General features: G+C 38.0%; 8 protein-coding genes, 5 long non-coding RNA genes and 1 pseudogene across 18 annotated transcripts in view; 6 read left to right on the top strand and 8 right to left on the bottom strand.

The window, feature by feature from the left end:
- The first annotated feature begins 60,751 nt into the window (after positions 1-60,751).
- On the top strand, positions 60,752-97,950 carry LOC134670710 (uncharacterized). Its single transcript, XM_063528525.1, has 3 exons — positions 60,752-61,328; positions 96,638-96,773; positions 97,414-97,950. Exons 2-3 carry the CDS (start codon positions 96,641-96,643, stop codon positions 97,914-97,916), a joined length of 636 nt encoding a protein of 211 aa, XP_063384595.1. The 5' UTR covers positions 60,752-61,328; positions 96,638-96,640; the 3' UTR covers positions 97,917-97,950.
- On the bottom strand, positions 92,922-95,201 carry LOC134670529 (uncharacterized). Its single transcript, XM_063528338.1, has 3 exons — positions 95,034-95,201; positions 93,939-94,074; positions 92,922-93,534 (listed from the first exon to the last, which is right to left on the bottom strand). The coding sequence occupies exons 2-3, from the start codon at positions 94,069-94,071 to the stop codon at positions 93,116-93,118; spliced, it is 552 nt and encodes a 183-aa protein (XP_063384408.1). The 5' UTR covers positions 94,072-94,074; positions 95,034-95,201; the 3' UTR covers positions 92,922-93,115.
- Positions 97,951-144,281: 46,331 nt separating the features above from the next.
- On the bottom strand, positions 144,282-160,796 carry LOC134670845 (zinc carboxypeptidase-like; annotated as a pseudogene).
- Positions 160,797-245,175: 84,379 nt separating this feature from the next.
- LOC134670708 (brain tumor protein) lies at positions 245,176-747,661 on the top strand. Of its 5 annotated transcripts, XM_063528524.1 has the most exons (5): positions 508,201-508,352; positions 562,559-562,602; positions 609,536-609,614; positions 727,530-727,572; positions 741,900-747,661. In XM_063528524.1, the coding sequence occupies exon 5, from the start codon at positions 741,919-741,921 to the stop codon at positions 744,451-744,453; it is 2,535 nt and encodes an 844-aa protein (XP_063384594.1). In that variant the 5' UTR covers positions 508,201-508,352; positions 562,559-562,602; positions 609,536-609,614; positions 727,530-727,572; positions 741,900-741,918; the 3' UTR covers positions 744,454-747,661. The 5 variants fall into 5 exon arrangements, with proteins under 5 accessions (XP_063384593.1, XP_063384594.1, XP_063384591.1 ...); XM_063528521.1 differs by lacking the exon at positions 727,530-727,572; XM_063528523.1 differs by lacking the exons at positions 508,201-508,352; positions 562,559-562,602; positions 727,530-727,572 and adding an exon at positions 245,176-245,309.
- Positions 375,894-377,183, bottom strand: LOC134671004 (uncharacterized protein K02A2.6-like). The gene has a single exon (XM_063528825.1). The coding sequence runs from the start codon at positions 377,181-377,183 to the stop codon at positions 375,894-375,896; it is 1,290 nt and encodes a 429-aa protein (XP_063384895.1).
- Positions 747,662-754,666: 7,005 nt separating the features above from the next.
- Positions 754,667-755,258, bottom strand: LOC134670716 (uncharacterized). Its single transcript, XR_010099113.1, has 2 exons — positions 754,955-755,258; positions 754,667-754,916 (listed from the first exon to the last, which is right to left on the bottom strand). It is a non-coding gene; the product is annotated as an uncharacterized LOC134670716 (long non-coding RNA).
- Positions 755,259-815,855: 60,597 nt separating this feature from the next.
- On the top strand, positions 815,856-819,568 carry LOC134670707 (uncharacterized). The gene is made up of 2 exons (XM_063528518.1): positions 815,856-816,348; positions 819,310-819,568. The coding sequence occupies exons 1-2, from the start codon at positions 815,856-815,858 to the stop codon at positions 819,498-819,500; spliced, it is 684 nt and encodes a 227-aa protein (XP_063384588.1). The 3' UTR covers positions 819,501-819,568.
- A 15,127-nt stretch (positions 819,569-834,695) lies between these two features.
- On the top strand, positions 834,696-874,138 carry LOC134670714 (nuclear pore complex protein Nup58-like). Its single transcript, XM_063528530.1, has 13 exons — positions 834,696-834,954; positions 835,223-835,626; positions 836,225-836,356; positions 836,639-836,776; positions 838,462-838,512; positions 839,175-839,252; positions 839,735-839,865; positions 841,754-841,898; positions 842,872-843,015; positions 843,996-844,154; positions 844,885-845,001; positions 846,545-846,628; positions 872,562-874,138. Exons 1-13 carry the CDS (start codon positions 834,875-834,877, stop codon positions 872,687-872,689), a joined length of 1,791 nt encoding a protein of 596 aa, XP_063384600.1. The 5' UTR covers positions 834,696-834,874; the 3' UTR covers positions 872,690-874,138.
- A 47,311-nt stretch (positions 874,139-921,449) lies between these two features.
- On the bottom strand, positions 921,450-927,065 carry LOC134670717 (uncharacterized). Its single transcript, XR_010099114.1, has 3 exons — positions 926,034-927,065; positions 924,458-925,674; positions 921,450-921,536 (listed from the first exon to the last, which is right to left on the bottom strand). It is a non-coding gene; the product is annotated as an uncharacterized LOC134670717 (long non-coding RNA).
- LOC134670712 (uncharacterized) lies at positions 926,403-927,047 on the top strand. Its single transcript, XM_063528528.1, has 2 exons — positions 926,403-926,518; positions 926,807-927,047. The coding sequence occupies exons 1-2, from the start codon at positions 926,454-926,456 to the stop codon at positions 927,045-927,047; spliced, it is 306 nt and encodes a 101-aa protein (XP_063384598.1). The 5' UTR covers positions 926,403-926,453.
- Positions 927,066-951,581: 24,516 nt separating the features above from the next.
- On the bottom strand, positions 951,582-952,464 carry LOC134670528 (uncharacterized). The gene is made up of 2 exons (XR_010099079.1): positions 952,001-952,464; positions 951,582-951,945 (listed from the first exon to the last, which is right to left on the bottom strand). It is a non-coding gene; the product is annotated as an uncharacterized LOC134670528 (long non-coding RNA).
- An 11,634-nt stretch (positions 952,465-964,098) lies between these two features.
- On the bottom strand, positions 964,099-965,491 carry LOC134670720 (uncharacterized). The gene is made up of 2 exons (XR_010099117.1): positions 965,328-965,491; positions 964,099-964,909 (listed from the first exon to the last, which is right to left on the bottom strand). It is a non-coding gene; the product is annotated as an uncharacterized LOC134670720 (long non-coding RNA).
- Positions 965,492-981,828: 16,337 nt separating this feature from the next.
- Positions 981,829-983,794, top strand: LOC134670718 (uncharacterized). Of its 2 annotated transcripts, XR_010099116.1 has the most exons (4): positions 981,829-982,857; positions 982,930-983,004; positions 983,086-983,420; positions 983,537-983,794. It is a non-coding gene; the product is annotated as an uncharacterized LOC134670718 (long non-coding RNA). The 2 variants fall into 2 exon arrangements; XR_010099115.1 differs by having other exon boundaries at positions 983,086-983,794.
- A 2,706-nt stretch (positions 983,795-986,500) lies between these two features.
- The window catches only part of LOC134671003 (formin-F-like), a 5,942-nt gene continuing 3,863 nt past the window's right edge, over positions 986,501-988,579 (bottom strand). The window contains exon 2 of the mRNA XM_063528824.1: positions 986,501-986,524. Coding sequence (XP_063384894.1) covers positions 986,501-986,524 — 24 coding nt within the window. The remainder of the gene's footprint in view (positions 986,525-988,579) is intronic.

Raw genomic sequence — 988,579 nt, 5'->3', positions numbered from 1 at the left:
TGTTTTCGGCGAAATTGACCTAAACTCATACATACATTTTTTCCTTGTTTTGACCTCAGAAATAAAATCTTTCGCATTTCTTGAGGACACCTTGTATAATAAGTGTTATAAAATGAATATAACCTTTTTTACTAAGAATTTAATAAGGAACTATTTCTTTCATTGACACTTTTATCCTAAAATGTATACATGAGGTCAAAAAAGGAAAAGATGTAATATGTGTTTAGGTCAATTTCCCCAAAAAAAAGTAATTATGTTTGGTTTTTTATTTTATTTTATAAATGAATTTGTACATAAAAATTAAATGATATTGGTAAACTTGTCACTTAAAATGGTTTTTTTTTTTCGTAAAACTTAGATTTTGCAAAGTGTTACTTGTCACTTTTTGACATATCAATAAGGATATTTAGACTAAATCCCATAGTAGCAACATCGCCATCAAAAAGGCGTTTTGAACTATGTAACAATAGAAACTTGTTTTTTTTTAATTGGTATTAACTCTGAAACTAGGCGAATTTCAAAAAGTTTATAGGACATTTTTGTCTCTAAATGTGATCAGGAATACGCTGTTAAAATTATTCGGTTTCCTCATGTTACACCCCATGACTCCCCATTCCATAAATAACGATACTTTTGGCCAAATTGTTAATTGAAAATACCTACTCTCAAAAATACCTACTATAAAAATGTATTTAAAAAAACACATGCATTTTACTTTCCTCGTATGCGAAATGAAAAGTAGAGTGTTTTAACTCGGGTGAAAGGCAGCATTTTTGAAAAAAACCAGGCAAGTGCGAGTCGGACTCGCGCACGAAGGGTTCCGTACCATAATGCAAAAAAAAAACAAAAAAAAGCAAAAAAAAAAACGGTCACCCATCCAAGTACTGACCACTCCCGACGTTGCTTAACTTTGGTCAAAAATCACGTTTGTTGTATGGGAGCCCCATTTAAATCTTTATTTTATTCTGTTTTTAGTATTTGTTGTTATAGCGGCAACAGAAATACATCATCTGTGAAAATTTCAACTGTCTAGCTCTCACGGTTCGTGAGATACAGCCTGGTGACAGACAGACGGACAGACGGACGGACAGCGAAGTCTTAGTAATAGGGTCCCATTTTACCCTTTGGGTACGGAACCCTAAAAATATCATCTACTAATGTTATTGTTATGCACAAGCAGAAGATATTATAGAATCTTGTTTATTTACAAGATGACATTTTTCGCCACATACCTATATATTTTTGAGAAAAATATAGCTAGGTATTTTAGTTTAAAAATCATTGTTACAATAAATATAGGCTTTTCCAGAGAACATTTATATTTCTACCGAAACGAAAGCAGAATTCACAAGGGTTTTCGGTGGACGACCGTAACGCGAATGATTGTTTGGACTGACCTTTCTATAAATATATAAATGTATTTTATAGTGTAATAATCATAATAATTATTAAGTTATATTAAATCTGGGAATGAAATTATATCAGAAAGGAGATTCTTAAATGAGTAGGTATACTCGTAACATGCTTTGTGCTTTAAATATACCTCCCTCTATTGAGTGAAAATAAAACAAAATACACAGGTAATCTGTGTTGCGGTTTTAAAGTGCCATCTGTTACACCTTTGACAAATTAAAAATGATTGCTTGTCAAATGAAGTCGCCATGTTAGAATTACACCGATACTATAAGCATCACTCACACAAACAAGCAATGAGGCAAAATTTTACCAATATTCAAAGGCTTTTTTCCTAATAATTTTAATCAAAATCTAGTATTTTTTTACGTTAAGCGAAGACAGAAATATATATATACTACCCAAACATTACATATACAAGTGAAGAAACCCTATATAATAGGAGCTAGGGTGCCAAGAAAGTTTGTATGAAAATCGAGCAAGGAGAACCACCTTAATATCTATTTTAAACTACAAAAACAGTTTTATTTTTTATTTTGATTGTGTACTGTCATCAGCATCACTTTCATTGGTGTAGTATTCTGAAACACAAACAAAATAGGCATTAAATTAACTAAAAATTTTAGGGTTCCGTACCCAAAGGGTAAAAACGGGACCCTATTACTAAGACTCCGCTGTCCGTCTGTCTATCTGTCACCAGACTGTATCTCATGAACCATGATAGTTAGGCAGTTGAAATTTTCACAGATGATGTATTTCTGTTGCCGCTACAACAACAAATACTAAAAACATAATAAAATATATAGTAATAGGTATTTCAGTGGGGCTCCCATACAACACACGTGATTTGTTTTAGTTTTTTTGCGTAATGGTACGGAACCCTTCGTGCGCGAGTTTGTCTCGCACTTGGCCGGTTTTATTTTATCTTAGTAAATTACGACTGGAGGCTGAAAATGTATATCAAGAAAACGACGTAAACAAACCAAAATGACCATTTTGCGTGCAATTAAGGGATTTCTACAAATCCCTACACTTAAAGTTTAGAAAATATTACAAATACAACTTTACAATTTGTTAATATTATTGAGTTTATATTTAGGTAAGTATATTTAAGTTTAATTTTTAATTAGGGTTATGTTTGTTTACTTTTTTGTTGTTATTAAATAAACTTATGTAGTTGGGAATTAATTTTACCTACTTATATCAAATACAATATTTACAACTATGTTTGTTTCTTACATAAGTACTTATTCAGTTTTTATAAATAAAAAGATAATTAATGTTAATCAGTCTCTTTTAACCTTCGGATTCCATAATATTGATTATATATATCTTATCAACATATAAAACTTCGATTGCAATTACATTGATAGTAAAAATATTGCAATGATTACCTGGTTTTTTCGTTCTTAATTTAAATTTGCGCCTTTTTTTAATACCTGGAAATAAAATCAAGTAATTGAATTACATTTAGCATATTATGCTCCTGTTTTAAAGTACAGGATATTTTAGTTTTAGTTTTTTTTTAGCTGGATATCTATGTACTTGCAACTTCAGAGGTGTCAAAAGTACATTGCGGATCCTTTTAATAACTTCACCATTAACTGATGGGTTGACATATAAAATACTTCTGTTTCATCTGATTATTTAAATTATTTTATTCGCTGTACAGTTAACTAAAAAGTTTTTGGAACGACAATCGTTTTTATTCGTTTAATTTTCTTTCCTAATCAGTTTTGGGTTATAAAATTATGAATATTTCTTTTGTCAAATATATTTTGATATGATATTAATAATACTTAATTCGATTTGCCGATTTCGTTGAAAAAAAAGGTAACGTCACACCAGGGGGGAGGGGTTTGCCAAGTGTGACAAGGACGAGGGGTCAAAAAACCAAGAAATTCATGTGACGTAATTAATGGATGACCCCTTATGATCATCAGTGATCGGACAAATCATCGCAAAACCATCAAAATAATTTTTATTTCAAAATCGGACAAGATTTATTAAACTCATATCATGTACACAGTGGTACACTACACAGTAACTATCTTTATAAAATTTCCCGATTATATCTACTACTAAAAACTGCAGTTCAAAATTGTTAAAAAAAACTATCATGTTCCATACGATATTTATTTTTGCGATAAATTGTCCGAACTCTGATCATCATCATCATCATCACACGCAGACAAAGTCGCGGGGGGAAACTGGTTAGTACCTATATATTACCCAAACGTGAGCAATCCATTCTGGTGCAGGAAGACGTGCCGTCGGCTGCGCATACGCAGTGGTTACAGTTGACCTTGAACACTGTGAACGGCTTGCATTTCGGCCCGTTTGCTGAAACAATTTATCTTCGTGTTTTTAGGGTTCCGTACCCAAAGGGTAAAACGGGACCCTATTACTAAGACTCCGCTGTCCGTCCGTCCATCCGTCCGTCTGTCACCAGGCTGTATCTCACGAACCGTGATAGTTAGACAGTTGAAATTTTCACAGATGATGTATTTCCGTTGCCGCTATAACAACAAATACTAAAAACTGGATAAAATAAAGATTTAAGTGGGGCTCCCATACAACAACAGTGATTTTTGACCGAAGTTAAGCAACGTCGGGCGGGGTCAGTACTTGGATGGGTGACCGTTTTTATAGATAATGGTACGGAACCCTTCGCGTGCGAGTCCGACTCGCACTTGGCCGGTTTATTATTTACTAGCGATCCATCGGTGGACCTTATGCATTTTGTAATAAGGTTTACAAACTGTCAGCTAACAGTGTGGGCGATGGTACACATGGGTTACTTACCCAAGAGCGGCCGTGTGTTCATGTAGGTACCTTCAAATATCAGTAAGCAGGTACCTATAAGATTTCTGCTATGGTTCCTTCATTCTCCCTTTAGTTAGAATTCCAATCAAAAAAGATGTACCTATACTGATGTATTATAACTGAGTTTTAATATTTGACTTGATGTGTAATAACTGAGTTTTAATATTTGACTTGATGTATAATAACTGAGTTTTAATATTTGACGTGATGTATAATGACATACCTAACTGAGTTTTTAATATTTGACTTGATGTATAATAACTGAGTTTTAATATTTGACGTGATGTATAATGACATACCTAACTGAGTTTTTAATATTTGACTTGATGTATAATAACTGAGTTTTAATATTTAACGTGATGTATAATGACATAACTGAGTTTTTAATATTTAACGTGATGCATAATGACATAACTGAGTTTTAATTTTTGACTTGCATGTACTTACATCGTCTCCAGAATAGGAGCATATCCTCGTCAGCCAAGTCTATTTTAGTCGTTTTTGTGTTCACTTGTTCAAAGTAAAGCTGAAATTAAAATTACAGTTGACAAATTAATAACAAGATCATGTTAAAAATTGCGTATAGCAAAATATTATTACAAATTAATTTGTGTTTTGTACAATAAAGAGTTTATACATACTAAATGATACTCTGATGATAACAGGATTTTACGTACGTTCCCGAGATGGCACTTCTTACGAAGACACTCTGATGATAACAGGATTTTACGTACGTTCCAGTGATGGCACTTCTTACGAAGACACTCTGATGATAACAGGATTTTACGTACGTTCCAGTGATGGCACTTCTTACGAAGATACTCTGATGATAACAGAATTTTACGTACGTTCCAGTGATGGCACTTCTTACGAAGATACTCTGATGGTAACAGGATTTCGATGGTTTCCGTGTGATTTTTGTAATGGAATTTGACCGTGATAAAAATATATTAACTCACATTATAGACGGGTCTAACGCGAATTTTATTCAATTACCTTGATTTACCGTGATAAAAATGTGTAAGAATGTAATGTCGTAAGACGCGTTTCTTACGTGGTCGATTCAGAATCTTCTTTAGCGGGTTTTACTTTGTGTTAAAAGTGAAATAAAACCTTACCAGTAAAATACACAATACGGCGCACTGAAAACGCATGCTGAAACTGAATTTTATTGCCCAGATAAAGCAATTCGTCACCTTGCGAATGGTTAATTGCGTTATGTAAGCTGGAAATACATACCGGGTGCTTCTAATATTGGGGCTTTAAATCTTTAAATGATCGAGATGTATTCCTCGAACCGATACTTTTGGTCTACAACTTAAATATCATGGTCATAATTTTCACATTAGCTGGAAGATAACTTACTGAAAAGTGATTCTTATATGCATTCTTCATGACCCGATTCGACTTAAAGAAAAAGTCACAAATTCCTAACGTATTCCAACGCCAATTCGAATACACTGACATCAGGATGATGTTATTTAGTTATCCTGCGTATCTCTTGCGCCAATACATGTACGTACAAGTACAATCGAAATGCACAATAACTGATCATTTAGATTTAGATGTTTGTTTTGATCTTTGTTTCATATATTTGTCTATTGCAAACTTATCTTGTACACACTTGTTACGTTTATTTAACCGACCAAATACAAAACCGCCTGGATCAGTCATTTGAGGGTAGATTTTGTTTACTTTCATTTAAGTAAATACGTAAAGATACAGAGTATAGATACGAATATAAAAGCCATAGTTCGCCGTTAACCCTGTGTCTATGAGAGCTACATGGAGCTAAAACCCAATTATTACACACAGCGGCCAGCCGAGAACTTCGATAATGACCGTAACTAATTGGGATCTATCTAGAGATGATTTTACCAATCGTAGGCTAGTTTTGCAAGAAACGAGCGAAGCTGCGCTAGCTCAAGCTACATAACCATAGTCGTTAACTCTGCTTAGCGTTTAAACTGAGAAAAACGCATTTAACGGATTTGCAAGACCGAAGTAAACCAAAGTTTTCCGTGAACAAAGTTTTGTACGGAACACAATAAAATATAGCACGTGACATATAAGATTATGCATGTAATTAGGTAATTACCGTAAAGTAATTGTCACTTTACGGTAATTACCTAATTTATATACCACATATATACCACAGCTCTTTTACTTTTGTGATAATCTAGCAACAGAGATGGAAAAAGACAGATTAGGAATGTCGGGAGGCACCTGATATATATTTCTTTTGACAGTTTTTTTTAATTGACCGAGCGTTAGCGAAGGTCTCCGTTTTATCTTGGGCGAAAATGCTTTCGTATGCCCGGTTATTGTCCTCTACAAGTCGCAAAATATTCTCAACCGATTTGCGTGAAATTTTGTGAGCAGGTTCGATGATTAAATAGATTTTTTTTTATTCAGATTTTTTTTTCCATACGTTTAGTTAATCTCAAGCTATGCTTGCCGGATCTACAGCTCACAGAATATTAGATAACTCATCAAAAGGCAGTAATAAGAACATTAAAGTAATTAAAACACGCTAAACACATTTATACAGTTATTTTTTACATTAAGCCCAACCAAAAGAGACTTGATGGAACTTTCATCGAGACCATCATTCGACGCGAGAGATATAATAATACTAATGCTGGGTTTTGGCACCATGTAGGTGGTGATACCATCTCTATGTGGCATTACAAGTATCTTCAGACCCGAGCGTCAGTATTGGCGCGCTGTAATTTTTCGAGAAATTCTAACTAATTACGCCCGACTACTCGCCCGCCATTATTCTTAGTTCAACTACTGCAACTCCTGAACTTTGCAAGGAATCTTCGCTGCATTAGGTGCTGGGGAGTTTTACTTAGTTCAGCTTCTGCTTTTGAGTTTTGTTGCGGGAAAAATTAGTTGATAAAATGTTATGACATTTTTCATAGTAAATTTTTATTACCTATAATATAGACAAATTATAAATAACAGATAGAATAAACATATAAATTACTTGTAAATTAAATAGTTATCGCTTTTATGTTACTTAGAAAATGTACTCAAACTAGTCAAAAATATTATGTCATGTAAGTGTTTTTTTTGGATTAATTGTTGGTATGGCGACGCCGACAGAAGTTGCCAAATGTCAAATTTTGGCACTAGACGTCACCAAAAGTTGCAAAATTTAGCATATCTATGTTCACAAGTTGGCGATTTTGACCCTCGTTTGCGCGTCAATCATAATAATCATAATCATTTTATTGGTAATAAATAAATTACATGTCAATCATATACAATTGTAAATTTAGTTATTTACTAGTTTAAGACTAGGAATTAACTCTTATTGCTAAAGAACAATTCTTTATGATCATAGAACGCCTGCTCTATAAGCCATTTCTTAAGTTTAGTTTTAAATGTTGCTAAACTATGTGTAGCGATAATTTCACCCGTAATCTGCGTGAGTTATGGTTTGACCGAGAATAAGGAAATTATTCTCCAAATCCAATCCCCTGCAGTTGAGGGGAGATTTAAATCTTCTCGAGGCAGAGGTGTAGGGTTGGAGCCGGTGTACTTTTATTTGATTCATTTAGCCCATTGTAAAATGCCTACTTGAATAATGAACTATCTTCATTTTTAATTTTGTTAAATTTTGAAACCTAGCTAGCGGTTCCTTGCACTTTTCCAATCAAACTGAAAGTTAATTTTAAAACTTATAACACAAACTCCAGACTTATTTGAAATGTATAGACTTAGAGGTTTTCCTATTCAACTTGAAGCGCAGTGACTGGAAGAGTGAATGGAAACCGCATGAAACTTTCATGTAGTGTTCCATTCCTTTCATTCGTTCAAACACTCTGCGTTACATTCGGGAACGATTGATTTTCAATGAAGTTTACTAGACTCTGTACTGAGTATATTCACACTTCTGAGTATAAATAGTGCTTTTGACTGCTCTGTCTATGTACAAAAAGATAATGAAAATAAAGCAAGAAATGGTATAACAGAACTAAGAGCCGTCGTTCGAAAATATTGCACCATACCTTTGGCCTACTGTCGAGTAGATGGCGTTAATTTCAATCCCATCAAAAATACACTCAGCGTCAAAAAAATCGCACATCTTAACTTTTTTCTTTCAAGCGGTTTTAAACCTTATATTATATAAGGCAAGATAAGACTATGGGGCCTAATTTGAAAGATTATGAAACCCTCTATTGGAAAAGGTCGTAAAATGGACGATCTACTCCATACAAAAAGAAAATTTTCAGGAAAAACGAATCGACGTGTATTTAGGTTAAAATTGCAAAGAATAAAAACACTACAAAATCAACAGATACGGAAAAAACAAACTTAAAACTAAACTTAAAACCTAGTGCTGCCTCCTCTTGCCTTCCGAGTAGCTTCCATGTGATCAGTCATGACTGTAATGAGTGCCACGATGCGTTTTTGAGGAAAGTTGTTCCACTCCTCAATAATGGCGTTTTGAAGCCTGTCGATAGTGGCAGGAGCAGGATCAGGCGACCGAACCCGCCGGTTTAATTGATCCTAGTGATGTTCGATTGGGTTCAGGTCAGGGCTCCTTGCTGGCCACTCCATTACGGTGATCCCAACCTCCCACAGTTAGTCTCACCCAAACAACGCAGTGCAGTATTACATGTAAAAAGATGCAAGTCTCGCAATGCAATTCTTCTACTCCAAAAAAGTTTTCAGATGTAACGTGATACCAAGTCGGTTATTTTAGTCAGTGCCAGGAGGGGGTGTTAAACCGTATCAATAAGATATATTTAATTTTTAATGCGTATAATGACTTTTTTAGAATCATATTAACATGTTAATTATTATTTCCACGATTCATTGTTACTGTCAACATGTCCTGTGGGGTAATTTTTGAGCTCTAATTATTCTAGTTCCTTAGAAATCTCTAATTACTGAGGAACGCTGCCATGGTAAATGCTGCTAATTTTACTCATCGCTTATAAACCGATATCAAACTATAGGCTAATACCTATACATGTCATTTAAATGCTATCTTAGTTCACTACATTACGATCACATAGGCCATTATATCGCAGGGCTTTAACCTCACAATATGGGGGCCGATTTTTGAATTTCGACCACTCGATTTCGTGTATTTCGTTAAATAATATCTCCAATACTAGGCACTTAAATTCTACTAATAACTAGAATTGTAATCAAGTGGTTAATACGACTAATTTCCAAATTTCGATCGCTCGTATTTCAGAAATTAGCATTTCGCCGTTTTCTACCGACTTTTGAGTGACGAAATCGAGCGATCGAAATTCAAAAATCGGCCCCATGGCGTGAAAACCGAGTTTTACGACGAATTTTTTATTACCCACCGATAATACACTGAATATCAAAGGAGCCTATTGTGGCCGGATTCGAACCCACTGCTCAAAGATTCAGCGATAAAAGTTTACTATTGGGTTTTATGATTGCACGAAAGATTACGTCTATGAAAAGATTTACATAAAGTTTGGCGAAAATTACAATTTTATCTGCGATCATAAAATTCTATAAAAAAGTCTAGTGATTTTGAAAGGGTCAGAGGGCCGTATAAGTTTAGATCAAATGTTTTATGTACAGTCAGCGTCACATTGTAGGTAACATCCAAAGAATACAAATAGTGCGGTACCTACACTATATTATTTGTATGGCGTAGGTACCGAATTATTTGAATACTTTGGATGCTACCTACTATACGAAAATGTATTCAGGGGTGCTATAAGCTAAATATGTAATAGTATTGCTTACAGTTACAGTACATGATTCTGTATACCTATACAAGAATACCTATCTTACCTACGTGCATATAAACATCTACTATAGAAACAGACTTGCATCTTATTTTACTACATACAATGTAACGACGCAAGATATTTTAGATAATTTTTGTAATTTAAAACCAACAAAATTTTCCTCAATTTAAAATTTGTATATGATGAATTTCAGTTGACATAAGACCCCATACTATAAAGCTTCATGTTACGATTATTAAAGCTACTTTACAATTTACAAGTGTAAAGCGGTACTTTGACACGAACTTGGCCAACAGCGAGTACGTTTTGGTCTGATGGAGACTTGTAAAATTGTAACTTGTAAAATAAGATTGACTACGAAGGGATCGTGGTATCTTCTTCTTCTTCTTCCTGGCGTTATCCCGGCATTTTGCCTCGGCTCATGGGAGCCTGGGGTCCGCTTGACAACTAATCCCATTTTTTGACGTAGGCACTAGTTTTTACGAAAGCGACTGCCATCTGACCTTCCAACCCAGAGGGGAAACTAGGCCTTATTGGGAATTAGTCCGGTTTCCTCACGATGTTTTCCTTCACCGAAAAGCGACTGGCAAATATCAAATGATATTTCGTATATAAGTTCCGAAAAACTCATTGGTACGAGCCGGGGTTTGAACCCGCGACCTCCGGATTGAAAGTCGCACGCTCTTACCGCTAGGCCACCAGCGCTTCTAGGCCACCAGCGCTTACGAAGGGATCGTGGTATATTGAGAAAAAAATGAATCTAATTAGTATTTTTGACACTTGATAGTGTACATATTTTTGCAACTGCATTTGCAAATAGTTATTCATTCCGCTATGCACATGCGATTGTAAACTGCGTCCAATCACGATGCAACCGCATTCGTCCGTGTCCGGAAATAGGCGGCCGTTCTAGCATTCTGCGTGCACTTGTGCACTGAAAATAAGGTCTTTAAAAGTCGATGGACGTTTTTAATGATTTTGGGTTTGTTGGAATTATTTCTGCCTCGATCAGCAGAATGTCATAATATACCTATTAATATATCGGAGAAATCACAAAAGTTAAAAGAATGATGGCAGATATGTAGGAAACTTTTTCGAAAAAGTATTTCGTAAAAGACATCATGAATATAGTTTTCTAGCCATTCTTGAATCCAAGATGGTTGACGTGTACTTTTATGTAAAGTCGTCTTGAATATCGTTTTCTAGGTTGTAGGGGTGCGGATTTCGATATATTATTCCCTAAATGATGCGATTTCAACTTATATTTAGAAATATAATCAAATTTTTAATTAGGATATCCACAACGCAGGCTTCGTCAGGTGGCCACAAATGCAAATCCGCAACATGCTTCGTCCAAAACAAACCAATGATGATATCATATCCGCAACAGGCTTCGTCATTTTCCCTAAATATTATGTTAAATAGATGCTTTAAATTAAAGGGGTAAGTTCGCATTTGTACAAATGACGAATGTTATTTTTCCTGTTTTGTTTTGATTTTTGTATAATAAAGTGTTTTACTACTACTATATTTCCTAACACCATGCTAGCCATTCCAACGATTAGATATCGACCAGGCGAGTTCTATTACTACCCCGCTGAAAGTCTGAGTTAAATTTAACCACTTTCCCTTTGAAATAGCGGGCTATTTATACCGAACTTTCATTGAGTGGCTATTTTAGAACAAGGTTAGTGTTCTAGCCTAGAATAGTCGCGGTTACGATTGACCGATAAGAAGTTGGTTCAAGAATGACTTGGTCCGTAGGTTCAGAATAAGAATAAGAATGTTTTTATTGTCCGCTGTGGGTTTACATCATTCATCATCATCATCATTTCAGCCTATATACGTCCCACTGCTGAGCACAGGCCTCCTCTCATGTGCGAGAGGGCTTGGGTTATAGTCCCCACGCTAGCCCAATGCGGATTGGGGACTTCACATACACCTATGAATTTCTTCGCAGATGTATGCAGGTTTCCTCACGATGTTTTCCTTCGCCGAAAAGCTAGTGGTAAATATCAAATGATATTTCGCACATAAGTTCCGAAAAACTCATTGGTACGAGCCAGGATTTGAACCCGCGACCTCCGGATTGAAAGTCAGACGTCATATCCACTCGGCCACCACTGCTTGGGTGGGTAGGTTTACATATAGATGATCTTTACAAATAAATGGTATCAACAGCTGCCCTTTGCGAACATACAACACAATTCTTAAAACTACTTATAAAACTAAATATACAGCCTGTGGCCTGTAATATGAGCAAAAAATTAAACTGTAGGCTGTACTCCTCATACTGACCAACATTTGTTCAGCAACTTCATAGGCAGAGTCCCCACCCACTACCCACTAGGCCAGACCGCTCGTCATACAAGTATTTCAGAGACATCCTTAATAATAAGTACCTTAATAACGCCCCTTGACACGAACCCCCCACTTTTCATCCTAGCCGATGTCGGATTTAGACTAAGCCGCGACTCGTGTCGATAAACTGCATTAGCATATTCTTTATTCCGCATAATGTTGGCATATTCGCGTCGCAGATCATACATGTCAGTACAGTGCAGGGCCGGCTTGCCGCCTGGGCCCAGAAGCCCCGGGCCTAGGGGCCAGGCAACCCAGCGATGGTTTTTAGATTGAGAAGGCCCCCCGCCTAAATACTTAGTGCCAAACCAAGTGCCTAAAATCCGGCCCTGGTGCATGTGATACTAGTACATTACTAGACCTAGAACTTTTTCTAGAGAAAACGAGAGATTGACAAAATTAAACATCGACAAACCTGTTATCGATAAGCAAAACAAGTCAGAGATACTTAAATGTATAAAAATATATTATAATGAGTTATAAGTCAATCAACGAAATGTCAGAATATAAATCAAATGCACGTTTTTACCCTTTGGGTACGGAACTCTAAAAATCGAGTAGGTAAAATAGGCTTAAGCTAGCTCTTTTATATGTCATCTTATAACTATATATACAATATTCTACTTCAACAAAATGGCCCAAGTATCTTCTTCTTCCTCGCGTTATCCCAGCATTTTGCCACGGCTCATGGGAGCCTGGGGTCCGCTTGTCAACCAGGGACAGGAACCGGTTACCTTAACCGGGGTTTTTCATAGGGTTATTTTAAAAGTGTTTATAAAAACCCCTACCATAACGGTAACCGTTTAATAAGGTAACACTTTGATTCGGTAACCGTATCAGATCAAGTTAACCTCTGTTACCGGTAACCGAAATAAAAACCCAGTCTATTCAGTTACCTCATTATGAGGTTTTTGACCAGTTCAAACGATTGTAATCTTTACGCACACTTAAATTCAACTTATTATTGAATAACCGAGGTTGGCATGGGCGGTCTATGAAGCCTCCAGCACAAACAAGTTTTTTTGCCGTTCCTTTGTTTATCTTTATACCTACCTGTGTGGTGTGTTATTATTATAAATCATATTATATTATAAATAAAATACTTAAAATAAATAAAGTAAATAAAATAACTAAAATAAATAAAGTGAATAAATTAAATAAGTTAAATAAATTAAATATGTGGAGTAGTTTCCTTGGAGGTGGGGCGTGCGGGATGAAGGCGAAATTAAATGCGTTTTACGTTGGCAGGAGTTTATTCCAGTCGGCGCTAATTAATTGCAATTACACTCAGTCTAACAAACTATACTAACTACCTAAGGCCGAACAGCGTCCTAAAGGACAGCAGTCGAACGCGAAGGTGTACTTCGAGATTTTAAACTAAACAGTCAAATAGGGCCGGAAGGGTCCCAGAGGGTACGCAGTCCGTTCGCCTAGCGACTCCTAACTAATTCTCAACATTAACAATATTCGGTGTATCGGGTCCTTATTCTAGGAAAAATCTTAACATCGCCATGTAGGATTAGTATGCGCGCTGTACAGTGACATCTAGTGACAAGTTGGTAAACAGTTAAATTGTACGAACATGCGCGTTGTTTTTATGTATGTTAAACTATTTAGTTACATTCGATATATTTTTAGGAACATGTTACATGATGTTCTGTATTTTTTACAGGTTTCAGAAACGAGATATGCTAGGCCTATTAACGCCATCTTTATACAGATACGTGAACTATATATGTATGAATGTTCAAGATTACGTTAATCCAAATCTATACATTTGCTACGTTTTAGTAAAAATACAAGTGTTATGGAATGCTTGAAATCATAATTTTAAGACTCCAGGAACATTGGGTTTGAGAACAAAACATTGGGTACTAGTAGAGCCATCCTGTGAGGCTCAAGGAACTAAACATTGCCTAGGAACTGGAAGCTATCAAATTTACATTAATCTTAGTTTGCACATTCGTTATGTTTACATAAAAAACTAGGCAACACATAACACAAGTTACGCAAGGTTTTGGATTTTTAAAACTACGGGAAAGATAAAATATCGCTAATGTTTACATCGAAATCGAGGACTACTAGCGCCATCTAGTAGGCTCCATGTGAACTAAACATAGCTTGTTGATGTTTTGGGGAAAATTCGCGTTACAGTCTCCCCCTCTGGAACTGCAGACGACCCGGCGCGGTGACAGGAAAGTCTTTGTTGCGTTGAGGCCGTTGGGCGGACGTCCACTCGTGACTGCTGGTTCAGGGGTAGTCTTTAGGGGAACCCTCCCCCTCTTCGGTAAGACTGCACGTATTCTCATGACGTATATATAGTCTGTTACCGACTCACTTATGCCGTTCCACCAAACGGCTGAAGCATCTTTCAGTATTAGAGGTAAACTCTGTAGTGCGTCGCTGTCGTTAATATTCCCGACGCGTTTGCAACACGTAGCCGCCGTCAGGACGGTCCGCACGCAGGCTGGATCCCTTGTACCGTCGTAGGAGAAGGTGGCCTTAGTGAAGGAGCTATATTTCGCCGGAGACGGAGCAGGTCGTGCAGCACTGGTAATCGCTCCTAACAGCTGCTGGAACTGGCTGTCTGTCATACTGACCGCCATGCTATCTCTTTCCCGCAAGAATTTCGCTCTTCGACAGGCATAAACTCGTTGCGATCCCGGCACGGCACGGCCCCACGTTGGGCGCCAGATGTGGAGTAGTTTCCTTGGAGGTGGGGCGTGCGGGATGAAGGCGAAATTAAATGCGTTTTACGTTGGCAGGAGTTTATTCCAGTCGGCGCTAATTAATTGCAATTACACTCAGTCTAACAAACTATACTAACTACCTAAGGCCGAACAGCGTCCTAAAGGACAGCAGTCGAACGCGAAGGTGTACTTCGAGATTTTAAACTAAACAGTCAAATAGGGCCGGAAGGGTCCCAGAGGGTACGCAGTCCGTTCGCCTAGCGACTCCTAACTAATTCTCAACATTAACAATATTCGGTGTATCGGGTCCTTATTCTAGGAAAAATCTTAACACCGCCATGTAGGATTAGTATGCGCGCTGTACAGTGACATCTAGTGACAAGTTGGTAAACAGTTAAATTGTACGAACATGCGCGTTGTTTTTATGTATGTTAAACTATTTAGTTACATTCGATATATTTTTAGGAACATGTTACATGATGTTCTGTATTTTTTACAGGTTTCAGAAACGAGATATGCTAGGCCTATTAACGCCATCTTTATACAGATACGTGAACTATATATGTATGAATGTTCAAGATTACGTTAATCCAAATCTATACATTTGCTACGTTTTAGTAAAAATACAAGTGTTATGGAATGCTTGAAATCATAATTTTAAGACTCCAGGAACATTGGGTTTGAGAACAAAACATTGGGTACTAGTAGAGCCATCCTGTGAGGCTCAAGGAACTAAACATTGCCTAGGAACTGGAAGCTATCAAATTTACATTAATCTTAGTTTGCACATTCGTTATGTTTACATAAAAAACTAGGCAACACATAACACAAGTTACGCAAGGTTTTGGATTTTTAAAACTACGGGAAAGATAAAATATCGCTAATGTTTACATCGAAATCGAGGACTACTAGCGCCATCTAGTAGGCTCCATGTGAACTAAACATAGCTTGTTGATGTTTTGGGGAAAATTCGCGTTACAAATAGATTTTTTTTTTAAATAAATTAAATAAATTAAATAAATTAATAAATTAAATAAATTAAATAAATTAAATAAATTAAAAAATTAAAAAATTAAATAAATTAAATAAATTAAATAAATTAAATAAATTAAATAAATTAAATAAATTAAATAAATTAAATAAATTAAATAAATTAAATAAATTAAATAAATTAAATAAATTAAATAAATTAAATAAATTAAATAAATTAAATAAATTAAATAAATTAAATAAATTAAATAAATTAAATAAATTAAATAAATTAAATAAATTAAATAAATTAAATAAATTAAATAAATTAAATAAATTAAATAAATTAAATAAATTAAATAAATTAAATAAATTAAATAAATTAAATAAATTAAATAAATTAAATAAATTAAATAAATAAAATAAATAAAATAAATAAAATAAATTAAATAAATTAAATAAATAAAATAAATAAAATAAATAAAATAAAATAAATAAATTAAATAAATTAAATAAATTAAATAAATAAAATAAATAAAATAAAATAAATAAAATAAATAAAATAAATAAAATAAATAAATTAAATAAATTAAATAAATTAAATAAATTTAAATAAATTGAATAAATTAAATAAACTGAATAAACTGAATAAATTGAATAAATTAAATAAACTGAATAAATTAAATATATTAAATAAATTACACTTATTAAATAAATTAAATAAATATAATTAATTATTAATTATTGTATCAATGCAAATAAATAATTAAAAAAAAAATTCTGATTTCTGATTTTTACATTAATTGAATAAATTAAACAAATAAAGTCAATAAAATCAACAAAATATAAATAAAGTAAATAAAATAAACTATTTTTTAGTATTTTTTTAGTTCTACATCTACATCATTAAAACTACTTTAAATGTAGCAAACCAGTAAGCAACCGATAATAAAGGTTACCATAACTGAATGAAAACCTGTTAAAAACCCATAACAAAAACCCTATCGCGATGGGGTTTTGAGATTAACTCGGTTAAAGGTTAGGGTTACCGTTTCAATAAGCTTACCATTACAGTCAGGTAACAGTATGATAGGGTTACCGAATGATAAGGTAACCGAATCGATTGGGTTACCGAATTGATAGGATTAAGCGTAAAGAGGGGTTTTCCGGTCCTTGTTGTCAACTAATCCCAAGAATTGACGTAGGCACCACGGACGTAGAGAGTAATCGGGATAGTGTACACTGGCCAAAAAGTGTGTCCACATGAGACATCAAACCTGAGCCCTCCATCTCTTTCTAATTAGGGTGACCATAAGTCATATATATGTGGGATATTAGCATAATCCAGGCCAGGATCTTTTCTCATTCGTGCATAATCAGAGAAAATCATACTGTATTTTCCCTATGCTAGTATAATTGTCCCAGAAAAGAGATGGATATAGTTTTTTTGTCTCCTGTAAAACGCTTCACACAACCTTACTTAATTTAGTCGTTATAAAAGCTGTTACTGAGGATGGGCGTAATCGCGATCATGGTCGATGGTGAGGAAGGTGTGGTCCGCCGTACGTACATCAAAAACACAGCTATAAGAGAGAGCGAGACAGATATCCAGGATGGGGTAAAACGTTGTACTACGTAACTAGGTAATTCGCAAATCGTGTAGATTAAAAACACTGCCCTCGGTCGTATTTTAATTTATCACCACTCTACGAATTTAATTCCTACTTTCAACACTTGTATCGCAAATTACTTTATATTAATACTATACCGACTAGTTATCGATACTAGTCATTTTGTCAAGCCCTAGCGTAGCGTGGCGTAACAATTTATGTTTATACACGAAATTATCTTGAGTATTGACTAAAATAATAAAATATTAGCACACAACGAAATAAAAACTTACATTTAACTGTGTAAACCGGCATCTTACATTATTTATGCTCCTCATAATTTAACAAAATACCTATCACTATCAATATCATACTCATGGTGTGTTCATATACGTGATGACTTCCCTTTTGCATACTTAAGCTATTCTTTAAGCGTAAGCGTCATCGTAGATCTGTGATTGTAACAAAATTTTCAAATTTGCCGCTTTTGTATACTGACGGAAATGTGTGTCCAACCTATATAGAATCGATTACATATATATAAATAGTTAGAATTAACGTTTCAGTAATTAAATATTATGTAAGTAAGTATAAATATAAGTCTGTAATGTCTAAGGACTTAGTATTTAATTTTTGGCAATTATATAGCTCTCATAACATGAATCGAATAATTAAACATGCCGAAATAAGTATATCTTTATTTATTTATTAGTATACATACTATTTAGGTAAACTTATTTTTACATTAAGTACGTAATAACAATTCTGTAAGACCGATCCAAATCGTACCGATATCATTGTCACCCTAATGAGTTTGACAATGTTTTCTTGTATTGTACAAGTGTGTGTGTGTGTGTACACGAAAAATATGTCATCAAGTTGGGGATACCAATTAATATCCAAAGTTACTACAATTTCTACCATATTCAATTTAATGTTTTTTTTTTGTTATGCACATGCTTGGTTTAATCAGTTAATAATATTAACATCATAATAATTAACAAATTACTTAAAAGATATCAGAACTGTAATCGGAATATAGCACTAAAATATTATAAGAAGATAATGAATTTCAGTAGTATATTGATATAATTTCTACCACAATGGTATCTTTTTAACATTGGCAACATGTGCGAGTGAGACACAGGGCTCGGGTTTTCTATCTCATGTGGACCGTTTTCTCTAGTCTGGTACGAACAACTTTCTGTCTCGGTGATAAGGTTCAAATTAGTGTGGCAAAAAAAAGTGACAAATCGCTCCAGTTTAAACAATATAACTTCATGGTAGGCACTAGTTTTTACGAAAGCGACTGCCATCTGAACTTCGAACCCAGAGGGGAAACTAGGCCTTATTGGGATTAGTCCGGTTTCCTCACGATGTTTTCCTTCACCGAAAAGCGACTGGTGAATATCAAGTGATATTTCGTACATAAGTTCCGAAAAACTCATTGGTACGAGCCGGGGTTTGAACCCGTGACCAGATTCAGATTGCAAGTCGCACGCTCTTATCGCTAGGCCACCAGCTTAGGTTGCCGGATCGAAAAGTGCTTTTATCGGGAAAAAATATAAATTTTTCGGGATTTTGGGACTTAAGTCGGGAAAAAAAAACATTCAAATTAAAGTAATTGAATTAAAAACAACGATATTTTACATTATGGACACTACGGTCGACGTGGGTCGCTCGCTCGGGAACTTGAAATTATTGTTTTATACCGTGAAGCTGTTTTTCGGGACAATTTTCACTTTGTCGGGAATCGGGAACACATTGCTAAAAATCGGGAGAAACCCGTCAAATCCCGACCATCTGGCAACCCTACTACCAGCGCTTAAAAATGTCCCAAGTATAAAATTTATACAATGAAAGATCTGTACAATCATACCTACGCCATGCATGAAATCTCTGTGGACTCGTACGCCTCAGGCCATACATTGAAACTTGAGCCGATCCCCACATTGAATATTCCAGCGATGTATCAGAAATTAGAAAATGAGACTCTGTAAATGTATACTGGCATTATTTTTATTTCTTGACGATTTTTTATGAGATCATGATAAAATTTGGTAATTTTGAAGAGCTTCTTAGGCTGGGCGGAATAAAAAAAAAAGCCCAATCTAGTACAAAAAATGTATGCAATATTCCGTAGATTAGGAAAAGAACCCTTCGTTTTCTTTTCGTGTTTTCTTTCATCTTGACTACGCCCCCAGAAGTGTCAAGTACCTGCATGTTTCACATTGTTTGCAAACCACATTCCATTTCTAAAATGAAAGTTTCCATTGGTTATTCTGAAAATTTTCTGATATTTCCTAGAACTTTTCCAACTTTTTGTAAACTTTTCACAACTTGCAACTTGCACTATCAATGGGTATTCAAGAATTTTTTAAACACGGACAGACACTATGCCCTATAATTTCTTATTTATACTCAATACACTTGTCCTAAGTTTCCAGGATTGACGGTTTCATGGTGTATGTCAGGTAAGCGATTTTATTAGATCTTATTAAAGATTTTTAGGGTGTCAATTATAAATTTTGTGTACTTGATAAAGCAGCCGAGTGTGTCTTCTTTTTCGATTTAACGTATTTTATGGTGTACACAGTTCTATGTCCTTACACTATTAATAGTAGGACAAGTCTTGTACTGTACAAGTCACCGTTGGAACGAAGTTCGACGTCGCTAAAACAATTTCTTGAATAGATTAAAACTTGGGAATGGCTATTTCAAGCACTTTACATAGCAATGAGGAACTATTGTCACAGGGCGGACACGCCATACATCAAAACTCGTTTGCGTGTATATGTGTGAACGGCACGTCTGTACACGCGTCATTGTGTGAGTAAGTCGCTTAGGGCTACTATTTACATGTTTTTGAGTTCACGGAGCGTTATCGTTGTACTCGTAACGTAAATATCAAACATTTTTATTCCTAAAATTAAAGAAACAAACATAATTTACAAGATGGTATTTTCTCCTAGATCCTTGCTATAATAAACTGTTCTATTCACAGGTCACAGCTAATATTATTTGAACGTATATGCGAACTCACCCGTAACCCGTAAAGGCCGTAAAATATTACGTAAAGTATGGTGCGGCAATAAATTACCCAAAATGTCATGTCGAATTGTCGATACACAATTAGCGTGGACTAAATATAAATAATTACAAAACGCTACTTTTTAATATATGTATAATAAAAATAAATGTTCTTTATTTCGTGAATTTGAAAAACAACCATACATCGCAAAATACATCGGCATTTTGAACGTTGCGTCATCGCGCCGCGGCGTTGCTAGCCGAACTGAGCGTATGTCAGGAGTCCGTCAGAACTCAGTCGCGGGGCGAGGTAATCCGAGTCGGGGCGGGGCGGTGCGTGTCCGTTCTGTATGATAATACTATTACTTATTCTGTGCTATTGTATTAAACTATGTAATACCGCTTTCATATTTATGAGGAAATAATGGACTTGAGGAGTATTGGAAATATAAAGGAAAAAAAGTAAGGAGCATTCTGCACTGCATAATTTGTGTTAATTTTTGTAAAATAAAGATCATTAGGATGCAACTACGGGGTCGTTTATCTAGTACGTGAATGGGGGTGCGCCTCATGCATGAATTTTTGGAAGATATTAATAGTAGTAGGTACAGAAGACTCACTCACTAACAAAACGCGTCTGTCACGACCAGCACAGATATGGCCGCTAGGTGACGACAGCGCCACGCGCGGCTTATGGCAAACCCCAAAATTGGGGTCGAGCGGATGGACTTTTAGCTACCTGTAGCAAACCGACGAAATCGCGGAGTGAGACACGCCTGCTAATGGTAAAGTTTTAGCCATAAACGCTGCCCGTTGAACCGTAACGTATTTACGTTACACATATGATCGACTTTCCAGTACTGTTCAATAAATCCGTACAATTTCAACCATTCCGTTCTATTTCTTGGCTATTCAGGCTACGCTCTATTAATGCTGTTTAATCTTGATTTCTACCTCTAAAGTGCGAGTCTCTCGCGCAAACTATTCAGTTTAGAAAAAAATTATATTATAAAACCTCAATATCATTTTTGTCGTGTGTCGATGGATGGCAGTAAATTCACTGTGACTACAAAATTTACTATGACAGGACCGCTCTATACTATCTATTCTCTTTGGTTATAACGTAATGTTTATCAGATTATCATTAGTCATACCTAGACACCGTTAACTTTTCAGGATTTTCGTAAGATTATCCTATAGATAGGTTAGGTTAGGTTTATTTTATGGCAATCCTGCTGAGAAAAGACAATTTTTAAACTAACGAAAATGTGGACAAACAATACATTTTATGACTTAAAACTTTATGGAAACAACAGAGCCCCATAAAGGTCGTATAGCGGAGAGTAGTAGCTCCCTATGACATTTCTCTGTTGTGGCAGGCGTGGCTCACTCCGCGATTTCGTCGCTTTGCTACAGGTAGCTAAAAGTACATCCGTTCGGCCCCAATTTTGGGGTTTGCCATAAGCCGCGCGTGGCGCTGTCGCCACCTAGCGGCCATATCTGTGCTGATCGTAACAGACGCGTTTTGTTAGAGAGTGATGAGTCTTCTGTACTTAGTACTATTATTTATTCTGTGGTTGTGGTTAAAGGTAATGTAAGCGCCTGCTGAATGGCGTTAGGCAAAGTTCACGCCACATAACACTGCACTGTTTTTACCTAGGCATACACGTATTACTCGCAAAACTCTCTTACGGCTCGATTCGGAAAATGAATTAGAGACTCACTAGATATGAAATAGTGAAGATATGTGACGTTCCACGGAAAAAGGTACATTATGGCGGCTGGCGCTTACGTCACATAGCGCCGCAATAATATTGGAGCGGCGTTAATAATAGCGTTAGCGCCAACTGCCATAAGGTACCTTTACCCGTGGGACGTCACATATCTTTACTATATCTTATCTAGTGAGTCTCTAATTCATTTCCAGAATAGCACCGTAAATTAAAATTGTTGTTAAAAAGCATGAATGAAGTCTAATATTAAGCATAATGTGTACTTTACATTCCTTTTGAATGGGCGAATTTATATTACAGTGCAATAACGAAAAACTACGCAAAATAGAAGTAAAATTTTGGTGGAAAACTTTTAGCCGTTGGAACTATATCTGCATGTAATTGTAACCTATGTTTGGCCGTGTTTGAATTTTGAACATTATTTTTGATTAAATCTGTGGGAGTTTTCCCATTTCGTTGCATTCCCATTCAATGAAGAAGCGTTATTTCGTTCCCATTTTATTTCACTTTCCTGACAAAGAAAAGTTAGTTTAGAATATTATTAGATCGTTTTTAAATTATACAGTACACTGCAGGGTTAAACGTTGGGTGAAGAGAAGAGTCGAGAGATTTTCCCAGTAATTTGGACCTAAAAAAAATATTAAAAAATTGCTCCATTTATGCGCCTTATTACTGTAACATCGTTTTGAAGCCAGATTCAGATTAAAAAATGCATCGTATCAAAACCATAATGGGTCACACAGAAAACTGTGTTACGTCTTTCCTGTAGACATATACAAGAGTTAAGGGCTATAAAGGTTAATTTTCTTATTTAACCCTTACCCACGTGAAGCAGAGAAAAATGTACAGTTCGCGCGAACATCCTAGTTTTCTCTCCTGTGGACAATAGTTAACAGCTTGTGGGCATGTAAGTAATGATTTTATAATAGTTCTAGGAGGACCTTTTCACGTCAAGAAAATTAACCTTTATAGCCCTTAACTCTTGTGTATGTCTACGGGAAAGACGTAACACAGTTTTCTGTTTGACCCTAAACATATTATTAAATTAGTATAAACCTTTTAAATTCGTCGATTGTATCTCAATCGTGTAGGTACACACATAATCGGCTTGTCATAATCGCTGTTGAATAAATTCGTAGGTTTCCAGCCATACCCTCCCATTTCCGGCGTCGCTGTAAATGCTATTGTGCTTAAGTTGAACCTACTTCCTGTTTCCGGAACAATAACTGCCATGTGTAGTTGTGTACTGTACAGTCGGCTACTTAAATATTTACCTTGTGAATGTACTAGGGAATGCAAATCGGTTATAACCGTAACCGAAATATTCGGTTATAACCGAATATTTTGACAACATTTCATAACCGAATATTGGAAACTCGAATAACCGGTTACGGTTATTTATTTATGACATAAATTGTATGTTTTTATCATCTAATGACTACAAAATCCTGCCTTTTTTGGCTGTGACCCCTGTGTCTATATGTTTTGTCATTCGTGGACTTTAATAACTAAAATATACCAAGTTTATTTCCCTTATTAATGAAATATTTTTATTGAATATTGTATCACGTCCAAGGTTATATTTTACTTTTACTGTATTTGGTGTGTTTTATTAAAAAACGAAGACTTTTACTCACATTCCCTAATACTGTAGGTACAAATTTTTTTTAAAATTACTCATTTTAAATTTATAATTTTTCGTCGAAAATAACCGTAACCGATTATAACCGATATTCGGTTATTTTTCGGGCATAACCGTAACCGAAACCGGTTATGAAGTTTGGCCGGTTATTGCATTCCCTAGAATGTACTAAATAATATCAACTCTGTCAATCTACTTACGGTAATTTGTATAGCATAGGGTTATTTTTGTTTAATAAATAAAAAGCGGCTAAGTGCGAGTCGGACTAGCCCATGCAGGGTTCCGTAGCAGCAAGTAACATAACAAAATTGCGGTTTACGATTTATGACGTATTAAAAAAAAACTACTTACTAGATCTCGTCCAAACCTCTCGTCCAAGCGATAAATTGAACCACGAGCGTAGTGATTCGTTTGAATCGAGTGCGTGGCGAGGGTTTCAATTCAAGTCACGAGAATTAAACAAACTTTGCTATCGAGTAAAAACAAAAAGTTTTATCACACAAATACGAGTAAAATGCTAACTGTAAAATATTACAAATCAAATAAATGTTATTAGATAGGTATGTATCAGCAAAATCATCACTTAAAAGTCATTTTGACCAGGTAAAATGAGGAAACCACTCAAAATTTACCTACATCTAAGTGCTTTACTAATCTTGTGGATAAAATGCAACTTTTTCATTCGTTTTTAAAAACAAATTTACCGTTTATATATACTTAAAGTAAAGCACTTACTCGTATAATAAAACTCAGATAACAAAACAATGGAAAATAAACGTAAACGATATAATATCAACTATTATCAACCAGATGCTATATCTGACCGTAGCGTGCTACTTTAAATATGACAATCATTTAAAAAGCTTCATAATGAGGCATCTAGTGGGTCGATCAAAGGTTGAAGGCTCAACGCCGACTGCAGATAATCCGTAGCTAATTTCCTGATTATAAGTTCGTTGTATAATGAGAGCATTATACAGGGGATTTATGACGGAGCTTGAAGTTTGCAACAAAACTGTAGCACATCAGAAGTTTGAAGCATGTTTATAAGCGATGACGTTAACCAAGCTGTTATGAAGTTCTACACTTTGTCGGATCAAAGAGAATTTGAAATAGAAGCGGATTGTTAAAGTAAATTATGTAGCCACAGTAAATTTACTGCCTTCTTTCGACAGAAGATTAATTAAAACTATTAGAACGCCATACCATGGCAGTTACCTCTCTATACGTTCTAGACATTCTCTTTGGTCGGATCTTAGGTTTATATGGCAAGGATATTACAACACATTTCATCTAATTTGTTGTAATATCCTTTTTCTACTTCAGTACTCTTATTTGTAGATTAAATGACTGCCAGTGAGATCGAAATCAATTAGCTTCATAAAAGCACGGCGCGCGGGGCCCCAATGTTCTTATGATCACATCGGTCCTCGAATTTTAAGAACCCTTATTATGTACCTGTTGCACAAAATACTATTACAGTACATATGGTGTTACTTTACCGCCCTAGGGAGGGATTAAGGACAATACGTGCCTATGCCAAAAATGTAAAGGGCCATATGTACTGTAAAACGTTGTACAATATACGTGCGAAACGGTAATACACAACTCGTGTCGATTTAATACACTCCCTTCGGTCGTGTTTCAATTTATCGCCATTCGTTCTTCTTCTTCTTCATTAGGGGCTATATAAGGCTCCAAAGCCTATGTATCACTGCGACCATTCCTGATCTATTGTGATCGCCACCTACCACAACTCTCGATCCAACCCTGCAACTTCAAACAGCTGCAGGATCCTTTTGGTCTCGAGAGACTTTACGTCCTCCGGGCGCAATATGTGTCCGCCCAAGATTAGGTCACGAGTACACATTAGGCAAGGGCACTCTGTGAGGATGTGCAAGGGCGTCTCCTCTGCCTCCACGCAGAGTCTGCACCGCCCTATGTCACGTTTCCCCATGGTGTGCAAGTGCTTATTTAATCCGCAATGCCCAGTAAGCACCGTTACCAAGTTGCGCAGTTGGTTCCTACCACTCGTTGCGAATGTCCTACTTTTCGCACTTGTATCGTGATGTAAGTACTATTTTGTGTACTGCTAGCTATACAATGCATCATGCCAGGTCGATAAGATGAATTATGACAATCCGTAGAATAGAAGCGGTGATCGATCATTTGCCCACACAATTCCATTTACCCATAGACTAGGAATCCTCTAGACCGAGCATAGTCGCGCTACCCCCTCTGCCACTCATACGGTAATTTGACTCCATGTTAGAGTCGAAAGTGTCTTTGTGTGACGTCCGTGTCTTTGAACGGACCAATCACGGTACGGGACTTCGCTCACCTCGTCCCCCGCATTTTTGGCATTATCGGTTGCATGAAATAATTGCTCTATTAAACTCGGTCTAGAGGATTCCTAGTCTATGCATTTACCTGACCAGAATCGTATCCGAACCAACTATTATCCCTTCTTTAGGTCACCGGAGCTATATTTAACGACGATTTCACCTTGACCGTACCGCAATAAAAGATTCGCACGAAATGCGAAATTGTTTCCCGAAACCACAAAGGAAATCATATTTTACTGTCCCAATGTCCGGCCGAAAGTTTTTAGATAAAAGTATTATTGATAGGTGCAAAATGGAGGTAAGTTTTTGGTCGTATTATAAGTATAGTTATACTGCCGTATTCGAACTTCAAGATATTCACAAGCGACGACGCATACTAGATCCATTCTAGACACGTTATAGTTTAGATATCAACTAGTTCTCTTTTGCAGCGCAATTCGGGCAACCAATGTCACTTTTACGTTAGATCTATAAGTCATATCCTGTGAAAATCATTCAAGAGTATCTCCAGAATCGCGTAAATGTCAAATTTGACAGGTTAGATCTTAAACATATCGTTATCGTATCTTGGTGATATCTAAAAGATGTCTAATAGATGTCTATTTCAAAATCCGAATCGGGCCCATAGTTTGGCATTTACGTTTGGTTGGTGAATTAGGGTCTCAAAAGCCGAAGCGAAAAAACCGTCGACGCGTCGGCAGCCGCCGGCCGATGCGAGCCGAGCCGAACGGCGACTTTTCACTCTTATTGCGCAGATATAAAGGTTATCGGATTTTTCCGAATTCGCGTCGATATATCTGGGGAGACCATTATTTTTGTAACCACAAAATACTAGGTACCTAACCAATTTGTAAAACTGTAAAATATAGGTACTTTTCAGGGAATTTATACATGTTTAAAGATACCGGTTACGAAATATATTTCAGCACCAATATTTCGAACCATTAGCTAGTTTCCTACCTCTCACAAATAATAGGAAATAACTATTAGGCGAGGAAAATAACTCGCAATTGGGTCCAAGTTTTCGAATGTTTCCATGTCCATGAATGTGAGAATGTTGAAACGCCTTATTTTATATGTTACCTCTTTCTTTTATAACTTCATTAGCTGTTTCACTGAGATATAATTTCGTAGCAATGTCGCTACGACGGACGTAGCACGTAGCAAGTATTTCATGTTGTGTCGCAAAGCTTTTTCGTAGCCCGTAATTGCTGTGACATCACGTCATGGCCAGTAAAAGGGTTAGATTATTTATGACATAAATCTAAACAAAAAAATAATAGTAATTATCAACTCCTATTAATTACTTATATTAACCATTAAATGATTATATTCTTTTCCTATTATAGGCGTAGGTATAGAATAAAGACGAGACACAATAAGCAAAAAATATTCATTTATTTAATGGCTTACCGAAATATGTAAATACCGCTTCTCAACTCGGGAGCATAAATATGTAGGTACCTATGTTATTTTAATAAGTTTAGATTTATACTTAGATAACATTTACTTTCGTCGGTGCATTTCACTCAACAATATCTCGAGCCAAGCTTACCAGGTGCCTGCATTTTAAAATTTCTTCCACGCGACTGGGTTTAGAGCTTTCCGATAAATTCTTAGATAACTTGGATTTCTGTATCGAGAGCCTGCAGTCACATTACTGAATACTGGATTAGAAATACAACTTTATATTATACTCGTACCGTAAACGTACAACTTTACTCCTTAACATAACTTTGCCCACCGCGTCACAGTTTAGTAAAAGCGAAATAACTTAAAAGTAGTTACAGATATTCAGAAAGTGTATACTATCTTTGGTCGGAATTAATAAATTTGTCAATTAATAGATCTAGAAACGATATGGATTAGATGTGTCAGTGTCAAAAGTGACATATTTGTTTGAAGAAACGTCACATTTGACACTGACATATCTAATCCATATCGTTTCTAGATCTATTAACTGACGTATCTTAAAGTTCGAAATGGGCCGTTACACTACAGTATACTTATGGCATAGCAACCACTGAAAAGTCTGAAAGGCCCTTTAGATATTTATATTTACTTTGCATGTCATCCCAAAAGTTTGAAAAGGTAGAAAGAACAGAGGTAGAAAGAACGTTGTCGGTTTTGGGACTACTACCAAAGACATATGTAACTTCGTATAAGATGAATAAAGTCTAAGAAAAAAACGTGCGTCGGAAATCAAGAAAAAGTCATTCTCGGATAGATGGCGCACACACCTTTGGCCTATGCTCGGCTAGATGGCGTGACGACACCGTTTCATATTTAACAATTTTAACACATATGTAGATATCAGTGAATGATCATGGGTCAAAATAATATAAAAATAATAAAATCATTTATATTAATTTTTTTGATAATTTTATAAGTTTTCATTTTGAGTTATAGTCGTGTGTCGATAGATGGCAGTAAATTTACAGTGACTACAACATTTACTATGACACGACCCCTCTATACTACCTATTCTTTTTGCTACTACCTAACGTTCCTCAACCAAACATTACCTGTTACGTTGAGCCCGTAGGTGCAAAGTTACTTAAACTGCAACTCTGTGCATTATAAACGTGCATTGGTCATGTGAATTTTGACGGAATACTCATACGCATTGAGCTGAAAAACGCAGCTATTGTAAAGGGTGATTTTACAAAGTGTTAGTAAAATTATAAGAAAGTAGAAAAAGCCTAGTCGGACCAATGTAATAGCATACGACAAAGTGTGGAAATGTCATCAATAATGTTAAATTTCATGAGAATGCGAAGTAATACGACGTTACGACTCTTTAAGAACACCTGCCCCCGTAGCACGGTCGCGTTTTTATCGCTTTGTCACCATGCCTGTCACGTTCTAACCAGTATGTAAGTGCGAAAGGGACGCGCATGGTGATAGGCGATAAAAATGGAACCCGCACTGCGTGTGCTGTCAAAATCTCTGAAGAATACTTGGTCTAACTCTAGATCATAGACAAACTGCACGTTCATATTAAATAGTTATAAGAAAAATAAGTTTTTGGCAAAAATTTCATTTTTGGTACAAGCTTTTATCGCTGACTGTACTTTTCTTACGACAGACAACTAATACTCATCGAGACAATTCTAAAAACCCCTAACACAAAACACAATTAGGTTGCGTTGTTTCATCACAGAGATCCTATGGCCACCTCCTGTCTCCATCATCAGATCAGCTCGATGGTACCATAATATTGCATTGTCATCCGATTTATACATGCATGCAAAATTTCAGCTCAATCGGAAACCGGGAAGTGGATCAAATTTAACTTGCAAGATTTGATTACAGACCGACAGAGAGACAACGGTCAGGTGAAACTAAATAAAAGCTTGTAAAATAGGCCTTTGGGTATAGTTACGTCTCAATCCATCGTGCAACGTACAGTGCTCCCATTTTTCACCAAACCAGTGACTCTGTTGCTTGTTCATGCAGAGATTGGAAAACATTCTTATGCAACGACGATTGACAATCCCAATATCGTACTTCATTTCACTATGCCGCTGCATTTTCAACTTTACCACTCGCTAATAAAGTCCAGATTTACAGGGCAGAGTAAATGTGAGAAGGGCTTACGTAAGTAAGATGGTTTCTACGATGTAAGCAGATATTTTATAGGTCACACGGTGTGAAGTGACATGAAAACAAAGCAGCGTTGGAGATTGAATACAGTATGCGAGCGCGATATTGGGATAACGTTGTCGTATTGTGTGAAAACTGTTTTGTTTATACCAAAACAAATTATATCGAACAAACATAAGTGCTGCAATCCATGCTAATATTCTAAAGACGAAAGTGTGTCTGTCTGTTACCTGTTCACGCTTAAGCCGCTGAACCGATTTAGTTGAAATTTGGTTTAGAGGTAGTTTGAGTCCCGGGGAAGGACATACGATAGTTTTTATGTCGGAAATCATCCCTGAAGAGAGTGCAAAGGGGGGTGGAATTGAAAGAGTTAGTGCATTGCCTAATAATTGAAGTAAGCAATGCGCGAATTGAATGATTGCTATTAGCATTATCGAGGCGCTATACCTACTTTAGCTGCTGTCACTAATTCCACGCAGACGAAGTCGCGGGCAAAAGCTAGTAACTTAATAAATTACAAATAAATAGGTTACCATAGTAGAAAACCCGTCAAAACCCGAAGCCAGTGCGTGTTGGTGTTAAATTTTCAGCGCGCCGTAACAGATGCATGGCTCGGACGTTGTTGACGACGTGCTTGCATGTTTGATGCGTTCGGGACGGATGTTGCTGGCCGATGTACTGAAATTTTAAGGCCAGGTCCAGTTTTAGGTTCAAAAGCACTACTGTTAAACTGTATGGCGACACGACGAAAGTTATGTATGTGGTAGAGTCAGCCCAAAAGTACTAATACTCTAATAGCTTTCGAAATATGGTATTTAAAACAGTTTTAGGCTGACTTTCTTTAAAACAGTTAGGCACGTCTTTTACAGTTTTCTCCGCTCTGCTGGATAACAGCCAATGCTATTGGTTGATTCCCGTACGTATCCTCTCATCTACCACCGATAGACTATCAACGCTTTTTTGTACTGTTTTAAATTCCACACACTCACACCCACCCACACCCACAGACTTCGTTGGTTCGGTCACCTACTTAGAATGGGAGAGGATCGGGCAGAAAAGGCGTTCTGAGGTCGGCCCAGGTATCGCTGGGAAGACAGTGTGACGGCGGATCTGCTTCAGCTTCGCGTCAGTAACTGGCAGGAAGTTGCGTAGGATCGGAACAGGTGCCACTGAGAGAAAAGTACAACAAAAATATACTTAGAATTACAAAAATAAACTTAATCCGGGGACAAGGAGAGTTAACTAATAGGAACAAATTGACTTTTGCAATTTCTATTAGTTCTTGCAATTTCTATTATCTGTTTGTTGAAATTATATTTGGGATTACTGAGCTGTTTGTAGAAATAAATAAACTTTACAGAAATAGTGAAACGTCCATAATTATAACTAAAACTTCATTTTTAGTGTTCCGTACAAAACACTTATTTCCCCTAGTACAGAACTATTTTTTAATTCCTGGTGATGATTTTTCTCTCAGTGTGGCACGCTCTCGTTTCGGAGGCCTAGATTCTCTTTGGCTGAGCCAATACAGTTAGTTATTTTTTAATTGCTGTATTTGTGAGCCATCATTTATACTCTGCATCTTTAGGTAGGTACTTAAATAAAAGTAAACAAATAATTTGTAAATTTTCGGGTAGTTATAACATTTATTGACTAACCAACCAAATACAGAAAACCACCTGGATCTGTCACTGAACGACCTGACTTTAACCTACATTATTTGATCATGTAATGATTTCATCTAACCCTCAACTGGCTTAAGAAGTCATTTGAGGGTAGATTTTGTTTATTATTCTTTAAATACCTAAAGATACAGACTGTAGGCTAGGAGATCGTTATACACGGTGTAACATGAGGAAACCGAATAATTTTAACCACGCATTTCTGAGGTCAAAAGAAGGAAAAAAAATCATATGAGTTTAGGACAATTTCGCCAAAAAAAATTTTTTTTTGTTTTGTTTTTTAAATTTTTTGAATGTATTTGTACATAAAAAATTAATTTTATTGGTAAACTTGTTACTTAAAATTGATTTTAACATTTTTTTTCGTAAAAGCTTCTTTTTGCAAAGTGTTACTTGTCACTTTTTGACATCTATCAATAAGGATATTTAGACTACGTCCCATAGCAGCAACATTACCATCAAAAAGGCATTTTACACTATGTAACAACAAAAACTTGTTTATTTTTAAATTAGTATTATCTCTGACACAAGGCGTTTTTAAAAAAAGTTTATAGGACATTTTTGTCTCTAAATATGATCAGGAATACGCTGTTAAAATTATTCGGTTTACTCATGTTACACCTTGTTTCGAGTGAACATAACCATCAAACTTGACGCGCAACCATCGGTGAAGAATGAGCCAACAAAGAGCGCGCCGGAAGTAGCGGGATCAGCCCCCGGAAGCGGCGGCCATTGCCACGCAGATCCATTTCCGGTTTCGGACTCCCGGCCGAATTTACCACCCCGTTGGATTGTTCGAGGCTTTTATTTGATTTAGGGGTAGTTTTAGGATGAATTGATTATTCTCTTTCTTTTTTAGCTTTAAATTGTCCTATCTGAATATTCCTTTGTTTATGTTAGGTATTGTGTTTGATCATCTGTTGTGCCGTCGTAAAGTTTCAAAATAGCGAAGTTTCCACTTGGAAATGTTTTGGAAACTTCTAATATATACGATATAATTTCATTGTTCTTACCTTAAATTCCAACGTTTCAGCAAACGTCGAAATTTAAAGTAATATCAATGAAATTACCTATATTACGTTTGTGTAATTAAATATGTGTACAAAACGCGAGAGTTTAAAGTGTTCTTATACATTTATTGAGGAATCCAAATCCTCCATTTCCAAAGGTTTCTTTGTTGCCTGTCAAATTTTCAGGAAATATGTGACGTCCCACGGGTAAAGGTACCTTATGGCGGTTGGCGCTTACGCTATTATTAACGCCGCTTCAGTATTATTGCGGCGCTATGCGACGTAAGCGCCGGCCGCCATAAGGTACCTACCTTTTTCCGTGGAGCAACACATATATCCAAACCTCCCAAATAAAAACAAGGTAGGTTAGGTACTGTCTGAAAAGTGGATAGTTTAGCTATACGAGATTACCTAGAGTTACACAGTACAATTCGACATTGGGTTAACGGTTTAACCGGTTAAGCCTGGGTTAGTGGGATGGTGCAAGTTGGCGCCTAGTGTTCTGAACAGATCTCAGCGAGCGGTCGTTCCGTTAATGTAAACACTTGTAAATGGGCAAAAACAAACATAATTGCTGAAAATAAAATGTTTGCTCAGAACACTAAATGAAAACGCGACTTTACTCTAACAAGACGACAACTGCCGTATTCGAACTTCAAGATATTCACAAGAGACGACACGTACTAGATCCATTCTAGATACGTTATAGTTTAGATATCAACTAGTTCTCTTTTGCAGCGCAATTCGGGCAACCAATGTCACTTTCACGTTAGATAGAGTAAGATATCTATTAGATGTGAATTAGATCTCTAAGTCATATCCTGTGGAAATCGTTCAAGTAGAGTATCTCCATAATCGCGCAAATGTCAAATTTGACAGGTTAGATCTTAAACATATCGTTATTGTATCTTGGTGATGTCTAAAAGATGTCTAATAGATGTCTTTTTCATAATCCGAATCGGGCTCCAAGTCGACAACTTACGCATGGCCCTAACCTTTTAACCTTCACAAGGATAACCTTTACAGGGTCTGTCAACCTTCACACGTTTAACCTTCACAAGTTAACGTTTACTCGGCGACACGCCCAATCATAATGTAAATCCTGTAACAGTGTTACTCCATTCATCTCGAGCTCTAATGATGTTTGAATGAGTTTCTTTACCTAGGGATGGGTAATCGGTATCAAATGTGAATGGGTTTCTGATTACGGTATGTGCTGGTTGAAAAAAATCTATTTTAATTATAACTACGCGTACATTTGCATTTCTTTGTAAAGCGGGATTTACATTAATTGGTGGCGTGAAATTGATTTCGTGACACGTGACAGGTGAAACTACGTGTAATTTAATATTTTCGTAATGCGTACTTTAATTTCATAAAGCAAAGCAAGCAAATAAATTTTGTGCCCTGAGCGATTTTTTGGTGAAATTTGTGTCATGGAACTAATTTCGTAGGTAGTGTAAATGCGACGTGAAAAACTAGTGTCGCGAAAGTGCCTGCGCTGTGCGGATGCGTAACTTCGATGCTGATCGGACCATGGTCACTGTGATACTGTGCATTTCACGTCACTAATTTGTAATTATTTCACGAATTTACTTTCGCATATATCGAAACTACTTTCGTGAAACTGATTTCAACATGCATGAAACTAATTTCATAATGTAAATCCCGCTTAACTCACGTAATTTCATACACAAGTGGGAGTCTACTTATTGTTATTTTTTTTTAGCATTAGAAAGAACTCCGAAGAAGCAAGCGTACAGTTTTTATCAGGCTCGTTAATTGTTAATAATTATTGAATTATCTAATGTAGCATGGTCAATGCATATAATTTACTTCAAATTGTTACCGCTAAAAGTGCCAGATTTAGAATCACAAGCGAACTTCTGCGAAGTTCTTTCTAATGCTAAAAAAAACGGACTAGATAATGGGGCTATGTACACTCAGCTGCAAAATTGTTTGGCCGTTTAATGAATAAATTCCATTTATAATGCGTCCATGATACTTTGCAGAGAGCACGTAGATACCTATAATTATATAGGTTATAGACCAAAAGGTCACATTTAACATTGCTCAATAGAAAGAGAAGAACCCTTTGTCTTGCCCACAGGAAGTTTTAATAGTCTGTGCGGAAAGAGAAGAGTCGTTGTATGTATGGGACCCCATACATTCCACGACTCTTCTCTTTCCGCACAGATCCTATCACCGTCATGTCCCCACACTGGCATGTTTGTTACCTATTACTTGCCAGTGGCGTAGCACTGACTGGTGAAGAGATAAAAACAAAATAATAATATTTGTGGTTTCAATAGATACCGAATTTATATCCAACACTAGACCAGCGGCGTTAAAACTGTTTTCTTGTTCGCAATAATAATTCGTTTTGCCTAATTTAAATTACGCTTTTAATTCGAAAATTTTCGGCTAAAGAAGCTATTGTTTCGTCTTATGTTTAATTAATATCCAGATCCAGAGACTACATTCGGCTGGTCTTGATCTAATCCATATCTAATTCTGATTCAATACTGAGGGCTGATTAAGGGCTGATTTAGACGGCGCGCGAACTCGCATGCGATTTTAGTTACATTGCGGACTGTTGGTTACGTCCAATTCAACCGACCGATCAAACACCGCAATGGTATGAAACTCGCATGCGAGTTCTCGCTTCGTCTGAGTCAGCCCTTAGTTTTTTTTTTTGCGTCGTACTGGAACATAATTGCACCAATATCATATCAATATGAGTGGATTTTTTTATAATAATAAATTATGAATGAGGCTAAATAGAAATAGATTAATCAAATTAGATCCAAAAAAGTGTTTTGAGGAATTAATTCCCAGCAAGCTGGAATTCGTTTCAATACTTTCATTTGGTCTTAATGTGAATTCATTCTTCAAAAAAACCTAATTTTATTGGCCTTAAATTAGCCTCGAGCAATCATAATGATGCGGGTATCCCGATTATCACCATACCGGACCCGTATGCCGCTCAGGTGTGTGAACTAAAATGCACTTTGCACGTATATAGCGATGTCCCGCTTGCACACTAGACCCGCATCGAGTGTGAAGGTGAAAGCCACATAGGTTGATGTAAAAAGTTACAAACCTTAACAATTTCAATGTAAATCTAACACGACAAATTTTACTATGGCAATTAACTCAAGGATTTCGGAACTCGAGTAATAATGAACATCCCGAGTTACTTTCCAAATCTCTTGCCAAACTCAATGCTAAATGGTTTAAGACCTAATTTTCAAAATTACGATACGGGGTACACTTGTTCAAAAGTGTTTAGATATTCGATTTGATTAGGAGAGACGTGAGACTTGAATATTTATGAGATTCTTCGCTTTTTTTATGAAACGAATAGGTAATATTATGAATCTTATTAGTGCTTATGATGTAGGTAAGTATGTGAAATAATTTTATTTTTAGGCAACTTTTTCTATATTTTTTTTGTTTAGATCTAAAGGAGGGTGCATGGGCTAATTGGCACATGCGACCAATAAGGGCAAGCGCATGTCACCGGCTAGGTTATTCTAAGTTGGACAACTTTTACTATGGCTTTTACTTTTATACAGGGTGCTTCCTGTAACAGGAGCAATAAATTAAACTAAAGGCTGTACTCCTCAAACTGACCAACATTTGTTCAGCAACTTTTAAAAATTATGAATCCTTTAGACCTTCTCTTTTTCATACAAAATAAATATTGCCTTCAATGTACGCTGACATCAGTGTATTTGACGTTACTTGTCACGCTTTTAACATAACAAAAAGTGTAATAAAAATCAAAACATCAGTTATTTTCAAAAATTGCTGAACAAATGTTGGTCAGTTTGAGGAGTACATCCTACAGTTCAATTTATTACTCCTGTTACAGAAAACACACTGTATAGTATAGTCCCAAGTCTTTGTGTGAAAAAAGTTATAGCCGCAAATAATAGTGTGTTGAAACGTGACTATTATTATTTATTTTATTTTAGTTATGTATTATACTAGAAGTTACAACTTTATCGTTACATACAATGCTCCACAAAACTACATTTAGTTTGACTGTGGAGTCTCAGTATACTATAATACTATACTTAATTAAATTTAAAAATTAGAATAGGTTTACATTCGTAGTTGAAATAGGTAGGTACCTATATCATGAATACACTATAGGGTAACACATCCCCTATAGAGTATTCAGGAGGTACCTTTTTAGACTGATTTTAAATCTATTTATTTTGGGCTCTTTTACTATATCCGTGGGCAAAGTGTTCAGTAAATAGGGTAAACGTTTCTTTAGTGTCCTATCGCCATAATAATTATACACCCTAGGTACTTCATATTTGCCCGCAGTTAGTGCTCTGGTATTATGACTATGATTGACTAGATCCCTGTGATCCTGGCTGCCATGACTGTTTACAGCTAACTTATATTTGAGTTTTAATCCCACTGGTAAAATTTTACATACTTTAAATAATTGTCTATAGTCAGATTTGCAACTGTGTTTTATCTTTTTATTAACTAGTAACTTTAGAAAACGAATTTGTAACATTTCTAATTTATCTATGTTAGTTTTAAACGTGAGGCCATAGCAGTCAAGACCGTAACTAATAATTGACTCTACTAAAGAAGTATAAATACATTTCAACGTGCTAACAAGAACTTTAAAACTAAGATGGTAAAATATGCTTAAAAGTATTTTTGATACTAAGTTCATGTATCGCAGACCATGAAGGTTTTGTTATTGACAATGATTCTGTGTTACGTGACGTCAAATTAGTGCGTGGAAATTCTATATATGTAGTATTTCCATTCGCTGGAAAAAAATTGAAGAAATTTAAACTTTATGTAATTTATAGCGGGCGTGGGTATAGTAATAGTCGGCACTGAAGTTAAAAGCAGTTTATTAAACTTAAAGTAGGTACACGGATTACGATACAACACAGTCCACTACACATTAAAATACTAAAACTGTTACAATTGAACAAAGCTATGATCGGTCGTAGGGTCGGATACGCGCATACCTTTTTACACAAAGGTGTCGGCTACCGAACTAACGCGCGCGCAGCGCCTTCAGCGATCACGCGATACAACATGGCGGCACACGCGCCCATCATAAGTTGACCCGCGGCTTAATCTGTTAAGAAGCGAGCCGGGGGTCGACCGCGATTGGTTCCTTTCGGAAGACGCTCACAAGGCGTGATATCCCTTTCTAACGCACGCGTGGGCGTGCTGTCCCAATCACACGCTATAAATTTTACTTTAAGTTCATATTTCTTCAATAAAATATCTCGAGTTATCAACTTCTTTCCACTGTGTACGACTTTGTCACTATACTCAATCGTATATTGTTATCAATGTCAAGTTCAATCAGCCTTCTCATCTCCAGAGTTTTTTTAAAGACGCCTGAGGGCTTACCGCGGACCACGTTCGACGTTTTGCCTCCCTGTCACACTTAGGTACGAAGTTACAAGTGCAACAGAGAGGCAACACGTCGAACGTGGTTCGCGGTAGGCCCACTGACTCAGGAGCTATTCCTAAACAAATCAAATGAGGCATGCTACGCCCGGTTTTTCCGAAAGCCTACAGGGTAATTTTGTTAGTCAGCTCTCGGGGATGATTCTATAGTCGCAACGTGAATGAAATCGCTGAGTCATAAGCTTCGCTGACTCAGTCTTGGGTGTAGAGTATTTTTAGAACAATTTGGGGTTGTTCGTCATGGTATATGATGATTCAGAAATAATCATGGTATAATAATATACTCCGTCTGGTACTCTCTTCCCGTCTTTTCTAGGTCACCTGACTGACACAAGCCTACGTCATCATGCGACAGCGCTATATGATAATATGCGATAGCGCTATATATAGCGGCCATGTTATTGTGACGTAGGCTTGTGTCACTCTGGGAAGAGAAGACCATGTTTTATTAGACTATGGAAATAACAAATTGAAGTGCAAATAAGGACCGGCCAAGTGCGAGTTCCGTATATATACCATTACGCAAAAAACGGTAAAAAAATCACGTATGTTGTTTGAGAGCCCCACTTAAATATTTATTTTATTTTGTTTTTAGTACCTATTTGTTGTTTTAGCGGCAACAGAAATACATCATCGTCGAAAATTTCAACTGTCTAGCTATCACAGTTCACGAGGTGCCAGACAGACCTGGTGACAGACAGACAGACAGACAGACGGACAACGGAGTCTTAGTAATAGGGTCCCGTTTGTACCCTCTGGGTACGGAACCCTAAGAAGACTGTCTGTACGGTCAGTATTAAGAGTAGCGTATGAAACAACGCCCTAAGAGTATGCGCCAACCTCGAATACTTTTCTTTCATCTTCTCTTACACTGAGAAAAAAATCATCACCAGGAATTAAAAAAACAGTTCTGTACTGGGGGAAAAAATGAAGTTTTAGTAATAATTATGGACGTTTCACTATTTCTGTAAAGTTTATTTATTTCTACAAACAGCTCAGTAATCCCAAATATAATTTCAACAAACAGATAATAGAAATTGCAAGAACTAATAGAAATTGCAAAAGTCAATTTGTTCCTATTAGTTAACTCTCCTTGCCCCGGATTAAGTTTATTTTTGTAATTATAAGTGTATTTTTGTTGTACTTTTCTCTCAGTGAATTTGTTAAACACAACGATTTACATGTACCTAACAGTTATATTACAGACTTAATTATATTTGTGTAAACACACATTCCTCACACTGTCTCGCAGTAAGTGAGGCATATAGAAACATAATTCTATTTGTTAAGTATTTATTAATTTTGTGTACCTAGTCATTAACGCGCGAACACCTTGATCTTAGAGTAGGTACAGCGGAGTGCAATCAATATTAATACATATGACACAGGTAGGTACTTACCTATTTCATATATCCAATTTTGTATCTTGTCACTAACGCAAGTACATAAGTTCCATAATCCATGTTTAAATATACTCGGCGCCGTCGACTGGACAGAAACGGCTTTGGACAGAGTAGCATGGCGTTCTTTGGTGTCGGAGGCCAAGATCCGTTTCGAGTCGTTGCGGCACAACAGTAAGTAAGTAGGTACGACAGTTTTAGTTTCTCTGAGTAAATTGGATATTTCCTCATTTTCCTTTAACAAGATGGATGTGTCTAAAAAAGTAAACGTTTCAGGAACTAATTTTCGCGTCCAATTGAGCCATAGACGCGACAGCCGGTGACTCAGCGGGTTTCCCACGGCTCCTGCTCGCCTAGGAAAGGGGTACAGTAGGGGGGAAATAACACAGGGTGCTTTCACCCCTTAGTCATACTTCCCCTGATGAATCGGCAGCTTGTAGTGGACTACAAGTTGTACATAGTACCTACAGGGGGGCGATTTTTGAAATTCGGCCACTCGATTTCGTGTATTTCGTTAAATGATATCTACTACTAATGATATCCACTACTAGGCGTTTAAATTCTACTAATATAATTTTTAAGAAAAAAAAACCGACTTCTATGGGACCCGGTGAAAGATTATGGTAGATGGTGCACTATGTAGAAAAGGAGGTAAAACCAGTACTTTCTAGTAGCATTTCGTTTCAGTAAGGGTCGTAGTTCTAGCCTAACCTAACCCACTTCTCTGATAGCAGTTCGGTTCGGCTAACCTAACCTAACCTAACCTAACCTAACCCACTTCTCTGATAGCAGTTCGGTTCTGTGAGGATCGCAGTTCGAACCTAATCAAACCCACTTTTCTAATAGCATTTCGTTTCTGTAAGACTCGCAGTTCTAACCAAACCTAACCCACTTTTGTTCGGTTCTGTGAGGATCGCAGTTCGAACCTAATCAAACCCACTTTTCTAGTAGCATTTCGTTTCTGTAAGACTCGCAGTTCTAACCAAACCTAACCCACTTTTGTTCGGTTCTGTGAGGATCGCAGTTCAAACCTAACCTAACCCACTTAACGGCGCATGCGGTGCGGTGTACGGGAGCTGGAGCGGGAGGGGTTTGGCATCATCATACCCACATTTTATGGTAGGTAATCATAGTGGTTTATTTAGTTTAGGTATCATAGTGGTTTTCCGGGTCAAGGTCCGGGTCTCTGAGTGAGAGTCCGGGTCCGAGTCCCGGTCCGAGTTCGGGTCCGGGTCCGGGTCCGAGTCCGGGTCCGAGTCCGGGTCCGAGTCCGGGTCCGAGTCCGGGTCCGAGTCCGGGTCCGAGTCCGAGTCCGAGTCCGGGTCCGAACCGGATCCGGGTATGAGTCCGGGACGTCCGGGTCCCAGTCCAAGTCAAAATCGAAATTCGAAATCACCAAACATGTACTATGCGTCGTTGAAGAGTTCTGTTCTGATCATCATCCGCAGTTCCACTTCATCAAATGCGACAGTTTTTAATGTAAATGCTTGATTTTATGATGAAAATACAAAAAATTCTATACGTATGCCTTTAAGATTTGAGGAGTTCCCTCGATTCCTTATGGATCCCATCATCAGAACTCGAGCTTGACAGAAATGTGGCTTAAAAACTAAACTTGCTTAACAAACATAACGAAGAGGACAAATCGCCAAACGTGAACTATGCGTCGTCGAAGAGTTCCGTTCTGATCATCATCAGCAGTTCCACTTCATCAAATGCGACAGTTTTTAATGAAAATGCTTGATTTTCTGATGAAAATACAAAAATCTCTACACGCATGCCTTTAAAATTTGAGGAGTTCCCTCGATTTCTCATGGATCCCATCATCAGAACTCAAGCTTGACAAAATTGTGACTTAAAAACTTAACTTGCTTAACAAACATAACGAAGAGGACAAATCGCCAAAGGTGAACTATGCGTCGTTGAAGAGTTCCGTTCTGATCATCATCAGCAGTTCCACTTCATCAAATGTCACATTTTTGAATGTATATGCTTGACTTGTTGATAAAAACACAAAAATCACCATATGTATGCCTTTAAGATTTGAGGAGTTCCGTCGATTCCTCATAGATCCCATCATCAGAACTGAATTTTGACAAAAACGGGACCAATCTGTATGCATATACATACAATCAAAAAAATAATTTTCAAAATCGGTCCAGTAATGACGGAGATATGGAGTAACAAACATAAAAAAAAAAAAAAAAAAAACATACAACCGAATTGATAACCTCCTCCTTTGGGATTTGGAAGTCGGTTAAAAATTGAAACCGAGTGGTCAATACCACTAGATTCTAAATTTCGATCGCTCTTATTTCAAAAATTAGCATTTCGCCGTTTTCCATCGATTTTCGAGTGACGAAATCGAGCGATCGAAATTCAAAAATCGGCCCCCAGGGTGGCCCAAAAATAAGTAAGTAAGTATTTTTGGGCCGCCCTACTACAACTACTACTGCTAGACACTAAAATTGGTGTGACCGCATGTACTTCTGTGACGAAATCGCGAAGTGAGCCACGCCTGGTCGTAGTGTCACAGAATAAATAATAAACATAAACATAACATAATTACCTAAACTTGAAATAGGGGAACAGAATAAATAATAGTACTAGATACAGAAGATTCACTCTCTAACAAAGCGCGTCTGTTACAATTAGGACAGATATGACAAGCGCCACGCGCGGCCTATGCCTAGCCCATAGACTTATAATATATAGAGACGGTGTCTCAGCGAGCTGTCACTGTTGCTACTTTTGTTTAGTGTACGATTAACAATGAGGCCCACGTTGCTGTAGCCATGTCGATAAAGTCATATCGATAAACTATCGACATTTCTTGCAATTTTAATTTTACTTCAAAGGCTTAACGATACCTAAAATGACCAAAAACGCTTTTATTCTTTATTGTGGTTATCAGATCACAATTTTATAGTCACGCCCCAGCAGGGAACCAAGGGAAAGTTCAGATATTTAATTAAAATACATAAATACCTCCTAAAATAGGTGTTCCGCAATAATTGAAATATATTATTATATTATAACATATTCATATATCCATATTATCCATTAGCATTTCAATGATGTTTATGTTTAACGAAGATATTGAAGCTTCAATTAATCGCTATTTCGTTCCGCTGTGTAGCGTTTATCGATATATAACATGATTAAAATCGAATTTTCACATCCCTAAAAGAGCACACATATACGCTTTTACGCACACATACACAACCTGGGCGCATCAAGAAAGGCAACACTTGATTTGAAGTCCACCTTGTCAACAGTATGGTTGTCCTTTTTTGACAAATGGCATTTTAAAAGAGCGAGGCGAGAGAAATGATACTAGTTGCTGCGCCGTGAAAGAGAACAGAAAACGTTGGGCCCTTGGCCTAGCCACCAAAATTGGTGTGGGCTGGATGTACTTGTAGCTACTTGTTGCGACGCGACGAAATTGCGGAGTGAGCCACGCCCGGTCGTAGTGTGTCGCCGCCCTAACCGACACACGCCCTCGCAGGGAATTACGTCACTCATGGCTGACATTATTATACCGAGGCTTCACTCATCAAACATTCAAGCGGCATTTTATTAGCCTTCATCATCGCATGGCAGAGAAAAAGGGATAATAAGTTTTTGGCAAAAAAGTAATTTTTGGTATAAGCTTTTATCGCTGACTGTACTTTTTTCCACATGCAACTTTCATCGAGACAATTCTTAAAAACCCCAAACAAAATTAGGTTTCGTTGTTCCTATGGCCACCTTCTGCCGCCATCATCAGATCAGCTCAATGGTATCATAATATTGCATTGTCACCCGACTTACATAATTAAGTATGTACCTAAGCAAATTTTCAGCTTCATTGGAAGTCGAGAAGATTAATAAAAAAATAATAAATAACAATAATAAATCAGCCTATATACATCCCACTGCTGAGCACAGGCCTCCTCTCACTTGCAAGAGGCCTGATTTGATTTTTTGATTTGGTAGGGGAAGATTAATATAAATAATATAAATATGTATGCAAATTCGTGTAGACGGTACCTACTAATGAACGCTGAGCGATGAGGAAGCGCTGGTGGCCTAGCGGTAAGAGCGTGCGACGTGCGACTTGCAATCCGGAGGTCGCGGGTTCAAACCCCGGCTCGTACCAATGAGTTTTTCGGAACTTATGTACGAAATATCATTTAATATTTACCAGTCGCTTTTCGGTGAAGGAAAACATCGTGAGGAAATCGGACTAATCCCAATAAGGCCTAGTTTCCTCTTTGGGTTAGAAGGTCAGATGGCAGTCGCTTTCGTAAAAACTAGTGCCTACGTCAAATCATGGGATTAGTTGTCAAGCGGACCCCAGGCTCCTATGTGAGCCGTGGCAAAATGCCGGGATAACGCGAGGAAGAAGAAGGTACCTACTAATGAGATAGTAATTTCAGATTTCTCCCAGTATTGCATACTTAAATGATAACCACAGCTTAAATGAAAGCAGGGACTGTAACAGAATAACGCCGTAATTTCCTGACACACGCAAGGCGCGACCGCGTCCGAGGTTTGCGCCTGACAAATTGCAGGGACAGGCGGAACCGCAGGCCTGGCGCAGTTACAGCGCACGCCGGTGAAGGATGTCCACTTTGAAAATTAATCACTGTAAAGTATTCGGTTTTCAAAACTTTACACTTTGTTACAGCATCTAACAAAACCTATTAGGGTCACTTGCTCCATCCTACTATGCCGAGGTTAAGCGGTTAAACCCTTAACCCAGTGTTAAATTGGATTGGTAACCATGGTAACTCTCGGTTTAACCGGTTAAGGGGTTAACCGGTTAAACCGAACCCGAACCCGGGGGGTTAGTGGGATGGTGCAAGTGGCGCTTAGACGATTAGTTATGTTTAAACCCTGAAACTCCCCAAAAACTGTAAATTAGCTGAAGCAAAAATTAAAGTTAGAAGTTTAGCCTACTGTAATAGTCCACATTGCAAAGTTTGGAAAAGAAAATATTGTGGGATTTGTTTTCAAGTCTCAGTTAAATAAAAATAAAAATAACAAGGCGTTATTTTGATTAAAAACGCCTCATAATATGAGCCAAAGTCTAATTAAATGCTGTTACCTGCCAACTATGTTGGCCTAAGTATGTACCTACAAAAAACTGGTTTTCCTGTACGTAGATGCTTGGTTGAATGAATTAATGGGACTGAGACGCCATTAACCTTCATATGGGTTTAATAAAATATTTTCTCCTATAAAATTTCACAGTTCTCTACGGGATGACAGCCTCCGTCTACATATTTAGGATTGTCAATTCCTTGATAGCGCGTATCCGCACTAAGTGTTCTTTCTTCATATAACATGTCTGTACCTGTTCCAACCAGCACGTTTCACTCACACGTCATAGCAAAGCCTTCATTGTTGCACTGTATTTACTCACGGTCGCACTGCCATGTATAAAATTGAACACTGTTCTGAGCTGCAGGAAATTAAAAGCACGAAGCTTGGAGAGGAGAGGTATTGCACCCGGAGACCAAAATTTAATTAATAAAACTACCTAAGAGCCTGATTCTGTTTTGATAACTTGTTACGTTTTTGATCTTATTTTGATACGACTCTAAAGATCGCTAATGGTGATCGTTGTATGCGAAATGAAATGAAAGTCTGCTGTCATATGCGCGTCAATCACCAAGACGATTGTCAAGGGGCTCGTTTCTCAAAAGCTTGTAACTTGTAATACAAGCGGATGTCACGTTTTGACAGCTTTTGTTAAAAAGGGACTTCCACTTGTATTACAAGTTACAACCTTTTGAGAAACGGGCCCAAGATCGTATCAAAATCGTAAGATGTTGTTATATCTGAATCGTGCTCCATTGCAGTGATATTTTTGTAGAATTTACTCTTCAGTCTTACGTTCGTTCAATAAAGAAACAATGTTACTTTAAAATTAAATGTACAACTATTATCGGTCATATCATAATGTTTGTTTTTATGGCGCCAGAAACAAGTGGCGAAGCTTTTTAAATAGTGTATTTCCTTCTTGTTGTCGTGATATTTTACGTGCTATTTCGTAAAATACAATCACAATAAAACTCGGCTTCTTTATATTTATACCCTGAACCACCAACCAACCAACTATATCCTGAAATAATAAACTAATAGACATTATATGATGCCAATTTTCCGGACATTAAGTAAACCAAAACAACAAAGGCATAACTTCCATACTACTAAACATAGGATTAACGTCTTCTTGCTTCTAATTGTAACAATAATATACGAAGTTAAGGAAAAATATCGGCTGTTATAAACAAAACTTGTGCCTTTACGTCTTTTGGAAACCAAGGAAAAAATATATGTTATAAAACGCAGAAAGTCTTAAAAAACATGTATTTTTCGTCTTTTCGCTTTTGACAAGCTGTGTACTTTGATATTGTAAAATGACGCTTATTGCCATGAAAACAACGCTGGTAGGTATTATATTAATAAAGGTGTTTTTGGCTCTGTTCCGGGCAGTCCGAGTGAAAAATGCGATAACTTCCCCACTTATCGTAGTTTGTTGTTTTATTGCCGTGTAAGCGCTTTATTTGGCCACTCGGTGTCCCGCGAACTCTAACAGTTAACCGTAATATAATACTCGAGCTTATAGTTTTATCGTTTTTTTTAAAGAGATGTTGCTTGTTGACTCTTTCAAGGTTGATCTCGAGGTGCTTGTTGGCGTTCATCGAGTATAGTGTGTAGCTTTTAAATAGAGCTCAACGGCTAATCCTATTGTCTATTGTTAAGTAAAACCGCACGTGCTACTTACCTGCAAAAAAGGGTCTTAATTATTCTATTTGGCACCTGAGCGCGGGCTAGTCCAACGCTCAAAAAACCAGTGTAGGTGCGCTCTCCGATAACGCGCCTTTGTTACGCATCTCGATGACATATTATTAGACTATTTCTGTAGCGTTCGACTCGCCGGCACTCAGTAACCGAAGTACGTATTTTTTATGCAGGTGTTTGTGGCACGTGGCACGAGCGGTTTTACTTAACAATAATAAATAATAATAATAAATATTATAGAACATTCTTACACAAATTGACTAAGTCCTACAGTAAGCTCAAGAAGGCTTGTGTTGTGGGTACTCAGACAACGATTTATATAATATACAAATACTTAAATACATAGAAAACACCCATGACTCAGGAACAAATATCTGTATCATCATACAAATAAATGCCCTTACTGGGATTCGAACCCAGGACCATCGGCTTCGCAGGCAGGGTCACTACCCACTAGGCCAGACCGGTCGTCAAAAACAATAGACAATAGGATTAGCCGTCGAGCTCTTTTTGAAAGCTACACACTATACCTGGCATTAATCTACGTTATCGTTTATCACTTATCAGTAATTTACACATAAATTACTGAAGAATATAATATAGGCACGGGTTATAAAAAACCTTAACAAATTATACACTTAAACCTTCCTCAAAAATCACTCTATTGATAGGTGAAAACCGCATGAAAGTCCGTTCAGTATTTTTGAGATTACCTCGAATATACATACTGGTGGCGCTACTGTGCCAAATTCCATTTCGACCTATTTTAAATTAAAAACTCTACGGTGACTGCTGGCCACCTAGACATGACGTTGACATACTGACTTACTGACAACAGACTTCACTCTTGTAAAATAATTGCCGCATCGAGTACAGATTTCCTCGTGTTATTATAAGATTAATATCTTTATAAGTTAATATATAAATATATCGCTCCGCCCGCTACAAGTATTATACTAAACCGCTCCTGGATTTCGTGGACAAGGACGACGGACGAACGGGTAAGTCACCTGCGAGTATACATTTTGTTTAGTACCGCACCGCAGTATCGGCTCCAGCTCCCGGATTCTCCGTATTCCTCCAAATTCTAAAGTCCACGACAACCTATCATTTTTGGTCCTTCGAGCCGGATATTGATCCATATTTTATTTATTATATTTTCCGCTATTTCGTTTATATTTTGTTTTATATTTGACATTTACATTTTCCGCATTTATTTTATAATTTCCGCATTTAAATTCCAACATTCTAAATTAGAGTTGGAAAATAAAATAAAAATTTTGAAGAGTAAGGAAGAGAAAATCTTTGAACGTTTTTCGCGTATTTATGATGCTTCAAAAAATATTTCAAATTTCGAATCGAGAAACAATGAGAAGTTTATGGCTGATAGCGAATCGATCGAAGAATTACGCGTTAATTTCGAAACAATTCTCGACGATATTAACAAATATACAATGTCTCTCATTCCTGGCTCTGAACCTGATTATGCAGCCATAGATTCGTTCGAGGATATGTATTCGCCAATTAAACGCGCTGGCAATAATATTATTAAAATGTCATCACCGCAAATAAATACAACCGCTTCCGCGAGTCGCTGTACCTACCTATTGGTGTTAATATAAAATCTCCCGTATTGTAGGTAGGTACATAAAATGTTATCACAATACCGAGGAAATTAAAACATTTAAAACCTAAAATAATAAAATACATAATTAGTCATACATACATATATTTTTATGCGAAGCAAGACATACAGAAAAACATAGGTTCAGTAATTAGATAAAATTTCTTAAACTCCAACAATATGCAGCGTGTAGCCCCGATACGGGCGAATATTTAAATAGTGGTAATATTTAAGCATACGACCTAACAAGCGTATTGAGATAAATTTTGCTTATAGATGCAATGAAAAAATGTACAAATATGTACAAAGGTAGGTACAAAATAATTCGGACCGCAATGTACAAATTATATTATACTATATTATACACAAATTACGAGTTACCTATGAGCTTGTTTCATTTCGTAATATCATGTCTTGTTATGTCTACAAGTATGTTCGCAGTACATTGCTGCTCGGTAAAATAAAACATTGCGACGTAATATTTAAATGAGTGGAAAAAAATCTTCTAAAAGAATGATCACGGATAAATTATATATCTGATTTAATTTACCGCCCGTATTGGATTCATACACTGTATATATACACTGGAAGTGTTCGACATAGTTGAAATATATTGTAATCGAAATAATCTCTGACTACCTTATGGTACATTTTTCTTTAAAGGCAGCATACTATACTGAGATATCCAACAACCGATCGTATTAGATTTACTAAATATTGAAAATTTTGATACATACAATCCGTAATCTCTACCCGATCCAGGGAATGTGGAATCAATTTCATCAATGTCTACACCACTTACATGATAATTCCCTTTTTTAAGACGACATCCATCAATCGGAATACCAAATGTTCGGAAAAAAGTTCTAAGCATTGGGCTCCTACAATTCAGTTCCTTAATCTCCATTATCCATTTGGCATACGCATATTTTCCTTTTCCAATTAAAAGAGATCCTTCTATATCTAATCCCGATATATCTTTGGGCACTGTCAGATTTCCTCTGAAGAGAGATTGGTTTTTAATACCTTTGTAGATTTCAAATTCCAGACTGTACGGTAACGGTCTGATGTATGGTGGTTGAGGATTCTTACATACGTCTATGCTGATTATTTCGACTTTGTACGATTTGCAATAGATATAGTGAACCAAAATTGATAATAATATTATTATAGGTAAGGATTTCATTTCACTGAGTACTTTTCAGAAAAGCGATCGGCAATAAAGTGACTACATGTTTTCGAGATTCTATTCATTAACACGGGTCGTTTAACATGAAAATAACGAAAATTGTTTATGAAAGAATAACAAAAATCGGCATATTTACTAATACATATCACAAAGATCAGACAAATTGCATATCATTTAGTAACCATAACAAGTAGTCGAATTTAAAATAAATTAATCGGACAAGTGCGAGTCGCACTCGTCAATATTTTATAATAATATTGCATTGTCATCCGATTTATACTTGCATGCAAAATTTCAGCTCAATCGGAAACCGGGAAGTGGATCAAATTTTACTTGCAAGATTTGGTTACACACAATAGAGAACATTAGTAATAAAATACTTTTATGAACTGGAAAACGGCGATTACTTAGCGGATGAGTTATATTATCGAACGAAGCAAATTCAAATCCGACAAATGAAATATCTACAAAATTCCCGTCTACAGCTTAAATAGTGATTTGTTTTATATGTGAGGATTACCTCGCGTTAGTATTAGGTAACTATAAACGTGCTTATGTATTATTTAACTAACTTAATGGATAAGTTGCCTGGCGGACCCCAAGACCAGGCTAGGAAGCAGAAGAATCAATTTTCGACTATAATTATATTAAAAAAAAAATTACAAAAAATTGTCTTATTTTTTACCGGCCAAACTGAAATTACACCTGTCACGCCAGAATTAAACCGTTTCAAATTCTATCGTTATTTTAATTTTCGTACGTCACTGTAAAGGCTGCCGCACACCGCAGTTTGCGGTCGTCCCGCCGTGTGAGCGGGCTTTAGGTGCCAATGGAACACCTAGAAATTTATGTGTATCCGGCCTTACGGAGGTTTAGATATTGAATCTGTGGCGCTGGCGCTTGATGTTAATCTAGATATTTTATTAGATTATTATGGTAAAATAGCGTTTATAAATTATAGATGGTGAAGTGGATTATGTATATAAATGGAATATTGTTGAATTATATATTATCTTCCATTGTTTTTTTTTAAATATAAACTAACGTACTGTTAGTACAATATTCAATCAAAATGTGACACTATTTTTACATATCATGTAAATCTTGAAAACTAGAGTCTGTGCGGAAAGAGAAGAGTCGTGGAATGTATGAGTACCAATACAGTCCACGACTCTTCTTTTTCCGCACAGTCTACAATATATTTAAGCGCCTGAAGGTTTTAATACCGAACGACTCAATAAGGAAAAACGGTCAGTAAGTGGGAGTATCAGTAACGGAGCAATGACTATTGTGAAACTTGCATTAATGCAACCTCAAGGGAGCAATATTTGTTTAATGTATAAGAATAACATTATTTTCTGGAAACGGCTGTGACGATTTGTTAACAATATAGAGGCAATACATAGACCTGATTGAGAAACAATAAACAATCATCTAAACATCCAAGGTCGCCAATTACCCCATCATCATTACTAAAATGCAGGTACTTACAAAAGGTATGAATATACAATTTCTGAATAAATAATAATCAAAACAACAACAAACGATTAAGCCACTCAAATCGCCATGACTAGACTAACATCATAGGTGTCGTTAAAACATCGTTAACATTTTTTTGACTAAGTATTAGTCTATCCATATAAAACGCAATGTTCAAACTTATTGGTTTAGTAAAACCCATAACTAGCTGTATCGTTTCATTGCTAAATAGTTTGAAGTTATAAAAAGATATACTTACTTTAGTACACTTGTTCTAAACATTTGCATTTCTCCAGGTGTTTATACTTAGTTCGTTTGTGACAGCGCAATGAAATTACTTATTTTAACCTATACAACAATTTTATTTTGTAACTGTTTCTGTAAACTATACCGAACCAATGTCACGAGTGTAGATAAGTGTAAAGACCCAGTACCACCTTATATCAAACCTCTCCCTTACTATCTTGATATTAAAATCTTCAAAGGAAGCAGAGGTTACAATCTCATAAACCTAAACCTAACAGTGCATAATGACATACCAGGATTCGACAAACAAGTCGTCATTCGGATTGGTAAACAGATATCTGACCATGTAAAATGGTTGATGGTGGTAAACCAGGTTTGTTGCGCGGATAAGCAAAATATTTTCGCCAAGCATTTGTTTGATCCTCTACGACCATACATCAATACGAAAGGGTGCATTGTCAAGAAAGGAAACTATATTGTGAAGGATATAGACATTGATGCCATGGATTCTTCTTTTCCTGGCGTTGGACGTAGTTACGGCGTATTCGTTTTAACGACGAATACGGCAATAGTTTCGAAAACAAATACATTCCATTGTTGGAATAGTTATATAAGTATCTTTCCTATCAAACCGAAATAAAATGTTGACGAGTGCGACTCGCACTTGTCCGATTAATTTATTTTAAATTCGACTACTTATTACGGTTACTAAATGATATGCAGTTTGTCTGATCTTTGTGATATGTATTAGTAATTATGCCGATTTGTATTATTCTTTCATAAACAATTTTCGTTATTTTCATGTTAAACGACCCGTGTTAATGAATAGAATCTCGAAAACATGTAAGTAGCCACTTTTCTGAAAAGTACCTACTCAGTGAAATGAAATCCTTACCTATAATAATATTATCAATTTTGGTTCACTACATTTTTTGCAAACCGTACAAAGTAGAAATAATCAGTATTGACGTATGTAAGAATCCTCAACCACGCGGTCGCGGGAAATTTGTATGGGGATTCAATAACCGCTGAACCGATTTAGATAAAATTTGGTATAGAGATAGTTTGAGTGCCGGGGAAGAACATAGGATAGTTTTTATTCCAAAAAAAACCTTAAAAATGAAAGGTAAGGTGTAGGATTGTATGGGAAATCAATAAACGCTGAACCGATTTCGATGAAATCTGTGTCTACATCTTTGATTTAGTTGAAAATGATTCTAAACTTGACTTAGAACCTAACCTTAAAAAATTATTAACCTCAAACGTCGCAGACGCTTGGGTCCTAAGGACCAATCCTGCTAAAGGAAATCTCTTGTTCATGCAATGCCGTGGTTGACCTTTTTTTGCTCTGAGCAAACACAACTATTAGAAATCTTAGTCTAAACTCTTCTTGAAGCATTTTTATTTTAATACTTTAAATTGCCAATAAAATTGTAACTATCTCAACATTGTTTACAATATTATCGCGGTAGATAACATTTTTAATACTTGTGTCAGGCGTGGCTCACTCCGCGATTTCGTCGCTTTGCTACAGGTAGCTAAAAGTACATCCGTTCCACACCAATTTTGGTGGCTAGCCATAAGCCGCGCATGGCGCTGTCGCCACCTAGCGGTCATATCGGTCCTAATCGTAACAGACGCGTTTTGTTAGAGAGTGAGTCTTCTGTACCTAGTACTATTATTTATTCTGTGCTTGTGTAAACTGTATAACGTCCCACTTTATCGCTTGTCATTAAGGACGAGATTTGCTTGTATCTTTATACGAATAACCTGTCAAAGCGTCCTTATGGCAAGCGGCAAAGTGGGACGTTTAGGCCGTGGACACATTTTTTAACTTGTTATGCCTAATTTGGTCGGAGAACCAGGCCTAAAAGCTCTAAAATTGGCCCAAAAGCTTCAAAAGCTAACGTGCTAGAATACGCGAATTTAACAGCAATTTGGGCCCAATTATCCAGTTCACCGCAGATTCCGATCTGGTCTAATAGCTTATACATATTAGCTGCTGGATAACCTTTAGCTTCCGCTACACGGTTTAGCTTCATAACAATCCTTAAAAATTAGAATTATCGGTGCATTTTACGATTGCATTATGGATTTTTTATATTAAGGAAGTAGGTACCTAAAGCCCCCTCCAGACTATGCGCGTGAATCGCGGGCATAGTCTGGAGGGGGCTTAAGAAGACTCATTTATGGTCATCGGTCATCGTTCCAAACTAGTTACGTACTAGTACGAGAAAAAAGTGCCCCCAAAAGTCTCGTACTTTTTTAGTTCTACATAAAAACATTCTCTTTGTTAAATATACTTTTGATGTCTGATACTCTACTATAGATCATCATCATCATCATCTCAGCCATAAGACGTCCACTGCTGAACATAGACCCCATGGACCTCCATTCGTACCGGTTGGAAGCGACCCGCATCCTGCGTCTTCCGGCGGCCTTAACAAGGTCGTCCGTCCATCTTGTTGGTGGACGTCCTACGCTGCGCTTGCTAGTCCTACTATTATACTACTATAGATGCTTAACACTATTGCGATGCTGTACATGAGCAACTTTAAATAGAAATGTCCAATAACGTAGCGAACTAACCACTACACATTGGAACACTGCCCACCCACTGATTACCGGATACCGAGCCATCTAGTTAAATCGATAAACAATCACGTTCTACGCTCGGCTGGCGGCTTTTGGTAGGATAAATCATTGACTAAATAACTAGACTGAATATACGAACGTGGGACAGCGTTGGTCGATTTATTGTGCTGGACGTTTTTATCATACAAATATCTAAATATGTATATCAGAAATTTATGCATAATTACCTGGCGCTTATAATTATTTTTGCCTATTAGGTAATTATGTTTTAATTTCTTAACGACAAATTCGAAACTTTCCGTACTTTTCTTTCTATTGTCTTCGCTCTTAAGTTTTCTTATATTAAGGCGTCGAAGTTTTATCATAAATCATAAATCATTTATTTGCGTGAAAAGGGTACAGTTACAGATGTTCACGTTTGTTAGGATAGAATACTCACACCAATTGTGGATTTATGACCTTAAAACTGCGAGAAACTTAATTTAATGTTTCGTACGGTTAAGGTACGTTTATAGTTAGGTTTTTAAGTTTTATACTTGAAATACTATAGGAGTTTTCAATGCTTTCGACAAAGACCATCATTCTCCTGTCGCTTGACTTGGCGCACATCTGTTTCAAAAATGGTTGCTATGAAATAAACGGCAGGCGCTTATACTTTTAGACAAGTACTGCGTGGTGTCTTGGTGTCATTGTCCTATTAATTTTTGCTATGACGGAAACTGCAGGCGCTTTTACTTTTAAACAACTGCAGTCAATAGCTGCGGGGTGTCTTTGTGTCATTGTTGTGCAAATACATGTTATATAATAATTACTTTATGTGAAATCTTGGTTCGACAATTTTACTTACACACCTATTAACACGGCAAGCGAATAGGGCAAGCGAAAATCTAGGCTTGTAGGTAAGTAATAAAAATCGAACGCCCTTCTTCTACATTCCGTTTTGGGGTGGATTATTTATTAATATTATTATGAAAGTACAATTGACTTGTCGAATATTGTCATTTGTATGAAACATAAGGGTTCAGAAAATTATATAGTATTCTATCCTAAGGCTAGCATGAGCAGGACACCGAAAAATCATAAACTTTATTTTATGTTGATCCTTACGAGTAGGTAGGTAATGATGTACCGTCGGAATCGGAATGTTACCAAAATAGAGATATTTCCAAATTAAAAATTACGGAAAATTATCATATTCTCATATGAGGTACGATTTTTCCTTTTTAATTTTTTTTTGTTACTTCTGAAATTTTCCTGTCTACGAACTTTTCCAAGTACTTATTTGTAAACTTTCCGCATTTTTTACAGCTGTAGCTACGATCGATAGGATTTTATTACCGATCACACAACAAACATAAACATTATAAACATCCTTATTGATTAGCAACATCGGACATTGCATTATAATTATAGCCCAACAATTAAATCGGCACTAACCCATTAATATTCATTGAAATAACCAGAACCGCACATGTATGTCACTAGAATCATCTGATTTTAATAATTCAGTGATTTGGCCATCAGCCCGATTCTGACTTTAATTTCTAGTCGTCGAACTGTTATGGATTTGATATTTGAGCAGTCAGTAGTGACATTTCTGGCCCTAAAATCCAAAAAATCAAATTCATAAAGTTTCAATAACAATAAAATAAAAGTAAAAAATTATATAGTAACCAAGAATAATTGTTTAAATAGATATTGTATGCATATTATTAACGACTTCCACAATAGGCTATGCCTGTGTCGTGAAAGTCAGCTAAGTACAGGCGTAAATTAACCAAGAAACATCGGCTTGAAAAATCAGATAAATGTACATAGTGCATGCAAACTTGCAAGTAAACCTATTAAATAATTCAATTAAAGTCAGAATCGGACTCCACTTTGGCCGTACACGATGCATTTATGTTATCCCTCATTAGGGAGGGCTCGCAGAAGAATTCTACATTGGTCGCGACCTTGAGTGGCTACTTTCGTACATAAGACAATAAAAAACATCTAGCCTATTTGAATGTCCCACTGGTGGGCAAGGGCCTTGATTTCCACGACTCCCGATTTGATGTTTCCTTCATCACGCCACACGGCGATGGCGTGACGACCTGGGCAGCTTTCTGAATAATGTGTCATTGGAAATCAGCTTCGTAAATTAATCAGCTTTAAAGTTTGATGATGGCGTTATTTGCATTAAACCATGACGCCAAAAGACCACATATGAAAATACAAAACTGCGAGAATCGTCATTGTTGTAGATGACATAGTTATTTTCGTATACATAAACACTGACTTAAATTTAGATCTTTTAAGTTGAGTAGGTACTGTGACTAAGATAACGAGTGACGCGTCGTCGGGCGCATGATGACCGTATCGTCCGTATGTGCAGCTACGCTCCTGAATGTGATGCATTGATGACGAATATTACAAAAATATATAAAATTATATTTATAATACCAACGCATTCATACACTAAAGACGCAAACGTCAACTGTGAAGGTTTACGGTGAACGGCACATCAAGGACGAAGCCAATAATTCCTAACTGCAATCACGATAGACTTATTTCGCATTACGAGTTAATGTTAGGTTCAGGTCTTAGGCAATTTAGGTACATCGTGCCAAGCGTGATTCATTCCATCGTCCGCGCTTTTAACTGACATTTTATAGAAGAATTGTTTAAATAGATATTGTATGCATATTATCAACGACTTCTACAATAGGCTATGCCTGTGTCGTGAAAGTCAGCTAGGTACAGGTGTAAATTAACCAAGAAACAGCGGCTTGAAATAGTACATTTCGATGCTAGTGCGGAAGGTATGTCATTACTTCACGAGTACCGAGATATCTTGCCACGAGCCGCAGGCGAGTGGCAAGACTCGGGACGAGTGAAGAATGACATTTCCGCACGTGTATCGAACGACGTTTTTTAATACAGTTGCGAAAAAATAAGAAAAACATTGTTAATCGTACACTAAACAAAAGTGGTAACAGTGACAGCTCGGTTAGACGTCGTCTTTAAGTATATTATATCTATAGGCGTTTGGCAGCTATTCCGTTCCATTCAGTCAACTTATTAAGAACGGAATTTTCAATATTGAATATTAAAAAATAAACGTGTTATAATGATGAAGAGGTAAGTAATTAAATATGAAATATGTAATATTTTTCGTATTCTTACATTAACGGTAGGTTTTTATGCTGATTACGACGTTTAAAGGAAACTAATATTAACACTCATCAATAAGTAGTCGTGAATTGGAACAAGTATAAATTTAAAAAAATTGGAAAAGTAAAAAGCACTAGTTCGAGATAACCAACTTTCCGCACGCTAAACAGCTACGTAAAGTAGCACTTTTTGAGCAACTGTATTAAAAAATCAGATAAATGTACATAGTGCATGCAAACTTGCAAGTAAACCTATTAAATAATTCAATTAAAGTCAGAATCGGACTCCACTTTGGCCGTACACGATGCATTTACTAGTATGTTATCCCTCATTAGGGAGGGCTCGCAGAAGAATTCTACATTTGTCGCGACCTTAAGTAGCTACTTTCGTACATAACACAATAAAAAAAATCTAGCCTATTTGAATGTCCCACTGACCTTCTGACCTTCATATAACGACATAGGCTTCACCAATGGTCAGTTAGAAGTATCTTTTATAATATAGGAGGCAAACGAAACGAGCAGGTGAATTGCCTGATGGTAAGCATTCATGAATAGATTTTTTTTCATGAATTAGATCATGTCATTTTAATTTAATGTAAAAACTACATATAATTTTGCGCTAGCCCCGTCTTAACCAGGCGCCTATTTAGCTAGAGCCAGACCAAGAAAAGTCTGCAGCGGATTTCATAGCCCACGCAGTGCACATGTTATTATAAACGTCAAACTTCTATGACATTATAACGTATGTATAAATAACACTTACACTGCGTGGGCTATCAAATCCGCTGCAACTTTTCTTGGCCCTATACCTACTTGACGATTGACAGCCGACACTGAAAAATGTATGTAATTTTCTGGGTCGGTAAGTTACGGTCTTATGGTAGGTACTTGTTGTACCAGCAAGATCGTCGGTTAAAGTTGCTGTAAATCTTTCTATGCCGTTTTTTCGGTATGGTGATACCTATAGTTTCCTAATGTTGTTCAGTCCGCGGCGCACTTGCAAGTTCAAAATTGAATCTCGGCCCCTATAGTCCGAGCTCACGACAAAAAAGTGTGATATACGGCAAATGATGATGATGGAATTTCCTTTTACAGAGTTGCAGTTGTATCTTGTTCAATGAGTAGTCGAAAGTAGGTCTACATTTAATTTTTTTTGTTCACATTAATGTAAAATAATTATGCCATATGTATACTTTTTATACTTAACGAGAAATAGTAGGGCTTTTTATGATTTTTTTTATTTTTTGTGTGCATATTAAAATAAAAAAAATATAGGCTTTTATTTGGAAAAAAATAAAATTGAAGTTTTTCTATTGTTTTTTTTTTATGAAACCGTTTAAATTAAATATCTGAAACGAATTCAGCATCCTTGAGTTATACGAAAATTATACCAAATTGACCACATAGCAAAACTTTACCCCACACCCCCCTTAAGCCAAAATTTTCCATCAAAAATCGATTGGCTCCCCTTCGTAAATCAATCTGTGAGTCAAAAGGAGCAACTCCGCAAAAGGAAATTCCATCATCATCATTTGCCGTATAATTAAGTGAAGACCAGGGACTAGGTACTAACCTAGCTAGGCTATTCGAAATAGATAGGTGAGGAGTATTGCCTCACGGCGCCCCTCTTTATTGTCTACGGCGCTCCAGGCCCCGTAGACAATATGCCAATCCCAATGGTTATAGCTCCGTAGCGAACGAAACGCAACCTGTCACTGTTACACTAATATGGAAGAGCGATAGAGAGACACTAAAGCGGTTCGATAGCGAAGCGCAAGCGATTGTCACCTTGGCTCGGCCGCCGGGGCACTGCGGCGCACAGTTTATGAACCCCTGTACGGTTACCATCAGTTTGTCACTGAAATAAACGCCGTCGAGAACGTAATTTACTTTCTATACATCCCGTTTGCACTAATATGCGAGTGCGAGCGAGATGTATAGAAAGTAAATTACGTTCTCGACGGCGTTTATGTCAGTGACAAACTGATGGTAACCGTACTGTTATAGGTACAGTCAACAGTAAAAATATGGGTGTAGCCAACTTATACAAAAATATTGTCCCATAGTTTTTAATTCGCTGACATAAGGCCTAATATGGGACATATTTTTGAGATGACTTTAGCACACATAGGGGTCATCCATTAATTACATCACACGTTTGGGGGGAGGGAGGGGGTCAAGAAAATGTGACATATTGTGACATGGGGGAGGGGGGAGACACAAAGTTTGTGACGTCACTTTAACTTCATCAGTAACCGAAAATTTATTTAAATTATTTTATTCGCTGTACATTTAAATAACAAGTTTTTAAAACGATAATCGTTTTTATTCGTTTAATTTTCTTGCCTAAGCAGTTTTGGGTTATAAAATTACTAATATATATATCGTCAAAAATATTTTCATAAAATATTAATAATATTTAGGTACTTACTTAATTCGATTTGGCGATTTCGTAGAAAAAATGTGACGTCACACTAGGGGGGAGGGGTTTGCCAAATGTGACCAAGTGTGACAAGGAGGGGGGGAGGGGTCAAAAAACCTAGAAATTCGTGTGACGAAATTAATGGATGACCCCATATTCTTACAGTTGACTGTACTATAACTTCGTTTATTTACATAACACTCAGCAAGGAAACAATAACACAGCGCAAACAAAGAGAGCGGATACAATGTATTCCAAAAATATTCCATTATTGTAGGAAATGGGAAAAATCGTAATTTCCCTTTAGTTTGACGGCATGCATGTTGAGGTCCTTGGGTCTTAGGCAGTGCATCTGTACCGCATGACACAGATATGGGAGCGAGGGCCGGCTGAAGATGATGGAAATTACAACTCACGTATAAGCTCGAAGTAGTCCATTTATTGCTCAGAATAAAGCACAACTTACATTTGTCAAAAGGTAGTAAAATTATATTTAAACTAGACATCAAATTAAAATACGATGCTAACGCTATGGCGGATAGATTGAAAGGGAATTGAATCAGAGACAACATGCATAGACATAAAATGTACAGGCATAGTGTAAGGGCTCTACACACGATCATACCGAAATCTAATGAGGACAATACACATTCCAACAATGTACCTAACATTTTCATGAGAAACTCGATTCAGTGTTATGAATTTTCGAGCAATAAAAGTGTGTGCAATATTACATTATTAACTACATAGTAGCTACTTCTTGGGACTCTAAACGGCAGACATATGTAGGTACCTATCAGTGGCGGCGTGTCCATAAAAGCCGATTCCCACTGGCTTGCCTGTTTTTGGACGTGTGAGCAGAGTTGTAAAGGAAATATGTAAGCCAAATTAGCCCCGTCTTGCCTATGGATATGTTTGACGCGCCGCCACTGGTACCTATGCTATAATACTTATAATCTTTAGTCATAAAACGAATTAGTAGTATGAATAATTTGTATTAGTTTACTTAATTTCGTCCTCATTGATTGGTCAATTAATCCAATTTCATTAAATTGGGTGCATATTCCTCTGTATTGTTCGTAAATTACACTATAATTGCTTCCGAAAACCCGACCTCTGAACTTGATTGCCGAGCGTATTAATTGTGTTCCTTTTATCATCGCATTCATCGTGTTGTCCCGGCATTTTGCCACGGCTCATGGGAGCCTGGGGTCCCCTTGGCTTAGTCGCAAGAATTGGCGTAGGCGCTAGTTTTTTCGAAAGCGATGCCATCTGACCTTCCAATCCAGAGGGTAAACTAGGCCTTTTTGGGATTAGTCCGGTCTCCTCACAATGTTTTTCCTTCACGGAAAAGCGACTGGTAAAATATCAAATGATATTTCGCACATAAGTTCCGAAAGACTTATTGGTACGAGCCCGGGTTCGAACCCGCGACCTCGTCCAGATTGATGCAACGCGATATCGCGATATCGCGAGGCAACCAGCGCTCTACTAATTGTGTTCCTTTTAAATCTACTTAAATAGTAATAGGTACCTACAACTAGCAATAGATATCGATGGGAGAAATTTCCACGACGTACTTACGTAAGTATAAAGCTAAACAATTAGGTATCTAGAACGAATGGATTCGCTACGTCCAATTTAAGTAAACGAACCGAAACAACTACAATATTTGCTCAACAGCTTAAACAGGCGTTCGGACATGGTGTTTGCATCGCTTATCACCTGGCTAATATGGTGCCTCGGTGACTCACTTGATAGCCCACACTCTGCACCATACTGATAAGCTGGAAAAGGAAAAAGGACGCCCAACCCCCAGAAAATACGTAGGAATAAGCGAGAACGCACCAATTTTCCAGTTGCGTTTCCCTTCGCCGAGCCGGCAAACGCTTCCAGCCGGCTTTTGTTTTTTTCACTCAGTATTGGTCGCGCCATCGAGGCAGACTGTGTACTCTGCTCAGCGAAAAACGCTAAATACGCTAAAACAGATGCGAATTATGTACATTTAAACAGTGTTTAACGTCTAAATACGATCTAAGAACGTTCGGAAATCGTTGTCACTTGGGTTTTCCGTTCCGTTTTACGTTTGTTTTCCGTTTTTAGTTTTGTTTTTAGCCGCGAAAACGCCGGCTGTCAAATTCTGTGTACGCAATAACGTTCAGTGTACGTGTTGTGACGATCTGGACCTACTAAAGGCCAGTTTGTATTAATTGTGTTTTGGTTTTGTTATTTACCGGGAGTTGTGGTTGAGCACGTGTCTTATCGATCGCCGGCTTCAGAGGTGAGTTTACATATTCAAATTTCGAACGCGATCAGTTTAAACTTCGAGCAGACAGCCAATGTTTGCCTAGTTTTTGGTAAACAGACCTACTGGCGTAGTTAGTTATCCTGCCAATACCGGGAGATAGAACATAAATATGATAGACTTCCGTAGATCGATAAACAGCTGTGAGGCATGACGTAATGTTTCTCGCACCGAGTGTGGCAGACTCGCTCCGGTTACAACACCGCCTTGTCAAAGCAAAAGGGCCTATGTTATTATGGTTTTTGAACGCACTTGAGACTGTTTTTGATTGGCAGGGAAAATGTAACGTACATGGTTATATGCGGTTGGTACCTTAAGGTGAATGTTGATGTTTGGTACGGCTTCTTAATCTAGTATTACAGGGTAATTATTGTTAATGCTAGGCTTACGTGTGTTATAAACTGTTGTGGGAAGAAATAGTAAACTAGATTCAAAAAGGTTTGACATTACGGTAGAAATACCTATAAGTAGTTCACTAGTTAAGTCATCGATATAAGTAAACACTTTATTATACGAAAAGAACGGAATTTTGGTAAGGGCCCCCCACATCTAGCGTCTTTCGAGCGTCGGCGTCTGCAAATGTATGACCGCGCTCGACGCAACGTCGACGCAACTGTGCAGCGACGTCTTTTTCCATAGCGCTGACCAGACGCCGACAGACGCCGACGCTCGAAAGACGCTAGATGTGGGGGGCCCTTACCAAAATTCCGTTCTTTTCGTATAATAAAGTGTTTACTTATATCGATGACTTAACTAGTGAACTACTTATAGGTATTTCTACCGTAATGTCAAACCTTTTTGAATCTAGTTTACTATTTCTTCCCACAACAGTTTATAACACACGTAAGCCTAGCATTAACAATAATTACCCTGTAATACTAGATTAAGAAGCCAAACCTACGTCAGACAAAATATAAATGTGCAAAGGCGAACTTATCCCTAAGAGGGATCTCTTCCAGTTCCAGTTAAGTTTTGAAAAAATGTGTCCCGCCGAGTTTGTTGCCGGTCCCATATTGGGATGCCCTCCTCCAATTGAGGGGGGATTTAAATCTTCTCGGGACAGAGGTGTACGGTTGGAGCCGGTTTAGGTTTATTTGATGTTCATAAGCGCATTGTAATATGTCTACTTGAATAAACTATTCGATTTGATGATGATGATGATGATGAACATTATAGGTGGATTGGTTTGGTTTGGTAAATACATAAGACAGATCAAATACAAACACAATAAAAACAAAATGTATACAATGTACAAAGGCGCAGTTATCCCTATAAGGGATGTCATTCCAGTCAACCAAAGAGCGATTTGGTTGCCTATTACCTTTTCTGGGATTAAACCCAGTCCGCCGCCTTTCGCTTCTAAAGCGTTAAAAACTTTAGGCTGACACGAAATCGCACTCAAACTAATTGGACTAGAATCCCAATTAGCCTGATACATTGACAATTGCCTGGAATTCGAACCTGGGACCTTCATGCCTTGGCCACAAAAAAAACAGTACACTGACATCAGAATGATACCTAAATTATGTCATTTAGTTACCGTGTGTCACACTCGCGCTAATACATGAACGGATAAGTACAAGCGAAATGCATGATTGCAAAATGACACCATTCTGATTGGCCTGATTGTCAGAGTGAATTTCCGCTGCACGCGTTAGCTCCAAGTAGGGTTGCCAACTTTTTTTTGGTGGAATATAGTGTTTTCCAGAATAAGGCGTCTAAAATATAGTACATTTAAAAAAATAGTACTTTTACATAAAATACTAAATATGAGTGTAATAGGAGCATTCCATGAAATTGTCTACCGTTGTCCCGTACAAACGCGAAGTTTCTGAAGATTTAAAGGTATAAGAGTTTCTTTTTCTGTGATAAATGGTCAAAAATATGCACAGAAAAATAATCGCCTGTTTTAAATGCCGAGAAAAGTCGCAACACAGGAAATACAATGCGTTTGTACGGGACAGCCCGTGGAATGCTCCAATATATGTTTAATCGGAAATATAGTATTTTAGCGTACTATATATTTTTCCAAAAGTATATAGTACAGAGAGCCAAAATATAGTACAATACTATATAATATAGTACGGTTGGCAACCCTAGCTCCAAGTAGCATGCAATTAGCTAAATGTTTTTTTTTGTAAGATGCCAATAAATTCTACTTCCTGTGATATTCAAATGTTTCCAATATGCCCCAGAAATTTCCAAATTATTATGAAAATAAATGTGGCGCGCGCACAGCGAGTAAAGACCCCATGCATAAAGCGCACCAAAATGTATGGAATGAATCCTGAAAAATAAGTTTTTAGTAATTTACGGAATACTTTTTTTCTCGTTATATAATATAAGGAAGCTAATAAAAGTATTTAGTACACATTTGGACAATAAAAATATTTTGGTTTTTAAACTCAAATATACTAAAATGTAACAAAATTGCGTACTTATTTCAAATTTTTGCATTAATTTTGTGATTGTTAACGTGTTTATTAATATTCTTCTTTATTCGTCATGCCCTAACGGATATCGGCGACCACTTTTGCCATCTCTCCTGCTCTTAGCCATTCTTGCCAGCGTGGCTGCGTCCATTTGTTATGTTGTCAAGCCAGGTGACCCTCTTTCGTCTCCTTCCTCTCTTGCCATCAATATTTATTTAAGATATATTATATGACTATTGTTTTTTTAAGAGCCTATGAGGTGTCCCCCCTAGACCTCCAATCAGTGTACTTTACATTAAGTGTACTTATTGATTACATACATATATACATACATCACTGGCTCAGTGACCCCAAAGAGGATCTTGGCCTCTGACACAAGAGAGCGCCATTCTGCCCTATTCTACGCCACTTCACGCCAGTTGGGTATTCCGAGGGCGGACAGGTCTTTTTACTTTTTGGGCTTCGTCACTCCAGCGGTATCTGGAGCGCCCAGACGGACGTATTACTTATTGATTATATATACATTATAAATTTTAACGAGTGCAACTTACAACTACCGTAAAAACCACCGGTAATTGTTAAAAATCGCGTATAAAATACGCTATAAAGTATGTCCCCATTATCTGAACACAAGTATATAATTAATTTAATTAGGTAATTAAAAACAAAGCAAATTACGCTCGGCTTCATTCAGAGCGAGGTCGGGACAACCGGATATTTATTACAACTTTGCATGAGTATTTTATGTATGGAGTATTCACATACAATTCCACAGCGGGGATTTATTTACCTATATCAAAGACATATGTAACTTCGTATAAGATGAATAAAGTCTAAGGAAAAAACGTGCCTCGGAAATCAAGAAAAAGTCATTCTCGGATAGATGCCGCACACACCTTTAGCCTACTCTCGGCTAGATGGCGTGACGACACCGTTTCATATTTAACAATTTTAACATATAGATATGAATGAATGAACATGGATCAAAAAGATATAAAAATATTAAAATCATTTATCCATATATATACATTTTTTTGATAATTTTTAACATTTTCATTTTGAGTTTTAGTCATGTGTCGATAGATGGCAGTAAATTTACTGTGACTACAAAATACACAATGACAGGACCCCTCTATACTATCTATTATTTTTGCCTATACTTACTTCTCTGACGCAGCGACCCAAAGTGTGTCTGTCTTGGCCTTCTATATTTTATTATATTTTTTTATTGTCAACGTCATATTATTTTGTTAAAAGTTGGTGTACTTAACCTAAAGTTTCGTATTCTATACAATATAAGCACAATTTCACCGTTTTTCCTAAAAATAATAAAACATAGGTACATTTTTCGAGACAAGTTTTCCTTTCGTATTTATTCCGCTCAGAATGAGATCTGTTCAAATCAGCCAAATCGAATTCTAATGAAATTAAAACTCGGCCCAGCTTACTTACGTTTTTAGAAGGTAGGTAAGCTAAGTACCTAAATAAATTACATACGGATAACCTTTTTCTTTCATCAATTAACCCCTCGTAAGCTTAAACACGGCGTGTGAGTCAAAATCTATTGTTTTAATGTCAAGGTTTTCAATGATCAAATTTGACAGGTCGCAGACAAAGGGTTAAATTCTCTTATCTATAATTTGACATAATTTCCAACCGGAGAAAATAACTAAAACTATTTTCTTACGTTTTTGAATGGCTCCTGTTCCTTAACCCAGCGAAGTAGCGGCAGTTCATATGGGGCATTATCTATGAAAAGGGACCTTATTGTAAATGGCGCTTACGCCATCCACGCCAATACGCTAGCTTCACGCGGCGTTGTATCTATATCGGAGAATCGTTAATAATGGCATAAGCGCCATCGACAATAAGGTCCCTTCTCATAGATAACGTCACATATTGTTAAAAGTATTTGCATCTCGTTACTTAAGCCTTAAGCAACGTGATAATAAAAAGAGTTATATCTTTAGGTACCTTTATGACGGAGACGTTTAGTAATGACATCGTTAAAAACGCATTTGCAGTTTTATTTTTATTTATGCATTAAGTATTGGGCTGTGTGAACGTATTGTCAAGAAGGAAGACATTAACTTTCATTTTTAGTTGAAGCTATAGTTGAGCACTTATTTACTTGTCACATGTGTCACATTACAATTCAACCGGGTCATTCTGGGAAAATTTGGGACATTATGAAACTTAAAGCTACTTCGAATAAAAAAAAACCTAAATGATATATATTTAGATAGATAGATAGATAGATAGAATACTCTTTATTGGCACACCTCATAATTGCAGTATATTTGAAAGAAAAGTACAGTATTTGGTAAAGCTCCCGTAGCATCGGATGGACTCACGGACGCGCGGACGTGACAAAACTATTAGGGTTCCGTTTTTACCGTTTTGGCTACGAAGTCCTAAAAAATCGGCCAAGTCACTTTTCATGAGATACAGCCTGGTGACTGACAGACAGACAGACAGACAGCGGAGTCTTAGTAATAGGGTTCCGTTTTTACCTTTTGGATACGGAACCTTAAAACGATACATTTACCTATAATTTGCCATTAAACTTGTAAATCAGAGGTAACATTCTTAGGAATAAAAAACATATTCCCTTGTTTACTCGGTCAGATATTATTAATTATCTGTTGCTTCACGATAGCTCCATTAAAAGGTCCACAAATAACACATTAGGCTTCAAAGGCATATTCGAGAATTAAATACCACAACTTGATGGTATCAATCGATATGATTAGAACGTGACTCGCAGAGCGTTATTGGTATATGTAATGGACGACGAATACCGAAGTTTTGGTTCGGTTTCGGCAGGTTTCAGCATAAAAATCATGTTTCGGTCGGTTTGGTTTCGGCCAAAAAACAGCCGAACCTTTCAGCCGCACCGAAACTTAACATCATTGTGCTCTCGGCTAGTTTTTATTATTAATTATAATAGATTTATTATCTTTTTATTTATTAATAACAATAGGAGTGGTCCGACATGAGTGGTTCATATGTCGAAAACGAAAGGCCACCGGCTTTTTTACAACGCTTTTAACATATCTATAAATGTTTCGGACTAATTTCCGAAACTTTATGCTTAGACGGAGCGGTGAGCTCTTGTCATGCCGATTTCGTACGGGTCCAGGCCCTTGAGTTTTGAATGTGTGACGCGCGTAAATACGAGAAAATCGGCGTGTTTTGGAGTTACAGTTTTCGCGCGACGTAAAGTCCGTGGTATAGGTGCACAGGTGCACGATCATATCAATAAAAAATCAAGTTGAGATGTTTGAAGTTCGAATAGGCCTTCAGGTATTAGAGTAACGAACACCCGACGTTGCACACCTGTGAGGTTTAAACTTTCAGCTGCTATTTACAGGTGTGTTCACGGTAATATTCATTATGAGTTCGGTAAAATGGGCCTAGGGCTTATATTTCATGCAGACGTCACGTGATGTTTCACCAAAGTAATGAAAATATAGTCGCTACTTATAAAATATCTTTCTCGAATCTCATGTTATTCAGAGGTTGAAACGAATTGACTCGGTATAAAAAAGTGCGAGATCTTAAAGCAGGTTAGATTTGACTTGGCCAGTTTTCATTACATCAGTCATTTTATAAAGTTATTCAACATATATATTTTGTAATTCTGATAAAAACTGGCCAAGCCAAATCTAACCTACTTTAAGATCTCACATTTTTTTTAAATAACAGCAATTGTTATAGGTATCCAATAAAGCAAAGAAATAGAGTTTAATACTTGTTTATAATGTTATTTTGTTCCTATAAATACATATTTGGATTTTGCATAGAACTTGGCACTCATTTAGATCTCCATTCTTTTTGCGGCGAACCCCACAGCCAAGCATAATTTTTGTATTGAACTTGGCTCTCCTTTTTTACATTTATGTTTTTGATGGGATATCAATACTTTTTGTAAAGAAAACTAGGCAGGTATTGAGATTTAATGTTTTTTCTTGTGTTTCCGCTCATTCCGCTGCATGTTTTTTACTTCTGTTCTTTGTATTAATTATGTGGTGCCGCGCGCCGCCAACGACACACCGTTGGCCGGTTGTTTAGCGCGTATTACAGGTTTTTTGTATGGGGACCCCCCCTATTTTTTAACTTTTTTTATTTTTAGATTTTTTCCTACGCTTACACCCAGCTGGATTCCAAATTTCACCCTTCTAGGTCATCTGGAAGTAGGTTAGGTTTAGGTACTTATATGTCAGTCACAATAAAAAATGTTTTTTTTGTATGGGGACCCCCCCTATTTTATAACTTTTTTTTTATTTTTAGATTTTTTCCTATGCTTTCACACAATAACTGAGCTGGATTCCAAATTTGATCCTTCTAGGTCATCTGGAAGTAGGTTAGGTTTAGGTACTATAAGTCTGTCAGTCAGTCTTAAAATTTACGACTTTTTGACCTTCATATCTTTATAACCGTTTGAGCTAGCTTCATGAAATTTGGGCTTCTAGATGTCCTTATGGATATAATTAAACACACGTAGTTTTATGTGTTTACGTTAAAGATGTTTTGAGTTATAGAAGGGTCAAAAGTGGCACCAAGTGGTTCGTGTAATATTACACTTGGCGCTGGCTAGCCAGTTCCTTTGCTTGAACTTGGCTTGACACGCTGCCGCGTGTCTAGATTATACCATAGCCTTGTTCTAATACATCTTCCTTTATTTTCCAGGTAAATACGGCAAACAGTGGAACAAAGGGGTCTAAGAATTAAGTATTATGTACCCAGTGTGCCCTGAGGTAATACGCTGTAAATGTAATGTAGCTTTTGCTCCAAGCCTTACGTTTAGGGTTGGCGATATGCTGTTATTTTTTGCAGATGTTAGAAATACATATAAGAAATATAAAACCTATAGAGACGAACCAAGCTAACTCTGCATTGCATTTTCAACGACAAAGTGTGGAATGTCATCATTAATGTCAATTTTTTTTTCGAATATCAAGCCGTTGCAAACTTACTTAGACGGGCTTTACATACAAAGATACAATCACCATAGCAAGAAAACGTTTTCATTTAAGTATATAATTTATTTGAGAAATCGTATTCATGCATACAAATTTTAGATTCATTTAATAAAACTGTTCTTGCGGTTAATTTAAGAAAAGTTTTTCTCGTGCCGTCGCTCAGGCTATCAATTCTACGATTGTAAATTTTTAGTCTTTACAAACAAATTGAAGTCAGATCTCGATCTATAAAGACGAATACAAATATGTATGAAGGGGCGCTATTCTAATCGTTTTGCTGACTGTACCTAGTTTATAAATTGATCGTTAATGGCCAATGTACCTATCTAAAAAACATATTTAAATCAGTGTTAACTCTGAGAAAGGCTGTCTTAAACTATGCTGGGGCCCTTTTGGAAAAAAAAAAGAAAAAAATAGTTTATTCAAGTAGGCATATTACAATGCGCTTAAAGTAAAGAAAGCGAATTAAACTAACATTTTTCTACGATCTATGATCTTCTATTTATTATGGGTAATCAAATATACTGCTAACTGTTACTGACTCTGAGTGGCAACCCTAAACGCTCGCTTCTTACTCCCTCAGGCCGGGGGCAAAAAGTTCCATATAAACAGCCGGCCGGCTTAAGGATGTGACTTCTGTTACACTGAAATAAATTACAACCGGTTATTCTCTCATCTATTACGCAAATACGTAGTACATCTTCAGCAAAGCACCGTGATTCAAATAGCTAACCGTAATTCAAATTGTTTATAAGTAATTTATATTGTGTAATAAGGGAAACATGGCTGAAATTGTTAACTGAAGTCAAACAGAAATCCGTATTCGAGTCCATTTACGAAATGGAAGTACGGCGAATTGGAAGTCATTTATGATAGCTGATGTATTTATTTTAACAGATATATGGATGCTGTTAACAAAAAGCACGGAACCCTCGGTGGGCGAGTCTGACTCGCACTTGTCCGGTTTTTTTGAGTCGACATATCTTAGTGTTAAATTAATGTGGGTTAACACATTATTGCTTATCAGCATTCATATCACGATTGTGGTAGTGTTGTAAACGAATTGGAATCCAGCAAAATATAGTTATAAATTATAACGATATTTTGCTGGATTTATAATGTATGCTTTCCGGTATAAGTATGTTAATGCACCTATTACAAAATGTTTTTACTGTGTGATTTTAAAGAAATCATCTCTTCTAGGTCGTTTAAAAAGCAACTGACCAAAGTGCGACAACTTTGTTAAAATTTCAAACTATTAAGAGCCCTTCAACGTGCACACTAGCGCCACTGCTAAATAATCGTGATTATTTAAATTTAACGACAGGTATTTAAAAACGGGGGCCGCTACGGACTGTATTGTGTATATAAGTACCTTTTGAATACATCAAACTAGTTTTTATGTTAACTGGATTCGTCGATCTAGGGACTCAAAACGAAAACGGCCGTTTTTACTTTGGACGCATGGATTGACAAATCCAGCAACATAAAAACTAGTTTGATGTATTCAGAAGGTAGTTAAATACACAATACAGTCCGTAGCGGCCTCCTTTTTTAAATATCTTTCGTGAAATTTAAATAAAATAATCACGATAATTTAGTAGTGAAGGGCTCTTAAAGACATAAATTACAAAGTAAAGTAATACAGGACGTCTAGATGTAGCATATCTAGGCCGCCAACAATGGTTGGGCAACAGTAAGAGGTTCGGGGGACGGAAGGCGACAAGGCTGTGTTGCGATACGCGATTGATCGCTTGTGTATGGAAAGGAATAGGATAAAGTACCTAATGATTGCTACGTGAAAGTACCAGTCATTGGCATGTTTTATAATTTTAACATTTTCATGTGATTTAGTATGTTCGTGCTCATTGGGGCGCGTGAAATGAACTGCCTATTATTAGTTAGGCGCACTTGTCGGTCCGCGGAAGTTTAGCCAAGATGACAATTGTACTCGTACATCGAGAAACACCAAACGAAAAGAAAAAACCGGGCAAGTGCGAGTCGGACTCGCGCACGAAGGGTTCCGTACCATAATGCAAAAAAAAAACAAAAAAAGCAAAAAAAAAACGGTCACCCACTCCCGACGTTGCTTAACTTTGGTCAAAAATCACGTTTGTTGTATGGGAGCCCCATTTAAATCTTTATTTTATTCTGTTTTTAGTATTTGTTGTTATAGCGGCAACAGAAATACATCATCTGTGAAAATTTCAACTGTCTAGCTATCACGGTTCGTGAGATACAGCCTGGTGACAGACGGACGGACGGACGGACGGACGGACGGACGGACGGACAGACGGACAGCGAAGTCTTAGTAATAGGGTCCCGTTTTACCCTTTGGGTACGGAACCCTAATTACGTGATTTAATATTTCGAATATTTCCACATATTATTCAAGTTTCGGTTCTGGTTTACTTTTCTATCAACGATTGTCATCTATTGGTCCTTAAGTCGTAACAATATCAAAACTCAACTTAGGTTCTTTTGGTGCTTTGAAATATGGTTTAAGGTCCCAAAGAGTCAACTATATACGGAGAGTTTATCATACACAATTTTTATGATGAAAATGCATGCAAATCTAGGAACGTATAAATAATACATAACGTGCTAATTTCTATTTACAATTGGTAACACTGTACCATACAAAGCAGCATAATAACACAATAATAACTACCTAATATCTATTTATAAATGTAATAAAAAAATTGTTTACCACAGTATTTTTATATTATGTTCTAAAAATCTCGCACAAAACATAAATTTCGTAGAATTGCATTACGAGTCTCGCTTGTCGAGATTGGAGATTACACAGAGACATTCAATCTTCGAAGACAAGATTATTATCGCTCTCCGTCGTGCGATATCGTACGTGCAGATTTCGTTACAATGTATTTTTCTAGTACATATTACGTTAATTTTACTTTTAACGAGCAGAAATCTGCGAAACAATGCTATTGGGCTTAAACTAAATTTAAACGTGGAAAAACCGGGCAAGTGCGAGTCGGACTCGCGCACGAAGGGTTCCGTACCATAATGCAAAAAAAATACAAAAAAAAGCAAAAAAAAAAACGGTCACCCATCCAAGTACTGACCATGACCACTCCCGACGTTGCTTAACTTTGGTCAAACATCACGTTTGTTGTATGGCAGCCCCATTTAAATCTTTATTTTATTCTGTTTTTAGTATTTGTTGTTATAGCGGCAACAGAAATACATCATCTGTGAAAATTTCAACTGTCTAGCTATCACGGTTCGTGAGATACAGCCAGGTGACAGACGGACGGACGGACGGACGGACAGCGAAGTCTTAGTAATGGGGTCCCGTTTTACCCTTTGGGTACGGAATCCTAAAAATTACTGTCTTGGGTGAAACTTGAACTCACGGCCTCTGGATCGATACTCCAGCGCTCTGCCATCAGAGCCACTAAGACCTCATAGCCAGCCAAACTTTTCCCCACAGTTACCACGGTTAGTATTGCCACTTTTTAATTTCTACTTTTTTGTCAGACTATCAATTGTTGCCATGTTTAAGCATTTTACGTCAAAAACGTGACAGAATTACGTAGGAAGCCATAATAAAGGAAGCCCCCAATAATTTTCTACAATTTCTTGTCAGACTATACATATATTGAATTTAAAATGTACCGTTTGGATAAAATTAAAAAACTTGTTCTATTGAGATCGTTCGCTTGCGCTTGGTAAGCGATTGACAGAGCTTAGGTGAATGACCACAATGTGTGTGTGTCCTACGTCGTAGTATTCTGTCCTTTTCCCTCTTATGCGTTAGTGTTCACGCGGGAGAGTGAAGGGTGCTAGGCTATTTTTGCCTGGTCAGGTCGTGACTTTAGTAAAGCTAAGTACCTAGTATGTATAGCCTCTAGCTGCCCTTACGTCAAACCTTGCCAAACAAAATTAAATTTTATTTTGTCAACACAAAGTTCTAATTTGAATGGAACAGGATACTTTTTATAGGTCTCTGGGCGTCTAGAGGATAGTCAGCTATAAAACGAATAGTTGTCAAAGCTACTGAGTATGCGCAATCTTGAGTTTTGAATGTGGTCGCATTAGGTAGGTATATTTATTACATGAATCATGGCCCAAATGTCATTTTAGCCTGTAAATAAAAAAATAAAATAAAAAACCGGGCTAGTGCGAGTCGGACTCGCGCACAAAGGGTTCCGTACCATAATGCAAAAAAAGGCAAAAAAAAACGGACACCCATCCAAGTACTGACCCCGCCCGACGTTGCTTAACTTCGGTCAAAAATCACGTTTGTTGTATGGGAGCCCCACTTAAATCTTTATTTTATTCTGTTTTTAGTATTTGTTGTTATAGCGGCAACAGAAATACATCATCTGTGAAAATTTCAACTGTCTAGCTATCACGGTTCGTGAGATACAGCCTGGTGACAGACGGACGGACGGACGGACAGCAGAGTCTTAGTAATAGGGTCCCGTTTTACCCTTTGGCGTACCCAAAGAACCCTAAAAATGTTCGCATGCCTTTAACTCCGACGTACAGTTTTGATATAGGTAACCATTATAGCTTTCTTTTCGCACAATAAAGTGTTTACTTAGGTATTATGTGACCCATTTGTTAGCCGTTCATCCAATACAGACAGGGCCTATCGCGAACCACGTTCGACGTCTTGCCTTCCTGCCACACTTACGTAAGAATTTACAAGTGCGACAGAGAGGCAACACGTCGAACGTGATTCGCGGTAGGCCCTCAGGGCTATAACCCCGAAAATCGAAGTTCGCAAATTGCGGGGATCTTTCTCTTTTACTCCAATGATGCCGTAATTAGAGTGACAGAGAAAAATGCCCGCAATTTGCGAATTTAGGTTTTCGCGGTAGCCCCTCTGTTCATCCAAATCGTATTTCGTTATTCGTACCTAGGTATATTTATATAATAAATACTACGCAGTTCGCGTATTGACGATACGCACTTCGTTCAAATCGCGAGTCGTCACTCCACATTTCGTTCTATTGCGAAATCGTTCTATATCATTGCGCAGTTCGTCCATTTCGCTATTTGTCATTAGTGTCATTACATAGTTCGTCCACCTACCTACACAGTTTATTCATTTACGAGCTAATAATTGTCCATATTGGCTAATCCCATCGTATTCTTAAAATAGAGTTAGACCGTAAAAAGTCTGCAGTGATTTTGATAGCCCACGCAGTGCAAGTGTCATTTTAAACGTCAAACTTCTATGAAATTATGACGTATAAATAACTTTTCTTGGTCTAACTCTACGTACCTACTTAGCTCCATACTTTGTTACGGCCACGACATTGCGCGACTAGTTTCGTCGTAGGTGGGAACGGAAGGTCCGATCGCCGTGTCTCACTCCAACCTATGGTTGTCATCTTAGTCGCGCAATGTCGTGGCCAGGCCGTTATTTACATCCGTACCACAGAATACATAATAGTACTACCGTACAGAAAGGACACTTCCTACAAAGCCGAAGTTTGAGAGCGATTCAGGATAGAATCATGCTATCCCTTTCTAATTTTTAATTTCCACACATTAATGTATGGCATCCCTTTCGGCTATTTAGGGTTGTCAAAATTCAAGTGATTATCTTATCTGGGGTCATGCACGCAAAATAACGTCAAATAATTCCTCGGATCGGAGCAATGTTGAGCCGAACGGAGCCGAGTTTACTCGAAGTCAGGAGTGTCTCCCCACTGTCCTTACCTCCAGGGTATAGGTACTTGACGTCGCTACCTACTTACCCCCTTATTCATAAACGTTTACTAAAGTTGACAAGCCGATAATAATCGTTTGTCCCTTTCCGACGTATTGGTATGATGGAAAGGGACAAACGATTATTATCGGCTTGTTAACTTTAGTAAACGTTTATGAATAAGGGGGTTAGTGTATAAATACCTACTTCGTTCTCACGTTTATTGACATAAAACAGCTGTAGGTATTCTGTTATATTTCGCATCGCAATTTGATGTTTACACAGCTGGCAATTTGTCTATCTCCGAGTTTTATTTACCTAAACTTCTATATGTGGGACATCGAGCTTTGCTCGGAAAACCTATAAAAACTCAAAAATGCGCGTTTTCCTAGAGACAAGACCTAGCTAGATCGATTTTTCGGCCCCGAAAACCCCCATAAGAACCTATACCAAATTTCATCGAAATCATTTGAGCCGTTTCCGAGATCCCCGAAATAATATACTCGTACCTACATATATAAATAAATAAATAATACAAGAATTGCTCGTTTAAAGGTATTAGATACATATGAGTAATAAGTTTACAAACGTCAAGATTACGTTTGGTATGTTATGATTTTCATAATGGCCGTCATAATATTATGCTGAAAATTAGTCATCGTACATTTGTCTCAACAGCACCAGCGTTGTATTCTGTTCATGTAGCAGCATCCTCGCGTTACGGTGTTGTGTTTTGGGGAAACGTCTCTCGCAGCATCTATGGTACTTATGCAAAATTTTGAAAGTATTTTAGTCTTGTATTTATAAAATATTTAAGCGCTCGTACTAGTAGGTATACAATGCATGTTTTACAAGGCCAAAAATATTAACAGTTAAAGTGTATGAGTCCTAACATTTATAATAACTTATAAAGTTTTAAGCTGAGGTGCGTCGAAGCCGATAATTCAATTTTTAAATCGTTTTCTTATCGTCTCTCTTACTTGTATACTGACATCGTGTAGGTACAATCACCTGCAATAATGTTACTCTTCAAAGGCCGCAAAAATATATGACACGCTCTTATGGCTCTACAAATAAGATCGTGTCAGATATTTTTGCAGCTAGTCGTATAACATATTGCAGCTGTACGAGTAGCCATATAGCAATGTCACTAATTCAGAACTTAAATTTGTGTCCACGTATAAAATTGTGTCCATCACCTCAAAGGTAAAATAACTGTCTATTAAGCGGTGTCTTTCATACTGATAAATAATACTTATGCTATGTTGACACAAAGATTACTATGTTTACCTTCTTATCATACAAAGAATACCTACTTCATATCAACCAATTTACTCACATTACCAACATAAAGTATACTGATATAATCATAATCAGTCCAAATTGTTTGTAGATAGATATCAATAATGATTCTAGATCTTATCTAAATATGGGTCAAGAGTTGATTGAAGTGCCTAATAAATATGTCGATCATTTTTTGTTATTCTTGTTAAGTATATAGCTGCGACTCTGTTTTGTGTCTTTTTTTTTAAAGAGCCACGTTGATAGGGGCTGTCCATAAATTACGTCATCGATTTTTGACGATTTTTGACCCCCCCCCCCCCCTATAATCATCCAAAAATCATGCTTCATATGACCCCATTTCCTCCTACTTCATGCTACCATCATCCGATGCCCAGACCCCCGGGGCCCCTCCCCCTAAATTGAAATGACGCAATTTATGAATAGCCCCATACCACTGCTAAATAATCGTGATTATTTAAATTTAACGATAGATATTTTAAAAAAAGGGGGCCGCTACGTACTGTGTTTTGTACTTAAGTACCTTTTGAATACATCAAACTAGTTTTCATGTTGCTGGATTCGTCAATCTATGCGTCTAAAGTTAAAACGGACATTTTTGTTTTGAGTTCACAGATCGACGAATCCAGTAACATAAAAACTAGTTAAATACAAAATAACGTGCCACCTTTTTTAAATATCTATCGTTAAATTTAAATAATCACGATTATTTAGCAGTGACGCTAACGCACGTTGATGGGCTCTTAATTCCTCGTTAGTGATGTTTATGTGTACTTATTTATTTGCCCTAAGTGTATATTTAAATTCTCACTGTACTGCAACAATTATATATATATAGTCCTCCTCGCCGTGTCCGACGATGGCGACTCCTCCAAATGTTTTAATTAGGACGATGGAACGCTCTTATGTGACTTGCGAAGCCAAACTTGGTTTTGAAGATGCGATCGCAAGGTCCGCAGTGGAGCTGGCCGGCTGAGTTGTAGGTGTAGGTATACGAGAGCTTCGGTCGCGTCTTACGGAGATGGCGCTTGGCATCTAGGTCTTCTAAACGCCGCTGCTCGTATCGGTCTACTGTTTTATGAACAGTTGCGCGCCATTCCGTTCTCTGCAACGCAATCTCCTCCCAGGAATCACTCGGTATACCGCAAGTTATTAGGTGACGCTTGAGGACGTCTTTGTGGCGCAGGTACTGACCCCCCTGTTTCCTTTTTCCGCTGGAGAGTTCTGAATAGAATACAGCTTTGGGTAGTCTGTTATTGTCCATGCGCACGACGTGGCCACCCCACTTCAGCTGGTGTTTGATGATAAATGCCTCGATACCAGGCATCTTGACCCGACGCAGGACTTCCGTGTTTGGTATTTTGTCTTGCCACTTTATGCGCAGAATTGAGCGAAGGCAGCGTAGATGGAACGAGTCCAGCCTTTTAATATCTGCTTTGTAACAGCACCAGGTTTCTGCGGCATAAAGAAGAGTTGGTATGACTATAGCCTTATAGACCATAATTTTGGTTGTTAATTTAAGATCATGTGATCGCCAAACACGGTTGTTCAGTTTCCCAAATGCTGCGGCTGCATTAGCTATCCGGGCTGGTATTTCGGACGCAAGGCTATTGTCGTTCCGTAGCTGACTTCCCAGGTACCTAAAGCGTGACACTTCTTCCAGATCCTTGCTATCCAGTTTGATACTGGAGTGTTCCATGCGACAACCCCTAGGCGGCTGCACCAGAACCTGTGTTTTCGCCACGCTAATAACTAAGCCAAACTGACGGCATGACGTGTTAAGGGAATCCACGTAGGATTGAAGGGCTTCTGCAGAGTCCGCCATAAGGCAAACGTCATCTGCGTATAGCATTTCCATTATGGAAAGCTTATTAATTTGACGCTTGGCCCTAAAACGAGATAAGTCAAATATGGATTTATCTGTTCTCGAATTTATTTCTATAAGTTCGCTACAGGTTTTTGTCGCGTCTTTCAATACAGCAGCAAAGTATAACGCGAACAGAGTGGGCGCCAAGACACATCCCTGCTTTACACCGCAGGTAACTGGAAAAGGGTCTGAGAAGTTTTCTTCATGTCGAACTTTTGCCATCATGCTATCATGGAATTGGCGTATTAAGTTTACAAACTTCACAGGACAGCCAGTTTTTTCCAGCACAACCCAAAGGGCTTCCCGTGGTACTCGATCAAAGGCTTGCAACAATTACTGAAATATAGAAAGCCTGCGCCAAATTTGGCATAGCAGGTAGCCATGCATATGAATACGTAAAGTCTGAAACAAGTTGTTGTTTGTTCAACCAAGTCTGGTAAGTTCTGGACAACTGTTTGCCAAGTTGATTTTTGTTTGTAAAGATAGGAACATAGAATGTATTTTACATTAAAACCACTTGGTTAACTGGGGTACCTTTGTTTGCTATAAAGTTTTGAGTCATAATGTATTGTATGTCATATTATCGTAAGTCATAAAACTGAAACCGTTAACTTTTAAGGGTTTTCGTAAGGTTACTATATAGATAGGTTAGGTTAGGTTTGTTTTATTGCAATCCTGAAAAGTTACGCGTTTTATAGAGACCTACGGCGCGATTCGGAAAGTGAATTAGAGATTTACTAGATAGATACGATATAGTAAAGATATGTGACGTCCCAAGAGTAGAGGTACCTTATGACGGTTGGTGCTTACGCTATTATTAACGTCGTTCCAATATTATTGCAGCGCTATGCGACGTGAGCGCCAGCCGCCATAAGGTACCTTTTGTCGTGGAACGTCACATAACTTTATTATTTCATATCTTGTGAATCTCTAATTCATTTTCCGAATCGAGCCAGAGTAGTTTATTTATTTGTTACCTTCTCAATAATATTACATATTGTCAAAAGAAAGGTAACAAAGTCAGAAAGATCTTAACTAGTATACATACCTAGTTATCGCAGGCTGAAAAAATTACAACATTAAAGCTAATGATTTCATGTCGTGTTAGTTTCACTATTCTAGTTACATAATCACGGCATGAGTAGGAGTATAATTATGCGCCAGCTAACAATAATATTGTAACATTGTTGCGCCTTTGTGCCTTTTAATTGCTATTTCCAACATCCATGCAATGCATGAATGCAGTGCAGCTTTTGAACAAAGGTACCGTTAAATGTACCTACTTTAGGGCACACTGAAAATACATGGAACTGGCCACTTAGAAAAAATAAGTCGTCTCATATATCAGAATCCAGAAACTTTCAGTATGGCCCACGTTTTAGAAAATTATTAATGCCACTAAGGAAAAATGAGAAAAGGAAATATTACTTAAATACTTGATAAAAAAAGGGAAAAAGAGTCAAGCAAGTCAAATAAGCTTCTTTTTCGAACGACTAGCCGAAGTTCAAATGAATCACGGACTGTTTTTGTGACGTCACGGTCAAGTTACCTACTCTCTACAATGCTTTCCGACCTATTAAATAGAAAATATAACTGCGATCCATATTTCCAATAATTTTCTAGTGCTTTATTTTGTGTATGGTGTCACAAAAAGGAAATAGTCCCGATTATTGTTTCTATTATTTTTGTAAAAAGCCGAATGACTTGATTTTATTTACCTATCTTCATAGTCATATTTCTTGATTGCTTCTATTCAATTAATTAGTTAATTGCAAATGAAACAACATAAACACAAAACAGGAGCTTCAAGGGCACCTGGTATTCTAAGTAATAATTAATTAACCACTCACAACTGACGAAGTTGGCAACACTGAAATGTGAAATGAAATGCGTATTCATTAGGGAGGCATTCATCTTCACGTTTAAACAGTAGCTTTTTGGGCTTCACCAACTTCGTTATTCATTGAATCTGTGAATTATCATCGCTGTAGAGATTTTAATACTTTATTAAAGCGAGACATAGAAAAAGATTTAGAGCTAAATAAAATCGGGTTAGAATACGAAGGGTTAGGTAAATAAAATCATACTGGAGGCACAGAATAAAAACTAGGTACAGAAGACTCACTCGCTAACAAAACGCGTCTGTTACGATCAGGATAGATATGGCCGCTAGGTGGCGACAGGGTCACTTATGGCTAACCACGAAAATTGGTGTGGACCGGATGTACTTTTAGTTACCTGTACAGTCAACGGTAAAAATATGGGTGTACAAATAATTTCAAAAATATGTCCCATAACTCTTATGTCAGTGAATTAAGAACTATGGGACATATTTTTGAGTAAGTTGTCTACACCCATATTTTTACCGTTGACTGTAGCAAAGCGACGAAATCGCGGAGTGAGCCACGCCTTCTGGATGGCGGAATTGAGAAAAAAGAGGAATAGGAAGACCCAGACTATCATACATGACACAGATAAAATAATGGTGCTGTAGCCACTCATGTCAAGAAATAATAACGCCAAGAATAGCCTGGAATGGAAAATGCTGCAGCACCAGAGGGCCAGGTCCTCTTAATATTGATTTATTGATTAAAACGAGTCATAGGTTATATGTTATTTACAAAAAAATGTGCTTATAATAACTGCACAAGTCATGAATCGTTTAAATGTATTTTCACCTCAGCAGCTCGAACAAGGGTACTTTGCTTCTTAAAAACAGTGAGCAAAATGCGATTTTGCTCACTGAGTCATTTTGTCTCACTCACTTAGTGAGACAGAATGAGTGAGCAAAATCGCATTTTGCTCACTGAGTGAGACAAAATGTCATTCAAGTGACTTTTATAGTCAAATGTCATTTCAACATGCGGGGTCTAATACAAGTTTGATATACTTGGGGTCGTTTCTCAAAAAGTTGGCACCGCCACCTGTAACTAGGTTTATGTTAGAACTTTTTTTTCGTTATGAACTATTTATATATATAAAAAATTAATACATATTTAGAGAGACTTTTTACACAGAGGCCTAATACTTTGAAAAAGATTTAATAAATATTGATTACAAAAAAAAATATTGTAACTACGTTTATCCGTTAACCTGCCGTGTCCCAACGCGAGGTACTGATGTTCCGAGCTATGAAAACCACACAAAATATTAACTTTATTTAACGGCATTACCGTATTTTATTAACATATATCCTTAACTTTTAAAGTATTACTATCGCATAACAATATTATACTAATATTTTAAGTTATTCGGCTTCAAAGTTTGTCCAAGGCAATTCTTAACAGTCACCTGGCGCGTCACGTTCACGACGATTGTATAACCCCCACCGCACCTTTCCCGTCTCACTCCGCACGAGCTGAAGCCGTCACTCATCAGCTATCACCTGGTTGGACGAAGACGTGGTTATTGTGCTTCGCAAATAAAACACAAACGACAAAGTATCGGAAATTGGAGTTTGTAATGGGTAAGTACTCTTTATCCTGGAGTCGATATCTTGCTAATTATGTAACCTATCGCATTACTATCAAGATATGTAACGTAAACAATAGTTTAGTTTTATATGCCTAAGTATGGAGTTCATCAAGCTAATACATTTTGTGTATTCGCGATATAACTGCCATTTTCCCCATCACCTGCATATCGTCCACCTGGCTAAAACTGCCAGGTGGATGAGATTTTGCGGCAGGTTAATGTCACTGATACCACAACTAATACTCGTAACTATATAATTATATAGCGGTTATATCGCTTTTGTGTGTTAATTTAGGAATAAAAACTATCCTGTCTGTTAAAGCTGCATATTATTGAAATTTTTGTACTTTTGTCTTAAGTCTCGTTAACCTGTTCAAAAAAGTCAGGTGAATGATGCAATGGCAGGTGAACGAAGCGTCATTCACCTGCCATATGACAGGTGATCGATAATTATTTAAAATCCACGTTACATATACTCAAACTAGATTTGTGACGTCCCACGGTAAAAGGTACCTTATGAGGGTTTTTAGTTTTAGACATATATTAAAATGTTTTGTAAAAAGTATAAGTATATGCAGATTAGTCCCGTTCTTGTCAAAACCCAGTTCTGATGATGGGATCTATGAAGAATCGAGGGAACTCCTCAAATCTTAAAGGCATACATATAGTGATTTTTGTGTTTTTATTTACAAATCAAGCATATACATTCACAAAAGTGACATTGGATGAAGTGGAACTGCTGATGAAGATCAGAACGAAACTCTTCAACGACGCATAGTTCACGTTTGGCGATTTGTCCTCTTCGTTATGTTTGTTAAGCAAGATAAGTTTATAAGCTGCATTTTTGTCAATCTCGAGTTCTGATGATGGGATCCATGAGGAATCGAGGGAACTCCTCAAATCTTAAAGGCATACATATAGTGATTTTTGTGTTTTTATTTACAAATCAAGCATATACATTCACAAAAGTGACATTGGATGAAGTGGAACTGCTGGTGAAGATCAGAACGGAACTCTTCAACGACGCATAGTTCACGTTTGGCGATTTGTCCTCTTCGTTATGTTTGTCAAGCAAGATAAGTTTATAAGCTGCATTTTTGTCAATCTCGAGTTCTGATCATGGGATCCATGAGGAATCGAGGGAACTCCTCAAATCTTAAAGCCATGCGTATAGTGACTTTTAGATTTTCATCAGAAAATCAAGCATTTTTATTAAAAACTGTCGCATTTGATGAAGTGGAACTGCTGATGATGATTAGAACAGAACTCTTCAACGATGCATAGTACACGCTTGGCGATTTAGATTTTGACTTGGATTGGGACTGGGGCTGGGACCCGGACCCAGACTCGGGCCCGGACTCGGACCCGGACTGTGACTCGGACCCGGACCTAGACTCAAACCCGGAGTCGGACCTGGACCTGGATCCCGGCTCTTATCTGAACCTGAACCCGGACCTAACCTGACCTGACCTTGCACCAAACCTGAGTTCCACTAGGTACTGCGAGGGTTCAACATCAGCTCTATCTTGGGTACTGCGCTCCCAAGTGCTCATCAAGACGTGTCGAATGACCAAAACAGCATGTGTCTATGTTGCATCAAACCTGAGTTCCAGTAGGTACTGCGAGGGTTCAGCATCAGCTCTATCTTGGGTACTGCTTTCCCGAGTGCTCATCAAGACGTGTCGAATGACCAAAACAGCGTGTGTCTATGTTGTACCAAACTTGAGTTCCACTAGGTACTGCGAGGGTTCAGCATCAGCTCTATCTTAGTAACCACTTTTCCAAGTGTTCATCAAGACGTGTTGGATGACCAAAACAGCGTGTGTCTATGTTGCACCAAACCTGAGTTCCACTAGGTACTGCGAGGGTTCATCATCAGCTCTATCTTGGGTACTGCTTTCCCAAGTGCTCATCAAGACGTGTCGAATGACCAAAACAGCATGTGTCTATGTTGCATCAAACCTGAGTTCCAGTAGGTACTGCGAGGGTTCATCATCAGCTCTATCTTGGGTACTGCTCTCCCAAGCTACTAGGTACTGCGAGGGTTCATCATCAGCTCTATCTTGGGTACTGCTTTCCCAAGTGCTCATCAAGACGTGTCGAATGACCAAAACAGCATGTGTCTATGTTGCATCAAACCTGAGTTCCAGTAGGTACTGCGAGGGTTCATCATCAGCTCTATCTTGGGTACTGCTCTCCCAAGTCCTCATCAAGACGTGTCGAATGACCAAAACAGCGTGTGTCTATGTTGCACCAAACCTGAGTTCCACTAGGTACTGCGAGGGTTCAGCATCAGCTCTATCTTGGGTACTGCTCTCCCAAGTCCTCATCAAGACGTGTCGAATGACCAAAACAGCGTGTGGCTATGTTGCACCAAACCTGAGTTCCACTAGGTACTGCGAGCGTTCAGCATCAGCTCTATCTTGGGTACTGCCCTCCCAAGTCCTTATCAAGACGTGTCGACTGACCAAAACAGCGTGTGTCTATGTTGCATCAAACCTGAGTTCCAGTAGGTACCGCGAGGGCTCAGCATCAGCTCTATCTTGGGTACTGCACTTCCAAGTGCTCATCAAGACGTGTTGAATGACCAAAACAGCGTGTGTCTATGTTGCACCAAACCTGAGTTCCACTAGGTACTGCCAGGGTGAATAGACAGCAAGATTGAATGTTTACTTATTCACAGAAACTTGTTGTTAAATTGGGAATCGAATCGAAGGTGAGGTGGGTCAGAATCCAAAATTTTAATCATCGTGGTGGACAATAAGTTCCCTTTTTATTGAAGATGACACATTTTTCGATTATTTTTAGAAGGCATTGAAGTGATGTGGTGGACAGGTGGATGACACTCATTACAGGTGAATGATGACAAGAAACCAGGTTAACGGCAACGGACACAGGTTAATGACGCCTCTCGATAACCTGTCAATATTTTCATTGGAATTTGTACTTATTTCTCGATAACCTGCTTCTACTATCGATAACCTGGAGACAAAATATCTTTCACCTGCCCTTGATATCATTCACCTGAATTTCAAACGCCTATATCTTCTAAACTAATTGAAGGAATTGCTTCCCTTCCACATTTTCTAATAGTTTAAGTTGCCTTTTAACGATCCCAATAAAAAAAAATGCGAAAATGCAAAAAAATTTAAAAACATAAATTTTAACCTGGCGGTGCCAACTTTTTGAGAAACGACCTTGGGTTCTATTATCTCTGTCCCTCTAGGTATGTTCTCACTGCTTAGGGTGAAAAATTTTGTGTACTACACGAGATCAAAGTTATTTACATCTCGTGCGCTTTTGAATCCCTTACTACGCTCAAGATTCTAAATTAGATTCACTCGCTACGCTCGTGAATCTATTATAGAATCTTTCGCTTGCACGGGACTCAAAATAAGCACTCGAAGAAATATCAAACTTTGATCTCTTGTTGTACAAATAACTATTTCACCACACCAGATCTGAAAGGCTTATTTTGCACTTCGAAAACTGATAGCAAAGTTGCATTTTATTCACATGTGAGGCAAAGTAATCAAATGCAAATTTTGAGTTGTTTTCTTATGTTTGCTGGTAGAATTGACTTTTAAATGATGATTTTGGATGATAAATGTTTTAACATTCATTTGGATTTGATTTGGATTGTTTTTTTTTTGAAATTTTACATTTAATATTTGCTTCGGGATGGTGTGGTGAAAATGTTTGTGTTTCACTCGGGGGCAAATTTTGTTTAACCCTCGTGCTTTGAAACCCTCGCAACGCTCATGATTCCATTTTTCGAACCACTCGCTACCCTCGTGGTTCAATTTTGGAATCTTTCGCTAGCTCGGGTATCAATATTAGCACGAGCGGTTAAACAACAACTTTGCCCCCTTGTAAAACAAATAACTATTTTGAGGGCGGGAAGGAGGAGGGAGGGAGGGAGGAATATCCCTTCTTCTTCCCTTGGCCATCCGCCGTAGACGGGCCGGGGCCTTCGGTTCTTCGTTTTCTATGGACAGCACCACGTGATCGCCGATCAGCCGTCATAGAAAATGCCATGTCGGACGCCTCGGCCCGGTCTAATGGCTCCTCTACACGATGGGCCAACGCCGGCCACTCTAAGGGACGCAGCCATGCGGTAGAATGAGATAGTAAAGTCACTTGCTCCTAACGCATAAATGCGTCCCTTGGAGTGGCCGGCGTTGGCCCATCGTGTAGAGGAGCCATAACGTCAGTCATTCTTAACGTTTCCGGAATTCCTCACGACGGCGACGTTTTTCTTCACCGAAAAGCTACCGGTAAATATCAAATGATATATCGTAAATAAGTTCCGAAAAACTCAGGTACGAGCCGGGGTCAGACCCGCAACATCTAGATTGAAACTGCGGTATTCGAACTTTAAGATATTCACAAGAGACGACACGTACTAGATCCATTCTAGATACGTTATAGTTTAGATATCAACTAGTTCTCTTTTGCAGCGCAATTCGGGCAACCAATGTCACTTTTACGTTAGATAGAGTAAGATATCTATTAGATGTGAATTGGATCTCTAAGTCATATCCTGTGGAAATCGTTCAAGAGTATCTCCAGAATCGCGCAAATGTCAAATTTGACAGGTTAGATCTTAAACATATCGTTATCGTATCTTGGTGATGTCTAAAAGATATCTAATAGATGTCTATTTCAAAATCCGAATCGGGCCCAAAGTTGCACACTTTCACGGCAAAGCAGGGCTTTCAATCGAAAATAATATTCATATTAATATTACGAATATTTGAAGAGTAGGTATACTGGTATATTATACTGAAGAGATGATTGTGAACGTATAACAAAGCTTCCAAAAACAATCCCCGCTTTTAGCGGATAAAGGAAACATTTCTCAAATTTTAATTGAAATGGAATTGTAATCAAAATCAAAACGCTGTTAGAGAACTCGTCAACCCGGGTTCGAACCCAGTTCCAAGCATGAATGGCCAATAACAACATCTTAGAGATGATTGATAGACTGCCTGAGGGCCCCATTTGGTAGTTACGTAATACAAAGGGGATGGGAAAAGTTATCGATACTTTGGGGTTGAGGAACGGATTCAGTGTCTTGAAGTTTTTGGCCGCGGGATCATAAAAGTTTCGCTGACTTCCATTCATTGCCCTGAACGCGGAAAGCCGTGTACTTAGGTACCTACAAACTCCTTTGAGGTTTGAGAGAGAACGGTTATATATTGTATAGTTTCGTACAAACAAAACAGTTATCCCACAGAAAAAAATGATCATAACGACCACATGTGGTCTTTATGTACGAAGCCGAAATCTACATGATTTTCTGTCTTCCGAATACTCTTGTGTAGATTCTTAGCAGACATCTTTAACGACATCAGTCATACCTACTTTAAACTTTCAAGAAAAGAGCGTATCTCTCATCTTAAAGGCCGGCGACGCACTTGCACCCCGCTGGTGATGCAGGTCTCCAATAGTCCATGGACGATGGTAATTGTGTTTACAATCGGGCGATTCAGCTGCTCGTTTGTCTCATGTATCATAAAAAAAACTGATAATCAGACATAAGAGGATAATTTCATCGATATCGATACTTCTTAAAATGCGCACCCCTCAAGATCCACTGGTGAGAAGCCAACTTACAATTCAACGAGTAGGCTTTCATTTATGTAACGCTCTCTTATCTCGGCCTCACCTTTTAAGAGCGTTACTCGATGCCGAAATTGGAGGGAGGGTAAATGAAAAGTGGTCTTTATGTAGCTTTCAGATAAAATGAATATAGCTAAGAGGTACTGTTAGCTGTATTTATGGTTGTTTACTATAGCTGGTTTTATTATAGATGTTAGGATCGTGTTAAGGTCATATAGAAAACAGTGATATTTTGCGTCGCAGTAATCAGTTATTTGTGATTTTATTAACGAAATCCTCTAAGCCTCTCGTAATCTAAAAGCATTAGAATACCTAACCAGGTAAAAAAAAGTCAACATATTAACCTCTACCAGTTGACCTCTCTGATTTTTACCTTTTTTTATTTATTATCGCCCTCTTTTATAATTTTATTGACTATCGTCTAATCCAGCGGTCGGCAACCTTTTAGCAGCCAAGGGCCACATAGTAGTTAACGAAGTTGACGCGGGCCGCACATTGTTAATATTTGTGACTTTAGCAGACATAGTCGTTTGTCAATATTACATACAAAATAGCTAGGGAGGCTCGCGGGCCGCATGCGGCGCGCGGGCCGCTTGTTGCCGACCGCTGGTCTAATCTATTGTAATCAGTGCAATTGTCTACCACTCTTCATCAATTCTCATCTACTCAAAGATTACCTGGAAGAGATCCCTTAAAGGGTTCGCCTTTGTACTGCCAATCCTGTGACATATGTGTGTGTGTTCTATGCAATAAAGATCTCATACATACATACACAAACTTACCTAGTGGTAAATTGTCCTTAGTGGCAACTACCCTGGACCCTAATAATATGCCAACGTAATGAAGACGAATAGGACGAGATAAACCGGAGAAGTAAATCGGAATGATTCCCGGGACAAACGCAGCCTAGGCCGGTACTCCAATCAATGAAGCAATAAAATAATTAATTTATTTATTTATATTTTATTTTAAAATTAAAATCAGGCAACAAGGCTTCGTATTGAGTAGTAAACTCTTTATTATACAAAAAGACCATATTAAAAATAAAATACGATTAGTAAGAAGTACAAACGCGAATTTATCCCTTTGAGGGATCTCTTCCAGTTAACCTTTGAGTATTTTCTCGGAAACGTTCGTATTTGTCATGCTACTTCAGTCAACCTCAGTACTTTTTGTATCTACCGAGACTGGCTGAAATAGCAAGACACGTTCGTACGTTTCCGTGATAATACGAAGAAAAATAATTAAGCACTACATCTGTAACACATATACCGGGTGTGGCCTGTAACATGAGCAAATAATTAAAACATAGATTGGATTCCTCAAACGGTGACACTTTTGTTCAACAACTTTAAAAAATTATGAAGTATTTAGAGTCCCTATTTTTCATACAAAATAAATATTATCTTCAATGGACGCCATCGCCATGCCATGAAGCCATATCATTGTGATTGACGTTGCTTGTCACGCCTTAAACATAAAACATTCGCAATACATTGCGTCTTAGAATAAACTTTAAAATGTATTAAAAATCAAACCACAAGTTATTTTTAAAAGTTGCTGAACAAATGTTGGTCAGTATGAGGAGTACAGCCTACAGTTTAATGTTTTGCTCGTATTACAGGTCACACCCAGTATAGAGTCAGGTGGGGTAAATATAAGACACGGGTAAAAATAACACAAAGTTTTTAACACTCAACTTATTCTACTTCATTGCTATTCCACTTAAAAATAAGTTACACACAAGGCTGACCACTGTCCACTTAACCCTATGCATTTTATAAAGTCTATTTAGGCGACAAAGTGGCGTGGCGTGGGTTGTGTTTTGTGTTATCCAACTTGAGTTGATGTTAGCCTCATATACTAACGACCAAATAAACATTTGCTACTAGTAAGAACCTGGAAAAATAATTTGTTCTGATTCAAAATAAACTATCAAGTAATGTACCGGGAGCAAATCAGGTAGTTATCAAAATAATATCACGCTAAGTACTTTGATTCTCTAAAGGGAAATTCAGTTTCTTAACAGAAGAAAGTGGAAGGAAAGAGAAGGGGCCGTAGTCCAACGCGATGGTCCGACCAGGTTAGCAAATCGCTATCCATGAAGGTCCATGATGCCTTAGAAGTCGCAAGGGATCGGACAGACTGGAAATCTGCAATCCGGAATCATGTGCTCCACTAGGAGGTCACGACCCTCAGCACTGAGGAGAACGAAGCAAGGAGGAGGAGGAACAGAAGAACAGAACACAACAGAACTCCGTCCTAACAGAATAGTGAATGGGACCAAAAAAATGTACAGGTAAGTATTCATGATTGAAACTGGTAGACCTTGTTGATTGGTCTGTAAAGAACGCAAAACATTTATTTTTGGTACTTACGTCGAGACGCATACATTGCCCTTATCGCCGTCTTCAGGTACGCGGTTAAATGATTTAGACTTTAGACACACAAATGTATCATATCACAAGTCAAGTGACATTTCCAATGAATAAATTAAGAGAGGCTTGTGGCAAATATACTTTTACAGTGCATCTGGTGCTCCATTACGACACCCTGTGCTGTAATAAGCACCTTACGTAACGACGTCGAAAATTTTAGTTCTTTAAAGGCCATAAACGTACGATACACGTGCGAATAGGTAACTCATAACTCGTGTCGATTTAAATCACGACCGCGAAGGTTGTTACGAGCCAGGATTTGAAAATAGCTAACTTAGGGCCACTTGAACATTCCTACTAACCCGGGGTTAACCTGTTAAACCTGGATATCATGGTTACCAGTACAGTTTGACAGTGGGTTAACGGTTTAACCGGTAAACCCCAGGTTAGCGGGATGGTGCAAGTGGCGCTTATTGAAATTTCCACTGATTCAATGCGATTGTTTTAGAATACGAGTATATATTTATCAGACCATTCTCAGTAATTAACAAACAGGGTGTTCGTTATAACGGGATCCGCAAAACAAAATTCACAATTTTCCGGAAAAGGACCAATTTTCTAATTCTGAGAATTGTAGAAACAAACAGAGGCCTTACCGCGAACCACGTTCGACGTGTTGCCTCCCTGTCACACTTACGTACGAATTTACAAGTGCGACAGAGAGGCAACACATCGAACGTGGTTCGCGGTAGGCCCTCAGGACGCTACACCTAGGGTTGCCAGATGGTCGGGATTTGGCGGGATTCTCCCAATTTTTAGCATGTGTTCCCGTTTCCCGACAAAGTGAAAAGTGTCCCGAAATACAGCTCACGTTATAAAACAATAATTTCAAGTTCCGAACTGTCGTCGAGCGAGCGAGCGACCCGCGTTGATAATATAGGTAGATAATGAGAAGAAATATTTTTTGTTTATTTATATTTTTATATAAAAACGTCTTTGGGCAGAGCAGCTGACGTAGAGCCAATAATGTAAAATATCGTTGTTTTTAATATAATTACGTACTTTAATTTTCTTTTTCTGACTTAAGTCCCAAAATTCCGAAAAAAATATATTTTTCCCCGATAATAGTGCCTTTCGATGTGGCAACCCTAGCTACACCGGATCACCAGAGTTTTGAAAACAAATTTGAAGGCTACGTACGTTTCGTACCCAATTGGAGGGGTTCGTTATTGTTTTCATTAATTAAATACACCCTTTGATCGTGGGTGGGATCGCATCTCAAAGGATACCTACAAAACAGTGCCATTGAGTCACAGAAGGTACCTACTATGGGTAAAATGACCGTAGTTATGCAGAAAACGACCAACTCAATTTTTTTACCAATGCAGAAAGCAACCAAAGCTACCGAGTTAGGGTGTAAGTTACTTTGACAAAAATAAAAAGTTGGTCGCTTTCTACAGAACTACGGTCAAATAAGCCTAAATATGGCCACTTGGCGGCAAAATATGTACATCAATTAAAAATAGTTTATGACCTTTATCTTGGCACTAGAAATGAGGATCTGCCGAGTCCTAAAAAAAATTAGGCGTCCTAATCCCTTTTCTGGGGGGTATCAATCACATTTCACAAACTTTAGGCAAGTGAGGTGTCATTTTTGTATATTCTTTTGCGCTGGTAAAAAAATATCAAAATCTAATACCAGACATTATGTACCTACATGTGAATTACTTCAATATTCATGCTACGCACCAATAGAAGTACAATCGAAATTTTGTTATCTGCCTCTTTATCGCTCGAATATGCAAGAGTGATACAGAAATTAGATTACGAAATTTCGATTTACTTGTTTCGCGGTAGGCCATGTGTGATTTGTGGTGGCACCTTTGTGGCACATACAGTAATCAAACAACATTTGTTTACTGTATGTGCCACAAAGGTGCCACATACGCAGAACTTTGCCTAATATTCCCTATTGGCCTCTTTCCTTTTAAACCGCAAAGCTCCAATCTCATTCAACACCTTTTGTCAAAATATCAAACGGGTTAAAATGAATTTTCGCTGTAACCCTCTCAAATGACTTCCGGTACCCTTTACCCAGTTTAAGATTCAAAATTCATTTCATTCCCCCGATCATTTCGTGGAAATAAATGACTCGTGGCGGCTTGAAAAATGGCGTGGCTCGGCTTAGACAGCTTCGTTTGTTCAGACGCAAATTGTATACTTTTGTGTGTATCCAGTGGGTAGTATAAACAGCAACAATCCTAACTGTGCATCGGTGGACCTTATTACAATAGGGATAAGGTCCAACGATGTACAGTTAAGTGTGGGCGATGGGATCCTCTTAACTTATAACAAATGGTGGTGCGTGTCTCTTGTCCTCCTATTTGTATTGCGGCTACGAGTTGTTACATTTCTTGGTGTGGAAGTTTAACCTGTAGCCTCTATACGAGATTTTTTTTTCGTGTCATTGTTTGACGTGATAACGTCTTATAAATCGATTAACACCGGTAGCATGCACGAAAAAGTGTCAGGTTGTGGACAAGTCTCCATGGTAACGTAACGTAATGTAATGGTAATGTTTACTTTTGACGTTATCACGCAAAATTATCGTCCGTAAACCGACTATACAGACAACCATTTTTTTGCTTTAAATTTACGACGAAGTTAATAATCTGACGCTAGAGGCTATTTAAAACGCTACGGTAGTGAAGATTTTATCACAGAAATATTTTGCCCTTTGAGAAAGTTCTTAGATAAACGTCATAAATTATTCAAAACTCAAAAGAGATTTAGAGTAAATATTTAGGTATTTATTCATTAGAAATAAAAAGTACATTTTATTATAATATATACCTATTTTTAAACCTCTCCAATTCGGGTACGACTAACAATAAAAAATAATTATACAATTTTGTAGAAATCCTAAAAGGCATACAATTTATCCCTGACACAGCTGAAACGCGAAAGGCAGCTGAAAACCCTTTTGATTTTATGAATTTGAAATTCGGAAACAAAAAAACAATTTACGTTTTAGTAAAACTCGCATCATGAATAATCCGCCAAGGCCCTGATTTGCATGCCAAAGACATTTAGCTTTCGACAAAACAGATCGAGAAAAATATGTCAGGGCTTCTGTCAATAGGATTATTTTAATTTGTTTTAAAGTTAGCATTTAAACATTTGGCAAATCATAAGGGTGGTCTATAATCGTGGGTTCAACCGTCGGTTGTGCCGAATAGAGCAAAAAATATAGTTGTCTGTAGAGTCGGTTTACGGACGATAATTTTGCGTGATAACGTCATAAGAAAACGTGGCCGCAACATTAGCATGGAGATTTGTCCACAACGTGACACTTTTTCGTGCATGCTACCGGTGTTCATCGATTTATAAGACGTTATCACGTCAAAAGAATGCAAAAAGATGACTAAAATTTCGCTCTATACGGATATGATGGCCGTTCTTGTCTACGTGACAGTGTGATATGATAAAATGGTATCCGTCACTTTCAATCGCGCGGTGTAAAAAACTGACGAATAGGTATTTTGTCATGTGGATAAAGCCATACATAATAGGCCTCTGCGATCTATAATATAATTCACAGACAAGAGGTTAAATCATAATTTGACATTTGGTTTTGACATGTTGCTGGGTTATTAAACTTATTAGTCATCCGCGAACAAGACTAAGTGTACCCTTCATCGAAACGCTGGGAATAAAGGTAAACAAAATAAATTCGTGATAGACAGCTTTAAAAATATCATTTAATATGTATAAAAGTTACTATCATTTTAAGATAAAAATATCATTTCGATGGAAATTTAATCTGACATTGTTCATTGCGTAAACGTTTTAACGTTTAATTTAAGCTATGAAATTAAATTTAACAAAAATCAGCTTGCTAGTTTCACGAAGCAGGTGGCAGACTGAAGGATTGCTGCTTTAACCTAAATAAAATAATGCCATTGTTTTCAAGATTAGACAATTTACTAAATTCTAATCACTGCATGTTTATCACCACTTGAATTTGTTCATCACCACTTCTTCTTCTGCTTCGTTGATAATTCTAAATATATCCCTTTTCACACGTATTTGTACGTCTTTCGGAAAGGTTTTTACTGTCTCTCCTAAATTAGTGAAGAAAGTTACCACTGTGTCAGTTCTAGGGGCTGTTTCGTAGTTCCTTTCTAGCACTAGTGGATCTACTGGATTAGGTTCTACAGCATATATTTCTGTTTTCCTAGAATGCCCGGCACTGTGAGTATCGACTTCTTCATATTCTATTTCTTTCTGGTCAGCTATGAACGTCATCAAGTGTCCGTGTTTGATGCGTTTAAGTTTTTTGATGCCTTTAGCTTTCTGTGTTTGACGTAGTTTAATTGCTTTTCTGTAATTTTCACGTAGTTTTTTCCACCTTTCTTTGCATTCATGAGCTGAAAATGAGAAATTTGTTTACTTACTGAGAATTCTCCCATTGCACAATATTGCACAGACGTGTATATGCAACATTGAACATACGTCGTGTATACAAACAGCTACACTCCTAACATCGGTGGACCTTATTACAAAAGGCATAAGGTCTACCCATGTACAGTTAACAGTGTGGGCGATGGTACATTGTACAATTTGTAAATGGGTTTGAATTTTCTCTCTCCGCTCACCGTTTGACTCTGATTGCAAAATCGTAAATCAACATTTCGTTATCTGCCTCTTTATCGCTCGAATATGCATAAAGAGTGAGAGAGAGGCAGATGGGTCATTATACGTATTTAAAGTTGTACAATTACTTTTATGTTTGATTTGGGAACTTTTACGTAATTTCCAAAAATGTAATTACCTTGCATCTTCATCTTGTTGGCGATCTTCTTCCAAGCCAGCTCCCTCTTGAGCTGGTCTTGGTACTGTCTGTGCGCCGGGTCGTACAGCTCTCCGTGTTCTTTCACCAAATTTATAAGCTTTTCTTCGTCCATGGTCTAGAACAGATAGATAATAGACACTCTTTTAATACCAACCTCGTTATCAATGTTGGAATTCATTGAAAATTTGGATTCAGGGTCGGCAAAAGTACCTATTAACATTAACCTTTGGGACCCTTTACCTACTTATAATACTTACCCATATAGGTACTAATTTTATCAAGAAATCGGGAAGAAGTGGATAACTTGAGGTGTAGAATTCAAGAAATATGAAAATAATTCATAGAATATAAGAAATATCACCTTTTTCCCGCCGTGAGAAGTTGATAATTCGAGATATAAAATTGAAGAAATTTGAACCATAATATGTCATTCTATTTTAAGTACAATTTTATCTCGCGAGTTATCAACTTCTTCCTGCCGATTAAATTAACAATAAAATGACCTGCGTGAAAATAGTAAGTACTTCATCATCATCATCATCTCAGCCATAAGATGTCCACTGCTAAACATAGGCCTCCCCCTTGGACCTCCACTCGTACCGGTTGGAAGCGATCCGCATCCAGCGTCTTCCGGCGGCCTTAACAAGGTCGTCCGTCCATCTTGTGGGTGGACTTACACCTAAAGTAAAAAAACTAACTGTCTCGCTCACACAGCAGTAGTGTGAAGAATACAACGCTACTGTCGCGGACAGAGTCGATAAAGTACGCCTCGATTTTATTTTAACCTGAGGTGTTTTTAACATTGAATCGCACGGAACGCATCGGAATGATTCGGTGCAAACAGTAACACTTAACTGTCCGTATGTGGACCTTATTACAAAAGCCATAAGGTCCACTGACGGACAGTTAACAGTATGGGCGATGGTATTGCGAGACCATCTAATCCTATGCGAGAATTAGGTACAATAATGTTTAACAAATAACCAGCAACATAACACAAAAAAACTATAAATCAAGATCTAATGCCAATTTTCTATAGAAAGCGTATTTCAAACATAAATTCAAGTGATTTACCTGCAAAATATTAGTGTTTCCACCGCGGAATTCGACCGAATACTAACGATTCGATGGAAGCGAGACGCGGCGAGTCGGACAAAACGAATCGCTCGGTTTTAGTCGGGAATATTCGGAAACCGACCTTATATCAACGCGATAAGGACGACCTCAACTGCAATAAGATTTATGTTTGTACACGGTAAACACGGTTCTACCGCGAACACCGCAGTTCGCAAGTTGCGGGCATGTAGCTCTTTTACTCCAACTGAGTCGTAATTAGAGTGACAGAGATAGATACCCGCAATTTGCGATCGTCGGTGTTCGCGGTAGATCTTGTCTTAAGGTTAGGGCGTTATTGGAGAATGGACGTTCAAAGTACGTAGATAAAGTGTCTTTTAGAGTGTGGAATGCGCGGACTGGGCGGTACACGAAAATGGAGCGTTAATAGTGATTCTGATTAAATTGATGGTTTGATTTACAATGAGTAAATTGGATGAAATTTTTAATGTTAATTTAATACATATATAATTGATGTATATTAATTCTTTTGGCAACATAATACGCGAGTAACAATGACCACTTCCGAATCATTTCCGAACGTCGGGTTGAATCCTAAAATCATTACTGAACCCATAATTCCATCATCAGAGTCTATTTTCGAAATCATCCAAATAGGTACACCTTTACTTAGGTACCTAAAACGTTTCCATAATCGTAGGTATTTACATATTTTATTGCCCTGGCAGCTGCCTCCGTATGCCTTGGTATGCCTCATCACTAAATCGCCAGGCAAGTATGAACTTAATTTCATTATCACTAACAAATATGTAGCAATTAAAAATGCACCTTAATCTTAAACTCTTAACGTCCCTTTTCGGTCAACTCACGGTCACTATAAACTAGCGGCAACGTGGTGTTGGCAACGCTCGAGCGTTTTACGTACAATACGCGTTGAGAATACGACTTTATTACTTTGTAATTAAGTCGCATTTGCAGTGCACGTTGGCGAGACAGGCGCGTTCCGCTCCGACCCGCCGAGCCCCGGTTCACTTCGATCCGTTAGTGTGCGTCCGGCCGCGGCGACAAGCAGTGGGGGGTTATTATGCAGGTAAATACCGTGTTTCTGTTAAAGACATCCTTTTTTTTAGAAGAAAATATGGTAATTCGGTCACCGATTGTGTGTTAAATTGATTTTTAATCGGTTATTTATACGTCGTCAATTTTAAAACCTTTATTCGATTGTTTTGTTCTTGTAAGATTAATATTTCAATGCGCGTGGTGATAGATACGTCACGAGTTACCGGCCGCGCAACAGACCGCGCGTGAGCGTACAAATATAAACGTTATGTATGAGGAATAACATTCAATTTCCAGTAACATAGTTTGATGCCAGTTGCATTGTTTTGATTCTACTTGAGATCCTGATAACAGTGACAACCAGACATAGGATTCTATGGGGCAGAATTTATTGACATCTAAGGAGTTCCTATATCGATAAACTCAATTATCGATGTTTCTCTCATGTACTAGTAGGTGAGCGCTCCTTGGAGCGAATCTTTTTAGAAAAAAAACAATATTTTTAGCCATGCGAGTTTATCCTCATAAAGAATTAATATTTTTAGACAATGGATGAAGAATTACTTATAAACCTGGTGAGGGAGCACGGAGAGCTGTATGACTCGGAACACAAGCAGTATGAAGACCAACATAAGAGGGAGGCTGCTTGGCAGGATATTGCTAAGAGAACAAATCAAACAGGTAAAAAAGTAATTTGTAAAATCATCAGGTGACAACCAAAACTCACTAATTACCACTTGAAGTTCATAGCCATAGTGAACCATATTAGTGTCATGTTAAGGTTGATTTTTGTGTAATTATTTTTAGTGATTAGTGAGTTGGTTGTCACCTGACGAAATAAATATTTAAAATAAAAAAAATCTCCCAGTAGCGTGATTTAAACTTGAAACATGGACGACCTTGGTGAATCTTTCCACGTCTTCCTTCTTAGTTTACAACTTTACAGGTTGACATGCCTCAAGGTCACGCGTAACCAGGTTTACCGCAAGAATACGGCCCTTTCTAAATTAATTTATTAATAGTACATTACAATACAAGTGTGAAAAATAGGAAATTAGCAACGAGTGGCGATAAATTAAAATACGACCGAAGGGAGTGTTTTAAATCCCCACTCGTTACGAAGTACTCTATGTGCATTATGTGCAAGTATTTAATGAATGTGTCGTTTTCAAGCAAAGGTACCACTTTTTGCTTACTATAATATCTTTATACGAATAACTTGTTAAAGCGTCCTTATGGCAAGCGACAAAGTGGTACCTTTTGCTTGAAAATGACACAAATAGGTACATCTAATTAAAACGACATATATTATTATTTTTAGCTCAAGAGTGCAGAGACAGATGGAAACGGCTACGAGACAACTACAGAAAAGCCCGAAAACTACGTCAAACAAAAAAGGCACAAGGTTTCAAAAAAATAAAACCAATAAAGCACGAAAAAATATTCGCCTTTATTGACTCTATAATAGATAACAGAGAAAGAACGGATCCTACAGAGCCAGACGATGACACTGATAGTGCTTCATCAACGAATGTAGAAAAATTTGTAGACGTCACAGAAAATGCAGTACCAGAGTTCGAGAGAAATAACGAAGAGACTACTGAAAACAATACATTGGTCAAATTCTTTGCAAATTTAGGTGAAACCGTTAACACTTTTCCACCAGAAGTGCAGATCAGAGTAAAAAGAGACATTTTTAGAATTATAAACGAGGCTGAAGAAGAAGTGCTTACAAATAGGTTAAGTATAAGAGGAGTGAGAAGAGTCAACTTGCAAGATGTGAACGTGAAGTATGAAACGTCGGATTTTGATTCAAATTTTTAAGATTTTCAGATTTAGTTAATTATACATTAGCATAAATATCCATCGGTGTCGTTTTATTTAACAATAAGAGAAAAATAATGATTGATTTCACAGACAATGCAGATTTTCGTGCCATCTTAAATACTGAGATGGTTTTCATTTATTCAGAATCATTTTTGTTTAAGATATTCTCAAAGCTCTGTTCACTTTAATGTTGCCATGTTTTTAGACTGTGGTGGTGTTTGATACCAAATAATGTAAAATATATATTTTTTTAAATTGAAAGTCTACTTTGATAATATTCTCAGAAAAAAATGTTTTAGAAATAAAATCGTTCGGAGGCTGCTGAAGAAACTGGATTCTAATTTTAATACAATAGAAATATAAAAGAAAAGCGCTGGTGGCCTAGCGGTAAGAGCGTGCGACTTTCAATCTGGAGGTCGCGGGTTGAAACCCCGGCTCGTACCAATGAGTTTTTCGGAACTTATGTACGAAATATCATTTGATATTTGCCAGTCGCTTTTCGGTGAAGGAAAACATCGTGAGGAAACCGGACTAATCCCAATAAGGCCTAGTTTACCCTCTGGGTTGGAAGGTCAGATGGCAGTCGCTTTCGTAAAAACTAGTGCCTACGTCAAATCATGGGATTAGTTGTCAAGCGGACCCCAGGCTCCCATGAGCCGTGGCAAAATGCCGGGATAACGCCAGGAAGAAGAATAGAAATATAAAAGATCCCTGAAAAACAGTATTTAATATCGGACAAACTAAATGAAAAATTCTTATCCAAGGAATTCTAATTATTCAGATAAAATTGAACGGACGTCTCACAAATCTATTTTTAAGTCGTTCCTTAAGATATAATGATTATCCGAGGAATAATTGTTCGGCCATTAAGAACTGTAATAATGAGAAAGTTCTCATTCAGAGTTTGCTATAATATCTTTTATTATCTCCAATTCTCCTCAAAAGTTGGCTGATATTCAGAGTCAGGCTGCCCGATTCGAACTCTAGGATATGTCAATTAATAGATCTAGAAACGATATGGATTACATATGTCAGTGTCAAATGTGACGTTTCTTCAAACAAAAACGTCACTTTTGATACTGACACATCCAGTCCATATCGTTTCTAGGTTAAAAGTGGCATGAGTGGCAAAAAAATTCACAATATATAAAAATTGCAAAAAATAAAAGAAACGCTCAAATATCGAAATTTATTTTAACTGGATTTTTTTGCGAAATGAATGATATATGTATTATATGGCTAGGATTAAAAAAACATAATTTATAAACAGAATTTATGGCAACAGCATTCGTAATAAATTCATAAACACTGCGGATCCTACATCAGAGCCTGTGCCAAATCCAAAACCGAAATGGCGCGTGCAACAATAGAAACACTTGCCATACAGCCTTTGACCGGAAACAGAGTATAAGGACAATGACAGTAAACTGCCAGCAAACACTTCAAAATAAGCTACCTATTTCCTGACTAGGACGTTCCAAAAATATATGTAAGTCTATGTAGTAATCCACCTGTCAAATTTCTTTTTCCAATGTCATTGCGTCTCACTCTCTCATTAAGGAAAATGTGAGATGCAACACACATTGGACAAAGAAATTGGATAGGTGGATTAACACCTTAAAACACTGACAATAAGGTCGTGTGAATACATTCTTGAAATGATGGCTTGTAATCCGATACTTATTTTAAACTAAGTATATCATGAATTCTTTATTGTCAGTGTCTTAGAGGCATATATAAACATATTTTTGGAACTAAGGATTGCAAACATGTATGTGAACTCGACTCTTCATGCCTATAAGGGTCAAGAAAATTAGGCCCAGACCCAAATTTAGACAAATAAATAGCCCCAGTGTACCCAGGTCTGGGGTACAGACCCTGGGCCCGATTCGGATTTTGAAATAGACATCTATTAGATATCTTTTAGACATCACCAAGATACGATAACCATATGTTTAAGATCTAACCTGTCAAATTTGACATTTGCGCGATTCTGGAGAACGATTTCCACAGGATATGACTTAGAGATCCAATTCACATCTAAGATATCTTACTCTATCTAACGTAAAAGTGACATTGTTTGCCCGAATTGCGCTGCAAAAGAGAACTAGTTGATATCTAAACGTATCTAGAATAGATCTAGTACGTGTCGTCTCTTGTGAATATCTTGAAGTTCGAATACGGCAGCCTAACTTTGCAGCTTCGCGTTACTCGGTATTTGTTTTTCTTGCGAGCGCGTATTCTATTTCGTTCGAAAATGGACTACTCACATCTATAGTATATATTCTGCCAGAATTGTCCCCTTGGCCTCGGCCCAAGCGATCTGTCACCGGGACAAATTAATAACTCTCCAACGAAATAATGTCAATGAAACGTTTGGCTGGATGCTCTGAATGGTTAAGTTATTATAATGGCTTGCGATTTATTTGTGTTGTTTTAAAAATTTATCTTTACTTTTGCTTTGTATATTTGTGACGTTCCGCGGCAAAAGGTACCTTATGGCGGCCGGCGCTTACGTCGCATAGCGCCGCAATAATTTTGGAACGACGTTAATAATAGCGTAAGCGCCAACCGTCATAAGGTACCTTTACCCGTGGGACGTCACATTTTCTCTCAAAATACTGACATCTATTTTGCAAAATTTTTGAGCATACCGAAGTTTTGCATCTGTATTGCATAGCTTTCAAGAATCTGTTTACAACCCGGAAGAATACTAAGTTAACACTGGAAGCATGAAAATATATTTTTGCAGTCTATATAAAAAGGGTAAAAGAATCAAAGTTTATTAGAAATAAGGCAAGGGTAAAAAGGGTACATCAGCCGAAAGACGTCCACTGCAGCGCTGGACAAAGGCCTCCTTTAATACTCTGCAGCGGCCGGTCACGTGCTGACGTCATCCATCCAACGTGTCTCTGCGAATATGACAAGATCGTCGATCTATCTTGTAGGAGGCACATTGCTCGCTGAACCACATAATAAATAATAGTACTAACGTACAGAAACGAAACTTCCTACAAAACCGAAGTTTGACAGCGGTTCAGGGTCGAATCATGCTATCCCTTTCTAATATATGGCACTATCCCTTGCGGCTATTTAGGGTTGTCAAAATTCAAGTGATTATCTTATCTGTGGTCGTGCACGCAAAAGGAAGTCAAGTGGTGCCAACCCTAATAATTGCTCGGAGCAATGCTGAGCCGAGCGGAGCCGAGTTTGACCGAAGTCAGGAGTTTCGCACCTCTGGCTGAACTGTCGGTCTAGCATGAGTTGCGTTCTCGCACGTGACTCCATACATATCTAGCGCGACTTCAAGTATGGACTCGTGCGCGCACGCAACTTATTCTAGACCGCTTGATGGGCGTTGGAGCAGAGAAGTGCAACCACGGACCTGAAGACGCAACGTATAGGAAAAGGGTACATGTGTACCTCATCGTCATCTCAGCCATAAGACGTCCACTGCTGAATATTGGCCTCCCCCTTGGATCTCCATACGTGCCGGTTGGAAGCGACCCGCATCCAGCGTCTTCCGGCGACCTTAACAAGGTCGTCTGTCCATCTTGTTGGTGGACGTCCTACGCTGCGCTTGCTAGTCCGTGGTATCCACTCGAGCACTTTTCGACCCCACACGAGGATATTGAGGACATAGGTACCTACTTACAATTATTAAAATGTGCCTTCTTTATATCAAAGCAGTGGGAAGACACTCCTGACTTCGGGCAAACTCGGCTCTGCTCGGGCTCAGTATTGCTCTGAGCAATTATTAGGGTTGGCACCACTTGACGTCCTATTGCGTGCACGACCACAGATAAGATAATGACTTGAATTTTGACAACCCTAAATACTTAAATAGTCGAAAGGGATAGTGCCATACATTAGAAAGGGACATGATTCGTCCCTGAATCGCTGCTAAACTTTGGTTTTGTAGGATGTGTCCTTTCTGTACGGTAGTAGGTACTATCTTATTATTTATACTGTGATCAGTCTCTAATTAATCAAAGTTATTAAGTGTATGAATGACGCATTTATGAATAGGCGCCATTACTCATTTTTTATTATATTTGGAGTTCAAATCATTCATTTTATCTTTTAATTCCCAACTGGTAACGCTTAGATTTTTCAAGATAACAAATTTCAATGAAAATCTAACAATATTTCAATTCGTTTCATAAATGGGGGAACTTATTCATAATCCGGCCGTAACTCGAGGAAAATACTTCATCACGGAGAGTAAGTAATTGACAGACGTAAATTACTATTGAAGCGAATAACTGCGAACTAGACGCGGCGCGGCGTGGCGGGCCCAAGGCGTTCGCGTTCGCAACGAGATCGCCCACGTAGGACACTTCTATAGGTATCAAAGGATTGATTCACCCCGCGCCGCATCGCTTCGCGTTCGCATGTTGTTCGCCTACGAAGTACGCTGCGTTACAGAGGTCGAGGTCGACCTTTGCCTACTAACTTAGGTAAGTAGGCACAAACTAAGCAGAGCTTGTACTTGGGTACTTGGCCCTTGTACATACTACGATACTTTTGTAGATAGGTATACTTAACTACAACGCTACTTATATTATGCGAAAGTGTTTGTTTGTCTGTCTGGTACCTCTACACGCTTAAACCGCTGAACCGATTCAGATGAAATTTGGCATGAAGATAGTTTCACGCCCGGGGAAGATGCCGGATGCTCTGTGTGCCAAAACAGCCACACGTTGGGTCCCACAAATTGTAAGGCGTGACGGTAGACCTCTGTAGAGCTTGACAGCTTTGACAGAGACTGGTGGGAGACTTCAGGGGATAGGTTTTTCGTGGACAAATAAGAGGGAGGCCTTTGCCCAGCAGTGGGACAATATGGGCTAATAATAAATCTTAGAAATTTCGATTAGATTTTTGTTACAGATATCGAGGTCATCTTTCATTGGTAAGGCTGAGGTGCCTTCGCTAAGCAATGACAGTAACAACCTTAGTAACAAGACACCTGGATTTGTCAGAAATTATTAAGCGTCTAGCGAAAATCCGTTTATCTACACAAGCTCGTAACTTATTACACTCTATTTACAAAAGCAACCTTGGTGTCTGGAGCATAGCGTTCATTTTCGAATACGTTGTTATAGCTATATAAAGTGGAGGAGCTGAGCAGTTGATAGGTCGACCTTCAAAGATGTCCTGCCCTTGAAAATTGTCTTAACGTTTTAATTTAAATGGACTCTATGCGATGGTGATAAGAACTGAAATCCAGTATCTCAGACTGTGGTATATACTACCCACGTAAGACGTGCGTACGGGCGTCTGAAATGGTTTTATCGTGCCAAAAACAAGTTTTCTGCTCTTACTGGTACTTTAGCCTACCATACGAGAGTCAGCAGATCGTTCGAGGAGACAATTTTACAGGATTGAATTAGATGTTTTTATGATACCTCTACAGTCGACTTATGGAAAAGTAATTTAAAAAACATGTCCGTTGTTTTGGGTAATTTTACTGTAGAAAACAAATAGCTATTTTTCAATGATTTTTTTCTTTAGTGAGATATAAACAAGGAAAATAAATAATGCCTGCTAAAATTAATTCTGGCAAATTTTGGCATGCCATAGGTTTTGATTTGGAATTAAAGTTATAATTGAAATTGAAAATTTATTGTACATATTTCTTATTTATTTTAGAAACTAAGCCGACAGTTAAAAATCTAGGCTAAAGCGCCTACCAAATTGAAATTAAATATGCTGCCTTTGTATAACTTGTTTGCATTTATGAGACCTTTCAAAAGTTGCGAATAAGGGCAGTTTGAACTTTATCAAAAGTCATTAATTTGCTAGGAATTAAAAATCATGATTAAGTGTCACTTAACAATGAACTGTGTTAATACAGCGCCGATTCCTTTTTCGCTTGCGTCGGCGTGAAAATCTACGTCATTTATATGCTGAAAGGATCTTTATGGAGTCGTCGGTGGAAAACGGGCGGAACGTGCGTAGGGCTATCATTATCATCGCTTACTGAGCACATCTCAAGTAAACCAGTATACGGGTAACAATGTCAAAAACTACTGATCGGATTTTCATGCGGTTTTCGCCTATAGAGTGATTCTTGAGGAAGGTGCATGTGTATAATTTATCAACCCGTGCGAAGCCGGGGCGGGTCGCTAGTCAACGGATAAGGTCAAACGATTATCACAGACTTGTTAGACTTAACAGGATCCTGTTAAAGTTCTAAAGCCACACTTTTGTTCACTTGGCGGTAGGTACCTTACAGCAAACACTCTGTACGCGGTAAGAATAAACGCGCAGTTCCTATATTTCCGGAGCTTAGGGTTGCCAAGGTAATTTGTGTTTCGCAAATGGGCTCCTACCTCCTACGTGACAGATTGGAGGTGAGTCGTCGGCAGAAAAGATGCGAATAAAGGTACCGTTTGGATTCAGACTTCACTGTTAAAATGTTGCTGAACGGATTTTTGACATTTGCGGCAGTCGGCAGTAATATCGAGCTGCAATACGGCAGCAATAATGCTGGTATAGCGTGGATCCGAATAGTACCTTAATGGTATGGTCTCGTAGCTCGTTGTAAAGTTTGCAGCTTTGTTTCGGGTTCTCAGCTGGCATAGGGTAAACCCTCCAGTGAATGAACACCCCCCAGTGAATGAACAAAATCACGTTTTTTGTCTAAAATAAGAAATATAGCAATTTCTTCCACTTGTCTTATTTTTTTTCTTATCAACAACTCTATTTCCTATGCGATGACAACCCATAATAAATTTATTTTCGACCAGTTAGGATGTGACTGGCGTTTGAAGTTTACGTATTTCTGGATTTGAAGTTTTGTATGGAAATATTAGATCCCAGATAAGAACAGTGTACGTTTGGAGCAACATATGAAGTGCTTATTTAATGTTTACTTGTACAAAGTGTAGTTATTTGGTTAGATTAAGAGTTGAACCTTCTATTTATGTACACTTTGTAGGCGTATTATGCGATTAAGTCTTTATTTTTTATAGTTCCATTACTGGCTCATCAAATGTTCTGAAACCAATAAATGAACAGTGTGTTCATTTACTGGTGTCGCGTAGATTTCGTTTTTTTCCCAAATGTATATGTAAATGCAATCGTATTGAGCTTGTTTTTTGTGATTCTGCATAGAAAACGATTCTGATTCATTTAGCCAGTATTGGAACAAACCAAATTTCTATAGTTCATTTACTAGATTTGTCATGCCTATGTATGAACAATATAAAATTTGGCTTGTTCATTTATTGGATTACTACTAATTCTATGTATGAACAGTGTAACCACGAACAATTCAGTGACAAGTTTATTATTTTAAGCATTATTTGGTGAGCATGACCCCTTTTCATCAAAATATGCACGTTGGTTCTTGTTTTAATGGTTGATTTTATTTTTTCCTTTTAATATGTAACGGGTTTCTATGTTATTGGTATTTAACCATCATTTTATTACATTCTAATCGATTCGAAGTCAATATGGAGGGATAAAAAGATATAAACGCTATCGCTATACCTATTAAAATAGAGCCGGAAACGGTGTTTCTGATAAAAATGATTATATTATGCTAATTAAAAAGAGTTAAATAATGTTCATTCACTGGGTTTTTCGGTGTTCATTCACTAGTTTTTATGTTCATTCATTAGGTTTTTGGGTAGTTATTCGTAAATTCTGGTATAACTCAAAAACTATGAAAGTAATTAAAAATCGCAGAAATTACTTTCTTATTTATTAAATGAGGATTGATTAAATTGCAGTTAATTATTCCAATTATTAATGAATTCTGAGCAATGATTTTTCAAACTTGGATAATTCCTTAAGTGTTCATTCACTGGTGGTCTTACCCTATGTCATTTTGGCATTGTTTGAATGACATCTCTTGTTAATAAGCAATGAGATACTTCGATTCGAAATTTCATTAAATCATTCCTTTGTATCGAATTACTTATTAACTAAGAGGTTAAAAAAAATCTATCCATTTTTAGAAAAAATATATCCGAGCGTTATTCTGTTGTAAAAAAAGAGATACCGATAAAAAGTCGATTTTATATCACTATAGATTAAAATTTTACGGACTCCTATTCTGTACAGTAAAATACATTTCAATAATAGAGTGACTGCTAGGTATAGTCATTGGCCCTCCATAATAATTGGTCACTCCATAGTAAGGCAGAAAGAAACAAGGCATAGAAGTATGTAGATATGTATATGTATTAAACTGAATAAACTCGTTATTGTACAAAACACAAATGCCTAATATAGGCAGTACAAAGGCGGATTTCGAAGTCTTATTGTTAAGAGTGGCCAATCACTATGGAGGGGTCAATAACTACAGCAGTCTCCCTACAAAGGATAATAAATAATAACCAAGAGGAATCTCGTAAAATTTCCAAAATCTGAAAAACACAGGTAACATATTTACAACGGTAGACGCAGCCCTAGTTACTCACCTTTTCAGAAGCGCTGCTTCCATGCCCCAGCTGAACGAACCACAACTGCACTCGCAATTAATTAGTTACCTAGTCGACTAATTTGCAAACACCAGACATATTTATATATTTCATAAACATAATACTAAACACTATTTTGGCAACAATACGGCGTGGCTCCGTTGAATCGGCTGCTCTTGTGTCGGATTCGGCAGTTTGCCCCGGAACCTCCGAAACACGACACCTTTCGACCAAAAGTCGGCACACTCAATGGTTCCCTGCAGCGGTCGCGACACGCGCACCACAAAAGAGTTGAAGTGCACGTAGTGGCGCGATCGAAGCTGGAACACCTTCAGCGTGTAGCTAGTCTTCTGGTGTACATACTCCACCACTTCAGCAGCCGTGGCGGTGTCATCAGGCGCGATACTTACAGAACTCTACTCGGTGTAGGTATATAATAACCTGATAACCCGCTAGCCAGAATGAGCTGGTTTTCAGAAGCGCAGCTTCCGTGCCCCAGGTAAACGAACTCCAAGTACTGCAACTGCACTCACAATTAATTAGTTGCTCAGTTGACTAATTTGCAAACACGAGACGTGAGATTGTGCTAACATCCGGGAAATAGGAAGACCACAACTAACTAGGTTAACTTAAGAATTTTAGACTACAAACTAGGCGTACTTTGAATTGCGGGGAAAAAATTATCGTCGATTTTTGATAAAATAAAGACTTGATTTTTGAGCGCATACTTTAGATGTCACGTGACCGCTGTACCAAACAAACGTAGTCTAAAGTTTCTCGTGCACTTAGGCCTTCTAGTTCAAGCTTACAAGTACTGCAAGAGCACTTACAATTAATTAGTTACGAAGTCGACTAATTTGCAACGGGAGCACTCGAGGACATCTGAGCTCTGACCGGCCTATTTAGGGCTTATTTAGACGATGCGAGAACTCGCATACGAGTTTTATTACATTGCGGTTTTTGATCGGTCGGTGGAATTGGACGCAACCAACAGTCCGCAATGTAACTAAATTCGCATGCGAGTTCGAGCGCCGTCTAAATCAGCCCTTAGACGTTGCGCCAACTCGCATGCGATTTTACAGTTACATTGCGGACTGTCGGTTACGTCCAATTCAACCGATCGATCAAAACCCGCAATGTAATAAGACTGGCATGCGAGTTCTCGCATCATCTAAATGAGCCCGAGTACCGTTTACGTTTAGTACGTTTGTTACTCGCGTGTAATGTTTTTTATGAAGCCGTGAGGCTGGTTGAAGTGACGGCGCGATTCGAACTTTAAGATATCGCGCCGTTAGACATTCACTAGATATGAAATAGTAAAGATATGTGACGTTCCACGAAAAAGGTACCTTATGGCGGCTGGCGCTTACGCTTATTATTAACGCCGCTCCAATATTCAGTCGGGGCAATGGTACCTTTTGCCGTGGAACGTCACATATCTTTACTATATCTTATCTAGTGCATCTCTATTTCATTTCCCGAATCGCGCCGTTAGTCGTGGCTTTTTGAAGCCACGTTGTGGCAAGTTTTGAAGCCGGAAATCGTAATTTTTTTTTAGATAAAATTTGGTATGGAGATAGTCTCAGGCCCGAGGAAGGGCTCATCATCATCATCATACGACTTATTTGAACCAGCGTGAGATTGACATGATAAAAAAAGCCGGCCAAGTGCGAATCAGACTCGCGCACGAAGGATTCCGTACCATTACGCAAAAAACGGAAAAAGTACCTACTTAGTAACAGGGTCCCGTTTTTACCCTTTGGGTACGGAACTCTAACAATGCCATTGCAACAATACAAAAACAAATTCTCTCTTGAGTTCTAAAATACCTACGCACGTTTCTTCGTCAAAACGACTTTTTTTTTACATAAATGCCTGTAAAAAACAATTAACGAAGTTAAAAGGCACCGAAACTTCAAATGGAGTTTTTCGAGAAGAATATCCTCGAAGTAACTTGTTGTTACTTTAATAATCCCTTGAACAACCTTGAATGTGCCAACAATAGGTGCTCCAACCACTTCGGAAATCTTTCAAGAGTTTCGCGGTCCTTTATTTTTCAGGTTTATTGGGGAATGTAAGAGTTAATAATTTGTTTTCAAGGTTACACGTTTTTATACACACTCTAGAATAAAATGGTCCTGGAATTTCACAGAGAGCTATAAAAAGGCCTCCCGTTTCATTGTATGTTGTGATTCGTTGCGTAATGCATCGCAACCATAATGTGATTTGAAGTGTGTAGTTCTAAAATATATTTATATATTATGTACCTATGCTAGTTTTATGTATGGGCCACTAGTTGCCTGAATTTAAAAAAAAATTGTCATTCGTTCATTCATCGTATTTTTGAGAAATCATAATTGCTTTTGTTGAAGTTTTAATTCGTGCTGGGGGATCTGTATCTGAATCCCTAAAGTCTTTTCTCCTTAAAGTATAAAGTGTTAGGGCATGTGCCCATGCCCATTAGGACAAACCAGTTAGGGCAAGTGACTGTAGGACAAACGTTGTTAGGGATTCAGAATGACACGCCGTGCTGGGCGACCAGAGTTTACTATTATCAAAAAGAATAGATAGTATAGAGGGGTCCTGTCATTGTCAATTTTGTAGTCACGGTACATTTACTGCCATCTATCGACACACGATTAAAACTTAAAATAAAATTGAAAATGTATAAATTAATCAAAATATGTTTATTTTTTATTGTTCCATACTGACCCATGTTCTTTCACTGATATGTGTTAAAATTGTTGAATATCAAACGGTGTCGTCAACGCCATCTAGCCGACAATAGGCCAAAGGTATAAATTATAATGGCGCCATCTAATCGAGAATGACTTTTTCTCCACATCCGAGGCACGTTTTTTTCTTAGATTTTATTTATCTTATACGAAGTTATATATATCTCTGCTATTATTTAATGGTAGGTACAATCAGCAGCAGAAGTTGAAAGCAGGCGATATGTTCACAATCATCTTTTAAGGGTTTCGTACCTCAAAAAAAAACGACACCCATATAGAATCACTTATCATTGATATTAGAAAGATATGAAATTAGGGCTTATTCAAAATAATCTTCAAAGTTCTAATAACCAAATTCAGACAGGGGCCGTATCATGATGTCACTATTGCGATTCTGTTTAGGACCTAAACTAAATTGCTAAAGGACGGAGTTATGCGACTTATATATCTCCGTCCTTTAGCCATTCACTGCCCGATTCGAACTTTAAGATAAGTCTATTAATAGATCTAGAAACGATGTGGATTAGATGTATCAGTCTCAAAAGTGACGTTTTTGTTTGAGGAAAGTTCATATCGTTTCTAGATCTATTAATAGACGTATCATAAAGTTAGATTCGGGCATCCAGTTAAGGTCCTAAACAGAATTGCAATGACGACATCGTGGTAAGGCCCCAGTACTCTATTTTTGTTGTACTTTTTACGTCACCAAAGCTACGCCTTCCCGGAACAAAGAGGCAAAATTAATACAACTCGCGTAAAGAACAATGGCTAGGGACGTCCATTCGGCTCAAACGATGGAAACAAAAATTGCCATGAAAAGTTGGCCGGTATCGGCAATTTGGAGTGGGATTTTGTCGCAAAACGCTTTGGATTTTCCGCGTAAACGGTGTCCGTAGCAAGACCCGGCAGTTTTAATTTTTCCCAGTACACGGTAAAAATTCGCTTGAGAGTAGCTGACGAGGCTGTGCACAATTTGTCTAGTGTGACTTTTTCGTGTAGTATCAATTAAAAGCTTCAAACACGTTAGAAATGTGAGCTAAGTTTACGGTTTAATTTTGGGGAGGTATTAATAAAGCTATAAGAATAATAATATGGTCATTTTATTAAAACTACTACTATAGTTCGTTTTTTTTAGCATTAGACAGAACTTGAAAGAAGGTAAGCGATCTTAGCATGTCTTTTAATTGAAAAACGCTTTTTAAAAATCAATAACTATTACTTATGAAAGCAGAAGAATATAAATGATCGTATTAGATTCATAATTGTTACATATTTGCAGTAACTTATTTTTAAAATGTGTTTTTTAATTAAAAGATACATCAAGATTGTTTACCTAATTTCTAATGCTAAAAAAAACGAAGTATAGGTATTGCACTGCAAAAATTTTGGCAAATTGGACGTGTTCTAAAATAGCACTTTAACGGTACCAAAGGAAGCAAGCTGAGTGGAAACCTTTTCAGTGCCGTTTAAACCGTTTATGTGCCATGCTTTTGCTAAATTTTTGTTATTTAATTAAGCGTCCTGAATACATTTAATTCTAATATATTCTATTTAATAGTCACCTCCAAAACCACGAGCTATTCCAAAGGCAAATTGAAATGCGTCTAAGAATACGACGCCAAATTGATGAGCGATTCTACAGAATGCAATCAGCTTTCCGCAAAATATCGCCAGTGATTTCTTTACTGCGATATCCTCTCCCGATTCTTCGCGGCGCTTTTGTTTTATTTACGCCCATTTCGGCCGAGTAATACGTTCTGAGCTTCAGCGTTTCGTTTTTGCAACAGACCCTAACGGGTGCTGCGCTCAGCACTTCGGAATTACCGCCGTGATATTTAGCAAAGCTACGTTTCTCGGTGCATTGGAACGTTTTGTTTCTACTACAAGTTTTGTTTATTGTGTTTTCATTGACTGGTATTTATAATAGATACCTACGCTACGATTGTACGAATTTTGTTTCGAATTTTTCACGTTATTATATATAAATAAAACAGTTTAATTAGGTACTTATACTTATATACTTAATAGGTCTCAGCACTTCAAAATTACCCATATAAATAAATAGACTACAATACAACTCATCGCATGACTTTACCTATATCGACTAATATTATGAGCAAAAATTTCCATGATTACTTATCGATGAGGACTTGCGATCTAGTACTATAGTACTCAAAGGTTAACTGGAAGAGATCCCTCAAAGGGATAAGTTCGCTTTTGTACTTCTTACTAATTGTATGTTATTTTTAATGTCTTTTTGTACAATAATGAGTTTACTACTACTACTTGTTTCACCTAGCCAGTGGATATTTTTTTCCACTAGATCTTTAGATATTACTCCAATCTAAGTACTAAAAACGGTAAAAACCGATGGAAAAGTAAAGTATGGCCTTAAATCCTCTGCAATATTCCCACTAATTTACTATAAAAGACGATTCAAAACTCGTTACAAACAGGAGCTTAAATGAAATGAAACAAAAGAAAATAGCAGAACTAGTGTTCAACTCAAAGTCTGTACCTACTGCTGTTCGCAAAGCTAACTAGGTATTTCGCTACGGCGGACCAGGCGGACCAGCCAGCCAAGGTTACAATCGCTATCGCTTCGACAACGAAAAGCATTATGTCTCTCTATCACTCCAGGCCGCGTAACCAAGATGCCAATCGCTTACGCTCCGCAGCGATCGAAACGCAATTGTCACTGTCGCAATAATATGGAAGAGTGATAGCAGTGAACGGGATACCGTTCACCGAGTAATGGCTCCTCTACATGATGGACCATCGCCGGCCACTCCAAGGGACGCAGCCATGCGGTAGAATGAGATATCAATATCATTTGCTCCCTCTAACTCATAAATGCGACCCTTGGAGTGGCCGGCGTTAGCCCATTGTGTAGAGGAGCCATAATAGAGACACACAGAAGCGTTTGGTTGTCGTAGCGACAGCGATTGTTATCTTGGCTAGGTCAACTGGATTATTCTTTTTAGTTATTTTTATGCATATATGTCCTACTGACTGCGCCAATTAGCTTTTCTTAGACAATCGGCCGTCGCCCACATTGTTAACTAACAATTTAATAACCTTAATGCAAGGGCATAAGGCACAGAATAAATAATAGTACTAGGTACAGAAGACTCACTCTCTAAAAACGCGTTGGTTACGATTAGGACTGATATGGCCGCTAGATGGCGACAGCGCCACGCGCGGCTTATGGCTAGCCACCAAAATTGGAGTGGGACGGATGTACTTGTAGCTACCTGTTGCAAAGCGACGAAATCGTGGAGTGGTTCGAGCGTCAGTAACGTACAGTAGGGTTGGCATAATTAGTCGGAACTGATAAGGGACAGTAGTAATCTAGAGCGCTACTTATTAAGAAATATATAATAAATATTATAGGACATTTTTACACAAATTTACTAAGCCCCACGGTAAGCTCAAGAAGGCTTGTGTTATGGGTACTCAGACAACGATATATATAATATATAAATACTTAAATAGGTACATAGAAAACAACCATGACTCAGGAACAAATATCTTTGTCAATATTGAGCATACAATAAATAAATGCCCTTACCAGGATTCGAACCCGGGACTGGTAAAAATACGGGACGTGACTCTTAAATACGGTGACAGTCCCGTATATACGGGACGTATGGCAACCCTAACGTACTGGGTCTAGCAACAGTGCGGGAAATTCTATTTCCAGGGCATTCGCTGCTCAGATTGTTACTTGTCAGTAGATTCTTTTTGCGTCCGGGAAATGGTAGTCAGTGTTTAACTTTAACTCTTGTTAAGGAAGGGACTCGAGGGACGTGAAACTTTCTTTTGTACTTATTGTTAGTTGCTAAAACGTTAAGTACGGATGAAGACAAAAAATAAAGTCTTCCGTGTCAAGGCTTGTATACTACGTCTGTGGCAAACAAGCTTACGGCCTCCTAATGGTAAGCAGTCACCGTAGCTAATGGACGCCTGCAATTCAATTGACGCTGACTCACGAAATATTTATAAGTATTTATCGCTTTTATTTTATTTACATATTATATTTGTAGTATTTCCCACATAGTTTGAGTACAGTGACAGCTGTCATCTGAATACAATTTATGCGTTTAAAAGTACATTACACATACATACATTTGGTAAAAAAAGGAGATGACAACTGTCACTGTATCCGAGCAACGTGAAAAATACTTTAGGTACGGAAAAATTGCACGGTGCTTTCACATGACAAATTCTTTGAACGTTTAAAACGCACCCAACGAACAATAATAGTTCACGAAAGCCAAAATCCTGGCAAGTGCGAGTCGGACTCGCACACGAAGGGTTCCGTACCATAATGCAAAAAACGGCAAATAAAAGAAGTACTGACCCGCCCGCCCGACGTTTCTTAACTTCGGTCAAAAATCTCGTTTGTTGAATGGGAGCCCCACTTAAATCTTTATTTTATTCTGTTTTTAGTATTTGTTGTTATAGCGGCAACAGAAATACATCATCTGTGAAAATTTCAACTGTCTAGCTATCACGGTTCGTGAGATACAGCCTGGTGATAGACGGACGGACGGACGGACAGCGGAGTCTTAGTAATAGGGTCCCGTTTTTACCCTTTGGGTACGGAACCCTAAAAATGTTGCTATTGTTTAATATGGCTTCCTTTTAGTATTTTATTGAAGGATACTTGAAATGCTTCTTCTGTCTTCGCTCTGTAAAATTTCAACGTATACCTACTGTTATTTTGTACGTTCGACTGTCCCTACCTGCATCCTCGGACGGTCTCGCAAATTGCAGTGTAGTGTACCATGCCGTGTCCGAGACGTCTGCATTCAGCTCTCTTCTTATGATATTTTATTTATTTATTAGCCTGTTGTGTCGCACTGCAGGGCAAAGGCCTCCCTCTCTTTCTTCAACGCGTCTCTGTCTAAGGCAATCTTTCGAAAGAAGTCATAATCGTGCCGCCATCTCCTTCTAGGTCTGCCGTGACGCCGCACTATGTTTGGTGTCCACTCGTTAGTTTTCTTGGACCGAAAGTCGTTTGGCATACGGCATATGTATCCGGCCAAGTCCCATTTAAGCTTAGTGGCTGTCAGGGCTACGTCAGCTACTTTGATTTTGGAGGGCAAGATGGAATGATATTTTATAACGAGCGTGACTCCATCTAGTACCTAAGTTTTATTTTTAATTAAAGCTTAAAGGGTAAAAATCGCCGGTTGAAACTAGCGCACTAAATAAGAAACAAAACAGAGTTCTGTTTGTATTTAATTAGATGTAGGTTTTAAATGTCATTGATTTCGATTAACGTTGTATTGAGTCGTCGTTGTAAACGTTTGTAAATCTTTCGTAACAATTTGCGAGTGGTAAAATCTGCCAGTGGCAAAACCTCGTTTAAATGTCAACATTTCAATTAAGCTATTCGTGAATAGATTTGAGTGATAACTATATTCTAACATGTATAACCTAATGTTTGAATGTCGAAATGTATGTAATAAGACTCACGTTATTTAGATACTTCGTTGTTAAATGTCTAACTCTTTGTAATACATACATCAAAGCGATTTGTTACATACTTTGAAGTTACTATAAGAAACGAAATACTTCGAATTTCACTGTGTTTTACGTACAACATGACTTTATTAAGTACAGTAGGAATAATGAACCATTTTACAATAAGTAGTAGTGATGGCTAATTTACGCTACGTCTTACGTAGGCGAACAACGCGCGAACGCGGCGCGGCGCGGCGCGGCGAAAGCGGCCGCCGCCGCGCCGCGCCGCGCCGCGCCGCCTGACATTCGCGTGCAAATCGCGCCGCACCGCGTTCGCAATGAGATCGCTTACGTAGGACACTTCTATGGGCATCAAAGGATTGATTTCGCCGCGCCGCGCCGCGCCGCGTTCGCGCATTGTTCGCCTACGTAAGACGTAGCGTAAGGGTAAGATGGAGGCGAATCGGATCAAAGTAAAAAAAAACTATGTTTTTATTGTGCTAAATTGTATCAAAGCTAAATTATAAATACCGAAGGGTTTTTATATTGATCCGGTTCACCCCGTGATCCGATTGTGCTTGGTCTACCTTATACAAACTGCCATATTCGAAATTCAAAATATTCACAAGAGACGACACGTACTTCATCCATTCTAGATACGTTATAGTTTAGATATCAAAACTAGTTCTCTTTTGCAGCGCAATTCGGGCAACCAATGTCACTTTTACGTTAGATAGAGTAAAATATCTATTAGATGTGAATTGGATCTCTAAGTCATATCCTGTGGAAATCGTTCAAGAGTATCTCCAGAATCGCGCAAATGTCAAATTTGACAGGTTAGATCATAAACATATGGTTATCGTATCTAGGTGATGTCTAAAAGATATCTAATAGATGTCTATTTCAAAATCCGAATCGGGCCCAATGCGAGTACAGATGTAGTAGTGCATAATTGTTTTCCATTTATATTTTCTTGGAAACTTTCTTATTAGTCATGTTAGTTCAGTCAATGTCAGTACTTTTTGCACCGAGACTAACCGATATAACAAGACACGTTCGTAAGATTCCGTGAAAATACGATAGAAAATAATTATGCACGTCATCTGTACTAGACTATGGGCCCGATTCGGATTATGAAATAGACATCTTTTAGACATCACCAAGATACGATAACGATATGTTTAAGATCTAACCTGTCAAATTTGACATTTGCGCGATTCTGAAGATACTCTTGTCTCTTGAACGATTTCCACAGGATATATGACATAGAGATCCAATTCACATCTAATAGATATCTTACTCTAACGTAAAAGTGACATTGGTTGCCTGAATTGCGCTGCAAAAGAGAACTAGTTGATATCTAAACTATAACGTATCTAGAATAGATCTAGTACGTGTCTTCTCTTGTGAATATCTTGAAGTTCGAAAACGGTAGTATCATAGTAACCGCTACAGGATAGTCATAAAACCCCTATTTTACCTTATGACATAATTAAAAGTTTAAAATATCCAAGTTTCTAATAAAACATCCTTTGTTACAGGTACAAACACTACCTTTTTCTTCAAGGCTGGTTAAGCAATCACTTAAAGAGATAATGGGTTAAGTTTTAAGGTAAAATTCTCGCGTATTTCATTTAAGTCTGCGAAATTAATTACTCCGCCTAACTCGGATCGCTTTGATATTCCTGACAATAATGAGGTTGGGAAACTGGCTTTATATACATATATTATACTTCGTAACAGATTGGTTTCATGGTGGATATCTGTAAAGTTTTCGATAACTATAATAGGTACTAATTGTATAATCAAACGATATATATTTGGACTTAGTTTAGCGAATAGTATACATCCTCTAAAATGTGAAATATGTGTGTGTGTGTGTGTGTGTGTGTGCGTGTGTGTGTGTGTGTGTGTGTGTGTGTGTGTGTGTGTGTGTGTGTGTGTAAAGTGTGTGTGTGTGTGTGTGTGTGTGTGTTAAAATTATTAAAATTATTGACTATAATACTCAACAATAATTGTTATTGACAGAGAGTTCAAAGACTGACAAATTGCAAAATAAATTTAAATTTAGACGAGTTATGCCTTGTTAACTACATAAGCTGGTCTGCAGGGCTACGATGGTCGTCGGCTCTTTATCATTTGTCACCATGCAAGTCACGTATATGCCTACTAACAAATATATACTTAAGACGAAACAGGACCTGAGTTTTAAATATTTTATGTAAATATATCCGTTTCGCTAACGGAAGCGGCTCCTAAAACTAGTGCGTTAAGGACAAGGCGAAAAATCCTGCGTAAAAATCTCAAAAATTTACGTTACGTACTCGACTGTTTCCTCCTCCAAAACTTAACCAATCGTAACCAAATGTGGAAATTTAAATGATTATGAAATTATCTGTGTCCGACCGTTTTGCTTTTTTGGCTAATTTATATCAGTTTTGAATACTACGCCTCTCATTGCGGCATAGTCAATGGAATCTAGCGCCTTAAAAAACAAAAATATCAAAAAAGCAAAACGGTCCGACACAGATATTGACAATATTGATCTGTGTTGAAAAAATCATCAAAACTCACGGAAGAAACAGTCGAGTACGTTTGTATGGAGAAATTACCACTCCTGTTGGCTCTTAAGTGCGAAAGTGACGCAGGTGATAATAATGCGACCATTATACCGCTTCTGGTTAATTAAACATGTAAATAATTACAATTTCGCTTTACAAACATTAATCAGCCTGTCCACACCTCGCCTTATTATAAATTAAAATTGTATACCGTTCTTTTTCTTCTTCCTGGTGTTATCCCGGCATTTTGCCACGGCTCATGGGAGCCTGGGGTCCGCTTGACAACTAATCCCATGATTTGACGTAGGAACTAGTTTTTACGAAAGCGACTGCCATCTGACCTTCCAACCCAGAGGGGAAACTAGGCCTTACTGGGATTAGTCCGGTTTCCCCACGATGTTTTCCTTCACTGAAAAGCGGCTGGCAAATATCAAATGATATTTCGTACATAAGTTCCGAAAAACTCATTGGTACGAGCCGGGGTTTGAACCCGCGACCTCCGGATTGAAAGTCGCACGCTCTTACCGCTAGGCCACCAGCGCTTAAAATTTTATAACATTAAATCTGCGAAATCGAAACAGTAATCTACTGTCTTTTCTTTCAGTTAGGTATCAAAGTAAATCTCAACAGTGAAACCTCGATAGTTCTAACCATGCAAGAAACGCAATAAAACCGTGTATGCAAAATTTACGTCCTAAGTTCGATTTATCGAGGTTGCACTGTATTTTTAAGGGGTAAACCCCAACTACATCGGGGTTACTAGCTATCCGTCTATTTTAACCCACAACAACTAGAATAAACAGACTGGATGAAAATAAAAACCCTTTTAGTATCCCATAGCGAGAAAAATCCTTGCGTAATCGTCTAGCAAACTAGTAAAAAGGCCCGGCAATATTTTCTCGTGTTTACGGCGTTCCTCGTTTTTAGGGTTCCGTACCTCAAAAGGAAAAAACGGAACCCTTATAGGATCACTCGTGCGTCTGTCTGTCTGTCCGTCTGTCACAGCCTATTTTCTCGGAAACTACTGGACCTTTGGTACACATATGTAAATTAGTGACCCAAAGATAGACATATTTTTTTTTTATAATTTTAAAATACGTAGGTTCCAAGTTATTTAAGAAAATAACTGAAAAATGACCATTCCCCCCTCCTTTATCTCCGAAACTACTGGGTCTAAAATTTTGAAAAAGATACACAAAATATTTCTTTACCTATAGATGACAGGAAAACCTATTAGCAATGTGCAGTCAAGCGTGAGTCGGACTTATGTACGGAACCCTAGAAACGCGAGTCTGACTCGCACTTGGCCTCTTTTTTTCTTCAGTTCTCGGCCATCCGCTTATTTGCTCCGAGATTGTCTCATTTCAATACTGGGCACCCCGTATAACTGCCGTAAGAGCCATTGAGAACTGGTTTGAATTTGGAATTTGTTGCGCCATAGTAAAGTGAACAATTGAATGAAAAATTTACTAATGGCTGTTACGACTATAATGCCTCGGAAAAATGTAAGTGTAGTTTTTTTTTTAATTTAAATTCAGGCAGCAAAGCTTCATTTTATTTCTTTCCAAATACCCTATACATTAACATAGATATAGGTATGAAATCAAAACGAACTAAAAGCTATGTTAATAAGAGATCATGAAGATCAATTCGATTCGAAAACATGACGTGACACTCATATTTCACTCACGTTATTAATGTTATCATACTCATATTTCAGCAAGCCTGTTATGGATCGCTTAATCCACATTTATCCACGTGATACAACAACTGTCACTTTTTAACTCTGCGGGATAGAAAGAGACGGACACCGTTTTATCACGTAGTCAAATACGACCATCATATCCGTACAGCTTTTTATGTTTACTAGTGACCCGCTCTGGCTTTGCACGGGTTAAAAAATTATACACAAACCTCTCCAGAATCACTCTATCTATAAGTGAAAACCGCATTAAAATCCGTTCAGTAGTTTGTTTTATATGGTGGCGGAAGATTGTTTTTTATGGTCTAGTGATTTAGGCCGAACTGTCAAAATTTAAAAGACGACAGAGTAGAGCGCTACTTGACAATTTTTTTATTGCAAAATAGACAATTCGACCATGGTGGTTATAAAGCTAACATGCACGGTAGCCATGACATGCCTATTACTAGATTTACTAGCCTATAATAGACATGGATTGAATAGAAACTATTGACATAGATATCTAGGGACTGGCTTTACGGGCAATAATAATGAGACATGACAAGGGCCAGTATCAGCGGTGTGAATAGAGTTGTCAGATGGTCGGGATTTGGCGGGATGCTCCCGATTTTTAGCATGTGTTCCCGATTCCCGACAAAGTGTAAACTGTCCCGAAAAACAGCGTCACGTTATAAAACAATAATTTCAAGTTCCGAACTGTCGTCGAGCGAGCGAGCTGACGTAGTGCCAATAATGTAAAATATCGTTGTTTTTAATACAATTACTTTAATTTGAATGTATTTTTTTCCCGACTTAAATCACAAAATCCCGAAAAATTTATATTGTTTCCCGATAATAGCGCCTTTCGATCTGGCAACCCTAGGTGTGAAACCGCTACAACGCGATTGGTTGATGAGTTGGCATAAGTAGTTGCGTCAGACTGCCCGATTGGCTGGAATTCGTGAGTAACACCGCTGAACTAGTACCATTTTTAGTGCCCCATTAGCCCGTCCTTAGATTATATCGACTACTTACCGTAGGCTCGAAGGGCGTAAGGGACAAAATGGCAAAAATGAGTTATGAATGCAGTTATACTCAGTTTCTCTCTCTCTATCGATTGGTATATTTAACGTCTCGATAGCTTGAAAAAAATGTCCGTTAAGCCCTATGAAACATCAATGCTTGAACACAATTTTTGCAACTCATTTTGCCAATTCAAAAAATTTTTTGACATTTTGGCGTAACTCCCAACTTTTTGTACGATACGTCAATGATAGAAACATGTTCCCAATAAGTTGTAAATAATAGGTATAAGCCAAAGTCTTAATGTTCTTAAAAACGTGTTGTAGGGTGAGTGCACCCTATAATGGTCTCAGGATGGCGGGAACAATAATGCTTAGTCCCGTTAAGTGCTGGCCGGGGTTGCTGCACTAATTTATTGGAATTTGCGGTCTATGTTATAGGAGATTTCTTTTTCACATTTATTTTATGGGCGTCAGTAACTGGCAGGAAGTTGCGCAGGATCGGGACTGGTGGCACGCTCTCGTTTCGGAGGCCAAGATTCTCTTTGGATCGCTGAGCCAAAATAGTTAGTTAGTTATTTTTGGTCGCCAGTTCGTGTAGAAGCCGTTACCTTTTGAAATTAATATTAATAATTTACAACGCTTATTTTAACCCCTAGGCGGGATAAAAATAGCCTATCGTCGGCTAAAAGTATGCTAAGTTTATTTCTTAATATACCTAAGGCATTTTCTACCTATTTTTAATATGTAATAAAGTTAACAATACTTACATAATTTTCCAAAATAAATTCTGACCTCGCTAACTTTACACAACCTCGGCTGTAAGAACGCATACATATATACCCTATACCTATAAGCTACTTACTGTATGTTAAATTAGCGTGGTCCTACTTTACCAGGTTTACACTCATGGCAAACGTTGTGGATTTTTTGGTTTAGAAATATAAAACAATTTTTTTGTTTAGTGAAGTCTTTTTACTCGTTTTTGTGTTACTGAGCTACAAACAAAAAAACAGTACTTAAAAAATCTGATTAGCACAGCAAAATGCTGTTTTATTGTGCAATTAGTTTTTAGGTTAGGTTAGTATTTTTTTGCTGGTATTTTATCATCATCATCATAATTTAAGAGCATGGCTCTTGTCGGTGGAGTATGCGCCAGTTTTCGCGGTCCTCGGCCAGGTTCTTTAGGTCCCTGTAAGACACGACACTTGCTTTTGCTTTTTGTGTGTGATATTTTATACAGGACCCGTATAAAATATATTTACCGCCAGAAGTTTGTAACTTGCACCAAGCCCCGGCCTACCTCGATCTCTCCTCCTCTTCCTTAAGTGGACCTGGGCATTTATTGCCAATAAACCGACCGATGTGGAGGGCAATACATGTACTATTTGGGCTATATAGCCAATATAAATACATATAGGAAAGAAACTACACATAGGAAAGTTATATACAGGAAATAGTAGTTTTCTTGGAAGTTACATAATTGTAAAGAATACAATATCAATATAAGAAGGAAAATATCGTGATTAGTTAAACCGGAAAAATCATAACAAGGTTATTTTTTCTTTGATCGAAAAAGACAGTACAGTCGCCATCAGATATAGCGGAGCGGCCGAGGTGCTCAAAAATATCTGATCACGCACCTAGCGCCATGACACTAGAGGCGTGTTCAGATATTTGTGAGGGCCTTAGCCACTCCGATATATCTGATGGCGCTGTCGCTTACGGTTGAAAAAAAAAGCTTTCTTACACGGTTTTTCCGCATATGATGGATTTGGCCGAATCGACCCTTACTTACAAAAGTTACACACAAGTGTAAGAATCATTTAAGTGTGCGTACGTAACTTCAGGATGCCTCACTACTGCTATTTACAGCGAACTAGTTAAACTAACAAGTCCAGCCGCAAACTTTACGGCGTCAGACAATGGCCTCTATTGTCCGTTCTGTTACGCCATGCTTGTCAAAAACGGCGTAACGTATAATAAGATCAATGGCGGTTACGCCATTTGTGCCTAATAAAAGTTAGAGTTATGCCTATGCGCATAGTGTTTTGGTATGCTACGTAATGGGGATAAATATGCAATGATTTAGGCGTTCATGTGTGTTGTATGCTAAAGGCGCGTTCCTTGTTTGTAAGACCCTTATTACTTTGATTAAGGAAGGTATAACCAGGCAATTAAAAGCAACAAAAGATATTCTGATTTTACTATCGGCCACCATACATTATAAGATTTAGCGAACGTTTTAACAGTCACAAACGGTGTGAGACAACCCTAAAAGCAAAAAAATAGATAGTATAGAGGGGTCCTGTCATAGTAAATGTTGTAGTCACTGTAAATTGACTGCCATCTATCGACACACGACTATAACTACAAAATAAACACGTATAAAATTATCAAAAAAATGAATATATGATTTTATTATTTTTATATCATTTTTACCCATGTTCATTCACTGATATCTATGCGTTAAATATGAATATTGTTAAAATATGAAACGGTGTCGTCACGCCATCTAGCTGAGCATAGGCCAAAGGTGTGTGCGCCGTCTATGCGAGAATGACTTTTTCTTGATTTCCGAGGCACGTTTTTTTCTTAAACTTCATTCATCTTATACGAAGTATATTTATTTATAAGGTAGATACAAATATTAAAAATGAAAATAAACTAACTTATCTATAAAATAAAACTAAATGTGACGTCCCACGGATAAAGGTACCTTATGGTGGTTGGCGCTTACGCAATTATTAACGCCGCTCCAATATTATTGCGGCGCTATGTGACGTAAGCGCCAGCCGCCATAAGGTACCTTTTGCCGTGGAACGCCACAAATTAAAACATAAGTTACATATAATACATATGTCTTTGCTAAAGGTAAGTAAGTGACACTTTGCTGAACGGAAAAAAGGAATACAGTAGGGCTACCGCCAAACCGAAAATCGTCAATTGCGGGGATTTTTCTCTGTCACTCTAATTACGCCTTCATTGGAGTAAAAGAGAAAGATCCCCGCAATTAGCGTTTTTCGGTTTTCGCGGTAGCCGCCCAGGTAGGTAATAAAGGTGAACTCCGTTTTAGGATATTTTTCGTTCCTTATTACGCACGATTTTACAGTAACCTTAACAATTAGGCACCTAAGTACTTATACATCATGTCTGGACGTATTTTTAAACAGCCCTGACCCGCCCGTACATTTAAATATCATTAAGATAACAAAAGACATTAGGCTTAAAGTACAGTCAGGATTAAAAATGTTACGGTGCCTTTTTTCATCTAATTTAACATTTTTGTTAAATAGCCGAATCGAAAAAAGGATTGATGTCAATTCAGCATTCGCGGCTGAGCATTGGGATAACTTCAAAAGCAGTGTAATTTCGAATATGGCAAAATCTACAATGTTAGTGCTTATACACTTTCAACTGTAGCAACGATAAGCAAGATGCCTTGATGGTAAGCGTTGCTTATAGGTAAGTGTTGTTAAAGTAAAAAGAGCTTATTATTTTCTAGATACTTGTAATATTCAAAATTACCCCGCTTTTGAAGTTACCCCAATACCTAATTGGTTCGGACGAGATCCGCTGCGAGTAATAACATTACAGGCAAGCTCAAGCTAGTCTTATTGAGCTTACTGTGGGACTAGGTCGATCTGTGTAAAAGTAAAATTATCCCATTCCTATAATATTTATTCATTATTTAATAAGAAACTTTTAAAGTTGAAATGATTGAATTAGGTAAATTTTTATTAAAATATCCCATGTATATTTGAATATTCGATAAATTTACAAACTCATAAATTTATATTTCGATTTGGAAAGCTGTAGAAAGCAGCTTTCATAAAAAAATCTCGTAAAATGATAACTTTTTCCCTTGACTGTACCCGAACATTAGTCGTTAGCCGCGGCGATAACGATTCGTCTCGAAAGCTTTATTAGTTTATGTAAGCGGTCACAATTAACACTTCTACTGCCGTATCCGAACTTCAAGATATTCACAAGAGACGACACGTACTGGATCCATTCTAGATACGTTATAGTTTAGATATCAACTAGTTCTCTTTTCCAGCGCAATTCGGGCAACCGATGTCACTTTTACGTTAGATAGAGTCAGATATCTGTTAGATGTGAATTATCTAAGTCATATCCTGTGGAAATCGTTCAAGAGTATCTCCAGAATCGCGCAAATGTCAAATTTGACAGGTTAGATCTTAAACATATCGTTATCGTATCTTGTGATGTCTAATAGATGTCTATTACAAAATCTGAATCGGGAATTTAGGGATTGGGATAGGAAAGTTCATGGTAGTCCAAATCCAAACATGTATGTACTAGTACTAGCAGGCGAGTCTCACTCCGCGATTTCGTCGCTTTGCTACAGGTAGCTACAAGTACATTTGTTCCACACCAATTTTGGTGGCTAGCCAGCAGCCATAAGCCGCGCGTGGCGCTGTCGCCACCTAGCGGCCATATCAGTCCTGATCGTAACAGCACAGAATAAATAATAGTACTACCGTACAGAAAGGAAACTTCCTACAAAACCGATGTTTGACAGCGGTTCAGGGTCGAATCATGCTATCCCTTTCTAATATATGACACTATCCCTTTCGGCTATTTAGGGTTGTCAAAATTCAACTGATTATCTTATCTGTGGTCGTGCACGCAGAAGGAAGTCAAGTGGTGCCAACCCTAATAATTGCTCGGAGCAATGCTGAGCCGAGCGGAGCCGAGTTTGACCGATCTCAGGAGTTTCGCACCTCTGGTAACAGACGCGTTTTGTTAGAGAGTGAGTTTTCTGTACCTAGTACTATTATCTGTTCTGTGGTACTAGGACCGTAGGACGCTATACTCTGTATCTTAAATAAAAGTAAACAAAATCTACCTTCAAATGCTTCTACTCTTAAGCCAGTTGAGGGTAGATGAAAACATTACATGATCAAATAATGTAGGTTAAAGTCAAGTCGTTCAGTGACTGATCCAGGCGGTTTTGTATTTGGTTGGTTAACTACGTTAACTATAACCGATAAATGTTATAAGTACCCGAAAATTTACAAATTGTTTACTTTTATTTAAATACCTAAAGATACAGACTTAGGTTTATATTTCAACTAAGCAGCATCAAAATCTCGCTTGTCAAACGAATCCAAGCCTTGGCGTGTCCTTGGTGTCCTTGTAAGTTAACGGCGGACGATTGAAGGACGAACGGTCGATACCTATATTGGTATCTACTCTCATTGTTTAAAACGGTGTGTTAATAACATATGTACTTACCTACAAAACTTATTATAAAAATAATAAGATATCTTACAACATCATTAGGGTGTGTTCGACCCCATCGGCCATTGACCTCTTTCTCGAAGTTTGGACCTACCTAATTGGACTACCTACTTGTCCTAGGTAGATGTACGAGTCAAGGAAGGATTAAAGATATCAATATCACTTTAAATCAAAAATAAGTTATAAGAGTTTGAATGCGCTCAAATATGATCTATATTTCATTAGTCTTATCTACATAGTGTGCAATTCGCACACGCGTTGTGGCGTTATCACCGGAAGACTGCATCAATTATATCGATCCATTCATTTTGAGCATATGCTCTGAGTCATAATCACGACGAGGCAGGATATTGGCCACATTGTTGCAAATTGACATTTGACTTTATATGGCGTCATGCGTAAGTACACTGAGAGAAAAATCATCACCAGGAATTAAAAAAACAGTTCTGTACTGGGGGAAAAAAGTAATAATTATGGACGTTTCACTATTTCTGTAAAGCTTATTTATTTCTACAAACAGCTCAGTAATCCCAAATATAATTTCAACAAACAGATAATAGAAATTGCAAGAACTAATAGAAATTCCAAAAGTCAATTTGTTCCTATTAGTTAACTCTCCTTATCCCCGGATTAAGTTTATTTTTGTAATTCTAAGTGTATTTTTGTTGTACTTTTCTCTCAGTGTATAGTCAGCAAGAGAAACCAACGTAGTGCTTAGAAAGGTAATTGATGAACAGTTAGAAAACAAAGAAACAAAAGAATACAGGGCTGTGGCACGTCACTCTTAATTAACTTTTAAACCTAACTTACATTAAGTGACCCCAAAATGAACGAAACGTTTGTTTCAAAAATTCAAGGAAGTGTTGAATAATCTCGAGGGAGGCCTGTATCCACAAGTGAACATCTTTTATGTCCTTACTTAGCAAAAAATTAATAATTTGGCCAAGCCCGAGATAGCTCGAGGCATTTAGTGTTCCGTACGGCTACCATCAGTTTGGCATTGACATAAACGATATCGTGAACGTAATTTACTTCCTATAGGTATATCTCTTTCGCACTAATATGTCAGTACGAGCGAGATGCATAGAAAGTAAATTACGTTCACGCCCACGGTAGCGTTTATGTCAATGCCAAACTGATGGTAGCCGTACCGCTCGCATCGTTACATTTTACAGAGGTTGTTTGCCTGTTTTTAGAATACCGTATTCAACTACACACACAGAATAATAGTACAAAGTGTCTAAGTACGAAGGCCGAAGGCCGAGCTTTAGCAAAATGTGATCGCTTTAGCACAGAGCAATAGTACAAGTGTCTAAATGCGAAAGCCGAAGGCCGAGCTCCGCGTAGGGCCGAAGGGCCGAAGCGTCCAGGATGTTAGTACTTAAACACAGAACAATAGTATAAGTGGTGTTCTGCCTTTTCGCAGAACTATTTTTGGCGGAATTTCATTTGCCAACCAACATTTCGCCGACGTTTCACTTTGACAACTAACGATTAGCAAATTTTTGTATGACAACGTTTCAATTGGTAGAATTATTGTAAAGCAGATTATTATAACGCCTCTAAACTTTTGGGAGACTTATCATTTGTCAAATCTTTCACTTGGTCGAACAACTCTTGGACGAATAACGTTTCGTTGAAGCTACAGTTCGCTTTTCATACATTAGGCAAGTTACAAATAAGAAAAAGATACATACCAAACAATCAAAAATGGCCGAGTTGTTCGACTTTTTATAATGTATATTTTAATATTTGAAGCCAGTGGCAGTGAGCGAGCGAAGCGAGCGAGCAAGACCTTCCGGGGCAGAGCCGACTTGGATATGGTTAGGTTAGAAGACTAAGGCGGGAGCTTAGCTCCCGCCTTAGTCTTCGAGGTTATTTTTTTTTCAACAACCTAAAAAACGTAATTACACAGCAACTTTCGGGTCAAATATCCCAACTTTCGTGTCAAATATCTCGGCCGTTTTTGATTTTAGAGAAAAGTTATTCCTACAAAACGGCCCCCCTTTGGCACAGTCTGACCAAATGAAACGATTTGTAGACAATAAACAACTAAGTGTATATTATGCCAACTAAAACATTCTACGACATGAAAGTTGGCATTTTGAAAATTGGCATTATAAAACACAGACCAAACGTTTAGTTGGCAACTGTGCGGTTGGCAAATAAAAAAAAACCATTTGATAAATTGGGAAATGAAAATTCGGCGAAATAAAATTCCGCCAAACGTGAGTTGGGAAGTGATAATCGGCCATACCATTTTCGGCGATAAATAAGAGAACCAGTTAGATTCTTGTACTATTGCTTTGTGTTTGAATACCGAAGTCGAGCATCTCGCGAATGCTTGATGTATTATAATAATTTAGAGTAAGGCCAAGCGCGCACCACGATTTTTTGTCCTGCGATAATTTTGTCGCAGAAATGCAACGTATGTGTTTATATGTTAGTGCGCGCATATGCGACAAAAAAATCGCTGCGATTTTAAAATTGTGAATTGTCACATTTTTCCGCGATTGTTCGCGACGCGATTGTCGCAAAGTGAATTGCAGCATGCGGAGTTGTATGGCCCCGCGCGCACTATGATAATAAAATCGCACCCCGGCCGGACCTCAGTCGGCATTTCGCTCTCCAAACCCCAACATCTCGGCACCTGCATCTCCAATGGAGTCTCAAAATGAGACGCTAGATGTTGACCATTTAATTATGGAAATAGACGGGGATCACCTTTGTGTTATAAATGCTCAAAGTCATACAGCAATCGCATATTAAAAACACGTTTCATGACAAGCGACTGGTACGAAATCCATGTTGAGAATGAACAAATCGTCGAGTTTTTCATCGCAGTGCGCGCAGTGAATTTTCTGCGATATATTACAGCGCGATTCTAAAATCGTGTCGTAATTGTCGCAAAAATTAAAATCGTGGTGCGCGCTTGGCCTATAATACCTTACATGTATACTCCTTCAATTTGAATTTAGAACTCATTACCTTAAATGTATACTCCTTCAATTTGAATTTAGAACTCATTATTTTTTTATGCCATATATATAGACTTTAATATTATTTAGAACTGCTAAAAAACAAGATCGGCTTACTTTAAATATTTCGTCAATTTTACCTTTGTTTCTAAAAACTGTGATATTTAACTGTCATATACTATTAATGTCTTCCAAAATTATTTTCTCGTAACAGGACTGAGGGGCTACCGCGAAAACCGAAATTCGCAATTTGTGGGGAACTTTCGCTTTTACTCCAATGAAGGCGTAATTAGAGTGACAGAGAAAAATGCTCGCAATTTGCGAACTTCTATTTTCGCGGTTATAGCCCTGAATCTTGTTGCTCACCGATCCGTTCAAAAATATACATAAGTACTGAATATAATTAATAGATATTATAATTATACAATTAATACAGAAATGTAATGGTACTTAATGAAAAGGAATATGGTGTATATTGTTTCGACGAATCAGATACTCTCAATAAAATCTATACATGAGGCCAAAGCTGTTCATAAATATTAAATGACTTTATTATCTCTATACGCCTTACTGACTCTATGTGTCCTATTGTGGAAAAAAAAAACACAACGACAGTCAAGAACGGAATTCTTAATTTGAATTTTTCAGATTTTTGAGATGCCTAGTCCATTGGTTGAAAAGCCCGTTCGAAATTGAAACTTATTTGCAATATACTAAGGTCGTATTTTGTAGATGTCTCTCATACTTATAGTAGGCTATTGAGATAAAATTAAATATCCCACAAAAATAAGCAAGCAGGATTAAACTTTGTGTCAAAGACATAAGTCATAAATTTCAATGCCAAAGTTTTAACTAAGGATGTTTCTCGCCTAATATGAATTGACCAGTGTAAGCATCAGTTGGCTAGCCCTAAGCAACCAAAGGGCAAGCTGCAGTTGAAAAACTAATAAAGATAAAGTTAAGCTGATAATTTTCCCGCCGTCTCCATGCTTCTTTAAGTTGGGTATTGACTGGTCAGCTGCCTGTTAGCTACAGTTTTCGCGAAAATCGCCAGGACAGAGGTGAAAATTTTTGTATGAAAACTTGCAACTTTAAATGCATTTTTTGACGAAACTATTGCAGTCTAAAATGAAGTCAAAATCAGTCCATCGACTCAACTTTTTGCAAGCTTTCTAATGGTACCCCACACGATTCTTACAAATGAAAAAAGTTTCAGCCTACCCCTCTCAACCCCCTAAATTTCCCCCTTTAATAAGAAATAAGCAGTTTTGACTTATTTACAATATGAGTGGTGGTAATTGCTATAACTGTTCCAAATTTTAGGTATCTATGTCAAACGGTCTCTGAGAAAAACCTATTTAACTGATTTGCAAGACCGAAGTGATCCCATAAGTGTTCCGTAAACAAAGTTTTGTACGGAACACTAAAAATGAGTACTATGGAACATATCGACCGCGCCGATCCGAAATGAATGGGATAAGGGCAAGCGAATGATGATGATAACATGGAACATATCGTATTGTTTAATTGAATATTTTGATGTGTATAATATCACAGCTGACAGTATTATTGAAACACACTTTTAGTTTCGTGTCAGACAGTATATCCTTTAAACTAAAGGCTTAAAAGCGATGGATACAATAGGATGTACCTACTCGTAATTACATAGCACACAAATATCTCTAATTAATAATATAGGCTCTATCACATAGCTTACGTATTCTGGCTGACTCGAACTTTAAGATACGTCAATTAAAAGATCTTAGAAACGATATGGATTAGATATGTCAGTGTCAAATGTGATGTTTCTTCAAACAAAAACGTCACATTTGACACTGACACATCTAATCCATATCGTTTCTAGATCTATTAATTGACGTATCTTAAAGTTTGAACGGGCCGTATATAAGGGCGGTTTGATTGTACATAATACATATTAAGACATGTTCATAACTGATGGCGGTACAATATAGCAATGTGATATGTGATGTATGTCCCGAAGGCAACGGATGTACAAAGCTCACACATTGTACGATGCGTCGTGTGTACCTACGTTTATAATTGTATATGTGTTCGCAGTGGCACTTCGGTTTATCGAAATCTTTACAAAACTTCGGAGGTTGGATTAGTCAAATCCATGTTTAACTACATAATGTTTGTGTGAAACACACATAAATAAATATTTGTTGAAGCGTGTAAAAAGGCTTTATAGTAAGAACGCCTCCTGCTTGTGGTAACATCATAAAATCTAGCAAAGTAAGCATACCTACGTAGATACTCGTACTCGATCATTTTGTAAGATAAACGACGGTCCACAAGATAAACGAAAGTCCAACTACCCGCGCTGCGGTCATTTAATAATTTTTTCACCATCTTTTTGCAGTAGGATATTACTTAATGTGTATATGTTTAGAATTTGCATGAATTACGCTTTATTATAGTATTTTTTATATGATATTTTTGGCTACTATACAAAAGTTATTAGCTCTCAAAGCAAATATCTCCATCCTAAATTTTCATCTTTTTACGTTTTTCTTGTAAAATTACTATGAAGCTGAAAAAAACAAATATCAGCAATGAATTCTACGTCTTCGGTTTATACGAAAATGATACCAAACTTGCCCTAGTAGCCACCAGGACCAGAACAGATTTTTTTGAATGATGACGGGTGGCGGCCATCTTTGTACCCCCCCTCCCCTTATTGCCTCCCAGGCTTGAAATGCTTAGAATTACTCAAAGATCATATGTGATGAAGCTCATAGCTTAATAACAATTTTTTGGGTCAACTTCATAACTGACTCCGCTATTATATGTATATTCCATGATGAACTACTGTTACCTAGTTTGCGTTTGTAACAGCGCCATCTTTGGTGAAATTAAGACATTAAACTATATCGGCTCGAACACTGAGCTACCAAAATTAACATTTTTTCTAATTTGAACCAACGACCTCTGGATTAAAGTTATAATCGTATCATATCACTACCGCAGCTTACAAAATGTAAGTGCTCAACTAACCTTTACCTAAAGGTCTTTGGGCAATTAACATTAATAAGTGACCCGTTTTGGTGACATTCACAATCTAGGGCCATCAAAGGGTCAGGGGTCTGTTATCAGTGACCCTTTCTTATCGACGGGGAGCTTCATACGTTTGTTACGCATGAAAAAATATCTCTACTAATGACTGCGGTTACATACAGTGGGTTTCTACTTCTACCATCGCCCATTGTTATAAAAAACCGGGCAAGTGCGAGTCGGACTCGCACACGAAGGGTTCCGTACCATAATGCAAAAAAAAAAAAAAGCAAAAAAAAACGGTCACCCATCCAAGTACTGACCACTCCCGACGTTGCTTAACTTTGGTCAAAAATCACGTTTGTTGTATGGGAGCCCCATTTAACCCTTAAAGCGTTTCTGTCACTTTTTTAGTACAGGTACTAAATGTGGCGCCAAGTTTAAACACTAAGTGCAGGCTAGAAAAGGAAGAGAAGGAAAGAAAGTGCGAGGATTGTACTTTTTTTTCTAGTTTAAGACAATATCAGATAAAATTCGGTTTATGCGCAGGCGGCAGTTGAAATTAGAGATTCGCTGAATTTGCGACGGAATGTGTTCCTGACGTCATAGAATATAAAGTAAATAGCCAAAGTGTTTTCTTTGTGTTGATATTATTACTAGATGAGTTAGACATTGTTATTCTATATAAAACTCATTCAATCATAGATAAATTTTAAGTCAAAAATTGCAAAATAAATATTGTCCCATTTTTGAGACATTGTCGATAGTACTGGTAACAAAGTACTATTTAGCACGTCCTAAAAAACGGACAGTGCCGACTTGTGCGGAGACAAGATTGTGACAGAAAACGGACATTGCCATACTTAGGGTATATACTTTTTTTTCATTTATCGTCATTTTATAGGCTATTGTTGCGTTGGGGTTACGTTATACATAAGTATTTGTATTTGTATTTTTTATATTTTAGTTTCAGGTGGTTCCACCATCTGACTCAGAAGAGTGAGATAACAAAAAACGACGATGACGAAATTTTACTAGAGACAGGTTGTACATCTGCCTTGCTCCAATCTGACTCTTTTTCAGCCAGGCCACTTTCTACGAGGATGTCAAATATGATGGACAAATATATGTTCATTTACGAACACGGGTGCTGTTATTCTTATTGTCATGCTATTAAAGTTTAGTGCGCCTCATTTTGAATTGGCACTATCTGTATTTAAAAATCATTTCGAAGTCTAAGGTAGTCATTGTGGGAAAAAAGTTGTTCATAATACTCGACCTGATGACCTAAACACAACCTGTCCTCTAGTACTCCATCTATAAAGCTTAATTCCTCGCCATTAAACGCATAACTCGCTTCAGTATCCAAAGTATTGGCACGTCTTGAAATGTCCTACGGTTAGAACCTATTTCAAGTCGATGATGAAGATGCTACAATTTCTGAGGCCTGTAAAATGTAATCTCTATGAAATTTAGGAGAATAAATAGCTAATTTCGAATCTAGTCTATCATATGTCAGGCAGACGAAGCAAAGCATTTGTACTCGGGTATAAGAACATATTATTATAGCTGATGTCAAGCACCGCCAACTAAAGTCTGCGGTCTGGGAGCATGACATGGATAAGACTCTGGTTCTCACCAAGGAGGAGCCATATATTCCCAGAACGTTGCGAGCGGCCATTGAGACTGAAAAATATCTAAACTTTTACAGGAACTACAGCTATTCTGTACCACCAGCTTAGGTTCCAGATAGTCCGGGTAATAAGAAAACAAGCAAGACATAGAACTGTGAGACCATAGTGATAAATAGTGTGGTCATTTAAGTAAAGTAATATTACTTACAATAATTGGAATGTATAATTAGCTTTATGAGCCTATTTTGTATATATACGTAGCTTTAAAATGTATATTTTTTGTTTAATATATCTGTACGTGGATCATTTTACACATCAACACTAGAAGTAAATATAGTATTATTATGTTTCTCATAAGTTATTTCTTCTTGATATTCTAATTAATATTTTTTTCCAAACATTTACTAGTGTGTTATTTAAATAACTTTAAATTTTCTTGCATTGTTTTAAATTTTAATTTTTTAGTTTCTGTAACTGTATGACGGCGTTGTCCGTTTTATAGGACAACCTTGGGAGCAATCAATATATAAGGTTCATGGCAATGTCCGTTTTAACGGACGTCCTGAAAACCCTACTTTCAGAATGCTTTTATTTTTTTTTTCCCTAAATATAGTACTTTTTTACTCATTACTATCCCCAAAAACGTTCCACGAGATAGGTAGATACATTATTTCATGTCTTGCCATGTTAAGGGTTAAATCTTTATTTTATTCTGTTTTTAGTATTTGTTGTTAGAGCGGCAACAGAAATACATCATCTGTGAAAATTTCAACTGTCTAGCTATCACGGTTCGTGAAATACAGCCTGGTGACAGACGGACGGACGGACGGACGGACGGACAGCGAAGTCTTAGTAATATGGTCCCGTTTTACCCTTTGGGTACGGAACCCTAAAAAGTGTGTGTAATTATTTTCTTTCGTATTTTTACGGAAACGTACGAACGTGTCTTGCTATTTCAGTCAGTCTCGGTACAAAAAGTACTGACGTTGACTGAATTAGCATGACAAATACGAACGTTTCCGAGAAAATGCGAAGGAAAACAATTATGCACTACATCCGTTACTCTACATCGGTGGACCTTATGCTTTTTAGGGTTCCGTACCCAAAGGGTAAAACGGGGCCTTATTACTAAGACTCCGCTGTCCGTCCGTCCGTCCGTCTGTCACCAGGCTGTATCTCACGAACCGTGATAGCTAGACAGTTGAAATTTTCACAGATGATGTATTTTTGTTGCCGCTATAACAACAAATACTAAAAACAGAATAAAATAAAGATTTAAGTGGGGCTCCCATACAACAAACGTGATTTTTGACTGAAAGTTAATCAACGTCGGGCGGGGTCAGTACTTGGATGGGTGACCGTTTTTTTTTGCCTTTTTTTGCAGTATGGTACGGAACCCTTAGTGCGCGAGTCCGACTCGCACTTGCCCGGTTTTTTTATTGTAATAAGGTCCACCGATGTATACCTAATACCTGTTTGTTGTTGCTGTTTGTACAGTCACCTGCAATAGTATGTTACACAATGAAGGCCGCAAAAATATCTGACACTATCTTATTTGTAGAGCCATAAGAGCGCGTCACATATTTTTGCGGCCTTCGAATAGTAACATGTTATTGCAGGTGACTGTACTATGAAAAATCTAAATGTGGACGTCTGTGAACATATCGATTAGTTTCATTGCACTTAAATATCATAATGTCCTTATTTATTCTAAATTTCAAAGTAGCTTTCTCTGAAAAAGCCTAAACGCCAAATTGTTAAAGTTAGACCACGAAAAATCTGCAGCGATTTTGATAGCCCACGCAGTGCAATTGTTATTTATACGTCATAATTTCATAGAAGTTTGATGTTTAAAATAACACTTGCGCTGCGTGTGCTATCAAAATCGCTGCAGACTTTTTTTGGTCTAACTCTAACTTATTTTATTCATATCGTCTAAGTCTCAAAATACTCAAATGTTGAAAAGAGTTTAGTTTGTTTCATCGAATGCCGAATTGTCGATTGAACCATTTTGAAACTAGTCCGTTTTGAGCTCTATATAGGAATTTTGGTAAATTATTAAAATGAAATTAAGATGCAATAAAACTAAAGCGATTTTTCACTCAAAATCTTTTGAGCAGATTTATATGAAAATATTTATATGTTTTAGCGTATGTGTATAGTCGAGTAATATAATAAAGTTTCCATGCGTAATATATAAACCTAAAAACACTTGCAGATATTTTGCTAAACAGGACCATGGTATGGGCATCCGCAGACCAAAAGTAAGCCCTCATTCGCCGGCCCGCGGACCACAGTTTGGAAGCCACGGAGTTAATCCAGTACAATTCGTCAATACCTACTACCCAGCCAGTGTTGCCCAAACATAACGGCATTGCTATTATGCAAAACATTTGTAACAATTTATAAGCAAAGCCAGTCATATAGACAATGAGCTAGTTACAATAACAGCAGCTGTTATGGACCAGCTGGGCCCGTGACTAATACCTAGGTACTGATAGATTTATATCTAACTGTTAAGGTGTGTGCACACCGGAGCTGTTTGAAGCGAACGAAGTTTACAGTAGGAAGTAAATGTAAAGAGTCGAAGCCCTCCACTGGGCATTCATTGCATGTAAAAATACGAGTATAACGGGTTAACACTGATTGACTAACACGTTATTATTTCGCAGATTAGTTAAAGTAAGTTCTTTGTTTTAATTCTACCTTTTTATTTACAGTAGGTACCTATACATAAGGTCCTTACAGAGTACAGAGCAGTTTCGGTACGTAAGTATGTCAAAAGTTTAAAGGGCCATATGTACCTACTGTAAAACGTTGTACGAGTACGATACCACAGGGCGGACACGCCATACATCAAAACTCGTTTGCGTGTATACATATGTGTGAACGGCATGTCTGTACACGCGTCATTGTGTGAGTAAGTCGCTTAGGGCTACTATTTACATGTTTTTGAGTTCACGGAGCGTTATCGTTGTACTCGTAACGTAAATATCAAACATTTTTATTCCTAAAATTAAAGAAACAAACATAATTTACAAGATGGTATTTTCTCCTAGATCCTTGCTATAATAAACTGTTCTATTCACAGGTCACAGCTAATATTATTTGAATGTATATGCGAACTCACCCGTAACCCGTAAAGGCCGTAAAATATTACGTAAAGTATGGTGCGGCAATAAATTACCAAAAATGTCATGTCGAATTGTCGATACACAATTAGCGTGGACTAAATATAAATAATTACAAAACGCTACTTTTTAATATATGTATAATAAAAATAAATGTTCTTTATTTCGTGAATTTGAAAAACAACCATACATCGCAAAATACATCGGCATTTTGAACGTTGCGTCATCGCGCCGCGGCGTTGCTAGCCGAACTGAGAGTATGTCAGGAGTCCGTCAGAACTCAGTCGCGGGGCGAGGTAATCCGAGTCGGGGCGGGGCGGTGCGTGTCCGTTCTGTATGATAATACTATTACTTATTCTGTGACGATACACGTGCAAATAGGTAATTCGCAACTCTTATCGATTTATAACACTACCATCGGTCGTGTTTTAATTTATCGCCACTCGTTTCGAATTTCCTCTTTTCCGCACTTGAGATCATTAACCAAAAAGTTATAATCGTACTTCTTTTAAGACTACATATTATAACAACTGCTTTATATCCTAAGACGGCAGAGGGTACAGACTAATAATAATAATAATTTATCTTAATGGGTTAATTGAATTTTCAGACATTCTTAGAAGCGGATGTTGATCACATGTCTCGTTCCAATTTAGCAGTGACTCAATGACAATGAATGTTTTTGACGGCTTGATTAGGAAATGACTGTCTGTCTAATGATTTTATTGAGACACGTGTAAAGGGGCCCACTGATTAACAGTCCGCCAGACGGTATCGGCCTGTCTTGTTCGGAACTGTCCAAATTTTGTTCTAACTGACAGGCCGATACCGTCCGGCATACTGTTAATCAGTGGGCCCCTTAAGATCTTACTAGCCGAGCGGAGCCTACGCCCCTTTCAAACTTTGAAAGGTGCGTTAAAAACAAAATCCAGTAAATGTTAAGCTTTTCTGCAGTAGTTACATTTTATATTTAATCAAATGGAATATAATTAATCAACGGTTAACCTCTTGCTACTTCTCGGCTCCAGTGTTATTTGCTGTGGTTCTAAGAAGACCAAATTTAATACATTTCTCGCTAATATGCCTTCAAGAAAACACAGAAATAATTAGCGCCTATTAGGGCGATGTTAACATAATTCTTATGAGATGAATTAGCTTGTCTGTCATAAATAACCTCTGGTCATAATTTCTGTAGGTACTACAGGACCAGAACGGCGTATGTCCCATACGATCAATAGAAATATAAGACCTTATAATTCCGAAAGAAATAATTTCTTGTTTGCGTTGCGCTCGTTTATCATCCGTTTGTTTAATACCTTTTTTCTTTTTCAGGTACAGTCGACGTCAAAGATATGTTTACACTTTTGCACCTTATGCCTTTGTAATAAGGCGAAAAATGTAAACATATCTTCGACGTCGACTGTACCTACCTACTGTTTGGAGGAATAGTCGATGTTTTAGTTAAATAGAGGGGGAGGTATCGTGACAAGTTAGTTTATACAGTAAGGTGGGATCGATAGGAATCTACAGATGTAGTTCATAATTATTTACCATCGTTTTTTCACGGAAACGTACGAACGTGCTTGCTATTTCAGTCAGTCTCCGTATAAAAAGTACTGACGTGACGTTGACTGAATTAACATGACAAATACGAACGTTTCCGAGAAAATACGATGGAAAACAATTATGCACTAGGTACATCCATTGTTATTAATCTGCAAAAGCGAGGTACGACTTAACAGCTAGTCTGAAGCGCTGCAATACAATTTTTTCTAATCTTATTAAGAAAAACCAGCCGAGGGACCTAAGGTTTAAGCTAAAATTGTTGCTATTACAATTTTAAGATAATTGGTTTTACTGTTTCGACAGAGATACTATATTTTAAATACATTTACACGTTTTCTGCTGCCACTGTCGCAAGTTAAATATCTATAAGTTCATGAACTACACTTAAAATTTTAATTTTATTGGAAAACTTAATGTTTTTTTAGGAGCCGAAAGGAAATTAAAAGCTTTACGTAAGTCCATCGATTGGTAGATAAAGTAATAATTATTATGGAATAGCCTCAAGCAGCGTCACGACAGCTGGCTTGGAAACGGCCTCATTTACACCCAATCTATTCCAATTATTATGGAATAGCCTCAAGCAGCGTCACGACAGCTGGCTTGGAAACGGCCTCATTTACACCCAATCTATTCCAATTATCCAATTATAAACCCCGTCGCGTGTTCGATACTACTTCTAAAAGGATCAATTTTCAGTAGGAAATCACGTGACTTATAAAATGCCTTTAAGGGTGATTTTCTTTTTGTAGGTACAGTCGCCATCAAGATATATCAGAGCGGAAAAGATGCTCACAAGTATCTGAACACGCCTCTCAATATTGTCAAGGCACTCCGATATATCTCTTCTTCTTCTTCTTTGTCCTCGCCTTGTCCCATTTCATTTGGGGTCGGCTCTCCTAATCAATCTTCGCCAGGCCATTCTATCCTGGGTCGTCTGTGGATCTAATTGGGCTGACTTTAGATCTTGGTTTATTTTAGAGGACACTCCGATATATCTGACTGTACATATTTAAGAGATATTCATAATTCGAAGTTTCAAACATTTTTTGGAATGTCCAAGTGTTACCAAATTGAGAAAATCCTACACCATTTGGCACGTCCATTTTAGCCACTTTCTATGGACAACAATATTGAACTAATTGGTTCAGTCAAGTAAAGTATAGTGTAGTGTATGTAATGTAATGTAGTGTAGTGTAAGTAGGTATAGTATAGTGAAGCATAATAGATGTTATGATCGCAATGTAATTTTAAAATATATATATATATATAAGTATATATACCTTTAAAAAAAACAGTTTTACCTTAAAAAAAATTCATTTTACTCAGATTATAAACAATATTGTGGGTCAATCCGCTTAGACAGGCAAATGAATCACAGCCCGCACACACATTTCGGATCCATAATGGGGGATTACAGTAATAATTCTGTAACACGCGACCAGCCGGCAACAGGTGCGATTACCTCATTTCGTTGTCACGGAAATGGTCAGTATTGTTTTTATAGTTTGAATCGGTCGCTAACTGCCTCTGACACATTAACGAACAATGAAGTCACCTCGTATACTCTAGGGCAATGAAAACGGGATTGTTCGGCAGGAAATTGATAAACAACGTTGCTCGTGTTAGTTGCTTTTGAGTATATTTAGTTGGCTACCTATTGCTGTTAATATTTTTTAATATAAAACGGGTAATGCTACGTTAATGCACACGCGAGCCGGCTCGCTTGGTTTTACGCGACTATAAGGGCCGGTACAGACGAACTGCAACCCGACTGCAACTTGTATGGGAACTTGCAGTCGGGTTGCAGTCCGTTTGTATCGGCCCTTACTCTAAATTTAAAATTTTAAAAGACCCGATAAATAGTTTTATAGCGCGCCATCTAATGAGTTAAAAAATCAAAAATGTTTATAAGATTGTTAATGTTGAGTTCTTGAATAATTACTTTACCTATAAATTAGCTTTTTATCCACGAGAAAACAAAACAAAACCAATAAGTCATGAAATGTTGGACGGAAGCTGTCCGTAGGTATTTACTTTACGCTCTAACGAATTCATTCTATTAAAATTAAATGGCTTCAGTCCAGTGGGTTTATTTCGCCAGTGTCAAGGTATTAAGAGCTTTAAATACGACTAAAATTGTACTGTTTGTACAAGAACGGTGATTTTATTAGTACTTGTAAGGCGATAGCAGTGGCCTATTTTATAAAGCTACAAGTTACAATTTACAAGCGGAAGTCTCTTTCTAACCCGATGTGTTAGAACGAGACTTCCGCTTGTAACCCGATGTGTTAGAACGAGACTTCCGCTTGTAAATTGTAACTTGTAGCTTTATAAAATAGGCCACTGCTGGACTTTACAAGTAGCACGTGGACTACCGGCCGTTGACTCCAAAATAAATTAAAAAAAAAAATGGTGGTTAAACATTTCAAGATTAATTCTCCATTCACTGCACTGCACATTAGTTTACTGTATAAGCTATATCGATATGACACTTTAACCCTTAAATGCATAGTGTTGTCAAATGTCTACAAAGCATTAGACAGCTCACAGTTTTAAAATAAAAAGGCTTACCTACGTTCTTGAACGCACCTTTATACCAAACGTCAAGTAATAGGGTGACGATTTAAGGGTTAAATTTACACAATATTTTTAATTTATAAAAATTACAATCGTTTTAAGACGAAATGTCGGCAAGTGTGGAAAAATCCACAAGTTGATAATTTTTAGTATGTGATTTAGAACGGTTTTTTCGGGGCATGTAATTATTTTATATTTAAAAACTTTATCATAGGTATATCACAAACAGTGTACCTTTCTAATGGTAGTAAAAAAATCATATAACTATTACTGAATATTACATATTTACATAAATATGATTTAGCCAATTCAACTTCTAACACTGATTTCGCAGTGAAAATCGAAGTTATATTTTTTTTTACTATTTTTCCTAGAATCGGCAAACATGTGATACATATACTAGTTCCGGGCAAAAAAAAAAAACATGCATATAAGGGTTAAACAATATTAATGAGCAAAAAAACAAAGGAATCAATCACGAGGCGTGACTATCAAGATGGCGCTCGAACCAGAAGTCCACTCTCACGAAAACAGCTGACATTTTTCATAATTTAAACTTTCTGAAAACTTAGAAGGCGAAGGCCGACCGTTTAACATTCGGGACTAAGACCGATTCTCCCCTCCGATACGTGAGATGATTCCCTAACGAGACTGGCCGTAGTATCCATGGAACGGATGGGTCATGTAAATGTGACATGTCAATGGCTATATTTCAACGTATTTTTAGTCTCTAAAACTACGCAAGTGTACGTAAAAAAATTGAATTTAATGACTACTAGGGCAGTCATGTAGACTTACCTGCCATGCCTGACACTGTCATAGTCGCTAGCGTGAGCGTAACTTACTTTATATACATCTAGCTCGTACTGGCATATTAGTGCGATATCTCAGTTTGAGCGCTGGTGGCCTAGCGGTGAGAGCGTGCGACTAGCAATCTGGAGGTCGCGGGTTCAAACCCCGGCTCGTACCAATGAGTTTTTCGGAACTTAAGTATGAAATATCATTTGATATTTACCAGTCGCTTTTCGGTGAAGGAAAACATCGTGAGGAAACCGGACTAATCCCAATAAGGCCTAGTTTACCCTCTGGGTTGGAAGGTCAGATGGCAGTCGCTTTCGTAAAAATTAGTGCCTACGTTAAATCATGGGATTAGTTGTCAAGCGGACCCCAGGCTCTCATGAGCTGTGGCGAAATGCCGGGATGACGCGAGGAAGAAGGAGGAGGAGATCTCAGTTTGACAATGATAAGACAGTCGTGGTACTCGTGTTAAGGCTAAAAGAAAATGATTGTTGTAACTTTTCAAAGATAATCAGCATTCAGCAAGCCGCTAGGGATGGCATACTATTACATTTCTAGACTACCGTACACGCTATAGCACAGGAGCGCCGCGACAGTATCTCGCGTGCGACTTAGTGTCGGTTGCACCAAACTGTTCGTATTGTTAAAGAGTTCGCTAAATTTTTATGTATGGAAAGTGTCATAGTAAAGCGCCGGGGCGCGCCAACTGACGTTGATAATGCAGTCTGTCAAATGTGGTTGGTGCAACTGGCACTAAGTCTGCCCGTGCCTCTCGAATTAATACCGTTAGAAATAAATCTATCTCGCCCGTGTCTATATCAATAATGAAATTTTTGCCAATAAAACTTAGTAAAGTTGACCAAGCAGATCTTGTTAGTAGAAAAAGGCGGCGTAGAATCTAGGCGCGAAGGGATCTCACAGAAAATTTGAATGTCACGCCTTTTTCTACTGACAAGATTTGCTTGACCATCTATATCTCTATCCGGTATCTGGCTGTTAAAAGGTTTCTCTTAGTATTTCATTGCACATATTCCAAGCACTGAACAATATTAATGCCTGCTTTTGACCGGAAAGCGAAACAAAGTTCTCATTTTCCCAACAAACGTTTTTCCGCAAGATTGGTTTTGCCTGACCTGTGTGCGTATCCAAGCGAGTCTAGGATCTAATACATAAAAACCGGCTAAGTGCGTGCCGGTCTCGCATAATGGGTTCCGTACCTTTATAGGACGTGAAAAAATCTGACAAGCAAAAGGGAGAACGTTCGCGACCAGGGGTCGGAAACCGGTATTTGGTCTATACAAAAATACCGGTATTATTACGTTCTTTTCCGTTCTTTGGTTTATTATTTAATTTTTAATGGGAGAATCTAATAATACAAAGTTGTTACCTAAATACATGACTTAGTCCTACGTAAAGAGCATGAAATAATTCAAAATATTGGGCTATTTCGGGGTTTTAAAAAAATAAATGTTCGCGACACTTACGTTCTTTAAAAAAAAAGATTTTTGGAAATTATTCATTGATGACTAAGTTTCACCAAAGAGAAAAGAGTGTATAGAGAGTTACTATCATGGTAAATTATGTAGCCACAGTACATTTACTGCCAGCTTTCGACAGAAGATTGAAACTGTTAGAACGCCATTTAACTTTGATCCATATTCTTTCACTGATATGTGTTAATTTGTTAAATATTGAAATTAACGCCATCTACTCGACTGTAGCCCAAAAGTCATGGTACCAACAAAGCTCGAAAAGATTGTACCATACCTTTGGCCTACTGTCGAGTAGATGGCGTTAATTTCGATATTTAGGAAATTAAGTAGCACATATCGGTGAAAGAATAAAGATAAAAGCTCAGTTTTAATCTTATATCGAAAGATGACAGTAAATTACTGTGGCTACATAATTTACTTTGACTTTGACTCTATTTCAAATTCTCTTTGGTTTCACCTCGAAAATTATGTCGCAGAGTTTTTCTACTTTTTACTTTATCTTTAAAATGTTCCACAGAGCTAACATAACCTACTTACGGATAATATACTACGCTAATAAAAATTCAAATTTCTCACAAATTATTAAACACGTTCACATGAGCCATTAATAACCGTGTGCGTCGCTGCAGTGGACTCTAATAAATCTGTGTCCGTGAACCCAGCGGGTCTGCTTCCTGAATCACTAAGCCGGAATTTAGTGTACTCTATATTACTCGAGATATCGCCATTGTCGTTGTAAAAGACGTTTTGCGGGAAATATGGCATGAAACTGTCGTGTTTTATTACGGTATTTTACTATAATAATGAACTGTATTAACATAAATGGCACATTGTGGCACACGAAAAAAATGCCAAACGTAGAGTGAAGAGACTTAGCTAAAGTAAGTTTTGCTTCCATAATTTTAGTTAGGAACTATACCTAGTAGGTAATTTTCTTGAAATTTCAGCAGCGGGCAGCAGCGTCCCTCAAATTCGGTGTACTCGACTGCGATCGCCAACCCGCCTGCCAAGCGTGGCGATTATGGCATACACCCCCCAAAAGGGGGAGGCCTATGTTCAGCAGTGGACGTCTTATGGCTGAGATGATGATGATGATGAATTTTCTTGAAATTTGTACTGGGCATACATATTTTGTGCATATAATTTGGTTTGTCGATATAGGAACCCTCTACCTGTCATTTAATATTGTCCCCGACAATCCTATGTCTGCACATTAAGGATGTATTTAAGATCATCTGATACTGATCTTATGTGGCCTGTGTTTCCATATTAATATGACACTGCGCGCAGCGCACTTTGACACGGTCTGAATTGTAAAGTCTAAGAGTGACATTCCATTTCCAACTGCAGCTGCAATACTGTTCATATTACTATGGAAATTGACAATGACAGCGACGCGTTTCCATAGTAAAATGAACAGTATTGCAGCTGCAGTTGGAAATGGAATGTCACTTTAAGGGTAACATTCCATTTCTAACCGCAGCTGCATTACTGTCAATTTTACTATGGAAATTGACAATGACAGCGACGCGTTCAGTACCGGTAGTGCAGCTGCGGTTAGAAATGGAATGTTACCATAAAATGCTAACAACATGGCCATGTAATAATTTAAGTAAGTAAATGAAACCAATTAAACTAACAATATTTTTTATGATTAATTTTTTTACAACAAATTATACAAAATTATTTCATGTTCGCCACGCTAGAACTGGACTAGTTATGGATTTAACTTTCTTACAAGGTGGCGCCGAAATACGTAAGTAAATAGACAATATTTTACTCTACGGCATATTGTTGATGATTTTGACATATGCGTTTATATGTATCAAAGCCAAAGGAGAATATTTCGGAAATAATACGTTTTGTTTTAGGTAAATGATTGTAGTTTTAATTATTAATGACATTTTGTAAAAGGCGCGTAGGTAAGTAAGACAAATATTTCCAAAAAATCTTTGCCAACGTATTTTTCCACCCTTGCCACTCACACCTTAGTCACTTTTCACACAAAAAATGACATAACCACTCCCAGAATCAGCATCATTGATGCTTTAAATGCCATTCCAGCGCTCGCCATGGCGCCAAACCGCCTCAGCTGATGGATAATATCCACGACAGAGTCCATGGTCTCCAGTCACGTGGGCAGGATCTGCCCTGGTGGGAGGAGGAAACCGTATTGGAACCGGTCTCGAAGCTCGTAGCAGTACACTATTGGGACGTGAAGGTGCTCCTTAACCCACTCGTCGGTCCCTCCTGTGGCTTTGTCTGAAACGGTTTACATACGAGACACGTGGACATTAAAAATAAACCAAGATCTAAAGTCAGCCCAATTAGATCCACAGACGACCCAGGATAGAATGGCCTGGCGAAAATTGATTAGGAGAGCCGACCCCAACTGAAATGGGGCAAGGCGAGGACAAAGAAGAAGGATCTAGTAGGCCATCTATAAAGGCGCAAGCAAAGACACTACAAAACTGTGAGACCATGGTGTGGACATTTTAGTAGTGTTACAATTAAAGAAGTTATAAATTTCATTTCATTTCATTTATTTAACATTAAACCAAAACCAAATAAACCATATACTCACATAAAACTTCTACGATGTTGCCTGTGACGTATTCTGTCCCGTATCGGACGGACAGAGCACCCATAGCACGGCGACCAACGTTCATCTGAAATTTATTTCCACATTGATTTAGTATACCTACGCATTCATTAGATTTCATCTAGCAACTTCTGGTGCTGACTGTACATTTATGGGTTGGTAAAAAACGATGGCAGGTGTGGTGAAACACGGGCCCGATAGTAAGGCACTTGTCAGTTTAACTAAGAGTAAGCTTACCGCTTCATTATAATTCGCCAGAGGTGCAGATGTGTTCCCGAAAGGCAGCAGCAGCATTTGCCCATAGGAGTGGAATGTGAGGAAAATTTCCATTTGGTCCCCAATTGCCCTCATGTATCTGGCCATGGACCCCATTTCTATCTCCGAGAATGGACCAGGACCAGCGTAGACGTCGGAGCTTGGGCTGGTGCTCGCACCATGTACTGCAGAAGAATAAGTAAATAAATATTCATCATCATATCAACCAGAGAAAGTCCACTGCTGGACATAAGCCTCCCCCAAAGAGTGCCACAATGACCGCTCTTGCGCCACCCCCATCCAGCAGACTCCCATGACCTTTACCAGGTCATCAGTCTACCTTGTGGGGGGTCTACCCACGCTGTGCTTTCCGGTACGTGGTCGCCACTCGAGAACCTTTCCGCCCCAATGGCCATCGGTTCTACGTGCAATGTCCCCTCCCAAATAAATATTACAAGACATCCGATAGAGATAGAAAACGGCAGGTCAATGTACAAAATTCTGCATCCTTAGTTTAGTTGGGAACCTAATAATTAGGAAAAACGTACCCAACCAGTTGCTATTCCAGTTTCGATTTAAATCGACTCCGATGCCTTCGCTGAAGACACGTCGGTTCTTACGCCAGAACCTTTCCTATAAAAAAAAACATTTTATTTATCCTTTTTGGATGCCTCTACAGTGAATGAACACATACATTAATGAAAAAAAAAAACATTTTATTTATCCTTTTTGGATGCCTCTACAGTGAATGAACACATACATTAATGAAAAAAAAAAACATTTTATTTATCCTTTTTGGATGCCTCTACAGTGAATGAACACATACATTAATGAATTGGACTCTGCAAACTCGTACTTCACACCATTATATGGGTGCACTAAACACCGCTTATTCGCGCTCCCATTCCAAGCGTTTTAACAGTGATATGTTATAAATTTACTTTTTTTTAATTGCCTCATTGCTTCATATTTAACTATATAAAATCAATCAATGTTCAAAATTATTTCCCATATTTTTTTCTTGTGACTTCATAGTATGGATGCAAAAATCGGCATGCCTTGTTATGTTAGGCTGCTTCCTACATCTAGATCAGCCTACATGTACGTATTAAAATTTAGTAAAAATACATACACTCTCAAAAGAAAACACGTATCCGTCAGGATTAGTAACAGGGAAAATGTGCCAGTCAAAATCTCTAGCAGCATCCATGTTTTCTTGTACAGTCAGAAGCAGATATACCTGAGCGGGCAAGGTGTCCAAGAAAACATATACACTTCAATCGTCACAAAAATAAGGACATCTAAGTTGTCATTTTAGCGTAGGCTTTCAGTTCGTCACATATATCTTAACTTCTGAGTTTTTCTTTAACACATACACCCTTATTTAATCACAATGACAATAACGGTTAGAACGTCAGTGGTAACTAAGCGCTCAAATTCAAGCTGCTGTCATTAATACCTACACTCACTGCCAATCACGTACGTCAGCAACCAGGGTGCCACCAGTTGCTAAGCAGTTGTTATTTCAATAGTAACTAAGCATCAACATTTTATCTGGTTAACTTTAAAAAAAATACTGTAGCAGCTACGAATTGACTCCTCCTTTCTTAAAGAAGTATTTTATCGTCAAGTGTCAAACTTAGACAATAAATAAGTACTTAGGTTCTACGAGAATGATCGGTTTTTTATTTTAACTGTCATAGGCGACCGTTCTTCCAAACCGTAGAGTATATTATATTTAATTATAATTGTTATAGTTAATATATTTATTTAGCCCGCTTATTGTACTAAAATAATTATACTATATAGTACTAAAATACGATGTCCGAATCGATCAAAGAAGGAAGGAGAAAATAATAGAATTGAAACTTAACACGTTCACTGTCCCAATCTGACATGTAAACCTTATGGCTTTGTAATAGAGGCTAGCCGTGGCCCCACGTGAGGAGCACGGGCAGTAAAGCATATCCAACTATGACTCCTCTCTTTATTTTGTTGGCTGGACTCATGATCCGCAAGAACGGTGCCTCCTCTTCTATAGATGTACCTATGCGATAAAACCATCACTGCCATGCATATACCTACGTAATAAGTATGCTAACTGTTGACCATAGGATTGACGAATTTTGTTTTTACAACTTAGCAGAGAGGATAGAGTATACGGAGTTATATACAGTTGTATCAGAACGAAAGGCCAAGAACCAACCCCGAAACCCCGGAAAAAAATTACTCTCCCTTAGAAAATTTCAACATCGGGCCAGAAAATGTATGAAACTTCTAATTATTTTTCCGCGTTTTCGGGGTTGGTCCCATAGTAAAAGTTGTTCAGTATGACCTAAACATTAATGGGTCTCTTTTTTGGCCTTTCGTTCTGATACATACTGTATATCTTTGAACTTATTGTTAGTAGGTATAACCTAGCAGTAAACATCAAATGGCATTCCGCACAGGAGTAGTCTAAGGAACGCTTACTGCGGGTTCAAACCTACAACGTCCTGTTAGAAAGTCGTACATACGCTACATGTGAAATATCTTCAAAAACCTAAACTTTACGAAATTATTATAATACCACAAATTAATAATAGAAATGAAACCCAAAAAAAAAACGCCTTAGTAACAGGACCACAATGTGCCTTGACAATTGGCTCTAAATTCGGCTTCAGTTAGCTTTCGCTATGTGTCACTCATTCGTTTTGATGATTCTTTTATATAAATCAAACTGAAATCAAATAGTTTGCAGTAAGTTGACTGACAGGCCCCTGTCAATGGTTGAAGAGCAAAACGTGAGATAGATGTATGTGATGACAAGACTGTACTGCTTTCGATGATTGTCAAAACGCTTTACCTGAAATTAGCATAGCTATTATTCATTCAATATACGACCATACATGTATCCTTTAAACGTCTATTTTTCCATATTGTTCAGATATATTTGACACCTTGACCGCTTAGATACCAGTGGTGTTTTGACAGCTAAGGTATCAATGATTTGGTGTAAGTGTAGAAATTAATGAATAGCGACTGTTTAGATATTTGTGACATGTTGAGCGCTCACAAGTAAATGCTACCATGACAGTCAACAACTTTTTGACAGTTTAAACGTTTACCTCTCTTTGAGCACCTGGAGTGTATAGCGACTTCTGCTGCTGACTGTACCGGACTTGTCAACAACTCATTAATAATGAAGCAAACTGTTGGTGGCGAAATCCATTCTCTGGCATGAATTCCACCTTCTATGAAGATATTTTTCTTGCCCTCTCCATGGGAGATTTTGATTCCAACTATTTCTCGACCTTCGTAAGTTTGACCCCCGATTACTTTAGTGGCAACGTTGGGAAATTGTGCGACTACGTCGTCGATCCAGGCGTAGATGTCCTCTAGACTGTAATAAGCGTCCCACGTCATGCTTCCGATGTTGTTTCTTGTGTAACGTTTTATAGTTTGCTTGTCGATATACCTGAAATAGTAAGCAAATATTATTTTGTGCTCTCTGTATAAATTACAGATTCTAAGGCGATCTTAAGTAGGTACGGTCAGCCAAGAAAGTGGTCTACCACTTTTCGACTCTATCAATCAGATGACCATTGACCATTGGTGGTAGACCATTTTCTTGGCTGACTGTACATTATATCTATTTGACTTGTGTAGCCGCCGTGCAGGTCAGGATCTCGACGACTCAAATAAAAAGCTTCGATTTGAAGTGAACTATTATAATTTCAAAAGGTACTGGTTTTACAAGGGTTCCTTGATTAAACGTTGATTTTACTGCGGCTTCCCAAAGTCCGCCGAAGTGAGGTGAGTAAGCCGGGCTAAATTTAAAGTTAATAAGATTTTCTGCCATACCTGACTGCAGCTTATCGTGATTATTTTTTAAGAAATTACTGAGCTCGTTTGATGCCCCGACAAACGAAGTCCCATTGTCGCAATACAGAGTTTGAGGCTTTCCCCGACGACTCATGAAGCGGCGGAGAGCAGCAAGGAACGACTCTGTCGTTAGACTTGTGACAAGTTCCAAGTGAAGAGCCTTGACTGAAAGACAGACAAAAACTAAAATATATGATTTAATTGTTTTGCTACCCCTACCCTTTCGGTCAGCTATCAGCACTGGTCCGGCAAAATCCATTCCCGTATGTAAAAAGGGATATTCTAATTGTGTTCTATCGGTAGGTAAGTTGCCCATAGACATTTGAAGAGGCCTAGCCTTGAACCTGATGCAGCGAACGCATTTATGGACTAAGTGGCGCGCCAGGTTTCTTCCGCCGAGCGGATAATATGTTTGCCGAATGCTTGCTAGTAAGAGTTGAGGCGGGGCGTGCAATAATGCCATATGTTGCATATCAAAGAGCAGTTTGGTAAGGTGATGCCTGCTGCACAATAAGATTGGGTGCTTAACGTCGTAACTATAGTAAGCATTATTAAGACGACCACCGACACGTATTAATTTCTGATCGTCTAAGAAGGGCGTTAACGAAAGTAGCCTACTTTTCGGCTGCAAGGGCTTGCCCAAAGATAAGAGTTTGTACTCTTCAGGAAATGATTCCTGCTGTGCCAGTTGTAGAAGTTTAGTTTTACTTGATTTTATTTCTGTGTATGTTAAATTTGATGTAATTTTATTATTTTTATTTTTGTAATTATGTATAAATCTGTAAATATATGCTACGATATGTATTAGTTTTGTAAGTTTTGAATTGTTAGTGATAAGTTTAGTTATAAGATTGTTATTTTCGTTTATGTTTGTTTGTATGTTTATATGAAGTGACACTTCTGGTAGGTTATCTGCGTTTGTATTAGGCGTTGTAGGAAATTGAATGACGGAGTGATGTAAAAAGTCTGGACCGGTCCACCATAATGTGGACATGCTGAGGTCATCAGCCTTCATTCCTCGTGACACTAGATCTGCCGGGTTCAGCTTTGAGGGTACATAGTTCCATGTTTGTTCGCGTGTACTCTCTTGAATTTCATTCACACGGTTGCGAACGAACGGTTTAAGTCTATTAGATGGCCCTGCGAGCCAGCCCAGCACGATCATAGAGTCAGACCAAAAGTAACTATGATCAACCTTCACGGTCAGAGATGAAATGACCTTTGTCCAGAGTCTTGCGCCAAGCAACGCGCCGCAAAGCTCCAGCCTTGGGATTGTGGAGGGTTTAAGGGGGGAGACCTTATTTTTTGACGCTATAAGACGAACGCAAACTGCTCCGCTACCGTCCACAGTCCTGACATAGACAGAGGTGCCGTATGCACGCTCTGACGCATCTGTGAATATATGTACTTGAACTTCTATGGGTGAGTCACTGAATACCCAGCGGTCAATTATAAGTTTATTTAAATTTGTAAGTGACGATGCAAAAGATAGAAATTCATTTTTTATGTCTAATGGGAGCTCAGAGTCCCATTCGCACTTTAACAGCCAAAGACGCTGCAATATGATTTTGGCTTCCACTATACACGGCCCGACGAGACCTAGTGGGTCAAACACTTGACTTATGACAGACAAGATATTTCTTTTTGTGATTTTATTTGGAATTTTGATATCGATAGAAAATAGAAGTTTGTCTGTTCCTGTTTGCCAGTACAGACCTAAGGTTTTACAAGGCGACGTGCTATCAAGGTTGAGGGCTTTGCTGTTATCCTCTTTATGTTCAAGAATTGATTTTAAAAGGTCAGGACAATTTGATTGCCATTTACGCAGGTTAAACTTTGCAGATTGTAACGTTGTGACTACACCCTTACTAATCTCAACCAATGATTCTCCGGAGTCGCTGCCACTGAGAAAATCGTCTACGTAAAAGTCGTGCTGTATCGCGCGTTTAACTCGGGCGTCCTGGCAGTCATCGGCAAGAGACACAAGACATTTAGTTGCAAGGTAAGGTGCGCACGCAGTCCCGTATGTGACGGTGTTCAATTTGTAGGTTTTTAAGGGATCAGAAGGATCGAACCTAAAGATGATCTGTTGTAGCGAGCGTTGAGAAGGCTGTACTAATATGGCTCGATACATTTTTTCTACGTCACTTGAGACAACATACTTATGTTGCCTGAAGCGTAATAAGATTGACAGAAGGTCATCCTGAACAGTCGGGCCAACCATTTGGATGTCATTGAAGGATTTGCCGCTAGTCGTGGAAGCCGAACCGTCATAGACGACTCTTAAACGTGTACGAGTAGTTGTGCTAGAGCGCAAAATTCCATGATGTGGAAAGAAAAATGCTTTTTCTGATGGCGCAGATGATGATGATGATGATTGATTTTCGCTCATATGACCTAAGTCGATGTACTCGCGAATAAAATCAAAATATAAGGTTTTGAAGGCAGCGTCGCGTGCGAGCCGTTTCTCCAATGCCAAGAAACGGCGCTGGGCCATTTGATATGAGTCGCCAAGTACTTCCGGTGACTCTTTTAAAGGTAATGTCACAACGAAGCGGCCATCTTGATCGCGAATGGTATTTTCTAAAAAACTTTTTTCGCACGCTTGCTCTTCATAAGACATGCAATGTGTAGAAGACACCGAGTCTAATTCCCAAAAACGAGTGAGATTAGTGTCATCATTATGTGTGATGAACGAACAAAAATAAGATTCGTTTGTGTTTTTGTTGTAGGCAGGTATGGAGCCACACACGAGCCAACCTAAAGATGATTCGCGTAATTGAGGTTTATTTTTACCTAACTTAATACGCGCGGTACCTAAGACGTCCCAAAATATTTCCGCCCCGACTAAAATATCGATAGCGGAAGGCTCATAAAATGATGGGTCTGCCAATGTGATGTCGGCAGGAATAGGTATGTTGGTAAGATCTATGCGACAAGGCGGCATAGATGTATTTATTACGTTGGCAACGTAGCAGTTTACGGTCGTCGTATAGTTACTATGAAGTGAATGAATTGTAATGTCACAAGACTCCGGACAATGTGAAAGTTGCTCATTGATACCTGTGATCGTGGCTCCCACGCTGCGTGTCGCTAGCCCAAGCTGCCCGCACAGATCCTGCGTCACGAAGTTGGTGGCAGACCCGTTGTCCAGGAGTAGACGCGCCTCACGAAGCACTCCATTCGCGTCACTCACGTGCACCAACGCTGTGGACAGTAGTCCGGAAGTCTTAGTAGGGCTAAACACTTTAGTTTGAATGTTGCCGCTAAAATGAACATCTGGCACCGGAACGTCACTGCTAGAAGACTCTTTGTCAACATGTTTATGTAAAAGAGTGTTATGTTTAAGTTTGCAGTATTTGCAATGAGATAACACACATTGCTTTTCTAAGTGTCCCGGCCTAAGACAATTCTTACATACTGAGTAACCGTTTACATTTTTTATCCTATTATCGATGTCTAATTTACGAAAAGATTCACAATTAAATAAGAAATGATCTTGCTTACAATAAGGGCAAACAATAGGTTTGCGATAAGCATTGTTTTTTGTAGCCGTAAGAGAATTATGTGTTTTTTGTGGCTCGTTATGTGAATGCAATTTATGTTTCGATGTCTTGTAACCGCTATTATTGACGTTATTATTACCAAGAGATTCGAGTAAGTCAGCCCTGTTATTTAAGAATGTAATATATTGCTGCAACGTCGGCGAGCCTGTTAAAAGGTTCCTGTGCTCTTCCCACTCACGCTTAGTTACTAGATCTAACTTCTTAGACATTATATAGATAACTAAGGTGTCCCAATGGTCGGTGGGCTCCCCTAAGGTGCCAAGCGCACGCAAATTTTTATTAGTTACGTCCACCATGTTACGTAATAAAGAGCTCGATTCGTGTTGCATCGGTTCAAGATTAAACAGGGCCTGGATGTGATTGTTAATTAAAAGGCGCGGGTTATCATACCGCTCAGAAACTAACTGCCACGCTTTATGATAGTTGTCACTGCTAAAATCAAGACTTTGAATCACAAGGGCGGCACTGCTTTTTAAAGATGCACGAAGATAGTGAAATTTGCTTATGTCATTGATAGCGGGATTATTATGAATAAGTGAAATATACGTATCTCTAAAGCCAAGGCAGGCAGGAAGTGAGGCAGATCAATCTTGGGCAGACGAACGAAGTCCTGCCGGCCGGCGCCGCTCGACGTGGAAGCCGCGGACCCGGGCCCGGGCCGACCGCCGCTCGACTGCACCGTAGGAGTCAAAAGAAGTCGAGCAGTCGAAACCAACACAAAGAACTGGCTTTCAAACTGCTCCCGCTCCGCATATGCCTCGTCGGGTTTCTCAGTTAACGCTTCAATCTCCATCTGTAAAGCGTCAAACTCTGGGTATACCGATTCTATTTTATCTAAACGACACTGTAACTCCGTTATTTGTAACTCACTTAATTGTTCACACGTTTTAGCCACATTAATGTATGTGTTAAACAAAGTTAATTTAGCTTTCAAACTGCCACGTTTCCTAACTAACTCCTTTAACGTGTCAGCCATATTGATTAAGACGTAAATTTAAAAATGCAATTACCTAATATGTGTGAACACTAACGAGTTAAAATGCAACTGACGAGAACAAAAGAAGCGGAGTAGATAAGCAGCTGCGCGCGGAATGTGATGATTTAGCAATTTTATGTTACTGAGGCGATTGATAATAAGCGATGGAGACGGCTTTTTAATATGTAATAAGATTTTAACTGCGAAGTTATATGAAGCTAAGCTATTTTATCGATATGAATTATGGTTTTAAATGTATTTAGCAATTGATTTGTATGAAAATGAATTATTTGTGCCTGATACGTATAGAGCTATTTAATTCCAAGAAAGATAGGTATAGAAGGGAAATGGAAGGAAATTGGAACGAACTCACTCTGTCTAGTCCTACGTATTCAGGTGATGCGATGTACTGGAACTGAAGTCCTCGATGTGGTGGATGTCCAACGAACGCCTCCCTTATGCCGGTAGACGCTGGGACCCCTTGCTTTCGACGTCCGTTGCGTGTTCTTCCTAAGCCGAAGAAACTGAAGACAACGAAGACGATTTTGAAGTATGGTCAAAGTCCACTTCCACGAAGAACCCGTTGTTGGTCAAATCTTCCCTTGTCTTGAAGGCTTCGAAGGACCATATGTAGCCGCCGTGCAGGTCAGGATCTCGACGACTCAAATAAAAAGCTTCGATTTGAAGTGAACTATTATAATTTCAAAAGGTACTGGTTTTACAAGGGTTCCTTGACTAAACGGTTAAATGTAAAAGTGGTGGTGGTGATTGTATGGAGGCTGATGAAAGAGTGATTTGCATAATTTGAATGTCCGAAAATAGTGGTTAAGATTTGGGTGCCTCTAATTGGCCGCGATACATAATATGTGGAGCGCTCCTATTGGTGCTTTAGAAAAAGCTTCCAAATACTAGCCGAGCCCGACGGCTGCGTTTAGTTACTGTATTATACAAATAAAGGTTGCGTTCGCAACAACTTGATTTTAAATATGTTTGAAGTCAAGTTAAATAGGACGAGAATGAACGGGTGAACCAATTTCGCTAATTATTTCTTTGGTGTTTGTTATTGTCAGATGGAGGTTCTTAAGAAAGAAAAAAATAAGACTTAAAAAAAATCAGATAGGTAGGTGAAATGAAGTTCGCCGGATCATCTAGTAAGTAAATAAGACAAATACCTAGTTAATAAATATTGTACCTACATAATACAATAATCTAAACATTAACGAAATCGCGTATAACGTTCAATTAAGCTTGTTTGGCTGCTATTGTAGGTTCATAAAGAACAAACATTTACTTATTTTACACAAAGACACGCAATGCATGCATGGTCTCTAGTAACTAATTATAATTATACCAGGGCGCCACAAATTTTGTAACATCTAAGAATAAGAATAAGAATAATTTATTTCTAAAAACAGTTACAAACATAGTTACCAGGGGCCCCCGCACTAGGTTACACCTGTATCGCGGGGAACCAATTACAGTTGTATAACAGAGTTTCGTTATCGTGTGCAGGTCATACTATTAATATCACATAACATAGTAACATTAAAACTTACATTATATACTTAAAACTAAAAATTAACAATTAACTTAGTCTAAGTCTAAGGTAAAAATTACAGTGAAGTGACACTTTGTAAAATAGCTTCTGTCTCTGTGTAACTCAGTGATTGAAGTAGCTTATAGGTAGTGTTTTTGGCCTCATTTGCAGTGCTATCTTTTAAATCACAGTGCTTGAGAATGGCGTTGTAAGTTGCTGCCTTTATGTAGTCCCCGAAACGTTTAGCAAATGCAGATGATACTTTAGGTACCGGTAGATTAAATATGCGCTTTTTAAGGAGCGAATTGTAACAAGCCAAGTGTTTAGATGATATATGGGTGATCACAACTATTTTATGCAAAAACAGTTGACGAACGGTAAGAACCTTCGCTTCAGCATAGAGATCCGATGTTGGAAAGCGAAAGGGTTTCTTAAACATTACTTTTAAAACGGAGCGTTGGGCTCTTTCAAGTTCCAGCATCGTGGTCTTGGGTGCTCCACCCCACACTGTGATGCAATAACTGATCACTGGTTGGCATAGCGCAGTGTAGACCATTTTTATCAAAGGCTTGCAAGCCGAACTGCGAAGCTTTTTAAAAATGAAAATGGATTTCCTGATTTTATCGGCGAGATTATGAATATGATGTTTAAAATCTAGTTTTTCATCTATTAATAAGCCCAGGTACTTAATGACGTGTGTACGCTGGATATGATCGCAGTCACAATGGTTAGTGGAAGAGTCATTACATAGGTGAATCTTTATCTTGGGGTCAAAAGATGGTTTCGATAATGCAGTTTTATGGAAACATATGAATTTGGTTTTGTCACTGTTTAGAGTTAGGAGATTAGTACGAAACCAATGCGCTGCAATTTTCATGCCTTGCTCTGCTGTAGCGATAACTCTTTCCCAGCTTTTGTCATTGAAAAGTATTACGGTGTCGTCAGCATAACAGATTACTTCAGAATTTGGAATATGGAGTTTTAAAATATCGTTGATATAAATTGTTGAAAAGGGTGGGGCCGAGAATGCTGCCTTGAGGAACGCCGAATTTAATAGGCTCTTCTGGACTTTTGTGTGAGTCTATTTTAACTTGCTGCCTCCTTCCAGAAAGATAGCTTTCAAACCATGACAGCGGGACGCCACGTATACCAATATTTTGCAGTTTCCGGAGGAGAATCGGAATTGATACCGAATCAAATGCCTTAGCAAGATCCAGGAAGACGCCAATGCATTTTAAATTGCTATCTAAGTAAGAAGAAACAAGGTTGACTAGAAGGGAGGTGGCGTCTTCTGTGGATCGGTTCTGTCGGAAGCCGAATTGTCTATCAGATAGGAGACCAAAGTTTTCCAGGTATTTAACGAGTCTTGAATTTACGAGCTTTTCTAGAATTTTGGAAAATGCACTGAGGAGGGATATGGGCCTGTAGTTTCCGGGAATGTCTTTAGCTCCGGCTTTGTGAATTGGGGTAACGGAAGCTGTCTTCCATTGATCAGGGAAGTAGCCTGAGCTAAGGCTAAGATTATAGATATGAGTAAGTGGCTCACTGATGGTATATATAATATATTTTAGGAGTCTATTACTAATCCCGTCTAAGCCTGGTGCACTGTGGTCCTTTAGGTGCATAATAATAATTTCAATTTCTCTGAAGTCGGTAGGCTGCATAAAGAAGGATATATTAGAGGCATCGAGTGGTTTAACTTTATTGGCAAGACTTACCTCACTTTCCCCTATTTGAGTGATTATTTGTTCAGCTAAATTTTGACCCACGGATGAAAAGAATCTGTTACAATTGCTTAAAGATTCCTCAGGGTTTGGTGTGGAGATGAGTGCGTGGGGTTGAGTGTTTGACTTGTTCATGTTGCATATGTTTTTAACGGTTTGCCAGAGCTTTCTTGTATTGGTGGAGTTTGTCGAGAGTTCGTATTTTTCATGTTGTTCCTTAAGTTTTTTCAATAGATCGTTGCAGAAATTTTTGTACCTGCTGTAAGAGAGTTGAAGGACTGCATCATTCGGAAATCGCTTTGCTTTTGCATGCAATTTGTCGCGTTGCCGAACACAACGGAACAGACCAGGTGTCATCCACGGCTTCAAGGTGAATTTGGATCTAGGAATCCTGACTTGTTTTGAGTGATTATCGATGGCGTTCCGAATAATGGTCACAAAGGAATTAGTTGCCACGTTAACATCCGCTTCATTCAACACATTTTGCCAATTTGTTGCCGAGAGCTCCTGAGCGACACTTTCATAATCGATTACGGTTTTTAATCTGCTCGGCTTAAAAGAACTAAAAGAACGCATTGCTATTTCGATGGCTGCAGCTTTATGGTCAGTTACGTTGAAGTCACAGATTAAACCAGTAACTAGTGCGTTAGTCTTAACAAATATGTGATCCAAACAGGCTTCTTGGCGCGTAGGTAAGGTAATTGCGGGTGACAGACCATGTTCAGCAAGTAAGCAAAGATAGTCTGTTGCATAAACTCGTTGGGCTAGAATATCAATGTTTATATCGCCAGCCAGGACTACCTGATTGACATGGCTAAGTGAGTTAAGGACACAATCTAGGTCTCGGAAGAAGCTGGTGGGACAATTAAAGGAAGGGGATCTGTAGAAACCTAGAATAGTAACTTTATTCGGAATTTCTGTATCTGTATCTGAATCTGTATCAATGTACCGTGGTTCGCAATAAACGATTCTATTCTACTAATTGGCTGGCAACTAATCGGAAAACACTGATTCCTTCTCATTATAAATATTACTTACTCTTGCACATTATTCATGCTGATTTCAGCATTCATATTATTTTCAGTCAATAGTTTCTGCAGATCAGCTCTATCGTCCGGACTGGCCATAACTTGCACGAAATTTGACGGATGAACCGGGTGCGTCCAGAAATCAAACCGATAGTCAGTGTCTTGAAGATCTCGCAGTAGTTTCACTTGTTCCGAATTTTCTACGTAAATTTTAAACACAGTGTAATTATCATATCTTAATTTTTCGCTTAAGGCACTGTTTGTAAGGTAAACGAGGAGTATTAAATATATTACAAGCTTAATTTTTATTAAATTCTAAACTGAATTCTTGTCAATGGAAGCCAGTATGCGTTCCCTTACTGACTCAAGGTGGTACTAACGTACCGACTATCACGTTATCATGATGATTGTATTTGTTAACTTCAGATAGTTAGATTGCTTCGGAATCTACATTCGTAATCAAATTTTTATCACCATCGATCACATTGCGGAAACCTATTGATTAATGATTAAGTTAATTAATCCCAGACATTGTATGTGACTGTGATGGTGTTATAATTATTCTTTATTTATTTTTCGTTTTAAGTTAGGTTATTTATAATATGAATATAAAAGTAAAATATAAAAACACTTACAAAACAATAAAAAAATGCATATAAACACATTATAAAAAACCTAACCTAGGGTGCCGCCGGCAGCGGGGCAGGGCCCAAGCTGCCGGTGGTCAGGGCCGCAGAGTGAGGAATCGACTTACTATACGCGTCGTGTCCAAAATTACCGCCTTCTTATTATTATTATTATTTAGGTATTCAGTAGAAACAACTGGAGAACTGTGTATATGTTTTGCAAGCAAATAAAGTGTGGTTTGCAAAAAGTTGCAAAAATTTCGGACAATTTTTGTTGTTGCAGTTTTATAAGCCAATGAATAGCATAGAAATAATTTATTCGTAAGCAAAAACACAAAATAGAAAATTATACAAACCAGAAAAACATAAATAAAGCTTTTGACATCACGCTTTGCGTTATTAATGTAAAATTTGACTACTCTATCAGGAAAAGACTTAAGGATGACTCACGATAGATCGGGCCGAGCCCGGGCCGGGGCGCCCGACATGTCATTTTCTGACGGCTAATCGGTGATCACATAGTCCTTTCCATAGAAAAAGACGCGCCGGAAGCTCCGGCCCGGCCACGGCCCGGTCTAGCGTGAGTCATCCTTTAACCCAGCCCAGTCTATCACATTGAAACGCAGCCGGCGGAAGCTTTGGTGTCCATAGTTTGGATTTACACATTTACAATTTTTAGGGTTCCGTACCCAGAGGGTAAAACGGGACCCTATTACTAAGACTTCGCTGTCCGTCCGTCCGTCCGTCCGTCCGTCTGTCACCAGGCTGTATCTCACGAACCGTGATAGCTAGACAGTTGAAATTTTCACAGATGATGTATTTCTGTTGCCGCTATAACAACAAATACTAAAAACAGAATAAAATAAAGATTTCAATGGGGCTCCCATACAACAAACGTGATTTTTGACCAAACTTAAGCAACGTCGGGAGTGGTCAGTACTTGGATGGGTAACCGTTTTTTTTTTTGCTTTTTTTTGCATTAGGGTGCGGAACCCTTCGTGCGCGAGTTCGACTCGCACTTGCCCGGTTTTTTAAAAGACAACATCTCGATTTTCCTCATTGAGCTCACGGTACCAAGTAAATCAGAGCTGCATGCCTTGAGCTCGGCTATCACAAATAGGGAAATTCAATAGACGGTTAGGTATCCGATACTCTAGATTCTAGAGTCTAGAATAACGTGTTCAATTGCAAAAGCATTCGCTATCCTACATAACTAGGTGATTTACTAAACGTTATGTAATCGCCTGTACCTAAGGTGACCGATCAAATCGGGCCCGTTTAAAAAGGTCAGAAAACTGTGTAAAGTTAGAAGAGATAAGAAAACATGTCTACTAATCATAAAACGTTAATGGCTACAATACATTATACTACTTAACTATAGGTAATATATGAAATGAAAATATTTATTTTCAGGCAACTATTGGCCCATAGACAAATACCTTAAAACTAGCATACATATATATATATATATATCTTAAAACTAAAAACACATACTTACGGATGCAGTTCGCAACCCCGCAGTGTCAAGGAGCCGGCCGCGGAACCGCGGAATTTTTTTTATCTACATAATTTTCGTGAAACTCATTGGTACAAGTCAAGATTCTAAAGGTATGCACCACATCGTCAGTTTTATTTTGAGGAACAGGTACTTAATTTTACCGTGTTGAAAATGTTGATTAACGTTGCTTCCTTTGCCCACCAGACCATCAGCTTGCTTAATTGGATAAAATTACACAGAATTTTCAACACAGTCACTTAATATAAAATGACTATTGAATATAATGCGTACTCTAAAGTCCAACCAATACTGGTCCATACAAGCATGAGTTGTGAATAGCGTCGTCTTGAAGCAAGCTTAACATATCCGGATCCAATAGTCGGCCCACGACACGGGTATTCTCTCGAGGGTCCTCCAAGAACTAGACCGGATTGCACTTGCTGTGTTCCCACTGCTAGGCCGAGCGTGTGGGAGACTAGGATTTAAACCTTGTTTTAAACAAAGATATTATTATTTTTTATAAACATAAAAAAAAAAATACGGTCCTTCCCAGACCATTAACGAAATAAATAGAAATAGTTTATTCGTGGCAAAAAAATAAGAGACAAAAAAGAGGAACAAAAAAACTTACACATAACATTACAACACTATCATAACAAGTAATATTAGACCATGGTACCATGGTATTAGCCCAGAAGGGCCAACGCTGGTCTTCCGTCCAACGCCCTCTCCGCCTCCTCCTGAATTACCTAAGTTCTGGATCGATTCGTCATCATCATAATTCTCTTGCCCTTGTCCCATTCACTTGAGGTCGGCGCAGCATGTCTATCTCTTCCATACTCTCTGTCGCCCATCATTTCATCATTCACTTGCGTTCGATTCATATCGTTCTGGATTGATTATAAGTATTTATTAGCTCGTGCTCCGTAGACCGGACAACCAACAGGCCAAGCAGGGTCTCCGCTGGCGCTCGGCTGGCAGTAGACGGTCGGGGAGGCCGATCAGTTGAGAAGGAGGCTCAACTGGACTCGGCTGGAAAGAGCTGGAAGTAGCCGCTCAAGATCGTGACAAATGGAAAATTCTTCTGCGAGTCTGACTCTAATGAGGAATAACAGGAATGAATCATCATTATTTATTAGCTCTGATAAATTCTGCGAATGGTCCCGTGATTCCGTTCTATAGAGCTATTTGCTTTTATGGCTCCTCTACACGATGGGCCCGCGCCGCCACTCCAAGGGACGCAGCCATGCGGTAGAATGAGATAGCACTTGCTCCCTCTAAAGCATAAATGCGTCCCTTGGAGTGGCCGACGTTGGCCCATCGTATAGAGGAGCTATTAGATGTGATTGTTTGTGGTCAGGAAAATTTGTCAAGTCTTCCTGAAGCTCTAGCCAAGATGGCAAAAGTAATGAGGCCGATTAAAATGTGTCGAGATGGCAAATGCTACGAGAAGTGACGTGACTATTTCCATACATTATTTAGGACGCGGATTGGACCCAAGCGGCGCGCGGCGCTGCGAGCGGCAAATCATGATCGTTCATACATTTGTGGCTCTCCAAAGAATACAAAGGAATAGAATAGAATAGAAATATTTTTATTCGTGAGCACAAACACAAAAAAGAAAATTATACAAGCAGAGAAACATAAAAAAAAACATCCATCCAGAATTCATTCATCCGTCCATCATAGAAGGGTCCCTAATGCACTTGGAGCATAAGGACCCTTCAGGACTATAACGCCACAATTGGCCGAGCGCATTGTATTGTCTCCAATCCGTGGCCTTACGTTTGGATTTAGCTCTGAATTCAACAATTTCTATGAAGGTCCTTATTGGTTTTCGTACGCTTTCAACTCGCCCGTGCTAGGTGACATATTGGAATATCACTTCTCTAGTAACAGACTACCGGATTTATTTCAGACGGATTGAAGCCTGAGATTTGAATAGCGTTTTAAATTTAAACATACTAGTACAAATAAATGTTTTAACATACCTACAGTTATTTTAGAGCACATGATGTAATACCTAAGTAAATCGTGTAGGTATTTTCTTTATATTTTCACTGAATGCGTGACGGGTTTATGTTCTTACGCTGATTGTTTATCAGTAAGCACTTTTAAACGTCATTGTTTATGTAGCAAAAAAAGAATATTGAACAAATCATAATTATAAATAAGTAGTACTATTTCGTATGATAACAAACTGTCATTATATCCCAAGCAACCAAAAAAAACAGACGAATTTTTTGAATTCTCATAGGAATGAATTGCGGGTTTTGTGTTTTCGAATAACCACGAACTTTATTTAGGAAATGAATCCGATGCCGCGATGTAATCTTCCTCTCAACTCTTGGGAATAAGTAGTGAATGTGCAACATTTTTCTTTCTTTCATATGATAAACAAAAATGTTAACAATGTCTAACTCAATTAGAGTGAGAATTTCTAATCGAGACCTAATAATTAATGCTTTATCTGATTAATATTACTTATCGCATATTTTTGAATCTTATCTTTAATTAGTATAATAAAGATAATTTACTTGTCAATCATGAGTAAATTAACATAGAGATGATAAAATATACCGATGATACCTATCTATAATATTAGTATAAATAAAACAAAATTCTACTTCATGTTATGCAATTAACGTGGCCCTGCGAGTCAGATAGGTATATCATTGTACGAATTACTTCGGAGTTTCGCATTCTGCCAAAAACTTCGTTATATTTTAGGATTCTTACAAAATTCCCACACGCGAACGTCGAATCTCAACATATAATATATATACCTTTTACAGACAGGGGCCTATATCTAAACGCTTGCCGATCGCCACAAACTGTATCTACCAGAACAAACCAGTATAAGAGTCTCAGACTACATAAAACTCTTACGGATCAAGGTAAGCTGGTTCACATGGAAGTCGTTTGATGTGTGTGCTTGTGAATCAAATAAGAATGCGACGTACTCGTATAGATATAAGCAGAATACGCGTGGAATCCAAAGGATTTCATCTATCGGCAACGACCCTTGAGAGTCCAAGATGAAATTGGATTGTCAGCTGCTACGGATCCGGGTTAGTGCGGAATTCAGTTTAAATTTCACAGAAGCTAGTGCATGGTTATGACGTCTGAAGGATTACAAATGAGTTTTGAGAGGATATGCAAAGAGCACTGATAAGTTAGCGATAGCGATGGCGCGCGGGTTCCAAAGGGATCTAGGTATATCTGAATCCCTAAAGTCTTTTCTCCTATTGATCTCCTATGGTTGAGCGAATGAACTTGACCCTTAGTCTCGTTTCCCAGTGGGGTGATGACAATCTGGTCACGTTCAATGCCTCCAAAACGCAGGCGTGTCTATTTTCCGCAAAACGGAGTTCATTCGACCTGACTCCTTCTTTCCGGGGTGCATCTGTACCTATTACCGACAGCCTGGAACTCCTCGGCATGGAGCTGAGTTCAGTCCTCAGCTTCGGCAGCTTCATTGAGTCTAAAGCACAAACTGCGGCCAGAAAGCTGGGCGTCCTAAATAAGGTGAAGCGATACTTCACACCTGGACAGCTTCTAACACTTTACAAAGCTCAAGTCCGGTCGTGTATGGAGTATTGCAGCCACCTGTGGGATGGCTCAGCTAAATACCAACTCGCCGCTTTGGACTCAGTGGAGCGCAGAGCCAGGAGGATGATTGGCGACAAGAAGCTAACGGCTAAGCTTCAGTCTTTGGCCCATCGGCGGAAAGTCGCCAGCCTGTCGGTATTCTACAGGTTGCACTTCGGGGAGTGTGCCCAAGAGCTACACGAGCTCATTCCACCGTCCCCATTCTACCATCGGACTTTTAGACGCACGGCCGGTTTCCATCCTTACTTGGTAGATATTCCACCAATTCGCACGAAGCGCTTTGCTTCTACTTTCCTTATACGCACTGCCAAGGAATGGAATTCCTTGCCGGCGTCTATATTTCCGAGTTCTTATAACCCGGCAACCTTCAAATCAAGAGTGAACAGGCACCTTCTGGGCGAGCTCGCTCCATCGTAGGCCACGTCTACGCCTCGGCTAGTCTGTGGCCATGAGTAAGCCCATTCATAATAATAAAAAAAAAAATCTTTGCATTCCCTAATATTATTTGTCATAATGATCAGTTGCCCTAACACTAAAAACCCTAATTTTGGTTTCCCTAATTATTGATTACTTATCCTAATGTTATTAAGCATATTTTCTTTTTTGCGAGGGTTGCAGTTCTAACCCTAACCTAACCTACTTTTGTGGCAGCAAGTTCTAAAACCTAACCATTTTTCAGAACCTTACATTATGGAAAATAATCGTTATGACAATTGATTGTTAGGGCCTGTGCCCATTCAGTTAGGGCAAGTGACTTTAGGACAAACGTTGTTAGGGATTCAGAATGACACCCTTCCAAAGCGGGGTCCAGTGAGTTTCTTGTAAGTCTTGCCTATATGTGTACGTACGAAATGTCATTTAATATTTAAAATTTACTCCTCGGGAAAAGAAACAAAGCTCTATATAATCTTTAAAGATGTATGCGTGTAGTTCTGCAAATATCTTTAAAGATTATATAGAGAAATTAAGGTGATACTCGGATATCAAATACGTACTGCGATATTTTTTTAGCCACCGTGTTTAGACACACCTTTAAAGTGGCATTCTATGGAACTTGCTATAGTTGCTATGTAAACAAAAGTCACTAGTAAATTCATCATTCTTTGACATACACGCGTATTCGGGAAACGAGATAATCACAAGATCTAGAGACGATATAGAGATCAACTAGATTTACAATAGATATCGACTAGATGTGACTTGGATATCTAAGTCATAACTTGTCGAAATCGTTCAAGAGGACCTCCAAAATCGAGGAAACGTCAAATTTGACATATCTAACTTACAAATGACTATATCTTCTCGATATCGTATCTTATTCATCTCTAGATGATCTCTAGTGTTAAAGTTAGAATAGGGCCGATATTCAATATGGCGGTTTGTTTACATAGTTAGCGAGTTCCATAGAATGACACGTAAGTACGTTCTATTCCATGCTAGTGTTCAGAGATTCGACAATCATAAAAACTCTTTACAGCACAATAAAGTCACCGGCAGTAATGACCACATGATGCCACGAAATTTGTTATGAACGAATGACGGATTCCAATATCACTTGTCCATAAAATTGTTTACGTCCGTATTTATGCCGGGCGTCGTAAACCCGTGATAATGGTTTTTAAATAAAAAACAAGATGGCGGCTTTAACGATTTTGGAGATCGGACGACCTTAATGTATCTGAAGGATTTTTTGTACTTTTTGCAACGATATGCTCATACCTAGCATCTTTGGCTAAAACGGGACAGCAGCTCAAAATTTCGACGAATGATGACATAGCTGCAGTATGATTGAAGTAAGTACAGTGGAATCCGCTTATATTGACATCAAAGGGAACTGACAAACACGTCATACTAAGCGGATGTCATATAAATCATAGTTGTACAACTTCTTATTTCTGTTATGTTTTCCAAATGAATCTCAAATTCCTTTGTGAGAGATGAGTTTTATTAAATTTGTAACAAATATCAACTTGTTACTGAGAATCAAAAGTAAAATAACTTACACGCCACGAACGCACCAAACGTACTCGCAGGGAAAGACGTGGTGACGGCCACGAAAACCAGTGAAGGTGTCAGTATAACCGGACATAATTTCATGGAAATAGGATTTTTAGGTCATAGTAAGCGGTTTGTCACTATAAGCGAAGTCATCTTATCCGAATTTGTCACAAAGAGTTTTATATGAAAACCAAACATCGCACAGTAATTACGTCATAGTAAGCGGTTGGTCAATATAAGCGGAGTCATAATAAACGGATTCTACTGTACATAGTTACATACCTACATCTCTTAGGATTGAGGATATGGTACAGTCAGTAATATAGGTACTATTCGCTTAGCACCTTGCATACTAAACTTCTATGTAGGGGGATGACATTTCTCTGCAGCTGACTGTACACAAAGTACCCAAGTACCTAACAAAAGGTTCTATAACTAAGGCATTATATCACCAAACAGTGATATAGTTACTATTATTTATTCTGTGACAGTACATAGGTCAAATAACAACCATACCAAAGTCTAAAATTTCCTTAATTGGAACTGTTTAGGCTTCGCACAGTGAGTTGGAAGTTCGCGAACAATTTTAATTAAACAACCTATTTTCCTTACTTGCGTAACGCTTGTAGTACCTATCGGGTTCCGATCACTTGCTCGGTAGATACCTAAAGCATTTAAGATGCGATCACCACTGATTGGCTCTTCTGTACTAATAAAATAAGGACGTTCAATGGACATGAATAACATGGGTTTACGACCAGTAATTAAAATTATATACTTACGAAACATGAGCGTCGCGGGCTTTTGTAACTTAAATTGTAACTGAATGGAGTGATGACCACAACAGTGTTTAGGTATTAAGGCATAATGTGACTATTTCCCTCACCATGAATTTAATTTTACGCGGCCTCAGCTACTGCGTCAACTCAAATGCAGTGCAATCTCGCTTGCACTAGGTATTTTCAGTACGAAGGAGATACATTATTGACGACTTAGTTTACGCAGTTTCTAGCAAAAATGTCAATGTCAAACTCGTGGTAAAGACACAGGTTTCACTATCAGCCGGGCATGTAGGGGCGGTCGCGAGACATAGTAAAGAGGTTCTCAGTATTTTTGCATTAAAATCAAGTTGTTATTTGGTGGAAGTAAACGTCCTGTGAAAACCAACATACGCAGAATACCTTTTCTACTGGGATTAAAGAATTATAGGACAAGAGGTGTTAAATTAAGAACGAGTTTACAATCAGTATTACGTCGGAATTCCACCGGTGTACGGTACTGCGCGGCAAAAGCATATTCAGTACAAAAATGCTTGTGCCGCACACCTGGTGGAATCCCGCCTTTACGACTTCTAGAACGAACACGTGGGCAGAGACTAGTGCTTCATATTCATGCGGCGTCTACGGGAAGTAGTCTACGAGTATCGGCATTCGAAGCTGCAGTGAAACCCGTAAATCAGCCTTTATGCAACTGGTAGAGACCAGCTGGCAAACTTGGCTCCATTCTACTTTCTACGACTTGTGACTATTAATATTGTGTAATTGTTGTGGGCTGGCGCAGTGTGACAAATTGTTAAGTAAACTATAGTTTACAGGACTTTAAATGTCTTTTATGAAGTTATTTGGCAGTTAGAGAGAAAAAGTTCCATTGAAAAAGGAGCTGTTCTACTCTAGAGCGCATGCTCGAATGTAGGTACATATTTACGATTATTTTTATATCTACACATTTCACGAAATGTTCCATAATTAAGTAGGTACTTTTGAATTTTTTTATTGATATAGTATATCAATAAAAAAATGTAACAGGCTATATTGGTGTTTTGGGTTTTAAGAGCTATGGACTATCAGTGGTACTCAGGGTTCGTGGGTCTGACGCTCTATTGTCACACTACACGTCTGTGATATTCCTAAAAATCTATTTAATAACTAAAATTAATTTTAGACAGGGAGAATGAGAAGTAATGGGCGCCAGCACGCTATAAAGCGTACAGAAAGGTAAAAATAAGATGAGAAAAGAAAACTATTGTTTAAGCTCGAGACAATTAAATATAATATCAATGTTTCACACAAAAACAGTAGTACAGTAAGGCAGTACAGAAAATAACCTTATGCTATTATTATACTAAGAACACTATGCTATCGGACTGGTTACGCAGTCTCAGTTAAAGTTTATTATGTCTATACACTAATTATGCACTGAGCACTTGAAGTTTATTAAGAGGCCACTATTGCGTGAAGCTAATTAAAGTCTATTGATTAGTAGCACACCTAAATCATGTGTCACGCCAGAGGCGCATAGGTGGCAGCCAAAAGCCGCGGTGACACGTGCTGAAACCGTCAGCCACGTGTCCAAGTGACCGCCTATCTACCACGCCAACGTCGCGATGCGCAACAGGAGTCACGAGCTCGAGAGAGCCAATAACAAATTAGATCTGACCACACCTGAGTCACGTGTCCGTAGCAGAAGCCGGTGAAGCCGTGGCTGAGACGCTGTTACGTTTCAAACGTAACTAAAGGAATTTCTTTTTTTAGTTCCATACTCACAGCGACATTGTAATAAAACAGGCCGAACGAGATTGTTTTCAGCGCCATCTATCCGCACAAGGAGACACTTGAACCCTTAGTCGCGAGCTGTCGGTCTAGAAAACATTATGGTTCTTATTAAGTATTCAATATTTTCTTTAATGGTTGAAATATTTAGGTTTAGTTCCTCAAAAATATTAGTACTCGGTATCGTTGGTCTTTTAATATTATAATTTTCAAATATTGTTTGGGACATTGTTTGCAATGCCTGGCAAAATTCCTTGGCTCTGAGCGGGGTTTTTGTTTGAAAAAAGTGACAGGAGAGGAAATTGATTGTCGAACGAGATCAAGTCACTGAGATTTCCGCAGCCATGTGAGGAAGTTGGTGCAGATATTCTCTGGTCGCTTTGTACGGGAGCCATCCCTGTAAAATATGGAAATACATCTTCACTTTTTGTAGCGAGCAAACAGAGCAATATGGCGTCCTAAATTGAATTCCTGGAGGATAATTTCTAAAGAAATATTTTTTTATAAATGTCAGCAGTGTAGCATCAATCGCTTCACTTGAGATCCGGGTAAGCATTTGCGATTTTATTGTAGGAAATGTAACCTTTTTTTCCGCCCTTGCCCATGTGTGTCGGATGACCGCATGGCCAATTTGTTGGTTTTCCTGTAAATGCCAGATCGGTGTGTTAGTTTAGTAATTGTCCAGTTAATTTCAGTGGAGAATCAATCCTTTTTTTTATATTGGGTTTCAATATGTGGTTTTTTTTTCCCTTTAGCCTTTATGCCGGTCCCTACCCTGGGTTTTTTCTTCGGGCACGTGTCGGCGCTGGGCGTTGCTGAGGGCCTTGGGCTAGAGCTTCGTGCTGCTCAGCGCGACGTTGGCGAAGCGGGCAGGCAGCCACCTGGACACGTGGCTGACGGTATCACCGCGTGTCACCGCGACTCTTGGCTGTTCCCCTGCGCGCCTCTGGGGCAGTGCGTAGCCTCGGCTTCACCGGCTTCTGCTACGGACACGTGACTCAGGTGTGGTCAGATCTAATTTGTTATTGGCTCTCTCGAGCTCGTGACTCCTGTTGCGCATCGCGACGTTGGCGTGGTAGATAGGCGGTCACTTGGACACGTGGCTGACGGTTTCAGCACGTGTCACCGCGGCTTTTGGCTGCCACCTATGCGCCTCTGGCGTGACACATGATTTAGGTGTGCTACTAATCAATAGACTTTAATTAGCTTCACGCAATAGTGGCCTCTTAATGAACTTCAAGTGCTCAGTGCATAATTAGTGTATAGACATAATAAACTTTAACTGAGACTGCGTAACCAGTCCGATAGCATAGTGTTCTTAGTATAATAATAGCATAAGGTTATTTTCTGTACTGCCTTACTGTACTACTGTTTTGTGTAAAATATTGATATTATATTTAATTGTCTCGAGCTTGAACAATAGTTTTCTTTTCTCATCTTAGTTTTCACCTTTCTGTACGCTTTACAGCGTGCTGGCGCCCAATACTTTCTCATTCTCCCTGTTTTAAAATTAATTCTAGTTAATAAATAGATTTTTAGGAATATCACAGACGTGTAGTGTGACAATAGAGCGTCAGACCCACGAACCCTGAGTACCACTGATAGTCCATAGCTCTTAAAACCCAAAACACCAATATAGCCTGTTACATTTGACACCCAACTAAGGGGCGACGCTTTATTTTTTAAATATTGTTGTCACAGTCTGTGGACTCCGAAGAAATCTCTCTTTACTATTTTTTGAGCTCTGTAATGCACTGTGCACATCTTTCTTTTTATTTTTAAGACGCCACTATTTTCTCTGTTTGCTTGCCTAAAATTATTTAATACTTTGACCTTTTGACCTTTTACTATGTTAAAAAATGTAATATTACTTTTCACTAAAAACATGAAACTGTATTTTCTAAAACTTTGTATAAGAAACTCTCTAAAGATTTACTACTCTGTACTTAAAATTTATCTCAAGATTTAATAATAATATTACTCTGTATGTAAAATAGGTTTACATATGTATGCTTACTGTTGCTCAAAGATGCACTCATTTTTCTATGTAAAAAGAGACCACTATTAAGTAAAACTTTAAATACATTATTTTTTCTCAAAAATGCACCAAGCGCTAGCACTAAAATTAATCTATCTTTTTTTTCCTCAAACTTGTTGGTCGCTGGTCAATTTCAGGTCTGCGGATGTTGCTGGTGGTTCATACCTCTCAACGTTGTCTCGCAGTCATCTCTGGTTCTCTCCGCACAGGTCATCTCTTCTGAAAGGTCAAAGTTAGTTCGCTCTGTCTCGCTTTAAATATTATATAATTTATTTATTTATTGCTTTATAGGCCTGGTAATTTAGGGCTAAAGCGTTCTACTTTATTACTACTACTCACTGAAAGGGAAGCTACTATGTTCTAACATATGAACACTGTACCAAGCCTATCTGCTGGTACCTACTTATTATGTAGATACTTAAATATATTTCTTAATTAAGAAAACTTAGTTCTTGAAGTAACTTTGATTACCGCCTTACTTACTTTTACTTGATACTCTTAAAAAATTACTTACTATAGTTAGGTCTAAGAAACTTATTTTTTTTTCCTTTCTACTTAGAAGTAATGTTTATGATGAGAAATGTTACTCATCTCTGTGTTCTAAAAATGAACATACTGTGCTGATCATAATTGACAGTACCTAGCTAATAGATATTATTATCTTACTTTACTTTATAGTGTAAACATAATTTTCTTATTGCAAGCATGCAGATTTTCAACAGACGATTAGATATATGTTAGTTATAGATGTTACTACTATAGGTATATTATCTTAAGAAACTTATCTTTTAATTTATGCAATGTTCAACAAAGGAATGTTGCACAGGTATTTCTATCGCTCTAAAATGAACGCTGTACTATTGCCTCTCTGCAAAGTACAAATACCTACTTTCTCTTGTAAATGTTATTTACTTAAAATATTTTTAGGTTAGGGTCACTGACACTGGATAACTTTGCTATCTAATTGTTCCATGAACATGGTTGTGAAATAAAACAACAAAGCAAGTTATTTAGATACATTATTATGACACTACATGCTTAAATAGTTTGGCACGGAGCCCACTGTTTAGAATATACATATCCTGGATTTGACTTTAGTTCACATAACCTAATAAAGTGTCTTTGTTATGTTTGATTTTCACCATAACCCAATAAAGTGTTTTTGTTATGCTGGATTTCGCTTTGATTTCTTCTATGGCTGGTTACAGGCAATGAAGATACTGCTGGCTTATGACTTGCTTGCTTGCGGCTTGCTTGCTTGCTCGCTGTAGCTTATTGACATCGAGGTTTCGTTGTCAACGAGTCTTCTTGGATGTGACTTCGTCTTTTGGATGCTTAGTGCGTCAGCTGGTTCTGCATTTAAGGTTGGTCTAGTGCATCTAATAAAGTGATGAATCAGTGCTTTGTGAAGTGAAAATGGTGATTACCAGTGCAGTGATGTGTAATTCCATGTTCCCTTGAACATTGGATGAAGTTTCAATCCCATCTGGAGCGAAATTTTTTCATTATGCACTCGTAGATAACCTCCATTTTCAATTCCTTTGGCGCTTACGACCTTTTGGAATGGGAAGCCTACACGTCAAGCGGTATGCGTTCCGTTTCACTTAAAACTTAATTGGATCTGTGTTCAAGTGTTAGTTCTTGTGTTCTATATTATGGAAATAGTTTCATGGTGTGTTCCTACACATAGTGACACTGGAAAAGGGGAGACTGGGGCAATTTAGTGCCCATCTCTTTTAAACTTTAATTTTTTTATAATAACTTTAAACTTTAATTAGAAATTGAAGTTTTCTGGGTAGGTACGTTCTGTTGGTTGTGCACTGTTTCTCTCTCTATAAACAGTGTATGGGAAATTGTTTTCACTTCTGTTGAGACAAATTCTTAAGGACTTATACTTACGTAACTTTATATTTTGATAAAATAGTTTAATCTGGATGCTTCTCTTTGTATCTCGGAAAGGGGACGGTAGTCTTCGGTGTGCTTCTGCACATTTGGTACAATAGGGGAGAGAGGGGTAAAATGTGTCACTGGTTTTGACACTTAGAATATTTTGTAGTTTCTTTTAATTAGGAATGCATATGACTGCTAACTCGTGGTCTACTTAATTTCATGCATTGGATTCTCGCTTGCGGTCCGTGCATGGGGAGTTCGTGTTCTTCTGCTGCACGCCTCCATGGAGTCGATAAGGTTGAAATGTCGTTTTCTTCCTGTCCGTACACCACGTTCTGGTGTTTCTGCAGTCTACTCTTAGCTTTTAGTGGTTGTGGAGTAGGCAAAAGCTCGGACGTGCACCCCGCCTAGAATTATTCTTCGCTCGCTGCACCGCCGAGATTTACTCTCCCAATCTCTCACTAGTCGATAGTTTTCTTGCATGTTAGTTATAAACATAGTTTAACTTGATAGTTAGGATTGTGTAAACCTCATGGCATAGCCAATATAGTTAATTACATGTTAAAAAAAAAATGTTTCACTAACATTAACATTTTTTTATCTAAGTTGGGTGGTAATGTTACGTTTCAAACGTAACTAAAGGAATTTCTTTTTTTAGTTCCATACTCACAGCGACATTGTAATAAAACAGGCCGAACGAGATTGTTTTCAGCGCCATCTATCCGCACAAGGAGACACTTGAACCCTTAGTCGCGAGCTGTCGGTCTAGAAAACATTATGGTTCTTATTAAGTATTCAATATTTTCTTTAATGGTTGAAATATTTAGGTTTAGTTCCTCAAAAATATTAGTACTCGGTATCGTTGGTCTTTTAATATTATAATTTTCAAATATTGTTTGGGACATTGTTTGCAATGCCTGGCAAAATTCCTTGGCTCTGAGCGGGGTTTTTGTTTGAAAAAAGTGACAGGAGAGGAAATTGATTGTCGAACGAGATCAAGTCACTGAGATTTCCGCAGCCATGTGAGGAAGTTGGTGCAGATATTCTCTGGTCGCTTTGTACGGGAGCCATCCCTGTAAAATATGGAAATACATCTTCACTTTTTGTAGCGAGCAAACAGAGCAATATGGCGTCCTAAATTGAATTCCTGGAGGATAATTTCTAAAGAAATATTTTTTTATAAATGTCAGCAGTGTAGCATCAATCGCTTCACTTGAGATCCGGGTAAGCATTTGCGATTTTATTGTAGGAAATGTAACCTTTTTTTCCGCCCTTGCCCATGTGTGTCGGATGACCGCATGGCCAATTTGTTGGTTTTCCTGTAAATGCCAGATCGGTGTGTTAGTTTAGTAATTGTCCAGTTAATTTCAGTGGAGAATCAATCCTTTTTTTTATATTGGGTTTCAATATGTGGTTTTTTTTTCCCTTTAGCCTTTATGCCGGTCCCTACCCTGGGTTTTTTCTTCGGGCACGTGTCGGCGCTGGGCGTTGCTGAGGGCCTTGGGCTAGAGCTTCGTGCTGCTCAGCGCGACGTTGGCGAAGCGGGCAGGCAGCCACCTGGACACGTGGCTGACGGTATCACCGCGTGTCACCGCGACTCTTGGCTGTTCCCCTGCGCGCCTCTGGGGCAGTGCGTAGCCTCGGCTTCACCGGCTTCTGCTACGGACACGTGACTCAGGTGTGGTCAGATCTAATTTGTTATTGGCTCTCTCGAGCTCGTGACTCCTGTTGCGCATCGCGACGTTGGCGTGGTAGATAGGCGGTCACTTGGACACGTGGCTGACGGTTTCAGCACGTGTCACCGCGGCTTTTGGCTGCCACCTATGCGCCTCTGGCGTGACACATGATTTAGGTGTGCTACTAATCAATAGACTTTAATTAGCTTCACGCAATAGTGGCCTCTTAATGAACTTCAAGTGCTCAGTGCATAATTAGTGTATAGACATAATAAACTTTAACTGAGACTGCGTAACCAGTCCGATAGCATAGTGTTCTTAGTATAATAATAGCATAAGGTTATTTTCTGTACTGCCTTACTGTACTACTGTTTTGTGTAAAATATTGATATTATATTTAATTGTCTCGAGCTTGAACAATAGTTTTCTTTTCTCATCTTAGTTTTCACCTTTCTGTACGCTTTACAGCGTGCTGGCGCCCAATACTTTCTCATTCTCCCTGTTTTAAAATTAATTCTAGTTAATAAATAGATTTTTAGGAATATCACAGACGTGTAGTGTGACAATAGAGCGTCAGACCCACGAACCCTGAGTACCACTGATAGTCCATAGCTCTTAAAACCCAAAACACCAATATAGCCTGTTACATAGTGGATTATAAATAAATGATTATTTACAACAGGCGTAGCTATGTTTTGCACATTGATATTTACGCTAATAAAATATTGCAGTCATTTTATCAATAAGGGAGGCCTTGAGGCGTATTCTGATTGTATCATAGGTTATGAATTTGATCTGGATTTGTAATGGATACTGGTATCCTAGTGGTAAACCGCTGGATGCGGGTGGCGCAAGACCGGTAATTGTGGCACTCTTTGAGGGAGGCATATGTCCAGCAGACGTCCTCTGGCTGATATGATGATGATGAAACCGCTGTCACAGCAACCCCAACCTATTACAAAAGCCAAGTCCACGTGGGCAAGTACACTTATAGTTTATACTGTTTACCTATAGTACCCACTTATACTTGCACAACAGTTCCTAGATAATGCCAGCGTTTCAGAAGTCAGACGTTTTAAAATTAAACGTTTACTTACAATTTGTGTCAGGGCGATTCGGTTCTCTATTTAGGTTTTGTTCACGATTTTACCGTAGGCAGTTTTTATGCTCGGAAAAGGCAAGCACCGCTCACTAATATCAGAGATATATATAACTCCGTATAAGATAAATAAAGTCTAAGAAAAAAACGTGCCTCGGACGGCCAAGGAAAAGTCATTCTCGAATAGATGCCGCCATTACCTTTGGCCTATTCTCGGCTAGATGGCGTTAACGACACCGTTTGGTATTTAACAATTTTAACACATATCAGTGAAAGAACATGGGTCAGTAGGGAACAATAAAAATTAAGAATCATTTATCCGTAAACATATTTTGATTATTTTATACATTTTCAATTTTATTTTAAGTTTTAATCGTGAGTCGATAGATGGCAGTAAATGTACCGTGACTACAAAATTGACAATGACAGGACCCCTCTATACTATCTATTCTTTTTGCTAATATTAAGAAGTTGTCGCTATTTCATGAACAAAGAATTCACATTTAAATCTTGTTAACAGTATGAAGAATCGGTGAGATTGAGTAAGGTAGAAGTACTAGTGCTCGACGCTGCACTCGTATTCGACATGGGCACTTTATGTCAAAGTGACAAGGATTAAATTGGAATATAGAAAAATCTTCGCCGTTCAAATTTAACCTTTATTACTATAGGTACTTCTACCTTAAGTAGATTTTTTTGTTTCACAGTCTACATAAGTAAATATATCTATGTACACGTACATTTAGGTATCCACTCCTTATTGAAAAACAAAATCTGATTATTACATTATTTTAAATTTTCTTTCAATATACATATTTCGCTTATTCAAAGGATACACGCATGCATAAGAGGCTCTTTGACTCAAATGTCTCAAAACATTTTAAATTGATGTATTTTGTGTAGCGTACAGATGTAGGTACGTCTTATCTCGTAAACAGGATTACAAATGAAATTACTTTACGCCCCTATTTCACGGTATTCGTATTTTTGACCTCGTCTTACTGCCATGTATTTAATGTCTATGTTGGAATATCACCTCAAATAAGACCACCTTATCCCAAGCACAGAATAAATAATAGTACTAGGTACAGAAGATTCACTCTCTAACAAAACGCGTATATTACGACAGATACGATCGCAAGGTGGTGCAAGCGCGAGCAGGCGTCCGTTCTATAGCGGTGCGCGGCAACCACTACTGCTAGACACCAAAATTGGTGTGGGCCGCATGTACTTGTAGCGGCGCGGCGAATTCGCGGAGTGAGCCACGCCTGCGTCAAGATCCGATTGTTCGCCAGGACACGAGTGTTAAGTTAAGAAAGTCTGATCCAAACAGTCGAGATCCAATCCCAACAATGCATCCTTTGTTATATCTAATAGGATTTGATCCTCACTGAGAACTGTCTTCGTTTCGATTGAAAATGTCCGTCTAGTTTCTACCGGTATTTACCGGTATCTGTGTTTACCGGTTTTCCTCAGTATTTTCTGTCAGACGGGACCGTCGATTGGATTGAAGCAACAGAGTTAGCTGGCTTTCGAATAATGGTTGCTGGAGGTAAGGTTTGTTTCTCGTAGATACTAATATGGACTGCAAAAGCGGAGCTTTCTTTGCAATTTTACCTGAGTTCTCATAACATTTAAACAAGTGACTTTTTGCTACGCTCAGTCTTAAACGATGGACCTTGACAATTTCTTAACATTTTCACACGTATCATTAAGAATTAGAGTTAATCAAACAAATTTTTATTTATATTACGGTGTTTTAAACTTTCTGTTTTTGTAGTCTCAGCTAGCAAGTAGGTACACTGGCGAAAATATCAAAGAGCCCAACAGATCAAAATAATAGCTCCACCAGACTATGTACCTAAGACTAGGGCTTTTGATCCCTGTTACCTTCGTTTAATATCAGCAATGGAAAAAGGGTAAACAATTTAGACGCGTCTTATTATTGAAAACACCTAAAAAAATATTCACTGAAACCAAAATAATACCATGACATATTTTTATAAAGTGTGTTCAATAAAAATACACGTCAATATTGTTTACTTTTTTTTTTTGCTTAAAAACGAAGCATACCTACAAAGTAATTCATATGCTACTAAAAAATAGTTTTCTTGTGTAAATAAGGATTCATAAGACAAAGATACAAACAAGGGTACGTTTAAATTAAATATAAACAGCAAAAATGCGTGGGAAAAAGTAATTCCTAACAGAAATTATGTTTTCTGAGTAATTATTTACTTTACATCTACAATGTGTTTTGTTCCAGACTGTTCAATAAAACTGTTTTTGTTTACAAGACAAACAAAAGTAAATTGATCGAAACGTTAGCTTTTCATCACTTAAAAGTATATTTGTGACAATAATTACCTTGAATAATCTATTAGCCACGAAAGCTTGTCAATATTTTTTAGACTGTCCGTTTTAGCCGTGTTTTATCTTCTAGCCTAGCGAATCGATTTTATATCTTTTTAGGGTTCCGTACCCAAAGGGTAAAACGGGGACCCTATTACTAAGACTCCGCTATCCGTCCGTCCGTCCGTCTGTCACCAGGCTGTATCTCACGAACTGTGATAGCTAGACAGTTGTAATTTTCACAGATGATGTATTTCTGTTGCCGCTATAACTTCTCTTCTTCCTCGGTCCTCATTGCTGAGGATCCTATAACAGCAAATACTAAAAACAGAATAAAATAAAGATTGAAGTGGGGCTCCCATACAACACACGTGATTTTTGACCGAAGTTAAGCAACGTCGGGCGGGGTCAGTACTTGGATGGGTGACCGTTTTTTTTTGCCGTTTTTTGCAGGTACCTACGGAACCCTTCTTGCGCGAGTCCGACTCGCACTTGCCCGGTTTTTTAGGCTTCTCAAGGGTGCTAATTTGCTAAACATATCCTACTAGGAAACTTTATGTGATCTATATCTATCATTTACTTACAATTTTAACTGAAAATCGGAATTATACGAAATTATACGGAGTTGTTAATTAATGTAATTTGTTTTAATCCTGAAGTGTCCAATTGCTGACTAAATTGCGTATTTAGTTTGGGGCCAAGTTTGATTAGCGAGATGTCTCCGTTTAATAGACAGCCAAATTATGATTTCATTCCTCTTTACCCCATTTTAGAAAAATAACCTCCGCCCACGACATTACCCGCGTAAACGCCGTTAAATACTTTTACAGTACATATGGTCCTATTTTTCCGCACTAGTGCGTAAAATAGCAATTTTCGTGCGATGTCAAAAGCTTAAAGGGCCATATGTACTGTAAAACGTTGTACGATACACGTGCGAATAGATAATTCGCAACTCGTGTCGATTTAAAACACACCCATCGGTCGTGTTTTAATTTATCGCCACTCGTTTCGAATTTTCTCTTTTACGCACTTGTATCGTAAATAACTATTTCACCACATCAGTTTGTTGTTCAAAAACTGATGAAAAATTTGCATTTAATCCACAAGACTCACAAGAGTGGCATGTTAATTTCATGATGATGACTTAGTTCCTCATGTTGGCTGGTAGGATGTATGATTGACTTTTTAAGTAATGATTTTGAATGATTAATATTTTAATATTTGCGTTCATTTGGATTTCAGTTCTAATGTTTAACAATTAGTACGTACGTCACGTTGGTGCGGTGAAAAAAATATTCACTCCTTAATAGGTATGAAGGCCCATAAACGTTTGGCCGCCAGACGTTTCGCGGTAGACCCCTGAGAACATGGAACATGGACACTTGGACAGGAATGAACATCAAAGCAATAAGTACCTAATCCATATTCACTTGGATGACCGATCTGGCCTAGTGGGTTGTGACTCTGCCTCTGAAGTCGATGGTCCTGGGTTCGAATCCCGGTATGGGCATTTATTTGTGTGGTGTTTGTACCTATTTAAGTATTTAGAAATATGTAGGTATATATTATACAGAGTGTTTGGTACATCGTTTGCCAAATTAAAATTGCAGACAGGTTGAATCATTTGCTATCTTCTCAGGCCTAGAAATTTTTAATTTGACGCATAAAAATGTTTCACTTCTATGCCAGTTTTATGTTAATTCCAAATTTTTACTTGCGTAATAGTAAAAAGAACCATGGCCAATTTTGTTTTTCTAGGCATGAGAAGATAGCAAATGACTCAACCTATCTGCCGTTTTAATTTGGCAAACGATGTACCAAACACCCCGTATATATTGTAGTCTAAGTACCCACAACACGAGCCTTATTGAGCTTACTGTGGGACTTAGTCAATTTGTGTAATTGTCGATGGATGTGGAATTCGTCGCTTTGCTACAGGTAGCTAAAAGTACATCCTTTCGACTCCAATTTTGGGGTTTGCCATAAGCCGCGCGTGGCGCTGTCGCCACCTAGCGGCTATATCTGTGCTGATCGCGACAGACGCGTTTTGTTAGAGTGAGTCTTCTGTACCTAGTACTATTATTTATTCTGTGATAATGTCCTATTATATTTATTTATGTATACCCCACAAGCGGAACTGCATACAGCACAACAAACCAGATACTATAGGTATCTATATATAAGTAGGTACTATACGTATCTCGTCCAATTGACTCAGTGGCAACGATCGGGCTGGTCACGCTTGGGGTCAAGAATCGCGGAGAGCAGCGAGCGGCGATGTTACAGATGCGACCATCCGTAGACAAACGTTTGTAGGTAAGAAAGTGAAGCCTCTGAGAGAATTGTATCGCTTATCGTCAGGTATATAGGTACGATAAACCGATACCACTTCCGCTTTTGATAATGATTATAAATTGGTAGACAGACAGACAGACAGACAAACAGACAGTTTTAGTGTGTTGTTTCTTATAAGAGCGCTCTTACAAGAAAAGTCGAAATAATGCAAAATTGATGATACTAGTCGACGAAATTCAGGACTTTGTGCTCATTATTAGAAACAATGAGTACTTGTTCCAGTAAAAGCGTCTTCTTATCTTTTTAAATATCGTTGTAAATATTAGAAAAAGGACTTATTAAATTAGTAATGAATTTTTTTCTGATGGTCGTTTCCGAAAAACCCCGTGAAGCACTGAACGGCAAGCTCTTATTTGGAAATGTTGAGAAGTTTACTCTGCTAAACCTGGCTATTTTGTATTACTAATACCCTGTACTTTAGGCATATCAAACGATATTTTTCCTACATACCTTTGAGAAAGAGAAAATCAAAGTAAAACGAACTCAATTTTCTCTCCGAAACAAGTGTCAATTTCTACGAAAATCTACTTAATATCGAAGTCATTTTCATACTCAAGCAATCTGCAACGTTTGCTTATACTGTTGGTATACATTAGTGTTTATGGAATTCTACTATAATTTTTTGGCAATTTTTTGAAAACTACTCTATATTACCGATGACGCGCGCTCGCCAGCTCAGTGCCGCGGCAGAGCTTGTACAGGTAGGACGTGTGTCGGTCGGCTCCGCACATTTTCAACGGCGACGACGAGGTTTTTTATCATTGTGTGCGGCGGGCGCCGTGTAAAACGCTATACTGTGTGCGTGTAAACCGCAACGAGAGACTTTGATCCTAGCACTGTTTTTATAGTATTATAATTTATAATGGTACAGTTTAATAAACTACCGGACAGGATTAAAAATATTTGAAACGACCTGACATTCTATATGTATTTATTTGACTCAAGATAGTACTCAGGGTCTGATGATGGAGCCGGAAGGTAGTCACCGGTACCAGTCAACCATGCAACTAAACCACTTCGTGTTTAGGCTCGTTTTATTCGTCTCAACAAGATCTTTGACACAAGATAGTACTCAGGGTCTGATGATGGAGCCGGAAGGTGTTCACCAGTACCAATCAACCATGCAACTAAACTAATTCGTGTTTGGGCTCGTTTGATTCGTGTCAACAAGATCTTTGAAACAAGATAGTACTCAGGGTCTGATGATGGAGCCGGAAGGTGGTCACCGGTACCAATCAACCATGCAACTAAAACACTTCGTGTTTGGGCTCGTTTGATTCGGCTCAACAAGATCTTTGACTTAAGATAGTACTCAGGGTCTGATGATGGAGCCGGAAGGTGGTCACTAGTACCAATCAACCATGCAACTAAACCACTTCGTGTTTAGGCTCGTTTTATTCGTCTTAACAAGATCTTTGACACAAAATAGTACTCAGGGTCTGATGATGGAGCCGGAAGGTGGTCACCGGTACCAATCAACCATGCAACTAAAACACTTCGTGTTTGGGCTCGTTTGATTCGGCTCAACAAGATCTTTGACTTAAGATAGTACTCAGGGTCTGATGATGGAGCCGGAAGGTGGTCACTAGTACCAATCAACCATGCAACTAAACCACTTCGTGTTTAGGCTCGTTTTATTCGTCTCAACAAGATCTTTGACACAAGATAGTACTCAGGGTCTGATGATGGAGCCGGAATGTGGTCACCGGTACTAATCAACCATGCAACTAAACCATTTCGTGTTTGGGCTCGTTTGATTCGTCTCAACAAGATCTTTGACACAAGATAGTACTCACAGTCTGATGATGGAGCTAGAAGGTGGTCACCTGTACCAATCAACCATGCAACTAAACCACTTCGTGTTTAGGCTCGTTTTATTCGTCTCAACAAGATCTTTGACACAAGATAGTACTCAGGGTCTGATGATGGAGCTGGACTGTGGCCACGGGTACCAGTCTACCATGTAACTGAACCACTTCGTGTTTGGGCTCGTTTGATGCGTCGCAAGAAGATCTTTGACACAAGATACTACTCAGGGTCTGATGATGGAGCTCGAAGGTGGCGACGGGTACCAGTCTATCACATAACTGAACCACTTCGTGTTTGGGCTTCGTGTTTGGTTTATCACCTAGTGTCAAAGATCTTGTTGAGACGAATCAAACGAGCCTAAACACGAAGTGGTTTAGTTGCATGGTTGATTGGTACCGGTGACCACCTTCCAGCTCCATCATCAGACTCTGAGTATCACCTAGTGTCAAAGATCTTGTTGAGACTAATCAAACGAGCCTAAACATGAAGTGGTTTAGTTGCATGGTTGATTGGTACCGGTGACCACCTTCCGGCTCCATCATCAGACTCTGAGTATCACCTAGTGTCAAAGATCTTGTTGAGACTAGTCAAACGAGCCTAAACATGAAGTGGTTTAGTTGCATGGTTGATTGGTACCGGTAACCAACTTCCAGCTCCATCATCAGCCTCTGAGTATCACCTAGTGTCAAAGATCTTGTTGAGATGAATAAAACGAGCCTAAAAACGATGTGGTTTAGTTGTATGGTTGATTGGTAATGGTGACCACCTTCCAGCTCCATCATCAGACCCTGAGTACTGTCTTGTGTCAAAGATCTTGTTGAGACGAATCAAACGAGCCCAAACACGAAATTGTTTAGTTACATGAGAGACTGGTACCCGTGGCCTCCTTCCAGCTCCATCATCAGACCCTGTGTATCTTCAGTGTCAAAGATCTTGTTGAGACGAATCAAACGAGCCCAAACATGAAGTGGTTTAGTTACATGATGGCCTGGTACCCGTGGCCACCTTCCAGCTCCATCATCAGACCCTGTGTATCTTCAGTTTCTTGTAACTTGTTTCTTGTAAATAAGCGAGTACCTATAATTTCTTTCGAGTAATATACGTTCATAAGTACGAGTATGGGGCTATTCATAAATTACGTCGTTTCAAATGGGAGGAGGGGGGGGGGGTCTGGACATCGGATGATGGTAGCATGACGTAGGAGGAAACAGAGTCATCCGAAGCATGATTTTTGGATGATTTGAGGGATGGGGGGGTCAAAAATAGATGACGTAATTTATGAACAGCCCCTATGTACATTTGCACTGCATTTAGTATTTTCGTACTTACCAAATAACGGTTTTAGGACTTTATAAGTTAAGTACAGTTAGTGTTGTTATGGTTGATTTCAATATGCTTCGCGAAGGATCAAGAATGTTTAATCCATCATTGTAGTGCGAGTGTAGTAGAAGGGATCGGAATACTGAGCTCGCACGGCCTGCCGCAGCGCGTAAAATACCTAAACTCGCTCAACCCCGAAATGTAATAGCACTCTTAAGAGTACTAAGTTTTGTTATAAATCTTGCATAGGTAAGTATATCATGTCTTTTATTAACTATTAACTATCTTCAGATTATCGTAGTTTACAAAAAAACATTTTCAATCATGTTTAAAAATATATATATTTTAGATACCTACTTAAGTATTAATATTGGTTTGCACGTTGTACAGTGGAGGTCAAGAAAACATTGTTCATGTCGTATTGCCAATCATTCTACACGTGCAGCCTGTGGATCAATTATACGAAGCGCGCTTACAGTGCTCTGCGTGTCCAGTTCAATAACGGCTTCAGGATGCTGTTGGGGCTACCACGCTTTTGCAGTGCGTCAGGCATGTTTGCGCAAGCACGAATGGACGATTTTCATGCCATAATGAGGAAAAGGATCGCCTCTCAAATGTATCGCCTGCGGGGTAGCACCAACAGCTTGCTGGTAGATATAGCGGAGAGATGGGACTGTCCGTTTCTTAGTCACTGGGCGTCTGCTCATCGTCCGGTGTACCAGGGCCCCAAATGAGTCAATTTTAATATATGTGAGACCTAGGTTAAGATCTACTAACACTAGTAATGTAAGTCTGTACATAAATAACAATTTATGGGCAAATTGGCCTGAAATAAAGAATTTTATTATTTATTTTATTAAGTTTAATAGCTCCTGTAGGTATTCCTAAATAATTTAATACCCCACCTAATAATTGAAAAGACAGTAAAGTACGACGACGAGGATGAGTAAGTAACTGATTTAAACCTTGTACCCACTTATTTAATAAAATAACTTGATTATGGTATAAATAAAAGACTTATCATTTAAAATTATTCCATAAATCATAGTTAAAAATTAAATTACTGCATCTAACTAAAACCCCGTTTGTAGGTAAATAATGACTCATCAATACCTTCTGTACGCTTAAACCATTGGTATTCTATGGCTGCTCACGCCCTGCGTCCGATGCCCTTGTTGAGGTAGGCTCTGCTTTGCATTGTGTTTTATACAGTACAGTACTCTGCTATAGTGCATCATTATGTACTTTTAGGTATCTATTTATGGGGCTAAAATGTTCGAGAAAACCTACATTTTTTCTGCGAACATTACTAAAATTAGCGATTTAGATAAATTTTTCGATGACTTTCATTATACAAATTTAAGGAATTAGAAGGTTTTAACAAGCCGATAAGGATAAAGTACAAAATAACCCTTTTAAGTCCTTTTAATTTGGTTTGTCCGCAGGATAGGCGCATTACCCACTCAAACTAAAAAATATATATTCCTTTACACTATTGATTTTTTTTTATCAAACCCATTTGAAAAGTTAAGTGAGATTTGTGAATATAATTTATTTTACGGTCGTGTTTACAAACTCGTCTGCGCATAAGTAATACGTAAGTTTATAATAAATAAGAGATGTAAAGAAATACAGTAAATATAAAAAGTAAACATTGAATTTCATTTAATTGAATCACGTGGGATGCCAATTATATTTTTTATTTGAACAATTATGTTTTTTTTTTAGAGTTTATAGATCTTTTATTTACACACACCTTCGAAATTCATCTAATACCTACCTAAGTGTTAAAAATACTTATAAAAATACCTAAACAAAATTATTGATGTAGATATTAAACTTATTTTTAAAACACATCGGTGACAAACAAACATAGCATACGGTCCATCGGCTGGTAAGTTGTTACCGTTGCTTAGGGACGCGCAACACATCACATGCATCTGCAAAAACGCGGCAATTAAAAAAAAATATCTAGCAGGCAACTTTTTGATTAACAACGATTGCATAATTTTGGTATTTTTAGGGTTCCGTACCCAAAGGGTAAAACGGGAGCCTATTACTAAGACTCTGCTGTCCGTCCGTCCGTCCGTCCGTCCGTCCGTCCGTCCGTCCGTCCGTCCATCCGTCTGTCACCAGGCTGTATCTCACGAACCCTGACAGTTGAAATTTTCACAGATGATGTATTTCTGTTGCCGCTATAACAACAAATACTAAAAACAATAAAATAAAGAGTTAAGTGGGGCTCCCATACAACAAACGTGATTTTTGACCGAAGTTAAGCAACGTCGGGCGGGGTCAGTACTTGGATGAGTGACCTTTTTTTTTTGCCTTTTTTGCATTATGGTACGGAACGGATCCCTTCGTGTGCGAGTCCGACTCGCACTTGCCCGGTTTTTTAAGATTTCTAGAATATAGAAAATACTGGGGATCAGTTTAACATATTAAATTGTTACCTACGTAATATATCTTGCCTAACACTTTTTTATATGTATATTTATTCGCCTACGAGTATTTGCAACAGTGTATTGCCATTTCACGATGTTTTGTGTCGAAAGAAAACACGTTTTCGAAATAGTCAAGATAAGGAGGAGGCCAACGTGTACACATGTACCGACATCCACACAGTTGACTGAAGTAGACCTTATTGTAAAGACATAAGGCCTATAGCTGGTCAAGCAAATCTTGTCAGTAAAAAAAGACGCAATATTCAAATTTTCTATGGGACGATATCCCTTCGCGCCTACATTTTTCAAATTTGCCGCCTTTATCTACTGACAAGATCTGCTACGGCGCGCTCATTCTTTCTTCCGTGGATCTGCTTGACCAAGTATAAATATGAGCTCTTTAAAATAAACTATGGTTATGAAATGAATATGTAATACATTTCTAAAAGAAAATTGTAAACTGCGGAAGCATGTTGGTCCAAACGTGAGAATTTGAATCAGGAGCGTCTTGTGAGTCAATATCCCGAATTGCATTTTATCTTTGTCACCGTGGTTAAAAAGAGATTATGAAAAACTGCGATTCGCGACACGAAACTTAGCGAATAAGGTAAAAAGAAATTAACGACATGTTTCTCTTCAGTTTTGTGCCGACCATTTTTCAGAATGTTGGGGCGTAGGTACAGTCGCCATCAGATATATCGGAGCGGCCAAGGTGTTCACAATATCTGAACACGCACTCTAACGCCTTGACAATAGAGGCGTGTTCAGATATTTGTGAACGTCTTGACCGCTCCGATATATCTGACGGCGACTGTACTCATACTCATATTCATATATGGTACTCGCACTAGTTGCACTAAATTGAGAATAATGAGTGTGTAGAACTGTGGACAAAGTTAGAACAGTTACGTGTCAAAGCTTTGTGAGCATTCATTTTTCATGACTCATGTGAAAGCGTTTTATGCACCTATTTTAAAAATGTTTCATAAAAAGACAAAAAGTAGTAGGTATGACAGTAAATTGAAACGTATTGTGCTTTATAAATTTAAATTTTAGTCAGTTTGCAGCTGCGAAGAATTTTCGGTTAAGGAATTTATTTGAGGTTTTACAAGAAACTAGGTACGGATCGATTCTTTTTTGCTTCACACCTTAGGTATTGATCGTTAAAATCGAATTAATTATCCATGTAACTAACAGAAATTCTCGTGCTATCGCCAGGAAATAATCTCGGATTATTGAGGCCAACAGATTCAGATTGTTTATTCGTAAAAAAATACAACGTTTTTACACGTCATACATTTTGGCAGGTACATAATTTACATATTGGATTCACTCCGTTGGCTCAGCGACCCAAAATGAGCCTTGGCCTCCGACACAAGACAGCGCAACTTATCTCGATTTTTTTAAATATTGGATTGCATTGTTCATAATTATTATTTTTAATATAAAATAATTTTACAGTAGGGAACGGAAAAGGGAATTCAACAGTATAGTATTAAATAAATTTTCCTCTGCGATCTCGCAATGCTCTCATACCGCGCCACCTCATTATCTCTAAGAGCCCGTAGCGCCCTCCGCGGCTCTTGCTAATAAGAACTGTAAGAACTACCCGCTGACCTACAATCCTTAATCTTACTTTTATTTACGGATTCTTACAAGTTCTACGTGTTCTGTGAATTTAAAAATGTATTTTCTAAAAACAAGTAGGATATTTACAAGGAAAATATTTTATCCTGACTTTTTTAGGGTTCCGTACCCAAAGGGTAAAACGGGACCCTATTACTAAGACTTCGCTGTCCGTCCGTCCGTCTGTCACCAGGCTGTATCTCACGAACCGTGATAGCTAGACAGTTGAAATTTTCACAGATGATGTATTTCTGTTGCCGCTATAACAACAAATACTAAAAACAGAATAAAATAAAGATTTAAATTGACCAAAGTTAAGCAACGTCGGGAGGGGTCAGTACTTGGATGGGTGACCGTTTTTGTTTGCTTTTTTTGTTTTTTTTTTTTGCTTTTTGGTACGGAACCCTTCGTGCGCGAGTCCGACTCGCACTTGCCCGGTTTTTTTTCTTTTGGTTTATATTGTTAAGTAATCTGCAGCACTAGCAGTGGTTACATTTACTTATCTTCTTCGGATGTAGGTACATACATTATGTATGAATTATTATATATTATATTAGGTAGCTACTTGTTTTTATTTTATGCCTTTTTTCTTAGCTTAATGGTCCCCTGGCCATCCCTAAAGTAGAACAGTATGGTTCGACCTCCTAACCCAATCAACTCAGGTGGCACTGGAATAAAATTAAATTCTTTTATCTACCCAAATATCATAAACCCTCCATGATGCGTTCAAGAACCGCACAATAACCGTCGGCTGTAATATGACGTTAGTGGATATATCATGGAAGGTTTATAATATCATCATCATCATCATCTCAGCCATAAGACGTCCACTGCCGAACAGGCCTCCCCCTTTTTTGGGGGTGAATGCCATAATCGCCACTTGGCAGGCGGGTGGGCGATCTCAGTCGAGTACCTACACCGAATTTAAGGGACGCTGCTGCCCGTCCACCGGTGGTCTTGGACGTGGTTTAAGGACATACCCGGGTCCTAGTTTAAGGACATACCCGGGGTTTATAATCATACCCCGGCCGGCGAGAGCAAAAATGCGTCTGCTCCTAGTGCTTAATGAAATATCGACTATTCTATCGACATATGGATGTCGATAGAATAGTCGACTTTTAATTAAGCACAATTTTTTTTTAAACTGAGCCATTAGTATTTGTTATTTATTTCAACTTGATACCTCCACGCGTTTCTAAGAATAACCCTAAAACAATTTTCTATCAACATAAAATTATTATTATTATAAAGTTATTCACAATAAGTATCACAATGTGTTGAAGAAGAACGTTGGCATTTTAACTTTAAACAATTTAAATAAATTGATATCTGGCAGAGAAGTGGAACTACCTAATACAGAACAAATTCATAATCACTATGAATTATTTCGTTTTGCTCCGATTACTACAGTAGATTTAGAACGGGCCTTTAGTTGGATGAAATGGATTTTATCGGCAAGGCGAAGGAGTTTAAAATCAGAAAATTTAGAAAAAATGCTAATTGTATATTACGAAAATTACATAAAATACTGAATAAATACAAACACTTGGTTTTAATTTTGTTTACAACAATAATTAATACTTCTGCATATCATAACGGTGGTCCAGTACATCGTGTTGTTTTTATCGACATCGACCAAAGTGTGTGTCCTCGCACTATTAAGCTGTCAACGCATTTTTGCTCTCGCCGGCCGGGGTATGTTTATAATATGTGTGTAGATAAAGCAGTGTATGTAACTGTACATAATTAGGTATTAAAACACTCGTGTGATTCTATTATGAAACTCACTGAGCTCGTTTCATAAACCCACACTCGAGTTTTAATGCCGTTCATTATGTAGCAGTCACATAAACTACTATAACTGTACATGTAATAGGTAAGTAATATTGTCAGATATTGAGGGAAAACGAACTGTTATTTCATTAAAATAACAGACCGTAAAATTGGTGAATCCTCTCACGACTGATGCGAAAACCAGAAAAAAGACAAAGTGGCTACGAAAAACTATGTCCCTTAAAAAGGACAAACCAACCCTCAGTCCTCAGCACGCTCTAATAAGCACCCACAATTCAAAATAAAAACTAGCATTACGAGAAGCGCGATTTTTAACACAAAGAGCCTTTGTGACAGAAGAAAGTATTGTTTCTGTAACAAAACACGCCCTTATCGCCAGTGTAATGATATGCAAACTTAGCTGTTATTTATATTGCTTGGCTAACTTTCGCCTCAAACGAGTAAGAGTAGAAACTGCACAGACCTTGGAAAAGGGAATTGCCACCGTTAACATCAAAATTCCTACGAAAATATCATGATTATATTGCCTGTTTTTACAATATTTGCACGCTTGCATGCAGACGGAATGCACGGAAATCTTTTATTTTGTAACACCTTCTCATAACTGTGTTCTATGCAAATAAATTCTTTGAATCTTTTGTTTACCCTTTTTGCCGACGTTTCAGCCAGGTTGCAATAACTATGGCCACAGAAGACTCCGTATTACTTCATTAATACTGGTGAATCCTGTTTATGTATCACAAAGTCAGGAAGGACCTTCCCGACTCGGTTGACCCGGGTTCCAGTCAGGAGGCCTACCGCGTTCCACCGCAAACCACGTTCGACGTGTTGCCTCTCTGTCGCACTTGTACATTAAACATCAAAACATCAACATTTATTCAGCAAATAGGCCACAAGGGCACTTTTACACGTCAACATTGAATTTACATAAAAGCAAAAATAATAACATCAACAGTTTTATAAAATAAAACTTACAATTCAATCTAACGTATTACAATTACTAAGAGATGTATATGGTCTCTTAATGTCGAATTATATACAAAATACAGATAAAAAAAAACACACAAAAAAATCTATAATATTTAGAGGTGTAAAGGTCTCTAGGTGTCAGAACTATAGATTATATAGTTTATCAAGTTATCCTTAGAGATGTATAGGGTCTCCAAGAGTCAATATCCTGTATAATTAATACATTCATTAAGAGAAAAGAAACATACGAGAACAGAATGAGGCGTCTCACTGTAATTAATTAATAAAAATTAAGTTACTAAGTATAATAGTTCGTGTTAGCTTAAACAGACCAGTCTCCACAAACAGCACCCGTTCACGAGTATGACGCGTATTGTAAATTCGTACGTAAATGTGATAGGGAGGCAACACGCCCTCTGGTCTACATTTACCCGAGGCGAAGCGCTCGTCAGGGATAAGAATAAGTCCTTACTGTCGCTCGTTTGCAAGCGTCATTTATACGAGTAGGATTTTATGCGACTGTCACTTTTATCTTTTGGGTAACGTAAAGCCACCCAACTAGGTCCTAAATTAACTTGAATATCTTTGTTTAGGCGTGACTACTATTACTATTATGTGAATTAGGCAGTTCTGAGCCAAGACCAAGCCTAGGCTGAAACAATTATTATTTAATATTAACTGCAACATTACATTTTTTGTTCCAGGTAAGTGTCACCAAAAATCAAAAGTTATCAACAAGTTAAAGAGCTGGCGTAAGATAGGGAAAGCTGGAAGATACTCCACCGACAAGAGAATAACTCTTAAGTTAATGATGATGAAGTGTCACCGGGCTTCGTATTACGAAATGTAGATCTTTTCAAAGCGAGAGAAATAGGTGAGTGTTTAAAAGTAATAAGGTAGTCAGTGCCAAACCAATAACCTTGTCAACATTATCTATCAGGCCAAACATTGCCGATTTGAAAAAAAACATTTATTCTCTACCAATCGTAAGATATTTTTATATGGACGTTATGTAACAAAATATCACTATCACTACACCATATAAAACCAAGTTCCCCACCGCGTCTGTCTGTGTATGTTCGCAATAAACTCAAAAAATAATAACCGGTGCTTAGTGCGGTTTTCACTTAGGCCCACTTGCACCATCCCACTAACCCGGGGTTAAGCGGTTAAACCGTTAACCTAGTGTCAAATTGTACTGGTAACCATGGCAACTCCAGGTTTAACCAGTGAACCCCGGGTGCAAGTGGCCCTTATCGATTCACTAACCCGGGGTTAAACCTGGAGTGTCAACATGGTTACCAGTACAATTTGACACTAGCTTAACGGTTTAACCGGTTAACCCCGGGTTAGTGGGAATGTGCAAGTGGGCCTAAGTGTATAATCTGTTAACCCGTGCGAAGCCGGGTCGCTAGTGTGCAAAGAACAAATCAAATGTTAAAAACCATCTGACAATAAAGAGCTTTAAAGCCTTCCTCCTTTCAGATCTTACTCAAATAAAAACGTTTTAAATATCCAACGTTAAGTTGAAAAATCTCAAGAAAACAGCCAGTAAATTTCTTTATCACTCCTGACGTCCAAAGCCAGCATTACTGATTCTAGAGCTTACTTCCAAAACTGACTGACTTCATTAATCATACTGGTTGTTTTCTGGCGGAGCGACATATCTGCGGTATAGAACCGATATGAAAATAAGTTTTTGGGAAAAATTTCATTTTTGGTACAAGCTTTTATTTATTTATTTAATCTTTATTGCACAAAGGAAAAACCTTAAAGTACAAAAGGCGGACTTAATGCCATAAGGCATTCTCTACCAGTCAACCTAAAGGCTAAGCAGAGAAATTGTGAGCGCACCTATTACAATTACAACAGCAAAAACAATCAATAAATTACGAATAACATATTAATTTTATCGCCGACTGTACTTTTTTTGTAATACTCATCGAAACAATTCTAAAAACCCCAAACACAAGGTTTCGTTGTTTTATTACAGAGTTCCTATGGCCACCTCCGGTCTCCATCATCAGATCAGCTCGATGACACCATAATATTGCATTGTCACCCGACTTACGTATGTATGCAAAATTTCAGCTCAATCGGAAACCGGGAAGTAGATCAAATTTAACTTGCAAGATTTGATTACACACAGACAGACAGACAGACAACGGTCAGGTGAAACTAAATATACAAGCATGTAGTACAGCCTGGTGACAGACTGACAATATTTAAGTGGGGCTCCCTAACAACAAATGTGTTTTTTTTTTGCCGTTTTTTGCGTAATGGTACGGAACCCTTCGTGCGCGAGTCCGACTCGCACTTGACCGGTTTTTAAATAGGTATAAATTTCATTTAATGAGGGTTAATATGTGACGTCCCACGGGTAAAGGTACCTTATGGTGGTTGGTGCTTACGCTATTATTAACACCGCTCCAATATTATTGCGGCGCTATGCGACGTAAGCGCCAGCCGCCATAAGGGACCTTTTTCCGTGGAACGTCTCATATCAATGATAAATAGGCTGTAAAAAAATAATGGTTGTGAACCGTGGCGTGACCTGTAGGTGTCATGGTTTGCTTACGATTTTAGCCACTTTGGCAGAGTTAAATTTAAACGGGGAAATTTTGGTACAGTCAACTATAAAAATATGGGTGTAGCCAACTTATTCAAAAATATGTCCCATAGTTCTTGATTCGCTGACATAAGAGCTATGGGACGTATTTTTGAGACGATTTGTGCACCTATATTTTCACAGTTGACTTTTTATCAGGGCTCGGAACCGGTATTTTTTAAAAACCCCGAAAGAGCCCAATATTTTGAATTATTTTAGGCTCTGTACGTAGGACTGCATCATGTATTTAGTTAATAACTTTGTATTATTAGATTGTTCAATTAAAAATGAAATAATAAACCAAAGAACGAAAAAGAACTTAATAATACCGGTATTTTTGTATGGAGCAAATACCGGTTTCCGACCCCTGCTTTTTATATTTGTACCAGTCGTCATATCAGGGCGCTTAACCAATTTAAAATGTACCGACGTACGAAACATCAATTTCTCATTCACTAGCTGGGCTTAATATCGTTAATATCTCGCTCTGTGCATAATCCCTCAGCAGAGATTACGCTCCATTGTTCACCCACGCGCTTGCAAAACCGGCGCAGACGCCGCGGCTTGCGCAATGCCCACAGTCCGCTATGCCGCAGTAGATCAACGGGGCAACTACACTAAATACACAGAGATGTCTTAACACATTCACTGCCCTCGACGCACATATGCGTCCACCGTCATACAAGTTAGTTCCTAGGGCACGCCCCCTGATGGCAATGAATGCGTTAAATGATCCGTGGTAATATTATATTTAGCACCATTTGCACCATCCTACTAACCCGGGGTTAAGCGTTTAAACCGTTAACCCACTGTATAGTAGATTAACGGGTAACTACTCTAAATTTTACACAGAGACGGTTAAATGCGATCCATTGGTGGTAAATATACTTAGCGCCACTTGCACCATCCTACTAACCCGGGGTTAACTGTTAACCCACTTTCAAATTATACTGGTGACCATGGTAACTCCAGGTTTAACCGGATAACCCCGGGTTAGTGAAATGGTGCAAGTAGCGCTTAGTAGTTCAGGAGCATTAAGAAATTCTAGGCTAACCACAGCTTTTTTAGAGTAACTTATTTTTATGAAATAAAGTGTCGATGTTATTTTATGATTTTATATCCAGAATTTGTTTGATGGAATTTATTTTAATCGTTTGGCGTGTGATAACAGAATATAATATTCCAGTTCAGAATTTAAAATTGTTTTCCAATTTCGATGTAACGTTTGCCAATTACTGACTCAATTTATGCAGCACAATTTTTGTGCACGATCGATTACTGTTTTTAAATTACTATGATACCGCTACAATTGAGAATGAGTGACGACTCCATTGCAATTCTATTCTGTGTTTATTATCCTTACTTTATCGCTTGTAAAAAAGTGCGCGTGTTTTATCCACCTAGTAATAAGACGGTTTTTCGATTGATTACTACTTTTTCACACGAATTAGATGGTTTGGTTATGTAGATACTTCGACAGTAACTTGTTTTGCGGCGGACAAAAAAAAGTGTTTATTGCAAGGAAGATAAGATTGAAATTTCAATCATTTTGACTTTATTCTTAGCAAAATAGCAGTTTGCAGACATGAATATTGGTAGTGCGATTGTCAAAAGTGAGCTGAGTGAGTGATTGTTATAAATGATGATTTCGATTGATTTGCTTGAATGAATGTGATTAACATTTGCGTCACTTAACCTCTTAAGGCCCAGCCATACAATTGAAAAATCCAAAATTTGCCACTGAGAACCTATAGTGTAGGAAATAGAGTTGATTTTGCGTTGTTTGAAAACGGAACGCAACAAAGGAAAAGCGACTCTGTCCCATTTGAATATGGTTTAAATTCCTCGAATTGAAGAAGAGCTATACATGTAAGTATATGTAGGATCTTGTGCCTTCGGACAAATAAGTTTGTTTTGGAATATGCACGAAAATTTATGAAATATCAAATACTTTGACCATAGATTAGGAACCCTCGATAGGGATAGAGGAGGAACTCGTTCCTCTAGAACGAGTTTAGAGAAATTATTGCAGGGGTGCGCGGGACGAGGTGAGCGAAGTCCCGTGCCGTGATTGGTCCGTTTAAAGACACGGACGTCACACAAAGACACTTTCGACTCGATAATGGAGTAAAATTACCGTATGCGTGGCAGAGGGGGTAGCGCGACTATGTTCAGTCTTGAGGATGTTTTGTCTGTGACTTTAACTAACGTTTTCATTCAACTTATATGCAATATAATATCTGTGTGTCTATACGACTATGTCAAACTAGGCCAAGACGCATATATAGTAACAGCACCAGTCATGGGACATTTAAGAGGGAATTTGGAGTATTTGTGATATTTCCCTAATACATGTGAATGGTCTACCGCTTAGCGTATTGAAAGATGAAAGTCCTACCGGTCTTTCATGTTTCAGGTGTGTTGTATCAAAGATACTGCAATGAGTTTCCACATACTTAACAAAATAAAACTATGCTATTTTTCTCCAGTCATGGACACCAAAGCTCCAGTAATGGGCCCCCCAGTAATGGACACTGCTCTATCAGTATAAAATATTGAAATAGGTCATCAGATCTGGTCCATGTTATCATAATATTGCATTATCATCCGATTTGCATATTTAATTACGAATACAAAATTTCAACTCAATCGGAAAACGGGAAAGTGGCTCAAACTCGGCTACCAAGATTTGACCCACACTAAAAAACGATATTAATTTATCAGAAGTCCGAGCATACCTCCTGGGGCCCGTTTCTCAAAAGCTTGTAACTTGTAATACAAGTGGAAGTCCCTTTCTAACAAAAGCTGTCAAAAAGTGACTTCCGCTTGTATTACAAGTTACAAGCTTTTGAGAAACGGGCCCCTGGTTGACATATTTCATAACTACATTTTACTTCTGTATTGTTTAAACATGAAATGATGGCATGGCAAGCATCATTATGTAAATTATCCCATTATAGGAGGTATGCAGTTTTACAGCTCCTATAATGGGATTGGGCCAAATACCACTATTTTTTTACATCTGTGGAGTCACAACATAGTATGTTGTATACCTTATCTCATGATAAATGCAATTAACAAAACACTTTCTAGTTTTCATCAAGTATTAATTAATTAAAATTTAATAAATTAACTCACCTCTCTTAGCGAAGTTGTTAAGAATTCGTAGTGGTATTTTTTTTCAGTGACACGACAACTTTTGGGTTGACGCCAATTTATTAAAAAACAACCAAATTTAATAAAAATTCAAACTGAAACAGCTCTAGGACTCTTATTTATGATAATATACAGGCAGTGTTTATAAACTACTTTTAGACACTTATTTTACAGGATTTGTGGTTTTTTGTCCCATTACTGGTTCCACGCCCATCATAGGGTACACTACTATACTAATATCACTACACCTTATAAAACAAAGTCCCACGCCGCGTCTGTCTCTTTGTATGTTTGTTCGCGATAAACTCAAAAACTACTGAACAGATTTTCATGCGGTTTTCACCTATCATTAGAGTGATTCTTGAGGAAGGTTTAGTTGTATAATTTGTTAACCCGTGCGAAGCTGGGGCGGGTTGCTAGTTATATTATATACCGTCACCGTTACATTGGTACAAAACAGTTGTGTTCTCAGTAGGCAATCATAAAATGCGCCAGTTAGCCTTATTTCTATGTCATTCCTCTGATAAGCTTGTAATCTGTTACCTTATCATTATTTTTATTGATTTTCCCTCTACCGCGAGGAATAGGGAGTAATACTGCAATGTTCTGCCGCCAGAGTGCAGCACTAATTTCCTTAGTAAACCATAGAGTAGGTACTTATACATACTAGGTCTTAAACAGTTTTTTCACAAGTTTTACTATGACATTGATGCATCAAGGCGGTTTGTTTACAGGTGGTCTACCGCGAAACGCGAAAATCGAAATTTCATTATCTGCCTCTCTATCAATCGAATAAGCAAGAGTGATAGAGAGGCAGGAACCGAACTTTCGACTGTCATGTTTCACGGTAGGCCATATGATTGAGCTAGTGACGCCCTCTACGCAGTTTTGCGTGATATTCCCTTTTAAGTGGAACGTTTGAACGAGAGTTTTGTGGATACCTCTATTTGCAGAGACAGTGTGTCTGCTATCAATTATCATCATACATCGGGGTTTTCGGTGCGGGAATGATATCGTGTATTTATATTAAATAAAACAAATGAAAATATTGAAACAATTGTAAAATAATTACCAAACTATGAAATAAGCGTAGGTAGTAAGGTCCAAATGTGCTTAGAAATGTTAAATTTGTTCGTTATTTACAGTTTTTACCTGTTTTTTGGCTAGTGTGAAACATTGCCGCACCGAAAACCCCACATGAAAATAAATGATAATTTATTTTCAGGTAACCAAAGCCCATATATACCTTGCAAACATAGATACCTACTTACAACAAAAAACTCAGCTATGCAACGGAACAAGACAGAAAGTATCGTTTTTGCACTCTAACGCATAATTAAATAAATCTGAAAACTGTTTTTTTTGGTAAAAAATAAAATTAATTTTTTTGTAGGTACCTACGAAACCCTCAGTAGACGAGTCCGACTCGCACTTGGCCGGTTTTTTTTCTAGTGACGGAAATATGTAGTTGGCAGGACTATAGTCCGATACAATGCCTCGGCTCGGACGCACTGTCTAGCTGATGACCGATAATTTTTGAATGATTTAAGAACAGGTCGCCGACCGCGATAGTATCGCGGTCACGATTGTCGCTATTGTTTGACTGTTTGGTCAAGTTCAGACAAGTTCAAGGTTGCTTGCGTCGCTTTGTTGTTCGAATATTTGTTGGCAGCAGTAGGCGTATTCAGATTTCAAAAAATATGATATTGATTTGATATTAAAGTACTTATTAACCTATTAAAATACCTAGGTACCAACAGTCAAATCATTTAATTTCCTTCGTACCTTGTCACAGTGACAATCAATATGAAAGTCGGTACGGACCTCATACTATTGTATACCGTAGGTACATCACGATTGCACTCATTGGTAAGAGGGACGGATTGAGGTAACAAATATCAATTAACTAATTTTAACAGGTAGGTAACATTGCCTACTCATTTTGTACAAAAGATAACATACCGTCAGGAAATCTTGGATTAGCCGTTATCCAGAAGTGGTCCTGGTTTCAACGACTTATGAGTCGTATTTATACATGAAATCGACGTGGGCAATGTTGGCAAAAACTTTAGATAACTTTATGGCCAAAAAGTGGGTTTAATAAAGACTAAAAAAATCTTTGTGCAAATAAACACGGAAACATGCGTATAATTCGGAAGAATGCGTGTCACTTCTGGATGAGATGGCTCGACCGGGAAAGCGATATGATGATAATGACGTATAATCATAATTAATGCAGTAGGTATTCAAGAAAAAACGTTAACTCTTCATAGTTCTTTAAATAGATAAAGTTGGCTAGTTTGACGGTATTTTTCTTCATATCTTCTTAAAAAGGTTACAGCAAAAATTCCAGCTTCAATACCCCGCAATCGATCGACACCTTTCAACCATACTCAACTCAACTCCCTATTGTGCTGAACCTTTTGACGGAATTCAAATCGCTATCTGCACTGAGCAGGCGGCCTTTGTGAATTTTTGATGGAATTTCATTCGAATACCCATCAATTAAAAGCTTGATATACCTAGAGGATTTCTTCGCGAATGTTCTGGATTTTTTGTAGAAATTAGTATAGAATAGAATAGAATTAATTTCTTTATTTGCCATAATACGTACCTACCTATGGTACAAGATGACAACATAAAAGGTTTTACATGTAAGTATCAGTATTCAGTCGAAGACACGACATGCAAATAATTGACATTTTAATAATTTTAGACTAATTTGACCAACGAAAATTCTTAATGAAGCTCAAGAATGAACCCACCTGTATTGTGCCTCGAGCGATTCAGCATTACCGTGTTTATAATATCTTAGGGAACAGTGTCACAGAATAAATAATAGTACTAGGTACAGAAGACTCACTCTGTAACAAAACGCGTCTGTTATGAGTACCGTGAGCATGAATATTTTCAACACACCGCCATCGCCACTAATATTACCGACCAACTGTTTTGTGTTGTCAATCACACTAATTTCTAGTTTTATTTATTTATTGAAATTGTCCCGATTCCCGACAGTAATCTTCAGTACCGTCTTTACCACAAGGGCACACGGGGCCCAGAGATCAGACAGTAACAGTACCTATATTTGATTACCCATAATAAATAGTTTTTATGGAAAACGAAGCGTGGGACGACCACAGCAGCGCTGGGAGGACGAAATAAAAACAGTAGCAGGAAACAACTGGCTTAAAGTAGCACACAACAGAGACAATTGGAAGAAATTGGAGGAGACCTATACCCTGCCAAAGGGATCCCAACAAAAATTAAACTGAGAGAGGACAAAACTCAAAAAGATATACCTAAAAAAACAAATACTAGATTTAATTAGTTTAATTACATATATATATTTTTTCTTTTTTAGTTAGTCTCTAAGGAAACAAATTATAAACTATCATTATTGTTACGGGAAATAAAAGGTTTTATATTATATATTATATAATAAATAGAAGGTCATAGTAGAAAAATGTTAGTTCAATTTGCTTTCTTTACTTTCCAAAACGGCCCCAAATTATTATGTGCCCGCTGCCCAAGGGTTTAGTCAGTTAGTTAGGGTTCAGTACGCCCACATATTTTAAGACGGCCCTGGTAATCCTGAAACCAAAACAGAGATTATTATCGTTAATATAATAACCTCTAAAACAAAATACAGGGTGTTTGGTACATCGTTTGCCAAATTAAAATGGCAGATAGGTCGAGTCATTTGCTATCTTCTCATGCCTAGAAAAACAAAATTGGCCATGGTTTCTTTACTACTAAGCAAGTAAAAATTAGAAATTTACGAAAAACTGGCATAGAAGTGAAAAAAAATATGCGCCAAATTAAAAATTTCTGGGCCTGTGAGAAGATAGCAAATGACTCAACCTATCTGCCGTTTTAATTTGGCAAACGATGTACCAAACATCCTGTATACGTAAATTACTGAAAATTGGGCACTAGATTAATTGAGGTCTATTGGACATTCGAAAACTAACGACTGACAGAAGCCGCTGGCTTTAGGGTGTATTGAGGCGGCAAAATCGCTTTGATCAGCCGCATCGGAGTTTTCAGGGCATTCGTGAAAGCATACCGACCATTAGTTATTTGGACCAATATAAGCAATATATGTAAGATCAATACGGGTAATTGTGGCATAGGGGCTAGTGTGGTTAGCCTTCACATTAGGCCTGTTTACACATTTATTAGTTACGCACTAATGCGAGATTTGTGAGATCATACCGGGTGTGGCCTGTAACACGAGCAAATAATTAAAACGTAGATTGTATTCCTCAAACGGTGACACTTTTGTGCAACAACTTTTAAAAATTATGAATTATTTAGATTCCCTATTTTCATACAAAATAAAAAATATTATCTTCAATGGACGCCATCGCCACGCCATATCATTGTGATTGACGTTGCTTGTCACGCCTTAAACATATCAAAATTCGCAATACATTGCGTCTTAGAAAAAACTTTAAAATGTATTAAAAATCAAACCACAAGTTATTTTTAAAAGTCGCTGAACAAATGTTGGTCAGTATGAGGAGTACAGCCTACAGTTTAATTTTTTGCTCATATTACAGGCCACACCCGGTATATCTACCTCTTAACACAAGTAGCAAGCAGTAATTGGATGAACTGGCAATAAATACTAATCAATGTGTAAACGGCCAGCCATACTTACCCATATGCCACAGATATTCGTATTGACTTTACCTAATCTGCATTTGAGACTATTGTATAAGCCGAAGCTTATTGTGAAGTGAAAACGCTTTGTGAATATACCGGCACGTGTATTAATCAGTGTTCAAATTGGATTTGTGGACATTGGCAAATAAAGCGATATTGACTATTAATATTTTATACGCAGGTTAAATAGCTTTCGAGTCGTTTAGATTCATATAATCGAGCAATGGGGTTGGCAACTGTCAAAGGTTTGCATAGATGGCGCCATCATATAGTTCGTTTTTTTAGCATTAGAAAGAACTCCGCAGAAGCAAGCGTGCAGTTTTTATCAGGCTTGTTAATTGTTACTAATTATTGAATTATCTAATGTAGCATGGTCAGTACATATAATTTACTTCAAATTGTTACCGCTAAAAGTGCCAGATTTAGAACCACAAGCGAACTTCTGCGAAGTTCTTTCTAATGCTAAAAAAAACGGACTATAGCTTGCCCCTTTGTCTATGAGATTTGGCTTAAAGGGCTGGCATCCAGGGTATTAAAAAAACAAAATTTTGTCACAACTCTAGGGATTGACAGGGCAAGCTATGATGGCGCCATCTGCTTAAAACTTCCACCGGCCAACCCCATAGGTACATTTCAAAAGTTTAGCATAAGCGATCTTACTAAATTTGCTTATCACTTCGGTCTGGTCCAAATGAACAATTAAATTATTGTATTGTGTCAGTATGACGTACGGATGTCAGCGAAGGAATATATACAGGCCTTAGAGCATTTAATAACCAGAGTCGTCTTTAACAGCTTACCCTTCTGCCGGAAACCTTGCACAACTGTGCAAACTTTTGTATGGACTGACGTTTATCTGACATGGCTATTTGTACGTTTACGTATAATTCATGTAGAAAAAGACATTCAAAATTTAGGGATGTACCGACTACTCGCCGACTAGCGCAATCAAAGGAGCAAAACTATTGTTTTTCACAAGAACTTATGCGAAACTAATGATCTGGCCGACTAGCCGACTAGTCGGCCGACTAATCGGCCATTCGAGCGCCGATTAGTCGGCTAGTCGGCTAATTCAATAGTCGGTACATCACAAATACAAATACATTTGACGTGCACCTCCCCAGCAACAATCGGCACTAACGGCAGACTGTTTTATACCGAAAGTTACAGCCAAGGCGTCTCCAGTTACTTAATGCTCAAAGATACAGACGAAGCTCTCGGTTATTATTGACTTCCAAAAACGGTCCATATGAATATTACTGACACTTACCTGACACATATTATCTTTTCTCTAGAAATAAATATACTCGGCCCCCAGCTTTGAATATTACCCGATACAACTTATCAGGTTACCCTTAATTCGAAAATACTGTACAAAATCTTTGGCCGTGTGTTTGTATTTTTTTGTTAACCTTAATCCTTTGAACTTACAACATTCCGTGTTTCCTGCCAAATTATGGGTTAAAAAAAATTGGCACATAGTGCAATTTTTTTTTAATTCGCATATTCGAAATATATTTTAAATTTATAAATTTATGTGAAACATGCTATCACTTTTTTTCGCTCTAGCATGACAACTCTTTTAAGTCAGAAATTTTCCGAGTTATAATAATGGGGTTGACAACTGTCAAAGGTTTGCATAGATGGCGCCATCATAGCTTGCTCCTTTTTCTATGAGATTTGGCTTAAAAGCTTGGCATCCAGGGCATTAAAAAAACAAAAATTTGACACAATCCTAGGGATTGACAAGGCAAGCTATGATGGCGCCATCTGCTAAATACTTCGACCGGCCAACCCCATTCGTAAGGCACGTAACGAATGTATTCTTTCAATCAAACATACCTATCTATTCATCGTGGTCTTATCTATCAACTACACTGAGCAAACACTATAACACTAAAACAAATGAAGTTCCAAATTCTGTTCCAATGATTGGACGTTCGAACTAAAACACTATTCCATTCATCATCCTTATCCACAGATAATTTACGCGCTAGATTTCAATCAAACGATGCCAGCCGCCGGTGTTAGTGGCAGTAACGTCATAATAGCTGCGATTATGACGATACTACCATGATCATGACTTTCATTCCGCTCATTTTATATTCGGCGAGTCGGACTCGCCCACCGGGGGTTCCGTACTTTTTAGTATTTATTGTTATAGAGGCAACTGAAATACATAATCTGTGAAAATTTCAACTGTCTGGCTATCACGGTTCATGAGATACAGCCTGGTAACAGACAGATAGGCGGCCAGTGGAGTCTTAGTAATAGGGTCCCATTTTTTACCGTTTGGGTACGGAACCCTAAATGTGTTCCATAATGTGATGGAGTATCTGTGAGTCTGTTAGTAGTCCATGTCAGTATTTGGCGGATTTGCATTCGTGAATCCGTACGATATTCTGATTACTTCTGCAATTCCTTTTTCCTCGTTAGTCCTGAATGGGATTTGTTCGATGTAGATTGGTATTATTTAGTGAAGTGGTTAGGATTATTCGTTAATCTGTGAAAGTACCAATAAAGCCAATATTACTTTCTCGAAATTTTAAGTCCTTCAATCTACCCGTTCGTTTACGGAGCCTAGACGATTATAAACGTAATTGGTTCGATTAATTATAGTGTTTTTCGTGACATTCAGATAAAATTTGGCTGGTTTAAAAAGCTGTGTGAAATAAATAAGAAATCAAAACTTGTCGCGGAAACAATGCACGGAATTTTCTATTGACTTACGTGTTTGTAACAAAGATGAAGTTTGTTTAGGACATAAAAAATAGACAAAAAATAAAAAAAATCAGTTGAATTATACTAAAATGTAATGCGCATTCAATTAGCTGAAATGCATCCGGACGATTTTTCGTCTCACCCCTCATGAAATACCCTGTCAATCTTACCCCAGCCCGCCTTATATGTTTGTCTCCTACTCTATTAACAGCTAATCTAGACACTGAAAAATCGCGTCGTTACTCGGAACCCTTCACGGGAAATAGAAAGATATTTCACAATCCGCCCCATTGTAAGAAAAAATATGTTACGCACTATAATGTTAAACGATATCTCGTTAGGCACATCCCAAAATAGTTGGTAGATAAATGGAAAGATTTCACGGAGTGTTAACTCGGATAATTTTCCCGTTTTTTCGCTGCCCGACTTTTTGTGGTGTCTATTCTACAGTGTGATTGTAATCCTGTTTTTTTTCGAGCTCAGACGTGTGGCATTGAACAGAGGTCGAAGGTTTTTAGAAGCTTATGTAAGTACTGAATTGTCTTGTACTAGATTTCTCGTGAGAGCACTGAAATAATCTTTTGATTCTAGTAATCTAACACTTCGTTTCGGGTTGAAGAATATTATGATCGTTTTTTTTAAACCTTCGATCGTTCGTTCTTCGGAATCGTTGAAGGTGACCTGTCTGGCCCAGTGGATAGTGACCCTGCCTTTGAAGCCGATGGTGGTGGGTTCGAATCCCGGTAAGGGCATTTATTTGTGTGATGAGAACATGTATGGATGCTTGTACCTGGGTCATGGGTGTTTTCCATGTACCTATATAAATATATATTTATTATTTAATTATGTATATCGTCGCCTGCTAGAACCCCTATGAGTAGAACAGCTTTACTTAGCTTGGGGCTAGGTCGATCTGTGTAAGATTGTCCCAAATTATTTATATATTTAAAAACTAGCGTGCTTTGCACAGGTAAACAGGAATGAACTGTCACCCAAGAATAAAGCGTGCTCCCATCTTAAATAGGTACCAGCAACACATCCGCAACCCCTCTGGTGTTGCAGGTATCCATGGGCGACGGTAACCGTGTACCATTAGAGATGGGCCGAATATTCGGTAATTATTCGGTATTTGGCATATTAGGCATATTTCTCAATGTCCGTATTCGGCCGAATAGTTCGGTTCGAACTGCCGAATATTTACCGAATAAAGAATTTTTTTAAGGGCGTCCAATAGCTGGCGCGGGTGCATTTCAGGTCAGACATGAGACGGTTCCGTATCTTTTCATAAACATTCCCGGCCGGCCCGGAGTAGAAGGGTCAAAAACACGTGCGGAGTGCAGATGGCGGAACTATATGAACTTGTTTACAGCGTTTTAGGCAGTTGCATCCCAACTGAATATTCGGGCCATCTCTACTTACTATCGCGTGATTCATCTGCTCGTTTGCCTTCACATAAAAAATGATAAGACAATACCAAAGTCCGTTTTGCAAAATGCAACTACATTATTCGGTTAAGCAGACCGTTTTCTTGTTGTCTGGAAATAGTAAAATACAGTTGCAATTTACGAGTTCTAGTTCTTTAGTGCTGTTATATCGCTTGCTAGTCGAGCTCAGGCGACTTGTACGCTTAGCTGTTTGAACCAGCCGGTTTATAAATAGTAGTTTATGTGACTGCTACATAATGAAAGGGATTAAAACTCGAGTGTGAGTTTTACAGCTGAAAATTTCAACTGTCTAGCTATCACGGTTCATGAGATACAGCCTGGTGACAGACAGACGGACGGACAAACGGGCAGTCGAGTCTTAGCAATAGGGTACGGAACCCTAAAAAAGGAACGGAGAGCGTACTTACTTATTGTTCAACTCAGTGTTCGCTTCGTCGGCGCTAAGAGGCGATTGGAATAACATTCCTGGTGTGGAACTGTTTACAGAAGAGAGAAATTGTAGTGGAAGATAAATGTGTTGCGAATTAAAGATATATTGCCGTAAAATCGGAGAATTGCTGGCGAAGAGGGTTTGCCAAATATATTGTGTGTGAAGTGATTTTTGGTGGCAAAGTCGTAAATTCCATTTTATAATCGGTGGACTAAAAACCAATTGATGACATACATACGTTTAATCACGCCTATTTCCCGGAAGGTATGCAGAGACCTCGGATTTCCACTTGCTGCGATCCTGACAAACCTCTTTCGCTTCCTTCACTTTCATAACATTACTCATACACGCTCGCCGGTTTAGGGTGCTCTTGACCTTGCCTTTGATAACATAGATATGAAACCCGTTATTCTTTCTTTTGTCTGCCTCTGCCTGTTTGAGTTGTCTGTCTGTCTGACTGTTGACATAGAAACTAATTACGTAGCATGCATTCGAAATAATTAACCTCTTCTAAAATCTTTTGAGTAAAGTGCTTTACGAAACCGTACTTAAAAAGTGCTTAAACCGAGCTGCATAAGTTCATTTCTTCAGGAACAGCATTATAGATTTTTGGGCCTGTAGCATAGCTTAGGTCGGTTGGTAGATTTGGTTAGTCTGAATCTGGATGTTTCGAGTATACCTCTGTTCCTGTACCTTAAACTTCTTAGGTTACCCTGAGGGGAAATGCATCAATGTTGGTTCTTACGAACTACACGATGTTGAAAATGTAGGGGAGACCGAGGTGAGTTGTGACAAAGGAGAGTTGTGAGTTGTGACATTGTCGATTTTTGGAATCTATTAACTAAAAACTAGGTCACAATAGTGCGGTTTTGTTAGTTCAAGCTGCGAGCTAACAAACACACACTGTTGCGAGCTCACTAACAGTTATTAGATTCCAAAAAATCGACAATGTCACAACTCTCCTCTGTCACAACTCAACTCGGGCTCCCCTACTGCAATGGTAATGACATTTTAATGGTATTCGTAATGATATAAATAGTTGTCGAGCTGGTGAGCCAGGTTAATAAAAAAAAGCCATTAAGGAGATTAAATTTATTTCCTAACACAATTAAAACCTTGAAATAGCTTTTAAAGATTCGAGGCATTATTAAATCGATTAATAATAGACCTAAAGAGTTTTAGGATAGCCAGCTAACTAAATACTGAGCCTAGAATCCAATCTAAAGCGTCATTCTTCTCTGTCTCAAATTCTTGTAAGTAATTTGTCTTCGTTCAATCTTCGAAAATTAAGAGTCTCGTTAAGAAAGTCTGCGTGATTAAGACATAAAATAAGTATTAAAGTGAGTTTATTGCGGTCGTTGAAGACTCATGAGGTCATGAATGTGTGTAAGCTTGGCACATTTACATTAACATGAATCTTGGCGTTTCCCAGTTAGCGCTTAAAAGTGTATGATATGTTTGTATGTATATTGGTTGATTTCGTTATTTCTGACCAAATACTGATATGAGAATATTAAGGTCATGCTGAACATATTTTGATTCACCGAAATGTAACAAGTAGCTTATAAAGAAACAACTGTTTTTTTTTTGGGGTTTAATAAGAAGTTGTTAACAACCTACTATAATTTGTTTTCACCCTATCAGACTATGGTCAGAGGTTCTAAAAAAAACGAGTAAGTGCGAGTCCGACTCGCGCACGAAGGGTTCCGTACCATAATGCAAAAAAAGGCAAAAAAAACGGTCACCCATCCAAGTACTGACCCCGCCCGACGTTGCTTAACTTCGGTCAAAAATCACTTTTGTTAATGTATGGGAGCCCCACTTAAATCTTTATTTTATTCTGTTTTTAGTATTTATTGTTATAGCGGTAACAGAAATACATCATCTGTGAAAATTTCAACTGTCTGTCAACACGGTTCGTGAGATACAGCCTGGTGACAGACGGACGGACGGACGGACAGCAGAGTCTTAGAATAGGGTCCCGTTTTACCCTTTGGGTACGGAACCCTAAAAAAGATATGGAGACGGGCACGACCCCTTTCCTGTTAAGGTGACATTCGGATTTGGAGTCGGAAAACGACTAGGTAGATACGTCACGACGTCAGGCTACGTCAAAACCGATTCGCACTAAATACGATCGTATCGTCCCTTTCGTTTTCGATACTATACGCTATCTGCTTTCCCTTTCACTGAGACCGGTTATGCTCAGTGTCATGTTATGTGATAGTCAAGCGATGATGAAATTGGTTATGATTATGATGTGTTATGTTATACTTAACTTAGGCCCACTTGCACCATTCCACTAACCCGGGGTTAACCGGTTAAACCAGGAGTTGCCATGGTTAGCCATACAATTTGACACTAGGTTAACAGTTTAACCGCTTAACCCCGGGTTAGTGGAATGGTGCAAGTGGGCCTTAGAGGTTGAGGGTGATAATGCCTTTGTAAATTAAGAAATGACAAATAACATTGTTACAAAAACAGAAAAAACCGGCCAAGTGCGAGTTGGCTAAGGGTTTCGTACTATTACGCAAAAAACGGCAAAAACAACGTTTCTTGTAGGGGAACCCCACTTGAATATTTATTTTATTTTGTTTTTAGTATTTGTTGTTATAGCGGCAATAGAAAAACATCATCTGTGAAAATTTCACTAGCTATCTCGGTTTATGAGTTACAGCTGACAGACAGACAAACGGACGAACGGACAGCGGAGTATTAGTAATAGAGTCCCGTTGTTACCATTTAGGTATGGAACCCTAAAAAACATGACCAGCAGCCATTCTTATCATTTATCAGTTATGTAGGGGAGACCGAGATGAGTTTTGACAGAGGAGAGTTGTGACATTGTCGATTTTTTGGAATCTAATGACTTAGCGAGTGCGCAACAGTGTGCGTTTGTTAGCTCGTAACTTGAACTAACAAACGCGCTCTATTGCGACCTTGTTTTTAGTTAATAGATTTCAAAAAATCAACGATGTCACAACTCTCCTCTGTCACAACTCGGTCTCCCCTACCTATCGTAAAATCTCAAGTTACTTCTACTAAAGAAATATCTTTGTAAATGACTGTACCGTCCTTAAGAGTGCTATTACATTTCGGGGTTGAGCGAGTTTAGGTATTTTACGCGCTGCGGCAGGCCGTGCGAGCTCAGTATGCCGATCCCTTCTACCACACTCGCACTACAATGATGGATCAAACATTCTTGATCCTTCGCGAAGCGTATTGAAACCAATCATAACAACACTAACTGTACTTAACTTTTAAAGTCCTAAAACTGTTATTTGGTAGGTACGAAAATAATAAATGCAGTGCAAATGTACATAGGGGCTGTTCATAAATTACGTCATCTATTTTTGACTATTTTTGACCCCCCCATCCCTCTAATCATCCAAAAATCATGCTTCGGATGACTCTGTTTCCTCCTACGTCATGCTACCATCATCCGATGTCCAGACCCCCCCCCCCCCCCCTCCTCCCATTTGAAACGACGTAATTTATGAATAGCACCATACTCGTACTTATGAAGGTATATTACTCGAAAGAAATTATAGGTACTCGCTTATTTACATGTTTCGTCATTGCATTTGGTACCTATAGGTTGTAAAGTTTGTATCAACGAGGGTTTAAAAACGAACTGGTACTGAGGATCTGATGATAATGATGATGATCAAGGTGGTCACGGATACCAATCAACCATGTAGTAACATGATTAGGCTCGTTTGATTCGTCTCAACAAGATCTTTGACACTGAAGATACACAGGGTCTGATGATGGAGCTGGAAGGTGGCCACGGGTACCAGTCTATCATGTAACTAAACCACTTCGTGTTTGGGCTCGTTTGATTCCTCTCAACAAGATCTTTGACACAAGACAGTACTCAGGGTCTGATGATGGAGCTGGAAGGTGGTCACCGGTACCAATCAACCATGCAACTAAACCACTTCATGTTTAGGCTCGTTTGATTAGTCTCAACAAGATCTTTGACACTAGGTGATACTCAGAATGATGATGGAGCTGGAAGGTGGTCACCGGTACCAATCAACCATGCAACTAAACCACTTCGTGTTTAGGCTCGTTTGATTCATCTCAACAAGATCTTAGACACTAGGTGATGAACCAAACACGAAGCCCAAACACGAAGTGGTTCAGTTACATGGTAGACTGGTACCACCATTCGTGGCCACCTTCCAGCTCCATCATCAGATCCTGAGTACTATCTTGTGTCCAAGGTCTTGTTGAGACGAATCAAACGAGCCCAAACATGAAGTGGTTTAGTTACATGATAGACAGGTACCCGTCGCCACCTTCGAGCTCCATCATCAGACCCTGAGTGCTTTCTTGTGTCAAAGATCTTGTTGAGACGAATCAAACGAGCCCAAACACGAAGTGGTTTAGTTGCATGGTTGATTGGTACCGGTGACCACATTCCGGCTCCATCATCAGACCTTGAGTACTATCTTGTGTCAAAGATCTTGTTGAGATTAATCAAACGAGCCCAAACACGAAGTGGTTTATTTGCATGGTTGATTGGTACCGGTGACCACATTCCGGCTCCCTCATCAGACCTTGAGTACTATCTTGTGTCAAAGATCTTGTTGAGACGAATCAAACGAGCCCAAACACGAAGTGGTTTAGTTGCATGGTTGATTGGTACCGGTGACCACCTTCCGGCTCCATCATCAGACCCTGAGTACTATCTTGTGTCAAAGATCTTGTTGAGGCGAATAAAACGAGCCTAAACACGAAGTGGTTTAGTTGCATGGTTGATTGGTACCGGTGACCACCTTCCGGTTCCATCATCAGACCCTGAGTACTATCTTGTGTTAAAGATCTTGTTGAGATGAATCAAACGAGCCCAAACACGAAGTGGTTTAGTTGCATGGTTAATTGGTACCGGTGACCACCTTCCGGCTCCATCATCAGACCCTGAGTACTGTCTTGTGTCAAAGATCTTGTTGAGACGAATTAAACGAGCCTAAACACGAAGTGGTTTAGTTGCATGGTTGATTGGTACTGGTGACCACCTTCCGGCTCCATCATCAGACCCTGAGTACTATCTTGTGTCATAGATCTTGTTGAGACGAATCAAACGAGCCTAAACACGAAGTGGTTTAGTTGCATGGTTGATTGGTACCGGTGAGCACCTTCCGGCTCCATCATCAGACCCTGAGTACTATCATGAGTCAAATAAATACATATAGAATGTCAGGTCGTTTCAAATATTTTTAATCCTGTCCGGTAGTTTGTTAAACTGTACCATTATAAATTATAATACTATAAAAACAGTGCTAGGATCAAAGTCTCTCGTTGCGGTTTTCACGCACACAGTATAGCGTTTTACACGGCGCCCGCCGCACACAATGATAAAAAACCTCGTCGTCGCCGTTGAAAATGTGCGGAGCCGACCGACACACGTCCTGCCTCTACAAGCTTCGCCGCGGCACTGAGCTGGCGCAGCGCGCGTCATCGGTAATATAGAGTAGTTTTCAAAAAATTGCCAAAAAATTATAGTAGAATTTTATAAACACTAATGTATACTAATAGTATAAGCAAACGTTGCAGATTGCTTGAGTATGAAAATGACTTCGATATTAAGTAGATTTTCGTAGGAATTGACACTTGTTTCGGAGAGAAAATTGAGTTCGTTTTACTTTGATTTTCTCTTTCTCAAAGGTATGTAGGACAAATATCGTTTGATATGCCTAAAGTACAGGTTATTAGTAATACAAAATAGCCAGGTTTAGCAGAGTAAACTTCTCAACATTTCCAAATAAGAGCTTGCCATTCAGTGCTTCACGAGGTTTTTCGGAAACGACCATCAGAAAAAAAATCATTACTAATTTAATAAGTCCTTTTTCTAATATTTACAACGATATTTAAAAAGATAAGAAGATGCTTTTACTGGAACAAGTACTCATTGTGTCTAATAATGAGCACAAAGTCCTGAATTTCGTCGACTAGTATCATCAATTTTGCATTATTTCGACTTTTCTTGTAAGAGCGCTCTTAACCCTTATACTTATCTGAAACAACTTGCTGATTGCAATACACCAAAACGACTTAAAGAAAATAAATACCGATTTTCCAGCATAAATAGTTAAGGCGCTTTTTCAACCCGCATTCCACTTGTTCCCGACCGATTGTTGCGTTTAAAAGCTATTAGGTACACGACCATTTATCCGGACTCGTTTCTGGAATGTGGTCCATCCACAGGTCCATCCCGTCGCGGGACGAGTTACATTACTAGTAGATCTTTACTCTTAGGCGGAGAGCTAGTCCTGCAAATTGGAATACAATCAGGATCGCCCAAAACTGTGGCATGAACAGCCAAACTGTGGAATGAACTGTCGCCTGCGGCATTTCCGGACCGATACGACCTTCAAACCTTCAAGAAAAGAGCGTACTCCCATCTTAAAGGCCGGCAACGCACTTGCAACTCTTCTGGTGTTGCGGGTGTCCATGGGCGGCGGTAATCGCTTACCACCAGGTGATCCGTCTGCTCGTTTGCCTCCTATTTCATAAAAAAAAAACTACTTTGTTAAAGAGATACGAATATTTTTCTTTCTTAGGCGTTTTATTTTGAAAAATCAACGAGGAAATGCCGCCAGTACCCTTGGTACAGTGCCTCAAGGGCTTATCAAAATTACAATTATTTTACTGAAATAATCATAGAATGAAACGTATTATCTCTTTTGGCTCGATATTTTCTCTTCTGGCTTTAATACATAAACGCAAACGTTTGTTAAAATTATCAAAAAAATAGGTATGCTCAGTAAAAAAATATTTTTTCATTGTATTCTTGGGCCACCCTGAGGTCGGTTAAATAAGCAGTCTAGTAAATCAAAGAGCTAGCCATAAAGACAAATCGATTGACACCTTAATGAAAAAATTGTTTAGTTCAGACCCCATTCTTACATAAAATGGTCAAATTTCCTTTTGAGTGTCTGTGTGAAAATGCCTTCAAAATCCAGAGTTTTATGACTGTACAGTCACCTGCAATAGTATGTTACTCGTCGAAGGCCGCAAAAATATGTGACACGCTCTTATGGCTCTACAAATAAGATCGTATCAGATATTTTTGCGGCCTACAGTGTGTAATATATTATTGCAGGTGACTGTAATTACAATTATGTAATTTATTTCATAACCGTTTGCTGGTCTGAAATTAAGCGCAATAGTATAAAGACCTACTTTATAAATTTCACTACCCTTTTCCGGTGTTAGCTCTTAGACCATCTATGTATAATATGTACTTTGAGATGGCAACAAGCCCTTACGGAATTTTACTTTTTTTAGCTCGAGACTTCTCGTGACATGGCTTTGACAACTTGAACTATAATTTACGATCAATATGTGACAGTTTGTCCCCTGTGGCCCCTTGGCAAAATGGTTACTTTAACAATATCGCCATAATTTATCTTTTAACTGACGTGTTTGAAAGCAAATATATATCCTTAGAGAAAATACACTTTTTAGCGTTACAGGGGTCTGCTAAACTTTAAAACATACATGCGATATCTCAATAATATGTATAATTGTTTTTTTTGTATACAAACAATACACATAATTTAATTTTCATAAAAATAAAATGCATACAAACTTTTTTTCATAATAAACATGTTTCCGTTTTTTTTTTCTATCAAGTCAATTTTAAACTTTTAAGGTTTTGGTAAGGTTAAGTCTGCCTTCGCAAATTTGCCCTGCATGCCTTTCATGGCATTAGCCCTTGATATGAAAAACTTCAATATAAAATCTATAGTTTTGCGCTAGCCCCCTATTAAAAAAGCCATATCATAGACTTAGCCTTTTACTATTAAAAAGCCAACGGGCTGGTTACCGCCGGTTGGGTAAGGTCAGGCATTCACGTTTCTGAACGTCAGCCAGCACCTCGTTATTACCGCCTCGAACGGGCACGGGAATTATTGTGCCAGTTTTTAGTTTCAGCTGTAGATCGAAGGATGGATATAGTGTTACAAATTATTAGGTTGCTGAGGCTTTTGAGCTAGCAATATAGGTTATTATTACGACGTTAAAATGGTCTCACTTTCGGGGTAAATTTCTGACGAACTTACTAGAGTTAGACCAAGAAAAGTCTGCAACGATATTGATAGCCCACGCAGTGCAAGTGTTATTTATACGTCATAATTTCATAGAAATTTGATGTTAAAAGAACACTTGCACGGCGTGGTCTATCAAAATCACTGCAGGCTTTTCTTGGTCTGACTCTAAGAGCATTTGGTTGTCTCCCCTTTTGAAAGTTTGAAAGTTTTAACGTCTAGACTCCCAGAGGCCTATAAAAAGGTCTCCATTCTATCCATTCTATTAAATTATGAAATTATGACTAACAATTAAAAAAAAATTGAGGTGTGGGCTGCTAGGTGAAGTGAAATTACGCAGTGCAAGTGTTATTTAGACGTCATAATTTCATAGAAATTTGACGTGTAAAATAATACTTGCACTGCGTGTGCTATCAAAATCGTTGCAGACTTTTCTTGGTGTAACTCCATAACCTCTAAAAGGTACCATACATTAAATACCCCCCACATTCCGTGAGCTAAACCGATCGAACGTTCTAGAAACACTACATCATGTTGCGTTGCTCGCGAACGTTAGTCAAAATTACAATCCTCTAAAACACAGTTCACTTGATTTATAGCTCATATATGCCCTTATTTTTTGGAATTGAAATTCGGTAATGTACAATGTCTTGGTACGAAAACACATACGGGTTGTAGCGTATGTAGGTAAATATATACGTGCGAAATAAGTAGTAGTTAATCCGTCCGCTCCGTCATCTTATAATATAAATTATATAATAGTCACCGAATGGGCTCAACGGAAGACCAGCGCTGGTTTCATAGCGAGCATTATGCTGAGTTGGGTCCATTTCGTGATGCGCACTTAATGTTCTACTATTTGTCGGCTTTTGTTGTCCGTACATGTTCGTTCATGTTTGAATGTCAAAAATTGGCTTTTACTCGTATCTTTAGTTTTAATTAAAAAATGTTGTCAAGTAGGTCCTATTTATGCGGAAAGGTGAGATGCGTTAATTCAGAAAACTCTAGCTCTTAGGTAATGGTTAAGTGAGTATAGAGATGTGGGCCATATTTTTTTTATTTGTCATAGGTAATTATGTTCCGCAAATATTCATATCAAAAGACCTTGACCTTATTAGCTAACTTGATTAGTAAGTATTATTAAAATAAGGTAGTAATCGGAAAGCAGCTCTACGGGAGGAATAGCGACGTGTCGTTAAACAAGGCGCTCAAAAGTCTACATAATGGCCACGACCACTCTGTCAAGAGTGTAACGAAGAAGAAGAAGAAGTAATAATTATTAGACCAACATATAAATTCTATTTACTTATAGGTACATAGTTAAACTCAGTCCATCTTTCCCACGTCAATATTTTGGTAGCGGAAGCAGGATTAAACAAAAACATGGCTAAACACAATTTCCGGCATCAAATAACTCGCTAAATTCCATGTAACTGAAATACGTAACACAAATACATTCTTTTTTATCCAGTAAACCATATAATTCCCAATTTTGCCAACAATAGAAACGTTATCCAAGGGCCATTTCAAATAACTTTTTAGATAATATCGTTTGTACGTATGGGTTCCGGATGTATGTCTCATGATGTTGGTCCTTCACCGAAAAATTGCTGGTAAATATCAAATGATTATCGTACATAAGTTCTGAAAAATTCATTGGCACGAGCCGGGGTTTCAACCCGCGATCTCTGGATTGAAAGTCGCTCGCTCGTATGAGTTAGGGCTGATTTAACGGCGCGCGAACTCGCATGCGATTTTAGTTACATTGCGGACTGTTGTTGTGGTTACGTTCAATTCAACCGAACGATCAAAACCCGCAATGTAATGAAACTCGCATGCGAGTTCTCGCACCGTCTAATGGGCCCTTTAGCTAGGTTACCAACGTTTCTCACGCATCTACTTATTCATACTTAAATAGCTATAACTTCATACAATTATGAAGCAAATTCTATATTTCATGCATTCATTTCCCAAATCGAGTTACTCGTCGCACTTAGGCTCTCAACGGTACCCTAAAACGCGAAGCACATTTCTGCTACTAAATTCACTTTTCGCCCGAGCCGCTGACGACTGCTAGAACCATGTATCTGGCGCGGTGCCAAAAAGTAAACAGCGTGTGAAACTGATAAGTATGCCACGCGCCGGGTTGCTCTACGAATGAATGGTTCTGGCGTGTTTTTAATGTTATTTTATATTAAATGATATAAGTTTTAAGAAAGAGCAGTAATTTTTGTTTCAAATTTAAAAGTGAATTCCTAGTTACGACTACGCTGTGACCCATCTCGTAGCTAGGCCCCTCCATCCCTCCAACCCTTTAATTATGTTAAAACTGTGGATCGAGTAACTTAAAGGGTAATGAATAAGTATCACGAAAAAGTTCGATTCGAAGAGAATAGGGTGAGTGCCCATTGCCTAAGATGCATTGTCTGAACTTAGTAAATTACAAAATATTTACACATTGTCCTTCTTAGGCCTACATTGTTAACTGGCGATATGCATTTCTAAAAGGAGCCGATTGTAGACAATATCCCGACATAAAATCGTCGAGGAATACTCAATCAAAAGCAATATTAGTTCATTATGTTTACTCCGACACAAAAGCATTACATGCAAAAGTATGTTGAAAGTTGTATACCTAGTCTGATAACTGATAAAAGCATAGTGATGAAAAATGGTATGAACTAAAATAATCACCCAAACACGCTGACACCCATCACGTTCGTGATTATTTTGGATTAGATTTTCGTGACTTTAGAAGAGATTCAAATATTAACAAATAGGCTTGTACCCCGTTATAGGAGTGGACAGTGTCATTGAATCCGTCTCCCCTGTGGAGCCTTTCAATATCTCGCTCGGAAGTACAAAAAGAAAATAAATAGTCCGACGGCTAATGCGCGACTCATATTATACTTTTACTCAACTTTTAGATTGATCGAGCATTTGAGATTTGAACTTTAAAAATATGAGCTTAATATGATATTTTATTTTGCATTACTTGCTCAATCCTAATTGGTGGGATGAAAAGCATGAGCCATATTTCCGGAGCACATGTCTATAGTCAGACCGTAAAAAAGTCTGCAGCGATTTTGATAGCCCACGCAGTACAAGTGTCATTTTAAACGTCAAACTTCTATGAAATTATGACGTATACATAACACTTACAGCCCGTTCACACAGGGTGTCCGTTTTACTGTTCCGTTTTATCGTATACGTTTTTTTTCATTGATGGCGTATGGAGTTGTATGAGCGACTTCACATATGACACAGTATTCAGTATACAGTAAAAAATAACGGTCCGTAAAATTATGACATTCCGTTTTGTCATCGAATACTGGATGAACGGAATACGTATCCGTCATGTATCCGTACGTTTTTACTGGATATAAACTGCTCTAGGGCCCCGCGGTGCGCGTGTTGTTGCTGTTGTTTGTGCTGTTGTAATTGTGTATTAGTTTATTTTCCAAAGGGAAAAGAAATAAAGTTGTACCTTTGCTAGGACGAAAAGGTCCGCATGCGAGCACTTCATTCCCGCAGCTCGGCCTTCGGCCTCGCGTGCTTGGGAAATCGTATGGGACGCTCCGGGCCTTCGGCCCTACGCGGAGCTCGGCCTTCGGCCTTCGCTGGGTGGCTTGGTAGAACGACTATAACGCTTGGGAGCACCGCATTCACGTAGCTCGGCCTTCGGCCTTGCGTTCCGGGAGTCGGGGTGGAGGCTCCGGGCCTCACGGCCCGTCGCGGGTCGGCCTGCGGCCTCCCGGCCTGAAGCTCGTCCTTCGAGCTCGCTTAACCTACTTGGAAATTTGACTTTGCCCGTGTCAGCCGCCATTTTGGTTTTTCCAAAAAAAAGTTTTCACATGGTAATCTTGGGCCCCCAAGCTCGCCGCATGCCTATACCGATATAAACAATCCTGGTAGACTAGCGGTGGTATACTGCGAATTTACGTGTGCCGTAATTACGGAGACTATGTGTGAACGGGCTCTCAGTTAATGCCGGATACGTTGAACGTTATACGGTGCTTATGTGTGAACAAAGCATATTTTTTTGTTGTATCCGTTAAAACGGGTACCGTAAATACGGAGACTCTGTGTGAACGGGCTGTTACACTGCGTGGGCTGTCAAATCCGCTGCAGACTTTGTTTGGTGCAACTATAATCTATAATGCCGGGGCTACACTATCCAAGATCACTATATTCGTGTGTAAAGTACTTATGTAACAATACCAACTAAACCGTGACGTCACAAACGGACGCGAGGTTTAATTAAAGTAGCTATAAAAAACGCAATTATTTATGTTAAAACTTATGAGTATAGCTGAAATATTGTATTTTTCGCAACCAATGCAAGTGTATTAAAAGGGATTTCGAAATTTGCCCAATTGCAAGTCGTGGTCTACAAAACACTTTGTGGGTAATCTAGACTGATCTCTTCTCTCTAGATCATAATCTAAGTCTAAGTCTCTGCTAGCTTTAAAAGCTCGTCATAAATTACTTGGATGACAGTTGGCACAGCTGCTGCAAGTTTAAAGTTCTACAGGCTCTTAGAACCCCCCTAAAAGCCCCCTACTTCTACAAGCTAGGATAGTTTTGGTGCATCAATCAGATTCAGAAAGTTTGAGTTATGAATTTAGTCCCTCGTGTATATTTGCATTTTAGTACCTACTTAGTAAGTAAACCGTGAACCGTGGGCGTATCATGTTAGAGAGAACACATTAGATCTAATCGTGGACGATGAACATTTGTGATGGCGGCTGGCGCTTACGTCGCATAGCGCCGCAATAATATTGGAGTGGCGTTAATAAATAGCGTAAGCGCCAACCGCCATAAGGTACCTTTTCCCGTGGGACGTCACATTTAATGGAAGACGATATCTAATTCGCAGTCTTTACATCACTAGAAAGAAGAAAGAAAGAAAATACATAATACAAAATACCGCGTCTGTCTCTTTGTGTGTTTGTATGTTCGCGATAAACTCAAAAACTTCTGAACGGATTTTCATGCGGGTTTCACCTATCGATAGAGTGATTCTTGAGGAAGGTTTAGGTGTATAATTTGTTAACCCGTGCGAAGCCGAGGCAGGTCGCTAGTACTGGATAACACTGAGGGCCTACCGCGAACCACGTTTGAACTGTTGTCTCCCTGTCGCACTTGTAAATTCGTACGTAAGTGTGATAGGGAGGCAACACGTCGAACGTAGTTCGCGGTAGGCCCTCTGATTACAAAACATATCACTAGTTACGTTCCTCAAGCTGAGCTCACCAATATCATGCTGAGATGAGACCAGGGGCTTTACCGTGATGTCCTTATTGCGATTCTGTTTAGAACCTAAACTGAATTGCTAAAGGACGAAGTTATGCGACTTATACCGGGTGTGGCCTGTAACATGATCAAAAAATTGAACTGTAGGCTGTACTCCTCATACTGACCAACATTTGTTCAGCAACTTTTAAAAACGAATTGTAGTTTGGTTCTTAATACACTTTACAGTTTATTCAAAGACGCAATGTATTGCGAATTTTGTTATGTTTAAGGCGTGACAAGCAACGTAAATCACAATGATATGGAGTGGCGATGGGCTTCCATTGAAGATAATATTTATTTTGTATGAAAAATAGGGAGTCTAAATACTTCACAATTTTTAAAAGTTGTTGAACAAAAGTGTCACCGTTTGAGGAGTATAATCTATGTTTTAATTATTTGCTCGTGTTACAGGCCACACCCGGTATAGCTCCGTCCTTGAGCAATTCAGTTTAGGTCCTAAACAGAATCGCAATAAGGACATCATGGTAAGGGTTTTTTTTTCTTGGTCCACAATGCGTTCGATATACTACAGATGCTTGCCAATATGTGAAACTTATAATACAAAACTGTGAGTAAATCTCATTGAGGCATAAAAGTGAATGCATTAATTTATTCTCTGATCCCAATAGCCTAGAAACGAAACGGTGTCGAAACGGTGAGCGGCCCAAGGATGGCAGACAATTGGAGACTGGCAGGTAGTACTTTAGATCTAGTACTTAGTGTTGCAAAAACTAGACCAACTTTACTATCCTCTAGCCGCCCATGCGTCAAACCTTGCCAAGCAAAATGAAATTTTATTTTGTCATTACAAAGTTCAAATTAGAATGGACAGGAGACCTTTTTATAGGTCTCTGGGCTAGAGGCTATACTTACTATCGTTGTACAGTCAAGCAATTTGATTTTACCATTTCGTAATTTGTCACATTAAAGTATTAATGTAAACGTACTGGTGCTCGACGCGGTCCCAATACCTAATACATGTAATCTTGAAACTTAAACCCTCGTATGCTTAGACACGGATCCGTGCGTGTGAATTTAAATCTATTGTTTGAAATGTCAAGGTCACTTTTTCAATGATTATATTTGACAGGCCGCAAACGAGGGGTTAAGTCATTGTCAATAGGTATTGTCAATAGAGGTGACAGAAAGGTGTCATCTATGATTGGGAATTAGCATGTCGAGCACTAGTACGTTTACCTTCTAGCAAGAAATTCTTACACAAATTGAATAAGCCCTACAGTTAGCTCAAGATGGCTTGTGTGTGTATATATGTATAATAATACTTAAATACGCAAAACAACTCGGGAACAAAAATCCGTGCTCATCACACAAATAAATGCCATTACCGGGATTCGAACCCAGGACCATCGGCTTCAAGGCAGGGCGACTAGACCAGACCAGATGTCAACAACAATCAATATGAGTGCCGTTGGGGATCTCATACTATTGTCTCATACTATTATGTTCGTACATCACTGTTGGTTTTAATTGCCATATTGGCTGTCAACGCTATTTATGGTACTTGGAAGAGGTAACGTTGGTTTTATCTAAAATCTGTGTATTTGACCCAATCACACTATATCATGCTCATGTCGGCGGCCGATCGTAAGATCAGGCGTATCTTGAAATTCCTAGGCATATCGTGAAACGTGAAAATCTTTGACTCGTTCCCTGAGTCGACGGAGCCCCGCTAAGCGGGGCTCCTATTTCTGGGCAGTTTGCCCTTCGGGCGTCTGAAGCAACCTAACGAACCTATCGTGCCTTTATATTGGTTTAATGTGATTATCGTCAAAACATTACACAGGAACATTACGATCTGCCTGATCTTACGATCGGCCGCCGACACACATACTCCGAAATATGTTGAAGTTGACAAATAACAAATGTTTTGTTTATAAATTTTCAATGTTAAATACAAAATATATAAATAAAATTCTATGAAAAATTCATTCGTAAACATAAATCACCAAATATAACGAAAGCGATAAAAATACGTTCCATGACATCGCATTAAATATCCGATCGCTAAAAGCTCTTTAACCGTTCGACTGCCTGTCCCGTGTTACCCTGAATTTCTCGCACACAAGCAGTGAAAGTGTTAAGCGCAGTATTAAACCAATCTACTTAGTCCCTTTTATAGGACATGGAAATTTCGCGCTCATCTACATGTGAATGACGGCCTGTCACGATGTCGGCCGGCACGAGCTAAAAGAGTCATAGATATCGTCCATAAATCACTTCACGTCCGTTCTGACGGACGTCATTGGGTGTCACAGCTCCATATTTGGCGGTGAATTCGCAGGGTTAGACCGCGGGAATGTGGAATGTTTATGTATTTTTTTGATTTATGTTATATGTCGTATAATTTTGAAATATTGATATTCGGATTGCAATCGCAGCTGCATTACTGTTACGCCGTTCGCGGGCGCACATTGCTCACTGTCAATTTTGTTGATAAAATCTCGAGTCTTTAAAATTTCCAGAAATGTACCTATTTTGAAATATGCTCTTAAATTTCTTCTTTATTTTTTCTTCTTCCTGAATAGTATGTGTATATTATAGTTGTGTCTTTATTATGTTATTATATATTTTATTTTATTTTATTTTGCTGTAGTAATTGTAGCACCGCCCACAATATTTCTGCTTCAACTTAAGGTTTACTGGTAGAGAATGCCTTAAAGCATTCAGTCCGCCTTTTGTACTCTAAGGTTTTTTCTTTTGTGCAATAAAGGGGAATAAAATGTGTGTAAATATTTGTACTCTATTCTATACCTACCTACTTAGAAGTATTTACTAATAATATGTATTGCCGTCACTGTATCCACTAAACTGCTTGTTTCGATAGAAATACCAAGGATCCATCCATCCTGTAATATTGCGGGTAAATTTTCAACTCCAGTGAATATTACGTGCTCCCATATAACAGCTTGTAATATAATAATATTAACATTACCCGAAACTTTAGATCGAGTGGGGAACTTCTATGTGAACTTACTTTCAACGGCTGGGCGATATTAAGGAACAGAGTTAGCTGCCTACGGCATACTATATTTTACAGGGTGAAATAATTATATAGGTCATACTGAGCAACTTTTCCTACGGGACCAAGCCTGGAATCGCGAAAAAAAATTGGCTGTTTCATATCTAGAAGGTTGGCTGTTGGGTTTCTTATACTTATTAAGAACAAACACTCAAAAACCTCGAAAAAATCTTTAGACACCATGTACTGTGTAAGCGTGGAGGGGATGCCGATTATCGATTATCAGCCAAAAGATAGCGTCAGTGATGTGCACAAATTGTGAATTTTCACCGTTTCTCCCAAAATACAAACAGTTTCATTAGGTGTGTTGATATTGGCGAAAACAATAAAAATATTACGTCCAAATAGAAACATATTTACGCTCAACAGTGTCTTATTTCATTATTATCCGAATAGAACAGCAAAATACTGCATTTTTTGCATTGCTCATTTACCGGTCGCATTACCCTGAAAAGCAGCGCTGGAAGTCGCCAGCATGTTGCTGGAATGGCACCATTTCGTGACACTTTCATTTCTCCATGTATGTCTATTGTCTATGTGTATACGAATAAAAACTATTCTAATCTATTATTCTATTCAGAATTTACAACCGAATAAAAAAAAAATTGCACGCCATAACTTATCTCTCTAAAAAATGAACTGCACATCGTTAATATTTCCCCGAGTTAGTGAAAAGATGTCCCATTACCGGGCCACATTTATCAACTTGACAGATCATCCCCCGAGGCTCTTAGCCGTGACAAATGCCGCGGTCAGGTAAAAACCGTTTAGGAGTTTCACTTAAACGTCAGGAAGTGTCTGAATGGAACTGTGTGTTAAGTGCCAGCTGCAAGGTGTGCTAAAGACGTTTGCGTCTTAGAATCTCGTCTTCTTCTTCCTGGCGTTATCCCGGCATTTTGCCACGGCTAATGGGAGCCTGGGGTCCGCTTGACAACGAATCCCATGATTTGACGTAGGCACTAGTTTTTACGAAAGCGACTGCCATCTGACCTTCCAACCCAGAGGGGAAACTAGGCCTTATTGGGATTAGTCCGGTTTCCTCACGATGTTTTCCTTCACCGAAAAGCGACTGGCAAATATCAAATGATATTTCGTACATAAGTTCCGAAAAACTCATTGGTACGAGCCGGGGTTTGAACCCGCGACCACCGGATTGAAAGTCGCACGCTCTTACCGCTAGGCCACCAGCGCTTAGAATCTCTCTTAGAATCTCGTGTTCTTCAAGCAGATTGGATATCTTTTAGAGTGAGAAAGAAGTATATTGCCATCTTAATCTAGCTGAATGATTACGCCCTTTAACAGGTAACCACTCGTTTTATTAGGGTTCGTACGTATCTTAAAATTCGATTCGGGCCGTGAGCTAGATTGAAGTAGCATGACAAATACGAACGTTTCCGAGAAAATACGAAGGAAAACAATTATCTGTAACTTTGTAAATGTCACGTTAAATAATTTCCTACTCAAATCTAATTTATATTTGTCATTTGTTTCAGGAACTGAGGCAGCGGCAATAAGGTGAAAACATGTTTTCAATAAGTAAACAAGGCGACGGGATTTCTTTGATATATTGTAGCGTTCCTTTATTTGGCCTGCTGATAATTAAAACTAAAATCAATGTGTTCGTGCTTACTTCATATTTTTATGTTACGCGAAGCGCTGTGTTTTTAATGGTTTTTGTTTTTAGACCTTATTTTTATATCAAAATGTTTTATAATAGCTATTATACATGCCCAAAAATACGTTGGCAACTTACAGCGGCATATTATTGTTTTACGAACGTGTGTTACACTTTGTGTATCAAAGCTATAGAGGAAAATATTTTAAAAATATAACGTTTTATTTTAATAGTTAGTGTAGTTTACATTTTTAATTACATTTTGTAAAATACGCGTAAGTAAGAAAATCCGTAAAATTCTTTGTAAACGTGTTATTTGCTATTAGATAAAAATAAGTGGCAGACAAAAACTTTTAACATATTGTCTTGCGCACGAAGGAACTTTAACTTAACTATAGTTATTTGTTTTACATGGGGGCAAAGTTGTTGTTTAACCGCTCGTGCTAATATTGATAGCCGAGCAAGCGAAAGATTCCAAAATTGAACCACGAGCGTAGCGAGTGGTTCGAAAAATGGAGTCTTGAGCGTTGCGAGGGTTTCAAAGCACGAGGGTTAAACAAAATTTGCCCCCGAGTGAAACACAACATTTTTCACCACACCAATCCGAAGCAAATATTAAATGTAAAATATCAAACAAAATCAAACCAAATCAAATCCAAATGAATGTAATTAAATATTTATCATCCAAAATCATCATTTAAAAGTCAATTCTACCAGCAAACATAAGAAAACAACTCATCATTTGATTACTTTGCCTCACATGTGGATAAAATACAACTTTGCTATTCGTTTTTGAAGTGCAAAGTAATTCTTTCCGAGCTGGTGTGGTGAAAATAAATTTACAACTTCGAGCAAACCCAACAAAAGTACACGTCTAAAATAATTCAATAGAACTTCGTGTTTACCTAAAACCGTTTGAGGAATATTCCGCGGATCCAGCTAAATGTATTAAAGCTTAATTTGCTTAAATAACTTTCAAGTTATGCCGGGTAAGTTATATTTTAATCATAACTGAGTTGTTTCACACTCTGAAACATACATAATATCTCAATCAATGTAAATACAGTAACATACATATATACAGGGGATGTATAATTGTATACAATACAATACAATACTCTTTATTGCAAACCCACACAGTTCAAAATACAATTTGATAGAGGTGGACAGGCGGGCTTAGGGATGTCTTCCAGACAATCTTTGTATGCCTTCACTTGAAAGTAGCTGAAGTGTACTAGCTATTATTTGAGCTTAATTTTTTTACAAATTTGGTTATGTCTAGTTCAGTTCAGTCATGCTTCTATGTTGAAGTGTTGGTTTTGCAGGTTTTGCTCCTTGCAATTAGTTGCAATATCCTTTTGGTAAAATTTCAGCTTTCACAGTAAACCTGGCGGCCTAGCCAAGGTGACAATCGCTTGCGCTTTGCCATCGAATCGCTTTGTCGTTCATGTTTCGTTCGCTATCTAAAGCTGGCCACTGACGAGCCTTCCAACAGTCCAAATAGCGTGGCTGCAATCAAAAATCGGTCCGTGAATGTCAAAAACGTACAATGTTTAATATTAGGATGCCGTCCATTTGGATGAATCCATTGTAACGGCATCCATTTGGAAGGCTCGTCAGTGGCCTGCTCAACGTTAGCAATTGGCATGTTGTAGTATAGTAGTAACGTAATTATCCTAAAGTATATTAAGTATTTATACTTAGAATATCTCTAAATAATACGTAAGGTATGTACCACACACATTTACACATCAAATCATTTTATGTACCTACAGGTTGCTACAGGAAAGTGATGATATAACCGAAAACCATCTCAAATTCGGAACAAGATTTCGTTCTCGTATTTAGATGCAATTTAAATTACGTAAACAAATTATCAGGGCGAGCTACCGTCCGCGCCTGTTCAACAGGTGTTCTTAATTTGAAATCCAAATAAACGTTCGCTGAGCGTTCTACGCTAAATGGGGGCCATTATTAACGAAACGTTGGGGCTTGGTCAGACGGTACAATTTGAAAACGGCAAAATTGTCACAGGAGAAAAGTTGTGCCAAACTAATAATATTCGAAATAAAATCTTAACCAACTATTAAGTACTGGGCATTTTCCGCAAATAAGATAGCACCACTCTAGCCACCCTAGCTCCTCCATGAAACCTAGTAGTGTCTTCAGGTAACCAACTAACTTTAAGACACTACCTAATAACTTTTAAGACAGTTTAAAATCATTATGGAAAATACTGCCAAACTAAGAGGACCTCGTCTATTATATATCGATTTTAAATATACTTAATGCTTTATTTTTTAATGAAAATTACATAGGTCTCCGTACGCCTTCAGATTAAAATTTTTATAGTCAAAAGGCGCTTATCCGCAACACCTTTTAAGCTAATTTGAACCTTGAAATAAAGAGGATACGGTTGTTATTTAATGTCAAAGTTTTGGATATGCGTCATTTCGGTATGATAGAACAGCCATGAAGGTAGAAACTTGGGTTACGTCATTTTCGAATTGGAACAACCAACAACTTTTCATTGTTAAGCAGTAAACAGTAGGTACAATAACTAATTTGGATTAGTTTAATTTAAAATTGGCTTTGTCTGGTTGAATTCCGCGTTTGAAATTAATTCTGTTTATTCATTTTATGTGAATTTATGCACGTATGTTTGCAGTTCAGGAAATTGAGTTGTTTCCACCAAACTGTCTATGTTCGTAGTTGTAGTGTATACTAATTTGCTACCTATCGAATAATTGACATTTCTCTACGGGAATTTTGCCACTGGATATTCATGTGCCTACTTAAACTAAATGTTGTAAGTAATAATTTCCCTAAATCGCTATGCTGCAAACGGGCACGGACCATTACAATTTAGTTAATTTTAGTTTTATTACTGAAGTCATACCGTGTGGGGTATGAAAAGAAAGGGCTTTGTCAGTAGATAACAAATATGGGTGATTCTTAAATTGTGCCCAAAAAAAATGTTTTTTCATAAACGTTTTTATTTTTCACATATTAGTACATATATCAAAAGTAGGTACATACAAAAAGCATTTTTTTTATTCATATGGCCAAGCTTAATACCCTCAGGAAAGGTAAATAAAATGAGTACATAAACACGGTTGTGACAAAGTGTCCCTCAGTCGTGACATTTCGGCATTTTGGTGGCCAACTCGGCTATTTTGATTTATATAGTTATTTTAACATAGCCTTAGTCACTCCTATGACTACGACAAACCTAATGACAGCTCAGACGTTGAAATCTGTCAAACTATAAAGGCTGTAGAGCGTGACAAAGAATGCGATACACATCATACATACATACAAGCGTAAAACATTTTTTTTTTGCTTTGGCAGTCGAGCAATAGTAGCAAATGATCTGTAGCTAATAAAAATGCATTTCTGAAAAGTGCATGTGCCTCTAAATTAATCAAACGAATTAAGAATGATACGACTATTACGTGTCTATATGTCACGAACGTGGACTCAAAAGTCCGTGGTGGTGACAGATTTTTGAGGCCACGGTCGTGATAATTTGGAACATGTTCGATATTACATAAACATTTCCTTTGATTTTCCAAATTTTAAATAATTAGCTTAATCTGCAATGTATGAGGTATATCTTACGTTACAAACAATAACGTGAAACTGCAACTTACATTTAAAACTCTAACACGGCGGTGACGCGTTAAGGTTGACCGTTTTTTCAAATGAACACAAATAAATAATTTTCGACAAAACTTCTCCCTTTAGCCATTTGTAAACCTGACAACAACACAGTGTTGCTGTTCTAAAAAAACTTTAATAAGGCTGCCAGTAGTAAAGATAATTTCCTACCGAGTACCGCATGTTTATATTACCACGCGCGGTGGTGACGCGAAAACTACTAATCACAAAATGTATGTTGTTTAAAATTATATAAAATCGTTATAAATCCATACAATTTTTAAACAGTTTTGTAGAACAAGGATTAGTGTTTTATATTTGATATAAATTATTTCAAAATCAGTTTATATTTTTTCAAAAAAAAAAACAAATATCACAAAATCTGGGGAAGTCACACTACACGTTCCGTGACATTTCGCACTTGTAATTATTTTTTTATATGTTTCTAATACTCTTAGGACAATACATTTAGGTTGACCTAAAACTAGAGGTAAATTGCTAAGTATATTGATATAGAGTTTACATATTTTCACAAAAATACATGCTATTCTTACGTGTTACACAAAAAATGCATAAGAATAAGAATTATACCCATATAACACGCTATAGCATTTTCAATACTTAAACCAACATTTTTTTAGAAAATTCCAAAATTTTTGTGCCTAGGCACTTATTTAGCATTTTCAAGGTGATTGAGTAACAACGCATTTATATTAAAATATTGTAATATGAGTATGAAGTACATAGAGTTATACCTAGAAAAGTCTGCAGGGGTTTTGATAGCCCACGCAGTGTAAATGTTATATATACGTCATAATTTCATAGAAGTTAGACGTTTAAAATGACACTAGTTTGCACTGCGTCAAAATAACTGCAAACTTTTCTCAGTCTGACTCTAGAACTGTGGTAATTTTAGCAGCAAGAAAATAATAATCAAAATAGGTAGGTAAATAACACGCACGATTTTCTTCAGCAGACTTGCTAAGTTACAAAACATTCAAAGCAATCCATTAATTATCCTTATTTACTCGGGAAGCGACGAAATAAAGTAACAAAATGCAAAGCAATCGTTCGAAACAAAAAGTTTCGATACGGGGGATGTAGGCTTTAACGAGACTTGTTTCTGAAAGGTTCCACGGGAGTTCCGTGTTTATTGGTGTTGCTCCCATTCTATTCAGTATTCTAACTCAAAATTTAGTAGGAAAGTTACATAATATTCTTAAAGAAAATTAGATTAACGGCAATGTTAGGCGAGACCGAGGTGAGTTGTGACAGAGGAGAGTTGAGACATTGTCGATTTTTTGGAATCTAATAACTGTTAGTGAGCTCGCAACAGTGTGCGTTTGTTAGCTCGCAACTTGAACTAACAAACGCGCGCTATTGCGATCTAGTTTTTAGTTAATAGATTCCAAAAAATCGACAATGTCACAACTCACCTCGGTCTCCGCTACCCATCCTTGTTACAATCGTTGTTGAACATAAGCCTGTCTCTTTCGGTGTGTAGAATCACATTGGCACGGTCGCAGTTAAAGCTTGCCTAGGCGCGATTAATGGCCTGTGCACACCAGCTGCGTGTGCGTGACGTGCACGTGCGCGTGCGGCGTTGTAGTATACATATTCTTATTAGAGATGGCACACCGCTTGCGTGATGTGTGCGTGTGCGGCTCCAACATTTTAGCGCACGCACATGCGCACGTCACGCACACGCAAGCCGGTGTGGCTCGGCCTTAAAAAGCATCTGTACAATTTGTAAAGTTTAAGCGCTTCAATTTTGGAACGCTTATAACTTCTGCAGTTATAATACCTATCATTGATTAACGGTCACATACCAAAAGCTTACTTTAGGCAACCCTAAAAGATTAAAAATACACCCTCAAAAAAAATTTAAACAAAAAAATCGCCCTGTTTAATTGGCTTACAAAACGTTGAACTGGCAAATTTGGTAATACCCATAATTTTAGTAAGGTAGGTATTTACTTATAAAATGTTCTATTAAAACGTTTACTATTTGTTTGACAATAAATCAATAAGTAGTATAAAAACCCAGCGCATGAAAATCACTGTTTTTTTACTGCCTGGCCTGGGGTTTATATAATTATATTAATCTCATTCCACAAACCACAATTTCTTAGGCATATCTTACAATTTAATCGCAAATACCTAATCGTTTTAAACTACCAGTGCAAGTTTAGGTGATAAATTGCCTTCGGCACAGCGAAGTTTGAAACTAACTACGTTTATCGTATAAATTGTACAGTATCGACACAGCCTGGCATGCGCCGGGGAAATTATAGCATTTCATGTCACCAATGCAGGGTTGCTTGCACAAGTGAGGCAACTGTGTGAAACTTATGTGCTGGAATAATAGCATAACGGAATCAACGGATTTTGTGCTAATTGTGCTCCTATATAGAATTCCTTGGGGTCTAGCCAAGATGACAGTCGTACATTGACAAACGCCTAACGAAAATACAAATGTTTAGGGGTGACTATTTCCATGCATTATTTATTAAAGTTTCGATTGAGATTTTCTAACAACGATTGTCATCTTGGCTAGCTTCCCTTTACCGCTTCACGCTAAAACACTAAGCTTTGCTTATCGATGTGCTCTGAGAGTTAGGCTGTTTGAGACCCGTAATTCGGTTTTGCCATATACTTACACAAATATAAATCAAAACCCCACGGTAAAGGTCAGTCTTTAGCCCATGATCTGCCGTTGATGACATACATAACATAGGTAGCCTCATTTTTAGGGTTCCGTACCCAAAGGGTAAAACGGGACCCTATTACTAAGACTTCGCTGTCCGTCCGTCCGTCCGTCCGTCCGTCTGTCACCAGGCTGTATCTCACGAACCGTGATAGCTAAGTAGACAGTTGAAATTTTCACAGATGATGTATTTCTGTTGCCGCTATAACAACAAATACTAAAAACAGAATAAAATAAACATTTAAATGGGGCTCCCATACAACAAACGTGATTTTTGACCAAAGTTAAGCAACGTCGGGAGTGGTCAGCACTTGGATGGGTGACCGTTTTGTTTTTCCTTTTTTTTGCGTTTTTTTTTGCATTATGGTACGGAACCCTTCGTGCGCGAGTCCGACTCGCACTTGTTTTTTATTGTAAACTCCTTAGTAGATATAGATATCCATATTATTAAACAATAATTTAAGTTCAAATGCAGCGAGACCTAGCCAAGACGACAATCATACATAGACAAACGCCAACAATAGAAAAAACGGGATGAAAAAATTTTGCCTCTGCATTAAAACTGCGAGTGCAACAATATTCAACTTTTGGAACCAATCACACTCGATGTTAAATTTTTTTTAAATTCAATTCCAGCGGGAAATAGAAACTTTGCACCCTATAACTATAACTATTATACAGGGTGATTCAGGAGACGTGAGCAGGACTAACACTGCGCATTTCGTAAATTATAAGCAACTGTTTCGTATCAGTATTAGTGAGGTTAACGTTAATTTTCTAGTCGTGTTAAAAAAAAAGTTATTAATTTATTTACGACATGCATGGTCACCCTACAGTTAGAATACTAAACTACCGATATTCTGTGTCAAATTGAATGTCATCACGGACTGGTTACTTTTGAAAACTCGTATCTCACTCAAGTTTGACAGTTTATTTTCTTCGTAATCATAATGCTGTGATTACGGTTAAAGAGGTTTTATGTTTATTAATTAGGTCTTGTAGGGTGACCATGATTGTAGAGAATTAAATTTGCCCTCGCCAAAAAGTTAAAAAATAGGAAAAAGTGTGGTTGTTTCACCTAAATACGACGGTGATCGATCAATTATCAGTTACTGAGTGTGCAGGATTAGTCCTGCTTACGTCTCATGAATCACCCTGTATAGGTACCACATCAGATTTTTAGGGTTCCTTACCCAAAGGGTAAAAACGGGACCCTATTACTTAGACTCCGCTGTCAGTCTGCCCGTCTATTCTATCTGTCTGTCTGTCACCAGGCTGTATCTCATGAACAGTGATAGCTAGGCAGTTTAAATTTTCACAGATGATGTATTTATGTTACCGCTATAACAACAAATACTAAAAACAGATTAAAATAAATATTTGAGTGGGGACAACAAACGTGATTTATCTGCCGTTTTTTGCGTACCTAATGGTACGGGACCCTTTGTGCGCGACCCCTACTCGCACTTGGCCGGTTTTTTCGTATTGTTTCGTTATACAGGTAATTTAAATCAAAATACATAAATGAAGCCTTTGTTTTTCAACAAAATGAAGCCCTTACCCGGGCCATTTTAGATTATAACGTCATAATCTTAACCTTTTCACCTCCCGAAAGTTCTGCCTGTTTGAAGCAAAGGCGAAATTATTATTATGAAGCCGTTACGAGTTTAGCAAAATTTCTTAATCCTCTTTTTATTTATTCTGTATTGTAAATATTTTTCAGAAACTGGCTATAAACAGTCGTCGTTAACGTCGTAAATAATGTACCTAAAAGTAACAATATTTACAAATATTAATGGCGAAAAATAAACCAACCAAATGTTTAGTTATTTACAGTCAAGTTCAAAAATATAAACACGGATAAAGCGCCAAAAATATGTTTTACTCCTTAGACATGAATGTACAGTCGACGTCAAAAATATATTTACACTTTTGAACCTTACTCCTTTGTAATAAGGCGAAAAGTGTAAACATATCTTTGACGTCGACTGTACTTACATTTTAGTGTAGGGTATTTGACCACTAGTTGATCAGTTTCTTTTTTCGAACTGTCACAACGTTTTGCTACTATGGAATTTATATGAAACACTAGCATATGACGTCACGATCAAATTACCTACTGCTTATAGTTTTATACTATACGGGTTTTAAAATATAAATTGATGATGATGAGCTGTCTACATTTCTATATTAATCTTCTGGTGCTTTATTTCTTGCAAGGATAATTTATTTTAAATACAGTCAAATACCCTTTATAATACCTACTATATAATTTATATCTAGTTGTATAAATCATCTTATATAATAAGTAAGTCTTATGTAACAAACGCCTGTAAATTAATCCAAAAAATTCCAACATCAGACCAAGTAAATAAAGAATGAAAATTCGTTATTGTTTTTTCTTTACAAAAGAGACCGCAGCTCCGAGCTTCCACAATGCTTATTACCCTATATTAGGAAGTAGAGGTGTGCCTGGTAGGTATTTTATTAAATGTTGTTATCGATATTTTTTCATTTTATTAAATTTTTCCTTTCCTCCTCGCGTTACCCGGCATTTTGACACGGCTCATGGGAGCCTGGGGTCCGCTTGACAACTATTCCCGAGAATTGGCGTAAAAGAAACGCGTATTCAATAAAATTCAAAAATGCTTCATTGCACACTACAAAAAAATGGTACATAAGTATGAACAGGTAAAAATATGTAGATAAAAACAGGCGGACTTATCGCTTATAGCGATCTCTTCCAGACAACCCTTTCCTTTTTATTTATAAGTTTTGCGTGTTCTTTGTTTGATGTTTTACTAGATAGTTCAGAGTTCACGCTGGGTATAATGGCTCCTCTACACGATGGGCCAACGCCGGCCACTCCAAGGGATGCAGTCATGCGGTAGAATGAAATAGCAATATCACTTGCTCCCTCTAACGCATAAATGCGTCCCTTGGAGTGGCCGGCGTTGGCCCATCGTGTAGAGGAGCCTTAAAACAGAATCATGATCAAACCAACTCTTATTTTTTTTCATCATAGTTATTTCAAAATTTCTTACCTACTGACCATAACTTGTCCTTGTCGTTGGGGTCTTTTTAACACTTCGCAAGTCACTATGAGAGACTTGTAAACTAAATCATGTAAAATATACCAGCTTATTCTGCAATTTTATTTATTGGTTACGGAAGATATTATCGGTAATATGTATACATGCGGGATGCCATTATGAAAAAAGTAAATACTTAAGTAAAAAAAGTAAGTGGGTAAATATTATATAGCTGTCACATAATTAAAGCTCCACAGCTACCACACGACACGTCATTCCATTAAAATTCTGGCTCCAATTTCACCACGGCTACAATTGTCAGTGACATATGTCGAGCGACAATTGTCAAGCGACAGGTGACATATTACAATTTTATAAAATATTTTCTATAGAAATACTTACAAACATGACAGGCATTTTGCTACAATTGTATATTACAATTATGTTGTGAAACAAGAATTATTTTTTCTAGTCGACATATTTGTAGAATTGTCGGTGAATCTTGACAGGAAATGAGTTATATGTCGGAATTTCGTTACAATTGTAGTGTTTCTTGTGACGGGATAAGTTCGCCTTTGTACACATTTATTGTATTCTCTCTGTGTTATGTACTTGTTTTGTGCAATAAAGTGTTTACTACTACTACTACTACAATTGTCATAAACTTAGCAAGAGAAATATCTGTTTTTTTTTCGATGTAATACACTTTTTTTTAATAATTCAATGATGGTGGCAAACAGGAGTACGGCCCGCCCGATAGTAAGCGGTAACCATAGCCCATGGATGCCTGTGACGTCAGCAACAGTGATGTTTTACAATTGTCGCACCTGTCACCCTGGTGAAATTGGGGCCTGGTTTTATCGATACACGATGGATATAGCGCACCCATCCCTACGCACCCGAATATTAGGCATTATATTCATCTATTTACTTCTACACCTGTTTGCGCCCTTCTGATCTCGCCGAATGTTTTCATTAAACTTTGTTAATTTTCTTTTCTTCCCCTTGCCTGAGATCGTGGCCGATTCCGTTAATAAAATTTGATACGATTGTGCTCATTTTGATATGACCTTGACGGCTGGTACTGTGGCCTGAAACTTATATCCTGGGAACTACACGCCGACGTTGTAGTTGGCGTGCAGTCAGCGTGCAGTTCCCGAGTCGTTTAAACAGGCTTCTCACGCGCACCAATATGAGGGCGTAATGCTTTATGACAACACGCTGACAATTGACATCTGATAGTTTCCTATCCATTTCTGCGTCGATAAGCAAGGGTGGCACAAAGAGTTAATATTTACTTGTTGGGCCTGCACTGTACGGCAAATTATCATAGTGGTGAAATAGGGACTTAGCACACTGCATCCGATCCGTACGTCGCTGCGTCGAATCGGAGCGACGTGCGAATGGCATGCAGTGTGATGCCATGCGCTATACGTGGATATGTCGGCGGCCGATCGTAAGATCAGGCAGATCGTAATATTCCTGTGTATTGTTTTGAGGATAGTCACATTAAACCAATATATAGGTAAGATAGGTTCGTTAGGTTGCTTCAGATGCCCGAAGGGCAAACTACCCAGAAATAGGAGCCCTGCGTAGCGGGGCTCCGTCGACTCAGGGATCGAGTCAAAGATTTTCACGACATGCCTAGGAATTTCACGATCTGCCTGATCTTACGATCGGCCGCCGACAGATATACTGTCACAAGTCACAACGCCCGCCCGTAAACAGTGTTTTTAAATCACGCCTTTTCAAAAATTAATTTTAAGTGTTCTAAAGTGAATTGTAATTTGTGCCAAATTAATCCGCAAAATACCTTTACTACTACTAGTACCACCACTACTTCTGCTATAATAGTTTTGGTACTAGAGTGATTTTGTAATTTTGTGTAATTAATTAGTTTAGTTTAATTTAATTGTATACCTAAGTAGATTATGTTACATAGGGAAGAGCGGTGTTACCCAACACGGGCATATTTTAGCTCCATCCCTTTCTTCATAAATATGTGCAGGTATTTTTTTAAATAAAGTATTTTGTATTTGTATTTTTGTACTAGTACAAATAACAGACTGCATTTCGTCAGCAGGAAGTGCGGGCCGCTAACACTGCTCACTCACGGTCATGGTCGTATCAAAATAAAATGAAAACCATACCAATTGGTTAGATCAGAATAGGCCTCCGTAATGCAACTTGGTTATTATTTCCCGATGAGGTGTAAAAGCCTTCGGGTTTCGTTAAGGGATCCGGATTAAATACCTCTTAAGGAGGGATTTGTGAATTCTTTTGACAGTTATGATTTTGGGGGTGAAATGTTTTGGTAATGCGGCGTGGACATAAGTACATCAAGGAAAGTTTATTCTTTGTTATAGTTTCCCTCTTTTATTGTATGACTGTATCTTGTAATCTGTGTTGAAGTGCGTGTTGTCACTCGTTTAGTTTTAGTTTAGGTGTAAATTAGTTTTAAGTCAGGTAGGTAAGTACCCACTGAAAATCGGCGTCATGGCTTGCCGTGGCATTATGCTGAGTGGGGATCCTGTTTAGCATCTAAGTAGTTTGTGTAAGGTGGGCAGCACCTACGTTACAAGGATGATGATGATGATACACCTAACTGCCTGCGGTATACCACCTGACAAATGGGAGGAGCTTGCTTCTCAGCGGCCAGAATGGCGTTCTCGCGTTAAGATGAGCGTAAAGAACTTTGAAGACGCTCGTCTCATTGACCTTGATGCGAAACGTCAGATACGTAAATCCCGGCCGAAACCCTCCTATAATTATACTTACAATAATTCTGGTCAACTTTACTGCCCCACCTGCGATAGAGTTTTTAAAAGTAAGTTCGGCTTTGCCAGCCATATCAGAGCTCACGCTCGTAATTAGCTAGGGTCGCCGATTACGGCATGGATAACTATATATATATATATATATAGTTTGTGTAATTTGTTTTGTGTGTTATTACCCAGATGTTAAATAAATTTATTTCTTCTTTCTTCTTCTTCTTGAATATAGGTACTTACACAAAAATGTGATTGTAGTGATGTGGTGATTTCACTTGATTTCAGTTTCTATGTTCATCATCATCTCAGCCTATATACGTCCCACTGCTGGGCACAGGCCTCCTCTCGAGCGCGAGAGGGCTATGTTACTATTATCTTAAAGCTACTCTTGATATGAATTTTCTTGTTAACGACTTAGAGCCACTTGTACCATTCCACTAATCCGGGGTTAAACGGTTAAACCTGGAGTTACCAAGGTTACCGGTACAATTTGACACTGGGTTAAAGGTTTAACCGGTTAACCCCGGATTAGTGGAATGGTGCAAGTGACCCTTATGGTAACATTCCATTTCTAACCGCAGCTGCACTACCGGTACTGAACGCGTCGCTATCATTGTCAATTTCCATAGTAAAATGAACAGTAGTGCAGCTGTCGTTGGAAATGGACTGCCACCTTTATATTGTAAGGTAAATCAAGCTGCTTATAAGAAAATGTATGTCGGTTTATAGTTATATTTCTTTTTTGAGCTTATTGCTTTGTTTTGTGATTTCTGATCACATCTCAGATTCCATCTCGTCTATACAGGGATGACGGCTCGATACCCAATTTGCTCTACGCTTGCTAGATTCTTTCGGACATGTTCACTCAACAATATTTTGTAAAGTTATGAGCGTATGAGTTCCCAAATAATATACTAAGTAGACTAGAAATTATTTTAATCCCCATCTCTATCCCCGCCATTCCGCGAACATTTAGACTTCCCCTCGTATTTATTTATCGGCAAAACACAGGATACATTATTATCATTGTGGTGTTGTGGGCCTTTGAGTGTCGTATTGATTTATTGTGACGGCCCTTTAAAGTTCCTTACTAATGCCCGCTGCATCCAGAAAGTTCCAGATTCTTTGGACCACATACATACTACTATCTACTAAACTAAATAAGGTTTGGTGGCTAGCCATAATCCGCGCGTGGCGCTGTCATTTCTGTCCTAATAGTAAGAGTGACATTCCATTTCCAACTGCAGCTGCAATACTGTTCATTTTACTATGGAAACGCGTCGCTGTCATTGTCAATTTCCATAGTAAAATGAACAGTATTGCAGCTGCAGTTGGAAATGGAATGTCACTTTAACAGACTATTATTTATTCTGTGATAATGCGAAGAATCAAAATGCGAATACCACAATCGCATTAACAAGTACTGTCCGCGTAATACGACTCTTGTGTGAAAATGTCTATGCAAACGACAACAAACACTGTAATAGCATAATACAGGGAATGGGTTTCTAAATGCAATTGTGCCGATAGGAGTTGTGATATGGTGATAGCAGAGAGCGGGGCCGGAAGCGGAAACCAGGCGGCCTAGCCAAGGTGACAATCGCTTGCGCTTCGCCATCGAATCGCTTTGTGTCTCTCTACCACTCTTCCATATTAGTGTAACAGTGACAGTTGCATTTCGTTCGCTACGTAGCGTTAGCGATCGGCATGTTGTCTACGGGGCCAGTACGCCTATTATGGATGGCATTATCCGCGTGACAAAATATCCGTCACGTCAACAGAGCGTGATTGAAAGAGACGGATACCGTTTTATCACGCTGTCACGTAGAAAAGAACGATCATAATATCTGTACAGGCCAAACAATGCCAGTCTGAGGTTTATTTAAAAAAATTAATAAGTAGTTCCACAAAATAGCTCTATCTGTAATACAATAAAGATAAATATATTATTGTACACGATATAGTTTTTGGCCACAATAGAATAGTGAGGAGGAATATGAATGAGTGCACCGGAGGCCAATTCAAAGTATTCAAACTTACATTGTGACATCAAAATGATATCTAAGCGATATAGGTACTTAAATGCTTGAAACTGACTAAGTAGCTGACGGTCTTTCAACGCTATACAACCGGCTGACGGTTTTTTTTATTTATAAAAGCATCTAAACTACCAAATCTGACAAAGTATCAAACAGGAGGCGATGACTGAAAAAAATATTGTTTTTACATATTCATGTGGTGTACTGACGCTCTTTTCACCGCGATACAACCGCCTGACTATTTCTTAAATTCACGATAACATCTAAACTATCATCTGAAAAAGTATCAAGCGGGAGGCGATGACTGACGATATTTGCTCCTGGCCCGCGGTCTATAATCAGACCAACAAAAAGAGAAGACTAATTAAGTACAAACCCTCAAATCGAAACTTAAGGCTCATTTAGACGGTGCGAGAACTCGCATGAGAGTTTCATTACATTGCGGTTTTGATTGGTCGGCTGAGTTGGACGTAACCATAGTCCTCAATGTAACTAAAACTACATACGCCGTCTAAATCAGCCCTCATTGAAATCAGCGTACATTTTCTCAATAACAAAATCGCTGTCGCTGTTGCTATGCCCATGCCCTAAACTTAAAGCTAATACCAGCGTTAAGCTTCCGCTTTTATTAAGTTTTAAAGGACTTTAGTTCATGACGTTATTGTGTTTGTAGCTTACACTATACCGGTTTATTTGTAATATGTATTTAACTATTCAAAAGTAGCTTTGGGTAATTCAGATTCAGATTCAGTAATAGAATAATTATTATTAAAAAACGGAATGTTCGTTTTTGTAATAAGTACTATAAAAAAAATTAAAGCCTTACCCCCTTATTCATAAACGTTTACTAAAGTTGACAAGCTGATAATCGTTTGTCCCTTTCCATCATACTAATACGTCGGAAAGGGACAAACGATTATTACCGGCTTAACTTTAGTAAACGTTTATGAATAAGGGGGTTAGAAAACACGTCTGTGGCGACCTGCTCATTAGACATATTTCCCCTACATACCATCCACACGTCTAATATTTTTGATTTTACTTAGACCGTTTTTTGAATATTTTTTCCGCGTAACTTTTTCCATCATAATGTTTCGTGTAAGTATAAGAAAATTTGATCTTGAAAACGGTTTAAATATTTTAATTTCACAATACAACAGTTTGTACACAGGGTAACATTTGTCTGACAGATTTTTATTATTTTTGACTTTTATTATGACACAATTTGTTTTCCAAAATGTAAATGCAGAAATCGATAAATTATAACGGTAGACGGGTCTAAGCTAACTTTGTACCTTGTACCCATGCAGTGTGGGAGAGTCATTATAAACGTCTCATTTTCATAGAAATTTGACATTAATCATGACATTGCTACACTTTGTCATTGATTACGAAGATATTTTAAACAGATTTAGGCCAAGATAACCTGTACGGATATGATGGTCGTTCTTATCTACGTGACAGCGTAATAAAATGGTGTCCGTCACTTTCTATCCCGCGTTAAAAAGTGACAGATATTTTATCACGTGGATAAAGATGGATAAAGCCATTCATAATACGCCGCCTGATAAATATCACCCTCAACTCGTAAACTTGTTAGAGTCAGACCAAGAATAGTCTGCAGCGGATTTGATAGCCCACGCAGTGCAAGTGTTATTTTAAACGTCAAACTTCTATGAAATTATGACGTATGAATGACACACTGCGTGGGCTATCAAATCTGCTGCAGACTTTTTTTGGTCCGACTCTATTTAGAATCGCATGGCGTTTCATTTTTGTCTTATAATTTAATTCCGTGCCCGCGTCTTGAATATGGTAGAATTTACGCAACTGTTTCTGTCTTATTCCGTTTCTCGTCACGTCCGTGACAAATTCTATCGGATGGGGGATACCGCCGAATTTAGACCCGGCATTGGACAAGGAGGGAAGGGGGAGGTGGCAACGCGATAAACAATTTCAAGGTCGACTAGGTCAAAAGTGGAAAGGGAAATACTTTTTACCTATATATAACTGACAAAGAAATTCGTCAATTAAAGAATAAGTTTTTGGCAAAAATTTCATTTGTGGTGCAAGCTTTTATCGCTGACTGTACTTTTCTTACGACAGACAACTAATACTCATCGAGACAATTGTAAAAACCCCTAACACAATTAGGTTGCGTTGTTTCATCAGAGTTCCTATGGCCACCTCCTGTCTCCATCATCAGACCAGCTCGATGGTACCTACCATAATATTGCATTGTCATCCGATTTATACATGCATGCAAAATTTCAGCTCAATCGGAAACTGGGAAGTGGATCAAATTTAACTTGCAAGATTTGATTACAGACAGACAGACACGGTCAGGTGAAACTAAATAAAAGCTTGTAAAAAGGCACGAAGTTCAAAGTTTGTGTGGAAAATAGAACCTTCGCGGTTACATTTTGAATTTTTTTGCCAATTATACTGACAAAAACTAAGAGACTATATGTAGGAGTACCGTCTCCAGAAATTCCAGATTGAAAAATCATCTTTTTGTATAGGGATATTTGCCGTTACCAAGATAAAAGTTTATTTATTTTCCTCTCAAAGTTTCCTGAAGTTTTCCAACTTATCTTAAAGTTTTCCGCAATTTAAACAACTATATTTACCTATAATATTTTTTTCTGCACCCCGTGAGACCCAGGACAATTGTTGCGTTTTTGTATTTGAAAAGAAAGAAAAAAAGAAGTACATTTATTTTAACGGCACAACATAATACATGAAAAAAAAGAAGAAAAGCATGCAGACAGAACAGACATTTGGACGCTAAAATAGGAATTTGGAACCTACTTTAATTTTTATAGAGGGGCCCAATGATTAACAGTCCGCTGGACGGTATCGGCCTGTCTGTTGTTCAGAACTGTCAAAATTTTGATTTAACTGACAGGCCGATACCGTCCGCCGGACTGTTAATCAGTGGGCAGTGGGACTTCAAAACTAAAACCCAAGTCACAAATGAACTTACTCAACCGACCCTTATCTCCATACAATTATAATTCTACCGTATTCGAATTTCAAGATATTCACAAGAGACGACACATACTAGATCTATTCTAGATACGTTATAGTTTAGATATCAACTAGTTCTCTATTGCAGCGCAATTCGGGCAACCAATGTCACTTTTACGTTAGATAGTGTAAGATATCCATTAGATGTGAATTGGATCTCTAAGTCATATCCTGAGGAAATCGTTCAAGAGTATCTCCAGAATCACGCAAATGTCAAATTTGACAGGTTAGATCTTAAACATATCGTTATCGTATCTTGGTGATGTCTAAAATATATCTAATAGATGTCTATTTCAAAATCCGAATCGGCCCCATTGTATTACGTACCAATAGCTAACAAGATTAATGTGAAAAGTATACGAAGACCGATAATCAGTCCACGTGCATAGACGTTCGTGCGCACACGCACGTTACGTAATGTATTATTGAGTAGTGTTGCGGTTTACACAGCAATAGGCAAGTCAAGGCGGTTTATTATCAATATGATTTCTCATGAGACTTGGCTGTCCTTTAACCTCCTGAGTCCCTGAGGCCTTTATAAAGGATTTAATCCAAATCGAATTTGGAATTAAAATGGAATACAAGAAGGTTCCAAATTCAAAACTGCAAAAATGACAAAGTGGGACTCATTGCATCATAATAACTAATCAATATCAATCTCGAAAATCAATTGTAAGATGTGTAACGTAAATTAAAGGTAACTGCATACGCAAGCAATAGAAATAAAAAAACAAAATTCTTTATGTCTTTAAAATACACATGGCCATGATTTTGCGGATGGAGCCGCCTGAGGGCCGATTTTTGAATTTTGACCACTCGATTTCGTGTATTTCATTAAATAATATCTCCACTACTAGGCATTTAAATTCTACTAATAGAATTGAAATCAAGTGGTCAATACCAATTGATTCCAAATTTCGATCGCTCGTATTTCAAAAATTAGCATTTCGCCGTTTTCCACCGATTTTCGAGTCACGAAATCGAGCGAACGATATTCAAAAATCGGCCCCCTGGGGCGTAGGCAAAGAATTGCCTGTGTCGGGAGGCACCGCTCTTTCCTAGGTTAACAACAAACAAACTATTTATACAATAGTAGGTGTAGGTAAATACGTAAAAATAATATTTCTAAAACTAAAATAACAATTATTACTATTTAGAGAGAGAGATTTTTTTTATTATACACCATTTAGACAACTCTCTCTGGGTTGGGAGGTCAGATGGCAGTCAGTTTTGTAAAAACTAGTGCCTACGTCAAATCATGAGGTTAGTTGTCAAGCGGACCCCAGGCTTCCATGAGCCGTGGCAAAATGCCGGGATAACGCGAGGAAGAAGAATACACCATTTAGACAACACGTTAGATATGCTTATAATTAAGTATTACATTTTAACAATGCAATATGATGTTATTATATTTATTTGCATAAAAATGGAAAAGTCCAAAAACTTAGCGATTCGCAATTTTAATACAAAAACTCTGAACCTTTAAACACAAAACAAATGTTTTTAAAGCTGGGCACTGACTATAAAAAATAATTTTCTAAAACTTTTTTTCGTACTTATTGAGTCGACCTTCACCTTCAATCAGGGCTATAACCGCGAAAATCGAAGTTCGCAAATTGCGGGGATTTTTCTCTGTCACTCTAATTATGCCTTCGTTGGAGTAAAAGAGAAAGATCCCCGCAATTTGCGAATTTCGGTTTTCGCGGTAGCCGCTCAGTATCCCTCCTGGCCGGTGAGACGAATAAAGTATTGTTGTGATAAATAATCCACCGACCGTTCACGGCGTATTGTAGAGATAGAGGATTAACTCTCAAATAACTCGGCGAGTCCACACTTTTATTTATTTATTTTTAACTCACATACACACTACACTCACACACTTTTCACTTTTCATGGAGTCCAGCTTCTGTTTCTTAAAGGTTTCGTGTTTTATTTTAGGTGGACTCGTAAATAGGGAAGAGTGGGTTTTTACGCTTTTTATCGATTTTCTAAAAGTTTCGTTATGTATTTCCTTTATTTCTCGCCTTTCTTACAAAACAATATGGGTTGTAATTTTTTTTTTTTTAGTGTTTATATTTTTAAGTAAGTCATCTATTATTATTTCCGATATTTGGCGCGTTTTCTAAAAATTTAATAAATTTTGAAAACCTTATTCTTTCAAATCTAAACTTTCTTGGGCTCATTCTACTCAGACTCAGAATAAACGCGATTCTTCAACCTACCATTAAAAAAAGATGTCCCAAAATGTCCATTCCATTACACGCATGATAACTAAATTACATCATTTTGATATCGGAATGTAAGTTACAATTAGCCTCATGTCCTAGTTGACACGACGATGACTCCTTAATCACTGTCTCAATGGAAGAATTCAAGCCACTAACCGATTGTTACGAATTCGCAATCTCAGCTATCTCATCCACAACTCACCAGCATAAATTGATCCCTTGGTCCATAAAGGTCATACTTAGTTGCAGCTCAAGCTTATACTGGTTAGTCTGCCATATCGCAACGGTGAGCTAGTGGGTAACAGTGCAATCATATGTAATCGGTGCATTATATCATCGTGGAAACGGTGTGCAATCGATTTTGAAATTAAAAAAGTACAATGCATTCGTTAAACGACATAGCGTAAAGTCGATAGCACACTAGTGATGGGTTATCGATATCGATACTTGGAATTAATTATGTGAGTACCTAATGTGTGTAAAGTAAAATCTTGAACAATCGTGAGTAAAAACTATCAGTCTGTCACGCTATTTGAGGTATGTCAACTATCAAAATGACTATTGTAGCTAATATAAGCCGATTACTTTTTTTTTAATGTTAGTACGATTCGTTAGTGATGTTAGTATAACAATTTTAGTACTAAACAATATCCATAACATTTGCATAACAAACATTACAAATATCGAATCGCGCTCAATGTATTTGTATTTGTTCCTTTGAACGAGCGTTGCAAATACATAAATACAGTTCGATCTTCAATGTACCTGTAATTAAAATAATAATTGTCTAAAGATTAAGTTAAATAGCTTAAAAATTACCCACTTAATACTTCAATAAATAGTGTAGTTAACTTTAAAAACATATATTATATATTATTAAATATAAAGACAAAGTCAATAACAAATACAATAAAGATAATTTAATATAGTACTGCTAATAAAAACAATAACATACTTTACACGTGACGTGACAGGTAGAACTAACACGATAAGAAAATTTATTCACATACACCCAAGGGCTATAAAACAGGGATATCTTGTTTAGGAATTTCTTATAAAGTGACCTACATTCATTGCTCTTCAGCATAATGTATTTGTTTATATAATTAGATATGTTACGGTCATCAAACCCCTGCGGTCAAGATCAGATGTAAAAAAAATTGTTATTATGATAACACGTCATATTATACCGGGTGTGGCCTGTAATATGAGCAAAAAATTAAACTGTAGGTTGTACTCCTCATACTGACCAACATTTGTTCAGCGACTTTTAAAAATAACTTGTGGTTTAATTTTTAAAACACTTTAAAGTTTATTCTGAGAAGCAATGTATTGCGAATTTTGTTATGTTTAAGGCGTGACAAGCAACGTCAATCACAATGATATGGCGTGGCGATGGCGTCCATTGAAGATAATATTTATTTTGTATGAAAAATAGGGAGTCTAAATACTTCATAATTTTTAAAAGTTGTGGAACAAAAGTGTCACCGTTTGAAGAGTACGATGTATGTTTTAATTATTTGCTCGTGTTACAGGGCACACCCGGTATACGAAACTATCATTACTTGGCCTTTAACACTTCTTGAGATAATTATTGACCAACTTACTCTGATCATTAACCCTTTGCAACTACCCATCTAACTTCATTGGCGGTCAAGGGGTTAACTACCTAATTATTTGTTAAGTTTACTAACTAATGCGTTTATTATTGAATTAAATTTATGGCGAGAATACGGTCATTCACCTTTTAGATAACATTGATTGCACGTTATCATTTGTGATTATGTTTTGTTGTGTTTGTTTACAATGAATATGAACTTTGGCATTGTGATTATTTTACTATAAATACTTTATACAATAATGATATAATCAAGCTTTTCAATCTCTTACCTGACTTAAGCAACTCAGCAAGCTTCGTTGCTCAAACACGGTACTCGACTGAAAAGCTCTCTATTATATCACGATTGTATAAAATACTATTGGCGTTATTCATAAACGTATTACAAGCCTGAATTAGCTATGAATCGTTTGTCTTCATCTGTCATTTTGACTTATGTGTGAATGAATAAGGGGATTATATTGATGGTTACGGCAAGTACATTCTTTGTATGAGTTTGTAATATTATAATTACCGATAAGTAAATAAATAACGTTTTTAACAACAAATTAAAATCGTAAACACTGTCGGCATAAACATTTTTTTAGATTAGATGAGACACATTAAAAATTAAGAAAAAACGGAAGTGTAATTGATAATTTTTTCACCACACCAGCTCGAAAAGGCGTACTTTGCACTTCAAAAACTGATAGCAAAGTTGCATTTTATTCACATGTGAGGCAAAGTAATCATATGCAAATTTTGAGTTGTTTTCTTATGTTTGCTGTTAGAATTGACTTTTAAATGATGATTTTGGATGATAAATATTTCATAACATTCATTTGGATTTGATTTGGTATGATTTTGTTTGATATTTTACATTTAACATTTGCTTCGGGTTGGTGTGGTGAAAAAAATTGTGTTTCACTCGGGGGCAAATTTTGTTTAACCTTCGTGCTTTGAAACAATCGCAACGCTCAAGATTCCATTTTTACTCGCTACCCTCGTGGTTCAATTTTGGAATCTTTCGCTTGCTCGGGTATCAATATTAGCACGAGCAGTTAAACAACAACTTTGCCCCCTTGTAAAACAAATCAACACTCGTAATAGGGTATTATACTGTATTTAAAATAAATTATTTTACACCACGCATGAAATAAAGCACCAGATAATTATTAGAAAAACACAGAGGGAAGTTATTTTTAAACACAAGTTCTATTTAATAAATCTAATAGATATATAAAAAGTAGGTGAGCTGACCGTGACGTCACGATGTAATGTTTCATATAAATTCCATATTAGCAAATCGTTTTGACAGTTCTAAAAAAGTAACTGATTTGACTAATGAAAATAACCTATTGTGCTAGATTTTAAGGAATTTCATAAAGACCTTCTGTTTGACTTTTGTTAACAATTGTAACCACATAGGCCTCGTTGCACAATGCACTATAAATCACTGAGCAATGCAGTAAGCATCGATAACCGATCGATCCCACCACTAACCGAGTAATCGCTCGTTTATCGTTCATTCAAATCGTCGACGTCGGCCGCGCGCAAACTACACGCAAATCGGCCAGCGCTAACGTTCTATTCGAAATTTAAAATCGTTCGAACGTCGAAATTCGAAATTTAAATTCCTTGGCATGTTTGAGTGAGTGCTTTGAAGTGATTAGTGTTGTGTCATGGATTTTACCGTTGGGATATAAAACAAGGTAGAAATTTGCTCTTTTTTATTATGCATGACGGTATAATACTGAAATAAGTTTAGCGTCTTATTGTGAGGAATTTCCTCGGAAGCCATGGTAATAAAGGAGCTTCCGCAGTTTTACGCAAATATTATCCCGAAAAATCGCGAACTGAGAGAATGCTGGAATTTACATTTATAAAAGCCTAAAGGAAGTTGGAGTGGGAAGTGTCAAAGTGAGTTCGTATCTACGTATTCAAATTGCGTCGTGTTACTTGAGACGAACGTCAGATAAATTAAAGTCTTTGTGATATTGTGATTTATTATGGATATTTCCGCCTATAGGGTAATTGTGTCAGATACCGTCCAATTATAGGAGATGCCTACTTTGAAATGCAAAAAAAAAATATTTAAGTAGTCTTACTTAAATGTGCTATATTTGTTTGTATTGCTCATATTGTCTATTTTAGGTTAATATTACGTGACCTTAAATAATATTTACGGTTTATTTTATAAAAAATATATTTTGAAAAAGTAGGGTTAATTCAGTTTCCGTCCGCCTGTGAGCTACTTTTCGTCCACATATGAGTCAGTTTTCGTCCACTGTATGAAAAAGTACTGTAGGGTGCATTATTGCATTGAAAATCAATTATACCTATCTTTATTTTTTTGTTTTTATGTTATATAGATAATTCTTAGTTAGTTACTAGCTTCTGCCCGCGACTTCGACCGTGTAGAATGGTTATTTTCGTGATAAATATTTATATATATTTCCTTCCTCAGTAGACCGACAAACAGTGTTACATTCGCATTTATAATATATAATATCAATATAATAAGGATTCATTTATTTTTAAGCTATGTACGTTACTAGTACTGGCTTAGTTTTGTTGTATATAGCTAGGGTCATTGCGTTAGTTTTCATCAACTTATCGGAGCTGCCAGAGTAGCTGGACAATAAAATTTATCATGAAATACCCACTTAAATATATGATAGTTATTTGTTTTCTTGTGTTAATTTATGTATAGGAAAAACTAATGCAGATGCATTATTAAGATAAACACCAGTTATAATTATAATACCTACCCACTTTTATTTTATTAATAACAGATATTTAACTTGTTTTTCTTAAATTACTAACAATCTAATACAATCTATTTATCAACTTTAGATAATATTATTTATATTATACAGTGAAACCTGGTTAAGTGGGACCTGGATAAGTGAGAAACCTCTATAGCTGGGACTCATGGTGCGGTCCCGACACTTTAGCACTGAATTACCTCTGTTACTGAGAAAAAACGAACCTCTATTTGTTGTCGTGATTTTATAGTCACATTGACCTCTATAATTGAGACAGAGAGTGTATTTTACCTCTTTTACTGAGACTATATTTATAAGATTACATTTTCCTAATTGTTTTTTAGAATTTTATAGGGAATTGACTTCTGTATCTGAGATAACGTCAATCTATGACCTCTCTTACTTGGACTTCATTAACAATTTCCGTATTCTTACTAACTCTTAGTCTATCCATAAATTCCGCATTTGCCTAATTGTGTCTAAACAACTTCAAGTTTGATTTAGTTAGTTAATTTATGTAAGTAGTTAAAACTATCGAAACGAAAGCTGAAATTTTGACAAGTAACACGAAAAAAAAAAAAACATTTATTATTTATTAAATTTCTAATACGCAATGAAGTCCGTATCAAATTTAATTTAATTTTCAACTATCTATCCTTTGGAGAATCATTCAAAATAAATTCAAAGAAATATTTCAACAGACTTAAAAAATATTTAGGGACAAGGATTATTTTACCTTATTTATTTTTAAAGATAATTACTAAATACCTTATTAACCACCTCTATAACTGAAATATACTCTATTCTCACCTCTATTAATGGAACCCTCTGTAAATGAGACATAAATTTATTTGTACCTGGCTAACTGGGAGCCTGTGTAAGTGGAAAACCTCTTTAAGTGAGACAAATTTGCTCGTCCCTTGAGATTTCACTTATCCAGGTTTCACTGTATTATTATTTGAGAAATTCAGAGTCTGAATATACATGGTCATTCAATAATTTATTTTTTTGTAGGAAAAGATCTCTATGTATGGTCATAGTCGTGAGGGAGTTCATTCTGAATTAATTAATTGCCCATAGAGATTTAGGCACTGAAATTCTTTAGAAAAACAGCTCGTGTCGTGTATGATGGTGCCTTATAAAGAATCTATGATAAATAATATGTAAAATATTAGGCCAAGCGCGCACCACGACTTTTTGTCGCGCGATAATTTAGTCGCAGAAATGTAACGTATGTCATATAAACGGCAGTGCGCGCATATGCGACAAAAAAATCGCAGCGATTTTAAAATTGTGATTTGTCACATTTTTCCGCGACTGCTCGCGACGCGATTGTCACAAAGTGAATTGCAGCATACGGAGTTGTATGGCCCCGCGCGCACTGCGATAATAAAATCGCACCCGGACCTCAGTCCGCATTTCGCTCTCCAAGAGTCAACATATCGGAACCTGCTTCTCCAATGGAGTCACAAGATGAGACGCTAGATGTTGACCGTTTAATTATAGAAATAGAAGGAGATCACCTTTGTGGTATAAATACTCAAAGTCATACAGCGATTGCATATTGTTTCACGACAAGCGACTGGTACGAAATCCATGTCGAGAATGAACAAATCGTCGACTTTTCATCGCAGTGCGCGCAGTGAATTTTCTGCGATAAATTACAGCGTGATTCTAAAGCCCCCTCCACATTCGTGCGCGAATCGCGGCGCGAAGCCGCGAACGCGAGTGTGGCGTCGATGTTCGCAGACAGCGAAATCGACTCCACACTCGCGTTCGCGGCTTCGCCCGCGATTCACGCGCATAGTCTGTAGGGGGCTTAAAATCGTGTCGCAAAAATTAAACTCGTGGTACGCGCTTGGCCTTACAGACGCCCGGACCGCGACTTTGCGGTCCGGCGCATGTTCGATCGTGTGTAAGGTGATCCGCCGTATGTATGTCCATTAAAGCCGTGTAACAGACAACCGCACCCATGAGTGAGAGCGAGAAAGAGATGGCTTTTAAGGACGCAGTTTTATAAAGCCACACATTCACACTCCTACCGTCCTACAAACGGCTAAACGGTAGGACGGCTCGTAGTCTGCAACCCCCATACACAATCCTACCCAACGAGGCGGACTACGAGGCGGCCTACAAGGTAGGAGTGTGAATGCGGGGCTTAAGTGAGAGCGAAAAACAGATACTTATTAAACCAGCATCCACACGGCCTGGTACAGCTATCAGTTCATGCTGTAGGATATAGAGCGAGGTAGGGAGACAATTATATGTCTCGTTCTTGCAGGACTATTTTGTAACATCGTGTAAATACTGCTTAATAATCATAGACATTTCAATTATTTTAAAGCCCGCTCCACACTCGTGCGCGAGTTGCGGTGCGGAGCCACGAATGCGAGTGTGGAGTCGATTTCGCAGATCTGTGATCTCGACTCCACGCTTGCGTTCGCGGCTTCGCGCCGCGATTCGCGCACGAGTGTGGAGCGGGCTTAAGGTTAACTGGTTTGCGAAACAAGCGGTATCCAGACGGGATGATAAAATCGACCTATTTGATCAGGAATGAAATTGGCGTCAATCTCCAATTTAATCACCAATTTTAGATTTATGGTAATATTAGAGCCCTCTAAATTGAAAAAATACCCCAGAACGAAAATACTGGCGTCACAAATTATATAGTATTCTTGCATCTCATTTTATCGGTAATATCGGGCATTATCGGCGGTTGAATTCGGCGAGCCAAATTGTCGTTTGCGTCCGCACGTCCTGATTCGATCGGGCAATTTAATCAGATTGGCAAAAAATTGACTAGTCTGGATACGCGTTCTTAAAATTGCTTTATTTTTTTTTTAATATTAAGGAGGGAAAATCGTAGGTATTTGTCATTTTTTATATTAAGATTCGAGTAATGCTTGATGCTTAAATAATTAATTGCCTATTTAAACTTATTTCCTCGCATATTTGGAGCAAAGCACTATGCTCCGGTGGGAATAGCAATTCGTGGAATCGTCTCATTGTCGGACTCAGTTCAATTCTTTCATTTCGTCGAACAAAATCGAAACTCATCCACGAATTGCTATTTTCGCCCTCTGTAATCATGTAATAATAAATCTCGTCTACACCACTCATAGTACATGGACGGAAACTGAAACAATATTTAAAGCTATTTTTAGTTTTCGACCACGTATTTTAAATATGATTTTAATCAAGCAACAGTGACAAAATCGTGGACGAAAACTAAAATGTATAATCTTATAAGCAAGAAACATCATTTTAAGAGAAAATATATAGTAGTTTATAAGTCTTTTGAAGTAAAACGACCATAACAAATACTCACCTAGCTGTTCCAGTTACCGTCCGTGTGGTCGGAAACTAAATATTTTTCAAAATTAGTATGTCAGTATTCGTCCACTAAATTTATCAAAGATTATTATGAAAAAACTATAAAAAACACTTAAAATTGCGTTTATTATACATTTAAGTTGCAGTATGGGCCAATAACGTAACTTAAACTAGCTAAATTAATTAATAAACTTACCGTGAACATTTGCCGCCAACACTTTCTTTTTCTTGCAAAATGACGTTTTCAGGCTTTGGGTGCAATGCCGCCACTTACATAATTTTTATTTAAGCCGCTATTTGTCAAATAACACTTTTATTTTGGTAAAAATATTGCTTAGACATTATGGATTGCAACAAATCCAAACATGTGTGAGAAGGCTTGTTTCTATTCAAATTTTCCGCAATTCTTTGTAGCAACTCCGCCAAGTGGACGGAAACAGGCACTGGACGGCAAACAGACACAATTACCCTACGTGTTCTTGAAGTTTTATGGGCATAGTATAGATACCTATATCATATCATATTATATCATACGACTCCCAGGATCGTGCAAAGTGGAGGAAAGCAAGTAGGAAAGCGGACCCTGGCAAAGGCCGGGATAACGCTAGGTAGAAGAAGATCATATCATATCATATCACAATATACAGTATGATTCCGATTTAAAAAACATGAGGATTTAGTGAGGATTATAATCTTATAAGATTATATTATAACAGATTAACATTGTTTTGACTGTAAATTTCTATAAGTAAATACGATTGAAATATTGTAATAACATCGAGTATGTTTGTAAACAAATCATTATCGGTCTATTGATTATGACTTATGATCCACTGTTTGTTATTATTTTTACTGTGAATAATAGGTACAGTCACCTGCAATAGTATGTTACATAACAAAGGCCGCAAAAATATCTGACACGATCTTATTTGTAGAGCTTTAAGAGCGTGTCACATATTTTTGCGGCCTTTGAAGAGTAACATATTATTGCAGGTGATTGTACACCGTAATTATCTGCCGTATTCGAACTTCAAGATATTAACAAGAGACGACACGTTCTAGATCCATTCTAGATACCTACGTTATAGTTTAGATATCAACTAGTTCTCTTTTGCAGCGCAATTCGGGCAACTAATGTCACTTTTACGTTAGATAGAGTAAGATATCTATTAGATGTGAATTACATCTCTAAGTCATATCCTGTGGAAATCGTTCAAGAGTATCTCCAGAATCGCGCAAATGTCAAATTTGACACGTTAGATCTTAAACATATCGTTATCGTATCTTGGTGATGTCTAAAGGATGTCTAATAGATGTCTATTTCATAATCCGAATCGGGCCCTATGCCGTTGACACCGCGATAATAATTATCTGACATTGAACTATCCTACATCTTTAAGGGCCACTTGAACCGTTCACTAACCCGGGGTTAACCGGTTAAACCGTTAACCCAGTGTGAAATAGTACTGGTAACCATGGTAACTCCAGGTTTAACTGGTTAACCCCGGGTTAGTGAATGGTGCAGGTGGACCTAAGAGTCTCCGGCAAGCACAGCCGAATTTCTCCTTTAATACAAACGGAGTTTCGTTCTTATTATAAAACTACGTGTTGGATTGTAATGAAACTTTGTACCTACATAAGTATAATATGAGGTATATCAAGTCACTGTTAGCTCCAGTTTAGGCCGACTGGCACCATTCCACTAACCCAGGGTTAAGCGGTTAAATTGTAAACCCAGTGTCAAATTGTGCTGGTTACCGTGGTAACTCCAGGTTTAACCGGTTAACCCCTGGTTAGTGGAATGGTGCAAGTGGCCCTTAAAAAACAAACGAAATAGAGTAGAAGTCTGCAGCGATTTTGTTAGCCCACGCAGTGCAAGTGTCATTTTAAATGTCAAACTTCTATGAACTTATGACGTATACATAACACTTACACTGCGTGGGCCTTGGAGGATATAACCAACGGAGACGCCATGTCTAAAATTTTCGGTACAAAATAGTCTGCCGTTTTTTGCGGGGGAGGGGCACATCAAATGTATAGGTACGTCATGTCAGATAAACGTCAGTCCATACATATGGTTGACATGAGGTTGACCATTGGCCGCCTATTTTCGACAGAGGGGAACGCCTGTTAATGGCGGCTCCATTGTTAATTACTCCGAGGCGTGGGCTATCAAATCCGCTGCAGACTTTGTTTGGTGCAACTATACAAGTTTTGTATGAAAAACTATGGGATCTGAATCTACATAAAATAATTACAGGACTAGATATACCTTATCCTATATTTAACCTAACCTTCGATTTCGGAAAAAAATCTGGTTTCGATCAGACACTACTGATTTCTACAAAGTTAGTTCTACGTACAGTCGACTACAAAAAGATGCATCAATTTCTTCACTTTTACAAAGCACGGTGAAAAAGTGGAGACATCTCTTTGTAGTCGACTGTAAAAGTAACATCGCCACCATATTCAATTGTTTCGAACACGGAACCTGAACCATCGTCATTATTCCGAAGTAATCTGCATACAAAAACCTTCACAACACCGAAAGGTCTTTTCTAACAGCAATTCCATAATAAAAACAGCCCTTTTTACAACCAAATTAGTACTGTGGTGCACCGAAAACTGCATATGCAGATTCGGCACTCAGCATAGAAAATTGCGATGCCGTGATTGGCCCAAATTATAGCGGCCATTGGATGGAATCGGATATTTGGAATTTAAATTTTTCGTATCACGACAGTTAAGGTGGGGACAGACTAGCGCGTCAAATTAAATAAGTACCTATTTTTGTTATTTTCTACCTTATTCCAAACAATTTCGTTCAATATGACTTTTTATTACCACCATTATTAGTTTCAGCTCGTATTGCTATTGTTTATTAATATATAGGTACCTATGGTACACAATACCAAGTAACATATTATGTAATTTCAATAAAAGATTAGTTATTAGAAGGGAGGCAAAATTTAATGACTAAGGGTAAGGAGTTGCTATATCGATAAACTCGATGTATACTTCTTTCATATAAAGTCACCATCAGATATATCGCAACGGCCAAGGTGCTCACAATATCTGAACACGCGCTCTAACGCCTTGACAATAGAAGCGTGTTCAGATATCCGTGAGCGACTGCGCTCCGATATATCTGATAGCGACTGTACTAGTGATCACTCCAAGTTTATCATGTAGAAATGTAGAAAAAATCTTTTTAGGGTTCCGTACCCAAAGGGTAAAACGGGACCCTATTACTAAGACTTCGCTGTCCGTCCGTCCGTCTGTCACCAGGCTGTATCTCACGAACCGTGATAGCTAGACAGTTGAAATTTTCACAGATGATGTATTTCTGTTGCCGCTATAACAACAAATACTAAAAACAGAATAAAATAAAGATTTAAATGGGGCTCCCATACAACAAACGTCATTTTTGACCAAAGTTAAGCAACGTCGGGAGTGGTCAGTACTTGGATGGGTGACCGTTTTTTTTTTTTGCTTTTTTTTGTTTTTTTTTTTGCATTATGGTACGGAACCCTTCGTGCGCGAGTCCGACTCGCATTTGCCCGGTTCTTTTTTAAATTAATGATTTAATTGACCGAATAAAAAACATTATAGTAACAGCATAGATGCCTTCAGATCCACAGCGCAGGCTTCGTTATCATACAGATAGCTCATCCACCTCAGGTTTCGTCAAAATGAAACGTACATTTTGACATATGTCATCCGCAACACGCATCGTCAAAAAGAGGAAACTGGTAATTACAAAACAGATAATAATAAGCCATAAACCTACACTACACCCAAGGCCAAAAGTATGGAAACAAGCTTATACTTTGATAGAAAAGTTTGATTTTATATTATTCATTGACGATTTGAAAACAATATGGTAAAATTAATAAAAGAACATTTGAATAGTAAATTACTCAATCGCTGGCTATGATAGAGAGGAGGATTTTTGTATGGTGTCCATAGAGAAATAGTGCCCTTTTGAAGACTGTCCTCAACTATCATCTTTGTCCTAACTTTTTTTTATCTTTTCGACAATATTTTAGGATAACTATTTTGATATGTAGCGGAAATTTTTAATATTTTTGGGTTGTCCAATGCAAATTTTAGGATACAAATATACAACAAAGATAGATGATACATTAAAGAAAACAACTTTGTGTGTAAGTACCTGGCACAAACGTCCCCAAAATACCAGCGGCCAAATAAATTTTTAAATGCATGAATGTGTACCAACCTTTATATTGCCCGGAAATAAGAATTAAAGTGACTCTGGCTTTAAATTAAGGAAGCGTAAAATATACCCCGCGGCCCTCGGCAATAATTTTATTGTTGTAGCGTTTATGAGGGCGGTTAAAATGAAATCTTGGCACGGGGATGGAATAATAATCTACTTTCATTTAAAGTATTTAACAACGTTTAAAGTTAAGTTTAACTTAGTTGGGTTCTGCCGGAGAAAATTATGGCGTTATTCATAATACGCGTTACCGGCCTGAATTAGCTATGAATCGTTTGTCTTTATCTGTCATTTTGAGTGATGTATTAGTAAAAAAGGGATGCGACATTATTAAACTAAATCAGGCCCGTAAAGTTTTTTCACTACTCCTTAATAAAACAAAGTCCCCCGCCGCGTCTGTCTGTTTCTGTTCCACTACTCCTTAATAAAACAAAGTCCCCCGCCGCGTCTGTCTGTTTCTGTTCCACTACTCCTTAATAAAACAAAGTCCCCCGCCGCGTCTGTCTGTTTCTGTTCCACTACTCCTTAATAAAACAAAGTCCCCCGCCGCGTCTGTCTGTTTCTGTGTATACATATTAAACTCAAAAAATACTGAACGGATTTTCATGCGGTTTTCACTTATCAATAGAGTGATTCTTGAGGAGTGTTAAGGTGTATACCGTCGCCCATGGACACCGCAATTACCGACACACATGGTAATGCATTGAAACAGTGCGGCAATCACCCACTTTGTAAAACAATTTCTAGACAAAAAAATAAAAAAAAACAGTAATCCCAATTTTTTAATCAGTATCTTAACGAATTGAAAATGAAATTAAATTTCTTTGGCAATTTGATAATCACCGTGTAAAAAACGTTTGAAAGCTCTCTGTTTCCAACCCTATCTTTTTTCAATTAAGTCGTTTTTCAACTACAGTCAGCTTTTAAATCGCGTACCTATACTTTCAGTGCAATTCAAAACCCTATCCAGTTTTAGTAAAGTCGCAATTTCAATAAAACACTTTGTGACAGGAGCTTGCCAAGTTAACCAAAAATTTGAACTTTTTCCTTTTCGATTGTCAATTGCCTAATAAAATTCAATTACAATCAAATGCCTCTCAGATAATTAATATATCTTGTCAAGATGTCTTGGGCGAATATTTCGTTGTAAAATAATGTAATTTTGACTCAGAGCGAAATTGCTTTTGACCTTTCTTCACGCGTAAAACAATTTGTCACGATATTGTAGCCGAAAAAAAGGTGAAATATGGACGTCGTTTAGGTATATATACTTAAATGAAATAAGTGATGTACACATAATGAACATTAGATATTTATATTTTAAACCAACTTTATTTAAGTATTTCTTAGACATTGAATTTAGTTATATAAGATTTATTGCACGCTCGAAATGGGCAAAATTTTTGATACCTTTATAATTTTTAACATGTTATACTTTTTACAAAATTTTGACAATAAAATATTTTTGACCTTCTCTGTGTACCGTTTTTCACTTTTTATTACTTTGTAATTTACATCATCATCATCCTCCTCAAATTGCGCCGGCTTTTTGCCACAACTCATTAGAGAACCCCGGGGTCTACTCTGGCGGGGATCTAATGGTAAGAATTAATATAAGCACTTTATGAAAGTGACCGCCTTCTGAGCGGCTACCGCGAAAACCGAAATTCGCAAATTGCGGGGATCTTTCTCTTTTACTCCAATGAAAGCGTAATTAAAGTGACAGAGAAAAATCCCCGCAATTTGCCAACTTCGATTTTCGCGGTTATAGCCCTGAATTTCTGACCTTCCGACCCAGAGGGGAACTAGGCTAGTTTCTCTCGATCTTTTTTATTGGTACCTAATTAATACGGCTATCACCAGTGTGACACTGATACATTCGCTAACGTCTGCGTAACTTAATTTATTTCTATACATCTTGCTCGCACAGGCAAATACGAGCGAGATGCATAGAAAGTAAATTAGGCACACGGTAGCGAACATGGCAGTGTCACTGACCCCAGTCAGTGTCAAATTCATAGTAATGCTAAACAAAAGTCGAATCTGATATACTTAAGGTTCATAGTGGTTTTTTTTCTTATAAGATTGCTTTAAAGTCTTCGGAAGTCGGATTTATTTTAAATGCACGTCGATCCAGCTAATAGCAGATTTGAAAGTGAACCTATTCAGCCTTAAGTGCCAAATTTAACAGTTTTAACAGTTCTAATCTGTAAGCCGATCCTTGTTAACGACTCTAAATATCAGATAACGTTAAGTAGTATTAAATATTATGCCTTAAGTTTAAGCTTTTTTGTTTTTAGGTAAAATATCGCAATGAAAAATAAAGTCCAAGTTCAAGTTACATTTAGGTAAGTTCAGGTGAAAATTATCGAGTTTTATTTTACTACCTACGATCATTTTATATCCCAAAAAAGACTTGGAAGATCACTTAGTTTAGACCAGGGTTATCAAATCTCTTTCGATTCTAAACTTTAATAAATAACCGATCCCAATGAAATGAAAAACAATGAAGTTTCGATTATGAATCGATAGTACATAACAACTTTAATTACTAATTTTTAATTAAAAATTTATTCGGAGTACTTTGCAGCACTACATTCATCTTTAAAGTCCTTTCAAGGGCCGTTTTCACTAATTAAATGTAGGTCAAAGACTTTTTCATTTTACTAGCCAGCTTGCCCTAAAATATACCTTTTTACCGTACTTTTGAATAGGTACCTACTTGGCTGGGCTAAAAAGGTACGTATAATTGGTAGCACTTCAGAACTTGGCCTTTGATCTATGTTGCGTGTCATTTTTATTTTATAAATGGAATTAAGTTACTAATTTTTTCGGATAGAGGGCACACGAGACCTTTAAATATTGTGACTTTATTTTATAATTTGACTTTAAAAATCGATTTTGAATTTCAGAATGATGAATAAGAGTTAACATGATTTTATTATCAATAAGGGAGGGAACCTATCTTTGATAACTTATTATACCTATACCTATGTTAATATGTAAATGATGCATATTACCTATTATATTACCTATTGATATAATATCAATCTTAGAAAAAGGATGCTGAAAACCATACAAAGTGCAGTTAAGAAGATAGAAAAATACACCCTGAGCTACGTAACAGGTGCTAAAGCTAAGGCAACTACTATAGTTAGTTTTTTTAGGATTAGAAAGAACTTGAAAGAAGGTAAGCGATCTTGACATGTCTTTTAATTGAAAAACTCTTTTTAAAAATCAGTAACTATTACTTATGAAAGTAGAAGAATATATGTATATGATTGTATTTGATTCATAATTGTTACATATTTGCCGTATAGCTTATTTTTAAAATGTGTTTTTCAATTAAAAGACACGTCAAGATTGTTTACCTTATTTCTAATGTGACGTGAAAATAGTATGTACATTCAATTATAATATTTATATGACTAAAATAGGTACTACATCGATTTTGAGATCACATTACTACTGAAACCTTTTAAATATACATATTCTCAGTATATTGTTAATTAACAATTACCCTTACACACAATATTCCATGCAGCTAATTGAAGTTAGCATCCAAACTTCTAATACCCATTCACGAATGAACGGCTAATACGTCGGCAAGGGGAATCCCAGCGAGTTCCCAACTCGACTTCCTTCCGGCAGCCAATATGGCCGCCCAAGATGGCGGAGCGGAACACACGGCCGGAGATGGCTGCAAGTTTCTAAGCAGCGTATTAGTAAGTTAGACTGCCGAGATATCTATTTGAATATAAATTTGAGTCGGTAATGTGTTTGACTTGTTGGATAACACATTTATTACATTAAATAATACAATTTTAAACACAAAACAGTTGTACGGTAGAAAGAAGAGAAATCTAATCTCAAGGATGGGTATTCCACAGCCGTCTTCAGATCCCAATCTTTCTATCTTTCTTCTCGTTCCTCTAATTCTTAGAGATACCGCTCTGATGATTGATATTTGTATTTTGACTTTGATCCAGTTGATTATTTGTGAGTATGGTTTGGACCATTTTTCACGGAGCTCAAGGGATGTTCTTTTTATGAAAAATTCGTATTCCGTTCCGACAGCGCCATCACAGGAGACCACAAGGGGAGTGAATGAGGCTCTGAGATCTTCTGCAGCCAGGTCGTATTTGCGATATTTTTCGCGAGCGTGTATTTGGGCAATCGTGGCCCAAGTAGCATTGCAAGCTGTATATAAGCTGTATTGAAGTTTATTTGTATACTATAAGCTGTACAGTTAGGCTGTACAAAGGCTGTATAAGCGCTTATACAGCCCTTATAAGTTAAAAAAGGGCCCAAATTATACAGCCTTTCGCGTTATTAGAGCTGTAGAGTAGCTGTATAAGCTGCATAATAGCTGCATTACAGCTATATTTCGGTGTAACAGGAAACCTTAACACTACAGATAATCTCTTATAAGTACGATATAAGAATATGAGTTTTAAATGAGTTTTTAAAAATGATTACAAGAGAATAATAATCATTTAGGAAACTAAAATGTCTTAATCTTGTTCATTCGTAATATAGTAATGGCGACAATAAAGTGTTATAGTGGATGGTAAAAGTAAAAGTAAATATTATAGGGGACTTAAGTGGAATATTATACTATTTGTAAGTGCTGATTATTATTTATTGTGAACCTATGTATCTTTTCTGGCAAAATATTCACGCGCCTGCAAAATAACAAAGAGAAACCATAAGGAAAATATCAAAAATCGGGAAAGTTAGTGTTTGTTTTTAAGGTTAGAATATCAAAAAGTTTTATAAATATTAATTCTAAGGCTAAAGTTAATTTATTTTAGCTGGTAATCATAACACGATGTTAGTCTGCTTAATATTTGCAAGTATTTCCTTAATTATATTTACAAATACTTTTTTGTTTCATTGTAAAATGGCGACAATTTTTAAACAGCTTACAGGATAGTTGGAGAGCATTATAATCTTAGTAGCTGTGCTGTGTAATAAATGGAGTGTCATTTACAGCTTTTGGAATTAAAACAGCTTTAGAATAGAAGATTTGTATTCATTTGGCTGTATTTCGGTTCTCCGTACATAAGTTATAAGTCTCTTTAGAGATCCGTATAACAAATAAAAAACCCTTAGGTCCAAATGTATTTGGTCTATCCTTCGTTCCATTTCATAATTTTCTAAATTATTAATCTTGTTCATTACAATTTTTTATTTTCGTGGTCGAAATATACTTTTACGAGTGTAAAATTACGCCGAAATAAGCGATTCTGCCAGTAATACAGAAAAAAGCTGTACTATAGCTGCCATTTATTCGTTTAGTTTTATAATACCCTTACAGACAGAAGTTATACAACTACTATTCTTATAGGAGAGTAAAATTACGCCATAAGAAATAGCTTTAAAACGGGGTCGACAGAAACATTTGTACAGCTACAAGTGCCAAGTGTTACTACAATACAGCCTGTATACAGCTCTTACCATAAAATTCGCTTGTAGCGTTTCACAACACTTAAAGTTTTAAAACGGAGTTGACAGATACTTTTATACAGCTAAAAGTGCCAAGTGTTACTACAATACAGCCTGTATACAGCTTTTACGATAGAATTAGCTTGTAGTGTTTCACAACACTTTTAGTTTTATAGTAGATTTTCTATATTCTGATAAAGCACCCCATGATTCCGCAGAATCCTTTATAATGATTTTATACAGCTTGAGCTGTATAATGTCGGTAAAATACTTTTTATACAGCTTAAATCTTTTCTGACACTCTTATACGTCTCTTAAATCACTCTAAGTTCTAAATTGGCTGGTATATTGATGTTGCCGACACTTCCATGCTACTTGGGGGGCCATGTGAGTAGACTATAGCTACGAGTACATCTTCTATTCTAGGTGGGTTTAGTCTGTATGTATGCTGAATTTCGTTTGAGTTAAATATTACTATTAGTTTTACTCGGACATTTGTAATATTCGTAAAATTCTCGTTGAATGTGATTTTTTTTATTGTTCAAATATTTCGAATAGAATGTAAACATTCAGGCAGGCTTTTCCACATCACCGACCAATCTCGTCCAGCCATTTCACTGAATATTTTACGAGGAATTTGGCATGCCTCTTAAGTTTGACAATTGTTCTTTGATTATACTTGCTAACTTTATTATAAAGTCACGATTTAATGAAATAATGTGTTTTAATTGTCCTAAATAGAAAGAAGTGGCCATATTATGTATGATACATGATAAAATCACTATAAAACAAAGTACTCCGCCGCCTCTGTCTGTTTGTGTGTTTGTATGTTTATTCGCAATAAACTCAAAAACTACTGAACGGATTTATATGCGGTTTTCACCTATCATTAGAATGTTTCTTGAGAAAGGTTTCATCATCATCATCATCATCTCAGCCATAAGACGTCCACTGCTGGACATAGGCCTCCCCCTTGGACCTCCACTCGTACCGGTTGGAAGCGATCCGCATCCAGCGTCTTCCGGTGGCCTTAACAAGGTCGTCCGTCCATCTTGTGGGTGGACGTCCTACGCTGCGTTTGCTAGTCCGTGGTCTCCACTCGAGCACTTTTCGACCCCACCGGCCATCTTCTCGGGAAAGCATCCGCATCTGCGAGAAAGGTTTAGGTGTATAATTTGTTAACCCGTGCGAAGCCGGGGCAGATCGCTAGTGTAAAACTAAAACGGAAACCTTAAAAGTAGTACCTACCCAGTCGTGCGTGCTATTGTTAGGTAGACACCAACACACAAAACGAGCGATCTTCTATGAATAGCCTAACATACTCGTATACGTAGCAATAAAATGAAAGTGAATGGTCTAGTCGTAACGAAACCGCACAGATACGTGCGAAATGACGGGAAGCTTACGAAATTTCGACAGAACGTGACAGCCATTTTGGATTCAATGTAGCTTTTGTGTTTGAAATTTTAGGTGATAATTTTACTATTAGGTATTGTTTATTGATTGTTTTAGATAACAAGTGATTTTGGTACATTGATATGATTATAGGCTTGTATTTTCTTAATACAGACATAGTATTGATTTCTCGCCAAACTAGCAAAGCTTCAAATCTGTGACGTCCCCTCTGTCTATCACTGTCGTACCACAAAACTTAACAGATGGCGTTATTATAGCCACTCCTATAGAAAGAGAAACCAACTATTATAGGACTTTGGGCCCGATTCGGATTATGAAATAGACATCTATTAGACATCTTTTAGACATCTAACCTGTCAAATTTGACATTTGCGCGATTCTGGAGATACTCTTGAACGATTTCCACAGGATATGACTTAGAGATCAAATTCACATCTAATAGATATCTTACTCTATCTAACGTAAAAGTGATGTTGTCTCTTGTGAATATCTTGAAGTTCGAATATGGCAGTTTAGTCGTAAGGCATAACACTCGCCTGGACAGATAACTCTCTATTGCCTTCTCTACCTACTACAGGTAGGCAGTTTTTACGTGCGTTAGCAATTAATATTAGATCTAAAATCTCTTATATAAAAGCTTCTCTTTTAATTTAAACTTCGCAGCGTTTTTCTTCGCAATATCCTTTCGTGTGTCTCTGTCATTAGGCAACTAATTAAACTATCTTTTGACAACTTAATTACAAATCGTCTGCAATGTAGGGCCCTCAGACTAATAAGGGTGCCACCACATTTGTCACCGCCGAATTGGCTGAGGACGTTCAGCAAACTGTCTGAAGTAGTTATGTCGTAATAGCGACTAACTTTTCGTATGCCTTGTCCCGTATACGAACCATACAATTTAGCTATCAATAGAGTTTAAAATTATAACTGCCATGTAGGGATTGTAGGGCTACGCATACGGTAACGGGTAGAGGGTAAAGTAGATAAGTTTAAGTTACATATAAACTATATAGGTTACATAAATTTATAGGAGCCTCGTCTGCTAACAAACCGCTCTGTTGTTTGGCAGAAGAATGCATGTATTTAGTTGTAAGTAAGATTGAGGTACGCTTCATTTATTGTATTTTTATTTATTTTGACTGTAATTTACAGTTACAAGGATTATTATTCAGTAGCAAATTTTTGACAAAGGCATACGAAGTGCGTTTCGATCAGAGATGTGCGAGCATGCGTTGCGAGGCATGTGTTTTTAATAACCAATAGAATCACGCTGAGCGAGGAAAGCAATTAAAGTGTTTCTATTGGTTACAAACACATCCCTAGCAACACATTCTCGCACATCTCTGGTCGAAACGCAGCCTAAAAAGTGCCATGCTACGATGCTACTAAAAGGTCCATAATACCTATGCGTCGGTCGGTATCACAAGAGACGCGTCATCTGCTTGTCGATTCGGCGTTTATAAGTGGTGGTAACACCCTAAAACGGAAAGTTCTCTGAATGCTAATTTAGCTAAAAGTTAGAATAAGTTGATAAGTTTTGACAGTAATGAAAATTGAAAAGTTCAGATGAATATTAAAATTAAAATAATTTAATTAACGTTTATTTTTGGAAGTATCTTCTATAAGTTTATAGAAACGGTATTTGACCTGTAACGAGATTAGGTTCACTTTACTGTACTGTTTTTTCTTCTGATCTATAAATATCCTTGTACCTACAAGTTAACGGAATTAGTCTGCAAGACGTCAGTTTGCATTAATTCTAGAAAATTCGGAAAAGCTTGGAGGAGTACGTAAACAGCGAAGCACATTTTTAAAATATTTCAAAAATATTAAATTTACAATTATTATTTTCATAAAAATAAATAGTTTTGGTTTAGTTATTTTGAAATCTCATATCTGCCGTTGCCTTTAGAAGATACGGTTCCCACGATTCAGTACATACTGACACACATATTCATATAAAGTAATGAATCCTTTTGTAGATTATATATCTGTCGACGGCCGATCGACGATCAGGCAGATCGTAATGTTCCTGTGTAATGTTTTGACGATAGTCACATTAAACCAATATATAGGTAGGTTCGTTAGGTTGCTTCAGATGCACGAAGGGCAAACTGCCCAGAAATAGGCGCCCCGGCTCCGTCGACTCAGGGAACGAGTTAAAGATGTTCACGTTTCACGATATGCCTAGGAATTTCACGATATGCCTGATATTACGATCGGCCGCCGATATATATCGACCGGATTATGAACCGTGATTACCTTTTGTATTGTTTTCGACCTTCAGTCTTCCTCCAATCCTTTCCTTCGCCCCCCCCCCCCCCCCTACCTTTTCCTATCCTTTTGTGCCATCGTACGTCACGCAAATAAACAGACGCCGTAGGTCACACTCACATCAAACGCACACATTCCCCGTTTTAATCAATTAAGTGGAAAAATCCCTAACACATGACGTCCGCACTCTAAAACCTAAAGCGATTGGCGTAAGTACCCAATCCTGGGAATGTTGAGGGTGGTACAAGTCAAAGGTGGGAGCGAGTTAAATGTAATAAATTTTGAAGTTTCTTTATTACTTCTGAAACTGTACTGTTAGGTATTTATTTCCTTAGTAACTGATGCTCTTATTTTCCAATTTAAGTTGTGGTGAGTTTTTTTTTTTACCACATCGGAAGGGAGCTCATTCTACAGCCGGAGCGTCCGCGGGAGGAAATTCCTCTTAAATCGCACAGTACGCGACCATTTAGGTTCTAGGATGTGAGGATGAACACCCTGCCGACGGCGAGCGGTGCGGTGATAAAAAGCGGCCGTTGGCATCATGTCAAATAGTTCCTCAGAGCCCATTGTACAAGCGGTAGAACAAAAATTAAGCTAATATAACGCTTTTTTTTAAAGAAAGAAGCGCTGGTGGCCTAGCGGAAATAACGTGCGACTTTCAATCCGGAGGTCGCGGGTTCAAACCTCGGCTCGTACCAATGAGTTTTTCGGAATTTATGTACGACATATCATTTGATATTTGTCAGTCGCTTTTCGGTGAAGGAAAACATCGTGAGGAAACCGGACTAATCCCAATTAGGCCTAGTTTCCCCTCTGGGTTGGAAGGTCAGATGGCAATCGCTTTCGTAAAAACTAGTGCCTACGTCAAATCATGGGATTAGTTGTCAAGCGGACCCCAGGCTCCCATGAGCCGTGGCAAAATGCCGGGATAACGTGAGGAAGAAGAAGAAGATAACGCTTTTTTTGCGCAAGTGACTATGTGATTTGAAGTGATTTAAACAGTATATACTGCGCTTAATGCTATAGTTTTGATGGACGGCGCTAAAGGAAAAAGAAATCCTCGCCGTCTATTCTGCGCCTGAAAGCTTCTACATTCTGTACAGTAAAAGGCACCTAAATCGTCTAGCTTAAATATCATCATATATATACATATATATATATATATAGTCATGAAATTAATAGAATAAAAAAACGACTCAGTGTCGTAACCAATGAAAATTTTTGATCTCTGCTTATTGGTGAATAGACTGTAACGTACCTACGTACGGTCAGTCAGGGTGGGTATATTTACTTATTTCTTTAAACTTTATTGCACAATACATGTACAAATGGCGAACTTGATGGGTATAAGCGTCGTTAAGGAAAACTCTACTTTAGAAATAGTCTAAATGTAGAGTAAACTTTTTATCATGGTTACAATTTATCTCGACTGACTTTAATTGTCATATCCGCTGCCACTTATGACGTGGAACATCTTGAAGGGGAGAGACTGGAACACTCGGACCTACAAGATTGGTTTTCGAGTACCATTGGACCGCTTTCACGAATTCTGGGTTTTATTAAGCGAACGCTTATTTTTACTTTTATCTCACGGCCTTTCTAGTCTTCTGCACTCGTAATTACTAATTAAATTGTTTTCTACGTACTTTTATTTGGTTGAATAATCAGCAAAACATTAATTAGAGTAACAGAGGGATAAAGAAGCTTTCTCGTAATTTAAACGGTTTCCTACTGCCGTATTCGAACTTCAAGATATTCACAAGAGACGACACGTACTAGATCCATTCTAGATACGTTATAGTTTAGATATCAACTAGTTCTCTTTTGCAGCGCAATTCGGGCAACCAATATCACTTTTACGTTAGATAGAGTAAGATATCTATTAGATGTGAATTGGATCTCTAAGTCATATCCTGTGGAAATTATCGTTCAAGAGTTTCTCCTGAATCGCGCAAATGACAAATTTATCGTTATCGTATCTTGGTGGTGTCTAAAAGATATCTAATAGATGTCTATTTCAAAATCCGAATCGGGCCCTTAGTCGGTAGTGACCCTACCTATAAAACAGGAGCTCCCAGGTTCGAATCCAGGTAAGGACATTAATTATTGTTATGCTTATCTCAAATTCCTGAGCTATGGATGTTTCCTTTATATTTAAGTATTTATCTATATGTAGGTAAGTAAGTAAGTAAGTAAGTAAATATTCTTTATTGCACCAATAACCATACATCTTACATACATGTAAAATTACAAAGAAATTTTAGTGTTACAATAGAACCCGGTAACAACAGGCGGTCTTATCGCTAAAAAGCGATCTCTTCCAGACAACCTACTTACTACCTACTACTACTTTACTACTAGGTACTTTAAGTACTTATCTAATATTGTCGTCTAGTACCCACAACACGAGCCTTATTGACTGTGGGACTTGGTAGTGTTGGTTAAGACTCGTGAGTCCTCTACTTCAATACTCGACTCAGTTTTTGAAACATAAAATTAAGTCTAAACTCGAGTTCTTTTCAACGTGTTTGTAGATACTTGAGTCCATTTCAGAGAATTCTTGGCTTTTTTTACAAAAACAAACAAAACGCATTGTTTTCATGTAAAATTGGTGATTTAGTGTACACAAATCATACAATAACGCCTAATTTTTGTAGTGTTACTTAGGAAGAACCTACAAAATTATTGACGAAATCTTTATTGGAGACTCGAGGCCTCTTGAGAAGCTCATAAAAAAGAATCAATAAAGGTTTCGACTTAAAAGACTTAGAAGTTTTTTAAGCGCCGAGTCTCGTAAAAACGAGCCGAGTTCTCCAAATTCAGTGGACTCTCCAGACTCAGTGGACTCGAGTCAGGCGTGGCTCACTCCTGCGATTTCGTCGCTTTGCTACAGGTAGCTAAAAGTACATCCGTTCCGCCCCAATTTTGGGGAAAGCCATAAGCCGCGCGTGGCGCTGTCGCTACCTAGCGGCCATATCTGTGCTGATCGTAACAGACGCGTTTTGTTAGAGAGTGAGTCTTCTGTTCCTTAGTACTATTATTTATTCTGTGCTCGAGTTCTTACCAACACTGGGACTTGGTCGAGTTCTGTAAGATAATATTTTTTATATATCTGTTATTTACATAGCATAGTGAAATGTAAGGCTCACTGTAAAAATGAATCTTGTTTTAAGTTTATCCGTGTCCGATTTAATCTCTGAATTCAAATTGATTTATTTGACATCTTAAAGGACTAGAATCCCTCTCGTTAAGAATTCAAATTAATTCGTGATTGGTGTCGCGTTGCTAACGAAATTGCGAGATATTTCAATATACGTACGTACCATAAGGTCATAATTTAATGTTTAAGTAAAATACAACACTAGTAATGTTTAGTTTCCAAACTTTGTCACATTGGTGAGGGACCAGTATAAATGTGAGTTTGTGCTGTTATCGTTGCTAGTGTTGGGTGACCTAAACCCACGCAACCCGCCTGCAAGGACAGCGCAAGACCACGCCCAACCGGTTATCACATCACGCGCCCAGCGCGCCGCGCGGCGAGCGACAGTACGCGGCGCGCGGATGTCGTGAACACTACTTATGCACTGTTAATAATGGTTAAAAATGGATTTACGACCCAGACAGCACGGTTTAAAGACCCGGGCGCTCCGAAACATGTCGCGCGAGTGATTGAAAGTATGTATGTGAATGTTGAAAAGTATGTAAGTTAAGTGGGTAGAACACAAGAGGATAGAGAGCGCTTTATCCGCCAACAAACTGTCCTCAGTTTGGCGGAATATAAAAATGTTAATACCATGAAAAGTTTTTTTATAATACGTGAGTTAAACCGTAGTCAAACTCTCGTCGACCGATAGGAATCATAGTGGAAGCAGTTATAAAGTTAACCCAAAAATTTTTTATTAAGCTATGAGCTTCATCACATATGTTCCTTGAGTAATTCTAAGCATTTCAAGCCTGGGAGGCAATAAGAAATGTGTGTCTACTCGGATTTGTAATGGATTCAAACTTTCAACCCCTTTTTAACCCTGTTAGGGGATGAATTTTACAAAACGCTGAAATTACTTTTCCTGTCTTTTAATAATATCCCCAAATACAAAGATTCAAGTCCCGCGTTCGAAAAATTTTTTGATATCCATACAAACTTTCAACCCCTTTTTCACCACCTTAGGGGATGAATTTTCAAAAACGCTGAAATTAGTTTTCTTTTATTTTAATAATATATCGTTTTACGAAGTTTCAAATTCCTAGCTTAAAATAAAACTTGAACCCCATACAAACTTTCATCCCCTTTTTAACCCCCTTAGGGGTTGAATTTCTCAAAATCGCTTCTTATCTCTTGTACACTTTATAAATGTAATCTAGTGTGCAAATTTCAACTTTCTATCTTTTGTAGTTTCGGCTCCGCGTAGCAAAAATCTCCAACCAAATTTTTCACCTTTTTACGTTTTTCTTGTAAAATTACTATGAAACTGAAAAAAACAAATATCAGCAATGAATTCTACGTCTTTGGTTTATAAGAAAATGATACCAAACTTGCCCTAGTACCCACCAGGATCAGAATAGATTTTTTTTAAAGATGACGGGTGGCGGCCGTCTTTGTACCCCACTCTTCCCCCCACTCCAGGCTAGAAATGCTTAGAATTACTCAAATATCAGATGTGATGAAGCTCATAGCTTAATAAAAAATTTTTGGGTCATGTATGGCAGCGTTACATAACTGATTCCAGTATCAAAGGTACTGGGAAACGAAAATATCAAAACGGTTAACGTCGAAATTGAGTTCATCGAATTGAAAGGCGCTACGTTTTCTATTAGCGCGAAGTGGAGTTCCGAATTAGAAGATCAATTCGAAGTTTAAAATTCGCAGATTGATTTCTTATTGATATGATATTGCTTTGTACTACTCGCAGTACACACGACACGACGAGGTCACACTTGGATGGCTGCTAATAGGCGTTATGGCTCCTCTACACGATGGGCCAACGCCGGCCACTCCAAGGCACGCATTTATGCTTTAGAGGGAGCAAGTGATATTGCTATCTCATTCTACCGGATGGCTGCGTTCCTTGGAGTGGCCGGCGTTGGCCCATCGTTTAGAGGAGCCATTAGGGTGACGGCCATCCGAAGGTCACTGCATTTGTATTACTGCTGTGGCCTTGACGCGGCCGCATCTGCCAATTTCCTTGTTAAAATGTCACTAATTTTATCAAAGAAATTGACAGTGACAACGTCGTAGCAGTAACGGCGCAACAGTTATGCAGCTGCAGTCATCATCTGATCATCACCTTTACTGCTACGGCGTTGACGCGGACTATGTCACTGTCAATTTCCTTATGAATTGTATTGCTGTCGCCATTAACTTCAATTTGTCACTCGTTTCATCAAGGAGGTTGTCAGATACATTGCTGACACCAACTCTGTACAGTCATACCTATGCTACTCTTCGAAGGCCGCAAAATTATCTGACACGAACATATTTGTAGAGGCATTAGACCGTGTCACATATTTTCGAAAAGTGGCATATTACTGCAGGTGACTGTAGGCATCATTAACGCTGCTACAGCAGTCACTAAACTAATGCAACCTTTTTTTTTTGACGCGCGCCCGATTTACACTGCGCGACATATTTCGGAGAGCCTAGGTCTCCTTTCTCAAGCACTAACAGTGCGAGCAGCGTTCACGACGGCCGTGTATCGCGTACTGCGGCTCGCCTGGCTCGGCTCGGCTGGGTGCGGGTCGGCGAGTGACTAAAAACAAGTGAGTCTAAACCGTAAAATTATTCAATGTTAGTATGTCTCACAACAGCTTAAATTCGATTATTGCAAATCGTATAATGTCATTCATAATAATGACGAATCAAGTTGAGATTTCTAACTTCGAACAGTCTAGGGCTCATGTTCAAATGAAATTAGATCGTCGTTATTTATGTACAGGCACAATGTAGGATTTTAAAAAGCAATTTGTAGGTGAAACGTTTCCGATGAAATTCCCATTTAAAGGTCTCTTAAATTCAGAGAAACGTCGGTACTGAAATGTTTGCCATTATTATACGAAGCCGCAAGTTGTAGGACGTTATTATGCAAAGTGTAAATTATTGTAAGACTTCGTTAGTAGGAAGATATAGACGGACATTCCTCCATATAAGAGTATTTTTCCCCTGATAAAATAATACAGTAAAATGTCGATCTAAACTTAGATAACGTAACTATCAGCATTGCGATACAGCGAGGAAATGCCGCCATAATCCGTGGTACAATGCCTCAAGGGCATATTTAAAATTTAAGCTATTTATTAATTTCGTTTTGCAGTACCACTGTATATATCTTGTATGTAAATAAATGATTCTTATGTTTAAATATATATATATATATGTATATAAGTATACTATAAGTATTTCGAAAATAAATTGCTTATTTAAGACTTTTCCACCACTAGGTTATATCTTTACTTACGCCATGATATTTTAGCACGCTTTAAAGTACCTACTTAATTTGTCACTTCTGTAATGCCATCTAAATAAGTGGCCATCTAAACGTTACGGTCACGTGATCACTGTCTCGAGTTTATCATTTTTTCCCCACCTCAAAATGTACTCAGCGCCGCTAAAGAAGTTTTCACTCTTCAAAAATGTCTGTGGCGTGTTTAAGTCTGCTCTGCCACAATACATCTTGCAACAGTTCATTAACCAAATCCACTGTTTCCACTACGTAACCCCATATTTATGTACATTAGCAATTACCGAACGAAGTGTTAACACATTAGTGCTACGCTAAGTAGTCCATTCACTCCATCTGAGGCGTCATTGTGTAGGTTACGTAACTCTAAAAACCTAGAGTTTATTACCCGTACATAAAGTTCCTCTTCTCAGTCGTTAAATTTAAATAAATAAAAAAACTGTAATTAGGCTGTAAGGACTTTTTCACAAGTCAATACAACATTTACAGTGACATAATATAGTGACATGAATACAAATACAATATCTAACTGATAGTGTCTGATAGAGATAATTTGTCAATATTATGCAGTAAAAGCGGCCGCATAAATTCTCTGAAGAATGATTGCAGAGTATTCATTTATATATGATCATATTATAACTCAATAATCCGAAGAATCAATATATGTATGATCAACAAACACACCAAACTTCCTTGCGTCTCTGAAATCGTTACTATTCCATCCACTGCAAAACCAACCCTATTCCACTTCTATAAGATTTATATTGGCTTGATCTCAACCTTGAATCAAATGCTAGGGGAAAACGAGCATTATTTCCAAGGAGTAAGGTGCAGTGATTCGTCAATCAGCGCGTCTATGCAGTTTGCATATTAATAGTTTAATCTTGGGTGTGGGACGTGACCGCTCGTTCGAATCTATTGTCTGGTAACGTTGAAGCAGTCCGAGTAGCGTTGGGTGATTCAACCCGACTATAGTAGAGGCAAACCAAACTGACTATCAGAGTCGTACAACTTCTCATTCACACTGGCGTGGTCGAAGGAAGGGTGAGAGAGATAGAGACATGACCCCGGTAGTCAGTTTGATTTCCTTAACTACCTATCATAAACTTAGGGTCGGTTGCACCAAACTGTTCGTATCGTTAAAGAGTTCGCAAAATTTTTATGTATGGAAAGTTTCATAGTAAAGCGCCGGGGCGCGCCGGCTGACGTTGATCAGTCTGTCAAATGTGGTTGGTGCAACTGGCCCTTAGTGTTTTTAAGACTTGGAACGTGCGCGTTGGAAGGTCTGCCAACATGCGCTCTTAATCGAAAATTTTAAGTTGATTCTTCACCACCAATAGGCCGGTGCTTTAACTTTAACACTCAATTGCGAGTTAAAGGGTCCGCAACAGTGCAACATTTTTTTGCCTAACCTAAACGAATCATGGACATATATATTACTTCGTAAGGACGCGGCTAACGAGCACTAAAAAGGGGGCCGCTACATGGGTGTGATATTTGCATTTATCACACCCCGGCGCTCAGTCGTGTGGCGAATTGCGCAGTAGAAAGTTGTCACGCAGCATAACACAAAAATGCCTTATTGCGTTGTAAAAGGGTGCAAAAACCATTATAGGAAGTATAAGAAAAAAAATGGGATCTCATATCATCGGTAAGTAATTTCCAATTAGGTTTATTTATTGCTTAAAACCAATTTTAAACGATAATTTTATTTCATTTTCACGAGCAACTAATGTTCGCTCGTACGTCATAGCGCTAATGCATTAACCTTGTAAGGACGTCATTTCTCTTTGGAAGTTATTATGAAGTAGAAATGCATACTGCGTGATTTGTATAGGTAAATTTACTTAAATATGATTAGATGATTACCTACCGGATATAATTACCGAAATTAAAGTACCTATTGTCTGTCTTACAGAGTTTGTTCCCGTTTCTTTTACATAATTATTAAAAACATTCGAAATAACAAGATCAAGTATTTGTTATTGTTTTATTCGTTGACTTAGGTACCTAGTATATTAATTCTTGTCAGGTTAAAGTTTTTAATTAACTGTAGGTAAAACTCAAAAAAAATTAACAGGTGAGCGCTAGAAACAAAGCGCGCATTTTCAAACACCGATTAATTCACATCGCTGTATTTAATACTTTCCATTACCTACTTATATTTTTGCATCATATTTGTGGACAGGTGGCACGCTCTCGTTTCGGAGGCCAAGATTCTCTTTGGATCACTGAGCCAAAATAGTTAGTTTGTATTGCTGTTTCCTTCTTTTTTACTCTACCTGTTTTGCAAGCAAGAAACTAACAGAAATAGTTGTTCGCCGCATTTTACTCGCGAAAGCTCGGGAGGTACTTATCGAACTGTACTGCTGTAGCTAGTAGCTCGGCCAACTTGTCGACCTTGACAGAGCCGGCTTACACAGGGCGGCACACCGCACTGCGCGAATGTTTAAAATATTGCATTGCCACCTGAGACGATAATGACATCACGAAATAACGTAGAAGAACGGAAACTTATAAGGATAAGTTCGCCCATTTTAATACAATAAATATGTTAACTAAAGCATTTATTACGAGAATCATAAGTAATACATAGGCAAAGGGTTAGGTTAAGACATATGTAGGTAGGGTAGAAAAGGGGTTTCAGTCGATGTGTGGAAGGGCGGCGCCGTCGTCGAACCCAAGCCACCAGGCGGGGGACTTAAACCGGTGGCGTGTGCCTCGGATGCACATGGTGGTGGCACGTATAACGGCGTTACTGATCCTGCATCTCAGCCAGCCCAGTACAGTACTTAGAGATCGGTTCCAACGTTGAGATATGGTTTCTGCCATATGTTTTATAACGGAGGATATTTGGGGTGCATAGACGCTGTCAACAGATGTTACAAGTGGTGTGAAAGTTGCATGTCGCATTTCACAGGCCGTGGAATATTTTCTCTGTTTTTTGTTTTCAGCTGATTTTAGTACAGATGTCACGGGTCTTGAGAGGTAAGAAGGAGCGTCAGTGTCGACGACACGGATATCAAACAACGCCAACAAATACAACAAATAATTTTGATTAACCATAAACTTAATCGACGCTCTTCTGATATAAACCGCGAATAAACTTAACAAGCCTTGTACGCCCGTACAAAGTTATCGCGAGAGTCGAGCTCACGTAGTTGTACGCAGTGTGTAACAGATGGCGCTTTTTTGCTGACATGAAGATCGCAACGGGCAATTCATATGCATGCGCTCATCCATAGTTTATATCTATGAAACGAATTAAATTTAAACCTCACCGTTCACGCACGCCACCGATTACGACAATAACTACGGATTTTTCTTGGTTGAATTTTAAAAGTTGGTGCTCTGTATGATGAACTTCTTTTTCTTCTTTGTCATCACACTCTTGTCAGAGTGGTCGTGGTCGTCAAATCAGGGCTGGTGGCAAGCTTCACAATCCGTCGCCATTCCTCCCGTACTGTCGTACGTACGTATGATGAACTAAGTTTTCAAATATACTCTGGAGAATGTTGTATTAACACGGTCACACATGAACATTGTAACTAACTATTGGCCGTCTTTATATCAATTCACTTTGTCTTTATTAGGCGTATCTTGACTGGTAAATTCTAAACCTGTCAGCCGGTCAGAAATAAATACCAAGAGAACTTTCACGCATAGATGCCAGCGCAGTCCACAAATTGACTGCAAATAGCCCGGCCCATGGGACCGCCACAAGCCGCCGCCTCAATGACAAAAAATCAGAAAAGGCCACCCCAGCGTCGTAAACGCAGACGCTTGTGGAAGACGAGAGTAGTAATACCAAGAGTCAAACGCAGCATCAGTACCGCGCGGTCCAACCATTGATGAGTTCGATTCCTGCAATTAGACTATGTTGCAGATTCGAACGTTAGTTACGTTGCAATAAGGATTCCAGCATATGGGTGTGTAATTCTTATTGGGCGGGGGCGATGTGGCAAACTAGGTCATTGTGTGCAGTTCACGTGAGCTACTCGTAATGCGTTGTATTTAGGTAATGTTAACACACTTAAAAAATAACTAGCCGAATTCATAGCCGAAAAAATAATTGAACATAAAAAATGATAATGATAAGAAATGAATCCCTATTTCCTTTGGTCACGGCATCGGCATCTCGCGTGAACGGCTGGACCAATTTCGCTGATTATTTTTGTGTTGTGTTTGTTACTGTCAGGAGAAAATCCTTCAGATAGAATAAAATAAGAAAGTGCAAAAAAAATAGATTTAGGTAAGTGAATGAAGTTCACCGGGTCATCTAGTAAAGAAATAAATATTAATACTTATCCTAAAACCGATTTTGTTGCAGTAACACAATATACTGTTATGCAGACATGTATTTCAGTACACGTTAAGGCACCTGCAGATCCAAAAACTGGTAGAAAACTCACTACTTTAGGAGATAGGTTCCCACCGTGCTAACTAAGCTACCGAGACTTAGCCGACTGCGGCAAACACTTGCTAAAAACCCCGGTGGTTTTATGGTTTTACACGCTTACGAGTTACGAGTTAAGAATGTCTCACGCTAGACCGAGCCGAGGCCGGGCCGGAGCTCCTGGCGCTTCGTTTTCTATGGAAAGCACCACGTGATCACTGATCAGCCGTCATAAAAAATGACGTCGGACGCCTCGGCCCGGGCATGGCCCGGTCTAGCGTGAGTCATCCTTAAGTGGGTCATCCACTCTAGGCCCGATCAACCAATTAAGTATATGGCTATGTTCGTGTGAGTCTCAAAAACAGATTTTTTTATTGACGCCACCGTATGTTTGCTTCGCTATATTATTGAAAATCACGGCGCGATTCGGGAAATGAATTAGAGATTCACTAGATATTAAATAGTAAAGATATGTGACGTCCCACGGGTAAAGGTACCTTATGGCAGTTGGCGATTATTAGCGCCACTCCAATATGATGCGCTATACGACGTAAGCGCCAGCCGCCATAAGGTACCTTTTGCCGTGGAACGTCACATATCTTTACTATTTCATATCTAGTGAATCTCTAATTCATTTCCCGAATCGCGCCGTCACTTCTTATAATTAGTTTTATTTACGTTTTACCTGAAAACACCGTTGAATAATCTTAATATCCACTATATCCAAGTATTTGACACTCCATTATCCAGAAATGCCATTTGCTTTGCATAGTTTCCAACACATCGCATACTCTAATGATGACCGATCATTTAACCAAATAATATCTGTCTAATCTTCCTCTATAATGTGTCTATGCACTAATTCCATTGTGCACTATTCTTTTCAAAAGGTCATTTATGAATGAGAAAGTAATGGAGTTAAGACCTTTTAAGTCAGAAGCTTGCGGTGTTTGGACACGGTTGATCAATTGCTTTCCGATCCATGGTCTATTGAGACACTGGCTAATTGCTAATCCATTTACAGACAAAAGCTATATATGCTAATGTCTGTTTGTATCATCATCATCATAATGATCATATGTCATCATACTAGTCAGAAGAAAAGCAGGATATACATATAGAAGAGACTAGAGTCGTTAACTTTTATTGTATTGTCCATTTAATTTACCTTTTAAACCCGCGACGCAAAAAGAGTGTGTTATAAGTTGGACGCCAATATCTGTCTGTCTGTCTATGGTATCGTAGCTCACATACGGATGGATCGATTTTAATGCGGTTTTTACGTGAAAACGAGTTTCTCTGCGGTAGTTCTTATTAATTAGCTATGTTTGATAAGAAACGATCCAACAGTTTGAAGAAAAAGCAACGACGGGCGGGATTAGTACTTGGATGGGTGACCGCTTTTTTTGCCTTTTTTGCATTCCCTTCGTGCGCGAGTCCGACTCGCACTTGCCCGGTTTTTTTTAATGTCCTAGATTAAGTCGGATTCCACAACAGCTTACAAACTACTAGAAACACTTACCCATATTAATCCGGGCAAGTTTGAGATCACTAAGAGTAACATCAAAGCCTAGATCTGCGCAGATATATTATTCATTGTGTCTCAAAGCCACCGGCATATAGAATTCTCTGTGACTATTTTCTCGAGGCCAATTCGAACGTACAATTTGATATTAAAAGGATATTTAAATGATGTCATTTAGTTATCAGTCGCGCGTGCATTTCGCTTGTAATTGTCCATACTTGTATTGCTTGTTTGCTTGCTTGTTCTATTGTCCATACTTCCTTCTTTTTGCATCATGCATTCATTCAAACTATTACATGTATAACTAATAAGAAGAATAGGTGTATTTCTAAAACAAATATTTTTCTGACTCCTATTGGCTATGCGGAAGTTTAGGGCCCCCCCACATCTGGCGTCTTTCGAGCGTCGGCGTCTACAATTCTATGGCCGACGTCGACGCAACGTCGACGCAGCGTCGACGCAACTGCGCAGCGACGTCGTTTTCCATAGCGCTGGACCGACGCCGACAGACGCCGACGCTCGAAAGACGCCAGATGTGGGGGGGCCCTTATTGGTGGGCAAATTAAAATTCAAGCAACGAGAACGACAACGCAAATTATTATACTATTCTAGTTTCATACTATTTTGACAGCTATCTATGACGGTCAGATCTGATATGTCGTATTATATAGCCGCCATGGTGGCGCCACAGTCATCCACAGAGCTAAAAGTTCGATCACGAACGCATCGAGTCACAGATATCCTCAGAAATGACGCTCAGACTTACAATTGCCTCGCGGAAACAATCTAACATGTCCTGAATTAGAAACATTGCCACTATCCATTGATGTACCCCACATAGTTGCAACAAGCGAACGTAGGCGATGCCCCTCGCATGAGCAAGTACTGCCCTTGTCTGGACGTTGTCATCGCCCAGTCATTCGCATCGCCAGGAATGCAATGTCATGACACCAGTCTGAATCTTCCACGTAACTAACCAACCTAAAAACAACCTTGTTACCATACCCTTGAAGTTGTTTTTAGATTACGCGCGCACGCAACGCTTACGACATTTAGTTTTGGAGGGCTCAGGCATCGTAAACGAACGTGAACGGTATTCTAAAGGCCAATAAGTTGAAATTCGAAGAATGGTAACGACTAACAAAGGGCATTATCCAGGCTCCGATGACTCCTGTGCATGCATTCCTATGACGATGCTCGAGTTTGAACTTTACGCACTTGTCTTTGAGTTGAAATTAGGTTGATGGATACTGAAAGTTGTAACATTTATTGTGTTGAGCAGTCTTGAATGGCGATGGTAGTTTGTTGCCAGAAGGACATCTCGTGGATCAAGTAAACGGATAATTCTGGATTTTATTCATGTGGTTTTAAGGTTGGTATTCGGTTGTAGTTTTTTAAGGTCGACAGCTCGGGAGTGCGTCGACATTATAATTTTAGCCCGGATGGTTTCATGCAGTTTTTATTGTGGTAGGGTCATAGGCCTCGCTTTCTTTTTGTTGCGTATGTGAAGGATTTCTGCGCGAGCGATAGGGTCGGTCTAATTAGATAAATTTATAGCAATCGAAATAAGTATATAAATTGCTGTGGGTTGTTCACCCCGTTTCTCTAGTCATTAAGAGATATAGCGTGTTGGTATTTGGACGTTCGACTTTGTTTCATGTTTTGTTTTCATAATTGAATTATACGTGGTAAATAAATAATGATTATGCGATAATAGGCGCCGAGAAAATGTAAGCAGTTTTCCATGTCTTCCTTTGGCAGATAAATACATAAGTCAAGCTCTATAAAAGGTCACGTCCTTTGTCCGTGATGTAGATGGCGCTACTTATGCAGCTCTTCAACTACCTTTAATATGCTAACGTCATATAGTGAGCTACGTGCACAGGTTACACATGCACCGTATTAAGAAGCGTTTTGTGACGCAGGCAAGATGAGGCCATCCGTAGCAGAAGGTCTACCGTAAATCACGTTCGACGTGTTGCATCTCTGTCGCACTTGTAAATTCGTATGTAAGTGTGACAGGGAGGTAACACGTCGAACGTGGTACGCGGTAGGCCCTCAGAACGAAAGTAATGTAGCCCTCCGAATCGCTAAACTTTGGCAGTGCAGTGGGCAATGTGCCCCATTGCACGTGGAACCGATGGCCATTGGGGCGGAAAGGTTCTTGAGTGGCGACCACGTACCGGAAAGTGCAGCGTGGGTAGACCCCCTATAAGGTGGACTGATGACCTGGTAAAGCGGGAGTCCGCTGGATGCGGGTGGCGCAAGACCGCTCATTATGGCACTCTTTGGGAGAGGCCTATGTCCAGCAGTGGACGTCCTCTGGCTGATAAATGATGACGATAATGATGACGCAGGTACTCACATATAGGGTAATACTTGTAAAATATTGCGAGTAGCACTATCCTAAATAATTGTATACTACAAAGACCCATGTGCATCCCTAGAACTCAATTTTCGTAGAATTTTCTAATTTACATGAGAAAAGGTCGTCACGTCGTCCACAGCATTGGAAATAAGCGGTCGCACTCTCATCCTAAATGAATGTGTGGTGACATTGACTTGACTTATATGCTCCATATTGTAGTTATGGTGATTTGGGGGGATCCGTGGCTACAATAACTATTTATTTATTATTTCATTAAATTTTTTTGCATAATATATAAGCATTACCAAATCAATACAGTGTCAAACTAAAACCAATGTAGCTTTTAAACTGAACAATCGGTTGAGCTCAGGTGTTTTTTGCTCCATAAAAGACGGATATTAACATAAATTCGGTACCATATAAAAGCAATCGTGGTATACAGAAAACTATAGGTGCTCTTACTCCAAACATACATAAATGGCGTTATTTATGGCGTCTAATATGAGTATATCAATCTGTTGTGTTTTTAGAAGGCTTCATAAGTTTTATGAATTAAGGTGACAATTTCCAACGACAGCTGCATTACTGTTCATTTTACTATGGAAATTGATAATGACAGCGACGCGTTCAGTACCGGTAGTGTAGCTGCGGTTAGAAATGGAATGTTATACGTACCATAACAGGGTAAAACTATGGGTCGGTTGCACCAAACCGTATGTCACCGTTTTAGCGTTCACAAAATTTTATTGTATGGAAAGTTTCATATCATAGTTCTCTGCTCCTTGATGTTGATCAGTCTGTTAATTGTGGTTGGTGCAACTGGCCCTATATCTCTCAAACTCTATCAACATTAACATGGCGACACGTAATTGGACCGGCGCGTGCGACGTTCTTTTATTTTTAAATTTTATCCTCATTCGGGCCGTGAACTTGGCCATAAATATTCCCAGACCCACACTTGTGGCACAAAGGCGTTACTCTAACAAGTGTTACGTTTAGTACTGATCAAACGAAGGACAGGGCTATAACCGCGAAAATCGAAGTTCGCAAATTGCGGGCATTTTTCTCTGTCACTCTAATTACGCCTTCATTGGAGTAAAAGGGAAAGATCCCCGCAATTTGCGAATTTCGGTTTTCGCGGTAGCCCCACAGGACCTTTAAGCTGACCTTCCAGTTTGGCGGAGATGAGAGGAGACGGGAATCAACCAATGCGTTGGTGCCCGGCGCTGCTGGATTACAACCTACCTATTGGGGTACGTTTCCTCTCAACCTCACCTCAGCGGAAAGGCAGCCTTAGAGGTTCCAATTAAACCCCCACGTACCGCCAGCAAAAATTAATAGTTTTGCAGAGATCATCAAAATTTATTACCACACCTTGGAAAACCATCAGAACAGTTTTCGGTCAAATGAAGCAGATTCAGGTTTCTCAACCATTAAGTAGGTATAGTTCGTTTTTTTTAGCATTAGAAAGAACTTGCAAGAAGGTAAGCGATCATGACATGTCTTTTAATTGAAAAACGCTTTTTAAAATTCAAAAACTGTTACTTATGAAAGCAGAAGAATATAAATGATCGTATTAGATTCATAATTGTTACATATTTGCCGCAACTTATTTTTGAAATGTGTTTTTCAATTAAAAGACACTTCAAGATTGTTTACCTAATTTCTAATGCTAAAAAAAACGAACTATAGTATATTTGGCTTGAATTCATAATTTTTGAATCAATCAAGTTACAGTTAATTTAAAAGATCATACATACATCAAATCGGTAACTCTTAAAGTCCTATAAGTATGAAGATTGTATCTAATTTGAAATCGATACCGTGTATAAACACATTGACTAACAGGCCCAGATTAAGAGACCTGGGGACGCGGTATGGCACTTGGAATTTATTTCAAATCCCTTCTTCATCTCAAAACCATTACTAGGTCAAAGGTTCCCTGGACCCCTAGGCCCCGACCTTGTGGGTCTAGGCGGGAATAATCCGGCCCTGTTAACCGACTAGTAAACATGTAAACATCTCAGAAAATTATGTGATCGATTCTAAATTCGTAAGTAAGACCTTCGTCTTGTAACACACACGCCATACTGCAAAACTTAGCCCTTGTAACCGGGTGACCTCTGTAAATGTTTAATGAAATTCTATGCGGAATAGCGACATTATTTTACACGAATAGCGAGCTGAAATAGAAAATTTACAAAGCAAATTTTGGCTGGAATAACCTACATTTGCTGGGTAAATATTTATTGTTGGAAAATAGTGGAAATAATATAGCTTAACTACAATTAAAGTTATTAGTTGTTGTAAAATACTGGATAAATTAATAATGCTACTGAAAGCTGGGTTTAAATTAGATCGAGAAATGACATATGAATGAAAAATTTACCGCGTTTCGATTCGGTAATAGATATAATATGATTATGAAATGTTTATAGTCAATAAACTGCTATATGTGTTCCTTGTGAAATTCCATGATTCATCATTCCATGGCGAAAATAGAAATATGACACGGGTGACTGAAAACGCGCCCGTTGTAATTTTATTGTGGATTCTGTGTGTTCAATTAAATTTGGTGGATAGATAGATTTCCCATCTTGTACTTAAGACGAAACAGGAGCTGAGTTTTAAATATTTTAGGTAAATATACCCGTCTCGCTAACGGAAGCGGCACCTAAAAGTAGTGCGATAAGGACAAGGCGAAAAATCCTGCATAAAAATCTCAAAAATTGAGGTTTTGCTTTTTTGGTTAATTGATATCAATTTTGAATGCCACGCCTCTCATTGCGGCATAGTCAATTAGGCCATTTTGGCCATTTTTGAAGGGCTCTAGCGCCTTAAAAAGCAAAAATATCAAAAAAAGCAAAACGGTCCGACACAGATATTGACAATATTAATCTGTGTTGAAAAAATCATTGCTCTAGCTTCAAAAACCACGGAGGAAAACGAGGAGTACGTTTGTATGGAGAAATAACCACTCCTGTTGGCTCTTATAAAGCGCATATTCACCGTTAGCCTTAATAAATCTTCCACTGAGTTACCAATGGAAAATTATGTACCTACAGTTATTTTTTGTCCCATATTGGGGTTGGGATTTCGTATTTTCGTACCCCAACGCACATTATACCCACATGCTTACGCATGCTTGTAGATAGTTTTAGTTATGCAAGTCGCCGCTGGCGCTAGCAGTCAGGCAGGCGTTGACGCAAGGTATGGTCGCGTTCATAATTTCACGTCTACTATAAATTTTTGTCTATGTTTATGCTTTCCTTTTCATTTTGTTTTGTTTCTTACCTTAATTAGTTTTCTTGTATTTTCTGTTTTCTTAGTTATTTCTTCTGTGTATCTTTTGCAATGTTTTAAATATGTATCTTTTTGTGTTATCTGTCGTGGCATCACCGAATGGGCCCTACGGAAGACCAGCGCTGGCTTTATAGTTAGTATTAGGTATGCTGAGTTGGGTCCATTTCGTGATGCACACTTATTGTTCTCTTCTGTTCTTGCTGTTGTTGTCTGTACATGTTCTTACATGTTTTGTGATGAATAAAATTATTTTATCTTATCTTATCTTATCTTATATAGGTATGTACCCGGGTCCTTAACTTTTGATGTTTTGTCCCAAATCATATTTTGTACAAACTATAAAACTAAATTCACCTACTAACCACATTATTCTGTATAATTTCAGGTAATACATAACAAACCCAGCTTCGTAAGTAAACGACATCGATCATGGCCGCGGAACGAATTTAACTTGCAGTCGAAAAGTTCAAACAAAGAACAGTTCTTTTATTTCTGACTTAATAATGTCTACTGCGCCCGTAGTTTGAGCATAAAACCGGCCAAGTGCGAGTCGGACTCGCGCACGAAGGGTTCCGTACCATTACGCAAAAAACGACAGAAAATCACGTTTAGTGTATGGGAGCCCCACTTAAATATTTATTATATTCTGTTTTTAGCATTTGTTGTTATTGCGGCAACAGAAATAAATCATCTATGAAGTTTTCAACTGCCTATTAGCTATCACGGTTCATGAGATACAGCCTGGTGACAGACAGACAGATAGACAGACGGACAGCGGAGTCTTAGTAATAGGGTCCCATTTTTTACACTTCGGTTCGGGTACGGAACCCTAAAAAGAAGTTTAAGTAGCTTGGTTTAGTATAAAATATTGAAAATGTCAGGAATGAAAGACTGAAGTTGGTCTTAATAGAAATAAAAAAGATACTACATTGCGGAAGACGATCGATACTACTAAAATGATATATTATGATATATATGTACGAGTATAGCTAGCTAGACTAACTTATTAGGCCAAGAAATAAGAAGTTATAGAGGGAAATGCTAGGAACACAATTTTTGACTCCGTAGCTTTGTTTGGGCTAGTTAGAAGGTGAACATATCAAAAGTCCCCGGCCGTAGCCCCGGTGCTGGGGGGTAGAGGGGGGAAAGAAGGTCTCATTTTTCGGTGTTTCACTTGTATCTTGGAAACTTTGCGTCTTAGCGACATGACTACTAAGACAAACCAAAAGCTGATAAAATTTGTTACAAGTTTTATTCAGTCAAGTTTTTCGATATCTTGAATAGTTTTTGAGATATCCGCTCTTGAAAGTTTATTTAGGGCTTTCAATTTTAATTTGATATCTACATTAGTGAAGCTCTTAGGCCGTGTTTGGTATCATTTTCGTATAAATCGGGGGTGCTGAATTCATTTTTGGTATCACATTGACACCATTCCTAAGAAAAAACATATAAACATTAAACAAATACCTTTTTTTTTTAATTCCTCTTCACGCTTAAACCGCTCAACCGATTTAATTGAAATTTGGTATACAGATATTTCGAGTCCCAAGACAGGACATAAGATACTTTTTATCTCAATAATCATCCTTTAAAGTTGTGAAATGGAGTATAGGGGGAATTCAACTTCCTCGACGAAACTGAATTCCTGAGGTTAATACTGCTTAAAGTAAGGTTTGAAGTCATGTTTGGTATCATTTTCATCTACATCACAGATGTATACCATCCTAAATTTCATCTAAATCGGTTCAGCGGTTATTGACTCCCCATACAAACTTCCACCCCACTTTTCACAACCTCAAAAGATGTTTTTGGTTATAAAAATTATCTTATGTCCTGTGTCGAGACGGAAACTATTTCTGTACCAAATTTCAACGAAATTGGTTCAGCGGTTTGAGCGTGACGAGGGATTTAAAAAATATGTTTTTTTTTAAATTTTGGTTTTACTTCGAAATAGTGTCAATGTGATACCATAAATGAATTCAGCACCCCCGATTTATACGAAAATGATACCAAACATGGCCTAACAGCTTCACTGATGTAGATATCAAGATAAAATTAAAATCCCTAAATAAACTTTCAAGAGCGGGTATCTCAAAAACGAAAAACTTGACTGAATAAAACTTGTAACTAATTTTATCAGCTTTCGGTTTGTCTTAGAAGTCATGTCGCTAAGATGCAAAGATTCCAAGATATCAATGAAAAACCGAAAAATTCGACCTTCTTTCCCCACTCTACCCCCCAGCACCGGGGCTACAGCCGGGGACTTTTGATATGTTCACCTCCTAACTAGTCCAAACAAAGTTACGGAATCAAAAATTGTGTTCCTAGCATGTGTCCCTCTACAACGTTTTTTGAGCATTCATTTCCTGACCTATATGCCCGACGGCGCGATTCGGGAAATGAATTAGAGATTAACTAGATACGATATAGTAAAGATATGTGACGTTCCACGAGTAAAGGTACCTTATGGCGGTTGGCGCTTACGGTATTACTAACGCCGCTCCAATATTATTGCGGCGCTATGCGACGTAAGCGCTGGCTGCCATAAGGTACCTTTTTCCGTGGAACGTCACATATCTTCACTATTTCATATCTAGTGAATCTCTAATTCATTTCCCGAATCGCGGCGCCAGCCGCCATAAGGTACCTTTAGCAGTGGAACGTCACATATCTTTATTATTTCATATCTAGTGAGAATTCATTTCCCGAATCGAGCCGTAAATCTGCGTGGAGTAATGTTGATGTTTGATTATCTTAATTCCCTAGGCTACCGACTAGTGATTGCAATCCGGATTATTCGAAGTTCAAAAATCCGGATTTCGGAGCGTTTAAAAATCCGTTTTAAAATCCGGATTTTGAAAAGAAAAAACCGGTTTTTCGGATTTTTTCCCACCAGTACTAATTTGCTCAAAATTAATGCTAATGCGAAATAAAAACCGGTGCACATGAAGCGGTAACGCGGGAGAGCAATTGCCAGCCGGGCATTGCGCGTCGCGCACTCGCTCGCACCTGTATGCTTGCCCCGCGTCCGCCGCCCCTGCCGCCCGCTACCCGCCAAGTCACCGTCATCTGCACCATGGCCGCGACATCGACTCCGACTTCTCCTCTTTCCTCGGTGGCTTCCACGAGTGCAATGACAACTGTTAATGGTAAACTACAGAGACAAGACCAACGAGAGCTAAGTTTTAAGGAGCAATTAAATCAGCAGCTGTCTTTGTTCGACCAAAATAATACAGGAGTTGCCCAGATTGCCTCACCAGATGCCCCGGATTAGCTACTCTAATCCACATAGAGCACGAAGGCGATTCCAATGCAAAGAGGCGTAAGGCAGGGAGACGTTATCTCTCCGAAACTGTTTACTGCCGTAATGGAAGACGCCTTCAAGCTCCTGGAATGGCAAGGACTTGGCATCAACATCAACGGCGAATACATCACTCACGTTCGGTTTGCCGACGATATAGTAGTCATGGCAAAGTCGATGGAGGAACTCAGCATGATGCTCGATGACCTCAACCGAGTTTCACAACGGGTGGGCTTGAAAATGAACATGGACAAGACGAAACTTATGTCAAATGCCAATTTTATGCCCATCCCACTTTCTGTTGGGAACTCGGTACTCGAAGTTGTTGACTCGTACATCTACCTAGGACAAGTAGTCCAATTAGGTAGGTCCAACTTCGAGAAGGAGGTCAACCGCCGAATCCAATTCGGTTGGGCAGCGTTCGGGAAACTACGCAATGTCTTTTCGTCCGACATACCTCAGTGCCTCAAGAGGAAAGTCTTTAATCAATGTGTGTTACCAGTGATGACTTACGGCTCCGAAACGTGGTCTTTCACTATCAGCCTCATCTCAAAATTCAAAGTCGCTCAACGAGCTATGGAGAGGGCTATGCTCGGAGTTTCTCTGCGTGATCGAATCAGAAATGAGGAGATCCGTAGACGAACTAAAGTCCCCGACATAGCCTACCGGACAAGCTAAAGTGGCAATGGGCAGGCCACATTGCACGCAGAGAAGATGGCCGATGGGGTCGAAAAGTGCTCGAGTGGAGACCACGGACTAGCAAGCGGAGCGTAGGACGTCCACCCACAAGATGGACGGACGACCTTGTTAAGGCCGCCGGAAGACGCTGGATGCGGGTCGCTTACAACCGGTACGAATGGAGGTCCAAGGGCCTATGTTCAGCAGTGGACGTCTTATGGTTGAGATGATGATGATGAATCCACATAGAAATGGCCGTCCACGAGGGCGGAGGAAAAATCGGTAGCATTTTATCCTCCGTATACAACCAGCTATTATCAATACCACCAACAAGTGTGGAGTCGGAAAGAGAATTTCGGCAGCAGGAGTGTTCTGTAACCGTATGAGGACGAGGTTAAGTGACGAATCTCTTGATGCGATGATGTTTCTTTATTGGCGTAGCAGTGTACGCATTCTGTTTTTGTTATTTTTAATAAAAACAACTTAATTTTATTGTTTGTTTCACTTTGCTTTTATGCCAAATATTCCTTTCTTAAAATCCGGATTGAATCCGAACTTCGGATTTCGGTCAAACCAAAATCCGAAAATCCGGATTTGATAAAATGTTCACGGATTTGCAATCGCTACTACCGACTACCTTAATTTTATTTCTTATAGCATTTAAAATGAAACGAAAACGCAACTACAGTTTCTGTGTTACATAATTCGGTCAAAATCAGGGGGCCAAGATGACAGTCGTTGATAGAACGGCAATCGACATTAAAGGGGCCCACTGATTAACAGTCCGCCGGACGGTATCGACCTGTCAGTTTGAACAAAATTTGCATTTTATTCACATGTGAGGCAAAGTAATCAAATGCAAATTTTGAGTTGTTTTCTTATGTTTGCTGGTAGAATCGACTTTTGAATGATGATTTCGGATGATAAATATTTAATAACATTCATTTGGATTTGATTTTATTTGATATTTTACATCTAATATCTGCTTCGGGTTGGTGTGGTGAAAATTTTTGATTCACTCGGGGGCAAATTTTGTTTAACCCTCGTGCTTTGAAACCCTCGCAACGCTCAAGATTCCAGTTTTCGAACCACTCGCTACACTCGTGGTTCAATTTTGGAATCTTTCGCTTGCTTGGGTATCAATATTAGCACGAGCGGTTAAACAACAACTTTGCCCCCTAGTAAAACAAATAATTATTTTTCTCTTAAGAATAAGAAAAATATCTTTTAAGATATTTAAAAGCTTAAAAGCAACAGACTTAACGCAACAAAATATATACTAAGGACAAAAGAGTCCCTAAGCCCCTGATAATTTCCAATTTTGCGGGAAACCTTACATTTTTAGGGTTCCGTACCCAAAGGGTAAAACGGGACCCTATTACTAAGACTTCGCTGTTCGTCCGTCCGTCCGTCTGTCACCAGGCTGTATCTCACGAACCATGATAGCTAGACAGTTGAAATTTTCACAGATGATGTATTGTTGTTGCCGCTATAACAACAAATACTAAAAACAGAATAAAATAAAGATTTAAGTGGGGCTCCCATACAACAAACGTGATTTTTGACCAAAGTTAAGCAACGTCGGGCGGGGTCAGTACTTGGATGGGTGACCGTTCTTTTTTTTGCCGTTTTTTGCATTATGGTACGGAACCCTTCGTGCGCGAGTCCGACTCGCACTTGCCCGGTTTTTTCATCACGATCCGTCAAGGATTGTAATAACTGTTATCTCTCCGGGGCAGCCCTCTTATCACTTAATAACGACAGATACATTTACGTTCGCATAAAGAAATAATTTACGTGGCAAATCCGGAGCGCATGGTTTAACTCATGAGCGGGAGCGGTTTTACAAAGCTATTTTTAGGGTTCCGTACCCAAAGGGTAAAACGGGACCCTATTACTAAGACTTCGCTGTCCGTCCGTCCGTCCGTCCGTCCGTCCGTCTGTCACCAGGCTGTATCTCACGAACCGTGATAGCTAGACAGTTGAAATTTTCACAGATGATGTATTTCTGTTGCCGTACAACAAATACTAAAAACAGAATAAAATAAAGATTTAAATGGGGCTCCCATACAACAAACGTGATTTTTGACCAAAGTTAAGCAACGTCGGGAGGGGTCAGTACTTGGATGGGTGACCGTTTTTTTTTTGCTTTTTTTTGTTTTTTTTTTTGCTTTATGGTACGGAACCCTTCGTGCGCGAGTCAGACTCGCACTTGCCCGGTTTTTTTATACGACGGTGGAAAATAAGCCAAGTGCGCCTGATGGTGAGAGGCTTACCTTGACCAGCGGTTCTCAAACTTTTTTGGTGGCGGAACCGAAATATTTGACGGAGTCCCTAATAAAAAAAACGTTCGTCACTGTGTACCATATATACCTGTGGAAAAGCTGGTTCTTTTTCTTATTATTACAAGTATTATCGCAGAGCCCCAATAGAGATTTCCGGAGCCCTCCGCCGAGTACACTTTGAGTATGCCTGATGTAGAGAGAGACATAAAGAGGATAAGCCACCCTTAAAAATTTCAATATAGCTTGTGACTCACAAGTTGTGAGTCTGCATGGGGTCGCCATATGCTAATTAGCGATGTTAAGCGCCGTTAACCAAGCTCTGAACTCTGGCGACATTCATTAAACAAAAATTAACCATAATATTAAAAACATTAACGTTGAACAGAGCCCGCTGTCGCTTGCCGCTACGCTGCCCGCCCCGTCAAACGCTACGCTTAACACTCGCCGCCGGCGCCGTAGTTACCTACATTTGAAGACTTGCTACATCCAATTATAGCCGGCCAGATATAGCAATAAACAGAGACGACTGGAAGAAGAGGGGGGAGGCCTTTGCCCAGAGGGCTTACCGCGAACCACGTTCGACGTGTTGCCTCTTTATCGCACTTGTAAATTTGTCCGTAAGGTTGACAGGGAGGCAACACTTCGAACGTGGTTCGCGGTAGGCCCTCAGCAGTGGGACACGCTCTAAATCTATCGGCCAGATTAGAACTTGTAAGATACATCAAAAATTTGCTTCTTCAAACAAAAACGTCACTTTCGACACTGACATATCCGATCCATGTCGCATCTTAAAAAAAAGTTGACGTATCTTAAAGTTCGACGTTCTGTATGCCTGTGTTTCGTCTAGAAGCTCATGGTCTGTGTGATAGAAACAAGTTTAATTAACTCAAGTGCTGAAACGGAATGGCAAATGGCGATCAAGACCAAGTTGGCTCTAATTACTTATTGCCTAAGTTTAGGCTTCACATTACTACTATCTGCTAATTACTTGAAATCTGTATGATGATAATAATATTTTGAGATGTTGCTAGAATAAATATAGAAATATGGAGATAGTCAGTAGATTTATTTTTGGCAACTTTTGATATTAGATAGAAACTTTCTGTTACTTTCTGTTATACCTACATCTACATGTCTATTTAAAAAAAGTCCTCCTCACTGGAAAAATGTGTTAGTTTCCATGCTAAGTGAGGACTTCACATAGGTATTTGTCATTTTCGCTGAAGGTTTTCGATTTTCATATATGAAAACATGCACTTTCTGTAATGTTATAATCATAATAATTAGCTGTAAAAATATTAAAAAACCACTGAACAATAGAGTTAGGTTTTATTTAATCATTTATTTTTGTTGAAAAAAAGATTTACAGTGTTATGAAAGATAGCTACCTAACTTAAAAAGCAGATATAATGACAAAACAAAAGGTTTTAATTATACTAAACCTACGTCAAAGCATTGTTCGCGGAAACTATCAAAAATGAAAATAATTGCACCACACTCGACAAAAAATGGGGATTTACGAGAGACAGCCTTTTAGGTGAGATGTGATCGAGTGCCGTGACTTGCGCCTTGGGTATGTGTGAACTACACTTGCACGGTGCCAGTGACAGCGGATTATATCCGCTACATCGATGATTCAATGTCCACAAAGACTTTTACGTGAGATTTGACCGACTGCCATGACTTACCACTTGGGTTTGTGTGAACTACACTTGCACGGTGCCAGTGACAGCGGATTATATCCGCTACATCGATGGTTCAATATCCACAAATACTTTTACGTGAGATTTGATCGACTGCCATGACTTGCCACCTGGGTTTGTGTGAACTACACTTGTACGGTGCCAGTGACAGCGGATTATATCCGCTACTACGATGGTTCAATTACCACAAAGACTTTTACGTGAGATTTGATCGACTGCCATGACTTGCCACTTGGGTTTTTGTGAACTACACTTGTTCAGCTACCAAAGAAATTTTATTTGAGATGTTATAGAGAGCCTCGTATGACTTTAGTAGTATAAGCGTGCGGTTTTTTTTCCTACTAGCGTCACGAGAGCAAATAATCAATGAGAAACTACTTTTTTCAACCTTAGTAGAAGTTTTGCAAATATTTATAGCGTAATAATGCATTTCCTATTGTAGCAATAAACATACTTTCTTTTGTAGCAACAAATAATATGCAATTAGCCCTTGAATATTCGTTTAACCCTACATTTTACAATAAAGTTTGATTTACACAAACGATTTTGCTAGTATGGAATTTATATGAAACACTAGCATGTGACATCACAATCAAATTAACTACTTGGGTACTCTTTATGGTTTATGCGGGTTTTAAAATAAAAAATTGTGTATGAAAGTAACTGTTGTCTATGATTCTCTATTAATTTTTTGGTGCTTTATTTCATGCATGGTGCAAAATAATTTATTTTAAAATACAGTCAAATATCCTATTCGCTTATGAACCCGCTCGCACTCGTACGCTTTCAATCTACGCTATAGTGTTGGTCCAAGTCATTACGACAACGACTCAGGATATTATATACATTTGTTTGACGCCTTGGAGGGAAGAATTGTTATTTTTTCTAAGTGATTGAATTATGTCAGCACCGAAAACCCACCCTATTATGAAAGTGTTAGGGCGTAGTTTCGAATGGGTAACGTGTGTGGTAACGAGATTGTAGTTTCGTTGACACAAGCTCATAATCATGAAATGATATGGGTGTAGTATATTTGTGCCATTATTTTGCCCGTTTAGCGAGCTTTATAAATGGGCCATACTGAAAGTTTCTGGATTCTGATATATGAGACGACTTATTTTTTCTAAGTGGCCAGTCCAGGAATTTTCAGTGTGCCCTAAGTACTAGTTGAAAATTTTGTTTTGGTTCATCAAATACTGGACTGAGTGATTGAGAACCTGATGAAAGAGTATATTTAATGTGTAGGTAATATTTGAAAACAATGTTGTTGGACTTATTTTATTTTTTTAAATTTAAAGTTATGTTGGAGTCAATTTATTTATTTAAACTTTATTGCACAAAGTATATACAAAAATGTACAAATGGCGGACTTAATGCCAAATGGCATTCTCTACCAGTCAACCATAGGGCCAAACAGACATCTACAATTGGTGCAGAGAGAGAAATATACTTATTCAGTGAATAAAAAAAAAAGCAAACTATACATATAAACTACATAAATACATAAAATATATATATAAACTACTACATATTTATACAATACATACTATAAATATAATAATGATGGATATTATTCGAACTCTTGTTTTAGCAAATGCTTACGCAACATCCGCTTAAAAGAAAACTTACTTGGAGCTTGTCTAATATTTAGAGGCATCTAATATTTACATGCGTGGCCCGCTTAAAAATCTTCTACTGCTAACTAAACTACGTAAAAGTAACAGTTTTGAATGATTCACGGTTAGTTTCACTAGACTTTTATCTGTCGGCGGCCGATCGTAAGATCAGGCAGATCGTTATGTTCCTGTGTAATGTTTTGACGATAGTGACATTAAACCAATACATATATAGGTGGGATAGGTTCATTAGGTTGCTTTTAGATGCCCGAAGGGCAAGTTGTCCAGAAATAGGAGCCCCGCGCGGGGCTCCGTCAACTCAGGGAACGGCTCAAGGATTTTCACGTTTCACGATATGCCTAGAAATTTCACGATATGCCTGATCTTACGATCGGCCGCCGACATATCGAATGCATGTAACTGGGTCGAAATATCGGGAGCTCGGAAACAATACAAAAGGTAATCACGGTTCATAATATCCCGGTCGATATAAGTCTACGTAAAAGTATAAACAAACATATTACAAATGCAATAAAACGCTAGTGAATAAATAAGTATTTTACTTTAACTGAGTATAAAACCATTTCAATTTTTACGAGTGACTGTAAAAATGTGAATGATTGCGATCTGTGTCCATAAATATTTTAATTAGTCAATTTAATAATTCCTTGTCAAGTGCGGATATTACTTGCCCACTGAGGGACTATCATACATTTTAGAGCTTTTTAGGGTTCCGTACCTCAAAAGGAAAAATCGGAACCCTTATAGGATCACTCGCGCGTCTGTCTGTCTGTCCGTCTGTCACAGCCTATTTTATCGGAAACTACTGAACCGATTAAGTTGAAAGGTACACATATGTAAATTAGTGACCCAAAGATGGACATGTTTTTTTATCATTTTAAAATACATGGTTTCAAAGTTATTTAAGAAAATAGCCAAAAAATGACCATCCCCCCCCCCCTTTATCTCCGAAACTACTAGGTCTAAAATTTTGAAAAAAATACCCTCTTGGGGTTCAATGTCCTAATACTAGTACAAATTACCTGCAATGAAATTTAAATCTTAATGAAATGGAATAGAGTTTCTTTTATTTCGTTTCGTTTGATTTTAAAACAAAACAAATTCAACTCTATTTTCTAATACCGTTGATTCAAATTCGATTGCCAATTTTCTTTGTATGGTGGGCCGCTAGAGGATACACCAAATAGTTATTTGCCTACAGATGACAAGAAGTGTGCAGTCAAGCGTGAGTCGGACTTATGTACGGAACCGTAGGAACGCGAGTCCGACTCGCACTTGGCCGGTTTTTTGTTAACTATCCACTACTTGCACATACCTACATACTTACTTCGGGGAGCAGCATTCTCAAGGCTATAGCTATAATTATTATGCTAACATTTTCATTCCAACAATTCAAATGAAGCACTTTCTTTCATTTAATCTAAAAACAACGTAACCTACATAATCTCAAGTAAATATATCTTTGTTTATAAAAAGAAATGGGGTCAGATACTAACAGTATGCTTCTTATGAAGTTGCAGTAAAAAGGACCTTGTGCATTGTGCATTGCTGCCAAGTTTCTAGCTCACTAGGACATGACAAGGACAGAACAAATGTTTAATACTTTACATTGCTGCACCGAGTCCTTGAAGAGAATTAACACGACAATAAAGTTTAATAATACGTAATACAGAGAGCAGAGAGTGGAGAGCAGGCCATGGAGAGACTTGTTGTCCAGGGGCGGGTCAATGGCTGTAAGTCAAGAGGACGGTCCCCAATGCTTTGGACGGATCAGATAAAAGCCCTTACCAACACCCCACTTAACACATGTGCCAGAGAAGCATCTGCCAGGGAGAACTGGCGTAGAATCGTTCGTCGTTCAACGTGACCACGACTGCTCTGCCAAGAGTAATTCGACGGAGAAGAAGCTAACACACAACCTACAACCTACGGTTATAGGTACTTAACTAAAATTAACACGCAAATCCTCCAATACAACCTTTAGCCGCCCACGAATCAAAACTTGCCAAGACAAATGCGATTTTGATTTGTCAAATTAAAGATTCAAAATTCAATAGAACGGGAGGCCTTTTTATAGGCCCCTGGGCGGCTAGAGGTTAAGTTACCAACACTTTTTATGAAATAGTCCTAAAGGATTTTTGAATAAGAAAAGAAAATTCCACGCAATTTTACAGGCAACTCACAACAAACGTGATTTGTTTGCCCGTTATTACGTAAACCAGTACAGAAGCCTTCGTGCGCGAGTCCAACTCGCATTTGGCCGGTTTTTTTTTCATTATGGCAATTTTACCTTAGATTCCACATTCTAATAATTCAAGTTTCTTTTGGACCATAGTTTCCCAATCCCAACTACCTCGTTATTACACCCCGTACACCTTATTCCAAAGACACAAGGTCCACCAATGACCAATTCAGAGTTGCTGTTATACGCATTCCGATAATCGGGTCACCGTGTGCACATACCTACATAATTGTTATCGCCTATTGTTCTCGTGTTTATCGACCTTTGAAGCAAATAAAGCAATTATGGGTAACCTCAAACCTGCGTACTGATCTGCAATGGAGGAGGCATTAGGGCCCCCCCACATCTAGCGTCTTTCGAGCGTCGGCGTCTTCAACTCTATGGCCGAACGTCGACACAACGTCGACGCAACTGCGTAGCGACGTCATTTTCCATAGCGCTGACCAGACGCCGACGCTCGAAAGACGCTAGATGTGGGGGGGCCCTAAGGGTGATTTAATAGTCCAGACTAGGGAAAGCAATCGGTTATAACCATAACCGAAATATTCGGTTATAACCGAATTTTTTGACAAAATTTCATAACATAACCGAATATTGGAAACTCGAATAACCGATTACGGTTATTTTCGGTTATTTATTTATGACTTAAATTTTTATCATCTAATGACTACAAAATCCTGCCTTTTTGCATGTGAAGCCTGTGACTATAATTTTTGTCATTGGTGTAGGTACTTTAATAATAAAGTATTACTTCCCTTATTTATGAAATATTTTTATTGAATATTGTATCACGTCCAAGGTCATATTTTACCTTTACTGTATTTTGTGTGTTTTATTAAAAAACGAAGACTTATTCTCACATAATACTGTACCTTTGTACTTCATTGTTATTTTATCATTTTTTGTCGAAAATAACCGTAACATATTATAACCGATATTCGGTTATTTTTCGGGCATAACCGTAACCGAAACCGGTTATGAAGTTTGGCCGGTTATTGCATTCCCTAGTCGAGACAGGACATATTAGGCTTGAAAATTGTCAGAGCCATCGATCCCTCGAAAAGGTTTAGGTCCCTGTCTTTAGATATCTTTCCCGCATTAAATTACTAACCAATTTTTCTCTATCATCCTGTATTCTTAAGACGAAACAGGAGCTGACTTTTAAATGTTTTAGATAAATATAGGGACCCGTCTGGGGAATGCAAATCGGTTATAACCGTAACCGAAATATTCAGTTATAACCGAATATTTTGACAACATTTCATAACCGAATATTGGAAACTCGAATAACCGGATACGGTTATTTATTGATGACTTAAATTGTATGTTTTTATCATCTAATGACTATAAAATCCTGCCTTTTTTGGCTGTGACGCCTGTGTCTATATGTTTTGTCATTCGTGGACTTTAATAACTAAAATATACCAAATTTATTTGCCTTATTAATGAAATATTTTTATTGAATATTGTATCACGTCCAAGGTGATATTTTACTTTTACTGTATTTGGTGTGTTTTATTAAAAAACGAAGACTTTTACTCACATTCCCTTAAACTGTAGGTACTAATTTTTTTTAAATTACTCATTGTTAATTTATAATTTTTCGTCGAAAATAACCGTAACCGATTATAACCGATATTCGGTTATTTTTCGGGCATAACCGTAACCGAAACCGGTTATCAAGTTTGGTCGGTTATTGCATTCCCTATACCCGTCTCGCTAACGGAGGCGGCTGCTAAAACTAGTGCGATAAGGACAAGGCGAAAAATCCCGGCTCGTATTCTACGGCATCAACTTGGTCTTGATTCTTTCCTTGCTAACTGTAACCTACCTGTTTTTCTAGATATGTAGGTATCAATGTTTTTTCTGAACTCATATTTTTATGCGCTCCACTCACTATCAGTATAATGTCATTATTTTGACATTTCTTCAAAAATATTAAAAATGTTTAATAACTTCATTATCGTCCATCATTATTTTTGTCATTTCTGATTCCATCATTCTAATCAATTCACTGTCAGTATAATGTCATTTCTAGTATCATTACTTTGACAGAACTCCAATACTGACGGAAATTATTAAAATAAACTTCATTACTTGCCGTCATTCCTTCATGACACTCCCTACACTATCACTAAAAACGTCATTCCGTCAAAGTAATGTCAGTATCCATGATAGTGTCGGGGCCCTATTACACTGTACAAAAAGTCCAACCAAGCCTCGTTGACACCGGTTAAGTACTGGCATAGATAAACTGGCGCTAGCTTACTTGCAGTTTTCGCGTCCCCCGCGTTATTTAGTTTACGATAGCTACAAAGCAAGATTAATAGGGTGCTTGCTCGTTAACTGGACCCTAAAAATGTAGTTATTTTTAGTTACAGCACTAAACTTCTGGAATACTGTGGCTTTATTAACTGGCTGACTAGTGCAAATAAAATAAGAATGTGAGATGAGAGGCTTGAGAGCCACATTTTCTAAGGGCTGGTAGGTACAGTAAAGTGTAAAGATATAGGTGTAGACAACTTACTCAAAAATTATTTCCCTAACTCCGCGATTTCGTCGCTTTGCTACAGGTAGCTACAAGTACATCCGTTCTACACCAATCCGTTCTACACCAATTGTAACACGGCTCGATTCGGAAAATGAATTAGATTTCTACTAGACTTCAACAAGTTACGATATGGATAATTTAAAGATATTGTAAGATAGATATGTCAAATTTGACGTTTCCGCGATTCTGGAAGTCCTCTTGAACGATTTCGACAAGTTATGACTTCTATATCCAAGTCACATCTAGCCGATATCTAATGTAGATCTAGTTGATCTCTAAATCGTCTCTAGATCTTCTGATTTTCTGGAAATCCGAATAGGCCTGACAGAGGCGTTTTGTTAGAGAGCGAGTCTTCTCTACCTAGTACTACTTATTATTTATTCTGTGCTCATAGTTCTTAATTCCATGTCATTAAGATCTATGGGATATATTTTTGAGTATGATTTGTATATTTCAGCGAAATGACATTGCTTTCAAGCAATATTTACGTCAACCACCCGAAATTATCTTAAGCAACTTAAATCCTTATTCCGTTCGGTAAATATTTTCCTTTCGTCCAATTTCGGCTCGACTTTGAGCGCGCGAAAATGTGACATGAGTTGTATTATGTAGGTACATTCGTTAGGGTTGGGAAGTTGTTTCCCTCTGACGTCCAGTTTTTTGTGGGTACAGTTTTTTGCAGGATCCGTTTGACACACGATGATTCTGTTTGCGGGATCCTGCATGCATACTGTAGAAAACTGGATCCTGCAAAAAACCGTACCCGCAAAAAACTGGACGTCAGTGGGAAACAGCTATAAGCCATTTTTTTAATGGATAACTTCATCGCTTTGCACCGGTCAGATCGCTCTTAACCAACTAAGCTACTAAAGCTATTATAAACTTCAAACTTAAAAAAAATTAACCGGGTTTTAAAGTAGGTTATTAAATTAAATATTTTTAAACATAAACAAAAAACTCATTTATACATTGATTTTAAAGAAGTATTTTACTTATTGGTCTGTATAAATTGGTGAGATGTATAATAAAAAAGCTAGAACTATCAACTTCATTATAGCTTTTTCTTCACACTCAATAACTCCCGCCTATATTAATAGGCCTTCGACCAATGATGAAATATTTATTTTAATGGAGATTCTTAATATATTAAATATTTATTTACTTACTTTTTTTTTACTATAAATCATTTATTTACATACATTTACTTTCCTTATTTACTTACTTAGTTCTGTATTTTAAATAAATTATATCAACTTTTAACCCGTATTCCCATCCCTAGTGACGCGCGAATCAAACGAGGAAGCAACGAGCACCCGAAAATTCCTCAAAAGCAAATTGACAGGAGAAAATAAATAAAACAGGGAGGAAAAGGGTCAAAGGCAGTTTAGGCAAATATACAATTGTGCGCCATCTTTGATGTGTAGGCTCTTTCACACAGAGGTGAAATAAAAACAGATCTAAGAATAGAGTTAGAGAGTACATTCTCTAAATTGTGTTTGTCTAGGACGAAGTCGAATGTTTTATGTATTGATTTTAATAATTTCCTATATAACTCGAAAGCCGCACACTTACGTACCTATGTAGGTAATGTAGGTACACGTAACCGCGTGAGTCTAAACTCGAGTTACTTTTCAACTTATTTAATTACACAAACGGGTCTACCGCGATATAATTTCATTGTTTTTACCTTTAATTCCTACGTTTCAGCTGAGTTGCACCAGCTGTGGTCACGAAAAGACTGATATCCCAACAAATTACAACAATGAAATTATATCGCGGTAGACCCGTTTGTGTAAGTAAATATGTGTACCTACAAAACGCGAGAGTTTAAAGTGTTATACTTTTCAATTTGTTGTTGAATATACATAATGCCAGTATGATCGGTTGTCAATAAGGCCTTTCTACCGTCTGTTACTTCACGCTCAAGCCACTGAACCGCCTTAGATGACATTTGTAAACATCATCATCATCATCCTACGCAAACGAAGTAGCCGACAGAAGGCAGTATCTGAGGGCCTACCGGCCGCGAACCAAGTTCGACGTGTTGCCTCCCTGTCACACTTACGTACGACTTTACAGGTGCGACAGAGAGGCAACACGTCGAACGTGGTTCGCGGTAGTTCCTCTAGCACGAAAATACTCCAGCGGGTACGAGTATGACCTTACTACCGAAATGATGAATTAATGTTGCATTACGGAGTTCTATTTTGGGCCAAAGAGTCGATCAGATGCATCGACAGAAATATACCGGTCTATATTAATCCCACAGTACTTAGATAGGTACTATGGATGGCGTTATTCATAAAAGTTTGTCAAATAATTGAAATAACACACGAGGTGCTCTATAATCCGGCACGCCCCGTAATCCGGCAGTAAACAGCCGAGCGCCGGATTACAGAGCGATTGCATTAGATATGTACAATTTATTTTATATATAAAGCTTTATTTCCCATACAATCCGGCCAATGGAAAACTCGGTTACTGGGAAACTTTTTGGTGCCGGATTACCAAGCGCCTACTGTAATTACCATATTGATGGTACCGTAAAACGGGGTGAGTAGGTTTCGCGGGGCGAGGTGGGTTATGAATGGGGAGAGAAGTTTTGAGAGGGGGGGTGAGAAGGGTTTTTAAGGCTACTGCTACAGAAATAATGTATTCCAATTTAAAATGGGGCTACAGTAATACGCATAATAAAAAAAAATCGATCCAACAATCTTCCAAAATCACCTTTGTATGAAAAACCCTCTCACCCCAAATACGAGGCACTACGAGGTGAGGTGGGTTTTTCTCTTGATCGTCAAAGTTATGAAATGGAACTACCCAAAATAAAATACAATATTATTATATACACCATTCAGTTTTCACATGTAAAAATAAAATTTTCTCGAGGTTTGAAAGTCAAATTACACCCAACTCACCCCATTTTACATATACCTATTTATACATATCAAAGTAGGTTTAAATCATCGTATAATCCTATCAGTTTTAATTAAAGAGAAAACCTTTGTCATTACCATTCGACGCAGATTATATACTAGCACTAGATATGTAACTCTCAAATATAACGTATTAAAAATTAACGTAACCTGTAACTTCTTCTTTTCCCTGCCCTTATCCCACGTTATGTGGAGTCGGCACAACATGTTTTTCTCTTCCATTCTCTGTATTTCGTCACCTCAGCACTCACTCCTTTCTTTCTCATTAGAAATGGTTTGCATCAAGTCTCCTTTGATATTTAGAATTTTATATGGGTATTGTTTGCAATACTGGCGTTATGATAACATAATGTATCAGATACCTTTCTTGACATAACGACATGGAATAAACGTGACATTACACGTCAATAAGAAAATATAGGTACATTCCCGAAATATTGTTGATGGCATATCTGATTTTTTACATGATCTGCTCCGATATTATCAACATGAAAATGATGTCAATTTTCTGCCTCAATTCAATTTGCTCCCGATGCCGGCGTATAAAATAATTACGATAAAACTGCTTTGATATTGCTATTAAAATGATTTTAACAAGCTTTAGGTATAGTTATGCCATAGACCAGGAATCCTCTAGACCGAGTTTAGAGCAATTATTTCATGCAACCGATGATGCCAAAAATGTGGGGGTGCGCGGGACGAGGTGAGCGTGCCGTGATTGGTCCGTTCAAAGACACGGACGTCACTCAAAGACATTTTCAACTCGAACATGGAGTAAAATTACCGTATGCGTGGCAGAGGGGGTAGAGCGAATATACTCAGTCTGGAGGATGTTTTGTCTGTGAGTTATGCATACGGCAGCTCACTGAGTCTCACGGTACCGATTCGAAGTTTAAGATACGTCAGTTAATAGATCTAGAAACGATATGGATTAGATAAGTAAGTCAGTGTCAAATGTGACGTTTCTACAAACAAAAACGTCACTTTTGACACTGACACATCTAATCCATATCGTTTCTAGATCTATTAATTGACGTATCTTAACGTTCGAATCGGGTCGAGAGTCGTCCTAGTGTAACCCGTGCACAGACAAGACATCCTCCAGACTTAGCATAGTCTCGCTACCCCCTCTGCCACGCATATAGTAATTTTACTCCATGTTCGAGTCAAAAGTGTCTTTGTGTGACGTTCGTGTCTTTGAACGGACCAATCACGACACGGGACTTCGCTCACCTCATCCCGCGCACCCTCGCATTTTTGGCATCATCGGTTGCATGAAATAATTGCTTTAAACTCGGTCTAGAGGATTAGTCTATGAACCCGTGTAAGACTTATAAAAAGTAATTTAACTGCTTTGACGATGATATACAATGAAAAATACAACTGTGCAAATCATTAGGCATCGGCCACTGAACTGAACTGTGACGTCACTAAATTAATCCTTATACAAGTTATATAACCGACTTTACCGCCAGGAATTAAGGTTCAAAATAAATTGAAACGAATGGGCCATACGTTGTCACCATTTGCTTAACAATAAAGAATTGCCTTGTTCGACTAATTCCCTTGTTTTTACGATTTTAATGGATATTAACTGTTATTTTTGTTTGTTTAGGTACGTTTGGCTGAAATGGAGTTTTGGATTGGCTGGAATGGCTACCATGTTTTACGAATACGGTACGAAAACTATTTTTTTTACATTTTTCAAGAAAAACACGTAGTTTAAGGACCCGGGTATGTCCTTAAACTACGTCCAAGACCACCGGTGGACGGCACGGCAGCAGCGTCCCTCAAATTCGGTGTACTCGACTGCGATCGCCAACCCGCCTGCCAAGCCAAGCGTGCCGATTATGGCATTCACCCCTCATAAACAAGGGGGAGGCCTATGTTCAGCAGTGGACGTCTTATGGCTGAGATGATGATGATGAAAGAAAAACAACTGTTTAAATACCATAATTTAGCCAGGAAAAGAATCTAAAGTGCGAACGAATGATAATTGGCGCATCACATCTAAACAACTTACTCATCCGAAAATCATTAGGCATCACAACTTTAGTCAAACCGTCCATCAGAACGAGTTGACCTTAAGAACATGAATATAAAGTCGAGATTTGTTCAAATGTCAATTTGCGGAAAGCAAATGATGCTTGGCGAGGAAATGAGGCACCTTGATCCTTGAACAGCGAATGATCAAAGATTTCAGAGATCGTTGCAAATGCTGGAAAAGCAAAAGTTTTATGGCTCCTCTACACGATGGGCCAACACCGACCACTACAAGGGAGGCATTTATGCGTTAGAGGGAGCAAGTGATATTGCTATCTCATTCTTCCGCATGGCTGCGTCCCTTGGAGTGGCCGGCGTTGGCCCATCGTGTAGAGGAGCCATTAACAACAACGCCGGCCAAGTGTTTTGTTGGATTTGCACACAAAGTTTTTTTGTATTTCGTCGGGTGACAAGCAAAACTCACTAAGTACTATCAAAAAATTAAAGTAACAATGCACTTTATTACACTTGTAACACGGTTCATTGTCCAATAATGTCAATGATGTTAGTTAGTGACTTTTGCTTGTCACCCGACGATTTAATGTATTTGCTATGTACAAAAAATCAGGATATATCACTTTTCTTGTACCCTTGTAGTTTATAAACGTATTTCCTAATTGTGCTCGATCGTGTGATCGGTATAGTATTTCAGTTACAATATAATACGCTATAGCCATATCGCTGGCCCAATATTACAGGGTTCTATGTTTCACTTTTATAGAACTGAAATTGAATTGAAATGGTTGACTGGTAGAGAATGCCTTCTGGCATTAAGTCCGCCATTTGTACTCTTCATTTATTGTGCAATAAAGTTTAAATATATAAATTTGAACATTGTTATAGTGACATTAAGTGGAATTTCGACTATCTTGAAAATGTTACATAGAACCTGTAGGTAATATTGGGCCAGCGATATGCCTTGAGAAATTTATTCGTTATGCGACTTCATGGTAATTAATTTATTTATTAATTTTATATAAGTAATTATATAATTTGTGTTTATTTGCCCACTTGCTTTCACTATCTTATGTATAGTCAGCAAAACTGTTAGCTTAGCACCCCTATATAAATTTATGATACGCATTAGCTTATCATAAACGTATACAGGGGTATTGTTCACTGACTACACTGCACTGCACTTCCTACCTATTGTAATGAAACAATTCACTTGACAACTTAGGGCCACCCCACATCTAGCGTCCCTCGAGCGTCGGCGTCTGGTCAGCGCTGTGGAAAATGACGTCACTGCGCAGTTGCGTCGACGTTGCGTCGAGTAGCGGCCATAGACTTGTAGACGCCGACGCTCGAAAGACGCCAAATGTGGTGTGGCCCTTAATACCTATACTCATTTATTTCGAAACCAAATTGACTATATATACGGAGCTGTGGTAAAATCTTAACAGCGCAAAGTAGCCGACAGAACAGCGACATCTTCTGTGAAATTGGGCAACTATAAAAATTAAACATTACTACATTCAACAGGTATTAACCAATTAACCAATAAAAAGGGTATTCCTATAAGTGAAATTTAATTTGAAATGTAATACTAGGAGGGCCATTTATATGATACGCGACGGCTGAGGTAATTAAATATGATACAAATGTAGAAATTGTGAAATCAGCTAAAGATACCTAAAAGGAACAAACCTAACAACTACCAACAGATTATCCGTGGAAAATTACGCTATCTCAAATCATAAATGGATGAATTTAAATATAGAAGTCGTCAGTCATAATTACTCCATTTGTGTGCCAATCAAAATTAGCAATTGTTTTAACTTCTCAGACGTCTGGCGTCTGTGTGGTTCGTGAAATTTAGAAGCAAGATTCGAATTTTGGAATGAATCGTCCTTAATTGCTCATCGTTATTAGTGTTATTATATTTGAATCAAATGGACGGGATGACGGCAACTGGTAGAAATGGCTTATCGTTTCTATCTTTCATGACGTAACACCGAAATTCCACCGTTTTTGGTGGCTCCATCAGAGAATCGGCATCAAGATTTGGTGTTATTTAAATTACCAGACTACTAACCATACACTTATACAGATCCAATTTACCAATCCTAATAATACATTTATTTATTACCTTTTCCGTATTACTAAACACTCATCTATAAAGTACAAAAAACACGAAAGAATTGATTTCGTGCAACAATTATGAAGTGAATATAAACATAATATATATTATCCGCACTTTTATCGTGAATACCTATTTTACGTTAACCGATTAAAACAGCCATCGCAGTTACAAGACTATTATAGCTACCTATAATTAATATATAAAATAATCTCCAGCAATTAAACAATCCAAAAAACTATATAATTTCAAAACCGAATCAATCTATAATTGCACGTAGGTCATCAGCGCGAAAAATTAAAAGAAACAAACGCGGTTGGCAAAAAGCCGTTAAAAAACGTTCCTTTCGCAAAAAAATCCGTTGCAAATCGAACGCGTGTTGGGTCTTATTCCAAAAGCTTATGAAACGCAGGTGAACTCACGTTTAGAAAAAGTAATGTACGCGCGCTGTCCAAAAATTCATAGTGGTACGGATCTCGAGGTCACAAAACGTTCCATTCGCCAGTAACAGGTAAGCAATGAGAAATACACGTGCAAATACACGTGCTGTTGCGCAACTCCTAATCGCTAATACCGTGTAACGGATTGCGTAACTTCAGAGAAAATAGCCGTGCGCTGACATTGGCATTACTTAGTGAAAGTATAGCCTAGAAATTTCTTGCAGACGGTTCTGTGACTTATCCCGCAAATGATAAAGTTTAAATTCCAAGAACGTGATACGTAAATGTCACTGAGCATCGCGGTCAATTAAGTTCTTTTTAGTGTTCCGTACAAAACTTTGTTTACGGAACACTTATGGGATCACTTCGGTCTTGCAAATCAGTTAAATACGTTTTTCTCAGAGACCGTTTGACATAGATACCTAAAATTTGGAACAGTTATAGCAATTACCACCACTCATATTGTAAATAAGTCAAAACTGCTTATTTCTTATTAAAGGGGGAAATTTAGGGGGTTGAGAGGGGTAGGCTGAAAGTTTTTTCATTTGTAAGAATCGTGTGGGGTACCATTAGAAAGCTTGCAAAAAATTGAGTCGATGGACTGATTTTGACTTCATTTTAGACTGCAATAGTTTCGTCAAAAAATGCATTTAAAGTTGCAAGTTTTCATACAAAAATTTTCACCTCTGTCCTGGCGATTTTCGCGAAAACTATAGCTAACAGGCAGCTGACCAGTCAATACCCAACTTAAAGAAGCATGGAGACGGCGGGAAAATTATCAGCTTAACTTTATCTTTATTAGTTTTTCAACTGCAGCTTGACCTTTGGTTGCTTAGGGCTAGCTAACTGATGCTTACACTGGTCAATTCATATTAGGCGAGAAACATCCTTAGTTAAAACTTTGGCATTGAAATTTATGACTTATGTCTTTGACACAAAGTTTAATTCTGCTTGCTTATTTTTGTGGGATATTTAATTTTATCTCAATAGCCTACTATAAGTATGCGAGAGATCTACAAAATCCGACCTTATTATATTGCAAATAAGTTTCAATTTCGAACGGGCTTTCCAACCAATGGACTAGGCAATTTAAAAAATCTGAAAAATTCAAATTAAGAATTCCGTTCTTGACTGTCGTTGTGTTTTTTTTTCCACAATAGGACACATAAAGTTAGTAAGGCGTATAGAGATAATAAAGTCATTTAATATTTATGAACAGCTTTGGCCTCATGTATAGATTTTATTGAGAGTATCTGATTCGTCGAAACAATATACACAATATTCCTTTTCATTAAGTACCATTACATTTCTGTATTAATTGTATAATTATAATATCTATTAATTATATTCAGTACTTATGTATATTTTTGAACAGATCGGTGAGCAACAAGATTCAGGGCTATAACCGCGAAAATAGAAGTTCGCAAATTGCGAGCATTTTTCTCTGTCACTCTAATTACGCCTTCATTGGAGTAAAAGAGAAAGATCCCCGCAAATTGCGAATTTCGGTTTTCGCGGTAGCCCCTCAGTCCTGTTACGAGAAAATAATTTTGGAAGACATTAATAGTATATGACAGTTAAATATCACAGTTTTTAGAAACAAAGGTAAAATTGACGAAATATTTAAAGTAAGCCGATCTTGTTTTTTAGCAGTTCTAAATAATATTAAAGTCTATATATATGGCATAGAACTAGAAACAAAATCAAATAAAAAAAAAATGAGTTCTAAATTCAAATTGAAGGAGTATACATTTAAGGTATATTATAGGCCAAGCGCGCACCACGATTTTAATTTTTGTGACACGATTATAGAATCGCGCTGTAATAGGGTACATCGCCAATTACTAGCCACCCCCCAATTACTGGCCACTTAATTTGATTTCTATTTATAGGTGAACAAAGTTCATTTTAGTATATAAGGTACGAAAATCCAATTATTAGCCAGTTTTCAATTACTGGCCACCTATTCCAAAAATGAATTCTATTTACAGATAAATAAAACTCATTTTCAGTATAAGGAAAATGGCCAGTAACTGAAATTTATCCACAACCCACTCGTTCAATAACTGGCCGCCTCTTACAAAAATGAGTTCTATTCACCTATACACAGAATTCATTTTAGTATAGGTGGCCAGTAATTGAAAACTGGCTAATAATTGGCGATGTACCCTATATCGCAGAAAATTCACTGCGCGCACTGCGATGAAAAAGTCGACGATTTGTTCATTCTCAACACGGATTTCGTACCAGTCGCTTGTCATGAAACGTGTCTTTAATATGCGATTGCTGTATGACTTTGAGCATTTATAACACAAAGGTGATCCCCGTCTATTTCCATAATTAAATGGTCAACATCTAGCGTCTCATTTTGAGACTCCATTGGAGATGCAGGTGCCGAGATGTTGGGGTTTGTAGAGCGAAATGCCGACTGAGGTCCGGCCGGAGTGCGATTTTATTATCATAGTGCGCGCGGGGCCATACAACTCCGCATGCTGCAATTCACTTTGCGACAATCGCGTCGCGAACAATCGCGGTAAAATGTGACAAATCACAATTTTAAAATCGCTGCGATTTTTTTGTCGCATATGCGCGCACTAAGCCCAAGCGCGCACCACGATTTTAATTTTTGCGACACGATTTTAGAATCGCGCTGTAATTTATCGCAGAAAATTCACTGCGCGCACTGCGATGAAAAGTCGACGATTTGTTCATTCTCGACATGGATTTCGTACCAGTCGCTTGTCGTGAAACAATATGCAATCGCTGTATGACTTTGAGTATTTATACCACAAAGGTGATCTTCTATTTCTATAATTAAACGGTCAACATCTTGCGTCTCATCTTGTGACTCCATTGGAGAAGCAGGTTCCGATATGTTGATGCTTGGAGAGCGAAATGCCGACTGAGGTCCGGGGTGCGATTTTGATTATCGCAGTGCGCGCGGGGCCATACAACTCCGTATGCTGCAATTCACTTTGCGACAATCGCGTCGCGAGCAGTCGCGGAAAAATGTGACAAATGACAATTTTAAAATCGCTGCGATTTTTTTGTCGCATATGCGCGCACTGCCATATAAACACATACGTTACATTTCTGCGACTAAATTATCGCGCGACAAAAAGTCGTGGTGCGCGCTTGGCCTAACATATAAACACATACGTTGCATTTCTGCGACAAAATTATCGCAGGACAAAAAATCGTGGTGCGCGCTTGGCCTTACTCTAAAGTATTATAATACATCAAGCATTCGCGAGATGCTCGACTTCGGTATTCAAACACAAAGCAATAGTACAAGAATCTAACTAAATGCAACGGCCGAAGGAGCGATTGGAAGATCCGAAGCGTCCGGCAGACGCGCGCCTCCCGTAACTTTTCCAAGTATTTTTAAGTACAAGTGTCTAAGTCGCAAGATCCAAAGGCTGAAGTCGCATTGGGCCGAAAGCCCGAAGCATCCAGGAGGTCAGTTCTAAACACAGGTAATTAATACAAGTGTCTAAATGCGAAGGCCGGAGGCCGAGCTCCGCGTAGGGCCGAAGGCCCGAAGCCTGCAAGATGTCAGTGGTTAAACACAGAACTGACAGCCTCGACGCTTCGGGCCTTCGGCTCTACGCGGAGCTCGGCCTTCGGCCTTCGCATTTAGATACTTATACTATTGTTCTGTGTTTAAGTACTAACATCCTGGACGCTTCGGGCCTTCGGCTCTATGCGGAGCTCGGCCTTCGGCTTTCGCATTTAGACACTTGTACTATTGTTCTGTGTTAAAGCACTGACATCCTGGACGCTTCGGGCCTTCGGGCTACGCGGAGGTCGGCCTTTGGCCTTCACATTTAGACACTTGTACAGCTTGTACTATTGCTCTGTGCTAAAGCGATGACATTTTGCTAAAGCTCGGCCTTCGGCTTTCGCACTTAAGACACTTTGTACTATTGTTGTGTGTGTAGTTGAATACGGTATCCTAAAAACAGGCAAACAACCTCTGTAAAATGTAACGATGCGAGCGGTACGGCTACCATCAGTTTGGCATTGACATAAACGCTACCGTGGGCGTGAACGTAATTTACTTTCTATGCATCTCGCTCGTACTGACATATTAGTGCGAAAGAGATATACCTATAGGAAGTAAATTACGTTCACGATATCGTTTATGTCAATGCCAAACTGATGGTAGCCGTACGGAACACTAAATGCCTCGAGCTATCTCGGGCTTGGCCAAATTATTTCAAATGGGATTTGTTTGTCGATGTCATGTTCGGTAAATACGGTTAAAATCAGAATGCATTGGAAGAATTAATATTTAAACTGTTCCTTCGGTTTTTGTTAATTTTTGCACGCCGTATTTTATTAATTTGGCAGTATTTGTTAAATTTGGCTGCCTGAGGCATTTATGGGACATGTATGTGCAGTTTGCTGACAATATAACAAGTCACGATAATACAAAAATAGTTATTTAGGATACAAGTGCGAAAAAGAGGAAATTCGAAACGCGTGGCGATAAATTAAAACACGACCGAAGGGAGTGTTTTAAATCGACACGAGTTGCGAATTACCCATTTGCACGTGTATCGTACAACGTTTTACAGTACATATTATGGCCCTTTAAACTTTTGACATCGCACGAAAAGTGCTATTTTACGCACTAGTGCGGGAAAATAGGACCATATGTACTGTAAAGTCCATTTTATTTCTTAATTTTATTAATCAATATCGTTTTTTTTTGGTGAGCTCTATAGAAAGGTATTTTACCGGAAAAACCTCTAACCTAACTATATGATATCTTCAGTCTCCTCGATATTAAATATTCAAATTTAGATCTCTAAAATGACCTTTCACAATCTCAAATTAAACATTCACGTGTTCTCGCAAGCATAACCTTCTCTAAATCCCGAGAAAGTACATAAAACAAGGTAATATGTCAATAGTAACCCTTTCTGCTTGAATTTTATTTACATTGTCAAGTGTACTTAGGTATCTTCGGACTAATTTAGACTCTAAGACGACGTAATAAGGGTTAAAACGTGTGTTTGTCGCAGCAATGATTGAGTTGTCTTTGTTGATGCGGATTGGTACTGAAGGTCGAATGGGTCGGCATGAAAGGTTCTGGACTTTTGTTTGAATCTGTACTATACTTCAATGCTTACTTCGCTGATTAAGCGTACAGTCAAGAGCACTAAAACGGGCTAAAGTAGTATGACAATGATAATGGGTATTTATTTTGCTGCCGGCATGACATAATGTTAACCCTTTACCAGGCTAACAGTTCAAATAAGCGGATGTCAGCCTTACTCATTGAATATTTTGTTTAAAAATATCTCCCGTATGTGGGAAATATATCTCCCTGAGCCTGGTGGAGGGTTACATTTAATACTTTCTCATTATTTGTAGAAGAACTAGCTAATCATACACTATGGCTTCGCCTTTGTACGAATAATTTTGCGACATACCGGAAAATCTGCTACAATCTACGCCATAGCGCTACACTCGTAATCGTATTAACTTATTTTTGAAAATCAAATGAAAACGACCAACTCCAACATGTTATAAAAAGCTAAAAATATAAAAAACATCCAGTTTCAACGAACAGTTGTTTCTGATGTTCGCTATTCCGATTTCTATTTACTTTAGCATAATACTTTTTGCCTACCCCATGCCACGTTTGACAAATAAAAACCAGAAACAGAGAATAAAATGTTTTCACGCAAAAATATAGGTCGAAAGTGGTAAACAATATCAAAAAACACATGTGATAGAAAAGGGTATTGAGACCTGATTATTTTTCGGCTGTTTTTTGTGTATTTTTGGTTATAAACATATACTCGTACCTAATTGTGTAAAATATTTTACAGTACATATGGTCCTATTTTCCCGCACTAGTGCGTAAAATAGCACTTTTCGTGCGATGTTAAAAGTTTAAAGGGCCATATGTACTGTAAAACGTTGTACGATACACGTGCGAATAAGTAATTCGCAACTCGTGTCGATTTAAACTCCCTTCGGTCGTGTTTTAATTTATCGCCACTCGTTTCGAATTTCCTCTTTTTCGCACTTGTATCGTAAATAACTATTACGTCGTCTACAACTTACACCCAGCTTGATATATAGTTATATTTTATGTAAATGTAATCTCGCTGGGTGGACTATATTTTCATTTAGAAAAATGTTTGTGATAATTAACAATTTAAAAATAGTGATGTTTAGAACGTTTTCTTTATAAACAACAGTAAGAAAACGGTCACCGTAGCCAATGGGCGCTTGCAGCTCGAGTAGATATACAAACTTGTTGACTACCCGTTGTATACAAAGATTCGCTGTGTTGATTAGAATGATTTGGTTAATACGGTTATCACATTGATGCGAATACGCGCGTCGCTCCGCTGTATGAGCGTGACGGTGCTATGTGCGATGTCCCACTCACAGACCAGAGCGGCGCGATTTCGTATCCTATATGAAGACTGTCTAACAGCTCGGTCACGACATTGCGCGACTAGCGACGGCGGCAGCGGCAACCATAGGTGGGAACAGGTCCGATCGCTGTGTTTCGCTCCAATCTATGGTTGCCGCCGCCGCCGTCGCCAGTCGCGCAATGACGTGGCCGAGCCTTAAGGAACTAATACTTTTTTGCAAGTCGTAAGCTTTTTCATAAATCCACATTTTATCAAATGCTATGAAGAGCTATGGAGAGGGCTATGCTCGGAGTTTCTCTGCGTGATCGAATCAGAAATGAGGAGATCCGTAAACGAACTAAAGTCACCGACATAGCCCACCGGATTAGCAAGCTGAAGTGGCAATGGGCAGGCCACATTGCGCGCAGAGAAGATGGCCGATGGGGTCGAAAAGTGCTCGACTGGAGACCACGGACTAGCAAGCGAAGCGTAGGACGACCACCCACAAAATGAACGGACGACCTTGTTAAGGCCGCCGGAAGACGCTGGATGCGGGTCGCTTCCAACGTTCCAACCGGTACGAATGGAGGTCCAAGGGCCTATGTTCAGCAGTGGACGTCTTATGGCTGAGATGATGATGATGATGACATTTTATCAAAAGATCTTCATTAACTATTTTTGTTCATAGGTACATTAAAATTCTGGTTTCCACAGAGTTTACGATGCTATTCTGTTTCCCGTAAAATGACATCCGCCGCGATTGCATGCCACTATGTTGCAACTCGGATACTTAGCTTTATGGAGCTCTTCAACTTTTTAACGTTATAAAATCTTATTTTACTACTTTTTGGACCACTCATCACTTTGTTTTCGAGGTAAAATGGATGTTTTGATTGAGGGCCCGATTCAGATTATGAAATAGACATCTATTAGACATCTTTTAGACATCACCAAGATACGATAACGATATGTTTAAGATCTAACCTGTCAAATTTTACATTTGCGCGATTCTGGAGATACTCTTGAACGATTTCCACAGGATATGACTTAGAGATCTAATTCACATTTGATAGCTAGATATCTTTACTCCATCTAACGTAAAAGTGACATTGGTTGCCCGTATTGCGCTGCGAAAGAGAACTAGTTGATATCTAAACTATATCGTATCTAGAATGGATCTAGTACGTGTCGTCTCTTGTGTATACCTTGAAGTTCGAATACGGCAGTTAGCTTTATGGAGCTCTTCAACTTTTTAACAATGTAAAATCTTATTTTACTACTCTTTGGACCACTCATCACTTTGTTTTCGAGGTATAATGGTTGTTTTGATTGAAACGTTGGAAAAGTCTAGCGTTACACGAGTATAGGGTGGTTCAAGTTTGTATGGGAAAAATTCAAACTCTAGCTAGAAGAAGCGGCACTCTCTCATTTTGGTACACTTGTTGTTCTGTTGACTAAATATGCCAAGCTTTGTAATCTTATCTCAACTACAAGGGGGTGCTCAAACACTTTGAAATTTTTCAAAGTTGTATGAAATCCAAAAAAATCAAGTTATTATTTTTTTGAGTTTTATGTAAGTAGTAGTTTTCACATTATTTTAAAGTGTGATTTAAAAATTATTTGGTGAAAAACTATTTTTATATCTATTTTTTGTGATTTTTTTAGGTGAAATTCTACAAATCTTACTTTTGTAAAATTATAAAAAATAGAAATAATAATTTGGCCAAGCCCGAGATAGCTCGAGGCATTTAGTGTTCCGTACGGCTACCATCAGTTTGGCATTGACATAAACGATATCGTGAACGTAATTTACTTCCTATAGGTATATATCTTTCGCACTAATATGTCAGTACGAGCGAGATGCATAGAAAAAAATTACGTTCACGCCCACGGTAGCGTTTATGTCAATGCCGAACTGATGGTAGCCGTACCGCTCGCATCGTTACATTTTACAGAGGTTGTTTGCCTGTTTTTAGGATACCGTATTCAACTACACACACAGAACAATAGTACAAAGTGTCTAAGTGCGAAGGCCGAAGGCCGAGCTTTAGCAAATTGTCATCGCTTTAGCACAGAGCAAGTGTCTAAATGTGAAGGCCAAAGGCCGACCTCCGCGTAGCCCGAAGGCCCGAAGCGTCCAGGATGTCAGTGCTTTAACACAGAACAATAGTACAAGTGTCTAAATGCGAAAGCCGAAGGCCGGTCTCCGCGTAGGGCCGAAGGCCCGAAGCGTCCAGGATGCTAGTACTTAAACACAGAACAATAGTATAAGTATCTAAATGCGAAGGCCGAAGGCCGAGCTCCGCGTAGGGCCGAAGGCCCGAAGCGTCCAGGCTGTCAGTTCTGTGTTTAACCACTGAGATCTTGCAGGCTTCGGGCCTTCGGCCCTACGCGGAGCTCGGCCTCCGGCCTTCGCATTTAGACACTTGTATTAATTACCTGTGTTTAGAACTGACCTCCTGGATGCTTCGGGCTTTCGGCCCAATGCGACTTCAGCCTTTGGATCTTGCGACTTAGACACTTGTACTTAAAAATACTTGGAAAAGTTACGGGAGGCGCGCGTCTGCCGGACGCTTCGGATCTTCGAATCGCTCCTTCGGCCTTTGCATTTAGTTAGATTCTTGTACTATTGCTTTGTGTTTGAATACCGAAGTCGAGCATCTCGCGAATGCTTGATGTATTATAATAATTTAGAGTAAGGCCAAGCGCGCGCACCACGATTTTTTGTCCTGCGATAATTTTGTCGCAGAAATGCAACGTATGTGTTTATATGTTAGTGCGCGCATATGCGACAAGAAAATCGCAGCGATTTTAAAATTGTGATTTGTCACATTTTTCCGCGATTGTTCGCGACGCGATTGTCGCAAAGTGAATTGCAGCATGCGGAGTTGTATGGCCCCGCGCGCACTATGATAATAAAACCGCACCCCGGCCGGACCTCAGTCGGCATTTCGCTCTCCAAACCCCAACATCTCGGCACCTGCATCTCCAATGGAGTCTCAAAATGAGACGCTAGATGTTGACCATTTAATTATGGGAATAGACGGGGATCACCTTTGTGTTATAAATGCTCAAAGTCATACAGCAATCGCATATTAAAGACAATAAAGACACGTTTCATGACAAGCGACTGGTACGAAATCCATGTTGAGAATGAACAAATCGTCGACTTTTTCATCGCAGTGCGCGCAGTGAATTTTCTGCGATATATTACAGCGCGATATATTACATTCTAAAGTCGTGTCGCAAAAATTAATATCGTGGTGCGCGCTTGGCCAATAATACCTTAAATGTATACTCCTTCAATTTGAATTTAGAACTCATTATTATTTTTTATTTGATTTTGTTTCTAGTTCTATGCCATATATATAGACTTTAATATTATTTAGAACTGCTAAAAAACAAGATCGGCTTACTTTAAAATAATATTTCGTCAATTTTACCTTTGTTTCTAAAAACTGTGATATTTAAATGTCATATACTATTAATGTCTTCCAAAATTATTTTCTCGTAACAGGACTGACAGGGCTACCGCGAAAACCGAAATTCGCAATTTGCGGGGATCTTTCTCTTTTACTCCAATGAAGGCGTAATTAGAGTGACAGAGAAAAATGCTCGCAATTTGCGAACTTCTATTTTCGCGGTTATAGCCCTGAATCTTGTCGCTCACCGATCCGTTCAAAAATATACGTAAGTAATAATTAATAGATATTATAATTATACAATGAATACAGAAATGTAATGGTACTTAATGAAAAGGAATATTGTGTATATTGTTTCGACGAATCAGATACTCTCAATAAAATCTATACATGAGGCCAAAGCTGTTCATAAATATTAAATGACTTTATTATCTCTATACGCCTTACTAACTCTATGTGTCCTATTGTGGAAAAAAAACACAACGACAGTCAAGAACGGAATTCTTAATTTGAATTTTTCCAATTTTTGAGATGCCTAGTCCATTGGTTGGAAAGCCCGTTCGAAATTGAAACTTATTTGCAATATTATAAGGTCGTATTTTGTAGATCTCTCTCATACTTATAGTAGGCTATTGAGATAAAATTAAATATCCCACAAAAATAAGCAAGCAGAATTAAACTTTGTGTCAAAGACATAAGTCATAAATTTCAATGCCAAAGTTTTAACTAAGGATGTTTCTCGCCTAATATGAAATGACCAGTGTAAGCATCAGTTAGCTAGCCCTAAGCAACCAAAGGTCAAGCTGCAGTTGAAAAACTAATAAAGATAAAGTTAAGCTGATAATTTTCCCGCCGTCTCCATGCTTCTTTAAGTTGGGTATTGACTGGTCAGCTGCCTGTTAGCTATAGTTTTCGCGAAAATCGCCAGGACAGAGGTGAAAATTTTTGTATGAAAACTTGCAACTTTAAATGCATTTTTTGACGAAACTATTGCAGTCTAAAATGAAGTCAAAATCAGTCCAACGACTCAATTTTTTGCAAGCTTTCTAATGGTACCCCACACGATTCTTACAAATGAAAAAAGTTTCAGCCTACCCCTCTCAACCCCCTAAATTTCCCCCTTTAATAAGAAATAAGCAGTTTTGACTTATTTACAATATGAGTGGTGGTAATTGCTATAACTGTTCCAAATTTTAGGTATCTATGTCAAACGGTCTCTGAGAAAAACGTATTTAACTGATTTGCAAGACCGAAGTGATCCCATAAGTGTTCCGTAAACAAAGTTTTGTACGGAACACTAAAAATGGTTTTCTACTTAAAAACTTGTAAATCACATGTGCAAATAATGTGAAAACAGATACTTAAATAAAATTCTGAATAACAATTCTGAATACTTGTTTTTTTTTTGTTTTCATACAACATACAAAATTTTCAAAGTGGTTGAGCGCCCCCTTGTAGTTAAGATAAAATTACGAAACTTGGTGTATTTTATCAGCATAATAAGTGTAACAAAATAAGGCGGTGCCCCGTCGGAAAATAAAAAAAAATGTTTTTTGAACCACCCTAACGAGTGTTGCCGTAGTAAAGAACGAAAGTCAAGTTATTTGCATTGATTTTAGAGATGCAATTGCATCCCACGTTGTTGCAAGTATTGCAGCATGGATGCCAAGTTTATTGGATTAAATTGAATTGAAAAGTGAATAAAAAATACGTGAGTAAAACCGTAATAGTACAGTCGACGTCAAAGAGAAATTTACAGCCAAAGTAACAAAAAAATGTTTACACGACCTAAATGCTATGACAATAAAGTCGTGTAAATAATTTTTTGTAACGTTAGTCGTAAAGATCTCTTTGACGTCGACTGTACACGTTAGGATACAAGTACGAAAAGTAGGGAATTCGGTCGTGTTTTAATTTATCGCCACTCGTTGTACAGTCGCCATCAGATATATCGGAGCGGCCAAGGTGCTCACAAATATCTGAACACGCCTCTATTGTCAGGGCGTTAGAGTGCGTGTTCAGATATTGTGAACACCTTGGCCGCTCCGATATATCTGAAGGCGACTGTACATAATTATATGGCCCTTTAAATTTTCGACATACGCACGTATAGTGCTAGTTACCGCACTAGGTTAAACTATAAAACGATTATAATGTAGGTACCTATAGTCACGAGAGCTTAAATACGAGAATTAAAAGATTGTTATTTTTTTTAAACAAAGTCTTACGTTTATTTATCTATTTATTTATTTAAACTTTATTGCACATACACAGGAAAAATGTACAAATGGCGGACTTAATGCCTAAAGGCATTCTCTACCAGTCAACCATTGGGTCAAGCAGAGACAAATGTTGGTGCAGGAGATACATAATTTACAAAGAGAAATGTAAGCGAGAAGTCAAATATTATATATAAACACAATAAGATAAACCTACAAAATTATGATAAAATACTAATACTTATATGATATACAAAGATAAACTAATAAATATTACTAGGTACATAAAAGATGTAAGATGTTTAAGTTGTAGCTTTACCTGTCATTATTATAATATTTAGATGACCTTTTATTTATCATATTATTAAGATTATGAAAATATTTAATTGTTTTACTATATAAAACTTTACATAATCTTTCTGCACTTGGCGACATTTTCCATGGAATACCTTCTTTTTATTTGCAAATTTTCATGTTACGTACTCACACTCGTACTCACAAAACCAAGCATACATCCACAATTACCCTAATTACATTTCCCTCCACTCGCCAATATTGATATTTGCCTCGTTAAGAGCACGACTCATTCTTCCAGTACTTAGAGTAAATAACCAAACGGAGTAGCCATTAACAGGCGTTCCCCTCTGTCGAAAATATGCGGCCAGTCTATACGCATTGTATAATGTATATGGACTGACGTTCATCTGACCTGGCTATTTTTACGTTAAGATAAGATAAGATGAGATAAGATAAGATGAGATATGATTAGCTAAGATAAGATAAAAGACTTTTATTCGTGACGATCACAAAACATGTACGCACATGTACAGAAAACAACCCACACCCACCCACCCACCTACCTAACCACATTTGACGTGTCCCTCCCCCGCTAAAATCGGCAGATTGTTTTGTAAAGAAAATTACAGACAAGGCGTCTCCGTTTGGTTATATCCTCTAAGTCCCAGTAATAAATCTACGGTTTGATTGCTTGTCGTTGCGTCAGCCCCAAATTGACTTTACAATTTTGCGACAGAGTACATTATAATCTAAGACAGTAAGGGCACTTGATTATAAAATCGTTGTATAAAATATGGATAAAGCTCTAATCCTTTTAAAATTGGTTGTTTGTTATCGTTTTATAAAACGTAACAAACATTTTAATATAAGTAGGTACGAGTACCTACTAAATTTTAACGTAAGTGAAAGTACGCGTCCGCTATGTTGGAATCCAAAATTGTAATAATATTCGAAATTCGCACCCCCTACAACCTAGATAACAATATTCATGACGATTATACGAGAAAGTACAGGTAAGCTTACATGGATTAAAAAAATCATCATTTCGAAATCCGTACGCCCCAAAACCTAGAAAGCGATATCAATTACAATGAGTTTTACCCAAAAATTCCGTCATAATTTTCACCATTTTATTTCGTGATTTTATCGTTATCTTAATAGCTATTCCGCTAATCGGTCCAGTGGCGAATCTGACAAATCAAAAATCATTAAAATCGGTCCAGCCAAATCATCAACTTAGTTTCTTAGCGTGTGCCGCTATCAGTGAAGCAATAACCTAAATCGGGTATACAGATTTTTCTCGCTGACCTGAATCCGACAGCAAACTGTAAAACTTTGATATTTTTTCTTTCTATTTTTAACATTTTAAAAGTTTGATCGGATCTAGTGAAAAGTGAAATGACATTGACTTTAAAACCAGATGCGATATTTCCATTTTTGCTACAGAATATTTAATATCATTTTGTTTAAAACGGGCGTTTGTTTATTCTTGCCCTTGACTTGTTCATCCGTATCTTGTAACTAGGGTGGGTTTAGGGGGAGGTTGTAAAGCCTTATTTACAACGGCGTAGGCTTCGCTGCTCAAAATTTTACGAGGCTACGACTGTGTTCCGGATTTAGTACGCTGGATGCGGTATTTTATAGAGAAAATAACCTTGAGAACATACCTTACACGAGGGCCGTATTATTATGATCAGACACCGAATTATAGGGGGCAAAATTATAGTTCGTTTTTTTTTTAGCATTAGAAAGAACTTCAAAGAAGGTAAGCGATCTTGACATGTCTTTTAATTGAAAAACGCTTTTTCAAAAATCAGTAACTATTACTTATGAAAGCAGAAGAATATAAAGGATCGTATTAGATTCATAATTGTTACATATTTGCCGTAACTTATTTTTAAAATGGTGTTTTCAATTAAAAGACATATCAAGATTGTTTACCTTATTTCTAATGCTAAAAAAATGAACTATAAATAACAGGTAGCGAGCTTCCTATAGGTAGGTATCGATAAACCTAGTTAGATCTTTCGATCGTTCGATGCTTTTCCCACACCTATATATGTACTTATTTAGTGACGGCTCCAAGTTTTGCTCCCTTGTGACACAATCAACTATTTCTTCTTTTGCTTCTCTTATCGCGTTTTTATTCAATAATTTGTCTTTCCGAATAAATATCCCGGTATGGTTTTTGTATACTGGTACGTTATTTAACTATAGCGCACCGCACAGCCACAATTTAATTTTGTCTAAAATTGACTGTTAGAAAACACCTTATCCTCTAGCCGCCCAGAGACCTATAAAAAGGTCTCCTGTTCCATTCTAATTTGAACTTTGTGTTGACAATATAAAATTTCATTTTGCTTGGCAAGGTTTGACGTATGGGCGGCTAGAGGTTATGGCATTTAGTAGGTGTTGTGTTAAGGTTTTCTCTTATGCAATAAAGTTTAAACAAATAAAGATACTTTTGAGTACCAATCCAGCCGGCCTAGCCAAGGTGACAATCGCTATCGCTTCGACAACGAAACGCTTTGTGTCTCTCAATCACTCTTCCTTATAAGCGCGACAGTGACAGTTGAGTTTCGATCGCTACAAAGCGTTAGCGATTGGCAGGTTGGCTACGCAGGCGGCCAGGTACGCTCCCTGCCGTATCTAGTAAGTGTATAGTTTCCTTGGCCCCACTTTTTATTTATTTTACTTCCACCACTGCGGTGTTTGCTGGAACATTCGGTGTTTGTTTCCGTTATATGTCGCCCCATTTTTGCCGAATAAGCCCACGAAATATATTATATGCTAAACGGTCTATTGGATTAAAATACTTGACACTCATTGCACACATAATATAGTCTCACAGTTTCAGAAGCGAAGAATATAATCCAAAATTGAAGTAACGAGATATTTATGTAAGGCGTATTCGGGTAATTTCGAAAAATGTGTAAAATAATTTAATAGTCACTCTACTAATAAGTAAATAAGTCTCTTTTCGGAATTATCCGGTGCCTTTTTATGTTTTTTCTTTTCGTAAGTATCCGAATACGTTACCTTATAAATGAATTTTGAACAAATTTCGTATCACGTCTACCTACTTAGGTAGGTACCTAACCTGCTTAATTTTTGAATTTCTCAACTAGAGTTGTAAATATTAATTGAAATACGTAATTTATTTTGATTAAAGCTCGCTGCTTCCACTATAAGCTATTTATATTGTCAGCAATACACGGTGTAACATGAGGAAACCGAATAATTTTAACCACGCATTTCTGAGGTCAAAAGAAGGAAAAAATTTAATATGAGTTTAGGTCAATTTCGCCAAAAAAATAATCTTTTTTTGTTTTGTTTTTTCAATTGTTTGAATATATTTGTACATAAAAAATAAAATTTATTGGTAAACTTGTTACTTAAAATTGATTTTTACATTTTTTTTTTCGTAAAACCTTCTTTTTGCAAAGTGTTACTTGTCACTTTTTGACATTTATCAATAAGGATATTTAGACTACGTCCCATAGCACCAACATTACCATCAAAAAAGCCTTTTACATTATGTAACAACAAAAACTTGTTTATTTTTAAATTAATATTATCTCTGAAACTAGGCGTTTTTAAAAAAAAGTTTATAGGACATTTTTTTTCTCTAAATATGACCAGGAATACGCTGTTAAAATTATTCGGTTTACTCATGTTACACCGTGTATAATGTTTATAGTTATTAGCAGAAATACTCATTACGCTTAAGGAGCTTAAAGTGTAGCAGTAAGTAATTAGCCCTAGGCTAGTAAACGGGTATTTAGTTTCAGCTCAGGACGTTATTAAACTTGTTCCCATCGCCAATATTACGTTTTAGATTCAAAGAGCGTAGCCGTGTTTACTTGGAAAAGCGGCCCTTTTACCAAATGTTTACTGCAATTTTTAGGGTTCCGTACCCAAAGGGTAAAACGGGACCCTATTACTAAGACTCTGCTGTCCGTCCGTCCGTCCGTCTGTCACCAGGCTGTATCTCACGAACTGTGATAGCTGGACAGTTGAAATTTTCATAGATGATGTATTTCTCTTGCCGCTATAACAACAAATACTAAAAACAGAATAAAATAAAGATATAAGTGGGGCTCCCATACAACAAACGTGATTTTTGACCGAAGTTAAGCAACGTCGGGCGGGGTCAGTACTTTACCGTTTTTTTTTTGCCTTTTTTTGCATTATGGTACGGACGGAACCCTTCGTGCGCGAGTCCGACTCGTACTTGCCCGGTTTTTTAATAAGAGCCTTTATGAGAAGTATTATTTCCTGTAAGTTTATTATAATGAATAATATTGCACGTTTGTGGACATACCTACCCAGGTATATGCAACGTTGATATTAGTATATTTAAGTTGCCTCACTCTAATGAGGTAAAAAAAAAATCCAATATAAGTAAATAGAAATTTGTCCAAAATTTTACCAGCACAAGGATATCCTCATATATCTACCAACCAATAGAATCATAAATCATAACTTACATCCAGGCTATCGATCGCGTCAGATGTCAGATTGGTTATAGAGACGTAAATTTTATCACATTTTTGGTTCATCGTGTTAACGGAATTGGTATAGATGATTCTAACTGAAATGGTAAATTAAGGTTAATATTAACGTAATTAACGCTAGTTAATCATTAGGGTTGAAATTGTTTATATCAATTCCGTTAACACCACTGCACTGCATCGAAAATGCTATAAAATTTACCTACGTTTGCTTATAATAAGTTATATTAGCACAGAATAAATAATAGTACTAGGTACATAAGACTCACTCTCTAACAAAACGCGTCTGTCACGATCAGCACAGATATGGCCTCTAGGTGGCGACAGCGGCACGCGCGGCTTATGGCAAACCCCAAAATTGGGATCGAACGGATGGAGTTTTGAATGAATGAATGAATGAATGAAAACATTTATTTTCAGGCAACTATTGGCCCATAGATAAATAAATACCTTAAAACTAGCATACATATTATTACAAAATATACCTTAAAACTAGCATACATATTATTACAAAATATATTATCTACCTACCTGTAGCAAAGCGACGAAATTGCGGAGTAAACCACGCCTGATATTAGCATATATTGCCTACAATAAGTTAACAAATAAATTAGAATCATAAAACCCCTTAGCTTTGTTAGGCCAATGATTGAAAATTTGACTACAATATCCGCAATATACCAATACATAATACAAGGCCGCCTAACTCCACTGAATTCGAAACAATCGAATTACTTAGGCATTTTATTCGATTATTAACTTCGAAAATCGTGACTCGACCAACAAACTGGACATTCACATTGCTTATAAAGCTCAAGCGAGTCAAATTTGTTCATCACATTCAGTCATAAAGGATTATTTTGTAGGTACAGTCGCCAGCAAATAAATCGGAGCGGGCAAGGTGCTCACAAATATCTAACTCGCTATTGTCAAGACTTTAGAGCGTCTGTTCGGCCGTTCCGATACATCTGGCCGCGTAGCCAAGATGCCGATCGCTTACGCTCCGTAGCGATCGAAACGCAATTGTCACTGTCGCACTAATATGGAAGAGTGATAGAGAGACATAATGCTTTTCGTTGTCGAAGCGATAGCGATTGTAACTTTGGCTAGGCCGGCTGATTGGCGACTGTACCATGTAGGCGTGACGTCTGAGGTTCTACCGCGATCATCAGAACATCGAAAATCATTAAAGTCAGACCAAGAAAAGTCCGCAACGGATTTGATAGCCCACGCAGTGCAAAAGTTATTTTAAACGTCAATCTTCTATGAAATTATGACGCATTAATAACACTTGCACTGCGTGGGCTGTCAAATTCGCTGCAGACTTTTCTTGGTCTGACTTTATCAGCTTCCCTAGCAATGTATGCTTTAACAAGGAACTGCCTCCTGATTTCCGGTTAACTGTTACACTGGTTTTGCCGAGAGTTCAAGTCTCGCTAAGTAAACAGTCAGAATCGGGTTAACGAACGAGGAATCAGTTTTTGCTCGTCTATCAACGTCCAATCGCTTCTATTCGACGCTATTCGGTATATTGGTTAGTTTGGGTTAGTAAGTAAAAAGGATTTTATAAAAGTTAATAAGCTGCATCGATAAGGTGCATCCACATGGTTGTTAACATTTGTGGAGCAACACTGCGCACACTTAGGTAACTTATGTGTGTGGCGGTCTGAAATAGTGGGTTCGACCTCACTCGTGCCGTATAGAGCAAAAATAAATTCTCAAAAAAAATCCAAAAGGATGACTAATAATTTGGTCAGTAACTTTATCTTATCATACAGACGAGAGGTTAAAAGCGGGAGTTTTACAAAAGTAATATGTCAAAAACGATTTGTCTTAAACCAACTTTACACAGACCTTTATTTGTTTAGTCGATCCTTATTTTTAACATTAAATAAAGTTGCTCATTAAGAGTCGTGAAAGGGCAATTTATTGAAGGTACTTGTAACATAATATAATTTTATTACGTACCAACAAAAACCCAGCTCTAACCATAATTATCAAACTAAAAACATTAAGCTACATTCGTGCCTGTATCCAGACTCACAAACTTTAATTTAAATGACAAATACAAGCAAATTAACTTTTAGCTGGGACATGTACCGTGAAACATTTCGTGAATTGTATTTCGCTGAGTGCTTCCGAGTTGTTTACACATTCCTATTTGAACTGACACTAGGTATTTAAACGACGTTTATGCTGGGGGCCTAGTCGTTTTTTAGGGTTCCGTACCCAAAGGGTAAAACGAGACCCTATTACTAAGACTTCGCTGTCCGTCCGTCCGTCCGTCTGTCACCAGGCTGTATCTCACGAACCGTGATAGCTAGTTGAAATTTTCACAGATGATGTATTTCTGTTGCCGCTATAACAACAAATACTAAAAACAGAATAAAATAAAGATTTAAATGGGGCTCCCATACAACAAACGTGATTTTTGACTAAAGTTAAGCAACGTCGGGAGTGGTCAGTACTTGGATGGATGACCGTTTTTTTTCTTTTTCTTTTTTTTTTGCATTATGATACGGAACCCTTCGTGCGCGAGTCCGACACGCACTTGCCCGGTTTTTTGATGTACCTATATTAAAGTTCGAATGAGACCAAGAGAGATATTACTACGTTACTTGAAAAGTGACATGAAACTTAGTATAGACCAAGTTTCATATCACTTTAGTATAGTTTTAAATGAGAGATAAACTGATTGTATGCAGGCGGCTAAGTTCTTGTAACTCTTAAGTTCTTAACGCTGGTGGCCTAGTGGTAAGTGGTAGTGGTAGCGTGCGACTTTTAATCCGGAGGTCGCGAGTTCGAACCCCGGCTCGTACCAATAGTTTTTCGGAACTTATGTATGAAATATTATTTGATATTTACTAGCCGCTTTTCGGTGAAGGAAAACATCGTGAGGAAACCCGACTAATCCCAATATGGACTATAGTTTACCCTCTGGGTTGGAAGGTCAGGTGGCAGTCGCTTTCGTAAAAACTAAGTGCCTACTCTAACTCCCGGGAACAGTTTCCAAGCGGACCCCAGGCTTCCATGAGCCGTGACAAAAGCTGGGACAGCGAGAGGAAGAAGAAAGAAGAACCAGGGTAGTTAGGGTTCTCAAGGGTCGGCAACGCTTAAGTGGCTCCTGTGATGTTGCTTATGTCCATGGGCGACGATGACCGCTTCCAATAAGGCGGCTCGTCTGCTCGTTTGCTGACTTCCTTCCTGGCGTTATCCCGGCATTTTGCCACGGCTTATGGGAGCCTGGGGTCCGCTTGACAACTAATCCCATGATTTGACGTAGGCACTAGTTTTTACGAAAGCGACTGTCATCTGACCTTCCAACCCAGAGGGGAAACTAGGCCTTATTGGGATTAGTCCGGTTTCCTCACGATGTTTTCCTTCACCGAAAAGCGACTGGCAAATATCAAATGATATTTCGTACATAAGTTCCGAAAAACTCATTGGTACGAGCCGGGGTTTGAACCCGCGACCTCCGGATTGAAAGTCGCACGCTCTTACCGCTAGGCCATCAGCGCTCTGCTCGTTTGCTGACTATTACATTTAAAAAAAACCATGCTACTAAAGTGATTGTATTTAGGTACGTAGAATTTGTGATCAATACCGACCTCTATAACGTGGATAAGAAATAAAAATAGTGATATTGACAAAGAACTCGTTATGGGGCATCAATAACGGCGCGTTTACGAGCAAAGAGACTAATATATCCGAGTAGTGGGTTGCTGAGAACGTACCCTATTTACTATCAGTAGTACAAATTAAGGTCAAAATTTCTGAAATCATAAGATTTTTGCACCTAATTTCACTGGAAAAAGTAGAAAATTGTTTATTATTATACCACGTCTGTGGCAAACACGCATTTGCCTGCCTTGTGGTAAAAAGTTACCGCAGCCTATGGACCCTTTTTATGTATTATATATTTATTACAGACTGACACACTTTCGCATTTATAATATTAGTATTTATGGATTTAATCTTTATTGCACAAAAGGAAAACCTTATAGTACAAAAGGTTCGTATCGGTCTCGCACAGGCCATTTAGGCTGTTACCGCACACTGTCTTCAAACGCCGGTCTGGACATTTTTTTCTAAGTATGTTATGTTAAAAAAAATGTTATTTTAGTCGTGTAAGTTTACTGTTAAACACAAATAAAGTTTTTGTATTTTGTTCTTGTTGTGTCGCTGTGTGGGCGCAGCGTGGGCGCAACCCCACAAGGTGGATTCACGACCTGGTAAAGGTCGCGGGAGTCCGCTGGATGCGGGTGACGCAAGACCGGTCATTGTGGCACTCTTTGGGGGAGGCCTATGTCCAGCAGTGGACGTCCTCTGGCTGATATGATGATGATGATGCTAATGATGATCTTGTTCTTTTTTATTATGAATGGGCTTACTCATGGCCACAGACTAGCCGAGGCGTAGACCTGGCCTACGATGGAGCGAGCTCGCCCAGAAGGTGCCTGTTCACTCTTGATTTGAAGGCTGCCGGGTTATAAGAACACGGAAATATAGACGCCGGCAAGGAATCTAATCCTGTAATATAATAAATACAAGTTATAAATGAGGTGTTACCACTGTCCGCTACCTGAGCTGTATGCTGCCTTCATATTGTTTATTTTGCCGCTACACCTATGTGCTCAAACGGACATTACGCCGGGAACGAGATTGCTTCTCACTACACACGCTCATGTACTCACCTTATACACGGAGAGCGAGCCCCGGAAAATGGTACATGTTTTATTTTATTTTATTTTATTTTATTTATTGAATAGAATAGAAATCATTTATTCAGCACGTCAATACGAATAACACATCTATATACAAGTAAAGGGCAAAGGGGGTTTGTGATTATCATTTTAATTTTTCTATTATAAAACCTGCACCTAACAACCGTCTCTTTTTGGCCCAGTGGTTGACTGGTAGAGAATGCCTTATGGCATTAAGTCCGCCATTTGTACTTATAATTTTATGTGCAATAAAGTTTAAGTAAATAAATAATAAATAAATAAATAAACAAAACAATGGAAATAGAGATGTGAAGCCGAAATGGTCTCCACTCAGCAATGCAGCTGGCGCGACTAGCGTGGTCAGCGGCGCTGATTTTCTGTGGAGCCAGCAGAGTGCGGGACAGCATAGGAGATATTTATATAATTATGATACATTGGAGAAACAACAGAAGTATGCGACAGGATAATTGGTTACATTGTTAGGAACACGTATTATTGAGATGAACACTTAGTTCCTTATGCGCTTTCATAAAACATACTTAAAAAAAACCGGTCAAGTGCAAGTCGGACCCGCGTTCCAAGGGTTCCATACATAAGTCCGACTCACGCTAGATATTTCTAATAGGTTTTCCTGTCATCTGTTGAACCGAACAAAGTGAGGGTGTGACATTATAAACGTCATAATAGAAATTTGATATTAATGATGCCAATGACACACTGTCATTGCATATGCCATGCAAAGTTAGTTTGGTCAAAGCTGTTATTATAGCAAACTTAATGGCAAGTTTCGTTGCTCTCATTATCATTTATGTCATTATACTTGTGTTCACATAATGTTTGGTTACAATTTCATTCGATTCGATTACGAAAAACTAGTGGTAAATATCAAATGATATTCCGTACATAAGTTCCGAAAAACTCATTGGTACGAGCCAGGATTTGGACACAGGACCTCCGGATTGAACGGCGGACGTCAGAACCACTCGGCCACCGCCGCTTAATATCATGTACAGTCGCCATCAGATATATCGGAGCGGCCAAGGTGCTCAACAAATATCTGAGCACGCCTCTATTGTCAGGGCGTTAGAGTGCGTGTTCAGATATTGTGAACACCTTGGCCGCTCCGATATATCTGATGGCGACTGTACCTATTGTGCAATAAAGATTACAGTTTTCCGGGGCCGGCTCTTAGTCTATTACTTTATACCTCGAGCATTTCTGTAAGTAGGTATGATGCTTATTACTTTTTCAGTCGTGAGGTAAGTAGCAGCAAATTTAAATGTAGCTTTGAATTTTTATTTTCAAATGAGTTTATCTGAAGTATAAAGAAGTGTAGTGCAACCTCTTATCCAAGATTACTTGTTCCGAGTAGGTACAGTCAAGGAATTTAAATTCCGACCCATTTCTGACTTTGTCACAGTGACAACCGTATGAGGTCTCTAGCGGCTTTCATATTGATTGTCACTGTGACAAAGTACGAAATGGGTCGGAATTTAAATTCCTTGACTGTACGTCCGAGAGCGGTGGAAATATTATATTTTATAAAATAGTATATTGTATTAGAATAGTAACCTGAAAAGTAAATTGCAGCGTCATTGCTGACGCTGTTGTATCTGTCAATATCATACGTCGCATTCCAGCGGGCGCTTTGGACTTTTGGTGGCATGAGTGACGGCGAACGTCACTCATTTTATAAAGAAACTGAACAAATACAGCGACGGCAACAACGGCAACTGCAGCTACAGTTGATATACGAACGGCTGGCTTTCCATACAAAAAAACAATTGCGTTATATTAAGTAATAATACATTATAACTACATAAATATGTGCGCATATATCTACATTCAAATGTTTATTTGCGCTAAATTGATAGTAAAACTTTGTTTTATACAGAAATGACGCAAAAAGCGTTTTATTTTTTATCAATACAATACCAAAATAACGTTTTTTGCGCGATATCTGTATAAAACATTTGGAAGTAGACAGATGCGCACATATTTATAAAGTAATAGTGTGTAATTACTTAATATAACGCAATTGTTTTTTGTATGGAAAGCGAACCACCTTAAGCTCCTCAGGTTTCGTTCCTCAATATATATCTTCACAGCTTGTAAAACTATTATATAGTAGTAGATAATCGCGCTGTTCCGATGCTATTAAATGCTGAGTGTACTGAAAAGTTTTGATATACGCCAACTATTTTGCGGGACAATAATGCTAATGGCGCCGTATATTTCACGCTAACACGCTCCATATTTACGTTATTGGCGTTTAATGTACGTTCACGGGCGTTTGAGTCTAAAGCTGGCGTGACATCGTTTATATAGACGAAATATAGTAGTAGTATGTTACAGGTAAATGGTTTCTAAACTATGTTATAAAATATGTATTACTGGCCTATAATTTCAACTGAAACGGCACTTAATTTTGTTATTTGGCGTTTCGAACGTGACATCACGTTCGTGGTTCCCGGCAGACTCAAGTAGCCGCAGGTACCGCAAGTTACTGACAGGCTTCTTGTAATTTACAGCTACCACCACTTTGGCACTGACGTAAACGCTAGCGTGAACGTAATAGGTACTTTCCATGCATCTTGCTCGTACTGGCATATTAGCGCGAGCGAGATGTATAGAAAGTAAATTACGTAGACGTTAGCGTATACGTCAGTGTTGACACTGTCACTGACAGTGTCATTAGTGTCAACACTATTACACTAGTATATGGAAGTAAGTGCACACGATTCAGTTGAAATATGATTAAATAGTGAGTTAAAATTGTGTTACTTGAAATCAATATCATACTGTTTAGCCTAATTGATTTGAAAATATGATCCTCCCTATGAAGCTTGGAGGTTGTTTTCAAATCCCGGGTAGGACATTTATTTATGTTGGGAACATGGATATTTGTTCGCAAGTTATTGATGTTCTATATTTATTTAAGTACCAATTTATCTGTTTATATTACAAGGTTATTATCGTCTTTTACCCACACCCACAGCATTGGGGCCCGATTCGGATTTTGAAATAGACAATCTATTATATATCTTTTAGACATCACCAAGAGACGATAAAGATATGTTTAAGATCTAAACTGTCAAATTTGACATTTGCTCGATTCTGGAGATACTCTTGAACGATTTCCTCAGGATATGACTTAGAGATCCAATTCACATCTAATAGATATCTTACGTTATCTAACGTAAAAGTGACATGGTTGCCCGAATTACGCTGCAAAAGAGAACTAGTTGATATCTAAACTATAAGGTATCTAGAATGGATCTAGTAACGTGTCGTCTCTTGTGAATATCTTGAAGTACGAATACGGCAGTTGGTCTTAATTGAGCTCTTCATAATATTTGTTTACTCGTAAATCGGTATCCATCGCGCAATGTAAATAAATAAGTATGACGTGTGTTGTGAAATATAACCTTTAATAGAGGGTTTTATTTATTCCATTACTTTATCGAACTTGGATGTTACGTCAACGAAGCAAACGTAACGACCATGAACGAATACAGGGTGCTTTTCTTGTCACTAAGAACTTTTAGAGCCGTTTCATAATAATATACCTGACTAAGTAGAAAATGAGATTGATACTTACCTGACTCCACTGTCAAACCGAATGTAGTTTTGTGAAATTTTATCATCCTGTAATAACATACAGGGTGTTACTGACCACGTTTACGGGCTTTAAATCCAGGGCTCCATTCTACTCGCTAAACTGAGCTACTTTTATTATGGCACCAACCTTCGGGGTGAATTTTTTTTTACTTTTTCATACATTTTGTCTGATCAGATGTCGACGCTTTCTATGGAAAAGCCAAAAAAAAATCCCCGATTTTAGGGTTGGTCCCATAGGAAAAGTGGCACAGTTTAGCGAGTAAAATCAAGCCCTGGAATTAAAGCCCCATGGTCAGAGACATACTGTATATTTATAATAAATAAATAAAACTTTACAAGATCACGTAGGCTATCTACTTCGACTTATAAACTCGCTCTCCATTAAGTCAATATAGTCACTAGTTAATTCGATACTAAATATTAACGAAGACCCCCAATGTCTATCAGATCAAGCCCCCTCGTTGGGGGTTTTACGAGTGCCATAAAAGTCTCTAATATACTTAGTTCAAGTGCCACGGACACGTGATCGCCATACGTTTCTAGGTATCTTCCCCGTTGGCAACTTTCCGATTCGCTGAAGTAAAAATTTCGATAGGATTGAAACATAGTAGGGGCGTAAAAATGGTTCCTTCTTTGAATTGGCAAGGCGTCAACTAAATCTGTAGAAACATTTTCAACCTCTCGCCGCTCGGAGGCCTGAGAAAGACGTTATATTTCATTGTATTTTAAATCTATTTTCAGAAATGTCTAAGTTTTATTTGTCTTGGAAAGTTATAATTTGTATATGGCTGGAGGATTACTGTTAGTTTAGGTAAATGTATGTTAAAATTAAGGTTTGTTTTCTTATTTTCTCATATTCGAATAGGTGGGCACCAGAACCCATTTTTATCTTTAACTTACAAAAATAAAGTTCTTGTGTTTTCTATTAGACTTGCGAAGTCATTCTGCTACCTAACACGTAGCGTTATAAAAAGTGTATTTTTAAGTTGCTGTTCAACCATACAGTTGCTAACTGTTAGGATGGGACATTATACGAATTATTGTGTTCAGTTGCCACTTGATCATTCGGCAAAATGAAATTATTAGAAAAACCGGTTACGAAATGACATTCGGCAAAATAATTTTCGGCAATAATTTAGAGAAAACGTAATAAAGTGACCAATTAAAAGAGCCTTTTTAGAACGAACCCAAACGGGACGGACCCAGAATCGAAGAGGTTTATTAGAAGTCCGGCCCCATATTAATGCTGTTTCCGTAAAGTAACAGGGTAGTAAAAGAACTAACTAGAGCGTTAGAGGAGTCTTTAGGCGTATCTTGCGGGGTCACTTAACTTTGTTACACCACCTTTTTATTTGGTTTGTCTTAGGGTGAGTCTTTGGTAAGGCCTTAGTTCGAGGAAATACAGAAAAAACGTGCGTGTACAATACAAATAGTTTGACGGAAGTTGACTATCGACAATTCACCGAAAAAATAACTAAATATTGACTTATGCAGTACAATCAGTACATACAGTGGCGGATTTGCCATAAGGTCCAGGGCCTAGGGCGGCAAAATATTTAGGGGCGGCAAATTGTGACAAAAAATTCGCTGATGATAACAATAAATAACTCAAAATGTAGTCAATATGATCGGTGCTGAGAAAGGGGCGGCTACAGGGCCTTCTGGGGCCTAGGGCGGCAAAGACTGCAAATCTGCCACTGAGTACATATCTACCTACTAATTTGCTGCCGCTCTCGCATTGGGCTTAATAGTCATTTGCGGAAGTGCCGCACTCTTATGGACGCTGTTTAAACCATCATCTTATTGATGTTACAGGCCAATGACTGACCGATTTACTTTATATATATATATATATACACCTTTAAAAACAAACTTACTTACTGCCGTGGCGCAGCGACCCGAAGTGGATCTTGGCCTCTAACACTAAGGAACGCCATGCTTCTCTGTCAAACAAACATTGAAACATAAATATTCTTCAGAGGTTGTCGAGACTAAGGGGTGATTATGGAGTTAAAAGTTATTATAACACCAATTACGTGACGGTGGCGGTGGAATTTTAGTGGGAAAAGCTAGATTTAAACTAGTTACGCACATACTCAGTCTGGTCTGGTTGTCTGGAAAAGAAGCGATAAGACCACCTGTTGTTACCTCTATTATCTTTGTTTATGTTATTGTACATTTATTGTAAACTATGTGTATGTGAGGTGTGTAATAAAGAGTATTGTATTGTATTGTATACTCAAATCAAAATAGTTCTGACCTAGGCACGCTTAACCTTGCTCAGAATTGTTCCAATAAAATAAATAAATAAGGTCCCAGATTCGTCTATTCAGCTCGAATTGGCCAATTTGGCCGCTTTTGTCCAACGCAACCGAACCCGGGGCATTCCCGAATTCGAAAGGGAATTGGGCGCCATTGACAAATGTAATAAAACTCTTGTGGAGTACGGATATCGGAAATTTGGTGAGGTTTTATTCAATGTTATATCTAAACTTTGGCAATACATGTTTAGGAAGTATTACGTGTTTCGGTGTGTTTTAATTTTGCTATCTATCTATCGACCATTTTAACTGGCGGGAATACCGCATTTTGATACGTCCAGCCCATTTCTAAGAGGCTTTTTTATGTAGAGCGAACCCATAAATCTTCTCTATCTCTTCGCTAATTTTATTATCATCATAGTAAAATAACCCTGTATTGGCTGTATTATAATCATCATCATCATCGGTCCGGAACGACCGGTCGGTAAAGTCAGGTAACAGGTAAATGGTAAGTCTCTTAATCGTCACTTCATAATTAGTTAAAACAAAGTCTTATCTTATTCGTCTTAAGGATCTTTTTTGCATGTTTGCCTGGTATTATTGAGAATTCAGTGGACAGACTGTAATCACAAGACTAATGTAATTTATATAAAATATTATTCGATATTTGTAATCCAATACACGATCGGCCGATTTCCCATATTACACCGAAAACGTTTCAAATCGAATAACGGTATAAGTTAATATCCTCATTGTACAAACTTCAGTCTTCACAAATAGACGCTTATTCGTAAAATCTCATATACCAACCTAATAAACCTTGTTCTAACATCCACGAAATCCGCGCCCCGAACTGCCGACATTCACATAACGCCTAGTGATGTGCCGAAGGAACAGAACATTAACATTAACATTCCCAAGGGGCATGTTACTTGCCAATGTTGCTGAGAATCGAGAATTTCCCTGAGCGAGACATGAAATGTAGCATGCTTGTTTCGTTAAAATAGCCACTGTTTGTGGCAATGTCAAACGACGCAATTCGAGATATGAATAAGAGATTCACTAGATATGAAGTAGTAAAAATATGTGACGTTCCACGGCAAAAGGCACCTTATGGCGGCCGCAATAATATTGGAGCGGCGTTAATAATAGTGTAAGCGCCAAGCGCCAAGCGCCATAAGGTACCTTTTGCCGTCGAACGTCACATATCTGCACTATTTCATATCTAGTGAATCTCTAATTCAATTGCCGAAAGTGACCGATAAAGAGAAAGAAATATAAACAGCCTTCAACTCAAATTTATGCTTAAATGTGGTCGTTTAGAAATTACGCCATAATATTTTTAAAAATAATGCCGAATATGTTGTATTTAAAACTCGTGTAATGTTTAAGAGAAAATCCCAAAAATATTATGAATAGGTAATCATTGAACTTGTGAACCCCTTTAGAATTATTTAAATAACGAGGATATTGAGGACAATATAATATTACTTTTTGAGTCAAGAATAATTTGGGAATTTCTCACAAAATATGCCCGCCTCAAAAACGTCACATCTTCCCATCACTTACATCGACAAAACACATGTCTTATTGAATTACAGAGTTGTGGCATAATCAGTTTACGGGTAATATTTTATTGTTCTTGCCATTTCTGTACGTAATTGCGTTGCGGGGCCTCGTAGCTTGGGAAATTCTCTTATAACAATAAATTGGACCTATTCGTTGACGTCAACGAATCTTTCTATCAAGCTGAATGTGTATTTAATCCGTATATTCAGTCCAGTGTTGAGTAGATATCTTGTACAGTCACCTGCAATCATAATTATGTTACACAACGAAGGCCTAAATTAAGTAAGCCTTACATTGCAATACAAAACAAATATCATTTATGCTCACCAATATGAAAAAGAACATGACATACAAAATTAAGAATAACTATGGCAAACAACAGGCCGTACATTTTGTTATACATTCTGTATTTAAACACTCGCTTACTTCACACTTTACGTAGACATGGATCGCAAAGAATGAACAATTGTTTCAGGTAATTACATAAAACAACTTATAAAGCCGCTCTAAAAATATTCCTTAAAGTCTTGTATTTGACATAAAAGAAGATTTTCGTTTTTCACGACGTCTTACCAAGTTTTATAGCAATAATTTATCGTTTTAATCTCAGCCAGCTTTTTTATGTTATTATTTTCATACAACATTTTGCTGAGGCCTTTATTTTGGGACTCATTAATAATTAATAACGTGAATATTATTTAATGCCAACACAATCAAGTTTTTACATTATCCATCAAAAGTTATAGGTCCAGTAAGTTTGACGTAGACGTATTAGTTTAGGCACTAAAGTTAGATTTTTCTTAAACTGTTTGGTCTGGAAAAATATGGAATTTTGCGATATGATATATTACCTATAGCAGATCTAAAAACAAGTGACAACGCGACAGATTTAAGGGAGTTTAAGCATGTCTGTAGTCAGTGGTCGGCTTAAAGGGGCCCACTGATTAACAGTCCGCCGGACGGAATCGGCCTGTCAGTTAGAACAAAAAGTTGACAGTTCCCAACAACTGACAGGCAGATACCATCCCGCGGACTGTTAATCAGTGGGGCCCGTAAGAGCCGCGCCCGGGTGGACCGTCACCGGCGGGAAAATGCGTCCGAGATTTTGAATTTCGAACAAGGATTATAAAATGTTCGAAGTTGGACTACTGTGTCTAAAAAGACACCATCCATGGCTGATTTAGAGGGCGCGCGAACTTGCATGCGATTTTAGTTACATTGCGGACTGTTGGTTGCGTCCAATTCAACCGACCGATCAAAACCCGCAATGTAATGAAACTCGCGAGTTATCGCATCGTCTAAATGGGCCCTCTGTTGAATTAATGCGTGTTGGCAAGACACACTTTCACGGAAAGGCAAGGTGTAAGTAGGTATGTTATTGCGAATAACTAGCAAAGTCTGCTGACACTTGTAACTGCCCTGCTGATATAAAATCTCAGCAACATCTTAATAACCACGGCGAAGGCATTAAGTGGCCGGCGATGGATTTAAAGCCCCGTAAAACTGGGAAATACAGGCAATTTAAAGCCCTTGGTAATAGATGCATTAGCCGGCGCATAAAATGTTAAACATAAAATAAGGTGGGGTGAAAGCGAGTGGAGCGTTTGCTTGTGTTAAGTTACTGGCATCCCGGAGTGGCCGATATTTTGAATTTTTATTGATATTCATGACAATTATCATGTATGTACAACTCAAGAACAATGATAACGAGTTGATAATGAATGAAACGAGAAATCATTATTATGGAACATCTCGTAAAAACAAGACCGATTTCATTGCTATGTAGAGGTATGTAGACAGCAAATTTGACCACAGCAGCCGTCTTTCCCCCTCTCTGTATGCTGCCCAAACAGCGGCAAGGGCATTAGATCAGCTTCGTGTGGAACAAACGTACTAAGCGGTGTAGCCTGAGACACAAGTACCTACGTACTCACTGCCATTATTTTCCCTACTCTATAACATGTTATTTTGACCATTTTCTTAGCGCACACTTCAAGTATTTATTTATTTTTTCTAATGGCACAATTCTCCTGGATTCTCCCTATTAATAACGAAATTGAAAGTTCTTTGTCATTCATTACCTAATTCACTTCACTAACTTTCAATCAAAAAAAAAGTTACTCAAATCCTTCTAAGATAATAAAATTGAAATCATATTAGCTTTATAATAGGTTTTGAAAGGTATAAAAACGTGCTCGGCGAAAATGAATCAATCCGGTATAGTCGGCGCGGATTACATTATTGATATTGATTGATATTGAAAGGGTGCCGAGTTGGACGTGGGTGGAGGCGGCTTGAGGGAAGTGAGTTGTAAGATATAAGCGGAAAGCTCTAGGGCGTCCGCTAGCTGCGCAAATGCATGGAACAGGGCACGCACGCGGGTTCCATTAAATATAAAAATAAAATAAATAAAGAGTCTCGACCAACACCTAGAGAGACTCTCGCTGGGTGGTTGGATCAAGGGTCAGATGCAGAAGGCGGTAATTTTGGACACGGCGCGTATAGTACGTCGGTTCCTCACTCTGCGGCCGTGACCACCGCCGGCAGCTTGGGCCCTGCCCCGCTGCCGGCGGCACCCTAGGTTAGGTTTTTTATAATCATAATCATAATCATAATCATATTTATTGGTAATATCATATTACATGTCACGATACATTTAATAATGTATAATGTGTTTATATGTATTTTTTATTGTTTTGAGTTTTTATATTTTACTTTTATATTCATATTATAATTAACCTAACGTAAGACGAAAAATTAACAAAGAAAATAAATATTATAGGACATTCTTACACAGATTGACCAAGTCCCACAGTAAGCTTAAGAAGGCTTGTGTTGTGAAGGATTGTAGGTAAAATCCGTCGCACGCGTTACTCATACTATTTTTCGTTAACCCGCTCGCCCTTACGTACGTTACGACGTATCTTAAAGTTGAATCAGACCGAAAGTCGCTTGACTATGTTCATCGTTAAAGTTAATAATATATCCTACTGTACTTAATACCTATGACTGAAAGTATGATTTCTCAGATATTTTTTTTACTATTTTTCGTCTTCAAAGATTGACCGAATAGGCGCAGATAACCAAATCTGTCCGCTTGCGCTTGTATCTTGCACCGCACCTGGAAAAGCACAGCTTTATTAGACGCGATAGGGCACGTCATAGGCAATCGCGTCCCACCTTTACTTGCCGGATATAGAGGAGATAACATAAGATTCTACACTTCTTTGAGACGTGGGTTACGTCACATAGGTAGGTTACCTTTTTTAACATTTTTAACACGAACCATATGCGAAAAAGTAATGTTACAGAGTGAGTTTTGTACGAATCTTATACTTACGAATATGTTTTAAATTTGCGTACATATATGCTCGACGGATACCTCATCATCATCATCATCATCTCAGCCATAAGACGTCCACTGCTGAACATAGGCCTCCCCTTGGACCTCCATTCGTATCGGACGGACGGACGGACGGATACTTGCTCGACGATTTTTGTTTATTGTTGAATTTAGTAATGTGACATGTGCGGTATAATTTTATACATTACCATCGTCCGATTTACGCGCGCGCCTTTACAAGCAGTCAGAGCCTTGATGCATTAAGTACGTTTCTGATGTTATGACACTTATTGCAAAAGCAAACCATGACACTCATTGTCATGATTTGCTTTTGTTCTGGACTGAGCAAATTGGTGTGCTCTTGTGTTGAAGGCCAAGACTCATTTTGGGTCATCGAGCCAGCCAAGTAAATAAAAGTAAGTAGGTACTCAATTGCTTACTTTTACTTGATGAATAATAATGTCAAAAGTGACATTTTTATTTGAAGAAACGTTACATTTGACGCTGGCATATCTAATCCATATCGTTTCTAGGTCTATTTCTTGACGTATCTTAAAGTTCGGATCGGGCCGTAAGTGGTTATCGCGTAGGTTAGCAATCAGGAGTTCACTCCGTATTATGATAATTTTAGGCAAATTGCCTCACTATTCCGTATTGCTGAATTAGAATATGGTTAGATATGCAAATTAAATTGTGGTATTGCTTAACGCTGTGATCCACTTTTGCTGTTGAGTATAACGTTAAATTTAATCATATACTGATTATAGCGTTGAATAATAAATAATTAAACAATGCTTAACCGAATCAACTTAATGTAAATAAATAAATAATAAACATACAAATACCTACTCTTATTTGTATACGTATGTACAAATAGCAATACTCCTAACATCGGTGGACCTTATTACAAAAAGCATAAGTTCTACCGATGTACAGGTACAAAACGCGCGTAGGCACGTATAAAAGCCTTTGTAATTTCTGGGTTTTGTTGACTTTTCCTCATATCCGTATGTGACATATGTGATATTTCGTATAGAAATTGCGTCAAAGGTGATAAAAGGTACTTATCACCAAATTTAAAATTGGAATATTTCAAATGGTCAGTATTAAAAAGTAATACATACATACTCGACATACATATGTGTGCAAAGTGCTACCGTATGTTCGATGTAACGCCTCAGACTGCTACGGCGTAGCTCGTAGACGGTCGTAGCAATTCTCGGAAGAACGGTATTGAATTGATTGACGTCTACAATTGTAGTAAAATCAATTTTCTAATGACAATTTGATGAACGGCAATTATATGGCAAATGAAAATGAAATTGAATTGAATTCTCGTACATAGGTGAATGCATAAAACTTGCAAACATATTTTGAATATCCCTATCGATGCAAGAGTTTATGAAGAGCCCACAATAGTCACCTTGGGAATTATTGATCTACATGACTATATAATATGTACCTATTTAAAGTGATATACAGTACACTGGTGAGTGGTGTACAGCGCAAAGCGCGACATGGTTGCGTTTAACATCAACTGCGACTCATGGGAAGATCTAGCTCTAAACCGCGTGGAGTGGAGGAACAGCCTTCTAAGAGGTCGCGAAACCCATGATAGGTCCTGGTTTCAAGACTTGGCCCGAAAACGGGCAATAAAACATATGCGCGATGAGGGTCGCCTCGATGCGGATCCTCAATGCACTTTTATTTGTCACAAATGTGGGCGACTGTGCCGTTCAAGGATCGGGTTATATAGCCACGAGCGACGCTGTCGCTAGTTAATAAAGTAAGTCATAGACGCTGCTTAAATCATCTGTAAAGATGCACAAGGCCTAATGATGATGATGATTTAAAGTGATATATATGTATATATATATAAAGTGATATGTAAAGTGTGTGATATATAAAGTCATATGCTTATAGATTGGTGATTGGTAGTCTTTTTGTATATTTTCATCTGTTTTCTTATCAACAAGCGCATTCACCGAAAACAAAAGTCCATTTTAAATTCAATTAAGTATCAACATTCGTAGTAAAAATAAGCGATAAAGCATATTTGGCCCTCAGCGGCGGGTAATAAAGGCGGAATTACCGGGGCTTGTTAAAATTAATGAACCACGTGTGCTGACGCTTCCGTCCGCGCCCAGTCAACACAGCAGGTCCACTTAACGATGTTATACACGGTGGCTAAAAAATAAGTGCATTCCCGTTGCCAGGGAGATTTTGGGATTATATTGAGTGGCTTTTACTATGAGCATTGAGCAACCCTGAAATCGCGAAAAAAAATTTAGCATAAGGTATAAGGAAACCTCACGTGTATTTTTCTACAGTAAACGAAACTAACAGCCGTATTCGAACAATGAGAGACGTCAAATACTAGATATTGAAAAGATATGGAATAGATATGTCAGTGTCAAAAGTGACGTTTTAATTTGAAGAAATGTCAAAATTTGACACTTGTTTGACACTGACATATCTATTTCATATCTTTTCAATATCTAGTATTTGACGTATTTCATTGTTCGAATACGGCTGTAAGAAAAAAAACCTACCACTTGAGTATGTACATACTTTTTCTCGGTTTCATTAAACTTAAATCTTCACTTTGCACTTCAAAATAGCGAGTCTATTTAACGAAAATAGAAAAATAAACAATATTTTCTAAATACAACACTATTTATCTTAAAATTAGGTCGAATGAAAAAAAAACTATAAAATACACGTGAGGTTGCGTGGGGGGAAGGGGTAGCCAAAAACCTCACCTCACCAAATATCACCAAGGGGGAGGGAGGGGGGGTTAAAAAGTAGCCGAAAATACCTCGCGTGATTTGTGCACAACCCCTAAGGGAAAACCATCATTCCACCCGTGTGTCGTCGTCGAGAGTCTTTTTCGCTTTGAGTTTTTTATGAGAATTATTGTGTCCCATAATCGTGCCTTCTGTATGTCCATGTGTACAACTAACAAGGTTAATGAGAACAGGTCAGAGTGACCCGACTCGTGAGGGATAACCTTTGGCAATGTGTTGAAATTATGCAGATTGCGTACCCTGTATGTCGCTCTGTTTGCGTAACGCTTCGTATGAATTTGTAGCTGGAGTTAAATAGAATATTTACTTTTATAAGCGGTTTTGTTGACTGTTAATTGGGTTGTTGTTAGGGTTACCAGATACAAATTTTGAAGTTCCTGACAAAATTCCTGATTTCCGAATATTTTTCCTGACATTCGTATTTTTGACGATGACGACGTGTCTAGCCGTTAGCGATGGCACCCGATTGAGCCAATAGCCGCGTTTTATTAATTTAAATTTTATTATTTTTAATTAAATTTATTATCTATATTAAATCGGGTTACTTTGACCCACATGAAAACCTCATTTAAAAGGGTCGAATAAAAAAACATAAAAACGTCAAAGGTTAGCTAAAACCAAACTCATGGCATATTTCCATAATTATAGTGCAATAATATAACCTGGACCGAGTAAATCTCAATGGCCAAAGTTACCCTCCAGGGCTTAAGTAACCCGACTTTACGGTACTTTATAAAAAAGGCTATCTATTTAAAAAAATCCTGACATTTTCGTATTCCGTCCCCATTCCTGACAAAAGGCCAAAATTCCTGACATGTCAGGAAAATTCCTGTCATCTGGTAACTCTAGTTGTTGTGCTGGGGGATTAAACCTGCCGTTGTCTCTCTGTCGCACTTGTAAATACGTGCGTAAGTGTGACGGTAACACGTCAAACGTGGTTCGCGGCAGGCGGTAGTAGAGAATGTTGCTACTTCGCGGAATAACTGAAGCAGCCATAGGTACACCAGTTTGTAATTAGAATTTGATACGCGGGACTTAGAATTGACGGCCTGGTTCGAACTTTAAACGTAAAAGTATTTCGTTATGTTCCACCCGATATAATATTTACATTTTAAAATTTGTTGAGTGGTCAATATTGTTAATTATGATCGATCGATCGCACTGATTCATGTGCACAAAATACACTACGAGTCGTATTGCTACGCTAGGTATTAAGTAACAATTAATTTAATTAACAATATAAAAGCGTATAATTTGTATAAACTGTACAATTTTCTTTGACATAATGTCAATTTGCCCGAACCGTTGAATACGGTAATTAACCTAAACTAGTCAAAGTTCAGAATTTGTGCATGTTTCATCAAAATACCGATTAATTTTTGGTTTTGCATGCGATAGTGGTTGAAACTCAATCTAAACGCAAATTGATATAATTTTGGTATGGAACTAGCTTGTTATAATTATTCCGTAGATAATTATCATTTGATAACGAGCGTTGTTTTATGTTTCGAGTAATTCGAAAAGTTTATTTCTCAATTGATTACGAAGGAAATTTAAATAAATTTTTATCTCGTTGTTTGTAGTTTTTGAAAACGAAGTTAACATTTAAATAAATAAATATTATAGAACATCCTTACACAGATTGACCAAGTCCCACAGTAGGCTCAAGAAAGTGTGGGTACTCAGACAACGATATATATATAATATACAAATACTTAAATACATGGAAAATAACCATGAGACAGGAACAAATATCTGTGCTGTGTCATCACACAAATAAATACCCTTACTGGGATTCAGGATTCCGGCTTCACATCGTCAAAACATTTACTTTCCAAGTTAACATTTTTAACCTATTTCACCGTAAATTACCTATTATTATTCAGAAGCTAGTCTTATACTCCTAATATTTTGAATAAAATTTATACCGAAATTGTCTTGCTAATGAGAATTTCCAACTACCTATATACAAGCCCCTTCGGTAACAGGGTGAAACTAATTTGAATCCAAATTTAATAACGCGGCTGCCATCTTCTATCCCCTAGATCAGGTTAAATTAATATGACCCAGCGGCTCGGACTGACCCCAGACAGATTAGAGTACGGGTAGTTTAGCTATTACAGTGTTTACATATCTAATTGGTTCACCTTTCATTATATTACGTACCTACAGTCACATGCAATTGTTACTCTTCTGTGCCACTTGCACCATTCCACTAACCCCGGGTTAACCGGTTAAACCTGGAGTTACCATGGTTACCAGTACAATTTGACACTAAGTTAACGGTTTAACCGCTTAACCTCGGGTTAGTGGGATGGTACAAGTGGCCCTTAGCGCCATTCCATTAACCCGAAGTTAAGCGGTTAAACCGTTAACTTAGTGTCAAATTGTACTGGTATCCATGGTAACTCCAGGTCTAACCGGTTAACCTCGGGTTAGTGGGATGGTGCAAGTGGCGCTTAGGCGGCAAAAATATGTGACACGCTCTTAGGGCTCTACAAATAAGATCGTGTCAGATATTTTTGCGGCCTTCGAAGAGTAACATACTATTGCAGGTGACTGTACAAGATTTTTGAGATAACGGAAACCCATAGTAAATAAATCAAATATATTCCTTTACTAATCTGCGAAATAATAACGTGCTAGTTGCTAGTCAATAAGAGTGACATTCCATTTCCAACTGCAGCTGCAATACTGTTAATTTTACTATGGAAATTGACAATGACAGCGACGCGTTTCCATAGTAAAATGAACAGTATTAAAAAAAAAAAAAAAAAAAAAAATAAATAAATAAATATTATAGGACATTTTTTTTTTACACAAATTGACTAAGCCCCACGGTAAGCTCAAGAAGGCTTGTGTTGTGGGTACTCAGACAACGATATATATAATATATAAATACTTAAATACATAGAAAACAACCATGACTCAGGAACAAATATCTGTATCATCATACAAATAAATGCCCTTACCAGGATTCGAACCCGGGACCATCGGCTTCATAGGCAGGGTCACTACCCACTAGGCCAGAGTGGTCGTCAAACATTAGTATTGCAGCTGCAGTTGGAAATGGAATGTCACTTTAAGTGCTCTAACCCTTTCTACTTACTTTTACTACATACAGGTACTAAGACAGTAATTTTCAAGTCTCACCCTAGACAGTTATTTTTCCACTTCTTAAATTTATTCTAAGCTTAATTGCATCGTTTCTGCTTGTTAAAAATTAAAATCGTTCGCAGTCGTTTCTGCTTGTTAAAAATTAAAATTACCTAGGTAAAAAATACAAATACTCTTTGCACGTAATTTCATTTTCAAGTTGATTGATGTTCATTAATATAATACGCAAGAACAACATGTTTCTGTTTTGCTTGTTGACAATTACCGAGGCATCCTAACAATATTCAAATATCTCCCTTGTATCATTTTTATACTCTCTGGTTATTCAAAAACACGCCTTTATCCCTTGACAAAAGGTTTACATTGGTGTACATGGTCTAGTGGGTATTTTAGAGGCCAATCAAGCGAAACAACGCGGTCGTGATTAAAATCAGCCGCGTTCTGCGGGATTGGACCATTGGTACGTCACTAATGGACTAAATTGAGTTGTTCAGTCTGTTTGTACACTGCGACCTTTTTATACACAAATGTACACGTGCTAAAGAGACTCTGCCTTTAAAGCGGTCTTTACATTGAATACGGAGCCGCAAAATGATAGGATGCGGTAATCAACCGATATCAGTTGTTATCCAGGGGGGTGGAGATGAGAACCAATGCTTTTGGTTGGTTCACCTCTCATCTCCGGTCGTGTCCGCCTCAGTGGAAGGCCATCCTAATGGCTCCTCTACGCGATGGACCAGCGCCAGCCACTCCAAGGGACGCAGTCATGCGGTAGAATGAGATAGCAATATCACTTGCTATCTAACGCATAAATGCGTCCCTTGGAGTGGCCGGGGTTGGGCCATCGTGTAGAGGAGCCATAAGAGGGCTTTGAGGCCTAAAGGAAAACTTACATATGCCATGGATATCTCATTACATCTTCTTTTCCGCATGTGAGTCTGGCCCTCTGTTACTAAAATACTCTCCACAGTTCAGGGATGCCATGCACCATAACCCGCTCAAGTCATTTGTGTTTACCTCGGTCTTCTATTCACGCGGTACGCAGTAGTTAAATTGACCAAATCCCTGTAATTTTTAAGTTCGCCCTCATTAAAATTAACTGTGGCGTTCCATACTTAAACAGCATACCTACTTACTCGTATTGCCCTATCACGCGTAACAGTGCGAAAATACGAGAAACAATTGTTTTTATTTTTTTTAACAGTTGAATGTTATACTCGTACATGGTAGGGCAGCGTACATAACATAACCACCTCGGAAATATTTCCATTCGGTTTGACACTGTAATATTATTCACCAAAACACTGAAGTTCCTATTGCTTTGTACTAGCATTTGACAGTGCATGTATAAAACAAAGCCTTAATTGTTTCAGGTATGGACGAGCGTCACACCGAATGGCCGACGGACGTGAATTGGACACCGCATTGACGTTTGTCGGCCACCAGGCTTATTGGTTTTGTAATTTACTGCGTCACACGTCACACGGATTGAAAATTACGGAGCCGTGTGGGGGGGCTTTTTTTGTTCGTATCAGTGGCGCAGCTTCCATATTTTTCCCACCTTGCCTATTTTTAGGTAGTTTGAGAGCCTACAGGTTTTAAAGGAAAACCAGGCTATATTTCCAATGCCTTTTGTACACCGTAAAGGTATCGTTCAACAATTTAGAATACTACATATTTTTAATATTATTCGTCTTAAGCGAGTCGTAGACTAGCAAGAACTTGCCTGCAATTTAAGTTACATTTCCGATTACTAAGGTAACCTGCTTTCAAAAGTTTGATCGGATACCGCAATGTAATTAAAATTGCATGCATGTACTTGCTAGTCTAAACCTCGCTTTACACAAAATTATTTTCATTAAAAACCACACTCTATTCTACAAGCGATGGACTTCGGGTACACTATATTTTGGCCATATTCAGCCGTATTCGAACAATGAGATACGTCAAATACTAGATATTGAAACGATACTTATTAGATATGTCAGTGTCAAACAAGTGTCAAAAGTGACGTATTTGTTTGAAGAAACGTAAATTTTGACACTTGTTTGACACTGACATATCTAATCCATATCTTTTCTAGATCTATTAACTGACGTATCTTAAAGTTGGAATCGGGCCGTTTGTCATTTTTGCAATATACAGGGTGTCCCAGAATTCGACGTCAAGCCGTAAACGGATGATAGACCAAGTCATAACAGTTATCATAAAAATACAAAAAAAAATCCAACTCATGTTTTTTAAAAATTATGGTCACTTTAAAAATTCACTAAAAAATCCACACCCTGTAATGGTTCTTTAACTCTTGTTACTACAAATTCCATAATTTATTCTAATTTTTTTATTATTGTGTAATCTTGAATAATTACAGGGTGTGGATTTTTTAGTGAATTTTTAAAGTGACCATAATTTTTAAAGAACATGAGTTGGATTTTTTTTTTGTATTTTTATGATAACTGTTATGACTTGGTCTATCATCCGTTTACGGCTTGACGTCGAATTCTGGGACACCCTGTATATGTAGCGGCCAGATCTTGGAATCGATTATTTCATGATGTGGCAATCATTTCATAAAATCATCCGGTTGGCCACTTCATGTAAAAATCAAACCTAGGTAACCTAACCATGTCATAAAGTGATCAATTCTAAAATGACATATTGTGCCATAATTACCCGACTACCGGACGAGATTTAGACGGCGCGCGAACTCACATGCGATTTTAGTTACAATTGCGGACTGTTGTTTAGGTATGTACGTCCAATTCAACCGATCAAACCGATCAAAAACCGCAATGTAATGCAACTCGCATGCCAGTTCTCCCACCATCTAAATTAGCCCTAAGGGCTGATTTAGACGGCGCGCGAACTCACATGCGATTTTAGTTACATTGCGGACTGTTGGTTACGTCCAATTCAACCGACCGATCAAAAACCGCAATGTAATGCAATTCGTATGCGAGTTCTCGCCTCGTCTAAATGAGACCTTATGTTACTTGACGTCAATATTATGTACCTATAAGTACTAACTAATTACCTTACCAATAAACTACTCAGCCTGCCGATAGACGGATCACCGCGGAATCACATTGTATGATGTATATATTTATCATTTACTCATTAGATTTCTCTCAGCTGTTATGACTCGGGAAAGGTTTTGTCATTCGACTTATTATTTACACAACAACAAACATCTCTCGAGTGTAGGCGTTTACTGCGTTTTGACATCACAGTGCCATAATTCCAGAATTAATATCATCTTTCACCGTAATCCCTGCGTATCTTACACCAACAGGTACAGCCATCGACTCGGAACAAATTAATTAGTTCATACGTACGAGTAAGCCGTACATGTATACGAACGCATTTGATAACTACATCCTTCGCAAATTGATATTTGACAGGCCTATTCGAGTTTTAGGGACCGATTCGGATTATGAAATAGACATCTATTAGACGTCACCAAGATACGATAACGATATGTTTAAGATCTAACCTGTCAAATTACATTTGCGCGATTCTGGAGATACTCTTGAACGATTTCCACAGGATATGACTTAGATATCTAATTCACATCTAATAGATATCTTACTCTATCTAACGTAAAAGTGACATTGGTTGCCCGAATTGCGCTGCAAAAGAGAACTAGTTGATATCTAAACTATAACGTCTCTAGAATGGATCTAGTACGTGTCGTCTCTTGTGAATATCTTGAAGTTCGAATACGGCAGTTGTTCGATCTGTTTTTGATAAGATATCGCATTCACTGCCACCGACGCATATATGCGTCACCGTGACTTTCACCCTGTACTTTTGACGCACAGACGCGTTCATAATATATAGTGACAGCAAAGTGCGGCACCTGGTGAATGTCCAGGAAAAGAGGGTGGCAGTGAATACGATATACTCATTTTTTTAACCAAAACCGTCACTTTTGACACTGACAGATCTGAGATCGGTATCATATCGGGAACATATTGAATAACTAAAACCCGAATTGGCCTATGAGTTCAAACGACCCATGCAAATTTCATCCCTATATCATTAACTTTACGCGCGCTTTTGGCTTGTTGCAACAGCCTGTGTTTGCTATTCATTTGGATGGTGATATACTTCCTTGATCCTTTGCCTTGTGATGAGTAGACCGTAAAAACGGGGCAAATATAGCTTATGTTATTTGGTGTATAAAAGTTTATGTGACACTTTTTTGTTTGATAAGGACTCGAGTAGAGCTCAAGTTGTAATGAAAGAACAAATTTATGTTTTATTGTATGTTACACAAAGTAATTAAAAAGAACTAAACATCACTCACATTTACTCATCTAAATGTCAAATATAATTTACCAGTAGATACATAACCCTGGGATTTATAGAAAAAAGTTTTGGGTTGTTACGACTCAAAATCACGAGGACTACCTATTAAGACAAAAAAAAGTGCCCCCAGTTTTTCCTACAAATTTTTGGATATCAGTTTTGTGACTGTATGTCTGTATCCATGCGAAATGTATGTAAAAATGCGTCACAAAACTGTAAATTTTTCAGAAATTTTTAATTTTTAAATGCATGTCCTCGTTATGCTGAGCTGATTAGAAACAACCCAAAAAATTATGGTGTCTCGAAATAAAGTACATAAATGGTAAACTTTTTTCTGAAAATGCTCAATCACCTATTTCTTGAAAACAAAAAGTAACTGGCAGTACTTTCAGTTGAAAACTGTCAGTACTTTCTTCGTGTTTACGTAAAAAACATTCGCCATTCGAATGACATACAACTTTGACTTCGTTAATAGTTTCCGCCATTAAAAGTTCCGACGAAATTCGTTATTGGAGACTTAATGTTCTTTATTGTGTTTTCTTTGTCTTGCCCGTTTGAGTTGTCTGACGATCCGATTAAATAGTTCTGGTTTGTTTTACTCAGTTATAATTACATTTACTGGTATTATTTTTATTGTACATATATTTGATCTTTGTTGATATTTGATCTTTATATATTAACTGTTTATTGAATTAAGTAGTTGTTTTAGACTTATTTTGGTCTCGGTATTTGTTGAAGTAATAAAATTTATACCACCATCAGATCAGATGGTGTTCATACATACAACATTTTTAATGTTATATATCCAGCATACCTAAATATGATATACTATAATATGATAATAATATTCAACAACTGTACACTTTAAATATTCATTTTTGTATTACAGAATTTTTGCAATCACAATGCATTTTTTTTGAAAACTGATTAAATATTTGTTTCTGTGGAAATACGAGAAGACTATGCATTTATACTAAAAACGGGGTAATCCTTATTAGTTACAGCCTAGTTAAATCGTTCAGCTAAATCCCAATGTATCACATCATTGATATGGTTCAAAATAAACCATTCAGTTAATTTTATGCAAATTGCATAGGTATTAATGGTACTGTGGATGTTATTTAGTTGAAATAACCGATTCTATTAAAATATTCATGATATGAATAATTGCTGGATTTGGTTTCAATTTGTGTCGCCAAATGCTTTTTGTTAATTAAGCTCGCGGATTATGTTTATGTTACTACAAGCTTTTTAGTTTTATAAGAGGTAAAATTGTTGATTTACTTATAATTGACAACATTTAAATTTGTAAGTTTCAGTTTTTTTTACAAGAATCTAAGAATGAAACTTAGCTAGGTAATTTTTTGTGATAATATGAAGCTCAGCTAACCTTTTGCCTTTTCATTTTAATTTTTCTAAATTAGGCACACATTCTTAGATAGTAAGACATAAAATTCTAGGTATTTAAAATACTAACTTATTTCTTTTTTCTTCTTTAGGTATTGAAAAACTGCTAATTGGAACCAACTGAAAGGCTACCTACATTTTATTTTCTTTATTTTCAAAACCTTTCCTGTTTGCTCCCAACCCAATTCCGGTTTCAAAGAGTTACGAAATTGACTGCAAACGATATTTCTTTTAAAAAGTATTCCCGCATTGCCTTTGTGAACGCGTCGGGCGTAATTTGACGTTAGCGACGTATCCGCACCGATGCAGCGACGTACTTAATAAGGTATCTTACTCACTTGCCGTATTTAAACTTAACAAATAAATAAATAAATTGTATAGACATCACATACTTATTAAATAAAAATATTAAATGAATAGTGAGAGATATAGTTGTTTTTGTAACGATAAACTGACGTTGTCAAAGTATTCCCGCATTGCCTTTGTGAACGCGTCGGGCGTAATTTGACGTTAGCGACGTATCCGCACCGATGCAGCGACGTACTTAATAAGGTATCTTGCTCACTTGCTGTATTTAAACTTAACCAATAAATACATTAATTATATAGACATCACATACTTATTCAATAAAAATATAAAATAGTGAGAGATATAGTTGTTTTTGTAACGATAAACTGACGTTGTCAAAGTATTCCCGCATTGCCTTTGTGAACGCGTCGGGCGTAATTTGACGTTAGCGAAGTATCCGCACCGATGCAGCGACGTACTTGATAAGGCATCTTGCTCACTTGCTGTATTTAAACTTAACCAATAAATACATTAATTATATAGACATCACATACTTATTCAATAAAAATATAAAATAGTGAGAGATATAGTTGTTTTTGTAACGATAAACTGACGTTGTCAAAGTATTCCCACATTGCCTTTGTGAACGCGTCGGGCGTAATTTGACGTTAGCGACGTATCCGCACCGATGCAGCGACGTACTTGATAAGGCATCTTGCTCACTTGCTGTATTTAAACTTAACCAATAAATACATTAATTATATAGACATCACATACTTATTCAATAAAAATATAAAATAGTGAGAGATATAGTTGTTTTTGTAACGATAAACTGACGTTGTCAAAGTATTCCCGCATTGCCTTTGTGAACGCGTCGGGCGTAATTTGACGTTAGCGAAGTATCCGCACCGATGCAGCGACGTACTTGATAAGGCATCTTGCTCACTTGCTGTATTTAAACTTAACCAATAAATACATTAATTATATAGACATCACATACTTATTAAATAAAAATATAAAATAGTGAGAGATATAGTTGTTTTTGTAACGATAAACTGACGTTGTCAAAGTATTCCGGCATTGCCTTTGTGAATGCGTCGGGCGTAATTTGACGTTAGCGAAGTATCCGCACCGATGCAGCGACGTACTTGATAAGGCATCTTGCTCACTTGCTGTATTTAAACTTAACCAATAAATACATTAATTATATACACATCACATACTTATTAAATAAAAATATAAAATAGTGAGAGATATAGTTGTTTTTGTAACGATAAACTGACGTTGTCAAAGTATTCCCGCATTGCCTTTGTGAACGCGTCGGGCGTAATTTGACGTTAGCGACGTATCCGCACCGATGCAACAACGTACTTAATAAGGCATCTTACTCACTTGCCGTATTTCCTTTGTTGTTTATTTAAATGATTAAAAACAAAACTTAACCTATAAATAAACTAATTATATACATCATATACTTTTTACATAAAAGTAAAAGATATAGTTGTTTTTGTAACGATAAACTGACGTCGACAAAGTATTCCCGCGTTGGCTTTGTGAACGCGTCGGGCGTAATTTGACGTCAGCGACGTATCCGATGCAGCGCCGTAAGGCTCGGTCCTCACCTAAGTATGTGTACCTATGTATTTATCTAGTTAACTCTTGAAACTTATATGTTATGTGGGCCGACCTACACAATCCTCGAGTGTAAAATTGATCGCAGATAATTACTTTTGCCAAAAAGATTAAGCCGTATCCACTGTTTATGTTAAGCCAGACAATATTACTGATTTGTTCCATGTAAATTAAGATGGATTAACATTTAAAATCATTATAATACATTATTTTTTATTAAGGTTTGCCAACAGGTATAATGACTTAAATGACTTAAATCGACAGTGATATAACTCACGACAATGACACATGTACATCAGACGTACTCCAAAATCTGGCAGATTTAATAACATCATTGGTAAATAATAAATACTATTTTCTACTACTCCTCTGGCGCAGCGACCCAAAGTGTGTCTTGGCCTCCGGCACAAATAATAAATAATATAATGTATTATAAATTATAATAACCCAGAATAATCACGGATTAAATTAAAACGAAAATCCTTCTCGAAAACAGTTTCAAGATTGAAACGAGCTGATAGTGAACGTCGCTCCTTACGTACTCGCGTACGTTCCGATCTCCTGGGAAAATAATATTCTTTACGTCTTTGCTAGGTGACTAGCAGAGAGGGTAGTCTGCTTACAGGAAATAAGTTTAAATAAACTTTTGTGGTGCGTCGAAGTGAAAGACCTTCGTAAAATGGGTTTGCAATATCATCCTATCAAGGTATCTGGTTTGTACTCAAATTGAATTTAAACTCGTCACTATTCAATATAAATATATGTAATGTATAATATTTTCATGGCGATATTATTGCAATTTCTTTATTTTTAAATCTGATCTTAAATCTGAAATAGAGATAAACTGTTAAAACTGTATGGGACGGTCAAAAAACAATCAATATGAAAGTCGCTAGAGATCTCATAGGTACTATTGTTACTGTGACAAAGTACAAAATGGGTAGGAAATATAAATTCTTTAACTGTACTAAACATATTTCCAACGAAACTTATAAGCTCGAAGCGTTTTTTTATTATTCTATGATAAAAACGACTACAATAGACCTTTTATTCCTTTAAAGTCTCATCTCGAGCAATCCGTGTGAATCTTATCTTTTGACTTTCACTCAGAACGTATAAAGGAATACCAGCAAAACACTTAAAAATACTGAAATATACACTGCAAGAGGTATTTTTTTTTTAGTTTTGCACCTTATTTCGTGACAACAAGGCAGAAAATATTTAAAATAAAATTGGTTTGCTTCCTCGAAAATTTTTGAGTTTTATATACCTAGTAGGAAACCTAAAAAAAATTGTCATGAAATAAATAAATAAAATTGATTATGTAGTATTATTTAAAATGCAGAGAGAAATGCATATCTGAAATCGATTTAAGCTGTCGTGAGTAATAGTGCCGAACGTGTGAGTAAAATCGTAAAATAAATTTTATATTTGGCTTTTATACCTAAATACCTACTATTACTAGAACCAACATAAAGAATACTTTTATATTTCAAGTATCATCCCCTCAAGAGTCTAAGGCAATGAAATGATAATAGAAGTTAGTAGAGACTATTCCTCTGGGGCAGACAGTTTAACGACTTTCGCAGAAGTCGTCAGTAGGGGCTAGTAAGGTTATATTTTTACCATATTCTGGGAAAATCCTTAGTTACGCTTGTTATTGCAAGCTCTACGGCTACAAGGGTTCCATGAAATCGTCATTTCTAGAAACGCTCTCATTGATTTTCACACCTGATTAAATATTGTTAGATTGGCAAATAACTATGCCCTTAATATGCGAATAATCACCTGAATAATCACAATTTATTTTGTATCTTACATTTGTTGAAGTTCCCTTTGTTTAAAAAAGAATAAAATTAAATCACTTTAGTTTTTTTTTAAACCTTCTTTTTAGCTTCAATCATAAATGCTTATCCCGATTTTTACGGTCTCGTACTTATTTCTAAAATGTTGTTCTTCTACTAATAGGTATCTGTATCGAATCTTTATAACATATATCATGCCCTAATATATTTCCTCTTCTGACCTCAAACTTCTTTTGAAACTACTTCTACTTCCAATCAAAACTTTAATCGTCCTCTGTTTCCTTACTCGGACCCTCCATTTTATGCTTACACTGTATATAGGTACGTGGCGTTAGCATCATCTTTCTCTGCCTCACTGAGTTAATACTGAGGCATCATATCAATAGTAAGTATTTCATTTTCTAACGCTACTAGAACTGAACTAAATTGTTTTCAAGATAAAGTAAGCATTTATAACAACATCAGTATCTTATTCTAGTTATTATGTTCACTATGTGTGCTAACGTTTGTAGGTAACATCAGTAACCGCTACACCGATTGTTATGATACTTTGTATACTGGTTCTAAATACCCTAATGCATAAGTATGTACATTTCGTCTTTGTCCAATGGCTAGGGACACTCTGTATAACAATGTCAGTATCTTATTATGTTTAGTGTGTGTGCCCTTGGGATGTCGCCTCGATTTCGCCAGACCGCACTCAACTTTTCGGGCTTGTTAGTCATCTATCTGTCCTAAATGTCCCGAGTTGCGCAACCGTCTAGATTACGTCGCTCCACAACGAACTGACGGCTTATATAACCTGCTCTGATAAGCTGGGACACACTGGTAGCCAAAATGGCACGCAAACGTTGTCTGAGATCAACCTTGCCCCAAACTAAACACAGCTTGTACAATTATGGACACCACGCGGGATTGTTATGCCTTTTAGGGTTCTTACTAAACTGGATATTCTATAGCGTAAGTATTGCACAACCAATTTAGCTAGGACCCTAAATGGTGCAACAATCGAGGAGCGTGGTCATGGTAGAAACTATGGGTACTAGGCGACGATATACATACTTATATAGTTAAAATACATACTTGATACACAGATAACATCCATAACTTAGGAATAAATATTCGTGATAATCACACAAATAAATGCCCTTAGCTAGATTCGAACCCTGGACCTCCTGCTTTGTAAGCAGGATCACTACCGATTAGCCCTCTCCTTGCTTCGGACTCCTCAGTGCTGAGGGTCATGACCTCCTAGTGGACCACATGATTCCGGATCGCAGATTTCCAGTCGATTAGACTAGTATGCCGTTAAAATAATTACTATTATGGATGCCAAATAGAAGCTCTGTGTGTATACTCCCGCAGCTTACATAAAGTCGAATGATCGGCGCTGTAACGCGAGCGCCCTGCTGATAGCGGAATTGACCCTTTACCTCCACATTATAACTTGCGTAACTTCACCTATTTAACTATAATAGTTGGACGCTGAAGGCTGAAGGGTCGAAGATACAGGTAAATCACTTCAGACTTCGCTTGTAGTTGCGTATATCTATGAGTATACTCATGGTATAATAACATACTCCGCCTGGTACTCTCTTCCCGTCTTTTCGTGGTCACGTGACTGGCACAAGCCTACGTCATTATGCGACAGCGCTATATGATAATATGCGATAGCGCTATATTAAGTGGCAATGTTATTGTGACGTAGGCTTGTGTCACTCTGGGAAGAGAAGACCATGTTTTATTAGACAATGAGTATGTTACTCAACTACAAGCAATGAGATTAATAATTTGACTTAGGTACTACTATTTCAGTTAATAATTACCAGAAGGCGGATTAGTATGAATTAAGTTAATCAATAATATTCCTAAGGAAGCGCTGGTGGCCTAGCGGTAAGAGCTTGCGACTTTCAATCTGGAAGGCGCGGGCTTAAACCCCGGCTCGTACCAATGAGTGTTTCGGAACTTATGTACGAAATATCATTTGATATTTTCTAGTTGCTTTTCGGTGAAGGAAAACATCGTGAGGAAACCGGATTAATCCCAATAAGGCCTAGTTTCCCCTCTGGGTTGGACGGTCAAACGGCACTCGCTTTTTTAAAAACTAGTGCCTACGTGGGATGGGATTAGTTGTCAAGCGGACCCCAGGCTCCCAGGAGCCGTGGCAAAATGCCGGGATAACGCGACGAAGAAGAAGAATTTTAATTACTTAATACTGACCAATGTGTAAACAGGACCCAATATGAAGGCCAGCCATACTTAGGGCCAGTTGCACTAACCATATTTGACAGACTGATCAACGGCCCCGGCGCTTTACTATGAAACTTTCCATGCATAAAAATTTAGCGAACTTTTTAACGATACGAACAGTTTGGTGCAACCGGCTCTTACTCGTATGCCATGCTTACCCATATTGAGCTTAGCTAATATTCAAAACAGTTCTACAAATAGTTCTAAGACTAAAAAAGATTATCCTAAATTGGTACTTTTATTTAAAGTATGTAAACAGTTGCGAAACTCTAAGAAGCACCAGCAACTATAATAGGGGCGCGACACACCAAAGTTGTAACTGCCGTAACTTGAACTCGTTTACGTTGTGTAACTAAGGGTGATTTACACTAGCAAAGTGATAAGAGCGTGCAAATGTGTGCAAGTAAACGTGAACCTGCACTTGCACTTAGTAGTTCGCACAATGCACTAGGGCAAGTTAGAGCAAGTAGTCAGGAACTAGTAATTTGTGTTCAACATCCCGGTTCACAAATGGGAGAAACTTGAAGAGGACAGAGTCAAGTGGCGCAAACTGGTATTTAAGACGAAACAGGAGCTGATTTTTAAATATTTTAGGTAAATATACCCGTCTCGCTAACGGAAGCGGCTCCTAAAACTAGTGCGATAAGGACAAGGCGAAAAAGCCTGCGTAAAAATCTCAAAAATCGAGGTTTCGTACTCGACTGTTTCCTCCTCCAAAACTTAACCAATCGTAACCAAATTTGGAAATCTAAATGATTATGAAATTATCTGTGTCGAACCGTTTTGCTTTTTTGGCTAATTGATATCAGTTTTGAGGCATAGTCAATCAGGCCATTTTGGCCATTTTTGCGCCTTAAAAAACAAAAAAATCAAATAAAGCAAAACGGTCCGAACAGATATTGACAATATTAATCTGTGTTGAAAAAAACATTGCTCTAGCATCAAAACCCACGGAGGAAACAGTCGAGTACGTTTGTATGGAGAAATGACCACTCCTGTTGGCTCATAATGGGCGTAAAATTCATGACGACGCTTGGTTTAAGACACTCGCAAGTAAGCGAGCCAAGCGTCATCAGCCCGACTCCTGCGAGCCACGGGCACATTACACCTGCAACGCCTTGTCGCTCCCGTATTGGCTTACACAGCCACGAAAAACGTTGTCTCCCTAACTGAATCTGCTTGTATAGTCTGTAATAGGCTCGAAGGCCAATGATGATGAAATGCGGCCAGTGCTGTGCCGAGCGGTGTCATCATAGACTAGGAATCCTCTAGACCGAGTTTAGAGCAATTATTTCATACAACCGATGATGCCAAAAATGCGAAGGTGCGCGGGACGAGGTGAGCGAAGTCCCGTGCCGTGATTGGTTCGTTCAAAGACACGGACGTCACATAAGACACTTTCGACTCGAACATGGAGTAAAATTACCGTACGCGTGGCAGAGGGGATAGCGCGACTATGCTAAGTCTGGATGATGGAGGATGTTTTGTCCGTGGGTGTCATGGATGGTTTCTCTGAATATATACTGTATTTAAATTTGGATTAGGAAAGCCCAAGAAAACGTTGACATTTTTTTTACTGCGGCATATTGTTGTAAATTTTAACAAACGTTTGCGTTTGTGTATCAAAGCTAAAGGAGAATATTTTCAAAGTAATACATTTTGTTTTAGTTAAATAATTGTAGTTTTAATTTTTAATTACATTGTATAAAAAGTTTAATGTCACAGTTGCCATCCGAACGTCACCGTAATGCTAGTGCAGTCGTCTTCCAAATGCCACCTTAAATGAGTTTGTCAATTGTCTTTCGTACACTAAGGCACACCTATTATAGGTACCTAAATTATTTAATTAAACGACACCTTTGCCTAAAAACAAATGGTTCCATTCAATTTTATTATAGAATTAATATAAGTTAAATCAGTAGTTAATGCTATCCGTTTAAATGCTGAAAACATTACATATTGCAAATTTTAATCGCTGCTCCGTCAGGAAATAATTTAGTCTGCAAATTGATATTCTGCATAATTTAAATCAGACTACAATTAATTATCAGTGGCTTTCACTTTATTTTAATTTGAAATTCTGTCAACAGATGTTGTTTGTATAGCATTCATTTTAATTTAGTTTTGCTGTAGTTATTTTAGTTGTTTTCTGACTCTATTATCGTTTTCAGATTTCTGTATTTTGTGTGGTAGACGATTATTAAACCGTATCTACATAATTGTACAGCACATACAGAAATACACTCTATCACTTCTATCTATTGACAGTCCTAGGTAATATAAATTAACTTTGTATTAAGCAGAAGCGCCTGAAAACGATGCTATTAAGCTCAAAAGTGGTAAAAAAAACCGGGCAAGTGCGAGTCGGACTCGCGCACGTAGGGTTCCGTACCATAATGAAAAAAAAAACGGTCACCCATCCAAGTACTGACCACGCCCGACGTTGCTTAACTTTGGTCAAAAATCACGTTTGTTGTATGGGAGCCCCACTTAAATCTTTATTTTATTCTGTTTTTAGTATTTGTTGTTATAGCGGCAACAGAAATTCATCATCTGTGAAAATTTCAACTGTCTAGCTATCACGGTTCGTGAGATACAGCCTGGTGACAGACAGACGGACGGACGGACGGACAGCGAAGTCTTAGTAATAGGGTCCCGTTTTACCCTTTGGGTACGGAACCCTAAAAAAACACTATCTTGGGTGGGATTTGAACCCACGACCACTAGATCGCTTAACACACAGCCACGACCCAGGACAGAGAATTATTCCACTTTTAATAATTATAATTAGTCACATGCATAGTTTAAACAAACACATTATAGTGTTTCTTACATACGGTTCGATTCCATCCGTTTAAAAAAATACTTTGAATAGGTACATTAGGTACCTACCTAATTAAAATAACTACAAGAATATAGAACAGACAATTTAAACTTATCTTAGTCGTACTTTTTTTTAGCTTACTGCTGTATTCGAACTTCAAGATATTCACAAGAGACGACACGTACTAGATCCATTCTAGATACGTTATAGGTTAGATATGAACTAGTTCTCTTTTGCAGCACAATTCGGGAAACCAATGTCACTTTTACGTTAGATAGAGTAAGATATCTATTAGATATGAATTAGATCTCTAAGTCATATCCTGTGGAAATCGTTCAAGAGTATCTCCAGAATCGCGCAAATGTCAAATTTGGTAGGTTAGATCTTAAACATATCGTTATCGTATCTTGGTGATGTCTGAAAGATGTCTATTTCATAATCCGAATCGGGCCCTAAGTCCCATTTTAAGATACAAATATTAAAGTAAATATCACGTCACATCACGTATTACCTCCTATTGTGTGTGTAAAGAGACAAAATCCTTTTATAAATATAATGGCATTAAAATGAAACTACCCGAACATTGGCAGCGATTAATCTGCAAGCGGAGATTCGGTTCAGTAGATATTAATCCGATATTGAATAATTAGGGGTGGTGGTTTCACGGAAATGAACAAATTTCCACTAGTGAAATATGTTGTGTTTAGTACCTACTGACATTTTAATAGGTTATAATTATTATAAATAGCAAGGATTTGGTCCAAACGGGATGGAATTTGTTGTTAGCTTTAGCTAAGCAGAAACACAAGTCAACAGAGGCTATCAGCAGTATTCGAACAATGAGATACGTCAAATAGTAGATATTGAAACGATATGGATCGGATATGTCAGTGTCAAACAAGTGTCAACCTATCAGTTTATCAGTCTAGTCAATTTATGAGTTACATACAGGTATGATGATGATGATGATGATGATGATGATGATGATGATGGTGATAATGATGATGATGTCCTCATGTATCGGCGACACTCGGACAAATCATTATCAGGTATCTAGAAATAAAGTATAAAGTAAAGTAAAGTAAAGGTATTCAGTAAAGCCAGTTATCAGTGCAGTTATCAGTTATAGTGTTCTGGCGACCCTGCGTCGGATTTGGCAATCGGTGGCCGCTCATAAGCCGTACAGGGAAACGCTATTATCTGACACGATACCCCTTAACGCTGGACCGATACAATCCTCAATCCTTTATTGTTCACGCCTATACAGATTACTTGCAACATACTGTAAAAATGTAAATAAATAGTATATCGCAATCTATCTCTGACACCTTTGTGTCCTCTGGCGTACCAAATGCCCGAAGAACTTCTGGATGTCCTAGTAACCGCTGGAGAGATGAAATGCAAAAATATATTTACGAACTCGGCGCAGTTTCAGAGAAGTATGTCTGTGGTCTTTAGTGTCGGAGGCCAAGAGACTTGGGGTCGTCGCGCCACATCATGGTATAGAAAAATAGGTTTTTTATGAAACGTTGTTTTTTATACTTAAAGAAGTATGGTATATCATTTGGTACGCCAGAGACACAAATGAACTATCCTAACATTTAGGCTAGTCGAACTTCATAAGTTTCTTACTGTATTTTTTTCGTTTACGTGTATTTGTATCGTAGTAGGTAGTACGTTAGCAAAATAACTTTGACCATGCAAGTGCCATGCAAGCAAACAAACTTATCACAACATGACATCCTGCACAAGCTTGTCCGGGGTTCTAATAACTAGGTACGCTACTTATGTACCATCTAGAACTAAGGTACTTCGGCCGCAGTGACTTCAGCTAACTTCTATAAGATACGTCCGTATACCTTCAATGGCACATATAAGTTTACAACTAGGCACATACAGGCTAGTGCATCAAACTTGGAAGGCGGGAGTGGCTCTTAATTAGTGGACCAAGTTAGGCCAAGTTGCGTACTAAAGAGCCTAACTCCATATGGAACTACAGGCGCTTACTACCTTTAGTTTGAGTTCAAAAGTTGGGTCTTAGAGAAATTGATAGTCGATAGTTTCGGGTCAGGTGGGCCTTGTTGCGGCTTGTATGTTATTAACAGCTACGTATGGAGAATTCATTTGGTTACGTTACATGAACGTTACTGAAAATTTAAGGTGGTTAAAATAGGTAATCTATCCTAATGGCCCCCAATCTCTTCAACCTATAGGATAGATAGGAGTATTGGTGATTTTTTTTTTAAATAGGGGCGAAATACTGTTTTTTGGGCCAGTCCTTATGTAGTTAACCCGGAAATGCGATTAAATGAAGGATTCATCTAGTTTAGTTTATATGTAGATTATTTCGGATACATTCTCGTAAGTGTTCAATTATTTTTTTTTACAATGAACTCTGCCATGATATATTTAATACATGATATATTTAATATATTTTATACATTTTAGATATATTTAAGATTATCAAACTACTTTAAAGTATAGTGAGTGATGGACATTTTCATTTTAAGTTGTACTTTAAACGTCTAACCGTCACATTCCTGACCAAATGTATGGGGTTTGACACTGACCGTCAGTTTTGAACGATTGCTAACCGGCCGTTAATGGTACCCAGTTAAGTGAAAATGTCCCTTATGAAAGATTGGGGCTTGAGTCCCAAAGAAAAGTCATGCAATGCAAATTTTCCTTGTTAAATAACTAAGAGACTAGTTGGATTTAATACTATCTGCAACAGTTAACACAGTGTAAGAAAATAATGAATGAGGAAGGAGACGATTCGTCACGGGTGCCATTGTGAACTAGGTCAAAGCTTATTTAATTTATTCGCAACACAAATATGACGCAGTGCTCTTGAAAGTTAAATGTGTGTACGCTTGACGTTGTAACTACTAAACTTACGCTATGCTGGGTGTCCATGGCGTGTGTTTAAACTTTAAAGTTTATGAATAAATTAAATGCGAAGTTTGGGAACAACTGTGCTAATTACGTAAAGTTTGAGGTGCAGGGAACTTATTTACTCGCATGGCCACAGCTTAAAGCTGTGTTTGTACACAGAAGTTGGGATTTTTCCGCGAGCTTTTGTTTTTATTTGGAACATGTTATTACGAGGAAAGCAACTTAGCTGATTAAAAGCCGCAAAGTCGAGTGTACAAACGAAAAAGTTGTTTTAGAACGTCTCTTTGACCATTTGACTCGGTATTTTACTTCAATGTAACTTTTACTTATCTGATTAAATAAATAAAAACCGGCCAAGTGCGAGTCGGACTCGCGTTTCTAGGGTTCCGTACATTAGTCTGACTCACGCTTGACTGCACATTTCTAATAGGTTTTCCTGTCATCTATAGGTAAAGAACAATTTTTCGTATTTTTTTTTTCAAAATTATAGAACACAAGAGTCGGAGATAAAGGGGGGGGGGGAATGGTCATTTTTTTGGCTATTTGCTTAAATTACTTCGAATCTATGTACTTTAAAATTATAAAAAAACATGTCCATCTTTGGGTCACTAATTTACATATGTAAGTATACCAAATTTCAACTTAATTGGTCCAGTAGTTTCCGAGAAAATAGGCTCTGACAGACGGACAGACATACAGACGCAAGAGTGATCTTATGGGTTCCGCTTTTTCCTTTTAAGGTACGGAACCCTAAAAAACGAGTATTTTCTTGACAATTTCAAGTAGGCAGGCTTTTTAATTTACTTTTTCGCATTTTTTACTTTTAAAACTGAAATACCCATACGTAATAAAATTGAAAACCACTCCAAACTTTGTGTTACTATAATATGAACAAATGCTATATTCCAAGTCACATTTTAAGTACATATAATCCATATACGCATAATGTCAAATCCCACACATTTTGTCAGGAATGTAACGGTTAGACGTTACTGTAACACGACTTAAGTCGCGCTTTAAAGTACATGTTAAATGAAAATGCCCATACATACATAGGTAAATATACCTAAGTAGGTACATATAAAGTTTATTACGGCACAGCGTTTGTTTTAAAATTCCTCAACATTTCCTGTACCAGCTGTCCAATCCATGTAATGCCCATATATTTCATTTCTAAAAACCTTTATAAATATTTGAGGTACACTGGAGCTGCATGCGAGATGCTTTTCCCTCTGAAATATTGAAGAGGTGCGGCTTTCTACAAGCGGTAGCGTGGGGCGATCAATCATTTACTCTTGTTGAAGCACAAATAATTTTACCTATAGTTCGTTTTTTTAGCATTAGAAAGAAGGTAAACAATCTTGACATGTATTTTAATTGAAAAACACTTTTAATGATAAGTCACGGCAATGTACCAATTATGAATTTAATACGATCATTTATATTCTTCTGTTTTCATAAGTACCTAATAGTTACTGATTTTTAAAAAGCGTTTTTCAAATAAAATACATGTCAAGATTGTTTACCTTTTTTCTAAAGCTAGAACAAACGAACTATACCTGCATATTTATTTATATTACTTATATTTTACTAACTTCTGCCCGCGGCTTTGTCTGCATAGTATGATGATAATGATTGGACGTGGGCATTACACTAGATAGAGTAGGACCAAGAAAAGTATGCATCGATTTTAATAGCATACGCAGTGCAAGTGTAATTTTAAACGTCAAACTTCTATGAAATTATGACGTATAAATAACACTTGCACTGCGTTTGCTATCAAAATCGTTGCAGACTTTACTTGGTCTAACGTTATGTCCATACTAAATTATAGGGCATTCTTATCTAGCCGATATATCCTGGGTTGCCACACGAATGTTACAGAAAGGCAGCAGGCAGTAATGACGGAGATATGGAGTAACAAACATAAAAATAAAAAAATAAATGAACATACAACCGAATTGATACCCTCCTCCTTTTAGATTTGGGAGTCGGTTAAAAAAGAAGAAGAAGAATGCTCTTTTCTTTGTTTTCCCGCGTTTCTTTTATCCAAACCAAAGGAGGTACCTAAAAAAAAAAATTGAAACCACGAAACCAAATTAATAAAAATTTAAAAACCATCAATCCAAATTTAAAAATAAAATGTCGCTGCAACTCGAACCCCGCCTACGCCCGTACCCATTGGCTAAGAAGCGCTGCGCCGGTCTTTTCAACTTATTAAATTAAGGGATATTGTTGTTCGCGCAATTTCGTCAAAATGGCCGCCGCCGTCCATGATGAAATTGCTACTAGAAACAACGATTATAACGGCGAGATTGCGTTTACCTCTCGACGGTTTTCTTGAAATATTGTCAAATTTTGCTCAGTTTTGGAGTAAATATATCTACGGTAGGAAACATGGGTCGGCTACCGTCTTGATGATAAAAATAAGATTTGTTTATTAGCACAAAAAATAACATAAAACTAAAATTCATTTTTACCAACAGAAGATAAATATTATGTGCTAAAAGGTCCTGACTCAGATTCATGTTACGTTGTGTATCCTAGGACACACAATGTGACGCTGATTTTCAATGAGGCCTGGTAAAACAACTAAAACTAGAAATAACACTAAAACTAACTAGGACATAATATCCAAGAAAAAGATATGATATTAGAAAGATTGCGAAATAGGGGTGAGGGGGGCAGCTATCACTGGAGGCAGCTTAGAACAAATGCGTTTAAAAATGTATTTTTGATACGATAATGATTTAAATCTATATTTTGAGCTTGCAACATCGACCCACACAACTGTCATCTGACATATTTGAAGTTTGACAGAACATGAACGAACCAGTAGCTTATTTTGTTTTCGATACTACCCGCTAGCGGTATTTGTGCAGATTTGTAAGGTTTCTCAGGCTATATTTGAAGGAAGTGGTTTGTGAAACTTAATTTATTAGATAGAACAATCTATTATGTTTAGTGACGAAGGATGAATAATCAAAATTTGCAATGTTTCTACAAAATAACGACGTTTATTTTTTTAAGTAGGTGTTGGGGTAGTTATGAAAAATAAATAGGAGGCAGTTTTGATTAGCAGTCTGTTCAAAACTACCCCGGCCATAAGAAATGTTCATATCTGCCCCGATATTGATTATTGACTGGCATTTAGGTATGTAAATTGGAACCCTAATAATATTTTAGTTATTTTAGTAAATGCTAATATGCAAATGAACTAAGTGCTTCAGTACTTACTACGTTTAGTCATGTTTAACATAATATTTATTAGAATTTTGTATTTAGGTTTAATATTACAAAATATGAAATTAGTTGGGCTAGGGCCGCATTGGGCTAGCGTGGGGACTATAGCCCAAGCCCTCTCGCGCATGAGAGGAGGCCTGTGCTCAGCAGTGGGACGTAAATAGGCTGAAATGATGATGATGATGATGAAATTAGTATTCTATATATATTAAAAACATTGCAATTTATTGATTAATTTGTTAACAGGTAAAAATGGTAAGAAATTATTTAAAAAAAAGTATTAGATTTATTAGGACAGTTTTGAAAAATGGTAGTAGTAGTAGTAGTAAAACACTTTATTGTACAAAAATCAAAACAAAACAGGAAAAAGAACATTCGTCATTAGTACCTACAAAGGCGAACTTATCCCTGGTAAAAGTTATCCTGGTTATCCTGGTGGTGGCTTAAATAGTATGTGCAAAACTGCCTCAAGGGGGTAGCTTTAGTAAGATTTCAATACTTTTCAAAGGTACCCCCCTGAGGCACCTTTGAACACTCCAAAAAAACATGAATGTACAAAACTACCCCATCTTTGTTGTAACTGCAAATTATACGAGTAAACTGTTAACATGATTATTTCTAGTGACAAATTGTACCAAGTACAGGTAAAAACAACGCGTAAATCTCGATATTATTGCCGTTACAGACCATTTTTCAAATCTGCCCCATGTAAGTTCAAAGCTACCCGCTCTTGGGGCAGTATGGAACATTATTCATTGAGTTGCAAAAATCTAATTTGTACTATTATCTTTAGCTTTATATATGTACAAGTGAAGTAATTACACAGGTTAATAACGTAGGTTATTGTGTAGAGGCTTAAAACTGGTTTCAATAGGTAATATTTTGAACTATGACAATTAATGTAAAAAGTGTACCAGGCTGCCCCCCTCTCCCCTACTCCTTAATGAGGGTAGTGCACATTAAGGTAACATTCAGATGCTAACTGCAACTGAATTACTGTTGCGGTATTACTGCTTTGGCCTTGACACGGGCTCTGACACTGTCAATTTCCTTGACAATAAAATAAATGACGTTCGCCCCCGAAACACTGTAAATACTCTTAAATATCGTCGTCACTAACACCATTGAAATTATTGGTCATTAAACCGTGTTACAAGTGTAATAAAGTGCATTGTTACTTAAATTTTTTGATAGTACTTAGTGACTTTTGCTTGTCACGATATTATCTCTTATCTTAGTAACGCAGCTACAGTTCCGAATGTCACCAACAGGGTTTACCAATGGGATTCACAGTTTGACGAACGCGTTTTTTAACCTTTTGGACGCAAATGACCGATATATCCGAACCGCAAGTCCAACGCCAAAGACGGATTAATCGGTCAGAGACCACAGAGCAACATAGATCTACGTGCATATGCATAAAGTTCAATTTCAGTTATGACACTTCGGTGACGTGGCATTCGAGTGACAGCTTTTGTGTTTGACACGGCGTCGAAAAGGTTAACATAAAGATGAAGTTCTGTGACAGATAACTTTTTTTTTATGATATGCATTGAGGAAAATTATAAGTGAAAATTCGCAAACATAAACAAATTCTCATCATCAAAGGCTATACATACCTACACTGAGACAAAAAACTAACAAAAACACACTTAGAATTACAAAAATAAAACTTAATCCGGGGACAAGGAGAGTCAACTAATAGGAACAAATTGACTTTTGCAATTTCTATTAGTAGGAAATACAACTTCTATATTTGTAATTTGAAGTATGCTAGAGTAATTTCAGAAATTTGGTTTTGTTATTCCGAGAGGTGCTTTAGCAATATCGGAGGTGATGACGTCATGGGTGAAAACTAACCGTTTTGTAATTCTAAGCGTGCTTTAGCAATATCGGAGACGATGACGTCATAGGTTTTACTAAACTGTACTGCGATTCCAAGCTAGCTGTTGTTATTCTAGAGATAATGACGTCGCAGGCAAAAACTAAACTGTTTGCAATTCCACCGCCCCTAGCACAGGTGCGCCGCGAGAGCATGTCGCGCGCGTGGTAGCTACCCGTCTCTATTTCTGTCTGTATGAATAAAAAAGCAATTGGTAGTATATCTCTGTGCTAAAGAGGCACTATAAAAGCCTGTCGAGATATTCTACCCATTCCTTTCTTATTCATACAGTCAGAAAGAGACTAGTAGTTATTACGCGCGCAACATGCTCTCGCGGCGCACCTGTGCTAGGGGCATGTCATTATCACTAGAATAACAACAGCTAGCTCGAAGTAGCAGAACAATATATTCCTGTAGACCCCAACTACACAGTAGGTCGCGGGTTAATATGTCCATGGCCCACAATATATCCTAAATTTATTATTTAACTTAAGTATGTTTTAAACAAAGAAGACACGAGACACGCCCGCCCGACATCCGACACAATACTAACTCTAACCAAATGAACGTAGCAAGTAGTAAATTTTACTAAAATCACTAACATTCGTTTCGCTGTGTTGGTATTACAAAACTCGTTTAGTGATTGGTACAACAATGAACATAAACACAACAAGTCTATCTACTAAATACCAGTAAACTTTGTAATGTCGCTATAGTAACAACTGAATTGTTATTTTAAATGGGGTAATGTTATTCCCGCGAACTCATTTTTTAGATATTACAAAACTATGTAATTGAGACATTTACTAAAATCATAACTTGAAATCACAGATGCTTTTTTCCAAAAATCGCAAACTTTACTAGTAAAAATCGGAGAATTTTAGTAGTAATAAAAATGGATTGTAACAAATACTGAACTTTGTTTAATGCTGTATTATCCCCTAATAATCAGATTAGAATAGAATAGAATAAAAATACATTTATTTAAGACAAACAAACACAGATGACAAAAACATGTTGACAAATATACAATGTATAACATTTAGTGAAAAATGCCATAAAAGAGTCACAACTCAGCAACTCAGATTACGTACCTATAAGTAATAATAAAATGTTTTACTTTTTATTAAATTGACAATGCTATTATGTAGGCAAAACAGAGGTAGTTTCTGATAAGTGTATCCAATTACACCTTGTATTAATATACTAAATACGTCTGCTGGACTATGATATAGGCAGTAACATTATATACGAATGAATCTTCTTCTAATCATCTCCCGCCCTGAACACAGCACATGCTTAGAAAATTTTCCTCACAAAATTACCTTAAACATTTGAAAACTTCCGACTCTTCAGCTCATTCACGTATAACATTACTCATTAGCCATTCGGCTCCCGTATGAAATTATTTTCCGAACTCGTATTTAACGCAAATAGACGCCACGGCTCGAATACGAATCACGTACAGATGGTTTTACATTAACAACATACACATATATATTATGGATCCTATCTGTAGGAGTAAATAAACATATTAACTGTAAGTGGGGACGACCGTAGGATTTTCCGTGTGACTTGGGGTACAGAAGCGAGCGAGATATGGTAAAACATTAATTGGTGTTCAAATTATTCACAAAACCAATATATCAACCGATTAATCCTGGCTTAGTGGGATAGTGCATGTGGGCATAAGAGTTTTAATGAAAGAAATGTTTTTAACACTCCAAAAGTAAATAAAAACGGCAAACATATATTTTAGTTAATTACATGTTTAAAAAGCAACTGGTTTTATAAAATGTTACTTTAGAAATATAATTCCGCTAAACGGTACTATGCAAAAATGTCTAGTGTTATTGGGTACGTGATTAACTGATTAATTTAAAGGTACTGAAAGACTTAAGTGGCAATGCTAGTTAACATATATGTTGTCCCTATATAGGGATGCATCAACAGAACTACGTGCTCGAATCAAGACTAACTCATATATTTCTAGCTCTTACCCACAAGCGGCACAAGCATATTAACAATAATCACAACCTCTCCACAGGCAAAATGTCCGGAAAAAATTGTGATTATATCCCTACGATTACTGGTATTATTTTACCCAGAAGCAAGTATTCCATGTTGACTTCATAGCATTAAGATAAGAAATATATCTTAAAAAGGACCTCAGACCTCCCAAAGGTATTTTGCAAGACCGAAGTGAACCCATAAGTGTTCCGTGAACAAAGTTTTGTGCGGAACACTAAAAAGGATTAAATTTAATCTCTCTCTCCCGCCTATGCCTTGCACCTCTGCACTTCAAGCTACGGCGCGTTCCCTGAATGTTTAATTTTATGGAATACTGATCGATCCCACTTACATAGAACACCCTTTCCAGATGTTTGGAAACGTTTCCCCTTTTCCCTTTTCTGTCTGCAGTTATTGCCATATTTTATTTGGTTTGTAGCAGTCTTGATTAGGGGTGAAGGCTCGCGAGGAATGCCGAATGGTATGAATGTGGTATTCAGGATAGTGCAAAATGCAGTTGGCGGTATATTCCGGGTTTACTATTAAAGTACCTACCGTAAGCGGATCCAACGATAATATACTTATACACGTTACATTTTTGAGCAAAAGGGACCACATAGAATTAAAAATATAATCTGTACGGCAGTATTGCCGTAATATGATGATAACATTCATAACATTGATAACCGACTATGTCAAGTTTAATAACTTTCTAAAAAAATTTTTTTTTTCAATCATAAATCAAACGAATATTGTTATAACATTACTTCACTTAAAAAAAAAATCTTATTATATAAACAACTAAGACCGATTATTTATGCGATCCGATCCGATCCGATTTACATGGGATTAAAATTTAGACGCCTGGGCTATGTATATTTTTACTTTTCGATTGTTGTTTTGGCTATTGCCACTACAATATATCGGGATGAAATAACTATGCGAACGAAAAGCCTCGGTACATTTTTAGGGTTCCGTTCCAAAAAGGTACAAAAGGAATCCTTATTATATGTAGGTACATTAATTTAGTTTTGATTGGCGTTTTCTATAAAGGCTTGTCACTTATTTAATTAGGTCCTCTGAGCGATTTAAGTATCTATCAGTAATTAAAAATGAAATACAAATAAAAGTACCAAATTATTTATTGCATTGCAATATGATGCAAGGAAGGAGCAAAAAAACACCGCTCTCTAAAATAAGATCATACAAACGGACAACTTTGATTTTGCATATGTTACATCGTATAAAAACCCCCATAGGTAAGTTTTCAACAAAATATTGTAAATACGTAAGTATGAGATAAATTGGCGTATTTTAGCATAACGATTATTCAAACCCATTGTGGCTTAGTGAGCGTTAGGCTTTGCTAGTTTCAAAGGCTTTTACCCTAACCAAACATAACCCATCAGACCTAAAACAATCTCCATTTACAAGCTTTATGTATTGTTAGTACATATGTAAAAATGCGTAAGCCGCTGGTCGCTTCTTAGGGTGGTATTCTGTCCAATATATTGGTCCAATGTGATTGCGTCCCACTCTCTCCATTAAGCAAAATGTGAGACATAATACAAATTGAGCAAAGAAATTGGACAGGTGGAATACCACCCTTATTCGTGTATAATCTATCTGGTGATCATTATCGATGTAAAATATGGTACAGTTGATTATTTTGCAAGATAAGAACTCAAAGCAACTCATTTCATCCATTTAAAGCATTTTCTTCTACTGTAAGCAAACTTTTAAACTTATTTTTTTTGTTATTTAATATTGAATACGTTTATATTGAATATTGAATATGATTTTGATTCGATTTTCACTACCATTATTACCGATCGATATTAATATTGTTTTTAGATTTTATATAATTATTGTGATTGTACTTGTCTGCTTTGCCTAAAGGTTGACTGGTATAGAATGCCTCATGGCATTAGTTCCGCCTTTTGCACTGTAAGGTTTTCTTTCGTGCAATAAAGGTTAAATAAATAAATCTTTGCAATAATGAGCATGTAATTTTTAACACAGACTCGACAAAGAATGCTTTAAAAACCAATATTCCCCAACAAAAGCGACGTCCTCAAATTAAAGATTTATCTTTTTTATAGCAAAAAATGCTCTTTTTTTAAATCATCAGCCATCCTTTTGCGTTTCATTTCCGTTGCTGATTGCAATCATGGCCGATTAATCGTTCCCTTGTTGACGTGAGTCGATAATTTTATTTTAATTCGATTCCTTTGTACGCAGGTATGTCAGCTGAAATGTCGAGTAAATTATTTAATCAGTATGTAAGTAAAGTACATTAACGGCCGCGAGACTCTTTTGTTCATGAAAATTTAAAAATAATCCTCGTAATAAGTTTACATTTGTTCGCAGTAGCCGATTTGTTATTTTGTTTAATATCACCATTTAATACATACGTTTATAGATTACTTCTTTAATAAGGAAGGGACTACCGCATAATTTTTGAACGTATGAAGAACATATTATGAGGTAGAATTGTAACCAAACATACATACACACATACAAACCTAACTGCAGCATAATTGGACAATTATAATTTTCAGCATAATTTGCCCACTCTGATCTTTCATTTTATATTTTGTCATTTCAAACACAATTGAAATTATGAGGCATTACACAAAAAAATCTACTCTTCTCGTCTGCGATAAATGTTGTCAGTCAATAGCAACACGATAAAATCACTCTGTCGCGCGTTATATAAGGATTATATCTCCCTCCATCCATAAAACTATTGTAGACGTCAACAGTATTTTGAATGTAAATTCGCACAGAACATCTCAAGTTACAATCCGCAATACTATAGGGATCTTGTTACCACTTTCCACCCAAAAATGTTTTATTTGTTACCACAGATGAAGTGAGAAAAGATACCGCAAAATATGTATTCTAAAAGATATCTTTATTCAAATTAAGCATGCCAATACAAAATTATAAAATAAAACATGGAAGATATTTCGATTAGTTTAAAATACCCCGCAGTTTAAATTGTCCCCTTGCACCTTTATAGGTTTTACGAGACATGCTGCTGTTTTTGCCTCTAATGTTTACTTTTATTCACAACTACTCAATTACTTAGGTATACATGTACTGCATTATGATATATGTATTATTTATTCATTTTGTTAACGATTAAAACACATCACAGTCACTTTCTTCCCTTCCACGGGTTTCATAGGTAGAACGTTTATTATATAGTTGCCAGATGTTTTTAGCGAATAACTTATCTAGTTATTTCAAATCTGTGGTTTCTACTACTTCGTTTAAAAGGCATGAATGGGAGCTTTAACTCGTACAAATCGGCGCTTTTATGATATCATCGGGCCAAAGCTCGCGTAAGCTCGGGAATTATCAAGTTACATAAGAAAAGCTACATTTCTCATTGGCATTTCTTCCTGCTCGCTTACGTAATTGGTAGTACAGTCGCCATCAGATATATCGGAGCGGCCAAGGTGCTCCCAAATATCTGAACACGCCTCTATTGTCAAGGCGTTAGAGTGCGTGTTCAGATATTGTGAACGCCTTGGCCGCTTCGATGTATCTGATGGTGACTGTACAGTAGGGCTAATATGGTCGGCTCTTTATCATTTATCACCATGCCTGTCACGTGACGCATGGCATGACAGGTGATAACAATGCGACCATGACACGGACACAGGTTCTCAAATAGTATGTTTTGAGCCAGCTTAATTTATGTTATTTGATGAAATAATTAATAAAATCAGTCAATCACAACATAGATCCCAAATGGGGCATTTCCCACCACCTCCTCATGGTCTTTCCTGGCTCTCGCCGTACAGACCGAATCGTGGGAGCCGTGTAACGGTCCGGCTTTCCGTGCCCCGTTACACGTTGCTTCTGGACTCCCTACAAATCTAATAATGTCCCTGGCCTTTCTCCCATTTCTGGGCAGGCCGCTATCTTAGCATCTCCTTTGCCCCCAAATTTGGGCTTGACGACAATCACGGCGCTCGACGTCGTCTCCACCGTTGTACCGCTATCCACACTCTTCAAAGTGTCTTCGCTTGGTGTGCCAGGGGGCCCAAATGGGGACAGATAAAACAAATCGTAAAGAAATGTCCCCTTAAATGTGACGTGCGGATGTCTACTGCAGCAGCATTGCTTGGCGTCGTTATCACCGCCGCTGTTTCTGTCAATTTCCTTGATAAAATGAGTTAGGTACCTACGGAACGAACGTCAGAAGTGCGGCGGTAAAGGATGGCTAACGTTAGACCGGGCCGTGTCCGGGCCGGAGCTTCAGGCGCTTACTTTTCTATGACATGACAGGCGATCACGTGACGCTTTCCATAGAAAACGATGCGCCGGAAGCTCCGGCCCGGACACGGCCCGTTCTAACGTGAGTCATCCTTAATACGGCGGCAGCGTGTGGTTTTTTCTAACCAAAGTACCCAAACACACTCTACGTATATATAAAGCTTATACGTTACGCGTTAAGCACCATATTATACCGTCATAATAAATATTTAATACAATAGACACTTCAAACGTTGTTTCCTCCCATTCTGTCCCCAGCGACACTTGTCGGGTCCTTGCGAAATAAAAAACACTTTACAGAGTACGACATCCATTTACTTAAGCAGGAATAAACATGCATTAGCCTGCTTCTGGCGAGTGCTCTCGAAAAGGGGGGGTATTCCCGGCTAGCGATATTGTGGCGAGTGAAACGTGGTGGGGAAGGTCAGGGATTTTCGTTTTGGTTAAGCTGGCTTGTGTTGTTAGACTTGTTAGGTATGCATCACAGCCATACCATAGTGTTTAGTTTTAAGTTTATAAAATACATATGTATGTAAGTCTGTAAGCCACCTACCCGCCTACGTCTTAAAGTTCCTTTTTAAAATTGGATGGGATTAATCCTTATAAGTAGAATAGGAATGACTGAAAGTCAAATCAGCTCCTTTTATCGAACTGTCAAAACGTTAGTCACGTGACTAACGTTTGAATAATGAATGAATACATACGGTATATACGTATGAATTCATTCATAAAATGGCCATGCAATTTTGGGGTTGGGTCTTTATTTTATAGTAGGTATTAATCTGATGAATGATGATATTTTTGCTAAAGTAACTTAACCCTTTTCTTGGCAATGTATCTTACAAGGTACCTACCTATATAATTTTACACCCTCTTTTTGTATTTTTATCTTAGAGCATTTTATTCTCTATCAGGCGCAATCGATCTTGAACTTACTTTTTTTTTAAACTTAAAAAAAAATGTTGTAAAACTTTTTAAATAATATATACCTAAACTCGTCGGAATAGCCCCCCGTATGACCACCTCTTTAAGCTCATCCGGAGCGCGGAGACAGATAAGTGACTCGCGACACTTACCGGCGTTTGCCGCGCGAATGTCGTGCACTTTGACAATACTGACACTTTGCTTTTTTCGCTTTATCTGCTTGTTCGCTTAGTTAATATATATCAACTATTTAAAACCTACATGTAACTTTACAAATATTTGGAAAAATAAAATTAATCCAGCAGTTATTCAGACATAAATATTACAGTACGGACACGCTTTTAGGACTTTTTTAAGTCCGTTAATTGCTCTTCAGAGCAACTTCTTAACTTAAGTGTAGATAATTTTAGTATTGGCAATCTCTTCACCGGTACAATTAAATAGGTATATTATTATACTTAATTGGTGTATTAGTATGTTTTAGATCCTCGCCTCCTATTAACATCATTATGTTATAATACTTACACATTTAATAACATTTTTTTTAAAGAAACCTTTACTCATAATTGCATTTTGAATACAAATTAAAGCTTTATCTTATCATAACAAACCTACAATTAATAACAAACCTTAACTCACAACAAATAGACATTATCACAAAATTAAGTAAACAATTGAAAAATAGGAAAGCATTTCAATTTAGCTCTAAATACTCACTAAATAAAGATTATATAGTAATAAATTGACGGTAAAAGTTGTTCTATTGGAACTTGTCAAGTGGGGTAAGATGATCTGAACGACCATATGGTGGGTTGGGCAGTAGGTTGAAAAGTGAAAGTTTATGTAACCTTATCTAGGTTTATGTCGTGTAGGCGAGTGTTATTTAATCGATGGCGGATTATCATTTATCATGTATAATAAAAATTCCTTCTTTCATAACAACAATATATTTCTTGATCACAATATTCCGTTACAGTTCAATCTCCAATCACCTTACTTCACAACCGTCCTCCCTTCACCTCTGCCCGTAACCGAATGCCCGTTAACCGCCATGCCAGTCGTCTTTTATTCTTTCTTCCAACTACCTTCTATTTACAAAGGTCAACTATCAATCACGTTACTTTTAAATTTATTAAATTATAGATTACCAATGATTATTCAACTCTTTATTTCATTAAATCTGTTTCTAATAATTAGTAATTTTAATGAATCTTACACTCGCCCATCCTGACATTGTGCATGTCCTCATGCACAGTCATACTAATCGCGTCTGTCATCTAATCTTACACTCGGCATGTCAAATCATCGGGCATTCAGTAAGAAAATTATTAATACTTCATTACACATTTAATACAATTTCTTTGTCTGTCTATATACATTTTTTTTTATTATTTATTGAATTCATCTAGGTATATCTTGACATTATTATTTCAAATCCAATAAATATATCCATCTAGATATATAAGTTTTTATTAATGTTACACATACTACTACATAATATAAAGTACTTACTTTTTTTTAAAACAAATCATCACTACATATAAAGTACATTACTTAACATATTAGGTTGCTTTTTTTTTTTCATTATTTCTCCTGTTTTTTTCTGTTTTTTTTTATCACTCTCATGACACAAACGTGTCTCACAACATACCATTTTTTTAATCAAATTTTATATGTAGCACATTATTCCTCTTGTTTTTTGATTCCATATTTTCTCCATTTCATTCCATTTTTCATTCCATTTTTTTTGTGCTACTTACTGAATCACTCTCATGACCAGACATCGGATTCCGTGGGGCGAAACTTCTTGACAGCTAGGGACTTCCTACGTCGATAAACTCATTTATCGATACTAGTTCTATATACTAGTGACCGCCCCCAACATTGTGTGTTTTTCGTAACTATTGTTCTGAAGACCAGTATGAAATTCATACATAGCGTCTAAAATAATCGGTAGGTTACACATAGATAAGGCTAGTACCGATTGCATTATAAAATAGTTGATACCCATTATCTTAACCTCTTCAGATAATTCAATAGAAGTACCTTACCTACTTAGACACTCACTATGAAACAATACTTGTCAATGTCATCAGACACTGTCATTCTCATTTGTAAAGACGTGCTATTTATTACAGATTTTATATTTATGAGTGAAAATAAATAATGCCTCTTCAAAAAATAGAAGACTTGCTTAAAAAGCATCCTGAAATAATTAAACGCGGGTCTAAGCTACGCTGTAGCCAATGTCAAGTGACCTTTCATCGCAAAAATTATTCTCTTGCTAGGCACTTGAAAACCGGAAGACATACAAGTATTCAAGAAGAAAAATATAAATTCTACAAAGAGCTTACTATGTTCATGGTGGCCTGCAATATATCGTGGTATCAATTAGAAAATCCAAATTTTTATGGTTTTATTCAAAATTGCATTTCTGGACGATATGGGAAGTTTTCAGTGCCTTCGGAATCTACTATCAGAAAAAATTATCTTTCTCCAATTTATAATGAAACGTATCAACAAATTAGGAACGAAATTGGAAACAATTACATCTACGTGTCGGTAGATGAAACTACAAATTCTAACGGTGACCAAATTGCAAATGTTGTCATTGGCAAACTTTCTCACAGCACACCAAGTCGGCCGTATGTTATTGCAAGTAAATGTTTACAGCAGACAAATAATGAAACTATTGCAAATTTGATTATAACGTCCCTATCAAATTTTTGGTGCTGTGATTCAAATAGCGATAATTTCAAAAAAGTGCTATTGTTGGTGACTGACGCAGCACCTTATATGATAAAAATGGGTAAGAAACTGGATTCAGTTTTTCAAAATATGACTCACGTAACATGTGCAGCTCACGGATTAAATAGGGTTGCTGAGAAAGTTAGATATCTGTTTCCAAATGTTAATAACTTGATATCATCCGTCAAAAAAGTATTTTTGAAGTGTCCCAAGAGAATCAATGTATTTAAAAATATGTTACCAAATGTACCTCTACCGCCGCAACCAACCATTATAAGATGGGGCACATGGTTGCAAGCAGCAAACTATTACGCTAAATATTTTGAAGATATAAGACGAGTTCTGCATACATTTTCTGCATCAGATGGGAAAGCAGTAAAATGGCCAAGGCTGCACTAAATAAATCTTCTCTTCAGGGTGAACTTAAATTTATTGCCGACAATCTAAATATCATTCAAGAGTCGATAAAGAAATTACAAGCAACAAATTTGTCTCTAGACTTTGGTGTGCGAATAGTGAAGAAGGTACAGTCTGCATTATCTAAAATATTTTTGGACAAAAAGGGGAAAATCGTATACGATAAATTTAAAAACGTTTTTTACAAAAACTCCGGGTACAACACAATGGAAAAAATCAATTTGTTATTAAAAGGTGAAGAAGTTACATTACAACCGATAAATAAACGAAATACCATTGATCACTTTATGAAATTTTGCTATGCTCCTATAACCTCCACAGAAATTGAAAAGTCTTTTAGCCACCTGAAATGGATTTTTCAGCCAAGACGGAGACGCTTAACGCCCGAAAATATGGAAAAAATTCTGGTAGTTTACTTTAACAACAATAGATGGACAGTCATGAAGAAATAAATTGTGACGAGTAAACTTTTAAAAACGTTTTAAAAAAAGAAGAGGAAAATTTAGTTCTTATTTTATTATATAATACTCTTTTAATAAAAAAATATTTTATAAGCAAACCTTTGTGTGATCACTAGTATTTAGAACTAGTATCGATAAATGAGTTTATCGACGTAGGAAGTCCCTAGCTGTCAAGAAGTTTCGCCCCACGGAATCCGATGTCTGCTCATGACACAAACGTGTCTCACAACATAACATCCTCTATTTCCGTCTTTTTTTTTATCGTTACCATATATCCGTTCCTCCATCCATAGCAAATTACCAATTCAATAATTCAATAATCCAATAATCCAATAATCCAATACTCCAATAATCCAATAATCCTATAATCCAATAATTCAATGATCCAATAACTCAATTATCCAATAACTCAATAATCCAACAACTCAATAATCCAACTGTAGTATTCAGGATTAGGGATCTAAGTAAACCCACCAAGATAGCTAGACCAAGACTGATTTATTTTAATTCTCAACCTACCGCACATTCCTCGGCTACCCACATCTATAATTATGATGATATACCTACATATGTATGTATACAACATCTTCCCCCTTATGAATAAACATGCTTATTTTCATACTAGGTATACCAAACTTAAAACACAGTTAACGTAGCCAAGCAAAATCAAACTAGAACCTTATCTTATTAAATGCATAACAAGACCATACATATATTTACATGTATTTTTTTTTTTAGTATCTAAGTTTATATATTTATTTAACTATCATTACAGCAACACTACCTTTATCTTCTTACACTTTTTACTTCTACACATTTTTTTTTTTAATATAACAAAAAAAACATTAACATGCTGCGATACTTGCACTAAGCCATTGTAAACCCTATTACATTGCATTAAGGTTCATCACAAGGTTATTAACTGTAATTAGTATTAAAATACACTGCAGTTGAAATCGTTTACTTTTGCTTTGCACATGACTTGTTTACTAGTTAGTAGTTACCTATAATAATATATAACTATTAACTATTTATAGACGAATATCTATGATATCCTTATATACTAGTTGACATTTTAAACTTTTTTACAAGTTAGGTACCTATGGACAATATTTTTACTTACGTATTACATACTTACACGTATTACACGTGTATATAGCAAAATCCATCATTCATAGGCAATCCTTATACCATATCTACTTCAGTTTTATAACTAAAACCTATCAGGCGTGCGTACTCGCCGGCCTGAACGAGTGTAGCGGAAAGCGGAATCTTGATCAGCTGTGGCCTGGGGCCCACGGGAACTCTGTGGTCCCGGTGTTTGACCTCCGCCACACTCCTCCAAGTCATCGTAATAGTATTTTGGAATGTTTGGCCCTAAACTGCTACTATTGCCAGAGCTGTCAGTATTAGGCGGCGCCGGCGCCGCCGGTATGATCTGCTGCCTGTTGCGGCGGTATCGGCGGCCGTCCGGCGTGCGCACCCAGTAGGAGCGCGGCTCGGCGGCGGCGCGCTCCACCTGTGCGCGCACCCAGCGCCCTCTGCCGTTTATCTCGGTCGGATCTCGAATACGCACCTGCTCATTCTCTTTTAATGGTTTTAATGACCTTGTTCCTCTATTGTAATATTGCTTCGCTTTGTCCTTCTTAATATCGCGTCTGATTGCTATTTCTTTTCTCACCGGAGTCTTAGGGTTCAATAGGCTACTTTTTACCGGTAACTTTGTATTTAATCTCCTACCAAATAATAACTGAGCAGGTGAGTATTTTTCACCCGATATTGGTGTGTTGCGAAAATTCAACAGTGCCACGTAAAAATCAGTTTTAGTTTCTTGTGATTTTATGATCATATTCTTGACTGTTTGCACATTACGCTCCGCAAGACCGTTCGAGCGAGGATAATGCGGTGAACTAGTAACCTGTTCGAAATCCCAATCCCTAGCGAACTCTCTAAACTCCTGCGAAACAAATTGACAACCGTTATCTGATACCAATCTTTGCGGTATCCCGTGACGTGCAAACATAGGCTTCAAAATACCTATCACTGTCGCGCTTCTCAAATCCACTATAGTGGCCACCTCCACGTACTTGGAGTAATAGTCGACCACGAGCAAATAATGTTTTCCCCTTACCTGAAAAATATCAGCTGCAAGCACCTGCCAAGGCCTATCGGGGTCGGCGTGCGGCGCGAGCGGCTCGCGCGGCGGCGAGGCGCGCCGCTGCGCGCACGTCTCGCACTCGCGCACCGCGCGCTCCACGGCGGCCGCCATGCCCGGCCACCACATCACGTCGCGCGCTCGTCTCTTGCACTTCTCGATGCCGAGATGACCCTCATGTACCTTCTTGATCATTTCGGCCCGTAAACCACTAGGGATAATCACCAAGTCGTTCCGAAACACTACGTCCTCCACGACATGGATCTCATCTCTGACCTCCCAGTAAGACTTAGCTTTTTCAGTTACAATACTTTTGGTATGCGGCCATCCCTTTCTGTAATACCCCATTACTTCACACAAACTCTGGTCTACTCTCGTTGCCTCTCGAATTGCCTGCATTTTAGTGCTACTAAATGGTAGGTTACTTACCAGGGTATTTAAGTGTAAATTTACCTCCTCTTGTACTCGGTGATCGCGCCTACCGCCTAAGTCCGTGGTCGCCCTTGACAACGTGTCAGCCACGTACATCAGTCGTCCTGGTACATAACAAATGCTTAAAGAATATATTTGCAGTTTTAATAACATACGTTGTAGTCTTATCGGTGTCTCGTTCAGTGGCTTTTTGAAAATAGCCTCCAATGGCTTATGATCCGTTTCTACCGTTACCTGAGAGTGCCCATAGATAAACTGGTGAAACTTACTGCAGCCAAACAGGATAGCGAGGAGCTCCTTCTCTATTTGAGCCCATCTCGACTCGGTGGGAGTGAGCGTGCGCGCGGCGTAGGCCACGGGCCGCCCGCCCTGCAGCAGCACCGCGCCCAGCCCGCGCGAGCTCGAGTCCACCGACACCGTCACCGGCTCGTTGGGCGAGTAGTACCTAAGTGTCGGCGTCTGTGCTAATTGACGCTTAAGATCATTGAATGCTTTCGTGTGCCCCTCATGCCAGTCGAAACTTACATCTTTTTTTAATAGCTCCCTTAACGGCTCCACCTTATCTGAATAATTATGAATAAAACGAGACACATAATTTGTCATGCCTATAAAGCGTTCTAACCCTTTTTTGTCTTCCGGAATGGGCATATTTTCGATACACTTCACCCTATCTGGATCAATCCGAATCCCATTTCTATCAAGTATGTGGCCCAAAAATTTTACAGTATCCTGACCAAACACACACTTGTTCTTATTGAACTTAACCCCATACTCTGCCGCTACACGCATTACCTCCCCCAACCTCTGATCGTGTTCATCTCGCGTCTTTCCGTAAACTAATATATCGTCAATAAACACCTCCACACCTTGCCTTGCAAATAATTTATACATTATACTGTGAAAAACTTCTGACGCACAACTGACCCCGAACGGTAACCTGAGGAAGCGGAAGCGCCCAAAAGGAGTCGCGAATGTGCAAAGTTTTGAGCTAGGTTCATCTAGAACACACATATAAAACCCTTTACTCGCATCTAACACCGAAAAATACATGGCACCCGAGATATTAGCCGTTATTTCATCAAGAGTGGGGAGTTGGAAATGGCTTCGCTTTATCGCTTTATTTAAATGCTGAGGATCCAGACATAGTCGAATATTCCCATCCGCTTTTTCTACTATCACAATATTGGACACCCAATCAGTCGGTTCACTAACCGGCACTATTATATTTAACTGCTGAAGCCTTTGCAACTCCTCCTCTAATTTTGGCCGTAATTTAATTGGTATTTTTCGAGACCCTCTAACAACAGGCGGGACAGTTTCATCAATTGTTAACTTATGCAACCCCGGTAACTGCCCAATTCCCTCAAAAATGTGCTTATGCGACGCTATCATCTTACTAATGCAGGAGTCTTTAATTTCATAAATACGCTTTATCAACCTTAATTGTACGCAAGCATCTCGCGATAACAAATTGTCACAGTCAGCGTCTAGAACATATATTTTTTGTTTAATTATAGCATCATTAAAACTCAAATCCGCTTCAAAACAACCTACAACTGGTAATATATGTTTACTAACCTCTTTCAATATTGAACTCGTCTTACATAATAATTGCTTATCAAATCCGGCAGCCACATAATTGTTTATCGAGATAACTGTCACGTCCGCACCGCTGTCCAATTTAAACTGCACCCGTGCTCCGTTTACCACTATCCACTCGTACCAGTCCTTTCTGTCAACGCTTCCAATTTCAATTCCCCTTATCATAAACTCCTCCTCTTCGCTCATTTCCTCCGTCGATTGACACGATAACTCACGCATCGTATGACTCACAAATCCGGACGACCGACAACATCTCGCGAAATGCCCTCTCCTATTGCACCTGAAGCATGTCACTTGCACAGCTGGGCATCTGTTGTCGTCATGCGTGTAGCTACAATTCCAACATCGGCGCTCCCTCCGGCCGGCGCCGGCAGCGGTCGTGGCGCGGGGCCGGGCGGGCGGCGGGCCCGGGCGGCCGGCGGCCCGCGGGCGCGCCGCGACGGGCTCGATGGCGGCGCTCGGCGCAGGCGGCTCCGCGGCGCGCACGGCCCCGGCCTGCTCGCTCGCCACCTCGGCCGCCCTGCACCATGCTGCGGCGTCTTTTAACTCCAAGTCCGACTTTCTGAGCATCCTCTCCCTCAGCTGGCCATCTTTTATCCCCCTTATCATTTGAGTCAAAATCAAGCTATCCCTTAGATCCCCAAATTTACACGATTTACTTTTCACTTTCAATGTCGCATAATATTTCTCAAACTTGTCACTTCCCTGAGAACACTCAAAAAACAGATGTCTCTCAAAGTTAATGTTTTTTGTTGGGTCACACCTCGATTCAAACTTTTCGCACAACACATCAAAATCGTCCTTTTCGGCCTCTTCAAAGTCCAATTCTTCATATATTTCACGCCCACTTTTACCAATGATATGTAAGAATAACGCACACTTTTCCTTCCCCGATGCCCCATCACGCCCCGAAGCTACCAAGTACCAATCGAATGCTTTTTTCCAATCACGCCAATTGTCCGCCATATTCCCGTTGCCGCCGTCGCATAACGGCGGCGGCTGTTGTAAACTTGCATAGCCACTATTCTGAGCGGCCGACCCTGCAATTTCTTTTCCCGTCATCACTAAACAACCGAGACGTCCGATTTACGATTAATACACCGAGTTATTTACACCTGACACCATGTAGTATTCAGGATTAGGGATCTAAGTAAACCCACCAAGATAGCTAGACCAAGACTGATTTATTTTAATTCTCAACCTACCGCACATTCCTCGGCTACCCACATCTATAATTATGATGATATACCTACATATGTATGTATACAACACCAACAACTCAATAATCCAACAACTCAATAATCCAACAACTCAATAATCCAACAACTCAATAATCCAACAACTCAATAATCCAACAACTCAATAATTCAATAACTCAATAAGCCAATAACTCAATAATCCAATAACTCAATAATCCAATAACTCAATAATCCAATAACTCAATAATCCAATAACTCAATAATCCAATAACTCAATAATCCAATAACTCAATAATCCAATAACTCAATAATCCAATAACTCAATAATCCAATAACTCAATAATCCAATAACTCAATAATCCAATAACTCAATAATCCAATAACTCAATAATCCAATAACTCAATAATCCAATAACTCAATAATCCAATAACTCAATAATCCAATAACTCAATAATCCAATAACTCAATAATCCAATAACTCAATAACTCAATAATCCAATAACTCAATAATCCAATAACTCAACTCAATAATCCAATAACTCAACTCAATAATCCAAAAACTCAATAATCGAAAAACTCAATAATCCAATAACTCAATAATCCAATAACTCAATAATCCAATAACTCAATAATCCAATAACTCAATAATCCAATAACTCAATAATCCAATAACTCAATAATCCAATAACTCAATAATCCAATAACTCAATAATCCAATAACTCAATCATCGAATAACTCAATAATCCAATAACTCAATAATCCAATAACTCAATAATCCAATAACTCAACTCAATAATCCAATAACTCAACTCAATAATCAAATAACTCAACTCAATAATCCAATAACTCAACTCAATAATCCAATAACTCAACTCAATAATCCAATAACTTTACTCAATAATCCAATAACTCAACTCAATAATCCAATAACTCAACACAATAATCCAATAACTCAACTCAATAATCCAATAACTCAACTCAATAATCCAATAACTCAACTAAATAATCCAATAACTCAACTCAATAATCCAATAACTCAACTCAATAATCCAATAACTCAACTCAATAATCCAATAACTCAACTCAATAACCCAATAACTCAACTCAATAACCCAATAACTCAACTCATAATTCAATAACTCAACTCAATAATCCAATAACTCAACTCAATAATCCAATAACTCAACTCAATAATCCAATAACTCAACTCAATAATCCAATAACTCAACTCAATCATCCAATAACTCAATAATCCAATAACTCAACTCAATAATCCAATAACTCAACTCAATAATCCAATAACTCAACTCAATAATCCAATAACTCAACTCAATAATCAAATAACTCAACTCAATAATCCAATAACTCAACTCAATAATCCAATAACTCAACTCAATAATCCAATAACTCAACTCAATAATCCAATAACTCAACTCAATAATCCAATAACTCAACTCAATAATCCAATAACTCAGCTCAATAATCCAATAACTCAGCTCAATAATCCAATAACTCAGCTCAATAATCCAATAACTCAGCTCAATAATCCAATAACTCAACTCAAAAAACCAATAACTCAACTCAATAATCCAATAACTCAACTCAATAATCCAATAACTCAACTCAATAACTCAATAACTCAACTCAATAATCCAATAGCTCGATAATCCAATAACTCGATAATCCAATAAAGCGATACTCCAATAACTCGATAATACAATAACTCTTTAATCCAATAACTCTATAATCCATTAACTCTATAATCCATTAACTCTATAATCCATTACTCTATAATCCATTAACTCTATAATCCATTAACTCTATAATCCATTAACTCTATAATCTGTTAACTCTATAATCCATTAACTCGATAATCCAATAACTCATTAATCCAATAACTGCTTAATCCAGTAATCCAGTACCTGATCAATCCAGTAACTGATTAATCCAGTAACTCATTAATCCAATAACTCACTAATCCAGTAACTCATTAATCCGTAAGTCAGCAATCCGTAACTCATTAATCCCGTAACTCATTAATCCCGTAACTCATTAATCCCGTAACTCATTAATCCCGTAACTCATTAATCCCGTAACTCATTAATCCCGTAACTCATTAATCCCGTAACTCATTAATCCCGTAACTCATTAATCCCGTAACTCATTAATCCGTTACTCATTAATCCGTTACTCATTAATCCGTAACTCATTAATCCCGTAACTCATTAATCCCGTAACTCATTAATCCCGTAACTCATTAATCCGTAACTCATTAATCCGTAACTCATTAATCCGTAACTCATTAATCCGTAACTCATTAGTCTGTAGCTCATTAGTCCGTAACTCATTAATCCGTAACTCATTAATCCGTAACTCATTAATCCTTAACTCATTAATCCTTAACTCATTAATCCGTAACTCATTAATCCATAACTCATTAATTAAAATAATCCAGATATTTTATAATTCGATAATATTATACTTATCATCATATGTAGGTATTTTCATCATATCGTTATATTACTTGCCACTTAAGCGTCAGTTGCACCAACCACAATTGACGAATTGATCAACAGCAATCAGCAGAGCTTTGCTTGCTACAATAACCAAGCTAAAATATTTAAAATGCAACGAACTTCTTAAAACCAAGGATAAAAGCGAATCAATACACAGTTATAACGAATACTTTACTAGTGTAGGCCCAACCTTGGTTATTCAATCAACACCAGCCAAAATGATCCCGCCAACATTATAAGATTTATAAGACTGAAAAAAAATTCCCGTCAGTTTGTTTCTCTTATTATTCTAATAATAATTAGAAAATTGTAGATTTCCCGGATACGCGGAACTGTCCTGTCGGGCCGCACACGTGTGTTAGGGTTAAAGAACAAGTCGGTAATTTTAAACAAACAACTTTACATATACTTGGATTAACTTTGTTTCTAATCTACATTAACGACTTGACTTTCTTGGATCTGACCAATGCAGACGTTGTGCTACGCTGATGACACGGCAATACTATTTCACGGTGCTTCCTGGGATGCAGTAAGCGCCTTCACAGAAAGCGGTCTAGCTTTGGTGACGAACTGGCTTCAATACAATTTGTAACTCTAAAAGCAGACTAAACGAGATATGTGTGCGTGTATAAAACAGCTGCTTCCGCCTCGTGGTCTCTTAAATGTGTCAAAAGTTTACTCATATTTAATATTAGGTTAGGTACCACTGGTTCCTACCACACGTCATGTAATTGTAAAACAATAGAAAAACTTCGTCTATAAAGTACTTAGGTGTTATTCTGGATGAGCAGACTGACAACCGACAGAGGAAGATGAGAAACTCAACTTTACAGCGTACATTCAAACCACAGCTAAATAGTGTCAGGAAATAACCTAACACTCATTTAAATATCTTCGAAATGTCATGGATATACCACAGCGCAAATCAACCTATATTGCCCTAACTCAACCCATTATTACGTAAGTAGGTAGGTACTAATATCGGTGTATAGCGTATAGCGCATCGATCGTTATTGTTGTTTTTTTTTTCTTTTCATATACCTACTAAATTATGAACAAATACTGAAGAAACGTAACTTAGTCTTTCCTTTACCAGCGTTAACGTCACATTTTGCCAAAAGAGGAAACAACCAAGATCAAAACTTATGAATTAGGCTAACGAGCCCCATACAACTAACTTGAGCGAACTACAGGACACCACAGCATTGCCTGGACAACGATTCCACCCCCATAATCTGTGAACCCGTACCTCGAGACAACTTTCGTCAATACAAATAACTTTAAGGTACTGTACCAAAATATTCGCAGTTTAAGCAATAAACGACATCTAGTAAAATCTACAACTGAAGACGACAAAGATATACAAGCCATCCGTTCCTGTCCTGTGCGGCTTCCACGTGAAAGCGACCCTGGCCGTTGTCCTTCCGTGTTGATCTTCGAAGCCATCTCTCATTGCCTCGGCCGTGTCTGCCGCTGCTGCGGCTTCGACGGTTGCGACTCCGCCTGTTGTTCCCCGGGGACTGGCGGCGGTTGCGACTTCGGCTTCGACGTTCTTGTCCATCATCAGATTTCGATTTTCGGCCACGCTCAGGAGTTTTCAAGCGCCGCCTGGATGTTTTTTTCCTCATGGTCCATAGTCTGGAACTCGAAAACAACACCAGCAATGGAAGAGTTCTAAATCTTTGGATTGTTAATAATAGACAAATATAAATTGTTCTTATTAAGCTTCGTCTGTTTTATTTATTTATTTAATTTACGTTACTGCTTCCGGGGTAGAATGCGGGACGTTTAAAACAGATCTTAAATCCAAAACAGATCCGTATCCCGGTACGGATCCGGAACACAGGCTTTTCGAAACGGGAAAATTCTAGAACTGGTACAGAAACGGAATCTAGAACAAATTCGGGATCCGGCACTGATCCGATACCAATCCGGCACGCATCCGGTTCAAATCTGGCACGAATCCGGCAAATGATATACATGCGGTATTAATCCGGCACAGATCCGGTACCAATCCGGCACAGATCCGGTACCAATCTGGCACGGATCCGGCACCAGTCTGGGACGGATCCGGTCCGAATCCAGCATGGATCCGGAACTCATCCGGCACAAATCAGGTATGCACCCGGCACGGTTCCAGTATCCGGCACGGACCCAAATCCAGAAACGGGATCCGGAATACGAAACGGGCCGCGTAGCCAAGATGCCAATCGCTTACGCTCCGTAGCGATCGGAATGCAACTGTCACTGTCGCGCTAATATGGAAGAGTGATATAGAGACATAATGCTTTTCGTTGTCGAAGCGACAGCGATTGTAACCCCGGCCAGGTCGGCGGGTCGGTAACTACCAGTAAAAGTATCATTCCTACTTATTTACAGTCCGAGTAGTTTATAATTTCGAAAACACTTAACCCCGCTATATAATACTGACGTATTAATAAGTAATATATTGAAAATATGGTAAAAGTTGTAACCAAATAAGCGGTACATACATAGACTAAAAGAATTCGATCTACACCTGTAAATAATCATAAAGGTATCCGAACTATTCCAAATAAAACGGTGTTCCAAAGGTTTCACGCTACCCGCGATGTAATGAATGCTTTAATTATATTATGGATAGGCATTACAGCAAACACTAAAAAAAACCTAACTGTTGGTCTTGAAGAGAAAACTTGCAGTATAATTGCTCTCGAGTGAACGAATAGGCCGAAATGGGTTTACCCAATTATTTTGTTCTTGATAAAATTAACGGTGTCTTTGTTTCTAAGCGCCCGTTAAACATAAACTTCCTAACATAGGAAATATGAAATGATAATTAATTTCAACAAAACAACAACCAATATAAGTGTTACTAATATATGTATAGGTATATAATTATAATAATTTTACACCACTGTTACTATTGTAACAAATTAATTGGGTAATTAAGATTTAACTCGATCAGTTCTAATATTAATACCTACATAATATAACTAATACATTCAGGAATACCATAGTGACTTGTAGGTACTTACCACTTCTGATGTATAATAAAAATTCCTTCTTTCATAACAACAATATATTTCTTGATCACAATATTCCGTTACAGTTCAATCTCCAATCACCTTACTTCACAACCGTCCTCCCTTCACCTCTGCCCGTAACCGAATGCCCGTTAACCGCCATGCCAGTCGTCTTTTATTCTTTCTTCCAACTACCTTCTATTTACAAAGGTCAACTATCAATCACGTTACTTTTAAATTTATTAAATTATAGATTACCAATGATTATTCAACTCTTTATTTCATTAAATCTGTTTCTAATAATTAGTAATTTTAATGAATCTTACACATGTGATAAAGACAAAGACAATGTTTTGTGCAATGTTTAAGTAAATAAAGCATTCGAAACATTCGTCTTCTTTTATACTACGCGCAAACTAGCGCCACTGCTAAATCGTGATTATTTAAATTTGACGAAAGATACCTATATAAAAAAGGGGACTACTACGTATTGTATTTTGTATTTAAGTACCTACCTTTTGAATAAATCAAACTAGTTTTTATGTTGCTGGATTCGTCGATCTATGAACTCAAAACGAAAACGGCCGTTTTAACTTTGGACGCATTATTTCTTAATTTTTAAATATTAGAAATATTTTTTGTTGCGCTGGGAGCTTATTGTATATTCTAGGTCCTACATATGGCATGATTGTGATGATTTTTAGGGTTCCGTACCCAAAGGGTAAAAACCTATTACTAAGACTCCTCTGTCCGTCTGTCTGTCACCAGGCTGTAACTCGAGAACCGTGATACCTAGGCAGTTGAAATTTTCACAGATGATGTGTTTCTGTTGCCGCTATAACAACAAATACTAAAAACAAAATTAAATAAATATTTAAGTGGGACTCTCATACAACAAACGTGATTTTTTGTCGTTTTTGCGTTATGGTACGGAACCCTTCGTGCGCGAGTCCGACTCGCACTTGGCCGGTTTTTTTCATTTATATCTGACATGGTCAGTCTAATTGGATTATCAGTTCTAATCGGCAACCGACAATGTCGCCTTTGCTTAAAAACGTCACATCGGGTAAAACAAGCCTTATGGCAACCACTTAGGAAGTGCCCAAGGTCAGTGCAGTGACCCCGTCAAGCGCGAGCGGTCAACGACTCGCCCCGTGCCATGCCATGGAAATTTACTCGCTTTTTGTCAACCTATAGTTTTTCTAGTCTTTTGTTCTAGTTGGTAGTTTAGGTTTTTTACCAGGTTTTTTATTTTACCAAATAGTGAAATAGTAGTTATTACGGCAGGAATTTTACGAAGAAAATAACTACATAGGTAGGCCCACTTGCACCATTCCACTGACCCGGGGTTAACCGGTTAAACCTGGAGTTACCATGGTTACTAGTACAATTTGACACTCGTCAACCCAGTGTCACCACCACCACTCCACTGACCCGGGATTAACCGGTTAAACCTCGGGTTAGTGGGATGGTGCAAGTGGTAATTAGTTAGGGACAAAACAGTAAGGTAAGGTACCTACAATACCTACAGGTACGTGATGCATATTATTTAAAATTGCCCACTAAAAGCTATTTCTACTCAGAATAATGAGCTCCTTCGATCCAGTTAGGAGAAAAAAATTGTCCCGAGATCTTTATTTCTATCTTGTACCACATAATAAATAATAGTACTAGGTACAGAAGACTCACTCTCTAACAAAACGCGTCTGTTACGATCAGCACAGATATGGCCGCTAGATGGCGACGGCGACACGCGCGGCTTATGGCTTTCCCCAAAATTGGGGTTGAACGGATGTATAATATACTTTTAGCTACCTGTAGCAAAGCGACGAAATCGCGGAGTGAGCCACGCCTGCTTGTACCTACTACCATTTTACACACTGTATGACGGTAGCAGAATAGAAGGAACGGAAAAAGTGAGGAAATTTTGGGATATTTTTTTCTCCTAAAAATGTCATAAAAATATCAAAAAAAAGCGTAGTGGACGAGAGTTTAAATAAAATGAATTTCAACATTTATGGTTTTTTTTTTAAGTATCAAGTATGATCAGAAAAAACGTGTGTAAAGATTGCTTTGCCGTTTTTGGCAACTACTTTTTTGATATTTTAATGTTTGAGTGGTCATAAAACGTGGGTTCAGACCTTCAGACCTCAATCGTGACGTATAAAGCAAAATGTTGAGTAATAATTTGGTCCTGATCCTTATCATATTACACAGACGAGAGGTTAAATCATCTCTGCAAAAAAACAACAATTAAGACGCGTGTTTTTTATGTTATTTAGGTACTGTATTATATCCTACCTACATTGAGGTTTATTTTTTACCACATAGTGACAAGCAATTTTAAACTATGCGTGTTTTCCGGCCATTTACTTAGTCACTGACAGTAACTCTCCGTCACGAAAACAAAACAGCACAAACAGCCTGTATGTATTTGGATCTAAGCACTTTAATATTATGTGTATAGGCATATAAAACAGGTCGACGAACTGAACGTTCTATCGTATTATATTAGCACGGTGACCTGTAGGTACAGTCGTCATCAGATATATCGGAGCGGTCAAGGTGTTCACATATATCTGAACACGCCTCTATTGTCAAGGCATTAGAGTGCGCGTTCAGATATTGTGAACACCTTGGCCGCTCCGATATATCTGATGGCGACTGTACTATAATAAATTGTAGTGAAGAGCTGTAGAAACCTTATTTGAGCCAAGCCATTATATACTAAGCTAAGCACGTGTGTGAATAAGGCGTAGTACACACACTACACATATATTTGCCCCTTTTGGGATTTCATATATAATCCACTCAGAATGAGAGACTCTTCAAACCAACCAGATTTTATCCAAAAATATATTAAGTCCGCCTTCTGTGGTTGCTCCAACCGGCCCCTAAAGCTACGATACCTAAAAATTAAAATTAGGTACAAGATAAGCGTAAAACAGCCTTGTAACCATTTCCATAATACGTTTCCGAGCTTAAATTCCCAAACGCAACGGCGCTAACACGATATCGGAACGATAACGTTCCGATAACTCGACGATAACCGCTTTCCGATATTTAACCGCGATTAAAGAAGCCCAATAAATATTTATGACCTGTTGATGTGATCGAGATTCCTCGGAATGGTTAGACAGCTAATTTTACGGTATATTATAGCACGCGTATTTTTGGTCTCTTGCGCGATATGTTTCGGAGAGCTTAGGTCTCTATTTTCAAGCATTACCATCAGTGCACCGTGCAGTGCCAGTTTCGAAGTCTTAATTTGAAATATTAAAGTGTCAGCCTCTGTTACAGTCTATACTCTGTATCTTTAGATTCATAAATAAAAGTAAACAAAATCTACCCTCAAATGGCTCTTTAAATCAGTCTTTAAGTCAGTTGAGGGTAGTTGATAACATTACATGATCAAATAATCTTTCTTGAGCTTACCGTGGGGCTCAGTCAATTTGTGTAAAAATGTCTTGTAATATTTATTTATTTATTTTAAATAATGTAGGTTAAAGTCAGGTCGTTCAGTGACTGACCCAGGCGGTTTTGTAATTGGTCGGTTAAACAAGGAATGTTATAACTACCCGAAAATGTACAAATTGTTTGTTTACGTTTTTTTTAATGATACAGACTATAGTCTTTGTTAGTTCAAAAACTAAATAAGAAATAACGTAAACACCAGGGAAGATCACATATTATCTGAGAAATGTCACTTGTATCCGTAAGAAAAGGTATTACGGCAAGAGGCTCGCGTTGACTGATTGCTGGAGCACTACGGCTCGCTGACGTCTCATGATTGTCCGCAAGGTTGACAGCACAATACGAGAATACAACTAGATGTTATGAGAATCGGACGAGTGGCGCGCTCTATTCGGAAACAATTCTATTTTTAAACTAGTAGACCAATATGTGTCTTGTCCAACTCTAATAATTTCAATACAACGTTACTCGGTTTGAGACAGAGTCTGTTTTGCAGACATTTTGAAGTATTTTGAAATATTAACCTGACAGTTTCTGTTACTAGACTTTTTAGTTCAAAAACAAAAAAAAACTACCAGATATATCGGGTAGACCTGTTTGAGAAATGTAATGTCGCTTGGAACCCAAAGGCCAATAATTGAAATTACTCAACCTCTTTAAATAAAAATCAGATTTTCTTGTTTATCTTAATTTTGTCTCTGTAATTTAACAGATCTCATGAAATGCCTCTATAATTGAAACAATGTCATAGTTTCATCATTTTAGCCCTTTTTAGCGTTTCGTAATTCTAAAATTATTTTAAAGTCACTCCCGCAGCTTCCATTTTTCACAATTCTGAATAAATATAATATTCCACTACTAAGTTACCAAATATAAATATTCCCGCGTCATATTAGGGGTGTGATTTATCGCGCCTCAGTCTGCGCTCGGCTACAAATCAAGGAGTGCTAAAACCTGCGAGTGTCAACCCTGAGATAAAGCTCCGAGGTACGTCCAGAGACTTATTTTTCTCGCGTTTATAAGACGCGGAGTGAGACAGGGGCGTCAGCGGAGAACGGCTTAACCTTCTAAGTCCCTGCGTTCAATTTTTTTATTACCTATTCCAAAATCTATATTGAACTTTTATTATGTAACTAAGGGTTCAAATTTCAAAAACAAAACAATTGCTTCTGGGCCTCAGGAGGTTAAGAGCGTTAGGCCAAGAAATAACAAGGGGACAAAAATATATGGTGCGCCGCGCGAAAGTTGCGACGTAAGGTATTCCATCGGGCGGGTTTTTACCTTTTATCTAAATTACTCTGTAAATATACTTCTGTATAAAATTTTGCTCGTCAGATCCCTCGTCAATATTAAATATTAGCTTAAGTTAGGACTATTCTGTTAGCAATAGCAATCAAATATTAATAGTATTTATCCAGGTATATTACTTATCCGTAATAGTCAAATTATAATTTACGAATTTTAGTCCGTTAAATCCTCCTACATCACAATAATGATTCTTAGTTCAAAGACCGATACCATTAAAAACAGGGATTAAAAACAGGGCTGTCAAAAAGCCATCAGCTCATGTATTAGCCCCTCATTCCCTAGCTTATAATAGTTTTTCCCATCTCCATTGTTCGAAGGAGGCGTGGACGGGACGAAATAAATAACACATGTTACGTTACACGCACGCGATATATTTGTTTACATATAGCGTAAGTAAATAGCTGTGTGTGTGTAGATTTATGGCTCCATGACAGTGGTAATACTGGCAATTAAGGAGATGCCCTGATAAAATGTTAAATGGTGATGACCCTGCCCATTTGGTGGGTTACTTCATGAGTTCACGTATACCGTTGTATAATGTTAGTTAGTGACACCAGTAAGAAATAACCGGTCAAGTTCGAGTCGAACAGGTTTGGGCGACGACGTAACGGCGTTGATTTTACGCCTATATTACGTAACGAGTATAGTATGAATTATCGCAGATGAATCTGTTAAGACCACCCTGATTTTTCTCTGAATGAGTTGACACATAAATTTGAACCTTAATACTATCAGAATAGTTGCTTTTTAAACGACATGGTTGCTTTTGCACGCGCTGAAGACCGCTCTTAAAAGAAGTAAAGGCTTTTGTTTAACAAATTAGGGCTGAACCCGAAAATATCATCTGAGATAATTCATGTTATAACGAAGGTTTAATAATAGAATAATGTGTTATTTTTCATTTTCTCATCTGCAATAAACCATAAACGTGCGGTCGGATTTTTAAATATCTTTTATTTTGTTAATATACAGTAAGTAGGTACGACAACGCAAAACCGAAGAGTTAAAAAAGGCATCAACCCCATATAGATCCATAGTTATTTACTATGTTTTATACTCGGCCGCTTGTGAAGCATTCTCGCGTGCGTCGAATACATTAACACGTGAGGAAAATGTATAGAGAACTTGTAAAAAGCTTATGCGTAAGTAAAAGATACCGATTTTTACCAAAAGTTTCGTGGAAAATATACGGATTATATGAATTTATTTAGTAGCTGAGAACTCATAAAATAAATAATATACTCATATTATTTGTTGTTTTTTTCTGTCAATATGTATATGTCGCAGCTAACTGGTTAAATTAGCCAGCTAATTAATTGGCTGAAGAACAACCAGCCAAGTCATTTATCGCAACGTTCAACCAGATGGCTGAAAGTCGTGTTGTCATTTAGTTACCTCTTACGTAGTCATTTGGTTACCTCTGACGTAGTACAAAAAATATGAGTACCGAAGTATATCGCATGTCATTTTTTTCCGCACCACCATATCGGCAAAAGAAATTGTTGTCGAAGTTCATGCTTAGGCAATAATATCTTTTGCAATGCCACAGAAGATCTACCCAGCATTTGTTCTGGTTAACTGGATGAAATCCCTTACAGGAATAAATTCACCTTTGACTGATCATTCACGAATTATCTGTATTCTTCTCTCGTTGTGTTACTTTGTACAATAAAGTGTTTTAGGAATGAGTATTTACCACTTAAATGTAATATTTCCAGTTTTGCAATATTTCATCATCATCATCATCATATCAGCCAGAGGACGTCCACTGGCTGCACATAGGCCTCCCCCAAAGAGTGCCATAACAACCGGTCTTACGCCACCCGCATCCAGTGGACTCCCGCGACCTTTACCAGGTCGCAATATTTACAAAACAATAAAAGGATTATTAGGAAATATGCCCCCGACCTCCAACTTCATAATTAGGTGGGCAACGATAAAAACTAACGAAGCGACCCCGCAATAAAAGACACCCGGGCCCCATTCGGCAGATTTCACTTTATTTCTTTCTTTCGGATGCTTTTGTTTTATTTACGCGAGGAGACAGGATAAAACGTGTTTCCACTTGCGATTTTATTGAGATGAGTTCCGTGTACTGTAGAATCATTTTAAGAGTTTAATTTTCTTTGACATCTTCGTGTTTACTTTCAAAAATGTTTACGTTAATGAATTGTCCTTACAGTAACAATATACTAGTAGCCATTATCTTGAGGAATTTAGAATGTTATGTTAACTATGACAATTTAATTTTTTTTATATCACGTCGGTGGAAGCAAGCATACGGCCCGCCTGGTGGTAAGCAGTCACATCATGGTAATATAAAGCAATTTCAATTTCTTTAATGTTGGTTATATGTAGTTATGACCGATATTCTGAAATTGCGTAATAATAACGTCGATATCTATATTATTATAATGATATTCAAATCATTTAAAAATAAAAAATAATAATTTGACCTTATTTCTAGTCACGATGGCATTTTATTGAGTGTGATCAAATGACGCTAACCTGGTCGTAAAGGGGCCCACTGATTAACAGTCCGCCGGACGGTATCGGCCTGTCAGTTAGAACAAAATGTTGACAGTTCCGAACAACTGACAGGCCGATACCGTCCGGCGGACTCTTAACCAGTGGGCCCCTTAAAATGCGTTTCCTGGACCCATCATAGAGAGATTATATTATGTGTGTAGGTAAAGCAGTATATGTAACCGTCACATAAACTACCATAATACGGTGTGATACATTAACATACAAATCTAATCATCAAAACAATACTATTTGCGCCGTATTTAATACCTCATAATTTATTCACATAATACTTACATTTCCCACAATATATGGTAAAGTAGGAAACACGCATAGCCATAAAACTATAGTTCGTGACATTAATGTGTAATACATGACCTAAACGTGGTTAATGTATGTTAATGTATGTACATAATAGTCTGTCAGCTTTACGTATAGGCTTTAAATTGTGAAAAGGATGCGTCATGTGCGTTATATGAACTCATCTACATAGTTATCTTGCAAGGTTAGGTTGTCTGCACGACAGACACCTTTTAAACTACTTAGATAATTTATTCGAGGAATAACACTTAGTGAATATTTAAATCACACATTCGACTTTAAACTGTCGTAGGTCATAGTAATATCGTTCGTTGAAATTGCGCATCGGCAAGCGTAGCGTAGGACGCCCTCAGACTAGATGGAGCGTTGACCTTCGCAAGGCGGCTGGCAAGTGCTGGATCAGAGTTGCCGCAAATCGTGCTCAATGGCGTGCAATAGGAGAGGCCTATGTCCAGCAGTGGACGAGAGTAGGCTGATGATGATGATGATGATGATGAGTCATAGTAACATAAGTCAAAACGGTTTAACTCGCATGTTTAATTATTTTTAGTCATTCGCGCGACATGTTTCGGAGAGCCTTAGGTCATTTTCATCTGATGCTGACTGTACATAACAGCCACTTGATCGAAACCAATTCAGCGTTAATCTTTACGAAAAAAATTGACTCATTAACAGACCTCGTAAATTTTATTGCATTTTGGTGCATCGGAGAGGTGTTAACGGAATTTGTATAGATAATTCCAACTGAAATGGTAAATTAAGGTTAATATTAACGTAATTAACGCTAATTAATCATGAGGGTTGGAATCGTTTACACAAATTCCGTTAACACCACTCCGCTGCACCGAAAATGCTATAAAATTAACGATGTCTGCTCATTAAACAGCTGCCTCTAACTACAACTTCATTCATATCTGTTCAGGTTGTAAACCTTATATTTAATTATCAAATTAAGTTGCAAAACTAATGTAAAACACACATTTGATTAATTGTTACCTGAAACTTACTTAATTAACATCTGAAACTCCACGCCAGCGGCAAACAAAACAAATGGCAGGTTAAAGTTACCCAGTGAACTAGCGATCAAGTTCATTAGTCGAACACAAGCCGTTAGAGTAACGTTTTGCGTAACGACAATTTGTAACGAGCTAGTGGTACTCGTTACCGATGTCGTCAGCCTTAAATGCTTGGCTTCTTGGCGGTGTTGGTCCCGTTCGGCTACCGTTTCGTTATGTCATAGAGAGATAATGTTGATACATATTTTATGACATAGGTAAACCTAAACATTTACAAAATGATAGTGATAGGCTAATTCGAACGTACACTGACATCAGAATGAAATCAACCCAAATGATGTCAGAGGGCCCACTGATTAACAGTCCGCCGGACGGTATCGGCCTGTCAGTTGTTCGGAACTGTCAAAATTTTGTTGTAACTGACAGGCCGATACCGTCCGGGGAACTGTTAATCAGTGGGCCCCTGTTATCTTGCGTCAAGTACGAGAAATTAGTGAGTCGTCAAGATCGTCTGTAGCTGTATTTATTTTTATTTTTACTATTTACTAGGTATACCTAAGGGTAAATTGCAATAAAAATAAGTTGATTAATTCTATGCTGATGTTACGAAAATCAACGATATAATTTGTATTGTATCGTATTTATTGTTCTTAATTCATACACATACTTGTAAAATGGCTTTTGCGGCTGTTATGTTCAGTTCATGTTAGTGTGTTATGTTATGGTTCAGTAGTAGGGTAGCCGTTTAGTCATGCTTCAAAAATAACTAGATCATATCTATAAAATGCAATACTTCTGGATTAGAAATTCGCATAGGTATGGCAATGTGCAAGATTGCACAACCTTTTTGTACAAACTTACCTTTATTACGTATTTTTGTTTATGGTTTTGATATTATTATTTTTTCTATTTATTATTTGACAGATTACATTTTGTTTACTCCAAATCCAGTGCCTTTAATTACAGTCGTTCATAAAAGGCACTGATATAAAAATAAAGTGTTACCGTTTAAATGTTCATATGAATTAAAATGGACCCACCGAATCGCGCGTCATGGCATACGGGAACCGGCCCACACTTGAACTGCCGAAGCTTATCTGCCATGTACACTAATATTAGTCAGACAAGAGCCTGGGTAGGGAACTATCCACAACTTTCCACGATAATGCCGACGCGCAAATTGAATAAGGAACTTTCTACCTACATATAGGTAATAGTGCCTATGTAAAACTATGTAAAGCAACAAAGAATTTTCGTTTTCCTATTCGGCTTTGTTTTTAAAATGATTTAATTAACCGTTGCTTTACGAATCCAGCAGCACAATAGAGATGTATTCTACGCTATTTTACAAGCTTTTATTTAGTTTCACCTGACCGTTGTCTGTAATCAAATCTTGCAAGTTAAATTTGATCCACTGCCCGGTTTCCGATTGAGCTGAAATTTTGCATACATACGTAAGTCGGGTGACAATGCAATATTATGGTGTCATCGAGCTGATCTGATGATGGAGACCAGAGGTGGCCATAGGAACTCTGTGATGAAACAACGCAACCTAATTGTGTTGGGGGTTTTTAGAATTGTCTCGATGAGTATTAATTAGTTGTCTGTCGTAAGAAAAGTACAGTCAGCGATAAAAGCTTGTATCAAAAATGATTTTTTTTCCAAAAACTTATTATACTATAATAACCCAAGAACACCCCTAAATTAAGTAAAGTTCAATGATTATAAATATTTTTAAAACACTCGAGTAGCGGCCCTAATTGTGGGCACAACTGAAATAAGCAGTCGCTCTGCCATACTAAATTTGTACGGGAGAGCATATGTGTAGTGACCCCTGAGGGTGACCTCGATTGACTTATGTGCTCCGTCTAGTAGTTGAGGTGGTATGTGGGCGACACACATTAAGCTCCTAAAAATACTTTATACATATAAATATACTCTAGTTATTATTTGTGGAATTGCTCCAAATTCTAATTCAAGAACTCCTATGTAAGAAAAAGCAAGAAATGAAAAGTACTCTAAATAAAGGAATGCACCGTTTTATACCTGAAAATTTGATGTCACGAACCGGTAACATTGAAAAGTTAAATTTTATACCACAGGAGTACCCGAGAGGGTTGTCTGCCACACAGACACCAGCGTACAGTAGGCGTGACTGTTTTACTTAGCATTTTTATTTCACGGCATAGTTTTACAGTCCAGAAAAGAAGGCGTAGGCAAGATGCATTTAAATAACTTCGAACGTGGGATAATTTTAAAAATGGCTAATACACGTACCTACTAAAGTACTAAACCAAACGCAGTTCATACTTTAGCACCACTTAGGCTACTGCAACCGTTTACTATAGCATCTCGCTTATTGTTGCTACAATACCACTACAATAGAAAGTGCTTCTAGTTTGGCCCGCTTTTGAAATTATCAGAGTTACTCTGCGTGATACACTTAGCGCCTTCCATCTTCTGGTGCCAGCTTATCGTTGAATTTTGGGAATATTTGGAGTTCTTGAATGCACCAGCTGACCCACTGTAGCTACCGCACACTGTGCTGCGGTAGTACGTGACCTTGCCTTCAGCATTCCACTGCAGTGGATACTCGCCGGCACACGTCGAACATGCAATGAAACCCATTCCACTCCACGTTTACCCTGCAATATTAAACTTTATCTACGGAATTGTGTTAATATTGTTTGTTGTGAACATATTATGTTAGAAGCTTGTAATATTGTAGGAGAGAACAGGTTATGAAAGACAGGCGTATTCCAATTTTAACTACAGGTTATGAATTTGATTTGGATTACTAAAGGTGACAATCCATTTCCAGCGACAGCTGCACTACTGCTGCTCATTTGTTCATTTTACTATGGAAATTGACAATGACAGCGACGCGTTCAGTACCGGTAGTGCAGCTGCGGTTAGAAATGGAATGTTACCATAATCGATGGATTACTATCGGATCTGTCAGTGTCAAAAGTACCATTTTTTTTTTCAACCAAAAAAAGGCACTTTTAACAGTGACAGATCCGATCCATGTCTAATCAGATCGAATTCATATCCTATAATAGATAACTAGGGTTGATTTAGACGGCGCACGAACTCGCATGAGATTTTAGTTACATTGCGGACTGTTGGTTACGTCCATTTCAACCGACCGATCAAAACCCGCAATGTAATGAACCCGTAATGTACTGAAACCCGCATGCGAGTTCTCGCATCGTCTAAATGAGCCTTTATAAATTTTATTTGTAATTAAGTAAGTATGTAAGTACCTAATAAGTAATAAGTAAATACTTTACAGATCAAGTTAGTTTCGATAATAATTTCATATGATAGGGGTTATCCATAACAATTATGGTTTCGTTAAGGTTATTAATTTGCACATCCAAAGGCCGTTGACCCAAATAATGACGTCTCTAAGTTTTAGTTTCGAACTTTAATCGATTTGAACCCTTTGATCACCAATAATGCTTATAATTATGGTAAACTTTCTTGATTGAAATTTAATCAACGGCTATATTACATTGTATCATGTTAAACTGATTATATATATTTATTTACAAACAAGATATATACAAACTAAGTGTCGCGAACATATCGCGAACCGGCTAATAGTTGCCAGCGTCATGGGGTAGATGGCGCTCGCAGTCACGTTTAAGTTAAAATAACCGCTTCTAGGTTATTGTGATTTTTTAGGAGGACAAGAGGGTAGACGCCGAACGATAGGGATAAGAGGAGGTTATATGTGCGAACAAATCTACGGAGGGAGAGAATTTTGCTTTTGGATCAATTCAACGAGTTTCTTATGGTGTTTTTAGATTAATGATGTGTCTCTTGTAAATTGTGAACAACGTATATCAGTAATCAGAGTGAACAGTGATCCGAAGGAATTGTTGATGGCTAATATGAACTTATGGTAACTAGTGTGAGGAATGGGGTCGCTATAAGGGGAGGTTTGGAGGCGACTACGAAGTTCAGGAAACCAGGTGGATAATCAGGTGAAACTAATTTTATATGTAGGTAATAAAGTAGGACACCAGCAATGAGTGAATCGTCATCTCACTAACGTCCAGGCCTCATATAGGTATGTCGTATGATTACATATCGTTGACCAATCTCAGTAAAGGCATCATCTCATTCGATAGGTTAATAACAACTGTGGTGAGCTTGACGACATGGTGGAGATGCTGGGATTATTTATGTACATGCATAATCATCATCAAAAGTAACATATGAAAAGTCAATTTATGTAATTATGCACGTACAACTTAAGAGTTAATTTTTTTGTTTGTTCAGGTCAATTTAATGTTTTTTTTCAGGCATGAAATGAAACCCATATTTATGTAAGGACTGTTCAGTTTACTAAGCGGACACTCTTACACCTCTTTTAATCGGCGAATTTAAAATCAATTGACGTACAGCTCATAACAATATAATTAACAATCCCTTATTTATCAATTGCTACATATTTGTTCCCATAATAGTCAAATATTTTTCCCGAAGGACCGAACAAATTTGGAACATAGCAAGTTAGTTCTGCAATAAGGATGCACAGGCTAGTATTCACTGCGAAAAATCGTAAATATGTACAAATTTTCCAAGTTAAACGTGAATAAAATTATTAAAACATTTGCAGAGCATCATATGCTTGAAGATTTTACGAAATCCCGGCACAGAAGCGGCCCGGCCAATCCAGAAACAAAAGTATTGTCATGCGGCTGTTAAAATCAATAAATTACTTATCGGTTCGCGAAATTCCTAAGACAGCAGGCGTTAGAGTAGGCACAGATTAAAATATAAGAAGTATGTACAATAAATGGACCCATAGAAAGAAAAAAATGGACAAAAGAATTACAGAGCAGCGAAAGCAATCGAAAAAAAGAAGCGTCAAACTGTATTACATTTTACATTAAGATAAATTTCGTAGCATTTTAATGGACAACGGAAAATGCGTAAAATGTTGCTGTAGTACGTTACCAATGGCCCTGATGCTACCATGCCGTTGTAGAAGATCATATATTCGACGAGGAGAGTAACATCAAAATTGACCAATTCATGAAGAAAGTCCTTGTCTGGCAGGCAATTGGTGCCTGTGGCCTTAAAAAGTTTGTTCTATTTTGCGACATGAACTTTGGTTGCGACATTTACAGAAAATAATGCATCTAATAACGAGTACTTTCCGTCTATCAGACGCATAATGTCACCTCTTCATTTCGGCCTGATTTGGCAAGTGCCCACTATGCTGGTCAGAAAGTAAAGCTACTGAATTTGAAAAACATTGATTTCGTTCAAAAACAAGTCAACTCATCTAATTGCCCGGAGCTCCACTCCATCGAGTGGCACTTGACCAATGTGAAGATGCACTTAAAAAAGGGTAGATGAGAAGCTAAAACATTGAAAGAATTCAAACGAATGTTGTTTACAACTTGTCAAAAAGTGTCAAAAATTTATGTGCAGGCACTTGAACGGCGCAACCGTGTAAAAGTACGAAAATCTTACCGATGTTATTATATTATACTATATTTACATTAAAATGTTTTGCGTTGGTTTCCGTTTTTATTATATTTTTCTAAATAAAGCGATTCCAGAATTAGAAAAATGTAATTTATACTTTTTTGTGTGTCCGCTTAATAAAATGAACAGTCCTTAATCCTATTTTTGCAAAAAGGCGTTAAGCTGGCGAATATGTTAGTGTTTCACCGGAGCACATATGCAATTAAGTGCCTACATTTTATTGAACATTCTTGCTCTTTGATATACAAGAGATTACAAATATCAGTAAATATATATAGTTTAAAAAAAAATAGGTATCTAAACACAAAAATTTCCTTGGTATATTATTTAAATGCAATAATATAGTTTCAAAAATTCTTCTTGTAATACAAAATACTAAAAAGCTCGCTTTAATCTTTGAAAGCAGTGTGTTAATTAATCAGTCCTATAGAGTGCAAATTTGGAGTTGATTCCTCATGTTAACCAGTAGAATAGAATTACAAGTGATGGTTTTGAATGATAAAAATATTTGAAAGCATTAAGTTATATATTTAACGTTTTACAGTCAGTATTTGTCACTGGTTGATGTGATAAAAATGTTTGTGTCACCAGGGCAGCAAAGTTTGTTTTTAACCGACGTGCCTTGAAACCGTCGCAACGCTCAGTATTCCAACATTTCTATGTTATAAGAATGAGAGAGTGGCAAAGATTGTACAATATTGGTATGTTTACTATAAATTCTGTCAGAGAGGTGTTTGAAATCAGTTTTTAAACACTAGCTTAGTAACACTACCTTCAACAAGAGCCATGGAACTGCTTAAGTCTCAGATTTCATTACTTTGAAACCAACCATTACGTACATTTCTCATTGAACATGTCTAAAAACGTGGGGGACGAAATGGACATTCAACTCAAGTTTTAACGCCCTAAGCAGTAGAAACTTTACACGTATCAGTAATAATCCAATATATGTAGAAACTGATATACATATATGTCATGTATCAAAGAAAAGGTGAAGAAGCCAATATTTGATAAAAATAACTTGATTTTTTCTCAAAGTTGTGAATAATCTCATTGTTCTCTTAAATATCATATGATTGGTACCGTTACCATACCCACTCATGCCTAACAAGTTTAAGTTGAACAGGAGGTTTAATCGTAATCTATATTTAGGTGTCTGTTATGATTATGTTCACAAGAACATGGTTTCATTTTGATATTTATTATGTTTGATGATGTAATTGACAAGTTGCTTTACTTGTTTAGATTGAGTTACCTGACCAATCTTTGATAAAATCATGCACTAATAAAAATTTACGAGATTTTGGATGAAATAACAGTCTTAAATGATTCACGGTTAAGGGAAAGGTAATCACGGTTCATATCCCGGTCGATATAAATACATTTTGAATTAAAGTTTGCTGGTCGATTTGTGAACCAGCATGGATCCTCTCAAACAACGACTTTATTACCTGAGCTAGAAGATTCAAATTATGCAGTTGACCAACAATTTAACATTACTACATCTGCATTATTATTAGTACATCTGTTTTTAAATTGGGTTCTTAAGTGACGATTATGACGTTTTTCGTAATTTAATTAAGGTTTAAAGAAATTTTATCTTGCCGAGTACATTTTTATTTGTTACATAATATTAAGTGAAAATTTATTGATTTTTTTGCAAAATTGACACAAGTAAGTACGCTTTATATTAGTTCCCATGCGCGAGCGCAGGCGCGAGGTCTCAGGCTAACCAGTACTACAGATCGCGGAATGCGTAGCGACTATGTGTGTTGGAGATCATGGTTACTGAGCTAGCTCGGGTGCGCCATTAACTAGCCCGCTCTCGGCAGGCGATCAGAATAGTACATAGCATGGTATAATAATAGTCAGTAACACAGCTTATAAAACAGAGGATGTACTTATAACTAAAGAAACATTTTATATTTACATTTATAAAAAAATATATATATATATATAAATTCATATTTCAGTGTTCAATGTAATGTTCAAACAATTCAATGTAAGACATAAATGAAATCGCATAAATGATTAGATCTGTTACAATAATTATACTCGATTATTTTTGGCATCTATGCCTTTGCAATTTTGTTTGTAACGTTGCAGGAGTTAAGATCTTAATATTAAAATAATAAGAATCATAATCTCACATTCATTGTTCTGTGTGGCCGAATAGTTTTAGAACCAAATTGAAAGTTTATTTTAATGTGGGTAGTTGATATTATGGCTTACCAACTGTTGTTGCTTACAAACCAGTTTAGGACTGACCTCCGATCTTGTGTATTTTCTATTACATCGGTATCTAGTTAAATTGGTGATAAACAATATTTCGTGATCATGATGTTCCACGCCAAGTTTACTTACTTACTGGCTTGCATGCTTTTCATGCCTTGCTTGCAGAATACCCGCTTCATCACAAATTATCAGCTCAGCCATGATTAAACTAGTTGTGAGCGCAAGCGTGGTCAATTGACAACAATTTATACTGCGTATCTTTTCATGAAACGAATGTATCATGTTTAACGTATTAGCCTTATACTTATATGATCAATATTTTTACAACAACACAATATTCTTTACTTATGTAAAGGAACTTAACACATCACTTATACTATTGTGTAGAACGGGCGGTCTTATCGCTAAAAGATTGATATCTTCCAGACAAGCAAACCAGGCTATTCTAATGGTATGTTTTGCTGATCCATATTTTCACTGGGCTTTAATCAGAATCATTGAGTTTATTTAAAAACTCGAATTTTACACTCACCTAGTTTGAAGGACTAGATCCACTCATATCATAAGATGTTAATTTGGAATTTCTTGCCTCGTCGTTGTTTGTTGTTACAATCGTAAGGAATTGTAACGGATTGGTTTCTTAGAAGTCGGTATAATTTAGTTGTAATGTGCCTGGATGAAAATGCAGGAGGCAATTCAAATCAGATTACAATTTGATGTCATATGTACTCGTACAATGTACATACTACTCAAACTCAAAGGACCAGGAACATCATTGGAACTCAATCAGAATCACTCAGCCATTCCAATGGTACCAGCAAAGTGCCAAAATTGCCACTCGCTAGATTAAACAATAGTAACATACTCAATTGGCATGCATGATATTTCTGTTCTGAAAGAATAAACGAGTAAAATGATTGTAAACGAATCAAAAACTGCCGAATTAATTTAAACAATATTTTACTTACTTTACTTATGGATTGCGTATATCAGCGATACATTAAGGTTCCAAAGACTTGTCTGTCGATGTAACAAAGTATAGCATCTCAATTTATTCCCAATTAACATTCCAATATAGATTGTTATCAGAGTATATGTCTTCCTATTATTACTGAACCATTGATTCTTAGTGTGGAAAGTCCATAGATTAGTGATTAGATATAGATTAACGAAACTTCTGAATTGTGTATGTATGTACATACGATGAGACGATGACCCAAACCTAAAGGGTTAAAAATGCTAAAATAAATTATTATTGAAAAGACTCCCAATGAAAGACATACTGATTGAATGGCCTACTGGTTTCTATATTATCTGCTAACTGATTTAGATACTTCTAAGTACATACTTTACTTTTACTCGAACAGAAATAGATAAGGGAGTGGTAGATAATTTAATGAATGCATAACTAATTTGATTTTGTTAAATGAATTGGAATCAAGCAACACATATTAATTGATATCGCCTACGCAATCGAGATACTAAATACTAAAGTATACGACCCTACATATTCATAATAATTATAGAGACAGTACAGTAGTAAGAGTAGTAAGAAGAGAATGGTGGATAGGTTTCTGAATAAGAGAAATTCTCAAGTATTCGGTTATTTAAAAAATGTGATAAAGTATTTTTAACAATGATAATAGTCATTATCCCACTCAGTGCAAGTAGTTATGAAATGAAATGATGGTATAATGACAAAGACACAAGAGCATTTGTTAGAATATATTACCTATGTATAGGTAACGAAAAGGAATAGCAGGTATTCGCTGCGTGCAAAGCAAGTGGTGGGGGGAGCCGAAACAAACTCAGCGCTTGATGTGGCTAAATATGACAAGTTTGCAAGCAAGTGTTTCTGTCAATTCACATACTTTTCAGTTATTTTGTTCACGTTTCTTTTGCCTTAAAAATCGTATTTACAATAAAAATGGGCCACGATAGATGTTGTATGGTAAACTGTAATAATACTAGACGGTCTAGACGAAACATAAATAATAATTTTATAATTTTCAACACTAGGCTAGCTATATCTTATTTCGTCTGTCAACACAGCTTTTGCTTAGATGTTAATAAAATAGTATGGATAATACAGTGTACCAACATTAGGTGATTGTAATATTATGTACTTAGTTATAATGCCTGTTATTGAAAACTCTGCAAAAGCTTACCTTTGGAACGTATATAGTTGTCTGTCGTCTATCACGGCAGACATTGTGATGCGAGTGAACATTATTTTTAACACAAAATGTGTTGATTTAAACCTGTGAAGACGGAAGAAAAGGGTGATAGGTAAATTCAATTAAGTATTAAACTTTTTACGTTATAGTAAAAGGAAGAGATTAATCATGAGCCAAGTAATTATTGGTGTATGATCGTGGCATCAACTGTTAGCTTGATTATCAGATTTAATCAGAATATTGAAATATAAAATGCAGGCTGCAGCTACACAAGAATCAGAATCACAATTAAAATCAGATGTCATATAATGAAGTTCAATAGGTATCTGTCTTCATTAATTTTAATATTGCTGTGAAATATCGGAGTGTTAAGGACATGGTATTTGTTTTATGTACGACTACTACAGTTATCAGCCTTATTCGTTGCACTATCCTCTTGAGTCACAGTGTACAGTTCACCATCAGTACCTAGATATGCTAGCCTGTAATGTGGCTTTGTCTTTAATATTTTTCTGTTCGCCCACCGTGTGGCCATACGTTTATCCCTATCCCTACGCTTCCTTGCCATGTGGCCAGTGATTATGAGCTTCTCCAGACTATAGGGTGCTCTTCTGCCTCGATAGCAGAAGAAAGTACGTGCGCGATGAGTACAAATAGTGGATAACCTCGGTTTCATGTTGAGTTCGTCGAGACTTGATGCAATTTCACCTACTGCGTTCAAGCATTCTTCGCCAGTACCACATCTCAAATGCATCTGTCCTATGGTGGGTTTCAGTTTTTAATAGTCTAGGTTTGGACATGTACAGAAAGTTCGAGAAAACAAGGCGTCCGCATTAGTGTGATCTTTATTGTATGTTCTCCCATATGCATACCCTGCCGAGTCGTTTCACCGTACCTTTGGCCACCTGAACTCTTCTGACCACCCTTTGGTCGAAAACGCCATCGTCGCTTATTTAAGATCCCAAGTAAACCAACAACTTGCCTCTAGATCGTGCAATTCATTAGTACCTACTCTTCATTTTAACAGGAATATCGACATACATCAACTCCGTCTTATTTCTTTTGATCCTAGGGTATGAATCTGGTCTGGATGTATGAAGTTAAGGACTCATATCTGACATGCTCAATTTTAGAAGCAAAACCGCAAGTTACTTTCCACAGGCACTTAATCTAATTATAGTCATGTCATTTGCTTAACTGAGGTTATTGATACGTTGGCTACCAAGTCTACCAACTCAGACACCACCCTCACAGCCTTCATTGGAAGGCTTGACTCATTATGTATTCACCGATGTTAGTGAACAGTTGCACTCCTTGATCAACTTTAAAAAGATAACTCGACGTGTTATCCCTATTTCTCTCATAACCCTGACATTTTACTCCAGTTAAGGAAATCAAGTCTTTGCGAAAGCCTTTAAAGAGTATACAGACAGACACCGCGCCCACTGTAATTTCTATTAATTGCCACATTGAGTATTTGCTACTGAGTGAGTACTCTTCTATGTCTCTCATGGTTCTCAAAGCTGTGAAGTGGAAATTCGTGAATAAAGGAAACAGAGAGGGTCAATTTGATAGACACAACAGTGAAAATACCGTAATACGGGAAGCTGGCGATTATTACACTTGAAGATCTGATCAGTTACATCAATTCAAGAATAGTTGTAAAGTTGTAATGAATCGGTACCTCGGTACAGCTTGCTTTGCTGTTTCTACAATCGTTAGCATGACTGATATATATGTATAACACGGGAAAGTAAATGTAACGCAGTAAAAAATAATTGTTGACAGGTTTTGTAACTAACCAAGATGAAAATAAAGTGCTTAGTTTATATTTGAGTGTAGCTCAGGTTAAATCCATAGATGTCTTTCAGACCTAATAGAGAGGCTGACACGACTGTCCCAACTTATTTAAACTAGATTATTTCACGCCAGCATCAGAAAATGATAATTAAAAACTGCAGTAATTTTTGGCACAATATCTATTTGATAAATCAGAACGAACTGCAAGAAAAGGTGTCTTGACTCGAAATAAGTGCCTAATTTGAGCTTAGCTTAAGAAAAAAAAAATGTTCTCTCGAGTTGTAGATAAAGTTCTTTTTTACATTTTGATTTGTGATTAAATGAGAATAGCGTAATTCTTCCTTGGCTGGGGAGGGCTGCCGGACATGAAGTAGATACACGTAGGGATGGATATGTCAGCAGTAGGTTTAATGAATAAGCAGGTAGATTAAAATACTTCACATAGTAGATTACTGCCAGTAGTATTAAGTAAAGAGAAGTGGGAACTTAGGTTACATATACACGTCACGTTCGGATAAGACGGTTGCTTTTGTCTGTGTAATAACTATCGTTTGATCGCGCGGTCGCCGCGGTGTTTAATAAAGTTACAGTTGTTTAATTACGCAAATTATGCTGGACATTATGTATACGTCTGCTGTAGTAGATGTTGAGACCCTTGAAGTAGTGAACAAGTTATTAACGATATCACAAGAGCAAAGCAGTATATAACATCACAGATGGTAGTCATAGATAAAATATAACGCGAATTGAGTTCTCACTGTCTAACAACACCGATGTTTGGTATGAAATCGGTGTTGCCACGTTGTAATTAAGGACTGCTTGGAGCAATTTGAAACTGAACGCGCGAGATTGTGGGAAATACAATAGTAATAGTCATAGGTAGACAAAGAGATCAGTAACGGACCAGAGATGACAAATAGCAGCCGTGATCCTACTCAGCTCAGCTCAGACATCGTGCTTACGATGTCTGATGATCCGATGGCTTAAGCGCTCACACCAATCTCAGGATCCTGCTTTCAGTCTCAGATCAGAGATCAGTTAGTTTAGCACAGATATCAATGAATCATATAATTATTATATCAAAGATCATATTATTAATCAGTTCAGCACAAACATTGATGAATGCTCAGACCAATCTCAGGATCAAATTATTAATCAGCTCAGCACAAACATTGATGAATGCTCAGACCAGTCTCAGAATCTTGTTCTTTATCAGCTCAGCACAAATACAGATGAACAATCGGATCAGTCTCAGAAACGGTGCGCCTCAGCACATCTCTACAACATCATCAGAAACTGTATGAAATCTCAGGTCATGCCGATTCACAGCGCCAAAGCCTAGAGAGGCATTCAGAGGATGAACAGCTCAAATACATTATTATTCACATTAGTGTTCTTATCATCTAATTGTTGATTTATTTACATGTTTGCCTATAGACATCTAATTTCAATTAAAAGAGTAGCTTCTTCCTGCGAGGCGGGAGTGTCGCGAACATATCGCGAACCGGCTAATAGTTGCCAGCGTCATGGGGTAGATGGCGCTCGCAGTCACGTTTAAGTTAAAATAACCGCTTCTAGGTTATTGTGATTTTTTAGGAGGACAAGAGGGTAGACGCCGAACGATAGGGATAAGAGGAGGTTATATGTGCGAACAAATCTACGGAGGGAGAGAATTTTGCTTTTGGATCAATTCAACGAGTTTCTTATGGTGTTTTTAGATTAATGATGTGTCTCTTGTAAATTGTGAACAACGTATATCAGTAATCAGAGTGAACAGTGATCCGAAGGAATTGTTGATGGCTAATATGAACTTATGGTAACTAGTGTGAGGAATGGGGTCGCTATAAGGGGAGGTTTGGAGGCGACTACGAAGTTCAGGAAACCAGGTGGATAATCAGGTGAAACTAATTTTATATGTAGGTAATAAAGTAGGACACCAGCAATGAGTGAATCGTCATCTCACTAACGTCCAGGCCTCATATAGGTATGTCGTATGATTACATATCGTTGACCAATCTCAGTAAAGGCATCATCTCATTCGATAGGTTAATAACAACTGTGGTGAGCTTGACGACACTAAGTTACGGCAAATATGTAACAATTATGAATCTAATACGATCATTTATATTCTTCTGCTTTCATAAGTAATAGTTTTTGATTTTTAAAAAGCGTTTTTCAATTAAAAGACATGTCAAGATCGCTTACCTTCCTGCAAGTTCTTTCTAATGCTAAAAAAACGAACTATAGCTTAAATCTAAAATTGAGACATTGTACCAAGGATGCTGGAGGCATTTCCTCGTTGTATCGCAATGCTGATACGTTGTGCGAGGTAATAGCCGCCAGCTCTTAGGTCACCATACTTAAAAACAACTTTCTAAGATTAAGGTAATGCTTAATCCCGAAAAACGCATTTAACCGATTTGCAAGACAACTCTCTCTCTCTCTCTCTCTTCTCAACATGACATTGGCGAAGGTTCAACTAACAAGCTAAGGCTCTATGAGACTTCAGAACTAACCACTGAGACGCGGACATGTAACCCCAAACGCAACCCTTCCACTGTCGTCTACAAAAGGTCATAATGTTATTAACTTATTAGGCACTTACGACCTTGTTAATACGAAGCAGTTGCTAAATACGATCACATAAAAACAAATGGTCTCAAACGGTTAGTACGCAGTTTGGGGTCGGCACCGCGTAGGCATAAAAACAGTAAGTGACATAAGAAAAATCAAGCAGGGAAGTTATTTGTAAGAAAATACATATATTTCGCTTCGTATAAACTTAATTACTTATTAGTGCTTTGCAACTTAAGCAGACGATAACATAAGCCCTTTTTACTAATAATATTTGCTGTTTAAACTACGAGTTATCTAATAAGTATAATATACGTTCTAGTTCCGTACACACCATTTTGGTTATGTTAGGGAAGTTATAACTGCTAGGACAGTGTAATTTCAACTCGCCAATTCACAACTTTTGTGCTTTTGGACCTTTTTAGTTATAAGGTTATAACCGTAATGAAAATGCTCAACGCTACATAACTGTTTTATAACAGCAACGTGCAAATCAGATTAGTTATGCCCGCAAAACTACACCCTACATTTGACAACTCGTTGCAAATTCTCGAGTTAAGTATGTTGTCACAAATATAACCTTTTTTCTACTAAAAACAGTAATTGTTTCTATAAATTATTATTCATTTGGATACATAATTATAAGTATTAGTTAAAAATTGTAATTACTGTAATCATCCTGCTTTTTATAAAAGAAGTTTTCGTTTATGTCTTAAGTATTAGATTTATATACACAAACATATTGGTTTAAACCCTTGCATTTGTTGGAAGAGCGGGGGTTTTCTGTCACGAGCCTATCTGTTGCTTAAAGGAAGATCCCAACCCATATTGTATCAATACCTATTAAATAGTAGGTGTAAATACCTATTAACTACCTATGTACAAATTTTGTACAGAATCAGTATTTGTTTTTTTTTTTCAACTAATTAGTGTACAACTAGAGGTCAATGTTATTCTAAGATTAAAGTAAATATGGTAAGATTACCGAAGCTCCTGATTTTAAAAGTCACCTTTAACATCCATTGTGTTATTACAATACAACCGTAGGTACATACGTATAGTTCGTTTTTTTTAGCATTAGAAAGAAGAAGGTAAGCGATCTTAACATGTCTTTTAATTAAAAAACGCTTTTTAAAAATCAATAACTATTAATTATGAAAGCAGAAGAATATAAATACTCGTATTAGATCCATAATTGTTACATACTTGCCGTAACTTATTTTAAAAATGTGTTTTTCAATTAAAAGACACATCAAGATTGTTTACCTTTTTCTAATGCTAAAAAAACGAACTATAGGTGCGGTGGTCGGATATTTTATACACCAGCAAGTAACCCATCGACTGCTAATTTTCCACAATCTTGCCACGGCTAAACTGTAAGATTAGGTATTTAATATAAAATCTGCTAAAATGTAACGAAATAAATGTATTTGATACATTTATTTGGCTACATTGCAAGATGAACTAATCTGTGAAAGTAAATATGCGTATGATTGCTTCGTAAATTAGATTTGTAAATGTATTTAGAATAAGATTTTTTTTTTTCGTTGGCTTTGATTACTAAAAATGTATAGGTTTCTAATACCTAATCCTAGAGCAAGATATCCCTTCGGTCGTGTTTTAACTTATCCCTACTCGTTGCGAATTACCTTTTCGCACGTGTATTGTACAACGTTTTACAGTACATATAGCCCTTTAAATTTTCCACATACGCACGTATTCGTATAGTGCTAGTTACCGCACTAGGGCGGAAAACTAGCACCATATATATGTACTGTAATAGTACATTACGATATACGGGCCAAAAGTAGGAATGCCTCGTGTCGATTTAAAACACTGCCTTCTTTCGTGTTTCAATTTATCGCCACTCGTTGCGAATTACCTATAAAAAACTTTACGGGTCTGATTTAATTTAAATTATGCTTTATCCCTTTCTTACAAATATATAAGTCAAAATGACAGATAAAGACAAACGACTTATAGCTAATTCAGGCCAGTAACGTGTTTATGAACGCCATTAGAAGGTATTTTTTGTCATGCAGGACATATACTTATGTCAAAATAAAAATTAAATAGGTAACGTTATAAAAGTTACATAACGTTCCTAGCGATTCAGAGAGTTGGGGCCCGATTCGGATTTTGAAATAGACATCTATTAGATATCTTTTAGAGATCACCAAGATATGTTTGAGATCTAACCTGTCAAATTTGACATTTGCGCGATTCTGGAAATACTCTTGAACGATTTCCACAGGATATGACTTAGAGATCCAATTCACATCTAATAGATATCTTACTCTAACGTAAAAGTGACATTGGTTGCCCGAATTGCGCTGCAAAAGAGAACTAGTTGATATCTAAACTATAAAGTATCTAGAATGGATCTAGTACGTGTCGTCTCTTGTGAATATCTTAAAGTTTGAATACGGCAGTTGGACCAGTTTATAAGATTTATCAAATAATAAAACATACAATTTAATAATTACTAATATATATTAGATAATTACATTTGTCTTAGCCACCTGTGGTAACCAAATAAACATGTCTTACACGTGCCGCGTCACCCACTTTGGGTTTCGTAGCCTTGCCCGAGACACAGTTTTGGCCGACCTTGGTCGGTATCTACTTTCACTTTATCGGTCGGACCTTGTCGGTAATAACTGTTACGACGCGAAGACATCGACAAGATAAGGAGGCCTTTACGACGCATAGGGTTACCGGATAGAAACGTTACATTGGTTATAGAAATTCAGTAGATACCGTACCGATTTTCAGTCCTTGAGTATATTTAAAAAAGTTTCTTTATGCATTATAGTATAGTGACCTGTAAAGTGTCATTCTATGGAACTTGCTAACTATGTAAACAAACCGCCATATTGAATTGTCTTTGACTGAATTTACTAGTGACTTTTGTTTACATAGTTAGTAAGTTCCATAGAATGACACTTTAGTAGGTCTCGTAGTAGTAGTAGTAGTAGTAGTAGTAGTAGTAGTAGTAGTAGGTAGTATAGTAAAACACTCAATTGTACAAAAATCGAAACAAAATAAGAAATAGTTATGTACGATAAAAGTGCGGAAAAGAGGAAATTCGAAACGAGTGGCAATAGATAAATTAAAACACGACCGAAGACAGTGTTTTAAATCAACTCGAGTGGCGAATTACCTATCGTACGTGTATCGTACAACGTTTTACAGTAGGTACACATGGCCCTTTAAACTTTTGACATACGCACGGAAGGTATAAGTTATTTCGATGTTCATCATAAATATATCATTGTTCCATAATATAATACGAACATGTAAGTACACATTACCTCCCCAGCCTCCGCAATTAAGTGTACAAGCCGAGGCGAATTTCACGAACATTTGCCTCTCCGCGACGTTTCAGAATAATGACCGTTGTAAATTATTGTCACCTCTCTCAATCTCGACTAATCAGGTTTGTTATGTCGAGTTAATTCGTGTTTTAATGGCGAGAGATTAGGGGGAATGAGATCACATGTTACGTGAATTACCTAAGGTTAATTATGCAAAAGTTAGTCAGAAAAGTTTACATACCTACCATGCATTCATACGCCAGGCTAAATGACAATAAGTCTACTGGAAGTGTAAGTGGGTGAAACTTTTCTTGTCACACATTGCCATGGTTACGGCTGCCTGGCTGACTCTTAAAGTTCTGGTTTTATTGTACTAAAAATTACAAGACAATTTTTTTTTAAGGCAGTTAGCTTTGATCGATGAAGTAGCACCATATGTACTGTAAAAGAACGACCTACTTAACCCTTCGTATGCGGCCTGTGTAATCATTTAAAAAGTGACCTTGACATTTAAAACAATAGATTTTTCACGCCACTGTTCGGAAATGTGGCAATAGATGGTCTAAAACCAAGCTGGAAAGTAGGCAATAGCTGTAGCACCTGAACTACCACTACTACAATGTCTCATTGTTATCATCATCTGTCATTGGTGACAGATCGCTACAGCAATGAGTATAATTTAAAACATAAAAAACAATAAAAGGTCTTTTTTTGCGCAACTTTTTCCTTCAAAAATAAAATTAGGTTATTTATAGAACCAATTTCTTGTTTAAAAAAAAAGAAATGTCAAAACCATTCACTTCATTTTTTTTTACAATTATCCATTCAGTTCACGCTTAAGGCGTTTTTTACTTTTATAGCTGTTTGTGTTTTTTTTTAGCAAAAACGCTTCTAATTTTAGAGTCGGTTTGAAGCAAATAACAGAAAAACGCCTCTTAAAAGTGGTAAAAAAAGTAAAAAAGGCGGGATCTGAAAATACTTACTGAATTGGATAGTGTAAATTGTGTTTGACTAAAAAATATAAGAAACGCGCTCGCTATAAAAATGAGTTCTTCTAGTGAAGAAAATGATATTCTTACGCTGACGCCTACTGAAATTCAAGAGACAGTACAGGCAGTGGCTAGTAATTTGCTACCACAGAAATCGCGGGCTAGTACTTATAGTTATGCAAATGTTTTCTTATTTCCTCGCAGTAGTCGTGAAAAGCACTATGTAATGCCTCGGCCGGAAACGCTAAAGATGGACTCGTATTATTCGAGGGCCTCCACTAACGTGTCGGCCCTCGAACTCACTCGTCCATCTTTTGGCGGTTTTCCGTCCTCTCCTACAATGTACTATAAATTCACACGCACGGATCCGTGTCTAAGCATATGAGGGGTTAACTTCGATATTAAACTTTCGTGAGACATATTTTAAATTGTTTATACGACAACGGTTTCACTCACTTGAATTTTTAGTCGCTATTGGCGACATGTTTCGGGCCCGTCGGGGGTCCTTCCTCAGGCTCGAGTGCTCGCGGCGGCTGCAACTCCGCCGCCGCCACGCGCCGCCGCGAGCACTCGAGCCTGAGGAAGGACCCCCGACGGGCCCGAAACATGTCGCCAATAGCGACTAAAAATTCAAGTGAGGGGTTAACTTACTTGAAATTTAAATCAAAGTACAACAAATCTTAGTTATAGTATAATATCTTTCTGTTTCTATCAAATGATATTTAATCTTGAAAGTAATCGAAGACATTTGATAATGTCTATACCTAAATGAACATTGAATTGGGACAAGTAGTTTTGATAAACTACTTGTCCCTAGTTTATCAAACTGTCGTGTGTCGTCTACAAAAAGTCATTTTTTTATGTGATCTTGTGATCTTTTCTTGTTTTACCATTATCTATTTCGGAATAACATTTTTAAATATTTACCAGGGTTACCTTTTCTTCCTGTGAAAAGTGTGTATTTCTGTTAAAAGAAATGTTTTAAAGGGATCAAACTGCTTATTAAATGTTCATTTAGGTACACTTGAATCTTCTAAAATCTTACGTTATCTCATTCAATAAATGAAAGCGAAATCGAGGTCCCCGACAACCGAGTCTTGGTCAAGGTTATCGTCCATTACTTAATTGTCGGCTGAGGTTTAAATTCTACTTCGGAGTCTTTGGGATAAAGTCGGCGACAAATTTCGACTGTTAAAAAGTTTTACGTTTAAGTAATGGTCCAGAAATCTAAAGTTTGAGTTTAGAGTTTTTTTATTTTAGTGAATGAACTTCTGAATAAAGGAATGAATGGATGAAGAAGAAAATATTAATTCATTTTTAATTTTGTTTACTTGTAATATGTGTAAGGTACATTATGGTTTTGCTATAGAAATAGGATTAGCAAAAACTTAAACGCGCTCGAAGCGTCTCCGTTTCAGATTAGGCAAAATATTTATTGGGTTTTTAGGGTTCCATACCCAAAGGGTAAAACGGGACCCTATTACTAAGACTTCGCTGTCCGTCCGTCCGTCCGTCCGTCTGTCTCCAGTATCTGTATCTCACGAACCGTGATAGCTAGACAGTTGAAATTTTCACAGATGATGTATTTCTGTTGCCGCTATAACAACAAATACTAAAAACAGAATAAAATAAAGATTTAAATAGGGCTCCGATACAACAAACGTGATTTTGACCATAGTTAAGCAACGTCGAGAGGGGTCAGTACTTGGATGGGTGACCGTTTTCTTTTTGCTTTTTTTTGTTTTTTTTTGCATTATGGTACGGAACCCTTCGTGCGCGAGTCCGACTCGCACTTGCCCGGTTTTTTGTATATCTGTCCAGCAGTTTGAGGGTCACATTTCTCAAATTTCTCAACTGATTTTGGTGAATTTTTGTGATGGTGAAAACATAATAGATTTGATAATTCTATAATCATTTTTGGCGATTATATTTTTGACGATACAATTAAATGGTGAAGCCATACATTTATAAAATTCTATACTAAGTAAAAACAGACTCACGAGGTCTCACCGCCACTAGTTATACCTAATTTATAACTTTTGTTATAATTTATTTAAATTAATTTATTAAAACAAACAAGTCTCTAATTTATAATTCAATTTATTAGACGTGATTGTAATTAGCTTTCTAAATGCTTTAACAAATGGAATATTATTTTTCAAGGACGATAATATGTATTACTTACCGGGTGTGGCCTGTAACAAGAGCAAATAATTAAAACATAGATTGTACTCCTCAAACGGTGACACTTTTGTTCAACAACTTTTAAAATTATGAAATATTTAGACTTCCTATTTTTCATACAAAATAAATATTAAGTATCTTCAATGGACGCCATCGCCACGCCATATCATTGTGATTGACGTTGCTTGTCACGCCTTAAACATAACAGAATTCGCAATACATTGCGTCTTAGAATAAACTTTAAAGTGTATTAAAAATCAAACCACAAGTTATTTTTAAAAGTTGCTGTATAAATATTGGTCAGTATGAGGACCACCTACAGTTAAAATTTTTGCTCGTATTACAGGCCACGCCCGGTATATAATTAATATTGGCTCTAATATCAATAGACATTTACATAATTACAGCCACAACAGGAAGCCTATATGTAGTAGTTATACATTTATGCATTATCTAGTCATTCATGCCGTTGTATATCCTTATTTAGCATGTATTTAATGGTTCTACTACCTTTACGTATTATTATAAATATGATAGGACCAAGCATTGACCTTACGATTCTCACGCGTTGTAAACATGCTAGTTATAAACTAGGTAAATATCAATGAAGTATTTGAACAAATTAAATTATTTCCAGGAAATATTTTAATTTGTTTTTATCAAGTAGAAACACTACTATATAAATTATAAACTGAAATAAATGTCATATACTAAGAAAAAAAAAAAAAAACTGGAGGCCTTGGTCACTTTTTCTTAGTATATGACATTTATTTCAGTTTATAGGTAAATATCCTTTATAAACTAAACTAAACTAAAATATATCCCTTTTTTCACACAATTTCGTAAACTTTTGTAAATTTGTCCTTTTGTAAGAAACACAAATGTCAAGATTGAAAACAAATGTATTTAAAGAATAAGAAAATATACACAAATGTCAAATTTTGCTGTCCAAAAATCACTGTGAACTCCTACTGGAAATTATGTTAGAAGAGTTAGACCAAGCCAAGTCTGCAACGATTGATAACACACGCAGTGCATGTGGTATTTTTAAACGTCAAACTTCTATGACGTATAAATAACACTTTCACTGCGTGTGCTATCAAAATCGTTGCAGACTTATCTTGGTCTAATTGTAGGAAGTAGGCTAAATTTATCATTTTATAATCTTGAAGCATGGCCTGTATCCTATCTGTAAAGAAAACAAATAAAATAACTAGACATATGTGGACTATCGATTATCAATTAATTAATTAAAAATATTGCTAAGTTTTGCCTCTGACAGTTGACACTACTGACCTGATTTGACGTTTAGATGGTACAAAAACTAAACGTCAAAAAACAATAAATAAAAATAACTTAAAATTAAACTAAATACAAACTATTCTAAAATAAAATAAAACTAATCTAAACTAAATCTAAAAATAAATATATCTATTATGTTAATTAATTAATGCCAGCAATCATCTCCTGAATAACGCGCAATTTATCAACAACAAATTTTGACAAATGCTTCGCATACTTGCTTATATGTTGTGTCACATTCCGGTGTATCAAGTTATGTACCCGATGTACCCGTAAATTACCAATAAACCAATGTAATCAGATTGAGATAATTCTCACCAATTAATCCCCGTCGGCCCAAATTGACAACCCTACCGAGAACAAACGGCATCCATAAAGAATACCAATACAAATGTACTCATTACAGGGCTGTGCCAATTTTAACGTTCGTTAAGTATACAAATGAAGACACAGACTTGTAATTGTAATTAAAATGGTTGAATTACCGCCGTTTGGGCTCCTTTTACACCGTTAAAAATATATCATTCGAATTATACGTGGTGTTTTTAGGGAATAAGAGATATATTGTTACCGTAAAAGCCTTAGAGCATTTAATAACTGGAGACGTCTTTGCAGATTTTTGCGCGGGAGGGGACTTCTAATGTATTGCTATTTCTACATGATTTGTACGTGACGTACAAAAGTACATATAGGCAGAGGGGTAAGCTCTTAAAGGCGACTCCGGTTATTAAATGCTCTAAGGTCATCATCATCATATTCATCTCAGCCTATATACGTCCCACTGCTGGGCACAGGCCTCCTCTCGAGCGCGAGAGGGCTTGGGCTATAGTCCCCACGCTAGCCCAATGCGGATTGGGGACTTCACATACACCTTTGAATTTCTTCGCAGATGTATGCAGGTTTCCTCACGATGTTTTCCTTCACCGAAAAGCGACTGGTAAATATCAAATGATATTTCGTACATAAGTTCCGAAAAACTCATTGGTACGAGCCGGGGTTTGAACCCGCGACCTCCGGATTGCAAGTCGCACGCTCTTACCACTAGGCCACCAGCGCTCTAAGGTAAAAACCCATATTTAGTGAAAACGTTTTCCCTAGTTAACACTAGTTTTTCGTAGCGCCTCAGTGAATATGTGTTTTCACTAGTTAAAACTAGTTTTCGCAAAACGCCTTATTGAAAACTAGTTTTGCCTATTGTACAAAAGATTATTTCAGTGAAAACTAGTTTTTACTATCCGATGCAAAAAACAAAAAAAAATGTTTTTTTCTAAGTTAATCATTATAAAATACTTACTTAAACTTAAGATAAGATTCTGACTCTCACCTGTCGCTGTCAATTTTTGTGTTTGTATTTTACTTTTTTATTTTAAGAAGAAGAAGATAGAAGAATAAATAGGTACATTTATTTTAACACCACAACATAGTACTCGTACCTACATGAAAAAAAAAGGCAGACCTAAAAGACATTTGGACGCTAAAGTAGGATAATATATTCATAGTTTAAAGTACGTAGTACGTATTAATATATAGCTATATGTAATAATTATTTAGTAATTAAATAGTTGTTATAAGGGCAATTTTCTTATATTATTATTTACTATTGATTTATTAATGCTATTGTTTCAGGTACTTTAATCGATAATCATCACGCAAACTGGAGGTTGTTTTTTCCAAAGGTAATTAAACTATTGCTAAACTATAGGTAAGTACCTCAGGGTGCCTAGCCAAGAAAATGATCATACACCGAAAAACGCCAAACAAATAAAAAAAATACCAGGATGACAGATGCTGTGAAAAGTTACATTACTAATTAGGTATATATTTACCTACCAGTGGCGGCGCGTCCATAAAAGCCGATTCCCACCGGCTTGCCTGTTTTTGGACGTTTGAGCAGAGTTGTAAAGGAAATATGTAAGCCAAATTAGCCCCGGCTTGCCTATGGATATGTTTGACGCGCCGCCACTGATACCTACATTATTTCAGTTTCTATTAACATTTTTTTAACGGTTGTCATCTCAGCTAGTCTCTCAGGTTATTTATTTAATCGTATGGCTAACATATTTTAAAAATAGAAACAAATATAATCAGATGATGATGAAATATAGCCCAATCCGCATTGGGCTAGCGTGGGGACTATAGCCCAAGCCCTCTCGCACATGAGAGGAGGCCTGTGCTCAGCAGTGGGATGTATATAGGCTGAAATGATGATGATGATGATAATCAGATGTCTACACTAAGACCATTCAGCCACTTTATGGCTTCGTCGCTCAGGGTGATCAGGTCTTCGGGAGGACCGGCGACATAGCGCATTATAGGACAGTCTTGGATAATATGCTGGATGGTTTGGGCTTCCGCACCGCAGCCGCAGGCCGGGGAGTCCACCCACCCACAGCAGGTATAACTGGAATACAAAACACACAAGACGCAGAGTCCAAGATATTTTTAGTGTTTTATATGAAGACTAATAAAAGTCTGTTTTATGGGCCGGCAATCTTAAAATCAGGCAATTTTAATATCAGAATGATACTGTCCCTAATAGTACCTATTGTATTTTTGAAACTGGAATGGCAAGGTACAATGACAGATGTCATCTCCATACAATTTATCACCTAAAAATGCCAATTGTCGCAAAATTGTATTGAATTGACATCTATTTTCGTACCCTTCCAGATTAAATAGTACATTATTGCAGAGGCCGGGAAAGGGCAATTCGAGGATGAGTTTCGATTTTGTCGGACGACGCGAAGCGGAGTCCGACAAAGAAGACGAATCCACGAATTGCGATTCCTGCCGAGGCATATATAGTGCTTTTCTCCAAACATGCGAGGAAATAAGCTAAAATAATTATTATTTAAGCATCAAGCATCACTCAAATCAAACCTTCACATCCAAAACGTCAAAAACAATTTCCCTCTTTAATTAATTTTTAAAACTTAAAGGCACACACTTATTCTGCCATTCAGTACCATTCAATATTCGTTCATTAATTATAATTGTGCAATATATGTAGTTGGTCAAACCAACTTTTCAGTCAGTAAGAACCAGGAAAACTATACCCATCCTTTTCTTTTGGGTGCTAGTACTAGTGTAAGACAAAGATAGTATGATTCTCTTTGTCTATGTTTAAAATGAGAAAGTCCTTTGACAAACTATACAGCAGTACACGGATGAGATTTAAAAAAAATATAAATATAATCTTTGATTTTATTAAGCAGTATTCGCACGATCGTACACGTGAAATGTTAGCTGATCGGGTCGTGTAGAAGCGGCTCGCGGCAATAATAATTGGCTGTTTGCGTTTTTTATTATTAAAAAGTAAAAAACACTACACTAATAAGTTATTACTGTAGTGTTTTTTTACTTCCCGTCCGCTAGAACAGGACAGCGATAGTTTGATGTTTTTTAATTAGAGTTTGACATTAACGAAGAACTTCGCGTACTATTTTCGCTACAGTAAGGTGATTATTTCCGAGCATATTGGAGAAAAATATTATAATAGGCCTCTTTCATGATGATGTGTGCTTAGCAATGTACAAATTGCAGAACATTCCCAAAAAGCGGAAACGTTCTCGAGAATGTTCTCAGAACATTCCTGCAACATGGAAATTATTGTTTAAACAAGAGAATATACTTGAAATAAAGTTTAAATAGGCATAACTTAAAACTAAATGTTATTATGCATATATTATTGTCTATTACAGTTAGCTATTTTGTTCATGTGATAAATTTACCAATAAGTTGCTTAAATTCTCACTGTATATCAGAGAACATTTCGACTTTCGCCGATATTTTCCAAAATTTTTTTTTCTTTCATTAGAATCTAGAGGCCTCTATCTCCCGCCATGCCAAATCTCAGCGCGCTCGGACCAACTTGAAAAAATTTTAAAAAAAAGTCGGCCATTTTGATTTTTTTTCATGCAGATTGTTTTGTCTCGGGGCCCTCTATGATATCTGGTCGAGCACCCCCCACCTATCACGCACTGTTTAAAAGTTGCCATACAAAATAAAAGTGGCCAGTTTTCCCGCAATTGTAGCATTTTTCCAAAAAAAAAATTTTCATATGTATCTAGGGGACCCCGAGATTCCGTGACCAAAATTACAGCGCGCTAGGACAAAATTAAAAAAGTTTAAAAAAAAAGTCTGCCATATTGAAAAAAAATGGCGGCGTCAAAAACTGCCAGGGTCCCTCTATGATATTTGGTCGAGCACCCCCCACCTAAGTCTGAACGTTTGGCCGGGCCGTCATACATTTTTCTGACCGGAAGCGGACGACCAAAAGTAGGAATTTTCTGGGGGTAAGGACTACACCTAAACTGTCGTGAATATTCAAGGTATAAACTACGATAAATAAATAAATTCTCGTTCTCGAGAACATTCTCAGAAGTTACCGAGAATTTCTCATGTGGAAAGTTTCGCAACTTTGGAAAGTTCTCGTGCGTGCATTGCTATGTGTGCTCTTTCATGTTGTATGTTTTTTTGTACAATAGAGTATTTTACTTCTTACTACTACTACCTACTACTCATTTTAAAGTAGAGCTTGGTCACATTTTCTTTGTTACATATGTGACATGTGTGAAGTTCCCAATCCGCATTGGGCTAGCGTGGGGACTATAGCCCAAGCCCTCTCGCGCATGAGAGGAGGCCTGTGCTCAGCAGTGGGACGTATATAGGCTGAAATGATGATGATGATGATATGTGACATCTACCTATTTCAGTTTAAAATGACTGAGTTATGTTAATGTTAACTTCAAAGTGAATTTACGTGACGTTGTGAATGGTAAGCGAATTAAGTAAATGGGCGCGTTCGAACGTTTTCCTCTATTTGTCTTCGCATGTGGAGTTCGAGCAAGTATTTACATAAATTAACGTATAAATTCATTTACAGATTAAATAATTCCAGCGACTATAGAGATAATTTCAATACTTTCACGCGAATTTAAGGCAATGCGTTGAAATGCAAACTTTAATAAAGTCTATTTAATATATGTAGTTACAAAGATATAAATAAGTAACTGTTATAATAGATATAAGTAATATAGCATAACTAGTTAAGCTGAATTAAAATTATGTACCTAGTGTACCTTCATACATTAATACAGAGCGGGTTCTCCTGATATAGGTGTACATATACTTACAAGGAGGACTCAAGTCTAATTATATTCAAATTGTACTGTTTAACACAATAAGTAAACATTTTTTAATTTTTCATATCCTATTTCTATCATATCATATTATTTGTAATATTATGAGTAAGCCCATTCATAATAAAAAAAAAAAACATACATCTTACCATAACATGTTATAAATTTTAAAACAAATACAGTTAAATAGGTAGAAAATAAGCAATTGATCACAATAAATTGGTCACTACAAAAATTTTGAAAATAAAATACATCCAATAAAATACAGAACGCCAAAAGTACCTATATTTAACATTCCTTATAATCTATAATTTATTGAAAAATAAATTGTATGGCAACTATATTTTATGCATAATATATCACCATCAATATAGCATTTTTTTTGTTTTCCATACTTCTTTAATTCGAGCATGACGTCACGATCAAGTACCCTTAGGAAGTGTCGTGCGTTGTGTACGATTGCAAACAACTGTTTCCGAATTTTTCATTGATTTATTGCAATTGGTCCCATCGGTCTCAAAACAAACCTGATCTACTGATACTATTTAAAAAACTTATCATCTAGCCTATTCCAAATTGCACATTAAGTTACCTAACACCAACCCATCATCTAGAATAATAATCATCCCTCTTTTACCTGCTCCATTAAGGATTTTAAAAGGACATAAATATTCGCGTTTGATTACTCGGCGTTGATAACCTCATAAAAGCTCATTTGCTAATTAGAGTCCAAGGTTAATGAAAGCGTCATTAGAAATACTGCTGGATAGTAAATCTTCTATCCGTGGCTTCAATCTAGATACGATTAGATCACTGCTTTTTAACGGCTCGGCCACCTTGCGCGACCGGCGACGGAGACGGCGGCAAATATATGTTGGAGAGAGCCTCATCTATATCGACCGGAAAATGAACCGTGATTACCTTTTGTATTGTTTTCGAGCTCCCGATATTTCGACGCAGTTACATGCATCTTGTTCACTTGTTCTTGGTAACTGAAGATAGCGGGCGGATGTCAAAAGTTGTGTAGACCGAGTGGTAATGGCTCCTCTACACGATGGGCCAACGCCGACCACTCCAAGGGACGTAGCCATGCGGTAGGATGAGACAGCAATATCACTTGCTCCCTCTAATGCATAAATGCGTCCCTTGGAGTGGCCGCCGTTGGCCCATCGTGTAGAGGAGCCATAACGTTGAAAGCGAAGGCAGCCAACGAATGAGGGTAGACCGAGGGCGGTCTACACAACTTTGACAACGACCCGCTATCTTCAGTCGTGAACAAGATGCATGTAACTGCGTCGAAATATCGGGAGCTCGAAATACAAAAGGTAATCACTGTCCATATCCCGGTCGATATACCTAAGTCTAGTGAAATTAACCGTGAATCATTAAAAACTGTTAAAATCTGTTTATACGTAAACTCGTATATAATCTATGCCATGATCATTACACAAAGATAAAAGAACAAGGTTATTTCGAGAATATCAGGCCACTTCTAGCCAAACTGTGTCCACGCAAAGCTCATAAACCTTCTTTGCGTCGTAATATGTGCCCAAGTTTACTTTCATAGTTGCGCGTTCTAATTCGGAAATCTGTATCAACTTCACTTTACGACTTAGGGGCATAGTCTAATAAAACATGGTCTTCTCTTCCCAAAGTGACACAAGCCTACGTCACAATAACATGGCCGCTATATATAGCGCTATCGCATATTATCATATAGTGCTGTGCTGTCGCATGATGACGTAGGCTTGTGTCAGTCAGGTGACCTAGAAAAGACGGGAGGAGAGTACCAGGCGGAGTATATTATTATACCATGCTTAGGGGATAATTTCGTAATACCTTTTTGCCCTTCGTAACATGCCGATTATGGTGTGTTTTTATTTAATAATTTCAAGAAATTCTGTTGGCTCTTTATAGTTTCCCATAAAGTTTTAAGTCATAATGTACTGTTTGTCCGAATTTTCGTCTCATCGTTACAAATTATCACACCAACGTCGCCATCCGCTCGTAACCTTTAGTACCTCAAAACAAGTTACCGAAAGAAAATGCACGTGTTAACGAAAACAAAGGCGCCACGACGCGATGATTGATTATGATCGAAGGCGCAGGCGGTGCACACTTTATTTTAGGAGAATTTATCACTATATTTTTACTTTTTCCGGAGAATTTTTCACGCTTTTCAACATTTTTGTGATGACAATGGTGTACTGGTATTCTGCGTTGTTGTAGTTTATTATTGGGGAAATTGATTGAGCGGCATGGTTGGTGATTCCGCGTTTAAATGCTTCCATTGTTTTTTGTAAAATTTTATACTTCAATTGAAATTAAAATAAACAGGAACTAAGAATTTGTTATGGTAAGATCAGGCAGATCGTAATGTTCCTGTGTAATATTTTGACCATAGTTACATTAAACCAATAAATAGGTAGGATAGGTTCGTTAGGTTGCTTCAGATGCCCGAAGGGAAAGCTGCCCAGAAATAGGAGCCCCGCGTAGCGGGGTTCCGTCGACTCAGGGAAGGAGTTAAAGATTTTTACGTTTCACGATATGCCTAGGAATTTCACGATATGCCTGATCTTACGATCGGCCGCCGACATTAATACGACCTCTGAAGATCGCTTACGCTCATTGGTGCATGCGAAATGTAGTGACAATCGTGCGTAAGATGCGCGCCAATAACTAACAGCCACGACATTGTGCGACTATCTCCGGCTTCGGCTTGTAAGTTGACAACCATGGGTTGAAGCGAGACAGCGATCGGACCCTTCGTTCCCTCCTATGGTTTTTACCAGTCACGCAATGTCGTGGCCAGGCCGTAAGACGATCGTCAAGGACGTGTCAAAACCATAACAAAATATAAACTCTGAATGGGGCTCCAGTTGGTTGGTCACTTGTAATTGTTTTATACCCGTTCTTCTTCGTTGAGTGTAAGTAATACATCGGTAGTTTGCTATGACAGTTTACATTTTTTCACAAGCATTACAAAATAAGTTATTTTATTTATTATATTCCTAGGGTAAAAACTATAATTATGTTGATAGAAACAAAATGATACCTCATCATTAATAAAATTTCTTATAATTATTCCTAAATATTGAAAATTAATTTATAGAAGGTATCATTCTCATGTCGGATTGCAGCTCCGTCGAATAGTCCACATATTTTTATTAATTATTGTAAAGTGATGAAAAGTTGTCCTATCAAAATTTACCAGTTTTAAGGTCTTTTCCAATAAATTCCAAAGTATATAACAAATACCTCCATTAATTAAGTTTCCGAGTATCTTGTTAAAATACGACTACATTTCAATAATAAAAAGCGAACATTGTGCGATGTTAATTTTTGCGGGCACTGTTTAATTTGGCATTTGAAAATGAAAGCGGAAATTAAATACCACACAAAAACTCTAATAAAACATGCATTTACACTCAAGAATACTGAAAATGGGTCACATTAAATGAAAATTTCCATGTAAAACACACGCTTTTCATCCTAATTCAGCAGCGCATTTCCTCGTGAAGGGGTAGGTCCGCTTTAATATTTTAATTGACTTGCTGACCGTACGAGGCGCATGTTAGCGAATTTTCCTGTGGGTCTGAGCATACTTTCATTTCTGTTTTTTGTGGCTCTAAATTAGCTGGACGTGGCACGGATCATCACACCTTATAAAACGAAGTCAAGTAAGCAAAATAAGTTGTCAAGCGGACCCCAGGCTCTCATGAGCCGTGGCAAAATGCCGGAATAACACGAGGAAGAAGAAGAAGATCCTATAAAACGAAGTCCGCCGCCGCTTCTCTCTGTTTATGTGTTTGTTCGCGTTAAACTCAAAAACTAGTGAACGGATTTTCATGCGGTTTTCACCTATCAATAGAGTGATTCCTTGAGGAAGGTTTGCAGTGTAAAGTATGTGTCTGACCATGGGGCTTTAATTCCAGGGCTTGATTTTACTCGCTAAACTGAGCTACTTTTACTATGGGACCAACCCTAAAATCGGGGATTTTTTTGGCATTTCCATAGAAAACGTCGACATCTGATCAGCCAAAATATATGAAAAAGGAAAAACAATTTTTCGTGAATTCGGGGTTGGTGCCATAATAAAAGTAGCTCAGTTTAGCGAGTAGAATTGAGCCGTGGATTTAAAGCCCCATGGTCAGTAACACCCTGTATAATTTATTAACCCCTGCCAAGGGGTTGAAGCCAAGGCGAGTAGCTAGTTGATTGATAAGACTGCTTGTTGACAAACTCTTCTTGATTTTTAGGGTTCCGTACCCAAAGGGTAAAACGGGACCCTATTACTAAGACTCTGCTGTCCGTCCTTCCGTCCGTCCGTCCGTCCGTCTGTCACCAGGCTGTATCTCACGAAGCGTGATAGCTAGACAGTTGAAATTTTCACAGATGATGTATTTCTGTTGCCGCTATAACAACAAATACTAAAAACAGAATAAAATAATGATTTAAATGGGGCTCCCATACAACAAACGTGATTTTTGACCAAAGTTAAGCAACGTCGGGAGTGGTCAGTACTTGGATGGGTGACCGTTTTTGCTTTTTTTATGGTTTTTTGTTTTGCATTATGGTACGGAACCCTTCGTGCGCGAGTCCGACTCCCACTTGCCCGGTTTTTTACTGACCCCTGCCAAGGGGTTGAAGCCAAGGCGAGTAGCTAGTTGATTGATAAGACCGCTCGTTGATAAACTCTTCTTGATTTTTTTTTGTAGTCTTTGTACTGTTTTCTGTATTGAGCTGTGTAATAAAAAGTATTTGTATTGTACAATTGTATATTTCCATCGAGTTGTCCATGTTTCAAGTTTGTAACTTTATATAAATAAACAAGAATTGCTCGTTTAAATGTATTAGATATGTGATATTTGACGTCATCGGTACAGTCAGCAGCAAAAGTTGCTAAGCGGGCGAGGTGTTCATAATTACCTTGACGCGCTCTTATTGTCTTAACAATAGAGTCACGTCAAGATCATTTTGAACAACTCACCCGCTTAGCAACTATAGCTGCTGACTGTACTAAGTTTGAACCCTGCCAATTATAAATGTGTCTATTCCATACAAACTACTCGTGAATCTTTTCTCGCCGCTGAAAACTAAGCGCTCCCTGCCTTCTCCTGCCGCGTTTTGTTTACCTTGCTTTCAAAGTAATGGATGCACGAACGGAAAGCTTTTTCATTGATTCCTTTAAGTGCATTTGGGTGGCATTGTCTCGATTGCGGCTCGTTTAGAGCTTGTTACATTAAGTGATCGTATTTTTTAGATGTAAAATGTGTGCTATTAAATGGGACAGGTGCTATACAGGGTGTAATTTTTTACGTGATACAAAATATGTTTTTCTAACTCCATAAACAACTAGCAATTGAATGCTCCTACTGTCGTTGAAATCAGACAATTTTATTTTTAATTTTTTTATTTTTTTTCGTGATATTTTTTGTACTTTTAAAGGATATTATGATATTAAAACAGCTTTAAAATGTAAAGTGAACTAAATTACTTTTCAAAGTAGCGTAAATCACAAGTCATTAAACATTTTTTGTGATTTATGCTACTTTGAAAAGTAATTTAGTTCACTTTACATTTTAAATATCTTATAAAGCTGTTTTAATATCATAATATCCTTTAAAAGTACAAAAAATATCACGAAAAAAAATTAAAAAATTAAAAAAAAAATTGTCTGATTTCAACGAGAGTAGGAGCATTCAATTGCTAGTTGTTTATGGAGTTAGAAAAACATATTTTGTATCACGTAAAAAATTACACCCTGTATATTAAAAAACCGGGCAAGTGCGAGTCGGACTCGCGCACGAAGGGTTCCGTACCATAATGCAAAAAAAAACAAAACAAAAGAAGCAAAAAAAAAACGGTCACCCATCCAAGTACAGTCGCCTGCAATAATATGTTACTCTTCGGAGGCCGCAAAAATATGTGACACGCTCTTATGGCTCTACAAATAAGATCGTGTCAGATATTTTTGCGGCCTTCGTTGTGTAACATATTATTGCAGGTGACTGTACTGAGCACTCCCGACGTTGCTTAACTTTGGTCAAAAATCACGTTTGTTGTATGGGAGCCCCATTTAAATCTTTACTTTATTCTGTTTTTAGTATTTGTTGTTATAGCGGCAACAGAAATACATCATCTGTGAAAATTTCAACTGTCTAGCTATCACGGTTCGTGAGATACAGCCTGGTGACAGACGGACGGACGGGCGGACGGACGGACGAACGGACGGACGGACGGACAGCGAAGTCTTAGTAATAGGGTCCCGTTTTACCCTTTGGGTACGGAACCCTAAATAAATGTGATACTGATAAGGTACCTATTTGTATGTTTGAGACGCAAAACTGCATTTCATACAACTTTAGTTTGTAAGGTGGATTAACAAAAATGACTTAGGGCCATTTGCATCATTCACTAACTCGCGGTTAACTGGTTAAACCTGGAGTTGCCATGGTTACCAGTACGTTGTGACACTGGGTTAGGTAATGATTAACCGGTTAACCCCGGGTAAGTGAGATGGTGCAAGTGGCTCTTAGTGTGTCAGGAAAAATCACATAAGGAGGTAAAATAGGCGTAGGTAAATAATGTTAGTACATATAAATTCAGAATTAACAAGTGTCCATATGTCTTCAGTTTAATAAATAATTCCAAGTAAGGCAAAGTCGTGGGTAGTGGATAGATATGGACTTTTGCAACGTATGTCCTAGGATTATCTTAAAATACAGGATGTATTTTCAACCCTTAGCCTAATGTTCTAAGGTCATACTGCTCAGTATGACCTATATATTCACCTCGCAAAGTATGGCAAAGGCATGAAAAAACAGCCTGTATTTAAAAAAAGTTAAACATCAAAGTTTCTATAATATTGCATAAAGCTTTAACGAAATTGTCTGCATTTTTAAACTTGCTGAACCATCTCACCAACCCTGTGCGTCAAGCAGTTAACCACGTTAACTTTCCTCATAAAGTAACTTTTTAAATACACAGTGACGCTTGTGAAATTGTTGTTTACTCCGCTAGGGTTGCAACTTTTAGAAATTTTAAAGACTGAAGTTAGTTGATAGGCGTTTTTCGTTCCCAATTCACTTAAAAGAGTAGACGTAGAGACTATGTAGTTGTATTATAAATAATAATTCTATTTTTTGTATTTATATATTTGATCGTTACGTCACTGCCAGTAATTAAGGCCGACTGAAGATTTTTAAACTTTCTCTACAAAACAACTAGTAAGTATCATTATTTATTGTTTGAAATAAAATTTAATTAAATTTATTCATTCATACTTCAGTTAAAGTGAAAATGTATGTATAATCAAGAGTGATTTGTTAAGTAATACAAAGTAAATATTTGCAAATAATATTATTACGAGTATAAATGTAAGTATCCAAACAAACTCCGTTTTATAATATAATAGTACATTACTACAGAGGCCGGGACGAAAGGGGTTGCCGGCCGAAGACATATAGACGGCCGAGCGAAGCGAGGCCGGATAGGTCTGAGCGCGGGCAACCCCATTTCCCGCCGAGGTATGTATAGTGCTTTTCTCAAACATGCAATAAAATAAATAAAATAAAAAATCCACGAAACCCAAGTTTTATTTATAGAAAAAACTAAAAGTAAACTACACCCAAAATATAACCAACACGTACCTATATCATTATCACGCGTATGTTTTACACGAGTCGTGTATTTTTACTACCCGTATATTTTCATGTATCTTTGATTTTTTCGCCTTGTATCCATCTGACTGTCGTTTTCGTCACATAAGTTTACATAGTCTTTCATGTTGATATCATGTTTCACATACATCGTTGCTTTATGCATGGAGTAAATAAGTATAATTTCCACAGTGTTGACGAATTTGTAGCTACATTCATTTAAAATATGCCACAAAACTGTTTCTAATAAACTGTAAGCCATTTTTCTTAGTTTCCCAAATAATAAAATTGCCATAAGCAACCATATACATACTTCGTCTTTGACTTGGCGGCAGAGGCAGCAAGTTATTTAAAATCAATTCTGCTTACGCTGCCAATTCCAACACCTACGATTACAATTAATATTAATTTCATTATTTCGTCGGAACTCATATTAAAGTAAAAAAATCAACAACGCACCATAAATCCAATAAAACAGAATGAAAACTTTTCAACTTTACCTCCATAACAATTTAAAAAAAATAACTACGCGTGTTTGAGTAGACCTTTTTACCGCTAACGTTTAGATGAAATATTTTAAATGTTTTTATTTGTGTAGTTAAATTTATAATATAAAACTATTAAATTTGGTTAATAATGTATTATTTATTAAGTTCATGTTGATTTTATACAAATAAAACTGCAATTTATAGCAAACATTGTTTTTTGTTTTTTTTTTTATAGGCGTGCAGTGCACGGCACAGTCAGGCCGCGCCGCGGGGCGGGGCAGTGTCATTACGAACCATAAAGCCAATACTGCCTCTAGTTTTTTTTTAATGGACGAATGCCACGATGCTGTGTCACAAATATCTGTGAAATGAAAATTAAAAAAGAGGACTTTGCCGGCCTAGGCCTGCAAGATTTGTATGAAATGCCATTAAATACCTTTTGTCCTAGCCGCATCTGAAACGTCATACTTCGCAGCCTATTATAAGGAACATAACATCAATATTTCATTGAATGTTTGAGAAAAATAATAAAAATGTAAGCTGATTAAACCTAAAATATTTCAAATATCTCGTGTTACTTATAATATATTCCAAAGTTGTCGATAATAAATTAAATTACTCAAAAATATTCGTCTTATCTTATTTTAGAATAAAAAATAATATTATGTAAGCTCATTAAGCCTCCGATATTCAAAACGTCTCGTATTTCTAAGACACTTAAGTATTCATCACAAATCTTGAATCAACATTAATTTTAGTAAGAATATATTATCTTTCAACAAAGTAGAAAATTCGCTGGAAACACAATATTTTACGACAGTGCTTTTCTGATGACCGGGCTGGGATATATGCTTCTATATTAAAATGTTTCAGCTATATTTTACAACAGAGTATTTTTTTAGAGTATTTATATCAACAGAGTTTAGGTTTTAAATTCAGTTTTTAATTTAAAATTACTTTCTAATCCCACACCACACATTATAAATCTGTATACTTTTGTAGTTTTCAATGTCTTTAGCAAACAATATTTGTATAACTTCTTATTTTTTATGATGCAGCTTGGTTTACATTTTAGAATAGATTACGAAATTGCCTACGGTCTGGCCTAGTGGGTAGTGACTCTGTCTGTGAAGCCGGTGGTCCTGGGTTCGAATCCCAGTAAGGGCATTTATTTGTGTGATGACACAGATATTTTTTTCTGAGTCATGGTTGTTTTCTATGTGTATTTAAGTATTTATATATTAAGGTGTATTCGGGTAATTTCGTATGTCGGATAATTCTGAAAATCAGATGAAAATGACCCAAAATTACATCATAATAAGAGTCCGTTTTCGGAATTATCCAACGGTTTTCTGAGTAACTACCCAAGACACAAGCCTTCTTGAGCTTACTGTGGGGCTTGGTCAGTCTGTGTAAGAATGTCCTATAATATAAATTTATTTATTTATTTAATTGTATTACCTTTACTGCGTTAGCATTACCGTCAGATTTCTAGCTAGGAAATGTTTTGCGGACACGTCGAGTGGGTTACAAAGCCGGATTGCTCATTTGATGGATTATGCCCAATTGGGACATATTTCCAGACAGTATTAAAGTTTGTGTCCCTGTAATCCCTGTTTCAAGTTTGTACTGAAGCTTGACATACGTATGTGCAGAAATTGTACGACTTCTGGGAAAAAATGGGCTCAAATTATTGTGGGTTCATAGATAATGTAGCTGATTGTGAGTTTGTGTTCACCTGACGAAGCCTGCGTTGCGGATATAAAATTATGGCCTCTGAATAAAATTAATCATTAAAAAAACCGCTGGAGTGACGAAGCCCAAAAAGACCTGTCCGCCCTCGGAATACCCAACTGGCGTGAAGTGGCGCAGAATAGGGCAGAATGGCGCTCTCTTGTGTCAGAGGCCAAGATCCTCTTTGGGTCACTGAGCCAGTGATGTATGTATGTATCAGAATGACTTATGTGAACCAAATGTCACGAGATTATTTCCTTATACTACGGTGAAAATGCAACGTACAAGACATTTTACTGCGTATACGCTGGGTTAAATTAAAGTGACCTTGGTCCTTTATGTCCTAGTCTTGTAAGTGGTTGCGTCGCATATTTGTAGTAGAAACTTAAGAAAACTTTTAGCGCATCAGTGAAATATATTATACTTACTAAACATTTTGCCCCAGTTCTCAGAGATGGAAGAGTATTTGCAAACTAAAGTAACTTACTTATACAGTAAACGTTGAGATCCAGATTTTCCGACAGCTCTCCTAGAATCGGGGGAGACATTCAGAACTGATTGTATTTGTGCATGTTAGTTTGGGAGGTTTTTATTTTTTATTTGACGTACGGTCTCAATAATAGCCTTGCCTATGAAGCCGATGGTCCTGAGTTTGAATCCCGGTAAGGGCCTTTATTAGTATGATGAGCGAAGATACTTGTTTCTGAGTCGGTGTTTTCTATGTATTAAAGTATTATATTTCGTTGTCTGAGTACCCACAACACAAGCCTTCTTGAGTTTAAGGGAGTTTCCCTTGGGGCTTAACCAATAATATTATTTATTTCAGTGACAAAATATTTATGATAAACCAAGAAAAGTTAAATAAAAAGAAACAGTAAGCAAGACGTACAATTAGGTATTGTATGTAATATTTAGTTCAAGCAGTCAAATTAAAATAAAATTCATTTTCAATCAATGTAAAATTCTACCTAAATAACAGCGATACGTCGAATTTCTGAAATTTGAAAAAAAATCTGAGATATAACATCATAAATGTTGCGACAGAAGAAGACAGAGCAGGCTTATACTTGAAAAAGAAGAAACAATGTAACACATATAATCTGGGATAGAATTCTACCTCAAAATTATTACTCCTAATCCCCCAAAAGAAAGGTCGTTTTTCGCTTACAAACTTTTAAAGGGTAACTTTGCAGAATTCGACTTTCATCCACATTTTCTTTCAAAAGTTGTGGAGGTATGTCGGTCTGCCGAGCGACAAACAAAAAGGATCAAGTTTATTGTTTTCTTCTTGTCTGAGTGAAATAGTTTCTCGTATCTTGTAGGTTTTTTGTTAAGGGATTATTGCAGATAGGTAACTGTTTTGTGTTTAGTTTTTTCAGGTCTGAAATAAGTGAAGCCGGTTTTTCTAGTTTGAACGTTGAGTTATATTTACTTTAGCTGAACATATAGAAATAGCTATAGTTTTAGTGTAACAGCCGTCTTATTTAAAGATTACATTTATTTGATCTTTGGATTTTTGGAGGCGTTAAGATTATTTAAAGATTACATTTATTTGATCTTTGGATTACTGGCGCAGTCAGGGGGATATGTTCCATATGCTATAATCATACCTCGCAATCGAGGTAGCAAAACCGTAGCAGTTGCACATTAAGGTTGACGCATATATACATATTTACTAAGTCAAATACAAAAACTATGTTTTAAATTAATTATTTAACATCTGTTTGCGTATGATTACGCTAAATAAGGTATTTACATCCTTGTGCTATACACACATCATTACGTTATAAGTAGGTAGAATTTATTTTGAATTTCAAATTAAGAGTAAACAAATTGTGATCAAAGAAATAAAAATTTAAAGAAGTAATTTAATAATTTACTTTCCTGAAACACAAATTTAACTTTAAAATTTAAAAAAACAGTGGCTTTGTTATCATGAGTCATGATGATGATTCATGACATATGAACGCTAACCTCTGTCATTTGCTACGGTTTTGCTAACTCGATTGCGAGGTATGGCTATAATTCATTAAAGTAAAATTTTTCGTTTGCCTACTGAAAATAACGACTTTTAGAGTTCCGTGCTAAAAAGGTACAAAAGGAACCCGTATAGTGCCAGTATGCCCGTCTGTCCGTCCGTATGTCACATCGCTAAATATCGAGAACTAAAGTGTCATTCTACTGCACTTGCTAACTATGTAAACAAACCTCCATATTGAAATTTACTGGTGACTTTTGTTAATATACATAGTTAGCAAGTTCCATAGAATGACACTTTACTTATTTATAAGCTGATTCTTACTGCATTCATTGTTAGCATCATCTCAACATCCCCACAGTTGACGCACAATACTTAACTTTAGCGAAACATTATACCTACGACAAAAACGGGCGATATAAATTTCTATCCAACAATAAGTTTAATAAAACAGTGTATTTGTTTATTTATATACAGCTAGAGTAAAGTAAGGACTTGCTTGACTTATTAGATATAAACTTAAATAACTCGACCTAGTTTTGAGAGACTCCGCGCTGAAAACTCCAACTCTTTGTCGATTTTAAACGTCAACTTGTTTATTTTTATATCGTTCTGACATCTAAACGGATGAATAAAATTCTCGCTGTAGAACTTATTTTATCTAAACTGTGAACTTTAAGGAAAAACAACATATAATTGACAATTGTGCAAAAACTCTTTAAAAATCTTAAATTAGTTTAAAATATTTCAAGCTTCGATTAAATGTCCTAAATCTAAAACACTCCTTGAGAAAATTCTACACAGGAGCATATCAAAGAATTTTCTTTACCAACACGTAAAGTCAGTATCAATAGGATGAAACAACGAGCCAATATTTTACCAAGAAATACTTATCAAATTAGAGATATATGTATATCACTACAATTCCTGTTCAAAAGTATCTTTGGCCGGTGTTAACTGGCCATTATGGGGTCAAAGGAATTCTGGCCAAGATAGGACACTCTGACAACACCGATTGACGTATGTGTGGCGAAGAGGAAGAGACAGAGAAACACCTAATGTGTGAATATCACGCCCTCGCCAGACAAAGAATGAAGGACTTTGGAGCAGGATACCTGGAACCAAAGGACTTTAAAATGCTACCCATGAGCTCCATCGTCTGGTACATGGAGATGGTGGGAAAAGCTCTTGAGTAGTTGACTCTTTCCAGGGAGTAGTTGCACAAAAGATCCCTATGGGTCGAAGTGTATCCATAAGGGCCCCCGAAAACGATAAGATTTTTCACAGTCTCATTATCCCACATGTAGATACATATCTCTTTTTGGATTAGACCACTACTTTTGTTGCTAACTTTACTCGCCTTGTTGCACTCAATCTAATATTCCATTCAAGCCAGCAAGACACGGAAAACCTCAACAAAGTATACCCGTGGCTAGATCTCGTTACACAAGTGAATAAGAGATTGACTAGATATGAAATAGTAAAGATATGTGACGTTTCACGGCAAGAGGTACCCTAGAGCGGCTGGCGCTTACGTCGCATAGCGGTGGCTGGGCCATGTTTTACGTATGGACTCATACTTATAGACTATACAGGATGTCCCATAGTCTTGGGACGCCCTGTATAGATAGACTTGCCCGGGCAGTGATGTTGAGTGAAATTGCATACGCCAAACGACCAGACGGACGCCCGTTGCTTCTCTTTACGGATTCCTGCAACCGGGACATGTTGTCCGTTGGCATCGACCCGAACACCTGGGAAGCCATTAAAAGAGCGGAGTACATTTACATGACGGCATAGCGAAGCATGATGAAGTCTGACTCGATGATTTAAAGCAGAAAAGACTTCGGGCTTCACAGGGAACAGATTCGCGTTTCATCTGTGATCTTTGTGGCAGGTGCTGCGATTGGACTTTACAGCCGTAGGAAAAAGTGTGCCGCACCTCCGATCTCCGACGGCGCACAGACCTCTTCTCAATAAACTGTCGCTGCAACAATCATCTGTCAAGATGCTGTTGCCAATGAAGCACCAACCGCCATAAGGTAACCTTTTGCCGTGGAACGTCACATATCGTTACTATTTCATATCTAGTCCATCTCCTATTCATTTCCCGAATCGCACCGAAACTAGGGTCCCGTATTATGGAGATTGGAAATGTGGAACTTGGGTAATAGATTCGTTTTATTCTCGGCTCGTGAGTTTATGTAGATTATTGGCATTCATAAATGCCTGTAAAATCGAATATGCCTCTGATCGTTTATTTCTTTCGGTCATTTGAAAATTTAAATGGAAAAGACAGAATTATATAAGAGGTTTGCTATATTTTACCGTCGCATTGGACACCCGCAATACCAGAAGGGTTGTTATTGCGTTGTTGGTGTTTAAAATGGGAGTACACTCTTTCAACTAATTGTAATCCAGCGGAGTGCAGAAGAGATGTTGAATTACAACCAATGGTTGATTAACGCACTTCTCCTTTCAGTGGAAAGGCAGCCTAAGGCTGGTATTGTGAGTATTATTGACGGTAATATACCTACGTTGATATTAATATTCAATGTCGTAGCTATGTTTATACTTAGTTTCGTTGATGTCAAGATACAAACAGTTCTCGATTTAACGAGCGAGCATACGCACGAGGCAATTTCGTCGCGCGAATGCTCGCTCTGTGTGGACCCGACTATTAGATTGACGAATTAGATCAACGAGGTAATCCCTTACTAGTACATGCTGTTAAATCGAGAACTGTTTGTATCTTGACATCAACGAAACTAAGTATAAACATAGCTACGACATTGAATATTAATATCAACGTAATGAACCCACTAGTGAGCTAAATGGGAACACTTGCTTAACCTCAAGTTTCCTGCAAATATTTGTTGCATACTAATTACGGGACGGATTATGAAACACTGTATGAGTCACTAATATATGAATAAACACTTTCCGTGCCTATGTCAATAATTTAAAGGGGCATACGTAATTTAAGGGGCGCACAGATTACCAGTTCGCTGGATGATATCAGCCTGTCAGTTAACCGATTCGGTGCTGATGACACGCCTGCCGTGTCATCAATGTTTTTTACGTGTGGCGTATGACACGGGAGAAGTGTCATCATATTATATGGCGCATGGCATGGCTGCCGTGGCACGAAATGATTGTTCCGCGCCACAGCCAAAAGTTTTAGAAAATGGAACACGCAGCGAATCGGTTAAACCCCAAATGTTACAATTCCGAACAACTGAAAGGCTGATATCGTCCGGCGAACTGGTAGTCTGTGGGCCCCTTAAGAATTGGTTATGGAATAAATTAGCCTAAGTTTACCGTCTAAAGGAATACTCACTAGCCCCTGCCTCCTAAAGTGGTGACCCCATATAGGATCCCCACGGGGACCATAATCTAAAGTAACTTATTATATTACAAGAACTTAAACCGTTTCCTTGGCACAGAACACAAGTAAGAAACTAACATGGAAATTAACAATAACCCACACATTTTATTCACTCGTTTGCATCGGATTACGTAGCCACTGCGCCAGCATTAGCGATATTACAGTCATATGGGACACGATCTTATGACCTCGGAAGGCTAATTCTGATTTGAGAATTTGTTATGTTAAATCTGGTTTTGACGCGACATTGAATGTGTTATTATGCATCTCGCTCGCACGTGATGATTGGTGCTCGCGAAATACAACAATGACACGAGTCAAGGTCGTATCAAAACAACAACAACTAAAGTTAATAGTTAGTTAATTTGATAAAAAACAACGGGTTGCACTCCGGGAGTGCCGACAGAAGTGAAAACTCAATGACTAGTCCAAAATGTCTGCAGGACTATGTATAATTGACCCATCCTCCTTTCTATTGAAAAACTTTAGTTCCGAAATTGCTGACCAGTGAGCTTAAATTTGTAGCGTTAATTGTTTAAAATTCGAATAGAAATTGTAAAGTTACCTTGCAGACCTCGCATCTAAATATATTTGGTCATATATTTTGAGTTTTATTCACCAGTACTAGAGTTCAATTTTATTAACGATTTCAACAAGATGTAGCTTCATTGAATTATATTTGAGTGATATAAAGTTAGAATGTAACTGTGAGATCCTCGTATTTCAGCCCGTACAAGATTAGAACATTGAGCTTTATTGCTTAATATAAAAGTCCAGTTTTAAATAATTGACCTGATTATGACACGTTATGACTAAAGTTCTTTGGTGAATAACATTGTCCGTCACACATGACGCCAGCGTTACGTTACGCGTTACGCTGAATCGAGTTTATCATTTTTTCCTTACCTCAAAAAGTGTTCAGCGTCGCTAAAGAAGTTTTCACTTCAAAAATGGTTAAATCAGAAACAGCCCTCTTATAATGAAACGTACGGATTAGGAATGGAAATACGTTTTTATTTCATAGTACGGGTGTAATGACGAGACCTTTAGTTAATAAGGAGATTTCATTATTTTATTATGCGTTTGGGTCGGATTATTAATATGATATGGTCCTTTGTGATATGTGTTATTAATACCTGCTGTGCATTTTATGGCGATGTTAGTGTTACAAACTTGCTTAATTCAATGTTTACATAAAGTTAGCGAAGTATTATTAGTACAGTCACATGCAATAATATGTTATTCTTCGAAGACCGCAAAAATATGTGACACCTTCTTATGGCTCTACAAATAAGATCGTGTCACATATTATTGCGGCCTTCGTAGTGTAATATATTATTGCAGGTGAGTGTACAGTTAAAAAGACATGGCTTGTTGGTATACGAGTATACTCACACTGTGCTTCAAAGAGAGAAATCCTGAAAAAGCAATCGCTGCTATGTCGAGGAAATTACCAATTGTGTACTGTTTTAGAAAAAACCGCTTATTGGCGGAATTCTGTTCTGTATTTAAAAATATGGTAGTCAATTAGTCACTTTGTAGATCAGTCGGTCACCACTGAAGTCGGATAGGTAGCTATACCTACTGGCACATATTTAAAGCACGACTATTGGCTCCTCTACACGATGGGCCAACGCCAGCCACTCCAAGGGACGCATTTATGCGTTAGAGGGAGCAAGTGATATTGCTATCTCATTCTACCGCATGGCTGCGTCCCTTGGAGTGGCCGGCGCTGGCCCATCGTGTAGAGGAGCCATAACATTATTAACAGAAAATTACCCTACCAATTCCTACGTTCTGCCCCCAGAAATGCATTGCATAATAAGATATTCCAAGTAATATTCCACTCTTAGTGTCCACTCCCGGCACTCGTATATATTACCCTGCACAAAACAAAAGAAAATTTAATATGCCCGCGTACGTAATGCGAAAGTATATTGTTTGCGAAAACTGTCGTGGGTCATGGAATTTAATACAAACCCAGGAGATTAGAGATGCGCCGGATATTCGGTTACTATCCGGTATCCGGCCTATCCGGTCATAATTTTAATATCCGGCCGGATACAGGATAGTGACCTATTATCCCGCCGGATACCAGATAGGTAACATTGCTTGATTTCGCAGTAAATAAAATTGGATTTAAGAAACAGTCACGGTCATAATCGTACTCGTTTATTATTATAAAACAATTTAAACATTCCACTGTCTTGCACGCGCACTAATTTCGTACCTAGAAATGTGTCCGCGCGAATGTTCACTAGGAAACAGGTCAAATTAAAATTAAAAATTAATTAAATATCAAAACTGCGCACCTGAAATATCGAAATGTAGGTATAGTTCCACCGGCCGAATATACGGCGACCGGATACCGGATATTCGGCCGATGGGCAGGCCGGATATCCGGTATCTGGCCAAACAACTATCCGTTGCATCTCTACCGGAGATACGTCTAATCTAATATGCAGAGTTCGAATAAGATTCGTGGGTAAGTTATTGAAATTTTCATTTTTAACGTTCCGGATTCTGTGCTGCTTTTCTCTCTCTGATGCTATTTTATTGCAGGCGGACAGTTTATGAAAATTGTTGTTGAAAATAAACATGAAACTTGACTAGAGTTATACCAAGAAAAGTCTGCAGGGATTTTGATAGCCCACGCAGAGCAAGTGTCATTGTAAACGTCAAAATTCTATGAAATTATGACGTGTAAACAACACTTGCACTGCGTGGGCTATCAAAATCGCTGCAGACTTTTCTTGGTCTAAATCTACAGTAGTTATGAGTATATTGTATATCGTCGGGTCAGTGTTGCCAGGGCTCTGGAGTCCTAAGTTACGTTTCGTTTCCCTAAAACTCACGTTTTTGCTGCTTAAGTCACATTTTTATATTATTGTATTGTATGGGTAGGTATAGCTGGTCAAGCAAATCTTGTCAGTACAAAAAGCCGCGAAATTCAAATTTTCTATGAGACGATATCCCTTTGCGCCTACATTTTTCATATTTGACGCCTTTTTCTACTGACAAGATCTGCTTGACCAACTTTAGTTCGATTTTCAGATTCAGAAAATAATATATTTCACAAAAAATCTGCTAACTTTATATGATTTTTCTTTTTGAAACACACATTTTCATACTTAATGCTATTTGTGATCGATTTCATGAATTTTAAGGCGTATCCAGACTAGTCAATTTTTCGCCAATCTGATTAAATTGCCCGATCGAATCAGGACGTGCGGACGTAAACGCCAATTTGGCTCGCCGAATTAAATTGCCGATTATGACCGATATTACCGACAAAACGGAGTACGGGCGCAAGAATACCAATTTGTGACGCCAGTATTTTTTTTTTGGGGCATTTTTTCAATTTAGGTGTACTAATATCTAATATCACCATAAATCTATTGATATTTTTGTTCCTGAAAATAATCAATTCTACCAGCAAAATTTGCACTTGATTACTTTGCCTCACATGTGGATAAAATGCAACTTTCTTATCAGTTTTTGAACAATCACGAGAGCCTTTAAGCGATATCCAGACGGGATGAACAAATCAACTGATTTGATCAGAAATAAAATTGGCGTCAATCTCCGATTTAAGGCGTATTCAGATTAGTCAAATTTTCGCCAATCTGATTATTCTGCCCGATCGAATCAGAGGCCGCCAGAGGCGTATAGATAACTACTAGGTATACTATCAAACTAAATAACACCATCATGTCGAGGTAACAAGTCTCATTTTGCCACGACTATTATAATAAACGTGATGGTGGATGAAAAGCCCGCTCCAGACTATGCGCGTGAATCGCGGGAGAAGCCGCGAACGCAAGTGTGGCGTCGATGTTCGCAGACAGCGAAATCGACTCCACACTTTTCGCCGCGATTCGCGCACGAGTGTGGAGGGGGCTTAACGTCAAAGTGCCAGTGCAAGTGTCAACTTGGGTGCGTTCACTGCGTTCCTAAATAATACGAATTGCAGAATTAAACTTGTCCAAAATTCGACTAGCTTAAAAGTCACAAAAATTGCCTCATGATCGAAAGTCACGCACATGTCACACGAGAAGGCCAAAATTCACGAAAAATGTGACTTTTGTGACCATCTGGCAACACTGCGTCGGGTGACAAGCAAAATCCACTAACTAACACCATTGAAATTATTGGACAATAAATCGTATTACAATTCTAATAAAGTGCATTGTTACTTTAATTATTTTTATAGTACTTAGTGACTTTTGCTTGTCACCCGAAGATATCAAATCAAATCAAATCAAATATCATTTATTATCAGGCAACTAAGGCCCATAGATACATACCTTACAAACTAACATACATACAATAGTAAAATCTTACAAGCTAAAAAATTATTTAGGCGACACGGCGGTTTTTAGTTGTGTCGCATGTTCTGGTGTAGGATTTGGCAGGTTTGGCAGATTGGTGTAGGTTTTGGATATAACCATGTATATAACCGTGACCTTACAGACATATAAAACCTTCCCAAGATTTTATAACCGACTATTGGTTGAAAATGATACATATATGTATCATCATAATCATCATCATATCAGCCAGAGGACGTCCACTGCTGAACATAGGCCTCCCCCAAAGAGTGCCACAATGCCCGGTCTAGCGCCACCCGCATCCAGCGGACTCCCGCGACCTTACCTTTTGCATATGTATATATACCTAAAAAAATTCTAGACACGAAAATAGGGTTATAACGTTACTTTAAGAATTAAGAATATCCCCACAACCATCAACTTTAGCAGAAAGCGTGTTAACGTCGCCATTTCTCGGGGTCCTCACGCGTGGCTTATCTGCTCCATAAAGAGGTGAAGGTCGCAGACTTACGTTTATAGACAAGCAAGCAACATCACGTCACGTAATACTTATATTAAACTGTAATATACATGTTACAATGTTTGCGAAAAAATTTCTTTACATTTACGAAGAGTTCGTTACGTATGATTCGGTCATATTGTGTTTTTTGAAAAATTTATTATAGCCAGCATTCTTGAATGTAGTATGATACCTTTGGGTATGGTGCTTTACGCACACTAGCGTTCCACTAAAAATACATACCGGGACATATTTCATGCTAAAAGGGGGGGGTTGCGTCAGGGGGAGGGGGAGGGACGCTAGTGTGCGTAAAACACCATACCCAAAGGTATCATACTACATTCATTGAATGCTGGCTATAATTTGTTTTTCTTGCCCATACATTAGAACATAATTTAACCGAATCAGTATGGTTACCAGATGTCAGGAATTTTGACCGGAATACGGAATAAGCTAGGAAAATGTCAGGAATTTCAGTGTATGAACAGACATTTCTATTATGTACCTAAGAAGGTAAATTATTCAAATTTACATTAATATACATGACATTTTTACATGACATTTTGTTTTTTTGTGATATTTTTATGTTTATTCGACATTTTAATGACAGTTACAAATTATTTATGTTGACATCGACTTTAATGTTCATCATCATCATCATCTCAGCCATAAGACGTCCACTGCTGAACATAGGCCTCCCCCTTATGGGGGTGCATGCCATAATCGCCACGCTTGGCAGGCGGGTTGGCGATCGTAGTCGAGTACACCGAATTTGAGGGACGCTGCTGCCCGTCCACCGGTGGTCTTGGACGTAGTTTAAGGACATACCCGGGTCCTTAATGTCCGGGGACTTTAATGTTAACTTGGTTTATATTCAATTGTTTGACATGTTTTTCTTTGTACATGACGATCCTTATTGGGAGACACAATTTTATTAATCTTATTATTTTTTATTTTAAATATATAATGTTATTTTTGACGATCATGGTGAGAAGATAAACATAATTTTGACGAATGTAGCAAATTTATATTGTAATTTTCATCTTGAAATAAAGAAATCTAAATCTAAATCATATATCAAAAACAACTCAAATTGTAACAATAAACAATGTATCAAGCATACTTAGATACATACATACGGTTCTTCAACCAAAAAACCGATAGGCAGATAGCCAATAGACAAGGAGCCCGATTCGGATTTTGAAATAGACATTAGATGTATTTTAGACATCACCAAGATACGATAACGATATGTTTAAGATCTAACCTGTCAAATTTGACATTTGTGCGAGTCTGGAGATACTCTTGAACGATTTCCACAGGATATGACTTAGAGATCCAATTCACATCTAATAAATATCTTACTCTATCTAACGTAAAAGTGACATTGGTTGCCCGAATTGCGCTGCAAAAGAGAACTAGTTGATATCTAAACTATAACGTATCTAGAATGGATCTAGTACGTGTCGTCTCTTGTGAATATCTTGAAGTTCGAATACGGCAATAGGCCAGATCAGTCGTCAGTTTTGCAAGCCGACCTTGGCACACAATAAATGACAAACGGAGAGTCCTATTATTTTCTCGCACAGGTTGATACATCGCTTCCGTCACTCGATATTATGTTTTCTCTGTTATTTGCCGCCCTGTAATCAAACGGGCACACTCATTCTTTCGCTACTTTTTACGAATATTTTGTTACAGTGAAATTTGGTAGAAATGCTGAAATAGTTATTTGTTTTACATACAAGTGGGCCAGGTTGTTGTTTAAACTCTCGCTAATATTGATACCAGACCAAGCGGAAGATTCCAAAATTGTAAAAATGGAATGTTGATCGTTGCAAGGGTTTGAAACCCTCACGAAGACGGCACGAGGGTTAAACAAATTTTGCTACCGAGTGCAACACAAAAATTTTCACGTCACTCAAGCGGTGTGCCGTCTTTCATAATGATCAGTATATTAAAACGTAAACTACTACTACGCATCCTGTGTGTACGGGCCTTTATTGTTTTAACTACACTACGTCGTAAATTCGCCCCCCATTAAATCTATCAAGGGTAAAATTAACTTGTGTCCTAGAAATGTTCTTATTATCCGATGAGACGAACTTATCCTAAAAGGTAAAATTATTAATTGGTTACTCTGTATGTAATAAGTAGGAGTTTCACGCACTGATATTTGATATAAATACAATATAATGCTCTTAGCCTTCACCTTACACCCACATATCATGTAAAATTTTGGTGTCTGAAAATATACTTTCAATGAATCATTGATGATTCATAATATTCCCCAGCGCCGAAACTGAAATGAGTCACATGCTACGAACGAAAGCCTACGACTCCTACGAGAAGCCTACGCGCTACGACGGCGTAGCCGCGTAGGTGTCAGTCACATTCACACAATTTAAACAAATATCACTACTATATATGTGACGTTCCATGTTAATAAGGTACCTTATGGCGGCTGGCGCTTACGTCACGTAGTGCCTCAATAATATTGGAGCGTCGTTAATAATAGCGTAAGCGCCAACCGCCATAAGGTACCTTTACAGTGGGACGTCACATATAACAGTCTCCCGCCGGGTCTCGGCGCGATTCGGGAAATGAATTAGAGATTAACTAGATACGATTTAGTAACGATAATTATCTTTACTATTTCATATCTAGTGAACATTTCCCGAATCGCGGTGCCAGCCGCCATAAAAGGTACCTTTTGCCGTGGAACGTCACATATCTTTACTGTTTCACATTTAGGGAATCTCTAATTTATTTCCCCAATCGAGCCGTCTGTCTGTTTGTGTGTTTGTATGTTCGCGATAAACTGAAAAACTGCTGAACTGATTTTCATGCAGTTTTCACCAACCGATAGAGTAAGGAAGGTGGGTCGCTATAGTTCGATTTTTTAGCATTAGAAATAAGGTAAACAATCTTGATGTGCCTTTTAATTGAAAAACACATTTAAAAAATAAGTTACGGCAAATATGTAACAATTATGAATCTAATGCGACCATTTATATTCTTCTGCTTTCATAAGTAATAGTTTTTGATTTTTAAAAAGCGCTTTTTAATTAAAAGACATGTCTAAATCGCTTACCTTCTTGCAAGTTCTTTCTAATGCTAAAACAAACGAACTATAGTCAAAAATAATGATAAGAAACTCCACAAACTTAATGAGGTTATTAAGTATTTTAAATTCAGTAAATCCCTTTCCATAGTTTTATTTCAATATCTAAGTTGACAATTCCTAAATCGTCGTGTACTTTGGCGTCATAAGAGCGTTGTCAGTAATGTCGGTGTAGACGACACTGGCGCGGCGCCAACACGTCGCCGTCGCGTCACTTATCGGCGCGATTCGGGCCAGTGTTGCCAACTTGGCATAAATGATGCCAGATCTGGCATATTTTCTCCTGCTTTGGCACCAAAATTTTCCATTTAGCATCTGGCATAATTTTTAGCAATGAATTAAGCAATGATGAATGACGTGTAATATTATGATTGTATAAAATGAATAATAAATTGTATTACTTACCTCTTCATCATATTACTATATATGTTCAGAATATTATTTGAATAAACTTAGGATAGGATTTTTAGCATAATTTAGTCTAAGCCAAGTTTTCACCAACTTGGCACCAACAATATGCGCCATCGCCTTATGTGGTTCATATTTTCATAAGAATTTTGACTTTTGTGGGCGGATAGACATCAACGGACTGTACATGTATACATTTTTTTAAATGGCAACTATAGTTGGTCAAGCAAATCTTGTCAGTAGAAATTAGCAGTAAGTTTAAAAAAAAGTAAGCGCGAAGGGTTATCGTCCCATAGAAAATATGAATTTTACGCCTTTTTCTACTGACAAATTGCGGTGTTTTTTACAGAATATTTTTAGAGACCACATTATTTTAACTGTGTATTTTCAAGTGACATTTTAGCATTTTTTTTAGCATAAGTTGTTCTAAAATCTTTGGCATAATGTTGGCATAATCTAGACATTAGTCTAGCATCTTTTCAAAATCCGAGTTGGCAACACTGATTCGAGCAATGAATTAGAGATTATGTAGACACGATATAGTAAAGATATTTGACGTCCCACGGGTAAAGGTACCTTTTGGCGGTTGGCGCTTAAGCTATTATTATTATTGCGGCGCTATGCTACGTAAACACCGGCGGCCATAAGGTACCTATTCCATGGAACGTCACATATCTTCACTATTTCATATCTAGTGAATCTCCAATACATTTCCCGAATCGTGGCGCCAGACGCCATAAGGTACCTTTTGCAGTGGAACGTCACATATCTTTACTATTTCATATCTAGTGACTCTTTAATTCATTTCTCGAATCGAGTCGTACGTCGGGTGTGAATCGCCCTTAACGACGCGGACTCAACGGGAACTCTTTAAAATTTTCAAATCTCGTAATATTTTTCTTTTGACTTCACTTTTTTATTGATTTTATTGATCAATTAACTTTTTACTGTAAATTATTACAGCAGCTATAGCTTGCTTATTAATATACATAAGTATATAAGATTTTAACTTTAAAAACGTCGGCGTGGTACAAACATTTTATACCACTTTTTCATTTCATACAATGTTTAGGTTTTTTATACGTAAATTCAAAAAGTAAGTAAATATTTTCCGGCCAATCATTGTCTATGGAAATATAGTTTTAAAAGTATATGTGATAGGCCACCTCTTTGTTTCATATTTGTCTATTGCCAAACTTATCTAGTGATCTATGTTCTTTTAAAAGTATATAATTATCCATACTTATGTAGGAAGTATTTAATTTTATGCGATATTCCATCGCTCTATTTACTCAGCAGGGACCGTTATCGGTATAACTAAAAATCGAAATATCTCATAGCTTTCACATTATTTCTTTGATACTATAGAATACCTAATAAGTAAGGATAATGATTTTGATTTTGGTATAGGTAAGGATAATGATTGATCAGATTAGCTAAATTAAGTGCAATAATATACATAACCAACCAAGATACCGATATTGAATACCGGTTAATTTGTATGAAAAATATACATGTATTCGGTCCCTAATTTAAAGCGGTAGTATTAGTACTTTTAAGTAGTTTGACCGTACAAATACTTAAAGTCCAAACCTTTTACTTAAAACTGTTAAAAAAGAATTGGGAAGTCCACATAAGCCATCGAGCACTTTAGCGTCATAAGAGCGGTGTCAGTGTAGATAACGTGGCTGGCGAGGCGATCCACCGATCCGCACCTGTAATGCAAAGTCTGAAACACCCTTTAATTTTTTTTTACAAATTGAGATAATTAAATAAATAAATAAATAAATATTATAGGACATTTTTACACAAATTGACTAAGCCCCACGGTAAGCTAATAAGGTAATTGAAGCGGTAAGATAATTGTTTGAAAAACTTTGCTTTCAGGCTTACTATTGGCCCACACAGGCCAATTCGAACGTGGACCTGACCTCACACCGATATATAATAATATATGATATGATATATCGCCGCATTGATATTTCTACTATAATGCCGTGTACCTAAACATAATTATATTGTATTAAATAAATGAATTATATTGAAAAATTTGGAATCATATCAGTTATTTAGTTGTCATTCACACGTTCATTTCGCTCAGACTTGTCCGCACATGTATTAGTGCGAACGAGACGCCCGCGCGCTGACAGCTGACCGTAGTATTTCCGGATCTCCAACGAGCAGATGAATCGCTTGGACACCTGGTTGCAAATGCGTTGCCGGCCTTTAAGATGGGAAGTACACTCTTGAAGGTTTTACGGGCGTATCGCAGAAATACCGTGGGCGACAAATTTAAGTTTCAATATAAAGATAAAGATAAAAATTAGTTTATTCAAGTAGGCATATCACAATGCGCTTATGAACGTCAAATAAATTTACCGGCTCCAACCGTACACCTCTGTCCCGAGAAGATTTAAATCCCCCCTCAATTGGAGGAGGGTATCCCAATATGGGACCGGCAACAAACTCGGCGGGACACATCTTTTCAAAACATTATTACATCTTATAATTAACATGCATTACGAGTAATTAAGAAAAATACAATTTAAATTACTATAGAATTCATGCAATTATACTCAGTGAGTACATAACTTTATAGAATTTGATATAAAAAATAAACATATATGTACATGAAATAATCACAAATACGTAGCTCTTTCAGAAAACAAATCAAATCTTACAAAAGGAAAAGAAAATAAAATCAATAAAAGAAATGAGAACATATTATATGAATCTAACTGATTGTTATGACTGTTATGAGATGCTTTCATACAATTTGATGTGCTTTCTTACCTGAGCTGAGTCACCTTTAACTCTACACATAATACAATGTTTTTAATTGCTACTTGTCGTTATTACAGTTTCTGGTTTGGACCATGCATGTTTGTCTGTCAAGTAGTCCTCGACTCTGTAATAAGCCTTCAACATCAATGACTTTTTTAAGTAATTCTTAAGAGCTGGAAAGGGTAATCTTAAAGCATCCTCAGGTAACTTGTTATAAAAATGAATGCATTGCCCAACGAATGACTTCTGTACTTTACGAGCACAAAACTTTCTGATAGCAAGCTTATTTTTATTTCTAGTATTATAGTTATGGACATCAGAATTCTTAGTGAAGGAGTCTAGATTCTTAACAAAATAAATAATACTATCATATATGTATTGGGAAGCTACAGTTAAAATATTAATTTCTTTAAAAAGTTCTCTTAATGATTCACGCACCCTTAACGAACGAATGGCTCTCTTTTGTAAGACAAATATAGTCTGTATGTCAGCTGCTTTGCCCCAAACCAGAATACCATATGACATTACACTATGAAAATAACTATAATAAACAAGGCGAGCTGTCTCAACATTAGTCAATTGTCTAATTCTCCTCACAGCGTAAGCGGCCGAACTTAATTTGTTTGCTAGTGTTCTTATATGAGGACTCCATTGTAGATTTTTGTCCAATGTTAAACCAAGAAACAGTGCTTTATCTACCATCTCTATACTTTAAGCTTTGCTCTAAGCTGGCAACAACTAGCTCAGGACAGAGAAAAATGGGTTTCTTTAGAGGAGGCCTTTCACCTTCACCTGAGGAGGGGTTTGTGCATAACAATGAACTTCATCATCATCATCATCATCATCATCATCTCAGCCATAAGACGTCCACTGCTGAACATAGGCCTCCCCCTTGGACCTCCATTCGTACCGGTTGGAAGCGACCCGCATCCAGAGGTTTGTTATGACATTGTAATTATAAGAAGGGACATGTATAATATTAGATTCATTAGCATTATTAATAGATGTAGCAAAGCTAGGGTTTGTGTTTTTGCATGCCAGTTGCTGGTGAAGTATGCATGTGCATCTTAATTGCTAATCCATCTTTTGTACCATATTTTATGCAAAATAAAGATATTTGATATTTGATATTTGATAAGCGTCTTCCGGCGGCTTTAACAAGGTCGTCCGTCCATCTTGTGGGTGGACGTCCTACGCTGCGCTTGCTAATGCAATGAACTTAAAACTACAGAAATAATAATACACCACTCAATATACATATAATATTGTGTACTTCCTTTTTTCTTATGTTTTCAAAACTATGTAAAAAAGGCTATTTTTTTAAGCCACGGATCCCTAAAATCGATTAGACAGTAAGTGCTTCGTGCCGTCGTCGTTTGACTTCCGCGAACTGACAAATAAAACCTGCATTTAACTTTACTGCGGCGGACGTCTTGAAGGCCTTCCCGCCCGTAAAATGCATCTAGCCATAAAGATCACTGAAACCATAGAGAAATGAGTAAGCATAGAATGCTCCATACCCATACTCCATTTATATACAGGGTCATTTTTGGACCGTTAGCCATATTGTGCGAGGTGATTAGGTAGGCCATACTAAACAACTTTTTCAATGGGACAAACTCCGAAATCACAAAGTTTTTTTTTGGCCGATTCATACATTTTGGTCGAGTGGATGTCGATGTTTTCTATGGGAGGGCCAAATTTTTTTGGGATTTCGGGGTTGGTCCCATAGAAAAAGTTGTTCAGTATGACCTACCTAATCACCTCGCACAACATGGCTAACGGTCCAAAAATGACCCTGTATATAGCTGCCCATGCCGTAATCGGCAACGGCGACCCTAGCTAGTTACGAGCGTGAGTTCGAATGTGGCTTGCAAAGCAAAACTTACTTTTCTCGATGTCCTTTGAGAACTTTGCCAGGGTCATCTGCGCGTGACTAGATTATAGTGGGCAAATACTTGCGCCCCTACAAGCCCACTCTCTCGTTCCCAGCCTCCTGGCGTCAGTGGACCGTGTAACCGTAACCGATACGATTGGCAGAGACAGGGAATGCAGTGACTTGCCAACGCTCAAGTGAGCGCGTGCCTTATGGTATAATATCACGTAAGATCCCTTATGTATCCAATGTAAATAATTTACCATGACAGTAACTCTCTATTTCAAATTCTCTTTGCTGAGCTTTCTGTGGTTGGGATATAATAGGTTTTAAACTATTTGCTGTTATGAGGCGATTATGAAAGGCTATTTAACATCAGTGTTGCCAACTTGGCATTAATGATGGCAGATCTGGCATATTTTCACTCGCTTTGGCACCAAAATTGTCCATTTAGCATCTGGCACATTTTTTATCATAATTTAGTGTAAGCCAAGTTTGCACCAACTTCGCAGCAACAATATGCGCCATCGCCTTATGTGGTTCATATTTTCATATGAATTTTGACTTTCGTGGACGGATGGACGTCGACGGAATATATAAAGTTGGTCAAGCATATCTAGTCACTAGGAAAAGCGTCAACTTTTAAAAATGTGTGTTTTAAGTGTCTAATTTCAAGTAATATTTTTAGTTTAACATTACCGTAAAACTAAGGCAAAATACCTTTTCGTTCCGTATTTAAAGCTACATTTTTAGTATACCTAAAGAAGAAAAAAAAATATATTTTTTTTTATGTCAATCAGCATCGCACATTAGAGTAGCTACGAATGCGGGGTAGTTAATTTTTTTTTTGTTTTCCGCATAATTATGACAAGATTTTATTTTCTTGGTGGAAAAAATAAATAACAACAAATATGTGAAGCTTTTTTCTTATCACACATAAATTTTATGAGTTTCTTTTAAAACATCGATGCCTGTCACTAAGTTTGTGTAAACCAAGTCATATAGTGGCAGCGTTGCAGCCAAAAATACATTTTTACCGAGTTATCGCCCAAACAAATTTTCACAAGAATTGTCATCATCTCTAAAACAATCTCGAATTCAGAAAACTTAATAATATTTTAGTCTTTAAATGCGATCAGGAATGCACCTTTGAAATCTGTTGTATTAGTCACGTGTCTTTCATACATAGAGCGTTTAATAACCGGAGTCGCCTTTAAGAGTTTACTCCTCTGCCGAAAATCTTGCACAATTGTGCAAACTTTTGGTATGGACTGACGTTTATCTGACATGGCTATTTGTACGTTACGTACAAATCATGTAGAAATAGCCATACATTTGACATTCGGCCCCTCAAAAATCGGCAGACTGTTTTGTACAGAAATTAATAGCCAAGTAGTCTCCAGTTAATAGATGCTTAAAGGTTTTACACCCTGTGTTATAATAGTCCTTTTCGCACCCTGTACCATGTCTTAACCCAACAACGCTATAATCCCGCACACTTACAAAACTCATCTCCGCCGACCCCGTTTTTCTAAACCACTTACCCGTGTTGTTTTTAATTTTCACTATTACATCAGCTCCGTAATAACGAGATAGGGTACAGTCATAGACTAGGAATCCTCTAGACAGACCTTAGAGCAATTATTTCATGAAACCGATGCTGCCAAAATACAGGGGTGCGGGCGACGAGGTGAGCGAGTCCCGTGCCGTGATTGGTCCGTTCAACGACACGGGCGTCACACAAAAAACACTTCTCGAAAATGCAGTAAAACTACCGTATATTTGTGGCAAAGGGGATAGCGCTTCTATGCTCAGTCTGGAGGTTGTTTTTTCTGTGGGTACAGTCAACTTCAGAAGCTAAGCGAATCATCTGTATAAGAGCTAGTGGTTTTATATTTATGTAAGCTCTTGGTGGCGAGAAAAGTTCTAGAGTTTTGTAGTCGAGAGAAATAAATTCGGTACTGTAAGTGTACGCGATTAAATTGTTATGTTTATAGAATAAGGACATCAAATTTAGCCAGATCATTATTAAATTTCTATTTACGCTTTAATCTAAGTATACGAGATTAAGTCGTGTTTATAGTATTAATAATATTGTTTTTTGGGTCTACCATCCGCGCTCCGTTCATCAACATTCATCCCTAACATTTTTTTGCCTATATGGCTTTCATCCCTCCTCATTACATGCCCATACCACGCTAACATACTACTCCTCATCTTCTCCGTTACTGGTGCTTGAAAACGTTACCAGCCGTGGCTCACTCCGCGATTTCGTCGCGTCGCAACAAGTAGCTACAAGTACATCCGTTCTACACCAATTTTGGTGGCCAGTCATAAGCCGCGCGTGGCGCTGTCGCCACCTATATCTGTCCTGATCGTAACAGACGTGTTTTATTAGAGAGTGAATCTTCTGTCCCTAGTACTATTATTTATTATGTGACGTTACGAGCACATTTGATAAAGTAAAGTTTAGAAAACACCTCAAGCTGCCAACGGCTAGGGTTACCAGATGACAGGAATTTTCCTGACATGTCAGGAATTTTGGCCTTTTGTTAGGAATGGGGATGGAACACGAAAATGTCAGGAATTTTTTGAATTGATAGACTTTTTATAAAGTACCTTTTTATGTAATTAAATTAATACCAAAAAATTAATTTAAAAAAACTTAAATGAATGAAACGCGACTATCGGCTAAATCGGGTAACGGCTAACGGCAAGAATCCGTCGTCAAAAATATGAATGTCAGGAAAAATATTGGGAAATCAGGAATTTTGTCAGGAAATTCTAAATTTGTATCTGGTAACCCTACCAACGGCAGACCTCACACGACCTACAACTGCGAAACTTGTCCACAATGTCCACGTCACTGAGAGATTACCCCAGTATACACAATATTATTTACTAAATAATTCCCACCTTACTCTAGTAGACGGAGAGCTAACCCTGAAAAATGGTACATGATAATGAGAGAAAAGAAACTTTAACCTTTTTGAGAAAAGAAAGTTTAGGCCCTCAGCACACGGAGCGTAAGCGTTAGAGACGCGTAAGCGTATTGTAAAAATGTTACGAGTACGAAACGTGTAGAATTCTGGACACCAAGGGTCGCGTAAGCGTAATTGTTCTGTTTGCGTCAAATTTCTTTACACTTACGCTACGGTTACGACTGTCGTAATTACGTAACGTAAGGAAATTTGACGCATTCAGAACAATTACCCTTACGCGACCCTTAATTTGGTGCCCAGAATTCTAATTCTAATTCTGTTTATTCCGTGACGTTACGAGCACATTTAATAAAGTAAAGTTTAGAAAACACCTCAAGCTGCCAACGGCAGACCTCACACGACCTACAGCTGCGAAACTTGTCCACAATGTCCACGTCACTGAGAGAGATTACCCCAGTATACACAATATTATTTACTAAACAATTCCCACCTTACTCTAGTAGACGGAGAGCTAACCCTGAAAAATGGTACCTATACTTGGTGAAGCTAATTTTGTCAGTAGAAAAAGGCGGCAAATTTAAAAATATAGGCGCAAAGGGTTATCGTCCCATAGAAAATTAGAATGTCGCGCTTTTTCCTACTGACAAGATTTGCTTGATCAAGTATACATGATAATAAGCAGACAGGAACCCCGGGGCAAATTGTGAATTTAGACTTTATGTTTGTGCACTTTTATAGTACTATTAGAACAGAACTTACAGAACAGAATTAGAATGGTACTAATAGAATAGTAAAAAAAATATTTTTTAATTGCCTAATCGTTTTAAAACAGCCAAAATTTTGTTGCAATTAGTACCATAAGTGCCAAAACATAAAGTCTTAATTTATAATTTGCCCCGCAGATTCCTATGTCTGATAATAAGAGAAACGAAACTTTGACAGTTAGGCCCCCAGGCCAGCACTCGGAGCGTAAGCGTTAGAGACGCGTAAGCGTATCGTAAAAACGTTACGAGTACGAGACGCGTAGAATACTGGACACCAAGGGTCGCGTAAGCGTAATTGTTCTGTTTGCGTCAAATTTCTTTACGCTTACGCTACGCTTACGGCTGTCGTAATTACGACTGAAACCTCATACGCTGCGCTACAACTACGCTTCGTGTGCGGACGTGTTTGAACTTGTTCCTGCTCGTTGTTCCCCTGAAAAGTTTTGCTGACCTGTCACTTTTAACCTCCACTGATGAATAACATCAGCAACAAGAACTATCCTTATAGCAATTTGTTGCTCTCATTATCATGTAGGTACAATAGGTAAGTGCCTCAGCTTATGGCTCCTCTACACGATGGGCCAACGCCGGCCACTCCAAGGGACGCATTTATGCGTTAGAGGGAGCAAGTGACATTGCTATCTCATTCTACCGCATGGCTGCGTCCCTTGGAGTGGCCGGCGTTGGCCCATCGTGTAGAGGAGCCATTAAGTACCCACGTCGCCATACTAGCCGTATAAAAAAGTGTAACATAACATAAGTATGTTAGGGGGTGCCTTACTGTACTGGGGGGACTGTACTGTATTCCGAGACTAGCTCTTAGTCTATAGGATTAATACGGTGTCACAACTAACCCGATAGTGGCGCCATCTCTTGACGAAGGTCGGGTGCTTAGCGAATGAAGTGAAAATGTTTGTCGGTTTTAATAGTTTGTTAATTAAATAACTTTCGACAACAAAATAATACTACCTATTTCGAGTATAACGTTCAGGTATATTCAGTGAAAGTACATATTTTATGCAGACTTTTCTGCAAAACAGACCATAAATAATAAAGACAGTACGTGGGCCATACTGAAAGTTTCTGGATTCTTTTCTTTTTCTTTTTTAATAATAAATATTATAGGACATTGTTACACAGATTGACTAAGTCCCACAGTAAGCTCAAGAAGGCTTGTGTTGTGGGTACTGAGACAACGATATATATACATAGAAAACACCCATGACTCAGGAACAAATATCTGTATCATCATACAAATAAATGCCCTTACTGGGATTCGAACCCAGGACCATCGGCTTCGCAGGCAGGGTCACTACCCACTAGGCCAGACCGGTCGTCAAACCGGTCGGTTCTGATATATGAGACGACTTATTTTTTCTAAGTGGCCAGTCCAGGAATTTTCAGTATGCCCTAAGTATAGGTACCTACTTAAGAGTGATTCTCGAAATAGTAGCATCCACAGGTTAAAGTTAACGAAACATATTTTTTGTGTTTTTCTTTTCAGTTTTAAGAACGATACATACTTTTTACTACTTCAAGTAACCCAAATTCCAAAAAGGGAAAGAAGTTCGAAATCACCTTTTCATACAGACGTAGTCCTCGTATTCCTCTTTGGATACTAACATTTTTTCACAGCATTTCAAAATTTGTATGATATCTGTTTATCATTCCAAATTTTTACAATAATCAATAAATTCAAAATTGCAAACGCAGGGGCATAGCTATGGTTCGTATACATCAAATTATGTAAAAAAAATCCATAATATCAATATCCAGAGAGGAAAATGGCGACTGCGTTTGTCGCAGACTACGTTCTATGTTTTACTCTTAAACTCGCAAAGTATTTCCTAAGTATTTACAAGTATTCGCAAGTTCACACGTACGTCATTAGTCAACAGTGCGCTTAATTGGAATACTTGCGTGGAAACGACTCTTGTAGAGCATTAGCTGTATCGGGTAATTAATTATTTGTGGGAGGGAACAGAGACACTTCACGGTATTATGAGCCAGTATCAAAATACTGTACCTATATTTATAGCTAGGAAACTTCCTTGAGACAGTCAAGACTCAGATGTAATTGTCATTTTCTTTTTTGCTACAAAAGGTCATTAAACTTATTTTCATGACGTCATCGCCCGATCAACTTGCTAGGGTTGAAACAAGTGGATTTTTGCACTAATGTTTAACCGGCTTTATCTCGTAAATAGTAAAGAATATGAACATAGTTCATTAGGAAAATATAAAGAGGTCGAACAATTCCCCGTTTTTGTAAAAGTTCTTCGTTCTGTTCCACCCTGTATGAAAATGTTATTTGTAATGTAGTTAAGTTGCGTTGCTCGAATCTCTGTGGAAAGAGAAGAGTCTTGCCTCATAGACTATTACACCATAAAAAGTTTTATCCCTAGTTAAAACTACTTTTCCGTGACAACTCTGTGAAAACGAGTTTTCACTAGTTAAAACCAGTTTTCCAAAACGCCTTGGTTTCATAATAGTTTAGTTAGGGTTTTTCTTGTCACAAAGTTTTCACTTTTAAATACTTACAATTATTTTAGTGCCTATTCACTAATTATTCAAAATTAATTCCAGATAAACGTAGTTTTGACTAGAGAAAACGCGTTTTCACAAGGTGAAACTATCTTCTTTATTATCTGTCAAAAATCTCATGCATCGCATCAATGCAAAACTTTCCATAATTGTGACGTTCTACGGCAAAAGGTACCTTATGGCGGCTGGCGCTTACGTCGCATAGCGCCGCAATAATATTGGAGCGGCGTTAATACTAACGTAAGCGCCAACCGCCATATGGTACCTTTACCCGTGGGACGTCACATATAACTGTAGCTTTATAAAAATCTGCTGAAAAACTTGGTACTACCTGAAACACCGCTGGCAATCTAGAAAAGTAGCTGCCAGCGAAATATCGCTCCCAACATCCTAATATTTAGGGCAAACTGAGTGGAATTTTACTAAAATTTTTCACTTAAGTTAAAAATTAAGCGACGAAGCGACCTAATAGACCAGCGGTGGAACAAAAATGGGTTTTGATAACATTAAAGTTTTTTCTTTTTTGATATGTTATTGTAAGCATGTTAAATAACGTTCATGTAAAAAGTTAGAAAATTTTAGGTGGAGCGTTCGGCCATATTTAAATATTTCAATTTTTGCTAAATAACTATGTAAATATAAAATTAAAGTTACAAAAAACTTTAACATATTCAATAACACTTTAATTTATTCACAATATTCGGTTTTTAGAAATCTGGAACAGCTGCTTTCTGGTGAACGTAAAAACACGAATTATTATGTAAATACAGAATTAGAGTAGCTGATATTGCAAAATTACGATATTACCTATCAACTTAGTATACATGTAAAAAGTTAGAAATGTAGACAATGTGCTTGTCTAGATATTGATTTCTGGTTAAGCAGTATAGCCAATATTGAATTAAAGTCTGTAGAGTTAATATTACACGGTCATAATAAAGATCTTACTTCTCACACAAAAGATTAGAAATATAAAATCACGGCGACACTAAATACTGATACGTAAGTATGCATTCCGAGCTTATATTTCAAACGCGCGGCGTTTTCGCGCGCCGCGCTGTGCGCCGGGGCAGGAGGCAGCGATCGACGGTCGCGGGCTAGCGGTTAGCGCGGTGACCTTAAAATACGCAAAGCGTTTATAAAATTATTATCAATGGTAAATAGTTATTTTACACAGTACACTAATGGAAACTTACCTTCCCTTATTTATTTCTATATGTACTAGGGATTGCCCGCGGTTTCGTTTACGTAGAATTCGTTATCGTGTTAAGTATAGAAATAATAGATACATTTGAAAATTATTTTAGGTGCATTGTCATACAGATAACTACCCTTGTTAAAGTATTCTTCAAATTCAATACACAGGTGTCATTTCAATATAATTTTGCGTAATTTGGCGCTTTTAGGTTATAAATGACTAGCGACATATATTTTTTAAGATATCATAAAATCAATTTCAAACTAACGTTATTCAATATTTATAATTTTAAAGTCAATATTACCAACCAACTGATCCAATTTACCTACGGAAACAACTCAAAATTTGCATCAAATTAAATGCCACTTTTCTTATCCGTTTCGAAAAATCAAGAGGGCCTTTACGAGCTGATGTGATGAAAATTTTATTTAACCTTCGTCCCTCGAAACCTTCACTACGCTCAAGGTTCAATTTTACGAACCACTCGCTACGCTCGTGCTTCAATTTTAGAATGTTTGAATTTGTGAATGTACTTCCTGCCTCGCACAGCCAAACTGTGGAATGAACTGTCCGATACGACCTTCAAACCTTAAAAGACCCCCATCTTAAAGGTCGGCAACGCGCTTGCAACCCTTCTGGTGTTGCGGGTGTCCATGGGCGGCGGTAATCGCTAACCACCAGGTGATCCGTCTGCTCGTTTGCCTCCTATTTAATAAAAAAAATGTTTCGCTTGTTTGGGTATCAATATTAGCACGAGCGGTTAATCAACAACTTTTCCCCTTGTAAAACAAATAAGGTAGGTGAAGTGCAGGCATATCAGGCCCGGCGGGTAGCAAGGCCCAGCATTCAAAAATAACAGTTGCTCCCTATTATTCCCAATTATTCTGAATTTGTACTTGTTGCTAAGAAGGCCCACTGTCAGTGCAGGTAAAAAGGTCCAGTCCCGGGCCTTATTGAACATATGAGATGAAATATTAGATTAAAATATTTTAAGATAATTTTGAATATTTTTAATCTCTTATTAATAAGGTCGATTTGAAGAAACTTCTATAAAATTATGACTTATAAATAACACTTGCACTGCGTGGGCTGTCAAAATTGCTGCAGACTTTTCTTGGTCTAACTCTAATCATTTATCACTTGCTTTATTGACCTAAAGACGTTTATAGATCAAAAAGTCTAATAACATTGCGGTACTTATACTTTTTAAAGGCAGTAACTATTTACAAGCGACTTTTTTTGTTAATACATAGGTAGGTATTTACGATAGAAGTGCGAAAAATAGATATTTTGCAACGAGTGACAAATTTTAACACACGGCCAAAGGGAGTGTTTTAATGTGCTTATTATAGCACCGGTGTCGTAATGTAGCACCAGATGTACTGTCAAAATTATGTTAATATAATACTTATTTGTTACGAATAAATATTTATACTGTAAAAAATTATCCCACCAAACACATTTTCATGTAAATTGTTGCTAAGACGAAACCATAAGACTCGCACTGTCAAAAAGTTGTCAGATCTCTTGTCGAGCCAAGCTTCAAACTCTACAAGCCCTAACTTCACTAACTCTACACCTTAGTCAAAATATGTGGCTTGGCTGTTTCGCTACCGCCACATGGGCATAAGGTGAAAAATTTATTAAATTCATTATTTTTAGGGTTCCGTACCTCAAAAGGAAAAATACTGAACCCTTATAGGATCACTCGTGTGTCTGGCTGTCTGTCTGTCACAGCCTATTTGCTCCGTAACTACTGCACCAATAAGTTGAAATTTGGGGTGCCCCTTAATACGCCTAACATTAATTGGCATAATATGAATTCGCATAACAGTTTTGGCATAACATAATTGGGCATAACATTGAACAGGCATAATATTAAAAAAGCATAACACTTATTGCGCATAATAATGAATCCGCATAAATTAAATATGCATAACATTATTAACTATAACTTTATTTGGCACAAAATGAATTAGCATAATTTAATAAAGCAAGAGAATTAGATGGATCAGGGCAAAACCAACTCGGTTAGGTCAGGTTCACAAGGCTCAGGCAGGATCGAGCGAAACAAAGCGAAACAAATAATAATCTTTTTGCTGTAAACATTATTAAGGCGTAGTAACTGTAGTAAGTTCACGTTCTTCTTTTTTTAGTATTTTTTTTTGTTAGGTTTTAGACATAATTTTAATTATTTTGATTTTTTGGGCAATTTTTTTTTATCGAGCATTAGTCAAAAACTCAGGATTTGAATCGCTGAAGTCCCTAGAGAAAGACCGCAAGATTGCTAATTAAATATTTGGCAACCGTATTGTGATATTTGTGATCTAAAAAAGCGCTACATTTACTTAAAACTTCGTTCTCTGGGCCTACTGAACCTTAATTCGAGCCGCTCTGTCTATATTTCTATTTATTTGCCTTTTATATTTATATCATTTAATAATTATGCAAAGTAACTTTATGCTTATTATATTTATCCCAAGTCATCGTTATGACAATTTACGTTATGCGCATTAACATTATGCGTACTCAGTTATGCGGAATAATGTTATGCGATTTAGAAATTATGCGTAACATACGTTATGCCAAATTGAATTAGGAGAATTACGTTATGCGAATTAATATAGACCCTGAAATTTGGTATACACATGTAAGTCTATAACCCAAGAACATACATGTAAAGTAAATAATAGAAATTCAAATGTGACGTTCCATGGGAAAAGGTACCTTATGAGGGTTTCTAGTTTCGGAGTTATGAAATGTTTTGTAAAGAGGTGAAAATATGCTCAATTTTTTTTTATTGTGTGATCTCAAACCTTAATGCGTAACGTTTGTTTACCTGTTTTTATTTTTGTTATAAGTTAGTTATAAGCCTAGTAACGTCGTCTCAGAGTGTAGTAAAAAGGTACCTTATGGAAAAAAGGTTGAAAATTTCCAAAAAAACTAGTCAATACGGGAAAAGAAGTTTGGTAGAGAACTGTATTAGCATTCTGCAAAACTAATTTGATAATTTCAGTTCTGGTTGGGGCGCCTAGCAAATATTATAACCGTACATCGACCGACATTATAAATCCAAGTAGCCTGCTATTATACTAAAGTTACTCTCGTCAAGTCTTTCTTAACTAGAATAATCTTCATTTGGTTTGGTCGCATGCAATAAATCAGCCATTGGTTTGCTGAAAAATGCCAATACCCGACGCATTACCTTATGGAATATCTAAGGTCATTGAACCTCAATGCCGCTTGTCTTCAATGGCAACCAAAATATATTATTGATAAGAAATAGACGATTTATAATATCTTTACCCCAAAATATTATTAGTTTATCCTAACTGTTCCATCATCATCATGCCTCATCATGTAACTTAACCACAAGGTACCTTTTCATTACATACAAATTATTGGTCTTTTTTAAGATTATTATGACGAAGAACCAATTAAATTTGTGGCAGTTTAATGTAAATTAATATTTTCTATTCATAAAAGATAAAAGCTTCAATGTGATTGATGTTTTGTAGTGATGTATTATTAGATTTATTTCCATAAGGTACCTTTTCGTAAATGTATGGAGCATACTGTTATTGTTATGTAAGTTTAAAGTGGCATAAGGGGTTAAATATAGTATTTAGTTGGGGTTTTAGGATTTATTTCATTTGAATGACAGAATTTCTTTCATATTATGTGCTCAGAAAAATTGATTGTGTGTTACATTAAAAGTAAAAATATTCAATTATCTGATTTTATATGAAAAAGTCAGAAAATACATTTTCACCTCTAAATCGGTATTGTTTTTTGCTTAAACTGTCTCTCAGTGTCGTTTTCTAATAGATAAAATTTAAATCTAGAGAGCTCATTGCAATAAATCGTGAAAATGTAATAAAACTTTATTTTCAAGAGACTGGTTAGTATACACATAAATCAGTCGATATCAAAGGTTTCTATTTGCATTACAGAACAAGTCGCAACATTTTTTAAATCTCAGATATATAAGGTATTATTATTTGTAGTCAACTATGTAACTTACTTCAGGAACATAGTTTTTTAGGCAGCTAAACTTAAAACTTCTGTATCGTAAAGTTGCTCATTTCACAACATTATTTTCAAAAAATCATATCTCTTCTTTTGTATTATCGATAGCTTATTTATTGTAGATTACTGGGGTATGCATAACTCCATACCCACCATAAGGTACCTTTGACCGTGGGACGTCACAAATAAAGGGGTCACTTTTGAGATGAATGATAAATAGAAGAAAAAAACACTATATCTTGTTATATATCAAATTAAGGGGCTCATTGTGAGAACCTCAGATATATTTTTTCATAATTTTAAAATAAATAGTTTAGAAGTTATTTAAGAAAATACGCAAAAAATGACCATTCCCCGCCCCCCCCCCCTTATCTCCGAAACTACTGGGTCTACAATTATGAAAAAAATACACATATTAGCTCTTTTCCTATAGATGCCAGAAAAACCTATTAGAAATGTGCAGTCAAGCGTGAGTCGGACTTAAGTACCTAGTTTTCCGATCCCTACGGGTTTTTTAAAGACATTTTACTCACTTTTCTCTAAAAAAAATATATATTGTTAAAATTGTGTAATGTACGGAACCCTTGGAACGCGAGTCCGATTCGCATTTGGGCGGTTTTTGTATTATACTTACAGTAGTTCTTGTAGAAATGAAACGGCCAAGCCACATACTTTTGGTGTAGGGCTAGTAAAGTTAGAGGGCTTGTAGAGTTAGAAGCTTGGCAAGAGATCTGATAACTTTTTGACAGTGCGAGCCTTATGGTTTCGTTTGGGCAACATTTTACATCAAAATGTTTTTGGTGGGATTTCACTTCTTTTTGTAAGTTGCTTATGACAATCTTCCATGCCCTAATTTAAAGGGTTGGGGGTGATTTACTATTAAAAATCCTGAAATAAGTATCTGGGGGCATCTGTTACACAATGTACTTCTTACTGATTCCCCATATAAACCCTTCACCCCGTAAGGGTAAACTTTGGAGTTAAAATCTGCCTTCACCCCGTAAGGGTAAACTTTGAGGTTGAAATCTATTCTATATCCTTCCCCATAACAATACCTATCTACATACCAAATTTCAACTAAATCGGTTCAGCGATTATTGATTCCCCATACAAAATTAAACCCCATCTTCATCCCCTTAGGGATAAATTTTTTTTGAATTTATTTGTTGTTTGTGTACTAAAACTATCTTACATACCAAATTTCAGCTTCTTAGAGGACTTCAGGAAGTACCCGGTATTGATGATCATCAAGTGAGTGAGTCAGTGACGAAATCGAAGTTTTTAGATATGAATAAAATCTAAAGTATAAGAGCTATGCAATTGATATGCTTAATAAGTCCGAGAACTTTGTTTATCTGGTATAATCCAACCCCAAGTTATGAGGGTTCCAAAAAACGACGAAGCGCTTCGAGAAAAGGTAGATAGTGCCCTTGCGCTTTGCTCGTCTTGGCAGGGGCACTGCCGTGCTAAAAGATGTTAAAAGATGATACTACTATAACTAATAAAGATTTATGTTTAGTTACCTACTATTTTCGCGTAAACTAGACAATTTTTATATCTTTAGTTATTAAGGCCCAAAATAATTATTTTCACTTATTATAAATAAATCCTCCTGTTATGAAGTATCAAATATTGTTATTTGTATATGTATAACTCTTAAGTTAAAAACAATAAAATCTGTTATTACCTACTGTCAAAATGATTATTTTTTGCGGGATTAAGTAATACACTGCTAGTGTTCAATAAGGCCCATAATAGGACTTTTAAGGTATATTTTCCAAGAGTATCGTAATATTTTTATAACTATTTTGGTATAATGAAGAAACTTAAATAAATGAGAAACCTATTTGAGTGAGTTTTTCATACTTCATATCCTGTTTATTAAAAAAAACCATTTTAATTTAAGGTGGGCTGTATATAGGCATATACGGCCCACACGGAATATACAATAAGGTAAGTGGCCTCACTTACCTTATTGTATATTCAGGATGTATACCGTGTAATATTGAGCAGTTGGTTTATAATATACATATTATGATATTGACCTTGAATAGGACAGGACATGACAATAGGAACCAGAAATAGGTATAGTTGGTCAAACCATTTGTCAGTAAATAAAAACAAAAAACTATATTCATCCTTTTCTTTTGGGTGCTAGTACTAGTGTAAGTCAAAGATAGTATGATGATTCTCTCTGTCTATGTTTGAAATGAGACTTTGTTTTTACAAACTATGTATAGTAAAAAATAGTTGTGAATATCTTGTACATTTTTATTACAATATTAGTCAAGATAATGAAATATAGCTGGTCAAGCAAATCTTGTCACTAAAAAAAGGCGCGAAACACAAATTTTCTATGGGACGATATCCCTTCGCGCCTACATTTTTCAAATTTGCCGCCTCTTTCTACTGCCAAGATCTGATTGACCAGCTGTAGGTATTTTTACGTAATAAGATATTTTAATTTCACGTAATGTCCGCATCTAATTTATACATGTGCACGGTAAACAAACAAATGAATGATAAGAAAAGACAGACAGTGTTACTGAGCGGGAGGTGGGGCGAGGGGCGAAGTATAGGTAGGCTATGATAGGCTCTCGAGCGCCGCGCCGGCGACTGACGGACCAGCGCGGCGTATGTATGAATTTCGCGCCTTTTTAACTAGATTTTACTATTACAATGCAAGCTACACGCAGAAATTTCTTACTTTCCATAATATGGCTGCGTATATTATTTTATAGTAATAGACTTATTTTTACAGACTCTAATTCAATATTAGATCTTATAGGACAAAAAACGCATATTAATTCTAGAGCATATATCTTATTCTTCTAGCTTTTTAGCTTGCCTATTAACTTAAAAAATGAGATATGTTGTTGTGGATTTATTAAACTTTAATTCAATATCGACAAAATAATAAGCTAATTGTAGTTTGATAAAGAAGCACGTTAAAAAAATTTCTAATAATTTTACATTATAAAGCGTCATACATATTATAAACAATGGAACTTAAACATTGCACTTTAATTCAATATTAAAAAATCATTACTAAAAATATATAAATACCTAATTTATATCTAACGCTCGTTCTAACTTTTCATCATATATTGCAAATATGCTTAAAAATATGTCCCATATCAGATAAGTATCACTTTTTCAACTTTAGAATTATCAAAACTTATAGTGCAAAAATCCGGTCCCACTACTGAGCTATAATGAGATACCTAGCGAATGAGGTCGGCGGTGCCACAGCAAAATGATAAAAACAGTACGTTGTTTCTGGAAAAGTATGATCCTCATCGCATAACTCTTTAGAAATGTATTATTGAGTAAGTAAAGGGGAGCAGAGTTGTAGAAAGCTTCCAAAAATTTACTGTGTTGATAGCGAAGGACCAGCATTTGTCGTTGACCACCTAGCAGACTGTACGGTTATTTGCCACTCTGATGGTATAAAATGTTAAACGTAACACTGAAATTTTGCACTTGTAATTACTGTGCTTAGATATGTAAGCATTACAACTTTAGGATCGGATTTTATTCAATATTTTGGCGTGTGTTTTTTTTTAATAGCGATTTTAGTTAACTGCGTAAGCAGAAGACGCCAGTTTGTATCCGGCCTCCTCGACTAGAGGTCTCAGGTACTTTGTCTTTAGTAATGACATCTATTTCAGTTTATCTTATTAGCATTACTGGAAAACCACTCATAAAAAATTTCTCAATCATAAACGCTATTAGCAAAGGCTGTCTATATATTACAAAAAGTAATTTTGTTTTTTAACTATAACAAACTTGTTCGTACTGTTTATTATCTGAGTAATGCACAATCGTCCTCTGCTCTGACCTTACTGAATAAAACGGTATCCGAGAAACTCTGGGACTCATTATATGGACAACGCTTTGAGAGAATATCTTTACGAGCTTAATCGAACTTGGGATAAGGTTTGCTCGTGCAAAAATAACCAAAACCTTTTGTTTTACTCCCTTAGGAGATTTATTCAGAATTTTAGAACATATTTTTTTCAATTTCGGTGTGTTTTGCTGGCGCTACGCGTAGCTCACTCCGCGATTTCGTCGCGTCGCAACAAGTTGCTACAAGTACATTCGTCCTAGGTACACCAAATTTGGTGACTAGCCGTAGACCGCGCGTGGCGGCTTGCGCCACCTAGCGGTCGTATCTGTCCTAATCGTAACAGACGCGTTTCGTTAGAGAGTGATCTTCTGTACCTAGTACTATTACTTATTTATTCTGTGCTTGTATGTCTGTATGTGAGCACTTTATTGTGCATAAGACAGATTAAGATACAATAAAACAAACTACAAAGGCGAACTTATCCCTATGACGAATCTTTTCCTGTCAACCTTTGATCAATTGATTTTATATGTAGGTACTTTATCTTACAAGTTGTTAAAATACTGCGTAAAATTTAGTATGTATAGATAGACTACAAAATCTACAAATATATATATTTAGATTTGATGTCAGTTTTAATGCATCTTGCTTAAGTATGTATTAATTCATTGATACAGCAAAATAACATCATATTTTCAAAAATAAAACACTTGCCAAATTTGTGCTGATAATATAATCATTTTCATGTTATAACGAAGTGTAAAAGTGTGTCATGTTACACTAAAATAGGTGCAATGCATTCAATAACATTTCTGGGAAAATATACTATCGAAATGTTTTTCACAGAATAAGTAATTGAAACCTTAGTATTTCTTTATGATCAATATACCACAAAGCCAAGCAAATATTTTGAATAATGAAATCACCGCGTTTAAAATTCTACAGTATTGCAGTTCACATAACAGTCCAAACTGAATTAAAACCTATAGAACTTAAAACTAAATGGACATTTTAAACTGAAAATTGTAATAATGAATTCATGCAAGCTGTGGTGGAAGTTAGCAGAAAAGCTGAGCTGGATCGTTATTCACAAAGGTTTCTGGGTTGATTGATAGTGTGACTGGCCCCTCCATACGGTGCGATTCGGGAAATGAATTAGAGATTAACTAGATACGATATAGTAAAGATATGTGACGTCCCACGGGTAAAGGTTCCTTCTGGCGGTTGGCGCTTACGCTATATTAACGCCGCTCCAATATTATTGCGGCGCTATGTGACGTAAGCGCCAGCCGCCATAAGGTACCTACCTTTTACCGTGGAGCGTTACATATCTTCACTATTTCATATCTAGTGAATCTCTAATTCATTTCCCGAATCGCGGCGCCAGCCGCCATAAGGTTCCTTTTGGCAGTGGAACGTCACATATCTTTACTATTACATATCTAGTGAGTGTCTGATTCATTTCCCGAATCGAGCCGATAGTAACTGATGTCCACTTTTAATAAGGCAGACAGTTATTCGAGTTTATGCTTCTATCACCTTGTCTCTTTCTGCCTTGTTAAGATGGGCCAATTACTATGGACCCTGGACCTCCGGCTTTGTAGGCAGGCAGTCACTACCGACTAGGCTAGGAGGCAGGGCCGTCTTAAACTATGCTGGGGCCCGTGGGCACATAAGAATTTGGGGCCCTTTTGGAAAGTAAAGGAAGCTAATTAAACTAACATTTTTCTACTATGATCTTCTATTTATCATGAGTAAGCAAATATACTGTTACTGTCTGTTCTTCGGGGCCCATTGAGGATGGGGGCCCTGGGCACGGGCCCCGTGTGCCCTTATGGTAAAGACGGCACTGCTAGTGCTAGGAGGCCTTAAATATTGTATTATAGAGCTCTAGTTACATTGGAAGCTTACAGTGCAGTGCTGTTTTTGAATGTTGACAGCTTTGCTGGGTTGTTGTAAGAGCGGATTAGCATAGTGCTGTTGCGACCAGCCGATAAATTGGGCCGTTGGTCGCCGGCGATTCTTTGCAGGCAGAGCGCTAGGGATTAAGAGCTGATGCACCAAACCGTACACTGATGAAAATAATTAGCCGAACTTTGAGTATTGAGTCATCAAAAAAATAACTAAACTCAAGTTATCAATAAAATATCTGGGAGACCGAGCCTTGCTCGAAAAACATATAAAATCCCCCAAAAACCCCGATGTAATTTTTTTTATCTTGAAACTTTTTTTTGGCGCGATTTTTTTTCTATGGGGCAGGTCGTTCAAATCGGCTAACCCCTCGTATATACTTTTTCGTAATCAGAACATAATACCGAATATCCCCACTATCTTCGTTACACGGTATATTGTACCTATATGTTGGTATTGTTAATAAATGTATAAAACTAGGACAATTGTAAGTTATAGCAGACATCGTACATTATCCAGCATTTTTGATGCAGCGGAGTGGTGTTAACGGAATTAGTATAAATAATTTCAACCCTAATGATTAATTAGCGTTACCTAATTACGTTAATATTAATCTTAATTTACCATTTCAGTTAAAATTATCTATACCAATTCCGTTAACACCACTCTGCTACACCAAAACTGCTGGAAAATGTACAATGTCTGGTTATAAGTTAACAAATACCCATTGCATTGTCAAATAATTGCCGAATTTGCATTCCAGACAGAGGTAAGAAATAACCCTCTTACATTTCCAGCGAATACGTTTACAAAACTATCTTAGCTCCACTGAAACATGTTGTGTCATCCCAACGCCTTCGGTCAAATCGTAAACATCAAAAGCCGTGTCATTTGGCTTACATTCGTGCAACATCTGCCTAAAGAAGTACCGCTTTATTCGAGTTTAGGAAATAACACTGTTTTTATAGCCGGGGTTTTGCTGCTGCGGTAGTTATTGTACCTAGTAGTAAAATATTTAAATACACCAGGTTACCTAGTTCAAAGAAAAATAATGCAGTGTAAAATAATGTCATACAGCAGTTTATAAATTTTACAGGTGGGCCTAAAACTTCGTTTAAAAAAACATTTAGAATATTTTTAAACATAATTTTTACATAATGTCATTAAAGCATTGAAATTAAGTTATTTAATTAAGTCCATTCAATATTAATTTAATTCAAACGCATGTAATCGAACTGAATAGTTTCATTATTGATTTGCAAAATATACTCTCATATAATATTAGAAAATATAAATTAAAGTTAAACCTAGAAATAAAATTAATTGCAGCCATAGAAGAAACAAGAAAAAAATATAAGGCTATAATTGCAACGTATTACAAAAATTAGTTATACCTCGGATTTTCGGCTTGAAATGCAAAGCTTTTCCCATTTTAACTACATATAACATAAAACACAACCTACACGTTTCTCTTTATATTTCAAATGCAATAACGCAGTCAAGTGAATATGTTGCATTTTTACGACGCGAAGCCACGCGTCATTAATATCTACACAACTGTGAACCTTAAACTTACTTACATAATCAAAAGGGTGTACACATATTTTTTGACTCGAATCGGATTTTGCACGGAGTGCGCCATCAAAGGATTTGGATGCCCGTTAACGGGTGCATATGAAAGTTTTAGGAATTTTAAATCGACCATTTACGTGTGAAAGGTGGAGTTTGTTACACAAAGTCGTCGTGAAAAGGCTGTGAATGCATACCTGTAACTTTCATCGTTTAATGTCTTTGTTGCAGTAAATCGTCTGACTGTTCGCAGTCGATGTAGGCTGTAGACTACCTCCTCAAAATACCTTCTTTAGTCGCTGCAACTATCATGTGCAAAGATGCTATGTCAAATTATGATGATGATGATCGTATTATTACCTATATGTTTCTTTGAACGATGAAGACGAAAGTTTGAAAATGAGAGCTTATTAAATTTGTACAATGAAGTATTTGAACAAATTAAATTATTTCCAGGAAATATTTTAATTTGTTTTTATCAAGTAGAAACACTACTATATAAATTATAAACTGAAATAAATGTCATATACTAAGAAAAAGTGACCAAGGCCTCCAGTGCCCCAGGCTGGAATCGAACCAGCGTCCTCTGCTATCGCGGCAGGTGCCTGAACCACTCGGCCACCGTCACTTGTCACGTGGTCACTTTTTCTTAGTATATGACATTTATTTCAGTTTATTATTCATCATTCATTCATTCATTCATTCAATAACTCAACTTTTTCATCAGTTTTTGAACAATAAGGATAGTCTTTGCGAGCTGGTGTGGTAAAAAGCCTATTTTTTAATCAGGATAATTAAAGTTGTTAACTACACTATCTTACAAAAAAACCGTTTACCATCTAGTTAAAGTTAGGACATTACTGCGTAAAAAAAGCTCCAAACCGCCCGGGCCAAACAAAACAAATTAAAAAAGAGTTAGCAAACTAAACAAAGGAGAGAAATCGCTTTATTCCAAATGTAAGTAAAGTTTGGAGCTATGCAACCGCGTGAGCTTAACGGACCAAGGAGATTATGGGGGGATCTAGCGCCAGTAGAAGCGATTCTGAATTTAGAAATAATTTAAATGCCCTGTGCGCCAATTTAATTTAAGTTGTACATTACCCTTTTTTTTAAACTTTAAAATATGTATGTTATTTCTACTCACAACCACTTTTTTCATCCTATAAGGAGAAAAAAAGTGTCCCGAAATTTCCATACCTACCATTCCATACCATAAGAAGCGCTGGTGGCCTAGCGGTAAGACCGTGCGTGTGGTGAAGGAAAACATCATAATGAAAACCAAACTACTCCCAATAAGATCTAGTTTGCCCTCTGGGTTGGAAGGTCAGACGGCAGTCGCTTTCGTAAAAACTACGCCAATTCTTGGGGTTAGTTGCCAAGCGGATTCCAAGTTCCCATGAGCCGTGACAAGTGGCAAAATGCCGGAATAACGCGAAGAAGTTGATGATTAGTATCCAATGTGCTCTGAGTAGCAATAACATTAAAATTTCAAAATTAAATAGGTATACAGTAGAATCCGCATAATAACATCGAAGGGAAGTAACAAACACGTCATACTAAGCGGATGACAAATAAAGGGTAGTTGATTAATTTCTAATTTTTTTGTTATTTTTTCCAAATTAGTCTCAAATTCCTTGGTGAGAGTGAGAGACGAGTTTAATAAGGTTTTACCAATTATCAACATGACAGTGACAATAAGGGAAAGACGTGGGGACGGCCACGAAAGCCAGCGAACGTGTTAGTATAACCGGACATAATTTCACGAAAATAGGATTTGTAGGTCATAGTAAGCTGTTTATCACTATAAGTGAAGTCATATTATCCGATTTTGTCACAATTAATTTTATATGAACACCAACTTCGCACAATAATTATATCATAGTAAGCGGTTGGTCAGTTTAAGCGGAGTCATAATAAACTTATTCCACTGTAGTGTAGAATAAAATGGCTTACTTCGCATAAAATGGCCAATTCCCACTCGTATTCCCCGCTTATACTGACACTGTACCCTACAGAAGTACGCAGTGCACCCACAAAGGGCATCCTTTACCAGACCCACGATGAGAACTGCATTGCAAGGGGGAATTTGTTTTCCCGCCATCTAATCCGGGTGGGAAAACAGGTTAGGTCTATTCTAGATTGCTATTTACTTTGAAGATGCCAAGGAAATTGCGTGGAGTCTTGTTCTAAGGAATAATTTCCCTTTGTGACTTAGGATGCTAGGTTAAATGATAGTTAGCCTAGAATTCTCGCTTGGCAGATGGAGATTGTCTCTGAATTATTGAAAGCACATACGCTTGTCGTATACGCGCAATAGTAGCTGTAGCAAATTGCGAAATAAATCAACTACGCTTTGGGTACGCTCGGTACGCTTTGCTACGGGTGTGAAATTAACAATTAACCTATTCAAATTTATTCCCTGTGAAACACTATAAAGTACAAATAACTCCTAAATCCTTATATCATATTTATGGATAATTTCTCTACGCAAAATATTAATGCAATTAAGCAGAAATAATAATAAGATTAATAACGCAGGGCAGTTTGTGGCGAGCTGTTGGGGAGTATCGACCCCACGTACCCGAGTGCTCCTGGGGACTTCTGTTACCCGCAAGGAAGGTGGATGGGAGAGGATTCTTTGCTTCTGGCTTGCCTTAGCTGGCCGGCCAGAGTGGAGTCGTTAGAGCTTTACCTAAGCAGTAGGGGTGGAAGTGAATGAGGGGTGGGATACATAAGACGCGAGTTGGCAGTGGCACAGTGGCTGTTAACAGCCACTGAGTAGAAAGCGGCGCACACCTCTCAACAAATTGTTTCGTATATCCGGATGTTTTCTTCTGCAGGTCGCATTTCTATACCGATTCTCGTGAAATTTTGTAAGCATGGTATGATAGTTACCTAGAATGTTTGTGTTGTTTCGTTTTTTTCGAAAAAGTTCACAATGATGTTACTTATAGACGAAAAAGAAGTAAGTTTGCAGATCAGATCACACACGTCTCTGCAGGTAACATACAGCATATACTCGTAACTATGAAAGTTATTCTTAAACTAGCTGTTGCCCGCGACTTCGTCCGCGTGGAATCTTATCTTCAACATTTTACATCTTTAGTACCTATAATTTTCATATCCAAGCAATGTTGAAATTAAGTACTTTTCTTTTTTAGCAAGTTGTATGAAGTTTTATTTCAAGTGGATTTTGATGCTGGTTGCTGAAATTACTTTTCTTGTATTCTCATAATAGGTACCTATGCCCTTATACAAAGATTAAAGTTCCGCACTCACAAAATATCTGATCTCCATACAAACTTTCAACCTCTTTCTCACCACCTTGAGGGATGATTTTCAAATGTGCTTGAATAGTTTTCATGTTTTTTATTTTAATACCTTTTTTTGCAAAAAGTTCAAGTTCCTAGCTTAAAATTAAATTTACACCCAAGACGAACTTTCACCCCCTTAGGGGTAGAATTTCCTAAAACGTTGCAATTACTTACATTTTTTTGTAATCGGCTATTATGTCTTTCTAAGAAGTTTCAAAGCATTTGTAATGGATTCAAACTTTGAACCCCATTTTAACCCTGTTAGGAGATGAATTTTACAAATCGCTGAAATCACTTTTATTGTCTTCTAATAATATCCCCAAATACAAAGATTCAAATCCCGCGCTCGAAAAAATGTATGATATCCATACAAACTTTCAACCCCGTTTTCACCACCATAGGGGATGAATTTTCAAAAACGCTGAAATTAGTTTTCTTGTATTTTAATTTAATACCTTTTTACAAAGTTTCAAGTTCCTAGCTTCAAATAATATTTGCACCTGAAGACGAACTTTCATCCCCTTTTTAACCCCCTTAGGGGTTGAAATTCGAAGAACGTTGCAATTACTTTGTTTTGTAATCGGCTATTATGCCTTTCTAAGAATTTTCAAACCATTAGTAATGGATTAAAAATTTGAAACCCATTTTAACCCTGTTAGGGGATGAATTTTACAAAACGCTGAAATTACTTTTATTGCCTTCCAACAATATCCCCACATACAAAGATTCAAGTCCCGCGCTCGAAAAAAAATTTGATATCCATACAAACTTTCAACCCCTTTTTCACCACCTTAGGGGATGAATTTTCAAAAACGCTGAAATTAATTTTCTTGTATTTTAATAATACATCTTTTAACGAAGTTTCAAATTCCTAGCTCAAAAGAAAACTTCAACCCCATACAAACTTTCATCCCCTTTTTAACCCTGTTAGGAGATGAATTTTACAAAACGCTGAAATTACTTTTATTGTCTTCTAATAATATCCCAAAATACAAAGATTCAAGTCCCGCGCTCGAAAAAATTTTTGATATCCATACAAACTTTCAACCCCTTTTTTACCACCTTGGGGGATGAATTTTCTAAAACGCTGAAATTAGTTTTCTTGTATTTAAATTTGATACATTTTTACAAAGTTTCGAGTTCCTAGCTTAAAATAAAATTTGCACCCGAAGACGAACTTTCATCCCCTTTTTAACCCCCTTAGGGGTTGAATTTCCAAAAACGTTGCAATCACTTTTTTTTGTAATCGGCTATTATGCCTTTCTAAGAAGTTTCAAAGCATTTGTAATGGATTAAAATTTTCAACCCCTTTTTAACCCTGTTAGGGGATGAATTTTACAAAACGCTGAAATTACTTTTCCTGTCTTCTAATAATATCCCTAAATACAAAGATTCAAGCCCACCACTCGAAAAAATGTTTGATTTCCATACAAACTTTCAACCCCTTTTTCACCACCTTAGGGGATGAATTTTCAAAAACGCTGAAATTAGTTTTCTTGTATTTTAATAACATATCTTTTTACGAAGTTTCAAATTCCTAGCTTAAAAGAAAACTTTAACCCCATACAAACTTTCATCCCCTTTTTAACCCCCTTAGGGGTTGAATTTCTCGAAATCGCTTCTTATCTCTTGTACACTTTATAAATGCAATCTGGTGTGCAAATTTCAACTTTCTGGCTTTTGTAGTTTCGGCTCTGCGTTGATGAATCAGTCAGTCAGTCAGTCAGTCAGTCAGTCAGTCAGTCAGTCAGGACACTTGCATTTATATATATAGATAACGTTTCAATTATTCACAAAGCTGTCAAAATTTACTTATGTCCCTAACCTCCATCCCTAACCGTCACCAACATGTTATTTTAAAACATCTCCACTAATCCAATTATGGTGACCTCCAAACAGTTTGACACGGTTTCGTCGTTTATAAGCCCCTGAGACTGACAAGAACTCCCATTGTTTATGACTATAACCAGCATATGGGTGACCTGTGAACTTTAAACAGCGATATATAATCGGGGGACCAATTTATATTGGCCTAATCAAGCAGTATTCGAGGTAACTCAAGGTCATGTAGTTTTAAATGAAAATGGAATTAGTTATGAGGGTGGACAGGCGAGCTAGTTGTATTATTAAAGTAATTAGTGCTAAGTAGTCGAGTACCGTAACAGTTCATGATTGTTGTAAAGCGGCTAATCTAATAAGTTTTATACGGTCACCACACAGGCACATTCTAAGTACTTAATCAACGCTATTACTTTAGCGCTTTTCTACCTTCTTTTTTCATCCTACAACTCTGTTGTAGGTAGCTTGTAGCGCAGTTTTGCAACCCAAGGTGATAAAAATATGTGCCCAATCCGGGGGTGATAAAAATATGTGCTCAATTACGGAGTTACGGGTATAGCCCACTATATAACTCCTATTTTTATAACATCAATAGATCCTCTGGAGTAAAAACAAACACTTATGTTAGGCGACCGGTCTGGCCTATTAGTGACCCTACCTATGAACCCGATGGTCCCGGGTTCGAATCCTGGTAAGTGCATTTATTTGTATTATGATACAGATATTTGTTCCTGAATCATGGTTGTTTTTTATCTATTTAAGTATTTATATCGTTGTCTGAGTACCCACAACACGAGCCTTCTGGAGCTTACCGTACTGGAGTCAGTTATGTAACGCTGCCATACATGACCCAAAAAAATTTTATTAAGCTATGAGCTTCATCACATCTGATATTTGAGTAATTCTAAGCATTTCTAGCGTGAAGTGGGGGGGAGGGTGGGGTACAAAGACGGCCGCCATCCGTCATCTTTAAAAAAAATCTACTCTGATCCTGGTGGGTACTAGGGCAAGTTTGGTATCATTTTCGTATAAACCAAAGACGTAGAATTCATTGCTGATATTTGTTTTTTCAATTTCATAGTAATTTTACAAGAAAAACGTAAAAAGGTGAAAAATTTGGTTGGAGATTTTTGCTACGCGGAGCCGAAACTACAAAAGATAGAAAGTTGAAATTTGTACACTAGATTACATTTATAAAGTGTACAAGAGATAAGAAGCGATTTTGAGAAATTCAACCCCTAAGGGGGTTAAAAAGGGGATGAAAGTTTGTATGGGGTTCAAGTTTTATTTTAAGCTAGGAATTTGAAACTTCGTAAAACGATATATTATTAAAATACAAGAAAACTAATTTCAGCGTTTTTGAAAATTCATCCCCTAAGGTGGTGAAAAAGGAGTTGAAAGTTTGTATGGATATCAAAAAAATTTTCGAACGCGGGACTTGAATCTTTGTATTTGGGGATATTATTAAAAGACAGGAAAAGTAATTTCAGCGTTTTGTAAAATTCATCCCCTAACAGGGTTAAAAAGGGGTTGAAAGTTTGAATCCATTACAAATCCGAGTAGACACACATTTCTTATTGGCTCCCAGGCTTGAAATGCTTAGAATTACTCAAGGAACATATGTGATGAAGCTCATAGCTTAATAAAAAATTTTTGGGTCAACTTTATAACTGCTTCCGCTACCGTAGGGCTTAGTCAATTTGTGTAAAAATGTCCTATAATATTACTTTATTTTATTTTCATTTATTTATGTTGATCTCTTAATATGTACTTAAGAAGGTTTATAAGTGCTTATAGGCCTACATGAATAAAGTATATGTATTTGACTTTGACTTTGACTTCTTTTAACCCTTATATTTAGCGTCTAATGTTAGTTGGGACATATATACCTAGCCTTTATATTATTTTCTATACATTTATATAATTTATGTTCGTAAACAAATAATGTAATTTCAATTTCTTTTATTCTTTCAGGTAAATTGAACATGAACAACATCACAGACGTATTTTATAACAAAGGAGAAAGGCAAGTCGTTTCAATACGTTTTCCCTTCTAAGTAATAGCTTTTATTTATTGAAATATAATTTAGTAGGAATCATCTCTTGAAGAGGAACTAGGGGCCCGATTCGGATTTTGAAATAGACGTCTATTAGATATCTTTTAGACATCACCAAGATACGATAACGATATGTTTATTGTTTAAGATCTAACCTGTCAAATTTGACATTAGCGCGATTCTGGAGATACTCTTGAACGATTTCCACAGGTTATGACTTAGAGATCCAATTCACATCTAATAGATATCTTACTCTATCTAACGTAAAAGTGACATTGGTTGCCCGAATTCCGCTGCAAAAGAGAACTAGTTGATACCTAAACTATAACGTATCTAGAATGGATCTAGTACGTGTCGTCTCTTGTGAATATCTTGAAGTTCGAATACGGCAGTAGGTACCTAAGTAGTAGGTAGTAGGTACAATTAGTGATGTGCATAATGAGAGAGGGCATTGGAAAATTTTAGTTTTTTTATTGAATTTCTATACTTAATGCCCTGAAAAAATTAACACTTAAACTAGACTAGGTATGTATAAAAATACCCTGGGTCTTGTTCTTAAGGCTAAAAAGTAAAGTTAAGTTTCTTGCACTTTATCCTACCTATGTTTTTGTATTTTGTATAATTTTCTCTTCTTTATATGTGCTTACGAATGAATAAATCTATTGTATTTGAAAATAAAACAATTCAGTTATTAAAATAATCTTTCTTACTTTAATTGAAATATCAAGGTGGTGATTGTGCTGTGTCGTATCAAATCGGTCTCTAGGACAGTAAAGTGGAAGGTCGAGTGAACTGGCGCAAGTCGCTCGCTCGTAACATTGAACTTGACGCAAGTACTCGTTCCAGCTAGTTTGGCAGCCGACAGGCTTACTGTGGACACGCCCGACGTTTGTGGAATACTAGAGTCGGACCAAGAAAAGTCTACAGACCTAATTTTAAGATATATAGTCTTGTATATAGAAAATCGTGTTTATTTTTATATTTTCGTTAAATAACCCCGCTATTTTGAAGTGCAGAGTGAAAATCTATATTTAAAGAAACCGGGAAAAGGTATCTACTTATGTGGTAGGCTTTTTTTCTTAGTTTCGTTCAACGTAGAAAAAATACACGTGAGGTTTCCTTTATACCCCCCCTCCCCCAACGTGATCTATCGTGATTTTTTCGTGGCCCCCCCCTGCCCCCATCGGACCTCGTGTGATTTGTGCACAAGCCCTAAGGGGGTAAGTCTATTGTCTTCGATACCCAAAGGTTGTCTGGATGAGATCGCTCTTAAGCGATAAGACCGCCTGTTGTTACCTCTATTGTCTTTGTTTATGTTACTGTACATTTATTCTAAACTATTACGAGTACCTATGTGAGGTGTGCAATAAATTGTATTGTAAGCTACTCGTAAGTATAGTTCTTTTTTTAGCATTAGAAAGAACTTGCAAGAAGGTAAGCGATCTTGACATGTCTTTTTAAAAATCAAAAACTATTACTTATGCTTAAAGCAGAAGAATATAAATGATCGTATTAGATTCATAATTGTTACATATTTGCCGTAACCTATTTTTCCAAAATATGTTTTTCAATTAAAAGACACATCAAGATTGTTTACTTATTTCTAATGCTAAAAAAAACGAACTATAAAAACGTGTTAAAATGTAAAGGTGTATCCTCTGTAGCTAGCGTTCGCGTCGTGCCAGCCCGACCGGCGCTCCCTCGGATGCATTCGCACGGAACGCACCTTCCTGCCCTTCCCCAATTCTAATTGAGAACACTTACAATTTTGAATTCATTCAAATAAAGAACGCCGGTGTGAATGTTTAAAATAAGACGGTGATGCTCTTTTGTTTTAACGATACAGATGTTTTAAAGCTGTTCGAAGCAGTAGCAGCCTGCCAAGATGACAACCGTTCGACAAATGCCAAGCGAACAAAATGTAGGTACCTACGTGACTATTTTCATACATTAATTCAGTTTCAATTGGCGTTTTCCATCAACGATTGTCATCTAGGCTAGGCCTCCCAGCAAGCCTATTATGGATGATTTTATCCACGTGATAAAATAACTGTCAATTTTTAACACCACGGGATAGGCAGTGACGTATACCGTTATATCACGCTGTCACGTAGACAAGAACGACCATCATATCCAAGCTGGTCTTTCTTAATAAATAATTAAATACCTTTGTTTTTAGTGCTCCGTACAAAACTTTGTTCACGGAACACTTATGGGATCACTTCGGTCTTGTTTACTTATAGGGTAGGGTACACAGTATAGAGGAGTATTCTTAGATGAGTAATCTTCGAACTTTCTGAATTCTACCTACATTTATATTATCTTGCATAATGACAGTCTCCCCACGCCTTAGTACCTAATTATGGCTTATCATTATCATGGCTAATTCATATTGCTGATTTAATCCTCAAATATGTTATTCTGTATAAGGAGCAACGAATGCTATTTCAAATATAATTTCAAATATAAACCATAATAAAATGAAGCAATACTTTACGCGTATTTTAAAAAACACTGGAGCAACTTAAACAAAGTCTAGATTAGGTACATAGATTAATTTAGCATTCATAAATCTTCGTACATACCTACTTAATTTCAATCCAGCTTAGAAAATGAATACGCCAAAAGTTGTTTTAAAACTAGGTTTTTAACTAATCTAATTGGTTTTACATATTTAAACAAACTCCAGTTAATACGATTTTCAAACATAGAATAAAATTCAGTTGCGAATTTTCTGAAATGAACTAAAATGAAACGTGAAATATTTTATTTACATACATTTTGTGTGGCTGAATGGACAAAAATGCTTGAGTTATTTAGAATAAACTAGTTTGAAATTAATTTTAGAGACGCTTTCTGGCAACAAAAATTGTTCGACATATACAATAAAGTTAGTAGTTGTTGCATTAACTAGTTGGCTGAACTCGGAGATGTTTAATGCTAAATACAGTGAAACCTGGTTAATTGGCACCTGGATAAATGGAAAACCTCGATAATTGCAACCAAAAGTCCGGTCCCGGTCCCTTGAGACCAAAAGGCCTCTATAATTGAAATTTTGCAACCTCTATAAATGCAATTTAGATTTTAGTGCTTTTCGTAATTTTGCCTCTGTAATTGACCACATCGAAACGAAGACCTCTATAATTGACACTGTGCTAAAAAAATCCGTTATTTTTGCTCTTCTTTTTACCTCTATTATTGAAACGAGTCTTACTTATTACCTCTGTAATTGAAATAATGTAGTTGTAGGCAGTAGCAGACAAGCAGAAACAATATTTTTTTTATCCATTTTATTTTTATCTTCATTCAGAATTCAATTTATTTATTGGGTATCGATCACAGCCTGTAGTAGCTAAAATAGTTTTGATTAAATCAAAAACAAAGTATGCTTTTTACATTCTAATAAAACTTTCTTCTACAATTCAAGGGAATTTATTAAACCCAAATGATAAGAAAATAAAGTAGTAATTAATGTAGTGTAAAACTGCAAGTATAGACAGAAGCAATATATAGACCAGAAACCCAGAACGTAAGCGTGTAAATCTACTTTCAATAGTTATTTGCACCTCCATAAAATAAATTTGTCAGAACGCAACCTCTATTAATGAAAACCTCTATAATTGACCCAACGATTTTTTGAACCTCGTTAATTGACACGACCTGCTTAAATGAAAAACCTGGTTAATTGACAAAAAATGGCCGGTCCCTTGAGATTGCAATTATCCAGGTTCCACTGTAATAAAATGTTGAGACAATAGTAGAAATAAGGATGACTTATACTATGTAATTCTATTCTTGCAAGTAAAGAATGACTTACGTTGGACCGGGCCGTGTCCTTTTTCTATGGCATGACAGGCGATCACGTGATGCTTTCGATAGAAAACGATGCGCCGCAAGCTCCGGGTCGGACACAGCCCGGTCTAACGTGAGTCATCCTATACTTGCAAGAAACGGAATATAGATAATATATTGTTCATGTAACCTAATGAAAGAAGGCTTTATTAATTACAAATTATTGTAATTTTGTATTGTATTTATGTATTGTATTGTAATCTGTTTTTGACATTAAATTTACTTTATTTTTATTGTTTTACACTATTTCTGATTTTATTTTCTTGTTTTGTTAGAGTGTAAGTAAAATTATACGTGATTTTAATTTGTATGACATTTTTATGCGCATGATTTTATATTTTTGTGTGTATTATTAATTAGCATGTATATTGACTATTGACAATGTATCTGTTTCCCTAGCATGTAAGTGATTGGGGCTGTAACTGTAAGCTTACATTGTATTCTATAAATAAAATATAAAAATATTAGAGTCATATTTAAAGGCTGTTTTTAGTATTTCAGGCCATGAATTTCTACTAATTCTACTAATAGAATTGAAAACGAATGGCCAGTAGATTTCCAATTTCTACCGCTCGTATTTCTAAAATAGCATTTCGCCGTTTTCCACATGTTTTAAAGTTTCGAAATCGAACACTCGAAATCGCCCTACTGGGTACCACTTACAATGCAAACGTGTGCATGACTGTGGCGCCACCGTAGTGGGTGTGGGACATATTGCTTATATGACAGTTGGCAGCTTAGCGTGGTATGAAGATGTCATCCTACGAAAGTTCATATTTTCACCACGTCGCGTCGTGCGTTGGCGTCGCTTTTATTTCCCCCACCACCAACATCGCACATATTAGCTAACTCTTCTTCTCTGTCGTATCGCTCTTGACAGAGCGGTCGTGGTCACGTTGAGGCGTCCGCATCTATAGTGGAGGCGGCCACAGCTCTTCGCACGATCTCCCGCCATCTCTCCCTGTTGGCAGACTGTCTGGCACTGCGGATTGTATTTGGTCAGTCCAACGCATAGGTGATCTGGTTCCCTCCACTCTACCTTACCTTCATAGCTAATAGTACTATCTAGACACGCGGCAGCGTGTCAAGCCAAGTTCAAGCAAAGGAACTGGCTAGCCAGCGCCAAGTGTAATATTACACGAACCACTTGGTGCCACTTTTGACCCTTCTATAACTCAAAACATCTTTAACGTAAACACATAAAACTACGTGTGTTTAATTATATCCATAAGGACATCTAGAACCCCAAATTTCATGAAGCTAGCTCAAACGGTTATAAAGATATGAAGGTCAAAAAGTCGTAAATTTTAAGACTGACTGACAGACTTATAGTACCTAAACCTAACCTACTTCCAGATGACCTAGAAGGATGAAATTTGGAATCCATCTCAGTTATTGTGTGAAAGCGTAGGAAAAAATCTAAAAATAAAAAAAAGTTATAAAATAGGGGGGGTCCCCATACAAAAAAAACATTTTTTATTGTGACTGACATATAAGTACCTAAACCTAACCTACTTCCAGATGACCTAGAAGGATGAAATTTGGAATCCAGCTCAGTTATTTTGTGAAAGCGTAGGAAAAAATCTAAAAATAAAAAAAGTTATAAAATAGGGGGGGTCCCGATACAAAAAAACCATTTTTTATTGTGACTGACTTATAAGTACCTAAACCTAACCTACTTCCAGATGACCTAGAAGGATGAAATTTGGAATCCAGCTCGGTTATTGTGTGTAAGCGTAGGAAAAAATCTAAAAACAAAAAAAAGTTAATAAATAGGGGGGGTCCCCATACAAATTTCTTTTTTATTGTGACTGACATATAGTACCTAAACCTAACCTACTTCCAGATGACCTAGAAGGATGAAATTTGGAATCCAGCTCGGTAATTGTGTGTAAGCGTAGGAAAAAATCTAAAAATAAAAAAAGTTAAAAAATAGGGGGGGTACCCATACAAAAAACCTGTAATACGCGCTAAACAACCGGCCAACGGTGTGTCGTTGGCGGCGCGCGGCACCACATAATTAATACAAAGAACAGAAGTAAAAAACATGCAGCGGAAACACAAGAAAAAACATTAAATCTCAATACCTGCCTAGTTTTCTTTACAAAAAGTATTGATATCCCATCAAAAACATAAATGTAAAAAAGGAGAGCCAAGTTCAATACAAAAATTATGCTTGGCTGTGGGGTTCGCCGCAAAAAGAATGGAGATTTAAATGAGTGCCAAGTTCTATGCAAAATCCAAATATGTATTTATAGGAACAAAATAACATTATAAACAAGTATTAAACTCTATTTCTTTGCTTTATTGGATACCTATAACAATTGCTGTTATTTAAAAAAAATGTGAGATCTTAAAGTAGGTTAGATTTGGCTTGGCCAGTTTTTATCAGAATTACAAAATATATATGTTGAATAACTTTATAAAATGACTGATGTAATGAAAACTGGCCAAGTCAAATCTAACCTGCTTTAAGATCTCGCATTTTTTTTAAATAACAGCAATTGTTATAGGTATCCAATAAAGCAAAGAAATAGAGTTTAATACTTGTTTATAATGTTATTTTGTTCCTATAAATACATATTTGGATTTTGCATAGAACTTGGCACTCATTTAGATCTCCATTCTTTTTGCGGCGAACCCCACAGCCAAGCATAATTTTTGTATTGAACTTGGCTCTCCTTTTTTACATTTATGTTTTTGATGGGATCGAAATAACTAGAACTCTATTGGACATAAATATTATCCAACGAACTACCTACGATATGTATGTTTGAACTGCATCGACCTACATTGAATTTTTCCACCCAGCACTCGACAAATATTAAAAGAAAAATCAAACGAGCAAATAGAAGCCAAAGCAAACGTGTATAGAAACGAAACGCATTCAGGAACCTATACATCAGTTCACAGAATCCGTTGAAACGTGCACGGCCGACTGCATTTCCATCGCTACACGTCCTCTCGTCCGGAACGCACTTCCCGCCGGTCCCAGATGTCCAGTTGTCCGCCATTTTGTTTTACCCAACTCGCCGCTTGAAATTTTTACTTTTTAATTTTTTCGAGCGTCAGATTTCGTACGTTCCGTTTTTGCATTTCCGGGTGTTTGGATTAAAAATCAGCGCAGTTGTTGAATGGGTATTTTTTTATTCAAACATTTTGTATACTGGAATGCCATCGAGATCGATTTTATCGTCCAGATTGAATTGAATAATTTATTTACAGTTCTGAACTCTGGGCCGCTATTTTAAAAGTTTATTCGTAATACCTACATCGAAAACTACTTATTAAATAAAAATAATCAAAAACTTTGGCATATAGCCTAGGCCTCCCCTCGCCTTTATGCCAAAAAATAAACATTATGTCAAATATGTATTTTGGTAACGAGCTGATAATCTTCAAACTGTCCTATAACAATTGCTGTTATAGGTATCCAATAAAGCAAAGAAATAGAGTTTAATACTTGTTTATAATGTTATTTTGTTCCTATAAATACATATTTGGATTTTGCATAGAACTTGGCACTCATTTAGATCTCCATTCTTTTTGCGGCGAACCCCACAGCCAAGCATAATTTTTGTATTGAACTTGGCTCTCCTTTTTTACATTTATGTTTTTGATGGGATCGAAATAACTAGAACTCTATTGGACAAAATATTATCCAACGAACTACCTACGATATGTATGTTTGAACTGCATCGACCTATATTGAATTTTTCCACCCAGCACTCGACAAATATTAAAAGAAAAATCAAACGAGCAAATAGAAGCCAAAGCAAACGTGTATAGAAACGAAACGCATTCAGGAACCTATACATCAGTTCACAGAATCCGTTGAAACGTGCACGGCCGACTGCATTTCCATCGCTACACGTCCTCTCGTCCGGAACGCACTTCCCGCCGGTCCCAGATGTCCAGTTGTCCGCCATTTTGTTTTACCCAACTCGCCGCTTGAAATTTTTACTTTTTAATTTTTTCGAGCGTCAGATTTCGTACGTTCCGTTTTTGCATTTCCGGGTGTTTGGATTAAAAATCAGCGCAGTTGTTGAATGGGCATTTTTTTATTCAAACATTTTGTATACTGGAATGCCATCGAGATCGATTTTATCGTCCAGATTGAATTGAATAATTTATTTACAGTTCTGAACTCTGGGCCGCTATTTTAAAAGTTTATTCGTAATACCTACATCGAAAACTACTTATTAAATAAAAATAATCAAAAACTTTGGCATATAGCCTAGGCCTCCCCTCGCCTTTATGCCAAAAAAAAAACATTATGTCAAATATGTATTTTGGTAACGAGCTGATAATCTTCAAACTGCTGGATCCATTGTTATAACAAACAAACATAGCTAAAAACCAATGTAAGAAAACTCGCTTTCACATTTAAAAAAGTGCAAATCGGTCCATTCGTTGGAGAGTTTAGATGCCACAGACAGACGGACATTGGCGTCAAACATATAACCACCCCCTCGTTTCATATTTATACCCGGCAACGCATTTGCAACCCTTCTGGTGTCACAGACCGTGATTGCTTATCGTCATCAGGCGATTTGTCCGCTCATTTGCAGTACATATCATGAAAAAAAGACATGTTCGTATGTATGACCGTAAATTAATATATTAATAAGTGACAATAATGATTTCACGCGTATAAATATCACGACATCGACATTATCTATTAAGTAATATCTGTTAGACCGAGCTTTGCTCGAAAAAAAAAACTCAAAAATGCGTTTCCCAGAGATAAGACCTAGCTAGATCGATTTTCCGCCCCCGAAATTCCATCTAAATTATTACGGCCGTTTCCGGGATCCCCGAAATAGACATAATACAAATATAAATAATTATATATACAAAAATTGCTCGTTTATAGGTATTAGATACAAATAAGTAAATTGTCGGTAAACAAACAAGTATTTAAAGATACAATTTATCTCATACAATATAAATGTAACAAAATAAATCTAAAAATGGCTCTTTAACCATATCACCTACCCACCAGATACTGATAAAGTAATAAATCATATAAGAGCATATCGTCGGGTGACAAGCAAAAGTCACTAAGTACTATTAAAAAATTAAAGTAACAATGCACTTTATTACACTTGTAACACGGTTTATTGTCCAATAATTTCAATGGTGTTAGTTAGTGACTTTTGCTTGTCACCCGACGATATTAACCGGGCTATTTTGAAATAGGTATTTGTCTAAGTTTTCGGTTTATCGATTTGTAGAGATAACGACACAAAGGCCTAATGAAAGTTCGCAAACTCTAATCTTAATTAAATTTAGGACGTTAGGTACCAAGCTATAGATGGAAACCCGGAGATAGAATTGAAACCCTAAATTGAGTAATGGATGAATTCGACATAAGGTAGGTATCTTACAATTAAATATAAATGCTACATTTAATTTCAGTGAGAAAGTTTCATCACGATTGGAATACAATGAAACCTAAAAAATGAAACTCAAACTCAATTAAAACTTTAACTATCTGGCTATTAAATAAACGTTGCTAAATAAATATATCAATTTGTACAGTCGCCATCAGATACACCAGAGCGGCCAAGGTGCTCACAAATATCTGAAACACGCCTCTATTGTCAAGCCGCTAGAGTGCGCGTTCAGATATTTCTGAACACATCGGCCGCACCGATATATCTGATGGCGACTGTACTGCATTGCATTAAACATTTATAGCCGCGTTGCTAGAGAGGTCTGTTAATGTTTATGTTTATCGTTAAAATGGATGTCAAGTGTGTAAACATGGTTTAAGTGGACCACACACGCGCGGCGGCGGCGGGGTTAATACTCCCCTTGTCTGAAAATGAGTTTGATGTAACCCTCGACGTGCCCAGTTGATTTTCATCATTTGTGGCTTTCCATTAGAAAAGGGTCCTGCATATGTACATGGCGCGTATGGACACTTTTCTGACGGAAAGCCACATTTTTGTCATGAAAATTTCTCCTTATAGGTAACTAATGTGAGATATCTCTGGGGACAAAAGGGCTGCCATCTTCCTCGTTCAACGAATAAGCATTGCGATTCAGCGAGGAAATGCTGCCAGCATCCTCGGCACTGTGCCCCAGGGGCCATCTTTAGATTTACCTACATAGATATTTCGTTTTTAACCACTCAACCGTCCGGCCCGCGAGACTGTTTTCCTGTCAACCGTCCGGGTTTTTTTAGCGACGCACGCCCCGCGCAGCACATTCACAACTTTCTACAATAATTATAACTACACTGCCATCAATTTTTTTAGAGCTAACTATTTAGTTAGGCTACGTTGTCGCATCAAGAGAATTAGTAAATAATGCCGAAATATTTCGTTAGATGGCTCTGAAATCAAATCTTTCTTCCACCCCTTTGGATAGTAAGGTTCCCGCGGACGGTTAAGAGCATATTTTTTTCAGATACTATGCTATCGTCGGACGGTCAAGTGGTTAATTAGGTAGCAGCATTCGAACTTACACGTCACAATTGAATCGTAATTTAATCTGATTTTGACCTCACTAAAAGCATGCATCACTGCCAGTGATGGCAAAATAGGTCAAATTGTGACCATTTTGTACAGTCCGATCGCTCCAGCGTCGTTAAAGCGGCGGGCACGTCAAACGTTTTATGTCTTATTGGTTCCGCTATGCATCGCTAGTAAAAGAACATGAAGACATCCAATCAGGGACGTGAAAAAAACCTTTTGGAGAAGCCTCTATCTTGGTGGGCCCACAATGGCTGTTATATAAAGTTATATAACGTTGTATGACATCCCACAACATAGTAAAAAACCGGGCAAGTGCGAGTCGGACTCGCGCACGAAGGGTTCCGTACCATAATGCAAAAAAAAAAAACAAAAAAAAGCAAAAAGAAAACGGTCACCCATCCAAGTACTGACCCCTCCCGACGTTGCTTAACTTTACATAGATATTATAACGTTGATTGACTGCCCGTGTCCCCACCCTAGCGGTATCGGTTTATAACTAAAAGCTATTAACGTCCCTCATTCACTTAGTGTCTGAGGGCCTACCGCGAACCAAGTTCGACGTGTTGCCTCTCTGTCGCGCGTGTAAATTCGTACGTAAGTGTGACAGGGAGGCAGCACGTCGAACGTGGTTCGCGGTAGGCCTGCTGGACTACAAAGACCCCATTTGTCTTGCACAAAAACGCGACGACGCGACGGTCAGCTGTGACTGTGAATATTTTTACTCGGTTGGCTTTCTGACTTCGAAAAACTTATATCGGTTTGACGTTACTCTTAATAACTCGCTTGGACCAAGAATTATGAGCGAGAGCCAATGAGATGAATATTAAATCAAGATCAGTTTTTGAAGCTTCGAATGCCGCTAGAGTCTGGACGGAACTGTATTGAGCGTTTGAGCTTTGACGCTAAACGTTCAAAAAGCTTGAGTAGGTAAGGTTTTGTAAGTGTGTGTATATTGAAGGTATAAATGTCTAGCCTAGCCAATCTAGCCATACTCTAAGTGTGTTCCGCGGAACCCTAGGGTTCCGCGACACCCCTGCAGGAGTTCCGCAAGAATTTAGAACACTATGCTTTAGTTAGACGCCTCGAAAAATTTTATGCAGGGTTAGGTTAAATTTTACGTACAATGGTACCATCAAGTATTTCGCTTTCCAAAAGGGTTCCGTCAAAAAAAAAGATTGTGAACCGCTGGTCTAGCCTGATGGAAAGACAGATTTTAGCATATAGTCAATAAGGATGAGTGTGAGTTTGGGATAAGTGTATTGGGGCCCGTTTACACATAGGTTAGTGTTTATTGCGAGCCCATACATTTGCTGCTTATTACTTTCGTTTAGTGGCAAATATATGACCTTTGCACTAAACTCTATTAACCCCTTACCTACCGCATACAACGCTAGAGTCGGCCAAAAATAGTCTGCAGCGGATTTGATAGTCCACGCAGTGTGTTATTTATACGTCATTGTTTCATAGAAGTTTGACGTTTAAAATAACATGTGCACTGCGTGGGCTATCAAATCCGCTGTAGACTTTTCTTGATCTGACTCTATACTCGTATATGGCGGATGTGATACCTACCTATTGAACTCTATTGACAGCTATGCCTATTAAAGACTTTTTTTTTCTGTTTTGAACTGCCATCAGTCGGTATCGACTATAATCAGTTTTGCTGTATATAGGTATTAATTTTGGGTTTTGGAGACCATCGTCTCACTTAACCACTACTCTCATATTGCACAATGTGCTTCCTTTTAAGTATTTGCTCTGTTTCAGTCTTCTCCAGTAATTTTGAAGCCAGTGGATTAGGATGCTTTGCTAAGCGCTCAATGTAATTGTTAGTGAATTTTTTGATCTCTTCCTTTATGGTGGGCATATTGAGATAGTCGTGTACTTCATCGTTACGAGTGAACCAGGGTGCATTGGCAATCACACGAAGGATGGCGTTCTGTGCTATTTGAAGACACATTATGTTACTGTCGCTAGCAGTTCCCCATAGTTGGATCCCATAGGTTCAGATGGCTTTAATGATTGCGTTGTATAGGAGTAATTTATTAGACCAAATTTAAACAAATATTTTTTATTACATGCAGTAAGGGGTTAATCAATGTGTAAATAGGCCCCGGTGTGAAGGTCAGTTACACTTAACCCGTAGCGACACTTACCCGTATTTATTGACCCTAAATAATGTAGACCGGACTACGACAAAGGAGGACTATGCGGGCTTTCTTTGACTGTGTTACCTAGGCCCACTTGCACCATCCCACTAACCCGGGGTTAAGCGGTTTAACCGTCAACCCAGTGTCAAATTGTACTGGCAACCATGGTTATTCAAGGTTTAACCAGTTAACCCTGGGTTAGTGGAATGGTGCAAGTGGGCCTTATACAAATAAATGTACATATGTATAATTGTATAAGGCATTCTCATTTTCTTACCAAAAACAATCTAAAGTGACACAAAATTGATTTTTGGTTACAGCTCTTTGCTCATTGTTCAGGTAAATTCAAAACTTATTTTTACGCGATTAAGTCGCGATAAAATCGTGAAAGTTTAAATCAGTGTATTGCATGCAAGTTCTTGCTCATCTAAACCTCTCTTTTGGCTAGACCCCCAGAGACACAACACAAGGTCAGTGTTGTGTCTTCGGAGGGCCAAAGTACCTAAGCTTAATGGCTCGTTTACACGATGGGCCAGCGCCGGCCACTCCAAGGGACGCATTTATGCGTTAGAGGGAGCAAGTGATATTGCTATCTCATTCTTCAATATTCATACTTCCGCTGTGACCACGAGTTTCTCTGTGAACTACATCAAATAGACCCGTATGATATATCTAAAATAATAGAAAAAGAAATAACAAATACATCGTTCGAAAAAATCATAAGTTAAATAATAAACACACTTAAAAAAAATTATAACACATAAACAGATATAACATGTTATATAATTACGTAAATAAAGTGCCCAATATATATACATATATAATTATATTCATAATTTTTATATACCTAAATAAACTGCATAATAATACATTCATAAAAACTAATGAAACGAAGTAATAATAGTTATAGGCCGCCCGAATTGAAAGCGAGGACCTACAACAATAATAATAGTTATAAAAAAATAAACCGTATGGCTGCGTCCCTTGGAGTGGCCGGCGCTGGCCCATCGTGTAGAGGAGCCATAAAATGCTAAATGAAATCCGAACTTATGTTCACTTCTCAGAACTGCTAGCTTAGAAATAAGAGAAATGCTAAGTATATGAAAAGCAAAGAGCGTATTTTCTTCGTCAAATTAAATTTGTCCTATCTTTAGTTAACAAAGAGAGTTGCAGCGAAGAGCGGGAATTTATCGCGCTCGCATTTGAAATGGAAATCACTATGCATATGCAGAGCGTTTCATTCATTTGCACTGGGACGACTTGTAGCGAATAGTTTGAGCATGTTCTAATCTTTTTCACCACACCAGACTCTTTATTCGTCAAAAACTGATAAATAAATAGTTATTTATACAATAAGAGATCAAAGTTTGATATTTTTAGATGTAAATAACTTTGAAATCGCATTTTGCTCACGTTTTTAAGTAGCTTAGGGCGCAGGACTCTTGTTCGAGCCGCTGAGATGAAAATTGCATTATATCCACATCCACATAAGTAGCAAATGAGGTAATTACCTGTTATGGCTCCTCTACACGATGGGCCAACCACTCCAAGGGACGCATTTATGCATTAGAGCAAGTGATATTACTATCTCATTCTACCGTATGGCTGCGTCCTTTGGAGTGGCCGGCGCTGGCCCATTGTGTAGAAGAGCCATTAGATGCCGAGTTGTTTTCTCATGTGGGCTGGTGTAGTTCACTTTTAAGATAATTTTAAATGAAAAATATTTGATAGTGTTCATTTGGATTTGATTTCGAATGTACCTACTATTTTCCTCGCGTTGGTGTGCTGAAAAAAAAATGTAGCCAAGTTTGTTTACCCGTCGTAGTTATCAAGCAGAAACTTTTGAGAACTAGAAAAACTTACTGGCGGTCAATACATAAATATTTTCCAATTTTAAATTCAGAAGCAAATCTCTTGTATTGATTCCATTTAAACAACTACAGGAACATAAACTCATTAACACTCATCAATTCTAAAAGACATTATCGAACCGCCACAAATTGCAACGCAGTCTGGTCCCCCAGTGATTTCATTAGTGGACCGCAGACCCCCTGTCTCGACGTCTAGCCGTCTGTCTGTCTATACCGCGTTTGCATAGCGTACCTACTGCGTTTATGTACACTGGGGTGATACGTTTGCGAGGTTAGACGCTTCTTTACACCATGATGATGGAAAAAACGTACACTAACACAGTAACTAACACCACAAACGTTAGCTGTTTTGCTTAGGATAATGTATTTTTCCTCTTTTATAATTAGACTAGAAATACATATGTTACATTAACTGTTATCATTGTTTCACGGTTTAGCATTTAGGTACCTATTTGCAATACGTTTGCATATTGTAGGGTTTGTAAATCAAACCCCAGAACCCAGAACACCAAGAATAAGCGGGCATATCACTTGTTTCTTCTCTGAACTTAAATAATGTAGAATAAAGTTACCTCCCGAGGTATTTTCCTTCGCGCTGCGATATACGAGTATATCTTAAATAAAGAAGTACATTAGATTTATTCAATGTTCTCAAGTCAGCGAAGTACTATAAATAGCTCCTTCCATGTTGCACAGGCGACGGTGACCGCTTCCCATCTGGCGGCTCGTCTGCTCGTTTACTCACTTAGGTATAAGTAACATAAAAAACTTACAGTAATAGTGTAGGAAACAATCTAAGAAAACAATGTGTAGCAGAACTAAATACCTAGCAGATACTTTCGTACAGTCGCCATCATTTCCCTATATCAGGCCGCACTTTCAAAAAGTGCACGTTGAGATATTTTTGAGTAGGTATCTTGACCACTCATATATGACATATATCAATCATCTGTAAGCCACTGACATCGCTACTGATATTATAAACGCGAAAGTAACTCTCTGCCTGTCTGTTACCTCTTCACGCTTAAGCCGCTGAACCGATTTAGATGATTTTTGCTATGGAGATAGTTTGAGGTAAAGGAATTACATTAGTTTTAATAAATCAGACGAAGCCGCGGGCAGGAGCTACATAGTACATATATTGTAGTCAGTACACGGCAAGGGCATCTAATGTGGTAACTCGGTAAGTTCTGTGCTTGTATGTGGTTACGCTATTGTGGTTTATCATACGAACATCAAACTGAGGTACTATTGCAATCTTGCAAACCATCTGGTTTTAATACTCGTAGTGTGTTAACTGTTTTGCTGGTTTGGGATTGATGCGCTTTCAGGACATACATATTTTATAGTATGCTTAACCTGTTGGCGTCTTTCCTGTAGGCATCGGAAATTAAAGGAATCTGAAGCAATTTTTTCCGAATGGCGGGATACATTTTTTCAGTACTTGAGACATAAATATATCATACATCTAAATCGGTTAAGGCATTCAGAAGTTATGGTGGAATAAAGAAACTCACATACATACAACCATGAACGCTGAAAAGAATACACTCTTTTTTTTTGGGAAGTCGTGTAGAAAGAAAAAATACCTTTTATTGTATTGTATAATTTACGAAGACGTCTAAACGAATTAAACCCGCCTATGAAAAAACCGGGCCAGTGCGAGTCGCACGAAGGGTTCCGTACCATAATGCGAAAAAGGCAAAAAAAAAACGGTCATCCATCCAAGTACTGACCCCGCCCGTAATTCGGTCAAAAATCACGTTTATTGTGTGGGAGCCCCACTTAAATCTTTATTTTATTCTGTTTTTAATATTTGTTGTTATAGCGGCAACAGAAATACATCATCTGAGAAAATTTCAACTGTCTAGCTATGACGGTTCGTGAGATATAGCCTGATGACAGACGGACGGGCGGACGGACGGACGGACGGACAGCAGAATCTTAGTAATAGGGTCCCGTTTTACCCTTTGGGTACGGAACCCTAAAAACAATGCTTGGTTTCAACTCCCAGCATCACGATTATCTATTTTTAACCTTAAGCCCCAGACACACTCGTACGACGTTACATAAAAGAAACATTATAGATTTACCTGCGTACAGTACAGCGTAAAGGCGAGCGTCGTAAATCCCACGTCTCAGTGATATATATGTCTGGAAAATTTTGCGGAGTCTAAAGTCGTAGTTTACTGCAAAATACGAGGTGCTTCCGACGTTTTGTGCTTGTAGTAGGTGACTACACTACACTAGATAGAGCTTAGGACACTAGCGTCTCCCTAGCGTCAGCGTCCAGTCAAGTTAATGGCTACTTTTCGAAGCAACGTCGGCGCAACTACGCAGCGACGGCTTTTTCCATAGAGACTAGACGGCGACGCTCAGAAGACGCTAGTGTGGGATGGCTCTTATAAGACTAGCGTACGCATAGGAACTTTTATTATACTAATTAAATATTGTACTAGAGCGTAAGGTCAATTCGAACGTACAATATTTTGATATCTAAATGATATCATTTAATCACAACTAAAAGCAAAAGCAAATGTCGTGTCTTACAGGGACCTAAAGAACCTGGCCGAGGACCGCGAAAACTGGCGCATACTCCACCGACAAGAGCCATGCTCTTAAATTATGATGATGATCATTTAATAATTCGCGCGTGCACTGCAGTCGGCTGCATTACTGCAGTAGTATTGCAGCACGATATAACTGCTGAATTCATTGTTGCCGCAAATGTCAAAATGGATGTTGCTGTCTGGGCTTTTGACATATACGGCAGCAAATGCTGTCCGTAAAATTGCCGCATCAGCACTATCTTTAAACTCTCGCGTTTTGTTCACATATTCAATTACACAAACGGGTCTACCGCGATATAATTTCATTGTTTTTACGTTTAATTCCGACGTTTCAGCTGAGTTGCACCAGCTGTGGTCACGGAAAGACTGACGTCCCAACAAATGTCAACGAAACAATGCATCAACACTGTTGATGTAGACTGAATTCGAACGGTACCTTAAGAGTGCATATAGCCACAACACAAGAAACCGTATTTGATTTATACTTAATGCGGAATCTACGGGATGGAATCTCGGAAAGGCAACATATACTCGTATGTCTAAGACTAAGGCATATGTGGCTGCATTTTAGCTGACGCAGTTTAAACTAGTGAAGTCATGTGGACTTACTGTGCTTGTACTTTGTAGAGGCGTGTTCAGATATTTATGAACACGCTGGCTGCTCCAATAATATCTAATGGCGACCATACCTATAGTCAAATAGAATTTCGATGCGCTACCGTTCGAACGACAGAATGTAAACGCCTAAAAACTAAAAACCCGCATGTCCCTTTCTTATATGAATAGCCTGTAAGATAAAACTGTCTGTAAGGTAGACAATATCGGTAGATCGGTACGATAAACCCAAAAAAACTGTAAAATTTCAATAAGAAAAGTCGTATATTCACGATTTTCTCGGGTAATTGAAAGCGAGTAACGCGTCAGCGGATAAATGGTTTTCTTGAACTTGCTACCTACGTAACAGAAGGCCGATTATGGCTCAACAATTTTATATATGATTTTCATCTTATTGTGACCTTGAGCCGGCGAGCACCGACCGAACAGCCAATAGAGTTAGCCGCTAAGCTAACAGATGTATTGCGTAATTGTTTTCCATCGTATTTTCTCGGAAACGTTCGTATTCGTCACGCTACTTCAGTCAACCTTGCAGGCCTTTTTGTGCCGAGACTGACTGAAATAGCAAGACACGTTCGTACGTTTCCGTGAAAATACGATGGGATATAATTATGCACTACATCTGTAACACTGATTGGTGCTTACGATTGTTATGAAATGCAATCAGCAATGCCTTTCTGAAGCCTGATGCCTTTCGATCTCACTTATTGGTCTCAAAATAAGATTAAAACCTTATCAAATTGTAAAAACAATCGGCCTCCAGACTGAGTCGGTGATTCGGAATAATTCACAGTCTTTTGTCCTAAAGGGCACAATTTTAGGGCAGGTGTATACCGTTAAACCGTGCAACTTTGCACAAGTACCTATATCATCATCATCAGTCGTTCCCTCAATGCTGAGGATCGTGACATGTCCTTATGTTGCTGACCAATAAGTGACATTAATACGCCATCTCTAAAACGGATTACAAGACGTAATTATTTATTGTTTGCATTTATATTACAATAGCACTTAAATTACTATGGGGAATTAAACTGCTCGAGTGATTTGATAAACTAGGTGTAATATAATCAACGCGCCACTACTAGTACCTATATATACGAGTAATTATAGACTAACTAAAATAGTTGTGATCCGTTAAAGGGGCATAATCGGTATCGTAGTTAACTATTAAGGATGACTCACGTTAGACCGGGCCGTGTCCGGGCCGGAGCTTCCGGCGCATCGTTTTCTATGGAAAGCATCACGTGATCGACTGTCATGTCATAGAAAAGTAAGCGCCGGAAGCTCCGGCCCGGACACGGCCCGGTCAAACGTGAGTCATCCTTTAGATAGTATAATTGGATTTATAATACAAAATAAATTATATACTGTCTCATATTTTAAAGGCTCACGAGGAGTTGCGTAATTCTATGGCACTAAACTAAAACTCCTTAGCGCCTTAGAACGCCATACGTATTCGCCTGTGAGATCAAAGATGAACCGAGACTCAATTACTCCGCATCCCGATGATCAAAGGGTGTGCATGTGAAGTCCTGTAGCCTGTAGTAGAAACGTCCTGTAGGGTCCTGCTAGAATAGTTGTGTATCTAGGTACAGTAGAACCTCGATTATACAAACTTTTACAGTATCCATATACTGAATTACTTACTTTATAACATAAAATAACAAGGAAACGTCCTGTAGGGAAAGGTCCTGCAAGAATAGTTCTGTATCTAGGTACAGTAGAACCTCGATTATACAAACTTTTACAGTATCCATATACTGAATTACTTACTTTATAACATAAAATAACAAGGAAACGTCCTGTAGGGAAAGGTCCTGCAAGAATAGTTCTGTGTATCTATCTAGGTACAGTAGAACCTCGATTATACAAACTTTTACAGTATCCATATACTGAATGCCGATGACAGGGTCGAGTGGAAAAAACGAGGGGAGGCCTTTGTCCTGCAGTGGGACACCAAGTAGGCTAGAAAAAAAAATACTGAATTACTTACTTTATCCGAACTCTTAATCATCTGAACGCTGCACCCGTTAATCAATTAAAAATTGCCGATTTGATCAAAAAATCATTCGACTTCTTTCAGGTACTTTATATTTCAACGTTTTTGTACGTGAAATTGTAATATATACTGTACTGTTTGTATGTAAAAAGTTGTTTTGTTTGCTCCCAATCTCCCATCCCAAAAAACACATTACGGTTATACGAACTTTTGATTTTTAGTCTCGGTCTTAATTAACTCGGATAATCGAGGTTCTACTGTAGTTTTAAACAGGGGATGTTCACACCCTTACTATCAGGGCGTAACGATGGCAAAGGGGGGCAAACTTTATTAACTCACATACTTTCTTGTTATTTCATCACCAAAAAATGTAGACAGGGCATGAAATTATTTTAATGCTCGGCGCGAACAAGATGGAAACCTTTGGTCTAACTAGCGAGTCCGCTTTTTAAGATAAGTAAATAATGTAGTATTTCTCTAGCATAAATTAAAATTGTGTATTTTTTTTTATATAAACGTATATGCCCATGCCATGCCCGTTTAATTATTTTTTTCTGAGTATTTCCACTGCCACGGTGCGTGTGTACTAAGCTTAGGTATGTGCAATGAACTTAGAACACGTAATAACTTCGATGTATGCGTGATTTTTGTCTGGGGTCGAAGGTCGTCCTATTCATTTGAAGTTAATTTAGAAGTCTAAGCCCTAGTCGAAAAGCTGAATATATGAATGTTCGTCGATATAAAGTATGTATTCAATTGAAGAAAGTAACTAATACATACATGGTTGGGTAGGTACCTATACTTACACGAGTAATGAGAAAGAATATGAAAAAGTTAGAGGCGTCTAAATTCTAGATCATATAGGTACATATATTGTACAAAAAATATCTACAACTGAACTTACTAAAAAATAACACGAAATGTCTACCTGTCAACTATTTGGTCACATATAATAACAATCAATAAATCCCCCCCAGCTGAGACAAATGATATGTAAAAGCCGGCAAGCTAGACAGCAAAATAATTCAGCTCGTATTTGTTACAGGTAAAACAACACAATTATACGAAGTAGCAGAGTCACATGTGTCAGGAAACTCAGGAATTGATTCAACAAAGAAAATCCCTCGATGCCGGTGACGCCTAAAGGCGTCCTTTTGATCTCGCTTCGAAGCTGCTGACGCTTAACGGCTTCAAAGCGATTCCATGATCTTAGTACATGCAGCATTAAAAACAACGCCCCAAAAATTATCTACCAACCTCTAATATTTTTATGCATCAGGGTGGTGGTATTGTAATCTCCACTAATGAATCGTTTCACAGCAGTCGTGAAATCTTATTTTGCGTAAATGAACTTAAACAACAATGTTTATGTTAAACATGTTTTGGCACTTTCAATGATTATGAAATCGGCAAAAACGTCACATAAAGTTAGTATGACAAATGCAACTGTGACGCCATAATGAAAGATTAAAACTACTCCTACTAAATAATCAAGTTTTGTAGAACTTCCCAAGCAAACATAAAGACGTAGCATCCATTCGAAAACGCATTCAATTGTTTACCTTATTCCCGGGCAATACGTTCTAAATTTAAACTGCTTATCCAATGGTCCTCATGCGAGTGTATAGTTTGAAAACTAGCTTATTTCCCTCAGTTCATATGTAGTTAACAATTGTCATATTCACAAAGTTACTAAGACGAAGGTTCGTAGATTAGCGGGAATTGAAATAAAGGCCAAGGCCGGCAAACAAGATTAATTAGAGGATCTGTGCTAAGCGCGTTTTAGCTAATTAATTACTTTATTACACTTCGTAATTATTTAGGGCCTGTCCGAATGATTTGTTGAGTTCACTTGCAGGTTTTGCGATTTGGAAAGAAATGCGGAGGCAAAACAAAAACAAAGCGGCTGGGCTGGGGGTACTTATCGATCGGATTCAAATGCCGCAAATGTCAAAAAACCTGGGCAGCAGCATCGATTTTGACATTCGCGGCAGCAATGTCGCGCTGCAATACTGCAGGATAAGTCATATTTCATACAAAACGTCTCAAATACCTAGTGAATAGAATCAGGCGTTACTTTGCGGAAATCCATATTAATTAAAACCAAAATATTACTTTGCTGGTCCGCGAAAAGCAAATCAAAAAGCGCTTTTTTACTTTTGAAAAATCACTGCAAAACAAAGCCGTGGAAAAAAGGTTTTTGTGGGATTTCATCATCCGACAAAGTATTAACTAGATTAGAGCAATGATATGAAAATCTTGTGATATATTAGTATACCAAAGTCAATTATCCCCTTAGTTCTTTTTTAGGGCTCCGTACCCAAAGGGTAAAACGGGACCCTATTACTTAGACTCTGCTGTCCGTCCGTCCGTCCGTCTGTCACCAGGCGGTAACGCACGAACCGTGATAGCTAGACAGTTGAAATTTTCACAGATGATGTATTTCTGTTGCCGCTATAACAATAAATACTAAAAACAGGAATAAATAAAGATTAAAGTAGGGCTCCCATACAACAAACGTGATTTTTAGTTGTCAAGCAACGTCGGGCGGGGTCAGTACTTGGATGGGTGACCGTTTTTTTTTGCCGTTTTTTGCATTATGGTACGGAACCCTTCGTGCGCGAGTCCGACTCGCACTTGCCAGGTTTACTTATATAAAATAACATAAACAAACGTCTGACAGATAGGCACTTGGCAAGCCTGAACCACTGTGAGGTAGGTAAGGTGTGGTTACCTGCCATGCCATGCCGTAGCTTAACTTACAAAAAGGCATAAGTATTAAACACTTAACTGTTACGCTGTTTTGACATTGTAAACACAGTGATAAGGGATATTATGCAAACAATGGGTCGAGATTAGAAGTATTAAGGCGAAATAAGTTCAGACTTAGAAAATTCTACTACGTTTTAAAAGCTGTTTCTTCTTCTAATGACACTGAATGAATATTGATATTTACCTAATAACGATAAATAAATCGGGCACAACTCAGGAACAAATATATGTGATGAACAGTTAAACAAATGCCCCTAGGTACCACGAATAATAATTACTCAGCATCAGGGTCACTATACCGACTAGACTAAGCCTAGCAGGCCGTTACACTACCCTGTCACACTTACGTACGAATTTACAAGTGCGACAGAAAGGCAACACGTCGCGTCGGCGTTCGCGTTAGACCCTCTGGCCTCTGATGACCTTATCACTTCAACTGGGTGGATTTCACCTTAAGTAAGTTTAATCTTAAACGTTATCGGTTCTTATCACGATCCCTTCCTTCCTATTTGGATTACGTAGGTAGTGGGTATCTTAAACCTGGGTCACTCCGTCGTGATATCATCTCACAGACTACACAGATATCGCATTATGAAACGTTAAACAATGATATTATAGCTATATATGTAGGTACAGAATATGAGTATAATGGATTATCTATTAAAAATAATCCCAGTATTTATTTAAACTTTATTGCACAAAAGAAAAACTTTATGTACAAAAGGCGAACTTAAAGGCCTGTGCACACCGAATGCGTGTGCGTAGAAGTGCACTTGCGCGTTGTAGTATACAGATCCTTATGAGAGACGGCACACCGCTTGCGTAAAGTGTGCGTGCACGTCAGCACGCATATGCTGCTGGCTGTTGGTATGAGGCATTCTCTACCTACCAGTCAACTTTAAGGCAAAACAAAAAAGATTGTAGGCTACCACATCAAACTCCAGTTTCAAGATAACATATTGCGCTCTTTTTACCAAAAATAGTACCGCAAAACTGGGGTTACTTTGATTCGTGGGGTGACATTGATCATCAACGTTTAAACTATGAGGAATTCGTCACTGAGCGTTTCATTCATCATATACGACATCTGTTAAGGTTGCCAAACACAACATAAAATTGTTAAGCTCGTGATCAAAAATCAACTCCCTATTTCTCAAAAACCGATGACCAATGTTACCCCGCAATCAAAGTAACTCTAGTTTATGGTACAGTCGCCATCAGATATATCGGAGCGACCAAGGTGCTGACAAATATCTGAACACGTCTCATTACGGCTCGGCCACGACATCGAGCGACTTGCGACGGCGGGAGCGATAACCATAGGTTGGAGCGTGACACAGCGATCGGACCTTTCGCTCCAACCTATGGTTATCGCTCCCGCCGTCGCAAGTCGCTCGATGTCGTGGCCGAGCCGTGTGAGTGCGTGTTCTGATATTTTTGAGCACCGCAGCCGCTCTGATTTATCTAATGGCGACTGTGCAATACAGAACGCACTTGTACGGCTACCACCAGTTTTGACATTGACAGATACGCTCGCCGTAAATTACTTTCTATACATCTCGCTTGCACTAATATGCGAGTACGAGCGAGATGCATAGAAAGTAAGTTAGACGCGAGCGTATCTGTCAATGTCAAATCTGGTGGTAGTGGTTTAGTTCAAAGCATAGTCTACTGAAACAAGGTCTTCTCTTCCCAGAGTGACACAAGCCTACGTCACAATAACATTGCCACTTTATATAGCGCTATCGCATATTATCATATAGCGCTGTCACATGATGACGTAGGCTTGTGTCAGTCACGTGACCACGAAAAGACGGGAAGAGAGTACCAGGCGGAGTATATTACCATACCATGGTTCAAAGTCAAAACATACCTTAGGTCGGTTGCACCAAACCGTCTGACACCGTTAAAATGCTCGCTAAATTTTATCCTATGGAAAGTTTCATAGATCTCTGCTGCGTGACGTTGATCAGTTTGTAAACTGTGGTTGGTGCAACTGGCCCTTAGGGCCCGATTCGGATTTTGAAATAGACATCTATTAGATATCTTTTAGACATCACCAAGATACGATAACGATATCTAACCTCTAAGATCTAACCTGCCAAATTTGACATTTGCGCGATTCTGGAGATACTCTTGAACGATTTCCTCAGGATATGACTTAGAGATCCAATTCACATCTAATACCTACATATCTCACGCTATCTAACGTAAAAGTGACATTGGTTGCCCGAATTGCGCTGCAAAAGAGAACTAGTTAATATCTAAACTATAACGTATCTAGAATGGATCTAGTAGGTGTCGTCTCTTGTGAATATCTTGAAGTTCGAATAGGGCAGTTATTGTCGTAAAATGGCCTGTCATCGCTTCCCCTCTAGACTTCATTTGTTAACGCTTCTAATTCGCCGCTTTCCCGAAAACAGCAAAGATTAATTTCACTCCGTAATAAACTCGAAACTTTACATCGGCCATTAATCTAGTTTCCCCGGGAAAAATGTCAAAAATTTTCCACATTGTTGCACCCTATCTGTAATGATTTTCCCTAAACAGCATTGGAATAAAAGGATAATGCCCTGTTCACATCTATTTCGCATTCCAGTCCAGTGATCGAATCCAAAACTGGAATGTTACTGGAATATTGATCGTTTCATTCACGAAGACGCGTGCCTTGACTCTTATTGTCATGTTATTAAAGGTTAGATTTGAGAAATCTGCGCGTCATCGTGAATGATACGAACTATAATGTAAACCGGCAATGGAATACACTTAGGCCCAGTTGCACCAACCACATTCACCAGACTGATTAACGTCAAACGGCACTGAAGTAGAAAATTGCCCATCTAAAAATTTAGCGAACGCTTTGAATGAATGAATGAATGAAAACATTTATTTTCAGGCAACTATTGGCCTATAGATGAATACCTTAAAACGCTAGGCTATTATTACAAAATATATCTTAAAACTAAAAACACAATTATGGCTTTAACGGTGACAATCGGTTTGGTGCAACCGACCCTTATTAGATAAGATAAGATAAGATAAGATAAGATAAGATAAGATAGTTCTTTATTGTACAACCGTGTTACAGAGGTATTATGCACTTAGTACATGTGAGTTTCAACGGTAACCCAACTCGGGTATACAATGGACACTTAAAACTAACTTAAAACTAGAAACCACATAACTATTATACACATACATAGCTTATATATGAATTATTGATGTTGATATTTATAATTAATCTCTCTGCTTTGCCTTGAGGTTGACTGGTAGAGACTGCCTCGGCATTAAGTCCGCCCTTTGTACGATAAGTTTTCTTTCGTGCAATACAGTTTAAATAAATAAATAAATTAAATTAAATTATTAAATATTATTCTATTCAATTCTATATCTATATGTACAGAGTAGACAGTACATGATTCATGAAGAATATAATTCAAAGAAATCCTTGAGAGAATAGAATTCATTCTTAATAAGCCATTTTTTTAAACTACGCAAAAACTCTATGTCATCTAACATTTTTAATTCATCTGGAAGCTGATTGAAGACGCGAATGGCAGTAATATAAGTGCTTTTATCGTAAGTTTTATTATTGACTAGAGGCAGTTTTAAGTTATACTTATATTGAGAGCGGAGGTATTCCAATGAACATTCCAGTCCAGTGACCAGATGATGGTCTACTTTTTGATTCCAGTGGCCTATTTTATAAAGCTACAAATTACAATTTACAAGCGGAAGTCTCGTTCTAACACATAGGGTTAGAAAGAGACTTCCGCTTGTAAATTGTAACTTGTAGCTTTATAAAATAGGCCACAGCTCGCCCAATCCAGTATCACTGGAATAGTGTAGCTGTAGACAGCCAATCCAGTGCTGGATTAAACTTTATACCGGGTGTGGCCTGTAATATGAGCAAAAAATTTAACTGTAGGCTGTACTCCTCATAAACTGATCAACATTTGTTCAGCGACTTTTGAAAATAACTTGTAATTTGATTTTTTATACACTTTAAAGGTTATTCAAAGACGCAATGTATTGCGAATTTTGTTATGTTTAAGGCTTAACAAGCAACGTCAATCACAATGATATGGCGTGGCGATGGCGTCCATTGAGAATAATTTTTATTTTGTATGAAAAATAGGGAGTCTAAATACTTCATAATTTTTAAAAGTTGTTGAACAAAAGTGTCACCGTTTGAGGAGTACAATCTATGTTTTAATTATTTGCTCACGTTACAGGCCACACCCGGTGTAGATAGTGAATTCGTTTCGTACCTATTGTTTTTTTAAGTCTTCAGTTTAAATTCACTCATGAAAATGACTGGAATTAATGTAAATTATTCGATCCAGTCCAACACTGGATTCGATCACTGGACTGGTATGCTACTGGAACAGATGTGAACGGGGCATAAGGATTGCTGGCCAAGGGCGGAGTGCTTTTACAAAATGAAGAAGGGACTGTAAATTATTTAGTAAAAATTCATGGTGATTATTAGACCACGATTATTTTGTAAACTTAAGATAAATTAAAACATGTTTATTTCTATGAACATTTCAATATACTTAGTAACCTATTTTAATTACTTTTGAGTGTATATGAAATAAAAAAATATTATTATTTATGTTACATAAATAACTCTATAAAAGAACTAGACCGAATATTCGGTGTTATTCGATATTCGGCATATTTTTCAATGTTCGTATTCGTCCGAAAAGTTCGGTTAGAACTGCCGAATATTTACCGAAAAAAACATTTTTTGAGGGCGTCCGCTTGTTAGCAGACCGTGGACCTAAATGAACTTGTTTTATGGCTCCTCTACCCGATGGGCCAACGCCGGAGTTGGAGTGGCCGGCGTTGGCCCATCGTGTAGAGGAGCCATTTGGCAGTTTCAGCCCAACCTAATCGCCAATCCAAGGGACGCATTTATGCGTTAGAGGGAGCAAGTGATATTGCTATCTCATTCTACCGAATGGCTGCGTCCCTTGGAGTGGTCGGCGCTGGCTCATCGTGTAGAGGAGCCATAATATTCGGCCTAATATTCGGTTCGGTATGAGCCATGACCTCGGCCTAATATTCGGTTCGGTATGAGCTGAACCGAATATTTGTATTCGGTAAAGTTCATATTCGGCCCATCTCTAAAAAGAAGGTAGTAGAGGAAGGTGAAGGTAGGTATTTGGTATGTAGGATGTAGGTAGGTATTTGATTGAACAAACCAATCCTACATTTCTTGATAGATGTGTTTGTGTCTATTTGGTTTTATTAATGTTGGGTTACAATTCAAAATCGAAACCGAAATTGAAATATCGCCACAAAACGTCATTATACAACAAAATATTCTCCCACCGCAACCCAAAATGAACTCTAATGAAAGTAGGGTTAGGTTGATTATCGTTCGCACCAAACCGCGGGGTCCAAATCACGCTCTGGTAATGCTATTCATAGTTTTCATAAATGAATGTTAACTTTTTAAAATAAAACACGACTTAGATAATATCCGTCACAATCACAACGCATCGTCGTTATGGTTCACCTATTATAACAATGAGATGGATGTGTGCGTTATCGCTAGGGTTGTCACCGTCTAATAATTAAGACCACTTTTCTTAAGAACAATAATTACCAAAAACTACTGATTAACACATACATAACATAGTACCTATTTTCAACACATAGGAAATATCTGAGACCAACACTTAGGCGTTGTTCCCGCATATTGCCTATGTGTTATTAAAAAAATATAACAAACCGTGTGATATCGCATTTATACTATTTCTTATTTTTATTACCTTTATTTGAGATACATATAACACAAGTATGTGTCAATCACTGTTCAAGTGTTCACGTATTTCACTAAATGAAAGCATTATGATACTTTTCACAAGTATTTTACGCCTCAAACGCCACATAAGCCACATTACTATTATACTGCGGTCGGTCGCTCGTGAAAAGTCGCTTTAAAAAAACATCGCCGTGTAAAACCTTTTAAAGGCTGAGTTCGAGGGATTCCTATGTTTTAAGTGACAACGGTGCACGACAAAGGATAAAATCAAAAATTTACGTGACATGGGGCCCGATTCGGATTTTGACGTTATTATAGACGTCTATTAGATATCTTTTAGACATCACCAAGATACGATAACGATATGTTTAAGATCTAACCTGTCAAATTTGACATTTGCGCGATTTTGGAGATACTCTTGAACGATTTCCACAGGATATGACTTAAATATCCAATTCACATCTAATAACTAGATATCTTACACTATCTAACGTAAAAGTGACATTGGTTGCCCGAATTGCGCTGCAAAAGAGAACTAGTTGATATCTAAACTATAACGTATCTAGAATGGATCTAGTACGTGTCGTCTCTTGTGAATAGCTTGAAGTTCGAATACGGCAGATGGTGGTGTTAAAAAAACCTTATACGGAAATAGCTTGGACAGGAATCCCCGTCAAAGTTTCTTATTGTCAAGTAAAAGTTAGGATGTGCACGTGTTTTAGGATAGGATGATTTTTTAGGGTTCCGTACCCAAAGGGTAAAAACGGGACCTATTACTAAGACTCCACTGTCCGTCTTTCTGTCACCAGGCTGTATCTCAAGAACCGTGATAGCTATAGACAGTTGAAATTTTCACAGATGTTGTATTTCTGTTGCCGCTGTAACAACAGATACATATGTACTAAAAAGTACGGAACCCTCGGTGGACGAGTCCGACTCACACTTATTTTCCGGTTCCTTTCACTTGTGTTGGTAGGTTGCTATGAAACCGTTGTTATTGTAATGTCTGTACAATCAACCGTCTGTCATCTGATTTTATGTATAAAATATATTCCACGAAATTCCACTGCGACTTATCATTCTTCAACTTGCTCTAAAAAGCTGCGTCTGGGTTTTTATTATTTGATATAGTATACATGTATATGTTTAGCTTAGATTTTAGTGCTTATTATAGCTGTAGGTAATTCTAATTTTGTCCGTGATATCACCATATTCCTTATGATACCCTTGTTAGATTATTCTAACGGTCAAATAACAAAAAAACATCCTATCCTGGAAAATAGCACTCCTGGTTGCCTTACTGCCGTATTCGAACGTCAAGATATTCACAAGAGACGACACGTACTAGATCCATTCTAGATACGTTATAGTTTAGATATCAACTAGTTCTCTTTTGCAGCGCAATTCGGGCAACCAATGTCACTTTTACGTTAGATAGAGTAAGATATCTATTAGATGTCAATTGGATCTCTAAGTCATATCCTGTGGAAATCGCTCAAGAGTATCTCCAGAATCGCGCAAATGTCAAATTTGACAGGTTAGATCTTAAACATATCGTTATCGTATCTTGGTGATGTCTAAAAGATATCTAATAGATGTATATTTCAAAATCCGAATCGGGCCCATATACGGAACATCATAGTCCGTCCGTTTCGGGTTAGCGGCATTTAATCGCTCAATAATTCCTAATTTAAAATTGAAATCAGAACACGTATGTGTTAGCTCACAGTTTATCACAAAGAAGCGGTAAAAGAAATTGCATAACATTATTAAGCTACGGTAGCGTCACAATCGGTGAGCACATACTTTCACCTTGACCCCAAAGCGATATAGTTTACGAGTCACTTTCGTGTTTTAATTAAATGTTACAACTAGGCCGGAGTCTAGCCGTGGGCGACAAAAAATCGGTAACATGAACGGCATTTATACATTTGAATGCTGCTGAAATGGCTGTGGTGTAAAATATTTTAATAATCTTAATTATTCATTCAATCCTCGATTGAAATATTCAATTCGTTTTCATTACATTTGTAGTTACTATTTTTAATAAAACTAACCATCAGCGATTCACCCCACTTTTACTGAATGGAAAATGACGGTACAGCTTCAAATTATGATACTAATAGTCGCTTTATTATCATTTTACATGAAAACTATATAAAAACTAAAATTTAGCTAAATTCACGTTTATAATTATTACTAGGATGCGTTGGTGTTGTGACAGCCCTGCAGGTAAAGGGCTCAATTTTTTTAAATGTAAATGTAGGTACCTCACTCACACTGCGTCGCCGACCGTGACATTCAGGTATCAAGACACAGGGTGTCCCAAATCGTTAAGACATTAGGATCGGGAGATTCGGGAGTCTTGAATTTAAAGACAAATGGGCGTTTGAAATTTTTCCAGAAATTATAATGTATACCTACTATGCCCATTTAGATTTCTTCATTCTCGTGAACTGGTGTTAAACAAATAATCGTACATTCATTGGTACCTATCCATTGCTAATTATTTTACCCTCTACTAACAAATAAGGTTTTTTTTCTCTTAAGTAAGTACCTTAAGCTTAGGCTTAAGCCTAAAAATATGTGTGTGTGATATGAATGTCAAGATCTGGATATTTGATATATAAACACATACAGTATTATAGCAATCTATTTAAGTAAAACACTTTTTGAACTCCAGCTCAAAAATATGCACAAAAAGCGATTTATTTTTCACAAAGGGAACATGAGAACGGCCCTTGAATGTGAAAGAAAAAGTCATATTTCCTCAAAAACCCATGGGTATCTAAGGAAATGCGATTCTTTACATCGGACGCCATGAGAAGTTCGGGTATTAGTCACTGTCAGTCGCGACTCGTGAGGGAATGAGAGGTCATTATTCGGCCTATCTGTGGCGTCATTTCACTGTACAAAGACGCAAATGATGAGCTGGGGCTACGAAATGATATTTTCCGCCATATTTTGTTGGTATCTTTAAAAGTAACGGTATTTTTTTGATATTAATCTAATTTTACATACTATATTGATTTTATGTAAAAAGATGTATTTGTTTAATCTCGCTTCTAAAATTATAAAAAAATATATTTGAGATTCTCATGAAAGTAACGTGATTTCTGACGAATTATATTTTATAACAACGAGGTTGATGGTAAATAATTATACAATTACTGTTGTTACGCTTGTCTTATATGTATAAAAGTCACTAAGAATGTGTCTTCATCAGCTTTGAGTTGTCTTTCCATGATTCCAATAGCGTTACCAAAGTCAACCTAGGTAGGTAATATAGGTAATAAATGTCAATTTAAATGTTGATGTGTTGGACCAAGAAAACTCTGCAACGATTTTGATAGCATCTGCGTATGCAGTGCGGGTGTTATTTGGATGGTGTTTATCCATTCATCCATTTTACAATGAAATGTCAACTTTAAGCGTAAATCTTTTGAATTCATGCCTTATTGAAAAAATAATGTGGGTTGACACATTATTGCTTAACAGCATCCATTTATACGTCATAATTTCATAGAAATTTGACGTTTAAAATAACACTTGCACTGCGAGAGCTACCAAAATCGTTGCAGACTTATCTTGGTATAACTACATGTATTCTCGATTCTGAATAGCATTGCTGACTTATTTATAGGTACATATTTTGACGGAACAAAAGTCCAAAATATACTGTCGCCAGGAGATGTATTGCCGGAGATGTATGTATTACAACTTCTGCACTGCGAAATTGTACACAAACAAAAACTGCGGCACGAACGAACACAGGACTCTCGTTGTGGCCTTGTTGCACAGAAATAACGCGTCCTTTTCTGCTCCCATTTATTTTTATATAGAAATAGCCCGCCTTCCCTCTCTGAACGCCATTTTAATTACAACCCAAGAAATTAACGAGACTGTCAAAATTATTCTTAAACTTGTGCATTGGGGTCGACTTTAAAAATTCAAATCTTAACAGATGACTTGTTTTGTGTGACGCGCATCTTTTTATATCAGTGCCCGTGGCAATGACCGGGCGCGAGTTCATGGTCGTCTAAATCGCGCGTTTTAAACGATCCAACCGCGTATGTTGCGCATCGAACGTACTAAGCCGCTAAATGGAAACTGAATTTCCACTGCGTATTCGGCATTCAATATCTAGAGAAGCGGCAGTCATATATCTGACGAATGCACCGGCTTTATCCACCCTATAGTTAGTCGAAAATAAATACACGGTTGCCGGGGCGCGGGTGTCCGTGTGTATATGTGTGCGTCTGTCGGTGGTTGTCGGTTGGGCAGGGGCTGGCACCCCTACACGGGCACGTACGCACACAGCGGCGGCGGGGCGAGAGGGCGCTAGCCGCCGCTCGCCGCACTCAGTCTCGCCCCGACCAGCGTACGGGCCGCTTGCCCGTTCGATCGACGCGCTCGAAAAATAAAACTAGTTTGTTCCTAAGCGACGTTACCCCAGTGTGTTATAGACAAAAAACTGTTAGTGTACGTGTTGTTTTTTATGGTGAACGGTTGGTATCCCTTTTACAGAGTTTTAACGTGCACACGTTCTTTGTTTACGTCTCTAGATATATTAATACACACATGTTTTTTCTAAGGGTTTTTAACGGGTAGTCCGCGTATGAATCATGGCGTTAGTCGTAATAAGTCGTTTCTATTTCCAGGATAATACTATTGGAATTGACTCGAAGCCGTTGGCTTGTGGAACAAAGACTTAAGTTTGTCGAAAGGTGAACGCTCTTTCGAGCCTTGTGTCAGGTACATTCGGTGTCGTACCGTACCGTACAGCTGGGTACATACCTATCTAATTAGTCTGAATAGCCGATCAGTTCTCGTATGGCTAAATTATCTGTGCATCTGCGAGAATCGTGAGTTTGTAGGTCAGTGACCCCGTTAGGCTAGGTTACTTTTTATAATGCTTGCGTAATACATATTAGTTAACAAGTCGCCGAAACGCGTCTGTGTTGACTTCTTGACATTTTGACAGCATTTCTTGACTCAGTAATTGTTTTACTACCTTCACATTCGACCTTAACGGCCAAGATGACTGTTACATTTCGGCATTCAAATCTATGTGGCCGTTGCTACAAATAGGTAGGTATTTATCTACATTTAGGTACCTACAGACAGGAACGTTCAATAGGTAAACATTTCAAGCAGGTAACTAATGTTTTTATTTTTTAATTCGCTTCAGTCTTTGTAAAATACCTAAACGTTTTAAAATGAACCTATTATGCTTGTAAACATGTTACAGAGTAAATACGAGGATATTATGTACAGGATGTACTATGTACTCGTATTTGCAATGATTAACAAATTATTCTTTGTAAATATTTTGTCCTGTGCTCAGCAGTGGGACGTATATAGGCTGAAATGATGATGATGATGATGAAATATTGTGTCAATGGACGAATCACGGACTATAGGTATTTTATGAACATTGACACTGTCAGATGTCATGATGAAACATGTCAAACTTGCCATAACATTGGATTAGGGGCGATTTGAACGACCCAAGTCCACATACAGTAGAGTCCGGTTAGTACGACTTCGCATATAACAACCAACCGCTTATAGCGACGTAAGTATAGGCACTTGTTTGGTTTTAGTACAAATTACTATGAAAGCACAACCGTTTATAACGACTGCGCTTATAACGACCGATCGCTTTTAACGACGGAAATTGACTCAAAATCCGTCCGTCAAGTCCGGTTACAACGACGAGCGACGTAGTTTTTACAAATAAATTGTTGGTAAGAAGCTTACTCCGTCCCGCGCACCCAACTCTCCTCCCCCTTTTGCATATAGGGAGCAAGATGAAATAGATAGTCATGCGACTTTTCGTAATCTTGCAAACTAAATAAAACAATTCCCATTATTCGATTTAGCTTAAACTTCACACACATAATAAAAAAAATAAGATAAATAAGATAATTATGTAAGTTGGGTGACAATGCAATATTTTGGAAGGTACCTTCGAGCTGATCTGTCGATGGACACAGGAGGTGGCCACAGGAACTATGTGATAAAACAACGTCATCTTGATTAGATCCCCAAGAATTACGACTTTTTGTTTTACGGGATTCGAGTAATTTGCGGATGACGAGTGAGTACGCGTACCTTGATGAAAAGTGGCTTCTTCTAAACACACAAGTCTCTCCATTTAAGACAAGGTGTCGTAATACTAACGTAAATATATATTTTAAAAGAAATGTTTTATTTCTTTCATTGTCGCATAAGTATTAATAAATACAAAATGATGTAATTATTTTGATTAAAAAATATATTAAAATTGGCGGCTCGTTTTGTACGACGTCCGGTTAGTACGACGTAATATCAGCGGTCCCTTGAGTGTCGTTATAACCGGACTCTACTGTACTTACATATGTATGATATCCGCTTACACACGAGCGTGTAGGCATAACATATGGTAGATTACCTCTATTGTCATTGGGCGACCACGTGACTATAGGTATATGCCTACAACATACCTACCTGTCTATAATGTTTATATTTTCATTATACTTAGGTATGTAATAAATAAGTATAGATGGTCAAGCAAATCTTGTCAGTAGAAAAAGGTGGGAAATTCAAATTTTCTATGAGACGATATCCCTTCGCGCCTACATTTTTCAAATTTGCCGCCTTTTTCTACTGACAAGATCTGCTTGACCAACTATAGGTAGGTACCTATGTATGAGTGAGTAGTAAACGTTAGAGGTAGGTAACTACCTATTAATAAAGATAAGGTCAACTAAGTTTATTTGACGGAAAGTCGTGTCAATTTGTTTCGCTTGACGTAGACGAAATGTCAATGTCAAAATTCGTGTAAAATCTGACCAGTATATAATAGGTATATGATCATTGATCACTAATTCTTTCATACTATACAGTGTGGAAAGATAAGTCGGGCCCTGGGGGGAAACTACCTTAAATCCTTAAGCTGGCTCATTTTACTTAAAGGAGACATTCCTTTATTTTTAAAAAGAAACAAAACTGCATTCAAATATTTTCTAAAACTCGCTTGCCTCGCCCGGGACTCGAACCGACTAAAAATTCCAAGAAGTAAAAACTCGCAATTTTCCTGCACTAAGTAGGTACCGTTTTTCAGAATCTCCGGGTTATCTATTCCCATAACAATAATTTGTTATCAATGCTTTTACAAGGCAGGTAGGTACATGCCCTACCTAGTATAGCCAGACCAAACAACATTCTAGGTACCTTATAGGTAGGTCTTTAGGAAATAGATACCTACGGAGCAAACTGAACTTAATATTGTTCCCTTCATCCTCCAGATCCATCCAGATTTCTAAGTCAGCTGTGGTACTAAAGTTGGTTCGTTTACCTTTAACAGGATGGTCGGACCACCCTGTATTTCCATATATTAACCTGTAGGCCAATTCAAACATATATCTTCTTGTCAAAATGATGTAGTTTTGTTTTAATTCGTGTGTGCATTTCTCTCGTACTTGTTCGTATTGATATTAGTGCGAGAGCGAGACGCACGAGCCAATGCTATAAAATTACATCATTTTGACATCAAAATGTAAGTTTGAATCGGCCTCCTGTACGTCTTTTGTTATTATCGGATTTCGGGGTGCGTAGCCAACGTGCCAATGGTTAACGCTCTGTAGCGTATCGTAGTTTAAAAAAAAACCGATCAGGTGCGAGTCGGACTCTCGTTCCAAGGGTTCCGTACATTACTAAAATTTTTAACAATGTATTTATGTATGTGGAACGTGAATGAAATTTCTTTATAAACCCGGGTGGGATCAAAAACTAAGTAATTAAGTCCGACTCACGCTTGACTGCATATTTCTAACAGGTTTTCCTGTCATCTATAGGTAAAGAACTAGTATGTGTATATTTCAAAAATTTTTGTGACAGTAGTTTCGGAGATAAGGGGGGGATCAGATAGATAGACGCACGAGTGATCCTATAAGGCTTCCGTTTTATCCTTTTGAGGTACGGAACCCTATAAATATTAAATTCAAATTAAATCTGTTTATTTCAAATAATAATAGCATTACAATTTCTTAAACCTAGACTTCCTAGTGTGACAGTTGCGTTTCGTCACAGAATAATTTATTTACAGAATAAGTTTGACAGCGATTCAGGGACGAATCGTGCTGTCCTATTCTAATGTATTTCACTATCCCTTTCGGCTATTTAGGGTTGTCAAAATTCAAGTCATTATCGTATCTGTGGTCGTGCACGCAAAGGCACGTCAAGTTGTGTCAACCGTAATAAATGCTCGGAGCAATGCTGAGCCGAACGAAACCGAGAATGCCCGAACCGAAAGGATGAGTGTCGCCCCACTGGCGTTCGCTACGGAGCTTTAACAATTGCACGTTGGCTACGCACCCAGTTATAGTTACCTGCTTACTATTACTACTTAGGTACGGAACCTACGGCACGCGTCAGTTTTTTAGGGTTCCGTACCCAAAGGGTAGAACGGGACCCTATTTCTAAGACTTCGCTGTCCGTCCGTCCGTCCGTCTGTCTGTCACCAGGCTGTATCTCACGAGCCGTGATAGCTAGACAGTTGAAATTTTCACAGATGATGTATTTCTGTTGCCGCTACAACAACAAATACTAAAAACAGAATAAAATAAAGATTTAAGTGGGGCTCCCATACAACAAACGTGATTTTTGACCGAAGTTAAGCAACGTTGGGCGGGGTCAGTTTTTGGATGGGTGACCGTATTTTTTTCCGTTTTTTTTGCATTGTGGTACGGAACCCTTCGTGCGCGAGTCCGACTCTCACTTGCCCGGTTTTTTTAATAATTCCGTTTACAGCACGCTTTGTTATCTCGCCACTTGTTGATATTCGTGGGAACCTTGACTCGACACCATACAATGTCACCCGATTACTGACCTTACATTCAATTAAATTGATATTATTATTGTCACCATTTTATTTAAGTAGTTATTTGTTTGTTTTTATAGTTATTGCTACGTATTGAAGGCATTGCCCTATTTAAGTGCAGCCGCGACAACGACCGTATTAAATTAGTAAAAAAAATAGTCAAGTGTGAGTCGGAAACGTGGTAGAAGGTAACTGAGTTTTAGGATTAGTATACATAAGTACCTATACCTATATATTACCCGGGCCATATACTAGAAGAGTAGCAGCATGACTCAAACTTTACCGGTCGCCGTGGTAAGACCTAGGATTTACCATATCGGTGTTGGTAAAAGCCCGAAGTAAACTAGTAAGATTTAACATTTCGGGCTTTTACCGATCGGCATCGGTAAAACCTAGGTTTTACCGGTAAATCCTAGGTTTTGCCGTACTTCGGGCTTTTACAGTAACGTATACATAAGGCCCTTAGGGCTTACATGTCATGTCTCTACCAAAAGGCTGGGTAATGAGATTGTTAATACATCTTGTATAGTCAGCAGCAGTAGTTGCTAAGCCGGTGAGTAGTTCAAAATGATCTTGACGCGACTTTCTTGTTAAGAGAGTAAGAGCGCGTCAAGGTAATTTTGAACACCTCGTCCGCTTAGCAACTTCTGCTGCTGACTGTACGTATATTATTACGAATAAGGAAGGAATATAAATATAATTGGGTAACCAGGAAAACTTCTCCAAAGAATCTTCCTGTTGGAAGATGGAAGGATAATATATAATGTATAATTTGTACAACATAATTTTACCAGCGCTGTTATCGAATTTCTAACTTGAATTGCGTTAGCACATAATGTTTAAACTGCTAGTATTTCGGTACTGATTGCATTTTATATGTAAGTACATTTGTTTGATTTTGGACTGTGTTATAACAATGTCTAGGTTCAAAAAGTACATTCATATGAAAGTATTTGAGAATTAATTGGATATAAATACGGACACGGGTACCCTAAAGTACCCAAAATAAGTGATATTACAGTTGAACCAAGAGAAATTGCAACGATTTTGATAGCAGACGCAGTGTAAGTGTTATAATAAACGTCAAACTTCTACGAAATTATGACGTAGTTATGACACTTGCACTCAGTGTGCTATCGTTGCAGACCCTTGGTCTGACTCTAACCATATTTAATAGACAATGTTTCCGTATTACAACCTATATTCTGTATCTTTAGGTATTTCAATAATAGTAAACAAAATCTACCCTCAAATGACTTCTTAAGCCAGTTGAGGGTAGATGAAAACATCACATGATCAAATAATGTAGGTTAAAGTCAGATCGTTCAGTGACAGATCCAGGCGCTTTTGTATTTGGTTGGTTAACCAACAACTGCTATAACTAACCGAAAATGTGCAAACTGTTTGTTTACTTTTATTTAGGTACCTACATAGGTACCTAAAGATACAGAGTATAAATAAGTGATAAATAACGAACCCAAGCTAAACTTGTTAAAAACATCGTAACGAACAAAGGCCGAAAGTAACTTGTAAACAAAGGTTAGCCTTACGTTTTCATTGGTGAGAACCTCCCTCTCTCCCCTCACCCTCCATAATCGCCTGTCCATAATCGTAACACCCTTATTTTCCCCCGAAATGAAAATTATAAGATGACATTTGGATGACGACTGCAGAAGCGCCTACCGCGAAAATAAATTTATAGGTACATAAAGTGTCTATGGTAACTTGTTAACTATGTCAACAAAAGTCACTAGTAAATTCATCATTCAGAGACAATTTCAAAATGGCGGTTTGTTTACATAGTTAGCAAGTTTCATAGAATGCAGCTGGCACGACTAGCGTGGTCAACGGCGCTGGTTTTCTGTGGAGCCAGCGGAGTGTGCGGGACAGCACAGTGCGGGACACGTGGACGACGTGAATAAATAATATTTAATACTATTATAAATATATATAAATATAAATAACTTACTTAACTGGTGACTTACTTTATGTATTTTTAACTTATTTATTTCATCCGTTTTCTTTTTTACTATAAATTTTTATCACCATTCGACATAATATCGCTTTTAATGTGTTCTATTCTATCCATATAATGCTTTATATGTTTTACCTAATTTGTTTACTTCTTTAGTAGTTTTATTAAACCCAATTCTCACAGTTCTTATATTTAATATAACAATGATTATTTCATTAGTAAAACTACATTCCGAGAACCTAAGAAAATACTGCGAAAAAGTATTCTTGCGTAGATCCTAATTAATACCAAGTCTTATCCCTAAAGTAAATGAAAGTAGGTAACCTTATTAGAGATAACACTAAGATGATTCGCATCCCGAACGTGACTCATGACGCACAATATTCTAGACCATTCAGAATCCAGTGCTTATATATTATTATTCTCTTCGTGCTTTCTTATTATTTGTAACAAAGGATAACCTACCCTTATCTGTTCTGTAATGAAACTTGCCAACAGTGTGTTTATTATGTGCAGTTTCGTGACTTCATTCTTGACCTGGCCCCACTGGTGCGTAGCGTTATGCTGCCGCGTTGTTTCGTCACCTCGTGGACATTTTACGTATATTTTTACGACATGCACAATTAAATGCATTGCGACGACGCGACGCAAAGAGACGCCAATGAGGTCCCTCTCTAATTGAACAACTTCAGCTAAATAGCTACGCTGTAAGGAGTGATTGATGAGGACCGCAGAATTCAAATCTACTGGCAATTGAAAATATATTTCCCCATTTTTGCTACGAGTTTGATATTTGTGCAAGCAAAACCAACCTAAATATATTCATTCTTATATTAAGCCGTTCTGACCTGATCATTTACTGCACTAAAATTTGCTGTAATTGATTTGATAAATTGCTTCCTATGTATATTGTAATTAACCGTCTTTTTAAATCACGGCACTGGCACAGAATAAATAATAGCACTAGGCACAGAAGACTCACTCTCTTACAAAACGCGTCTGTTTCGATCAGGACACATATGGCCGCTAGGTGGAGACAGCGTGGCGCTGCGGCTTATGGTTAGCCACCAAAATTGGTGTGGGACGGATGTACTTCTAGCTAGGATTTACCTGTTGCAAAGCGGCGAAATCGCGGAGTGAGCCACGCCTGGTACTGGTTACTTATACTGTGTTGCCAAGTAGTGCAGAGTCATCTATCTTGTTAATAATGTATTGTGTTGAACACCTGTATACCTGAACATGTTATAATTGATTATTGGCAAGCCTTGCGTTCGCCATTATCCTACCATGACATTGCGATATTGCCCGAGAGAATGTCGAATTGACGAAACGAGATTTATTTCAATTTCTTTAGTCTGATGATTTGGCAAAGATGTGTTTCTGATAAGGGGCTGTCCATAAATTACGTCATCGTTTTTTGACGATTTTTGCCCTCCCCCCCCCTAAAATCATCCAAAAATCATGCTTCCAATGACCCCATTTCCACCTACGTCATGCTACCATCATCCGATGTCCAGACCCCCCCCTAATTTGAAATGACGTAATTTATGAATAGCCCCTAAGTGTTGTTACTGTTAAATAAATAATAAATACAGGGCCCAATTTCTTAAATATGAGTATATTTTAATTTTATTGAGTATTAGTTTTATATTTTTATTTTTAAGTTATTTTTGTATGTACCTGAAACAGAAAATAAACTACCCATTTTTGTAATGATAAAGGAATTTATAAACGGCAATTAGACTTATTACACGACTGCCCAAAAAAAAGAGTGTACCTATTGTTCAATTTAGAGAGGCGGTTGATTTGTTGCTTTTGACGACCGGTCTGGCCTAGTGGGTAGTGTAGTGACCCTGCCTATGAAGCCGATAGTCCCGGGTTCGAATCCCGGTAAGAGCATTTATTTGTGCGATGACACAGATATTTGTTCCTGAATAAAGCAAAAAAAAAAACAAGCTGAATAAACCATGAGTTCTTTTCTATGTATTTAGGTATTATATTACTTATAAGTCATATAGGTGCTATATTATATCGTCGTCTGAATACCCACAACAGAAGCCTTCTTGAGCTTAGTTAATTTGTGTAAAAATGTATTAATATTTAATTGACGATCTGCGAAAGACTGCAGGCAGATGCTGGATGCGGCAAGCTGAAGACAGGGCGCTTTGGCGCTCTTTAGGGGAGGGCTAGCAGTGGACTAATTAATATTGCCTGATGATGAATATTTAATTATGTAGGTATTTATATTTTCTTCAATTCTACGTTGTTGTTGTGGTATTGACCGGCGGAATTTTCCCAAACATTCTGAATTGCGATAACACATGCTAATAATACATTCAAAGCCCGATATATGCCGTCGTCAACACAATTGGCTGTAACAACCGAAAACAACGGTCAACTTAATGGAGCGGACACATTCCCATGACATGTCAAACGTAAACTGACAGTCATGTCATTTATGGGGGTGCCGTTAAACCACATCCCGGCTGCAATTAAGGGCAATCATCCAATTTGTGAGGGTCCGTCGTCATGGTTACGGGCGCAAATGTCTTGATAGGGCTTTTTAAGCAGTGAATAGGACAGGACACAAAAAACATAGGTTTTTCAAAGACACAGACATAGACAGGACACAGAAAACATAGGTTTTTAAAAGAGGGGCGCGCTACTCGTACCTGTTATAAACGCGAAGTTTTTACTACATTTATGTATGTTAATAAACCGGCCAAGTGCGAGTCGGACTCGCGCACGAAGGGTTCCGTACCATTACGCAAAAAACGGCCCCACTAAAATATTTAATATTTTATTTATTTTTTAGTATTTATTTGTTGTTATACCTATTGGCAACAGAAATACATCTGTGAAAATTTCAACTTTTCAACACGGTTCTTGAGGTACAACCTGGTGACAGACAGACAGAGAGACGGACGGACAGCAGAGTCTTAGTAATAGAGTCTTGTTTTTACTCTTTGGGTACGGAACCCTAAAAACCGCCATCAGGTACGCAAAAGGTCGTATATTAGACTAACAAGGAGAGCATGACACACAACAACTTACTATGAAACAAAAGTCTACACAGCTCAAATATCCATTTAAATTCATTACTTTTTATTGTATTAGTTTATATTGTTTTTTTTTATATTATTGTATTGACGTTTATTGAATAAATTACATATTTAAATTCTGAAACATACTGGCAGCAACGGAAAAACAATTAACCCTATGGCCGCCAGACGTCCACTGACGCGCGCGGCTGCAGCCTATGCAATAACAACCTTCGTGCATGCCGACAAGGTTCAAGATTCCTTGCCACGCACGTTAGGCGTGGCAGTCTTAAGAGCCAACAGGAGTGGTCATTTCTCCATACAAACGTACTCGACTGTTTCCTCCGTGGGTTTTGATGCTAGAGCAATGATTTTTTCAACGCAGATTAAAATTGTCAACATCTGTGTCGGAACGTTTTGCATTTTTTGATATTTTTGTTATTTAAGGCGCTAGAGCCCTTCAAAAATGGCCAAAATGGCCTCATTGACTATGCCGCAATGAGAGGCGTAGTATTCAAAACTGATATCAATTAGCCAAAAAAGCAAAACGGTCCGACACAGATAATTTCATAATCAATTAGATTTCCAAATTTGGTTACGATTGGTTCAGTTTTGGAGGAGGAAACAGTCTCGATTTTTGAGATTTTTACGCAGGATTTTTCGCCTTGTCCATCTCGCACTAGTTTTAGGAGCCGCTTCCGTTAGCGAGACGGGTATATTTACCTAAAATATTTAAAACTCAGCTCCTGTTTCGTCTTAAGAAGGTCGTAAATTAATTGTCGATAAATCGGCTTCAGAATGGCTCCAGTCAGACAAAGACCACTTCGTCAACAGTTAAACAGGTTAATTGCATCCTTGTAATTATGTAAATAGCGCGTTATTGATAGCAAAAAAGCTCTATTGCAATAAAATTTTACACAATTTAAAAAGTGCGTTCTTTTACACGTAATAAATTTAAAAGAATAGCCCCTTACGCACGACGCGTGACCCGAGCAGAGTTGAAGCGTGACTGAAGCGAGTTGAATAAATTGATATAGGTAGCAACTAAGTCCCACCGATGCGATCCGGACATCGAAATAAATATCGTTTAGGTATTGTATAAATTTAAAGTACAGGAGATACACGAAAAAACATTTTTTACAGATCAAGGCGCGTAGCGAACTCAAATGACCATGACCATCACACATTTAGTTCGTCACCCGCGCACGGAAAAATCGATGTATTTGTATACTATACATCAAAACCGTATTGCAACACGTAGTAATACTTCGGTCCGCGGGCAAAAACAATTGAGTGTCGACGTGTTTGAATTAGCCATGATAAGCCATGATTTACAAGGAGCTGGCGGATTGTCGGTACCTAGTTACTAAACATTTGAATTGTATTTTTTAACCGACTTCCAAATCTCAAAGAAGGAGGTTATCAATTCGGTTGTATGTTTTATTTTTAATAGCCTGTTATAGTGTCCCACTGCTGGGCCTCTCCCCTTGATTTCCACGACTCCCGTTGTTGAGCTTTTTCCGGCCAGTTATTAATGAAGATATCTAACTAAGTCGTCCCGCCATCTCCGTTTGGGCCTGCCACGTCCGCGCTTGAATTATATACTGTACTAAAAAATCATTATGATTTATGATGCTCTAAAAAATGACACGTGTATTAAAAGGACATGTCAAGGCAACTAGCACTACCTATAGATATACACACATACATGACACACACTATCTTCACACTTCATTTCATTACCAATTAATACACCTTTGCTCCATTAACTCAGCGTATCGCTAATTGCACCTGTCATGTACATTTCTTCATTAACGTAAGATGCACTAGCAATTACGTCTCGCAATGGGAACGGACTCCCCTTCATTTGTTACATAACCCATACAATTATGGGAGACCTCTAGACCTTTGTTACTAAAATATCTTACTAAGTGCGTGCAACTCGAACTCTTTGTAAACCAGTTTAAGCGCGCACTCTGATAACCTACTTTTATCATGGATATCAAGATCATGGTTACACTGGTTAGGAGCAAACTTCGACTGTCTTATGCTCGCCAATACTTGGTTTGCTTACGGTCCAATTCAAAAAGGTCATATCCACTGCGAATTGGTATATGGTTACGTCGTTTTAGATAGGAACATTGCAGGTGTTTTCTTGCAGAGGTCACGGTATGTTGGGTAGACGAATTCTCAGCGTTATCATATAGTCATTCGCCGTAAGATTCTCCCTTTTTTCATTGTTAAGAGACCGGAACGGGCACGCAAGTCGGTTCTCATGCCGCGTTTGGTTTGCGTTAGTCATAGACTGGCCTCTGGGTAGTCACTGGCGTCAAGTCAAGGTCGGATTTAGTTGCGTATGGATTGAACAATAACACTTCTGTGTACATGCTGGCCAATTCAATCAGTACCAATTTTGTGTGGAAATTACGAAGGTTTTGTCTGTCTTAATTATTTTATACTCGAAATTATTGCAATTCGTACCTATGTAAACCTAAGACCTCTTATATATTTTAAATGCAGACAGTTTATTAGTTGTGTAACTGTAGTTCTATTAACTACACATCTGTTTTTAAGATGACGAAAGCCAACGCTGAATTGACAAATTGAATTTTATGACGCATTTCGTCCAATACGCGTATTTCATTTTACGACATGTGCGCTTATTATTTTCGAACGCTTAGTAACGATGGCAGAGACGCACTAGACGATTGTTTAGTTTTACTCCTATAGGGCTTAGTCGAAGAAGAGTCACTGTATCCACGGTCAAAATATTTCAGGTGATATCTTACGACAATCATTTTTTTTATTATTATGTACTACATCTCACCTTGATCAAAATATAATTGTACATTTATGATGTAAAAAGTTGCTGTTTGCCAATTTCACTTTTGTATGTCGAAAAAGGTAGGCATTCATTTTAACTAATTAAGACGCGCTGAGCATTGAATATGTTTATCTTGAAATTGCTTAACAACTCCAATGCATTTAGGTAATTTAATCTAAACTTGCAAAATATACTATGCAATAAAATTTTAATCTACACAGTAGGTAATGACAACGATGCGCAGTATGGCAACCAAGCGAAAAATACTAATACATTTTATTACTAAAGAAATATTCTACATTATAGATATGATCTGCGTTGCACAATGCCAGTAGCGTGTAAAGTAAACGGATCTTAGAAATGAGAAACATTTCCTAACTATGCGAACTACCTTCACTGGTTAACCTTGCTGGTGTAAGGTAGTTTCCTTGTGAACTGTTCCGCCATTTATATCGCGAAGTTATTGAGCCATACGGAGCTAATACATAACTGCATATTTGTGTCTTTTAACCTTTTATTCAATGGTCAAAAATTGTGGGTTCAACAATCGATTGTGCTGTAAACATCATTATGAGAGACGGCACACCGCTTGCGTGACGTGTGCGTGCGCAGCTCAAAAATTTTAGTGCACCTGCACGTCTACGCACACGCAGGTCGCAGCCGGTGTGCTCTTGCCTTAAGGTGTAAAAAGAGGGAAGGAGCTTAGCAATTTTAAGTGAATACGTTGGCAATAGACGAGCTAAACTCCTTTTTAAAGCAATGGCCGAAGTCTGCACAGAACCGGGATAGGAGAAGTGGGAGAGACCTCTCCCCCAGGAATAGGACATCATAATAATAAGGTGATATTTCGTCTCTGTCGCATGTTTCCACCGTTTGGCAGACAGAACGCCTGTGCATGGCATGCCGCGCAACGATTGTGTACATATTCCGAGAAGTCGAGTATGTGCGATGTCGGCTCGTGTGTCCGAATGAATGACATTGCCTAGATTGCTAGTTCTAACGTGTCAGATGGTTATTATTCTGCACTTCTTGTGACCTTTATGTTACATAAAGATTTAAGACATGCACCAGGGGCATTCCACGAGACTGTCGCTTACATAACGCTTTTGCCTTGTATGGCAGCTACCTCAATAAAATACGTGAATCTCGAGAATATACTGCCAATTTGTTAGCCAAGTCATGAAATATTACCTGACCCAATATCGCTTACTCAGCATTTCCAGAAGTATTCGAAGAATTGCGTTATGTAAGCGACAGTCTCGTGGAATGCCCCACCATCCTTTTTCAGTTACATTTTGAGAGTCTGTTCGGAAAAAGAAGAGTCGTGGAATGTATAGAGCCCAATACATTCCACGACTCTTCTCTTTCCGCACTCTTATAGCGTTGTTCACAAAACATAAGCGTCTGTCAAATCTAACATGCCATTGATAATCGTTTGTCCCTGTCCGTCATTTTACATTCGAATTTGTTAAGAAAGGCTTGACGCAAAATTGTGGTTAGTTATACTTGTTGAATTTTTACACGTTTTAATCAAGTGCCATGTAAAAATTAACACGGAAACTAAGTACCTAGACTACCTATACCAATGTTTGCAAGGGCAAACGCCTACCAAAACGGTAAACCCGGGGGTTGTAAAAGAGACACTATGTCATAAATAAGAAAATGAAACTAGCTATATTAACCTTTTCGACGCCGTGTCAAACACAAAAGCTATCACTCGGACGCCACATCACCGAACTGTCAAAACTGAAATTGAACTTTATGCACATGCACGTAGGTCTGCGTTGCTCTGTGCTCTGTGACGGGTTAATCGGTCTTTGGTGTAGGACCTACGGTGCCGATATATCGGTCATTGGCGTCCAAAAGGTTAAAATACTTCTACATTTATAAGTCCAGTCATACCTTGGTTATTGGTTACGTCGTTTGTTTACTAAACGCCTATTCTTTGAATATAAGCATAATAATTTTTTCCTTATAATCACAGCTGATTCAACGCGACAGACAGACAAGTTCACGAACGCACTGATTTTGTACAAACCATTCCACACATTGTTTTAAGCCTTTCGGAAGAAAGATATAGGCACAGAATAAATAATAGTACTAGATACAGAAGACTCACTCTCTAACAAAACGCGTCTCTAACAGCACAGATATGGCCGCTAGGTGGCGACAGCGCCACGCGCGGCTTATGGCAAACCCCAAAATTGGGGCCGAACGGATGTACTTTTAGCTACCTGTAGCAAAGCGACGAAATCGCGGAGTGAGACATGCCTGATATAGGTACAATATTGAATATTTTTTCCATTTATGTGCTAAATGTGCATTTGTGCAACCCCAGAGATACTTTAGTGTACCTACCTATTTTGTCTAAGATTATTTTAGAGCGCACCGCCAACAAACTGCTTTACAGTTTCGCGAAACATTAGATTAAGGTACTTACAATGTAATTTTTGTAGAATTTTCAATTTAAGACTACTTAACATTGGACTTTGACAAAATTGACAAGAGCGTGGATAGTGAACACCCACGCGCTGGGGAAACTCCGGTTACTATCATTGCGTAATAATTTAAATGGTCGATATTTGACTGTTACACAAAAGGGGAACTTCCTCGTTTTCGTGAATAAATTATATTTAAGTACTCCAATAATTTATAAAATTTTTAAATACTTGGTGAGGAAAATTTCTGTGTCTTCGTTTAAGAAAAAATGTGTGTCGTTTGTGCGCTTGGACGTTGACACCGATATCATTTCCTATACTAAATATCTTGAAATGGTGACCGTACATAAGTAAGGAACAACTAGCATTGATATATAATTTGATTCCTTTTCGCAAAATGATCGTGATTTTCTTTGATAGTCTGTCAAGCTATTTCTGCCTGTAGGAAAAAGCGGCAAATTAAAAAAATATAGGCGCAAATGGTTATCGTCCCATATTAGAAAAATTGAATTTTCTCCCCTTTCTACTGACAAAGTTGTTTGACCAAGTATAAAATTACATTGACGATAAGAGCACATTGGGACTTGGAAGACTTAGCTATAATACCCATAATAATACTAGCAAATGTTTAACACGACAGTGACAAACGCTCAGCGCCTATGCCGACGCAACGAGGACAAGTGATTAGGTTGTATTTTGTAACCGCGACGCTAAATTGATCCCAGTCTGTTGCGATTGTAAGCGGACGAAGGCCTTTCAATGAGTTAGCTTAGAAAGGATTAAGTACCTTATCACACAAAGGGACTTAAGCCCTATCTAGCTTTAGTATTACCCAACACACCATAGAAGCGGCGGAAATGCCGCGAACACATGCGTAGTTTAAATACTAAACAGTTTCCAGTTCGTACTCAGCATGGACATAGGTATTATTAAAGTATCCAGCGTAGGTCAATGACACTGCTTAATAAATATCCTCATGGAAATTGCCTTCGTATCTTGTTTTTGTCGGCCTGACAACCATATGGTTAAGTCGCGTGTTTTGTTACTTTTGATTCAACGCAAATTTCTCAAATATTTTTGAGGGGTCAGTCGCAAGCATTCATAAGCTTTGGTGTACGCTTCCCATTATACTCGACGTACGATTTTTGGCACTATACCTACTAGTTAGTTGCCTATATAATACTAGGCACAGAAAGTTCACTCGTGGTTCACTCTCTAACAAAACGCGTCTATTACGAGAGATATAAGCACAAGCGCGAGCAGGCGTTCGTTCCATAACGGTGCGCGGCAACTAGTACTCCTAGACACCAAATTTGGTGTGGCCGCATGTACTTGTAGCGACGCGACGAAATCGCGGAGTGAGCCACGCCTACCTACTCACAATAAATCTTTGATCACAAAACTGTCGCATCAGAATAGTAGCGTCGAAAGTGTGAACAACAGACTTGCTAATTCAGAATGTCTACTGTGTAAATAGGTAATTTATTTACGTCAAAGGAAGTTGTAAAATCCTGGCCAGTGCTCTTATCAACATATTGAATGTATAATTAGATATATTGAGCGGAAAACATAAACCTGCCTATCTATTTAGCTGAACATAGTTCACGTTAGTTTTCGGTTTACTATGATCATATTTAGTAGTTTTTCAGATGATCATATATTTGATAGCTGGAAACGGGAATTAATTAGAATTACTTTCATAATTTCATTCCGTCGTTAATATCATTTAACACACATCCATCATACAGTCAATTTATATTTATAAGGGCAGGGGCGATGCGGGCAAACCCTTCTAACGATAATTTTACTACTACATAAAATGTGAGGCATAACTTTATATCCTAACGTTTCGTAACTACGTGCGCCTACGTAGACATTCGAAACGTTATTCGCTCGATTACTTACCTTCACAGATGTCTCTACTATGAATGTCTCAATCCTATCTTATACAAAGCGCAATAACAGATGAAGACCGCACCTTGAATTCGGCGTACACACGCTATCAAGCGTAGGTTGTAAGACTCGAGAGCGCTGGAGCGGTACGACTAGATTTGGGTACAGAGGTGTAACTACTCTAAGCCAGTAATATAGTAATTTATGATTGTACATGGAGGTTAAGGATATAAAGGTCAGAGTTACTCTAGTATCTAGTTAATTCGAGGACTCGACACTCCTGCAAGCAATGTTAATATGTACCGCTTCGCCCGTAACAACGCGGTAAGGTACCGGCAATTCATATCGCTTTTTTAAGCGCACACGAGACAAACCAATCTAACTGCGACCAGCTTAATGTGTATAGACATTTGTGATCAGAGATCGCACTTACTAGCTCGTCTGAGCGCTCGTGCGTTGTTAACGCGCGGTGTTGACGACCGCGCCCGAAGGCCGACCAATCGGTCAGACACACAAATGTCACGGCCGTGCGCGGTACGACAGGAAAAAAATGCGTCACAAATGAAAAAAACGTGACTCACTTACCACACGAACCGAATTAGCGAAGCATATTTATATATATTCTCTTAAGGTCGATTCACTTTGAATTATCTTACGATGAATACCTAATACTCGTATCTACCTTAAAAAGCTTACCCGTGGAAGAAACTGTCGCCCGCGGTATTTCCGGACCGATACGACCTTCAAACCTTAAAATGCTGGCAATGCACTCGCAACCCCTCTGGTGTTGCAGGCCTTTAACCCGTGGACCGCCCTACTGTAACACGTGTGCTGGTAACTAGTATAGGAGTTCCATACTACGGTAATTCTGGGGCACTCCACGGGTTAAGGTTAACGGTAATTGCTCACCATACGGTTCTCTGCTTGTCCTATATCATAAAAAAAATGTTTTCTATGATTCTTAATGAAATACTAACCAACCACGTCGAAAGTACAAGGATTGTACGGAACCCTAAAACCGTGAAACGTGATTCACACCCACATGAATCAAATTATCGAACCATATTTATATATTAGGGTTCCGTACCCAAAGGGTCAAACGGGACCCTATTACTAAGACTGCTGTCCGTCCGTCCGTCCGTCCGTCTGTCACCAGGCTGTATCTCACGAACCGTGATAGCTAGACAGATGATGTATTTCTGTTGCCGCTGTAACAACAAATACTAAAAACAGAATAAAATAAAGACTTAAGTGGGGCTCCCATACAACAAACGTGATTTTTGACCGAAGTTAAGCAACGTCGGGCGGGGTCAGTACTTGGATGAGTGACCGTTTTTTTTTGCCTTTTTTGCATTATGGTACGGAACCCTTCGTGCGCGAGTCCGACTCGCACTTGCCCGGTTTTTTTCGCATAAGGCCGTTTAATTAGGTTCGAATAGGCAGCCTCGGCGACCTTGCGAAGTGAACGTCAATGACATTGGCTCAGATTCAAGTCGGGAAACGGAAGAGCTTGGGCTATTTAATGTGTCACTGTTCTGTTTGTTATTAAGGAATAAAGGCCTGTGTACACCGGCTGCGTGTGCGTGACGTGCACGTGCGCGTGCGGCGTTGTAGTATACAGATCCTTATGAGAGATGGCACACCGCTTGCGTGACGTGTGCGTGTGCGGCTCCAACATTTTAGCGCACGCACTCGCGCACGTGTGCAACGCAAGCCGGTGTGGCTAGGCCTTAAGGCGTTCAATGCCATTACGAGGGGGCTAACGGAAAATTTTAGTTTTTATCAATTGCAATAGCAAATGCCCTGCAAAAGTCACTTGGAAACTAAACCATATTTGTAAGGGCAAACTCCAAGCAAAACCTTACTAGGTTAAAATAGGCTTGATAAAAAAATACTTTCGTCAATAAAAAGTGCATTTCGTCGGGCGACAAGCAAAAGTCACTAAGTACTATCAAAAAATTAAAATAACAATGCACTTTATTACACTTGTAACACGGTTTATCGTCCAATAATTTCAACGGTGTTAGTTAGTGACTTTTGCTTGTCACTCGACGATTTACACATAGGTTGGTATGTCATCTGCAACGCATCGCCAAAATGAAAAACTAAGTGATTGCGATAAAAAATAAATAGATACTGTTAAATTAATTTCAATAGCTCGCATACTTTTATATCAGAATTTCGTACAGTAGGTAATATCTCGCACCAGCTCTTCTGAAAGTTATGAAACCTATACATCTTGTAAAATCTACTATCCCAGTTTCCAGTGCCAATTGAATACTCGTCGTAACCGACAGGCCGATTCGAGTTTTCGTTACTCGATCTGTTTCCAATATGATACTGATCTGCCACTGTTAAAAGTGACATTTCTACAACCATTAATCATAGACATCAAGTCGCATTTGACATAGTAATCATTATCATATCGGGAACAGATCGAATGACTAAAACTCGAATTAGGCTATGAATTCTTTGAAGCGCCAGCATTGTGCTATTCCAACTCGTAAACTGAAATAATAACTCCGGATCGACGCTTTACGACTGTCAAAATCGTATTTCTAATAATAAAAAGTCTCAATTTAGGAAGCTAATGTTTTATAACAGGCATAAAGAGGTATAAAGCATTTTTTTTATGTTGCTCGTGCGTTGTTGCTTTGTTGGGCTTAGTTTTGGGTTCGTGGCCCTGTAATTACTGATTCTGTAGGCTTAGCACATGAGCGCCGCGACGGTCTCTTGCCCGTGAGATAGACAACACGTCTTTTTCTTAATATATTACTTTGAGAAGCACGGGTAGTGTATCTCAAAATACACCAATGCCGGTGAAGCATTTATCGCTGACTGCATTTTTCTTACGACAGACAATACTCATCGAGACAATTCTAAAAAGCCCTAACACAATTAGGTTGCGTTGTTTCATCACAGAGTTCCTATGGCCACCTCCTGTCTCCATCATCAGATCAGCTCGATGGTACCATAATATTGCATTGTCATCCGATTTATACATGCATTTCAGCTCAATCGGAAACCGGAAAGTGGATCAAACTTAACTTGCAAGATTTGATTACAGACCGACAACGGGACAGGTGAAACTAAATAAAAGCTTGTAAAAACATATCTCATTTTGTGAACCTATTACAGAATGTAGATACGTTTCACGCGAAGTCTCATTCGCTACTACATATTGATATACAACCAGAAATATGAATAAAATATAGTAATTACCTACCTCCACATCGCTTCCAGTTTCTTCACCTATCACTTTGTACGTAATGAAAAATATCTTGAACTGTGTATTAATTATTTCTTTATTTTTGTTTCAGGTAAGTTCGACATTCCGTTTGATGAAATAGAAAAAAAAAAGACATAGGTAACTACTGATATTTACGACAAACATGATAAAAACAACTGTATCTGGAAATTCTGGAAATCATGAACAAGTTTTATAAACGTGTCAGCGAAGATAAGTAAATAACGAAGACTGTCAAGTTATATAATGTACGAAATTCCGTGTCTCATCGATGAATCTTATCGATTTTTTTGTGAATGACGACATTTAAAATCTAGCTACCATTCTTGCAGAACTACTAAACTTAAAGACATGACCGTAAAGGTGTCGTTCGAATGTCAACTGCAGTTGCCTTACAGCCACAGTAATTAATGCAGCTGGAATTGAAATTTGGTGTAGGATAGTCTTCTGGGTGGCGCCATCTACAACAATCCAATGAAATGAAAATCTTTACCCACGAGCACACTCTTGACATTGAAATCTTTACACAAACGGGTCTACCGCGATATAATTTCATTGTTTTTACCTAAAATTCCCACGTGCTGAGTTGCACCAGCTGTGGTCACGGAATGACTCAAAAGGTCTTTCCGTGACCACAGCTGGTGCTGTGGTGGTGCTGCTGTAGACCCTTTTGTGTAGTTAAATATGTGTACAAAACGCGAGAGTTTCAAGTGTTATATTGGTGAAATCATAATATTTGATGGGAGCCAGTTTTTAAAACAAGAAAATTGAGTCTAAATTATTTTCTTATCACTTCAAATACGTAAATATTTACAACATACGGGTCTAGACGTCGCATGTGTCATATTCGGCATTTATTTCTTATCTCAATACGATAACCTGGTGAACTTAACACGTACAACATTAAATAAAAGATAAGATTATTTTTAGTAATGACAATGACCGCAAGGGAATTAATGTTTTGCACTGACTAAAATGTATTCGAAGAAATTGACGTATTCACCGATATAAGTACTGATGAATATTATAATTTGTAATGTACTAAAGTTAGCTGCAATGTTAATTTTCCTCGTGATCGAGTAATATACTTTAGGTATTCATATTTTTTCTATTTACCCGTTGCAAATCGTAAATACGATTATCATCATTCTCCTGCCCTTGTCCCATGTATTTGGTGTCGGTGCAGCATGTCTTTCTCTTCCACACCCACACCTCTCTGTCGCCCGTCATTTCATCATTCACTTGCGTTCGTTTCATATCATGTCTCACACACTCCATCCAACTTTTCTTTGGTTTTCCTTTCCTCGTAGTTCCCTCCATATTCATTCGTAATACCTTTTATTTCTCGATTATAACTATACTATGTATAAAGAGACAAAAGAAACAATCGAATGGAGTTGGTCGAGAACTATGTATGCCAAATAACTCCTTTTATGCACGGCAAGGCAGTCCGACTGGTCTCAAGTCTCACCGGCCGTCAGAAAATAAACAAAACAAGTTCACAGCTATTTGTGGCCCTTCATCTCCCCACTGTACACTCAGCAGCAATAGTAGCGGTTGAAACGACGCGTCAAAACTTAGAGCATTTAATAACCGGAGTTGCCTTTAAGAGCTTACCCCTCTGCCGAAAGCCTTGCACCATTGTGCAAACTTTTATATGGACTGACGTTTATCTGCAATGGTTACTTGTACGTTACGTACAAATCATGTACAAATAGACATACATTTGACGTGTTTTGAACTGAAAATGACAGCCGAGGCGTCTCCAGTTACTAAATACTCAAAGCGTCAAAAGTATCTGCCACCTTGGAATACTGTACCAAATGAGATATGTTTCACATATTAAAGTATTACACAAACGGGTCTAACGTGGTATTCTTTGTGATATGTTTCTACAGTTCGCGCTCAAAAGTATCTGTTGCAGTGTTGTACATATCTCTTTTTGTTATGTTATTCGATTAATATAAATATCTACTTACTTATAGAAGTTAAACTGCCGTGAGTCACCATACGCAAAATGCATTTATGCGTTAGAGGGAGCAAGTGATACTGCTATCTCATTCTACCGCATGGCTGCGTCCCTTGGAGTGGCCGGCGTTGGCCCATCGTGTAGAGAAGCCATAAAAATGGAGGCCTAGGCTCTCCAAAACAAGTCGTGCAAGTGACTAAAAACGCGTGAGTTAAATCGTAAAATTAACTAAGGGTCGGTTGCGCCAAACCGTTTATCACCGTTATAGTGTTTGCTAAATTCTATTGTATGATAAGTTTCGTAGGTCTCTGCTGCTCACGCAGTTATGATCAGTCTGTTAACTGTGGATGGTGCAACTGACCCTCAATGGTTGATATTTTTAATGGCCCCTCTACACGTTGGGCCAGCGCCGGCCACTCCAAGGGACGCAGCCATGCGGTAGAATGAGATAGCAATGTCACTTGTTCCCTCTAACGCATAAATGCGTCCCTTGAAATGGTCGGCGCTGGCCCATCCTGTAGAGGAGCCATGACGCGTAGTCTGATCCATTACTTTTGACGCTCACTATACACACGTCTTTATAATATTTGATACTTGCAACGTTGCATTTGCCTTATTGGAGCTCCGATGAGATCTTTTGTGTTCCCCTAGTTGCACCTACTGGCTTATTGCGGATTCCATGTCCATGTTGCAGATTACGAAGCTACACAGCGCTTTGAAGTCCTTTGAGTCAGGAGCACTGAATAGATTGTTACGTAGTACTGTACTATGTACAGACACTGTATCATACTATGTACAGAAATCTCGGTTTAACAGAACCGATGTTCAATGCATTCTAATACGATTCTCTTTCCACACATTCTCTAAAATCTAAAGTCTAAACAGACCACTCTTTAATCCACTATGAGGGCCAGACACACTTTTCCGTATGCTACATTTACCTGTATTGACTTCACTGTGTCCGGCAAATAGGCGTTTAAAAATCTATTAGAAAAAAGTAATCGTAAGCAGTCAGTGTGTATATGTGAACGGGTTATCCAAAAATAGTTTCACCGGTATTTAAGTACATTCATACACACAATCTAACACCATCTTTCAACCGGCCTGAAAACACTTCCAACGCGTGATGACATATGAATCAACCACTGAATCATTTAAGACAATTTTCCAACTAACATAAACTTTCTCAGTAATTTCCAAGAAGACCTTCCTAGAAAACAAAATGGCCGACGGGAAGAGATTATAATGTGCTGTCACGTTTTTATTTTTGTTCTGACGAGCGGGAGTGTTTTTCTGTTTTTTGTCTGTTCGAGGCAAGATCATTTTTAATACTGCTTGCGGCGCTGCGCGCACGTTAATTTGTTTTAATAAGATTGCCAGGCCTTGACGGGGACGGTTTTTTCGTTCAGAAGTTCATTAAGACGAAACAGGAGCTGAGTTTTAAATATTTTAGGTAAATATACCCGTCTCGCTAACGGAAGCGGCTCTTAAAACTAGTGCGATAAGGACAAGGCGAAAAATCCCGCGTAAAAATCTCAAAAATCGAGGTTTCGTACTCGACTGTTTCCTCCTCCAAAACTTAACCAATCCTAACCAAACTTGGAAATGTAAATGATTATGAAATTATTTATATCGGACCGTTTTGCTTTTTGGCTAATTGATATCAGTTTTGGCCATTTTTGAAGGTCTCTAGCGCCTTAAAAAACAAAAATATCAAAAAAAGCAAAACGGTCCGACACAGATATTGGCAATATTAATCTGTGTTGAAAAGATCATTACTCTAGTATCAAAACAAACGGAGGAAAAAGTCGAGTACGTTTGTATGGAGAAATGACCACTCCTGTTGGCTATTAATAATCAACATACGTTTGCTTTGCATCTTTACTTTGTCTATTGAAAGTGATTAACTGATTATTCCCATAAAAAAAAGAATCAACCCCGGTTTCTAAAATAAATATCAACCTTAAAGATATATGTTTTCATTATAACCCGTGGTGTCTCAAATAAGTATTTTACATAATACTAGCGGTCCGCCCCGGCTTCGCTCGGGTTAACAAATTATACACATAACCACTCACTTGCTTGATATTTTTCAGTGACCTCTATTATTATAATAAAATAAGGGTGACAGCTGGTAGCTACAGTTACCAAAAGCAAGTGAGTGGCTAAACCTTCCTCTAGAATCACTCTATTGATAGTTGAGAACCGAATGAAAATCCGTTCAGTAGTTTTTGAGTGAAGTAGGTATTTTACATAATAATAGCGACCCGCCCCGGTTAAAAATTTATACACCGAAACCTTCATATAGAATCACTCTATTGATAGTTGAAAACCGAATGAAAATCCGTTCAGTAGTTTTTGAGTGAAGTAGGTATTTTACATAATAACAACAACCCGCCCCGGTTAAAAAATTATATACACCGAAACCTTCATATAGAATCACTCTATTGATAGTTGAAAACCGAATGAAAATCCGTCCAGTAGTTTACTAGTTTTTGATTGAAATGAAAATCCGATTACAGATAAAATGGTCGCGCTTTACCGTCTAGCGTTCCACGAGTTTCTCACGCACTAAATGCTTGTTAGAACGTGATGTCAACAATAAGCCTGCGACCATCATAGGCCCACTGACGTACCTGTTTTCACGGTTGTATGGCCATTATATAACTCCACTCTTAATATTATCCTCTAACCGCCCATTCGTCAAACCTTGCCAAGCAAATCAAATTTTATATTGTCAACACAAAGTTCAAATTAGAATGGAACAGGAGACCTTTTTATTGGTCTCTGGGCTGCTAGAGAATATAATACCTGTTCAGGCCCCGAATACGCTCAATCAGGTAAACAACATTGGAAGCGGTCGTTACTCTGCCCGCGTCACGCAGTTTTTTTTACTAACTACCTACGTGATTAAGTTAACGTACTTTATTCTGAATATGGGATGTATATGCTAGGACGTTATTTGAAGTTTTGGATACGGTTATTATGATCCAGGACAATAAAGACAGACTACCTAATATAGTTGTTCTTGTTACGTGTGACGAGACTTGAGCTTTTTTACGCTTTGTACGGGGTATTTTGTATGGGGAATTTTATTTTCGATTTGTTTCCACTCCGCTTTTGAATACCTATTGTAAACACTACATCGCTCAGCTTGAAGAAAATATGTACATCTAAGTAGGTATTAATAGCAAATTACGATACATGTGCGAAAAATAGGCGCGCGAAATACCTTTTCGAGCGTGTAGCGTACAACGTTTTACAGGACATAGGATTTCCGACATACGCACGTATAGTGCTAGTTACCGGTACCGCACTAAATAAGACGGTAAATTAGCACCATATTTACCTACTGTAAAAAAATTATAAGAATTATATTGGATAAATCTATACCATAAAACGTATACATACGTCAGCGAACGTAATTTTACTCTATCTTTATTTGATAAGAAACGACGAAAGGCGCTACTGATAATAAAATTGATGATCAACACCTACGCTGGTGCTAATACTGCTAATCGCCTAATTGCCATTTCCAAGATATTGACAATTGAGTCATGTGGCAACACAGCCAGGTCATCGACCTCGGTCAGCCCGCACTGACATCGGTCCCGAACTTTGATTAAACTTGTAACTGAGTTTGCCAACTTTTTCCGATTCCTATGCTCATCATTCTTATCAGCATTAGGGTTACAATTTGCGAGGGACGAAAATAGACGGATAAAATTCGACGTTCCACGGAAAAGGTATCTTATGGCGGCTGGCGCTTACGTCGCACATGGATATTTAACCGGCCGTTAATGGTACACGGTTAAGTGAAAAAGCCTTTAAACATCATCATGAATAAACTTAAGGCAAAAATTTAAGGTGAAATACTCATAACGTCCAAATATTTTTAACCCTCATGATATTTCGATAGACAAATGTATCTTTTGTCAAACTTTACGAACTTGCACCGTTTTTCGTTTTTATTATACCATTAAAAATGCATTCACATCATATTAAATCTTCACGGAACGCCGGGTAAGAGGAATGCTGTAGTTCCCTAGAACAACGAGCGATACGTGATAAAATTATTAAGTTTTTCTTCATCATTTTATCTCCGAATCAAAACCACGATGCCCGGACCAAGAAATTTAGGGTACCGCAAATATAAATGGAAACACCAAACCTTTTTTTAACACAAAAACTCCCCGCATTTGCCCAACATTTACTAATACGTTTATATCCTGTATTCTTAGAAATACTTCTTATTAAATGAAACAAAAAATCAACCTAGCGTGTATTGGATAAATAATATCTCGCAATTTAAGTCTGCAAAACCAACTCTGAGACAATAAGGAAGGTGCAGTAGGGTACGACTTAGGTTATTATCACACGCTGGGGGCCTAGCCAAGATGGCAATCGTTGATAGGAAACGCCCAACGAGATGATGTATGGAAATAGTCACGTGACTTTTCGTAGCATCTATTTTTCCTCTTCGTTTGGCCTTTGTCGATGTATGATTGTCATCTTGGCTAGCTTCTAGGCGTGCTACGATTATTCCTGCATTTTAAGAATCTTACCAAATTAAAGTGAAACATTTCTTATAAAGTGAAGGAGAGATTATCGTCGGCTGTTTAAATACGAATCCTCAAATACTTCGGGCAAGTTACACGAAACCAAAACTCCATGGAACGTCTCGTTGTCCAAGGACGAGTGGAAGGCAAGCGGTCACGAGGTCGGTCACCTACGCGCTGGACAGACCTGATAAAATCTGCGACACAAACCACCAAAGTCCAATGTTCTCGTAACGCCGAAGACCGTGGTAAATGAAGGCGCATTACGAGGGCTGCGTTGTCCACGATAGATACGTCTCATCATACAACCACGACCACTCTGCCAAGAGTGAACGACTGAGGAGGAGGATTTCTTATATCAAAAACGAATAATACCCCAAAGGACATTTTATAGACCCTTGTTGCTTAGTACCGACTCGCGCTTGTTCAGTTTTTTGTACATTTCGATGCCTTAATTTCCCCTAAAGGGGGCTCGCTACCTGCCGTTTTTTTGACGTTACCTGCTATAGTGAGTCATTGTCGTCCGGCAACAAGGATCAGATCGGAGATGACTGGTTTAAAACTTTAAATCAACCCTACGATGTTTTGGTACATAATTCATTCGTCTTAAATTACGGAGTATAGGTTTTTTTATTTCCTCATCGGTGGCAAACAAGTATACGGCCAGCCTGATCGTAAGCAGTCACCGTAGCCTATGGACGCTTACAACTCCAGAGGTTTGGTTACTCCGTGTCAACACAATATGTTTCGGAATCATAGTATTCTTTTTGACAAACATTTTAAACGAACTGGATATTAGTAGAAGTAATCGTTTTCAAAGTAAAAAAATATCCCTCTCTTAAGGATTTTAGATAGGTATATATTATAAATCTTGCATACAATAGAATTGTTTCTCTTTCTATTTCATATGTTAAAAAATGGAAAACATATCACCTTCGTAACATTATGAAGGTGAACGGGTACATCGTCTATGATATATCGCCGAAAAACATGGCATGTCTCGCATGTATTTACAATTCCAGTTGTTTGTCTATCTTTTGCAAGTTAATTTTATCCTCTAGCCGCCCAAACACCTATAAAAAGGTCTCCTGTTCCATTCTAATTTGAACTTTGTGTTGACAAAATAAAATTTAATTTTGCTTGGCAAGGTTTGACGTATGGCTAGAGGTTAAAAGTAAATACGTAAACATTGTACCTACCTATAATAGATAAGGACATATCAAAATGTTATCCCCTAAGGTAATTTTTTGAAATGTAACTGTTGCAGAATCTTTGGAGTCTTTATTCTTCTTTCTTATTTTCTTTCAAAACTGTCTTAAAAAAGAAACTGACACATTAGTTTTTAGATTTCATTGATTGGTCGTATCATATGCTGTGTGTTTCTGATCCTTATAAATACTAAAATATAATTGAATACACTCGCTAATATCGAAGGTAAAATCCCGCTTATCATTTTAATACAGTCCATCGCCCATCCCACCTTTTTCAGTGACACTTCATATTACATTCTGTAGATTTATTGTCGGCAGTGTTGCTTACTCGGATTTTGAAAAAAATCTAGAGTAATGTCTAGATTATGCGAAAATTATGTCAAAGATTTTTGAAATATGTTTAAAAAATTGTAAAATATATGGCACTCGAAATTAAACACTTACAATACATACATTTTTCAAATTTGCCGCCTTTTTCTACTGACAAGATCTACTTGACCAACTTTATATAGTCTGTCGACGTCCATCCGTCCACAAAAGTCAAAATTCATATGAAAATGTAAACCACATAAGGCGATGGCGCATATTGTTGCTGCCAAGTTGGTGCAAACTTGGCTTAGACTAAATTACGCTAAAAATATGCCAGATGCTAATTGGAAAATTTTGATGCCAAAGCAAGTGAAAATATGCCAGATCTGGCATCATGTATGCCAAGTTGGCAACACTGATTGTGAGCACAGTAGCACGTTCTAGAAGAACTATTAATCCACTCAACAATAAAAGATCCCCATTAACATATCTGACATTTGAGTTCATCGTGGAGACTGTTTACGAAATATGATTTCAATTAGTGCAATAAAGTTCAACGACTTTGTCACGTTGCCTCCGTGACTCATTTTAGCCATCTTGTATGGGAAAATGTGCGTGTAAAATCTTAAACATCGTTGTGTGTGCTAAATGAGCTGGTGCTGGTGTTTGTATCGATACCAGGGAATAAGGCCCTGGAAACGCTTAACTGCGCCATCTATTTATTTTCCCTGGTTACGTACATTTTGTGGTCTAAATGTCTAAAGAACAAACCGTTAAATCAATTTTAATTATTTTTATTTGATGCATTTGTCGACTGACAGAGGATAATGAGATTATTAAAAATATGTCATATTTATTACGATGATAAAATATACCTAATACCTAACTAACTATTAGATTGACAAAAATGTTGAAGTCAGTTAATGTGACGAAGCTTCTTCGGTGTACAATACACACAGGGACGTCAATATGCAACTGCCAACTGGAAGTGAACGCTCGACGAAACCGATAAAATATAAAATTATACAACAGGTATAATAAGTATGTATTATCATTCAATAACCTTTTAAAAAATTTACGACTCTGTTGTGTTTATTCAGCGGATGTTCGTAATTAAGATTCACGTTTGTGGTATTTGGTATTTACGTAGGTATATACCCCAAATTAGGTATGGAGGTGTATTCAGTATTTTGACCTCAGCCGTGTAACTTATACCACGAAAATAACCTCAAAATTGCCTTAAAATTGTTTCATGTCAATGACCCGGAAAGTGTTGGAACAAAATGCCTAAAGTCTGAACGAAAAAGTGACCTAACTCAAAAAAGATAATGTATTCGTATCGGTTGCCAGTGCCATATTTTATGTGGTCTTACAAATACCTGGTATCTTCAATGGTAATAGGTATAGGACGTATTTAAATAAAGAAATGCAGGTTAAAATACGTGAAATCTAAATCATTATTAAATCACCGCTGAATCGGTTTATATGAGTGTGGAAATAATTTTAGTACCGTGGCAGTACAGGATAGTTCTTAATGTGGAAGTCATCATTCTACGCAGATTATGTCGCAGGTAGAAGCTAATAATTATATAGACAATTATGCCGAGGCTCCATCTCGTCAAAAATTATATCGAAGGTTTTCGAAAACAAAACGGACTGCAAAGACCTAAGACAAATACTTGAGAGATTCTTCCAAATTGGAGATGGATTATATTATAATGCCTAAGAATACAGTTTACCAAAGATAGTGAACAGTTTTGCTTAAATACACAACACAATAAAATTTACAAAACCCACGTTTGACCCTCGGTTTGACCTTTAACTATATCTTTTTCTTATATTTCGCTAACAGCTTAACCGTATATTTTCGCCACTTGTATCCCACAAGTAAATACAGAGATCTTATTTATCGAACTACCCACAACAGGGGTGCTGTTTTATTTATTATGTACCCGGGCACCTGCTATGCGTATAAATTGCCCCTCGGTCCGTCGTTAATATCTATCTGATACCAGACCTTTGTTTTGACGCATTTGGTTTAGATTCTACGTGAAATAACGCTTTTTAGGGTTCCGTCTCTCTTCAATCGGTCCCTCATTGCTGAGGATCGTTCGTTGAGGAGGGTTCCGTACCCAAAGGGTAAAACGGGACCCTATTACTAAGACTCTGCTGTCCGTCCGTCCGTCCGTCTGTCACCAGGCTGTATCTCACGTACCGTGATAGCTAGACAGATGATGTATTTCTGTTGCCGCTATAACAACAAATACTAAAAACAGAAATAAAGATTTACATAAGTGGGGCTCCAATACAACAAACGTGATTTTTGACCGAAGTTAAGCAACGTCGGGCGGGGTCAGTGCTTGAATGGGTGACCGTTTTTTTTTGCCTTTTTTGCATTATGGTACGGAACGGAACCCTTCGTGCGCGAGTCCGACTCGCACTTGCCCGTTTTTTTGTATCTTTCTGATAATGTATCTTCAAAGAGATGATGATCAACAAGCATACGGCAAACGACTAATGTTGGAGCGGTTTCCCACTGACGTCCAGTTTTTTGCGGGTACGATTTTTTTGCAGGATCCAGTTTTCTGTAGTATGCATGCAGGATCCCGCAAACAGAATCTCCCGCAATCAGAAAGTTACTATATTAGCACTAGGGAATGCAAATCGGTTATAACCGTAACCGAAATGAATATTTTGTCAAAATTTCATAACCGAATATTGGGAACTCCAATAACCGGTTACGGTTATTTATTTATGACTTCAACTGTATGTTTTCATCATCTAATGACTACAAAATCCTGCCTTTTTGGGCTGTGACGCCTGTGAATATAATTTTTGTTATTCGTGTACTAAAATATACCAAATTTAAGTCCCTTATTTATGAAATGTTTTTATTGAATATTGTAGCCCGTCCAAGGTTATATTTTACTTTTACTGTGTTTGGTGTGTTTTATTAAAAAACGAAGTCTTTTACTCACATTCCCTAATACTGTAGGTACTAAAATAAAGATTTTTGTATTTTTTAAATTACTTCATTGTTAATAATGTATTTTAATTTATAATTTTTCGTCGAAAATAGCCGTAACCGATTATAACCGATATTCGATTATTTTTCGGGCATATCCGTAACCGAAACCGGTTATAAAGTTTGGCCGATTATTGCATTCCCTAATTAGCACCTTATAGGTTTTAGTAGTATAGGTGCCACCTATACTAATAAAACGGGATCCTGCAAAACACTGTACCTATACCCGCAAAAAACTGGACGTCAGCGGGAAACAGAGCGGCTACAGCGAAAACCGAAATTCGCAAATTGCGGGAATCTTTCCCTTTTACTCCAATGAAGGCGTAATTAGAGTGACAGAGAAAAATCCCCGCAATTTGCGAACTTCGATTTTCGCGGTTATAGCCCAGCTCTTAGGGTAAAAAGTTATCGTAACCTAGTACCATCTTTAACCTTCAACATTTATTTAGCAAATAGGTCACGACGACACTTTACAACTCAAAACGGAATTTAAATACAAGCAAAAATACATCAACAATTATAAAATACAACTGACTGCAAATATCAATTCAAAATAAAGTATTGCAAGACTCCACTCAGAACCTTAAAGGGTTAAAATTTACTTAATCGAAAAAAACACGAAAATCTGTATACTTTTCATTTATTTTAAATTGTATATCGTTAGCGTATAGTACTATACCATTGGTTAAAAAAGCGCCGTCTAAATACCTTCTGTCGATTTTAATATGTCGACCGAGCCAACGGAGGGAGGTCGTCTCTGGGGACATAATTACAATTATAATAGTGTATGAGAGGATCGATAATAATTGTAGTTATTATCCTTTGTGTATGTGAGGAGATGGGTTCACTCCTTTACTCTTATTTGTGATTATCGAGGTTTCTCAGATAGCAAATACCTACCTACACATAGTAAGAGAACTTATTTCTTCGGGCTGCCATAATTTACAGATGTTGCTACAATTCCTCGCCAGTCTGCCTGTGACCACGAACATAACGTCACGTTCGAAACGTCAATCTATAAATAAAGGCTCGTTGAGACGATGCGAGAACTGGCATGCGAGTTTCATTACATTGCGGGTTTTGATCGGTCGGTTGTATTGGACGTAACTAACAGTCAGCAATGTAACTAAAATCGCGTGCGAGTACGCGCGCCGTTTAAATCAGCCCTAAGGTGGCCACTGACGAGCCTTCCAACAGTCCAAATAGCGTGGGTGCAATCCAAAATCGGTCCGTGAATGTCAAAAACGTATGCCGTCCATTTGGATGAATCCATTGTAACGGCATCCATTTGGAAGGCTCGTCAGTGGCCAGTACGGTTACCATCAGTTTGTCACTGACATAAACGCCGTCGAGAACGTAATCTACTTTCTATACATCTCGCTCGCACTCGCGTATTAGTGCAAACGGGATGTATAGAAAGTAAATTACGTTCTCGACGGCGTTTATGTCAGTGACAAACTGATGGTAACCGTACTGCTTATTAAACGTAAGTACATATAAGGCGATTAATTCCCGTGTTAGTTTTAAAGTTATTTGTTACAACTTTTTTTTACTTTCCTTTTATTATCTTTACTTGCTAAGCTGTTGAATGTGTGTTAAATTCGTACATTATTGTTTCAGGTAAGCAGTATTTTGAACTAGACTAGACAGAAAGAGGAAGATCGAGGTAACTATTAGTATTATCCTGGCCACAGGATTTCTTCCTTCCCTATTGTACAAATGGGTTTGATTTGTCACTAGTGTCTCTCGCTAAGAATGACTTTTTCCCGGAAATATTCCCTATGAGTAAAGATAAAGAATCGGTAATATTACCTACTATTTTGTCAGTAACTTTCCCAAGAATTTATACTCAACATACACTTGCAATCTACAGAGCGGTGAATAGTTGACAGAAACGTTCATAAAAGCTATGAGATTGTGATTTGACAACTAACTACGCGTTTGCAAAATACACTACGTTGAATACGATAACAATATAGGTTTATCAATATCGAGCTCAGAATTGGGTAATTGGGAAATTTCCCGGAATATACTTACAGATAAATTTCCCGCTAACATACAGAATTTACTTTTCGAATTGCTATATATGTGACGTCACACGGGTAGAGGTACCTTATGGCGGTTGGAGCTTACGCTGTTTAACGCCGCGCCGCTCCAATATTATAGCGGCGCTATGCGACGTAAGCGCCAGCCGCCATAAGGTACCTTTAGCCGTGGAACGTCACATATTTCCTCCTGATGATCTTTTTACATATAAACAAATCAATTTTCTTGTGTAAATACCCAAAACAACTATAAATCATGATTAGATACATTGAATTGGCAGAAAATTTGTTTGAATACATGTTTGATTTGCCTTTGTATGAATGTTATTTATAGTGTAACAATAAAAAAGCAATAGAAGTAAATTAATTTTAAAATTAATTAAATAAATACATTATCGCCTCACAAAAATACGGTCAAATACTTGAATATACTTCCTACTTCTCGTAAAATGTCTTATATATGATATATTGGTACTATTTACCAATATATATAAGACATTTTACGACTGGTAGTAATAGGATACCACAAACAGCACACAGCTGAGATACGGAGAATGCTCACTCAATGCTTTGCGCTATTCGATACTAGGATAGCATTTCGGCCGGATAGTCAAAGCAAAAAGAATTTGAAAAAGAGAGTTACTCATGGTAAATTATGTAGCTAAAGTCTGTTTCAATAGAACTTGCTAACTATGTAAACAAACAAAGTAACTTTGTTTTATCACTGTTTCTCTTTGAATTTTCACACCACCTCATCAAATACCATTGAAACCATACACATATACACTATTGAAACGGTCCGTTCCGTAAAATACATAAATATATGACTGTATCTTGGATATTTCATAAAAAGTTTAAAATGGTTTCATAAGTTAGGTTATTAGGACCAGATGGAATGACGGTTTTGTTTCTTTTAAATTCTATAATTGTCTATGATGGATGGATAGTGTTGTGACTAAAGTTTGTGATATAAACCCGCTACACACAACCCAACCCACACTATGTACCTACCGCCGCGGTTATAAAATACATCAATATATTATTCTTAAGTACTAATTTGTCTTCTGATCCTGATTAAACAAATTAAAAATAAGTAACTACTTGTTTTTTACTTTTGGTATTTTATTATTCGATATGGTTTGACATTAGTAAAGTAGTAAGTAGGATTCTTGCCCATCACTAGTAAATTCATCATTCAGAGACAATTTCAATATGGCGGTTTGTTGACATAGTTAGCAAGTTCTATTAAAATAGACTTTACAGTTCATTTACTGCCATGTTTCGACAGAAGATTAAAACTGTTAGAACGCCATTTGACTTTGATCATTATTCTTTCACTGACATGTATTAACTTGTTAAATATTAACTCCATCTACTCGAGAGTAGGCTGAAGGTTACGGCGTCATCGCTCGAATAGATTGTACCCATTTTGGCCTACAGGCAAGTATAGATGGCGTTAATATTAATATTTAACAAGTTAACATATATTAGTGTAAGAATAAGGATTAAAGTCAAATGGCGTTCTAACAGTTTTAATCTATTGTCGAAAGATGGCAGTAAATTTACAGTGGCTACATAATTTTCTTGGACAATACACCTCTATATATTCTATTCTCTTTGGTCAAAGCAAGCGCGTGCGAATTGTTATTGTTGTTGTGCGAAATGTAATTTACCAATATTATTGCAATACTTTGTGCAAGATCAATAATTATGTAGGTACAGACTACAGACAATCCAATATGCGTGTATTAACGCCCGCAAAATATGTATGTTTATCGTTTTGGGTGTCGAGGCTGATTGATACAATTTTAAATTGAGTCCCGGAAAGTCCAGCCTTTTTTTTTAAATGTATTACTGATCGTTCGAAAACGCATCAAATCTTGAACCGTTATAGTTTTGTACTGCGTTAACTGCAACGGTCGTAAACTTGGGACTGTTCAATTTATTTTAACTGACTGAAATAGCCCTCGCTTCCGGAGGGTTAAGGGCAAGGGATACAACACATGGCCTGCTCTAAATATGAACGCGTCTTAGGTTCGCTTGTTAGGTGCAACGTTTTAGAATAGAGCATAGTTGCAAGCTGCTTACATCGAATGCACGTAGACTGCCGAACCAAAATAGTTTATTAGTCATAATGCTTTGATTTCTTGACAGTAACTAGGCAAGTGGCAGTTTAGTTAGACTTCTTTTGTCGTCTTTCGGTTACCTACTCGTATATCCATATTCATTTATTATTTTAAAATTAAATAGGTACCTACTATGATGATTTACCTGACATGTAGTAATATTCGTAATAAACTTAAGCCATAATTAGCTGCAATTATTTGATTCCGAGTTACGGAATATTCGCAGTATGTGCGATCTCAGGCGTATCCGATAGAGACTTATAAAATGATCGGCCCTTTTCGCTTTGCCGTTTGTTTGGTAAACATCACCAAAAAAAAAATGGCTGTCTGGAAATTCCGTTTACGGACGATAACTTTGCGTAATAACGTCATAAGATAAGACAATACATTACGTAACGTTACCATGAAGATCCGTCCACAACGTTACCACGGAGATCTGTCCACAACGTGACACTTTTTCGTACATGCTACCGGTGTTCATCAATTTATAAGACGTTATCACGTCACGTGATATGGTTGCCTTTAATATCGCATGCAACCAATTGCAGAATCTCGCCGAAGATCGACCCATGTGGCGACGTGTTGTTCATGATGGCCAATCCAAGCATGACGATGCCTGGTTTTCCTCTTTAAAAGAAAAACGCTTGAGGCGCCACGAGCAGGCCTCCAACCCCCACCCATCTGGGGGAGCATACACCTGCCGCGTGTGCGGACGAGGGATACTCTCCCGCATAGGGCTATACAACCACGAACGCAAGTGTCGTTACCGGGACGCTGCTTAAAACATCTGATACAGATGAAAAGGCCTATCATTATCACGTCAAAAAAAAGTGACAAACTTGATACAGGAAAAAGGTTGTTTCTGTGTGTTCAGTGGACAGGTTCGAATGGGCAATCTGGAATCGAGATACCGCGTAGCCACGGTAATGTTATTGATTTTTAGGGTTCCGTACCCAAAGGGTAAAACGGGACCCTATTACTAAGTCTCTGTTGTCCGTCCGTCCGTCCGTCCGTCTGTCCGTCTGTCACCAGGCTGTATCTCACGAACCGTGATAGCTAGACAGTTGAAATTTTCACAGATGATGTAGGTATTTCTGTTGCCGCTATAACAACAAATACTAAAAACAGAATAAAATAAAGATTTAAATGGGGCTCCCATACAACAAACGTGATTTTTGACCAAAGTTAAGCAACGTCGGGAGTGGTCAGTACTTGGATGGGTGACCTTTTTTGCATTATGGTACGGAACCCTTCGTGCGCGAGTCCGACTCGCACTTGCCCGGTTTTTCTCAATACGATACACTTAAAGCGTTAATAGCACTTGAGACCATCACACGGTTCGTGTGGATTGACTGATAGCAATAAACCTTTGATGATCGGGATGCGGCTGGTAAACATCTGGAAATGATACCATTTTACTGCTTCTATGTTTTATTGGGGCAACAATAATTAAATTGTATTTATATCTGAATGCCCTGAAAGAGCGGTGGTGGCCGAGTGGATATGACGCCCGACTTTCAATCCGGAGGTCGCGGGTTCAAGTCCTTGCTCGTACCAATGAGTTTTTCGGAACTTATGTACGAAATCTCTTCTTCTTTCCCCTGCCCTTATCCCACGTCATGTGGGGTCGGCACAACATGTTTTTCTCTTCCATTCTCCTCTGTCTTTCGTGTCCTCAGCACTTACTCCTTTCTTTCTCATATCCTCTTTCACACAATCCATCCATCGTTTTTTGGGTCTACCATACGCTCTCCGTCCATCAACATTCATCCCTAACATTCTTTTGCCTATATGGCATTCATCCCTCCTCATTACATGCCCATACCACGACAACCTAGCACTCCTCATTTTCTCCGTTACTGGAGCTACTTTCAAACTTCCTCTTATATACTCATTCTTAATCCGATCCTTTCTCGTCACTCCACACATCCATCTCAGCATTCTCATTTCCGCTGCATGCACTCTTCTTTCATCCGCTACTTTCGTCGCCCAGCATTCTGATCCATACATTACAACAGGTCTCACGATCGTTTTGTATATTTTCCCCTTAAGTTTAAGGGGCATTCGTGGATCGCAAGTTGTTCCAGAGATCTGTCGCCATTTCATCCATCCCGCATTTATTCTATTTTTCACGTCTCGGTCGATGTTTCCGTCACCTTGGATCAATGACCCAAGGTACCGGAAGTCAGAGCAGACTGGTAGGGATACACCGTTTAAGGCAATATGGGAAAAACTGGATGGACCACCGAAATCGCAGAACATGTGCTCCGTTTTGGATCTGCTTATTTTGAGTCCCACGCTTTCCAGCTTTTCTTGCCATTTTCCCAGCCTGCTCTGGACCTCAAGTGCATTTTCTCCGACAAGAACAATGTCGTCGGCAAACAGCATACACCAAGGTGCCTCCTCCTGTATGTTCGATGTCAGAGCATCCATAACCAGGAGGAACAAATACGGGCTTAAGGCCGACCCCTGGTGTAAACCTACCGCCACATTGAACTTGTCGGTTACTCCTGCTTCCGACCTGACGTGAGTACTGGCTCTGTCATACATCGCCTGAACAAGCCGTACATACTTCTCTGGCATTCCTTTCTCTCTCATACACCACCACAGAACCTCACGGGGTACTCTATCGTATGCCTTTTCCAAGTCCACGAACACCATGTGCAAGTTCTTTTGCGCAAGTCTGTATTTTTCGCACAGTTGGCGAAGTGCAAATATGGCGTCCGTAGTTCCCCGGCCCGGCATAAACCCAAATTGGTTCTGTGTTACCTCACTTTCTTCTCTCATTCGTCTCGCTACCACTTTTTCCCATACCTTCATACTATGTGACATGAGCTTTATTCCCCTATAGTTGTTGCAATCCTGTACATCACCCTTATTTTTAAAAACGGGCACCAGTGAACTGTTGCACCATTCATCAGGGATCGCCTCTTCTTGCAAAAACTTATTGAAGAATAAAGTCAGCCACTTCCATCCATCCGCTTTCAGAAACTTCCATACTTCCACAGGTATACCATCTGGCCCAACCGCTTTCCCATTCTTCATACCTTGCACAGCCATCTTTACTTCTTCTACCGTGATCTCCCTCACCATACCAATGTTACTTCTAACATTTTCTAGCACTCCACTCCAGTCATTCTCTTCGTTCATAAGTTTATTGAAGTAGTTCTTCCAGCGTTCTTTTATGCTCTTGTCATCCGTCAAAATCTTTCCTGCTTCGTCTCTTATACATTTCATATGATTTATATCTCTTGCATTCTTCTCTCTCTCTCTTGCTATTCTGTACAGATCTTTTTGGCCTTGTGGGCTCTCCAGGAAATCGTACAATTTATCTTGTACCTTGGCCTTTGCGATTGCAACTGCTTTCTTTGCTATCTTTTTACTTGTAAGATACGCTGACCTCTTGATTCCTTTCTCTCTATCGTTACCCTCTTCCACACTCTTCCATTCTTTAAAAGCATTCTTCTTTTCTTTCAGAACCATTCGCACATCTTCATTCCACCACCATGTATCCCTATCAATCTTCCCTTTCCCTGTTGTTTCCCCAAAAACATCCCTCGCTACACTTCTTAAACATACTGCCATTTCATTCCAGCAATCATTCACTCTCATCTCTGCCATATCACCCATTCCTACCATCTTATCGACTATTCGTTTCCTAAATTCTTCAGCTAAATCTCTGTCCCTCAATCCATGCCATTTCGTTCTAGGTGGGGGCTTCGAGTTCTTTTGCAAGTGTTGTACTTTAAGATTTAAGTCTAGAATCAGTAACCTATGCTGGGAAACTAGGCTCTCACTGGGTACTACTTTGCAGTCCTTAGCCGACTGTAATTTACTCCTTCTTAGAAGAAAGTAATCTATTTGGGTAGAGTGTTGGCCACTGCGGTATGTAATAAGATGTTGTTCTTTCTTTTGATAGTAGGTGTTCACTTATGTACGAAATATCATTTGATATTTACACTAGTTACATTGCGGACTGTTGGTTACGTCCAATTCAACCGACCGATCAAACCCCGCAATGTAATTAAGCTAGCATCGTCTAAATGAGCCCTTATTCTGTGATAATATACCTCTATAGAAAATAATTGCATTTCAACCGTGTATACAGACCGAAATCCAAAAGCAATCAAGGCATGCATGAGTATTTCGCTCCTCGGATGTAATTTGCAAGTCCGGCGAGATCTCACGGGGGTGGCCCTTGTGACCTGTCTCACACATGAGTCCATCTCGAATCTCGGTAGTGCGGACCCGAGGTTAACCGAAACCGATACCGGGATTTCGGTTAAACTTAATGTTTGTTAGGGCAAATATCTCGAACGCTGTTAGTCTAAAATTATCTTTCCTGCTTCGTCTTCTAGATAAGCAATCTACAATAATACTCGTTGCATATTTAATTTCCGAGTTCTTGGAATAATATTAGGTATAGATATTGTTAGTAAGAGAAAGCTTAGGAAAAAAATGTGAAACATTTAAAAGGGTCTCCCAATATTATACCTTCGCTACGCTGTACGTAGATACATGCTGTAAGTATCACAAGAGTGGACAGTTTTTTTATTAATAATTTATAATTACTAGTATTACTACCACCAATAGACGCATAGCGAAGACGAACGTAATATTGCGTAGGTATATTTTGACTGTTTTGGAGTCTCTCAAAGTTTAGTATGACCTATGTACATATTCCACTCGTAAAGTATATCCAGACGTCAATACCCAATAGTTTCGTACGAGAATAAAACATTAAATTGCAACTTGCAATCCGTTTCCATCATCTCCTATAACGTGAACAAGGGTCCTTGCGTAAAGTGAAACTTGCTTCGAAATCGAAACCCAAACTAGGCGAATACCAACCCTAACCCGCTCCAAATTCAAGGAAGAACATTTAAATAACAATCGGTCCGTCAAGCGCTCGTGACGGGGGTGCTGTCGCGGGCAGAGGGTTAAACCCATTGTTAGGGTTCCGTTTTATCTATTTATAGGGTTAGGCTTATACGATATGACGTAAATTGTACGAAATCTTGGGCTGTTACGTTCTTTTGTACTCCGTTTTAAGGGTTCATTATCGCAGTTACTGATAAAAGTTACTTAGTCGGTGCCTTTGTCTGTGCGAATAAATCTTATACATACATAAACGGCCTGCTGCGCCAAGCGCCGCTACACACCGCGCTCACGCTGCTCAACTCTGTACTTAATATGGCACCACACATTGATGTGTTCGCATCCAAGTGGTCACAACTTGTAGAACAATGTAAACGAATATTTGAATCGCTGTATTAATTAAGTAGTGTAGTGAATTTAAAAATTAGGTTAAGTAATGTTGGTTAAATAGTATCTAAGATTGTAATGTATTGGCGAACGCTGTAATTACAATTTTTTTAAAATAATAAACAATAATAAACAATAATACATATCTGATATACACTTGGTACTTACGTTTGACTAAACTGAACTTGAGATTATTTAAACGACAAAATTGTATGAAATTATTTGACAATCTTATAATAAACTTTTCTCAAACATGCAATGAAATATTGATGTTATGTTCCTTATAATAGGCTGCGAAGTATGACGTTTCAGGTGCGGCTAGGACAAAAGGTCGTTAATGGAATTTCATACACATCTTGCAGGCCTAGGCCGGCAAAGTCCTCTTTTTTAATTTTCATTTCACAGATATTTGTGACACAGCATCGTGGCATTAATCCATTAAAAAAAACTAGAGGCAGTATTTGCTTTATGGTTCGTAATGACACTCTGCCACTACGCCTATAAAAAAAAAAACAAAAAACAATGTTTGCTATAATTTGCAGTTTTATTTGTATAAAATCAACATGAACTTAATAAATAATACATTATATAATTTTAAATTATAAATTTAACTACACAAATAAAAACATTTAAAATATTTCATCTAAACGTTAGCGGTAAAACGGTCTACTCAAACACGCGTAGTTATATTTTTTAAATTGTTATGGAGGTAAAGTTGAAAAATATTCATTCTGTTTTATTGGATTTATGGTGCGTTGTTGATTTTTTGACTTTAATATGAGTTCCGACGAAATAATGAAATTAATATTAATTGTAATCGTAGGTGTTGGAATTGGCAGCGTAAGCAGAATTGATTTTAAATAACTTGCAGCCTCTGCCGCCAAGTCAAAGACGAAGTATGTATATGGTTGCTTACGGCAATTTTATTATTTGAGAAACTAAGAAAAATGGCTTACAGTTTATTAGAAACAGTTTTGTGGCATATTTTAAATGAATGTAACTACAAATTCGTCAACACTGTGGAAATTATTCTTATTTACTCCATGCATAAAGCAACGATGTATGTGAAACATGATATCAATATGAAAGACTATGTAAACTTATGTGACGAAAACGACAGTCAGACGGATACAAGGCGAAAAAATCAAAGATACATGAAAATATACGGGTAGTAAAAATACACGACTCGTGTAAAACATACGCGTGATAATGATATAGGTACGTGTTGGTTATATTTTGGGTGTAGTTTACTTTTAGTTTTTTCTATAAATAAAACTTGGGTTTCGTGGATTTTTTATTTTATTTATTTCATTGCATGTTTGAGAAAAGCACTATACATACCTCGGCGGGAAATGGGGTTGCCCGCGCTCAGACCTATCCGGCCTCGCTTCGCTCGGCCGTCTATATGTCTTCGGCCGGCAACCCCTTTTGTCCCGGCCTCTGTAGTAATGTACTATTATTCTGGCCCACTTGAGCTGACATTTAATTTATGAAGATAGAGTTTTGCTTGGAAACTTTTTAAAAATGTAAACGCAAGGAATTATTTTTTGAAAGTTTCGATCCTTAGATACTAATATTGCCCCGTAAGTAGTTGCGTAGTTCTTAAGATAGAGATATATTATGAAGAGGTGTCAAAGGGACATGGAAAGTTATACCTAGTGTTATATATTATACGCAGGTAGGTATAGTAGCATTTAGTTTTTTGTATAACCTTAACATTAGACTACTTTCATATAACTGTGAACATGATGTAGGCGTAATAAATCGGTCATACGCGTATCTTCTTTGTCGTACTACTCACAAAGGCTGTTTAACATAACCCTGATTTATACTTTAGCACACTCGCATCTCACCCAGTTAGTTCGTTTATAAAACAACTTTGTGTTACAGTCCGTATGGTTCAGTTTCCCGTATCAGCAACGCATCATATAGGTTATCCTTGGCACATTTAAAACGCGAAAACAATGTGATTCATATAGTTCTTCCTTATTTATTGCACGAAATTGAACCTTCATGTCTTTATAATAAGAGATTTTGATTGACACTTTAAGGGTAAGGATTGCACGTGTCGACAAAATAAAATTATCGAACAATGGTCCTTGATTTATTTTTAATAAGGAATTAGTGATGCTCAGATATCGGGTGTCTGTCTTTGTCTGATGCTTGGTTTCCTTTGTCTCTGTATGTGTTATGACATGAATCACATGTGCGTAAGGAAATATAACTGTAATATTGATTTAATAATAAGTGGTTTTATTTGATTATTAACTGGTTTTATCTGTGTTTTTTAGTGTTCCGTACAAAACTTTGTTTACGGAACACTTATGGGATCGCTTCGGTCTTGTTTTTTATTTGAATACTTGTTTTTAATAAATAGACATTCGATTGTTTTTAGATGTATTTTTTGTATTATATTTAAGTGCTCTCTACAATCCTGCACCAAACTAATTGTTTACATTGATTGCATGTAAAAATACGCAAGTAAGTATAACGGGTTAGCACTGATTGACTAGCACATTATCTTTTCGCGGATTAGCAAAATAATATTTTGGTTTTGATTCATTGTTTCTGTTTAGTCCAATGGTTGAATGGTTGAATGGGGGAACCTTAAGGAGTTAGGCCCGCCATTTTTACTCTATTAACACTCTCCAAGTTGTAAATAAATAATGCGTCTGTCAGTAGATTCTATTATTTATGTCGGTACCTGTACCTACGTATGTTTTTTTTGTTCTCTCAATTTGTTCAATCAATAATCCCTAAGCCGAACCAGCCGAAACCGCTCTAGAACCGTCTACACAAGTCAAAGCGTGTTCAAATTTCGAAGGAAAAACGACGAGTCAAACCCGTCGTCCGCGATGGAATATTTAAATTACGTCTGCGCCTTAAACAATGGCGAATGACAGCCCGCCCTGCTCTTTGTGATGCTAAAATTAGGGCCCGGGCCCGTTGCTTCGATAAATGCACGTTTCCTTTCCATTCCTGATTCGAATCCGGATTTTGGAATTATCGAGAATGGTGAGCTTATTTAATTCGTTAAGTTTGCAACTAGCCAACGAATTTACTTTAACTAAATTATCTCCATACCAAATCTAAATCGGTTCAGCGGTTTAAGCATGAAGAGGTAACAGATAGACAGTTCCTTTCGCCAGTGTTGCCAACTAGGATTTTGAAAAAATGCTAGACTAATGTCTAGATTAAGCCAAAATTATGTCGAGATTATTGACATATGCTAAAAAAATGCTAAAATATATGTCACTCGAAATTAAACACTTAAAACACATACATTTTTCAAATTTGCCGCCTTTTTCTACTGACAAGATCTGCTTGACCAACTTTATATAGTCCGTCGACGTCCATCCGTCCACAAAAGTCAAAATTCATATGAAAATGTGAACCACATAAGGCGATGGCGCATATTGTTGCTGACAAGTTGGTGCAAATTTGGCTTAGACTAAATTATGCTAAACATATGCCAGATGTTAAATGGAAAATATTGATGACAAAGCAAGTGAAAATATGCATCATTTATGCCAAATAAATTGGCATCATTTATGCCAAGTTGGCAACACTGCCTTTCGCATTTATTATGTAAGTTGGGAATGAGTAGGGATCTAGGGAAGTACCTGCTATTTATCGTATTTATTTAACTCCATTCGTAACATCCCAGCATTGTACAGTTCCTCGGTTATTTTGGTTACCAAATTACAAATTCGCTAATAATTCAATGAAGGGTAGGGTTTGGCCTTGCTTAGTTTCCAGTTTAAGACAATAGTTTGACAGACGGCTCTGTTTCTGAACTGTTTTGTCTGTTACCTGTTTATATTAAATTTATTGTCATTAAATATTGAACTGAAGGCCGTTTCTCCTTTATTATAAAATTAATTTTATGTTAACTCTCTTCTGCACTATTTATTGTAAATATGTATGTATAAACTCTTTATTGTACAAAACACAAAACAAATTTATGGCACAGGATAGGCAGTACAAAGGCGAACTTATCCCTTTAATATGTATTCCGTATTTTTATTTTCTTGTCATATCAAGTGAATGTCTGTCAGATTTATACAAGGCGTTTCGTCTAAGCGTTTTTTATTTTTTTGACGTTTTCTTTTTTCCTTAGATTTTGATAAACTTTGGTAGACAGATAGAGTTCCTCATTCTGTGCAGACCTAATTACTATAATTAGCGCAGTTCACCGTAATATTATGTTTTAAGAATCCTCAACTGACTTACGAAAATATATGGTAATTTCTTATCTCAACGGAAAGATATATAAATGAATTGAAATGAAATGCTTTATTGCCACATAAAAAGTACAAAATATAAACTAAACTGACTTAAACTAACTATTCTAATAATATTAAGTAGTTAGTTATACTTGTTTGTATTTATTACATGCAGAACTAAGTAATAGAAGTTTTTTAAACCACCCAAATTTATCCAAAAATCGGTCCACTTGTGTCATACAATTTCAAGTCATGATAACACTGTAAAAATCAGTCCACTCTTGCTCTCATTGCAATAATAATGTCATTGTACAGCGAGAACGCGGAAAGATGCAGTGAGGAAAATCTAGCATTGCCGTCCGGAACACTAAGATGGGCGTGGATCAATCAGCCTCCATGATCTCAAGCGTCACAGACGCAATCAAGAAAATAATGATGTTACAGTGTTTACAATATAAACGTAGTCTTGCTATTGTACACACACGAGCAGTTAAAATGGATCACATTTGTATGGAGGTATTGGAACATGTGTAACTTCTGGCTGGTGGGCCGCTAGAAGTTACACATATTCAAAGTTACAAGAAAATTCGGAGCATGCAACGGCTATGCTTAGTGTAAGTTTTCCGTAGTTACCCTTCTGAACGGGGGCTATTAGTACCTAAGCATCATTAGATTACAAGTAAAAGGTAGAGTACCTTCGCTTCTTTGTAGGGCACGTCGTTTTACTAATAAGGGTGAGACATTTTGCGATTTAGTCCTGCAGCGCTGGCTATATTTTGAGCCCTAACTTAAAGTAATATTAAAGTCAAATTTTTTTTCGCTTACGAATGCTGTTTTAAGATGTTAATCTTACATTTTGTTTTGTGTCACAGATATTATTTGCTTTTTAAGTTATTTAATAATATGTGGTAATTATTTTTATTTTGAATTATTTTGGAGAAAAGAATATTCGAGAGAAAACATGTAACTGTGTCGCATTTAGGATAGTTTTTTTAATGTGAAAACATAGTTTGTGTCAATTACGTCCATTGCAATCGGATATTATGTCATACTATTCAAAATGACTCAAAAAATAATTAAAGTTAAAATAAATTGCTGACGTCGCATTTAATCGTATCAATATGTACATTACATGTTTTTGTGTCTTATTGAGGCACAGCTTCATAAGATTTTTAATAATTTTGTTCTAACAGGCTATTACCATAACAAAAGAATATTAAGGTTACTAGAGTTCACACCTTATTAATATAAAAGGCGGGATAAATAAGAAATATGAATTTGTGTCAGTTTCATCCATTGCATAAACAAATAATACAAAAATAATGTTCGCGTTCATACGACGTTAGCGGGTGGCTCTTAACGAGCAACGCGGGCCGTGCACGGGGAGCGGGCGCGGCGGGTGCGGCGCGACCTTGGCGTGGCGGCGGGTAAGGGCCTCTCTCTAAAAACCACACGTTGCGTGCGCAACGCATGTTTACTTCGCCTGCGCGCCAAATTAACGCAACTTATGCAAAGTTATACTACTACAAAGAGAACTTATAGATATTGTACATTATGTCACCATTTAGCAAAATAACTGTAAGTGTGTAAGTAAGAAAGAGAATTAAGGTCTGTTTATATCTATACACATTGAGAATGTGAAATTCCTCTTTGACATTCGTTACGTAATGTTGATTAACAAATATGCGACATATCCATCCTGAGGGCCTACCGCGAACATCGCAATTCGCAAATTGCGGACATCTTTCTCTGTCACTTTTATTACGTCTAATTGGAGTAACAGAAAGAGTTCGCAATTTACAAACTTTAGTGTTCACGGTTACGCATCATATATGTACTTGTGACAATGACAGGGAAAAGGTACCACTTGAGTAAAATTTGCTTATTAATGCCGTGACTTGAGGTAACTTTCATTCTTTGATAACAATATTACTTCTTGAACTTAATTTATATTAATGTTATTAATATTTTGATTTCTATATCTAATTATCTAATCAAGTCTAACTTCAATATATCTTAATTATATGGACTAATAAATTTTAATATAAACATTTTTTTTTTCATTATAAATAGCACAAACCAGTCTTTTTAAATTTTTTAAATATTTTTTGGTTTTTAAACAATATGTCCATTTGTCCAGCTAACCTGGTTATACTTAACGTAAATTATGCACATTATTTTTTTAATGTATTTTTTTGTTCTTAGCATTTTTTACAATAGATATTATTAATTACACGTATTGAGGCTACTTAAAGCCTGTTTATTCTTATGTTTTGAATACATTTACCTTAAATAATAATTACCAACACTTTTGATAGTTCAAGCTTCTTGGATAATACCTTTGGGTTCAATTGGCGTAAAGGACATTTTGGCGAAAATAAGTTATATCCACTACCGTAGCCTCAAAGGGCTTAACTGACAAAACGTGATTTTCCAGGAGAGCCAAAAATCAGTTTTGTTTTGAGAAAAAAATCAGACACTTTTGTTTGTTTGAATTAACTGATGCCTGTATGTGGCTTATTCCTAATTTTTTGAGGTCTTTTAAACTGATTTCTTGAATACAATGCTTATTTACGAAAATAGCATGTCCGTTACGCCAAACAACACGACTATTTTTAAAAAGGCGTCCCTTACGCCTCTTCTTTGCAATATTGGCAACATGCATTTAGGGAACACTATAGTTCTAGTACTATACTTTACATTTTTTTTCCGAAAAATTATAGAGATGTATTCACTGTCAAGTTTTCCCCATTTTTGTTATTTTGGATACTTAAACGTGGAAAAGGTCGTTTTCTTAGCCACAAAAACAATGTTTTTTTTTATTTGTTTATATTACTTCAAGTATATTAATTTAATTTAATTTGGTAGGTGAGAAGAGATCTCTGCTAAAAACAATTGAAAATCGAAGGAGAAACATGTTGGGGCACATGATACGTCACGATACTTACATAAACTCTATAATTGAAGGCAGAATAGAAGAACAGAAAGGCAGAGGAAGACCGAGACGTGCATATATTGACCAGGCCAATGAGAAAATTAATGTAGTGACGTGACGCATCAGGAGTTCAAAACAGAGTGGCAGAGAAAAGATCGGAATGGCGAATACTCCACCGACAAGAGCGAGGCCACTATGAAGTATTTGAACAAATTAAATTGAAGTATTATTATTATACATTTACCCTCAATAATAATTACCAACACTTTTGATAGTTCAAGCTTCTTGGATAATATATCGACTACCGTAGGCTCAAAGGGCTTAACTGACAAAACGCGATTTTTCAGGAGAGCCAAAAAACCTTTTTGTTTGAGGAAAAAAATCAGACCTTTTTTGTTTGTTTGAATAAACTAATGCCTGTATGTGGCTTATTCCTAACTTATTGAGGTCTTTTAAACTGATTTCTTGAACTTACAATACAATGCTTATTAACGAGAATAGCATGTCTGTTACGCAAAAAAACACGACTGTTTTTAAGAAGGGCGTCCCTTACGTCTCTTCTTTATTGTTTATCTTATTAGAAAAAGGGCGTAATGTACTAAACTTTAAACTGTTTTAGTACCATTTGGCGTAATTCCAATAATTTCGTTGCAATATTGCCAATATTGCTACTACTTGCATTTAGGGAACACTATACTTTATAAGTTTGTAAAAGCCACTAGAGTTATGTTAGAGATGTATTAAGTACCTGTAACTTAATTGAATTATGTATGTACTTATGTTTGCTACACCCTATTCAGGGTCCATGTGATACCATAAGAAATGTAAATACCACCTAAAAATGTACCATGGAAGCAAGAAATAAATGAATACTGAATACTGAATACTTCTAAGTACTTACTATAATTTACATTTTTGTTCCGAAAAAATATAGAGATTCACTGTTAAGTTTTTCCACGTTTTTGTTATTTTGAATACTTAAACGTGGAAAAGGTCGTTTTCTTAGCCACTAAAACAATGTTTTATTTATTTGTTTAGGTATATTACTTCAACAGAATCACTGCTGTCCTACCATTGATGTATATATTGATATACAACAATTTCTAACAAATTAATTTAACTATAGAAAGTATTATGCGTTATTTCTGTTTGTAATGTTAATTATATTATAAATTTTACTTTTACATACTAAAATACTATTAAATAGTAGTTTAGAAATTTCATAAGCCTATTCAGTAAAACTTAATGAATAGATCGCATATTTATGACATTACATTAGAGTAGAAAAAGGCCAGGCTTACGTACTTCTATGGATTTAAATGCAAAGGTTAATTTAACTAAACAGTAACTTTCATAAGGGTAATCCTGTAAATTAGGGTTTAAACAAAAAAGTATTAATGATACGTTTTAATCAATAGGTATTACCAATGACCCAGTCACAAACAAAACTAAAAGTTATCAGTCTTACCTTAATTAAACGCCATAATTATCATTTGAATATAGTCATGTTTTATTATTTCCATAAAACTGATGAAAAAGTACCCACTAAATTGTTTAAATGTAGTAACCCTATAAATAAAGCAATGAGCACATGAGCAGGTAATGCAAGTACCTACTTAATAAAAAAATTCACAAGGAAAGTATAACTAGCTCATCCCACTTAAACACAAAAAAACAACAATTATAAACCCGAAATTATACATAGTATGGGGGCGTATCTCGTACATTGAATTATCTAACACTCGTGTAAACATCCATTAGTTGTGGGCGTAACGTACATTTAGCACTCAAAAAGCGCACAGAGGCGTAACGGACAAAAAATTACCACATGTTTATTTAATAAAATTTCCGATGCAAAAGACATCCACGCAAATCGTACACAAAGTTGGGAGTTACGCCAAAATGTCTCACAAAATTGTTTTGAATTGGCAGATACGGCCAAATGCGTTGGAAAATTGTGTTCAAGCATTGATTTTTCATAGTGCCGGACATTTTTTTCAAGTTATCGAGACGTTAAATAATACTATTCGATAGAAAAAAAATACTGAGTATAACTGCATTTTCGCAATTTTGTGCCTTACGCCCTTTGAGCCTACGGTAGTCGTTATATACAGTTTTGTTCAGAATTCCAAGCGCTTTCGTTTGATATCTTTTAAAAAGTTGCCTTTACGACCCAATTTTTGCACTATGAGCTTGCAAAAACAGCTTATCTCAATGGTAAATTACCAGTTATAAATTAGAAATATGGATATTATCGTAAAGGTTACCGCTATAAATATTGTTGTAAATGACTTACATGTGTTTTGTCGTCCTTTAAGCCCTTCATTTGTCTTGATGATTTTTCATATCGTATCTCGTATGGTCAATATGGTCATAAAGGACATATTATACTACATATTGATATTATTTTACTTGCCCTTTTGCGGAGGAAACTGCGGGCTGCTGGGGTGCTGACGCGAAACAATTTGTGCGTGACATAGGCAAAAGGGAGAGGATCCCCACTCTGAATCTTTTCTGGTGCAGAGGCTGTCCATAGCCATCCAGCGGGGTAATGCCGTGAGTATTGGGCACTTTTGCACCGGAAGCGATAAAGAACGGGTTTGACTAATAGTTACTGTGTAATTATTTTTAAGATGTCAAATTCCTATGTATGAAAATTTTAATAAACAAAGTTCTTAGGATTTGAGATACTATACTATTATAACTCTAATCGGGATATACCTGGCATAATCAACTACCGTTTGATACATTTTTAAGCTTCGTAACAGTAAATTATGCTGAGAAAAGTTAACATGTGTACCGTGACTGGTAACTAATACACCCCGAATTTGGAATAAAATAGTCTGATAACGTCTCTTACGTCCCCCTAATAAACAAGATTCACTAAATTATCAAAAATTTCATGGGCGTAAAGGACATTCATAGTGTTTTTGACCAATTTTAAAGGAAATTAACTTTTTTCGTATTTAATTTATAGATATGATTGCTAATTCAGGTTAAAGAGACTAACATTTTAAGTACTTTTCCAATACACATTAAAAACATAGCTCGATAAACCACAAAAATATATTATAAACATTTTTTAAAAAATGCAGTTTTTCGCGTCTCCTGAAAAGTAGCATTTTGTCCTTTACGCCAATTGAACCAAAAGGTATCGTAATAATATATATTACTAAAATTAATAAAATCAGTCTTTATATTATGTATCAACTAGGTACATATTATAGTTGCACATGCAAGTGCAAATATTTTTATTGCATTCAATTCATGCTATGTTGTGGGGGGCGTGGCTAACGATAATCGCAAGCCAACATTTTTTCTCATAATTATACCAACCCGGTGGAGCCCGTAATATCACCAAAATAATTAAAACAATTATATTCTGCTCCTCAAACGAACATACTTTTTTGTTCAATAACTTTTATAATTTATGAAGTCTTGTATTCAATGTACATCATCATCATTATAATTGACGTTGCTTGCCAGGCTTTATACATCACAAAATTAGCAATACATTGCGTCTTAAAATAATCTTAAAAAGTGTTCTAAATATCGAATAAAAGTTATTTTTAAAAGTCGCTGATGTGACATTCTCATTCAAAAGGTAGGGACCACTTTGTCGTTTACCATAAAGAGGAAACTTTATTGTATCTTTATACAAATAACCTGTCAGAGAGTCCTTATGGCAAGGATAAAGTGGTACCTTTTGATTGCGAACTTCACGAATGTTGGTCAGTATGAGGAGCCTATGAAAAGATGCCTCCGAATGAAATAAATACACTGTAATGGCTCCTCTACACGATGGGCCAATGCCGGCCACTCCAAGGGACGCATTTATGCGTTAGAGGGAGCAAGTGATATTGCTATCTCATTCTACCGCATGGCTGCGTTCCTTGGAGTGGCCGGCGTTGGCCCATCGGATAGAGAAGCCATAATGTTCATCTAACAAGCACCCTACCCGCGTAGGTAGCCTTCCCCGCGTACGCCGTTCATGCAAAGTTTTATTTTGCCAAATAGTAAAAAACCGTGGTTGAAAATGACCCAAATTATGAATGTTGTCTCGATGTGGCATTATAATAATGTAGACGTAAACTTAATAACATGAATTTTTTTTTGTGGCAGATACTTGATTTTTATAAGAAAAAAAAATATTAAAAATAAAAGCGGTGGATGAATTTGACACACATTTGTTTGAATAACATATTATAATATCCTGTGAAGTAAAACACTTCACTTACCGACTATAATTTTATTTTAGGCATTTTAGGTTCACTATTAGGTATTTATTAAATGTCATTATACCCGTGGATGAAAATGACACAAAATGCGTGTGTATGTCGGAAGCCACTTCGCTTTTACAGGGAAACAAAGAATTTCATCTCGAATATTGTTTTTACCGAATGCTGTTTAAAAAAAGAAATACCTAAATTTCTACCTAAGCAAATACCTAGGATGACACAAATTATTATTATTAGGTTTAGTATGTGGTCTGGAAACTATATGTAAAAAATAAGCAACATTAATAATCTTATAACTTCAAAAGTTATTGCTACCGGACTAATTGCAGACTCCGAGTTGCGACAATATCAAATAGGTACGGAACTTGAAAGGGGTCAATTTATTCCCGAAAATGTGAAATTGTGGTTATATTTATTACATTGTAGTCAAATACGTATAAAATGGAAATAACTATATAATGTTTGACATATTTGTGACGCTTTGGCTTGTTAGCTGTAAGTTACAAATGTAAATATAAAAAATATATATTTTCTGCAATTGAGTACGAATCCATTCTTGTTAGTTCACGGTTCTCAAACTGTGTGGTCACGAGGTAGATCTGATAAAGTTCAAGCGCCTCGGATGATGTCATTACAATGATGTTGTTTCATTGTAACTAGTCGAATACGGATACGGCTGTCATATACCTATTTACGTACCTACCTATTATTGTATTCAGCCAGTAATACAAATATACATAGTAATAATACCTATTACAAACCGCGAAAGAAAGGTTTTATTCCGGTAATCATCCCTTAACGTCTGGTGAAATGGTGTGTGGAATTTACTATGGAAGTGGTATTATAATTATTATAAAATACTAATTCCATGCGGATGAAGTCGCGGGCAGAAGCTAGTAAGAGAGAGAGAGAGGGAGTAAGAGATTTTTTTATTTAACACCACCATTTAACAGTTTCTTTATTCATATAGATGGTACAAAACATGTCAACAATGAATAAAAATAACTTAAAATTAAACTAAATACAAACTATTCTAAAATAAAATAAAACTAATCTAAACTAAATCAAAAAAACCGGGCAAGTGCGAGTCGGACTCGCGCACGAAGGGTTCCGTACATAATGCAAAAAAAAACAAAAAAAAGCAAAAAAAAAAACGGTCACCCATCCAAGTACTGACCACTCCCGACGTTGCTTAACTTTTGTCAAAAATCACGTTTGTTGTATGGGAGCCCCATTTAATTCTTTATTTAATTCTGTTTTTAGTATTTGTTGTTATAGCGGCAACAGAAATACATCATCTGTGAAAATTTCAACTGTCTAGCTATCACGGTTCGTGAGATACAGCCTGGTGACAGACGGACGGACGGACGGACAGCGAAGTCTTAGTAATAGGGTCCCGTTTTACCCTTTGCGTACGGAACCCTAAAAAGGCCCTTGTGGCAAGGTCTCCAAGATGCTGGCAGCGTTACCCCCGCTGAACTGCCAGACCGAAGCGTTCAGCGAGGTAACTGCCAGCTCTTGGGTCCCCAGTTGCGCCCCTGAGTCTCTTTGAAAGGTCTCCAAAGAGACTCAGGGCGCCAGGACCCCACGGACCCAGGGTCTCGACGCCGAAAGGAACAAAAATGTATTCGGCACCGAGACCGCGATACTTCCCAACCTTTGACAGTTTACATTTATACGTTGACATTGACAATAAAAAACAGCGTGATGCTAAAAACAGCGTGATGCTACAAGTACAATATTTAAAAATAAAAACTAGGAGCCTATCAGGCTCCTAGAAACATATAAATTTTACAAGACTGGCGCATACCGGGTGTGGCCTGTAATATGAGCAAAAAATTTAACTGTAGGCTGTACTCCTCATACTGACCAAGATTTGTTTAGCGACTTTAAAAAATAACTTGTGGTTTGATTTTTAATACACTTTAAAATTTATTCTAAGACGCAATGTATTGCGAATTTTGTTGTTTATAAGGCGTGACAAGCAACGTCAATCACAATGATATAGCGTGGCGATGTCGTCCATTGAAGATAATATTTATTTTGTATGAAAAATAGGGAGTCTAAAAACTTCATAATTTTTAAAAGTTGTTGAACAAAAGTGTCACCGTTTGAGGAGTACAATCTATGTTTTAATTATTTGCTCGTGTTACAGGCCACACCCAGTATAACGCCTATGTCACTCGACATCAAGAGTTTACATATACAGTGCTTGAATATTGAACATCAACACTTAACTTTTCGATGAGTATACGAAATCTATCGCGAGGAAACAAATAAATGCGACGTTCCACGGTAAAAGTACACATAGCGCCGCAATAATATTGGAGCGGCGTTAATAATAGCGTAAGCGCCAACCGCCATAAGGTGCCTTTACCCGTGGGACGTCACAAATGACGAGTATCCTGAGGAAACCATACAGCTGCGAATAAAGATGTTCAATTTTATTTATAGCTGTGTGTGTTTTTTTATAGTTATTATTCAGCTAAATTAGATATTAATTGTGTATGTTTTGTTTACAGGTACTTATTGAAACTCTACTGAAGGACTTCATATGTTTATTAAGGTAACTATTATTTTAATATTGTAACTATCACTAAGAAATATCCTGATTAATATGTAAAAGTACGCATAGAAACTTTGCCCAGAGGCTAACAACACTTTGTACTTATATCTGTGACGTTCCATGAGTAAAGGTACCTTATGGCGGCCGGCGCTTACGTCATTATTAACGCATCCCAATACTAATGAGGTACTACGCGACGTAAGCGACAACCGCCATAAGGTACTTTTACCCGTGGAACGTCACATATGTGACGTTCCACGGCAAAAGGTACCTTATGGCGGCTGGCGCTTACGTCAGATAGCGCCGCAATAATATTGGAGCGGCGTTAACAATAGCGTACGCGCCAACCGCCATAAAGTACCTTTACTGTGGGACGTCACATATGTGTATGTAAATTATGTTACTAGATAAACTCCCACGCTAACATTGTCTTACAGACTTGCACAATTGTTGCACTCACGTGACTTACCTTAACTGAGGTATCAATCGTGTGAACTGCTGTTACGTCAAATGCTACGTAAGAACGGTACACGGTGTATGAACAGGGCAGTCACAATACTCTTAGAGCGATGGCCGTTCCTTTGAAAACTATGAATAACGAGGGCCAAAACATTCGCCTTAAATATTTATAGATAGATAGATGATACTCTACACCGGCACATTTCAGTAACAGATACAATTTAGGAGAAAACAATTGAGTAAAGATAGAGGCAGACAAAAGGCGGTCTTATCGCTAAAGAGCGATCTCTTCTAGACAACATTTGGGTAGCGGCTTCGGGTATAATGCGTTGGGTATTCATCAAGTGAAAAATAATTTGTTTTACAGAATTTAGTTTTTGTGCAACTGTCTCTACAAAACAAAAGTATTTCTGGTCTTGAATACATGTAAGAAATGGATATGTGAGGTATAGCGTCAGACATAGGAAAAAAGTAAACTATGTAAGTAAGGAATGGTTATTTTTGAAACTGACAACATAACGCTCATAGGTACCTACTTTTAAAAATAGCTTACCAAAACAAGTTTTACTTTTCTACGCGCCTTGGGTATTATTATATATGTGACATTAAGAATATTATTCGTATGTCAATAAATACTTAAGACGGGTTTATAGATCAAACGACTCTTTGACAAGCATAACATTTCATCTAGCCATTTTTACTCGACGAAGTAAGTTTACTTGACTTTGTTGTTTCCGAACGTTTCTTCAAACTGATGTACACAGTGTTGCCAACTCGGATTTTGAAAAAATGCTAGGCTTATGTCTAGATTGTGCCAAAATTAGCCAAAGTTTTTTGAAATATGCTAAAAAAAATGCTAAAATGCCAACTTTAAATTAGATACTTAATACACATACATTTTTCAAATTTGCCGCCTTTTTCTACTGACAAGATTTGCTTGGCCGACTTTATATAATCCGTCGACGTCCATCCGTCCACAAAAGTCAAAATTCATATGAAAATATGAACCACATAAGGCGATGGCGCATATTGTTGCTGCCAATTTGGTGCAAACTTGGCTTAGACTAAATTATGCTAAAAAATATGCCAGATGCTAAATGGAAAATTTTGGTGCCAAAGCAAGTGAAAATATGCCAGATCTGGCATCAATTATGCCAAGTTGGCAACACTGGATGTACAGCACACAACACACGTGCATATTAAGTTGTTTAAAAACTCGGAGGTTCACGCACTCTTCAAGTTCGTTTTTTGCCCGTCGATGTGTCAACGACATTAGGCGGAAACACGGCTTGTTGGCATGGCGTCATTTGGTCGGTTTTCTAGTTTACTTGCAAAAACAATTGACGATCGACCTTCAGGGGTGCACGAACTTGGCTGCCCATTTTCACAGAAAAAAACAGGTTTACTCATGATACTGTGTGAGCTTATCAGATGTGTCTAAGACAATTGTAAAGCAGCGTCTAGACGGCTGTAACGTGTAATGTAATGAATCGTGTAATGTAGCACAAATTCCGCGTGTGGACCTGTCAACGGCACTACGAGCATTAAGGCCCTAGTACACAATGGGCCATCGCCGGCCATTCCAAGGGACGCATTTATGCGTTAGAGGGAGCAAGTGATATTGCTATCTCATTCTACCGCATGGCTGCGTCCCTTGGAGTGGCCGGCAATGGCCCATGTACTGGGGCCTTGACATGTAACGCTCGTGCCGCATCCATCGCCTGTCGGTTATTAGCGCGCGTCCACACGTTGACACTGTATTACACGTAATCTTACATTACACGTTACACTAGGGTTGCCAACTTTTTTTTGGTGGAATATAGTATTTTCCAGAATAAGGCATCTAAAATATAGTACATTTCAAAAAATATAGTACTTTTAGATAAAATACTAAAATATGTTTAATATAAGTGTAATATATGTTCAATCGGAAATATAGTATTTTAGCGTACTATATATTTTTCCAAAAGTATATAGTATAGAGAGTCAAAATATAGTACAATACTATATAATATAGTACAGTTGGAAACCCTACGTTACACCCGTCTGGATCCGGCTTAATACAACTACGTCTTAGTGATGTTTACTGTGACTAAAACAATTGGGGCTCATAATAGATGTTACACCAATATTATGATATAATAGGTCTCGATGAGAGTTCATGTATCGTGTGGGTTTCCAATCACAACGCACTAAATGTTAACATACCCCGGTTTGACAGGATTAGTAACAATTGTGACCCTCGTTATAAACGTTTTTATAAACTTTGTATGTGTATTATTAGGTATATATTTTTATTTCTCAACTTCTATCACTGACTGCATCACCTACTCACATTACTTGTTTTTTTTTCCACTACCCTAAGGTTGTCTGGAAGAGATCGCTCTTTAGACATAAGACCGCCTTGTTGTCTAGCATAGTTTAAGTTATGCTTAGTTTGTATATCATGTTCTTTTTCATATTGGTGAGCAATAAAGAATATTAAATTTGCCTACTTGCAAAGCTTTTTCATTTATTCATTGACATTGATTCAAGTCACTCTAACAAAAGTTTAAAATTACATGAAATACAAATTTAATTAATATGATTGTATCTAATCACGAATATAATATTTTAGAACGCAAAATGTTCTTATTAAATTCAAGTTTCTGACCTTGGCAGCCCACCACGTCGTTGTCAGATACTTGGAAAACTATGAATATTTCGAATCTTTGTTTTAATTTTGACGATTTTCTCTTTTTAATTATTACTAATAGTGTAGTTTTTAGGGTTCCGTACCCAAAGGGTAAAACGGGACCCTATTACTAAGACTTCGCTGTCCGTCCGTCCGTCCGTCCGTCCGTCCGTCCGTCCGTCCGTCTGTCACCAGGCTGTATCTCACGAACCGTGATAGCTAGACAGTTGAAATTTTCACAGATGATGTATTTCTGTTGCCGCCATAACAACAAATACTAAAAACAGAATAAAATAAAGATTTAAATGGGGCTCCCATACAACAAACGTGATTTTTGACCAAAGTTAAGCAACGTCGGGAGTGGTCAGTACTTGGATGGGTGACCGTACTGACCGTTTTTTTCTTGTTTTTTTTTCTTTGTTTTTTTTTTTGCATTATGGTACGGAACCCTTCGTGCGCGAGTCCGACTCACACTTGCCCGGTTTTTAATAAAAATATTAATGTAAACTGTAAACGACTAACTTTTTAGTACTTACTCGTAATTGAAACAACTCAACATATGGTCACAGCTCATCTTTCAAATCCACTGATAATATATTATTACCTATCCAAAGCCTTGTTATAAACTGAAATAATATAATAATATCTTCTGAAAATGGAGCATTCCATGAAATCGTCTACCATTTGTCCCGTACAAACGCGATTTTCTGAAGACTTTCAGGTACAAGAGTTTCCTTTTCTATGACGAATGGTCAAAAATATGCGCTGAAAAATAATTGGCTACTTTAAATGCCGAAAAAGAAGTCGCAATACAGGAAATAAAATGCGTTTGTACGGGACAGCCCGTGGAATGCTCCAAATAATTTAATTTGTTCGAATACTTCTAATAGCAAAGCCTTGTAGTCTGAACACTCGGAACTATTAGCCCATATATCCCACAGTAATCTATTCAAGTACATTACTAATTATACAACAGCGTCTAATATTTCACAGTACTAAAATTAACTTGCAATCCGGGCGATAGCTATGACTATCGAATTACATTTAACATGTCATAGCTTACTGTAACAGCGCACGCACTGAGTAATAAAACGCTAATTTAAGTTATTTGCATTTATTAGTAGTGTCCGACCGTAATCGAGTGTATTACCGAAATCAAACCTTTTATAGACGTTTACATCAATCATCTTTGGTGTTCTTCATATTCTTATATGGCGCAGAGACGTGGACCTTAAAGAAAGCCGACCGTGACCGCATTGATGCTTTTGAGATGTGGTGCTGGCGCAGGATGCTGGGGATTCCCTGGACAGCACATCGCACCAACGTATCGATTCTTCAGGAGCTCAAGATCCAGACGAGGCTTTCTACCACCTGCCTACGAAGGATTCTGGAGTACTTCGGACACATAGCCAGGAAAAGCAGCGATAATCTCGAAAAATTAGTGGTCACTGGCAAAGTGGAAGGAAACAGACCTAGGGGCAGAAGCCCGATACGTTGGACTGACCAGGTTCGCGCCACCCTCGACACCACCGTACACGACGCTCTTCACGAGGCAGCAGATAGAAGTGTGTGGCGCCGAGTGGTCCACACAAAACTATTTCGACGAGATGGTCACGACCCTCAGCATTGAGGAAACCGACGCGAGGAGGAGGACATCAATCATAGACGATTTTAATACATATGAAAAATGAAACACCTATAATAAATTTCAAGCATGTGGTATAAAAACCGACCATATGCGTGTTGGACCACACTTATTCTAATTAAGAAAGACCAATTAGATTTCACTTATCTATATAGAGAACTAGCCGAATGTGATGAAAGTACAAGGTTGTATGTTTCAGCGCAGCCGATGGGTTCGGCAGTTTTTTTGGCCGAAACTGAACCTTAGACCGAAAAATTATATTTATGCTGAAACTGAAACTGAGACTTCGGCCGATCGCTATTTATTAGTGATATATATTCTCAAAACACCTATTAGTTATCAGTAATAGGTACATTACTAATTATATAACATAGTCTACGATTCCACTCTAATAAAATTAACTTGCAATCCGGGCGCAGATAGCTATGACTATTGAATTACAACTCACATGTTATACCTTACTACAGCTCACGCACTGAGTAATAAAACGCTAATTAAAGTTATATGCATTTATTTGTGATGCTGATGACCACATCTATTATTTATACGAATGCTTAATGGGCTATAATGTCTAACAGTCATTAATTTGTCGTTAAATTACGATTACGATATCATTGATGTTAAATATATTTACTAGGTACTAAATAATATCTATAGTACGATTAGTACGTTATGCTTAATTTCGTATTTCTGCATTTAGCGTAGGCAAGGTCCTAATTTAATTTTAGAATCTAAACATTTGTCTACATATTTTTTGTTTATCTTTTTTTACGCAGGAAGCGAGTTATCAGCGCGTTTAATAATTAAAGTGCCCCCTTTGTACACATCGCTGTGCTTTCAGTAAGCGTATGTAATTTCAATATGTTGTGTGAACCTACGTCTTTTACTTATGTATATCACTTGATTAAGTATATATGTGTCGTTTTCAAGCAAAAGGTCCCACTTTGTCCTTATGGCAATAGGGACGCTTTGACAGGTTATTCGTATAACGATACAAACTAATCACGTCTTTATGGTAAGCGAAAAATTGGTACCTTTGACTAGACTTCGACACATAAAGTAATACTAGTATGGGACTGAGTGGGCTGAATGTAAATAATAGGGAATATTACGTAAAACTCTGCGTAGGGGGCGCCACTACCACAATCAATCACACTCTGGGGGTCTACCGCGAAACAAGAAAATTGCGAAATATCGTTATCTAACCTCTCTATAACTCTTACATATTCGAGCGATAGAGAGATAACAAAATTTCGATTTTCACGTTTCCCGGTAGGCCCTAGGTAACAAACCGCCTTGATGCATCAATGTCATATTTTATTGTCTGTGAAAACTTGTAAAAAACAGTTTAAGGCACAGTATGTATAAGTTTATGATAAAAGTCGAAGGCACAAGGCGCGGTAGGTCACCAATTGGTCAGACCTAGTCAAAAGTGCATTCAATGAACCACTCCATGAATGTACAAGAAGGGCTACAGTACGGGAGGAATGGCGACGGATTGTGAAGCTTGCCACCGGCCCTGACATGACGACCACGACCACTCTGACAAGAGTGTGACGGCAAAGAAGAAAATGTATAAGTTACTCTGTTATGGTTTACTAGCTGGCTTAGTGCTGCACTCTGGCGGCAGAACATATACCCCCTGTTGTGTACTACAACCTCAAGCGAAAAAAGAAATATGTACTTTATTCCTCCATCAAATACGTAATGAGCTTTTATTACAACGTACATTATAAATCGTGAATACGGACCTATTTTTAGCATATATAAAGGATTTCAGGCGAATTCTTGAATACATTATCCACCGGGGCGTATTCGTTTCATTTTAATATTAAAAATAGAAAATAATCTCAAATCGACTGAGAAAGAAATTGTTTAGTACAGTCGAAAAATTATATTGTAACAAGATAGCAGTAGAGAGGCATTCATAAAACTCGAATTCCAACGGCTATGAAACCGGATTTTTTCTAGCATATATGAACGAATTATATTTATTATTAAAGGAGTATTTTAAATTGTTTACATTACGCCACAAATGCAGATCATGTCGATTTAATTCCTTCAAATCAAAGATCAAACCAGCTGGCAATCATGTGTTTAACTTTATCTGCATATTACCTAAAATATGATTAATAGCCGTCAATCTTGGAATCATATTATACAAATCTGATAATCACAGGCCAAAGAGTAAAGCCGACCACTGACTAACAGGCCGCCGGACGATATCGGCCTGTCAGTTAGACCAAAAATTTGACAGTTCTGAACAACTGACCGGCCGATATCGTCCGGCGGACTGTTAGTCAGTGGTCGGCTTAACGATGGTCATTATCTAAGCCACAACATTTTGCTTTTATACACCCGTTTACTCTCATCAGTGAACGTACACGCCATATTTAGACTCTAAAAAATATTTGATTGCCTCAACGCCCCACTAGACGTCAAGCGACCTAATAAATAATAAGTCACGCTTGAAAATAAACGAAAAAGTGTCCCCTGATTAATGCCCAAGGTTTGACAGGTAAAAAAACTGACGCGACGCATCATCCCGACCCGAATCAGGCTCTATTCAACTTGACAATAGAATTTCTATACAGCACGGTTGACCTGAAACCCACTTTATTACTTATCACGGGGAGTTCATTTTCCATTGTGCGTTTACCCGCAAGTTTGAAGCTGTATTACAATTACGTTAAGGGGTATATTTGCGTGATGGGGGAAGAAAGGAATTTCAATATGGCGGCAGTGGAAAGGATGCGTCAGGATATAAAAATCACGGTTGGATGAGTGCGGGTGGCCCGAGAGATACGAGTCGCATGTCGAAATTTCGTTTTCATGTAGGCTTAGGGTCGATGAAAATCTGGAAATATCGCACCTTTCTGAGGCAAGTCTAAAAATAAATCTTTTATGTTAGACGTGAGGTTTTTATCTCTAGGCCGGAAAGTATTTAATCATTTCATATTAATACGGCATGCATTGCTTCTAGTCCCCTATCACGCAGTTCGTACATATTTATATAGCCAATATAAAAACTTAGAAATGAAAATTGTTATGTGATGATGATGATGTCCTCCCAGAGGTATCCGTCGACGGCGACACCCGGACAAATCAGTATCAGGTATTCAGTAAAGTAAGTTTGTGATGTAATTAATGGACGACCCCTAAAGTTTATTTTCAAGAAGCTCGTTACTTAATCAAAAGCTAATTTACTTTATTTTAATAACTTAAATCTAAATAAATTATCTGACATCACAGAAAGTGGAATTTTAACATTGAAGAAAGGCTTATTTCATTTCAATACAAGTCAAACTTCAATTTACTTTTAGTCTGAGTAGGGTTTTGAAGAAAAAGAAATATTTACATATCGGCGTATATATTTAAGGCTATTTGAAAAAAGGCAATTTCACAACTACATATGTATATTCGTATTTGGTTTTGACCTTTTAGTTAAAACATACGAAAATGGAACTCGATCCATTAAGAAGGTCTATGGCCGTAGGTCCTTGATCCTTGATCTCGCGTTAAATGTAAGTATACTATATACATATGTAAATACATGTAGTATAGTTAAATAAGTATAAAAACCAACTCATGTGCCTCTGTATACGTGTGATAAATCTTTAGTATTTTACCGAACTGAAGTGTTTTGTCGTTTCTTAAATTTCTTATGTGTCTGTGGGCTTACCAAAGGAGCGCCGCGACAGTCCGGCAAATTCGAACGTAAATTGATATCAGAATGACATCTTACTACGGATGCCATTCAATTATTGTGAATTTCGCTTGCACTTGGCTGTACGTGTATTGGTGCGGGTGAGACGCACGATAGCTAAATAACATGATTTAAATATAATTCTGTGTCAGTGTAGTGTTGTCCCTTTTAAACCAATTTATGTAAGAAAACGGAACGACACTAGTGTTGCCACTTTTTAATTTCTACTCTTTTGTCAGACTGCATGTACGTCCTATTACGGCACGGATATTCTACTTCGCGGGCGAGATATTGTCGCGGCGCTCCTGTGCTAAGCCTACTCTTTTTTGCCTAAAAAGGTACATTAGTGCGTTACGTAACGTTTACGCTAATAACGTTAAAGCTTGCTTTGCTAACAAGGTCACTTTTCTCAGAGAACGACACTAAAACAACATAAGTGTAAAATGAAATTTCTAAAACACGAAGACTCACTCTACGCCAAGCCATTTAGTCGCATATGTATCTAATACACCCATCTAACCTACACTTTAATGACATAATTTCGCTTAATACCTTTTCCACGTAACTTAATCAAATTTACATGTAGATGTTTAGATATTTTCGGAAACAGACGGGCGTTTCCGTTACCAGAGGAGCCCATTGTAAAATAATCGTTTCCGTCCATTGAATCATCTCATTTATGTATGCAAATGCCTGATTTTGATGATTTTTTCGTTGATTACATTGAAAGATCGCCATTGGCTTGCATTATAATAGCGCTTCCTGAGTTCTAATAAAAAAAATTAGGACTAAACTTTTAAATTATCGATGTAGCTTACAAGGTTTTTTATGTTACCACAATATCGCTAATTCAATGCGACCCTTTTCCTTCAGCAAATTGCTTACAAAAAGTTATTTGTTGTATATAATATATCTACGAATGTGTCGCTTTGCCTTAAGGGTGAAAGTCTTTTATTGGATATTTAAGGAAAAGGAAAACTTGGATCTTTTCAAGTCGAGTGAATAAGGTACTTTCTTTGAGGTGCGATGCGAACGAAGCTAAAACTCTGCACTCAAATTGAGTCTAAATAATTCTTAGATATTCATTCGTATTTATTTCTCTCCTATTATAACAAATACTATAGTACCTAACTGTTTGCCTGTCTGCTACGTTTTTACGCTTAAACAGCTGAACCGAGTAAGAGTTTGTTATGAAACAATATGTTATGATCATCATTCCACGCAAACTACGTCGCAGACCGGCCAAGTGCGATTCGGACTCGCGCACGAAGGGTTCTGTACCATTACGAAAAAAAATCACGTTTGTTTTATGGGAGCCCCACTCAAATATTTATTAGGTATATTCTGTTTTATCTGTCTATCTATCACGGTTCTTGAGATACAGCCTGGTGACAGACAGACCGACAGGGGAGTCTTAGTAATAGGGTCCCGTTTTTACCCTTTGGGTACGGAACCCTAAAAATCACAATAATAGCACAATTTTACAGTGCCTTGAAACAAATAACATTTAACGAAAAGCACAGAAGGTCTGATTTTTAACAAAATCAAAGGTCATGAAAATCACGGAATGTTGCCCTTTCACCTTGACACATAACAAGTTCTCTTTAGACTCACTAGGGGTCAAGTTTGCGCCTATTACAAATGTAAATACAACAACAATACATATTTGTAGCAGTTTGAAAGCAGGGCCCGACCGAGTGATACTTTCATGTGTACGAGAAAATTGTAGCAGTTGTAATAAACTTAAAATCATATCTTTTTCGTTTGTGCAACTGGAAAGCGGTCCACAATTAAATTCCGCTAACATTTTAATTCCGTCGACAAAATTAAATACGTCTGCATAAAGTAATGTTCGTCACAATTAGGGTTATCATATGAATAAATAGAATAACTAAAGTCCGAACATCACCCTAAAATCGTGACATATTCTGGACGTTTCTCCAAACATTACCCAGTGGGCAACTAGCCCTTTAACTCGCCGCCATGTGATGTATGATTTTGCGGGTTATCTTTTGTTACAACAAATAATACTATTGTTCATGCCTAAATATGGTCTCAAGTGGAATCGGACCATGGTATATGAAATGAATCTTTCCTTTCCTCTGTCCAACTTTAGCTAGCTCCTAGAGCTAGCTAAAGCTTTAGTTAGCTAGCTTCTAGAGGTAAGTTGAGGTTTCTATAAAACCCTGAGAAGCTGTCCGCGACGCCCCGCTCGACGCTGCATAGCCCGCAAACATGCCCGCTCGACATTCACCATTTGCAGCGTCGACTCAGGACACTAGTATGAGCTTCCTTTGTTTGACTTGCACGCCGCACGCCCCGCCCCGCTGCACGCCCAACTCGAGCGTGCACTCAGGCCTTACACTGATACTCACCAAGTCCCCGGCAATCCTGATAAAAGACCAAGAATCCTGACGTCACGGGAATGGTCTGACGTATGACAACCCTAAATTCACAATTGTAAAACCGAGTACAGTACAGTCAGGCGTAACGATCCCGCAGATGACTCATTTGTGTATGTAAATGAAGTTAAAATTCAAAACGTCAGCTCCAACTTTGGGTTTTTGAATTTCAAATTCGTCTGTCGGTGTGAGCCCAAATTACAGTACAAGAATACCTAATTGTTTTATGGTTCGACAAAAGGCCCACCCGGACTCGGGGCTTCATTTTTCATTTTAATCGTGCGTATAGTGGTTGTTAAGTGTTGCGGGGATGTTCTTAATGATCTATTCTTTCTTTTTAATGATGTCCTTCTAATTTATCTTAAATAATTAATGTATTATGTCGTGTTTAAGGCATTTTTTACCCCCAACTTTTCTGTTTGTTGTATTATTGTTCAGTATAAATATTGGTTAGACGTGTGCGCCGCGCCGGCGCGCCGCCGCCGCCGGGCTTTTTTACCACGCCGCCGCCGCCGATAAATGATCGGCGTGAAATCGGCGTGACCTTGAGTGTTGTTAATTAGCTATTCTAAGTTGGTTTTTGGATTACAATATAGATTTTTTGTATTACTTATGTTACGGTTGTCAAATATACATCAATCATTAATTAAATGAACCTGAATAGCCAGTTGCAGAAACTATTAGACACACCAATTAAAGTAACTGAGTAACCCTAAGTATTCACCGTCAACTGTTAATGAACGAAAGAAGACTGCTGCTAGTGCTGCTTATACCTTGGACAGCTAGAAGAACAAACTTCTCCATTTTGAAAGAGCTCTATATCGCCACTCATCTATTCCAAACATGCCATGGGTGAGCCCTTAGCTTCTTCGGATATATTATCCAACGCATGATGTGGAGAAACACATTAATTTTAGCCGAATGAATGGCAAACGTGCTCGAGTTGGAGCATGCGTGAGATGGTCGAACGCTATGAAGACGTCGGCTTGCAGCAGTCTGCACCGTGCAGTCCATACGGCTTATGACTGCACGAAATGGAGATAAATTACATGTGGTCGCGAGCTTCAGCAATGAGAAAACGAGAAAGAAGATACGTCTCAATGAGCCTGGTGCTTGTACGACAAGAAAACCATTAAAAAGAAGCCATAGCAGTGTACTATGTCTAGCAAATGTCAGGGATATATGAAGTTCTGTTTTGTAAAATAAAAAGTACGTCATTTTTAATAGGATAAGCCATGGAAAGCTTGAGAAAACGAAGAGTTACAGATTGGATCGAAGGTCATTGGGAGAAGGAAACCTCTTAATGAAAGCCAGTTACTACTACTACTAGGGAAATCAAGTTATTATACCTATCCTATATTCATTTACAAACCCTATTTTACTCACAGCATATTCAAATTATACGTAATTCCAATGAATACCAGCAACCCGCATTGATCAAATTTTAAACCAACAAATTAATGATTTTTCTTAAGAAATTTGAAAGTCAAGGTCACGCCGAAAACACGCCGCCGCCGCTGATTTTTTGGCAAACGCCGCCGCCGACCATTTTTTAATCGGCGCACACGTCTAATATTGGTTACAATGTGTTATACAAGTGTGTATGTGTTAGTCTACTAACTCATCTGATCAGATTAGAATCAAATCATTGATTTGCTTTTCACGTGCAAATACATGCAAATACAGTTATAAAATATACTACGTATAACCTCAAAGTATTTAATTATTTTAAGGCTTATTATTTAATTAATTTATTTTAATTTAGGCACTGTTTTCTTTTTAAACTGTTTACTAAACGAACGCTATGTGTATTACTAACAAGAATATGGATTTTTATTGATCTGAAATAAATATTATTCATTCATTTTTTCATAACCAATATTTTTACATCAGTGGGCAGCTTTTACCACAACATAAAGTCTTGAAAATAAATTTGTTAATAAATATTTATCACAAGCCTTGAAAGGGCTGGCTCAAAGTAATTAAACTGAAAATTCAAAAAAGGGAATAAAGAACTTCTCTTGAATCCTAACGAAACCTTTCAAGTCAAGGGCCCTTTAAAATATCTGATGAATAATTAAATTCAATTCCAAAATTTTAAGCGCATTATTCTGTTTGTTGAAAGTATATTTAGAATATTTGGATAAATAAATTGTAAAGAGCTACAAAATTTCAAGGCTTTAGTCACAAGGTCATAAGGTTAAATTTTGCATGACCTGTTATAAAACTTTTTTTCCACACAATGGCTCTGCTGCTACACAATTGAAGTGATTTTAAACTTTCAGGTTAGGAATGAGAAAACCTTATAAGTTCCCTTAACATAAGTACAACATTTTCCTCACTTCGGCCTAAGCGCTGAATGTTACGTGACTTATAGGTACTTACACCAACCTTTAATTAAAACCACATCACACATTATTTAAGTTCCGATTGGCACTTTCCATACATTACCTATTTAAGTTACGATTGGCATTTTCCATACATTATTTAAGTTTTGTATTTTGTATTGTTGGATTGGCATTTTCATCTTGTCTAGGAACCCTGTTCACTTTCGCTACGGATATTTATTATTTATTTAATTTTGAGCTTTATTGCACATCAAAAAAAGATACAAATGGCGGACTTCACGCCTCATGGTATTGTCTACCCGTCAACCATAGGGCCAAACAGAAAAATGTAAAGGCAGTGAAAACCGTTTAGAGCACGTCATATATGCTAAATCTCTGTACTTAATTGTCTTATAACAGATTAAAAAGCTCTTCAACCTTTTGCAAGCTCTCAACTGCCTTCAACAATGTATGTAACTGCACTTAAAAATACCTCATTTCCTCCATATAAATCTCGGTGCGACATCTAGGGTTAATTCCGAGGGTTATAAATCCGTTGACGTCAGGTAGCAGCTTTATTAAGGACTTAAATTTCTCACTCATACAGCTACATTGCCCTCGTTGTCAAAAAGGTCATAAGCAACGGGGCTTTACTTTGAATATACGCCTTTATAAGCAGGTAATACGACTTTGAAGAAATATGACGTTTCGCTTTTCGGGGATTTGAATAGATGTTATGATATGTGTGTGTGAATATTGATAATGCTAGAAAACAACGGTTTAGGTTCTATATTGGTGGCTTATTTTACGTCTCCTTTGTTTTTATTCACAAAGGAAAGAGATGCTACACGATAATTTAAGCAAATGCGACGAAGTGAATAGGTACATACCATGAGAAATATGTAATATAATGCTATGAGAAATGAGTAGAGTTTCAGAGCGCAACCATCCAGAAAATAGTTTCTAGAGTTAATAAAAATAAATCATTCTTAAATGACATTCAGTAGTGGGAGTAGAACATTGTAGTGTAATGCTAGGAATGTGTATAAAGACATTATGAAATTCCTGAATGGATACTCATACGAGTATAACTTGAATTTTAATGTTAATATCGACTCCATAGCTCACTTAGTCTTGAAAGCTATGAAAGCTCTGGTAATTTAAGTACATATTATGAAAACATCAAGCCTTTTGTTACGCTACAAGTCTTCATAATGATATTTAGCGAAATATAAAATCTGATGACCGTGTTAGCTTACAGACATAAAACAGTTTACAACTTATTTCATACTTTATCGTAGCGTGGAGACCGAGATTTACTCATATTCCGTCGCCATAATGTAATAAAAGTTTAAACCCACTAAACAAGTACTTGGTTCACATAGTGACGTCACACCCAAGGCGCTGGATCAGGTACTTGCACTATTCTCAGCGCTGGTCAGTGACCACGGAACCTGTGGGTGACTGTTACACCAGGTTAATAAGACCCCCCTCTCGCCCCTCGCTTATACAGCTTCATATCACCTTACAGGATCAGAGGGATCTTTTTAAAATGGCCAAGGATTCTTAACGGCCAGTATTAAAGGAGCTGTATAAAAGTAGGATAAACGCTTAGTAAGCGTTCTTTGAGTACTGGTTCAAGTTTGTTACTATCTTTTTTTCAACCATATGTTTTGTGGTCTTTTTGTTAGTTGGTATGTCTGGTAGGTGAACGTCTCCTGGCATTTTATGTGTTGGTTTTGTATTATTTATGGGTTAATAAGGTTAAATATTTGAACGTTTTGACTCATCTTATGTTGTTTACAATAAGTTGTAAGCGTTGTAACTGTGTTTAATTGATAGATGACGTTTATTATGACATATTTCTAAATACATAAAATAAATAATATAATTATGCAGACTAATATGAATGCACACAAGTACATGCCGTACTCGTAATAGAAGTATTCACATTGCTTTTGTAATTATGTACCTATATAAAACGTTTTGGATTGATTAGATTTTGTAGGTGAAGAGCGCCAAGTCAGTAAAATATAAGAAAATAATAGATCATTTTCTATGATGTTATTCGTATAGCGACATTGAAATGACCTTCATCTTAATTTGATATGTACCTAGGATTGATAGTAAGCTTATTTTTATTAAGCACTAAAAAATATTTTATTCTAAAAAGCAGCTTTTAGTTGAAGTTGGATATTGAATTATTCGAAATAAGTATGTCTCACGAACTTTTTTAGGATTTTACAACATTAAACTTAATTACAGAATTTATCCAGATAATCTTACCTAAAACTTTGATATTCCGCTACCAATATTCGAATTTATTCAAGGAAACTAGTTAGCGCTTGTTTGACTTTAGACATAATTTATGTATAACGGCTCTATATTACACGTCTACCATTATTTAGCAGCCCCCAAAGGCCCCAACCTTGCCAGACGGAATTCCTAAAGAAAACGAAACGATTTTTATATCATACCGGGGTCGAAAAAAACGCAACTTTACCTTTACACCCACGTTTACCTTAACCCCTCTGAATAAGGTTTAAAATCCCTTGCGCGGTAGTAATGTTTGTGGTTGCGGCCCGACGGGATAGGAAAAGTGGTCAAAAGCGGTCGGACTGGTTTTGTGATGCTGTTTTGTCTTATTTTTGTGGGCAGGAGGCACTGACCACGACAATAAAGGTCCGTGGGCTGTTTTAAGGTCTGCGGAGGCGTTGGCTTGACGCCACGGGTTGATATTCAAGTTTAAACACGGAATAAGTATGAATTAAGTTAATCAATTATATTCCTAAGGAATTTATCAAAGCGTGATAGACTGGAATAATATTATACACTTATAGAAATGAATTATTCTTTTTTACGAAGGATGTTTTTTGTGATTATTATTTTAACGAGCGATTTTTTTACGAGAAATAAGGCACATTTATTTCTCTAAGGGACATTTATTATTTTATTAAGTATGAATTAATAATTAAAAACAAAGTTAAGGGAAATTTATATTAGGTATGTTCATAACTCTTCGTAACGAGATTAACAACCTTGTAACTCCCAGAGCGATTATGAATATGTAATTATGAAACATTTTGTTTTGTTTTATAACAGTTTTAAACTTGAACGCGTAGGCGGTACTCAAGACTGGAACCAATTAATAAAAAATGTGCCAAAATATATAAGTTATGTAACATATTTTATATTACAGGTCATATAATAGGTAGGTTACGAGTAGGTCATTATTGGGGTGCAGAAGAAATAAATAACCATTTTGATTTTGGCACTTTTAGGGTAACATTCCATTTCCAACGACAGCTGCACTACTGTCAATTTTACTATGGAAATTGACAATGACAGCGACGCGTTCAGTACCGGTAGTGCAGCTGCGGTTAGAAATGGAATGTTACCATTAGGCTCCTACCTGGGCAAGCCTCCCGGACTCTCTCTACGAAGATAATTATCCTATAGGAATCGTGCGCGTTGCCTAAATCGGAAACATAATTATGTGCACATATTGTACATTGCATTGTGCATAGAAGGTTCTGCCATCTTGTGGGCTACATCGGAAGCAAAAACGACACATTTACGCCTCGCGCCAAAAATCTGACGGCTCCTATGCTGCCCCCTATAGTTCATGCACGGGGCCAATAACTACACAGTTAAAAACCTAATTCCTTATTCAATCAGTTCGCACCCTGTACCAATGTAATTCTGTTAGAAAGTTAGCATTTGAAGGTGTGACATTCCTTCAAACATTCAAAAAGAGCGTACCCCCATCATGCGGCAACGTAATTGTAAACCCTCGGGTCTTGCAGGTGTCCAGTGTCCATGGGCGATGGTAACTGCTTACCATCAGGCGAATCATTCGCTCGTTAGCCACCTATATCATTAAAAAAAATGTCAACTAACGGATATTCTCAAGCACTGGGGCACTAAAGCTATATTTAATACGAAACTTACGAAGCTATGCCCAGGTATATCATGGTGTTTCGCAACGACTTGGCCTAGACCAGTTTGGATTAGCTAACAATGGCATGGCCTAAGGGAAGTTTTACGCAATCGGGCGATCGCTACGCAGCAGTACGAGAAAGTTGGAGCTACTTATCTGGTACGAATTATGGCCGGAAGATGGCGGGAGTAAAAGTGAATTATGTGTGAGGATTGTTATAAAATACCTAATATATTTTATTAATTTGGTACTTGTCACTAGGTGGTGTGCTTTTTAGGCCTACTCTAAGAGCCAGGGAAATTTTCGTGCTTTTGAATTTGGAACTTTCTTTTATTTCTTTAAACATTTAAAACTCGAATTTAGTTTGTACCTACAGTTGCCTCCAGAATCTCGCGAACTAAATTGACAGGTCAATGTGCACAAATGATACCACAGTTTGGCCAGTGCTGTTCTTATCGATATTTTCAATAAAGTTTGAATTAGAGAATATCGCGAGAATTCACCGCTAGGGCCGCTACTGTTGCGCGGTCAGTTAAAATGTATCTTTAAGTAATTTAAGTTATTTTACAAATGTTACTTGGTAAGGTTTACTCGGGTAGTTCCGAATGTCGAAAACTGTCGGATAATTCCGAAAAGAGACTTTTATTATGATGGTATTAAGGGTGATTTTCATCTGAATTTCGGAATGTTAGGAAAACTTACAGCTAGAATAACAAGTTAGGTGATAACATAGAAACAGTGATTTTGGCTCAAAATACAAAAAAAGACCGGCCCTGACGGGGAAATATTATTTCGTACAATGTGATTCATTTCTCATTTAATTTTTGTCATCTACTGGCCACATGTATAAAATTAAATCACCAATTTTAGATTTATGGCGACAACCGAGCTCTTCAAATAAACAACTTGCCCCCAAAACTGCACAGAGTCAGACCAAGAAAAGTCTGCAGCGGATTTGACAGCCCACGCAGTGTAAATATTATTTATACGTAATAATTTCATAAAATTTTGACGTTAAAAATAACACGTGCACTGCGTGCCCACGCACTTTTCTTGGTCCGACTCTAGGATAGAAATTTGTCAGTTTCATATCCGTACCTCCTGATTTGATCGGTAACGTCACATCAGAATCTTACAATTGAATCAACCACTTCTCGTTACGTTCCTACTTATAAATCGAAATCGGTTGTGACCCCTTTATAATTATGACTTGGGTAGTAATTGCAATAACTTACCTACTTATCGATATCATTTTATCGACATATACCAGTGACTATTTTTTCTTTGCTATTCCTGGTATCATTTTATTTGTCAAACTCATGTCAATTTAGTTCGCGAGTTTCTGGAGGCAACCTTAGTTGTTATATTATGGCACTATATTTTTTTAAGTATGTAGCTTCCTCTACCTATATAGAGAGGTATGCCTATGCCGCTTTGTTTGACTTATTTAGATTATTTAGTTACCTATTATAGATCTATTAAAGTTCCTCATAAAGCAAAAGCATTCGTTACAACTCGCAACTGCGCTACAAAACAATAACATACATCTCTCGTTGATCAATACACTCCAATATTCTGTTATAAATCCAGCCATAGACTTCAAAAGATTCAAAAACCGAACACAAAAACCAATGTAAACACACATGCAGTAAACCAAGTTCATCTTTTTATAGCGCAGCCCTATGCCGAAAAAAAAGAAAACGGTACCAAACGCACACAGATGTGCTCTATGGCCGGGAACTAGGGATGTGCCACGTCGTTATCGATTAGTCTGCGGCTAATTTATGTATTACTTTGTTTCGTATTTTGTGTGGGCTTGGTAATTGTGTATAACAGAACTAAAGGTAATCGCATATAGTAGTTACATAGATTTTTGAGCTAAGTGGCACTACAATAACGTAATCATAATCATAATATCTTTATTGCGTTCATGTTGGTACAAATAAAATACAGATGGAAACTTACAAAACTATGGCGCAACACCCTGCAACCTTGCAATACCCTGTTAGGGTATTGCAAAACTATAACTAAAAACTTACACACAAAAAAAATCTATACAATAATAAATAATACAATTATTTTTGAAATTTATGTAGGTAGGTCATAATAATACGTAATTACTCGTATACCAGTAGGCCACTCTAGCCTATCCGGCAGTGGTCATGCTTGCCAGCTGATAGGGTATACCTACTCTTACCAGAATTTCAACTCGTGTGGTGAGCACCGCGCCACAGACGCAAATCCATATAAAATGGTATGGTTACTGACTTACTGCGTGTCATAACGGCAATTTCAACACCAAAGTTCCACCGCTATGAGAGCTATTTCTATTTTATCATGTATCGCCAAAGATAAGACTACCGACTCTCATATTCTGTCAAGTATTTATGTGCGTAAGTACTTGCTTTTGTACAATTTTTTCAGCGATAAGACCGCCTGTTGAAATCTCTACTGGAGTTCCGTATTCTTTGTATTGTTTTCTGTATTGAGGTGTGCAATAAAGAGTATTTGTATTCTATTTAGTGCCTGTCTTTTCCGCCACGATAAAAATGCGGTCATAGGTCCGTTGTGAATTCTTCATTCAATCATCGACAACCGCACCGAGCAACACTATTATTTATCCATCTATTTATACCCGTCCAAGTGTTCGGTTCATTAGTTGTGAACATATTGCGGTGTTTACGCGGTATTTCTGGAGCCGCCTGCCACGTGGGACCGCGTGTGGTATCACTGCATAAACATGCACCACCATACCGGCTTATTAGGAGCGAAAGCGGTTTAAAATCGGCGAATACCGGTTTATTCTTGCGAGCTTTTTTTGTGAACACGAAGGTTATAGCGGCTTATTAGGAGTGAAATCAGATTAAAATGTGTCGGTAAATATCGGTGTAAGTATTCTTGAGAACTTTTTTGAGAACACGGAGTGTTTGTCCTATATACCGGTTTATTATACAAATAAGGAAACGGCAGCAGACGTATGACTATTAGAAGCGTTGCCGCATAGGCTTATTATTAATAACCGGTATTTATTTATTATTCTAAACCGGTTAACAAAAAAAAACAGTAAAAAACTGGTTGTCGTAACATAATCGAGCTTAATCTGAGTCTTGCTTATTAGTATTAAATTTGATGATTTGAGGTATTCGATATCGACACGGACAAATTTCCAAAAATATGTACACTCCTCTATCTTAATGTATGGGCAATAAATATGTAAATATGTGTATACATAATTTTAGCACTTTTATTGAATACATTGACTCTGTACGAAGTTAAGCAATGTCGGGGTTATACTTTCTGGGTGGTGACCGTGGTCGCTTCGAATGACTAATTTTTTATTACTCACATAGCCACACCTTCACACCTATAACCAATTAATCAACCATAATAACTTTTGAATAACCTTCTAAGTTAAGGTTAAGGTCTACCCTTTAAATAGGTACAGTCACCACTCTATAACTTAAGTATTGAACAACCAATTTAGCTGGGACCCTAAATCGCGGAGTGTGATGGTACCTACTTAAATAAAACTTCATACTGCAGGAATTATATTCAGCCTAAAGCTGCATTCAGCGGTAATAATTCAATTCGATTTATTGAAATCAAATCAGCAACCAGCGCTCTTGTATTTTTTCATCCAATCCAAATACGTCAAAAGCAGATACGTGAATGTACCCACATTATCACGGGCGCTTGAATCGTCGCGTTTAACATACAGTCATGGTATTAAATATCGGCACGGACAAAGTGCCAAAAATATGTGTACAGGACATTACATACAAGCTTGTTGACCAAACATTAAGCGCCCATCAACGGCACACTAGCGCCACTGCTAAAATAATCGTGATTATTAAAATTTTATGAAAGATATTTAAAAAAGGAGGCCTACCTACCTACGTACTTACTGTATTTTAGAACCTTTTGAATACATCAAACTAGTTTTTATGTTGCTGGATTCGTCGATCTATGAACTCAAAACGAAAACGGCCGTTTTAACTTTGGACGCATAGATTGACGAATCCAACAAAATAAAAAGTTTGATGTAGGTATTCAAAAGATACTTAAATACAAAATACAGTATCGTCCCCCTTTTTTAAATATCTTTCGTTATATTTAAATAATCACGATTATTTAGCAGTGGCGCTAGTGTGCACGTTGATGGGCTCTTAAGGTCGTGGGTACATATATTTGGCACATTGTACGTGTCGATATTTAATACACTGAAGGTACAAAGGTATCGATTAGTTGTACGATAATGGGACTGTCGTGTCGTGTTATCATTGTTATCTCGATCTGGAAGCCACAGCTGAGTTCGTTGACATTCTGATACATTTTATGAATGGGTACATTAGGTACATATGTGCCTAGTCTGCCGAAAATGTTTATAGTACTTCGTCAAACGCTAATTCACTGAGCATTTTCAGTTAAAAATATTCAAAAACCTACTATTTAATCTTTTTAATTAGATATGTATAACAGTTTCGTTATATATTAGATACTGACACTTTTTTGTGACATTTGTATTTATTAGGTATTATAATTCGTTTATTTATCTGGTTAAGTATGTATTAAATATTAATTTAATGTTAGCTCTGTATTTTATTTTTATTGTGATTATTAACATGTATTGTTTTGACATAAAAGACTATTGAAATTGACTGTAACACAGAATAAATAATAGTACTAGGTACAGAAGACTCACTCTCTAACAAAACGCGTCTGTCACGATCAGCACAGATATGGCCGCTAGGTGGCGACAGCGCCACGCGCGGCTTATGGCAAACCCCAAAATTGGGGTCGAATGGATGTACTTTTAGCTACCTGTAGCAAAAAGACGAAATCGCGGAGTGAGCCACGCCTGACTGTAGCTACATTCAGTAAATTATGTACGCCTAAAATCGCACATAGAAACAATAGAATTATTCAACCGCCATGGCTACCCAATAAAGGCAGAGCGCGGCCGGTCTAATGAAAAACTAACAACAGCGAAAGCAATTCAAATGAACTAAAAACGAGTTTCTAAAAAAAGCGGTCAAAAGTGAGTCGGGTCGTGAAAACTGAATATTAAGGAAACTGTATTCAATTTAGTTGGTATTTGGTTATTTGTGTGTAAAATTCGAAATTTAGGTGAACATAACAAGGATCGCCTTTGTACTGCCTATCCTGTGCCATAAATTTGTGTATTGTGTTTTGTACAATAAAGAGTTTATACATACATACATAATATGGCTCAATATATTAATCGCCTGTATTTTAATCCTTTGTCTTGTATAAAAAGACTTCCAGCTCTATTGTCCTAATGATTTAATAAAGAAATACATTTATTATTTCATTTTAATTAATGGTTATTATATATAATTATGATACACGATTATTAATGGTAATTACGGTGTAATTATTATCTCTCTTCTCAACCATACCATACCAAAAAGAGCTACTTATTTTTTTTACATACATATGAAAATTAAAATAGTTTATTGGTCACAATCATTGTGTTACAAATTGAGAAAGGGTTGGGATGGGACCTCCTAGTAAGTATCAATACTTGTGAGAGAAGACCCCGTTCTTCCAGCAGCAAGTTAAGGGTATACAAACCAATACAATACTCGTTAATTATGTAGGGGGCTATTCATAAATTACGTCATTTCAAATGGGGGGGGGGGGGGGGCTGGACATCTGGATGGTAGCATGACGTAGGAGGAAACGAGGTCATTCGAAGGATGATTTTGAGAGGGGGGGTCAAAAATAGATGACGTAATTTGTGAACAGCCCCTAGGTACAGAAAGAAGAAAAAAATAGATTAAAACTATTTAAAACATACACATACAAACCTAATATGTTACACATACCCAGTTTAAACGTTTCCACGTCACCCTTCATATCCATACGTAACGTGTACATTTGTTTCCAGGTAAGTTCCAGTGAGTGAACCCATCGGTTTATTCCCGGCGCTGTTTACCTTACCGCCGCACATACGTGAGTATACGACGAGCATGTGTAGGTGTGCTTATGGTTGAGGTGTATTCGAATGCTTTTGAATGTTATATATCAGGACTACTTGCATAACTGGCGGCGCGATTCGGGAAATGAATTAGAGATTCACTACATATGAAATAGTAAAGATATGTGATGTTCCACGGAAAAGGCACCTTATGACTGTTGGCGCTTACGACGCATAGCGCCGCAATAATATCGGAGCGGCGTTAATATTAGCGTAAGCGCCAACCGCCATAAGGTACCTCTACCCGCCATAAGGTACTTTACACTAGGTACTTACACTTTTTTATTTAGGAACTTTTATGTTATACTCGTATTTAATTAGAATCACGAGCTCTTTCGACCCTGATAGGAATAAAGGTGTCCTGGCTGACATATTCTTTCTCCTAATAATTGTAATGTGTCCCAATATACACATTCAAATTAATTACTAATTAAGTGCTAATTCTAGAAACAAAAAGCTCCCAGCAACGTCTAGAAAAATTATATTTCCCGAGCCCATTATACCAAAGCCCACGACGTCCATATTCTCGGCATTATAATTAACCCGGGACAAATATTTGGGCCGCCAAGATTGCAGGCACCTAAGTCAAATTTTGATGAAAAAATTCCGCTCTGTGTTTACCTCGACGACACGGCGGGATGAATTCGTTACGTTATATTTAATGTTGTCGTTGGCTCCTGTATTTTCCGGGGTCGCAGTACAATTTTTTTACAAATTTAGTTAAATACTTGGTTGCTGAGTAACCATTTATTATTACTCACGGGTTGACCCTGATGGGAAGTGACGACAGTGCCTAAGATAAAATTCAGTGTTTATTTTTTTATTTTTAATACCATTGAAGTAAAATAGATAATAGACAGCCTAAGTCAATCCCACCCTTCATTAAGAAAGATTAGGCAAATTGCTTTCTCTGAAGAGCAAACATTGCCTGGCGCCCGTGGCGTGAGTATTTGAGTAAGCTTCACCTTTCTAGGACCTCCTAGCCGCAGATGCTCCACATATACTTATAATATCTAAATAGACCTCATTCAAATTTTGATTCTGTCACAGAGTTAAATTTAAACTGGCATTTAAAGATAGTCGTATTAGGCTCACTTGCACCATTCCACTAACCCGGGGTTAACCGGTTAAACCTGGAGTTACAATGGTTACCAGTACAATTTTTCACTGTGTTAACGGTTTAACCGCTTAACCCCGGGTTAGTGGGATGGTGCAAGTGCGCCTTAGTGTCATGTTCATCAAAGAGGTAACACGGAGAGGGTCAGCGGAGCGTAGCGTTGGCATATTATATTGTAATAGTAAATCAGGACTTTCGTCACGACAACCCTATTGGAATGGAAAGTTGCCATTAATGTATGCCGTATGTATACTAAAAAGGTGTCATTTCATATCCACTAGTTTATTAATTCGTGATCACGACCCTCTGTTCAAATCCTGTGTCTATCGCTCTTGATAATTGGAGTTGGTAAATACCGCGTCATTCTTCCATACGAATTAGAATAAGACATGATTTAGGACATTCTTAGCCAGTCCCAGGCCCTTGGATTTTCAAGACTAGGTATAAAAGGGCTTCAGTTTTATTGCCATTAATAATTCATCCCTAATACTACGACCCTAGACTTTTACGACGAATTTAACACACACGTATGTAGATCAGGTTAAGAAAGGTTGAAGGGGAAGAGCGAAAATAAGTTATTTTCGGTCTCAGACAGGTCTCTCAGACTAGATTTGTCAATTATGCATACGGGGTGATTTTGCGGTCGTGATCCTGAATGTCAAAAATGTATTAAGATGGCCATACTGAACAAGGTTTCCAATGGAAAAAATGACATGAATGATGAAATGGCTTGTCTTCCAAAAACGTCACTTTTGACACTGACAGGTCAGTATCATATCGGAAACAGTATAACTAAAACTCGAAGTGGCCTTCTAGCTATATAGTAAGAACAATTTTAAGTATATACCGGGTGTGGCCGGTAACATGAGCAAATAATTAAAACATAGATTGTACTACTCAAACGGTGACACTTTTGTTCAACAACTTTTAAAAATTATGAAGTATTCAGACTTCCTATTTTTCATACAAAATAAATATTATCTTCAATGGACGCCATCGCCACGCCATATCATTGTGATTGACGTTGCTTGTCACGCCTTAAACATAATAAAATTCGCAATACATTGCGTCTTAGAATAAACTTTAAAGTGTATTAAAAATCAAACCACAAGTTATTTTTAAAAGTCGCTGAACAAATGTTGGTCAGTATGAGGAGTACAGCCTACAGTTTAGTTTTTTGCTCATATTACAGGCCACACCCGGTATAAAATTACTGGTGCTCGAAACGGTCCCAGTACGTGTCATCTTGAAACTTAAATGTCATTGTCAATTGAGGTGACAGCAAGGTGTCATCTATTGGGAATTAGCATGTCGAGCACTAGTACGTTTACCTTACATTATATATCATTAGTATCTTGTATCGGTTGAGTTATTAGGTTACTAGAAAAAATGGGGTAAGCAGGTAAATTCTATTTTTGAATGTTTAAAGTAACATCTGTCGCACAAATGTTCTGCGCAGAGGCACATTTTTTCCTAATCTTGAAATAAACAGAATCTTATGTTTACATTCATATTTAGGTTTAAGACGTTTTTGTGACATTAAAACTTTGACTACCGGCTCAGCTAAATGCACTTAAGTCTACGTCAAAAAGTAGAAACTTGCCGAATATCGACCCATGTGGCGACGTGTTGTTCATGATGGCCAATCCAAGCACGACGATGCCTGGTTTTCCTCCTTAAAAGAAAAACGCTTGAGGCGCCTCCAGGCCTTGCGAGCAGGCCTCCAACCCCCGCCCACCTGGGGGAGCATACACCTGCCCCGTGTGTGGACGAGGGATCCTCTCCCGCATAGGGCTATACAGCCACGAACGCAAGTGTCGTTACCGGTATGCTGCTTAAAACATCTGACACAGATGCAAAGGCCTATTATTATTAGCTCTTGGCGTCCGTTGGCTCGTTGGGTAGACGACATACGGAAGATTGCGGGTCACTTCTGGATGAGATTAGCTCATGACCGGGACAAATGGCATACCAGAAGAGAGGCCTAAGCTCAGCAGGCTATAAATGACTAATATGATGATAATGATGATGACGAGATAATAAATTAACGCAATTGTAATGCGGGCTTACACACTCGTGGAGAGCCGAGGCCTGTCGTTCTCGAACGAGTATGTATATAGTACATGCTGCCCCTGCCCCTCTCGTCTCGCTATTTCTCGTCTCGTCTCTCGCTTCTCCGATGGATTGACATTAGATGTCTACTGTACCAATAAGAAACCTATGGATTGTTTTTCACTTTCTTTACTTTTGGACAGGTCATCATCATCAAAAAACAGTCATTTATTATTGAAATCAGGCAGCTGTTCACAAAACATTTGATACTCGGCTGCCCTGTGATCTCATTCTTATTACTATTTATTATTACGATTAATAACATTAGTATTAGTTATTAATATTTGGTGACGTTCGGATGTCCACAGCGGCATTTAGGTGACAGTCCATTTCCAACGACAGCAGCACTACCATTCGTTTTACTATGGAAGTTGACAATAACACCGACGCGTTCGTTTCGTATAGTGCAGCTGCGGTCAGATATGAAATGTTGCCCTTACTGTTGCGGCGTCGTTGCCGCCGCTGTATCTGTCAATTTCCTTGACGAAATGAGTGACCTTCGCCGCCGCATTACTACTGCGATTATGATCATTCCATCACTCATTTTATCAAGGAAATTGACAGATACAGCGGCGGCAAATTACGCCGCAACAGCAGCTGCAGTTGAAATCCGAACGTTACCTTAACAAAGAAGTTTCAAATAAGGTAGCGTTACACTGAGAAAAAAAAATCGTTTAAAACAATTGAAATTGCATTAAAATTTAATACTTTAAACAGTTACATATGAGCCTATCGAACGAAGTAGTAAATTTTACCGTTCGTAGGTACGTTATCAATCAGATGATAGAGTCGAAATGTGGTAGACCACTTTCTTGGCTGACTGTACGAACATTTGTCGGCATTGTATTTAGCAGTTAATTTTAATGAAATCACTTTAATGTGTGCTCGATAGATCATATTTTTTTCAGTGTAACAGTAACCCTGCCCTATTTTAATACGCTGAATGAATGTTCACAGTTTCACCAAAGACATATGTAACTTCGTATAAGTTAAATAAAGTCTAAGGAAAAAACGTGTCTCGGAAATCAAGAAAAAGTCATTCTCGGACACACCTTTAGCCTACACTCGGCTTCGTGACGACACCGTTTCATATTTAACAATTTTAACACATATATATCAGTAAATGAACATGGATCAAAATGAAATAAAAAATAATAAAATAATTTATCCAAAAATATATTTTTTTTGATAATTTTATACGTTTTCATTTTGAGTTTTAGTCGTGTGTCGATAGATGGCAGTAAATTTACTGTCACTACAAAATTTACAATGAAGTTCCTGTCATTGTAAATTTTACTCTCTACTCTTTATACTATCTATTCTTTTTGCTTTCACAGTCCTTATACCTAAATATCTGTCATGCATTGGTTACATGTTTCATAAGCTCTTATCGACAAGTAAACATCCGTACCTAAACAAACATCCAAAATAGTACTTCGAATCTGTGGCTTAACCTATCCATCCAGAAGGCGACCTTATGTCCCTTAAAACATAGTTCAATTTGTATTAACTACGTTATGTACAACAGGAAAACTGAATGTAGGTTAAACAGTGACTGAATCGGCTTTATGTACTCAGAATTTTATGTTTTAATTTATAATTGTTTATATGTAATTGTTTTCCTCCATGGGTTTCTTGAAAAAATATTATAGAATAATAGAGTCCATCTAAGCTAATTGCACCGACTTGAATATAACGAAGTGAGGTGTCATTAAAAAAGAAAATATCTAAAAAAAATGGACATAAAAGATGACACTTTGTCTTTGCAAATCTTTGTAGTTAGGTTGGTCCGATTCGTCTGTTTTTTTTTTGTTTAACTAGGTACCTTTGATTGTTACCGCACACTTGATGAAATCAATTAGATTAAATTACATTATATGTGACGTTATCTATGAAAAGGGACCTTAGTGTCGATGGCGCTTACGCCATTATTACCGATGCCCCGATATAAATATAGTGCCGGGCGACGCGGTGCGGCGTAAGCGCCTTCGACAATAAGGTCCCTTTTCATAGATAACGTCCCATATTTTGCTGATTGCTTATCTTAAAAAAAATGCGACTATTAGTTTTCATTATTAACCTTTCAATCATTCATATCGTCATCATCATATCGTAAACTCATCACAACACTGGCTCTCATGGCTCTACCTGTGAAAACATACCATACATACATAGGTCATCATCATCATCATCATCATCTCAGCCTATATACGTCCCACTGCTGGGCACAGGCCTCCTCTCGAGTGCGAGAGGGCTTGGGCTATAGTCCCCACGCTAGCCCAATGCGGATTGGGGACTTCACATACACCTTTGAATTTCTTCGCAGATGTATGCAGGTTTCCTCACGATGTTTTCCTTCACCGAAAAGCGACTGGTAAATATCAAATGATATTTCGTACATAAGTTCCGAAAAACTCATTGGTACGAGCCGGGGTTTGAACCCGCGACCTCCGGATTGCAAGTCGCACGCTCTTACCGCTAGGCCACCAGCGCTCTCATACATAGGTACCTGTAGTAAATTATAACTCATAAGAACCCATATGGGAACCAGCATAATTAGATAACACAGTTTTTTCACTGTCATTAACATCCGTCACATTATATTGTAACTACGTAGAAGGCGCATCAAGAACTTTATTTTATGCGGAACGAAAAAACTCAAGTATGCTGAGGAAGCATAGGGGCTCATTGAAACTGAAGAAAAACATAAAAACGTCATTAATTGAACCGACGTGATAAAAGCGAGAATCTCAATACATAATATGTGACGTTCTCTTGCAAAAAAGGACTTTAATGCAGAATCTTTCACATACGATACATTGTAAAACGGCGTATACGCCATTTTGTGTGAACAAGTATTCCCGTTCACAATAGTTCCCGTTGTCAACGACAGATGGCGCTCGTTCAGATAAGCCATGCGGGCACTTCAGTGGAAGATAACTTGTGTGCGTTATGGGGGACTTTAGTGTTTGGGATAAATGCGTGTGTAAAGTTTGAGAAGCACAAAGTTGGAAGTGCGTTTTATAATAAATATAACAGGTGAGTTTTGCTTCTAAGTAGGTAAATAACGACAAGTTTGTAATACTTGTTTTATCAATATTTTCATTGAAAGAGAGGAAGCATATTGTCACTTACGGGGATCCATTCGGATTAGTAATTAAATTATAAGTAAACAAAGCTTTTTGGCGCCACTATTTGCTAAATATGTTTTTTTTTTTAACTTACTCACAGTCCGTCTTAGCTAACTATTCACCGATTTGAACAAAGTGAGATAGGTAGGAATGTATATTTTCGTAGAAAATTGACACAAATGATGGTATTTTTACACTTTTTCATTGCAAATGCCACGCAGAGTTAGCTTGGTAGATCCGATTTTTTCTCTACTACGTTTGATTGTTACCGCCTAGTTGACGAAATCAATAAAATTAATTACCGTAATTTGTAAGTTGCAAAATTCCTATGACCTCATTTATGTCACGTCTAGTGCTTTATAAGTAGTATAAGTAGGTACCTTGATGTCCTGGTATACCAGGACATCAGGATCTTAGGAGTGAAAAGTTGGAGAAGGAAGGCCACAAACAGATCGGACTGGAGAGACTTGCTTGACCAGGCTAAGGCCCACCCGCGGCTGTAATGCCTCAGATGATGATGATGAAGTAGGTACCTTATCTACATAGTTCTGTCTAACCTTTTGTACAGTAAGTTAAAATAAAATTAGGGCGTTCGGCTTGAAGAATACAGTAACTTAAGTTTTAAATTTAATCTTATAATAATTTACTGATTGTATTGTATTTTAAATTGAATAGTTTTAATTACAATATTCAAAGTCTTGAATCGCATCTTCTATAAAATTTTATATTTTATAACAACCTAGACGAGGTTATTAGAAAACATTGTTTTCACTGAAACATAAAAAACCTCAACTTTTTATACAATACTATATCTAGTCTTGTTGTATTAACTACAAAAATAACCACTAACCATTAGCTGGGTCAGTGCGCAATTTAACTATGTATCGATATTGTTCACTGTTTTGCGTATGATTTTTCTTATCACTAGGACAGACGGTATTGCTTATACCGCTACATTTTATGTTCTGCAATGTTATCTACAAAGGAAATTACTGTTACAGAATTACTCAACAAAACAATGAACCGCCTTTTTTAAAAGATAATTACTATTTGGAACGTAGACTTAAATACAGACAATTAAGGGAGATATCACGAAACAGTTTCTTCTCACGTGATCATACCAAGAAAACTTACATAAATATTGATATAAAACGTTAACAACTAGTTTAAGAGTAGGGTTTCTGCTCGAGAATTCCCGAGGCGAGAAATATCGAGAATTTTGTCCTAAGTTGAGACGAGAAAAAAATATTAAATGCCTCGAGAACTCGAGAAATAAATCTATTGTGATAAGTGAAAAAAAAACACGCGTATACCACGTGACGTGTCTATAATGTATTTCTTTATGTAGTTAAATAAATATGAACAATGTTTTTTTTTACAATTTCAGGTAGGAACCAACTTAAAACATTTATTACCAACCAAATAAACCCTAAAAACTACCTTGATCCGTCCCCTATCGTTCTAGCTATCGATTTTCATGTTTTGAAACTTTTGAACTATCGTGATTGATGACATTCATGTAGTGTCTTTTTATTGAAAAACGCTTTAATGATGTATAACCAATTATAGGACCATGTAATAAGTGTAATAACAAATATTACAAAACTAAATTACTATTGATAAATCAAATCATCCCGATATATTCCTATTAGCAAAATATTACAATTTTAGCAGCATTATTGTTACGTTGAGTACTTGAGTAAGTACGAGTAATTAATATTACATAGTAAAACTTCTATAAGTTTTGTCACATCGAGTTAAATTTATTGACTTGAATATTGCTGGCTAATAAAATACCATAGTTATTGTGGTTTGTTTACATTTTGTTGAATACCTAAGATAAGATAAGATAATAATTTAAGATAAGATAATAATTTATTTCATTTCAATCTTAGTTGGTAAATACATAGTGGTCGAGTCCTCCTATTAGGTATAAAGTACCTGTATCAGGAGACCTCGCTCTTCCAGATTACATTTTTAAAAATCTATCCTAAGAGAAGTTATTTCGATATTTCAAGATTTGAATATACATCACGTGAAAACAGAAAAGGCGTTTGCCAACGACCATTTTAACATGGACACTTCATTATGCATTTCGCTGAATATTTATCACCTGTTTAATATTAAGAGCAAGAGGGTTGAGAGGTCTAGCTTTATTGGGCATTTGATTCGTTACGACCTGGCAAGACTGCATGTTTCCACTAAGACCTTACACTGTCGTAATAGAGTCTAATTTCCAAGAAATCCAGAAATCGCTGGACGCGCGGTTTGTAGGAAATGCCAGAAATGCTTCTAAGCATAGCTAGCGTTCCATTAAGGAATACAAAATTAGAGTTGAAATGATGTAATAAAACATTGCTGGCGTTAGTGCGCATTGTTTGGCTCCTAGGTCAATAAATACATCAATAAATACTATGGGTACCTATATCTTACACAGTAACTTTAGTAAGACTTGAGTTGAGCTACAGGACCATCTAGAGCTATAGGACCATCATATAGATACTTAGAAAACGTTCATAACATTGCATCAAATATCAAAATGCAATTACCAGAACCCAAGACCACTATAAAAATAAACTACCAACTTTTAGTCAAGTTAAGGTGACGTTCGGATTCCGACCGCAGCTTACTGCGGCAGTATTGCAGGGTGACATTACTGCCGACTGCATTATTGCCGCAAATGTCAAAAATCCGGGCAACGACATCATTTCGGCAGTATTTTCGCGCTGAATTACTGCTGAAGTCGACTGCATTCAAAGTAAATATGTAGGTTGAATTCGATACTAACCCAATAACATTTGTAGGATTTCTCTAGCATTGTAACATTTATTATTGAATAATACATATGTACTCGGAGAAAGAAGCGCCATTACGTAAAATCGTTATATTTAATGATAGTGCCTATAGAAAAAATCTAGATCTAGCAATAAAACTGACAATAGAACTAGTCGGAGTAGAATAATAAATGAACAGCGTCGGGTATTCTAACAGTTAACTAATGACGTGCTTAATATAATTTCCAATAACTTGGTTTTAATGTGGAACATTTCTCTCCGCCCGTTGAGGTCCCTCGGCTTCATTTCACGGAACAGAATGTCAATTACACAAATATATCGTTCCATTAGGAGCGGAACCCATATTTACATAATCCATTGAATTTTAACGTCCTAAACCCTGAACCGACCAAGGTTAATTCGGTCTTTCCTACCAGACGTGACTCTAATGCTAACGCATTAAGGGGTAAAGTAGTTTAATTTTAATCTCGCCGGCAGCAAACATCTTTGTACACACACGAGGATACAAGTGGTTATGAAGCCCTAACGAGTAGGTAGTGCACATGTGCGAGCATAGGGGCGCCCTCTAGTTCAAACAATACCTTCATTATTACATAACATTAAATAGGACATGCGACCTTATCTCTCCGGCAATAAGTCTGAAACTTGTTCAATTTAATCCTGGAACAAAGGCGAGTTTAACAAAGAAAATCAACAGATGTCTCTGCGATAAAGTTGAGGCGAACGAAGCGTATTCATTATGAAAATAAAGGGACAAGTTGGTGAGTTTGTTTGACGTGATAATTTCGTCGGGACATGGAGGATTAACAAACAGATTAAAACCGGGCAAGTGCGAGTCTGACTCGCGCACGAAGGGTTCCGTACCATAAAGCAAAAAAAAAAACAAAAAGAGCAAAAAAAAAACGGTCACCCATCCAAGTACTGACCCCTCCCGACGTTGCTTAACTTTGGTCAAAAAACACGTTTGTTGTATGGGAGCCCCATTTAAATCTTTATTTTATTCTGTTTTTAGTATTTGTTGTTATAGCGGCAACAGAAATACATCATCTGTGAAAATTTCAGTCTAGTTCAGTCTAGCTATCACGGTTCGTGAGATACAGCCTGGTGACAGACGGACGGACGGACGGACGGACGGACGGACGGACAGCGAAGTCTTAGTAATAGGGTCCCGTTTTACCCTTTGGGTACGGAACCCTAATAAAAACAAATGGAAAGGCTGTGATAATTAACCGTCTTCACATTTCCATATGATGATTAGAATTAAAACGTACAAAACTTTCGGTTCAAAATAAGGGCGATACCTAATCGCATATTGATTGACTGAATATAAGTTGCTTGAAAACAGCTAGTTAGAAGCACAGCCAACAACACCAAGAAGGATAGTCATATAAAGAATCTGGGAAAGTACCCAAGATACCGGACAGTGTCTTAGAAAAATGTTAATTGTAAACCCTATATGTACATATACATACATAATATACATACTACATACTTAAAAGTCCTCTGTCTTCTCTTTGGCAGCCTAATACGACAGGAAGACGGGACGGTAAGTTTTTCTTTACTTGATCCATCTAAAAACAGCAACACTCCTAACTGTACATCGATGGACCTTATTACAAAGGCATAAAGTCCACCGATCTACAGTGTGGGCGATGGTACGCTCTCCTTGTAAAATATTGGTGAAACTAAAAGTGACGTCGTGAAGCGACACGACTGATTTGATTTCCCGGAATCCTCAACTTAGAGTAACAACCGAAATGAAACCTTTTTCCGGATCAATGGAGTATCACTAAATACACTCATATGGGATACAATTTCATGAGTACCACATGTGAGATTAATATTCGTATTCTGTATTTTTATTTATACATATAAAATGCTGAAGGTGATATTTTGTTTAATAACTTACGTAAATAAATTATTTAGGACTCCTAGGCTATTTATTCTGACTAAAATTATGTTTCTTTATTGTTTTTATTATTTGCAAGGCAACAAATCATCTTTGACATTGTATACAAGAATGTCTTACAATATCCACGTTGTATATCATTATTACCTCACAATATCTATATTATATAAAGCCGTTTCTACATTAAGCCCATAGGATATTGAGAATTGTATTTGTTGAAAGCTTGACTCATTTACAAAGAAAAATGCAAAATGTTGGATCTTCTACAGACGAGGAGTGTCTTTTCAAAAAGGGTGTATTTTATATAGGTTCTCATTGAGGTACGGTTAACACATAATAATTATGTAGTAGTAATATGGTTTTCATTGAGATATAAGCCCTTTTGAAAAAAACACTCGTATATTAAGTACTGCATATACAAAGTATGGGCTAAAAGCTCTAGTCATCAAAGGAAAGTTTCCCCTTTAATTCTTGACAAGCCAATTATATTTATAGCTGACTGCCTCCGAATATCCGACGACGTGTTCTAAGTGACTTCCTAAGTTAAATGACGAGTCTTTTGCGATGTCTCCTCATGCGAGAGCGATGGCAAAATTGGGATTGTTGGGATCCTTTGCATGTCCCTTAACTGAACAAGTATCTTACCCTAGAGCCTGAAGTGGATTTCCCGAATAACTTCTTTGTTATCTATAAATATTTTTGATAAAAAGCATCAAAATCTAGACAGTTAGAAATGTTATTTATCAATTTAATGGGCGGAGAGGCGGAGTAAACAAGAGGCCTATACTCAGCAGAGGGAGCATTGGATATACGCTGAATTTTGAAATTGAAAAAAAATTGACAAATTTATTATTTCTTCACTGCGGCCAATTTATAGTTGCGAGGTTATTTCTGATGTTATACAACTTCGTCATCTAATTTTGAAGTAACTTTCTTAAGAGCCATTCAAGATAAAGTACTGTTACAAACAAACAAATATATTTTCTTTCTGTCCAGAATTTCACGTCAAAATCTTTCCCAATGTTCCACGTTTCTATTTGCCGAATGTAAGGACACCTATAGCAACATCCTGCCATAAAAAGTAATTACAGCCCTTTTCCTCCGTTATCCTGAGTGCTTTCTTCTGAAAGGTTTTCCATTTCTTCTTTTCAATTGTTAACGTGTGGTTACACATTGATTCACAGTATTCGGGCCTCGAGAACCTTCGGAAATTGCCTCTTTATTGGTATTCGTCTTTGTAGAATAATGGGGCAAAAATTTTGGGAAAATGCGTTCGGAGCCTGATGGCGTCAATTCCCCTAAAGATTTCCAGTGATACGAAGTGTTTTTTTTTTTGTATTTATTAATGTTTGTAACGTCCTGTACGTTTATAATTCTGGTTTCAACAACTATTTCAATCCTATATGTATAAAGCAATCTTAAACTTTGACATTAATTTAGTTCTGTCAACATAATGGTAATGGGATTGAAACTGTTAAGACGTGCGTACCGTATTTGAGTGTATTAGCAAGTTGTGATTAATTAACATATCGTCTTTAACTAACGGAAATTAATGAATATCATTATAGTCGCGTTCGTTGCTCACGAAGGATGCAGCTATTTTTAATTTTTTACGTTTTTGTTTTTGAAAATTTGCTTGATTGATATAAAAAGGTGCCAGCTTTGGAAAGAATCAAGCAATATTTGAATTGAAATTCCTGATAAGAACTCCAAAAAATTCTAAAGATAACACACTATCTGAAAATACTGACTAAAGACTTTAATGATCCGAAAATTCTGGAAAATGTAGGTAGCCAACATTAAAATACCTTTGGCTATAACGTCTCGTCAACTCCTCTAAGAAGCTATAAACCAAGAAGCACTTAGCTGATCCCTAGTTGTCCCAATCTCCAGTTGTCGGGACTGTAAGCGGACCAACGTTTGCGACATTAATCCCTTTAGAAACCGGCCAACACTTTGCACAGAACTCTGGCCAATCAGAAGTAAACTCTTGTCTTGGGACCAACAACATAGCACTAATGAAACAAGAACTTTGCTTGCCAAATTGAAATACAAATACTTGGGGACGGCTGGCCGTGATTATGTTTTCTACCTGTCTTGTTTTAACGTAACGGTTCAGAGTGGGATAGTGGCCCCTCAGTGTACAAACAAATTAATTGTTGGATACTTCATTATAAACTTTCCTTGTGGTTATGGATACGCTGCGTAAACAAGCCATAGATAAACATCTGTTTCGTTTACCTTTTTTTCAAGTTCATCCGGACTTTGAATTTTATTGTGCTCAATCGACTCAAACTAAATATTTCGTTCTACAACGACAAAAACAGTGTATTCTGCTCTTTTCATGCATATAAACTGCGCACACGAATACAATTCGCCCGTTTCATTCCAAATTAATTACCTAACATTATGTTCAGCGTGTTCTTTAATTAATAATTTATTCGATTCCACCCGAGCTCGGTAATTAAGGTATCGTTTTGCATTTAATTCGTTCTCCCACCTCCATTGTTTTGAACGTGTTTTTCAATCTAGCAGTTCCGGATAAACAATTCCCGACGTGATTCAGACCTGCAAGCCTATTATGGATCGCTTTATCCACATTTATTCACGTGATAAAACAACTGTCACTTTTTAACTCTGCGGGGTAGAAAGGGACGGACACCGTTTTATCACGCTGTCACGTTGACAAATACGATCATCATATCCCTACAGTACTTGCAAAGAAACATTTTAATTTTTCGTGGTTGCTCTGTTATCTGTATAGAGCTTGCGTTTAGAAAATCAAAAGTTACAGTACTTTCTCCTAAATGTCATATCTAGCTCAAACACAAGCTAATTAGTTTTAGGCTTAAAATTTATTTAAAATATATACACTAACGAGTTATGAGATAAGTTGAGCCTCGGTATTGTATGAAATAGCCAGTAATAAAAGTTTTAAAACAGATCTTCCATAAAGCTCCAAGATCTAATTTCTTTAAAATAAATTCCTCTCCTTCTGGGTATCTCGAAAACATTTTTCTTGAGTTGAGCCTTTTCAGTCCTTAAGTCACTCGAGCGGCATTTTCTTAAAACTTAGCGACCTCTTACAAATCTCTGCTAAATTAAATTTTATCTCTTTCTATAAGAAACAGAAATGTCAAATTGACAGATAGGGAGAAACGATTATCAATGGTTTGTTAAATTTGACAAACGTTTATGATTAACTCCACTAGTTTCCATTTTCAAGCACAAAGTATGCTTAAGTAAGGAGGAGTGCGAGTCGAAAGATATCCCTCGTCTTCGACACACAGCTAACACTTGTCAAGTTTGTGCTGTGATAATTCGTTATAGTCTGTATCTTTAGGTATTTCAATAAAAGTAAACAAAATCTACCCTGAAATGGGTCCTTCAGCCAGTTGATAGTTGAAAACATTACATGATCATTGATCAAATAATGTAGGTTATAGTCCAGGCGGTTTTGTATTCGCTTGGTTAACCAACAAATGTTATACCATACATCGTTATCGCGGGAGCAAATATAAATTTATTAAAGAAGTGGTAAAACAGACTGCCCGTTTAGTAAAAACAGACCTTTCTGCCTACACATTATAAGCCTCCAAGAAGTTCATCATACATAGCACGAAGTTTTTGTTGCATAATGTTCATAAATCTTGCTTTACACTCTGTTAGTAAATAATGACCCGGAATCGACATATCAAATAAATATTCATGATTTATTTTGTACAACATTATTTAATTTTTGTTGATCTTAAGTGATTTTCGTAATATACGACATAAATTTTCTCTATGTTTTCTACTCTTAATCTGCGGCGTCGTGCAGTAAATATCCATTTTAATTGGCTAAATGATCTTTCGACTGCTACTGTTGTAATGGGTGCGTTTTTAAAACGACGGAAGTAATTAAATGTAGAACGATATATCGTTGAATCTAGTACTATCTCCTTCTCCGATATCAGTTCACACATTTTTTTCATAACTTCATATCCGGCATTTTTCTGCAAAACCACTTTGAACTTTTTTAAATCTGTTTTCCATCTTTATTCAAAATTAATTTGGATATATGTTTGTATGTATTTTGTACTATGGTCAAACTTTCACTAAGAGATAGATTTTGGCACTGCAGTTTATTTATAGCATCTGGTATTACTTGCAGATACTTTGCTATGAAATTTACATCTTTTCGAACTTTTGCACTGAGTAAAGATTTTTTTGCTTTGACGATGCACTGTGCGTCTGAATTACGAAATGTGTCTATAACGCTTTTTATTTCATCAAAATACTTGTTGTAGTAAGTGGTAGCCTCGATCCATGTTCCCCAGCGAATAATTGTTGGGTTTGGAGGCAAAGGAATTCCATTAAACATTTCTCTTAATGCTTTTACTCTTTTCGGAGATTTGCGAAATACTTTCTTTACATTTGAAATTAATAGGTTAACTTCTGGAAAAAGAACACGAACTTGATCGGCAACTCTGTTAAGAGCATGGGCTAAACATGTAACATGGACAATGTTCGGAAAAAGTGTTTTCAAATTTCTGCCAGCTTTCAACATATACCCCACACCATCAGTCAATAACAACAACACCTTGTCATGCTTATTGTGACCAGGGCCCCACAAATCATCCAGGGCATTTTTTACAGTATTAGTTATACTGATATTGTTCGTTTCATTTAAACATTTGCTTGACAGCACGTGTGGAGTTCCAACATCATCTTCAAGCATAGCACCTACTATAACGTTAGCGATTTGACGACCTATAGCATCTGTGGTTTCATCAACACTTACATATATATACGCGTCTTTTAATTCGTCTCTAATTATATCCATCTCTTTGTCGTATAATTCATTCACGCAAGTCTGCCTCAGCAAACATTCTGAAGGGACCTGAACAGTTTTTTCAAATTTTCCAGATACACAATCTTCAATGAAATTTTTAAATACAGGGTTCTCTATTTGAGACCACGGTATGTTACAGCTTACTAGAAATTTTGTCAGGTCCAACTTAAAATCTTTTTTGAGAGAAGTGTGTCTTTCAGAGTTAAAATGACGTTTCACGGAAGATTTAGTTTTACAAAAACTAATATTGCACTTCGAGCAAAATAGATTTGTATCGCGAGCCTCTAGCTCAGGATAATCCTGTATAAACAACCCCACAAATTCATCACATGTTATTTTCCTTCGAGGCATTTTAAAGGCAACTTCTATTTGATTATGTTGTTACAAATAAAGATCAGTCAAGATTGACAAATGTCTAAATTGACTGATAAGGTTGCGTACCTAATAGGTAATCTTTTTAAGTACCAATCAAGTCAAGTATGGAGGTAAGATAGCATTGATATTCAATAAAATAATTATACATTTTAAGGTCGTAGGTATAAACGTTTCTCTATACGAATGTCATTTCTGTTTTTGACTGTTTTTTATAATCTTTCAGTATTGTCAAATCGTATTTGCTCCCGCGTTAACGATGTATGGTTATAACTACCCGAAAGCGTACAAATTATTTTAATTTTTATTTAAATACCTAAAGATATAGAGTATAGGTATCTCCTTTTCCATTTTTCCCAAGCTCTTTCAATCCATGGAGAAGTAGAAAGACTAAATTAATTTGGCGGTATGACTCACATAAATTACTCTTGTGTCCGACATCATTTCTACAGCCTAATAGGTGTCCATTTTCAAGTCAAGAACGCTGAGAGGTAGGAAGTCTAAAGATCTATATCCCTCGTTCTCGAGAGACATCTAACACTTGTCGAGTCGAGCAGTTTGTGCTGTGATAATTCGTTAGGAGAGTGTTGACGGTCCGAGTTAGTGGAGTTAGCCCCGCCTGGCTCGTTTGCTTTATGTAACTTTGTTAGGGCGTTTGGAGTAAAAAGTTACTGCTAACTTTGAGTTCATATTTTGTGGTCTTCAGAGTTATAGACCGCGTAAATTTAAAGCTTTCTTGTAATTCTATTTATTATGAAGCTTTAATAATTGTTAATGTCCGCAATGCGGGCTTCTTCAAATGAAACTTAATATTAATTGGCCTTATAAACGCACAACGAGTATTAATTTTAATCGTTTGTCTTAATCTGTCATTTTGACGTACGTATTTGTAAGAAACATAATTTATGTAATGAGGCTTGTAAACTTTACTGTGTTTTCTGAAGATAAATAATATTCTATATGCTCGTGTCTGAGACCAAGTAATTTATAGGGAAGTTTCGTCCGCTTAAAATGAATTATTTCACACCGTGCACGAAATAAAGCTCCAGAAAATTATAAGAAAAACATAGATAGCAGTTAGTTTTAAACATAATTTATATTTAATAAATCCGATAGAAATATAAAAAGTAGGTGAGTTGACCGTGACGTTACTATACTCGTTTTCATATGAATTCCATATTAGCAAATCGTTTTGACAGTTCTATAAAAGAAGCTGATTTGACTAGTAGGAAAGTAGCCTATTCTAATCTCGTCATAATTGAAGGAGTACCTACTATTATCAAACTGCACAACGGGACTTAATCGCGTATTTAAGTTTTAAGATTTACCTCCGACGTTTCGAGGACGGCGTTGTCCCCGTGGTCTCGGAGAAGACTGGCTCAAGTTGACATCAACATCTTCTAGTCGCGCGAGTTTTTCGAACTACCCGCACTTGGTCTTGTTTATCATTATGTTTAATAATCGTGAAAGTTTAAATCAGTACCTACTATTGTTTGAAAATACGGATACAACAACTTGAAATCGTTTTACGTAAAATAAATCCCATATCACTATTACATCATTTTATTCCATAATCCAACGCCATTCATTAATTAAGTACGAGCTCCCAGCGTTATCCATTCATTTAAAAATAACCCGAATAAGCCATCCCACACACCTGCATTACGCAACCGGGATCAACGGCTGGACGTCACGTGTCGCCCGGACCGGCTATAACTTCATTCATAAATTTGACTGTCATCGTTTTCAGATTAACGAATACATTTTTTTCTGGTGCGTAAAGGATTTGTTGACATAATTGCACGGGAGATGTCGCTGTTGTGACCAAAGTGATTACTATATCGAGCTATCGTTTGTGACACGTTCAGTTCATTTAAGGCTGCATTAATATGTATAATAAGTCAGCAGCAGAAGTAGCTAAGCGAGCGAGGCGTTCATAATAATCTGAACAAATCATTGTTGACAAAACAATAACCGCATGTGCAGATGATTTTGGTATTTTGGTATATAAATTATCATTACGTATACACAAAAATCTCTAGAACACATAATATGATGTTATTTTAAAGGCACATTACATTCTCGACGCTCGAACAAATAATCGATCTTTGGCGCGTCAGCATTAGAGCAAAATCTTATACCAGCTTATCCTGCATCCATCAAAGACTTTATTCCATCTACAGATGAGCCATTTTTGCTTGATTTACATCATAAACATCTTGGTAAATTATGATGTAACAGTTCAACCAGGTTACCAGCACATTGCCAAGGACCTTATGTACGTTAGATAAAGGTTATATTAGCTTGATTCAAGTCAACGATAACTTGGTTGCAGTACAAAGGCTTTACGGAAGCGTAGCGTGCGTGTAACGGATCACTGGCTGCTTTGATCTAACAAGTGTCAAACACTTGCGATTGCATATTGATTGTATTGGAATGACATTAGGGTTTCGTTTCACTTAAGGATTATGTAGAAATGGGGCTTAATCGCCTGAAATTACGTTTATTATTTGGCCTGACGTTTCGAACGTGACGTTACGATTATCGTGGTCACTGGCAAACTATACTATAGTATGAGGTGTAGATCTCACGCAAATAGTAGGTTAAAACTGAGTAAATGTATGGCTCTACTATTTATAAAATTCCAAAAACTGAATCGACATTTAAAATGAAACTAGTTTAACATTGAACCTGCTCACAAAATTTCACTAGAATCGCTTAAGAATTCCTGCGACCCGCAGAGGAGAACATCCGGACAAAAGATTCGGCTATTTTTGAAGTGAAAACTTCTTTAGCGGCGCTGGGCACTTTTTGAGGTGTGGAAAAATGATAAACTCGAGACAGCGTAACGCGATCACGTGACCGTAACGTTTAGGATGGCATTTAAATAAATAAAGAAAAACTCAATGACATTACATGAAAAAGGTTCTAATCTTGTATTGGTTGAAATACGAGGATCTCACAGTTACATTCTAACTTTATATCACTCAAATATAATTCAATAAAGCTACATCTTGATGAAATCTCTAATAAAAGTGAACTCTAGTACTGGTGAATAAAACTCAAAATATCATGACCAAATATATTTAGATGCGAGGTCTGCAAGGTAACTTTACAATTACTATTCGAATTTTAAACAATTAACGCTACAAATTTGAACTTCGAATTTTAAACAAGCTCACTGACCAGCAATTTCAGAACTAAAGTTTTTCAATAGAAAGGTGGATGGGTCAATTATATAATTACTTACACATAGTGCTGCAGACATTTTTCACTTCAGTCGGCACTCCCGGAGTGCAACCCGTTGTTTTTTGCCCAAGCTCAATCGGAGACCTTCGCTAGCGCTCGTTCAATTATTAGTCTGCCTGTGAACACGACATACCGTCACGTTCGAAACATTATTTTCAAAAAATAATGTCTCTGTTACTACACAACTTAGGAGTTTGATCTTTTGTGTTATCGATAGCTTATTTATTGTAGATTACTTATACATATATGCATAACTCCATACCCGCCATAGGTTTGACCATGGGACGTCACAATTTACTTTGACAATCCGCCTCTATTTCATATTCTCTTTGGTAGTATTAAGGCCACCTTTAGTAACCTATTATCTCTTATGTAGGATTATATTGGAGGATTAGGGCAACACTAAAGCTCAGACTCTCCTAGGTTTGTCTAGACTAGACACAAGACTGACAAGTGGGCTTAGTCAAAGTCTAATTGAACTCTAGTATTTAATGAAATTTGAAGCCCTCTTGAATTAATCTGTAAATTACAATGGATATACAGTCAGGACGCTGGCGGGGAAGAGGAAAACCCAGACGCACCTTTTGAAGCAAGTGAAAGAAAAAGTACGGGTCGTGTCGTGACAAAAAGTCAAAGAGCTGGCGCAAGATAGGGAAAGCTGGAAGATAATCCACCGACAAGAGAATAACTCTTAAGTTAATGATGATACAGTCAGCAAAACATACTTGATTGAGACCATGGAAAAAGACCGTACCGTAGTGTTATGGGTAATGCTGTTTTTTGTTATCACTGATCAAACTCTGAGGGGTGTATATGTAGGTCATACTGAACAACTTTTACTATGGGGCCAACCACGAAATCGCGAAAAATAATCCTGCCGTCTCATACATTTCGGTGAATCAGAGTCAATGTTATAGAACAGCTGATTCTTTTTCGCAATTTCGGGATTGGCCCCATTGTAAAAGTTGTTCAGTATGACCACATATCCACCCCTCAGAGTCTGGTCAGTGACAACAGAAGCACCCTGTATAATCTTTGCACCAGTATTACGCTTAGTTAGCAGGTCTCCAAAACGTTGCATAAGCTATATAAATTTTAACCGAATTTCCTCCCTTTGATGTGAATTTATCAAGTAATTGATACGGCGAGTATCCGGATTTCCAAGTAAATGTGGAAGTTTGGATCCCCTTAATTTGGTTGAACGTAATTTCGCCGCTTTTGTATGATTTTGTGTATAAACATAATGGTATTAGAAGCTCTTTGAAGTTAACTTTGGGTAAGTGATTGAGAGTTATTTATGTTTAGTACTTATTTTCAATGGATAAGTTTCTTCATAGCTCGTTTGTAAGTTAGATTACATACGCCACGGTTTTCAATTTCTGTTTATATATGTGACGATCCACGGCAAAAGGCACCTTATGGCGGCTGGCGCTTACGTCGCATAGCGCAGCGATAATATTTGAGCGGCGTTAATAATAGCTTAAGCGCCAACCGCCATAAGGTACCTTTACCCGTGGAACGTCACATATATTTTCAGTATAATACCATTATATACCTAAAACGTTATTTATAAAAGAGAATGAGCTTACCGCTTGCAAGTGTACGAGAAATTGATATGGTTTTTAGCATAATTTATGAGTCACACGATTCACGAATCTAGCTGCCGCCATACAGTCTCCATCAGATATATCGGAGCGGCCGAGGTGTTCAAAAATATCTGAACATCGTCATCATATCGTCATTTTGGCATCTATTGTCAAGGCTTTAGACTGTAAAGTCAAAAGCCTTGACAATATATGCCAAAATGTAGTCTACAATCGCCATCAGATATATAGGAGCGGCCAAGGTGCTCACAAAACACTGAACACGTCTCTATTGTCAAGACGTTAAAGTGCGTATTCGGATATTTATGAGCACCTTGGCTGCTGATTTACGACTGTACAATAAAGATTGAATAACAATTAACCTGACAAACAACAAAAACCATAAAACCCAAATTCAACAATAGACCGTTAACTCACCTAACATTTTAATTCCTAACTTAATTAACAAATTAAATCGCCCAATACATTTGGTGTTAATGTATTTGTAGGCATTTGGTTAATGGAATCGTTCGAATTTCAAAATAGCTGATGCCGTCTCTGTTCTGCGTTATTACGGTAGTAGGTGAGAAAGGGAGGGATTTAGTGCGTCGGTTTAGAAATGATGGCGTGGGTGATAATGAAGTTCAAACGACGCCGATAGCGCGACCTTCCTTCGTTGTATTCCCATCGCACCTAGCCTCAATATTAGTACAAATTACGATTAGGCAGAATTGTGTAGCCAATACATTCTGAATTTTATGGGGTAATCTTTAAAATACTCTGTATCTTTAGGCACTTAAATAAAAGTAAAAAGTATTGTATACAATAGTGATGTAATCAAGCTTTTCAATCTGGTACCTCACTTAGGCAACTCAGCAAGCTTCGTTGCCTAAACACGGTACTTGACTGAAAAGCTCTCTATTACATCACGAATGTATATAATACTATTGTTTAACTTTGCATTATTATTTAAAAATGACGAACCCTTTTGATATTATCATTGGTTTGTTTTGGACGAAGCATGTTGCTGATTTGCATTTGTGACCCATTCATGATTAACTATTTATACTGGCTTTTCTAATGTCAGTACTTAGCTATGGGAATATCAGCTAGTCTTTTATTTTATGGAGTTTATTTCCGAACGTCTGGTGAATTTGAATAATTTAACGCTGTTAATGTTAAATGATTCGTAGATTGGATTTTAACAAATTGGTATTACGAGTTTAACGCTTTTTTTATACCGCGATTTATATTAGGGCATTTATAAATGACATGAACTTGATTTTAGTGTATGTAACCTGTTTTTTCAAGTTGTGCCAAGGAAAAAATTGTGAAAGATTTATTTACTGACGATAGGCTACTTATAAGTTACTACGCCGTCAAAAACTTATCTTGTATAAAATGAATTGTATTATTTTATAAAATGTCACGATTGGCGTCTAGGTTGCCGGGCACCATACATTTTTGGGGCATGAATGTTTGTAAACATACAGAAACTATGTCAACATAACCACAAATATAAGTACATAAGTACAAGTTTTCTATTTGACCCAATGGTTGACTGGTAGAGAATGCCTTAAGGTATTATGTCCGCCATTTATATTTTTGATCGTGCAATAAAGTTTAAATACTTGAATAAATCAATAACCTAACCTAACAATAACCTAAATACCAAAGCTTTTACTCCTAATGCTGTAACGAGACAAGAATCCAATAAAGATTTAACAAACTTATCTATACCGCTGTCCAAATAAATAACTATCATTTCTACACACAGTCTCTTGTTTAGCTTAGATAGTGTCGCCGTTTTCAACGGAAAACTTAACTTTGTTAGGTTTAAAGACAGCGATCCTTAGCTGCTATTCCAAAGCGCTGACGAGTCGAGAGCTCAAAGTACCAGTATATTTACTCTTTTCGGTCGCGAATAGTTTATATGGATGTCGAGGTCGTATTTACGCTGGTTTTCAATACCTTTTGGTTCAAATGCGCTCTGTAGGCAATTAGAATACTAGGCCTTCTCCGATCACGTCGGTCGGTTGCTACCTGAGTTTTTTCGGCCCAAGGCCGAGACGGTTGGTAATAGTCCCAACGGACGTGTCCTGTGTTCTGTTATTGAATAGCATAACGCTTATTTTTCTGTTTTTTGTCGGTCGGTAGTAGCCGTTAATGCAGATTTTAAGGCCTGGGTCATTGTATATGTGTAGGTACTTACAATTCGGTTAGTGATTATACTTACAATACAACTCCAATCGGTAAGATTTCTACAAAGGGGTGTAATGTATGAAGTAACACTTCACCACTACGCACTACTCGAAGTGCATAATAGAATAGATAGGTTGTCTATGGTTATTTTTATTGGTCTTTTGTATACTTCTGTCAAATTTTGCCTGTTCAAAATATGAACTTAAATCTTAATGTTGGCATGCTTAAGTAAGGATGTAAGGATACATTGTTCAGTTCTTAAGTATACTAAAGGATAATAATTCGTTCTACGTTTCGACTTGTGGGATCTCTTCTTTTCAAAAAAAAAATTTCACGGGTTGATCTCATGTTTTAAGTTTTTACTTATTCAGCTCGTGTAGGGTCCATGCAGTTTTCGTTGTAAAGAATGATAATCTCTCAAGTTATTTAAAAAAATCAATTGAAGTTGTCTAATAAATATTTGTTATTGTTACAGATTTCTCTCAGCGGCGCCGACGGACGCGGCGCGGTGAACGCCAACCATGCATTAGATATCGCACAAACGATATCGAAACGTGAGTGTTAAGCTTTTTTCTCATAAGAGTTCTTCATTTACGAAGCAATATGTTTTGGTAACCTACGGTTAAGTATAGACGATTTTGTGCAACCGGCCCTAACCGGGCTAAGGGCGATTGTGCACTACAATGAATTTTACTGTCCGGCAGTCCGAGTTTTTACGGTCCGATATGGCACGCCATTACTTAAATGTATATATTAGCTTGTGCACTAAATTTTACCGTCCGACCTTTAACTTTTCCCCATCCCGGACAGTGTTTTTTTCCGGTCCGAGATGACAGCTATGAAAAACGTGTTTATGCTTGTGCACTGCGTCTGGAATTAGTATTATTCATGACTTGGTCGGGCGGGGGCGGGCTAGAGGGGGTGTGTTTCATGCCACTGCGCCGCACCTGCGAGTAAAAAGACGGACAAGTGCACAAGCCAACCATCCGTTTTTTTCATGCCACTGCGCCGTACCTGCGAGTAAAAAGACGGACAAGTGCACAAGCCAATCATCCGTTATTTTCATGCCATATCGGACCATGAAAACTCGGACTGCCGGACAGTAAAATTCATTGTAGTGCACAATCGCCCTAACACAGGGGTGGCGCGACAGTATCTCGCCCGCGAGATTAGATACCGACCGCTGAACTGATTTACATGAAATTTGGTGTGGTAACAGTTAGAAGCCCGGGGAAGGTCCTAGGATAGTTTTTATCATCATCATTATCCCACGAAGGCGAAGCCGCAGGCAGATGCTAGTAAACATATATAACTAAGGGCCAGTTGCACCAATCACAATTAACAGACTGATCAGTAGAGAACTATGAAATTTTCCATACAATAATATACAGGGTGTTTGATACATCGTTTGCCAAATTAAAACGGCAGATAGGTTGAGTCATTTGCTATCTTCTCATGCCTAGAAAAACTTTTTTTTTACTACTACGCAAGTAAAACTTTGAAATTTACGAAAAACTGGCATAGAAGTGAAAAAAAATGTGCGCCAAATTAATAATGTATACGCCTGAGAAGATAGCAAATGACTCAACCTATCTGCCGTTTTAATTTGGCAAACGATGTACCAAACACCCTGTATAACGAATGGTAAAACGGTGACAGACGGCTTGGTGCAACCGACCCTATCGGCCCGATTCGAACTTTAAGATGCCCATGTCAAATATACGATACGATAAAATACGATATAGATTAGATAGGTATGTCACTGTCAAACATGACGTTTTGGTTTGAAGAAACGTCACTTTTGACACTGACATATCTAATCCATATCGTAACTATCTAGTCGAAATATTTGACGTATCTTAAAGTTAGAATCGATCCGCAAGTATATGGTAACACACCGCCTACACCGAATGTGGCCTGTAATATGAGCAAAAAATTAAACTGTAGGCTGTACTCCTCATACTGACCAACATTTGTTCAGCGACTTTTAAAAATAACTTGTGGTTTGATTTTTAATACACTTTAAAGTTTATTTTAAGACGCAATGTATTGCGAATTTTGTTATGTTTAGGTCGTGACAAGCAACGTCAATCACAATGATATGGCGTGGCGATGGCGTCCATTGCAGATACCTAATATTTATTTTGTATGAAAAATAGGGAGTCTATATACTTCTTAATTTTTAAAAGTTGTAGTACAAAAGTATCACCTTTTGAGGAGTACAATCTATGTTTTAATTATTTGCTCGTGTTACAGGCCACACCCGGTATATCTAAGGGTCAGTTGCACCAACCACAATTAACAGCCTGATCAGTAGAGAACTATGAAACTTTCCATACAATAATATATAACGAATGCTAAAACGGTGACAGACGGCTTGGTGCAACCGACCCTATCGGCCCGATTCGAACTTTAAGATACCTATATCAAATATACGATACGATAAAATACGATATAGATTAGATAGGTATGTCACTGTCAAACATGACGTTTTGGTTTGAAGAAACGTCACTTTTGGCACTGACATATCTAGTCCATATCGTAACTATCTAGTCGAAATATTTGACGTATCTTAAAGTTAGAATCGATCCGCAAGTATATGGTAACACACCGCCTACACCGAATGTGGCCTGTAATATGAGCAAAAAATTAAACTGTAGGCTGTACTCCTCATACTGACCAACATTTGTTCAGCGACTTTTAAAAATAACTTGTGGTTTGATTTTTAATACACTTTAAAGTTTATTTTAAGACGCAATGTATTGCGAATTTTGTTATGTTTAGGTCGTGACGATGGCGTGGCGATGGCGTCCATTGCAGATACCTAATATTTATTTTGTGTGAAAAATAGGGAGTCTATATACTTCTTAATTTTTAAAAGTTGTAGTACAAAAGTATCACCTTTTGAGGAGTACAATCTATGTTTTAATTATTTGCTCGTGTTACAGGCCACACCCGGTATATCTAAGGGTCAGTTGCACCAACCACAATTAACAGCCTGATCAGTAGAGAACTATGAAACTTTCCATACAATAATATATAACGAATGCTAAAACGGTGACAGACGGCTTGGTGCAACCGACTCTATCGGCCCGATTCGAACTTTAAGATGCCCATGTCAAATATACGATACGATAAAATACGATATAGATTAGATAGGTATGTCAGTGTAAAAAATGACGTTTTGGTTTGAAGAAACGTCACTTTTGACACTGACATGTCTAATCCATATCGTAATATCTAGTCGAAATATTTGACGTATCTTGAAGTTGGATGCTGTTAAGCAATAATGTGTCAACGCACATTAATTTTTCAATAAGATGTCAACTCAAAAAATTTACGCTTAAAGTTGACATTTTATTGCAAAATGGATGTGGGATGACTCAGTTTTGTTAAACTCCATCCAGTTAGAATAGATCCGCAAGTATGTGGTAACACACCGCCTGCACCGCCGCCGCCGCCGCCTAAACAGAATAAAATAAAGATTTAAATGGGGCTCCCATACAACAAACGTGATTTTTGACCAAAGTTAAGCAACGTCGGGAGTGGTCAGTACTTGGATGGGTGACCGTTTTTTTTTTTTGCTTTTTGTTTTTGCATTATGGTACGGAACCCTTCGTGCGCGAGTCCGACTCGCACTTGTTTTTAGCATTAGAAATTAGGTAAACAATCTTGATGTGTCTTTTAATTGGAAAACACATTTTAAAAATAAGTTACTGCAAATATGTAACAATTATGAATCTAATACGATCATTTATATTCTTCTGCTTTCATAAGTAATAGTTATTGATTTTTAAAAAGCGTTTTTCAATTAAAAGACATGCTAAGATCGCTTACCTTCTTTCAAGTTCTGTCTAATGCTAAAAAAACGAACTGTAGATATCATTAATCGGAGCTTTCGTGTGGAAAGAAACCCCAAAAGAAATGCCGATGAACATGAGATTCGGCAACAAAAGCGAAAATCATTGTTTGAACATCAAATTAATCCATTGTATTAAGTTTTACATGGATTCTCCATTTCTCGAGCTATTGTTATTCTTATAATGAAGTTTTCGTGTTAGCGTGGATCTTTCTGCGAATTTGAGGTATTGCTCTACGATTTAATGTTATTTTGTAACACAATGACGTAATTGACGAAGAAAAACAAAACGCACCGGCCAAGTGCGAGTCGGACTCGCGCACGAAGGGTTCCGTACCATTACGCAAAAACGGCAAAAAAATGACGTTTGTTGTATGGGAGCCCCGATTAAATGTTTATTTTATTCTGTTTTTAGTATTTGTTGCTACAGCGACAGCAAAAATACATTATCTGTGAAAATTTCAACTGTCTACCTATATCGGTTCATGTGATACAGCCTCGTGGCAGACAGACAGACTGACAGTGGAGTCTTAGTAATAGGGTCCCGTTTTTACCCTTCGGGTACGGAACCCTAAAAACAATAATTATAATCTGTCAAGCCATTTCCGTCAGTAGAAAAGAGGAAATTTAAAAAAATGTAGGCGCGCATGATTATCGTTTCATAGAAATTTTGAATTTCGCGCCTTTTTCTACTGACAAATTCGTTAGACCGGCTATATTTTCTTCGTCAAGTGGACACTCAAACAAATCAGCTACCTATAAGCTTCGTGACCTGCTAGCGAATGATGTAATCGCAACATGCTTTCACATATATTGTATTGCATTATTAGGTTTCAGTGGCGGCGCGTCAAACATATCCATAGGCAAGCCGGGGCTAATAATTTGCCTTACATATTTCCTTTACAACTCTCCTCAAACGTCCAAAAACAGGCAAGCCGGTGGGAATCGGCTTTTATGGACGCGCCGCCTCTGTTATGTTTAGGCCTTTTTGATAAGCTTTGTCAATTACTGACCTAATTTTAATTTGTATTAATCATTAAATAAATATGTTGTCAGTCGTCACTATGAATCTCGATTTCATGACGCAGGGCTATAACCGCGAAAATCGAAGTTCGCAAATTGCGGGGATTTTTCTCTGTCACTCTAATTACGCCTTCATTGGAGTAAAAGAGAAAGATCCCCGCAATTTGCGAATTTCGGTTTTCGCGGTAGCCGCTCTGATTTCCACGAATTACCTGAACGCCTCACAGGAACATATTGATCCAACAGGTTAAACACAAATACCTATGTATACATACATCACACACGCTAACTGATTGTCGTTAGTGTGTACTTGTTGGAATTATCGCCTATTCACCTACATGTCGTTGACCTACACATAACAATAACGACCGATCAATCTTAGTCGTTATGCCCTTGCATTACGGATTACGAATGGTCAAACGTTGATATCTAGACTATTCACAACGGTCATCCAAGAATTATATGTAAAGTTTGACCTCTGATTATGAACTGTCGCTATAAATCTTAGAGGCCGAGTTAGACTAGGTCTGAGATCATAGTCGAGGCAAAATGCTTTTATGAATTAACAGTTTGTATAGGATGTACTAGAGAAGAGGGCGTTACGATACCTGTAGGTACATAGTTTTGATTGAACGCCTTTCATTTGAAATGGAATACCTTAAACAAGTTTAATTTAATTTAAAAGAGGTGTGTTGACACAAAATCGAATACCTTTAAACAAGCAATTCTTGTTGATTTGAATATTTCGGGGATCTCGGAAACGGCTCTATCGATTTGGAGGAAAATTGCTATATGGGGGTTTTCAGGGGCAATAAATCGATCTAACTAGGTCTTATCCCTGGGAAAACGCGCATTTTTTTTAAATATGTTTTCCGAGTAAAGCTCGGTCCCCAGATATTATCATTTATTAAGTAATTAATTTTTCATCAATACAGAAGACTGTCCACTCTTTTACGTCATATACTTACGTTTCTCCCTTTCTTTTGGCGTTTTTCGATGTACGGTTATCAATGTTATCATCTTCGCTAGGCTTTGACATGCACAAGTTTAGGATCCTAACATACTGCCGTATTCGAACTTCAAGATATTCACAAGAGACGACACATACTAGATCCATTCTAGATACGTTATTTATAGTTTAGATATCAACTAGTTCTCTTTTGCAGCGCAATTCGGGCAACCAATGTCAATTTTACGTTAGATACAGTAAGATATCTATTAGATGTGAATTGGATCTCTATTATCTCTAAGTCATGGAAATCGTTCAAGAGTATCTCCAGAATCGCGCAAATGCCAAATTTGGCAGGTTAGATCTTAAACATATCGTTATCGTATCTTGGTGATGTCTAATGGCTCCTCTACACGATGGGCCAGCGCCGGCCATTCCAAGGGACACAGCCATGCGGTAGAATGAGATAGCAATATCACTTGCTCCCTCTAACGCGTACATGCGTCCCTTGGAGTGGTCGGCGTTGGCTCATCGTGTAGAGGAACCCTAAAAGATATCTAATAGATATCTATTTCAAAATCCGAATCGGGCCCATACTAAAAACATCAAGTTACCGCCCTGCGCTGAAGATTTAACCCATCGCATAACCAAACTCAAAAACTCTCGAAACTCCTATAGACATCCATAACTTCAGAGGCGCCGTGTGGTAAATTAAATTATTCATCGTGGCTCTGAATTCATTATAATCCGTATGAAACTTCAACAGTTTCGGAGTAAATGCGTTATGTAGTTTACAACTCGGGGGATTAATTTTTAATAAAACTTTGCCGTGTCTACGCTTCTATTTTCTTGTTTATTTTGGCTTTCGGCTATTAAATTGTTTTGCAGGCGCGGTTTTTGTTCGCTTAAAGGTGGCCACTGACGAGACGTCACCCGGGACCTGCTTTGTAGCAGGGTCACTACCAAATCGACTAAGCTATGAGACCACACATACGCTAATAATATAAGTAGGTATCGGCTGGAGAGATGAGATACCTATATACCTATCTTAAGGTGGCCACTGACGAGCCTTCACTGAGAGAAAAATCATCACCAGGAATTAAAAAACAGTTCTGTACTGGGGGAAAAAATTAAGTTTTAGTAATAATTATGGACGTTGCACTATTTCTGTAAAGTTTATTTATTTCTACAAACAGCTCAGTAATCCCAAATATAATTTCAACAAAAAGATAATAGAAATTGCAAGAACTAATAGAAATTACAAAAGTAAATTTGTTCCTATTAGTTAACTCTCCTTGTCCCCGGATTAAATTTATTTTTGTAATTCTAAGTGTATTTTTGTTGTACTTTTCTCTCAGTGTTCCAACAGTCCAAATAGCGTGGCTGCAATCCAAAATCGGTCCGTGAATGTCAAAAACGTACAATGTTTAATATTAGGATGACGTCCATTTGGATGAATCCATTGTAACGGCATCCATTTGGAAGGCTCGTCAGTGGCCTGCTTAATGTTTAGGGGCATTGTTGGGTTTGGTTTGGAGTTAATAATTAATTCTGATACAGATTTCAGCCGAGGTATATTAAATTATGGCATTTAGCCAACGTTTGTGAAAACTGGCGTTAAGGCTACCTTTCCGTTGAGGTGGAGATGAGGTACGGGAATCAACCAATAGCAATTGGTTGTCTTCTGCGCTCAATCAATGCTATTGGTTGCAATCAAGCCTTACACTCGTGGTGGCGACCTCATAAGTTATGACCGTCTGACAGACTAGAAAGATACTTTAAAATAATTAACTGGATAATGAGGTCAGTACCTACGATTTATTTCTTTTATTTTATTGATAAAAATGTTTACATGACATTACAGTATTACATTGTACGTATATATTTATCTGCTTAGTGGGTACCTAAACATACAATTGAATAAATTTAATGTGAAATTACAATTAAATTATAACACCTCAAATCATAGGTAACTAAAACTGAATAATACAAAATTTATTTGAGTTAAACCAATGCGTCACGAAACTTAGACTAAAAGCAATAACAATACGTATAAGGCCTGAGTTACACTTGTAAGTTTTACTTACGTAAGTAGGGACAAAGCTATTTGTTAGAATGAGATAACGATATTCATCTCTCATTCTGTAGTATAGCCGTGTCCCTACTTACGTAAGTAAAACTTACAAGTGTAACTCAGGCCTAACAGCAACAATTATACTTAAATTTACGATAAATGGCGCTCTTTCGCTACGTGATAAGTTTCGTAGCTCGTAGCAAGAATTTCCCACGTCGTAGCGAAAACTCTTCGTAGCGCTTCGCTGTCATATTGCGTCAGATAGTGACATACTGCAATTTATTTATTTTATGATATGCAATTTATTTATTTAATAAACCCATTAAAACCAAATGTCACCGACTCCATAAATTTAAATTTAAGTAGAAAATAATTTACGTTCTCATTATTATCATTTATTACTTTGCACGCACGAAAGTAATTATTGACTGTGACTTTCATGATTACTTTCATTATGTCGAAGCTCAAATAATAATCGTATTGTTATTAACAATGAATAACCAGAATCCATAAATTCGCAAACCAAAAAGTTCATTTAAAACCGAAACCGCTAAACTACCGTGCAGCATTGAAAATTAATTTCGAGCTTAATGATTTATACTTTTGGATTTCCGAATAATTTTAGAGCAAAACCGAACGCCAGATCTAACCGCACCCTGTTGGATGTAATATTAATTTAAATATTCATTCGGAAAAGGTATTATTGCTTAATTTACTAGTATAATTAATTGTGTCCGCATTTTACGAACGGTTTGGCTTTCAGTGTCGCTGAATACTTTCATTTAATTTTAATCGAGAGTTACTTTTTATTTGATGCTGTAATTTTTTTTTCTTTATTTTTTATAATTATGCTTTATCTCTTTCTTGCAAATACATGAGTCAAAATGACAGATAAGACAAACGATTCATAGCTTTTTCAGGTCAGTATCGTGTTTATGAATATTATAATAGTCATTACAATATAAGTTTGTTTTAAACCATTGATTTGATTTACCCCCAAAAATTAGTTTTAAATACTCGTATTGAAGAGCGGCCTGTGCTCAGCAGTGGACGAAAACAGGCTGATGATGATAGAACAACAATGGACCAAGTTTTCCTTTGAATTATGTAATTTACCTTATTGACTTTTTTTATTTTTATCATGCTATAATAACTCCGCCTGGTACTCTCTTCCCGTCTTTTCTAGGTCACCTGACTGACACAAGCCTACGTCATCATCCGACAGCGCTACTATATGAGAATATGCGATAGCGCTAATATATAAATTGGCAATGTTATTGTGACGTAGGCTTGTGTCACTCTGGGAAGAGAAGACCATGTTTTATTAGACTATGATTTTTATATTTCGTAAATGTTAATCTATTCACCCTATTTAGAGATAATACTATTCATTTATCTGTCTATTGCCATATGCCGCTTGAATCAAGTGGTAAGTGTAACTGGAAATACTTCAAATTCATTCATAACATAACTACGAGCATGTACTTGAACGTCAAAGCTATGAAAAAATAGTTCGGGGATTAGAACTTAAAGTCTCAAGTGATCACTTCAGAACAGACACACACCAGCCGTTCTGTCATTTTAAAGAACGCCATCTGTATAACACTGTCCATATGTGGAACTTCTTCACTTTGCCGAACAACAAGCGCTATCGTTCAAATTACAACTTTACTGAAGAATGCAGAAGACTCAAATTGCAACAACAGATATAGTTCGTTGTCAGCTCAATGATTTCAACTTTCATCGGGCCCGAACTGTTTCATTCATCTTTTTTTATACAATAGTTCAAGTGCGTGCTTAGGAAATGACAAAAAACTGAAATTACAGTCATTAAGGAGTTTAAAATAACTTACTTTAACGGTAAGTTTGACGCTCGAATGGGAGGATAGTCGAGTGTGTGTGTATTAATACGAGTATGGAATACCTACTTATGCCTTAATTTCTATGAAGTCAGAGGGACATTTCTGTCATTCCTTAGATGTATTGAACTTATCTCACACCACAGTTTTATGTCAGATAAGTTAGTCTGGTGAAGGTACATGCCTTTCGTAAACAACTATGTAATATTATTGTCAAATTGTGTTGTTGGTCAAGTGATATTTTGTAATAATGACAGCTTCAGTTAAAGAGTGCAAGGGACCCACAGATTACCAGTTCGCAGGATGATATCAGCCTGTCAGTTAAACGCAAAAGGTGACAGTTCCGAACAACTGACAGGCTGATATCGTCCGGCGAACGGTAATCTGTGGGGGCCTTCAAGTATTGTCAAAACGTTAATGCATATTCGGATATTAGTTAAATAATCATTTTTGACTAAATGAACCTCACTTTAGATTTATAAAACTAACAATTTAACTTTTGTAGAATATTCAGGAAGTAGACTTGCTACTCGAAACGTTTAGATAAATATTTGCGTAGATACGCAGCCTAGCCTTCCAAGCCTAATTAAAGACTTGACACCAAGGCGAAACTACACATCTCCAGTAATAATTAACAGGAACATACTGCCGTATTCGAACTTCAAGATATTCACAAGAGACGACACGTACTAAGTAGATCCATTCTAGATACGTTATAGTTTAGATATCAACTAGTTCTCTTTTGCAGCGAAATTCGGGCAACCAATGTCATAAGTAAGATATCTATTAGATGTGAATTGGATCTCTAAGTCATATCCTGTGGAAATCGTTCAAGAGTATCTCCAGAATCGCGCAAATGTAAAATTTCACAGGTTAGATCTTAAACATATCATTAATCGTATCTTAGTGATGTCTAAAAGATATCTAATAGATGTCTATTTCAAAATCCGAATCTGGCCCATAGTTCCCATACATGTTATTAATGAGTACACTTAAAAGCAACATACCACATACCCTAGCGTAATTACACCGTTCCTATCAAAGGTATATCAATTTAGTATTAATACTTAACACGTAAATGCAATCTAACCCGAGAACTGCAAATATATATATACACGTACTTCAATTACGGCTCGGCCACGACATCGAGCGACTTGCGACGGCGGGAGCGATAACCATAGGTTGGAGCGTGACACAGCGATCGGACCTTTCGCTCCAACCTATGGTTATCGCTCCCGCCGTCGCAAGTCGCTCGATGTCGTGGCCGAGCCGTTAATGCGCGAGATGGGACGGGCGGTGATTAAGTACTAGTCAAAATACGTACAGCCGTATTCGAACAATGAGATACGTCAAATACTAGATATTGAAACGATATGGATTAGATATGTCAGTGCCAAACAAGTGTCAAAAGTGACGTATTTGTTTGAAGAAACGTCAATTTTGACACTTCTTTGACACTGACATATCTTTTCTAGATCTATTAACTGACGTATCTTAACGTTGGAATCGGTCCGGTAGTAAGTAAGTACATACGATGTACGTTAATGTCGAATAGTGCGTGACGATATATCATGTAAATCTATAATACATATATGAAACACTAATGGAGAAAAAAAATACCGACAATTTTAAGACTTTTTGCATGCTAGTTTCGTAGCGAAGATTAATGTTTTGACTAGTCTATTTTCTGGATAATAAGTGTAAATTACAAGTTTTTATTTTATTATTTGTATGGCTTATAATTCTCTTCTTATTATTTTCAATTATCAAACTTAAAATAGGTACAGTCGGCAATATATCGAAGCGACCAAGGTGTTCACAATATCTGAACATGCACTCTAACGCCTTGACAATAGAGGCGTGCTCAGATGATTGTGAGCACCTTGGCCGCTCCGATATATCTGATGGCGACTGTACACATGTGAAATACCATAAAAATTAATGTGATAAAATGGGACTCTTGTCTTGTACTGTTCATTTATTTTTAACTAGATTACTCCATTTAGTACGCGTAATGTAACATGGCGGAAACATACTGTAGTTTCTAAAAGCTTTCACCTGAAAATGGGACTGCTTAACCATGCCCTTGAATCTCACTACTACTTATTTATTTAACCTATTATATGTATACATATGTCCAGCGAGCCAACTGTGGCATACAGTACGCATGAATACAAACCACGTTTCCTGGGTAAGAGTATTGAACTACATTTTAATACGGCGAATGTATGTATAATACCATAAAGTATAAAAATAAATTAAGAAAGAGTGGTAGCGGTACTGATATATAAAAAAAAAACAAAATATCATTTATTATCAGGCAACTAAGGCCCATAAATACATACTTTATAAACTAACATACATACAATACATATATTCCTCTACTTGACGGTAGATGTGAACGGTCCACTTTACTAATTAAATAGAAATAGGCTTTTAGCCTTTTAGGCGTCAAGAGATGAGGCGAGCCCTAAAAAAACCGGGCAAGTGCGAGTCGGACTCGCGCACGAAGGGTTCCGTACCATAAAGCAAAAAAAAACGGAAAAAAATGCAAAAAGAAAACGGTCACCCATCCAAGTACTGACCACGCCCGACGTTGCTTAACTTTGGTCAAAAAACCGGGCAAGTGCGAGTCGGACTCGCGCACGAAGGGTTCCGCACCACAATGCAAAAAAAAAAAGCAAAAAAAAAAACGGTTACCCATCCAAGTACTGACCCCGCCCGACGTTGCTTAACTTTGGTCAAAAATCACGTTTGTTGTATGGGAGCCCCATTTAAATCTTTATTTTATTCTGTTTTTAGTATTTGTTGTTATAGCGGCAACAGAAATACATAATCTGTGAAAATTTCAACTATCTAGCTATCACGGTTCGTGAGATACAGCCTGGTGACAGACGGACGGACGGACGGACGGACAGCGAAGTCTTAGTAATAGGGTCCCGTTTTACCCTTTGGGTACGGAACCCTAAAAATCACGTTGCTGTATGGGAGCCCCACTTAAATCTTTATTTTATTCTGTTTTTAGTATTTGTTGTTATAGCGGCAACAGAAATACATCATCTGTGAAAATTTCAACTGTCTAGCTATCACGGTTCGTGAGATACAGCCTGGTGACAGACGGACGGACGGACGGACGGACGGACGGACAGCGAAGTCTTAGTAATAGGGTCCCGTTTTAACCTTTGGGTACGGAACCCTAAAAAGAGCTAAAAGGCTCGAGTCTTTTGGATCACTATGTGGACTACGAAATAAAGCGCATTTTGGTAGGACTGATGTATGGAGTTACCACTCTTTTTCTTACTTATTTTACTCTATCCTCGTGCCGCCCAATGTACATTAGGATGTACACTCAGTTTCGATGCAATGTCAACCTTAATTAAAAACTAAGTAGTAAGCATTTCATTTGTCTCGTAAAATTATCGAACAAATGAAATTCAACCCAATTGAAAATACAACAAGATTCTAACTTCCTTGGCTATCATTTTGTATGGTGGGAGACTATGATAATATTACGTCACTTACAGACGCTCGATACGAGTACACATAGCTTTAGCCGACTCGCCTCCACATCACTTATTAATATACATAACAAAGATTCGCAGTACACCCCCATTTACATAATCTCTCTGGGAATTTCGCTTTATGTCATAATTTATTCCTTAACCTGTATACCTTGCTAATGAAGTAATAAAGTTTATATTCGAATAGCCGTGTTATAAAGCGAGGCATGTGTATTCAGAGCTTACAGAGCGGAGGCTTTCTATTAAAGTTAGCCAGTGTAAGAGTAACTTTATAATCTGTAACAGCTATGTATTATGTGTGCGCAGTTATGCTAGTTCGGTTCTGTATAGAGATGGGTAGTGAGTAAATACTCACGGGTAAATACCGAGTAAATACTCAGTATTTACTCAATATACCCGTATTTACTCGTTTATACCCAAATTGGTGGGTATAAACTATTTAGAGTGCTGAAAGGGGCATATAAATTTGAAATATAGGTGTATTTTGTAAGCCGCTACTGGATTGAGTACTCAAAATTGTAAGAAATGTATTTTTAAGAGGGGCACTCCATACATGTAACTAATTGTCACAAAAAAAAATCTCAGAAACCACCAACATGTTGCACATCATTAAATGGGTCTTTAAAAATAACTGGAATGTTTCTAAGAACATTTTTGGATAAGTTGAATATTTTTGGAAAAAAATCATTTCGAAAGGCCAAAATAATGTTTATCTCTCTATAACCTTAGAACCAAAGTTCAGAAAAAATATGAAAACATATTGGGAGATTAGCCGTATAATAGGGTACAAAAAACAATATTTTGAACATCCTCGGCTGAGCCATTTTTGAGTTTTCTTTAAAAAACCCTTAATAAAAGGTCGTAAGTGCCGCGTAAACACGCACTTTTGCGCGACATGCACTTATCTAGAACATCGGTAGAATTTAAGTTCTCATATTTTTAAAGTAAATACCTTCTTATTTAAAACAAAATTGTTAACAAAATTTGCCTCTCACTAATAATTACCTTTTTTTCCTAAATTAAGCGTCCTCTATGCTTTTTATTTTAAAGATATTGTTAATACACGTTAGCACTCTTCAATAAAAGACAATTTTGTTCTTAAATCTCACTTTTTGAATAATTTATAAGCAATCGTTTTTACCCACCTAAATGAGTAAATACGGGTATTTATCGGGTGCTTTGAGTAAATACCGAGTAAATACTCAGTATTTACTCACCCCTACCCATCTCTAGTTCTGTATTAATGGAATATAGTTCTTTAATTTTGGATGAGTCAGATGGCAGGTTGAATGTAGTTAGTAGCTACACTATGATAAAACTATTATCACTAAACTATTATCATTTATTATCATTATCATTTATTATCATTATATCATTTATCTATAGTAATATTATTATCATTTAATATTACTATAGAACTAAAGTAAACACATACACGGGAGCATACACCTGCCGCGTGTGTGGACGAAGGATCCTCTCCCGCATAGGGCTATACAGCCACGAACGCAAGTGTCGTTACCGGGATGCTGCTTAAAACATCTGACACAGATGAAAAGGCCTATTATTATTATTAAAGTAAACACAAACGGTTTAGATCAGGTCAGTCTCACACTTAGTGTGGATTGCACAAAACCGTCTGTCTACGGTAAAGCATTCGCAAAATTTTATTGTATGTATTTCATAGTAAACCGCTGAGTGACGTTGATGAGTCTGTCAAACGTGGTTGGTGCAACTGGCCCTTACGGCTCGGCCACGACATTTAGCGACTTGCGATGGCTACAGCGACAACCGTAGGTAGGAACGAAAGGTCCGATCGCTGTGTCTCGCTCCAACCTATGGTTATCGCTGCCGCCGTCGCAAGTCGCTCAATGTCTTGGCCGAGCCGTTAAACGTGCAAGCACAAAGAATAAATAATAGTACTAGGTACAGAAGACACTCTAACAAAACGCGTCTGTTACGATCAGTACAGATATGGCCGCTAGGCGGCGACAGCGCCACGTGCGGCTTATGGCTAGCCACCAAAATTAGTGTGGAACGGATGTACATTTAGCTACATGTAGCAAAGCGACGATATCGCGGAGTGAGCCACGCCTGGTGCAAGTTGGTACAGTCGCCATCAGATATATCGGAGCGGCCAAGGTGTTCACAATATCTGAACACGCACTCTAACGCCTTGGCAATAGAGGGGTGTTCAGATATTTGTGAGCACCCTGGCCGCTCCGATATATCTGATGGCGGCTGTACATTAGCATAGGCATTAAAACCGGATGTTCAAACACACGTGGAGCATCAGGCTGATTTCCCGTGGCCGCGTGCAATCTTAATTCGCATTCACTTCCGGGCTGATTAAAGTTTTAGTGGACGTTGTAAGGAAAAATTCTACCTGGCGGAAAATGGCCGAGTCGTTTCGTACACAGTTTCACTTACATGACTACTGAACATTGTAAGTTAAATAAACTAAAATAAGTACAAAAATAATCTGTAATACTTTATTAAGTTCATCATTGACAAGCCCAAAGCAGGCGTGGCTCACTCCGCGATTTCGTCGCTTTGCTACAGGTAGCTAAAAGTACATCCGTTCGACCCCAATTTTGGGGTTTGCCATAAGCCGCGCGAGGCGCTGTCGCCACCTAGCGGCCATATCTGTGCTGATCGTGACAGACACGTTTTGTTAGAGAGTGAGTCTTCTGTACCTAGTACTATTATTATGCCCAAAGCACAAATTCTTGATAAAGCAACTTGTTTTCTTATAATTTTAATATGTACGTGTGCTATAAACTAGATGTGTAATAAGCACAATCAGCAGCATAAGTTGCTAAGCGGGCATGGTGTTCAAAATTACCTTGACACGCTCTTATTCTCTTAACAATTAAGTCGCGTCAAGATTATTTTGAACACCTCGCCCGCTTAGCAACTATTCCTGCTGACTGTACTAGATGGTAAACATTGCATTTAAACAGTGCGAAAAAAGCCTTAGAACTCTTCGCATATACTTTTAAAGCCTTATCACAGAATAAATAATAGTACTAGGCACAGAAGACTCACTCTCTAACAAAACGCGTCTCTCACGATCAGCACAGATATGGCCTCTAGGTGGCGACCGCGCCACGCGCGGCTTATGGCAAACCCCAAAATTGGGGTCGAACGGATGTACTTTTAGCTACCTGTAGCAAAGCGACGAAATCGCGGAGTGAGACACGCCTGGCCTTATAAAGAAGCTTCAGTGAGCTTGAAAGGAAAAGTTGTTAATATGCCGACTGAAAGGGTGTAATGAATACATATAATGATAATTAAAGTTAAAAGCTCAGTGTGATCGCATTACGGAAGGTTACTTGTGGAGTTTCGACATGAGAACGAGGCGCAAGGAATTCTTTGGTACAGTCGCCATCAGATATATCGGAGCGGCCAACGTGCTCACAAATATCTGAACACGCCTCTATTGTCAGGGCGTTAGAGTGCGTGTTCAGATATTGTGAACACCTTGGCCGCTCCGATATATCTTATGCCGACTGTAAAGGAAAAGGGGTTAGAAATATGTCATTTACATTCCCATATTATATTTATCTTATTTTACCTTGGAATTTCACCGGCGTCGGCGATAATATCTTGTATTAAGCTCCATTTAGAAGATTTAAGAACTTGCATGCAATATTTGATAGATTGCTAACTAACAGAGTAGTGTACCTATATTCAGTCGATTTACCAAATACCGCAATGTAACGAAAATCGCATGCAAAATGAACCATCTAAATAAGGCGAAATTTTGAACAAAAAACTTTTAAAAATTTATATTGTCTTTGAAAAAATCGGGCACATCTTCACAAAAACAGCCTCCTTAAATTGTCTGTCGCCATCTTGCGTACAGTTGATCCAATTATCGCCGCGGACGAACGGAATGACAAAGTGGGGGATTACCGCTTTTGTTGACAGCCCTAATAGTATTATGGTGCGTTTGTCTTACCAGTGTACTGGCTTAAGTCACTGTCGAGTTACTTGACCAAAATGTAGTTAAAATATTTTTCACTTTAAAAATCTACTACATAGGTATACCGGAGAATGCTATGAGAAGTTATATTTAAAGTTTAACGTAGGTATTACAGTTAATTTTATAATATCTGGGAGAACGAGCTTCGGTCGGTAAACGTATAAAAACTTAAAAAATGCGCGTTTTTCCAGATATAAGACCCCGTATAGCAAATATCATCGAAATCGTTCGAGCCGTTTTGGAGATCCCCGAATATATATTTGAATGAATTGCTCGTTTAAAAGTTTAAGATAGGTATAATATTTCCTTTGTCTATGGTATAATTAACAATTTATGTATATTGCCATCAAATTTTTTTTTCATAATTTAAACATCTTCAAGTCCTTAAGCCTAACATTTTCTATAAAACCTACGTAAAATATTAAATATACATCTTTTTAGAAAATGTAATCTTAAAATCATAACTAACTTATGTGTCATTATGCCTAACACGTTTTTGCACTCCAATGTAGTCATAATCACTTACTGCTGTACCATTGAAAAGCTAATATCATGCGGCGCATAGCTGCAGTGTTAGTTTCGCGAATTGCCTCGTTTGGCTTTAATGAATTAGGGATTTGTATGCTAATTTTACGTTATTCCGACTGGCTGCTGCATACATTATTGTGTTCATGTCGTCACATGTAAATCATATATTAATTAGATTCGTTACGCTTTACAATTTCACATTGAAGTAGACTATTATATGAAGCGATAGGCCAGGTAATACTCGTATACAGCACTATAAAAAGTAACAATACCTATCTTAAGAAATTGACAAAATAAGAATATGGGACAATTGCAATTTTGTATTTAATTTGGTGATTTCGAAAGAATAAGTAACTTTTTTTCTTTTACTTTAGTTTTTTTTTTTGTCAGACCATAATAGGTAATAAATTTCAACATTAATTGCAAGTTTAATAAATATTACTTGCTTAATACAAACGGACCATCGAATTATCTTACTGTATTGAACATTCGAGAACATTAACGCTTGAAAAATCTTTGTTATTTGAAACAAGTGGCAAAATTATGGGTAAGTTAGCTTTTATACTTCATAATTAGATATTTCTTAGACAGATAAAGTTTAAATAGCCAAGATGGAGAAGTTTCAAGTGTTTTCTGAAAGCTTTTTCCAAAATTTATTAAAGTATTCCCGAAGTTAGCGTTTGGGCACCAGTATTTTATTTAATTTTGTCTAGCGAGCACTTTTACAGTTTAATATTATAGCTTTTGATTATTTTTGATCTTTACGCGGACATTTGTTTTATATAAGGTACGTGATTTAGTATATCTTAGGGAACAGTGTACACAAATAACTAATTAACGCCGTATTTGCTTAGTTAGATTATTGCATAAAAAGTTAAATTGTTAAATTTCGTTTCGCACTAAATAGGTACTTAAATCCTTATTCAAGATGCCAATTAAAGTCAGAAGTTGCTAAACGGGCGAGGTGTTCAAAACATATTAGTTTAGTAGGTACCTACCTATTAGTTACTATAGTGCTGAACCGGGCATCTACCTATAGAACTATAGATAGAGTATAGACTGAAATAGACTAATTGTACTAATAAATGTATTTCAAGATTACAATATGAATGAATGTAAAATCTTCAACAATTCCATTCGTTTGACAATCAAATCCATATCCAACAACTGACGAAGCGGTTAAATCTGTATTATCAGTGTAAACCATTCGTTAATGAACGAACGGATTGTCCCGACAATCGGGCTGAAAACCATTGTTCAATTTTGAATTCGACTAAAATTCTGACCAACGATATCATGGAGGGTTTTTTGAAGATTGGCCAAGGGTCCTGTTTTGTGGATGACTCACGCTAGACCGGGCCGTGACCAGGCCGGAGCTTCGTTTTCTATGGAGAGCATCACGTTATCACCGGGGCTCGGGCGTGGCACGGTGCGGGCCCGGCCCGGTCACGTCCCGGAGCCTCCTGACAACCCGGAGACTCAATTTTGATGACTCACGTTAGACCGGGCCGTGTCCGGGCCGGAGCTTTCGGCGTTAACTTTTCTATGACATGACAGGCGATCACGTGATGATTTCCATAAAAAACGATGCGCCGGAAGCACAGACACGATCGGTCTAACGTGAGTCGGCCTTAAAGATGGCTATACTTTAAACAACGTTAATAAAATCGGTCCGTATTATTCATGTCATTGATGTAAAAAATATACCATTTAAAATACTCTAGTTTCCATTTTTTGATTTTACTTATTTAATTTAAGATCTTAGAACGTTACAAAACGAATCTTTCTCTTACACGAATTTTATTATCATCTATATTTGTTATGAACTTTATTTTCTTAGTAGGTACTTAGTTTATTTACTTATTTTTATATTTCTAATATTACAACGTCTTTGTTACAGGTAAGTTGTTTGCAGTTTTCGCAGAAAGGGTAAATATAAATACAAATAAATTTAATTGGAGTATTTATCATAAAATAGAAAATACTAACAACTGTTTTATAAAGACTAAGGGTCGGTTGCACCAAACTGTTCGTATCGTTAAAGAGTTCGCTAAATTTTTATGTATGAAAAGTTTCATAGTAAAGCGCCGGGGCGCGCCGGCTGACGTTGATCAGGCTGTCAAATGTGGTTGGTGCAACTGGCCCTAAGGGTCGGTTGCACCAAACTGTTACGAACGTTAAAGAGTTCGCAAAATTTTTATGTATGGAAAGTTTCATAGTAAAGGCGCGGGGCGCGCCGGCTGACGATGATCAGTCTGTCAAATGTGGTTGGTGCAACTGGCACTTAGGGTCGGTTGCACCAAACCGTTCGTATCGTTAAAGAGTTCGCTAAATTTTTATGTATGGAAAGTTTCATAGTAAAGCATCGGGGCGCGCCGGCTGACGTTGATCAGTCTGTCAAATGTGGCCGGTGCAACTGGCCCTTAGTAATGCATTAATGGCACTCAAGTGAATATCAATCGTAAAACATTCAAATATACTATAAACAAACAAACAAACACTTCGATATCGATACAATATAAATATTTTCTAAGAATATTAACTTAAAGAAATAATTGCTAGTATTCTTTATATTGTTTGTTTTTAACCTAGCTTGTATTTTGTTTTATAAAAGCATAGCATTTATGTAAAACACAGTTTATTAGTGAATAACCTGTTATATACGGACGGATAGATGGATATATAAGATAAGATAAGATTGCACTATAAAGAAAAATTGCACTATAAAAACGAAAAAGATCTACTAAAAATTCGATAGTGAAATTATTTTGTTTTTTTGTCGTGTACTTAAAAATAACTATATATTTTATACTCCTTGCTACGGGTATCAAACAAGAATTCCATAGAGTACTTATAATTTTTTTACTTTGTAGAATATTTGAATCTAATGTTTGCAATTATTACAGTTTGAGAAACATAAGTTGTTATTGCATTTCTTATCGGCGGCTAACTGGGCTCGACCGGTCGCATTCCTTTGTTGTGTTAAAGAATGGGCTGTATCTATGCAAATTGTTGTATACTAATTTAAATCATATTTGCTTAAACATAAAAGTTAGTTTGTTTTTTTTCGGCCCAAAGTACGATTTTGAGCTTAAGAGGGTGTTTGTACTATTGTGTTTGAGTTTTGTGAGAACGAGGGAAACTATAAGAGGGAAATTATTTAACATGCGTTGTTTAGTAGGTTATATTTTAAAGTTTTTATCAATGAAATGGGTCTAGATAATTTTTCAGTGTACTACCAAAATGTGAGAGGCCTCCGGACTAAAACTAACACCTTTAGCCGTAGTGTAAAATTAAATAATTACGATTTAATTGTCTTATGTGAAACTTGGTTGTTACCTGGGGTGCTGGATAGTGAACTGTTTGATGACCGGTATTTAGTTTTTCGTCGCGATCGTGACTATGTTAAGACGGGCCAGTCGAAAGGCGGCGGAGTACTTATCGCGGTCCGGCGAGATCTACTCTCAGTTCAGACTGCTGACTGGCAGTCCTCGGCAGAAGACCTATGGATTACGATCTCTCTTAGAGACCATCTACGTAAAAAAACTTTTCACCTGCATGTTTGTGCGTTATACCTCTGTGATCAGAACAGAGGTAACAAATTTTACACTCAGCTGTCTAATTTCCTATCTAAGCTCAAATCGGTAATTACTTTTTCTAACGTCTCAGATAAATTTTTGGTACTGGGTGATTTTAATATGAGTAGCATTCAGTGGTTGCCGGGTAATCCTGGTCTCCAGCCTTCAAATGTCACTAGTGATAAAATCAAGGAATTCATTGATGTGTTATATGATTGTAATTTAATGCAATTTAATAATAACCCAAATCGATTTGGAGGTATACTCGACCTAGTACTGTGTAATGACCTGGTGTGTGTTTCAGCGTCTGAGGATGCTCTAGTCCCTGAAGATCCATATCACCAGTCATTATTGATTCGGCCCGGTTTTATTGAACTTTGCTCCCTTCAGGCGCCGGTACGTACCACTTTTGCTTATAGCCGCGGTGACTACCACAATATACGTTCTCGTTTATCGGAGATCGATTGGGAAGTTGAGCTTAGAACTGGCGATATTGAGGCAGTGGTTGACTTTTTCTATTCTACTCTTTACAAGTTGAGAAGTCAATTCATTCCTACCAGAAAAAGCAAAAATACTAATTATCCGCCATGGTACACTCCAGCGTTAATTAAACTCATAAAGGAAAAATCTAAATTTCATAAAAAATATAAAAATTATAATAATAAGCGTGATGAGTTAACATTTAAATTACTTCGTCTAAGGTTGGTTAAAACAGAAGAACATTGCTATAAAAATTATATAAAATACGTGGAGGAGGCTATAACGAAAAACCCTAAATTATTTTGGACGTTCATGAAAGACAAAAGAAGACATGGCGCGCTACCTGCCACGATGACCTACCAGGATCAATCAAGTAGTGACGGGGCGGGAATAAGTGAGCTATTTAACTCGTTCTTTTCCTCTACATTTCTGAAACCCTCACAGAGCTGTTCCAGCGTGCCAGGTAATGTCCCAGATAGTTGTTTACCCACTCCCTGTGACATTTCTTCTATTGAAGTAGATAGCAACCAGGTTTATAAATTACTAAAGTCACTTGACCCTAACAAATCGGCAGGACCTGACACAATCCCGGCTACATTCCTTATTAACTGTGCGTGTGAACTTTCAACCCCAGTATCAATCATCTTCGGTCGTTCCCTTTCTGACGGGGCAATTCCAGTTATATGGAAATCTGCATATGTTACACCAATTCACAAATCAGGTTCAAAAAATAATATAGAAAACTATAGACCCGTTTCCAAATTATGTATCTTGGCTAAAGTTTTCGAGCGTATTGTTTATAATCAAGTTTATGTCAATATCAAGTCTATAATCATTCCTCAGCAACACGGCTTTGTCGGTGGAAAATCTACCGTCACGAATTTAGTGTCTTTTAACGATTTTGTTTCATACAATATGGGGAAAGGTAACCAAATTGATGTGATATATACCGATTATAGCAAATGTTTTGATCGAATAGATCATAACATATTATTATTCAAATTACAGACTCTGGGTATCCGTGGTGATCTTTTCAGGTGGTTCTCGGCCTACGTATTAAATAGAACTCAGGCTGTTGTTCTTAATGGCTTCAAGTCGTCCTGGATAAGGGTACCCTCCGGAGTTCCCCAGGGATCATTGTTAGGGCCACTTTTATTTGTGATCTTTATCAACGATATTGGTTCAATTTTTATCAATAGTATGTTTCTGCTTTATGCGGACGATATGAAAATCTTCAAAATAGTTAATAGTGAATTTGAGGCAAAATTATTGCAAGACGATTTAGATAGACTGGATTTGTATTGTAAAAACAACAATTTAGATTTAAATGTTTCAAAATGCTTTAGTATGAGTTTTACTAGAAAAAGAAATGTTTATAAAAGTGTGTACAAAATTAAATCACATAACCTTATAACTAAAAAGTCCTGCCGGGATCTAGGTGTCATTTATGATGATAAACTTACTTTTAATGAGCATGTAGAAAGTATTACTGACAAAGCCTATAAAGCTCTTGGCTTTCTGATTCGATCTGCTGGTGACTTTAAAAAAATGAAAACAATTAAAATCATATACTGTGCCTATGTAAGATCTCAACTCGAATATGCTTCTCAAATATGGAACCCGTTCTATAAGGTGTATGCAGAAAATATTGAAAAAATTCAGAAGAAGTTTGTTAGATTCCTCTCCTTTAAATTTAAGCTATCTATGGACAACTATCTTATGTCATGCAAAAAATTCCATCTTGTCCCTTTATTTAAGAGACGATTGGCAAATGACGTAAGTTTATTAATGAAAATTGCCCAAGGTACAGTCGATTCCCCGGATCTTGTGAGCAAAGTACAATTTTATATACCTGTCTCGCAACTGCGCAGAAGACCCTTGCTTCGCCTCCCTCTTTCTCGCAATAACATTCGTAAAAAATGTTTCTTCCCTCGTACAATTAGGTTATTTAATGAACTTAATGATATGCCCGATGTAGATTTGTTTCACAGCAAGATTAATAATGTTAAAAATATTATTTTCAATAGATAGTTAACGATACCTGACTTAAGTTTGCGTTCATAGTTAGTTTATCAGGAATATTCCTATATAGTGTAATACTCTGCTAATTTGAGACCTTTATATTTATGTTATTTAGCATTATATATGTGGAAGCTTGTAATTTGCATATAGTAGATAAGTCTATTAACCTATGTATATTAGGCAGTAAGCATCCCGAATAAAATAAAATAAAATAAAATAAAATAAAATAAAAAATAAGAATTCCTTTAATATTTCGGCCATAAAATTTGGTAAGAATAAAACGCTTACTCAATCAACCTCAATCAAAAACACCAAACGTTCCAAATGGATTCTGCGCTTCGAAATTCAAAACTGTAAGATGAACGTACAATTTCAAAAATCGAACAGCATCACAACAGCTAATATTCACAAAGCACCACTACGCCAGTACGCCGTAAGCGAACCGGTATCTTCTTAGCTTTATATAACAAACAATAGTTAACATCCTTCGGGTCTTGTTATACTGGACACGTACTCGCAGTCGAGTATTTTGTACTTTGTGAAGGTGGTGCGGACAGCGCCCTCGGTTCCGTTGTTCCGAATGCTTACCAAACGGCCAGCGGTCTCAACACTACCGTGAACATCGAATTCTTCAAATAGTATATCACCATCCTTATCACTTGGATATTGCGAGAGCGTTCTAAGTTAAGGTTCACCAGTATTGTTTATTGCGCACGACAGTGGCGTCACCTAGCGGTTATGGGTTGATTATTTAAAAATGTCAAATACCAACAATGAAATTATGAGCTCATTACAAACATGGCAATCACATTCCTTTTGAGTTTTGCATACATACTTACATGAGACGGTGACATCTCTTGATAGGCGAATAAGTGAAAGTTCAATCACATTACGTTAGATGGCGTTATTATTTATTACGAATTTGGAATGAATTGTGCTACAATAAGGTAAATAAAGGAACGAGTTTTCCGATGCCTGTTACGTGATATCTTCATGATATCATTTATTTATTTAATTGCACAATAACGGTTACAGTCGGTGGCCAAAATATTACAGGGTTCCATGTTTCACTTTTATCGAACTGAAATTTGAACAGTGTCATAGTGACATTAAGTCGAATTTCGACTATCTTAAAAATGTAACATAGAACTGTGCAATATTGAGCCAGCGATATGCCAATTACATTAATTTGCTATATCGTCGGGGGACAAGCAAAAGTCACTAACTAACATTATTGAAATTATTGGACAATAAACCGTGTTACAAGTATAATACTCGTAAAGTGCATTGATACTTTAATTTTTTGATAGTACTTAGTGAGTTTTGCTTGTCACCTGTCGATATAATGGCTCGTTTTCCCGAGGTCCCAGTTACACTGGCCCTAGAACGTCCGGGTGCGCGGGAACGCGCCAGGGCGGGGCGGAAGTGACGAATCCCGCCGTTGCCCCGGCAACCGCCGTGTTTACCGCGCCGTATCGACCCGCCGCGCCGGTGCAATGTGCCAGGATAACGTGCAGTGCCGTACTCCGTTTCAAATTTTGAAAATCGAACATGGCTGGAAACTGGTAGAAATGGGCAAAGTTTGAAAATCGAACCTCGCTAGAAACTAGTACAAATGGGTATGGACGGAAGTGTTTTGTTATTTTAGCGACGAAATCGTAGAAATCGAGCGAATAATCAAACATGTTTGCGTGCTAAAGTTTGAACTGTTGTCAGGATAAGGTGTACTGCTTTGACGAAACTATAGAAAGGAAAAATCTATGAAAAATAATCGTATGTTACCTATAAGGATTTTTTTTTTGGATTTTGGGGCTTGCCGGGTATCGATCTAGAGAGCGCAATGTGTTAGGGATGACGTGCGATGAAATAACTGTTCTTTTCAAATTTTAAAAATCGAACCGAGCTGAAATATGTTTCGACGTAAATTTGACATGAGGACATGACAAAAACAGCAAAAACTATAAGAGCGTTTTTACCTACGTATTTTAGAAAACCAGTATTTTAAAAACCCTCAAAATCGAGCGAGTAATCAATAAAAAACTTACGAGGTAGGTATAGGTACTCTCTGTTTCGCAGAATATAATATAATAACATAGACCATGAGTCATACATTTTTCTATGTGGATTTTGGGGATTTCCTAGTGTCGATCTGGTGCAATGTATCAGAATACGTCTGCCCTGTTCTCTGTTCGTTCTCAATTTCGAATTTAAAAATTCGGTTCCAGCCAAAGCAGTAACAATTACAACCTAGAAATTATCAGCTTCTATTCCTAGCTACTCACATAGCAGTTCGAAACGACGAAGAACTTTGCACGTCATACCTATATAATTATTTTGGGGTTTACCGGGCCGAATCGACCCGGCGTCGCCTTCATGTCCAGGATAACTTGCTACGTGCAATGCTATGTTCTCGATCTGAAATTATTTTGAAATACACTACAGCATTAATAGTAGCGGATGTAACAACGCGCCAAAAGTATTCTGCCGCCAAATAGAGGCATACAGTTATTTCTACAGTTCGCGTTCTAAAGTATTTGTCATTAACTAATTGTTCTACATATGTTATTAGAGAATGGTAGATAGATATTTTTTGACGCGTCTGTCCCGTTCAGGTCCCGTTACATCCTATGTTACCTCAAATCGATTCGAACATAGTAAAATAGACCTCTATTTTTGATCAAGCGTAGTCCAATAATGATTTAATTGGTAGTATTTGAATTCGATTTTATAGCCCATCGAGTTACCAGAAATAAAATGTGTTCAGAAAACATTTCAAATATTTCAATGAATGCTGAATACAGCTTAAATGGTTTTTTAGACTTATTTATTTCCCCTTACCCATCAGAGGGCCTACCGCGAAAACCACGTTTAACGTGTTGCCTCCCTGTCACACTTATGAACGAATTCACAAGTGCGACAGAGAGGCAACACGTCGAAGGTGGTTCGCGGTAGGCCCTCAGTATCCTTTCAAGCGTCATCAATTATATAAACGGGATGTAAAGCATTTTCCTCCAATAGAACCTGTTTTTATTTTTGAACCTTTGATTAAATACTTTTTTATTACAGTTTTAGCCGAGTACCCTTATATTAAAAATGACTGAAGCGTAAATTTTTAAGGACCCTCATCGTCATCAAATCATCACCTAATTTGAACACCGCTCAGATAAAATTGATAGGTAGTTTTAGGAGCATTAAATCAGATGTCGCTTATCCAACCCTTAAAAATATTGACATTGTAAGCCGATTTTTAGTCTTGTGATATTTCATTGCTTGGTCTGAAACATTAACACTGTCAGAACAAGAATTATTTTAAGAGCGCTCTTACAAGAAAAGTCGAAATAATGCAAAATTGATGATACTAGTCGACGAAATTCAGGACTTTGTGCTCATTATTAGAAAGAATGAGTACTTGTTCCAGTAAAAGCGTCTTCTTATCTTTTTAAATATCGTTGTAAATATTAGAAAAAGGACTTATTAAATTAGTAATGAATTTTTTTCTGATGGTCGTTTCCGAAAAACCCCGTGAAGCACTGAACGGCAAGCTCTTATTTGGAAATGTTGAGAAGTTTACTCTGCTAAACCTGGCTATTTTGTATTACTAATACCCTGTACTTTAGGCATATCAAACGATATTTTTCCTACATACCTTTGAGAAAGAGAAAATCAAAGTAAAACAAACTCAATTTTCTCTCCGAAACAAGTGTCAATTTCTACGAAAATCTACTTAATATCGAAGTTATTTTCATACTCAAGCAATCTGCAACGTTTGCTTATACTGTTGGTATACATTAGTGTTTATGAAATTCTACTATAATTTTTTGGCAATTTTTTGAAAACTACTCTATATTACCGATGACGCGCGCTCGCCAGCTCAGTGCCGCGGCAGAGCTTGTACAGGCAGGACGTGTGTCGGTCGGCTCCGCACATTTTCAACGGCGACGACGAGGTTTTTTATCATTGTGTGCGGCGGGCGCCGTGTAAAACGCTATACTGTGTGCGTGTAAACCGCAACGAGAGACTTTGATCCTAGCACTGTTTTTATAGTATTATAATTTATAATGGTACAGTTTAATAAACTACCGGACAGGATTAAAAATATTTGAAACGACCTGACATTCTATATGTATTTATTTGACTCAAGATAGTACTCAGGGTCTGATGATGGAGCCGGAAGGTGGTCACCGGTACCAATCTACCATGCAACTAAACCACTTCGTGTTTAGGCTCGTTTTATTCATCTCAACAAGATCTTTGACACAAGATAGTACTCAGGGTCTGATGATGGAGCCGGAGGGTGGTCACCGGTACCAATCAACCATGCCACTAAACCACTTCGTGTTTGGGCTCGTTTGATTCGTCTCAACAAGATCTTTGACACAAGATAGTACTCAGGGTCTGATGATGGAGCCGGAAGGTGGTCACCGGTACCAATCAACCATGCAACTAAACCACTTCGTGTTTAGGCTCGTTTTATTCGTCTTAGCAAGATCTTTGACACAAAATAGTACTCAGGGTCTGATGATGGAGCCGGAAGGTGGTCACCGGTACCAATCAACCATGCAATTAAACCACTTCGTGTTTGGGCTCGTTTGATTCGGCTCAACAAGATCTTTGACTTAAGATAGTACTCAGGGTCTGATGATGGAGCCGGAAGGTGGTCACCAGTACCAATCAACCATGCAACTAAACCACTTCGTGTTTAGGCTCGTTTTATTCGTCTCAACAAGATCTTTGACACAAGATAGTACTCAGGGTCTGATGATGGAGCCGGAATGTGGCCACCGGTACTAATCAACCATGCAACTAAACCATTTCGTGTTTGGGCTCGTTTGATTCGTCTCAACAAGATCTTTGACACAAGATAGTACTCAGGGTCTGATGATGGAGCTGGAAGGTGGTCACCGGTACCAATCAACCATGCAACTAAACCACTTCGTGTTTGGGCACGTTTGATTCGTCTCAACAAGATCTTTGACACAAGATAGTACTCAGGGTCTGATGATGGTCACCAGTACCAATCAACCATGCAACTAAACCACTTCGTGTTTAGGCTCGTTTTATTCGTCTTAGCAAGATCTTTGACACAAAATAGTACTCAGGGTCTGATGATGGAGCCGGAAGGTGGTCACCGGTACCAATCAACCATGCAATTAAACCACTTCGTGTTTGGGCTCGTTTGATTCGGCTCAACAAGATCTTTGACTTAAGATAGTACTCAGGGTCTGATGATGGAGCCGGAAGGTGGTCACCAGTACCAATCAACCATGCAACTAAACCACTTCGTGTTTAGGCTCGTTTTATTCGTCTCAACAAGATCTTTGACTTAAGATAGTACTCAGGGTCTGATGATGGAGCCGGAAGGTGGTCACCAGTACCAATCAACCATGCAACTAAACCACTTCGTGTTTAGGCTCGTTTTATTCGTCTCAACAAGATCTTTGACACAAGGTAGTACTCAGGGTCTGATGATGGAGCCGGAATGTGGTCACCGGTACTAATCAACCATGCAACTAAACCATTTCGTGTTTGGGCTCGTTTGATTCGTTTCAACAAGATCTTTGACACAAGATAGTATCAGGGTCTGATGATGGAGCTGGAAGGTGGTCACCGGTACCAATCAACCATGCAACTAAACCACTTCGTGTTTGGGCACGTTTGATTCAGCTCAACAAGATCTTTGACTTAAGATAGTACTCAGGGTCTGATGATGGAGCCGGAAGGTGGTCACCGGTACCAATCAACCATGCAACTAAACCACTTCGTGTTTAGGCTCGTTTTATTCGTCTTAACAAGATCTTTGACACAAAATAGTACTCAGGGTCTGATGATGGAGCCGGAAGGTGGTCACCGGTACCAATCAACCATGCAACTAAACCACTTCGTGTTTGGGCTCGTTTGATTCGGCTCAACAAGATCTTTGACTTAAGATGGTATTCAGGGTCTGACGATGGAGCCGGAAGGTGGTCACCAGTACCAATCAACCATGCAACTAAACCACTTCGTGTTTAGGCTCGTTTTATTAGTCTCAACAAGATCTTTGACACAAGATAGTACTCAGGGTCTGATGATGGAGCTGGAAGGTGGTCACCGGTACCAATCAACCATGCAACTAAACCACTTCGTGTTTAGGCTCGTTTTATTCGTCTCAACAAGATCTTTGACACAAGATAGTACTCAGGGTCTGATGATGGAGCCGGAAGGTGGTCACCGGTACCAATCAACCGTGCAACGAAACCACTTCGTGTTCAGGCTCGTTTTATTCGTCTCAACAAGATCTTGACACAAGATAGTACTAAGGGTCTGATGATGGAGCCGGAAGGTGGTCACCGGTACCAATCAACCATGCAACTAAACCACTTCGTGTTTGGGCTCGTTTGATTAGTCTCAACAAGATCTTTGACACTGAAGATACACAAGGTTTGATTATGGAGCTGAAAGGTGGCCACGGGTACCAGTCTATCATGTAACTGAACCACTTCGTGTTTAAGCACGTTTTATTCATCTCAACAAGATCTTTGACACAAGATAGTACTCAGGATCTGATGATGGAGCTCGAAGGTAGCGACGGGTACCTGTCTATCATGCAGTGTTGGCATCAATCTGAACTAAATCAATCCGGATTGATCAATCGAATTGACGCGATGGGCGCGATTGATGTTGTTGCGTTAATTCTGATTGACGCGTCAATCCGATTGAATCAATTGGAATTAACGCATCAATCCTCAATTCGGATTAAATCTAGTCTCTCAATCTAGATTAACCTAGGGTCCCTTTCCCTTCCCTAAGATTAGTTTTCAAAGGTGTCCTTTTTAGGGACTTACTTACTGGACTTAAAGTCGATGTCTGAGGTTCCCAGAGGTTCGAAAACATGTTCCTGATGTCAGTATTGACTGATGTCCCTTTTAGGGACATTTTTCGAAATTGGCCAATTACGTTCGTAATCGATGTCGACCATAGGTCGCGAAAAATGTTTCTGACGTCAGTATTGAAGGATGTCCCTTCCATTTTGGGACATTTTTTTTAATTGATCGTTGGCACTTTAAAACGATATCTGAGATTTCCAAAGGTTCCGTAACATGTTTCCAACGGCAATACAGACGAAGTTTCCTGTTTTTTCTGGACATTTATGGGACATTTCTTCCAATTAACCGATTGCGTTCAAAATCGATATCTGAGGTGCCCAAAGGTTTCGAAACATGTTTCTGACGGCAATACCGAGAAATAACCTTTTTTTAGCAGGGTGGCGTAATGGGGTAAGTAATATAAGACATAAGAACTTATACTATAATATTCCTATTATATACGCTCATATTGTATAAGTTTGTTTTGTATACCGTTCAAGGTGTATAACGAACGTTAGATATAACATCAAAATATCTATTTTTGTTAAGTATAACGTTATTTAAGTATAATATCATTGTATATAACGATCATTATGTATAACGTTCATAATACCTCAGATTTATAATGTATATTACTCAATACATATAACACCAAAATGCATAATGCTCGTATAGAATAACCTAACCTAACCTACTTTTCTGGCAGCAGTTTGTTTTCTGTAGGGGTCGCAGTTGTACTCGTAACCTAACCTAACCTACTTTTCTGGCAGCAGTGTTTTCTGTAGGGGTCGCAGTTCTAACCTAACCTAACCTACTTTTCTGGCAGCAGTTTGTTTTCTGTACGGGTCGCAGTTCTAACCTAACCTAACCTACTTTTCTGGCAGTAGTTTGTTTTCTGTAGGGGTCGCAGACGCAGATGGAGCCGGAAGGTGGTCACCGGTACCAATCAACCGTGCAACGAAACCACTTCGTGTTCAGGCTCGTTTTATTCGTCTCAACAAGATCTTGACACAAGATAGTACTAAGGGTCTGATGATGGAGCCGGAAGGTGGTCACCGGTACCAATCAACCATGCAACTAAACCACTTCGTGTTTGGGCTCGTTTGATTAGTCTCAACAAGATCTTTGACACTGAAGATACACAAGGTTTGATTATGGAGCTGAAAGGTGGCCACGGGTACCAGTCTATCATGTAACTGAACCACTTCGTGTTTAAGCACGTTTTATTCATCTCAACAAGATCTTTGACACAAGATAGTACTCAGGATCTGATGATGGAGCTCGAAGGTAGCGACGGGTACCTGTCTATCATGCAGTGTTGGCATCAATCTGAACTAAATCAATCCGGATTGATCAATCGAATTGACGCGATGGGCGCGATTGATGTTGTTGCGTTAATTCTGATTGACGCGTCAATCCGATTGAATCAATTGGAATTAACGCATCAATCCTCAATTCGGATTAAATCTAGTCTCTCAATCTAGATTAACCTAGGGTCCCTTTCCCTTCCCTAAGATTAGTTTTCAAAGGTGTCCTTTTTAGGGACTTACTTACTGGACTTAAAGTCGATGTCTGAGGTTCCCAGAGGTTCGAAAACATGTTCCTGATGTCAGTATTGACTGATGTCCCTTTTAGGGACATTTTTCGAAATTGGCCAATTACGTTCGTAATCGATGTCGACCATAGGTCGCGAAAAATGTTTCTGACGTCAGTATTGAAGGATGTCCCTTCCATTTTGGGACATTTTTTTTAATTGATCGTTGGCACTTTAAAACGATATCTGAGATTTCCAAAGGTTCCGTAACATGTTTCCAACGGCAATACAGACGAAGTTTCCTGTTTTTTCTGGACATTTATGGGACATTTCTTCCAATTAACCGATTGCGTTCAAAATCGATATCTGAGGTGCCCAAAGGTTTCGAAACATGTTTCTGACGGCAATACCGAGAAATAACCTTTTTTTAGCAGGGTGGCGTAATGGGGTAAGTAATATAAGACATAAGAACTTATACTATAATATTCCTATTATATACGCTCATATTGTATAAGTTTGTTTTGTATACCGTTCAAGGTGTATAACGAACGTTAGATATAACATCAAAATATCTATTTTTGTTAAGTATAACGTTATTTAAGTATAATATCATTGTATATAACGATCATTATGTATAACGTTCATAATACCTCAGATTTATAATGTATATTACTCAATACATATAACACCAAAATGCATAATGCTCGTATAGAATAACCTAACCTAACCTACTTTTCTGGCAGCAGTTTTTGTTTTCTGTAGGGGTCGCAGTTGTACTCGTAACCTAACCTAACCTACTTTTCTGGCAGCAGTGTTTTCTGTAGGGGTCGCAGTTCTAACCTAACCTAACCTACTTTTCTGGCAGCAGTTTGTTTTCTGTACGGGTCGCAGTTCTAACCTAACCTAACCTACTTTTCTGGCAGTAGTTTGTTTTCTGTAGGGGTCGCAGTTCTAACTTAAGCTAACCTACTTTTCTGGCAGCAGTTTGTTTTCTGTAGGGGTCGCAGTTCTAACCTAACCTACTTTTCTGGCAGCAGTTTGTTTTCTGTAGGGGTCGCAGTTGTACTCGTAACCTAACCTAACCTACTTTTCTGGCAGCAGTGTTTTCTGTAAGGGTCGCAGTTCTAACCTAACCTAACCTACTTTTCTGGCAGCATTTTGTTTTCTGTACGGGTCGCGGTTCTAACCTAATCTAACCTACTTTTCTGGCAGCAGTTCGTTTTCTGTAGGGTCGCAGTTCTAACCTAAGTTAACCTACTTTTCTGGCAACAGCTTGTTTTGTATACGCATACGCTATTATATTTTATAATCATTATACTAAAAGATAGTATATACTATGAACGATATACGTTATGTATGTTATATAAACTGAATTTATAGTATTTGAGTGTTATATAAAAAAATCATTATACAAAATGAGTATTATGTTAAATGACCGTTATTCTTAATAAAAATATTGATTTTGATGTTATAGCAAGCGTTCATTATATCTTGTGAACGTTATTAGAATGAAATTATATATTATGTAGTTATATCTCGTGGGACGCACCCGGCGTAATGCAGGTAGTAAAGTAAGTACGCGGCTAAAGTGTAGAATCTAAATATTGCCGTTGAAACCATATTTTGCACCTCGGATATCGATTTTGAATGCAATCAGTCACTTTCAAAAAATGTCCCAAAACAGGACACCTTTCAATATTGCAGTTGAAAAAATGTTTAGAAACCTCTGTTTACCTCGGATATCGATTTTAAATGCAATCGGGTAATTTCTAGAAATGTCCCAAAAAAGGACATCTCTCAATATTTCCCTCGGAAACAAGTTTCGAAACCTTTGGGCACCTCAGATATCGATTTTGAACGCTATCGGTTAATTTCAAGGAAAGTCCCGAAAATGTTCCAAAAAGGACATCCTTCATATAGCCGTCGGAAACATGTTTGGGAACCTTTGGTAAACTCAGACACCGCTTTTGATCGCATTTGGTCAGTTTCACAAAAATGGCCTAAATAAAAAGGACATACAAAGTAATCGTCAATCCGAATTGACGATTGAGGATTGACCGATCAATTCGAATTAACGATTAGTAATCGTCAATCTTCAATCAGTAGATTTAGAATTAGTTTCGTCAATCGTCAATTCGAATTGATCGGTCAATTCTCAATCGTCAATCGTCAATTCGAATTATTTTTTTGCCAATACTGCTATCATGTAACTGAACCACTTCATGTTTGGGCTCGTTTGATTCGTCTCAACAAGACCTTGGACACAAGTTAGTACTCAGGGTCTGATGATGGAGCTGGACTGTGGCCACGGGTACCAGTCTACCATGTAACTGAACCACTTCGTGTTTGGGCTCGTTTGATTCGTCGCAACAAGATCTTTGACACAAGATACTACTCAGGGTCTGATGATGGAGCTCGAAGGTGGCGACGTGTACCAGTCTATCACATAACTGAACCACTTCGTGTTTGGGCTTCGTGTTTGGTTTATCACCTAGTGTCAAAGATCTTGTTGAGACGAATCAAACGAGCCTAAACACGAAGTGGTTTAGTTGCATGGTTGATTGGTACCGGTGACCACCTTCCAGCTCCATCATCAGACTCTGAGTATCACCTAGTGTCAAAGATCTTGTTGAGACTAGTCAAACGAGCCTAAACATGAAGTGGTTTAGTTGCATGGTTGATTGGTACTGGTAACCAACTTCCAGCTCCATCATCAGACTCTGAGTATCACCTAGTGTCAAAGATCTTGTTGAGATGAATAAAACGAGCCTAAACACGATGTGGTTTAGTTGTATGGTTGATTGGTAATGGTGACCACCTTCCAGCTCCATCATCAGACCCTGAGTACTGTCTTGTGTCAAAGATCTTGTTGAGACGAATCAAACGAGCCCAAACACGAAATTGTTTAGTTACATGAGAGACTGATGGTACCCGTGGCCACCTTCCAGCTCCATCATCAGACCCTGTGTGTCTTCAGTGTCAAAGATCTTGTTGAGACCAATCAAACGAGCCCAAACACGAAGTGGTTTAGTTACATGATAGACTGGTACCCGTAGCCACCTTCCAGCTCCATCATCAGACCCTGTGTATCTTCAGTTTCTTGTAACTTGTTTCTTGTAAATAAGCGAGTACCTATAATCGAGTAATATTCGTTCATAAGTACGAGTATGGGGCTATTCATAAATTACGTCGTTTCAAATGGGAGGAGGAGGGGGGGGGGGGGTCTGGACATCGGATGATGGTAGCATGACGTAGGAGGAAACAGAGTCATCCGAAGCATGATTTTTGGATGATTTGAGGGATGGGGGGGGTCAAAAATAGATGACGTAATTTATGAACAGCCCCTATGTACATTTGCACTGCATTTATTATTTTCGTACTTATCAAATAACAGTTTTAGGACTTTATAAGTTAAGTACAGTTAGTGTTGTTATGGTTGATTTCAATATGCTTCGCGAAGGATCAAGAATGTTTAATCCATCATTGTAGTGCAAGTGTGGTAGAAGGGATCGGAATACTGAGCTCGCACGGCCTGCCGCAGCGCGTAAAATACCTAAACTCGCTCAACCCCGAAATGTAATAGCACTCTTAAATTTTTCACATCTCATGCTCGTATAGATGGTGTTGAAACGTGCGCGGGCCCGAGTAGGTACTCATTTCTTTATTCTTGAATAAATACGTTAAAATAAACTTAAATAGGTATTTGTTATTTTTGTATATTATCCGCGCAAACAAAGTGAAAACCAGAACTCGAGCATAAATGCTCATTTTATCCTCGCCCTATATCGACCTACATATATAGGTTGTTGACATATGTTACTTTATGCCCGTGTTGTCTAATCTCTCTTCTTCCTCGCGTTATCCTGGCATTTCGCCACGGCTCATGAGAGCCTGGGGTCCGCTTGACAACTAATCCCATGATTTGACGTAGGCACTAGTTTTTACGAAAGCGACTGCCATCTGACCTTTCAACCCAGAGGGTAAACTAGGCCTTATAGGGATTAGTCCGGTTTCCTCACGATGTTTTCCTTCACCGAAAAGCGACTGGTAAATATCAAATGATATTTCGTACATAAGTTCCGAAAAACTCATTGGTACGAGCCGGGGTTTGAACCCGCGACCTCCAGATTGCAAGTCGCACGCTCTCACCGCTAGGCTATCAGCGCTTCCGTGTTGTCTAATCTATATAAAATAAATCAATTAATAATAAATAAATATTATAGGACAATCTTACACAGATTGACCAAGTCCCACAGTAAGCTCAAGAAGGCTTGTGTTGTAGGTACTCAGTCAATGATATATATAATACATAAATACTTAAATAATAGATAACAACCATGACCCAGGAACAAATATCTGTATCATCATACAAATAAATGCCCTTACCGGGATTCGAACCCAGGACCATCGGCTTCACAGGCAGGGTCACTACCCACTAGGCCAGACCGGTCGTCAAAAATAAAAGCAGCGTTGTAAACTCCACGTTGGTAAAAAAAAAAGATCCTTTATACGGTGACATGGCACTCCGCGGGCCCCTCTACCGCCTAATACGCTCTTATTTTTCGCGTGGCAACAACGATTTGTTTTTTAAACGCGATTGCGTGTGGACCATTGCTTTTAATTTAAGTAATTGTTTCGTCAATCCTAGAAGATTTATTCTCTCTTTTGTTCGCTTTCCTTCCTTGTATTAACCGAGCTCGTGGTGACGATAAATTTGGCGGCGTTCCTTTGTGCGCCTATTTATTATTGGACGCGGTTTTTATTTAAAACACTCTGAAAAAGGGGAGTTTTTAGGGTTCAGGGCAATTGAAATGCGCGTAGAATGACGATGTGAATTTATTTTCAAGTGGGTTTGTAATAAGTACTTTAATGCACAGGTCACCAATGAAGTTTCTTCAGGTGTCCGGTTTACAAAATAAAATGGCCACCGCGGTCCGTTTCTGCTTGAGTTTATTAAATAAGCAAAGTAAATGTCCGCCATTTGATGACCCCTGCCAATATTTAGCATGTAAATCTTTCGTGTTAATTTGTCCCTTCATAGTTTCCTTCTACGTTAACACAAAAAGCGCCTTTGTACTAAACAATTACAAAACTTTTTTAACATCAATCAAAACCCCATCCATGACTTTCTTAAGTTTTTTTAACAATGACATGAGATTACAATCTCTCATTTACATATCGTCATGAGACAAGCAAAAGTCGCTAATTACTAAAAAATATTTAAACTAAAATCGACTTTCTTTTAGTACTAATATGGTTCACTATGACTATGAACTTGCGGTAGTACTTAGTGACTTTTGCTTGTCACCCGACGATATTGCTACATTGACAAGCCGGACATCCTACCGTCCGTACATAATGACATAGGCTTTATTCAAGGGTTAGGTTACTAGGCGGTTTTTGCTATAATTATCGCACCTGCCTAACCGCAGCGCCACCTGGCGTGGGACGCAAATCGTTCTAATCTTTACGCATTTAACGGTTTTGTTTGTATACGTCAACCGCTTTAGATATCACGATAGACCGAGAACTGGACGCAAGCGGCAAATCATGTATGTATCAATGGCCTTCAACCCGGAATAGCGAATTAAAAAATGTACCCTCCCATAGAACATGGACCAGCCAAAATGTATGAAACCGCCACATCTCACGTTCGCCCATCGGAATCCGCGTCCAATGTGAAGGCAGTCAACTTTGTTTTGATATCCGGGATAAGTAATTTAGAATAAAGACACTTCTGTGGACAATACAATACTTAGTAGTTAACGACTCTGGTGCACAAACACATACATATTTTCCCGTTTTTCTTAATTGAGTACTGAAAAATTGTATCCCGCCTGTAGGGGTGCTGCGTAAAAATGAGCTTTAGATTCCCTTAACTTTGCGATGTCTACAGGAAAGACACGAACGAGTTAAGCATACTATAAAATATGTATGACCCATATCGCCGTTCAATTTTTATACTACACCGAATTCAATAATTTTAACAACAAACGAAATCCGCAATTGTTTCCCGTTCGGGTTTCGTATTTAAAATGCGATCGTCTCGTGTTTACTTTTCCGATGAATAAATTACGTTTGACATGCCATGGACCGATTGTTGTTTGCTTATTCGATTGATTTTATTATGCGCTATTGAAACAGTATTTTGTTTTGTTAACGAATTGCGTTTGTTTTGGTTGCAAATTCGCTAAAATAGTAAATTTGTTTTGGTTAGTAGTTGTAGGTTAAGTAGTAGGTAAGTACCAAGGATCGGACAAACGCCCGTCATTTGGGTGGTATAACCCTGTTCCGTACAGTAGAGACTTCCTTATGTTAGTAAAAAAAGCGCTGGTGGCCTAGCGGTAAGAGCGTGCGACTTGCAATCTGGAGGTCGCGGGTTCAAACCCCGGCTCGTACCAATGAGTTTTTCGGAACTTATGTACGAAATATCATTTGATATTTGCCAGTCGCTTTTCGGTGAAGGAAAACATCGTGAGGAAACCGGACTAATCCCAATAAGGCCTAGTTTACCCTCTGGGTTGGAAGGTCAGATGGCAGTCGCTTTCGTAAAACTAGTGCCTACGTCAAATCATGGGATTAGTTGTCAAGCGGACCCCAGGCTCCCATGAGCCGCGGCAGAATGCCGGGATAACGCGAGGAAGAAGAAGAAGAAGTAAAAAAATATATTTTATACATTTATTGTACCATAATTTATATCCAAAGAAAAAGTACTTAATTATTAACATTCCTAAAATTACTTTCGCCAGTAAAATAGAATAACCATTACTTTTTCTAAATTTTCTTTTGTGAGCCTATAACGACGTGAATTGAGGACCCATTTATGCGTTGAAAAAGTCCGTTCACAGTCTACGGACGTCATAGGGGCATATGTAATCGTTGACATTGGTATATTGTTCTTCCAATATGCTTGTGCCTCGGAGATAATTTTTTCATGAATTTCTTTCACGGTGACGTAATCAGGATTCCTATTAAATATTGATTGAAATTTTGATATAGCTCTAGATCTAAAACTCCCGGGAATATTTCGTAAAACAGTATGTATGTCTTTAATAATTTTAAATGAATCTTTTATGTGTAACTTCGTCTTTTGTAGTTCAAGAATTTTTTGTGGAATGACTTGGAAATATCTTTTGATGAACAGGAAATCTTTTTTTAGACTTCGGATTTTTATTAATTTCTTAACCTTTCGAATCGCGGAAGATTCGTTTTTTAAACCATTTATCACCCTTTTTATTTGTTCAAAGTATTCTGCATAGTAACATGCGGCTTCGATCCAAGTCCCCCATCGAATAACTGTTGGTTTAGGTGGTAAAGCTAAACCAGGACATTGTTCTCTGAAATATTTAACTCTAGAGTCCGATTTTAAAAATATTTGTTTTATATATGCAATCATCTTATCCGCATTTAAAAATCCATTACGTATTTCTTCACTTAATCGATGAAGGCCATGTGCGAAACAAGTTACATGCAATATTTGAGAATATGCACGTTTCAACAATTTTCCAGCCTTTAACATGTAACTGGCAGAATCCGATGAAAAAATAAATACTTTCCGTTTGTAATTTTCAGCAGAGTCAGTCCATAGCCAGTTCAGTGTATTTTCATAAAACTGATAAATAGTTTCACCATTTACCGTTTCCAAAACCTTGGATGCTATTAAATAGAATCTGTTACCAGCGTTTAAATTCAAAGGCATCAATAGAAAATGTACAATTTTTCGACCCAAACAGTCACGCGTTTCGTCAATAGAAACCCAAAAACTATCAGCCTCTCGTAATTCACTCCTTATATTTTGCATTGTCATTTTATTGGCTTTTTCCAAATAAATTTTACGTATTACTGATTCACTTGGAATATCGCGGACACCACAATACTTTTGCAAAAAGGTATTAAAATGATAGTTGCTCAGTTTAGACCAGGGAATATTAGCACATATCATCATAATTGTCAAATCCATATAAAAATCTGTGTTGCATTCTGAATTACTCCGGTTCTTCAGGTGATTTTTTGACTCAACATGACCCTGAACATCAGATTTCCGGTAGGTTCTCAGGCGTTTATCACAAATACGGCAACGTAATTGAAATCCGTCGAAAAATAAATCTGGATAGGAAGAAATCCATGATCGTATACATTTTTCACTTGCCGGACGTCTGGGAGGCATAATTTGTAATTAAAAGAAATTATATTGCTTAAAGAAAATACGTTTCTAAAGAGACAACGTCAAAGTGTGACAAGTGTGATAGAAATATTACGTATTTTATCTAAATGGCCAGTAGTAAACAATGTCATTAAAATTAAGTACCTATGTGTATGTATTTATCTGGTGTGATGATATCCTATATTAATTAGGTAAATATCGATGAATTAGTAATGCTCAATAGATGATATTTTGTGTTAAATTGTTATTTAATAAATCTTAAAAAATAAAATATGTTAACATCATAAAACGAGGAAGTCTCTACTGTACGGAACTGGGGTATGTTACCTAAATGACGGGCGTTTGTCCGATCCTTGGTAAGTACATACTTTTAATAGTTTGTGAAAAATACCGATATCAACAGGTATGTAGGTCCTAAGTTTTGCTTGAACATAACATAACATACTTACTTGGCTGGCACGGTGACCCAAAATGAATCTTGGCCTCCAACACAAAATGACGCCACTTTGCTCCAGAGCGGTATCAAGCCAGCTTTCAGCGACGCCGAGCTCACGGAGATCTGCCTCCGCTATATCTGCCCAACGATATTTAGGACGACGTCCAGTGGGTTGACCCAAGCACAGAATACTTAATAGTACTAGGTACAGAAGACTCACTCTCTAACAAAACGCGTCTGTCACGATCAGCACAGATAAGGCCGCTAGGTGGCGACAGCGCCACGCGCGGCTTATGGCAAACCCCAAAATTGGGGTCGAACGGATGTACTTTTAGCTACCTGTAGCAAAGCGACGAAATCGCGGAGTGAGCCACGCCTGACCCAAGTAGGCCCTTTTGACTGCCCGATCTTCACCAATCCCAACATATGTACAGTGAGCATTAATATAGTAGTGAATTTTACAACGCGCCAAAAGTATCTGTCACCCTAGAATAATCGCGTTCAAAAGTAGGCATCTGTGTCAGTGTAATTGTTCTATCTATATCTAAAGACATATGTAATACATCTCTTTTTAATGAATGGTATATACTTTTGAGTAGTTAAACTGTTGCATATACTTTTGAACGCGTTATAGAGATTACTAATTGGAAAATTATTCGAGTTCGGCAAATACTTTTGGCGCGTTGCGCGTTCCGCTACATTCGCATAGTCTAATAAAACTGGTAACACTTACTATCAAGCTGACCGTATCGTGGTAAATCCAAGACAGTCAGTTGCGAGTACGAGTACATTGTACGGAGCAGACCTATTTAAACGGAGACCACGTTCTGGAAATGTGTTTTCCAACTCGGAGACCATACAGTTAAATAAGATTAAATTCAGCTATCGACATCGAGAAAACATTTCCCGGCTATATTTACGAAAAGAGCTTATGTCCCTTGGTCTTTCTATACCAACATAGGTCTGTGGCCGTTTAAAACTTACTAAGAAGGGCTTAAGCGCCAGGCTTAATACCAAAAACATGTGACGTTTTAGGAAGGAAATTACACGTCTAAACCACTTTACAAGGTCCGTAGGAACTCGTCCGGAAAATTCGTTTTCAGCGTCCGGGTATTCTTGAATTTCAATGCGGAACGTAGGGGAACTATTATGTCGGTGGGTTTCAATGGGTGTTCGTTGCAGGAATTTCCTCGGGGCGTTTAGAGATTTAAATAAATCGCGTATGTGCACTATTTCGTAGGACCGGGCGTTGTTGGGATATTCTCGGAGCATATTGTTCTGCAACAGTGGCGCCTCGAGATTCAGAATTGCAAATAGTAATAACATTTCACGTGCACCTCTCACCAAGGAAGGGTCTTTCGACTACCCGTCACAGAAAGTGAAGTGTCGGACGCCTCGGCCCAGGTGCGGACCGGGAGTCATCTTTAATATGGCGACGGCAGCTCATCCTCAGAGGACTTTACAAAATGCCATTGACTGGTTTGGTGCCACCTAAGAAAAGAGTCCTATCAACTCCGGATTTTCGCCAGGCTTAATCCAATCACCAGCAGAAATTTCAACCATTGCCAATAAATCAATTGCGTACAGATAACCTCGCCAACTGACACCGGCCGGGTCCGGTTACGGCCGGCCGTATCGGTGTCGCGGTGCAACCTGAGACCGAACGGAAGGACTCCTCGGTTAAGTTACCCATGTCATACAAAAGGTCGAAAGTGACAGTCATTTTTGAACAAGATAAGTCGTTTTATTTGTCATGGTTAGAGCACGTTCACACTGGCGGTTCTTGTCATTCGATTTTGTATGGGACTGCGCTGCTGGGTTAGACACGTCAGTATGCACAAGGCTATAGTTGGACCTTAATTGGGTTTGTACAGAGAAAGTCGAAGTCGAGAATTATGTAAAGCGTAAACTTATTTCCAAAGCTTATTATACCACACAGGACTACATGAATGATAATACAACGTGGGATTAATTGTTATTCGAAATGATTATTTATTTATTAGGTATATTTGATTATTGATGAGGAAATGGATATTCCGATGTAATATTATTTACTTGTTTGTTACTTATGCTTTTTTTTTGACATTTAGATTTTATTCTAGAAATTCTAGACTAGTATTTTTTTATACAATTTTTTTTTAATGTTTGACGATCCTTTTGTGAAATTCTTAGTGTTAAATTTGACATGTATAATAATCCAATTTTATTATGGAATAATATTAACATCAATAAATTGCTCTGATAATTAGATTAAGATTAATTACGATTCATAAGAGCTTGTTGCTAGGCCTACATGAATAAAGTATATTTTGATTTGATTGATTGATTGTCGCAACGTTATCGTGAACCTTGAGGGAATGCACGAAGGTTGATATTGGGCTGTATTAGCCGCGCGCGTCAGTTGGCATCTTTGGCGGTCAAGGGGTTAAGGCCCTTAACCCCTTAAGGGATATTCCACAAGCGTGTCGCATAAACAGGGTGGCTAAAAATAACTGCATTCCCGTTGCCAGAAGGTTTTGGGATACTGAGCAACGTTTACTATGGGACCAACCCAGAAATCGCGAAAAAAAAATTTACCTCCCATAGAAAATAAGACCAGCGAAAATGTATGAAACAGTCTTTATATGTATATAGTAGGATGCGAATTTATAGTCGTAACACCCCGACATGCTAATAAGTTAAGTATAACATAGTTTAGTTTACTTTAGGTATAATTTAATATAGCCTTGTGTATTTATACTTTTGTGCCGTGGCTGTCAACAACCTCTATCATCACACCCATCGATTAAACACGTTGCTAAATTATGCTTCAGCCACTGATCAAAACCTACGAGAACGGGTTAATTAATCCCTCACATAGAGACACATATGAATATACAATTACACATATTCCTTGTGTCGTAGGAAGTAATTTGAGGGGCTAAATCCACACGTGGCTTAATCAGAGGAAAATTGAACCTCACATATGCAGATAACTTCAAATATATGAGATTGTAGATTAACTTGGTTTTATAACCTTAGCACGTTTGACTTTGAAACGCTAATCGACATCATTCTGTGATCATTCGAGATCGTGACATTGTCAGTTTTGTGATGATATTTAACATAATTGAAAAAAAACTGGTACTTATGACTACATACTTTCTTTGAGAATGGAACACTGAAAAGTCACTGTTTGCTCTCTAACTAATTCCTTTTGGATGGATTACTGGTATGACAATCACATTTCAGAGTACATATTGGTGGCTAAATATTTAATCATGTTACTATTAGTAACCATGTAACCACGACTAGAACGAAATGAGCGTTTATTCTGTGAACATCTTAAAAACGAAATTTAAAGCTTAATTTTCACACTTTATCCTTATAGACATGTTAAAAACCTTAAAATTACACCTATAATGAATGTATTAGAACAAGTATACAAACCGTTAACTTTTGTAATTTTTATAGAATAAACGCCAATTTTCGCGAATGTTATTGATCCATTTCGTGAATGTCTATAATATCACAAAATTTTCGATGCCATTGGAAAAACATATTCGAATAGCGTTCCTTATTCACTCGTGAGCCGAGCGGTGAATGTAATTAATTGCACCTACACTGCAATTTAGATTCTAAATATACTGTCATAAGTCTTAAAATACATTGTCAACAAACCGTCAAAAATGTTAACAATAACCCAAACCAAATATTGATTGACGCGCATTTTCGAAGGATCCAAAGGTGTAAATCATTACTGTAACGACCTTTTGTTACATACAAACTGAAGACCATACATGAGTCATACACACAATGGTCGTAAATGATGACTCCAGTCATCTAGCGGGGGTCATTCACTCGAACGTTGACCCGGTGTTTTCCTGACGGGGTCTGTCAATTTTTTTGAGGTTAATTGTGGGAAAAAATATTTTTTGTTGTTTAAAGGCTTTTAAACCATGGCTCGTGTCGGGTTATTGTAATATATCGCTACATTCGCTACTCATTGGGATTTGAGTACTTTTCACACGTGTTGTATTACATGACAGATTAATAATTATTATATAATGTAAACTTATTGAAAATACACATTTAATGATTTAATAAACACATTACCCTCTTTTGCGTCGCGCAGTCGGGTAAAAACGAACGTATTTAACTGATTTGCAAGACCAAAGTGATCCCATAAGTCACCCGTGAATAAAAGTTTTGCAAGGAGCACTATTAAAAACATCACCACACACAGAAACACAACACACAAGAAGACATACAGACAGCTAAACTTGACTATAAATAAAACTAAACTGTTAAAACCTAGTACTTAAATGTCGTGGGAAAGGGTCTGGCCGCAATCCGGCCTATAATGAAACTGCCCCTAGCTGAAGTGTATACCTTTCTTAGGTGCGTTTATCTGTCATATTATAAGATATCGTTTTACCAAATTCCAAGCCTAGAATCCCCTTGGTATGGACAATTTTTTTTTTAATAATCGTTTTTATTTTTTAGTAGCTAAACTAGTGGGTCGATTGTTTTGAAATTTGGATGTTTCATGCACCTAATAGTAATTCATTTAAAAAAAATCAAGTTTCTTACTTGTTTATAAAGTTTAAATTTTTTATTTTATTTTTGATTTTTTTTTTTATACTTGAGAGATAGCGACAAAAAATTTTTTTGCCCAAACCAAGGGGATTCTATACTTGAAATTTGGTAAAACGATATCTTATAATAAGACAAATAAACGCACCTAAGAAAGGTATACACTTCAGCCAGGGGCAGTTTCACTATAGGATCTGCTGCTCTGGAAATTAATAAAAAAAAAAAATTTAAAATCCATTTATTAATGTACAACCATAAACATTTAAATGACCTTTTAACTTGGTTCTCATTGAAATAATCCTTTATACAATATACATAAAATAGCAATAGGTAGATAGGTACAGAAACATTGCTGAACATGTATTAATAATGTTTTGAAAAATCTTCCGTTTTTGAAGTCGGTCAAAGGGTCAGCATATTAAATCGATTAAACATAATTGTTATTACAACTTTTATGCAATCATTTTTCTTTTTCTGGTTGCTGACGCAAATAAAAACAGCAATGTCGTGTACTCCGATACACGTAGCCCAATCAATGTGACCGTAAACAAGTATTTAAATTTAATACTCATATATTAAAGTAAATGAAAATATGAGGCCATGAAGTCCGAGTTACAGTTTCCAATGATTTAAAAATTATTTAGGCAATGTCGTTTGACTAGGTATATGTTACACTTTTATATTAATATTTTCAACGTTTTCTATAATGGGTTTTCCAAATCGTATTTCATACTACATTATATTGTTCCCAAGATCTCTACCAGGGACAGCAACAGGGACGAATAAGATTTTCCGTCTGTATACTGAGTGAATTCTACAAGACATAGGTAGGTATATTTAATGTAACCAATTTTTGTTATGAAAGCAGGCTATTATCCCATAAAAAAATATGTCTATTGATTCATACAAAAGGTTAACTAATAAAAACTCGACAAATGTATGTAGACCAAGATTTTTTTGTTAGTTCAGTCGGTGCGAATGAGCAGGATCGCGTATATCTTGTCTCACCTTAAAAAATATCACCCAGTTTTTTTAGGGTTCCGTACCTCAAAAGGAAAAAACGGAACACTTATAGGATCACTCGTGCGTCTGTCTGTCTGTCCGTCTGTCACAGTCTATTTTCTCCGAAACTACTGGACTAATTAAGTTGAAATTTGGTACGCATTTGTAAGTTTGTGACCCAAAGGCGGACATGTAACGTAAAGAAATGAATTTAAAACATGGGGGCCACTTTTGGGGGGTAAATGAGAAAATTAAAAAATAAAGTTTTTTAAACTATATCGTGTTACATATCAAATGAAAGACTCAATGTGAGAATCTCAAATATATATTTTTTTATAATTGTAATTCAAGAAAATAGGCAAAAAATGACCATTCCCCTTTATCTCCGAAACTACTGGGTCTAAAATTTTGAAAAAAAATACATAAAATAGGTCTTTACCTATTGATGACAGGAAAACCTTTTAGAAATATGTAGTCAAGCGTGAGTTGGACCAATTACTTAGTTTTTGATCCGACCCCTACGGGTTTTTTAAAGGCAATTCACTCGCGTTTCACATATATAAAAAAATATAATGTAAAAAATTTAGTAATGTACGGAACCCTTGGAACGCGATTCCGACTCGCACTTCGCCGGTTTTTTTAATATTTAACCCAATCTAAAAACCGTCCTCATTGACCGGGCTCGCTCTCAAAACGGCGCTGACTGTTTGTTTCGCCCAACCTTGGCCGACTGACTCTGTTCCGTGACCAGATGCAGCTCAATTGACTTTTCGTTTACGACCGGTAATTGTTCTTGTTTTGGCGGTTCGGTAATTCCACGTTTACCTCTCATTACTTTTCAAAATATGTTTTTTTACAAAGAAACCTGTACAAATATAGACTTGCTGATTTTGATAACAAATGTTGTTGAACTAGTCAACAATTTGAACTAGTCAACAATTTGAACTAGTCAACAATTTGAACTATAGGTAGCTATTGTGTTGCTTGTATATTCTCGAGCAAACAAAATCTAAATTGAAACTTGTTTTTAACACTTGAAATTCCTTAGTTCCTAGACCTATTGCGGCTGTTTGAGATTCCAAATGTTGTGATTTCTAATGTGTGCCTCTTCTCAAAAGTTTGCCGACTAATGACCTAATATACAGGGTGAAATTTAAATCACTGGCCATATTCATTCCCGGCACTAGGTTACACTTAAGGAATCTATTTAGCGAAAAAAAAGAGTATATTTTTTTTTAATTTTCATTTTTCAATTTTTAAATATTTTCCACGAGTCGTGGTCACCCTATTACCACAAATGTAAACAAACCTAATAGTATGTTTTAACAACAACATCAGCAAAACCCTTATCTGACCTTCAATAAACCTTATAATCGTTGCAATAGGGTCCACCTAGTTAGTGTTGGCGATGGTAGGCAGGTTTATCAATTTCGAGGGTAGTCTAAACTAAACCATTCCGCGCTAGCGGTAAACATAACGGTAAGCATAAATGATTAGTCACTCGTCACTCGCCAACCTTAAAATACGCGCGCGTACTAAGTTTAAAAAAAATGTTTTCGAACCGGGAATATTACGAAGTGGTACGGTGTTATTTATTAAGTGGTGAGTGTTTACGTGGTGCACAAAGATTATACGAAATGGAATCAGTTCCACGCCTTCGCAGACAAGGATTGAATCCAAGAGTACCATCTCGTGGGACTTTCGTTAGTTGCGTAAGTTGATTCAATTTCTTAAATACGCCTGAATGCAAAGATTCCTGACCTAGTTTTTACTCATTGTTTTTAAGCCACTGACTTTTGTTAATAATCATTAGTCAGAATGTCAGAAATAACATTTTAGATTAAAAATGGGTTGCCTTTGTATTTTGACGGTTATTACTTTGTAGGTAAGCGTCTTCTTATCTCGCTGCAATAGGGTTCATAATTGGTGACGCGATTGCAAACAGCGGGAGAGGCGGGGTGTCAATGACCTTAACTGATAAGAGAGAAGCGGGTGTGGGTAGTTGTCCGTTCACCATAACGTATGAGATTTTTGGGACAACTTGATGATGAGTTATTTCGAAAAAAAAGTACTGAGCGGTATTAAAAGAAAAAACACGTGTTTAATATTTTTTCGAGTTCTTTCGGGTGTTTCAATTTGGCCAGTGAATTAAATTTCACCCTGTATATGTATGAGTTAAGAATAAATATGTCATATATGAGAGTGAAAATAGAATCAACCTACAGATCTTGTGTATCTTAATCACAAAGCTTTTCTCATGTTGCGCGCCAAGTAGATTTTTTTTTGGGAAACGTCCTATTTAGAGTCATCTATTGCATAGAACATTGAATACTTACTGACCAAATCTTCTTCTTCTTCTTCGTATTCTTCATTACTGAAGGTCGTGCCTGTCTTGAAATGCCTTCACCGAGGCCTCGACGAGCTGCTTCCATTTCACCCTGTCTTCGGCTTCAACTGACCAAACTATACACTATACTGACCAAATATAGTTAATTAAAAAAGCGTAGTTGAGTTTTTTCGAGTGGAAATATACTGTAGTACTGCGTAGTAATCACTTGATTGGTGACGTCGCGTCTGCAGGTGCTAAGTTTACGTAGTGATGATTCGTGCACCTGGAAATGGAATATGTGGTTGTATTTATTCACACTGCGTAATTTAATTAATTATTACTTGAAATCTTTTAACTTATAACACATTTATTTTCTTTCTTCAAACAAAAACGTCACTTTTGACTCTTGACACTGACATATCCAATCCATATCGTGTCAATATCTAGTACATATTTGACGTATCTCATTGTTCGATATTGCTGCTTGTATTTGTGAGACGCGACGGGAACGTCCTGCTGACCCATACAATGTACATGTACAGGTATAGTTTAGGTATTTATAGCCGCATCCTGCCGATGCGTGCCATATGCGACATATATGCGCGTGCGATTATGCGCGGACTACTTTACGTCAAGTGTTACTGGCGATACGTTCGTTTTATTGAATACAATACATACTATTTGTTCAAATACTTCAAAAAAAAACTATACTTCAAATATTTTGAGTCCAAAACTGAGAAAAACAATATAACTGAGAAAAACTATGCTTATGTATGTACCTACATATGTATATAAAATAAATATAAATAAATATTGGTGGACATCTTACACAGATCAACCTAGCCCCAAACTAAGCAAAGCTTGTACTATGGGTGCTAGGCGACGATATACATACTTATGTAATGAAAATTATCAAAATCAAATCCGATATATGTACCTATATTTTTTACCTGTTTTCAAATAATTTCCTAATTATTACCATTACCAACAGTAAGCTTTTTTATTTATCTAAAAGCTTTCCGTTTTCAAGCAAACTTGATAGACCTTACATTTACCCTTTTTATATGTATAGATATACATACTTCCCGCCGTATCAGCTTTCGGCCTTGCACCTTGCAATATATTTAACCCAGTATAATAACTCCTCGATTTTTTTTAACTGTAAAGCCCAAGAATTATTATTAGAATTATCAAATAACTGTACCTATTTTGTTTTACTTAATGCCTAAAATTTAAAAACAGACACCTATCTGTTTGTTTCATCTTCACGTAGATATTATGCACAAAAAATAACATAAATCATAAAACATCGAGTTGCAGGTTACAGTAGGGTACATAAACAAGGAAAGCCTTGGGATTTGAAAATACATTTGCTTCGCTGAACCAATTCTAATACCAATCGTCAGTTATTTTACGATATCGAGCACGCAGGCCACTCAACCCTTGTTTATTTTACAAAGTTATTGCCGCGTGTCGTGTTTATTTGCACTTAAACGTTACACAGAAACTGTATACCTACATACTACAGTTTGGGTTTCCAAAACCACTAACAAAAGGTTTTTAAGGGTCAACAATGCGAATGTGACACCCTTGAGATTGCAAGCTGTAACCGCAAGTCATCAGGCGGAGCCACATTGGCGCAAATTCTAGTTTTTACAAAGCGACTGCCGCCTGAACTTCAAACCCAAAGGGAAAACTAGGCCTTATTGGGAATAGTCCGGTTTCCTCACGACATTTTCCTGTACTGAAAAGCAATGCTATTAAATTATATAATGGTTTATGGAGTTCTTGCATGTTAGTTTTTAGTTTTTGACGATTGTGTTGTAAATTCTTATAATTTTGGCTTAGGCAAAGTTGTACTGTAATTTAGTTCATGAAATAAATAATCTAATCTAATCTAATGGTAAATATACGGCCGGCCACTAGCTGATGCGGTTGCACGGAGCGGATGAGCGCGTAAACGAAAAATTGTATGAGCTACGCTAACTGGCGCGGACGCCTGCGGCGATTTTTACCTACAATGCCACAAGACCTGCGTGGCGTGCGCCCGCTCCGTGCACCCACCTCAGCCAGCGACGCCCTACATCAATATAGTATGTGCCTATTTCGTTCAAAATTCCAAGAAACTCTTTGGTACGAGCATTTTAGCCACCGCAAACTATTAAAATACTGTTTATAATATTTTCACCGTGCCGACGCCATATGCGAGGCATGTGCAAGCATGTTAAAAATCCGAAAGCGCTGGACCCCCGCGATACAGACCAGCACATGTCGTTTTGCGGGCCGAGGTGGCCGTGACGTCATCTTTTGCAACCAAGGGCCGTTACGAAAAATTGTGTTGGAAACTCGTGATTTCGGTTTCGGTGAATCTTATACATATGTATTTTATATATTATACACGCGCTTATTATATACAGCTAATAGCTTCAGTGACTCGACTCGAGTGATTATTAGTTATGCGATGGTTCAGGTTGTCAAGAGTTGACGTTTGACAGTTCAGTTATCGCAAAACATGGCGCCATCTGGCTGTCATACTAGGAACACGATTTATACACGTCTGCACGATCGATGAATATATTGGCTGTACGGAGCGGACAACGTATTTATCTGGGCGTACAAGAAAGAAATCCATAATTTGCCAGTCAAATATGAACCAGTATATCTAATATATAGAGTTGATATTGGTTTCGGTGAATCATCCACTTGAGGGCTCTCGAACGTCGCTCTCATTAATCAGTACCTACAACAGTATACTGAGGACTGTTGTCCCCGTGGTCGAAACCGGCCAGGACAGTATAACTATGATACCCCACATGGTGGCGGTGGTTCTTTTTAGGGTTCCGTACCCAAAAGGTAAAACGGGACCCTATTACTAAGACTTCGCTGTCCGTCCGTCCGTCCGTCCGTCCGTCCGTCCGTCCGTCTGTCTGTCACCAGGCTGTATCTCACGAACCGTGATAGCTAGACAGTTGAAATTTTCACAGATGATGTATTTCTGTTGCCGCTATAATAACAAATACTAAAAACAGAATAAAATTAATATTTAAATGGGGCTCCCATACAACAAACGTGATTTTTGACCAAAGTTAAGCAACGTCGGGCGTGGTCAGTACTTGGATGGGTGACCGTTTTTTTTTGCATTTTTTTTCCGTTTTTTTTTTCATTATGGTACGGAACCCTTCGTGCGCGAGTCCGACTCGCACTTGCCCAGTTTTATTCTTTATATTTTCTATTTTACACGTGGAACTTATTATTACTAACAAATCTACGGGACCAATTGTCTGGCTACCTGAAACCCTTTGATAACAGGTACACGGCTTAATCCGTTTTTTGCAGGCTTAAAAGGTTTTTTTGGTTTTTATTTAAGTTACTTAAGGCGACGCCTATAGAGTATAGACCTACGATATTACGGTTAAGATAACAATAACGTCTTGTATTTGAATACCTAATCGGTCCGTGCGTAGTTATTCCTATTCTCCTCTATATAATATTTAAAATAGCGAGAAAAAAAAATCAAAATAGCGAGAAATAAATAGCGTGTGTAAGTTTATGTGTGCGACTGTAAAATGACGCTCAGGATCCGTAACTGCTCGGAATAACCCCCTGGTCCTAGCCAAGATGACAATCGTTAGTAAAAAACGATGTATGTATTGTACATATTTTTATGTGTCTAATGTATTTTTGTTTTTGTTACAGGTAAGTTCCGTATTCCTGAGTATCACCTCATTACAGTTTAGAACTAAACACGGTACGGTGTACAAAATCAATTGACTAAATGTAGTAAAGTACAGTCACCTGCAATGTTACTCTTCAAAGGCCGCAAAAATATGTGACACGCTCTTATGGGTCCAATAAATAAGATCAGGTCAGATATTTTTGCGGCCTCCGTTGTGTAACATATTATTGTAGGTGACTGTACCTATAAATAATCATTTCAGCTCAATTATTTAGGTGTTTTTTATTTAATGATTTTGCGGTACCTATTGTTTTTATTAAATACAGTGGCTTCTGCTGGGAATGATGTTGATTGATAAAAACTACCGTATGTCCTCCCCGGGCCTCAAACTATAAATCTTCATCTAAATTGGTTTAGCGGTTTACGCGTGAAGAGGTAACATACAGAGTTACGTTCGCATAATAATAATAATTAGTATAAAGAGCTCCTCCTCATAGACATGACCATCTGCCAACAAATCCGGCGGAACAGGGGTGCCCTCTCGGCCGCTTGGATTGACTACAAGAAGGCCTATGATTCGGTGCCTCATTCATGGTTGGGGAGGGTCTTAGAGTTGTATAAAGTTGATGCAGCTTTGAGAGCCTTCCTAAGCGCGTGTATGGGACAGTGGACCACAGTCCTTCGTCAACCAGGTGGCGGGGACGACCGTCCTGGCCCGCAGGATTTTATAAGGATTGAGCGAGGAATTTTTCAGGGCGACAGTCTGAGTCCCCTGTGGTTCTGCCTAGCTTTAAATCCCCTCAGCACCCTGCTGAAGGATTTGGGACTAGGTTGCCGGCTTCGGAGAGAGGGTGAAGTCATTTCTCACCTTCTGTACATGGATGACCTCAAATTATTTGCACCAAACAACCAAGACCTGTCGGAGCTACTGAAAACCACGGAAGTCTTCAGTAGTGCCATCAACATGGAGTTTGGTGTCGATAAATGTGCGGTTATGCATGTACAGCGGGGGAGGGTTGTAAATTCAACAAATTTACAACTGTCTGAGACAATGTCTTTCAGATCTATCTCTGAATCAGAAACCTATAAATACCTTGGTATGTCACAGTCGTTGGGTATTGAGGACGAGGGTATTAGACGGTCGGTGAAGGAGCGCTTTTTCAGTCGGCTCACAAAAGTCCTTAACAGTCTTTTGTCAGGAGGCAACAAAGTGCGCGCCTTCAACGCCTGGGTAATGCCCCTACTCACATACTCCTTTGGCATACTAAGGTGGACTCAGACCGAGCTGGACGCCCTGGATCGGAGGGTCCGATCACTGCTCACCACACATCGCATGCTACACCCACGCTCGTCAGTTATGAGATTGTACATCCCACGGAAGTGTGGAGGCCGAGGCTTCCTAAACGCCAAGGATCTCCACAACCGCGAGGTGTACAATCTCAGGAACTATTTCCTTAACAACGAGTGTGGGATGCATCGTGATGTGGTGGCAGTAGATAGGAACCTCACGCCGCTTTCCTTGGCAAACGAGAACTGGCGCAAACCTGTGGTACTAAGTACTGCGGATCGCAAGGCGGCATGGGAGAGTAAGGTGCTACACGGGCGGTTCTACAAGGCCCTCACGGGACCCGATGTGGACCTGCTCGCGTCGGTGAACTGGTTACGATTCGGGGACCTCTTCGGAGAAACCGAGGGTTTTGCCTGTGCAATTGCAGACGAAGTGATGATGACGAACAACTATCGGAAATATATCCTGAAGGACGGTACGGTCGACATTTGTCGGGCATGCCGCCGTCCCGGAGAGTCACTCAGGCATATCATTTCCGGTTGTTCTCATCTTGCTAACGGCGAGTACTTGCACAGACATAATCTCGTAGCCAGGATTATTCACCAGCAACTTGCTCTTCTATATGGCCTTGTGGACTGCGAAGTACCGTACTACAAGTACTCACCTGCGCCTGTTCTCGAGAATGGTCGTGCCACGCTCTATTGGGATCGATCTATCATCACTGACAGGACTATTGTAGCCAATAAGCCTGATATTGTGATAATAGATCGATCGCAACGTCGGGCCATGCTCGTTGACATCACCATCCCCCATGATGAGAATCTCGTGAAGGCCGAGAAGGACAAGTCCAGTAAGTACCTAGACTTGGCTCACGAGATAACCGCCATGTGGGATGTTGATTCGACGATCATTGTCCCGATAGTCGTTTCAGTGAACGGTTTAATAGCGAAGAGTCTCGACCAACATCTCGAGAGACTCTCGCTAGGTGGTTGGATCAAGGGACAGATGCAGAAGGCGGTGATCTTGGACACGGCGCGGATAGTACGTCGGTTCCTCTCTCTGCAGCCCTGACCACCGGTAGCTTGGGCCTTGCCCCGCTGCTGGCGGCACCCTAGGTTAGGTTTTTTATAATGTGTTTATATGTATTTTTATTGTTTTGTAAGTGTTTTTATATTTTACTTTTATATTCATATTATAAAAATACCTAACCTAAGACGATAAATAAATAAAGAGAATAATTAGTATGAATTTTGAACAAAAGGGTAGGGACATATTTATGATTTCCACTTGCTACGAACGTGGCTGTCTTATTATTTCACTTTCATAACATTCACCCATAATCGTCTGTTTTTGGGTTTCTCTTGGTCTGACCTTTTTGCACAAGTAATAGTTTCACCTACACGGTTTTCCATTATTTGCCCAGAGGTCAGGGTTACGGCGTATCCTTTGATTGTTTAATGGTTGACTCACACCTGCGCTATTTGGCGGCGTTACCCAATCCAGTTTCGTTGACTAGACGGTGATTAAAGGTGTTTCCTAGAAAATTACCGGTTTCAACTCGTTTAGGCTTGTATTTTCGTATTGACTTTTTCGAAACTTCGTTAGAACTTTAAAAATCAGTTATCAATAACTAAAATTGATAATGTTGTTAGGTTAGATTATAGTATTACGTAGGTAGGTATAAAATAAATACGAGTATGCTGGTGCTCAGGCAAATGATATCAGAATGACATTTAGTTAACTGGCATAGGGCTCCTGGTTCTGTTTAGGTAAACGTAAGCAATAAACGGATATAAAAAAAAGTATTAATTTAAAACTTACGACTTGCCACATAACTGACATAACTTTTCTAAATATTTGGGGCCTACTTCACCACAGCGACAATTGACACCTGACACTGACATTCCTGCCCATTTCTGGGTCTAAAAGTAACGAAAGGTACCTAGCCTCAATATTTACTTGTAGGACCAGCAATGTACTGGCAATTATCAAGTGACTATTGTCATCATGGTGAAAGAGGGTAATAGTTTATATAATTTTACGAAAAAAAGAAACATAGACTAGTAAATTTCGCTTCATTAAATAACCAACGTCACCCCAAATTACAGAAATGCCGCAAAAACAATCCACAATGTCCCGAAATGTCCCACGGACAATAGCAAACTTGTATCGACAATTACTGGTCACCAACTTTTCCATCCAAGTCCTATTTCCCGCGCGTACCATATCCCTATTACGACACTATTGGGATACGTCAGTTTTCTCCCGAGGGGCCAAGATTGAAATTACATAAAGGTCGTGTTGTCGGTCAAATAAGTAGCTAAGTTTAGGGGCCAAAAATGTTGAAGGTTTGAGAATAAGTGAATTTATTATAGACTAATGAAGTGTACATAGTCGTATATCAAGTTAAGATACCTATCTATGAGTTATAAGTTTGTACCTATGTGGAGTGACGAGAAAGGATCGGATTAAGAATGAGTATATGAGAGGAAGTTTGAAAATAGCTCCAGTAACGGAGAAAACGAGGATTGCTAGGTTATCGTGGTATGGGCATGTAATGAGGAGGGATGAATGCCATATAGGCAAAAGAATGTTAGGGATGAATGTTGATGGACGGAGAGCGTTTGGTTAGACCTAAAAAACGATGGATGGATTGTGTGAAAGAGGTAATGAGAAAGAAAGGAGTGAGTGCTGAGGACACGAAGGACAGAGGAGAATGGAAGAGGAAAACATGTTGTGACAGATCCCACATGACGTGGGATAAGGGCAGGGAAAGAAGAAGAGTTATAAGTACCTATACCTATGAATTACATACATAGAAGCAATATCGAGATATCACAGGCACATAGCTTTTAATAACTGGAGTCCCATTTAAGAGCTTACCCCACTGCCGAAAACCTTGCAATACATTTGACGTCCCCTCCCCCGCAAAAATCGGCAGACTGTCTTGTACAGATAATGACAGCCATGACGTCTCCAGTTACTAAATACTCTAAGGCACATTGTATACTATTTATTGCACTTCAGTAGAAGATACAGCTGTAGGAAAACAATTGGATGCTGCTGACCCTGCTTCTATATCATACAAATACATATTATAGATTTCGCAAGTGTGAAAATATGAACAATAATTAAAAGCTGTTTTTTTTTGCTTACCAGAATTTATAAAACGCTTTGTATCGTTATCCGTCTGTATTGTAGATAAGGAATACTTATAGGTACTTACCTATTAAGATATTAGGTATAAGCAATGTACAAAACTCGATTTACATTTGAAAAAACCTAATCCTAATAGTAAATTAAAATATCATCGATTTACTCTCAAAATTGAAAATACACTTAAACAAAAAAAAACATTTTGTTTATGTACAAACTATAATCCATCAGCAGTTGCTATACATAAAATCAATTAACAACACAACAATACGTTAATCACACCCACACACACACACACGGCAAACACACACGTGCCCGCGCATGTGTGCGGCGGCAGCTGCAAAACTCGAATCCCGCCGCCCGCGGTTCCCAAACTTTTATTATTAACTGCAGGGAATACGATGAATTGTGACTCGTGTTTTGTGTTGCTTTGAATTTACTGCAACTGTTGCGATCGTTTTATTAATGTAAAAAAGCATGTTGCTTTTTAATGTGTGTTGTTTTTAGAAGATTAATGTGTTCAATTTAGTATATTGAAGCTTTATATTCAAGGGACAACGATAACAAAAATTACGTTTATATTTCTCTGTTACAACATACACCGCGCATTACACATATTCTACTTAGACCCGCTTTGGAAAGATATATAGGTAACCCGTAATATTTATAAGTGCAATAAATAGTTAGGTACACATCAATTCTAGAACACGTCGTCTTATCTATCAGATTACGGCCTTGAACATAACACGTTGCAAAAACGAAACCCTACAAACGTGGAATGACAATAGCAAAACTATGTATTCTGCGGCCACAGCCAATAACACGTTGGCAAAGATTTACAAATTCACCCGGCGACGCCAACTGTCAATGCCGCGTCAGGTTGAGGGTTGCCACAGTGAAAAATATACACCACCGGCTCGAACACATCGACTTTTTAAACAATTCTTGTTTATTTAGATATATCTCGGAAACGGCTATTACGATTTCGATGAAATTTTTTATATGGGCGTTTCGGGGGCGATAAATCGATCTAGTTAGGTCTTATCTCTAGAAAAACGTGCATTTTTGAGTTTTTATGTTTTCCGAGCAAAGCTCGGTCTCCCAGATTAGATTTCTATGTAAGATTGAAATATAAAAAATTACATTAAACTAAATTATTATGCGTCAGATGAATTGAAATTGAGCAATGTAATATCATTTTAGTTGTATATCGTTTTCTGTACAAGTTTATGTATAGTTTTGTTGACGCCAGCTTAGCGTCGAAAAGCAGACATTTACTACTTATCGGATATTTAAATGCTTAGTATTATGAATCAAGAGACTTAAGGAATAATTATTCTCACTACTATTTTACGCAAGCAAAATTAATGGGCAGACTCTGGCAACCCTGTATAGGTGACAATGTCCCTTAGTTGATGCGTCATTCACCCACGCCCGCACAATAAGGGCTAAGTAAATAAAAACCTGACTAAAGGCATAATGAGATATTCATTCACAAAGACCATATTATCGTAGGAAAGAAAATTATTCCGAAAATGTTCTATTCTTTCCAAGAAATATCTTCGACCATCACATATTGAGGTCGATAAACCCAACAATCTCCACGTGTACACAAATCCGTGTCATTTACCTGTTTTATACGTTAACAAAAACAATTAAACTCCAGGTAACTCACACTCACATGGAGAAACAAATAATTGGTGGCAGGTTTATTTGGCGTTAGTCTAAATATGAATAACAGACTGATTAAGCACATCATAATCTAAATCACTGCCTTATACCATAACAGGCCGCAACATTGATTATAATCGGCACAACGACATTCGTTTAAAGTGAATAAAACAAAAAAAAACACGTCCATAAAGTTTAATCTGTATACGAAGTAGAATAACTCCTCGGTACAATGAACGCGGGCCGATTACCTTGAAAACGTGTATGCGAGATCTGTACTAAAACAAAAAAATAAGTACGTTATTATAAACGATACGAAAATAGCACTGGACTACAATACCTCCGCTCGCCCGACAAGTTAACGTGAGTGGAGCAAAACAAAAAAAAAACTAATTTCCCTTAAAATTATGCGTAGCCACAAAAAAGTAATTAACACATACACAAACAGATGTTTGAGAACCGTCAGTTTTCGGTAATATAACTAGTAGGGTACTTTTTGTTGTAGACATCTCGTCCGTAACGTATGGGTGCCTTGCCTGCATTCTTTTTTCCAAAACTTGACCCCCTGTTTCAGTTATGATCCGACCGTTGCCGCGAACGGTTGTGCGCTCGGAATTCTAGTCAACGCCAAATTGTATTTCTAAGTTAGTGTCGTGTAGCTTAGTTTAGTTTTAATTGTGTAGTTTGAATTGTTTTTAAGATTGGAAGGAGAATTATTTGCTTTTAATGAACGGATTTGGATTGCTTTGGTGAGTTTGTTTATTTTTCTTTGTTAACGCCGCGTGCCGGTTATAAAAATACAAGGTATTCATCTTGTGTAATACCTACTTGATATTTCATTTTGTGATTTTATATAAACGGTGTATAAAATTACCTAAATCAAGTTACGGTTATTTATAAAGTTTAATTAAAGTAGAACTTTTTGAATATCGGAATTTTAATTGAGAATTTTTTAAATATAACTCTGCGGGACTTCCAAACAAGTTATTCCGAAGTTCGTTAGATTAATTAAAATGTCTTAATTCCTACAGAAACAAAATGGCCTTACATTTTTGAAATATTTTTAGTGTAAGAAATATAAGATTGCCCTCGAAATTTTATTAGGCGCTACGCAAGTTAAAATTTAATATCTTTGGAAAACTAACTTAGAACTTTACCACAAAAATTCGTATCCTTTTTCTTTAGCTTTTTTCTTGATGGCTTTCGTAATTGCTATAAATGAAATAGCTGGTATCTACGGAATGTACATAACTGACGATGTTTATCTACAACGATTTCTTGGTCTACCTGCTTTATTCAATTAATATTCTGTGTAGTTCAAATTAATAAATACTTGATCAGATAGACATTAAACGTTAAATCTTTAGGCTAACTTGAAAATCAATTATTTTTCATCATTGTCTTGTACGACACGAAGAAATTCCAAAGCTCCTACGTATAAAAGATTTCCAGCCTAAGGAAAATCCGAATTCCTTTTAAAAATATAACTCAGTTTACCTTTCGTAACGAGAAACGTATTAGTCCGCCAGTCTGTGCGTATCTTTGAAACTGAACCTGCCTCCCAAAGTGATTGGCCGAGAGCTCTCAACAAATTACTTCGCCGGGTGTCTGTCTTTGTTCCGCCGCGGGTCGCTTTCAGAAAAAATAAGACTTACTCGAGTATGACTAAACATTCCGAGGATCGGCTCTGAACGCTTTAAAAGGTGCAACTACCTATTCGTTTTTTATAGTGTCTAACTAAAGTTGGTTGCCGGAAGGTTTCGGCATAAAAATCATGTGTCGACCGAAGGTTCGGTTTCTAAATCATGTTTCGGCCGAAACTAGAGCAAAATCAAACCTTCGGTAAATTCCGGTTTCGGTCAGGCTCAAAAAAAGCTCAGATTTAAAAAAAACCGTGTCTAAGGCACGCTTCTAGGGCTCCGTTACCATCAGTGTTTTTTTTTAACCTGACGCTTGGTTTTTGTTTACTTATGTTATGTATTTGCCTTTATAATCCCGCTAAGTTATAGATTTGAAATGCTCGTATGTTTGGTCGATACTTACTATATTAAATACATACAACAAATATAATATGTAATTGCGTTTTTTCTATGTAAGGTCATATCATATTTGCAAAACGATAACGGTTAAATTAAAGGCTTGTTTCTATGTTAGGTTGGTATTATTTAATAAAGGTCTTTTATATATATTTAAAACAACATTAAAGTAGCATCAAAAACTTCTTTTAAACCTATTCAAATATAGACAAAAATAAATTACTTTTATTACAAAAATTAAAATTGAAAAGAAGTAGTAAATTTAATTCAACATTAAAAGAAGATTAGCGTTTTAAGTTCAAAATTACCAAAAAGATGAAGTATGTGAATGTAGGCCAGGTTGCGATACTAAACGACCCGACAATACTGTTTCATTCTAGATTCCATCTCAAAGCGTGCATTGAAATTAGTCCATCACTTACTTACAGGTTAGGTAACAACATGTAACCAAACGGTCATTATTACTTTCAAATTTAGGTCTTATATATATTAGGATAAGGTTTAATTTTAAGTTGTGTGCGTGATTTAAAAGTCTCAGTTCAAATGTTAAATAAACGTTATGAAACCTACGCACTAGGATAAATATTCCAATCGATCGCCGACCGCAGGTGAGAGTCCATCTGTGAGCGTAATCTTCAACTGCACGTAGATGTTAGGATTCTTGAGGTCACGGTTAGAGTCTGGCTAGCCAAAAATTGGTGACAGATATTTCGTTGTTGTATCACCAATTGTCTATGATTAAAAAAAAGCTAAAAGTCAGTTGTCAATTTATGTCATTCATTCAAATTGTTTGCGGTTTATAAGGGGTTTATTTTAAATAATATTAATAATTTCTATACTGAGTGAGGTTTGCAAACTATTATTTAAGCTCGTAAATTATTACGACAATGTGCGATGTCGACGTGTAGCGTTGTATAACGAAAAACTGCAATGTTTACAAGTCCTAACCAAATGTAAACAAATTAGGAGGTTGGTGCTCTATAAATATTTTGATACTTTAAGTACTAGTTCTAACATTTGCCTATTACTTTGATTAAGGACGTGAATTTTTTTAATGCCTGAATCTCATAAACAGGACAAGTGTATAAAGAAACGGATAAATTAAAATTTCTGAAAAATATCCATAAAATCTAAATATTGGAACGTAAACATATGTGTTTGTCGTTGACTGTACTTTATATAGTGGTAGAATTTATGTGAGCTGACTTTGAGTGCACGTAAACGTTTATTTAACTTATTTCCTTAGGTACCTTATTTGTGCACATGAAAATCAAAAATATTGTCTAGTATCAAAACAATTATTCCTACTACACAAAGTGTGACCAGTCCAAGATTTTTTGAATTTCCCGCCAAACATTTGTGTAAAATTTCAGTAGCCAGACTCTATCTGGTCTAAGTTGGACTGTAGAATGTAGATTAGCGATGGGAATTGAACTTAGTCTGATGTGGCGTCTCATTTGAGTTAGTAAAAGGTGGCTTGGTAAAAATCTGAACGATAACGATAACTTAAATAAGTTTTTTTTTATTCAGGACTAGTTTATGCCCCAGTGCGTGAAACAGCTCCAAAATTTGCCTAATTTAAACACTGATAAAACAACAACATTCATTCATACTAAATAACTTACTTAATAATTAAAGAACCTAACATTTATAATAGCCATCAAAAAATCTCAACTATGTATTTTCATGAAGAAAAAAATTAAGTTGTATGCAGTGTATTTTCCGTGCATACTACACTCAAGAGCAATAAAATCTGGCCACTAAGTATATGAAAATCCATACAACAAGATTCGTTTTCATTGTTCACAAGTTTATGTAGTCGTGACACTCGTGACTGGTAGTTTCCGGCACGCTTATGGGATATTTTCAACACATTAGCGCCATGTTTATTTTCATTAAGTTTAAAGAGAAGTCCGGAAGAGGCCTATTACTTGGCAGGGATAAGTAGCTTTGGCCCGGGGGCCAGCGTGGCAACCTGTATGCCCAATTAGGTATAATGTTACACTTCGTGTTCTTTTAGGCTTATATTAACTTGAGCATATTGCAGATTAGAGCAATGAAACAGTATGTAGTAGTGCGACGGTTCCGTACCATCACACCATATTGTAAATGCTTTGATATTTTGCTTTTTATAATTTATACTTTAAACATTTCATTAAGATTTGTATTACAATCACACTAAATTTGTTATTCTGTAGGTATTATGTTTAGTCTCTCCAGAAAGTCTAGAAGACAAAAAGTGTATTTACCAAGAAAATAAATAATTTTGCTGAGTACACACACACTCAGTTGTGTGAATATATTCTGCTTACTACTTACGAAGCCTAGAATTAGGATTAGTAGATGTGTAACAGAGTTATCATCAAATTTGATCTTAAGGCAAGTCGAACAATTTATTAATCGTGTTAAAAATACCTTGATCGGTATCCTTCGTTTTAATCCACGCCTACCAGTCTTATTTTGAGTAAACAGGAAATGTATCTCGTAATATCACAACGCCTTCCATCTTTGAACTCTTAGACAATAGTATCATGATTCATGTCCAAATCTATTTGACCCGATTTTTTCAATGTCGATGTCAAAAATTACTGTACACCTTTGCACCTTATTCCCATCTAATAAGACGACAAATGCATAGTTACATTTTGACTTCGACTGTTATGAATTATGATATGTAAATGTGAAGGTAATCTTGACTCCTTTTAGCAATGCATTTTGTAATGAGTGCGAGCGGGATGCGAAGCAAACTCGAAAGTTATAGCTTGGTTTATATAGAACGTTTCCGTATGTGTATAATGAGATTACAACTTCGTGGATACGTGATGAAGATGGGTCTGCGTATAGACGATCTATGTGTTAACTTGACAAACCAACCCTTGAGGTTATGCCAAGATTAGTATGAGCAATATTGACGTTTGATTTCATGTACATATACTCTTTATTATTGTCCAATCTGGTGTAAATAAACCAAACTAGTTTTCATAATAAGATCTCATATTTAAAAGTTCATCTTTGAGGTTAAACACGATTAAACGAGATGATAAAATAAGCAATTAAAATATGAAAAAAAGTACTATTTTTATTGACATGTAGGTAAGGTATATCACATGTCTATTATGACATCTATAATTTCAAACAATCTATCGTTATCATAGCCCCACGCAATTATATTATAAACATAAACATTCATATGTTATGTTTACACATGTCGTAGTATATGAATTCATTGCTCTACTGGTCTAATTTTATGTCTATACACGGTGTTTCTTCAATGTCCATGTACTCGTACATATTTAACTCGAAAGGGGCCCACTGATTAACAGTCCGCCGGACGGTATCGGCCTGTAAGTTAGAACAAAATTTTGACAGTTCCGAACAACTCGCAGGCCGATAACTGTTAATCAGTGGGCCCCTGAAGAATAGTCTGGCGTTGCTAAGGTTGCTGTACGTCAAGATTTTTCACTGGTCCTCTGACAAGTCAAGATTTTTGGTCCTTTACCATGGATCCATTACCAACCATTGGATACCAGGGGATTTGTCAAATTTCAGGGTTTTTTAGATACTAACCATAACCACTAGTGGCTCTGTGAGTAAATAAATGGTGGACATCGCGGACCCCCATGACTTTAATTAAAGCTTACACGATTTTCACTTAGAATTGTGTACAGTCACCTGCAATAATATGTTACTCTTCGAAGACCGGAAAAATATGTGATACGCTCTTATGGCTACAAATAAGATCGTGTCAGATATTTTTGCCTCCGCTGTGTAGCATATTGCAGGTGACTGTACGGTAGTACTATTATTTATTCTGTACCTAGACGTTGATTAAACACCCTATATGTGTATGGAAGTGTCTTTTCCCACAATGACGTCATACGTAACCTTAGCTTACCGATGGGAATCTAATATTAAGCAGAATGCTCGCGTGAACTTTGTACCTAATTGTTATTGTTGCTTTATTTTCCTTGCTTCATTTCTTGCTAGTTTTTTTACCGTCTACCGTACCGTATTGATCATAATTATGTATTGATAAGATTATTCCTTTGGGACGTTTTGAAATTGGACTTTTTTAAATAGTACGTAATAGGTTCTTTACAATTTATAATGTGACGGTCTGACGGTACGTGATATTGATGTACTTAGGTCTCTCGTTAGGTTTTTTAGCGGTTTTATTTACTGAATACTCGTACAAATTAGTACGGTTACCATCAGTTTGTCACTGACATAAACGCCGTCGAGAACGTAATTTACTTTCTATACATCTCGCTCGCACTCGCATATAAGTGCAAACGGGATGTATAGAAAGTAAATTACGTTCTCGACGGCGTTTATGTCAGTGACAAACTGATGGTAACCGTACAGTTGAACATGACCAAACCTTAAGTACCTCAACCACAAGAAAATAACTTTGTGCCGAACCGTCTTACGGCGGGATTCGGGAAATGAATGAGAGATGCATTAGATATGAAATATTAAACATATGTGACGTTCCACGGCAAAAAGGTACCAATACCCCGGATGAATATTGGAGCTGCGTTGATAATAGCGTAAGCGCCAGTCGCCATAAGGTACCTTTTGCCGTGGAACGTCACATATCTTTACTATTTCGTATCTAGTGAATCTCTAATTCATTTCCCGAATCGCGCCGTTACGTAGTTAAACAGTAGACCTATTCCAAAGCCTATTTATTAATAATTTATTTACTTTGTTTCAGGTAAGTGTATCATCCTGCGTCAAGACAGCCCTGAACATCTCAATATACTTGTGTATTCAGTATGTATTAGTATATTTATAAATCTGGGTTATCAAAGGTTTCCAATTAACCTATAAAGCCGATCCCTTAAAGCAAGAGCCATCAACTATTCGTACCTAGTCCGGAGCCAGATTACGGGCAGCGTCTCGATTGTAAACTCAAATAGTTATTAGTACGGCTTGGTCATTAGTGAGGGGATTTAGTACCGAGAGACGCGGATAGCGTTTACCCCTTTGAACGCCACCACAGAATAAATAATAGTACTAAGTAAAAAAGACTCACTCTCTAACAAAACGCGTCTGATACGATCAGCACAGATATGGCCGCTAGGTGGCGACAGCGCCACGCGCAGCTTATGGCAAACCCCAAAATTGGGGCCGAACGGATGTACTTTTAGGTACCTGTAGCAAAGCGACAAATCGCGGAGTGAGACACGCCTGACGCCACGCCTATCGTGTGCGGCGCGTCATCGTCATCGTGAACCTTGTCAGAATGCATGAAGTTAGTGGTGAAAGGGTTAAATACAGCGAGGTATTTCACGAAAAGGTCTACTTTGTCGGGGACGTGTGTGTCAGCTACCTTAATAACCTTGAGAAATATGTATTAGATACCGTTGAATTTAAAGTTAAGTTATCAAACGTTATCATGCCATATATCGGCTTCTTAGATTTATCACTTTTATCAGAAGTGTTAAAAATTTGTCACGTGTCACGTATCCGACACTTTTTCGAAATTCTCCAGCATTTATGAATTTGGGAGTTGTATCGCTATTGCTTTTACATGATTCAATCATAGATTTAGGTTTCAATTTCATGTCTGGTTTAAGCTTCTATAATTTCAGTACGACGTTGTCAACTTGACGTCGGGATTACCTACAGAAAATCGAAACGGTGTTCTTTTTTTAGACTGTGACCCACGTTCCACACTTCCTTCATAGACTTTTCCGGTAGCCATACCTTTTCTTTATGCCCCAAAATACCTCAAACTAAGGTCCGGGGTCGTATCACCGTCTCTCTCACTGTGAATGAATAAATCTACGACCCCGGTCATCAGTTTGGTTTGCGGAAAGTAGTGTCACAAAAACGCTCCTCGCTCCGCTCTTCACCGTGCGAGTTATAAAACAGCGACCGTCGAATTTGCTATTCAGATTTCAGTTAGCTCCGCACCCGATTTGATTAATGGCCTTAACTTGCACATGTACACTAACTTTCCGCAACCCGTACTCTCGTTGTCTTGGAATGTGTACTTTAACTTGATTGGAACAAGGGCTGTTATGCGATGAACGTTTTAATGTGCGCATTTTGCTTAGTTCTTTGTGCTATTTTAACAATTTGAGACTAGAGACCATCTACGCTAACTCTGCACCGATTTGAACAGAATAAAGTGAGGTAGTGTGATTAGCAACATATTTTCAACAACATAGTTTTTTTACAAGCCTTCTTGAGCTTACTGTGGGACTTAGTCAATTTGTGTAAGAATGTCCCTATAATATTTATTTATTTATTTTCATTGAAATTTGACGTGAATGAAGACATTTTCACACTTTGTCGTTGCCAATGCCATGATGAATTTTGAATTATTATTATTAATAAGCCTTCATGTGCGATGGGGCACCTTTTTCAATTGAATTTTCTGTCGAACGAAAATCTGCTACCGTTTAGTTTAGCATACTTTTGAACTAGCGACATTACTAAATGTTTACTCGATTACATACAATTTGCTCGATAAGAAACCAAACCTTGTCATAAACATGTTTCCAAGACGTATTCCATCCCATAGAACACAATTACCATCAAAGGGATCCTTTGTTCGTCCCGCACCGTTCATTTCTTTAAAAAGTTAAGTGCTTGTAAATATAGATAAACGTCAGGTTGAAATGGTAGGGTGGAATTTCGTAAACCTCAATGGAATACAGTGTTTCTTACTTTAAGGAAGCTAATATCTAATTACATTTGCAGAGGCGCTTATAGTACGTGCTTTGAACTTTATAAGCAAATTATCAGGTTTATTTTTACTATTTTTATACTTTCAATTGGAAAACTCCTACAAAGAATTGAATACGCAAAAGTGCTTACGTGCTCACGAAACAAATGAATATTAGAGCTAAATTGCTATGAGCAAACTGACAGGCGCTATTCTATAATTGTTTTTGACTAAGCATTCCAAGTAGACATGCCTTTGACAGTTCACTGGTGACATTATCATTTTTAACAAGGGTTTACATGCCTGTCGTGTCACGAAATGTCATCAAAACAAGTCGAATAGACGTCAAACGGGACGCCGGTGAGGACGTTCCGTAATTAAGCCACTAACACCCGAGTGTGACATCTATAGCCAAATCGCCAAATAGGTAATAAATTGCCACTCGCTTTTTGCTGAGACCCGTAATTAATATGATTAATATCCCCCATGAGTAATGATGTCCCGATTCATGTTATGACGCGCAGAGGCGACCGATTGGCTTATATACAGTGTGTTTTCTGTAACAGGAGCAATAAATTAAACTGTAGGCTGCTGAACAAATGTTGATCAGTTTGAGGATTACAGCCTTTAATTTAATTTATTGCTCCTGTTACAGGAAGCACCCTGTATTAGCTAGTTAATCTAGAAACGTATCCGTATAGGTTATATGTATATGTGATATGCGACCTTTTGACGATGAAGGTACCAAAGTTCGCTAAGCATGAAGACGCGATTGTGAGCTGCTTACTATTATATCAAGACCTCTTGATCTATACAGAGTACAAGTAAGATAATTATACTTTCAACTGGTTTGACTATGGCATTGCGGTTAATGAAAATTGCGAATAATGCCCACGGCGGCATTTTCGTTTCAATAGGGCAGTAAAGGACAGCAAGGACCTCCATTATGAAAACATTGACGAAACGTTTAGAGTGTAGTCGGGTTTTTTGTGACAGCTACTTACCTGACGTTTCTAGAGTTTACTCGATTTTGACCGGATTATAAAAGTAGCTTAAATTCCGTTCAAAGTGCTAGAGAAGAAGTTTATTGAAAGCGTTTTGTATAATTTCGGGTAATCTTTTCGAAGACATTCAACATGCGTTGCGCATTCCTTTTATTTATTTATTTTCTTAATGCGTGTTAATTTTAGTCTCAATTTAATGGATTCTTAAAATAATATTAAGAGCCTTTGCAAATCCCAACTGAGAAATAGCTTGTCTTGCTTTGTTAGGATAGCATGTAAATGACGACCTAGGTAGCGGTGTGAGATCCTCATATGACACATAGTTAACCTCTAATGCCCACTGATATCTAAGTGTTCACTGTTCTTATTACAATAGAGAAATAACTAGGCTTACTTACGGCGCAATTCAGGAAATGAATTAGAGATGCACTAGATATGAAATAGTAAGGATATGTGACGTTCCACGGCAAAAGGTACCATTACCCCGGCTGAGTATTGGAGCGGCGTTAATAATAGCGCAAGCTCCAGCCGCCATAAGGTACCTTTTGCCGTGGAACGTCACATGTCTTTACTAAATTTCATATCTAGTTAATTTCTAAATCATTTGCCGAATCGCGCCGTTATTCTCTAAATACTCTATTAGTGAAACTTCAAATAGAGTCAATCTATTTATTGCCCACTTGGCACGTCCTTTGCGCCGCAATATTCCATATTAACGTTATTACGTATCGACGTCACAACCAGATTACGCGTAACTACGTTACGCTGACGTCGCGTGACGTAACTCCGTTACCGATGTACTGATTTACGGGAAAATGGGTTAGCTTACATGCCAAGTGGTCTTTCAACACAAGTGGGTTGATTGTTTTCGAGTTGGAACTTGAATGTAAACAGTGAGGAGGTTCTATGTAAATAACAAGTTTCAATTAAAAAATAAAAACACTATAGTCCGTTTTTTTTAGTATTAGAAAGAACTTCGCAGAAGTAAGCTTGTGGTTCCAAATCCGGCACTTTTAGCGGCAATAATTTGAAGTAAATTATATGTATTGAGCATGCTACATTAGATAATTCAATAATTATTAACAATTAAAGACCCTGACAAAAACTGCACGCTTGCTTCTGTGGAGTTCTTTCTAATGCTAAAAAAAACGAACTATAGACTGTACTCTTTTGCTCTTCTCGCACTTAAAAAGATACCAAACGAATATAGGAAAACTCAAATGAGACGAGATGTGATGAGAGATAAACAAAAATGAGAGCTTTTATGATTTTTAAATGGAAAAATCATTAGATATATCGACCTTCAAATTCCCTCTTTTACGGGATGAACTTCGCATGAAAGTATTTACCTATATTGTGCGTCATATTTCATTCAACTCCGTTAAGTTGTTTTATAGCCGTCCATTCGTAGGAAAGATAAGCATGCCTACGTACGATTTGTCGTCTGACGGAATATACATAGTTTTAAGTAATTTTCTCTCCTTTATTCAATATTAACCAATTCCAAACTAGGACCAATAACAAAGAATCTCATAGGTACGTCTTAGACGAGAGCGGCATAAATTGCGTAAAATTTCACAACTAAAGTAACCATAACCATGCACAACAGAATAGTAAATAGTACGTTTCGCATGACATTTTCTCACGAATAAAACAAATTAAGATTAAACAACAATGGCCCTGCGACAAAAACTGAATAGCCCTCATACGTATCCATGTCTTGAGTTAACCGTTAAGAACATTAAACTATTCACTTTTCACAACCCCAAAATACCTTAAATTTACCCTCTTCTATTAACCGCTACCAGCATATTCTCACGATCAGGTGCCGTTTTCTATTTGAAAATGGAACAATAGATCCTAGGGTTGGACCTGTCCTTTTGAAATCAAATCTTAAGATGGCGGACTATAACGGACTTTTTTCACTTGAACGTTTTAGAATTGTTTTGGGAATGTTGTGTGATTCACAGCTATTTTATAATGACTTTTGTATTTAATAGAAATAGTAGCTTTTTTTTCTTAAACACACAAACAGTCACGAGACATACATATTTAAAAGAGAACATAGAATAAAGTGTCACGAATTTCTGCGGTAGTTTTTGAAGAGTAGTTATTGGAACCATATCCGTGACGATTTTAAGACACTTCTGGCGCTTTCGCTGTGTTATTTTTACATACCGAATTCCCTTAGTTCTTAGTTAGAGACCTAATAGTCAGAATGACAGTCTAGTTATATGTATTTTATAACTAAAGTCATAGAGTGGCCACGTCAAAGACTTATAAATGGCAATCGAATGTACCTCCAGAGCCTTTGTGTCTTTGAGGTTTCAAATGAAATTAATCAATAGTCTCACAAATGTATCATAATGTTCGTATCACATTATCGTAATGAATGGTTCAGTTAACACCAAATCGCTCACAAATGCAACAATAGGCCACTAGTTGATCCAATACAAATACCTACTCAATTTGGAATGTCTAATGAACAATATCCATTAGATATTAACAGACAGTATATCATCAACAACACAGTCGGACTATTCGTAATATGTGCCTTATTACATTGTGTTAAGGTCTTATGGTCCCTGCGTGTACATATCCTATACAATATTCAAAGAGTTTCATGCGGAAGCGTCGATCTCAGAATTATTTATGGTCGTTGCCGCTAAAGACATTGATGTGTGTCACTTTTGACATGTGTGTACAATATGTGAGCTTTAAGCCGTGTTGCGCGTGTTGTCATGTGACCATGTCAATATAGCAGTAACATAGGCTCCGGCCCTTATTGCTTATATAATTTTATTAAATCGCTTTTTATTTAGAGTTAAACCAAGAAAAGTCTGCAGCGATTTTGATAGCCCACGCAGTGCAAGTGTTATTTATACGTCATAATTTCATAGAAGTTTCACGTTTAAAATAACACTTGCACTGCGTGGGCTATCAAATCCGCTGCAGACTTTTCTTGGTCTAACTCTATGCTCTATTTTTACAATACAGTCGAGAAGCATCTTACGGTTTAGCTGGACAGTCAACTCTATCTAAGCTACAAATGCGTCGATCAACTATTTCTTTTTGTTATTCTGTCCCATCAGCCAGGAGACAATAGTAGCATTAGTTTCTTAGAAGAGCTGCTGTACCATGTTCTAATACAAACGTGCTTAGTAGATGTCCCATTATGGGAAGGCCTTATAACCAAAAAAATTCAAGTTTGGTTCATTTAAATACGAAATAAATAGTATTTTAAGAGTGACTCAGGAGACCATAACCATGGCAACTAGTGACAAGAAAGAGTCACCCAAATACACATGTTGGACATTAAAATTCATCTTTACAAATTCACTTCTCGTTATTGTGTTTACGACTTACGACATCAAACGTAGTGGCTTGCGTGTCAGCATGCCCCTAAACAGTCTATTTACAGCCCTGTTAAATATTAGGGTCCTTTCCGCTGGGAAAGGTTACTTTCCCGCTGATTACATTTACATACTTCCATTCCCTGTCACGCGGTATCTCGTTGAAGGACAAGAAAGCCAATTCGAACAGTACATTTTGATGTCTTTAAGATAACTAAACTAAGAATGATAAACTATGAATTCACGCGCGCATTTCGCTCGTACTTGGCCGTATAGGCGCCAGCGAGATGCACGCCAGAGAGAGCAAAATGACATCATTTAGACGTCTAAATGTAAGTTTGAATTGTCCTCAACGTTCAGACATGTTCCAATTATACAAATACGCATTTAGAATAGGTACCTGTAATAGAATGAAGACCGTACGTGACTTGTAGCGCGTTTGAGGTCGACGTGAGTGTGACGTCAGAGGGCTAACCGCGAACCACTTTCGACGTGTTACCTTCCTGTCACACTTACGTAAGAATTTACAAGTGCGACAGAGAGGCAACACGTCGAACGTGGTTTGCGGTAGGCCCTCAGAACACTGGTGAAGCCTCTCGTTTTATATTAATAGCTTGAGACAGATATTTGATAGATTGAGATGATCCACTTTACGTCTTGCTTTATCAGATTACGCTGTACGCTTTGGCAGTACAGCGAATGCATAATCCGTACATATTTGGAATGTTCGAAATATATTAGGTCGTTTCGAAATCATCATCTAATTTGAATGCCTATAACGTTTTACTGTGCAAAACGTTTTTGTTTCTTTAACAAAAGCACAAATGGTTTCTATTCCATCTTGAACTTAAGACGAAACAGGAGCTGAGTTTTAAATATTTTAGGTAAATATACCCGCCTCGCTAACGGAAGCGGCTCCTAAAACTAGTGCGATAAGGACGCGGTGCGAGGAAGGTCAAAATCTCAAAACACGAGGTTTCGAACTCGACTGTTTCCTCCTCCAAAACTTAACCAATCGTAACCAAATTTGGAAATCTAAATGATTATGAAATGATCAGTGTCGGACCGTTTTGCTTTTTTGGCTAATTGATATCAGTTTTGAATACTACGCCTCTCATTGCGGCATAGTCAATGAGGCCATTTTGTTCATTTTTGAAGGGCTCTAGCGCCTTAAAAAACAAAAATATCAAAAAAAGCTAAACGGTCCCATACAGATATTGACAATATTAATCTGTGTTGAAAAAATCATTGCTCTAGCATCAAAATCCACGGAGGAAACAGTCGAGTACATTTGTATGGAGGAATGACCACTCCTGTTGGCTCTTAAAAGTATTCCTGTCAGCCAGTAGGTACTAGAATCATTAGTGCTTCTTCGAAACTTATGACAAATATCTGGCTATTGTCCTTGACAACTAGTAGATTAGCAAGAAACAATAACGTCATTACAATGGCACTTCCTTTCACATAAGTTCTTATATTTCTTAAGCTTTCATATTGTTTTGCTATTCTATTGTTAGCTTTCTATGCCTAAATACGAGTATAACAATTTTGCTTATCAAGTTTATGGCCCGCCAATGTTTAACCGTGTTATGAAAGTATCGACCTAGCCCCAAACATCCACAACTGCCGAAATACACATTCGTAATAAACACACAAAGAAAAGCTCTTACTTTGAACCCAGGACCTTCAGGATCGTATGCCGATTCACTACCGGCTAGGCTAAGAGGCCGTTAAGAACAATCTTACCTACTTACATATTTTCCTGATGTTTCGTAGTCAGAGTCACATTTAAAGCTCGCACCTGTGAAACATAGAACCCTGTAATATTGGGCCAGCAAAATGTACCCATGCCTAGTAGCGTTGTAAAGGTGGCCACTGACGAACCTTCCAACAGTCCAAATTGCGTGGCTGCAATCCAAAATCGATCCGTGAATGTCAAAAACGTACAATGTTTAATATTAGGATGCCGTCCATTTGGATGAATCCATTGTAACTGCATCCATTTGGAAGGCTCGTCAGTGGCCTGCTTAAAGTATTATGCATAATCAGTGACCCATCGAGCACCCAATAGTGTGAGACATTTATGCGATCGTAAACAAGCCGCGATAGCATCGAATCTCGTGATAAGGCGCTGTAAAATTAGAGTAGCAGGAACAAAGGGGTAAGGGTCTATTGGCTAGGGCAGGGGCTCTACAATAATTATTTAAATTATTTTCAAAGATTCATTCAAATACGTTGTTAGTTAAGTATACAGCTTGAACGGTGTGACAATAGTTTAATGTACTATGGATTAGCCAGTGTTATTAAACCGCTGTTAAGCTACAATCAAAAATATTTAAACCATGAAAGTTACTCAAAAATATCTAAAACATGTACGTAAGCTATTTTTTCAAAGGTAACTTAACTAGTTTTCTAAATTAGCATTAAAACTACATTGAAATTTACAATTGCTTAACTTTAGGCATATTTATATTAATCTAGTTAATTATTAAAGATTATTAGAGAACAAGAATGAAAAAAAATATAACAACACGATTCAGACATTAAAAAATAAGAAACGGGCTTGTCGAGTAGGACCTATAGTTCAAAAACAGTCACGACTCCCGGCCTATGAAAAGTAATTGTAACGAATCTAAATGTAGATGAATTTGAGTGAATTGTGGACCTAATTCCAAGGGTGCACGGTCGCTTTTCCTCTGGTTTAAATTTTAATTGAGGCAACCCTGTCTTTAACATTCCTTTTGCGTTTGTAAAAAATTACGGATATTTTTTATTACCTGATTAAGAAAAAACTATACCTCTTACTCGAATTAATTGTTTTCTTTTTGTGATTGACGTGCAACTGTCACGATTGATTTGTTTACATTACGTTTTTGAAATGAGGTCACACATACCTACTTATGTAAATAAAGAAAGTTAAAATTAGTATTATGTTGAAGATGACAATACCCGTAAGTGGGTTAAAATGATTTTCGTTTCTTGTCTTGTTTCTGACCACTCTGTCACGCTTCTATTTTTATCTTTCATCAAATCAATAATAATAGTTAAGTGCTATTACGTATCTTTCAAGCTGTAGATTATAATTATCTTAACAAAAATTAAAAACTAAATTCCACTCCATACAAAAAGCTCCACTCCGTCACATTTTCTGGGGACAAAAAACAAGACTACAAAAAAAAATTTTGATCACAATACTATTAAAACGAATCCGTGGAGGAGAACCAAACGTCTTACAAAAACGTTTTTTGCGATAATTCGATGAAAACACACAATACACTAATAAATATTGTTCAATAACAGCCAAATTTTCATAAATCTGATTGATATTGCAAATTAAATTTTAGTACCCTAATTGGCCTGTTTGCGGCGGGCCTAAATTGCCGGGACGTGTGTGTCGGAACTTAGGCCATTACACTGTATACGTTTTTAATTCCCGCCCTCACCCCTGGGTTAATGGACTTTTATCAACCCCTAATTGGAATTTATAGCGCATTATGTAACGTTTTAAAAAGCATTTTAGACTTCTTGGAAATTGTAAGGTGTCGTATAATTTTAGCAAACTCGTACGAGTAGGTATGCCTGGAAATCCAGATTGATATTTATGACAAACAGGCCTATGTTCAGCAGTGGACGTCTTATGGCTGAGATGATGATGATGATTATGATGAATGTTAGGGGGTACCCCTGCAACACAGTACTTAGATAAAATACAGTTTGTAAGTAACGCGCCATCTGTACATGGGCAGTAGAACTAAGTGTACCTACCTACATGTTTAAGTCAATTAATTGATAGTGTTGTGTAGGTATCGATCAGCTTAAAATAAACTTTTGTTCTTGCAAAGGAAAACAAGAAAACCGTATATAATTTGTCCAGCTAGGTACTGTTAATACAGTTACTGTAATTAACTAAGTGCTAGTTTAGTTTCGTTGGTTTACCTTCAATGCCTACGCAGTTACATATAAACAGGTCGCGTGCCCAAAATGTTAGTATTTGTACCCATAGGTAGTTATAACAAATATAATTCGGTCAAGTTATGTTCTAATGTATGGGCCTATGGGGAAGACAAAAAACTTATGGTACTTTACGCACACTAGCGACCCATCCCCTCCCCCTGACGCAACCCCTCCTTTTAGCATGAAATATGTCCCGGTTGACGATTTTTTTTTGAGAACATCATTTATCGAATGCTGACTATAATTTGTTTTTCAAAAACACAATTTGACCGAATATTATAGTAGATAGGTGGTGGAACCAGAAAGGATGTAAATGAATATACATATTTTATAATAAAGTCACCTGCCGCGTCTGTCAGTCAGTGTGCGATAAACTCAAAAACTACTGAACGGATATTCACATATAGTTCCACCAAACAAAGTCTGCAGCGGATTTGATAGCCCACGCAGTGTAAGTGTTATGTATACGTCATAATTTCATAGAAGTTTGACGTTTAAAATGACACTTGTACTGCGTGGGCTATCAAAATCGCTGCAGACTTTTTACGGTCTGACTATACTATCAATAGAGTGAATCTTAAGGAAGGTTTAGGTGTATAATTTATAAAGGTTTTCTGTAAATTGGTTAATTGGTCGCTAGTGACTTAATAAACGAGATTGTTATCAAAACCAGGGCGATACTTACTTTAATGACAACCTATTTAAAACTCGGAATTAACGGTTTGAGTTTCAGCTGACTAAACTAGTTCAAGTTTAGAATAGTTTTGAAGATCGATATAACTTAATTCCTCCTCCTCCTCCTCAGTCGTTCACTCTTGACAGAGTGGTCGTGGTTGTATGATGAGACGTATCTATTGTGGATAACGCAGCCCTCGCAATGTGCCTCCATTTGCCACGGTCTTCGGCGTTACGGGAACATTGGACTATGGTGGTTTGTGTCGCAGATTTTATCAGGTCTGTCCAGCTATAACTTAATTACCGTTATGTAAACGTAAATCCATTGAGATCAAGGGAGTTTCTCAATTTAATTTGGTTGCCTTCGAAACGTGACGTAATTTCCTTTACAGGGATCTGCAGTTAATAGTAAATGTGTTTACTAATTTACCGGAAAATCCATGGAATAACCCCTATATATTTGGCATTCAAGGTTCTCGTCATATATATTAGAAGAACCCTAGTCTTGGTTTCCAGCAGAATGAGTGGAACTGATAGTCAACGCCAGTTTTGGGTACAATCAATGCATTTTTATTCAAACATTTGACATTACATTAGGCAGTAATAGGTTTACAATATATTCTGCCAGTGCACTACATATGCAACCTCCAATAATATATTTAAGAGCACAGTTCTATTTGTTAGATTAACCACCATTCATTCCTTTATTTTGACGACGGGCCTAGTCGGTAGTGAATCTGAGCCGATGGTGCTGGGTTCGAATCCCGGTAAGGGCATTTATTTGTGTGACGAGCTCATATATTTGTTCGCAAGTTATGGGCGTTTTCTATGTATTCATATGTGTTGATTTTGAGAACCACTCTGGCATAGTCTTCCACGGCGTCTTCTTCCTTTCTCAGTTGTAGTTCTAGGTTCTACTTAAGTGTTATCAACTTTAGACATGCACACATATTCCGTAGGCGGTAAAGTAAGTCAACATATTTACTGCAAAATCCCTCGTGAAATAACCCTTAATCAGCCCGCGTAAACTAATGAATTTTAACAAGATTTTGGACAAGCCTGGCTCGATTTACTCGGTGAGGTTTGGACACACTGTTGGCGGCGCTTTGAGTCAGTTTTTAATTAATGTAGGAGATGATGCCGTGTTATTAGTTGTTCTATTTAATTTGAAACGTGGTCGATTTATATCAGCATAGCTTGCACACCCCAACATCGTAGAATGTCTGTCTGATCGTCGAATGCTTACCATATTTCATGTGTCGTGTGAAACATGTAACATACCTTCATCTTTTTAGCGTCAACTTTACAATCTCTCAAATAAATATTCAGAATAGCCCCGCGATGCTTAGGTTGGATTTGCGCGAACACGATCCGATGTGTCAATTTAAATCTACCATAGAAAAACGTATTCAATTAAATTCCGAGGACCACTCCCATTTCCATGCTTTCATTTCATTGTATACTCGTACTAACGGGTTTTCCTTTTTTTGGCTCATTCCGCACTCGTTCTAGCGTGAAATCTCTGAAACGTTCGCCGCTGAGATAAAACGAAAATTTATGTCATTCCCACGATGGTTCCACAGTTCCACACCTAACGCTGCACTTTTAGTTTATATCAAATCACAAACCCGTGAACTAAATAGTCGTGCAAAGTCGAAAAAGTAAAATTCTTTCACAAATTTTTGCCTGTCAAATGATCTTCAAGTTTTATTGGTGACATTTTTCTTCAATTTACTTAACATAAAAGACCCGATTTTTCTAAAACACAAAAAACTTTAGCAACTCACGGGATTTTCTCCACAATCGACATCTCCACTAGAAACATAGCTTTAACTATTTGTCAAGTACATATGTTCGTACATACCTACACTACATACGTATGTGAGCCCTATGTCCGTTCAGACATTTGCGAATATAGCGATTATGCTGATCAAAGCATGACACACGTCAATTACACTTGTCAGCGATTCTCGCCTTTCGCGTATTTCCCTGATACACTACGCTATTATACCGTTTTTAGGGTACCATACCCAAAGGGTAAAATCGGGAGAACGGGACCTTTCTACTAAGACTCCACTGTCCGTCTGTCTGTCACCAGGCTGTAAGTCATGAACCATGAAAGCTAGACAGTTGAAAGTTTCACAGATGATGTATTTCTGTTGCCGCTATAACAACAAATACTAAAAACAGAATAAAGTTAAAATGGGGCTCCGATACAACAAACGTGATGTTTTTGTCGTTTTTTGTCGGTACCGAACCCTTCGTGCGCGAGTTCTACTCGCACTTGCTCGGTTTTTCCTGGTTTTACACTTTATCGCGTCTGTGAAGATCTGACACGTTATTTTGCTGATACGAGTAGATTACATTTGGGCTATTGGGTATAAGCTTTGTAATTTATATGCGATTAATTTCTTTCGTCACAAATGTAAGAAAACCGTATTGTTTGTCCATGGTCTATATTTCCCAATTTTGTCAATTGCCTTTTGACTTTGACAGTTCTTTGTCAATTAGTGACAATGTTATTTTTAATCACTCGTACGAACAATTGTTATAGTCAGATAACAATCTGCTTGGTGAAGGGCACAATCCATAGTTGCTTGCATCCCACCGACTCCCTAACTATCGTATAAATAAGGAATAAAGACACACACATCTCCGAACATAGGAATTCGCGTTCGACGTTCAAATCTCGATAAGTTAATCCTGACTAGGTGTGCCGTTGTACTGTGTATCGACATTTGTTTTTCTCGCATCCTCCACCTTTATACATTTGTTAGCATAGCTAATAAAATACAAAAGAGTACAATACTGACGCCCGCTCGCACTAGCCCGAAGCCTCTAAAGCGTTTGTCGTCACGTCTCAGATTCTAGATAAGACGCAAGTATTTAAATCATTCCCGCGACTTCCGACTGCCGCCAGCCTTAGCTGAGCCTCCCCTGCGTTTAACTAAATATATGTGTGTTTGTGTTGAAGTACCTAAATGCGTTATGCATTAACGCCGTTCTATATTGCGGCTTTATACATTACGCACGAATGAGGCTTGTATTTTTCTGAGGCGGCGTCTACATATTTATATAAAAGAAAATTGAGCGCAACTCGTATTGTCAAATTTGTAAATGTTTACTATTTGGGTAATGTTTTTAATATGATTGAGGGTTCTATTTCATAAACAAGTTAGTACGGAATTTAAAATAGGATCTTTTTTATACTACCACTAAAGTTTATTTAAGAAAATTGTATTATATATTAAAGCTGACTATAAAAAGGCGATCCTTTTTATGTAATTGTTCCTTTAAACTTTAACACATCAAATATATCCTAAATTAGAAAAACACTTATTCGACGTTCATTCTTTTACGCGCTTAGAATAAATAATGAGAAATATTAAATCAGACACAATTTCATAATTTATGGAATCATATTAACATCGTATGGAAATTAACAATTGAATATGACTCATGTCCGCATTTACACAACTAACGTTGACCCGTACAATCACCGCCATCTATAAACTAATTCCAAAACTAATCGTATCTCCACAAATCAACAGATGTCGCTATCAAAGTATTTAACCTTAATCGCTTCTTACGACCTGTTTACGTAACGTGCTTCTATTTTTAACGAAGTCCAAGCTTCAGTGGTCCTCAGGCTTACAGAGTTCATTAATTACTTTTTTAACTTGAAAGGAAAGGGCTGGTTTTGCGGCCGGGTGAAGAATGCTTTGAGTTTGTTTCCTTCCACGTTTTTTATGGAGTGGTTAAGTTTATCTTTTGTTTATTTGTAACATTTATAGGATTACCATTAACGGCTTGTTTGGAAACATCTGGTGCTTATAAATACAGAAATAAAAATTTACTACCTCGAAATCCGGATGCGCTTCTGAATGAAACGAAAACGGTTAGTTGGAAGCTTTGAAGTTACCCGTAAAGCTAGTTAACATTCAGAATTTATCAGATCAACTGAAAGTACCTAAGTAATTAAAGTATCTCGCAAACTACTCCCCGGAATTTAACCGAGAATCCTCTACAATTCAAAGATAACTTATAGCAATCCAACTTTTTCAATGAATCAGCTTAAATTATCGATATTCGAGAGACAACTTAGTTCAATATATTATCAAGTTAGACCGTTTTCAGCACCATTGGTTGGCACGCCTCATTCAATCGAATAGGCATCGATTTTAATTTGTTCGTACGTATAGAGGCGTAAAGAATTCGCTTGGAACTAAACTTATGAACTTTTATTACCAAGAATATCAAGCGTTGTGTCTGGTACACGTATATGTATCGTTCTTGGGTAAAAGATACGAATTTTTGGTTGTTAATAAAAGAGACCTCTACATGTGACTGTATATATATACATCAGCCAGACAAAAACTACACGTAGGAGACTTTTGCTTGAGAGTAATACGTATTTTTACTTCTTGAATATTTGATTTAATTATATTATTTATTAAGATACCAAGGGCAAGAAGACAAAAATCGGTTCGTCGCACGAAAATACTTAAGCCAGCAAAAATATCGCCATTACCATTTTTAACGCCTACATGTTTTAAAATCTCGTCTTGAGGCTATTCATAAATGTACATTCAAATCACGAATGTAGGTAAATCTGCCAACAATTCCCGTTACCTAACAGCGCGTTTTCTAATACCCATTCAGGCCGGGAAACTCGACTTTTCTTTCACTTATTTTCTTTACCTCCGCTCGCGGATGCACGCCTCGCTAATGCGATGCGTCCAGTCCATTTATTTTGTAGACCTTACACGAGCTCGTGTTTACGCCTCTTGAGCTGAAACAGATATAAATAATACTATTCATAAAATCACAGTACAAATTAAAACAAAAACAGTACAACATCTAAATCCGATTATAGCTAAAAACAACTATAAATATGCCGAAACCTTACTATAAACTAAGCTAAAAATCTACCTAACTACTAAAGAACTGAATTGTTGTTTAACAAAAATAATTATAAAATAAACCCTCAAGTCAAAGTACTTATAATTCTCAATTTGAAACGTTAACGTTAATTACTTATTAAACAAACGCGAGTTAAAGTAGAACAGTGGTTATTAGTTTTTTTTACCTTATAACAGTATTGTAAACATATATAATTAGATGGTATGAGCTAATATTAGATACAAGTATAATGCCACGTATCCATAGAACTAATAGTCTGTACATATATTTAGGCATTTAAATAAAAGTAAACAAAATATACCCTCAAATGACTCCTTAAACCAATTGAGGGTAGATGAAACCATTACATGATCAAATAATGTAGGTTAAAGTCAGCTCGTTCAGTGACAGATCCAGGTGATATTGTATTTGGTTGGTTAATACACGAACATGAATAAATAAATGGGCTATTTACAAACAAATAATACGTATACCGTTGTATATAAACATCCGTAGCTGGAGGGAGGCTTACCTACAAAATACCAATTTCCTATTTTGATGGAACGAAAATGTCAATTCCGATGTACCATCAGAAACGTTATACATACAGGGTGTGCAAAACAAATACCCTATTTGGTTACCTAGTAGGGTTGTCAAATAAAAAGTATAAAAACTTACCTTCGATTATTATATTTCTTATAGATACACAAGTTATCTAAGAATGTTTTTCAAAGATCAACTCAATGTCGCTGGTACATTTTAAATACGACGAGAGAAGATAAAAATGTGGAAATCCTGTAGCCGAAACAAAAGATACAAAAAGATGATGAGGTTTGATGGCCTTTATGTGCCTTTTTACATTCCCAAGCACATAGGTTTTATTCAATTTGTCTGCATGAGCAATTATTCACCATTGGTTGCGTTTAGTACTTTGTCTAGGTTCCATTTTATAGGCTATTCGTGAGGCAGGTGGCACAACCCGAACAACGCAAAGCTTACCGAAGCAATTTATTTGTATCTAGGATTCTAGGGCATTACTTGAACAATAGAAATTCTAGAAGTCTATATTTGAATGTATCCGCTATCCTTTATACCCGTTTAAGCAAATTAGTTTTGCGTATATAATCTTCAGATGCCTTGTTTTGACTAGGCTTTACGTGTCCAATGAGGTACTTCTTTTTATTGTTCATAAAGTACCATCGCCCACACTGTTAACTGGCCATCGGTAAACCTTATTACAAAAGGCATAAAAGGTTTACCGATGGACAGTTAAGTGTTGATGTTTGTACTACTGGCATAAAAATGCTATTAAATAAATAAATAAATATTATAGGACATTCTTACACAGATTGACTAAGTCCCACAGTAAGCTCAAGAAGGCTTGTGTTGTGGGTACTCAGACAACGATATATATAATATACAAATACTTAAATACATAGAAAACACCCATGACTCAGGAACAAATATCTGTATCATCACACAAATAAATGCCCTTACTGGGATTCGAACCCAGGACCATCGGCTTCGCAGGCAGGGCTTTGGAAGCTATCCAATAAAAAACGACGCAGTTTAAAACCCACAGTTACATAAAATATGTATGATTATATAAAATGACATGTATTTAATTGCTGCCGTGACTGAACATAGTTTAACCTAACATTTATTAGGTGACAACCCTGATGATTGTCTATATATAGAATATCGATGTACCAAGTGCCCTAATTGTTTGCACAAAAAGCATGTTTGCTCCACGCCCTACGGCCATGAATCACGAGTATATGGACTAGTGGGTTTGATAGGACATAGTGGTGATCAGCGTTATACTATTAAACAATAGTGTAATATAATAATAGCGCCAATGTGTGTTATAATAATAGCGGGGCTACAAAATTTACGGGTAATAAATTATGGTACATTCAATCCTTTGTAATTAAAATTTGATGATGGTCATTTGAGATCGTTGAGGCTGTATTTATGTCGAATTGACTTAAGGGCCTTATGTGAACTTCGTTACTAAGTCCTTGTGACAATCTTTAGAAAATCACGGAGGGGGACTAATAATAAATAAATAAATATTATATGACATTCTTTCACATATTGACTAAGTAAGCTCAGTAAGGCTGGTATTGTGGGTACTTAGACAACGATATAAACATAATATATTCATGTTTATAAATATATAGAAAACACCCATGACTCAGGAACAAATATCCATGCTCATCACACATCTACATAAATGCCCTTCCTAGGATTCGAAAACTAATGTAGTTGTTCTTATAGCGTTAGCTACGCACAAATCGGGGGGCACGGCAGTGCCCCCGCCAAGTCGAGCGCGAAGCAAACACTGCCGTACCATCCTTTACTGGAACCATTTCGCCGCATTTTCAGGCCCCTATTTGAGAACCTCTGGATAAGACCAGAACGCAGAAATTTTGGTCATCCAGTAAGCTATAATCACATACTTAAAATCCAAAATTTCAAGTCTGTAGGTCATTTAGTTCCGAAGTTAAGCGAAAGCAAAGTTTCGCATTTATGAAACTCACTCATGATCATCAGAATAGAACTAGTACTTCCCATAAACTCAGAGAGCTGAAATTTGGTACAGAGTTAGGGTTTAATGGCCACATAAAGGGAAAACCTAAAAATATCGCAATATCAGTCACGTTTTAAAGATCTAAGAACTGCATAAGTAAGTTTGTAATCCCATATAAATATATGATATTACAAAGTTACTGTTGCAGTTCCTACAAATAGTAGGTAAAGTAAAGTAAAGGTACACTACGATGTACGATGTGAATATGAATGAAGATATATTTAGTTATGATATGTGTATACATAGTATGGGTATGAGTACCCGAAAAGAAGGACTGCCTACAAAAAGAGAAAGATCCCATCAAAAACATTACATGTAAAAAGGTGCAAGTCTCGCAACGCTTTTACTACAAAAAAGTTTTGAGATGTAATGTGAAACCAAGTCGGTTATTTTAATCAGTGCCAGTGTTAAAACCGTATCAATAAGATATCTTTAATTTGTAATACGTATAGTGACTTGGCCATCGCACGGCTGCATAATGACAAAAGGATCATCGTCACCTATTAAAAATAATTCTAATTGAACATAACGCTAGCGCTAATTGCAGTTTGAGCATTACACATATTTACGAGTACGGTACGAGTAAAGCATTATGTGCGATTGCCAAGTCATTATATGATGATTAGTGACGGATTACTGATTATTATTTAATTATTAGATTTAATGAATGGGCAATACGAAAAACTGTTGCTACTGTACAAGAATCAGAACCGGAAAAAAAGAAAAGAAAGATTTTTAATAATAAAAAAACTACTAAAAAGAAAAAAATGTGTTAAATAAGAAAATCTAATAAAATAAATCAATATGCCCACGTTTCTACAAAAAGAAGTGAAATCCCACCAAAAACATTCTGTAAAAAACTAGCCAAGTCTCGATGGAGCTGCTTGTTTATCTCTAAAAAGTAATGAAATCTAGACAAAGTCGTGCCAAGTCTAAGGTTCCTTACTGCGATTTCTTTATTATTATAGTTAATGTTGTGTGACTTGGCCGTTGAAGGGTACACAAGGGTACAAAATCAGGTGCTCCATGACACCATTGCACCAATCTGCCATTGCACCAAAAAGAAGTGTTTGTTTCAGGCTCGCCCATACATAAGTATTATTGAAATACGCAGCTTTATCAAGCCTACAATTGACTGGTTATTGAATCAACGTTTTCCTAGTGGCAATTTTCCATCGTCAATGGGTAGCGGTTCTGGCGACAGATTGGTGCAATGGTGTCATGGAGCACCTGGTTTTGTACCCTTGTGTACCCTTCAACGGCCAAGTCACACAACATTAACTATAATAATAAAGAAATCGCAGTAAGGAACCTTAGACTTGGCACGACTTTGTCTAGATTTCATTACTTTTTAGAGATAAACAAGCAGCTCCATCGAGACTTGGCTAGTTTTTTACAGAATGTTTTTGGTGGGATGACGTTTTCAGGTTAAGTCCGCTTGAGGAAGACTAAAGTTAATGACATTACCACATTTGTAGATATCTTCACGCCACGTTTGAATAGGTAATATATGTATATCTAAAGGTTTTTTGTTACGAATACAAAAATTAAGAACCCCTTGCCCTCGTTTCGTATCCGAACCGTATTACAGCTACTGAAAAATGGATTTTTCAAAACTCGCTGTTCGACTTCCCTTCCTCGCCCCTCTAAATAATGTATAACAAATTCGCCTTTGTTTCCCCAACATACGTATATATATTTACCTATCTATTCGTTACCTTTCATTTACCGGGGGCAGGTGCGAGGCAAAATAGAATCCAGAATTGCGACAGACTCTCATAGCTTACAAATTGACCTAGATTGAGCCTGTTTTCTTACCCATTCCCTATATATTTAGCTTACCTATTTACTATATATTTAGCTTACCTCCAGTTTGTTTGATATTATCAGTAAAGTCGGAAGAAATAAATATCAATTCATTTCATGGGAGGTGTTCCGCGAAAAAGAAATCAACGCTATATGATTTCACGTTCTTTCTTTCCACCGTTCATACGTATTAATCCGTCTGTTCAAAATGCTCTGATTGAAATATCAAAATTTTGTCATGTAGTTGATTATTGTATACTCAACAATACATCAACTCTTTCACAATACGTTAGAGTTATCATTATCGATTAATTGCTTTTGAATCTATAACACTATGGAAGCAATGTCACGTAAATTGACAGCGTATTTCACGGCTGCGTTGACCAATATGGGGCACATGAACGTATTTAATAACTAATGTTCATAAAGTTAATATCTAATTGATATGAAAATTAAACTTTCGTCAGACGACAGAGTTTAGACGACAACAGTTTCTCTTACTTGAATTTTTAGTCGCTATTGGCGACATGTTTGGGTGGTGTTTGGGTGGCGAGCACTCGAGCCTGAGGAAGGGCCCCCGACGGGCTGAAACTGTTGTCGTCTAAACAATCTAATTGTCAGTCAAAAACATAGTGACCTTAATAGTCTAAAAAGCTCTAGTGCTAAAATAAACAAGTGAAGCACACTGAACACTTTGTCCACACTTTAATTAAACGTTTCTTAAAAACTCCTCCACCCGAACAACACTAGAATATTAACTAAGTTTAGAATTCTAAACACAAACCAAGCTGAGGGCCTACGGCAAACTACAATCTACGTGTTGCCTCTCTGTTGCACTTGTATATTCGTACGTAAGTGTGACAGGGAGACAACACGTCGAACGCGGTTCGCGGTAGGCCCTCTGAAGCCACAGGTGCTTCTCTTCGGCTTGTATACGTAGTTTAATTCTGGCAGTTTTCCTTTAACGGAAAAGGATTGTGTTGAGTTTGTATTGTAAGCTAAGCTTCTAAGAATGTTATATGAACGTGGTTATAAACTTATAGGTACTTGCTGTGAGCAAACCAGTTGGTTAATTAGGTATTTAATTTGAGTAAGATGTGTAAAATCTTAGACAATTTCGTGCTTCGTATTTAACAGGTAAAGATGGCGCTGTACAGCTCCATACATTTTGCGGTAACTCTGATTATCAAATGTTGACGTTTGACAACTCAGTGACTGCAAAACATATGGCTTATGGTAACATTCCATTTCTAACCGCAGCTGCACTACCGGTACTGAACGCGTCGCTGTCATTGTCAATTTCCATAGTAAAATGAACAGTAGTGCAGCTGTCGTTGGAAATGGACTGTCACCTTTAGTAGGTACTTACAGAGCCATCTGTTTTGGATGTCAAACTAAGGGGCACGCTTTTTTCTTAGGCTTCTTTACAATCCATTATCTTTGAAAGTATTGAGGATCAGGTTTTCTTAAATATTATTCCAATTAAAATAACGCAATGCGTTTGACTCCATATAGACGTTTTAGTAATAGATATTTTCATTTTACTTTTCTTAACTACTTCGTCAATATAAAGCTTCTAATAAAGCACTCAAAGAAATGTGACCTGAAAGAAAGAAATGTTGAAAGATTTATTAAAATATGAGAGTAGAAATTTATTTAAGAAAGTACTCAGATGGCATTTCATTATAAATGGCAATTATTGGATATTATTTCACATTAATTTTAAAATTTCTCGGCCAATTTATTAGCCTTGTGTTCACAGAATTTCATTGAATTTTGTATTCTTGCATTATAAAGCGAATATTTAGGAAACACCTGAATACATAAATTGTTTTCCTAATGTTAACTAGACCGTAGAAGTCTTAGTGCTAAAATTGGGGTCCAACCAAAATTATCCCCTAGACTGAATAACCTTATCTTAAGCTCCAAGCAATACTAACTGAAATCTAATTTGTAAACCAACATTGTATTTCTTTGGTTGTTAAAAGAACCTTTGTATTTTCTTTTGAAATGAAAAAGTTAATTTCATTTTAGTGCTGACTGAAATGTTTAATCCTACTCAATTTTCTGTAAAGCGAAAAATAAATCGACTTTTAGACGTACCTATCGTAAAATCAGGTAATTTTAGTCCACAACTTACAACTATGGTACAAATTCCATTAAAATACGTATAAATATTTTTCAAATTATAATGAGTATCTAACATGGACAAAGCTAATGCTTTAGATATACTAATGTATATCTAAGCAACAAAATAAATGCAACAAGTACAAATCAAAAATCGTTGATAATCAACGTTAAAAACGGCAACATAGTTGTATTATAGGACTATAGTTACCTGATTTTACTGTCGGAACTAACTAGATTTGCCATATATGTCCTATCTGGTTCTCGCACTCCAGTTAATAATGTAAAACATAGAAGATATTCCGATTAGTTGAAATTTCCCCGCAATTAATTTTGTTATTTTTTCGGGGGCGCAAAATCGATCTAGCTAGGTCTTATCTCTGGGAAAACGCGCATTTTTGAGTTTTTATGTTTTTCGAGCAAAGCTCGGTCTCCACCTATCATTTAAGAAGGTGCGCGTGAACATTCTAGTCAGGGTGTTCACCATTTCAGTGCAATCGTTTAATATCAACCCGAATCCGAAAAATGCCTATTCCGGGCCACCCCTAACGATCTGTAAGATTCCAAGGGTTCTTTGCGATCTTGTCATGATCGTCGATCCTCCTTTAGCTTACTGACGTTGCGTTTTCCAGTACGTATTTCCACCGCGTGACCTTTCGATTCTTTGAATAAGGTGCTTTGCGCACCGGCACCTACCCTCACAATTTTCTGAGGTATGTATTAAATAAATAAAAAACCGGCCAAGTGCGAGTAGGACTCGCGTTTCTAGGGTTCCGTACATAAGTCCGACTCACGCTTGAGTGCACATTTCTAATAGGTTTTCCTGTCATCTATAGGTAAAGAACTATTTTGAGTATTTTTTTCCAAATTTTAGACCCAGTAATTTCGGAGATTTTTCTTGGCTATTTTCTTAAATAACTTCGAACCTATGTATTTTAAAATTATAAAAAAAATATGTCCATCTTTGGGTCACTAATTTACATATGTGTACCAAATTTCAACTTAATTGGTCCTATAGTTTCCGAGAAAATAGGCTGTGACAGACGGACAAACAGACAGACGCACGACTGATCCTATAAGGGTTCCGTGTTTTCCTTTTGAGGTACGGAACCCTAAAAACCGTATACTAATGTTACATATTCCGCATATACTAAAGCTAAGGCACACTTCCAAAATTCGTTTGAAGCCCCGTTTTCATTTATACACAACAAAGTGATTTCAAAGCGCCCGATAGGGTAATTTCCGTACTTTTTATTTCACCTTTCTCTTAGAGAAGCAGCGACGTTGGCGTACTGCCAAAGCCTTGGATAGGCTAATACGGATTCGCGACTGCTTTGCCCTATGTTCACTCGTTTACCAGTATGTTTTACGATTTCATTCCTTGTTCCGTTGGAATAAAGTTTTAAAATGTGTGGCTGGAAAGTTGGCGGTTCGATGAAGAGAACTCATATGGGAGTTAATTGTGCTTTTAGCGTAATAAATTGGACTTCAGATCTTTTCGAACATTTTCAGTTTCTAAAGAGTAGGTAGGTACTTAAAATTTTGCGTACATTAACAAGGAGACAACTGGCTTTGGCGAAACTAAGAGTATATGTCTACAGGAATTTAGGAATAGAATATTATTACCAACCATTATTCCGTTTCTTTCGATAATTTCCCGCTCCGCAACCTTCGCGCAACTTGAATGCGTAATAGAAATTCCAGCGAAAGCAATTAATTTTCAGCCATTAATTATCAATCTGAGCGTTCCAGACAATTTATTATTTTTTCCTTTGAAATATATTAATAATTTATTTTCTTTTTCCAGGTAAGTTCGAGCAATTTGGAACGTATTCCGATACAGAGCACATGAGGTACAAAAGGAACGTAGAATAATGCTAATTTGCGATATAATAACATGCGGGATGAATTACGCAGGAAAATTCGCCCGGGGCTCATCCAATTAAGCAGAATGCTGAGTTCGACAGATTTTTAGGGTTCAGCGCGTGTTAGAGCAAATTTACTTAATTCAATTTACTTTTTGAATGTACTAAGTGAAGGCTGGTCTTTAGGACAGGTTTGCTATCGCTATCAGTGTTACGTTTAAGTATGGACTCGCGCGTGAACGCAACTTTAGACCGCCTGGTGTCCTAACATACCCCTTCTGTTTTCAATCGTTCTCAATAGACATCTCTTCTCACCTACCAAATCTCTTTAGTCTCTTCTCTTTCCAGCTTATACCTTCCTTTCTTCTCTTCATTCTCGATATTTATGTATATTTCAAAATATCTCAATCTTTTTCTATCGCGCTGGGTTGATGTCCACGTCTCGCTTATAACGCTATACTCCACATGTAGAAGTCTTGATACTCGTAAATTGCTTTGTGATGTTTTGAGACTGAAGTAAAATATTCTTGTCATAAAAGTATATTTCGTAGCTAAAAAATTCAAAAATTATAAATGTTTATTGCATATCACATCACACATTATTAGTTGGAGCTTATAAGTAGGTTTACATGTGACACCCTGCAAGGGCACAGCAATATAATTAAGACTAACTAGTGTAATTACCATTATGTCTTACTAATATGTCATTGACAAATGTAAACGACGCCTCATATGGACACAATAAGGAACCCTCCCTATTTTTCCTCGGTAATTCTTTTCCCATAATACCGTCGTAGGTACTCGGTTGTTCCGCAAATTCTATTATAGAAAGTAAGTTGGATAAAAAATCCTTGAAAAGTAGCCAGACTAATGAATTGAAAATTTATTAATTCTTAAATTGTACTCATTCTTAAGTAGGTAGTGTTTTACGAGTTTGTAAGAATTGTCGCTGATCTTTGTAGGTACATCTGAGCTTCATATTTAAATACTAGGTACAGTCACCTGCAATAATATGTTACACAACGAAGGCCGCAAAAATATCTGACACGATCTTATTTGTAGAGCCGTAAGAGCGTGTCACATATTTTTGGGGCCTTCGAAGAGTAACATATTGCAGGTGACTGTACAGTAGGTACGAACCTCTCTCTACCTAGGCATTCTAGGAGATCCTGTTTTCGCTACAAATTAGGTGACAGTAAGTAGTTTTTAGTGTCAATACTTTTTACGTATTTCCATATTTATATTCAAAGAACATTCATGAATTCGTTGCGTCGAGAATGTCCAAATTCAATAGCAGGGAGGTTGAGCAGAAGGGACTCGGACGCGTCCCTACGAAATTGTCATTTGGCGCGTATCCCTTTAGGTTCGGGGATAAGTTGAAAAATCCATGTATCCTCTACTATTTAATTTACCGTATAATTCTCATTCAATCTGATACATTTACCGCTTTTATCGGGTCCTGGCGGGTACATCGGAATTTTATACATTTCATAAAAAGCGGTTGGACATCGACATTTTTTGTCCACATTACATGGCAATGATGTAGCAAAATAGCCCGTACCTTTCCAGTCCGGTCCTTTGTTTTCTATGGTGGGTGATACGTGGTCACGTGATTGTTTCTATGGAAAACGAAGTGTGAGACGCCTTGGCCCGCACCCGGATCATTCTAACGTGAGTCATTAAAGTCTGAGTTACTAAGACAAAGTACAGTAACTTTTTATCTAATAGATCATGTAGTATCAGTACCTAGTTAGTTTCTACACAAAGCAGTCATATAAAACAGATACAGTCAACGGTAAAAATATGGGTGTAGACAACTTACTCAAAAATATGTCCCATAGTTCTTATTTCACTGACATAAGAGTTATGGAACATATTTTTGAGATGATTTGTACACCCATATTTTTACCGTTGACTGTACATGTATACTTATATATACATTTTCCGAAATTCTGTATATAAATCGTATTACAAAACAAAACTCTTGTTACATAACACATCGTATTGTGTGTCGGACCCTCCCCCAACAAACGCATTAATGCCGTTTCAATGGGTCGATAGATTCGTCATCCTTTCTTTTCTTTTACTTAAATGTTTTTCCGTACCAAAGGGATGTTTATTGTATTTATAACTGAGTAAATTTCCTCAATTTGGGTCGAGGAAAGCTAAAAGCTTCTAGGGAATCAACTTTTTCATTCAAAGTAAAAATCTGATAAAAAAGTAATGACATTGTTTAGACCTGATAAGAGGTATAGTTCGCTTTTTTTTAGCATTAGAAAAAACTTGAAAGAAGGTAAGCGATCTTGACACGTCTTTTAATTGTAAAACGCTTTTTAAAAATCAATAACTATTACTTATGAAATCAGGGGAACATAAATTATCATATTAGATTCATTATTGATACATATTTGCCGTAACTTATTTTTAAAATGTGTTTTTCAATTAAAAGGCACATCAAGATTGTTTACCTTATTTCTAATGCTAAAAAAACGAACTATAGGTAATATCAACTAAACTAAAACGATGCAAGTATTTAGACTTTATTTTTCGTGCCTAATCTCTGCGATGATTGACCTTAAACATGTGATTTTGAACGCAAATAGCTAAATTTTCAGTCCCCATGTAAAAGGTTAAGATACAATGTGATGTGCAATAAAGATTATGAATATGATTGAACCTATAACATAATCGTTTATTTTTACTGTCGACCTTACAGTCAGCAGCAGAAGTGGCTAAGCGGGTGAGGTGTTCAAATTGATCTTCACGCGACTATATTGTTAAGGGCCACTTGCACCATCCCACTAACCCGGGGTTAAGCGGTTAAACCGTTAACCCAGTATAAAATTGTACTGGTAACCGTGGTAACTCCAGGTTTAACCGGTTAATTCCGGGTTAGTGGAATGGTGCAAGTGCCGCTAAGAGAATAATAATTTACGGTAATTTTGAACACCTCGCCCGCTTAGTAAATTCTGCTGCAGACTGTACTAATACAGTTATAATGTAACACTAACTAAATCAGCTAATAATAAGCGTCTAATAAACGTTTTCAGACTGCAGTATTTCCATTTACTTGCTAACTTTTTTCGGTTTTCGCCATTTAAAGCAGGTCAACGCTGCCCCATTTTTCGCGTACTTTATTCGCCGACCTAAATATAACAAAGGAAATTACATCTGGGATTACATTTCCCTGCACCTATTTTTATCAGATTTGGAAGGTGGCCACTGCTATAAAGTTTGGTAATGCTCGCCGCTGCAGCTAGGAATTACATTTTTTATTCGTAGTTACAATATCATTAAGGCTAAATTCTTCGGTCTTACCGACAGTACTAAAATGGAAATGTAACGAATGATATTATTGTGTTATAATTCGTTTTTGTAGCATTAGAAAAGGACTACGCGATCTTGAAGTTTCTTTTAATTGAAAAACGCTTTTCAAAAATCAGTAGCTATTACTTATGAACGCAAGAATGTAAATAATCGTATATGATTCATAATTGTTACATAGTTGCCGTGACTTATTTATCCAAAGGGTTTTTCAATAAATATACATAACTATACACGTCAAGATTGTTTAAGTACCTTTTTTCTAATGCTAAAAGAACGAACTATAATGTCATGAAACATACCCTCACCTGATGTACCATTATTCCTTACTTTTCGTACAATGAAGTGTTTACTTACAGACTTACCTATCCAACATGAAAACCGTAGTAATCAAACCGTATCATTTATTTGCCCAACGTTCATAACCAATCATACGTAGATAATAAAAGATATTATTACACTGAACCCAACGCTGTTATAAACCATATAAAACGGGACCCAGTCACATAACATCGCGATTTAAACACATAAAAAAAATCTACTAATTTACGAGCTACGCCATTACATGAAAATACGATGTAATAAAATTACATTGTGTTTGGGGGTCATCAAAAATATCCCCTTAGAGTGAGACATGCGCACTATGGGATTGAATAGAATGGGGATGAAATACCCCTGAGCCACGTCAACCCTGCACGTGACGTGGTTCGGTAGTTTAGTTTAGGGGTGAAATATATAACTACTTAATTCTGGCAGCGTTTGCCTCGTTATATTTTGTAGAGATCTAGTCTTTGCTAGCTTACACGTAATATTTGTTTTAGTTCTTACGTGTTCTCAAAAAGTATATTTTTCGTGAGTGCTTTAGGTATATATTTACACCCAGACAACTTATCTTGGTTAGTTTCAACATAAATAAATGCAAAATACTGATTTAAACTTTCAAGATTTTCACACATTAAATGTACAACGGGACTTAATCGCGTATTTAAGTTTTAAGATTTACCTCCGATGTTTCGAGGACGGCGTTGTCCTCGTGGTCTCGGAGAAGAGACGTCGTTAGTGTTGTGTGTCGACAGAGTAACATCCCTAGTACTAACGGGTTAGTACAATTTAATAATAAATAAATGCGTTCACTAAGGGCTTTTTAATTAAAATGTTGTTCAAAATAAAACAAGATTACTAAATATGTATCTCCTGCTTCATCACTACAGTATGTAGTGATGAAGCAGGAGTGTACATAGTGTAGCTACGCTATGTACAACGTACATACTATGTAAGTTCGAAAAATAATTAAAACTCCATCCCTCACCGTATTATCCCGAAGCGTGCGCGCAAATCCAATAGGATCTAAAACTCAAACCAGAAACGTCGTAAGCGCCTTCAACTCCCTACATATTACCCGACATTTTATTATGAAGCGTGTGCCCCTTGCACCGTCCGACCAATCGCCCTTTTGTACCGTAATCCTATTACGGTCCTGCTCTTTTAGATGCGAGTAAGCATAGTGAATATAGTTTTACGGCCACGTATTGTTTAACTATCCACCCCACGCTTTGTACGAACACTGATAAGTACCTAATACACAGTTTTAATCGGTGAAAATAAAAACGTGAGCGTTCATCGATTATATAGATAATTAAAGCGGAATGAAATAGATTTTTAACTGTTTTATAAAAAGTTCATTATGAAATGATTCTTGAAAGCTTATTTCTTTGATGTACCCCGCTTGCGTTCATAAGTAAATTACAACCTACACAAAAAAAGTAAGTCACCTATCTCTTATACGGCCCCGACACTATCATGGATACTGACATTACTTTGACGGAATGACGTTTTTAGTGATAGTGTAGGGAGTGTCATGAAGGAATGACAGCAAGTAATGAAGTTTATTTTAATAATTTCCGTCAGTATTGGAGTTATGTTACGTCACGCAAAATCAACTAACGACTTTTTACTGAATTCTTACCGGAGTTTTTACAGGATACTTTCAAAACTTGTACAGGTTTATTAAACTGCTCTTACATGCATAATGTCAAAATAATATCAAATAAAAAAAATGCGTATCTTGTCTTAATATTACGTTTAATAAAGTACATAATTATTGTATGTAGGTATAAAATGTAGGAGTTTACGCAATGTTGTGTAAAATATTGCCATCGTTAAAACAACTCAATAAAAAGAATGAAAATCCTTTTTATATAATTTTACGTAACATTTTATACGCCTTGATCATTTTATTGTTTAATTAAATGCAAACGACGTACTTTTTAATTAATTCTCGAACATGTGATAGACTTTACCTTTAGGTACAGTTTTCTTTAAAAAAGAAAGGTTTTTATTTTATTACGTTAAAGGAAATAATACCGTCCATTAGCATCGATTTTCATCTTGAATAGGTAGTCGTACTAATAGTTCAACTACATATATTGGTATGGTGGTATACAGGGAAGCCAAATCATAGTGCATTCCCGTTGCCAGGGTCGATTTCGGGGTTGGTCCCATAGTAAACGTTGCTCAGTATAGTCCCAAAACCTGCCTGGCAAGGGGAACGCAGTTATTTTGTAGCCACCGGTATGGGGTATCTTGTCGGATACATATCGTATATCAAGATGTACGCTAGGTTCCTCTTTGCGTTTACGTCGTAATTCGGAAGCAAAGTCAAGTTCGTTGCTAAATGTTTAGTGTTATACAACGCCTTTTATATTACTAGATAAATCTCGGTCCATCTTACTCATATTCTTTCAGCTTTCATAACACGAAATTTTTTGTCCAATGTTCATTTTACCGATAGCGTTCTATCTCGGTACCTAGTACCATCAAGTCAAATTACGTCACAACTGAGAATCCGACGGTTTTTGATAAAGCGCGTTCGGTGAAATGAAAATTTGGCAAATGAGGTAACCATTGCTCGCTCGTAGACGACCCAAGTCTAGGTCACAGCGGCTTTATGAGCACTATTTTATGCAAATACGCAATTTCCCTTTTATTGCTTTTCGCTAACGTGTTTTGTAATTACGTCGGAAGACCGCTTTTTATGGACACTTTTTATGAAGGCTTTGTTTAAAATTTGAGACATTAAAAATAATGTTCTTGTTATTTTATCTATGTTTTTCTTGTGTATTTTTTTACGCCAGTTGTGGATATAATAGGCATTATTTGTACATATGAATAAATATACATGATACCTATACATACGGTTTCATAATGTAGAAATTGAAGAGGCCCGTAATATGTGTCCGTAAATAGACTTCTATAAGATTATACCTGCAAGCCTGCTACATAATACTAGAATGGTCAGCCTACCGTAGTCAATTATATGTCGTATGTGACTGAACAAGCTGAAAGGGGCCGCGAAAAATAACCCAACATATACGAGTACATTTTATATTTCGCCAAAGAATCGCGTATCACACATAAAACGTATGTAAAAAATGCTCTCCAACCCGAAGCTTATTTGGTCGGCTCTCGAAATGGTATACACAGAGAATAAAAATATTACACTAATTTGTATATTTTATAACTGTTGCATAATGCTAGTTTAGAGGTCACTGTTTACACTGAATTATGGCCTTGTTACATTTACGTAATTGTAGTTCGTTAACTAGCTTTGTACGGCTTCCAAAACAATCGACATAACATGGCAATCGAAATTAATATTCGAATTTGCAATTGGGAAACGTTATTAGTGTACATGGACAGTCAGCTAGCCCTCCGGCCATTTTCTATTTGTCTGAATTAACTGTAGTCAGTTTTAGAAATATTTTTTTATTGCACACTGAACTAAAATGTCAAAACTATTAAGTTCAACTCAAGACGGAGATGGCGGGATGACTTGGACGCCTCCATCAGTGGCTGGCCGGAGAAGACACTACAACGGGAGTCATGGAAATCAGGGGCAGAGGCCTTTGCCCAGCAGTGGGACACCACAACAGGCTAACTAAAATAAAATAAAAAAATAATAAGTTCAACTAGACTTAGTTATTAATGTCAACTAAATACAAAATTATATTATGGACGGTAGAGGAAGGACGACAATCTGTTGGCAGTTGTTGCAAAAGTGTCCAGCTGTCAGCTATAAATAATAGTTCCAAATCTCTCCGGAGTAGCGCTAGAGTAGCTAAGTGCCACAGGCACTAATATACCTCTAACCAGGGGTTAACCGATTAAACCATTAACCCAGTGTCAAATTGTGCTGGTAACCATGGTAAGGTTTAACCGGTTAACCCCGGGTTAGTAGGATGGTGCAAGTGGGCCTAATTAGGCGTTATCGACGGAGTGAAGTGCGCTGTGAATGATTTGAAAATTGACAAATATTCTAGGTATTGTGGCGCCACCTACTTAAGGTTTTATGACGAACACTTTTTGATACATGGAGATTGATATTCCTTACGTTCCATAAATGATATACCTATAAAGTTTTTCAAACCTTTTACTTGTTCTGACATCTGCGTAATCCCGGAATTCAGAAACAATTCACACTTCCCTCGATATAAGGCCGAGCCGAACCTTCAATAACTCAATGATGGCGGACATATCCTGTCCGCTCTACTGAAGTGATCCACTCGGGTACGAATCAATAGACCTGACCTTGCGAGTATTATTTGAAAACTTTATATATCTTATAAAGTTATATAAAATACAATATTTGCATTTAACTTTCCAACAAATAAATACGATCATACACAAATTGACCCAGTCCCACAGTAAGCTTAAATAAGGCTTGTGTTGTGGGTTTAGACGACGATATATGTAATGCTCGCGCCTAGGGTTTGCAATCCGGATCCAAAATGTATGAAATTATCCGGATCTGGATCCGGATCCGCGGATCTTCCCATACATTTCGGATCCGTCGTGCAAACCCTACTCGCGCCCATGCACGTTATGGGTCAAACAGATCACTGTTACGTTCTTTCCTGTAGGCAATAGTTAACAGCTTGTGGGCATGTAAGTTATGATTTTATCATAGTTCTGTAAATAAAAGGAGGACCTTTTTACGTGGATAAGGGTTAAATAAGAAAATTAATCTTTATAGCCCTTAACTCTTGTGTATGTCCACAGGAAAGAACGTAACACAGTGATCTGTTTGACCCTTATAGTTAAGACCCTTTTTAATTTGTCAGAATGTCACCGTCAACAGCTACGTCTGGGAGGACATCATCATCATCATGCAATAGACACCTAAATAACTACAATGAACATGAACAAATGTTTGGGATTAATACAAAAATAAATGCCCTAACCAGGATTTGAACCCGGGACCTCATGCTTCGTAGGCAGGGTTACGGGTTACTACCGACTATTAGGTTAGGAGTTACATTTTGTTTTCCAAAGGTTAAAATTTTCTTAGTGTAATGTCGACGTTTGAAGAATCATTACAGATTTTTTGAGTAAATGAAATATTTAGATGAAATTTATCAAATCAATTTGAATTTATTGGTGCCTATTTTTACTCATAATGGATTAATGTTTTGTGTAATAAACCTAAACTAAGTGATATTTAGATATCTATTTATCTAGGTACCTACCTTAAAATGTGGCAATAAATCAAAAGCTGCGTGAAGTTATGTAAAGCTTAGTAAATGTAAATTAGTAATTATCATTATGTCGTGAGAGAATGCATTAACATAACACACATGTATATTAACCATATAATATATATTCAGCCAATCACATGCCATTAGAGCATCCATTAGTAACCCTCTCCCGATCACAGACACTATTAACACGTACTACATCAAAAATTTACGAACTACCCTCGATTCCAGCTTAATGGCGTTTTATTTACTTCTACAAATATATGTCAGAAGCTATTATTACTTTCCAAGCGATAACTTCCAAAAACTCTTATCACAAAAAGCTTTATTGAAGAAAACTAGACTTTGATTGCACGGAATAGAGCTCAAAAAAGAATAAACAGCGAAACTTGATAGGGTTTATTGAAAGAGTTCGTCGTGTTTTTGTTTGACCAAAACTTCCAATTTGAAATGTGATGGGTTCTGTTTTTTCTTTTTTATGTACACACACAGGCGTGTAAAAGCTTCCGTTGGTATATTGAAGCGGCTTTTTCTCTGAAAGGCGATATATTTTCAGTGTTTTTACTGTAGACAGTATTGTATTTTTCTAGGTAATAAACGGCAAAAATAGGCAGTGTATTTGTACCTTCCATTTCTTGTTAAAACGTATTTATCTGATACTTTACGCGCGCTACATTTCGCAAAAGCACTTCCAAAAACGGGCTTAATCTAAATATACGCGCATATAAGCGCTATTGTCTCAAACCGTCCTAAATGAATATATTTATTATTTATTTATTTTATTTATTTTAATCTTTATTGCACAATATAACAAATAAAGTACAAATGGCGGACTTAATGCCTAAAGGCATTCTCTACCAGTCAACCACCAGGCTAAACAGAAACAGTAGTAGGTGCAGGCATTAAACAAAAAAAAAAACGCAGAATAGGTAACTTAAGACAAAAAAAAAATAGCGATATATAATACATACTAACGAAAATAAACTTACATATACATACTATAATTAAATAAACTTACATATATATTACTTTATGTACCCAGTGCAAAGAATACTATGCCTACGATGGACAATTAACCAGTGAGTTTGTCGAAGAAATGCTTACGTAACATGCGCTTAAACGAAAGCTTGGTTTGAGCCTGTCTGATATTGAGTGGGAGATCATTCCAAAGCCGGATCGCCTGAACGGTGAAGGAGTTAGAGATAAAACCGGTACGATGAGAAGGAAAAGAAAGCTTGAGACTGCGGGACTCACGAAGGGTGCAACCTGCTCGGGCGGTAATAAAATGAAATTTGGATCTAAGATAGTCTGGCGCATTTGGATCAAATAAGATAGTGTATAGTGTGCACAGAATACGTGACGACCTCCGTTCACGAATAGGGAGCCAGTTAAGTCGACGGCGATATGCAGATATGTGATCATATTTACGGAGTCCGAAAATAAATCTGATGCTGTTATTAAGAAGCCGATCCAGCTTGCTCAGAGAGACTTCTGTGATATTCGCGTAACACACATCAGCATAGTCTATAATAGGTAACACAAGAGCCTGAACAAGGAGAACCTTGGTGCCAGTCGGAAGGAAATTTTTAAGCCGGTATAGGGCTCTAAGGGTGTTAGTGACCCGACGACAAACGTCAGACACCTGTGGTTCCCAAGTCAGGCCGCTATCAAGAATCAACCCCAGGTTTCTCACTTGCGATGACAGCGGCACAGGAATGTCTTCGTACACGATAGGAGACAAGTGAGTGAGGTCAGCTACGGCGAGTAAACGGGGGCTACCCAGTACAATCGCCTGACATTTGGACGGATTTACAGAAATGCCGAAACAACGGGACCAAACAGAGATACGATTCAAATCCTCGTTGATTTTTGCTATGGCACAATCCAGATCGTTAATGCTACTGTGGGTGTACAATTGCAGGTCATCGGCGTAAAGATGGTAAGAGCATGAAATATGAGATGCAATTAAGTTAATAAAAACGGAAAAAAGAAGAGGAGAGAGTATGCCGCCCTGCGGAACACCGGACGTGAGGTCACACCAGTCGGAAAGAGAGGAACTATCTACGCGAACCATCTGACGTCGATCTCGAAGATATGAGGCGAACCATTTAGCCGTTGATGACGTGATACTTAAGTGGTTCAATGCGGCTAACAAGAGGTCATGGTTGACTGCATTGAATGCGTTTGAGAAGTCGATCAGTACCAAAACCGTCAGCTGCGTAGATTCCATAGCTAGCCCCACATCCTCAACGATCTTAAGCAATGCCGTGGTAGTGCTGTGACCTGGACGAAAACCTGATTGAAATGGAGTGAGAACAAGGTTGGAGTAGATATGAGCTGATAATTGTTTGTGTACTATAGCTTCCAAGACTTTCGACAAAAAAGGGAGAATAGAGATGGGACGGAAATCTTTTAATGAACTGGGATTAGAAACTTTTGGTAAAGGAATGACATGTGCTTTACGCCACAAGGACGGAAAAACCCCAGTTGACAGTGAGAAGTTTATAACGTGGGTTATAATTGGAAGAATACATTCCAAGATACATGTTAACATAAGTCTACTAACCTCGTCGTGGCCAACAGCATTGGACTTGATAGAGCTAATAACTTTAGCAACCTCATCATCAGTGGCCAAGGTAAACGAGAAAATTGTATTAGAGGGGCAGAGCAGGGCGGAAATGAGAGAGAGACTATGAGATTTAGTGACAGGATCTAATATGGTCGATTTAGAAAAGTGGGAGTTCAGGTCATTTAAAGGAAAAGTGGAGAAGGACATGGCCTGCAGACTCTGTTTTTTACCAACACCGATAGAATTCAAAAATTTCCAAGTTTCCTTAGGCGATGATGGAACGATGTTATTGAAGATATGTTTTCGCTTCGCTGCTCTCACCACTTGATTACACCGATTCCTTGCCATCTTAAACAGGTGCCAATTTTCCTCGGAACGATCCCGCTTATATTTTCGAAATGCCCTATCCCGCCTAGTCATGGCCATGCGAACCCCATTCGTAATCCAAGGCGCGGGTGGGCGCTTCAGTCTTACCGAACGAATAGGCGCATGAGCATCATATAACTTAAGGATACTATTAGTTAATGACACTACCGCCTCGTCCACTGACTGTGCTGAGAGCACCACCGACCAATCTTCTCTACGTGCACTTTCCCGTAAAGCATCCATGTCAAGCCTCGCAAAGCTGCGGAGTCTTAAATAAGTGCAAGGTGGTTTCGGAGGCTTGATCTGGTAGCCCAAAAATATTAAATCATGACGTGAAAAACCCGGGGCCAGAAATTGACCGCATTGTTTGACATGTTCAACAGATGAAGTACAGATAAGATCCAGCCAGGAGTCTGACGCGTCAACATTGTGGTGAGTAGGTTTGAGAGGAAGCACTTTTAGATCAGCCGCTTCTAAAACTAAGTGTAATCTACGTGTCCTACGGTTGTCCTTCAAAAGGTCGGTGTTAAAGTCACCCATGATTATTTGATGTGTATACTCAGTGCTAAGAGAAGAGAGAACAGTATCTAGAGTATCAAAGTAATCAATGGTGGGGGGACAATAGACAACTCCGAGAGCTGCCTTAGTACCCCCGACATTTACTTCCAAGAACAGGTGTTCTAAGGAACCTGAATAATGAGACGGGGAAGAAGAAATAATTTTAAAGGAAATGTCACTGCGGAGGTAGATGGCAACACCGCCGCCACCTTTGCCTGTACGGTCATTCCTCAATAATACGTAGCCGGGGAGGCCGTAGGAAGTGGAGTGAAGACTAGGTTTGAACCAGGATTCAGAAACGAGGATGGCATGAACATTGCAAGAAGTGAAAGTGTCAAGGAGGTCGTTATAGTGACTGGGTATACTCTGTGCATTTATGTGACATATGTTAAGCAATTTATGTTGGCCTTGAAAAGTTCGTTTAATGCAGTCGCCTAATGTGTCCGGTTCAGGTGAAATACTATCGACAGAGTGGTAAGATAAAGACATGTCGCAAGCGGAATGGTAAGATTCATCGTCATCGTCATCGTCATCGCCGGTCATAATAATTTACACTAGTGGGTACATAAATAAAATAAATACAAATAAAATATATATGTATAAAGTGCAAAATAGCACTGGTGCAAATTGCAAAGCAATTCCAAACCTAGTTGGTTCTGTTTACCCCGCCAGCCGACCCTTTGCACACACAAAATTTAAATCAAATGCACATAATAAACAAGAATAGATAAGCACAGAAAATAACTAAAACATGAGGGAAGTATAAATCTTGTACACAAAGATAAAATGACAACAAAAACTTAATTTGAGCAGTTACAAAACGCAACCATTGACACTTGACAGTTGTGAAAGATCTATCAAAACAATCGATCAATGTATATTGTATATTGTAAAATAAAAACCAATAAGTATTCATTGTGACAGGTACGTATATTGCCCACTTTACTGTTTTATTATTTTATGATTTTCATGAAAGTAAAAGTTAATGGTAACGCGAGTTCGGACTTCGACAATTAAAATGTCGTTTGCGTACACACCTGTATTTCCGGTTGGTTCAATAAATATCAAAAACAAGATAAAATATGTAAGGCAGACAATGTGCTTAGCAAATTCACATGCATTATAAAACAATGCAATAATACTGAAACACATAAAACAATTGTTACAAAAAAGTTGCTATAAGAAACACATTAGGCGATTTTATAGCTGATGAATGATCTCGCTCAAAAAGTTTAAGAACACAGGCACATTAGAACCTAAATCTGTGTAAATATGACCCTTATCTACCCGTTTTGCGGTCTAAACTAAATGACCGCTTAACGGTGTAAGTTACTTGTACGTAAAGCCACATATGGGGGTGGGGGTGCGTAGCAAACCGTACGAGCAATAGGATCAGAGGGCCTACCGCGAAGCACGTTCGACGTGTTGCCTCCCTGTCACACTTACGTACGAATTTACTAGTGGAACAGAGAGGCACTCGTCGAACGTTCGCGGTACGCCCTCAGAATTTATACCCAGGCCGCTAACCGAAGAAAGCGCAGATAAAAACGGTCGTCTGAAAGGGAGCTAACAATAACTAACGACACTCAATCGTCTACAACGAACCTAATAATTTACAAAAGTTGGGTCCGATGCGGATTATGAAATAGACATCTATTAGACATCTTTTAGACATCACCAAGATACGATAACGATAAGATCTAACCTGACAAATTTGACATTTGCGCGATTCTGGAGATACTATTGAACGATTTCCACAGGATATGACTTAGAGACCCAATTCACATCTAATAGATATCTTACTCTACCTAACGTAAAAGTGACATTGGTTGCCCGAATTGCGCTGCAAAAGAGAACTAGTTGATATCTAAACTATAACGTATCTAGAATGGATCTAGTACGTGTCGGTTCTTGTGAATATCTTGAAGTTCGAATACGGCAGTCAATCGTCTACAACGAACCTTATAATTTACAAAAGTTGTCTTTATACTTTTTCAACTCCACATAAATCTCTAGAATCACGTAATAACCGTCAATTTATTTACTTGCAAAAATGTACAGTCGCCATCTGATATATCGGAGCGGCCAAGGTGCTCACAATCATCTGAACACGCCTCTATTGTCAGGGCGTTAGAGTGCGTGTTCAGATATTGTGAACACCTTGGCCGCTCCGATATATCTGATGGCGACTGTACAATAAAACACTAGAAATATATTTCCATCTAGAGAATTCTGCTTGATTCACGACTTACAGCGCTGCGCACTTAGCCGCTTTATTGTGTTATGTCTGGACTGGACAAGTGTGCTTGTATCTTAAATGTAGCATCATATTTCAACTGTTGTTTGAAGGGACGGAGGAATAATATACGACCTTTTCTTTTGTTGTGTGCTTTCTTCTTGTTATTATTGACCTTCACATTTTCTAGATAGTCATATCATTGTATGGTAGTGACGTAATTTTTATTTTTACTGTATCATATTTTTCTACATTTGCTACCAAAATATGGCGTAGCTTTAACTAAATATGAATACATTATCAAAACAGAAGCTTCACAACAAACCAAGCTCTGTTTAACATAGCTTTGTTATTATGCAGTACCAAAGACATAACCCATTAGATTTAACTGGTTAAGTCACCGTGTCGCCTCCGGGCAACCGGCGGCGACATGGCAACTGAATTTAAAACAAAAATTACAATCCAGTAATAATAACCCGGTAATAATAATGTATAATTTCGTGAAAGCAACGCGTGCCGTATTATAATACAGTACTTTAAAGCTTAAGGGGAGAAACGACAGCTGCGTGTGAAACAACACATCTGCCAGCCCTAGTGCACACACGCGCGCTAACAACACACACGCATGCACCTTCCGTCGTAATGACACGCACTGTCACGCACACAAGTACACAGCTAGTCGTGCGTATAGCACACAGCTTTGTCACTCGCTTAGGGCGCAGCCCCATTGTATAAAACAGTGACTGGCTCCAGGGTTGCCCGATAACAGTTATTTTTACTTGTTGCATGTTTGATGGATGACGAACGATGATTGATTGAACACGTCTTTTAGATTGTGTACAGTCGTAATAGATTTCGTGAATGCGTAAATCTATTCGTGTTTGTTAATGGTTGTGTCAAAAAAATACGCTCGCGTTTTAGGTAAGAACGTAATTCGAAGTTACCAATTGATATCTATCTACGATAATTTTGTTACATTTTTCTTTGCTTTTGAAGGAAGAATCGAGTCGGCCATCAAGAGACAAGATACATAGAAATACTCTTTATTACGTAAAGCTTTAAAATTGAGGTAAACAACAAGGCGCTCTTATCTTTTAGGAGCCATTACTTCAGCTTGCAACTTGTAATTTTCATACAAATTTTTGGGACATTTTATTTTATCATCAGAATTGAATATGCTAGTGATTCTGAGTTGAAAGAATCCAAAAACACCGGGATCTGTGAGAATCGGGTTTTAAAATTTTTATTTCTGAAAACGCCCAAATACGTCACCAAAAAACTTAGCAAAAGGTCCATAAAATTCGTTAACACATTACAATTCCTACAAACAAATATCTGTCAAAGCCTAACAAAAAGCTTTTAACAAAGGTCCGGCCGCTTTTAAAAGGTACAAAGTCACAATTAGTCGACACGGGCGTAAAACTCCCCTTTACTTTAAAGCTATTAATTTAACCGAACGGTGGCAACCCTCGTTGCAATTTAATCACGTAATGTGTCATTCTGCTGGGTTTTTGGTTAACTACCTGCACCGTTTCGTATATCGTTTTCCTTAGCTCACGGTCCGATTCCGCGTTTGCTTGAAACTTCGACTTTGTTCTCATATAACTAAAGTCTATTTTTAAACGGACACGTATTCTAAGATACGATACATGGAAAGCTGCGCGTATTGCTTCAAAGTATAACCCCAATTTATTACTGCCATTACATAGTGCGCGAAAGTATATCCATCACTTTTTATCCCGTGTAATGTGAGGTATGTGAGAAAGGGAAATTTATCGCGTCGTTTTTAGTGCGATCTTGTGTATTTTAAAAATGCAACACTTTTAGCACGTCCGGTTTGAAATTTAATGCATGTTTTATGACTGAATGACTGAACTGATTTAAAAAATAGTGTCATTTTTCGCACCTGGTAGTATATGCCAAGGTTCATGCTTTTTGCCGAATGGTAACATTGATTTTTTTTTATCAGCCCGTTATACCTACAGTGTCCCACTGCTGGGAAAAGGCCTCTCCCCTTTTTTCCATTTCCATAACTCCCGTTGTAGTGCCTTTTCCGGCCGGTTACTGATGAAGGCGTCTTCATTGATTTAAACATCTGACTAATAAAGAAAGAAGCATCGATTATTACTAAACTAAGGACTTAAACAACAGCGTTTTTTTAACGCGCCGTCGATGCGCATTTTAGGAACGTTTGCGTATCGCGTGTGTATCGGTACAAACGACGAAACGGCGCGTTAAAGTAATGGCTCTTCTACACGATGGGCCAACGCCGGCCACTCCAAGGGACGCAGCCATGCGTTATAGGGAGCTAGTGATATTGCTATCTCATTCTACCGCATGGCTGCGTCCCTTGGAGTGGCCGGCGTTGGCCCATCGTATAGAGGTGCCATAACATTCAGAGGGCCTACCGCGAACCACTTCGACGTGTTGCCACTCTTTCGCACTTATAAATTCGTACTTAAGTGTGACAGGGAGGCAACACGTCGAACGTGGTTCACGTGGCTCAGAACGCACAAAACCAGAAAAAATAACATCTGCGTTACCCATTACCGTCATCCGTCAAACGTCGTTCCACCCCAACGTAACAAAACTCCTGTCACCGTGTCCGATGAACCCCCGCGTGTGCCCTCACTACACTTGACAACACGCTGGGTTACAATTACGAGTACATATTGATTGAATATCAAAAATGGTTAGGAAAATAATAACTTAAAACTGCCCGTGAAAAGTAATGATGTAAAATACTGATAAGTGTGTGGGGAGATTTAAGAATATCATGACCGGACTGGACCAAACGCTGAAGTGTCATGAAAAATCATATCATTACTAATGATAGTGTCGGGGCCGTAAAACGTATTCATTTTGTTTTGCGAACACGTTCCAATTTTGCCATTACGGCTCATTTAGACGATGCAAGAACTCGCGTACGAGTTTCATACCATTGCGGGTTTTGAAATGAAATGAAAACATTTATTTTCAGGCAACTATTGGCCCATAGATAAATACCTTAAAACTAGCATACATATTAATACAAAATATATCTTAAAACTAAAAACAAAATTATGGCTGCGATGCAGTTCGCAACCCCGCAGTGTCAGGGAGCCGGCCGGTTTTGATCGGTCGGTTGAATTGGACGTAACCAACAGTACGAAATGTAACTAAAATCGCATGCGAGTTCGCGCGCCGTCTAAATCAGCCCTTAGGTTAGGTTACCGGTATTATTACATTGATTTAAAAGTAATTTAATTTTACATCAATAATCCTTAAACGAAGATAGTTGATAACTGTCTTTAAAAACCTAGGCATTATTAAATAAAAAAAACGTAATGCCAGCCAGTGAACACTGTTACCATCAGTTATATTTGACTAAAATTTACATAATACGAGTTTCTTGCCTCGGACATCCGATAATAGTAACACTATTCCTAGTTCAGGTACTCGCACTATTCCTAGACAGTTAACATAAAATTTACGACCTAAAATTTTTACCATATAAACTGGCCTTAAAAAGTCAGAATCCTGACGAGATACCAAGATGCGGCTCGAGATTGACCCCACCGAACCCGAAGTTACAGAGTTCAAGTTAAACAGGAACTTATTCTGAATATTCTAATAAAAGTGCTTCGAGAGTTTCGAAACTATCAAGTTCGTTGGTTCGTACTTGGTGAAAAATTCTGAATGAGAATTGAGAATGTACTGTCGCTATCAGATGTATCGGAGCGGCCAATGTGGTCACAAATATCTGGACACGCCTCTATTGTCAAGGCGTTAGAGTGCGTGTTCAGATATTGTGAACGCCTCGGCCGCTCCGATATATCTGATGGCGACTGTACAGCGCCGCGTAACTTATTATTATAAATGGCGCTACTTATCATGTTTACTATAACGTTGTGCCTGTAATAACTGGCAACTCAGGTATATTTTTAACTTGTCACAGCGCCTGTCAGGTATAATTTGTTCAGTTTTATGTTTTAATTTAAAAAAATAGCAGTGTGATGCAGACTTAATAAACCCGTCTATATACTAGGCACACGGTTGTATGGATATTATCAGTGTTTTGTATTTGCTACTGATATAAACTACATCTTTTTCAGTTTCATCATTTATATTTCCTTGAAAATTTTAAACATAAGTAATTGCATGTGTGTTTAATAAGGGTAAGTAACCACCAGTGCCAATCCGAGCATCATAGTCTGTCTAAAGCAGCTAACTCTGCACCATGTTTGATAGCACCACAGACAAAACATCCACCAGACTTAGCATAGTCGCGCTACCCCCTCTGCCACGCATGCGGTAATTTTACTCCATGAACGAGTCGAAAGTGTCTTTGTGCGACGTCCGTGTCTTTGGACGGACCAATCACGGCACGGGACTTCGCTCACCTCGTCCCGCGCACCCCCGTATTTTTGGCATCATCGGTTGCATGAAATAATGCATGAAATCGGTCTAGTCTATGGATAGCACAGACTGTGGAAGTGTTATAACGACGTAAAATTTTCTATGAAATATTTATTTCATCATTTCGTATAAATTTGACGTTTATGATTACACTTCTACATACTGTACTATCAAACACGGCGCAGAGTTAGCTTAGACGAACTATTCATCTTGTATTTCTTCGTAATAAAAAGTTTAGAGAATATTCTCTCCGATATGCTCTTCAAGAATATATTATTCTGAACGATTTTAAATTCTGCATCGTATTCTACAAGTTAAAAGCACTATTTTCCCACAAACCTCCTAACATTACATTGTCGTTAACCCCACCTGGACTAAATCTACTTTTAACTGCGTTTACATTGAAGTTTTATTGCAGTTTTATCCGAATAGGGAGAACGTTTCCGAAACTTCGTCTTCTATCTCGTTTTCTGCATGAGTGTGAGAGAGAGAAACGTTTAGGATTAGGTGTTTCGCCCTCACGTTTTCTCTACGTGATGTATTTGCACCTAATTGACGTTTGTTTTAGGAAAGGTGTTAGATTAAGTAACATTTTATTGCGTAGCCATGTTCATTATTGACGTTATTTTGTGTATAGCGTGGTTTGGGCCAGATAAAAGCATTGCATTCAGGGTTTTCAGAGCAGGACACGGACGTCTATAAGAATAGGACAGTACTTAGATACTATATATAAATTGTACTTATTAATTAATTTGATAGCCAATACTAGTTATTAATCCCAAAATAAGGATTTATTCTACAACTTTTACTATTTATCACTTTCAGGCCAATTCGAACGATATCTGAATGATGTCAGTTACTTGCATTTTGACGTGTTGCCACTCTGTCGCATTTGTAAATTCGTACTTTGAACGTGGTTCGCGGTGGACCCTCTGACATAATTTATATCCTTTTGATGTCAAGTGCACGTTCGAATTGCCCTGTTTGTTTAATTAGTTTCGGAAATGTTTATTTCTATATAAGTAAACTCATTTCAACAACAAAAACCCCAATTAAAATCTTACAGGAACAATTCTTATTACAATCTCAGACAAGTCTGCAACTTGAAGTTGTATGAAATCTTAATTTATTTTATAATTGCTAATTTTAGTTGGGAAACTAGTTTCCTTAGATTAGTTTTGCTTTCAAAGAAGGGTAACAGTAAACCAAGTGGAACTTTGAAACTTAATCAGGTTTTTTTATCAAAGTAAATTCCTTGTATTTATGTATTCGTGTCATCGTAAAATGTACGAGAAAAACACAAAAAAAAAATTCAATAAACTTAAGATCTAACCCGTCAAATTTGACATTTTCGCGATTCTGGAGGTACTCTTGAACGATTTCCACAGGATATTACTTAGAGATCTAATTCACATCTAATAGATATCTTACTCTATCTAAAGTATAAGTGACATTGGTTGCCCGAATTGCGCTGCAAAAGAGAATTAGTTGATATCTAACTAAACTATAAAGTATCTAGAATGGATCTAGTACGTGTCGTCTCTTGTGAATATCTTGAAATTCGAATACGGTACATTAGTATTTATGACCAAGTAACTGCTACCGGAATACTTTTACACAGCTTTATGTACCACATCTCCGTACCACACATCGAATGTCGCGACCGGTCTGGCCTAGTGGGTGTGCCTGTCCGTGAAGCCGATGATCCTGGGTTCGAATCCCGTTATATAGGGGCATTTATTTGTGTGATTGTGTGATTCTGAGTCATGATGAGTAATTTTCTATGTATATAAGTATGTATTTATCTGTATAAGTATGTATATCGTCGTCTAGCAGCCATAGTGCAAGCATTGCTTAGTTTGGGGCTAGGTTGATCTGTGTCCCAAGATGTCCCCCTAAAAAATCCCAAACAAACAAAATATAAAAGATAAAAGATAAAAAAGGTAAAAATTAGTTTATTCAATTAGGCATATTACTATGCGCTTATCATCCTCAAATAAAGCTATTACCGGCTCCAACCCTACACCTCTGCCTCGAGAAGATTTAAAATGTATAATTATGTATTTAATTTGCAGCAAAAACGGAAAGTCCGGATTTCATACTTATTTGACTTGTGTCCACAGTCTAACAAATTGAAACGAATATCATTATGTTGCCCAACATGATTTAATTCCCGACTGATTTCATCAGCCGAAAATAGGAGCTATTTTCCGTTGAGCAAAATAAATGTTGCCTTCAAGAAATATGGCGTCGCAAATGAAATAATAGCGAAGTTAATAAGCTGTTATGAATTATTAGTATGAATAATGCCATCAATTCACGGAACGTGCATAGCTGTGCAATTATCATATTTAAAATTCGAGTTTACAAAGAAAATTGCATGTCAAATGACCTGAATGCAAATTATGCATCATTCTATTCTACAATTAACCCCATGTGCATTGAATTTACTTGAAATTGAACCTTATTTCATTAGATTACGAGTGTACTTTATCGGACTTACTTCCTCAAACTTTCAGCATTCGGTGAATATAGAGAAGTTCTTGCGGAAAATTTTGAATTCAGAGACTTGTAACTTTTTTATATGCAAAGTTTAAAACAGAATACGTGATAATGATAATATTACTTACAGAAAAACAACATTTATAGGATGATCAGCAGCGCTAAGGACCTTGTCCAAATAATACCTCAGAGACTCTTAAGATATTAACTATACATTTTTGTATTCTTATTTCTAGAATCCATTTTAAGGTTAAGGTTTTTAGGATCCAGGTTAATGTCATGTGTTTTAATTATTACCCATCGCATCGAATGATATAAGTAATAAAAATACGGTAAACACATCAAATATTTTTAAATTAAACCCAACCAAAAGCGAAGTGAAGGAACCGTAAAAGGAATCATAATCATCATTCGAGGCGGTATAAACGTCTTGATACATTTGAATTTTTTTTTTCATTAGGATCACCAACAGACAATACATCATGAAAAAATAGTTAATCTGTAGCTTACATAACATTAAAGGTCACCTTTAATGTTATGTAAGCTACAGATTACAAGGTTTGTCCAATTATAGGTAACCACAGCTTGCTCCAGTATCTTAATTTATTATATTACGCTCTAGCGCTATATCCTCATAAATATGTTATCAATAACTGAACGTAATGGAGGCTTTGCGTGCATCGCGGGCAATACCACCGCAATGCAGTGCCGTCCCTAGGGATCTAGTAGGCTGCTCGAACCCCGAAGATTGCTTCTGCCTTATTTAAATAGGAAATGCCGATCAGCTCCTGTCTGTATCGTTTACTGACCCTAAATAATACGTTGCGATACGGAATACCTATTAGAATGTGGATATATTTTGCGAAATACAAAATATCGTTGACAATATAGGTATCTATAGGTATGGCTACCACCAGTTTGTACTGAAATGGTCGCTAACCTCTGTGTAACTTTCTTTCTGTACATCTCGCTCGCACTATTATGCCAGTACGAGCGAAATGCCTAGGAAGAGTAGGAAGTAACTTACGCACATGCTAGGAAAATGTCAGTGTCACGTCAGTGTCAAGCCAGTGGTAAGGCTAATATTATGGATTCGCCTTCACTATTTTAAGTAATAAATTATTTTCAGACAAATATAGACCATATTACACTTTATTACATACATAAAATTAGATAACTTACATTGGTACTTAATACCGAACAGCATGTAATGACCAGAAAACAATTTTTAAGAAGTCCAATATTACCCTTGATAAACAGTTGTTTGATGGATTCTATTGGATACTAACTAAATATTTAATACAAGACTTACCAGGGCAACAGTAAATTAAAGGGTTCTATTTAAAACAACCATGCACGTTTTCGGATGTTGGTAGGTAACTTCATTACACCAGTACGTACAAGAATTGTTATTGTATTCATAAGGGATCCTTTAATATTTGACTAATGGCTAGCAATTTGTCAAAGCAAACATTCCCCTCCCAGAGGTCGTCCATTATTATATATTAAACCTTCTTAATTTTACAAACGGCGGCATGAAACCGCGAATTTCCAGCGAAATTCTGTCAAAACTTCGCTCTTAAAATCCGTGACTTAATTTTGCTTTATGCATACGAAATCGAATTTTAGTAGGACGGGATAAAGTTCAAACAAACAGAAACTTTTGATACTTTAAATACGACTGATGCAATGCCTTCTGAATAATCGAATGCATTGGATTAAAATTTAAATCTGAAATGTTTTCCCTTTGAAATTAATTATTTTGGACATTCTAGTTTACACATATCGCATGAACTTTAAGGGGTTCCGGGAAATATTCAAATTCAATTCACGTGCAAAATTTACTGCATGAAAATTAAATAGTCACATAAAAATCAAAGCTGAGATTAATACTCGTGATAGTGTTTATTTAACATTTTCCGTCGGTCTTGTTAGTTAATTGCAATTTTAACGAGCTTTGTTTCCGAACGAACTCCTCCCGTTAAAATTTTGAAATGCGAACCGCAAAATACGGCTTATAAACTTGGCCAGTTCAAATTTCGAACACGACGTCCGCATTCGAATCGCGTGCAAGCTTGAAGGTATTATACTTTTTTTTATTGCAAAACGAGATCTAAAACTACTATTCTGCCAAGTTTTACAATGGGTTTAATGTAACAAGTCCCAAAACACGCGATTTGTGCATAAGTAATTTTAACAAAATTGTAATTAAGTTTTGCAACTAGGACATTTGACCTAAATCACATCTTTGTTGAATGTTTTTGCCGCAGTATTACTACGTTTATACCTACAAATACCTACGAGCTTCAGAGTTTATTCCCAATCGAAAGCGGCCTCATTAGGTGACGAATGAAAAATTAAAATCGCCGATAAGGACGGCATTATTCAGTGGAAAGAGAGGGCGAAGGCGTCTCTCTAACAGCCAATATCCGCTCTATCAGCTGACGGAAACAGCTGGCAACTCGAGTGAACGTCATTCATTCTCCTTTTTTTTCAAGTGACTAACGATTTTTCTACTGTAACGAATTCGTCGCCATTTATTTTATGTCAAAATTGGCACCAGGTCGGGTGTTTGTCGCAGTTATGGGCGTTTAGCAGTGATTTATATAAATGCACGTTAGCGTCAGGCTGGATCGATTTTAATGGTCTGCGATGGGTTTAACTAGCCATGTCTGAGTATTCTCAGGGTAACGAAGCTTGTACTTGTAAGCGCTGGTGGCCTAGCGGTGAGAGCGTGCGACTTGCAATCTGGAGGTCGCGGGTTCAAACCCCGGCTCGTACCAATGAGTTTTTCGGAACTTTTGTACGAAATATCATTTGATATTTACCAGTCCCTTTTCGGTGCTGGAAAACATCGTGTGGAAACCGGACTAATCCCAATAAGGCCTAGTTTACCGTCTGGGTTGGAAGGTCAGATGGCAGTCGCTTTCGTAAAAACTAGTGCCTACATCAAATCATGGGATTAGTTGTCAAGCGAACCCCAGGCTCTCATGAGCCGTGGCGAAATGCCGGGATAACGCGAGGAAGAAGAGAACGAAGCTTGTACTTGTACGAACTTAAGCATTGCGTAAAATTATTTAATACAGTATGGGATATCGTTCCCAAGTACATTAAAATAAAACATAATTTTCTATGTGATTTACGCCCACGTAGGGCCTGATTCGAACTTTAAGATACCTACATCAAAAATTTGCTAAAGATACCGAAATGTAATGGATATGTCAGAAGTAAAGTTTCTTCAAACAAAAACGTCACTTTTGACACTCACATATCCGATCCATATCATTCTTTAGTAAATTATTGCCGTAACTTAGTTCGAATAAGGCCGCTACTATCAATATTACTTTATTTATAATTAACTATAAACTACATAATATATAAGCTTATTTGTGTTTCAGCTCTGATTTAAATGGTTACTGGTCAGATAGGTGCGCTTACAAATCATTTCTAAAATGTACATCATACGTATACAGTATGTGTCTGACCATGGGGCTTTAATTCCAGGGCTTGATTTTACTCGCTAAACTGAGCTACTTTTACTATGGGACCAACCCTAAAATCGGGGAAATTTTTTTGGCTTTTCCATAGAAAACGTCGACATCTGATCAGCCAAAATGTATGGAAAAAAAAAAGCGGGATTTCGGGGTTGGTGCCATAATAAAAGTAGCTCAGTTTAGCGAGTTAAATCGAGCCCTGGATTTAAAGCCCGATGGTCAGTAACACCCTGTATATTAAACAGTTACTCAACCAACATGTGCTACCATGCCAAGGCCCCTCATTCGTAACTCTTATTACTCTTATATAGCTTTTATACAGCTCGTATTATTAATTACCTGTAACACGGACTCGTAAAGCTCCAATGTTAATGGCAAACGTCATTATATCATTTAATGATACATCATGGTGGAAACTACTTGCATTTAATGATGATATCAATGCATGTACTTACGAGTTACTTTAAATATCTAATGTAAAGCTTTAAGTGACTGATAGAAAATTAAGATTATTTGTATCAGTATTCAAAAGCAAAACAAAAAAGAGCGCTATAAGGACCAAGAATCGTATAAGGACCTTGAGAATCAGAAGTACCTTTAGCAGTAGCTATTTGAAATTAAAGTGGAAGTATTTATTCTTCAATTCAACCATGTTATAATGCACTTACGAATGTCCAAAGCTACCAACGGTTCTAACGCCACACCGCAGCCCCGGTTATATGTACTGGCAATTAAACTCGCAAAAAAGATTTTGCGAGTTTTTTTTTAAGAATAAATACGCAGTTTTCCAGGAAAATTGTAGTTACTCACAATGCACTAAATTCTGTGTGTATTTTGTGTATAATATATGTACGAGATGTATGTAAATATTTGTGTTTTTTTTTAGCATTTACCTAAACGTCGTATACCTAACCCAATATCTTCATTACTGTGAAATTTTGTCTCACATAATCATTTACACATACATTATCTGTGTTATCAAGTTAATTTCATTGTTAAATTAAAAAAAAAATGGCGTCTATATTTGCTACGCCATCATGTGTGAATAATGTAAACGAAACCCTCAAACACATAAACCAATAACGAATTATTGCGAGTCAATAAATAATAATTGTCGTCACGATTAATGTGCCGTTATTATTTTAGTGGAAACTTGGCCCGTTACATCGACGCCAATAATTGCTAGTTAATGAATATTTATCGCATTGGTTATTTCATATGTTACATGTAATTAATTATTAATATGGTATATTATAAATATATTTTAACTTAAGCTGCGGGTCTATGATGGACACGATTTTATCGCCAGTCACCGAGGGCCGTCACATTCTGAGAAGTATGTAAGGAAGGGCAAGAGTTTTTATGAGACATTTAACACCAACCAATTTAATAAAAGCGCAACCATTCTATCCCTACTGGTGACAGAAATGTTGTTAACATACATTATTATTTTTTTGTTTAATAAAAAATATCGGTCACCAATCAATTTACGACTTTTCAATTGTTCTTGATTCTTTCAAGCTTACAAATCGATATCCATTAGAATCGAGCCGAATAGACGATTTTAAATGAAAATTGGAAATTCCAAAGAAAACTTGGGCACCCGCCAGGGAATTAGGATGACTTTAATTAAGAAACTCGATCCTTATTGTATCAGAAAATCAAATTTTGTTTCATATTCTCGACGTCAACTTCAAAAATTCCCTTAATTAGACAATTTAGCTTAATTAAGCACGAATTTGTGCCGAAGCCCAGCGGAATTTTAATTTGAGCCAAAACAAACTGCCCGAAGCGCTTTCTGCATTTTTTTCCCGCTTTGCGAAGTTTAAATTCACGTCATTCAGTAACTTAATAGGAACTTTTCTGCGGAAATACTTGAGTTATTGTTTCACTTTCTTTGATCCCAGTTTAGCCTTTCAATATTCAAAATGCACTTTAATTTAAACTTCGACATTATAACTTTAACTCCTGCCTTTTTCGTGAATGAAATAAATTATACATGTACATAATCGTATTTTGTCTGGCAAGCCAACTTTGTCAGTAGGAAAAACCGACAAATTTAAAAAATATAAACGTGGTGAACTGGTGAATCAACCCATACACATATACTTGGTCAAGCAGATCTTGTCAGTAGAAAAAGGCGGCAAATTTGAAAAATGTAGGCGCGAAGGGATAGCTTCCCATAGAAAATTTGAATTTCGCGCCTTTTTCTACTGACAAGATTTGCTTGACCATCTATAATTTATTCCACGCTTTTATAATATATTTTTTTAATTTATTTTATGACCATTAGATTCTAGTCATGATCTTAAAATTTTTACTTGGTTTATCAAATCTTGTCAGTACCAAAAGGCGGCAAATTTAAAAAATCGCGGGTTAGCAACACTGTTTTCGAATAATTCCAAAATCGCTTGTCATCTGTGTTTTATCTGTGGAATGTGGATCGTGAATGACAGCCATTTTGTTTGTTTACATTCTGAATCGTTGCTATTTCAAGAGAATTTTCTGATGTCACCATTAATTACCAATATATTAAATAAGATGTGCATGAATTTAAGCAAAGGTGTCTACAATGTACAATCATGCTCGTTGATCGTAAATATGTATGTGTAAAATTTGAGGTTGTTATGATTACATGTTTTGGTTCGATGTCTAAGTACATAGCTGCTTTTCTTAGCGCAACACTGCTCTTTGAATGTTGCCTTACTTCACTTTGCTGTACATTGCTACTGACATACTTTGCTTGACAGACCAAAATGTATTCTCTCAAATCACGTTCATATTCCAAATTCAACATTACAGAGGGCAAAATTTAAATTTGGAACGTGTCAGTTTGAAATGTGAATGCAGCTGACCGCGCCGAACTGAAAGGGCTAAAGTTCGTTCGAAATTTAACCGCAGAAAAGCCTTTCGGATTACTTGGGCAGTGTATAAGCCGTTCGTTCGGATTACTTTTGTTCCCGAACACAGATGTTGGGAACAGTTCGGTAACAGCCGTTGTCTCAATTTTAACGATTCACTTGTTTTCGTGTAAGACTACGATAATATTAATTGGATATTCAAATCAAGAATTTCTGTTTGTTAAAACGAACGCAAATTTGTAAATTCACAACCGTTGGAAACAGAAATATAAACAGAGTATACGTATTGGAAGATTTTTGAAACAGAATAGGTATTCTTATTTCAATTATTAGGTGGCTCTGCGACTAGACTAAATTAGATTCAGGATTTGTTTTTTTTTTAAACTAACACAAGTCTTCAAATAAGCTTCATAATATTTCATAAGAAAAATGACGGTCTCAATATAATACATACCTACCAAAATCTTTAACTATAATTACTTTTTAGCCGTAGTCCAGCTGTTTTTACAAATGAACGATTACATCTCGCTCACTCGTCTAAACCATGAGTGAGAGGCAAGCAGTCACTTGACACGACCTCTCGTATGCAACGAAATGTTGGGCTAGGTCGTGATACCGCAGTTAAAAATAAATCACCAGGAACTTGGTTAGTTTTTAGGGTTCCGTACACAAAGGGTAAAAACGAGCCCTTGTTAATAAGACTCCACTTTCCGTCTGTCTGTCTGTCACCAGGCTGTACCTCAAGAACCGTCATAGCTAGAGTATTTATTTTGTCGCTATAACAACAAATACTAAAAAGTACGAAACCCTCAGTGGGCGAGTTCGACTTGCATGACATGAGTCGTCCGGTTTTTAATTACGATAAAATTTAATATTTCTAAAGATTCCTTTACAATGTCGACGTATCTATTAGTTTTTTAAGCTTCTAGGCTAGACAATAGACTTAAGTATTGGAAACAATAGCTCGTTCAATATTGAAGAAATTTTTTACCTCTAAGTATTTAAGTAGCGTTGGAAAATGTTCAAAGCATAATGGCGTTTTTTTCCTCATCTTGGTATTAATTTGGTTCTTTTCTTTACAGGTAAGTATCCTGACTCGACATGACTCCCTGGACGGCAATGAAGGTAAAATGTCGTTTAAAAATACGTCAAGAACGAATCGGGATCAAGCCACTAGGGCTGATGCCGTTACCACCAAGTGGGGTAACTAGGGACAGATGGGGTAACTTTAGACAATTGTTAATGACTAACGGCCCGATTGGAACTCTAGGATACGTCAAATATTACGACTAGATACGATATGGATTAGATATGTCAGTGTCGAAATTGATGTTTTTGTTTGAAGAAACGTCACTTTTGATACTGACATATCTGATACAAATCGTATCTAGCCGTACTATCTGAAGTATCTTATAGTTCGAATAGGGCCAGAAGACTATGAACTAATTTATAATTTAATGTAGGAAATGACCTTGAAACTGGTAAATCCTCATTCAAAGATGATGGGATTATGTATTTATTATGGCTCCTCTACACGATGGCCCAGCACCGGCCACTCCAAGGTACGCATTTATGCGTTAGAGGGAGCAAGTGATATTGCTATCTCATTCTACCGCATGGTCCCTTGGAGTGGCCGGCGCTGGCCCATCGTGTAGAGGAGCCATTACCTTTGTCTAATTATCCTTCTTGTTCCCAGTCATCCCACTTAGCGGTAATCAAATAGCTTGAAGTAGATTCTAATTCAACAATTTGTTATGGATTGAAACTGGTTTTGATACTGTCAGTATTTATATATGGTGTGTCTGACCATGGGGCTTTAAATCCAGGGCTTGATTTTACTCGCTAAACTGAGCTACTTTTACTATGAGACCAACCCTGAAATCGGGGAATTTTTTTTGGCTTTTCCATAGAAAACGTCGACGTCTGATTAGCCAAAATGTATGAATAAGTAAAAAAATTTTTCGGGATTTCGGGGTTGGTGCCATAATAAAAGTAGCTCAGTTTAGCGAGTAGAATCGAGCCCTGAATTTAAAGCCCGAAGGTCAGACACACCCTGTATGTGGGTAGATTGAGATGTAGGGTAGGTTGTATCGGCATGCAAGAAAAATAAATCAGTATTTAATCAGCTGAAGTGGCTTCGTTATACTCTTAATACATTACATGGCGCAGCCGGTAGGATACGAACCTACGTTCCCAAACACCTAATACCATGGTATAATAATATACTCCGCCTGGTACTCTCTTCCCGTCTTTTCGTGGTCACGTGACTGACACAAGCCTACGTCATCATGCGACAGCGCTACACGATAATATGCGATAGCGCTATATATAGCGGCCATGTTATTGTGACGTAGGCTTGTGTCACTTTGGGAAGAGAAGGCCATGTTTTATTAGACTATGCTATAAAGTATTATAGCAGGGGTCTCCAAATTTTTATACCTAAGGGCCATATTGCGCCTCAGAATTTTTGCGCGGGCCACCATCGGTTACAAACTTGACGATCGTCTCGGTGATTGGCGCGCATCTCACGCACGACTTTCACATTCACACTTCACTTTCACAATGACCGTCAAGGTGGTATCAAAATAAAGATCAATACCGTAACAAGTTGTTATATCAGAATCGGCTCCTTGTTGTACTTAGAACATTTAAAATGTCAATATCTATACTTAAGCCCCATGTGGCTAATTCCGTCATGGGGTTATTCCGTCCACGAGCGTATATTTCTTTGATTTTCAATCGGAGGAAAAAAACCATTTGCTTTTGATTGCTGAAACTAAAAGTAATCGCTGCTTTGTTGACCAAATTATCAATGTTCTTAGTTTTTCGAGAAAAACGCTAGTGGACGGAATAGTCCCTATGACGGAATTAGCCATATTGACCTTACATAGAATTAATTTTTAGCCGCCTATAAAAAAGTGTTCCGTTCAATTCTAATTTGATTCTTTACTTTGACAAATCAAAATTGCATTTGTCTTGTAAGTTTTGATATCAGGGCGACTAGAAGTTAAGACAGCAGCAGCCCTGAAAAATCATGCGCCGACCACTGCTACTTTTCAGTGCTAATCATTAAGTAGTTTTTTTACCCTAACGGATCTCCAGACCGATAAAAGTCTATCAGTTAAAGCAGGACGGATGAGCAGTGCTCGCCGTAAAACATTGCGCGTCATTTGTTTTACGGACTAAAAATCCCGCCCGACGTGATTTTCTCGCTCTAGAGTATTAAGCATTCTTTATTCTCTCAAATTAGGTATCTTTAGTCTAACTTTGTTACTTTATACGGCCGCTTATAAGAATAAGGTGAAGTTATATGCTTTGTCTTATGGTAACATTCCATTTCTTACCGCAGCTGCACTACCGGTACTGAACGCGTCGCTGTCAGTGTCAATTTCCATAGTAAAATGAACAGTATTGCAGCTGTCGTTGGAAATGGACTGACACCTTTATGCGTATTTATTAATCTGCTGTCATTTGATACACGTGATGTATGTCAAATTGTCAATGCATAGTTTGGATAGTATAATTGGAGTAAATGGCCAGAGGGATGCCAACTTAGTGGTTTTACCACTAAATTTAGGGGGAAATAAACCAGCTAGGGGTTTTTTAGGGGCTAAATATTTTTAGTGGTTTTTTTAGGGTTTTTTAGAGTAGAAAAGTGCGACAAATTTGAAAAAATGTAGGTGCGAAGGGATATCGTCTCAAATAAAATTTGAATTTCGCGCCTTTTTCTACTGACAAGATTTTCTTGACCATATGTATATAACGTTCATATGTATGATCATTAAAATGTCGAACCGGTTCAAAATCATAATAATGTTCTAAATTTCGAAATCTATAATAATTTCTTTTATTTTTTATTTAGTGGGTTTTCCAAAATAATAGTACAGTTTTAGGGGTTTTTAAGTTGAGACCACTGGGTTATAAAAAAATTGGAGTTGGCAACCCTGAATGGCCTGCTCTGTCACCCCGGCAGTTTATTGGAGCCCTAATAACATACTACAAATTTGTAGCAGTTACCGGCTCTGCACTATGATTCCACTAGATCAGCGGTCGGCAACCTTTTAGCAGCCAAGGGCCACATAGTAGTTAACGGAGGTGACGCGGGCCGTACTTTGTTAATATTTATGACTTTATGAGACATTGTCGTTTGTCACTATTACAAACAAAATAGCTAAGGCGGCACTCCGGCCGCAAGTGACAGTTTCACGAGCCGCATGCGGCCCGCGGGCCGCAGGTTGCCGACCGCTGCACTAGATAATTAACAGACATCGTACATTTTCCAGCATTTTTGGTACAGCGGAGTGGTGTTAAGGGAATTGGTATAAATAATTTCAACGCTAATGATTAATTAGCGTTAATTACGTTAATATTAACCTTAATTTACCATTTCAGTTGAAATTATCTATACCAATTCCGTTAACACCACTCTACTGCACCAAAAATCCTGGAAAATGTACGATCTTTGATAATTAAATAGATTGGATTATTTATAATTACCTACACTGTGTTTACGCCTACAACATTAACCACCAGCTTTACGAGTATTGACACCTTCCTTGCCTTCATACGTCTTAAACACCTTTACCATCTTACAATGCCGGCGCCAAAACAAGAAAAAACCTTTCTTTACCTACCCATAAAAACCATCAGCGATATATTTAACTGAATAACCAACTTGGTAATTGTAAACATGAAACAGAAAGGTCATTTATTCAACTCAACTTACAAATAAAATTAAACCTTTATTGCATAGGCGGTGGGTCGGAGATACAACGCCCACGTTTGGTTATAGGGAGGTGTTGGGTTTCGAAGCTTGCATTAGGGTGCCCAATGCCCGGGGATCAAATTGCTGCCCATTATGGGCGGAGACAACTGCGCTCGTGTAAAACTGTTGTTTTTAGCTCGATATTTTGACGACGAACGATCTCCCGCTGTGTTTGTGGTTAAGTAAAAATAGTGACAAATACTTAAAAGAATAGGAGTGATGGAAACTGGTTTTTACCTTTTATAAGATAAGGAAAAAAATTACCACCCTGAAACGTCATCTTTTTGTTTTACCTTCCCTTAAGGTGGCAATGAGGCTTGAATTGAGGACTTCTTATAAACTATTAAAGGGTTACAAAGGCTTAAGATTTTTTTCGAAACGTGAGTTTAGGGTGTATACCTGTTGTAGGTATATACATATAACTGTACTTATTCATATTAAAACTCAATCTCATATTTTATAAGTGTTGTTATTCGTTAAACAGTTAACTCATTCGCTATTTAAGTTTTTTTAGTTATAATTTTGCCTACAATGTTACCTACGCCATGCGCTTAAATAAATTCGCTACGTATACCACAATATTAAAGAGTTTTTCAGCTGAATACTTAGCTTAATACTGTTATTTAAAACCTTAAAAACACCAGGTTATGTAAACTCACTGGTTTAATACATAATGAACTTGCTACTCCGACTGCCATTCCCGCTGAGTAAGCTATTTTGGGACGCACTTGCTTTACTATGCCCTTGACATAAAAATAATCCCGGTTCTCCCGTTTACCTAAAAATAACATAAGTATTTCACGCCGACACACACACACATTGTTACTTTATGTATTTTATTCGTTTATAACCGTATTTAATATGGTTATACACCTCTGTAAAAACATCGCGCAAACTACGTTTGACTAAAAAATCCCAGATAAAACTATGTAGTTTAAACAGTGAAAACTGAAAACTAGTTAGTAAGTAGGGTTACATACTTATGTAAAACTTTATTACCTACGACAAAGTAAAAATACAATATTAAACACAAATTTTAACTTATAAAGTTAACTAATATGCCTGGCGAAGATAACATTCGCTGATAGCAAATTTCAAATGAAACTCATCGTTGCATCTGTCATCACATCACGATATATTTTTACTTTTCATTTGGCGTTTGTCTACGTTTGTCACCTTGGCTAGACCCCCTGAGTCTTGATCGCGGGACAATTCGCGCAAAAGGCTGGCCGCGTTGCCCCTTTGGTAAAGACAACAAGGCAAAATATTGCCGCTGAGCATAATATTGGCCAGCTCTTTGGTGACTAGCGTGAATTTAACATCATTAGTAAAAGCCTAATTATTACCTAAAGCCTAAATGGACGGATTACCTTTAGTTGCCTGTAGGCAATAGTTGCGGCGACTAAATTAGAATGTTTATCCGACAATTAGGTCGTGTTGAGGTCTCGTGATTGACGGCGATTGCGGTCGGGATTATAAGCTTTGATGTCGGTAGTTCTATACTTAATTCGATTTTAGACTTCGACTAGCGTCTACTTAAGTAAAAGTGGTTAAAACTACCCTTTCTTCCCCCCATTAATACTCCTGTACTAACTTACTTATTGTTACCCTCTAAGGACAACTTGTTCCAACCCACTAACCATGAGGTTAACCGGTTAAACCTGGAGTTACCATGGCTACCAGTACAATTTTACACTGGGTTAACGGTGCAAGTGGGTCTAAGGCCCACTTGCATCATCCCAATAACCCGGGGTTAAGGGGTGAAACCGTTAACCCAGTATCAAATTGTACTGGTATCCATATTTCATTACCTATTTCAAAAAACACAAATACAAAATATTTATTATTATTATCTAGTTTAAGTCTAGGTAGATTGACCACGTAGGTACACAGTAAAGGGTTAGAAACGTCGGATTGTATGTATTATAAATTGATTATGCGCGACATAATCCATACTCGTATAAGGGCCACTTGCGCCATCCAGGGTTAGCCACTAATTCGGGGTGAACCAGTTAAACCCGGAGTACAATTTAACCCTGCGTTAACGGTTAACTCCGAGTTAGTGGCTAACCCTGGGTGGTGCAAGTGGCCCTAAATAGCTGTATTTCATGAATAACTAACTATGGGGGGAACCGAAGACAATATTCTGATTAATTGAATTATCTCTATCCATGATTGATTAATTATGTCTTTAGAACATGAGCACAGACGGTAATTCAATGATCAGATTCAATCACGTACCTAGGTGGATAATTTCGAGATCTCAGCCGATTATTTCATAGTATGTTATGTCTAATATCTACTTCATACATATACTATTACTGGGTATATCTAGACTTAAATTAATATGTAATTGATAGCACTTAATGTTTAAAAAGTTTGAAGATTACTTATAAAAGCTTTACTTAAAGTATTTTATTAAAAAATCAAATCTAGCATTTTTTCATTTATAATTGGAAGCTGAAATGAAATAAAATAAAGCTTAACTTATTTTAATTATACATAGTAGGCACTTAATAAGGCTTATACAATGAATCAAAATGAAAACTATCATAATAAGCCTTATTATTTTAGGTCTGGTCCTATTTCAAAATATTAACTATTATTTAGTATGTATAATATTATGACGAGTTCTGTTTATTTTAATTAATTGTACCTGTCTGAAAATTGGAAACCAACTAAGCGAGCAATATTATAAACAATGTAATGTAACAAAACAAACCGAATTACACAAGTAATTGGTAATTAACGCGGACCAAATATTTATTCAAACTCGCTAATTTGTACAAACGTTTGCTGCATATATTATTATTGTGTTTGTTTATGTTAATTCAAATTAATTACGTCTCTGACTACGCTGCCGTGTTACACATACATTGCAGACTTACTGTTAATATTAGTACAAATATCTGGGAGACAGAGCTTTGCTCGGAAAACATAAAAACTCGAAAATGTGCGTTTTCCCAGAGATAAGACCTAGCTAGATCGATTTTTCGCCCCCGAAAACCGCCATATAGTAAATTTCATCGAAATCGTTAGAGCCGTTTCCGAAATCGCCGAAATAAATATATACATATATGCCTATGAAGCCGATGGTCCCGGGTTCGAATCCTGGTAAGGGCATTTATTTGTATGATGATACAGATATTCCTGAGTCATGGTTGTTTTCTATGTATTTAAGTATTTATATATTATATATATCGTTGTCTGAGTACCCACAACACAAGCCTTCTTGAGCTTACCGTGGGGCTTAGTCAATTTGTGTAAAAAATTTCCTATATAAATATACAAGAAATGCTCGTTTAAAGGTATAAGGTACTTACCTCAAACCTTCAGGCGTACTTCAATCTTATAGGCCGCCAACGTACTTACAACCGTCTGGTGTTGAACACCCCATGGGCGACGGTAATCGCATATCATCAGGTGGTTCGTCGGCTGGTTTGCCTCCAATACCTATAATAAAAAAGTATTTATTTGTGACGTAGACTTTTTAGGGGTAAGCAAAGATATTACATTTACTTAGTAGTAAATTTACTTACTGAAAGCATCTTCGGAAAAGAAATGAAAGCTAAAAAATATACCTACGATCATGTAGTTTGTCTCGTACTTACACTTTTATGATGAATTTATATTGGTTATTAATGTTAGTAATAAAGTTATTACCTTTAAATATCATTCGCAAACAAATACCAACGAAAACATAGAGAACGTAAGTTATCTCAAACAATTTATATGTAAGTACTCTGTTAGATTATGCAATAATATTCAAAAGCCAGTAACATAATATAAACAAAACCGCAGTATCTATCAAAAGCATCTCTTGCTAAACCCTAAACACGCAAATAGGCCCATTTTCCGCCGGGGGCCATTAAAGAACAATTTGTAACTATCAAATTCGATTTCCAAATGTCGCGCGTACCGCTTACCTCCGAAATTCAAATTTGGAATGCCTCAGAATTTTAATGGAGGCAATTTATGGCGTCTCGCGACGTCATCTCGACGTAATCGCCTTACGGTATAATTGTCTTTAGCCATAATTAATATTACTTGAGCGTTATTGTTAATGAAAGAGCGTTTTGGAACGTCACCGTCAGTAAAACGCTAAGCTTCACGCTTCCTTGGCGTATGGTTAATGGTACCTATTTCGATGGTTTACCGAGTCAAAGCCAACCAGCGAGCTATTATTCATCATTATTTTTATCAAATATTTTGATTTGAGTTTTCAAAGTCACTGTACATGTAAGTATGTATGTGTACGTGTTTTTCAAACTCGATGGGTAGGATGACAGCTGTATATATATATATATATATATATATATACATATACTAAAAACCCGGACAAGTGCGAGTCGGACTCGCCCACCGAGGGTTCCGTACTTTTTAGTATTTGTTGTTATAGCGGCAACAGAAATGCATCATCTGTGAAAATTTCAACTGTCTAGCTATCACGGTTCGTGAGATACAGCCTGATGACAGACGGACAGACGGACGGACGGACAACGGAGTCTTAGTAATAGGGCCCCGTTTTACCCTTCGGGTACGGAACCCTGAAAAGTAACGAAGCTGTCCAGTGCCTTCACCACTGGAGGGCTTTGTCACTTTTAGTAGTTGTCTATTTTGGGAATCTAATGGTATCTAGTGGTATAGGCCACTCTTTACAATTTTATTAGTAGAGGGGAGATATTATTGAACGAGCGGTATAAATTCATAAATCGGCCCCCAACTCTACGCTCGCTATACAATGCTAACATTGTGAATACATTAACTTGACAGCAATGAGTCACCTTGAGGTTTGCCTTTAAAAATTACAACTTTAAAGCTATACTTCAAACATGGACACGTAACACGGGCCGTTTTAAACGCCATTAAAAAGCAATTTGCAATGTTATGTTGTTTGTGGCTTCTTTATATTCGCTTCTATTTCTTCAAATGCCCTTTGGCCTACTTATACATATAATGTATATTATTAGGATATTATTTTTCACACCACCCACTCGAAAAAGGGGTTTTTCTTCTTCAAAATGTCACCAAAGTGACAATTTTCTGTTCCAAGACACTATTTTATTTCTTTTTTGCACAATTTTTTTTAGTCTAAATAATATTTAGAACATAATAATATCCTCATAGGTGATGTGAAAAACAATAGGTTTATTTCCATCGTGGGCGTTAAAACTTGAATCCTGAAGACAAGGATTTTCAGGATTCAATATACGTATGCCCACGCTGTAAATATGTGATTTTGCCCCCTCGCGACACAATCTATTATGTGCCCTTATATACCTACACATTTGCATAAAACAAATATACTTTCTCGGCCAAAAACCTTAAACAAGAAAGTACCTACGTTTAATCTTTAATATTGAATGACAAGACGAAACTTGTTCAATAAAGTGGAATCATGCAAATCTCCCGTCCCTTATTAATATTATGTATGAAGCGAGACGGCAACTGTTTGCAAGTTTGAAAGATTGCAAATTCTTGGAAATCTATTGGAGCAAAGTTTTACCAGGGGTTTCTTGGCACTTTTTTTGTAAAACACTTTAACTAGAAAAGTAGGATATTTATGAGGATTTTTAATACTTTAAAATTTTACGCTTGTTAGAAAAAAAATGATATCTTGTTAATTCTACTTTAATGAAATAAAACACAATTCATAATAAAATTATCATAATGGTAACATTCCATTTCTAACCGCAGCTGCACTCCCGGTACTGAACGCGTCGCTGTCACTGTCAATTTTCATACTAAAATGAACAGTATTGCAGCTGCAGTTGGAAATGGAATGTCACCTTAAGTGTCAAAATGTATTTATTCAGGTAACCAATTTTGTGCAAAGATAAAGAAAACCATAACTTAGTTAGAGTTAGTACAAAATAAATTACGCTACCCGGGAAATACCGCTTTGAACCGCTAAAATGTTACGGGGAGCCATCGTTTAAATCCTAACATCTCAGTGTGACTACAGATAAATCATTATGTAAGTACAGTAGAACCCGCTTAATACGATCACGTTTAATACGATTTCCCGCATAATACGCCATTTTACGCCGGTCCCTGCAACTTTAGGCCTGTTTTCATACATTTTTTTCACGGTTAATACGACTTGCGTCCCGCTTAATACGCCATCTAAAATTATCGATACGCACCATCTGCACGTTTGTGTTATTGACATAACCGTTGTACGGTCTTATTGTTATACAATACGCCGTTAGCCAACATTTTTTAATGTGTTTATTGCCTACCTAGGTTTTTTTTTCTAATATCTTTTGTCGGGTCCTTATCGCCGTGAGAATGCTATGCCATCTGGCCCATCTGCTTGACGGTTATGGACCACGGAGTGCACTCTATCGCTCCCAGATTTGCAGTTAGTTACTCCACGACTTTCTAGTTGAGCATATCGTCAGTGTTCCTAGATTATTTAACCGCGTGTGACCTACCTACAGTCCTACACTTAGATATCATTCGCTCATTATCATCGCTACGGTATTTGTACATGAAATAATACCTACTAGTTTATTTCACGTTTAATACGATTTCCCGTTTAAGACGCTTTTTTTGCTAGGTCCCCTCAGAATCGTCTTAAGCGGGTTCTACTGTACTTTATAAAAAAATTTTACATCGTGCACTCGAAGATTTCCTCTAAATTTGCCCATGAGTCTATTTAACAAATCTTAATCATGCGCTTATCTGTGATATTACATAACGTAAGCCCTTAAAAATTCATATTGTCCCATAAAAATTGCGTCTAATGGTACGTGTTCCATGTTTACTTTAAAAAAAGTCCCGCCATACGCATTAAGTTGATTCGTGACGTCGTAAACGCAATGTTGCCACTCGAAAAAACGCCATCCCGGACATGTGCTCATGAATTTTAACTTCTCAAGTCTCCCGGCATATTACACATGGCAACTGGCAACCCGATACATTATATATTTGGGTTTATGAAACGATTTTCTTGAGATACCCGGTTTTTTTATGGAGGGTTGAAACGCGTGTTTTATCTGTAGATATATGCCATTTATGAAGTAAGTTTGTCGTGTTTGTATGGTCATTCAGTTTTGGTAATTTCGTGGATTGGAGCCATTTCCTTTAACTACGTCCATTAAAAAAAAATCAATAACTACCGTAGTTGATTAAACGTATTTAATTATAGCAAACAACGGCGCTCTAATAATAGCACTGTTACTTTAAAAGTTAAACAATGTAACGCCGTTAATTGGAATAGCCAGCGTTCCCTAAAAAGGTTAATATCGGCATCTGTCCCCGCCATCTGCGTTAGATGAGCTGCCGATGCTCATTACTGCCGATTCCCTGTCATTTATAGAATTAATAAAGCACAAGGGCTAAGTCCAGAATGTTCTCTTGACGTACCTATTTGTTTTGTATGCTTAATGGATCTTACACGTAGATATTATATAATTTAGTATAGAATTTTTCTTAGTCACGGCTGAAAATCGCTCACTACACACAAAGGTATTTTTTCTCTTTTTTCGCATATCATAAGACTTCGATTTTCCGCTATGACACTCGCTAGACATCTTTATTCCCTTTCAATGAAAGCTCGCAGTTGATCTTATTCAAATCGGCATTCTATAGACGCTCCGAACAGACTTGAATTTTTCAATTTGCCCAAGCCAAGATCATCCCTTGCGCAAACTTTATTTACAGAAAAATCCAAAGTTACCTTAAGTTAATGTAATTCCCAAACAATACTTTAGCCTCAGATTATTTATTGTGCACTCCAACTTGACGCGCGAGCGCGACCACAATTCACCGACGGTGCTAAAATGCTCTCCCTGTCCACCCTTACGTTTCTATTCTCATTAGCCGTTCCAAGCTATTGTCAACTTTAATTTCTGCACGTTTGAGTCTGTTTCCATCTGCTCCAGCCTGTGATTTACGACGGATCAGGAAACCTTTTCGGTTGCCGTAATCTGCTTCGACCCAATCGCAATTAATGAGGTCCCAACAGCGCGGAGTCGGTTCAGGCGGTCTTATTGCTCGCACTGGGAATACTGGACGTGTTTGCAAACTGATCCCGGTTTTAAACTCTTTGACATCTAAGATTGTGCAATAAGTAATTTTATTAGAATTACGTACTGATAATTTTCATGCAATTATACATAAGTATAAATAGGTATATGTATATAGGTATAATTCATTGTAAAAGCAACATGAAACGCAATTGAATGGCACTTTCAATTTTGTTCTTTCTTCTTTTTCCCGTATAACGTTATTTGTGATTGTAAACCATCTTAAACATTCGTAGAAAAACTAGAAGCAACTAGGTTACCTGCCTATCCCGCTCTAGAAAGCACAAATCACATAAGATTATGCACATAGTTGTCTACACAACTCGACGGTTTTGAAGCAACATCACCAAGTCAAATCTCCACATTCTGATGTTAATCCACGCGATGTCACCGTTTCCATTCCACTATATATCAGCGGGACTAAGGGCTACTCCCCGGAGAGTGCCAGCAAAATGACATACATTTTCAAGTATATCCTAACCCCGATTTCGCTATTACAAATATCCTTAATAATTCGAAATATTTTACTCGAAATCCTTCACATTGGAAAATAATCCAAGCTTGTTAAAATCTGACGAATTCAGTGAGGTTGCTGTTGATTTAAAAATATGTTTCCGTCAAACAATTTCTGAAGGATTAATCGTTCAATCTGTATCCAATTGTTAGTATTTATTGATTCTAGCGAGCTCCAAGAGTAATCAAAAACTACGTAGAGGGCCTTTTGTCTCGTGAAATTCGGATTGCAGCCGGAACCTATTTTGCCTGGGCTTTGTTCGCAACAATGTGTCTGGCTCGTCGTATATCTACCGTATCTCGATCGAGCTATACATCGGGGACAGAACTGCAACGCAACGATGGACGTCTAATTGCTCCGTGCGGGGAAACGGCTCAAACTTCGATTGTGCTCAATGCTGCTGGCAGAGTTACGGTTACGAGCGGATGCTTGTTCCCAAATAGGTTCTAAAACAGAAATTGTATGCGCTGCTAACAATATAACGACTCACGACAGTTTAACTTCAATTAAAAGGGTAGTCAAAACAACATTTAATATATTTGTATAGTAAAATAGAGGTAGGTATTGACCTATGTCGATAATAACACATTTTTATAAAGCTTTTGCAAACAACCTTAGTTTGATCAAGTCCTCTATGTAACCTAATACATAACAAATAACAATATCTACCTTCCTTGAACAAAGGCCTGTAACTGTATCCATGTAAGACTCTGACACAATAATCCCGTGTCAGGCCTGAAACATCGCCCTGCTTACAAATAAACCACTTTAATGCATGCTGCATCGCTTTGATACCTCAAAGGGAATGTAGACAACGATATAGTTACCGAATGGCGCTTGCAAATTTTATCATTAGTCGCCGAGCCAACGTGGTCATTTCGTATGCAGAAGCGCATAGGCAATGCAATCGAGCCGTCACTGTCACTGGGGACTAAGCGGCCGCTGTAATATATTGCGGATGCTGCCCGTAAATTCCCATATTACCCTAGAGCTGCACTATCGGAAATTAGAACCTGTTAGCTACCAACCTAATTAAGCACGAGTATTCCGGTATATCTCTGTACCTTTTTGTCGAGAGCAATTTTGACTACCATCTACAAAACAAGGCCATTCACCTCGCAAATATCTCCCCTTAGGTACACTTCTAAACACGGGGGAGTCAAAATAAATTTCCACCCTCACCCTAATTCGAATGAGCGCGATCCCCTTTCGATTCGCCCTATGCGTTGGCATGGCAACGGGCCCTTTGTAGGGAGTGCACCGCCGATGTAAACATTCCAGAGGCGTTCCTGAAATGCACTTTTCGGCTACCCGTCGTTATTGATGTTGCCCCCGCTCCTTCCGGCATGCCGCCTGCTCGCAAATGGCTCCAAAATATTAAGTTAAGCTTGTCTATTTATCACGTTTATGGCGCTTGTATCTACGCTACGGGTAAGGTCAGGAGATGCATTTACGTTATAGCGCTCTAAATTGATATTAGAATGTTGAAACGTGCCAATATACTTTAACGATTTTGTTCGGTCGTAGATATTGGCTCAGTACTTATTTATCACATGATGATAATGTGTATTCTGTAGGTATAAAAACTGGTTTTCTTAATAATTTAGAGATATTTGTGAACTGATGCTAGAGAAGTTAGTTATTTTTAAGATCGATTTATTAGATCTGGCATATTTGTTTTTTTTTTTTTATATATATACTATAAGTAGCTTTAGTTTTGTTTTCGAATATGGAACCTTGTCTAATTTACTATACCTAAGTTAAAAGCAAATGTTGTAAAAAGGCCTTAATATAAGGCCCCCTAAGACTCAGGAGGACATTTAGTCGACGCCAGATTTTATGAATTAATCAGGGCGCAGTTTGATTCGCCAAAATAACAGGTGTGACGTGGCTAGTCTGTGCGGAAAGAGGCGAGTCGTAAAATGTATGGGATCCAATACATTCTACGACTCTTCTCTTTCCACACAGACTCTACCATGCAAGTTTTTAGAGTAAATACGTACTACATGTTAAAGCCACGTCACGTCACTTAGAAGATTCGAAAAGGAAGACGATATTTCAAACCTAAACGAGAGCTAATAAGAGTATAATAAAACATTCTCTTTTATAATGACTAACCGTGTCTGTTCACTTGTTCCAGGGATGCCGGTTTCCTGAAGATGGCCTCACGCACCCCGTCCCTTGAGTCGCTGCCCGGTGCCAACTCGATAGGTTCGCTGGAGCGTGGCTCCTTATCGCCCCTGACCCTAAGCGGCTCGTCGCCACCCGCGAGCGACTCCGCTGTATGTGACCTTCGCGAGTTCGACGGTCTAGACACCACCTGCGCCATTTGCCGGGAAACATTCGTCGACCCGAAAGTACTCAACTGCTTCCACACCTTCTGCCGCGGCTGTTTAGAGCGCGAGCAGACGCACCCGGACAAAGTAACCTGCGTGACTTGCCGCGTGGACAGTCAGCTCCCGCCGGCTGGCGTACCCGGCCTGCTCACTAACCTCGTGATCGCCGCCGCTGTCGAGCAGGACGCCGATCTCCTCCCGTCCGCTCGCCAGACCAACTCGCCCTCGGCCCGCTGTACCGGCTGCAAATCAAAGGAATCAGACGCCGTAGCGCGTTGTGTAGACTGCGCCAATTTCCTGTGCCCAAACTGCGTAATGGCGCACCAATTCATGCACTGCTTCGAAGGCCACCGAGTGCTGGCGTTCACAGATCTGAAGGATGACAAGGGTATGCTCGGATCTACGCTCACGACGAGCGGGGATAAAACCGCATTTTGCCCACGACACAAGAATGATATTCTAAAATACTTCTGCCGCACATGCTCAGTGCCGGTGTGCAAGGAGTGCACCATCATCGAGCACCCCGCCGCTTTGCACGACTATGAGCACTTGTCCGACGCTGGGCCTAAACAATTAGAGCTCATGCAAGCCGCCGTCAACGAAGCCAAGACCCGCGCCACTGAGATCAGACACGTCGTCAAGACTGTCGAACACGCTGCTGGCAAACTACAAGTCCAGTACCACAAAGCTCAAAACGAAATTAATGATACGTTCCAATTCTACCGTTCTATGCTAGAAGAGCGCAAACAGGAACTGCTTAAAGAACTCGAAAGCGTATTCTCAACGAAACAGATCGCGTTGACGGTTGTAGGCCAGAAAGCTCAAGAGACTGTCGACAAAATTTATCAAACTTGCGACTTCGTAGAGCGGCTAACAAAATGCGCCAATTTAGCTGAAATATTAATGTTCAGGAAGTTATTAGATAATAAACTGCAGACCTTGATGCAAACGAACCCAGAACAAAGCATGCAAACAGCATCTGAACTCGAATTTGTGTCGAACTATCAGGCAATACAAGTTGGAGTACGAAACACATTTGGATATGTCCGCTCGAACCCCGAAAATGTAGGGCCCACCAAGCAACCGCCTATTGCCCGTCCTACGAACGGCTCACTTTTGAATGGGGGCTCATCGTCTAGCAGCAGTAGCGTCAACGGAAGTTCCGGAAGCTTAAACGGTGGTATCCACCTCCCGACTGGACTCAACGGCGTTTTAGACCGTCCTTACAGCAATGGCCTTCTTGGACCTACTAGCCAGTCTACGTCACCTTTCGAATCCAACATCATCTCCAAGAGATTTAATAATGGCGCGAGTCTTGGACCATTCTCTACCGCTATTGGAGACATCAACTTGAATGGAATTAATCCCTATGAAAAATGGTCAAATGGTGGATGCGACTCGCTCTTTCCTCCCACCAATAATGACCCTTACTCACTCACCACTGCCGCACACAATGATCCTATATTAGATCTGACGAACAAGTTAATTTCTACTGCCATTTTCCCACCGAAATCCCAAATTAAACGACAAAAGATGATTTATCACTGCAAATTCGGAGAGTTCGGAGTTATGGAGGGTCAGTTCACGGAGCCCAGTGGCGTCGCTGTCAATGCTCAAAACGACATCATCGTCGCCGACACCAACAACCATCGCATCCAGATTTTCGACAAGGAAGGCCGCTTCAAATTCCAATTTGGAGAATGTGGCAAACGCGACGGGCAACTACTATACCCTAACAGAGTTGCCGTGGTGCGCACATCTGGCGACATTATCGTCACTGAGAGGTCCCCCACACACCAAATACAGATCTACAATCAGTATGGGCAATTTGTGCGTAAATTTGGCGCCAACATTCTGCAGCACCCTCGCGGCGTTACCGTCGACAACAAGGGCCGTATTGTGGTCGTAGAATGCAAAGTGATGCGCGTCATAATCTTTGACCAAGTGGGCAACGTACTCCAGAAATTCGGCTGCTCCAAGCATTTAGAGTTCCCCAACGGAGTAGTAGTTAACGACAAGCAGGAGATATTCATTAGCGACAACCGCGCGCATTGTGTCAAGGTGTTTAACTATGAGGGGATCTATCTGCGCCAGATAGGAGGCGAAGGCGTGACTAACTACCCGATAGGTGTAGGAATTAACGCCGCCGGCGAGATCCTGATCGCGGACAATCACAACAACTTCAACTTGACGATCTTTACTCAGGACGGGCAACTGGTGTCCGCTCTTGAAAGCAAGGTGAAGCACGCGCAGTGCTTCGACGTGGCCTTGATGGACGACGGCTCCGTCGTTCTCGCCAGCAAGGACTACCGGCTCTATATCTATCGCTACGTGCAAGTGCCGCCTATAGGTATGTGAGCCCCCCGCTCTGATCACATCAGATCGGATTGACCGATGAACTATAAGCCAAAAAACCATTTGTTGAATCGCAAATAACTTGCAAGTGAACGGATCGGCCAGATGAGTCAATTTTTGAATAGTTGCATGTGACAATTTTGATGTGAATTAATGGTACTTGATAGTTTTTGTAAGTGCAAGTGCTGCGGCTGTCTCGATGTGATCAATTCAACTAACGATGGGAATTCTTAAAATAGTTTTTGGCATAAAATCTCTGTATGTATTATTTCGGAACTGTAATGAGATTAGTCATAGTATTGACATTGTTATTCGAGTACCTATTTAAAGGATGGAGATTATTCCGTTGAATCGATCCAAGCATAACGAACGGTGTTCTCGACCCTATCATTTTTTGATCTATTGAATAATATTTTTTCATATCCCACATCGTTAAATTAGGGATGAATATTAAGGGCATTTGTATTATTTAGCCCATTTGTTGGACCAATATTTTAACTATTATTACTTAACAAATTGTTAGGCGTTAAGCGTGTGATTTTATCGTAATAAGAGAGCATCGAGCGGTATTGTTGTTAGTTGTAAGATATTCTTCGGCACAATGGCACTTCCTGTTTTTGATTAGCACTTATTCTGTGTCGATGGAAATATGATTATGAAACTAAGTAAGAAGTTGTTACATTATTATTAGGTAAGTGTTAAATTGATTGAGCTAATGTGGACAATCATTAGTTACTACCTTCTTGATGTAGTTACAAAATTTAGGGAAAGTGATGGTAGGGGTTTTATCAATGACAAAGTTGACTGCGGCGTTCCTTGGACACTATGTTAACTCGAGCAATGCTACAGGTCCTTTCCTTATGTCGTTCTACATATGTGGAACGGAAAGTTTTGATGCCACAAAACTGTGACTGATCGAAAATGTTTTATAGACCTCAGCTCAGTTCCGAATTAGATACGCCACTCCTCTTCCAACATGAACCTTGAGTATTATAAAGCATTTTAGATTATGATGTTAATAAGTTATGAATGAAATGGCTGTAGTTTCTTTATATTTGTTGGAAGACTTCTGTCCCGACCGATGTCAGTACCGCCTAGTCACTGAGAGCCCACGGACCTGAAATTCATGTTTTCGTTGTTTTAAAGATAAGTAACATTTGGTTGATAATAATATTGTTCGTTTTTATACAAATCTAGTAATTGAATATGTTTTTAGTAATTGGACACGGTAGTAACTAGTAGAGCACTTTAGGAAATGGTCGTCTCGCTAGACTTTTTTTAAATAATTATAATTTTTGAGATTTCGATACGCGTGTAACTAGCGTTTCACTACTTACTGGAGTATTATAGCTCACTCGGTATACAAATAAAATAACTATGCAATTTGTTATTCTGGTAAGATATTTTTTTATGTGGAAACAACTTTATTTTTGTAGCAGTAGTATTATACGGTGCATGTGTAACGTTTACTTTTTTGTATTTTATGAATATTATACTATTATTTTTTACTTCATTACCGTGTGTGAGTGTGTTAGCAGAATTATTTTAGTTTGATTTCAATAGTTTTGGTTTTCTTAGTGAATAATCGTTTTTAGTTATTTTTAATCGCTGAATCTATGACAAGTGAAGAGATCTGATTCGATCCGTCTATTACGGTCGGTGGATCTATTTCTTAATTTTTGATCTGCATTAGTATATTGCTTAGGTTATGATGAGTTCGGTGATATTCCAATGTTCTACAGTTAATCTGTTTAATGATTGAAGGCGCGTCGCGAGGGCTCGGGTCGTGGCCTCGCCTACCTGCAACACATGTGCCATACAACTTTGTTGTGATTTAATAAATAATATTTAGTATCGTTTGTAAATATGTACCATACAACTTTGACTACGGAATCTAATTATAAGCCTCCGATGAACTCGATCGTACATCTTACTCGTTAGTGCAATTGTGTTTCGATTATTATGAACTGAGTATTTAGTCGCTACATTTGGTTCGCATTTTATTTTAATTCATTTTATCTTTTGCACATTTGCACTATCGTTAGCATTCTGAAACAGCAGATTTTCTTTATGCTTCTTTTTTTTTTCAAAAATTGCGACCCACGCACGTACTGCCAATCACGACGCGTCTTCGATTCAATAGTAAAATTTCGTTTTTAAATTTGGATACTCACTAGATTAGGTGAAGTAGAATTTATTTTCAGATCTCTAGAGTCGAAATTTCAGTGATGAGTCACCAATGATTTAATGTAGGCTGCCCTGTTCCTAGTAAATTATTACCATTCCTAAGATCGGACGTTAATATTGTATTTCACTTAATCTACTGAATCGAGTTGAGTGAAGGTCTATTGATTGCGATTTTAGCTGCCGTAGCCTGCTTCATCTCACTCCATTTTGATGAATTGTTCCAACATACTTCATTTCATTCCAATGTGTCATCTGATAAAATCTATAGTTGCTTTACCAACCTTGACCGATTATTTTAGTTTATAATACTATGCACAATTCATCTAAATGAACTGAGGTTACGCGAAACAAGGTGAATACAATCATTTAGACTTTGCAAAAGTTTCATTCGTAAAAATTACGCCATCATTGTATACAAACAAAAAAATATCCGATCCATCTACAATATCTACATCATGTAATCCTGTCGTAATGTTTACGAATGACTTCAGTAACTACATACGCTTCTACTTAATTGAGATCGTTACAACGTATTATATTTATATTAAGTATAGAATAGTATCAAAATTTTATCGTAAGATTTGCAAATTATGACAACTACACCTACACCTTCAATGTAAAGCAGTGTAATCCTTTCGAACATTTTTTTTAATTATGACGGTAATGAGTTATTTTATTTTTAACCTAATATGGTATTTTAAGTTATGCCTATTGAATTATTATTACAAGTTTCGTTCACATTTACCTTTTTGTGTTTTTGCATAATATAAGTTAAAAAAAATGATTTTCTGTACGAATAACATTTCATTCTTAAAATTGCATTTCTAAAGCTTGAGGACTGATTAAAAATTGAAATATGTTTTGTCTTTAAATATATTTTGTCGATGTTTGTTGTTATAATTATTATATTTTTTTAATTATTTGTATAAACAATTGTTCTTTAAATTAATGTACATCGTTTTGTTTTGAATTATTTTTGTTGTATAATTGCTTTTTTAATAATACCAATTCATTGCAGTTTTAATGTGTGTTTTATTTTGATTTTGCCCGAGTAGTGCTTCAGTAGTGTTCCTATTCTTGGTCGCAGTTACTTTAGTTGTAGCTAAATTAGCTGCGACCGATTAGAAAAAAAAGCATGTTTGTGCTAATTAATCTACCTATCTGCTATATTTCATAGAAGAAAATAAAACAATTTATCCTAGATGTTTCCTCTGATTTTTATGATAATGCTAGTAAAATAAACACATTTAAACAATGTCTAAAATAACCCTGCACTACTTCTATTTTTCACTACTTACAACAATATTTGAATTATTGCACCTCTATGTTATGCTGTGGTAACGACAGTTGCTACTTACGCCAATATTTTTAATATCTTTGTTTAAACACCTAATAGTTTTACGTCAAATCGATTTTTTAGCACAAACGTTTTGGTTTATTTTACAAAACTAACTTTTCACAAATAATATTTATGTGTTCCATATTGGCAACGAAATATTTCGAGTTTTGTAAAATTGAACCAGATGGTGTGGTGATAGGACCGTGTGCGTGTGTGTTTGATCGTGTGTGTGCATTTGATAAGTATTACCTACTTTCAAACAGTTGGTGTTGGGGAACAAGCGTTGGCATGAGATTCGTAAGTATTGCTTTAGTATTAAGTACCTACGTTACACATTTATTTAGAACATTCACAAAGCGGCCAAAGTACTGCAATGGAAATAAATACAAACTATTGCGTCTTACTATTATTTATATTTAATAATAATCGTGTGTTTCAAATGACGTGTAGCTATTTATACTTTTTTTTTATTTAAGCAACTCATCTTGACAATAAAAATAAACGCAATTTTTAGTCATTTGAAAATTGAAGCGTCCATGGATTTGTATTTATTTAACATTGCGTATAAGTCATGACTTGACACTATGGCCCAAAGACATTCCAGCTTTAGATACCTTTGGAGCACAAACTTAAGTAGATATTTTAAATTTTATAGCCAAACAACAATAAGGTGTGCGTGGAGATTTAGTTTTTCTTGGATTCAAAACGGAGTTAGCAACACTGTCTTTATTGGACAATGAGACTCCAAACTAAATATTTACGTAATAAAATTATAGTCACGTGACTTTCTCCTCTTCTTTCTCTTGTCATGTGAGAAAATTGATCATGTGAGAAAGGCAGAATGACGGGACTCGCACGTTATAGTTACTTACTTTTTTCAGTACTAGAGCATAGTTTCCTGTAGTACCTATTTATTCACTTACTAGTTTTTTTTCCTTTATATGTTACTTTATATTATCTCATCACAATTGGCAAACTAAATATTTCGTTTGAGTAGATGTAACCAAAAGAAAGATGCTAATTGATGTTCAAACGAGAAACTTTGTTACTATTGCTATATTATTTATGCAGAAAGGAACAATTATTTAAGGTCTTAGCTACTTTTGTACTTAGTGTAGAAGCACATGTATCTAATTTGTCATGTAATGGTTGGTAGTCAAAGTATTGTCTACATATTTAGTTTGCCAACTCGATTTTAACCAAGCTTCTCAGTGAATTGGGCGGTACGACATAATTGTTCACAGAACTCGAGTAAAAATACATATTCTTATGATTATAGGCTATAATCTTCGTGATAAGAACGATTTGTACTACTTAACATAAGTCTTAACTTTGTAACCCGAATAAGCTTTACTTTTCCACTTACTAGACTTACCTGATTTGGATTCTTGGATGCCCTTCAGCACCTGCTTTTTAATGAAAAGCGCTAACCAAAACCACTATTTCCAAGTCAATTACTCTAGGGAACATTTTACTACTAACTTTAGCACCTATTAGATAAACGTAAGCACTAACTAGGCTTACTCAATTGTTTATAATTTTATACTCAGCAGATTTCTTAAGGTTAAAATTTAAGATACAATAAAACCATTATTTGGTCCAGTTTATTTTTCATCAAACTTTATATTGTATACATTTCCTTAATTAATAGTCAGTGTACAAATATCACATTCATTACAATCATTTGTAACATTTATTGCACTGATACGAGTATTACAAAGTAAATTAACTCTGCTGCTTTTAACTTTAAAATTTACTAAATACAATTTAACCGCTTTGAAGTCATGAATCTAAAATGCATTAAAATTTTCCAAAAGTCTTCGTGCTCATTGATGAAATTTCAAGCTTATAGCTACTTCGTCCCATCATCACCCAGAAAAATTATTTCCGATATCAACATCACGATTGCCAGGAAGTGTGTAGAAAATAATGTAAATATGTTAGATAATGTCATTCTTAGGATTAGTGGTAGAGTAAGGGAGCCGGGCACAGAACAAGAGTAAAGGTAAACAGCAGAATGAAGGACGCTAAGAATTAAAGTGTGTATTTTTTTATGAATAACGAGTCAACGATAGGTCGCTAATTAATAAGATGTTATTTAGGATTGTTGTTAGGGACATACTTTAGCGAGACATTGAATTTGTTGTTGGGGCGACAGTTCGGCCTCCAGGTTCGACTAAGGGTCTACCGTAACCATATCCGTAGGCGTATACTCTTAACATTGTTTGGAATCGATACTTTTGTGGCAGTTAATAAATACACCTGTTAATGTATTCATCAAGGTAGAAATATTGTAGCGATGTTAGCTTGTCAGATTGTATGTGGTTGACGGTTTGGTCATTATTAAGTATATTACGTAGAGCGTCGTTGAATTTGATAGAACTTAACGGTACGTTGATATGTATTATGCAAAGTTTGTAAATATCATTGTCGCTTCTACTGTCGCGTACTCTCGTATGCGTAAGCTCAGGAATTGCATTCATTTTCTTATTAAATTGTCATTGTATTTGAATAATTGTAATATTTAAACACCGCTTTTAAGGAATATTGTGATTTATACGGCGGTGTTGTATCATTGTTGAATTCCATTTCGCTAATTGAATATTTTAGTGAATTGCACAGAACGTTGGTATTTCACTTGATTTTTGGAGTATTTTTTCTTGAAAGAATGTATTCAATGATTTTACTGAAATCGATGACTGACGTTGTTTTAAAGTGAATGAAAGTAAATTCATTACAAGGTGCGGGGTGGGGACGCGGCCGTGGACGGTCCCGACGGGCAATATTCGAGTCCGCGGCTCTCCTCGTCCGGACACTCATGTCAAAAATGTGATTGTTGTAAGTTAAGGAGAAATTTACAAAGCACACACGAGCACAAACCATCCATCCTCAGAGAAAACTACGCTGTTTTAACTCGCGTTTGAATTTTATGATACATTTTATTGTAAAAAATATTTTACTATCGCTTAAGTTAGTTGAAACGTTTGCATATAATAGTATTTATTTTCTCAAGAGGAAAGAAATTTTTTTAGTGGCAAAGTTTTGAGAGTTCGTGGATAATATGATATGGATTCTATCATGATATTGATAGTATATTTAAATATAGGCGTACATTTTATGGTTCTATGCGTTTCGTTGCCCCTTCTTCTGCCATAGAGATCGATGATGATGATAACAGATAGTAGTTGTCAGATGTCACATTCTGAACGAAAAAGACGGCCAATGGAAATGGTCACCATCGATTTCGATGTTTTTATGACGTGTTAGATATATTTACTACTATTGTAAGATGTGTGATTTTAGTTAAGAAATAATAATTTTTGTACTGGAAAGATTCCAAATGAAACTGCATAGAAAAATTATGGTGTAGCTAATGACATATCAAGTAACGTTTTATTATTAATCGAATGGAGTGAGGATGAGGACCTGAACGGTTAGTGAAGTATATACGAGAAATTGAAGTTTTTGTTTGATATTATTATGGACAATACTACTCAGTTTTGGATTACGCATGTTAAAATAATAAAAGGTTTAATAGGAAATAGTCCCCGCCGTCGGGACGCACATATCTTCCACTTAGTGGTGACATTTGAAAATTAAAAGAAACTAATAGCACAAGATACCGTTTTCGTTAAGGACTGATGAAGTATTGGTGGGGCGAGGCGAGCAAGGATTTTGGAATCTTTCTTAACGGAGCTAGTCGCCAAAGATAAATGCTTTTAGATAATTAAATGTAACTGTGTATGCACGTAAGTTTTAACCTAAATTAGTTATATGATGCTTAAATTGTCCACACACAAATCGATTTTACACATTTAATTAATGCCATCCTGCCAGTTGTAAGGAGAACACAATGCTTATGATGAGTAAAGTAAATTATATCCTACTTAGTGTATGGAGTAGTGTGTATTTTTAGATATCGCATTGTCTATGTTAGTTTAGTGATTAAGGCACATCTTGAGCTTCGAACCGTGTGAGTCTGGCACCAATATTTTTTATGGATCTAGTAATAACAGTCTTCAAGCCATGCTATCCCGGTAATGTAGTCAGGAATATTCTTAAGAAGCAAGCGCTCGGTTCTAACTTTTCCACGAGAAAAGTGCTTTTGCACTACTTAATTTTAAATGTAACACGCGATTTCGCTTCATACTCGAATCAGACTTGCTAATCAAGCCAACGTATGGTTATGTATCGCATGCACTGCACTGAACACTGTAAATAAGGCCAGTCATTAGTATTTAATGACATCTAATAACTTAAATGTTAAATTCAGTCTTAACTTTAATCTACTGAAACACCATTTTGCGCCGTGGCCTTAAATACGAAGGAATGTGTTATCCTTTTATTAAAAAGACATTTGAATTTTGTACAGATTAAAAATTTCACATTTCAATATGAAGCATTATCAAACTGTTTAATGTAAGTGCTATATCTTAACTTGTATGGTAACCTTCGTCTAGGCTAGATGTTGGTAGAGTAGGATCGCTATATCTACATCCTATGTCTTAACTTAATGATAATTGTTGATTTCAATATTTCGATTCGTGCATATCCCCATTTAACACGTTTGATACTTGTTACCTACTCATTAGTTACTTTGAGACTGTTCAAGATGTAACTCTATCGAGTTTTCTCTAAGGGAAAGGGCTGTTTCAGCAGATATTTTTGATACTTTGAGGATAATCGAAGGGAAACAATCGCGAATTGTAGATAAAGGATTGTTGGGGGGTACTGCGGTCGGCCGGGGGTTGGGGGAGACGGGAGGGGAGGGCAGTCTGCGCCGGCGACTGTTACTTCACATCTATACATTGTAAGCGTGAAATGTTACTGTAACGAAAAAACAATGTTGTTCTAATAAGATATGCGATGATTTCGCTGATAACTTGTTGTTTTTCATAGGTATTCATAAAATTTCCTTTATTTTTTGTACTCTTTAGTAATAAGATTAATATTAAAATGAAAACTATTCAATGTTGATTACTCTAAAACCAATAATGTATGTGTTAAGTATGGTGTAAACTAGTTTCCCCGAGAGCCTTACTAGTGGAGAAGAAGCCTTTTCCTTAGACAGTTAAAATTTCCCTTTCCCATTTTATTGTAGTGATGTACGGTGGTGTGGCAGCGAGTACATACGCAGGCCATGTAGTATAATCAGACAGACAGATCGTCTACACTAATATTATCTACTTTTTATACTTATCTCCCTCAAATAGCTCTTGACACACTTCCACTATTTATATAAAAGTACCACACAACCTCACCTCAAATTCCGAAGTTATAGTTCTGGCCTAGCAATGGTTTAAGGTAACTTTAAGGGTTCATCATTTCTTAGTTAGATGGTATGACTCAATTTTAAGACTGATCACAGAAAAAGAAAAGAGAAAAAAAAAAGAAAAATCCTGGATATTTGTTTTTATCGGTTAGGTAAGCTTCAGTTTGCTTCGATACTGGGGTAGTCTACAAGCCGAAGGGGTAGGTATTGTATTATGTAATTGATTAGCCAAATTTGTATGAGGTCTGCTGGTGGACTACCTGAGTGATGTTACATTATCTATGTATTTTCATCTTCTGTCGACTTCTCTGTCTCCTATTAAGACGATGAATCAAAGCGATAAAAGATTGGAAAAATCCGCGGTAAGGATAATGATAACATTGATAACTGTGCACAGACAACTGATTGTCATTGCCGTTCGGAGTCCAAGAATACTTTGCGGCTATCAGCGGAGTCACCACTAAATGTATCTTAACACCTAAGTGACAGCCACCAGTATTTTCTTTGATTCCGAGTGTGTGACTACAGTTACCTATGCTGCAGCAAAGTCAACCGTTTGATTGACGGGATACTGAACAAAAATACTATTTGTTGCCAAAGTGTTGTTAGGGATACATGTAGTTATAAAAAACGGTTGTCACATGCATAATTAAGATGTTCTTGGGTGGTTTGAAATTAAGGAGAGAAGTTGAAAAATATTTCCAATGATATATTTTTTCATAATGAACTTGAATGCTAATCGGTACATTAAGGTTTATAACTGTGTAGGATTTAAACTAAACGTGTGGTATTCATCATTGCCACGGATCACTCTTGCTTCTTTGATTTTTCTCTGGATCAGCTAGCGTTTGCTCAGTTCTCGGCGACAAAGCAGTTTGATCGTGGCAAATGATTTAGTTGTTAGTGTTCATGTTTTAGATCGTGTCGACAGTCCTCGAACTGACCTACCTTACCTACTACACTCCGCCTATTGCACATCCATGTATACCCACCTCACGGTTCCTTTCCGCACTTCTGTTATACGCACCCATGTTATCCCTTGTGAGTGGTTTTTTATTTGTTAAATTCGGATTTCTGACTTCTGCTGTTTGTCTATCTTCGTCTTGGACCTGCAAAAACCAGCTTGATATTTAACTGTTGTTATATGTTTCTTGAATCTTGTGAAATAAGCACCGATATATCCAAGAGATTTTATGAAAAGTGAAGTTACGAGTATTTTGCCGGAATTACTTACCTATAGAATCCCTCCGCATTATTTTATTTATTCTAATACGAGTACATACTATGATCATTTTGTCAATATAAACTGTGCGTAGACCAAATAATAAAGAACAGAACACATGAATCGTCTTCCTCTATTGTTGAATATTGTGAAGACTTTCCAAATCGCGTGATAGACACGCAGAAGTCACAATCTCAAATTCTGTAGGAGATAATATTTATTTGTATTTTTGCTTACTCGAAGCTAGTCAACTTCAGGTTAGGTTAGCTACTAAGTTACTTCTTAGTTTCACGAGCTGCGTTGGATAAGTTTCGTGGTTTAATTTCTTTTCACGGAGTCTTCGAGATACTTCTTTTCTCTAGTCACTGTCGGCCCTGCCGCCATTTTACCTCGTTGTTAGGTTTCCATTCTGATGCTCGTTTCCGAAACATGTGTTGTTTGGTTTCCTCTCTGATGCTCGTTTCCGAAACATATGTGTGTCTACGGGAAATATGTAGAATCTGTGTTAGTTGATGGTTGTCGAATATAGCTGAGTGTTTTGTTTATAACCTTTACGGAGAGTCTTCGTAAAATTATGTTCAACGACAATGCGTTTTTCACTATCCCTTGTTTTTCGTGTGAACCAGCGAGTTTTGTGTTTTTGATAATTTTATTATGTTCATATTTAAGATCGACTGTATGTAATCTATCTAATTTGTTTCTAATATTATAACCGAAAAAGTTGTCAAAGTCTTATGTTTTCCAATTAATATTTATAATCTGAACATTCCAATTTTTAAGGGTTTTAAAAATAATAAGACTTTGTTATTGGTTGATTTGTCTTCGAATGCGAACTGAACTGTGTGGGTTGAACAACTTTCTACTAATTATAATGGTTCATAGATCGTTTATAATGTATCCATGGATCATTCAGGCGCATTGGTGGGCCGCGTTTACATTCGCGCCAAGTGAGTAGCGTCATCTCCTTCTCTCCAACCTGAAATGACAGAAACAAATGTAACACTCGTTCGGCGCGGATGACTCGCGCCTTCAAATACTCATACATACATACTTGTTATTCAGGTCATAATTAAGTTAGCTCTTAAGAATTGATAAATAATATCTGATGATAAATTTACTCGTATGTTGTATTAAAATGATGAACACGAAATAAAGAAACTGGTTTGAAATGTGCGTTTTATTTTTACTCGTCCTAATTTTAGAGTCGGACCAAAAAAGTCTTATTTATACGTCATAATTTCATAGAAGTTTGACGTTTAAAATAACACTTGCCCTGCGTGGGCTATCAAATCCGCTGCAGACTATTCTTGGTCTGACTCTATTATCTCCTAACCCCCTTATTCATAAACGCGCTACAAGCCTCAATTAGCTAATAATCGTTTGTCTTTATCTGACATTTTGACTTATGTATTTGTAAGAAAGGGTAAAACATAATTTAACTAAATCAGGCCCCTAAAGTTTTATTAATAAGGGGGTAAGTGTGTTGGTAGAGTCAGTAATTAAAATGACACGTACCTACTTTATGAATGAATTCCATATACATATGTCCATGCAATTTAGCAGTTCGCTGTTCCTACCTTGTCACAAGAAAAGTATAATTCTACGGGGTTGGTCTCGGACTGTCTAGAACACAAAATGACTAGTGTAATATTTTGCCTATATCCCTTTCAGTCTACATCGCAAACGGTCTAGAACACAAAATGACTACAATTATTTAGACCTTTATTTACCTACATTTCGTCGGTTTATCTTTACGTTAGCGATGTCGACGGAGCCCCGCTGCCGCGGGGCTCCTATTTCTGTGCGGTTTGGCCTTCGGCCATTAAAAGCTAACTAACGAACCTAACCTACCTATATGTGGTCATTTTGTGTTCTAGACCGTTTGCGATATAGACTAAAAGAGATATAGGCAAAATATTACACTAGTCATTTTGTGTTCTAGACAGTCCGAGATCAAAGCATTCTATGGAACTTGCTAATCATAATTATATACAAACCGCCATATTGAAATTGTCAAAGAATGATGAATTTACTAGTGACTTTTGTTTACATAGTTAGCAAGTTCCATAGAATGACACTTTAGTGTGACACAATCGATCTCTTAGTATTTTGTCGCTTGTATGATAAAGAACTACAATGAATTTACATCGATTTTTAACACTGACTACCACACAAAGTTGATACATATTAGTTTCATTTGCAAATACTTACCTATACAGGGTATTTATTTAGTCACTTGCAATAATTTACGGGCTGAATATGTAGGTCAAACACTCATACTGACCAACTTTTTCTATCGGACCAACCCCGAAATCGCATAAAATAATAAAAAAAATAATTTAAATATTAAGGTCCGACAGCCTATATGAAACAGCCAATTTTTTTTCGTGATTTCGGGGTTGGTTCCTTAGTAAAAGTTAGTCAGTAATCACTATGACCAGGGAATGCAATAACCGGCCAAACTTCATAACCGGTTTCGGTTACGGTTATGCCCGAAAAATAACCGAATATCGGTTATAATCGGTTACGGTTATTTTCGACGAAAAAATATAAATTTACAATGAAGTAATTAAAAAAATACAAAAATCTTGAATGAATTAATGAATGATTGAATGAATGAACACACCATAAATTATTGCAGATAACTAAATGAACACCCTTTCCCTCTTATAATACAACTATATATAGTCAGGAACTTATTCTCCTAAACATTTGCCCGCCTACTTATTTCTGATGTTGACTGTACATTCAATGAATATGTACAGTCAACTGTAAACATATGGGTGTAGCCAACTTATTAAAAAAAATATGTCCCATAGTTCTTAATTCGTTGACATAAGAGCTATGGGATATATTTTTGAGATGATGTGTGCACCCATATTTTTGCAGTTGACTGTACCTACATACATTCTGTTTATGTAAACATTTTTTTCTGCATGTTTGAAGTTACGAAATGATTATGTGCAAACTGTTTGGCCCAAAGGTTAACTGGTAGAGAATGCCTTCTGGCATTAAGTTCGCCTTTTGTACAATTTTTTACTGTGCAATAAAGTTTAAATAAATAAATAAATAAAATAAACAGCAACAGATTATGTACAGTCGCCATCAGATATATCGGAGCGGCCAAGGTGCACACAATCATCTGAACACACCTCTATTGTCAGGGCGTTAGAGTGCGTGTTCAGATATTGTGAACACCTTGGCCGCTCCGATATATCTGTTAGCGACTGTACATTCAACAGTTAGGAGTAACTGTACATCGGTGGACCTTATTACAAAAGGCATAAGGTCCACCGACGTACAGTTAACAGTGTGGGCGATGGTACTTCCTGTAATCCTATGAGCAAATAGACACAATCAAGCCGAAGCCTCATTCATTCAGGAAGTGCCTTTGAAGCTGATTTGAATAGTACAAACACATTGCGTATGGTCGGAACGCAAAATTATTATAATTTTAAAGACTAAGTCTCCAGAAATTATGTCAGCAGGATAAAAAGTATACAGGGTAAGTACCTCGCCGCAAAAAAATAAAAAGATATGGTTGCCTACTTTGCATGAGTGATGTTAAGCTTCTGTCACGAAAACAAAATATGTCGATATTCTTAAACTATCAGAAATCAATACGATTACGGTAATTTATACAGGGTGTCCCATAAAAATATGTCGGCAAAGATTTGGATTGCGCTTATTTATCAAAGCTAAAAGACAATATTTTGAGGATAGTATGTATTATTGTAGTTTGAATATTCAATAACGTTCGTAAAAGACATATAAGTAAGTAAGAACCAAATATTCCTAAAAATTATTTGCCAACGTATTCTTGGGCCAGCCTGTAGTTCTTCTTCCTCGCGTTATCCCGGCATTTTGCCACGGCTCACATAGGAGCCTGGGGTCCGCTTGACAACTAATCCCATGATTTGACGTAGGCACCAGTTTTTACGGAAGCGACTGCCATCTGACCTTCCAACCCAGAGGGGAAACTAGGCCTTATTGGGATTAGTTCGGTTTCCACACGATGTTTTCCTTCACCGAAAAGCGACTGGTAAATATCAAATGATATTTCGTACATAAGTTCCGAAAAACTCATTGGTACGAGCCGGGGTTTGAACCCGCGACCTCCGGATTGCAAGTCGCACGTCGCACGCTCTTACCGCTAGGCCACCAGCGCTTCACCTACTTGAATTGGGCCAGCCTGTAGTACCTATAGGATAAATATTCTAAAGTACCGCTGCTAATTTTGTAAAGCCTGATTCGCCTCGACAAAACTTGTTACACACTTGATATTACTACCTACATAGGCGACTAAACTAAATGTAGGTACTTTCCTCTAGCTTGTTTAGCAGTGTTATCAACTAGAAAGTTTTTGCAATTCCCAAGTTTTTGACTATCAAAAACAACTTTAAGTAAAGTCCTTTAAGAATATTTTTTGATAAGAAGTAAATTATTCCTTAAAGAAAATTTCCCATAATTCACTAGAAGGTAGACCGCGGGAATGTTTTTGAGTGCCTTTTTTAGAAGACAGTGCCAAGAACTACGTTAAGGACGTGCAGACGTCGAGCCAGAGGAATTACTTAAGTAAGTAATTATGTCAGTAAGTATCTACTATAACTTTTCACGGTTTACCAATATCATCTAAGCTCTGAGTTCAACCCTAAAATTAAGAAACACTTTACATAATTGTCATGTACAGTCACCTGCAATAATATGTTACTCTTGGAAGGCGGCAAAAATATGTGACTCGTTCTTATGGCTCTACAAATAAGATCGTGTCGGATATTTTTGCGGCCTTAGTTGTGTAAGATATTATTGCAGGTGACTGTATATATCGTACACTTATTAAAAATGAATTCTTCAAATGCTAATACTCCGTGAATTCTCAAAAAAAGCTCCCTCATTAATGTACGTTGTAAAAACGAATCTATTGATAACTACTCAAGTTTTGACCTTAATACAATAGGTACATACTTTACGTGCAAACATACCTACAAATGTTTTATTAAACACACGAAATAAGTAACATAGTACGGAACTAAATAACTAACTAATAAGTCAGTCAAAATAATCAGAGATACATTGCAACATTACAACATACTCGTATTTACATACAACATAAACGGAAAACGTACACAGCTAAGTAATTAATTATATACTAATTACTAGTGATGCCATGAATATTCGGCAACTATTCGGTATTCGGCCACATTATAAAATATTTTTTTTATCATGGGTCTGATTTTATGACTGTAGCAGGCGTGGCTCACTCCGCGATTTCGTCGCTTTGCTACAGGTAGCTAAAAGTACATCCGTTCCGCCCCAATTTTGGGAAAAGCCATAAGCTGCGCGTGGCGCTGTCGCCACCTAGCGGCCATATCTGTGCTGATCGTAACAGACGCGTCTTGTTAGAGAGTGGGTCTTCTGTACTTTTTTTTTTTCATTTATTTATTAACACAAAATAATACATTTAAAAAAATCATGACAGCGAACAAAGCCCCCTGAGGCTTAACTGCCGCTACTAGTACTACTAGTACTATTATTTATTCTGTGACTGTAGGTAGTCATTAATTCTATTCAATATAAACAATACATATATCTGTAAAATATTGTTTTATTGAATCAATATAAATGTTGTATAAAAACTTATAAACTAAAATTATACTGAATTAATAAAAATAAAACCTAAACTACAATAAAAAATCGCCCCTCGGCAGGGTACCGTAGACGCTGGCAGCATTACCTTACCTCGCTGACTTGCAATGCTTATGCGTTGTGCGAGGAAGCTGCCAGCCCTACGGTCCCCAGTTACATCCACCAGCCTCTTTGCTAATGCGCCGAAATATATCTTAGCAAACATTGTGCGTTATTGGCGAACAGTTTTCATAATAGTACTTAATTGTAACTCACATGTGTCCGCATGACATGCCGCATATTCGGCGCTTCGGCCAAGAGAGGGGCCGAATATTCGGTATTCGGCCAAAACCACTATTCGGGGCATCTCTAGTAATTACCTTTACAATATTGCGTTACATTAACCCCATTTACACACCAGTGTCAGTTCATTCCGCTGGTTATCGTTTCAGGGGGCCTACCGCGAACCACGTTCGACGTGTTGCCTCTCTGTCGCACTTGTAAATTCGTACTTAAGTGTGACAGGAAGGCAACACGTCGAACGTTCGCGGTAGGCCCCCTGGAAGTCGCTGCAAAACATGTTATTGCAATTCAGGGCACGTGTACAACGTACGTAAACAGGCCGGCTGTAAACATGCCACACACGTGACGGATCCTGTGCGTGACATCACGGGCCGTGACAGTTGGAATGAATCTACCTTTCTGAACCAAAGAGATATTCAAAACAAATCAGAAATCATTTATTGTCAGGCAACGAAGGCCTATAACACCTCCATACATACCTACTTAGCAGACTAACATACATACATACAATAAGGTTAATACAAGTGCGTCTGTCTGGTCCTGCACATTGGGGCCTGTTACACATTGATTCATCATCATCTCAGCCTATATACGTCCCACTGCTGGGCACAGGCCTCCTCTCGAGCGCGAGAGGGCTAGGGCTATAGTCCCCACGCTAGCCCAATGCGGATTGGGGACTTCACATACACCTTTGAATTCCTTCGCAGATGTATGCAGGTTTCCTCACGATGTTTTCCTTCACCGAAAAGCGACTGGTAAATATCAAATGATATTTCGTACATAAGTTCCGAAAAACTCATTGGTACGAGCCGGGGTTTGAACCCGCGACCTCCGGATTGCAAGTCGCACGCTCTTACCGCTAGGCCACCAGCGCTGTACACATTGATTACTTGATTAGTGTTGAGATGTGGGTAGGTTAGGGCAGATTATGAATAAACAGTCTTAGTAATGCACTCGTGGTATCAATACATCATCCTGCCCAAATCAGTACTTCACATGGTGCATTGGCCGATGGCCATTGGGGCGGTTGGGTTCTCGAGTGGCGGCCACGTACCGGAAGGTGCAGCGTGGGTAGACCCCCCACAAGGTGGACTGATGACCTGGTGAAGGTCGCGGGAGTCCGCTGGATGCGGGTGGCACAAGACCGGTCATTGTGGCACTCTTTGGGGCAGGCCTATGTTCAGCAGTAGACGTCCTCTGGTTGATATTATGATGATGATGGTGATGATGACATAGCGCAGTCGGTAGGATGATGTATTTGAGTATTGCTATTTTATACATTTACTGGTTACTACTTGCATTTAGTGGCAAAGGTATGAACTCGAAATAAATACTAATCAATGCGTAAAATAGGCCTCAATGTGAAGGCCAGCCACGCTTATCTATAAGTCACACTTATCCATATTGACATTACTATACTTAATCATAAAAACTAAAAATTATTCTGCAACTTTTCAATAAAACTTACATACAACAATCATAAAGGAAATAAACAGCAAAACAAGGAAATAGGAAACAAAATGAAATCAGTAAAACACAAATGAAATCACCCAATAGTTTGGTTAAAGAAAATGACGCAACCGTTACCTTCAGCAACAGTTCCAGGCCGGCAATAAAAGCTTTTCCTCCCGTGCGGAAACCGCCTGTTTTTTGTCCGGGACATTGTCATAACTGTCGATTGCAGGCCGTTATCGGCGTGACGTCACCCGCACGTGATAAGCGAACAAGTAGCCGGTGGAAGCTGAAAGATAAATTAACAACAAAGATATAATAACAACTTGGTAACTTGGGAAAGGAAACTAACGGCGCGATTCGGGAAATGAGTTAGAGATTCACTGGATATGAAATAGTAAAGATATGTGACGTTCCACGGCAAAAGGTACCATTGCCCCGGCTGAATATTGGAGTGGTGTTAATAATAGCGTAAGCGCCATAAGGTATCTATTGTCTTGGAACGTCACATATCTTTACTATTTCATATCTCTCTAATTCATTTCCCGAATCGCGCCGTTAGTTATATGGAGATGACACCCATCCTACCCATCGAGTTTGAAAAATACTACCTACAAACATAGTCTAATAAAACATGGTCTTCTCTTCCCAGAGTGACACAAGCCTGTCACAATAACATTGCCACTTTATATATAGCGCTATCGCATATTATCATATAGCGCTGTCGGATGATGACGTAGGCTTGTGTCAGTCACGTGACCACGAAAAGACTGGAAGAGAGTACCAGGCGGAGTATATTATTATATACCATGACCTACAAAGAATATTTGAGTCCTTTAACTTCAAACTCGGGTAAATCCATGCGTCAGATTATGCGATTTTGGTAAAGAAACGGTAATAGGGTAGGGTAGATATTTGCTGAAAGGGTCGAAATTTACTCGAGGTTGTTTAAGCGACACATTTTTTTGGACTTTTTTGGGAACAAAATAAATTATTTTACTAAATATTTGTTTGTATTTTTAAGGTACCTATTTTTAGTGTTTCCGCGTAATTTTAATGTAAATATCATTTGTTATCTGCAATAATGGAATTCAATTGAGTAGAAAATCTTTTTTTTTGTTATATCACTTACTAAACGTACCGAAGTGAATTCGTTTTATTCAAGCCCGCGAGGCTGTCTGCATGAAATACAGCCCGTTTGCAGATGAATGTGCCGCTGAAACAACATAATTTCATATTTGCGTCACTCCGCTAGTTGTACAGTCGACAACAACAATGCATAAAATTTCACACATTTCTGGACAGTACGCCTATAGGCGTCCAATTTAGGCCGCACAAAGCCTAATTGATGTGATTGTATATTCCATTAACGTGTTGAGCTATTTATGCTTTATATTTGACCCCCGCGATACAGGCCGAACCTAGTGCGGGGTTCACTTCAATGTGCCTTTGTTAAATTACCTTTTATGTTAAATAAATATATTTTAATTTTATTTATTTACTTTTATGAATATCTGAAGATGGAGCTTTGCTACGAAAACATATAAAAACTAAAAAAATGCGCGTTTTCCCAGAGATAAGACCTAGCTAGATCGATTTATCGCCCCCGAAAACCCCCAGATAGCAAATTTCATCGAAATTTTTTTGCACTTTGATAATTATCTGGTTTTTTTTTCGACAATTGCAATCTCATTAAAGTACTCGTTTCGTTTCGTTCGAAGAGCCCCCTCTTAAATACAAAACAAGTAATGTCGAGTGCGACATAAAATAGTAGTGATTATAGTGATACAAGCGTTAATTACCACATTCATTACACCACAGCCAAATAAGACATCGGCGCCAGGCCTCAACAATTTCAAAGCAGCAGTACCACGATCCCGACTATCGGGTCGTCCGCCGGGTCGTCCGGGAACGAACGAAATCATTAAATACGCGATAGCACAGAACAGAATAAATAATAGTACTAGGTACAGAAGACTCACTCTCTAACAAAACGCGTCTGTTACGATCAGGACAGATATGGCCGCTAGGTGGCGACAGCGCCACGCGCGGCTTATGGCTAGTCACCAAAATTAGTGTGGAACGGATGTACTTGTAGCAAAGCGACGAAATCGCGGAGTGAGCCACGCCTGACAAAAGTGGCAAAAAAGGTCGCAATAGGTATATAAAAATGGCAAAAAATAAAAGAAATGTCTGAACGTCTGAACGTTTCTATTATTTTTTGCCATTTTTATATCCTTCCACACCCACTTCCCACACACACTTCCTGACACACTTCCTGACACACTTCCTGAGAAGTGGTAGACCTATACACACTACCTGCTATTAACTATTAATATTTAACGCCGCTCTTTCGAGCCCCACGGTACATTTCGTAAGTGAAAAATATACGTAATTCAAAGTGGTGTGCAATTTCTGTTTTTCAATTCATATGCAAGTGAGGCAAGTGTCGGAATTTAAAATGTTTCCTTTTCGAGTCGTGTTTCATATTCATGCGACACCGCTGATACGAAGCAGCGTTGCGTGTGGTGTGTAATTAAACATTTAGACTCAAACTTGCATTTTTTTAAATAAACACTGCATGGGCGTACGCAGCATTTTTTTAAGGGGTGGGCAGAAGTAGGGGAGGCTGCGTACATTGTAACAGGGTACGGTTGAACAGAAATTCTTAGCTTACGATCAGAGACCGGGATGCACCTTGTCCCACCGTAGGTACGCACGTGGCACGTGGGTGGGTTTTGGGTGGGTGGGCACTGTAAATTAAGAAAATAATGTTAGAAAACGAAACTGGCCAACTGCGTGTGTCTGCCCACGCATAAAGAATGACTCACGTTAGACCGGGCCGTGTCCGGGCCGGAGCTTCCGGCGCATCGTTTTCTATGGAAAGCATCACGTGATCGCTAGCTAAGTAAGCTCCGGATGCTCCGGCTCGAACACGGCCCGGTCTAAGGTGAGTCATCCTTAAACCGGTCCGTGCCCGGGCCGAGGCGTCCGACACGTCAGTTTCTCTGACAGCTGATCGGTGATTACGTGGTGCTTCCTATAGGACTTTCGAAGCGATTATTTTCAAAAGTGTAGTATTGTAGTATAATGACTTTTTTAGAATCATAAATAAAAAGTGTTTATGTAAATTATGGAATACCTAAGTGTGAATCAATTATAACTATAGTATTAATCCTCTCTTTGTTTTTTTACAAAATTGCAATATTATATAGTCGCACCAATAAAGTCTGCAGCGGATTTGATAGCCCACCCAGTGTAAGTGTTATTTATACGTCATAATTTCATAGAAGTTTGACGTCTAAAATACCACTTGCACTGCGTGGGCTCTCAAAATCGCTGCAGACTTTTTACGGTCTAACTTTAATTGATGTTGACACTATCTTAATGTATGCATTACTTAATGTGTAAAATAACTAAGAAAAGGTATAAATAGTTGGATTTATCTTTTAGACATATTTCGAGGTACATTAACAATGTCTATCACTCTATGAATACCTAAGCAAGTATAAATCTTACAGTTTCTCCTTATAGTCCTTTCTCCTTCAGGAAACCAACTAAAAATAAATCTCCTTTGAAATATGCGCAGCGAAGCAGCTTGAAAGATCCTAATGAAAAATGTCCGGAAGACTTGGGAATCAAATCAGCGTAGCCGTAGCGGTGCTACGCCGTAGCTCGTAGCTCGTAGCCGCATCGTAGAGCTGTACTCCAAAATTCATGACCTGTCGTTTGAAGTGTAAACTCTGGACGTAGTATACGTTGAAGGCAGTAGAGACGTATTTGAAACTTTCTAGTTGCTTTTCTTTGGAGGAAAACATCGTGAGGAAATTGGAATATAATTTGTAGATAAGATACATACAGAAATCATACAATTACGATTAATTTCTTTACTGTTATATAGGAAATACTTACAAAAGTGTTCACGGCGTCTTTATTTGATGGCTCCAGTCCTTTTGAGTTGCTCTTAAAAAAGACTACAAAGTACTCTACTTGGAAGAAGTTTTAAAAGCGCAGTCTTTTTAAAAGGAGCTGTTCTTCTAGCGTGAGTCAGTGAGTCAATTCAGACTCAAAGGACTCGAGTTTCTACAAACACTAGAGGCTCGGACATTGCTCGGACAGCACTAGTGTTAATGTAATTAAACGGGTGGCACTGACGCCCCGGCCCCGGAACGGCCCGGTCACGGTGGCGCTCCTGACAGCTCCTGTGTCGGCTCGCTCCGGCCCGCCCCGGCCCGGCCACGGCCCGGTCTAGCGTGAGTCATTCTTAATCCCAATAAGACTTGTAAAAACTTAAACGTAAACGGACCGATCCGAACAATGCTTATAAGGCCAACTTGCACCATCCCACTAACTCGGGGTTAAGCGGTTTAACCGTCAACCCAGTGTCAAATTGTACTGGTAATGGTAACTCCATGTTTAACCGGTTAATCCCGGGTTAGTGGAATGGTGCAAGCTGTCACCCATTGTCTGACTATTTTAAGTTCTTACCTAAGCATTATACAGGATGATTTTGGGGTCGTGGAGCAAGAGAGCCAGACATTATACAGAATCCAAAAATGAGCCTAATGATGTTGTTAATTATTGTTTATCACCAATAATGATGATTATTCTCCAGATGACATGTAGGAAAAAACATTTTTGCATACAATTTGGTGACCCTACTGAATGTGACGTCTTGTCGCTTTCCATACAGCGTATGTCAAAGTCATAGGGTGACCATAATTACTTAGTATAACATTAATATTACTTGAAAAATAAGAATAATTAAAGTAATTATCTTTTAATCCAATACTACTATATGATAATGTGGATCATTTACAGAGTCAGAAAAAGTGGTTCTTGATCACGAGCCAGAAATCACCCTGTAGATACACAAATTAATTCAGATACTCTACTGCCGCATCAACTACTGCGGCTTTATACAACCTTAAAGGGAATATGTTTGCCAGTTCCTGAATGCAGGATATTTTCATTTGAATACAAATTTCAAGTCCGCAGCAGTAATGAAGAGCTTCACTTCATAATGGACTCGATTTAGCGTTCTATATACAAGCGTTTTAAAAACATTACACGAAATGCTAACTTTTAGTATTTACGTGCTTGGTGCATGTTTAAACTTACGTTTTACTCGTAGGTAAACTTAAGTCCAAAATAACGCGAATATGCAAGACAATATTTTCTCAGATAGTCTGTAAAAAAATGAAGAATCTAAGCGTCTAAGTAACTCATTTAATACATTTGCAATGTTACACTTTCACACAAAATAGGCGCCGATCGCAGAGTTGCGGAAAATCGCCCGAACTACAATACAATACAATCGACTGTTTGGTTGCAATTCGCACTGTTTTACCTAATTAGCGACAGGTATTTGATGACGTCATCATTCAGCAAGTTGTCTCTTTCATAACTATTTACTAATGTTTTATGAGGCCTAGTACCATACCTAACAAAATAGTAAAAGGTGGTTCTAGTTACCAGGTTTGAATTGTTTAATCTGGTATCATATAATAGTGGCTTTCAAAAAAAATCAAGCCACTTTGAGCAGCTGTATCTCAAAACCTATAAGGTCTTGACTAAAGACTAAATTGTACTGATTTTGACGCCAAGGAGATCGTCCATCTTGTTAAGCAATAAGCTCCATGAAATCGAACGTAATACATGTAATAACTATAGAGTCCGTTCGGAAAGAGAAGAGTTGTGGAATGTATTGGGTCCCATAATCCATTCTTAAAAACATCAAGTTTTCTGATTAAAATCAAAAGAACCAAACTCCCCACTGCCCCAAGCAAAAAAAACCGTCTAGAAATAAAAAATGTAATTGAATACCATAGATTTACTGCGACGAAAACGCAATTCAACTTGTCAAGGATTTGTCTTACATTTAAAAATAACAGACAGTCCCCATAATGTTATTTGAGCGCGAAATTTGCATAATACTCGGAAGTCCATCTTTCTAATGACGACGCCGAGTCCGGACGGATGAATATTTATAAGGCTATATATTAAAAAATTACGGATGTTTTGGATGTTAGGCTTTAGAGGTGGTAGGAGTAAGATGTGTGTTAGCTTTCCTGTTAATGTGCCTTGAAATGTGTCTACTTTGCTCCAGACTTTGCTTCAAAAATCGAAATAAAAATTATTATTTTATTTATTAGGCACACAAAACAGAAACATTTATTTCATTAAATATTTATTGAACTCAGGAGTGATATCTTCTTAGGCAGTCACTTATAATACAAATACAAATAATTTCTTAATAGACTTACAAATTGTAGAGCTAGCAATTAAAACAGAGATTAAACAAATGATCATAAGTCTAAACTAAACCTAAATTAGCCTAGATTGTTCCCAGGACACTGGCCACGTTCCCCCTCTGCCCAGTGAGGCTGAGTTTTTTCATTTCTTTCCATTAATATTTATAATTAAATTATATTATTTAGAAAAACGGTAAAGGCAAAGTTTGGCAGGATTTAAACCCTGGATGGGTCTAAATCACTTCATATTTAATGAATATTTGGGTGTGATTAGCTAAAAATAAGTACCTAAATACTGTGAACATGGCATATTATTTTAATTGGTTTACTATATTTTGATCATCATTATGGGTAATACTCACTTACATTAGGCATATTAAAGTAACTTAAAATGCAGGCAATAGCACAAACTAGTACAAGTAAATGCGTCGATGACCAATGATGAATAATAATTTAAATTAATTGCCGTGATGCAACAAAGTCATTAAATTACCTACACCATCGCATTTATAACAGCATAGTTTAAAACTACCCTCCGAAAGTCTTGTCTATCGATCTAGCCTCAGGGAACTCCAGGCGCTTGTACGAGGGCTTGCTTCATTAGCAATATTAATTAGGTATTTTTACTCAAGATCAGCGAAACGAGGGGAGCCTGCAAACTTTTAGCTACAAGCCGGCAAGTTATTTCACTAGGTTTGAACATGAAAATGAAACATGATCGAATATTTACAAACTTGAGGGTATACTTTTACCCCCTTATTCATAAACGCACCACAAATCTCAATTAGCTAATAATAGTTTGTCCTTATCCGTCATTTTGACTTATATATTTGTAAGAAAGGGATAAAACATAATTTAACTAAATTAGACCCCAAAAGTTTTATGAATAAGGACAGACGGTATGATAAATATTATTTATTTATTTTTATTTATTTATTTATTTATTAACATAAAAGTATACAGCTTATACAGATACAATGTCCCACAAAACAGTTTACACGGTTTGACTGTGGGATCGTGCAGTCTCTACTCTCTTATATTACATTAAAGTTTACATCTGTCAATACTAATAATATAATGCTCAACAATTACTAAATGTGATTTACAAGGTAACTACGCAGCTTTTTACCAAATTTTACTTTATTGAATATATAAATATAGAATATAAAAAGGCTATTTCATACACCATCACATTTCGGCATTGGTCCCATACTTAATAAAAGTTGTCATATAGGGATAAGTTCACATTTGTTGTATTTAATTCTCTTTGTAACTATGTTTGTCGTAGGTATTTATTTTTCTAAGTACAATAAAGAATATACATACATAGGTACACATTAAAACGGATCACTCGCGTATTTTACGTCGAAGCTTTCTCATTAATTACATTTCAAAGAATAAAGGTTCTCATACAAGCTGGTATGGCGCAAGATTGTACTTTTTCAGTTGCCAATACTTTTTAGGCTTAGAGAATGTAACCAAACGGACTGGTCATTAACAGGCGTTCTCCTCTGTCGAAAATAGGTGGCCAATGGTCAACGACATGTCAACTAGATGTATGGACTGACGGTTACCTGACATGGCTATGTTTACGTTACGTATACATTTGATGTGCCCCTCCCCCGCAAAAAACGGCAGATTATTTTGTACCGAAAATTATAGACATAGACCCCTATTCGACAAGCGACGTTTGACGTATCGTGTTGATCTCCCGTTGATCTGGGAAAAAGCATAAGTTCTCGAATACGTACAATGTCAAAATTTGACATTAACAATCCACAGTTAGGGTGACAAGCAAACCAAACCGAACCACCCTTAGTTTAGAGTTGAGTTTTGGTTGTACCAAATGATATTATCCACCGTTGGTTACATCCTCTAAGTTTTTAGGCGTTGTTATTCCAAGAATGTGATCTTCATCGAACACTGGTGGAAGCGCTACCATAAATATCGGGGCCAATCTACGAAACTGCACCGAGTTTGTGAAATATTCCGGCGAGATAACACGCTCGACGGCGAACCTGACTCGGATATAAGAACTTGTTGTGATTTTAATAGGTACGACCTTGACGATCCTCTTGGTGATTGGCGGCCTTGGCGCGCATTGACGTTTATCTCAAGACTGGCCTTACGGGCACTAAAAATGGTACTAGTTCAGCGGTTTCACTCACGAATTCGAGCCAATCGTGCAGCCTAACGCAATTAGTTGCGACCAAACGTGCGCGTGATGCGAACTCATCAACCAATCGCATTATAGCGGTGTCACACCGCTGTGCTGGCCATTCATGCCCAATTTTTAGTACCCGTAAGGCCAGTCCTGAGATATACCTGAATGTTGGCGCGCATCCGCATCTCACGCACGACTTTCACTTCATTTCGCATGCACGAGATATCTTCAAAGTCATATCAATATATGATCAAAACCGTAACAAGTCGAACAATCAGAATCGTGCTCGGCGTCCCATCGGCTGGAAAATACGATCTCCTGTGACGGTGATGGCCTGAGATTCTCGCGCGATGAATCAAAGCCCTTTGAGTCTGGGAGCTAAGTTCACCTTAGCCCGGGATTAGGCTTTACAGGTTTATATTAAACCTAATTTTAACATCTGTCAGATGCCATATCACTAGGTACACCTTATAAAACAAAGTCCCCCGCCCCGTCTGTCCGTGCGATTAACTCAAAAACTACTGAACGGATTTTCACGCGGTTTTCACCTAGGTATCAATAATCTATTTTTTATTATTTCTTCACTCAGAGAAAATTACAACAAAAATACACTTAGAATTACAAAAATAAACTTAATCCGGGGACAAGGAGAGTTAACTAATAGGAACAAATTGACTTTTGCAATTTCTATTAGTTCTTGCAATTTCTACTTATTATCTGTTTGTTGAAATTATATTTGGGATTACAGGCCGCGTAGCCAAGATGCACATCGCTTACGCTCCGTAGCGATCGAAACGCAACTGTCACTGTCACACTAATACGGAAGAGTGATAGAGAGACATAATGCTTTTCGTTGTCGAAGCGATAGCGATTGTAACCTCGGCTAGGCCGGCTGAGCTGTTAGTAGAAATAAATAAACTTTACAGAAATAGTGAAACGTCCATAATTATTACTAAAACTTCATTTTTTCCCCCAGTACAGAACTGTTTTTAATTCCTGGTGATGATTAAATTTTTCTCTCAGTGTTCTTAAGGAAGTTTTAGGTGTATAATTTGTTAAGGTTTTGTGTAACCCGTTTCATTATCACACCAGATACTTTCTCGCGCACGCTTGTTTTTTTTTATATTTTGACTTGACACTGAATTTAGTTTAAATCGTGTCATATTAAATCGCCAGCACACAAAACTCAAACAAATCAAAACTGTTGGATTGCTTTTACAACTAAAATTAAAGAATTAATGCTATCCAATTTCGAGTCCAAAAATATAAAAACACCTAAAAATGTTAAAAAAATGAAGCAATTTAAGGCCTCGAGGGGCACGGAAGCGCCAGCCAAGACGCCAAGTTCGCAACTAATTTGCAGGCGGCCGAGATTTCAATTAGCCGGCCTGGGAGAAATTGAGTGCATGCTCTCATCTTCTACAATGCTATTTATAACCCGCGCTCGTGTGCCGGAGATGTAACAACGAAGTCTATTCCAAGTTATTAAATGGGAACTTGATTTGTCCATAAATACAGTATGTATCAGAACGAAAGGCACAGAAAGAGACCCATTAATGTTTAGGTCATACTGAGCAACTTTTACTATGACACCAATTCCGAAAACGCGGAAAAAAATTGGATGTTTCATACATTTTGCTGGTAGAGTCAATTTTTTTTCCGCGTTTTCGGGGTTGGTCCCATAGCAAAAGTTGCTCAGTATGAACTAAACATTAATGGGTCTCTTTTTTTGCCTTTCGTTCTGATACAAACTGTATAAGCGAGGCGTTTCAATATATAGTCTGTATCTTTAGGTATTTAAAAGTAAACAAACAATTTTTACATTCTCGAGTAGTTATAACTTTTATTGGCTAACCAACCTAATACAAAACCGCCTAGATCTGTCACTGAACTACCTGACTTTAACCTACATTATTTAATCATGTAATGTTTTCATCTACCCTCAACTGGCTTAAGGAGCGAGGAGGGTAGATTTTGTTTACTTTTATTTAATTACCTAAAGATACAGACTAATAGATTATCGTACATTGAGCCGCCTGTTGTCATCTCTGTTGCACTCGCATTATTATATTGCTGTCAAGCTCGCACTGTGACATTGAGAACCAGCATCATGAGAGGGACAGCAATGTAATTATACGAGTGCAATAGAGATAGCAACAGGAGGGTCAATGTACGAAAATCTGTACCTATGGAACGCGTCTCTTCTTTAGTATAGTCAGACCTAGAAAAGTCTACAGTGATTTTGATCGCACAGTGCAATAGTTATTTGATACGTCAAAATTTAAAGGAAGTTTGACGTTTAAAATAATACTGGCACTGTGTGGGCTATCTAAATCGCTGCAGACTTTTCATGGTCTATGACACACTTAACATTAACGTGACGTTTTTGACATGATAATGTCTTATAATTAGATGAAAACTGGAAGCATGCACGAAAAAGTGTCACGTTGTAGACAGATCTCCATGGTAACGTTACGTAATGTTTCTTATGACATTATCACGCAAAATTATCGTCCGTAAACCGACTTTACAGACAACCATAATTATTTTGTATGGGGGTCAAACAGATCACTCTGTTACGTTCTTTCCTGTGGACATACACAAAGTTAAGGGCTATAAAGATTAATTTTCTTATTTAACCCTTATCCACGTAAAAAGGTCCTCATTTTATTTACAGAACTATGATAAAATCATTACTTACATGCCCACAAGCTGTTAACTATTGCCCACAGGAGAGAAAACTAGCGTGTTCGCGCGAACTGTACATTTTTCTCCCCTGTGGGCAATAGTTAACAGCTTGTGGGCCTTTTGTGGGCATGTAAGTAATTATTTTATCATAGTTCTGTAAATAAAAGGAGGACCTTTTTACGTGGGTTAGGGTTAAATAAGAAAATTAACCTTTATAGCCCTTAACTTTGTGTATGTCCACAGGAAAGAACGTAACACAGTGATCTGTTTGACCCATGGAAAGCGAACAACCATCAGTTTTCTTTTTTAATTCTACTGTTTGTTAAACCTGTTTGCCAGCCTGTTTGCTGTGTGTATATTTCAAATTTCAACAGCCGTATATATAGCGCCGCTCATACATTTTATTGAGCACACTATGATCGCCCCTCGCCGTGCTGTCAGCGACACGTCCGTCTGTCTGTCCGCCGAAAATCGATACTGCCGCCGACCCCATGGAACTTTCCAATGCCGTACTAGCTATCATAACGCGGTAGCGCGGGAGTTGATTATATAAAAGTTTTTTTTATCATAAAATTTCATTTATGATACAAGCTTTTACCACTCATTTTAAGCTGTTATGAAGCTTTGTAGGTACTTAGTTAGGTTACACGAGTAACTGCCGTATTCGAACTTCAAGATATTCACAAGAGACGACACGTACAAGATCCATTCTAGATGTGATTGTTTAAATATCAACTAGTTCTCTTTTGCAGCGCAATTCGGGCAACCAATGTCACTTTTACGTTAGATAGAGTAAGATATATATTAGATGTGAATTGGATCTCTAAGTCATATCCTGTGGAAATCGTTCAAGAGTATCTCCAGGATCGCGCAAATGTCAAATTTGACAGGTTAGATCTTAAACATATCGTTATTGTATCTTGGTGATGTCTAAAAGATACCTATTTAATAGATGTCTATTTCAAAATCCGAATCAGGCCCTGGGGATTGTCTATTTGTGTAAGGTTCCCGAAAGTTATTTATTTTATTTTATAGAGCTTTAACCGTGACCGGCTCCCGTGTCATCACCGTCACTTAATTGATTGCACCGAACAACTTTTGCCTATGTCACCCCCCCCCCCCCCTTCGGGCATCACCGGTTAATTGACATCGTAAAGTTACGCTTGTTACTGATTCTGTTTTTTGACATATGACATAACGAGCTCGGGTCAGACGTGTATTGAACACACATTCATACTTATGTATACCGGGTGTGGCCTGTAACACGAGCAAATAATTAAAACATAGATTGTACTCCTCAAACGGTGACACTTTTGTTCAACAACTTTTAAAAATTATGAAGTATTTAGACTCCCTATTTTTCATACTAAATAAATATTATCTTCAATGGACGCCATCGCCACGCCATATCATTGTGATTGACGTTGCTTGTCACGCTTTAAACATAACAAAATTCGCAATACATTGCGTCTTAGAATAAACTTTAAAGTGTATTAAAAGTCAAACCACGAGTTATTTTTAAAAGTCGCAGATCAAATGTTGGTCAGTATGAGGAGTACAGTAGGGCGGATCGCTCAATGTATGAAAAAATTTTTTTTCACGGTTTTCGGAAATGATGGGTGCGATTTTGATGCGTCTTGTGGAGGCCATACTTGGAAAAATAATGAAAAAAATATCAAGTATTGGTAAGTGCCTCCACAAAGCGATTGAAAGTAATGAAAAATACATTTAAAAAAGGTGTTTTGGAACCTAACTATTTAGTACTAAATTGGTCATGTATATTATTGTATATTGTTATTAATTACTTTTTATTAGTTTTTCATAAAATTAGACCTATTTTCATTCATAATACCTGTAGAGTTATTATAAATATCGATGAGGGTACATAGCAAAAACTTCAACTCTGGTGAAACTATCTATTATACGCGTTGTTATCATTGCGGGATACGTTTGTCATTACGACTTTTTTCGTAAATAAAGTATATTCTGCAATTCGCGTGTGTTGTATATAACATAATGTCAATACGAAGGAGCTCAACAGCTTGTCCAATACTAGGAAGCTCGCGTGAGCTACCACATAATGTTTTGCCTACTTATAAGGATGTGATATTACATTTGTTGTGGCTGCAGAGTAATGGACAATCCTACTCTAAATCATGTCAACTTGTAGCGGCTAGAGTGGAAGAACAGTGGAAAAAAACGGATATACCAATAGTGCAACACTGTAATGTTATGTCACGAATCAGGAGCTACCACGATAAGTACAAGAATCTTCTGAAACCTTATAAACAACGGAAAAATACACCTACATATCAAGAAAAAATTCGTATATTTGTAAGAAACAGTGAACGTTTATTTGACATCGCAACGTGTAAATGTGCTATTTTAGAAAACTGTTCCTGTGTTAGAAGTCGGAAAATACCGCCACAAGAACGAGACTTTTTACTTGATCAACGTAATGAACGTAAAATGATATTTGGTAGTGTGGATCAAAAGGCCACACGCAGATATGAAATGCGGATTGAAAGGAAACTACACCAAAGTCATACCTTTAAAACCAAACCCCCTAAGTTTGACGACGAAAACCCTCAACCATCCACATCTACTGATACTAAAACTTTTTCAAAACGGAATTCAGAAACGCAAACTGAAAATGAACCGGAGAACAGTACTTTTGCAAATATAGCACTGACGTTAGATAGATATGGAGTATCCGATCGGGCTGGGGCTGCTGTTGTGTCTGCTACTCTAGAAGCCGTGGGTATAATAACGAAAACAGACCAATCCAACAGGAATAAGATTCGCCGACTTCGAGATAAAGAAAGGTCGAAGTCATCTGAGTTCGTCGGTAATCAGTCTGATATATTCGGTTTGTTCTTCGATGGTCGCAAAGATAAACGTTGACATTTTCAGACAACAGACAAAAGGTAAAGTCTTAGGAACATGTAAGTTTGATTAAAGAGCCTGGATGTCAATATATAGGACATATTACACCGACTACTGGTAACGCAAAGACCGTTGCAGAGACAATTCTGACTTTCTTAAAACAAGAACGAATTCCCATCGAAAAGCTAGTAGCGATTGGTTGCGACGGGACTGCCGTAAATACTGGATGGAAAGGCGGTATAATTCACCGGTTGGAACTTACCTTAAGTCGTCCAGTTCAGTGGCTAGTTTGCCAATTGCATGGTAATGAACTCCTACTTCGTCATTTGATCGAACATTTGGATGGGAAAACAACAGGGCCTAGAAGTTTTACAGGTTTGATTGGGAAAGCTTTACATAATTGTGAGACACTTCCCATTGTCGGTTTCCCATCAATGAAATGTAATTTACCTGTTATTTCCAATGCAAACGATCTCAGTACAGACCAACAATATCTGTATAATATATGTCAAGCGATCGATAGGGGGTCCTGCGATGAAAAATTATCAAAGAAAAATCCGGGCAAAATTGTTCACTCAAGATGGCTTACTACGGCCAATCGTATTCTGAGATTGTATGTTGCAACTGAAAATGCGTCTGAAAATTTACAAACATTGGTGAAGTTTATTTTAATAGTGTATGCTCCCATGTGGTTTACCATAAAAACTAAACCATCTTGTATCTACGGTGCCAACCATTTATTCAAGACCATTCTGATCTCACGCTACTTACCAGATCCTCTTAAATCCATTATTGATCCTGTAATCCAGAGAAATGGATTTTTTGGCCATCCCGAAAATATTATTTTAGCCATGCTGGCTGATGATCGCCAATATGTTAAAATATTGGCTCTAAGAAAACTATTAAAGGCACTGTCACAGCCATCTGCTGCAGTAAGAACATTTAAATTGCCCCAATTTAATTTTTCAGCCCAAGATTATATTGATATGGTTCCAATTCAAGATATATCAACCCCGCCGATGCTAAACTTTCTTGATGAGAATGAAATAAACACGTTAATAAATAATCCAGAGATGGTAGAAGAGGTTGTGATATCCAAGATAAATAAAATCCCATGCCACACTCAAGCCGTCGAAAGATGCGTGAAAATTGTAACCGAAGCATCGGCCTCAGTATGTAGTCCATTAAGAAGAGACGGGTATATAAGAAATCGCTTGAAAAGTCGAAAAATTATGCCTCAGTTCGAGAGCAAAAAAGACTTTAAATTGGTATAATTTTAGTAATGTTTCGCAATATTTTACTTTTTTTTCCAAAACTAATATAAAAGTTTTCTGAGTTAGTATGTGCTAGGTATATTTGAACATTGAATCTTATTCTAAAATATTAAAAAATTAAACTGTTATTTTGAGCGTTTAATTTTCATTTTTTAAATCATAGCTTCAGGTGCGAAAATCGTTCGTTTTTTTATTTTTCGATAGCGTTGTGGAGGCACTTCCCATTATTTGATATTTTTTTTATTATTTTTTAAGTCATTTGCACCCTATAGAGCACCAAATCCACACCCATCGTTAAAGGATTTATTAAGTTTAGAAAAATGATCTGCCCTAGAGTACAGCCTACAGTTTAATTTTTTGCTCAAATTACTGGCCACACCCGGTATACACACAGCCGCCGAGACTTCAAAACCCCCAACTCAAACCCCGTTGTCAATTCTGCAGTTCAGTGAAAAAGAGTTGACAAAAATACGTACCCGAATGTCGCCCTTTTGTACTTCGCCTTAACTACTATAATTCCGCTATAAATTGTATCATGAGATTTATGGGTATATTATAAATTTAGGATTTTAAATAAGATTCAATATAATAAAATAAATTGATAAGGCGAAGTTGGGAACGGGTGACGGAGATAGAGTCAGTCCATGAAAAGTCTGCAGCGCATTTGATAGCCCACGCAGTGCACGTGTTAATTACGCATAAATGACACTTGCACTGCGTGGGCTATCAAGTCCGCTGCAGACTTTTCATGGTCCGACTCTAGATTATTTTATAAAGAAATTCAGTAAATAAAGTAACCATGACTACGACTCTATAGTGATTCAAACTCAGTTTTTCTGTGGTGCATACAATGTTGACTAATTTGTTTTAATCTGGCAACACAAACTCCGCGTACAACTCCCGGCATGTGGTCGCTCCATAATCTTCCCTAAGCCGACCAAATAGAAAAAAAATGAAAATTCATCGGCGGCTTTGTCGGGATTTGAACCCAGGGCCCGTATCAGCCGCAGGCAGACCCTGCGTGGGAGCGGGACGGCAGACCATTAATAATGGGATCCCTGTTGGGGGAATAATATTGATCTGGCACTGTCATGGCCCAACGGTTATTGTGGTAACTCCTCCTCAGTCGTTCACTCTTGACAGAGTGGTCGTGGTTGTATGATGAGACGTATCTATTGTGGATAACGCAGCCCTCGCAATGTGCCTCCATTTGCCACGGTCTTCGGCGTTACGGGAACATTGGACTATGGTGGTTTGTGTCGCAGATTTTATCAGGTCTGTCCAGCGCGTAGGTGACCGACCTCGTGACCGCTTGCCTTCAACTCGTCCCTGGACAACGAGACGTTCCATGGAGTTTTGGTTTCGTGTAACGTGCCCGAAGTATTTGAGGATTCGTATTTGAACAGTCGACGATAATCTCTCCTTCACTTTGAGTTCTTCCAAGATCGAAACATTGGTCCGAAACTATTACGATTGTGGTAACTATTACGTTGTAATCATAGACTAGGAATCCTCTAGACGGAGCTTAGAGCAATTATTTCATGAAACCGATGCTGCCAAAAATACAGGGGTGCGGGGGGCGAGGTGAGCGAGTCCCGTGCGGGCGTCACACAAAGGCACTTGACTCAAAAATGGAGCAAAATATGGTATATTTGTGGCAGAGGGGGTAGCGCTACTATGCTCAGTCTGGAGGATGTCTTGTCTGTGGTTGTAATATTGTAAAGAGTACAGTCACCTGCAATAATATGTTACTCTTCGAAGGCCGCAAAAATATGTGACACGCTCTTATGGCTCTATAAATAAGATCGTGTCAGATATTTTTGCGGCCTTCGTTATGTAAGATATTATTGCAGGAGACTGTACATTTAGATCACGACTGCATCGTTACTGCTAAAGGTGACAGTCCATTTCCAACGACAGCAGCACTACTATTCATTTTACTATGGAAATTGACAATAACAGCGACGCGTTCAGTACTAGTAATGCAGCTGCGGTCAGATATGGAATGTTACCCTTAGGATAACATTGGACTGTCATCTTAAAGGTGACGTTTGGATGTCAACAGCACCTGCATCACTGTTGCAGCGTCGTTGTTGCCGCTGCTGTATTTGTTGACAAAATTAGTAGTAGGTAGGTATATATGTCGCAGGCATTTTGTAAGAATCCGCTGTTTACAAACGGCGTCGGCATTTTACAAACCGAAGGCAAATGGTTAGTGCGCTCAATAGCGTCAAACGTTTCGCTAGGGCAGTGGTTCTTAACCTTTTCAGTCCGGTCACCCCTATGACTAACTAGGGAACCTGATTTTACCCCTCCTCCCAATGGTAATAAAAAATAAAACGTGTACGTTTGTTGTATTGTTATATTAGGTTAGCTTTATTACCCCCGTAAAATACCAGTTTTACCCCCACGGGGGTAATTACCCCCAGGTTAAGAACCACTGCGCTAGGGTGACCATGGTTTACAAAAAAACTTAAAGGTACCTATTCCATCATTTAAAACTATGTGCATAAGTTTGAAATATGCCCGTCTGGCATCTGAAGCTACCTAACAAACCTAATCTACCTACCTATTGATGCCGACGCCGTTAGTAAACGGCGGATTCTTAAAATTTGCCGGCGACATATGCGGCGGCGGCACGGGTTAAGCAGTGACGAGTGAAGCAGTGAGTAGCTAGCAGAGAGGCCCAGGCCCTGTTGACAACATGATAAAAGCTAACGCTACGTAGAGAACGAAACTCAACTGTCACTAACAGTAATAAGGAAAAGTTATAGCAAAGACATATGTAACTTCGTATAAGATGAATAAAGTCTAAGGAAAAACGTGCCTCGGAAATCAAGAAATAGTCGTTCTCGCATAGATGGCGCACACACCTTTGGCCTATTCTCGGCTAGATGGCGTGACGACACCGTTTCGTATTTCACAATTTTAACACATAGATATCAGTGAATGAGCAATTGAGCATGGGTCAAAACAATACAAAAATAATAAAATCATTTATCCATTTTTTCGATAATTTTATACTTTGTTAATTTTGAGTTTTAGTCGTGTGTCGATAGATGGCAGTAAATTTACAGTGACTACAAAATTTACTATGACAGGACCCCTCTATACTATCAATTCTCTTTGGTGATAGAGAGACACAAAGCGATTCGATGGCGAAGCGCATATATAATATAATAATCGTCAGGCGATTATCGTATAAAAATGTTTACACTCATGCGAGAAATAAAAACTCGCCTACGATTATGTCATGCGATACTCGAATGGAGATTATCGCCAGGCGAAATAGTTTACACGGGGAGCTGCGTTCTAGGGAGATATTTGCATACGATTTCTCGACTCGTCTAAACTGGTTCTCGTATGACATTTTTTCACGTACGTGCGAGTATCGCACGAATCGGTGCGAACCGATTTTTATACGAGTTTTACCTGTCAACTTACGTGATTAGTTACTAATCTTTTCACTATATTGTCAATATTCTTAGTAAATATTTCTTGTTTCTCTCATTATTGTTAATTTTAATATATTTTAAGTTGTATTTACGAGTATTTTAATATTGGCTCTTGGCTGAAATAACGTGACGTTGCTTGTAAGGAAAAAATAAGTTACCGGGAAACAACAACATATAAGTATACCTACAAGGTGTTTCTGTGATACTCTCTGACGATACTCTGAGGGGCGAATACACCTGTAGGTCATACAAAAGAACTTTTCCCTACTCCATGGTAGGTTATCATAAATTTCGAAGAGTCATAATCATAATATGTCAATGTTTTCTATGGAAAAAGCAAATTTGTTTATCGCGATTTCGGGGTTGGCTCCACACTCCACAGTAAAAGCTGTTCAGTATGACCTACATTATTTCACCCCTCAGTGTACCTATGGTCAAACATCACAATAGACACTGTATGAAAACAAAAATATTGTTGTGCGTTTTGCCTATTAATAAACCATTTTAAATGTCCCAAAAAATGCATAAAATTGGGACTCCAACAAACATGATCTCCAAAATCTCGATATGCGATTCTCGCATTAAAATTCTGTTTACACGGAGACATCCAATCAGTAAAGGCGAGGCGATTATCGCTCCTTCTAGTACGTTATCGTATGTTTAGTTTACATGATACTATATTTTTTCTCGTGCTACGATAATCGTGCGTTCGAGGCGAGAAACTCGCACCATGTAAATGGGCCTTAATAAAAGATTTTTGTTTTACAAATTCCTACTAGTTATCCGGAAAAATAAACCTACAAAATAGCCGTGATGTGGTTGTGTGCGTGTCGAGTAGAGGTCGCAGTCAAACAATACACTTGAAATACTAGCGGCGGTGTGGTTGATATTAGAGATGCACCGGATATCCGGTTACTATCCGGTATCCGGCCTATCCGGCCATTATTTTACTATCTGGCCGGATACCGGATAGTGACATTGCTTGATTTTGGGGTAAACAAATTGGATTTAAGAATCAGACACGATCATAATTGTACTTTTTTATTATTTTAACACACAATGTAAACATTTCACTGACTTGCACGCGCACTCATTTCGAACCTAGAAATGTGTCCGCGCGAACGTTCATTAAGAAACAGGTCGAACCTGCAGAATGCGCACCTGAAAAACCGAAATGTAGGTATAGTTAGTTCCGCTGGCCGAATATTCTGCGGCCGGATACCGTATATTCGGCCGATGGTCAGACCGAATATCCGGTATCCGGTATCCGGCCAAACAACTATCCGTTGCATCTCTAGTTGATATCCGCAAGTGCTTCCACTAAACCACGCAATGCTGTTGGCTTTGTGAACGCTATTTCATTTGATGAATATTTGCTGGGTAAATCTTTTAATTTCCCCTACCTAAAGGTTATCTGGAAAAGATCGCTTTTTAGCGCTAAGGCGCTAAGACCGCGTGTTGGTTACCGTTATGAAACTTGTGTTAATGATTTCTTTTATATTGTTTCCATCTGTTGAAGTGTGTAATAAAAATATTTGTTAGTATAGTACAGTTAACTATTTTACCAATTTGCAAATGCTGCATTTGATCTCTCTTTTTAGGGTTCCGTACCTTTGGGTAAAACGGGACCCTATTACTAAGACTCGCTGTCCGTCCGTCCGTCCTTCTGTCACCAGGCTGTATCTCACGAACCGTGATAGATAGACAGTTGAAATTTCCACAGATGATGTATTTCTGTTGCCGCTATAACAAAAAGTACTAAAAAGTACGGAACCCTCGGTGGGCGAGTCCGACTCGCACTATGTCCGGTTTTTTAAGTATACTAAGGAAAAAGGTGCGAATATAATTTTACTAATAGAGGCTGCATATAAAACTATCTTCACGCACATTAGATACCAACAAATGAAAATGGGCAAATGAAAAAACCCTTAGGTAACCTTTTCGACGCCACCGGCGGATATATCCGAACCGCAGGTCCAATGCCAATGACGGATTAATCCGCCACAGGCCACAGAGCAACATAGACCTACGTGCATATAGTTCAATTTCAGTTTTGAAACTTCGATGACGTGGCGTCCGAGCGCCAGCTTTTGTATTTGACACGGCGTCAAAAAGGTTTAAGGCCCCCCCCACATCTGGCGTCTTTCGAGCGTCGGCGTCTACTATTCTATGGCCGACGTCGACGCAACGTCGACGCAGCGTCGACGCAACTGCGCAGCGACGTCATTTTCCATAGCGCTGGACCGACGCCGACAGACGCCGACGCTCGAAAGACGCCAGATGTGGGCCCCCCCTAACCGATTCACTCCGCTCACTTCCGCTAAGTGAGACTTCAGGGTAGGGGAGACCGAGGTGAGTTGTGACATCGTCGATCTTTTGGAATCTATTAACTAGAAACTACCTATAGGTCGCAACAGTGTGCGTTTGTTAGCTCGTCGTAACTTGAACTAAGAAACGCGCGCTATTGCGACCTAGTTTCTAGTTAATAGATCCAAAAAAATCGACGATGTCACAACTCTCCTCTGTCACAACTCACCTCGGTCTCCCCTACCTACCCTTAAGAGGCCGAGATAGGTAACCTATCTCGGCTATTTCCTATAGGTTATCATTGGTGCAGATATCAGAAAAGTATTCATCATTGGTGCGCTATAATATGCAGACCGACAGCAATTTACATTATCGAATCACCACCGATCGACATTCACGAACACAAGTGAATATTCATACCTCTCGGTGCCGTAATTGGATTGACTATCGGACGATGGTAACGCACAGGACATAATGTACGCCAAAACCGTTTGCCACCATAAAACACACCCACCAACCTTAACAGAGGGCATTAAAGTCCACATTGAAATGGCAAACAGTTTCACAAACGAAAACAACGGTCCGGAACTGCTCAATGAATCGGCAGACGTCTCGACAAAGTTTAATTTGCTGTTTCCATATTCAATTTTCAACAATTACAACTCTTATTCCAGAACAACAAGAATCAGTTTTAATATAAATTGGTGGTTGGTGATCGCAAACGAGGCGCAACGTGCAGTGTTTAGCGAGGATTCGCTGCATTATGACTAGATAATGCGGATCGATTAGTAGAATCTGTAAATGCTTATACAATATGTATAATGATTACTGTTCGTGTTCAGGAGTTCACGTTTGCCGTTTGAGAGATCAATCTAACTGCATGGACTATGCTACAACAAAGTGTGGAAATGTCATCATGAACTGCAATTTTTTTTAAGATGTTTATAAGGCGCAAAGGCTTCGGTGGCTCGGCCATCTTGAGCGAATGGAAGGTGATCGGGCGGTGAAAAGAGCGTTTGAGGGAAAACCGATAGGACGCCGCCCGGTCGGTCGACCTATCGATGGGCGGATGTGGTGGACGATGATCTCCGCGAGCTCCGGGTTGAGAACTGGCGAGACACGGCACAGGACCGGGATCAGTGGCGAGCAGTCGTGTTGGAGGCCAAGACACACTTTGGGTCGCTGCGCCAGAGGAGTAAGTAAGTAAGTATAATGACACACTTTAAAACTCAGTGCAGAGTTAGCTTAAACGGACTCCTGTGATCTGGGTAACGTTAAAAAGTTGTTGAAGTAACCAATAACCATTGTAACCGATTTTGTAATGTGAAGTGAAGTGATTGATTAAAAAAAACATACGAATGTCGTAGGTAGGTACTTGTGTATTTTTATTCAGCAAGCTCACAGCATTTCTTTGTTTATACAAGCTAACTAAACATAATGTTTACATTGCCTTTGTTTTCGGGACTTAGAAGTAAACGGAAAGGTAACGCAAAAGTTAGATACACAATCTTTAATGTTCCCTTGAGATTTCCACTGCAGAGGGTGTAGTAACGTTGCCAGAATAATACAAGTAGCAATTTGGGCGGAACAAAAAATAACATACAATTCTTGATCCTTCTGCGAAAAAAGCATATTTCTTAAGTATTCCGAGTTTTCGTTGCCGAGGAATGACTTTACCACCAGACTCGAGCGAATAACGTCTCTGTTATGCCAGTACAGTCACAACAGTATCTATACTAATTAGCAAACGGACTGGATTATTCATCTTTGGAATTTATGGATGCGATCATCTGAAATAAATAGCTAAGATAATTTCTGCGAGAAATGGTCAAAAATATGCTTGGAAAATTAAATCAGCTTCAAACGTTGAAGAAGTTTAACAGCCCGAGGAATGCTCCTAAAATGAGAGAAATGATGAGATGATTTTGTCCAGCTGAAAACTAAACCAGGCTCATACTCGTGAAGTTAACGTTAACGTGGAAAGAGATTTTAGGTACATAGAAGTTTATTTCATCGTCCGATATCGTTGGACATTTGTCTCACTTGTGGGAGTAATAGACTGCTTGAAAAAGCATTTTAAATAGGTACATATTTAGGGTGGAATCACATCTATCAGCATCGAGCCACATTTTATATATGAGAAATTGCTCGTTAGTATGAAGATGCGTATGCATCTAGGGTTGCCAGATCGAAAGGCGCTATTCATTCATTCATTCATTTCAGCCTATACTTATACGTCCCACTGCTGAGCACAGGCCTCCTCTCAAGGGCGAGAGGGCTTGGGCTATTAGTCCCCACGCTAGCCCAATGCGGATTGGGGACTTCACATACACCTTTGAATTTCTTCGCAGATGTATGCAGGTTTCCTCACGATGTTTTCCTTCACCGAAAAGCTAGTGGTAAATATCAAATGATATTTCGTACATAAGTTCCGAAAAACTCATTGGTACGAGCCGGGATTTGAACCCGCGACCTCCGGATTGAAAGTCGGGCGTCATATCCACTCGACCACCACTGCTTAGGCGCTATTATCGGGAAACAATATTAATTTTTCGGGATTTTGGGACTTAAGCCGGGAAAAAAAATACATTCACACTAAAGTAATTGTATTAAAAACAATGATATTTTACATTATTGGCACTACGTCAGCTCGCTCGCTCGAGGGCAGGTTGGAACATGGAATTATTGTTTTATAACGTGAAGCTGTTTTTCGGGACAGTTTACACCTTGTCGGGAATCGGGAACACATGCTAAAATACGGGAGAATCCCGCCAAACCCCGACCATCTGGCAACCCTATATGCATCGGAAAGGTGAAAGCATGTGTACGCATAAGGGCCCCCCCCACATCTGGCGTCTTTCGAGTAAGTAGTAAATAGTAAACAGTAAGTAAATAGTTTTTGTTTTAATAAACTCAAAGTTAGAGAAACTGCCAAACTATATCAGTTTTCATTGTTGTCTGCGAATATTCTCGAATAGTCACACGACCAAGCAAACCAACCCCCCGTGCTATTTTCAAGGGTATCGATTTTTCGCCCCCTAAACATTTACACCGCCAACATTTCGTCGCGATTTATATTTAATAATAACACCCCACAACTACGGGGCGAACTCAAAAATCAATACGGCTGTCTGGGAGGGCGAGTCCCTCGATGTGTCCCTCCGAACATCTACATTTGAATGGTTGTTACATGGGAAAGGCACATGGATTGACCATCGAACAAGCTATGTATGTATGTATGTATGTATGTATGTTTTCTTTAGTAGTGCACAATAAAGAATTTTATTATTATTATTATGTCTGTCTTTTACAGATTCTCGGGACCATGGGGTCCCGGGTATTTGGAAGGCGTGCGTGGGGCCGAAGCCAACACGTAGAGGCCCCTTGTAATAAGACAATTTACTCTAAATGTAATGTGACACCAACCGACGATTATCCCTGTTTGCACTATAGTAGTGCACCCAAGGACAAGCCCCGGTTAGTGTAGGATTATTGCAAGAAAAGGTACAAAAAGAAACCGGGCTATTGCGTTGAGTTGCTAGTGGGCTAGTAACCGGGACTATGGAGGAGACTATGGCACCTGCCCTGCTCATATGTTAAAAACATGAAAAAATGGGCCAGGTGGTGACTCGCCAACTCACAATATGGGTCCCCGAAAACGGCCGCTCGCACGGAGCGACAAGGGGACAACATCACGTGAGCGGCTCAGGGCGTGGAGAGGTGTGCACCGCTTTCTACCCAGTGGCTGTAGGCAGCCACTGTGCCAACTCGCGTCTTAGGCATGTTTCACTTCCGCCCTGCGAGCATATAGCTCTGACACCCCACTCTGGACGGCCGGTTAAGGCAAGCCAGAGGTGAGAGTCCTGCGGCCCCTGCTCAGTGTTCACTCCAGCCGGCCAATGAAGGCAAGCTGGAGAGAGGGGTTATTATTATTATTATTATGTACGATCGCAGTGTATTGTTGTCTGTCCCTCCAAATGTGTTCATTAGTACATCTGTGCGTTGGATGGATCGAATAACAAGTCGTGAAATTTAAAAGGATATTATTTGCTTTTTAAAATTAGTGGAAGTTAGAAATTATGCTTTTAAGAGGGCTTTTAAATGTGGATGCAGATGAGTAATGAACTAGTATTATTACCTTATTATTACTTGGTATGAATATAGTCTCATATGTAATAAAAGTCATGCATACAGGGGGGGGGGGGGGGGGGGAATTCACGATGTATTCTTATGAAGTCCCTAATCCAAACTGGTTTAGCGTGAGGACTATGTATAGCCCAAACTTCCTTGTACAACGTGACTAATAACTAATATGTACTAATAATACTACGCTCCTACGAGATTTACGAGTAAGTACAATGCATTATACCACAACCATGCCTATATACTCAAACTACATATTAAGGGCGGTTCTCGAACTGTGCTTAAGTACATAAATTGACCTGCATATAGGTACTAACTACATATGCCTCTGAACTAATAAGACCGTGACATCGCAACACAGCGAACAGATATAGCATGCGCATTGTGTTATTGAACTATTCGTGTTAATTGATTGCAATTATAAATTTAATAGAGCAGCAAAATTAAATGAGGAAACTGGAGTAATATAATTCATAATATAAAGATAAGAAAATTGTGTATTTACACATAAATATTATCGTGAAAGTTTAACGAGTGCACAGAATACCGGCAAAAGTCTTTGGGATACCTAAATAAATTTGCTTCTTTCTTTTCCTATTGTCTTCTTCCACATTGTATAATAATTATTTTACTTTGCAAGCTGTCAGACTATGGAAATCTCTGCCCCTAGACTTAAGATGCGCTCAATCTCCTACTTCTTTCAAGAGACTCCTTAAACTTCAGTTTTTATTTTTTCCTATAGCTGGCAATGTTTATAATATTTATTTATGTAGTTTATTTTATTTTTATGTGTATTCTGTGCTAGATTTTTTCTATCTGAAACACTGAACTGACATGACATAAATTTATTTATTTCCGCTACCTAAAGGTGGTTGGAGACTTGGAAGATATCGCTTTATAGCGATAATACCGCCTGTTTTTTACCTCTTATCGAGTCACTGTATTCTTTGTATTGTACAACTAAAATATACAATATATTTGTATCTATCTAGCTCAATCGCTACCACGTATTCCTCAGTAAAGTTAGGAATATGGCTACATTTTCAATACGGCGCGAAGTCCTTACAAGTCGAATCGCGCGACGCAATCTGCGCTAAGTGCAAATTAGTGCCGATCCCATTGCAAACCAAATACGATTTTGAGGAGTCGCGAGACGGGTATTCTGTGCACTCGTTAAATTTTCAGCAAAATATTCAGGTGTAAATACACAATTTTCTTATATGTTATCTTTATATTATGAATTATCTTTCGTTTGATTAGATATTTAGGTACATTTGCAACAAAACATTTCACATTTAGCTCACGGAGCTTCCGGGGCTTACTTTTCTATGACATGACAGGTGATCACGTGATGCTTTCCATAGAAAACGACGCGGCGAAAGCTCCGGCCCGGACACGGCCCGGTCTAACGTGAGTCAACCGTGGTCAACGAGCCAAGTCAAACTACACGACGCGTTTATGAGATAAAATGTGAACAGAGCTTGCGCATTGAACCTACTGTTGGACTTGTTGGCCGTGACTCGTCGCGTATTAAAATCGAATGTACGGAATGCGCGGCCAGATTAAATTCAATATCGGCAAATCACCGGCAGTTCTAATGGTATTCAAGTTGTACACACAGCGGGTAGCTTCGTTCAGCGATCGCCGGGTGTTGGCTTTATTTATCTTCCATCTACCAGGTTAATCTAACGAGACTCTACTGATCCAAGTCGAACGTTTTTGAGTCGCGGAGTAAAACCATTTAGAGAAACTGTACTACGACCTAGAGAAACTAAAAATAATCATAGGTTTATGATGGTGAGGTGATGGTGTTAAGTTACCAATCTGCATTTAGTTAAAATCACCTTACTCTGTCTTGTACTAACCGTACAATTTTAGTCGTATTACCTTGCTCCTAATATCTTGATGCTGACGAAATGGTACCACTGAACTGAAGCCATTATTTTAAAAGAATTGCTGAATTAACTTGCAGACTTTAATCCAAATCTTTGTCTATGGTTTTTAGGGTTCCGCAGTCAACTTGGAACTCTTATAGTTTCGCCATGTCCGTGTGTCTGTCCGCGGCTTTGCTCCGTGATCGTTAGTGCTGGAAAGCTGCAATTTGGCTTGGATACATACCTAGGCGAAATTATTATACATATCATGGAAGATGACACCGCACACATAATGATCTTCTTCTTCAGCGTGTGTTCGCCCACCGTTGGGCATACGCCTCTCCAATCTCTCTCCATTTTGAGCGATTGTTAGTCTCCCTTATCCAGACTGACATAATGATCTAAATTATTAAAATAAGGTAAGTACCCCTTACGTACGAGGTAACGAGGGGATTAACGAGGGGGTTAAGCAACTTTTACAAAGACAGCCAAAAATGAAGCATAAGCTGGCTCTGTATGAACAAAGACATATTTTTTTATGATAGTTTGTACATCGAAATTTATATTTCATTCGTTTATGGACGTGTTTTGGCCAATTATATAGAAAAAAATAATTATTAAACCTAAAACGTCGAAATCGCCTATTACCGTGGTAATTGATCATTGCTACCCAAATACCGCGGATAAGTGTTCCTTTTTACGAGGGTATATTAAACCCGTCGCATTTTTAGTTCCTTCTTTATATATCTACTTTTATTTATTTGACAATAGTAGTTAAATAAATAGTAGGTATTATATTTAATCAGATTTCCGATCATATGATACAATGAATATTTTTTTTTGTTTTTCAATAAGGAAAAATAAGAGGATTTGTAGTAAAACATAATAATTATGAATGTGAATTCCTTTGAGTCTACTTACACCTACTAACTACACCTTATAGTACGTTTTTTTAGCATTAGAAATAAGGTAAACAATCTTGATCTGTCTTTTAATTGAAAAACACATTTTAAAAATAAGTTACGGCAAATATGTAACAATTATGAATCTAATACAATCATTTATATTCTTCTGCTTTCATAAGTAATAGTTTTTGATTTTTAAAAAGTGTTTTTCAATTAAAAGACATGTCAAGATCGCTTACCTTTTGCAAGTTCTTTCTAATGCTAAAAAAACGAACTATAGGTAATAATCTGCGATCATATATAACTAAGGATACCGCCTTTAGGAACATTACCGTTCAAATTCTCGGGCCAAATTAGCACACATACACAATTACGCCTACATTCGAATAAGACGACGCGTTTACAGAGCCTGTAATCAAAGCTGGTAAACGAAATAATAGTCATCTTTATTACACTAATGGTACATAGCTAAGTGTAGATGAAATGCATATAATGTCAATAACTACCAATCAGCGACATTAATCCGCTAATAACCTTCTTGCTGTACGTACTGGCCGCTGAGAGTTCGCGGTTCATATTTGATTAGAATATGACTTGGACAGGGATAGGTTTATGCCATACAGTGAAGAACCAGTCAAATAATTCACGTATAATAATTTAATGCAGATTAAAAGATAACTAGTTAAAATGTTGTTATGACATGACAGACTAACTCAACATAAGTAAATATATCATTGTTGTATAAATGTATTCCGCTATAATAAGTATTTTGTATATTTTACTATCAATCTGCATGTCAGTGCGAAGTCACGTTCAGGTATAGTCTGTCCGTTTTTCTAAGATCAAGTACGCCATAGTAAATGTATGGCGAACTTGATCTTAGAAATCGGCCTGGCTATACAGTCTGCAAAATTTACATGGGTACACGAATCGGGTCAAAAATATTTGAACAGGCGAAGTCACAATAAATCCCCACTTTCAGTTCAGAATATTTTATATGTATATAGCCGGTCAAGCAAGTTTGTCAGTAGAAAAAGGTGCAAAATTAAAATTTTGTATAGGACCACAGCCGTTCGCGCGCTTACATTTTCTAAATTTGCCGCTCTTATAATATTTTCAACTTTCGCGTTTTGAACACATATTAACTCACATTATACGAAACGAAACTGATTTACGTCGGTAAATCAAGGTAATTGAATATAATTCGCGTTAGACCCGTCTATAATGTGAGTTAATATGTTTGCCGCTCTTTTCTACTGACGGAAATGGCTTGAGAGAGAACCTACATAAATGTGACAGTAGAGGGTGGATTCAAATGAGCAACATTTTCAGATAATGTGTGTATTTGTTAAATTCAGTGAAAGCATGATAGGAAAAATGTATCTACATATGTATAGGAGACCGGGTATGATTATCTCACGGGTTATATTTCATGAATAGAACATATTCTAGATATCTTGCCAGGCATCCACTAAATTTCATGTCTCTCTAATTGGACAGCTTTTTTTCCATAGTTCTCTGCGAATAGCATCTTGTTGGAATCTGAATGGAAAGTAATGTAAAATGACAATACCAAATTTGATTATTAATTTGAAATAACTAGGTAGTTTTTTTATAGCTCCATCTCATAAAATAAAAAAGGAAAATACAAATCTGTAAGAAGGAATTTATTACTACATTTATAATTATATAGAAAATACCTAAACCAAACACAAGTTAATAAAATAGTCTACTTCATTTAGCATAACACCATCCCTATTATCCTCGCAATTTAAAAAAGTCGTATGTTGTTATGAAAGTCGTATGCAGTTGTTACGTTTTAGCTTAGCACGGTAGTATTGAAAACAAATCGTCATGTTTTTTCCAAATTCTACTGAAGCTATCTTTTTACTACAAGTGAAAAGTGCTTCCACTGTCCTTGGTATGAACTAAAATAACTTCTGCACCACTTCACGACACATGAATATATTTTTAATTACAAAAAAACGTTGGTTTTATAAATCAATTTAGCCATTTGTCACTGACTGTCATCACGGTCGTACTGAGATTGCCAATCGAGCAGTTTGTAAGTACCGCCTATCGCGGGGTAGTTTGCGTTGGGTCATAATTGAGCAGACAGAATACTTCCATGTATAGCATTTCGCTGGTAATAATATATATGTGGTCGTATCAAAAATATATGCTGTATACAAGTATCTACATAAAATAAATAAAGTTGACATCTTACACAGATCGACATAGCCCCAAACTATGCAAAGCTTCTACTATGGATACTAGGCGACGATATACATACTTATATAGATAAATACAAATTTATAATATATAAATAATAATTCAGCCTATACAATACGTCCCACTGCTGGGCATACTTATATACCTACATAGAAAACACCCATGACTTAGGAACAAATATATGTGTTCATCACACAAATAAATGCCCATCAACATTAAATTGATCCAATGATACGTGAAATCAAATATTAAAATAAATTAATATTGGATGTACTTACTGCATCTTTTATTAATAACACAGTCATAATCCAAACATAATTTTAAATTAATTAAAAACTAAACTTAAATATGTATAAAATAAACAACCTACTGAAACCCGTACCGGGCTGCCCTCGACGCAAAGGTGCCCATCACGCTCGCTGCGTTGCCGCGTTGGATTGCGATTGTATGTTGGTGTATTATATGTTCTAATTAAAATAATACAATAGGTTTTATAATAATTATATTATGAACTTATTTATTTCCTACCAAAGTTGTAGGTGGGTCGGTATTGGGTTCCCATATATCATATTACCGAGTGATGTCTTTTGTAACCATCGCTAAACGGTTTAATTCACATTTTTGTAAAACCCATTTACGAGTAATAAAAATAAATAACGATTGCGTATATTTTGAACACAATCAAAATGGAAGATAATAATTATTACGAAACATTGTTTAAAACAGACTTGTCAGCCATGCTTTTGTTTTTATATCAATATTTAAGCAAGATTCTCATATAATGGTTTCTAAGGAAACCTCCAGTTAAGTGCTTAAATCTGTAGTCAAAATTAAGAGTTCATGAATAGATTTCATACCACGTTAATAGCTCTCTAGCTTTATAGATGGTTAAATATTTCAATAACATCAAGAGTTACGGAAATATGTATTTACATATGAATATATAACCCTTCGAACTTAAAATACTGTTTCCGCTATTACCGAGGTATACCTCGAAATTAGGAACCACACCAAAAAATGGAACCCAACACCGAGGTTTTTAATTTCCTGTTTTTTACTATTGGTAAGCAAATATTTACAGATTGAGGATTTGGGAACCATAAATATCATTGTTAAGAATTGATATAAAGTCTTAGTATTTCTGTAATATTCACCATTACTATGAAAATCACTAAATAAAATACGCGTTTGCTTTCTTGAGGTGTTGCGCGTTAGTATGGAGTATTCAAATCCTGCGCCCCCGATGAGTTAGTTTACGGTTTTCGAATTGTTTACTTTGTGTTTCTTTAATAGTGTTATACTTATTCGACATTCAATATAGAAAGCTATATTTGTATGTACTTCAATTTTTAAGAAGTCACTAGGCTTTCTTATAAAACGCCTTTTTGTACATACCGCGGTAATCAGTGCCGATTTTAATGGGCTCGTTAATAGGGGTACTTACCTTAAATACTAATAAACTTATCACAATAGCTACGAAATAGCAGCCATGTCACTTTCTCAAGTCAAATAGGGACCGAGAACTTGTCTCATAAATTTTAGGAGTAAATATATCAATGTTAGTAAAGAGTAGAGTCAGTAAGAAAGCCAAGAGAAAGCAATCTGTATGCAAATTTTAAATGTAATAAGTGTCTTATACGATCCAGTTCGGGACCGAGTTCATTTACATGCGGAGACAAATACAGTGGAACTATGTATATAAGGGCTTTTTGACTAGCATAATAAATAACAGTACTTACCACTGTGCTTCTCTAAGAGAGAAGGTAAGTAAGTCTTCTTCTTCCTCGCGTTATCCCGGCATTTTGCCACGGCTCATGGGAGCCTACGGTCCGCTTGACAACTAACCCCATGATTTGACGTAAGCACTATTAGTTTTTACGAAGGCGATTGCCATCTGATCTTCCAACCAAGAGGGGAAACTAGGCCTTATTGGGATTCGTCCGGTTTCCTCGCGATGTTTTCCTTCACCGAAAAGCGACTGGCAAATATCAAATGATATTTCGTACATAAGTTCCGAAAAACTCATTGGTAAGAGCCGGGATTAGAACCCGCGACCTCCGGATTGATGATCCGGTAGGTAGGTATGTACTGTAAAACCACCCAACCATAATTCCAGTACAACAATGGTCCATAAAGGATGACACGCTAGACCGGTATGGGGCCGGGCTGGAGTTTCCAGCGCTCGTTTCCTAAGGAAAGCACCACGTGATCACCGGTCAGCCGTCATAGAAAATGACATGTCGGACGCCTTGGCCTGGTCTAGCGTGAGTCATCCTTTAAGAGGAAAAGAAACCTAAGCTATAGGAATTTATTTCAGGGATGTTGCGAATATTCGCATCCGCATCCGCATCCGCGGAACATCCGCATTATTTTCAACATCCGCATCGGATGCAGATGCATCGGCATAAAATGCGGATGTCGACCAGGTATATATAGGTAACAGGAACGTATTAGCGGCCGCGCCGGCGGCGTAAGTGCCAGGTTATTTCGTCATTATTTATAACGAAATCTTTTAGATCCTGAAAATTCGGCCAAGGTACTGTTTATTAAATAAAACGCACCTATATTCTTGCCCAAATACTAAACGTTTCGTTTATTAACATAAAAAAATGCTAAAAATATAATATTTGACGTTTTTTAAGTACCAAATCTTGACATCCGCATCCGCATCCGCATCCGCGGATATGAGGCTTTAAATATCCGCATCCGCATCCGCAGATGTCAAAAAATCTGCATCCGCAACATCCCTGATTTATTTTACGAAGCAGTACTTCTGTCCTCACATTCACTGTGCCTCCTTTCAAGAGTCGCGTTCTGATTTATTGGGTCTTATCGCGACAAATTTATTCGCCCGGGCGGTGCGATATCGCGAACTTATCGATAAGCGATAAGTAGCATTATGTTGTTCAATTAAGATTTTGCATGTTTTACGATAGCAAGTTTTATCGGTTGTTTAGGTTGCTTGGAGGTGCCGTTACACAGAGTATGGACAGTATTAACCTAGTATGGTAATGGGGTTGGCCGGTGGAAGTTTTTAGCAGATGGCGCTATCATAGCTTGCCCTGTCAATCCCTAGAATCGTGTCAATTTTTTGTTTTTTTTAATACCCTGGATGCCAGCCCTTTAAGCCAAATCTCATAGAAAAAGGGGCAAGCTATGATGGCGCCATCTATGCAAACGTTTGACAGTTGCCAACCCCATTGACCGATCTTATGTTCGACTGTTCTACTCTAGGGCAGCATTTCCCAGCCGCTTGTAGTGAAGTTTTGAGCAGATTTGATAATTGGGATATACAACTTTTGTCGACTCAGTTTTATACCATGGAGTCATGGGGGTCCGCGAGGTCTACAAACTTACAAAGCCACTAGTTTTATACTATTCTACTTCTATATTCTAAAAAATTCCATAGCTTTTTGTTGCTCTTGAATATTTTAAGGAAGGATAGTAGTTAATATAAATTTGATACAGAAGTGACAAATAAAACGTTACTTCTAAGATATAAATTATAACCGTTAGGTGCTCTAACAATCATCGCGGGGTCCCCTAATGAGGGAAGCGGCGGCCAGCAATTATTTCCTTTGTGGCTTCGCGGCCGGACGTATTTTTAACTAAATTAAAGCGAACTTTCTGCTGTTGACACACTTCCCGAGTGTACAAGATAGATGTTACGGAGTTACTTTTAGCTTTACGGTCCTTACGTCTCTGTTTTCGTATTTTTTAGGGTTCCGTAACCAAAAGGTAAAAACGGGACCCTATTACTAAGGAAAAGCGTAGTTCACTTCGCGATTTCGTCGCTTTGCTACGGATAGCTAAAAGCACATCAGTTCCACACCAATTTTGGTGGCTAGCCATAAGCCGCGCGTGGCGCTACCTAGCGGCCATATCAGTCCTGATCGTAACAGACGCGTTTTGTTAGAGAGTGAGTCTTCTGTACCTAGTACTATTATTTATTCTGTGCTAAGACTCCACTGTCTGTGTGTCTGTCTGTCTGTCTGTCACCAGGCTGTATCTGATGAACCGTAATAGCTAGACAGTTGAAAATTTCACAGATGATTTATTTCAGTTGCTACTATAACAACAAATATGTACTTAAAACGAAATAAAATAAATATTTAAATGTGGCTCCTATACAACAAACGTGATTCTTTTGCCGTTTTTTGCGTAATGGTACGGAACCCTACGTGCGCGAGGTCGACTTGCACTTGCCCGGGTTTTTTTTTAAATCTGGGACTGGATGTTGAGGGGGTAGAGTGTATGAAGGCCTGAAAAAGCCACGTACCGTAGGTATACTACTATGACAAAAAGTAGCGTTATACAGGGTGGAAAGATAAGTCGGGTCCTTAAGCTGGCTCATTTTACTTAAAGGAGATATTCCTTTTCCTTTATTTTTAAAAAGAAACAAAACTGCATTCAAAGTATTTTTCATTTTTTCTTCAATTTGGCTTGTCTAAAAAAATCTTGAGTACTAAATATTAGATTTTATGGATATTTTATACGACAGACGAGTGTGTGTGAGACCCAATGTTTCTTGGAGAAATGTTATCATTAACATTAACTGTATTCACTAGTAGAATAACATTGCTAGTTTTTATTTTTTGGAATTTTTAGTCGGTTCGAGTCCCGGGCGAGGCAAGCGAGTTTTAGAAAATCCTTGAATGCAGTTTTGTTTCTTTTTAAAAATAAAGAAATGTCTCCTTTAAGTAAAATGAGCCAGCTTAAGGATTTAAGGTAGTTTCCCTCCAGGGCCCGACTTATCTTTCCACCCTGTATAGGTACCTACGTATAAAATCTGTCTGTATAAAAATAAGTTACCGTGAAAAAATAAAAAGAAGGGCCGTGAAGACCTCGCTGTTGTATGGAGTTCGTTCGTCTTGAATAGGTATTTACTAGTCTCTGGTGAAACGCAGGAAAAGCTGAATAAAAAGCATATTTTGTAAAAAAAAAACCTATCGATTATAAAGGTAAGGTGGGCTAAGATTGATATACAGGGTGATTCAGGAGGTGTGAGCAGGACTAACACTGCGTATTTCGTAAATTATAAGCAACTGTTTCCTATCAGTATTAGTGAGGTTAACGTTAATTTTCTAGTCGTGTTGCAAAAAAAAAGTTATTAATTTGTTACGACATGGATGGTCACCCTAACATTAGAGTACTAAACTACCGATATTCTGTGTCAAATTGAATGTCATCACTGTCATCACGGTCTGGTTACTTTTGAAAACTCGTATCTCACTCAGGTTTGACATTTTATTTTCTTCGTAAAGTAGGTTTTATGTTTATTAATTAGGTCTTGTAGGGTGACCATGGTTGTAGAGAATTAAATTTGCCCTCACCAAAAAGTTGAAAAATAGGAAAAAGTGTGGTTGTTTCACCTAAATACGACGGTGATTGATCAATTATCAGTTACTGAGTGTGCAGGATTATTCCTGCTCACGTCTCATGAATCACCCTGTAGTTTATTTTACTCGGGGCAAGACAAACAGTATGAGGAGTCCATACAAGTGGCAGTCTTGTCCCGGTGACAGTCTTACTCACCTTACCTTAGGTGACCGTTTTTCACACAAAAATATAACTGAACTGGCCGCGTAGCCAAGATGCCAATCGCTTACGCTCCGTAGCGATCGAAACGCAACTGTCACTGTCGCACTAATATGGAAGAGTAATAGAGAGACATAATGCTTTTCGTTGTCGAAGCGAAAGCGATTGTAACCTTGGCTAGGCCGGCTGTACAGTCACCTGCAATATGTTAGAGAGCGAGGGCCGCAAAATATCTGACACGATCTTATTTGTAGAGCCATAAGAGCGTGTCACATATTTTTGCGGCCTTCCAAGAGTCACATATTATTGCAGGTGACTGTACGAGTAGTAAAATTAGGGCATTTGGCACATTTAGAGCATTACATAAGTTTAAACGGTTTGTTTCCACTATTATTTAGTCTGTAATTATAATAACTCATAAATACTTAATAGTTGGAGTCACGAAGACTCACAAACGCGAGTTTCTTAGAAGGTTTTTGTAGGGGACTTGGAACCAGTAGGCCGACATAAAAAAAATATCTTTGCAAACTTGGAAAGAAAGCGGGATGCCGCGGCATGCCGGCGCCAACCACCGCGGTATCCTCTAGCCTGCTCCTCGATGCCGCGGAGTAACAATCCTCCGTGATGCTTCGAGGTCGGTCTCATCTCAAACCATTTAAATTTATAGGTAATTGAAATAGGGAAGAAAATACATTGATAATTTAAAAGTGATCTGCGCTGCGCTCCGCCGGTTTGCGCAGGCCTTTACGGCGCGATTCGGGAAATGAATTAGAGATTCACTAGATATGAAATAGTAAAGATATGTGACGTTCCACGGCAAAAGGTACCCTATGGCGGCCGCAATAATATTAGAGTGGCGTTAATAATAGCGTAAGTGCCAAACGCTATAAGGTACCTTTTTCCGTGGAACGTCACATATCTTTACTATTTCATATCTAGTGAATAATTCATTTCCCGAATCGCGCCGTAACGCCTACTGTATTCAATGCCCGTAGCGTTACCAATTGGAGCCTACAGCGTGTCGTAGCAGCTCGTAGCCGCATCGTAGCGCGTAGCGGCACGCTATACCGCAAAAACTTTTGCCAATTTCATACATTATTTCATATTTTACTGCTAAATTATTATAAGTATGTCTAACAACTTTTTTTTACATGAAACTCGATTCAGATTTAACGACCTCTTACAATTTTGATCTTATATCGATACGACATTCAAGATTTTATTTATTTAACCTTTACACAATACAAGAAATACAAATGGCGGACTTAATGCCATAAGGCATTCTCTACCAGAAGATCACGAACCCTGATTGGTGATGGAGAGACGGGCGCCAATCACCAGGACGATCGTCAAAGTCGTATCAAAACCATAACAAAATATTGTTTATAATTATGTTAGAATTAACCTTCGCTGATGGACGCAACTCTGCTATTCAGAAAAGTAATACGTAGATAATTTACTGATAATCGGAAACTAAAGAAGACGAGTTACATTTTTTTTTCTTTTAGCCACTTTATTAATTCAAACTTCAACATTTATTCAGCAAATAGGCCACAAGCAAAAATAATAACAATAAGTACATCAACAATTTTATAAAATACAACTAACAATTCAAACTAACGTATTACAATTACTTAGAGATGTATATGGTCTCTTATGTCGAATTACATAAAAAACTTATAATATTAATATTTAAAAAAAAAATACAGATACAAAAACAAAAAAAATCTATAATATTTCGAGGTTTAAATGTCTCTAGGTGTCAGAACTATAAGATTATATAGTTTATCAAATTATCCTTAGAGATGTATAGGGTCGCCAAGAATCAAAATCCTGTATTTACATATAACAATCGATTTCAAAATATGTTAATTTAACACTTCATATTTCATTTCCCAATAGGTATTTGATACTAATCGTTTGAGGCTTGATATCAGTCACACTCACTGAAGTGCAAGTTGCGGAAAGTTTCCAAAATGTTGGAAAAGTTCTCGGAAATTTCAGGAAAAGCTTAATGTGAAAAGATTCCCAACTTATGTGGAAATTTTGTAATTTTAGTATCTTACCGACGGCACAAAACGCTTGCAGAATTTCCGCTTTCTAGAGCGATCACACAACATTATCTTATAACATAAGACCTTCAAGTCACTGGAATATTGAATGAACTAATCATTTATATGGGGCATTATCTATCAAAAGGAACCTTATTGTCGATGGCGCTTACGCCGCAGAGCGTCGCACGGCATTGTATTTATATCGGAGCATCGTTAATAATGGCATAAGCGCCTTTGACAATAAGTTCCCTTTTCATAGATAACGTCACATATGACATAAACAGTATATACCACACATACGGCTCGATTCGGAAAATGAATTAGATTTCTACTAGACTTCAACAAGTTGCGATACAGATAATTTAAAGATATTTGTAAGATAGATATGTCAAATTTGACGTTTCCGCGATTCTGGAGGTCCTCTTGAACGATTTCGACAAGTTATGAGTTAGACATCCAAGTCACATCTAGTCGATATCTAATGTAGATCTAGTTGATCTCTAAACCGTCTCAAGATCTTGTGATTATCTCGAAATCCGAATAGGCCCGATAGTTTACAATATATGCATTGTGACGTCACACGCCATTAATTCCGAAACTGCAACGCTAGAACAGCAACAAACAGCTAATGCTAAGCTAGTTTAGCTGCTTGTTGCAGCAAATTGCAAGCTACATTATCTGTCATAATCAGCTAATCTGGTAGTTCGATTTGTATTCAGAGCAGATTAGGCGGTAATCAGTTCAGCCTATAAGGATTACTTGATTTATATAATCAAGTAATCCTAATCCCAATACCTACAGTATAATTAGCTTTTGGTCCGTTAGATTAGTTTATTCGAGGATTATTTGCCGATATTCGACTTAGTATTGCTATTAGTAGGTACCTAACTATAATGGTTGACATTAAGTAAAAACAGTTGTATTTTATTAATTAAAACAACTAACACATACAAATAAAAATTTAATCTATAAATTAAACAAAAAACCGCTCCCTGCCGTTTCCTGTGCAAAGGTGCTCATGATGCTCGCAGCATTTCCACTCTGGATCACCACTTCATCAAAATCGGTTTAACGGTGTAAACATGAAGAGGTAACATACCGGGTGTGGCCTGTAACACGAGCAAATAATTAAAACATAGATTGTACTCCTCAAATGTTGACACTTTTGTTCAACAACTTTAAAAAATTATGGAGTATTTCGACTCCCTATTTTTTATACATAATAAATATTATCTTCAATGGACGCCATATTATTGTGATTGACGTTGCTTGACACGTTTTAATCATAACAAAATTCGCGATACATTGCGCATTAGAATAAACTTTAAAGTGTATTAAAAATCAAACCACAAGTTATTTTTAAAAGTCGTTGAACAAATGTTGGTCAGTATGAGGAGTTTAATTTTTTGCTCATATTACAGGCCACACCCGGTATATGCAGACAAACAGAGTTACTTTCGCATTTATAATATTAAATACCTAATAAATAAATGAAATATGAAATAAATTATATATACCTATATAGGGAAGTTTGGATTAATAGATATGTGTTTTTGTTCTAAAACCTAACTAGAGAGTAGGTAAATCGTCATCCAACATTTACCAAAAGTAAAATGGATCAGTAGATAACATAATACTTACCTAGTAGTAAATCATGTTAAAACCACGAATGATTATCCTTAAATCATATTATAACTATTAAATTTTCGATAAAGTAGCAATTTTCTGTTTTCTATACACCGTGTTTTTTTTTATTTCCGTTAATTTCAAGGGTGCATTCCTGAGCTTAAATTAAGTAACTTTCTCAAAGACACCGATGTTCTAATTAACTCCATTTCGGAGATAATCAATAATTTATTTTTTTCCTATAAGGCCTCTACAAGCGTGTACAATTGCCTTAGGGCTGGTTTACATATTGGTTAGTGTTAAGAATGAGTTCATACATTTGCTACTAAACTTAAGTACAATCTCGGTCGATCGATGTTCGAAATGACATTGATATGTCACAGATTTCAATTGTTTGGTTGAGTTAAATGTAATGCCCGTGTTACAACAACGCTATATGCTACATTTAATTACTTTTTAAACTTAATTTTTTCTTTAAAAAAAAGATTTTTTTTTTTTTAATTTAACTATGCCAATTAGTTCACTTAAACGTTCTTAACCATACCCCGAAGTTAACGGAATTCAATAAAAACACGGTGTATAACTGTTAAAAGATTGTTCTATCTATTACGCTGTATTTTCTCATTTCGATCTTTAACAAAATGGATCGCCACACCAATCACAATCGGCAAACTGAATCGCCGCAAAAACGAATCCCCATCTGAGCGAACGGTTTCTTATACCATCATTATTATCCTTTTCCAATATACCGCTGCAATATATCCGTTTGTACGTCTGTCTATGACGCCGTAAATAGGGACACAGATTAAATAATACAAAAGGAAACGATAAGATGTAAATTACGAATACAAAACATAGGTACTTAGCTATTTCATTTGCACTTATGCAGATTTCAGAGTCATGACATACGGTGCGAATCGGGAAATGAATTAGAGATTCAGTAGATATGAAATATTAAAGATATGTGACGTTCTACGACAAAAGGTACCATTACCCCGGCTGAATATTGGAGCGGCGTTACTAATAGCGTAAGCGCCAGCCGCCATAAGGTACCTTTTGCCGTAGAACGTCACATATCTTTACTATTTCGTATCTAGTGAATCTCTAATTCACTTCCCGAATCGCGCCGATAGCTACAGTGACAAAAAGTAACAAACCCAGTTTAATTTCTTTTTTTGTCTTTTTTTCAGTTAAGTAAATTTTTGTCACATAGAGACACATTCGTATGGAATGGTAGATGCTTTTGACTCGTAGTCGATCTACTACTTTTTATCCTGACTGTACTAAGGATTAAAATGTTGCGGGACTCCTTTTTGTCTTAATTTCAAAAAGAAAAAAACAGATTAGTCTTGTCTTTCAATCGCAGTGAAAAAAACCTATGGTTTCCATTCTTGTTAACAGTAAAATATCTTTATATCATGTATAGGCAGGCGTGGCTCACTCCGCGATTTTGTCGCTTTGCTACTGGTAGCTACAAGTACATCCGTTTCACACCAATTTTGGTCGCTAGCCATAAGCCGCGCGTGGCGCTGTCGCCACCTAGCGGCCATATCTGTCCTGATCGTAACAGCCGCGTTTTGTTAGAGTGAGTCTTCTGTACCTAGTACTATTATTTTTTATTTTTTCTGTGGTATAGGTAATCTATGGCACAGGCCGCGTAGCCAAGATGCCGATCGCTTACGCTCCGTAGCGATCGAAACGCAACTGTCACTGTCGCACTAATATGGAAGAGTGATAGAGAGAAATAATGCTTTTCGTTGTAGAAGCGATAGCGATTGTAACCTTGGCTAGGCGGCCAGGACAGATTGAAGGCATCGGTCGAGTTTTACTGTCAATAAAACTAAAGTGGATTCGCCGATAAACATGTACAGTGCGCGGCCATTGTGGTTTTACAGCCTTTGGAAAAAGGTGAAATTACTGCTGACCCTACAATTAATCTAGATTTACTATCTAGACCTGAATTTAGGTAACAACGTCTCTTTACGACTGAGCCTAACTTTTATTCCGGACTTATAGTCCTAGACCTAGACAACCGATATGTATCAAAGCTGACATTATTTTCAGTCTTAAATATACTGCCGTATTCGAACTTCAAATATTCACAAAAGACGACACGTACTGGATCCATTCTAGATACGTTATAGTTTAGATATCAACTAGTTCCCTTTTGCAGCGCAATTCGGCCAACCAATGTCACTTTTACGTTAGATAGAGTAAGATATCTATTTAAGATGTGAATTGGATCTCTAAGTCATATCCCGTGGAAATCGTTCAAGAGTATCTCCAGAATCGCGCAAACGTCAAATTTGACAGGTTAGATCTTAAACATATCTTAAACATATATATAATCTTAAACATATCGTTATCGTATCTTGGTGATGTCTAAAAGATATCTAATAGATGTCTATTTCAAAATCCGAATCGGGCCCAGAGAATACAATAAGGTGCAGAGGGAAAATTTCGATTGCGGGATAATTTCAAGTAATCCAAATATCTGTTTTACATTATTAACTAGAGTGCCATATATATCCATATAGCGAAAAAGATGTGTTGTGTGTGACTCTCGTTAATAATGTAAAACATGGCAGATATTTCGACTCGCAGTCGCACCCCCTGAAACTTACACAAAACCTTAACAAATTATACACCTAAACCTTCCTCAAGAATCACTCTATTGATAGGTGAAAACCGCCTGAAAATCCGTTTAGTAGTTTTAGAGTTTCTCGCGAACATACATACACACAAACAGACAGACGCGGCGGGGGACTTTGTTTTATAAGGTGTAGTGATTTATTCTACAAAAAAAATACACACAAATTTAACTTACACTTTACACCTCTTAGGGCCACTTGCACCATTCACTAACCCGGGGTTAACAGGTTAAACCTGGAGTGTCACCATGGTTACCAGTACAATTTGACTCTAGCTTAACGGTTTAACCGGTTAACCCCGGGTTAGTGGGATGGTGCAAGTGGGCCTTAATAACTCTTTGGTTCTTTTCTAAACAAAACTTCTCTTAATGACTTTTATCAAGTTCCTATTTCAAGTGAATAAATAGTCTCGAACCGAAGCGGAACTCCTTTGACAAGTGACTTGCAGCAATAAAATAACATTGCTCCAGACTGCGAGCAAGTTTTGACTTGTAAACAGCTTTCCTGAGTACCTAGACTCTCGTAGTTATCTGCGAGTTCCAAGTTAAGTATCTACTTATAGACCAGCTTATGCCTGAGACTTCTGCGTAGAATTTGTAATCTATAAACCACTTTCATAGTAAATTTCAGGTCGCTAACGTCGTTTGTCTTGATATTATGTAGAAGACAATAAATACTTACATATACAAATGTATTTAGGCGGTTGTCACACTGCCGCCGCGTCTCGTTGCGAGACGCGGAGCAACGGACTCGCATGCGGAGACAACGCACCAACGTCCGAGTTTTCTCCGCATCTCCGTCCGGAGCTGCGATGCGCGACGTCCCGCGTTACTTCCGTCTCGCGTTCATTTCACATTCGAACGCTAAGATGAAAACAGTTCCTATTTGTCGATAAAATGGAAACGGAACTTATTCAGGACGCTGCGGTGATACTTTCAGTTTGTTTTTTGTACAATCGAGTCATAAAACGCAGAAGACACTGCATGGGTACCTACATCCCTATTTACAAACCAGACCTATAAATGGGTCTTTTGCTAGAGATTACCAAAATTTAAGGCAACACGAAGAAATTTTTTTTAATTGCACCCGTATGTCAACCTCGTTATTTGATTATTTGCTAAGCAAAATATTAGTCGCATTTAATATTCCAAATTGCTGGACGACTTTCAATTTCAAAAATAAACTTATCGACGTCGATATCCATTGCGCCTACGTACTTCTTGCACTAAAATCCGTACGGCACTGCGGAGCTCGGTGTGACATACCCTGCGGCACGCACCGCGTCTCCGTCCGAGCGCGCGAGTCGTCGTGCGTCACGCTCCTCCGCGCGTCGACGCGGAGCCAGTGTGCCGTACCATGCGTTTTTTCTATACAAAATCAAGATTCTACATACAAAGTTAAAAAACGCATCAACGGACGCCGCTGCGAGATACGGAGCAGTGTGACGACCGCCTAGTGCATAAATGTTATCCATCGTATTTTCTCGGAAACGTTCGTATTTGTCGTGCTACGTCAGTCAACCTATATATTTTTGTACAGCGACTGACTGGAATAGCAAGACAAGTCGTAAGTTTCCGTGAAAATACGATTGAAAATAATAATGCACTACCACAGAAGAAATAGTACTACCGTACAGAAAGGACACTTCTTACAAACCCGAAGTTTGACAGCGATTCAGGGTCAAATCATGCTATCCCTTTCGGCTACTTAGGGTTGTCAAAATTCAAGTGATTATACACGCACAAGGAAGTCAGGAGGTGCTAACCCTAATAATTGCTCGGAGCAATGCTGAACCGAACGGAGCCGAGTTCGACCGAAGTGACCGAAGTCTCCCCACTGGCACTACATCTGTAGGTACTTACGTGGACTCTAGCCAATACTACCGTTACCCAGTTTGCGTCACGAACAACGACATCTCTCGGATAATTCGGACAACTAACTAAAACACACCCCATATCGGCTCGAATACCCGCGTTTCCAAAACTCGACAGTAAGAGCGCCAATAATGGAATAAAACCGATGGCGAGGCGGTTAAATTGATTCTGTCCCACAACTCCCACAAAGGGACAATTATTGACATTTTAATTGCATTTTCGGGGAATTTTTTCAGGTACTCGCTTTTAAGTGCTTGCAAATCAATTTCCATGTAGATTTTTGCAGCTTTTTAATGTAATGTGTTTTCTATCATAAAGTAAACATTATACAAAAACCGGTCAAGAGCAAGTTGGGCCATGCTCAGTGTAGGGTTCACGGAGCAAAGCCACGGTCAGACAGACATACATTAGGGCTCACAAACACAACTATAAGGGTTAATAATTGACCACAGAACCCTAAAAACGGTTTCTCGGTCAAATTATTTACCTATTTTATCCTTCACCTACATATACAAAGATAGTATAATATATGATTATATATTTTTAATAACAAAGAAAGACCTTTGTTAAAGTAGATAAAGCTAATACCACTACCTTTACAGACGTAGTACATAATTATTTTCCATTGTATTTTCACGAAAACGTTCGAACGTGTCTTCCTATTTCAGGCCTATAACCGCGAAAATCGAAGTTCGCAAATTGCGGGCATTTTTTCTCTGTCACATCAATTACGCCTTCATTGGAGTAAAAGAGAAAGATCCCCGCAATTTGCGAATTTCAGTTTTCGCGGTAGCCCCTCTGTCTCTATGAAAAAAAGTACCTACTGAGGTTGACTGAAGTAACATGACAAATACGAACGTTTCCAAGAAAATACGAAGGATAACAATTATGCACTACGTCTGTACAGACAACATTTTGTTTATTTTTAATGACAGGTTATATACATACCTACATTACACATAAAAAGTCTTATACGCAATTCGAAGCAGAAGCAGGCGTGGCTCACTCCGCGATTTCGTCGCTTTGCTACAGGTACAGGTAGCTAAAAGTACATCCGTTCGGCCCCAATTTTGGGGGTTGCCATAAGCCGCGCGTGGCGCTGTCGCCACCTAGCGGCCATATCGTGCTGATCGTAACAGTCGATCGTACTATTATTTATTCTGTGGCAGAAGCACCCTCTTGAATCTTGATGAAGATTGACTTCTAACTCACAGTCGCAAGATCACAAAGATCAAAACTGAATTCGAAACAGGATTCAAATATTTCCACCTCCACCAAACCCAACACAGTCCAAAACTCTCTTAAACAAACTCTCCAGTTCTTCATAAATGTGTCGCTTAACTTCAAACTCGGGTAAATCCATTGGGCCCTCTCAGCAAATATCTACCCTATTACGTTTTCTTAATACCAAAATCGCATAATCTGACAGATGGATTTACCCGAGTTTGAAGTTAAGCGACTCATATAGACAAACATATCTAGTAGTTCTATGTCTGCATCAGAACGTTGCCAAAACCCACCTCGCAATGCTATAGGTAGCATTCCGGGTGCTATGGGGCTGGGCCGTCGCGACGCATCGATCGACACCTGTAGCGGCCAGACTAGACGGACAGACGCACCACATGAACTTGGTACCAATAGTTGCTCAAAGGCTCTATTGGCTCTGGCGTACCTACTAAATTTAAATAAATATAAAAAGCGGCCAAGTGCGAGTCGGACTCGCCATGATGGGTTCCGTAGCAGCACGTAACATAATAAAATTGCGGTTTACGATTTATGACGATTAAAAAAAACTACTCACTAGATCTCGTTCAAACCAATTTTCGGTGGCAGTTTGTATGGTAATGTACATCATATATTTTTTTTGGTTTTATCATTCTCTTATTTTTACCACTTTGGAAGTGTCTCTCGCGCTAACTATGCAGTTTAGAAAAAAAATATATTAGAAACCTCAATATCATTTTTGAAAACCTATCCATAGATTCCCCACGCGTATGTTGGAAGTTTCTCTCGCGCTAACTATTCAGTTTAGAAAAAAATGATATTAGAAACCTCAATATCATTTTTGAAAATCTATCCATAGATTCCCCACACGTATGGGTTTGATGAAAAAAAAATATTTATTTATTTTAGTTTTGACATCATCATTCGACGCAGACGAAGTCGCGGGTAGAAGCTACTTCTTCCATAGCTTTAACACAAAGCCGGCAGCAAAGCACGTTCATCCGCCTGTCTTGAACTATGAATAATTACAATAAAACAGCGTCAACACATTATATAAGTTGCATAATGAGTTTCCGACCCGTCCTGTTAAGACTCGAGCAACATCTACTGTGAAATCTGCAAACGCAATTAACTCTAAACTTCACTTAACACACCGCTTCCTAGTTAAAACCTTTGTATTTAAACATTTCCAATCACTTTTAACACATTGTGATACAGGGTATATTCCTCTGGCCGGGTTTCTTTTAAAGTTTGTTCAAGCAGCCTTTGTTGTCTACCGACTAGACAGAGGGGAGGGGTGCATTTTGTTTTATTTGCAAATGGCGACGGGGCCCGTTGGTGTGTGTGCGTGTTGGTGTGTGCGCGATCGATGCGTGCACTTATTGTTTGGTTTTTAGATCAAGTCCTAAGTGTGTGCTGATGGAATTAGAGGGGGGGGGAGATACCTAGTTAGGCCCATTGTGTAGCGATGTGAAGTTTTAATGATTACCTAGTTTCTCTGAGGAGTTGAGCCTGCGTTATGGCTCCTCTACATGATGGGCCAGCGCCGGCCACTCGTTAGAGGGAGCAAGTGATATTGCTATCTCACTCTACCGCATGGCTGCGTCCCTTGGAGTGGCCGGAGCTGGCCCATCGTGTAGAGGAGCCATTACATAGGCTGGCACATTGTCTGTGGGCCCGATTCGGATTTTGAAATAGACATCTATTAGACATCTTGTACACCAAGATACGATAACGATATGTTTAAGATCTAACCTGTCAAATTTGACATTTGCGTGATTCTGGAGATACTCTTGAACGATTTCCACAGGATATGACTTAGAGATCCAATTCACATCTAAAGATATCTTACTCTTTCTAACGTAAAAGTGACATTGGGTGCCCGAATTGCGCTGCAAAAGAGAACTAGTTGATATCTAAACTATAAAGTATCTAGAATGAATCTAGTACGTGTCGTCTCTTGTGAATATCTTGAAGTTCGAATACGGCAGTGTGAAATAAAGATATTTAGCAAGAACTAACGCAACTTTCCCTACTAATCACCATCAAGTACTACTATAATTTATTATGTGAAAGTCGATAATTATTATACATTTACAACGTTTTACAGTACATGGCCCTTTTAATTTTCGACAAAGTGACGTAATGTGCTAGTTATCGCACTAGAGCGGTAAAGTAGAGCCATATGAACTGTAATAAGTACATTACATACTTAGGGAGGTGAATTCGTGAATGCTCCCGATCGCAGGTGTTTGTGCCTGTGGCTTTACGAATAACGTCTTGCCTTGGCCAGGGCTATAACCGCGAAAATCGAAGTTTGCAAATTGCGGGCATTTTTCTCTGTCACTCTAATTACGCCTTCATTGGAGTAAAAGAGAAAGATCCCCGCAATTTGCGAAGTTCGGTTTTCGCGGTAGCCCCTCTGGTAGTGAGAATCCAACTTACGGGCCTAGCGTGACGTAAAATAAGTGTTCCGTAAACAAAGTTTTGTACGGAACACTAAAAATTAAAGAAAGTGTGGCACTTGCATACGTCGATAGTATAGTTTTCTTTATATTCTGCACGGTCATTAAACGCAGAGTCGCCATTACAAGACGTTTTAAACTAAACTTTTTAAACTTGGCATGGAAATGTGTTTTTATAGGCCCTAGATTTATCTCGGGGCCATTTTACAAAAAATTATACATTAAACTTTATTTTATTATTTAAAGATTTTGTTATTTCAACTCAGAATCAAGAGCTCTATCGATCCTAAAAAAAAACCGGGCAAGAGCGAGTCGGACTTGCGCACGAAGGGTTCCGTACCACAATGCAAAAAAAGAAAAAAAAGAACGGTCACCCATCTAAGTACTGACCACTCCCGACGTTGCTTCACTTTGGTCAAAAATCACGTTTGTTGTATGGGAGCCCCATTTAAATCTTTATTTTATTCTGTTTTTAGTATTTGTTGTTATAGCGGCAACAGAAATACATCATCTGTGAAAATTTCAACTGTCTAGCTATCACGGTTCGTGAGATACAGCCTGGTGACAGACGGACGAACGGACGGACGGACGGACGGACGGACGGACAGCGAAGTCTTAGTAATAGGGTCCCGTTTTACCCTTTGGGTACGGAACCCTAAAAAATAGGAGTAAAGTGTAACCCAAGGATTTTATTTCTATTCCATTACTATTTCTCATAGACTTTGTATGACAGTGCCTACCGGAATGGATTAATCGAAAAGTGGGGAAATTTTGGGGCTAATATGTGACGTTCCATAGAAAAAGGTACCTTATAGCGGCTGGCGCTTACGTCGTATAGCGCCGCAATAATATTGGAGCGGCGTTAATAATAGCGTAAGCGCCAATCACCATAAGAGTGACATTCCATTTCCAACTGCAGCTGCAATACTGTTCATTTTACTATGGAAACGCGTCGCTGTCATTGTCAATTTCCATAGAAAATGAACAGTATTGCAGCTGCAGTTGGAAATGGAATGTCACTTTAAGGTAACTTTACCCGTGGGACGTCACATATTATTATAGTAACCGCGGCATCTTACAACTAGATTGTAATGTAAGTATGTAAGTCGATATTTTTTATATTAATGAGATATTTGCATTTAAGCACATAAAAAAACAAACAAAATATATCCCTGTAATGAGCTTTCAAATTTAAACGCAATAAAACACCTTCAAGGACCTAAAATCCGCACCCACTCTACACTTCCCCGAACAAAACCAACTTTTTCTTTATGAATTGTAAAACCTTCCATTATGAGCCACTGTTAGCGGTGTATCTTTCCTTCAAGTTTGTAATTAAAAATCTAGAAAGTCAATTAAAGTTAGCCAAGAGTTGGGTCGCTAGTGAAGGGATAAGTGACCGTTTTATCTGAAGAAACCAGAGTATTTAAACTGCCATACCTAGGTACTTTTTATTATATAGAGAAAAGAACAAGGTAAGCATGAAATATATAACTATGTAAACGGATTATATGGCGTATAATATGTGTGCTGGTAAAAACATGGGTGTGGTTTCAAGCCTCGGCTGTTACTGTATATATGTATATAGAACATAAAAAACATAAAAACATAAAACATATTTATTCATCTTTACAAATTCAGGTTAGTTATACACAAAACTTATGTTAATGCACTGTACAGGTATAGAATTTGAAAGAATAAGGAGTGCCTTTCCTGTAGTTGGCCTGATTCCTACACTAGGCGATGCCTGTCCTGTAGGAAACCAGCTTACATCCGAGTTACAAATACATAGGCGCGAATTGGTACAGAAAGCAATGTATTTTACTTATACTACGCTAAATCTAAATATTAAACTAGTCCAAGGTAAAGAAATAGAGATACAGAGGTTATTTAACTTTAGGAAAAGAAAATAATAGAATAGAACAGAAAAAATATTTTCCGTAAAAAAAAACATGACTAATAATTCTTAACACAGACGATGAGTTAACAGTTAGTCCTTTAATATATAACTACCATGGTCCAGTTTTTAACGTTACTTATAAACGAGTAGGTACTCGTTATATTTATTTTGTTGCTTACCTACTTATATATTATATATATGTAATTTGAAAAATATTTATACATATTTTACTGAAACTTGAATTTAGACCATAGTTGTAAGTTGTGGACTAACCAATAAACTTACCTTTGAGTTTACGGTACGTACCTAACTCGACACTTGCCCCTCACTACAGCTAGAATTGAAATCGAGGAAAATTATCCGATATTCCTTGAACGGTGTCTGCTAAGTGCGACCCGATTACTTTGTCCCCAGTTCACGGTGGGGTTAACAAAATATACCTACTGGTACCATTTCAAAAACGTAAGGACGTAACTTCAAAGCAGAACCGAGTCTCTTAGACCCTTTTGCAAAATGCTAGTATTGATTTTGTGAAAATTAACTATCAGATATTAATACAAATGTTGTCACAAGTAATTGCCCCTTTTGCTGTAATTGCTGTTGATTGTACCACAGAATAAATAATAGTACTAGGTACAGAAGATTCACTCTCTAATAAAACGCGTCTGTTACGATTAGGACAGATATATATTATAACCGCTAGGTGGCGACAGCGCCATGCGCGGCTTATGGCTAGCCACCAAAATTGGTGTGGGACGGACATACTTGTAACTACCTACCTGTTGCAAAGCGACGAAATCGCGGAGTGAGCCACGCCTGATTATACTGAGAGGCAAATTGTAAGCAAATCATTGCGTCATAGTTAATGGTGAAAATGATTTTGGTCACATAACAGGCGTGGACGGTGTCATGAGTACTTTACTTTATCCTGTCTATCTGTCCGTCTGCCTGTCTGTCCTCCCGCGGCTTACCACCTTAGTAGTAGAAAAGTGCAATTTGGCTCGTTGGTAATTAAATAGTATGGAAAAATTATATTCCATACGGCCTACCTACTTGTACATATTGGAGAGAGGATTTTTCGCGTTAACCCTATTGAATTGGATGTGTGAATACTTACCAGGAATTATTGTAAGCCATGTTTTGGTTACCTAACGAAAATTCTCGGAATCGCTTGGAACGTGTCCATTATCGGCAATACTTGAAATAATGATTTTTGGAAATAAATATATAGACTGCTTATTTTTGAGAATATCCGCTCTGACTAGGGTTGCCAACCGTACTATATAATATAGTATTGTACTATATTTCGGCCTTGCGTACTATATATTTTTAGGATACTATATAGTACGCTAAAATACTATATTTCGATGGGTCCTTACTGTTTCTTCCTGTGCTTTTTTTTTCATAAATATGAAATAACAACATAACTCAAAGTTCTTAAACTGAACAAGCGCGAGTGTTGCATGCTTGAACGTGAACCTATGTCAATGTTACTGTCAAGAGTGTTATATTTCGTCAACGCTTTTTGCATCTTGTGATGTGAAGTTTCAGAAGTTTGTAACTTTGCATCGACGAAATAAATTAAAAATAATATTTCAAACTACTTGTGAAATGGATGACCAAAATGATAATCTGATAATGATCAAAGTAATAAGGATTTAATAGGAACAATGGGTCGGCCTAAAGCAAAGGGGGTGCAAAAAAAGACCAAAAGTGCATAATGTATAGGAATCGTAGAAAAATTTCAATCAAAACGCTAAAATAAGCATGTTATGTAAAAAGGAAAAACTTTTCTCTAAAATCGAAAATGGCCAAGATATTTGACCCGAAAGTTGGGAAAAGTCTAGGACTTGGAAAATTTCGATGGATGATGTGTCATTATAACACTTATTTTTTTAATGTGTTATCGTAGAGAATACGCTAAAATAAGCATGTATTGTAGGAAAAACTCTTCTTTAAGTCAATAATGGCCGAGATATTTGACCCGAAAGTTGGGATATTGACCCGAAAGTTGCTGTGTAATGTGTGTTATTACGTTTTTTGGGTTGCTGAAAAAAATTACCTCGAAGACTAAGCTTTGCCCGCCTTAGTCTTCTAACCTAACCATATCCAAGTCAGCTCTGCCCAGGAAGGTCTTGCTCGCTCGTTGCCACTGGCTTCAAATATTAAAATATAAAGTCCAACAACTCGGCCATTTTTGATTTTAGATAAAAGTTTTTCCTACAAAACATGCTTATTTTAGCGTATTCTCTAGAATAACACAACAAAAAATAGGTGAAAATAGGTATGAGGGGTGGAGTGGTGTGATGACCTCCCCGAGCGGGAGACAGGGGGAAGTTTGGGTGGGCTTCGGCCCGCCCAAAGGTCCGTCTGTCACCCCCGGTCCACCCTGGGCAACGTCACTAGCGACTGGCATTCGTGCCTCTTTCTAGTGGCGGCTAACATCCACACTGGTGTTGTCAGTAGGTGTAGGTTACTACTGACGACCTATACATAACCTGCCTGTGCTAGCACCTGCACAGTTGAGCGCCGTACGCAAGGATGACGGGATCCTGGGGATTGAGCCATTGCCAACCCGCGTGGCAACACGTCTGCTTCGGCCCTAATTTCGGGCAAAACGGTGGCCCGGGCTACTAGCCACAGTCCGGGAAATGGTCTAGTGAGGAACCGTAGGTGGGCTCACGGCGAGAAGTGAGAGGGCCGCAGAGGCAGTTTCGGCTGCTGATGCGGTGGTGAAAGGCCATGCTGACGAAGTGCGTTTAGGTGAATCGGGCGGAGGGCGTCTGACCTGGACGACCCGACGCCCCACCTTCACACATTTCCGATGTCGCGCAACTAGCCAACTTCTCACTTCTATACCCGAGTCGGTGTCCTAACGACTGAAAGCACCTTTTATATGTGTGAGTAGGCGTTCCCAAAGGTGTGGGCCCTTGTAGGGTGGGAGCCGATGAGGATGAAGCAAATCGTTACGCACTATGGATACCAGGTCGAACGAAAACCCCCAAGCTGATCCAGCAGCGTCCATCGCTAATGGTGAAGCCACACAGGCGAGACAAGCTGTTCCTGTGACAGTGCGTCAGACCGGAAACCCAGCCTGTCCGCAACCCAGTTCATCTGGGGTGCAGACCGGCCCAAACCCCTTCCAGGACTGGCAGGTAGTGGACCGTAGGTCCAAGAAGCGACCCCCTGCTGGGAAGCCTCACCCTGCCAGACCTGTGAATCCTTCTTCTAACCCACCCCCCCCTGTTAAATGTCAAGGTGGGGTGGCTAAGAAGAAGAAGAAGAACAAGAACCAGAGGCGTGCAGCTCGCCTAGCGCGGGAGCAGCAGCTGGGCAACACACCAACACCGACACACTCTGCAACCGGTGTGGGTGTGCAGGCTTCCCAGAAGCCGGCACCCAAACCGGCGCCGAACAAGCAGGCTGCTGCTGCCAGGCCTCCGCCGAAGGGAACAGGTTCCACCCTACCCCCTAAGGCTGGAACGTCGGGCGGCAGCCCTACGGGTTCGACCGCAGATCCACCCAAACGACGACCTGGTAAGCTCGCACGAGCCGCTGCTAAAAGGATGCGAGACGAGTCCTTCTCCCCGCAAGGAGATAACAAAAAGCAGCGACTAGTGAGCCCAAGCCAACCGTTGTCGTATGCACAAGCAACGGTATCCGACCTGACAATCGTCATCACTGACGCGAAGTCGGGGAAGATAACCGCTGACTACTCCAACGCCATCCTCCGCGGGTTGCACCAATCAATCGTGGAGGAGGCTAGGAGAAACCTCCCAGGAGCCAGGCCACCCAAATTCAAGGGCAAGCCCATCTTCGCTGAGGGGCAGCTGAGGGTCTTCGCAGAAGACGAATACTCGGCCGCCTGGTCTCAGCGATGTGTCCAGGCCCTAACCTTGCCAGATATCTCCCTTAAGGCGGTACGCCAGTCGGAGATGGCAAGGAGAATTAAGTGCGGACTCCTGATACCGAACATCAACAACTCGTCCTGGGAAGACGTCCGTCAGGCAGCTGACGGACTAAGGTACCAGAACGAATGGGCCAAGGTTGGATCTTGGTCCATTATACAAATACTGCGGCAAGACCAGGGGTGGTTTGTCGAGTTTACAATCCCCGAAGACCTCGTCCCCGCCTTCATGGAGAGGGGGAGATCCCTGAACTGTGGGGTGGGCAATGTCTACCTCAGGTTCAGGGGTCCCGGAGGCAAATACCTGGACCAGCCTCCCACCCTGCAAGGTTCCACCCTAAAGGTAACGGGAGCACAGGTCCCCACTGAACAAGCCGCGGGCACCTCCGAGCAGAGCAAGTCTGTCTCCGGGGAGAAAGTTGCCCCCCTGCATCTACCCAAGCCGACGATACCCGAACTCTCGGAAGATGAGCTACTTGGCACTGGTGAGGGACCAGCCGGGACATCATCCGAGGGTGAGGACTTGTCGGCTTGGATAGAGTCGGGGTTGGCTGACATGTTTAAGGAGGGAGGGGAGATGCAAGATGCTGCCCCCACCACCGACAACATGGACACTAACTAGTGTCATCCAAGCAAACCTCCAGCACAGCGTGGCCGCTACGGCCCAGCTCAGACGCTGCCTGGTAGGTTTGCCAACAGCCATTGCCCTCCTACAAGAACCATGGGCGGGCAATGGATACATACGCGGGCTGTCCGACACTAAAGGTAAGCTCTACTACTCCACGGTACATGCCGTCCCTAGGGCATGCATCCTAACTACTAACAATATTATTGCACAACCGCTCACTGAATTCTGTTCCAGAGACCTGTGTGCGATTAAACTACAAGTTCCACTGCCAACAGGCTGTCGCGACCTAGTCCTTGCCTCGGTGTACATGCCCGGAGAGGACGAGCCACCGCCTGCCGAACTACTACGACTGGTCAACCACTGCGAGAGATCAGGCCTCGCAATAATCATCGGGGCCGACTCCAACGCACACCACCCGCTGTGGGGAATGGAGACCAGCAACAACAGGGGTAAGACACTTGTTGAATATCTTGTGACTACTAATCTAAACATTCTAAATATAGGCGCTGAACCAACATTTGTAAACAAACGATGCAGAACGATTATCGACCTGACTCTGGCTTCGGAGGAGGTCAGTGAACTAATTATGGGATGGCATGTCTCCCAGGAGGCCTCCTGCTCAGACCATAGATGGATTCGCTTCAATCTACTAGCATCTAGAGACACACCAACCGCCCGGAGGAATCCCAGGAAAACGGACCGAGCCACTTTTAGGAAGGTCCTAATAGGGGAAAGCCTTGACCGGCTTCCACCGAGGGATGACCTTCGGGAACCGGCTCAGATAGAACAGCAGGTAAATATCTTAACTGATACCCTCGTAGACAGCTACCACAAGGCGTGCCCCTTAAAACCACCGGCAAGGTCTGCCATAAAGGGTCACCAGTGGTGGGGCCCTGAACTGGAGAGACTCCGGGGGAAAACCAGAAGACTCTTCAACAGGGCCATGAACACAACGGCTGAGGTGGACTGGGATAACTACTACGAAGCCAAGGCCAGGTACAAAAAAAGATTGCGGTACTGGAGATCCCTGTCATGGAGGAACTTCTGCAGCAGCATTGAAACACTTGACCACGCCAACCGGGTAAGGAAAACCTTAGCGCACAAGCCCACATCACAATTGGGCTCACTGCGTAAACCCGATGGCACATACACATCTACCCCTGCAGAGACCCAACGCCTTCTCCTGGTAACTCACTTCCCAGGATGCGTAAGTCTCGCCGATGCAGATCAGCAGGACGAGGAATACAGTACAACGGACAACAACTGGCAAATGGCGCATAGAGTCGTCACCGCTGAGAAACTCAGGTGGGCCATAGACAGCTTCCATCCCTTCAAGGCAGCTGGTCCGGATGGGATCTTCCCCGCTCTCCTACAGTGGGGTCTAGGACTCATCCAGGAAACCCTGACTGATATCATGGCAGCCTGCCTAGCCTGGGGGTACGTGCCCAGGAGATGGAGAGATGTGAATGTGGTATTCATACCTAAACCAGGTAAGAACGACTACACAGCTGCCAAATCCTTTAGGCCCATCAGTCTCACATCATTCCTGCTGAAAACCTTGGAAAAACTGTGCGACAGGGACCTGAGGGACCGAGCGCTAAAGAACATACCGATGCACAACAACCAGCACGCGTACAGCTCAGGTAAATCTACGGAGTCGGCTCTACACATGGTCGTAAGCCGCATTGAGAGAGCCATCCATGGCAAAGAAATGTGCCTCGGCACTTTCATTGACATAGAGGGCGCTTTCGACAAGACTCACTTTTCCAGTATAGGGAACGCCTTGGAAAGCCACGGCGCTGAACCCGGACTAATAAAGTGGATCATGAACATGCTAAATCAAAGGACAATAAGGTATGTAGGTGAACCGCAGGCCGTAGCGGCGGTGCGAGGATGCCCTCAAGGGGGAGTTCTGTCACCTCTGTTATGGAACCTAGTAGTCAACAACCTCATAACCAAACTGAACAAGGAACACTTCTACACAATAGGCTACGCTGATGATCTGGCAATATTAATATCAGGGAAATTTGCCAGTACAGTATGCGACCTCACCCAGGCAGCTCTTCGGATCGTGGAACGCTGGTGTAGAGAATTTGACCTATCAGTTAACCCCACCAAAACAGAAATGGTAATGTTCACCAATAAAAGGGTACTTGGCAACTTTACCAGACCAACACTTTTCCAGACTGAGCTACAGCTGACCGATGAAGTTAAGTACTTAGGGCTGACTCTCGACAGTAAACTCAACTGGAACAATCACATCAACAAACGCATAGACAAGGCGGGAGTAATCTTCTGGCAGTGCAGAAGGATGATTGGTAAGAGGTGGGGACTTAACCCGAAAATTACCCTCTGGCTCTATAAGACCATAATCCGCCCCCTACTCTGTTACGGTGCTCTGGTTTGGTGGCCAAGAACAAACCTAGGCAACGTACGAGACAAGCTACAAAGACTCCAGAGGCTCGCATGCGCGGCCACCACTGGCTGCACGAGGTCCACTCCGACTGCAGCCATGGAGGTCATGCTAAACCTTTCACCGCTGCACTTACACATACAACAAGAGGCCAGTCTCTCAGCGGTAAGGTTACGAACCCTCAATATATGGTCTAACACCACAGGAGCTCTTCACACAACATGCCTGGAAAAGTTATACAGCGAGTTTCCGGTGCTCATGGCGGGTACGGATCGAACTCACAAACAAGCCATTTTTGACAAAAGGTACAAAATACAATTATTTGAGGACGACAACTGCGAAGGACTCAATCCCCGGGAGCTGAGAATCTTCACTGATGGGTCCAAAACAGACAGCGGATCAGGCTCTGGAACCTTCTCAGAAGACCTGAACATGTCAATCACCACTCCGCTAGGAGCCCATAACTCGGTATTCCAGGCTGAGTGCATGGGCATTATTAACGCGGCGGCTGCCATCACTGCAAGGAAGGTAGTAGGATCCTCCATCCGCATACTCTCCGACAGTAGAGCAGTCTTAATGGCCCTAAAAAGCCATATAATCACATCCAAACTTATACACGAATGCCACGAACGACTAATGGAGGTATGTCAGAACAATAAGATCACCTTACAATGGATCAAAGGACACAGTGGATCCCGAGGCAACGACGCCGCGGACGAGCTCGCCAGACAAGGATCGGGTGCGGGGCCTATTGGCCCGGAACCGATCCTCCCGATACCGTTTAGTAAGGTACGCTCAATGCTGCTGGCACGTACAGGGAAACTACACACAGAACACTGGCTGAACCAAGCTGGATGCAGACAGGCCAAGCAAGCCATGCCTAGCATGAACGGTAAGCTCACAAGGACGCTCCTTCAACTAGGAAAGGTTCGACTGAGTATGGTAACCAGTGTCATAACAGGTCATGGACTTTTTAACAAACATCTTTTTATAACAGGTGTCACAGACAGTCCCCTATGCCGTGGGTGCATGGAGAAAGAAGAAACAGCCTCTCACGTGGTGCTGGAGTGCAGCGGATTGGCCCCATACAGGGCAAAACATCTCGGATCCCCGAGAGACCTCCCCGAGGTCCTACTCAACATCAAAGGTCTGATAGGATTCCTCGAGGAGCTGGGCTGGCAAGACTAGCCCACCCCATATCACGCAAAATAGGCGCAAGACGTCGAGTTGCGGAAAATCGCCCGTACTACAATACAATACAATAGGTGTTATGATGACACAACATCCATCGTAATTTTTAATGTCCTAGATTTTTCTCAACTTCCGGGTTAAATATCTCGGCCATTTTTGATTTTAGAGAAAAGTTTCAAATAAAAGATGCTTATTTTAACGTATTTCTACGATAATGTCATGAAAAATAGGTATCGTAATAACATCACTCGGATGAATTTTATTCTAAGTGCTGCAACCCCTTTGCTTTAGTCCAACCCATGATTTTACACACGCCTACTGACACGCGCGAGATTTGGCATACTTTTCATTTATTTTAAACCATCTCCTTGACTGTACTATATTTTCTTTCAGTGTACTATATATTTTATATGTAATTTTGCAAAATACTATATTTCACTAAAAAAAAGTTGGCAACCCTAGCTCTGACAGGTAGGTACTTTGGGTTAAACTACGAAAACCTTAACCCGTTCAACGTTAATCACGACTCATTATCGTTTCACCTACAGAGCACTTTCACTACATACCGGGAAAACCATGTTATCAATAATGACATAATAGCACTACTAATACTGCCCGCTTAGGCAATTAGCGGTAGGATAAATCAAGTCCAAATTAACGCAAACATATAATTCAATTTACAAATTAATTCGTTTTTGAGATACCGCTATTAGGTTTATGGGAGCAGCATAGCGTAGGTAGCGTGTTGGGCTGCATCTTATTTATACTATATATTAATGACTTACCAAAATTATTTAATACTAATATCAAATCCCTACTCTATGCAGATGATATTTCTATCATATTTCCCAGCGCGAACACCGCTGAAGTTACGAACACCTTAGACACAATATTTAATACAATTTTACCTTGGCTTGAAGATCATAATCTAATTATAAATCTGCAGAAAACGAACTTAATACAGTTTAGACCCTACCAAAGATTGGCCCTAGAAATAAATTATTCATACCTATCACAAAATCTAGAACTTACCAGCACTTGCCCACTACTTGGCTTGAGCATTGACGAAAACTTTAACTGGAAAGCCCATGTTGATAAAATCTCTGTTAAATTATCCAGATTTGCTTATGCTCTCAAACAAATATTAATAAATACCAACTTAAAAACTGCTGTATGTGCTTATCATGCTTTTGCCCAGTCATGGCTGCAATATGGTATCATTTTGTGGGGCAATAGTGTAAACGCTAAAGACCTATTTTTACTACAAAAAAGATGCATACGAGTTCTAACCAAGATAAGTAATGAGGAAAGTTGTAGACCACATTTTACGAAATTAAATATTCTCACCCTTACATCCTTATACATCATAGAAACCTGCAAATTTGTGCGAAAACACGAGAGCTTATTTGTAAAACCCCAAAATCCCATACCACAACTACATAACTTACGTATCCGCAATAAACTTGTACAAGCAGTTCCCGCTAACCTACATTTCTTCAACAAAGGCCCTTACTCAATGTCCATTCGAATATACAACCACATCCCTCAGTATATAAAAAATGAAAATAAATATAATAGCTTTGTAAATAAGCTCAAGACTTACCTTTTAACCAAATGCCCATACACTTTGCAAGAGTTTATGGACAATTAAATAGTAAAGTAAGTCATGTGTGATAACATGGACTATAGCATATTGTGACCTATTTAATTAGTTTAATTACCTAAAATAATAAATATAGACAGTCAAACAAGTTTGTCAGTACAGGCACAGTAAAAGGCAAGAAATTTAAACCTTTTTTGGGATGCGAACTCCTCGCGCCTACATTTTTCCAAATTTACCGCTTTTCTCTACTGACGGAAATAGCTTGACAAATTATAAATAGTTATATAATGTATTAATGTTTAAATATCTTACTTTTTTTTAAGTATAATATGTTGCCACGCCCTAGTAGGGTCCATGCTGTACTGAATGAAACTTAAACACCTTTATAAACACCATGGATTGCATCGAATAAATGATTATGATTATGATTATAGCTTAGCAGTAAATTCGTCGAAGAATGGAATTAAAATCTTAACTTTGCACTGCCTTGAATTGAACAGACTGAAAGAGTGTCATTATAAATATCATATTTTCATAGAAATTTCACTTGAATTATGACATTGCCACACATTTTTCTTTATTTTCGACTGTCTCCGTAGCATTTTATTTCTAAATCTGTTGTTAAACTATCTTTTATTAAGCACTTACCATAAAGTTTTGCATGTTTTCGGCAGTAAAATATGTCCCACAACAACATAATACAACATAGTAAGCGGTAATCACAGACAGATAGCGTTTAGAGCCACTTGGAACTTATATTATAGTTGTAACATTTTACAAGACCTTGTTGTGGTTCAAAATTGCACTTTAATGTTTAAGCTAAATGTGTTATTTTGGCCAGTTGGTTAAAGGGAACAGATACGACTGTAAAGTTTCGCTATTCGGGTCCATTTCTAGTTAACAATGTTGGTAAATACCTACCTACAGTTTGTATAATTATTATAGCAAAACGAACAATTATATTGTGCATGTGCAAAGTAAATAGTCACGTCATGTCACGAACGGTAGAAAAAATCAGTTAGCCTTTTAGGTTATGAGGTTTTATTTAACGCTGGGTTTAACATTTAAGGTCCTTAAACCGCTGATAATGAAACCCCGTCGCTTGAAGCTAAGCCAATATTAGGATCAAAGAAATTACTTTACAGAACATATGGTCCTATTTTTCCGCACTAGTGCGTAAAATAGCACTTTTCGTGCGTATGTCAAAAGTTTAAAGGGCCATATGTAAGTACTGTAAAACGTTGCACGATACACGTGCGAATAATTAATCTCCTCTTTTCCGCACTTGTATCGTAAATAACTATTTCTGCTCTAAGCCCAAAAATATTTTTATACAGCCTATATATACTCATCAAACGTAACAAACGCAAATATCCTTTACTTTCAATTTAAAATTATAACAAGAAGGATTATAAATCCTGTGTAGATAGAGGGTAGCGATGTACGGTAGAACGGGGTGAATTTCAAATGCAGGGGCGACTTTAAAATTCGAGTTTTTAAGCCATAATATATTTTTATGCGAGAGATTTTACAGTAGGTGAATATGAGAAAATATATGAGAGAATATGAGAAAGTAATCTAACTAGTTACATGAACATTTTCAGTAAATAATGAATAATAATAATTCTATGGCCGTTTTAAATCTATCAAAGTAACCCTAAATTTTCCAAAGTTACCCCGTTCTACGGTAGTGCATAATTATTTTCCATCGTATTTTCACGGAAACGTACGAACGTGTCTTGCTATTTCAGTCAGTCTCGGTATAAAAAGCTAAGGTTAACTGAAGTAGCATGACAAATACGAACGTTTCCGAGAAAATACGATGAAAACAATTATGCATTAAGGAGCATTCCATGAAATTGTCTACCGTTGTCCCGTACAAACGCGAAGTTTCTGAAGATTTAAAGGTATAAGAGTTTCCTTTTCTATGACAAATGGTCAAAAATATGCACAGAAAAATAATCGCCTGCTTTAAATGCCGATAAAAAAGTCGCAACACCGGAAATACAGAGCGTTTGTACGGGACAGCCCGTGGAATGCTCCTTAAGTACATCTGTACTTACCAAAGTAGGTATAAAATTAATACAATTATGTAGCCGACCCGTCCCTGTATTTACGGGCTACAAGAAATTACTAGGTAGGTATCAATTAATAGTAGAACTAATTGCGGTAAGAACACTCAAGTTTAAGCACTTAAACCGAACTTATTAAGGACAAATACATTTAGATAGTTTGCTTGTGTAATCTTTTTGGGTGCGCCCGCAAGGTATTAGTAATTAACTAGATAATGATAGAAATAGTTAATTAATGAAATAAACGTGTCAGACACATCTCATTCTTGTGTATGGCACTTAGTGTTGGTTAATAATACCTTAAGATTCAAGGAACTCCTTAAATGGCCTCTATTTTAAAACTCGACTCAGTTTTTCAGACCCTTATAATTAAGTGGAAAGTTAAGTTCTTATCAACTCGTTAGAGACCCGAGTCTGTTGTGGAGCCCTCAGCAGGGTTGCCAACTCCAATTTTTTTTACCACTGAGCTCAACTTAAAAACCCCTAAAACTGTACTATTATTTGGGAAAGCCCACTAAATAAAATTTAAAAGAAATTATTATAGATTTTCCAAATTTAGAACATTATTATGATTTTCAACCGGTTCGACATTTTAATGATCATACATATGAACGTTATACATAGATGGTAAAGAAAATCTTGTCAGTAGAAAAAGGCGCGAAATTCAAATTTTCTATGAGACGATATCCCTTCGCGCCTACATTTTTTCAAATTTGCCGCACTTTTCTACTCTAAAAAGAACCCTAAAAACACCACTAAAAATATTTATATTCAACTAGACGGGCCCGCAGCTCCGCTCGCGTAAATGAAATAAAGAGTTTGTTTTATGTACATTGAAATACCGACATTATTATGTATTCAATCCTGCCAGGGTTTATAACTGTGATATCCATTTCTTATTAAATTGTAGCCGTTATTTGGATAACTTAGTTCGCAAATTTCTCAAAAAATGATGTGATTTGATAAAAGGCAAGATTGTATTTTTTCATCTACGTAGGTATTTAAAAGTTGTTTCAACATAAAATTATTATTTATTTTATGTTGTGTTAAAGCCTAGTTTCAAGCCTAGTTGTGTTGCGTTAAAGCCTAGTTGCAAAAAAGTTCATTAGATTAATTACCGCCTGAAGAATAATATGGACGACCACCGCCCGTAAATCGCCTTTTGATACAAACCTTAGTCTAATAAAAGTAATAAAACATGGTCTTCTCTTCCCAGAGTGACACAAGCCTACGTCACAATAACATTGCCACTTTATATAGCGCTATCGCATATTATCAATATCATACAGCGCTGTCGCATGATGACGTAGGTTTGTGTCAGTCACGTGACCACGAAAAGAAGGGAAGAGAGTACCAGGCGGAGTATATTATTATACCATGATACAAACGTACTCCCCATTTCCCTTTATGGATATTATAACATTACTTACTACGGCTAGGTACGGTGACGCAACGTTAGTCCTGGCCGACACCATATCACGTCATGTTTCTATGGTCTTGCGATAGCTCTCGCCAGTCGGCATGGCGGAGGTTGAGCAGGTCTTGAGCAACTACGTCGTTTCAGCGGTACCTAGGACGTCCGTCGATCGGCTATGTCCCATTTTGTTGTCCCAAGTACTTACGCTCTCGGCACGATCCTCTCCCATTCTCTCAGTGTCTGAGCCGCTGTGGTCTCTCAATATTTCGCCACTATATCGGAACACATCCTTATTCCTATGGCAACAACGTTATATTACGATATTTGGCTGACTGCTGACTGTATATTTGCTCATTTTCATCTGGTCGCTCAAAAATATCTGAGCATGCACTTTATCTACCTACGTTATAACTTGCTATCAACATGCTATCAACTTTGTATTTCTGGCCCATCTCGACAGCCCGTTCTCCGGACGAATGACAATGTTTGCCGAAGCTAATATGAAAGTCATTCTGTATAATATAACTTAAAAAGAAATTTAAAACAACAAAATACAAACTATATAAAGTAATATGATAATATTAAAGTATAACAATAAATGGAATTTGCGTGTATAGTTTATTTAGATAAGTCAAAAGGAATAGTCTATCAACAACGTTTCATAGCAACATAGAATATATTAAAGACATAACACTAGTGTAAGGAGGATGTGCATCCTTAATATTCCCTCTTCTTTTCAAGCCGAAGGCAACCCTAAGGCTTCGCACAGTTTAACCAGTCTTGGTTTGTAAAGAGGTTTCGTAAACATATCGGCAAGTTGATCTGCTGTCGGTACTTGCTCAATTGTTATATCTTTTTCAGATACACACTGTCTCACATAGAAATGTTTCAGTTTTATGTGTTTCGTCTTTCGGTGTTGCTCATATGGAGGATTGTAAGCAAGCTTGATTGCAGACTCATTGTCAATGCGCAAAATTGGCGTATCAAGTTTTATTTTCAGGTCTTGGAACAATCTCCTTAGCCAAACAATCTCACGGCTGGCTTCACTGGCCGCTACTATCTCCGCCTCTGTAGATGATAGTGCAACGACAGTTTGCTTCGAACTGCGCCATGATATTGCTGAACCAGCATATAGGCATACTATTCCACTAGTGGAGCATCCCGTCGCCTCGTCTCCACCGTGATCGGCATCGCTGTAGCACACCAGACGCTTTTCACCTTTCTTATACTCAAGCCCTGTATCAACAGTTCCCTTCAAATATCTAAGTATTCTTTTTACTTGTTGTACATTACTTGAGGTAGGTTTATCTAGGTTCCGTGATACAACTCCAACTGCATATGCAATATCCGGTCTCGTCCCAACCATTAAGTACGATAATGACCCAACGGCTTGCCGGTAAGGGAAGTCTAACTGGTCAGGACTTTTACGATCGTCCATTTCTCTTTCAGGCTTTAGAATGGGTGTTCCAACCTCCTTACAGTTATTCATCCCATACTTTTCAAGCAATTTTCTTGTGTAAGCCGTTTGGTGGACTTTTATAGTACCATCTTTGTGTTGATCTATTTCAAGCCCCAGAAAATAGGACGGTACCTTCGTGGTGATTTTAAAACGTCCTTTCAATTCAATGTTAATGAAGTCATCAGCCTCTTTTGCGTCTGACGCGGCCAATAATCCATCATCTACATATAGTGCGAGCAGTATTTTCTTCTGTCCTCGTTCTCTGACATAGACACAAGGGTCTGCTTCGCTCTGAATGAAGCCTGACCCTATAAGAAAGTCATGGATGCACTCGTTCCAACACTTAGGCGCCTGTTTCAACCCGTATAGGCTTCTTTTCAGTTTGCATACTCAATTCGTTCCATCGTCGTATCCCTCTGGCTGTCGCATAAAGATTTCTTCCTTGACAGTTCCGTAAAGGAAAGCAGTAGCGACGTCAAACTGTCTGAGTATTAAACCCTCATTAGCAGCAATACTAAGTAACATCCGGATTGTGCTCATTTTCGCTACAGGGCTAAACGTTTGGTCATAATCGATACCCTTCTTTTGTGTATATCCAACAGCGACTAATCGTGCTTTATACTTGTCGACTGTACCGTCAGGGTTTCTTTTGATTTTAAAGACCCATTTGCATCTTAATGCTTTTCTATTTTTAGGTAGAGTCGTCAATTCCCAGGTTTGGTTTCCTTGTAGGGATTGAACTTCATTGTTCATAGCTTCTATCCACTTATCTTTTTCAGGGCTTCTTAGGACGTCTTGGTACGAGGTGGGTTCAGAGATAGATATAGCCTCATTGAGAAATTGATAAAAACTAAACCACTTCGGAGGTTTTATCTGGTTCCGATCGCGAAGCTGTCGTGTCGGAGGTTCAATATCTGTTGTCTCTTCATCTTCCATTGACTCGTAATCCTCTATGACGCTTGCCTCTAAAGGTGGATGAGCATGGCATTGTTCGCTGTAGTCATCTTCGACGCTTGCTTCTAAAGGTGCACCAGTGTGACTCACCTCGCGGAAGTCATCTCCTACGCTTGCCTCTATAGGTGTAGTAGTGTCACAACTCACCTCACGGCAACCCTCTTCGATGGGACCCTCTCCAAGTCGACGAGAGTGACTGTTCTTGCTAGCAGTTTCAGCATCTGTAAGAGACAAAGGAAAGTCATAGGTGTTTGTTTCAGGCTGAGGTGTTATCAAGTTTCTACCAATCTTGGTTTTCTCAGGTAGAGGTGCTTCGTCGAAGACAACATCTCGGGATCTGATAAGCTTTAGCTCCTCTATATTAAAAACTCTATAACCTTCATCGCCGTCATACCCAATGAGTATTCCTGCTTGTGCTTTTTTGTCCAACTTACTAGTCCTTTTCTGCTTTGGGATATGGACGTAGCAGTCGCATCCTATTACCTTTAGGTGATCAATTCTTGGCTTCTTGCCATACCAAAGCTCGTGTGGAGACTTTCCTTCTACAGGAGTAGGCCCTGTCCTGTTTAGGATGTACACCGATGCGTTTGTTACTTCAGCCCATAGACCTTCTGGGATCTTATTGCGGGCGTGCATCAGAGTCCTTGTCATCTCTACGACCGTGCGATTTTCTCTTTCTGTAGACATATTCTGCTCAGGAGTGTATGGCATGGTGAATCTTTGTTTGATTCCGTATTTTCTCAAAGTATTCCGCACTTGTTCGTTGTCAAATTCTCCTCCATTATCGCTTAACAATTCTTGGATTACGTGTCCGGAAGTTTTCGCTTCAGCAAGAAAATCCTTCATCCGAGCGTGCACTTCAGACTTCTGTTTTAGAAAGTAGATCCAACGATATTTGGAGTAAGCGTCTTTGAACAGGACATAGTATCTGCACTTCGAGATCGAGAAAGGGAAAGGACCGCATACGTCTGTGCTGATAATTTCTCCAGTTTTTGTAGCTTTAGGTCTCATGCCAAATTTTTGCCTATGGCTCTTTCCAAGAACACAGCCTTCACACATATCTGATGAACTTGAGCTTAACTTTACTCCAAGCTCTTGGTGTATCAGTTTTGCCACATGTCTCTTGTTTTGATGTCCCAGGCGTTCATGGTAGAGTTGAAGATTCTGAGGTGTCGATAATTGGTTCACTTCGAGCTTCGGCATCAATACCTTGACGTTGAGTTTGTATAAATCGCCATATTTAGCTCGGTTTCCAAGTAATAGCACTCTTTCATCATTCTTCAAAATACAAGACAGGCCATTTGACTTAAAACAGCTATTTTTAAGCGTATCTTGCGCGTACAGCACGGAAAATAAGTTTCGTTTAATGCTTGGTATGTACCATACGTTTGAAAGGATTACTAACTCTTTGTGGCCGTTAATGTCAGCTTCGAGATGGATTGAGCCTTTTCCTATGGCTTGTATCTCCTGTCCGCTGGCTGTCGATACTCTAGTAGAAGACTCGTCAAACTTTTCGAAATTTTGAAATATATCTCTTCTGTTAGAAACGTGGCTTGTCGAGCCATTATCTACATACCACGAGTATGGATCCATATTCTTCATTTCGCAGGTAAGAGCAAGGTCAGTCAGTGTCAATGTCGCAATATTAGAGGTTTGCTTCGGAGGTTTAGGAGGTCTACCATCCGCAATCCACTTCTTGCAGGCTGTGACTTTGTGAAAGCCTTCTCCACAGTAATTGCATTTCTTGAACTTCTTATTTCTTTTCTTTTCGTACTGTTTATTCCCTCGTAACATAAGTAGTTCGTTGCTTCCTCCAGCTTCTTCACTGCTTTTCTGATTTAGAGACCTTTCGTGTGCGCATACTTGTGTAGTCAAGTTCTCTATGTTCCTGTCACTTTTATTCATTAAAAGCCAACTTGATTTGAAGCTAAAGTATTGTTCTGGAAGTGTGTCCAAAATTTTGCATATTAATAGCATTTCTGGCAGGTTATCTCCCTCAATTTCTTTGTTCAGATCATACCATAGAGTTTTAAGACTTGAAATATGCGTAGCCATGTCGTGCTCTTCACTCTTCTGGTAGCGGAAGAACCGCATGCACAGGTCGTAGCTTCGGTCTTCTTTTGCCCCGTCAAAGAGTCTATGGAGCTCTTTCCACATCTCGCTAGCTGTTTCACAACGCATCACCTTTTGTAGTGTCTCCTCTGTCATGTTAGTCGTGAGGATTAGCAGCGCCTGACTATCTGATTTTTGAAACGCTTCCATTTCCGTTTTATACTTTGTTTTCTCCTCAGATGTTGCTTTTTCATCTGAGGTTTTAGGTTTCATTAACGTACCTTGTATTGCTTCCAACGTACCTGGGGTACTTTTTAGCAGCAGTTGTATCTTATACCGCCAGGTTTGCCAGTTTGTGGCTCCTTCAAGACGACCAATCTCAATTTTTATACCCGACGAAATAGTCGAATGCATTTTTGGGAATTTCGCTTTCTTCACCACAATTGCAAATAACGTAACATTAATTCGAACCACGCTCTGCTACCATATTAAAGTATAACAATAAATGGAATTTGCGTGTATAGTTTATTTAGATAAGTCAAAAGGAATAGTCTATCAACAACGTTTCATAGCAACATAGAATATATTAAAGACATAACACTAGTGTAAGGAGGATGTGCATCCTTAATATAAATGGCATAAGTCTCTCGTATGGGCATAGACGAATGTTCATAAGGTTGAGGTTGACAACTCCTTTAATTTTACTTCGTGTAAAAAAACTCAGAAATACCAGTATACCAACATGACAAACATAATTTAGTTTACTTTAACTTACGGATTATTTGGTCTAATCTGTAGCACCGCCAAACGAAAGCAACCGACAGTTGCCGAGAGATGGCCGAATAAAGTTATTTTGAAAATTTCATTTGCTTATTGTAAATTAAATACGCATCGAAAGCGATAAATTTCATGTTCTCTTTCTATTCTCATATTTAGATAATAGATTGGAACAGTTTTTTCTTATCATACGTGCGTCGTATTCGAGAAACGTGTCAAAAACTTTTTTAGAAATTTGTAAGGCGCCATCTCGCTTCTTCTCTCGTTTTTTATCCCGTTCTGGTTTTTCAATTTTATATATATGATAAATATCAATATCAATATTTAGCCCCTAAAAAAACCCCTAGCTGGATTATTTCCCCCTAAATTTAGTGGTAATACCACTAAGTTGGCATCCCTGGCCCTCAGGTATAAGTAAGGAAAAAGTGGTAACTCCATTCATCAGTATTTCTTACCAAAACTTGAGTTATTTCGTACTTCGTTGTCGACATCTAGCGTCAAGTAGCGGAATTTATCAGTAGTCGACAATAGATGTCGCGACGAACTAAAAGTCTAAAGTAAAAGTCAAGGTATTAATGAATGATCATGAGACTAGGCCAAAGCCAAGCTAATTGTTGCAACAATGCAACAATTTTCAGCTAATATGTAACCGGATTAACCGGAACTCTATTTTCGACTCCTTCTGCTTGTAATATTAGTTGTATATTGTTTTAGCCGTACATTCAGTAGCGACACTTTTGACATCTAGTGTCAAGTAGCGGTACTGATAAATCCACTACTTGCCGCTAGATGTCGTCTACGATATAACTTGCGTTTTGGCAAGAAAACTGATGTATGGAGTTACCACTCTTTCCTTATACTTTATCTATGGGCCAGGCATAACAAAATCTTCCTGTATATATCTATATCGAACATAGAGGTACAATAATATAGAGATGAAACGGGGGAGGGGCCAAACGACCGAACGAGACGCACTTATGGAACTTTCAGTGGGAATAGCAGAGAAAGCCGTATTATTGCTTGTCCTTGTCAGTCTCACTTTTTGTTTGTTCCCCACCAAAAATTTAGTATGGGTTATGGTGGGCAACAAATAACCCGACCGAATTACGTAGATCGTTTTTGGTATGTTGTCAGAAATGTTAAAACGTGTTTTTAATATTGTCGCATTGCGTATGTTTTGTCCCTCACGGATACACGCGTATATCTACCACTTCTAAGTATAGGATGCTAGTTCTATGATATCGAAACAGTAGTTTATTTGTTGTAGCTTTTCAAATCTAATAAACTCACCAGGTAAGTAACAGCTGTACCGGCAACAGTAATAAAGTTGCTATTACATTTTCATTTCAAGAAAACCAATACTGACTCCCGGAACGCCTAGTTTTATCACCGCGAGACTCCTTTACGTTGCAGGATTCAATAATTTACACCACGAGCACATGACCGCGTAACCTGCACACACAATAAACCTAAATACCACTGAATAAGGCATACAATCCCGGAAATTAGCAGCAAATCCCTAAGGTCATGAGCGTCATGATATGACCACATAAACTTTGCAGTTATATTAGTCTTTATTACAATGTGTAAAGGTCCAGTTTTCTAGAAATAGCGGTGTGTTGTTCAAGGGCTTACGCTACATCGTTAGTGTCGCGAGTCCCTCAGGACTCAGGATGTTGGTGAGAATGGAATAGAGAGAACTTATTACTATAGCAGGTTTTATATGCGGAAATGGATATTACGGAGTTAGGTACCAGCATAATAAACTAATGGGATTCGAGATGTGCAATGGAGGTGAGATGCTCGAATATTTACTTTGCTCTCTTAGCTTGCTAGAGGTACTTTAATATCCTAAAAATCGTTATTTTTTCGTGGTTTACTTCCGATGTAGCGTCCAAGGCCTCCTTTACCATTTTCCTCCAGTTACCAGTATCAGAGGGGCTACCGCCAAAACCAAAATTCGCAAATCGGGGATCTTTCTCTTTTACTCCAATGAAGGCGTAATTAGAGAGACAGACGAAAAATGCCCGCAATTTACGAATTTCGATTTTCGCGGTTATAGCCCAGGATCCTTGGCAAGTTTCCTCCAGTAAGTGTACTTTTTAGGGTTCCGTACCCAAAGCGTAAAACGGGACCCTATTACTAAAACTCCGCTGTCCGTCCGTCCGTCCCGTCCGTCTGTCACCAGGCTGTATCTCACGAACCGTGATAGCTAGACAGTTGAAATTTTCACAGATGATGTATTTCTGTTGCCGCTATAACAACAAATACTAAAAAGTACGGAACCCTCGGTGGACAAGTCCAACTCGCACTTGTCCGGTTTTTAATCTTCCTAAAGTCTATTCCATCTACACATCCTAGCCTTTATTTTTTCTAAAGTGCACCCTACACGGGCTGAAAAATGTATTAGAAACTAAGCAACGGAATTTTTATGGTCACATAACATCGTCTACGGCAGCGAAGCATAATTATATTAATTATGTACAAAAGAAACAGATGCCACAGAGATCCCAGGGCTTAATTTGAATTTTGGCCTAAGTAGATGTTGTTTCAGCTTTTATTACAAACCTTACTTAATTCAGTCGTCCTAACTAGGAACTTCCTATTCTAAAGTAGCTAACACACTATCGCACCGCACCAAGGTCATTGTGGGACGCACCCATAAGTAAGAGGGAGAAAGAGATATCGCTTTCTCCCTTTTCTTCACTTCCATCCTATTCTTAAGTTATAGTGTCTACAGACGGCCGCACCTTGGTGCGGTCAAAATATCTCTTTTTCGCTCTCACTTATAGGGCGCAACTACGTACGGCGGACCAAACACGGTCGAACGTGCGTCGGACCGCATCAAGGTCGCGGTCCGGTGCGGCCGTCTGTAAACACTATTAGTGCAGTCAGACTACACAAACTACGTTGCTTTTAGGATGCTTCATACCCATAGGCGTACCCACAGTGGGGCAAGGTGGGGCAGTTGCCCCACCCTGGTCTATGACCATAAGCTAAGAATTTCTGTTTCAACCGTACTCTGTTACAATGTACCCAGCCTCCTTCTGCCCCACCCCTAAAAAATGCTGCGTTCGCCTATTAATACCTAAACGCGATTACACCTTTAGGCCCCGTTCGCACGGCAGCTTTTTCAACGCGCGTTAAAAAAGCGTTTGAATGACACAAATGGATAACCATGTATGTATTCACACGAAGGCGGTTTTTAAGCGCGGCGCTTTTTTATCGAGCACTGTTCGATTTTCGGCGTTGAGCGTTGGCGTCAAATTGAATAGAGCATACGGAACTCCGTGTATCTGTTCTCACAAGCGTTAAAAAAGCGCCGGCGCTGCTGTCAGTTGGCTGTCAAGTGTCAATTTTTGGTGTCAATCGCCAAGATTATTATTAGTTTCACCTTAAAAATGTCAACTTATGCTTACAAATTCCTGAAATATTCAAGCTATATTCAAATAATACGTCGTAATAGCAAATAAAGTATGGCTTTGCTGAGATGCGTACGTGGCAGTACGACTCACAAGTGATTTTTAAGCGTTCATATGAACACAAATATTGGAAACGGTAAAAAAGCGCCAACGTCGGGTTTTAACGCAACGCTTTTTAAGCTGTCGTGCGAATGGGGCCTTAGAATTCTTAATTATGTATGATGTGTGAAACGCTTTCAGTCTAGTATCTCTGCAATCTACAACACAATGTTCATGAAACCTTTACTAAAGAACAAATATTAAAGTTATTATTAAAGAACAAACACATTTAACTATCCAAATTAAGATTATACACCACTTTTTAAAACCTAGTATCATTCACAACTCTAGATCGACCCCCAGCGATAGAGGCTTCCACTCTCATATTCCCTCTATAGAGCCTCTTACTCAATTCATCAGGGCATTTCACTGGAGCCATCTTTGGTTTTCGTGGTATAGAAGGTATTGGCCGAATTTTAAAATCGATCTTCGACGATATCGGTGTGGTTTTAAATATTACCCTACACGAGTTTATCATGTTGCCGCCCCACGATAGGTAATTCATTTTGAATAGTAGCTACGCTGAATTAAATTGAAATTGGAGCTTCAAACACAACTTATACGTTCCAAAATTGACATTTGATGCTGTAAAATTTAGACTATATTTTAGACGATTTTTTGAAGTTTTAGCAAAGAGTTCTAGGCCGGTCTCACCAGCTAGGAATGTCTCTACTCATATTCTTTGCTCCACTCTCTCTTAATTTAGTATCAACATCGCGGTCCGGTGCGCTCGTCTGTTAGCATCAACAGATGTCAAGCCAAAAAAAGGCATTTACAGACGTTGCGATTTTAGATAATGCTGGTAAAGTTGTGGTAAAGGAAAAACGATTATATCGATAGACCAAATACCACAGACGTAGTATCTTCTTAATAGTTTGTGCACATGACTGTGTATGAAATGGTCCAAAAAACTTTATATTAATATGTATGGACTATTGGTGTTGACCAACTATGGACGCCGATTACCTCGCCCGACATTGTCATGGCTGAACATTAGGTATGAAAAAAAAACTTGACGTCTCTGTCTGTGTCTATGTCTATGCTTGCTGTACGATACGATCACAGAATAAATAATAGTACTACCGTACAGAAAGGAAGCTTCCTACAAAACCGAAGTTTGACAGCGGTTCAGGGTCGAATCATGCTATCCCTTTCTAATACATGGCACTATCCCTTTCGGCCAATTAGGGTTGTCAAAATTCAAGTGATTATCTTATCTGTGGTCGTGCACGCAAAAGGAAGTCAAGTGGTGCCAACCCTAATAATTGCTCGGAGCAATGCTGAGCCGAGCGGAGCCGAGTTTGGCCGAAGTCAGGAGCTTCGCACCCCTGATACGATTGACTGCGACCGTTGCCCGTCCGGTTATCCCCGTTGTTCCCTACCGCTTGCTGTATTGTCTATATTTTATTTGCTATTCTTGCTGACCATCAAATCACAGTTTGCGGTATTTTTTTTATAGAAAATCATGATGTTCTAGTATTGTGATTATATGTAAAAAGTACGTGATTCGTCCAAAATGTCGTTTTCATTTGGCACTCCATCAAGTGCACCAGCTTCATCAGGTCTTTCTTCAGGGTTCAGCTTCGGCGCTGCCAAGTACGTATTAAAAACCGTTGTGAACATACGTAACCTTAATACCACAAAACTGGCTACAGTGCAGTATTAAATCATAAGTAAATAGCATGAAATCTGACGTTTTGCGCAAACCAAAATTCACCTTTTGCGCCAGTTGTGATGTAATTGCTCCGTGAATCCCGATTTTTTTTTATTCTACGGGTCTTTATCTCGTTTGTAACACATTGAATCAAATTAACAACATATCTTTCCTTATAATAAAAGTTTAACATAACCTCACTTTTGTCAGGCCCGCGACTCCGGGATTCGGTTTGGCAACATCGCAGCCTTCGAGCTTCGGATTCGGTAGCACAGCGACGACTTCGGCGCCTGCTTTCGGTGCAGCGCCCGCTTTTGGGGCCTCCTCGACTAGTTTTGGGGCTAACACGAGCACTCCTGCATTTGGGGCGGGGGCGACTTCCACTCCTGCGTTCGGGGCCAGCTCCGGGTTCGGGGCGTCAGCAGCTCCCGCTTTTGGAGCTTCTACGACCCCTGCGTTTGGTGCAACTTCAACTGCACCAGCATTTGGAGCAGCAACAGCAACCCCTGCCTTTGGATCCACATCGGCCGCCCCTGCCTTTGGATCAACGACTACACCTGCTTTTGGCGCTACTGCAACCCCAGCTTTTGGAGCCACAACTACTCCAGCTTTTGGTAAGTTTATAAAACAATTTCATATCAATAATCGAAGTATTGTTGTTTTGTTTGTCATCCATAAAGTTGTTTTCTGAGAAATATGAGATAAAAAAGGATTAAAAGACAAGTGAGGATTGAGTGAAATCATGTGTTGTTAAACTGTGCTTCTTAGTCTTATCCTAAAACACTTGCCCCTTATTCATAAAACTTAGCAAATTTTGTCGTTTTCAAACAAACATAAATGTCAAAATACTAGATAAGGACAAATGATTATCAAGGGCTTATAAGACTTTTTTTTTTATTTATTTAGAACACAAACAGTCATAATAAACATATTACATATGTTGTACACAATGTACAGAAACTGAGAGGTGATATAAACAGACCTGGAGGTTCATTAAACACAATATTAATAAAATAAAAAGGTAGGTAAAAACAATGTAGTAAGTAATTTAAAAAAGTAATTTAACTAAGCATACAATCTCAAGGAACAATGAAAACGGGCCATGCTGTGTAGTAATTGCCACACAAACGGACCCGTCCCCAATGCCCCTGAGTGAGACTTGAAAAGTATTATGAAAAACTCCATTAATCCTGAAATGTTTGGTTATTTCAGGAGCGACCTCTCAGCCTGCATTTGGGGCTACAACTACACCAGCCTTCGGCCAAACTAGTGCTCCATCGTTTGGTGGTGGATTGGGCACTGGTGGCCTCAACTTTGGGGCTGGGACCAGCACAGCTTCCACAGGTGAGATATGTTACTGTTTATAACAAATACTTAAATAGCAACGATTTAACACTTGCTATGGTCAAGGCTCGGAACGGGTATTTTTCAAAACCTCGAAATAGCCCAAGCTTTTTAATTATTTTATGCTCTTTACGTAGGACTGAATCATGTATTTAGGTAACTACTTCATATTAGATTGTCCCATTAAACCAAAGAACGAAAAAGGACCTAAATAATATTGGCTGCTTAGTGCTAAAGTTTCGTAACAATTATTTCTTTTATAACATTTCACTTTTCTTACAGGATTAAACTTTGGCACTCCAGCTACCTCAGCCAGCACGGGCCTCGGAGGACTTGGGGGCTTCGGCTTTGGGGCTGCAACTACTACCCAGAGCGGTTTTGGATTTGGAGCCACAGCTAGCACAACTAATAGTTTATTTGGTAAGTTGTATGTAATTGACCTGAAAGTTTGGCATTGATTCATAGATAGGTTTGTAACTCATTAGATGGCACTGTTATGAATTCATCAAGGACTCTAAATTTTGAGTTTATATAAAGCCTCGTCTCCATATCGCGCGGCAAACCATCGAAAATTGGGTCGCACGGCAGCCGCGCCCAATGGATACCGGGCTGGCTCGCGAGCCATGGAGTTGGCTGAATGGTTTGCCGCGCGATACGGAGACTGGGGCTTAATAAAAACTAATCCCCTTATTCATAAAACTTTACGGGCATGATTTAGTTAATTATGGTTTATCCCTTTCTTACAAATAGTCAAAATAACAGATAAAGACAAAGGATTCGCAGCTAATTCAGGCCAGTAACGCGTTAGTAGCATTCCATGCCCCATCCATCCCCTTCCCATTTCCATTCCCTTTTCTATGAAAAATAGTCAAAAATATGCACAGAAAAATAATCGCCTGCTTTAAATGCCGAAAAAAAGCCTCATCAAAGGAAATAAAATGCGTCTGCACGGGACAACCCGTGGAATTCTCCTTATATGATTAACGCTATAAGGGCTGATTTAGACGGCGCGCGAACTCGCATGCGATTTATATTGCAGACTGTTGGTTACATCCATTTCAACCGATCGATTAAAACCCGCAATGTAATGAAGCTCGCATGCGAGTTCTCGCATCGTCTAAATGAGCCTTTCCCTTTCCGTTAGATTCCACATACCCAGACCACTCCTACCAAGAACCTTTCCCCCCGATCACCCAAACATTCCAAGACGTCCAAGGCCCCTGCTACACGGCGTCGCCAAACTGTAGTTCTCAAACGGCGACGCCTATGTATCATGTCAAGTGCGCTTCAAGAGATCAGTATCGGACGATTACACCGTCATGTGGTGAGATGTGGTTTTATAAAAATAATGACTAAATGAGACGAGACGTGGATAAAAGTTATGTGAAAGTTGTCAATGGAAATTGTCCTTGGGCGAACAAAATTATGCTCTTTTAGGTGTATTCCCAGTTGTGACCCCATGTGACCATTGTCATACATGAGGCGGGGACAGATGGGAATGATTCAGATGGGAATAGTTCTGTAGACGTAGTGAAAAAGGGTAAAAGTCTCGCGAAGTTGCGTGGAACTTACACCCTTTTACACCTGCGCTGCCTGAGACTTGTACCCTTATTCACTAGGGCATACTAGGGCCACAGTCCCATCTGTGCCCAGCGGTATAAAGGGGCATAGACCCAGTTTTAGGCAAAGAATGTAGTTTTGTATGTCATCTTAGTTGTGCCATTGTCGAGAAAGTTCTTAGTTTTGTATGGGGAATGTTCTTGTGTGAGAATGGTACAATACACTATATCTTTATGCCAGTAGCGACTTATGAACGACCAACATATGACAAAGATATTTGAATTTAAAAAAGTTATGTGTTTTTTTTATATTAAGATCAAGACAGTTGCGCTGTTCTCGAGAATGTTCTCCGTTTACTATGGTAAATATTCTTGTAATGATATTTCCCATACAAAACGAACGACATTATCAAGAATGGCAGAACTCTAGTAAGAGAAGCAAATGTCCTGTGATATAATGTGTAATAATACTTGATGGTAAAATGAAAATGTATATGAGTAAACTTTCTACCGTTTTTGTGTTACTTATTATTTTACTGTTTTCAGGTGCCAAATTAGGAGCGACCGCAGCCACAGGACTACAAACATCCACTACAGGTAAGGTCATAGTCTTATCCCCGTATTTATAAAACTTACAGAACATACAAATACATACATGACACAAAAAAACATTAAAAGTAAACATCTACCTATCAGCCACTGACATCCACTGCTGGACATAGGCCTCCCCCATAGACCGCCACCGGGAGCGATCTCTAGCACACTGGGCTATAACCGCGAATATCGAAGTTCGCAAATTGCGGGCATTTTTCTCTGTCACTCTAATTATGCCTTCATTGGAGTAAAAGAGAAAGATCCGCCTTCATTGGAGTAAAAGAGCAAGATCCCCGCAATTTGCGAATTTCGGTTTTCGCGGTAGCCCCTCTGCAGCCACTGGCTCATGATCCGATCATCTGTCCATCTAGTTTGTGGGAGTCCAACACTGCGCTAACCCATCCGTAGCCGCCACGTAGGACTTTTCTACCCCAGTGGCCATCGACTCTATAAGCTACATGGTCTGCCCATTGTCACTTCGACTATGCAATTCTGCGGGCTATGTCGGTTACTTTGGTCCTTCTACAGATATCCTCATTTCTGACTCTATCACGTAGAGACACTCTATAGCTCTTTCCATTCTACGTTGAGTGACTCTGAGCCGCCTGATAAGCACCATTGTGAACGACCACTTTTCAGACCCAAACAAATAATTTTTTTTACAGTGACACCCAGTCTTGGTTTAGGCGGATTATCGCAAAGCGGCATTGGGACTGCGAGCAATACCACAGGCGATGGAAAAAGTAAGTAATATACCTACTTGTGCTATTTTAAAGGCATTATTTCTATTTCATGTCTTTCACCTAGCATTGATACTTAAACTCCATCTAATATAATGAACTAGCGACCCGCCCCGGTTGCGCACGGGTTACACAAAACCTTAACAAATTATACACCTAAACCTTTCTCAAGAATCACTGTATTGACAGGTGAAAACCGCATGAAAATCCGAGTTTATCGCGAACATGTACATAAACAGACAGATGCGACGGGGGACTTTGTTTTATAAGGTGCAGTGAAGTCCGAAGTTTAAACTCAAAAACGACTGAACGGATTTTCATGTGGTTTTCACCTGTCAATAGAGTGATTCTTGGGAAAGGTATAATCTGTTAAGGTTTACCCGTGCGAAGCCGGGCCGGGTCGCTAGTTGTTTCATAAGGTGTAAGTAGTGATAGTGATTATGAAGTAGGTAACATATGTATTTATAATTTGGTTGTCGTTTTAGGTGAACCGCCTAAACAGACCAAGCTGCCGAATGAATTACTAACCGATGTGGAGTCATTCAAAGAATTTGTGAAGAAGCAAAAATCACTCAGCTCGGACATCATGAGAGTATCGATCAAGCCGTTGCATAAGGTATGAAGTTTTATTATTTGCTTAATTTTTTGGCGACACAAATAAAATATTAGGTTAATTTAGGCAGCGCGTGAAGGTCTTCCATTCTATTGTGTTTGAACTAATCAGATTTATAGGTATCTATTTGATTTGGTAATTTTTGATAGGTATATGGTTGTCGACGTGGCTAGCGTCAAAGCTGTAGAGCTTTGAGCGTTTTTGGTAGCTAAGGTGTAAGGTCTCGACGATGGTGTTTTTTCTGGGTTCCGTACTCAAAGGGTAAAAACGGGACCCTATTACTAATTGGAAATACTAAGATTCCATTGTCCGTTTGTCTGTCTGTCACCAGGCTGTATCTCATGAACCGTGATAGTTAACAACTAGACAGTTGAAATCTTCACAGAAGATGTATTTTTGTTGCCGCTATAACAACAAATTCTAAAAAATACGGAACCCTCAATCGGAGAGTCCGACTCGCACTTGGCCGGTTTTTTTTGTAGATGATTCGACAACGCTATAGATAGTCGAATTAGCAGTTCACAGTAGATATAAGCGCCGCGCCGGTGCGCCGCCGCCGCCGATAAAATTTTCGCGCCGCCGACGCTGCGCTATCGGCTTGGCATCAGCGTGACCTTGTTAGATACTACTACTGTCAGAATCAGATACTATGTATTTTGTCCAGTTTAGATCTTTAACTGCGCCACTCTGAATAGTTTTAGGTGCGTTTTATTAAAATTCTTCTTCCTGGCGTTATCCCGGTATTTCGCCACGGCTCATGAGAGCTTGGGGTCCGCTTGACAACTAATCCCATGATTTGACGTAGGCACTAGTTTTTACGAAAGCGACTGCCATCTGACCTTCCAACCCAGAGGGTAAACTAGGCCTTATTGGGACTAGTCCGGTTTCCTCACGATGTTTTCCTTCACCGAAAAGCGACTGGTAAATATCAAATGATATTTCGTATACATAAGTTCCGAAAAACTCATTAGTACGAGCCGGGGTTTGAACCCGCGACCTCCAGATTGCAAGTCGCACGCTCTCACCGCTAGGCCACCAGCGCTTTTTTTTAAAATGCGTGCGTTTTATAAAAATTAATGACATTAATTAATAACATTTTTACAACTTTATAACAAAACACTAAAACTTATAAATAAAAAAATTGCCCTAAGTCATGGCCCTATTATAGGTTCATATAACTCAAAAATATCGATGGTAAATGCAAACTTTTCTGCCTGGTAAATTTTCGCTCAAGGCCGCCGACCCCATCTTTGCAGAGTTCAGCCGTCAGCCTAGCTCACACTTTGCGTCCTATTTAAGCTGTCTGCTTACCTGCAGCTCAGCCGAGGTGGAACTCGACTTTGGGCATCGTTTTTTTACATCGGTTTTATTGAGTCGATGTTGGTTATGACAATGACTGAGCTCGATTTTCCTTGCTCCGGCTCTTTTTTCGACTGTCGAAAAGACGTTTCCCTGATATAGTCTATCAGCTATTTTTGACTTAGCACAAAAGACTGGATAAAAGGCCTCACCAAGATTAAGACCGTCTCTATGCCTTGGCTTTGCTGCTTATTTTATTTTATTCGGGATGCTTACTGTTATTAGACTTATCTACAGTTTATTATGCGATACGATATGCGATAAGTTTATTATGAAACTCTTTTCATGCAAGTATTCGAATTATCCTTGAAATAAAAAATGAAATTATTTTGTAGCGTGATTATGGCAAAGAAACATGTTTCGGTAAAATTTTGGTTCGAATTTGCTTTTGTATAAATCAAATTGTTTCAAGGCCACGCCGCCGAATCGCCGCCGCTGCCGACCGATTTTGACCGGCGCGCCGCCGCCGGCAAAATGCCTATCGGCGCTCATATCTAGACTTCACAGTTATTATAATGTGTGGGTCCCGCAGGTGTCGAGCACGGCGGAGAGTACGCTGCGGCAGGCGCTGTCGCTGAGCAGCGAGCTGGGGCGCGCGCGCGCGGTGTCGGCGCGCCTGCGCGGCGCCGCCGCCGCCGCGCTCGCGCACACCGAGGCCGCCGCCCGGGACGCGCTCGGTATGACACCTGCCTAACATCCCCGCCACGGAACTCACGCTGAAGCCAACTGTCATAACCGTTTTTAAAATGTTGTGAGACGTACTAACATTGAATAACTTTACGGTTTAGACTTACTTATTTTAAGCCACTCGCGCGACATGTTTCGAAGAGCCTAGGTCTCCTTTCTCGAGCACTAACAGTGCGAGCAGCGTTCACGACGGTCGTGTATCGCGAACTGCGGCGCGCCGCGTCGCACGCTGCGCGCACGCCGAGAAAATCGGTTGGGGGAGGTCATTGTAGACAGGCATAGTGATGTGTTTGAGCTTGGGTCGGGATGCGAGAACGAACTCACTATGTTTACAACACTCACTGTTATTCTGCTGAAGGATCAATCGGCTGGGCTGTGCCACCAGCATGGAAGCTTGTAAAGTTATTCCAAGCCATAGCCGTTTGTTTTAAAGGCCAGAACACTCCGGGTGGGAGTGCGTAGACATGCACGCACATGTCACCAAGCAGTGTGTCGTCTGTCATAAGGATCTGTATAATACAACGCGCACGTGCAGGTCTACATACACGCATCTGGTGTGCACATGACAGGAAGAGGAAATGGAACGACGACGATCGCTTCTCCATACGAACGAAGTCATCGTTTTGTTCTCTAGATATTAACTTAATGTAAATTATTTTTACGCAATTTGGTAATAATTAACCACAACTATCGACATTATATTTTGTTGCTGATACCACTAGATATAGATGTAGTGCATAATTATTTTCCATCATATTTTCACGGAAACGTACGAATGTGTCTTGCTATTTCGAATGTGGTACGCATATTTTATATTTCCATGTTATTTTCAATGAAAAAAAAAACGTTACCGAGAAAATACGATGGAAAACAATTATGCACTACATCTGTACATACACTTATTGCCCTACTATAGATTAAAATTAATTTCCATCATGCATTTGACGTGTACATTGTTTGTAGGCACAGAGTTGGAAGGCATGGCGCCTCCGGCGTACATCAAAGAGCTGATCGCAGAGCTAGAGCAGCAGATAGTGACATTCCGTCGGCAGATGGAGGTCGCCGATAAACAGATGCAGTCCTCACCCAAACTGCTCACTGAACAAGGTTAGTGATCACTATAGAACTATGTAAGGGTTATGGTTATCATATTATCTGAGTAAATCAAAGAGCTGATCGCAGAGCTGGAGCAGCAGATAGTGACGTTCCGTCGGCAGATGGAGGTCGCCGATAAACAGATGCAGTTGTCACCCAAACTGCTCACTGAACAAGGTTAGTGACCGCTTTAGAACTATGTACGGGTTATGGTTATCATATTATTTGAGTACATCAAAGAGCTGATCGCAGAGCTGGAGCAGCAGATAGTGACGTTCCGTCGGCAGATGGAGGTCGCCGATAAACAGATGCAGTCCTCACCCAAACTGCTCACTGAACAAGGTTAGTAATGACTCCCACCACAATAAATAACAGTACTAGGTACAGAAGGTTAACTCTTCAACAACACGCGTCAATTACAATATATGACCGCTAGGTGGCGTCTGTTCCTACTACTGCTACACACCAAAATTGGTCGCATGTACTTGTAGCGACGCGACGAAATCGCGGAGTGAGCCACGCCTGCTCCCACTGAAAAAGAGTATTTTTACCGGAAAGGTTCGGTCTTGCTCTAGTTTCGGCCGAAACGGAACTCTCGGCCGAACATGATTTTTATCCAAAAGTGCCGAATTCGAAATCGAACACTAGATTAAACATAAATTAACTAGGTACCTATAGTTCGTTTTTTAGCATTAGAAAAAAGGTAAACTATCTTGATGTGTCTTTTAATTGAAAAGCACTTTTATAAATAAGTCACGGCAAATATTTAACATTTATGAATCTTAATAAGATCATTTATATTCTTCTGCTTTCATAAGTAATAGTTACTTATTTTTAAAAAGCGTTTTTCAATTAAAAGACATGTCAAGATCGCTTGACCGCAAGACCTTCTTTCTAATGCTAAAAAAAACTATAATAGAGGCTTGTAAAGTTTTATGAATAAGGGTTAACATTTTCTTTATCTGTATTCTCATAGAAGTTTTTGTCCACAGAGTTGAATCTCGGCATAAGGCGCATGCACGAGTCGCTAGTAGCGCTGGCGGGTCGTCTACAAGCTGTGCACACGCAAGTCGAGGCCCAGAAGGAGCAGTACCTGAATCTGAGGAAATATGTGCTCAAGGACTCCACTGACGTGTTCAACTCTATGTCAGGTAAGCTATTTACAACGTAGTAGTATTTATATAGAGTAGAATCTCGGCATAAGGCGCATGCACGAGTCGCTAGTAGCGCTGGCGGGTCGTCTACATGCTGTGCACACGCAAGTCGAGGCCCAGAAGGAGCAGTACCTCAACCTGAGGAAATATGTGCTTAAAGACTCCACTGACGTGTTCAACTCTATGTCAGGTAAGCTATTTACAACGTAGTAGTATTTATATAGAGTAGAATCTCGGCATAAGGCGCATGCACGAGTCGCTAGTAACGCTGGCGGGTCGTCTACAACCTGTGCACACGCAAGTCGGGGCGCAGAAGGAACAGTACCTGAATTTGAGGAAATATGTGCTCAAGGACTCTACTGGCGTGTTCAACTCTATGTCAGGTAAGCTATTTATTTGCTTAGTTTATAGTTATACGTAGTTTAATTTTTCAACCCTTAGTCATATTTTGGGTGGTGCAGCTTTTACTGTGGGACCAACACCGAAATAGCGAATTTTGAGTCCCATAGAAAAGTTCCCATTCCGTTTTGTCGCCTAAATAGTGGTTAGTTTTAAGTTCATAATTTGTATATGTAAGTATTAGTCTATAAGGTATTTTAATACGCGCCTTGTTGCTGATTCAAATTATTAAATATAATTAAATATAGTCTTAAGTATAAACTTTTACTATTAGTACATTAAGCTCAAAGTCATACAGCATCAAGTAATTCTTTTCTATTTATTTCAGCCAGTCACAGCCTAGATCAGATTCTGCGTGACGCAGAAGGCACGAGAAAGAAGACTAAGTCAGGGCTCAACGACAGCCTGGGCCGAGCCGTCCTGTCAGACCCTAGAGCCGCTTTAGGTATATTTGTTCAATTTATTCCCTTTATTTATTTTTCTTCTTAAGATCGGTTGTTTATAACATGAATATAAAAGTAAAATACAAAAACACATAAAAAACAATAAAAAATAAAAAACAATAATAAAAAACCTAACCTCGCTGTATAGTTCGTTTTTTTTACCATTAGAAAGAACTTGCAAGAAGGTTAGCGATCTTGACATGTCTTTTAATTGGAAAACGCTTTTTAAAAACCAAAACCTATTACTTATGAAAGCAGAAGAATATAAATGATCGCATTAGATTCATAATTCTTACATATTTGCCGTAACTTTTTTTTATAATGTGTTTTTCAATTAAAAGACACATCAAGATTGTTTACCTTTTATCTAATGCTAAAAAAACGAGATATAGACTTCTCTTGGTCTAACTTTAGCTATGTTACTTAATAACAAAAACTATTGACTGTAGGAAATAGTTTAATCTGGGAAAAAACGGTCAGTCTAGTTTGACAGCTCAAATAGATACTATCTATATCTCTTTGATAAGTCAGGAATTTAAATTATGGTTGCCTGTATATTTGTTATCTACTAACTATTGAAATCTTTACCATTGGGACTGTGAATATTTGAAACATGTGTCTTTTTATCCCAGGTAGCCCACCTGGCGGGACCCACGCCGTTCAGCTACCTGGGCAACTCATTGTCCCCGTAATAAGTAAATACTATTGATTGCAGAAAATAGTTCAATCTAGGAAAAAACGGTCCGTCTAGGGCAGCTCAAATAGATACCTACTATCTATAAATCTTTGATAAGTCAGGAATTTAAATTATGGTTGCCTGTATATTTGTTATCTACTAACTATTGTAAACTTTACCATTGTGGAATGTGAATATTTGAAGCATGTGTCATTTTATCCCAGGTAGCATAGCTCAGCTGGCGGGACCCACGCCGTTCAGCTACCTGGGCAACTCGTTGTCCCCGTAATAACAAAATACTATTGATTGCAGAAAATAGTTTAATATAGGAAAAAACGGTCCGTCTAGGACAGCTCAAATAGATACCTACTATCAACATATGTAACTTCGTATAAGATGAATAAAGTCTAAGAAGAAAGCGTGCCTCGGAAATCAAGAAAAAGTCATTCTCGGATAGATGGCGCACACACCTTTGGCCTATTTTCGGCTAGATGGCGTGACGACACCGTTTCATATTTAACAATTTTAACACAGATATCAGTGAATGAACATTGGTCAAAATGATATAAAAATAATAAAATCATTTATCCATATATATTATTTTTTTTGATAATTTTATACGTGTTTATTTTGTTTTGAGTTATAGTCGTGTGTCGATAGATGGCAGTAAATTTACAGTGACTACAACATTTACTATGACAGGACCCATCTATACTATCTATTATTTTTGCTACAATTTATAATTCTTTGATAAGTCAGGAATTTAAATTATGGTTGCCTGTATATTTGTTATCTGTTACTGTATACTGTTAACTATTGTGAACCATTCTGGACTGTGAATATTTGAAACATGTGTCATTTTATCCCAGGCAGCATAGCCCGGCTGGCGGGACCCACGCCGTTCAGCTACCTGGGCAATACAATGTCCCCGTTCCCCGGAACCGATAATAGTGGTGAGTCCTATTGTGTTATTTTATACTTACTAGAATTTATAATGGCAGGCGTGGCTCACTCTGCGATGCGGATGGAAATATAAAAAGTAGGTGAGTTGACTGTGACGTCGCTACACAAGTTTTCATATAAATTCCATATTAGCAAATCGTCTTGACAGTTCTAAAAAAGAAGCTGATTTGACTAGTAGGAAAGTAGCCAATTTTGGTGGTAAGCCTTAAGCCGCGCGTGTCGCTGTCGCCACCTAGCGGCCATATCTGTCCTGATTGTAACAGACGCGTTTTGTTAGAGAGTGAGTCTGTACCTAGTACTTAGTAAGTACTATTATTTATTCTGTGACAGTGGTAAGTCCTATTGTGTTATTTTATACTAGAATTTACCTGCGATATTGTCCGCTTGGCAAATGATACTTCGTCATCGTGCACGGAAAGGTATCGTCTTGGGTCGTCCCATTCGTTTTTCGTCAAGTTCTTAAATTAGTCCTATTCTGCTTTCGTCACTCATTCTACATTGAAAGCCACCGACGATTGTGACGAATGTAGAATGAGTGACGAAAGCAGAATAAGACTAATTTAATAACTTGACGAAAAACGAATGGGACGACCCAAGACGATCCCCACTGAAACGCACGAACGTGTTATGCTATTTCACTCAGTCTCAGTACAAAAAGTACTGAGGTGGACTGAGGAGAAAAAACCGTGGAAAAAGAACATACCATCAATGAATCTTTGATTTATGTAATTATGTATTTTCTAGCGGTTAAGCTCGTGATTTTAGAACAGTGCCCTGTTTATCAAAAACTTGTAACTTGTAAGACAAGTGGAAGTCCCTTTTTCGACATATAATACAAGTTAGGGGGTCATCCATTAATTACGTCACACGAATTTCTAGGTTTTTTGACCCCTCCCCCCCTCCTTGTCACACTTGGTCACATTTGGCAAACCCCTCCCCCCTAGTGTAACGTCACATTTTTTCTACGAAATCGCCAAATCGGATTAAGGCGCGGTGTGTAGTAAAATGCGCTTTTTTGTAACCATATTTACAGACTTTTACAAGGATTTTAAGCATGATTTTCTAGTATGTATAACTTTAGTCCTTGAACTACGTTATTGCTTGTCAGGAACACAACGGCTCATTATTTTCTCGATAGAATCTTCAGTTGAAAACATGCTTAAAGCTGTCTTTTGATCCATATTTTAGAAGTACTACGACGAAAATGGATATGAAACTTACCTCATTCGATAGCTTTTAAGTAAATCTTCGTTATTACTGGTCCTTTTATCGATACGTTAATCTTTTCATTCATAATTTTATGAATTCAACTTTTGCCTACTAAATTACACCCTACGCGGCAATACCTTGCGCCCATTCCCCGCGCCAGTACGCCCGTGGCCACTGCCAGCGTCGGACCTATGCTAGTTTACTGGACGTTTCATAAAATGGGTAACCACTGTATAAATATGCAAATATGTTATACACACAATGTTTTTCAACATACTTACGAAGAAAAGCAAAATAATTCTTAATTATTGTGACATTTCAGACATTCGCCCGTCATATTGTCAATTTATAACAAGTTGGGAAGCAAAGGCATACACCCATCTAACCAATCCGGAATTCAGTCACGATTGATAAATTGTGTAAACATATTTTATTAAAGGCTATTAAATTAATAAAAGTGAATCATTTTTAAACATATGTGTACGGGATTCAAATACCTATGTGGAGTGTTTAGTGTATGGTGGTAACCATTTCACCGCTTTTAGTTTCCGAGTTACCTACATGCGTTTTAAGGGAAGTGGTCGAAAAATGCCTAAAACGGTTTCGTGTTTAATATTAGGTAAGGTAGAAGTACTAGTGCTCGACGCTGCACTAGTTTTTGACAAGGTATAGTGTGTAGCTTTCAAATAGAGCTCGATGGGTAATCCTATTGTCTATTGTTAAGTAAAACCGCTCGTGCCACGTGCCACAACCACCTGCATAAAAAATACGTACTTCGGTTACTGAGTGCCGGCGAGTCGAACGCTACAGAACCAGTTTAAAATGTGTCATCGAGATGCGTAACAAAGGCGCGTTATCGGAGAGCGCACCTACACTGGTTTTTTGAGCGTTGGCCTAGCCCGCGCTCAGGTGCCAAATAAAATAATTAAGACCCTTTTTTGCAGGTAAGTAGCACGTGCGGTTTTACTTAGGGGCTATTCATAAATTACGTCATTTCAAATTGGGAGGGGGGGGGGGGTCTGGACATCGGATGACGGTAGCATGAAGTAGGAGGAAATGGGGTCATTTGGAGCATGATTTTTGGATGATTATAAGGGGGGGGGGTCTAAAATCGTCAAAAATCGATGACGTAATTTATGGACAGCCCCTTAACAATAGACAATAGGATTAGCCGTTGAGCTCTATTTGAAAGCTACACACTATAATTTATGTCAAAGTAATATAGGTTAAATTTGAACGGCGACGATCTTTCTGTAGTCAAATTTAGTTCTTGTCACTTTGACATAAAGTGCCCGTGTCGAATACTAGTGCAGCGTTGAGCACTAGTACTTCTACCTTATTTCCGCCAAGTCCGTACCGTGCGATATGGGAAATTTATTCCAAAAAATACTGTTTTTATATACCACACTGGTGGCAAGCAAGCATACGACCCACATTCACCATAGGCTATGGACGCCTGCAGCTACGGGGATGTGACACATCATGCCAAATGTGGATTGATTTTATATAAAATAAAAGTCCTAATATATAAAATAAGCTTTCATATGTAATAGTTACTGATTTTTAAAAAGCGCTTTTCAATTAAAAGACATGTCAAGATCGGTTACCTTCTTTCAAGTACTTTCTAATGCTAAAATAAACGAACTACAGTATTCTTCCTTATTTTCAAACCTACTTGCCCGAAATTGACTTCTAGAATTAGACCAAGTCTGCGACGATTTTGATTGCACACGCAGTGCAAGTGTTAATCATAATTTCATAAAGGTTTGTCGTTCAAAATAACACTTGCACTGCGTGTGCAATCAAAATCCTTGCAGAATTTTCTTGGTCTAACTCTATTATATTTTTAAGGTAAGTAAGTACCAATTTCTGTCTCATAATAATTGGGTATAATTTAATTAGGTTCTTAGTTTGTCGGGGTATACTCTCATATTGTATATAATTTTATTAAATACTCATTAAAATACGAATTTGTTAATAAACCTTATTCGATATTAATTGCCGGAAAAAATCCCGGAACTGACAAATCAGAATATTCAGAATACCGATGGCGCCAGAATAAGGATGTAGACGTGCTGCGCGGGAATGGTGCGGCGGGGTGCGCGGGGCGCCCGCCCGCCTGTTCTACCACTCGTCTGCTTCACCCCCTCGGAAACGTAAAACTCAACTATAAGAGCGCCTTAAGTAAGTAGTACCTAAGTATTATTAATATTTTATCAAAATATTTTTGACGATATAAATATTAGTAATTTTATAACACAACACTGCTTAGGAAAGAAAATTAAACGAATAAAAACGATTATCGTTTTAAAAACTTGTTATTTAAATGTACAGCGAATAAAATAATTTAAATAAATTTTCGGTTACTGATGAAGTTAAAGTGACGTCACAAAGTTTGTGTCTCCCCCCTCCCCCATGTCACAATATGTCACATTTTCTTGACCCCCTCCCTCCCCCTAAACGTGTGATGTAATTAATGGATGACCCCTTACAAGATTTTGATAATCAGAGCATAGGTCTGCCACCTGTTTAATGCATCATTGGTACAATGCCTATTTTAGATTTAAGCTAGTTATCGATTAGTATTTGTACTGTAGTGCAGTCAAGTGTAATAATATAGGTGCATCTCAAAAATATTTCCCATAGCTCATCTCATCTTATGTCAGCGAATTCGCCCATACGAGTATTTTTAGGGTTCCGTACCCAAAGGGTAAAACGGGACCCTATTACTAAGACTTCGCTGTCCGTCCGTCCGTCCGTCCGTCTGTCTGTCACCAGGCTGTATCTCACGAACCGTGATAGCTAGACAGTTGAAATTTTCACAGATGATGTATTTCTGTTGCCGCTATAACAACAAATACTAAAAACAGAATAAAATAAAGATTTAAGTGGGGCTCCCATACAGCAAACGTGATTTTTGACCAAAGTTAAGCAACGTTCGGGCGTGGTCAGTACTTGCATGGGTGACCGTTTTCTTTTTGCATTTTTTTCCGTTTTTTTTTTTGCTTTATGGTACGGAACCCTTCGTGCGCGAGTCCGACTCGCACTTGCCCGGTTTTTACACTTGATTGTACCTCTGTAAATGTTTCTTTTTCATAATGTAGTAGATGATTACGTAATATTAATAATATGTTTTATTTAAAACTTGCTTAAGAGCCAACAGGAGTGGTCATTTCTCCATACAAACGTACTTCTCGTTTTCCTCCGTGGTTTTTGAAGCTAGAGCAATGATTTTTTTAACACAGATTAATATTGTCAATATCTGTGTCGGACCGTTTTGCTTTTTTTGACATTTTGACAAGGCGTTACAGCCCTTCAAAAATGGCAAAAATGGCCTAATTGACTATGCCGCAGTGAGAGGCGTGGCATTCAAAACTGATATCAATTATCCAAAAAAGCAAAACGGTCCGACACAGATAATTTCATAATCATTTAGATTTCCAAATTTGGTTACGATTGGTTAAGTTTTGGAGGACGAAAGAGAGGAGTACGAAACCTCGATTTTTGAGATTTTTACGCAGGATTTTTCGCCGTGTCCATATCGCACTACTTTTAGGTGCCGCTTCCGTTAGCGAGACGGGTATATTTACCTAAAATATTTACTTACTTATGAAAGCAGAAGAATATAAATGTTCGTATTAGATTCATAATTGTTACATATTTGCCGTAACTTATTTTTAAAATGTGTTTTTCAATTAAAAGACACATCAAGATTGTTTACCTAATTTCTAATGCTAAAAAAAAACGAAGTATAAAACTTATCTTTGAACCAAAAACTTAATACTTATTAAGTTTTTTTTTCATTATAAAGGAGGTTTGAGTTTAGTCTATGTATTGAGTGTGCACTCTGAACATACTTATTTATCTGTAACATAATATAGAAACATGTTTGTACGAGTTCAAAAAGACTAAAGTCAAAGGGCTGTTTTTTATATAAATACCACGCGAAACCCAAACATATTCCATAATGCGAAAAAAACAACTACCTGGCCCTAACAGCCCTAACTATAGTAGAAGAGCCGGCCGCAAATTTTCTAACCGACTTGATACCACGATGAAATGCACAATGGTTTCCCATAAAAGTGATGCTAAGTCCGAATTCGATAGTCTGCCACGGCGGAACTTGCCGAAAGTACGAAAAAGAAGGCCACTTCCGGTGCGAAAAAAGGGGGCTGATTTAACCCATCTGATACCGAAATAATAGTTATGGCAGCAGTTAGAAATTTACATGTAGACACATAAAAGCGAAGTCTGCCAGTATTTTTTTTGCCGGAAGTGCTTGGCAGACGCTCTCAAAGGTGGCCAGCGGGACCCCTAATTTAACCCATCTGATACCACCATGAAACCAATTCCAGTCGGTAGGTATGAACCCTCATGTCAGGAATATATAAGTCTGCCAAGGCTTTTCCTGCCGAAACACCTTGGCAGACGAGATTATGTAAGCAAGGTCGGCATCGGTTACCCTACACTAACCCATCTGATACCACCATGAAACCAATTCCAGTCGGTAGGTACGAACCCCCATTTTAGGAATATATAAGTCTGCCAAGGTTTTTCCTGCCGAAACACCTTGGCAGACGAGATTATAAACAAGATGACCATCGGTTACCGTACACTAACCCATCTGATACCGCCATGAAACCAATTCCAGTCGGTAGGTATGAACCCTCATTTCAGGAATATATAAGTCTGCCAAGGCTTTTCCTGCCGTAACACCATGGCAGACGAGATTATGTAAGCAAGGTCGGCATCGGTTACCCTACACTAACCCATCTGATACCACCATGAAACCAATTCCAGTTGGTAGGTATGAACCCCCATTTTAGAAATATATAAGTCTGCCAAGGTTTTTCCTGCCGAAACACCTTGGCAGACGAGATTATAAGCAAGATGACCATCGGTTACCGTACAGTAACCCATCTGATACCACCATGAAACCAATTCTAGTCGGTAGGTATGAACCCTCATTTCAGGAATTTATAAGTCTGCCAAGGCCTTTCCTGCCGAAACACCTTGACAGACGAGATTATGTAAGCAGCATCCACATACGAGGGATCCGTATTTTGGGATTATACAGATTACGGACATTATTAATAGCTGTAGGCTTATTTATTACTTTATGCTTATACATATTTGTATATTATTATGTTATTAATAAAATATATTTATAATTTCTCTCTCTCTCTCTCCTCAGCATTATTATTCCCATCTGATTGTGGGGTCTGCTTTTCTGGTCTTTTCTCTCCACTTCGCGCGATCGGACGTGTCGTCTACTGAAACGTCGCAGGCCCTCATGTCTTTTGCTATGGTGTCCGCCCATCTCATCTTCGGTCTTCCTCTTCCTCTGGAGCCGACAATGTTCAGATCCATAGCAACATTCCCGATGTAATCAGGAGGTCTTCTTTTTACGTGCCCAAACCATCTCAGTCGGCTCTCTTGTAGCTTATCGGCGATATCACGTACTCCGAGGCTACCGCGAACGTACTCGTTGCGTATCTTATCGAGCCTCGTTACCCCACACATCCACCGGAGCATCTTCATTTCGGCGACTTGGACAGATCGGACATGGCTCTGCGTCATAGCCCATGTTTCACTCCCATAGGTCAGAACCGGTCTTATTATGCTCTTATAGACTAGGCCCTTAAGCTTCACGGGCATCCTCCGAAAATATATTTATAATTTATTAAACCTAAACTTAATACATTGGGAATTCATTACCTGCTTACGGCAGTAGTAGGGATAAGTGGGTCAGTTCTGGCTCACTGAGCCAGGCCAACAGTCCCTCCCCCTTTTTTCCCTTGTTGAGGCCCTGCAACCTTGCCTTGAACCCAAACTAATGTCATTGTAGCTCGAATCTAACCTAATTTATTTTTATTGCTTTTAGAATATTTCAATTATCTACTTTTGCAAAGTTAAATGTTGAAATCTCTATTTCGAAAAATGGAATTTTAATGTGACTTTAACACGTTCACTGCGTTACGGGGGCTTTAAGCCCCGTACGATGTCATCATTCAGTGCGAAGTTAAATTTATTTTAGAAGTTAAAGGGGGAGGGGAGGGTGCACACATTTTACCACTTTGGAAGTGTCTCTCGCGCAAACTATTCAGTTTAGAAATAAATGATATTAGAAACCTCAATATCATAAGCGATAAGACCGCCTGTTGTTACCTCTATTGTCTTTTTAGGGTTCCGTACCCAAAGGGTAAAAAGGGACCCTATTACTAAGACTTCGCTGTCCGTCCGTCCGTCCGTCCGTCTGTCACCAGGCTGTATCTCACGAACCGAGATAGCTAGAGAGTTGAAATTTTCACAGATGATGTATTTCTGTTGCCGCTATAACAACAAATAGTAAAAACAGAATAAAATAAAGATTTAAATGGGGCTCCCATACAACAAACGTGATTTTTGACCAAAGTTAAGCAACGTCGGGAGGGGTCAGTACTTGGATGGGTGACCGTTTCTTTTTTGCTTTTTTTTTGTTTTTTTTTGCATTATGGTACGGAATCCTTCGTGCGCAAGTCCGACTCGCACTTAGGGCATGCTCCCGGGAATTCCCGGTTCTCATATTCCCGGGAATTCCCGGGAATTTTATGGTATCAAAAGAACCGGTACTGAAGACCCGGTACCGGTACTTCCCGGTTCTCATCATATGACTATTTATTCCCATTTCAATAGTAGTAACGTATTAGTACTTTAGCTCGGGACATTATATAACATTTAATAATGGTGCTATGAAACGGGGGACCCAAATAACCCGATAAATTAACCTAGTAAAGTAGGCATTCGTGCAGGCAGGCCGTGCCGTCATATAGTGCTGAGTGCATCGACTACTACGGCCGTGTGGCTCGGCCCAGGCGGAGCCAATGTGTGCCGGTTAATTTCGTAAAATAGGTTGGAACGCCAATTGTTTGTTTATAATAAAATAAGTCATTTATTAATTCTTATGCAATTATTTATATGAAAATAAGTCATTCATAAAGATTGTACGCTAACAGAAACAATTTCTTAAAAGTAATCAAAAGATGCCTTGAGAACCGGGAAGAACCGGGAATCCCGGTTCCGGCCATGCCCAGAACCGGGAAATGAAATTCTTGGTACCGGGACCGGTACTGCATGCCCTACTCGCACTTGCCCGGTTTTTTTATGTTATTGTCCATTTATTGTAAACTAAGTGTATGTGAGGCGTGCAATAAAAAGTATTGTATTGTATTGTATCATTTTTGAAGACCTATCCATAGATACCCCACACGTATGGGTTTAATGAAAAAGACATTTTAAGTTTCAGTTCTAAGTATGGGGGACCCCCAAAATTTATTGTTTTTTTTTCTATTTTTGTGTTGAAATCTTAATGCGGTTCACAGAATACATCTACTTACCAAGTTTCAACAGTTCTTATAGTTTCGGAAAAAAGTGGCTGTGACATACGGACGGACAGACAGACAGACATGACAAATCTATAAGGGTTCCGTTTTTTGCCATTTGGCTACGGAACCCTAAAAAGGAGGTATTAATTCGGTTTTTTAATGTTTGATATCTCCGTCATTTTGGGATCGATTTTGAAAATTATTTTTTTAGTTGAGTTGTAACTTGTAAGTATATACATACAGATTGGTTCCGTCTTTGTCAAAACCCAGTTCTGATGGTGAGATTTATGAGGAATCGAGGGCACTCTTCAAATCTTGTAAGGGTGGTTCACGTTTGTATGGGAAAAATTCAATCTCTAGCTAGAAGAAGCGGCACCCCCTCATTTTGTTACACTTATTATGTTGACAAAATACGCCAAGCATCTTGCAATCTTAACTACAAGGGGGTGCTCAAACACATTGAAATTTTTCAAATTGTATGAAATCAAAAAAATAAATAAGTTACTATTTTTTTATTTTTATGTAAGTAGTAGTTTTCACATTATTTGAAAGTGTGATTTAAAAGATATTATTTTGTAAGAAAATGTTTTTCTACTTCAAAACTTATACATCACATGTGCAAATAGTGTGAAACCAGATATTTTAAATAAAATTCTGAATCATAATTACTCTTTTTGTTGGGTTTCAAACAACATACAAAATTTCAACGTGGTTAAGCACCACCTTGTATAGTAGTGTTGAGTCGCTCACTCGCGAGGCACCTCATTTGTACCACTCAACTCAAAAATGTCTTACTTCACTCCTCTATTCATTTTACTCATTTACTCGCGCGCATCACAAACACCTCTTGCCACACAAATCATTCACACACTTCAAATTTCAAAAAAACTCTTATCCTTACAAATTCACTCGCGAACCTCAAAAACTCAACGCTCCTCACAACTTGCAAAAGAGTCCCTGGATGGCACGAGGCGCTAGGTGCTCGCCTGCTCGCCGACATACAAAACTCAAAATGTCTCAAATGAAGAAAAGTTGCTTCTCTGTTGCACTTGTAAATTCCTACGTAAGTGTGACAGGGAGACAACATGACGAACATGGATCGCGGTACGCACTCTGTATACCAGACAGGCATTTACGAAGCTTGCTTATAAACAGTAATCCTTTAGTGACTAAAATATTATTGAAATATAATACTGTAGCGTACACAATATATGATCATTTCAATAAGTTTCAAGTTTATTAAATAAAAAGTAAGTATAATTTGCATAGGTAAAATAAACATGTAGATGTAAATTATAACGATTTGAATTTGCAATACTTTTTATTAACATTATCTGTAAACGACTTCGGACTGACAAATTATGATTGTGACATATTTTTATTTATTTTGTTCGTTCGTACGTCGTTGTAGCTAATTTTAGTTCTCTAATACCTAATACCTAGTGATAATTCTTATAATTATACCAAAATAACAAAATATGGACATCGTTTTCGCCATTAAATTTACCCGCGGATCTTCCTTGGTGCCTTTTGCATGAAAAAATGAAATGTAAATGTAGCCGGCGGCGTCCGGAGCGAATGGTGCATTGTTTAATATCATATTGATGATATTACTGTTAAATTATCTGAAGTGGTAAGTTAGTCATTTCTATATAATAATGACTTGTGAAAATATTGAATTTGTTCTCCTTAGTTTGTTAAAAATGTGGTAGTTTTATGGTTATTAAATATATCACTACATATTATGAAACAAAGTCCCCCGCCGCGTCTGTCCGTATGTGTGTTTGTTTGTATGTTCGCGATAAACTCAAAAACTACTGGACGGATTTTCATGCGGTTTTCACCTATCAATAGAGTGATTCTTCATGAAGGTTTAGGTGTATGTATAATTTGTTAACCCGTGCGAAGCCGGAGCGGGTAGTGATTATTATACTTAAAACTATATCAAGTAGCAAGGAGGAGGACAAAACAATCTAACAATAAAAAAGAGCTAAATTAGAACAAGTTTCATAAAAGCAGCAAATTAAGTTACTATGTGGGATCTTTCTCCTATAAGTTCTATTCTTACCTTCTACCTCCAGAATTGCACTCCTTAATTATTATTATTTATTAATTTACAAAGGAAGTGATGAATACATAAATATGTATATTTATTAAATATTTTTGCACCGTTGGCCCGTTGGATTAATAGAATAGTCGACGCTAAAAATATGCTAGTACCTCACCTCATTTGAAGTAAGACATTGTAACACCTCATTTTAGAAAATGAGGTACTCATACAAACTCATTTAAAATTGATGTCCTACCCATCACTATTGTATAGTTCGTTTTTTTAGCATTAGAAAGAACTTGCAAGAAGGTAAGCGATCTTAGCATGTCTTTTAATTGAAAAACGCTTTTCAAAATTCAAAAACTATTACTTATGAAAGCAGACGAATATAAATGATCGTACTAGATTAATAATTGTTACATATTTGCCGTAACTTATTTTTAAAATGTGTTTTTCAATTAAAAGACACATCAAGATTGTTTACCTAATTTCTAATGCTAAAAAAAAACGAAGTATAGTTGAGATAAATTAAGAAACTTATACACCAAGTTTCTTAATTTATCTCAACTATAATCTCAATTTATCAACATAATAAGTGTAACAAAATAAGGGGGTGCCCCTTAGGAAAAAACAATGTTTTTTGAACCACCCTAACATATAGTGATACTGGTGGATTTTAAACAAACCAAGCATTTACATTCAGAATTGTGACATTTGATGAAGTGAAACTGCTGATGATGATCAGAATGGAACTCTTCAACGACGCATAGCTCATGTTTGGGGATTTGTCCTCTTCGTTATGTTTGTTAAGCACGTTAGATTTTTAAGTCATATTTTTGTGAAGCTCAAGTTCTGATGATGGGATCCATAAGGAATCGAGGGAACTCTACAAATCTTAATGGCATTGTATAGTGACTCTTGTATTTTCATCAGGCAAACAAGGATTTACATTAAGAACAGTGGCATTTGATGAAGTGGTATTGCTGATGGTGATCAGAACGGAACTCCTCGACGACTTGTCTTTTTCTAATTGATTGTTAAGCAAGTTACCCCACTGGCAAAACAAGCAAGATTTTGAATTCGACTTCTACCTGAACCTGGACCCGGACGCGGACCCGGACTCGAGATCGCGAATTCGGACACGGACCCGTTTTCTATTTGGTGTAAATGGAGTTGGTGAATTTTTTGATTAATTCGGGCGAAAACTGGAAGGTTAGGTATCATAAAATGTTCATGAAGAGAAATTGTAAGAGATGGTATCATTACCAACAACTGTGGAAAATACTGTTTAGTTACTCTTTATTTAAAAATAGCAAAATCAAATTGCATGATTTCATTCGTTTTCTCCACTGTACACAGAATAAGTAATGATATTTATACTAGACAAAAAAATTCAAAATCGCTCTCCTTCTTGATGCGACTGGCAAATCATATTACTTTTTGGAAACCGGGTTTTTTAACCTAATTAGACCCCCGCTGAATCAGATCCGGTTGCTCGATCGAAATCTTGACCGGAAGTGAGATATTTGACATTAAAGGTCCGTTTTTTTCGTTTTTCGTAAATAACTCTTAAACGGTGGTGTATAGCAAAAAATGTTCTATTACATAAGTAATATGCATAAAATTGCCTACAAGAAAGATTCAGTACAATTTTTCGCTAGGATCAATATTAAAAGAGATTTTAACGCGGGAAATTTAATTATAATCACTTCTAAGGTCCCGTTTTTTAGGTTTTCGTAAATAACTCATAAACGGTGGCCAATATCAAAAAATGTTGTTAGACGTTAATAATCTACACAAAATTTTGAACAAAAAAGATTCAGTACACTTTTTGCAGGGATCAATATTTTAAAAGATAATAAAGAGGGAAAATTAATTATACTAAATTCTAAGGTTCCTTGTTTTTATTTTTTCGTTAATAATTTGAAAAGTAAAAAATCTTATACATAAATAATAAACGTAAAATTTCCTACAAGAAACATGCAGTACACTTTTCGCTAGGATCAATATTTAAAAAGACAAAGCAGCGGGTAAGTTAATTATACTCAATTTTAAAGTCCCTTTTTAGTTTTTTGTAAATAACTCGTAAACGGTGTCCCATAGCGAAATAGGTTTTGAAGAATAAATTATCTACATAAAATTTCCTCCAAAAAACATCTAGAACACTTTTCTCTAGGATCAATATTTCAAGCGATATTAAAGGAAGAAAGTTAATTACAATCAGTTCACAGGTCATTTTTTTTAGTTTTTCGTAAATAACTCGTAAACGGTGGCCCGTTGCAAAACAATATTCACATAAATATTAAACATAAAATTGTCCACAAAAAAGGTTCTGTACACTTTTTCGCTACGATCAATATTTAAAGAGGTATTAAAGGGGGTAAGTTAATTATAATCAATTTCCAGGTTCCTACTTTTAGGTTTACGTCTATATAGTAAACGGTGGGGTCGTCATTTCATCGGTGTTTGACATCACTACGGTAACCGGCAAGGTCACATCACTAGAGGTGGTCGTCCATCTTAGATTGGTTTTTACGCGAGAGCGTCTTGGCATATTATTTTCAGATCTATACTCTCATATTTGTGATTCCCTAATAAATGTTGTTATAAAGTGGTGTCTGGTGTTTTTACTCTTACAGCTTCAGAAGTGCGATGTGACCTTTTCGCCTACTACGATATATTTTGTCGTAAATTGGCAATACAAAATTAACCGGGCGTAGTCCTTTCTTGTTTCATTGTTATTGAACGTTATCGTTATATAAAATAATGAAACTGATTGTAATGAGTAAACGCATCAACACCACTCATCAGTTAGGGATTAAAATATACAAGGTCTTACCGTCCAAGACCTACAAGGATAACCTAACTAACCTACTAAACCACTGTCGGCTGCCGACGTACTGTACCTTTGCCTTTTGTTGTGTTTACTTTCAGATATCTATTTCAGTTTACTGTCCATCATAAATGAACATGTCTGGCTAAAAAAAAAATACATATGGACAGTGTAATAAAGCTGATTCCATGATGATGATGAATATGTATTACAATATTCACAGCAGAAGCTTACAAGACATAGGCTGACAGTATGGTATGAATAAAAGAAATCCTTGGGATTACAAAGTAAGAATTAAAGTTAACTCAGGTAAGAAGTCATTGATCCAACAGATAAGAATGTTCCCTGGAACGTTCCCCGGAATGGCCCCGGCCATAGTGGTAAATATTCACTGCTTCTCTTATATGTTGTGTTATTTTTGTGATTCATGTGCTTTCAGATACATAACATAATGTGATTATATACACATGACATATTAACACAATGCTATGATCATTTTCTAATGGTTGTGTGCGGTGAGAAACCCATTCAAGTAAAAGTCATACAAAACTAGTTTGGTAATATAAATTTAGCCTTGATTGATACTATGTGTATGGTGATATTATGCTTTCACAGTTAACAATGAGTGCTACTTAATACTTTCCCTTTACAGTCAAATTAAAATAGATTCCAAGTTTTCAAAGACACAAACCGGTAAGGAAAGTGAATTGTTGTTTCACATATGTGTGTGTGTAAAACATGCTTATTGCAACTGAAATAATGCTTTGTTAGTATGTTTTTGAGTTGTGTAATTTCCAGAAATTTGACAGCAATGATTCTTGAAGTGAATTACCATACCGTTGAAGGCATTAGAGCGCCTATCAGCTCAGATCTCTATAATGAACCCAAATCGACATGGATAATATTTCAAAGTTAGTTGGTTATGGATGCCAGTTATATTATGTTCAAGTAATTCATTATATGCAGAAAATGTTGATAAGTGACTAATCTCTGATGTCATGGAAAATGAGGTATTTATTTAGAAATAAAATGATTGTTCATGTTTTACATGGATACTAATGGTTAGTATGTGTTACATGGACAAGGTTGGTAAAATGCGCTTTGTGAATAAGCAAAAGGAATTATTGGCATCTATTTGTAGCTGGTTAGTATTGTCTGTGACAGGTTTAGTCACTCCATGTTTCCGGAGCCTCCTCGGGCTGAATATTTTAAAAAAGATGTTCCATATCTCATATAACCTCATACATCCTTGCAATTCATATTAAGTTGGAGACATACTGCTATAGTAAAAGGCAGTATCTCAGTAAAAATGGCAAGGAAAGTAACAAGGATAATTTCTGTCTGTCTGTACATATTATTTTATTAATTATGAATAAAATGTTTATCCAACCATTCCATACAACTTATAGTATGTTGTGTTGTGATTGTTTTGTTCATAGGGATGTTGGTTTATGTTTGCATTGCAAATATTTTTCACAAAATGTCATGTTATAAAATGTACCAAAGACATATATTTAAACAGACTTACCAAACTAATGAAAATTTTATTGGCATTACATTGTCAAGCGTTTGAGTTATTGACAAAGATAATCATTTGTGTTCTAGCAGTATTTTTCAGATGCATTTCCTTATAACAAAACTTGATTGCTGGTGAAGTTTTGATCATAACTTTATAATATTTGCACCGGTGAAGTATGATTACAGGAGTTTTCAAGGTTTAAATCTTATGAAAGAGATGGACATATTGAACTAAATATTTATTTACTGAGCTGAATATGACACTGATAAAGCAGGTTGTTGCTAATGGTAAGCGAGGTAAATACTTCCAGGAGTCAATATGGACTTTGACGGTCTACATAATATACTTGTCTTTTACATGCAAGTGCTACTGGACTCTAAACGTACCCGTCAGTTGAGTGTTAAATGGATGAATATTAAACGAAGGTAAATAGTTTGGTTAAAGGTTAAAGCTTTCTAAGTAACTATTTTAACCCATTCACTACTAATGAACATTGACCGAAGGATATCATTTCATGAGCTACTGTTTGAAGTTATTAACGGTTTTCGTCTGAACTTGTAGTGTGTTATGGTACTGTTTGCATTATAAAACAGTACACTTTTATTGCTTCTGGGTTTCATAAATCAGAAGTTAAAAATAATAATAATAATAATGTTTCACAAATTTTGTGGGTTCACTAAGTATCTATTTCATTGTTTTGCAAACTGCATAAATTGTGGTTTATTATGTTATGAACTCATTTACTTTTAAATGTGTGCTTGCATGGCATTTAACAAAATTATTTAGTTTTGTGCAGGTATAAGATGATGTGATGAGTTACCTACACATAAAATGCACATATACAGCTGAAGAAAATCAACCTTGTGTCTTGGGATTGAAAGCTTTATGGTTTAAGCATATGTGCCATTGATTCGGCTGATTGATCATTATCAATATACACTTTCATGATGGTTGAAAATACAAATTTGTGAAACCTCGGTAAGACGAACCTGGGTAACAGAGGAACCTCGATAACGTGAACTTCTGTTCAGGCTCTACTGTAGTTCAACCGTGGTATAGTAAGAGTGTTGCCTTTATTTAGGGGCACGGAAGAGGCACGCCAAGTTGCACATGATCATTTACATTGGTTGCATAGTAGCAACTGCTTATTATTTTATATTTTCCATGTTCACGCCAAATGCTGTTATTTCAGGTACCGTTTTCAGATTAAGAACTGACGACAAGTATATTCTCAGATTAAGAACTGAGATATAATTTTATTAGACACTCGGATTGAATCGGATTGAGAACTGAGTTATTATTTTATTTATATTACTTACTCTCGGATTAGGAACCGAGTTGTGACTTTGTTTTATTTCAGATTTAGAACTGTGTTACTGTTGTCATACTAATGTGTTTTGTTAACGGGTTTGCCGATTAATGAAGGCAAATGCTGTTATTTCAGGTACCGTTTTCAGATTAAGAACTGGCTATATTTTCAGACTAAGACTGAGTTATACTTTTATTGAACACTCGGATTAAGAACTGAGTTATTATTTATATTTCATACTCTCGGATTAGGAACCGAGTTGTGATTTTGTTTTATTCCAGATTTAGAACTGGGTTACTGTTGTCATACTAATGTGTTTTGTTAACGGGTTTGCCGACAAAACCTAGAAAATAAACACATTGTGCTTGATTAAATATTGTAGTAACCATGGTAATGCTTGCGATATGTTATTTTATGCCACCTCACTGTTAACCATTTTACTCTAAAGGCTGGTTCATAATTCTACCGGTTGCTTCAATGTCTGTTATAGAGCTTTAATTATTGTGTGCTCTTTAAGAAAGGCTGTTACTTTTGTCTTGGCAAGGGATGCTATCCTTAAGAGGCTAGTTCCTGGCGCCGGTAATCGCAACAAAGGCTTGAAGGAGCGGTCTGTTGCTTGTCACTATCTGTTATTGGTTTCTGCAGTGTAGGCCTTAAGAGGCGGTCCATTGCTGATGACATAATACTAACCTTAAGAGGCTAGTTGTTTTTGGTTTCTGCAGTGTAGGCCTTAAGAGGCGGTCCATTGCTGATGACAATTATGTCATAGTATTAACTATCCTTAAGAGGCTAGTTGTTTTTGGTTTCTGCAGTGTAGGCCTTAAGAGGCGGTCCATTGCTGATGACAATTATGTCATAGTATTAACTATCCTTAAGAGGCTAGTTGTTTTTGGTTTCTGCAGTGTAGGCCTTAAGAGGCGGTCCATTGCTGATGACAATACTATCCTTAAGAGGCTAGTTGTTTTTGGTTTCTGCAGTGTAGGCCTTAAGAGGCGGTCCATTGCTGATGACAATTATGTCATAGTATTAACTATCCTTAAGAGGCTAGTTGTTTTTGGTTTCTGCAGTGTAGGCCTTAAGAGGCGGTCCATTGCTGATGACAATTATGTCATAGTATTAACTATCCTTAAGAGGCTAGTTGTTTTTGGTTTCTGCAGTGTAGGCCTTAAGAGGCGGTCCATTGCTGATGACAATTATGTCATAGTATTAACTATCCTTAAGAGGCTAGTTGTTTTTGGTTTCTGCAGTGTAGGCCTTAAGAGGCGGTCCATTGCTGATGACAATTATGTCATAGTATTAACTATCCTTAAGAGGCTAGTTGTTTTTGGTTTCTGCAGTGTAGGCCTTAAGAGGCGGTCCATTGCTGATGACAATACTATCCTTAAGAGGCTAGTTGTTTTTGGTTTCTGCAGTGTAGGCCTTAAGAGGCGGTCCATTGCTTATAACATAGTATTATTCTTAAGATGCTAGTTTGTTCCTGGTATCTGCAGTGTAGGCCTTAAGAGGCGGTCCATTGTATGTGATATGAGATTATCCTTAAGAGGACCATTATTTCTACTACCGATAACTGTTTTATCTATATCGTACTATTTGTTGTTGACCTTGAGAGGTTGGCTTGAGACTTTGTTTACAAAAGGATATTTAAATGACCTTAAGACTGATGATCTCAAGGTTACCTTGAAAGGGTTGCTTGCACTAATACCTTCTAGAGATCGCTGGCGCAGTTCCGGATCCAGTAGACGTTGAGGTAGTGCCTGTTCAAGATGCCCAGTAGAATGAGTGCGTGCAATGGGCTCCGTGACAGCCTTATCGTGAAGGGCTGACTTCTACGGTCGTTGCCCCTACAAGGGCAGTGATATTCTAGCCTGCATGTGGTATTTTAACACGGTAATGTTTTCTTTTTGTCCAATAATCAAATCTGTGGTTATATGCCATTAGTCACGATGCTAGAAAGCGGTGACATGAAGTACCTACTTGATTACGTCGCCATTAAGGGTGATTATGTAATTTATTAACAATGTTGCTAAAGAGTGCTCATGAGTTCTGTCCAATCATAACTGCATCTTTCTCATGTATTTACAGAAGTAGACCTTTTGACTGTGATGGTTATTACGGTATAATTTTATGGCTATCAAGCCGGACCTGTGATCAAAGGGTCTAACTGTGCCATTTGCGCATTAATATATCGTCGAAACCTTATCATGATTATTTTGAACAACATTGTGGTATGCTAATGCAAAGCCTATCGATGGCGCTAGGGTGAATTATAACACCTTAGTTATATTAAGGAACTGAGGCTTTTCACATGTATGTTATAGTTTCGTGAATAAGAGTTTGTACTGTTTACATGTGCTGTATCGGAGGGCACCTATGCACATGCATGAGACGTGTCCCACATTAGCCTCCCACCAGTTGAGGAGCCAACTCAACGGAGGAGCCAACCAGTAATGAACTGGTGGAGGCTACCGCCACCTGGTGAAGGCCCAGCTTGCTGCGACTGCGTTGGCTGCGGCAGTCTTCAGTGGCGGCCTTGATAACGGTGACCTGACGGGACGTAGGTCGGGTCAGAAGATGGCCGAGCTAAACGGTGGGGTCGTCATTTCATCGGTGTTTGACATCACTACGGTAACCGGCAAGGTCACATCACTAGAGGTGGTCGTCCATCTTAGATTGGTTTTTACGCGAGAGCGTCTTGGCATATTATTTTCAGATCTATACTCTCATATTTGTGATTCCCTAATAAATGTTGTTATAAAGTGGTGTCTGGTGTTTTTACTCTTACAATAGGTAAAGAACTATTTTATTTTAATTTTATTTTCAAAATTTAGACCCAGTAGTTTCGGAGATAAAGGGGGGGGGTGGTATTTTTTTGTATTTTAATGTTTTATTTTGGGGAAGGGGGCTTTATCTCCGATACTACTGGGTCTAAAATTTTGAAAAGATATACAGAATAGAATCTATAGATGACAGGAAAACCTATTTGAATTATGCAGTCAAGCGCGAGTCGGACATTACTTAGTTTTTGAACCGATCCCTACAGGTTTTTTAAAGGCAATTCACTCGCGTTTAACATATATAAAATACACTGTTAAAAATTGGGTAATGTACGGAACCCTTGCAACGCGAGTCCGACTGGCGCTTGGCCGGTTTTTATTCATTTTGAGGTACGGAACCCTAAAAAGAGAAAAGTGTTCCATAAGTCTTTCGTAGAAAATTTTATATCGATTATTTATTTACAAAAACATTAAGAACTTATTTTGCTATGAGCCTTATTTTACGAGTCATTTGCGAAATCCTAAAAATAGGGACCTGGAAATTGATTATAATTAACTTACCCCCTTTAATACCTCTTTAAATATTGATCGTAGCGAAAAAGTGTACAGAACCTTTTTTGTGGACACTTTTATGTTTAATATTTATGTAGAATATTGTTTTGCAAGGGGCCACCATTTACGAGTTATTTACGAAAAACTAAAAAATTGTGACCTATGAACTGATTGTAATTAACTTTCTTCCTTTAATATCGCTTGAAATATTGATCCTAGAGAAAAGTGTTCTAGATGTTTTTTGGAGGAAATTTTATGTAGATAATTTACTCTTAAAAACCTATTTCGCTATGGGACACCGTTTACAAGTTATTTACAAAAAACTAAAAAGGGACTTTAAAATTGATTATAATTAACTTACCCGCTGCTTTGTCTTTTTAAATATTGATCCTAGCGAAAAGTGTTCTGCATGTTTCTTGTAGGAAATTTTACGTTTATTATTTATGTATAAGATTTTTGTTTTGCTATGAGTCATACTTTTCAAATTATTAACGAAAAAATAAAAACAAGGAACCTTAGAATTTAATATAATTAACTTTCCCTCTTTATTATCTTTTTAAATATTGATCCCTGCGAAAAGTATACTGAATCTTTTTTGTTAAAAATTTTGTGTAGATTATTAACGTCTAACAAGATTTTTTGATATTGGCCACCGTTTATGAGTTATTTACGAAAACCTAAAAAACGGGACCTTAGAAGTGATTATAATTAAAGGTCATTGGGCATTTTGTTCGGACATATGACCCACAGCGTACACAAACGAAATAGGGCTAGGTATGTAGGTAAATGTATCTGCTACACAGTGGTATGAGTCGCATTCTTGCAAGCCATGGGAGAATTGAGAAAAAAATAAAAATGGTTTCTTATCATTTTTATTTTTTGGCATTTTTGCAATGAATTAAGTCAGAACTATTGGAATTATATCAAAAATACTTTGAATAGCTGCTGTTATATTGCGTTGCTGTTGTTATATTGTTTAATATCAAGAGGAACAAAAATAAAATCCAGTTATAAAAAAACAATATTTTTATTCTGCTTGATCAAAATAAGTTGTTAATTCGTCTAAAAAGGCAGCAGGCCCGAAATAAAGGGGGAGTCACCATTCACCACACCGCTGGGGGCTGGGATACTCTTCGAGCCCCGCTCCGAGGCGGAGTACCGCAGGGGTCTCCCCTCCTTCACACCGATTGAAGATATCAAGAAACTCCTGGAGAAGCTGGGCCACCCCAAATACGCCAAACGGATAGACGCAAGAGGGGGCTGGGGCTGCACGGGTGTGTAATGATCGATATAAAAATAATTAATATATTTTCTGTAGATATAACAACATTTAATATAATTTCAGAAAATATAATAACTCATTTTGTATAATATACATTTGGTATATTATTAAAATGTTTCATATCATTTTGTATAATTATCTTTTGATATAACACTCATTTATTATAACAATCATGTGATATAATGCTCATTTATTATACAAGTATATAAGCATTATTCGGTATAATAATATAGTAAAGGTATTTTTATGACGACATATGTAAATGTTTAACGCAGATTAGGTCGTGGTTTGTTTTGTGTAATGGACGCAAATCTAACCTAACCTAACCTACTTTTCTGGTAGCGGTTCGTTTAGTGTAGGGGTCGCAGTTCTTAACCTAACCTAACCTAGTATTCTGGTAGCGGTTGGTTTTGTGTAGGGGTCGCAGTTCTTAACCTTATTACCTACCTAGTTATAAATAGCAGTTCGTTATATGTAGAAATAGTCGTTTTTTCTAGTTTGTAATAACGAATGTGGAATTATATATCTAATACATTATATCAGCAATTCTACTTTAGATGAAATAACTTTATATCATAAATTCAGTATAGAAAATATGCATTATACTTGAAGAATGTTATGCTAAATGTTATTAGATCAATTAATCTTTATATAAAATGATAATTTATATCATATGAAAACATATTAAGTGTTGTAATATCATTTATTAATTATACTAAATAAGCGTTATTGCAACTGATATTATAATAAAAATGTTTATAGCCATCGATACGCACCCGGGCTGCACATGGGCATCTACGGGATGTCGGAGCTTCTCCACATGAGGAGTGTCAAGGTGGAGGCATGGCGCGGAAAGAAGGGGCCCGCGCAATGTCACCGCTGCTAGGGCTTCCGGCACTCATCACAAGGATGTCACAGACAGCTCGCTTGCGCTCGCTGCGCCGAACCACACTGGGCCAGCCAATGCACGCGACCTGTAGACCAGAATTCGAAGGGCCACCTGCAAAAACTGCAGAGGAGACCACCCCGGCAACAGCCGCAATTGACAACATTTCATTTGCCAATGTGCTATAAAACGTTTATCATGCTGCACGGACCACACTTTTGCACAATGCTGAAAGTAAAAACATTAATTACGCTATCTTGTACTGTTGAATAACTTTTTTCTGCCGGGTGATACATAAAAAATAATTACATATTTAGAAAAGTGAGATTAAATTCTCTTTTTTAAAACTAGTTTGGTCTCTGTACGCGAAAATTCATAAAGCGGGTCAAAAACGCCCAATGACCTTTCCCGCGTTAAAATCTCTTTGAATATAGATCCTAGCGAAAAATTGTACTGAATCTTTCTTGTAGGCAATTTTATGCAGAATACTTATGTAATAGAACATTTTTTGCTATGTGCCACCGTTTAAGAGTTATTTACGAAAAACGAAAAAAAGGGACCTTTAATGTCAAATATCTCACTTCCGGTCAAGATTTCGATTGAGCAACCGGCAAATTCGGATTCAGCGGGGTCTAATTAGGTTAAAAAATCCGGTTGCCAAAAAGTTATATGCTTTGCCAGTCGAAATCGATTTTATGAAAAATATGACCAGTCTAATTACTATATATGTTCAGAATATTATTTGAATAAACTTAGGATAGGATACTTAGGATAGGAAATAAAATGTGTGTTTTTATATCTTTAAACCCAATTACTAAGTAGACTGCACATACATTAAAGTCACATTAAAATTCCATTTTGCGAAATAGAGATTTCAACCTTTAACTTTGCAAAAGTAGATAATTGAAATATTCTAAAAGCAATAAAAATAGTTTAGGTTAGATTCGAGCTACAATGACATTAGTTTGGGTTCAAGGCAAGGTTGCAGGGCCTCAACAAGGGAAAAAAGGGGGAGGGACTGTTGGCCTGGCTCAGTGAGCCAGAACTGACCCACTTATCCCTACTACTGCCGTAAGCAGGTAATGAATTCCCAATGTATTAAGTTTAGGTTTAATAAATTATAAATATATTTTATTAATAACATAATAATATACAAATATGTATAAGCATAAAGTAATAAATAAGCCTACAGCTATTAATAATGTCCGTAATCTGTATAATCCCAAAATACGGATCCCTCGTATGTGGATGCTGCTTACATAATCTCGTCTGTCAAGGTGTTTCGGCAGGAAAGGCCTTGGCAGACTTATAAATTCCTGAAATGAGGGTTCATACCTACCGACTAGAATTGGTTTCATGGTGGTATCAGATGGGTTACTGTACGGTAACCGATGGTCATCTTGCTTATAATCTCGTCTGCCAAGGTGTTTCGGCAGGAAAAACCTTGGCAGACTTATATATTTCTAAAATGGGGGTTCATACCTACCAACTGGAATTGGTTTCATGGTGGTATCAGATGGGTTAGTGTAGGGTAACCGATGCCGACCTTGCTTACATAATCTCGTCTGCCATGGTGTTACGGCAGGAAAAGCCTTGGCAGACTTATATATTCCTGAAATGAGGGTTCATACCTACCGACTGGAATTGGTTTCATGGCGGTATCAGATGGGTTAGTGTACGGTAACCGATGGTCATCTTGTTTATAATCTCGTCTGCCAAGGTGTTTCGGCAGGAAAAACCTTGGCAGACTTATATATTCCTAAAATGGGGGTTCGTACCTACCGACTGGAATTGGTTTCATGGTGGTATCAGATGGGTTAGTGTAGGGTAACCGATGCCGACCTTGCTTACATAATCTCGTCTGCCAAGGTGTTTCGGCAGGAAAAGCCTTGGCAGACTTATATATTCCTGACATGAGGGTTCATACCTACCGACTGGAATTGGTTTCATGGTGGTATCAGATGGGTTAAATTAGGGGTCCCGCTGGCCACCTTTGAGAGCGTCTGCCAAGCACTTCCGGCAAAAAAAATACTGGCAGACTTCGCTTTTATGTGTCTACATGTAAATTTCTAACTGCTGCCATAACTATTATTTCGGTATCAGATGGGTTAAATCAGCCCCCTTTTTTCGCACCGGAAGTGGCCTTCTTTTTCGTACTTTCGGCAAGTTCCGCCGTGGCAGACTATCGAATTCGGACTTAGCATCACTTTTATGGGAAACCATTGTGCATTTCATCGTGGTATCAAGTCGGTTAGAAAATTTGCGGCCGGCTCTTCTACTACTATACGTTCGCGGACAATAACCCCGACCCCCGCCTTGCTCGGTAAACTTCGGGACTTTCGAATCAAGCATTTTTATATCCCCGTCTCTATCGCTCTTGCGCCGAGCAATAGAGACGGAGTCGAACGAAACTTCGTTTTACGATGTCCGCGGCAGAGGGCCTACCGCGAAGTCCGCGAACCACACTCGACGTGTTGCTTCCTCGTCACACTTGCGTACGAATTTACAAGTGCGACAGAGAGGCAAGACGTCGAACGTGGTTCGCGGTAGGCCCTATGGCGCTCAATTTATGCCGTTGGGAACGGCGATCAGTCTCATTTCATCAGTGTCTGTTGTGCTTTGATTCTGTGTGGTACTGTCTTGAAATTTAAAATGTTTTCAAAAGTGAGTTTTGCCAGTAAAACTGAAGATGATTTAACAGGTATGCATTTAGATCTAATGTAATATTAGAAAGGTCTAGTTCGCGAAATAGATTGATTTTATGCTACATTTTACGTAAATGCCACCAGTATCCTTGGTACAGTGCCGAGGCAATTACGTGTACGCCCAGATGGTCTACCGCGAACCACTTTCGACGTGTTGTCTCCCTGTTACTCTTACGTACGTACTTGTTAATGCAATACTGAAGATACGGGTCAGCCCAAGGCAGTAATTTTTCCTCATTTTATAATTTATGATTTACTAACTTTCAGCGGCTTCCTATTATTACGCAGTAGGTACACCGAACTTTACAGTAACATAATTCATAATTCATTTATTGCATTTATAATCATGTGTTACATAAGGTCTTACAAAGAGCATTTTACAGCTAGTGTTCACATGAACCCTGTTAGGGTACATGGTACATAGCAATGTAAGTACTTAACTAAAACTTAATCTTAAACTTAATCTTACATTCAAAGACTTGCTAGTCAGGCCGGTAATAACTGCCGAAATTCCGATAAAGACATTTTCTATTGTAAGATTTTTGTCACGACTTATAGGTAGATGTTATGGAACTAGGTAGTGTGTAAGATAGTCGCGTCACAGACTAAGTAATAATACTACCGTACAGAAAAGACACTATCTACATAACCGAAATTTGACAGCGATTCAGAGGGGCTACCGCGAAATTTACTCTTTTACTCCAATGAAGGCGTAATTAGAGTGACAGAGAAAAGTGCCCACAATTTGCGAACTTCTATTTTCGCGGTTATAGCCCAGGGTCGAATCATGATATCCCTTTCTAACTTATGGCACTATCCCTTTCGACTATTTAGGGTTGTCAAAATTCAAGTAATTATCTGTGGTCGTGCACGCAAAGTGACGTCGACTTGTGCCAAAGGGGTCATCCATTAATTACGTCACACGTTTAGGGTAGGGAGGGGTCAAGAAAATGTGGCATGGGGGAGGGGGGAGTCACAAACATTGTGACGTCATTTTAAGTTCATCACTATTCATCAGTAACCGAAAATTAATTTATATTTTTTTATTCGCTGTACATTTAAATAGTGAGGTTTTGGAAGTAGGTAATTTTCGTTCCTAATTGGTTTTGTGTTATAAAATTACTAATATTTTTTTACCAAAAATATCTTTTTATTAAAAAAATAATGCCGATCTAGTATTGCCGATTTCATTGAAAACAAAATTGCCTAAAATGTGACGTCACACCAGGTGGGGACGGATTTGCAAAATGTGACCAAGTGTCACAAGGAGGGGGGAGGGGTCAAAAAACCTAGTTTGTGTGACGTAATTATGCTAATAATTGCTCGGCTAATCTAATAATGCTGAGCCGAACGGAGCCAAGTTTGCACGAAGTCAGGAGTATCTCCCCACTGGTCCCGTTATATTTATTAAATTAACTAACAGCATTATATTTGTAGCAGGCAGCAGCTGGCAGCCGGGGGCTGCGCCGACGCCGGCGCCGGCCCTGACCGTTCCTTCATTTGCCGCTGCCGACTCAAGCTCAGGCTTCCAGCTTCAAAAGCCGCCCGGCAAGCGCGGCAAGCAATGATATTGGCGGTAACCAGGGCTGACGGACTGACGCGGCCCTGTGGTGAATAAACCTGGATATTGACTATCAAGCAGAAATTAGACTTAAAATACCATTGAAACGATTTGGCATTCGCGACTTTTAACTGAAGAATGCCCGGAAAATGTAGCTAGCAATGTTTTGGCGGTGACGGGGCTTAGCACGGACGTAACCAAGCCCTGTGATTAATAATACGGAATTTAGACTAGCTCAAAATACTTGTCAAGAAACAGCCCGGAGAATGTAGCAAGCCATGTATTGACGGTAAACGGGGACTCACGTAGCCCTGTGGTAAATAATATTGAATATAGACTTGCTCAAAATACCAATTCAACTAGTTAAAACTAAACGCCGAGAGAGGGCGTTTTGGCATACGGGCCGAAACCAGCTTGGACTGTTAACTGAAGAATAATAACTTTATTCATATATATGGCACAAAAACTAGAAGAAACTGACGGTAACTGTGGTAATAATAAGACATGTGGCGATAATCATAAATGCGATGCAAGCCACATTTAGTTATTAATTGTTTGTTTTTATTTGTCATTTTGCTTTATATATTAGTAAGAAAAGAATAAAACATTAATTAACTAATTGAGGCTTGCAAAGTATCATGAATACGCGATTATGGGTACGCATTTTATAGTTAAGTCAACGGACAATTCACTTCAATACTTCTTCAGTCAGAGATATGTATAGGTACAATTATTCAATGATGTGGTAACTATAGTTTGTCAAAAGACTGTCTCATTTCAAACATTGACAGAGAGAAATTATACTATCTTTGTCTTACACAGTACTAGCACCCAAAAGAAAAGGATGAGTATAGTTTTCCTGGTTATATACTGACTGATAAATTCGTTTGACCAACTATAGTTAGGATGGTGGCGGATATTTGGAGAACAATTAGAATACTGCAAAGTGAAGTTTGCTGTGATATAATGCTATGCGACCGATGTATTATTAATCTTAATAATTGTCTTATTTTTATCTTAATCATTGTGTTCATGAAAAATGTAACGTAATGTAAACGTGTGTGTAAAACTCACATAGGTATTTTGAAACTTTTGGAATAACATGTTGTCAGTCTGTTTGTACAATACAAACTAAAATTATGTTGACTCTTAATCTGAACATAATAAACATCATTTTAAAATGCATACTCCACGTAAGCACACGAAAATATGTACAGTGGTGTTCAAAAGTGCAAGGATAGATGTCGACCGTAATGCCTTAATATTACCAAATATTACTGTTGAAACATGTCCATGCACTTTTGAACGCAACTTACATAATACGCAATATGTAATGTAGAATATTAGGACCGACAGTTGTGTCAGGTAACCAATGGCAATGTCATGGCTGTAATAGAAATTGTTACAACTCTTAATTTATGTAAATCGGAAATATACAAACTAATTGTTAATTTTATGTTACAATTAGGTAATGGGCGTGCAATAACGAACTGTTTTGATGACATTTATAGTAGTTTCGTATCAAATAATTTGGCCAAGCCCGAGATAGCTCGAGGCATTTAGTGTTCCGTACGGCTACCATCAGTTTGGCATTGACATAAATAGCGGAGTCAGTTATGAAGTTGATCCAAAAAATTTTTATTAAGCTATGAGCTTCATCACATATGATCTTTGAGTAATTCTAAGCATTTCAAGCCTGGGAGGCAATAAGGGGAGGGGGGGTACAAAGATGGCCGCCACCCGTCATCATTCAAAAAATTCTGTTCTGGTCCTGGTGGCTACTAGGGCAAGTTTGGTATAATTTTCGTATAAACCGGAGACGTAGAATTCATTGCTGATATTTGTTTTTTTCAGCTTCATAGTAATTTTACAAGAAAAACGTAAAAAGATGAAAATTTAGGATGGAGGTTTTTGCTTTGAGAGCTAATAACTTTTGTATAGTGGCCAAAAATGTCATATAAAAAATACTATAATAAAGCGTAATTCATGCAGATTCTAAACATATATACGTTGAGTAATATCCTACTGCAAAAAGATGGTGAAAAAATTATTAAATGACCGCAGCGCGGGTAGTTGGACTTTCGTTTATCTTGCGGGCCGTCGTTTATCTTACAAAATGATCGAGTACGAGTATCTACGTAGGTATGCTTACTTTGCTAGATTTTATGATGACGAATAAAATACTTTCATCCAGACATAATTCATCATACAGACATAATTTTATGCACATTAATTTTAATGCACTTGCAACGATTTAAGTGGGGCCTAGTGTTATTTGACCGGTGTTTTCTGTAAGGTGGGGGTAAGTACGTACTTCCCCAGTTGGGCTCTGCTCGGATAGATCTGGAATGACATCCGCTGTGCTGTGCCCTACCACACAAAGCGAGATGACATTCACAGTGCCCATACCTCTCTTTTGAACGTAGTTTAAGGATATACCCGGGTCCAAAATTGGGTCCGAGAAATAACTATTATAAATGAAATTATTCTAATAAAATAGCGCTCTTATTTTTGCTGATAATATTAAAACACTATTTATGATATAAATTGTACTACTTAGGAAGAGGCAAAATATTTATTTTCACGATAATTTTTATGCTATAACTCACTTTAAGTAATTTTATAGGTACTTACTTGTTGTTTTTAATAAATAACTTCAACCTGCACATAACATTCATTTGAATTTGATTTGGTTTGATTTTGTTTGATATTTTACATTAAATATTTGCTTCAGGTTGGTGTGGTGAAAAATTCTGTGTTTCACTCGGCGGCAAATTTTGTTTAACCCTCGTTCTTTGAAACCCTTACAACGCTCAAGATTCCATTTTTCGAACCACTCACTACGCTCGTGGTTCAATTTTGAAATCTTTCGCTTGATCGGGTATCAATATTAGCACGAGCGGTTAAACAACAACTTTGCCCCCTTGTAAAACAAATAACTATTATGCTGAGAGCTTACATTTAGAAATCATAACAGCTATGTATATTTGTCATACTAATATAGGTTATGCAAGTATGACTTGGTGACAAACCAACGAAGCCCCGCCTCGCGGGGCTTCTATTTTCTGCTCTGAGGGATAAAAGGTAACTAACGAACCTAACCTAACCCAACCTGAAATTGCGGTTGTACATGATCTTATTTGTTAAGCGAGCCGCCCTCCTCTTTAGACATGGGGATACCTGTGTGTATTTTTTTAACCTATACCAGAATTATGTCTGTGTACTGGAAACTGCGGACATTAAATATACAGAAAGCATTTTATTCGTCATCATAAAATCTAGCAAAGTAAGCATAGTTACCTACGTAGATACTCGTACTCGACCATTTTGTAAGATAAACGCCGCCTAGCGAGAGTCCAACTACCCGTGCTGCGGTCATTTAATATTTTTTTCACCATCTTTTTGCAGTAGGATATTACTAAACATGTATATGTTTAGAAGCTGCATGAATTGCGCTTTATTATAGTATTTTTTGTATGATACTTTTGGCCACTATACAAAAGTTATTAGCTCTCAAAGCAAAAACCTCCATCCCAAATTTTTATCTTTTTACGTTTTTCTTGCAAAATTACTATGAAACTGAAAAAAACAAATATCATCAATGAATTCCACGTCTTCGGTTTATACGAAAATGATACCAAACTTGCCCTAGTAGCCACCAAGACCAGAACAGATTTTTTTGAATGATGACGGGTGGCGGCCATCTTTGTACTCCGCCCTCCTCGACTAGACGCACGCTTCTTATCGCCTCCGAGGCTAGAAATGCTTAGAATTACTCAGAGATCATATGTGATGAAGCTCATAGCTTAATAAAAAATTTTTGGGTCATATATGGCAGCGATCCGTAACTGACTCCAGTAAAACGATATCGTGAACGTAATTTACTTCCTATAGGTATATCTCTTTCGCACTAATATGTCAGTACGAGCGAGATGCATAGAAAGTAAATTACGTTCACGCCCACGGTAGCGTTTATGTCAATGCCAAACTGATGGTAGCCGTACCGCTCGCATCGTTACATTTTACAGAGGTTGTTTGCCTGTTTTTAGAATACCGTATTCAACTACACACACAGAATAATAGTACAAAGTGTCTAAGTACGAAGGCCGAAGGCCGAGCTTTAGCAAAATGTGATCGCTTTAGCACAGAGCAATAGTACAAGTGTCTAAATGCGAAAGCCGAAGGCCGAGCTCCGCGTAGGGCCGAAGGGCCGAAGCGTCCAGGATGTTAGTACTTAAACACAGAACAATAGTATAAGTGGTGTTCTGCCTTTTCGCAGAACTATTTTTGGCGGAATTTCATTTGCCAACCAACATTTCGCCGACGTTTCACTTTGACAACTAACGATTAGCAAATTTTTGTATGACAACGTTTCAATTGGTAGAATTATTGTAAAGCAGATTATTATAACGCCTCTAAACTTTTGGGAGACTTATCATTTGTCAAATCTTTCACTTGGTCGAACAACTCTTGGACGAATAACGTTTCGTTGAAGCTACAGTTCGCTTTTCATACATTAGGCAAGTTACAAATAAGAAAAAGATACATACCAAACAATCAAAAATGGCCGAGTTGTTCGACTTTTTATAATGTATATTTTAATATTTGAAGCCAGTGGCAGTGAGCGAGCGAAGCGAGCGAGCAAGACCTTCCGGGGCAGAGCCGACTTGGATATGGTTAGGTTAGAAGACTAAGGCGGGAGCTTAGCTCCCGCCTTAGTCTTCGAGGTTATTTTTTTTTCAACAACCTAAAAAACGTAATTACACAGCAACTTTCGGGTCAAATATCCCAACTTTCGTGTCAAATATCTCGGCCGTTTTTGATTTTAGAGAAAAATTATTCCTACAAAACGGCCCCCCTTTGGCACAGTCTGACCAAATGAAACGATTTGTAGACAATAAACAACTAAGTGTATATTATGCCAACTAAAACATTCTACGACATGAAAGTTGGCATTTTGAAAATTGGCATTATAAAACACAGACCAAACGTTTAGTTGGCAACTGTGCGGTTGGCAAATAAAAAAAAACCATTTGATAAATTGGGAAATGAAAATTCGGGGAAATAAAATTCCGCCAAACGTGAGTTGGGAAGTGATAATCGGCCATACCATTTTCGGCGATAAATAAGAGAACCAGTATAAGTATCTAAATGCGAAGGCCGAAGCCCGAGCTCCGCGTAGGGCCGAAGGCCCGAAGCGTCCAGGCTGTCAGTTCTGTGTTTAACCACTGACATCTTGCAGGCTTCGGGCCTCCGGCCTTCGCATTTAGACACTTGTATTAATTACCTGTGTTTAGAACTGACCTCCTGGATGCTTCGGGCTTTCGGCCCAATGCGACTTCAGCCTTTGGATCTTGCGACTTAGACACTTGTACTTAAAAATACTTGGAAAAGTTACGGGAGGCGCGCGTCTGTCGGACGCTTCGGATCTTCGAATCGCTCCTTCGGCCTTTGCATTTAGTTAGATTCTTGTACTATTGCTTTGTGTTTGAATACCGAAGTCGAGCATCTCGCGAATGCTTGATGTATTATAATAATTTAGAGTAAGGCCAAGCGCTGACCACGATTTTTTGTCCTGCGATAATTTTGTCGCAGAAATGCAACGTATGTGTTTATATGTTAGTGCGCGCATATGCGACAAAAAAATCGCTGCGTTTTTAAAATTGTGAATTGTCACATTTTTCCGCGATTGTTCGCGACGCGATTGTCGCAAAGTGAATTGCAGCATGCGGAGTTGTATGGCCCCGCGCGCACTATGATAATAAAATCGCACCCCGGCCGGACCTCAGTCGGCATTTCGCTCTCCAAACCCCAACATCTCGGCACCTGCATCTCCAATGGAGTCTCAAAATGAGACGCTAGATGTTGACCATTTAATTATGGAAATAGACGGGGATCACCTTTGTGTTATAAATGCTCAAAGTCATACAGCAATCGCATATTAAAAACACGTTTCATGACAAGCGACTGGTACGAAATCCATGTTGAGAATGAACAAATCGTCGAGTTTTTCATCGCAGTGCGCGCAGTGAATTTTCTGCGATATATTACAGCGCGATTCTAAAATCGTGTCGTAATTGTCGCAAAAATTAAAATCGTGGTGCGCGCTTGGCCTATAATACCTTACATGTATACTCCTTCAATTTGAATTTAGAACTCATTACCTTAAATGTATACTCCTTCAATTTGAATTTAGAACTCGTTATTTTTTTATGCCATATATATAGACTTTAATATTATTTAGAACTGCTAAAAAACAAGATCGGCTTACTTTAAATATTTCGTCAATTTTACCTTTGTTTCTAAAAACTGTGATATTTAACTGTCATATACTATTAATGTCTTCCAAAATTATTTTCTCGTAACAGGACTGAGGGGCTACCGCGAAAACCGAAATTCGCAATTTGTGGGGAACTTTCGCTTTTACTCCAATGAAGGCGTAATTAGAGTGACAGAGAAAAATGCTCGCAATTTGCGAACTTCTATTTTCTCGGTTATAGCCCTGAATCTTGTTGCTCACCGATCCGTTCAAAAATATACATAAGTACTGAATATAATTAATAGATATTATAATTATACAATTAATACAGAAATGTAATGGTACTTAATGAAAAGGAATATGGTGTATATTGTTTCGACGAATCAGATACTCTCAATAAAATCTATACATGAGGCCAAAGCTGTTCATAAATATTAAATGACTTTATTATCTCTATACGCCTTACTGACTCTATGTGTCCTATTGTGGAAAAAAAAAACACAACGACAGTCAAGAACGGAATTCTTAATTTGAATTTTTCAGATTTTTGAGATGCCTAGTCCATTGGTTGAAAAGCCCGTTCGAAATTGAAACTTATTTGCAATATACTAAGGTCGTATTTTGTAGATGTCTCTCATACTTATAGTAGGCTATTGAGATAAAATTAAATATCCCACAAAAATAAGCAAGCAGGATTAAACTTTGTGTCAAAGACATAAGTCATAAATTTCAATGCCAAAGTTTTAACTAAGGATGTTTCTCGCCTAATATGAATTGACCAGTGTAAGCATCAGTTGGCTAGCCCTAAGCAACCAAAGGGCAAGCTGCAGTTGAAAAACTAATAAAGATAAAGTTAAGCTGATAATTTTCCCGCCGTCTCCATGCTTCTTTAAGTTGGGTATTGACTGGTCAGCTGCCTGTTAGCTACAGTTTTCGCGAAAATCGCCAGGACAGAGGTGAAAATTTTTGTATGAAAACTTGCAACTTTAAATGCATTTTTTGACGAAACTATTGCAGTCTAAAATGAAGTCAAAATCAGTCCATCGACTCAACTTTTTGCAAGCTTTCTAATGGTACCCCACACGATTCTTACAATTGAAAAAAGTTTCAGCCTACCCCTCTCAACCCCCTAAATTTCCCCCTTTAATAAGAAATAAGCAGTTTTGACTTATTTACAATATGAGTGGTGGTAATTGCTATAACTGTTCCAAATTTTAGGTATCTATGTCAAACGGTCTCTGAGAAAAACCTATTTAACTGATTTGCAAGACCGAAGTGATCCCATAAGTGTTCCGTAAACAAAGTTTTGTACGGAACACTAAAAATGGCATGGACAATCTAATTGACCTCTGTGTCTCGTTATATGTATAAAAGACTTATGATTGTTATCTCTCTTTGCCTCTCCTACTAACAACCATATACGTTATAGAGGCAAGCAGAGATTATAATTACATATATAGTCTGTCAAACAACTTAGAAAAATGCGTGAAATTCAAATTTTCTATGGGACGATAACCCTTCGCGCCGCTATTTTCTACTGACGGAAATGGCTTTATCAGACTATATTATTATGTGACAAGTCTTTTTTTTAAACGCAGCTGATGTAGAATTGCTCAATATTCTGTTTCTTTAACGCACGCCTTGAACCTTAAGACTTCTTTTATTTTTGAACAATAATTTGAAACTTTACCTGACCGGCTAACATGAGTTGCGTTCTCGCGCGCGAGTCCATACTTGAAATCGCGCTAGATGTATGGACTCGCGCGCGAGAACGCAACTCATGCTAGCAATAGCAGGTCTGATTCGCAAATTGCGGGGATCTTTCTCTTTTACTCCAATGAAGGCGTAATTAGAGAGAAAAATGCCCGCAATTTGCGAACTTCGATTTTCGCGGTTATAGCCCAGGTACCCAAGGGTGTCGGGACTACAGGCAAGGTAACCTTCTAATTTAACTTTTGATATGTTTGTGGTGGTAAAAAGTCGTGGGTTCAAACCTCGGTTGTGCTAATAGCGCAGAAAAAATCGTGATAGAAAAGAAATTACTATAAATACGGTTAGAAACTTTATCATGCACAAACATGAGATTAAGTCCTTAGAAGAAAATATATAAAAACTTGAGTTAGTTTCTCGTCTGGTTTCTTTGTCTAAATATTTTATTTTCCGAAGCACTGATAGAGTCAGACTTGTAAAGTTGAAATGTAAAAGTGATAATTGAAATAGTTGTAGAGAACATTGGGAATGTTGAATCTAGTCCAATGGAAGTCATACATCTTGAAATGTTTAATTTTTGAGAAAAGAAGTTTGGCTAGCTTAAAAAAGTGTTCTACGTTGTTTTCTTTATTTTTGGTGTTGGTTTGTTTTTCACACATAAAGTGAAACGAATTATTTTTTCAATAATCTGAATATACAAATAAAATAATGTTTTTTATAAAATAAATGTTAATTTTTGAAACGCAAACTCGCTTCGAGTTTGAATTTGCTTAGAGAAGTGTCCGGCGTTGGTATTATTGTTTTATAGATGTTCGTTGGTGTTGGTTTCTGTTATATAATTATTTTTAAAATAATTTGAAATAAATATATTTTAATAATCATCGGGGGTATGTGGGAATATGCTTGAATAAACATAAAAGGATTTATTTAATAAAAATAAATGTAAAATTTTCGAAGTAACTTGTTTGGGTTTGCTAAGTGTCCTGCGTCGGTTTTATTGTTTCATAATATTGGTGTGTTGGTGTTGATTTCTATTGAAACAGAATTCCTTAAAATAATTTGAAAACAATATATTATAATAATCATCGGGGGTATATGGGAAAATGCTTGAATAAACATCAAAGGTTTTATTTAATAAAAATAAATGTTTATTTTTTGAAGAAACGAGTTTGGGTTTTCTAAGTGTCCTGCGTCGGTTTTATTGTTTCATAATATGTTTATTGGTGTCGATTTCTATTTAATGCACAAATTGAAACAAAATTCCTTATAATCATCGGGGGTATGTGGGAAAATGCTGGAATAAACATAAAGGGTTTTATTTTATAAAAATAAATGTTTATTTTTTGAAGAAACGAGTTTGGATTTGCTAAGATAAGTGTCCTGCGTCGGTTTTATTGTTTCATAATATGTTCGTTGGTGTTGGTTTCTATTTAATGCATAAATAGAAACAAAATTCCTTAAAATAATTCGAAATAAATATATTTTCATAATCATGGGGGGGTGTGGGATTTGTGGGAATGGGAAAATGGTTGAATAAACAAATAAAAGGTTTTATTTAATAAAAATGTTTATTTTTTGAAGAAACGAGTTTGGGTTTTCTAAGATGATAAGTGTCCTGCGTCGGTTTTATTGTTTCATAATATGTTTGTTGGTGTTGGTTTCTATTTATTCATAAATTTAAAAAAATATATCCTTAAAATAATTCTAAATAAATATATTTTTATAATCATCGGGGGTATGTGGGAAAATGCTGGAATAAACATAAAAGGTTTTATTTAATAAAAAAGAATGTTTAATTTTTGAAGAAACGAGTTTGGGTTTTCTAAGATAAGTGTCCTGCGTCGGTTTTATTGTTTCATAATATGTTTGTTGGTGTTGGTTTCTATTTAATGCATAAATAGAAACAAAATTCCTTAAAATAATTTATAATATAAATAACTTAATAATCGTCGAGGGTATGTGGGGCAATGCTTGACTAAACAAATAAAAGGTTTTAAGTATATTTAAAAAAAAATATTTTGGGCCCACCACATGCAGCTCCGCATGCAGACCGCCGCAAGAAGGGGCGCGGGGTTATTAGGGCACATCAAGGGATGGCCAACAGGCGCATCAAAAATGCTCACATACTCAAGCTCAACCGCCACAGTCCTCATAGTACAACAGAAACAGGCCACCCCGTTCCGAAAGGCCAAAGGACTGGCAAGCCACAAACACGGCATGCAACGTCACATCGACATCAGATACATTTACTCATCATTTACTAGGTAAAATGACATGATTCAGAACAGTCCCCAACGAGACCAAGGAAGTGAATAAATAAATCATAAAACTTAAAAGGGCCTAAACTGAATTATATCAATATGTCCGAGAAATTATGCTAGATAAATATTTTAGGACAAAATATAGTAGGAGCCCCTTATAAAATTTCATGTAGAGAGTGTTTCCACTTTCTGGATCCTCCCGATCCCAATTATCACTCTCTCTTGTTAAAGCTTGCAGCAGCGCTCTCAAAAATATGTAAATAGTAGGGAGGACCTCTTCCGACAAGTTCTTGCGAGAAGCGACTTGCAGATGCAAAAACAAAAAAAATATTTTTTCTTTGCAATACCTTGGTTACGTCAAGGGATTTTTTTAGCACACTTGTTATCTTGAAGTAATTCATTTCACGCAATATCTCATCAGGTGTTTCATCTTCATCCTGTCTCTTGACCTGAAACTTCGGAACTCTATACTGGTATAAAAGATTATCTTCTTTAATTGAAGTTTTGATTCCTAATGGCAGTAGTTATTGCACTATCTACTCCCTGACCTCGTGCTCGTCGTACAGACCAAACATGACGATTGGTTCTGTCATTAGTTAGCCTTACCGTTATTCGTCATCTTTTCGATCTTGGATATAAAAGATTCTCTTCTTAATTGAAGTTTTGATTCCTAATGGCAGTAGTTATTGCACTATCTACTCCCTGACCTCGTGTTCGGTGTACAGTCCAACCATGACGATTGGTCCTGTCATAAGTTAGCCTTAACGTTATTCGCCATCTTTTCTTTTTTTTTTTTTTTATTGCAAAAAATCGTTCCAACCAAATAAATATATATTAGCTTCTATCGCTTAAGGAAATTTATGATAGACAAACCTAGAGCTATGTAGGACACAAGATTAGAAAGAGTGGATAGAAAACTCAGATTTGAAGTCATCGACTCCCATATTGATGGTATTGGATGTGATTCCTCAAATGCTTGATTCGCCTCCTCTTTTTCTGCTATAGATTCCTCGATTCTTATTTCTTTGCCTTGAAATTTAAATTTGGACCCAATAAAATAATCAATAGTAGCATTGATATTAAACGGTTGTAAAACCACAGGATTCAATCCATCTGAACAAAACTTCATTGATGTGTGGTGGAATTCCTTTTCTTTGCAATCTGGTGACCTCTTGCATGGACATGCTTCATAAACATTGTCGCCCATTGGTCTAACAAAAACACTTAATGACAATATGTTATCTAAAATTTTGGGGTTGTTTACTGCTAGTTGGGATGTGATTCTTAAAACAAAATCTTGAAGTTTCCTTATCTTCTGTGTTAGCAGATAAACATTATAATTATCTTTTTCCTCATTAACTATAAAAGCATCGCGGATCTGATTTAAATCTTCTACACTCGCATATTTAACTGCACCAAAGTCTCTAACCCTATTGAAATCACCGTCCTTCAAACAATATTTTGAATTCCCCAAAACTGTGCATTGGGTCCCATGCTCAAACATAAGATATTCATCACCATTATTTTCACAAAGGAGATCTTTTTTATACTTAAAGCAATTTATGGTTATTGTTGACACGCTCTCCAATGGAATTTCGTGAATCAAAACATTATAATTTGGGAACTTGAAAAGCTGGGGAGAGTGTACACCATTTAAATTTATTATTTCGTCGTCAATCATAAAGTACTTGGTCCCATCGGATTTATAATGAACAGGAACCTCTTTTTTCAATATTGTTTCGATGTTAGATATAAAGATTCTCTTCTTAATTGAAGTTTTGATTCCTAATGACACTAGTTATTGCACTATCTACTCCCTGACCACGTGCTCGTCGTACAGACCAACCATGACGATTGGTTCTATCATAAGTTAGCCTTACCGTTATTCGTCATCTATTCGGTTTTAGATATAAAACTTCTCTTCTTTCATTGAAGTTTTGATTTCTACTGACAATGATTATTGAACTATCTACTCCCTGACCTCGTGGTCTGCGTACAGATCGTCTATGACGATTGCTTTTGTCATTACAAGAACGGTTGTCGTAAAAACCCTTTTAACTTTTTTTATTTTATTTTAAATGTTGCCTTTCTGGCGTCGGGCTTTTTAAACGACGAAATAAGAAAGAAAACTATGATACCTATTTATACAATAAAAACAAATTACGGTGAACTCAAAGAGAGGGGGGGTTCTTTTTGGTTCTACTTTTTTCGGAATTCCAATCACCCAATGTCCTTCCACATGTCTGGCTCTGTTATATTTTCTTTTCCCAAATTTTGACTCCACTGGGCACCAGTATGTGCCCAGATCTTTCATTATAGGGTCACACCTACATCGACCGTCGCTTCCGTCTGCAATCATTCCAATCACTCAATGTCCTTCCACATGTCTGCCTCTGTTATATTTTCTTTTGCCAAATTTAAATTCACCTAACTGCGTCACAAAATTAAACCAAATCTTCATCGTAAAGTGAGTTTTGTACTCGTAGTTTCACTTCCATAGGTTGTGTCACTTCCAATATATAGGTGTAAACGGTATGGTTTCTGTTGGCGTTGCCATCTCGTATAGAGCCACTGTCTCTCGGCAATAATTGAACCAGTCCGCGATTGTACGGCTGAAAACCACGGTCAGACTCCGCGTAACTACGGCGCTTGTCCTTCCACATGTCTCCCTCTGTTATATTTTCTTTTACCAAATTTTGATTCATCTATCTGGGCACCAATATCTCTGCAGACCTTTCATTATCGGGACACACCTCAAGCCGTAGATGTCACTTTCGTCTTCAATCATTCCAATCACCCAATGTCCTTCTACATGTCGGCCTCTGTTATATTTTCTTTTGCCAAATTTAAATTCACCTAACTGGGGACTTTAAAAAGGCGATGAAGCTAGTGAATATTCATTTAAGTGTTCATCTTGCTTCTCAATGTCGTCAGAAAGTTTAGCTAAATCTTCATCGTATTGCGAGTTTTGTGGATCCATTTTGTAAAAATACGGCAATGAAACGAATGAAGTAATCAAACCATCGGCCGGTCACACCTAAAGCCGCAGATCGTCGCTCCCGACTTCAATCGTTCCAGTCACTCAATGTCCTTCCACATGTTTGACTCTGTTATATTTTCTTTTGCCAAATTTAAATCCACCTAACTGTGGACTTTAAAAAGGCGGTGATGCTACGAATATTCTTTAGTGTTAATTTTTTTTTTATTTTTTTAAATATTCTTCTCTGTTACTTTTACAAATAGTCCAAATCAAAACATTAACATCGCAAAAATGTTGATTCTTGTAGATTCTTGTATGAATTCTACATGTAATATAAAACTAACCTCGAAAATTGTTAGCTGTTGAATAGCGTTATCTATTAAATTATTTAAAGATGTTTTAATACCCTCAAAAAACTTCTGGTGTCTCAAATTCAAGGTTAGTTTTTTTCCGGATTGGATGATACTCTGTTAGTTAATACTCTGTTTGCAAATGCAGTTTCAATAAGTTCAGCATTGGGATAAGAATGTTGGAATTTTAAACTGTTATTTTTATGTATATTACTTCTTAAACGCTGGGCTTAGTAGGTCGGTAGGCTTGGTAGGCGTACTAGTTTGGCAGGCGGTCGGAGTAATGTAACATTATTAATTCTTGCCCTAATTAACTGGGTTATATCGCCCAACCGGAACCACTGATTCTAGATTTGATATTATACAGAATTAAATATGTTTTACTGTACTAAGTTAGATAACACTTAGGCGATATTTCATCGCAAGAGCTAATTTAATCTTCAGCGCCGTCCTCTCTGGAGTCTGGAATCCGGTGTTTAAACTAAGCTACCTCAAGGCTTCGTGCAAAACACGGTTAATATTTTGTTAGTGCCCCGTCAGCGTCAATGACTGCATCGCATCTCCTCCGCATCGAAGCTACTACTACACTGTCTGAGTCCTTTGTGTCCTTGCGTCCATTGGGTATAGAGCAGTTGTCGTGTATGAATATTACTTCAAGCACGTCTTCTTCCGAATAGACTGTCCTCACTGACGCCACCATTGTTCCCTGCAAAACCTCCAGATAACTCGCACCATTGGCCCACTCGGGTAAATATACGAGCTCTCCCGGCCCAGCTGCACTCATCCACGTGGGCATGTTAACTACAACTCTTCCTGACTCTAAACATGGGACCACATTCCGCGGATCGTATCGTGTATTATCCACTCGTCATAAATTCCGGCGACCCACCTGGCTCGACTTAAAGGACTTCTGGTCGGAAAATATGGCATGTGTAAAATCAAAATTCCTCATAGCTCGAGCGAAATTGACGCGAGCTGTCTTTTGTACTGCTGTCAATACAATTTTTTTGCCGGATTTTGGTGGTGGATGCCCTGAGAAAAGCGTTTCGCGTGGTTTGCGGAGAACAATCAAATGCCGTCGCAAACTGCTGAATAGGCGTAAGTGGATGCTCTTCATAAGTGACGATCATTTGCTCCAAACGCTGGCCAATAACGCGTGGCGGTTGCGGAGGGTTGAGATCTGGGGAGCGGGCGGATCACTAATGTTGTTCCCGCGCTATCCAGTCCAAGAGTAAGCAGTAAGCAGGGCAGTTGATGAGTTGAGCATCTGTAAGGTGTAATTTCATAGCCGGAATGCGGCAGTGTATTCCGGCATTATAAAGAGCTCGCCGGATGCTTGATATGTGGCAGTTAAATTGATTTGAGAAATGCCGCGTCGGGGTGAACGGATTCTGGTAGAAGGCTGCCATAATTTCTCTCTCGCCGACTGGATTAATCAACCTAGGTGGAGTTGGTCGCCTTCTTGCAATAACGTTCCCATTACTCTCAAAATGGTTAACCCATTTAGAAACATTGTTCCTCTGCAAACAAAGTTAATATAACAATATTAAGAAGGAGTAAAGTATTGATTATAGCTACAAAATACAAAAAAAAATGAAGCATAGACCTTTCAATGGGATTGAGATCCGGACTGCGCGAGGACCATGGTAGTGCTTTGATGCCACTGAGTTTCTGTTCAAGCCAATTTTGCACCAATGCTGATTCACACAATTGTCTCTGGCCACGAAATGCGTCTCATCCCATGGCCAAACTAGTCCATTATTTATAGAATTTATAATTCTCCATGCACGGCCCAAAAACAGTGAGGAATCTCTTTACACTTACCTGAAGCACACGACACATTCGTCCGGCAAATAATGATCGTAGCCACACGTCCCGCATCCATCACACCGAATTTCGCCAGTGTCCAATATCACGAATATATTTTGATTACAACTTAAGTCTACATAAAGTCTCACACCTCGTTAACATATGCGACGAATGCGTTTTTGGTCCTTTCGGATCTCGTATCCCAACGTAGGAACATTATTACGTACTTACCTAAGATTTTCAATGGGATTGAGATCGAGACAGCGCGAGGGCCATGGTAGTGCTTTGATGCCACTGAGTTTCTGTTCAAGCCAATTTTGCACCAATGCTGATTCACACAATTAATTATCTCTGGCCACGAAATGCGTCTCATCCCATGGCCAAACTAGTCCTTTATTTATAGAATTTATAATTCTCCATGCACGGCCCAAAAACAGTGAGGAATCTCTTTACACTTACCTGAAGCACACGACACATTCGTCCGGCAAATAATGATCGTAGCCACACATCCCGCATCCATCACACCGAATTTCGCCAGTGTCCAATATCACAAATATATTTTGATTACAACTTAAGTCTATGTAAAGTCTCACACCTCGTTAACATGTGCGACGAATGCGTTTTTGGTCCTTTCGGATCTCGTATCCCAACGTTGGGCCATTACGTATCAAAGATTTTCAATAGGATTGAGATCCGGACAGCGCGAGGGCCATAGCAGTGCTTTGATGCCACTGAGTTTCGGTTCTAGCCAATTTTGCAAATTTGCACTAATGCTAATTCAAATGATGTACAACACTTTAGTGTTTGATCTTTACTTTTGGTTTTATGGTCGTTTTGTCATATTAAGAAAATGATAAATTTAAACAAAAATTTAGACTTTTGCTCATATTACATACTATGTAGTAATTTCAGAAGCCATCATGAAATAAAAAGAACAATTATGACTTAGTAATTTTATTAAAATTATTTTTTTTACATTTAATATTCAAAGTTCCTACCTCTGACCGTAATGCACAATCTGCACCGCCTAATAAAATTTGCACGTAATCGGCGGAATGCACCTCTGTTATTAAGAATTTGTAACCTAGCAAACTCGAGCTTTTGTCGTAGTTCTTGTTCGGTGTTGTTTCCAATCTTAACTGTCTCAGCTACAGTTCATTTCTAATGCGCTTATTTCACCTGGATCTCTCGCTCGCGCTCCGTCGCTGCTTTTTCGGTCATGACGTGCTCTAAAAAATCCAGCATCGTCTGCCACACCTCTTCACCGGACAGCATAGCCTACACTTCGGCTGGCAACGACAGATCTTGCCTAACTCGGGCAATCACCCCTTCTCTTCAACGCCCCAGTCCGGGCACTCAGCCAGTATGTGCTGGGCCGATTCTTCATGTGCTCCGCATTGTGACATTCCGGGGTCGGTTCCCTTTTAACGTGCAGCTACTTGCCAAAACAACCATGCCCTGACAGTACCTGTGTGAGCCGGAATGTGGGAACCCAAAATCCCTTTTAATCCATGAAGAACAGGTTGGATCGCCTCTATGGTGCGGACGCCCGCCCTCTGCCGTACCAGCCGCAGTCGCCACTCGTCAAACGCCTCCTGCTTAAATACGCCGCTTCTTTCATTCTTGCGGTGCTAGCACCTCACCCCGCCAGTCCCGCCACATAGGGGTATTTGAGTAATAAACGCGGCCATAACTATTTTCATACAGAAACTACTTGTAAATGATTTAAATAATTAAAACAAAGTATAATGAGTTGAAAAATATTATATTTATACAAAATAAATAAATATATATATTAAAAAGATTAAATATATTATTCTTCTGGGATCGGAGTCGTAGACATTAACATGTTGATTGTTTCAGGCAAGAATTTTTTTATTTTCTTTTTTACGCTTCTCGTGGCACTAAAGAGAGGGTTCGAACTGAGAAGTAAACTGTTTAAAATATACCTATGACAGGATTCCCTGGAGAATTTTCGGGCGAAGTCTCCGGGAAGTATTCCGGGCATTTTTTATTGTAACAGATCCATGCACGAGAATTTTGTGCATAGTCGGTGTCATTGGGAATCCACACAACTTTACATACAAACGAGCAGTATCTAATGTATATTTGTCGTATTTCTCAGAGTCAATTGAATATACACTAAATTGTGGTCGATTCTCGTTATCACCACCAATAACCATACACCTTAAGTTTTCACACACAGTAGTTCCCCTAAGCGAATCCAAAACCCCTTTATCTTGGTCGACAAGTGCCTCTTTGGTCCTTTCGGCTCTTATGTCCCACCGCTGAACCATAATATATCCCATAAATTTTCGATGGGATTGAGATCTGGGGAGCGGGCCACTTTAATGTTGTTCCCGCGCTATCCAGTCCCAGATTAATCAACACTTGTGGATCGGGCAGTTGGGCTAACAATATTTCGGGTATTTCTGTCGCTGGATAGATAGCTCTTACCGACGGCAGCATTACATCTCTCAGTACTGAGAGGTAATTTTCCCCAGTGGCCTTTTCTGGTAAAAATACCAGCTCACCAGGACCATCAGCACTCATCCACGCCCACATTTTGACCGTCACTCTTCCAGTCTTGGCAGCACGTTTTCAGGGCTATACCGTGTATTATTCATGCGCCATAAATGCTTCCAGCTATGTTGGCTAGACTTGAAAGTCTTTTCGTCGGCAAATATGACGCATGAAAAATCAAAATTTTCTTCTCGGCGAACCTCAAACGTGCTGTCTTATGAGCATCTGTAAGGTGTAATTTCGTAGCTGGAATGCGGCAGTGTATTCCGGCATTATGAAGAGCTCGCCGGACGGTTGATATGTGGCTGTTAAATTGATTTGCGAAATGCCGCGTCTGGGTGAACAGATTCTGGTAGAAGGCTGCCGTAATTTCTCTCACGCCGACTGGATTAATCAACCTGGGTGGAGTTGGTCGAACTCACGAAATGGTTAATTGAAAATTTAATCCTCAAGCTTTAAGTGGATTTCATTTCGGCCCTCAAGTTATTGTTTCGTCTGATTTTGAACGAAATGGACCCATTTATAGACGTAGGTGTGTTTTTGGACCGTGGAGAGTTATTAAATTAAGTTTGAACCAAAAGTGTATTTGTGTTATTATTGGACACTGCGGAAAATTGGTGTGATGGTAGCGGGACATGTCGTTATGTTCATTATTTGCCGAACGAATGTGACGTGTGCCATCAGGTCTTCCTGACTCTAAACATGGGATTCCGCGGGTCGTATCGTGTATTATCCACACGCCGTAAATTCCGGCGACCCACCTGGCTCGACTTAAAGGACTTTTTGTTGGAAAATATGGCATGTGTAAAATCAAAATCCCTCATAGCTCGAGCGAAATTGACGCGTGCTGTCTTTTGTACTGCTGTCAAAACAATTTTTTTTGCCGGCTTTTGGTGGTGCATTTCCTATGAAGAGCGTTTCGCATGGTTTGCGGAGAACAATCAAATACCGTCGCAAACTGCTGAATAGGCGTAAATGGATGCTCTTCATAGGTGGCGATCATTTGCTCTAAACGCTAGCCATCAATAACCGTGGCGGTTGCGGACGGTTGATTGGCCAAACTTCCTTCTCCGTCGTAGCGACGAAGCCAGCAGCGTGCTGAAGCTCTCTAAATGATTTGACAGAAATAGAAGCTACCACAGGATGAACCTCCTTAGCGAGAGGAGCAGAGGAGACTGTTGTAAGGTCTGTGATCTTCAGCCTAGCAAAGATCGAAGTGAAAGTGGAGTTCTGGGTTGCAGTATTCTTCTCCAGTCGAAATCTACGGTTCTTCTTTGACGTGACGCCTTTCCAGTCTTGTGCTTGCCTGAAAACTTAACCTCTACGGAGTCGGTAAGAGTTTCCACAACCTGTGTTTTTGCAGCCATGGCGATGTAATTTTAGTAAGATTGGATAAATCCACACAATTCGCGGCCGTATCGGTCGCCGTTCCAAGTGGAAAAAACGGATTGTAAAAAAATTAAATAAGTAATGATCAAAACATCAAAATAAACATTTTGCTGTGGCTTATCAAAAACTGACCTGTTGAGGTCTGAAACGTCTTCACAGCGTTCATAGAAGTTGTTGTCATAAAGTCTTATTAGTTAGGCACCTAACAAACTTTATCCAAATTTACCAAGCGAAGGCTCATACCTCAAGGAAGACTTTATAACTTGACTTATGTAGATCCATTATGAATTTCCTTTCCTTCTACGTGTGGGCGGGGTAAAGGACGATTTATAACTTCACCTCGATGAAATATTTTTTGCAGTCGTTTTTAGTTGCAATACTTTTGTTTAGTAATATTGTAAACTAAATCTAGTGTGCTAGAATAATAGTCATCATCTTCAGTCTGCGTGTAGTACATGATCCTAGTACTTATTCGCATATTTCCAGTCCTGATCGTTTAGGACCTCTTTGTGACACGTGACTTGTGTCCACACTAATTCAATCGGATTCAATTCGCAGTGGTACAGAGGCAATCTTAAAACCCTTGACATTGTGAGCAGCCGCCAAATCCATCGACAGCCGCTAAATTCATCGACAGCCTTTTTTCGAACTTGGGTTTCTCTTTTTGCACTATTTCTTTTAACTGTCTTTATCATGGACATGTCACAGGGTGTATTTCCATCTTGCGTGCACTAAATAATTTGGCCCTTATTCCATCTGTTTGTGGTTCCAAATTCGATTTGCAGCATATGGAGCTTTTTCCAAAAAACGGCAGAATACTTGTCAGCTACTTCATGATCATTCGTAATTATTGATTAAAATAATAAAAGTCCATCCTCTAAAAATCCTTCTTAACTGCCAATAAGGCTAATAATAAGCGGTTATCCTTTTTCTGATGGAGCTTTAAGTCATATTGTAACACTCTCTAGAAAAGCTTGCGGAGTTAGAAAATAATTGCTTTTAAACTGTCGTACGCGTGCGCAAAATTCGTTTAACTTTTCTCCACGTTTTATTCTTAAGTTTTCCATTTCAGATTGCATAAAATGAAGATTATTGTCTCAATCACTTGATTACAAATAACTCCTGCCCAAACTTTGACGCTATACTGTATCTCCTCTGAAAACTTGTCTTTTCACGTGTGGGTTTTCAATTAACGATGACTCCTACTGAAACTAAAATATCATCATATAAACTAGGCCCACTATTTAACTCAAATTAAAGTAATTAATTAAAATGCATATTTAAAGTAGATACTTTACACTTGCATGTAGACTAGAAGTTGAAATTGTGAAGTACTGGTACGCATACACTATCACCTAATTTTGATTGGAGCGCGCGTACAATCTCCTCTAAAGTGTTATTCGGTGAGCTACAGCGTTAATAGCCTCCTTTTAATTTGCTCTTAATTATAATCGGTAATAGGGCCCTAGCATCCGAGTCGGCTGCCCTAGCTAGCATTGGGATTTGCTCTATAAAAAAGAAAAATCACATCTGATGACGGAGTATTCCCCTTGGAATATTTGATATGACCATCACATGGTGTATTATATGTTCTAATATCAGAATCGTTCACAAACTTGTAAGGTAATTTATTTGATATGTACCACATTCTTATATTTCTGTGAAAATATGCTAAAATAAATTCTTTTCTTAATTCCTCAATCTTATCACGACGTAAAGTGAGACCAATATGATAGTATACCAATATCAGTATTTACCACCTGTTTTTTTACTCGTCTAATTGACTGAGATCTAAGGTGTTGTCTCTGTTAGTTAAATCCGCCAGCAAGGCTTGTTCCACTTCAGACATACGGCGCGGGACCTCAATCCGCTCTTTCGAGACGGAGCCTCTCTGTCTCGCGCTCGTTTTCCAACTGGAGTCTTAACATTTCCCTTTCGTGTAGATACTTTTCCCTTGTCTCTTCAAACTGCAAGCGGCGTTTTTCGATCGACACAAGCTCGCTCGGTCGAAGGGAGTTAGTGTCCTCCGGCGTTGTCTTGTCATATGACTGGGAGAACTCCCAGTAGATGAAGGCGTCACTGTCACAAACACTAGTCGTTATATGTACTGATGTCAGTACCCGCAAATACTTTTGTAACAGCACTCTTTAGTGCCGCCGTATTGTCTATGACCACTTCATTAGGCACGGGCGCCCCGACCCTTTGTAATGTGGCTGCTTCCTTGTCCATTTTGCTGTTCTTGTTGGCTGTCCCTCAGTATTTAATATGATTGTTACTGTGATTGTATTGCCGGACTGGGCTGACTGGGCTGAAGCTGTGCTCGGTTCCATAGTTGTTCAGGGTCGTAGCTGCGTGACGCGGTCTAATGCTGTGCTTAGTGGTGCTGGCTAGCTGGCTGGATGGCTGGGCGGCGCAACTTAGACGATTCCGAAGGTGGTGATACCAGAACTGCTGAGCAGTTCCACTGGCAGGGTCGCCATGTAATGTGGGGCGTTCGGGTAGATAATTAATACTAAGAAGTCTGCTGGATACTGAACCTCTTTATTAGTTAAATTGGGGTTTATATACTAGTGGCCTACGTGAGTGGCATTTAGGTGACCTTTACATAAATGTACTTAGAATTATTGTTCATTTTAATAAATATATTATCTATTTCTTAAATGTCACATACGTGTTGACCCTAATACTCATCACGTCATGTGCCTACTCACCGTACACCTTCTCACTCATTACTATACACTATAGAATTCGTATCGTGTTTTTCGGACACCATTTGGCACGCCGGTAGGTTTCCTTTTTTTAAGTCTGTTGTAAACACCGCCTCGTATAAGAATATGTAACCATACGTATGGTTATCTGGACCATCAATTTTTTTTACTACGCCTCCGGTAGGGTCCACACTTAACTTTGTGTACGCGGAGGCACAGTAATTTTTAAACACCAATATTTGTGCCGTAGCGAAATAGTGGACATACAATTTGCTGAGGCTTATATCGTGAATAGACCCAGCATATTTACCGTGCTTCATTACGCTTAAGCACTGGGTTTGTAGGGCCTTTAATTTCGAGTTCCTCAGTCCTACCCTCCTGTTTTGCCTCGCGTAGCACGTCTTTGGGGTGGGGAGGCTTGACGTCACCCTGGTCCACTATATCGAAAGCCATTTCTTTTTGGAACACGGAAGCGCACTGTCCTCGCAATTTTGAGGCAACAGCTCTGCGCTCACCCGAGAGAAACCGTGACTTCAAATGAGGGACGGATCGGGTGTCATGCGCGCGTCACATGAGTGCGACACTTTCGCCTTTTACAAGATATCTGCCGGTATCTTACGGTTTCTGAGAGGAAAATGGGGGACTAACTTTGGTTTGTTTTTCGACTGACACAAACTCACTCGCCGCTCGGTCGAAGGGAGTTACTGTCCTCCGGCATTGTCTTGCCATATGACGGGGAGACCTCCCAGCAGATGAAGGCGTCACTCCTTGCAGACGCTGTGTTAACACTGCCAACTCGATGCCGACGAGGACTTTCTGGCGCCGGTGCCCACACCAACACACGTGCCGGCGCTCTCATCGCCGCGTGTGATGGGCCGGGCTTCAATAGAAGCAAATTTTTGTCGAATCGCTTTCCGCTATTTAAAGCATCAAACATATTGTTTACTATTTCAATGAAATTGGCTGTAGCCTCTCAGTTTTACTAGTTAATTCATTAGTACTACAGACACATAATGAACAATTTCTGAAAAAATCTGGGCAGTTGCGAACCAGTGACCGAAAAACTTTTATTTCCACAGTAGGTTTCTCTTACTCTTTAACTCCTGAAAAACATGGACTGAGGTAAACAATACGGCGTGTAAGGGATGGTTTTCCGGAAACAGAATTATAACCTAGATACACTTTCTAGGTTTGGATATTGGTTTGTAGGTTTGGTCCTTGTTCGGGTGCTATTATAACGTAATTAAATGTAATGTAATGTAATTGTGTGTGTACACAATTATGTAACAATAGCACGGTGATCAATGTTACTATTTAATAATTATAAATATTATAATGTAATGTAATTGTGTACACACACAATTACATTAATTGTTACACAGAAAAGAAAATTCGCAAAAGAGCTTAAATTAAACAATACTTCGCTAAGTTGTAAAATCGGAAACAACAGAAAATAAAAATTCGCAAAAGGGCTTAAAATAGCTTAAATTAAACAATACTTCGCAATATGCCAACCTTACATTTCTAAGTGTTCCCCCACAGCGATCAAAAGGCATTCGCAAAAAGTATGCGACCACTGTGGGGTATAATTACCGCGAACTTCAAACACGCTCACTGGCATGTCTTGTAATATTTCTTTAAATTCAACCCAATTAACATTTTTGTCTCCAATGTGCTCTTCAATATAATCAGTCATCCCCCTCCACATTTCGTGGAGGGCGTAAAAATCTAATGTTTTGAAACGGATTGACAGGGCTCTTAAAATCATTGTCAATTTCATGGTTAATGAGTACAGTGCCATCTCATTTTTCCACAATGCTAACAATTTACAATTGTTGATCGTGGTTGTGAAATCATGACGTACACCGATACGGGTGAATTTCTTCAATCCGTAAATGAGCGCGGAGGTTTTTAATCTTTGCAACAACACATATATAGATTATAGAGTTGATCAAGAAAATTCTACAATCTCCACATTTCGTGGAGTGCATAAAAATCTTCAGTGTTGAAAATAATTGAGAGGGCTCTCAAAATCATTGTTAATTTCATGGTTAATGAGTATAGGGCCAACATATTCTTCCATAACGCTAACAGTTTGCAGTTGTTGATTGTAGTTATAAAATTATGTCGGACACCGATTCGGGTAAATTTCTTCGATGCGTAAATGAGCGCGGAGGTATTTAAACTTTTGCAACAACACATATATAGATTTGACCAAGAAAATTCTACAATGATTTTAATACCACACGCAGTACAAGTGTTATTTCAAACGTCAAACTTCTTTGAAATTATGACATATAAATAACACTTTTGCACGGAGTGTGCTATCTAAATCGTTGAAGGCATTTCTTGGTCTAACTCTAATACACAACACAAATATTATAATGAAAAGAATGCTATATAACAACAAAAATACAATCTAAATTGATCTACTCGAATGCTAATTCAACAGTTTTCCCTACGTTCCCTTTTACGATCATATATTTATCCCCACTGTTGAGCGTAGCCAACTGCTCGTCTGTCAACTTTGATAAGGGGCCTGGAAGGGACACGTGCCCGTAGTCTCGGAGTATCACCACCACCTGCCCTCCTCGCTTGTGGAATTTCGAGTCCCACCGTTTGCATGACTCAATCGCCAGTTTTTGCTGTTTGTGTAGCTCTTTTATGGGCACCCATTCAATAAAATCAGCGCCGATCTTGTTGAAGGCGGGATAATTTATATATCCGTCGTCTTCCGTATGTGAAATGATTTATCGCATGACACGCTCATAATGGGGCCATTATCTTTTCTTTGCATAATTCTTTTTAAAAGTTTCCCAATGTGACGTCGCATGCTGACATCTGAATCGCCACTATTCAAAAGTAGGGCGTATACCGCTTCGTTTTTAAATTTTTGCTCGGTGTCATCATCATCACGTTCACTGATATGTTGTTGGCTACCTTTACAGGTTTTAATCGGCTACCGTTAGACAGTAAGGTGACCGATCACTTAACCGAGGCCGTTTGTGGATAATATCCATATCTGGATAATACTTCTCAGTATTTCCCCCTTATCTTTTTCCCGCGGGAGGTTTTTTAATTAAAATGTATCTTTAAAGTAGATACTTACTTTTGCATGTAGTCGACTAACAGGTAGTTGAAACTGTGAAGTACTGGTACGCATACACTATCACCTAATTTTGATTGGAGCGCGCGTACAATCTCCTCTAAAGTGTTATTCGGTGTTCTACAGCTTTAATAGCCTCTCCTTTTAATTTGCTCTTAATTATTATAGGTAATAGGGCCCTAGCATCCGGGTCGGCTGCCCTAGCTAGCATTGTGATTTGCTCTATGAAGAAGAAAAATCACATCCGATGACGGAGTATTCCCCTTGGAATATTTGATATGCCCATCACATGATGTATAATTACGTTCTAATATCAGAATCGTTCACAAGCTTATAAGGTAATTTATTTGATATGTACCACATTCTTATATTTCTATGAAAATATACTAAAATAATTTCTTTACTTAATTCCTCAATCTTATCACGAGGTAAAGTGAGACCAATATGATAGTAAATAAACACCATTATGGAAAAGGATATCACAGTACAAGCACAGCACCAAAACACTGAATGATATGAACTCGAGATACCCCGCTTATACAACAGGTCCTCTCCTACCTCACGTTTATCCTAATAATAAGTTCAGGTTACAACAAGTTAGGAACCCATCCTTTGTTAAACAGGTATCGGTTAAGAGTTTTAAACATGTATGAACAGGAATATTTACACTAAAATATTACTTACGCCTCTCGATGAAGTTGGCTCACAAGACAGGCAGCCTCGCATAGATCTTCTATTTCTTCACAGAATCTGATAAGTTCAAGATCATAGACATCACAGCTCAAAGAGTCCATTATGGAATGAGAAATCATACAGTGCTTTCTTTCATTTAAATAGTTATGTATAAGATTTCTAAGAGTGGGGACTGTAACCTTTACAAAAAGAGAAGTATTAAATTAAAACTTGTTGTAATGTGTGATACAATAAAAATAATCTGTTACATGGAAAATGTACTTAAGGAGAGGTAAAAAATGAGAAATACGTTAACACAATAACTAAGCTACTACTATCATTAATGATTATAACTATCACTGTTTCTTATTGTCTATAAAATATTTCACACAACTGACCTTAGAAGCTAATTGCTTTGTGATGTTATAAATATTTTTTGAAATTGTTTTACTCGTCTAATGGCGTGAATTGTAAGGTGTTGTCTCTGTTGGTTAAATACGCCAGCAAGGCTTGTTCCACTTCATACATACGGGGCGAGACTGCAATCCGCTCTTTTAAGACGGAGCCTCTCTGTCTCGCGCTCTTTTTCCAACTGGAGTCTTAATATTTCCCTTGTAAATATTTTTCCCTTGTCTCTTCATACTGCAAGCGGCGTTTTTCGATCGAAACAAACTCGCTTGCCGCTCGGTCGAAGAGAGTTAGTGTCCTCCTCCGGCGTTGTCTTGCCATATAACCTAGTTAAAGGTACTGGCATGATCGTAAATAAAAGCTTGACGAGAGCTTTGATGGTCGAACATTGAAACAAACGCGCGAATCCGGAAGCGTACCTACTCATAGTAGGACACATTAAACTCATCAACCCCGTGGCTGTTAAAAATGTCGTGTATCCGAGCCCCGTAAATAAATATGAATCGATCTTGTCGGAATGATCAGCATTGTTGAAGATTTTGGTAATTTCATGTTCAATATTAACCGGGGAGCCTTCGCTTGGTAAATTTGGATAAAGTTTGTTAGGTACCTAACTGATAGACATTATAGCCGTATGGTTCCCTATTTGTGCTTCGCCTAAATTATGGACTTCCTCTGCACGCAAATGCGCGGGGAGACCATTACTTCTACCGGGAGGACGAATATGGAGATAGAGGTCATCTCCAGAACTTAAAGTCAAGTCAATATCGTGTCTAGCACTTTACGTAAAATATTTTAAACGTTTCTTCGGTTTGTCAGACTCAGACCTGCACCTGCATGCCGCGCTTATGAAATGCGCGACATCCAGGCGGATCATTTCGGTAAACCCCCGGGGATTTTTAAATAGTTAAAACACTGGTCCTTATATGAACTCTCTCTCTTATTAGGCACGGGCGCCCGCGGCCCTTCTCCACTCATTACAATACACTAAAGTGTTAGTGTCACATTTGGCACATCGGTAAGTTTCCTTTTATTAAACATGTTGTGACCACCGCCTCGTACAAGAATATATGTAACCTGATCTATGGTTTTTTTTATTAAGCCCTCGCCAATTCTGTTGCTGCGCTTGGGCTGCTAAGGATCACGACGAGGTCGAAAGCAGCGGGAGGCGTGGAGGTGGCGGCTGGGTTCTGCGGCTAAGCGGGCACTTTGGCCTGCTGCGGTCTGGCCACCCCCCTTTGGGGTTCAGGCTTTGCATTGCCGAGTCAAAGGCGCATGTGTTTCGAATATGTTGTTGGCTACCTTTACAGGTTTTAATCGGCTACCGTTAGAGAGTAAGGTAACCGAGCACTTAACCGAGGCCGTTTGTGGATAATATCCATATCTGGATAAACTTCTCAGTATTTCCCCTTTTTCTTTTTCCCCGCGGGAGGTTTTTTAATTAAAATGTATATTTAAAGTAGATACTTACTTTTGCATGTAGTCGACTAGTAGATAGTTGAAACTGTAAAGTACTTACTGGTACGCATACACTATCACCTAATTTTGATTGGAGCGCGCGTACAATCTCCTCTAAAGTGTTATTTGGTGTTCTACAGCTTTAATAGCCTCTCCTTTTGATTTGCTCTTAATTATTATCGGTAATAGGGCCCTAGCATCCGGGTCGGCTGCCTAGCATTATGATTTGCTCTATGAAAAAGAAAAATCACATCTGATGACGGAGTATTCCCCTTGGAATATTTGATATGACCATCACACGGTGTATAATAACGTTCTAATATCAGAATCGTTCACAAACTTGTAAGGTAATTTATTTGATATGTACCACATTCTTATATTTCTATGAAAATATGCTAAAATAAATTCTTTACTTAATTCCTCAATCTTATCACTAGGTAAAGTGAGACCAATATGACAGTATACCAATATACGCCAGCAAGGCTTGTTCCACTTCAGACATACGGGGCGAGACCGCAATCCGCTCTTTTGAGACGGAGCCTCTCTGTCTCGCGCTCTTTTTCCAACTGGAGTCTTAATATTTCCCTTTCGTGTAGATATTTTTCCCTTGTCTCTTCATACTGCAAGCGGCGTTTTTCGATCGACACAAACTCGCTCGCCGCTCGGTCGAAGGGAGTTAGTGTCCTCCTCCGGCGTTGTCTTGCCATATGACTGGGAGAACTCCCAGCAGATGAAGGCGTCACTGCTTGCAGGCGCACAAACACTGGTCCTTATATGTACTGATGTCAGTACCCGCAAATACTTCTGTATCAGCACTCTTTAGTGCCGCCAAATTATCTATGACTACTTCATTAGGCACGGGCGCCCCGACCGTTCTCATGCACTCATTACTATACACTATAGTATACGTGTCGTGTTTTTCTGACAGCATTTGGCACGCCGGTAGGTTTCCTTCTTTTAAGTCAGTTGTAAACACCGCCTCGTATAAGAATATGTAACCAGACGTATGGTTACCAGGACCATCAATTTTATTTACTACGTCTCCGGTAGCGTCCACGCTTAACTTTGTGTACTCGGAGGCGCTGTACTTTTTAAACAGCAATATTTGTGCCGCAGTGAAATAATGCACATAAAATTTGTTGAGGCTTACATTGTGAATAGACCCAGCATATTTACCGTGCTTCATTATGCTTAAGTTAATCACTGGGTTCGTAGGGCCTTTAATTCAGAGTTTCTCAGTCCTGCCCTCCTATTTTGCCTTGCGTAGCACTTCTATGGGGTGGAGTGGCTTGACGTCACCCTGGTCCATTATATCGAAAGCCATTTCTTTTTGGAACACAGAAGCGCACTGTCCTCGCAATTTTGAGGCAACAGCTCTGCGCTCACCCGAGAGAAACCGTGACTTCAAATGAGGGACTTTCGCCTTTTACAAGATATCTGCCGGTTTCTGCCGATATAGTATCGCTCCGGCTGTGACGGGCTTTAAAGTTAATATCCAGAGAGGAAAATGGGGGACTAACTTTGGTTTGTTTTTCGACTGACACAAACTCACTCGCCGCTCGGTCGAAGGGAGTTACTGTCCTCCGGCATTGTCTTGCCATATGACGAGGAGACCTCCCAGCAGATGAAGGCGTCACTCCTTGCAGACGCTGTGTTAACACTGCCAACTCGATGCCGACGAGGACTTTCTGGCGCCGGTGCCCACACCAACACACGTGCCGGCGCTCTCATCGCCGCGTGTGATGGGCCGGGCTTCAATAGAAGCAAATTTTTGTCGAATCTCTTTCCGCTATTTAAAGCATCAAACATATTGTTTACTATTTCAATGAAATTGGCTGTAGCCTCTCAGTTTTACTAGTTAATTCATTAGTACTTAGTACTACAGACACATAATGAACAATTTGTACGATCTTTGGCAGCGGAAAAAATCTGGGCAGTTGCGAACCAGTGACCGAAAAAATTTTATTTCCACAGTAGGTTTCTCTTACTCTATAACTCCTGAAAAACATGGACTTAGGTAAACAATACGGCATGTAAGGGATGGTTTTCCGGAAACAGAATTATAACCTTGATTGAACACTTTGTAGGTTTGCATATCGGTTTGTAGTTTTGGTCCTTGTTCGGGTGCTATTATAACGTAATTAAATGTAATGTAATGTAATTGTGTACATTATAATATTTATAATTATTAAATAGTAACATTGATCACCGTGCTATTGTTACACAGAAAAGAAAATTCGCAAAAGAGCTTAAATTAAACAATACTTCGCTAAGTTGTAAAATCGGAAACAACAGAAAATAAAAATTCGCAAAAGGGCTTAAAATAGCTTAAATTAAACAATACTTCGCAATATGCCAACCTTACATTTCTAACACAATTACACGCACAATTACATTATAATATTTTATAGTTAATACATAGTAACATGACCACCGTGCTTTTTGTTATACAGAAAATAAAAATTCGCAAAAGGGCTTAAAATAGCTTAAATTAAACAATACTTCGCAATATGCCAATGCCAACCTTACATTTCTAAGTGTTCCCCCACAGCGATCAAAAGGCATTCGCAAAAAGTATACGACCACTGTGGGGTATAATTACCGCGAACTTCAAACACGCTCACTGGCATGTCTTGTAATATTTCTTTAAATTCAACCCAATTAACATTTTTGTCTCCAATGTGCTCTTCAATATAATCAGTCATCCCCCTCCACATTTCGTGGAGGGCGTAAAAATCTTCTGTTTTGAAACGGATTGACAGGGCTCTTAAAATCATTGTCAATTACATGGTTAATGAGTACAGTGCCATCTCATTTTTCCACAATGCTAACAATTTACAATTGTTGATCGTGGTTGTGAAATCATGACGTACACCGATACGGGTGAATTTCTTCAATCCGTAAATGAGCGCGGAGGTTTTTAAACTTTGCAACAACACATATATAGATTATAGAGTTGATCAAGAAAATTCTACAATCTCCACATTTCGTGGAGTGCATAAAAATCTTCAGTTTTTTTTTTATAATGAAATGAATTGAGAAGCGACCTGGAAGAGACACCTGCCCGTAGTCGCGGAGTATCACCACCACCAACTCGCTTGTTGAACTTCGAGTCCCACCGTTTGCATGACTAAAAATTCGTCGTCGCCCTGCATCTTGGGTCATTTAAAGCTTGCACCGGCTGAAAATGATAAGGGTGCATTCCAGCTGAATTTAAAGCTTCCACACAGCATACTGGCTCACACCGAAACGCCGTGCTGCGTCATTTGTGCTGGCCCTCGGCTCGGGTTGTTAGCGAAATAGCCTAACACCTCCTCTTCAATTCCCACAGCTAAACGTGGTGCTCCACGACCTTAAGCATGTCTAAAATCCAGTAGATTCTGACTCGCCGACAAAATTGTTGGCAGACTTGGGAGACGAGCGTTAGGCCAACCGGTATTTCTTAAGACAAGCAGAATCTCTATAGTATGCTATGGTATTACAATAAAAATACAATTTAAATTAATCTACTCGAATGCTAATTCTACTGTTTTCCCTACGTCCCCTTTTACGATTATATATTTATCCCCACTGTTGAGCGTAGCCAACTGCTCGTGTGTCAGCTTAGGTAACTGAATAGACTGGGTTTTTATTTCGGTTACCGGTAACAGAGGTTAACCGTATCTGATACGGTTACCGAATCAAAGTGTTACCTTATCAGACGGTTACCGTTATGGTAGGGGTTTTTACAACCGCATAAAAATACAATCTAAACTACTCAAAAGCTTATTCTACTGTTTTGCCCACGTCCCCTTTCACAATCATAAACTTGTCGCCGCTGTTGAGTGTGACCAATTGCTCGTCCGATAACTTCGAGAAGCGATCCGGAAGGGAAACGTGGCCGAAGTCTCGGAGTATCACCACCACCTGACTTCCTCTTGTTAAATTTTGAGTCCCATCGTTTGCAGGACTCGATTGCTAGTTTCTGCTGTTTTGGCAGCTCCTTAATCGGCACCCACTCTATGAAGTCCGCCCCGATTTCATTGAAAGCAGCGAGTGAATCGGATGAAGACGACATTTTATATTTTTTATTTTATAAGGGTATTGAAGATTTTATATTTTTTTTACTCACAATAATTGGCGAGCCGAAGAGAGAAACAAGCTTGTGCGTATAGTGCGTGCTGGCGCTTGACGAGTCTATGAGTTATAAATACGCGCGCGTGCTTTTATATCCGCCGTCCGCGCGCGAGATAACAATTATTTATTGCTTGATTATACGCCCCCTCAAGAAAGCCGCTATGGGTCCATTTATTATTTCTTTGTTCGCGTGATTCTGTTTAAAAGTTTCCGTATGTGACGTCTCATGCTGACCTCAGACTCACCACTATTCAAAAGTATGGCGTATACCGCATCGTTTTTAAATTTCATGCTGTGTCATCCTCATCATCAGGTTCATTGTCCTCGAAGGGCTTGCAGGTAGTGGGGGTGCGTATTAACGCTAGCAATTTGTTTTCTAACTGTTTTTCATCCATTATTTTTGTAATAGTCCCAGATGGTATGGGTTTTTGCTGAGGGATTGTACAATTTTGATTCTTACCGAAATATTTATCGGCCGCTAACTCCTTCACTGTGACATAGTGCGATGTACATGGTGGTCTCTCCAAAGCCCATCGGTCCGATCTTATTAACATTTTAAAAAGTAGGGATGGGGCCGCTGCTGAGGTCGATGGTGGCGGCGGCGGTGGTGGTGAGAATGACGGTGGTGGCGGTAACGATTGGATTGAAGGTCTTCTAAATGTCACTCTTTCGTAATCACATCCTATAACCGAACAGTGATGTCGCACTTTAGGGCTCCGTGGTGGTGGAGGTGCTGACCTCATAGGTCCCTCAGGAGATGTTGATGGACGGGGGGTATCTGCACGTTGAGCCATTGTTGTTTTCTTAATACGGATAACTCGCTTTGTGAGACGTTGAAGTGCTTAAATACACTCACAGTCGATTATATAAAACATTAGGTTCGCATTAATAATTAACTGACGGGTATGTAAATTTAATACCTAGCATTTTAAAATAGTAGTAGTACCCACCAAGCCGAGTTGGTGGTAACTAGTGGGATTTTTTTTCCCAGTAGTTATCAGTGGTAAAAGGTGGGAAAAAAATTCCCAGTAGTTACTACTGGTAAGAACTTGGTGGTAACTAGTGGGAATAACCCGTTTTACTCGGCTCCCGTTAGACAGTAAGGTAACCGAGCACTTAACCGAGGCCGTTTGTGGACAATATCCATATCTGGATATACTTCTCAGTATTTCCCCCTTTTATTTTCCCCGCGGGAGGTTTTTATCAAAATTTGTGCTTTTATTAAGCCCTCTCCAATTCGCGTCTTCTTTAAAACAGGCGCTGGGCCAGGGCTGCTAAGGATCGCGACGAGGTCGTCGAGGTGGTTTAGGTCCCCATTCACCAACTGCTCCACAAGCTGTCGATAAGAGCCCTTTGTGCCAACGTGTTAATTTACACCTGTTTTATCCTCTCAAACTCCGGTTTACAGCTGCCACAGACCATTTTGACGTGAAGACTGAGACTTCCTCGCTGAATTCATATTGCTGAAGAGCTACGTAATGAAAAAACAATAGGATAATATTTTATTATTCACAACTTTCGGTTTTCTAAATTATAACTTAATTAATTTACTATCTAGTTACATTTTTGATGAGTGGGACGCGCGTCGTGTACAGGAAACATTTATACATATTAATGAACTCTATTGTACTTAATGTAATACATTTGTGCTGCTTTATAACATAATCAACTCCGTCGTAAGTAAGCTTCCCTGCTAATATACTATTTATTTACTGTTCTCCACTAACTGTAAATAATTATGTACGTGTAAAGTAGGTACCATGTCTACCACAACACATGCCTGTACTATATCACTCCAAGAGGTACCTACCGCAAGAATGGCTGTAATAGGATTGATTTCCAGTTTAATTTGGTTTATTTTTGTTTTATGCCATTACGTTGTATTTCAATTTCAGAAACATCTGCTTGAGTCTACTCGAAATATGAAGCAGTCCAGTATTTGACAATTTGCAAAAATTTACTTAGTTCTAAGACTGTAAATCCTACATATATAGGGTTAATATATTTTATACTATTTCTAGTCATTTGCATTATCGAAATATCATTGATTATGCATGAGCTATCAAAGTTAAGACGACAGAGCGCGCGCACCTAACCGTCTTCCCCGACTCTCCCAAGCACTTACAACTCTAACATCCTGTCATTTTTCAATGTTTTCCATACATAGTTTTACCAAATACTGCATTGTTCATTAATTTATAAAAGTCTTTCTCAAACTTGTTTCTAGACTATTCTTTTATCTGTGTTGAGATCAATGTACGATTTAAGCCATGGACGTTGAGTAAACTCAAGGATGCGGTGAATTTTTTTTTACTTTCAACCCATGTCTATAGCCTGTAGCAGATTTATATAATGAATTGCATAATTGCTTTTATCTTCTAGTGTAGCTAATAATTGACTTGTTTTACTCATCCCTATCGATGGAACCTTATTCTCAAATCAAAGCAAAGGAAGTCATTATGTAAATCATGTAAGGTTGTAGGATACTCTAAATCTACTTCAAAAAAGTAACCCTTTTCATTTTCGGCGCATAATTTACTCATATCAAAACTGATGATTTCCTCTTCGGATAGCCAGCGAAAAACTCCTACAGGTAAATACTGAGACATAGCCCATCCATACAAATTATTCGCATCTAAATAAACTATATAATAAGAGGGTTTATCTGAAACATAATTTTTAAATATTTATTATCCTGATTTTTAAATATTGATTATACCCACTGAAGTTATGCATCACTATTGGAATATTCATTAACAATTTTATAATTCAAGTTGCAGTTAGAATGTGCAGCGCCCCTAAACTCACCTGTGAGATGACATTGATCCCGTACCCTATCATCTCCCAACACTCCCCCACAAATATGACAGTTTATTGTAGACTGGAATTCTACCTGCTGCTCTCGTGTAAGAGAACGCATAGGTATTATAATTTTAAATTTGCTTACAAAGGGCGCAAAGTCTCTAATGATTTCATAAACTCTTTCGCGCAGTCCTTGCCGCGAAATGAAACATATTTTGATTTTGATTCATCGTATGAGCATTTGATAAAATAACCAAAGCTATGCGGCTCATGTGACTGATAGTCTACAGTATATGAGGAAGATGGAGATGACGCGCAAGTGGGTATAATAGGTTTTAACAAAGCCTCGAAATCAGCATACACGACAACTGGTGCTCGTAATTAATGCCGAAAGTTTTTAAATTTTAATATATTGTCTCCATCATACGGTAAAATTGTCTTTACATGGGAACAGTCACGTTTTACATGTTCCTTGAATTTTGCTTCATTGGAAAAAGGTAAAAGACATCCATCACAAAACCACATCTTATGATTGTTTTTAAAGCTGCGTGCTTATCAACCTACTTACATTTTTAATTCAGCAAAAGTGTTTTTGTCACCATCTTCTATTATGAACATGTTTATATGACGGTCGAGTCGCTTTTTTGTATGATACACCGGTCCTGCTATTGACTCATCAATAATTTCAAAAACATTAACAGTTATATTATTCAACTGTTCAAAACGTTTAATCCCGCACAATGACATGGGAAAAGACACCCCCTCTAGGTTTAGTATCTCCTTATAGTGGGGATATGATTTGGGGCTATCCCCATGTTTATCAGCTGGATATAAAGCACTAACAATGGCCCACGCAAAGCATGCGTCATCAACATTTTTAACATTAATACAGGCGTGCCTTGGTTGCACCCATTTTGGTAGGGGCAGGTATGATGATCCTCGCACGGGTTGATACTTGTTAACATTCACTTCTAGATGTAGCACTTTACTTATAGCCCACCCACTGTCACGTTCTTGAAAATCTTCAGCCTTGACTCGGATTTCCTCCATAAACAATTGATATATACTGAGATAGAATATACACTCAGCGTTGAGACGCTACGCCATCTAGCGAAATATGCCAAAGTAACTGGCACAAGGGTAATTTTTTAGGGAAATTTCAATTCTGTTCATGGTTGATTAGGGTAATAAGGGGTCATCCATTAATTACATCACACGTTTAGGGGGAGGGAGGGGGTCAAGAAAATGTGACATATTGTGACATGGGGGAGGGGGGAGACACAAACTTTGTGACGTCACTTTAACTTCATCAGTGACCGAAAATTTATTACAATTATTTTATTCGCTATACATTTAAATAACAAGTTTTTTAAACTATAATCATTTTTATTCGTTTAATTTTCTTTCCTTAGCAGTTTTGGGTTATAAAATTACTAATATTTAGATCGTTAAAAATATTTTGATAAAATATTAATAATACTTAGGCGATTTCGTAGAAAAAATGTGACGTCACACTAGGGGGAGGAGTTTGCCAAATGTGACCAAGTGTGACAAGGAGGGGGGGAGGGGTCAAAAAACCTAGAAATTCGTGTGACGTAATTAATGGATGACCCCTAAAACTATTCTTTGTATAGTTAAATTAATTTATTAAATAGTTTGATTACCCTAAAAACGAAAGGCATCCTGATAATCATTAAGTAAAACAACTTTAAAAATGGTCAAATTACTTTATTTACCAAATTTTATAACATTTAACAGTAATTTTAAACAAATCCACTAACAAAGTTACAGCAACACAACAAAAAGTACTATAAAAATCTTTTAACAATTTAAAATACAATATACTCGTCATATGTTGACGAGTAAGCAAGTTATCGTAAGCCCCCGGATGATCCGGATCTAGGACCTATGATCACCTAGGTACTTACTAATGGAGCCTTTGACAATCGAACTGGAAATACAAATTCTTTATTGCAGTAACTAATAATACATTGCAATCGATACCTATAGTTCGTTTTTTTTAGCATTCGAAAGAACTCCACAGAAGCAAGCGTGCAGTTTTTATCAGGGTCTTTAATTGTTAATAATTATTGAATTATCTAATGAAGCATGGTCAATACATATAATTTACTTCAAATTATTACCGCTAAAAGTGCCGGATTTGGACCACAAGCTTACTTCTGCGAAGTTCTTTCTAATGCTAAAAAAAGGGACTGTAAGCATATTCCAGGTAGGTACATTATAATTGTAAGTGGCAAACCGATATGTCAGTAGGAAAAGCGTAAATTGATATTTGCCGTTTGTACTGGTCTGGTGGTGGTGTTTGTATAGGTACGTTACGTCGTACGTCGAAATACGTTAACACAATAATTAAGCTACTACTATCATTAATCATTATAACTATCACTGTTTCTTATTATCTATAAAATATTTCACACAACTGTCCTTAGAAGCTAATTGCTTTGTGATGTTATAAATATTTTTTTAAATTGTTTTACTCTTCTAATGGCCTGAGATGTAAGGTGTTGTCTCTGTTGGTTAAATACGCCAGCAAGGCTTGTTCCACTTCAGACATACGGGGCGAGACCGCAATCCGCTCTTTTGAGATGGAGCCTCTCTGTCTCGCGCTCTTTTTCCAACTGGAGTCTTAATATTTCCCTTTCGTGTAAATATTTTTCCCTTGTCTCTTCATACTGCAAGCGGCGTTTTTCGATCGACACAAACTCGCTTGCCGCTCGGTCGAAGGGAGTTAGTGTCCTCCTCCGGCGTTGTCTTGCCATATAACCTAGTTGAAGGTACTGGCATGATCGTAAATAAAAGCTTGACGAGAGCTTTGATGGTCGAGCATTGAAACAAACGCGCGAATCCGGAAGCGTACCTACTCATAGTAGGACACATTAAACGCATCAACCCCGTGGCTGTTAAAAATGTCGTGTATCCGAGCCTCGTAAATAAATATGAATCGATCTTGTCGGAATGAACAGCATTGTTGAAGAATTTGGTAATTTCATGTTCAATATTAACCGGGGAGCCTTCGCTTGGTAAATTTGGATAAAGTTTGTTAGGTGCCTAACTAATAGACATTATAGCCGTGTGGTTCCCTATTTGTGCTTCGCCTAAATTATGGACTTCCTCTGCACGCAAATGCGCGGGGAGACCATTACTTCTACCGGGAGGACGAATATGGAGATAGAGGTCATCTCCAGAACTTAAAGTCAAGTCAATATCGTGTCTAGCACTATTTAATATTTTAAACGTTTCTTCGGTTTGTCAGACTCAGACCTGCACCTGCATGCCGCGCTTATGAAATGCGCGACATCCAGGCGGATATAACATTTCGGTAAACCCCCGGGGATTTTTAAATAGTTAAAACACTGGTCCTTTTATGAACTCATGTCAGTATTCGCAAATACTTTTGTAACAGCACTCTTTAGTGCCGCCGAATTGTCTATAACTACTTTATTAGGCACGGGCGCCCGCGGCCCTTCTCCACTCATTACAATACACTAAAGTGTTAGTGTCACATTTGGCACGTCGGTAAGTTTCCTTTTATTAAACATGTTGTGACCACCGCCTCGTACAAGAATATATGTAACCTGATCTATAGTTTTTTTTATTAAGCCCTCGCCAATTCTGTTGCTGCGCTTGGGCTGCTAAGGATCACGACGAGGTCGAAAGCAGCGGGAGGCGTGGAGGTGGCGGCTGGGTTCTGCGGCTAAGCGGGCACTTTGGCCTGCTGCGGTCTGGCCACCCCCCTTTGGGGTTCAGGCTTTGCATTGCCGAGTCAAAGGCGCATGTGTTTCGAATATGTTGTTGGCTACCTTTACATGTTTTAATCGGCTACCGTTAGAGAGTAAGGTAACCGAGGCCGTTTGTGGATAATATCCATATCTGGATAAACTTCTCAGTATTTCCCCTTTTTCTTTTTCCCCGCGGGAGGTTTGTTAATTAAAATGTATATTTAAAGTAGATACTTACTTTTGCATGTAGTCGACTAGTAGATAGTTGAAACTGTAAAGTACTTACTGGTACGCATACACTATCACCTAATTTTGATTGGAGCGCGCGTACAATCTCCTCTAAAGTGTTATTTGGTGTTCTACAGCTTTAATAGCCTCTCCTTTTAATTTGCTCTTAATTTTTATCGGTAATAGGGCCCTAGCATCCGGGTCGGCTGGCTAGCATTATGATTTGCTCTATGAAAAAGAAAAATCACGTCTGATGACGGAGTATTCCCCTTGGAATATTTGATATGACCATCACACGGTGTATAATAACGTTCTAATATCAGAATCGTTCACAAACTTGTAAGGTAATTTATTTGATATGTACCACATTCTTATATTTCTATGAAAATATGCTAAAATAAATTCTTTACTTAATTCCTCAATCTTGTCACTAGGTAAAGTGAGGTCAATATGACAGTATACCATTATACGCCAGCAAGGCTTGTTCCACTTCAGACATACGGGGCGAGACGTCTCGCGCTCTTTTTCCACCTGGAGTCTTAATATTTCCCTTTCGTGTAGATATTTTTCCCTTGTCTCTTCATACTGCAAGCGGCGTTTTTCGATCGACACAAACTCGCTCGCCGCTCGGTTGAAGGGAGTTAGTGTCCTCCTCCGGCGTTGTCTTGCCATATGACTGGGACAACTCCCAGCAGATGAAGGCGTCACTGCTTGCAGGCGCACAAACACTGGTCCTTATATGTACTGATGTCAGTACCCGCAAATACTTTTGTATCAGCACTCTTTAGTGCCGCCAAATTATCTATGACTACTTCATTAGGCACGGGCGCCCCGACCGTTCTCACTCATTACTATACACTATAGTATACGTGTCGTGTTTTTCTGACAGCATTTGCCGCATTTGCCAGCATTACGCCGGTAGGTTTCCTTCTTTTAAGTCAGTTGTAAACACCGCCTCGTATAAGAATATGTAACCAGACGTATGGTTACCAGGACCATCAATTTTTTTTACTACGTCTCCGGTAGCGTCCACGCTTAACTTTGTGTACTCGGAGGCGCTGTACTTTTTAAACAGCAATATTTGTGCCGCAGTGAAATAATGCACATAAAATTTGTTGAGGCTTACATTGTGAATAGACCCAGCATATTTACCGTGCTTCATTATGCTTAAGTTAATCACTGGGTTCGTAGGGCCTTTAATTCAGAGTTTCTCAGTCCTGCCCTCCTATTTTGCCTTGCGTAGCACTTTTATGGGGTGGAGAGGCTTGACGTCACCCTGGTCCATTATATCGAAAGCCATTTCTTTTTGGAACACAGAAGCGCACTGTCCTCGCAATTTTGAGGCAACAGCTCTGCGCTCACCCGAGAGAAACCGTGACTTCAAATGAAGGACTTTCGCCTTTTACAAGATATCTGCCGGTATCTTACGGTTTCTGCCGATATAGTATCGCTCCGGCTGTGACGGGCTTTAAAGTTAATATCCAGAGAGGAAAATGGGGGACTAACTTTGGTTTGTTTTTCGACTGACACAAACTCACTCGCCGCTCGGTCGAAGGGAGTTACTGTCCTCCGGCATTGTCTTGCCATATGACGAGGAGACCTCCCAGCAGATGAAGGCGTCACTCCTTGCAGACGCTGTGTTAACACTGCCAACTCGATGCCGACGAGGACTTTCTGGCGCCGGTGCCCACACCAACACACGTGCCGGCGCTCTCATCGCCGCGTGTGATGGGCCGGGCTTCAATAGAAGCAAATTTTTGTCGAATCGCTTTCCGCTATTTAAAGCATCAAACATATTGTTTACTATTTCAATGAAATTGGCTGTAGCCTCTCAGTTTTACTAGTTAATTCATTAGTACTTAGTACTACAGACACATAATGAACAATTTGTACGATCTTTGGCAGCGGAAAAAATCTGGGCAGTTGCGAACCAGTGACCGAAATTTTTTATTTCCACAGTAGGTTTCTCTTACTCTATAACTCCTGAAAAACATGGACTTAGGTAAACAATACGGCGTGTAAGGGATGGTTTTCCGGAAACAGAATTATAACCTTGATTGAACACTTTGTAGGTTTGCATATCGGTTTGTAGGTTTGGTCCTTGTTCGGGTGCTATTATAACGTAAGTAAATGTAATGTAATGTAATGTAATTGTGTACATTATAATATTTATAATTATTAAATAGTAACATTGATCACCGTGCTATTGTTACACAGAAAAGAAAATTCGCAAAAGAGCTTAAATTAAACAATACTTCGCTAAGTTGTAAAATCGGAAACAACAGAAAATAAAAATTCGCAAAAGGGCTTAAAATAGCTTAAATTAAACAATACTTCGCAATATGCCAACCTTACATTTCTAACACAATTACACGCACAATTACATTATAATATTTTATAGTTAATACATAGTAACATGACCACCGTGCTTTTTGTTATACAGAAAATAAAAATTCGCAAAAGGGCTTAAAATAGCTTAAATTAAACAATACTTCGCAATATGCCAATGCCAACCTTACATTTCTAAGTGTTCCCCCACAGCGATCAAAAGGCATTCGCAAAAAGTATACGACCACTGTGGGGTATAATTACCGCGAACTTCAAACACGCTCACTGGCATGTCTTGTAATATTTCTTTAAATTCAACCCAATTAACATTTTTGTCTCCAATGTGCTCTTCAATATAATCAGTCATCCCCCTCCACATTTCGTGGAGGGCGTAAAAATCTTCTGTTTTGAAACGGATTGACAGGGCTCTTAAAATCATTGTCAATTTCATGGTTAATGAGTACAGTGCCATCTCATTTTTCCACAATGCTAACAATTTACAATTGTTGATCGTGGTTGTGAAATCATGACGTACACCGATACGGGTGAATTTCTTCAATCCGTAAATGAGCGCGGAGGTTTTTAAACTTTGCAACAACACATATATAGATTATAGAGTTGATCAAGAAAATTCTACAATCTCCACATTTCGTGGAGTGCATAAAAATCTTCAGTTTTTTTTTTATAATGAAATGAATTGAGAAGCGACCTGGAAGAGACACCTGCCCGTAGTCGCGGAGTATCACCACCACCAACTCGCTTGTTGAACTTCGAGTCCCACCGTTTGCATGACTAAAAATTCGTCGTCGCCCTGCATCTTGGGTCATTTAAAGCTTGCACCGGCTGAAAATGATAAGGGTGCATTCCAGCTGAATTTAAAGCTTCCACACAGCATACTGGCTCACACCGAAACGCCGTGCTGCGTCATTTGTGCTGGCCCTCGGCTCGGGTTGTTAGCGAAATAGCCTAACACCTCCTCTTCAATTCCCACAGCTAAACGTGGTGCTCCACGACCTTAAGCATGTCTAAAATCCAGTAGATTCTGACTCGCCGACAAAATTGTTGGCAGACTTGGGAGACGAGCGTTAGGCCAACCGGTATTTCTTAAGACAAGCAGAATCTCTATAGTATGCTATGGTATTACAATAAAAATACAATTTAAATTAATCTACTCGAATGCTAATTCTACTGTTTTCCCTACGTCCCCTTTTACGATTATATATTTATCCCCACTGTTGAGCGTAGCCAACTGCTCGTGTGTCAGCTTAGGTAACTGAATAGACTGGGTTTTTATTTCGGTTACCGGTAACAGAGGTTAACCGTATCTGATACGGTTACCGAATCAAAGTGTTACCTTATCAGACGGTTACCGTTATGGTAGGGGTTTTTACAACCGCATAAAAATACAATCTAAACTACTCAAAAGCTTATTCTACTGTTTTGCCCACGTCCCCTTTCACAATCATAAACTTGTCGCCGCTGTTGAGTGTGACCAATTGCTCGTCCGAAAAGTTCGAGAAGCGATCCGGAAGGGAAACGTGGCCGAAGTCTCGGAGTATCACCACCACCTGACTTCCTCTTGTTAAATTTTGAGTCCCATCGTTTGCAGGACTCGATTGCTAGTTTCTGCTGTTTTGGCAGCTCCTTAATCGGCACCCACTCTATGAAGTCCGCCCCGATTTCATTGAAAGCAGCGAGTGAATCGGATGAAGACGACATTTTATATTTTTTATTTTATAAGGGTATTGAAGATTTTATATTTTTTTTACTCACAATAATTGGCGAGCCGAAGAGAGAAACAAGCTTGTGCGTATAGTGCGTGCTGGCGCTTGACGAGTCTATGAGTTATAAATACGCGCGCGTGCTTTTATATCCGCCGTCCGCGCGCGAGATAACAATTATTTATTGCTTGATTATACGCCCCCTCAAGAAAGCCGCTATGGGTCCATTTATTATTTCTTTGTTCGCGTGATTCTGTTTAAAAGTTTCCGTATGTGACGTCTCATGCTGACCTCAGACTCGCCACTATTCAAAAGTATGGCGTATACCGCATCGTTTTTAAATTTCATGCTGTGTCATCCTCATCATCAGGTTCATTGTCCTCGAAGGGCTTGCAGGTAGTGGGGGTGCGTATTAACGCTAGCAATTTGTTTTCTAACTGTTTTTCATCCATTATTTTTGTAATAGTCCCAGATGGTATGGGTTTTTGCTGAGGGATTGTACAATTTTGATTCTTACCGAAATATTTATCGGCCGCTAACTCCTTCACTGTGACATAGTGCGATGTACATGGTGGTCTCTCCAAAGCCCATCGGTCCGATCTTATTAACATTTTAAAAAGTAGGGATGGGGCCGCTGCTGAGGTCGATGGTGGCGGCGGCGGTGGTGGTGAGAATGACGGTGGTGGCGGTAACGATTGGATTGAAGGTCTTCTAAATGTCACTCTTTCGTAATCACATCCTATAACCGAACAGTGATGTCGCACTTTAGGGCTCCGTGGTGGTGGAGGTGCTGACCTCATAGGTCCCTCAGGAGATGTTGATGGACGGGGGATATCTGCACGTTGAGCCATTGTTGTTTTCTTAATACGGATAACTCGCTTTGTGAGACGTTGAAGTGCTTAAATACACTCACAGTCGATTATATAAAACATTAGGTTCGCATTAATAATTAACTGACGGGTATGTAAATTTAATACCTAGCATTTTAAAATAGTAGTAGTACCCACCAAGCCGAGTTGGTGGTAACTAGTGGGATTTTTTTTTCCCAGTAGTTATCAGTGGTAAAAGGTGGGAAAAAAATTCCCAGTAGTTACTACTGGTAAGAACTTGGTGGTAACTAGTGGGAATAACCCGTTTTACTCGGCTCCCGTTAGACAGTAAGGTAACCGAGCACTTAACCGAGGCCGTTTGTGGACAATATCCATATCTGGATATACTTCTCAGTATTTCCCCCTTTTATTTTCCCCGCGGGAGGTTTTTATAAAAATTTGTGCTTTTATTAAGCCCTCTCCAATTCTCCTCTTCTCAAGGGTCGCGACGGGGTCGTCGAGGTGGTTTAGGTCCCCATTCGCCAACTGCTCCACAAGCTGTCGATGAGAGGCCTTTGTGCCTCCAACGTGTTAATATACACCTGTTTTATCCTCTCAAACTCCGGTTTGCAGCTGCCACCGACCATTTTGACGTGAAGACTGAGACTTAAAAATAATTATTACTTTGTACAGGCAAGTTCACCTAATTTAGATTAAGGGGAAACATTTATACATATTAACGAACGCGATTGTACTTATTGTAATACATTTGTGCTGCTTTATAACATAATCAACTCCGTCGTAAGTAAGCTTCCCTGCTAATATACTATTTATTTACTGTTCTCCACTAACTGTAAATAATTATGTACGTGTAAAGTAGGTACCATGTCTACCACAACACATGCCTGTACTATATCACTCCAAGAGATACCTACCGCTGCAACAGGATTGATCCAGTTTAATTTGGTTTATTTTTGTTTTATGCGATTACGCTGTATTTCAATACCTTCAGAAACATCTGCCTGAGTCTACTCGAAATATGAAGGCGTCCAGTATTTGACATTTTGTAGGCTTCCAGTTTTTGTTGTTGGTACACTCCTGGGAACAGGAACGGCAGCAGAAGTAAGAATCAACTCACAAAATATCAAGTAACAGTTTTTATTCATTTAATGTTTTCCCATGGGGACTTCAGCCACTCCTCCAAGTTCTGGATTAAATTGGGCCTGGAATCCTGTGACTCTTGATCAGCTGGCTCGTCTACAGAATCAGCCCCACCCACATCGTCAGCCCACTCGACGTCTAATGCCTGACCCGTGACACGGTAATTCACTATTTTAAGACTTCGTTACGTCGCCGCTCTAGGATTCGCGCACTGCGACGGAGAGGGATTGAAGTAGAGCAGTTGTTGATCGTGTCTTCAATCGTAATCGGCCTAAGACACGCATTCATACGGTTTTTCATCGATCTTATAAATTTTTTTTACGGTGTCCCTATTTACCGATTCGCGATCCCTATTTGATTCGCGACAACGGTGTCTTTATTCACTAGCGTATTCGACCTACTCCGAACTACCACCGTATCACCAGATTCGTCTGAGTGTACCGACTCATTTTCACCACTAGTTTTCTGGTTGTCACTAGTGCCTTTGCTCCACGTATCTGTCTCGCCGGACGTAGTCCTGCCCGACGAGGGGGTAGGTGCGGGGACAGCCGGATCCCGTTTGCGTGGGCGAAGAGATCTTCCATCTTGTTCGGACATCTTCTTTCTTGATCACACATATGGTCACACACTTGGTCAATGTAAATCCTTTTGAACGACTATATGAAGCAGAACACGGTTTTGGATTTGCCCAAATTGTTTTGTCGTCAGAGATCAGTTTTAGTGGCACTTGTAGTGTAGTCAGTTCATACACAGCTGCTATCAGCTGATACACTGCTGCTTGATGCAGCTGATACTTGATACCTATCTCCCATTACCATCCATCCATTCCACTTTACTACTTCCATTCCACTACTACTGTTTCCATTTTACTACTTTACAGAACAAGTTAACGATGCCATAAACCTTGACTTACTGTAATTTTCTATACAATGGTTAATGACCATTGCCATAACTTCCACTCGATTAAGCCTGTTAAAACCTTAGTATATAAGGCCAGCACTTTCTATCAATATATTCAGTACTTACTCGACTCTTGTGTTATCATTATAAGCCCTGAACGCCGAACACTTCACACTAAAGTGGTCATGAAAATGCTCGAGTCATTTTGTTCACTGCCATCGATTCTCTGTTTGTATCTGCTGTGACTGGAAGTACCATCAAATCCCCATTTAGAAATCTATTCCAACTGCATGCCTTTTACTTTCTCAGGTAAACTACTCAAAATTCGTGTAACAACAATGTCATAAATTCTGTCCTACATGAAATTAAGGGTTATTTTTGTTAATTATATTGTACAGATTCTATAAAATAAAATATTTATTCAAAATGTCCACCTTTTACTTAAACACACTTCTTTAATTACCAGTTGCCCATGGTGCGCACGATTCGTTATTTTATTTGAGTATGGGAAATGTCACATTTGACGTTTGGTTCACGATGCCGATATTAGGCTCTATTAGGCTTTCTATCAATATATTCAGTATTTACTCGACTCTTGTGTTATCATTATACGAGGGGCGGCTGAATAGTAATCTACCTAAGTATGAAATAAAAGACTGTAGTGTCCAGTTTTATTTTATTTTTCTATGTAGTCCCCTTCGAGGGAAATGCACTTATTACATTTGTCAAATAATGACATTAACCCATGAAAAAAAAAATCTTTTGGTTTGTCGTCAAAAAAGTCCGTTACAGCAGCCTTCATCTCATCATCAGTAGAAAATTTTCTGCCTCGGAGGTCTTTCTTCAGATTTCGGAAGAGAAAATAGTCGCAGGGGGCTAGGTCTGGACTATACGGTGGGTGGTCAATGGTACCGAAGCCTAATTCTTTCATAACCAGCTGCGTTGTGCGGGCAGTATGGACAGGTGCGTTATCGAGTAACATCAAAATTCCTTTGCTTAATTTGCCTCTCCTTTTTTCTTTTATTGCATCCCTTAACTGGCGTAGCAGGTTAGAATAATATTCGGCATTCATGGTAGTTCTTTTTGGTAAATAATCAATCATTAATATTCCTTCTATATCCCAGAACACCGTAGCCATAAGTTTGCCAGCTGACGGTCGAACTTTAAACTTCCTAGGAGGCTTCTCGTCTTTGAACTTCCATTGTAAAGACTCTTGCTTACTTTCTGGGTCCCACTGTCTGATCCAGGTCTCATCACACGTCACTACTTTTGACATAATTTCTTCTTCTTTCCCCCGACTCATGTTCAAAAAGTCCTTACAACATTTCACCCGTCCGTCCATGTCAAAAGGCGTTAACATTCTGGGGACCCAGCGCGCACTCACCTTAGACATGTTCAAATGTGTATGAATTATTTCATTAACTCTCTCTTTACTTATGCCCACATCTCGGGCTATCTCCCACTGCTTCACCCGTCGGTCTTCTAGAATTATTTTTTTTACTTTGGCTACATTTTCCTCCGTAACCGCAAAAATCGGCCTTCCACTACGGGGGTCATCCTCCAAGCTTTCACGACCAATTTTAAATTGCTTGGACCAAAATTTTATAGTGAATTCTGAAGGGCACGAATCACCAAACACACGCAACATACGGTCTCGGATATGCGAGGGCGTATTTCCTTCTTTTGTTAAGAATTTGATCACTGCACGGTGCTCAATTTTAACTATTTTGATTTTTTCACCCGACATCTTGCATAAATTCGAAAATTGTACACAAATGGCATTTACGGAAACAAATGAATGTCACAAAATTTGAAAAAAGAATAAATAACGAATAAAATTGCATTGCAACCAGTAACATATTTTAATATTTTTTTGACCAAGGAGATTACTATTCAGCCGCCCCTCGTAACCCCTGAACGCCGAACACTTCATGGCGACCCTGCCAGTCGGGCTGCTTGAGGCAGCCCCAGCTTAGACGCCGCCCAGCCAGCCAGCCAGCTCCACTGCTCCACTGCTGAAGCGAGCGCAAATCCGTCAAAATTATGGGAAGCCAGTGCACCAAAAACGACAAGAAAGAAGAGGTGATTATTGCACAGAACGGTGCTTCCAACAACGCCAGCGCTAAACAGGCAGACAGCAGCACAGTTGCAACATACATAACAACAGCTGTGCTAGTAATCGTATGCGTCATTTTTGCATACGCCATATGGAAAAAGATACATAAGTGTCTAACAAGGAAAATTGAGCGATAAGCAGTAGCCACGATAATGCGCAACACCAACAAGGCAGAGCAGAGCGTCTAGGAAGAGCATCAGCCCCACCGCCACTACCCAGCACCTGCAGCGCGTCACCAGCACCAGAGCCATCGCTACTACCACCCCCAGTGTCCAACAACGACTCTAAGTCCACATCACTGAACTCAAATAATTCTCCACCCAAGTCGACAGCCTCCTCGACGGCCACGGATAGCCACTGCATGCACCGCCAAATCACGTGCCAATAACGGCCATCAGGCGTTAGCAGGTGATCCAAGACCAAGGGCTGACTGTCGGGACCCACCACACGCAGCTCCGTATATAAAGAAGCCTCGAGATGGGGCGCGGGGTTGTTGGGGCACATCAGGTGATGCCCGACAGGCGCGTCGAAAATACCTTCTTTCTTATATTCCACCTCGTCCGCCACAATCCTCGTGGTGGAACAAAAAAACGCCACCCCGTATTGTAAACTGAACGACTGACACGCCTTAAATACGGCATGCAGCGTCACGTTAACATCCGACACATTTACCAAATAGAAAGACATAATGATCGAAGGTCAGTTTCCAACGAGAGCAAGGAAGTGAATAAGTAAATCATAAAACCTAACATCATAAAGTAACAAGAAACCTATAAAACAAACCCATCCCATATAAAGAACCACTATCTCCATGACACAGAAAATTAATCAATAATGCCTAACAAATAAATATCATATTAACAGTTTCAATAAAAGTAAACACATGTTAACACAACAATGTATTTCATAACCATATAAGGAACATGTACTCGTAATGTTAGAAATAGGCATGTAAGCAAATTGTATATCCAGATAGCATTAAGATTGTTATTATATTCCAAAATATAATTTTAAGAACCAAGAACCAATATGTATACCATAGATAACTCCACTCACACACCTTCACTCACTCTGTCTCTTGTCGGTCTTGTGTGTCTTGTCGGTGTCTTTGTTCACTTAAGCGAAAAACATATATATATATATATATATATATATATATATATATATATATATATATATATATATATATATATATTTTTGTCTCAAAAAAAAAACGGGAAAGCTGTAGTGTAGTCAGTTCATACACAGCTGCTATCAGCTGATACACTGCTGCTTGATGCAGCTGATACTTGATACCTATCTCCCATATACGTAGGTTGCCCTGAAAGTTTCGGGAATTGGAAAAAATACGCGTTTAAATGAAATAAAAGTACTTTTATTGTTTTTCAAAGTATTCTCCTTTGTGTTTAATGCACTTTTTCATTCTCTGAAACCAGTTTTCAAAACAGTTATTGAACTCTGAACTGGGGGTTGACGAAATGGCCATTTTATAAGCGTGGACTGCTTCTTCCGCGGTCTGAAAACGCTGACCACGCAACCGATTCTTTATTTTCGGGAAAGTAAAAAAATCGTTGGGACTTAGGTCGGGGCTGTACGGAGGATGGTCCAGTAATTCGACTTTTTCGCCCTTCAGATAGTCGTTTGTTTTCTGAGCAGTATGAGGGCTGGCATTATCATGGTGTAGTATAATACGGCGGTTAGGGTTATTTTTTCGCAGTTCAGCAAAAACAATCGGTAAACAAACGCCTATATACCAATCGGCATTGACAGTTCTTCGATCTTCAAGAGCAATAGTCGCCACGTGACCCGATTTGGAGACAAACGTGGCTACCATTTTTTTGATCGTGCTGCGAGAACGAACAACTTTTGTTGGCTTCGGCTCGTCTTCGTAAACCCATACTCGAGATTGGTTTTTGGATTCAGGCTCATATGCGTAAATCCATGACTCGTCACCTGACACAATACTAAAAACGGCAGTTGAGCTTCCTCCATTAAATCTTTTTAGGGTTTTGTGGGACCAATTGACACGGACCGTTTTCTGGTCGTCAGATAACAAGTGAGGAATCCACCGGGAAAACAACTTCCGCACGCCCAACTCTTGCTGTAAAATAACTTGTACCTGACTCATTCCAATGCCTAAAGTCTCCTGAATTTCCCGATATGTAACATGCCTATCTTCTTTTATCAGTTGGCGAACAACATCGATGTTTTGATCGGTAACGGCAGTTTTCGGTCGACCCTCACGTACGTCATCCGCAAGAGACACACGGCCACGTTGAAATTCCGAATACCACCTGTATATTGTCGTCTTCGAAGGTGCTTCACTACTAAAAGCAATAGTCAATCGGTCTCCACATTGTTGTTGTGTTAATCCACTTTTAAAGTCATAATAAATCATTGCTCTATAACTTTCGCGGGACAGCTCCATTTTCACCAGCGACTCAACGACTTTAAAAAACAATTGAAAATAGAACATTGTTTTTTTTTTCTAAGTGGCCAGTGTTTTCGAATAATGAGACTATGCTTGTAACAAAGAGGTATAACACATGTCAAATATACGTTCCTAAGTATGCAATTCCCGAAACTTTCAGGGCAACCTACGTACACTCGGCGTCACGGAAATCGCACACCCACGGATTTTTGTTTCAAGCCGTTATAAACCTTATGTTGTTGAAGGTAAAGTATGAGTGTGTGGGATCATTTTAAAGAGAATTTAACCCTTCATTTAAAAACAATGCAATAGTTACTAAAGAGTAAAAAAAGGCACCTTTTTTAATAAGAAATAAAAATCGTATATTCATGCAAAAAAATCAACAAATTAAAACACAATAAAATCAACAAATATCGGAATACAAATGCCTAAAACTAAACTTAAAACCTAGTGTTGCCTCCTCTGGCCTTAATGACTGCCTCCATGCGAGCCTTCATGGACCTCACGAGAGTCACGACGTACTCTTGAGGAATAGCATCCCACTCTTCAATGACGGCATCTCGAAGCTGTTCCAGGGTCGCAGCTGCAGGATTACGTGACCGCACCTTCCGTTTTAGCTGATCCCAAAGGTGCTCTATGGGATTCAGGTCCGGACTCCTTGCTGGCCACTGCATGACGGTGATCCCAACCTGATCAACGCTGAACGCTGAACGCTGTGTGGGAGCGGGCGTTATCCTGCATGAATGTGAATCCAGGACCGACAAATTCGGCGTATGGAACCACATGGTCCTCCAGGATCTCTGTGATGTACCGATGAGCAGTCATGGATCCCTGGCCTCGACCACCACCAGTGCGGGAAACACAAACGAGCTCGGTTTTGCCGGCGAGGGAAATGCCACCCCAGAACATGCAGGATCCTCCTCCGTATCCGACGGTTTCTTCAAGACAGGCCTGTGAATAACGTTCCCCTTGCCTCCTGTACACTTTTCTGCGCCTATCGTTGTAGAACAGGCACACCCTGGTCTCATCGGAGAAGAGGACAGCCTTCCATTGGTCGACCGTCCAATCCTTGTGTTCGCGAGCAAACTCACGTCTGACTCGCCGATGCTCTGCCGTCAATTTGGGACCCGTAGCCGCTCTATGGGGCATGATCTTCTTCTCCCGCAACCTTCTTCTTACTGTAGAGACACTCACCACCGTTCTCCGAACTGCTTGCAGCTGCTGCTGCAGCTGGACAGCGTTGGAGAAACGGTTCCGCAAAGACGTCGACACAATAAAGCGGTCGTCTCTTTCGGAAGTGCAGCGTTGTCCTCCGGATCCAGGCTTCCTGGTGAAGCTTCTAGTCCTCTGGAATCGATGAATTCGGAAACGGCTTATGTTGAGTTGCCCAGCAACCGCAGACTGCGTCATTCCTGATTCCACCAGGGCTACTGCTTGAGCTGCTTCTGCTTCCGTGGTATCCATTTTCTTGGGGTGTTTTCTTTCTCCAGCTGTTCCGGTGTGACCTCTGTGAACTCTGGATACCGAATGACCCATATTCCACTTTTACCCCCCCTTTTAAACCTATCCAAGGTAACGCAACTAGCGACCCTTACAACGCGTATTGTAGGTGTTCTTTCAGAACGCCGTAATTTCGTGATTATTATTATTTTTCCCAAAAATGCTTTATTCATGGTTTAATGCTTATTAATTGTGCTTTTAGATGATATATATATTGTGAGGGTATAATACATATGATAAGAGCTATATTCGCTTAAAACAAAAATCGGTGGGTGTGCGATTTCCGTGACGCCGAGTGTATGTATTTTACTACTTTACAGAACATTAAGTTAACGATGCCATAAACCTTGACTTACTGTAATTTGCTATACAATGGTTAATGACCATTGCCATAACTTCCACTCGATTAAGCCTGTTTTAACCTTAGTATATAAGGCCAGCACTTTCTATCAATATATTCAGTACTTACTCGACTCTTGTGTTATCATTATAAGCCCTGAACGCCGAACACTTCACACTAAAGTGGTCATGAAAATGCTCGAGTCATTTTGTTCACTGCCATCGATTCTCTGTTTATATCTGCTGTGACTGGAAGTACCATCAAATCCCCATTTACAAATCTATTCCAACTGCATGCCTTTTACTTTCTCAGGTAAACTACTCAAAATTCGTGTAACAACAATGTCATAAATTCTGTCCTACATGAAATTAAGGGTTATTTTTGTTAATTATATTGTACAGATTCTATAAAATAAAATATTTATTCAAAATCCACCTTTTACTTAAACACACTTCTTTAATTACCAGTTGCCCATGGTGCGCACGATTCGTTATTTTATTTGAGTATGGGAAATGTCACATTTGACGTTTGGTTCACGATGCCGATATTAGGCTGGGCACAGACGCACAAAATTCTCATTCGGAAACCGAATAAAATGTTGCATAACGTTGTTCAATGAATAGCATGTATTATTATTTGTTTGCAAAAAACAACATCATTTATTTTCTCTGAGATTTTCCCTAATAAATTAAGATTTCGTAAAAAGAAATGTCCTCGACTCATTATCAAATCGCGTGCGCCACAAAAAAGTCACGCGACTAATTTGACAGCTGATGTCTCATTCTAACATCGTTATTTCTCACTCTTAATCGCGCCCGTGTAGCGGCCACATTACGCTGGCCGCAGACGCGATATGTATAATCAATATAATCATCATCCTGTCAGCCTATATACGTCCCACTGCTGAGCACACTACACTAGACCGCCCGCCCGCCCGCGACGCCATCAAGGCCAATAGAACGGCGAGCTTCTTTCTGAACGCAGCCTGAATGTATTGTGTTATAAATTTAAAAATGCTTGGTCTCTGCAATTTTGGTCTGTGACAGCCCTGGACTCCTTAGCGGAGTCGACGACATACGGTAAAGAAACAAATGAACTCCCGAGCGGAGTTCTTGACATGCAGCGTTGTTTATTTGTCAAGTGCGCGATTGGACTCCACGGGGGAGTCTTATACCGGGTGTGGCCTGTAACACGAGCAAATAATTAAAACATAGATTGTACTCCTCAAACGGTGACACTTTTGTTCAACAACTTTTAAAAATTATGAAGTATTTAGACTCCCTATTTTTCATATAAAATAAATATTATCTTCAATGGACGCCATCGCCACGCCATATCATTGTGATTGACGTTGCTTGTCACGCCTTAAACATAACAAAATTCGCAATACATTGAGTCTTAGAATAAACTTTGAAGTGTATTAAAAATCAATCCACAAGTTATTTTTAAAAGTCGCTGAACAAATGTTGGTCAGTATGAGGAGTACAGCCTACAGTTTAATTTTTTGCTCATGTTAGAGGCCACACCCGGTATAGTTGTTTGTTTTAACGCCGACATGTAGCGAATGGCATGGATTTTGGCCTGACAGTGAACGTGTTAACAATTCACTATTAGTTTTCTTGTTGTAGTAATATAATTGTCATTAAAATTAATATAATGTACTTCTTTTTTTATAGCTGACGTAAACACGATGGTTTTAAAGGTATTTATTGTCGTGTGGTTCGATTTGGCACCTATACCTACTTATTTTAATATCATACTGCACTTGGGATGTGTAATGCTGCCGATATTGTTTGTGCTGGCTTAAATTAACATTGCCTTACAGCGTGTGTTGTCCAACTAACCTCTGAAATACTTGTGGGGATGCATTTGGAATGGTTGAATCAGTTTTACGTTGATAACCTGATACTAATGTTACTGACTACTTAATGGTTTAATACTTAATTATGACTTGCAGCATTCAGAGGACCCCATGCGGATGCCTGGAATGGCTTATGCCGTGTACCAAAATGTAAGTTTCTTACAAGCTTTTATATCATTTGCACTGTTACTACGTTCTAAAAATAAGGTTGACACACAAGTCTCTTTGAAATAAGGTGATAAATTTGTCCGAAGTTATAGAATTCTACTTAGTTTAATTAATTTATGATACTGTTTGTTTATGTAATTAGTAGACAAGTCATTTAACAAAGTTTAGCAAATATTAAGTGCCTAACACCTAGCTTGTCATAACATGTATTTATTGTTTTATTTTTATTCATACTGGGAGCTCAAACATTAATGATTGATATATTCACAGAAACAATGAGCAAACACCGCTGCTGAGCCAGCAGGAGCCACTGGCGGAGCTGCTGCCAGAGCAGCCCCCAGAGCAGCGTTGTAGCCTTTCCGACCACAGGCTGAGGCTACAACTCAGGCTGTACAGGGCGCTGCTCCTGCCCGAAGAACCCAGGCAGCCGCTTGACCCGTCAGAGCTCCTGGCTGCTCAACAGCGGTGGCGGGCAGCTGTAAAAGCTGCGCAGGAACGCTGCTTCAAATAGGGAGCCCTATGCATTATTAATTTGGTGTGTATAGGGCTCCCTAATATAAATGAATTAAAATTATCGATTTTTAAATTTGAGTTTCATTACAATCTATTACATCAAACTACTAAAAGCCTGGAATCATTTAGCTTATGATATTATTATTAACTTTTGAAATAATTAATCCTACAAACATACATCCAGTCTAAAAATGAAATGATTATGGTGAAGATGTAAATCCTTGAGAGGGAGGCAATAAAAATACTTGTCAGTTGCAATTATTTATTTACATTAATTACATTATTTACATATTGTACATTAATTGTATTTGTGAAATGTAGGAAAACATTCCAGACAAAAACCGGGTGAAGATGGGCACTTGACACACTGGTACAAAGTTTGTTTTCTAACTTTTGATGTATCCCAGCATTGCTTGCACCTTTTTCTTTTAGTACGGCCACCCTCAGGTTTAGGCAGGTGCGAGGGATAATGAATACCCTGATTATTATTAATTTCTGTACATATGTACTTGGAGTGCAGTACCAGCGGGAGTTGCCAATACGTATAATTTTATGCCGTATTTGTGGCGTTTTCCCTGCATATATTGCCTAATCCCACTTCGGCCTCTTGATAGAATCATCGATTCGTCAATGGATAAATTTTCCCCAGGACTATACAAATCAGTCATTTTTTCATTAAAATACTTAAACGGTCCGGCCACTCGTCTATGACGGCACGGACGGTATCGATCGATGAGGATTGAGGCCGCTGCCCGCACTTAATCTAACTAGAGAGATTCAACATTATGCCTTCATGTAATTGAGATTGAGTGGTATCTGATTCAGATTCTTCTAATTGAGATTATGTTACTGTAGCCCGAGATTCCATATATATACGGCTGTAAAAATTCATCTGCTCTTCAAACTTCCACGGTACAATAGATTTAGCGGCCTGACCACTTTTTTTATTTTTACGACGTTCCATCATAATATCACTCAAGTAAAATAATTATCGCGACTAGAACTTGCCTTTCGTTTATACGACGTATTCGACGTGGGAGTACTGGTGCTGGAGAAATTGCTTTCAGGCAGTGTTGCCAACTTGGCATAAATGATGCCAGATCTGGCATATTTTCACTCGCTTTGGCACCAAAATTTTCCATTTAGCATCTGGCATATTTTTTAGCATAATTTAGTCTAAGCCAAGTTTGCACCAACTTGGCAGCAACAGTATGCGCCATCGCCTTATGTTGTTCATATTTTCATATGAATTTTGACTTTTGTGTACGGATGGACGTCAACGGACTATATCAAGTTGGTCAAGCAGATCTTGTCAGTAGAAAAAGGCGGTAAATTTGAAAAAAGTATGTGTTTTAAGTGTCTAATTTCAAGTGATATTTTAGCATAGGTGTTTCAAAAATCTTTGGCATAATCTAGACATTAGTCTAGCATTTTTTCAAGATCCGAGTTGGCAACACTGCTTTCAGGTGATTTCGGTGTTTCAAGAAAGGGAAGAGAATATTCACTAGACGTAGTACTATTATCAAAGTCAACCTCCTGCAGTAGGGCGGCCGTCCAAATATGGCTTTAAAAATGCAAAGGCAAAAAATAAAGAAAATAAAACTACTAAAAGTACATAAAATAACCCTTATAATTACCCTGCAGCGAATTTGATAGCCAGCGCAGTGAAAGTGTTATTTAAAATGTCAAACTTCTATGAAATTATGACTTAAAAATGACACTTGCACTGCGTGGGTTATCAAATCCGCTGCAGACTTTTTTTTGGTCCAACTATACAAGAAAAATATTAGAGATGTGAAAAATACATACAGAAAAAAATTCCTCGAAGGAATTGGGAGGTCCTTTTTCGGGTAGTGGGACAGTATAAACTATAAGCTAAATAAAAAAATAACGTTCTGTTATATATCGCAGAAACACAGAATATTACAAAATTAATCTTCTGTTTTTCTTTTTAAATATGTCCACTACTTCATTCGCATCAATTTCTATCCCATAGTGAATGTTCATGAGAGCCAAGCCGTTCAGTCTGTTTTCACTCGTAGTGTTCCGCAAGTAGTTTTTAAGTCTTCTTTCTTGGCTTGAAAAGGTCCTTTTTGGGGGAGCAGTGGAAACAGGTATGGTAGCCAATATTTGCAACAATGTGTAAATATTTGGATATAGTTTTTGGTCACACTTATCTAAGCATTCCAAAGATGATTTAATGACGTTCGCAGATATTTCCGACGGGTTGTATGTAGTACCTACTGACACACTGTCGCAACACTGGCTGACTATTTGCTTTGCTCATACCGAAATATATAGCACATTATTATAGAGTGTGTAATGAACACTGTAAAATTTAAACATGTAAAGTAAGTTCAAGTTACGAGCTAACAAACGCACACTGTTGCGACCTAGTTTCTAGTTAATAGATTCCAAAAAATCGACGATTTCACAACTCACCCCGGTCTCCCCTACCTGCATTCACCCAAGTTTAAAAAAATAAAACAATTTCGAGAGGAAAATCGGCGGATTTATTATACCGACGAGAGGTATAATAAATCCGTCGATTTTCCTCTCGAAATTGTTTTATTTGTTTTAAATATCTTATTCGCCATAAAACAATGTCTCCTCGGTAAATCAATAGTTATTTGTTTTACAAGGGGGCAAACAAGTTGTTTAATATTGATACCCGAGCAAGCGAAAGATTCCTAAATTGAACCACGAGCGTAGCGACTAGTTCGAAAAATGGAATCTTGAGCGTTGCGAGGGTTTCAAAGCACGAGGGTTAAACAAAATTTGACCCGAGTGAAACGCAAAATTTTTCACCACACCAACCCAAAGCAAATATTAAATGTAAAATATCAAACAAAATCAAATCCAAATTATATATTTTATCATCCAAAATCATTATTATAAGTCAATTCTACCAGCATACATAAGAAAACAACTCAAAATTGGCATTTGATTACTTTGCCTCACATGTGAATAAAATGCAACTTTGCTATCAGTTTTTGAAGTGCAAAATAAGTGCCTTTCCGAGTTGGTGTGGTGAAAAATACTTTTACGATTTCGTTTCATGAATTTGAATTTCAAGTGTTTGAGTTTACGTCTCAACGACGCGACGTAATGCTTAGTGAGGGTAGAGTTTCGTCTTCATTCACACCCTCTTGAATTTTTTTAGGGTTGGGAGTTCACTTTTCATAAAAAACTATGAACACTTCTTATTGCCGATTTATCCAAATCGTCAACTTTCTGCACCACAGTCGGGCGATCCCGTTTTTTTTTCCAAGTAGTATGTTTGTGCCGCTCCGGGGCCAGAACTCTTCCGCTAGGGGGCGACACTTTGTATGCGCAACGTTAGTTTTTCTAGTCATTTGTATTATCGAAATATCATCACTGATTATGCATGAGCTATGAAAGTTAAGACGACCGATTAGAGCTCGCGCACCTAACCGTCTTCCCTGACTCTCCCAAACACTTACAAGTCAAACATCCTGTCATTTTTCAACGTTTTCCATAGTTTTACCAAAGACTGCATTGTTCATTAATTTATAAAAGTCTTTCTCAAACTTGTTTCTAGACTGTATTGCTTTATCTGTATTGAGATCAATGTACGATTTAAGACATGATTACAGACGTTGAGTAAACTCAAGGATGCGGTGGATTTTTTTTACTTTCAACCCATGTGTTATGGCCTTAAGCAGATTATATAATGAATTACATAATTGTTTTTATCTTCTAGTGTAGCTAATAATTTATTTGTTTTACTCATCCCTATTGATGGAACCTTATTCTCAAAGCAAAACTCCCATTTTCATTCATTGTGTAAATCATGTAAGCTTGTAGGATACTCTAAATCTACTTCAAAAAGTAACCCTTTTCATTTTCGGCGCATAATTGACTCATATCAAAACTGATGATTTCCTCTTCGGATAGCCAGCGAAAACCTCCTACAGGTAAATACTGAGACATAGCCCTTACATACAAATTATTTGCATCTAAATAAACTATATAATTAGAGGGTTTATCTGAAACATCATTTTTAAATATTTATTATTTACTACTGGATATTTCCCACAACACTGACTCAACCCCTCACGTATTCCTGATGAAATGAATTTTATTTTTGACATGTCAGTGAGTAGCTCTAACTCAATTTGAGTGTGCTTTAGCATAGAGTCCCAGCTGAGTCCAGGGGCGGTATAATAGTGAGCCGGGTCGAGCTTATACGTCTTAAGACAGACGTCACGGAAGTTCTCAAAAACTTCTGCCAATAACATGACGTTAGTCTTAAGGTAGTGGTCGCTATACTCCCCCAATGTTCCAACTTTGAAGGCATCCCAAACATTTTGGACATGTTGGTAATCCTTATCGGAAATGGGGGAGCTGGCGTGGCTGTTATGGAAGGCAGTCTGAGGAGGTAGTGAAGTTTCCTCAAGCTGCCCCCACCCCTGTACATACTCATAGGGAAACACCCGCTAGCGCGTTATCAAATCTATTTCATCATGAGGGAAATGTGAGGTAATAATCTTAAACTGATTTTTAAGAAGGTTTTGCACTAATGTATCTAATGAGGACGCCATAAATCTAAAAGAATCTATAAACATAAGATCTAACTCTAAAACATCACTCTTCAAAGTAAGTGATATAAATTTCTCTTTATTCTGAGGTATGACATTAACATTGTCATACTTTTTCAAGGACTTAATTATAAAGTGTGAGTCATACCCACTGAAGTTATGCATCACTATTGGAATATTCATTAACAATTTTATAATTTAAGTTGCAGTTAGAATGTGCAGCGCCCCTAAACTCACCTGTGAGATGACAGTGATCCCGTGCCCTATCATCTCCCAACACTCCCCCACAAATATGACAGTTTATTGCAGACTGGAATTCTACCTGCTGCTCTCATGTTAGAACGCATAGGTATTATAATTTTAATCTTGCTTACAAAGGGCGCAAAGTCTCTAATTATTTCATAAACTCTTTCGCACAGTCCTCGCCGCGAAATGAAACATATTTCGATTTTGATTCATCGTATGAGCATTTGATAAAATAACCAAAGCTATGCGGGGCTCATGTGGCTGATAGTCTCTACAGTATATGAGGAAGATGGAGATGGCGCGCAAGTGGGTATAATAGGTTTTAACAAAGCCTCGAAATCAGCATACACGACAACTGGTGCTCCGTAATTGATACCGAAAGTTTTTAAATTTTAATATATTGTCTCCATCATACGGTAAAATTGTCTTTGCATGGGAACAGTCACGTTTTACATGTTCCTTGAATTTTGCTTCATTAAAAGGTAAAAGACATCCATTATGATTATGTTATGTTTTAAAAGCTGCGTGCTTATCAACCTACTTATATTTTTAATCCAGCAAAAGTGTTTTTTGTCACCATCTTCTATTATGAGCATGTTTATATGACGGTCGCATCGCTTTTTTGTATGATACACCGTTCCTGCTCAATGACTCATCAATAATTTCAAAAACATTAACACTTATATTATTCAACTGTTCAAAACGTTTAATCCCGCACAATGTCAGGGGAAAAGACACCCCCTCTAGGTTTAGGGTGGGCCTTATAGTGGGGATATGATTTGGGGCGATCCCCATGTTTATCAGCTGGATATAAAGCACTAACAATGGCCCACGCAAAGCATGCGTCATCTACATTTTTAACATTAATACAGGCGTGCCTCGCTTGCACCCACTTTGGTAGGGGCAGGTATGATGATCCTCGCAAGGGTTGATACTTGTTAATATTCACTTCTCGATGTAGCACTTTACTTATAGCCCACCCACTGTCACGTTCTTGAAAGTCTTCAGCCTTGGCTCGGATTTCCTCCATAAACATTTGAAATGTTTCATTCACGTTGCTAACATCTAATGAAATCACTTTATTCTTAGTGTTGAAAGATTTCACCTCCTCCATCACTATCATTCACCTTTATCCATTTACTGTATCGTCCGAAAAGTTCCAAATTCACCTTAACAGCACTCTTAACCCTAGAAATGTTCTCCTCTATGAGATTAACAACTCATAGGCGTACACTCTCCATGAAATCTTCAGAAGCGAGATATTCTTCCTTGGAAACAGTCTATATGAGATGATCCGGCTCTTGAACGCTGATGTTAATATTTCTGTGGCTTCATCATACATCTTACATTTTAGACTGTGTTTAGCGTTGCACTTTTCAGATGATTATATAACGATTTTACCTCTATATCACATTTTCGCGTTTTGGAGGGTGATGCGTCATCTTTAGCTCGTAATGGCAGCTCTTCACACCCCGGCGCACAGTTGTCGTAGGTAGACTTTGTTTTGTTCAAGTATCCGATACGTGCGTTAATACACTCCATGACATGTTCGATATGGCTCCATTCCATGTGGTTTATCACCAAGAGGTGTGAGTTTGTCATAGGTTCGTAAAACGTCGTCACAGGTGAGTAAAAGTAACGGCACTGGAGAGATACACATCTGAAGACGATCGCACTGTATCAGTTCTGGTGAAACACTCATTGGGTTATGATTATGAAAGAAGTTTCAAATGACTTCAACTTTTTCCGCAAACATTGCATTCCATTCTTCACTGGTGAGTTCATATCGCCCATTAAAATTGACACAGGCATCTAGTCTGATTGTGATTAACCTCAATAAACTGCAGCTTCAAGTATACATGGATATTTTCAATCAGAGCACTTGCACCAGCAGGACAGCGTTTGAGATTGTAGACACTTGCTCAGCTCACAGCGACTGGCACCATCACCGCTGCCGGAACAATCAATCGACGGTGTGTAAGAAGGTGAAAAAATGTTTGAAAAATTCATTTCACGCAGAAAAACTTCTTTCAACTTCCACAGACGTCAGTGGAGCGAATTTATAAAGACACGCTTCATCGGTTGCAGATTCGTTTGAAGTTTTATCAGCATATGCTCTGATATCGTCTAAATTAGGATTACGCGCCATGACTGCCTCTAATTTAAATTGTGTTGCTAAATTAGAACTCCAATTTACTATTATACTAACTTTGTCAAAGACTTCCAAGGTATCGACTACTGTAGTATCGCGCTTCTGTAGAAATTTTCGTGTATATAATCTAAGTCTCTTTTTATGTTCGGCTTCTTTAAGATATTTTTTGCTTTTTTTATGGACACTGCATCAGAGGCGTTTAAACTTTTATAACATTATTGATTTCATTGAAATATTTGACTTAGTACGATACTGCGGAAAGCCAAGTTCCCCATCTTGTTATAACTGGGAGGTAAAGGAAAGTCCAGATACATTTCCTTTAATAGTTTAATTCTACTAGGGGATTTTAAAAATATTTTTTTCAAGTTTGCAATTAAATTATCTACATCCGTAAATTGAGATCGAATTTGTTCCGCAACCCGATGAAGAGCGTGAGCCAAACAAGTTACATGCTTCATTTTTGGGTAATCTGTTTTTAAAATTCGCCCCGCTTTCAACATACATATATGCTACACTGTCCGAACACATTAAAAGTACATTTTCAATTTTACTTTCGTACGATTCGCCCCACAAGTTTTTTAAGCATTCGGTTACAAATTTTGCAATACTTTCCCCATTTACTTCCTCCAGCACTTTACATGCAACCAAGTAAGTTTTGTTTGAAGCACTGGAGTTCAAAGGCTTCATTAAAAAATGAACTACATATCTACCAAGAAAGTCCGTAGTTTCATCTAGTGATATCCACAATTTTTCATTTGTCACTTCACCGTGTATAATAGTCATGAAAAAACTTGTCCAAATGTCTTCTGATCGTGCTCTCGCTAGGTAACGTCGACGTAGGCATCGTCGCACAAGTGCAGCATATGTACTTTTGAAAAAATCTCACGAATGCCGGGTTTTCAATTTGCAGCCAGGGTATATTGCAGAGAATAAGAAATTCAATTAAGTCATCGTAGAAATTTTTGGTGTCGTTTTTAGGTGATTTATTGTGCGCATGCGCACGTTTAATGTGTTTTTGAACTGCATCCAATGTTGATTTCACATTTCGTACATCAATTCGGGATAGGGTTCAATCCAACTTTGAATTGTTTGTTCCATAGCCAAGGGGCGAGCTCTACGCGCCATGTCGAGGCCAAGACACTAGCAGTAGACTTAGTCCAATCAGAAGTCCAGTTTGAGTAAGCCACAGTAGTCATAGAGATGTTCACCGATTCCGTAAAGCAAGCCAAAGTCGTCGAAATAAACACTGAGCAAATAAACTTAACACCCACAAGATGGACGGACGACCTTGTTAAGGCCGCCGGAAGACGCTGGATGCGGATCGCTTCCAACCGGTACGAGTGGAGGTCCAAGGGGGAGGCCTATGTTCAGCAGTGGACGTCTTATGGCTGAGATGATGATGATGATGAAATAAACTTAAAATCATAACGTGCGTACTTAATGGTCCGAGGTCCGAGAAACATAAGTAAACATATTTTCTACTAGGAATACCTCAACCATTTTCTTATCATTAAACTAGAAAAGGATGGCATTAAACTAATAAAGGAATACTATTTGCCGTCTCTTTCACGCTAGTTTCAGCTATGCACTCGTTGCACGAATCGTTAGAATCATTGATGACGTGTTGTATATTAAAAATTCACGTTTCAACATGGCTCCTGGACTGCTGGAACTCATCTTTAAACGATTACTGAACAAGAATATAATTTTGAAAGAAGATGTAGTTGATTACAATAAGATTTTAGACATGACAAACGCTCATCGTAGAGGAATCCCACCCAACGGCCAATTGAGTGGAGATAGAAGTTTAAAGTATCTGCGCTACATTAAACAACCACAAGAATCAAAGAAACATAAAGAATGTGGATGTTTGAACTCTGGTAAAAGAGATATATTAACAACTAAAACTTTTTATCGAAAAACCGATTACATCTATTGGGATGATCCGAACGAACTGGTGAGCCGTTTACAGCTATTGACAGCATCACAAAACGCTGGCAACACCTCTCATTTGAACGAGATCAATGCAATCGATGAGGAACTGACTGAGAGCGGTATAATTTTTCAAGTAAGAAAACAGACCCTTTTCTGTTGGCTGTTTTAAAAGCTGTTTTCCGATAAAACAGATCTGTTTTCCCCTGGTTACCTTGTTATAAATACTGATGAATAAGGCTCCCTTCATCGTTCACTTTCACAATGCCTCTTAACAAGTTTGGACAATACTTGGGCAGCGAATCTACAATCCGTGACGACATAAAAGTGGAACGAGATTTAGTCAATTTTGAAAATAGACGGGTGGCAGGAATTCATTATTCATTAAGTCTTTCCTCAAAACTGATGCCATCTGTAGAGCTGAACTAGATGAACAAGTAGTATTTTTAAACACAAAGCTAAAGGCGAATATTAAAGATATAAAAGATTTACGGGTAAAGCTTGAAAAATTATCAGAAAGAATTACTACACCAACTCCATCACAACCCCAAACACCATCGACAACGGCAACAGTTCCAGGAAAGCGCATTACATTGAAGAAAATGAGTAAGGCTCAAGTAGTCAACGAGATACACAAGTATGCGAGAAAGACATTTCCGCTTCGTCGATTCATTCAGAGGGGACTCGATGACAATGGCAGATTGATGTGATTGATATGCAAAAGTACTCCAAGGATAATAACAACTATAATAAATACGTTCTAGTGTGCATTGATACCTTTTCGAAATACGATTGGATGCAACCGCTAAAATTCAAGAGCGCTGACGATGTTACAAAGGCAATGAGCAGAATTTTGAGTGGAGACGGGAGAAGGCCCAAGAATATTTAATCAGATGATGGGCAAGGAATTTTTCAATGTCAAGTTTAAATCGCTCATGACACGTCATCATATCAACCACTACTCTACCTATAGCGTCATGAAAGCTTCCATAGTGGAAAGACTAATTAGAACCTTAAAACATTGGATTTGGAAACAATTTAGCGTGAATGGTTTCTACAAGTGGATACAACTGATAAGCCAAGTGGGTGGGGCATTATTACAATAACAAATCGCATCGTACTATCGGTATGGCGCCGGCGAGTGTGAATAAAAACAACGCTAAGCAGTTGTTACATAAAGTCTACGATAACATTAAGATTAAACCACGTGCCAAGTTCAAGGTGGGTCAACATGTGAGGATTAGTAAATATAAATCCACTTTCGCCAAAGGCTACACCGGCAATTGGACTACGGAGATATTTACAATAACTAAAGTGCAAACTACTAATCCAGTGACATATTTACTTCAAGATGCCTGCGACGGATCCTCGCGCCACAGAATCAGCTGATAGCGCCTATCGCTGGGGTGTATCCACGTTTGCCGGAACATCATTCTGATGTCGGTCGTGAAGACAACTTGATGACGTCTGAAATTTAACAATATTTGAGTGATATCATTTTGAAGCGGTTTGCCTGAGTGAAGGCATTGATTGAGCGATACTCCGGTGCTTGAGTTAGCTGCAGCGTTATATACGACGCGTATCTTTTCGGATCCTTTTTTGAAAATTCCGTGGTGGGGTATTACATAGTGTTCGCTCTCGAAATTAAAGTCTGATTTGGACATATGACCAAGTGCCTCATAGTCCCTCATGAATTCCTTATATTTTTCAGCAAATACTGGATTCTTGGCCAGCCTGGCCTCCAACGAAATCAGTCTACGCATGGCTAGAACCCTAGACTCGCCCAGCTTGGGTCGGTCTGCCCGCAGCGGCAACCGCACCATGAATTGGCCATTATCTAAACGTTGAGTAGTGGAGGTATACAACCTTTCACACTCGAGCCGAGTAGCATGGATGCCGTAGTCCTCTACTGATGTCCCGGCGGTCGGTGTTGTTGATGATGATGGGTAATTCCAAGTTGCCCCCATCAGCACGTGACCGAAGCAGGTGCCGTACGCCTCAACACCTGGAATGTTAGTGAGTATCTTTGAACCAGTGTATATATAATTGAGCACATCCGTTCCTAGAATGATGTCCACATCCTGCGCTTTATCAAAGGCAGGGTCAGCTAAATCAAGTTTTGATGAATCCAAGTGAGTCCTGATCTCAGTATCATAATAAGGTATGTTTCCCGTAACCTTGTACATGACTGTAGCTACTACACTGATGATAGGTACTGTTTTCCCGCGTGGTTTGAATACAAGCTTAGCAATCGTGCCTGGCACATTTACCTTTATGTCACCTACTCCAAAAATATTATTCCCAGTAAACTGTTGGTGTACTTTGAACCTTTCTACAAATGATTTCTTCACTACGGAGCACCCCGCTCCCGAGTCAAGTAAAGCCCTAGCTTTAACATAAGTCCCATTGCCTGATCTGACCATGATCACAGCTGTAGGAGAGACACGAATTGGCGCCATTCGTAGTCTTTCCTCCGGTGCACCAACAGTGGCCTGATCTCATTGTTCAGGCTCAGGACTGCTCCGAGTCCCGAAGCGTAATGAGTGGAATGACTGCTGCGCCGCTTGAACACGCGCGCCTACCTTAGCCCTCGTTATGTGACCGGTGGGAATCAGCTGAGCCGGCTGAAGCGCACTATGAGGTGACCCTGTCTCCCTCCTTTGGGGTTGGTCTGGTACTGACGGCTTGGGGGACTGCGGCTTCGCAGCCCTCGGCGGAGACGTAGTCGGTCGCTGGGGAGACGGCCACCGCTCCGGCAGCGTGACTGCTCTCGACGTGCTTGGCGTGGCAAGCGGCATGACCCTTACCCGATGGACAGCTGCTTCAACTGCCATGGGTGGGGCTCTCCCCGCTGCACCACCATCGCACAGCAGTGAGTTGTGTGCGGACGACTCACACTGTGCGCACCAGTTGCGCTGCATGCACTCTGAAGCATGCGCCTGACTTCCTAGCCCAGGTCTTCCGCTCCGAAATCGCCAGGTTGAGGAACTTCGGGCATTTGTACAAGCTGTGCTGGTCACTCGAGCAGTATGAGCAAAGAACAGGGGGTGAATTCACCTGATTGGTCTCCTGTTCGATGGCTAGGACCCTCGCTGGCGGTCCCGGTTTCCTGGTAGCTTGACCCGACGGCCCAGCTCTTCCTCGTGCAGGTGCGGAACCACGCTGCGCAGTTGGTTGCTCCGCCGCTGCTGGCGAGACCGCTTGCTGAACCCGGCACTGCTCCTCCAACAGCGCCAGTAGCTGCGTCAGAGTGGGCAACACCTCCGGGTTGCCACCGTAGGGTCATGTGGTATACAGTGGCTCACTTTTTTTCGGAGAGCCATAACTTCGAAATAAATAATCGTAGAATGTTGTTTAAAAGCAATATTAGTAGCAAATTATATCTATTTTACATATGTGTAATTATTTTTTTGCAGAATGGTATAGTGGATATGATATACGTGTCTTTTTAAAAAGTCAGAAATGAGCCACTGTGTACGATGGGGTCGAAACAGTGGTTCGGCCCCATTTTTACAGTGGTTCGGCATGGTACACAGTGGATAGTTTTAGTTCAATAAAGAGAAATAAAACAATTTAAGTCGTAAATCAACATTTATTTATTATAGTAACTATCTTCTTATGTAAACATACACAAATTCAACAAAGGCAAATCTACTAGTTCGAGTTTTGAGCAAAATAAAGGTCATTAACAATCACATATCTTTTGTGAGAACGAAAATAATAAAAATTAAGAGATCAAAATGGTTTAGCACATCTTTCAATTACAATTAAGCAGTCACTTTGATTGTTGTGCAATACGAGATCATTAAGTATTAATATTATAATAATAGCTTCTTTTATAGACACACACATAAAATCAACAAAAAAACCATTATTTTGGTTTTCTTAACAAAAAAAATAACAAAAACACATCTTTTGTGATAACAAAAATAATGAATGAAAAATAATAAATAATTATTCATAATGTGATCAAAATGTTTTAGCACATGTTCAACTGAGATAAGTCGATTGGAAAACTATAATATGATTACTGTCGTGTTGTACTTCCACCAACTACAGGTTTAGGCAAAATCAATTTAATATCATCTTCATTCACACTTGAGAGATCAGGGTTGGTGGGTATGAAATATTTGTTATCACTTTTTTTCAGCTCTCAGGCATTTTTAAATTGTTTATTGCCGCCATTTGATAGGCTACTCTTCGCGATTCTTTCACTGTCAAACCGTAAAATAATAATGAGCAATATTTATAATATTCTTTTAAGGCCTTTTCCTGTTCATCATTAAAAACTTTGTTAACTTCGTAATTTGGTACTAGTCGCATGGTTTCTATCACACCACCAGACCCCATACATTTAACATTGTATCGCCTTAGCGTTGTGAAGGGTATGCCATATAATTTAGAAGCTTTTCTTACGCTCATTCCCTTTCTAATGTTTTTCAATGCCTCCTTCATATTTTCTTCGGTGTGGCCACCAATCAAACGCGGCTTTGAAGGTCGTGGCATCCTAAAAATAAACAAAGGCCCATCAAACAAATAAAATACATTAAAGAAACAAACAATACTAAAAGAAATATGTGCTTGCTCATCGCAGATATAATTGCCTTTTTAGTACACAGTGGATCATATAGTAAACTTCGTGCCATACACAGTGGCTCATGATCCCCTGTGTACTTTCGCAAACTGCACCACTGTAGAACATCACCGCCATTTTGAAAACATTTATAAGCCACGAGAAATTTACTATCTATTTCCTATTGAATTTCACACCTCTGCCTCCCCAATTAACCACATATTGCGAAAAAAAATACAATGTGCTTAAATAGCGTAAGCTATAGTAAGTAGAACACAAAGAAAACTTACCTTAAATACTCAATTTGCACCACCGAAACACAAAATACCTTCATACACGACAACTATGCGGCGCAGACGCCAGGCGACTAGTTCGTTCCTGCCCGGGTGCCTCGAGCGTCCGCGAAGTGCCGAAACCAACAGAATATAGCTATCCCTTTCTCAGTTATGGTACCTGCGCCACTGTTTCTGCCTGAGCCACTGTCTAACAAGTAACCCTACCTCTCCTCGTATAAGGTCTTGATTCTGTTCGGTAGCTTCTGCAAAATTATAAAAACCAATAAGTATGACCACTCCGTGATTGGCTGCTTGAGCTTCTCAAGCGCCTGGACTGACTCCCGGAGCGGGTCATAGAAAGCTGAGCGTGACCCTGCACTCCAGTGCGCCACTGAAGGCAGGTTCATGATTCTGCTAATGAATGTATCCAACAGCAGCCTGTTATTCTGATACCGAGCTCGCAATAACTGCAATCCATCGGAAGGTGCTGTATAATTGACAGCGCTTCCCCCTGCAACGACGACCGAAGATAGTAATGTTTCTCCGCGTCGGATATATCCCTACTATTGACTAGCGACATGAAGAGATCATAGAATGACAGCCACTCTGGCAGGTTGCCACTGAAGGTGGGCAGCTGCACAGAGGGCAGTTTGACTTTACCTGCCTGTCCACGGGGTGTGTGTGACTGGCCAGCCTCTCCAGCCGACGCCTCGTCTAGCTGGATCAGCAGCCGGTTCACCTCGCTAAAACACTCCTGGTATTGGAGCCGTTCCTCCTCCTCGAGCTCACCTTCGTAGGCCAGCAGTGACTCGTGCGCCTTGACGTACTCAGTATAAATATGATCAAAGTGCCGCTTCGCCACCGATGCAGCCATGCTGTCAGGTCGTGATGTGACCGTGCCAGCATAGTCGGTCAACATCTGGTACTTGGTGCGCAGCTGCACCTTGATTGACTTTAACGACATGACGTGAATTTACTTGGTTAATGAAAGACACTAATTTGTGACACTATTTGACTACCAGGTTACAGGTTAGGTGGCTTTGGCTTTACCTTAAAGTTGGATTTTATATTGACGATAACCTAGTTAATCTATTGGCGACACTTGACGTTGACAGATAATTCTAACCTAAATGTCCCAACTGACGTTTGCCGCGAACCGGAAATGTCCTTATGCTAAAGATGGCCGCACTCCGCACTGTACGGTTCCCGTCCGTTGCCTACACAAGAAAATGGCGGCCGACGCCTTCCCTTTTATTACGATTGATTTTTTCGCACTATGCCCAACCGCACCGGGCTCCGTTTCCACTGAATTTAACGGCAAAAATGAAATAATGCTGACACGATGACTACTTTGAAGCGATGATTACGCTACCAATGCGATGTACCGCTGCGGTGCTCGCGTTGATGACGATGGCTTTCAATAATATCGTGCTGTAATTCCTCCCCTCTGATGGGAACACCAAATGAAAGAGAAGTATCTGAGCGCGACTCGGGAATCCGGGGCTACCCGCCTAGCGAAGTAAACAACTGGATGCTTACAGAGATGAAATCGTGTTATTGAAAGGAGGCAAGATTGTTTGCAAGTCACTTCAAAAACTCAGCGTTTTCGTAGATGAGAATCACTTCATTCGCGTCGGAGGGCGACTGCGGCATTCATGCTTACGTTACGATGCTAAGCATCCATACCTTCTACCTAAAGACCATAAATGGACTCAAATGTTGATGCAGCATTATCACCGTACCTATTGTCACGCTTCAACGAGCGCACTCATCAATATACTCCGACAACGTTACTGGATCCCGTCGGCGCGACGTGTGGTATCCCGCGTAATCAATAGCTGTATGTCGTGTTTCAGATTCAACGCTTCAACGCAGGCCCCGTTTATGGCAGATTTGCCAGCGGACCGAGTCACGGCGGCTCGTGCCTTTTCAGGAGTAGCAACCGATTTTGCCGGTCCCTACTGGGTCAAAAGTAGTCACCTCAGAAATGCTAAATCACTCAAAGCTTATCTGTGTGTTTTCGTATGTTTAGGAACGAAAGCCGTACATCTTGAACTCGTCTCGTCGCTGAGCACCGAGGCCTTCATTGCGGCGTTCACACGGTTTGTCAGTCGACGAGGGCTGCCCGCCTTAGTCAGGAGCGACCAAGGTACAAATTTCAAAGGTGCTAGCTCATACCTCAAGGAGGTTAGTCAGTTCTTACTTGACAACGAAATTGTCCTCCAGGAGGAATTTCGTCGCCAAGGTGTCCGCTGGGAGTTCAATCCTCCTGGTGCCCCTCACATGTCAGGCTTGGTAGAAGCCGCAGTCAAGAGTAGTAAGAACCTACTCGAGCGTGAGTTAGGAGACCGCATACTGACCTTCGAGGGTCTTTCAACCGTATTTTCCAAGGTAGAATCGGTGCTTAACTCACGGCCTCTGGTTCCTCTATCCGAGGACCCATGTGACTTGGAAGTACTCACTCCGGGCCACTTTCTTATAGGGCAACCATTGCTATCGGTACCTGAGTACCCGTGGAAAGACACTAATGTAGCATGTTTATCACATTTTCAGTCTTTACAAAAGATTTCACAAAACTTTTGGGCTAAATGGCATATTACTTACCTTAATAATTTGCAAACCAGACTCAAATGGTACAACCATGTTCCTAACATGGCTTTAAATGATTTAGTCTTAATCAAGGATGAAACTGCACCCCCTCTCCACTGGCGTAGAGGTAGAGTGATTCAATTATTTAAAGGTACAGATGATATTGTACGATCAGTTAAATTAAAAACTCAGGGCGGCGACTTAATCCGGCCCGTTGTCAAATTGTGTAAATTACCTGTAGAGTGTACTTAACTGTATTAATTTATAAGTTATGGTTTGGTATTGTCACATGTTACCAACTTATGGTACCTACTGTTTAAATTGAACTTATTTATATCAAGATGAATCACTGATTTCTAATTGCAACTGTAGTAGGTACTGTTTCTTTATAAGTATTTAGTTGTTTACTTGTTCTTTCATGTCACCACTTTGCTGTGGTCAATGTTTGCTAGTGCTGTAAGTTAGACTAGCTAATCAATTGTGCTTCAAGGTATCAGCTCAACTCTGGCCTCCCCCCCGCAGGAATGTTTACGCCAAGTGCAAGCACCTTTCACATGTGCCGTGTGCAATAATCGCAGGCCAATTTCCTAGAGTCTCAAGCGTAACTTAAATGGTATGTCACTACATTCATTATGGTAAAACTTCATATCGATGGATTCTATTTCCGCCAGGACGATTCAGAGCGTTGTAGCGAACGCACGTAGGTTGCATTACTGCCGGGTTTGACGCTAGATTTGGCCGCAGCCATTGACCACGCCGCGTGTGTTTTCAGTGTATAGTTAATTCTAAGGATAGTAACCGTCGTATCACGATTGTCACGCGTCAGGCGTAAGTGTACGGACGAATTAAGTGTAGGTTAACGTAAATTATACGCGTATGTGAAAATATTGAGTTTCTTTCCATCGCCACACCTACCCGAAACACCCAGGCCGGAGCGGCCAGGGTCCTCAGCAGCATCACAGCAGGCTTAGGAAGGCCTAGCTCCTACAGGACCACGCGAGGCGTCACACCGGAGCGGTGGAGGCGCTCCTCACGGGCCATGGCCCTCATGGGCCACCAAATGTTTACTTCGCTAGGCGGGTAGCCCCGGATTCCCGAGTCGCGCTCAGATACTTCTCTTTCCTTTGGTGCTCGTTTGCTTGTGAGGAGCGCCTCCACCGCTCCGGTGTGACGCCTCGCGTGGTCCTGTAGGAGCTAGGCCTTCCTAAGCCTGCTGTGATGCTGCTGAGGACCCTGGCCGCTCCGGCCTGGGTGTTTCGGGTAGGTGTGGCGATGGAAAGAAACTCAATATTTTCACATACGCGTATAATTTACGTTAACCTACACTTAATTCGTCCGTACACTTACGCCTGACGCGTGACAATCGTGATACGACGGTTACTATCCTTAGAATTAACTATAAGTACACTGAAAACACACGCGGCGTGGTCAATGGCTGCGGCCAAATCTAGCGTCAAACCCGGCAGTAATGCAACCTACGTGCGTTCGCTACAACGCTCTGAATCGTCCTGGCGGAAATAGAATCCATCGATATGAAGTTTTACCATAATGAATGTAGTGACATACCATTTAAGTTACGCTTGAGACTCTAGGAAATTGGCCTGCGATTATTGCACACGGCACATGTGAAAGGTGCTTGCACTTGGCGTAAACACTAATCACCAACCCATCTCTGGATGTTTCTATGAACAAGAGTTGCAGAAAACTAAACACCATGACATCTATCTAGTGGAAAAGTGTTGAAACGTCGTGGAAATAAAGTGTATGTAAAATGGCTTGGCTTATATGAAAAAAGTTGGATAGATAAAGATAACATTATCTAACTATTATTTTCTCAATAAATGTTTATCTACTCTAAATCAATGAGGTTTCATTTAATAAAACATCCTTATATTCAGTAATATTATATATTTATTGTTATTAATTATTACTAGTATACGTGTACAATTATAATACATGTGCAGCGAGGGTATCGTCTTAGGTCGTCCCATTCATTTTTCGTCAAGTTCTTAAATTAGTCCTATTCTGCTTTCGTCACTCATTCTACATTCGTCACAATCGTCGGTGGCTTTCAATGTAGAATGAGTGACGAAAGCAGAATAGGACTAATTTAAGAACTTGACGAAAAACGAATGGGACGACCCAAGACGATACCGCAGCGAGCTAGCAATTTAAAAGTAAACAATGAAAAGGAAACAAAAATACACCATCACCTTTAAAATTATGTACGAGGATTCTTACATACATTAATAATTACCGGAATCTATTATATTTAGACCTACCACACAAAATATTACATTGATTAAATTTGTAAAAGATTCCATATTGAACACTGCGCGTGAAAAAAGTTCCGCTGTAACACCACCTAATAAGGCAATCCAGTCTTGAAAGTTGATTTGGGCGTCTCCCACTCTCTTCCGCTTCATCATTTAACTCGTCCCACATTACAATTAAACGGTAAATATGACAATCGTCATGGTGACCGTCGACATATAACCGTTTCAACAATCTCGCCACTTCTGCTCTAAATGAGTGTAATGACATGGGGAGGCGCCATTTATTAATCAGTGTATTCTTTTGGAACGCTTCCATCCACTCGTTTTTACATTGTTGGTGAAAAGATTTCATTTCAGCGCTGGAATCGCTCACATGGCAGTATGTAGTACAAGGGATTGGTGTGTTTTTCCCTGCCCCCGTCGTCTTGTGCTTTTGCTATTGCCATCGGTTGTGCCGGTGGCGAGTGTGAAGTGGAGCTGCTACAGCCACCGTCACAGCCGCCGCCGCCGCCGCCTGTGGTCGTGGACAACCAGCACTGGCAGCACCAAGTGGTGATGGTACTGTTAATGGCAGCTGGGGGAAGAAGTAATAAAAATATTGTTATTTTTAATATTAAAAGTAAGCAAAAAGTGTTCCTAATTGAGAATTTTTAAATTATAAAGACAGAACAGAGTTGATATACTCAAAAAAATTAGTATGATACAACTATACTAAAAGAAACTTACATTTGGTATGTGACGAAGCTTGTGGATGCATTGTTGTAGAATTGTGACTCTCTAGTGGGAATGTGGTAAAATGACTGTTTACTTTGGCTGAACATGCAGGTAAAAATAAACACATGTTAGTGCAACAATGCATTCAATACCTATCTTAAAAATGTAATGTTAGAAATAAGCATTTAAGCAAATGATGTATCCAGAAAGCATTAAGATTTTCATTATATTCCAATACCCCAAGATATAATTTGTAAACCAAAAATAGTTCTGTAAATGTACTATTTTTGTCTAAAAAAAAGGAGAGAGTTGTAGTGAGGCCACACAGCTGATCAGCTGACAAATAGATAAATTATAATTCTTTTTCACGCTTCAATAATAATTGGCATTCCAATGTAACTCGAGACGACGCAATAAAATACAATTAATATTCATATGATTCATTGCGATTTTCCACATGATTGAACTCAAACAAAGGATGTAACTAGTGTATAAGGCCAACAGTTTACGAATAAAGCGTTCATTAATTACCCGACTATAGTGGTGTTACTTTCTATACTTTCTACCCTTCCGCATCATACTTCAGCGAGTGTGAGACATTGCTCAGGCAATATATCTAGGGGCTTGCGTTCATACTATTCTCTAACATCCTCCACTGAACGCAAACCCATTTAATTGCTTCGGTAAAGGTCTTGTGTTTTGGTTGATGCAAAGCCTTCGTCAATACGTCAGCCACCATATCTTGTGTCTTCATGTACTTAACCATAATTTGTTTGGTGGCTATCTTCTCCCACACAAACTGGTATCATATTTATTTATTAATTGCTACTAAGGTTGCCACCAACCTAAAAAAAATGTTGGCATATCCGATTATAAATTTTGACATTCAAACAAAAAACAACCTGTTTTTAAATGTCGGCATTCAAACAAGCTTTAAGTAAGATGTCCGAGGACTGATCCTCCTGACAAGGAGGTGAAGCGACTGCATAAACATGTTGAAACGTGTTTTGCTGACTCTCCAAAGCCTGACAGTCAGGAGGTAAAGCGACTTCATAAACATGTGGAGGCATGCTTTGCTGACTCTCCATAGTCTGAAAGTCAAGAGGTGAAGCGACTTCATAAACATGTCTTGAATTATTGATATGTTTTGTTGATTCTGTATCCTTTTGGGAGATCGTGAAGAACTGTATCTGTACATACTCCTCTCGATGAAGAAGGTCGATGTATGACAGTAGTATGTTTATGCCGCTCCGAGCTCAAAACTTTTCCGCCAGAAGGCGACAGTATGTATGCGCAAGGTAGTGACAATTTAGTTCCAAAAATCCCCGCTAGATGGCGCCACTTGATAGTGCCAAAAACGTCCGTAGAGGGCGCCACTTGTTAGTCCGGTCAAAGATCCGTTAGATGGCACCACTTTTAGTTTCACACTACTCCCCGCTAGATGGCGTCACTTTGTATGTGAGTTGTTGATTCGCTGAAAGGTATAGATGTCGCTAGTGCAGTCGCCTCGTCAGTGAACACCGCTAGTTAGTTCCCAATGATCCCCGCTAGATTACGCTAAAAGGTATAGATGTCGCTAGTGCAGTCGCCTCGCCACCTAACCGTCTTCCCTGACTCTCCCAAACACTTACAACTCTAACATCCTGTCGTTTTTCAAAGTTTTCCATAGTTTTACCAAAGACTGCCTTGTTCATTAATTTATAAAAGTCTTTCTCAAACTTGTTTCTAGACTGTATTCTTTTATCTGTATTGAGATCAATGTACGATTTAAGCCATGGACGATGAGTAAACTCAAGGATGCGGTGGATTTTTTTTACTTTCAACCGATGTCTTATAGTCTGTAGCAGATTTATATAATGAATTACATAATTGCTTTTATCTTCTAGTGTAGCTAATAATTTATTTGTTTTACTCATCCCTATCGATGGAACCGTATTCTCAAAGCAAAACGGGAGGTCATTGTGTAAATCATGTAAGCTCGTAGGATACTCTAAATCTACTTCAAAAAAGTAACCCTTTTCATTTTCGGGGCATAATTTACTCATATCAAAACTGATGATTTCCTCTTCGGATAGCCAGCGAAAACCTCCTACAGGTAAATACTGAGACATAGCCCATCCATACAAATTATTTGCATCTAAATAAACTATATAATTAGAGGGTTTATCTGAATCATATTTTTTTTAATATTTTATTTTATTTTTGACATGTCAGTGAGTAGCTCTAACTCAATTTGAGTGTGTTTGTGTTAGCATAGAGTCCCAGCTGAGGCCACGGGCGGTATAATAGTGAGCCGGATCGAGCTTATACGTCTTAAGACAGACGTCGCGGAAGTTCTCAAAAACTTCTGCCAATAATATGACGTCAGTCTTAAGGTAGTGGTCGCTATACTCCCCCAGAGTTCCAATTTTGATGGCATCCCAAACATCTTGGGCATGCTGGTAATCCTCATCGCCCTCATCGGAAATGGGGGAGCTGGCGAAGCTGTTATGGAAGGCAGTCTGAGGGGGTAGTGAAGTTTCCTCGAGCTGCCCCCACCCCTGTACATACTCATAGGGGAACATTGTTTCTTTTAAAAAATAAAGGAATGTCTCCTTTAAGTGAAATGAGCCAGCTTAAGGATTTAAGGTAGTTTCCCTCCAGGGCCCGACTTATCTTTCCACACTGTATATTTAGATTTTGATTCATCGTATGAGCATTTGATTAAATAACCAAAGCTTTACGGCTCATAGTGACTGATAGTCTACAGTATATGAGGAAGATTGAGATGGCACGCAAGTGGGTATAATAGGTTTTAACAAAGCCTCGAAATCTGCATACACGACAACTGGTGCTCGTAATTGATACCGAAAGTTTTTAAATTTTAATATACAGGGTGTCTCATAAGTGACACGACACAGTGACACTGGAGGTAGACCAGGCCAAGAGGACCCAAACCAACTTAACATGACCCCAGTAAAAGTGGCACGGTTTTCAAGTTATTGCCAAATTAAGGTTTTTCATGAATTTTGACCGTTTTTAACATTGTTAGTGCCAGTGTGCACTCGGAAAGGTCTCGAAGTTAGTTTTTTTTATGTGTACGGCATCATGAATAGTTGATTAAGATAACAGAAGAGGTATTTTATCGATAAACATTGTAAAATGCAAAAAAATACCGGTTTAATCTTGAATTAAATTCACAGCGAAACATTAATTTCGACTTTGACCACCTGTCGTGAAAAAAAAATACTAGAAAAGTAATGAGCAAATAACGTCAAGCTATTAAGCATGTTATGCAGATTCAAAAATGGTATCATACATGTACCTTTCCGTAATAAAATAAGAATTATGATCATCTTTCGAATGCCTCATAAAAATTAGGTTAAAACTAGGAAATCTGCAATCCGTTGCTACTTAGTAAAAATAACGATTTAATGTTAAGATATCTCATTCTGGATACAGAAATAAAAAATCGCCCATTTAGTACCTATTTGCCGAATGCCTAAAAGAAAGAGATGGAAAATGCTTATCTCCCTTTTTAGGGGTATCATTGAGTTGATAAAGGTTCAAAGAAAATAAAATTCAGGTTGAAGTTTATTTGATTTATTAAAATAATGTTACAGTAGATGCTCGAATTGTTTTCCCCGGGCTCGTATGCACGCTTGGCACCGTCTTATAAAATTTCTCGTTAATTTCCTTAAATTAATTTTGGATATGCTTCGTGCTGCCTCGAAGACACGCCGCCGTAATTCCTCTTGGGACCTTATTGGTTTTGAGTAAACTTTATCTTTTAAGCATCCCCAATAAAAAAAATCCAATGGGTTCAGGTCCGGGGAACGCGGCGGCCATGCCACTGGTCCCAATCGGCCGATCCATCTTCTTGGGAATGTCCGTGTGAGGTGGTCGCGGACGTCGCGAGCGTAGTGTGCTGGGCAGCCATCTTGCTGGAACCACATCCTCCGTCTGAGTGCGAGCGGTGCGTCTTCAATTAAGTCTAGCAAACCGTCTTGCAAGAACTGCAAGTAATTTCTCCCATTCAAAATGGCTGGCAACTCGACCGGTCCTATTATTTGGCCATTGAATATTCCCGTCCACAAATTAATTTTAAATTGGTGTTGGGACCGGTCTTCTCTTTCCTCGTGTGGGTTTTCAAGTTGCCAGCTATGAATGTTGTGGAGATTGAGATACCCATCTCTTCTACACGTAGATTCGTCGCTCCACAAAACTTCATTAAAAAAGTTTTCATTTTCTCTAATTTTTTGCAACATTTGTCGGCAAAATGCAACTCGAGGTGCGTAATCCGTCGGAAGAAGTGTTTGCACGCGTTGGATATGGTACGGATGATATTTGTTACGTTTTAAAATTCTCTGTGCTGAGGACTTAGGTACGCCAGTGCGGCGTTCAATCATTCGTACTGAAATTTCTGGCTCTCTCCGTACCATATTTAAAACCACGTTGTCGTCAATAGTCCGGGGTCTTCCTTCAGCGTTAGCTCGTCCTGGCATTCTGCCATTGCGATATGCATTAACAATTCGCAAAATAACTTCGTGATTCGTGGCATTACGATCTGCATATCTTTCATTGTACAGTCTTGCAGCTAATCTTGAGTTGTAAGTGACATTCCCTCGATTAGATACACGCCTAGTTTCTCCATAAATCATGTGCATGTCACTGTACTCACGATGGGTGTAATTGTTGCGATTTGCCATTGTAGTGGAGTAGTTCCACAAAACAATAATCAGTGTCCAAGAAGAGGGCAGAGTCGTCGTTTCAGTTCCACAAACAGTTCAAGTCAAAAAGAAATCAGAGTCCAGTTGAATGCCAAGTCGATTTGTTTAGGAACACAGAAACAGAGGTGCAAAGACAACACAGGTGTTGCACGAAACGCAAGGTAACGAACTAGGTTTAGCATTCCTGAATGCTTACTAGAGATAAGGATGACAAAGTTGTGCAAGCGTGGCTTATCCCCACTCCTTTTTTGTTTTTCGTAGTGATAAGCCCTGGGATATTCCCAGGTAGCAGTCGACCGTGCGACAAAGTCGAGATAAAAAGAGCGAGATAGAGCAAGTGGATGTTATGTTGTCTCATTCTCCTGACCTTTTGAGAACGCGGACTCAAAACCAATAAGGTTCCAAGAGGAACTACGGCAGCGTGTGTTCCAGGCAGCACGAAACACCGAAATTAATTTAAGGAAATTAACTAGAAATTTTACAAAACGGTGCCAAGCGTGCATACGAGCCCGGGGAAAACAATTCGAGCATCTACTGTAACATTTTTAATAAATCAAATAAACTTCAACCTGAATTTTATTTTCTTTGAACCTTTATCAACTCAATGATACCCCTAAAAAGGGAGATAAGCATTTTCCATCTCTTTCTTTTAGGCATTCGGCAAATAGGTACTAAATGGGCGATTTTTTATTTCTGTATCCAGAATGAGATATCTTAACATTAAATCGTTATTTTTACTAAGTAGCAACGGATTGCAGATTTCCTAGTTTTAACCTAATTTTTATGAGGCATTCGAAAGATGATCATAATTCTTATTTTATTACGGAAAGGTACATGTATGATACCATTTTTGAATCTGCATAACATGCTTAATAGCTTGACGTTATTTGCTCATTACTTTTCTAGTATTTTTTTTTCACGACAGGTGGTCAAAGTCGAAATTAATGTTTCGCTGTGAATTTAATTCAAGATTAAACCGGTATTTTTTTGCATTTTACAATGTTTATCGATAAAATACCTCTTCTGTTATCTTAATCAACTATTCATGATGCCGTACACATAAAAAAAAACTAACTTCGAGACCTTTCCGAGTGCACACTGGCACTAACAATGTTAAAAACGGTCAAAATTCATGAAAAACCTTAATTTGGCAATAACTTGAAAACCGTGCCACTTTTACTGGGGTCATGTTAAGTTGGTTTGGGTCCTCTTGGCCTGGTCTACCTCCAGTGTCACTGTGTCGTGTCACTTATGGGACACCCTGTATTGTCTCCATCATTCCATAAAATTTCGTTTTACATGTTCCTTGTATTTTGCTTCATTGGAAAAAAGGTAAAAGACATCCCTCACAAAAAAAAACATTTTATGACGATGTTTTGAAAGATGCGTGCTTGAAAGTTATATTTTTAATCCAGCAAAAGTGTTGTTTATCGCCATCTTCTATTATATGACGGTCGCGTCGCTTTTTCGTATGATACACCGGCCCCGCTATTGACTCATCAATAATTTCAAAAACATTAGTATATTATTCAACTGTTCAAAACGTTTAATCCTGCACAATGACATGGGGAAAGACACTCCTTCAAGATTTAGTATGTCCTTATAGTGGGGATATATCCCCATTTTTATCTACTGGATATAGAGTAGAGCACTAACAACGGCCCACGCAAAGCATGCGTCATCGTGATTTTTAACATTAATACAGACCTGCCTCCCTTGCACCCACTTTAGTAGGGGCAGGTATGATGATCCTCGCAAGGGTTGATACTTGTTAATATTCACTTCTAGATGCAGCACTTTACTTATAGCCCACCCACTGTCATGTTCTTGAAAGGCTTCAGCCTTGACTCGGATTTCCTCCATAATCAATTGATATATTTCATTTACGTTGCTAACATCTAATGAAATCACTTTATTCTTAGTGTTGAAAGGTTTCACCTCCTCCACCTCCTGATCATTATCATTCACCTTGATCCATTTACTGTGTCGTTTGAAAAGTTCCAAATTCACCTTAACAGCACTTTTAACCCTAGAAATGTTCTCCTCTATGAGATTAACAACTCGTAGGCGTACACTCTCCATGAAATCTTCAGGAGTTATTCTTCCTTGGAAAACAGTCTATATGAGATGATCCGGCTCTTGAACGCTGATGTTATTGATTTCTGTGTCTTCATCATACATCTTACATTTTAGACTGTGTTTAGCGTTGCACTTTTCAGATGATTATGTAATGATTTTACCTGTATAGGGATCATCCATTAATTACGTCACACGAATTTCTAGGTTTTTTGACCCCTCCCCCCTCCTTGTCACACTTGGTCACATTTTGCAAATCCCTCCCCACCTGGTGTGACGTCACATTTTAGGCAATTTTGTTTTCAACGAAATCGGCAATACTAACTCGGTATTATTTTTTTAATAAAAAAATATTTTTGGTAAAAGAAATATTAATAATTTTATAACACAAAACCAATTAGGAACGAAAATTACCTACTTCCAAAACCTCGTTATTTAAATGTACAGCGAATAAAAAAATATAAATTAATTTTCGGATACTGATGAATAGTGATGAAGTTAAAGTGACGTCACAATGTTTGTGACTCCCCCCTCCCCCATGTCACAACATGTCACATTTTCTTGACCCCCTCCCTCTCCCTAAACGTGTGATATAATTAATGGATGACCCCATATCACATGTATCACATTTTCGCGTTTTTGAGGGTGATGAGTCATCTTTAGCTCGTAATGGCAGCTCTTCATCGCTAACTCGACTGCGTTTCTCCCCCAACCGTTGATATGATTTTTCACATTTGGTAGATGCCTACCATGGTCTTAGCACGTTTAAAACTCGCTGACTTATTCGGCTTTAAATAGTTCTTGCAAGAAACCACATGTCTAAGCATGTTAACTTTCTGAGTAAAGTTTCGACTACATTTTCAATTTTTTTAAGACTCGCCGGCCAGGTGCGCCATCAAGGTCTCACAGGTGCAGGCCACTTGCGCATTGTGGGATGCCGCGTGATGCGGGGCGCCCCCCCCCCCCGGTCATTGCAACATCAAAACGTCAAAGTGCCGTGAATTTCCCGGCGCTTACACGTTTAGGTCACGAGATTCACACCCCGCTTCTGTAACGACGTAAGCGACATCAATTTCACGTCACTTACGACGTTTCAGTCGACTGAGAGTGACTCAATATTGCGTCATCGGGGTTTTTCCGTAAATTAAGTATTCTCTGGAAGTTTCTATTGTAAAATAAAAGAAGATGGGTTAGTTTAGTTATTTTTTATATTCATAAAAAATTTACCGATTCAATGGAAAATATAGGTACCTATTACACAAAATATTGGCGGCATAACACTTGATTTCAGAGTCGACAATATCGTTGACATTGCACAAACTACATACAATATTGCGTGCCTGTTGAATATTGACGGGGTGATATATCTTGAAAAGTTTCTTGAAAAAGTTGAGACGGTTCCCGTAGGTACGAGTAGACTTTGTTTTGTTCAAGTATCCGATACGTGCGTTAATACACTCCACAACATGTTTGATATGACTCCATTCCATGTGGTTTATCACCAAGGGGTGTGAGTTTGTCACAGGTTCGTGGTCATCGTCACAGGTGAGTAAAAGTAACGGCACTGGAGAGATACACATCTGAAGACGATCGCACTGTATCTGTTCTGGTGAAACACTCATTGGGTTATGAAAGAAGTTTCCAATGACTTCAACTTTTTCCGCAAAAATTGCATTCCATTCTTCACTGGTGAGTTCATATCGCCCATTAAAATTGACACAGGCATCTAGTCTGATTGTGATTAGCCTCAATAAACTGCAACTTCAAGTATACATGGATATTTTCAATCAGAGCACTTGCACCAGCAGGACAGCGTTTGAGATTGTAGACACTTGCTCAGCTCACAGCGACCGGCATCGGCACCATCACCGCTAACGGAACAATCAATCGACGGTGTGTAAGAAGGTCAAAAAATATTTGAATAGTTAATTTTTTTTAAAAGGCTCCAAGACTCGTTTACAAGTGAGGACGGTCAATGGTCTGCTGAATATTTTTAAGAGTGGTACTGGTGAGAGCTTTGTACTCAAACAGTGAATCGTTGATGATGAGACAGTATGCCATGGTGTTAGCCGGCACATTCTCTTTAAACTCCATTTGCAATTTAATATCAATAGCATCAGCTCCCGAGTTGAAGCTGTCACACTGTCTTGACGTGTCGATGACAATTAATGGAGACTGTGGACATTGATGAAGGTGATGGTAATAGTAGTATTGATGATCTACAAAATAAATACATTAAACATCTTGTTAAAACACCAAAAATATCATCTCGAGGATGATAAAATGGATATTGGTAATAGTCTAGTTAAGGTGGGTCCACACGGTGCTGACTTGCGCTGCGCAGACTGTTGCACGGACAAAAGTATGTGCGACTCACATCGTCCACACGATACAGACATGTTAGTTGTTCTTTGAACCTCGTGGTGTGCGGACGTTTGCAATGGCAGATATCAATCGACGGCGTCGTTTACTACAATTAGCAGCTCTTGCCGTTTTACTAGGAAAAACACGTACCAAGCGCAGTAAATGGACGAAAAAATGGTTATTAAAGACACAAAGGTACTTCCATACAACTTTACTGAAGGAATTAGCAACTAGCGAAGAAAATGATTTTAGAAATTACTTGAGAATGGATTTGGACACTTATAACGTGTTCACGCCAAATCAACGAGAATCCATGGCTCGTTGTAATTAAAAGGTATAAGTAAAGTCAGTCAATTCATTCGTTCATTCATTCGTTGCAATGGACATTCATACACCCCGTTGCATCGCTCTCTTCTATTCGATTCCTCGTCGCGAGCGGACGCGTGCCCGGGGCGCGGGTCGGAGCTGACCGTCAGCTCCACCATTTTGTCCTCAGTATAATTGTCTTACATTATGCCGCGGCGGCCCTTAGTTAACAAGTCAGTAGTTTACGTATTAAAATAAGATGTATCGCTAGAGTTAAGTTCAGTTAATATAATAGTTCAGTAAATTCAGTGCCTTTCAATAACGACGTCACGTGGTCCTAACCCTGAACGGGTTCTATCCTCATCACAGCCGCTAGGGCAGCGACTGTACGTCCCGCAGCTGGCAGGAGAGCTGGAGTCGTCAGCGAAGCGCAGCGACGGCACACTCGACGGCCGGTAGCTGGTCGTCGCAGCCACGTGTCTCCAGGTCAAGAGTATACGGAAGGCTAAGTACTAGATCATAGGAAAGATAGCTGGGGCAGCTCCTATAGTACATGTGTACTGGCGCGCCAGGGAAGCGCCAGGAACCCATGTTGGTGGCCCATGTTTAGAGTAAGAGAGACGAGAGAGAGAGAGTAGCTGACGCAGCTGCCCGCCTTTGTCGTCATCATTTATGGTGGCTCATCCGGGGATCTAGGATTGCCCGCCTTTGTGCCAATCTTTTAGGCGGAACCCATGAGGGGAACGGCCTTTGTCCGCATCATTTTGGTTGCCCATGAGGGGACCGACCTTTTGTACGCATCATTTTGGTTGCCCATGAGGGGACCGGCTTTGTCCGCATCATAACGAATTTTTATCCCTTCTTACTCCATTATTGATAAAACAAAAAGATTTTGCGATACCTTGCAACAGGACGCTCATATGAGGATTTAAAATTCACAACTTTGATTTCCAAACAAGCATTGAGCTTAATTATACCAGAAACCTGCGAAGCTATAATTTAAGTGTTCAAAAAGGATTATTTAAACGTACCTACTAAAATAAAAATACATTTCATACTCATTCTTTTTGTTCAGAAATCAACAGTTAGTAAGTAGAGGCATGTAGAGGTACAAATGCAGATGTAATAAAACATTATTTATGGTTGATAGTTTCGGAAATAACAACTTGCTTTGGTTGATTGGTTGACTGGTTGAGATTGAGATTGAGTGTTTATAACTTGAGTATGTAAAATAGATTGCGACTCTTCAATTAATCTTCCTGAAGTAGGAGGCTGCAATTGAATTGTCCAACACAGTCATTCCTGTGTTCACAATAGATTGCCACTCTTCATACTGTGTAACTGGTGACTGAAGCTCAAAATTTTCTGTTGAATAGTGTCCGGGTATGAACTGAGTACTGAGTAGTTACCAAGTTCGACCTATTTTCTACTTGTAAGCGGCTTTTCCGTGTTAAAGTGTTAAGCTGAGCTTCAAAAAATACTTCATTGATTATTTTTTCTGCTATTATCGGACCAAGACTTGGCCATATAATCAAATCGATCAAGTTGCTGCACCGGTAAATGTAGTTGGTTGCTGATTTTATTTAGGATGCCGTCGGTCATATCACCGTCACTGGCCTTGACCGCGAGTTGCTCCTGGAAACGCTGAGTTTGCATTTTGACATACAGTACGTAATAAATAATATACTATTTTACAACGGACCTGCTAAGTACATAATAAATGACTATCGCGCATACTTCAACGACGTGTACCCTGCTTTCGCACCAGTCAGTCGGTCGCGACCAACCGAGCAACAGTTGAATGCGGTTAATTAGACATGTGTAAGTAATGCTCGTAATATCACAAATGAGATATCTCTCGAACACGTAATATGCCATTACTCGTCACTCCGAGAAATCAACCATTACTTCAAACATTACGTATCACGCGAGCCGAGCGCCGAGCGCGCGACCACGCGAACGCCAACGACCGGCCGAAGCGCGCGAAATGGATTCAATTCCACTTAGGTTGACGCGCCGATATGAATGGTCAGTTAAAGTCTACTCACAGAGCGCGTAATGTGTAATGCCGCTTGTGATAGTGTCATGTTTGTTCGCCATGCCATGATTGCTTTGTTATCTCACTCGCACTCGATCACAGCGCTCGGTCGCTCTCGCTCTGCGATGCTTTCGGCTATCTTCGGAATAATTCGGATCGGTCCGCTCGGCCGATCGCCGCTGTGCGTTTAAGTAGTCGCAAATTTCACTAATATTCTTACGAATAAGATTTTCTGCATCTGCAATAGATTTAAAACTAATGCGTCCGCGTAGAGTTTAAAATGTTTTCTTATAAGAAGAGAAGGACGCGGCTAAATCGAGTAATTAATTTGAGATTTTGAAGTTGACGAAAACAAAACCGTTTTTTATTATTGTTGTGAAATGTTTGGTTGACTTTCGCGGTTCGCGGCGCTAAGTACGACTTATTACTTGTTTATCCCGTAATTTAATTGTGGATTAGTGCATATGAGTGTAGAAATTTGATTTGTGTATATACTGTATATAGGCTGTTTATTTATTTATTTATTATATCCGAGACGCCATAGAATCACTAGAGTGCCGTGGATGCGCTGCGTAATTGAGGAGATAACTGTAATGTGGCCATCTCGCGCGCGCCCGCGCGCTGTTTCACGTTCGGGTCATGTTTCGAGTGATGAGTGATGTGATATCTCAGTGTACCATTACGTGTTCGGAAAAGTGATGTGATATAGCATCACTTTTCGAAGCACTGTTTCGCGCATGTCTACGGTTAATGAATATAATGATGATTTGAAGCGGTCGCGCAGAAGAAAGCGCGAATCGTATACCATCCCCGGCTCAAGATCGAGGCCCCACATCTTCTTTGATACGGAATCCCCTTATGTAACGTCAATCAACCATCTACTCTCCACCCCCCGCTTACGATATGAATTCAATATGATACAATCTGATCACTACAACAACAGCGTGTCGTACTTCCGGGACTTGAAATTCTATACTGACCAGTCGTCCATTGATTTTACCAATGCTCAATCCCATTCCGGGTTTAAGGTTGTACCCGGCATCACACTTATCGAAATATTGAAAGGCGTGGATCCCTTTGATATGTATATCCCACGCCTCAACCTGATGCGCGAACTGCTAGATGGCTATTCCCCCTCTGATGACCTATCGGCTCTTCTTGGCGTCGCGCGCAGCGTACACGCACAACTGGAATATTCCCCACTGGTTGATCTCTACGCTTTATTTTATCTAAAATCGTTCCCGACCGATGTAAATGGGTACTATAAGATTACCAACAAGACGGTTGAGCCACACACCTTCTCTATCATCACTACGTACCTCTACAGAAATAAATATGCCCGCATCCCCATCCTAGTGGTGTTTCAAACCCAAGCTGTGGCAGACACTTTTTCCGGCATGTTAGTGGTCACGAGCCGTGACACAGCAAAGGTTGATTCCTGGCAACACTACTCTCCAATAGTCGTCACCACTCAGCTCTACCTCATCCCGAGTGCTGCCTACAGCATATTCTCTCGAATATTTTCTTAAATAGTTCATTTTTATAATAAAATAAAGCAAACTGTGAATGAATTAACCAAAGTTGTCGTAAGTTGACCCAAACAAGTCTGAACATACGTCCACACAGTGCAGTAGTCTGCGCAAACACGCATGTCTGGGCCGACTTTTTGATGCCAGATACAATGCACAGATGTCGTTACAGACTTGAGACTTCACGTCCACACGTCCCATTTGCACCAACTTAAGTCTGTACAGACACGCTGCGCAGACTAAAGTCTGTGCTGTGTAGACCCACCTTTACTCATTGTTAGCCATGGCTACTCCGCAGCGGGAACGCGAAATAATCGCTGAAGTATTAGAAATATACCGAAACCTATCCTGTTTATGGTATCTCTCATCCCATTAAATATGATAAAATTGTAAAAAAAATGCCTGGGAGATACAAATTACTAAATATAAAAAAAATGAACCCGACGCGAACGAAGCAACGGTGAAAAGGAAGATAGAAAACTTAAAAAGTTCTTACCAGAGAGAAGTAAGAAAGGTAAGTTATATCTCATTTATAAACAGTCGATTTTGTTTTATGTGTTCCAATATTTCGTTTGTAAGTGTCTTTTTTTAGTAGCGAATGTTCTTTAAGCAAGCCAATAGCAAAAAATATTTTTATACATGAATAATTAGCATAAAATTTCCCACAAAAAAGGTTATTCAATATTTAAAAAAATTGCAGATTATAAAAGAGGAAGGAAAATAAATCAATAAATAGATTAACCAAAGAGAAGTAAAATAAAAATAATAATAATAAAGAAGAAAATGTTATAAAGAAGGTGGGAAAACGTACTTGGGACAGAAGAAATGCTCGTTTTTACTGCCAGAAATTACGAGTAGTAACAAACTTCTCGAGACATCTTTCAAGACGACACAATAAGGAAATCGAAGTTATTGAGGATAAATCAATCCAAGATGAAGATCCAAAAATAAGGCAAAAAAACGACAAGCAATTACGAATAAATTAAGAAACAAGGGAAACTTCTGCACAACTGCCAAGTGAGCTTTGGTAGAGACTGAGAATCAACCCTATTGCCAAGTAAACGCAACAAACTAGCGCCTTCGACTCCTACTTACGCAACTTGCAACAATGGTTAGGGAACGTTTAGATCGACGTTTTTCAGACAATTGAAAAATTGCGACACCAGTAATGATGAAATGAAGCTACCATCTATAAAAAAGCATTATACAATCATAGCATCAAATGCATCGGCTGAGCTGAGAAATAATATTTACCGCATCGATGTAAAAAAAATCAAGAGATATAGAACACTGGCTCGCAAGCGAAGAGAGGTGACCGTTAAACAGACATTGTTAAAAGACAGCTACACGCAATTGATGCGAGACACTGCAGGTGTTGAATTTTCAGAGTGGATAAAAAACCTATTTCCGAGACTCTAAGAGCGGTAAACGATGGTAAAACATTAATTAAAACTACGGTGAGCGAAGTAAACCCTACTGTTGATGCCGATGATAATCTTAAACTAGAGGATGTTACTATTAAAGGGGGCGGTAAAGATCGTTTAACGGAGGATTGTTAAATATACACAAATACGCTGGAAGAAATGATAAGTTGGGCAGCAATCGAATTAAATAAATTAAACAAGTGACAATTAACTTTATGCACAAACGAAATTTCATCCCACTTAACAAGAAAAAGTCGTATAACTAAAAGACGAATCCAGACGTCCAGATCCATATTCTTCATTTGCTTGCCCTTATTTGACCCTTTCATTTGGGGTCGGCGCAGCATGTGTTTTTCTTCCATACCTCTCTCTCGCCCGTCATCTCATCATTCACTTGCGTTCGCTTCATATCATCTCTCACACAGTCCATCCACCCTTTTCTCGGTCTTCCTCTCCCATTCCCCTCCACATTCATTCGTAATACTTTTTTCGTCACATGACTTTCATCCCTCCGCATCACATGCCCGTACCACGCTAGGCGATTCGCTCTTACTTTTTCTACTATGGGTGCAACTTTCAGGTTTCCTCTTATATACTCATTCCTTATCCTATCCATTCTTGTCACACCACACATCCATCCATCTTAACATTCTCATCTCTGCTACATGCAACCTCTTTTCATACGTCACCTTTAGGGCCCAACACTCTGATCCATACATGACGACAGGTCTTATGGTTTTATAAATTTTACCCTTCAAAGAAGAGGCATTCGGGCGTCGCAAATGGTTCCCGTGACCTGTCGCCATTTCATCCATCCTGTGCTAATCCAGTTTTCCACATCACGGTCAATATCGCCATCGTACTGTACCAGCGAACCGAGGTACTTGAAGTCGGAGCAGACCGGCAACGTAACGCCATCGAGTTCCATGGCAGCGAAACTGGAGAGACCGCCGAAATCGCAGAATATATGCTCAGTTTTAGAGCTGCTGATCTTCAGGCCAACATTCTCCAGCTTATGCCGCCATTTCTCAAGTCTGCTCTGTACCTCGAGTTCGTCTTCACCCACAAGCACAATGTCATCAGCGAAAAGCATACACCAGGGTGCCTCCTCCTGTATGTCCGACGACAGAGCGTACATAACAAGCAGGAAGAGGTAAGGACTTAAGGCCGATCCCTGGTGCAAGCCTACCGTGACACTGAACTTGTCGGTGGTGCCAGCAGCTGACCGGACGCGTGTACAACATCGGTTGTACATTGACCGAATAAGCTCCACATACTTCCCAGGCACGCTTTTCTCTTTCAAAGCCCACCACAAAACCTCTCGGGGTACTCGATCGTATGCCTTTTCAAGGTCCACAAACACCATATGCAAGTTCTTTTTTGCACGTCTGTATTTTTCGCACAGTTGGCGTCCATATTGTAGCTCCATAATTTTAAAATGCCAGGTAAAATTTACATACCCGTCAGCTAATTACATATGCGAATCTATAGTTTTATGTAGTACCTAATCGACCGTGAGCGTACATATTTAAGCGGGTTCGCAATGTTAAAGAGCGCCATACGCTTTAACGCGTAACAAAGCGAGTTATCCGTGTAAAGAAAAAAACAACAATAGCTCAACGTGCAGATACCTCGCGTCTATCGACATCTCCCGAGGGACATAATTTATAAAAAAACATAAAAACATAATTTATTTAAAAAACACGTATTTCATGGTTACATTCATATAAAACAAAGACTTAAAAATAGTGATAGTTTACATGTGCCTAAACTAGGATTCCCTGTGTTTCAGGCGTGAAATATGGCAAAGATTGTTCAAGCAAATTAATTTTCACTTACAAAAAACACATTATAATTTAGCAACTTAATACTATATATTTATTTATCGTGATATTTATCCTGTTGTAAATCCAGTCATATAGCTTATTGCTTGAGATCAGCCCCTCCACCACCACCACCACCACCGAGCCCTAAAGTGCGACATCACCGTCCGGTTACAGGATGTGACCACGGAAGAGTGACATTCAGGAGACCTTCAATCCATTCGTTATCGCCACCACCGTCATTCTCACCACCACCGCCGCCACCACCGACCTCAGCAGCGGCTCCATCCCTACTTTCTAAAATGTTAATAAGATCGGACCGATGGACTTTGGAGAGACCGCCATGTACATCGCACTATGTCACAGTGAAGGAGTTTGCGGCCGAGAAATATTTCGGTAAGAATCAAAATTGTAGAATCCCTCAGCAAAAACCCATACCATCTGCAACTATTACAAAAATAATAGATGAAAAACAGTTGGAAAACAAATTGCTTGCGATAATGCGCACCCCCACTATCTGCAAGCCCTTCGAGGACAATGAACGTGATGATGAAAAAAACGATGCGGTATACGCCATACTTTTGAATAGTGGCGAGTCCGAGGTCAGCATGAGATGAGACGTCACATTGGGAAACTTTTAAAAAGAATCATGCGAAGAAAAAAACAAACAAACTAAAATCATTTAAAATAGCTTACTTATACCCTGCACTCGGTACTGGGCTCAGCAGTCGTAACATTTTCCTTTTCTGAAGGCAACTTTTCCACATCTTGTACAACACTTGTATTAAGTCCGTGGACAAATCCATCAGAGACAAATTCATCAGCGTCTACAAATTAATGATGCAATTAATATCACAGAGTTACATTCAAACATACTAAGAGCAAAACTCCTAACTGTACATTTGTGAAGTTAGTTTTTTTCATGTGTACGGCATCACAAATAGTTAATTAAGATAACAGAATAGGTATTTTTTCGATAAACAATGTAAAATACAAAAAAGTACTGGTTTAATCTTAATTAAATTCACAGCGAATCATCAATTTCGACTTTGATCACCTGTCGTGAAAAAAAATTACTAGCAAAGTAATAAAAATGAGATAGCAATATCACTTGCTCCCTCTAACGCATAAATGCGTCCCTTGGAGTGGCCGGCGCTGGCCCATCGTGTTAGAGGAGCCATAAAAAAATTGACAAAACAAGAAAGAAAGAAAGTCATTTATTGTAAAAGCCTTCTACATACAGCGCCACTTCATTTACAAAAAAAAAGAGAGAAGAACTTACTCACTAAAACACTTAAAGCTAGATACAGGGTAATTTTTAAAGTAAATGTTTCACAGAAATAGACAAGTCCACCAGCAAAGTGAAAAATAAAAGAAAAAAGCGGCCAAGTGCGAGTCGGACTCGCCCATGAAGGGTTCCGTAACAGCAAGTAAGTAACATAATAAAATTGCGGTTTACGGTTTATGACGTATTAAAAAAAACCACTTACCAAATCTTGTTCAAACCAATTTTCGGTGGAAGTTTGCATGGTAATGTATGTCATATATATTTTTTAGTTTTATCATACTCTTATTTTAGAAGTTACAGGGGGGGGGGGGGGCACACATTTTACCACTTTGGAAGTGTCTCTCGCGCAAACTATTCAGTTTAGAAGAAAATGATATTAGAAACCTCAATATCATTTTTAAGAACTATCCTGTGGGGTATCTATTACCCCACACGTATGGCGTTGATGAAAAAAAAATTTTTCAGTTTCAGTTCTATGTATGGGGAACCCTAAAAATTTAGTGTTTTTTTTTTCTATATTAGTATGAAAATCTGAATGCGGTTCACAGAATACATCTACTTACCAAGTTTCAACAGTATAGTGCTTATAGTTTCGGAAAAAAGTGGCTGTGACATACGGACGGACAGACAGACAGACAGACAGACAGACATGACGAATCTATAAGGGTTCCGTTTTTTGCCATTTGGCTACGGAACCCTAAAAAGGAGTAAGATAATTACTAAAATAAAATTTGGCGCCGCTATAGTGGCTACAAAAGGACACCACTCAGCATATGCTCTTGGTATAAATACCACAGCGCTGGTATTCTGTGGAGCCCCAGGCCGGAAAGGTGTGGTGTAGTATATAATTAGTACGTAAGCATTGCATATAAAAACATGTATCTTGCCCAATTAGATCAGAATAAATCATAATCTTCATCGGAGCTGTTGTTTGATTAACGCCATCCGTACATGGCGACCCTGCCAGGATACTCCAAAAATATACTCCATACGAGCTTGTATTTGGCAGACAATGTAATATTCCGAGTAATCTTTGTAATTCATTGGATCCTATGGATAACTTTAATGACTATGCCTTTGAATTAAAATACAGATTACAAAAATGTCAATATGATGCAAAATGTAATTTAATTCACGGGAAATCAGTGCGAAAAGCACAATACGACCATTATATTAACCCTGTACGCTATAAAGCAAACGATCTGATTTTAATTAAAAATGAAGCGCTTAGTAATAAGTTTGACCCCCTGTATAAAGGGCCATTCGTAGTTGTAAGAGAATCTGACCCAAATGTAATAATAAAGGTCAAGGATAAAGAAGTGTCGGTTCATAAAAACCGTACAAAGTTGTATTCACCCTAGCATGTAACATAGGTAGTATGAATGTTGTTAAAAAAAAAAACATTGCAGTTTTCTTTTTTTTTCCTTTTTTGGTGAGGCGTGTGGTGTAGTATATAATTAGTACGTAAGCATTGCATATAAAAACATGTATCTTGCCCAATTAGATCAGAATAAATCATAATCTTCATCGGAGCTGTTGTTTGATTAACGCCATCCGTACAAAGGGATTATTGTCTTTCCCTATATTATAAATCACCATCAACATTCTATTTTATGCGTCGACAAGGAATTGTTCTAGCAGCTCCATCCACGATTAGATCATGTTTGGCAAAAACTCAGTGCTATCCTGGTTTAGCAAATGATACCTTCAAAAAAATTGAAAAGCGTTTTGAAAATGGTTACATCAAGGAAAAGTCTTGTGAAAAGTGTTGTTGCTTGGACGAAATGTCAATTATGTCTAACTTGGAATATTCCAAAAAGTACGACATTATTGAAGGGTTGGAGGATTTACGGGGAAACCGGCGGACTAATAAACCGAGGATTGTTTGACAAATGGCAATCCCCAGTCACTTATATTTTATCATAAAAGTTGAAATTGAAAACATTAATGTTCATTCTGTTCTGTGTTTACAAAAGCAGAAGAAGAAGAAGGATGCCACCCAAAACAACAAATATGTAAGTTGCACAAAACAACAATAATTTATTTGCAGAAAAAATATAGTTTCGTGCAGTTCGTTTGATCGTTTACTTAATATCTGACTGTTCTTTTCAGCCGTGCAAATGCCGTACAAATACGCATGCTCATTGAGTATATGGCGCAAAATGCAAGATTCGCGAACCGCGAGTACGATGGGCCTCTCGGAGCGCGGAGATACGACGCGCAATGCGAGGCCCTCGCACAGGCGCTAAGGGAGCACGGGTCGGATAAGGGTCTCCCCAAATATATCGACGCGCATTCGGCAAAAGCCGATAGGAAAAAGCTTTATGTCCGCGCAATAAGAGCGAAAAAGTCGTCGTTCGGCTCGGCTCGCATCGGCCGGCGCCGGCCGACGCGTCGTCGGCTTCTTCGCTCTTATTGCGTGGACATAAAGCTTTTTCCTATCGGCTTTTGCCGAATGCGCGTCGATATATTTGGGGAGACCCTTAGTCGGTGCAAGCGTGGAAAGTGAGATCCTAATTATAGCATTTTCCTTAACTATGTTGGTGTGGTGAAGTGACGTGACGCGAACCGCGAGTACGATGGGCCTCTCGGAGCGCGGAGATACGACGCGCAAGGCGAGGCCCTCGCACAGGCGCTAAGGGAGCACGGGTCGGATAAGGGTCTCCCCAAATATATCGACGCGCATTCGGCAAAAGCCGATAGGAAAAAGCTTTATGTCCGCGCAATAAGAGCGAAAAAGTCGTCGTTCGGCTCGGCTCGCATCGGCCGGCGCCGGCCGACGCGTCGTCGGCTTCTTCGCTCTTATTGCGTGGACATAAAGCTTTTTCCTATCGGCTTTTGCCGAATGCGCGTCGATATATTTGGGGAGACCCTTAGTCGGTGCAAGCGTGGAAAGTGAGATCCTAATTATATAGCATTTTCCTTATGTTGGTGTGGTGAAAATTTGTTACACTCGTAGATTCAAATTTTGATTAAGAGCCCATCAACGTGCACACTAGAGCAATAATCGTAATTATTTAAATTTAACGAAATATATTGAAAAAAGTGGGCCGCCACATACTGTATTGTGTATTTAAGTACCTTTTGAATACATCAAACTAGTTTTTATGGTGCTGGTTTCGTCGATCTAGGAACTCACCGAGTGTGTGGACTGTGGAATAGTGCTGAATACTCGAACAATGCCGAGTACACTTCCCATTCAACTTGTGGAGTTCAAGAAAGATGCGTTAAAGCTCTCTAAAGAAAAGTGGAAAAAATCTGGTTCTCGAGCCGAAATACATTCATGGCTTGGCTGTAATTGCCATTATCATTCAACGTAATACGTACCTACATATAGTACATATATTAGGTCCTTATAGGTGAACCAGGATCTATTGAGGGTGCGCCATGTTACGGAAATTTGTTGGTACTAATTTCTAGCAATGGCAACAATTTTAATAATAGACAACATCTACCCTCTATGATAGTTGTCAATATTGACAATGTAAACATTGCTTTGTCTAGTTTCGTGTGAATTATTATTAGACTGCAATAATCATGCCGAAAGTTTTAGATTTTACAGAGAAAAAAGTTGTAAATAGTGTATATACTTAGTTATTAATTGGAAAAAAAAACGTGCGGGAGAGGAATTTCTTCCATTAGAAAACGTAACGAAATTAGCATCTGAATTGACGGGTAAGTTTCAAACTTATGGACAAATGTCACTATAGTCAGGTCGTCACGATTTGGTTGATGTCTTGTAATAACTTGATTTGTGTATTAGGTGTATCGCATGCATCGGTATCACGGATTGCTTTTGTTCCAAACGCACTGTTGTCATATAATGACAAAGAAAAAAAAAGTGACTACCACGAGTTCTTGAATAAAGATAATTTTAAAAAGTGGGTCACAGAAAAACTTATTCCCAATCTCGACAAAATTCCTGTGTTGTCATGGACAACGCAAGATATCTTCCTTTTCAGGTCAATAAAGCACCTAACACTCAATGGAAGAAGGGAACAATTGTCAAATGGCTCGATGACAATAATATTAGTGATCCGCGAAGAGCAACTATAGCCACTTTGCTAGTTATTGTGAGGAAAAATAAGCCCGATTCGCACTTATTAAAGTTGTCGGAATAAAACAAAAATCATCTGCCAATTTCCATTGTCCCCACTATACAAATTGTTGCTATATAAAATTCAAAACGAGCGCCCTCTTGACAATACTCCCAAAGTTCTGGTTTACCTATACATATGAAATTGGCGTTTGGCGAACTGGCAACTTTGGTTCAAAATATGTGGCGTTCGGCTAGGAATTCCAAATTCAAATTTATTTCAAATTTAAGACCATGTATTTCTGTGTTCGAATTACGAAATTTATTTGTTATCGCGTCATTTGTTTTTCTTTCACATCGTTCTGTTCACAATATGGAGAACTTAAAATATCGCTATATTTACGAATATGAGTTTCACCTCGGCACTAGTGCTGCAGAAACGGCTCGTAGGATTAACAATGCGTATGGGGAAGCTACTGCAAAAGAAAATACGGTACGTTATTGGTTCCAACGTTTCCGTTCTGGAAATTTTGACCTACAGAACAAGCCCCGTGGACGGCCGGAGACAGAAGTTGATAACGAAGAATTAAAAGCAATTGTGGAAGCAGATCCATCGCAAACCACGTCAGAGTTAGCGGCAGGCTTCGGTGTGAGTGATAAAACCATTTTGATTCACTTGAAACAAATTGGAAAAGTGAAAAAACTTGAAAAATGGGTACCGCATGAATTGAGCGACGCAAACAAAGAAACACGCGTCGAGTGTTGCGTTTCACTTCTCAACCGGCACAATAATGAAGGCATTTTGAATCGTATCGTTACTTGTGATGAAAAATGGATCCTGTACGATAACCGGAAACGTTCTTCACAATGGCTGAACCCAGGTGAACCAGCCAAATTCTGCCCGAAACGAAAGTTGACTCAGAAAAAGGTACCTACTGGTAAGTGTCTGGTGGACTAGTGCCGGTGTCATCCATTACAGTTTCTTAAGATCTGGGCAAACAATCACGGCTGATGTGTATTGTCAACAATTGCAAACGATGATGGAAAAGCTAGCCATTAAACAACCCAGACTGGTCAATCGATCTAGCCCACTGCTGCTTCAGGACAATGCTCGACCACATACGGCACGTTTGACGGCCGCAAAACTAAGGGAGCTGCGACTGGAATGTCTTCGACACCCACCATACTCCCCGGACCTTGCTCCAACTGATTACCATTTTTTTCGGAATTTGGACAACTTCATGCAAGGAAAAAAATTCAATTCTCACGAGGCTGTCCAAACGGCCTTCAAAGATTTTATTGATTCTCGCTCACACACTTTTTTTAGTAAAGGAATCAATGAACTACCTTCGAGATGGCAAAAGTGCATAGATAGCCATGGTACATACTTTGACTAAATAAAAAAATAGTTTCATAAAAAAAAATCGTTTTCATTTCTGCCATATGAAACGCCAATTTCATATGTAAGGACCTAATATAACGTATATTTCGTAGTAGATTTTTTTTGGATTTAGTCAAGAAAAACCTTCGAATAAGGTAGGGTCGCCTAAGACCGGAAGTGACTTGATCGAATGGATTTACCGAAAACGAAGCGATATTTTCACTGATAGTAACATAGTTTGCTTCGCCATTTTGTTCCGGCCCTCCCGTTATTCCGCGATCGGCGCTGCGACGATCAGCACGTGTGCACCGGACGTTTAAAAAACATTGCCGTTTTTTTGAATTTCACCTTGATATACGGTCTTTCCTCCTCGAGTTTGTTTTCACGCTGTGGTAAGTATTTAGATTTATTTATCTTAGCGGTAATCGCTTCTTTAGCTCGTTAGATCTCGCCTCAGATTAGTATCAGGTTTCTATGGCACAGGAAAGTCGTCGCTACACGACGCTACAGACGGTCATTTTGAGTTCAAACGGATACCTTTTGACCTCGCTAATGCACGCGCAATTTTTCAGTGACTCATAGATAAGATGCTTGGCTCAAAACGTTTTGATCCATCAGCATTAGCGTATTTAGATGACATTCTTGTGCCATCGGAAGATTTTGAACAGGGATTCCAAAGACTGGAGGAGGTTCTGAAGCTTTTGCGTGAATATGGATTGGCACTGTGTTCTCAATTATATGAAGAAACGCCCACATATCCCCTAGCGACGGGAAAGTACCATTCGTGATTTATGCAGACTTTGAGTCGATCCTTCCACCAATGAGCAGGAAACAGAGAGAGTCTAAAAACACATTAAATGTTGCGCAACATATACCGTGTAGTTCTGCGTTCTGCGTTCATTGTGAATATGACGAGAGTTTGTGCAAATTTTTCTCATACCGAGGGAAAAATTGTGTAAAAATCTTTGTGAGACAACTGTACAAACACGATCTAATATATTGAAAATTCTCAAAAAAATTGTTCCAATCGCTTATGGAAACGATGACTGATTAATACACTAGCGTGTGTCATATTTGTGAAGAGCCCTTGGAAGGTTATTGGTCATTGTAAACTTGACGGGGCGAGTACGCGGTAAAGCGCACAATGACTGTAATCTCGAGTACACAATCCCAAAATTCTTGCCTGTTGTTTTCCACAATCTTAGCGCGTATGATACCCATTTATCCATTACCGAATTGGCTAAAAAAGGGGTGAAATTGGGTGTATACCAAGGAGAAGTATATATCCTTTTACAAGAAGATTAATGCAGATATAACGCTTCGTTTCATTGACTCGTACAAATTTCTAAGTAGTAGCCTGGACAAACTCGTCAACAATTTATCGCGAGAGTAATTTAAAATTCTACCTAAATAGTGGAAATGGTACACTACAAAAAAACGAAGAATACGGCTTTTGCTGAACCAAAGATTTCCTTTGGCAGGATTGATCTTTGGATCCCTAAGATAGGTTTACGAAGTGGATCCACCTGAATTTTTCATGCAGGTGGGGGGAGGGGGGGTTTTAGCCTTAACAAAGTCTGAGGTTAATAACTGCGTAGGGTTTAGGTATACAAGTCAAGTTTGGTATCATTTTCGATTAAATCGAATGTCTAAATGTCAGTTCTGAAATAATATTCAGGTCAATAGATAGTAAAAATAAAAAATAAAAAAAAATCTATAGATATAAATGCAAGTGTCCTGACTGACTGACTGACTGATTCATCAACGCAGAGCCGAAACTACAAAAGCCAGAAAGTTGAAATTTGCACACCAGATTACATTTATAAAGTGTACAAGAGATAAGAAGCGATTTTGAGAAATTCAACCCCTAAGGGGGTTAAAAAGGGGATGAAAGTTTGTATGGGGTTAAAGTTTTCTTTTAAGCTAGGAATTTGAAACTTCGTCAAAAGATATATTATTGAAATATAAGAAAACTAATTTCAGCGTTTTTGAAAATTCATCCCTTAAAGTGGTGAAAAGGGGTTGAAAGTTTGTATGGATATCAAAATTTTTTTCGAGCGCGTGACTTTTAGGGCTATTATTAGAAGACAGGAAAAGTAATTTCAGCGTTTTGTAAAATTCATTCCTTAACAGGGTTAAAAAGGGGTTGAATGTTTGAATCCATTACAAATGCTTTGAAACTTCTTAAAAAGGCATAATAGCCGATTACAAAAAAAGTAATTGCAACGCACCAACAAAAAGGAAATGAAAGTTCGTCTTCGGGTGCAAATTTAATTTTAAGCTTAGAACTTGAAACTCTGTAAAAAGGTATTAAATTAAAATACAAGAAAACTAATTTCAGCGTTTTAGAAAATTCATCCCCTAAGGTGGTGAGAAAGGGGTTGAAAGTTTGTATGAAGATCAGATATTTTGTGAGTGTGGAACTTGAATCTTTGTATAAGGGCATACCTATTATTAGAATATAAGAAAAGTAATTTCAGAAACCAACATCAAAATCCACTTGACTTAAAACTTCATACAACTTGCTAAAAAAGAAAAGTAATTTCAACATTGCTTGGATATGAAAATTATAGGTACTAAAGATGTAAAATGTTGAAGATAACATTCCACGCGGACGAAGTCGCGGGCAACAGCTAGTTGTAATATGAATATTAAATAATACGCAATTCTATTTAGGTATGTAGTTATATACCACATTGCCTCGCACTCGCACTGATTGGGCTTTGCAGTGCCGCAAAGAATAAGGCTTTACAGAATAAGAATATCCCCCCCACAAGAGATGCTCTTAAAATGCATACACTTAGGGCAGCCTACCAAGCAGGTTATATATGGGGACAAGCTTTTGACTCCTCACCCGACATTCCCTCCACATCAAACTGGGGATGGACTGAAAAGGAAGCACAATGGCAGCCAATATGGACAACCCAGCACAGTATCTGGGATGCGGCGCGAGAGCTGGTAAAATGTGGATGTAAGAACAGCTGTAGAGGCCGTTGTTCTTGTAAGCGAGAAGGAATGCCATGCACACTCCTATGCAAGACCTGTAATGGCAACTGCGATAATTCCAGGTATATTTATGTTCGAATAACTTTCGCTTTTAGTTTGCTTGCTTGTTTGTTTCTACTTTTTTGGGTAATCATTGTTTTATATTTTTTACAGTGTAATGGACCGCGAAGCACTCATCGAAGATGATTAGAATTGGATCCAGAGGTATTGGAGGACGAGGGCTAGGAATCATTGTGTCATTTTATTTTTATTTTTTGTGTTAGATTTTTTTTAAATAAATACTCTAATTTTTACTTTTTTATTGTGTTTTACGTAGTTTAACATCTTTATCGTGCAAATATGAGTCCTAAAATGAATTTGGCATCCTTAAGTAATACGAATATGGTACCAAACTTGGAATAGTAGCATAATTAATGCCTCTATAAAGATTGAGACCCTATTTTCCTCCAAAGCAGAAGCTGCCAAAACCTCAAAAAACTAACATCAAAAATCGCGGTGGCTCCACTTCTTAAATCCATCCTTAGGACTTAAGGACCAATCCTACCAAAGGAAATCTTTGGTTCAGCAATAGCCGTATAATTTACCGTACAGATGCAACTAAAACACATACCATCACACTCTCAAGACATTGAAGGGGAGGGTGCGTTTGACTTATTGTAGCGCAAAGGAGTCCTTCCATATTGACAAATAAAAGACGTATTGAACGCGCACCATTTATTCTGAGACGAAGGATCTCTAGCTACCCACATAAATATGTGGTATTATTAAGTCACCCTACATACTCGTATACAACACCTCCACCTTTATTACTAGCTTTACACTCCTACAATTATGGTAGATTACTTAACTACTTAAATATAATTACTTCGAGTACGTCGACTCTTCGAAAAAACTATAGCTGGGGTTCTAAGGTCCACCACCTTGCATTTTGGAGACAAAGCAAACCGCTTGGAACAGGTGTTCCTGGGGATGATCTGAGCCGATTAAGCCCGGTTGCCAAGAGGTTCCACCCAGCAGGTGGGCAGGGGAGGGGGGGCAAAAGTGGCTCCGGCGCGCCTCACTCTAAGCTATATATCTGCATACATCTAGCAAGTATATCAAGTTTGGTGTCTTTTTCGTGTAATTCGAGGATGAAAAATTCATTTCTGTGACTAAATTTTCACTCTTCCATACAAAAAAATCGAGAAATTAAAAATTCCAAAAAAAATTTTCACTTTTTATTTCGAAAATCCTCTACAAAATTAAAACTATGAGAATTTGCTCTAGAAAAAAAATACCTGTGAATAGCCCAGTTATCCTACTATATAGAATAGTAAACTTGTTAAACATTTTTTTTTTCATAACTCTGATAAAAAAAATGTTTTGTGTCGCGCGGCGTACCTGCATTGTAAGAGCGGTATGCAGCGTTTAGGATTTTTAAGTATGTTTCGATGGTTTCTGATAAGTTGTTATTCTTCTGGTTGTAGAAAATTACTTCTGGACGTGATATATATACAAATATAAATTAAATGTATAAAATTAACAAAGCAGGTATTTGATTAAAATGCGGGTTAAAATACGAGTAAGATATATATTGTTCGCAATTGCCACTATATGCCCATGGGTCCGTGCATTTTAGTTTTTTCTTAACGCAGTTGCACCTCCCTGCGCATTTTGTTTTGCAGCGGCAACGAATAAGCTCTAAACAAGCAGCAGCCGCCGCAGGTATGTAGGCTTGTACATATGGGCTCCCAATAACCATTTTGTTTGGACCAGCTCCAGTGAGCAGGACATGGAAGCTGTTGCTGAGGGGCTATAATCTGTCCCCAAACATAGCCTCCTTGGTAAACTGCACGGAGAATATGTTTACGTAGGTAGCGCATCTTCCATTGGAGGCAGATTCTCTAACTGAAGATTATTTTTTGTAAAAAGTACTTTTCGGCACTCTTTTACACTTGTACTGGTACCTGATCCGAACACTGTAACACAATGCATAGTATCAAAATAATGTCTAAGGACCAATTCACATCTCGTAATTCAAATCTGTTCAGATTTAATATTGTAAGACTCTTACTTGTCATACAAGACAATAACATTTTTTTCCAAAATTGGCTGCTCAATGTTGTTTTGTTTACCGTATTTAAATCCCTCCGGAACATTACAAGGACCACTAAAACCAGGATTGTCAGATCCCTCATATTTCCCACTTTTCTGTATGCTGTATGTCTCACATGGACACTAAGGGCATCCGAAAAACAGAAAGTGAATGCACTAGAGATGTGGTGCTGGAGACGAATGCTGGGCATATCATGGACTGAGCATCAATTATTGAGGAGCTTGGCATTAAAGAGCGGTTGCTTTCTACGGGCAAAACTCGGTACTCAACTTCTTTCGACACGTGTCTCGTCGAGACGGAACCTCGACAGAACGTCTAGTTGTGCAAGAAAGAGTAGGAAGTGACAGGGCTAGGGGAAGATCTCTAATGAGATGTACTGACCAAACCAAATCAGTGTGTCGGTCACAGTAAGCGAATGCTTACGGAAAGCAGCTCTACGGGAGGAATGGCGACGTGTCGTTAAATGAGCCGCTCAAAAGTTTTCATAATGGCCACGACCACTCTATCAAGAGTGTAACGAAGAAGAAGGCCCTCCGTTACAGCAGGATATGCGCTTTAAGCTTGAAATACGCTTTTTTTCCCTTTCCACACACAAAAGAAACTGTGTTGTAACCTGAAAAGGCGTGGAAGAATGGCAAGACTACTATCCTTTCTGGTCCTGTAAAATAAATCATATATCTATGAGTTACAAATAAAATCATATATTTAAAGAATGTTTGCAGCACGTGACCATTAGCCCAGTTGACCTGTCTCTTATTGCGGTGACATATTTATTTGTTTTATTTACAATTAATGGAAGAACTACAAACGTTAGCTTAAGAAAATGCAATAGCATGGCACGAGAGGAACAGGTGATTCTTTCCTGTGCCAATCCTCCATTAATTGTAAATAAAATAAATATGTCACCGCAGTATACGAGACAGCTCACCAGGGCAATTGGTCAAGTGCTGCAAACTTTCTTTAAATATATGATTTTATTTGTAACGCATAGATATATAATTTATTTTACAGGACCAGAAAGGTCAGAAGTCTTGTCATTCTTCCACACCTTTTCAGGTTGCGACACTGCTTCTTTTCTGTATGGACAGGGAAAAAAGCGTATTTCAAGCTTGGAGCGCATATCCTGCCGTAACGGAGGGGTTTAAATACGGCAAACAAGGCAATATTGAGCAGGCATTGCCAATATTGATAAAAATTGTTATTGTCTTGTATGGCAAGTAAGAGTCTTACAATAGTAAGTATGGACAGATTTGAATTACGAGGTGTGAATTGGCCCCTAGACGTTATTTTAACAAAATGCATAGTATTTTGTTACTGATTTTACGAGTACATCAGGTACAAGTACGAGTGCAAAAGAGTGCCGAAAAGTACTTTTTACAAAAAAAAATCTTCAGTTAGAGAATCTGCATCCAATGGAAGATGCTCTACCCACGTAAACATATTTCTCCGTGCAGTTTACCAAGAAGGCTATGTTTGGGGACAGATTATAGCCCCTCAGCAACAGCTTCCATGTCCTGCTGACTGGAGCTGGTCCAAACAAAATGGTTATTGGGAGCCCATATGTACAAGCCTACCTGCGGCGGCTGCTGCTTGTTTAGAGCTTATTCGTTGCCGCTGCAAAACAAAATGGGCAGGGAGGTGCAACTGCGTTAAGAAAAAACTAAAATGCACGGACCCATGGGCATGTAGTGGCAATTGCGAACAATATATATCTTACTCGTATTTTAACCCGCATTTTAATCAAACATCTGCTTTGTTAATTTTATCACATTTATAATAACTCTATTGGCGAAAGTTTTCCCAACATCTATATTTATACGTTTAATTTATATTTGTATATATATCACGTCCAGAAGTAATTTTCTACAACCAGAAGAATAACAACTTATCAGAAACCATCGAAACATACTTAAAAATCCTAAACGCTGCATACCGCTCTTACAATGCAGGTACGCCGCGCGACACAAAACTTTTTTTTTATCAGAGTTATGAAAAAAAAATGTTTAACAAGTTTACTATTCTATATAGTAGGATAACTGGGCTATTCACAGGTATTTTTTTTCTAGAGCAAATCCTCATAGTTTTAATTTTGTAGAAGATTTTCGAAAAAAGAAGTGAAAAGATTTTTTTGGAATTTTTAATTTCTCGATTTTTTTGTATGGAAGAGTGAAAATTTAGTCACAGAAATGAATTCTTCATCCTCGAATTACACGAAAAAGACACCAAACTTGATATAGTTGCTAGATGTATGCAGATATATAGCTTAGAGTGAGGCGCGCCGGAGCCACATTTGCCCCCCCTCCCCTGCCCACCTGCTGGGTGGAACCTCTTGGCAACCGGGCTTAATCGGCTCAGATCACCCCCAGAAACACCTGTTCCAAGCGGTTTGCTTTGTCTCCAAAATGCAAGGTCCCCTTAGAAAACAGGACCTTAGAACTTCTGCTACTAGACTAGATCAATCAAGAGATAAGTAGGGGGGCGCCTGTGCACCCGCGGTCCTCCCCGCCCGCGCCACCGCGGCGCGCACGACCGTGCGACTCGTGCGAGCGGGGAGTCAGTCGACTCAGTCGTCAGTCTCAGCCTCAGCGTTCAGCATTCAACTACTTAGTCTTTCAAGTACGCATTCAACGAAATAAACTTTAAGTACTTGTGTATTTATTTCACGGCAAGCCTTCAAATTAGAACAGTGAACGTATAACCTTTGCTTTGTGTTCCTAGTGTTCCTACCTAATGTATAATAGTGTATGTGCAACATGGAGGAAGTTTCTGAACTGTTGAAGGCTTGGGAGCTCCCAGCCTTAATACCTGAATTCACCAGCAGTGGCGAATTTGCAGCCTCTGCCGCCCTAGGCCCCAGGCCCTGTAACCGCCCCTTTCTCAGCACTCATCATATTCACTACATTTTGAGTTATTTCTTGTTATCTTCAGCGAATTTTTAGTTACATTTGCCGCCCCCAAAAAACTTGCCGCCCTAGGCCCGGGACTACATTGTTCACCAGTAAGTACATTATATCTGATTATTTGTTCGATGATACAAAACAATGTGAGAATGATTATGATGATGATGATGTTGAAGTACCAGCGAACAATAAGAAAGACGATGTACGGTGTGTGAAAAAAAGTAAAGGCGTCAGCGCGGCAGTCGTTGCAAGAATACACTTCAAACAATATAGAGTGTTTAAATCTAAGTAAAGAAATTCATGATGATATGTATATTAATATTATAAGCGATCATCATAATGGATAGTAGTAATTTTGTGAATACTTTTTGTTTTGTTAATTTAGGAACTTTAGAATAAGACAATTGTAATTTTGTATGTAGATTGTAAGATTTTGGAATCGTATACTTTGAATCATAAATGTTGACGTTTTCAGATTTAATAGAAGTTCTGAATAGTAAAGGAAACATATTGATCGTACCTGTATACATTATATATAATTAATTTGATATATTTAATTTAATATACACACGAAAATGTGGTGTGGAGAAAAATTACCTGTGCTACCCCGGGAAGGTGAAAACATTCTCAAGATTAAGGAATAATCACCGTAAATATAAAGTACCATTCGTGATTTATGCAGACTTTGAGTCGATCCTTTAACCAATGAGCAGGAAACAGAGTGAGTCTAAAAACACATTAAATGTTGCGCAACATATACCGCGTAGTTCTGCGTTCTACGTTCATTATGAATATGACGAGAGTTTGTGCAATTTTTTCTCATACCGAGGGAAAAATTGTGTAAAAATCTTTGTGCGACAACTGTACAAACATGCTCGAAATATGTATATTGAAAATACTCAAACAAATGTAACAAATGTTCCAATCGCTATGGAGACGATGACTGATCGAGACTCGAACGTGTGTCATATTTGTGAAGAGCCCTTAGAAGGTTATTGTGTCATTGATCATTGTAAACCTGACGGGGCGAGTACGCGGTAAAGCGCACAATGACTAATCTCGAGTACACTATCCCAAAATGTTTGTCTGTTGTTTTCCACAATCTTAGCGGGTATGATAGCCATTTCTTCATCACCGAATTGGCTAAAAAAAGGGGTGAATTGAGTGGCTGGTGGTCCGGAAAAGTCTACGCATTTTTGCAAATGTTCATACAAGATGCCCATTCGTCTGGCCGTTAAAATTTTTGCCAGTTATTTTCCACAATCTTAGCGGGTGTGATAACTATTTATTCATTACCGAATTGGCTAAAAAAAAGGGGGTGAAATAGGTGTATACGACATACTAAGGAGAAGTATATATCCTTTTACAAGAAGATTAATTCAGATATGACACTTCGTTACATTGACTCGTACAAATTTCTAAGTACATAGTAGCCTCGACAAACTCGTCAACAATTTATCGCGAGAGCAATTTAAAATTCTACCTAAACACATACCATCACATTCACACTCGCAAGACATTGACGGGGAGGGTGTGTTTGACTCATTGTCGCGCAAAGGAGTCTTTCTATATTAACAAATAAAAGACGTATTGAACGCGCACCATTTATTCTGAGACAAAGGATCCCTGGCTACCCACATATGGGTTATTATTAAGTTACCCTACATATACAACACCTCCACCTTTATTACTAGCCACACACTCCTACAATATATGGTAGATTACTTAACTACCTACTTAAATATAATTACGTCGAATACGTCGACTGCTGGGAAAAACTATTAGACAAAAAAACACCGAAAAGAAAGCAGTTTTATAGTAAATTCATCGACTCACATGTGAAAAAGGAAGACTACAAACACGCTCTTAATGCTTGGGAAAAAATCGAAATATAAACCCTCGGTGAGTACAGTACTTAAAGATGGATGAGCTCCTTTTGGCGAAGGTGTTTGAAAACTTTCGTCTAGTTTGTCTTGAAGCGTATAAACTGGACCCCTGCCATTTTTAGACAGTCCCGGGTCTTTAATGGCGTGCTATGCTACATTACACCCGTGTTGAATTAGAATTGTTAACTGATTATGAAATGATTCAATTCATAAAGGTCAGTACTATGGGCGGTGTTAGTCAAGTGACGAAGCGTCATTCGATTGCAAACAATAAGTATGTGGGAACACACTTGGATAGCTAATCCCACTACGCAGCGAAATAGAATCCACGCGCGGGAGGTTAGCGTCCATGTATGTTCTCACGGGCCCCGCGACTTCTGTCTGTGCCTTTTTTGTGCAAACACGCAAAATAAATATATTGGTAATAAATACATCGGATTTTCAATGGGTCACCACCTCTCCTAGACCTTGAGTGTGCAACACAAGATCTAAAGTCGTGTATAGGTCCATGCGGATATAAGACCCTCAGAAGGTGGATAGTGGACACATTTATTACGTCTCTCGATGTTAACAATCCATATGGTTGGGTCATGATGCAGCACCTCCCCATCGCCAATTTAAAGTGGTTATCCGAAGAGGAAATTTCACCATTCCACCTCGACTCGATCAAACCCGACTCTCCCGTTAGCTACATTTTAGAGGTAGATTTAATATATGCTAGTTAATGAACTATGTGAGTTGTGTACTAATTACACAGCTCACTTCGAGATTATTCTTTTTGCGCTGAAACTAAATGCCCACCCGGGTCTAAAACGAATAAACTGCTTTCAAGTCTAGATAAAAGTCAAGTTACGACATTCGCGGGGTGAATCTAAAACAATGTATAACAAAAGGACTCGTTTTAAGTAAAATAATACTTTCGTTCCGTCAGGAACAATGGTTGAAACCGTACGTCGACCGACCTCAACTCTACAAAAAGAGCGCGGGCGACAAGCGCTTGTGAAAAAGACCTGTATAAACTCTTTGTAAATAGTATTTTTGGTAATCGAAAAGAGAAAAGTAGTTCATTTCTGCAAAAATGTGGATGACATTGAGACGTACACACGTGGTTCGATAACGTAAAAATAAATCTGGTCCATATTTATTATTTCATGTATTGCTTCGCATATCGGTTGAGTCATGAAACTGTAATTCACGAGGACCCCAACAGGGATGAATTTGGCCGTTGTCTTTCCCGGGTCACCATAATGGATTGGTACTCTTGCTGCAGAGAGGTTGTTGGTGCATACCAGATAGAAATGCAAGAGGAAAGGGAAAAAATAGGTGGCCCGAACCAAGCCAAAAATCCAAGCACAGCTTCAGCCCAGTGCGGCCTATATAGGTACAATCACGGTAACCCTAATAGTAAATACTGAAGGACAGCCTACAAGAACAGCAAAATGGATAAGGAAGCAGCCACATACCCGCCATCGACCCCAACCAACAACCCCTCCAATACAGCGTACTCAGCAATACCACAAATAATCCTCCCTCCCACTACCGACCTGCAAAGCATTATTTCAAATTTCAACACTTTATTTAGCTCCTAATATCAAAATCATAGGCAAAACTTCTCTTAGACTCCTTGGAGAGTGTTCCCGGAATCCATATATATATATATATAGCCGAGTGCTATTTAATATATCATAATCAGGGGTCGGACAAAAAGTGCGGATGACGTAAAAATGACGTAATCTTGCACACAGGATGATGTTTGAGTTTGTATTTAAACTTCCGTGTCACGTACCTCCAAAAACGGAAAATTGCCACAATATTCGAGTAAAGATGACATTTTAGAGCGTTTTCTTATACATTAGTAAATATAAATTTTAGCTAAATATAATCGTGAAGATACAATAGCTAAACAATAACGAAGTCAATTTATTGTTCATCTGATTGACAATGTGTCAGTCAAAAACGTACTTACTCATTTCAAGTGGCGATATCGTTTAATAAAGAGGTTGATAAATGATAATTGTTTATGAAAATCAAAAATACTATTTGAAATCATCCTATAAGTGGTTTGACGTCATCCGCACTTTTTGTACGACCCCTGATCATAATAAAATGAGTTAATATTAGATGCTCTTCCAGCGCTTCCAAACCTTGACACTTGTTGTATTGCTAAATAACCCCTCGTCAGTGACTAGGCCCGATTTTAACATTTTGCCCACCGCCAGCTTCTGTGGTGAAGCCCGATGTTAACTTCGTTGGCGACGTTACGAATTTATGTAATAAAGCAGACAAACGTGCATCTAACTCTTTTACACTCATTGACGTGTATTGCCAGTGAAATAGGACAGACAGTAAGCTTGACCTTGACCAGTGTCCCTAAGTAAAAAACCCGCGAAATCGCCAGTGTTCTTACTAAGCGTTGCAACAGGTGGATGTTTTGGCGTTTTAACTGTATTTTTAATAGTACAAGGAAGTTGTGTATTTATTTGGAGCCTTCTGCATATTAAAATGTAAGTACTCATACATATTTCATCCATAGTATATGTGTAGGTTATGTTTATCCAACAGAAACACTAATCAAAATAGCAGCCTAACCTATGCCGTATCATTCATTCAAAATTGTTTTGTCTGTTCCAAATCTTTTTGTCTATTAAATGCGTTGCGTAAACTTCTGTATCGGTTGACAATGTTATTAAGATTTATAACAGCTTGCTACATAGATGAATCTTTAGTGAAATCCTCATTTATCTAAAGAAAACTAGCAACAGGTATATTTGCGGCCCGATTGTGGCCGCCGCACAGATACTGGGCGGCCCGGATCGGGCCGCAGAACAGACAGCAACTAGAGTTAGTAAAATGGCCGACCATGCAGTTTGCATAGTATGGATACGCTGAGAGCAGCATATTCAATACATTATTAATTATATTTTTTTGATCCGATTTATTTAACACTTAATAACAAATGTTTCTAAGTCGCTTTTTTATAATTTTACATAATTGTTTAAAAACAGCGGTTCTTAAATTGAATAACTATATTAAAAATCTTAATAGACATATTATGATTTTTAACGGACACTCATTGTTTTTTCATTGGTTTGGTTGTCACCCGCATGGAAATTTTTTGGCACTTTTATGCTTATGTGCACTAAACTAACTGCATGCTATATTTTTGTGTGTGTGTTTTTTTAATTTAAGGCCACGAGTCTCAAAAACTCGCGGCAGCAGAGGTGGTGGTCGTGGCCGTGGTCGCCATACTAATAATGATCGGGGCCCTCAAGAAGGTTTGGGCACTCGAGAAGAAGTAGAGACTCGGGGGATTGTGCACGCTAGGGGCAGTACACGTACTAGGGGTGGTGTGCGGAGTAGGGGTGGTGTGCGCACTAGAGGCGGTGTACAGAGAAGGGGCGGTGTACGTACTAGGGGTGGCGCAAATACATCGCACCCGATTTGTCTAGAAAGGTAAATATAATATTACTTAACACAAATAGAGGTAAATAACTATTGCGTAGGTACTATTACAGTCAAAATTTAAATCAGTATTTATTAATTTATGTTTCTCTATTTTTAGCATTTATTGTGGCCCTCTTAAAGACTGGCCAAGTGGCTTGGCCATCGAAGTTCCTTTACGGAAAAAGTAAGTAACTATCTACATTATATTTAATTTAGATGTTTTTTTTTCGTGTTTTAAATATTCTTTGTATTTCAGATTTTTTAGGAGGACGACACCGAGTCCCGAACCCGCACGTTCAAGAACTCCCATACTAGTACAGCATGATGAAATGTAAGCTTGTTTTAAATCTACAATAAATGACTAGCAACAGGTAGATCCTATAATCCATATATTGTATTCTTTATCCCATAGACTATCTGCAGCTGAAACATTAGCAGCGCTGAGTTCAGCCCCGCCATCGCCTGGTTTAGACCAAGGAGCCATATCCCATATATTATCGGCAGCTGAAACATTAGCAGCTCTGAGTTCAAATCCGCCGTCGCCTCTTTTAGACAAAGAAGCCAGCTGGCCCTCGTTGCCCCTTGATTTTGAGTTAGTATAACAACTAGTACAATTTTCTCGTGCCTACGCAGATAATTATTTCTTGACTAATTTTTGCACTTTTGCAGATTGTTTGATACTGCAGTTGCATCACGAGTCGTTTCACCTGCACTTTCATTAGTTTCAAACGCACCTTCTCCAATAGTGTGAGTATTTTTATTACTTATATAAATTATTTACTTCTATTTTCTTTATTACTTATTATTTTTACAATATTGTGTCCCAGAAAGATTACGTGGTTATATTTTGTTTTTATTTACAGAAATATTGAAGTCGACACGGTTCAGACATCTGCCCTTAGAACAGTGCGCCTTCCCAAACGCAGAGAGGAATCTCCTTCCTATCAGTAAGTATCACTTCATAATTAAAGAATAATATACCCGTGATTCTTTTATGTTAATAATAATAAAAACTATCTTTTCAGATCTCCTGCAGTTTGTCGTGGCCCTCCTCGTCCATTAAAGGACTCAGAAATAGAAAATGTCCTTTTCTATGGCAAGTACCTACTTTAATAATCGCTCATTTCACGATTAGATAAATAGCTTTGAGTTTGTTATAATGAGCTGACATTATATCCTTTGTCTGGCAGGAAGCGAGGAAGATGATAGTGATGACGAAGAGACTGAGGAGCTGGCGCCTGTTATCAGGGCCGGATTTAGGGCAGGGCAGGCGGGGCAACGGCCCGGGGCCCCCACAACAGAGGGGCCCCCACAAGAGAAAATATCCTAGTCACGACGGGTCTCCCAAACATTATATTTCCGCATTTTTACCATGCCTAGTTACATTTACGTTCACATAATTGTTTTCGAATATCAATTACAATTTATCCAAATTACGTTAGGTAAGTAACTTTAACACGAAAACAATGAGAACTAGATCTTTGTTCATTCTAATAATGTTGAATGTATTCTAAACGCAAAAGTCAATGCAATTTCAAAACGCATTATTGGAAATGTCAATCCAATAATGCGTTTTGAAATAGCATTGACTTTTTATTTGCGATTAGAATACATTCAACATTATTACAAAAAACAAAGATTTCTTATCTAATTTACAGTTTTTACTGTTATAATAACAAAATATAGCGATTTTTTTAATTTTTACCAGCTTTTCAAACCATGAATTCAATGATAAATATTATCGAAAGTACCATATAAATTATATGATATAATTATGAACAAAACGTTTCGTTATCTGTCAAATGCTACTTAAGTATACTTCAAGGCCAAATCACTTTAATCTAGCGATGTGACGAGTCCACTTTTTTTCAATTCGAATCATTCGAATCGATTCGGCCACTAATCCGAGTTGAAATTCGAACTGACTCGACTCGACGGTTTGCGTGGTTCGCGACAAGGTCACGGGCCGCGGAGCCGCAAACGAGTCAAGCGGCAGTTGTTGTAAACAGAACCTTCAGGGCACCGAATTAAGGTTTATTTTTCAATGGCTATACTAGCAGTGAACTCGACTCGGGATGGCGAATCAAGCGGCAGTTGTTGTAAAAAGAACCTTCGGGCTACGGAATTAAGGTTTATTTTTGAATGGTCATAGTACCAGTCAACTCGGATTGAGACAGCGAATCAAGCGGCAGTTGTTGTAAAAAGAACCTTCGGGCTATCGAATTAAGGTTTATTTTTGAATGGCCTTAGCGTAGCGTTGACTCGGCTCGGAGAGTTGGCGAATTGGCGATTCATGCGGATCGGATACCAAGTTACCAGTCAGTTTAGTGGCCTAGTTGATTCGGATTGCCAATAGTCTTGATTCGAATCAACTCATCTGTAGGTTGATTCGGATTATTTGAATCAGATAACTCGACTCGCCCATCGCTACTTTAATCACTAGCGGATAAAATGAGTTTTTACCCTCTTGTATTGTATTAAAGAAGGATAAACAAGCGCTTTACGAGGGAAAAAACAATTTCAATCTTATATTACGGGTTGCAACACTGTTGAAACTTGTCGAGTCGCGTCGGCAAACTCGACGCGGCGTCGCGGTGTCGCCGTGTACGAGGTGAATCCCCGCTTATTTTTAAAAAAGGAAGCTAGTTTTTCAACAAGTGAATGTTCTTCTGAACATACAAGCACACGTAAGTACGTTCAATGTTCAGCTATGTTATAATATAATAAGTTCCCTTTTCGTTTACTTCATGGAGCAATTATGAAATTTACATTTCTTTTCTAGATTATCGATATGCGACTTTAAATAATAAATTCTTTAAAAGATGATGAAATGTAACGTAGTTTTTCTGATTGAAATTATTAATTATTATATTCATTGATTTCAACGAGATTGTAATACACTAACAACATACTTGCATAATTTAACTAAGAAATAGGTAAGTATTCAATATTACACGGACGGCAACTACTGCATTGCAACTTATTGTTAGCCGATCGCACGCTGTTATAGTAAAGTATTAAATTATTTTTCATGTAAGTAGCTTCACTAATGTTTATTTAAGTCGCAGAAATAAATTCTATTAATAAAATGAATACACAGGGTGAGTTTTAGTGGCTAGCGAAATTGTGCCCGATGATTAGGTAAATCGTACTGAACAACTTTTATTATGGGCCCATCTGCGCAATCCGAAAAAAAAAAATATTTTTCTCCTCATACAAAATGTTGACTTCTGACGCCTTACCGCGAACTACTTCGATAGATCGATCGACTATTTTCTTCTCTACCGTGCATGCATATACGAGCGATGGAGAGGGAAATAGTCGATCGATCTTAGTGGTTCGCGGAAAGGCCTTTGATTCGCCGAAATCTATGAATCAGCCAGTTTTTTTGGGATTTCAGATTTGGCTCTATTCTAAAAGTTCTTCAATATGGCTTGCGTAATCACCTCGCACATTTTTGTTAGCGACAATAAAATCATTCTGTATAGAAATGACGTTATCACTCTTTGGTAATTTATTTTTCGTGTGTTTATACCTAGCAACGTTGTTATTATTTATTATACATTATAATAATACACGATGAGACCTAGAAGGAATTTTCCATAAATCTTTAAGTTAAAGGGGTACCTTTTGTGTTTCTGCGGCTATACGATTATTACTATTATTTAGGATTTTTTTTTTCAGTGTTATCATGAATGATCGTCATAAAATTCCTCGAGTTTACGCTAGTGGATCGCATAAGAGAAAATTGCAAGCAGAACGAGAAAAAAAAAGTGAAGAAAATGTTGCTAAAATATCCAAATTGACCAAGTATTTTACACCGACACCTAAACAAGAACTCCCGCGAGATCCTGAAAAACCAGAATCAGTAATAGATGAAGATGTGGCTATTAGCAGTTGTAGTCAAGATAAGACAGCTCTTGCATCAAAGGACACCGTAGAATCTTCAAAACCTTGTATCCGCATTCAAGAAGATGGGGAAATTTATGGTTTCAAACATCAAACAAACATCAAACATCAACATTTATTCAGCAAATAGGCCACAAGGGCACTTTTACACGTCAACATTGAATTTACATAAAAGCAAAAATAATAACATCAACAATTTTATAAAATAAAACTAACAATTCAATCTAACGTATTACAATTACTAAGAGATGTATATGGTCTCTTAATGTCGAATTACATACAAAATACAGATAAAAAAACACACACAAAAAAAATCTATAATATTTAGAGGTGTAAATGTCTCTAGGTGTCAGAACTATAAGATTATATAGTTTATCAAGTTATCCTTAGAGATGTATAAGGTCTCCAAGAGTCAATATCCTGTATAATTAATACATTCATTAAAAGAAAAGAAACATACGAGAACAGAATGAGGCGTCTCACTGTAATTAATTAATAAAAGTTACTAAGTATAATAGCTCGTGTTAGCTTAACAGACCAGTCTCCACAAACAGCACCCGTTCACGAGTATGACGCGTATCTCAGCCATCGCCTCCCTCAACCTTCATTCGGGAAAGTGGCGACCCGATCAACAACGCCACCGTAAGCAAAGACTTTTAAGCGAGCATGACATGTTCAAGCTACCGGCCTATATTAATATTAAAATAGTAATAACATGTAGCTGTAAGACACGGCATTTTGTGCTCATATGTTACATAAAAAGACAGTAATATAGCTTCACATAATTACTAGCCTAAGTTGACTTAGAGATGTAAAGGTCTCTAAGTGTCAGAAACATTAAAAATATAGGTAAGTATGTATAATCAAAAATAAAAATCAAATAAATAAATATGTACTTAGAGATGTATAAGGTCTCCAAGTGTCCAAAACTAAAATTAAATTAAACAATATAATCAAGCGAGAACATCATTGTCTCATGTGTCAATTCTACTGGACACTAGCATATTTAATTCACAATGTAAAAAAAAAACAATATTTATTTAATTCTTATTATACTAATGAAATCAAGCTACCGGCTTAAAAGCATCTCTATCGTTTATAAAATCATTTACAGTGTAGTACGCCTTACGTAACAAGGAGTGCTTAATGTGCGACTTAAATTTATGAAGTGGTAAATTCACTACATCAGTGGGGACTTTGTTATAAAAACGTGTACAGTTCCCGACGAAAGACGTACTAACCTTACGGAGGCGGTGGGCGGGCACAGCAAGTTTATGTTTGTTTCTAGTGTTATAGTTATGGATATCACTGTTAACCTTGAATTCGTGGATGTTTTTCCGAACATACATAATATTCTCTAGTATGTATTGAGATGCAACGGTAAGAATGTTAACTTCTTTGAATTTCTCTCTTAGGGATACTCGAGCGCCCAGTCCATAGATGGAACGTACAGCTCGTTTTTGCAGCACAAATATTGTCTGAATATCTGCCGCTTTTCCCCACAACAGAATTCCATAAGACATAACACTATGGAAGTAACTAAAGTATACCAGCCTGGCCGTCTCTACGTTTGTCAGCTGTTTGATTCTCCTCACTGCATAGGCTGCTGAACTAAGTTTTCCGGCTAGAGTGCCTATATGTGCATGCCATTGCAGTTTGGAGTCTAGAGTGACTCCCAGGAAAACAGTTCGGTCCTCAAATTCCAGCGTATCACCTTTTATTTTAATCTTGCTGTTATTTACCTGCTTGACGTTAGGTAGCGTAAACTTGATGCATTTGGTTTTCTTGGCGTTCAAAAGCAAATTGTTTGCCGTAAACCAGTTTACAATGGTAGATAGCGCGTCATTAATGCTCTCGAAGCTATTTTCCTTTCTGTCCACTTTAAATATAAGGGAAGTGTCATCTGCAAATAACACTATATCATGTCTATCTTGCACAACTTTTGGTAAGTCATTAATGTATACCAAGAACAGGAAGGGACCAAGAATTGAACCTTG

The sequence above is a fragment of the Cydia fagiglandana genome, chromosome 14, assembly GCF_963556715.1.
Source record: "Cydia fagiglandana chromosome 14, ilCydFagi1.1, whole genome shotgun sequence".
NCBI lineage: Eukaryota > Metazoa > Arthropoda > Insecta > Lepidoptera > Tortricidae > Cydia > Cydia fagiglandana.
The sequence above is the reverse complement of the archived record's forward strand: the minus strand, read 5'-3'. Positions and strand labels throughout refer to the sequence as shown.

Bases quoted from the DNA above. Each gene is read 5' to 3' on its own strand.
- LOC134670529 (XM_063528338.1), bottom strand. From the start codon at position 94,071: ATGGACGAAGAAAAGCTTATAAATTTGGTGAAAGAACACGGAGAGCTG. The intron at 93,535-93,938 runs GTAATTACATTT...TCTCATTTTCAG, and splicing joins CAACAAGATGAAGATGCAAG to CTCATGAATGCAAAGAAAGG.
- LOC134670710 (XM_063528525.1), top strand. From the start codon at position 96,641: ATGGATGAAGAATTACTTATAAACCTGGTGAGGGAGCACGGAGAGCTG. The intron at 96,774-97,413 runs GTAAAAAAGTAA...TATTATTTTTAG, and splicing joins TAAGAGAACAAATCAAACAG to CTCAAGAGTGCAGAGACAGA.
- LOC134671004 (XM_063528825.1), bottom strand. From the start codon at position 377,183: ATGGGGTATTACAGAAAGGGATGGCCGCATACCAAAAGTATTGTAACT.
- LOC134670708 (XM_063528519.1), top strand. The intron at 609,615-741,899 runs GTGAGTGTTAAG...CACTTGTTCCAG, and splicing joins CGCACAAACGATATCGAAAC to GGATGCCGGTTTCCTGAAGA.
- LOC134670707 (XM_063528518.1), top strand. From the start codon at position 815,856: ATGCTGCCCCCACCACCGACAACATGGACACTAACTAGTGTCATCCAA. The intron at 816,349-819,309 runs GTAAGACACTTG...TTTTTATAACAG, and splicing joins GGAGACCAGCAACAACAGGG to GTGTCACAGACAGTCCCCTA.
- LOC134670714 (XM_063528530.1), top strand. From the start codon at position 834,875: ATGTCGTTTTCATTTGGCACTCCATCAAGTGCACCAGCTTCATCAGGT. The intron at 834,955-835,222 runs GTACGTATTAAA...CACTTTTGTCAG, and splicing joins TTCAGCTTCGGCGCTGCCAA to GCCCGCGACTCCGGGATTCG. The intron at 836,357-836,638 runs GTGAGATATGTT...CTTTTCTTACAG, and splicing joins GACCAGCACAGCTTCCACAG to GATTAAACTTTGGCACTCCA.
- LOC134670712 (XM_063528528.1), top strand. From the start codon at position 926,454: ATGACTTGCAGCATTCAGAGGACCCCATGCGGATGCCTGGAATGGCTT. The intron at 926,519-926,806 runs GTAAGTTTCTTA...ATATATTCACAG, and splicing joins CTTATGCCGTGTACCAAAAT to AAACAATGAGCAAACACCGC.